Consider the following 973,166-nt stretch of genomic DNA (forward strand, 5'->3'; position numbering starts at 1 on the left):
ACGAGGCGGGAATTAGATTTGGCAGGCTCTTTCTCCGCGCCGCGCGGTGCGACGCGACGCTGCGCGTCGGCTGGGTTGTTCCGTGTAGGAAATTGCGTCGGGAAAAAAAAATAAAAAAAATAAAAGAGAAGGAAAGATACGCCCGTCCACGGCGCAGCTGCGTAAATGCGCACGAGAATCACCGCTGCAAACTTATCGACCCAGTGATTGCCTTCGCGCGGCATCTTACGTGTTCCGACGCCGAGGTGTTCAATATGGCTTTCCAAAACTATTACATCATCGCGATTTTTGGACACTCTTTCGTGACCACTGTTTAAACGCGATAGAAACCCACTGCTCTATCCTATTTTAATTTTGTTAATTTGTATTTATGAAATAACATGTTACATTATTTCTAGTATTGTTTTTTATTTTATCCCATTGTTATCATTTTTCTTCTAGAACATATAGCGATAACATTTCTCAATTTTATCGCTAATTTAAAACGAGGTAATACCAATTAAAAATGTTTTATTAATATTTTAAACTAACACACTCGCGCGTGTACCGAATTAATATTCTGTATATAAATTTAAATAATTTATAAATATTTAGAGTCTCTCTCTCTCTCTCTCTCTCTCTCTCAACTGTTGCGTTACAAATTGAAGCTGCGTTTGACACGTTGCGTGAATTTCGGCGGGGCATTGAATCTAGTTAAGATACACGTGTCTCAAAAGGGTTAAGCCGACGATCGATATTATAAAAATGGATGGAAGAGCTCGCATTTATCTCTGTTAATCCAGCCCCCCTAACCACGATAGCCTTATTATTCGTAAAAAAGATTTTTTAATTACCACAGCCAGACTGAATATCGAATCGCTTGGTAATATGACGAGCGGCTTCATCGGCTCGCCATAATGCATCGGCGCAATTTATATAAGGGAGATTTCCCGTTTATTCCTTTATCATAAAGCGAAATTGTTGATCGTAATGGTCCGTATAATTTTTACGTCTGTCGTTTAATGTGCCTGATTCTTATCCGATATTGATATCTTTATATCTTTTCATTAGAGGAAAAGAGACGGTCGGGAAGCGTTAATTAAATAAATACAAAAAAAGTACGACAGAAACGCGATATTAGACAGATATTCTAATATTTCATTTAATATTAATTAAATGTTAATTATGAGTGAGATAATTTTCAGTAAATTCAATCTCTTTGAAGAATTTCAGCGAGATAATTAGTATTGCGATAATTTACGAAAACGCAAACTGACGTGGACAAAGTCTGAAAGCGCGTTCGAGTCGACGGTGGTCCCAATCACCGCGATCGCTGTACCGCAAAGGGTTTTTAACGCTGGCCCAGCTACTTCAGAGGCGATCGGCCTGGTTGTTGGAAAGATTTTTCATCACCGCTTGCGCTTGCAGCCACCGAGTAATACCCCCCATCGAAAAAGGGTAAAAATTGCCACCTCCGGTGGCGTTAAGCGCGCTTCGCGCTGGTTTCACAAGACGAGAGAAAGAGAGAAAAATAGAGAGAGAAAGAGAGAGACGGAGGGAAAGAGCGGTGTGGGAGCGAGAGCGCGAGAACATTGGTGCAAACTGGCGAGACTCACTGACGAAGACAGAGGACAAACGTGCGCTTGTGTGTGTGTGTGTGTGTGTGTGGGTATGTGTGTGTGTGTGTGTGCATATGCACGCGTGCGGGTGCATGTGCGACGGGGATGCCTGCCTGCCTGCCTGCCATGCAGGCAGGTTAATACAGCGGCGCGTAGAATGGAGGGTGGCTGCTGATGTAATTTTTGCCCGTTTGATGTCTTTAATGGAATCAGGCGCGTATCTAGCAGGCGCCACTCAATTTGCAGGGTGCGACTAATGGCTGCTGCGAGAGGTAGAGTCAGCGAGCGGACCCGACCCCGACGAATGCCCGAGCTGCTGGCGTGCCCGTTCTCGCACCTCTCGTACCTCACACGGCTCGACTCACGGACTCGGGGCTTGTCAGCACGAGACTTGGCCCGTACCTGCCGACTGGACGAGAGAGAGAGAGAGAGAGAGAGAGAGAGAGAGAGAGATACGTTTTCTCTCGCCCGCCCCTCGTAAAGCGATGATAACCGTGAAGCAGGGCATCCATCTATGAGCAATCGTTAATATCCTTCTTCGATAACTAGATCATCTCTGGTACGCGGAAGCTGTTGCGTCAATTTGAGCAATCCATTCGAAAGAGCGAACCTGCTTGAAGGATGCAACGTCTGAACATGTATCATTTAATAATTACAATTACTTACGGTATTTAGAACAGGTGCAGGGAATATGAATTGATAGCAGACGTAGAAATGAAATAATAAATTGATAATAATATCAATTTAAATTGATTGAAGTAAGCAGAGCAAATAATATTTTAATTTACATAAAAATGAATACTATGAATCGATGTTACATTATCAATTTAGTATTATTTCGTTTGTTTAATATTCAAGTATGTACATAAGATTTCAATTTTTGACTATCGTTTATTTTAGCAACAAAATTTTCAAAGTCAAGGATGAAACGTAATCGCAGATCGTACACGTAGATAAATCTAAGCGCGATAAGAAATAATCACGGCCAGAGATGCAAATTTGGCAGCTTCGAAGCTACTGTCAAATTAGATAGAAATTGCGTAAATCGATATAGACTCGCGGTATTATTGAGGAAATTATAAAGGGTAATCTCTTGCGCCGGAAAATGCTTTCTTTAGATTTCCTTGAGAGAGAAAAATTGCAATAATATGAATCTTGTCTTGATAATATAAGAATAAAATTTAACTAAATATATAAAAAAACGAGGATTTTTTTACAAATTAAGCGAAACGTGAAATCAACGCAAAAATTCTTAACACTAGCCATCCATATTTGATTCCAACATTTTCCAAGATAGAAATCTAAGGTTCCAAGAAGACCACATGTCGATATACTTGTCGCAAAACTATTATCGCCGTCATCACTCGGCGAATTGCGTTTCCATCGCGTTGGCCAACGGTCCACTTCGCAGCCGAAGAAAAAGTGAGGAGGAAAGGGAAGAAGAGAGTGCGAAAGATCGAAGTAGTTCGCGTAGTAGACGTCACGGATCGAGCAGGGCTGTATAGGTGCCCTATAAAATATATTATGTCCCTCTCATTATCACGCTATTCTTCGCGGGCGGTCGCGCGGAATGATAGGACCGCGACGAGTGAATGTATTTAGCCGAACGCCCCGACCTAAATGTTTGACATTACCGAACAGCACGACACGGGGGAGGCGGTGGATGCCACCCTCCCTCCGCCCGCCATCCCCCTCGTAAACCCCGTGCCAACGTTTCTACCCCCGAAATGCGTTTTCACGCCAATTTGTCTCTCCGGAAGCTTTCACGAGTCTTTACGCTGGCCTGCCGATAGGCAGGCGCGTTTCTAGATGTAACCACGCACAAGCGCACCCCGATCGTCCCTGACCCCGCTGCCGCCCGATATATAAACGCGCGCGATTGACGACGCCCGCTTCGAAAGAACGGAATTACCATTTCGAAGATCGAAGGCCGTAAATTCGCACGCTTCTACATCGATCGTGATTGCTCTACCGAGGGCTAATTGCCTTGGGAAAATTTTACGCAATGTATTATCCGATGGATTATCCAATTTAATTGGCCGAGCACATGGTTACAATATTTTCTGTTTCTTATGAAATACATTATACTTTAAAAACAATTTTACTTTAGCGTTGGATTGGTTTACAAAATTTAATAAGTTATTTATCTAAAACACACACACACATGTATTGCAAATGTGGAAAAAAATTGGCACTTGATATTAATATTAGAGAAAGAACGGCGGTCAGGGAATATATCTGGAGTGGTGGAACACCACAACTCGTGTAATTCGCGTCGAATTCAAAGAGCAACTGTTAAAATTACTTCCACTGAGAAAAATAATTTGTTAAAAAAACTAAAATATTTAATCTGAAACAATCAATCAAACATCGGGTTGATTCAACAATTATTTAGTTGCACAAAAAAGGTATAGTTTATTCATGTCAACCGTTCAAAATTTTTAACCCAGACTTAATTAAACCAATTCAATATTTAGTTGCACGTATCGGAACAAATATTTTAGTTTTTCAATCAATTTTTTTCTCTCAGCGTTCGTTACAGTCTATTTAGACATTATAGGAATACTGAGAATTAATCACGTCAATCACATTCATTACTTTCCTCTAAGATTTATAAATTTTATATTACATTTTTACATAACATTTCAATATAATAATTATTTGATATCAACTTTAATTATTATTTATATATTTCATTCACTTTATTTAAATTGCGAAACTTTCAAAGACCTCTTTTCTTTTTCATCAAAATCATTTTAACGCAAGTCATCTTTAGCCACGAAGAACAATCCTTTTCTCCCTTACATCGCGAGTCGCGGGGCGTATTTACTTGTAGCTCGCGATTGCAAGCAATCTCCCGAGAGTCCGAAGAGAGAGAGAGAGAGAGAGAGAGAAAGAGAGCGCGCGCCGCCAAGCTCGTGGAATTAATTTAGCAAAGCCGCGCCGGTTCCTTAGGCGTATTACGCGAGGGGCGGGCTTGCGGTCCTCAAAGGACCGAAGATCGCAGAGATAGCCGCGGTTCCGCGGCGGGCGCGTGTGTATAATAACGAGAGGAAACCCGGACGAGCTTTATTTCCCCCGGGGGCCCCCGCGGGAGCTTAACCGTTCGTCGCCCATTCGGCTCGAGCGAGAGTAAAGACGCGGAAGATCGTATCGGAGCAGATAATTGGTCGGCGATCTCCTCTCCGCTTTTCCCCCTAAACCGTCTATACCCCCTTCCCTCCCTTCCCTGCACTTTTCGCTCATTTTTCCCATAGTCACGTTCGCGATGCGCATCCGGGGAATGTTTTAATTAAGAGCGACCGGAGACCACAGTTGTGGCGCATCGCGTTTTACGTTCCACCCTCTGGAAGAGAGGACAAGAGGGACGAAGTCGTCTCCTTCTCGACCTACTTATCGGACACGCTGCGGTGCGAATCGAAAGTTAAATTACGAGCTATCCCGTTGCGCGCGATTGATCGGAACGAGCACAACTTTTCCTCAGAAGACGCAATTCCTATTTGTCAGTTTTGCAATTAAGCGATAGATACAAAATCTTATTAAAAAGTACAACTTCGGTTTTACGACAGGCTCGGAGGTGGCGGGAGCAAAAGAGCTCGCGCTTCTTCATCTCTAAAAATTTTATTCATTAAAGACATTAATGTATTTCTCTCGATCTTAGATGGACTCTCAATTTATGCCTGAAGCGCCCAACTGTCTCTATCACGTTGAAATACGGAATCTTGATTGAACCCCCCCCCCCTTCGTAACTTCCTCGCGTCCCGATTTTTCATCGGCCGGTTGTCGAGGATATCAAGTATCGCGTGTCTTCCTAATGGCCGAAGCTCGACATTCATCCCGCGGGGATAAAGATATCACCACTTTCGGACGTTCAATCGCGCAGCGATGACCCTCGATAATTACTTGCAATTTCGAAGCGAACAAGATATTTAATTAAAAGCTATTGGCGTCTATCGCGGAATTGTTGACACGTTGTAAATGCGTCCATTCGCTTCGATTACCGCGGCACTTGTTAGCTATCGTTCCTCGAGGACGGACGCAGCGTTCCCGCGCGCGTGATGAATATAATAACGTCGATAGGGTAATAGTCAATTCGGTATTTTACCATCCCGGCAACGGACGGCGAGCATGTGCCGCTCTGGCTATGGCTGGTTGGATACCTCACGGCGGGAATGTCAGTGCCATCGGCGCTATCCATCCAGTGCCGTTGGTGCTGGCGATGGTGGCCAGTCGGAAGCCGCGCCTATGGGTTTTACGGTGACGGCGGCATCGGTCGGTGATTATAGGCCGCGGCTCGACAGGCGAGTCGCAAGGTCGAAAGCTCGGCCGGCCGATCGAGAGGTGAGAAGAAAAGAAGCTCGTGAGCGCGCAGCAATGAAGCATCCACACACTCACGGACGGCGGCCGCGATCAAAAGCCTGCACCGCGGAGAAAAAGAAAGAAATTCCGCGGAGAAAAAGAAAGAAATTCACCGTCGACGTGGGGAAGGAGGCAGGGGGAGCGGGACGAAGGGGGGGACGTATCGAAACCCGGCGAGAAACAGAGAGAAAACGAAAGAACAAGAGAACGGACAGATAAGGAGGGAATGACGCTCGTGAAAGTCGAAAGGGTGAAAGATGGCCGCGCGCGCGCGCGCGCGCGTACGCATTTATGATATAAACGAGTGGGTGATCGGCAACGGAAGAGAAGTGAGTGTATATTTGCTGTCATCGCGCTGGAAAAGCGAAGGATTTATACTCTAGAAGTTTTCTGTTAGACGAGAAGACACCGAGAAGAGATGAGAGAGAGAGAGAGAGAGAGAGAGATAGAGAGGAGAGAAAGGCGGAATAGAGAAAGACAGAGACAAGTTGTATCGGGCGAGCTCGGAGAGGACTGTCACGAGAGTGGCAAAAGGAAAGAAAAGACAACGGGGACGAAAAGAGGAAAAGGGGGGAAAGGGGGAGAACGCCCGTGGAAGATGGACGGAGGGGAGCAGGAGCGCGGCTCTCGGAGAACGGGCAGGATAAATAAACGCAACGCGCCGCCCTCTCATCTCAGACACCTCTATTTCGCCGCTCCTCATGGACGCAAGTCATCCTCCGTTTCTGAGCGCGGTGAGAGATACGAGGCGAGGTGAGGCGAGGCGAGGCGAGGCGAGGCGAGCTGGCGAGCAAAAAGGGAGGCAAGGAGTGCCGCGGGTAAAGGATCACGGCCACCTTCCTCGCGCTCGCGCCCAACGCTCGTCATTAACCCTTTCCCCGGACGATACGTCCGCGGTAATGACCGCGTGAGATCACCAAATTAGGGGACGAAAGCGCGAGAGAGTAGCCCTTTTTTTATAAGAATTTAAACGTCTTGTGTATTTGGGATTTTGTCCGAGCAATAGTGTTTTATAATGCGGTTAATACGTACGCTAAGTTTTCCAATTGCGAATTTCAGGTTTCCAATTCAACCTAACGTGCTCTAATGGGACATGTTTCAAAGGCCTTTCTATATAAAGGCCAATTCTAATAAATATTATGTAATTATTTTTTATTCGTGGATGTTTCACATTCGCACGTGGTACTCTAATAAGCGTTGTAATTTCGATTTCCTTTGCATGTCGCTTTACTTTGCGTTGATTGGCATAAAATGTGTTAGAGATTTTCGATTCGTTGATGTTTTTTCCTTTCCTCAGTTTCCTCTTTTTTTCGCGCGTCATTCGCACAGAGTTCTTCGCACAGATCAGCGATTTCGCTTACGGTACTTGCTTACGGTCGCTCGATTTTCAATAACCTTTTGGAGCGAATGTTCGCTGGATCGTCTGATCGCCTCCGGCACTATACGAGAGATCTAATGATTGGCCGCTCGTTATTTGCCGTCTAACAACGCGCCGACTAATCATGGACGATGAATACAACTCAATCGTGATCGCGCGAGAACGATTTCACTAATGATCCACGGTGTAAACCCGGAAGGTCCGCTTTCTACTTGGAATTAAAGCGTCGCGGAAGCGATTTGTTCGGTATGTCAACGCCGATCTTATTACCGAAACGGATCGAAATGTCGCGTGCATAAAATCTCAGCACGTATACTTGTCATTTTGAGCGTAAGAAAAAAAAACTAAAGAAGAAATAAAGCAAGTGATTTTTGTAACTTGAATTTATATAAATATTGTATATATATTTTAATGACAGTATGAAGCATATAAAATTTAATAAAAAATGATAGAGTAATTTAATCCAAAATGAATAGTTCTTCTCGAATGAGAGAGGAAGAATAAAGATCTTATTTTTCCTAATCATGAGCTTCTCGATTCAATTCCACTGACAATGAGTTTTCAGACAGGAATAATATCGACAAATTCTTAAAATGTATTTTATTTTCAAATTATAAATATTTTTTCGTTTAAAAAACCAAAACAAGAATAGTTATTCGACTTTTAAATCATAACTAAACCGAAATATATTCTTTCAATCCCTTTCGGTTCTTGTTCAGATCCGACAAACATGTTGGTATGACGAAGGACGATAATTACAGTTGAAAATTTGTTTTTACAATGCACTTTAGACTTAGTTGTAAAATGTATTTTTGAAGATTACCTTCCCTTTCTCTAAGGAAGATAATCTCTACCGCTTTCGAGAACAAAGTTAAAAGAAAAAGAAATAGAGTCTAAAGAATGTTAGAAATGTCAAACAAATCGTACTACGGAAACGAAATAATTCTACGATTCTAAGATAAGCAAATCGAACGACAGGACGTTGTGAAATGGAATATTCAGAGCATTATGAAATATTCTATGAAAATATACTGTACGTTGAGTATGTTTAGTTATAAAAAAAACTTATTCTATTAATTAATTAATAATTTAAGATTATTAATCCAAAATTTGCGAAAGAAGTAGGTAAAATTAAATTTTATATAATATTTAGAATGTTGCATTAGACACGAGCATTTTCAAGATCCAAGACAAGGCTCATTATCAATGAGCCTTGTCGTCTGCGAACGCGCGTTTGAGCGAATCGCTAATCGCTCAAATACGGCTCATCGGCGCGGCGCCGCGCCGCGCCGCGCTTGGAATTGGCCGATTCTTTAGAAGAGGAAACAGAGTACGGGAACGAGAAGAGTAGACCGGAAAGAGTTCGGCGACGGGGCCGGGAAGGACCGAGGGTCGATTTTCTGGATCGCGCCGATAGGACGGATCGCGCGTGATTTGCGCGATTACCTGTAATGACGTCCTGCCCGCTACCACCACGGCCACCCCCTTTTCGCGCATCAGCCGGATCGCGGTCGTGCGCGATCCGCGTGTGCGGGTTCAGGGACGTGACAATGGTCGCTCATTATCGGCTCGCTATTGGCCCATTGTTGCCGGTGAGAGAGAGCCGGAACGGGCCTTACCGAGTGCGGCGAGGAATGATACCAGGTCGTACACCGCGTCGGTGGTGACTCGTCCTTTTTCGACCGGTGCCGCCGGCATCAGCGGTGTCGGGACACCGTATGTACATATTCCGAACGTTTCGCGCACACAGGGCTCTCGCAACTCGCAACTCGCAACTCGCCGACTGATAAAAGGCGCGGCCAAGGTGTCATTCACATGGAGGATCGGTGCTGTTACACGCGCGTAAAGCACGCAGCTGCCTTACAATGCAAACGCGTAGCGATATTGATTGCGGTATTGATTCCGGTTGATCGCGTTGCGATGAGAAATATACACGGAGAGAAATAATATTTTAAAACAAAAGAATTTTAATTAACTCTCCATCGTATAACCTTTCGATATTTTTACTTAACGAGCTTAATATGTTATTTTACATCGCGCGCGATGAAGAGAGAACGCTCCAAGTACCGGCTTAATCGAGCAGCTCTATCTCTCTCTTTTTCTCTTTCTCCGTCAACGAGCATCTTCACGTCGAGAAAAACCAAGCAAAATAATTTCCTTTCGCGTCGACGCCGCTATCTCCCACGACAACCTCTCTCTCCGTTTCGCGCTCCTCCGCGTCGCTCTCCTCGCCCCCGCCACCCTTCCGATCCTACCACCCGCGTGCCGGCCATGCCGTATAGCCAGAAAAGCAAGCAGAAAACGTAGGCAGACAGCTGAAACCCGATGGGCGCAGCGCCGGGGCGCGCTAAAACATGCAAAATCATGCAAATTGCGTTCGTTCGAACATCCAACTCCCTCCCGCCCTCTTCGCCTCTCTGCCCTCCCCGCACCGTCGCCTGCTCGTCGACTTCCTCCGATCCGAAAGCTCGCATCTTTCTCACTTCCTCCCGATCCTCTCTCCTCGTCTGTCCTTCTTGCGACCACTCTCTCTCCTCCCCATCTCTCTCCTCTTTTCCTCGCTTTCTCTCCCCCTTTCCCCTCCCCGTCTCTCCTCACCTCCGCGCTTCGCTCCTCCGTTCCGCAGCATCCATCGCCCCCGCTTCTCCCTTTTATCCCCCAACCCCCCCTGTCGATCTCGCGCGCGCGAGAGCGAGCGTCAAAAATGTTTCGACGATTGTGTGCCGCGGCGTTTGTTCCTTTATTTTTGCCGAGGGGGTGGAATACCAGGCTGGGCGGGGCAGCTGCCGCTGCCACCGCCGCCACCGCCACCGGCGCGCACCGGGGGATGAAACCTCGCCCGCCATATTTACGTCTCTCTGTCGACTGGGAAGTGGAAAAAAGTCCGGGAAATCGTCAGGCTCGCCGGTCGTCCTCCCTCCTTCCCGATAACCGCTGATACGGCCAGCGGCGTGCCGAACCAGACGCCGCTCGGTCGATCGCGATCTGCGAGAACAAGAGATACATCCGGTGGACCAATCAAAGGATTGAAGGATTGCATGATGCCGTGCAATTTCTTCGCCCGGGAAGTCACCGAATTAGTATGATTTCGCGATTGAACTGACGCGGTGTAATCAATTACAATTAGGCGACGGCAATTTCACGCAATAGCTTGAGAAAAGCACGGCAAGAAGTGAGCTTTCAGTAATTATATTGATCTAAATCTCTCTCTCTTTCTCTCTCTCCCTCTCTTTGCGATGCAAACTATTTTTCGCTTCCCATACAGAATAGCAAAAGTATCGCAAAATAAAATTTCAGCAATATTGCAGCAACGATAGAGTGTCCGCTTCAGAAATATCGGTACGTAATGTTGCAGCATTATACACGTTGCTGCAATGTTGCCGAAACATTGCAGCAACATTTTGCGATCCTGTGCTGTGCCGTGCGGGTTAGATTACAATTACGCAAGACGTGCAATGTGAAATTTAGTTCGTGATCCACACAAGTATCATCGATAATTTGGTTTTCTTGTGTAATTGGAATTTTTAACACAGTTCACCTAAGCTTCGAACTCGAGCGTGAGCTTTCACGGAAACGGAGGCTAGCACGCGAGCGCTATTAAAGTCGTGTCTTCTATTTGCGACTAATGGCGAGCGCGCTGTTATTTAGAGCAGCGCGCTTGGGAAAACGTGCTAATTTTCAGAGTGAGTTTGCTGTATGCCTTTCTCTTCTTGCTTCTTTACAGCGAGCGTAATCACTGTAATTCTACAAGCTGCGAGGCAATTCTACGTCGTTCTCGCAAAAAAGTGGAGCTTCTACAACCGCGTTCTCCATCTTCTTTTTATTTAAGTCGCACCTACTCGTAACACCTAACGTATATTTCCTTAGACATTAAATCACGCTACGTGCACATTCTTAAGTATTAATTGTTAAATGCGGCAATCCGTTCCCAAATTTCATTCGACTAAAATAATAAAGATCATTTGATAGTCGGTAAAAATAAATGATGTCGTGGGATTTGAAATTAAAATTGATAATTATCGAATTAATAAACCATCTGTCATGATAAAACTTGTTTGACCTTTGACATCAGGAAAGATTTTCTCTTTATATTTTATTTAACATATAATTTTCTAACTCTCTTTCAATTGTTATCTTAATTTAAATATTTCGCCTCCTTCCTCTTTCTTTCTCTCTTCCAAAAAGATAAATAAATGTAATTTTTTTATTATTTATATTGTCAAAGTTAAATTTAATTTAACACTTTTAACATTTGGCATTAATAATGAATAATATTTGACCTGAAGTGAAATAGCCTGATCCCTTTCTGTATTTTCTGAGTCATTAAGAAAATGCAATTCCTCGTATCTTCTTGGCGACGCTGAAGTTTGTTTTCCGTTACCCTTTGGATGATTTGTCACATTTCTTGGCTTGTTTGCAGATATCAAATGAAAACGGCGCCACGTCGTCGGCCGCATTTTAGGCCGTCGCGACGTTATTTCTCGCATTTTCTGTAGTTTTTCCGAGCTTTCGTAATCCCAAAGAGAGATTCTGCCTGGTCCATGTAATCCGTCTGCTGTTCGCTAATGAAATTAAAAAAAAAAAGAAAGATAGGTCTCGATGGACGACGAACAAAAAACCGAGAGAGAGAGAGAGAGAGAGAGAGAGAGAGAGAGAGAGAGAGAGAGAGAGAGAGAGAGAGAGAGGGAGAGAATGAAAGAGCCGACGCCGAGGGGATTTGCAACGGCGTTGATTAAAACCGCGACGACGTATGGCTGCATTCAACGAACAGTGGATTTACGGCTGACGCTCGTTCTCCTCGATATATCACAACACACGTATATACATATCTCCCTATGTATATAGATATAATACTATATGTATATCATTTTCAATATACATGTATCGGACGTCCGTTATATGCGAAATCGCGAACCGCGAGTTTTTTTTATTTCGACGCGCGCAGAAGAAACGGAATGGCAAATACCTGAGAGTGCAGTCGCCATTATTAATCGAACGCTCGTTCATTGCTCATGCATAAAAGGCTAATAATTTAATGTGCACGCGTTCCGCGGTCTTAACCGCCCCCGTTATCGAGTGAATGGGAATTATCGGCGGGACCACCTCGCCACCATCGGCACCATCCTCGGCGGCACCATCCTCGGCGACGACGACCGCGCGAGTCTCGTTCCATCCGGTGCATTTTTATGAGAAATCCCGGGTTTTGCGGATGCTATAAGCACCGCGCTTTCGATAGTTTCGGACGCGAACGTCGCGAGCCTTGAATAATATTTACCGTAATCCGCAGCAATACCAAATACGCCGTTAGCCGGCGCTCCAGCGTGGTCGAAGTCGAAGTGCATAGTCGAGGATGAATATCGATGAAGTGGAACATCACCTTGAACGGCCAGATGGTCAGGAATGAATATCGAAGCGGAATATCACTTCGAGGAAATGGGATCGTTAAGGACGAATGTTCAAACGGTATATATCGTTTCAACAAGTTAGATAGCCAAGGATAAACGTCGGAGTATCGTTTCGAGTGGAGCAGACATATCGTGTCTAAAAATAATTGTAACGTAAATTATAACACGTAGAGGATGAACGTCGAAACGGAGTATCGTTTCGGCAGAGCGTATATATTGCCATCGGGAATAAACGTCGAAACGAGATATTACTCCGCCAAGATAAATAGTCGAAACGCCGAACGCCGACGCAATAAGGCAAATAGTCGAGAATAGACGTGATGCGAAAAATCGAAAATGATTATCTCAAAATAAACGCGAGTAACCGCGCGAATATTACGCGAGCGAAAAAAAAAAGTTTTGTCGCGACTATATACATTTTCATTCGGGGGAAGAGGAAGGAGGGAAATTTTATATCTGCCGTATCCCATCATGCGTGATAGCGACGACGAGATTAGCGATAAATCCTTTGGGAAAAATACCGGCCGGACTAAAGGGACTAATTGAATTACCGCGTGCTATTGTGGCTAAGACAGCTTAGCGGCCACAATGGACAATGAGATGCCCCTGGTCTGTGAGCTCACATTGTGTCCACGCTGTAGTAGAGCTTACCTGTCTGCAAAACTGACGTCTCACCATACTTCTCCGATGACCTAAGCATGTATGTTCATCATGTTTCTTCTTTATCATGTAGTTACATTGTGATATTACGATGACAAGAATTTTGCAGCTTTCATAATATTTCTGGGTATATATCGGTACTTGCCCAAGTTGCAAATTGCATTTCTAATAATAGCAAAAATAGCACGAGATGTTATTAAAAATGAATAGAGAAAGCTGAAGGAAGATTGTACGGCCCGTAAAAATTTTAGGGTTAAAAAACGTGAAAAAACTAAATATCATGTTACTGGTAAATAAAATTGATTGTTCTCGACAGAAAAAATCTTTTTATCATGTTAAATTGAATATTTCATATATAATTTTCAAATATTGATTTATAAGATTTTCTTCCTCAGACAAAAATACCTTTTCTTCTATTAAAATTTGGTTATTTCCAAACAAAACACTGCTGTAAATATTTTCAGTAACTTAAACGCTACGTAACGTAACTGCAAAATTATCGATCCAATAAACAAATTTTTAGAACGCGAAAGATTTGCCAGTTAATTCGTGTTAGTTGAGTGTCTCGAGTGGAGTCATGTTCGAGATGGCCTACGAAAAAGCAGCTCGAGTAGTGTTTGTGGCGTTTAGAGAGTTTCGGTGCGGCATTTCGGAGCGGCCAGGGCCGGTACGCATCGAAGAAAGTGGGGAAGGACGAGACACCGTTCCGAAATCGAAATAAAACCTCCCGACTCATCGTGCAAAATTACCCGGTCGAGTGGGTAGTTTCTATCTCGTTCGAATTAGTTGGAATTTTCTTCTCGTCCCATTGTAGCGATTCCGATCTGACATCGATACAAAGCTGGTCCGAGAGCGTTACAAAAGAGGCGCGCGATGGAAAAGCATTGCAATTCCAAAAAAAAAAAAAATATACGAGTAGAATTCTTGTTGCTTAAACAAACCTATTATGAAGATGCTAGGCACTTTATTTTCGCTGTTTGTTACAACTTGATAATTTATTATTTCATACATTTTACGTTCGATTAATTCACTGCGATAATAAAATTTAAATATTAAATTGCAAATATTACGAACACTTTTCAAATAAAATATTGGAAAAATAGAATATTGTAAATTTTTTTTACATGTTGTCAAATTATAATAAACTTTAAAAAAAATCACCATTAATTACGTGGATATCTTGAAACTTCTGCAAAGAATTTTTTTGAGAGCTAAAGTGCATTTATTAATAATTGTATTTATTCCACTCGGATATTCGGATAAATTTGTAAATGGGCCCTAGTCCCTTTCGAGCCGGGACCGTCCGAATCGATCGATCGAGATGTATCCCCGATCTTTATCTACAAATCTCCGGCACCGTGCAGCGCAAGAACAATCATCGACAGGCGCTAAGCTGTTTTGTGGCGCTTTACGGAGCCACGGGGAGTATAAGGCTGGTCGCGCACAAAGGCCCCACTGTGGGCCCCGAGAGCCATCCGGCATTCGGTGTTTATTTAACTAACAAAGCACGACGCGCATACCTGTTCGCCGTGTGGCATCATCGGCGCGATCATTATCCGGAGAGATCGCCGTCGGCGTTGCGCCGCGCGCGGGTGACGGCGAGGTGCCAGCGAAAATCTCGTTTCGATCATTCGCAGCAGCCTCTCCACGAACGATTTCTCGCGGCACACGCATCGCGGATGTGGATACGGATACGGCTTGTACTTGTAATTCGAATTTGCATGATTATTACGACAGAGACATCAAAAATCAAAATTAAACCGATCTTCATTGATTTTCTTTTTGATCAAGAAATTTGTTGTCAAGTTACCAAGTATAATGATCTTATTGTAATTAGAAAAATTTATTATAATACCTAATTTTATATTATATACCGAAAAAATTGTTATTCTAGAAATATTATTCATATATTTACTAAATCCTAAGCATTGAATATTTTTCCATAACGATAAATCTTTATTTGAAATATGACACATATAAAAAAACCCAGAAAACAATCAGTGACTCAAACAACTGTTGAAAAATTATCTAAAAACAATCCTTGGATAATAAATTTCATTCACATCTAATAAAATTTAGCATTTTAATCCATATTGAATCAGCCTCTTCTAACGTTGGAATTTTTTATGTAGATTCATTAACAGCAATCTCCAAAATCAACGTGTGAATAACAATAAAGTTCACCCTCGCGAAAAAGAGGCGCATTAACGAAGATAACATGTCAATTTAAAAATAAATTACATGAAAAGAGAAATCCGATTTCCAAACATGCTGTGTTTTTTTTCTTCGGCTCCTTCCGGTGTTAATAAACTCAGCGTCATTCATGTGTACTCCAGAGATCTCTGAATGAATAAGAAACGCGAAAATATTCAGGACACCAGTTTATGCGATTAGTGGCAGCGGGGGTCCGAGGTGTCTTTATCTCGCTTTATATACGTGTTCTTTTCCACATGGGATTAGTTTTGAGGACTCACGTTTGAATTTCCTTTAGAAATAGAATTCTTACGCCTGGTTAGTTCCGTCAACCTTGATCCATCCATCTTAACGTGAACACGCGCGAGGCGCCCTCGTCTAATCTCGGCTTTTCACGAGCTCGTTTCAAGAAAAGGGGAGACGGCGGCCGAGGAGCGAGCGAATGAGATCAGCCTTCGTGAAACGATGACCTAAAGGGGAAGAGAGAAGAAATTCAGAGAGCAGAAGAAAGAGAAGAAGAGAGAGAGAGAGAGAGAGAGAGAGAGAGAGAGAGAGAGGGAGAGAAGTTTGCGCGTACGTTTTTTGGTGTCCTCTCGAGACGGCGGCCGCGATCTCTCGATACGAGAGAGCCAGCAGCCTCCTTTCGTGGCTCACTCGAGTACTATTTGTCGGGCTCTTAGAATACGTATATATCGGTCTCTCCGGCAAAGCGATGACCTAAAGTTTTGAGCAAACACGACACCCGCCTCGACGACAACCGCCGCGAGATCTTCGTTTAGCCGCTCCTCGCGTCCTCGATACAGAGATCCCTCCAGACGGCAGTCTAATTGACAGTCTGCTATTTCTGTACAGAATGCTTCGGCAACATTGAATCGCTAATCGTTAATTGTAATAATTACAACAATTAACAAAGTTGTATCTCTGTATTTTTATTAAAATTGCAGATGTAATTTGCGAGGTTCGTTCATTTTGCGTAATTTAATCTTTTCTTTTCAAATATGCATCAATTTATTTATTTTTTAGTGCAACGAGGAATAAAAGATTCGGTTATAAAGATAAGCTGTGTTTAAATATTGCAGGTAGAAACAACGTGTATACAACTTGTGAAGAAAGACATATGAGTATATAAGAAACTAAATCACTCTACAAATCACCATCGTCTCAAACTTCGACATACACCTGCTGATTCGCCGTTCTTGATCTCTATCTCTTCGATCCCTTTTGTTTCCCCTTACCGGCGGGTAAAAGTTTCCTCTGTGAAAATCGAGGCGAGTGTTCGCAGTGAACTCGGCGATGATCGGCCGAAGAGCAACGGGACGGAGGTGGTCGTTGAGAGGGGGAGGGTTGCAGCGTCTGCGGTGCGGAATTAGTATTCAGGGGCGTATCCGCGAGCGTTTATTTTACAAAGACGGGCAAATAGAGCTCCGCCGTCGCTTTCACCCTATTCGGGGAGAAGGAAGAGGAAGAGGATGAGGATGAGGAAGAGGAGGAGGAGGATTCTGAAGGAAGAACACGGGAGGAAAGGTAACAGAGGGGAAAGAGACCTCGCGCTCTCACGTGCTCGCCACTTTGTCAGGGCGCTTCTCCGACGATGTCGTCGTGCCGAATGGCGGCAGCAGGGTGCAACGAGCGATGTAATGGGCATGTCGTCAAACTGTTGGGACGCCTAACCGACGCCGACCGTCGCCGACGTAATCCTCGGGCGACGTCGCCGTCGTCGTCGTCGTCGTCGTCGTCGTCGTCGGCGGCGGCGGCGGCGGTGGCGGCACAGCAGTTATCCCGCCGTTAAAGGGCAAGGGCGAGGCGAAAGCGAGAAGGCGGTCGAGACGAGAAGGTGCGATGGAGACGGGACGAAAGAGTGAAACGGGAGATGTCGGGGGCAAACTGCAGCCGCCATCTTGCACGTGAGCGGAATTTCTGAACGGATATCAAACGGCCAGAGAGAACGCTCTGCTGTCTCTCCCCTGCCTGCCAGCTCGCTCAGCTTCCACGTTTCCTCTTTCTCGGTTCCCCGCTACGTCAACCTCGGCGTGTCTCGTCGCGTTGACAAATTGTTTGATAACCGCCGTTCGGATTTTGATGAGTTGAAATTTGACTTACTAAAGCCAAGTAGCTTCAAAATTGTCGAAAAGTTATTCAAAATTTGTTTAGTATTTAAATAAAAAAATACAAGTCGTTCGACTAGATATAGCGCAGCTAAAGCTACGCTGATACATATTGAAGCAATTAAATTGAACATTATTGATTCAAATATCGTAATTTTCAATTTGGTTTTTTAATAATTTTCGCATTGACATCGTCAGTCTATTTTTACACTGAAAAAAAAGTGGTTGAAAATATTTAGTCCAATACGTTTAACTAAATATTGAGTTGATTTAGTTAATTCTCGATTAAAAAATGTTAATGTGTTGACATGAATAAACTATACTGTTTTGTACAACTAAATAATTATTGAATCGGCCCAATGTGGCATAACTATTTTAAAAAAAAACTTTTGAAAAATTCTATTCGGAAGATTTAACTTTAGTTATAATAATTTAATTTTTTTCGCAAAAATTTCCTTCAAGATGTACGTACCGCTCCACGTGCCACCGATTACGTCCATATGTAAGTACCGGCGTCGATTAGCATTGGATCCACGTAGGCTCTCCCTAAACACTATACCCTATTTAGGCTAACTTGGTAATCACCGAGGGGCTGCTAATCGCCAGGGGGTTACCGTTTCCTCCCGCGTACCAGCCTGCGGGTAATTACAGGCCCAGTGACGTTGAATAAAGTCATTAGATTTTTCTCGTTTCACATGTGTCCGGACGGGTACGGTACGATACGAGAGGGTACGGAGTCGCGCGGATACACCCCGAATACGTTTGTATTAATTACCGTCAAAGCGCGCGCGAGGAAAAAGTCGACGACGAGGCTGCGACGAGTGTCACCGTTCGTAAAAAAAGAAAAAAGAAAAGAAAAAACAGCGCGACGGAGCTCGTCGCATCTGCGGCAGGTGCAGCGAGCTTCGACTCGCCGTGACGTTGACAAATTTAGTGGAAATGTTAAAACGTGTTAATCATCTTTCGCCTTTAAAAAAGGAAGGAAATGAAGAATGGCGGCATTTATTTGTCCCACCGTTATAAAGCTAATGATTAATCAATGAGACTAATCAAAATAATAGTATGTCACGTTTATATACATGTATAAATTCAGACAATTGTAAAATATAAGATAGTTGTTTAATGTGACATTTTTATCATTTCGTTGCAATTATAAATATTAATCAACAAGCTATATAAAAATTATATATTATATTGATATAAATATTAGTGCATATCTATATATTTTTTAATTACTGTTAGAAAAAAATCACAAAATATTTATATTTTAATTACTGTTAGAAGATATTATTGTTGAAACATATAAACAAAGAATCTAAAAAAAGATCTTATCTATATATATCTATATATGAGACATTAAGGATGTATCGGACATACATCAGTCCCTACAAAGTAAATAAAATTTGGAAATGTGTTAATAATAATAAGAAAAATCTCAATTTTTTTGTGTAAATAAAATATTCAAGATGATTTATACAAAGTTTTAATGTGATTGTTTGTTTAGTTATTTTGTAAATAAATAAATAAATTTTGTTTTACAGAACTGATTTCTGCATCGCAATGAAAAATTACATTTTATGAATCATCATGAATATTTAAAATACTAAAATAAAAAATTCAGATTTTTTTGTTATTATTTCCTATTTCATTATTAATTATATTTTCATTAGAGCGCATGTCTACTTATTAAAATAATTTTTTACACATAGAAAATTGCCGCCAAATTTTTTCTACTACTTTCAAATGCAGTATAAAACAATCTGTAATATTTCGTAATTTTTTAAATGTTTTGAGAAATGTCCTTAGAGACTGCGGCAAGAGTGGAATCGCGATAAATCGCGCGGCGTAAGAAGCCGGATGAAAGTCCAACAACAGAAGCGGAATGAGTCGCGATGTAATGCGCGTATTAGTAGGCTAAACGTTGCCGTGGGGTGCGTCCCGGGAGGGTGCGCGGAGGGTAGAATTTTGCCGGGAGCTCGGCGACCATCTTCCCGGGGGACGCGGCCGGCACCTCGATCCCGAGTCGAGCGATCGAGTTTCGTTGTAGCCGAGTCTAGCAACAACTGTAACATGCCCCTCGAGTTCTCGTTACTAATCTCGTAATCTTGGGCCAATGAAGAACCGACAAGGTTTTTTCGCGATCACGGATGGTTTCGCCACGCTCGAGAGAAACACGAAGAAACGCCAAGACTGGCGTTATTTAAAGAAAAAAAGATCAAAGCATCGATGATCATTAGCACTTTAATTGGCGACCAAATTATTGAATATAATAATAATAATAATTAGAGATGGGTAATACTAAAATATCGTTCAATACGAAGTATAATAAGCAAGTGTTAAATCGCGCATATTTTATAAAAAGAGTCGGGTACAATAAACGAGTAGTTAACTATAGTTTAACTATTGCGCAGAATTTTTTTACCGGTATCTAAAAATTTAGCCAGATACAGATCTGAAAATAATTTTGTTGGATCATTAAAATAATTATCTACGACGCTCAACCTGGAACGTCGAAATTTTTTGCAGCATCACGCTCGAACATCTTTCGCACAATTATGCCTCATTTTTTTCCAATATTAATTGAAATATACATATCTTAACTCCAACTGTCTACCTCTTCTTCGAGGATCACAGAGAAGGTCGCAAGAGCTATTCATCGGTGAGTACTGTATACTTCGGCGCGTCTACTCTACATTGCTCATCTCAACAGCAACAGCAGCATCTCCCGGTGTCGCGCGGTGTCTCCCGGGGAGCGTAAAACGTTTTCGGTGCAAGGTAGCCGGACGGATAGTCGCGCGGATGGGTTTTCAGAAACGTCGTCGATGTTTGCCGCGGCCAAAGTGGTCTCGAGTGCGCGTCCATTAGCCGGGCACGCGGTTACGCTCGCGCGCGTGGAAAAGTACACGCCGGTAGGAGGAGAGCGTGTGCGCGGTTGCGTGTGTAAAGAAATACCGTCGAAGACACCTCGATCGCGCGGCTACCGGGAGCCGCACGGCAAACAACCGGCCGATGTAGAGGCGTACACAGAGGCCGCGGCGGTACATATTGTATAAGTAGCGTTCGTTGGCCCCTTTTGCTCGCTTTTCGAAACGTCTCGAGGAGTGAGAGAAAGAGAGAGGGAGAGAGAGGAGAGGACGGCACGCCGCACCGCGGCTGCGATCCGTCGCGGTTGCATCGCGTCGCATCGCGTCGCGCGTCACAAATTCTTTTTAATTACTTCCGAGAAAGGCCAGAAACCCGTTTCCGAGGGATGGCCGCGAGAGCCACGAATTTTTTGCGAGACTGAAGTTTTCAAACGTTTTCCTTGACAGAAATACATTTGCTCGCAGTATACAATTAAAGCGATCTATAATTTCTATGATTTTTATACACTATCACTTGTTGTATTATACGTACTGTCACAAAACTTGTTCCAACGCAGGATATGTAAGTTTTATTTGTGCTACAAATTTATCAAATATTATACTTTTTTTATATAAAAAAAAAAAGTAAAAATTCTTGCCAGTGATACTTTCGATTTACAGCACAAAATAAACTTCCAATATCTTGTGTGTCCGGATAATTAGTTTCATGACTGTACATAAAAGATTATTTTGATTATTTATTATTTATTTAACATTTCTTGTTTTGTCTTTAAATTTTATCTTTCATACATCTTCTACACTGTATTTTTAGTCTTATATAAAAACAGATGAATAGAGGTAGAGGTAAAGTAGAATCATCGCATTGTTGCAATTTTACTTAAATACATCTTCCAATTTAATTTTATTAATAACAGAGGCCAGCAAATTTTTTCTAAATTTTTTTTTTTAATAACGTTAAATCTTGAAGTCAAGTAAATTTTTATTTTTCTCAAAGGTACTTGCACCTCATCTTAAACAATTACAAGTTAATAAAACGATTTCAATTTAAACGCAACTTTTCTCTGGGTATCATTGTACTTCAAATATTATTCAGGTTCAACGACGTTTAAACTACGTTTGAAAGTTCAACTCTTGGTCAAAACTTTTTCTAAAGATTCAAGTTGCCCGCATTTCTCATCAAACCGTTTATTGTGTCATAATCTACGTTCACCTTCGGCAGTCCATGCGCGATGGCTCGCCCGAGCACGTAAACGTCTTAATACACTGGGGTGTTTGCGGAAATTCGACATTCAGGCTGCACGCTCGAGGCTTGGAGACTCGCCCTCTCGAGACGGACCCTCCCGGAGAGAGAGAAAGAGAGGGAGGGAGGGAGGGAGAGAGAAAGAGAGAAACACTTTGAATCCGACGGCGATGCTTTACGCACGGCCGAATGTCATTACGCGTACCGCTGCGGCGGCGGCCACTCGACTCCGAATTTGTTTCCGATTTGTATTCGAGCCCGCTGCCGCGCCGCAGGAGTGTTCTCCAGCCGGGCCGCGGCGTGTCGTCGAGGGCACGGGCGCGACCGCATTCGATCACGCGCTCGGTTTCACCCTCAAGTACCCGTGCCCGAACGAGTGCCCTTGAGCAGCCCGCGAGTATATACTTCGCGGCGGTAGGCGATCGGGAAAATGCCGTGGATTTATTTGAGAAAGCTAGCGCTGTGCCTCGATGACATCGATAGCGCGCTTGTGTGATGAAACGAGAAGAAAATTACCCGAGATCCTGCGGGGAAGAATTGCGTCTCGAATAATAAACTAAAAAAAGTCATTTGTAATAATTGTGATTTTTGCATAATAATGCTTGTAATTTATAATCGCTGTTATTATTAAAATATTTATTATATACGTGTATTATTCTCTGTTAAAAATCACTAAATGTTGCTTACGTAAAATAAAAATGTAAAATATTGAATACGCTTTAAGAGACCGGTACGCATTCAGCAACTTTCCCCCAAACGGCTAACTAAATGTTCGCGGAACACGAAACAACTTTAAATTTGTTCAAAGATTAATTTCTTTTATAAAAAAAAAAAAAAATTGTTTTATTCATCAAGTTAACTTAAATCGCGGAATAAAACCGGAAAGACCTTATGGCACAGTTATCAGGTATTTTCCATGCGTGAAAATTTCAATAAATTCAGATTTTCAATTCGACCCGGCCACTCGGCATGTAGGAACTGTTGCCAAATATTTTCCAGCGACATCCGCATTATGAAACGCGGCGCGCGTTTTCGGTAGGCGTTCCGCTATTTTCCGGCAAATGTCGTTCGTACACGAGCGGTAAACAGGGCGAGCGCCAGCGAGCGAGAGAACGCATTATTTATTTGCAGCCTGCCGATCGGCGGCAGCGGCGAATCGCGGCATTGCGTCCGTCGGTCGGAGTCAATCAATGATCGCACGCGTGCAATTTGCAATATGTGTGCGCGCGCCCGCGCGCGGTTCAACGCTCACACGCGTGCAGAAATTTTCACCGCGGCGCGTGCGGCTGCGACGGACGCGCGGAAGGTTTTACAAATTCGCGGGGGTGGGCTTTCGCTACGGCCATTATCGGCTCCACGCTAATGCACGCGATGTAACAGGATAATCCCCGAATTTCGAGTTGCCGCGATACATTCCGACTATGTGTACCTATATGGGGTGTTCGTGCATTCTCGATAGACTTGTCGATGGAAACCGCTACGAAAAATCAAATCCGGTGCTCAGCTTGTTGCCAACTGGCATTTTGAAATTAATAAAAGTCGACAACTCGAGCTTCGGTAGTGTAAAAGTGAGTCACGAATCGTACATAACAGAATTGTAAAAAAAACATTGCAAAATATTGCTACAATTTTTCAGCAATATTGCTACAATGTTTCAGCAATATAAAATGCAGCAACGATAAAATGTCCGCTTCAGAAATGCGTAATGTTGCAGCAACGTATCAATATTTCTGAAGCGCACCATTTTACCATTGCTGCAATGTTGCTGAAACATTGCAGCTATATTTTGCGACGCTTCTTCTGTGTTGAAGTACGCCGTACTGTGTTCTACTCTTCACTGCATTTCAGGAATGCAATTTCTTTCGCAGGATTTTGTAATGTCGGGCTTAATTATGTATCAAGATATTTAAGATATACTGGTAATTACAGAGCTGAACAATTTCATTTAAATTTTTATCAAGAGGTAATTGATTTCAAAGTGCAATGAATTATGATTAAAGGAGAAAATCGTGCATCATGCACACCCTGTATGTTACATTCTGTATGTTACACTCACATCAACCACGCGATACATCGCGACTAAACCTCGATTCCGCGCGATATAGCTCTGATTTATTTATTCGCACCAGGGCCGTGATATTCGGCGCTATTTGTAAATCAGGCCATTGCCAAGAAGTTTCGAATTTATTTGAAATTCGCGGAAAATTCGATAAGCGCGGAGGATTATACGCAAAAATGAAAATATATACACATTGACTCGTTGATATCCGGTCGTCAAATTGATGTTTTTTTTTTTAATTGGCGATTAATCTCGCGCATTTTTGTTATTTCGAGAATATTTTCCTCCTTCGACAAATATCTAATTACAAGAATATGTGTGTTACGTTATGCAATATGGAGCAGGCAACCGTGAAATAACTCACACCGCTTCACTGCTGCGTGCGGTCGCGGCGCCGCACGGTCGATTCTGCACAGGGAAAATTTAATGCGGCACCATTACCATAAAATTATGGTCTGCCGCGGCGTAATGATGGATTATGAAAATATCGGCGCGATAAATTTGCACGATACACGATGTTTACACGCGCGGACATTACTTTTCGTTCATCGGCGGGCGTCCACCGCATCGATCGGCGTTTTCCACCGCGGAAAATCGCATTCAAATATGTCGGCGCGTAAACCAACATAAATCTATACCGAAACATAACGTTCGTATTGCGTAATATAATTTTTTACGTCTATATTTTTCTTACGACGTTACAGATAAAAAAAAAAGGTACGAGTATTCAAGTGCAGTTTGGCGAAAGAAATGTGTGAAAGAAATGTGTGATTTAGTCGTAACGGGGGGCACAGCACAACTAGGGCGCCTTATACATCTTCGTGATCATTTTGGCAAGTGGGGTTAATAAAGTGGTTTGCAACAGTCGTCGTCGTCGTCATCATCGTCGTTAGGTCTCGCCTACGACGACGTGTTTTCGGATGCGATTGTGCCGGGCGTTTGACGGCGTATTTGCGTTTCGCGCGGCGAATAGAAATTTAAGAAGGGCCCACCGGCAGCTGCACGCGCCGCGGGGTTCGACTCTGTCGTTGCGTTTCCCGGCTTGATTCTCTCGTTGGAAATCTCGATTGTCCGGAGGTGCTCGAGCATCAGCGGAACTCACTCTCGAGGAAAAATAATTGAGCGCAGCGAACTGCGAGTGTTGCCAGTGAACACGCGTGAGCTGCGCAAACGAGTGCATTCAATTAACAATATTGTGACTTAATGTTTGGCCGCTGCGCTTGAGCGAACGCATCGCTGCGCGTCGAGAATGGCCCCGGAGTTTTTTTCTCCCCGAGGAGTTTCTACAGTTATACTTGTAGGGATTAAGGAGGATTGAAATAATGATCGTGCAGAAACCATACGGAAATAACAACAGTTCTAGTTACGGAAATATGCAGGAAAAATTTGAGAATTCGCACCGGGTGATTTTTGCACATCTTTTGTTTAAAAAAAAATGCAGCGTTCTTAAATTTTTTGGGCTAATTTATACTATTACAGTAAGAAAGAAAAATTATTGAAAAACTAAAATATTTGTTCATTCATGTCAACCATTCAAATTTTTTAATCAAGACTTAATTAAATCAACTCAATATTTAGTTGCGCGTATCAAACTACTAAATATTTTAGTTTGTCAATAAATTTTTTTTCTCAGGGTGTTTATTAGAATACACGTAAAATTTAAAACGTAAGAGGAAGTATCAAGTATAACATAAAATTAAACGCTCGATCTTATTGTTAGATTAAATTAAAAGTTTTTAGATATAATGCAAAAAAAGTAAAAAAATTTACTCTTTTCACAAAATATTAGAATTTTCTTACGTTTACTTCGTGCAGCTAAATTTTCTGAAATTTACTGAAATTATTGCGCAAGGCTATCAAATTACAGAAACATACAATGCATTCCCGGGTTCATTTTTACGAGTACACATTAAAGAAACGGAAGTCCTTATGTAACTAAAATGGAAGCTATCGAGGTCTCCTTGAGATCAGTCCAATTTCGATCCCCGGGTGGGGATCGCGCATTAAGTAACGTACTACCAGACGACACGGATTTATTTGTCGACGCTAGTCTTCAAGGGCGCGGAGTGCAATCCTATAAAAATACATCGATTGATCGGCATCGCGCCACACCGCGACAATAGGCCTTGTAAATGGATTATTAGGCATTAGAATCGTCACACCTGAGGCGATCGGACGCCAGAGAGAGAGAGAGAGAGAAGCATCCTTGCAAGAGAGCGTCAGTCCCGCGGGACCTTCGTCATCGCGCGGACGGTTGAGGGCGATTCCCATTTGACGCGTCCCGGAACGCACGCACTCGAGAGAAAGACCGTCCGGCTAATATTTTACCTGCGGTGCCGCACACAAAAGTGTTGACCGAGGCTCCCGTCGTCGCGGAATCCCGCCGTCGGAAGTCCCGTATACACGAGATATTTGCGCAATGATCGCACCTAGCCGCCTTCTCGAGTGCCACCACCGGCCTTCGGGAAAGTTACGAAAATGTGGCACGGCCGAGTATTCTTCATCGAGAGGTAATCCGCACAAAGATCCTTCCCCATAGGAATCCCCTTTGCCTTCTTCAGATTCTCTTTTGATACTCGCGATTTTAAATATATCTATGCTATTGTTACCATTGCCGTATTGACGTGCGACTGCTTTCATAAAGACTATTATTACATATTGCCAGGGATATTAAAAAGGTTCTTAAAATATATAAAAATGTATTAGATGCTACTATCCCATATTAATTGCACATTGATCTAGAATTGATACAACATATAAAATATTAATGTATTAATGTATTAATTATATATCACACGTTGTTATTTATTTGAATATAAAAAACGTTGATTAGCTCAAAATCTTTTAATTTTTTTACACAATTTATTTTGTAATGTTATGCGTTTACGGTATTCATTGTAAATAGTTACAACACGTTCGTTTCTTTGTCGAACAATTTCTCTTCCATTTCGGTCAACGATTTGTGCACCGACCTTCCGTCAATTTCTATTATTAACATATCAGAGGAAAGTCGCGGAAGAGTGAGTTTGCATTCAGCGATGGTGAGCAATATTGTAAAGCATCCAGATATGTACGAGTCACTCGTTGAAGTACTTCCCGTATATTTTTTCATATGCCTGTAACAGATATCCCGGCTGCAGGAGTAATTACGCTCGCATTTAATTACTCGCATTAAAGATTCGTGTCTTAATTAAGAGAATTAAATTAGATTAATTTTTGCGATGTTCTTTCTGTCGCATTATAATTCATGTTAACTTCAAATAAAATTTTATTGTGTAATATGTGCTTCGGTACTTAATATCGTAATTACTAAAAAAAAAAAAAGCCTTCGAGTATTACGAAATAAATATCAGATTAAATTTAATTTACAGCTTTAATTACAGCGCTTTCTATATATATCTTCCTCTCGATGCTTTGCTTTAGAGCGAACGTCAAGCTGCAAAGAGCTGCCACATCGAACTATACCATCAATCGTCAGGAATCGAGACGTCACTCGCGTCTGCGAGCAGCAGATCCCAATGCACACGCAGCCGCAAATCCATTTGATGTGCAACAACCATGAGGGTTAACGAGATCACCGTTCGATACTCCTCCGCCATTCTGTCCCCCATACCCAGGCATTACCTAGCTACCATGGGTCGCGCCACCATGGAGGAGGCATGCATCCGGTGTACGTGTCGCTTCACCTCGCTGTGACTTATGCGTAATGCATGTACGCATACACACGTGCACGCACGCGAGCGCGCGCGCATATTGCACGAGTGCATACCTGGTTATATATGCACGGCGTGTTGCAACGCAGTCGCAAACACACGCCGGCTCCGCCGTGTCCGATCCGGCAATCTGCTCTAAATACGTCCGACACAATGCCCATCATGGCGTGGGATCGCTGCAGTGTCGTGAAGGCTCTAACCGAGAACCGCATCGTATCGCGAGTGAGAATCTCGCGATCGGGAGTCGGGAGTCCGATTGAGCGACATGAAAATGGCACGAGGCTGGCAGATCGCTTCCTGTTATGAAGATTCGGGAAAAATGTATTTTTCATCATCGCGTATGGCATCGCTGCGTAATGGGAGACACCTGTGATTTATCAACGTTTACTTCTCGCCATTTCTCGGAAAAATAAATTTCAATAGAACATAACAGCGTAATATTACGCGCGCGCACATAATCAGATTAACGTATCACACTTAATTACCAGTATAATATTATTATTAATTTGTTATACATATATATTAATTCAATATATATATCATTTATTATTGCAAGTAACAGTTTCTCATTACATAATTTTGTTTTAATTATATTCGATACTGATCGATACAGCGAAGATTCTATATTCATGGAACTAAATGTTTAGTTTATGTTTTGAAGAATAGGAAAAGTAATATTATCAGTCGTGATTATAAACGATTCCCACCTGGAACACAAAGAGCATTGACTTTTTGTGTCTGCTGGAATCTCTACTAAGACTTCAGATATCCCAAACGCTTGTTTGGTTGACCTAACGAGAAGATATTTTATCCCGAGGCACACGATGCATCCCCTCGAGGCCTCAATCTCATTTCACCGGTGCGGCGTTTCCATCGAGCTGCTTCGTCATCATTTGTTAAATAAAACTCTGAGCTCGACCGCTCGGTTTGAACTAACAAACTAGAATGGAGTTTGCATAGACTGCATAGGACGTTACGAGCGGGTAAAAGTTTCCGACTGTTTTTCTAACACCCTCATCTCGCCACGAAAAAGCTGATCACGCGGCTCCAAAAGCTAAACACGTATCCGTGAACGTAAAGATTTGAACGCGAAAACTCGTCGGACCTACCGGCAAACACAAACAGAGCTCTTATAATCTTCATTCAACGGAACGGTTTCATCTCAAAAAAATATGTAGAATCAAAAAGTGTTTGTTTAAATTCACATTAATAAAACAACCGTCAGACCTATCTCTCTCTCTCTATTTATCTAGAGAATTTCGTAAATTAAAATTTCTCTTCCGGATGTGAAAAATGTATAGTGATTACGTAATTCAAAATATGACGTAAGAATAATTTTTTATATTGTATTACGTCATACTATTCATCGGTACGCGCACTCAATTAATGTATTCCACTTCATTTCTAGGACATCTTTTAATGATTATTTTTCACTCGAATTTATCTACGTAAGTAGACCGTCAGTAAAACATTAGTCGACAGGTAGCCACCTTAAATCGGGCACTGCTATGGTTCCAGTGTTTGTGTCGTTTACTTTGCTACAAGCAATATTTAACAAATTGCTTTCGTTCCCTTTGTGGGGTTTCTCTCATCGTCGTTATTGGGCGCGTTTCCCGCCGAGAATTTATAGTTGCTCGCTTAGTGATCGCTTGCGAGGCTTCATTTGATGAATCGAGAGACAATGGGACGCTACGAAATGCTCGTCGATAAATACACGCCGACAGGATTGCGCAGCTAAATCCTATACTCGGCATTTCACTGTCAATTCACGATATCAGAATTATAATGCAATATCAATTTCGCCGGTGGTTAATGAAAATTTTGAGCGTCATTGCAAATGAAAATCACGTGAGATTAAAAATAAATGAAAGTATTATTTATATATCTCCATCAACATTTTAATTTTTGAGTATTCCTGATTTGATATAAAAAATGTACTGCATACAAATAATCGATATTCATGTGTGTGCAATTTTTATAAATAATTTTATGATTATATAGCAAACACGAAAGTCGATATTTTTTGCCAGAGAGATATAATTACTTCAAATAATCACAGAAATATATAAACATTTTTGTGAATTTAATTACCTCTTTTTGATACTTTTTGTCTTACAAATTTTTCTTTCTTTCTATAAATATACCATATTGGAATTTTTATATTCATATAACAATTAAATATACATAAGTACACGAGTTAATCGATTTCATTTGACACGAGTTGTAGCTAGAAAAATCTGCCCAACTTTGGAAATAAGAATTATTTTGCTCAGAGTTTGCTTTAGGGATTTAGAAGCTTTTACAAGGTTTCTCTACTATAGATGCGTCCACTGGTGAATGGGTTAGCTATCCGCTTAAGGTGTTATTAGAAGGAATTATTAGTGCCATACCTTTATTATAAAAAATAATAAACCGCCCAGACAACACGCATGTCCAAAATCGAGACATAAAATGACATTCTAAAAATATCTTTCGCCACACCGTAGCTTAAAGACATCTCTAAGTCGTTTTTAAGACACCTAATGATCGATGATTTTGAACATGATGTCTAGACGTTTAGTTTACCCATAGTTTACCCATAGAGAAATTCCGCTTGTCTCGCTTTTGGAAAAAGAAAATAAAAGAAATCACAGCACTCATAGATGTTTGAAACTTGCGATGCTTTTTACATGGAATGCATATAGGATTGTAGATTTGTATTTTTGTCGTTTATGAAATGCACTTTAAAATTATGAAGATTCGTATAATCATAATTAACTTCTTGTAAAAAGTACGTTACAAAAACTTTACATTAAAAAATAAAATAATCTCAAGATATGCGGAACAAAATTAGATTCCATAAGAGTTTAGTATTTCTTTATCACGAGAATTTTTCCATCACAACAATATTTTCCTATGCACCGGACATCACGTATCATCAACGACGTTAACATGTATCGCTCTGTGCTCTAAATTTCATACCTTTTTAGAACGAGGTTATTCCTCGTGTTATTACGAGGATGTCATTGATATCGCGCGTTATCACCGCGTGATACGTTCGCGTGTTGCAGTTTGATTGTTAGCTTCGGTATTAGTCAAACGTGCGGTCGTAGAAAGGAATCGTATTTGAAATATTGCTATCCACCTGTCATCTTTGTATGCTAATGTTTTGCAGTCCTTATCCTCGTGCATTCGAGCGGGTATCTGACAACAGTGCATGCCTGTCCAAGGGGACAGGCGCGATCGTCCGGCGCAATCGCGAGTGGAAATGATTTTACAGAAAACACAAAAGACTATCGGCGAATTTATATCGCCGCCTGTCAATCAGCTCGCCTGTCAATCAGCTCGAACCTCGATGCGCAATATTCTCCCCTCGTAACTTATTGTTTCGATCGTCGTTTCACTGATAGCAATATTTTTGCAGCGACACAAGGCACTCGATAAAAGCGCAATTATTCGAAGAATATTCTATATACTTTTCTCTCGACCGCGTGTTTCTAAATGGAAAGTTTACGGCGATATCAATAGCGGGATATCTAACTAAAACGTGTGCAATTATTTGAAGAAAATCTTATATAACAGAACATATTGCTGCGCGTACATTGTTACGTATTAATGTCAATATCAGAAAAACTTCTGTCGACCAGTGGTACTACACTGCGTTTCTTTATCTTTCTTCTTTCGAGCCTCTTAATTACCGTCACTCTGGTAAATTAGTTTGCTTCCTGGTTAGCCGCATCTATCGCGACTTGTTAATAGCGCGCCGCAATCAACTTAATAAATGCGAGGAATGCACTCGTCTTTTCGCGGGAATGGACACAATTCTTCTTTTTTTTTGCGCGCGCGCGAGCGGTCCAGCCCAAGTGTGCAACAAACGCTCATCTTGTGGCCTGTGTACATTAACTAATGGCCAAGTCTGACCGTTTGTCATCACGACAAATAGATTTCTCAGGTACCCTCGACGCGTCGCATAACGGCGCGCGGATACGCGCGGAATGTTTCTGTCAACTCGGGTATCATTTTTTTTAAGCAGACGCACAAATACCGCGGATCACGCAAAAGGATCGATAATCATCGACCAACCTCGAGGAAAGTCTATAGCGGAAGTCCTTTCCGGAATAAAGAAAAGATAAAGATAGAAAAATCAACATATCGAAATAAGAAATAAACAAATATAAATATAAATAATTTACAAAAAATATATTTACAAAGAATTGGAACGATCACGGGCAAAAAGGAAAACTCGAAAAAATCGAGAAGCCCAAAATGTAAAAAGAAATTAGAAAACGTTATAACGATTGCTATAAAACAACATATTAAAACAATGACAAAAAACGTGTTTATACGGCTCTTCTCGGTAATGCAGCAAGAAAGGCAATTAATTTAAAGCCTGTGCGGCTCGCGAAGGCAGTCCACCTATTACGCCAATAATAATGCGCGGTGCTCTTTATCTCGATAAAAAACGCACGTCATGATTATTATTTTCATTCTCTTTCAAAGGAGTCGGGTGAATTAGCGGAGAAAGAGAGATATTCGTGGGAACAGAAACTTTATTAAAGTTCAGTTGCAGTTCGAGACAGTAACAGAGAGAGAGGCCGCCGGCGTGTGCTTACGAGGTAACTGTGAAAAAATGGTCTTGCGTTTCTCACCGGTGCGACATCGGTAACGCGATCGTCACTGTCGATCGCACATTCGCGGATCCGCGTATCTGAATTCTGTACGCACAGGTACGTATACATCGATACATATACATACATACATACAAGGGAGGAGGAGAAGGAGGAGGAGGAGGGTGGGGGAAAAGTACTCGGGTTTGTACAGAATATATATATCTTCGTTTTACCGTCTCTACCAACGTGGATTATACAATAGGGATGCGCTATCTTAGACCCTAAACGACTTTTATATTACACTATGAACAAGCGGAGATCGCAATCAGTCTGACGTAATGCCCCGCGTACGTATCAGTAGTTTCTGTGCTGCCTCTTCCGGCAACTGGGCCGCGCGTCCTCGCGTATATTTACAAAAAGTCCTAAATTCGCCGGTAGAATCTTTCAGCGTTAACGCGAGCCGCTCATCCCAAAAGTGCAGCGAATTTCGGGCGACCTCGGCGTTAAAAAGATCCGTTTCACATTTTTTCCTCTTACAAACTTGTGATTTTCTACTGTAGTGTACAAAGGTACTGCAATAGATATTATAAATAGATACTTTACGTTAGATAAGCGTATTAACTTTAAGTAACATTTATGGTACGGGGTTTTGCGTGTCACTTTTAAGATAAACGGACCGCGTCGGGATTAACGATTAACGAATCATCATACCACAATTCACAATTCGCACGATGATCGTTGACCATTGTTACACGCTTCATAGATTCCACCGTCGAACTCCAGTCTATACATAATTTTTTCTTAGACATCTATCTATATAATACACGTACAAGTTCTTCGGGCATAGCCAAAGCTTGCCTCGTTCGAATTGCCGAACTCGAAATTTATTCCTCACGCTCGATGAAAAAGGTCGGTTAACCGTCGACAGAGAGAGCTAGCCGTTATTACACGAGGCTTTCTGTTTATTAAATCAGGAGAAAAATGAGATACTTGAGCCCCGTATCTACAAACGGCAAGAAATTCTAAATTTGAAGCACGTCTGAAAAAAATTAAAATATTCCTGAGACACTTTTGCAAGACTTTCATATCGCCTTCTTGAACATTTATATTGTCTGAATACTTTGATCTTCAAGTACGCCGAGCAAACATACAAGTTCAATATCAATTTTTCAATCATTTTTGAAAATACGATTCTTCTCTCGTTTCTTTTACTCCGTTTCCCGTTGAAGGGCCGACAAAACGACTTTGCGCAAAGTTTTCGTCGTAAACCAATTAAACGTAAGAACGCACAGCAATGAATAACACGCGAGAATGTGACCCTCATGTGACGCTAGAAATATAATCGACAACTGATCTATTTCTCGCGTGATTACGTTAACACGCGACACCCAACAATTTTCCGCCTAGCTTTTCCGTTTCGGAGGTCAACTTACGCGTATTTTTCACGCGTGTCGCATTCAAACCCGGACAATATAAACCTTTAAGAAATAATTCGAAACGTCCAGCGAATATTTTTCAGACGTTCTGCCTTCTTTCGGTGTCTGAATGTACGAGGCGTTCACCGAGAGAAATATTAATCAAAAGTTAAATAGTGAAATGAATTTTGCAGTTATTGGTACCAAAAACTTGGTTATATTTAACGAACCATTTAGTCATAAGTCGTATAAAAACAATTGTTTGGTTAAGGCTGTAGATTGTTTGGTCGAAACAACTATATGTTTAGTAATTACAACTATAAAATTCATTTGATTACTATTCAAACGTTTTTTTTTTTTTTTTGCTATCTCACCAAATATTTCTCTCAGTGTTGAGAATGATATAGACCTAAATACACTTGTAACACGCGCCCGCGATTTCAATAATTAATATACATAAATGGTATATAAATATAATCACATAAATATATATAACAAATATATATATATAATAATATAAAAATAATACAAATAATGCAACATAGTTCTCCGTTATAACTTCTAAATGATTCTTCTATGATTCAATCATTATTGCTTAAGTCTATATCATCCTCAAATCATCAAGTATCTCATTTTTATCGTTTTGCAATGGCAGATTTTTCTAGCAACTTAAAGCCGAGAAAATCTATCGTTAATTGATTTACTTTCGCTTATTTATTTAATGGGACGGTCCCATTTACAACTTTTCACTTTTTAATATTGCAATATCTTCGCGCGACCAAGTCTCAATTAGAATTCTGTTAAAGCTCGGTTCAAATCAATTTGAAAATATAATTTTGTATTTATCGTCCTTTCTCCTGAGACGTATCGCATCTCTCATTTATTTACTCGACAACGGTAGGATAACGACACTTTTGTTAAAAGAAAATCGTATCCTCCAGACGATTTTGTTTTTAGAAAACAAGGCGACACGATAGAACCGAATATTCGACAAGTTTTTAAAAGCACGCGGTGAAAAGAAAAGGAGCCTCGTGGACACTCGGCAGACATGAGCGGCTACCTGTCATGCGAACCGACCGGCTTCTTCCGAGCCCTCCATTAGACGCTGGACCCGCCGGCGGAATTAGCCGGGATGTAGTAATTCCTGACGTGCAGATGATTGTGAAGGTGTACAGCCGATAGCGCTTGCTGTTGCTGTTGCTGCTGTTGACCGCCGCTTTGTACACTCTGATGGTTCCAATGAGCGGCCGGAGACACGACTTTAGGTATATCCGGACTAGCCGACGGCGGCGTGCTCGGCGACGGTAAGGCGTTCGCATCGGCGACTACGTCGACATCGACGTCCTCGTCGTCCTGATCGGCCTCCGGCAAATCATGCTCGTCCTCGCTGCAGCTAAACCTACGCGACTTGGCCGGCCCCAGGACATCCTCTTCGATCTGATGTTGCTGATCATCAGGTGCCAAGAGAGACGCCACGTCAAACTGTCGCTTCCTCGGCTGGAAGGACGATCGAAGGGACTGGCTCTGGAAGGGATTCTGTTGCTGTTGCTGCTGCTGTTGCTGTTGATGATGGTGATGATGCGGCGCCCACAATGCAGATATCGGTTGCGAGGCTACCGTGGGACCGAGAGTCGTCGGAGGTGGCGGAGTGGCGGGTAAGGGCGGTGGGCTGGGACTATCCGGTTCCTCGTCTACCGCCAAGCCCATGTGTCGAAGCCCATGTGTCGACGCACTTTACGCTGGGCCTTGCGTCGGCGGAAGTCGCCACGCCGGAAATCCTCCAGGTTCGCCGGATGAATCGCCCAGTAGTGACCCTTACCGTTAGCGCTCCTGCCGGACTTAACGAAGCAGTCGTTCAGCGAGAGATTGTGTCGGATAGAGTTACGCCAACCGGGGCCGCGGGTGCGAAAATAAGGATAGTGCTCGAGGATGTGCTGATAGATATCGGACAGCACGAGTTTCTTCTCTGGTGACGACAGTATCGCCATGGCGATCAAGCCGATGTAACTGTGCTGAGGTTTGGGTTCCTCGGGTATCCGTTGGTGATGCGGATGCAGCAGCGCCATGGACAGTGCCAATCGGCCTGGGTAGCCAGCCGCGGCGGCGGCCGCCGGGTACAAAGGTAACGGCGCCGGAAATCCCGGGCCCATGCTCAGGTGAGCCGTTGGCGCCCCCGAAGGCTGATGGGCCACGCCGGGATGCTGCATCTGCTGCGCCAGTCGCAACCGTTCCGCCATCGCGTAATGGTACAGATGCAGCCGATAATGCTCGAGACCTGGGAGAAAGCCGGCCATCGGGTTACCCAGGCCAACGGCTAGCGGTTCCTTCGCCGGCGGCGGGCTCTCGTTGCTGCACATGACGATGTCTACCGACTCCAACACCGATCCTTGATTCTGGACGACACCACTGATCGCGTCCTCCCCACTGAGGGGGAGCGCTCGTCGCGATCGCGGTCAGCGACGGTTTTCCGCGTTGGACTACGTGGTCATGGAATTGTCGGATTGGAGAACCGACATCGGAGAAAAGAAATCGAGATCTCCCGAGCACTTTTCCGCGCACTAAACTCGCCGCCCGTTATCGTTCCCAGATACGCACGGGGCTCCCAATATTGGAGTCGTAAATTATCGCTCCAGGGGTGGCGACGTCGCGCCGCCAACAATCGCGGCAGTCCCTGTTTTCCGACAGTTTTTACCCTGTTTGTCGCGATGCGCACTGAGCAGCGGACTGTTCATGATTTACGATCCTCGGCCGAGTGTGACTGCCTTGCTGACGGGTTTTTCGTTCCGCTCAGTGCGCGGCCGCGTAAACGGTGCCCGCCCATCGTGCGGGGAACACTCGGCATTCGACGCGGAGAGGGGACCAGCGAGTGTATCTGGTCGGCGAGATCCTGCGCGGGGTCTGACGCGGTGGAGGGAACCTGAATGTCGGAACGTCGTCCAATGGAAGATCGGAGGGTCGGACGAAAATGGAACCCACCACCGGTCGGCACGCCTACGACGTAGCGATATTGATCCTGGCCGGCGTAATCTGGCCGCCGGTGGTGGTAGTGGAGATGGTGACGGCCTTGATGATGGTGCGGCCGTCGTCGCCGCACCACGTCGCCGCTCTCTTATCTCTACGTGGCCTAACGTAGCTCGATATCATAGCCGATCCTGGACCGGGGAGTTGAGAGACGATCGATGCGTGTTTCCCGTTTTCAGAGCGCGTGCTGCACCGCGAGTTTCGGAAATGGCATCCGCTTTCTCTGTCTATCTGTCATTCTCCTCCTCTCGCTTTGTGCGTGTTGCTCCGTCGTCATGGAGCCCGACGACCAAGAACGAGACAGTCTTGCGAGATTGAGTGGTCTTATCTACGATTCCGATGCTTGTGCGGATTGCGATTTTGATTTAAGGTAAAGATTTCAAATAACGTATCTATATGCTGAAATGGAAAGACATGGAGTAATACGCTGCGATTAACGTTTATAAAAATCTCGGCTCACTATAATTAATAATTATTTTTAGCTTTAAATTTTCCAATTATTTTTTTTTTACCTTTTCATTAAAAATGTTTATATCTACATGTCCGTTTTATTTTTAATAAAGAAAATACAGTTTAAAATACAGTTAAAATGTATTTGATCTCTTACGCATGTACATTTTCCGATTGCTATAAAAAAATGCATATGTAATCTCGTAATATAATAAAGAATCTCGACGATCACTATTGCATTTCTCGAAATATTGTTTCAAGTTTAATCTCTAATATGAGAGATATATTTAAAAAATGGAATCTCTCTATGTCGCTAAGAAAGTTAGTATCACTACAAAATGATTAATTTATTTCTAATTATAGATGGCTATTTAACTTGTACGTGCTAATAATAAATTAACAAGTTTGTTCAAAAAGCCATCGTGATATCTAAGATAGCTGACTTACGCGTCCATCTTGGATTTATCTTAGATCCTCTTGGAATCGATTATCTGGATGAATATTAAAATAACGAATAATTAATTTGCAAATTAGATAAATAAATTAATATCGCAACGTAATCGCAACGTAATCGTACTCTGTTTTGGTAATATACCATTTGAGCGCAAGTTTTTTTAGTTCGAATTAGATTGTTCTACACACCGAGAGAAAAGATTTTGTTAATTCAACAAACATCAGTACCTGTAACAAATATATGTAAATATAGTGATAATAAATCACACTTGTTGTCACTACATGTACAAATGTTTGTTAAAGGTACCGACATTTGTCGAATTAGCAAAATCTTTTCTCTCAATGACAACACCGATCCGAAATCAAACCCCCGTCGAGTAGAATCGACAGTCTCGTTTGAAAGACATCTCGCACGGAGGGCACGAGGGGGGAGAAAGAACGGGTGTATCGGAGACTTCCGTTGGCGCCCCTCCGATTTTTTTAGATCCGCGACCCTCACTCGCTCTCGTCCGTCAGAGAATCCTTTCGGCCCGCGTGGCGCGATTCGCGGACAAAGGTGCGATAAAGGCGCCCGGGTTGCCCCGTTATACGTAGTCACCGCCCCGCAACTATTTGTAAGCATCCGCCATGCTGGTTTCATATCTGCCGTTTCGGCTTGCACAAAAACATTATTTTCAATCGCGCAGGAAGCAAGGGGGGATGGGGAGGGCCGATGCAGCAATATGGCGTTTACCCTACACGAAAGTATACGGGGGGGACGCGCGACGTGCGCGCGATCGGCTCGGATTGCAATTGTTGCGACTCGTTGCAAATAACAGTTCGTCGTTCCCTCTCCTCTCCCCCTCCCCCCATCAGGATTCGCAACCAGTATCTGCTCCCTCCCTCCCTCCCTCTCTCTCTTTCTCTCTCCCTCCCTCTTTCTGCTATCCCTGGCGCAGCTATTCGCGCGACTCCGTTATGCGTGCCCGAGCCTCGCTGCTAGCAACGGAAATACAATGTTGCCTATCGGCGCAGCGTGTAAACGTTCCATTGGCGGAGTTACACGCCACCCGGTACATCCCGTACGTGCAACGGCTGCAGATAACGATATCGCGTTGTCTGCCACCGAATGCACACGCTCGAGCTCTCAGCGCAGGCACATTGCATTGGGAAATAACGCATATTATTGCGGTTTTATTGTCGGAAACCTGGCAGACAATTGTATTTTGTTAGAGCACTCACAGCATATACAACTATACAAATTTCTTCCTTAAAATTGTAATTATAGCTAACATCTTTTTCAAGTTGCATCCTCTGTAATCAGAATGATTGCGAAAAATAAGGTTTGTAAAAAGCTTAAAAAAAAAAAAAAAAAAATAACTTGAAAAAGTAGCACGTACATCAATTTAAATATTATAGTTATCTCTTCCCTTCCAATTAGCTTAGATTTATTAATAATAAATACGATTATTAATGGGTCATATTTTTTCTAAGAAAAATATAACTTAGCTCCAGTTTGTAAAAGTAAATTAAAAGTGCGCTAACGTAATTTATTAGAGTAACGTGAAATTTAATATAAGATTTAATATAATATTTAAAGTTTTTAATCGAGAAAGAATATCTGGCATACATCGCATGCGTGTGTATCGTGTATAATTCTATTTAGGAGAAATTATGCTAATTAAATTTATTTGTTTCCAGGCAATCGCGCACGTGTAAATAAATAAATTCGACGAAGGACGTTTTGAACGTAAGTATGGCTCTTAGAGCCGCATTTAACGGCAAATTTGCGCGAATATCGCGTCGTGTAAAAAGATGCAATTTCCCGGTATAATCCACTTTGCGCGCTTTTTCGCGCCACGATGGACCACCCGGATCTACGTAGCCGGGGCATTGCATTATCGGCAACAGTGAAAATCGCGCGTAGATAGGCGCGATAAAACGTGCCTTTCAAAGGAGGCTCCTCCTCGAAATAACCAGGGACCGTATTTGTGCTTGCGCGAGAAACAGGACCCCGGAGAACGAGCACGTAACTTTATATCCGGTCCGATCAGATACGATCGTTGTGCTACCAAAAGGAAACCGAAGAAGCCGAAAGGGAGGGCAATGAGTGGCGAGTAAGATGCTCTCGAATTCACGCGGGGCACAAACTCGGGAGATAAGATCGGTCTCTCATCCGAAGCGAAAATGGCCTGTACGAATGCGCCGCGCGAGGTGTTAAAAGCCGATCGGAGGTGGTTGCGCGAAACCAGAGCTCGCCGCCGCTGTCAAAACACAATAAAACGAGCGATCGAGGGAAGAATCGATCGATTCCGAGCGGCGGCCGACAACGACCCCCGGGTCACGTCCATAGCTGATGGCGTCTGTGTGAAGATGCAGTCGATACGGTGTACAGATATATTGGGCCATTGTGCGTGTGGCTTGCGCGTTAAAACGTTCTCTCTTTCTCTCCCTTTCTCTCTCTTCCTCCCTCCCTCCCTCCCTCTCTCTCTTCTCGCGCCTGAATAATGGCGATAATTGTGACGAAGTGGTGCGTCATTGTGGGAAAAAAGGTACACCCCGAGACCCGCGATCGAGGGCGGTGGCGCGGGTAAGTGGCAGATGCATGGCGCTCCGTTGACAGCTTCTCCGATTTCCCTCCGCGTCCTCTCATCCGAGGACGTCGTCCTCGATCCTCTCTTCGCGTCTCTTCTGTCGAGAACTGAAACTAACCAGTGTCTATCGCGCAATCGTTACTCGTTGCGTTCCTGGCTCCTTTTTCGTTTTCAAGTAAATTCCTGTCTGTGAAATTTGCGACCACGATATATTCGTACGAATTTGTTTTTAGCTGATTTTATACAGAAAATGGTATAGATATGTGAACTGTGTTTATCTCTTTAATTAATTAAAGTAGATCATATTTTTATCAAGTATCAATTAAGTCCAATGTTTAGTTTCCGAGTGCGTCTTGTTTTATGAGATCTATATTGGCGACTTTCCTCTAAGTATTTTAAACATATTTAAAATGTAATTTTGGCTTCAATTCTTACAATTCGTTTCACTCATTGTCAATTTTGTTTCAATATTCATTATTTCAGTATTTTATTTAAAGAAGAGAATACTCTTAAGAATCCTCCCGAAGCAGTATATTTTTCGCTTCGTATATCAGAGGAATAGAAACTACACGAAAATTGGGTAACACTAATCCCGGCTTGCCTAATTCGCCGTGTAATCCAGCGGAAACTCACGGCAGTTTCCCCGTTGGTAAAGTTAATAAATGTCGCGGTGGAGCGACCGGCAAGTTCGAAGCCTGTTCGGGAGTTTCGCGTCGGAGCATAGTACGAGGTATCCGACGGTTTTGATGCTTCGGAATACACTGCTAATCGGTTTCCAAACTCCTCCCTGTGTGTATATTTATGCTTGCAACGGCTGATCGAACAAATCAGATCTCGATATCTCGCCGGAATTCAACCCAATGTTGAATTTTAGATAGATATACGTTTGCATCAATTACAAAAATTTTAAATATAACATTTTCTCTTATAAATAAATTATTAACCTTTACAGAGTGGCATTACAGTGACGACTTTGAAACATATTTAAAGATAAAAGGACAATAAAGACAATAAATTATAATAAATTTCTGAAAGAAAAACTGTATAATTTAAAAAATAGATCTCCCTATTTTCTAAAGATTAAGCATTAATATTTAAGAATATTTAATATATATCAAATATGTTACATGAGTCAGTCACTAAGTAATTGCAGAAGTAGTATAATCTGCAAACGAAACCAGCTGTCAATTCGTTTGAGGATCATAGACAAGTAAGTTGTACATTTCCTCAGCAAATAGGCAAGATATAAATACTCTGAGAAACTAAACTCCAATTAAATTATTTTTTTCAAAAAGTAACAAGCAAATATTTACAACCATTTACATCCCACAAACATCCAGTTACGATTCATTAAAAGTAAAATCATCGAAATGTTCGAAAATAAACGAAAAAGATATATCGGTCCATCACTTTTTGAACGAATAATCCGGACAATCCGATGATTTTCATTCCCAATGAACCATAGGCGGTCCAGTGGAAATTTTTGTTCAGTCTATGTATAAATAGTCGTAAATGTTTGTATCTTATTTTTTGAAAACAGAAAATTCGATCAGACATCAGCTTTCTCCGTGTGTATAAACAATTTATTCATTTATTGGAAAAACGTACTTGCCTAATCATAAAACTAATCAGCTGATTTCTTTTGTAGAAAATACTATTGTGGCCAGAATTGACTTGAATTATATACTTTGATTCGATAGAACATTATCGAGCAATGGGAAACTTAGTGAAACTTCGTCTGTTTCGATAAGCTAGAAATATTGAAATGTGACAGTGGAATATATATGTATACTTCTCATCGAGTATGTACGATTCGTACGATCGTTAACTATTCCTACGAGCGAGCCGTTTAGCAAATAGCGCAAACTTGGCAAACACTTCCGGGGCTGCCAGCCATTACGGAGTCGCGCGTGTATCCATTAAATTCTCCGCCGCGGCGCAAGAGAAAGGGCATTTAACAACGATGCTTTATGCATATTCTAACGAGCTTGCAATCAACTGGTACTAAACATTGCCGGGGCTTCCGCCACCCCCTCGCGACCCGCTTTTGTAACACAAGGCAAGGGAAAGAGTAAAAGATAGGAGAACGAGGAGCGGAGGGGTGAACGCGAGGGAAAGGCGCAAGGGTGGGTGGTGGCTCCCGAAGGTGCGGGAAGTGCCGTCGTCGGTGTTGGTGTGTTGGCAGCGTGATTGTATAGGTGGAGTAACCGGTAGATAGCGAGCTGCAGAGACGGGAAGAGAGCGTGCCGCGGCAAAGAGAGTGGGGTCCATTAGCTTTGACGCTCGTCTCAAAGGGATGCTACCGTTTTAGCGTCGTGTACCGGCCTGTTTCCTAAGCACCCCTTTCACGTTGCGCAACGTTATTGCACCGGAGACCGGGAAAATAACCCAATGCCCGACGACGACGACGACAACGGCGCTGACGACGATGACAATGGACGACCTCAGGACACGTCGCGTAGGACGCGTTCTCGTTTGTGTGTATGTGTGTGTGCTATTAAATATTCATAATTTATAAACTCTCTCAAAGAAAGTGCAGCTCCCATTGGGCTCCGGCCTGTTTCTCATAGCAAGATTTCTGAGGCTCTCTTGCTTTTTTCGAGCGCAACCGAGCCGTGATAAGTAACGCGCCGTTGTTTTCCTACTGACGCGTTGTCGACAAACTGACATCGAGCTGATGCGTTTACAGTTTCAGAATAGAGAATTGGAATTACAATTATTTTATCTATTTAAATATATTCAATAAATCGCGTATTTTAAATACAATATTTAATTAATCTAATTTGAATCATAAAAAAAAATTCCTTTATCAAGTCTCCATTTAGAAAGTTATTAGTTCAGAGTTTTCCAGTTTTGTAAAAACAAGAGGTTAAGAAATTTCTTTCTGGATAAAAAAAATAAATTTTGAAGTCAGTAAACATTTTATAATAATTGATCTAAGTTACTAAAAGAAATGTTTATTATCATTCTACTCTGTTAAATATTTTCATGTCAGTGTATTCATATTCATAAAATAAATTAAGAACCAAACATATAAGTGTATTACACACTGAGAAAAATTTGTTGAAAAACTAAAATAGTTTGCCCGATACATGCAACTAAATATCAAGTTGGTTTAATTAAGTCTTGAGTAAAAAATTTGAACGGTTGACAAGAATGAATTGTATCTTTTTGATGCAAGGTGCAACTAAATAACTGTTGAATCGACTCAATGTTGCGCGCTAACTATCAATGAAATATGAGACTTTAGATGCCAATTAATAAATTATCTAGCGCTAAATGCGCAATAATACACTTTGCAAAGGCCGCTTCTCGAAACGTTGTTCAGCAACACAATTTACCATCGATGACTGTTCGAGGTGCCGGATTGGCGATTGAGTGGTACCTTTACAGAGTGCTCTCGACGGAGCGCTGAACGACGAACTGCCACTCAAGAGGGTAGCGGAAGTAGCGACGACGAGGCGCAGCGGGGTGCCATTTGTGTTTACAGCCGCGCGGCCCTTCACACCTAACGAGGCGCACCGGACTCCGCTCTTCGGGGTGAGCCGCACGAGCCGTCGCCGTCGAGAGGCGTTGGCGCTTTCGTTGTCCCTCTTCGGGGCGGAGAGAGAGAGAGAGAGAGAGAGAGAGAGAGAGAGAGAGAGAGAGAGAGAGACGCTTAATTCCGAGAGAGTGGAATAAAAGGGCAATTGGAGCGGAAACGCTCGAGATCTCGAGCAAGAGAGAGAGAGAGAGAGAGAGAGAGAGAGAGAGAGAGAGAGAGAAGCGTGAGCCCTCTCTCTCGATTACGAGCGTTTCTAGGACCTAGAGCGAGAAATGTGACCGTTTGGCCGTGTAACAAGATTACACGGGGACCAAGCACAGGATAGATTAGATCCGAGAGATATTTAGTGGGGCCCGGCCAGTATCCCTGCATCTCACCCCACTTACCGACCGCAACAGAATACCGGGATTTTCGCCAATATTTTGGGTGTTTAGCTTTTGTCGCGACGTGATGGCCATTGTTGTGAGGCCCGGGAATGGGCGTGGATGAGGGGGAGAGAGCCTCCTCCGTCGAAAGAGAGAAAGGGAACTGGTCACTTTCCTCTCGGACCTTCCTTTGCACAGCCCATCGCTATTTCGATCTCGCATAAAGGGTTTCTTCTCGCCGATTGACCGCTGCTCTCGAGATAATGAACGGGCCAGTTGGCTCTTTTTACAAGGACCACAAAGGTCTTTGTCATGGCGTTTGGTGTTCATACGATTTATTAAGTATAGGAATTAGTAGGATTAACTTTGAAACGCGCAGATTTCTTCCGTATTCGTGAAACGTAAATATTTTTTTTTTATATTCCAGCGATATACGTTGTTTACTTACCACAACTAAATTAAAAAATTACAACATACATTTAGCAAATTGCAATAAGTAAACAATGTGTCTCGCTCAAATATGAGAAAGCACATTTATATCCAGTACACAAAAAAAAATTTTTTTTCTATGTTCAAGTAAATATATTTATTTTAACATTATTAAAAAAATATATTCCAAGTTTAAAAATAAATTATTTTATTAATATTCGTTTAAACCAAGAAAGTAACGTTAAATAAATATATTGACTTAAATAAAAAAAAAAATGTTTTTTTCACTATATGTTTTTCTAAGATTGCACACATAGAGTAACTCCGCCCATATATTATACGTATTTAAAACTTAATTTATCAAGTATCATGTCTAAGGAAATATGGTTTATGAAAGCACATAACATGTATGTAAAATGCACTCTCACTTTTTATATTTTTTCTGACTTCTACAGCGTAAATCTTTTTGCGATATAAATATCAGAGTTACCCTATACAATTATATTTTTTATACGTCATGGGATAAACATATATGCATGCAGCAATCATTTATTAACGATTGATCAGTCACTGATATCTCTATTCCGTAACAGCTCTAACTCATTTAAATATACGCTTTGCGGGGGAACAATTTGTTTTCTGCTCCCGAAGTAAATCCGCGCACATCTCGTGGGTGGATTAACGTGGTGGGACGGGAAGGCGGCGCGGAAGGGCTTATCGAGCCCTTTGATACGCGGCGGCTATCGGCGATCGAGAATACGAGATCAAAGCCCACGGCATCGCCAAGGTTATACCGTCCAAATGTCGCGGTAGCTTCGGATGAATATTTCAGAGCCCCCGGCCGCCATTGCCGCCTGTCGGGTAGCGTTCGGATGTCGTTCCCGCAAAGAGCATTTGCGCAATCTATTAGCGCGTTCGGGACTCTCAGGGATGAAACCCTTTTGTCGCTCGTGCGAAGTGCTTAAGCGGTTGGTTAAGCCCGATCACGGGGTGTGTGGCACGGCTCTCACTCACACACGCACACGCGTGTGCACGCGCAATGCGCTTCTTGTCGCATCAGTGCCTCATCCGCGATCGGTCATCATCGGCGATAGCCGATGGCGTTTGACCCCTTATTGAACCGTTATTGAACAGAGATGAAATATAATAATTAGCTTACATTTATATGATACTATCGATAGACAACTGAACCTCTGAACGGTTTTTTGACAGTTTTAAATACTCAACACATCCGATCCACTCGACATAAATAATTATACCAAATAAATGTTAAGTGTCACAGCTAACAGACACAGAAAGTTGTCCACCATTGTTTACGATCATTTGTGATTTTAATAAGAAGCTACCAAGTGCACAAAGACATCCTGTGCTGGCTCTTATTGGTCAAAATTACCTTCTGTGTTAATATCTGTCTAAATACATCATAATTAATATTATCTATACTTTAGCTGATATCATAAAAGTATGAAATAAAAGGAAAATATTTCTGAAGCGCTTTTAATACTCTCTTTCTGATACTTCAAATCACTACAATAATTTTTCTCTAATTCAAATTACAAATTTGCAATTTTTGCAAATATTTGAAATATCGTTTATATAATACATACATTCGTCACATCGTTTTTACACAATTCAAAACACAAACGACACATTCAACAGTCCCATTATTTAGCTCCCGAATCGGAGCATCAGTACGATTCTGAGCGTAAAATCTGATAAAGTGCCAAATAACACGTGCGACGTCAATCGCGTGTTTGCGGCGCATCGTAGTAATTATCGTTATAATAATGGTAATCGTTTTGTAGCGTTATCGGGGATGCACGTCGGACAAGGAGAGCAACTGTGAACTCTCTCTGCAGCACAAAATTGTTATTTCCCGGCGAGATTGATACACGTGGATGCCCCTAACACCGGGGCCGCTTTACGGGGATCCATTGTACTCGGCGGGCCTACGAAAACACTCGAGCACTTATTGCGACAGCCGCCCATAACCGTATCTCTGTTTCAGATTGCTCGAAAACCATTGTCCGCTCGAGATAGTTTCGAATAATAACACACGTCCGCCTCAAGAGCGCCATGATGCCTCTCGCCCCGAGACCTTAATAACCATGAAAATATATGTTACAATAACTTTGCGAAATTTGATCGTGAATAATAAATCCCCGCACATTCTCTGAAAGCGAATACGAAATTCGATAATATGGCGATCTGTTATTTTGTAAGCAATATATGCTCATTATGGTGAATTATTAATGTAATTAATGTATGTATATATTATTAATATATATTAATACTTATATATTATTAATATAATTAATGTAATTTGTTAAGCAAATAGCAACAAAGAAATTCTGGTTTAATGTAAAAATTATTCAATCGCGACAATATCATTAATTAAAAAAAAAAAAAATATATATATATATAATTAATAATACGATTCTTTCATCGTTAAATTTTATTTGCTTCTATTTAAATTTACTTATATCTCACATATATTTAAGTTATCTATACATTTCGCGAACAGTGCGACTGAACATGTAAATTCCGAAATGATAAACAATTGAATTTAAAAATTTACGTAAAATATTTCAAAATAAAAATGTTGCCTTAAAAAAGCCTTAGAAAAAAAAATGAAAAGAGAAAGGGGATATATATTTATCAATGATTTGACCGATATCGCGAGCATCTCAATAGCATGATAGGCCTCGCCGGCGACATCGATACCATCGGGCAGCTGTCGCGTGGCGCGCGGCTATCCGCAACAATACTTGTCGAAGTCGATGACAAAGAGGATTCCCCCTGCTTCCTAGATCACCGAAGAAAGGGGTTCTCCAGACGAGTCATAATATGAGTACAAAAAACTATGAACAATTTGAAATTCAAATACTTCTCACGTGAACGTTTTACGCACTATATAGACACATAAATAAATCCTAATCCTATAGAAAATAAATAATTTAAAGCAACCCGTAATAAAAAAAAAAGTTATAGTTTTGTGAGATTAATACATATTTTGTTTGAGTATTAATAAAAAAATGTAATTATTTCGTAAAATAGAAGAGACAAGTTTCTTCAATCGCCACAGTCTTCTGCCAAACCAGTTGCTCGGAATGCATCTGCGTTTTAGCCATTTCTTCGTCGAGAGACGAAGCTATTCGTCAGCTAATTAAGCATGCGTTGAACGACACAGGGAGATACTCGCGCCGAGCTCTCCCCGCTGTTGGCCTCTAGAAGGCATGACAAGCCGAACCGAGGGCGAATTTACAAAACCGCTGAATTAATCAGCGTTAATGCACGCTGCGTGCGCGCGTTATATTCGATCGAGGCCTGAAATTCAAGGGCTTCCCTCAAAATAGGATGGAAACAGAACTCGTGCATCCTCATTAATAATCCAAATAATTATAAAATTTACTATATAAAGTTAAAATATAATGAACGTTAATAACATTAAAGTTACTACATAACGTTAGTTAATAATAAATATGAAATTTACGTTATAATTTGATTGCGTTACGTGATGTATCTTTTTTTATAATTTTATCTGATATATTTCAATACGTTAGATTTATTTTAAATAATATATTTAAAGAGCTACGTGAGAGTAAAGCGAAATCTTCGTGCAAAGTATTTTCAAAACACATTTAAACTTACTAATTATAAACGTTTGCACCTTAATACCAGGTCATTCTTAGTGTTTAAAATTCATTAAAATGCAATTAACTTATAATGGTTGAAAGAAACGTATAATATAATATCGGTGTCAGTGATCATTGTTGCTCACAGAAACAAATGGATGCATTGATAAAAGCGTACAGAATTGTCGTCATAGAATTAAAAATTATTGTATGACAGATACGTCCAATGGTAAATGTAAAAGTGCAAAAAGAATGTCGTCCATGGATGGAAGATATCGATATGGTAGAATCAAAGAGATCGCGTAAAAATATTTGTAATTAGTTCGATTTAAATATATTTTGAAAATACTTTGCACGAAGATCTGTCTTGGTTCTCGCAGCTCCATAAATATATTATATAAATTTTAATCCTTCAAGCTTTCGTCAGATATTTGATATTTATTTTAGTTACGCGCAGCAAAAGATGTTGCTTCGAGTGGTGGCTGTCTAAAAGATTCGCGTAAAGGTGCTTGTATCCATAGCTTTCTCACAACGGGGACAGGTAGGATATGCATTAAAGGGGATTGGATTAGGATTGGGAAGAAAGGCTGAAGGGGTGGGCTGACCCAATTTGCATGGCATAAACCACCGTCGATCCTTGAAATTCAATTTAGTGGGAGAGGCATGATGTACGTACAGAGGTTTCCTTGATGTGAATAATATAAATCGCTTTTTAATGTTTTCTCTATGCATACGTTTTTATTATTAAACAAACTGTTACCATCGAAACTTATTGCTCTTACAAAAACTTTAATTGTATTAGAGAAGAATTGCTAAATGCATGCCGCTTAAGTTACTTTTTTTAAAATCATATTTCCCATTTCGTACTGATTTATACGGAAATGAACGTTGGAAATTATTACTTGAACTTCTGGTTACGTGTAAATTATCCTCACTTTTACTTTTCTGACTCCTGCGACGTAAATCTTTGCGCAGTGTAAATACGGAGTTACCCCGTCTTTCAGAAAACCGGCTACACTTTATTCAAATTTGTTTTGACATTGGAAGCTGCTTTTAAAATAACCGTACACTGCATTTCTCCTTGTTTTTGATTCCTTTTAAAATATGTCTTCGACAAGGAACGTAAACACGCGTATGTACACGGATCGTAGGCGATGATTTACTAAACACAGGCTCGTTTCCGAAGACAGATGTACGAACATGTGTCTCGCCGAGAGGCGCTAAATGCGCGGCGGATTTATTCGGTTTGTCATCGGATCCACCGCACCATGAAACTGCACGCTTATTTCTCGTATTACACCCACGTACTGTTGGGTAATCATCGTGTAATAGCCGAATAATAATTTTGCCAGCGGAAAGAGAAAGAGTGAGAGGGAGGGAGCCGAGAAGTAGCCCCCCGCAAGAATGAGGCAGACTGCCCGCAGGCTAGGGGACCAATATGGGCACCTTAAACGTCCGCTCGCGTTTAGAGAGAGGGAAAGAAAGAGAGGGAGAGTCCATCCGTATAAAACCCCATGTATCTAACCCCATTGCGATGTTTATTATTCACTTAGAATGCTCACGTTCTACTTGTTCCCCGCCGAGCTCGATCCGACATCGGCTTACCCCTTGAACGCGACGTGGATGAAAGTGTCAGATAAACGTAATCGCAGACTGTAACGAAAAATGTTGCAACGCGATTGTATAAAGGCAAGAAATTAATATGTTTTTTTTAAATAAATAAAAGCTGAACTTTGATCTATAAGATGATTGGTAGAACTCTATGGTCAATAAACTGGCGCTGGTTAGAATCGTGTCGCGTTGATATTTACTGAGTTATTGTCAAAAAACAAAATGATACTTCACAACCCCCTCCTTTCCTCTAATGGAATCAAATAATACACGTTGAAGAGTCCGGTTAAATGTGCGATGGAAGAAAGATTAATTCTCCGAGGTAGAATGGAAACATCTGGACCTTTCGATTTGTATCTCGTAAGAATCTGCGAGAGAGTCGACCTTTTCTTTTTCCAAGACGTTTGCGAAACACGCGCACGTGTAAGCGCCACGTACCACGTCACGTTGAAGGGTGAACAGGCAGTTCGAGCGAGACGATTGGTGCCGGACCGAGTCCGAGGTCGATCCTAGATTTCAACAGATACGATGACAGCGAAGTGGTAACGCGTGTCGACAGTCACAAAACCATTTATCGCATTGTGGTTAATGATTGTTTTGATTGTACCCAACACACATCCCAACGAAATCTCCGGCCCGGGATGATCCTTTCGCTGGAATGCATTTTAATACTTTTTTCAGAGAGGCTTTTCAGAAAACTGCAAAGGCCTATTTTGAAGGGTCCCGCTTGCTGATAAAATACCAAATCCCATATTTGCTTGTCATTTCTACTTATTTATCTTTCTCCTTAGCTCTGCTTAGCAGTTACTATTTATTTTTAGATTTATTAACAATTTTATCATTATTGCGTTGTTATATAATTTTTTAAAATTAATTTTTATCTTCCATACATTTGTCTATTTTCTATTCAGAGTGAGAGAGAAAACTCATTTCTGTCCAAGTCCACTTAATTGAGAGTTCTAGCTAGTCCAATCCTAGCTAAAGTTCTTTCACTTCCCAGATGCATTCTGTTCTCGTGTTCTCGCGATTTCACGGTCCTTTCGACAATTTCACGGGTACAACGGGGGACGCACAGGGGTGCCTTCGGAGGCGTGACTACTCGATAGGTATTTAGTTAGGGGTGCCTATTGAGAAGCGACAATACACACCGGCGGTCGTTATTGTACGATCGTCTCGACACGATGATTGTGATGAGAGTGAAGAATGCTGCACACGAGCCTCGCCGGCGGCGTGGATAATTCGCAATTGGATTATCCTAAGCTATATCTGGGAATCTGCGGGACCTGGTGGTTCTCTCTCCTCGAAACTGTACGCTTGGACAATTCCTCGTGAATTTCGCGCGATTACGTAAACGAGCGTAAATAAAATTTATCGCGAGATTAACGCGTAAGCGTGAGTAATTTTATTGAATGAACAGAGCAATATTATGAAGAAAATTTGATCTACCCCTTTGAAAATTATTGGTTGCCGGAAATAAATTTATTTAATATCACCGTGATAATGTCGGGTTAATAAAGAAAGAGCGATTGTTGTCATCGTAGAAAATTGTTGTAAGCTTAAATTGATAAAGGTGATCCTGCGTCGTTAATATAACGACTGGGCACACAACAAATGTATATTTTATTATACTACCTTAATAATTATCTCGGTATTAAAATATTACGGTAAATTTTAAATAAAAAATATTTAAATTTTATATCCTTAAAAATCAAGCATATTTAATTTTTTCTATTTAAAAATCAATTTTATTTATCAAAATAATATTAAATATTTTAACCATTTTTAATTTAATTTATAACTTAAAAAAATAACAATTTAATGACTTGTAGATTTTATCAAAATACATTATACTTAAAATGTCTCTCTTTAAGAAAATTATAGTTTGAAAGCAAAGTGTATTTTCTACTAAGGGTGCATATCCTAGAATGATCATATGTATACCTGAAGAGTATCGCTGAGTTATGGGGAAACCATAGGGAAGGACTCTACTTTATCCCAAATGCTTTATCCTCTTGTAGCACTCGCATCGATCTTACTGCTATGCCATCTATCATCTGGTGTTTTACTGTGAGGTGGTTATGGTGATTTTATCACGAAACAATATTCTATGAACGTTTGACTGCTTTTCGTCTTTTAGCTTATGTCCATCGAACAGACGTGTTACCAACTTCTGGCAACGTACGAAGAAAATGGATAAATGATGGATGAATGAAGATACACTTTTGGTGCCCTCTACTCTTTTGATCATCAGTAGATATAATAGTCAACTTCCACGTAAAATTATATTGAACGTATTTCTACTTCCCATCTGTCAGTACAGTTACTCTGACAACTTATTGAAGAAATCTGCAATTTCGTACAAAGATACGTTCAAAGTTAGTACTATCGACCAGTTAGTTAAAAGGTATTGTTAAAAAATTGCTAAAATATTTTCCAACACATTTTACGTAACATACCCGTATTTTTTAAAAGCATTTTTTTTATCTACGCTTGTATTGAAGCAACCCAATAAAAGTGCAAACATTAATCTCTTGCAATAAGAAAAAATGTCGCATAAAATTATAGTCTACATTATATTAATATAATATAATATTTTTACAATATAATTTATATACTTCAATTATAACTTAATATTCAGGCTTTGTTAGTTACAAAAATTAATTATTGTAACTAACATAAAATTAAGCACAAAACATATACGTTTCATGAAGATAAAATCTCTAAAAAGAAATTTCCCCAAAAAAATTCTAAAGAATTAAAATATATAGTTTCTTTAATTTTTATTTAATTTTTATTTAATTTTACATTTAATTGCAAAGCAATACGTTAAAAATGTTATTAGTTACAAATTAGAACGACAGTAATATTTTTGTTTTCAAAAAATCACGCGTTTTTCGTGTTTTTTTTGTAACTTACGGCGAAGATATCGCGATCTTTACCCAACATTTGCATTATGGACCCTTGTAGACGCGTCTCGCAGATGACCGCATAATAAAACCATTATTAAGATATTTAACATCCCATTGCACGCACGCCCACCAGCCACGTGAGTCGAGGTATCGTCGCAATCGTCGCGAACAAAAGCGTCGGCCAATTTCTTTCTCTCTCTCCCTCCCTCTCTCTCTCTCTCTCTCTCTCTCTCTCATTCTTTATAGTTATGCCGGGGCACGTGCCTGACATAATTCACCATTGATGGTTATATTCCATTGTGGGCAGAGCCCATTATAGCCTGTACGTGCGAGCCACGAACAAAACGTCGAAATGGTAAATATAATACCTATCCCGACGCGCTCGCCACTCTGACAACTATTTTCCCAAGATATTTCCGCTGTTACTTTGTCGCCGCGTCCGCGAACGATTTGTATCGCGTAATCCCCTAATCGATCTCGCGTCACGCCACGCGAATTAATCAACGACGAACGTAACCGTCGCCGCGGGAACAGAAAAACTAGCTGCGATGTTTCTTGCAAAATTGAAAATGATAATCAACAGAGTTCACCAAAATTTTTTACCTAATAAATAACAATTGAATATAATTTAATTAAATTGAATTTATATTCACGCAATTTTTTGCAAGATAAACGGACTGATCGAACAAAACGATATTTGATGAACGGATAAATAAATAAATGAATGAGAACAACTTTTCGCGCAAGTAAAAGAAAAAGTGTTGTAAAACATTAAAAAAATTTTTTTATCTATATTATTACAGTTTTATAAAGCTTGGGAAAAAAACGAACATATATTATGTATGTGAATGATGATAAAGCAGCTGCCCAAGCAACGTAAAAAAGACTTGGCGCAGGTAGCTTAGATAAGCCCTTCGTCTACTTACCGATTCAATTCTCACAATACCGCTGTTAATTGCGATCGTGCTTGATGCACGTGTCAACGAAAAGTAAATCTTTAAAATACGATGCCGCGCTTGTTTACGACCTTTCAAGTACTTCGATGCTCTCGAGCCCGAGTGGCTCGTAAGGGTGAAAAGGGTCAGCCGCGATACAAGGGGTTGAGAGACGAAACGGGTTTTGTTACTACAGTTAACACTTATCAGGGGTGGTTTTGTTTGAGACTCGATCTGCACAACCCTCTCGTACGTAATTTGCCAAGAATGGGATGGAAGACGCGAGTGGCAAAATTGATGGTAGATATTCGTGATTGATTTAAACGGTTGTCTTCAAAGATGGCCCAGTGAATAACAGCAGGCTATAATTATATGTATACAGTTTCAATTGCTATCTTTATGAATAAATTTACTGTATAGATCTCAATTTCGTTAATTTATAGCAACATTATGGGCATTAGAATACGTCCGTCCGGCGAAATAGTGACGGTAATCTAAAAGCGAGGAACGTTCGACCACAAAAAGTTGCCAAATTGATGCGGACCGGTCGTTACCAAACGACGAAAATAATTTTAGCCGCAAAAGGTTAATAAACTTTATTGACCGGATTTCGTTGAATGGCAGCTTGTTTTACAGATTGACTCGTCGGGTAAATTAAAGTCGCGTAAAGCCTCAAAATTATCGATTCACACCCAACACAAATATTTCAATAATCAATATTTTACTGATGGAGAAACGTTGAGCGCGAGATTCAGAATGGCATGTATGAAAATTTAAGTCTCCTTATAATTTATTTCACATTCAATTTTAATTCGCGTTAAAATTATAGTCACGATTATGTAGAGAATTACGTGTAAATATTTAACGGACTTCCACCTTTCGGATTTAGAATCATTGCATCCATCACTTTTCTTAAACAATCATCAGTAAATAATTGTTTAAGATAAAATAATAATAAATTACAAATTGATATCTTTTAGATCTAATTTTCATACAGATTGATTACAATATCACTTTTTATTTAAAAACGTAATTATAATATTAAGTTATTTCTACTCGTTCATTGCTTTATTCAATTTTGTTTATTAACTTTATTTTTGCTCGATATTGCTCAATATAGCAATTTAAATTTTTGCGCAGAGATAAGCGAGTTCCAAAAATTATGAATCAAGTAGTCGATCAAATATTTTATCTTTTGTTTTTAAAATTTCAATTTTTATTCTAGAAACTCCATCTTTTGTTTTAGAAATTTCAGTGTCGGTGAAATTTGAATGATAGCAACTTTAGGAGATAAAAGATTTTTTATTTCCTTGATTTTCGCGTCATTTCTTAGTCTTACAATTAGACATAGACAAATTGATGTTAATGGCGGTTTTGTATGAATTCGAATAATGCCGGTAGTCATATTTATTAGCCAATCTTTCATAATAAGTGTTGCGGATCATATAATCTTTGCATGATTGTTTTCTGTCAATTCTGCGACACGGAAGCGAGATCTGCGTTTCGTCGCGCAATTGACGAAGGAAAAAGAAATAATCAGAAATCGATTTCCCGCGAAGAGTGCTGACCACGAAGAAACCCGTCGCCGATTGCTTCAGGGATTGTTTCAGATTGCCATTCGAGTGGCAAACACGTTCAGCACGGAGTAACGGCAGTGGAACACGAATGGGGCGGATTCGTCGGCGGTGGATACAGTGGTGGAGGGAGGGGGATGCGCGCGAGGGGGTTGTAATCTGTATTATCCCTCGACTATTAGTGTCGAGAGGATCGAGGGTGCACGGATTACAGTTATTACAACAGATACGAGGAATAACATTATGCGTGACGCTTCCCGTGTGTACCTTCTCGACCAGCGGGCAATCTCCCCTTTAAACGAACTTTAACCTGCTCCAAGGTAGTGGAACTCTCTTCAAAAATTATGCCATTGCGCGAGGATTGCGTTCAATCGGGGGAAATCGTTGGAAGAACGTCGAGTCGCGAGCAAAAAGATTATTTTTACTAAAACCAGAATGAATTATAATTGAAGTAAGATCGTGATGTGTATAACAAAATTGAGAAAAGTCCGAAGAATAGTTATAGCAGCTAGGAGCATCTTTAGGGCTCGATAATATTTTTGTGATTTTATATACTTTTTTTATTTTATACATAAAGAAGAAGGTAGTATTATGGCTACTGGAAGCACGGCTATCCTAATTATCTTCGTTATTAGGTGATGAATTTTAACAACTGCTTCCTTATGGAATCACTTGTTCAGAAGCCCGCCATTATGTACTAACGCTAATATATCAATACACAACAGCTGACAATTTATTATTATAGAGCATTTTTATTTTTCAGCATTTCGAAACATTTTCAAGGTACATTTTAACATTTAATTACACATACTCGTTTTTAAATTTGAACGTATTATCACATATTATCGTTTTAATATAAAATGTTGATTATTAACAAAGTTGTCGAATAAAATGTAAATGGATGCCATATTACTACCTTTTCCTTATTTTATATATTTTGTCTTTTAAACTGCGCATCGTTACTTTCGGTCTTGAAACGGTGTTCTTAAATTGAATCAGAATAATAATATCACAGTATTAAATTGATAATTTAATAATACTGATACCTGTAAGCATCTCGAATCATGTAACGTTAGCAAATATAAATTGTATCATAGCTCTAGATTTTTGCAACTAATATTCAATAGCTCTCGGGAAGCTTTTTAATAAACTAGCTTTTTAAAAGACTAAAGAATTGTCAATGCACAAATTAGAATATCATATTTATGCAATTATTTTAAAAAAGAGACTGCTTTCATAAAATTATTTTAATAATGTCAAACATTATAATAGCAACAAGAATACGAGAAAAATATTTCTGGATTATAATTGAAACGTATTAATTTACAATCCGGATATAATAAATAAATATAAGAAATTATATTTTATTAATAACATATTGTCGTATTTAAAAAATTATATCTCTTACAATTGAAGATTGCAACATATGTATAGTCTTTTATTTATGTAATTAATATACGACCGATAGGATCGATACCGCTTAAGTTAAATAGACAAAAGTGTTTATCGAAGTCTCCCTAAAAAATGACCATCCCCGGCGGTAACGATACCTCGCAAGGGCGTGACATTTGATGCGCAGGGCCACCCTTCCTTTCGGCGGCGGACAACACAACTGTTGGCCTATTAAACTAATTGACTGCGCAGTATGCCGATGGCCGCAGCGTCGCGCTCGGAAATCGCGTTGCCTTACGCGGACACGTATCGTTCCCTCTTCTTTCTATTCCCAATGCGTGTTGCATGCATGTCGCAGACGGAAACCTCGGCGCGTCGATTACGACCCTCGCGCGAAATTTCGCACGCATCGTCGCCCCCGAACGGGCCGATGTCGCGCCCCGAGACCAAAGCTCGTTATGCAAATAGCAAACATGGTCCCGCACGCACGCTGCCAAGTGTGGCATCGCTCCCCGAGTCACATCGGTAATGTTGGATAATGACACGGTCCAGCGAAGTTCTTGGTTTCAAATCGAATCCCAAACGAATGCGGTATTGTCAAAAAAAAAAAAAAAAAAAAAAATTTGAAACCGAGTGTCGTAATTGTTCAAACGTAATATGCATTCAAAGAGGCATTTATTTTATGTAGTCACTTCTTTCGATATCATTCTTATTTATACTCATTGTAGTGTTTTTTTGGAAAAAAAATACATATATAAAAACTGTATAAACTGGAAACTTGATATAAATATATAAATTTTATATAAACATAGTAAATCAACCTGCAGAATTTATAAAAAAAACAACATATTAAGCAATAAAACTTCATATTAATGAAATGCGCGCTAAAAAGAAATTAATTTGACATTTGTCAAAAGAAGTCCCCGTATAGATACGATAACTACGAGGTACCGGGTGTACCCTGAAAGGCAACAAAACAGTTGATATCGCTTTGAACACATGTCGATCACCGATCTTACAAATGCCGCAATTGTCAAAAGGAGCTTCGTGGTGCCTAGTTATGGCGGGACCCTTCGCTTTTGAATTTGATCAGTATCGAAACTTCCCAACGCAATCCCCGGCAGACAGAGGAAGAGAGAGAATGGAGAAGAGAGATCAAGATAGTCGATTCTCGCAAATCGACCGCGTGCGGTCGGACTGGTCGGCGAAGGTAGTAGCTTTAATACCCGACACGCGCCCTCATCAAAGCGATCCCCGGCATTGGCAGTCCATTGAGATCCGCACGCTTAACCACTTCATCTTCTTTCGGTCTTTGGCGCGGCGGGATGGTCGGAGCGAAGCCGGATCGGAGCCGGGGCCCGCGTCATCAGCGCGGCATCACGCAGCTCGTTACCTCGAACGTTCCGGCGCGGCGCGGCGGCGCGGCGGCGGTGCGTCGTTATTCCGCGACGGCCGGCCGCTGGTAATAAAGCCCGTTTAATTTTATCACCACGGAAATCGAACGTGCCCGCTACGGGTAATTGGCCGCTAACAAGGAAACATTTGGTCCCCGTCCGGTTTTTCACGAGCGTCGGGATACGTCGCGCGGTAATTCAAGCAGATCACACGCGTAATTTTCTTTCTAAATATCGTTTGAATGAAAACTTGATAGTCTCTCTTATGAATATCTCTCGTGGAGTTATATATCCAAACGTTTCCACACCGAGGTCACTTCCCTCACATTTAAATGTAGCATTTTACCGCTGGTAATGTCTTTGCATCTAATAATGCGATATTACGTAGATAAGAGAAAATTAAGCAGCAGTTTAATTATAATATAATCTCCCAGTTTAATAAAGATTAACTCAAAATACACTATGCATACACGTTACTGCATGCGACCTCGTAATGTTAAAAATTACAAAACATTAATTTCGAAATTACCCGTTTCTAGTTGCGCTTTGGATTACGCCGTTGGAGGACTCTCAACTGCGTTTCAATTTTACTTAAAAAGCGTCGCTTAATTTCGAGAATTATGCGAATTTAATCCGCTATCTATCAGCGTCATCGGAACGGCGTGTTAGCGGCGATGTCGACGATCACGGTGGGCATTAATAAAATAACGCAGTCACGGATTTCCGAGCACTCGACAGCGCGGAGGGTGCGAAAGGTAGGAGGAGACGATGGCAGCCCCGAGGAGGGTGGGTGACGATGAAACTCCGATCGGACCTTATGTTCGCGCATTGTATGACTTTTCGTCGAAACAGAGAGAGAGAAAGGGAGATGCTGGTAGTCCGGCATAATTGGCAGGGGTCCCCGACGCAATATTTATTACGAATCCAAGGGGGCGGCAAAAAGAAAGCTCGTAATGGCCAACTGGGGTATAAACTGCACCGGCCTCTTTGCGGTTCGTTAAACGAAACCTTGGCCGAAGGGTCAGGAGGAAGAAAAAAACATACGCACTCGAAGAAAAAAGTCATACCGGCAACTAAAAATTTCAGCGCCTCAAGTGTATTGTTCTTATTAAGTTGTAATAAGAACAATAAATAAGTTGTGTAAACTGAGAAAATATATAACCATTCGTTGAATACACGGAAAGAACAATTTTACTATATCTAAAAATTTATCTAGATATAGATCAGAAAATAATTTTACGTTGAAGTATCAAAATAATTAAAGACATTCGAACATCATATTATTGCAAAAAGTTTTGACATTCTAGCAATTAGCTTAAACGTCCGATAAAAATTTTTTAATAGTTCAACGTAATTATTTTCAGCAAAGTTGTCCTTTCTCCATGTAACTGGGGAAAACTAATAACACAAATGTAGGCGAAGAAAAATTGAGCCTGCTTTTAATTAAGAAATACGTTCTTAATTTTAATGAAAAATTTCAAATTTACGCTCGTGCGGGGATTCATTCTTTTTTTAGAAGTTAGCTCGAGGCGAGCTACGTCCGATTATGAGCGCATCCCTTTCCAGGACGTGATGTCGTTTGTTTGTCACTGTTGCTAGGATGAGTTATTCTCCGCTCGGTCAAAAGCGTCTCGGCAGATCGCTCCTATCCCTCTTGCAGATCCGTGTTAAGCGGATTTAATTTGCGTCACGAGAGCGAATAGATGCTCGCGAGCGCGCGCGCGCGCGCACATCCTTTTAACCGTCTTGAATATATCATCGTTGACGTAGGCACGCTCTTTAGCGACATCGTGGAAGGTCCTACCGCTGTGCGCACACAAAAAAAAAAAATATCTTCAAAGTTGTTTTCCGCGAAAACTATCCCCTCGAATCTCTACAGAGTATTCTGGATATATAACACGGTCGACCCGTCGGTGATAGATTCAGAAATTTGTAAGCAGCTCCTAATGCTTAATTCTTTAGCAATTAGGTGACGTATCAAGCAGTCAAAAACCTTTCTGATGAAATCCCAGCAAACACCAAGTTATAGTTACATAAATGTTAGTTGTGATTTTCCACTCTGTAACATCGTTGAGTGGAAAATTACAGCATTTATATAATTATAACTTTGTGTTTACTAGGATGTAAAATATTCTTGGAATTTTAATCAAAGATTTTCCGTGTTTTATGTGTGCCTTTAGAATCTGGTTTGATTAAATTTTTAATATTTTTATTTCCTGTTTATTATTAGAAATATATTATCAGAGACGTTAAAGTCAACATGTTTTTAAATATGTTTTGGCTATACATTTCGAGCTAAACATTATCAAAATTTAAAAACTGAAGGCGTCTCTAGGTTTATTCTTTTTTTTCCTAATCAACAAATTTTATCACAAATGCCTGAATTTTAGAAGTTAGCTCTAAAAAAGAAAATAATAAAAAATTTAATTTATGATGATTTTTGCAGCGGAAATTACTGTATTTAAATAAATAACTTTGAAACATGGGCGCGAGTGAATCTAAATGAATTTTTGTATGAATATTTATTAGAGTTTTATTAATATATGTACAAATTTTGATTTAATTGGTAATACTAGTTCCCCATCAAATTTGCAAATAAGTACTGCAAAATGCGATTTTACATAAGAATCAAAAGTAAATGGAAAATTAAATAATTTTTAAATCAGTAAGTGAATTGCGCTCAAATTTTATACAGACGCTCAAACATAATACTAGAATATTCTACGAAATCTTTATATTTTTGGTAATGTTTTGAGATATAATACACATCCTTAACAAATCTTGTGCAACACTCAAGTCTTACAATTTTCTATTATTAATAATAAGATAAATATAACACGAATAATTTAGAAAATATATTTATTACTACAGTGACTTTTTGAAACAACAGCAAAATCTTCTCGAATTGGACTTTGCTGGGTCTGAATACAACTGGAATACCCTGTAAAGTCCATGTAAATGCAAGTGCGCTCGCACGCGCATATACTACTATCCTCTCTCCTTTCCTGTGTGTCTCCCACTCCCTCTCCTCTCCTCTCTCTCTTTTCTCTCTCTCTCACTCACCCCCGTTTGTATGCGCTCGCGCGCACGCGAGTCGGGTGCGGGTATAATAATAACGTTCGGTAAGTACGTGTAAGTACGTGTTTGTAGTTACCCCTGAGGTGAGCCACCCCCGGAGAGGCAAGAGAGCCAGGAGGCCCCGCCTTCGTCGGCATGGGGTTGGTTGTCACGGGGGTGGGACACTCGGGGGCGGTTCTTTGCTACCCGAGTCCCGATTTAGCGCTCTCTCGCTCACCGCGGGGTGCCGGCCGGAGAGAAAGAGGGTGACGCGAAAGAGGCGCGCGAAGTACGGCCCGATACGCACCCCGTGCGCGGAGGACAATCGCGAGTAAACCACCCTCGAACGCGTTCCGCAGTCGGCCGCGACAGTACGAGACGAGTATCGCCCCGTTGGGGCGCGGAGGTTTTAATCGTTGATAATTAGGGTAGTTCTCGTACGTCATAATTGGAGCATCACGGACGAAACAACGTGCGCGCTCAAGTAACGAGTACTTTTTTGTCGTGACCGAAATTAAACTTATGAAGTGAAAAACCGAATCGTTGTTATTATCGAAAAGTCCAATCAAGAGAGTCTTTAACTGAAGAAATTACTCTTCGATGCAACCGGACGAACGAATTTTCTCATCGTTGTAGAAACGAGTGTCCGTTCGGAGATCATATTTCAAAGAGGAAGCTCTTCGTTGCGATTGAATCCATAGAAGACTATTGGATCAACGGCCGGTGATCGTGACTTAAATTGTGAACTAGGCGTCACTTCTCACCGACAGTTGGCACTGTTTGGCGACTGAACTGCACCTTCAGGTACGAATCCATCTGCATTCTATCAAAATTCTCTCTCTTGACTGAATATTCTTTATTTACTAGAGACTCTCAGAGTCATTCGTCTTATTGTTACATTTTCTGTTTCTTTTTACAACAAATCTCCTTTTTATTCTCCTCCCTTTAAACTTAGATATATGCTATTTCATTTTAAATGCAAAAAAGGTTGCGTGCATCGTTACTTGCTCATTTGAGATTTTAATCGCCACCCTAAAAGCTGTGCGCTACATCGAGACGCGAGAATAATTTTAACGACTCTCGCCGAACTCAGAACGGAATCAGTGTCGTAAAGAGATCCCTCCCTCGGACGCTGCTAAATAAATTGATAGTCGATTCGCGCGGGTCCTAAGCAAACTGGTCCCGCGGGGATACGGCGGGGTCGTTGCGCCGTAGGGGCGCCGAACAAATACCGTAAACTGTTTGTGCTTGGGATTAGCCGCTGCTGGTTCACCTCCTGCGAGAAATGTCCGAGGTGACAACCTGTACGCGAATAGACACTGAATAGAAGCAAGAAGAATAAAGTGATCAGATTAAATGGACTTTAATCTGGTGATATTTTAAAATGGATATTTTAAATCGTTCGGCTCATAATTGTATTATGATTCTTCCTGTCATCGAGGAAATTTACATAGCTATTCACTAACAAGAAACCCAAAAGTAAATATAAGAAATATAAGAATACATGGAGTTTAACTAATGGTGCACAATAAACGTAGAAAAATCTTGGCGTTTAAGCTGAAATAATAAGCGCGGAGGGTATTCGGTCCCAGGTGCATTATCCCGAGAAGTTTCTGAAAGTTTTCGGATGTTTTCGGAAAAAGACGTGTCCATCTAATTTTTCGGTTGGCTACGCGAGCGCGATTTATGGCGCCGCTGGACACGTTTAAAACCTTTTCCGAGCGAATTCTTTAGAAAGTTAGAGGCTAAACGTCTTTAAGCTTTAAGCGCGTGTGACCCGAGAACAGATTAACTAACATCTTCGGAAATATCCGGAAATATTCTATAATGTGTCATTTAAAAAATTGGATTTATTTTATACGTGATTTAGTTTTTTGCTTCTCTGAAGAAAAAAATATTAAAACTCAAACTTATCGTAAATTTTTATAAAAACAAAGACTTATTATTTTCTAAATGTAAAATGTGTATATCATATTATAATTGTGCGTATATGTACACTGAGAGAAAAATTCCTAAATTTTAATAAATATTTATTCGAATAATACGAATGATATATTTACTTATGGTACATAAATATTTATAAGAAAAAATGATACTTAAATTAAATTTGATGTTTTTGTTCTACTAAATAAACATAATTTACATTTAGTAAGTATTTCATTAATACCATTCAAATAAATATTTATAAAAATTTTGTAATTTTTCCCTCGGTGTATATTTGTATGAATGACACAGAGATTACTCCATTGTTATTAATTTAATATTCAATTTATATTTCTATTTCAATATTCCCCGTTATTATTAGAAAATCTGTTTGTCTTAGTTGATGAAATCGCTGACAAAACGTACATCTTCCATTAATGCTAAGTATGATTAACATTTTATCAATAATGTTCTTTTACGTTCGCCAATTTCACTTTTTCACTTTATTTCACTTTATCTTCTCGTTCCTTTAAACGATGGACTTGTAAAGTTACATGTAACGCGCGATGAATCATATCGGCTTGGCATTTGTGTAATTTTTGAGTCGTGAAATATAAATGCGGCCCCCGGGAATAACTGAGCGCGACTCGGCGCACAAATCGGTATTGTAAAAACACACCGGGCTCGGGAAGGTAAAAGATCCGTTCTCCCTGGATGGGAGCTAAGTACTTATGACGATCAGAGAGAGAGTGCATTCCGGTTATTAAAATTATTATCCGAGTGGCACTTAATCTCCTGATCCTCTTGACGGACTCCGATAGCAGCCCGCGGCATTGTGTTTGCCTCTGATGCCACTCTAGATGATAACATTTTAACGCGTACACAGATACAAAGGCCAAAGGATTAGCGTGCTATTGACAAGGCCGATACACTTCGCCGCGAGAGAAGCATTAAGAATTAACGATACATATAAATTAATATACGAAAGTGAAGTGGATGGCAAATAGAATCCCAACTACTGGCGCTGTCGTTTAAAATCATGCTCTGTGATGTATTATAGTGTAAATATTAGAGGGTTTATTGATGAAATAATTGCAATATAATAATGGCGCTGTGCAATGGTAATTATGGATAATTTTGATGACGAAGACAAAGATATTTGTTCGAGCTCGTCGAATTACCAGGGAGGGGGAGAGCCCGGCGAGATTTTCGCGTGATCTAATCGAGGGCCAGAATTAAACCCGACAGCCAGATCGACGGATTAATTGCGGGTGTCAAGCGCAATCACTGGCGACCGAGCGACGCGATGACGTCGATGTATTAATAGGAGATTTACATCGCGCGTTTGCGCTTCGTTATCCGGCAAAATTACGCACTCGCTGTCCCGATTTACATCTCCGTCGTGCTTCGACAGGAGCGGGCGGCAGGAAGCCGCTCATAAATTATGCGAAGAATCCGAAAGACGCGTACAATTACCGAGATGGGGAGAAAGAGTGAAAGAGAGAGAGAGAGAGAGAGAGAGAAAGAGAAAAGCCCGGTATCGTGTTTTCTAGGAGCAAGATGGAGAAGCCGAGTCGAAAGAAGAATGCGCGAGGGAGGATACCCGGAGATTGAGGGAGATAGAGAAACGGTGTCTGAAAAGAGACGGGAGATAGTCATGATGGAAGGACGGAGATTTAACAATGTTACAATGAACGAACGACCGAGCGAGCGCTGCCGTCGCCTCCCGGCCGCGCCGCGCCGCGTCGCGCCGCGTCGGCGGAGCCCCGGGATCGCAGATTGAATTGTAAAATAACCGAGAGGGGAACAATGCGCCCCGGTACAACATTGTGTTTGCATTTAAATAATCCGCGAGCCCGCGGGTACGTAATCTGGAGAGCGCCGCCGTCGTCGTCGTCGCGACTTCTCGTTCCCGTCATCTATATCCATCTCGCGCGTGCACAATTTCTGGCTCTTGGCAGCGATCCATTTCTGAACGATCGCGCAAATATCTCGATAATTACGACATCGTGATGCGTTGCCGTCTGCACCGTTACAATTAATTTAATCGTTACATTTAATTCAAGTTAGGTCCCCGTTGAGCGTAGCTGAGATTAATCGAAGAACAATTACAGCGAAACTTCCGAGTATCCGAATAACGGAGCTTGAGATTGTTTCGATAACTGGATGAGCTTAAATTTATTAAATTTAATTATATTGTATTTCGAATCGTCATGTAACATAGGCCTCCTAGGGACGTCCATTGGACATCTTTTGAATAAAGTGTGCTACTTAGGATCAAAGTGTAATTGTGATAATAAATTGTATTAAACGTCTGTCGTCTGTATCAAGGGCTGAATGTCTACTTTATTTTATTTTCTTCCTATTAGAGAAATTTTACTAATTTACGAAATTAAAAGGCTTAATTTCATTGAGCCGTTTGTTGAAACACAGTAAAATGTGTTTTATTAACGTGAATTAAAGAGGTCGTTGTTAAATGTAAAATTTATATGTAAACATTAATTGGACAACAAGCCCTCGGTACGTCTCTTTGAATTTGGATGTTTAAACAGCTTTCGCTAAGAGCGAGTATCTCGCGATCGTCGCGACGATCGACCGACCGTTCGTTCGGCCTGCACTATAATTGTAAGTAGCGAGTAATTAATGCGGTCGATTCGAGTCCGATCCATCCGACCGCTAACCAACGGAATCCGCGAGGCTCGCCGAAGCACGGGCGGCAAAGGGAACGGGGGATGGAAACGGGGGAAACTCGCGACGGCCGGGGGGAGGAGGGGGTTGTTCCGGGTCGGGTACCGACATTGTTTCACGGTGGATGAGAATTTAATTTGCACGGTACCGAAGAGAGGAAACGGTGGAGGAGAACGAGGAGAAGGAGGAGGAGGAGGAGGAAGAGGAGTACGAGAGAGTAAGAGAGACAGAGCAAAAGAAGAGAGACGCGCAGAGAAAGAGCGAGAGAGAGAAAGAGAAAGAGAGAGGGGCGAAAGGGAGGATGCTCGGATGGGTGCTGCCTTGTTTAAGCGTGGGTGGGGGTGTCAAATTGAATTACCCCCTCGTACCACTGCTCCCCGGGGACGTTTGCCGGGGCGCTGGCGCTCTCGCGCTGCCTCCGGTTGTCGGGGGTTGCATCGGTATCTGTATTCGTGTGCGCGCGTACGTGTGCAACGACACGTACAAACACGCACACACATATATATACATTTATATGTATATACATGTCTATATATAGTACGCGCGCGCGCTATCTCCTCCGCGGAGGCGTTTTCAATTAAAATCAACACTGGGGGTTGGCCCCGACCCCGTGCCCCGCTCGCTCCTCTCCTCGTCGACACGGACCGTTTTGATCTCTCCTCCTAATCGGCGTACCTGTTCCGCAAATGCATCCCTCGTTTCCCGAACCACCTTCCCGACTCTTTCGCCCACCTCTTTCTCCGTGACGCATCTCTGTTGTCTTATGTGCATTGCGTTATTAACTCAGTTATGTATAACTGTATTACGTATAACTGTATATTTATAACCGCATGATAACGGCCCGAATTTCGCATTACGTTATTTGGTAGAGGTATACCGGGACCGCTGCAGTGATTCATTTATCATGCATCCGTATTCACGATCTATTGTGCCGATTTTTTTTCACGAAAAATCCTCTCATGCCGGAAATTATTTCTGTAACGATTTCGCATTCAACGTGTACACGCTATCCAAAAATTTTTATCAGAAATTGTTTTCGCAAAGTTCATTCAGAAGCATTTACTTAATAATGTATGAAATAAATGACTTTTATAAAGAATAGCTTTCGAATGCTTATCGCTCGCCGAAATTGAAACTTCATTCAATATTTTAATTATTATCAATATTTTATATTTTTATTTAATATAAGCGATATTTAATAACAAAAATAAGAAATGTAATACAGACACAAAAATTTAACATCTTTCATTTTGTTTTGGCTGGCCACACTAAAAAAAAATTGATATGTACAAAAATATATCAATTGCAAAAATGAATTAAAGTCAATTTTATTTCAACGTCCTTATCTTTTCACTATTATTATTTATTACTTATTTGGTTTTTTCTCTCGATAAATTATTAATCAAATTCGTATTGGTTAATAGTCCTTATATTTTTAATTATTTTAATTCATAAATTCGATACTTTCAAAGGCGATACGATTTAGGCGACTGTGATTGCTAAATCTTTTATAACATATTGCTTAAAGCTTTATAATAAATAAATTTATTATATATATATACAAGTTATTGTAGTACTAGATATTTCAAACATTAAACAATTTCCCACGTTTATTTGCGTACAAATTACTAAATAAAAAATATAATAAAAAAATAACTTAAGCACAAATTTGGTAACTCTCCCTGATTTCAATCATGTAATTACTTGTGTTTACATCTATTTCTCTGTGCATCTTGGAATGCTTTTTTATTTAATCGAAGATAAATATATCACAAAGCTCACGTCATCAGAAAGGCGAGAGAGACTTTTTCTCTTCCATCATTTTTCTCTCTTAAAAATTTACTCTCTCGAAATTACATTCCCGAAAATCTTTGTCGCGCGTTAAACTAACGGCGGGGAAAGCTCCAGTCACTTATTACAGGCACTTGAAATTTTTTTCGGCCTCTTCTCCGCCATCCCCCGTTAAGAGGATAAAGAACTCGATTCGCGGAACCGGCTCTCATTTTCGCCTTTAGCATCCGTTTTTTTTTCTTCTTCCTTATTCGATGGTAGTCGCAAAGGAAGTCTCCTTCATGGAACCCGGCGAATCGTTCTCTTTGAGGAAGGTTTCTCGCTTGCGTTCCTCTTTTCGCGAATTCTCCGTAATTCCTTGTTGCTTTGACTTGTAGAAAAAATTACAAGGACACGCCGATTGACAGTTCGACACTTCGAAGTTATTTCGAATCTTTGTGCTTGTCGTGAATGTGGTATTGGTCATAAAAAACACTGATTAAAATTAGAAATTAAATGTGCCTCTATATTATCTAAAATATAGAAACATAAAGAAAAAATACGCGCGAAAAATTGTTTCTAGATTTTTAACGCAGGACGTCAAAAGTAGAGTTCTATTCTGGCATTAAAAATAATCAGTGTGAGTTGCATTACGCTTTAAATACACGATGCATCTTCGATGAGATCTCAGTTAAATGTACTACCCGACTAATGCTTAAAGCTATTATTCTTAAAATTAAATCTTTGTAATTGAAAAGAGAAATTGTCTTGATACTTGGACTTATTTTTTCAAAGGATTGAATCGAGAGATCAACAGGGACACCATTGTCCTCGGCGCGATTAACGAATCAACCAATTACCGATTACGGAAAGAAGCCGGAAAGAAGGTTAAGCGAGAGAAACTGGATTTAATCGTCCTTAATTCTGTTCCGTAAATTTTCGAGAAACAGAAAGAGAAAAAGAGAGCGAGAGAGGAGGAGAAAATACGGCGGCCAGCGCTTTGACCGCGCGAGTTTAATTTCAGCGGGTCTTTGGATTCGCTTAATCACCGCCCGATAATTAAGGAGGGCCCTTCGAGCGACAACGACGACGACGACGACAACGATGACGACGGAGGCGATGAGAACAACTTAATCACACCATTTAATCGGCACGCGTGTTTTCCGAATCTCGGATAAACGCGATCGCGTTTTCGCCGCCGATTAATCTCCAGCCTCCAACCTGGGGTCCGGAGAACGGATCGAGTCAAGTGTAAAGATAATAAAAATGCAGCGTCTGAAAAGGTACATGAAATTACATAATTGAAATAATTAACTATTAGATATGCTACTCGGTCTCCAAGCGACAAAATTATCAAATGATTCGTCTACGTATTTTAAATCTGAATTTATAGAAAGACTGGAATATATTCTGTATAAAATAAGCGAAAAGACGACATTGTGGAGCTAGTCCTAGTCCTCTGCAAACGTCGTTTATAATCCAACCCTCAGTTTTCATATCCGCTTTTATGAAATTATTATCGGAAAGCTCCGGCCTCATCTTTTTGTAAAAAAAAAAAAGAGAGAGAGAAAGAGAGAGAGATCAAATATAAATGGTGGTCTGAGAGCAGCGCGCGTTGCCGTTTACGTTATGAAAAGTCGCGTTACTGTTCGCGATTTAATTGGCCGGCGATCGCGTGGCAGTCGATCGGGACAGGACAAAAACGAGGAGGGCCCGATTTAATTGAGCTGAATGCATCCGCCGAACGCATCGCGGCGGCACAACACCGAGAGAGAGAAAGAGCGCTGATCGATAAAGTGTAATAAATATAATTACAACGAGGGCGGAGGAGGTGGCAGAGCGGAGGAGGATGTTTTTTTTATTCCCCCTGCGCGCGAGCGGAAAACGCGGAATTTATTATCGGACACGAGCTCACGAGCGCGACCGTAAAACATCAGAGATTATAATCAATCTCGCCGATGATGATAAAAACCACGCTGAGAGACAAATTATTGTCGCGCCGCATCGGCGATGCATTTTCCATTAGGTCGAATAGGCCCAGGCGCACCAGATAACGCGATATAGCCGGCGCAAAATTACAAGCAATTCCCAAAACGTTGCTGAAACAATCACAATTTTTCGAGCAATTATAGGCACGCCAATGCGAGCTACAGTTTTTAATGAAGAAGCATAGAAATTGAGAATTTGCAAGACGCACATCTATCTGGGACAGCGCATTACTTGTCGGAGATGGATTTCCGTTTGCATTAATTTTAATTCAGTATCATATTTTTTGCTAATTAAAATTTTGATAATTAAAATGTGTGATTTTTCATTTTACGCCTGGCATAATGTAGTGCTAAGGGAAAATGTGGCTTCATTCTGCAGCATGGTCTGAATATTAAAATTATTACAAAGAGATTACGATAGATACCCATCTATAATATATCTCCTATTTAATCCGGTAATAATCTCTTTTTTTTTAGAATGGATGGGCCGGCGGTGCTATCGATGCCGCCGCTGACTTCTTCGCAAAAATCAGCGCAATCACCGCAACCACAATCGCATCCGAAACAGAATCAGGTAACGCAGAGCCACGAGAGTGCAATTAATGAATTAAGAATTTTGGAAATAAGATATAAATTAACATAAAAGAATTGCTCGTGCGCGCGAGAGAATGAAAGGAAAATTTTAAAAAGAAACTTTTTCATACAAATTGGTTTACACAAATAAAAAAAAAATAAATACTAATTCAAAACGTTTTTAATATTATGTCATTGTGCTTAGTAAGCTTGCGGTAAGATTATAAGGACTTGTCTATCCCAGAAATCTAATATGACGCAATATCAATTAGCCATAGACTATAATCATTAAAACAATTTCATAAATTGCCAAAGTTGTTCGCGACAGCCACCGTAAATAGATAAAGGATCAAAGTGTGCAGCGAGGGGAGCGAACGTTCCGCGATGCGCCCTAATCTGAGGGCATCGTAGTACAACTAAACCGATAGGAGTTGCAGGTGAGTACCGTGTCGCTTTACGGGATCCACATCGTGTCACTGGTGATCGAGGGCCAGGAGCGACTGTGTCTGGCGCAGATCAGCAATACCCTGCTGAAACAGTTCAGCTACAACGAGATCCACAATCGTCGGGTAGCGTTGGGCATCACCTGCGTGCAGTGCACGCCGGTGCAGTTGGAGATACTTCGTCGTGCCGGCGCGATGCCGGTGTCCTCGCGAAGATGCGGCATGATCACTCGCAGGGAAGCGGAACGTCTATGCAAGTCCTTCCTCGGCGACAACGCACCGCCCAGGTCGGTACAAGATAATTCATAAAATTGCTCAATTTTTGCAAAAAAAACCGTGCTATTCCAATCAAAAAATAATAAATATAGCAAAAAGCCTTAACAAATTTCTATGTTAGCTTATAAAATATCGTCTAACAATTAAATTGACGGACGAGATTTATTTAAATTTGGAGGGATTATTTAAATTTAGAACTTATTTAAATTTAATAGAAGAGAATGAAGAAAAAACACTTTTTGTGCACACACAGAAAAAAAAGAACATTCTTATTCTGATTGTGAGACTATCTTTACTTTCGATATGTTAAATATTGAAATGAGAATATATATAATTAAAAAAATATAATTTATTCGCATGAAAAAATTTTGTATAGTTTTATTAAGAAAAATATATCCTCATTACTCAATAATAATTTTCATGAATCGAGAAGAAAAAATATATTGGACAAAAAATAAAAAAATCTTTAAATTAAGAATAAACATTTTTTAATACTATTATTATCAAAATAATCTCATATTGTACTATTTAAATAACTATTACAATATTAAAATAAAAATATAAAAAATATTTTGCTAAAACTCAAGATTGTGAAATTCTTATAAAAAGTAAATTATACAGTAACAAGATCGATATTGTTTTATATATTATACATAAGCCAAAAATTATATTCTGTTGTTGAATAAAATATATTAGTTTTAATTTGATGCTAATGTTTGAGCTGTTCGTTTCTTCTGTGCACATTCAAATATCTACTAAGCTTCAAATTTGTACAAGTCATTGATTTAATTCAAAATTTGAAGATTCTGTTTCACTTTTCAGTAAGTTGTCATCTAAACATTCGCGTATATGATACATCTTATAGATTACCCGAAGATTTCGCGTTCTCCGTTCACCACGAGTGCGCCTGGGGCTGTCGCGGCGCTTTCCTGCCAGCCCGCTACAACAGCTCGCGCGCAAAGTGCATCAAGTGCGCGTACTGCGGCCTATTTTTCTCGCCTAACAAGTTCATCTTCCACTCGCACCGTATCGGCCCGTCGGACAAATACGTGCAGCCGGACGCGGCGAATTTTAACTCGTGGCGTCGACACATGAAGCTGTCCGGCACTCCGCCGGACGAAGTGGTGCACGCCTGGGAGGACGTCAAGGCGATGTTCAACGGCGGCACCAGGAAACGGCTTCTGGGCAATTCGAACGGCTCTCGGGAATCGCCGAGTCCGGCGAAGCAGCCCAGATCGTCGCCAACCAGCGCCGCGCAGATTCCCACCCTGGTGCCGACACCGGCGCATCCCCGTGTACCGCCGTTCCCGGAACTACCCCTGCCACTGTCGCGCAGTCTCGTCATGGACTACGTGTGGCATCAGCATCAGCAGGCGGCGGCGGTAGCCGCGGCCAAGACACCCAGCCCATTCGCATTTCCGTCCTACGCCCTGCCCTGGTTGGCCAAGCGAGGTCCCGTCCTGTTTCCCGGTAAGGCGAAAAGACGGGGGACGAATAAAGAATAATCTCTGAATAGACAAAGAGCAACGCAGAAAATTAAACTATTATTTTAAAGAATTCGTCAGATTCAGCTTTAGAAATTAATAACCTTTACCAGGAAAAAATCTGTAAAGCTTCTTCCAGTATGGAAGATGTTTCTTGCTTAGATTAATCGACTCGACTTCAATTAGAAATGATCGCTGATGATTTTCAGGACCACTACCGCCACCCATAAGCGGTTCCAGCCCCACGGAACCGCTGATTCCGACTGTCAATCCACCTCTGCATCAATCCGCGTTCCGTCCGGTGATTCGCGGGCCGCCCATCGTCGAACCGGCGGTCATCCCGGAGCGACCGGTGGACGCCAGCCAGAAGGAGGACAACTCTGACGATGAGGTCGACATCGAGACGACGGAGGACGACCCAGTGACGCCGCTCAACGCGAGTCTTCAGAACCTTCATTCGGCCTCAAATTCCGCGATGAGCAGCCACAGCGGACGGAGTACGTCGCCGCAGTGCTGGAGTCCTCCCCGAGAAACGGTAAGTTCCAGCCTTGAAAGCTTATCAAAAGATTTGCGATCGTCGACAGATTTGTAGAGGGACGAGGACGCACGTGGGAAGAAAAGCTTTTTGCTGAAGGATCTAAAAACTGAACGGGATCGAGATCCAAAAATAATTTTGTTGGACCACTTAAATCATCCAAATAATCGCGCAAGATTTTCAAGGTGGTTACTAAAATGCCAAAATATTTTGGAGCATTGCTCATCATGCTCGAACGTCTTTTATAATTATTTTAATAGTCCAATAAAATTACTTTTTAAGACCCGTGTCTGACTAAATTTTTAGATACTTAAAAAAAAAACTGTTCGTTCCGAACATTTAGACTCGCGAAAGTAAAGCGAGAGGAATGGATCAGTGAGACAAGCCGGGCAGAGATCGGGGGAGAGATCCTCGTATTCTACCCGAGGCGATGATCACGAAGAGGAGCGTGACGGCACTTCTCGTCACGATTGCCTCTCGAGGAAGCCGGTGCACCATCACTGTCGCGTGCAACAACGGTCGCGTGCACGGTGCGGCATACTAGCGTTACAACGGCGGTGATTGTGTTTGTCCGGTGCGCGCGATTACGTCCTCGTACGACAACGGGGAGGATTCGCCACGAGGCGACGGGTATGTTTCCAGCTGTGTACGGTATCGCCGCTTATCGTCGAGTGTTTGCGACCGACGGACCGATAATAGTCGCGAGCGCGTTGCGAACGATCACACGTGCGTTTTGACAGGCCAACACGTGGCCGCGATCACGCCTCGAAATGAGCTCGATGAATTCGATCTTCAAATTGATTACACGCATTTAGGAAAAGGCATATTAATCAGATTCTCAAATACATTTTAAAATCATAATCGTAGTTTGATCAGAAAAAGGATTACACGTAAGTGTGAGATCTGCATTGACAGGGTATGTTTTAACGATTCCTGCACTAATGGTGAGAAACTTATTTATCTAAAATTAATTACTATTATTCAAGAAAAGATACATGCTAATCAGAGAAATTAATACGCTTTGGAAATAAAGATCAAAGAAGTTTAATAATTAATTTAGGAAATTAATCAATGTTTAAAATGTTTACTAATCGGAGAATCTAGAAAAATATTTAAAAATCAGAATAAAAACGAGCATCGGAAAATCTTATAGTGGAAAGGAACAGCGAGATATCTCTTGGAAAATCTACATTTAAAATGACGTAGGAAGCTTGAAATTTATTTGTCGCGTATACTCATTTGATAAATAATTTGTTTGTAACATATTTAATAGAAAGAATGATCGTTTATCTGTCTATACTCAAATAACTCGTGTATAAATTTCATTCTCTATTTTTGATAAGATTCATGTTACAGTTAGTAGTCCGCAACATAACCGTCGATTCTTATCCCGAGAAGCAATTTATTACGGCGTGACTCTTATTCACTCGCTGGTGAGTGAATAAAGGTACACGTCTGCGCGGTTTAATAACGGAGTATGTTTGCATTGTAAGGAAAGTAGCTCCGCACCCCCGCCGTAATGCGTGACCGAACGCGCGTCTCCCCTGTAAACGGCCAGCGAAATATTTTCCCGCAATACGACACCCAACGGCAAACAAGCTGCCGCCGCAAAGTTAATCGAATTAACGTCGTATCCGACGCTCGCTCGTTTAATCGAGTCCTCCCCCTCGAGAAATCGCTTGCCGTACACACGAAAATGAAGTATTTAGGCCACGGTTGGCCAGGAACCAGTTGATTCCTCGCTCGTTCTCTTCCGCTCGAGTGCCTCGGAATCGGTATTTCTTCTTAGTTGAAATTTAAATTACGAAAAGCGACTCGAGCAATGCTTCGCTTTTCGTTAATAATTATTAAACGTATGATAAACGTATAAAATAATTCTAATATTAAACGTAAAATGCGACGATCTAACAATTGATTAACAGAATTTATTTTTCGCTTGAGTAAAGCAAACTTTAGATTGAAATTTTATTGTCACTCAGCATATTAATAGAGGAAAATTGCCAATACATAAATCTTCTACAATAATATCCCCTTATTTCTCGGAAACTAAACTTTGCATTCTATTAATACTAACATAATCTACTTAAATAATTAAAGAAATAAAAGCCCGAGTTTGTACATTCATTTTTTTCTACATAAAACCTGCTGGGACTTAATTATTTTATAACGTTTTTAAAAATGATTTCCAAATGCTTTAAAAATCTTTGCTGCCTGTGGTAAGTTTTAATAGTGTCACAAGAAAAGACTAGTCCTTCTATCGAGTCAACCTATAATTTTGATTAAAAGGTGAAGAGGAAAGTATTGATAAAAATAGGAATTACCTTCGTAATAGAATTACATAGATACGTATCGATAATAAATACTGAATTCCAAATAAAATAGTGGCTTATTTATCTGTATGCCCAATATAATTCAGAGATATAAGTCAGTAACGACGATCTTCCACTATTAAATGAGTTCACGATAGCAACGATATCGTCTCATAGAGCTATTCCCATAGAAAAAAAATCGATATCATGCTTATCGAGAAGCTTAATATCAAAGCTAACTTTGTAGTACACAGTCGTATATCTGATCGATGTCACATCAGATATCATCCGATATAAATAAGCTTTCATGACAACCGCGGATTCGCTTCCGTAATCCGTCTTTGACGTTGCGGCGACGATCATTAACCGCGTTGGCAACGTTCACTCGAAACTCGTGACGTGTACATAGATACATATATCGGTGAGCGCTCATTTAATCGTGTCGCACGTCGGTTCCGTAAGTGCGCTCGGGCCGCGCGCGGGTTTCCGTTTGTACGCGGGGGTATTTACCGACACAATAATTATCGCGATTGATGATGACGTGGGGTCACCCGCCGCCGCCACCGCCGCACGAGCAGTCAGACCGCAGAGCAAATTCTAGGGACGGAGTCGAGTAGTATTACGTTGCTGCTACGATGTAAATGGCCGGGGCGGGCCACGTCGCTACAATAATTCTGCCAGGCACCCAATTGCCGCCGCCGCGCTGGCTCGTTACCGGCTAAATTGCCGCGGAATAATTAACCTGAGCACCGTCGAAAATTCCACCGGCGACCTCGATGTTAATTGTAGCCGCGTCGCTACTTCGTCCGCTGGCTGTATAAACATTCGCATAATGATTACACGCGTGATATTACGTCGAGAGGAAAACGAAAAATATGGAGAAATAATTGAAAGTCACGGATTAATTCCTTTCTAATGAAAACATTAATTTGAGCCAGTTGAAATTCCGCGTTTATCGCTACATTAGTGCTTTTTGCTCTCGTCACAGCTCGAGTACAAAAAGTCGAGAATTTATCTCGAGGTTTCTTTCGTCTGCGATTTTAAGGATGTATAGGACATTTTTCAAAACTTTGAGAAAATTATGAAAAAAAAAATTGCAGATTGTTTTAAAATTGCATTTGAAAGTAATGAAAAACATTTGGCAGCAATTTTCTATCTAGATACAAAATTATTTCAATAAGTAGACATGTGCTCTAACGAAAATATAATTATTAATAAAATATTGAAAAAATTTGAATTTTTTATTTAAGTATTTTTTAAGGACTTTAAATATTTAAGTTGATTTATGTAAAGTTTTAATACGAAGCAGAAATCAGTTCTGTAAAATAAACTAAACAAAAATTATTTATTTATTTACAAAATTTATTTACTAAACAGACAATCACAATGAAACTTTGTATAAATCATCTTAAAGTACTTACATAAAAAAAATTAAGATATTTTTGTTATAAAAATAATTTAATTTTTAATAATGGAGTGAACTGATATTAACTAATATTAAACTCATTTCCGAATTTTATTTATTTTGCAGGGACTGTATGTCCAAATACATCCTCAAGTCATCTGCTTTGATTTTAAATTGCTTTAACTTCAAATAATTACAAATCTGACTGTTAAAAATAATTAACAAACTAAATATCGTATCTTCAGAATCGTTCTTTTTTTCTCTTCAAGTTTAGTTGTTTGTTCCCTTTGCGCATAAATCCCTCAATTAAAAGCCTCCCTTCGCACTTTTCGAAACTGCTAGAATTAAAGAGTTAATGCCGGTCTACTCTTGAGCAGGATAACCGATTAGAGTATCTTCTATCCGTCTGAAAAAATGTATAACTAGCAAAGTGGTCCTAGCGTAGTTTATCGGCACTCGAAGACGTTAATCGGCCGCCGTGCACGCTCAAGAGAGAGACCGAGACGAGACCAGCAAAAGGGTCATTCTCCCTTGAACGAATGGTCGCTGGGAGGAATAGAGCAGAGCCCGCGGGAGAAAGAGAGACAGGAAGAAAGGGGAGGAAGAGAGAGAAAGAGACCTGAAGAGACGACGGGGATGGACCAGGATAAGCTGTCCGGATTGCCAGACAGCTTTTCAATTCCCCTTGTCAGTGAACGTGTCGAGTGGGACGTATTTTGTCCAAAATCTCTCTCTCTGTCTCTCTCTCTCTGTCTCTCTCTCTCTCTCTCTCTCTCTCTCTCTCTCTCTCTCTGCGCTACTCTTTCTCCCTTGCCATGGCTGAGAAGCGTGTACATACACGAGAGATATTTGTCACAAAGGTGCAAGCGATTCTCTCTCCCTCTCTCTCTTTCTCTGTGTATAGGAAGTGGAAACCTAGTTACTGCACCATGGGCCACGGTGGAAGGTCCCAGAGTACCAGAGTACAAGTATATCGTGGTAACTGAGTAATCCCCGAACGTTATTTGCAGTTATTTCTCGCTTCGCTGGCTAGACTGTGAAAGAGAGAGAGAGAAAGAGGAAGAGAGAGCTCGCGAGAGACGGGGAGAACGATATTTTCATTTTCGCAACATCTGTGAATCTCTCGCTGGTATGTGTGCGAGTTCCGCAAAGCTGTCCCTTCTTCTTTCAGAACTGTAAACTCGGACCTTGTTGCCGAGGCACAATGAGATATCCGAGCTATCGTTAATTACAAAAGTACCGAGCTTCAAAGCCTCAACGTTCGAGACCAGCTTTATACTTCGTTCCGAATTTTTGTACGCATTTATTGTAGATTTTACAAATTTTAAATCGATGTCTTTTTGTAAAACTTATAAAAAATTGTTGTCAGTCATGATTTTCAAAAAGATCTTCAACCATTAATTCTCTGATAAGATAAATCCAGTTAAATATATTGATCATTGTATACAGCGAACTTAGTTTATATTAAATCAAGATTAGTTTGAAATTAATTAAAGATAAACGTTGCGCGTTCCTGAAACTGAATTTGAATAAAAGACCGCGCGATTTTCATTCGATAGCCGTCCTACATTTACTTTTAAGATGGCATTTTATTTAGTCAACGATCGATATATTGACGCTTTTGTATTCATGTTCATTACAGTGCACTGATACTCTTATCTGCTGTAATTTCAACCGGAGCCCCGCTTTAGCGGCAAGAGTAAATCGTCGCTCGATCAATTAAGATGTTTTGCTCGATCGTGATTACTGAAAGTCCGAATCGCGCCGGTGAATTCTCTCCCGCCGGGCTTTCCGGGTTTCGAAAGCCAACGAAGATGGAACCTCGCGGAATCTCCTCCGCCATCCATTTAAATGCAATTAAGCAACGTCACGTAGGAGCGTATAACGGGGGTCGGAAACGTTTAAATCAAACTACGGCTGGTTTAGTTAGTTTCGACCGCAACTTTTAATTGCGCCTCGACCGTCTGGAGGGCCATTAAATTCCGGAAGAGATACGTTCTTCTTCCTCTTTTCTCTTCCTCAGCACGTGACAATTTTCCTCTTTCGCATTTTTGTGCGCGACTCTCCCGCAAAAATCGCAAATATAATCAAATATACTTTTAACGATCCTTCTCGAAAGCTGGATTTACGAGCAAAACATTTTAATCACGAGCTAAATAAATTTCAAAAATTTAAGAGAAAATCTTTTACTTATTAAATATTTCTCTCTCTCTCTCTCTCTCTCCTTCTCTCTTTTATACGCATCTACGATTTCATTAATTTCATTTTTTAGTTATTCATATGCTAAATAATATTAGTCACACTCACATCTTTTTCCTTTCAATTTTAACATTCTAACTTTTAAAAGGATCATATTCTCGTTCATCAGTAGTAGATGTACGTTACATTGAGAACTTTTATAACGATGACCTAAATTACGTCGACGAGCAACTGACATTTAAGCTTTTACGTCGCCTGCATTAATTAAAGAACCCCCAGCTGGCTTTTTAAGAGCCAGTGAGCACAGCTAAAGTTACTGCCGCTGCATGGAAATGTCGAGTTCTGACCTTATCTCCGGTCCTCCGGGACACTGTGATTAAATCGACTGTCGTATACACATTACAACATATATCCGTTTTCGAAACAGCTTAACCCGGTAACATTTCGACAAAATTATTTTATCGCACAAATATATACCGCTGATTCATCGAAGCGACCGTTTCTAAGTGCCGCGACGTCATCGGAAAAAGTGACGGAATATCAATGTGATTCACAGCACTATCTGTGACAACGGCCATTAATTTTAATTGTAAATTACCAAATCGCAATTAATGTTCTATCTCGTTCTATCCGTTCTGCGCATTAAACAATCTCTTTTAAAATAAGTATAGCAGAGAAATATTCTTCAATTACTAGACAAAATTGAAATATTTCAATTACCAGACAAAGTTAAAATATTTTAATTACTAGACAAAGTTAAAATATTTCGCGCGACTCAAAGTCAGACGTCAAAAAATTTGTCGAGGTAGACGCCGAAACGTCGTCTCGTTCCTTCCTTCGTTTAATCCAACCCCGGCTACCTCTTACTCAATTCTATTTGCACCCGGACGTCGTCCGTGCCGCGTCGCGTCCCGCCGGTGAGAAATACAGCATCACGGGCCGAAATGGAGGCTCGCTTCATGGAAGTCGAGGGCGGCGACTGTTGATTTAATTATAATCATTAGTCCGGACCAGCTCCGCCCCGGGACCCTCAAATCCAATACAACTCCCGCCGTCTGCTATCATCCCCCGCATCCCAGCCGCTCTTTCTCGCGCCTCTCTTCTATCCGAATTTCCGTGCAGCTCTAACTTTTGACTTTCAGATTCGTTTGACTCGCGACCGAGGTGACAAAATGCATCCTTTCAAAATTTATCAGGTTGCCAAATTTAAAAAGTTTCACGCGTAAAATAAAATATTTGTTAAAATATAACGTATAAAGAACAAAAATGTATTCTAAAAATGATAATATTCTTACTTTTTCTCCAATTTTTTATTAAATGCTCGAGACGGCAATCTTAATAATCAAACTGAATCAGAATTGCACACTTTTATTTCATTATATTTACTAATTAGTTTGATGCTAATGTGCTTTTAACAAGTTTCAAGATAATAACACTTTTAGGCATTTGACGAGTAATGTCAGAATTTTATCGATAATTTTTGTAGATTAATATCAGATCAATATAAACGTTCCGCTTTTTAGCCAAAAGAAAAATAGACTGGGTGATTCAGCAAAGTTCTAGTTTGCTACGCGTGTTCGACATCTATAACTAAAGAGATTTGATAGTTTAACAAAGAAATTATGTCTGGAAGTAATGAATAAATTGTTAAAGCAACTAATCCTTTGCTAGGATGAAAATTACAAATGTAACAAATTTTCTTTATTATAATAACAAAAGTCATCGTAGCTAGTATGTTTTGTTAAAAACTTTAATCCATATATTCGATTGGTTTTCGCAGAAAGTTGTCTTGCTAAATTAACAAATGTGATAGTTATTATCGCTAATTTTATTTATTTTAACATAGAAAATTAACTGTCCGTATATATTATGACTATAAAACTATTGAATCGGTAAAGTTCTCAGTTGTTTTAACAAAACTTTTCCTTCTGTATCATCACGAAAGAACAAGAATCGATACGATTTAGCGAAGCTTGCCAAATGGTTGAAAGAAATAATTTCTATGGCGATTGTGTCGTGCGAAGATCAAAAGCACCAAAGTTTTGATGCAATCCCTTTGGCCCCTCTCCCCCTCCCCTTTTCACCGGATTGAAACTCGTTAGCGCCGTTACGGTGTTCACAGTATGGCCACCTGAATGGAGGAGCTTACGCGAAAATTGTTTTATACCTCGCACGCGAAATTGAGAAGCTGCAAATAATGTTTCGCCGCGGTGAACGCCAATATTTCTGTTCAATATTTCACGCAGTTTCGCCATGAATTTCTACATTAAGGTTGAAATAGATTTCTCCCTCCCAAAATTTGAAGAATAACGAAAGATGCGTACTTGGAAAAAAATTGGCTTTTGTTTTTCTTTAAACTTAAATTAAATTCTTTCTCAATCACAAACCATTTCATTTAAACACAAAAAGAATAATTTTTCTGAGAAATACAAATCTAAAAATAATTGTGTTAAATCATTTAAAAAATTGTATAGGATGTTTAACTTAGTTAATATAATGTCAAAACTATTTGTACAATTATTTATCATGCTTGGGCACCTTACGTAATTATTTTGATGGCTCAACATAAAATTATTTTCTGATCTGTATCAAGGTAAATTTTTAAATGTTGCACAAAATTGTCCTTTCCTGTAGTTTCACGAAAAATTTTTTGATTCTTACTAAGATCTACGTTTCTTGAATCTCTCACGTAACTTATTTAAATGCATTTGTAGAAAAATTTTTCTTAAAGATACATTCTTGCTAATAATTTTTTTAAATAAGTGCGTTTTTCATATCCTCTCAAAAACTGATAGAATTTTTAAATTTATATTAGTGTTAATTTAAATTAAAAATTTAGATTATATACAAGATTAAACCAAATTCAACATCGGCTGTACGAGATTTGCATATACAATCTATCAATTATGTACACATATTTATAAATAAAATTATAAATGTAAAAGATTACAAGTATAGCTGACAACAAGCAGTTCAATCGCGAAAACAAATGGATTAGGACGGAAGCTCGTAATCAGTCCGCCATGAAATCGCATCGATTTCGACAGCATCGACGATATCGGTGGCATCGGTATAAAAAAGGAAAAACCGTCGATAATACCCGGAGAATTGGGAGCGAGAGAGTAACTCTTGGGCCGCCCGCGCCATCGGACACGTAACGCTCTTCCAGGGCACAAATCCGGCATTATTGAGAGTATAATCAATTTCCCGACATAATACCGGGGCGGCCCGCAAGTTCGAGCGAGGCCGTCCGACCGGAAGCGATTTCGACTAACGCGATTGCGTATTAACTCCGCGCATCACGTGTGTGCATCCCAATTCGTTCGACTTCACAATCGCGTTTTCCCACACACTCGTCCACTCTCTTGCCTTCTTTCCTCCCGAGATCATATTTACGCACTCCTCCACTTTCCCTACAGTATCCCTTTTCCTTTGCTCAAACTTGCAAGTTTAAGAGAATCTGACATTTTAACACAAGTTACATAAAGTAGGAATTCTGTAAGATATCTCCTATAAATTCCTACTTTGTGGAAATATTTACATGAAAATATTAAATATAGAGACTAGGGATTCTTATAATTCCCTTATAAATCAGCGAATGTTGCAGTAGAACCTATTTTATTAATTTAACAAGTATACTTGCTTCCCACTTGTTTTAAATTTCTTCTACTATTATCTATTTACGCATGCAACATCATTTATCTGTTCTTCTAAAATAAGTTACAATCGGCATTAGTTTTGTAAACTTTTTATCAGACCACTTGACGGTCGGTTTCCATCCGCGGAATTCGCAGCGCAGACAACATTCGGAATCTCTTGGAAAAATAAAGAAGAGACAGTTGCATCGAGCGCAATGTACCGCATTCAGTCGTCGGTCTCGAAAGTTTCGCCGTTAACGTAAAAGCCATCCCGCGTGCCGGGGGGCACCGGCAGAACCCCCCCGGGACAGGGAGGACGGGAGAGGAGGGTGCCGTCCGCGCGTTGCACGCTACGATTGTTTCGCCGTAATCCTTTATTGGATCAACGGGGCTGGAAACAATCGAGCGCGCCATAACGCGAGGATGGGCAGACGGTCGTGTCGGTCTGGCGGGACGCGGACGGGTTTTTCGGTCCGCCGGATGCGGCGCGGTGGCGGCCGCCACCGTTGGTCCTCGCCCGACGGGGGGAGGAGGATGCGACGGAGGACGAGGACGCGTCTAGATAAGCGGGGGTGGCATCCGATGATGGGGACGGGGCGCAGGATTTCTACCTACTTTGCCGGGTGAACGGAGTTACAAATGGGAGAACGCGGAACTCATCCGCAAGCGGGAAACTACGGTCTTCGCTCCTCTCTCTCTGTCTCTCTCTCTCGTGTCTCGTTTTTTTTTCTCTTGCACGCGAGTACACCGGTGTCCCCGCTGTATCCCTTGCACACTTTTTTTCCTTCCCTTTAGCCTACCCGATCTTCCTTCTCATTGTCTTTTTTTTCCTCTCGATCTGTATTGTCTTCATTGCAGTATAGAATATCTCCTTCGTCCTCTCTTTCTCTCCATTTATCTTCGATTTCTTTAATAATATTTATATTACAAGCATACAGATATAATTTCTTCATATAATATTCTTCTATTTGTCCGATTTTGTCTTTATAATTAATAACTTTTAAATATGTATAAACTTGATCTTGTCTTCAATACGGAATATCTTCTTCCACCTCTCTTTCTCTCTATTTATCTTCATCTTCTTTAATAACAATATTTATAGCACATGGATGCAGTAATATGTAGTACTTCTTCATATTTAGTTTTATAATTAGTAATTTGTACTAACATTCAAAAAGACCCTTTATCTTCAAACAGCGATAAATTCTGCTCTATTTTACTCGACCGTTATGTTTCGCAAGACTTCGCAACCGGTCATCTGCCACTGATTCAATGTTCCCGCTACACGTATACGTACATCCGAGATATTTTCACGCTTCTACGTGAGCTACGGTAGCATTCGTACCCGTCACGCGCCAGTGATATAATAACGAGGTGGATAACATAACGAGACTTACATGCCTCGAATTTACGCCACCGGTCCAACTCCCTGCGATTTGCGGCAATCGTTTTGTCCTACTCTCTCTCTCTCTCTCTCTTTCTTCATAAATTCTCCACCAGCCCTCTCCTTTATCTTCGATAATCCGTCTCTCGAAGGATACTCTTGGGAATGCCGCCGCAAATACACAGGAGCAGTTACATCTATTCCGCACATTATTTTCAACGTAATATTTAAGTAGCTTCAAGCGCGAGAAACAAAATGTTATGCAAATAAAGAGTTAATTGAAAATGCTGAAATAAAAATTTTACCGCGAATATTTATTACTACGAAAAAGTTTGATTAAAACAATCGCGTTTGTTTTGAACATCGCAAGATTCAATAGATCAGTCTCTTACAATTGCTATTGAAATGTGTAATATTAACGCTAGCGTTAATTACAATTCTGATAGACTGATGAACATCTTTTCACATGTAATTACCCTCAAAATAATTTTCGACTAAATAACAAATCGAATTTTTTATGCTCGCGTTTCCACAAGAACAATGTTCTAAAAAAAAGAAAGATTATAACCGTTTCGTTTTAAAAGTGACACGTCCGACTTTCACGCTTAATTTTTTTATATTTCAAATATGAGGAGGGGCATAAAGAGGAGTCTGTAAATCTTCTAGCAAGCGAGCCTCTTCGTGACGCGAGCGGCTCCATCGTTTTTAATCCGTTCTGGAGCATACGGGCTCGAGATCGCTCGTTCATCGCGTGGCGAATTGATCTTTCACGAGAACAAATTCGCCACTAAACACGAGCCCTCCATGTACGTACACAGAGGTTGCATGGATATCGCGAGGAACATATGCGCCGACGACCCTAAAGATACGTAATGGTGCGTCGACTTCATAGGATATACATACATCGTGCAAGCCACCTGCTCCACAGCGAACGTTTCCTCGCAGCATAAGCTGTGCGATAACGTTTGAACCATTTGTTTCCGCTTTAATAATCAATCAGTACATTCGATCGATGCAACAATAAAACAAAATCTTTCAATAATTAATTCAACTCATTCAACGAACTGAAAAACATCTTTAAATGACAATTGATTTGTGTAAAGTGACGGTCGCAATTATAGGTCGTTTAAAGTTTAAATAATTTTCATTAATTTGTATAAATTTAACGATCAAACATTTGAAAAAAATTATTAATGTCAGTATTAACAGTAAAGTTTATAATTTTAAAGGAAAATTATTATATATTCAATAAACCAATTGTACATTTTGGATACATATTAAAAAATGTTTATGTACAAGTCCCAATTATTGGTATAATTAAAATACGTTAATGTATTTTTTTTAATATGTATACTGTACGTTTAGTATACCTACTATATATATAATCTACTAAGAATATTATTATTTCAAAAAATTATTAAAAAAGTATTTAGAAAAGTTATAAGAGCGATTATTAAAAAGTGATTGTACTTTTTCTTAAATATAATATCGGCAATTGAGAAAGTGACTTTAAATTCATATTACAATAATTAATTAATAAAATTAATAAAAAATGTAAAAAACTTTCTGTAACTTTATTAATACATGTATAGCTGTAAAATATTTAATTTTGCAAATTTAATCCATAATTAGGACTCGACCCACAAATTGTACCGCTATCTTACATCGAAGGAAAAGAAGAAAGAAAAAAAGATTATTATTTACACATGCATTGAAGAAAATTTGTCGCTTCACTAATATTTTATTATCCCCAAGTAATTATATTAAGAACAAAAGTTGTTCTTTTTAAGGTTTTCGTAATTGTTTTCACAGATTTTTTTTTAGGCTAAAGATTAAAATAATCAGTTGAGGAGCTGACAAATAATATCGTGGGGAAGAGAGTGTATTTTTCGACATCGCGCCTGTCGAACAAAAGTCACCCTCCGTAACGTTTTTACCTCGTCGAATTACTTCACAATGGGTGCAGCACAACCCCTTTCGAACCCAATTCTTTCCCCCTCGCGAGCACAAGCCTCTCTCTCTCTCTTTCTGTACACAAAACATAATTATTCGAAATCCCAAACAGCATGAAAATTTTATCGCCTCCTGCCTTATCGTTTCAGACATAGTCCATGCATCATTAAAGCATCAACCGATGATTAATCCTTGCGTAAAAGAAGGGTATAAAAAATCTGGAATGTTACTCTAGAAAGATAATTTCTGCCACGCGTGGCGTGATCTCATCGAACCCAATTATCCCAATTACAATTTTTTAACAAATAAACCTAAAAGTCTTAAAACTTTTCGATTTTTAAATTCAAAAACTTAAATAATGATGACACGGAAAAGTAATAGAGAAGTAACGTCATGTAATGCGAAAATCTCTTCTTGTCAACATCTAACAGAGAGATTTCAGAGACGGTAGTCTCTCGCTAAATTGAACGGTGAGATGAAAGTGGACAAATTGCAGACTTTTGCGCTAAACACTGCTATTTTGAATGTGCGAATATACCTTAATCGCAAAGCACGCGGCTGCGAGCTTCGCACACGTGTGCGGCTCGTACATCGAGATAATCGTCGAGATGCACGAGTCGCGATAGGAGGCCTCGAAACGGCAGTTAAAGTCGATTGTACCCGTAACGTTCGTGTGCGACATGAAATATTTATACCGTGACGATTACAACGTCACACGTAACCGCGGACGAGGACTACGATGATTACATTTACTTTTGTAAGGGTGGAAAGAGAAAAGGGTAAGAGAAGGAGGAGGACAATCGTTTGCGTTACCATCAGTTAACAATGTTCGTGTTGTAGCGTTGCTGCGCAAATCGAGGGACTCGTTACGGGGAAAAAATCTAAAGAAATTTCTCCCGCCTCGTTGTAATTATACTTGCAAAAGTTATACGCTAATTAAAACTTCGACCACGCGACGCTAATAATTATTTCGCGTTCGATCTCCGGTAACGTTTGTCGTCAGACGTTTACTATCGCTTCGTTAATTGACGATGATGTTGAAGCTAGCAGCGGATTCGCAGCAGCAGATTCGTCAAAGCAGGGATTCTCATTCAAAATAAAATACACAAGAAACTTTGACATATAAAGGCAAACTAGCAAGTAACTGCACAAAATACACTTATACGCTTCTAAATAGATCAGAACAATTAACAAAAATGCGCAGGTCTACTAAATTGTTTAAATTATATAACGAGTTATTGCAGAAACAAGGGAAGGAAGCCTCGGTCGGGGCTGCAAATTTTTTTAGAACATTATTGTAGGCTTCTAAATCAATCCCGACTAGCAAGAAAAATTAAAAAAAATGCGCACGCCTACGAAAAATTATTTAAACAATATAAAGTTTACTGCAAAAACAGGAAAACGAAGTCGCGGTCGGGGCTGCAAATTTTTTTAGAACATCATTGTAGGCTTCTAAATAAATCCCGACTAGCAAGAAAAATTAAAAAAAATGCGCACGCCTACGAAAAATTATTTAAACAATATAAAGTTTATTGCAAAAACAGGAAAACGAAGTCGCGGTCGGGGCTGCAAATTTTTTTAGAACATTATTATAACCTTCTAAATAAATCCCGACTAGCAAGAAAAATTAAAAAAAATGCGCACGCCTACGAAAAATTATTTAAACAATATAAAGTTTATTGCAAAAACAGGAAAACGAAGTCGCGGTCGGGGCTGCAAATTTTTTTAGAACATTATTATAACCTTCTAAATAAATCCCGACTAGCAAGAAAAATTAAAAAAAATGCGCACGCCTACGAAAAATTATTTAAACAATATAAAGTTTATTGCAAAAACAGGAAAACGAAGTCGCGGTCGGGGCTGCAAATTTTTTTAGAACATCATTGTAGGCTTCTAAATAAATCCCGACTAGCAAGAAAAATTAAAAAAAATGCGCACGCCTACGAAAACTTATTTAAACAATATAAAGTTTATTGCAAAAACAGGAAAACGAAGTCGCGGTCGGGGCTGCAAATTTTTTTAGAACATTATTGTAGGCTTCTAAATCAATCCCGACTAGCAAGAAAAATTAAAAAAAATGCGCACGCCTACGAAAAATTATTTAAACAATATAAAGTTTATTGCAAAAACAGGAAAACGAAGTCGCGGTCGGGGCTGCAAATTTTTTTAGAACATTATTATAACCTTCTAAATCAATCCCGACTAGCAAGAAAAATTAAAAAAAATGCGCACGCCTACGAAAAATTATTTAAACAATATAAAGTTTATTGCAAAAACAGGAAAACGAAGTCGCGGTCGGGGCTGCAAATTTTTTTAGAACATTATTATAACCTTCTAAATCAATCCCGACTAGCAAGAAAAATTAAAAAAAATGCGCACGCCTACGAAAAATTATTTAAACAATATAAAGTTTATTGCAAAAACAGGAAAACGAAGTCGCGGTCGGGGCTGCAAATTTTTTTAGAACATTATTGTAGGCTTCTAAATCAATCCCGACTAGCAAGAAAAATTAAAAAAAATGCGCACGCCTACGAAAAATTATTTAAACAATATAAAGTTTATTGCAAAAACAGGAAAACGAAGTCGCGGTCGGGGCTGCAAATTTTTTTAGAACATCATTGCAGGCTTCTAAATAAATCCCGACTAGCAAGAAAAATTAAAAAAAATGCGCACGCCTACGAAAAATTATTTAAACAATATAAAGTTTATTGCAAAAACAGGAAAACGAAGTCACGGTCGGGGCTGCAAATTTTTTTAGAACATTACTATAACCTTCTAAATCAATCCCGACTAGCAAGAAAAATTAAAAAAAATGCGCACGCCTACAAAAAATTATTTAAACAATATAAAGTTTATTGCAAAAACAGGAAAACGAAGTCGCGGTCGGGGCTGCAAATTTTTTTAGAACATTATTGTAGGCTTCTAAATCAATCCCGACTAGCAAGAAAAATTAAAAAAAATGCGCACGCCTACGAAAAATTATTTAAACAATATAAAGTTTATTGCAAAAACAGGAAAACGAAGTCGCGGTCGGGGCTGCAAATTTTTTTAGAACATCATTGTAGGCTTCTAAATAAATCCCGACTAGCAAGAAAAATTAAAAAAAATGCGCACGCCTACGAAAACTTATTTAAACAATATAAAGTTTATTGCAAAAACAGGAAAACGAAGTCGCGGTCGGGGCTGCAAATTTTTTTAGAACATTATTATAACCTTCTAAATCAATCCCGACTAGCAAGAAAAATTAAAAAAAATGCGCACGCCTACGAAAAATTATTTAAACAATATAAAGTTTATTGCAAAAACAGGAAAACGAAGTCGCGGTCGGGGCTGCAAATTTTTTTAGAACATTATTGTAGGCTTCTAAATCAATCCCGACTAGCAAGAAAAATTAAAAAAAATGCGCACGCCTACGAAAAATTATTTAAACAATATAAAGTTTATTGCAAAAACAGGAAAACGAAGTCGCGGTCGGGGCTGCAAATTTTTTTAGAACATCATTGCAGGCTTCTAAATAAATCCCGACTAGCAAGAAAAATTAAAAAAAATGCGCACGCCTACGAAAACTTATTTAAACAATATAAAGTTTATTGCAAAAACAGGAAAACGAAGTCGCGGTCGGGGCTGCAAATTTTTTTAGAACATTATTGTAGGCTTCTAAATCAATCCCGACTAGCAAGAAAAATTAAAAAAAATGCGCACGCCTACGAAAAATTATTTAAACAATATAAAGTTTATTGCAAAAACAGGAAAACGAAGTCGCGGTCGGGGCTGCAAATTTTTTTAGAACATTATTGTAGGCTTCTAAATCAATCCCGACTAGCAAGAAAAATTAAAAAAAATGCGCACGCCTACGAAAAATTATTTAAACAATATAAAGTTTATTGCAAAAACAGGAAAACGAAGTCGCGGTCGGGGCTGCAAATTTTTTTACAACATTATTGTAGGCTTCTAAATCAATCCCGACTAGCAAGAAAAATTAAAAAAAATGCGCACGCCTACGAAAAATTATTTAAACAATATAAAGTTTATTGCAAAAACAGGAAAACGAAGTCACGGTCGGGGCTGCAAATTTTTTTAGAACATTACTATAACCTTCTAAATCAATCCCGACTAGCAAGAAAAATTAAAAAAAATGCGCACGCCTACAAAAAATTATTTAAACAATATAAAGTTTATTGCAAAAACAGGAAAACGAAGTCGCGGTCGGGGCTGCAAATTTTTTTAGAACATTATTGTAGGCTTCTAAATCAATCCCGACTAGCAAGAAAAATTAAAAAAAATGCGCACGCCTACGAAAAATTATTTAAACAATATAAAGTTTATTGCAAAAACAGGAAAACGAAGTCGCGGTCGGGGCTGCAAATTTTTTTAGAACATCATTGTAGGCTTCTAAATAAATCCCGACTAGCAAGAAAAATTAAAAAAAATGCGCACGCCTACGAAAACTTATTTAAACAATATAAAGTTTATTGCAAAAACAGGAAAACGAAGTCGCGGTCGGGGCTGCAAATTTTTTTAGAACATTATTGTAGGCTTCTAAATCAATCCCGACTAGCAAGAAAAATTAAAAAAAATGCGCACGCCTACGAAAAATTATTTAAACAATATAAAGTTTATTGCAAAAACAGGAAAACGAAGTCGCGGTCGGGGCTGCAAATTTTTTTAGAACATTATTGTAGGCTTCTAAATCAATCCCGACTAGCAAGAAAAATTAAAAAAAATGCGCACGCCTACGAAAAATTATTTAAACAATATAAAGTTTATTGCAAAAACAGGAAAACGAAGTCGCGGTCGGGGCTGCAAATTTTTTTAGAACATTATTGTAGGCTTCTAAATCAATCCCGACTAGCAAGAAAAATTAAAAAAAATGCGCACGCCTACGAAAAATTATTTAAACAATATAAAGTTTATTGCAAAAACAGGAAAACGAAGTCACGGTCGGGGCTGCAAATTTTTTTAGAACATTACTATAACCTTCTAAATCAATCCCGACTAGCAAGAAAAATTAAAAAAAATGCGCACGCCTACAAAAAATTATTTAAACAATATAAAGTTTATTGCAAAAACAGGAAAACGAAGTCGCGGTCGGGGCTGCAAATTTTTTTAGAACATTATTGTAGGCTTCTAAATCAATCCCGACTAGCAAGAAAAATTAAAAAAAATGCGCACGCCTACGAAAAATTATTTAAACAATATAAAATTTATTGCAAAAACTAAAAAAGAAAAAAAATTCTAATACCAAAAACGCAAATAAATTTTAATATAAAAAAGTCAAAAAAATTTTAACATTTACAAACAGTAAAAACAAAACAATAAAAGAGACCATATTCTCGCCACCCCCTCGTTGGTTGGTCTTGGGTAGCGCAAAGAGAGAGAACAATATGTATGTTTAGCAGTCAAATTATATTTCTGATCTATAATTTACATTCAAGTAGAAAATTGGGAAATCATACTATTTCTTTTCTATAATGACGATATTATATTCCTATACGGCGCAAGCAAGCAACCTTAATATGATTGCTAATAAATTTCCAGCGCCGACCAAGCCCTTGTTTCTGCAATAACTCGTTATATAATTAAAACAATTATTAGCCGTGCGCATTTATTTTAATTTTTCTTACTAGTCGAGATTTATTTAGAAGGCTATAATGATGTTCTAAAAAAATTTGCAGCCCCGACCGAGACTTCGTTTTCCTGTTTTTGCAATAAATTTTATATTGTTTAAATAATTTTTCGTAGCCGTGCACATTTTTTTTAATTTTTCTTGCTAGTCGGGATTGATTTAGAAGGTTATAATGATGTTCTAAAAAATTTGCAGCCCCGACCGCGACTTCGTTTTCCTGTTTTTGCAATAAACTTTATATTGTTTAAATAATTTTTCGTAGGCGTGCGCATTTTTTTAATTTTTCTTGCTAGTCGGGATTGATTTAGAAGCCTACAATAATGTTCTAAAAAAATTTGCAGCCCCGACCGCGACTTCGTTTTCCTGTTTTTGCAGTAAACTTTATATTGTTTAAATAATTTTTCGTAGGCGTGCGCATTTTTTTTAATTTTTCTTGCTAGTCGGGATTTATTTAGAAGCCTACAATGATGTTCTAAAAAAATTTGCAGCCCCGACCGCGACTTCGTTTTCCTGTTTTTGCAATAAACTTTATATTGTTTAAATAATTTTTCGTAGGCGTGCGCATTTTTTTTAATTTTTCTTGCTAGTCGGGATTTATTTAGAAGGTTATAATAATGTTCTAAAAAAATTTGCAGCCCCGACCGCGACTTCGTTTTCCTGTTTTTGCAATAAACTTTATATTGTTTAAATAATTTTTCGTAGGCGTGCGCATTTTTTTTAATTTTTCTTGCTAGTCGGGATTTATTTAGAAGGTTATAATAATGTTCTAAAAAAATTTGCAGCCCCGACCGCGACTTCGTTTTCCTGTTTTTGCAATAAACTTTATATTGTTTAAATAATTTTTCGTAGGCGTGCGCATTTTTTTTAATTTTTCTTGCTAGTCGGGATTTATTTAGAAGGTTATAATAATGTTCTAAAAAAATTTGCAGCCCCGACCGCGACTTCGTTTTCCTGTTTTTGCAATAAACTTTATATTGTTTAAATAATTTTTCGTAGGCGTGCGCATTTTTTTTAATTTTTCTTGCTAGTCGGGATTTATTTAGAAGGTTATAATAATGTTCTAAAAAAATTTGCAGCCCCGACCGCGACTTCGTTTTCCTGTTTTTGCAATAAACTTTATATTGTTTAAATAAGTTTTCGTAGGCGTGCGCATTTTTTTTAATTTTTCTTGCTAGTCGGGATTTATTTAGAAGCCTACAATGATGTTCTAAAAAAATTTGCAGCCCCGACCGCGACTTCGTTTTCCTGTTTTTGCAATAAACTTTATATTGTTTAAATAATTTTTCGTAGGCGTGCGCATTTTTTTTAATTTTTCTTGCTAGTCGGGATTTATTTAGAAGGTTATAATAATGTTCTAAAAAAATTTGCAGCCCCGACCGCGACTTCGTTTTCCTGTTTTTGCAATAAACTTTATATTGTTTAAATAAGTTTTCGTAGGCGTGCGCATTTTTTTAATTTTCCTTGCTAGTCGGGATTTATTTAGAAGCCTACAATGATGTTCTAAAAAAATTTGCAGCCCCGACCGCGACTTCGTTTTCCTGTTTTTGCAGTAAACTTTATATTGTTTAAATAATTTTTCGTAGGCGTGCGCATTTTTTTTAATTTTTCTTGCTAGTCGGGATTGATTTAGAAGCCTACAATAATGTTCTAAAAAAATTTGCAGCCCCGACCGAGGCTTCCTTCCCTTGTTTCTGCAATAACTCGTTATATAATTTAAACAATTTAGTAGACCTGCGCATTTTTGTTAATTGTTCTGATCTATTTAGAAGCGTATAAGTGTATTTTGTGCAGTTACTTGCTAGTTTGCCTTTATATGTCAAAGTTTCTTGTGTATTTTATTTTGAATGAGAATCCCTGCTTTGACGAATCTGCTGCTGCGAATCCGCTGCTAGCTTCAACATCATTGATTATTTAATTCTGAGTTGTATATATTTCATATTATAATGAGGGAAATGAATTCTATATGGTCTAATACCCAATATGGCCTACTTATTGTTTGTAACTCGGTTTCTAAGTAGTTATATGATGAATTGAATAAATAACGCTAGTATGTCGTATAATATGAGTTACTTGCAATAATTGACTGTTCAGTTTGTGTATTTTGTTGAAAATAAGATAAAAATAAAATTTTCTTTCAGTTACCTTATTAAACAATATATAATATAATAAATAATATACAATATTATATAAATTATATACAATATTATAAAATTTTGCTAATCCAAATAAATCACGTGCGAAATCTTTCATACTTTCATGATGTTTGGATTTTTACAGCCGTCGCATCCATTTAATCGACTTCGTCTTTAAGAGTCGTAGAACTTATTCGCTTATGCAATTAACTTCCACTATACTTCGCGCTCGAGAGCGACCGTAAAGTGATTACAAGCCGCTCTATTTTCCCGGGAGTAACTTATGTGAGCCGTATAACTTATATGAAGTTCACGCTCGGGCTTCGTGCGACGTAGTTGCTGCTATTTCGTAACGCGTTTAAGCTAACGAGAACTCGAGCGAGTTGTGCAGAAAGCACGGGTCGTCGTTAAAAATGCATCCTCGCGTGACGCCTCCTTCCCGTCGTGGGCCTTTTGCCGCTGCTACTGCGCGCACTTTTCGTTCCTTTTGTCACCACGAACACCGTGACGCGCGCACGAAATCGGTAAGCCGCGACATATGCCGATTTTTAAATAACATCCCTCCGACAGACCACCCATGGCAAACAACTCGCTTTAACGCTCAAGTGAAATGAAACCCCGTGTCAATCGTCACGCTAATGAGCCACGGTACTTGGAAATGGGAGAAAAATTTTATAAGCGTGCCTTTCCCAACAGTAGAGAAAAGAATACTAGGAATATTAACATATTAGATTTATAAGATGTTTATAAATTCTCACAAGAACATAATAATCGAGTATCTTAGAAAAAAAATTTGTAATATAACCATCCCAATTACTGCCGCTTTTGTCAGCTGTATTAGAATAAAAAATATGCGACTTTTTTGTTTGCGAATATGAAGAAATAACTGGGAAAAAAAATAATCGCGACCAATGATGAAGTGATTGTAGCAATCGAGTATTTTGCAGGATTTGATCACCTACTTTACGAAATTAAAGAACTAGAAAAAAGACCAAGAGCAAAAAGGAGGCTATATTGAAAAATAAAACTCATTTTGCTCAAAATATAAGTGTTTCATCTTGTTGTTAATCTTGAAATTTATCAAATAATATACATAAATTTTATGTGTGTGCGCTCCTCTTTACGTTTTTATAAAATTCAAGCGATAGTATCTTTGATTTTTTTACAGAATTCAAATAGCATCTTTATATTCCCATTAAAGTCTTTCTAATTCTTCTAATCTAAGTAGTGTGTATTTAATTTAAAAAAATAAAAATAATATGTATGTTTATCTTCTTATTTAAAAATCATCCAATTCAACGCGGAAAGAACGATTTTGCTGAAATACATACCTGCAAATAATTATGTTGAACCTTTTAAAAAATAGTTTTGATAATTTAATAAAATTATTTTCAAATTTGCATCCAGCTAAAGTTGCTAAAGTCTTAAACACTTTAGTAAAACTGTTCTTTCCGCGTAAGGTGTATCGATAACACTGCTAACAATAAGTAAAACAACAATTCTGCGAGATGATCCTTCCAAATAATTCTCCAGCTCGGCCTCAGTTTTCGCACGAGATATATTTGCGAAAGAGAAATCTTGGAATTTTAACAGCTACCGTCGGAAATCCCGAAGCACTTCGCCGTGACGCAAAATATTACGCGTACAAGGGGTGAAGTCGCTTCCGAGAGGCTCCCGTGGGGCCGGTAAACTCCCTTCCACGGACATTACGGTAAACGCGCGTTTCCGTGACTTTTTAATCGGCGAGGCGGGCGGACGCGCAGCACGATGAAGTAACTGCTCGTATCGTCCCTGGCCGCGGACTCATACAATAACAGTGAATAATTCACCTCGATCGATCCGCACCGAGCGACGGCGTGCGCGAGCGGCGGAGGGAATTAATTTAAGTAATTCGACGATCGCTATCGACGGAAGCATTAAATAAAGCACCGTGTGTCCCGCTTTGGGCGAGTCGCGCGTTTAGATTGTAGATCGCCGCGGACGGTGGAGGACGCGCCGGCCCTCGCGCGCCGTCCTTGTCGGGAAACTTCCCCGCCCTCGCACAGGCCATCGTTGCATACCTGAGTGGTTGATCAGGATGAGTGGGTCGTCATCCATTTCCACGGCTGTCATTACGTCAAGGAGTCGCGACATATCGCGGCTGTGTTTGCCGACCCGTTTTCGTCCCCTCCCTTGCACGCGTCCACGACTGCCCACCTGTCTTCACGAAAATGACGATTCCTGTTTTCAAACGCGCACTTCCGCGACGATATTATTACTGCGGTCCCGCTCATGGCTAACCAAACGTCCACGTCGGGCTCCTTAATGTCGAATGAAAAATACATGCTCGTTGGCCGATGAAGGTTTACATCGAGAAACGTCACGAGTGTGACGTTACAAGCATTAGAGCCCTCGTCAAAGTAAACAGAAAAAACGGCGGAAAAATAAACTTGCGAATTATTACCATGTTGCTAATCACTGTACTACTCGTTACTATTACGTTTGATAGAAAATATAACATATTCTCTTTTTTCCTCGATGAGCGACGAAGAAATACACGAGGAGTAGTTGGATGTATTGGGTCAGTGCAAAAGTGTTGTTGACTCTTTTGGCCGTTACTCTTGTTACTTTTGCACAGTATACGTCAACATTGATAGATATTACAGCAAATTATATATTGGATAAGTGATGTCAAGAGCAGTCTAGAAAAAAAAAAGTTGATTGAATTATTTACAGTCTTATTTTCTGTCAACAATTATAATACACAAGTTCTCCCATATAACACAGCATAGAAAAATATTGTTGCTATGTTTCAGCAACATTGTAGCAATATTTTACATTATCTTTGCTGTGCTGTGCTTCAACACTAATAATGTATGATACATAATAATGTACGAGTATATGAGCTTGTAAAAAAAAAGAGGGATACTGTAAGAAAAATTAGTGACGCATTTGGAAAATTTTCTTTACAGCATTTAATATTTTTGTTCTTTTCCGAAACTCGTCACGCAAATCATATGCAAAATTTTTTTAGACTCACTTTCGATGATACAAAGTAACAATGTAAATACCTTAAATCCATTTTTTTTTTAGTCAGCTCTTGACATCACCTTTTCTATAATACATAATTTTTCATAGTATGTGTCAGTGTTGACACACTTTAACAAGAGCAACGTCACCTCTTCACGACTTTTTCACCTATCTATTATAATAAAACCCACTTTGACTCTCTATTTCTAAAATGCAACTACCTCTCGTCTCAGATTTTGTGTAAGAATGCAAGCGCATATTTCTTAATGTATCTGATAGAAGTTAATCGTATTACAATTTTATCACCAGGAACGGGAGGCTGAGAAGATCGCCGAGGAAGCAGCGGCTCTGCGCGACGTGAAGACGGAATTGCCGCCGGCGAGAAGTCCCGAGACATGGCACGGCAGTGCCTACTATCGACATCTCAATGTTCTGAAGGGTGAGCAAGAGATCCGCCGTGCAAATTAACTTTTGGAGCTTGAGAGAAACCCTTTCGATGAATCAAAACCTCGAAAGCGGCACTAACTTCTTCACTTATAATAAAACATTTACGATCCACACTAAATTAACTATCTATGAGCTAATTAAAGGATATTTAAAACTTGCAAACTTTAGGCATTTCGCACCGTGCTGAAGAGCAGACACATAACTAATTGAATAAGAATATACAGGGTGTAAATAAATCAATGTCAAATATTCTAGGAATATATTTTCCAATCAAACATTAAAAAAATTTTTATAGTAACATAGGTCGAAAAAAAATGTTGAATCAACAGCATCGGTATAGGAAATTAGAAATGTTTAGTTTCTGAAATAAATCAAAAAATTTATTATGTAAGAATAGAATATCTTAAAAACAAAGCAATTAATTTTATGTTGAAATACAAAACAAGAATGAAATATAGGATCTGTTATAAGACTATTCATTGTTTAATGACGCCACTTTGGTACTATTATATACAAAATAACGGATCATTATGCAAATAAAATTATATGATTCCAATTAAAAAAATAATGTTTTTATATAACTTTGGAAAATCAATTCTTTCAAAAATTTTACTGTTTTTTATCTTCCTTGAAACTATTTCATTTATGTCTAAAACATTATTTTGTCAATTTCTTCGTTTTCAAGATATTCCACTGTTTCACAATAAAATTTCTCCTATTTCAAAAATTAAATATTTCCAGACCCATGCTCGTTTGAAACCTTTTTTTTTAATATCTGATCGATGGAAATACGTTCCTAGAATATTGGACGCTTATTAATTTACCCTGTATAGATTTATTAATTTACCTTGTATAGGTGACTTCGAAAATAATACGTTTTAATACGTGGAACAATTAGCAAAATATTGGCAGCAAAAATACAAGATTTTATAATATAACGAGTATCAGCACGTTATAAATTACCATGATAAATTGAAAACGTCACGGATTCGGAATGTACGGACCGGGATAATTCCTGGAATTTCCACGAGAGACGGCATTTCCAATTAACGTCGCTCGAAATGCGTTTTTCCGCGATATAATTCAGAATTCCGCGCCGGGTTCCGGTCGATGTCGCGGAAAATCGTCTCTCGCGCATTTTCGCGACCACGGCCTCTCCGCGTGCTGCACGTTTACACGTTATTTTCGCATGAATAGCCGAGAGAGTTCCCGGCGGGTTCAAAGCGTTTCGCCTGGCGCGCACCGTTCTCGCATAGAACGGCTGCCTCCATTGATATTAGTAATTAATTAGTAACTACCATGGATCAAGCGGCTCGGCGAGAAGATCGGAGTTCCAATTAATTAGAGTAATTAGTCGTGACCGGAGTGTTAAGTGGGTACGCGCGGAGGGCTGCCTTGATATTCAGACGCGGGGGGTGGATCTTCCAGGCTGTAATAACGCGGAAATGGGGTGCGGGTGACCCTTCGGCCGGCCAAGGGGCGTGATTTGCGTCGACGCTTGCGCGTACCTACGGCGCCCCGTTGCCGACGTCGAGTTTCGTCGGCGTCGCGACGGACGCTCGCGATTCCGAACCCGACGACGAGATGCATCGCAATGTCGTGCGCGGTGACGCGCGTTTCCTTTGGATTAACTGGGATCATAGTCAGCAGTTGACGGATAGATACGAACAGGACGAATCAGAATTCAATCAGAATTTTTATCGACATCAATTACAAAGTGATGAAAAAATTGTAATTTATGAAGGAAGATTTTTCGGATAATTTTGAGTAACTTTGAGTAATTGTTACCAGTCTTTAGGCTCGCAGGTTAATATCGTATAAACGTGAAACGCAATTAAAGGACTCAAGAATTAAACAAAGTTAGTTTATATACAGCCGGATTACAGTTTAATTTAAATTTAAAATTTTAATTTTTTTCTCGTCGGTATCGCCCTTAAAATCGTCGGTATCGCTCTTTTTACTACTGTGGAAATATTCTCCTCGACGAGCGCGATGCGATGATAGAATATGTAAGCACAGAGAGCACGTTTGCAAATTTCGACGCGCATTTCAGACGAGACAGTACATACACATTTCTACACACGTGCATAAACACATCGTGTACACGCGTGTGTCGCTTGAGGTATATCGATGGACCCATTCAGCGCGGGCGTAAGCCGAAAATAACGAGATAGGTGCCGCATCGGCGCGATGAATACGAATACAGGATCATTGGCGGTGAACGCAGGCACTTTGACTAACGTACAGCCGTCGGAAAAAGCCTGCACTTTCCGATCTTCTTCTTTTCTTTCCCTGTCGCCCGCGCGACAACACGATCTTTTCAGAACCGCCTTTTTAAGCCCGTCATGCGAGAACAAATCCTCTTGTCTGACTGAACCGTCGTTTGCGCAAATTAGTCGAATGAGACTAATCGGTCCACGAATGAATCTTTTGTGAATTCTGAGTATTGCTAATTTCTTCTCGCTAATTTTGTCGATATATCCGTAAGAAGAAAAGAGATGACTTTACGTATGAAAATCATACGGATTATTTTACTTATCACTTGAATTAGAATCATTCTTTTGCACATTGCGTACTTATAATTTTAAATTTCAATTTAATTCCTAAATTCTATTTTTAAAAACTATGACTTTCAAAAGTCAAATTAAATATTTTTGAAAGTAATATATTATATATTTTAGGCAATAAAATTTTAATGTTGAGAAACATAGGGAAGGGTGATGTATCTATAACATATTGTATCTTTGACCATATTTCCCCCTGTGAAACTATCTATTGAATATTTATAAAATTTAAAAGTATATAGTTTGTATGCAATTTAATTATCAAAAGTGTTACATAAAATATAACACTTATATTATTTTATAACTTATAATTTTAATAATAAAGAAAATTATACTATGAAAAAATCATTTAACTTAAGAATTTTTTAAATTTCATAAAGTGTTATATATATTTTTCCTATATTTAAATTAATGTTTATATTATTAAATAGTTACCTAAAAAAAATTGTTCACAATTCGACACTATCAATCTTAACGTACAATTTATAAAATTAACAACGGAAAATAAGATAATATTGTAATATTTGATCAGTAATAGAACAATTTCAATATACAAAAAAATGCCACTCTTAATATTGGGGATCTATGAAAAAAATACATAGAGTTCTAGTGGCACTTTTTACAATTCCAAAGTTTCTTATAAAAATGAAGAGTTCTGCAGTCCCCCCCTCAAAAAAAAAAAAAAAAATGCTAATTTCGTGAATCTAGCACAATACCTCCTCCGCTAAAGCAAAAAAAAGAATTAATAAATATTAGTATATTTAACAAGAGTTCTAGTTAGTATTATCAGTTCTATCACTGACTGCAATTTCAAAACAACCATTCACACGGTTAACATTTTTTTAATACTAAAATATTAAATATACCACGACACTTGGAAAAACGTGTCGCGTTTCTTACTTATCGCAGTTCCAGCAACAGTTCACAAATGTCCAAGATCTGTATATCACGTTTTCTTATACCAATATACGTATTTTAAATCAAGTTCTTTAATTCCTGTATGCCTTGTCGTGTCTGACACGTTTAATCTTTAGATACGTTTTTGTCGAGCTAATTAAGGTTTTTACTACTGATTTATTCACGCATCTTCTGTAGAAATCTTGTTTCGCTTCTTTCGGAGAGAAACAACGATGTGCCCGCAAAGGATTGATTTTATATAACGCGCCCGTCGATGTTCAACGCGCTGAACGAGGTACCGCTAATTACCGGATGATAATTATTGCAGGAAACGAGTCGGCCGCAGAAAGGGCGGGCTCTGATTGCTCGGCTTGCCGTCCTCCACGCGCTATGTTTTACGGCCAGGTCCACAGTCCGTCCGCGCCGACCAATTAATCGAGCTGGACCAGCTGAATTAATCGACACGCAGAAACAGCAGCATACGAAGAGGAGGACACATTTAACCCGAACCGTTCCGTAAGCTTGCGACACGTCCGTTGCCTTAAAGCACACTCTCGTCGAACTCTATAATATTCAAACTTAAGGGAGTATTCTAATCTGACCGTGTAAAAGTATATTTTTGGGAATTTTTTTTAAAATCTACACTTTTGTATATCTACTTATACATTAAATATCTATAAATTTTGATATCTCTAAATGTTCATTAATTTTTATGTTACATAAATTAAAAGTTTTTCAAGTTGACATAATTTTTCAAAAACTACTATATCAATTTCAACTTTTGCGTATATGTAAAATACATTGATCACGCAAACTAGAATTATTGCAATATCTGTAAATTAATTATTTTTTTCATACGTATTAAATTTTTTAAAATTTAATACGTATGAAAACAATAATTAATTTATTATTAAAAAACATGCTTGTCCTTTAAAATCGCGCCATTAATTTGCAATATTTTTCATTCATCCTAGCTCATGAAATAAACAGATGTGTAATTTACATATACGCAAAAGTTGAAGTCGATAGCTTCAATAGTTTATGGGAAATGTGTACAAGCATGTGTGTAAAAACGTAAAAGATGTGCAGCAGTTTCTTTCTTTCTTTTTTTTTTTAAAGAAAAGTTTTCAAAAATAGTCCACTTTTTCCTGCTCTAGATTAGACTACTTCCTTAATGGTTGAAACGCAACAATGATTTAATGTCTTTTTCAAAAGACTTGAGGAGATTAATTTTAAAAATCTGACAAAATTAAGTTTAAAATTAACCAAATTATAAACAAATAAATAAATTAAACTACAGCATAATTGGCTACAGTTCTACAAGAAACGTCCAACCCACAATTAGAATTGTTTGATTATTGTAATCGATGAGTGGTTCCGTACATTTTTCTACAATTTATTTTCAAACAAAAAAGATTCAAGTCTAATATGTGCCTAAAATTAATAAAAAACAGTTTTTACATTTTTGAAACACATCAAATATTATTTGCACTTTTCTCAAAACGGACCTCACGTGGGTTGGACGTTCCTTGCATAAACAAGGAGAATTTGCAAATTGAATTTTCAATTAATACTATTTAAATTGAACCTAAATTAATGTTCCCGATCTTTTAGAAAAACTCGTTGAAACAATGTTGTGTCAAACCCTTCAATTTATAATTCGCTTCACGTTCGCGGCATTTGCTGAAATCAGGCCCAGTTTTGTAGTTCTGAGGCCCTTCTCCGCGCACAAAATGTGGACCCGTTACTAGCAAAATATTTCGTCTTACGTATTTGTGATACCAGATAGAAACAGGCATCGATTTTATCGCGTCGTCAAGTGGCAGCTTCTTGTCACCTCCGGTAATGGATCTTTACTAGTAGGACAGCGATTTCGTTTTAGCAAGGATGTTTGCGCGTCTCGTCCTTTTACGGCGTCGTAAGCAGGCGAACAGATCGATCGAATCGAGAAGCTTGGCAGGAAGGCTTGCGAGGTTGTACTCGTTGTGAATATAGAGCGACGCTAGAATAATGTTCGCCGGAGGCACTATCGTCTTCGATAGAGCGAAGGAGGAGGTCACGTTGACGTTTACGAATCCGACGATTTCCAAGCGGATTCGTTACTCTAGTCTCGTATTACTCCGATTGCGGTAATTTTCTAGCAAAATTCGCGAGAAGTTCAGTGTACGCGCGTATAGAGAGAATTCAGAGATAAATGAAGACAAGCATGACTTCGATACGACACGAAGACGCGTGATTTACATTCCAGAATAAATGCTGCGTTTCATTTTCTACAAGAAAAAAAATCAAATTTATGAATGAAATGAAATATCCTCAGTACGTTTAGCTTTGATCTTTTCTAAATAAACCTGGGACATATGCGTTATATTTATTATGCAACCATTTAATTGTTTCCTTCGTGAATTATTACATACTTGTCTTTTGCTTTGCAAAATGTTATTAAATTAGGCACCGTATTAAATTTTCAATAATAAAAAGAGATTGTCATATATTTATTGAAAGCAGCTAATTCCCTAACAGCACATGATATCGTATCGAATATTCTGGAATCATATACTGTTAGGGTTGTTATTTTTATTATCAGATCAGAACTGATAATAAAAACTGATTATTAGGTGACAACTACTTTTAATGAGAATTTTATTAGCTCGTTTGTATCGAATTTTCTCCCTGAGAATAATATTCTTAACGGAAAATTCAATAGTTATGTGGGAACTGATTTAATTGAGAATTTGAGTCATGCGCTCCTAACAGGATACATAATATATAATGCGTCAGCAGAGACGAACATCAGTTATATTGAACTCGCAGTAAGCTATCGCGATTTCGTCGAGAGTTCTACCGCGACGCTAATCGTCCCCTCCGGCTCATCGAGCAGCCAGTGTAGCTTAGAATCGATAGACGTTTACCGCGAGGACGATATACACAGTGCAATTATACTCCGTTGCGTAATCGATTTAGGCCGATCGAGGTGAACCGGACGGATACGAGTCTAATTAGAGGAGAGGAAAGAATTCCCCGCGCTTTACGCCGTAAGCCGCAGCTGTAAGTACCGCCACTCTAGTAGATTAACATACGTAAGTTGCATCATTGAACATATTGTAGATGACAGCGTGTGTGAACAAAAAAAAAAAAAAAACCACGAGTGTAATCCAAGGTTCTAATAAAAGATCTTGATCGCTGGAAAACACGTGACGCAATCTGACTCCCACCCTGCTAGCAAACGACACGGAAATCTGTGTCATTTGTGTAATGTAACGTAGCTTACGTTTGATCTGTGACATAATATTCTGCTATATGATATTATTCCATCAGAATTTTGTCTAATTAATCGTAATTGGTAATCGCGAATCCGACGAACTCGGATATTATTTTCTATTTAAGTGTTAAATTTTCAGACAGCGTTGTGGAAAGTTATCTAAAATGTTTTCAACTTTACATAATTTTAAGTTAAATAATCTCATTCATTGGGTTTTGACTTTTAAATGAAAAAATTGTTCATTAACTTATTCGTTTACATGAATTTTAAGTAAAGATGTACTAATTTAAAGTTTTATAAAGGATGCACTGGATCCGTAAATGTCGGAAATTTCGGAGCAAAAATCAATTAGTGCTACGAACTAATTCTTTCTTTTAGAGGACTACCTTAAGTAACTGTTTAAAGCTTATTTTGGCGATGCGTGCGTAAAAATTTCAGCTCTGTCTCTCCATTCATTTTTATTTTCTGTTTTTCTTATCGCTGACACAAAATGAGATAAGCGTCGCGATGTTTCCAAAGAAAATTTATAACTTACAGGACCGATGCGCAGCAGCGGAGTTGTAAACAGCTACATTAATCTGTAAAGCATAAAAATCCGAATTATAATAGCGTCAAAAATAATTTTTGTTTTTTTTTAAAGTCGTAATTTTTTAAAGATAAATTATTCAAAATAATTATAACATGAATTGTTAAATAGATTTAATATTTTATTTGTAAATTAAATCTATGAAATAATAAAGAAATATTTTTTATGGAAATATATTTTTTCTTTTTTTGTATAGATGATTTTTTAACTCAAAAAAAAGTTAATAAATTAAAATTTATGTTTTAAAAATAATTAGTTAAAGATAAAAATCAATAACTTTTTAACTTTATTAATTCACTTAAGTTTTTAACTAGTTAAAACCATCTACTCCAACTCTGATTGTTTGAAATATCTATATTTATTAAGCTGTTATAGCCATTGCAGTAGAATCAAATGTGACTCATACAGGAAATTATTTGCTATTTTCTTGCTCTATTTAAAATATTTTTGAGGTAGCCGTTTCGCTAAAAACAATGGCTATGCATGCTAGCTTAACCCATTAAAGTCCATAGTCAGATCAAAAAAGTAACAATTAAAAATAGAACCGGGACCTGAAAAAAACATTAAAATTAAAATAATTTAATTATTTAATATAAATCACTCGTTTACCTCGTGGTTGCTCCGCCGTTGCCGGATGCCCCCCAGATCCTCCTCCTCTCCTCTTATTCCTGCTGTTGCTTTTTTGGCACCGGCACTCACTCACGAAAACACTACTACTTATGGTATCAGCAATAATCACCTCGATACGATAATCGCGCGACATCTTGGACGACACTCCCGTGTACGACGCGCAGTTCATTACATTGCGACGCGAAACGACGAAAGCGTTATCCGCATGCACCCGTCACCCGCGACGCTGTCGGGGAAGTTAACGCGACAGACGACGAATCTCGAGCGCCAGGAGATCGCACGGTCACTTTCACGCCACCGCCGCGCTGCGTGACATAACCTCTCGAGCGCGGCCGTTGCTAACACACAACACGCGCGTCTCCGGACGACTATTACGTCTGCGTTCTCACGTACAGCTGATAAACGTTCGAATTGAGACTGAAAACAAACACTCGCGGATTGAACAATGCGATTGACCGATGACCAACGAATCACAGACGCCATCGCTCGTGCGACAAGCTTCGGTCGAATGGAGGCTCATGAAATTTGCGATCTAACAAGTTGCCGTACACTTGTGAGTTCATACGGCGGTAATCACTTCGACGTGCATATCGCGCGGTACCTTGCACTTGCACGACATTTCGGAGTGCGCGTTGCGCAATTCATCATGTCACGACAACGGGAAATTAACGCGAAACGGCAAGCGCTATCGACGAGCTGCGATCCGCCTCACTCGGCATCCGACGACGACGACGGTTGGTCGATGGAGTCGATGGACGACTCTCGAACGATAGGGACGCGCGGACAACTTCACGCGATACCTTCCACCTCGCTGAGGTGCGCGATAGAATTTTTTGGTCCGACGTGGCCGCAACCGTTGCTAACCCATGGGATACGCGCGTCTCCGAACGATTATTACGTCCGCGTTCTCACCTACGCTGATAAACGTATGAATTGTGTCTGTAAACAAACACCCGCGGATCGAAAACCGCGATTGATTGACCGCCGACGGATCACTGACGCCGACGCCGGCGCCTTTTCGTTCTCGCGACGAGTCTGGTCTCTCACGATACTCGCGGTCTAACAACAGATTGCCGGTACAATGGTGAGTACGACGATAATCACCTTTGCGTGAAGATTACACGGTATCTTGCACGATGCTTCCGATGTCGACAGACGTGGAGTTTATTAGTGCCATTAGCAATCAGTACGGTCATCTTCCGGCGCGCCCCCTTACTAAGTGGCGCCTAGTTACTAGGGAGTCGCATTGGTCGCGTGAAGATGACCGCACTGATTGCTAATGGCGCTATTAAACTACGCGTCGATTGACATCGGAAGCATCCTGCGAGATGTCATGCGATCTTCGTGTAAAGGTGATTGTCATCGTACTCACCATCGTATCGGCATTCTGTTGTTAGACCGCGAGAATCGTGAGAGAGACCTGGAGAGACCGTTCGACTGACAATGAAACTCGTTGCAAGACAATGCAAGAGCGACGGCGTTAGTGATCCGTCGACAGTCGATTGGTCGATCGATCGCTTTTATCGATCCGCGGGTGTTTGTTAACAGACGTAATTCGAAAGTTTATCAGCGTAGGTGAAAACGCAGACGTAATCGTTCGGAGTTTCGGAGACGTGCGTGTACCACGCGTTAGCAACGGTTGCGGTCACTGGACCATAGGTTCTATCGTACACCACAGCAAGGTGGAAGGTATCGTGTTTATTAGCGTAGGTAAGAACGCGGACGTAGACGCGTGTGTTAGCATCGGCCGCGACCGACGGATTGGGAGGTTATGTTACGCGGCACGGCGGTGGCGTGAAGATGACCGCGCGATCTCCTGGCGCTCGAGATTCATCTACCGCGTTAACTTCCCTGACGGAGTTGCGAGTGACGGGTGAATGCGGATGACGCTTTCGATTCGCGTTAACATTCCGTTGTCGCAATATAATGAACTGCGCGTCGTGCACGGGAGTGTCGTCCAAGATATCGCGCGATTGTCGAGGTGATTATTGCTGATACCATAAATAATAGTGTTTTCGAAAGTGAGTGCCGGTGTGATAAAAAACAACAAGCAGGAACGGGAGAGGAGGAGGAGGACCTGGGAGGCAACAGGCAACGGCGGAGCAACCACGAGGTAAACGAGTGATTTATAATTAAATTACTTTATAATTAATTTCAATGCTCCGGTTCTATTTTCAATTGTTATTTTTTGCTGATCTGACTATGGGCTTTAATAGGTTAAGCTAGCACAGCCATTGTTTTTTTAACAAAACGGCTGCCGCAAAAAAATTTTAAATGGAGCAACAAATTAGCCAAAAGGAAGCAAATAATTTCCTACATAAGTCACATTTGAATGTACTAAAATAGCTGTGCCAGCTTAATAGATGTAGATATTTCAAATAATCAGGGTTAAGTTTTAACAAATTAAAAAATTATTGATTTTTATCTTTAACTAGTTATTTTTTCATTTATGCAAAAAAAGAAAAAATACATTTCTATAAAAAAATATTTCTTTGTTATAGATTTAATTTATAAAATATTAAATCTATTTGGTAATCCGTGTTATAATTGTTTAATATATAATTTATCTTTAAAAAATTATACGACTTTTATGAATTAACATAAATAAAACAAAAACTATTTTGGACGCTATTATAATTCGGATTTATATGCTTTACAGATTAATGTAGCTGTTTACAACTCCGCTGCTGCGCATCGGTCCTGTGAGTTATAAAATTTCTTTACAGTTGGAAACATCGCGACGCTTATCTCATTCCGTGTCAGCGATAAGAAAAACAGAAAACAAAAATGAATAGAGAGACAGAGCTGAAATTTTTACGCACGCATCGTCAAAATGAGCTCTAAGCAGTTGCCTAAGGTAGCCGTCTAAAAGAAAGAATTAGTTCTTAGCACTAATTGATATTTGCTCCGTAATTTAATTCGGCATCTTGATATCTTTAAATAATATTTAAAAAGGAATTTTTTACTACCAAATTTGCCCAAACATTTAATTTTTTAAGACCTCTCTTGTGATTTAACTGCGCGACCAGCTTCTAAGTTCTGCAATATACATATATTTTTGATTTATTTTTATTATTTCTTGAAGCACTTAATTAGCACTTAATTCTACTGTATTTGTTTATTCGTTTACATAATAAATATTTTTTTGTTGAGAGGGGCTAGCATATTGCTATATTAGCCCTACTCATTTTTTATTTAATTTTCCGCCATACGGTTCGAGCACCTGATTTCAAACTTTAGCATCAAATTAGCACTTAATTTTAAAATATTTGAAAATTAATTTTGCACTGATGGGGAACTAGCTTAACAGGGATACGGTATAATCTTAGCCGTTGCTTATATCCCGGCTCGTGTAAAATCCTTGGGGAGCCCTCCCGCGTTTCGTGGTACGTAAGGACGCTTCAGTGAACAAAAACCCTTAACTGATACATCCCTGCTGCGGTCCCCGGACGGTCGTCAGCAGAATTCCGGATCTGGACCACACATGGTACTTACGTGACGCTCTCGAAAGTACTGCGGCCACAAAGGTTGCCCCGAAATGCACGATTGACAGAATTATACATATCCAGTCCGCAGATGTCTAATCTTTTATAAGAATGTTAAATACAGTAAAAAAAAAGCTGATAATTATTTAAAAGAGAATTGTTGGTATTTCCTTTAGATCATTAATTTATTCATATAAATATTAAAAGAATCTTAATTTAACATTTACTATTATTTTTTATTAGTATAAATTATAAATTAAAAAAGAAAATAAAAATTCAGAACATATTAATCAAGAGTTTAAAGAATAATTGTAACAGCTACATTTTTTTAAATTATAATGTATTTAATTGTTTCTGTTCTCTCTATCTATCAATCTATCTATCTTGATATTTATTTCTCTTAGCGAAGAAGTAAAAGAAATTTTCTTACTAAGAAAAATTACGCTTAAAGCTTCAATGCAACGTGGATTCTGTATAATATCGGCATTGAATGGTAAATCATGGCAAGAGAGTGTCAATAATGGACGTCTGGAAAAACATTGTCTGCGTCTAATGTTCCGGCAAATTGGCTTCGCGAATGTAGCCTCGCGAGTCGTCTCCCAGGAGGAATCTGCAAGTACGAGCGGAAGATTCTTCTCGTTGCGCCGATTTTTTTCCCCGTAAGTACGTCACGTCTCGACGATACTGGGGGATATATCCGTCCGCGCGCGCCTCGCCGAAATCGGCTCCCGTTTCGCGAAGCCAACCGACCCCATAACTGGGAGAATTTGTAAGGAAACGAGAGACGAAGATTCTCTCTTCACAATCGCGCACGTAAACGCGCTCTCGTGGCTGCGTAAAATTGCCCGGAAAGGAAGGAGATATACAGCCAAAAAGAAAATTACGGTAAGTCAAACTAGTCGACGTTCAGAAGTTGAAACGAAGGATACGGCGACACCTATAATAAAACGATAGTAAAATGTGTAACATTTCTTTACTCTTCATAATTGTTATAGAGCTTAATTTATTTTCTAATTTATTTAAATCTCGCTATTAGACTTCTGCGCGAAATAGAGCTTCTACGCGAATATTGATTCGCTGTGTTTTCGAGGAGGAGAAAGTATCCCCGGGGAAGAACGTAAATTAGAATTCGAGAGGGAAATCGATGATAGTATCGTGAATCGATTCGTTTCGCGCCACTTACGTGCGCTTCCATCTCGCGCAAAGGTCGCGTATAACGAGCCGCGATTTAAATACGCGTTTCAATCGTCCACAATAGGGACGTCGGGGCGGCGGGTATTTAAAGAAGTATTTTAATTGCAGGACGTAAGCCGCTTATACGTGTCCCCTCTCTCGTACGTTAATAAAAAACAGCCCCACCAGCCCATTTCAAGAAAGCGGCTCTCGCATTGCCGTGACCTCGGTAGAAAGTAATTCGACCTCTTCACGTTCCGCTCGGCCAAAAATTATTTGCCCCCGACATCACCCTCGCTTGCTCAAGAAGAAAAGCTGCTTGATTAGATATCGCTAGTCCGTGTTAAACAGCTCCTTTTCTAACTCGAGAAATCCTCGAGAAGCTATCCTTGGTGAAAATTTATTTTAGAATTTTTATACGAATTTTTATTTTAATTAAACACTTTTCATAAATACCGTAAAAGTCTACGTCTTTTTTTTTAGAATGTTTTATACACTGAAAAGATGTAATATGAATTAAAACGTTGTTTGATTTAGTTTAAAATGGAAACGGGTCGTCGCTAATATATGTACTTGATTCAACTAAATTTTATTCATTTAACTATATTTGTTTATATCTTCACGTTTAATCTTTTGGTTTTATTAATACTTTATTATTGAATTAACAAGATATTTCCAATTAGATTGATGCTGGTGATTCGACAGCATTTTTTTTCACTATGTATATATGTGTGAATTTTGTAAGATTCTAAGATTTATTTGCACGGTTTCTGCAAATAAAATTACAGATTTGATATAAGGATATATGTCCTTAAAGTATTTTCTAAAAAATACTTTAAGGATATATATCCTTATATCAAATCTGTAATTTTATTTGCAGAAACCGTGTATCAAACATACGGTCTCTGCAAATAAAATTTGTCAACATTAACACTTCAAATAAACTGCATACATATAAAAGTTGTGTGAATAAGATTTATATTTTTATTTAATAACATATCTTTATAATTTATTTACTCTATTTGTCATTACTTAAATTAGTTTCTATAACATTCAGAAAAATCTTAATTTTTTTATAAGTACTTTAAGTAAAATGATTAATGAAAAGTTTTATGACTGTCATCTGTTTAGTTATTTTATAAATAAATAAATTTTATTTATTTTACAGAACTGATCTCTGCATCCCAATGAAACTTGACATAAGTTATCTTAAATATTAAAAGTACTTAAATAAAATAATTTTAATTTTTTTTTCATTATTTTTTATTTCACTATTTCATTATCAATTATATTTTCATTAGAGCACATGTCTACTTAATTCTTATTGAAATAATTTTTTATTCAGATAAAAAATTGTTACTAAATTTTTGCTACTACTTTTAAATGCAATTTATAATTTTTTTCATAATTTTCTTAATATTATGAAAAATCTTGGGATATTTCAAAATTTATATATGAAGACTTCTAAAAAATATTAGACTTTCTCAACATTTATAAAAAGTTGTAATTGTGTAAAAAGATTTAAGTTTTCTAAAATAATGATAAAATTATACAAAAATTTTGAAAAATTTTGAAATTTACATAAAAGTTTTAAAAAATTGTACAAAAAATTTTTAGAAAAATTTTCACCAAGGTAACAAGTTTATAAATCTGTCAATTTTCCATAAATAAAGAATTTCCGATTTACAAAGCTTTTCTCTGTGGAGCTGTTAAAAGAAAAACTATATCAATCATAGTAGCGCGTTGCTTTAGTCGTTAGCATCTCTCCTTTTTTTTTTAAATCACTGGAAGCTCACATTTTTCTAACGCGATCATTTTATAATACAACCATGCACGTCTGTATAAAATCGCGTCGGCCTCCCGAGGGACGTCGATTTAAGCTTTCCATGGTAAGTGTCCGTGGCTCGGCTGTGAAGGAGGAACGTATAAAGAAGCGGCGCCTCTGTAATTGGGCATCAAAAGGCGATATTTCGCACGTTCGCCGACGTGCGACGACCACCCTGCGGGAGGATCGCAATCGCGACCCGAGCTCGCTCTCGTGGATCCCCGTGATACCACGTGGCCGACGAACCGCGAGAGGGTGGCTTTTTACGATAGGGTCGGTTCTATCCTCCCCCGGAATGATGATGGTATGCCTTGTTACCGCGGCTGCCGAGAAGAGAAGTCGCGCTCCCCCGGGTAATATCGCATACAATTATGTCCACAGAAGGGAAGACACACATGCATTATGGATGCGATGTGCCCACACCCCGCTGTACGTACCCCCCGGTAAATCATGTCACAGGGTTGGTTAACTCTGCAAATGATCTGAGGCGCCTCGCTCGCCGGCCACCCAATCTTTTTTTTTCTCTCTCTTATTTCAATTCCTTTTCTGCTCGCGATTACGTTTCTGTATAACAATTGAAATGTGTGAAAGAAGAGAAAGAAAAATTTATTAAGATGCAATGTGCATATTATTTGAGCAACTAAATGCAATCAAAAAATATCATTCTATCTCATAATAATAAAATCTTGTCTTGTAACTGTAACTAAAGGATGTGCATAAGATTGTTTGAGAATAAATTGAGAAATACTGTTTTATCTCGTAATAATAAAATCTTGTCTAAAAGTAAAACATAAAATTTAATCAATTTTTATTTTAACTGCTTAATTACCGACCAATCAAATCGAAATTAAATAATCATTATTAAAATCTGTGCATTACTTGAAGCAGATATTCTATACAATCAAATCTAATAATCAGAAAGATAAAGAGAGAATAGAAAATACTTTAATAACGTTAAGACACAATTAACGTTTAATTGTATAAAGATAAATACAGACGGAAACACACAGAATATTCGAAGTGCGGAATAAAATCCACGTCGTGACATAGAGCACACTTTATTTCTCAATTAGTATTATAATAATCATTTAGCATTGACCGAAATCGAATATATATATATTGTATATTTCTCTTTAATCGAGTTCAATATAATCGTAGTAGATTAATTTATTACCAATACAAGTGTAATTAATCGTAATGTATTGTCTGAAAGTATCACTGTGTTGCATCCACTGGTCGCCCCCTTCGCACTTCGTCAAAACGGGGATCAACGGGAAACGGCTCAGGGCGGGGGGGTGCGTCCGGGGAGGGCAGGATATTGTCGAGAGGGCACTGATATTTCCTTTTTTTTTATAACGCGCGCGACGCATCTCGTGTCTCCCGCAAATCCCGGATTTTCTGGCGCTTACAAAATATAAGTAGGCCCGGCACACTGTCGAGAAACACGAGATTCGTGCCGATCCCACACGCATGCACACAGGAAGTCGGAGAGACGTTTATGTTCAGAGGAAAAAGTGAGGAAGGTAGAAGGAAAGAGAGAAAGAGAACAAGAAGGAAATTCGGAGAGGGAAAGTGGGAAAGAGGGAAAAACACCAGAAGCTCCTTTCTCCGTGACCAAGGATGCTCAGTGATTTTTTTTTTTTTGCGGGGACCGATAGATCCGGCGCGTCCGCTCGATCCCCAAATAGATTAGATTACAATTAGAACGCGGAGAGCTCATCGCGCTCGCCTGAGAAGCACGCGCTTATATTAAAATCTTTAAAAATGTTACTGCATGAAAAAAAATGCCTATTGCTTTCTCATTTCTTTTTTAAATACATCAAATACAATTTAAAAAAGTGCAGTACAAAAGTCGCGTAACAGATGAAGTGAAATGAAGTATTTTCAAGATAAGCAGTTTAAAATAAATTATTATAACCATAGATGCTAGATGCAGATTAATTTTTATCCAGATACTAATTCAAATTTAGTGTTATTAAAATAGTTTAGTTATTCTAATATTTTGCAATTGATAAAAAACATAAATCTAAAAAATTGTTTAAAATGTAAAAAAAAGTTCTTAATCATATGAATATTCACCCAAAATATTAACGTCAGAAAAACATAAGTAGCTAAAATTAATATTAAAGAAATATTTTTTTTTTAAGTACGTTTTAAAATATTTTTTCATATGAAATAAACATCTATCGAATATTTAAAAACATTAAACGATAAAAATTGATTATGTATAAGCAATGATTCGAGCAGTTAAATGTTTTTTAATTATGGTGTTTAAATCACTTTTCAAAATTATCTGAAAAAAGATCTACAATTAAAATAAAAAGTAATATTAAACCATGAAGACGCGTATTTCTCATGCAAAGACGGGCGAACTCGTCGCTGAACAATATTCAACATTTAACAATAGCCAACATTTATAGAATAAGATTTATAGAATAAGATACCGATTTTAGTATTTATCATTAAGTTCATTCTCTCTCGTGATCGCGCTAATCTCGCCGCCATTTTCGTGTGTTTCTTCTTTTTCCTTATCCGTCATGCCAGATTGCGCCAGACGGTCCACGAACAATCGAACGCAAAGCGCGGACCGACGTGACATATACATATATAAATTAACGTAGTATATCACGCAGCAATATAAATTTCTTCCCGCACAAATAGTAATAGCATATATATGTATATTTCTCTCTCGTCTTCCTCCAGTACAGTGTTTCTCAAATTTATTTCTTCCCTCTGCCGATCGGCGAGAATTCTCGATCAGGAGCGGATTTTTTTTTTTGGACGTTGAGAATATTTAAGCTCGGGTCTTGCAACTAATCAAGCGATCCCCATCATAATTTCATTCGTCTCATTTAAATAGTTACACGGTATCGCAAAGATACCGCCATTCTTTTGTATTTTAAATGTTTGTGCAATTAACTGTCCACATAAGACACTGTTTTATTTCAAACTGCAATTTTAAACTGTATGTATATCTCTATTTTACGAGGAAAATTATCTCTCATCATTGCTAACATTTATTAAAATTATATTAATCTGTGAAAACTATTAGATTTTGTTAGCTCTTCGAACGTTACTAATACGTTGTCTATACGTTCTGATAGTGGCAGTAGTTCTCTCGTATAGAGATATCTCATCAATTGCGTAGAACAAGAGATTTTAATCTTTTTAAATTTTCATTGTGATGGGGGGGATCTGAAAATTGATTAGCTTCGGACCCTGAACAATCATTATCCGCCCCTACATTCGTCACACGAGATAATCAGCGTTTTATTGCTATCATTCTAATTGACAAAGCTTCATCAGACTCGCACCAGTTATATTGACAAAAAACATGATTCCACTACGATCAACTTGAGGGGTTGAAGTCGCTTCTTTCAATTTTCGGTTACTCGCATCGGAAATTCAACAGGCAATTTTTTTAACCTTCTCTATGTTAGATAGAAATCCGTTATATACAATGCAAAAATTACTAAAATTAAAAAAAATAAAAGTTAATATCACTTATTCACGGAAAGAACAATTTTACTGAAATACTGATCTGAAAATAATTACGTTGAACTATTAAAAATTTATGTTGGACGTTTAAACTAATTGCTAGACTGTCAAACTTTTTGCAACAGTATCATCATGCTTGAATGTCTCGTATAACAATTTTGATAGACCAACATATTTTTTGAACTGTATCTAGCTAAATTTTTAGATACACAGTAAAATTGTTCTTTTTATGTTTGCATGGTAAACGTTCAATTCTTAATTTTAATCTATCATTATCTACATTTTTCGTTATCATATTGTCAATATTTCAGCGCGGTAATTAATTTGTGCCCATCAAAGAGTGCTGGATGATAATTTCAAGGCACACCGTGCATGTTCGTTCATAGCTGATTTAGATTCAATTTTGCGGAAACTTTAAGAAGCTTCCAGAAAGTAATTCCGTCACAAGGACGCGCCAAATATACCATGCGAATAACCGAGAGTGAAAATCGCGTAGTTTTCGAACGATTTTCACATCCGTTCGATGCGAACTTTTCGCTTCGCATCGGACGAGATCGCTGGAACGAAAGTGACCGGACGCCTTTATTACGCAAAAAAGAATTGGTATAAATTTCGCCAGATTTACACCCTTCGTGCACGTGAACAGAAGTGGCTATTAGTTGAATCCGAAACAATCGCCCTTCACTTTCGCTCCACTTTGTCGCCCCTCCTCTTCCATTTCCCATTGTAAATCCTGTCGCAATGTTTTGAGAAACACTGATCCAACGATGGCCCCCACCGGCTAAACACCGTGATGTTAAACTCTTAATATTGCACAACATCGATAACACCTCGAGTTCCGAAAGGGATTTCATTTTTATCTCACAGCGATTATAGTGTAGATGAAAATTTGCATGCGGATCTTTCTTTTTTCTTTTCCACGTTCCACGCGACTTGTCCTCCGTTTATTACTCGTCCGTCTCAAGTAAAGGACTTAACTGGCGACGGTGACAGCAGCAAGTGATAACATCGGTGGTATTGTTAATCGTTATAGCGATCGTAGATTTTAATTATGTTAATCATGAACGAACGTGCCTTCCGTTATCGGCGTGTCGCTCTCTGCGGGGACAAGGAACATTCTCCGATTTGACTGTATATTTCTATAGCTATATGTCACTTTAATACTTGTATATAGGATACTCTAATTCCAACGGAATGTAAAGAGATTTATCACTATTTTAAGCCATCCGTCTTCCCTTACATCGCACTACGCTACGTACGAAAATTCTATAATTCTCTTAAAAACTCGTTAGCTCTACGATCTATTTAGAGAATCTTACGCTTGCCGCTCGAAAAGTAATTTAACGAACGGCACAAATTATCTGGGAAAAGCTGAGAGCTACGAAATCAGATTATTCTACTTCTTCTGCGTATCTGACTTACCCTAATTAACGGCACATTCAATTCGGAAAATGTCCCGAGTCTAAAGTCCTTCGGTTTAATAGAATCCCATTCTGAATTCAATGTATATGTAATCAAGAACCAGTTTCGCCAGCCCGGCGATTACAATGATATTAGTAATGACAATAAAATATATGAACAATGATAATGAAGAGATATAACGCGGTCGGGTTTATTCGCCGTCGCCTTTATCGACAATATGTATACGTGTAAGTAATATACTCTAGTGTCATTACATTATGCTTAGCAGATATCTCGCTCGAAGATTTACCTAAAATCCACGTGGCAACAAATAACCAAAGTTTCCTTAATTACTTTCATTGTTCTGGCGGTTGAACTCTCATACAAAGTCAGAAAGGGAGAAAGGAAAGCCGACAACGGGACGCCTGCGAAAATATAACCGTAATATTACCGGGTGCTCGCTATAAAACAAGTACTTAATCATGTATAAACGTTCTGGGTTAAAGTCTGTCGCTTCTCATTCTCGTTTCGTATTTTTGCGCTACTACATCGCAAGTTAATAATTAACTAAAGCTACTGCGCCTGGCTGTTTTTCAACGTATGTAACGTAAAAAAAAACAATATTTACACTCTCTAAATCATTAATTAAAAATTTCTTTAAAACGACGCGATCTGCGGTAAAATATGTCGTAAAAGGTGTCGGAAAAGTTTCAGGTGTGTTGAAGAAAAAAAACTAGAAAAGAAATGAAACTTGAAAATTATATATTAATTAAAAACTGTATTATTTTGCATAACTCGACGTAGTTTTTAAAATGGATTTCCAGTAGAGAAATAATCTTTCCTTCAGAAATTGCCACAGTTAGATATTTCGTCGCGTACATTTTTCTGCAATTAAAAATAAATCCGAAATAGCGGTATAGTCGCGCGAACACAAAAGGTATTTGATTGAACAAAGTTTCCGATAAATCGATTTTCCATTCAGTTTTTGTTCCACCGTTAACACCGACCCGGAAGTTTTCTGACAACGGAACTAGATCGTCACTGTCAAAAACAATTAATGCCAGCAATTGTCTATAATAATCACAGATAATGACTTCGTGGAAGAGATTTGCCGCCATTTCGAGGTTTCGCTTAAAGTAAATCCTAACTTCTATAGCTAGTATCGTCTAGCAATTAATGAAAAAAGAAAAAGAGAAAAAAAAGAACGAGGATAGAATGGTAAGCAGCCGAAAGAACGGTCGATCGGCTGAGGAATGGAAACACGAATTGCGATAACATTATTATTATATACGAGTACATTACACGAGTAACGAGTTTGCTGCGCCGCGCGGACCAACGCAAAACATGTGCCGCGGTCGAATGATCGAACTCTCGCGAGGAAAGCCGTGCGCTTAATTAATTAACATGATGAATGAGAGTAATGACAAAACTTACGCGACTTAGTGGCCAAGAATCCTTTGCGTTACGCGAAAGGAGAGCGAGTAAGTGTGGAACGGAGTAAGACTGCTCCAGCTGCATTAAAATTCACTCTCTCATGTAACAATGAAATATATAATTAAAATTGTGCAACAGTCATAGAAGAATCTCAAGGTCATTTAATAGTGTCTTTTATATCGGAAGCTTAACGACTTCACTTCTAGATTGAATTGACATCACTTTATCGAATGATCTAGTGTTGATTAACAATTTCAATTATTTTCTCTTTAATATATTAACAATTATATTATTAATATTAATATTAATTATACAAGTATTACAAGGATTAACGCTAATTTCGATAATGCTCGAGCTGAAAGCCTCCACTTACCTCAGCGACGAATTCAACAAACGGCTGGAGTAATCTCACCACGTCCGAAATCCACAAGCGATACATAATATATCCGAACCGAAGTGCAGCTTGCAACGGAACAAACGAGCGCCGAGTTATCGGCTCGTTACCGGAACGATACGACACTTGCGGTGCGGCGAAACTAATTAAATGCCAGAGGGAACTATCGGAAAATTCGCGCGCTCCGCCGTAAATCGATTCACGCTAGGCTCGATTTTCTCCTTTGTGCACTCGAACTGTATTGAAAATATCCCGAAAGCATCTCGACGAGAGACGGAAGATAATGTAGAAAAGTAGATGAGGAGAGAGCCGCCCTTGACAGTGAACTGCTATCGTAGATACTTTGTGTCTGAGTGTCTGTATATGCGTGTACGTGTGTGTATATATATATGTATACGTATTAATACAGTTATTTGCAAGTTCTGTATATGTATATATATATATGTATAATAACGTCTATATGTATCTATGCACGTACTTCCTGGGTATGCATTCGTGTGTGTATATATGTGTATATCTCTGCGCGCGCGAAGGTCCTTACGTCGATAAAATACACTATAACATTATATATGTACATTAACATGCGTAACAGAGGTCTATTCTCGGGTCTGTGGAGGAGGAGCGGGGTTCTCTGTGTAGAGGGCAGGGAGAGAGGTCTAGAGAAACTCGGGATCGTGTCTTGGATATAAGCTTGTAACCGCAACATAAGTGACAATAGATAGGTAAGATAAAGGTCGTCGAAGGGCCGTCTAGGTTTTAGGCTAGCTGGAGAGCAGAGTAATCCTGTAATGGTAGACGCTAGTGAACGAATACGCAGGGTCTTTGGCTTCGAGATGCGCGGCGTCCTCTTAGGGTAATGGCACTACGACCTGCACGTAGGTCACGGGGAAGTAACCGGTGCGGCCGTCCAAGCTACCCTCGAACCAATTCTCATCGATCTTCTGGGTCAAGGTGATCGTGTCGTTCTCCTGCAAAAAAAAAAGATGAAATCGTTATTATGATGCAAACGTGTCATCAATCATTCGCTTCTAAAGAGGATCAGGAATTCAAGAATCAAATTTAAGTGGATAGTCGAGTCTAGAGGACAAAAACGTTGTCTATTTTTGGAAATTTTTAAAAGAAAGAAAATTACACATATTCTTCTATACTTTTACACACCTACTTGTGCATATTTGGATATCTGCAAATTTTGATATGGCTAAATATTTATTAGTTATTACGTAAATTTATAACAAACACATTCTTCAAGTTGACTGACACAATTTCCTCAGAAACTAATTGATTAATGAAAAATATTGCAAATTATCAAAATATTGCGGTTTTAGATTGCGATTTTAGATCAGAATAAATATCGATTTTTTTTGACAAAATCAATTGAATTTAACATGTAAAATTTACGTAACGTAAAAACTAATAAGCATTTAGTCATGCCAAAATTTGTAGCTATTTACTAAATATGTAAATGTGTCAAAGCGTAGAAAAATATAAGCAAATTTTCTTTTAAAAAAATTCCCAAAAATAAATAAACTTTTTTCACGCTTCAAACTAAAATATCTCCTTAAAAAAGAAAAAAAAATGATAAAGGTTGAAACAAAAACCGAGAATTCGTAACCCACAAGATCCACTCTTCAAGCATAAAATCGTATCTAAGATTTTTAAGAAAATTTGTGAAAAATTTTCATATAGCCTGTCTGAAGAATATTACAAGTTCTCCAAACATTCTGCAGACGATTTTTAAACGACATTGCTCAGACACTTGGCAAATAATAATATCGTGAACTTACCTTAAATCCAAGTTCACCGGGATTCTCGGGCTCGAAGTCGTACAGGGCTGTGCAGCACGGCCCTCTCTGTGTCATCATCGGCGTTCTCGCTGGCGATTTGCTCGGGGAGGGCAAGGGAGAAGCTGAAAATAGTCGGCACGAGTGTGCTAAACTACTAAAAAGCCCGCGTTAATTTGAGGTATAAAAAAAAAAGAAACACATTGCAGTGTGACTGCATGTCGCACGCGTACGTTCAAACTACACACTTAACAATCTGCCCTGTGGCGTGAACCTTCTCGCACGGAAAAACTCGTGTCGCAGAAAGCAGCGGTGTGTGTTGTCGAGTTCTTTCTAAATGCGAAAGTAAAATAATCTCGAGAATACTCGAGAATAAAAGTAAGCTCCTCGAGTGAAATTAATGCTTACTCGTCGGACGAAAGCTGCGTGAGTTAATAGAAATCTTTGCAGCAAGAAGGATTCAGATTTTCTCATTTCCACAAAACATTATTATTGTCTGAAATATTTTTAAAAAAAGCGTATAACCTTTCAAAGAAATTTATTACTTTTAAAATTAAAATAATTAAAGTATCAAGTAAAGATGTAAGAAAGATTATATTCTCATACGTTATTATTTTAGAAAACTGCTGCGTCTTTTTAACCTGAAATGTAAATCCAGTTATGTTATTATAAATATAAATTCAATTATGTTTTCAATTTTGTAAAATTTATAAAAATCGCAAAGTTCCTTCTTGCTGAACTTAGATTTCATTCAATTATCTAAAAAAAAACCATTCAGCGCAACCCTCTTCTACGGTTTTGGCACGGGGTGGCAAAACACTCTAATAAACGTGCATGGTGATCAGTCATCAGCATCGTTATACGAGAAAGCGGTGGAAAATTCCATCGAAAGAAAAAGAGTGAAAGAGAATTGCGTAGGATCGGTCGCACCAACAGCCTCGATTATTAATCCTAATGTGAGACTCGACATCTGTCTCTCGATCGTTGCTAGATGGAGCGAGAAACTTTGGTTAATTACGGCGCCCTTAACAGCGCAACAGTTGGTGCCACCGCCCTTGAGTGACTCGAAAAGGAATTCGTTTGTTCGTCGCACAGAGAGAGAACAAGGAAACCCCCATGCAAAGTTTACCATTAGCAGATTGTGGCGGGTTTCCGGCCGGAAATAGCTCGAGCTGCGAGCGCTTCCCGTCCGCATGAATCGGAGAGCTGGACCGACTTGCCCCTACATTGTGTCAGAAGGACAGACAGGTATGCCACATTATACACACAGCACAATCGGAGGAAGAATGGGGTGGCGATATGACTGTGTCGCGAGAACGCGCGGGTGTACGTGTGTAGGTGTTTCGCGCGTAATCGCGGACAATCGATGACGGATTAACGTCCGATACGTGTAATTGATAATAGGATGTCTAACGGATTCGCGAAGATTTATCTTGAGAACTAATCGAACATCGACGTTCCATTAACTCCCTCGAGTAAACTTGATTTATATTGTAATTCTCAAATCCGAGTTTTCCTCAGTTCTACTTGCGTCGATAAATGTAAGAAAATTAATGTTTTCTTTCCCCCTTGTAGCTCGCGTCGAGACAATTAAATCCGATTAAATTTTCAATTGAAATACTTAATCTAGAAAAAATAATAAAAAAAAGGTAATATTTCATTTATATCGCAAAGAAATATTTCGAGAAATGAAATCAGGTAACTCGTCCCGCTTCGCTTTGACAAATGTGTAAGGTTTGTACGTGCGCAAAATAAAATGAAACACAGAATATTAGACACAGAATATTAGACCGAATATTTCTGCCGAAGGGCGCTCCATACAGGGTAAGAGAGAAAGAGACAGGAGAATGCAATATATTGGTCAATGTGTTACGCAGGGATATGTAAATCCCCTCTTCCCTCCCCCATCCCCCGGCATGACAGAAAGAGAGTAAGGAACAAAGAAACAGTTAAACACAGCCAAACCACCCGAGTGTCGTCGCGTGGTGTGTAGTGGAGTATTTGTGAAATGCGTTTTACCGTGAAGAGAGAAGTTCCCACCGTTCATATGGTCCGACGTCGGCAATCCGCCCTCCACGTGCAGATCCGCCAGTGTCTTCGGCACGAATTCCAACTTTGGTCTATTTACGGCCTCCTCTTTCCTGAAGAGCAAGACACGTAATACGTAGACAACGTTATTCGAGGAAATGATTGCCTATAAGTCAGACACGTGGACGCAAGAATGGATATTTCAATCCTCTCTTACGTAAAAGATTTATTTATTTATATAAGCTCGTTTCTTTTCAATTGATACGATAGATTGACTTTAATCTCGATTAAATTTACTCTGCCTAGCTTTCTTTAATTCTTAAAAATCAGAAAAAGATAGAAATTAAATTAAGGATGTATAGGACACTTCTTCAAACATTAAGAAAATTATGAAAAAATTACAGATTGTTTTATATTGCGTTTGAAAGTAGTAGAAAAAAAATTTGACGGTGATTTTCTATCTTTGCCGTAACTTTGCCAAGATAAAAAATCATTTTAATAAGTAATAGACATGCTCTAATGAAAATATAATTAATTTTTTAATTTAAGTACTTTATATATTCAAGATGATTTATGTATAGTTTCATTGCGATGCAAACATCAGTTCTATGATAAAATTTATTTATTTATTTATAAAATAAATAAATAATTACTATAAAACTTTGTATAAATTATTTTGTGAATAGTTAAAGTACTTACATAAAAAAAATTGAGATTTTTTAAAATGTTGTCGAGAATAATTTAATTTTTAATAAAAAATACGGTAAATAAACTATAAAAATATGTTATTAATAAATATGATAAAAATATCTTGTTTTCTCTCAAACAACTTATATATATATATATATATATATATATATATATATATAGAGTTTATTTGAAATATTAATATTAATCAAATTTTCCCAATTTTATTCACTTCGCAGAGACTGCATTGTATGTCCGATATATCCTTAAACGAACAAAGAATCTGTCACAACTGTCCGAAACTGATTTGATTAAAATTAATCTACATTGATAGAAATAAATATTGCTGTCAAAAAAATATAACAAACGCGTTTTTTATAAAGAAAGTATTCTGATTTTTCTAAATTAAAAAATACCCATTGTTCAATGTGCATTTCGAGAAAATTATAGAAATTAATCTCATATTCGACACATTCAACATTAAAATTTTAAAAAAATTAAAAACAAATACAATTTTTAATTGCACCATATGCTCAAACGTACTTTTCCAAGAGAATTTCTGTTAATCCCTTGAGAACCTCAGTGCACTGTTGATGATATTCGAGAAGAGCCTCGCTGAAAGTTGCCAATTGTGCCACTTGTTCGACCTGCAAAAGAACGACGTAAGAATCTCGACGTAAGATTCTGTATGCAATGTTTTGCATTAACGACGACTCACGTCGTTCTCCAGCAGATTGAACATGCCCATCTGCGCCAGATGGAGGCTCTCCGCGAACTTCTCCTCGGCCTGACGAATCTCGTCGTCTGAAACGTGAGAACCTGTTCGCAAACGGTTGCCCCGCCAACGGCATTAAAAAGGTTGCACTACTGGGTTGCTTCACTTCCTAAATCTAAGCGCTTACAATACAGCGGGTACAATAGAAAAGCGTAATTAACTCTATGAGCGCGCTAATGTATCTCTAATATTATAAGAAAGCGTGTTGAATCATTGAGCACTTTGGTAAATTTATCTTTTCTAAAACTAGCAGCAACGCATAACGACTCGATATAACAGTATAAATCTTAGATTGTTTAGATATATCTAACAGAAATATCTAATTAAGAAGTATTTTAGGGATGTTTCTTAAAAATATATATTTGAAAAATCCAAAAATATCCTTCGTAGCTCGGTTTTACGCAAGTTTTAGATATTTTCTAAATTGTTTTAATTTGGGAATTATGGAAAATTTACAAGCGATCGATGAAAGCATAATGATTGATATGCAATATGTAATAAATTTCGGTATAGATTTCAAAATTACGGGATAGAAGGCATGTAATGGAAGTCATACCACCAGCATACGACGACAAGGTGCGCGCTGGACTTCCAAAATGCGGACTGGCGGATCTTTTCCCAGTCGCTAACAATTAAGCGGTCGCCAAAAACAGACATCACACCAATCATCGTGTCAACATTTTAATAAGTTCAAAATAGAGCACGCAAAAATTGTTTTAAATATAAGATCTCGTTTGATGATCGAAAATATCAATACTAATTCATTTTGTGTTGTACAGCCGTTAATTAATTTTTAAAGTGTTAATTAAATCCAGTTAGGTTACCCCGAGTTTTTCAATTTTCGATCCAACAAATAACTGTTGTAATAATGCAATATGCTATTCATGTAAAAAAAATATGTATATAATATAAATTAATAACATTAGTATAAATTGATTGAATTGCATGATTCAATATTATGCTCAATATTTTATTATATAAATTGCGGAATATACGGATAATTCCCTCGTCAAAATCATTGTGCAAGTTTTTTCTGTATCTTTAACAATGATTCTGATCGCAGTAAGCGAGCTAATCGGATGAAAAATAATTTCTCTGTATATAAAATGCACATTAAAAGGAAAGTATTCCTCTCGCGTTCAACTTTCAAGTTCACGTTTATGAACGCTGATTTGTGATTCTATTTGATCATGCTCATGCGACACAGCATGCGACTAAGAGATCTCATTTCAGTTGCGCAAAAATTGCGCCATTTGCATCTACTCATGCAACGATTTTATCGTGATAATCCTATTCTGAGAGAGGTAATCGTACACGAAACATAATTCTATTTTCCCACACGCATGCCGATGGGAAACGAAGCTGTCTTCGTAAAGAGCTTAAAAGTTCCCGTCGATGTGTCGTTACGCTGGAAAAGTAGAAGTAAAGATTCGAAATGGAAATTGTTAAAAAAATTTTCGAAAGCGCAAAAGAAACGGTATATTCGTTAAAACATTTGTCGACATAATAATAAGTAATACTGAAATTATATGGTAAGATAAGAAAATCTGAGACAAGATTATAAAATGGAAATTGTTTGATAATTTCGAAAGCGCAAAAAAAAACGATATAATCGTCAAAGCGTTTGTCGACATAATAATAAATAATACTGAAATTATATGGCAAGAAAATCTCAGATGAGATTATAAAATGAAAATTGGTTGGAAATTTCGAAAGCGCAAAAAAATGATATAATCGTCAAAGCGTTTGTCGATTTAATAATTCTGAAATTATATAGAAAATCTGAGAATAAGAATAAGAAAATTTTGGACAAGATAAAAAAAATGTTACAGTACAAGAAAAAGATATACAATGTAACTCACAAAGATGAGAAAAAAACTCCAAAGACTTCGCAACTTTTATTTTAATGCATAATTTTTTAAGTAGTACAAAGTTCCTAGAAAACAGAATTATAAATATAAAAAGAATTATAATTAAAAAGCGTCGTTGCTCAAAAACGACATTTCTGCGGCTGCTAGTTTTTTTTTTTTTTTCTTCATAGAAAGTATTACTTTCTCGGCGCGCTTTATTCATCACATCTCGAAATCTTGCGATTTTGCAACGTTGCGAGTCTTTCTCCGTAGGAGGAGACCAATCTCCGGCCCGGTCTCGGCACTTTTATCTCTTCGACAACAATTTTGCAGTTGCGACCTTTCGCCATTTGAGACTTTCCCGGTAATATTGTCTTCCACATTTTCTTTTACGACACCGTCATCACGTCAAACAAACGTGCGGTTCCGGAGCTCCGCTCCTCGCGTCGTCGGTGGCGCAATCGCCCAGCGTTCGTTACTCGCGTTATAGCTCCGCGTCGCGATAGTTTTTATTTCAACTCTTTGAATCGCGGGCACACGTCGCGAGCATTGACGACGGAGGCGACGACGACGTATTCGTGCAAGGACACGCGCGACGACGACGGCTCGCGCGCGCCTGAATAAATCAATAGAAACGCGGAAACGCGCGTGGATGAGAGAAGCGAGGGCAACATGCGGGGGACCTCAACGTACCTTTCGCCTGGCGTCTTCGCTTGCAATCGAAGTCCAGCCTACGGCCCTGCAGTTTCTTCCGATGGTGCTGAAATCAACAAATCGGAAGAGAGATCGAACGCGTGCAGTGTGAAGAAGCGGCGTCCAGCCGAGCGCGACTATACACACAACTTTTCCAATAACCGTACCATCACTTCTTTGAGATCCTTGGTCTGCAGATGGTGCAGCGGCTCGAGGAAGTTCTGCTTGATGTTATCGTCCAACGAATACTTCACATCCGCCATCTGCTTCATGGCTTCGCCCATTTCAATGAGAGCCTGGGCTGCAAGGAGCGATAATAAAAATGGAGTGGCAGATAAGATGGCGCTTAGACAATGCGACCTATCGATCCTCGATATGTCTCGCTTTTTTTAATCATAAGATTAAAATGTCAATAAACTCCGGCGCGGAAACATCTAGGCCGCAACATGTCATTTTTTTTTTATACATTTTATCTGAGATAATAGATAATTAATTGATAATTTCTATCTCCCGCAAAAAATGGAATAAAAATTTTAGTTCCAATGAAAACATTTAGAATAAAAATAGTGATAATAATCACAAAAATAATTTTAAAGAACAATTTCTAATTCGGGAGAGCATTTTAGGCAAAGAAGTGCGTGGATAAAATTTCTCCTCGACAAAGTGAAAAAAACATGCAATGTCAGGATTGAACTACATGTACCGAAAATGCTGTCCTCGCCCATTTTCTTGCCATAAAGGAGCATGCAATCGCCAAGTACACCTTCCGGCTGAGGGTAGGTGGACGCCTTTGCCTGACCGCTAAGCTTGCTGATACCCTTGACCGCAGCCATCTTCGCCCTTGCCGTTGGGTTTGGCTGGAGGAACTCCTTCGTCTTCATCTGCAGCTCCTCCACGAGCTCGTACGTGACGTCTGTTTTCTATACATGACGTGTTTATGTGAAGCCGTCGTCTCTTGTTCAATTTACTTCGATGAGAACGTCAAGAAAGTCTTTATAAAGCTTTAAAATAATATTGACGATAAATACGAAATGGATTATCGATTCGAGTGAGTGAACACGATTCGTTGAGAGATTGTTGCTCTTCTCGGAATAATGTTTTTGCAAGATTTAATGATACATACATTCTTAACTCCTAGTTAGGGGTCTTAACTAAGTCAAAAACATTAGTCTTTTCTTTTAGAATTATTCTTCATTATTTTCCACTTATATTAAAGAAGGGGGTCGATGAAGACATTCTTTTACTACCACGGAATTTTCAAAAAACAATTTTTTTTGTATTGTACGCTCACTATAAATGTCGAAAATAACTATTAGGTGAGAAAAAAACTGGATCCATAAAACCACAATTAATTGTTAGTCTAGATATACCATGGGGTATCTTCAGCTTGGGGACCATGGTTATAGTCTAAAATGACATTAATGTAATGACAGAACAGGATAATGAGCGAAAATACTTCATTCATAGTTCACTGAGTAATGAAAAGGCGTTGGATATCATAGTGTTATATTTAGACTAATTAATTCATTATGACTTTATGGTCGAGTTTTTCTCAACTGCTAATGGTTACTTTTGACATTTCTAATGATCATACAAGACGAGAAAAAATGTTTTTTGAAAATTCTGTGGGGACAGAAAAAGATCTTTATTAATTCTCCTCCCTTATTTATTTAAACATCTAATTATTTTCTGTATAATTCAGCATTCTTCATTTAAGAATAAAGAAGAATCTATTTTTTATAAACTTTTACGTGTACTTTAAAAAGTTCTATTAAAATAACTCTTTTGAAACCTGTTATACATTTCATTTTATTTCGAAATCAAAATTGCTCTTTAATTTTCAAAAACAGTTTTAATAATACAAGAATGCACACAGCACAATCGTAATCAGAGAATTAAAGGCGATCGAGGCAAAGGAGGAATTCACAAACGCTTCTTGATACAAAAAAAAAAAAAAATTGTATCGCCTTTCACGTTAGATCGAAGTTCCAGCGAAGTATTCAAGAAAGAAGCCGAAGGTAAGAAGTTTTTCCAGAACTTCGTTTTGTAGTAACACAGTCGATCTCGCAACGTCTGGCTTTTAGCCTTATGTAACAGGATGTGTTTGAAAGATTGATAAGATACTCGGCGGAATAAAAAGAGAGCCGTAAAGTGTTTTGGAAATTCAATAATAATTCAGTAATAAAGTAAACAAAACTTGTTAGTCATCTCTCCTGATGTTCTCACAAAGAAACTATGCGAAAATGTGGAAAGCGCTCCTCACACACACACACACACACGCGCGCGCGCGCGCGCGCACTCGAGATGTATGAAAATTTACTACTCACTCTCTCCATATCCACGAAATCGACGTCGAGCTTCGTCCCCTCCGCTCCGCCCATCTTCTCCGTCATGTACTGCAAGAGAGATCCGTTATCCTTAGTCTAAAATATATCTACAACCGCTGAATGAATAATGCATTTCACCGATTTTACAAATCCTTTAACCCGACCTAATAGATAATAAAAAACATGGATCGATTTGATCTGCGAAAATTTCTCGAGACTTCCCTGCTCTGAAGTTGGAGCAAGGAAGCTCGAGGAAGACACAGTTAAGTGAAATACATTACGAAAGTCAACGATATTTTATTTGTGTCTCGTTAAGTAATTTATGTAAAATGATAATAATAAATCTGAAAATTAATCGTTTATTACGCTCGAATCGTTTCAGTCGTAAACATGAAAATTGTATAAAAATTTAATAAATCTATTTGGATACACCCAAAGAAAAGTTTAAATTTAAATCGTCTCTTTAACTTGATTTTTTTTTTTAAGTTGAAGTAAAAATACAATACATTTAAAGAGAATAAAAATTTATTTCATTTCAAGACTGACAGACATAATTTAGATGTTCTAATTTTAAAAATATATTTCTTTTATTTGAAAAAAGATTTGGGTTGCACAACAAAATTATTCTTTAATTCTAATAAAAGTAACAACTAAAAAATTTCTTAAAATCAAAGAAATTTTTTTTTTAACCATATAGCAATGCCAATTTCATTGATTCAAACAAATATTTTTTTACTCGAACAAACTTTTCTGTGAGTATATATATATTAGAAACACTTGGAGGAAACAGATTAATTGAAAATAAACGTAATCGTACAGAGATTCGTAATAACTGACGACTTTGAAAATTCAAAGATTCAAGAGTAAAAAAAGTTATAAAAATAAATTTTTAAAATACATCAAATTGAAAAGACTGATATGTATTTCGCGTTAAGGTTTAGAAACCCTTATCAATATAAAGTCTCAAGCGAGTATTTCACGCTTGTGGCTACTACTTCTACGAGATTGTTTCGGAAAATATCCTTCTACGTGAACGTTATAGGAATGTGAGAATATAATATTTTCGCGGATGAACGAGGTCGGCTAATCGCTCGTAAATCGGGATCGTCCTGAAAAGTGGGAGATTTTCTCGGACGGGATATTTCCGAGAGCGAAGTCAGGAGCTGAGACTTCGATAAGTATCGAGGAAAGAGTATACAAAGGGGGATGTTAATGGAAGAGAAAATATCACCGACACGCGAGGAATGGTTCTTTTCCAGATCGATAATATTCTTAACAATAAGATCTGTCACGATTTTTACGAAATACCACTCGCTCTCTTTGCCATCGTAGCAAAAGGGCATGCATCCTGCCAAAACTCGTGAAAATAGGTCAGTTAACTTGGCATCATGCGAGAGCTCAAACGACTTCTGCTAAACAAATCTCGAGTGTTCGAAATTACTTCAAAACTTTGATGAGCACTCCATCAATTATATTTTATTGGATTAACTACTGACACGTGTCAAAGTTAAATGCATTACCGAATTTAAAACAGATTAATGTTATGAAGCTCAACATAAAATCCATTTGATATTTGAAATTTCAATTATAATTGTTTTACTAAAAAACTGGTGATTGATTACATGATGAATTGCAATATACATAAAAAATGATTTGCTACGGTAAAATAATGATGTAACGCTGCAGAATTTAAAGTCAAATTCCACCATCAGAATCAAGATGAACTCTCTAACGTTAAATTAACGATCCTTCTTTTCTCTCTTTCCCTTTTTTCCTTTCTTTACCCCTTTACTGTTTTTTTCCACTTCCCGTAACACAAACAATAGAAGAAAAGTTACAGCAAAGTTAGCGCTACCGGTTGTTTTCTCTAAGCTCTTTTAAAGTCCTTCTAAGTGCATTTTGCGCGCATAACTCGATTTCGGTTCACACAAATGTTTACTTCGGTGAGGAGCGACTAAAATTCCCAACGATAGCAAGAATGTCCGATCAATTCATAGCACGGTAGTCTTTAAAAAAAAAATGGATTTCCATGTTTATGAATAAACATAGATCAATGTCGACGTATAATGTCGTGAGATTTGTTTTTTCTCCGTGTAATCCTTGTGCAATTGTATGCGAAAAGGCGGAGAGTAGAGAATGCGGAAATGCACGTTTAAGCACTGAGCGGCGAGCTTTGCAAGCGGGATTACTTGTGGGAGAAAGAGGAAGAGAAAGAGAGAGAGAGAGAGAGAGATGAAAGAGAAGAGAGACCCTGACCCATTTAACAGTGACCCACTTCTACGGATACGCACAGGGATGTCACTCGTACGCAGTAAATGCCATCCTGGAGTCAATTTGACCCACATCGCGCGTCATTCGCAATGTCGTACGTTTTACACCGACGAGCGTCCCGTTTCCGGCGATTTAAAATCGCATCTATGAAATATTATGATGGATATCTCCATAAACGGGATATGTCGCCCCGATATACATATGGAAATCACAGAATTCATAGAAATTTCCTGCGACAACGGAAAAGCTTTAGGAAAACCGTTACATTAAATTTGTGCCGTAAAACAGATTTAATATCATAACGTACGATACACTGTTAAAAATTGCAAAATTTAATGTAACGGAAGCAAACGTCAAGCAGGTTAAACAAATTTAACGCTATCAAATGTACAATTTTCGTGCACATACTTCTCAGTGACAGATACATTAAATTTAATGTACTTGTAACTTAAAAAGACATTGAATTTCATAACATTTCTAACAATGTAACAAAATGTCTGTTATTCGTTATCAAAAATTTGTTTTGTTATTTTCAAATTATCTATAAATCCTGTATTTTCCCCTAAAATTAAAATTAAATTTATCTATAATAACCTGTAGTTAAATTAACCCATTAAGTACTAGAGGTCCCTACGAGCTTTTCTGTTTTAAATGCTTATAACTGCTATAATCATATTTGTAGATCATAATTGATATTTAGAGCTAGAAAATTATTTTTTCTGAAAATTCAGGCAACAAGATAGGATTTCTGGGAAAAAGATATAAAAGTATAATAGTAAGTATAAAAAGTAAGAGACCTTACTTTTTTATTGACTAATATTATTCAACAAATAAATGATTTCGTCTATCTCTTTGTATAGAATAATTTGATATAATTATTAATTGAGTGATCTATCAATTATATGAAATTATTTTTCCTATTCTCCGCAAAATTATTTGTTGAACGTTTATCTGATTATTGAATAAAAAGATAAGCATTTCTTTTTTTACTTTTTTTCCCTCAAATTTTTATTTGTTTTTTTCCAGATATCAGAGATAAAACTCGAAGATTTATTAAGGCTTCATTAATCGCGAATTCTCCATATTTTTTGTCAAGCGTTACTATTTGAAATCGTTTTCCTGAAACGATTTTCCACGATAACGTAGCTGACGTAAAAATACAATTGAAAAAACGTCATCGACGAGATTGAAGTTACGACGAGAGCGATATTTATATCCGATTCATAACTCTTGTAACGAGCGGAACTTAAAACTCGATCGGCTTGTTGAGTAAGATCTAAATTTTAACCCGCCGCTGGGTGTATCGCAAAACTCTTGACACACATTCGGCGCGGACTCGCGTCGCTCTTTCGGCTTTAAAGCTTCTTTTAAAGCAAGGTATCCGGATTCGATAAGTGTGTCAATCTAAATAAGGATTAATTGCTTCGACGGGCGCATTTGTGCTCGTACGAGACCTTTACACTCGAATTAAAGCAACAAATCAGGTTGACCGGTACGAATTTCTCGCTCGGGCGATACCGAGTCGAGAATTACACATCTCCGTGATAAAAAAAAAAAGCACGAGTCACGGGTAATCTGGCCTTTAGAGAAAGATGACAGGACATTATAGTATTTTCTGTTGAACAGAATATTAATTACGCTTGTGTTTAGCGTTAAATATTAACTGAACCCATGCAGCCAAATTCACTCCCTATTGTTTCATCAATCTCATGTTATTTCTAATAATATAACATTGATTAAAATGTATTGTTCGTAAATTGACGCAATTGCAGCTAATTAATATATATTTTTTTCTTATCTCTTATCTTTACAGTTTATCTGTTATTTTACAATTTCTCTGCGCCTCGCTACAAAGACGTATATTCACTCGTGTGTTACGGTAACGTTTCTAGTTTCAACTGTAAATAATATTACGGAGACGGAAAAATAAAAAAGTTATTTATAGAGACATTTTTCCAAATAAAATTCTATATCCTGCTGAACGAATAGCGGTACTTCGATTTTTTTTTATTATATCATCATTGACATTAAACACATGTAAGCGTTATTGTTGCCGAGAATGATGGTATTTTTGTAAATATCCCGTGTATGCGCACACGAGATCAAATTAAATTTCAGGCAAACACGAGGATACGGAAAAGCGGAGCACACGTTCGCGAAAGCGCGCACAGTCGATCGGCCCGGTAATATCATCATCGGGGAGTTCACGACATCGTAGAGGCAACGTGCCGTAAAAATATCCGTTCGCCATCGTCCTAACGTCGATAACGACGAACAGGACATCCGCGTTATTGGGGAAGGGGGGGGGGGGGGTTCAATCTAGCGGCGGTGTGTAACACACGCGACATCACAACGGCGACGATGCATTTAGAGCCCCGCATTCGCCGCACCGGCCGCCGCGTGCATACATCGTGGCAAATGCAATTAGGGCGCAGAAAGTGAAGTAGATACTCGCGCGAACGCGCGCGCACGTGCGTGTGTGGATGTGCATGCGTGCATGCGTTCGATTCCGGGTTTTCCGCGCGTCGTGATAGACGTGCAATTTTCGACGCGACGCAATACGGCGAGCCTACGCGTTATTTACGCGCGCACTATCGCTTCACATGCGAAAATAGATGTGCGTACAACGATAGCCGGAAAGGCCTTTAATAAATCACAGTAAGCCAATCGGTGTTTACAAATAAAATGCCATGGTATTTATATCGGATTATAAATATTTAAATATAATCGTGAATAAAAGTGTACGCGATTAAAAGTGTACTTGAATTTATCTGCGCTCCCCCCCCCCTGTTCGTCTCTTCCAATTTTTGAAATTCTGATGGCTCTTCTTTGATAAATACATTTATTAAAACTGAATTATTTACTTATTAAAATTTATTGCGTTATAACAAAATAAAATTAATATGTTAATCAATATTTTAATTACTGAATGAAAAGCCACAGGCCGATCTTCTAAGAAATTTCTAGATTAAGATTTGTATACGTTAGATTATAAATATAACGAGATAGAATTGAACAGTTCACCTGATACGACGCAAAATGAGAAAATTTTATTAGAAAGTCGCAGGGTTTTTTCTTAAATTATGAAAACTTCGCTCTAGAAAAAATATATGTTTTTAACATGTAATTAGATGCAAAATCTGACACCGATTTCAAGACGCGATAACGTCACATGACTCTAAAGGTTAATTAATTTTACCTTTAATAGCATATAAATTTTTATTGCAGAAAAAATTTTAATTACTGCGTACGTCTCAAAATAATATGGAATTTCTCATAACGCGTGGCTGTAAAAGTACTTCGAATTCAAGTATTTCGCCATACCGGCACACAGTGGGCTGGAGATCCATCATATTGCACGGAAAAAAAGGATTATTTACAGTTAATTGCAGCAGAACATAAATCTGTGTAGCTATAATGTACAACTGAAATTTGACTATCACATTCAGATTCTCTCTCTGCTGCAATTAATCTTTTTCCGTGTATGACAAAATGATAACATTTAAAGATTAATCTTTGTCAGGAAAAAAATTTTTTGTCTAATTTCAAACGTGGCATTAAAATTCAAAATGGCGGATGCGTTATTAAATATTGACTGCAGAGAAAAACTGATTACGCTAATTAATTCTGTGAGAACAGTTAGAACAAAGAAAACAGTAAAACTTTTTCCAACTGTTTATGTGTTTTTATTTGCTAACCTCACTAGTCTACCCACGAATTGAAACAAGTTTTATTAACTCAGTTTAAATAAACAAAGAATTTTATTTTCTTTTTTAATTTTTTTTTGCAATCGGAGAATGATACAAAAAAAATATACGTATTTCTTTTAAAAAAAGGTATACGTGTTTCTTTTGTAACTTTTCCTGCAGTATTGATTGGCGTAATCAATTTTTCTCTATAGTCAATATTGAATAATTTGTTTATAATAATTTGTTGCAATGTTAATTTTTCAGCAACAATTCTTTTTATAGTACAAATATATTTTCACAAATATATATTTTAACTTTATTTTATTTTGACGCTCTCAATCAAGATCAACTTTTTTTTTTTAATTAAAATATATCTCCCTTGAAGCCATACAAAAAAAAACCGAATCTTGATATCTTGATTGGTTCTCGAGATATTTTAATATTTAAATATTTAAATCCATTTATTAAAATCAGACACAGCCTATATTTAATAAAGGATTTTTTAATAATAAAAAGCGCAAGCCAATTTTTAAGTATCTTATATAATGTAATAATATCATTCTTTTCTAAAAGAATCAAGTGGGACCAAGAAAATAAATAGACAGTCGTACAAAACAAACAAAAATCAATGTATCAATACCAATTGTTTAATATTTATATTTTATGATCACATTACTATCTTTCAATGCTGACAAATCTTCTTTTTCTTTTCCATACATGAAAATGATTACATATAGACTTTAGAATTTATATAGAAAATTCTTAGATGAACCAAAATTTGACAAAAGTTAAGGACATTTTTGAACTTTTATTCCTATTAAATATAAATTAATTACTTTACCCGTACATATAAATCTAGTAAAAGTTCTTTCAAATAACGATTTTATAAAACTTTTGATTTTGCAATAATATTTTATACTTGGTCACTTCTTTGAAGTTCTATCTCAGCCCACTAATCGCGGCGCATCGATCGATAATTCTCGATGCTTTTATTATGAAGATTCAAAGGTGATGTGTACAATTAGGCGACGCAAAGGTCAAAAGGCTGCTATCATCGCGCATCGCCGAAGGATTTCGGTAGCCGCGCATCGTGCAAGAAGTTTATCCGGCCACGGTCGATAGATAAAAATGACCCATTACATAATCACCGCGGTCATCCGCGCGCAATAATTCGCATTGTCTCGCACTTTACGGTCGACCGAGCTGTCGCCGCTTGCGCTCTGCCGCTTCAGAGGTATGGGTTTCCATTTGGCATTTGCAACGGACTGCAGTGCGGTAATTAAGGGCAGGATAACATCCCGCCAACGCGTGTCGCGCAGGCGGCGGGACACCCCTGTGGCTGGTAACCGCATTAAAACTTACAGAGTTTTTCTTACGCTCAACTCTCTCGGCAAAAGTCAAAAATACGCGATGATGTTTTCCGTATCGAGTCTAGCAGTAAAAATAAATGTTAGAACAACTGTATAACATAAAAAATAATATGAAAGTGAATTAAATATAAAGATGATGAAATCGAGCAAGGTATAAAAATAGATAACAAAATAACCGATACAATTCTTCCGGATTAAAAGGTAATATAGAAAATTAAATGTACAAAAAAGATAAAATTGAGTAATAAGACACCGGGATAGATAATAAAATTATAACTGATTTAATTCCTCCGTGGTTCACGTGTGTTCTACATTGAATAATATTCTAATTGCAGAAACAGCAGCAACAGTGAGTATCGTTAACTTTTATCGATATTTCCCCTCGGAACAAACTGACGCGTTTGCATAATCATAAATAGTACTTTACCGTACCTTTAATAGTACCTGCAACTACGGGCGACGCACAGGAATAATTGCAGCAATTTTCATTATTGCGCGTCGACAATGCACATGGTAGAAATGCCATATCGGCATGCAGAATTTCGCGCGACACGTAAGCGCGTGCATCGCGCCTCGTTTAACGCGGAGCGCGGCCTCGCGTCGTCAGCGTTAAGAATTTCATAACCAAGTTTTTCACGGTATTTAGAGCGTAAGTTACGCATGGCGCATGTTTAACGAGATTTCTGTCATTTCCCGCGTATAGATTTTCGCACTCCAGGGGAGCAAATAATTGCAAAATTAACAGAATCGTACTAACACAAAGAACATGCGGGTTCACAGCACGTAATTACGCGATATCATTCGAAGCGGCATGCTACAGAAAAGATTTTTATTTTAATTCAATACTATTAAAATAAGATTGCTACTGCCATAATTGTTGCTGAGAAAAGAAGATTTTATTCTTAAATCTGGAATAAAAGGCTTTCTCCTGTTGCTGAATCATTAATTCTCTCACACAGATTTAGATTGGACAGTGGAAGTTTTGATCTAATAAAAATTCAAAGAATTTTTTTTCTAATAAAATATGAAAGTCCGCGGGGGACTCGCTTCATAGATTATGGAGGAATTATAGATCTCACCTTAATATTGTTTTATTTTTATACTGCATAAGGCTGCAATAGGATTAAGTACGTCAAGATTATTTTTGGTCCTGCTATTAGAAATTCTTTTTGAGATGGCAGATTTTGAGCTGCTTCATACGTATTTTCAAATCAAGAAGATTGCCAAGAGATAAGTGATAATTAATTTCCATTTATTCAAAAAAATTTGAATTTAGAATTTTTTTTATTTTTTTTTTTTTTAACCACGTTTATTCGAGTGAAAACAAATGGGACTTCAATGTTTGCGGACTTCCAATATGACAGATACGTAATTTATCATTATGCTGTATTTAAACTTTGCGAATGCTATTTTCCATTTCTATATAAAGTTCTTAATATTTTTAATGACTTTGCGAAAATTTGCTCATATCCATCACGATCTCATTTCGTTAATGTGAAGGGCCGTTATTGATTCGTTAAGCACATTTCTTTCAATTAACAATTAGCCGTCAATTCGTCACGGTCTCGCTGCGACTAAACTTTAATATTGGGAGCACAGCAGCAACCATGCTCGTTATTTCATGATTAAACGTGACAGCGTGATAATGCCGCGGCTGTAGTGTTGATACGAAAATTCTCCGCATATAGCATGCTGGACCAAATGATAACTCGCATCAACCGGTTGTCAAACTCGGCTTCCTCAGTAGTATTCGAATAAACGGATCTCAAAGAGAGATCCTTTTGAAACGTGAATAATTTTCCGCGCGCGATCGCGTATTATTTTGACGAGAGAAAATATTTATCCCTCTGTTTATGTAAAATACATGGTTCTACGCGATACGAGAGTAATTCTCAAATTCTCCCTCTCGTGTTTTACGCATTCCAGGCTCTTAGATTTCTATCCTCGGATTCTGAGACCCTCGGATCCGCGAGCTTCTTCAATAATAAAATTCCCATATGTGCATCGAGAGCATTCTCGACAAATTCCAGGGATATCGATATTTCATCGAAGATAATAATCTCATGTAATAATCCTATATTTCATCTAGCAACAATTAATCGCGTTTCGCGTATCGAGTTTCGAGAAGCATCGTGAGCTCGTTTCGCGTGTTTTTCCAATTGTGTTAACCGTTAGCGGGGAACACCGAGAATCTAGCTGCGAGCATCATGAATTTCCCAATGTGTAATCGCATTAAAACACCGTGTATTTCGGCGGGAACGGACGGCGTTGGCAGTTGAAAGTTCACAAAGCTTAAGTAGCAATGCATTACTGGTGATTTTGGCGTAATGTAGCACAATATAATGATGAGCGTCGTTAATTTGGACGATTAAACTTTCAACGGTGCTGCGCACGATGAATACGTCGTATCGCCGAATCGCTGGCGCGATGCTCCCTTTCATGCTCCTAAGTACTAAATCGATAGCGTAGTAAACGCGTAAAGCGTTTGTCATGACGTTTAGTTAAATGAGAATAGCTAGTTGGGTTGGAACAACTGGCGTTTGAGATAAAATTTCGCGACGGAAGAATCCAATTTTAATTACGCGAACTGGCACGCTACGAATAGGGTAACTGTCCCAATTACATTGCCACCTTTTTCAATTGTAATATTAGAATAAAAAGGGTAAAAGTGTTATGTTAAAAATGTTAAAAAAAAATTGTTTTTATACTTTGTTAAATGTTAAATGTTAAAATAAAGCTATCGTATATTATGTAAGTAAAAGCGTGGTAGAATTGAGTAGTAAATTTTGTGGAAAAGCAATATCAGACACATGTGGCAGTAATATAGGGGAAGGGCAAATTCAGGATATTGACTAGTAATAGGTTCAATACTTTATATTTTTCTTTCGTTAAAACGTACGAGAGGGTTACACTATTAAAAATGTAAATTTTTTAAGTGCATGTAACAGAGACAAGTAGACACATTAAAAACATTTAATGTTTTAAAAAATGTTTTTAATGTACAAATATACTATTTTTTTTTAGTTACAGATACATTTAACACTTGTGTAATTTGAAAGTACATTGAATTTCATGACATTTTTAACAGTGTATATATTAAAAATGTTTTAATGTTAAAATAAGACTGTTATATAAACTTAAATAAAAGCGTGGCAGTATTGAATACACGAGTAATAAATAAAAAGGTAATATTAGATATATGTGGCAATAATGTAGGAGAGGAATAAATTCAGTACATTGACTGGTAACAGGTTCAATATCTTATATTAATTCGTCACATCTAAAAAAGTACTTCTTGTTTTTTTTTTCGTTTTTGACCTTTCTATAATTGATTTATGCTATATTGATTTATGCTATATTCGAGCTGAGAAAGACATTTTTAATATTTTTTAACTCTTGTATTTTTATTTTTTTCGTTAAAAAATATGAGAAGGTTACACTGCTTAAAAAGTACATTAAATTTAACATACATTTAATGAAAGCAAGCAGGTATATCGAAACATTTAATATTAAAAAAAATGTTTTTTAAATGTTTATAATGTACAAATATACTACTCTTTTTAGTTATAGATACATTAAATTTAAGGTACTCGTGTAACTCGAAAGTTGAACGTGAAATTTCATGACATTTTTAACAGTGTATATATTAAAAATATTTAATGTTAAGACTGTTAGATAAACATAAGTAAATGCATGGCAACGAATAGGGAGTCGGGCGAGTAGGGAGAAAGAAGCAGGACTGGCAATAATAGGTTCATATCTCATCTTTTTATTTCTTTCATTATATTCAAATAATCAATCATTTTCCGAGCTTGTTGCTTTTATTTTGTGTATTAAAATTTTTACCTGAATAATGATTAAACAATCATCCATTATATATTTTTAAAAAATTACAAAATAAGCGCATTAACTGGCCATTATGTGCTTGAAGCGGCAGTAATTGAGACAATTATCCTATAGGTACCCGTTAAAATAAATTGAGTTCTTCGATAAAAGAAATAACCCACGATTTCCTCAAATATATAAATGATAATTAATTCCTTCTGTCAGCATCGTATATTGATTTATTATTAAGTCAATGCCAGAAGAAATAGTTCAGTATTTTCATTCAACATGTTCAACGGTCATTCAGCGTACTTTGCTTTCGAAGCTCAACTTCTGTTTGCGAACTAGTTATTCTACAGGAAAGATATTATTGATCCCGTGCAGCGGGAAGATCCATTGTCAAGTTGCCGCGGAATAAGGCGCTTCTATAACAAACGCTTACCTGATTCGCTTTGTTGATCTGCTTCTTGAGCCCGGCGAACGCCATGGTGCTGTCGTGTCGTTGCTTCCCGGATCACGTGAAAATCTTTCCGAACTGCAACAGAATGGAAACGAGACCGTCAGATAGACTGTACGTGTGAATTCGACGAGAGAGAGAGAGAGAGAGAGAGAGAGAGAGACTCGCATAAAGAAAGGGAGAGGAAGAGAAAGAGAGATTGAATGTTGGGGAAAAATAGGACAAAAGTTTCAAATTTATGGTCGCGACGATAGCTGGCCGCTCGCCAAGGCGAGCGGAATGATTTTTAATGTTATCGATCGACCGTACGCCGTGTTTTCCAGCATCATGACTCGTCGCTGATGTAACCATCCGCGACTCGCCTCGCGTGCGGCTCGGCCACCGTGTGCAGGTGCCGCGCCGGGCGGAGGCGCGATGGCGATGGCCCTCGGTCTCGCGATGATCTCACGTACGCGTGAAGTCGTACGTCGTAACGTGCCGCCGACCCGACCTCTTAACAGGCTCTAATGAGAGTAAGTAATGCGTGCTCTTATTAACGGCGGACAACACGCATCGATAGATACCTCACGCGCGATTTCAGCATTTAGAGCACGACGTTGAAATAAAAAAAAAAAGCATCATCAAATGTATACATTGAAAAAAGTTTTTTGTTATATATTCAAATAAATATATTTCTTTTCCTTGATTTAAATATTGATTAGTATAAAATAATTCATTTTTAAACTTGGGAAATATATTTTTTTTAATTAATATAAATATTTATTTGAACATAAAATTTTTTTTCATACATACACGGAAAGAACAATTTTGCAAAAGTATCTAAAAACAGATACAGATCTGAAAATAATTTTGCTAAATCATCAAGAAACGCTCAAGCTGAAACGTTAGAATGTCTAAATTTTTTGCAGCACTGCTCATCGTACTTAGCAAGTGTCCTACATAATTCCTTTTAATAGTTTAACCAAATTATTGTTAGATCGGTGTACCTGACTAAATTTTTAGATACTTCAAAGAAAATCTTCCGTGAATAAATCTTTGTTACTTTAACACAAGAGTGGAATTTTTCTGCGTGCATAATCTTCTAGCGAAGACAAGCGTTACGTTATAATTTATTTTAATCGGCAAGTAATAGAACTTCTCTATCATTCGATCAATGAGCGTGTATCTATATTGGGAATCTTGTTAGAGCGAGTAATGCGTTATCATTAATGCAACTGCGTGTATCGATCTCTCACGAAGATTGGCACGCAGAAATGTCGCAGTAAAAATAAAGAAAGTGTATGACATTCTAAAAATTTAATAATGGCGAGTTGTATTAATAAAGGCGTTATTGCAAATCGATAAATTCATCTATGATGTCCAGTGCAACACGGAAATTTTATTCGCAAGGTCTAATGATGAATCTACTAGAGGGAATTTGCTGCATAAATAATAATTGACGTATTACTCATTGATAGCTCTCTTGTGTGAATTCTGCGCATCGAAGTAAACGCGTCATATTAATGGAGCAGTTCTATGATGTATCTATAAATGTGGCTAAGAGCATATCGTACGTCAATAAATTGCTCGCGCAACATCTTAATGCAATAGAGAAATCCTGAAGTGAACACTAAATCTGGAACAATCAAACACGACAATAACGCATGTACCGCAGATGATCGACAGATTCCCAGCAACGCGATCCTCTTATAGATTCTGGATAAGTTCTTAGAGCACGAAGTTCAAGAAAGATACTCGAGTATCGAGCTAAAGAAGCTCTACAAGGCGCAAAGTCTATAACTGACCCGAGCAAAGGTCGTCCTTTCGCGATTAATCAATCTTATGAAACTCGTCGAGAGCAAGCTAAGTCGAAACTCTTCACGTTTTTCACACTTTGCACTCGCAGAGCCGTTATGAGAAATCACCGGTCGTCAACTATTTCCGGATGATCCTTGGCAATCGTAGAAATCGAGGTTTCCGTTGACGTGCCGGCACAGCCGGAATTCCCCGAAGTGAATAAATGCTCTATTAGAAGAATCGCCGTTTATACGGCGAACCTCTAAAATGGCACGCGACGTAACGTCGAAGTAATGAGCGTGCCTTAGTAATAAACGCAACTTTTTTTTTTATTAATAAGCCAAGAGAGAATACTATAATTACGGAGATTTTATTAAAAGTGCAACGGCTCGATTGACTCCAACCAACGGTGTCACAAGTTTGAAAAAACCCTCAAGGTGGGTCGAGGTGGAGAGAAGGAGACGAATTCGGTAAGTGGGCGACTGGATGGAAAGATGGAGGCTTACTGACACAGTCCGACAACAATGGTTAATGTCCTGGCTGTCTTGCGACACAACCTGACCACCAGTGCCGCTTACTGTGCCGTTTAAAGTACATTTGCATTCTTAAATTCTTTCGTCTTAACAGTAGAATTGCAAACGATAATAATAAATAAATGGACGGTGGTGAAGCATAATATTGCGAGAGTAGATGGCAGTGCAGTACTGAATAGTAAAATATAGAGTCATAAAGATAATAGCAGAATAATCCTATCGGAATAATGAAATTTAAGTAGAAGTTTTATGCGAGAAAAGAAGCGCAAGTGATAAGATTAGACAAAAGACTGCGGTGAAAGCTGTAGGAAACTATAATACGCGGCCGGGGTAGGCAGAAGTGTGGCATATAAAGGACTGTAACGTAAGCCGTAAGTAGGTACACGATATCGAAAAGGATAAGAAGAGTGCTATAGTAGGTGGCACACTGGAGGGTAGCACAGAATATAGAGAGCTATAAGCACCGCAATATAGGTAACCGTAGTGTGTAGTGCTGTGTCAGGTAAAAACGAAACGTAGAGGGGGTGGAGAGGTCGACCGATCGCCAACAGACTCAGGTAGATGAAGACAGTGACGTTAGTAGACTCAGGCTCATGAGAATTCTCAACCCCGGGCAGCGGTCACGAATTCTACTCGTCACTGCTATACCCGGCGGCGGTCTCGTCTCATCGAGCATCCATAGTCCACGAACGGGACGACACGTCGTCGCTCCGGAAGAGTCGTGTGTGCGTCACACTGCACACACGACACCGATTTGCGAGCGCGACCGGGAGGAACGGGAGGAACGACCCGCTCTCCAGGCACGATAATGCAACGCGGCTGATAACCGACTGGGGTTTGCGATAGCAGCAAGCGCGATTTTTCTCTTTCGACTACGACGCCGTGTCTCACCTCTGGAGCGCTCGGCCCTCCGGGCTCTAACCGGATGCACACCCCCAAAATGCACGCCCTCGGTGGCACGACGACGTGTGGACGGCGACGTTGGATCGCGTCGGCAATGAACGGACGCGAGAGATGCGTGCCCCTGCGTGCGTGAGGAACAGGAGGGATCCGCGCGTGGGCCCACGAGCAGCACCGCGAGAGAACACCCCACTGACTGCTCTCCTCGTACGTGATCGGTCTTCTCGCACACTGCCAAGTCCCCTGCTAGGGGGTAGTTTTCTGCTGGCCGATCGATACGCGGCCACGGCTCGCTTTCTCGGTCTCACTTGCTCGCGTGCTCGCTCCCCTCTCCGCTTAACCCTCCTCTTTCTCCCGCTGGTTCCCTCCCCGCCTCTCTCTCTCCCTTCATCGTACGTTTCGATACCATTCCCTCCTACCCTTTCTCTCGTGATAGCCACCTCTTTCGTCAGGGACGGACCCAGGGAGGAAACTGTGCGGAGGGTGAACTAATTTTTCGCGTGCTTCCGTAAGACGTTCCTTCCTCTCGGAGGTTCGTTTGAAACGTCATCGAGCAATCAGCGCGACAGGTAAAATGTCGAGAGCCGTGACAATAATAATAATTAGCTTCTTCTCGATTGAAGAATGGAAGTGCATGTCTTTCACACTTCCATTGTAATTCCTTCAGAGTATTTTCAAGATCCACCTCTGTCTGCCCTTTCCCTCTTCTCTCCTCTTTCCACGTGCGTCGCAACCCTCGACTTTATTCGAGCGCCTTTGCTCCCTTTTACGCTTATACCGGGTGTCTGTAACGCCGAGGAATTATTGCGGTACATTGCTTACTGCTGGAACTCGCGCGTGCAATAAGGATGAATAGGATGAATAGGTTTGTCATGTTTTCCAGAGGCAACACGTAAACCCCCACGTTCTCGTAAACAAAATTTAATTTGACACGACAAATCCGTTAGATAGAACGTTATAAGGTCATATAGAAAAACGAATTATAAATGACACTTTTACAAATTATTTTGTAACGTAGAAAGGGAGAGGGCGGCGCGACGTTTCGATTTTATTGTTAGTGATAAAGAATAAAAGAGCACTAACAATAAAATACGTAGCAAATAAAAAACTTCTTACAATGCAAATTGTTGCATAAAGTGGAACAATAGGTCTGCATTTATGAATGGAAAAAAAAGTTATGCGGTAAAATTAAATATTTATATATTTATATAAAAACATCGTGATAATTATATTTTTCCTGCGTTCTTTTACTTAGTTTTAAGGTGGAAAGAGTGGCGAATTATGATTCTGTCTACGTCAAAATATACTGAAAACTTCTAAATTATTTCAAAGCAAAATCCTGCTGCCGTTATATATTTATGTTCCTTCAAAGATATACACTTTATTTATTAAAGTCTGCACTTAACATTTAAATTCTCGCCTAACATCGTTTCTTTGATACGTCTCGAAATTTTTTATGAGACATCTGTCAGAATCGTCCAACATCCTCGAAACGTGATCTGCAAATAGCATGACTTCCCGGATATTTCGCGTGTGCTCTTGTGGGTCGTCGACCGCCGTGTATATTGTCTTCCTCCGAGGAAGAGCTCTCTTTACGATCGGATAAAAATTACAAGACAAATAAGCCCGTCGAATAAACGAGATTGGCAATCAAAGCGAATGAGCGAACGAGCGGCATAAGGCGAATCGGTTTTACAATTCATTAATATTGTCCCGTTTTAAGATGAACCTTTCCGCTTTTCTCTCGCTGTGTCACAATGATCGTGGTCTCAATGACGTATCAATTGCGAATATAATCAGCCTCTCACGTAGTCGTTGCAATACGATTTGTCGCTATCTCTCGAGTTGACGAGCTCTTTTTTCTTTTACGTCAGTTATTCACTTCTGCAGCCTTTCTGAAGGCACTTATTTAAGAGTCGCGGGATACATATATCTCTTCGCGGAGTAATTCTTTTTAATTTAAGACGCGAACCCGAGAACTCATCCGCGAACAGTCGCTTCCACTATTGCATGTAATTTCCCAGAAGACGTTTAATTAGCGTTAGAAAGGGATGAGCCGTCGGATCAAAACATCCATTTTAATCATGTCCTCCGCAAAATACCCGTGAGCTAAGTCCGCAGTAGTTCCTTCGAAATCAATTGTTTAAGATATAAAAGAGGTGTTTCGATTCATCGTACATTAACTTTTGCAAATATCATGATGATCAAATTCTACCTTTAATATAGAGTAACTCCGGTATTTATGCCGCGCAGGAATTTACGCCGCAAAAATAAATAGGAGTGAAGATAACTTGCACAATTATATGCCTTTATGTTAGTATTGTTTTATAATTTTTTTTTACTTTTAATATTGAAGAAACCATTGTTCAATTTGTCAATGTTAGGAATGCGATATACTGCAATTTACGTAAAATGATCTTCACTGAGGGAAAAATTTCTAAATTTTAATAAATATTTATTCCAATAGAATTATTTAAACTATTTACTTATGATACATAAATATTTACTTTATAGAAAAAAATTATACTTAAATTAAATTAATGGTTCTTGTACTAAATAAATATATATTCACATTTAGTAAATATTTCATTAGTACTATTCGAACAAATGTTTATTAAAATTTCGTAGTAATTTTTCCATCAGTGTTTGCAGGAAGTGTAAAAGGTTTATTAATTATTTCATGGTACATGTAGACAGATAACAAAGGATGAAGAACGAGTATATTGTAGAATCAGTCATATTACAAATAATTTGCGCGTCACAGAAAGTTTCATTTACCCGATTACGTTTTCATAATCATTGTAATGCAAATTAATATAATACGCAATATAAAGTGGAATAAAATTATATAATTAATATTATTTCAAAGCAAATGAATGAATTTCTATTTGCACAGTGAAATATTGAACTATACATTGTTTCAACGCGACTGGAATTAGATTTAAAAAAATGCGGTAGGGATTTTCCTTTTAATGAAAATTTATCGACGTGATACGCGATTATTTCGAGAAAAGCGATTTTTTGAAACGATATTTGCAAAAGCACACATATACATCAATACAAATTGGTGTAAAAGCTGTTTTTCCACCCGTATTAAAAAGGTTTTACGTACCATAATGATTACATATTTTTTGAATCACGTTATTCCCAGAATCACGTTATTCTCAGAAATGAACAAATTATTAATTGAAATATACAACGCTATTCAATAATGAATAAATAATTTCATCAATACCACCACCTGCAGAAAAATGCTCAATTAACCTTTCGAGGAATCCACGATTCCCCATTTTGGTGCTTTAAATATCTTGTGTGTATATATATATATATATATATATATATATATATATACGCATTATATCTACATTTATCTTTTAACCAATCGTCTGAGGTCAAGCGTGCCGATTTGGTGACGCTCCCTTTTATTTTGTACTACTCATGCGATTTTCATAAAATATGAAAATGGAATAATTTAATAATACTTTATTTATATCTGAGATCAAAAATAAACAATTCAAATTAATGGATCGAATATAGTGGACAGAATTTTTTTTATAATCTAATTATTGTGCTAGGAGAACTCGGTGTCAGGAAATTTTTAATATTGTTAAGTAACATCAAGTTTACAATTTCGCTTTAGTTGACTTGTGCTTGTCAAGTGGAATAGAGGCCTATAAGCGCGTCAAGTTCATCAAACTTTGTTTATAAGTCCTATGACACAAGTCATTCTGTACTAAAGGTTACTATCTTTATGAATTATGATATTTTGAGATTACATTCAAATTTAATGATGCCGTGAATTGTTTAAAAATCGAATTTCATAATCAGATTATTTTTTTTTAATTTATTCAATCATATTAAATTTTGAACTTTAGAATGTTGAAGATAGAAGCGAATTCAGCGATCCTAAAAAATCCTTAGAACTAAGCTCTTCCATAAGTTACTTGTCTTCAAAGGATTAACTCTAATAAAATAACGTAAAAAAAAGAATAACACGATTTAATGTTTTTATGTAAAAAATTAAATACAAATCATTAGTAGTTGTATTGCAAAAAAATAAACGTTATTTCATGTGTGAATTTATGCAACTTTCTTACACGTGACGCAATTGCATTATCTCCCACATTATTCTATAATTAATTATATTGGAAATTCTTTTATACTTTAATTTTCGATAAAGGTATGCACGTGGATGTATGTGAAGTTAGCATATCAATTGTCAGCATATCAAAAAAAAAGTGGAGTTCTCTTTGCATACAACTGAGTTCTATAGTTCCTGATAAGTTATAACAATAGTTCTGGTCATTTAGCATAAATAAACGGAAGTTAAGTAATGATATGCTAACTTCGCGCGAAGTCAGCATATCATATAATATTTTCAAAATTTAAACCAATGAATTTTATAGTTTTTGACGAGTTCTATAGTTCTAAAACATAGTTCTGACCATTAACTATCTCTAAATAATTAATAACAATTATTATCAGCATATCGCCCGTGCTAGAGTGATATGCTACGCTCCTGCGACAAGTTCTCGGCTCGTTCGAGATTTTAAACAATAGTACTAAATCCCCTGACGATAGTTCCGTACAGTTCTGACAATTAACAATCTCCAAATAATTATTAATAATTATTATCAGCATATCGCTCGTGCAAAAGTGATATGCTATGCAGAAGCGACAAGTTCTCGGCTCGTTCGAGATTTTAAACAATAGTTCTACATCCCCTGACGATAGTTCCGTACAGTTCTGACAATTAACAATCTCCAAATAATTATTAATAATTATTATCAGCATATCGCCCGTGCTAGAGTGATATGCTATGCAGAAGCGACAAGTTCTCGGCTCGTTCGAGATTTTAAACAATAGTTCTAAATCCCCTGACGATAGTTCCGTACAGTTCTGACAATTAACAATCTCCAAATAATTATTAATAATTATTATCAGCATATCGCTCGTGCAAAAGTGATATGCTATGCAGAAGCGACAAGTTCTCGGCTCGTTCGAGATTTTAAACAATAGTTCTACATCCCCTGACGATAGTTCCGTACAGTTCTGACAATTAACAATCTCCAAATAATTATTAATAATTATTATCAGCATATCGCCCGTGCTAGAGTGATATGCTATGCAGAAGCGACAAGTTCTCGGCTCGTTCGAGATTTTAAACAATAGTTCTACATCCCCTTACAATAGTTCCGTACAGTTCTGACAATTAACAATCTTCAAATAATTATTAATAATTATTATCAGCATATCGCCCGTGCTAGAGTGATATGCTACGCTCCTGCGACAAGTTCTCGGCTCGTTCGAGATTTTAAACAATAGTTCTACATCCCCTGACGATAGTTCCGTACAGTTCTGACAATTAACAATCTCCAAATAATTATTAATAATTATTATCAGCATATCGCCCGTGCTAGAGTGATATGCTACGCTCCTGCGACAAGTTCTCGGCTCGTTCGAGATTTTAAACAATAGTTCTACATCCCCTGACGATAGTTCCGTACAGTTCTGACAATTAAAAATCTCCAAATAATTATTAATAATTATTATCAGCATATCGCCCGTGCTAGAGTGATATGCTATGCAGAAGCGACAAGTTCTCGGCTCGTTCGAGATTTTAAACAATAGTTCTAAATCCCCTGACGATAGTTCCGTACAGTTCTGACAATTAACAATCTCCAAATAATTATTAATAATTATTATCAGCATATCGCTCGTGCAACAGTGATATGCTATGCAGAAGCGACAAGTTCTCGGCTCGTTCGAGATTTTAAACAATAGTTCTACATCCCCTGACGATAGTTCCGTACAGTTCTGACAATTAACAATATCCAAATAATTATTAATAATTATTATCAGCATATCGCCCGTGCTAGAGTGATATGCTATGCAGAAGCGACAAGTTCTCGGCTCGTTCGAGATTTTAAACAATAGTTCTACATCCCCTTACGATAGTTCCGTACAGTTCTGACAATTAACAATCTTCAAATAATTATTAATAATTATTATCAGCATATCGCCCGTGCTAGAGTGATATGCTATGCAGAAGCGACAAGTTCTCGGCTCGTTCGAGATTTTAAACAATAGTTCTACATCCCCTGACGATAGTTCCGTACAGTTCTGACAATTAACAATCTCCAAATAATTATTAATAATTATTATCAACATATCGCTCGTGCAAAAGTGATATGCTATGCAGAAGCGACAAGTTCTCGGCTCGTTCGAGATTTTAAACAATAGTTCTACATCCCCTGACGATAGTTCCGTACAGTTCTGACAATTAACAATCTCCAAATAATTATTAATAATTATTATCAGCATATCGCTCGTGCAAAAGTGATATGCTATGCAGAAGCGACAAGTTCTCGGCTCGTTCGAGATTTTAAACAATAGTTCTACATCCCCTGACGATAGTTCCGTACAGTTCTGACAATTAACAATCTCCAAATAATTATTAATAATAAATTTAAAATTTCGAGCGATATGCTGATAATAATTATTAATAATTATTTGGAGATTGTTAATTGTCAGAACTGTACGGAACTATCGTCAGGGGATTTAGAACTATTGTTTAAAATCTCGAACGAGCCGAGAACTTGTCGCTTCTGCATAGCATATCACTGTAGCACGAGCGATATGCTGATAATAATTATTAATAATTATTTGGAGATTGTTAATTGTCAGAACTGTACGGAACTATCGTCAGGGGATTTAGAACTATTGTTTAAAATCTCGAACGAGCCGAGAACTTGTCGCTTCTGCATAGCGTATCACTTTTGCACGAGCGATATGCTGATAATAATTATTAATAATTATTTGGAGATTGTTAATTGTCAGAACTGTACGGAACTATCGTCAGGGATGTAGAACTATTGTTTAAAATCTCGAACGAGCCGAGAACTTGTCGCAGGAGCATAGCATATCACTCTAGCACGGGCGATATGCTGATAATAATTGTTATTAATTATTTAGAGATAGTTAATGGTCAGAACTATGTTTTAGAACTATAGAACTCGTCAAAAACTATAAAATTCATTGGTTTAAATTTTGAAAATATTATATGATATGCTGACTTCGCGCGAAGTTAGCATATCATTACTTAACTTCCGTTTATTTATGCTAAATGACCAGAACTATTGTTATAACTTATCAGGAACTATAGAACTCAGTTGTATGCAAAGAGAACTCCACTTTTTTTTTGATATGCTGACAATTGATTTATACTTAACTTCGATAAAGGTATGCACGTGGCACCTCTTCACTTTTTTTTTTACCAATTTCATAGGCAGGCAATTCTTTTCCTATGCAGAGAAATACGTGTCCCTTAGTCTCAACTACTTTGCGAAGCTCATTAGACCGGTGAAGAACAGTTCCCAGCTAGTTTCCGCGTCTCGTATAGATCAATGGAATTTTCTCCGTGGTGCTGAGCGCTGGTTTGTTCGCGACGCGAAACTTTCTGTAAATTCGCGAAACTCGACGCGACAGGGCGGTTGCTAAGGAATCTGCATTCCGACGATCACGTACGACTGGGTCATGATGCCGGACTATTCGATAAAGTCCTTACCCCTCCCGTGTCGCGATGGTATCGAAATATCCGTCGCACGAACCACCCCCGCCTGCGAAATTTTTCTAAAAATACGCATCGCGCGCGCGGCAGGAGGCGGCGGCGATTGCCACGCGACTCGTATCCTTTGTCATGTTACGCGCCTTATCGTCGCATGCATGCCTTCTCTCATTTAATCAGTCGGTCGCGCGTAGCTTCGGTGCTCGAGATATACGAAAATTGATAACGGTAACAACACCCGACATTTCGTGAAATGCGCAACAGTAACGGACTCTCATTGTCTTTCACGTGGATCCTGAAAGAATAAACGTTGTACGTGTCTCCGTTACGTACGTCTAGGTTTCTAATCTCTTCGTTACGATTCGAGATAATGCAGTATAATCTCATTCAAAAAACGTTTTATCAGCTACATTAGTTTGTTGATCATATTTTGAAACACGCTAATTATATATTTCAGAGATTTGCATATTTTATTTGTTTCGCAATAAATGTTTATCCAACTTGGTAGCTTTTATAACTAAATTGCTTACATTACAAAAAAAGTTATTTGTCTCTTCCATTTTTTTTTTTATAGATTGGATTACAACACTCTCATTGATCATTTCGCTTATAAATAATATTATAATTTACTGATTTATTTTTATGTGGACACTTTAAAGAAAACTCTCTCGAGTTATTTTCAGAGAAATTCACAAACATAAAACTTGACTCATTTATTTCGAGCAGCTGTCTTATAATAAGAATAAGGGATAAAATTTTGTATAGATATCGATATCGAAAGTTTGATCGTTTGAAATATGAGATGGTTCTTCAAATTGCGTATCGTACTTTCGGTTTTAAAACGCATCTCTTTAATTCCTGACCTAATTGATCCAGAATAGCAATATCACAATATTAAATTGCCAATCAATTTAATAACATTGATGCTAACATCTATAAAATTCCCTCCCACCCAAAATACCATAAAGAATTTGCTGCAAACGACAATTTATATATTTATAATATTAATAATTTATATTTTATCTTGATTATTATGCACTGCTGTAAAAATGTATACTGTTCACCTAAAGTCTATGGAAAATCTTACCGAACGTGAAAATTTTCCGCATTACACAAGTCTCGCGAGCATTGTCTCAGGGTTCATTACTAGCAATTGTAATGATTCCGCGAGCACGCATAACGAATTTCCAGTGGTCGCTAAATTATCAAGATCGCAAAATGGAAACCGGCGTCTGCTGCGCCTCTCATCACCGGTAATAAGAGACCGCAGTCATTTTCCAAGGAATCTTCGTTGAGAGAACGCACGGGAAAAAAGATATCGCAATTACATAAATTGATTGCGCCGGCATCGGTGCAGCCGACTCGCGGTGCATCGTTAAAGTGAACTGATTCCTATGCTAAAAATAAAGAATTCAATTACACAAGAGAACGTAGTTAATAACAAAGAAAAAATGATATATTTACGAGGAATGAAGCATCGAATTTATAGGTTAATATATCTACGACATTCAGCGTTTGTTAATGTACGAGAGATATTTTCGCAAATTTTGACAATAAGTATTTCAGTAGATGCATCCTGCGCTCTCTCATATTGGTAAGAGTCGATTAATATATCCTGGTATCGATTTCACGCCAAGATTGATTACTATGATAATTATGCAAAGAATTAACGTTACTCATGCCGATATCTCCGTCATGTTTACAACTATATTATTTAACTTTTGAAAGTAAATAAATCACGACAAATATGCTCGTATTATTATCTTGCCTAATTTGAATAAATTATTACAATATAATTCTCGTAATGATCCCACATGCTAACTCAATTTCGTCATGACATTTTAAATGACATTACACACGAAAAACAGATTAAAGCATTAATGTCAAATAAAATATATTCGATTTAATAATCAGTGTTGCATATATGAACAAGATATATTCTCGCTTATACACGTAATATAATCTTCTTTAAAGAATTTAATACTCTTGGATTTTTAAATTTTACATTTTTATTTCAATATTATAACAGTCGTTTGAAGAGCACAATATAATTGTTTTAATAATAATAGTACTAAAATATTCTAGTTCTCGATTTGAAGATATTACCATTTTCTATTCGATATTTTTTCTTGCTGAAATTAAACCAAATTTTCTTCTGTGATCAAATTTATATCTCTTTAATTATATATAATTTCATTTCGATATTTAGCATTTCGAAAATAAAGATATTCTCAAAACAAGAATGTTTTTTTCCCCGGTATAGTAAATTATAGAATACACTTGACAGAGTCATTTGGAACGTCACGATTCAATTAGCATGCAAAATGGTCGGAAACATTTGCAATTTGCATTTTGTGGCACATGCTCTATTTTTATTTGCGAACCTAGTCCGTCACGCGATAGAATCACGCCGCGCACGGTGAAATCATTTCTTACGATATAAATGATATCGGTGATAATCGACGGCCTTCCGATATCGGAATTATCGCGTTTTCAGCAGCGAAGCTCTTCCATGCGATCACCTCACCGTATTTTCGGAGAAACTATTTGAAGCAACTGTAATTTTATACGAAGCTCCGTATCCGAACTCGTTACGAACTACGTGCTTTTTTCGTGCAATTTTATGCATCGCACATTATTCGCGATATTCATATAGATAATGACTTTCTGTATGACGTATACCTCCAATCTCCATGGAAACTTTAAAGTGGCGCATTAAAACATAAGTAAGGAATGCTATCAGTCGGAAATTTAGGGTGGCGAGCGCGTTGCGTAGAAATATAAAACACAAATTATTGGCGAAGCGTAGTAAAATCGCGTTACGTTAAATTCCGCCCACTCGTTACGCCGTATCTGGCGCATCGAAATATTAATTAATACTACCGGCATTTCATTACGTTGAATTGCGTACATATTGGTGTAGACACTGTAATCCAATCATATCTCGCTCCACTGAACGGCTTATTCGCCAGCTACGTTAGATACAATAAAGTATTAACGAGGAACACGATTTTTATCTGCATAAAAATAGAATTCAAATTCTCGCAGATTTCTTTTACGCCCTCGAGTTGTTCGGAATCTCAAAGAAAATTTCGCGCGTGTACTTTCTGTATTCGTTATAATTTTTCCCTCGGATTTTTACAAAATTATTATCTTTCTTTCTGAATTATCTTATCTCTTGTATCGCTAAGCGCAATGAAACGCTACTCATGGACAGCTGCTCATAATGTTTATCGCGAAAATTACAGCGAATATAGAGAAAATGTAAGACAGGGGAGAAAGAGATGAAAAGTTTCCAAACTCTCTGCAAACTGCAAGATTAGTCATTCATAATTTCGCACTAATAACGCAGTTCGCATTCATCTCTTTTCGTTCGCTTATTCCCTCCCAGAAAAGCAACCTCGGAGAACAAATCCCTATCAATTCTTCTCCATTTCCCTATCTTAATTCAACGAATCCCCTATTATTCAAAGTCGCTCACTCGAATTTTGCATGCAAGCTGAATCTACACTGGAAAAAAATACTGCAATATGAATTAAAACGTAATTGGACTCAATTAAACATCGACTCTCGTGTTGTCGCAAATATAAGTTGATTCATTTACATTTTATTCATTTATCTATATTTGTTATTGTCTTCATTTTTAATCTTTCGTTTCATTAATACTGTTATTGAATTAACGGGATATTTCCAATTAGACCGATTCAGCAGCATTTTTTTCTCAGTATAGAGTCCCTTGCTCAGAAGTAATTCTTGAAAATAATTTATCGCTAGCTGCTACACAGAAAAAAAATAATATCAATTGAATAATTCATTGTTTTACGTGTAAGCAAGAGTATAAAATTTTCTTGAAAGAATTTGATAATTTTAAACATAATTTACTTACGAAAAGAAATTTAGTTTCTTTATGTAAGTAAATCCTATTTAAGATTATCAAATTTTCTTTCGAGAAGATTTTATATTCTTGCTTTTATATGAAACAATGAATTGTTGATTTGATGTTAATTTTTTTTTTTTCCTTCGTGTAACCGCGAAAGGAACGCTTTCTTCATTCCCCGAGGAGAGGACCACGCGACAAGGGTCAAGCGCAAGTTTCGTCCCGGAATTTTTCGCGATCGCGGAGCATGCGGCCGGGCAGCTGCGAACGCGGCGACGAATGCGACACGCGGTAAAAGTCGGAGGTCAAAACGGATGCGCTGGATGCAATAAAAAGAAGCGCGACCGAAATGATCGCGAACGTGCCAGAGCGGCTTTTCTTTTTCTGCGATTTTCTCGACAGTATATCAATACCCCTCAACATTCGCGTATGACTGCGCGACTTGCGAATATTATTTTTCATTAAGCGACGTACATCGAGGAGATACGATCGATACGAAAATTTCAGCAAAAAATGATTTATATTATTAGAAATATAATCATTTTAACATGTATTTATTTCCATGAAATCACTGTTGGTTCTAAAAAGTGTAATATTAAATTAAAGAAATATTTTTAATAATCATTAGAATTTTCAACATTATAAGTTTTACTTTAAATAATATTCCGTGTAATTTTTACACAGATTGAAGCATTTTAATGTTTCGAACACACCTCTTTAAACGACTCGTGAAAACCGACTCGTATGACCGGATGTGAGTAGTTTATCGATTTTCCACGCGGCACGGAAAAGAAAACACGCGAAACGAAAATCGGCCAGCTCAATGGCGGGTTAAATGAAGATACTCCGATTTAGACATTAATTGAAGCTGATCGTTAATTGCTTGTTAAAATTAAGAGCCAATTCTATCGATATCGGTTGATTGTAATCGTCGATTGCACGTTGTCAGCCACCGTTTACTGCATTAAGCCTTGTGTCCACGATGCTAGAAATCGCTCTCAGAGAGAGAGAGAGAGAGAGAGAGAGAGAGAGAGAGAGAGAGAGAGAATTGGCCAATCACATTAGTCAATTGGTCGAATTGTTTAAATGCGATTTGTCAATTCTTTCTTCGTCCGAGAGCACAGAGCGATTTCTAGCATCGTGAACACAAGCTTTTATAATCCGGCGGTTGCAGACAGAAAAATATCAATTCTACTACTAAGGAAAACGTCTGCTCAATTTATACTTTCTTCCTTCTAGTAAGGTTGTCTTCGACAAAAAATATTTTCTTGATAAATGTTTTAAAACACAAGAAAAAAAACTCATTATATATTCGAACAAGGATTTATAACTGTTTCAAAAGATATAAAATTGTATTGAAGAAAATCAGAATAATAAATAAGAATAAGCAAATCGAATTTTTGTTTTAACTCAATATTCTTGAATGAAATATTAAATTGCTAGGATATATTTTGAATAAATTTGATGCTTGTGTGACGAATCTGTGATAGATTTGCGGATACATGAATTTATAAAATATTTGAAGTAATACTTAAATCAAGCGTGTATTTTTCTGTGTGAACACAGAGGTCTATTTTAAGTGACTGTGACGAGTGTAGTTTAGGACTGCTATCAAGAAAATATTCTTTGTAAAGATAATCGTTCACTTAAAAGAAGAAAACTAAAAATTGAGTAATCACTTTTTCGTCTCGGCACGAGAATTTTTCTGCACTGTACAGGAGAAAAGGTAAATAATTTATTGCGAATTAATTTCGATTAAATCGTTTCACTTTCTAACCGAGTCTTTGCAGTCTGGAAATAATATATAAACGCGTTAGATTAAAAAGGATTAAAAAAATTTGAAAAATTAATTCAAATAGTAGTTTGAATTACGGAATCAATCAACGTTACTACAATCGAGAGCGCGTTCGTAATTGTCGTAAATTTATCGTCGAGCGCGTAGGTCGTCGTATGTAGACAGAATTATAATCTCGCTGGAGGAAAGGGACGAAATATCGGAGAGCCAAATCTCTTTCTCTCTCTCTCTCTCTCCCCCCCCCTCTCTCTCTCTCGATTCCGATTACAGGCTCGGCAGCTGCAACGGCGGATCGGGGGATGTCATCAATGGTTTCTCCCCAGGATGTATGCGTGAGGGCCGACTACAGATACGCTACGATCGGTCACGTGATATACGCCCACGCTCACTCACGATCATTCAAAAATCCACCGGGTCGCCCCGCGGTCGACCGGCGGACGCGAAACGTCACCGTCGTGAAGCGGCCGGCCTGCTCGAGACAACGGGGGACGCCGCCGTCGATTCGCCGCGACGCGTAATCGGCGGTCGAAGCGGGTGCCTCTCGTCCGCGACACGGGTACACGAGTGAGCGTCGTCGAGCGGGAATCGATCGAGCGCGCGCCGAGCGCGTCGTGCACACGTAATCGGAGCAAGGCTGCCTGGTGTACCAGACGGCATTATTACACATCCGACAAAATCCGGGTCGAGCGACGACGTACGTCACGAATACGCAATGTGGACGTCGGTTTAACTCACCGCGAGAAGAGCCTCCGCCTGAAGCGGCTCGCTGAAACGCCAGTACCGCGACCCGCAGCAGTCCTAACGCAGGCTAACGCACAGCTAACCCCCTGCCAAGATTTGACACGAACCACACGGACGACAGCTGTTCCCGATTACACGCACAACCACCAGGCAGCGCGGACGTCGCGTTCGGCGCGGCAATGAGTCATCTCGCAGGGCCGAGCTAGAGACCCTATAATAGGCCGAGCGAATAAAAGCCGATTGGTTCTCGCGTTTGTACTGCGAGTAGGGGTATCGATACGTGAGAAAATCGATATGTACATCGACGAGGTGTCGATAGGGACGGTCGATTTATCGACAGTGCAATTTGCGGGAAATCATTAAACGAAATAATGGTCAGCAAACAAAAATAAACTCAAATTAATTGAAAATTGCAATTCATTTTAAAATTCGAATTCGCACTTTATAATTCAATGGTAGAACAATTATCTGTATAGTCAAAATCCATGTTCAATTCACGTGCCAAAAAATATTACATACATATATCGCTACCCTAAGGATAGTCAGAGACTATAAGCTTCAGAAACAAACAAGGCCAAAGATTACTTTTATTATCATTATTAGTACATAATGAAACAGATGGTAATATTATACAATAAAATAGTACCGTTTTACAATGGAGCGCCGAAAGCTTCATACGTTATGTAGCATTTGTCGAAACATCCTGCAACGTGTTTTGATCTTGCTTCTTCCTTACAGCGATATGTAATCCTTGAGTTGTTCTTCGATCTCGGAGTTAAGAGTACTCAACAATTGGTCAAACTGCTGATCCCCAACTATACTTCGCAACGTGACCAACTAACAATTTCAAAAAAGATTTCAGTCTTTTGGCGACTGTTCCAAAAGTTCAGAAAATACTTCACGAGAGAGATTCTCACCTGACTTTGTAAAGTATCTTTTAAAGATATACTGTGTACAGGATCACTGAAGACAAGTCTCTTCTGTCGTTGAGCATGCTCAGTTTCATAATCCACATTCTCGTAATGTGAAGGACTGGATTGATCGGTAATCATTAAAGAACTAGAACAATTTCAATTGGTTGTACATATTTTCAAGTTCAATTCCGCTTTCTTTTATAAGACTCTCACACGACGAATGAAAATAAATTATAATATGAAATAAAATATGTTTCAATAACAAACGATTATAAAGACAATTTCAATAATAATTATAAAATTAAAAATAATGAGAAGATTATTCAAATTTGTTAATAAAAGTTGTAAGATTGAGATATTATGAAGAGATCCACACTACAGGTTATAATACATTATTGAAAAAAGATTTAAATTCTACATATCGTCTTTACCACAACCGATATACATATAAAAAAATGTTCAAGTCTTACTCGACAGGGTAACCCATATCATCAAACTTGGTGATGTCGTTAAGTGTTTCGACAATATTTGATATTATGTGCGGGAAACATTCGAGAACCGTTGGTGGACTGTTTGCACCGAGGAGAGAACAGAGCGCAAGGGCCAGTAGTTTGCGCCTTTCAGTCTGTGCCACCAAAGACATCGCATTGACCCAACTGTGTACAAGTTTTCCAAGTACAACGTCTTCTCTTATTTCGTTTCCTAAACTCTGTGCTAGATCGCTGATTGCCTGCGATATTTTTTTATATTTTTTTATTGCTGAGCAAACTTATATAAAAAAAAACTTATATGATCAAAATAAAATGTTTCTTACCTGTACAAAAATATCACGGGAACTTAATAAAACTCTCGCGACTATAGACATATACATAGCCATGGTCGATGCCTGTGTTTCGACATTGTAAACTCTCCTGTTAACATATCGTTTAAATGTTACGTTTTAAATAGATATCTGTATGAGATATTTTTCAGTGGCATCTACTTACTCGAATATCCTTGGCAAAATGGGCTTTAATAATTCTGCACCCTGTTGAGGAGAAGCTCTAAGACAAATTTCAAATAATCTCAGTGTCATCACTCTACCGTCCGTCCTCAAATCACTGAAAAGCGTCTTCAGCGATTCAATAATCACTGATCCTCTTTGAGTAAAGAAATCTTGTGGATTCAGTAATACGTACACCTGAATTATGTACAAACATAAACGTAGATTTTCTGTGGATTGATCTGAAAACGACAGGAAGAAGAGCCAACGTCATGAATTATTGAGTCCTATTAGCAATTATTAACAACATAAACTTATATCACTAACCCAATAATGCTGGCATATTTCTGAAGAGATCCATTATAGCTGGCGTCGGAGAAGGCGTATTTTCCAGTAAGGCTACCCACAGTTCCAATCCGTCTTCTAATAAATAAACGTGTCCTTCTTGATTAACATCGACACTCAAAGCCACGACGCCTACCACTAATGGCTCCAGAATAACGCTCTCGGAACCTAAAGCCTGTTAACATAACTTTTTAGAAAAAGAATAACAATATTCGTCTTAATTCCATAAATCGCACATTTACCTTTTCCAAGTGTATTAGAGTTGATACTATGGCACACCTCAACATATTGTATATCTCAGATTGCTGCCAAAGTTCAGGTAAATACGAGGCGAGTGCACCAACGTGAGGCTTGATTTCACTACCAACACGCTCGATGATGAAAGACAGCACGTACAGCACATGCATCTGAGAGATGAAAAAACTTGTAAGAAATAATGTAGGGATATCGAAAGAGAGTAAATGCTAATTCTTCATACCTTTGTATCACATTCGTTTACTTCTTTAAGAAGCGCGAAAAGTCGAAGAAAGATTGGCTCCAAGAAAGGTGAAAACTCCTCCGAATTAAATTGAAAATCATCGATCGCAAGTTTCAAGGCGTTGCTCGCTGCTAAACGAACTCCCAAGTCTTCCTCGGGGTTCAACGCTTCCGTCATAAGCTTGTATAACTCCGGTCTTAATTCCGCACTTAATTTAATATCTGCAGTAAGTAAAAATTCGCAAATAACAAATAGTAAACAATCATTTCAAGTGTTTTACGAGTGAAATTTTCAACATACTTGTCCATTGACCAATTAACCAACACACACGTCTTCTAATAATTCTATAATTGTTATTTCGAGTCTTTAATTCTTCTTTTAAAGTTGTCGAAAACCACTGATCAAAATTGACCTATTACATAAAGACACAATAACTAGATCAATTAAATGTTTATATAAAATTCTTGAAATACTATTCTCTTACCTCGTCATATAAATCGAATGCAGCCAGACCAACCGCACGGTAGACTGCGTCTTTCACTAGAATTGCAGGTAAGTTGTTAGGATCAACAGGTTGATGATGCTGCCGCATCAAATCAACCAGAACTGAAGCAAGAATATCTCTAAAGTGATGGAAGATCGCCAAAAATAAGGATTCTGTGCAAGGCTATAATATAATACACATTTACATTATATTTATACCTTAATGTATATATTATTGATTTTTACAATATCTTTAATTACTCACCCTCAAGCTATATTTCCATGATTCTCCACCATCGTCAATAGCTAAAACAAGCAATACTTTACACACTCCATTTTGTAGTTAATTATATTTTTATCTTAAAAATATATTATTAAATGTAATTTAAAATAGTTGATATGTCATGCTTACCAAAATTTTCTGGATTAGTATCCCACATTTCAAGATCTGCAGACGTTAAAATGAAGTAATGCGTGACAAGCCTGGAGCAAATCTCCGTTAATGTGTCCGGTGTAAAAAATTCTTGTCTTAATTGGCACGCTCTCAAAACCAATGGGTCTTTCGTCTCTGTTTCGATGAAGAACAAATTGTCACATTAATATGAAATTTATTACATAAATAAGGAATAACGATGCAACAGCTTACATACCTTCAATAACTTTAGCTGGTCTGTAACTCGTCGATAATAAAATCATCTTTACTAAATTTAGACACTGAATAATAAATCTTTCAAATGCTAACGCTTGGCCAGCTTCTGTGAAGCAGTAAAAAACGGAGAACTCTAAAGAAGTCGGTATGAGTTCCACGTAGCAAAATGGATGCATTTCTAAGACTCCTAATAAAACTTTGGTCAAATGTATTATAAACTTTTCGTACACATCCACTTGTACTCCTCTAGAAGCTAAAGTTTTTCCTAAACAAAAAAGAAATAGAGCAATATAATTTTTATAATACACATCGATATAAATAATGTTTCAAAGAGCGCGAGATATTTTTTCTTTTAAATAGAAAAACAAGAGTACTAACGGCACTCAAGGCAAGTCCTTGCACGCTCGAAAACGATTTTCAAAAACAACATGGCATCTTGAGATTCGGATGGCTTAGTAAAACCATTTACGATCAGTTGCCTAAGTATTCTTAATAGTAGAAGTGCTTTATCTAAGGTTTCTCGTGTCTGGCTGTTGTCTGCCCCATTAGATGCCATTATCAGGAAGGATTCGGTATAAGTATTCCATAGGTTTAGAATAAAATTGAACATAGGTGCAGCCAACTCTCGGAAGATCCTCTGGCCATCGAATAAGCGTCGAGATGCCAAAGCCTTGACAACATGATGCAATGTTAGCACTGCCTGATGCTGTGCCAATGGATTTTCTTGTCTTATAACTTCCAACAATGTTGGTACCAGCGTATTCCACTCTCTGGGACAATCATACCTATAAAATAAAATGTAAAAGAAATTAAGCATTCCCATTTATTACATATGATTTTCTATAAAAAAAAAACAAGTCTCTACAGATTTATTTTTTTAGCTATATATAGAATAAGCCTTTGGACTTGCTTAATTTTTATAGGGAATCTTTCATATACTATAGAGTTATATACCTTGCTATTTTGGAAATAAGAACTGCTAATTGTATAGCTAATGGACTCATAGGTTCATCAAAATTTCTAAGCAGATGCTGTCGTAGAAATTCCTTCTCATTGTTTTCGATTGCACTAGAATAATAGTATACATTATTAAGTATAAATTATTGTCAACATAATGTTTGATTTATGTTCAACATGATGCCTTCTGTTTTAAAAAACTCCCTTACTTTGGTGCATTTTTCCTCCAGTATCTTTCGACTCCAATCTTGAGATATACTACAGCCATCCATCTCACTTCAATAGCCAAGGAATGATTTGAAAGAACATTCTAAAAACAATTTTGGTCAGTTATAATTTCAGCTTAACACCAGGAAATACATAAGTGAGACAATTCTCTAGAACAATCCTCTAAACACACACATATTATTACTCCATGTAACATTCCACAAATTTAATACGTACATGGAAAATATAAAAAAATATTACTACAGATTTGTAAGTTTGTAAGAAAGCTCTCGTTCTCAATCCAGGAAACTCACATATAACGCTATATAAAATCCTTGCTGAGTCTCCCATTGCCTCAGCGTTTCCTCCGCAGACTTCAGGACGTTGGGGTCCTGACTGATCGCCTGTCGTAGAACTTCTATCACCGCGACTTCCATGTCTTCTCACTGTATACAATATCGGCGGATATTACATGCTTCGGCATACGATCCTCACCCTAACGATATTCCCCGACCTAATAATATCTAACGTCGCGCGATTACATCCGTAGTTTCAATTCGACAGAAAAAAAATGCAGATTGCCCTATCGCGATCGACTGTCCTAGAAGCGGAGAGGTGTATGACAACGAGCATGTGGTCGCTCGGGTCGAGCCGCGCGCGGATCTACATGAACGTGAAGAGGACGAATACGCGGGATCACGCGAGTCTCGTTACATCATTTCACGTCGCTCGCGAATTACCGTCGTCGTTAACGTCGTAGTTACCGTCGTCGTCGTCACTCTCGGTCGTTCCGGTGAACGAGATGCCCTCTAACCTATACGGATGCGACGTAAACGCGGGGCGGAAGGTACGGCACGATACGATACGATACGATACGATACGGGACGGGACGGGGACGACGGGGTGGCGCGACAGTGCAGACGGGTTGCAAACGTTTCATACCTGTCTCGTAACCGGTGCCGCAGACTCTCATTCCGCGTGCTCCATTCGCCGCCTCGTTTTTACGCGCGAGGAAAGAGTATTTACTTGGTAAATCGATACATAACGAAAATCCTCCGGCGATCCCTCTCTGCCGTCCACCGGAGTTGTCGCGCACACACGCTCCGCCGCGACGTACGTGTCCGGCGGCGGCACCTTCAGAGTTCGTCCCTTCCCTTCCCTTCCCTATCCTTCCCTTCTCTACCCTTCTCGTCTGCCGTCTCACGCTGCAGCCGGTCACCACGCCGCACTACCGCGCTGCGCCGCTTCTTCGACTTGCGCTTCGTCGCTGCTCTCCGTTTTTCTTCCTCTTTTCTTTCCCTTTCTCGGGCGACAGCGATAATGACAGCTGTCGCGCGCGTGCGTACGTCCCCCTTGCATCATACGAGGAAGTAAAGGATGATCATGCACCGAGTGTATTTGCGCGTTAGCTCGTTAAAGCTGTCGCGACGTTGGTTCCCTGCCATTTAATTGACACGTGGAAGGAAAAAAGAGAGGACGAGTGGGACGTGGGATGATTGGGTGCAAATTAAAATTAAATTAAATTAAAGTTAATGGCTAACAAAATTAATTTATGTAGTTACAAGAACAAAAAGTTAACTCAGTTAAAAGTTAATTTTGAAAAGTATTACGTTTATATTAATTTAAAAGGTCGAAATTTCTTATAATAAAATGAGATTACTCAAAACCATTATAATACGAATTATTAAATAAATTTAATTCTTTGTAAATTAAATTTTATATAATAATGAAATATATTATTTTTATGTGGAAATGTATTTTTTCTTTGACATACATAAATTTTTGTTGTAAAATAGCTCTAGTTGATATTAAAAATAAATTCATAAAAAATCAAAGATTTGATTTATCAAATCAACTTAATTAAAATTCGGCTTATTTAAAATCGGGGATTCGAATTGCACAAAGAAACAGAGCGGTCCGGAAATGAACATTCTGTAGAATTTGTTTCCGGACCGTTTCATCTCTTTGTTTAATTCAAATATCCTCGTGGCGTCCCGCTACTCCCGCTGGATAACCAGCACCCGGTGTCTCGCGCATGCGCGAGAAGTGCGTGTCAATTCAGCGGCAGCACCGGCGGCAGCACGCGCTCTCGTTCTCTCTCGTTCATGGCTCGTGGCACTGCGTGAATCGCGTCACGATGAAGGTAAAGATATCCATGAATATTACGGGAATCGCGTGTTTCTCGCGCGAAATATATAGCTCTTTGGATGCGCCAAAGCATCACCGACGCGACGACGTCCTCATATTCGTCGGGGCTGCGTTCACCTGCACGTAGCACCGATCGTAAATCGGGCGACGGCGTCAGGTGATCTAAGGTGTAACACGCGGACGTTCTATTGTGTTAATTGCGTATATTATTTGATTGCGATCCATCTCCTGTTGTTTTAACTAATAACTTACCGGGCTGACATCGTACGAAGTGATTGTGTTTTTTTTCTGGTTGCTGTACTCCGAAGAAGAAAACCTAACCTAATTTAACCTAAACTTAGTTTAAAAGTGATATCTACTTGATGCTGTAAATGCTTTGGAACATTTGTAGCGTCATGTGGATCGCGTTCTACATGAAGTCTTACATATGTCTCAAGCAACTCTTCTAATTTGTGCATTTGATTGTTACAGCTGAACGTATCGTATCCTGCGACAGGATGTCAGAAGCTGTTCGAGATTTCGGACGAGCACAAGCTCAGAATTTTCTACGAGAAGCGTATGGGCGCCGAGGTCGAGGCCGACGCTCTGGGAGATGAATGGAAGGGCTATGTGGTCCGTGTCTCTGGCGGTAACGACAAGCAAGGTTTCCCCATGAAACAAGGTGTCCTGACGAATGGTGAGTCCATGATACAATTAACATATACAAAAAGTTATTCTTTAAAAAGATAATTTACTAAAATTTTCACTTATTTGTAACCCTTTAATCTTTTAGCTACTATATGCCATTATAGCAACAATCTTATATATCTTGATTCTTCTGTACATATGTATAGATATAGGTAAAATAAAAATGTATATATAATAAAATCTTCCTTCCATGTTCCAAGTTCAATTGACTGGTAGTCTATTGTTATCTTGCTCTGTTTTTTTGAGTCTCAAAAAGAGGCCAAGAACACTTGCAATTTTTTATATCTAGTGTAAGAACTGTAAGAACCATAAGAACATGTCAAACACTGAAGTTCCATGCTTTTCAGGTGTATTCAAGTTTTACATTCTTGAAATACTATCGTTTGCATGGGAGATAAAATTCATTTTTTGATCTGGGAAACTGCTGCATTATTTAGCTTTTTCTCAGTGTGCAAATGAAACATTTTCTTTTTATATATAACCTGATTAATAAACCTAGGTACTGATTTTCTAATGCAATATTATTTGCTTACACAGGTCGTGTGCGTTTATTACTTTCCAAGGGACATTCCTGTTATAGACCACGACGAGATGGTGAGCGCAAGCGCAAATCTGTTCGCGGTTGCATTGTAGACTCCAATTTGTCTGTACTAGCACTTGTCATCATAAGGAAGGGCAAACAGGTGAATGATCAATCATGATGTATTTTTTTAAATGCTAAATGCTACAGACCCATGTTGTTCAGTGTATTTCAGAGATTCATTTTCTTGAAATACTAACACCCATGGGAGATAAAATTCGTTTTTTGATTTGAGAAACTGCTATGTTGTTTATGCTTTTTCTCAGTGTACGAATGGAACATGTTTTTCATCTTATATCATTTTAACCTAACTTAACTTTTTTACAGAAAAAAAATTTTTTTACATGATTCTAAATTTTCAAAAAAATGATTATTTTAAATATAAATTAAGATTTATTCTATTGCGAGATTAATAAATGTTAAGGTTTAGTAATAAATAAGTTATAATTTATTATAATGAAACCGATTGCAGGAAATCCCAGGATTGACTGACATGAATGTACCACGTCGTCTGGGACCGAAGAGAGCAAGCAAAATTCGCAAGCTCTTCAATCTTTCGAAGAAGGATGATGTTCGGCAGTTCGTAGTAAAACGACCGGTTCAAAAAGAAGGAAAGAAGGAACGATTTAAGGCGCCGAAGATTCAGCGTTTGATCACTCCGATCGTTCTTCAAGTACGTACCAAAAAACCAAGAGATGTTGCTATTCTGAAAACATTGAAATTAAAATTAGTTTATTTATCAAATAAAAAATCAAAGTCTTTATTTCAAAATTTCTTTTTCCATTTCAATATATTAAATATAAAAAATGCTTTGTTTACAGAGAAAAAGACACAGATTGGCGCTGAAGAAGAAACGCTGTCTGGCTCGCAAAGAGCAAGCGGCAGAGTACGCAAAGTTGTTGGCGCAAAGGCAGAAGGAGGCGAAGAACAGGCGTCAAGAGGAACTTAAACGAAGGCGCAGCGCCTCTTTACGTGAATCCAAATCGTCAACTCAAACAGCACCAGCGACACAAGGTCAATAAATGGACTAAATCCTGAAATGTATTTACATGTCAATAAAAAAAATCATCTATAGTTTCATCTTCTTTTTATTGTATTATTATTCTTTTTTTTTTATCAATTTCCTTAAAGACTATCCTGTATATTGATAAATATAATACAAGTCATTTTTTCTAAATGTTATACAAATATTTTTTCATATTATATTTATACTATATTTTATATATTCTATCAAGATAATAGTTTCTTTACAATATTATAAATAGAAACGATAATTTCTTTGATGCATCTAATAAGCATTAATGAATGTTTTGATGTAAGATGATTCTAGTCTGTTTTCGTCTTGCTCTTTGCCAATTGGTCGATCTCAAAGGACGACATATAACCGGCGTATCAAGTTCAGGAAGGTTAATAACAAAACAAATGACTGTCTACTTCTAGCTGACGTCTCCCGCCATTTCCGCGAGTCCGCTTATGTCAAATTACGGGATCGTATCATAGTGCGCAATCATGAGCTAACTTTCTAAAGTGTGCCCGTGCAAATTTGATCATTTTTCGTACATGTCTCTTCGTGCTATGGCAGATCCTTTCATGCAAGTGTTTATACGCGTGCGATTGTGAACTTCTATAACTTTCAGTGAACTTCTAAACACAAAAGGGTTAGAAAATAAAGCGCTAACGCCTTGTTATTACTTTTATTCAATAACGGTCATTACTTTTTGTTTCTGTCTGTAACAGCAAGAATTCAGCCATTACTTTCATCATTATTTTAGTTCTCTATTATTTTTATTCCTATTCAATAGATTCCCGCACCTTTTTGCAATTATGCATATAGCAATTGGTATACCAGATCAGAAATTACATGCATTAAATTACAAGTTTTATTTTCATATTTTATAATCAGGGTTCTGTAAGTTAAGATTATATATTTTTTAATCAAGTTAAAGTTAAGGGCGAATAGAATTCAGTTACGTTAAATATTACATGGACAAAAACTAATTAAAAGTTAAAAATTAAATCATTTAAAATTAACTAAGTTAAGTTAAAAGTTATTAAGATTTTAACTTTATTATTTAACTTTTAATTAATTACTACCCAATTCTGTTTATAATATATTTTAAATATTGAAAAATATTTTGTATGTTATATTTTAAACTGCAGTAACTCTTGAAATTAAATGTAGAATAAAGAGATTGTCAGAATCTGATTTATTCTCTTTAGCTCTTGCTTTTATTACTCTTTCTGTATGTGTTTACATTGAAAGTTTGTAGATACTTATTGCTTCTTGCAATTTTTTGTTTTTTTTTCAAATTCTAACAATTATAACTTTAGATATATTTTATAAATAAATATTGCACTGCACTATTACCCTTACAAAAAATACATCCAACTAGTATTCGAAATGACACTCCATTGAGTGTTAACTCTCATTTGAGTGTCATTTCGTACACAAGTTGAGTATATTTTTTGTAAGGGTAATAGTCAATGGAGTGCAATATTTATTTATAAAATATATCTAAAATTATGATTCTTAGAATTTGAAAAAAAAAACAAAAAAATTGCAAGAAGCAATAAGCATCTACAAACTTTCAATTTAAACACATATAGAAAGAGTAATAAAAATAAGAGCTAAAGAGAATAAATCAGATTCTGACAATCTCTTTATTCTACATTTAATTTCTTTTTCAAAACAGAAAGATGCCGAAACTCGCAATAGCCATGAGTGAAACACACCAACAACCACGCTTTGCCAGCCACACTCAGTCCTCTCTAATGAAGGCACGCACGCCAATGAAATTGAAAAAGAAGCTGTCATTAAGAAAGGATGTGAACGAATCGAAGAAATCGCAAGGAACCATTATTTTCAGATCGAATGGAATTCGCAAGAGACGAAATAGCATTATAAAGCAAAGGAAAAGTATGCAGATGCTAATAACGATCCTGAAGCAACAACGAGACCGTCGCACGACTGGTTTTCTTAATGGCAGTAGTGAGCTAGTAGAAACGACTTGTCTGTTGGAGAATTCATGCATTTCTCTTCCTAGCGATTTGATCAATGACATCTCTTGTGATCTCAAAAAATGTACTGGTAGTCCAGCTAAATTGGCGTCGACTATTCGCAGTAAACTGACCAAAGTCGTCGATGAGCACGTTAATTTGCAAATTTCTTTTCAAGATGAAATAAACTGTGAAGAAAGAGATAATTCGGAAGATTCTCTTCCGAGTTACAACTCTTCCGAAGATCAGACGATCACAAATGTCGCGTGTAAGCTTCAGTTGCATTTGAGCGACGAAGAAGAGCCTATGAACTGGCGTCATGAAGACGAAGTCCACCAACGCCCGACAGAATCTGAAAACTTCAACGATATTCCAAACAAAGTTGGCTCCGAGGTACAAGTACATTTGCAAAATGCAAATGTCACGACGAATCGCAAGCGCTTTCGAAAATATTGGCTGAAAAACAAAAAAGTTTCTAATCAAAGCCAACACGTTGATAACCCGCAGAATAATTTGTCGACGAAAGAAAGGCCAATTATAAATGTTTCTACAACTACCAGAAAGAAAGATACTCTTGAAAAGAATCCTGCTTCTAATCAACGAGCTTGGAAACCACCTGGCGTTTCAAAAACTTGGGTTGCAGAAAGCACAACATCTTTACAATCAATGTCGCAAAAATCATCTCAGTCAGTCAGAAAGTTCACCACCTCGACGAAGAGTAAACATGCGTCGATTGAATACATCAAGTAATATATCTTTCTTTTCACTATGTTTTATTTTACAAGACCACAAAGTTATTTTTTACGTATATTGCAATGTTAGCGATTTTTCTTAAAGACATTCTGTATATAAATTTTTGGATACAATACTTTAATTCTAAATTTTTATATTTTTATTTTTTCTGTACATAATTATACATTTTTTTAAAATATCTTAATCAAATAAGTCAAAATAATACTAATTAGATTAAGAAATTAACAGATATATGCAACACAAAACTGAGTAGGAATTGAATATAACTTTGGAAATATAATATTTATTAAATACATTTTGTATTTTATAGAAATTACATTCTATAAAATAAAAATGCATTTTGTATTAATAATTTAATAATGTTTAATAGCAAATCTACAAGTGCATCAGTATCGGCAAACCAGACCAAGATATTAATGAAAGAAAACAGAGATCCTCGCGCAAATCGCATGACGAAAATCTGCGACCATCTTACGTAAGAAAAGGAACAATTTACCTTCCACATATGTAATATCAAATATTAAAATAATGACGTTTAACACGTTACAATTTTATTACAGGGAGACGAAACAGCGGCAGATATTGCAAGGTGAAGGGGCGTTGCCAAAGACGAAACGATCAAAGACAAAAATCTCAAAAGTTCAACGTGACAACGCAAATCTCCAGAGTCCATCGAAATCGCGACATTCTCAAACGCCACCGTTCATGTTGATGGAATCCTCGAACATCGAACCGCAATGTGCTGAATCTATTCCGATGTATAAAAGAAGGACAAGAACTTTGGAAGTGATGCATACATTAAAAGAGATTATTGACAATGTAAAAGGAAACGAGGATACGGAGAAAAGTGCCGTGAAGAATGACGATTACGATCATGAAACAAACAGCGAGATTCCAACGTCGCCAAATTGCGACACTTTACAGAGTAACGATATTTATACGAAAGATGTAAACTTGAATAAAGTAGATCAATTGTCTCGAAAATCAATAGGCACACAAACGGAATTAGATATCCCTTCGCGTTGTAAAATCGACGCTGAAAAGGTTCAAGACGGAACTTTTGAAGACAAGACTTTTAAAGTTCTGACGAAACTCTTAAAGCTGACTCAAAGTGTAGCAACACAAACATCTTCAAGTTATAATAAAAATATAGTTGATATTGGGTGTAATACTTCTAATAATGATGTAGAAGTTTCCTATGATCTTATAAGTTTCACAAACTTGGAAACAAAAGTTAATCCAACCACGATTGAAGATAAATTGATATCTGTTCCTACATCTGTTAAACATGTTGGAATTAATGATGGAAGTAAAAACACTAATGAAAATGCAGATCTTTTGCTCGCCAAATGCGAAAAGACATTAAATATACAAATGAGTTTAAAATTAGAAAATTGTGATAATATGGAAATTACAGCAGAATCAACAAATGCTGCTAGTGAAGAAACAGAAAAGATTATGCATGAAAAGATTTGCCAAAATTTTTTACAATCGCCGAAAAATTTTAATGATAAAACAAGCACCGATATCAATAAACAAGAATCCACAAAGTGCTTCAGTAATCATGGTGCAAGTAGTACTTCAGTAAATAATTTAGAAAGATTATCGATCTGCGACTATGATGCGACTTGTTCTTCCAAGAAAGTCGCGAAATGTTTCGAAAACGATGAAGATTCATCGAAACTGAAAATGGAGTATATACCAAGTGTGATTGCGGCTTTTGAACTCGCAGCGGAGCGTGGGCGTAATCTTCGCGAAGCAGTCATCATATATTACAAAAACTTAATGTCGAAGGTATCTGAAAAGCGAAATGAGGAGACGGTTGATGATTGCGAAACGTCAAAGCATTACGATTTTGAGAAATGTGCTTCTTTCAAAAGTCGCGAAAATGAAGATTACAAGATAGAATTAAACACGAAAGATTACTCCGGAATGTCCTCATACTCCTCCGATAGCTCCGATCTAATATCCGATTCTGAATATCAGAAACTTTTAAAAGAACTTGATACATACCTAAAAGAGGAAAGTGATATTTTTTCAGGAGAAGAGGAAGCAGTAACAAACTTGAACGTAAACAAACGCTCTGAGCTTGAGGATATGAAATCGTTGGTGTGTCGCGCGGAAGATGAATATGCGCTCGAGTTACTAGAAAAAACATCAGAAGATAGTGACGAAAGTTTTGAAATGGAAAACCTAAAAAATGGTAAAATTTTGGCACTTCCCTCGTCGAATAAAGAAACTTCCCTTATATCGCGCGCGAATCTACTTCCTCTTATTTGTTGCGTCATCTGTACTGTAATATTTTGGTGTTTGCAATTTTCATTTCGATGTGACTCAACAAAGTAATTTTTTTTAAGTAATTTTATGTATTCGGACTTTGCACAGTATAATTTTGATTTCATTGATAATCGTTTAAGTTATATTTCCTTTGGTTTCAATAAATATATTCCGTGTACATGTTACATTTTATTATATTTTTTATTATTATATATATGTATACATAAACATTTATTATACGTTTTACGTTTTACAAAAATATAAACTTACGAAAACTTTGAAAAAGTGCATTGTAAAAAAATTTCTTTCGTAGGATAGAGAAATTCTGTAACGTTTGCATAACAATAAAACATTTTAATACTGGGAGAAAAGAAAGATTGTCTTATTTATTTCGATGATATATCTTATATGTTAGAAATACTCATTTGATTTCATCGTTACATACCACTTTTATCAAAGTACTTTATTGTTATATCATGCTATATATCATTTAAATATTACAAATAATATTTCAAAATGATTTTTTGTGCAGTTTTCTTAATAGTTCTTGAATTAATAATTTAATGATAGAAAAAAGAAATAATTATTTGTGACAATAATATTATCTTGATCAAAATAATATTTCAATGGAAGAAAAAAATTATTGTTAGAAGTAATTATTTCTTTGAATTAATAAATTATAATTCAAGAAGATGTATTTACTTCAGACAAGAAACTTTTTGCTGTATAGATATTAATATTTTTTATCAAGTAGGACATGAACCAATAAAGATAAGAGTATTGTCATGTTTATCAGCAAGAAAACACGATACCTACGTAAAGCTCAACAATAATTATTTATCGGCACTAGATGTTTAATAGCTTTATATGCTGATTTTAATACTAACAAATTAAAATTTTTTAAAGATCAAAATCAGATTCAGCAGCTCAAAAATTAGAAAAAAAAAACAGTTTTTATTTGCCACTCTAAAATCAATCCATTTTACTTTTGGCAAAAATTATTGCTCATTCACGTATAATATTCAGATGAAGGTAAAATATTTTATTATCTGCATTATCACGTTGACCAGACGATTCAGCCAAATGCGCCAGACATTCTTAGCATAGCGAGAATTGAATTAAGATCGAAATGAACTGGAATCATTGCGTTGCCATTCATTCGGCCTCAAGGACGTCGACAGTTGCGCAACCGGTGATGTCGACCAATTCTTTCGAAGTGAAAGTGGCGATTATCTTTTGCTCTCCGGGCTTTTGCGGCACGAGCTGGTGTTCCACATAAACGTCTTCCTCGGGCCCGACGTCCTTGAAGGCCAAGGTCTTGTTCCTAGAGAGACCAGGTCCGGCATAGTTGAACTGGCAATTTGTCAAGGTCCTGTTCAAAGGATTCTTGAAGCTTAACGTGATGGTCGATGGTTGTCCAACTACTGCTTCACCTTCGATCTAATGTAACATCAGAAATAGTTCAGAGATAGTTTTCTTAGTAAGAGAAAATTCTTTAGATAGTTGTATATAAAAAGTGTATAAATAACGTGTACATGGAATCATAAATAAAGATTAAGTGGCAATTATTTTTATATAAATATTACTAAGTCTAATTAATGTTTCTATATTCTATTATATTAAGAAGTATTCACAGATTAAACTATAAAATTCGTATACAAAAGAAAACGTTAGAAATTGTAGAAATTAAGAGTGAAAAACTGAGTTAATAAATGTCAAGAAATTAAGAAAGCATACATTAAAAAAAAATTTATATATAAGAAAGATAAATTTGATAAATATTAAAAAAATCTATCTGGTAAAAACACATTTAATATATTTGAAGAGTTAATTAATTAATCTTATTGTACCTTAACGTCAATGTTTGGCTTTAAAACCTGAAAATCATCCTCATCCGCCCAAGTCTGCCGGGTTTCCTTAACTGTAGCGATGCAATATAGCTTCATGATGCAATACTCCACCAGTTTGTCCAGATAATCATTTACCGTCACGGAGAGCCTTAATTGTTCCGCTGTAGTGAATTAAAATCAGAATTTAATCCAAATGTAAATTACTTATCACAAATGGCGCAGTTTATTCAAGCCAATTAGCATAAAGAAGTTAAATGACGACGCAGTAAAAAAAAACTGCACAGTGATTCTTTTTTTATTTGTTGATTACTCAATAAATTATCATTGTCTAGGAATTCCAGAGACGAAATCAAGCTAATCAATCGCCTCTCTCGCTGATGATAGAACATTAGCATTTATGCTGCGAAAATAAAACGCGTTAGAGACGTTGCAAATTTAAAGTTTTACGTGTCAATCTTCTCAACTTCGTCTATTTCTAATATTAAATACATTTATAGACGTTGTTTCCTCATAAATGAAAATTCCATTATATTTTAATTCAGAAATCATTCGGCCTTGCTTAAACTCATCGTAATCATTTAGCTTCGCTTACTTACGATCCAACAATTATCAACGCCTCGACGAACTACTGTTTTTGCTCGTTTATTTCTAACATTAATGCAGCATTCATCGACTTTAGCCGCAAGCGTTTTGAAAGAAAAAAAAAATTTTTACTGGCGTTTGGTTGAAGCACAAAGTCGCCGGACGCTCTCTTCACTAAGTTTGCCTTAACTCCGGTATAGTAAACGCTGCCGGCTGACAGGATGGCCTGAATAGTGCGCGTTTCATCGGAGTTGTTCTTGATGTTCACGGTCACGGCAAACGGCTCGCCGATGTTGACGCGTACGAGCTCGAGAAGATCGAACTCGACGTCCTCTTTACCTGGTGACGGCAGCGAGTAGAATCTCTTCGCCATCTCGGTACTACGCACCGCCCTGTACAGAGTCAGCCTCTCGACCTCGCTGCCTAAAAGTCGGTCAGAGTTAAATCGCAATGGTCGTCCAAGAGAAAATGAAAAATGTGAAGTAAACTCGGTAATTAACGCGACATGGATTATTAATTATACGGAGCAAAAAAATTACTAAATGTATTAAAATTTCACATTTATTAAAATTTTATAATTTTTCTTTCAGTATAGTATTGTAGAGACACAAAAAAATTTGAAAATGTTCACACTGCTGTAAATTTATAACAGAATTGTCAGAAGGAATTTGCTTCATTTACTTTACCTTCTTTAGCTTTATAGAACGACGTTATGTCCTGCCGATCTCTATCTCCATTAGGATCGAAGATCCATGGCGCCTTCGTTAGAATCATACGGCCGATGCTACGAAGATAATTTTCATTCACTCAGCATGTGCGAAATGTACACCATTGCGATGAAATCTTTTTATTATTCAGTAAGTATTGCTTTGCAAGAAGAAGACGAGAAATACGGAATGACTCAATAATTAATATAACATGGATCGTTAATTAATATTGCAAATATTAGAGGAGGAATTAGAGAATATAAGTAAAGTTTTTACGATTCTGTTTTTTTTATTTTTTTTTTCATTGGAAACTCCAACAATGAGATAAACGTGAGAAATAACGTACGGAACAATAGATAATCTGTTACAAAGATGTTTATCGTTGCAACTTAAACAAGTGGACAATCAAGTTCTGTCATATTTATACTCGCGCTTCGCATTATCCACATTTACCGGCGTGGAAACATGCCTCAGCGTCGCGGAAATTATGCAAATTGCAAGTTAGTTTGTATTAACATAGTTAATTCGTGCTTTATGACGCGTCGAAGGACGATTGCAATTGCGAATCGAAGGATCGGCAAATAGCGCAAGGCTTGCATTTCCGTTTTCCGTCACCGATAATACACCCGTCATACGATAATACGATCGTCCGCCTTGTTTTTATGTATTTCACACTTCATAGCAGTCATAGCTATTTTCGTCCGCGACGAATTTACTGTGAACGATCAACGAGTGCATTACTAATGAGTGAAATCATCACAAAAGAATATCGGATGAAACATAGAAAGGTATCCTTTGGGACAGGCTCGATGGATATTCATTATTTAACGATTGCTCCCGAATGTTGATTAAACAATCGCTTCGGTAATACTCAGAAATGAAAAAAAAGCTTAATTGGGTAAAGATTAATAAATTGAATTTTGCAATTTAAATTCGCATAAAATATACTTATTATAATCTTTTACCAAATTTTAATAAATAATTTGGCTTCCAGTGAAATACATTTTTGCAACGCATCAATTTAATAGTCGAGGTGACGAAGTGAGTCTATGAACCGTTTTTTTATAAAAGTTTACGAAGTTTATACTTTATTTCTGTGATTAAAGTAAAGATTTTCTTCTCACTTGATTTATTTCAATATCTTCATAGAGTTTAGAAAAAAAATTAGAAAAGGTTTTAGTGGATCTTATTCGATTTCCTTACAATTATCACGAAGCTTTTCCTCAGAGACTATGAAACGTTATTTTCAGCGAAAGTTGAAGATCAATGCATTACTCACTGGTACTTGTTGCAATCGATCTTGGAATATCCCAGGTCGCTCTCCGGATCCTCCTTCCATCTCATCAGATCCGCGTTCACGGACGCCACCATAAAAGTCACATCGTAGTTGTAACCGACGGCACCCTCCTTGATGGCCTCCACCGACGCCGGTCCACACTGATAAAAGTTCTCTGACTGCTCTTGAGGGGTGGCATCGATGGCCTGCCAACCACCGTAACCCTTGGGGAGATCCGGTCTCGCCATCCACACGTCGTTCCATACGTGGTAGTTCCAGATCGAGTCCTCGCCCATCGGGTTGTTCGGGTCGTACTCGAGTTCCTCGTTATTCAGATCGTAGTAACGATCCACCGATAGCGAGGCATTGGCGTCGTGGGCTGATACCAGGTTGGACACCACTCTCGACGGGATTCCCAGGGCACGACAGACCGTGGTGACGACACCGGCGAACACCCAACATTGACCGTATTTCACCTGATCGCCAGTCTCCCAGAACTGTTCGAGGATCGGCACGCTTCCGGTCCAGGTGGACGGTGCGGTACCATCGCTGTATTCGCCGTCCCAGCGACCGGTTATCACACCCTTATCGTCATTAGAGTTCACCTAAAAGTAATGGTAAAGATAAGTTGTATTTGATTTTGATTTGAAGATGACTTGTGCACGATAAAGCCGTAATCATTTCGAATTTTAGAATAAATTCTATACTATATTTTTTTTTCTACGGAAGGAATTTCCTCTTTTGTTAGAATTTACCCTCTCTTACCCTAATAGTAAAATTAAATCGTTTAATAAAATTTGATTAATCTTTTTATCAAAATGATAATAAAATTCTTCAAAGGCCATGCTATCTTACACCTGCTACGATTTTGAGAGGATAAATTCTAAGAAAAAATTTTCTCCATATAACTATTTTCAGTTAGAATGAGAATAAATAATTTTGAGATACATTCTACTTTAATTATAATTATAAAACTGAATTATTTTAATTTATAGTTTCAAATTACTTGTAACTTTAAGCAGTTCAAAAAATAATTAGAATAAATCAATTCTAAAATAAGTTTAGGAATAAAGAATAAGAATATCTTACAATTCTCGAGATTGCTCTACTCATCTTGACCGGGTCGCCCCTGGAAATTGCTTTGATACCGGATCTCTCGAGTAACAATTGACAAGCTGGTAGCACACACGCGTCAAATTGTCCGAAGACCCATTCTCTACCGCGGGAACTACCCCATGGACCAACCCATATTTTCCCGACATCGTTGAGAATATACTCGTCGAGCAATTGATCATCCTCCATGTACACCAAATCCTCTGCGTTTAATATTAATATTTTTTAAACATTAAACAATGGGAATAATCGTTACATCTTAATTATAATAAAAGCATATGGTAATAAAAATATATTACAAAGAAAGCATTTGCGAATATTCGTAAAAGTCCACGAAATAAAATATTTACGAAAATAATTCGCTAAATGTTCTCTAACGTCAAATAATTCATCGGTTAATTATTAAACAATCAAGAGAATTTTGCTAAAATATCAGATTCAGTCACACGTTCAACGCGTACCTTTCATCCACGGGTTGAACAGCAGGTAGATATCTTTATCGTAGCTGTAAGCATTTGGTGCTTTCTTTCTGCCGAGGGTATTGGTCTCCACGTTTAATTGCCACACTCCAACAGGACTGTCAATCGGGCTTCTGACCTCGACAGAAAGATCCACCCCATTAGCGCCGATCATGCGAACACCCCAAGCCTCCAGATCGGTCACATAAGTCTCCCTATTAGTGACCGTGTTCACTCCCCGGGTGCCTCGCAGAACGTTGGGATTCGGGCCGAAGCTGAAGAGCAGCCGAACGATGTCGGTTTCATCCACGTACTCGCGGTTGAATCTCAGGGCCATGTGGAAAGCCTGTCCTCGTCGGAGGACAGGAATCGCCGAGTCCTGGTGGACTATCTCAAAGTTGAAGGTGCGATGGGCCTCGGCATTCTCTTTCTCGTACAAATACACCGCTTCAACTACCAGCGGTTCCTCGAATGACATCTGGAGAGGTTGGCGAGATGTAAATGATAAAATATTATTGCAAAATATGAAAAAAATTATGTTAAATTAATTTGTAAAATTTATTTTCTTAAGTAGAATATTACAAGCGACTCATGGCTCTATATTCTTACAATATTTAGAGAAGTAATCTTTCCTTTGAAAACTAATCCCTAAATTTTTTTAAATCATTGGTAATGCTATAATTATTTTAAAATTCAGGGTTGGTTACTAAAAATTTAAAAGTTTAAAATATAATAAAGTTATGAAGTTAATATAACTTTTAACTTAACTTAGTTAATTTTAAATGACTTAATTTTTAACTTCAACTAGTTACTTTTAAAACATATAAACTTAACTTATCAATTTTTTTTATAAAAAATTTATTTAATATAAAGGAAAAAAATGGTAAAAGGAAAAATATGTTTCTACATAAAAAACAACATTTTTTTGTCATTTTATATAAATTTAATTTGCAAATAAAATATATTAATTTGATTATTCATGTTAAAATTGTTTTGAGTAATTTAATTTTAAAAAAATTATATGACAGAGAGAGAGTCTAATTTAACTTTTCATAGTTCAATTAAAGATTTTTTGAAGACAATTATTTTTATTTTAACTTATCCAGTAGTCGATAAACATCGACTACTGGAAAAACAGACCACTCCCCTCCTTTAAAAAAAGCTGTTTATGTGAACTTGTCTCGTCAAGTCACATAGGTATTAGTATTGTATTGTAATTACAGTTCTTTATTGTTAATATTAATGAAAATATCGTAAATTGAATTAATTTTTTCACGTAGAAATAGCGCGATCGTGTATTACCGTCTACGTAAAATAATTACTGTAGAAAATATAAAAGGCATAATGATTATTTCATGATATGTAAATGTAGAGCGATAGTAAAGGATAAAATACAAGCAAGATTCAAGTGCATAGCTCTTGTATTCTTTATTTAGTTTGATATCTTGTATATTCCATTTGTTTAGGATATACGGCCTTTTCAGCGAACGGGATTTATGCCGTAATACAGACACTGCGTGATTGGAAAGCAGCACTTACTCTATGTTGAGCACTATGTTGAGAACACAATGCGCACTCTGTTGATGTCTGTGCATATTAATTTCTTTAATATTGCATTATTATTACTTTGAATACATATTTACTGTTCTTATTCCCTAATAAACTTTATAAACACATTTTGTAAGTCATTATGTTATTTTATATCATATCTGAAAATATTATTTGTAAATTTCGATGCGCCGTGTATCTTACACATGAGTAGTCGTAAATCCCGCCACTTTTTTTATATGACAAAAATGCAAGGGTTTTTTAAAGTTTTTTTTTCAAGTATAAGAAAAGAAATATTTCAAGATAATATTTTTAAAATTTTTTTATAATAGTAAACAATATTTCATACTTAAAATTTTTTTATAATAGTAAACAGTATGAAGTTTTTATTAGCCTAATTTATTTTCCTTAAACATAGTAAATAATACTTAATAAATTAAATTTTCGATAGCTGCGGCGTATACATATACCGACTTTACTATTGTTAGTCGTGTTTCGTAACGACAAGGTGCAACTCCAACATATATGTGCCACCAGTGAGCTGGACTAGCGAAATTGCAATTTGTTAAGGTAAGTGGATCATACTTTTTGCTAATTTTTGGCCTTTATTTTAATATGAAATATATGTAAAAATTATTTTTATAATAGATATAAAAATTTAGAACAAAGTCATATTCAAGATTAGAGAACGCTTTGCAGAGGAAATTATGTCTTCTTTACACAAGCAATCGCCAGATTTATTTTACGGCGAGCTTCCTGACAATAACGACAGCGAGGAGATCGAAAATGAACAAGATGACGAGGAAGATAGCGACGAAAATTTAATAATATTTATCATATGCCAGTTCTTTTGTGTATGGATTTAAAATATCAAAATCGATAAAAAAAGAAAACGTTTTACTACAAAAAAGAAAAAAATTATTAAATTCTAAATAATTATTTTAAATAAATTTACTGTTAATTTCGATGGTACATTAGCAGTTGTTTCTCATCTCTGTTTTAAATTACAGTGGTATATATTTTCCTATGGCAACTGAGACCGAACCAAAGAAGCATGAAGGACGTCAATTTTGAGAGGCTGGTTTTAATTAAAGTCAATGAAAGATTCGATTGAAGAGCTTCATATGTGTATAATATAGTTAGAGTTAAATGTACAAAAATACTTAATGTACATTCAAATGAATAAAAAACTATTGTATTTGAAATTTTTATTTAAAATACAATTTCTTATTTTGTGTTATAAATACGTTTCCAGAATCTATTTTATATTATTCATTTTAAGTAAGTCGTATCAGTTAAAATTTGATAAAGTATCCAAATCCGCATATAAAAGATATTAAATTTTTTGTATGTATGCGCTGAAGAAGATAAAAGTCTGAGAGTGATAAATCCTGTTAAAAAGTAACAGATCAAAGTCGTGTCAGAGGTATCGGTTTCAAACGGAAGTGAAGTGTGATTCGGCGCATCCTGCAATCTCATTTCCTTCAAGTATTGCTATAACGAGACTGCGGCTGATACGTGTTCTCATTGCCGGATCGTATGAGTGATCAGGATCCGTTATTGATTCACCCGGGGGCATTGCGTAAAAGTTCGGGAAAAATTCCGAGTGCGTAATCCGCGTAATCGTGCCCCGTAAAGGGACGATTGACGAGCGACCTCGATCGCTGATTCACCCGATCCGATCTCCGCACAGGTGATGTGCGGGATTTTACCTGTGTCGCAATATGATGCCGCGGCTCACGTATTCCCGACATTCCGAGGAATGTGAGAAAACCACTCGTTTATTATTATTATATTGGTTATAGAAATGAAACCGGTATTTCGAGACGATTCCCCTCATTGGAATAAGCCGTGTTACGCAAGTCACACGTTTCTTCGTCTTGTTTTGTAAGCACGTTGTATCTTTATGATACTGCAATCGAATAAGAAGTCTCATTTTTATGAGTAAGTGTCAGATAATTCACAGCAATGTCACTAATATTACTAAAATTAAAAGAGAACTCGATTGATGAGCAGGAAGACTTGAAAGTGCTTATTATAAACTGCAAAAGTGATATTCAAAAAATGGAAATTAAGAAAACTAAATATCTGATTGACCTTTCAATAAGAAATAAAGAAATAAATTTGAATCTTATAAATAAATTATATTAAATTTAGCGCAAAAGTATTTGCGCTAATAAATAATAAACTAAATTTAAGTCAAATTTGATGTTCTTCAGTTAAATTGTTTAACTTTATTGTTTTAATTAAATTAACGAAATATTAAGAATAAGAGTAATATGAATGTTTTAAAAATTATTCAAATTCGATAAATTCGACATTACGAACATTTAATAATGTACGTATTAATAAAATGTATAAATTATATAAATATATACACACGACCTTTTTTACGTTAATTAATAAAATAAAGTAGATAGAGCAACATTAATAAAATAAAGTAGAGTGCAAGTCTTAAGAATTGACTTAAAAAATTTAAATCAATATATTAAATAACTCCATTTAACAACACTTATACAAATTAAATTCGACATAGAAAATTAAGATTTAGTCCAGTAAATGCCATTTTTTAATATCGTTGCAATAATTTATTATATGTGATTAATTTAATCATAAAAAAAACCATTCTACTGTTTCTCTTGTATTCCACTTTGTCAACTCTACGACAAAAGAAATGAAATTTAAAATTACCTTGAGCGGCTTTGTTAAAAATTAACGCCGGATGAAACCACGAAACAAAACAACCACGACAATCGATTTGCCAGTTACACCGCAAACGCACTGACGTTTTCAACCGCGTTCTACGTCTTATATGAGATACAGCTTCCTACCAAGTGACCGCAAAATCCCCACTACAGGAATAATCGCGTGTAGCATTTAGATCTTTGAGCAAACTTGATATGAAGTCGAATTGCACGCATTATGCGTTACTCGTGAAAAAAAAACAATAAATCGATTAATTTAATTATTAAAATATTTATCTACTGTTTAAAACAAAAACGATTTGTCAAGTATAACTTTTAGCAAGAGAGAACAAGCTTCGACAACTTCCACAAATTACAAAAAGCATATTTCTCTCTGTTACAAGACAAGAATAGAATTAACTTTGTCATTTATACGACAATACGCAATTAAATGTCATTTGTACATAATTAAAGAAGCTTATACGCAATTACATGTCATACATACGACAGTGGTTATATTTTACATGTCGTATAAACGACAGTTTATACGACGTGTAATGCAAAAGCTTCTTTAATTACGTTAAATCAATTACAGATAAAAAAGATATATTTTAATTATAATTTATAAATCAATAAGAGATTTTAGAATATCTAAAAATTTCCTATAAATTTTTAAAAATAATTTTTAAATTGTATAATACAAACATCTTTTTAAACATATAAAAAATTTTTAGATTTTTGAGTTAAAAGTTATTATAAAAAATATATTTAAATAGATTACTTTAATAATTTAATTCTTCGACATTTTTATACTCTTATTATTTAAAATTAAAAAAATATAGATATTACTTTATATTTTAATTGTAAGACATATATATAATGAAAATCGTCATTTAAAATATCAACAAATTCTTTGATCAGCGAGAAAACTTATTCAATGTTATTAGTTCGAAATAAAGTCCCTAATTAGACAAATGTATCTTATCGGCTTATACTGTAAATGTAATTAACTTGATAAACCGCAGGCTCTCGTGGGTGGTGGACGTTGCGGTTAGTTTGCAGATTAACCGCTGGCGATGGAAAATATCAGTGTAGAAGGAAACAGGGTGGAACCGGCGGGGGTGAAGTGAGCTGCTCGTACGCCGGCTGAATTGTTTTCACAAATTTATTTGCGTCCTGTGTATCGAGCTACACAAATTACGTAGTAAATTATTGGTCTGTAGTTGTTTTTGGATTCCCTCTCGCCACGCGACTTCTCGCGTGCGCGCAATAATTGCGAGATCCGATAATTGCGGGCACGAATCTCTTCCCCTTTCTGCAATCGCACAATTTCATCGTTAACAAATATTCCCTCCAATTATCGTGCACTTTGCGTATCGCGTTCAAAGACCTCTCGCCCAGTAGATATCTTTTGCAATTAAATTTTGCAAAGAAATTAAAAAAATGTTTAAAAACTTTTTATTTTATTTCTATACTCTTTCTGTTTCAGAATAAAATGTATATCAACGTAAAAGATAAATACATTGGAAACTTATACACCAAAGTAAAAAATTGTTTTTAATATCCGTTTTAAATTTTATTAAAACAAATTTAATATTTATTTTAATATCAGTTTTATAAAAATGATAAAAAAGCAAGTATGCTTGAGAAAACTTGATAAGTTTATAGGAAATTATAAATTATAAATTTTGAGGATGCAAATTATATTATATTATATTACACGTATGGATCTTTACTTTAGCTGTCCTCATAGTATAGCTGCTTAGAATTGGAAAACTCTTATCTCAACTGTCCAGTCAAGTGTATGTCGAGACCTTTAATCATGCTCGGCGATACGCAAAGTGTACATACATACACGTCCGACATCAATCTTGCAGCACATACACACTCGTATATATCCTTAAATAAACGGACCGTGTGTATTGAGCACCCATCTAAAATGTCTAAAAACATTACGGTAAGGCAAGTAGCAGTCATATGTAAACAAGAACGAGGAATAGGTACTATCGACTACGTAATACAATTAACTAACGCAACATCCGTTTCGGATAATTTCCGGATCGGGGATTCATCGTCTTGTGTGCTTCGCATTTTTGTTGTCTCAATCATTTCTCTCACGCTTCACCGCGGTCTCTAGGGGTTGCGTCCTTTACGCGGGAAAAATGCCCTTCTTGCCGCCGATTCATACGGTGATCATTGATCTGCGATCACTCACAAAAAAACTGACGAAGTCCCGAATAAAAAAATATTTAATATGTATATTTAATATATAATAAATATTTTTAGTTACATAATATTATATATATGTATAATATTTGTATTTTATACATATAATATAAAGGATCTAAGAAATAAATTGAAGGAAATCTGGAAAATAATATGTCCATCTTTTCAAATTAAATCCGATTCACTATTTAACAGAATAAATTTCCTATAAGAAGGAATTTTTATTGATTTTTTTTTTTATTTAGGAAATCTATGTCTGCTAATATTAATACATTAATCTTGTCAATTAAAAATTATCGGGAAACAATTATTATTATTAATTATAACTATAATTAGAAATAATTATTAATATAAATAATTGATATAATTATTATATTAATTATTAATATATAATTATATAATAGATAATTGTTTCGTTGAAACTTCAATTTTCTATGAATGATCACTAATCGATGACCGATAACTTTGTAATGTCGCTTCGTTGTATGAAACGATTTTCTATATAATTCGGCATAACTTTCCTCTAGGTAACAAGTTTTTTAACATCGACTCCCTAATGTGACGGAAAAGCTGTACGAGCGCACGACATTCGACAGGAACAAGCGTGTATTCGTTAAGAATATTTCGCTCAATTTTTACCAAATTTGGCACAGGACTTGGCTGTCGCGTTTATTGGCTACGATCCACGCAAAATGTCTCGCAAATTATCTTTCCTAATTTCTCTCATAACCGATTAATATTGATTTCCTACATGAAATTGCTCAGATTTAATTTATGACCAAAAGAAATCGATAAAAAATACGATAAGAATAATAAAAATCTTATTTTCCTCTTATTTTGTTACATGTTTAAACGTTCAAACATTACGCTATTTGTCTATTAAACTTTTCAAAACATGATTAACAATCTTTAATTCAATATTCATTTTTTCTATTTCTATTTAGTAATGTTAAATTAAAAAAAAATGTTTTTAAATATATTTTTATATTATTGAATTATCTATGTTTAAAAGAAACCAATCTCATTTCAGCGATAATTAGCTAAATTATAAACAGCCAACAGAGATATAATTTTTAAAATTAAATTTCTAATGTAGAAGAAATAAAATTTAAATTTGTAGATTGCAAATATTGCTGCTGATTCGTTTTAATCCTTCTTCTTTTTGCACAGACAGTTCAATTCTTACCGAGACATTGGAAACGGCTAATCAATTCTATTTTATTATCCTTATCTCGGATGGCAAAACGAGTCTTAAAATTGATCTCTCCGCGTATGCTACGTGGATCGAAAGATCGTGTTTGTAAAATCCAAGGGTTCGTCACGTGTGACAATGTACAACAGATAGGGCTTGCAAAATCCCAGTTTGAAGGTTTTTTTCTGGCAAAACAATTTACAAGTCTGCTTCTCGTGCGTGTGCTCGCGTTCTCTGTGTCGGAAACGCTTCCGCCTTTTAATGAGTCGTTAAATAACGACACGTGGCCGGTCGATACGTTTTTATTTACGCCCAAACTATTTCGCGTACATTTCTCGCGTCGACTCGAAATTATTCGTCGCGCGCTAAATCGGGGCCATTTCTTGTTCGGACACGCGAATACTTCTCGTTCCGTCCCACGTTGTCATGATTTTTTTTTCGAGAGGAAATCAGAAGGGAATAAACAAGTTTTCAACTCGGTCGTGTTCGCTTGTGTTGTCGTGTGTTAACTCGCCTCGTTTCTTGCGCGAGTATAATAACGTTGTCAATCGATAATAGAAATGTAACAGTAATGGTTCAATAAAAAAAAAAAAAAAACTTAAAGTAATACCGTCTGTATATCCCATCAATATAATTAATTATTAAATAATGTGCCAACGTAGAAAACAACATTTAAGGGATTTTCCTCTTTTTCTCTCTCTTTACATTCTTATAAATATAGCTAATTAATATAACAGCACTTCTCTTAGATTCCAATATTGAACTCGAAGAACGATCGCGCTTATCAATTGCTTTCCCTCTTCTTAAAAAGAAAGAAAAACAAAAACTGACTGCGTCGCGTATATTACAAATCGCATTTCCTGTATATTTACTCTTTTTTTCCTTAAAGATAACGGTCCTCTCTTGTTTCGCGGAAACAAAGATTTATGCAATGAAGAGATAAGCGCGGTCGTACCTCCGCGAGCGCGCATTCACGATCCTATTATCACAGTCAACCTTCACCCTCTCATCTCCCATATTATAACCGCAAATATAATAACGCTTCTTTTTTTTCTTTGAACATTCCTCGTCCCATTCGGAAAGTGCAACGATTTCGGAAATTGTTCGAGTAAATGAAATATTTCGCGAGCACTTTCAGCGCGCGAGCCGTTTATCTCGAAAGTGTAGCGAGAGGTGAGCTCTGAAAAGTGCAAAAATTGAATTTATTTATACCTGCACCTCTACTCAGAATTTAATCAAATTGATACATGCCGAAGAACTTTAATAAACATAATTTTCTTATTAATATATTTTACAAAATAAAAATTCGCCTCGACTTAAAATAATTTTTAAAATATGATTTTCTCCAAAAAAGAAGATTTCGAATAAATAATTACAAAATTAATTTAAAAATATCTAATGATATAGTTTTCATTGTATGTTTTTCAGATCTAAGGCGTTATATACGAGTATTAACAATAAAATCACTAAAACAAATAAATAAAGTTAAAATTAATTCAGTCAAATATATTTTATCAATATCAATTAAAGTAACAACTATTAGTTAATAATACGTAAATGAATTAAGTAAAACGCACCAAATCAATATCGTTAGATGATTCTTAAAACTTCAAAATAGAATCACTTTCGACACAGACGACTCGCGTGATCGAATCCAGAAGACATACATCGTCGTTACTTCCAGAAACAATCGAGAGCATGTAGTAGGAACAGTCACGCGCAAGAGAATGCGAATTCTCTTTCTCTCACTCCCTATCTCTTTCTCTCGTATCTCCGGTTCCATCCGAGCTGCGCAATTTAACCCTTTCAGTACCGAACTAAATAAAGGGACGTTAGCACCTTCCACTGGTTAATTCAATGCAATTTTACAGCCGGCGTTCATCAGTGTGTGTTCGCTTAACATTAACTGTCATTAAGTAAATATTCCCTTACGCTCGTCGCGGGATACAAATATGCAAACGCTATTTATTTAGGCAAGAGTTCTTCGTCCTGTTTAACTCTCGTTTAAATTTGTCAAAAACCCTTTTTCTATCAGTAATGCATTATAGTTTAATTTATACGCTACGGTCTGTAAAGACATCGAGAATCACTTAAATGATGTCACATTAAAATTATCAACAAATAACTACGAAGGTCACATTTTTCTTCAATTAGAAAAGTTTTTAAGAAACCGAAAACTTTGCTAATTGAAGAATCTATTTTGCAATAACAGAGGAGAATCCACATGTACATTTTTTTTTTTTTTTAAATCCGGCCATCGTTCTTCAAACTTTAGAGAAGTCGTATCACCCTTTTCTTCAATTAATATTTAATTACATATTCGTAGTTTTGCTGCTTAACGTATAACGTCACGAATTGTCTCCACCAATAGCGAAATTTTGTTCAATGATAGCGGAAAAAATTAAACCCTACAGTCTCATCGAGATTCGTGAGACGACGAGAACGTGGCCGGGGGAGGGGGGCAAGGAATAAGTCGTGGCATACTTTTATTAAATTTTTATATCATTATTAAATGCAGGTTTAAGGCAGGTACTGAAAGAGCTAATGGCGGATAAGGAAAGCGAACTCCTCTATTATATCTCGGATAAGATACTTCATCGTCACGATGAAGTATCATCGCCCGGCGCATGTGTATTGCGCGCTACATCGAGATAAGATTACCCAATTGTGATGCTATATAATATAGTGTTGATCTTTTTAATATATTTCATATATTTATATATATAGCAGCGGTGATAGAGTAGTGCCCGACTAGCTCGAAATACATAATTAACGAACAAGTAATCGCGAAATATGCGTTGTTAATCTATATCTGTATGTATAGATATTTTATTGTATATAACTGTATACATATATACTATATGTATATATACATATACCGTATTTTTGTTCATTCTGTTTCTTTTGTCGGTACCCCGGGACTTAGGTACACGCGTGACTAGTTCAAAAAGAAGAAAAAAAAAGGAAAGAGCGGAAACCCCTTTGCCCGCCGCGCACTTGCATTCATACCATTGCTTTCCGTGTGCTTGTGTACTTGTGTGTATATATATATGTTTATAATGTCTGAGGTATTTTTACGCATATGTTTCTGTCAAAACGGAGCCTGTAATCTGCAAGCGCCTCGGTTTCAGTACGTGCGGGCGCTCGAAGAGTTCGCTCGAGAAAGATATTCGCGCTCGGGATACGCACCCGAGGGTTTTACGAGACGGCTGCCTCTCTATACTCCCGCGAAAGTCTAGGTACTAAAACGACAATAACTCCTATTCGGAAAGTCGATCGCGCGGATGACTACGCGTTGGAATCGACCCTCCCAGTCGCCGACGAGTAGCGCGCGGCGACGACGAAGACAATGATGACGACGACGACAACGACGACGACGACGACGGCGACGACGGCGACGATGATAACGTCGTCGTTCACGAGACAATGCTACGTGCGCCGGTGGCGCGACGGAGCTTCGTGCTGTTTTTTGGCTGAATTGAACCGAGTCCCATTGTCGAGGGCTAACTCGGCGCGTCTTCCGGTTCTACCACGCTGCCAGCCGGCCCGGTCTGGCTATCCCCCTGGCTCATCGTCACGAACTGTTGCGATAGCGTCTGCAGACTCTGCCGCACCTACGAACATGTTATCTCTTATTAAGTGAACATGACATAATCATGTTCACTCTTATAGACTGTTCGATTAGACGCCGTTGTCGACCACACCTAGTCCTCTTCGATTATCTATAATTTTCAAGTATTGCGATAAAATTACCTGACACCTGGCATGTAATCTCAAAACTCATAAATTTATCTATCTTAATGCAATTTTTTAAAAAAAGTGATGTAAGAAACGTAAACAAGAAATATACGAACTGTTTCTAGCTTACATTATTTTTTAAAATAATAAAATCTTATTTCAATTTAATTAATCCGTTTAAATTATGAATAAGTTATAAAAACACTCTTTATTTATTAAGACGGAATATCATTATACGTCGAATTTGTTTCGCATGTAATTATATTTTGAAAGATAGTCTTTTTTATTCAATGCAATTTAATTTTAGTAAAGCTATAGAGATCATATATATTGAATTAAAAAAAAATTATTTATTGAAATTAAACAAACTTCATCAATGGAACAATATCGAATTTGCACTTCATTATTTATACGCGTAGTACGACGTGCGTCAAATTACGATCACAAGCGGGGCAATTTACCTTTACTATTTGATCCAGATTTGTGTTAAGATAGTGCAACAGACGATCCTGCGTGAAGCGTTCCGGTGAGACAAGGGGGTGGTTTAAATAAGCGGTGTGCAGCCTGTCAATGCGCATCATCATTAGAGCCGCCGATACGTAAAGAACTGCCAAGAGAGCTACCAGTATCGCTATCACCATTCCAGGCTTCAAACCGTTGGTAAAAAGAGATCCCAGCCTGTCGGATTTGCTCGGTGTAAGTGCCTTTGTTAATACTGCTGTCTCCAATCTGAAAAAAAGAGATGTAAAAATAAGCGGAATTAGTGAAAGCAATTGCGAAAGCAACTTTATCGTATCATATTTTGCAAAGCTATGAAATGAGAGAACAAACTTGATAAAATTATCTAGATATTTTCGTCATTGCGATTTCATGAAAGCAAATAAAATTTTACTTTATGTGTTTCATTATTTTTCATTATTATATGATTTAATCTCATTTTTAATAAACTTTTAATCAATTTGTTTAAAATTACTATGCAGAAATTAATTAAGTCAAACATCTTTTTTCTATTTATATTTATAAGCTGCCTTATAAAAAAAATACACCCAAATAAGGTGTATTTTTGATAGTCCGAAATGACACTCAAATTGAGTGTTAACCCTCAAGTTTATTTGAGAGTTAGCATTCAATTTGAGTGTCATTTCGGACCGCCAATGCCTAGTTGTATATTTTTTAATAAGGATGAATACAAAAATAAATAATTGTTTTCCTTAACATTATAACTATATAACTAGAATTTGTTTAAAGTCTTGAAGCTTTTTTATAGCTTGCAAAAATTTAAGTTTTGCAAAATTTTATTCTTTATTTTTAGTGAATCGCCATTTTGCTCAACATTGCGATAAATGATTTATTTGAGTTCCAACGGTAACCACTTTTGTAAAGATTAAACCTATGATCATTGATTTAAGGTCAGCGTAAAGAATGCAATCCCTAGGATAGTTTAAACAGAATTTTTTTAAATTACGCCGTATTTATAAATAATATTTCTATTTTATATTAGTATAGACTAAAAATTAAATTTTTATAAAATTGCAGAAGTAATAAACACGTATCTAAAGTACCAATACCCTAGATGTTTTCGGTTCAGAGGAAAAGATTCGTAAAAATAGCTTTTAAAGTGGTTCTTCAAACTAGAACACCGCTTTAAAAAGAAAAAGCTAAAAATTGAACAATCGCTTTTTTTTAGCACGAGAATATTTTTCTACGTGTGGGAGACTCACCTGGCGGGTGGTAAATTCGGCCTGGTGATGGCCATGGGAACGCCGTCGATCTCGGTGCAGGCGGTCGGCGATCTGGTGGCTATGAGGTTGATACCGCTCTCGGACATGCTCGACTCGTCCTCCTCGACGTTCACCTCGGAATCGTCGACCAGCAACGTGTCCGGCACGAGGAGTTTGGTGTCATCATTGTCGAGCACCGGTAACGCGTCCACCGTCGCTTGCGGCTCCATCGCCGCGTCCCAGACCTGCTTCATCAGCTTGTAGGTTGAGTCGCGCGAGAGCAGCGAGCAGAAGACGTGGCGTTCCTCTTCAGTGGCGACCGCCACCGCGTTCGGTATGATTTTCGCCGTCTTCTCCTTGCTGATCTTCAGCACCGACACCGTCGGTATCAGCAGCTTCGTCACGTAGCCGAAGACGTTGCTATAGAAAGCGAAGTAATTGGGCGTGATGTACAAGTGACCCTGCAGCAGGATGTCACCCACCAGCGCGCAGCTGTAGTAATTCAGCACGCGCTCGTCCTCTGCCACCTGATTGCGAAATTTCGAAGACTACGCATTAGGTTGGTACTGCCCTTTTACTGAGGCGGCGAGACGCACCGTGGTCTTTCTTCAAGAATAAAGTCTTTCTTCAAGAAGACTCACTCGTGCGATCTCACCAATCTTTACATAGTACTAATTGATATAAGATTGCTAATGCGATGAACTGTTGCAGAAAAGACGCAATGTGAAATAGTGATTAAAATTAACCCTTAACGATCACTGGGGGTTCGTGTGAGGGTCTCAACGAAAGTTTCGGTTAAATTTTCCCTGCGTTATTTTAGCAATCCTTTTTACTAAGTTCGAATTAAAATTTAATACAACATGAAGGTGATTCACATTTTACACTATTTGAAGAATGTTCAGCAATTGTTTTTACTTCGGCAAAACAATCAATAGTTCGCTCTCTAAATTCATTGGAGTGGAATTTCACTCTGAAAAGCGAAAACTCACTCTAAAATAGTGAAATTCTACTCCAGAAAGAATTTGGAAAGTGGGTGCGACAAACGTTCAGTCATTTTAATACTTTACTGCAGCGTGACCGTTAAAGGTTAATGTACTAGAAGAAAGCGAGATACATTAACAAAGTGTCCCAGCATCTCTTTCTAGAAACAGGCTTTATTTACCACGCTCGGGACAGCTCGTTTCAAGTTACTGTATATTCCTCGCTCAACGGCCGACAGTCGAGCGTGTGACATTTTCGCTGAGAAGATGGACTCTGTTTCAAGTTGATACGCGACACCATGTTTATCAAATATCCGTCAAACATCGAGAGGGGTTTATCTATTGCGTCACGCCTGCACTCATTAATAATTCTCACTTGTATGCCACGCAACTCTACCCTATGTAAGTCGAGTCTCAATCGGGATAAACATGAAGCTCCATAAATCCTGATGTATTTTAATAATTAATGCATTCCATTAAACACCTGAGTCTCTTGCCCCTCTGAAGTTCACCGACAGAAGTGAGGGGACGTATTTTTACACTGCGCGTAGACGAGGCGTGCATTGACGTACGTGTTTATATCCTACGTCCGGAGAAGTTAAAACATTGTCTGCCTAATAAAGATGAAGTAACTATCGCAATGCGATAATGGATTCGGTTTGAGCAAGTTACTGCATTGGCAATACAACATCTCTCGGCTCTCTTCCCTCTTAGCTCTTCCTCGTAAGTGATTTTATTATCGTGGGCTCTGAGAAAATGAATGTACCATTTAAATGTAACTCTACCTGACTGAAGTGCCTGTGGAACTTCTTCTGTCTCGCGCTGCTGGTAGACGTCGGCGACGACCTCGACGAGGATCTGCTAACCTTTGCTGGAGTTTGCGCGCCGCCAGCTGCCATCGATGGTGTACTCCTACTCAGTGGCTTCGAAAGGTGACTGAAAAGGAAAAAATAGAAATGTAAGAGGGCTTTTATTCATAGATATTGAATATTCTGCGGGAATGTGTTGCATGTCTTCAAGAAAAATGTGTCGTCTATGATGAGAGAAAAAAGAATGGCTGCAATAAATGATCATTAAAAAATAATTATGTTATTATAATTTACTCTAATTACATTTGCTATATAAAAACATTTATTTTATATTGATATTTGAATTTATCATAATTTACAATAAAATTTTTAATTGATAAAACTATAAACGCAAGATTAATGTTAGTGACATTGTAGCAGTAATAATTATAAAAATAGGAGTTGTTAGCCATAATTGTTTTACTAGGCAATTACCGTCACCAAACATTTTTCTCTCAGTACAGTGATCAAAATTGAAGACATTTGAAAAGATTAGGCATTATATAAAATAACAATCGTTGAAATAAAAATTTAAGAGCATATTTGGTAGATGTAAAAAAAATAATATAATTATTAAAACAAAATGTAAATCGTACAAACAAAATTTAAATTAAAAATTTTTTAATCATTTGTACGCTAATTACAGTTATAAATATAATTTTTGTAATAATATATATAATTATTAACATAATAATTATCGTGCCACAGAATCGTAATGCAAATACGTTTCTCTGACATACATCCTCAGCAAAATTAGATCAACTTGATCGTGCGTGAAATTTCAGTGACAAAAGATCCGTTAAAACGTATCCCTTTCTATCGACGCTCGTTCGATATATCGTTTTACATTGTTGCATTAGGAATACCTTACTTGCCTAAAGATATATTATCAGGTAAGAAGAGAAATAAAGTCTTGCTTACGAATCCTAAATTTAATATGCGTATCGCGATAACTTGGGAATTTTCCCTACAACATCCGGATGCGTCTCTCCGGAAAAAGATATCGAACATTTGACGAAAGGTCGCTGATCTCCTAGGAGACAGGACAGGATAACGTTGGATGGTATGTTGCAAGAGTTATCTTTTAATAAATTATCAGAAGCAATATTACCGAACCGACGATAGCGTTTGCATCATTTTAACACGTATTACAAAATATTTGTTTTTATATACCATCACTATGTTCGTGTGACACGCAGAACGTGTGATTAAAAATTCTTTCTCAGACGATAATTAAATGCAATAATTAATTGCGACAAACTCTGAAGGTTCAAGACACCTCGCTCTTTTAGATTAATTTGCAATTAACTTTATCTTCAGTTTAATTTGACGCTCAAGAACCGTGGAGAAATGCTAAATATGGAACTCTGAATTATCAATTAAGAAGAAAGAAAATTTCTAATTTCCGCTCGAGAAAATCGCAAGATTGCTTGAGTAATTCTTATCGTTTATTTATCTTATCCTCAGCCGGTCAAGCTTAAGAAACAGAATTTTATTACTTCTACGTCACTCCGTGAGTTTTATTGAAGTCGTACGCTGATACAAACAATAAGCAAACGAAAAAATAAACACTGCTAACTTGTTGGAGTTACGCCGTACGGGGGTTTCTTCCTTCTTGCTTTTTTTTGTAATGGCGATACTCCACAAATCGTTGCCCACCATCTCCACACGCGTCGTCATGGTTGAATTTTTTGTAGCTTTTCGTTTTTCACGTTTTAAAACTTGAAATAACCTCATCTGTGCACTCTTATCAATATGATCTGCAGCTGGTATCACTGTCATAGTTTCATGCTGAACGGTGATAAAATTCACGTATCGTAAAAAAATACGAAAGCCTTCACCTGAAAATTCCCACGGGATAAATAAAATAGTTTTACGCGACATTTTATATAATTTTGCTCCACAAAAAAAGTAATTTTTCACTGAACAAACGAAGATTATTTTCTATGCAAATTATTATTTCTTCCAAGTGTTGGAAAAAAAATGCAAGAAAATATTGAACGTTTTGCATTTATCAAGCTAATGCATCACAATCTACAAATTTCTCTCAGCTTATAAATAAAAATAGAGTTGAAATTTCAAAAACTCTGTTCATCCTCCAATTATTTACTCAATAAATATATTTGAACGAAATTGAGAATTAAAATATTAAAAATAAAATCAATAACCAAAAATTTGTACCTCAGCAATGTCTAAATCCACATATTATTCCTGAACTCGAGTACTTGAGTTCGGGGAAAATATTTGAGGATATACAAAAATGTATAAATAGCTAAATATTCTTTTCTCTGTTAAAATAAAATCGGTGGCAGCAAAATGAAATTTTTATTTCTTTTTTTCATTAGTATCCCGCGTTGCAGAAATTTGAAAACGTTCGAATGACTCAAGACGAATCACCGACCGCGCCGTTCTATTTCATCGACCGCGTAGAGCTTATCGCGCGATTTTCGCACGTAAAGACGACCCGTCCGAAGCGCGGCGTAACGCGTAACTGGTGTACGATCCCGTGGCTTAACAATCCGCTGCCGGCGGCGATGATAACACGTGGGAGACTGTGTGGAGCGGCCGTTGTGCCATCTCGCTCGATTAAGAGGCCCGCCGGAACCGAAACGAAGTATAAAAAAAAATCACATGACGATAACTGACGGATGAAATAAGCCTATTCGATAACGAGTGATGAGATAAAATTGGCAGATAGAAATTCGGGCGCGATAAGATTCGTAGAAGCCACATACAATATCGACAGGATACACATGGAATCACGAGCCTCGCGATTCTGAATAAATTCCGCGATGACATTCGCGCACGAGGTGCGGCAAGAAACAAGCAGGATTTCTTCTTCCGGCATTTTAATATTTGCGTCCGTTCGATAAGATCCGTGACGCGTTGCACGTCTCCTTGTCGTCGTACGCTTTTTGCTTGGGATTATCTTTGCACGATATAGTCCATATGTCATTGTATACAGAATGATTCTAATCTCTCTCGAGTAGCTGTTAAAATTGAACTCTGGCAATCCATTTTTTTTTTTGTAGAAACGATTATTTCTCCAAGATAAATATAGGTGAGAAACGTACGGGCTTTCTGATACAATAGATGAATATTAATGAGAATATAGCTCAGATAGAAAAAAGAATCGTAAACACATTTATCACGCAATATCTGTTTTTTTCTTTTTTTGCCAAAGAAAGATATCTCTAGAAGAAATGGATACGCGGATCTTCTCTCTAAATAAAAATTTCAAAACAACTTCGTAAACACTCAAAGAAATAATATAAATCATTATTAAAAAGATAAATAAAAAAAAAATCTTGCGTTTGGATAAAAAAATTTTGACTATGGGAAGGAAAAAGAAGAAAGACTTTTCCATTCTTTGAAGAATTTTACGAGACAGAACCTCATCACTTTTCGCCAAAGAAAATTTCTTTTAATTTCGTTTGTCAGGAAGAGTTGCAAAAGTATTGTTAAGACTGAACAACTTACAGATACACTTCGTATCGAGACGATTTCATCGCAAAAGGCAATTCCACCCGGATAATACACGCGACGCCACGCTTTGTACCGTAATAACGTTATGTACGGAGCATACGTGGAGCATGCATGGCACGGCTATTGTAAGAATGACCGCAAAACATTCCCGTACGATTGAACTGTTTCAAAACACAATTCTATTCTCGACGTGATTTAATGCTACAAGTGCCGTCTAACTCCGCGGCATTTAGCGTTAAGCATGGCGATGAGAATATCGACCTAAATCGGCGTCCAGTTTGCGAATCGCTCGTTTTTAATATCTGAGTGCGATCCGAGTTCAGTTTTGGAAATCTCATCTACCAAAAATCGATGCACTGCACTGATGCGCGATTCATAAATGTTTCATAGAAAACCAAAGTGCGTTATGTAATTAAACACACGAAGTAGCGTAGGAGTCGAAACGTGCTTCAACTCGTATTATTTTCTAAAGGTGCACACTGTTAAAAATGTCACGAAATTAAATGTACTTTTGAGTTAGACAAGCACATTAAATTTAATGTAACTGAAAAGTACATTGCGCGTGAAATTTCATGCGCATGAAATTTAGTGCACTTTTGAAATTAAACGTTTTTAACGTACCTTTTGAAATTTGCTTCTGTTACATTGCATTGATTTGAATGTACTTTTTTTTAACAGTGTAGCTAATTTGTAGTCAATTAATATGTGATCTACTTTAATTGATGTTATTTCTACATGGGATAAAAAGAACTCGTAATTGTAGTGTAATTGTTCTTTATCTATATACTTTGTAATAAAATATTAGAACAAAGTTTGCAGCGGCACAAATGTCGTTGAATAAATCTATGTAAAACCATTTAAACAAATATCCTTGAATATCGCATATAAAAAACGCTACGAGCTTTTGTTTCAATCCAATAAATTCTCGCACGAGTTCATTTAAATTTACACGAAAAAAAAAAAAAAAAAATTTACTGAAATACAAAAAATAGTTATGTTGAAGTATTTAAAATTGTATCGGATATTTAACTTGGCTGCTAGAATGTCAAAACTGCAGCAACATTATACTTGGACATTTTACATAATTATTTTGATGACCCAACATAAAATCATGTTCTGTATCTAGTTAATTTTTAGATGCATTAAAATAGTTCTTTCCGTGTAGAAAAAGAAGTTTAACAGGATGTTTATTCAAATATAAAAGAATCTCTCTAAAAATGTCCGGATTTGCCAGGAAAATTTAAAATTCTAGATAAGATTGAAAAATTTTTTAACGCACTTTAAAAATAAATTTATATAAATAAACGTAAAGAGAAGTTTAAGTTTTGAAAAAGGACTAAAAAGAAATAAATAAATAAAATATGACATATAACGATTTACGCAATGTACGGGATATGCTGAATTCAAAAGATGATTAAACGCATAACATCAATTTAGAACGATGTATTGTCTTCCATTGTTAAAAACTTTTTTATAAAAATTTACGAGTCGCACGAGAATGTACGTGAATGTGTATGCCATATTCATTGCTAATCGATTTTGCATTATCAAGAAAAAATGATCAAAGAAATTGTCAGAAAAAGGGAGATAAAATTTAAATTCGCCAATTTAAAAGTAAAATTCCAAAGATTTTTCCGAGCGCCAATAAAATCTCATAAAAAACTATTTTCAAAGATATAAAATATAAATTCCAGGTTTTCTCGGTGGTAAACACATGCTTGAAAGTCAGAAGAAAACATTGATTAATTGCATGTATTTCTAAAATTATTTTTTTAATGAGTCTTCTGTTTTAAGTCACGCCGACAAAAGAGTCGCCTGACTACGCCAACATTTATCAACGTGTGCCATAATAATATTTGAATACCATAAATAAATGTAGCTAATAGCGGCATTCGATAATTATGATGTGGCAGCTATCTCGGTAGAAATGTAGTTTTCTAGCACACAGCCAAGTCAATTAGATCGCCTTATCACGAAAGCATACGTGTCTTATTTTTTTTTTATCACAATTCCCCCCCTCCCTTCGCCCGTCCTTGTGTAATTCCCGTGCAGGTGTGACATTATCACCGTCGCTAAAAGTTTCCAAGAACTGATAACGCACACAATTTCACGCGCAAACCATCTTACTTACGGAATCAAAGTTGAAAATAATATTAATAATATTGATCATATGCGAATATATGCAAATTATTCAGGTTCTCATGAATCGCGAGCAAAATATCGCTCAACTCACAATCAGCGAAAAAGGAGTGGTATCCTGCATACTGTATGTAATTATAACCTGTTTCTCTCTCTCTCTCTCTCTCTCTCTCTCCAAAAAAATTAATTAAATATTGATATTCGTAAATAGAAATTAAATATTGAAATCCGCATACTATGTTATATAATTTATACGTCGTATCTACAATTTTTTTCGTCTGAAACAAATATTTATCTCAACATCAAGGTTCCCTCTAATTTTTAAATTTTTCATGCGTTTATAAAAAATTGTAATATTATACGTGCATTTACCAATCTCGAGATACAGTACGCGAGAAAAGTACTCAAGCGTTTCATTTCGCGCAAGAAACTCGGCTGTCATCAAGTTCACGGTCATAAATCCGTGTTAGGACCGCGACATCAAGCTTTATGACAGAGCAAGGCCTCACCTGTCGTTACATCTCAAGGCCGCGTGACTGGGGCTCCTCGGAGGTGGAGGATAGCTGGCACCTGCCACGGTGAGTTGGGAGCCACTGATCGATTGTTGGCCCCCGGCCTGCGGTGCATCGGGGGCAGCTTGCAGGGGTGTGCTAGGTGCCGAGCGTGCGCCTATGGACCCCGCAGACCTGCGAACAAAACGGAAGACGGGCAATTGAGAGAAATTGCTGGAAGAAAGGAAGAAGGGCTGAACAGCAATCTATAAAGAGTCTTTCAAGATTCCCTTTTATTTTATACTTGTCCCCATTTTTTATCTTAATCGATCATAAATTTCCCAGAAATGGCACTACGTCGATAGCACTTATGGAAAGTGCAAAATTGTAACTTTCTCGGAGAGCTATTTGTATCACTTTTCTCTCCCTGAAAAGTTGCTCGTATATCAATTAGGATGAGAGATGTCAGTTACTCAGTTATCTAATTTCGTAAATATACCTACATAACTGCAAATCAAAATTTTTAGAGAGATCTTTGCAACAATTCGTCGTAATTTAATAAGAGTTGTCCTATCGAGGTTTGAATTGGTTTTACAAAATAATAAATATAACTGATATGACTTTTTTTTATCAAAACAATTTACGCGATATAATATTTCCGATGACTGAATGTATTAATTAATGCAGGATCTGAAAACCGGTCAAATATTAACTTTTAGCTTCATTCCGCTAAAGTATAAAAGATAAAAATGTACCACCGGCTCGTCCGAGAAGGATTAATAATATCAAATATCTGATATCGAAGAGCGACTTAATAAAAAAATTATACGCGTGTGCTGATAAAAAATTTATACGTTAGTTTCATTACGTCTAAATATTATATTACACAGTAGCACAGTATTAATTAAATTGTAAAAACAAGTTTCGTTTTTCGATCGAAGCGGATTTTGATAATATTATAATATTTTCGTGTCAATTATTAAATATATTTTTCATTTCTATAAACTGCGTGCCGATATTGTAAGTCATAAAAAACAATCGCAAGTTGATTTAATAACTTGTTATTGTACATGTCGTTAAAAAAAATGTTCTTCGAAACTATATAAGATACTTATTGCAGTAAATCACCGCACACTGAGAAAAAGAAGTTGTTCAATTGACTAAACGTTTTAATTGATTAAATTTCTTTAATTAAAGTATTTATGTATTTAAATGCATAAGATACTTGAATTTTAAGCATTTACATATTTAGCTTAAATACATAAATATTTAAAATAAAGAAATTTAATCGAATTGAAAATTTTTAGTCAAGTTAACTTTTTGTTCTCAGTGCACAAATTCGAACTCTGGTTGGAGATATTTTTCGCAACAAGTTCTTTGCAGTTTCTTAAAATGTTTTATTATCAAATCTAACTATCAAATTAATTTGAAATATTATTTCTAGTTCCGTTTACGATTGCGTTTCTGATAAATATCAACATACAATTTACAGAACTGAGAAATGTATTCAATTGATATGAAAATATTATTAAATACCTAGAAGAAGAAAAAAATTATTGTCAAGTGCCGCTTCAATTGAAAAATCGCACTTCTTATTCGTGTTATTCAGATATCAATCTAACACCCAACATATTAATTATATTTACGATAAACTTAAGTGATTTCTTTCACGATATATTCATGCGTAATCAGTTTCAAGTGATCTATTTTTAAACTTTAAATTTATAAATCTCCGTATCGCCTTTGATCTCTGATTTAAATGTGGACGACGGTTATCTGCTTTCCTCAAGAGTTCATCACTTTAACACTTAGCGGAGTTGTCACAAATCAACGTACCTTGCCCTGGTGATCGGGCGAGACGAGAGGCAAAGGTTGATCAGCGCCCGGGTTTCGAACTCCATCATCGTTACGAAATGTGTTATTGTTATGTTATCTCCGGGATAATATCTGCTGTTCTCCTTGTCGGGAAGCGCGAAAAAGCGCTATCGCGCACGTTTCGCATTAAAGGTAGCGTCAACGCCGGTTACCAGTCGATCAGCAATCGACGCGAGCTCCGCAATCAATCTGCGTGATTATCAAAGACCAGGGCGTCGGCAGAACGTTGAAGTGATTCTCGGTAAAAATTGTTATCGAATATCATACGAACATCGGCGGGGTGAATCATCGATATACGTAGCTACACGTCGATTTTCCCCCAGGAACTGCGATTATTGACGTGATTGACTATTGACTTATGCACCATTAGATATACAGCCTGATAATAAGCCAGCTTTATCTGCCTTTATCCGACTTATCATTCGAATCGGGCACACGATCGTTGAAATAGCCGTAGGAGTGGGTGGCGATTAATGCATGGAAACAGATGGGAAACAGCATCGGCTGTAATATTACTGCGAGTCGAGTTTAGACGAGTCGTTGGTCGCTCGCCAACTTCGGCGATGCGGCGCGGTGCGCGAGAGGAGCGGAGGATGAAGACGGGTAACGAGATCATGCGAGGGAAAAATCGAAGAGAAAAGGAAAAGGGGGAAGCCGCCGCGCCGGGATGGGATAAAGCCAAACGGGGCGAAAAGAGACGCGGCGCGGTGACTAACGAACCAGTTTCGGTCCTCTCTTCGTGCCGCGAGAATAACCACACCTCACCACACGGGTTCAACGAGCCAGGTTGCCTTTAACAAGCGGCAACTGGCGGCGGCGGCGGCGGCGGTGGCAGCTCGCCGTGACCGCGGCGATGCACAATGAGGCGAGAGCGCGAACGAGCGAGCAAAACGCGGAAAAAGAGGGACCCTCGGCCCTCGGCGCGAAACGAAACGACCGCAGGAGGCGAGCAACGCGGGGCTCTCCGTTCAGTAGAAACCACGTTGGTATCGGCACTTCTTGAAGATCCCTCTCTTCGATCGCCGCCACTTAGCGCCCATCGACTGCGCGATCAGCCTCGCGAGAAAGATGACGCTCATCTCGAAGCGGCGATTTCTTCGCGAAGGGAGAACCGAGTGTTCGCCACGTGAGAACGATCGGTACCGATCCAGCGGTCCGATCCTCTCGTCGTCAAGTTTAGGGGAATCTGATGAAGATGCGAACGGAAAAATTGCGAAGCCGAGATGCAAGATACCAAGTGGAGGAGTTGATGAGGAATGAGAACTACGCGCGAGTCAGCTACTCCACGGGCCAGCCGGGGGATGATATCAGACTGGTCGCGGTTGGACGTGCTAGAAGCTTCCTACCCATCGCCGACCTGGCGACCTTTTTCATAATTGACAAATCCGCGACGTACACCTGTCTATGTAAGGTTCTATAGCTCGCGCTCTAGAGCACTTGAGCGGTACGCTGCACAGTCGGATCGAATATCGTGTACGTTAATGAGTACGCGAGGACGCAAAATTGATGCTAGAGTAGATCGAAGTTCGACGACGGCAAATCGCTTACGCTATCAACGTCGCGATAACGTTATGCGTTGCAATATGCATTTGTTAAGAACGCAGAATGTAGGCACGCACTGTAGCCGAGGCAGGCATCAGCAATATTGTATATAAAATGTTGGAAGAAATTAATTTATATAATATTTAGAAATTATTTTATATAGCGTAAAATTTAAATAATGTTAATAAAGAGAAATAATTAATAACAAAAATGAAAGTTATTTCATATAATATTTGTAAATTGGGCAAATAATTGTATAGTATATATGTGAATTACACGCAGTTGTGCAATATACGTACAAAAATAATCTAAATGTGTTCCATTTTGCATGAGTAATGAGAGAGCAGCAAACATTATTGTAATTAAGATTATGTAAAGCGCAAAAAAAAAGGGTACGTGAAACTTCACACCGGTTTGCGTCACTTCGGATATCCGTAACATCGTTCCGGCAAATTGATGCACGCGGAAAAACACAGACACACAGACACACAAACACATACGCGAAACTTTGCTAAATCGAGAGGAAGTGCAAAATATTTCGCCATCAAGAGCACTAGTATCTCCGGACTGGAAAAGAATATATATATATGCGCTCTCGTTGTCAGGTCGCATTCTCTGGCAGTCTTCCAAAAGGTCGAAATGCTCTTTCTCTCGCGCTGAACATCAATAAGGGAGAGAAACAAGAATCGTAACGGTATTAGCGCGTTTTCAAGTTCCCTCCACGGTCTAAAATCGAACGCCAGCAGCAGCGAGAAACCGATCAAGCCTATTACCAGAAGTACGAATTCAATTCAGTGAATTCAATTTCGATTCGTTTTCGAAGTTTCTTAGATTCGAAAACGAATCGAAATTGAATCCAGTATGTTTCGAAAAATCGAGAATTTCAAATCATCGATAATTGGATCTCGAATCAATCGCTTATCATGATCATCTACATTTTCCATGCGATCAATCTTATCAGCGCGTATCAATTCTTGTACTTGATTATTTGTCAATTCCTAAAACTGTTTTATCATTTCTAAATCTTCCAAATTATATTTAAATATTTGCGTACGAGACAATCGTTCAAATTCAATTCGAATCAAAGAGATAAAAAAATTTCAAATTCAATTTGATTCGATAATTGCTTGATTTGAACACCTCTACCTATTACTCTCATTAAACCACACCAGTAATGATTATTTGAAAATACAGTAAGTTGAGCAAAGATATATACGTCGAAAAATTATATATGTAACTATTTAACTTTTACTATACACTTTTACTTTTATTTTTTTTTGTCAAAATAAATGAATATAAAAAGATAAAAGTATTAAAGTATTAAAAAATATAAAGGTATAAATTAATCAGTATTAAAGACGGATAATTTTGTGTTGCGGGAATAGCGATAAATCAATCGGCTCGCCCATACTCTAATTGAAAGCAAACACGTCCATGAAATTAATTGACTTATTAATCTCCTAAGTCACGAGATACGCGATTGATCGCCGCTTACTTTAGCGTAATGGCACGTGCGCGACTCCGACGACATGCCGGTCTCCGGGAAATGCAATAGTAACTATTATCTTATACCATGCAGTCACGGGCATAACACAGAATTTGATTAGAAACCCGCTCTGTCTCTCCCTCCCGGTGAACGCGATATCAATAAAGACGATGCTCACCGACGCACAGTGTCGTGGCGTCCTGCATTATTGAGATGCGCCAGGTGTTCGCCGATTGCGCAAAGTCTTTCTTGAAGGCCGTAAAAAGACGTCACGCGACATGACACTCGTACAAAGTTCTATAGTAGATCCGGAAGAAAATTCTCAGAGTTACATCCTGTGCCAGGACACTGCGTAACTCGGTGCGACAAACGGAAAGGTTTCTAGAGAAAATCGATTCACGAGACACTCGGCTACGAACGCAAAAATATAACGATGATATCCATCTTAGAGTGCTATTCATATTTTCCTGACGTTAATACCACTGTAAAAATTAAAAATTGCTTACACTTTTTTAATGGTTATTTATGGGTACAAGTGATAGAATAAATGAACTAACATTATTTTAATATAAAATAGATTTTAACATTTAACAATGTTATTAAATGTTACTGTAATCCGTTAAGTCTCAGAAAACTACAATCTTTTTTTTTTGTTTTAAATCTTAATTCAAGCTCTAATCAAAATTATTAAACCTGAAAGAAAATATAAACAGAAAAAGTTACACTGTCACAACTGTAGGTGAATATATTACCCAGGCAAGCTTGGGATTACAGTAAAGAACGTAGTTTAAATCTGACACTGTTTATAAGTATAAATATTAAAAAATTGGAAAATAGGTTAAAATAGGTGGAAAAATTCTTGGCTAACGCTGATGTATAAATATTTGTACTAATCTCTAAAAATTCACCCACAGTAGCACTTTAGGGTTCAATATTTTGTTAAAAACGAAATAAGCATTTAAGAAACTCTTTGAAAGCATACGATTATATATACGTCTATAATCCTTATTTTAACAAATAATAAAAATATTAAACTCACATTCAAATATGGAATAAATAATTGATAATGATGGAATCAATAAATTAATTAATTTATTCGATTTGATTATTGTCAACAGCTTAGACGATACTTTGAACTTGTTCGAGTTAGATATTATTAAAGCTCGAATAAATATTGATAAACGTCTTCCAGAATTGGCGTATAATCTTTGCAGATAATTTTCGACATGCGAGACAATGATTGTGACGAATCGAGATAATGATAAAAAAAGACTTTATTTCGATATCACACAAATTATCAAAAATATATAAATAAGTAGATGATGCATATATTTTCTTGATGACGAATGTATTTGCATACTTATTGTTTTAATACAATCGAACAGGCCATCGATTTCTCGGAGATGTGAGCTTTAACGCCTACCTATTATACAAGAAAATCCTGCACGTGGCACGTGTCTTTCAAAAGCGTTTTCTAATAGAAACGTATGCAATTTATATTCACGATAGGGAAAATTGTTAGAGAATATGTGAGAGAATACTAAAATAGCAACTAATTTTTATTTATCATACACACACGCAGAAGTGAGCTCGTAAATCATAAATCAAAGTTAACGATTTTTTTTACGAAAAATTCAAAAGATTTCTCGCATATTTGAATCGAAAAGATGCATGTACAGATGCATCTAAAAAAAAAAAGATGCAACTTAAGTAGATACGTACGTTTCTAAAAATTTGTAAAATTCCCGATAAATGTAATGAGACTTAACATTTATGACGCTTGCGACATTTAACGAAAACACGTTAACGCACGTGTCTGAATGAAATACATGTGTAAGTGAATAGTGCTCCAAAGTTACTCAATTTCGAACGCCGGCGAGCGATTTGCATTTCGTTCATGTAACAAATTTATTCGAGAGAACCGTTACCGATAACCGATTTATCTATTTTGCAAACACATGGTAATCGATGAATGTTATCGGCGATGGGCACGTATTGAATAGCGGTATTTAACTTTACTTCATTTAACTTTCAAAAAACATAATTATAATATGAATCGGCTGTATAGTTAAAAATATAGTTATGCAAGAAACGTCAAACCCACATGAAGTCCGTTTCGAGAAAAATGCAAATAATATTTCATGTGATTTAAAAATGTAGGTAAAAACTGTTTTATTAAGTGTAGGTGTACAGTAAGCTTGAACCTTTTTTTATTTAATGTAAAAAAAAGCATGAATACCCGCTGATTACAATAATTTAAAAATTATAATTTTGTGAGTTGGACGTTTGTTGAATAACTATGACCAACATTAATATTCTCTTTTACGAATTTATTTATAAAAGATAACTATTCCGGTTATAGAACTATCTACGGGATGCAAACGGAATTGTATTTAGATAAAATTTTCAATTTTTCAAGGAGAATCGTACTTGAAAAAGTTCAATTTAAATTCCGCTGTTACATTAAAAACATTATAGGATAAGAAAACTCCGAACGGCGTTTGCGCAAGTATGCTTTTTTTATATACAGTTTGCAAAAAACCCAGTTTACGTAATGAAGTGAATACGATCGCGTGATGCGAAGCGATTAGTCATTGTCCCAAGTTCGCAAAACGCACGTGTAGCCTCTTCCTACGTCGAGCGAACTTCCATATATATGTACGTACTCGCATCCTTGTTCAAGGGCTTCAGAAAGTTATTCGGTCATCACCAATGATCGAGAGGTACGTGCGTTTCCCATTTATTAGCTGATTATGTTTCCTTATTCCGGGAAACTTGTTAACATAATAATATTGATATTGACCGATATCAACTTTCACTATGGAGCTCTAATGCCTTATTACATTATAATAAAGGTGACGTTTTCGTAGGAACTAACAGTAATTGAGAAATTCGAGCCATAAAATCATTAATTTAATTAATACATGTATTATATTCAATTAAAATGTGTAATTATATATTATGTGTGATATTTGTACAGATTTTTAATTAAAAACATTCATAGATTGAAATAAATGTATAATTGTTATTCGTATAAAAATATAAATGCATAAAATTTCTCGCGAAAAATTTCAAATTCTTAATTATTTCTCTTACCAATAAAAAAATCTAGATTCGTAATTTATAAAATTTGTATTTTTATTTATATCCAACTGAAAATAAAATTAGGATTGTGATAAACAAAGTTATAATAATTGTAATAAAGAAACAAAATATGCGCGTATCTGAAATTTAAGAAAATTACAACTTCCTATGATCGCGCTTATTTTATCGTTTGATCAACCAATTTTGCTTGAAAGTTAAATTTAATTCAATTTTGAGTTTTTTTTTTCAAAACCAGAAAACCTAAAAGGAGACTTAAAAATCTCAAATAATGTTTTATTTATTTTATACATTTATACATGAGCCAAATGCAAACAACTCGAAGAAACAAGATTTCATCGTCGCTTCTGAAGACATTATGGAAGCAACGGATCGACCGATTATGCGAGTATTGTCAGTTCGTGGTATTGTCTTCCTCCGAAAGAAAAAAAAAACCAAATCATCCCAAAAAAACATCCTCCACGTGTCACGAGAGAGTGTCTCTTGACTAACAATAAGTAATTTGCATCAGAAGGTCAAGGCATCCTCGCCATAAAATTACCAAGTTGAATGGAATTACCCTATGTGATCCATGATCTACGATAATGCGACAGATCCTCGTGATAAACTTCATTCAAAAAACACGAAAGGAGCATGTATCTCCAAATAAAATTTCATCCTTTTTCTTAGCAAATATTCTAATGAACTACTATCGTTAAACGTTGGAAAAATAATTGAATTTGAATCGAAAGTTAAGGATGTATGAGTCACATCTTAAATCATTACCAAAAATATAAAAATTTCATAGAATATTCTAGTATTACGTTTGAATATCCGTAAAATTTGAGCCCAATTCACTTTTTGATTTAAAAGTTATTTAATTTTTTGTTTACTCTTGATTTTTTTGTAAAATCGCGTTTTGCAATACTTATTTGATGGGAAAATAGCATTACCAATTAAATCAAAATTTTTACTTTATGTCTAATAAACCTAGAGAAGTCTTCAGTTTTTAAATTTCGATAACTTTTAGCTCGTATAGTCAAAACATCCTTAAGTCGCTTCTTTATTGTCTCTTGTTATTTTCTTAAAATTATTTCAAACTTACGTATTCTGAAAGAAATGAACAAAAATTACAAACTGTTAATTTAATTATTTTGATATATTGTACTCTCATATTGTACTGCATGTTCCTAATGAGTGTGCTCAACATAGTTTGTCTATTTCTAGACTTTATTGTCGTCATTAAATGCTTTGACAACAGAAATTCTAATCCAATATCAAATGATAATCAGGCAGAGTAAATTGCCCTAATAATAGCTCGTTTTATTAAATATTGGATCAAAATCGATTCATCACAAATTAACGTACATTTCATCAACTACCTTGCTGATTCAAATTACCAATTAATAAATCATATATAACCATACGTTCATTGTAGCATAAAATAATAATAAAAGGTATATACCCAAGTGATCAAACTTCATTTAGGATATTATTGAAAGAAACATTATAGGAAGATTGTAAATTTCGATTTGTCGTAATGCTTCCTTATCGTGACAAAGCTGGAACATTATTACGTTAACGTTAACCGTATTTCCTATTTCAGACTCTCATTACGTTTATCGAACACGCGAATATTTTTTTTTCTCTCGTGCCCGCGCCAACGAATCCGTAAAATTAACGTGGCTGCTTGCAGTACCATAATTCGATTTACGCAAATAATATCGCGTGTATAAATGCTAATGCAGGCCCAAGATGAAATTGCCACCGTGACGCATTTGCGCGGAACACAGGACTCCAGCGTTTACGGTGCACGCAAAGTACACGCGATAAACTAGATGTTGCGAAAGTCTCCCTATTAATAGTACGTGCATGTGTATCGATCTGGGAGGGGGATACACTTTCAAGGAAGCTCGGCGAATCAATCTCGGCGCAGAGTGATCACCTATTAACGATCCTTGAATATTCGACAGCACAGTCTCGAATCTGATCCCGCGAACGTTTTTAGCTGTGTAAGAAACCCTATCGCGCGCATATGCGATGTATTTGATGCACTCGTACAAATGAGAGGCATTATCTAATGGATGTAAAAACGCAATATCGACTCGGTGTCTTCAAAAATAGATTTAGGAGACCGCTATTCCGCGAACAAATATCCCGATAACACGCGAGTGATTCGATCCTCACGCTCGAAGAGAATCTCCTCTGTAATTTTTTTTTTTTTTAAGCAGGAATTGAAACCGCAGTTTTGCATAATTCAGATGTCGCCCTGTCCGGCATTGATTGTAAAGGTTAATAATAACGCGTGATCAATTCGCGACACGCTATATATGGTTTGGTAATAATAACGTTCGTGGCAATATCTGATTTGATAAAACGGTGTTTTATAACGGTGTTTTATAACGCGTTTCACAATTTTAGCAACTTGGTTTTTCTGGAGCACTGTAATATTTGAATAATATTTGTGATAATCACAAAAAATTGTAATAATTATATCTATATTAATTATAATAAATTTATATTAATAAAATTTATCTTCTCCCTCTCTCTTTCTCTCTCTTTTTCTTCCCTCAATCTCGCAGTGCACCAATAAACCTGAACAAATTCAACATATAAAAGGGTTGAATGCTGAGAAAACTGAACTGAAAGATACGACAAGAGGAACGTACTTGCGACCCAATTATAATCTGCCATTCAATATTTGGAGTGGAGCGCAGATCGTGGCTCCGATTTGCTACGCAATTCCAATAAAGCATGTAATATCCCGGAGAGCAAACGGGTAGTTACCCTTATATCGGCAGGTTCTCAAAGAACAATATATATACATAGGAATATTAGTTTCATCGGTCAATCCTACGCAAGTCGTTAAAGGATAAAAGACAGAGATATGTTAAAGGTCCCCCATTGACCTCTTCCATCAACTTCTCGAACGCAGATGCGATTTCCGCCTTAATAAAGTACTAACATTAACTTTGTATACGTAGTACAAATATTACATGTAATACATTAATATATATAATATATTAATGTGCATATATATTATATACATAAACAAAATTTAAAAAAACAACGTTAATTACATAGAAAATTATTAAGACAATAAACTAATATCTAAGATAATAGAAAATTTCGATTAATTAAAAAAAAATTGTCTTTCTATTGTAAATGAGAACACAAGTATTTATTGATTAATTATATGAAAACATACGTATACAAAAATCGTGTTTTATACGCACGTGGCAGACAACACGTTCGAGTATCATCGTGTTATCAAACGGTCATTTCTATCATTCCATATATTTCCATAAAATAATGGTAATTGATCTGACAATTGCCAGCGCCATTTCACACGGCGATAAAAGTAAATATATCCGCTATACATGTGTAAGGCGTGTCTATACTCGACCTCCATAAACCGCTCGATACTTCAACTTAAAATTTTAAAGAACGAGTGTCCTTACACGTGCTCATCCTCTCGACATCTTCACTTTTTTTTCATTACTTTGCACTATTCGTTTCTTCGCCTTTTGTCCCAATTAGCTCTCATTTAACCATCTTTTAAATGCATCTTGTCAAAGTATTACAATCAATAGCCTCGTGTTACCAAGATGAGTTAATAGTCTCCGAGATCCTTGAATATAATTATATTACTTTTATATATACTCATTATTAGTTATATTTTTATTACATATTATTTATATTTTTAATTTACGACATTAATTAATATTTGAAATCATTTTCATCCATTTCACAAAGCCTTGAAGTGCTAATAAAATCACGTCCTCGAACATATGCGTAAAGTCTTGGCAGACCTCTCGACAAACTTGTCAAATGAGGAAAAATAAACAAAAGGTAACTGAGAGATGAAGTGATCGCAAAACATCGTGGCGTTCGACAGAAAGGTACATTAAAATAAAGAGGTCATGGCACAGTCAGAGTTGCCACGAGGCAGAAAGTTTCGCGACGGATGCAGAAAACGCATTAAAACCCGTCGGTCACAGATTAGATTGTTAGTTGAACTAACATTACGTTCGAAAGGCTTTTCGGTCGTTCGAACGGCCTTGCAAGAAAAAATATACGTCAAATCTTTTTTAAATACAATTCGTAGCTAAATGCCGTTTTATCTGTTTACAAATCTTATAAATTTGAAAGATAATTTGAAAAAATTTTCTATTCCTTAGAATTCCTTGAAAAATTTTTTATTCCTTAGAAAATTACGTAAAAATGTAATATGGGGAACAGGTATGCTTTAGGAGATTGATACATGTACACTATATACAGCAACTTTCTTCTAAATTCACCAGCGTTATATAAAGCATCATCTCGTATATACTAACAAAAAATTATGAGTGCTAAATTCTGCAGACGGGCTGTCTCTCGTGACGTGTTCCAATAAAGAAAACAGGATTGGTAAATTTGCGTATGAAGTTATATGTATTGTATTATATGTCTTTTTTTCGCCTTTATAACATAAAAAACTACTTCCATATGTATAGCTTCGAATACTTTTTTGTCATATTTATCATTAAATAATAAGAACTCGAGGCGTTTAAAATACCGTAGCACATCAATGACGTAGCAAATAACATGTTGTCAAGTTCGAAATTACACGTCAGAGACGACTTTTCATCTCCACGAGAACCATAATTTATTTTTTATTAAAGTGTTAGTCTATTAATAAGTTACAAATAAAAAATAATAATTTCAATAAACATAGCTTGAACTCGTTAGAAATTATTTTTTCAAATTGCCATACGTGAGATGTATATTCGCTCGGTATTCCGCAATAAATTATTTTCGGATCTCTATCTTCATGATTTATACAAAACTATATGAGCAAACAATTAAACTCTATTTGAATCACCAATTTGCATTTGGCCATGCCACGCCAATTTTATGCGAAACACAATTTCCCCGGTAGACAAAACGGCATATTGCGTGCCTTCCTTCACAATACAGCAAATATCTATTTTAGACGGACAGATATTGCCAAATGCAATGGCACGAAATTCTACCAAATATTCCAAATTCTTTATTAATGATTATTAGTATGCCAGTCATATGCGGAAATAAATTAAGTCACCCTTCTATGTAGACGTTATTAAAATTTGAAGTTAAAATTGATATGACGTTAATAAAAATAAAGATTCTTTTTTTTTACTGCACGTGTATTATTCGACCAGCGCTGTGATCAGGATAAAACGTGATCTAATTAATTTTGGATCTCTAATTAAGTTGAAAATCAAAAGTAATATTATTTTATATCACGAGCATGAACAAAACCAAATTAAATTTCCACGATCGAGTATAAATAATTTTGTTTTTGACACCATGCAAAAAGAAAACAAAAGATTTAAATTTTGATAAAACATGAAAAAACATATAACGTGCATGCTACTATTACAAAATGAAACATATAAATCAAAGTATTGAAATTGGAACTAAAAAACCCTTTCCAAGATTTGACATTCAACTATCGAAAAAAGTAAGAGATTAAAACATACAAATGTAGATACATTATCGCAATTCATAAGTATGCAAAATATGCAGAAATGTTTTCAATTGAATATAAAAGGTTTCTATAAAAGGTTTCTTCGCGAGGCTCTCATTTGCATTTAAACAAAGCGACTTGCGAGTTTCATCACCGAGTTAAAATAATCGTTCAATTGTAATGAGTGATAAAACAATTATTAATTTATGGACGTGAATTTATAGGTGTGAATCACTAACTTTGCTGGAAATGTATTTATAGGTCAGACTGAATCTGATTTCTCGGTGCCGCATAATTATTGTGTAATATTACTGCGGAGAGATTGAGTCATCATATTTAGTTTTGTCAATGCGATTTCGCAGCTGTCTGTTCGCCTAGCCATACTGCGTGTGAGAAATTAATTCCCACCTTTGTTAACGATAAAGCCACGAATGGCACAAGTGTTAATATTGAGTTGTGGCAACTTGCTTAAACGAAAGTTACCTCCGATAATAGTCTAAAGTTTACTTTTAATTATCTCGCAGTTAAGGCTACCTTAAATTAACTCTCGCTGATAAAGCTTGGGATAAATTAAAAAATTCACTAGTTAAATTCAAAGTTATCGGTACCTTTTTGATGAAGAATTTGCTCTTTAACGGTAAAGTGTTCTACGAAACTTTAATTACTTGCTTAGTACTGTGCTATTTTATAGAACAAATTATAGAACAAATTATAGAACAATTATTACTAATATAAAGTAAAAATCTTTTAATATAGTCTTTCTCTGCAATAATTAAAAATATATATCTATCAAATCGTAAAATAGATCGTTAGATTCTAACGACAGTCTTCTACAAATTCCCTCTTTTTTTTTAAATACTCAAATCATTCAAACAATGTAACGATTATTTACAATTGTACTCATGCACCGAGAAGAAAAGTCAAAATATTCAGAAGCAATTGTTACGCGTGACGTTCCCTTCGATATTTATTAGTTACAAAAAAAATGTGATAAAATATACATTTCTGCAAATGCATATATTTCATCTTTTTTATTAATTGATTTATTTGCTAGGAATAAGTTTTCACGTATCTTTTTCTCAATGCAGCCACAATGCAAAAGTAAATAAGATAATTGTAGTAAACAAGACGAGCGCGCGATTTTAATAGATCTCCAAGAGGCTATCAACGTCTTTTCCTACGATGACCTCTTAATTCCGACGGGGCCGCGACGGACCGCCGACGCGCGTTGTGAATGAAGCGATCTGGAGAGTGCGGAAGTTACGGCGATCGCGGTATACGGCACGACGACGACGGCCGGCTGAATAACAGAGCGAGCCACGTGAACGCACAGTGAAGACGAGCCGGCGACGGCAGCTGCTACTGCGCCCGCGAACGAGCGAGGCCCGAGACACCGCGCCGCGCCGCCGGTTCCGCGAGGTCGTCGTTCTACGAGTCGCGAGGAGCTTAGCGGTATTCCTCTCTCTTCCGTGCGTCCCGGGACCAGCGCTGCCGCTGCCGCTGTCGTCGCCGCCCCTGCCGTGGACGCGGCCACTGTTGATTGACCCTAGAAACCCACGGACGCAACATCGCGTATGATGACCCCGATGAAAAATTTGTCATCAACATTGCGGCGAGCTTCGCGAATCTCCTCGGAAATTGAAACGGAATAAAAGAGGGAGAGGAGAGAAAGAGAGAAAGAGTGATACCGTATGCAAAAAAACAGGCGTAATCAATTTTCTCAATGAACATTGAACATAACGCGCAATGGATACGAATAAAACGTAAGACACAAATGTGTCCCCCTCCCACCCTTGTACAAGATACAACGTCATTCATTATTTATCTATATTGTTCATTGAGGAACTTGAAGTATAAAATTTTAATTTCTATTCCTAAACGTATGTAATACTCTTCTATTATATGCAGGACCTAAAGAAAAAAAATATCTTGGTATTTAAATTACGAAAGACAATTAAAGAGAACAAAACAAAGCATTATTTATGCAAAAATAGATATTGATTATTTATGATATAGAACTGATTACATATGATTATATATTTATATATATAGATTATTTATAGAACTGAAGAGTAATAAAATTGGACAAAGCAAATAAGCATTGATGTCTATCTCGCATAAGGAGATTTATTAAGATGATGTCGACCTCTTTCTGAAATAAGTTGTTAATTCGCAATTGTACATTGTACAAGGAAGAAACAATTTTTTTTACCGAAGTATTTAAATCTCTAATTAGGTGTAAATTTGAAAATAATTTTGTTGGGCCATCAAAATAATTTATGAGGGCGACGCTCAAACTGGTTGATAAGCGTCAAAATTTTTTAGAGCATTATCGTCGTGTGCTTAAACGCTCTACATAATTATTGTAATGGCCTAGCAAAATTATTTGCAGATCTAAACTGAATTTGTAAATACTCTAGCAAAACCGTTCTTTCCATGTGCATACACATGGAAAAATCGAATTCTCTTGGAATTAGAACTAGAATTCTTTCTTAGAATTTATCCTCAAAATTATGACAATCATGGACAACGTGGATTTCGAAGAATTTCACTATACTTTTATTTGATTAAATTTTACTAAAATTCTTCAAAGTTCACGTTGTCCTACGACCATAATTTTAAGGGTAAAACAAGAAAAAATTCTGTATATAAATATCGTTAATGTTATACATTTCTGCATATTATTACATGATTATAAATATATAATTTCAAAAATATAAATGTCTTTATAAATTTCATTAATTGCGTAATAAAAATACATTTAATGTTGCTTATAATCGATACTTTCCGAGTGTGTAGTGACGATGTTCGGCTGAATAAAAGTATCGTCGCTGTCGTATTTCATATAATCGTTAATGAAGATACCACGCTCAACTGGTATCGCCGACTGCCACGTAACCATAACGGGTCCAGTCGAAACCGTTCTACGTCTTAAAGCTGCCCGTTCGCTATTTTGGGTTACGACCGGCGCAAGATTCGATCGTTCGTAAAACGCGAGTGTCCCGATCATCAATGGTATCTAGCACAATTTGAAATAAAATGTGTTCCAAAGTGAAGTGAGGTACAAAAAAAAAGGAACTAGTAGTACTTCGCGTGGATATACGAGACTATAAAAGCAACTCGAAACGGAATCGTTAAATATTAAAAGTTTCGCACTAATTAGTTTCCGACTAGAACATAGTAAATGGGAAACTGTTTAAAGTTTCAAGCGCAGTGGAATTTTTTCGAGCTTGATCATCAGAAGCGTCTCTAACATGAAAGGTAAATGAGAAATTAAAGAAACTACCGGTGCAATAATCGGTGCAGTTCGTCGCACATGCGACGTTCTAAGAAATATAAGAAGCGGAAGATACGAATGTATAATTAGTTTCTTGCGGCACACACGATGAAAAGACCGACATTTATAACCACTCACGATTGGATCAATTGTACCAATTAGAAGATTAGGAGATTGATGCAACGCTAGCTCGTCGTGTCATTATTCGACATGTTGACGATTCGACGCACAGCAGCGAACTATTCTGCCTTTCGGATCACGTCGAAAATGAGAAACGCTCATTTCTTCGTGTTATTCGCACAGCGAAATTACGCCGGTGAGTCCGCAGCTTTTCACTAGAACAACTGGCTGCAACGTTATTATTTTTCCTCGTTTCCTGCGATTAATTAGGAACTTGCGAATCTGTTTTTACTCACGATCATGTAACGTCGCAATATGCGTCACGCGAGATTTTTTTTTGCCGATCGTCAACATGTATAAACGTATGTACACATTCATCTTTATCGTAAATCTCCTCGTGTTATTTTTGAACGCGTTTAGGAATAATTTAAATTCTGGCAAGATCTTTTAATTGAATAGTCTCCTTGACATTTAAAATGGAAATTATTATATAACACCGGAAGAGAAGGTAAGGTTTGCTTCATAGGTAAACGTGTTCGTTATTGTATAATCCAAAAGTCGTCTCTTAAGAAGGCTAATATATTTTATTTTTATTATTTGCAAATTAAGAAATGATAGGTAATTCGTCAAAAATCATTCGTCCAGCGTTTCTTTTTTCCCCATTGTTTTCCTGGTCCAACCAAGTCACTGATTTTGGACTCTAAAAAATCTAAAAAGAATTTTGATAACTTCTTTCAACATTCCACAAAACGCGATTATACACAGTAAAAAATAAAATGTAAAAAAAGTCCACTTTTAACTTTTATATTAAAATAATTTAAAATAAGAATTATTTTAACTTAACTTTCGAGTTATTTTAACATAAAACTTAGTGAACCTTTTTTACATTTCATTTTTTACTGTATACAATTACTTGAAATGTTTTTCATTTTTTTTTTATGTGTGCGAATTTGAGGCAGAGCAATTCAAAATTGAAAATTTGCCTAGGGCTTTAAATTCCCGATTAGGAGAGCTAAGGAAAAGTCAATTCCGACGTAATTTAAAATAAACTTACAGCTTCTACATCAGGCTACATCAAATATCTGACGCATCCTCGATGTCAACAGTAATATTTTAATCAATAGCTTAATAGAATTCTTTAGAATTTTCTCAAGTACACTGACGGCGAGAGGAATAATTTTCCTTCGAGCGAAGCCATTTGTCAGTCGAACGATCTCCGACCCGCGTCCCGCAAAATTCTAATATCTTTTATGGCCGAGGGACGTAGAAAACGAAAGAGAGAGAGAGAAACGCGAGGCGCGTAAAACCGGAATCGCGGTCGGTCTGTCTCTCGTCGCTGCGAGCGTCGTTGGCCTCTCCTCTCTCATCTTCTTCGCATACAACCTGTGCCAGTTGTTACACGCTTGCGACGTCAGTGACCCAAATAGTACAACGTACGCGGTACGTCGAGAGAAAAAGGAGAGGGAAAAGGAAAAAAAAGCACGTTCTCTCGAATCTATATTAACTCTTGAGCGATAAGGCGTGCGCTCTAACGCGATCCGCCCTCGGTGATCCTTTTCTCCGTGTTTAAAAAGCCCAGGGTACCGCCGATCACGTAACCTTTTCCCTAAAGGTGGAAACGTGAACAGTGGAAATCTTTACTTCGTCGAAGTTGATGGAGAAATTTTTCACTTTTCACGTTTTTCCTTCCTAAGGAAGAAGTCACACGATCGCTATTCAGGTGAAGAAATAATCGAAGTAACATCGTAAGGCGGCTGCTTTCCTTCCTCGTCGATTGCAAGCGAATTCGAAGCACGTAACAGATTTTATCAGCGTAATAAAAAAAAGGCGTGATTTTCATAAACACATTGAGAGAATCCGAAGAATCCGAGTCTGCTAAGTTTTATTCCGTGAACGAGAAAATAAATTCATTATTTTCGTTTTCGCGTTATTTTCGCTCCTGGTAAACGCGCGGCGGGTGTGTACAAAACCGTCCATCACTTGCTTCGTAATGCACAATAACGAATTCGGTTAAATTGCGATGACATTCCGCTATCAACAACGGAATTCGGAATCGATATCGCGATGTCATTCATCGGGAATTGCATCGAAATCGTTGTAACGCAACTTATTTTGCGATATCCCGAGGATGTAAATAAGGCACGAAATCAGCGATAAATACATAAACAGCGATAAATGCATCTAGGTACATGGACATTACGCAATATTCAATAATAATACGAATTATACGATTACCAGCATTATCGTACCGAACGAATTTTCATAATTTAATGAGCACTAACTAACTATTTGAATTGATTGCTTGTTACTGGGTTAATTCTTCAAATTAATTAATAGCCATCTGCAATAATTAGCAAACAATATACGCAAATATAAACGGCATAATATAAACTCGTTATTTAAAGTCTTCTGCATCGAGCAAAAAATTACTAAATTTTAATAAATATTTCTTCAAATAGTACAGTTGACACAGTTACGCAATAAAAAAAAAAATATATAATTTTAATATATTCGCATGTCCCAGAAAGTCCACTCTAAATTTTAAGTAAAAATAACTCAAAAGTTTAGTTAAAATATAAGAGTTATTTTAACTTAAAATTTAGAATAGATTTTCTGGGACATTTTATTTTTTACTGTGTATGTGTTCACTATATAACAGCTATGTTTCAGTGTCATTTTATACAACGTGAAAGTTGCAGCAATGTTGTAGTTACATTATAATTTCATCCCTTTTCAAAAGTAATGACGATTATACATTTAAATCATATAATTTTTTTGCAACGTCTGTGTAGTTCCAATTTTTAAATTCTCTATGTCGAAGCATCGCGTACTTGTTATATAAATAATATGTAGCATTTGCACATTTATATAATATAACAAAAAGCAAGAGATGCAAGTAATTATACAAGTATAAAAACAGCTAAGCGGCACATTTAATTATTTCGAAAGAAGAGACTTTCGGAGAACCCGCAGCCGAAAAGACTTCCGGCGGAATCTCTCAGGGGGGGAGAAACCTCCCGTATAAATTAAGCAATTCGTTAATTTACCTTTTGCTGCGCCGCGCCTTTGAGTCATCCTTCGTGTAGAAGCCCTGAACGAAGCAAAGCATTATGGGCTCTCTGAGATGACCGTGCACCTCTCCCATGCACCCCCGTTCGCGCACCCTCTTTCGTAGTCTCCTTAAGATCCGCGCGAGGAGCCTCGAAGCCCCCAGGCTTCCGTCTCCTCCTAATAACGAGACTTTTACACGGGTCGCGAATCACGTCCCTATTTCCTCGCGAGTTAAACGTTTTCGAGATCAGTGATTCCGATCCTCCGGGACACTTCCGTTTCCGTGGAATATCCAGAGTGACGGCGCGAAGATCCAGATTGACGAAATTTACGGCTTCGAGAGATCGCGCTCGATCCTCTCGAGTTCCTCGCGCGAGATTCGGACCGATTTGGCTGATTGGCTCCGCTCAATCGGCTGATCCTCGAAAGGCTTCGATCAGCTGACGACGATTTATCTCCTTCTTCGCGAATCGATCGATTGAGGAACGGAGAAACGCAACGCTGTGCCTCGTTGTCATCGTCGTCGAGGGGGATGGCGGCGGGGGCGAGCACGTCGGCACCCTTAAGGTATCGCCACGCGGTTGCCAGGCCAACAACAACCAGGAAAGGGCGAAGCACTCGTCGAACTGCGTACTAACGACAAGGAGGCACGGAGAGCCCGTGCACTCTATCGATTCTCTCTTCCTCTTTCTCGCTCGCTCTCTCCAAGTCGTTAGCCGCGAGAATCAACGGAGAGAGTCGTTGTAGAGAGAGAGAGAGAGAGAGAGAGAGAGAGAGACTGGGTATCTCCAGCGATTAGAAACCGATCAGACAGCCATCGAGAAGTCTCTCGTAGCATCGCGGGCGTGACTCTCTCTCTCTTTTCGTTTGGCGGTCAATTGCGTTTCCCTTCAACGCGCTCGATATTTTAGCCGCGGATACCAGAGGAGACGATGGTAGTATCGATACCTCGTCGTATCGCGGATCCGTTTTTTATCTTCCGGCCGATTACACGGGAGTCCCTTGATAAAACGAGCGTTAAAGGATACTTGAAACGTATCTGTTCGTCGGAAAGTCTCATTCGAGGACGCGCTGTTGTAAAACAACAACGAAGTAATCGCGAATGTAAAGTTTGGACCACCGGCCGCTGGGCTGCGGATTATTATTCAGCTCGAGCGATGCTGCTCGAGGGCATTAAAATCTTTCCATTTCCATCGATGTACGCGAGACCGTTCCATTCGTTTCCCTTCCGACGATGCTTCAACTCATCGCGGCGTTGTGTATTCGTTAACGATGCAATTTCGCAAATCTGTTCGGCCGAGATTCGCGCGCGTGAGATTCGCGCGCGTGGGCGGACGATAATACAATGAGAAGAATCTCCCGTTGTCGTCGACGGTTGTCACCGCGCTTCGTTGTTTACAAACTGGCAACGAGATCGAAGAAGAGAAATCTACGGGAGCCTAGCGTGCGACTCGCCAGAGCGATAGATCATCGCGCGGCGATCTCCATGGCATCTTTGAATCGTTCCATTCCCAATGGGAGCGTCCAACGCTCTCGTTACGTTCTGTTCATGACGCCTCATTCATAAAACATCCAAATCCCAATTCGAAAAATGCGCGATCTCGGCTCGCATTCAGCCAGCCGGGGGTTACCTCTCGAGCATCCCGATACGCAATCGGAAATATTTAAATCTCTCTTCGTGGTGCCACCTCTCTTCTTGCCGTGATCGTCTCGCCGCCACCGCCAAGGCCGAGGGGCGCTATTCGAAATTTCGTAACCGGACAAACTCGGCGAAATCGCCGATCGATCGATCCTACCGCGCGCGCGGTATCCTCCGCCTCGGGGTTACCGGGGGTTAACGCTCCCCGGGTCGATTATTTCTCCGGCAACCCGGGAAGCAAGAGATAGAGAGAAAGAGAGAACTCGGTGGAGCACTCGAGCAGGATGGCACACGCAAAATTCAAAGAGTAGCGACGAGGCTCTCTCCTTCGTTCGCCGAAGAGAGAGTCGGCGACGCACGCGGCCGGCGCGACTTGACGCGAGGGACGGAACGACGCGAACGAGCTGTATCTTCATCCGACACTGGCGGCGGCGGAACGCCACCGCCGTCGATCAGCGCGCGCGTTCCTCTCTCTCCACAGCCGCTGCCGCCGCCACCGCCGTCGGCGTCGCTCGATACGCTTCCCTATACCGCCTTCGTCCTAACTCGCCGAGCGACGGCGACGCTTGTTGTGTTGCATGTTGCACCAGCACCTATCTCACGTGCGCGCCTTGTCTCCTACGCACCTGCATGCTATGCACCGTCTGTATTGCACGCGCCGCCGGAGCAGGTGACTGAGAAGTGGGAATCGGTGCCGATACCCCGCCACGTGGTTAAAAAATCTTTTCTCACCGAGAAGTGTTTATACACGTGCAATAACATCAATTGCAAGATAAATACTAATGTTCAAAGACTATACTAGATATTACATGTACGCAGTATAACGCTTAGATAGCTTGAAATTATCTAAATAAAGATAAGTTAAAGATGATTTAATTTTAAATTTGTCTATATAAAGCTAAAATAAATATCATGTAAATGTATGTTAAATGAGATAAAAATGATTTAATTATAAATTTATCTGCATAAAGATTATATTGTTTTATCTAGATAATTTTAAGACAATGCTCTTCAACGAAACAATTTAAGATGTAAAAACAATATATATTCGTATTTTTATTTGTCCTTCTTTTCTTTCATTAATCACATAAACTTAAACCCTGTGCTCAATAAAAGAACAATATTAAGAATAATATTAAGAATTTTAAAATCAGTTTTAAAATCAATTTCTTCAATAAACACTATAGATAAATAATAAGGTATGTTTCACATCTTATTAATATTAATTGTACACTATATTAAATATTTATTAAAGAAACTGATTCTAAAATTTTATTTCTCATTCACAATATCTATAATAATATTCCTCCTAATATAATATACACAGAGAAATAAAATAACACTTTTTTCATTTCAGATGGAAATAACATAATTCTAATATATATAATATAAATAAAAATAAATAAATTTTAGTAATTAAAATAAAAATAATTATAATATTATAGATAATATATAAATAATTATATAAATAATTTTATATATTATATGAGTAAGCACTATGTACACTGGAGTGAGAAAGACAGAATATTTTTCACTTTTCAAATTTTGCATTCTTCATGTATCCGATAAAAAAAAATTAATATTGAATGATATTAATAAATAATATTGTTTACTTTTAATTGAGGATCACAAGATTCGCGAAAGAATTTCTTTCCATAAATTATTATGGACATTTTATGTAACCACCGCACGTGGCATAATCTTTATATCGATACACATTTTATGAAATTATAAAACGTTTCGTTCATTTTCGTTAAAACAACAATGATGACATTATAAAAAGGAATGCCTTTGCACAATTACACCAGCAAATGTTTCTGCTTTTTGAAAGGCAAAAATTCTGAAATAATTTTCTATCAAAAATAATTTGATCTAAATAATATTGCGTTATTATTTAAAAGAATAAAATATTTTATTTCTTCAATTTCCGACGCATTTTTTGAATGCAAAACTTTATTTCTTTATAGAGTATTAGAATTTGCAAAACATGCAGAAATCAAGTTTGTAGAAATGCTTTCTAATATTATTAAATCAGTGATATTTGGCGCAACATTCGCGATTTTGTTGTAACGGTAGTATAAAGTTTCGCTTGTCGAGTCGATTGTGACACACAAGTACTTTGATACGAGTGCCTCAGATCCGATTACTAAATTATTGCAAGCCTCGCAATGGACTCGGCTTTTTTTCTTCTACTTTCGTAGCGCGCGTCTTGCGACACGTGTAGGTGCCGCGTGTATCTCGCTAATATATACGTCACACTTTCTAGTTTAGCTTAGAACTAACTTCAAAAGCACGTTACAGTTAAGAGGCAATAAACACGGCAGTTTACCGGATTTATAGTCCTTTCTTTGCGACACGCGTTTTATTCTACATTATTCGTAATTGCACATTGCATGAGACGCGATTTTCCTCGAGAATTTTCCCTGAGTTATCCATCCCGCCATAACTTTCTGACGCGATTGAATTTTCCGACTCTACCTATAAGCCATACGTGATATAATCTGAAATAACGATCGATCTTGTTACTTGCAGGTACAGCGTCATCTTATGACCACGGATTGAAACGAAACGCTCGATCAATATCTTTAAAATTGCTATTGATAAGGAGTTTCTCCATGCAGCTTCTCCTACGGAAAAACCTATACGAGAAAAATTACTGATACATTATTAAATAAAGAACTTCAGTAATATACCAATAATTTGTTCGTATTTTTGTAGTTTTTTCGTAAGGATTACTCACTGATCATTTAATAAAAATTGCCGACTACAGTAAAAACTGTAATATTTAAAATAAATCTTGGGATTTCAGAAGAATAATAATAAATTTATTATAATGGCTAAAGATAAATTTTACATACTCACTCATCTTTCAAAGATTTACATATTCGGATTCTTGCAAAATAAAAATTGATGGTCTATGGTATTGGCTAATTCTTGTGAAACGCGGAAGAAAAAAGTGAGATTGATGTATACGATAAAATATTAAGTGGCTGAATAAAAAAAACAAAAGAAGAGGAAAGATACTTAGGTCTTGTTCAAGCAAAGTTGCGATTTTCTTTTTTTATAAAAATCGGAAAATAGTTAAACCATAAAAGCGTATTATGTAACTGAGATCGGAGAAACAGTTGTGGCATGCACCTCGACTCGGAATGTGTTATCCGCAAAACATATTTAACATCTTCGAAAACAATGAATTATACTTAGACGACCTACTTTAAACGGTAGTATTTGCACGAACATATAGAGAACAAGTGGCTCGCGATTAGATACGCGTTTTATTTTAGCAAGCATTATCTTTACTTGTAGCAAAATATATAGTGACTAATTGTTCTAAAACCGCAAATATGTCTTTAACAAACCATATCACACATAAAAGCTCACTTAAGGCTGTACAAGACATCTCTTAAAACATTAAGAATATTATTAAAAAAATTACAGATTGTTTTATATTTGTAAGTAGTAGAAAAAGATTGGTGGCGATTTTCCATCTGAATAAAAAGTTATTTCAATAAGAAGTAGACATGTACTTTAATAAAAATATAACTAATAATGAAATAAGAAATAATTTAAAAAATTTAAACTTTTTTATTTAAATACTTTAAATATTCAAGTTAATTTTTAATAACAAATAAAGTTAATAAACTAGAAAATTATGTTATTAAATAAAAATATAATTTTATTCACACAACTTTCATATTTGATGACAATTTATTTAAAGTGTTAATATTAACACATTTCCAAACTTGATTTATTTTGCCATATATATCCGATCGTCCTTAAAAGACTACGAGACACTGACAATGAATTATAATCATTGCGAGATTGTGAAGCAATAAATTATAATATTTAAGAAATTTAATGCGATTCTCTTTTTTAAACTTATGACCTTTCATCAATTTGAGTCGTTTCTTGGCTTTGTTAAAATCGACAAGTGGATTCGCTGTAAAAGGCTGAAATTTATATAACTGCTAGACGATTCTAAGAATTCTTCTCGCTGCATTTCTCAATTTTAAACAATATTCGAAGAATTTAAAATATATTATCGTCAAGAAAGACAGTATTGAACACTCTCGTTATGAGGGCCGTGTTTCCCACGAAAGCTAGTTAAAATTAACCGATTCGTTATTTATCTTAGAAGACAAATGAAGTACAAACACAAAAGCAAGTTTAATTATTGACACAATGAAAATTGAGTTATTTAATTTACAATTTACGAGGAAAAGCTCGCGACGCGATATTAAATAACGGCTAATGTGCTTTCTCGCTCCCTCCGTCTAACAACGTTTCTCACGTCTACAAACGAATTACCTGTTTCTAAGATATTAATCCTCGTGTCCGGCTCTCTATCGCACGACGTTATCCCGGATGCATTCACTGTCACTCACGACGGAAACGCGACACATCGCAGGGTAGATCTGCGATCCTCCCGGAGGCGACTGGCATCGCGATTTCACGACGTTTCCCTTGTCAACGGTATAAACGTGACAGTATACGGGAAAATTACCGCGTCACCTCGGTTATCTGCGCCACGGGTTATCTGCGACGACGGGCAACGGCGACGATACCGAAGGCGCTTCTTTCTGCTACGTTGCAACACTGCAACATGTGCGCGCGCGGAGGCTGATAATCTTCCGCCTCGTCGACAAAAGGAATATGGATCGAAGTTCGACGTGTGTATCGCGATAAAAACCGTCTATAATCGATAAAGTTCAATTGACCATTTACCCGGACGCTTTTTAAAGACGCCGCGCCGCCAGGACGCTTTTAAAGACGTGCCGCGAGCGTACCGATAGGGAGTCGTATATGATTTAAATAACTACTTCTGCGTGCGTTTAAATGGACGGCCATTGCGCGTATTAATTCGCGGATACATTAATTCGGCTGTGTTAACCACTTGTGCAAATTTAAGACCCACTGCAGAGTGATTATTATACGTTGTTACTGAGGTATTAATTGTCAGATAGTTAAATATTTTGACATCAAGTATTACATGGCTAATGAAAAGTTGATGAACTGTCGTATAATAAAATAGATTTGAATTTAGAAACTTGAGAAATTAATGGAAAATAACAAAAATTATTATTTAATGGATAATGTGCTACGTATATGTATATATTATTTATACTTTTTGATTTCGTCATTTCTCCTGTTTCATGTAAAATTAGATTTTGAGATAGTAAAGATTTTTTAATTCTCCTCAGACTAACTAATCACAGTTGTATCCGGAGAACAAATTTTTATATGTAATTACATAGAATTATACATCAAATATGACCATATATATTAAAATAATATGTAATTATATAATTACATAATAACATATATTATATACAATCCTATATAATTATCATATACATTTTTATTCATATAATTATATAGTATAAAAAATTTTTTCTCAGGATCTTTCAAAAGGTTTGTGAATCCTAAAAAATCTGAAAAAATTTTTGATATACTTTTTTAACATTTAGAAATAGAATTGTACAATTATAAGACCCAAAACGTTTTTTTACTTTTTTTGTACATGTCCGAATTTGAGGAAGAAATGCAGAATTAGCAAAATGGGAAAATTACCTGGAGGTTTTAAATCATCCCGTGTGGTCGACGGAGAGTTAAGAAAGAAAACATATATTTTATACAAGATAATTCAAAGATTGAATTATTACTTCACCAAAAACTAATCAGCAAATTGTCTCTTGCGCTGTCAAGATAATCGTGCGACAAAAATAGCAAATAGCAGTAATTCTTAAAAACCCAAGTAATATTTTTAATACCTCGATGGTTATCATGTTTTCTTCCTGCGACACAAAAATATACGCACACGATATACGCGTCATGGTAAATACTGCAAGCCATAAATCGTGACATAATAGGGTTTTAAGCCGAACACAAACGACACTATCCTAACGCGCAGTCAGAAATTAAAAGTGAGGGGACCGGCAGACGTTAATTAATCCGACAGATAATGCGACCCTACGAAACCCCTCACGCGACATCGACGCTGGATTTACGTCACATTCAACCGGCTTCGCATCATCCTTCGTATTTCTTATCGTTAAGCGTTACACAACCGGTGAGAATTAAGTAGTAACTGCAATTGACATTAGCCGCACGTTCGAATTCACCTCTTAGATAATAATTCTCTGCCGAATCATTATTTAAGTATTACATATTTTTATATATTAAAAAAAAAAAAAAAAATTTTCACCCGTGTTCTCTAAATAATTCTCAGGCATGCTATTATTAACTCTCACACGTATACGTGTAAACAGTTATTAAGCATATTTGTAATGTGCGCATATTTGTAATGTGCGAAGTACAACTACATTTTTATTTTTCATTTTCTTTTCGTTCTAATCTAATTTGGAATCGTATGAAGATCTAAATAAAACGTGTTATTTATCTCACGTGTAACTTATTAAACATTTTCCTATTTCCGTCGATAATAACGTTTTTAAATGAAAACTTGAAACTTTGAAATTTCCACCGAAGTAATTAGCCGAGTTTGAAATTAGCCGCGGAACAGGATTGCAGACTTTAATAATATTTACAGATCGACTTTGTATATATATTTAGTTACGTATTTAGATAAATTAACATTAATCAAGTTTCTTTTAGTTGAAACACTTTTTGCGCTGCCGTCTGTCCCCATCTTTAATTCATAGATTTGTACGTTCTGCTATTTCTAAAGTGACGGGCTCATTTGAGTCCGTGGCTCGTCGAACGTTCAGATACCCGACTCATTTATCTCTAGTTAACACGGTACATTGCATTCAATGCAGATCGGCGGTTTTGACCGCAAAATGCACCGTTGCTCCAACGGAGCGCAATTGTAATACGCTCGTTCCATCAACCGTATGCACGCTTGTTAATGCCTTTTGATAGTACGATAAGTGTTGCGCGCAAGGCCGGCCAGTGGCACGGACGACAGTTCATTGCACTGCAACTCTTTTTTTTCTCTCTCTCTCTCTCTCTCTCTCTCTCTCTCGCGTCCACTTCTCTCCGGCGTCTAGCAATAAAATCTACAAACAATACCTTTTTTCGACCTTTCGCCTTCAAGACGTAGTTATCATTGCACGCGATAGCGAGAGTACACAGAAAGAACGATTTTGCTGATGTATCTAAACATTTTTATAGCCGGACATGGATCTGAGAATAATTTTATTGAATTGTCCACGTAATTATGGTGAAAGTTCAAACATGATGAGCAATGCTGCAAAAAATGTTGATATTCTAGCAATCAGTTCAAGAGTCCAACATATTTATTTTTATGGCTTAACGAAATACTTTCAGATTTCTGTCCAGCTGAAATTTTAAATGCTTTAGCAAAACAATTCTTTCCGTGTCACTATTTCCGACCTAAGACAACTGAACATTTGCGAAGGACCGGGAATTTATCGACGCGATAAATCACTTGTATACTGCAGTCGTAATATGTAATGCGATTACGTTATTATATAACTATATTTTTACGCATTACATAAAGAGCGTAAGAAATAAATGATAGCGTTTGCAGATACGGACTAGTTTTCATCGGCATAAATCATAATATGTGTAATCATATATAATTATCAATATTCTCGTTTGATGTCAACGCGCGAACGCGAACGGTCACTCGCGTACTCATATACATAAAGACCTCTTTGAAAATTTCACGACGTATATTTAGCCGGCCACTAGCCGGCTTGTTCCTTCCTCGAGCTGGTCTCTCCACTGCTCGTAAAATCGAACGCGAACGCGAGCCGTCTCGTAAAGATCAACGTGAACGCGAATAGAAGAGGGCTACGGGCACGAAACGGTATTAATAGCGAGATGGAAGAACGAGTCCTCTTTCTAGGGCGATTATCTACGGAGTCCACGGAGTGATGCCGCGCGACTAAACCGGAGGTTATTATGGCTAAAATGTTTCTGCTTAAAATCAGAATGCCGGATGTCAACCCGATAAATCACGACGCGACACGTTCTTCCTACAAATCTTAATGGCATGTAGGACGTTTCTCAAAACGTTAAGAAAATTATGAAAAAGGTACAAATTGTTTTATGGTTGCATTTGAAAGTAATAAAAAAAATTCGGCGATAATTTTCTATCTGGATAAAAAGTTATTTCAATAGGAAGCAGACATGTGCTCTAACGAAAATATAATTAATAATGATGTAAAAAATAACAAAAAACATCTGATTTTTTTGTTCAAGTATTTTAAATATTGAAGATGACTTGTGTCATCTTTTGAGAGTAGTGTACGAATTTAATGATTGAATGATTCATGTTTATTATATTAATATGACAGAACCATTAATTTTTTATTTAATTTTAACTTTAATATAAATATAAATTTCAATTAATAAATTACAAGTCGGACAGAAATCAATCAGAAAAAAATTTATATTCCCGTGAAGCTTGGACACTTATAATTAAATGTATACGCATGAAAGAATAGACGTGACAAACGCCACGGTCCGTGAAGCATTAATATCGTTCACGAATGTATCTGTGTAGTCGAGAACTGAAAAGAGCTAAATCAACGAGACGAAAATGCCCTTAATTAAAGCCCTCGAAGGACGTTGCGGCGTTAAATATAAAACGTGCGATGCGATTTTTTACCTTATGGTCAGCAACCACACGTGCGACACGCGAGCGTAAATAAACGTCGCTTCTTAATACTAACTTTGCCTGCTTTGTGCTACCCACCCGAGAAAATATTGAAAGACGCAAACTATACGTTTTTAAACGCGAGCTAGCGCAAGTTAAATGCAAGTTTAAGTAGATCGTAAATTTTGTGGAGGATTACATGTACTAATTATAAGCACTATAAAACGCAAGAGTTTATGGCGCTATGATATATCCGACGGAGATGCCGGTTGCTCCGATAAATCACACGATTGTCGCGTTTCATCGAGACGATAATACGGGTAATCAGAGTGGAGGAACTTTAATTGGGGAGCCGATCCCGCATCCTGCTTACCATATTTTTACATTTCACCCCGTTAAAATGCCTAATACAAAGTTGCTTGGATAAAAAAAAAAGACAAGGAGATTGCGTTATAACGTTTATGTCAACGTTATTTCAACATAAATCAAAACGATGTGTGGCATAAGACTGTTATGATACAAAGTAGTATTTTTAACGCGCTCCAAAAAATAGATAGGGGTTATCTAATTTTTATCGACACCGCGATAAAATATTATTTCATGTCCGCAGACGATGTATTTTCATAATAGTGTCAGTAGGCGCGCTAGAAGAGACGTAATCTTCAGATTCATGACCGCTTCAACAATATTAACGAAAAAAAAAGTTAGTGTATGTGATGAGAAGAACGATAGCTTCGTCTCGACGAAGAGAATCGAAAATGAAATCATCAATTCACTTTTCCATTTTCGCTAAATTCTCAGCATACTCCATACGTAAATCAAATTATATTGAATCGAATTGGTTGATGCAAAATGAAATTCAGATTTAATTACGCAGGAACGAGTCGTGCCTGCAGATTAGCGCGATCGCCCGTTCGCTCGCTCCCCGATCAAAAAGATAGAAAGTCGTAACATAGAACTTTCCAGCGTGTGGGATATTAACTGCGGTTAATGTGCCACCGTGAGAGAACCGAATGCCAGGCGCAAAACCAGAGAGAAAACTAGATCAAGAAGATTAACCTTAATATCAAAGACTTAAGCGAAACCTTAAGATGCTATTTCACGAGAGAGGGAAACAAGTTATAGGAAGCGCATTCGGAGAACTCTGCAAAAACCCGCGATCACTCTAATTCATCGCCGTGAATCACGATTACACGGTCCTTCCGAGCATCGCGAATTCAATGTAATTCGATTCGAAGGTTTCACCGGATCAACACCGGACAAAATATAAGCGCAAAATATCTGTAAAAAAATAGAGATATGCGAATCAAACGTTTTCAACGCCGAATCGAATCAAATGTTATTTCGAATTTTAATAAAAGATTTCTATGTAAGCAAAATAATATTGATCATATAATATAAAGTCATTATAAATAATTTTATAAAATTGTCAATATGTGATTCGATACGATTCATAGGTATTGAAATCCGAAACGAATAGAATTTTACCTGATTCAATTTCACTCGTATTCGAATAATTTCGATCTTTATACGTCTCTAAAAATTAAAAAAAAAAATTAGATTGTTGCAATAGAATAATAATGTTATTTTCGCTTACTCATACAAAAGAGAATTATAGGAACCCATATATTCTGGAAGTGATCTATATGATTGCCCCAATCTCAGTAATGTAGCTGCTATACGGAGGCTACAAATGTTATCCAATCATAATATGACCGTATTATCAGATCACGACAGAATGCTATCAGAAATATAATAGAATCTATTCGCATGAAACACTTTGCAACAAATTGATGGCAGAAACAAAGTAGCTGTACACGCAATTTAGCAGTTTGATGTAGATTAGCAGCAGAAATAGAACAGAATCTGTCTGCTATTAGATTAGCTTGGGTTAAATCGGCAAACTTTGCCGGAAGAACGCGAGTTTCACGAGTTGCAGGCGTAGTCGCTACTAATCCGCTGGCATGTATCGCAGAAATTTTACTGATAATAAATAACGCACTAAAAGGATCACGATATAACACATACTTCATTTTCTGTGAAAATTCTTCGCGAGCTGAATTACCGTTGTCTATTTTATCGCTACAATGGAACTAAACTCACAATTGATGTGCCGTGCAACTATATCTTATAAATCCAGGTTCAAATCTTGTGATCACTAATGTTTTTAATACTTGGAAATAATATGCGTAACAAATTATTTTTTTCTGAGAGAAGATATCTTACAGACGCAGTGATAAAATTGATTATCAATTTAATATTATATCATTATACTGGTTCAATTTAATTGCTTTATTTTAAAAGTAACGAGAATTAGAAAAATGTATAAAACCGTATAAAAAATATTAGTTGGGCGTTATGAAATCCTGCTAAGACCGTTTCTCAATTTTTTTCTCTCGATTTTAATTGCGTTATACACATCACGGTCATATTATCCAATTATCATTATATCCTCTATAGATCTCTGAATCATACTATTTGTTCTGCAGGCCACATTAAAGACATAACAATCCTTCGGTTAAGGCAATCATATATTCTAATATTACTTATTGTTAGTGTAAGAACTACAATGTGATAGCCATGCAGATGAGCATATCTTAACAGCTATAATTCAAGGTAATATCAATGCAACTTAAATTCGCATGCAATTTTCTTTCTTAACGTAGAAAAAAATTGCTCTACGATTGCAACAGTATTTAATATAATTTTTTCCGTAACAGAAAAGAATATTTGTAATATCTGAAGATACCGCACTGAGAGAAAAAAATTTACTGAATTTTAATAAACATCTGTTTAAATACTTGCAATGAAAATATTGATTAAGTTTAAGTAAATATTTGTTTAGTACAAGAATCACTAATGTAATTTAACCATCTTTTCTTTTATCGAACAAATATTTGTGTACCGTAGACAAATATTTCGTTGCAAGTATTCAAATAAAATTTTTTTTCTCAGTGCGGGAATATTTTTCACCATCATGGAAAAAAAATTGCTGACAATCGAGATTCTCAGATAAAGCAATTTCCGGTAAAAGATACCTACTTTCTATCGAGTCGTTTCGAAAGTAACGGCTGATCGCGCCAGTCTCGTAAGGCCGCACTATCATGATTATCATTAAACTAGCGCGGATCTCTTATTATCGGGCACTTCCACGTGCGTGCAGCACACCTTTGTATCATACGTGCCTAGCGGTGCCTCGCGCGCTAGCTATAAGGCGCCACGTAACAGTTTTCTATTGTGTACGCGTAATTCACGTGTCGACGGTGCATTTTTCGCCCGGAATCGTAACAGTCTGTAAATAATGCTAATTTATTGGACGGCGCACACGCGGAAGAGGAAACGGCTGCTTTTTTACCCGTACTGTGCGATCGGGAAACTGTCACCACGCGCGTGGTGGCGTCTCTCCAGCCTTCTGCCCTCTGTTAAATGACAATAATCGATACACGCCATTGCCGGCGGGAGATTCTCTCTGCTCCCGTCGCGGCGGTGCGTCGGGAAATTTTACGCAAAAAGACGCAATTGCGGCGCGAAGCGTAATGCACGGCTCTTTCGTGCGCTTAATTGCGAAAGCAATGACGCTTGGCAGGATGCTCGTCTATACTCGCGCGTATGTAGAGTCGTACGATGTTGATCGGGCTGTTATTAAATTGCCTGCTATATATAAACGTATGAGAAACTAGCATGTCTGATGCAGAGGCGTTTCAATTTAATTTCTAGGTGTTTCGCGTAATTAACGCGCTGCGTGACACGCTAATTTTTTTTCCAGCTCTGTAAAAACACTGTATAAAAAAATGGTACGACTATTTTAGGATTTCACGTGTGGCCGTTACTATTTTTTACCTACGTCTTTCCACATGTAATAACAGCCAACGAGAGATGAACGTGAGAAAATTCCCATTTTTAATTTACGTTTTCAACTTACATTTATCTTTCGATCGATCGAGATATTTAAATCAGATCAACCTAAATATTTCAGATCACGAGCGCAAGCGTTTAAACGATATATCTATATAGTATTATTATTTATTTATCGTGAAAAATAAGGGACGTGTCGCCTTGATATATCGCCGGATAATTTTGCAATAAAATTCACATTTTGCCGGATAAATTGTGTAAATCGGAGAATATTTCCGTCATCGAATCGCGTTTGTACTTAAAATTTAGTGCCGCGCCAATCTTGGCGTGATTCGTCGTATCGATCGCACTGTTAGATATCCGCGACGAATTCTATTAAAAGTCGAGCAGACTCGAAGAGAGCGAGCTGCAGAGAGAAGACGTCGCGACAAATTGACAGCAATGAGTTCGTCCCGGCGGCGATGCACTTTGGCTATGCGATGAGTTTGAATGCAAACTCATTTAGGCGTTGACGTCGCTTTGGCCCGCCCGAATCGTTGCTGTGTGTCGGTTCTAAATCAAGCATATCGCTGCATGCAAAGTTCATCTTTCATTATTGCCCGTAGGATGTAGAGGCCAAAGCTTCCTGAATTTGACTTTCTCGAGAGTTTAAAGACGCAATTTAGAAAGTAAATTACGGAAGCGCAAACGTTGATAGACTTCGTACTAATTTTGTTTAAGTGCAAGTATGGAATTTTTTTTTGTTCTATTAATTTTACTTAATTGAAGTTATGCTAATGAGCGTTCAAGTTTACGATGAATCATCGTAATTGCATTCTAACAAACAAACATGATATTGCAATATTTTTCAATGATGCTAATGGAAGTTGATATTTCTGATTGATTTATAATTTCAATAACATTAAACAGCAAGATTTATTAATGATCCTAATAATTTTTAGCTTTATTATGGAAAAATACATCAATGTTATAATTTAATTCAATTTATTTTTCAATTTAAATCATATTTACCTGTGTTATTATTTTTAATATTGACACTATAAACACATAATATTATTATTAAATAATATTAAATAATATTCCTGAAATATTGATAAAAATGGTTACATGTCCATTCCTGATAATATTATATAAATATTATATAAAGAAGAAAATAATTTTATTTAATTCAATAGTTTAAATTATCGGGAATATTATAACTTTTAAATGTAATAAATTTATAAATATTTTATGCATAATAATTCACATTAATTTTTTACCACAATAATATTTATAGAATTTTTTCATAATATTCCATATTGAAGTGATATACCAATTGAAATAATATACGACAAAAATTATGTAAAAACCGACATGTAACATTAACATAATATTCCCATAATATTGAAAAACATTAAATAATATTCTCGAAACATTGATAAAATTATTTAAATTTTTAATAATAATCGTATAAAATTCTAGGAATATTGTATGCTTACAGGGCACTGACACAGAATATAACAGAACTAGGAATTATTTTTTTTACTAAAAGACTAAAGCGAGTAATGAAGCTCTAAGTGTCTAAGTGTTGGAAATGAGTCGAGTGACGTATATTTCGTTGAAAGTCATTAGCGTGCCGGGTATGAGTAATGCGATTCTACAAAGAAGGTGGATATATCCGACCTCCACATTCTATTGTTGGTCTAACGATCTTGCGGCTAGCACTGGCTAATTCTCACATTTGCTTCCTGATGTGTCGCGGATTACAAGTAAAAACACCCGTTATCTATCTGCCCATCATAAATTATAGCGCGCTGTCACAGTTATCTTCGCGACACCAAAAATAACCAACAAAGAAATTTCAATTCTCAAAGGATTGCAGAATTTTCGTTTTTAATGGAATACGCTTACATTACGTAATGATAATCATGATAATTATGCCGGTTCATATAAGATATTGTAAATTGTTCGAGTTGTAAAATATTGTTACTAATAAAAATTACTGATATGATAACTGGCGCTATTGATAAAAATGCGAATTTATGAATACGTGATTTTATGAATAATGTCGGAAAGGCGAGTATAAAAAAAAAATATTTTTTTGCAAAAAACATACTTCTTATTGTTTATTAAAGCAATAATATTAGAATATTGATGATATAATTTAGTATTTCAAAATTATCATTTAATTCTTATATGTATTATTACTCGTTATACCAGCATTAATTCCTGGATCAACAGATGCCAGTTATTTTTCAGAACTCGTATTTATGATCGGGTGAGATACTCGGAATAAAGTTCTACGTTCTGATCACAGATGATTCAATAGTCTTATTTTTTTTTAATTAAAAAATCCACTGATTGTGCAAGTGTATTCAACTGATTGTGACAAGTGAACGATAAATTCTCGTAAAATCTAATTAAATTATTGCACGATCATTATGAAACAGCTCATAATATTCGCACATATTACCTCGACGAGATAATTATTAAATAACATTATTAAATGTCTTTATTAAATGTCTTTATTTCAAGTGAAAATGAATTAACGATAAAGGATGAATGGACAGTAAAAAAATTAAAATAAAACTAATCGAAACGTGAAATGCACATCGTAAAAAATCTTGAATAACTTTCATGAAACAAGTTTATCAATACATTATTTCATATTATTTTCAATTGCGAGTTATAAAATATATGTGCTTATGTTTAACGATTCATGCAAAATGTTCCCTAGATTAATGATTATGCTAATTCCAAGATATGCGTTTGCGTTGTAATTTACTCTTGTATTCATTGTAAGAAGCAGATCTTTATAAAACGTTATTCTTTTTATCTCTTTATTCATCTCTTGCGCTCTTAATTTAATATACATTAAAATATTATGCATTACACATCTCATATAGCATATTCTTATGCAGATCTCTTTTACCTTTCGCTAATACCACCGCGGAACTATAATCGCCTTCCGCGAAATATGCAAATATTACCGCTGGCTATAGTTGTCCTTCACGCATCTCACTAAACTTCATAATTCGCAAAACTAAATTTTTCAAGTAAACTCCGTTTCTCTTTACACTCGAAAAGTTTTACGTTGAATAAAGTTGAGGTAAGAATAATGGGTACCTCTTAAGAACGCGACATTGTATTATTATACGGCCGGACCTTCGTCATGAGAGAGTTAATAAGATAAAAAAAAAAAACAGTATTTTACTCATCGACCCGATGTTGCAACGGCGACGTCGCGTTTCTTTTCTCCCCGAGATTCGTTCATTGCACTCGCAGCACAACGCTCGCGAAAACACTAGTACGATCGCGCGTATTAATCATCAGAACAGGATAATCGCATGGTATTCCCGACGTTGATGGCGCGCGACACGCATTTTACTGTCGTACTGTTGTCTCGGAAGAACGATGCGAAAATAGAACGGCGATGTGATCATCCGCGCTATCATCCGACAAACTTCAATCACATTCGAAAATATAAAATCGAAATTTAGTATTCGCAACACACCTCAAAATCAAAATAAATACACGTGTTAATAAATGCGATCGAGCGATACATCGAATGCTTTTCCATTATCTAAATCACACGATCTGGCCGTTCGTGATATATTAATCCACGCGGACAATTCGAAACGGACGAATTAAGTTAAGGATGCATAGGGCATTTTGTTTAAAACATCATTTTATATTACATTTCAAAATTTGGCGGTGATTTTCTTTGGATAAAAAATTATTCCAATAAGAAGTAAATACGATTAATAATAAAATGTGGAATAAAATAACGAAAATCTGAATTTTTTAAGTACTTTAAATATTCAAGATAATTTATGTAAATTTCGTTGCAGAGATCAATTCTGTAAAATAAATAAAATTCATTTATTTATTTACAAAATAACTACACAAACAATCACAATAAAACGTTGTATAAGTCATCTTGAATACTTAAAGCACTTACACAAAAAAATCGAGATTTTTCTCAATGTTGTAAAAAATTATCAATTTAATTTTTAATAACAAATAAGTTAAATAAACTACAAAAATATGTTATTAAATAAAAATATAATCTCATTCACACAACCTTCGTACATATATAGTTTATTTAAAGTGTTAAACACATTAAACACATTTCCAAATTTTATTTACTTTGCAGGGACTGCATGTCCGATACATCTTTAACGAAATATTCAAAGCGCGACGAGATACATCCGAATTGAAGTGAATTCTCAGAGAAACTATTACTTGCATAAATAAAATAATTTAGGCTTTTTCCATTCCTCTTATCGCGTCGATCCACGTACACGAAGTGAGCGAATCGCGTGAGATACTTCGTCGCATAGCCGCCGATTACATTGGCGCGTTTCATTAATCCGTGGGAGTTAATTAAAGAGCGCGCAGACCGACAGCTGTTGTTAATCGTTCGTATAAAGTAATCGAGTTTCGACGGATAACACGAAAACAGACGTAGCGACGTTTCGCGTCCGCTGCTGCTACCTGCTCGCCCGAGTATTGCCACGTGAATGACAGTACGGTGCCGCGGCGGCCTTGTGCACGAGGTCAAAGCAAACAGGCATCAAGATCGTGCGCCAGTCGGTAGCTGGGAAATGTTTGACGTATAGTAAAATAATTACTGTACGAACGCTGGTTCCGTTTCTCTCTCTTCAAATCAATTAACATACGATCGAACGCAATCGAGTAACGTGGTTTCCCGTTATCCGAACGATTCGGTTTTCCTCCGACGAGTATCCGTGTATTATTCCACGTTATCAATCGCAAATAACGAGTACATTATATTTGAACAATCACGTTCTAATCAGAGTTGAAATATCGTTGAAGAGATAGCTTTCTTTGCCTTATGTCTCTCTTCTGTGATTTTTTTTTTTTTTTTTAATCTTCTCTAGCAGAAGAACGCAATTACGCGAGTCCAAGTAACAGTACACGGAGAACAAAATGCTGTAATATGAATTGAAATGTTTGGTTCAATCGAACGCACTGGCTGTCACTAATATAATATGTAGTTGACTCAAATTTTATTCATCCAACTATATTTGTTATTGTCTTTACTTTTAACTTTTTGGTTTTATTAATACTGTTACCGAATTAACAAAATACTTCTAATTGGACTGATGCTGTTGACTCAACGGCATTTTATTCTCTGTGTACGTTATCCGTTAAGTTTGTCAAGAGATCATTGAACCACACCCCGTCGTTTGCATTCCGTTTGCCAGAATAGTGGAAAGAGAAGAACTGTCAGAACTGTGCAAATGAGCCTAAGAGCGCGTATGAAGGAATTTCTTAACAATTTATTTTCGAATCTCGCCCTTGAACAGCGAAAAAAAATTGCTCTAAAAATACGTAGGCGAACATGCGGGGAGGAAATTTTGTTTACGGAGTGTGAAACATATTGATCAGCGTGTAAACGGCTTATCGCACTTATCTCCAGACTGCATTTAGCGCGAGAAAGCCTACGATATTGGAGCCGATTGTTAGAGCGATTTTTAAAGCACATATTGATTATCGATAGAATCAGTCGACAATATTTACCGACGAATGCAACAATTACGATACATTCTTTTTCGCGTCTTGTCAACTGTGTCAGTCATGGGTTCGTATCGATAAAAAATTCTCTACAGCAAAAAATAGAATAAAGTCCGTGAATGATCCGATAGAAAATATTGTACTATTATGTAATTAACTTTTTTCGATAAATAGCCGTATTATTTTCATCGCAGAGCTATCTCTAATTTAATTTTTATTATAAATTCAAATATCGGTTATAGATTCAAAACAATAGCAATATTAGTTTTACGTAAAAAACCGTTTTGTTTGCCGCATTTGAAATAAAGTTATAAATACGGATATTTTATTTTTATTCATTGTTATATTTTTAAAACTAGATATTTAAATCTATTTGTTCACTTTAAAAAAAAAAAAAAAAAAAACACGCACTATCGAATTTATCAAGAAATTTATTAAATCACTTTTTCTTGTTAATTCACCTTTACTCGATATCTGGATGATGTGTGACTACATCTATCATCGGTGACATAAACAGGTCAATCATCAACAGTTGCGTAAGTGATAAGCTTCCCGTAGAAATATGTTGTCGCGAAAAACTCGGAAAAATATCATTTAAATTTAATTACCGATCTTAATCGCGCACTTTATTGATTTTTACAACTTTCATTCGAAATTTAATACAGATTTTCCGTAATAATTATCAAAAAATGTAATAAATTATAAATTATATTTATAGTTTATAAATTATATCAAACAATCGCGAACAATCTGCAGCGTTTTTCGCACTTATTTTCGCGCGTAGTTTGCGTTATAAAAATTATATCGAAAAAAAAATATAATAATTATATAAACACGAGTTACGTAAAAAAATATTAATACATATCGCGTCATTTGATCAATTAACGATCTGTTTATGCATATAAAGTTATCAATCTTTTCGATAAGTAAGATAAATTTGTAAACGGTTTTTTTCTTAAATGAAAAATTATTTTAACAGTCAATAATGACGTAATACCGATAATTAGCATTTTATGTCGATTATAAATGTAAACGTCATATTTTTGAGAGAATGTTTGTAATAGATTTCTAAATTATGAAATATTAAAATATGGTTTATTTAATTTCGGTTTATATATAAATATCTCGTATATCTGACAAACGGAGAATTTTAATTTATATATTTAATTGAGATTTTGATGTAAATTGCATAACTTATTCTAATTTAAGTTTAATATTTTACAATTTGAAAATTTTAATATTTGGAAAGAATAATTTTATTTTGTAGTATCTCTAGAAATTTAGCCAAATATAGATTAGAAAATAATTATGTTGACCTTTATTAAAATCATTATGTTGGACTATTAAAATAATTACGTAAGACGTTCGAGCATGAGAATACTGCTGCAACAAGTTTTAATATTCTAGCAATTAGTTTAAACGTCCAGTATAAATAATTTAACGATTCAACATAATTATTTTTAGATCTGTATTTTAGCAAAATTATCCTCTCCGTGTGCGAAAGATTTTCAGTTTTTAAATTTATACCGCGCGATTTTACGAACAATAAGCTTGCGAGTATAATATTTCTTCATGATTAACGACTGTAGACGTCGCACACAGGTCGAAACGCATAATGTACTCACCATTTCGATGCGTTTTCGTGTACTCGCAAACGCGCCTCCTGCTCGTGATGCGCATACGATAATCGCTCGTCGCATATGACGGATCTCTTGATTCTTAACCGATGCAACACGATTTCGTAGTTCGCCAGCAAACAGTCCTTGCAAGTTCGAGAAATTTTCAATGCCGTCGAAATATTCTCTCTGCCATTATTAACGAGAAGTCCGAATCGTCGGACTCGCATCCATTCGGACTTCGCATCGCGAGTCCTCGTCATCGTTCATCCGCGCGCCACTCGATCACCGACGCAGATTCACGCGATTCGCGGCAAGATTCCGATCATCTCGCGAGAAGCTCCGAGACTGCACTTTCCCTCGCTCTCGGCGACAGTGTTTCATCACCGAAAATTCGTGCAACGAGAACTCTTATCAACTTGTGTTTCCGCTCGGCGAGTAGTCGACGAGGAATTATCTACTATTCGATAACGACAGCCACCGAATCGACGAGGCGTATATCATTATCGCGCAATAATAAGACAGTAAGCACGGTCCTATTTTAAGCGCGCAACGGCGACGCCGAATGATAACGCCGAATGATACGCGAATACGGGAACGAGAACGATTCTGTTGACAATACGGCAGAGGTAGCACAGCGCGCTTATCGCGGCCGCGACGCACCGACTGTTTGTTTATCATTCGCGTACCTGGCCGTTACTCTCCGGGGTGAGCGCCTATGTTTGTTACGCATGAGTTACATGCAAGAAGGAAAAGTTATCGATTCGTGTCGCTTATTACGGCAGCTAGACAATCTCGTAATACACTACCGATATATTAATCTAAATCGAAAACTCACGAGTTACGTTGACTCGTGATAAAATATTTGGTGCAGTTGAAGTTTGATATATTCAAATTTTTTTTCATATTCTCGTAATACAGATGAAGTGGTAAATTGTTATTTATTTAACGATTTTTAATTTTGATATTATATAATATCTTGATATCGATAATCAAATTTTCTGAATTAATTATGCATATAAAAATTTTTACTTAGAAAAGTAAATATTAACTTTTTATATGAAAAAGTTAGTAATATTTTTCGAAAATTATTAAATTTAAAGTGTGCACGTCTAAAACTCGATTGTTATTGTTTCTTGGCCTTTGAACATAATATATTTTTTTATTATTTTATTAATATTGTTTTTTTATATTATTCTGTTAATATATTAACTAATATTAATATTACTAGTTAATATTAATATTAAATAATATTTAATATTATTTTGTTAATTTTGTTAATATTATTTTTTAAATATTATTCATCAACTTATATGGTTTATTATTTTATGTTATGTGTAATTAATTTATATATTATTTAAAATTTATTTTGATACGCGCTACTTGCCTTAGAAACGTAGCTAAAATAGCTCTTCAATAGTTTTTAAATCACTCAGAGAAACTGAATAATGTTACATAAGAATCAGCAACTTTAGAAACTTGTCAGATGTTTATACTGAATTCTCTGTCGCTCAACATCGATTGAAATCTCTCTCCGATGATATCTCGCGCCACATGCAATTCATTCATAAAATTACGTGTTCGTCGCGAACGAATGTATCAATACATAAATAAAGTATTCTTCGAATAGCTAATCGGTTAATCTAATCTGATATTCACTCATCAAAACAATTTCGATTCTAATAACTTAATATGTTTGTCGCATTTATGATTACGTAACATAATAATAGCGTTATTCACCTCTGACTGAGCTGTTCCTTGTTTGGAACGTTAATCAAAATCAATCGATATTTAAATTATTCTCCGCTTCTAATCGTTCAATAATTTGATTAATTAATAAATTAATAAAAGAATTCATAAATTTAATTAATTAAAGTGAAATATTAGTCGTAGTCTCTGTTAGAATCTACACTCAAACAAAAATTAAAAATTCACAGTAGTGACAACTATTCAAGTATTAATATACATATTTCAATAAAACATTTGTTTAACTACGGTAACATTATCTGTGCAACTACTAGTTCGTAGCACGTCAACTATAATTACATTGTGTAAATCTAAATAGAAATAAGTTATGACATTTGCATACCGTTTACATGTAATTATCGATACGATTTTTTTTCTCTGAGTGTAGAATCGTCTAATGTATAATTCGGTTCATAAAACTCACCCATTGATGATGGAAGCGGATTCATCGGCGTTAGTCGGTGGGCCCGACACCTGGACTTTGGGCACGGTGTAGCTGTCCAGGTTCTGTCCGTAACCACCCGCATTACCTTGCTGCTGATTGGCGATGGTATAGTCATCGCTGTCGCTACTCGGCGATTGCTCCGACCCCACACCGCCACGAGGTCTGCAATAAAACGAACCAGCGGGTATTGACGAGCAAATGAACGAGGGACCGCGACAGATCTTGTTCCGCCGTGCCGAGAAGCGCAGTCGCACGTGTCTCGCGTGATCATCCCGCTTTGAACTATTGCTCCGCGAAATTTGCACCATGTTGCCAAGAAACGTATGTACGAGAACGTATCGCGCGATTCGAACTCGAACTGAAACGCGCCTTTCTATTATAGCGATATTCAACCAGGTTGAAACTATTCCGTTCTCTCGAGTTTCACCGAACGGAAGTCGAGGTTACAACACGGAGGTTTTCCAAGCACGGTGCCGATCGGTTTGTAACGCGAACGCGTAGATTTTAAATCGTCGAATTACCGTCGCATCATACGACGTAGCCGTATATAACGCCAACAGATGCGTATTGATCCGGTCGCGAGAAACGAAAGATATACAGAGTATCTTCGGTACTTCTAGTTTATATAACGGTTTCTCTTCTGGAAATATTTGCAACCACATTTTTCGTACGTATCTATAACGTGTTTAATCTAAAAAAAAAAATAAATAAATAAATAAATAAAAAAAATAAAAACAAAAATATTAAACTGCGACGTAACGTGTATCCTTGTTGCAAAATGATTTCCATCCGGAAAATAATAAATATGAAACGTACGCTAGTAATATCGAAAATAAAAACGGACGATATTGTCAGGCGTGTATTATGCTGCGCAGATATCCATAGTTGGGAAACTAGATCGGAAATACCCGGAGCGTGACGACAGGCGGCAAACGTCACGATCAGCTGTCGCCAGAAGCGTGACGAATCTCATCGTGATGCGGATCGGGAAATTAACTGGTTGAATTAACCAAGCCGCGAGTTAATCGACTCTATCTCGCACGGATAAAGAGCACAATGTGCGTACTTCAGCGGGAGCAGCGTATGGAAAGATTTCTATCTCCCGTGGAACATATCCTTTGCACACGTTACTACAGCAATTGCTGCTTGTAAATCAGATCGCCCCGCTTATTTAATTAGCGGTATCTAAGTCCTGTTCAGACAGTTACACCGTTCATCTTTAATAAATGGCAACAGCAAAATTTGATACAACGATCGGGACGTTGAAACGATATTTTCGTTGCGATAATTAAAACGACGGTTTCGTTATCGAGATCAAATTTCAATTTAAATGCAAGATTATTAATAAGAGGAGTTTTCTACGATGTACAAGATAAGCTCTATGAAAAGATTACATGCTGTATCTTCGTGGTTCATCGTGACATCTCTTCATTCTAATTTATATATAAAAAAATTCAGCGTCTTTTTTTCCCTCTTTTTTCTCTTTTTCTTTGATTTTCCGGAAAGTTCCCCACGTCATCTATCTTGTGGAGCACAAGATTATGGGATCGATCCGTCCTGAACTCGCGCTTGGCATTTCGCCAGTGCCGGCGCATTATTGCGGAAGTATATTTCCAGAACAGCAAATATGTAGCGATAATGAGCGAAAGAGAGAAAAAAGAAGATATTTCGCGAATTTCGGGACTGCTACCACGTTTCCCTCATATCCGTCACGTGTTGTCGGGCGAGATTTCACTTGTGACAGGACAAGTGCGTTTGTCGCACAACGCTGGGAAGCATTCCGTCACATATTCGGAACAAAGTCCGTCTGGAACAAAAGCTGGCCCTTTCGCTCCGCATTTAGAAGCCACGGGCAACGATTTCTCTAATTTCACATTTCGCGTTCACGCGAAATGTGCATTGTTCGCGAATAAAACTCGAACTATTTTCGCTCACGGTGTTCTTCGTCGCGATAAATTACGAATTTCTTTTAGCAGTTGCCAACTATGCTACGCGGCACGCTACAAATCTACATTGAACAACAGGATTATTTACGAGGCTCTTACTACTCGCGATATACGTATGGCATCCAAAGTGGAATCGCTGCGCTACGTATTATAGAAGATGCGTGCTGGAAGCCATGCAACTGTGCATCTACGTCCGACCTGTCGATCGGCAGACCCGGTTAGTCGAGTAATACTCAGTATTTCTATTTACTCGCTCGTTTCTATCGACTCTCTATATTTCTTTCAACATAACTAGCTACTAACTGGGACGCAATTTCTGATCCACGATCCCTTTATCCCCTAAGAGCTTCGATCGTCCGCGATTAATAATCGCATGCACAATCGCGAATGAATATTGAATTAAAATGCGAAGGGAAAATCGAGTGTAAAAGCCAAGCGTTTATGAAACGATGTCTGCGCATGAAATGATGCCGCGTGATAACAATAGACGACGATGGCGTTGAAAGCGATTCGAATTGAAAAGTTCAGTCTGACAGCCTTCTTTTATCAAACGCCGTTTTAAGAACTTCCACATGTCAATTTAAATTTAACGCTCGCCCAGTTTTAAGATCGACCTCCTCTTATAATTTTAGGAAAGCAACTAGATCGCACCTTTGCAACGAATGTCCCAATTGTGAAAAATGGCTTTCGGATTCCTCGTGCCTTCTTCTCGTGATACCAATGCGTTCGATTAAGGCAGAGTTGCGATTTACAGTCGTCGATTTGAAAACAATTGAAATTGTTACAGAATTACATATAATTATAATTATATAATTATTAGAATATAATTATGTAATTACAGGTCCTTATTTGTATAGAAATCGTATTTTTAATTTAAATGGTAGGGTCGTTTTCTTATTGCGTAATAGAAGAGAACTGAAGGACCCAACCTATTTAAATAAAAAAAAAATTGTTCTATAAAAATATGGACCAGCCTAATAATCGTGTAATTCTATAAATATGCAATGATCGCGTTTCAATGGTCGGCTAGGCCGATTCATAAATGAGAACTATGCCTACATTGACACTCTCGGCATACACGCGGCCTACGCTCGGCATACGTTCGCACCTGCGGTGAGTGCTATCGTAGCTGGCAGTCCAGTAGAGAGGCGCCACTGTCCCGCGTTATCGCTGCTCACAGCGGCGGACACATGCAAAGCCTCCTCCTGGAGGCTGGAACTGGGTCTTGCCCCACGCGAAGCGCAGCTTCAATTATGCCAATTTTCCCGCATCCTCTTTCCGCTTCTCGTCTCGCCGACCTGCCGTCGACGCGACGACGACGAGCCAACGGCGAGGACCGCGGCGGAATTTCCACCCGCGCAGCCTCGAACCGAGACACTCTCCCTTATCAGCTGATAACACCTCTCCTCCACTGTATCCTCCGAGAGAGAAAGAGAGAGAGAGGAAGAGAAAAAGAGAGGGATTCCTCTCTCAGAACGTCGACAGCCGATAACGTTCTCCTTCTCGGAGATTCTCCTCCGCTTTCTCGAGCTCTTCCTTCCTGGTCCTTTCAACTGTCAAGGAAGATCGGGGACTCCCGGGCAGATGTTAGGCTCTCCTCTCGCGAGGGAAGATGCGACGACGGCGACGTGAGAAGAACGACGCGACGCGCCGCCGCTTCTCGCTTCGATATCCCGGACGTATCCCGACAACCAGAGGAGGAATACGGCAATGCGGCGCGATTCGTGTCCGCGCTCGTGCTCCACTCTCCGCAGCAACGGTCTCGGCAACGCTTTCGCGGATGTACGTGTGGCACGGTACGACGATGCGAGCACGCACACAGACGGGCGGCAGCGACGGCAGGCTGGTACCGCCGCGTCTGCGCCGCGCGGCTCACCTATTGACCGAATATCATCGTGATAGCTATATAGCTACGATAGTGCTGCACACATCAGCAACGAGAACGGCGGCGGCAGCGGCGGCGGTGGCGGTGGCGAGCTGCCCGTGCTCGCGAGAGCGTTGCTTCGACGTGAATCCTGAGGCTCGTTCTCGCTCTCCCGCCTCTTCATCATCGAGCGACAGCGCGGCGACGATGACGGTCAGCTGATCGTGCTCTCGCGCCGTGCTGTCAATCGGCGAATTTCTTTCTCTTTTTTCCCTCCCCTCGCCGTCCGCTATCCCACGTGTGAATCCTCCCTCTGCGCCAGATCTTATCGAAAGTGGATGCGCGATATATATTTCGAGGATTCCGTAATACCTTCACCTTCCACCTTTTACTCCTACGGAAGAGTTGTACGATCAATCTTCCAGCAAGAGGCCGTCTCTACTTCGCTTTCTCTATTTTCACGCTCTCTTGTCGATCTTGTTATCTTTTTGTCACGTTTTTCCTTTTCACGGGACACACTCATCTGCCTGCTACGCCGCGCTGCTCTCTTCGTAATGTCAATATTTTCTATCGCCCGTCTGTTTTTCCTATTATGTACACATCACATGTACACAACATACGTTTTTTTTTTCCTCTTGCTATGGATAAATCCTATTGTATACGTACAGCATGTTAAAAGACCAGTCTTTATCTTATAGCATCCAGTTTCAATAAATAAAATCAGAGAATTGAAATCGACGTATCTTCGTGGAATTTAATTTTATGATACAATAAAATGGTATAAAGAGTCGCTGTTATATCGCATCAATGTCTCTTATCTCTCTCTCTCTCTCCCCTCTCCCCTTATCGTCCCACTACCTCGCGAAGGGCGGGTGCGCCTCTCGACACGTACCGGTGTTACAGGGACATTTAATTGCCTCACGAGACTCTCGCGCGAAAATCACTTCCTCGTTAAAGAAGGGGTCGTTCGCAGCCCGCTCGTCGTTAGTACATTCCCAAACGCGATCGCGGAAGTCCGCCGACATCATTCCGACCCGACAAAGGAGGGTCCATCGAGGCAGGAAGACACGGGGCGTTCTCGTTGCGAGGGGTAGCTCGGAGAGTGCCGTTCACACAACAATCAAGCGCCATTATAATGCATCGCTGCCGTACCGTTGGTAAAAATTGGTATTGTAAATAATTTGTGTCTCGCTGCTGGTTACGACACAATGGCGTCGCACGTCTCGCGTGAACGGCACTTTATCGGCGGGCAATTATTCCCCGACAGATGCCGTGTCACGAGTGTCACGGGAGAGGAAAGGGTAATCGGACTATTCTTCTCGTCTCATTCCCCGGCTAAACGTGGGCGGAAAACATGTGTCCCCGTCGTGTTCGGGATCTTTTCTCTTTTTTCACGGTGTCTCTCTCCCGTGCGTTACGTCATACCTGGGTTGCGCAATCAGGACCAACCCTCGGGCCGGTCCGCCCAGCATCCCTTGTTCCGCCGATGCGATCCTCCTTTATGCGACGTCGCCTTGACCGAGTAAACAATCACGCTGCCATCGAGTCACGTCGCGGCGAGATCGGGGCCGATATAATTCCGATGAGTTCAGATTCCGATGTGCTCACCACGCGTGCCAAGATTACCTTTATGCTTATTCATGACAACGAGATGATTGATGTGACTTCACGACGTAAAGTCGTGAATTTCCCTCGCCTCTCTCTCTCTTTCTCTATCGCCCGGAAAAAACTGAACTCGACGACGATTATATACGTGCGGCTCCGATCTCCCCGACTCGAGGAGAAAGGATAGAAAGTGCCGGAAACATTGCTACGACTTACGTGGGCATCGATACGGCAGGACATCCAAGTTGCAGAAGACTCCTGGCGAGGTACTCGGGCGCAGGTGCGTCACTCGCAGCCTCAGGTACGTATCGCCTGGCGGACCGGAACAATCTGTTGTTCTCGCCGCCACCGGCGCATCTGTCCGACGACGACGACGACGACGCGGCCGAGGACGACGTGGAGGCCGACGTCGACAAGAACAGCGTCGACGACGGCGACGATCTCGTGCTCGTGAGGCGTTCCCGTGCAGCCTGATCCTCGTCGCTCGTACGTGGGATCTTCAGGGAACCGCTGCGACGCAAGCCCAGCTCGCTCTCTGAAATTTTAAATTCACGATCTACGATTAGTCATTACTTTATGTCACTGATTGACGTGGGCTGCTATTATCGCGTCAATCACAAAAGTGAAAGCGATCCGTCAGGAATGAGACTGACAAGACTTCTAGGGAACGTACAAGTTAATGTAAAATCTCTCCTTCGCAATATTTTTAGACTGCGCAAGTGGGTGTCCTAGTGTCCCTAATTTTTATTTTTATGACGGATACTTGCTGAACAAATTTAACATCGATACCTTATTCGAGATAATTATTTGGGTCGATTACTTTTTAATTCAAGTTAATTTTTCTTTTTAATGTACAGCGATTTAAATAGAACTTGGCGATTAAATTTTTCAAACGTAAATCCGCATGTTATTTTAGTGCATTATTATGTTACAAATTCATTTAATTATTATAATTTTTCAGAGAAAACTCGATTAAAACCCTTGATACATTTTCATCAAAAGTATGCTTTCGATTAATATCATATCATAAATAAACCGGACAATTTTTTGCGAATGCATATAAGATTATCTTCTCATTTAATATTATTTAATATTATTTCATCACAATTTTACTTACATCTTTTACATACATTTTCAGACTTAAATAAATAAAAATAAATACAGATAAAGAATAAGTGCTTTAAAGATGTTTTAGTTATACAATATGTAAAAAACTAAAAGTTATCAAAACTGAAAACTTTTTTAGGTCTAAGTATTCCTTTTTTTTCTAATCAATAACAAAAAATTTTGGTCGCAGATGCCCGAATTTTGGCTCTGAAACTAGCACCAAAGAAGAATACAATGAAAAATTTATAATGGTTTTTGAAGCAAAAATTATTGTTTTTCTGCAGTTTTAAATAAATAACTTTCAAACGAGTAAGTAGATCTAAATGAATTTTGGCACGAATAATTATTAGAGTTAGTATATGTAAAAATTTGGATTTAATTGGTAATGCTATTTCCTCCTCAACTTTTGCAGATAAATACGCGATTTTACATAAAAATCAAGAGTAAACAAAAAATTAAATAACTTTTAAACAAATAAGTAAATTGTGCTTAAATTTTACACAGATACTCAAACATAATACTAGAATATTCTATGAAATTTTTATGTTTTTAGATAAAATCTATACATCCTTAGTTGTTAAAATTTCGTTTAAATAGATCTTTCAATCTGATTTTATTAATAGCAGACCAATGAATTTTTTCAATGTAAACACAAGTTTGCTTTCGATGAAAATGTATCACTAGCTAGAATTTTCATTTCTATGTAATCGAGTTTTCCCTAAAAAAGAAAATATTATATTTGTTGAATTTGTAGCATAAACTCACAAACAAACATCTTTGCGTCCGGAATTAATATATTTCGTAACTACATATTTGTAAATATTATAAAATACATACTTTTATATCATACTTCGGAATAAATAACGCCCAAAAATCTCTTATGTTCTCCACTCGCGGAACTTTCCCGAAACGCCTTCGCCGAACTACCAAACATTCTCGCGACAACTTTCTCCCTCGCGTGCAACTTCCTTAAAGAAAGGACGAACACTTCGGCGAACGCAACAAATTGCTTTGTAATTTATCGTTACAGGACAATCGGAAAAGAGGTGAAGCGATGGAAACGAAACGCACGTCAGCAACGTACTCGTCGTCCGATCGAGCCTGTCCGTCCCCGTCGTCGACGGCTTTAATTCGTTTAAAAACCTCCGATCGCGCGTTACGTCAACCCGGTCATATTAACGGCGCGTCGCGTCTCCGATATACTACCTGCATTACGTGAGCGCATTACGAACGCAGGGTGCCTTTAGCTCAAGTGACTTGAACCTCGTGTCGAAGGCGCCGGCTTACCCTGGATCTGGAACACCCGCAGAGCCATGTTAGCGAAGATCGACAGCCCGCTGCCAACTGACCATCCCCCGGCGAGCGAGCTGCACCTTCTAATTATCACGAGTTGTTAAAAAAAAAAAAACGTGATCGATCGATGTTTACGTATTTAAGGTATACGTGTGAAAGTCATCTAGGGTAAGGAATTTCAAATTAGAAAAAACAGAAGTTAAAACGGTAGATATGACGAATGATCGATCATGGATCACCGAATATTGACGTTTAAATTCTCTAAGAACGAAAATCGTATCATTTTAATAAAACTACAATGAGAAGTTGATTCAACAGCATTTTTTCCTCGGCGTAATTCATTACTTATTTAATAAAAGAGAGAAAATATTTTATTTTTATTATTTCATATTGCCATTTATTATTTTAATTAATTCTTAAATTTTGGCAATAGAATTAGAATGTTGGAACAATTGTGCGCTATGCAAGAGAAGTTGATAAAATTAATTGAGATGCGAAAGAAATAATTTATGAATCACAATTTAATGTGGACATACAAGAATTGCGTTATTTATTAATTATTATTGCAGACTACTAAACAGGTCTAAAATTATTTTTCCTTTAACTTAAAATAAGTTTGCTTTCTTGCTAACAAAGTAGTCTTTCGTTATGAAATAAAATTACGTTTAAAATATGTAAAATTGAGGTCACGAAAATTATACCAATTTCAATCTTTAATTCCTTATCGATGCCAATTGAAGTTGACGCGAATCACAGGTCGAAATAAAACTGGAACGGACACATTTGTTCTTTTCCCGTGTGAGAAGAACTTATTTCACGAATTCGGTTAACGAACGTTACACGACCTCGCAGCCTTCCGTCCAACAACTAAAAATTTGGGAATAAACGAACTCCTGTCACACCGGAATCGCCACGTTTCTGGCAAAATGCCGCGCATCGTTCCGTGTGTGTGTGTGTGTGTGTGTGTATGTGTCAGACGGGAAAACGCCGCACTCTCGGAAGATTCGACAACGCGTCGCGCGGATCGAACGCGATTCGCGAATTATTTGCGGCACGATATGGCATGACAGCGAAGCAGTAGGCGGTTCCCTGGAAACCGCAACGCGTCTCCGGAATTCCCTTCCCTTCCCAAATTCTGGAAATCGTAGGTTGAAAAACGACGTGTTTCACGGAACTTAGCTTTGCGACACTAACGACCGGAAAAAGCAAAATGCGAAGAGATGAACGATGATTCACACTGATAAAAATTAAACACAAAAATTCTTTTAGAATTTATCCTCAAAGTCATGGTTATTGTAAAATAATGCCTTCAAAAAATTTTACTATAACTTGAGTACTTGAGCCGAATAAGATCTAGTATTAAAATAATACCACTTCTAAATTTATCGTTTAAAAACGCGCTTTGTGACCAGAATATATTGTAAAAGATGTGTCATTTGCTTTGTTACAATCAAAACGTATCTTGTACCCAACGCTCTTATCGAGCTATTTTCCCTTTTGTATCCAGAATTGTTGCTGACATAAATTCCCTGCCGTTATCTTACTATTCATTTATTACAATTAATTTATCCGGTAAACATCGATCGTGCTCTAGACAAAAATGGTTACAACAACCAAATGATTTATCCTCGATATTAGGACGAAAGTGGCTCGCTTGCGTAATTATGTTTAATTGCTGCCGTTAGGTGCAGCTGCTGCTTTGAGAGGAGCGTTAAGTGTCCGCGTATTCGTTATAGATATGTTGAAATAATTCCACTCAATACGTTGCAATAAAATGTAGCGAAAATATTTCTGCGTAATCTTTCCACGTATAAATTCAATAATACGCATATTAAATTCAAAAATTATTAATCGGAATATTAAAGTGGCTTCGCGGGAAAGTAGTAAAAAAACGCGTATTTAATTGGATCGAATCTGGCTTAAAGTCTCAGTAGGCCTATTTTGTAACTCTTAACGACAGTTTCGTTACCGTTATAACGTCGTTGTGTAGCTTTTTTGCCATAAATCCGCGCAACGACATTATAACGGCAACGAAACTGTCGTTAAGAGTTGCAGAATAGATTTGCCGGTTCAATCCCTCGAGGATTTTTCTCATCCCACATTTTCTTTGTATTTGAAATTTCCACGTAAAGCAGAATCTCTGTATAAAATAGAGTTTTTCGACGTTAAATTGCGATTAAATATATTTTATTCTTTAAACTACTTTTATATGTAATTATTTTTAATATAAAACGCTGAATTTTTTCAAAAAGTAGTTTTAGCAGTGTACAATTGCAATGACTTGCATTATAGTTGAAAAGCATTGAATTGTAAACTGTGTTACACAGTGTTGCATATGTATGTTGCTGGAAAACACTTATAATTGTAAAATAGTATTCATAAACATATTAAAAAAATAAATCAGAATTTTTTAAGGAATTTTTAAAATTTTCCCTTAAAAGTCCCTTTAAAATCTTTTTAAAAAAATACGTTTAATAACCAAAGTAGTCTGACTAAACAGTAAAAAATATGGTAGGATTAAGATACAACGTCCATTCACTCCACGATACCTGTCAATTTTCAACAAATTGTGTGAAATATAATCTAATCCCCTTACATAAAGTAATTATTTACCAATTTTTTAATAAAAATATTTTACGTTATTTCATAGAAAAATAACACTAAGTATTTGGCGGACGGTTTTGATGTTGTTTTATAATAGCGCGCGCCCCTTACACGAAGACTCCGTATACATTGAGTTTTCTGTAGCTGAACTGTTCGAACCATTCGACGTCTCTCTTTTTCTATCCACCTTTTAATTATACACTTATTTTATTTATAAAAAACGTAGAAAAAATAATGGTGCAATAAAGAGCTATTATTCGTGCGGCGAGAATCAAGCTAGCAGATAGCGATATGAGTCATTTCCTATTTCACCTTCAAAACGCAATAATTCGTAACGAAAAATCACGATCAAGTATTTGATTTCGCGATTAACGATTCGCATGCATGTTAAGACGGCTGTTTATTACTGAAACGGATATCTCGCGTGATTTTTTTTTTTTTATTTGAATCGCAACAATAGGAAAACGGAATTATAAATTCTAATTCGTCGGGGAACAACACTCACGGAAATTTATTATTTCGAATAATATATCCTACAACGCGTCATCAATATTTCGACAAATTAAATATGATTTACTTATCACTTTTTATCGAATGCGCGGAATAACGCGCGACTCGCTGGATCAAGTATTACGAAAGACTATCAAACGTTTGAAGTGCAATTAATAATTTGAAGTGCAATAATTTTCGGTGTATAATTTTTCCGTAAGACTAATATTTTACATATATTTTGACGACTGTTCGTGACTTCGGACGTGAGCAAGGACGCCCACGCCGCGTATTGTAATTGTCGGCAGGTAACGGCGCGAGTCAGTCGCTTCGTGTGTCATTAACCGTCGATACGTGATCGCATCACGTTTCAGATACGGAGAGAAACCGTAGGCGATTATTTCCAACAAACAATCTCAATTAGCTCATCTATCAATCAATGCAATTAATTAACTCTCGCGAGTGATAGGTGTAAATTTCGTGACTAATTTCATCGCATATTTACTCGGTTTTTCATTTAAAAACTGAAGGAGTTAGAAAATGCATATTTATCAAGTATTATTTTATTGTAAAATTTATAAACGCATAAGCAATAATGATTTCTATTTATGCTGAAATGTGTTGTGTCGAGTCTTGAATTCTATTTCAACGTAATTTGTTCGTTACCTTTGAATTGCGAGCACGGAATAATGCACGAATCGCCGGATATAATGGAAAAGGGTAGTAATATGGTCGCCATTATTTTAAATTGAAAATTTAACGATTACATTCGTCAATGTGTTGTTTAATGGATTCTACACTCAAAGTTATGAAATATTTATTACTTGGGATATGATTTATAAAAATATGATTGAATAATGGGTCGAAGAGAAACCGAGGCATATGTCCTTTTTTCCTGTCCGCAAAAACAGATTTAAAACAATCAATAAAAGGCTCACAAATGTAATATTTTTTAAATATAAAAAAACGCAGATTTAAAAAATTGGTATTTTCTTTAAAAAAATACGTTTTATTATAAAATTATATATTTATTTAAAGCAAAAAGAAAATATTGCACAATGCAAACTGTATGCCACATATCTGTACATGCGAATAACAAAAAAATAAAATAAAATAAAATAAAAATAGTAAATGTAGATGTATTCGTGTGACAATATGTCCAGATTTAAAAAGGGCGTATGTATAATCGAAAACTAAAATGCATCTTGAAAAAATTTCGAAATGCTTAAAAGTAAAAATGTCTTGAAACAAATGTTGGGTATTGTGCATTGGCATATTAGCGCCACTGCAGTGGGCTAAACGCTAAATAAATGACTCCTTAAATAGAATTTATCTTCTAATAGCGAAGACATCACGAAGGATCGTAATATCTACCAAGGACCATAATACCACCGTTTTCTCTACTAAATACAAATATAGAAATTTTATTCGCTGTGTTATTAATTTTTCCGATTCTCGTGAATTATTTGTTTCCTTTCGCGATCGCGTTTCATGGAATTCCACCGCGACGTAAAATAATAAAGTACGCATCGCGTACAATTTAATAATATCTAGAGTGCTGTGTAAAGTGCGGGGATTATTTTGTTATAATATGCGATCGAAATTAATCGTGTTTATTAATAAGTGTGATGAGCAAATTTGTGAAAAAGAGGTCTGAAAATTTCAACACTCGCAATGCTATTACGCGTCGTATCAGTGAACATTATCTTTTAACTCATCAGAGTTGATTAATTTCAAATTTTCCTTTCAAATCGTTATTGCATTATCGTCATTCTCGTGTCTAATATCATGATTAATACCGTATATATTTTCAGAAATTCTCTCCAAAGTAGGATACATTAATAAATAAACGAGAATGTAAAAAGTGACAAATAGAATAAATAATATCTCTTTACTCTTGCCTCGCTCTATCTTCGCATTAAAAATAATATTCCGTGAACGATTTAAACGATTTCGGAAATTTGTTTGAATCATTCATTGTAAGTTCATGGAATATAGATCTGTACCTTTATTGCGTGGGAAAATAAACGTTTTCCTCAGAGTGCTAGTTTTCAGGAAAGAACAGGCGGACAAATGTGTAGTTTTCTGTCTGCAGAAATTGCACGTAGCTTAGATAAAGGCCTAGATAAAGGTCGAAGGTCGCGCACGATAATAATAATGCTTCATATCGAGATGATATCGGCAATATGTATGTCATGTACGTTTTCGACTCAATGCAAATAAATACGATCCGTCAGTGATTCAGCGATCTCAGCTTGTCGATTGCATATTCGAATCAAACTAGAATTAATGCATATTGAATTTCCACGTGTGTTTCGCACGATTCTCACGATTCCGCTACCATATGACATCGATGTGCAACTAGATTATAATTAGTATTAAATTAGAGGACATGTCTTTATATTAAAATAATTCAATATAAATATTTTAAATGCCATTTGCCTTTTTATATTTATTACACAAATAGTATTTTTTTTTTTATAAATTACCACCATTAACGAATTTCCAAAATCGTTTAAATAAATATTTCCATCACTATTTTCCATTTGCACAATTTTTCACAGTACAAAAAATGACAAGAACGATAATCAAATTAAAATTGTTAGTCTATCACTCTTTCGTATATCGACAATTTATTTTTATACCTGGGCAATGTCATCGGCTGCACTTGACCGTAGCCGAACGCAAACTCAACTCGTTTTACGATTACAGTGACTTTGTGCGCGGAACGGCCTGTTTGCAATAATTCGGTCAGAGAGTGACGTCAATTATCAGACCGCTGCCAGACGAAGCCACGTCGCAATACCGTTTAATTTCGGAAATTCACGACACACAGATACAAACGGACCCTCGCAATGTCCGAAGATAAAACAATCGAACGACATCGGAGTAACGTTGCGAGATTGCGTCTCGGTGGAAAGAGCGGGGGAAAGGGTCGTTATCCCGACACGTCACGCGGGTTTCAGGAAAACGCCACCGTCGGGACTTCGGAAAATTGCCTTCGTCGTCGATCAACGTAAATCCCGTCGGGAAACTTCAAGCTGAAGCCGATAAAACTGGATTTGCGAAACCTTCCACGGATCCTTGAGACGACGCGAGTGATTTAGGCCAAACGCATATCGCGGTTTTAGTCGAACTAGGCTTGGCGTCCGCCAAAGATTAAAGGAGCGTAACAGGCGCTTGGGCGTGAAAATATTGTCGCCAAAGCTGAAGTCGATCTCCTGTAGATCGAAACATGCGATTTGACTCGAATTGCGTAAGTTTCGGACACCTTTTAAAGGCGCTAATTAATGTTAAATTTCAAACACGTGCGGCGGCGGCGTCTGCGCCAAGGCAACCGATGCCAATGGGATCTTTTCTCAAAATAATCTGTTAATGCTCGCATGTTTACTTACAATTATTCTAGCGTGGTACGTCAGGATATAGTACTTAAATAAATCTACAGTGTTAAATTTGTAGTTGAGTTACATCCAATTTGAGATATTTTTAATCATTCTTATAGATCGCCATTCTTCCCAAAGGATGTATGGGTCAAAGCATCACCAAAAATATAAAAATATTTCGTAGAATATTTTAGTACTATGTTTGAGTATCCGTGTAAAATTTGAGCACTTCACTTATTGGTTTAAAAGTTATTTAATTTTTGTTTATTCTTGATTCTCCTATGTAAAATCACGTTTTGCAGTATTTATTTGCAAATTTGATGCGGAAATATCAGTGTATCAATTAAATTAAAATTTTTACATATACCAATAAAACTCTAAAAAATATTCGTGCAAAAATTTATTTAAATCCACTTACTCGTTTAAAAGTTATTTTTTTTTAATACTGTGACAAAATACAGTGATTTTCGCTGCAAAAACCATTATAAATCGAATTTTTCATTGTTTTTCTTGCAGCTGGTCAGGGCCAAATTTCAAACATTCGCGAAAATTTTTTTGATGATTAGAAGAAAAAAGAATAATTCTATAAAAGTTTCAGTTTTTAAATTTTGAACTTTTAGCTTGTATTGTATAGCCAATTCTCATCGTATCGTTAATTTAATGAAAACAATGGAGTTAAATGGTTTAAGAGAAATGTTACATTTGACCCAAATTTAGTTTATTTACTAGATGCGTATGCGTTAATATGAATGCTGTTTATTTTAAAATAAAACCATTTAACCACAGAAATGATTAAATGAGGTTCCTCTGTTCTTTATCTACATGCTTTGTGTCAAAATAAATTTTCACGCGCATGTCGGCTAAAAAAACAAAGTGTTATTTAATCCAGAAACTGATTTAAATTTGATTCTTCAACAGTGTACTTAAATTTAAAATAAAATCATGACTGAACAAAGATTGTGATCTTCCTCTAAAGACGCGGAGCTCTTCGTGACGTAAGCACATGAATCACAAACATGCTCTCACCGCCAAATGCTTATACTTCTCGCTATTAATAATCTTATGATGTACATGATAACAACTCGCTCACGCGAGAAAATGTAGCGTATTGCTTGTATCATAATGTCACATGTGTCTATGATCATATATCGACCTGCGTAACATTGCACAAGCTTCGATAAAGTTTTCGAGCTCGCGTTTCGCTAGGAAGATGAGTCAGAACGCGAGGCTGATGATTAGATAATTAGACCTAATTATTTAATCCTGCAATTTACGTTCTGACGTAACGATACAGTGTTCTAAAAAAGCTTTTTTTTGTATTATTAGAATTTACAACTAAAAAATTTAATAAGAGTTTTTAATAAAAGGAAATAATAGGAAATTATCCTCGTTACAAGGGCAATGTCGTAATATTTTTCAAGATATTAGCTACTCACATTTTCACACAAACCCCTTACGTTTTTGTCTTATTGAATATGCAAATATCTCCCGCACACAAATGTAAATTGAAGAAGAAAATTGTTCAATATACAGAAAATTGATATATGAAATTTCCTCGAATCTCTTTTCAATCATATAGATTCTTTGATACGTTCGAAACATATCCTTAATCTCAAAATTTGTACTTTAAGAAATCGATTTCAATATAACATATATTATAAAGAAATGTTCTTTTCGATTAATTAAAAGTTGTAGAGAAGGACAATGATATAATGTAACGTACAGAAAAATATATTTCGAATTTGTAGAATCAATAATTGGAAAGAGACAATAGGAGGATCTTTCGTGTATTAATTAAAAATTTCATTTTTGCAGCAAAAGTTTCTTTTGTATCTCGTTATAATGGAATTCTGTCATTACTTTTAAAACGGCACGCTTAATATAGCAAAGGCAAATATACATGCAAGAGCTTGTTGGTACCGGAACCTAAAGGATATCGATCGTGAATAAGCACGTAATATTGTATCGCGCATTACGAGTAGGAGAATATTTCGTTTCTCATAACTTTCACACACGATACCGGTTTTAATAGTATCTCCCGTGTGTCAAGTATCGGATCAGTTTCAATAATCGCGAGTCTATACTCATTGAAAACAATTACTCAATGTTGTATCTTTCATATAATTAATAAGTACATGGAGAAAATAATTTTACTGCAGCATCTAAAAATTCAGCTAGATACAGACCAGTAAATAATTTTATGTTGGGCCATCAAAATAGTTATATAAAATCCCTGGTGAAATTTTTTTCAGAATTTCTCTTTCTCTCTCTGCATAATTTTATAACTTTCTCAGATTTTTTATACGAATTGGAATACTTTTCAGAAATATTTAGAAAGTTTTGTCTTTTCTCAGAAGTTTTCATATATATTAATTATGAAATATCCTAAGGTTTCCAAGATTTTATGTTCTGTCATTTTTGACGAAATGTTATAAAATCTTAAAGTATTAAAAGTATTTTTTAGAAATTATGGGCTGGAAAATCTCAAAATAATTTAAAATTCATATGTATGAAAAATTCTAGAGAAGATGTAGACTTTCTAAGTAACTTTCTAATCTTTGAGTATTTCTGAAAAATGTTCCAATTCGTATATAGATTATTATGAGAAAAATTTTCAGGGACACCCAAGCATGATAATATCTTGCTGTAAACAATTCTGACACATGACACAATTTTTTCAACGGTTCAACATAATTATTTTCAACTCTGTATTTCAGCAAAATCTTTTCTTTCGTGTACGGTTTAAGAAGAAACAGAAAACAATTACAATATAATGCGAGACTTGATTAGCTTTGAAATTTATAAGAATATATATAAGAGAATCGTGCTCTCTTTTATGAATATGCCGAGAAAAATTTGAAATTATAGATTACGATCTGTAAAACACAAAAAAATTAGGGCAACACGAATGCGATAAGTATAAGTCAAAAGTGTTAGATAGCTCTCGCGTCGATTAGAAAAATCGTTAGCGAAGTTGAACTTTGCGTGTCTCTCTTCAATTATTTAAATGTTACTTATTCATCTTACCTTCGGCAGGAGTGGACGGTATCCTCAAACTCGTGCCCCGTCGCAGATTGGCAATTGCGGCTTCCATTTCCGGTTTCAGCATTCCGTTCGTTTATCACTCTCGCCAGATGACGAGGCGAAAGAGAGAGCAACGATAGAGTCGCGTGGTAACACGACGACAAAACTCGGCCAAACTGAGTTGACACTGGTCAACGGCGGCGTCCACTTCCTCGGACGGCGAGGAATTCGCGAGGATGCCTATCGACCGGCACGTGGCCTATCGCGCGGATCGGCCAATGGTAGTCATAGAGAACAGTCACGTGCGGCCGCTTTCGACAACACGTTCTCGATGATCCGTCGTCAATATCGTCGTGCAACTTTGCAATATACACCCGCGCCGTGCTCTCTTATAAATGCGAGCATTCCGGATCATTCAATGCCACCGATTGGTATCGATAGTCGTCACTCGCCGCCGGCATCGTCGAACTGTTTGTTATTCGTTCACAGGTGCGTCGTGGAATTATCCGTCCGCAAGAACAGTGCTTTTCCTCGAGATCTGATAACTGACGAATAAATTGTCGATAATGGAAAAGTTAGAACAGATGCATCGGTGAATGATCGGCAATAAGACTCCGACGATTATATCAGAACTTATATATAAATATTTATATAATATAAATATATAAGCGTATATAAAAATATTTGCGTGACATTAAAACCGAGATATATTTCTGTCGCTGAAGTTTCGCAACTGTGTCGACATTGCCAGCATTGATGTATTATTAATTCATTATCATATAAAGTGAATTTAAGTTTAGAAACTTATACAATTTTATCAAACTGACATTTCTCTTTCAAAGCGACACAGAAGTCCAAGACATATTAAAGATGATAATCTTTTAGACATCTTTGTACTCTCTTCTAAACTCTTATAGTTTAAATTTAATATCGAATTTATGCAGAATACTTCAGAGAAATTTAAATCTGAATTAATATCTGAAGAGAACAGAGACATATACTCTGAAAAGAAATGCTGTGATATGAATTAAAACAGTTTGATTCAATTAAACATCGAATCACTGGCTGTCACTAATACGTGCACTTCATTTAAATTTTATTCATTCAACTATATTTATTATATAAATTAATATGTAATGTGAGCATAAATTTAATATGAATCGAAACGTAGTTTGATTCAATTAAACGTCGAATCACTTGCCGTCACTATAATATGTGTACTTGATTCAAACAAATTTCATTAACCATATTTGTGATTGTCTTTACTTTTAATGTTTTTGTTTCATTAATACTGTTATTGGATTAACAAGATATCTCCAATTAGACTGATGCTGTTGATTCAACAGTATTTTCTTCTCTGTGTACAAAACTGATTTTTAGAGAAAAAGTTTTCGCTAAATATTCTACGTGTAAAAAATCAAAAAAATATATTTCCTGAATATGATTATTGCTCGATACGTAATTGGTGATTTTATTATCAATGGCTGTGTTTAACAGAAAAAATAACTTTGTAAAATTATACAATTCTATAATACTTGGTTCTTGTTGGTTTTATTTCCAGATCTAAATATACAAACCAATTAAAGAATCTTGCAATTGCAAAGCCCTGCTTTGCCCGCTGAACACTGCCATCAACACATTTTTTGATTGTACTCTCATCAATATATTGATCATTCACAGATGCAGATATTCTGTAATTACCGAGGTGACGCACGTTCCATTAAAGTCGAGCCAATTGCGATGTTCGTAATCGAAAGTCGGTCTCTGTCGAAGTATTTGAAGTGTAAAATACAAAATACTGGCAATCTTATATTTTGTATTTCAAATCAAAATTGCAGTATTTTACATTTTGTAATTAAAATACCAAGATTAAAAGTATTTCGTAGTTTATATTAGAACTATTTTTTGCCCTGGAATTAAATATACCTTTAAGTGTCGTAAAACGAAATTGATCGCGATCTAACGGTCGATCGCTCCCGCAGCATCTCGCGCATCAGCTGCAGATCTCGCGGCGGTCAACGTCATACTAGCCAAAGGTATCACTTGCCGTCTATTATATTGAAGAGCCGCGTTTGTTTGCGATTCGCAAGTTTACGTGTCGATGCGCGTCAGCTTCTAAGAATGTGTGGGATCTCGCGGAGATGAAAACCGGCTGCCTTTTATGACGTCGGCAGGGCACTTAATCGCGAAATTTAAGCGGGAACATTCGGTAGAGACGAAGCCTGATCGCACAAGACGTCCGTTGAAGATTTAAAGGGCCGTCTACAATAAATGAAGCGTAAAGGCTGGAGTTGAAGTAGGAAATAAAACTAATTTATTCCCGCTGACGCCCTTCTCCAGCCCCCTTTTACACCGGAAGTACGTAGTCTTAGACCTACTCTTGCTTCTTACGCCAAGCTTACTCCGCGCGTATTGTAGACGGCCGCTAAACACGACGCTGATAAACGCGCCTGGAGTTGATAAGCATATGATTGGCTGCACGTAACGAACGTTCGAGCGCGACTGGGGGTCCGAGTTAGTGCTCGGCAGTTTATTTCTATCGTGACATGTCGTGCCAAAGAACGAAATGCCGATATCTCGCGATATGCTGTCCGCACAGCAGAATTAATTAAACACGCGAAATGTGCACGGGAAATTGATTTCTCTTTCCTCCCGCGTTCAGCGCTTTCTCGCAAAAACGTGCGTACGGGAGCGTTAAGCGTGTGCGAATTGTCAATTCGCGCCTCCGTTCTAAAAAAAGAAAGGACTCGAAACTCGAAGTTTGTTTTCACAAGGCACAAATTATATCGTTATAGTCCAACGCTCACGCGAAGCTTTAATCCTTTGGTCGCGACACGTAAAACTGCTCTTTCGAAATTTCCCGGTGAATAAAATAGAAGCATGCGACATATTTTCTGAATTCGCTGTTCTAAACTAGTTTACTCTAAATAATTTTTTTTTTTCTATATAAATAACGTTAAAATGTGACAGCGAGAAAAATGCCAATTGACTGTTTACTTAAAATCTCAATTGCTTCTGCGGAATTTTCGATCCTAATTTGAACGCGTAACACGCAATGTTCGCCGAATTCAATTTTTTTGCGGAACAAATGCGATTCGCGCGGATTCAAATTGTTGTGAGTACAGCGAGCGCCGGAGTGTGACTGAGGAGCAAGCGGTGCGTTAAAAGTTCGTTTATTTTGGTTATTGCGCCGTGCCAAAAAGCCGACGCCGCAGCTGACAGCCGGTGGTGACATAGTAATCGTAGCAATGACGTCAAATAGTCTTTCCGACATAAATCGATCGAGATGTTTTTCTGGACGACTTTTTAGAAGAATTTTTTGAAACTGCATCAGAGTATTTACACAAATTTTGTAAAAAAATTCCCAAATTGTAGAATTCCCGAATTTGTCAGGAATTTTATTTAAAATTTCAAACAAGATTATGTTCCTTAATCATGTAATAATAAAGAAAAGCCACTTGAGTTCTGCATGTTAAATTTGGAGAAGTACTAAAAAGAAATAATATCAACTAAATATAGCATGTAACGATCTATCCACCATACACGAATCTAGATCACTGAAAGTACAGAATTGGAAAAGTGAAATGCACGTACAATGCAAATTTAGAATGATGTATTGTCTCCTATTATCACTGACTTTTTTTAATGAACATGCGAGTCACGAGATTATTAATGTACGTGCATGTGTACGCCATATTTATTGTTAATCGACTTTTGCGTCAAGAAAAAAATGACCAAAGAGATTAATTTTGCCAGAAAAATTTAAACTTAAAAATAAAGTTTCCTAAAAATATTGCTGAATATTAATAAAATCTCATGAAAATCTATGATTTTCAACAATAAAAAATAAATTTCCTGAAAATACCTAAATTTTTTCTCGATTTTTCCGCCAGTAAACACCCTGTTTTATTAGTTTGTAATTTTCAATGTTCCTTAATTGTATAATCACGAAGCAAAGTCATTAAATTTTAAATATTAAATTTAAGTACTAAACAATATAATATAGACAAATTGATATATAACGATCTGTAATACACAAACCTAGCTCATCGGAATTCGAAAGAATAAAGCGCACAACACCGTGTAGAACACTGTATTGTCTTTCAGTGTTATTAATTATTTATAAAAACTCAAGTCACACGCAAATGTACGCGACTATACAGTCAGAATATGTCATATTTATTACCGATCGATATTGCATCAATTAGCAAATTGTGCAGGACATTTTGCATCTATCAAGGAAAAATAGTCAAGGAAACTAACTATGGAATTTAAATTTAAAATTTCCAAAATTTTTCCAAGTGTCAATAAAATTCTACGAAAATCCATGATATTCAAAGATACAAAAAGAAGAATGGCCTTGAAATTTTCAGGTTTACCCGATAGTAAATATCTTCGAGATACAATAGGATGATAAAAAAAAGTAATATTTTTGGATTCAAGAGCGTATGGAGAATAATAGGAAGAGGTATTGATTATTACACATTAGAAATTCGATAGAAATACTTTCGGAACCTGAAAGTCAACTGGGAAATCATCTGGATAGAATGACGAGAAGGAATCAATCGCTGCAGGACGACAGAAAGAACACAATCTTAAAAAACTAGTATCTTCATTTTTTTCTCGTTCAATATTATATAAGTATACATAATTGTTCTCACGACCAAAAACTTTCACACTCCCCCCTCGACGGAAATTTCTCTTAGAGAGACAAATCCGCCACTTCGTTATTCGCATATTCTACACACTTCGTAATTATATTTCACTTTTACGTATCACTGGTGTACTCGATGACTCGTCGAATTCGCTACGCGAGCGAATAATGCGGGAGTAAGTTAAGTATCAATAACGATTCGATTTCGCCTATCTACATTGAATCCTGCTTATCGCAATCGTTCTCTAGCTACACGAAAGAGATTGCTTCACGAATCATAGAGTAATTTCTTGAGCACCAAACTAGAATATTTTAAAGTTACGAAAACCTTTCCTCTCCCTAAAAAGTACTCTTTGTAGATCTTTAAAATATTCCTGCAATAAGAAAAACTTTTCCTTACCAAGATTAGGTGGTAAAATACGATCCTTCAAGAAGTTTTAAGTTCACTATGAGAAAAAAATATTTAAAAAAAAGATATTCTCATAAATATATAAATAAATAGAAAATTAGAAAATATTAGATGAGAACACAATCAAACGTCTTGATAATATTTCAATAATACCAAAAACCTTAAAGAAAGAATAAACCATTTTTGAGGCTATTTCAAAATAAAGGCCGTGTATGTCACTGAATAATATTGCACGTATCGAACGTCTTACGCGATTTGAACGATAAAAAATCACCAAGAGAGAGAGAGAGAGAGAGAGAGAGAGAAAGAGAGAAAGAAAGAGAGAGAGAGACAAATCGTTTCAACGAAATTATTGCGCAATTCCCATACTTATTATTTTTGCGTTTACGCACCTTGACTTGCAATCAGCTTATCGCAGCTTATCGCGCGTTTGTCGAGCTCAAAATCTCGCGCGCTAATCCTAATCATCGTAAGCCTATTCTCTCAAGATATTTGCAAAATCTCTCGATGAACACTTTTTCTTGTGGGCGCTTGACTGCCACCTCAATGATATTGATGCTGGCGGTGCAAAAGGACTTGACGAGCATCACGTGTGCTGCCATTAACAGGTCGTCGTCAGTGGTGAAACGTTTGTCGCGAAGAAGCGGCGCGAGCGATGGCTCGTCGTGGCATTGAGCGTCCCAGAAATCGTCCTCGCGGTAACAGGCATGTTTCGCGTACGTGGCGGTGAGAACGGCGATCAGGTATGCCAGGAACCTGCGGTGGCACCACAACGTCTCGTGATTGTCGTACAAGGTGATGGACTGCTCGTTGTGCAAGCACTCTTCCGTCCAGTATGACAGCGCCGCTAGGTAACACCTGAGTTTGCGGATGTCGGTGGTCGAGTAACCGTGATCGCGCTCGAGATGTGCGACCTCGCGAATACGTTCCAGTAACGTCCGTTCGTCGTCGTCGAGCTCATGGCGACCCATGTAGAGGAACGAACCGTCGTGCCTGAACGCGCGATAACCGGAGTTGTCGTGCGTCTCCCTACCCGAGGAGACCACCGCCAGGATGTACTTTCGCAGCAGGAACTGCCGATAGGAATACGCACTATGGTCGGACACGTGCTGCCGGCACCAAATAAGCGTGTTCATCCATTCGCTGTCGAAACTGAGACGCCGTAGACCACGGGACTCGAACAGGGTCACCAAGTGCCGTCGATAGCTCCACGCGTGATAGTTGTTCGCGTAGCGATCAGCGCAGGTCTGCACGAGCTCGAGCTCGTCGTTGGCGAGCGCCTCGGCGACGTCTGTCCGCTCGGCATCCAGGACGAACGGCATCAGCCAACTGCGATACGAGAAAGCCTCGAAACACTTTGGCGTGTGATAGAGCACCGGCCGCGTGAAGGACAGCTCGTCGCGCGGGTCTAGCCTGCCGGCGCGTACCAATTCCCTCCGCATATTCCAGAACATGGTCACACTCGGATTGAACAGCAGAGCACCCAGCAGCCATCTCACCACGGTGCTGGGTTCCTCGCGCCGCTGATGACGCGTCCGCCGATACTCCAGTAGCCGGCGATACGTATAGATGTAGAGCGGCTGAACGCACCACGACGCCAGACCCAAGCTGTCCTCCTGATGAAACACCGCCTGATGAAACACCGGCGATCGGTTCTCGCTGTCCTCCATTGGCAGGATCACGAAGCTCCTTCTAAGGAGACAGAAAAGTCGCGACCGTAAAATTATCATTTCGCTTTGAGCTTATATGGATACAAAAAAAAATGTCTGTACATTCTTTAAGGTGAGACTCTTAAGAGGACATATATATCTAGATGGATCAAAACAAGACGTAACTTGTGAATCTTGTGTGGAAAAACAGAAAAGCCATAAAGAAATCCTGCTCATTTCAATATAAAAATTATACTCTTTCTATTTTAAATTTTAACAAAAGTAACATAAGATGACATCTCTATTCAAGTTTTTCTAAACCATGTTTTTAAAAAAAAATGGCGTTTGCGATGACCACTGTTGTTCCTACAACTCATCAGAAAGCAAAATGACACAAACTTTACATACAAAGTTCTAAATTCTATAAAATCGTGATAGCTGAAACCATAATATTGATATGAATAGTCGAATGATTATGATGATTTTCTAAATTTTAAATTTCTTATAGAGAATCTTAAATAAGAGATTCTCTGTTTTCATTGCGTATATATGTATGTATGCGAGTTTTTTGCGAGCTGCAAATTAGTGTCCCGAAGCTAATTCGTCATATCGCGGGAATTATATAAAACCTGTTATGTAAAATAGTGCTATAAGTAATTATGCACATACGACGTACGAGAAAACTTAATAATCACATGTGCTCGTATGAGAGTTCCCGTACAAGTGCTGATAGTCAAAGGAGAATAAAAACCGGGTGAAGACACGTGAGAAAGTGTTTTTTTTTTTTCGGTCTGTGATCGCCGACACAAAAACCGAAACCGATAAAAATAAACGGGCAATTAAAACCAAATGCGTTACGCAAGTGGAATTAAAGATCGTAAACAAAGCGCGATTATTAGCACTCGATGCTCCCCGGATGGCGCTACTTTACGAGCGCCGGACGCGGCCGATTATTTATCACATACGATTGTCCGCGTCTCTGTCGCACACATCTACATTTTTTTGTATCTGTTTTTTCTGCCCTAATCATAGTCGCGAATGGGAATTTATTTTGCTCTTGAGCTCGACAAAACCGAGATAACGAGATTAACGGGCGTTTTCGGCACGAAAATAATTGGGACCGCGACGGTTTTAACGAGCTTCCATATTTATACAGCATTTAAAAAATCTCACTCACAGCAACACGTGTCTCGAATTAAAGGGATAAAATGTAAAACAGGACGTTAATAATGCTCGGTCGTTACTCTTTACACACGTTTTGTGTTAAGCCCAGGCTTAAGAAAACTGGTTTTAATTATTCCTCAGAACAATTCGAATAAGTCATAAGAGTGCCGACCGTAATTTTCCGACCTCTATGTTACACCTAAATTTTATTACACCGTAATCTCGCGGAATAAAAGAAATTGCGCGTGCGAAAGGAATTCAAATAATTTGTTCGGATCTAAAAGCGAAGGAAGAGAAATATCCGTCGTTCATTTATATCGGTGTGGTTTCCTCAACCATCCATCTTCAACACGAGTGACAGGTTTCTTTTCTTCGAAATACTACGAATATTGGGATAAATAACGGTCTTTATCTCCTTCCTAAAAAAAAGTTTGGCATTTAAAGAACATGTTTACATTGGCAGACTCAGTTCAAGCTTGAATTACCAGAATTTCAGAAAACTATCTTGGATTACGCATAATAAAGTTAAAATAAAATTTTATAAGTGTACAGCTATAAAAAAGTATTCATTTTATACATGATGGAGTGTACACATAAAATGAGTACTTTGATTCAAATAAAATTAAAAATAAAGATAAAATTAAATTTGTAGAGATAAAGTATTTACTTCATACATTCTATCGTGTATAAATTGAGTACTTTTTTTATAACTGTAAAACTTTTTTATCTTTATTTTTATTTAATTTGTTATTTATTCAAGAGATTTCATAAAATGTTGGAAAAAAAACGCTTTAAGCAATAATTTTGGACTAAAATGCGAGGAACACATTATATTTGCATTGAATGTTAATATTCAAACATTTTTGTAATTGTAATACTATTTTAATAATAAAAAAATTTTTTTTTCTCTATTATTGTTTCCTAATAATATAAAAATGGTACCTAATTTTTTTTTTCATAATTCTTCTATTAACCGTTTTGAAGAAATTAAAATATTGTTGTTAGGTTGTTGAAATATCGATTAGTTTAACATCTGGATAGATCTGAAGATTATTGCAACGTTAGGTTCAAAAGGGTTAAATCGAGCAATCGTGCGCGCGCGCGCACGCTTCTCTCTCAATATTTCATAGATTATGATCTAGAGTAGTGGTCAATTACGATTGAAACGTGACTCGCGATGGACTCACGCTCAACTTTGCGGCTATTACGTCGGTCGCGCCGTAACGGCGAGCGGCGTGGGCGAAAGTTCGCGCGCGCGAGATCGATCGTCGCGTTGAAATCGCGTTAAAGTCGACTTCGCGCCCTGCGAGGTTGACTATCCGCGATCGCCGGTGCATGCTTTTTTTTCTCCTTCCCTCCTTTCATCCCGCCGCCGCCCTATGCCAGAGACTCCGCCCACGCAACTGCGCGGTTAGGACCGCGGTGCGTGTTTTCGTAGCCGGTATGTGGGTGTTGCAGTGCGGGCTCCGAAACGGGGCTCTCAACGCGAGCTATTTAGGTTAGGATCCGGCTCGCTACGAGAGGTCCGCGGCGATTTTAAATCGATAACGCGTAAATCGATAACGCGTATGTTATGGACTGCCTCGCCACACTTTATCACTCGCGTCTCCTTTTATCTAATGTCTAGAGTAATAAAATCGACGTGCGACGTTTCGATTCGAAGAGAATAGACGAGAACACGATCGTAAAGAGCGCGCGCGAGGTGTAGAAAACATAACCGAAAAGAGCAGATCCGACGAATTGCGGGAACGTTAACCGCAACGAGGGATCGTGACAGTCGTAACTTGCGCCGAGTTCAAAACCGCGATCATCGCGTTTATCGCATATACAGTCGGTCGTTCGATCCGCGGTGAGACGACGACGACAACGACGACGAACACGGTGTACCTCGTTGCATTTTCGACGGACGGACGGACTCTTTCGTCACTCCTCTCGGACCGATTTCGATCTTCGGTCTGTCAGAGAGAAGGCGCGGGCAAAAACACGCCGCGGGTGGTGTCCCCGCGGGGTTTTCACCGCGCGAGGGGTAAAAGATGTGGGGAAATGTACACTCACATGGTGGGATTCCTGCGGACGGTGTTCTCGATGTCACGGAGGATCTTCTCGGCGGCCGGGAACTCGTTGTCCACCATCGTGTGAGCCGCATCACATCTCTCCCTCGTGGACGTATCAATTGACGGCGGACGCGCCAGTGTGACCACACCACCCTCGCGTCCTCACCCTCTCACTCTCTCGCCGTCGTTTTCACCCTCTCGCTTCCCTTTCTCGCTCCCTCTTTCCTCCTGCCGCCGCAAATGGCACGTCGTCTCGTCGCGGTATATACGGCGGTGCGGCACTATGCTCTGCGGAAGCGCTGTCGGAGTGCGGTAGGTGCACGCCTGCACGCACGCACGGCTGCGCGCGACGCGAAGTCAGCCGCGAGTCGGGCCGGGCGCGCCGCTCAGGCTCGCCAACTTCACGCGACGCGGCGCGCCTCGCCGAGCGAGCGAGCGGCTACCCCACCTTCCCCTCTCCCACCATCAGCGAATTCCACTCGCACTTTTCCTGGAAATCGAGAAAATGCACATGCAATGAACGTTACAGTTTCTCATGAAAATGAATCTAGGTAACCAATGTCTCAATTAAAAATCTCATGCGGGTGTTTTATGAAAAAGCAATAATAAGTGAAATCATTTTAATTATTTCCGGTTAGCGATACCATCTCCTAAATTTATCATTATGATTGCGTTAATATATTTTATGTAAACCGGAATGGAAAATATTTATTTCAAGCTCGTTAGATCTATTGATTTCAAGGTGATTTTGAGAAACATTCGAAAATAATCGTAGAGTAAGAAACGCAGGTGCTTGAGCTGTCTATAAAATCCTAAATCTGACATGAAACGTCGACTTTAAACGCTCAATGCGAACAATTTAAAACATCATATGCCCCTAGACGATATAAACTCGAGTATAAACTTATTTTAATACTTCCCGGCATAATACTACACGACGTATTGCTTTATCATCTTCAGGAAAATTATCGCGCCACGTAAACCGTCCGACACGTCTTCATTGGATGAAGCGCGATAAAATGCTGCGAACCGTGTGGTAAGCGGACAATGCGAAGGTAAAGGATTCCAGATAATCTTACCGGATTCCTGATAACGACAGTCGCGCGTATCCTGCTGCTCGCTGCGCGATAAAGAGCAGCGGCGGCTTTTGCGTTTTCCGTTTATAGATCGCGATGAAACCGTGAAATTCACGAGCTCGCAACGTCGAACGAAGGACCGCGCCGCCAACTGACTGAACACCAGTGTTGCCAACTATTAAATTATAAACTCCGCTTCACTGTGAAAAACTCCAGAATATATTTTACAAAAAAAGCTAAAAATAATAAATCATTGTATAAAATTAAATATACATATCAATTTGGATCAATCCTTTTTTAATTTTTTTGCAAGTTTGCTATTTTGCTGAATATTGCGGTGAAATATCGATACTGACATTAACGATATTTCCCCCCCTCTGCCGTCAATCGAAATTGAAATCGAGATCTCGACAAACGTCACAAGCGGTATGTCAGTGAAGTGAACACGAGCCGATACATAACCCCACGCTGCCCCACGCGTTGTGTTGTCGACTACACAATTCCATTTCTATCGACTCGTCCTTGCCTAATAAGGCAAAAAAAGAGAAATAAAGCGCGGAGACAGGTCGATCCACGCGACACGCATTTATCCGACTTCTCCCATTTTTCGACATCCCAAAGAGACGAAGCGGCCGTTCGCGTACGATTATAAATAATGTCTGACCCGCGCATAAGAACGCTTAAGATTAAGACAGGAGTAGTGAAGCGCCTCGCGAAAGAGAAGGTTACGTACGAAAAAGAGGCGGCGCAGCAGCGCGAGAGGATACAAAAGTTGAAAGAGCAAGGTGAGGATCGACCTTTCAACTACGATAGAAAAGAGATACAATTCCCCTATCACGTGGTATCGAAACACTTGTCTTCTTGCTGCGTAATTTGTAGATAAGATATGCTAATATTGCAAAATACAGATTCGTTTGATGTGTAATATTCAATACGTAATATTTAATAGACGTCTTTATAAAAATGCTAGATAATTTTGTGTCCATTGGATTAATAGATAGATTTATTCTGCGTAATTGTTAATATTTATGGCAAGGTTAGGTCCACTTTCTGCAATGTAGATTAATTTTAGACTTTAAAGATGTTTTGACTGACAATATTAGCTAAAGTATTGAAATTTAAATACTGCAAACTCCTTAGTTTATTATTCTTTAAAATTTTTTCTAACCAAAAAATTTTAGCTGTGAATGTTTGAATTTAACAAACTTTGATTTAACTTGAGTTTCCCATTTTCTTTAGTTTATAGCTTTCCCTTTTTTTTTTAAGAATTAAAAAGGATTAAATTAAACCAAGGTTAAAATTAATCTACATTTATAACAGGAATAAACATAAGTGAAATTTCATAAGTGTTCTTTTCCAAATGTTTTAATTGATCTATCCTTTTGATAATTTTGATGTCTCTGGAATAACATCATTAATGAACTGTTAAACAATCTCATTAACAAAATGTATATACATTGTAGACAAAGATGGCTATGACATAAAGAAGCAAGAGGAAGTGCTTCAAGAGTCCCTTATGATGGTACCAGACTGTCAAAGGCGTCTTGTTAAGGCATTTGAAGAACTCAAGAAGATCCTGGACACCGAGCAAGATTTAAAGGAAATTGAAGACTATATCGAGGCTGAGAAAGTGCTGCAGGAAGCAGAGGAACAATTGCCAAAGGAAGGGGACATCTTGCAGATGTGTTAAAAAAAAAGTGCTCGCCGATAACTTTCGCTAAATTATTTTTTTAATATTATCTAACATATTTTTTTTTCTTACCTTTACTAACCTTTTACGATTGATTAATTTTACACTTACTATTATAGTAAGTATAGAAACTATTAGTCTAAGCCTTTTTTTGTTATCGTTCTCACTTGGATGCACATATATTAAACAAATATGTACAGTGATCAGTCTTTCCAGCAAAATGCTGGACAAACGTATGACAATGTGCATTTTAACATGTATTATCCGATAACTCAGCAACCATTCGCATATGACGTGAATTATGGTGGAAATACATATTATAATGTTTATCCAAGCCATGTAACATGTGATAACACTACTGTTAATAATGCGACGTCAATCGATAGAATAAGAACGAGACAGCAAGATGAAAAGGCCATTGAACAGTTCCTCCAAGAGGCAGAATGGGTGGTTCCTGCCAAAAGCAAACAGAAAGAGCCGTCTAAGATCGCGGCCGTTAAGAATGCATTGATATCAGTGGCCAAGTTGAACGAACAACTTGAGGCTGTTTACGCGGAACTCAGGAACAACGTTAATTTACCAGAAGCGCAATGGCAAGAGAAGGTCAGTGCCTGTAACGCTGCAAAATACGAAATCTGCGAAATATTAAAACCCATAAAAGATGAGGGTTTTTTGAATAAAATTAAGAACAATTTAGAGAAACGCAAGAAAAAGCGTACGAGACAGCGGCTTAGAAGAATGGAATGGAAAAAGGAAAAGTTAATGAAAGAAGAACGAAAAGCAAAATTACATGAAGAGGCTGACGCGTGGATCCGAAAGGAGCAAGAGCAAGCAGTGATCGAGCGGGAAAAACAAGATGAAAACTTGCGCAAAGACGCGGATATGGTTTTATCCGATGTTCGAAGCAAGAGGAACGATACACGGAAGTATCTAGGGATTTTGCAAGAACTACAGAACTTACGAAGAATCAAGATGAATATCGCTCGAGCAAGGGGCGAGAAATTGTCCTCAGCAGTTGAAGAAGCATTCAATGATACCATCGGTAGTGTTTTATTGTTTTAAATCATTATGTTTAAATTTCTTTCATGATAAACTTTTCAAAATGCAAGACAAAAATAGGCACATTAATAAACGTAATTAATTTAATTTTAATAATAAAAAATATAAACTGCTATTAATAGTAGTTTAATAGTAAACCGATGATAAATTATGCTTTGCCTTTTTCACACAAAAATATGACGTAATATATATTATAACTTATTATTCCATTTTCAATAATGAATGTATGTGTTACAGCTAAATTGACAGAACAGTGGACTACTTTGGATCGTGATTATGCAACAGAAGAACAGGAATTAAAATTAATGCTAAAAACGGACAATGAAAAAAGGATCGAAAAACAAACGAAAAATTTCTTTGATGATTGGGAGAATGTACTATTTGGGACAAATATATTGGCTGCTGAACAATCTTATAAAGATGTGGATGGTTTTGTTATGATTCGGTATGTTTTTGATTTTGAGACAATTAATTTTAGATATATCAGTTTTTCTTCCATCAAGAAAATTATTTTCTTTTTTACATTTCAGTGCTGCCTGGGATAAATTCATCAGTTCGGAAAATGATGCAACAACGATTCCAATTGGATGGATAGTGCCTGAAAAACCATCTTCTGCTGCTTGGCAAAAATGTCTCAATAAGGAGACTTCTCGAAATTGAAATAACGTGTTAATTTAAGTTTACTTCAAAAATAAAGAACAATTTGCTAGAATATTTTTAATTAAGTCGCGCAATGTATACATTACGATAAAGTTTTTCACTATACTTTTGCAAAAATTGTCATATGTACGAAAGAAATATTATTTTAATTGAAGAACTCAATTTGTTATTCTTCACTTATTCATTGAGATAAAAGTATGGCTTGTTTACTTCAAGAAATTTAATATTAATGTAATGTAAAATTATGTACAAAGAATTATTTTACAATTGTATAATATTTTATAAGTTAAACTATGTTACCTTTAAACTATGTTCAAGATAATATTACGTTCTGTTTGAGCGGCGTTTGATGGTTCCAAGCTTTGACTCTCTTTTAAAGTAGGCAAAGAAGACGTTTCAGCGCCAGACAAAATCGTCTGCATTGAACCTTGCAATTGCGTCAAGGCTAGAATTAACTGCTCTTCTTCCTGTAACTTTTGCGACAGTATAGCGAACGTTTTACGTACTTCCTCCGACAGTTCGTCCAAATGATCCTCGTATACGTCTAACAAAAAAGATCTTATTAATGAAAAAAAAAAAAACACGAGACTGTAAAGAGAGAGAAAAATCTAAAAAAGAAATATTTAAAACTTACCTAACAATACGTTTGCTACGTGCACCAATACTCTTCCAAAACGGATGCTACCGATGTATTTATTTAAAAACTTGATAATATTAACTAGTGATTTGCCGTTTCTACCAGCCAGAGCTCGTCTTAAGCCCTCGCGCCTAATAAGTTCCTGTGTAAGCGCCACGGTAACGTGCGGCATTTTGTTGACTACGTAATTCATCATGACACAGTCGAGCGCTTTGCTATATTGAAACTTTCGCAAGCAAGTATCGTGCTTGCTCATTATATCTTTAACTTCTTGATGCACGACCACATCGATACTCCGAACATGCAGATTTTCGCCCGCATGCCTGTATGATACCTTCTTGCGTTTCGGTTTTATCACGTCTTTTACGTCTTCCTCGCGTCTTCTAACGGAAATCAAACCATCTACCATACCGGCTACGACAGTCTCGTCACCTGCCTACAATTTAATGTTAATACATTCTATTTGCTTACATCAATTTTTATAAACCGTCGGGTTCAATAACAGTGATGATCAGTTAAAATATAAAAGAGAGCAGATTTTAACATGTAATAGCAAAAAAACTTTCTTACACTAATTCCTATGCTGAGAACCGCATTAGGATAGTCCAAAGCATGAAGGGTTTTATATGTTCCAGCATCATAAATTTTAACATGCCTATCTAATGAACCAGACATTATTCTATGACCATTAGAGGCGATTTTCAAACAAGTTACAGTTTTATGATGTTGTGTGATTTTTGCGAGCAATTTACCACCCGCGAGGGCATCCCATACTTTGATGTCTGTTCCACCTTGAAATTATAAAAAAATAATACAAATTTTTATACATAAAATACTACTTATATAAAACTACATATATATATATATATATATATATATATATATCTTGTTAAATTATTATACATATTATGTGCAAAAAACATGCAAAACTGTACAGAAAAAATTGTCTAACTACATATAAACATATATAAAATAATCAAATAATAGATATTATACCTGCAGACAAGAATATTCCTCCAGTTGGCAAGAAGAGTAAACTTTCCACTGGTGCATCATGATTAACACTGAGTATCTTTTTATTCGTCCTAGCATCATACATATTTACAATCTTGTCATATCCACCAGATAGCAACACATCAGTGGACACGGGACTCACTGTGCCAGCTCTGACATAATCCGTATGTTCATTGAAGCTTATCAATTGCTTTTCGCTAGGTATGTCCCATAATGCTACAGTCTTATCATCTGAGAATGAAGCGATATGAAGATCGTCGGCTGTGAAGAAAACTCTATGCACTGCAGCCTTGTGTCCAGAAAAGAGCCTCAACATGCTATTTGAACCAATGTTGAAGAGTCTGACCACTGCTTCCTCTCCACCGACACACAGCAGCTTGCCATCCCTACGAAAGCAACCTCCGTATGCAGCTTCCTTGAACCTGCTATAAGTTTTTGTAACCAGTTTGGTAATAGGATTATACAATTGTACTCGTACTGAGCAGGTCACGGCAAAATAATGCGGTTCTACTGGTGAGAAATCAATATAGTCTATTGGACCAAATTCCTTTATTAAAACAGGAGGCTGTAAATACATAATTACAATAAATAATTTATCATTCTCTAAATATACAATTTTAATAAATATATAAGTTAGAAATTAAATATTTACAAAGTATCTCTGTACACATAATTTGACAATTTTATCTTAGAATTTATTTTCTTTATCCTGCAAATTCCTGTAAATTTCCATTGCAGCAGTATTGTTTGTTTTCTTAGGAATTACTCTTTGTAATAAAAAGAATACTATAGTATGTACTCTCTTGCAGACTTTCTTTTTGAATTATGTTGTAAAAATTAATTATTACAAAATACAAAACTGTATTATAAAAACTGCTATACCAGATCAGGTAGAAGACACTTTCTAATTTTACTCTTAAGTTTTGTTTAAGAAATATTATTTAAAAACAAAAATTGCCAGCATAAGTAACTATATATTGATGTTTTATAATTACATTAGTATCATAAATAGTTAGACTACTCAGTGTTTGATTTAAGATTTTAGTTAACTCTGACTTATTATACATTTAAAGGCAATAGTTTATAAGTGAATCAATAATGTTGAGTAAAGCCAATGCATTTTAACTCAGATTGATGCTACTGAAAAAGAAAACTAATAGAATATTCTATAAATGAGATTTTTCTTTCTTTTTTTTTTATTATATCATTAAAGAACATAAATGCTAAGATAAAATGTAACAACTTGTGTTATAAATTTTTTATAGGTTATGTATGGCACACGTGGGGACATCAACAAATATCTCGAATCATTTAAGCCCTAAATATACATACCGTATATTTTTTCCAGTATATATTATCTTCGGTTAATTCCGGTCCTGTTCTGGCAAATACTTTGGTATTTATTTTTTTGAACGACGTCATCTTTTTAAAGTTATTAACAAATCTACAAAAACAATTCAAAATGAACGCACGAAAGGCTTTACGTCACGTTCACACTTAAAACATTCAGACTGTACGTAATAAACGACAAGCTTCGTTGATTGGCTTACAATCCGATGCTTTTTAGACTGACGTAGCTAGCAGCCAATCATCGAAGCTTGCTGTTCGTTCAAAATTTAACACTGTTTTTCGCGTGACCGATTGATTCGTTTCGTCGTATTGTATCGACGATAATTTACGCGAATGCAATGGAAACGAGGTGCAAATACCGAATTGTACAGCGCAGGCCCGGACGCGTTTGTTTCCGGATTCAACGGAAAATGGGTCATTCTTGTTTGTGCCGGCAAGTAGATCGGTCGATCGCTTGTGAGAGTCGTGCCGATCTTATGATAATAACGTCGTTGTAATTAGTCGTCGTCGGAATCAAATAAAGTGCTTGTCCGTTTTTCAGTACACTATCTTTGTGCTTTCTCGCCCTGCCTGATCCAACAGGAGTCACGGTTATAGGAGTCGGCACGTGTCGTAAAGTCGAAGCAATTACGTCGAGTTGAACCTTGTCGGAGTCGTCGAATCGTATTTGAAATAAGTCAAACTGTCGCGTTGAAACGGCCGAGATCAGAGTGTCGTCGTGTCGGAGATTTGAAACTTTCAGTACCATGGTACGTCGAAAGCGAAATGTCAAGCGTTCGTGCCAATATCCGTCGTGTCGCGTTCAATCACGTTCAATCTTTTCAATTGTTTCGCATCATATTCGTTATCTACTCGTATCCCGAGTTTCAGACGCGTGTGAGTACCAAGTGTTTCGAGAGTGCCGAAAATGATCGCACATTCGTATGAATCAAGACGAATCGTCGTGATGAGGATCTTGGACAGACTCGAACATTCGAGAACTGCGGCCGAGACGAAGCTGGACGAAGCGACCAGCGGCGAACGGTGAGTCAATTTGTATTCGCCCCTACAATTTGATATTTGTGCCTCGTCCCCATTGCATTCGCGTAAATGTTCATTGGTACAGTAAGACGAGACGAATGAATTGGAATGAATCGGTCTCGCGAAAGCGATTAGGAACGATTTGAAGTTGATGTTTGTGTATGCGCGCTTGGCGCTTCCTTCGCCAAGTGTGCCGACAGTCGGGCGGCGTAACATTGGCATCGTAGTGTATATTCACGTTGTAGAGATGGCGTCGTATCAGCTAAATCGAGAGCATGGCCACTCTCAGGCTTCTCTCTCTGGTTAGAACCAATCATATTAAAGAATTTTGCACAATTGCATAGTTCCTTTATCTGTTGAACGCAACCAATCTATAGGCCTGTTCGTGTTGCTGCCCTTTTTGCATTCAATATCTTCATCGTCTCTCTCTTTCCTACGGTCGAATATACATTTTATCTCATCACGAGAGTGCAAAAATTTTTAGGGATTTCAAGCAACTCGAACAAACCTATTCTCACCATCCCCATTATGTGCGTGACGTTACATTTCTTTACGCCACGAACTACAGCAATCGCAGGGTGGAGGGAGGGAATTTAAATGACCCGGGCGACTCGAGGGAACGGGAGGGGGGGGAACGCCAGGCTGATGTTGACAGTTGCCGTAGTGCACGTGGTGGAAAACCATTGTAAATCATCGCGCACGACTGACGTGCCGATCATTTTTGTCATGCTGTCGCGATAAACAGCTCACCGTGCCTCCCCCTCTTGCCCCACTCGGACGCCCGTTCCGCCGGGATCGGTGTGCGTCGACGGTGTATCGGCTGGCCTCTCGGGTTATCGAGGCGCTGAAGCGTCGCCTTCAACATGGCGGTGCCGTTCGTGCAGTCACCCCGTGCGTTTCTCCGCTCATCATGACCACGGTGGATCGTACTGGCCGCGCATCGTCTCACCGCAGTTCCAGTCGCACGGCACTCGAGATCGAGCGAGATCGTCGCCCGTGAGGAGCATACGACGGGCGTGCGAGATCGCGCAACGCATCATCCTGCGATACGTCAAGAGCGTGCATCGAGGAACGGACATCAGTCCCCGACGAACAGTTGACCTTCCTTTATAGAGCGCAAAGCTGCGTGTGCCGAGCCAACAGAAGAGACGCAACAGAGCTGTCCAGCTCGTGTAAGCCCGTGTGTTTCAAGTGGAAGAGGCGGAGCAATGCTTGTGGCTCGACCGTCGTAAATCGTCATTGTCGTGACTCTCCCCATTGTCCGCGTACGAAGAAACTGTAATTATTGAAACGGTAAGCAACGGTAAAAAAAAGGGGGCAAAAGACTCCTTTTTACTTAGATTTTTTTATCGGAGTCGTTTATCGTCAGAAATTTCGGAGTCACTGTTATGTACACGCGCTGCGGAGATGTTATCTAGTCAAAACAAGCGCCCCCAAGCAAACGTTTCAGACCTGTCTGAGGATAAAGAAAAAAATAAACATCCTGAGTCATATAGAAAAAAACGTTCTAATTCCTTCTGCCCATTTTTTTCTTTTCTTCAAAGTTTCTTTGTTCGAATGTCATTAAATAACATCTATGGTATATTGTTATACATCTTTATTTGGCAATTTCTGGAATGTAAATGTTCATCGTTTACATTTTGGTATTTACATTGTATTTACATAGAAATGCTAATTTTTGCATGTTCTTATCTAAGCATTGCCAATTCTTTGTTGAAATTGTTCTGAATTTATTTTGAAAGTCTTTTAAAAATTTAATTTGAAAAAAAATTGTTTTTGTACAATAGATATAATAAATATTATTTTATGATTAAACTTTTTTTATGTTTTTAAACTGAATTTTCCATTTATTTTAGATTGTTAAATTTACTAATTATTAATAATTATTAATTATTCCTAAAATGTAGTTTTAAAAATTTAAATTGAAGAAAAGAGAAAATGGATTTTATATAATAGATATAACACGATATTATTCTAAGTGTATATAAATAATTCTTATGATTATTTTTTTTTATGTATACTAAGTGTACCTAAATAATATAATTTTCATAAACATTTTTTAAAAATGTATACTAATTGAATTTTTCATTGCTTAACTTGAAAAAGAAAGAAAGAAATTTGATTTTGTACAATAGATAATAAATATGTATATAAATAATTCTCGTAACCATTTTTTTAAATGTACACTAATTGAATTTTTCATTGATTATTTTAGATTGCAAGCTGCTTATTGGTGGTATATCTCGACAGATCTTGAATCAGCCTATTTATAAATAAAGCTACGTTTATTGCATCTCTCACAATAGAGAGTGTCGACATTGATTGGAGAATTTGTACTTTATTTATTCTACAGAAACATAATCCAATCAATTACTTCCAAAGAGTTCTATCAGTTTGCAAGAGAAACAGGGGTCATAGAATAATTAGTAAATATCTACTCTACTAAAATAACTCTTTCTAATAACTAGTTAGATTAATTTATGGAACAAGAAGGTTTTACAGATTTCTTTTTATATCCTAAAGATGGTAATGTGAAAATAAAGTAGATCCACTTTTATTAGCTACAAAAGAATTTAACTAATAATAGAAATATAAAATCTCTTTACAATATATTTCTCTTTACAGATATAATAGTTAAAATATATAATCAAAATATTAAAAAGAGAGTAAAAATTAAAAAAAGTCTGTCAAAAGCAATTTGATCAGATTTGCATTCAAATTTGTACACTGTGCCTCTTCATTTTATCGTTGTTAGTTATCTTCCTTGCGCAAGAGAAACCAGGCTTCTTGCGAGTTTCTCAAAATCTTTTTGAAGTATCTTAGATACTTTTGAAGTATCTATATATTGCAATTTAAAAGTGAATTTATTGATTAGTCTCATTGCAGTCTGCCAAAATTTTGTAAGTAAATAAATAGTTAAATAAAACAAATAGAACAAGCAAAGAAGGAAGAAAAAAAAACGTTAAACTTAGCTAATACCTCGCAAGAGACTGCTTATATATAGTAAAAGAAATATTGTTCAAGTTGCATGTTGCCAATATACGATCTTTTTTTCTTTATTTGACATAAATAATAATTATTGCTCTTCTTTGTTTAATAAAATTTTCTGTTCAATAATAATACCCCGTGTTCCTTGCAAGTTGCCTGAATATTGTAGTCTATTAAACTTTTAATATAATAATGGCTGAGACACAAAGAATGACTGTGTATGGGAGGCATCCTCCATGTGCCAATGGCAGCAGGCTGGACGAGCGTCGGGCTAAGAGGTAAAAAGCATTAATATAAAGTTAATTTTAACTTTATGCCATAACTGAATTGTCTGTGTTCTTTCAGATTGGCATTACGACACGAGAGAAATAGGAAGCCGGACAAGCCGGATGATTTTGTATGTTACGAATCGAGCGACGACGAGGCTGAGACGGTGACCGAGGGCAAGCAATTTCTGAGAACGTCCTTCAACTTTGTGGATTACGTGCGCGCACGCGAGACGAATACGCGCGAAGTGCGGAATATCAATCAAGAATACGGATCTCGTCATATATTGACACACGATCTGTTTAAAGAATACTCTGTCAGTCTGAACAACATGAACAAAGTATTTTGTTCTCAGTGGTTGAGTGATAGACAAGTGGTATTTGGTACAAAGTGCAATAAGCTTATGGTTTACGACGTAGCGACGCAGAAACTAGATCAGATTCCATCTCTTCATGGAAGACAGCTCAGTCCAGGAGGTAACGTTATGCCAGAGCAGCAATGTGGTATTCATTCCGTTCAAATCAATCCTTCGAGGTGATTTCACTTTTTTCTTCTCAACATTCAAAGAACTAAAAACTTCCGAATTTGTATACATTAATCTGTCTTTGCTTTATAGAACTCTTTTATCCACTGGAGCGAGAAATAGTAACGAAATAGCGATATACAGATTACCGACTTTGGATCCAGTTTGCGTCGGCGAAAGCGGCCACAGGGATTGGGTGTTCGACATGTGTTGGTTGGACGATGAATTTTTAGTGTCGGGCTCTAGAGACACGAAAATGGCTCTGTGGCGTATTGATAGTGATCTCGCTGAAGCTCCCGATAAAGCGGATGTGCCTACACATAGGTAGAAAAATATACAATTCAGAATTTGATCTTTTCTGTTAGATTAAAAGAGAAAAATTAGAACGATTTTTTTAATGTTGTACATCAAAGTAGATTTATTATTTTTTTTTTTTTTAATTCAATGTCTTTACAGTGAGATACTAGAAACTTGGTAATATAGGATCAGAAATAATTGTCGTTATTAATATTATTTTTATATAATTTTTTTATTATTAATGCTATTATTTTTTTAGGAAATAATTATTAATTATTATATAATTTTTAATAATTATTACTTTTATTTAGATTGATTCAACCTGTTTGCGTGAAGGAATGCAAATCTGCGCAGAAAGTGCGTGCACTAGCATTCAACAAAGCGTACAAGGAAATTGCGGCGTTGACCCTCAATAGCTTTATACATATCTGGTCGGCCGAATCCTTTAAACAGAAAATATCTAGAAAACTGCCAGCCTGCCAGGAAAACGTTTGTCTCGCTGTCCAAGATGATGGTGTTTACGCAATTGGATGTAGGTCTTACACTCTTCTGTTGGATGCACGTACATTGCAACCAATTAAAAAAATACCATCAAGGTAAATAAAAAAAAATATTTTTTTAGTATATTACAAACTCACTTAACCGCTTCGTGCACTAGCCCGAGATAACTCGGGATTATGAATCGCGCTTTTTTCCGCGCGCCCAAATTATCTCTGGAGGCTGAAATCAAAGAGGAATAATTTTCTCTAGCCCGAACATTCTCGTGCAAAGCGTGTAAATAGAGTGGGGTATTGTTGAGTCGAGAGTTTAGAAAAGTCATTAAAAAATTGGTGAATTTTTTAACTCTTATTTGTCAAAAAATTGGCGCATGAAGCGGTTAATAACCAATAAATTTTTGTGGATACAGATATGTAGATAAGATATTATTGGCCTTACTTAATAATTGTTAATAACCAACAAATTTTTGGATACAGATATAGCGGCTGTGGCATTAGATCAGCAAGCTTTCAAGGATCTGTTCTAACTATCGGAACTGGTCTAGGAATGCTTATGTTTTATGATGTTAGAGCTCAAAAATATCTGGAATCTTCTATAAATTCTAATAGGACTGTCGTATTAAAAGCTTCGAAAGGATATGTGGTAATTCTACCTATGTTACATCTTTTAATTCACATATTTGCAGTTGATAAATAATTAAATAATTGCATTTTATAATGGCAAAAATATTACGAGATTATTCTTTTGATCACCATAATTTTTTTTTATTTAAATTAATTTTGGAATTAAATGTTTTTTAATCACAATATATACTTGTGCATTCAAAGTCATGTACTTATACTTTCATAGGAAAGTACTAATGACAATGGTAATCACACGCATGTGATTTTTTTAAACATTTTTTTAATTAAGTTTAACATTTATTTTGCATTTACATGTGTGTTCGATAATTCATTTTATATACTATTATAGAATACGATTTATTCTATTCATATTTATTCCAGTTTCCGGACGAGGAATATATAGATGGTTTTCAAAATGTGAAGTACACTCCCGCCATTTACACACACTGTTATGATGCATCAGGTACTCGATTATTTACGGCAGGTGGTCCATTGCCCGCAAATCTGTATGGCAACTACGCAGGCTTATGGCAATGAAGATTTAAGCGAATAAAACAAGTATGATTGAATTACTAAATTAAATAATTAGGGTATAAGTTGTATGTCGTGAAAGACTTGACTGTTCGATTATTTCAGAATTGTAAACTACATATGTGTTTAAAGTTTCTTATTAATTTAACGTTCTAAGTCTCGAAAAGACGATAAACTTGTCAACAAGATTTGTGAATTATTCAATTCATTAAGGCTCCTGTCTACTCACCGCGGTTATATTGAAAGCGTAACTTCATAAGTAAGAAATCACATGTAAAAATTTTATTCTTGGCATTCGTAAACAAAGAGAATTGATATAAAACAGAACAATGTGATTAAAACACTTGTAAAATACGAGTTATATTTTCACATTGGAACACATAATAACGAAATGACACAAGATAAAATTTTATCGTCAACCTATCATGTTTCACGCCTATTAGTTCTAATTTTGTCCACGATGATAGGTCAACGGAGTTCTCGGCTGAGGCGCCAGGAGTCTTAATTTTTTTTAGACGATGCTTAAGCTTACAATATGGACAATTTTTGTGTAGAAAATATTTATTTCTGTAGTAATTTCATAATTTTGTTCTAGCGTGATTCAAATGTAAGGAACTTCAATTTTTTTTTGGTTTATATTAAAACAAAAACAATTTGGTGAAAAGATACATAAATAGCATAATATGATATGTGATAATTCAATTAATTTTAATAAGTGAATTAAAAAAATATTTGTTTTTTTTTCGCTAATCGGAAATTTTAAAAATCGGATATTTTTAAATTATGATGAATTACTTTTTCTAGAAATTGAATTTATTTATAAGTAAAAATATTAAATTATAATATAAAAGAATCAACGCTGGTCGCTATTTTATTACGAACAAATAATTCAAGAATAATATCAATTATATTTAAATATTACACAAGATGCCATTTTCACGTTCCATTAGCATCATTTGATATTTTGAGCGAATATGACGTAATTGAACATTTTTATATGACAATATTAAAATTTATAACACAAAGAAAGATGTAAGAAAAAAATTATTAGTAACTACGAGTGTAATAATTTTAAATTATTTTGATTTATTCTTAAATTATGTAAAAAATTATTGAATTTTTCAAAAAAGTACGTATTCATTTCTGCAATTTGTATTTCAATCAAAATTAAACAGAAAAATACTGCTACAAAAACTTCACTATACATATATATACAATATACCTTGGTTATATTTCCTAAATCATTGTAATATTATAAAAAATGTGTGACAATGTTAAATTATTTCAAAATGTTATATCTATGAAAGCAATTGCTATCTACAAATATTTCTTATCAGATATTTTATTTTTAATAATTGAATCGGAAATGATAAAGATATCAGATGATATGTGGAATTTTATGTTTAAAAAGGTGAAAATGTGATTTGTAATTTCTGCATGCAATTATATATGCATTATACGCATTGTTACAGTTTTTTGAATGTTGATTATAATATAATTGGAAATCATAAAATTGCAAATCACAAAAATTTTCTACAAGAAAATTTGTCTCTAATTTAATTTACAGTGAATATGATATATTATTTATATATCGTATATATATTTACGCTACATATGACAGAAAAAAATTGTCAACGAACATTTTATAGTGACGATTAAGTTTCACCGAACTTATTGAGTGGAGGTTGAAACACTGGCCTGAAAACAGCAACACGCAATGAATTTTGTTTAGTATATACTTATTTTAGCGTAACGATACCACAATTTTGACCTACATATTACTATCTTGTATATTATAAATTAATACCGCAAGGAAAATCCCCTGGCTGGCATCAGTTTTTTACTACAATTAACTACGAAGTGTCCGACGAATGTTATTTAGAAGAATAATAGCTTAAACAAGGAGATTCTAAATACATCAGTAGCACAATAATCTAGGAATATGTTCACCTAGGAATACATATTTTATATTTATTCATCTTTATTACTTAGCTTCGAATTAGTTATTAGTTGTATTTTTCCGTCAGCGTTTGGAGTTTAAATATTGAGTTTAATACGAGTATAATCTGGCTGTTCAAGTTTGACCAAGCTGGTTTGATCAAGCGTGACGCTTAGCTCTCATCACGTCTGGCGCACGTTGGAGAATATTATGGAATTAAGCGCGTGCATTTAGTAACAAAAAAAAGCGTCGACCTGTGATTATGTAAAAATGCCGCGTTTGTTGTGTGCAATCGAAAATAGCATTTGTTTCTATTATACGCTTCATATGCTGTATTCCCCATCGTCATCTCGTCAAGTATCTTACAACGTTAGAGTTCGACGATTTTTAGTCGAACACGCTCAAACACGATTCAGGAAGTAAGCTCCCCCCTCGATTTAGCATATAAATATGCTGTGTAACGCGGCGTTACTTAAGCGAGATAAGATTCACCTAATTGAACGCATCAGTCGTCGCGAGTGCCGCAATTTGCGCATTCTAGTATAGGGTAGCACATTTACGAAGCGAAGAAATCCAGCAGCAATGAAACATTAAACCGTCATAGTACGTAACAAGCATGTATGTTAATAAAATATATTCCCGACCTGCATATTTATGAAAGTGAGAATGAGAGAGAGAAAGAGAGAGAGAGAGAGAGAAAGATTGCAAGTTGTTAACGTATAATAATTATAGGGTCTCACAATATTACGATAAGATAGATAAATGTGTGCATTGTATCCGATAGCTCTGTAGTTACACCGATACACGTTCATCTCTCTATGTAAACGAGCCGATATACATACATACATAGGATTTTCACTGAAGGATGTGAGGTTGGGCATTTATTTCGTAAAAAAAAAAACAAGAGTAAAGAGAGGATCCGTCATTGTTTAGCACAGAGTTTCCCAAACTTATGTGAATCGCGACCCAGTTTTTAAAACAAAAACGTTTGCAATCTGTCTAACTTTAGGAATTATGAAAAAACGAGCAGTCGGATGGCATAAATTGATTATTTATACTATAATACTTTCCCTTTTTAATTTTTTATTAAATATAATTATTTTATTTATTGAATATACTTTTATTTTATTTCAAAATGTGAAAATGTTAAGCATATTTTCTATTTTATTGATATATTATTTTTAATATTTTAGTTCAAAGCAAATTATTTTTATGTATAAGAAGTTTAATAATTATAGTTTGTTTCACAATTTGACTTTGATTCTTGTCATAACTAAAAAATTTTTCGCGATTCAAAATCTGTTCGCTCCATCAGTGGGTCACGATCCATGTTCTGGGAATCCTTGGTTTAAACGTATAATCGCAGAGAACAGCTAGCGTATCACACTATGCGTTCATAATGTGTACGATACTTATGAATATTTGAATCCAATATTTTCCATGCCCGACATTTTACAGCGGCCCGAAATGCTGTATGTAAAAATTTGTGTCATACTCTCTCTCTCTGACAGGCGTTTAAATTGAATATTTTAACCATAACACACAACAGCATCTCTGATAGCCTATTTTTATAAATGAGCAATAGTCAACGGGTAGCTTCTCGAGAACCTTACTTGGCATCGTTTCACGTCCCCCCCCCCCCAGATTGTTTGGAAATGTACAAGACAAGCAGAAATTCGGATTTCAGACTGCTGCCACATCCGCTGCATTCTTGATTTGTAACAAATAATATATAAATGACAAATTGATAATTTTATACTAGAAACACTCGTATACACGACAGTGCGGTTTGAATGTTTCAGTTCGTCGCGTTAAAAGCTGTTATCGTAACAGCGTGAACATAAAACTAACATAGTGGCAGGGTTTGAACAGTGACTTTTGATAATTTTTCATGACACACGACAAAAATACCTTTGCACGCGCACTGCAATTCGATCGAATGAGGAAAAACGACGGATGAACTTATATCATTGTGACTTTATATATGTGCGACTTCTATATCTATGTAAATAAATATAACCAAGCTCTTGAGACTGATACGTGGTTCTTTTTTTCAGGATGTAAACCGCAGCAGCGAATAACAAAAAAGACAAATGAGATTGATTTGTTAATAATTTATTAACGGCATAGTACCCATACATCTCTTAATATTGACAATCATCACAAATAACGTGTAAAGTGGGTTGTACACCGCGTACAAAAGGCGCAAAATGTCGCTAAAGTTGTTTTCTTCTACGATTTCACCTATGCTAATAATCATCGGAATCGAATCGCGATGAAATCAGATATGTAGAAATTGTTTCTTTAATCGAGTGTGTTATAAAAAATGTGCACGTACAAGCAACAGCGCTAATAGTGGATTGTGTCCATCCCATCGGAACGCACATTCCAAGATTTTCACAAAGTGTGCGTTTCATTGTTTGCACGTGCACGAAGATGATCAATATATTTACTTTTAGCCTTTTTGAAGTTCGCATTTTATGAAACTGAGTGAGAAAAAATTGAAACGTAGCGCAACAAAATCTTCATAAAATATCCGAAAGAATTCGCAAATATGATAAAAACATATTTCTTAAACATATAAATTACAGCTCTTTTAAAATTATACATTAAATAATTAAATATGCTCTTAAGATCAAATCCTAACTTCGTCTCAGCGGTAATGTATCTAAAGAGGAATCGCAAGAACGGGAGATTACATAGAGCACAAAGATGTATCGCGTGACCATCGTCGACTTTTACTTCGACACGAGAGAAAGAGGAAATCCCTTGTTCGGGCAATTTATTATTACCCCACGCGACAGTACTGATACCATTACACGATTTAAAATGAGAAAGACAATCTGTCTTATACATAGATATTTCGGGTTACTAGTCGTCAAACGGATCTTTACAATTTTTGGAAACGTTCTCCCTCTACTTTTATACTCATCGCGATAAACGCAAACCTATTTTACTGCGGAATTTCAACTTTGCGCGAGAATTCCTTTCAGCCGCAAACTAAGGCCTAATTCCGAGTTTGATCCTAGAATATTTGAAAGATCGCTAGCTTTAATTGTTTCAGTGCTCGTTCTGTGATGGCTAGTTTCATTACGCGAATAGAATTTATCAGATTTACGACAAAAATATGGAATCTAATAAATTGGAAACAGAATCAACTTCATATAATAAATTAAAAATAAATTTAATAAATTTAAATAAAAAAAAGGAGACTTTTTGCTTGTAATATAACGAAAACAAAAGTCTTAAATCGAGTTAGACACCAAGCAGTTTAGAAAAATGTGCGACGGCTTTAGACTTAACGTTTTTCATCTTCTATCATTCCCTAATACACATAATACTTATCTATTCCTTTTTGGTATGAATCGACAATCGATATCCTGCACGTAAATATACGCATATAATACATCAATTGCGCAACGCAGGTGACGCTGTGTCCTTAAAATAAGCGAAGTATGAGACAATTATTGCATAAATCAGTGAGCGAGTGGTCCGCATTGGGTATCCCGACCCGGCTACTGGGTGGGGGTGATCGCGAGCAAGAGACACTTTTTTTTTTTTTAATCTACCGCTACGAGATACTATACTGTCGTCACACTGAAAGTATGCAACACACGTTGCCTATTCGCCGTGAAATAAAGTGCAACGAAGCGCGCGTGTCCAACGGGTCGTCCGCTGCGTTCGTCGATCGAGCCATTATCGATCGCGATCGCGAGACTGCCGTGAGGACCGCTGAAGAGGACGGTCGTACGTCTGGCGATGGAACCGTGTTGTCGGCCGTCGACTCGGTTTTATTAACGTTGTGTGATTATCATTCTTGTAGAATCAAAGCCGCCTGGCGTCCAACGCCTTGTTGAGGTCACTGACTAGCATGCCGAGAATCGGTCTGTGTTCGGAATCGTATCGGAATACCGAGTCCAAGAATTTGGGATACGCCAGGAAGTCGAACACCTGGTCGCAGCGTTGCGATGACTTATCCGTGAGATGCGGCTTTATCAGCTGCTGCAGCAATGCTCGGCAACGTTCCATCGAAGTCGTCAGATACTCCTGGTCGTAACTATAATCCACCTCGTAGAACGACACGACGGTCATCGCCACTGTCCCCAGAGCCTCCCGGATCTCCTCGAGCTTCTCGGCGTCGTTCGAACGGAATTGATGGCTGCGCTGCACGAGTCCGATCTATAAAGTGCGTTTTATGAGTTTACACATCTAATAATTGCAATTTACTGGAAATTAATATCATACAAATTAATACAAAATTGATTATACACTTAATTTATATTGTAATACAACCGATGTCGTATAAATAATAGCCGATCATTATGGAACATTTAACGATAGCATATTGCTTCGTTCTTATTAAATATTACATATAAATAGGATAATTTCAAAGTAAAATTTTCGAGGTAAACGTGCCTTTATTAAATTAAATATATATATTACCTCACGTCGATTAAATGAACGAATATTAATTATTGAACTATGTGGAGCAGTTTATCGAACGTTATTTTAAGGGGATATATAAGACCTAGCGACTTTCAAGTTTGCAAAAGTAAATAATAGTTTCCTTTCATACTTTTCTTTAATCGATTCAAAACTGATTGCAGAATCTATGGAAATTAAAGTTTGGATTCTGGAATGTCTCACATGGGTACCTTAATGGACAATTTGATGATGTTCTTGAGGACCTTCTCGGGCTCCTTCTTGTCCAAGTGCGGGTTGCTCTTGGCGACGCTCTCCATCAGTTTGTACAGATTATCAAGCAACGACGTCGTGGCGTCGTCGATGAAGAGCGACCGGCCTGCATTGGTGGACACTATGCGGCCGAGAAGCTTCTTCTGGGCGCGTAGCCCTAAATCGCGGGTGCGACTTCCGGTCCCGCCACCAGTGGGATACGATCCGCCGCCTCCGCCGCCGCCACTTCCGATTGTGTTCGCCGACTGCATCACTGCAATTTTTCGCACAGTGAACGAACCGGCGCATTGTGCGCGATCTCGCTTTTATTATATTAAGCGGTAAATGCGACCGTGCGATCCCGAGGTCTATCGCGAGTTCGAAGCGAAACTTGGGCTCGTTAAAGGTCTTTAATCATGAATATCGCCCAAGTTTTCTTCACAACTTCTATTTAGAGTCATTTAATATTGAGAAGACGATGCTTTTATACCGGAAATATATGTAAAATGGATATTTGTTTAAGATAATCCGATCTATTAATTTAATATAAATTTTATACATTGTGTAATATATTTATGTAATATATTCAATAATTTAAAATGCATTGCGTAACGCGTTACGCAATATACAAGATTACGCTTAATGTGAGCTGTAACTGCTCATTCAACATTAAACATGCAGTGAGGAAAGAAACAGGACGCTTCTTCAAACCTGCGATTTAACAAATCGTCATGAGGGAACAAAAGAATTGCGTGTTCGAATGTGGCACAAAAGTAGAAAGTCCGATGACACGGGGGAGATGGCACGTTACAATTTCAGCCTCCTCCTGAGAACGGCGCGAAAGCGGTGTCGTGCGTCTCGACGATGCCTCACGACGCTCTCCGTTCGCGCGCTTATAACGTACGATGAACTTACCATCGGGCATCGGTAGACCACCGTTTCCTTTGGCTCGTGATAGCGGGATGGTAAATTAAATAAAGAAGCGGCTGTGAACACTGACTGTGCGTGAATAATGGTCCGGGCAAACTCAGGCAAACGTAGCTAAAATAATCAAGGGTTAAACGACGAGTCGACGTTAACGATCACAAATGCGTAACACAAATAAAAATGTTGCAGAATGTTCATGGGAGTGCGCGGGACGCGATGAACGGCCTATCTTCGCTACCTTGATTGCAGTCTGTGGCGGCGACCAAGTGATAGAGCAGCCAGCTCTGCAATTCCATCACAGCTGTGCCCCACGCCACCTGCGAAAAAATTCAAAGATTTATTTGAAGAAAAATCGGTAAAAGAAATATTTGTAAACATCTGCAGGGTGGGGCATTTAAAGTATTACTTACTAAAGTATTATCCCTGAAATTACGTACCAAAAATGTTTCAGACGAATAAGCACACAATATTCCTGAAATATACGAATATTATTAAAAATGAAAATAATATTCCGAGAATATTATTCAATATTTTCAATATTATTTTAATATGGGAATATTGTATTGATGTTATGTTCGTTTTTACATAATATTTGCATAAATTTTTTGATAATTGTACTTAAATACTTTTATTCTTAGAATAACGAGGTGAATCAATTGTAAAGATAGTTCCAGGAATAATAGTTTGTAACGTTTTAAATGCCCACCCTGTATAAGTTGACTAAAATAAAGAGATTTTCTGAGAAAATTGCAGTTCCCAGAAAGTTACGCAGAACTTCTCGTTAAAGTTCTCACATCGTGGAGTTCGTTGCAGAAATAAAATATCTATAGTAACAACGATATAATGAAACTATATTACATCGCGTATATACGATATTAGTGTATAAATTAATTTTTATCTAATTATACAGTTAATTTATATTATAACGCAAAACAGGAGACAGAGAGAGAGAGAGAGAGCAGTTTGTTTTTAGAAAAGGCATTAAATTTCGATGCAATGATCGAAGGATTATCATCGCTTATAAATTACTTTCAACTAAGTTTTCCACGAAAATGTTTCATAATGACACGATAGTTAATATCGAAAGTAGATGAAAGATTTTGTGACTTCTTCATCCATACAATCTCATAACGGGTTATCATCCGTGAAAGAAAACGAGCGATATACATTTGCCCGAAATGCTTTCGGCGAATCGTTGGCTCCTCGGAACACAAAGCCGCCACAAAGCCAGTCGAAATAACGTTAATTACGCTTCGTTGCGTGAGTTAAAAGCATCATCAAAGCACATAAATCGATTGGCTTGTAATCCGAATTCATTCCTAATAAGAGAAACACGCTATATTCGACAATATAATAATCTCGCATGAAACGCAAAATAATGTATATCGAAAAATAAAAATCTCGAATATATACTTTTCCTTATCTATATTTATCAGGGCTGAATAGTAACTAGTTAAAAATTTAAAAACTTATAACTTAACTTAGCGTTAGTTAATTTTAAATGATCTAACTTTTAACTTTAACTAGTTATTTTCAAAATACATAAAATTTAATTTATTAACTTCTTTTCCTAAGTAGAAAAAATTATCTTGGTAAAAGAAAAAAAATTTATAAAAGAATACATAAAAAAAATATTAAATTTGCTCAATCCATATTATAATTGTTTTATGATTTAACTTTAAAACGTTACGAATTTTTAATGTAATATAAATAGAATGTTTTTCCAAGATTTATTTTTAATTTAAGTTAATTTAATCGCAACGTAACTTTCAACTAGTTAGTTTTTTATTCATGTAATTTTTAACGTGATTAAATTAATTTTATAAACCATTAACTTCAAATTAATTTATTTTAAAAAAATACACAAAAAGTAAGCAAATAAACGCAGTTATTGGGTCGCTACAGTTAATTGATAATCTTAATTAAAAAATATAAATCAATACAAACATTTCGCAATTCATTTTCGAGTCATCTTCGATCATGCTGATTTATATTTTTGAATTAAGTTTTTTAATTAAATTGTCGCGCCTCAATACGCTTATTCCTATTCGACTGCTTTTTTGCGTATTTTTAATTATTGAGAGTTCTCACATTTTTGTTTGTTTCATTAAAAAAAATATATATTAACTTACTCAATCCTGATACTTATAGATAAAAAGATCACAGAAAGATATCCTTTATGTTTACCTCGTGCCTCGTAAATATCTCATAAATTCCGCCTTAATACAATCTTTTACAATACCATCAGCCTTGACACAGATAGAGGCTTTTTCAAAGAATAACGTCGGAGATACGACGCTTGTCATCTTTCTTATGTGATACCTTTAAGCGCGAGATTACTCTCTGGATCTACGTAAAATTCATCTAAAGATGTAAAAATTTGTAAAAATATTTTCAAGCGTCGCTAAGTGTTTCATCTTTTAAATATGAGATTCCGCACGTATAAAAAAATACCTGTCTCTTAGATTTTTATGTTTAATAATAATAACACATTTCTAAGAGAATCTATCAGCTCCGGACAGTTGTGACATGTTCCTTGCTCGTTTCTAAAATGTCATACTCTTAAACTCGTATATCTCTTTTTCATGAATTCGAATTTACGTTGGAAGGGACGCACGTGATCGAGAGGTTCTCCCTCGGTCGTACAATTCGTCTTAACGAGTATGAACGATCCTAATGCTGGAAATAAAATGTAATGCGAACCAACGACATCCGTGTCACACGCTATCATTTGCGTTCTGTACACACGCACACACACACACACACACATACACGTACACATGGGCGCACAATATAAGGCACTACCTTTGCCAGAGTGGATCGATTTGTAAGTAAGGAGCGTCAAGGCGAGCCAGAGACTCTCATTCACGTTTACACGGTCGAACTGACAGCGGGCAGTCGATTAAAACTCGAGCAAGCCTTCCGTAAAGTTATGATTGATTTCGTGTTGCCTCAATAATATCCAATTTTCAATAGATCAAACCCCCACGTGCAATTCTGTTATACATATATATTATATATGGGAAAGAAAATTGAAAAACTGAAAAGTAAACACCATAGTGAGTTTGATTGGACTGCGCACTGGTGCATATTAAAATCGCTGTACACCGATTTAATTTAACAAGGAATTATCGGGAACCGATTGATCCTCCTAGAAATGTGTTAGTACTGTTAAACATAAAAATCTAAGAGACACGTATTTTTTTATCTCGGAATTTCATGTTTAGGGGATGAAACACCCTTTTGAAAAAAAAAGGGTATTTCTCTGTCGGTATTTCTTTTTCGTGTCGAAAGTATAAAAGATAGAAAAAAAAACTTTTAATAAAAAGTCGTACAGTTTGAAGAGTGCTTTAAAGTTGTAAAGAAAAAAAAAATTCAATATTCGACATGGCGAGCGAACATATTCCACAACCACAGCGTGTACATACGTATATCTAACATGACTTTATTTGCCGAATTCATGAACCATTATACGACGCACGTTAAATTCAATATTATTTGAAATATTCAAGGAGTGAAGTTGGATTAAAGTTAGTTAAAAAATTGATAATATATTTCTCAAAATTACACAGCGCAAACGCGCATCTGTAAAGATTTCTGCGAAACTGAAATTCAGCTTTTATAAAAACACAGCGAACACTGATGACTATAGTAACCACCCTGCAATGTCTAAGTAGATTACAACGAAGTAATTTCAACAAAGTAATTTGCTTTTAGAATTCAACGCGAATTATACGAGATATGATATTCCACCACCGGCGTCCTTCCTCGGGCGTTAATTCTCTCCATTATTATAGCTAGCCACTTTTGCGAATTGCAGCCCCGTTGTTCCCGAATCCTGCAACCCCGACAAAACCGCAGGAATAATGCATGACAGAACACGTTATGAGTAATCGATCGCCGGATACTTTCGCTCTCTCTTTCTCTTCTCTTGGCCTTTCCCTAAATTCCCGCGGTCGTCGGGGGCTTTGTTTAGGCGCTCACGTCGGCGCTTTTAGACACCTGTTTGTTGCCGCGTGTTGCCCGTTCAAACAATGCCGATCATCGGCCAATAATCGATTGTAACCGGGCGGCGCAATTTTTCTCGCGGAAAACACGCGCCGAAATCACCTGACGCGAAAATGTCGCGTGCGAAGGCGAAACCTTACGCGAATTATCGACCGTTCGGCGAAATAGAGGAGCAGATCGTTTCGTTGATTTACGTTCGACAAACACGCGATCGACAAACACACTGAATTCCCGATAAACGGGAAGAAGCGGGTACTGTAATATTTTAGAAACTCTCTTTCCAGCGAAAGAGAGAGATGATTTAATTTTCACGGAAAAATTTAGTGAGAGGCATTGAATATTGCATTTATTGACGCTTGTATTTCCATTAATTTTTCTACAGCAGCGCATCGTTCTTGGCAAACGTTTACAGAGACAACTTGAGAGAGAGAGAGAGAGCCTGTGGAAAACACTGTCACCTTTTTTATTTCTAATCGCCGACGGGCAAAAAGAAAACAGTCGTCTCTCCACGTGCTGGCAGATCCGGTTATTTCGCAGTATCGAATAATTAACTCGAATAAACTGGAATCTCTCGAGGTACAGCTATTTCTTCCCCGCATGAATCTTTCACGACCGTCCATCAGGTGGCTTGTCTTCGGAATATTCGATCGGCAGCTATAAATAACCACGTATATCTCCCGTGATTGATTCGATTTACCCTTCCCTTGCTTCGATATGTATGTGCCGTGAGTTTTCCGTGAAACGCAGCGTTCCACGAGGAAGGATCTCTTTCGCTTCGTGGAAACCGGTTGGCCGCGCGACTCGGATCTTCGTAAAACATATTCGCGCTGCGACATTCCGATGTGAACGGTGCTTTTAGAATACCGTGAAGGAATCACGTCTGGTTAATTTGGAATTGATTATTTCCTCACCAAGCTTCATTCCTGCATAACTGAAGAGTTTGCTACGAAAACTAAGTAAGAAAAGTTACACATTCAGAAAATAATTATCTTCAAATCGTTCGTAAAGTTGGTGATTTTTCTCCGGATACATAAGTATAAGAACAAAGTTGACTGCAATGGATTAATATTTCGAGAATCCATACTAAAAAAAAAAAATTCTTTTTATTTACAAATGAGTATATTCATTTTATCATTAGCCTAATTGAAAAAACACATTTCCTAAGTTTAAAAGTAAATTACTAATATTCATGTAAATCAAGGAAATGATTTGAATATAAACTGAACGGAGGAAACTTTTTCAGTGCATTTAAAAGAGATAAATGAAAAAACCTCTGAACTTGTTTAACTTTTGCGGTAATTTTACATTCATTATCGATTTATTTTATAATATTGTACATTTATTTTTCTTTATAACATTAATAAAGTCAACGGTAAAAAAGGGAATATTATTAAAAGTATGAAGCAACCTCTTCCATTTTTTATTTATCTATAAAATTTTACAAGTTGCTTTTAATAAAAACATCCTCTCACATTTCTTTCGCGTATAAATATAGTAATCTTCGTTCGGACATATAATAAATATAAAAATAAAGCTGCTTTGATTAATATTTCGAGGACCCATTTAAAAAATAAAAATAAAAAACCTTTGAACCTCTTGTTCGACTTTGCAGGAATTTTATATTCACTACCTATTTATCCTATAATGTATTCTTTTATAACATTAATAAAGATAAAAGTAAAGAAGGAAATATTATTAAAAGCAATCCTTTTCACTTTTTATTTATAAAATTTTACAAATTGCTTTTAATAAAAATATCCTTTCACATTTCTCTTTGTGTAAACATGGTAATTTTTCTCCGGACATATAGTAGGTATAAAAACAAACTTTTAGGTTTTGATTAATAACTTGATAAAAATTTAAAAACTTCTCTTGTTTGTTTTTTGCGAAAATTTCATATATTTATTTATGTTTCCCGGTTTCTGTTTCATTCTCGTCGGAAAAAAAAACTGTTCATTATGTGACGCTAGAGAACAATTGACGTCATAACCCAGATTTTAACAGATTCGTCAAAGCCTCGTTTGGTTTCTCATTCAAAATAAAATACATAACAAACTTTGACATATAAAGGCAAACTAGCAAGTAACTGCACAAAATACACTTATACGCTTCTAAATAGATCAGAACAATTAACAAAAATGCGCAGGTCTACTAAATTGTTTAAATTATATAACGAGTTATTGCAGAAACAAGGGAAGGAAGCCTCGGTCGGGGCTGCAAATTTTTTTAGAACATTATTGTAGGCTTCTAAATCAATCCCGACTAGCAAGAAAAATTAAAAAAAATGCGCACGCCTACGAAAAATTATTTAAACAATATAAAGTTTATTGCAAAAACAGGAAAACGAAGTCGCGGTCGAGGCTGCAAATTTTTTTAGAACATCATTGTAGGCTTCTAAATAAATCCCGACTAGCAAGAAAAATTAAAAAAAATGCACACGCCTACGAAAAATTATTTAAACAATATAAAGTTTATTGCAAAAACAGGAAAACGAAGTCGCGGTCGGGGCTGCAAATTTTTTTAGAACATCATTGTAGGCTTCTAAATAAATCCCGACTAGCAAGAAAAATTAAAAAAAATGCGCACGCCTACGAAAACTTATTTAAACAATATAAAGTTTATTGCAAAAACAGGAAAACGAAGTCGCGGTCGGGGCTGCAAATTTTTTTAGAACATTATTATAACCTTCTAAATAAATCCCGACTAGCAAGAAAAATTAAAAAAAATGCGCACGCCTACGAAAAATTATTTAAACAATATAAAGTTTATTGCAAAAACAGGAAAACGAAGTCGCGGTCGGGGCTGCAAATTTTTTTAGAACATCATTGTAGGCTTCTAAATAAATCCCGACTAGCAAGAAAAATTAAAAAAAATGCGCACGCCTACGAAAACTTATTTAAACAATATAAAGTTTATTGCAAAAACAGGAAAACGAAGTCGCGGTCGGGGCTGCAAATTTTTTTAGAACATTATTATAACCTTCTAAATAAATCCCGACTAGCAAGAAAAATTAAAAAAAATGCGCACACCTACGAAAAATTATTTAAACAATATAAAGTTTATTGCAAAAACAGGAAAACGAAGTCGCGGTCGGGGCTGCAAATTTTTTTAGAACATTATTATAACCTTCTAAATAAATCCCGACTAGCAAGAAAAATTAAAAAAAATGCGCACGCCTACGAAAAATTATTTAAACAATATAAAGTTTATTGCAAAAACAGGAAAACGAAGTCGCGGTCGGGGCTGCAAATTTTTTTAGAACATCATTGTAGGCTTCTAAATAAATCCCGACTAGCAAGAAAAATTAAAAAAAATGCGCACGCCTACGAAAACTTATTTAAACAATATAAAGTTTATTGCAAAAACAGGAAAACGAAGTCGCGGTCGGGGCTGCAAATTTTTTTAGAACATTATTATAACCTTCTAAATAAATCCCGACTAGCAAGAAAAATTAAAAAAAATGCGCACGCCTACGAAAAATTATTTAAACAATATAAAGTTTATTGCAAAAACAGGAAAACGAAGTCGCGGTCGGGGCTGCAAATTTTTTTAGAACATCATTGTAGGCTTCTAAATAAATCCCGACTAGCAAGAAAAATTAAAAAAAATGCGCACGCCTACGAAAAATTATTTAAACAATATAAAGTTTATTGCAAAAACAGGAAAACGAAGTCGCGGTCGGGGCTGCAAATTTTTTTAGAACATCATTGTAGGCTTCTAAATAAATCCCGACTAGCAAGAAAAATTAAAAAAAATGCGCACGCCTACGAAAACTTATTTAAACAATATAAAGTTTATTGCAAAAACAGGAAAACGAAGTCGCGGTCGGGGCTGCAAATTTTTTTAGAACATTATTGTAGGCTTCTAAATAAATCCCGACTAGCAAGAAAAATTAAAAAAAATGCGCACGCCTACGAAAAATTATTTAAACAATATAAAGTTTATTGCAAAAACAGGAAAACGAAGTCGCGGTCGGGACTGCAAATTTTTTTAGAACATTATTGTAGGCTTCTAAATCAATCCCGACTAGCAAGAAAAATTAAAAAAAATGCGCACGCCTACGAAAAATTATTTAAACAATATAAAGTTTATTGCAAAAACAGGAAAACGAAGTCGCGGTCGGGGCTGCAAATTTTTTTAGAACATCATTATAACCTTCTAAATCAGTCCCGACTAGCAAGAAAAATTAAAAAAAATGTGCACGGCTACGAAAAATTATTTAAACAATATAAAATTTATTGCAAAAACTAAAAAAGAAAAAAAATTCTAATACCAAAAACGCAAATAAATTTTAATATAAAAAAGTCAAAAAAATTTTAACATTTACAAACAGTAAAAACAAAACAATAAAAGAGACCATATTCTCGCCACCCCTTCGTTGGTTGGTCTTGGGTAGCGCAAAGAGAGAGAACAATATGTATGTTTAGCAGTCAAATTATATTTCTGATCTATAATTTACATTCAAGTAGAAAATTGGGAAATCATACTATTTCTTTTCTATAATGACAATATTATATTCCTATACGGCGCAAGCAAGCAACCTTAATATGATTGCTAATAAATTTCCAGCGCCGACCAAGCCCTTGTTTCTGCAATAACTCGTTATATAATTAAAACAATTATTAGCCGTGCGCATTTTTTTTAATTTTTCTTACTAGTCGAGATTTATTTAGAAGGATATAATGATGTTCTAAAAAAATTTGCAGCCCCGACCGCGACTTCGTTTTCCTGTTTTTGCAATAAACTTTATATTGTTTAAATAATTTTTCGTAGGCGTGCGCATTTTTTTTAATTTTTCTTGCTAGTCGGGATTGATTTAGAAGGTTATAATGATGTTCTAAAAAAATTTGCAGCCCCGACCGCGACTTCGTTTTCCTGTTTTTGCAATAAACTTTATATTGTTTAAATAATTTTTCGTAGGCGTGCGCATTTTTTTAATTTTTCTTGCTAGTCGGGATTGATTTAGAAGCCTACAATAATGTTCTAAAAAAATTTGCAGCCCCGACCGAGACTTCGTTTTCCTGTTTTTGCAATAAATTTTATATTGTTTAAATAATTTTTCGTAAGCGTGCGCATTTTTTTTAATTTTTCTTACTAGTCGAGATTGATTTAGAAGGCTATAAAGATGTTCTAAAAAAATTTGCAGCCCCGACCGAGGCTTCCTTCCCTTGTTTCTGCAATAACTCGTTATATAATTTAAACAATTTAGTAGACCTGCGCATTTTTGTTAATTGTTCTGGATAGTCTGATCTATTTAGAAGCGTATAAGTGTATTTTGTGCAGTTACTTGCTAGTTTGCCTTTATATGTCAAAGTTTCTTATGTATTTTATTTTGAATGAGAATCCCTGCTTTGACGAATCTGCTGCTGCGAATCCGCTGCTAGCTTCAACATCAGTCGGAAAAAAAAACTGTTCATTATGTGACGCTAGAGAACAATTGACGTCATAACCCAGATTTTAAAAAAATCAAAAGCCTCGTTTGGTTTTTGTAGCAAATCCTTCAATTACATTCATTTTAATTATCACGAAACTTATAGCGTTATCAGAATTAATCGAGTCGCCCGTAATTTTCAATAAACATTCCTTAAAGCTCTCGCGAGAAAATCGAGAGAGTCACGTAAACTTGGTAAATGTTTTAATCGAATACAAATCATCGTTATCACAATCGATCCAACTGTCATCAATAACGCACGTGTAAATTCGTTTGTAAGCGAGAAATTTCTGCTTCGTCCTTTTATCACTCGAATTTATTCGAGCTTTTAAAAAGGATCGAGAGCCATAGCTCGTGAAAATGACTTGTGCGTTTATCCCCCAGCATCCCAAGGAGATAGAAACGTGCGCGCCGCTGATCGATCCAACGGATGCATCTTCCCTAGCATCCGCGGCGTCAGAAATTGCGCTTCCATCCAAATTGTACGGTGGTTTCAGAGTGCCTGCGATGTCGGTGCTCGGTGCGACTTGTCGCGAAACAATGCCGCCGTAAATAAACTGCCGGCCGAGGGCAAACGTAATTATCGGTTTCTCCGTACACGCGCGCCCGCGTTTCGAATATCGTTGATGCATTGTGTATACGTACATATACGTGTGTATATGGTACGTCGATGCCATTTCGCTCTTCCTCCTCAGGAAGGGCAGGGTTTAAATGTTTACGTCAACGCCGGGTTAAACGTCGACGTCATTGCAGCGGCGACGAACTGCGCTCGTCAGACGCGGATGATCTCGCGGGGAGAGAGAGAGAGAGGAGGAGAGACTCATTCAAACAGGCTCGTTCCCAAATTGTTTCGCCCCCGTCACGGTACACACGGTGTGAAAACCGAACATGCACACCGGGCCCACGCACGTGCGCGAGGGAACGAGAACGAGACAGCACGGACACGTGCGATTTCTCTTCGCGATCGACGCTCGACGGTAAAAGCATCGTGCAAACGGCAATTTACAGTCATAAGTTCCGCGGACGGTTCTGCGGGGACCCGTCATTTCTAAAATTAGTCTCCAGCATTATCTGCCTCCCATTATCGCGACGACCAGCTTCGAAGGACACGGCGAAGCGACTAACAATCAACATTTTCCGATATCCGTAAATTTAGCTCGATCGTTTAACGGAAAACGTCGCCGCCGGTGCCGACGATCGGCTTTCCCGCGACAGTGAAACGGATATGTCGATACTCGGTGGCAGGGTCAATCAGGGTGACGGGACGACACGGGGGCAAATCGTACGGTTCTCAATGATCAAGCCGATCGTTATTATAAAGCCCTTTAAAGATGAAACTTGATACAGAAAAATATTATTTTCATTGCAAAAAAAAGCGACTATTAATTTTTTGTTTTTAAGTAACGATCATCTTTACACAGAATATTTTCTTGATAATCATCGTTTGAAACAAGAGTAATATTTACTTAAAATAGACTCCCGTATGCATAGAGAAATTACGTACTTGAATAAAATAAATATTTGTTTCAAATATTTCACAAGTACACTGTTAAAAATATCATGAAATTCAATGTATTTTTAAGTTACACGTTAAATTTAATGTATCTATAACTGAAGAGCACGTGCATGAAATTTAGTGCACTTTGACAACTTTAAATTTACATTGACTGTACAATAAATGTTTTTAATGTACCTGCTTGAAATGTGCTTTCGTTACATTAAATTCTGCTGCCGATTTTTAACCATGTATAAAGAAAAGAAGTTGTTATAACTTGATTAAAATTTTCAACTCGATTAAATTCCTTTATTTCAAATATTTATTTATTTAAACTTACTAATAGATGTTTAAATTAAATATATAAATGCCTAAATTAAGGTTCAAGTATTTTATATATTTAAGTTAAAATACATAAATACTTGAATTGAAGAAATTTAATCCAGCTGAAAAATTTAGTTAATTTAACGTCTTTTTCTCAATGTACATATCTGCAAATCAGACGTAAGTTCATCATAAGCATAAAATTTATTGAAATATATTCTAAATCCTAATAATTTAACACTTTAATTAAGAATATCAAAATAAATTTCGATTTAATTATTATCCTGATTTTTCTTTGATAAAATTTTATAATCTTCGAAAAAATATAAATTCTTTTTTTCAGTAAGATAATGAGTTTTTTTGTGACAAATACATTTTAAGACAATTATAAAAAAAATATTCTTTATTATTTATTTAAAAAAGTAATTTGAGTATTGAGTATTTTGTATTGATTAATATCTTTCCGTATACACTTTCGCAGAAACGAAGAATATCAAAGATTACCCAGATATCATTTATTATTTTGTTGAGACTCGCGATATACATATTTATTCTGATCTCGCAAGTATTCTTTTATTAAGGATAAAATATGCTTAATAATATTCTTCCCTTGTTTTCTCTCTAGTCTGAAAGAATTTTTACGATGAGAACAACTCTTGTCGCGTAATAAAGTCAACGTAAAATGTATATTTCAATAATTTATGGCCAGGTTTATCAAGCTGTTATATTTTAAAACCTTGGAAGGTTTAAAGTAAGAAGAAATGAGAGAAGTAATGGCAGATTAATATTAATAAAGTTTTACGTAAAATATCAGAAATGCACAGCAACGAAACGCACTGTAACAATAACTATACAAAAATTACCATATAAATACCTATAAATCGAGGGTACTGGAACAGCAATTGCGCATTATAAGATAATCTTTCTTTTTTTTTCCGCGAAGTCGATCGATCAATTATCACGAGTTACTCGAAAGAAAATTTCTTTCTCGCGATTTCCAGAAATCCCCAAGCTCTCCAGCGACCTTGTTCGATCTCGCCTCTTTTCTCTCTTGCACACGAGTTCCCCACGAGTTGTTCCGCTCCAGCGGACGCGCGATATAATTACTTAACGTGAAACAGATCGAACGTCACGTTAATTATCGAAGTTTATATCTGGTTGGCGGGAAAGAAGAAGAACAAGTTCCTTCGCTCCCCGCTTCTTTTTCGCGGCTCGAAACTTTTCCACGGGGAAAAATCGATCGATGGACGCGGCAAAACCGACGAGCCGTCGTGCCGCGCGCGATTCGCAATGTTTACGGCGCAATACTCCCGAGGTCGGGAGCACTCGAGTCGAATCCCTCCGTCGTCGCTCGCTTTCTTTACCCGCCATCTCCTCCCCAAGATGCAGCTGTCGCGCGCCACCCCGATTCGACAGCTGTGCGACCGGCAGCACGCGTTACCCCTCCTCGTTAAATTGAGCATCTTCTCGTTCAGAATAACCACCACCTGCCCCCGGACGGGCTAATGCACGAGCGTGTACTCGCTCGCTCGCTCGCTCGCTCGCACGCTCGCACGCTCGCACGCTCGCACGCACCGAGATAGTGGCCTTAGCGACTACAGCACGTGGTCGTGACGCGAGTTCCACGGCGACTTGGTGGACAAGTTAGAAGACGAATTATGCGCGCCACAAAAGCTCGCACGTTGGTCTGTTAAGGATGCATTGGACATACGGTCCCTGCAAAGTAAATAAAATTTGGAAATGCGTTAATGTTAACACTTCAAATAAACTATATGTAGATGAAAGTTGTGCGAAGAGGATTATATTTTCATTTAATAACATTTTTATAATTTACTCACTCTTTACAGTCTATTTGTTATTAAAAATTTGCATTATTTTTTTACGACATAAAAAGAAATAATAACTAATTAGAATTTAGTCGACAAACTGGCAAATTGCGTTTAATAATTAACTTTATTCGCAACGTTTCGACCTTGGGTTTAGGTTCTTCTCGAGTGAATCGGTGAAAACATTAATATTAATATAAAACATTTATTATGGAAGCACGGCCATTCGTGAGTTCTTTTCAAAGAATTCATCAATTCAATACTGATAAATTAATATTAATTTCAATATTTTAACTGACTAACTTAAAAAGAAACGTTGTGATTGTTTGTTTAGTTATTATGTAAATAAATAAATACATGAATTTTGTTTATTTTACCGAACTGATCTCTGCATCGCGATGAAGTTGTACACAAATCGTCTTGAATATTTAAAGTACTTAAATAAAAATAGTCAGATGTTTTTTTTCATTATTCTATTATTAATTATTAGAATAACTTTATATCCAGACAGAACATCGATGCCAAATTTTTTCTACTACTTTCAAGTGCAATATAAAACAATCTGTAATTTCTGCATAATTTTCTCAATGTTTTTAAGAAGCGTCCTATATATCCTTAAAGGCCTCGTCGCGCTTCGCTGAAGTTCCGACCAGAAATAGTCAAGGTAGTACGAGTTAACTTGTTGTCGCGGAAGTAAAACCACTTAATGTTAAAAGTGATTTTAAAATTATCTCGGTTAATCGTCTTCGTTAACCGAGTAACTGTTGAATAAAGAATTTCCTTTAGACAGAATTAAACGTGAAATTGATGGAGTCTACGATGAAGATAAACTTTCTCGATTACTTTCTTGAACACACGTGAATTAATTGCACGTGCATTTTGTTTGTATTATATACAATGCGATGTCTGCAGGCGCGAAGCAACCGCATACGCGATGCTAACTGAAGCATGGACTTTAGAAAGGAAGCAGGATGTGAAAAATAGCAATTAGTGGGAGCATTATAAAATGGAACGCGCCATATTGAAAAGAAAAAAACCTCAAAGTACACGGTCAAACACAATTATCTCGTCGACGAGGAACAAAGACTTGATTTTAAGCACTGACCGTCATATTATAACAATACAAAATATAAAGATCATCTTCCGTTTCCGATACTCTAAAAAAAAAATTGCTGGTTTCACTCTTTCCGTCGTGTCGCCTCATTCTCAAAAACGAAATGGAGCTCGCAAGAGCGCAAGGCGAATCAAAACGGCAGCGATGTGCCAACTTCAACGTCGACAGCGTCGTTAATTTGCCGTAGCATCCGTCAAGTGTGTGTAATTAGATATAGACATTGTTGTTCAGATATGCACACTCAGATACGTAGCCTGGCGTAAGAAACTTTTCTCGAGGGATCGCTATAAATAAGTCGCTTTATTCGCGAGTACGCATCTCGTGTACCACGGGAGGTACGCGCCACGTGGTCGCACGTGCGAAAATATAAAATCGTCAGAGAGAGAGAGAGAGAGAGAGAGAGAGAGAGAGAGAGAGAACCTTGAGCGAAAAGTGCGCACACGAAATATGACTTCGGGCGATCGTTACGCCCGAAAAAGACAGATGCGTTACGTTATTTCCTGCCATTGCCGAGCCTCCTCCTTCTTCGACCACGCGAGTGTTACAAACGACCTCGCAGGAAATTACGACTATAAAGGAGACGTGTGTTACCAAAGTGTGCGCAAATTTATTTTGTCTCTTTCATGCATCGAGCGCATTAACATATAAATTTTTCAGGATTGTCGCAGAAAATTAATTTTAAAATTCTCTGACTTCTCCACATGTTTTTCAAACGATAGTAGAGAATTTTCCATGGAAGCGTATGTATACACCTAGATGAGGCTTGTATTTGCCAATTTTTCATAGAAAAACGGAAAGAGATGGAGAAGTCGTGTTTATTCCATTGTAAAAATTAGACATTTCTTTAGTCGATATTTAAATTTGATTAAACAAACAATATAAAATAGAATGGCTATATAAGTTTTCATAAATCATGTTTTAAAAACGGTTTGTGATTACTGCTACTCCTACAGTACTTATTAAAAAGTAAAATATAACATGCAAGTTTTATAAATTTGAAATATAGTTTCACACTAGTGCTCGACAACATATCCATATTTTTTGAAATATTGGATTTCAACATAATGGCAGCTAGTCAAAATTGACATAGCGATATTTCACTATAAATTTTACTTGTTTTTTGATTGCAACACAAAAAACTAGATTTATAAAAAAATCTTTCGTCAAACACTAGTTTTTAGTATTTAAAAAAAGTGTGCAAAATTGCAGTCGATCGGTCGAGCTGTCTACAAAATGTATTAGCCACACATTTTAAAAATATAATTTAAATAGCACCATCATTAATATAGAATAATTTTTTAATAAAATTTAAATGTCAAATAGAGAAAAGTATGATTTTTACAGTGGAATAAACTTCTCCATTTTCAATGAAACAATGACTTCTCTATCTTCTTACAGTCGAGAAATAGACTGTGATTAATCACTTTTTTTTTGTACTGCTCATTACTGCTTAAGATTTTTTTCTATCCCACAGCTCTAACACATAAGAAATGATTTGCGAGTGCAAGCGCGAGTTTTGAACGCAATTGACTATAAAAAAAAAATGTTAAATACATTTGAAAAATTGTAAGTACTCTTTAGAATAAGAGTATTTAAGGAAATTGTGAGTAGAGCATTAATTTCTGACTTATTTATATTTTTCCTTGCTTTTTCTAGATTTTCCCTTGGCCGATTTAAATTTTCATGTTTTTTTTCCGATTCTTTCGATTTTCCAGATCCGTGGCAACCTTGTTTTTTTAATTAAACTCTCTAGGTAGAGGAAAAAAAAACGGAGTATGATAAAAACCTTTTTAAAGTAGCTTCAAATTAGTTTTGCTTCAGTAAAAATTTTGTATGAATTCTACAGTTGTATATAACGATCCAATACATTTAAATTTAACATGGTATTACGCAAACGTTTCGTACTTTTCGGAAGAAGTTGCGTAAATTATTTTTCAAGCTGAAAAAAATTTAGAAATCTTCGCCACGACTGTACTAGACGATTTATGCATCCTGGATTAATTTAAATGCATATCCATTATATTATATTCATCAAACAAGTGTACGATGGAACAAAAACAACCTAGCAATTGATATTAAAACATTAATTAGTCTTTTAATTAAATTTTCATTAACTAATGCATTATTACGAGGTATGAAATGACATTATTAGTATATGCCACGCCTTAGGACATCGTGTATATTTATACAAACTTCTCTCTCTCTCTCTCTCTCTCTCTCATGTGAAGGTGGACTGGCCAAGGCTATCGATGATACGAATTCCACGCGCGCTTGAATAATAAAAAAAAAGTACACATTCTAGGGGAGAATGCATATATGTATAACGTTGCCGTGGCCGGTCTCAATAATGGAAAAAAATTAATGTAACATCGCTGTTACTGGGAATTATGTCGATCAGCACGACAGGTATGTTCACATATTGTGTTGCAAATACACAGGATTTTCTCCTGTTTTACTTTAGTTTCACAAAGGCTGCAGAAACTCAATTACTCTGGCGTTTGAAGCTAAAACGTTACGCTGAACATTAACCGCTCAGGCGGTTGAAACAAGAAGCCTTACAACGAATAGCGAATCCAGCCAGCAATTTAATAACTTTAACAATATACAATGTGCTGGGTAAAATTTAATTAAAATTAATAAATTAATAGATACATTAGTTAACTCTTTCGACAAAACAGTGCTACTAATTAATGGTAATGAAATATAATATATGTATATTCTAACCAATTACCGTGACGTCCCGATTAATTTCAATATTTTCACAAGCTTATTTGTTTTTGAACGAGCATGAAATATAATTTATATCCTAGTCAATTCGATTCAATCATACGTTGATTACCGCATTCTCTTGCGCCGATGTCAACCGCATAATTTCTATGATTGATTTACCAACGACGCAATAAGATAGATGCGTTTGAACGAGATAGTGTAAGAAATCGACGTATAACGAATAAAAAAAAAAATCCGTACAGACGTTCGCAAAACTACACGTGGCAAGACCGACATTCGCGAACACATGTCGCACAGAACGCGGTATAATTACGCGTCCTATTCAAAGATTATTCGCTCACGGATAAATTGAACTTCCTCGGTGGTTCTCTGTCTCTGTGCTTAGCACACCAATCCCTTGAAAAAAGAAAAGAAACGCGAGACACACACGTGGAAGGTATAATTTTTTTCTCAAGTCTACGGAGTTGAGCCGTGCCGCAACGACGACTCGGTCGTGCTGATTAGCCACGTACGGAGCTTTAACTCAGATTATTATCATTAAATTTTCTTTACGGCGTTACGACCATGGGTTTGGAAGATTTCAAACACATTTTTCTGCTCACATCTTAAGCAAACACTAATATCGTTTATGGAGGAGTTTTTTTTTTTTTATCAAAACGATAATTCCTTAACTTAAACAAAAGTTTAATTTCGGAAATACAAATAAGAAAAAAATTATATGAAATAAATAGCCAAATTACCGACAGTGTTCCAAATACTGGGAATTTAATCTCGAACACTGAGGAAAAAAAGATTGTGTTTTAACTTGTGCTATGCTAAATTTTTCCATTTTTTGCGTTTAATTTTTTCAGGTCAAGTATTTATTTACTTTAAGTTGATTATAAAATGCTCATATCGAAGTTTAAGTATTTTATGTATTTCGGATCAATTACAGAAATACTTGAACTAAAGAAATTTAATCAAGCTGAAAAATTGAGTAAAGTTAAGAATTTTTTTTTCTCGGCGCGAGTTTGTACATTTAGTTCAACTTTAGAAGTTTTTCTGCACGAGCCACCCAGATCCACATGGTAAAGTAATTTAAGGTTAATACGGCCATTTACACGGTCGCGAGGAAACGCAACTGTCGGCACGTGTGTTTGCGTTACGCGCGTGTAGCCGCGTGGAATTATGAAAAACCGGTGCATCGCCGTCGTTCCTCCGCGCCGTAATTGGAAGCGAGCGCGCGGGCAATGCGCTAACAACAACCTCATTCATCGAGTCGATTACTCGTTCGCTTCTTCTATTTACGGCACGCCCGTGTACGGACGCAACCGTGCACGATCGCACGTACTTAGAGAGAGCAACTCGCTCGCCCTGGATACGCCATGGAACATAAATTTCGTGTCGCAAAATCTCTATTAATAAAATGTTTTATTATTATTATTATTATTATTAATTCCGAGTCCAAAAGAGAACATTAAAATAATTACAAATGTATTAAAATAATTCCCAAGTTATAAACGGAAATAGTTTCAGAATAATAAAGTTTCACTTTTTTCGCGAAATAATATTAGAATATGATAAACAACAATTTCGTTATTTCGATTGTGTAAAGTAAACCACATATTTTCAAAATTTTGATTTAACCTTCGATCTGTAATCTGGAGTCTTTTTTGTTCAACCGAAGCTTTTTACTGTTCTAAGCTATAAAAAAAAATCTGGAAAAATTCAAGATTATTTTCCAACATCTCTATTACATTACCAAAATAATTTTTTAACTACTGCATGTCCTCAAATGTTAAAAGCTTCATTTAATAAAAATTGAAATTTGAGAAAAGATAATTTTGACAGTGAAATTTGCGCTTGTGTCAAAAGATAGACCCAAAACTGCAGACAAAAGATTAATTAGCAAGCTGCTCGATATCGGATATTTAATTGGAATCAATAGTGGCGCAGCACAAAATTGCGCTCGAAGAAAAATTCACTGAGTTTAGATATCCTAATGAAACCTGTATACCTATACATATATCTATAAGTTGCGAGTGTCGTTCGTCTATTTTCAGTAATAGCAAATAAATTATGTATTAAATGATCAAAACGTTATAGTAAAGTAGTAAACCAAGTTCTCGCACGAGTTCTCCGGCAACAACTCTTGAAACACGTTCCAAAGGATACATCTACTTTACATTTTGCCCCAAATAGATTAAAACAACCGAAACATTTTGCGTATTCCACATTCTCAATATTTCGCCGATAACACGTGCACGCGTCCGCACCAATGAAATTCATGCACCGTGAACAGATTTCACGCTGTAACGGCCATCGATTTTGTTCGCCGTAGACCGCCGGGAGCTTTTTTTCAGTCGTTTATCTTTAAATATAAATTATTGTACCATATCGGCGTGCATCTCGATTTTATTTGCTGTTGGTTTAGAAAAAAGTACCGAATATCGATTCTAGAGATTCTCAGCCTATACTGTTCAATATTATTTTCATTTGTAAGCTATTATCATTAAAGCTACAATTAGGATTAATTATAAAAATTAAATTGTTTGTATTTGTTTTGTTTTTCGCGAAAAACACCAGTTTTTTTTTTAATACGAGAAAATACAGCGTTCTTGTCATTCAATCAAATAAAAGTATTGTCAGTTTCGTTTAATTGCGATGTAACGTTAATATTAAAGTGCAATTCAAAATAGGATTGTAGTTTAAGCGAAACGTTTTGCGATTGAGGTTCGCGTAAATTTCGCCTATAATATAAAACGCAGAAAGAAAAAAAAAGAGGAAGAAATCAAGCGAGCGGTAGCAAGCAGGCCTAAGGATCGATTTCCTCGGCCTCGGCTAGCGCTAACTATAGTCAACTAACTTCTTTCTTTTTCTATTATTATCAAGATTCTAGTATAACGCAAAGAGAGCGAGAGAGAAGAGAAAGGCGTGTGTAGGAGACACTCTCAATGATCTAACCAACGCTTTCAGCACTGTCGACTAATTATTTCAATTAGTCGGCTCTTTACCTTTTCAGTTCCAGCCGCGAAAAGCGACAAACACTCGCAGTGTTGCGTTCAATCGATATATCGGACGAAAGGCATTATAGTTTTCATCGTTCAGGCAGGCCGACGCGTTTCCAAATGGCGCAACGTTAAATCGCGACGAACAAACGGTGCAATTAAGGCGGCTTCTCGCGCCGGTTGCGAAACGCGCATCCGTTTCTCTTCCGCAATTCGTCGCCGGCTTTCTGTCTAATCCTTTGTTTGATCATTACCGTTTCCACGAATAATGGCACTAGACAAATTCGAGATACTCGACGTCCGGGAAGAGAACCCGTCCGCCAAAGAAAATTCGCACCATGCATCCTTTAGAGTACATCGGAATGATGTGATTTCTCTTTGAAGATCGAGTCCCTCTTCTATCTGCTTTTTCGAATAGAGGTATCGTGTAAAGTTATTACTAGGCACAATGGAGGAATGTTACACTGAAAGAAATAGAAAGAACGATTTCGTTGAAGTATAGATATAAAAATAATTATGTTGAATCATTAAAATAATTAAAGTAACCATTGCCAAATTCTTTTTTTCAGTTCAGAGAAATGATTCTAAAATTTCAATTCTTATTCCTAATATCTAATATTTTTCTATTGTGCACAGGGTCCAACGTTCGTAATCGCTCACTAGCGTGTAGCTTTTGTAATTCGACGTTGAATTATAGTGTTCCAAATTAATCGACTCCCACGTGTGATTTAACGATGTCAATAGTTCTCCTACCTTTCGACTGAATTCCTCGAACGTAGAAAATAGTTTAACACGGTATTCATGTATATCAACACGTATATACCAACAATTTACGATCAGATTAATTCCCAATAACGCTTTAGCCTGTTAAATGCATCGCCATGCGTTTCTACTCGCTATTATTCTCTCTGCAAACATGTCACTTTATAATCCACAAATGGATAATCGCGATTCTATCATTTTTATCACTCTATCGTACACATTATCGTTTTACTGATAATTTACAGTGACAGCCATCAGCGATGATTCACGAAGCTATTATTATAATCGAATCGTTTATCTTCGTACTTGATAGATTTGAGATAAAAAACACGTAAATGTTTTTACAATTACGAATTTTTTCTTTCTTTCTCTCTCTCAAAATGCGCAGATAATAAAGAATATCGCGTGGTGTATATAAAATTTGCTGATGATCTATTTAATATGATAATGCACCCTCGAGTATTAAGGCCGAGCGAAGTAATTAAAATCGTTAAGTAAATAGGGCGACATAATCCCAACGGTAAATTTAATAATTATTATAAAATTGTTATACACAATTAGTATAAAAATGTGACAAAGTATCTAATAGTCATGGTACAAAAATGCTATGTTTATTTAAAATATTTATCTAATAATCATCATATAAAAACTACATTTATTTAAAATGTCCACTTGTCCATTGTAATTAAAAAAAACTTATTGAGAAAAATTGTCTAACAATAAAAACTTAACATTAATAATCTCGGGTATTATATTATATTTCAGTCAAATACTTACACAAATATTTGAACTAAAAAAGTTTAATCAAATCGATAAATTTAGTCAAGTTAGCAACTTTGTTTTTGCAGTGTATTCATGGAAGTTTTTCAAAATTTTAACTTTTACTACATTTTACTCCCCCCCCCCCAAAAAAAAGGAAAAAAAATATTCCAGAAACTTGAAAGCATATTCATGAATTTTTAAACCACTTTAAATAAAGAAAAAAGAGATTGATCGCGAATTCCTAATGATTTGATCAATAAATATTCTTTTTTTTGTATCATAAGAGTTAAAATATACTGATATTGAAGTTGACCACTCAAAGTACAAATGTGTTCGTAATTAAAAGGACGAAATGGCAATACGGAAAAAGTCATCGGCAGGGCAAAAACGGATGCTTTTTAATATCTCCGATTACGACAAGCTGTCAAAACGTCGGAGACCACGAGAGTCCGGAAATCGATACGGAAATTCCTGATACATGGTATAAAGAGCAACGTCAACATGTTTCACATTTTGAGATGGTAAAAACGGCAAAAATATTTCCTCTTCAATCTAGCATGTCAATATATATTATATCATGATATTGTTATTGATATTTTATATGTCATTTATTTGCTATAACAATAAATAAAAAATTGTCATTTTTAAATTGTTTGCAAAAAAGAGAACTATGATAGGAATTTAATATGCCGAGTAAAGAATTTTTATTAAGTATTCTACAATCGGCAGACGAAATCATCACATCAGAATCGCATTTCAAAATAATATTAAAGCCAATACCCCTGGCACCCCATTTTGTTTTGGACAATATTTCTTAAACGAAAGGTAAAAATAAATAATCGCTTTTCTAGAATAATATTTTGCATAGAGAAGTGATTTTTTATGCCAGAAATATTTTACGCCAGAGTGGCAAATTATTCGAATAATTGCGCGCAAGTTCAATTTTTCACTTTTAGAATGACGTTTTACTCGAAATTTAGAGAGCTATTTTTTGATATTACTATACATATTGTGTTTGTGTATTACATTAAATACTAAAAAGAGAAACGATAGAAAGATCGAAATCGGTCGACGCGGCTTTCGTAAGGTAAAGCAAACGATGAGAATATTTTACCAACCTCTCTCAGCACGTTTCTTTATAATTCATCCTAAAAGAGACCTGACTCAAGTCGTTTCCCCAAGCATCAAAGAGATAATCCGCGCGGATGAAATTCGACGCGGTGAATGGGGAAATTTTAATAGGTACGCTATAAAGCGCCGAGAGAGGAGGACGTACATTGATCTTGATGATAAAGCTAAAAATTTCGCCCTATAATATATCTCAAAGCCTTGCGTAGGCGAATTTTCTATTTCCTCCTCCTCTTCTCTCTCTCTCTCTTTCTCTCTCGAATTTTTTCCTTTTTGTTTATATTTTTATTTTACTTTTGTTACGATTTTGTTTTTTCTTTTTCTGTTCTTTTATTTTATTTTTTATTTTTATTAAATTCTTTGTACCGTTTTTAACTCTTTCATACTCAATGTTGCCTGAAGCAACAATCTTCGAATTCATCCAGGCGTCAAGTTAATTGATATTTGAACAATAATAACAATACAACAACAGTTTGTTTTTCTCAGAATTATAAACAGAAAAATTATTTAAAAAATCGGGAACAATAATAAATAAATAGAAAAAAAAATTTCTTTCAAATAGATTTAATTCGAGGTTGAAAGAGTTAACTGTAATAATTCTCAGGTTTGCTCTAGAAGTAACAAATGCTCTCTCTTTATTTCTCTCTCTCTCTCTCTCTCTCTTTTCTTACGTCTTTTATCTCAATTCTATATCTATCTCCCAAGACTTTTCCCAAACAATTTCTCGCATGTTATATTTATGAATTGACGTACATACATCCCACCGAGCGCAACGAGCGTGTCTAAGAAATTGACGTTGACGAATCAATCCGGAAGTAGTGGTGCAAGACAAATGAGTCACTCTAATCATCTTAATAACGTCTCGGTAGTAAAATCGATTTCACGAACTTCGCAAGACGTATTACACGCAGAATTCGTATAAATTAGGTAAAATTTGTTTACACTGCAGTTTTTTTTTAAGGCTGCGTTTATTTGATGCTCTTATCAAATGAGAAACGACCTCTCGAATCGACATCGGAACGACCTCGATTATCGATTCGAGATCGATTCCATAATCATTTCTCGCTGGGCAAGCGTCTCATCCGTTCTTGTTACTAATAAAAATAAACAAGGATGTGTCGAGTGCTGCGAGAACGCCAAAGCGATCGCAGCCAAAATAGAATTATAAATTCAAATTTTTTTTCCCCCAATAAAAACAAGACTGTCGTGCACTTGCTCATCGCGCGAAACTTTCAGCGCGCGCGCGCGCAAACGAATTTCGTTCTGATTTCGGTACCGCGCCAACTCGGTTTTCGCGTTTGGATAAAAGGTAAACGCGCTGTTATTCCGCGTGAGCACGCGTCAAGAACGATTGAAGACAGAAAGACCTCCCCGTGGTCGTCGCGCAATTTCGCAGGCAACGGCGCGCGGCGCGACGATCCGGTCAATTTGAATTTCATCGCGGCACACTAACGCATACTGACCTCTGCCGATGTCGTGGGCCGCGGGAGCGCGACCCGACCTGCGAAGGGGATGAAATTTCTCCAGGGGCGCGAGCCGCCGTGCACACCGTCCAGCTCCGGCGTCGCCGTCGGGACCGGAGACGCTTCCGTGATTCACCGATTTGCGCGGCAACGCGGGGCGAGAGAGAAAAGTGATCGCACGCTCGCACACACGCGCACACACACACACACTCACACACTCGATTTGCGAAACGCGGGAGTACTGCGTCGAGTCACGACACTTGACTGCACTTGACACACGTCCGTCGCGCTGCACAGCCGAGCGAAGTCTGCTGCGATGCGCAGCGCGCGAACCGAAGTAACTGAACCCCGTTCGGTTGCCATAGCACCGAGCTGCGCGATTGGCGGAGGAGCGTCATGGGGTGGAGCTTCAGTGCGAGGTGCACTTCCCGCTGCATCTCCAAAAAACGAAAAATTCCCGTCGTCATGAACAAGCGACGAAAATTGACGTCTGTCGAAAATAAAAGCTCCCTCGAAACAGCGCACCTTTTTCTACGTTATTAAATTGACATGCTTGTGAAATGTCATTTGTTTGTGTATAGCGTACATATCCCAGCGTCCTTTGCGCGTACTTCAAATTTAAATAGTCGCGCGCGTCAACTGTAAACAATAAAATGTAATAAAAATAACAAAAAATAATAGAAGGAAAAAAGTAATGAAACTGTTATAAATATAGAAAGGTATTTAAGGATTGTTATATTCTTATCCATAGACAGCGCTGCACTTATTAAAGTACTAAATGTTAGTACTAAAATATACTAAACGAAAACCATTAGAAAATATATATAGAAGTTTTTTTTTAAATCGACAATTAGGCACGAGAATTGATACAATTATATACAAGATTGATATCGCAGGAAATATAAATAAAACGAAATAGTCAATTGATTCGAAATCGAATTATCGACTTGAAATTCTCGAACTAATCAAACTACTCGAACCTTTCAGATTCAAACACGAATCAAATCGAATCTAACGTAATTCGTTTCAAATTCAAACTATTTGCATACACCTTTAATTGACAATTAAATATAGGGAGTAAAAAATACAAATTGTAAAGAGTAAGCTAAATTGTTTTATTAATATTCTTTCCTATCCAATGTATCTATGGAGATATAATATTTATACTTTAATATACTTTACATGTACATTTATAACAAGCCTTCAACAAGCAGCTTTAAATAATATAAAATAAAACACCGTTTAAGTTATGATTATTGTAGTAGTAATTGACATCTTTAGAATGTGGACTTCAGTGCAAAGAATGCAATGAAATGCGAATGGAAATTACGACTGAATGTAAAAAAAGTGTCTGATTTATTAAGTACTGTGCGTCTCTGATATGATCCTTACTAGTTCGTCGAATATTTATGCACTGAAATCACTTCGCCATCTTTTATGAATCCGTTGTAGATGCTCGTAAGCTCGTTGAGAAATATTAAGTTCGGGGTTTATCGAACACAGTCCAGGATGTCTCAAAAGACTTAAGCCACACAGACCTGTTAAAAAAATAGTATTATTTGTATTTATATTGATATTATTATTTATAAAATTATTTTAATCACTGTTAAGATATTTGAAAATTGAAGGATTTTAATTTTAATCCATTTCATTCTGATTGATTAAATTCTAATCTCCAATTTGTAATCTTCAATTTCTAATGCATAATCTTATTTAGGTTTCGTAAAATCACGATGTAAATTATCTTGCATTTACCTAAATATGTGTGTAAGGGATCAGGCCGAGTGTTATCAAATTTCGCCAATCCTCCGATGGCGGTGTCTTGGGTATTAAGAATAAACGTTTCATTCTGTTGGCCGTCTGAAAAATTGAGGAACTCCAGTAGCTCGAGCGTAGCACCAACCCAGAAACTGTAACACGTGTCGGACGGTTTACCAGGCCTTCCATTAAATCCACCGTCCTGTCTCATAAGGCACCAGCGCTTTAACCGAGCTAAACGGTCCCACGTCAGTACGTCCGATACATTAATATGCTCTCTCATCAGAAACAAACTCGCCACAGCGCAGAACGTGGAGCCTCCATGAGACTCGAGACCAGGTCCTTGCCCAATACCGCCGTCGTACGACTGCAATTATTATAGCATAAGTCATCTGTTAAGCAGCAACTAGTAGAAAAAGATAAAGACAACAATGTCGTAAAAAACAATGTAGATAATAATTCGACTGCAAACTTACAATGCTTTGTAAAATGTAGTCGATAGCACTTGGTATATTCATGCCTGACCAGTCATCCAAAATTGCAGAAACACAGGAAGCGCAATATAAGAATCGCATGTCGCTCTCGCATCCCGTGACCATGGCTGTGAAAGATCCATCAGGATTCTGGCAGGCGCGGACCCCTTCGACGATGGACTGTCTGTCCACTCGGCTGAGATCATCACCGAGGATCAGGAGGGTCACCAGGCTGGTGTAGGTCATCGCCAGATGACCGCATTGATAATCAGGTATATCATTCGGTATCGTTGTTGACGCTTGAAAGCCGGAGCGCGGGCCGGCACCCTCGACCTGGAGCCGGTAGATCCAGTCGATCGCCTCGGACTTGGACTGCTCCCCGATCTTATCCAGCGAATTGAGCAGGTCCAGACCGGAGAACGCGAAGTATGCTATCATCGGTCTGGTGGAGTCAAAATCCGCCAGGCTGCTAGGCATAACCTGTAGTAACCTCTGGAAGTACTTGACGTGCTTCTCCTGAATCAGTTGTGGCGTCATCGTGATGATCGTGCGACGATCTCGGTGCAGATAGAAACAGATTACTTCAAATCCGACGCGGCATGCACGTCTCAAGAGAAGACGGTCGCTCTTCTTCTCATGCTCCAATCTTGGATCTCCAACCTGATATGATTAAAGTCGCAGCACTGCGCTTTAATATCTATCGTTGTTGCTGTGCGTACGTGATAACAAATCATATGTTTATTTCCTGTAAAGTGGCACGCCTCTCGCTTCCTATCTCGCTTGTCAAAACTCTCGGAGACGCGCCGACGCATCGTGAATTTCCACGGCCGGGTGATGCATCTCATCCACCTTTTTACGCCAGAGTTAGGTTAATCACAAAAATTACAAACAATATGTAAATTATACAATATAAACGTTGTGTTTGGTTGTACTATATTGGTCACCGTCTAACCTGACGCTTGGTATTTGAATAAAGTCAGAGAGAGAAGCATAGAAATCAACCTGTTTACGACAGAATCCATTCGCTGGCGCCTCGACACGCATGAAACACGTACCTTGATCTACGTAGCCGGATATTTACAGTGGATAATATTTGCCGCATAGTTTGTTAAATTTTAAAGCAGTTAGGTAACAGATGTCTGCTTTACAACAAAAAAACTTAATAAAAATTAATTTTGTTTGCTTTGAAGAACCCAAAAATTATAAAAGAAAATTTGTGTTTTTAAAGCAGAATAATTTTATAAGTCATTAATTTTAGTTTTAAATAAATTTAGTTTTATAACTTAAACGTTATTTTTAAGCTTTTCACTGATCATTTTTGATATAAGCAGCAATTAATTTAATTGACAGAATTGAAACAAAATTAAAATATAACTTCGATCTTAATCTTTTTCTATTACACAATGAAACATTAGTAACTTTATCTATGTTAACAAAATTGCTTAATACATTAATTAAGTTAAAAATTGACATTTTTTAAAAATGAATGTGATTATAACATTTTCTAGCATGTATATTTGTATCAATATATATATACATATATGACATTAACAACATTGACACATCACTCTCTATACTTTATAATAAAAAAATAGAAAGGGAAACTTATATAATTGTTAATTACAAACTCTGTTACATATTTCTGGACATTGCAACATCAGGTAAACTACAGATTTATAGTGGCAACGATTATCAAAAGAAATCTCTAATAACTCTCCCTGTTACTTTGTAATATTAACAATATAAATACTGCATTTAAAAATGTACAGTCTGACAATTCGAGTTTAACGCGATAATAGTCTAAATAAATAAACTTTCTTAAATATTATATCACTTTGCAATGCAATACTGTTATAAATAAAATTAAATAAATATCTAACAAAATATGGACATAATATCGAGGAATGGTAGTTACCACTCTAACAATCGACAATTCGCTAATAGAACTTTCAGGCAATAAATAACTTTGCAATTATGCGTTATCAGGTAACGATTAGTCATTAGCATTCTAGGGAGATCGAATCGTTATGGTAGAAAATCAGGGGGCACACCGCTCGGCACAGTAACACCGGGCCTGGTTATCATGTAGGACGCAACCTTGCATCCCAATTCTAGGCAACTCTTTGGATCCCAGTGAGCCAGGACACCGGCCAGAAAGCCAGCCGCCAGAGCGTCACCAGCACCCGTTGTGTCCACGATAGGTGTCTTAGGCACGACAGGCTGCACCTGGAAGTAACAAATATAAAAGAATTATAAAGAAAAAGAAAGAATTGAACTTTTTACATCTTTCTCTTTTCCGATCGTCTTCATTTATTCTATTGATTGAAGAAACAAACCTGTACGGATTGTCCCCTGCCCCATACAATTATCGACGGCGCGCATCCGCCCCGCGTCATAATGAATATACCGTCGTCGGCCAGCCAATCCTTACTGTTAGTGCTAGAAACGTCCATTGTGATCCTTTTCAAGCTGTTCAGTAGAAAAGGTATATCAGCAACGTCATCGTACTTGACGTTCAACGCCTGAGCTAGCGCGATCATTTCCCTCGTATTACCGAATACAATTTTAGCGTGGCCGACCATTTCGCAAATGGCCGCTTGATGATCCTTCAAAAATTGAAAAAGCTCATATAAATGCAAACTCTTAATAAAGTATGTTTTTTCTAAATACAATAAAAAAATCAGATATTAATTTGATATACTGATTATATTATTATTTGATATGCATCTTAATAATATTTTATATCTCATATATACCTGGAATATATAGAAAGAATTAAGATTGAAGGCTACAATAATATTCTTCTCTTGCGCCCGCTTGACCAATTCCTTGGCCACATCTAAACTATGTGTCACAAAGAACCCTTCAATGTAAATTATTTTCATGCTATCTAATTGCAGATTGGCCTGTTTCAAATCATCCAATGTATATACACTAGCCGCGCCAAGATTAGCGACAAGGCTGCGAGACGTATTGTACACGAGAGAAACGCATAATCCAGTAGGCAAAGTTGGATGTATGGCGTACCTGATAAAACATACATAATATTATAAATTTTATATTAAAAAAAACTCAACATTGTATATTGTGTATTACAATAAAATTACCTCGCATCCACTCCTGCATGTCGAACTAATTTTTCTAAGATCGAACCTCTTTGATCGGTCCCGAGACTACCACAGAAAATATTAATTTGGGATTCATGAGTCTCGTCATAGAGCCACTGTAAGATTCTCAATGTATTCAGCGCAGATCCTCCGGGATTTGTATATTGTTCTAGCCTAAAATATACAAAATTTTTTTATATTTATTTTTTATATTTCCAAATGAGTAATCTGTTAAAAAAATTGTATTTTAATCATTAATATACAATTTTTATGTAATTGACTGAAACAAAATTCAAACTACATTAATATTCAATAGTTAACTTTATGACAAAGCTTTTTGACTATCAATTATGTTATAATTTACAGGAATTAAATTAACTTTAATCGATTGATGTTATAATAATTAAAAGAACTATATAAAGTCAAAACGTTTTGTTATATAGATTTATTCATATTTATAAAATTTGATTTTTATTGCTTGGTTAATTGACCTTGATTCTGTTTATGGAGCCTTTGTTTTTATTACATTAATATTTTTTGTACTATTTAAATTAATATTTTTTAAATAAATGATTGTGTAAGATTACTTTGCATCAATATAATTTAACTTTAAACTCAATTTACTTTCCATCTCCTTCTAGATGAAAAATTAAAAAAAGATGGAGAGCAAGTAAAAATCAAAATACAAATAAGAAAAAGAAATATTGATGCTCTCACTGTAAACATATTTTTTAAGTAACATCTACAATATTGTTACGTGTCAATCTATTAAATATATATTGTGCAACTTCTTGTTCACATCATATTACAATATAAATAAATACTATGTACAATTTCTTCTCTTTGCCATTCTACCAAAAATAATTAGCTGAATAAAAACATAAAAGTGTAAATGTATTCTCAATAAATACAGCAGCAAATGTGAACTAAAACATTTTGAAAAAACGAAATTTCATATACAATGCAAACATAAAATGTGTGCGCTAACAAATGTATTCATTAACTCTGGTGGCAAATCCGCGATCAACTCTTGTAGCTTCTTCTCACACAACTCTGTCTCGCCGTCTATCTTGAGATTATACTTCTTAATCATCTCATCGTTCTTCAGTATCACAAGGGTATCTAGCAGAGGATTGCCAAAGGCTATGATCGCTGGGAAGTCCAGTCGAGCGATGGTCTTTCGTAGTGGAATCTTCTCTACCATTTTTCGTATTGAGGATCGAGTGTCAAACGTTAGCTTCCAGCATAGACATATCAAGGTACAAAAAAAAAGAATTAAGGACGCAATCCCATAAAAATCAAAACGTACGTGTCGATCGGTAACAAACTATTTGCAAGGTCGGCAGAACTTTCCAAATCATTCTTATCTCATCCGCCCATAAAAATAACAAACCGAATGATTATAGAACCACGCAGAAGTTATGAAAGCAGCGACACGCCGCGAACAAAGTTCTTTTTCTTATTAGCCTTTGGATTTCTAATTTATGTGATGAATCGCAAGGTTTCAGGAACGTCACGCACTGAACCCGTTTTCTAGTAGGTTCAGTTGTATCGTCGATATTAGAGCGCTAATGAAGTTATCGCCGAACAGAACGAAGACACGTTGAGATCGTGGATCATGAGAGAGGATCGAGCGAACGATCGCCTCGTCCGAGATGTCCTTTCCTCCACGTGCCGGTACGCCGAAAAAAGTCACGCAACTCGAACGTGCACATCCACGTCGGTGTCTCTCCATTCATTTCGAGAGTCGCATGTCGCATCACGCGCTGTTTGTATCCGTCAGCGATTCGCCCTGTCGCGCGTACGTCACATTTCTCACCATAACCTAAACCTGCCTGAACCACTCCCGTTCTGTTTTGCAAGCCGCGACGACCGGCAAACACACGGATGCAAGAAGAGATCCTCCTTTTCGATGAAAGGCATCGCGGGTGTGCCTTTGGAGTGTGTTCCATGTCGCATCTTTAATCGTCCACCAATAAGAGCGCTGGATTTCAGCATGCCGTAGAGGCCGGAAATTGCGATACGACTTGCCATCTGAGCATAATCCACGAATGTACCACGTACCACGAGGTCGGAGTGCCGGGGTAATATTTGGTAATATTGTTGATTGAACACATTTTATCAAATTTAATTGGATTGGATTGTTAATAACATGACTAAACTCTTTGGTCAATGAGTTTAATGCTTGACATTCCTAAAATTATAGTATTCCGATTTATTACGTGAATCAAAAGGTTGATAAAGAAGAAAAAGAAGCCGGAGTAAAAGTGTGGTAAGATGCACGTTTGATGATTGTATGTTCTACTAAAAACATTTTTTGAGGATTACTCATGCAAACAACTTGTATTGCTAATTCGATTTTTCAAGTTTAATTTTGTATTTTAAAGTTTCTAAAGTGCGATGGTTGAATAATCACCAATATCTCAGAAAGGTACAAGAGCCAATTTAACCAACTGAACTGAATTGAACCACGAGGAAGAGAAATTTTCAGGTGTACCGTTCATATATAGGCACGATATATTCTCGTTAGAATGGTTCGCAAGAAGATAGATAATCGGATACGAGTTTTAATAGAGAATGGCGTTACCATGGGACACAGGACAATGTTTGCCATCGTCGGCGAGAAGGCAAGGGACCAAGTGAGTATGCGAAAATATGCAGATAAAATCTGTTTTAGCAGTCCAATAATTTCTCATAAATTTCGTTTTTAACATAACTCAAACAGCGGATCTAATATAATTGAAAGAATTAAGTTGATGAGTTGTTTAAAAATTTTTTAATTACTTAATTTTATTTTTTTATTACATGAATTTATGAAGACCTCAAAAATATAAATAATTTGCTGATTATTATTACTGATTTGAATGCTTAGATTTAAAAAAGATTATCAATAGACAATCTCAATAATATATCACAAATAAGTGATATATTATTAAGAATGTAACAATTGAAATAGCATATATTGGATTTCATAAAATCGTGGGTTTTAACCATATAGAATTAAATTAATAAAATGTTTTTAATAATGAGATTTTATATACTGTTTATATGCATATTCTTATTTTTGCCATTAAAAATGTGACTTTAATTAGCTAATATGTTTCAATGTTTACCCTTACCTTTGATTTATTTTGATTTTTCAAAGAAACAAAATTTTTCTGTTTAAATATGTTGAATCATTAAAATCTTGTAATATTATTTTTAAATTTGATTTTTAGTTTACTGATTGTACATGAATTGTTGGCTTTTCACTCAATATGTTCAGTTCTCATCAGAATTCTCTTTTTTTCACAGACAACTCAACAATTTTTTAATTATGTTATAGTAAATGAGTGATATATGTTGTTTAATGTATATTAAAAATTTTTTTTTTAGGTAGTGTTGTTGCACCATATGTTATCCAAGACTGTCGTCAAAGCTAGGCCTTCTGTACTGTGGTGCTACAAAAAAGATCTGGGTTTTAGTAGCCACAGAAAGAAACGAATGAAATCGTTGCAGAAGAAAATCAAGTCAGGTAAATTGGACGTTAACGAGGATGACCCGTTTGAGTTGTTTGTCATTTCGACCAACATTCGTTATTGTTACTATAGCGAGACACACAGAATATTAGGTAATACTTATGGCATGTGTGTATTACAGGTATGTGTAAATTTTATCTTATCCTGCATATCCAAATATTTTACAAGTATTTTTGTTACAACGTTTTGTTTTATAATTTTAGGATTTTGAGGCGATTACACCAAACTTATTGGCGCGTACTATTGAGACCGTGGAAGGTGGTGGAATCATTGTATTTTTGCTGCAGTCCATGAACTCTTTGAAGCAGTTGTATACGATGAACATGGATGTTCATCAGAGATTTCGTACGGAAGCTCATAAGGTAATAATATAATATTACTTCTTAATTGCATATTAAACAATATTATAATTTCTTATTTCTTATTTATCAATGTAGGATGTAATATGTCGATTTAATGAGAGATTTTTGCTGTCGATGGCCTCGTGCACTCGATGTTTAGTCGTTGATGATCAGCTGAACGTATTGCCTATTTCCTCTCATAATCTAAGAATAGAATCTGTGCCTAAATCAGCTGTTTCGGAGGAACAGTCGAGCTTGGATGTTTTGAAGGAAAGTTTACAGGACACTCAGCCTGTATCTGCATTAATTAATTGCTGCAAAACAGTCGATCAGGTAAATTAATGCAAAAATAAACTAATAAATCGCATAATGCGACTATTGTTAAATACTTTTTAATTATATTATATAATAATAATTATAATATTTTCAGGCAAAGGCAGTCCTTAAATTTATCGAATGTATCTCCGAGAAAACTTTGCGATCTACCGTATCGCTAACCGCAGCTAGAGGCCGCGGAAAATCCGCTGCGTTAGGACTTGCCATTGCTGGAGCTATTACCTTTGGATATTCCAACATATACATCTCGAGTCCTAGTCCGGAGAACTTGAACACTCTCTTTGAATTTGTCTTTAAGGGTAAGTTTGTTAGATTAATCGTCATTGCATGGACATCGAATCAGTAGACCTTATCAACATTTACGAAACATAATTATTTATACTCGTAGGATTTGATGCGTTGGGATATCAGGAACATCTCGACTATGGTTTAGTGCAATCCACAAATCCAGAGTTCAATAAAGCCACTGTACGCGTAAATGTGTTCCGAGATCATCGGCAAACAATTCAGGTGTGTAATTGTGTTAAGAAGATTTTGCTAGAAATTTTTTAAATAAACATTTAAACAGAAGTAAGATATATTTGTACAATTTACTGAACAATAGAATATTCAGATTTTTTTTCATTGACACTACGATTTAATAGCGCATTACTGTTTTGTTTCTTTTTTTGTAGTATATACATCCAACTGACAACCAGAAGTTAAATCAAGCAGAATTGCTTGTGATCGACGAAGCAGCAGCAATTCCATTACCTTATGTCAAAGCAATGCTTGGACCTTACCTAATATTTCTTTCGTCGACTATAAACGGGTAAATCATTCAAACTTTCTTGGAATATCGATAAATTATCTTCTCTCACATTTATCATTAATATTTATAGATACGAAGGCACAGGTCGATCTTTGTCGCTCAAATTGCTGCAGCAGTTGAGGACGCAGACCACTGGGTCTAACAGCCACAATGGGAAGAGCGAGAAGGAGCAAACTGAGAAAAACTGTCTTATCGGAAGACAGTTACACGAACTTACTCTCGACGAATCGATACGTTATAAACCGGGTGATTCTGTAGAAGACTGGCTGTGCAATTTACTTTGCCTGAATGCTACACATGCTCCCGTCCTTTCCGGATGTCCTCCTCCCGATATGTGTCAGTTGTACTACATAAACAGGTATTTTTAAAAAATAATTTTACAAATACATCTCTTTTAATCAGTCCTTTATAATTAAAGATCATTATCTAAATTTTAATTTTACGATTATCTATTGGTAAATGATAATTGGATATGGTGTTATCTCCACTTTCTATTTAATACATATTTGTACATGGTGCCTTGATAAAAGTACTCTCAGTTCGTCATTGCCTTTCAAAAGGTAATGATCAATTAAAAATATATTCTGGATTGATTTGATCCCAGACCTTTGACACAGAGAACAAATGCGCAAACTGCCATAATCACCACAAATACTTATAATTTAAATGCTTATAATTCAAAAAATTAATGTATATTCTTAATTTTTTTCAGAGACACATTATTCTCGTATCATAAGGCTTCCGAGCTGTTCTTGCAGAGATTGGTCTCTCTATATGTTGCATCACATTATAAAGTATGTACATTTTTTTTAACATAAAAATATATTTTTTCACATGAAATTATATCTAATATTTTAATTTGATGAGTTATTAATATATTTTAGAATACCCCTAATGATTTACAAATGATGTCTGACGCACCTGCGCATCATCTATTCTGTCTCTTGGGACCTGTAGATTCTAATAAAAAGACTTTACCTGAGATATTAGTAGTTCTTCAAGTAAGTATAATTCTGCGAAATTTAAATCTATTTGTATTTAGCTTACACTACACTTAGTTAATTATGCACTCTACAAACTATGTTTAATTACTATATAAATAAATTCTTAACAGTCGGACATTTTACATTTCATTAAGAATCAAATGCAAAATTAAATGTTTAAATGTTAACATTTTTTTACACTCACAGCTTTCCACGTCATACATATGCATTTTCTCGTCTAAATTATTTTTTATTTTATAATTGTAATTGAATTATTTATTCTATACATAAGAGATAAATCTTTTATATTAATTTATTTTTTGATATATAGATATGCTTAGAAGGCCAAGTTAGCAAAACTAGCATAAACGATGGTCTTGCACGAGGCCGTAGGGCAGCGGGCGATCTAATACCGTGGACGATTGCTCAGCAGTACCAAGACGAAGATTTTCCAGTATTGTCTGGCGCGCGCATTGTTAGGATTGCTACGCATCCTGATTACATAGGAGTACATATATTTTTTCACAACTTATTATAATTAAAAGTTATATGAATTTGTTAGAAAAAAAAAACAAATTACAGATGGGATATGGTAGTCGCGCGTTGCAACTATTGAAACAATACTACGAGATGAAAATACCTAATATCAATGAAAGCGTTATGCAAGAACCAGTGGCGGAAATAAAAAATGTTCCTGATGAAGCAGTCGATTTATTAGAAGAAACTATTGGTATTATATGACTATTTATCTATTTCCTATTTATAAAATTTATTTAAAATAAAATACTTGTGTTTTTGAAATACGATTTATAAAGTTTTAATTATAATTGTGTTTGCAGAACCTCGCAGTTCGTTGCCGCCGCTTCTATTGAAATTAAGTGAAAGACATCCGGAGCATTTGGATTACATTGGGGTGTCTTTTGGAGTTACTGAGCACCTACTGAAATTTTGGAAACGGTCTAATTTCATACCTGTGTATTTAAGGTATGTATATCGATAAAAGAAAGTCGACCAGTCTTAAACACATGTAATTTTTCAGACAAACAGCAAACGACATAACGGGAGAGCATTCCTGCATAATGCTTTGTAAAATTAATGCGGAACAGGATAACGACAAGTGGTTGCAAGCTTATTGGAGCGATTTCCGTCGACGATTCTTAAGTCTGCTATCCTACTCGTTTAATACTTACGCAGCATCACTTGCATTGAGTATATTAATTAACAAGACAGTATCCTTAAAGTCTGTCGGTAAGTATATTATACTATTAATTATTATCAATTATTTGTTACTATACCCAAGATTGACCAAATTAATATTTTTTTAAACTTTTTAAATCTCATAAAATAAAAGACATACCATCGGTGCCATTCTAATTTCTAGTATTGTATATAGTAAAAAAAAATTAATTTCTGTATTTATTTGCTATGAGATTAATTTCATTTCCAGATATGCTTTAATAAATAATATTTATAAATTTAAACTGAACTTTAAATATTTGTTTCAGCATTGAGTAAGGAAACGTTAAACGTTTACTTTACATCGTACGATCTAAAGCGCTTACAAATGTACAGTAACAACATGGCTGATTATCATTTAATTATGGATTTAATACCGTCATTAGCACGCTTATATTTCTTAAATATGATGGGAGACACTCATTTCTCACCAGCACAATCGGTAAAATATTTTGGTCTTTTCCTGATAGCTTTACTTCATACTGAATGTTTCCTGTTTCTTTATAATATGTAAAAATTTGTATAGGCAATTTTACTTGGCCTGGGCTTACAACATAAAACGGTCGACAAATTAGCAGAAGAATTGAATTTACCATCTTCACAGTTGCTTGGTCTATTCAATCGTATAATACGTAAATCGATCCAGTATTTCAATACAGTGGCGGAAAAATACATCGAGAGCACTATGTTGACTAAAGAAGCGGTTAATGAAGAAGTAAAATTGAATCCTCTTGGAGGACAAAGTTTACACGATGAATTAGAAAGCGCAGCTAAGGTTTACATATTTCGTTTTCTTCTTCACCTCCCACTTACACAACGTTTAAAAGTAACATTGTATTTTGTAGGAATTGAAAATTAAACAAAAAGCAGAATTAGAGAAACTGAAGAAAGAAAATTTGGAGCAATATGCTATCAAGGGATCGGAATCAGAATGGACTAGTGCGCTGTCTGGCAAGCACAGTAAACATCTTATCTCTATAAAGACAGGCGAAAAGAGAACATCAGAAGACGATAGCATACAAGAATCTGAGAAAAAACACACGAAAAAGAAGAAAAAGAAACATACATAGCTTATGTATAAATTAAATAATTGAAAGATTATAAATAATTTTAAATCATTTCTGATTGATGACAAATTTATATTCATACAAAAATTATAATTTAAAAAATATATATTTTACTTCACTATCACACAAATCTCTCTTTTCTTTATAATTATAAATCTTTCTACATCTTGTACTTGAAAATATACTTATATGCTTAAAAAAAAAACTAAAATCTGTAAATATAAAATTGTTTCTAGATTATTTTACATAATTATTATTATTATTAGATTAATTTATATCAAAAATTATATCTCGGTTTAATATCACAGTCCCTTTTATCATAATTATAAAACTTTACATTTATACTTTGAAAATATGCTCATAGCTAAAAAAAAACCTGAAGTCTAAATGTAAAATTATTTCTGGATTATTTTCATAATTACTATTTCAGATTAATTTATATCAAAGAAATTATTTTCTATAATATATTTCACACACTGGCAAATTAAATTTCTCTCATGTTGTATAGAACGCGAAAGTAGTTTCTCTAATAACTTATTGCGATATTTCTTTATAAATTTCTCATTTTTGTTACTAATCATATTGTCAGTTCGATTTGTTTCGCGATATTGCTTATCTTGATTTTTTGAGGTAGTATTTTGAGGTTTGTTATTTGATTTATCACCCGTGTCGGTACAAGATTGCATGTTAAAAGTCTCTTTACAAACTTGCGTAGCATTTTCTCCATTTGTATTTTCTGTTGGCTTATCATCTTGCAGGTCCTCCGTTTTTATTTTTTTTATCGGCACTTCTTCCGGCATTTCATCTAAAAACAAAATCAATTTATAAAAGAATATTTATAACAATATATAAAAAACTTTAAATAACTACAAATTTTGAGATATTCTTATTTAGAAAAATACAAATAGTAAAAAAACTAATATATGCGCATTTGATTGTATATTAACAAGCATTAAAATTTCATTAGTTACCATCTTCACTTTCATAATCCGCTACTAAAGATAATGTAGGCAAACTGATTACAGGTAAATTAATGGGCTCAGGTGCCATAGATGTTTGTGGTAGTTCATCTTCATCTGAGATATTGTCGATAAATTTTTCACTTGTTTGTCCCTCCTGTTCATCTAAGCAAGCCGCATCATCATCTTGCAAAATAGCTGTAGCAAGGAATTAATTTTATCTGATATTTTGTGTGACAAAAAATACAACAGAAAATTTTTAATTATTAATATAAATTATAGTTACAAAACTTAAGTAATTAATATAATTTCAATGTTAAAGTACAATTAATTTATAGAATCAAAATGTCAATTTGATATATTTAAAATATATCAGATCTTTATCTATTCGTTTTTTAATGTTTGTTTTCGCAAAACAAATCCATACTAATGAAAGTAGTCCCGCAGTATAACTTACCTATTCCAGCAAACGGGCGTAAACCTCGGTACGTTTCCTCCATATCAATATAACTGTTGTTAATTTCACGCGTACGTCGTTTGCGAAATTTACGTTTTTTCTCACGTAACTTCCTTGTTTTCGTTTGTACATTAGAATTCTGCTTGATTACTTCTCCTCTCTGTATTTTTTCTAGCTCTTCTGCCTTGCGCAATTTTATATTTTCTTCCGTGGGATATCTTCTATTTTTTTCATTTGGGAAACACATTTTTGTTACTTACTAATGCACAGAGTAGAATTAATTTTTTTTTAACTAAATATATTTTAAATTAGAATGTAATTTTTTAAAAATTAGATTAATTAAAATAATTACAATATGGAGTCAAATGTTAAAATTTTATTTGTAAATTAAGTTTATAGGAAATAACAAAGAAAATATTTCTTTGCAAATAGTTTTTATCAATACAATAATAGATCAACACATGTGAAAATAACTAAAGAGCCTTGTCGGAATTAGATCTTAATGCTAGTATTTCTCGTGATTTTATCTTCGTTTTCCAATTCATCAAACTGCGCACCGATAAATTGTTTAGTCTTGAATCATTTCTTAGAAGAAATATTATTTTTTATATGAAAATGTATTTTTTTTACATAGGTAAATTTTTAACTTAGAAAAAAGTTAATAAGTTAAAATTTGGATTTTAAAACTAATCAATTAAAGTTAAAAATTAACTTTAAGTTAAAAGTTATTAACATTCAAACTTTATCATTCAACTTTTAACTTTCTAACTAGTCGCTATCTAATCCTGCTAATGCATTTGCATTTTAATATTGATAAACTTACTTTTTCCGCTCCATTATCCATTTCTCGATATCTTCCGGCGTCGATAAATCCTTCATTCTTTGGTACAAACCAGTACGGTGCTGCATATTAATATGCTTTTCAACGAGCAAAGGATGTGCCGAAAACGTGCAGCCATCAATTCCACACTTCGTATGTGTGCTTTTATGTTCAGAGAGATCATTCTCGGATGAGAAATCTCTATCGCAGACCTCGCAATAATACGACACGTTGGCGTTGGCATCGTCATCGTCGTTGTCGTCGTCGTCGTCAGAACTGACATAATTTTCATCTCTTTGATCGTTCGGCTCTTCGTCCGGATGCAGATGAGCCTAAAAATCGTTACTTTCTTTTTTACACGAAGATTCTGGGATAAATTTACTTGTTCATAATCAACAATGTTAAATTGTCATCCTTAATCCTACTTTATGATTTATTACACAATTTTTATTACTCTATTTATATATCTTCAGTTATAAGCAAATATAATACCATAATTTTGTACTGTGCATCTGTTATTATATATTACCTTTTTGTTAACAAATGTTTATTGCATAACATCTGAAGTTATGGGGTATCAGCCGGGGTATTCAGAAATTCTATTTATATATCTATAAATTCGCTTGCATATGCGAAACACAGATCTTTCCTTCACTGTTTACTTCTTTTCAACTTATTTAAACAATTATAAATTTACACATATTTTGTCGAAGCATTAATTAATCATTTTTCATACAATAGTAATATACACAGGTTACATAGTGCATTTTAAATGCATTGCGATATTAAAAATTTAATCATTGAAATAATTTGTAAATAATATAAAGTCTTTACTACTCTAAAAAATTTTTACAATCACAATTGTATTTTTCTATAATGTTATAAGTATCAATAATATATGTATACACATATTAAAACGCATTTCTATTTATATCTTGTGTATTAATATAAGACTCGCGCATATAACAGTTTGCATTAATCATTGCTTCAGCAGTCTTTAAACGGAAGTTATTAAATTGCAAAAATCACAAAAAGTTATTTTCATATTTCAGAACGATTGTCTCAACACGTCAACAATTTTAGTGATTTATAATGATAGAATGATAGGGAACAGAGAATTAGAACTTATAGAAATATGATTTATTCTTACAATATGCATTTCAATTACAAATTCGTTTTTTTTTTTTATATATCATTCTATTATTTTCAGGAAGTCATTTATGAAATGAACAAGTATCTTAAATATGATACATATATATAATCATGATCATTTATAAAAGTGATAGTACTAATCTAACAGAACCACAAGCTACTTCAGACTTTCTTGTATACTTACATTAAAATACTCGTTTTAAATGTAAATAATCTATAAATTCGTTATCTATTTTAATGTCACAGTTTAAACATATAATTGTTTCTTATATATTATTTCTTATATGTAGAATAGCTTGTGGCACTGTACACTGGCCATGTATATACTAGATATAAAGAAGACTTTGAGAAAAATTTATTCACAAACGGCCAGTTTTCTTACATGCCAGATGAAAAATCAATACATCTAATTAACTGTCATATTACAAGTGCTTATGTAACGATCTAATATCTGCATGAGAAGATACAATATTGATATATAATATATATAAAAAAAGGAGACGAGATGTATCATTAATTCTCACAATTAGCCTAAGACTATTGTTATTTCAACTAGCAGCTACTTTCTGAACATTGTCTTTATCAGCACATTGTTAAATAGCATACACTTATGATGTAAATAATATAAAATACATCACAATGTTGCAATAATTAGGAAAGAGGTCGATATCTTGATATCAAGATTATAGGTCTTATAACGCGAGTAAACAAATTTGCTAGATAGTATCAAAACATAAGGATCAAATCGTTCTGAAGTTTGAAAACAGATACTTGTGTATATCATTTGAATCATGTAATTCTTTAACGGGGAGGAGTAGCCTCTTAAGCTTAAGACTGTGCCTGTTCGCTGGAAGGCTGCGTCTCCTCCGTTTGCTCCATTTGTTCTGTTTGTTCAGTCGAATCAGTTTTCTGATTACCCTCGGATTCAATCGTATTATCTGTTTTCTGAGCCTGTAAAACCAAATTAAGCCATCAACATTGAAAGGAACAGACCGAATTTTCATCACACAATGACTACCATACGTTTGCAGAAAATATGTTTAGAATTAAGAAAAATGTACGCTTTATAATAATATATTTGCTATTAACTCATTCCCATGGCCTATATATTAATTGTACGTTTTACATTCGCCGTAGAACTAACAAGATGATGCAATCTTTGTTCTGTCAATAATATAAATCAGGCATTTATATTCCACGATTCTTCAAATATAGTCATGCTGTAGATACTTGCAAACCAAACATTAAATCAAATTTAGCTATTTTACTGCAATCGCGTCTCTAATTTTAATATAAAAAAAAGAATTTGTCATACATAATAAATTAGTAAAGTATAACCCAAGCTTTATTAGAAAAACCAATCATGCTTTTACTTTTAAAATAAAACATAAAAAAGTATTTTCTCATAATTTAAAAAAATAATTAAAACAAACAATAATTTATTTGTCATTTACAGTCGGGTAGCATGCCTAAAAAAGAAGAAAGAATTATTGTGTAAATTATTCTTATCTATGTAATAATTTGTGTCACACATATACTAATTACCATATACACACATGTACACATTCATTATCATATACACGTTTTAAAATAATAAATAAATTACATATAAAATGGTAGATAAAAGACAAAAGAAAAATTAAAGTATCATGAAAATATTGTACAAAACAGGCAAAAGTAATATTAGTATACAATATTACTATAACTGTTTTTTTTTTCATTATGCATATTAAAAAGCATTTCGTACTTATGTACAAAATTGGTCCTTGTTAATATTTTTAACATATCCAAGTGTTAATTTAACATAATAAAGCTGAATATTTGAATATCTTATATTAAATTGATATTCAACATTTCGTAGTATTAAAATAACACAATTTATGGATAAATTAACAAATACCATAAAAATAATGTAATTTTAAAATATAATTAATAAAAATAACTGAATAAAATTTATGTGCAAACATATAATAAATATTAATTTTATTGAAGATTTTACTTATGTTTTCATTTGTTTCAAAATTGTATTTGTTATATATTTTTTGTGTTAAATTTTTACAATACTTTACATAATGTTTGTGTTACTTTCTAATATACTTTAACATGTTTATTTTGTATTAAATTAACACAAAAATTGGAGTAGACCATTTAAGAAATGTGAAATGTGTTAGAATACAAAATTATTTCACGAAAATTTAAGAAAACAATATTTCAATAACAAAAATATAAAATATAAAATAATAAAATGCTACAAAATTTTGACACAACAAAAACAAAAAAGGATACCTGTTCAGGATGTTTTGCAAGGTATTCATTTTTTGCTTCTCTTATCATCCTCGTTACTTTGTTTCGAAGATCCTTAAATTCTTCCCATTCTACTGCAGCTTTGTTCTTTTTTGCCTTAGCGTACAGTTTGTTTTTTCTTTGAATCTCATTACGAATTTCATCTGTCATCCATGGCTTTTTTAATTCTAATTCCTAAATAATTACAATTTCCAATATGAGACTTAGGTGCCAAAACTTAATAACTAATACAAAAATTTATTTTAGAATTAAAATCTACATATATAATATTAACCTTTAGAGGACCAGAAACTATATCAATTTTTAACGATTTAAATATATTTCATTGCTTATTTTGTATTTATATACACTTATATGTACACATTTATTAATTTTTTTTTGTGCAACTTCATATATTTTTTTATTTTATTACATCTCAAATTTTGGTACATTCTTATACATTTTTTATAAATTTTTTTCTGCAAATGCTGCTAAACAGTTATTCCAAAAATATGTAATAACATAAAGCTCAAATACAAGAAAAAAATTTTTTATATTCTTTTAGACCTGAAACTAATATATTGGTTCTAGAATAGTGCCATCTTTTTCATAGATCAATGACAAAATCCTAAGTTTAAAACTGTAAAAATTGTATAAAAACTTTTTAGTCCTCAGGAGGTTAATCATATAGTAAAAAGAAAATTTAATTAAATTAAGTTTATCATCAAATTACAGTTTGCAACAAAAGAACATATTATAAACATTTTGGTGCTCTTCTTTCAGAAGTCTGTATACTTGGAAATAATATTATAAAATCAAACAAGAGTTTTTTTCAAATTCACCAAAATTAATTGAAGGAAAGACACTTGAAAAAATGCGGCAAGAGAAGAGAGCAGGGTACGTACTTCGAGCTTGCGTTCTTTCTTTGGGTTACCCATGGCTTTGCCCTTGGCATTTCCATTGTGACCCGCGCCGTACTTGAACCTCATTTGTGGCGGCATCATCTGTGGTGGCGGCGGTGGAGGCGGCATTCGGCGAGGCCACACTCGCATGGGAGGCCCGCGAGGTGGTCCAGAGCCACGTGGTCCCATCGACGGCACGATAGGCGCCATGCCGCGTGCTCTGGGACCGCCGGGCGGGAACCTCGGCAGCATGCCGTTGGGCCGTGTCACCCCGCCGGCAGGTCTCGGCGGTAGCGGCGGCATCCTCTGCCGGGGGCCGCCTAGGCTGAACATTGGATTCAACGGCGGCGGCCGCATTCGCGGGATACCGTGGGGTGCTAGTCTAGCTGGTGGAAACCTGGGTGGTGGGAGCTGACGCATGCCGGCCGGCGGTAATCTGGGCCCCATGAGCGGCCCCCTATTCAGCGGGCTCATTCTTCTGCGCGGCTCCTCTGTTCTGTTACCGGATCAGAGTATGCTCTACGTTATCCAAATCGCGCGACCCTGATTCCGCTGCGATGTTCTCTCGTCACGTTACGACCACGAGTTCGCTCGCCCGCGCTCGCCCGCCCAGCGCGAGGTTAGGAAATCGTTCGGACGACGACCACGCGCGCGAATCACACCGACGTGAAGTTACTCGAGTTACGCAAGCTTATACAACGCTGCCTCGAAATGTGGCACGAAATGAGAAAATGTGTTACGCGAGAAAAACCGATATTTGGGTTCGGCGAAACTTCCGTTTACTTCTTCCCCTCGTTTTCACCACCAGCTCCAGTGTTAATGTTCGATAAACAAGAAAGATAAAATGATACCTCGGTGCACCCGGATGTTTATTCTGAACGCAGCCCTACAATTTAATTGTGTGTTCGCAAATATATTTTTTTGTAATTCCGGCACGTTGCGCACGAATAATATTTTGAACGCACCCATGTAGACCCAATATGGCTGCAGTTTGCTTATTGGCTGCATTCAGCGGATTCAACAGTTGAGCGCTCGCGGTTATTGGTGTATTTCTCTAGATCTAATGGCAGGATTGGATAATCTAGAAGAATACCTCACATATTAAGTCTGATGAACGCGCCCATTGGAGTATTCTTCTAAATATCCAATCAGACCTTTAGGGCCACTTGCACCAACGTCGATTAACTAATCGTAGATTAAGTGTCAACCATGATTGGTCAATTTTACTTAACGACAAATGCGATTGGTCAATTCCGATAGAAAAATTTAAGTTAATCGGCGATTAAGTTAATCGGCGTTGATGCAAGTGGCCCTTATGCCCATTTTCACCAATGTAGGTTAACTTTGATCTCAGTTTAACTTATTCCTTATCTTTTTCTAATTCTTAGAACTAAAGAAAGATAAAGAGTAAGTTAAACTGAGATCAAAGGTAATCTGCGTTGGTGGAAATAGGCATTAGAAATCTAAATGCGCTGAATGTGGCGACTTTTTCGTCGAAAACTAGAAAAGACGACTTTTTCGCCAAAAAAGCGGAAGAGACGACTTTTTCGTCAAAAACCGAAAGAGACAACTTTTTTGCCAAAAAACCGAAAGAGACGATTTTTCACTATCGATTTTGAGTCGGGTCGAGTCAGCAAATCGAATACATCTATCTTATATCTACGATGCAAAAAATTAATCCAAGATGTGAACAAAAAAAAATTGACCAATCGCACTTGAATAATTTAGCCAACTGATTAATAATGTGATTGGTCAATTCTCTCTCTATCCTATAACTTGAATCAATTTTTAACATCGTAGACGCGAGGCTTTAAAGCAATATTATAAGAACTTTATGGATATAAGGAATTTTTATATTCTCGAGGAATTCTAGTTAACGTGAGAACCGAATATAAATCGAAAATATTTCACAGAATTCGTTTCTTTAAAATCGCGCTCGCGCGAGTGTCCTAACGAGACGCATTTGCGAACGCACGGTCATCGCGGGCAACAACGCGATTGGCCTTAGCATTTCCCACGCTTGTCATTGGTCGATTTCGCGCAACGCTCCCGATAACGTCCCGCCAGCTGTTGGTGTTACGTTTGTTTGAAATCAAACGGCAACCGTGGCGGCCGTTGGTTGCCGAGTACGCCCGATTTCCCGCAATCCCTGTCATGCCCAGCCGGCATTAGAATCGTCATCGGGGCATCAACGTTTCGTCGCGGCACGCGGAGGAACCCGGGACGGACCCACGCGCGCCCTCGCCGTTCTTTGTCAACGGAGCAATTCAAATTTCCTCAAACCGGGTGTTCGTCCCGGCGGCAGTGGAGTCTCGCAGTCCCAGCCCAGGTTGCGCACGACGACCTTGTCTCTCGATTCTTTCTGCCCATTGTGAGGGGTATCGTCGCGAGCCAAGGCGACAATGGCCACGATCAGGATACACCAGGATGATCAAGAGAACCGCGTCGCTGGCGATCCTCGCGGTCGCGGCAAGGAGAACCTCGCTGCCGCCGTGAGCACGCAGACACAAGTGCTGCAACAGACGAAACGCGCCGTCCTCGGTGTCCTGCACAACAATTGCCCTCGGAACAGCGTAAAGCCTGTACGTAGATCTTTTTTCGTCGCTCTCCGCTCTATCCTCCAAACAGTGGTCTACATCGCGAGTCACGATGGCCGCGGCACGTGTCGCGTTCGCGCCTTCGCGAAAACCCATAAATCTATGATCGAAGTGATCATGATAAATTGAAATTAATATTAAAGATCAACAGAGATTTCTAAGTTACAAAATTTGATGGAAAATTGTTTTCCTCTAGCAGATTTCTTCTCTGCAATTGCAAAGATTAAATTAGTCTCTCTCTGCGTATTATATGTTAATTTAGTATATAGTTTATTAGTTTGGAGTTGAGTATTTCACTGATTATTATTGCTGATTTGTAACAGATACATTGTTAAAACTTACGTTATATATGGGTCTTATCTTTCTTTTTTTTAGCCGGAGATCTACAAGGATGAGAAGTGTATCAAAGCGAAACCATTTGTACCAACACAACCCGAATCTTTTAAAATTTATGAGGAGGACTTTTATAAGAAGGAAGAACCGACCTTCAAGATTTATGAGGATAAATTGGAGGAAGAGACATCTGTTGCACTTAGAAACTCGAAGGATCAGGAGGTGAAAGTTGTGCAAGAAACAACGGCAAAGTCCGATAGAGAACAGCCGAGATTAGAAATATGTACTGCAGACAGCACTTCTACCTATGTGTTTCATAGTAAGATTGAAGAAGTTTGTCAAACCAAGCGGGATGATGCTTTGTCGAAAGACAGCCCCATGTCTGTGGGAATGTCAATGGAGAAATCTCTAATATATAGTAGTTCTTCCAACGAGGAATATAGAACCAGAAGAGAATGTAATAAGGAATTGAGAACCAATTTCTTTGACATAGATGAATACAGGGCTGATATATACAATTATTTACGTGTATCAGAGGTACACTTTTTTCTTTTTATTTCATATTTGTATAAAATTAAACAAAATTTTGTATTTAATTAAATTTAAACAAAAATTAAATTGATAAGATTTAATTGAGCAATATTAAGTTAATATTTCCTAAATATATTTTTTAAATTTAATTTATATATTAAATTTAGATTTAGATTAAATGTTTTACATTAAAAAAAAAGAATAATGTTAGATCTAGAGAAAGAAATTTCTCAGGAGCTTTTTTCATTTTAATAACTAAAATTGTCTTTTTTTAGTCACTACATAGACCAAAGCCTGGTTACATGAAGAAACAACCTGATATTACGTATTCAATGAGATCTATATTGATAGATTGGTTGGTAGAGGTAGCCGAGGAATATCGATTGCAAGACGAGACCCTATACTTGTCCATCTCGTATATTGATCGCTTTTTATCGTACATGAGCGTTGTAAGATCAAAATTACAACTCGTCGGGACTGCTGCTATGTTTATTGCGGCGTAAGTTTCATTTTGAATACAATTATAATTCGAGAAATCTCTTAATAAAATCTCAAAATAAAGAAGATAAATTATACAAAAAGAAATCATCTGGGGGGAGGGATGATATATTTCAATTTTTAAATAAAATTCTTATTTTACACATGCAACGTGTGTTTTTTTAAAACAGGAAATACGAAGAGATTTATCCGCCCGATGTAGGAGAATTTGTATATATCACAGATGATACATATTCTAAGACACAAGTGATAAAAATGGAAAATTTGATATTGAGGGTTTTATCGTTCGATTTAACTGTACCGACGCATTTCACATTTCTCATGGAATACTGTATCAGCAATAATTTGTCGGACAAAATTAGATTTTTAGCAATGGTAAGTTTCAGTGGATGTAAACAATCTATGTAGATTTTCAAATGACACTTTGAGAATGAATTTCCTTTAATTTTTTTTTCTTTTTATTTTTTTATTTTTAACGGGTTTCATGTGATATTTCAGTATTTGTGCGAGTTATCGATGCTCGAGGGAGATCCATACTTACAATATTTGCCCAGTCACTTGGCTGCGTCTGCGATAGCACTGGCGCGACATACATTACAGGAAGAGATTTGGCCACATGAGTTGGAATTATCAACTGGATACGATTTGAAGACTCTTAAGGAATGTATCGCATACTTAAGCAGAACCTTCTCTAATGCTCCCAACGTCCAGCAAACGGCAATACAGGAGAAGTACAAAAGCAGCAAGTAAGTAAAAATATTAAAAGCAATCTGTGCAATATATTAAAATAGTTTACCTAATATAATTGTGCAACAGTGTGGTAACATAATAAATATCATAATTAAATGCATGAACAGTAGCATGTATTTCCTTCTTGCACTCTTTCTTTGTTGCACTCTTGTAAAGAGATTTGTGTTATAGATAATGGAACATTCAAAAATTTTAATAAACCAATCTTTTCTTAGGTACGGTCATGTATCTATGTTGTTGCCTCGTAATACCGAGGCGGTATCATGCGAGGATGAAGACGAAGAGGAAAGCGCCTAGTAAAGATTATTGTCAGACAGACACAGGATTAAAATAACTTTTTTCTGTGTTTAAATTGGTAATTGAATAACGAACCTCCCATAACAGTCCTACATACACTGAAAATGAAGGAGGGGATCAGGATAAGACTGCTATTCCAAAATGGAAGGAAAAGTGTAGGATTTCTTTCTGATAACTTGTTGCAGTGTCCGGTCAGTACATTTTGCGCGAGCAAAATGGTACCTGGTTCTCCTACCTTCATTATTTTGCGTCGTAGTCACTCTTAAGTCATGGCCTAACGAAAATTTTAATAACTATTTTAGAGTTTTTCATTAATATGAAACTCTAAAGAAAGAGGGAGAGAAAAAGATAATACATTATCTAGAAATTGTATTTTTATAAGTACTTTTTTAGAGAATTGTTAAAACAACAAACGCTTTTATCGCGATGCGTGCAAACGGCTAAAAATTCGATTGCAAGTAAACCGCCCAAATAATAAGAATCGTAAGCAAACGATTTTGTATTTATTATTATCGTTTTACCATTAGGTGCATTCACACACATTCACATACGCCAATTAACGATAAAAACGACATATTTGAGATGATATTTCCGCGAAATTAATTTGCAATTAATTATTTCGATCAATTTTTCAGTCCTTGTACAGTTATTTATTTACAACAATTCTAGGTACCATAATTAATCAAATGCGTAGTTTGTTTTATTAGAAGTAAGATCTTTTATATATATATTATCCCCTGTATTTCTTTATACAAGAATATTAGATTATACTCTGTGCAAAATTACATTGTCAATTCTCTGCTGTGGCACGAATCGATTTTGAGTTTCTATAAAATGCATGCTATATATTTTTTACATCCAATCGTTCATAATGCATAAATGTAATCGCATATTTGCAGTAATTAATAATACATTTGATACGTGTTTTTAAGACTATAATTGACCGTGCAATATTGCACAGCCTAATTTTCGCATTTCAGCATAACGTAAAATACCTAGGTGTTCATCAACTCTAAATTAAATGCATGAAAGTATGTTCATATAAAAAATTTACAAATATAAAAAAAATGTTATGGAATCACATTCCATTACATAATTACATATTCCGCTCTATGTTAATTGTAATTATTATTGTCTACTTTACAGTTCAATTAACGTCAGCCATGACATGGTATGAGCACTAGACTTTTACCTGAAGATTACTGTTGATGAACTGAAAAATATAAATGGCTCTTCTCTGTGATGAGCCTAGATGCAGAATAAAATTTATTGTAACTTCCTCCCACATATATACACACACATTGAAAATTATAAATAACGTGAAGATGTTATTAAACATCGGAAGATGTTTCGTAGCGATAAAACTGAATTCCGAAAAACATTCCTTTTGGAAAAATACATGGTTTAAAATAGAAGTTTTATCAAAATTTTTCTCTAGTGATATTCGAAAGTTAAAGCCGTGATATACGCGAATATTTTTTATATTGTATTTTCATATATACCTGACGTGGCGAGTTCTGTAACCACGCATTAAAATATAATTATTCGGTGCCGCCGTTAGACGTAATACAAAATCGTTGTATCAAATATTTCCATATAGCGAATTTATAAACGAAAGCATGCTTGATATGACACAATTGTAAATAATACCAAAACTTCATTCTTTTTACGGGGGTCTTACAAAGACATTTTATAAAGGAATAAAGAGGAAGAATAAAACACGTACAGCAATCTTTTTTTTCTTCACTTTTGTATTAAAAATGCTTCAACAGTACCCAAAAATTTATTCATAGAGCAACGTGCGTTTTCTCGGAAAAGAATTCAAACAACCTCTCTGTCGGCGCATATAAACGTAACAAGTAGTATAAAATGAAGCAATTAAAAATTGACAATAATTAATGTTCGAGAGCGAGAGCAATTATTATATACTTATGATTAGACCTTATAGCACAGGTATAATGAGGCGCACATTCTACTCATCGTCAACGGCGAGTATAGGGAAGGTGTGGTACGCATAATTTCTTTTTTTTAATGTTTTTTTGTATCACTGGTATGTTGAAGAGTTCTATTCTTGATCTGTAATAGGAGATATGATATGATTAGATGATTGATACAAAGAACGGGGATTACATTTGGAGCCGCAAGGTGCAGGATTATCTAGGCAGTTATCGGTCAAGAGGTGTCGTTAGTGTGTTGTCGCATACTGTAACGCACGAACGATTGATTTTGTTGCTTTTTTTATGTGACAATTAATGTAATTCTACTGTTGTTTACACTCATTGGTATCATCGCCTTGTTTCCCACCTGGAGGCGCATTAGTGGGTGAGGAGGCCTCTTCTTCCTCATCCTCCTCCTCCTCATCATCCTCTCCTTCCTCATCCTCGTAATCATCATCTTCATCTTCTAAACCTTCGCCTGGAATTAAATCTGTTTGGTAAGGAAACTATTCGAAGATGTACAAACATTCTAATTATAAATACGTTTCGAAATTAAAATGTTTTTAATCACATGAGTATCGTAAATTTTTAATAAAAATATTAAAAACGTCGCGCACGCATTTATTCGCGACAGGCAATTGTAATAATATTCAAGATCGGTTTGTCATACAATAGACATTACCTGTATAATAGAGTACAGCTCTAGGAACTATGCGTTCTCTAATGTAATGGCCTAATTCGAAATCGCTGGTTAGTAAAGATTGAGTCTCATCATCCATATCGGCTTGCGAGTCTTCTGGCACTAAAAGTGTTATCAAAATTAGATTACAGAAACAAACATGTTGACTTATAATTTTGTGTTGAGTAGCAATGCGGCGAGGAGTTAGAGGTTTACTCTCAAAGACAAAGATCAAGGTTTAAATCCCATAAACAATATAATTCTAAATTAGTTTTTGATCCATTGAATGAAAAGTTAAAAAGACAAATCCTTCTGTCTCCTTTCATCGGATAGACATAAACTTAAAACTTATTTTATTACGCTATATACGGAAAACTAAAAATGATTTACCAAAAAAAAGATACGTGAAATATTAATTACCAATTGGTGGAGTAAAGAAATTAAAGAAGGAATCGTTTTGAACTGTTTTCGTCACAGTACGCATGGATCCTCGAGATTTATGCTTCTGATTCTTTTTAATAGTCTTTACAGTAACATTTTTGCCCTTCTTCCAATCGATTACGCAACCCTGCGAAAAAATTTGTGTTTTTAATACATCATAATTATTTGAAAATTAATTAGGTCAAGTAAAAGCTTTACTTTGGATTTATATATCTCTGGTCCTTCGAAACTGAATGGATCATTCTTGTCTGGGGTACATTTCATGATGTATTCTTTAGTGAGTACTGTGTTAGAGAAATAATCGTTGGGCGTAAAATAGAATTCGAGGACAAACCCCTAAAAAAAAAAAATTTTATAATCAAAAATTTTTTTAAATTATTAATAGGATCCGGAAGTTCATGAGAGATCCCGTCATGCGCTGAACACCGCTGCGTGCGCGTATGTGTGCGTCAACATTCAACAGCCGCACGTGAAACGAGAATTGACGATTGTCACACAACTCGCACATAACAGTGTGCACGACACTCGAAATCTCGCACGAACTTCCGGACTCTAATTATTAAATCATATTATTTTATTTTAGCTTACCATTGGATTCGCTCGCAGAAATTTTACTTGAATATCATGTAGATGCTTCAAGATTGGTTCGTCATGTTCCTGAACCATTTCAGATAGTGTACTTACATTCTTAAATATTGTTAGCCAGAAATCTGGGATACCTTTAGGATCATCTTCTACTCTAAAGTTATATTATTATACAAATTAATTTACTTATATAAAGTTATTAATTTGCTCATATAAAATTATCATTAATTTACTCATGTAAAAAAAATACAAAAAATTATATGTGATTCATTAGACTTTCAATTAGAATTGCAAGTCTAATAAATCACATATAATCTTTTGTAATTTTATATAAGCAAAAAAAAATATATATATAAATTAGAAAAAAAACATACTCCTCCTTCGCAGTATCCTCGATCTTTGCCTTCTCCTTCATATAATTATTTAGCACTTCTTCGTCTTCGTCGCTGTCCCAAACGCATTGTTCGTCGGTCGGCTCGTAAGCCCCCGATACTATCTCATTGCGCTTCTCATACAGAGGCGCGCACATTTTGTAGTATTCACATTCCAAGGCATGAACCTCCTCGTAAAATTTAGCCTCGATATTGGTGGTGACGAGTTGCAGTTGTTTCAATGCCTTGACCCTGCGTTTGACGGAAGCAGGAAGAGACAGCATTTGCTAAAAATGCAATTGCACTTGTGAATTTTTGTTACAATAAAAAATATGTAACAATTTAATTACTTTATACTTTATTAAGTTTAGCTTTTTTTGAAGTTCGGCAAGTTGAACGGAGATCGATATTTTTAACATTTTATATGGAATTCGTGATGAAAGATATAAGAAAATAGATTTAAATTAGCAAACTATGAACGACATCCACAATTCGACGAGATGCGTGGCAAACGTGTAAAGATGATATCATTCAATTAAAGAATTGTCAATTAAGTGGAATGTAAAAGCGGAAACAAGCATCAGGGAAGAAGCATGCGATTTAGAAAAGGATTTTTGCAATACCACTGTAAAATGATGCACGCGCGCACGTTCAAAATACTAATTTATATAAATCCAAAAATATATACATGTAGTTCGCCGAATGAGAACGGGAAATAATATTGCAATACCTCTAATCCTGTTGCGCTAATACCATCTCGAAGAGCAGCTAACACATCACTTCTATGTAAAATTTTGCGATGATTATCGTCTTCGTCTTCGACGGATTCTGAACCGCTAGCATTGGCGGCGCGTTCCGGATCGGTTGTCATATTACTACAATTCAAATGCGTCGCTATCAATTCTCTGTTCTTTACAACCGACTGTTATTAATCTGTTATTAATTTAAACGAGTCTCTTCGCGTTTTCAACCTAGAGGCCGCGAGCTTGATGTTGTCAGCCCAAATTTTATGTAGACTGAGAGTCTTATATAAAATTTATATATCTCACACTGTACAATGGCATGGTAATCTCCACTTGACTCGATCGATGAAGCGGTGCTAACACTTATGCGAGTGTACACTGCTAGATATCACACTGTACACACATTGTTTATTGGCACACGTTGGATCACGACACTTCTGAGTTGATTTTTGTTACTTTTACAGGCATAAAAAAATACTTTTACATATACTCTAACATCTCTAGAAAGTATTTGTATAATTGTATATTAAAAAAAAGTGTATATGTACATGTAAATGTTAAAATTAATTACAATGCTCCAAGTTTTCCAAAAGAAAAGAAATTTGCAGGACAAAATTGTCAAACTGTGTGTACAGAGTGATACATACGAATAAAAGGAAAAGAGAGACAAGCAGCTAACTTTGAGCAGGTCTCCAATACTCAATTTTTTGCAAAACGTAATTCAATGAACAGGTAAAGAAGCGTGTAAGTAGCTCAATTATTTTACATGTATGCAATAAACAGGGGGAAAGCTATCTCTAATAGCAAATTTGGTCACTTGCATTACACCAGATTAGTGCACATTAAAAGCTGCTGTACATAAAGTTAGTAAAGTTGAATGTAAAAGCAGATGAATTTCAAACTATTAAATATCCAATAATGGTACTGTCACATTATTTAATAGAATACACATGTGTTATTTCATAGTGTCGATTATATTATGCCATTGTATTTAGATGTAGCAGCTTTTAATATACACTAATCCAATGTGTGAATTCATCATAAGTAACAAATTCTTTAAAATCACACGTGGCAACTCAATGAAAAGAAATCTCGTTTTAGATTTTCAATAAAAACAAAAATCTGCTTGCCGAAAAAAAATGTTCGGCTACAAGGTACCGTTTCAAGATGAACTCAGGGAATCTGTTAAATTTCTCAGACACAAAAATGTGCTACGTGATAACGTGATGCTTGCGGAGCGTGGTGAAAGTCTATGTACCAGAAAAAGAGATTTCCGTACGAAGGGATGAAATTACGTGAAAAATTAGAGTATAGGTGCAACAATAAACGTGAAATAAAACGCCAGACTCGAGGCGCATGTCGACGGACGGAAAGAGGGAACCCCGGAAGAGCCGTGCGGCACGACGACTCCCAGACACGTGCCAAGAATTGCGCCGGAGTTTCCGCGATCTCCTTGACCGCGCGAATCGACCTAACGTCCCGAGATGCGAGCGAAAGGTTATTTTTCGCGAGAGGCGAGAGCAGGGGACGACAGATTGTAGTCGGCATCAGCATAGAGCGAGGCGGCACGCGGAATGACATTGAGAGGACGAAACTAAAGGCGCCAAGAGACTCGCGCGCCTCGCGACGCTCCGCTCGGGGGAGAATTCGGCCAGGACGACCTTGAGGAGGAAGTGAAGAACTCGCACGTGGCACGTGAAGGACAACGGGGCCGTCCCGGCGCGACCGCGGACCAGGGAATCGTGGTGCCGGACGAAACGTGAGGGGACAAAGTACGCGCGCGAGAAACACGTCACGACGGCGAGGTACGTCGCGAGGGTACGCGGGAGCACGCGTGTGCAACGTGGTGCGGCGGGTCCGGGGTTTCCGTTCGTCGGGTCGTACCTTCGTATCACGGAGTCGGGATCCACGCGAGAGAGAGGTGAAAACCAAACCTGACCGAACCAGGGAATACGAACCACGATGAACCGGTCGCTACCTCTTGACGGAGTTGACGGTTGAACCACGGGTGAGCCCGCGATACAAAGAGGGATGAACGGCGGTTACGAATCGCGACCAATCGCGAATATCGCGATCTCTCGATATTCGCGGGCAAAACGAGGGAATTGCCGAATCGCCGCGCTTCGACTATTTCTTTCACGGCGCGTCACGTCGCCATTGGTCCGGAAGAGTCGCAGATCAATGGAAACGACCTTAACCTAGGGATTTTGCACTCCCAGGAATATTCGCCGCGCGCGCCATGACGTTAGCATGAAAAAATAACGCAGCTCGCCACAGCTGTGGCATTCGTGTTTGTTGTGGTTATGTCTCGCGACGAGATCCGAAACTCAGGTGACCGTGATCCGTACATTTTTCCCTTCCGGTCCGTAACGAGAGCCGTCTCGCCGTCGCCGCGGTTGTTCAAGCTCGTCGCGAGTTAAATCCACTCCTTTCCCCTTCTCGTTCGTCTCTCACGCTCTAATCTCCCCTACCTCTCCTCGCTGTTGAACTATTTTCGCACGCGCGAGTCTTCGGGGGGCACCGAGCACCCGGGAACGGTAAGAAGTATGTGTCTACGTATACGCGCGACTCGATAACGCTCGGCCGCGAAATATGTCAGCGAGCGCTCCGGATCTGGATGAGACTATAACGAACGCGGAATACTGCATTCACGATGGCTACCTCGTTGACGACGAGGTCGACCAAGTCGACCTGTCGGACCTACGGCTCGATGACGATGACGACTGGTGGGTGTCACTCTTGATAGCTCTTTAATTGGCCCGGATCATTTCGGGACGCGTTCATCGCGTTCACCTTTACTTATTTCCTCGATTTTTATTTCCACTTGGGAGACAAGTGAAAAATTTAATCAAAATATAATAAACGTAATAGATAACTATGTGTTAACAGTTCGAAATTGACCTTCATTCTCTGAAGAACATGTGCCATTTGTTAGAAGAAAATTGTCAGTGCATGATTTGATTGGATTAAATTGGATTAGATTGGATTAGATTTCTGTTTTCTTTTTATGCAATTTGGTATATCTTGTTCCTTTTTTAGTCAATTTTAATTGTGTCTAAGAATTTTGTTTATACTATACATAATATATTTGTATGTTTGGTAGTAAACTCATTGTACCACGTAAGTTAACTTGGAAACAGAGGACGAATAAAACTTTTATATTTTATATTAATAAATCAAATATTGAATAATAATTAATAGAACATAGACATATGTAAAAAACACAACTACTTAACTAATTAAAGATGAACCAAGATTGTATGGTTATAGCTGGATTGTCTTGCTAGTATTTTTTTGGTGATTCTATATATATTTTTAAGTTAATTAAATTGAGGGCTGAATGCATTTTCAAGAATAATAATATTACAATATAATTTGATAACCAATTTAAGTTCCCTAGTTGTTATTTTTTGCAACAATTTTTTTTTTTTATATTTAGGAGAGCAGGTTCTTATTACTATAATAAATCATTACTATAATTTTTCATTTCACTTTTCCACATTATTATTATATAATTATCAATTTAATATTGTGATATCATTGATCTTGTTTAACTAGAACTGTTTTAAGATTGAAAATTAATTGGACATACAGTTTAATGAACTTGAAAATGTACATAAAATTACATAAAAAATATTAGTACAATGATCCAGTTACGACTGAATAAGGTTTATCTTTAGTTAAATATTTAATATTTTTTTATTGTGTTTCAAAGAGATAATGATTTAATTTATTTTGATTATTAAAGAATAATCAAATTAATTTTGATTATTCTTTTTTAGGTTGTACATGCCTCCGCAATGCCCAATCGAGTCTCCAATCCAGGATTTATATGCCTGGCTGAAGACTGAACCCGAATTGGATGTTCGAAGTATAAAGCATGACATTATTGCACTAAATTATCTGCTAAATATTCTCAGCTTAATTTTTAATTTTATAATTAAAGTATCACTTATTATTACTACTAAATTTAATATATATTTAGATAACAAAAAATGCATCGACACGAGAACATTCACAAGACCTAAGAAACGATCGGCTCGAATGAGTTTTGAATCAATTTTCGAAGGACTATCGCCTCCCATGACAGATATACAAAAGCTGCAATATACGGAAAACGTTACGCTTATTGAAAATGTAGGTTTATCTCCCTTATATTTTTATTATATACACGCAGAAAAACATTTTAGTGCTAAAAAGCGATTTTAGTTTTCTTTTATTTTTTTATACGTGTCACAAAGTATTTGAAAATTCGATAATTTTTAGTTGGTACAACCAAAATTTAATAAAATTGATATTTTTGTGTATATCTTGCAGACATTTAACATTAAAATTTATTTATAAGTAGACTTCTCTTATTTATATTAAAATAAATAGAAATTTATGTATAAAATAAATTACAAAATATATTTTCCTATTTTAACAATTACATGAATTATGTTAAAATCTATAATACATTATTTATTTGAAATGTTTGAAATGTTATGCAGGAAGAAAAATATTTGTCTCCAACAATTAGAAATAAAGAATCTGTACCATCGATCCTCAAACCATCTACTAGCACAGCTATGAACAACCTATCCGACGAAAATTTTATAACATCAGGGCAGGAAAGCCTGGAAGCTTTCCTAAACATGTCGCAGTCCAAAGGAATAGATTCGTTTATCAACTTAGGCGAACCCGAGTTCAACGATATGTTGATGAACGTGTCGCAGCCTTCGGTTTTGTACACGTCCGTTATCGCATCTAAAAATGAGTCTATGTACAATAAAAACGACACAGTAATAAATGAAAACACTGCTCAAAATAGCGACACGAAAGAAGGCTCAAACGGTGACGTCAATGAAACATTCGCGATTCAAGATATTGACAATACGATTACTGTAGATGAGATAAATTATACTGAAAATACTCTAAGCAACATCCGTAAAGAAATTCTTCAATTGAATAAAGGTTTGAACGAAACGTTTAACACTGAAACTCTTGCTGGAACGTCAATGTCAAGATCAAGTCTCGACAAAGAAGAGTCGACCCCTTTGTCTTCCACTTTCGTAACCGAGCCTAATGCTGCCCTCGTGCAATTACAAAATTTATCGAGTAATGGCATTAAGTCACTAAACACCACATATTTGTTCTCGGCGAAAGATGCTGAGAGATCGAATTCGCCCATATTAATTAACGATACCTACGTACCTACGATGCATGCAAATAAAGCGGATTTGAATGTAACGTGTAATATTTTGCCGGATGAAATCGCATCCGCGGTGCTCTCCACACGCGAGACACAAGCGCGTGAGAGCGCTTTAGACATATCTTTCAAAGTGCCTGGCCACCAATCCACGCCGATGAATCCAAATATACTGGACCCAACGTCGAAATCCACTACAAAACGCCTGGACCAGCCGCAATCAATCGCGTATTCCACGTCTTTAAAAGCTCCTACATCATTGAGGCGAGAGTTGCTGGCAGAAATTCAACGAAGCAACGAGCGCAAGCTGGACGCTACGTATAATCATATCCCTAGCGAGCATCTCGGCTTGAGGGAGACCGAGGAAGATATTCACGTAGCTAGGAATGAGACTGATATTCCTCCGACAAACAGATATCACACGTACAAAAAGACTACGACAAACAATCAGCGTGTAAGTCAGAACGAAACGGCTGTAACTGCTCAAAAGGAATTACCAATGGACCAACGTAAATTTTATACTTTCACCAAAAAAAGTCATCCTGTCGAAAGAATCGACAATATTGCCGGCGAAATTGTCGAGACGCGTCCGAATATGGATAGCACGTTTTGCAAACCTCATGTTTCGTTAATGCAGCAGAAGAAAAACATCCCGAGAACGTTGTCGAAGTTACCTCAGTTCTTGCAGAAGTCCAATCCCAATCTTGTATCGAGTTCGATGAAGAGCGCTGGCGCCGGTGTGCTCGTTGATCGCGCGGGTATATCCGGTATAGGATACATCAAAGGCTCGCAACCCAATATCATGCAGAACATCACAGAGAAGTCACAGCTGTCGAGCAAGTTGTTTCCGTATGGCAAGATAAAGAGCGGCTCCGAGCAACGGTTACCCGAGGCTAATGTGAATATGAATAATCAGTTTCCGATGAAAGGTGCGACTGCCGGTTCAACGGAGAGTATAGAGAGCACTCATAGTGTTCACAGCGCTCCCGATCTGGATGATAGACTCAGTACATACTCCGACAACAGTAATTCGTGCACCAAACAAACGATCGAGCAATTACATAAGCTGGTGCGAATGCAGGAAGAGAGTAAGCGCTATGTTATTATTCCTTCTCGTTCTTGATCCTTAGCTTCTCGTCGGAAGCATGGAGATCCCTCGACGTATTTTCTGTGATGTGCGCTTTTTACAATTTACACAGATATACGAGACTTACAATTTAAACGGTGATTCCGAAGTCTAATTTAAAGAGGTTCTCATAGCAAGATATCTTCGGTAGTTTGCCCATGGCTTCCGAGAGGTAGTGATCGAATAAAAATCAAATGTTTCTGATCAGTCGGATTTGAACCCGGGTCTTTGACACAAAGAGCAAATGCACAACTCTCTGCACCACGGTTACTACGATACGGAACCTACACACCGGTTTAATGCCGGTTTCATGCCGGTTTCGAACGAATTGTGAGAGGTTTTCATAGCAGAATGCTCTTGGTGGTTTGTCATTGCCTTCCGAGAGGCTAGTGATCGAATAAAATTTAATGTTTATGATCAAATTTGAACTCGGTTCTTGGGACAGAGAAGAGATGCATAGCTCTCTGCGCCATGATTACGCATACAATTATTATCTAGAACATATAAACTTAATATAAATTTAATAATAAATTTCAAAATATTTCTAAGATATTGCTAATTCTAAATTTACACATTCAGGTTTACAGCAGGATTCAGCGCCTAGACACGTTCTAGAGAACACGTGGATTGAAGAAAAAATAAATTTGCCTTCCCCGATTCTAAAAAATGGTTTAGAATATAGCGAGGGTAATGGGCATTCGCAAAATACTGACTTAAGTATGAAATGTAGCTCTCCAATAGTCAGTCCCACTGGGTCTAGTCATGCATTAAACAACGATGGTAATTTAAATGATTTTTTTTCAAGGGATTACAAATATAGTGAACAGTTTAAAATAAATAAATAAAATATACATCTTTTAAGGAAATGCCGAAGGTAACGTGGCAAAAGCTAAGGATGAAACTGTAGTGATTGAAAAGGCAAAGGTATGTATCACTTTATATAAATATTCGTAACTTTACAAAAACAAAATATTTCATTATTTTACGATAATAATTAATCAAAATAATTCATTGTTTTTCTATACAAGTTGTACGTGTATTTACTACTTATTGTTAGAAGAGTTAGAAGTATATTATGATACACTGAATATATGTAACAGTTACGTGAATCTGTTGACTTATAGGACCCAAATCAAGTAGTGCCTAAAATTGAGAATAAGACTCGGTTGAGGCAGCCAACCAATTGGAGTGCCGGAAATAAGCCAGCTGCTGTGATAAGCGGAATTCCTAGACCCGCATCGCGTATACCGGCTCCCAGATTTGTTCGACCGAGCGCGAAAACCACTCAATCCGACTTAAGAAAAGGATGCACATGAAATTCCGAATGGTAAAAACATACAAAAAAAAATAGTCTTTCACAAATAATTAACAATATGGCGATTAAAATAATAGAGATAACTTTCAGTTCCATTACGTAGTAACAATAAAGTTTTTCGAAGCTGATAAAAAATTCAGTATTATTGAGCTTCCAGGTTGGATGATAAAAAAACGATTATTATTATTAATATCTGCGTGTTGTTTGTTTGTATTTAGTTTGTAAAATTAGTAATGTGAAATATTGTCTCACGTTATTATTTCTATTTAATATATATATATGCATTTTTTACGATCTGAAGCATAATTGTCTCATTAATAAGCATTGAAAATATTTATACTATTTTCTACAAATTTGTAACATATTTCAAGAATTTGTTCGTGTCTAAGTAATATATATATATATATATATTAAAAAGTGCGATCTATTTCGCGGATAAGATCGTTTAAGTCGTCTATTTTATCGTTGCCAAAACCAAGATTTCAAGGTGCAGATCGTATTGATGTTGTTTGTAATTTCTATGATGTAGAAATTGAGATTTCTGTTTGGTATTTTACACAAAAGGCCGAAAAAAGGCTATTTTTTTACAAAGTAGTTAATACAAACAATGGCAATAAATCTAAAATCTTTGTACATAAGAAAAAAATATATATAGCGTTATAGAAAAAAAATCGTTCAAATATTTTCTATTAAATGATAAATGACAGATTGGCCGATAAATTTATAAACGATGAACACAAAAACAAAAGACTGCGAGTGTAACTCACATCCTTGCAGCTGATAAAAAATTCAGTTTTTCACTTCATCTATCCGTCCCATTGAATTTCTGCTTTCTTCATAAGCTAACTCGTCAGATATTGTCGAATCACCCGAAACATATCACACTTACATGATACAAAGAAATTTATAAAAAAGGTTGACACAGTGATATTTATATACATATGTATGTATAAGAAAATTGTTCGAACTGTATGTTCATATCAGGTGTTCAAGTACCTGTTCAACCATTGACACGTTTTCAAGAAAAAAATAAAATCATAAATATATTCTGTGATTTCACATATTATATAATACACATTATACACATATTGTATACATCGTATCGCGTGTACATATACATTTTGTATAGAAAGTTTTTTTTATACATTAATAATTACTGAAACAAACATAGAGTCACATTTTGACTTCTTGTAAACTCCACATTCTGCACAATCAAGAAACAAAAGTGTTCATATGCTTTGTTTCGTTGTTTACCAAGAAAACTCGCAAACTTCTAATTTAACTTGAATATTCTAAAAAATTGTCAATTACGATTGCAGCATGGCACAGCAAAATATGTTAAAAATATGTTTACATACGTTAATAAAAATAACATTTTTTATTATGAGAAGGTATTCGTAAGATTCTTATCGAATGAGTTATATTCTACAATTAAATTACAAAAATATTCAATAAAACTACATTATTAATATTTATTTTCTGTAGTGGAGATAACGTAAATTAATTTTAGTCGCAAATCAGAATTGAAACAATGTCGTGTATGCCTATTGTAAATAATAAAACAAATAAGTGATCGTCGTATCATAATCTTTATTTATGTCGATAAGTGCTAGACCTTAAGTGCCTTTATTGTATTAATCGAAATACAAATAGCGGTTTTTTATACATGAAAATACAAAAATTAAGAAAATGCGCTCACTAATCTATCAAGTTTTACTGCCCAAATAATGCTGGAAATATTTAATGTTACCTTTTTTTATGAATCTTGTAATAATAAATAATATACATGTTATTACGTATCTTCACACCTTCATCTTTCTATTCTATTGAAATTAAACGCGATGCATTTGTTTTTATAAAACTAATTAAGTCTTGTTTTGTATGTTTCTTATTTAAAAACATCTTTTCAATATTTAATAAACAATATTTAAATATATGATTAAAATTATTACTTCTATTTAATTTTGCATGATAAACTAATGCATCGCTTTTATTAAAGTACATATGATTTTCTCTCATTTTTCATACGCTTTTATGAAAGAAGAATGAATAACTTATTATATTACGCTTAATGTACCAAACTTATCCGGTACGATAAAAAAGACTAGATATATACTCCTTGATTACATCGATAAATAAATTGTATTATAATTATATCGAATGTGCAAAATGCCTCTTTGACACAAATATTTCCAATTAATTTAATTACGCGATTGTGATATAAATAAGAACATTTCAATAATAGTGATACAAACATACAAAGTAGACAATACGCATGTAATAGTAATAATAAATATGCCTTTCGTTGCACACGAATTAGAATAGAGGACAAAACTGCATATATACTTAAAATAACTGTGAGAAGTGGAATGTGTGAAATATTTCACAATATAAAAATAACAAAAGTAAAAATTACAGATATAAACGATACTATAGCGCAAGCGCTATAATAATACAGGTACCTATTTTCAAAATATTATTGCAATAAATATGTTCTTTTAGTCAAACATTGTTACGTTAAAAGTTATCATAATCAGTACTCAGATAATTAAACAATAGAAGATATCTAATCATCTGATACTTCACAAATATTTAAAAAATTTACTTGCACAAAGAACGTGCGAAAATATTTTGGTCGTTTTCTTACATATATATCAGATCTGTATAACTCAAATAATACACACAATATATAAATAATATATGTGAATACATATTTAACTAATCTCTCATCTTTAATTGGTCTTTTAAAATGTTGCGTTTGTAATTTAGTATAAAAGTAGCTCTTGATTGTTCCTTTTGCATACAAAGTATGCGAAATAATTAAAGAAATAATATTTATAAATAACGTAGCTGATAATTTTTTAATATAAAATATCAAAGTTTCTTATAACGAATAAATTTGTTATAAGAGGAAACTTGATTGAAGATGTGCTGGGTATGTATGTGTATATATATATATATATATATATATATATATATATATATATATATATATATATATATATATATCTATCTGATTAACACTGTGCGCTCTATGTGCTTCATATATCTAGTATTCAAATTTATTTAGTAATAGTGAAAATTGCACATCTCCATGTGACAAAATAAATACTTGCATGAGTTGCATAGCCATTTTTATGTAATCTTACTATGATCGGGATCTATTAATATGATTATTAAATATTATATATATAAATTATATATAAATTAAAAAATATACTTCATGGAATATATGTGAAACACGTGAGAAACGAGCTGTAAGTCCTTTTGATGTTCGATAATTAATGTGCGGGTGATTGTCAACGAAATATTTGAACATACATTTTATATTCTCGTTAAGTATACATATATCTTCATTAGTAATTTCTTTAACATCATTTTCCTCAATCAAAATAACAGAAGACAAACGTAAACAGTTTTTTAAAAGCCCAGTGAATATTATGCCAAGGCACTGTATGAAATTAGATCATATTTATGGTTCATTATTTATATACGCCCTGCGTATATACAAGTCATTCATAAAAATATTTTAAATGTTCAACATACAAATGTATACTGCATTAGTTTTCTGAATTACTGGCCAAGGAATTCACATATATCGTTATGAACAGCATTATTCTACATCAGCAATTAACTTTGAATAATGAAAATAGTCGAAATATGTGCTGTATTTCAAATATAACGTTATCGAGATTTTTATGCAAGTTTAACGTCTTTATATATATATATATATATATATATATATATATATATATATATATATATATATATATATTACGAATAATATTGAAATCGACGTTTCACATTATAAACACGTTTAGTATAGAAATAGACTCGTTACGAAATATGAAAAGTGAACACACATTTAGAGCGATTCTCGTTTCACGTTTCATCTTATATAAAACAGTTTCAATATACGTTGAGTACTATATTCAGATTAGTATCCGGTAATCTACTGATTGTCCATTAGAAAACCATCGATTTAGAATAATATAGTAACTCGTGGGCAAGTACATACTTAACTGACAGTTTGATCGATAGCGTTTTGGCCGCGCTAGTTATTCACATGCCAATTTACTGTCGAAACTACTCAGAGCGATGGCAAATGCCTGGACTGTACAAAGGGGAAATCTGTAATCCATTGTGAAAACGTCCTCCGAGACGCGTCCAAATTGCATTATAACGTAGTCCACTGAAATTAATTAAGATCCAACAATAAACCTTTTAAGATAAATCACAAAAAAATGTCATAGATATTATATATTGCATGTAAAATATAACAAATATTAAATTTTGCCTTACCATCGCTGTCGTGGACGACTTGGAAATTTTTTACGGATGCTTGAGTTACTCGCCCATGAAAGTTAAGTACGTACGATTGCGTATCGTCATTCCACACGGGAGTTTTGTTATGTAACTCTATTAGATTATCCATCTGTTTTAATTTCCATCGTTCTGGAAATATAAAAACAGATTAAATTTTCATTATGCATATATTACTTAAATAGTTTTAATGTAGATGCTAATTTAGTTTCAACTGTTGCCGCTACAGTTTCAACTGTACTATATCATTATATAACTTTTATTAGTAATTTTGTTATATTGATATATTAATTATATGATTTTAAACTTTGATATGAATAAAATATATTATTTCATTTCACAAGACATTTTTAGCATGCAGTTCTAGAATACATCTTATCCACTTTATCATCTTGTACATTATATTAATATTAAAATTACAATTACCAAGCAAGGTTTCCGATTCAACCCGCGGGCATATTTCCACTCGTTTTTGGTCGGGCATCATACCCGGGATAATAACAGTCATCTTACGCGGGCCTTTGAAACCTAAAACATTCGTATCGTACACCACCGCGGCCAGTTCCTGTCGTGGATTGGAACGTTCGTCCCGCTTATCGTCTTTCATCAACGAGTATCCGTTGTCGTAAATTGTGAATTGTGTCCCCAGAAGATTCGAGCGGAGTTTACCGACGTAAGATTCTCCTCCTCTCGACATATCCGTGGGATCGGTCGAAATCAAGTAATTGCTCGTTGCACTTCTTTTCCGTTTTCGAGCGGCTAGCAGGAAAATCTGTAAATACAATCAATTTATAGAATTGTCAAAATTAATAAATGAAATGCAAATGTACCTTTCTTCCATAATCACGTTCTAGGTGCAAGAAATAAGTCGGGTAAAGACCGCGGTCCACACCCTTTCGATCGCGTGTTATTCGACATTTGTAATGCATTTGTTTATTTGCTGGTTGTAATACGAACTGCTCGATATTACCTACTATATTCCCTTCCAATTCTGGACTCTACAAAATTAAAAAAATTTAGAAATTATTTTCCAGCGCTCATAAATAAAACAGATTATTTTTATATAAATAACATACAGAAGAGTTATTATCTCTACTAGTAAGAGTGTTAGTTCCTTCCGATGGAGCTACTCGAAGTGGTGAAGAACATGGTAGAGTTTCTGCAGGTGAATGTAAATCTATAGGTGACGATTCGTCATCGGCAAAATCAGTGCTTTGGGAACTCTCGTATAAGCTATCACCGACTACTGCTACAAAAAAAATATCATTACTTAAACATCATAAATTATTTTTAACATATAAAATTAAAACAATGTAATTAGAATTATTTTTTTATTAATGATAAAGTCTGGCGTAGACAAATAATATAAAATCTTATTTTTGTAGTAATTTAATAATAAGTATATACTTTAAACTAATCTAATAATAAATTTACCATTAATTGTTCCCTCACTGTCTTTTCTTTCTACGTAAGGTCCTACATCTGTATTTGTTTGAAACATAGTGTACTGTAATGGGCCATCATATGCTGCAAATATATTGAAACACCTTAATGAAGCATTCTTACATTATAAATAAATATTATAAATTCTGTATATATTATACAGAATGTTCAGCAACAGATAAAAGAAAATTTAAGAAGTGATCCTAAATGATAGAATAAAACAAGAATAATAAGGTTGCAATTAAGGCTTCATCTTTTAATTACAAAAATTTAAATATTCATATGCTTTAAGCACTGTCTTATTTTATCATCTAAACCCACTTTTTTAAAAATGTTTTCCTTTTTATTGCCAAATAACCTGTAATATTACATATTATAAAAGTTTTATGATAATTAGGTTCAACTAAAATTGTTTAATTTATTATTGTAAAATCATTTTATATGTACACAGTACCATGAAGTTCTTTATTTGAAGTCAACCATTTGTTGGAATGATTCGTGAGCTGTGCGCTAGACACATTAGATGCTTGTACCATTCCACTAGCACCACTTTGTCTTTTCTGCTTCATCTTCTGCGCAATCAGTTGCCTCTACATTTATTAACACACAACACAAATAAATTACGAGTTAATACAAAGTCTTACTTGCTAATTAAAGACTAAATTATAAACTACTATCTTAATTTGAAAAATAATTTTTAACAAACTGGTTCATGATTACATGTATAAATTACATCCAAATTATCTGATAAATTATCGTTTGGAGTGTAATAATGCAATACAATAAATTGCAATCAAAGTTCAAGTCCATAAAATATTTCTGATTTATCTCAGATATAATACACACAAAACTATTAAATAATAAATGACTGTGTGTCTCTATTACTATGCGACCTTGTCCCGTAAACAGGGAAAAATTCGAACAACCAAAGCTACCTATTATTAGCTGTAAGCATTGTCAAAGCTCAAACATTCATTAATTATTCATCCAACTATATGGAAAGGTATAGCTCGAGTTTAAACGGATCTAGCTATCCGTATATTTAATAATACACCATAAGAGGCCAATCTCTCCTGGATTTCTCATAAATTAACATCTTTTTAGGATTGCAAGTAACAGTTTTCAAGTTAAATAAGTCGCCACACCGTACGAAAAATTACAAGGTTACGCGCTTCGAGGACGAGGTTTGTCATGTAGCAAATAAAACTCTCGACTTATTTGTTACGCACCTGTTGTTCCAGCTTCTGCTGTCGCAAGTCCAGAGATGTCATTTTGCGCGAGATCAGTTTATCGAGCAATGATCGATAGAGATATGCAGCTCCAGCCGCTGACAAACCAGCTTTGTTTACTCCAAACACACTCGTTCGCTTGCGGTACCTAGGCAACCGTTCGCCCCGAGCTCTTCGTGGCCTTCATGACTTTCACGGCGGACTCGCAATTATCGGAAAAGCTCAAGAGAGACAGATTGTCCGAGGCGCCGATTGGCTGATACAGTGAGGGACCTTCTGATAGGGTAGTCCAAACCATTCAATGAAAACCATTTTAGGGGGTTTCCCAAACATGTGTGGACCGCGATTCATCTTTTTTTTAAATGGTAAACATTCGCCCACTTAACAAAAATGAATGAAAATGAAAATATATAGAAAAAAGGTGGTAAGTTAAGTTTAATTTTTTATTAAAAATAATTTTGTAAATCTATTTCTCTAATGAAATGTGAAGATGGGCTGAAAAATGCGTTTACTTCCTATTTCTGTTGACGTCAATGTGAATTATTTTTGCCAAGAAGTTTGACAATTTGTTTATTTCAAAATTTGTGGTTTTGATTGCATTGCTGGAAAAATGTCTGGCGCCCACTAAAAATCGACTGTCACACTTTGCGTAATCTTGGTCTAGTTAATAATTAATTAAAAATTTAACAAATAAAATAATTAAATAATTTTGTAAATAAAGTTAAAAAATTAGGTTAGGAATAACCAGTTTTAAATTTTGCAGATGACAATTTATGAATTTAATCGGCCAATTGGTTTAGGAGTTGATAGCAGCAACTCTAAGATTAGCCTTATGATCACTTGAAATCTACATCAAACTTCAAATGGAAAGGTACCTTAACATGCGTGTCATGTTATGCGTCATCCTTGGTATGGAAGCGTGAGACCCAGGTGGTCAGTGGCGAATGACAGCGAATGATAGGATCCAAAGAGGGCAGATTTCCTGGGAACACTTGGCAAATACAATGTGAGATGGGGAAGGGACAAGGAAAAGACACGCCATTCGCGGCCATTTAGAGATAAAGAGTTAAATATGTGCTCGCGAATCACAGCAAGATGCGATAGGCGGACGCGATAGACGAACACAGAAAAGTAGACAATTACAGAGTGTTAAAAAAAGGTCAGAAATAGACGAGGAAAGACCGAAAAGGCGGAAACGCGGACACCTGTTGACGCTGATCGAGTCAGGCAATCATAATGACCCATCTACTCAAAAATCTTACTAATAGTATCTGGCATGCGTTTAACGCACTACAGACCGATGCCACTAATACGGTTGCCAAATCCAAATTAAAGGTGAGTGACATTTTGAAAAACTCACGCGAAATCGCCAGGAAAGACTAAAAGTCGCCCACATGAAAAGCACAATAAGACAATCAATCATGCAGTTAATATATTAATGATATATTGATAATTTACTATATATTGTACAAAATTATGCATTCTCTTTTTTTTCCTCTTCGACATTTTTCCACTTGTTCATTTTCATTTTGGTAGGTGTTGACAGCTAACATTGGTACATTGATGGATTTGTACGGTGTGGAAAAAGGCTTAGAGCATTACCGGAGTACACAGAATTTAACATTTGATCAGTACATCTATTATATACAGAAAGAAGTAAGATCTCTTCTAAAATGCATGTATCATAAGCTAGTTTTTTTTTCTTTTTAATAATGAAGCAAATGTTGGAAATGATATGGTTTTATATAATAGGTGATTTGAAGCATTTGAGAAATCAAATTTAATTATTTATTATCCTAGCAAATACTTGATTAGTGAATTTTAAGAAATATAGAAGTAAAGCAGCATACTTATAATATAAAACAAAACATCCATAAGAGATATAAAAGTTTTAAGTATTTTTAAATACTTTCTTCTTTCAAACCTCTTTCTTTTTTTTTACCACAACAGTATTTGCTTCGCTGTTACTTGTTCAGCGTAATGCATTCTGTAACAAGAAATGTCGCTTCAGGTGTTCTCCTCTATAACCGATGCTACACCTATACAAACGTTGAAGACTCTGGAAGAAGGCATAGATGAAATTTGCTGGCTGGTTTGTAAAAAGATATATTTGGAAAGATCTCATCCAGTCTTTAACAATCATAGTGTTTACCAATTGTTCAGAATTTACTGTCTGTTGGCTGAAACAGAATCAGACGCGACGCATTCTTATCCGGTTAGTGATCGCTTACAATAAAATTTATATAAACAAATGTCTTTCGCAATTTCAATATACGACATGTCGCTTTTGTGACCCAGGTGATGCATGGCGATGAGGTGGCGCAAATTGCTGCTCATTTAGTAATGTCCTTAGGTTTGCAATGGGATGCGACAGATTTTTCGGCTCTATCAGCGGCTATCGGTGTATTTAGGTAACTTGTTCTTAATCTGTTACATTAATTACAATGATAAAAATGTAAAAAAATGCAATTTGTTCATGAAAAATTTTTCGGTAAAGGTTTTCCACGTTTTTGGCGGTTTTGGAATCTAAATATAGTGGTGATAGTACTTCGGACAGTATGGCATTGACGGAGGCAATCGACGATCTTTACCAGATTTACATAGAGAATGTAGTGAAAAAGGTAAATCAAAATTTTACTGATAGATTTAAGAAAATTTGATGCTGCTACAAAAGAAAAATTATAGAAAGTACTGCTGCATGTTGTGACCATATGTTTATACATATATAGATACATGTTACAGTTTTAAGAGACACCATTATACCGTATGTATTATATACAACAGAATATTTTTTTTTTTATTATTGCAGGGGTATTTGATGAAAAAAGGTTTCTTGTTACCAACATTGCGGTATTTTTGGTTCGTGTTGCGCCCTGGTGAATTGATGTATTATAAAGATCCTCAACAAAAAGAGCCGTCTGGATTAATCCTACTGAATGCTAATTGTTGGGCCGATGCTTTGCGGACCAACGGAAAACCCGATAGAAGATTCGTGCTTAGCACCCCTGAACACAGATGCATAGAGCTAATGGCTGAGGATTACAAAGGTAGACTGCAATGGCTTGCAGCATTGCAAACGGCCATTCGGCATTCAAACGAGAAAATCAGCTATCAGAGAAATTTGGCCAACCAAAGAAGATCTTTGCGACAAGTAAATGCAATTAAATAAAAACAAAAATATACGTTTTATTGACTAAATAATAATTTTAGTCAGAATTTATTTACTTATTACATATTGTTGCTGCTTGCTAGGCTACCAAACAGGAAAAGGAAGAGACCAAGCTGGAACTTCAGCACGAGAGGCAAGCTAGAATCGCCGCCGAGATACAAGCTCGGAAATTAGAAACTCTGTCGAAGGAGGAAGGTGCCAAAGTTCAACAACTGGAAGATGTTAAACAGAAACTAGAAATGCTACTGCAAGAAGAAAAACAGGCTCTACGTGATGAGGAAATAGGTAAAAGACCGCTGTATTTAATTTTGTCTTTCTAGAATTTAATAATTTTAATTAAATACGCGTTACATACTCGTATATTGCAGTACGAAGTTTACAAGCGAGAGTATTGCGTGAAGAATGGGAAAAAAGAGAGCAATTGGAAAGATTGCAGCAGGAGCAGCAGGAATTGCTGGAGATGGAGAAGATAAAAAGAATGGAATTTGAACAAATGCAGAAGAAAAACGAACAGCAATTGCAAGGTATATAATATATTCAAAAAATATGAAAAAATTATCTAATTGTAAATCTTATTAAATCTATTAATTTAAATTTTTTCAAAAAGCTACGCAACTAGCTAATTCGTGCAACTTCCTTTTTTAATCTTTATATCTTGTATCCTTAATTTTATTATTACCTTCTTTAGCTCCAATTAGCTTCTATTTTTATGTGAAAATTTTTATTACACTAATTTGTAGAAGCCGAACTACGACTCCAGCAGCTAGAAGCAGAAAGAGAACATTTGGATGCCGAGTTACGCGCTGCACGTGAAAAGGTGAAACGCGCCGAAGAGGCTCAACTTGTGTTGGAAGCACAAATCGTGCGTCCCCTGAGAGGAGGTGAGAGGATCCGACGTACTCAGAGCTTTATACCGACAACGAAAGAGAGACCATTATCCGAGAAAATCGACAGCAGGACATTGCAAAAAAATATATGACATATTTTTGGCAACGCTATCGATTACGGTTAAAAGATCGATGCATTCATCGCCTGAGTTGCATTTAAGTCTTCCACCAAATAGAGTAAGACAAAGAGCCTATAGAACCTATTATACGTTGTGGGGCAACTATATTTTCGCAAAGAGAATGCGAAAAAATTCCATACGAGCTTCGAATTCGATAGTTCCTTATTTTTGATGCCTTGCTTCATTCGCAATCTTAGCCAAAAAGTATTTAGTATTACATGTACAAATTTCGTATACAAATTTTCATTCCTTATTATCTTGAAAACGATGTGATCTTTATCTTGTAGATGACAAAATACAATTTCAACCTGACTTATATATAAAAATATATATAAATATATACATTTTTTTTTTAAGAATATTACCATAGGATAGGAAAATATTTAATGCGTTTTATATGAATATTTTATAATTAATCATTTGGAAAGATGTACGCAGAATTATATACAATGAGTTTAACATAGATGCAAAAGCATATTTATTATATAAAATTTTATATAACTAAACAAGATTTTTGCATGCGAGTAAAAATTCCGTAATATTTTGCTCAAATCGAATCGAATTTAATTGAATCAGATGCAATTTTTATATTTTTAATGTTTCATATATATTGTATACATATATGACTTTATACCAACTTATACAAGTTGAATTCTGTTATTGATCAAACATATGGTGCATACGACTGGCTTTAACAGTTTTACCGTCGCTACCTTGCATTCCTTATAAGGACATTTGTATCTTGTTAAGAATAAACGATTTGAATATTAATTTACAACAGTGTAAAGTCTTTTATTAACCGAAAAATGCCGAAGAAAAAGAAGGGAAAGGGAAGCAAGTTAGCTCGCATGAGCGATGAAGAACGTGCTCGTTACTTACAGCATCGAGCCGAATTAGAGTTAGAGGCTAAACGACGTAAGCAACAGTTGATTGCAGCCTTTACTAAGGTATATCCAGCAAAAAAATAGGAATATAATACAATAACATTTTTTTGTAAAAAATCAATTTTGAAACTTGTAGAACAAGCTAAAACGCGAGGAAGCGTTCTCGCGATTAAACACTGCCAAGATCAATGAACAATGGCGATTCATTCTACGCCGAATAAAATGTAAAGAACTTCATGAAGACGTGGAATACCTTTGGAGTAATTTCGATCGCCTAATGAAGACAAAAGATCTCGTGATACAGCGTTTACATAATGAGCTAGAAGCAGCCGACGTGGATCACAGAAGGCTGCAAGAGGCCCATATTCAAACGATGGATCTGATAATCGGTAACTCATATCACCTCTTTTGTACTCTCGTATGACTTAATTATTAATATTACATAGGGAAATACAAGCAGAAGTGCATGCAACTACACGAGTTCTTTGCGCGTGAACGCAATCGTATTGTTTCGGATGAGATGAATGAGTTAAATAGAGCACGAAAGAATTTAGAGCAGCACTGCGATCAGTTGCAGAATATAATTTTTGGACAAGATAAGAAAATAGAAAATGTATTAATGCAAACGAAAACCCAGAACGCCGTTAATATATACAGCATTGTATACTTGGTATGGATATCTTATTTTTGTGTGTTTTATAGCATAGATGTTATGGCAATTTTTTAATCATTTCACATAATATAAGAACTTAATCAAATTTTGAGAATAAATTAATACATACATTTCTGAATTTTTTGAAATTTTTTAATCGTAGTTTTCTTTTAATAAAATAGTATCAAGTCTTACATGAAAAAAGAATTTTAAATAATATCGCAAAAAAGATATAAGAATTTTGAAGAATTATATTTGTAAGAAACAACGTCGAGTTTAAAAAAGTTAAAAAAATAAAGTTTCATCATTTTCGTATAAAAGTATAAAATATTGATGCATTATATTTCTCTTTAAATATGATATCACACTAGCAAAAATGTAGCAATGTCATTTATTACTACATTTAAATTACTACATTTAAACATTTTTTTATTTTTTTATATTAATATTTATTAGTATTCTAAAAAAATAATAAATTATCAATTTTATTGCTTAAATTTAGTTCGTTATTTATTATCTTGAAGATAATAAATGACAGGCAATGTCAAAGCCTGTATCAAAAGATCAAAGACATATGAGTAAAGAATCACATAACTTCCCTCCACTTTTTTTTAAGCTGAAAAACTTGTCTAATAATTTTGATCGAAAATATTTCAGAAAGAAGATTCCCTGTCGCGCTTGATGCATTACGTTTCCTATGAGGTCGAAGAATTGTGGCAACAACTTAATGAAACAATAATTGAATACGAGAAAAATACAGGAGATAAAAGAAAGCAATACGAATACTTGAAAGAACAGGATGACGTTCATCGTACCGACGTGGCGCAATATCCAAAGCTGCAAGCGCAATTACAAAGCACGATTAAGAGTCTAAAACAGGATATGCACGCATTATCGCAGAAAAGGGAACAGAGTATAAAGGAATTGAACTATCAGATTGTGCATCTGAGGAAGAGAGCCGAAAATATGAGACAGATATTTTCTATGAATCAAGTGCTGGATACAACTCAGCTGAAGAAACTGACTATTATTAGCTCTAGCGTCCTAAAAGTAAATATATTAAATTGTCGAAATATTATCTAACGTAATACTCCAACTAAAAAATATGATGTTTAAAAAATTATTAAATTATTTCAATTTCCTATTTGAGGAAAAGTAGGTATTTTCAAAATGTTTTAATTTGTAGGAACTACAGAGGATTTCTGAAAAAAGCTCGGCGTTACTATCATTATTAAAAATATGTTCAAATTTGGAACCATTCTCACTGACCGTTCAAAAGTACACTTTACGCGATACAGGATCCAGAAGAGCTTTTACGAGTTGCGTAGGTATTACATGAATACAAAACACATTTCTCCAGTGTTTAAATAAAATAAATAAGACTTTACACACAGATGTCAGAGCCGTTTGACAAATTGGACAAGTTTTGGGAACAGTTTAATTGTATTAAATCCGACAATATTTTCATGAAAAAGGAGTGCGATAAACTGACTTTCGAGAACAAGCAATTAAGAAATACTTTACGTACATATCTCTTAACTATTTCTAGAGTTCCTACCGCAAGATCATTCACGTCTACTCCTATATAAATATATTTTTTCAAATGTCGGTAAGTGAAAATAAATCAATATATATCTTTAAAAAAAAAGTAATTTTAAAAATATTTACATGTTGCATTAAAAGTTTCTTTCTTGATATCTTTTACAATAAAAACTAAATTTTTAATAAATATTAATATTAAGTAACTTAAGTAAGATTGCTTTTACTTAATATTTTACTTAAGATATCTTCGAGAAAATTAAAAATATAATTTTAGAAAATGATATCTCATATCCCCTACAAGTACTTATGGATATAAAGAATAGTGAAAAGAAAAGAACATACATTGAATAATATTCATATAAATTTATTCAACGATGAGTGAATATACCTCCTCCCAGTGGCAGATATTTGTACGGTCGAGCGCGAGTTCGTCCTCTCACAGGATGGAAGAATATTTTCTCCTTCGGTACCATACTCTCAGTCTCTAGATATATATCGAAACATGCTCTCAGCCGTTGTATTTGCGCCGTCAACGTCGGGGACTTGGTCCACATCACATTGACTTCCCTTTCGATGTCTCTGATGATATCAGCAGACGCTGGCACTGATGGACTGACACTTATGTTAAATACTGGTGCTATCTTCGGGTAATCTGGCTTGATAGCGATCCTGGCCACAAGCTCGCCTGAGAAACAATATAAAATTTAAATGTGAACTTAATAGTTTATTTGTTTGTGTAGGAAATTTTATATAATAATTATCGTACTACTGCCACGACGAAGTACAGCTTCATAAAAGATGTCAACAGACAAAATCAATCCCCGCTGATAAAATTCCGGTGAAGCGACATAGTTCGAGTAACTTTTCCAAGTCATAGTCGTGAATCGATGCAATGATGTCGAGATCTTTTGCGGCACAGGATCTGTTGTACTGATAAAGATTGGCAGATTGCCGGATTCTAGTTGTCGTATTTCCATACATAAATCCAGTCTCGCTTTTATGCGCCGTTTAATTTCTTTTAACACACTCTCCACACAGTCTTGTGCCAATTCTTGACTCGTAAGCTACAAATAAAATGACGAAAATGAATTTTAATTAGAAATTGTTTTAATCGCATTTATCGATTATTGAGAGAGAGGGGAAAGGGAGTGATTGTTTAAATCATAATTTTGTATTACAAATAGAGCAACTTTTTTTCAATAAATAAGATTAATTGTTTTCAACTATTTTTAACATTTGTTACATAAATATATGAATATGCGTACCTTTTGTTGTGGTTCGTTCGCATCAGATGAAACAAAGTGTAAACCAGCCATTCTTTGTGCCCATTTGTAGGGAATGCCTAATCCTAGAGACGAAAATGGTCCCAAGTTATGTCGCGACAACTGATACTGATTAGCGGGATTCGGACTCTCCAATCCTAAATCTCGCGGATACAATTCGCGAAGAACTGACTCGGATACTAGCATGTCCCTATTAATTAAATTAGATTTTAAAACATTATCTCAACATTTTCTAAATGAAAGAAAACAAGAAGAAAGTATCTCAGTATTTTTATATTATGTATATTTATATACACAAAATAAATTAATATTAAAATGATTAAAAAATTAAATAAAAATATTTAAAAAATCAATTTTACATACCCAGCACTAATACCTCCCAGGTCTTCCGTTTCGAGTTTCGACTCGACTGTTATGACTTTCAAATGTATTGTATAATAAAAGTGAAGAGTCAGCCTTGTCTCCTCTAAAAAGTCAATTTTATAATCACATTTTTTCTCTTTCCTTTTTTCAAAATTTTAAAGAAATTAAATCATAAATTCAATTAGATTAATAAGTATGAAATAAATCTATTTCTTCATTTTATTTTACTTTTTCCTTTAATTAAGAATATATTTTTCGAACATTTAATTTCTAGCAAAACTAAATTTTTTTGTCCTCACTTTAAAAACTCACTTTTTAATGTGATAACTATTTTTACATGCAACGGATGTCGCTGCAATAGTTTGGATCGCTTTTCTTCTTGCCTGGCTTCGCGAGATAATCTGTGATGCCTTTTCTTATGCACAGGCGTTTCTTCTATGATATTTTCAGATTGATTTTCAGGATCCGAATCAGACTCTTGTAAACCATCATGATTGTTCGCGCGTTTTGCTTCGTCCTCGTCACCTTCCACTTTGACCAGCAATGTACTATCTACAAGATATTTTAATAAATATCTATAAAAAATTTTATCTTATAAAATAGTCACAGAAATATGTATTCGATGTTTTATACGAATTATACCATAAGCATCCCTGTAAGCAGATGCCTTCGCGTACAATACATAAAGCGGTGATGCGAGCAACGAAGCCTTTTGATGCTCCTGGCGAATTTTGTCTAATGGCAATCCAAGACTTTCTTGTAACGGTTTACTTGCCTGAAAAATTTAGTCAATTAATTATTAAGACAATAAAAACTCGTCCCTCATTTGCTTTAACATAATGTAAAAAAAAAGAAAGTCCAGGTTGAAGGTTTTGTTCATTAAAATTTTATCATTTTTAAACGTAATTTTCATGTGATGATTTGATCTACTGATTGTAAAAGAATACAATCATTAGTTCTTCATCCAGAGTATTAAATTTTTATTAAAATTATCTTTCCTTTAAAAATTATTGATTTTTTCATTGTAGTGAATGAGTGATGTAAATTTTATACATTTTCTAAACTAATATGATTAGATTTCTTACTTCTAATATAGAACGCAGTTGCGGCGCGAGATTATCCAAACGAGTCTGTTTCGTTTCAATACTAGATGCTACTGCCTTTTTACTCTCTGTCAATTCATCACACAAGGCTGCCAATTGCTTTCGTTGAGTCAATTCCCATTCCAAACGAGCCAGTCTCAATTGATGAGGATTATTCTTTGTTATTTCCTAAAATATACTTGTTATATGTTAAGAAAAATTAAATTTTACATTATTATTATATAAAATTTGTATGTACATACAGGTCGTGAAATGCTTTCTGGAGCTTCTTTAAGAAATTCCTCTTCTGAAACAAGTTCTATCAATTCATCTTTAGATCTAGAACAAAGAAAATAAGATTACTCTATTTTGTTTAAGAAGATGATAAAGAATAAAGTCTTTTACATAAAGATAAAAAAATTTACTTGAACTGAAGGCATTTAATAACTTCTTTCTTCAAATGCATCACTTCGTACAATAGATTCTGTAAATGCAGATGTTTGCTGTCTACGCTACTTTTTGCAGCAACCAAGGAGTCGCGTGCAGACTTTGTACGAAATTTTTCCATGCGATTTAGCTTCTTTAGTTCTACGAAAGCCAGGGACGTTTGAATTTGCAGTTCACGAATTTCATCTTTCTAAAAAATTGTTTTAATCAGTTTAAGGCAAACTTGATTTAATAAAAATAATAATAACAATAATATCTGTTACAAACATTTGCATCACCACTGGACTTCAATTTAGCTATTTTAGTCATTGCCGCTCGAATATCATTGCAGGTTGCCAAAAAGCATTCAGAATCATTCTCGGATGATCTCTCAATAGCTTCCTTTTCTTCATAACTGATTATCGTCTAAAAGAAAAAAAAAGTTGACAAGTTAACAGTAAAAGCAGAACAAACAATTTATTACTTTCATTTTCATACTTATAATTTATATTTAATAAAAAAATATTGAGACACTGCACCAGTCAATAAATAGAAAATAAAAACAATTTTTTATTATTATTGCTATAAAGTTACATTTTCATGTAAAAAATATTTTAATCAAATTTGTATAAAAATTAAATTTAAAAAGTATTAATTAATTGCAGGATATTTCGAAATCTTATTATTTTAATATTGTTTTCAAATAGTCATTTATTAATAATTGATAATATTAATGATAGTTTAGTCAATTATAAGCGATTGATACAACGATCCTATTTAGTTTAATTTATCTATTAATTTAATTTTGCACGTTTAACCTAACCTAAGATGAGAACAAAAATTTACTAATTCAATCTTGCATGAAAAATAAAAAGTTTGAACAGAAATCAATGTTCGATAGAATTGCACGTAAAAAAAGATGATTTTTTTTCAAGTTACAGTCTATTTCATTTGTTTTTATCAGAAATCTGGAAACGCAAACGTAATTATAACCTAAATATTGCCTGTAATTTTTTGAACAAATTTTTAATTTTTATACCTTGTACATATCTCCTTCCTTTATCGACGTTCCGCTGTTCGCGCTTACGGACTTTCTCCTTTTTTTCACACTGTCCGATTCGTTCTCCTTTCCCATTTTTCGCTTATTAATCAAAATCAATCAATAGAGTTAAATAATAAAAATTAACTCGAAGCTTGTGTTGGCTTGCGTTTAGCAAGTTCGGCGCATTCGGCGGCGTTCTATGGAAAGAGCCAAAAAGAGCAGTTCGATAAAGCAAGTTTCTACACTTGACCTAAAAGCCAAAACTAACCTTATTAAAAATTTATTCAACCTAAATGCACGAAAAATATTTCGACCGATAAAATAATTGTTATTTTGTTGAGACTGTATAATAATGTCAATAATGAATATTTTATTTCGAAATCAAGATATTTTACATCTTTCTGCATTCAAATAATTGATGTTTTTAGTGAACTTTTCACTCGGTAGGTGCAGACAGTCGCAGTGCAACAAATTTCTTAACCTCAAAAAAAAACCGCCGATGCCGCTGGATGCCGCTTCAATGATTTACTTTAACTGGTTAATGTTTCTGTAGCGACGACTTTAATTATCGTTTTCACGTTACAATCACGCAATAGAGTCCGTTATAACAAGCTTTCTGAACCAGAGTGAGCAAGTTTACGTATCTCTCTGCGTTTCAATCTTGGGCACGTTACTCATCGGACAAATCTTGCGGCTGTTCTCCTTTATCTAATGGGTAAGCTGAGAGATGTAAGTACGGAAAAGGAGCTAAATTTAGGTAACTCTGTATCCAATGTATTTACATCACTTTCGTACGCTCTTGACAACGTTATATGCGATTTGGAAATTTTATTTAGAAATTAATTTAATGTGTCATTTAAATTTTGTCAGATGCGAGCGATGTCTCCCTGCAGAAGAGACATAAGAAACACAAGCATAAGAAGCATAAGAAAAAGAAGCTTATGCATGATGACAGCGACGCCTTCGTAGATATCTCAGCTGATGCTGATCGGAAGAAGAGCTTTCGAATAAAAGTAAAAAAAGAGGATGAACGGAGGTACAGGTATTACAATATATTTTTTGTGCATTTTAAAACTGTAAGCTTCTTAATTCATCGATTGATCAATCACATATGCAAATGCAACTCTGTTTTTTAAACGCTGTACTTACACATAATGTGATTGATCAATCGATGCATTAAGAAACTCACCCTTTATTTTAGTCATGGTTAGAAAAGTTCAGTAGGTGGGGAAAAAAAACAGTGAATGGTAAATTCTAGTTTTTATTGTTTTGGACTTTAGCCAATATAATAAAAATGACTAATATGTAACATTAAAATATGTTTATTCAAAAAGATATTTTTGTTCTAATTAATGCTAATTATTGTAATTTAAAGAAAAATGAAAAAACCAATAGTAATGAATTAATACTGAACTGTTGTAATAATAAATTTTTTTAATTCTAATTAATTTGTGAACAAAAGTTTTGGAAAAATAAATGTTGCTAAAATATTATATTTTTAATTTCATGAGTATGAGAAAAAAGTGAGAGTAACATTAAAAATGTTTACCTATATAGAGCTATTTGGCATTTACAATTCAGCATCTTATAGAAAAAAATTAATTTATTTGCTATGTCAGTTAATCTATTTCCAGATTTATTTTGGATAAAGCATAAATTGAAAAAGTCATTATCAATTAACTCTCATTGTTTTCTATTTATTTTGCTTTTAAAAATTTTTTCTAGTGATTTTTTTTGAAAAATATCAATTTTGTTCATTATTAATATCAAACTATATTCAAAAATGTGGAATTTTGCCAATCCTGATTTTAAGTCAAAAAAGTTAACTGTATGTATAAAGTAATAAATATTTTTTGACTTATTTTTATTTAATAAAATCTTTATTTGAAATTTAGTTACAAAAATCTGCCAAGTTTAGATAATCACTTTTCCAGACATCTTTAAAAATCGTTTTTTTGTAAGAATGTATCTTGCGTGATTTTGAATATTTCTCTAGATCTTATATACTACACCCACAATATGCAATGTAATATAATTTTCCAGTCTGGATAAACGTGAAAAGATATTGAAAACATGTGGTTTGAATACAGCTACAATAAGCACTGCATCTTCTCCGAAAGGTGCAACTACGAAGAAGAAAATTCCAAAAGGTAGCAAAGGTAAAGATAGTGGAACCAGCAGCGAGGAAGAAAGATGGCTTGACGCTATTGAATCCGGTAAATTGGAAGAGGTATTTTTTTTCTCAAATGTTTAAGTAATGCAAAAATTACCATGTAACTGTTATTTACTATTTGCATCTTTGCACTTGACCACATTTGATAATTCTAAGAAGAAATAGCAACACACGTTTTATTGTAGGTTGATGATGAGTTGAAGAAAATTAAGCCAAAGGATCCTAAGTTAATGACAGCGCGTCAGAGAGCGATGTTTGAAAGAAAAACTGATACAGAGCCTAATCCAGGTGTCGAACAACTGATGTCGTTACCTACTGGTTACAAAGAAAAAGTTATGACTGCGGAAGCTATACAGAAGGCTGCTCTAAAGTCTCTAAAACGGAAACAGCTCGCTGATGAAAAGAGAGAAAAGGATAAGGTATGTAACAAAGTTTCCTGATGTTAAACAACATATTGTTTAATTGACAAATTGTATGGAATGAAAACTTTTGCGAATTATTTTTATAGAAAAAAACAATGGAGAGATTGCTCAAAAAACAAGAATCTAAAGCATCCAAAGTTGTTAGCAAGGGCAGATTATCTAAACGACAAGTACCATTGGTGACGTATCGTTTAACGATCGAGGGAAGTTCCATATCTTTACCACCCGGTGAAAATTTTCCACTTTCCCCTGCCAAAGAGTATGACAAAATTATTATTTATTATTACATGGATTAGTAAGTAAACGTAAAAATGATATAATCTGCGAACGAAATCAATTGATTACTTTGACGATTAGACAAATAAGTTGTAGGTACCTTTTCTCGATAAAAAAGTAAGGTATAATCATAAATATCCATTTGTTACTTTTTGAAAGGATAATTTTATCGGACAGTTTTCTCAATATATTTTTATCTTTCCTATTTATTGAGAAAAGATATAACTTATTTGACTAATCTTCAAAATAATTAGCCAGTTTCGTTTGCAAATTATATACCACTTTTATAATTACTGAATGATCCATGTATTTTCCTTAATGATTTAAGCTGCGACATTTGTGTATTCTTAATAATTTTATATTTTAGGAGAAGTCCACCAAAACAAATCCTTTGCGGGGTCAATCAGTGTAAAAATCTCAAAAAATATTCGTGTTCAAAAACAGGAATGCCATTATGCAGTTTAAAGTGTTACAAAGCCAATCTTCTTTTATCCAGGTAAATAATGTACAAGCAACACTGGAATATTTTTTTTTCCAAAAGTTCCAGCAGTTTGTTTCAGTATTTATACATAAGCGCGCGCGAATATGGGTAAGATAACTAAATTAAAAATTAAATGTAGCATATAAGTATAATACGTACGTTTATATGTAAATATATATCTATTATCATTTTATTAACCTTCGTCAACTTGGTTTTCTACGAAAAAAGAAAAGAACAAAATCTTCCCACCTCTCTGTTTCCAAACATACAAACGATAATTGGTGAATGATGTAAAGCCGTTTATGCGAGCATTACATAACAAAGGTATCTCTGTGAATAGAGAGATAAGCAGCCTTTCTCCATTGTGCCATTTGTGCAAGCGTAACCTAGGCCTTGCTTTCACCTACTTCCGCATCCTTCAAGTAAGAAGTCGGCTCGCGATGCATTCAGTCCCTGAGTCGGTCGTCGGCTTAGATTCGCGTAGGATCGCTCGAACTTATGTATATGTACGTATTCGGTCGACCCAGATATTCTGGGCCATCATGTCGTGCTTTCGTTATTGCATAGTTTTGATGTTTGTTTCCTGTTCAATTTTGGTTTCGGGTCTTTCTGTGGAGACTTTTGGTAAGTTGAAATCTTTTATTATCACTGACAAATATCTACTTTCTGACTTTGCTCTAGAAAAGCAAATTGTCTTGAGAAACTTTCGAGGTAAATGTAAAAAATTTATTGGTTTACATGTCATCACTTCTTTACGCAAGATTATTGTTAAATAGAGAAATATTTTAATTATTATGTATGAAGCACTTGTAAATCTAATGAATTCCTATACATGCTTACAAAAATGCACAATTCTAAATTATAATGGAAAGATATTGCAACATGAAATATTATATATGACAACATTTTAATTAATCAAACAATTTTTTTAATAATTAGAAAATATTTATATTTTTTTATAAAAATATTTTAATTTTGATTTGTCTAATTTTTGATAAATAGAAATTTTATTTCAACAAAATTACTGCATTATCGTGCATCATCTTAGTATAATTGTTCTCGTCATGATGTCATTATTATATAATATTTGCACAATATACCTATCGAGATAACTATATGTATATCGATTAAATATGATTAATATTTTTATAAAATTAATATAAACGATTTCATTTATGGACTAATTTTTTTTATTTAAAATAAAATAGATGACGGTTATCATGAATGTATGCGTTCTTGTTCCGACGATCCATCTTCGAAAAAAACGTGCTTCTATAATTTCATTATCACAGAATCACATGGTGTAACAAGGTGAGATGTTAAAAGTTTATATATACATAATCATTATAACTTCGGATGAGGATTGTGATCAGTAATTTTATCAAAATTTTATTTTTAAAAAATCAACGAATTGAAACAATAATGACAGAGTATTGAAATTTGAATGAGATCTCGTTGATGCAAATCTTGTCAATATAGGGTATCTGCGATTTTTGTTGTAATCGTCAAACATTCATTACCAATTTCAATAAAAATTCCTTTTACATTAAATAATATTAATAAGTTTTTGTTGAAATTTTATATTTTTATTGAATCCTTATTAACATGTTTTTCATTAAACGTAAAAGATAATCTTTTCAGCGAAATATAAATAAAATTTTATTGGATCTTCATTGAAATTTCATCAAATATGATGAACCATCAAATTTATCAAAATTTAATCAAAATTTCATTAACCCTTTCTTCATCAGGGATAACTTTAAAGATGCGCGGTATAAAAAGAGACGAAAGAGAAGAAAGCAGCGCGACAATAACAGAAAATTTCTAGTTTTAAACTCCGAGAAAGAGAGATTCAATAATTCTTCTTTGGATGATCACTTATTCCTAAATGCATCAGAGAATATAAATGCAGCGGATACTTGCTCGCGGCGCAGCGCGACCTTCTAACGGTTGACCCATGATCCGCGGTCGACCCGGTCGCAGAGTGACGTTGGTACCATCTGCGCGGTCGGCGTGTAACAGGTTCCGATATCACTCGAACCGACCAGAGAGTTTCTCTCTGAAACCAACGGCGTGTGTAATTGCGCATATATGAATACCAACGTGTACTTACGACCAACTCTGTACGGAATCCTAGTGACCAAGCGGAAGTGGATAACGGCTGATGGCGTTCTGGCCGGAAACTTTGTAGAGCGCCGTGCTTTCCAATGCTTCTCTCCATGCTTTTTTGCCACGATCCTGCAGAAACAATCGGCAAGCGACAAGTGACATTTTGCTCTGATCTTATAACGACATCCGTTTCCTTCGATCCTACTTTAAAACATAGCTTAAATTCAATTGAGAAAAGTCATTCGCTGCTCACCATTGAAAGTGGTGAGTTCCAATCGAGTTCGTACGAATCTCGATTCATCTGTTCCCTTTTTATTAATTACTTTTAGAGCCGATTTTACCAATTTTTATTAATTTAGAAAATTAGTTGATTAAACTTATGAATTGTCAATTGCAAAACTTAAAATACAGTACTTTTTAATTAATAATTGAGTAATTTTTTAATTAAAATAATTAAAAAAATTAGAATAGGGATAATCAGTTTTAAATTCTGTACTTGGCAAGTAAGTTAATGAAATTAATTGGTGAGATCGGTTCTTAGGCTTTTATAATAATGTACAATTCTACACGTAATGTGAACATTTAAATAATGCTGCTATTTCAATCATCTAAGCAAATATGTAATTTTACTACAAAAAGGCCATGACTCGAACTTTCGATGTTGACGTCTCCTTTTCTCATTCCTCTCTTCCTCCGCATCATTCTTTCACGTACAAACCTGTACAGTTACATCCTATATCATAGAAATATCATGGTTCAGTACTATTTAAAAAATTAAATAATAAAGATAAAAAGTTAATAACTTAATTAATTTTAAATGATTTAATTTTTAACTTTAACTAATTATTTTTGCAACACAAACTTTAATTTATTAACTTTTTTTTAAGTAAAAAACTTGTCTACATAAAAAAAATTAAAAAAATACATTCCTATTAAAAAAAAATTGTTTTTTTCATATAAACTCATTTGTAAATAAAATATTAAAAATTTGATGATCATAATTGTTTTAAGTAATCTAACTTTATAAAATTACGAATTTCTAATTTAATATGAATAATATTTTTCAAAATTAACTTTTAATTTAACTTAATTTAATCTTAACGCAAATTTTAATTGTGTTAGTTTTTTGTTCATGTAACTTTTAATGTAACTAAATTTTATAGGATATTAACTTTAACTTGAACTTTAGTTAAAATTAAGAAAAATATATTTAATCACTCAACTCTGAGAGAAATAATAAAATATAAATTATTATGAATAATATTGTGGAATATATTAAGCGCTGTTTGCGACAATTATCCGCTGCATTTTTAAACACATAAAAATAATAAATGTTAGCTACAAGACTTGGGGAAAAAATTCAGCAGATTTTCTTCCGTAAAGTCAACGTGATCATTATATTGAGAAAAGGCGAACGGAAAATTGTAAACGCAGGCAATTGAAAACGATGTTGTATTAATATGTTCTTGATATAATTAGCAGTTTCTACAACAAACTCGAGAGCAACGGCGATGTTTCTCGTTGCACGAACGTTACCACGAGAAGAAGCTTTTTAACGATTAATGGAAAAAGTCCAGGCCCGGCTATACAAGTATGACTTTCTTACTATACAATATTTCTTTCAACATTTTATAGTAAATAATTAAATAATTTTATTCTCTTTTTATATATATTTCTTTTCATAAAAAAGACACTAATTTTGACAAGATTCAAATCGATTTTTAACAAGCATGTACACGGAGAAAATTTAAAAATTTTCTTAAAATATGGTAATTGTGAGGCAACATAGCCTTTAAAGAATTTTACTTTATACTTATTTTATAATTTAATAAAATTTAATAAAGAAATTTAATTATTTGATATTATAAAATAATGAGATTAAATTTTATCAAAGTTTAAGCAAGTACTAAAAGTGTAGTAAATTTGTTTGAAGTCCATATTGTCCCATGATTACTATGATTTTAATTAAAAAATAATAAAAATTGTAGAATTTCTTTCACCATGGCTTTTCTAAAATGGAATATATTTTTTATGGCAGGTTTGTCTCGGCGACACGATAGAGGTCCTCGTTCATAACAAATTAGGAAGCGACGAGTTGACTCTGCACTGGCACGGAATCCGACAAAAGGATAATTACATGGATGGGGTGCCTATGATAACGCAATGTCCCATCTTGCCCTTCGGTGGTTTTCGTTACAAAATAATCCCGGAGAGCGCGGGAACGTACTTCTACCACGCTCATTCGGGTACGTGGCTGCCGATCGTTGCAGTTTCATAGGCCTAGTTTACACCGAGCACTTGATACGCGTATTAACTCGTAACTTTCTATTAAATTATCTTACTTTCGACGATGCGCGTATACATGATACATATATTTAATTATCTCGATTCATAATGTATCAGCTTAGTATATTATTCTTTAAATTTATTGCAGAAATTAAGATAATTTAATAAAAAATTACTAGTTAGTACGTGTATCAAGTACTCGGTATAAACTAGGCCATAATATTTTATTCTTTCTCTTCTTTCATCTGCAGCTTTTAACACGAACTCTAACAATTTTATGTTAAGACAGTATGCTTTTGGCGGCTTTCTCACGACGTGACGTAGATACCCTGGCGAGAAAAATTCTACAAAATTCTACGCCAAAATGCTGGAATTGAAACACTGGTTAATTTTGGTAGTTACTCTATAAGCACGTAATATTATTTAATGTTAAACAGAGTAGGCTACTGAGAAATATGTAGAATGCTGTAGTTCATTGTAGTTTGACATAGTTTTACCGAGAAATTTATAAAAAATGTATAAAAACCCAAGCGTTCCAATTCTAGCATATTCATATAGATTTTGGTAGAATTTCTTAAATCTTTGTAAAATTTTGTAAAATTTGTGCGAACGCGAAGACATTCGCGCGGCGGTAAAATCAGAAAAACGTTAGGTAAAATTAAAGGAAAAAATTCTGCGCAAACTCGAATTTACACAGTAGTCGACTCGCCCTCGATTTTGACTCCGGTCTACGCCGTAGAACGTCCTTCTGCCCGGCGCTCGCGCATCAAGAGAAGCAAGATCAATAACGTCCGCGGTCTCGCGAAAGAGCAGGAAGCGACGCGTATACATTTCGCCACATCGCTCGACGCGTAAGTAAAAAGATCCCACGCGTACTCTCCTCAATTAAGTATACCGAGAATTCGTACGCTCGCGTGACTCATTAACGACTGCCGCGAGTCGTCCAGAATGGCGTTACATCGCCATCATCGACTCTCAATTGGAGAACAAGTCTCCCGAACCGGTCTCCATTGTGCGGTTCTCCGCGCACGGTTCTCCGCGAAGGCGCCTTCGCGCGACTCGTCTCTCGATCCGATCCGATTCGCGAGGGTCGAGGTACGGCGTGATGCCAATCGTTCGAAAGTCGCCAGAGAGAAAGAAATAAAAATCGAGGGGGACCATTAGTCTCGCAGCAGGGCGACGGGGTGTACGGGTCGTTGACAGTTCGAGGACCACGGGACGAGGACCCTGGTCTGGAAAGGACGCTCGTCCTGTCGTCAAGGCCGTCGACTCCGCTGACGCGACACGCGAGCCTCCTCTCGCCACCTACGCCGGGCGAGCTTCTCGTGAACGGCCAGGTATTACCACTCATCTCTCATCGTTGTGTCCCGCCGACCAAACGCCGGACTCCCGCCTCGCAAGAATTCGCTCGCCCTGGTGAAAATTTTTCTCTGGATTTTTCAGAAGATGTCAAGATGAATAATTAACTTAAATTTGAATTAGATGATGAGCATAAAAATTTATTAATAATTTGTTAATAAAATATTCTTACGTTCTCATCAAATTTAAGTTAATTACTCATCTTCACATCTGCCTGTTAATTAATTCTTTTTATCTTGTTCCACTTTTGCACGTGTCGAGTTGTTCGAGCGAAGATAATTGCGGCGGAGTACGGCATTATAAGGATAATGTCTTGAATCAGAATTAGGATTAAATGTAAGATAGATGAAAGAGGATTCTGATTGTTCAAAATGATACTTGACTTGATTTTTATAGGCGCGAGAAGTGGTCGTGCGAGTAAGGCATGGATCTCGCTATTTACTACGCCTCGTTAATGCAAATGTTCACGATTGTCCCGTTTTACTGTCTGCCCATGGACACTCACTTCAGATACTTGCTGCTGATGGCAACCTTGTACAATCGATGATGGGCACGCATGTCGTTTTATTCCCAGGTACGTTTTAACTCCATGTCTCTTGCCTTTCTACCATTGTGTCCACATCCTCTTGTTTTACTGATAACGCATAAAAATTGGTCGCGCACGTACGCGAGCTTGAAACTAATCCATTTTATCTCGTAAAAATTTAGTTAATTAAATTGTTCTCATAATCCCGTATAATAGTATTACACGGGTGTATATGATTACGTAAACAATACATTTGTACACATACGAATTTACGTACATGTGTTTGATTTGATGCATAAGAGAAACGAAAAAGGAAATGAATGATGTAATTTCATCTTGATTTATTTAATTTGTGGAATTACTTCGATCAACAAGAAAAGAAGGAATCTATCAATGCACGTATAATGTACATGATGCACGTGCTAGATAAACGCTTAAATGATCTCAAGGGATAAAGCGTCAGACTTATTGCTGAAATAAAAGTAAAAATGTACGTACAAAAAAATATTGTCTTTTATATTTAATTACAACACAGTTTTGCTAAAGTTTAAAAATTTAATTGGATACAGATCCGAAAGTAATTTTTGTTAGACTATTAAAATTATTTTGTGAAACGCTCAAACTGATTGCTGAATGTCAAAACTTTTTGCAATATTACTCATCATGCTTGAGCATTCTGTATAACTTGATGGTCACACAAAATTATTTTCCGATCTGCATCCAGCTGAATTTTTAGATATCTCAGCAAAACTGTTCTGGTGAAATAAACATTTCATAATAAATCTGAATGCTATAAAACTATTAAACAGAACAATATTTCACACGCGATTTCAAATCGTTAGCGTTTAAAAAGCAACGCTGTATACTTATCTATATTAAATTTGTAATAAGTGTGATACAAGATACTCTGGAGCAGGACGAACAAGGGATTTTGCGCGCGAGATGAAGAAACGGATATGAAAGAAGAAACGGGTCTGCTCAAAATCGAGCGCACGCATACCTTTTTCCTTGTGCTGCTGATTCTGATCGATCTGTCGCGTATATTCCGACGCGACTACTCTACTGCTCCAAAAGATACCCCACGAATCAGACAGTAAAATGAAGAAGAAAGAAGAAAGAGGATCGTTTGCATGTACAAGGAAATCGGATCTTAAAGTCGTGTTTACGAGGCTTTCGTCGCATGGTTTTAATTAAAATTTTTTTTTACTTTGTTGGATTTATATTTTCTTGATGCACTGAAAAAAATTATTAACCTGACTAAATTTTTCAACTTGATTAATTTTTTTATTTCAACTATTTATGTATTTGATTTAAATACATAAAATACTTGAACTTCAGTTTAAGGTATTTATATAATTAACTACATGTATATTTGGTTTAAATATGTAAATGTTTGAACTGAAGAAATTCAATCAAGTCGAAAAATTTAGTTAACAACTTTTTTCTCAGTGTGATAGACTCTTCTTTGAAGCAAATTTTACTCCAGAAAATATTCTTATTAATACAGAGATGACGTGATGAAACACAATAATGTACATATCAGTATAAAAATCTAAGAATCGGATAAGATAATATGGGATGTTGAGCACATGAACATTTATAAAGTAATTGATTCAGAAGAATTGCAGAAGTTGAAGATAAAAAATGTACTGAGAATACACACCGAGCTTTAAATGTATTTAAAAATGCTAACATATTGTATGATTGGATACCTCGAGCAATTGGATAATCGTCAAATGAATCAAGAATAGACGTGTATCTGCAACGCAAGGTGACACTCTCTTCACAAGAGTTATGTTTTTCCGTTTAATTATATGTACGTATCAACATGAATATCTAACTTATATGATCCTTAATTTGATTGTTTTTAATTTTGATAAGCCTTTAACATTGATTCTTTTTAATTTTTTTAAGTTAATTTATAATTTATCGGAAATCAGCATTAAACACGATGAAGTTTACAATCATGGGACGAAATGAAGACGAGGAGAAAGAGGATTCGAAGGCTGGAGATAGCATGTTAAAACACCTTGACGGCTGCGTAGGAGAAGGCGGCTACTGGAATTTAGTAAAACGTACGGATTTAATTTTACGTTCATGACAAAGATGACAAAGATGAATGGAGTCGGCGAGAAGACCGTCTGACAGTGCAGACATTTCGAAAAATTAGTTGCAAGACACGAGGTAGCGAATCACGTTCAGTTTTTCACATTCTGGACTCGCATGATGAAACGTATTCTTGACAGACGAACGTCCTGTGCCCAATTTGGTCCTGATGCGTTTGATTCGTAGCGCGTTCACCTTCACGCTTGGGATTTAACGGAGCGTCAAGGAAGAAAGGAAGAAGAGAAGAGAGAACGACGCGACGATGTCGGTAGCATCGGCAAGGATCGCCAGCAGTGGTGGATCTCGACAGTGGCGAGAGAGGGAAATTCTCTCTCCCTCTCGTAACGACATTAACAGGCTCGGATAACGATGCGGATGGTGAGGTGAGACGCGGCATGGCATGGCATGGCACGACACGGTAGGCAGGCAGGCAGGCAGACAGGCGAACGTTCGCGCAGACTCGGTCGTCTTCGTGCTCCCGCCGGGGTTTCCGCAAAGAGAAATAAAGAAAGGAAGGTGGCGAAGCGCGCGCGAGCGAGTCCCGTGCAAAAATCATTAAAACGCGTGCTCGTTTCGCGGCCGCGGCTCACGTCGTGTTAATTCCGGCCCGGTGGTTTATTAGCGGGCGATAGGGACGACTATCGCCTCGGCCACACCGCTCGCCCGCGCGCGGTGTGGCATCCTCTCCTCAGGTCGGAACCTCTCCTTCCACCCGGCTATTCTCCACCCGGAGACCGCGAGGATACCCTTCGTCCTGCGGTGTCTCTTACATGTACAGTCACCACGGGCTCTGGGACGGTCTGGGTAGCAGCGAGGCCACGCGCGTCAACATGGAGTGGACCCGCGACAAGACTCTGGAGTTGCTGCGCGAGTATCAGCAGCGGCGCGTCCTCTGGGACTGGAACGCCCGTGGCTACCGGGACCGCGCAAAGCGCAAGCGAGCGATCCAGGAGCTCGCCGAGATCCTCTGTTGCAACACCCTCGAGGTCGAAAAGAAGATCACCAATCTCAAGTGCCAGTACTCGCGGGAGGTGCACAAGATACAGAACAGCCGCGACTCTGCCACCGGCCCCGACGATGTATACGTCTCCAAGTGGTTTGCCTTCAAGGCCATGCAGTTCCTACAATTTGGCACGCGTAGATACAGCAAGAGGAAGAAGGTACGCGCGGCGAGAGGGATTCACCCGTGTCCTCGCGCGTATTCTTAAATGAAATTCTCTCAGGATCTCACCCTCGGATAGAGGAAACAGGCATTCTTATGTTGCTCTTGTAAAGCTGTTCTTTGCTTACTTTCGCACAAATTTTATTAGACGGGATAGTGAAAAAGACTAGATCTAATCACGCGAAAATATGCGCGCAACGACTGTATATTATTTTTATGCATTTTTATTGCAGTCTTATTTTTATGCATGCATTTTTCGCGTGTGTTCGTTTCAGGGAAGAATTTAATTTTCAAATGTATCTTTTTTTTCTTTTATCTTTACAAAGATGTGTATGTGCAACTGATTTCGCGTAGAATTCGACTAAAAATCAATTAAAAACGTGGAAAAATAAAAGCAAGTAAAATGTAACGTTGCATCGAGAGGTAATCGGTTAATTTTACTTGGTTATCGTGATTTCCAAACGATACTCGGAATAGCGCGACGCGTCGCTGGTCGAGATAAATATTCCATTGGCCCGTGGCGACGCGTGGCGACGTACTCTCGTCTGCTTCCCAGCGAAAAATTCGAGTTGAGCCTCGTCCATGTTAAATTCTATCTCTCCCCTGGCAATTCGGTTACCATGCAGTCTCGAGCAGCGTCCCCGATAGACACATTATGCATCACGAAATTAAATTTCTAAATAATATTCGTCAACAATTAGACATATCTAAGTTTCAAGTATAAATATTTTACAATTATTTTAAAAACCGTTTGAATCTTTATTTAAAAAGTTATCATGCTGAATATGTATTAAGTTACAGTATTATAAAATATAATTTAGAAATAATTAGGCATTTTTGTGAACGTGCGTATGGATTAATTATATTTCTAAATGTTTTATACATAATACAGTTAAACTATTTTTTTTTCAATTATAATTTCTAAATTTAATTTTGTAAATATATTATTAAGATGAGTCGACAGATCGTCACAGTTTTTGTCGAGATACTATTTCGAAATTATATGCACAAACGGTTATCAATATTTTATAAAAGATCAAACTTCTACATCTATTTTTTGTAAATATACGAATGCAAATTATAATTTTTATGCAAGTTTTTATGCAATATTTCATCATATAATTTAATATATTTTGTGCTATCGGAGATACATCGGCAAACTGCAAAAAGGACAGATATTTTAAGACAGATATTTTTATTAATTTATCCACTCGATGTTTGAAACCACTGTTTCTTCTCTCAACGAGTCGATACGAATATGCTTTTATGAATGCTTTATGCTGTAGCCGCTATTGATATAGCGATAATAGATTCCCACGTTTTCAAGAAAGAGAGAGAAAGAGAGAAAATCAATACGCGTGAAAGCTTTGGCATAAGTCTTTCTCGGAGGCCAGAGCGTGAGAGATTAGGATCGAGTCGTGAGAACGCGATACGATTGAATCGCTTCTAATTTGATTGTACATTAGGCAAAGTAATTGTGAGATCGAGAATAAAAGAGAGGAAGGCGCGTAAAATCCTTTCTATCGCTCTCACGTATGTCGGAGCGCGCGGTAAAATTTCCTGATCCCTTTTCGCAGAAAGTTGAGGAGGAACCGAAACTGCAGGAAGAGTATATTGTGAGCGACATCGATCCGGAGAGTATAACGTTCACGGATTGCAACGAGGAGACAAACGGTTCCGGTACTGGTTCCTTCAACGCCTCGCTGAGCGAGGACGCCGAAGAGTCCTCGTCGTCCAGTCTAAAAGCGATGGAGCTCTACAATGGCTCTCTGCCGATGAGCCAGGACGGTTCGCCAGCCGATCTCGACGAGTCTACCGGGCAGACGAAGCCACGCGCGCCTCGCGTCCTGGATGAGAAGGAACGGAAGAAAACGAAGGAGGAGTTTGCCAAGTTTGGCGAGAGCATCGCCGTTCAACTCGCCGAGATCCCCGACTCCTATTCAAGATCGGTCGCCAAGCTCAGGATCAATCAGATCCTCTTCGAGGCGGAGATCGGGATCTACGCGCAAACGCATCGCTAATGAGTCGGTTTGCCGAGATCAGCACGACGTGGAGGATACTGCCGTGGAGGATACTGCGATAAAGTCGCGCGTTTATGGCGCATCATCGTCGTCGTTGATCCCGATTTACGTTTACTCCAACTGTAACGAGCTTTTTAACGAGCTATAACTCGCCGCTCGCTTAACCGAGTACGTTTCGAAACGATTGTAGAAAAGCGTGGTGGACAAAGAAAAGCGGACTCGTCGAGTAAAAAATACCAATATAATGAAATATTATTCGATACGAGAGACCTAGTTCTATCGATCGACCGAGCGTTGCACGTGCGTTATGAGTAGAGTGCCGCTACGAAACAAATATCCATGCATCTTCCAATCGTTTTTTGTAATAACTTTTAATTTTCGAATAGGTAAATACATTATTTAAATTATTACGCATTCTGGATTTAGAGAGTTAGAGGAATCAATGTGGTAATACTAAAATGCGTGCAATATTAAAAGCCGATGCGAATGCCATCGAGCATCGGCTTTGTGATGACCGTATCGTCCGTGTCTTATTGTAAGCCGGATTCTTCTAAAGACTGAATCGATGATCAAGACTGTATAATAGGCAATTTTTTTTCTAAATGAAAGAGCGAGAATGTATCGATATTAAATCGATTGTTTATTTTTTGAGCTGAAAACGTCAATTTTCGTACTTGTGTTTGTGCATATGTGCGCGTTCCGCAAAATTAGAAAAATTATTGAAAATGTTGATATTAACCCTGGAGTGCTACTATGAATTTTCATACCAGGTACACTTAAAGGTATCCCCCTTATCATATCTATGGATAGTTGAAGTTTTTTAAATCTTAATTCAGGTCTTGAAGTTATAGATATTATAAAAAAAGTTATAGCAATATTAAAAATCGCATTAGATACGTCGTACCCCAGTATGGCGATCTAGGATTAAGAAAAAGATGAGTAACACTCTAGGGTTTTATTAAGCATTAATATTTATCGTCGTTTTTGTTTAAACAATTTGACTATCGCATTGTTTCTTGATAAATTTAAATTGATTTAGCTTTCTGACATTATCTTCTTTGATTCTCGGCATCATTTTGAATGCAGCGTTAATGCAAAACAAGTAATGCCGATAAGTCAGATTAATAAAAGCATCTTTCCTCCGTATTTTTTTAATCATTGAAAAAAGGCGCTGACAATGAGATATGAATGTGAATGAAACATGAAATACTTTTTGTTTGTAATCACCGCCGTGATAATTTACGCGCACATACACACACAGAACTCTCAATTTCCTAAACATGCAACACTAATTGTCGATAACTCGATGTAGCTCAGTAAAGATAGTTACTCTTTCTTAGCGCTAAGATTTTGAATGTCCATAATAATCGAATCAAAGATCTGATAGCGGTGATTGCAGATTCCTATTAGCTCGTAAAACAAAATTTTTTTTTCGACAAAAGCTTGTCATCTATAAATACGGATATGAATTATTATACTAGTTAATTAAATAATGTATTATAATATTGATTTAATAATATTGACATTTTATAATTTAAAGTACATAAAGTCGCAACACAAGCAGCGCAACGTGTTTCCATTAATCTTTGAAGTGTGCAAAAGAAAATAAATGCATACGTAACGCCTGTCGGTTAACTTGCTTCCAAAATTAATTCTAATGTTATAGGAAATGTTAATAAAGAGCCAATAAGTTGTTAATATTTGAATATACATTGTGAAAAAACGAAAATAAAATTAAATCAAATAATTAGCGATTGTGAAATAATTCATCAGTGTATAAATTCAGTGATTGCAATTATTGTTGGCACGATTTGAGCGTCCGTAGCAAAACTTTAAATGTATGTCGATATAATCTATTTTTTTTCTTCAAAAAATAATCCTTCACAGCCTTCGCAATTATTTGAATATATTTTTTGAGTAAATTTTATATTTTATATATGTGTATATATATGTTGAGATTTGTACATTTTTGTTCAATAAAAATATAGCGTTAATGTTATTACTTATTATCATCATTAATTCATCGCACGTTTCCTTCAATTTTCAAGCTCGCTGCGTTCTAATAAAATTAATTGTAGGCGATTACATTGGCTGAGATATTAATTAATTTTACATTGATCGAAGAATAAATAAGAGAACTTTATGAGTTATTTAATAAACATTAAATTTGTTTTCAGGAGAAAGACTCGACGGCATTCTAACGGCTGATCAAGCAATCGGCAAGTACGTTCTCGATATTCAAGGTCTTCAGGAATGTCGCAATTTGCATCAAGAGGCATATATTTTTTATGAAGATGCCGGACACGATTCGGATAGTAAGGACATAATAAGGATCGTCGATGCTGACAACTTTGACGCACAATCATTTAAAATCGCCGAAAGTGGTCATGATTGTCATAAAATATCGAAAAACGTCATTTGTTCTTTGGATCTGAAGAGCAGAAAATTATTGCAACTGAAAGAGAAAGCAGATGAAACGATCTACGTGCCCTTCGACGCAAATGCTTTTTCATTTTTTACGGATGAGATGACGGACAATTCTTACAACTTTTATAAGTCAAAATATTATCCAGCTTATTTGAGTAAGAAAATTCATTTATACGTCGTTTATCATTTGAAAAAGATTTTCGTATTTAAGAAAGATGAAACGCAGTTAACAATGCTTGATTACCAATGCGAGGCTTTAGACTATTAAGTGCAGAAAAAGAGATGAAACTAGAAAGTATTAAGAAATGTTGTATTATATGTCAGCTTTATCATGCATATAATGGAACATGGATATTTATTTCCTACAAAAATGTAATTTTTATTATTTTTTTATATATATATCAAGGAAAATTTCAGGCTTAAAACCAGGCACGATAAGGATACCGCAGATTAATGGCATGTCTTTCAAATATCCGCCATCTCCGATATTATCACAACCAGAAAATACCTTGGAGAAGATGATTTGCTCCCTCGATAAACGCTCTAGCGAATGCGCCGACACACCGTTATTTTGCGAATGTTTGCAATTGCTCCAAGTTCCACCGAGAAAAATAATCGAAATAATATTAATAAATAAAGGTAAAAAAAATTACGCAAATGAACTCTAAAGATGTGTAAACTATTGGAATACGAATCGAATCTAATCAGGTAAGATTAGATTCGATTCGGGTTTGAATTTTATTTTATAATTTGAATTATTCGAAAATTTCGAATTTAAGAATTTTGAATACGAACAATAACAAAAAATATCTAGCGTAAGAAAGGCACTTGTTATGTTTATAAAGTTACAAAGAATCAGTAAAGCTGGTATATAAAAAACTGTATTTTTCTCAGGCTTTGGAGGTAATGCGTCTTACACGTTTCATTTACACGGTTACAATGCCAGTATTATTGGTCGAGATAGTTTCAAGCAGCCTTTTACCAAAGATGAATTCATGTCCTTAGACCTTAATGGAAAGATACATCGAAATCTTAAGAATCCGGTGCAAAAAGATACATTTGTCGTACCAAATAAAGGATATATCATTCTTCGTTTCTACACCGACAATTTAGGTAATACATCTTACGTATTAGATATCGAATAAAGAATCTACTGTATCTACTACAGCGTAACTATGTGTTTGTTAGGATATTGGCTGTGGGAAGCGAGAAGTACCGCTGTATATTCTCCACTACTCGGGCCTGGAATGCAATTCCTAATGAGAGTAGGTCTCCAGCGAAACTTGCCGCTTGTACCGATCGACTTCCCTAACTGCGGCAATAACAAAGGCATGGATTTGATATTTGAGAACGCTTAAATATTTTTAACTCTTCTGTATATGCAATACAGAATATATGACATAATATAGTTTGAATATTGACGAATATTGTTGAGTAATATTAATCGTTATTATTTTTATAGAATGTTTTATTTTATCATTCTTGTTTCGCACAGAAAAATTTATATTTATATCGAGTTACTATCGATTTTTATTACTTGACACGCGTACGTGTCGGGCATGTTTTATTGGGTATAATAATTATAGTTTCACTTGTTTTGCTCAACGCATATGACAATATACTCGTAGATAGCTAATATAGAAAAAGATTTTATAATAAAGTTTTCAAAACTTTAAATCTTTTTCTATGCCACCTCATTGTATACTCTGAAAAATTGTAAATTCTTTAAAATCAATTGTATTGAATATTTTCAATAATCTTATGCTGTGTTCCGATATATACCGCCAGGACTAAAAATCTATAGTTCACCTTACGTTTACTATAGATTTTCAGTATTGATAATAAATTTCGAAACGCAACCTTAATATTATACATATTGATTATTATATTTTATATTAAAATAAAATATAAAAAGGCAGCTAGAATTTAGCTACATATAGTTTAAATGGCGACATTCAACTGTGAAGTTGAAGAGTGATTTATAAATTACTAGACGTAAATGATCATTAATAAATACATAATATTTGTAATAAATAGATAATTATGATATAGTATATAATTCACATTTCAATACTTAGTTCAATCACGATTATCTATCGCACACGATTTTGTCTGTTACATTTTTCCAATGTAACTTATTTTATGTATAACACTTTTTCAATATAAATATTGTCAAAATTTTAAGTAAAATTAAAGTTTTCCTCAACAAAAAATTTATTTTTTTATGATATTTAAATACAAAACATTATTGCAAAATATAATTAATTTCCAAAAAGCAAAAATTTTTTTAATTGACTGTATAAGTAGATACATTTGTTATTAATAAATTAATTAATGCATATTGTAGTATACATATTTTGTGGAGTCAGTGGAAGTATAATGTTTCAACTGTGTAACTTATCAGATGATGATAAAATTTATTTAAAAAAATTTTTTTGTAAAAAAAAGAAGATATAAAATGAGAATCTATTTTATTGATTTATACACAAGTGACGCGCACGAGAATTCTGAGGAAATATTCGTAAATCCTTTATTTGAAACAATTTTTGTACATATATTTTAATGAGATAGTGACGATACTTTATTGAAATCAATTGGTACCAACTTGGCTCATTAGCCCATTTATTATTTATTGAAATGCGAAATTAGTTAGCTTTAAATTAATTGCTTAATTTATAGACATATTAAATTAAAAAAATTTACTGTATTGAAGACACATTTTCAGCCTGTGCTGATTCATTGTCAAATAATTTAGAAAAGATAAGAATTTTGAGTATGCTTATTTTGAGTATGCTTATGTACTTACAATGCTTTATCTGCATGTCGCTTTTAAATCGTCGAATGAGCGTACACAGATCGGATTTACCGAATAGACACAATCGTATTTCTCAGGAATTTCAGTGTTCTTGTCCCTTGTTGCCTGTCTTCCCGTTCGCGAATATAATCCTTGACAGGATTCCTGGACGATTTACATCCAGCTGAATTCTGATACATCATTATTTTCACGCAAAAGAGTACGCAAAATTACGAAATTCAAAAATATTTTCCATGAAACTTTAGAAATTCCCGGCTGAGAGGTTAAACCTCGGAAAAGCACGTTGCCCGACTATTGGCACACCTGGCGAAGGAAGCGCCAAGTGCGCGTATACACAAACTTCAAATTTTTTCCTACCCTAACGGCTTTCGTGCGATTCATTGAGTCTTGTCGTGATTTATATAAGTATAATCGGAACGAGGCGCAAATACTGAAGCGAGGGGGCAAATAAACAGTTAGTAGATTGAAGCGAAATGACTTGCCGTTCGCGGCTGGTCGCTCCGTCCAGCTTCGTCTCGACCGCAGCTCTTGAACGTTCGAGTCCCGTCCAAGATCCCTCTCACGACGACTCGTCTTTATTCACACTTGGCACGAACGCGCGATCCTTCGTTTTCGACTGTTTCGGCACTCTTGAAACACTCCTGCTACTCACGTGCGTCTGAAACTCGGGATACGAGACAACGAGGCAAAATGGAGAAGATGCGAAATACGATTGAACGCGACACGACTTCGCACCACGCATCGTACCCGACACGACGAATGTTTGCATGAACGCCCGACATTTCACACTTCACTTTCGACACTTCGCGGCATTCTCGAAACATTTGTTTCCGTCAAAAACCCGTAACTCGAACGACGAGGATGCAAGTTGAAATGCGCCGCGACACACCGTGACCTTCGTCCATGTTCCCTAACCGACCGACTGCCACGCCACTAGTGCCTAGTGTCACTTGCCAGTCTTGCCACTGCGTAGCAGCGTGACTATCTAGTTGGCGCGTAGCCGCGCCTGCGCGCCGCTGCGTCACTACCGCCGCCGCTACGCAGTAGCAGCAATCGGTCGGATAGGGAGCACGGCGGAAGGGAGCGGAGCGTCGCGGCGCATTTCAACTCGCGTTTTCGTACTCCTCGTCGTCCCGTACGAGTGCTTGATGCGAGCGAGTGTTTCGAGAATGCCGTGGAGTCGTGGAGTGTCGAAAGTGAAGGGCCGGGCGTTTGTGGCAACATCCATCGTGTTGGATACGATGGTGTGAAACTGTGTCGCATTTCGCATCTTCTCTGCCTCGTATCCTGAGTCTCAAACGCGTGTGAGTATCAGGAGTGTTTTGAGAGTGTCGAAAACGAAGGATCGCGCGTTTGTGCCAAGCGTGAATCGTCGTGAGGAGTCTTGGATCTTCTGTGACCTTCAGACTGTATAAACTATAATGTCAATTGATCGAGACGTCGTGTCGCGCGTTCAATTGCGTCTTCGTTGCTCGCGTCTTCGTTGCTCTCTATCCCGTACCTCGAGTTTTCGACGGGCGTGAGTACTGAAAATGTCCGAAACGAAGTATCGCTCGTTCGTGTAAAAAGTGTAACTCGAGACGTATCATGAGGGGGATCTTGGACGTTCGAGAGCTACGGCCGAAACGAAGCTGGACGGGGCGAGCAGCGGCGAACGGTGAGTCAATTTGTACTTATATTCGGCCCTACAATTTGATATTTGTGCCTCGTCCCCATTGTTTTCGCGCAAATTATCGTTGGTACATACAGTACGAATAGTACGATGAGACGAATGAATTGGTCGCACGAAAGCCGTTAGGAACGATTTGAAATTGACATTCGCGCGTTTGCCGAACGCCGTTTGGCGCTTCCTTCGCCAGGTGTGCCAATAGTCGGACGACGTTCTTTCCGAGTGTTTCCGAAGTCTAACCTCATTTCATCATACATTGGCGTCAATTGGCGTATAGTTGTTGTAGCATTTGTAGCGTGTATGCTACAGAGAACTAGAAAAAAATCGAGTCTTTGTTGTTAGGATTAAAACTATTTTATATTGTTTTAAATTTTGCCCAGAGGATGTCCGAGGACAGTAATGTACTGTTCATACGAGGAAATAGAAGTGTACGTAAGCAGTCCGTTCCGTGCATGAAACAAGACTGTAACAAAAAACTCGATTATTTTTACGAACATTAACCTTTTCATGATTAATTTGTTTTCACTTCTGCAAATTTTTTTAACTCTTTATTTTAAATATCCTGAATATCTGCTTAATTTTAAACACTATAAATAAGATACAATTGAAAGGGCACAGAGATTTTGATTCTGTGAACGTTATAGAGAATAAGTTTTATTCATATAGAAATGTGAACTTGATCAATGAATTCTTAGAAACAAATCTGAAGAATTATTTAAAATTTTAGAAGCAAGATATTAGAATTATAATCAAATTTGAGATAATAAAAATTTAGATTTTTATAAATGCTAACGACTTGCAGAAGAGTGATAATGAAGATGTCTGGGACGATACCGCGTTGATACAAGCATATGATAAGGCTGTAAACTTGGCCAAGGAAGAAGTAGCAAAGCGTATTGCTATGGACACTCAGACTCAACATGCAAAACAAAAGTCACAGAATTCGAAATGTTCAAATTACAAACAAAAATCTTTTAAGGTATATATTGTATATTTATGTTTCACTGAAAATAAAAGTATTGCTTTCTACTGCTATATTGCTTATACTGCTATATACAGAAATGGACCGTTGGTGCTCCATGTCGTGCTGTATATTCAGCAGATGGACAAGTGTATGAAGCCACTATATCGAAAATTTATCAAAACTCTGGCATGTGTACAGTGAAATTTGTTGGTAATTATTTTACGTTAATATAATAATATTCTACTTGTGTAATGTTCTTGTATTATAATTAGCAAATTAAGTGGCAAAAGAGTTCTATGTGCTTTTCTGTTTTAAGTTCAATTTGAATCCTAATAAAAATTTTTGAATTACAGTTAGTATTTAGAAGTAGAAAGAGTTATTCTTTTCAAAAATTTAGTTAACGATAGGAGTGAAAAAAGATATAAAGGTTGAAAAAGATAAAAAGTGTAGGTAAAAAGAAACAGATCTCTCTTTATTAATTTTTTTATTAACAAATATTTAACAAATAAATATTTTGCATATCTTTTTGTGTAAAATAATTTATAATTGTAGATTATCCAAATAGTATTATATCAAATTATTCTATTCAGAAAGGTATAGGCAAAATCATTAATTTATTGAATATTTGTCAGTAAAAGGCAAAGGTCTTTTATATTCTTTTCATATATCTTATTTCATCATTGACTGATAATAATTACTTAATTGAAACAATATATAATATTTAGTGAAACAATTTTTATAATAATTATGTTATTCATAGGATATCAGAACACAGAAAAAGTGGCAATAAATTCTCTTCTGGAATCTGAAGGATTGCAGAGTCAAATTGCTCAGCAAAAAGAAGCATTAGCACAAAAGGATAATGAGGAATCCATAGAGTCTGATACATCCACATCTAATCTGCAGGGCTCCAAACAAATTAATGGCGAGAAAATGGATTGTGATACAGAGGATCCTAGGTTATTTAAGAATAGTTTTATGCCTGGACTTGGATATTTTAATCCAATATTAGATACAATGCCACCTGCACCACCCTTACCACCATTAATGGCTAAGTAAGAATTACAATTTAGAGACATAAGCAGTGATTTTGTTGTCATAAATTATAATAATTTTGATGTACAGGTTACCAGAAAATGATGGGGATGCATTGTCTAGTATGTTAATGTCATGGTATCTAAGTGGATTTCATACAGGTAATTTTTAAAATATACAAATAACAATCTCTATCATTTTATATTATTTATCTTTAATATATTGTATGTATACAAAGGGAATATTTAAAACTTGTTACAATATTTAATATAGACATATCTTGAGTTAATTATTTTAAGAATAGATATGTCGAGCTAATAGTTTTCAAGGTATAAATATAAATTTACAAATATAAATTACAAGTTACAAATATAAATTTCTTTGTATTCATTAAAACTCATTGATACACTGTAAAATCTCATTTATTGTTTACTTTCAAAACGAAATGAGCTTATTTTATTTTAATTGTAATATAAAGAAAAAATTAGAATAAGAGATAAAGAGAATTTAACTAATAAAAATCGATTTGAGATATCAAAATTAATCAAAGATAAAATAAAGATTGATTCGAATTCACACATACACAAGTGTCAGCTATAGAAGAAACAGTTAAAATTATTAAAACCATATATATGTATATATATTGTTTTTTGTCATTTACATTTCCAAACACTATATATATTGATATAATTGCACGGATTTTTGTACATAGGTTATTATCATGGGTTAAAGCAAGCTAAAGTTAGGCAGCAGCAAAGAAGAAACTGTCAATAATCTGTATGAAAATGATTATTTTTCCTCAGTATACAATATAATATTAATTTACTCATTGTGTTGATAAACGAATTTTTCTTAATAAAATGTTTTACATTTAAATTGTAGATTTCAATATACTTTTAGATTATATAAAAAACTAATATATTCGTAAAAAAAAACATTTCTATCTCTCTTTATGTATGTATGTGTGGGTGTGTTTATATGTATATATTTGTATGTACAAATTCTCTTCGTAAAATTTATGTTAATTTCTTTATACATTTTAATATATATTTCAAATATATATGTTATAACGTGGCAGATTTTCTGCCTGGTCACTATGTATATGTATATATTTTGTTACATTTTTATTAACTAAAGATCTAATTTCATTAAAATGATTAGTATTAAAATGTATAATCAAATATAAATTTTACAAGTATTTTAAACGTACTCATGAAACATCACTTATTTTGCAAAAAATTGATCTATTCGTGAATATATTTGTTTCCTGTTGCAATTCTGTATGCGGAAAGGAAACTCTTAAGCTATTCCTATTATTTATTTTATTTATTTTGAGAAACCAAATTCCTTATGCCATTCCTTATACTTCGCGCTCATGTGTTTGGCGATGGGTTTTATCCTAAGTTTAGCAAGCGCAATGTGATTAATTTCACTGATCAGACCATCGTTTTGAATATCGTTTACAGAGATTGCTTTAGCTTCGAGATTCGCCCAAATGGGTCGCAATTGGTTGATCCACGCCTCTTTGCACAGCAATTTTAAATCCGCGCAAGAGTATCCTGCGGTTTCTTGCACGAGTTTGAGTATCTCCGGCGAATTGTACAGATCATCGCGCACGTAAGATTGCAATATTTCCAATCGACTAGCTTCGTCGGGTAGATCCACAAAAATCCGTTTTTCTAACCGTCGTAGCAAGGCTATGTCTATATTCCTAAAAAATACATAGAACCCAAGAGAATATTCTAGTCTAAAATGCGAAAAAATAATCCGTTAAAAAATTTTTGTTTTTTAAGAAAACTGCATATATTTTTCTTTCGTTTTGACATATCTGTTCGAATAAATTCGAGTTGATCTCGAACGAATAGAGATATCAAATAAAAGATTGTGAAATTTGAATAAATATTCAACATTATGAATCATTTAAATTAATTATATGCATGTCACAGAAATGCAAAAGAGGTATGCGACTAAGATAAAAGATTTTAAATGCAAATGAGCGAAAGTGGCAAATTCTAAAAGATGCAAAATGTACAAAAGTTACTTGAAATTGTCTCTTCTCGCATAAAATAATTTTGCATCTCTCTGTGTGCCTTGCTTACCATGGGACATTTGTAGCTGCTAACAATATTACATTTGTGTATTCCATTGACAATAAACCATCCAGTCTGGCGAGAAATTCTGCTCGAAATCTTCTGACAGGTTCCGAACTTGACGAGGTGTCATCTATATTTTTTGTTGTTGTCCAATCGATTTCATCAATAAAAATTATTGTTGGGGCGTAATGTTTAGCAAGATCGGTGAGCACCTACATTAAAAAATTCCTAGTTCGACTTAATTTGAATATGTGTTCAAACTTACCAGTATATTAATTAATAGTAACAGGTCAAATTATTATTTCGTCTTCGTAAGCTTTCGTTGGATGAAAAAGATGCATCGTAAATATAATTTTAATTATAAATGAAAAAGATGAAAGATAAAAATCGAGGAATTCATAAATATAAACATAATAAAATTTCAATATATTTTTATATAATATTAAAATTTTAGTTGCATTTATATTTAGAAATTTATCAATCTTTTTCTTTCGTCTTTTTCTTTAAACTTTAGATGGATGTTCATTACATGGGTATCTAGAATTCCGTCATCCATTGTAGAAATGGATATCTCGAGTAGAGTTGTGTCGACATGTGTCACGTTCAACTTACGCGAATATATTTTTCCGAATCACCTCTCCATTTGCTGATTACCGAGCTGGAAGTGATGTTAAAAAACGTCGATTGACATTCGGTAGCGACTGCTTTTGCAAGCATCGTCTTACCTATTCGGGAGTGAGTTTCTTCGTCAGTTTACCAATGAGCGACAAATGATTTCGATCGGTAATACGCACCGGTTCCCGGTGGACCATATAATAATACGCCTTTACAAGAACTGAGTTTTCCACTGAACAAGCTTGGATATTTCATGGGATAAAGTATAGCTTCTTTCAACAACATTTTGCAATCTTCCAATCCCTTTACATCGTCCCAATGAACATTCAAATTTTGTTGCACTATTTCCTACAAAGTATTACATTTTATAATCTTGTTCCGTTTTTTTTTTCTTTACTTTTCTTATGTAGCTATGTTTACATCGAATAATTTTGCTAAAGTATCCAAAAAATTTAGCTGAATACAAATCTGAAAAGGACATACAACAATGACGATAAATTCTGTAGAAAATTGTGATATTTTAACAATCGGTTTAAGCGTCGTCCTAAAATAGAATAAAATCAGTAAACAAATCTATCTTTAAACGTACACTTTGCTTTTTCTCATTTATTATTTTATTCGCTTTACTCTATTTTACCGCTCTGTAAATGCGAGTGATATTCCAAATTTGATTCAAGCGTCTTACATAATTATTTTGAGGATTCAACAAAATTATTTTCAGATCTAACTGAAATTTTAGGTACTTCAACAATGTTGTTCTTTTCGTATATACAGACAGTAATTACATAGTAATCGATATTTTTTTTGTGATTTGTATGGAATTGTTAATATAATTAATGAAGGATTATATTTTATTAAAGAGAAGATAAACATAATTTCTAATCAAAATACAGTACATATAGCATTTTTCGTTTCTTACCCGTGACATAACGTCTGCGATTTCTTTTAGTTCAGAGCCGAGTGGGTAAAGATTACCAATAGGCTTTAGTGGTTTTTCGTTATCGACGAAAGTTTCATCGTACATTGGTACTGGTACAGCGACTCGATCGCCACTTTCCGTGGGAAAGATCGGCGTCACTGTAATGCCAAGATTCAACTCATTCCACGTGGAAGCTTGTCCATGCTTCTGTGTGACTCTATTTTTGCCAATATTGTTGCTTTCCTCGGAAACGCGACTATCCTCCTGCTTGGAAGAGACCTTAGGAACTCTTTCCCTCTTGTTACTGTTATGCGTCACGCTGCGAAAGATAAAGTGGCTTCAAAGATGTAATGCATTTCTCCCATCTCTCGGAGATGCAAAATACCGAATCAATCAAGTTTAAATTGTTTTATAAACTTATTATGATATTTACTGTATTTAAAAAGTTTATTATGTTTAAGAAAGTAATTTTATGTTTTATTATTCCTTAGGAGAAGCTTATCTTCATGAAAGGAATGGTATTGTTGAAGTACCTAAAAATGTAGCTAAGTACAGATGAAAATAATTTTGTTAGACCATCAGAATAATTATGTAGAACACTTAAACTGATTGATCAGAATGTTCCAATTTGTTATAGCATTGCATGTCATGCTTGAGGGCCCTACATAATTATTTTGATGTCTAATAAAATTATATTCAGATCTGTATTTAGCTATATTTTTAGGAGCTTTACAAAACCATTCTTACCACGTTGGAATACAAAAGTAGACTTTCGTGTTTATTTCTATATATTTCATGAATTGTCAAAACCATTGTACCACTTTTGTTTCTCATATTTTATTCTGTATTATACACATATAGGCAATGAATCATATTCCTTACGTATTCTGAGGTATGTTCCCGACTTCTGTCTTCTTACATAACTTAGGATATCTGTTATACTTGGCGTAATGATAATCGGTGTACTCGAGAATGATAGTTTCCAGATCGATATTGTCGCACACGTGAACGTCTCGGGAGAGTTGAGCTTCCTTGAAGAGACTCTCTGCAGTATTGGAATAACTACGACGAACATCGATACGGGCAATGTATATTATTCTTGTTCCGCAATTATTTAATGATGTTAGTATGTCAAATTTGTAGTACTTTTTTAAATTAAAGAATTTTAATGTATAATAATATTTAAAATTTGCTGTAATATACAATAGTTTTTTAAAACGTTAAAACGTTTCTAATTGAACTTGTATGGAAACTCTTTTTAATTCTTTACATGTGTTATACATAAGCAAAAAGTATCTGACCAGTAAAATATCTCGAAAACAAGTTACAAGAACTATATGTATTTTTTTTACATAATATGATTCCTCTAATTATTCTGTATAAAAATATTAAATAGACTTATTGAAAAATCAAAAGTTTCTTAATATAACTTTTATCTTAAAAAATTGATTTTTTTTTCGAAAATTAGTTTTACTATTATTTGTTCCCCTTCAGATTATACAATGTTTATATGAAACTTTTTTTACAAACGTCTTGTTTTCGAGATATTTTATTGGTTTGATATTTTTTATTGACCAAAATAATATATTCACTCGCTCATCGTACATATTATTCATTTTATATTTACGTTCGTAATAACAATTTTTTTATATTAATGTTTAATTTAAAAATATTAGAAAGTTAAATATAAAATATTTATATGTAGAATAATACTATTAAAAATAATACTATTAAAGGAATCATATGTAAAAAAAAAACCATTTCAACATCTTGTTTTCGAGATATTTTGCTGGTCCGATACTTTTTGCTACCTGTATAAAAATCCTATATAGCATATGTAAAAAGTTAATATTTAAAAAAATTAGATATATTAATGTAGACGTTAGATCTTTGCTCACCCTTGTTCTTTTAAAAAAGCAACAATAAGATAAACGAGATGACGCCGACGTTCTTGCGCACGTTTCTCCTCCTAATTAACAATTAACGTATTAATCATTTAATTCAATTTATTTACTCTTTCGATCACGTACATGGAAAAAATAATTTTGCTAAAATACAAATCTGAAAACAATTGTATTGATATCGATTTAATATCGCGTAAGCTACTATTCATTTTTAATCTCACGTGTCTTTTACACATAGGTTGCTTTTAGCAGAAAAAGCAGCTTTGCAAATCATACCGTTGTAAAATGTTTTAATACAATTAGTTCATATATTCAGATCCGGTAAGAAATAATAGCAAAGACCAATCATATTAATGAATTTTACAACAATTGCAAAATTGCTTTATCCATTGAACGCAACCAAAGTAAATATACCTCGGTCGAAGATTGCCGGAAGGCGCCAATAAGCTGCGCCTGAAAGTTTGGGCGTAATACAGGAACGTGCAGATACAACCGATGCGATCTTACCTAGATGCTGGAAGTGGCTGAGACCACTCCAATAGAGTTTAATTGCGAAACGTGCTTTTATCCTTACTTTTTCGCGCGCTAAATGAGCAACGCGACCGGCTGCCGCATTCAACGACAGGCAGTCAGTCATGGTCCCTGCTCGTCGACGATGGAAGGACGACGCAAGGAAGTTATTCCTTTCCCACGCGATGTCAACGATAAACGTTAATTATTTTTTCGCTCACACTTGTATAATTCCGTTATATTTTTTTACAGGTTTGGTCGATGCAGGTCGATGCACTCTTGAAGTTTGAGGTTTGCGAAAGAAATGGAAGGACGCGTATGAAAGGATTCTACGGTTGTCATGGCGACGCTGTCGCGCATTCTCACTTATTGCCAGTAGAATGGAGTGAAGTGTAATTCTCGTCAAAGTGAGCAATGAGCAAATATAAAGATCGGAAAATGCCAGGTATCTGGACAAAAATACAAGGTTTTTATATTTTTTTTTATTTTCTAAGAAATTTTTAGAAATTCTTTTTAAGAAAATAGATAACTATTTTTCAAAATTACTTTTTATTCTTTATTATTATTATTTATTATTGTTTAAAGATTGATTTTCTATTTTTAAAATAAAAATGGAAAAAGTAATTTATTTACAATATATTTATTTGACCTTTGCATGATTTATTGCTGTCATGAATTTTAAAACACTGCGCGATTATCATCAAAATTAGAATTATCTTAATAACTTAAATTTTTGTAAGAGAATATAGACCGAAATACAACTAATTAAAGTACAAGTCTAATTCGGTCAGAGCTCGATATTCATGCTAATTTCTTGTGTGATTTTATATACCTTTTGCATGTTTCTCAAACTGTGCGTCGAATAAATTTTCAGTTTTGAAACACAGTTATAGGATAAGCAAGAATAGCAAAAATTGATAATCAAGTCAACAATAACGATGCCGGCAAGCATCTGTTATCCCTTATCCTCCCAAATACTGTAAAGAAGTTGCGAAAATTAATGTGCTGTCTGAGGTGTTATTTTTCACCTGATAGAAGACACTTTCAGTTCGTATTTATGTTTCTAAAGTTTTATTTTTAATTTTTGTTCAAGAAATATATTCCAAAAATAAAGTGGTACATCAATATCGGTGACCTACTTTCTATTTTTTTTATTTAAAAGAAATAGAAAATCAATCTTCAAGCAAAAATAAAAGACAAAAATTAATTTTTATCCATTAAATACTTATTTATCCATTTTTCTGGATAAAAAACGAAACAGTTCGTAAAAACTTCATAAAAAAATTGAAGTGACAATGCAGGAAATCTCCTTAATTTAAATCACGATCCCAAAGCGAATTGCAATCGGGTCCACGTAAGGAAGAATAATGAATATTTACTATTAGCAATGGATCATGGATGACGATGGAGGAAATCCGAGAGGATTACCATTACCGTAATATATCGGAAATTAAATGGGAGATTGAACGAATAATAAGGTAACTTATTAAAATTGATAATCCTGAAATTGACTTAAATCAATTGAGTCAAAATGACGTATATGTATTTTTTGTAAGGTTGAATCATAACTAATTGAAAAGTTAAATATGAAAGTTAAAAAGTTGTTAACTTTTAACTTAACTTAGTTAATTTTAAATGATTTTGATTTTTAACTTCAACTAGGTATTCTTAAAACACAAACTTTAATTTATTAATTTTTTTTTCTAAAAATTTTATTTTTGTACAGAAAAAAAATTACAAAAAAAGAATATGCAACGAAAAACAATATTTTATATAAACTTAATTTTCGAATAAAGTTAAAATTACAATTAAAACTTTACTTAATGATACACATTATAATTGTTGAATGGTGAAAATTAAAATTGAAGTTATCTACACATTTTTTAATTTATTGAAAAATAAACTTTTACTTGGAGTTGAATTTTACTCATACATGTCTTAACGATGTTACAATGCAAAATAATTTCTAAAAAAGTAAGTCTTTTACGACTGAACTGACTAAAGAATTAAAATAGCTAAATACAAATAATTGATTATACGTGATTAATAATTATAATTAATAGTATTACATTTATATATTTATCAAGCAATGATATTCTAAAATATAATCTAGCTGCAAAAGCGCCTCATCACATTTTCTATTGAAATATAATAATTCCATATAATTGATTTAATTGATTTTACGTTAAGAGGATCTCGCGCGAGTGTCTTAAGCGTACTTTGGGATTGCCTTCAAAGCCAATTGTGCAAATCCCTAATACTCGCGGGCAAAAATTGACCGAGCTCCATCCGATCAAGTATCCAGGATCTTATGGCATTGAAGTTTTATTTTCAAATCTGCTCCGCATTTCTTTCCCTTAGGCATTTAATTTGCAACGTTATCTGACAATACAATAAATTTTTATCAAAGTAACCGCGATAATCGCACGCAAGGTAGTATTTTATTCTTTGAAAAAGTTTCTGTCGATTTTTTTAATCGCTCCAACTCATCTCAAGTGATAATAATCTCTAAATCAATTTCAGTCGATTTGTATTGTGGTTCAAATTGCAAGAAAAAAAGAACACAAAAGTAATTTTGCGACAGCGATTGCATAAATGTGTTTTTTTTTTGTTTTATAGACGGTGACAGCGACGGCGACGACAGCAACGGCAGGGGTACGCTACCATGGGGGTGGCTTCGTTTCAGCGTAGCGAGAGAAAGAGAGAGAAAGAGAGAGAGAGAGAGGGGGGCAGACGATGCGCGGAACGTATTCGATCGACCCGCGTGAGAGGAATGAGCTTGTACTGCGACAGAGTTCAGTCAGTCGGTCGGCACGGTGCCGCTACCAACCGCTGCATCGCGTTGAGCCTCTCAACGGAGGTCTCGCGACAAACACGCAGCCGGTACGTTCCGCACCCCTTTTCTTTCTTTCTCTCTTTCTTCCGCTCTCACCATCTGGAGCGTCATCCTGAACGGAGAATCTTTTCACTAGAATTTCTGTCCCACTGCAAGATAAATTGCGAAATCGACACGCGGTCGAAATCGGTATATTCAAAATTGTGCACGCACGTCACCACCCCTGCCGTCGTCGAAGAGGAGGAGAGCACACGTGCACGCACGAGGGGGCGACGTGCGAAGCGGATGATTGGCGGAGCGATGTAGTACGAATAAGGTAATGCAACCCTTTTTCTCCCTCTCTCCCATGCGTCACGTCCGTGGCGCAGGTATTACTATGCGGATTTATTTCCGGCCGGCCTGGATATAACCGATGGTGACACCCGTTGCACACGGTGAACCTGCGAGAGAGCTGGTCCCACCGTGTCAGCTGTGTGGACTGATTACGATACACCCGGGGCCGCTTGACGTCATATCCTCGTGCCCCGCCGCCGCCGACGAGCGCAATTTCACAACGGATATGAGCGTCGCCTTCGTGTCGTTGACATCATTTTCCCGCGGTTCCGTTGTGATTTTGCTCTGACACCCCTTTATCCCTCATTTCGGCTTCCCTTTTTTATTATCAATTCGGGAATATATACGAGTGTAATATACGAAGACCGCTCTTTCCGTTTCATTTCCCTCGTGAGAATTTCTCTCAGAATTTTTACTCGAATTGGAGCACTCCCCAGAAATGTTGAAAAAGTCTGCATTTTTTCTTACAATTTTTTATATTTGAGGTATTCTAGAATTGTCTAAGATTTCTAAGTTTCATTATCATATAATATTTCTAAAATATACTTTAAAACTTTTTCAAACTTCATAAGATTTCATCAGAAATTATTGATTGAGGAGTCTTATTTCAGAATCTATATATGTATATGAAGAATTCTAAAAAAAATGTAGAAACTTTCTCAACATTCCTGAAAAGTGTTTCAATTTGTATAAAAAGAACCGAGAAATTTTCTGAAAAATCGTAAAATTAAATAAATATTTTGAAAAATTCTCAAGTTTATCTAAAAGTTCCGAAAAATTATATGAAAAATTTTCATCCCCAGTTCTGATTTACACAACATTCTTTCCTTCAAGAAAATATTTTTAAGAATGCTCCTGAAAAATGTTAAACTATTAAGATCATTAATGGTTTAATACATTGAAAGGAATCAATAAAAAAAGAAAGATAAGACCGCATGCTTACATATCAACGATCACACGATATAATACTGATGTATCACTATCATTACAATCCACAATTGAGCAATTTTAAATCAAGCGTTACTGTGCTTAGAATAAATGAATAAGGTACTTGGATCAAATAAGACTCCACACGACAAATAAAGTCCAGTTTTGAATTTATCACACGACTTATGCCTAGAGCATACGATTAAAAGATATGTAGGTAAAAAGAAGCTGGGGATCAGCAGCAACGCGTCTGTTTAGTGTTTAGTGCAATAAAAACTTGTGACGAAATAGGTGTACGAGTCGTTTTTATAAAAATTTATTGCAAAGTTTATTAAATATACATTATTTTACAGTGTCTCATAATATAACTATAGAAAATAATAAATTTATATTTTGATCTTTTGAATAAGTATATCTCTTGTTTTTTAGAGACAACATACTCATTAAATAAGGACCACTTATATGTTATTTGTTTGCGTGTGAAACTTATATTAAAAGATAACGCTTGTTAATACTGCTAACTTTTGAGAAGTTAAAATTGCACTCAAATAGCTAGACACTTTGAAAGATTAAAAGATTAATTAGAGATAAAATTGAAGATAATTGTGGCCGGTATTCATAATCAGTTCTTATATTTAAGTCTAAGTACCGTCTTAAGATGTCATTAATTAATCACAAAGCCATATTAACATCTTAATACTTGAGATGGTCTTGAAAAAAACTGGCTTTAAGAACAGAGTATGAATACCGTCCTACAATATTTAACAGTGAAGTTTAAGGAATTTTATTAATAATAAAATAATTGATTAATAATAATTTTAAAAATTGATGAAAAAGTCACACACAATGTTTAATTTCTTTGCAATTTTCAATTTATTTTTTATTCGGATCTTATCATATTCATATAACAAGATAATGAGTTAAAAAAAATATTTTATATGAAAGATATAGTTTATTTTTATGAGTTATTCGAATAAAGATTTTATTTTTACAAAGTTTATTTTAATAGCTCCATAAATAGTTTTTGAAGAAATAAAATAAATTAAGTGGGCTTTATTCAAGTCAGGTACTTTACAGGCATTTTGTTGCTTAAAATTTTCGACAAACTCATATTGCGATATGTAAATTTGAGATTACCGCATATGTTCCAAGGCAAAATCCTACTTCCGCACACTCGAAAAATTTACATTTCGTGGTAGTTGCATTTTAATACAGTTACCACAACTTAGTTAAAGTCACCAAGATTTCACAGTGACGTTGCAGATTTAATTAACTTAATGTATCACCAACTACAAGGGAGGATGAAAATTTTTAATATTCTGGTTTTTTCATTAGCACAAAAGAAAAGTGATATTGAAGCTATATTAGTTACAAATTTTAATTTTTTTTTTATATTTTAAAAGTATATGATCGTAATAGGATATCTTTTTTCCCGTTATTATTACATTATCTTGAAAGTCAGTGTGTCTCTTTATATAAAATAATTTATTCTACATTAATCATAAATTTTCTGAAACATTAAAATATGCGTTAATGCATTCTAATATATGTGTATAACAAGTAATATGTACATACAACATTCACATATATGTAATAGATGTACATATAATAAATAATCTCTTTAACATTTTTAAAACGTGATGATAAATTTAAATTTTCCATTTGGTATTCATGAATTGCAAGCAGTTTCATTAAAATTGGAATTTGTAAAATTGCCGAGGTTTTCTCGCTAGCAAGCTTCGCATTTAACTTTTTATTGACAAATTTTTGTCGCTCTTGAAAGTACACGAGATCCAAATTATTGGATTTAAAATAACAAAATTTTAATTAGAAAATTGTTGCAATCTGTAAATATAATTCTTTAATTTTATCAGTAATTGATATATTTTACTAATTTATTTTTATCTAAACGTTTGCAGTAGTAAACAATAGTCCTATTTTATAAAACAGAAACCTATTAACATAGATTTCCATCTCTTTCTTTTGAAATTTAAATAAATTTAACTAATATTAAAAAATTCATTTAATCCCTTCAGTGTTTGTGATTTTATTTTAATCTATTTTGTTGCTTTGTAAATACATAATAGAAGTAAGCACATAAAATAGCGTAAGTAGGAAGAAAACTTAGCTGATGGCTAACTGTCGATTGAATCTATACATACAATAACGTAAGCATAAACGACGTGGCGCGATAAAGTTTGTCTTTGCATATGGGATTGCACGATAGCTTTGAGAATCATTATGCCGACGATCGATTTTACCCACATTCACGTGACCTTACCAACTGCAAAATGTTAATTCACGTATAAATTTTAACACGCACAATGTCACAATAAATTCCAATTAGGTGTATATTAAATGTACGAAAATGAGCTCCAACGATTGATCGTATTTCTGTCATTGATGAACGATAAAAGATTCTATCCGCCTATTTACGGCGTTGAAAAGTTTCTACCAAAGTTATTTATCAACTTCAAACTTTGCGTTGGCACGACGAACAAGTTCAAGAACGCTACTGGTGCGCCGTTTACACTTTGTATGACGCATACTTGGCAAACGGAACCGCGTTACATCGAAACAGTCGATTACATCGCGAATATGGACTTGAGTCTCGTAAACTTTCAAGGGTGACAAAAAGAATTGTCAATAAAAAGTCAAAGTTTGCTGGCGAGGAAAGCACAACTCGCCAGCAATTTTGCAAATTCCGATTTTAATGAAACTTTTACGTGTATATCAAGATTCCAATTCATGAATAGCAAATGGAAAATTTAAACTTAGTCTCATACGTATAGGTATAATCTACAATCTAAAAATAAATAGCTACATAAATACTTGAAAAAGTTTTTGTTTAATAATAAAAGATGATTCTATATAAATATCACGTAGTATATTTAGATTTAAAATATTAAAATCATTATAGCTGGAACGTCTTTTATTATTAAACGTTTGTTTTGGAAAAAATGTCTTAAATTATATACATTTAAAATATTTAAACAAACGGAGATGCGAGAAATAAAAATTTTAATAGAGGAGAAGTATGTTATAATTACGCTAATGTGTGTGAATACATAATAGCTGACAATTGTTATAAGACATTTTTTTCTTTTAACACTTTCTTATAAAAGTGTAGTATTATATATTATATTTGCGATTTAGGAAATAATATCAAACATTATATCGCGCGAATTGAATAAATTTATGCATATGAAAATTAAAAGCGTCACGTTCTCTGCTGTTCGTGGAACGATTCGCCGTTTACGCACTGCGTAATCTTCCGCAGACATCAACAGCCATTAAGTTATTCTGCGTTTCTCGCGAATATGCAATTTCGCAAATATGTTATGCGTCAAGCATCCGTCGTAATTGGGTTTTAAGGTCGAGACAGCAATTATCGTGCTCGTTACGATTCATTAGATCAGGCCCACGCGAGATTGATCTAATACGATGACAAATGTATCCTGATTCTTTCGCGCAGGCAACATGTTCCTGTTGCTGCCAGTGCACGGACGGAGATTGCTGCAGTAGCCGAGGGCAGTTCTCCAATCACACTGAGAGACTACCTATCGATACAAGCACGTCCCGATTTTTTTCCAAATAAACATCCCACGGATCATGAAGTGGCCCTCCATCAGCAAGACATTCACGTGGACGTTCTGCCTGTCCACCCTTTTATTCCTGCCGACGAGAACAAGTAAGGCGCGACATGCGAAAATAACAAACATGTAAAAAGAAAAAAAATCGGTATACAATTATTACAGAAGGATAGAAAGAGTGTAGAGATAGCTTTATTTTTGGTAGAATAAAACTGGTTGAAAGTACTGAATGCATATAAAAAGAAGTGTTTAATTTTGGGATATTAAAAGACGTTTTATTTCCATCTTTTTAGGTACTTAACAATGTTTTAGTTTTAAACAGTATTTAGATTTAAAACACTGAAACGTTTTAAAACTGAAATCTTTAATAGCTTTAGTGTTTTAAATCTAAATACCGCTCAAAATGAAAACATATTTAAATATTTACAAATAAAGAAATAACATTTTAATATCTTAAAATTAAACACTTCTTTTCGCGTGATGTAACACGTTACATTTATAATGTAGGAATCGTGACTGAATTGTTCGAATGAAAACTACAAGTACCTTGAGAGTTCCGGGTAGAAATGTCTATAATAATACTTTTCAAATCTATTTTTGAATATCCATGAAACAATTAATATATAAGAATAATACAAAATTTCCTTATATTATTAAATTTCACATTATTAAAAGAAATCTGAAACATAATTATAAACTGTTTTATCAAAGAGATTTTATAAAAGAGATATAAATTACAATATTATACAGAGTCTTTTGAACGCGATATATCTTTATACGTTCTGCTCTTGTTGCTTTAATTATATATATATGATATTCTTGGTTTTTCTCTATATACACGCAGAAAAATGTCATTTTCGTGAAAAGTGATTATTTACTCAACTTTCAATTTTCTTCTTCTAATAATGGTTTTCTTTACAAAGAATATTTTCTTGGTAATAGACTTCTGTGTTCATACAAAAATATATATATACTTGAATTAAATAATTATTAATTATTTCAAATATTTCGTAAATTCTTCATAAACATTAAGTTTATTCAAAATTTATTCTGAAAATTCTAGTAATTTAATATTTCAATTAAGACTATTAAGTTAAAATAAAAATTTGATTTGCTCATTCTGATTTTTTTTTGATACAATTGTAAAAATATTCTTCGAAAAAGTATAAATTTTTTTTTTAGTATATGATCGGTTTTTCTAAAATTTGTGACGAGTATATTTTAAGATAATTAGTAGGAAAATATCCTTTATTAAAGATAATCGTTACATACTAAAAGAAGAAAGTAATTTCAGTAATCGTTGCTCTTAGTAATAGAATTGACATTTTTCTGTGTGTACCTCTCTCAAGTATTAATTTTTAATTCGAATTGATATTTTCTTGTGCGTCACTGGTTTTTTAATATAATACAATCGATCTGAATCTAAGCAATTCTATTTAAAGAATGCTAAGATAATTTATTATTTAAATGCTGAAATTTTCGTAAATGGCTGAGGAAAGTTTAATGTCGATTTTAAATTATTGACGATATACGTATATGTATACATTGTCCACTTCCAAATAAAGTTTGAAAGTTATTGTACATGTGGCGTATGATTGCGGGAACCAGGTTACACAACTGCCAATTCGCGCGATGTGGTCAATTGTTTCAGATGCCCTGGAGGAGAATTGTACAGATTTTCAGGGTGGCACTGTCAAACACGGTCTCTTTTATGTGCCAGGACCTGCGGTCTGCAGTCTCTGCGTCTGCTATCATTCCGAGCCATTGTGGTGTAAAGCCATTTACTGTACGCCACCGTATGTGAGTATCCGAAAAAATATGATGAGCGCATGTACATGGAAAGAACCGTTCTGCTGAAGTTCTATGATAATTTAGCTAGATACAGATATCAAGATAATTTTCTCTTTGGAGAGTTACAATATTTTTCTTGCACAAATACAGCATTCACTGTGAGTGTTTATTTATATATTATATTGATTATGTTAATAAGATGAATTAAGGAAAGGGTGAAGAATCTTTGCATATAAATGTCATGAGTTTCAAGGAAAAGCCTCGAGCAAATGCCATTTGTATACGACTATAATAATAATAAAAGCCATTAAATTGCGTTTGTTAGGAAGAAAATTTACCGCAGCTATTTTTTGTAGTACATTTTCCACTGGTTCTTACTTTACTTTTTAATTACCGTGAGGCAATAGCTCAGTACAATTAAAATTTTCCATCCACCATAAACGACAAAGGTAATTTACTGGCGCAATAAGAAATATAAAAACGAGCGCAGTTTCACGAATAAATCGCGTTTCTCTCGACGACCTTGCAACTTACATATGTGCATAACACTTGTCGCTTTAACTGCATTTTAATTATTCTCCCTCTTTCTCTTTCTCCATTTTTTTTCTCTCTCTCCACCCGCGTCACCGATTAAAATCGATGTCGTACATGCACCGCCGTATGAAGTAGCACAAAGTTCAGTGTCGTACATTACGCACTAAATGACCCTTATGTCGCTAATAAGCGCACAATCGGCTTTATACAGTTCGCAAGTGGAAATTTCTTAGTAACTGCCTTAGTAATTGCCGAAGTAAACGTATTACCTCGATAATACTGGATGATATTGATAATGGACAGGGCACAAAGAATAATGTAATACATTCTGATAATCTTTCTTATTAGATTTGGTTTTTGAAAATAATATCTCTTCTGTCTTATCGTCTTTTTTTATATTAAAAATAAAATAACGGGATCAAATGGCTTGAAAAATATTCGTGTGTGTATTCTCGCGATAATGTCTTAAAAGTCGAGCATTCTGCTAGCAAATGTAATTTACTTGAAACTTATTTTAACAAGTCTTGCTTAATTTTAATTTGCCTCTCAGATGAGAAACAATTAGAAATACGTTTTCTGGTATAAATGAGCGTTAATTCGATTGCTCAACGGAATGATTAATAATCGCTTTATTAAATTCCTCTTGGAGTTTATAAGTGTGCCACATTGGACAAAAGTTCGTTAAGAAGACTTTTCCAATATAATTCTCACGTGGCATTAAAAATGTAATACATTCATGTTAAATCTTTACATCTTCAATATTTAATTATATTACTTAAAAAACGTAAGTATAATTATTAGTAATATTTATCCTTATACAATTAATTGTATAATTTGATTATTCTTACGAAAGACTAAGAATATCGATTAATCGCGTGTCATAAGGTTTTTTTATGAATGTGCAGGCGCATAGATGCCACCAGATTATACACGTTCACGCAATTAACTCGTCACATCGTTAAATACATCTATGCACGTACGGTTTTGCGAGCACAGTGTGACGCATTTTTTTCTTTCTTTTTTTGCGACAGATCTCATGTAGGGCAGTAGGGCCTGCTGCACTACAATTTGCATGCGACGGATTTTGCTAATCTTGATTACGATTGCAATATTGTCTGTTGCTATGTGCGAGAATTCAGTTGAGTTATTGCACGCGAGAAATGAATGAAATGTGTTGTTGAAAATTGTTTATTATAAATGAGCTAATTAATTTAATTTAATTTTTATAAATTCTGCACTGTATACACTCATAAAAGAAATTTATTTCAATTTTAGTATATTAAATTTAATTTTTGATATATTAGATTTAATTTTTAGGATATTAAAACATTTTATTTTTGTCTCCTCTTTTCTTAAATACTGAAAAATGTTTTAAATGGTGTTTAGATTTAAAACACTAAGATGTTTAACTGAAACATCTTTAACTCTAGAGCGCTATCCATATTTTTTGATATTATTTGTGCAGATACATTGAAAAAAAAATGTTAATTTGAATTAAAAAAAAAAAAAAAACAAGAAGAAATTGCTAGTAGCTACCAAATGTTGAGTGAAATAATGTCAATTAAATATTTAGTTAACAAAACTAAAAAAAAAAAATTTCTAAATATTTAGTAAGTATTATCAAACGGTTATATTATTATGTTTGTTATAATGCTTACTATTTAGAAAGGTAAAATTATTTTTGGTTTTATTAATCGCATATTTAATCAGTATTATTTCAATCAACATTTGGTAGCTGTTGTCAAAACTTTTTTTCCAATGTATCTTCAATGTTCAATGTATGAAAACTTATGAAAGAGAGGAGGAGATTTGAAATAATATTTACTTAATTCAAGTAATTTACATTATATATTTTTCTGCATGTGTGACGTTTTCAATTATTCTCAAATCCTATTCGATATCGCGTCGTGATTGTTTCGCAGAAATGCAAAAGGTTCCGCGTGGGTGAACGCTGCTGCGAATTCGAGTGTCTCGACGATAGCGACGATTGGAGTGGTCCGGACGTGTACGACGCGGCGGGATCGTCCAGAGTCCAGGAACAGAGCCTTGGCCTGTGCTTGTTCGGCCTATTGATCGCGTTATCGATGGTGCCTTAGTTAATGATCGGACGAGATCCGCGGTCATCATCGCCACAGATCGCCTTCTTCCCGTAGGACAATTCGAAGAATTCGTCTGTTAGTGATATCGATGTGATGACGATGGCAATGACGACAGAATTACGTACAAGAAATCCTCGAAGGCAGGTTTGTCTCCTATTTGCGAGTACGCGGTATTTCGGTGAACGATATGTTCTTTAGTAATTAGGTCGTCCATTTGTAATAGCGCGAGCTCAGTTGATCGAGAACTGAAGTTCCCTCCGGCAGAGCGACACAGTCAAATCGAAGATTGATCAAGTCACTTTTTTTAAAAATTGTAAGAGAATATTTATTTCGTGAAAAAAAAATGTAATGGAATTCGAACTATCAATCGTTTCGAATAGTAGATTTCATTAGTTATTGTTATTGTTACTGTATCACTAAAGAAGTTAAGGAAATATATTTTTCATTTTTTTTTATAGCTTTGAATAAGAGCAAAATTTATAAAAAAAATTGTGGATTTGATCTGGCGACAGGAACAAGTCTTTGTTTTTTTTTTTATTTTTCTCAATTTTCCAGTTTCTTTCAAAACCCACTTTCTCATATTTTTCCACTTTGTCAAATTTGATGTGATAACACTTATCAGACGGCACGCGATATCGAGAGTTAAAACCTGCCCGTATTCGAAGGAATGACGTGGGTAGCTGTTGGCCTAATCCGAACACTCAGATGTCAGCCACTGTCGTGTACGAGGTACTTGATCTCGTTTCGAGTAAAATTCAGCATTTTATTGTTCAGGAAACATGTGCAATATACAATGCGTGAATATTTAAAATTATTATCAGAAAACTGATTCGGTGCTCAACTCTCGGTACTAAGCTACACGGTTTAACCGGTATCGATGCTCGAAAGTAATCGTAATGAATAAAAGATATTGTAATAATGTAAAAATTGACAAGAACATACAACTCAAAAAAGAGGTGTTTAATTTTAAGATATTAAAATGTTTTATTTGTATCTCTGTTTTATAAATAGTTAAAATATTTTAGTTTGAAACGATGTTTATAGATTAAAACTAAAATATTTTTAAGTGTTTAAAAAACAAAGACGGAGATAATACGCTTTAATATCTTAAAATTGAGCATTTTTTAAAAGTATGTTATTACGTATCAATCATGATGTATTTAATTTATTTCTGTTTCCGTTTTTTAAATACTTAAAAATGTTTTAGTTTTAAATGTGTTTAAATTAAAAATGTTTAGAGTTCAGTTTTAGCGTTTTAAATCTCAACACTATTTAAAACAAAAATATTTTTAATTATTTGAAAAACGGAGTTAGAAATAAATCATTTTGATATCTCCCATCTAAAAAGTAAACATGTCTTTTTTGAGTGCATGGGTATCTGATCCTCGATTTTTTGATAGAACTCGCGCTCGATGGACGACCGAGAAAGGAGACTGATTGTGAGAAACGATCGAGATCTTACTCGCACGAGGATAGCAAATCAAAATTTTTATTTTTCCATTGTCGCGAAACGATATGTGATAGCGAACGTGTCAACTTGAGAAATTAGCGGGTGGAAACCCAAGTCTCTTGTCGACAAGCGCCGGGAAATTCCGTCGAGTGCGTGATATACTCTTTGTTTGAAAGAGAGGGAGACTCGTTTCAATCTCCAATTCAATCGATTTTATCGTTCGTTCGCTTCGCTGTACGGTAAATGTTGGATTCACCGGTAAACAGGCGTTCCTTTTAAAAAGACAATTCACCATTTCCCTGATTAAAATGCATAACAAAATCGGGAGCTCGGATGTGATAAACAAATGTCCATCGGTTTATATTGGTTTCGGATTTGTTTCGTTTGCAATTGTACATCGTTCGCAGATTTCTTTTCAATAATCACCCGATGTTTATTCCACGTGCGCGAGAAAGTTTTTCATTACGAAGGACAATTTGTTTTGCAGCCATCATATTGTCAAGTCTAATGGCTTGTTTGTGTTACAAAGTTTTATTATGATTTCATGTAAATTGATTTTATACGGTATTGCGTTCCCTGATAACATTTTTTTCTTAGATTTTTGCATATAATTTTCCAGAATTTCTACCTAAATCTTCCTAAATTTCAAAAATCCTCAAAGTTTCTGTATTAATTTTATAATTTTATAAAATTTTATAATAATTTTATAAATTTTAAAACTTTTTGAAAAAATTCTCAGATTTTTTTTGTAAGAATTGGAACCCTTTCCAGAAATATTGAGAAAGTCTATATCCTTTTTTTTTTTCTAATTCATATATATAAATTTTGAAAATCCTAAGATTTCTCATTTTACAATTTCTGTTAAAATCTTATTAAATCTGAAAAAAATAAAAATATTTTTTAGAAATTCTAGGATATGTGTGTACATCTTAAAAAATCTTAGAATATTCACATATATGAAAATTTCTAAGAAAAAATGCAGACTTTCTCAGTAGTTCAATTCGTATAAAAAGAAAAAATGCCATCAGAATTATATTAACAAAACTAATGCATAAACATATATTAAAGAAGAAAAATATTGGTATTTGTGCACATATTAATTATGTTCGATACTTGGCTGTGAAAAATACAAACTGCGAAAAATTTGAGGAAAAACTCACGTCAATATGTTTACCAATCTGTTTACAAGTCTCATATTATTTATGCGTTAATATTACACGCGCATATTTTTTTTATTTTTAAACGATCGACAGAACCAAAAAAAATATTGTTATGCAACTTGACAGTGAAAGGTTTGGGTGTTTTCTATCTCGACAATACGCTCTTTTATCTGCACATTTCAAAAACATTTCGATTATTCTCATCCCAATTAACACTTGACTACCAATTAAATGTTATTCGCACGATATTTCAAAGAGACGATAATTATAAGCGCCTGAATTTTCATGCGACGTAACAAGTCGGTTGTAATTACTGTCGATTCACAATACCGTGCCAACATTGATCGATAAATAAGCCGAGGTATAAAATTATTAATACACGAACAATCTAACATCTTGAGATCATCTGGTAATTGTGACTTGATTAGTAGTCGGTGCAACTTTGGAGCCTCTTCATGTCACAGAATTCCCTTATTTTATAATGCTTCACAGTGTGTCATTTATTTATTCCAGCTAGATAAAAATATTTCTATTCAGTATGAAAATATTTAGCATTATTTTTTACTTTTATGATTTATGTTATACATATATATAATTTTTAAATGGAAGTTGAAAGGATTTCGTAAAAAGATATTCTTACCTAAAAAATTTGAATAATTATATTACATATATTTTATAATATTTAATATAAACAAATTTCGGGTTTCCGATTCTGAAGTTAATTTTATTTGTCATATTAATTCCTATTTTTGCATTTACAAAAGCTTAACATAGAATATTTGTATACTAAGTAGACATACTCTTGTGCAGGTAGAATGAACAAATGATACACTGTGCGCTTACCGGAAACGATCTAAAAAAAAAAATAAATAAAGAATTGACTGCTTGTAACGCGATGCAAAACGGTATTCTAATGCCCAACACCAGCGATAAAGCCGAGCAACATGGGGCCACATGAATTGTAATAGTATAACGGTATAGTATACAAACGTGCTTTCTTGATCTTTTCACTTGGTGAGATGATCACAGGGGTTGGGAAGTAACGCGTTACTTGTAACGCCGTTATCATTGTCATTACTTTTTACGGTAACAATAACATCGTTACATTTTCATAGACAACGATAATGAATTCAGTCGTTACATTTAGCGTTACTTTAGTTTCCTATTATCTTGAATTTATGCGCGCAAATGCATACATTAATCAGCATGCCAGATCAAAGATAGTGCGCAAGAAATGCAGTTATACGTTTTATTCATTTATATATATTTTATGATATATTTTGAATGTTAAAAGTATTTTGTACTTTATATCTTAGACTGCATTCCGATAATTATTGCAAGTTATTGCGCATTTGTAACGTGAATTATAGATTTTCAGTACTGACAATAAATATTGGAATATATTCTTAAAGGCAATCACACGTAAAAAAAATTTTTCATCGTAATCATAAAGCCGTAAGCAAATCGACCAATTATAATCAGTTTGGTCTTGCGTTTTAAAATGCTTGACTGTTATTGGTTGATATGCTTATGGTTTTATGATTACAACTAAAACTTTTTGACGTGTGATGGCCTTTATAAAGATATTAATGTGTTTAAAAATTTTTGATAAAATTGCGGTGAGTTACAATCAAAATTTATATAAAAATAAATGTACTAAAAAATATAAAGATAATTTATATTAATATAAAAAAAATTAGAAGAATTATTAGATAACTTTAATACAAAGAATAGCTTGCTTTCTTTGACAAACTCAACAGAGATCAGTTTAGAGTTGTAAGTTTTAATATTGATTATTAAATATATTTTTAAACTCTAATATCTTACTTTTTAGTATTACAAAAAAGCAACGAATCATTAGTTTCTAAATAACGATAAAGTAACGCGTTACTTTTGTAAAGTAACGTTCCCAACTCTGGTGAGAGGTGAAAATAAAGATAAGGTGCTATTGTATAAGTCATTCCTCGCCAAGGGGAGGTGACGCTGTATATTACGAATATTTGCGAGTATTCTCCCGTATTGCGACACCACGTATTCCGGTATTTGCGCACGTACGCTTGCCTGTGATATATATTTTTTACGGCGTTTGATTACTGTCCTCGTCCTTGGATTGCTAAATCGCTTTGCGAATTTCGGAGGCTTCGACTAGCGCTGTGGCTGTCTCTGACGAAAGCAGCCTCCCCCCCTTCATTGGAGACAAAAGGAAAAGGAACAATTGTGATCGCGTAAAAATGACGCGATGGTAATAATTAATAATGATATATTGATTAACGTTATATTTGTATAACATCACGCGGAAATTCCATTTACCACGTGAAAGAGGAATTATTACGAAAAAAAATTGTTATTCTTTTTAATAATATATTTATCCTTAAGAGTCTATGAAACGTTATGATATTTAATTATCATTAATGTTAATAAAAAATGTTCTAACGTCTTGGAGTGCGCGGAAAGCGAGGAAGCGAAAAAAAAACCGTGAGAGTAGCTGCGCGACTAAATTGTTATATGAGTTGAGGTCCGCGCTACCACAGGGTATTTGCGAATAATCATCCGCGCGAGTTTTGGCTCGCGCGCGTACATTAGAGTCTAATTTATATATTTCCTACTTCGCAGATATCTTTCGAGTCACCACACGGAAATTCACATTTTCGCGACCGCGCCGCCGCTTCGCAACCATTTATAATATGCCTCCGCGCTGTTAGGAGATGCTCACTTATTACCACGTGTTTATGTCATATTGAAGCATTGAAGGCAATCTTTCAATCGCGTCAATTTGAGACACTAAACATTTTCAATTGAGTCGCTCTCAATACCGAAGGCGCACTAATCTCAACCTGAATTTGAATTTTGAAATAAGCATCATCGTCTGAATTTTGCGCAAAAATCGAGGCCGAGTTTGGACGAGCGGCGCTACTGAGGTCACTAGAGCGAGTGCGATAGAAAGAATGTCTGAGATTAAATTGTTATTAGCTTAAATTACGATATTCCCGTATGCGCATTCATAGTTATGTGAGCGATACTTGGCTCGGACGTACTCAGTTTTCAAATACAATCCCGATTTACTTTCAAAAGTTTCAAAAAGTTTATATGTTTCACCTGCTCAAATTTCTAAATTAAAATACACTTGTATCTCTTTCGAAATATTTTCATTGAAAAGAAGGTAAAAGGGATTATTACACTTTACGCTCAAATGCATATATGTACTTCCGGATCAAGTATCGCAAAATGAATCTTGAATCGAATTTATTTAATAATTTTATTGTCCCATCTCGACGGGACAGAGTGATATCCTTAGCTGATGGAAAACGCAGAATAATATTTTTCCCAAACGCCTCGCCATTATATTTTCACTCTCTTCTTCCTCTATACCCATATCAATCCAACAGAGAATTATTAATCGACCAATTCCTCTAAGCTTATAATTTTGAAAAATTGACCTAATGCGTTTACAAAAGGAGAAGATACATGTATGTATATGTTTATCTTCTCAATGTAAATAGACGATAGCTTTAATATATTACTGCAATACGTACTTTCGACATAATTATGTCATGTAATGATCAAGGGGCCTTTTATGTATGAGTGATCATTCAGAATCCATATTATGAGATTACAATAAAATTTAATTTAAAATACCATACAAATTCGAGAATAGAATCTCTGGTTTAAAAGAATCTTTTTTCTTTGATTCCCTCAAACAGCACAGAAACACGTGAATAGATAAGATTTAACGATAAGACGCGAAAGTAAAAGTTTGTATATTAAAGAATATGAAAATTTATTCACGTAATTGTCGCCGATAATTACATCCATAATATCACATCGCATCGTGTCTTTACACGTATAGATACAAAATATTTATCTATAAAGTATTTGAGTGTAAAATTTTAAGCCTTTACCTGTAAATAGTTTATCATCATATAAGATTGCTTACGAAACTCGCGATGCGAGATTGTTTCTTATCATCGTAATGTCTTCCTAATTTTCCTTCTTCCAAATGGTGTCATACAGATCTGTACGACGTTGACTGAACGTTGGAATTTGCGCTCTAACATCATCCACAACTTTCAAATCTGTAATAATGTATTATTTCGATGTATAGGGTGCAATTATTTCTCCTAAGTTTTATATACATTAATCTTTTATACCACTTAATATAGATGCAGTTGTATTATTTGAACATTATTTTTATATTCACATTAAATATAATAAAAATTTCAATAACATTCTATTGCACGCATGTTAAAGTAACGAAAGATTTCGATGCGATGTTGAAATACGATAATTAATAATTGCAGATAATATATTTAGAAAATATATTTAGCTTAATCAAAAAATACTTAAATAAATAGTATTTAAATTTAATAATAATAAAAAATTTTATATATATATATATATATATATATATTGTACTTCATAACTTCAAAACTATGCCGTTTAATCTTTATTCTAGCTTTGCAGCACTAATTATACCTATATCGGAGATCACCATATCCTCGGCGGCATCCAGCTCGGCAAGTATTTCTCCCCAAGGATTGGTTAACTGAGTATGTCCCCAAGCGACATATCCAGGCGGCGAGCCACGTGCCGGCGATACACAAGCTACATATAACTGATTGTCGTTTGCTCTGGCACGCTGCAGCAGTGACCAATGCAGCGGGCCAGTGGTCATATTGAATGCTCCCGGATATATCAACATCTGACAACCTGATGTCACAAGATGAAATTCAGAGTTTGTAGAGATTATCTCGACGAGAAATTATCTCGACTAATGTTTCTTCTACATGTTTGTAAATATATATGTATTAATAATATATTTACATATAAGTTACTAAAAAAATTTCAGACGCAAATGCAATTGCGTTCAAAGTGAATTTGTATATATACATAATGTTATATATGCACGGATAGATAGATAGATAAGTATAACATTTTTTAATTCTTTGAATAAGATTAAAAGAAAATCTTGGTGAAACTTTTGTTTAGAATTTTAATATGATTTGCAACATACTAAGAAAGTCTTTTCTTACAATTTTTTATATATGTGAATTCTAAAATATTCTAAGATTTCTTAGTTTATAACTTTTAAAAAATATTTTAATCTTTTTTAGATTTTATAAAATTTTATTAGAAATTAAGAATAGAATGAAAAATTCTAGAACACTTCAGAATTCATACATATGAAGAATTCTGAAAAAGATATAGAAAAAATGCATTAAATTCTGTCTTTTTATTTTTAATGATACTGCGATAGCTTTATATAATTATACATATTGTATATTTGTTCACCTTTATTTCTATACAGTCGTGCCATTTCTTCGAATCTGATATCGTAGCAAATGCCAATGCCAATTTTACAACCTTTTGCTTCAAAGGTAGTAAGGGAATTGCCGGCAGATAGGGAGTCACTTTCGCGAAAAGTGATTTTCCCTTTAATGTTAATGTCGAACAAATGCATCTGTAAAGAGAAAGTGCTTAAAGTGCACTTTGTTTTATATACCGTAGCATTTGCTTTATATAGAAAGACTAAAAAAATCTTTATACATGTATATGATTCTATAAATTCACATTCTCTCCCCCTTTCCCCATTTCTCTCTCTCAATATATGTTATATAATCTTTACTTTAAATCTATTAAAAATATAATACATAAACATGAAAATATTAATAGTTGAAAATGTATTTTAATATTCAGAATATAGATCCCTTAGAAATTTAATACAAAATTTAACGGCAGTATTAAATTTTTATGAAGGATGATATAATACTTAAAAAAAACCAGAAATATTATCATATATATTAAAATATTTTTAAAAAACATTCGTTTAACACCCACCCACCCACCCACTCGCATGCACACACCCACATCACACAGGATATTTTTCGCAACAATACAAATGCATATACAACATTGATTTTAACCTTCCTGTGTTTAGCCACAAGTTTTCCATCTGGTCCCCATACAGTGCAGGTGTTGTACAACTTGTCGTTGTCTCTCTCCGGTATTGTACCACCGATTACACAGACATTGTTTTTTCTCGCCGCCTCGGATAATGCCGCGCTCGTCTCGCCATCCGGAATATTCTCGGCATATGGAGCAAAGTGAGCTATTTGTTTTACGAAACGTCAATGCATCATGATAAATGATATTTGCTTACTTGTATACATAAAATTATATCTGACGCAAAGAACAGTAATAATATCTCCATTGAAAACAAAATATTATACACACTTTTCTACATTAATTATTATAGATTGTTCCATATACTTTTTTTTATTTCTCTTTTATGATTTTATAATTTTCAGTCACCAGTGACTTGTCCTAAATTTTAATTTTAGAAAACTAATTTTTTTTCATCCTCCCAATGAGAGATAAAAAAATTGACTCGAGAAATTCGTCATTTCTGGTATCTCAAGGCATTTCTTAAAAATTTACATTAACATATTACAAGTAATTTAAAGAAGAAAAACTTATGTTCTATTTACACGTTCCATATGGCGAGTTAAAGCACTCGGGCAGGATCACAATGTCGGCTCGCTCCTGTTTCGCACGCTCAATGAAGGAAACGGCTCGCGAGACGTTTGTCGCCTTATCATCGCCGACTGACAGCTGCACCAAAGCCAGACGCAATGCTGAAACAGGATTGTGCCATAAAAATTAAGATTGTATTAGCATGAATTATTTACATATTGTTTATGTTATGTTTACACGAATCTTCTTGTAGATAATATAAGCGATGTAAATTATTATAAATTGGATAACACATAATAGAAAACAATAATTAACTCTAATGAAAAAATAATTAACATTAAAAAAAAAAATTCTCACCAATTTAAGAAATACTACGAAAATCTAGAATTAAAAAATGCTAGAATTGGAACACTTGTTAATTTTAATAATTAAATATATTTTTACGAAAAAGTAAATAATTTTTACAAATTTATATTTTTAGTAAAACTTTGTATTTATCTATAGAAACTTTCTGCCAGAGTAAGCTACTTAAAAATATGTAGACTATTATAACTCATTATAGTTTAATGTTTTCACTGAGAAACTCAGAAGTTGTAGCAACTGACACACTATAAAAATACAAAAATTTTTAAAAGTATTCCAATTCTAACATTTTCATTCTTGTAGCATTTTTTTTAATTCATGTAGAAATTTGTAGAATTTTTTTCTGCCAGGAAAATTAAGGGATTGATATATCTGACTTTAATCATCATAATTCTACATTTAACTTTTTAACTAATTTATACTATCAAACCTTGCATAGATAAACAATTTATAGTTTACATTGCATACACATATGCCTGATTTTTCATTATCTGGTTATGAGCTTCATTCAATAAGCTTCACCCATGATGATGCTATAAGTGAAGCTTATTGGACAAAACATCAGGTTAAGTCTTACAATAAGTTAACCAAATAATGAAAAATCAAGCCGTAATGTAAATTATTTATATTTTACGCTATAAACGCTTAACCTAAGTGAAAGTACAATTATAAGTACACAATAAATAATAAAATTTGTGCCCTGTCGTCAACGCATATTCTTGTTGTCTACGTTATGCATGATTACTAGTTGATTACACACGCACTTGATCGGTTAAGTTTGCTTGAGTAATTTAGATTATTTTCTTCTCTGTCCGAATTAAAATATTATAGAATAAAATGACAATATGTATCGTAGGGCACTAGTGCAATATGATCGTATGTAACTCGATTCAAACTGCGAAGACTGAACACAAGCCAGCCGCCAGCATAGTAGATAAAGTGAGCGATTGGTCACTTCGTCGCTCGATAATATTGCATTGTTTGCTTCTCTGTTCGCGTTACATTATATCAGATGCACAGAAAAATTCGCGCAATACCGAATTTCACGATTGTCGCAAAAAGAAAATAATCGCACACGTACTACTCATTGTTCTTATTCCGTATCGCGTGACATTCACACGCGCCCACATGACAGGTTAAGTTTCTTTCTGTTTATCTTGGTTTATCTCAGTGACGTAATGAAAACCGCAAGCATTATCTCTGCAGAATAGAAAAAAAAATCTTTCCTTGCATTTGATTAAATTTATTTTTATATACGGTTGCGTATAAAGAAAGAGAGAGGGAAAATCCTAATAAAAATTTTTCTCAGAATTTTTATATTTTTAAAATTTTTCAAAATTTTTGTATATTTTTATAACTTCTTAAAAAATTTCTCTGATTTTTTGTACGAATGGAAATAATTCAGAAATATTGAGAAAGTACATCTTTTGTAGAATTTTTTTATGTATATGAATTTTTAAATATATCAAGATTTTTGTATTTTATAATTTCTGATAAAATCTGAAAAAGTTTAAAATGTTAAATACTATATCTCAACTTTTTTGTCAAAAAAAGTTCACTTGAGTCTTTAGCACAATTTTAAACCAAAAGATGCATTAATAAGGTACAATTGGAAATTCACTCAAAAAAGATTAAACTCCATGGAAAAATAAGTTTTATTAAAAAAAAGGGAATACAAATAAAATTGTATAAGTTAATATAGAACATAAATCATGTATACATATTATATATTGCGATTTATACGTTATCGTCTACTAGATGATCGAGATCTATGTTTTTTGGATTTTTTTCTATTGGAAGATTCAAATGATATTTTATCTTTTCGTCGTTCACGTTCCTTATCTCTTCCTTTATGCTTCTTAGACTTCTTTGTCCTTTTAGTCCTATCGCTACTACTAGAGCGCCTCCGACTTCTATCTCTTTTCTTATTGTCACTGTCACTGTCATTCTCACTGTCGGATGAATCCCTTCGTTTTGATTTTTTACTCGATTTCTTCGATCTGTGTTCATGGTTGTTCTCTTTGTGCTTTCTTTTCTTTTCAGGTACATCCGAATCGCTGTTACTGTTCAAATTTTCCAACGATATGGATCTTCGTTTACGAGTATCTTCCTTCTTCTTATGCTCTTCATATTTAGCAACATCTGAAATCAATTTCATCGAATACTAAAGACTAAAACTGCAAAAATTTTACAAAGTAATAAATTACATAGGGACTTTTAAAAAGTGTTAAATATATAATTAAATATGTTATATTTCTTTAAAGAAAAAATTTCTATGATTCTTGATTGTTTACTTCATATTTTATAATTCAAAAATGAGAAATTATTTCTTCATTACGCTACGTACACATATATACGCACATGTAGTTACATATACACTTGTTACACATGTTCATTTAAAAGTCCCTAAAAAGATAACTTTCTCTATTTACTAACTTAGAACTTTAGAATTTTTCGAATATTCCGCCTTTGTCACTGCTTGAACTATGGACTCGTTCACAGAGATGGTATTTCCATTCAGTGCCATTTTCACGATTAATCTTCCCGCATCGTCAAATCCTTCAATTTGGCCATAAGTATTAGCTCGCTTGCCAGTTATGATTTTTATAAAACTTCCTTTCTGTATTACTAATTCTTCTTCTTCTTTTTGAGATTTTCCACCTGGTTTTTGCACTGCTACCTTGTCTGCACCAAGTCCCATCCCTATTGGCCGTAATTCAGGTACAACGGGTTTTACAAGCCTGTAAATGCAGTATATAAAGATATGAAAGAAGAACAACTATAATCTATGTTCGAAAATATATTATGAAATAAACATGGAAAAAAGTGATATAATTTTGAGCAAATTCTGAACATATATTTTTATTTTTTAAACACCAAATAAAATTAAGTTTAAACTCCAGTAATTAAAAAATTAGCTATCTGAATTAATTAATACATACATATATATATATATATATATATATATATATATATATATATATATAATATGATTGATGTAATCAAAGTCATAATTTTGTACTTATATTTTAAGTGTTCAAAAATGTAATAAGTCTTACAATTCTGAACATTGCATTGATACATTTTCCAAAAATTCTTATTTTTCCAGAACCTATATTTTGTAAAGACAAAAGAGAGATTGATGGAGAGAAAAATAATATCATCTAACATTATTCAAAATTAGTTTTATTCAAAGTATCTAAATACTTGAACACCCGCATATTCCCAATTATACCTTTGAACAAAAGGAAGTTTTCTGATACAAAAAAATAGTTTTCTATACAAGTTTTAAGCGATAAGACTAGCAAGCAAATGATAATAGACAGATCAGATTTCCTTGAACTTCAAAAATCTTATTTTGTTCAGAATTGTATCATGTTTAAAATTGAATCACCATATTCAATATACAACATTTACATGTTTCATTTAATACAAGTTCTTACTTGGGATTTTTACCAATTCCTTCACCAGGTTTCCATCCCATACCTCTTAACATGGCTGAACCAAAGAGATCTAGTGGTACCTTTTCATAATCTTCTAATGTACTCTATAGAAAAAAAATAATTTTTTTATATGATTCACAAATGTATTATGTAATTATCACTAAATTAGTAGTAATCACAAAAAACTTACTTCTTCCGCATCCTTTAAACCTTGTCCCTTAACTAAGGATAAAGTTATATCACATAACTCTCCCTCATTTTTTTCTGTTGAGTTAAGGTCTTCTATAATTTCTTTAGCTGCCTGCTCATCCAAAGTAAGGGTTTTACTTTTGGGGGATGATTCTGTTTTTATTTGTACGTTAGAGGGAGTTTTAATTGGTGTTAAATCACCATTAGATATTCTATTTGATTCTTCTTTAACCTTGACATTTTGTATATTGTCATTATTTATTTTTGACTTTGAAGCATCTATTCTATTAATGATTCTATCATGCCAAGTATTAGATTCCAGTAATGGAATGACAAGAGGTTCTTCTTTTTTCTCTTCTTTCCTAAACAAACATATCCTTGTTAAATTATATTAGAGAGAACAATAAAATGTATTATAGAATATGGGAGCTATTAGAACAGATTAAAACTTAAACTATTTTATTTAAGAAACAATCTCAACATATGATTTCAATAAAAAAAAAAAAAATGAATTAAGGAAGGATGAACAAAGAGAGATACAATAAAGAGTTATCAGTGCAGAAGTTAGTGTGCAAATAATTGAAATAATAACGAATGAATGCATTTAATATTTGCATATAAATATAATTTAAAAATCCGATATACATAAATTAAAAAAATCGTCAGATCTACATAAATGTTTTTAATTATAACGAAGGTAATTGATGTAATCATCAAAGTCAAAAATTGGAATGGAAATATGTAAAAGCAAATGATGACATTTGGGCTACGTTCCGTTTGACACATGACGCACATAATGTAACAATTCGTCTTTGTTTGATACATTCGCGGAATTACAAGAATAAAATGATACATCGAATTATGTATCATTTACACATTATGCGTGAAACAGAACGTATCCTTGGATGCCTTGGAGTATTAAAAATCAGATGAGGTTAGACCGAAATTGAGGTTATACGCGCGCGCTGTTTTCTTTGATCCAACAAATTTTTTTGACTCACCCAATCACCTTAATCGCCTTTTCATCTAGACACTCGATATAATCCACTTTTTTCTCCTGTAGCTTCTGTTTCTCCAAAAGCGGCTTCTTTATAGACTTCGCGAAACCAAAAGAAATTTTTTTGCTTTCTTCTGCCATTTTCTTATAATTAGATTTAAATATTATTAAATTTATTACTATATTTGAATATTATCTTGTATTTTTGTTCTTTACATGTAATCTATGAGTTTTTTTAATCTTATTTGCGTTTTCTGTCAACGTATACAGCAGGTCAATATCTCCAGTCTCTAACCCACTCTAACCGCTTGGCTTTAACCATGCACTTCAAGCAAAGCGGAAAGCGGAAAGCAGACACAAAACTGCACAAAACTCCAAACACTCGAATACTCCAATGGCGATGATGTGCTTGGGCGACGACGGGCGACGAGGCCGACGCCGCTGACCACTTGGACTACAGCTTTTGTCCTGTTTTACCCAATTGCGTGACTGCGATGCACAAGTAACTAAAGGCGAACGTGTGTCCAAGGAACTTCTAAACGGAAGTGAAAGACGTTAACGACGTCGATTATAGACATGGAAGTAGATATGTCGTGGATTTCCTTCAGGTCGCGCGAATCTAACCTCTCGTGAACTGTGTATACAATTACGTATTGTTTACATACAAAATTTGAGTGGCTCGCGTCTGTGGCTCCAATAATATTTTGTGCATTTAACATTGTGTTTGACAATGTTCGCGTTAACGGGAGAAGTCAACTTTTGGACTTTCGACGACAATATAAACATAGAAGTTACGGATTTCGGCGCATTTAAGTAAAGATATAACATGATATTATAGATTTTCACATTTTGCATTACATTATCATAACTATTCGATCGCTTCTGATTTTTTAGATACCACGATAAACGTATCGATGGCACGTACGAGGAAGGCAAAAGATCCTATTGTCAGGAGCGTGGCATGACTTACGTCCCGGAAAATAAAAAGGGAAACAAATTGAAACATTCCATTAAGTACTTAGAGGTACAATAAATTTCTCCTATCCATTTTCACTAATGTAGATTAACTTTGATCTCGATTTAACTTGCTCTTTACCCATTCTTAATTTATCCTTAATTTTTATGTTAAAACGAATGAAAACTTAAAACTATATACAATTTGACAATTTTGTTCTACAAATTTCTTTTCTTGAAACATCAAGAGCACTGTAATTAGTTACATTTATATAATTTTTTTTTTAAATAATCACTCATATAAGTACTTTTCAGAGAGTTTGAAGTACACGTAAGAGTCACTGAAGAATTTTTTTTACTTGTAAAAATAATGAAAATGAATTCAAAAGTATCATGACCTGACATGTGTAAAGAAATACTAAAAAAAACATGTACAAAGTGTTATTTTAATTTTGGTTTAATGCATTCTGTTTTTTCCAATTCTTAGAAAAAGATACAAAATAAGTTAACTGAGATTAAAGTTAAGTACATTATAGAAATAAACATTCATTTTTTCCTCATTGAATTTTAAAAATTATTATCACATTATTATTGTTATATCTAGGATCAACTTAAAGACAATTCTGTAATTTATTGTCAATGGTATGATGATTCTATTGTGCAATTAATGCTCAGCAATGGTTTATTGGTGCAAATACAAGTTTGTCTCTTAAGTGGCGATGTACGGCAAATTAATTTTGATAAATATCTTGTGGGGAAGTTATCTGAACATATATCTGATGGTAATGCTATGATTTTATCTATCTATTTACATAAAAATATACATAAAAAATAATATCTTACTTTCTGTTCACAGTAATTATTACTAAAAGTCATTTGGTTTGTACGTACAATGATAATCTGGTGACATTGGTGTATTTTACAAAATCTAAAACGCATATCTTTGATAAGATCACCAAGTTGGAACCTAAGTTAATCACAACAGACTTATTTATACCTAACGGACGCAGATTGGATAAGAAGATTCAAGTGAATAAGTCTGCTAATTTGGTAAATTGTGCCTTTAGATAAATATTTTAAAACTACAAATAGCAAACTTTACAATTTGTGAGAAATGACGCATCTTTGCAGATATTGATTTGGCGAAAATCTACAATGAACGAAGTTTACCCTTGGAGTCCTGCCATGAAACAATATCATCGAGCAAACATGCATCTCTTTCAGCTTACAGGGTATGAACTTAACCAACTTTTTATCTTTCTCTTTTTTAAGACAAAATTGTATACATGTATATGTATATATATATATATATATATATATATATATATATATATATATATATATGTGCTTTAAATTTCTTTACCGTTATCTTTTTATGATTTAACTTCTTTTTTCTCGTTCTTGTTTAGATGTTTCTTCTTTTCACATAATTTCTGATGATTTTTCTTATGCAATTCCCACAAATCTTTCTTATATTGAGGTGGTGTTGATAATTCTTTGGCAATGCTTTTAGTAATTTTCTTTGGTAAATCCCATGTACCCTTTTTTATAAAATAAAACATTTTTTTAATTATAATTTGTATATACTGTACATACATATAAACTTAAGAGAAATTTATGATGATTTTAAGTAATTTGTATTCTTAACATGTTAATGCAGATGTAATATTAATTTATACGAACTTTAAATGTTCCCCACGGCGAATGTCCGATCCTTTTGACGCTATCTAATATGCGTCCATTATCATCAGCGATAAATTTTGTAGTGACACAATGCCTGACCGGCCAACTAGGATACCATTTAGGAATTTGCCAGTTCCGCAATTTTTTTGGGGTAAATGCATTCTCTGTCCAATGACCATGCCAATGTTGAGACATTTTTATATAACTTTTGTTGTTTTATAATTTTAACACGCATGAAATTTAATTGTACTCGTGCTTGCTATTATAATTCTTACTTTTGAGCATGACTAATTATGTGTTACTATGCATGTTGCATGGTTGCTATGTAAATCAATAAGATCTAAGAACAGACCTAATTATTACAAATACTACTGAAGTATACACAAGGTTGGATAAAGTAATATTTTTTTTAAGTAAATTAAGTTGAAGTTAATGGCTTATAAAATTAATTTAAGTTAAAAGCTGCACGAATAAAAAAACTAACTCAGTTAAAATATATATTGCAAATTTGGTATATTTATTTTGCATATTTTGCATATTATTTTATATATTTATTATAAATTAATAATTTTTTTTATTAACTTGAGTTGAAGTAAATAAAATTTAGTTACATTAAAAATTGTGATTTATAAAACTAAATTTGTTGCATTAAAAGTTGCATGAACAAGAAACTAACTTATTTAAAATTTGCGTTAAGATTAAGTTAAATTAAATCAAATGTTAATTTTGAAAAATATTATTTGTATTAGATTAGAATGTTATTTTTAAAAAATTAGATTATTCTAAATAACGAAACAATTACGATAAATATGAATCGTCAAATAAATTTAATATTTTATTTGTAAATAAAGTTTATATGAAATAACAAAGAAATATTGTTTTTTATAGTAATTTATTTTTTTATATTATAAATTTTTAACTCAGGAAAAAAGTTAATAAGTTAAAATTTGTATATTTTAAAAATAATTGGTTGAAGTTAAAAATTAACTCATTTAAAATTAACTAAATTAAATTAAAAGTTATTAACTTTTTAATTTTATTATTTAATTTTTTAACTAGTTACTACCCAACTTTGAGTATATGACCTGTCCAAATATTGTGATACATAAAAATGAATGGATCTAATGATTCATGTTTTCAGAACAAAGTTAGAATTATTATGTTACATACGTACTGAGTTTGATCCCTTGTGTATTACATTTGATGCATGCGATGACAATATTATTCATTCTGTAGAGCAAAAGGTCTCAAGGAAGGTAATTATAGTTCATAATTCGGTGTTTTTTAATTTAATATAAATTTAATATATTAAATGTGCTGTATTAAAAAAAAGTTATGTTAGTAAATTTGAGTATTTTATATAGGGAGAAGTTACCGTAGAATGGCGTACATACGAAGTTTCTCGGCAGAATAAGTTAAAGAGAATCGCCGTGATTTCCGTACCATTGCCAACGCACACAAGTTGTGTGAAATTTTCACCTAATCAGGAATTATTACTTCTATGTTGCATCGATGGCACTATCATGATGTATGATCAAAACAAATCGACAAGCATCAGTGTAAAAGCAGCTTTTGTAGGTTTTATCATATAAAATATACATAATTTTTCATATAATAATGTATAATATATTACTAGAAGGTGCGTTTTTTTGATGATTCTCTTTTTTTCTTATTTAAGATACCTACTTTAGCCACTTGGCATAGCGGCGGTATGATATTCGTAGTAGGTAACGACAGAGGCCAATTTCAACATTTTGATATCACTTTAACGTGTATCAAAAGTCAGATATTGAGCGACGAGGCAACACCAGCGAACATTCTTGACTTATCATCGTATTTTCGGTACAAGCAATAAAATAAATCGATAGGATGTAGCTATAAAATTTTTGATTAACGAAATAATTGTACAACGTAGAAATCAACATGCCTTGCTACACATGGAATGGAACAAGAAGAGCGAGCCAAATCAGTTTCGTTATTACAACAATGGCAATTCTTTGTTCCTGTTACTTTTCGAACGGTAAGAATCTACCGTTTCGTGCTCAATGTGTTCGAGATGAATTTATTGTGTTTTATTATAACAGAGGACCGATTGGCGTCATTAAAATGATCGAAGGCGATACTTTCTCTGGGGACGAATTAGTCAGAAGATATTTGTCAGAGTCTCGGGCAGACCAAGCGACTTCCTTGCTGCTGTCGATGAACTGGGATACGCATCCACGCGTGTGCATGCATTCGCTCAATCAAATATTAAATTATTTATTCAAGTTACCATTAACAATGGAACGCGAAGGTAAATTAAAATTTTCGTCCTTTTTAACCTGATAATTAACCCTCCGTTTGTAATCATATTTTTACTCTTTCTGTATATGATTTGAGTCTTTCTTATCCAGCTTAAAGATCTATTTTTAAACCTTTCTATGTATATAAGGGTTAAAAAAAAGATATATTTAGTAATTTTTTTCTCACATCAATGTATAAAGTATCTAGATCTCTGACCGCTACTTGACCTGATTTTAAATCCGAGTACTCAAAATGTACAAAATTTTGAGAGTTCGTTTCGATTTTGTGTCCTTATCCGATTTTGGGTCTCGACTTGATTTCGGGTACCCGTAAGTTTCGGATACCCGACATTTTTCGGGTACTCAAATTTTACAAACTTTCGGGTCCCGACCCGATCCCGAAAAAAATTCTCGACCCGACTCGAACCCGAAATCTCGAGTACTCGCACACTCCTAATATATTATATATACTTCCTTAAGAAAGCTTTACGAAAAATTAATTCTAATCCAATTAATTTTAATTTTGATCTAATAGGTCTAATACAGAATGCATTGGGCAGTTTTCATGTACCTATTAAACCAATAAGCCAAGCTGTTGAAGAAGAATATGGAGATGAAGTAAGAGATTTGACGAGACGATTCTTCCATCATTTATTAAGGTAATGCTTTACCTGATACAAATCTAATACCTAATTATTTTAATGATTATGAATCTTGTAGATATAAAATGTTCGAGAAGGCTTTTCGATTAGCTATTGATCTAAATGATCACGATCTTTTTATGGACATACATTTCTACGCTGTGGTTTTGAATGATATGGAACTGGCGATTGCGGCTAAAGAGAAAGCTGAAAGTATCCTAAGCAGATCAAACAGTTGCAATGGCTCGCGTAAGAATTGACAAATCTGCTAAAAGAAACTTATAAAGCTTTAAACATGTCCTATATCTAAAAATTTTTAGATTCCACATGTTCAAGAACATCATGTTCCATATGTTCCGATTCGAGCAATGAAAAGGGAGAGGAGGAAGAGGAGGAAGAAAACGAGGAGGCCGAGGAAGAAGAGGAAGAGGACGATGAAGGAGAAGAGGAGGAGGAAGAGGAGATAGAAGCAACGTACAGTGAAGACAGCGAAGATTCTCAGAAGGAAGAACGACCACATCTGAAACGGTCGAAAAAGCATTACAGAAAAGCCTCCAGTTCAAGTCAGATTCCACCCTTGCCAATTATCCATCCTCATCATACCACGAAGAGCACACTTTGCGCGTCCTACAATAATATTCCGTCCACTACTAAGACTGACTACATCTTAGTACCTTCGTCCTTCGATTCCTCCGATAACATTTTAACCACTCCGTTTAATCACCCCTCGCACATTTCAAGTCCATTTCTAGCATCGACTTCTTTTAATAAATCGTTGTACAGTGCACACTCAAACTTTATGCCGACTAGCGCGATGAACGTCATTGACAGTTCTCAGGTGTTTAACAATGCATCGGACGACTTGATGACTACGTCATTTGGCAGTATTTCTCTTACTGAATCGGAGGTAGCGGCAGATGATCGATCTGGTAATAATTTCGACGAAAAATCGTATAACAAGTCGTTACTTAACGAAATATCATATTCTTTCAATGGTTCCGCCAACGCAGGAACAACTTGCGCGCAAGACGACAGCTTCATTTCTACTCCTTTTAATAAGCCAATATATGAATCGGAGAATATTCAATCTGATTATCTGACGAGTTGCTTAAACGTCGATAATAATATTATGTCGACATCATTTAGTACTCGAATTGCTAGCACTCCTGTTTCACACAGTAATTCTATTAATGCACTAACAGCGAACAATAATACCGAAACAACTTCCATGTTACGAAGCGCGAAATCCTCAAAAATATCTGATAAATTATTAACTAAAATTGATGCTAATGCTCATACGACGGATCAATTGTCTCTTCCGGATAGTATTTGTAACAATCTGATGTCTACTTCGTTTAATTATTCTGAAGGATATGCGACTCATGAAAGTGAGGATATTGCGTTTCCCAACATGTTTAACAACGATCAAGCCATTAAATTACAACATCCTGTAATGGAGGAAAGGGAAACGAGCGTCACTATTCCACCGCCACCGCCACCTTCTCTGATAAATTCTCTCACTAATTATCTTCATGGTTTACCCAGAAAAAATTATCTTTTATCTAGCAACACTCAAGGTTTACCGAATATTAAAGAATCAGAGAAATTTGTGTCGAACAAAACGCACGTGCCGTCGCGCATTTTGCAAAAGCAGAATACCACGACGTCCAATATCCCTGAGAACCAGAAAATGTCTCCATCTTTTAAGACATATAGATACAATTACGATCTAGATTACATACCATTTCACGATACTCGTGACGATACAGACTTACAACTTTCGCAAACAGTTAGCAGAAAGTTTCCCTCGCGAAACTTTCATCCCAGCTACAGTATACAACATGGATTATTCGAAAATAGATACCTGTCGAGATCTTCCCAAAATAATACGAATCGAGAAACTAAGATGTTTTCTAATGTACCACCTCTGCCTGTAATTAACACATCTATTGCCAATTCAAAGATTTGCTCCACGTGTCCATCGTTCACCGATATGCCGAGTTCTCTCTCTAATGAAAAGCCAAAAGTGAAGTTTTCGGATACCGTTACTCATATACTGGTACCTGGCACAGTAAGTAATTTAAAAAAAAGCATATGTCTATATAAAATAAATGTAAATTTTATACTTATGTAACCTTTCCCAAAAGCACTTATATTTTTTTTCACGTCTACATTTATTTCGTATTTTTTTATCTGTATTATTTCCTATTGGCTACCAGCATTGTAATAAATTGAAAGGTTTCTTGAAACAGAATAATTATCTATTAACGGGAAATAATATAGTTTAAAAGAATTCCATATAAATGGAAAAAAAACATGTGCTTAATACTTCTGACTTACATATATATAATAAAATAATATAAAATTTATATTTAAATGTACTCATATATGTATTACAGACTCAATACAGACAGAAACGATCTTCTGCACAAACACACATAACGGATCCCAAACGTGAACTAGCTGAAAGTCTTCCACTTTGCTTGGGTAATGAAGATTACCTTAAGGATTTTCAACCATTATGTAGTAAGCAGTTTGCTTATTAATACATCTATTTTGTTAAGAAACTTTGTAATACAACTTTGCTTAATGTTGACCTTGATATTTTGTAGAAAATGACGTGGATGAAAAAGTAAAAGAATCTCCGAAGACTGATGACAGTACAAAGATTAAGGTCGTGCATTTTGGTTTATTGTAAACAGTATTATTAAAAAAAATAATAAATGTATCACACATACGCGCGCGCGTGCGCACGAATTAATGAAAGTGCAAGAAGAGCAAGAAATGAAACGGAAACCCGACATTATTTATGATAAAAAATAATTTACTTTTATCTAATTTTAATCTAGTTGCAAGACAGGTAAAGGGGTACAACGGATGACAGTCTGGATCCCATAGGCGGATCTTCAGTAAGGAGAATCCACCTCTTCTTGTTAATAATAAAAACAGATAAAAATAGCGTGAAATATCTTATTGAGATACTTTTATAAAATTTGTATATATTGTATAATTGTCTTAGACAAGTTAACAAAGAAACTTTTCATCAATTAATTCTGTATATAATTTTCAAATATTTCCTGTTTGAAGAATTTACATACTCGAAGAAAAAAAGAGTATTTTTGCGTCATTGTACATACATATATACAAGGATTTGCACTGAAATCCTACATTAATTCGCAACAATTAATTTGCATTTAAGTTTTATTTTTTAATGTGTTTAACGCAGATTTTAAGTCAATCAATTCTTTATCTGGTATATATCGCTTCTCTTCTAGCGCAGGATCGAAAATATTTACGTTCAGAGTAACACCCTGTGGTAAAGCTGCTTCTAATGTCCTAATTAATACTGAACATTTTATAGAGGATATCTCTGACAACTGCATATTTCTCTCATAAATTTTTAGATTATATTCAGATACAATTTTTGTCGTGCCAGTTTTATATTTCTGTATCTTAAGTTCTTGAGGTGGTAATGGCCAGCTGGAAAGATGCAGGATTTAATTAGAGAAAGAATTTAATTACAGAATTGTATTACAAATTGAGAATGATATTAAAGAAGTTTAATGCAAATTTACCCGTTGTCTACGTCAATCTGTAGGATGTCTGCCAACTTGTGTACAAAAGATTGGTAAGATTCTAGCACAGGATAATCATAACCCGTAATTTGTACATTTACCACAGGTAGAAGGGGAAATTTTGATTTTCCCGTCTATAAAAATCAGTTAATGAAATATTATGTGTCCTCCAAACACTTACTTAAGCAACACAAATTCAAAGTATATTTAATAAACATTAAAAATTAATTTTAAACGTTAAAATTAAAAAATAAATGTTTAAAATTTCATATGTTTTTAAGGCTATTTAAAAAAATATTTTATAAGACATAACATCTATTTCAACATTTTCTTACTGGTTTAAGATATTGTTTTTTATATGAGACATTTCGACAAATATGTGTAAATATTAAAAACACTTAATAAACGTTTTTATACATTACATTACAGTTAAATGGTTTTCAAATGGTCTGGGTATAGCCAGAAACCTCCCTTAGAGAAATATTAGATTCACGAAAAAATTATTTAAACTTATTGTGTATAATAATGGATTCGAATAATTTTTCAATAATTGCCGACAGTTATTTCGCGAGTCCAAGTAATATTTTTTAATAAAAATTAGATCTAACCTCTAAGTAATCCGGCTCGTACAGACTTCCAGTGTAGAATTTTGCCAACGAGATTTTCGTTGCGAGCGGACGTTGTCCAAGTATTGCGATCTAAAATAAAAGCAATCATGTGTGTATAAAGCTAAATAATATAAAGCTGCAGTAAAATGTAAAATGATAAGGTTATGTTTGTTACGCGTATTATGTAACTCAGTCGCGAAAATACGAGATGTACCTGTTTAAACAGATTTAAAGCCATTTCCCGTGAACTGATCAAGCTGACGATTTCCAGGAAACTTTTAATTCATAAATTTAATTAAATCCAATCGCCGAGTTGTCACGCCCGACGTCGCCTGGTCGCCGAGAGATCTCCAGTCTCCAGTCGCGATCAGCTGATTGTTCGCGCCCGCTGAGAAGATGACGTTTACGATCCCGTCGACGACGTGTTGTTTCATGGAAAACTTTCGTAATAAATGTATCTAGTGTCTGCCAAATTTTTATAATCGCGAAAAAAGTTCATAATTGCTACGCGAGGAAGTTATTTTTTATAATCTAGGCCGCGATGAGAGTTTTCTATTCTTTGGAATAATTACGTGAGGTTATGACAGGATCCGTTGAATTACGTGGCACATCGAAGGAAAACACCTCGCTGATATTTGCCACCTGCTGTGTCGATAATCCACTGAGCATTAATATTTTGCAACAAATGCGCTAACGGCTGACGTTGTACAGTTTGTCACGAGGAGACTATGGATATTGAGACGGAAAATGTGATAAATCTAATATTTCCAGAAGGTATTCCAGGTAAGATCAGTCTTGTTTTTTTGAAATTAATAGTTAGAACAGGATTTATTTATTTCAGCTTTTTTGTCAAAAAGCGACCAGATTTGCAATATTTTTAGGCCCGTTTGCATCAATGTAGCTTAGCTTTAAGCTCGGTTTAATTAAGAATGGGGAAAAAAATAGAAAGTTAACTGAGTTAAATCATGTTCAAAGTTAAGCTACATTGATGCAAATGGTCCTTAACCACATACATTCATCTATACTTTAATTTAATTACTAATTAATATCTATCGCTCATTGTGATTCATTGTGATGTTCTTGTTCAATCTTTTTTGTTTATTTTTACTTATCTATACAGACTTTAATAACAACACATCTGAGCTATTGTCTTTTTTTTTCACATTGTTCTAATTATAATATTACCAGGGTTTCTTACCCTGCTTTAGGGAAAATGCTTTTGGATTCATGTAAAACTATTGGAAATAAAAAATAGGGGAAAACTCCAATATTCAAATCCAATATTATATACCATTAGTTTCAATAGTTTTTCTAAGAGTCTAATAGTATTTTTTCAGAGCATGTTTTTGTCTTTATCTTCTTGATCTCTTACCTCTTTTGAAATTAATAATTAATGCATTATTGCTTAATGATATGTTCACATGCATTTTATTTAATTATGATTTTAGAATCCTGGAAAGAAAATCCTAATTTTTATCAATATCTCTCAAAACTTGGAGGTTTTGATGTCGATCAGCTAAGTAAGAGAGTGCCTTTATTATTCATTGTCAGCCTAATTAACTATCTAATTTTGCTTTAATAATAATGAAATCTTTCCAAAAAAATTGCAGGTAAAGAACCTGATCATTTATCTGACGAGAAAAATGCAGTGCTCCAGACTACTCAGAAGTTGGTTTTTGCAAACTATAAAACCTTCATTCGAACAGCGGAAAGCTCTCGAGAAATACTTAATCATGTAATTAATAATATATATATGTATAGACTTGCTCTGGAGTACTACTAAAGTGGATGATTTTTTATCAAAGCGCTAATTCAAGTTTTTAAAATTTTTATACACTAAAATAATATTTCATAAGATTTTGTTTAAATTAAAATAGCGTTAATTTAGTTATTCTAACACCTTGCAATCTATACAGTAGAAAAAAATAAAAAAAAGTTCTTACAAGTATCAAAAAATTCTTAATTTTTGTGGATGAATTTTCACTTAGAGTAATGTTAACAGAAAACTATGAGTAGCACTTCAGAGTTAAAGTATATGTACATACAGTACAGATCTGCACAATGGGTTTATTAATTAACAAATTGTTGTTTCACTTTTAGTTCAATGAAACTGAAAGTCGTCTTGATAAACTTGTACAAAAGATACCCGAATTCGTGGGAAAATGTCAATCGTTTTGCGATACTTCGAAGGATATTAATGCGCATCGAAGATTAAACAGTTTAACGCTAACGCGAAATGCGGAGCTGCTTGAAATTCTCGAGATGCCTCAATTAATGGAATCATGCTTGAGAAGCAATCAATATAATGAAGCACTGGAATTGTCTCAGTACGCTCGTCAATTAGGAATGAAGCATGGCGATATTCCTATTATTTCGGTACAAGCTTAGTAAAGTTTAAGTAAAAATTGACTGATGAAATTGTCAAACATAAGAGAAGAGAGTCTTCATTGGTCAATGCGGATCTTTAATGCCTAATAATTCTGCGTGAAATTTTCTCTTCTTTTATGTTTAGCAAAGTTTCTTTTTACGCAAGCTCTTTTCGATACTCTTCGATAATATATCCGTATAATTTTATTAATATTTTAGTCTATAGTAGCAGAGATTGAGAGTAGCTGGTCGGGTATGGTGGGACAAGTAGTTGGCTCTCTAAGAGGAGATTTGCCGCTTCCACGATGTCTTCAGCTTGTAGGTTTGTTGCGTTCCATGGATGCATTTACGGAATCGGAACTTCGTATAAAGTTCCTTCAAGCGAGAGATAGTTGGCTTCAAGGCTTGCTGAATGCAATACCGAAAGAAGATCGTAAGGGGATTTTTATTTAAATTACAGTGTACACGATACAACATGTAAAATGAAATGAATTAATCAGACTAATAAGAAAATTATATTTTACGCGTATCACAGCTAATCTTCACATAGCTAAAACAATAGAATTATCCAGGATACACCTGTTCAATATAATAACGCAGTACAAAGCTATGTTTAACGATGATGAATTAGTAATTCCTGGTCGCGACTTGACATTAAATGAATCCGCGATATTTTATCATTGGTTGGAGGAAAAGGTAGGTTTGTATGTATAATGAACACTGCTCTTATGAAAAAATATGATGTATTAGATTTAGTAGCATTTGATCAAAAAAACTGTTGGATCAAATAGTATAAAATATTGGATTCGAATGATTTTCCAATTATTTCCAATAGTTTTTTTCGTGCGAGTTCCAATAATCTTTCCATATAAAACATAAACAGAAATGTGATTGAGAATTCTTTTTTTCTAGATATCACAATTTCTTACTACATTGGAGCAGGACTTGCCAGGTGTAACGTCTATAGATACCATTTTGGGCCAGTGTACGTACTTTGGATTATCTTTTGGTCGAGTGGGCGTCGATTTCACTGGTCGAATGTCGGATATATTCGTACGAGTTATAGGTGAAAGATTCGAACAGAATGTTCGTAGAACGACTAGAAAGTTTGAAAAAGATATGGAAACATTTACATTAATTAACAAAACGCAACGACTCGATATAAAAACGGAGACTTGTATTAATTCTGTAAGTATAAAATTGTATCTCTAAAGTTTACATTCGTTTACAATCGCAGCTGTTTCGTAGGAAAATCCGCCTGAACAACTGGTAGAATTTTACCCTCTGGCTGTATACTGCAATGGGATAATAGCAGCGTTCAATGAATTGCGACTCTGCGCACCGGTAGCAATATCCACTTTGTGCACAAAATTATTACAAGAATCTCTGCATAACGTGGCGAGAGCCATGTTGGTATTTTACAAGCAAGAACAGCAAGTGAGTTTTTATTATCATATAATTTTGACTCGTAAGTAAAATTCATGATTAGGAAAGTTAATATTTTTTAAAACTAAAATCAAAGATTTATAAAATTAATTTAGTTATTTAGTTAAAAGTTAATTTAGTTAATTTAGTTAAAAGTTGAGTTAAAATTAAGTTAAAGTAAATTAACTTTTTAATTTAGGAAAAAAAGTTAGTTAAAGTTCCAAAAATAAATAGTTGGAGTTAAAAATTAATTCAATTGAAATTAAATTAATAATTTTTTAACTAGTTTCCACTCAACCCTAAAAAATTTAATATTTTATTAAGACGTATATATCATAGGCATTTGCTGCCGCGGAACGGGAGAACATGATCAAGTTCACGGAATGTTTGAGTGAACAATTAATACCTTATATACAGTACTGCATACATGCGATTTTTCCACCTGTCCAAATCGCAACGCATTTGGGAATATCGGTCAGTGTACTTCAAAAAGAGGTATGGACTCTCAAACAATATTAAAAAAAAAAACAAAAAAAGCAAAGACAAATTTATATATGACGTAAAATAATTTGCAGGAGATCACATATTTAAATAAGCGGAGCATAGTAGAACCTGTGGCCGCACTATTACCTATTAAAAAAGATTCTTTGGCTTCGAAATTATCAAATATGCAGTCATTAACGGCACATAACGCAAAGAATCTTCCCATCGCAACGTCTTTGCCAGGAGAAACTACGGATTCAAAGAAGGTTGCGGAGACAGAAAAATCAAAAGAAAATGAATTTACTCGACAAGGATTAATACAGAAGCGCGATGTACAAACTTAGCAGAATTTCACCAATAATATAAAAAGTGTTGTATAACGTATTTGATATATAAAGATCAAACCATTTAATTGTAAATTTGGACATAAAGAAATTATTTACTATTCTACGTATGTCATCGAGGTAGTGTAAATAAAAAGATTTTTACCGTCATCGGGGGCACTTGTCTTTATTTTTTGAAAATGCATACAGAAGAGATAAAAATCTAACAGACACGCGAGAGAGAAAGTGCAAAATAATTGAATCTTAAAGTATAAACGTAATGTGATTAGGTTTCAATGGATATCAACGATACTTATTCTTTCATAGATTCCTCCGTAACTTGACTCGGCTGCGCGGTATCGTTCTCGTTTTTCTTCTTTTTACTTCCGGAAACGATATCGTCTATTCTCAATAACAGTATAGCAGTCTCGATCGCCGTTTTGTACGTCTGTAACTTTACAGACAACGGTTCCCATATACCGCGTTCCTTCATATCGACCAATTTTCCCGTCTCTCCATCAATGCCCCAGGTAGTGCCTTCTGTCGCGTGTTTGGCGCGCAACGCCGTCAGAGTCCTGATGGTATTTGCGCCGCAGTTCTGCGCCAGTGTCCTGGGAATAATCTCCAAGGCCTGTGCGATTGCCTTGTATGGCCATTGTTCCACACCGGCGAGACCTGCCGCTTTTTCCGTCAGAAGCCGGGATACTGCCATTTCCACTGCTCCACCACCTATGGAAGAGAAAAGAAAAGAAATAAAATTTACCTAAAACGCAATTTTAATGAAAAATAAAATTACAGTAACGTTACGCACCTGGTACAAGCTTCGGATCGATAAGGAGATTTCTGGCGACGTGCAGCGCATCCTGCAAATTCCTTTCGGTCTCATTCAAGATATCCTTGCTAGCACCTCTCAGAATGATGGTGCAAGCTTTAGGATCCTTGCATTCCGTGATAAAACAGAAATAATCGTCGCCGAGTTTCTTGATCTCGAAGAGACCGGCACCCGTGCCGACGTCCTCATCCTTCAGCTCCTCGGTACGGTTGACAACGGTGGCACCGCAGGCGCGAGCAACTCTGTTAATATCGCTCTTTCGTAGTCTACGTATCGCGGATATGCCGGCTTTCACGAGGTAGTGCTGAGCAAGATCCGATATGCCCTTCTCCGTAATCACGACGTCCGGCTTCACAGAAATAACATCCTCGCAAATCTTCTTCACATGCTCCTCCTCCAGTTCCAAAATCTTCGTAAAATCTGTGTCCTTCATTATCTCTATATTCGTCTGAGATTCGCCCTTTTTGTATTCCAATGGACAATCCAGCAGCACTATTCTCGGATCTTTGATGTAACGTCGCATTTTCGGATGCGTCACGTCCTTATTGATCATTACGCCCTTCAGGACAGTGCTATCTTCTATCGTTCCACCAGGTATTTTCTCCACCTTGGCGTAACGTTTGATGTCAATCTCCCTTCTGCCGTTTTCCTCAAACATCACCGTGTGAACGGCATCCAGAGCAATTTGGCAGGCCAAATCAGACCAGCGTCTGATGAACTTAGTGCCTGTACAGGAGTTTATCACTTGGACCAGTTTGTCTTTGTCGTTGCAATCTAAATCGATGCTGACTTTCTCGTTCAGGATTGTGACCATGTCTTCCAAGGCCTGACGGTACGCTCTTATAATGACAGTGGGGTGCATATTCTGTTCCAGGAACGGTTCGGCGGTAGCCAGGATCTCACCCGACAGAACGATGACTGAGGTGGTGCCATCCCCTACCTCTTCATCCTGAGTCCTGGCAATTTCTATCATGGACTTTCCAGCAGGATGCTGCACAGTAATTTCGCGCAAAATCGCGTTTCCATCGTTCGTCATTACGATGCCACCCATCGGGTCCATCAGCATCTTCAACATGGCTTGTGGACCCAGACATGTTCTAATGACGTCGGCGATTGCCTTTCAAAATAATAATATTTGATAAATTAATACAATACATAAATATCTTATATGTATCTTTACAAGATACGCTTGAGTTACATCTTGATTCATGGAACGAGATCATGATATTCGATTCAACAAGTTACTTTTTGCACAAAACACATTGATTGAGAAATAAAAATAAATTTATTTCTTATCAAAATTTAAGTGGAGCGCGTTAAAGTAAACCTTTACTAAATAATTTTTACTGCTTTCTCTGTTATTATATTTAAAGTTCGTAATCTATAATATACACAGAAAAATGTTAATTCTGAGTAAAGTGATTGCTCAATTTACTTTTTTCTTCTTCAAGTAACGATTATCTTTGAACAAAGAATATTTTCTTAATAATAGTCTTAAAATATACTCATTACAAATTTTAGAAAAACTGATTTTCATGTACTCAAAAAAAGAATTATATTAAAAAGTTTTTCTCGAATAAACATAAGTAAATCAAATATTTACTTTTACTTAATATTCTTAATTTAAGTATTATGTTTAAAGTATATACATATATTTCGAATAAATCCGATGTGCTTGCGACAAACTTATGATAGACATATATAAATAAACAATATTTACTTAAAATATTTGCAGTATTCTAGTGTCATTTTTTGTGTTTTATTGTACATGAATATTAATTATTTCAAGTAAACGATGAGTGCATTTTAAGATTATTATCAAAGAAAATATATTCTTCCTAAAAACCGATCATTCCTTGAAAGAAATAAAACGGAGTAATCACTTTTTTTTTCTTAGCACAAGAATGCAATTTTTCTGTGTGTAAGAGAGTCCTGGCTTCCGCGTGCGTGCAGAATCACACGTGGGTGTGTACCTCGCGGAGGTCGCGAGAAATGCCTTATAAGGAGATAACGTCACTATCGCGCAAATCGGATGCTCACCTTGCCCGCTTGGATATTTTCTCTCTGTACCTTCCTGCCGGTGTCGCGCTTCGTGTTCTGGCCTGCGATAATCAGAAGATTCGTCATGGTTAGAAAGACGTTTTTACGGCTCGTACACACGAGCTGCAAAAACGAATGACAAACGAAAGTAGATCGACTTGAACTTACTGAGAACAACAATCGGTCCCGCACCCGATCCAAACATTATGCTTTTATTTTGTTGTTACTTGCGTTTTCCCTCTGTTATCACACCGATCGGCGTGTACACTTTCCTCCGGAAAAGGACGAGGAAAACGTTAATGAAACGCTAACCAAAATCAGTTTCAAGCATAGAAACGTGAGAAGGCGCAAAGTCCCAGGAACACGAACAACACAGACGAACAACGTGCGTTCGATAGAGTCACTACTTTGCGATGCTGCATCAATAAAATAGAAAACTGCCCAAACAGCACGTAACATTTAATAACATTTAATATATAAAAAATAAAACATTTAATAATATTTAATATATAATTGACGTTCAAAATTAAATTTGAATTTAAGTTAATTTAATTCTAATGCAATTTTTTAATTTTGATTGTGATAATTATCCAGAATATCCCCCACCATCTTCGATTTATACGAAATTAGGCTGAAAGAGAAAACAAAAATTAATTTTATTGTAAAACAGACATTTGTTGCCTGCTTTAATTTAACATGTTTTATACTTATCAATTAATTTAGTAAAGCAAAAGGTTTTAGCAATAATTTTACCAAATGTATGTTCCGTTCCACAGAGGTTTGCGACTTCAATTAATTTCAATAAATTCATTTTATAGACCATTAACTTCACTTTAATTTAAAAAAATATTAACTTCAATATTCTGATTTTACACAATTTTAAATTTCTTTACACAAATAAAATAATAATTAAAATTAAGGAAGATAAAGAATAATTTCATATTAATAATAAAAAAAAGGTTAAACGCGTTAATCAATTTTTTTAATGTAGTATTAAATGTCAAATGAAAAGGTTTCTTTATTGGAACATGTTGCACATATGCCTCTCGAAGCTTTGAAAATTCGTCACAGTTATTAGGAAAGTAAATTACGACAGGAGGAAGTAGGTAACATCGAAGAAATGGCGTCATCCGTCCGATTAAACAGCTCGAAAAATCGTCCGAGTTATTAGGAGTACAGAATTAGCGAGTAGGTTTACTGGATTTCTGGGTAAAATATCCCCACCCATAGGCAGAGAAGCTACTCGGTAATTGGCTAAACCTACAATGATGGCTTCCGGCGCCGGCCAATCAGCGCGTCAATACGTAAGTGATAGAAGCGCCCCCGCCTCAAAGCCGCTGACCAATTAGCGTGTCGGTACGTGAATAATAGAAACACCCCCGCCGTAAAGCCGCTGACCAATCAGCGCATCGGTATGTGGTGATAAAGACGCCCCCGCCTTGATGACGTTGACCAATCAGCGCACTGATACTAGATTCATACCGCGTACTTTCGGCAACCTCCTTGCCTATTCTGCTTTCCTGATACTTCCGACAATATTTTTCGGTGTTTTGAGCGCTACGAGACCCAATTCTTGCCTATCTCATTTATCGACACATCTTATCACAACTTTTATCAGTTTTTTAAGCGATTTTAAGGAACGCATAATTAAATCATCATTTTTAATTTAATTTAATTTAATGTGTGTAATTAAAATTTGTATAATTAAAAAATAGTTCGTTAATTACGATAGTATGACAGGTTTCGTAACCTCAATAGTTGTCAATTTTAGTGCTTAATATCTCGGTTCGCGGGACATTTTCGCTGCCAGATTCGTTCGTTTTGTGCGAAAACGCATCGGATGAGTCTAATTTCGGAGATGGTGGGAGAATTCTGGATAATTACTGTGTAATCTTTTTATTAATACTTGCACTTTCTGAGCATAAAAATATGTACGAGATATTTATGCATTCGTATTTAAATTTCAATCTTTCTCATAAATATTTTATAAATATTTTGTTTTCTAGATGGTGTCTTAATTTTGATAAAGTAACGTTCTACAATACCAACAAAATACTCCTAGTGTTTTGCACAATCTTGGATCAAAATTGACAATTAATAAATTAGATCGTGACGTTCGGGACGATCTCGTTCTCGATGAACGTAAATGAATGGTGTGCGCAATGTTCGCGCATTAATTAATTATGTACATATTTATAAAATGTCTAACCAAGGCGAATCGCAACGGTATCGGACAGTATGGAGTATGTGAAGTGGCATGGAGTAATGTGGTCATGATGCACAATCTTGGAGATGGATACGTGACAAGTTTTTAATTATTTTTCACATCGACACGATGGAGAATACGAGCGACAAGTTTTTTTATGTCTACAGCTCCTCGTTAGATACGAGGATACAAGTCAAGATGTAAGTTCGATTATACGTCGGCTGTTTATTATACTGTATTTCGCGTAACAATCTGAGGTTACCACGCGATAAAAGTGCCTTGACGTTCCGTCACACTCCGTCCGTATGATGCAAACACGTCCATTAATTATACTGGCGCGAAATCGGATCAGAATAATTAACATGTGTGCGTGTGTGTATGCGTGACATGTTGAAATATTCGGTCTTTATCTTTAGCGCCGATTGCCGACGTAATTGGCAATCTCTTTAGAGACGTGACGTTGTCACCCAAGACGTGTATTAACGCTTCATTATTTTACAGAGGTACGTTGGAAGGCAAGAGACACAGACCCGAGTATGACGAGCTGCTTTTGGACCCACTACTTAAGTACTCGGGCTTGTACGAGAGCGGAGGGATTCGTGGAGATCTAGCTGCGTCTCTGCAGGTGTGGGCTGGTGGTAGACCTTTGGCCCTGCCTGTGCATACAGCCTACAAGCACTTCACCACCCGTTGGAAGTACGTTACATTTTGTACTTAGAATGGTGAAAATTTTTCTCAGAATTTATATACAAACGACAACTTTTTAAAGATACTGAAAAAGTCTATATCTTTTCTTAGAATGTATGTGAATTTTGAAATATTCTAAAATTTCTCATCCTATAATTTTTAAAAAATACTTTAAACTTTTGCAGGTTTTATAAGATTTTATTACAAATTATAGAATGAGAAATCTTAGAATATTTCAGACACAGAATTCAAATATTCAAATTTTTATCAAGGAATACCATACCATTTGTTTATTAAGATTCTTTTACTATTTTTAGCTGGAACCAGTGGGTTTATCTACCACTTTCCTACACGGATTTACCACGCGACGCCCAGCTTTGCATAACTCTGTACGACTGTGCGGGGCCTGGTAGACAGATTCCAGTGGGTGGTACAACTATATCGTTATTTGGCAAGCATGGAGTGTATCGACAAGGCATGTTGGATCTTAGAGTATGGCCTGGGATAGAAGCTGATGGCAATATTCCAACTAGCACCCCAGGAAAAGCCAGAGATCATGGGAAAGAACAAATGCAAAGGCTCGCAAAGCTCGTCAAAAAACACAGAAACGGACAAATAAACAAGATTGATTGGCTGGATAGATTAACTTTTAGGGAGATTGAGTTAATTAATGAGAGAGAGAAAAGGGCGTCGGAATACTTGTACTTGATGATAGAATTTCCAGAAGTAATAATGGATGGTGTACCGGTACGTATGTATGATAAAACTTTATACATATGCGTGTGTGTAAAGTTTTTTACACACACGCCAACCCAAAGTTGGCCAAGTTAATATCTTTTTTAACTAAATTAAGTCAAAATTTATGATTCATAAAATTAATTTAGTTACATTAAATTGTATATACAGAATACTTAGTTAAAAGTTTTGTTAAAATTAAATTAAGTTGAATTTAAAGTTAGTTTTGTAAAGCGTTATATTTAATATAGAATTATATTTAAATTAGAATGCTGTATTTTTTCAATTAGCTTACTCTAAGTAAAACTAAACAATTATAATGCGGATTATAAAATAAACTGAACTATTTTATTTACGAATTAAATTTATATTATGAAGAAATGTTTTTTATATAAGAATGTTTTTTTCGTTTATGATTTCTTTCTACTTAAATTTTTACCTTAGGAAACATGATAATAAATTAAAATTTATACTTTAATCAGTTACTTCCCAATTCTGAAATTAATGTATCTATTTCATTTTATTATAGTATTCAATTGTATATTATGAAAAAGATGGCGACGAAGTTTTTCAACATAGATTACAGCCGGACGTTGTGACACTGCCTGATTACGAAATTTTACAAGTAAGACTTTACAAAAGAAAATGGCGATACATATTTCGAGAACTATATATTCTGAGAATAGAAAGATGTAATTGTTGTTTCAGGAGAACCTTGTGGAAGCAAAACATCATAAGTTAGCGCGCAGTTTGCGTAGCGGCGGTAATACTCGCGAATTAAAACCCACGTCGACCGTGCGGGATGCTCTAAATACGATATTGGGATATCCTCCGACAACCGCGCTTTCTACCGAGGAACAGGATTTAATTTGGAAGTATAGATTTTACTTGTCTAGTCAGAAGAAAGCATTAACCAAGTTTGTAAAGTGCGTTAACTGGAAAGTCGCTGGTGAGGAGCGCCAAGCCTTGGAAATGTTAGCTTTATGGGCCCCACCGGATTCTGAGGATGCTTTAGAACTACTAGGACCTGCGTTCACTCATCCGGCTATTAGGAGATACGCGATTAGTAGGCTTAATCAAGCCCCCGATGATGATTTAATGCTGTACTTGTTGCAATTGGTGCAAGCGTTGAAATATGAAGATTTTGAGAGCATTAAGGCTACTTATCAAATGATGTTGAAGGAGAAGGAGGAAAGAGTGGAATCGAAGAATTGGAGCACTGAAAAGCTGGAAAGAAACGAAAAATTGGATAAAACGGAGAAACTCGAAAAATCCGATAAATTAGATAAGGATATAAGAAGCAGCGATTCTACATCTACCCCGGTTACTACTGTGAGTCATCGATATCTTTGTAGAATATACGTTATGCTGTTATATGTCTTAGTGTAACTCTGAATTTATATTTATTTACAGTCTAGTGAATCGGAGAGTCAATTATCGACGAGCCAAGAACCACTCATGGACCTAGCATGGTTTTTAATTACTCGCGCTTGTCAGAATTCGATGCTGGCTAATTATTTCTATTGGTATCTCTCTATCGAGTGCGAGGATCAGATTGATCCCGCGATAAGCGCTAAACAAGATACGCGAGTTAGAGAAATGTACGTTACCGTAATGAAAATGTTTTCCATGATGTTAGCGCAGGGGAATACCATCTGGCAAAAAAGAAGAGCGTTCCTCTTGCGGCAGAAGGTGTTTATTGATCAATTGGTGTTTTTGGTAAAAGCGGTCGCGCGAGAAAGCGGAAATCGGAAGAAAAAAACTGATAGATTGAGAGCGTTACTGACTGATCCAGATCCGGCGTTCAAGATTAACTTCTCGAATTTTGAGCCGATACCTTTCCCTCTGGATCCTGAAATTTGTATCAAGGGAATCATCCCGGAAAAGTAATTATTCATTCATTCAAATTATTTGATATACCATCAACGTTCTCATGTAACATTTATAATATTTATTTTATCAATTGTATAGGGCAAGTCTTTTCAAGTCTGCGCTCATGCCATCGAAACTCACATTCTTGACGACGGATAATACCGAATACATTGCCATCTTTAAACACGGAGATGATTTACGACAGGATCAATTAATATTACAAACGATAGCGCTTATGGATAAATTGTTAAGAAGAGAGAATTTGGATTTGAAATTGACTCCGTATAGGTAGAACTTATTATATAAAGAGTAACGAATAACATTACGTAAGACTTGTCTAACTCAATTTGATCATTGTTCAGAGTACTTGCAACAAGCACTAAGCATGGGTTTGTGCAATTTATCGAATCTACAACGGTTGCGGAGGTTCTGGCTAACGAAGGATCAATATTGAATTTCTTTCGAAAGCATCATCCTTCCGAAACTGGACCCTACGGAGTAGTACCTGAAGTCATGGACACCTACGTTCGCAGTTGCGGTAAGCATGAATAATGTGACTATGAAAAGTTGATAAGTGATACATCATTTAAATATCGTTCCAAATTATACAGCTGGTTATTGCATAATTACGTACGTATTGGGAGTCGGCGATCGTCACTTGGATAATCTGCTTCTCACAGCATCGGGTATGTGTTCTTTCTAACGTTCACAATTCACGCAATTCAGAGAGAGATTGTCTGACGTAATAAAATTAATTTTATAAATCGTAACTTTTAATATAATTGTAAATAAATTTTATTAATTTTAATTTAATTTTTAAAAATATATTAACCTGCAAAACAAAATATCAAATTTGCAACATGCATTTTATAATTCATAGGTAAACTGTTTCACATTGATTTTGGATATATCTTGGGTAGAGATCCAAAACCTTTGCCTCCTCCAATGAAGCTCAGTAAAGAGATGGTCGAAGCTATGGGCGGTGTCGGTTCCGAACATTATCACGAATTTCGGAAGCAGTGCTACACGGCATTCTTACATTTGCGTAGACATGCCAATTTGATATTGAATCTGTTTTCGCTGATGGTAGATGCCAGTGTACCCGATATCGCCCTGGAACCGGACAAAGCCGTGAAAAAGGTCCAAGATAAATTGCGGTTAGATTTGAGCGACGAAGAGGCCGTGCATTATGTGCATAATCTTCTAGACTTATCAGTTACTGCAGTGATGGCTGTGCTAGTAGAACAACTCCACAAATTTGCGCAGTATTGGAGAAAGTAATAAGACAAAACCGATGTGTACAGCAAAATCATACAAATTGTGTTCCTTTTTAAGCAGTAGATTATCGTTATTATACTGTATATAAAACGACCACAGTGTGTTTGTAACATATTAATATAATTTATTGTATTTTGGGAGTATTTTAGGTAATAAATCTTTGATAATAATTATTTTCTTGCTTTATATACTTTTCCAGCGAGTTCGATAACGACATGATATCTTTGTGAATGCTCTAAACTTCGACATCTATGTTCAATTACATGTATGCAATAAAAAAAAAAAAAGGAAAATTTACAGACGAATAATTTACAGAAACGAAGAGATTTTGATATTACACGACTTATTTTTTCATACGTTGAGATTTTGATATTACACGACTTAATTTTAACATACGTAATTATGAAAATACGGTATTTTTTATATTATGAAGTTTACTATAGGATATCAGTGGCAGAGAAGCAACAAAATATATTCATTGTACATGTAATCAGTTATGTAAATACTCGTATATTTATTTTATTCTTAATTACAAGTGTATATGGTGCACACAATAGAAATAAATGTAAATAGATAATATTGTTAGTGTTGAAAATATCAGATTGTTATCGACATGTGAAACGTAGAGGAGAGCTACTTGATTCATTCGTATGAATTTCACTTTGTAAATTTAATGAACAAATACATAATCTTGTACATCAAAAAGGTAGCACGTTTCCTTTTTAGTTTTTATTTTTATTTTTTTTTAGAAAAAATGTAGCTATATTTCTCCATCTTGCAATATTATATTATATGTGTCTGTAAATATATACGAATTTTTAAGATAACTTTTCTGATACATACGTACACTTATATACATATATATCAAAAGAATTCAGAGTTAATTACAGAACATTAACAATTCAGTCCGTTCTTGAAAATTTTTCAGGTTTTTTTTTCTTATAAGCTACGATATTGTTATCGAGCCATGTTTGACATGAGAATACAATTTTTTATCCAATATCAACATAATATGTACACGCGTGACCATAATTAAAAACGCCACGAGAAATAAAAACATTGATTTATTTTTTGATATAACGTGAGACTATAATAAAGAATATAATATAATTTTTTTCTTATGACATTTTGGTAAATCTGCCTTGTTTGAGGCTTGCACAATAAGTAGATCTTCTCAAGAACTTAAGAAACTTCTAAATTTCTTCACGTTCACAAACGTTTTCTAGATACGTCTCAAACATGACAGATTTTGTAACAATCAAAATCTTTGCTCACTCTCTTCTCTTCTATTGCCTCATTAGCACACAAGGTACACTTTTTTATATAAGTGAAATAATAAGCACATTTTTATTTTATATATACAGGGTGTCCCATTTTAATCAATCCAGTTTTCTCCGAAGTTTTTATGATACAAAATAATGTATCATTTTCATCTCAAACATTGTTTTGCATCATTAATAATTTCAGAGAAAATTGTCTGGATTGATTAAAATAGGATCCTGTGTATCTGTACGTATGTATATATACGTACACATATGTACATGCGTAATGTGTATATATACATACATATATGCACGTATGTATACATATATACATATGTATACATATATGTATATGCATATGTATATAATATGTGTATATGTATATACATATACCTTTATATAAATGTAGTTTGTATTGGCTCTATAAACTAAAACATATTCTAATAGAGAATGACCCTCGTTTCGCTCAGAGCCTTGCACATTCTGTATCGCGATTCACACAAATCGCTATTGAAAAATTACACTGTTCACATTGAGCAAAGCGAGGCACGGCTCAATTTATTCGGGAAAGTTAAGTCTTTAAACGATAGATCGAGAGTTGTGTCTCTCTATTTTTTGTGTTTTTATCGAAATGTAGGACATATGTCGTTTATGGATATATAATCAGAAATATTGTGCTCTTTGCTTCTTAGGGCCATAGCAAATCGAACGGCTGTCGCAGACGTAAGCAAGTAAATGAAATAAGCGAGAGCATTATCAGTCTCGGTTAATATTGAAGATTGAAGACAAATATTGGGACCTCCGTTAGGTTTGCTACGGCTCTGTTTTGTCTTAAAGAATCACATATGAGCTCTTATCGCTTAAAACTGTTACAAATAAACAACTGCTTACGTTACGACTTGACATTACGGAGCAACAGTGAAATCCTGGAACGTTGATTGTGGATTTTCTTTTAGTTGCGATCTCTCGGTATGAAATGGCTTTGATCGGCAATTATCATGCCTCTTATCTCGACCTCATAAAAGAAATCTTTATCGTGCGGGTCCCCACAGTGATTCTCACCATTGCTCCATCGTAGATACACAGAAATATTGACGGAAATCGAAAATCGTTTATCCGACACGAACCTTTATGAAACTTCAAAGAAAGAATAGTAATCTGTATCCATTATGTATAAATAGCTGGCTTTTCTTCGTTTATTCTAGCAATTGTATGGACATTTTTTTCTTCTTTATCATATCAAATGTCGATGATAATAAAACCAAAACAATATTATTTTAATGCGATGATGAAACTGTGTAATGCGAATCCTAAGATTATATTCGCGACTTTATCTTCTGTTTTCTTTTGTTGCGCAAAAATACGCATATTCATACGCGAATGCATTCGCTTGTCTAAGAGCCTAGCAATAAAATCTAACGCCAAATTTCATCTTAATCTAAATCTAAGCGCTTATTTAATATTATATTTAACTTAACGCGTTATATTTACATTTAAAAATAGATTCAAAAGTTTGTATACGGGTAAGTCGCCCAATAGTCTATTTTAAGTGGGAACTAGAATTGTTACCACTGCCCCCCACGGTATATTACCTGTCCATAGGCCGAGTGGCTGGTACCGAGCTCTCCACAAGATCATGCCTCTCGATCGGTGAGTTTTCTAAAGTGTAGTCCACCGGGTATCCCTCGGGATACGTCGGCGTGGCTTCACCTTGCTGCCTCAGTCTCAGTTCGCTCGATCTCTCCTGATAAAAGCTCTGCGACGCCTCGATGGTCGGCGATGAAGACGACTGCTCTGTCTTGCCGTCCAGATCTTCCGTGGAATAGTAGCTCTGACTCGCCTCGCTCTCAGGTCTGCTGGGGTCGTAATAGCTGGGCGAGATGCCGTGACTGCTGTAGTTGGGCGTCTCTTCAGTCGGGGCGAAATAACTCTGACTCACCTCCTGAGGATTGCCCTCGTAGTAGCCGCCGGCTGTCACGTGTTCTTCATGTGGATCTTCCTCTTCCCCCAGTCGAGAGTTCGCATCCTGATCTACGGACTCGTAGTAACTCGCTGTCACTTCCTGATGATGAGGGTAGTAGCTGGATGGTTCGTTCCGACGATGATCGCCGCTCTCTGTAACAAAGTTTTGCGAGCAGGTCTCCTCCAGGCCGGGCATTGAGATTGGCACCTCGTACGATGTCGATACGTTCTGTTCGACTATCACTTGGTCCTCGTAGCTGGAAGTAGGCACAGAATCCACGTGATGGGTCGACGTAATGTCAGGATTGAGATTGTACGATGAAGAAGTCGGGATCTCCGGGACGCCGTTGTCATGAATGCTAGCATGTTCCGCACTGACTGACGTGTCCGGTATCACGCTGGATGAGGCGATGTTAAGCTCTTCGCATGGCGGTATTTCGTACGACGACGTGCTTATCGCACTCTCCTGATCCTGGTCGCGCTCTTGGTTTTCGGGTGTCTCTGGCACGTAGGACGAGCTCGCCGTTTCGTCCTCATTCAATCCGGAATTATTTGTCGATACGGATGACGTACCTATGCCATCAGCACCGACGTCGTTAGACTGTGATGGTATGTTACCTTCCTGACTAATTTCTGCATCGGTTTCCAGATTCTCCGTCATGCTCTCACCCTTGTCGACCTCATAGCTTTGTGTAGGGAAGCTCTGATCGTCGATCGCCTCATCGGCGCTGGTTCGCTCCTGACTTTGTACAATCTCATTGAAGGATTGTGTCGGCGCGTTCACATTGGATTCCGCCGAAGCTTCGTATGACTGGGATGCCTCGTTGATCTTTGTATGCTCAAAAGACTGAGATGGTGGTTCCGCCACGATAGTTTCCTCGTCCGTCTCCATTAGCTCGTACGCCGTCGACTGCGTGGCCTCGCCCGACGAGCTTTCTAACTTGGAGGCGGATTGACTAGGTAGATCCGTGGAGTCGCTGCTGACGGACACGTTAAATCGCTCGTATTGAGATTGCGAAGGCGTTTCTTGACTAGCTTCCGCGATTGCCTCGCCCTCTTCATCTGCGAAACGCAGCTCCATGCTACGGCGCAGACGACGTCTGTCAGACTCCTCCTGCGACGATGGCTCGTCCCTTTGACAATCTTCCGTACTTTGCTTGCCAACCGCGCTTTTGGCAAACAGATCCGGTTCGACCGCTTCGTCCAACTCCATAGCAGAGTCCTTCGAGGAATTCAATGACTCCGTTGATAAAACTGTTCGTTCCTCTCGGTTCAATGTGCCCGCTACCTGTTGGTCTGCTAACTTAGCTTTACCGCTAGATTCTTCTGAAACCGTTAGCCGTTTCAACTTTTCTGTCGCGTTCGCCTCGTGCGATTCGCTCGCGGTTTTACGTTCGGATTTTATCTGCGAATTAGATTCGGACGTGATCACATTGGTTTCATCTATTGTCGATAAACCGGTCATCGAAGTCGCGCTCTCTTTGTTTTCATTTTCCGATTCCAGTACAACTTCCATTGTGCTCGAGGCTGTATCTTCATTAGCCGATTGTTGCAAAATCAGTTCTTCGGACGTGTTAGGAATTTCCTGAGAAGAGTAAACCTCCTGCATCGTCACAGGCTGCTCCTCATTCAAATTTTTGTTGGTCGACACAATCGATTTTTGCGGAGAGACCGGAATCTGATGCGAGGAAATAATCATTTCCGATGTTACCGTAATATCCTGCGATTGCGCGTTCTCTACCTTGGAAACGAGCATCTCCGACACCGGTACGTCTACGAACGTCTGCTCAGTGACGATCGTTGTCGCTAATTGCGAATTGTCAACATACGTGTCGTCAATAATCGGCATCGACGGAGTAGTTTGTACCTGCGAGTTCTCCAGGACTATGCTGTTCGGCAAAGTGACCGTGTACGAGGTTGACGGTGCGATCGTGATCTCGGCGTTCTGCACGTTCTGCGTCTCTGTGACTGCGATATTGTCCTCTAGATTCGGAATGACCACGTATTGAGTACTCGCAGGAATCTCCGAGTGATCTATCTCTCTGCTCGCTACTGTCACTGGACTTTCTATGATCTCGCCGATGTCTGGCATCGAGTTGCCAGGAATTCGGATCTGCGTCTCTCCTGTGGCGGATATATAGGAGATGCTGGGATTTGTAATGGTGATCGGTAGTTCGAGGGAGGATGGAATAGTGGAGACCGATGTGGGAGTCGAGTCCGTCGACTGAATCGGTAGATTGCTCGGTACTTCGAGCGGCGTCATGATCGGTTGATTCAGAGTCAATGAAGTCTCCAGCACCGAGGGCGAAGATATCGGTTCTGTAGGTGGTATAATGGTCGACTGTAATATGGTTTGATTAATGAGACTCGTCTGAGTCAGACCGGTCTGGGTCATGACGCTACCCGCCTGATTCTCCGGCAAATTGATCTCCTGCTGAAAGTCCGTGTTGGCGAGAGCAGCTGCGAGAATGTCCTGATTGGACGTTTGTATCACCTCTGACGCGGGAAAACTCTCACTCACGATCGCCGTTTGACTAGCCTCTGTTACGTTGGTTTGAATATTCGGCAAAACACTGTTGTCAAACTGAAGAACGATGTTGTCTAGGGTTCCAGCCTCTCCCAGAGAACTGGGATCTATATACAAGGTTCTCGTGCCGTCTGGATTTTGCGTGGTTCCTTCCAACGACATAAGGGTATTATTATCAAGCGGCTGTATTTGTCCTTGTTCATCTATCGTCACTAACACGTAGGTTTGCGTACCGTCGCTGCTTTCTGTTGGTAGAGCCATGATCTGAGGCTGCGCGGCCACCTTCGGCTCTTCTACCTTTTCTGCGTCACATTTTTCAGTTTGGATTTTCTCAATTTTATTTTGTTCTTTTTGAGAATCCTTCTGAAGATCTGTTTTTACCTTCTTCTCCACGTTGGTCAATTCTAGCGAAGATAAAGTAGTAGTGGCCGTGGCAACATTTATGTTCGACGTGATGGCATTCATTGAATTCATGACGACGTTGAGATTTCTTTGCGCCTTATTAGAGGCCTGAGATTTTACAGAGGATTTGGTACTTGCATGTTTCTGGGCGACTGTCTTGGTGGCAATCGGTGTAGTGGCGGTCGTAGTGATAACAGCGGTGGTGGCGGTTGCGATAGTCGTGACAAACGTCTGTTTTCCTTGAGGACTCTGTACCACCGACATAAGTGGCTCTTGTACTTTCTGGACGACGATCTTTTGCTGAGCTTTCGTCTGGCGGCCGCCAGTTCGAGGAACAATGACTTTTTGCGGTGAAACGGTGACTTTGCCTTTCGATTGCACTTGCTGTACCATTGTCAGCGTTTGTTGCGTACCGCTCGGTGAAGCGATGCCTTGAATGGAGGTGCCTGGTTGTACCACGTTTTGCTTAATAATCTTTTTGCCATGTGACGTTGTGCTTTTTTGAGATATCACACCGGGGCTAGAGGCATTTTGCAGAATCAACGAACTATTCGATGGTGATTTCGCAGAGACCCGTGTTTGCGAGCCTGTTGCCGATATCGGTACCTTCGGAGACTTTTGCAATATCGGCAGTTGTACCTTTTGCTGGAGCTGATATTGCACTTTGCCGCCTTTAACCGGACTTTTGGCAGCAATGGCTTTAACCTGCTGTCCTGTTATCGGCGTCAGGATGGTACCTTTGTTACTGACGACAGCTTGCGTGCCCAATATCGTCTTGCCGGTGATAGTTTGAGACACTGGTGTCAAGATCGCTTTCGTGCCACTTAGATTTTGAGCTTGAGAAGTCAAAAGAGTCGCGCCTTTCGTAACCAAAGTCTTCGAGCCGATAATGGTCTTCCCACTCAAAGCTGAAGCGCTGATCGGAGTGTAAATGCCATCTTTGGTGAGAATTCCCTGAGACAATGTTCCCTGAGACAATGTACCCAATAACGCTGTTTTACCGATAGCACCTGAAATCGGAGTAAGCACACCCTTAGACGTAATTATGCCCTGTGTATTGATAATTTTGTGACCACTAGTAGCCAATTTGGATGTAGTGGATGTACCAGCAGCAGCGACGGTATCAGCTTTTGGCGCGAGAATAGTCTTAGTGGCGATTATACTACCTTGTGGACTGATCGGACACAACAGCTGAGCCTTGCTCGTGACGATTCTTTGTACTTTGCCGCCCAAAGTCTTGGAAATGTTCAGCGGCATTACCTTGGTCTGGCATGATTGTCCCGACGTTAATATAACAACTTTACCACCTTGTTGAATTACTTGTGCGTTGCCTGCCGCCTTGCCGCCAGTTGGAATAGCTATTTTTTGTGGAGTGCCAGATTTTCCCTGAACACTGTAACGCAGTTGTTGGCCACCCGCGGTCTGCACGACGACATATTTTCCTGGAGTGGTACCTTTCTGTGTCAAAAGAGTTGACGTTTTACCGGTCGGTTGAGCGCTTTGAAATTTCAAGCCTTTTACGCCACCGGTGAGTGGCGGTACCAACGGTTTAACACTCGTAACGGTTGGTTTCGCTTTACTTTTGGTCTTCAATATCGTTGGCACGCCGCTCTTTTTCTTCGTCGGCGATGTTTCTGTTGCAATGGTCTCGTTCGCGATCGTAAACTGAGTTTGCTGAGTGGGTGACACTATCTGCGTGGTTGGAGTAAAGGAGAGCGTGGCTGGAATCGAACTGGAAGCTGGTATAATGGAAGATATAACAACAGGCATCTGTTCAATGCTCTCTGGCGTCAGCACGTCCTCACTGAGGACAAATGGCATCGAGTTAATGTCCAGTTCCGTCATATCCGCGAGACTTTGAGCACTCTGCTGTATGTATTTCTCTGTTACTGGTGTGGTAATAATAGTCTGCGACGTAGCTTGTTCTTTGTTTTGTGCTTCCAAAAGCGCATCAGTCTCCTCTGTTTTTAATACCTGAAGTTTTTTAGTCAGAGTCATGTGTGGGCTGGATTTTGCACTAGTTTTCACCTTGCTGTTCGATGGCAGAGTTTCTATTTTAATTATCTTTGCTTTCGGACCGCTCTTTTGATCATTCTTTTTTGCAGCATCTGCTTCCAACTTGTGCTTCACACCTTTTTGCGGTGGTTTATCGAGTAACTTTGTCTTGAGAATTTGCACCGGTTCAGTCAACGTTACATTCTCTATTATTCGCGGCATCTCACGTTTTTTCACCGGTACGCTGATGTCAGACGATAAAGATGATGTGACTATGGACACTTTCGGGATTTCATCCAATTTTATGACACTGGAGATACTCTTAGCGTTATTTTCGGAAACAGAAAGTGTTTCTGACTGAAGTACTGGTTTAGATGTAATAAATTCACTGGATGATGACCCAAGCTCACTATCAATTTCGAGGACATTATCTCCAATCTTAGTATCTTTGATGTTGATCTTTTCTTCGACAACAACTTCAATATTTCCAATATCATCTATAATTGGTACGTTTTCAGCTATTTGGATATTTTCGGAAATCCCCACATCTTTATTCAAATCATCAATTTTTTTACTTTGTGCAGATACAACAGCGACATTTGATTCCATCTCTTCAGCTTTTCTTTTCTTCTCCTTTTTTCCTCCTTTGTTGGATGCCATCTCAACATTTTCAACTATAATCTTCTTCTTATCTATTTGTAACGTCTTCAGAAAAGCCTCCTGAAATGTATTGGCTGGTCTTTCTTCTGGAAATAAATCTTTATCTTTTTTTCCTTTACCTGTTTCTGGAGTAAATTTACCCTTGTATCTCGTTTGCATTGAAGATTTCTTGGGCGTCAATTGTTGCTCGATCAACAATTTCGTTGGACTTTTGGGTATATTTTTCGCGTCATTTGTTCTGGATAACGTTTCTGGCAACTTCAAATTAGGCTGATCAACATCCTGCGTTTTTTGCGGTACTTCTTCCATCAACTGCATCTCTTGTTCTTTTACATCTGATTGATCTATCTTTTTTTGATGTTCAGAACTGCGCTGTTTGTTCTCAGTATTAAAAAAATTGTCTTTGTCCGTTACCTTACTTACAGTCGCCTTTATCTCATCTTTTTTATTTATCTTTTCTTCAACATCCTTCAGAGATTCAGATTGAGGTTCAAGTTTAAGTCCAATTGTAGGTTCAGATTCAATTTTACATTCAAACTGAGGCTGGGTCTTAGGCTCGGACTGAGATTCAGATTCAGGCTCAGTTTCCACCCTTTTACTAGCTTGAACATCTGCGTCAAAAAAATCTATTTGAGACAATTCAAATTTTTTTATTTGAGACTTTTTTGGCGGCAACATATCCACGTTGGTTTTCAGAGTATCTTGTATTTCAACCTTATCGATAGTATCTTCAGTTTGCTCCACGATCGTTGGATTTTCATCATCCTTAAGACCTTTAATATTTTTATCTTGCTTCAATAAATCTTTTTTCTCCATTTCAGATTCCTTCATAGTTTGATCTACATCAAATTTTGTCTCCTTCGTTTTATTTATAGCTTCTGATTTCTGAAATAACGTCATTTCTACATCTTTCGAAGATACGTCTGTGTCGACTGTTACAGTAGCTGTTTCGTTTAAAGATTTTACTTGTTTATCAAGTACATCGCATTTGACCTCAGATTTTTCTTCTTCTGAAAAGGTCTCTTTTTTATTCTCAGATGTTTCATTTTTTACATCTATCAACGAGACGTTAACATTATTTTCAGCAACAGTTGGTAGTTGATCGGATACTTCTATTTCTTGCTTATCCATTTGAGCGACGAGTTCGTTGCTTCTCTTGTTAGCTCCCTTAGGACGCCTGCCTCTTCTAGATTTGCTTATGACTCTTTCAGAAACTTTAGTTTCACTTTCTGACTGACTCTCGTCCGTCCTAAACGCTTTGTAATCATCAGGATCTTGAATATCTTGAACGTAAATGTCGGATTCCAAGTATTTCTTATTTGGTTTACGTCTTCTGCCGCTATATGAACGATCTGTATCAGAATCCGAAGTTTTTCGTTCGATCTCGATCCTTTCACTCAAGCGCATTCTCTTGTTGCCTCTACTAGCTTTCATCTTTGGAGTTTTGTTTGCACTAGTACTCTTGTTAGGCAAACTCGCGTTTTTACGAGGTCGCCCTCTTCCTCTTTTAATAATGCCCGAAAGACTCTCAATATTTCGGTCTAAGTTATCAATATCTGAATTTTCACTTTGTTCAGGCACAGTCTCTGCAGACTCGGACACGGTTTCATCTTCTGTTTCCGTAGTAAATCGTTCCGACAAAGTGTCGTCAGCTTCTTTCGTCAAAGCGTTGTCATTAGATTCCGCGATTGCGTCCTCTGAATCAGGTTTCTCCAACTGTGATAATTTTTCATCATTAGATTTGATATCTATTTCGTCCTTCTTTATCGATACTTCTTTATTTACATCCAGCGTAGTCTTAGATTTCATTTCTATATCTTTTGCAGCGTTCGAAGAATGTCCTATGTCATCAATCTTAGATTTTGTTTCTATGTCCTTTGCAGCATTCAAAGAATAGTCAATGTCACCATCTCCTCTTTCAACTTCAAGTATTTCCACAATCTCTACCGTCTCGCAGGTATTAGATTTCTGTCGATTATCATCGGATTGCAAAGGTTTCTTCTCTTCCTTTTTATCTTTATTAGAGTGTTTTACTTTTGTTTTATCTTGTACATTCTCATCAAGCTTTTCACTTGCTTTGGCATCTTTCTCCTGTCGATTGTCTCTACCTTGTATTATCTCCATTATTTCGTCAGCTTTTAATTCCATATTTTTACCTAATTCAGATACTTTTTCGGCTTCCCTCTTAATTTCATTTTTCAGGGCTTGACTCATTTCGAATTCCTTGATAATTTCTTTTTTTAAGGATAAATTCTTCTCGCCGAAAACTCGGGGAATTTTTCGTACAGGTGGTATGGAGGGCTCGCTCAAATCATCCTCATCGAAATCAAAACACGCCAGTCGTGATTTTTTGTCATCTTTATCAGAAACGTGTTTACTCTCGCTTTCGGAACTTGAAGTATCCTTCTTTGGTGATTTGTTTAACGTTTCATTAGATTTACTGCTAGTCTTGGTATCCTTCTCAAAATCAGACTTCTTGTCAAAACTAAATTGTATGTTCTTTGACGCGTGCAAGCTATCCAATGACTCCCGTATCATGTGTATCGAGGATAACTGCTCAGTCTCCTTGAGCAGTTTCTCTGTTTCCACTATAATTTCATTAGTTTCTGCAGTTTCAGCATTCTTCTCACTATCATAGTCCTTACTATCATCGGTGCTTGACCTATTCTTTGTGGGCGAATCGCTTAGCCTACTATTTAGAGAATTTAGATCAACATTTGCTTCTTCATCCGACTCGTCATCCCAATCAGCCAACAGCTTCTCTCGCAATTCCGGATCGCTTTTCTTTTTCTTACTGGATTTTTCGCTCTGTTTCGAATGCTTCCGTTTAACAGAATCCGACCTGCTATCGGTCTTCTTTTTACTCGAGGAACTTTTATCTTTCCTCACGTATTTTCGTTTTGGCGTGCTTGTTTCGGAATTTCTACCACGTGACTGCGAGTAAGTTTTCACCTTCGACCGCGGCAACGACGAGTCATCAGATCGATGACTTTTTATATGACAAATGATGACATTAACGCGCGAGGAAGTAAAATTACAGAAATGACAGCGATACACCGGAGAACCTGTATTAGTCGGAGTCGACGGTAAACTATTGGGTTGCTGACGAATGCGGACCTCGTGATCACTCTCGCCGCGTATGAAGCGTGGATGTGTAATCCTCTTCGAGAAATCCGCACCATCACTTCGCCTATGTCCTTCTTCGCGCTTTTTCTTCGGAATTTTTTTCTCACCGAACAGAGCGGAGATATCTGGTTTCTCTTCAGGACAAAATTTATCATGGTGCAATATGTCAGGATCTCCTCCCGTTAATTTTTCCGCCATCTCCACATCACCAGGGAATTTGTCCATATAACTACTACCATCTTTACTTTTGGTTCTGTATTTATCTGTTTACACAAAAACAGAATTAATAATATTGATTGTAATTAAGAATATTCATACTACTATTTGTATTATAATTTTTACTTACCCATCCCCTTTTTAATAAATTCATCTTTAAGGGTACAATTGTATTTGTAGATCTGATGATAATTTTTCACAAATTCACTGAAAAGGAGAAAAATTATATAATGGATTGCTTTTTTAAAGAATTTGTCTAATAAAACTAAATTTGTATACTAAGCAAATTTATGTACCAAAATTACATAATAGAACTAAAATTTTTATAACTTACTAAGTGTCTTCCTGAAAAAATTTTACAGCAGCTATTAATGGCTTCTTTTGAAATTCAGTTTGCACATCTTCTGGCAAATTATTCAGCCCGATGACTTGACCAGGCCACCAGCACGCTCCCAATTTAACCCAAACAACATCTCCATCCAGATAGTTGATTTCCGTTTGCTCACACATCTTGGTAATATTAAAGTCGATTTTTTTAAATCAACATTGGTAGATATCACAAGAGTTATCTAAAATCTATTCCTTTGTAGGAACACTGACAATCGCCCAGGATCGATACACTACACAATAAGAAAAATTTCTACGTCTTAAATGGCAATCAGTACACAACTAAAGTATTATGTAAATAATTTTTGTTCAAAACAAAATACCTTTTTAATACCATGTACAAGAGCGAGAGAGAGAGCGAGTAATGCGAGCAAATGCAGCGTCAAAGAGGCAGACAGCTCGGTGTTTCTCTTTTCAATGTTAGTTATTATTCAAACGCAAGAACCGTCGAATGTATCGTACACGCACAGCCTTCCGGCAAATTTCACGGCTCTCTCGTTCATCAATCGTTGCAAGTTTTCAAAGTGCACTATCACTGTACGTCCGTCCAAACGTTTCGTAGCGTCCGCGGAACGTGCCGCAGCAGTAGTCTCTCAAACGTATGTCCCTCCAGAATCCCAAGCATGCTCCTTGGCGACAACCATAAATATAACCCTGGTACGGCGGACCGTGTATCAGTGTAGTCCGCGAGGCAAACGGAGCCACGGCGTGCTCGCGAGGAAGCCGAAATGCGCGACCCGACTACGTGGTCTGGCTTCTCCGATGCTGACGTTGCTGGCGGCAGCTACGTCGGGCATTTTAGCCCGTGCACGAGTCGCGTGACGAGCGGTCAGCCTGGGATACCTTCGTGTCGACACGCGCTCAGAGGTCCGGGCGAGCCGTTGCACGCGCGTACACGTACGCGCGCAATGCGTCGGGAAGTCGGCGTCGGCGTCGGCGTCGGCGAGCGTCGCTCCAGGAACGCAGCGGTGGAAGGCGCGAGCGCGAAGCACACACACGCGTGCGCCCGCGCGCGCGCGCGCACGATCTTCCCCTCTCTCTCGCGCTCGCTCACTCGCACTCTCCGTCCTCGTTTCTCCTCTTTGTCCCCCTTCTCGCTCGCTCGCCCGCTTTTTCTCGGAGCACCTCGCTCCCGCCGTATTCTTCGCCCGCCTCGGGAACGCAAACACCACTCGCTGGCCGTCAGATACGCCTCGGTACGATAGCGCGATACCGCGCGCGCAAAGCCACGGAGGGAAACAGGCCCGGGCCGAGCTAGGCCGTGCCTAGCGACAACGACGTCTCGTAAGCGCTACGTCGTTCGCGCAACACGATACGCACGTACATGTTCGGTTACCCGACTTGCAACGGGGTCTCACACGGTGGACGAATACACGATGGCTGAATGTGTTAGACCGAATACTACCTTTCCTCCTTCGCCCGTGTCGTTGGAGTACGAGATCCGGCGGCAGGTTTGCCAACCGTCGACCGCCGTTGCGTCGCGCCGAATTGCGCGCGTTTTTCAAGTTTTAACTACAGCCGGTGTTCACATTTTAATAGGAGAGTTTTTTAATTCATCGATTGGTCAATCGCATCATGCGCAAATGCAGCTTTTACAGAACAAAATTGCATTTGCGTGTAATGCGAATGAACAATTGATGAATTAAAAAATTCGCCCAATATCTTGAAATGCTAATAGGATTTTCTGATTGATTGATGACAGTCTATAGGTTTGTTCGCGTCGCATGCTCCAATACGTTTGCCGCAAATGAATTGGAGCACGTTGGAGCATGCAACGCGAACAAACCTTACAATAATCTCTCAATAGATGACGAACATTAGGAAAGTTATTTTGAAAGAATAAAATGTTTAAGAGAAATTTTAGAAAAGAAAAAATATAACATAAAGGTCAATAAGTACTTGTTATTGATTTACAATATATTGTTTTTTATTGCATTTATTATAAACATTATAAATATTTATAACTTGGCAACACTGACATTTGTTGACGCAATTTGTTCAAATGTAGAGCCCTCTTTGTCCCGATTGGTAGACCGAACGCCTCGAAGAATTCGCAGCGGACGGTCTACATCTATATATAGTCGATGATCAAAGTTGTTTTGATATGGAGCTAATCTACCATTCAGAGAGAAACATTTCCACGAATTTGACGGTGTGCGGTTGGCCAATCTGTCTTGCAAAGCGAACGATGGCGGACTGCGCGAGAATGGCAGCTGGTGGCGCTAGAGTCGCTGTTGAGGTTCGCTTCCGGTGTACACGTCGTCGTCTGACGGCGCCGTTCAATTTTTCTCCGGAACTTCCCGGCGGCACTGTTGTTTCACAAACCGCGACGCACTTCCCGCCGACGTTCTCGACGTCGGACCCGTCGCCGTCGCATTTTCTGCCGCTCTCTCTGACCGCGTCCCTGGAAATAAACGGTTGGTTACCGCGTCAACCCCGACGTGCGTCGTTGCTTGTCGAAGCGTAGGAAAATGGCGACTGCCGTGCCCTCACGGTTTGCCGTCCTCAGCATCGAGGACGACGATTATAAGCCGAAGAAGCCGCAGAAGAACGCGACAACGAGCAAGGCCAACACCAAGAACAAGGGCGACAAGTCGAAGCAGCAGCAGCAGCCGCAACAGCAGCAACCAAACAAAAAAAAACAGAACAAAGTACGGCTTGCATGTCTGTGTTGCGTTTTTGTTTTTGATTAGCCGGCGGAATGTCAGCCGGATGCGACGTCACGGCGGGAAATCGCGGCATTTAAAATTCTTTTGATAAACATATAACAAGTTTTTTTTTATTTTAGGGAAAAAAGAAGAAAACGAATAATGATGACCAACAGTGGGAACAGTGGAAGCAAAAGGATACAATGGTAAAATATAAATTTTTCACTGATTTATAAGATTTATTTGTCAAATTACAACTTCGTTAATTTTGTTGCTGCAATTCTTGAAAAAAAATTATACTATTTTCTTTTGTAAATTGCTTAGATAAAATAATAACTATATTATTGATAATGTTAGATCTTTTACATTGTAGCTTCCTAAAACTTTTGGTTTATTTTTTTTCTTTTATATTTTCCTTGTAATGCTTAATATTTGTAACATAAAATCTGTGCATTGGACTGTGGACAACCTCTTTATGAGAATAGACACAAATTACAAATCTTCAACTACAATATTGATGGATGTTTCATGAATTTTTTGATCTACTAATAAAGTACCCAAAAAATAAAGTGGGAGAATTTAAGTCTTTTAATTTTATAAACTTTATTGCTTAATACATGTATTTTATTACTTAGTTTATCAATTTATTTTATAGTTAACTCCTTTTTCATGGAGCCATATCTGAATTCTGTTAAATTCTGTTATTACTGCTTAAGGCATTTTTGGGTTTAATTTCTAATGCATTTTTTTGGATTATGTTATAAACATATTATGTATTACATAAAAATATTAAAATATATAATAGTATTATAAAAACTATTGTATCGTCTGATAGATAAGACACTTTCTAGTTTGTATTTCTAGTTTGTATTTTTAAAATTTTATTTTTACCTTTTGGTTAAGAAACATCCAAAAACAAAATAAGGTGCCAATATTGGCGATTTTTGTCAAATTTTTTATACAACTTACATTTTTTGATTTTATACTGAACTTGATACTAAATGATTATCCTAAGGCTGTTGAAGAAACGTTCGAGCAAGAATTACATCAAGCCATTCTGCTATCAAAATTGGCGTATGAGGAACAATTAGTTAGCGTAGCAAAAACTGAAAAGGAACAAGAACCAAATAAGAAATCTGGTAAAAAATCGAAAAAGGCAACTATGTCATTGGAAGAATTTAACAGCATGGGGACTGCAAGTGCAACGGTAGCGCCATTAACAAATGAACCTACAGAAAAGTCGAGAGGTACGATTCTGTTCAATAGTTTAGATTTTTAGTTACGATTAGAAAAAATTGTATTATCAATGTAAAAAGGAGTTTGTTGTTTAACTGATAAACTGTCTTTGTAGAAATAGATCCAGAATTCTTCGAGAGGATAGAGAAGGAAACAAAAGAAGAAATAACAAAAGGAAAAGAAAAGGACATATTGAAGGCCAGATTAAATAAAATCGATGACGATATAACGTTCGCGCAGTTAAGAGTAGAGATTGAAAAACGCGATGAAATAATCGGCCAATTGAGAACTGAGGTGCACATGCTAAAAGAAGAGTTGACACAAGTTAAGGAGAGAAATAAAAAACTTTATCAGATATTATCGCATGGCGAGAGTAAGTGTCATGTTTCGACTGAATCACATTTTTAGTTCACATATATTACATTTTGTTATTTCCAATTCTCTCTTTTCTTTTTTTAGTGAAGGATAAAGCATCAGTGTTGGCTGAAGTTGCGAAACTACAAGAGATAAGAGATGAACTAACGTCCGAGGTAACTTCTTTGCATGCTCAACTAGAGCAGGAAAGATCTAAAACGCGCACCTCAAGCGTAGATGTAAAAACATCCAAGCAAACTGTAAGTCTTTTTATGTTATTTTATCAATTTCTCTATAAATATATTAAGCTGGTATTCATAGTTGACTCTTACATTTAAGACCATTTTAAGTACTATCCTTTGATACCATTAATCAAAGAACTGTATTAGTATTTTAAGACATTACTTAAGACTGTCTTGAAATAAGAATTGACTATGAATACTGGCCTTAGACAATTTTGTGCTTACCGTATCTTTTACATATTTCAGAACAAGAAAAGGCCGGCCAGTGAAAATGCCTAATTCGTTTTTCACGAAAAACTACCATTGTGATCAATTAATTTTAATTAATAATACATATTAATTAAGTAGCAATATGAAAAGAAGGAACATTATATTTGCAATGCGAAATTTTTATTTTCCATCGCATATATAACATGTATTCCTTGAATATATATATCTTGAAAGTAGGATTGCAGCCTACGTGTTGATAACTCTTTATTTTTGTTTTGTTTTTTTTTTAAACAGCGTAATGCTTATGTTTTTCATTAATAAGTTCAATAAGTTTTTTAAATTTAGAAATATTACGTTTAAAGAAAACTGAGAATAATATTTGTTTACATTTCTTCCAAAGGCATTTTATAATTTATCATCTTCCAAATTGTGTATTACGTACATACACATCCGTGTGAATATAGATAATATATATATTCATATTCACTCATACACGCAAAGGCATACACACACGGACATGTATGTATGTTGGTTGATATAATAAATATATACATATATATAAATATTACTTAAAATATTTTGTAATAAAATATATATTCTACACAATTCTATTAATCATTAATCTTTTATTCCTTTTATATTTTTATATATGTAAATATATAAAAATATATAATTGTTTAATTTATATAACAAATTAACATTTAATAAGTAAAAATAAATTTTGTTATTTAACAAATGTTACTCTTATATCAAAGTAATTTTTTATATTTATATAAAAATAAATTTCCATAATTCTTAATCTTCTATCGTGTTCAATATATATTTTTATATGAATAATATAAAATTATATTTTAATAAAAAATATGGGCAAATTTTTTAATTCATTGATCAATCGCATTATGCGTCAATGCAACTTGCACAGAACCAAGTTACATTTGCACACAATGCAACTGATCAAATCGATGAATTAAAAAACTCGCCCTATATATTTTAACATTTACATTAAATTTTATATTAACATTTGATTAAGAATTTTATATTTTTCTATGTTGTTTACAGAATATCTAATGCTATGAGTTAATTCAATTAAAAAAATATTTCGCTTTTGATTTACAGCAAATCTATACAAGTTTTATTAATAAATGTAATATAATTCCATGTGTTAAAATTGATTTCTAAATTCTAGCAATTTTATTATGTTTCTGCTCTACGTAATCATCGTCATCTTTATCTACCAATTTTCAGTCCTTTCAACGATTCCAGTGGTTTAATTCGATTTAAAAAATATTTTGCTTGTGATTTACAGCAAAACTATACAAGTTTTATTAATAAATGTAATGTGATTCCATGTTAGCGTTATGATTCTAGCAATTTTACTATGTTTCTCTTCTATGTAATCATCATCTCCATCTACCAATTTTCAGTCCTTTCAACGATCCCAGTGGGCGGCGCTACGCCCATTCGTCACGATACTAAGCTTCATCCGGATTATACGTGCGGTTGCGCATTTTTATGGAAATTTTTTTGTTCGCTTTTTCTGCCTCGAGTTATTCCGCGTGAATTTTTTTCGAGCTCGCTCCCGACAACTTCAACATGCAGTTCGATACGTTACACCTCACGTTCCGATTCTTTCTTCCTTTTTCCTCCCTTTTTTGTACGGCTTTGCTCCATTCGTTCTCCAATGCAGGTAAAAAAAAGATTTTTCGTATTTCACGTTAGCTTTACGAATTATGAATTACGCTTTGTACATACAGAAAAAGTGACTTGTTTCATCCTCGATTATTTTATCTGGCTGATAGAAATTAGATTTAAATCGAGAGAATGTTAATGACACATGAACCAATGACGCATGAACCAATGAGACATGTTTCGTTCAGAGTTTAATCTACTCCACATATCAAAAATATCAATTCTACTACTAAGAAAAGTGATTTTTCAATTTATATTACTTTTTTTTGTTTAGTAACGATTATTTTTTCTTGATATATAATTGTAAAATACACATAAATTTAAAAAAAAATTTATATACTCCAAAGAATTTATTCTTTTGAAAAATATTATAAAAGTGAATCGGAAAAAATCGAAATAATAAGTAAAATTTTTGTTTTAACTCATTATTCTTGATTGAAGAATTTAAACTATTAGAGATTTTTTTTTCTCTCAAATGATACATTTGCGAATAAATCCCTATAACATAGCATTGCACAAACGTTGCAAAATATTGCTGAAACATTGCAGCAATATTTTGTAATATTTTTGTAATGTTATGCTATATAGGTATAAAGTTGTGAAATATTTAGAATAAGTAATTTACTTGATTCAATTAATTTACAGTATGTACTTTCTAATTTTTAAGAAAGTAAGTGTACTTTACGATTATTATTAGGAAAATATTCTTTGCAAAAATAATGTTACTTAAAGGAACAAAATTAAAAATGAACTAATCGCTTTTCTTAATATTTTTCTGCGTGTAGTTTCATGCTGTTTTACCGAATAAAGGAGATCATCGTTTAATGAGACAATCGCGACAATTATGTCAAAGAGACCGCGCCTAACGCGATGGTTGAATTTTGTCCAGAGACCGATGCGTGTCGGCGACCCGGGCAGGCGTATCCTCGTCTCTCTTCCGACCGAGATCTTGACCAATAAAAGGGGCATTAGCGCTAAGTGGACGCCTCGCCTACTCGGTCATAGTCGTGTTTGTTACGCGAGAGCAAGAGGGTGGCAAGTACGAGGGATGTCATTTAGCGACAGATATAACTGCCACTTAATTTGTGATAAATCCAACCGCCGATGTATCCAACTTTTTAATTGAACAGAAAGATGATAAATAAGCGCGTGCGATAATATTTATATTTAGAGACATCCTTTTCATAAGAGAAATCAAGTTTTTATAAATCCTCGAAACTTTTTTTTTTACATTTTTCTCTGTCGTCAAGCTTTCTAATAATTCATAAAGATTCATTTGCACCAATATAATTTAACTTCAAACTTGGATTAATTATTTTTCTACTTCTATCCTTAGAACTAAAAAAAGGTAAAAATAAAAAAAAAAACACTAAATTTAAAATTATATTGGTTCAAAATTGAACTTAATAAAATTGAAAGTCTCTAAATATAAACGTATAAAGCTTGATACTTTCTATATAAGAAATTCAAGATTAATTCTTGATGTTGATCTTTTTATTCCAGAATAATCAATTGTTAGAGTAGACAATCCTCCACAACGGGACAGTTGCGTTTTCACTTTACTGAAAGTAAAAAGTTGTTCTTTGGGATAAAACGCGATTTTCTCGAATCCATCGCTGTTGCAGAGAAGATAAGCGTAGGAGGGAAAGGAGAAACGAGGGTGGCATGGGAGGCGAGCGGATAGAGGAGAATGTCGAAAGGGAACACGGTGGATTGAGGGTTTTAGGACGCGCGATGGTACAGGGAGGGGGGGTGACAGTGGGGATTCATTATCTGACAGTCTATTGTCATTCCTGCGGGCTGAGATTTTGCTCGGGCCACGAGTACCGAAGCATTACTCTACTCGGATGTACGTGTGTATATGTAAGAGAAGGGAGAGGGTGGCGAAATGCAATACCCTCTCTTTAAAAATACGTTTGCTGAAAAGTCGAAGGCTTCAGGTGGCTGCATTTTCTTCCGTGCGTATAACGGCAACGCGCGACAGTACTTCTTATTTGCTTTTAAATTCATTCCTTTTTTTTTGTTATCACGATGGTGATGATGGATGCGGAATTCTCTAAGTGTTAAGCTCCTTAAAAATCTTTGCTACAAATTATAAATTATTTTATTGTTTTTTATTATTTAAGTTTTACTTAAGTATTAATTATTTTTTTAGAAATAATCATTTACCTTTTTAATTTCAGCTTTTCTGTTTATTAATAAAAACTTTATACTAGTTTCGAGATTAGTAAAGGTAAAATGATTGAGGAAAGTTAAGAATGCACATCTCATATAAACGATACAATATATGTTCTTAATATTTGAAGTCTTTAAAATACATTGCTCAAGTGATATTTGATAATTTGACGAAGTTATAAATTATATGCTATAAAAAAGTGTATTTAAAATTTTGAAATTATTTTTCTCGAAACTATGTTTTTTGAACTAGTGGGATTTCTTGGAAATTATTGACACGAATTATTTTACAGATACATCCATATGTCCTCTTTGGCTGGAATTAAAATGATTATTTTTGTTTATATAAACAGAAAAAGATTTAAATTTGTAGAAAAAAAATGGTCCTTACCAAGGCTGCCATTTTATCTAATTTGGGTGTTTTTATCAATAGCTCTAGTTCCAGTCATGGCCACTCTTCTCTTGAATAAGAATTTTTTTTAGATGCCAAAAAGGTTATTTATCTCATCATTTCTATGTGTCCTTTGGTAAATGATTAATGATCAGTGTATAATGCACTAGAAGAAAAACGTATTTTTTTAATTTAAAAAAAATATTAAAATATAACCTTTGTTTATTTTGTTTATTAAAATATTGTTCAACTGATAGTAAAAAAAGTATGCAAAATTTGATATTATTAGTTGGTTTCTTAAAAAATTGGTCTTCTTAAAAAAAGAATTTCCAAAAAACCTTTTTACAGCCTTTCACATCAGAATACTCATCCAGACAGCACAAAGGATTTATGAAAGATTTATAAAATATTTACAACAATTACTTGAATATATTTTATAAATATTTATGAAAAAAATTTTTCCTTTTATGTTACGTAAAATATTTTAATAACATTTTGCATAAAGATTTTGATTTTTTTCTTCGAGTACATGAAATATTTATAAACTATTTACATAATATTAAAAAATAAATGGTAATAAATATTTCTCATAAATATTTTGCTGTCTGAGAGTCTCTCAAGAGGATCCTAAACACCGATACCGATGCATTACAGAATAATTTAATCTTCAAATTGATTTGACAGATTGCAAAATTCTTTTGTAGAATAAAAGTACGCACCAAACAAATTTTGAGAAGATAAATTTTATGACAAAATCAACGGCGTTTTACGCGTATTATAAATTTATAGGTTAGCGCACATAAACAGTAGCAAGCAGAGCGACAGTTGATAGATCTTTCCACAGACGGCGCTGCAATTGAAGTCTCATGTCTGCTTCAACATGCGCCAAATTAAAATTTATACGCGTAAAGTTGTTAAAATCTTTTTGTTGGAGACGTTCCATATACAGAAAAAGTATATGGTAGTAGTAAAAGAAAAAGAAGTTAACCTCAAGTGACAGATTCACAAGCCGAAAGTAAGTGAATTTTTAACTTTTGATTTTCTCATAAATCCTATCCCACCTAACCTATCCAAGTTTCTTTGGTACTTTTATTTTACAAAAGGATTGTGATCTGTCAAAAATCAATTCGATCATTAAATTATTCTGTAATGCATCGGGGATCCTTTTACATAAAAATGTCTAAGAGAGAGAAAGAGAGAGAGATTCACATAATTCCAATCGCAACGTTATTTATTTACTCTCGATTTATCGAACATTCGTTATGTCGCTATTTCAGAAGGGGGCGCGAGAAGCGGGAGAGACGGACGGAAAATTAATTCGAACATTAGGCAGGAAAATTAAGGAGCCGTGCGACAAAGGATTCTCGGCGGGATGACTCTCGTACTACACGACGTTATTCATCCCGTGTACATCCGCGGCGTCATTAACGCTCTTCCGCGAATATAGCGGTGCACACCAAGTGTGTCGTCTGTGTATATTGTATATATTGCCAAGCGGCGAAATTAAGATTAACGAGGAAAGTATTTCTGCGCCGCGAAGGAGTTCCCTACTCTCCTAACGACGGAAATGACGAACTTTTCGCAGGATAATGAGATCGCGCGAGGTGGCCGCTCGATCGACGATCGGATCTTCCGTTCGATCGAAATAATATCCGGAAGGATAACTCATCGTCGAACGACACCTGGATTCGCATAATTCGATACAATCAGAAACAGAGATACTCGAGATTTATGGCAGCGACGTCTGATTTCGTATCCATTTTGCAAGAGCGGCTCATCGAGAAGAAAAGAAGAGGGAGGTTATGGTGATGCAATTTAAAAGAATGATATTCGGTACGTTATTTCAAATATTTTTGTTTAGTATTCATACGGATTAATTTTTCTATGGCAAACTCGAACACTAAGAAAAAATAATTGTTAACCTAACCTGACCGATTTTTTCAACTTGATTAATTACTCCAATTTAAATTTTTATGTATTTAAGAGAAATTTTTTACGTATTCTCTTCAAGAGTGCAAAAACGTGACTTATTTTGGAAATTTCTTTAAAGAAAATAGCTGTGCTATTATTTTTATACATTTATTTGTACGCATTTATAAATATCTTCAAATTTCGTAAGATTAAATGTTTATTAGTTTGTTATCTAAATTTATAAATACATTTCTCAAATTGGCTTACATGATTTCTCAAAAAATTTTTCATAAACCACCAAAGCTGTCGACTTCAACTTTTGCATATAGTAAAATACATGTCTATAGATTAGTTTATATGAAAAATATTAAAAATGCAAATTATTAAAATGGATGATTTTAAAAAACAAGCATCAATTTTTTAACAAAATTGATTGATTAAATTTAACATATATGTATATGGAAAAATAATTAATCTATAGACATTGCAATAATCCTAGTTCAATAAACAGACATGTATTTTATATACATATATGTAAGAGTTGAAATCCATAACTTTAGTACTTTCTAAGGAAAAATGTTAGCCGACTTGAAAAATGCGTTTATTTTTAAATAAATAAATACTTGAATGAAAGAAATTTTTAACAAAGTTGAAAATTTTAATTAATACTTTTTCAGTGTAATAAACTCATAAGCATGTAATCTCACACATTTTGTATTTATACAGTCTTCCATTTTGCAAAAGAGAGACTTGTTTAAAAAATGGTTAAATAGTTTCTGAACAAATTCCTTGACCTTTGGCTGTGTGAAAGAAGTTGTTCGACTTTTTCATAGATACATATTTTTTCGTCTGAGGTATGTAACTCTGGCGTTACTCGATATCGTCGCTTCAGTTCACGAATATCAATAGCTCCTCAATGTTCTAGTTTAGGTTTAGGTCATTGAGCAATTACATCCGTAACGTCGCAGCCGATAGATCGCTGAATACGTAATACGTCACGAGTCAGATTACATCGCGAAGATCAAGTAGATTCCGCACGATGTACCAAGCGATCAAATTGTGTCCATATTCACCGTACCGTTCGGCAAATTGGCGCTTAAGACGAGATACATCCCGCGAGATACATCCTCGCTCGGTTTATCGATGGAACCTTATTATCATAAGCTCGATATCCCATCGACCGTATATCGATGGCAAGTTTATTCGCGTACCGTTCCGCGCAAGAGAGTGCTCCAATGCACTCGCAGTATCGTCGTCGCTTTTACTTAATGATAGAGTGACGTGTTACTTGAAAATATCGCGCTGGTGCGATCCGCGCGACACTTTTGCTTTTACGGTTCTCTGCGTCGTTAAGGAAAACGAAGCTGTTTCGCTATAATAAATTTCGCTTTATAAAGCTATAAAGTCGAAACTGTCGCGAGAGAAGAGGTAAAGAGACGTAAAGCGACTCCTAGACGCTCAATATTATTGCACAGTATTATTGATCTGGATGCTGTATTAATCTATTAACTCCCTACGCATTTTTATGTTTTAGATCTTTATAACTTCTAAATCAAAATTTTTAGGTCGCAATTGGTATATGTTGAGATGAAAAGAGTTGCTCTTTCCGAAAATCTAGTCGGCGATGAGCTAGTGGATATTTGGAAAAAAGATATAAAGATTGAAAGCGGAAGCGAAAGAAGCGAGAGACTTTTCTCTTTTGTTGAAGTATTGTTTTTACGCAGGAATGCATTTTTCTTTTAATTTTTTTTTCTTTTACATAGATACATTTTTTAGAGAGTTGAAAAAAGGTTGAAATTAAAGCTTGCGTCTCAAAAATAACTAGTTAAAATTGAAAATTATCGACTTTTTAACTGTATTTAACTTTTTAAGTAGTTACCACATCGATATTTAGTAACCTTTTGGCAACCATGTAGTAACCGCAATTGATTACTATTATTGCATATGTTTGGGGTTAATATTAACATAATCACTAATTGGTTATATAAATCAAACATTTGATTGAAATGATTTAAGCAAAGCCCGATTATCATTACCAAATTTATTTTTTTTTCGATACAGAAGTCGTTTAAAGTGTCAGACAAAAAGTCATCTTGTTTCTTCGCGGAATCGTGGCGGCGTGACTTTGATTATCGCAAATTCGCATCGAGGGGATGGCTCACACATACCGGAACCGACGCTGCGCGATGCATCGCATACCGTCTATCCGCCTGTCCATCCCTTCATCGATGCACGCGCACGCGAAACGATTAAAGTTTTACAAGTATCGATTCCACCGCGGCGTTAACGTTGACAGACAGAGGGATCGTCAAAGAGCATAATAATTACTGCGAGCCCGTAGAGAAGAGGCTCAACCCTTTGTTCTATAGTCATTTTACGAAAAGGGGCCGCCCGCGCGGGGGATGCCGCGAAGGGGTCGCTCACGGTTGGAGAGCATCCGTTTCAACCGCACCATTATGTAATTGATCCGAGTCTTTCCTACGAACGCGACCGTACGCTTCGAACGAATCTTCCCTCTATGACTTTGAGAGCGTCGAGAGAAGGGAAGAGGGAGAGACGTGATTTTAGATATTTTGAGATAACAGCGAAATAAAAAGGTCTCCCCGTATCGATCGCTAAAGAAGAAAGTATGAAAGAGGAATTTTTTTCTCTTTTTTTTTTTCAATTTTAGTTATCGGTTCGATTAATTTTCGTGTAGATTTTTGTAGCATTGCTTAAACTTGTGTAGAACTTTTTGTCGCCAGGTTTTGCATTCTTTTACGAAGGTATACGACGGAAAACAAGAAGTGCAGAGGCATCCTTGACATTTGTACTGAAAAAAACAATTTGTTGAAAGACTAAAATATTTCATACGTCCAACTAAATATTGAGTTGATTTAATTCCCAATTAAAAAATTTGAACGGTTGACATGAATGCGCTGTATCTCTTTTTATACAACTAAACAATCGAGTCAACGCTTAGTTGCTCGTATCGAACTAAATATTTTAGTTCTTAAACAAATTTTGTTTTTTCTGTGTACGTCGATAGGCACACGTAAGATTGAACTCTCGGTAACTTAATCAATTACTTTTCGCATTGATGTTTGACCGAGGGGGGGGGAGGAGGAGGGAGGGGGCGGGTATTATTTAGAAAATCCGCTCGTTACAAAGATCTTTTTGCGCACTCGCGCAAGGGGAAGGGGAGATCGCGTTGCATCGGGACGCGCGATGCGCAGATTTCCGAATTCGCCGCGGTGAGTCGTAATTAACAGAGGCCGATGCGTGTAACGACGGGCACAATTAGAAAATGGTATACAGCGCGGATTCCTGCCCTCTTTTCTCCCTGTTCTCCCCCCCTCCCGCCACCCTCGTCGCACCGATGATGCAGCGCGATTAATGCGCGGCCCTCCATTATTCATTTTCGTTTATATATTCGTCGCGGCGGCGGCGGCGGCGGCGGTGTGCAATCCCCGAAAAGACAATCAAACGAGAATTATATCATCAGCCCGCGCGTGAGTTCGTTCTCTTCTCGCGCACGTACATATACGCACGCCGCGTACACGCACGCACACAGCCGCGCGCATCCCGCGACGGTAGATATTTAATTAAAGTTGTTTGCGCGACCAAGTTCGGGAAACTTTGGGGGATAACTTACCGTCCCGGGGAGAAACCCGAAGGAAGGAGGGGGGTGGGGGAAGAGGCCGCGGCGTTTAATTGTCCCCGCATTAAATGCGTCCTTTGAGTTATGCTCGTCATCGTGTCACCGGAAGTCGCTATCGAGCCATGCATCACCCGCGCCCGCGCCCGCAAAATTTATTAATGCCGGCGTCCAATTAATTCTCTCCGCTCCTATTCGGCCGAACGTTCGGCAGATCGTTACGGATAAATATAATATAACATTCCCAATTTTTATACGCGTTTCCCCGTACCGCGATGCGCATTTTGCATCTTACAGAAATTAATTAGAGCCGCTCCCTGCAAATTTCGCATGATTTGATTTCGCTCGTAATTATCGCTGCTCTCTGAAATAAATTTTAGTTTGATTCCATTCTAGTTTGACTTTACATTCAATAAAGTTTGCCATTTTTTTTTTTTAAGTAAATTGTAACTGTGCATCAAGAACCGCACTTGACTCTCATTGGCTTTCTTTAAATATTATACTGTAAACTATGTCTTATTTATTGATTTCTTAATTTAAAAAATTTTATAATATACTTGACGCTTTACTTAATGTTCCACTTTATTGATTACTTGTTCAATTCTTTTTAATTTTCTTTATTTCATTTTAATTTTATTAGCAATTTTAATCTTCGACCCAAGTAAAAAATTTAGACATTTTATCACTGTTAGAAGGAAGTAGGGTAGGCAGAGATTTTTTAATTTTGTAATTTATGGAAGCTTTACAACAACGTTATTCAAGCGTAAAGACTTATATTGGCAATTATTTAATTTTCGATTAAATCTCAAATAAATTCTTACACGTGTTTCACGTGCGAAGGCAAGAGAAAACTGACTTCGGAAGGGTATCATAGTTAGAGGATATAAGAGAGAGAGAGAGGAGGTGGGTGATATAGCCTTGACGATGCTCGCCGTGGCGCGTCCTAGGAGAAACGAGAGGCCACGCGAGATCGCGTAAACGTATTCGTGTCAAAAGCAGCTCCGGTCGAGACCCGAGTTATCCTCCGCGACCCCACTCTGTCATCTCGAACTTACTTCGCCTCCTTTCAGCCATCCGTAGCGCCCTGCGCGCGCGGCTGTTATTTCATACGCGATATTGTACTCCACCTTCCCTCGAATATTCCATCGTGATTCTTTCTGCGCCGCGCCGCGCGTAAAATGTGATTTACGTTATCGAGCGCACGTTTTGAGAGCGGATGGATCTTTATTTCCACCCGAAACAGGCGGGCACAAATTAAATTCGTGTACGAGTATCGCGTATTCTATAGTTCTGTTCTATTCTCTCTCTCTCTCTCTCTCTCTCGCCGTGCGAAAAGACCCTTTTTTTTATAAAAAGAATTCGTTTTACATTTAATCTGTAGAAATTATATTTCATCTGAATTTATTTCAATGACACACAGTTGGAAAAATTTGTGTTAAATTTAACATACATGTATCGCGTATTTCAAACGATTCATTCAAATTTTTGTGTTAATTTAGCACAAGATGAATATGTTGGAAAGTAATATGAATATCACGTAAAAGATTACGATAAAAAAAATGTAATACTTTGACACAATTTGGAAAAAAAATTGTGGAAACATATTTTTATACAGTAAAATTAATCCCTCCCCCTTTGTACAATCCTCTGCAATGTTACTTTTACTTCCTCCGTCTGCAATCTGCGTTTTTTTTCTCCGGTTCAAGTTTTTTTTTCCTATTTTAGGCTCTCGAAAAATCTGGAAAAATGCAGGGTTAACTCTTCAATCATCACTATTGTATTAGAGGAAGGACGGCGATCGTGGAATATTATGATATCTCATTTAATTCGCGTTGATTTTTAAGTTGGTTAGAATCGTGCCGTGTTAATATTTATTATTTTTATTAAGTTATTGTCAAAAAACAAAATGATATTCCACAATTCCCTTCTTTTTTCTACCAGTTTTTTTTTTAATTCAAATATTAAAACTTTTGAAAAAATTGAAGCATGAAATTTTGCTTGTGTTGAAAAGAATTCAAATAACATTTGTATGTTGACACGTACATTTTATTCATTTATCTTAGCATTTACGTTCCAAACTACATTGTTTTCATGTTATTTATTCATTTACTGATGAATTGTGTTATTTTAACACGAAAGAATGTTGCATATCAATTTAACATAAAACGTTTAAACAGCATAATTACATTACGTTAAATTAACATTCGTAATTGCTAAAAGTTTTAGCACAAAAATTGTAACGAGGATCGGTTTAACATAAGCGCAAAATGTTTTTCTACCGTGCAGATTTTCAAGACTATCCCGTGCAAATTGTATTTGCAATCGTAGACGCTGTTGAACCGTCACCGGGAAAACCTCCGCTTCCACGGAAACCGTCGTGCGCGTACGTGGTATTTGAATACTTGACGAATGAATATTAAATCGCAAGGCGTTCGTGTGCGCGCGATGTCTATCGTTCGTACGGTTGCGCTTTAATTCCATTAAAAAAAAAAAAGAAATCTCGCCTGGCACGATGCACTACGAAACCTCAGTCGCGTACTTGGAGGGCGAGTGCAAGCTTGCGGCCGTGAACGTTCCGCGCGTTCTCTCGAAAGCTCGCCGCGATAAAGTCGCTTCTGCCGTTTCCGCGACTTGTTACTTGTTTGATCGCGCCAACATCTTCAAAAGCTCATTGCGCCACGTATGCTTCGACGTCGCGATGCTCCGGATTGTCGCGTTGATACGTTACTTGGTCAACAAAAACGCGAATCTGTATCAAAATCGTGTCAGAATGTACTCTTGAAAAATATTTATCCGTTTTTTTTTTTTTATTAACATCAGATGTAATATTTCGTAGTTTACCATTTCTACAACGTGATATCTAGATCACATCATTCGCAAATCTGATCAATTTTCTCGATATTTTCAAAAGTAGATTCTTCTACTCTCTAAATTGGGATCAGTGTATTGTTCACTGAAGGACAATGAACAGCCCGATTTCGGCCTGTACTTATTATCATATCAATCAGTGATACATGCATTGATTGATATATCCTTTTAGTGATAACTGAATACACTGGTTCTGATCAGTGAAAGTATCCTCCTTTCAAGTGGAATCACTGAAAGACAGCGATTATTTACTGTCTTTCAGTGATTCCACTTGAGAGAAAAATACTTTCACTGATCAGAACCAGTGTATTCAGTTATCACTGAAAGACTATATTAATCAGTGCATGTATCACTGATTGATAATATAATAAGTACATCAGTCCGAAATCGGGCTGTTCATTGTCTGTTAGTATAACACTGCAAATCAATAAGATTCCATTAATTCAGAGAGTAAAATAAAGCGATAAACGCCTGCCCGTTTGATAGCAGCAAAATATAATTTTTGTTATTATCGGGAACGTTAAACGCGATACGCGGAGATAAAAAGTAGTATTCTTTTCGCAGCATCTCTTCTCCTTATTACTTTATCGAGGGTGTCAAGTTGTGGAGATTGCTTCACTCGTGTCTCCCTTAGCTGAAACTACGATAAGAGGTTCATATCGGCAATTTTCAAATAAGTAGATTTTCAAAGATTCCAGTTCGAACGTTTGGTCTGGCGATTATATCATTTCGGCGAACCAGCCGTTCTCGATGTACGGACAAAGCGAAATCTCCGTTCCATTATTCTATCTGGATAAACGCAGTCGTGCGCGCATTCGTGATATTTAAGGATCGCGGTGGTCGGAGCAGCTTCGAGCTCATCGCATCTCTCGCGCCGGAGGGCAAAGCGGATTCGCAGGACGCGTATCCGGCAACCTGTCGGCAACAAGGACCCAATATGGGGAAACGCGCGGTATAGGGCCGGAGGAGGCTTACGACCATCCGCGCGTGTGTCGCGCGCGTATGATACGTGCGTGCGCGTGGGTCGCGTTAAGTGTAGCGTAGCTCTATGATTCTCACCCAGGCTCGCTTCATCCACCCCCGTCCTCCTCCTCCTCCTCCTCCTCTTCCCTCACCCCCCGTGGGGGTGCTCCGGGGCCCCCCTTCCAGTAGTGGCGGCGCCCGCGCGAGCGCGAGCGCGCGTGTGCCCCCTCGCCGCTACCGTTCCCCTCGCCACCCTAAACCGCCCCGTGTCGTCCCCCGACGCCGCACCACGTCGTCGCTGTCACCAGGCTGGCAGTCGCATCGTATCGCAAACAAAAGACGAGCGAGCGCGCGCCACTCATCGCTCGCGCTCGATGCGACAGCGAGTGACGTCCCCGGCACCCTCTGCCTCTCCCCCTCGCTGAGCCCGCGGTTGCGGCCACCCCCCGTAAGACCCCCTCCTCTTTCGCCTTTCTCTCCCGCTTGCTCACCCTCTCTCTCTCCGTTTCTCTCCCTCTCGCGTGACGATTCATCCTCATCGCTCCAATTCGCACCCTTCTACCCGACTCGGATACAGTTGGACGGAGGAGGAGAGACAGGCGCGATCGGAACGACGGATCGACAGAGACGGCCGCAGAGAGACTACCACTCTTCCATCTACTCTGCCTTCCATCCGGTCTCTGTTGTCACCCCCTCGACACCCCCTGCCATCACTGCCATCGCGTCGCTCTACCTCTTCTCTTTCGCGGCTCTCTCTACGGTTCCTGCCTGCCTGCCTGCCTGCCTGCCTGCCTGCCTGCCTGCCTGCCTGCCTGCCTGCCTGCCTGCCTGCCTGCCTGCCTGCCTGCCTGCCGCCTCTGCCCGTCTGTCCCTCAACCCTCCCTCTGGCCTACTCTTCAAGCTTGATTCTCCCGTTTCTCCCCCGGTCCTCTCCTCCTCTATCTCTCTCTTTCACTCTCGTGTCTCTCGCCGTTGCCCCCGTTTTCGCTTGGTTCTCTTACGCCATCCCCTTCCTCCCGTCAAAACCCAAACCATCGGCGACCACTACCATCATCGTAGTCACCCACACGCCACGGCAGGCTCCAGGCAGGCGTACCATACAGCAGAGCTATCTGTTGTTATCACCAGTTATTTGCATCCCTTCGTAGTCGGAGGGGCGGCCGCCGCTCTCTACCTACCATTCTGCCTGCCGCGAGAGAGGATGAGTGGTAGACGGAGACGGGGAAGGAAGAGGCGTGAGAAGCAAGTGGGTGCGGAAATGAGAGAGAAAGAGAGAAAGAGAGAGAGAGAGATCAGGGAGGGAGGGGGGACTTGAAATTCTCGGGAGCTTTACTTCCCGGGAATATTACGCACCCCGCTGCGAGCTCTCACTGCGAGCGCGCGCGACTCGAGTGATTCCTCATCTCTCGCCCTTTTCTCTTAAACCATCTCCTCCTTCTCCTTCCCTCCCTCCCTTCCTCCCCCGCGCGCGCGCCAAGAGCGACAGATGCGCAACAACGAGGATAAATCTCGATTAAACGAGCGCGCGGCTGTCAGCCGATTCGCGCCCGGCTGAGAATCGAGAGCTTCTGGAGGGATGTAAAAACCAAGTGGGAATCGAGTTCGCGAGAGTCTTTCACCTTCAGACTGGACCTTGCGAATTACCCCCTTCGAGTCTTACCCTTTAAATGCGAAGCCCTGTTCGAGCGCGCCGCAACCTCGCCAATTAATTCTCCCATTTCGCCGAGCCCTTCGATCATGATAAACGGGACTTGCAGCGCCACGAGACATGTTCGATACGACGAGGGAGGATTTACGCGAGGAGCGACGAGATTTAGATCGCGTTTAATTAAGAGATTATTCGAGAGTGATCTCGCGTCAAAGAGCCTTTCTAATTTACAAGAGCCTTAGGTCGTTAAATGCACATTATAATGGAATAATACGTCACCTTCGTATTCGAGCGTGGTTCGCTGATCTCGGATTAATTCGCGGGGAAGGGAGGGGGGGGGGTTGGAATGAACTATCGGACTTTCGAGTTCCACGCGACGCCGCCGCGTCCTTGAAAGACAGCGTTAACGGGGAGAAGCGGCCAATGATGTCCCCGATTTTCGCACGCCGTGAGTGACGCGGCAGGAGAGGCGAGAGGGATGCTGGGGCGGAGATAGCAGAGAGATCTAGCTATAACTGCATTGTGCCGGGTACCCATATCGGTGAGATGCGCTCTCAAATTCCGCCTACCGCGACTGGGAAGCGGGGGGGGGGAGTTGAGAGAAAGAAGGGCTAGCGAAAGGGGAAAGGAGGCTGGGCGGTAGCGGAAAGAGGACGGAGGACATAGGAAAGAGCACTGACGAATCGCCGGTGTTTAAAATTCCCGTGAGACTTGGTGGTTTCACGCTTCTCTCCTCATCGTCGGGAGAGAAGACGGCCGATATCGGAGGCCGGCGCTGGGGAATGCGGAAAGGAAGCAGATTGAGGTTGCAGGGGCCGACCGAAAAGGTGTGGTGGTGGCGGCGGCGGTGGCGGCGGTGGTGATGTGGAGAAAGCTGGGAGAAGGGTTGTAGAGTCGGGGACAGATTGCCACGGGGACAAATAAGAGTGTATCCAGTCGCGCCGAACGCGCGACGAGGCGAATTTCGGGTAAATTGTTTCTGCGCTCTCTCTCTCTCTCTCTCTCTATCTTTATCTTTCCCCTCCTTCCACCTTTCCGCCATTTCTCTCGTTCTTCCTCTTCTCGTGCTACCTCCTAGGGTACTCGAGCCCGAAGAGCCAGAAGAGACTCTCGGTGCCTCGGTCGAATCGTCGATTGAAATTTAGGGTGCTCGCTCGCGAAGGACGAGCTGTCTCTCTACCGCGGACTCACGGATCGCTCTCCTTTCCCCTTCTATAGCCTCTTTCTCTCTTGGGAGCAGCGATTTCGAATTGCCGCGCTGCAAGCCGCTCCCAAAGTTCATATCCGTGCGTCTCATCCTTCTCCCCCAATTTACTCACAATCAGACTTATTCATCGTCGAATAAACGATCGTACGTCGGATTGAAAGTGATTCGAAACGTACTTCAGACACAAGCTGTTAAATATAGACTGTCCAATGACTGATCACACGATTGGAAAAGTAATGATTTCGCATGGAAATGATACGATGTCCCAGAATAAATTTTATTGTCATGTAGCTTTATTGTTTAGAAGATTGGTTTCGAAAGTTGGTAATGCCACCCTCTTTTCGTTAAACTCAAACAGACGGAACACTGAAAAATAATTGCAATTACCACAATTCAACTATAATTCATAGTTATTTTTGCTGTCAATTATATATTTATAGATTTTTTTATAATTATGCAAATGATAGTTATTAGTTATTGTTACATTACTACATGAAAAGTAAGCGAATATTAAAAAATAGTTATATTTGCCATAATGATTGCATTTATTACATAAAAATGTTTATTTTACTTTTACCCCATTTACAACTTGATATTTTACTGTATTAATATTTGAAATTAATAATTTAAAATTTTTACAGTTGTGATAAAACTATAAACACAAAGTTCCCAGCAAACACCAAGTTACAGTTATAAAACTCTTGGTTATAATTCCCACTCAACAATATAACTGTTATATAACGAGGGTGTCGTATAACAGTTACATGAAGTTGAATGAGAAATTGTGACTAACAGTTATGCAACTGTAACGTGGTGTTTGCTAGGTTATTACTATTATAACAGTAATAATAATAGAAATGGAGCTTCGAATCATAATTGTTTTACTATTTAATTATAGTCACAAATATCAAACGCTTTTTTTTTAAATGTAACAACGATTTTTTTTTTGCTGAAATGCTAAAAAAATTTATTGGATTGCAGATTTGAAAATACTTGTAAATGTGGATCACCAAAATAGTTATGTGGAACGCTCGAACGTCATGAGCAATGGTCATATGACGCTGCAAAAAGTTTTGATATTCTAACAACCAGTTTGAACGTTCTACATAATTACTTTGATGGTCCAATGACATTAAATTTTTAAACACTTTAGCAAAATTATTCTTTTGATGTATATCTTTTTCAATTTGTAATAACTCCATTTTTATACGCGCATAACTTTATATTCGTGGCAATGCTCCAATCAAGATAAATCGAAACAAAAAATAATATCCGAAATTTGGCAAATCGCGGATTTAACGGCACACACGCGAGAAAGAGAGAAAGAAAGAGAGAGATACAAGTCTGAGAAATTCTTTACATAATTAACGAGCGGAACGTGTCGCGAGTGCGTGCATGGATTTACCCTGTCCTCGCCCGCGACGAAAGGGCGGACGAGAGGGTGCGAAGGGTGCGGAAACGGAGCGCCGACTTGGGCGACGACTGCGACGAGTGGTACGAGCGAGCGCTTTCACGCGTTGCTACCCCTCGTGGCGGACCAATTAGCATCGTTTCACGTACGGTGTGACGTAAGTGGTCATCCAGTCTCCGTGTCGGGTAAAGAGAGCGCGGCTGCGCGCCGCAGGAAAAGTCTCGGTAAATAATAAATGCGCCCAACGCGCCGCGATAAACTTTTGGCTCATTATTTATCTCCCTCCCATTAATCGACCGCTCGCACGTTGCAAAAGAACTAATTATCGCCTTCGAAGGAAAACGCCGGACACTACTGGCGCAATAGTTTACGTGACGCGCCGTTATTTATTAAAATTTACAACCGGTAATAGCAGCTTACATTTTACAACCCCTTTAGAAAAAAAAAATGTTTCTAAGTAACTGATTAACTGCACCAGTAACTGATGATGTTTCATCAATTTTCATTAGTTGATAAAATATCATCAGTTACTGATACAGCTAATTAGCTTCTTGGAACACTTTTTCTTGAAGCTGAAGAGACAAATGTATTCGCGCGCAAAAGAAAAAAAAAATTTGTTGTAGAACATCCTGGGAAAATGCTCTCTTTCTCACAGACATCGCATACAGTGGTTGTACTTCGATCATCTGCGATGGAGCCGACGCGTGTTACATTTGTTCGTGCGTGTATGATTCTCCTACCTATTGAAAAGTACGTCGGTGCATTTCCGTGCACGGGCTTCTCTCTGTCCTATGCGTAACGCACCGATATCCTTCAGCAAATATAAATCCAAGCGTGAAGGGTTGACCGTGATTGATGTTATCGAAATTTAGAACGTTGATGCGCGCGAGAAGTTGGTTTCCTTCTCTCGCGAACATCCTCCGCTTTCTCTTCGTTACATTGTAAGGAAGATTAAACCAGTCTAGTGTAATCTGCGAATGATTTGCCCTGTCTCGCAAAGTTATTTATGCAGCAAATCTTTTTCCTCCGAGCTCTCTGACGACGAGAGAATTAAACTGGACGTGAGATGATTAATAAATTATCTCTTAAAATAAATTAATCCTCGAGTACCGGTACCGTGGATGAATTTTTATCCAGGTACTCATTCGAGTTTTTTGAATACAAAAACTGCACTCTTACGAAAACTACTAGTTTTTGTTATTAAAATTTTGATTTAAAATAACATTTAATAAGGTCTCGTTATATTAAAATAGTGTTACATTGGAAAAAGAGTTTGGTAATAGTTACCAAACGTTAAGTGAAATAATATCAATTATTTGATTAATAATATCAAAAATAATTCTACTTTTCTATTTACGTAGTAAGTATAATCAAATGTTTTAATTAAATTTAATAATACTAAAACATAAATATCTATTTAGTAAAGTAAAATTATTTTTTTAAAAGTATAAAAGAACTTTTAATTATGTCAGTGTGAATTTTCATCCGTAGTAGTATTAACGTAAGAAAAAAATAAGAGTGGCACTTTACGGTTAAGATTTAAGGGAAAAAGAGAGTAGTAGATTTTGTTCCTCGGAAGCTTTTCCCGCAAGACCGTCGCTACGCGAATGCAAAGCAGCGACAAAATAGCGATGGTCAGGAACGTTTCGACAACCTTATCCTACTTGCAAGATGGAGTCCCGGCACTCTCATTGTTTATACTTTATAGGGCGACTCGTCGCGGGGGACTCTCGCGTGTGGCGAGCTGTACGACGCGTAAACGCGAGTTTTTCAATTCCGTCCGGCTTTGGAGAGACGGAGGCATGCCCGATCCGAATCCCTTCGCGGCGACGTATGTAAACACGTATATACTCGTATCGGATACGTATGTACCCTCGTCGAAGAGACGCGCCGCCGGCCGGAGTAGAGAGAAGCGGAGGAACGGTGTGTGACGGGCACCCGCGCCCCGGAGAGAAAGATTCCTCCTCGTCTATATCTGTTTTCCACTTTTTTTTTCCCCGGCGCGGCAGGGCTACTGCGAAAGAGTCGGCGCCTCTTTCTCTCTCTCTCTTTCACCCCCTCGGCGTTACTCTTCCCTCTTCACTTTTTAGTGCCGCGCCGTTCTCCCCCTTCCTCCCTCTCTCGTTGCGCTACTCTTTCTCTATCTGTCTCTATCTTCATCCCGTTTCCATTCTTCGCGCCGCGAACGCCCGCGATCCCACCCTCGCTTCCTCCCCGCGACCCCCTCTTCCGCTCCCACTTCGTCTTTGCCTCGAAATGTGGCATTCAACAGGGCTTCCACGCTGCTTGCGGTGGTGCGGAATCCGCGCCGGTTTGCCGCTACGCGCGCGGCCCGGCGCGGGGGGCGCATCGGGGAAATGATGCGCAGATTGGCCGGATCATCTCAAAACCACCACCCTCCCGCCTCCTAGCCCTCCTCCTTCTCTTCCGCGCGCTACCACCCTCGCCTCCTCTCGCGCGCGCTCTTCCGCTCTCGGCAGCGGCTCCCCGCCGTTACGCGCTCTCGCACCCTCGTCGCCGACGGTCGCCAAGGGATGGAATACAACCCCCACCGCCATCGCCGCCACCGCCGCCGCCGCCGCCGCCGCCGATTCTACCGTCACCGCTGCCGCCGCCGCCACCGCACCACCGCCGAACAACCGTCCCGACTGCCACGCAGCCGTCGACGACGAGTGACTGAGTCCTCCGATTATTATCTCATTTGCCGCCACGGCCAGCGGCACGCGTCCGGACCCACGTCGCGCCGCTACCGCATTTCTCCGACGAGATTCAGGGATCCATAGATCGTCGTCCCGAGGGTGGATCGTCGTTCACGCAGCGGCGCCAACTTCGAGGATCCCGCCGCTGCTCGTCGTCCCCCGGTCGTCACGCGCACAGGTGAGTGCGAGGAACTCTTCGAGGAAAAGTCTCTTTTTTTCCGCCCTTTCGCCGCGTGTCACGTTCGCGAATATTCGCGCGAGATAACACGGAAGAAAAAGCGCTAAAGAACTGAACGCCGAACTTGGAGAGAGCGCGCGCGAGAGATTTGGAACTTTTCGCATGCCTTTCCGCGCGCGCGGTCGTTGGATCGTTTCGAAACCGAGACATGGTCTTCGGCGCGATTTATTGTTCGCGCACGAGTCCGGGATTTGTGAGAAATTATTATAATTTGTTCGCTAGTAATAATTTACTTCGATGTGTCATCGCGCATTCAAATTCACATAACTTGAGATAACTTTCTTCCTTTCGTGTCTTTCTTCGCGCCGAGAGCGCGACGCGATTCTTTGTTACGCGATACGCGTCGTCTAATGATGCGGCAATTGTGCCGTTTAACTGGCTATTTCATGTGCCACCCATTAAACTATCTGCCGTGCGTATCGCATCTGCATGATAATCAAAACGATCGATTCCGCAAACGCGTTGTTTTCTTTTGAAGAATATGACGCAATTAACGCGATTACCGCAACGTGATGGCCACAATAATTTTCATCGCGCCAACAATCGTTGCATTCTTCGTTGGCGTTGTGCGATAGAGGTTTGATCTCCCGCGTAGCGCTGCCGCAGCCGCCATCCTCTCGGTTCTCACGCGGAAAGAACGGTTTTGCCAAAAGTATCTAAAAATTTAGTTGGATGCAAGATCTGAAAATGATTTTGTTCATTAGAAATAATTCTGTTGGACTTTTATACACTGCATTGGCCGCAGTTATGCGAGAAACATGCAATCCACAAAAGTAGAATTTTTGAATTAGTAATCGGTGAATAGCCCGTAGATTTTTCTACATTAAACGAAAAACAGATTCAAACTTAATAGGTATCTAAAATTAAGAAAAGAAACAGTTTTTACCTACATTTTTAAATGACATTAAATATTTGCATCTTTCTCGAAATGGATTTCGTGTAGCTTGGATGTTTCTTGTGATTAATTGTTAGAATGTTAAAATTTTTTGCAGCTCATCAACATCCGTGACAATTAGTTTGATCCGATAAAATTATTTTCAGATCTGCATGCAGCCGAATATTTAAATAAGTACTTCAACAAAATCGTTCTTTCCGTGTACAATTCGCGAAAAGACTCGATATTTGATTTAATACCAAATTAAATAATAAGTTTTATTAATCAATTTTTGAAAATAAAATTCTTTTACTATTTTTAGACTTTTGTGACGTCGATAGAACGTATACTGAGAGAAATTTTTGATGAGATAGACCAAACGTTAGTTAAACAGTGATCAAATGAATTTTGTAGTTATAGTTATTAAATATATAGTTGTTTTGACTAAACAATCTGTAGCCTTAACCAAACAATTGTTTTTATATAACTTATAACCAAATCCCTTATAGAAATGTAACACTGACAGTAATAAATTGTCGAATAATTTAAGTAATACGTTACTTATTTTAAGTAATTAAAAAGTACTGTTGTTAGTACTTGTAATAAGTAATATATTACTTTGTTAAATGCAATTAAGTTTTTGGTACCAGTAACTACAAAATTCATTTGATCACTATTTAATTAAACGTTTGATTAATATTTCTCTCATTGTCAGTGTAGATACAGCTCTACAATTTTTTCTACCACTCTGATTTCTCGAGGAAATTTATGAAAAATTACTGAATAAATAGTGTTGAATGATAACAACGACAGCAAAGTGTCAAGGTGTAAAATTTGTTGAAAGTGGCGGGAGAGCGTGCCGGTGTCAGACGATTATCTTATTTCTCGGAGATTCCGCAGAATCTCCAAGATACGTCCGAGAGTCATTCGGCGAGAGCGCGTTCCTTCGTGTGACACGGAGAATAAGGACGTTTGAATTACGCGGAGAGTTCAACCGTAAAAAAGCCCAGATTCCGAGCTGCGACCGACGACTTTTTCTCCTTGCGCGGAGAGCAAGGACGAGAGATCGCTCCGCGAGAGTGTCCCGCTATAAAAATATTTATGTGAATGGTAAAAGAATCGCGCATCTCTCCTCGCGACGAAGAGAAATTAAAGGAGTTAACTGTGAAGCGTGAAGACGAGATCGCCATAAAAAGATACGAAATTTTAACTTTCTTTGGACAGTTTTATACGATGCAATTAATTGAACGAGTTACTTGTTTTGCAAGTGACGTAAATCTATTTCTTCGTACGTACACGGGGAAAATTTTCATCTTAAACTTTACTCTCAAAATCGATGTCTTGGCTACGAAGAATTTTATTACAATTTCAACAAAACTAGAACATAACAGCGCGTGCTTCGATTATACATGTATATTATATAATTTCATATTATATCAAGAACAGATATATTAGAATTTTAGAAATGTAAGTTTACGTGATTACAATTTAATTAATTTCATTATTTATTTCAATCTTTACTTAAATACAAAAATATAAAGGAAACAAAACGAATATAAACAATATTTTCTAACAGAAACATTTGGCAATAATTAAATATCTTATTAGAAGAATTTTATTATAATTTTAATAAAATTGGACTGAGCCATTTTATATCAGAATGGTTTGATTAAATTTGAGAAAAATTTGACTAAATTCAATTAAAATTTTTCGAAATCCGTATTATCCTACTACCACAATTTTGAGGGTAAGTTCTAAGAGAGAATTCTCTCCGTGTGCGTCAGAAATCTTTCATAATCCATCGCGCATGTCGATTTTGAAAAGATTATGGATTTAGCGACTCGAAAGTGTCACCGAAAAAGTCTCTTCGGCGGACCGACTTTTTCGGTGACATTTTCGGACCAATAAGATAGGCGTATCGTGTGTCGTACAACGGGGAATATTTTTGGAATACTTTCAAACAATATTTTTCGACAGGCTAACTGTAAAAAAATATGTGAAAAATGGTTCGCGATCGAAAATCGTCGAGAGCTGCCTTGAGGGCGTAGGAAGCGCACGTCCGCGATATCCAACAGCGCGAGATGAAACGGGCTACCGCAAATGGGACGACGGCAATTGTATCAAAATGTTTCTTTTACAATTTTGTAGGAAATACCGTATCTCAGCGAAAGGGGGAAACGGGGAAAATACGAATGCCGCTGACGCTCTCTTGGAAATGGAAGTGACAGTGCGAGATTTTATACAATGGAAGTTTACACGTATACATGTATATGTAATATAAGTGGCACAAAAAGATATAAAAAAAAGAAAGAAATGCGTAATCACATCGATCAAAGTGATAGACAGTCTGCGCGAGTCTTCCATGTGGATAAAAGCAACGTATGAATGATAATACGTGCGAAAAGAGAGAAATATATTATCAAGTTGAATAAAAATCAAATAAGAGACGCGTGCGCGTGTGTGGTTTATTACTTGATATACGCTTCGCGTCTCTCGCGATATGGAGATAGTGACGATAGAGTGAATGCCGAAAGGAGGTTACAGGGGTAGAAAGAAGGGCCGGAGGGGGAGAAAGACGAAGGGAGAAAGACGCGCGGGATCACAGAGAGAGATAGAGAGAGAATTCAGAGGAGGGTTGCGGGGGCAGCGACGCACTCACGGCGAAGGGCGTAAAGCGCGGGGGTGGAGAACGAAGGGGGGAGGGAGGGAGGGAGGGTGGCGCAGGCCGAGGAGGCAGAGCAGCGCGAATGCAAATATTCGCAGCGACAGAGATTGAAACAATCCGCCAATTAGAATCGTCGACGCGAACGGGATTATGCAGATTCGCGCCGCCCGCCCGGTGGCGGACGGGACTGGCAGCTGCCGCAGCGCGGAGCGAGCTTAATTCAATCCGCCGAGTTGTCTTATGAATCGTAAACCGGCCTCTTCCCTCGCGCGCCGCGTGAAATCGAGATCGTCTCTCACCGCGACGGAAGCGACGACGGCGACGACGACGACGACGACGACGACGACGACGACGACGACGCGCCGCCGTCGCGATGATTCGCGCGCGCTCCGTCGCCTCGCGCTCTCGCTTTGAGCGGAATAATAATATAACGCCGTCCCGTAAAGTCCCTTTACGATCTTTGGAATAGCTCTCTAGCCGGTATCATTGTCCCTTAAACGAGTCTCCGCGCGAGGGAAAAAAAAAAATCGTCGCCGCCCCGGAGGAGCTCTTCTCGTCGCGGACTTCCGCCAGACGATTACGCCTCCCGCGCGTAATCGTCCTCCGGTAAAATCGAGAATACCCGAAAAGAACGAGATCTCGTTGCTCATTAGAAAAACGAACATTTTAATAACCTGAACCTTTACAATTTGGATTTGGACAATTTGAGATTTCTCTTTCTCTCTTTCTCTAAATCTTGTAAAGAGGGTGAAAATTGAGCTTGTGCAATTTTCGAACGATTCGTTACTTTAATAAAAATTCCCTCTTACGGAATGAAAAATTACTCCTTTAGAGTGAAATTTAAGCTGGTGCATTTTTTTTTCGAGTGATTTTCACCACTCTAACGAGAGTCAAAATTCCCATAGGGTGAAATCCACCCTCATACAGAGCGCAAGTCGAGCCCGTGCAATTTTCAAATGACTTTTCTCACTCTAGCGAGATTCGGCGAGTCGATTTAAAGCGGTTCGAGAAAATTTTTGATACGTAAAAAGGAAACTTGGTCTTGTCATCGCAACTTCGACGTGCCTCGCGCAATACGGACGGGAATTATGGCGGCGTCGGCAGCGGCGGCGACGGCAACGGGTATTTATCACGAAGAGTAAAACTGACAGCAGTCCATTTCCCGTTCGTCCTGCCTGTCTGGCTGAACATAATATCTCCTGACGAAACAACGTGGACGCCGTTTGTTTGGGAAACAATGGACCGAAACAATGCGCGATCCCTCTCTCTCCTTCTCTTTCTCTCTCCCTGTACGCGCGCGGATGGGATACAGATCTCTCTCTCTCTCTCTCTCTCTTTCTCTCTTTCTCTCTCTTTCTCTCTTTCTCTCTCTGCTTTCTACGCCCCGCTGCTCGTCCGCGTCTTTCCGCGTTGAAATCTTTTCAAGAACCGTGCTCTCTGCCACGAAGAAGAATTTCTTCGGTAACTATGGCCATCGCGCCGCGAGAGAGCTCATTTGTCGCGATTCGCATCACCATCCTCGTCTAGAAACGTAAAATTGAGAAGCCAAAATTCTCCTCGTGCTTTTGTCGCGTTTCAAAGGACGATATATCTTTTCCACTCGCGTGGACATTTCCTCTGTAGAAATCAACGGAAAGTGGTTACGCGATACACAACAAGGCTCGTATCGACATGTATATAAAATATCAATTCTACTGTGTGCGTCAAGAAAAATGAATACTTAATTTAGGTAATGGCTATCTTTAACAAAAGATATTTTCTTGATAAACGTCTTATCAGAAATTTTAGAGTAACTCGTTGTCATGTACTAAAAAAAAAAAAGAATTTACACCTTTTTTTAAGAATTTTGTAAAATTTTATCGAAGAAATGATCAAATCGGATATTTATTTTAACTTGGCATTCTTCAAGTATTAAATTGCTAGGATTCGAAATTTTGAGTAAGTTTGGTAAACTTAACATAAATTTGCAGATATATAAACTTATATAAAACATTCGAAACAAGTAAAAATATTTACTTACTAATTCAAGTAACTTATAGTATTTTTCTAGGTGTACATAGAATAATTTATTTTAAGAAAGACTTATTACTTCATAAATGTATTTTAAGATTATTATCAAGAAAATATTCTTTGCAAAGACAACCGTTATTTAAAAGAGGAAAAATTGAGTAATTTTTTTTTTTTTTTTTTTTTAATGATTTATAAGAATGATATATTTCTACGCTTCTCGTGATGCGACGACGCAAACGGCGAAATAACAATCCTTTCTTAATATATCTTTATAGTGCAAGGAAGTTTCCAAGTTTCCGGGACGACAAAATGATCGGCGGGTACCGACGTCAATTGAAATGTCTGCGTCAACGAACTTGCGCGAGAAATTCCCGATAACTTCGCGGAAATCCTCACACTCGGGCGAAAGCGAACGTGTACTTGACAGAAATTAGTATTCCTTAATGGACGACGCGATATCCGGGCTGGTTCATCCCGCCCCGCCGTAGATCCCGCTCTTCCTTGGTCTTAGACTTAAGGCCGGGAGCTATTCAATTAATTTCAGGAGACAATAGTAGCTCACTCCCACATCGGCGAATCGTGCCTGTACACACTCATTACATCGTCGAACCCGCGCCATCCCGCGTCGTTTGCAGAATATTCACGATCGCTCGGAAAAACACCGAAATGCGAATCCGTCCAAGCATCTTAACTTTTTTTATAAGTCTTTTACAAGTCGATGAGAATATTAATTCTTCATAGAGATAATTAAACGCCAAACTTGTGTAAAAAATAATAGAGCGAAAAGACTAGTTTTGCTGAAATCTAGTTAAATACCGAAAACAATTTTATTGGACTATCAAAACTGTGAAGGACGTTTGAGCGTGATGGGCAAGTGCTGCAGAAAGCTTCTTTGACATTTTAGCAATCGGCTTGAGCGTTCTGCGCAACTGTTTGAACGATTTAACAAAATTATTTTTAGATCTGTGTATCCAGCTGAATTTTTAGATACCTTTTAGATACCTTTTAGTAAAACCTTTTTGTCTCTGTAGAATTAAAGTTAGATCTGCTCACACAGCAGAGTCAACATCGATGAAAGATACGGCTCCAAAGGTTGCTGATGGAATTTAATTATATTCCACAAATTTACAATTTATATAAATATCCATGCATCGCGTGCATCGTAAATTTATGCATCGTCAATCCCTTCAATTTGCAGCGGCTAGATAGTAAAATGAAAAAGACACAGAGGTGGCAAGGTGGCGATAATAAGTCAATCTCAATTAATCCGATGACGATTTGAATACTTGAAAATGACGAATCTACTCAGAAAAAGAATTAGCATCAAATCAACATGTTCATTGTTTCATATATAAGCAAGAATATCAGATTTTCTTCAAAGAATTTACAATCTTAATCAAACATAACTTGCCAGCATGAACAAATTTTGTTTCTTTGTTTAAGATTATTAAATTCTTCCAAAAAGATTTTATACTCTGGTTATATATGAAACGATGAATCCAAATTCCTAAATCTGAATCAGTGAAATCTTACTGATTCGCAATGCAATACATATACTGTGGTCATCAGTGACTATTCATTGCTTTTCATTGATTCTGATTAAGAAGGTGAACTCTTACTAACCGGAATCAGTGAATTGTCACTGAAAGACAGTGCATATATCACTGATTGATGTAGTTTATAAATATACCACTGCAATCAGACTATTCGCTGTCTTTCAGTGAATAACATACTTATTCCGATTTAGACAGCAAAGACTATTCCATTTCTTTTATCGAAATAGGCGGCGAAATGACGACGACTACGGGCGACCCGTCGACCCTGAAGACACCGGCTTCCCTGTCGGGAGGTGATCTCGTTTCTCGGCTGCTGGCGGCTACTCCTCCGTATCTGTACAACGTGCCACTGACGCCTCACAGCTTCTTCTTCAGCGAGATGTTACGCTCCTTCGTGCAGGCCAAGACGGAGGCATCGTCGGCTGGCGGCGGCGGCGGCGGCGGCGGCGGTGGTAGCGGCGGCGGCGGCAATAGCGTTGCGACTAACGCGCCGCGACGCCGTAAGCGATCCTGGCGAGACGCCCGGGACAGACCGCTGGAGCTGACGACGAAGGAGCGGCCGCATCATCATCATCATCATCACTATCATCAGCATTCGGACAAGTACTATCACTCCACGTCGCAGCAGCAACCTCCTCAGGTACCGCCGGAGACCCGTCTGGAGAACGATGGCAAGCGTTCCGACGCCTATCTCGACACGCTGGAGAACAAGGTCGGCGCGATATTCGAGCAGAAGCCGAACTTCGGCGGCGACATTCTCAAGCCCATCGACGAGAACAAGACCGAGTTCCCGCGGCAGCACGGTAAGAACTTCTTCGACGAACGACCGCGGCACTTCGAGCAGGCCCAGCCGCCGGAGAACGGCTTTCCCGGGGGAGAAACGCCGCGGAAGATCAAGCCGGAGGATTCGCAGCAGCTGGACCGCATCGGCGGTAGGAATTACGAGGACCGCTCGAAAAACATCGCGTCCGGTCAGGAGGTGGTGTCCCCTCTGCAACTGTCGGACCAGAAGAAGTTGGACTTCTCGCGAGCGGGCCCCTTCTTGCCCGGGATGCCGGGTAGAGGATGCGAGGGCGTGCTCCAGGGCGTGAAGGGCTTCGCTCTGCCCGGCGGCGTATCCAGCCCGGCGGAATTTCTACCAGGACCCCTGTGGTATCCGCCGTACCCGATGCCGCAGTCCTACCCCGGCATCGATCCCCTGCACTTCTTCATAGACTTGCGCGTCTCCGGCCACATTTGGGATCGCAAGCACGCGAACGAGCGGCAGCTGTCCTTCAAGAGCAAGCACTGCTCGGCCTTCAGCGTGCCGCAGTCTAAGGAGTGCGGTAATCGGCCATTGAATCTCACCCGCGACGAGGCCGTGACGTCAAAGAGTTCGGAGGCGGAAAACACGCGGGGCACCAACTATATCCTGAAGCATCTCATGAAGACGTACCAGGAGATACAGCGGATGAAGACCTCCAGGATCGACGCGTCGATGGAGAACGAGGAGAATTCGAAGGAAACGCAGCAAGGTAGAGTACATTTGCATTCTTATCTTTCTCTTTTTTTTCTCGAATTATTGCTGCTGTTTTTCTCCATCTTTTCGCGCGAATTTGATTAAGATCGAGATCAGTCTATTTTATATCCCTTGGTGAAAAAAAATCCTACAAAATTAGCAAATAAATAAGATGTGGATGATAAAAATGAAATAAACATTTTTATATTATGATGTAATCATAATTATAGTAAATATAGTAATTATTTTTTAAATACTCTATTCATGTAATAATAATAACTACTAGCTCTAATTTGAATGATAAAATAACTCTGAACATATATAGGCACCAAAAATAACTATCAATTATATAGTCAGGTGGTAATTGCAATCTCTCATTGTGCTAGAATGCCAACATTTTTTGTAGCCTGAATTGTTCATCACATTTGAATATTCTTCATAATTATTTATGATGGTCCAGGAAAATTCTTTTCAGACTTGCAGCTAATTAAATTTTTAGATACTTTAGCAAAACCGTTCTTTTTTCGTACGCTCGCGAAAAAAACATTCGTGATGGTTTTTCAAGTTGGCGAAGACACGACGAAGGTAGAGGACAGCGGCAGTACGGCGACAAATTCCGAGGAGGAGAGGAAGGACCTGCGGGCTCTGATCGGTCTCGAATTAGTGGTGGACTACGTGAAGGAGCCGAAGGACGACTCGTCGACCGAGCAAACGTCGCAAGTAACGGAATAAACTTATCAGTAACGAAGGCGATTTGTGCGAAAGAGATGCGCGCCGGACGGTCCTTCCACTTTAATCACTAAAAAATAGTCGTAGTGTTGTTATTCGCATTCATTCTCGTGTAACACCTCCGAAACTGCACTCGCGATAATATTCTTTCGCCGTATAATGTAAGTATACCTCAGGCAAGGTAGGACTCGTCAGACCGTGCACAAGACTGACACTTGTTTCATACGTGCGAGGCGTGTGATACATCTTCATACGGCCGCGACGCGACGATTCCTAAAGTATTTCGCTTTAAGCGCTGTTTTTTTTTTCGCGGATATGTTTTCCTTTCTGTCAACGCCTTTCATAGTCTTTAAATCTCATAGAGTGAAACGTCACTCTAAAAGAGTAAAAATTGAGCTCGTGCAATTTTCAAATGATTCTTTACTTTACGAAATTTAGAGGATATCTTTAATAGACACTTGTCATTATTTATTGAAGACGTTTGTAAAACTTTATCGCACTCTTACATTTTCCAAATATATTACGCCCGTCGCACGTCTAGAACAGAATTGTCTTCCCTGATTTGATCCCGTATATTCCGAATGATCGAGAAAAAAGAAAGCTACGAATCAACTTTGGGCGAGAATCAAGAGAATCGCATATTGAAGATCTTGCCGGAGTGAAGTAGCTCCGATGCGAATTCGACATGTGATATGCACTGTAAATATTATTATAGCAATCCCGATGTATCTATATGTATCGATAGAAAGTACTCGTTGTTGTAAGTTGAACGTAATAAAAGCAATTGCGATTTAACTGTATAAAGTTCGTTTCTTATCAGAGCTCGCGCTTCCCTCGCGCGGATCAATGAAAGTTTAATTTTAACGCGCGAGTTACGCGCTATCGTGATTAGCTATGACGCGAAGCTCCAAGATCACTTCGCCCTTATTGTTGCCGTTCAGCTTCATCAATTTCCGGCCTGCTTGCGGAATGAGGATGACGTCGTCGAGACCGCCTCCTCTTCTGGTGGCCGGTTCGGTCAATCTGTAGTACGGTCGATCCGCGTCTCTGTTCAGCTCGACGTACGACTTTTCCGGTGCGACGAGAGTGTACACCTGATCAAGTCGACGTAATATTGTTAAATTTACTCATATCCTGATAAGTACTAGCGATGTATGAACTATTCGAAGCGAACCAGGTGAATCTCGTGTATTGACAATCTTACAAAGTTATATTTAAAATGATTTTATGTCATACAACCAGTATTATTATTTTTATCATATAGAAATCATTTGTTATTATTTATATTAATATTCAACTTGGTAATTATGCTAATTAAAAGTTATGTTTCCACCGATTCGATTCAAATTTGAATCAGAATAAAGAAGTGAAATTCGATTCGAATAGATTCGGAAAATTCTGATTCGCCCATCTCTAATAAATATACATATAGGATTGACTTCTTATACGGAAATCACAACGAAGATATAAAAAATATTAAGACTTTGTAATCTTTCTAGAATCACTGCACCGATCAGTCGCTAAACAGTCACCAGTAAACGACTGTTAAAGAAAAAATATTAAAATAATGAAGACTTCAAATCAAATTGCAAATTAATAGATACTTTTTAGATCTAATTTTCATACAGATTTAATTAAAATATTATTCTATTACTTGAAAATGTAATTTATAATTAAACTATTTTATTTCGTTCATTGACCGATGATCTTATATTCTTTTATTTGTTTTAGATAGAACAGCTTCCAGCTTCTAAACGTCCCAGCGATCCAGCGAACGAAAATGAATTCCAATGAATTGAAAATCGCAAATTCAGTTTAATTTATCCGAGTTCGAGCTTTAGAGTTCCGAAGTAATTTTTGGATTCAAATAGATTCAAATGGATTAAAATGCGAAATGCGCTATTCATCATGTTGAATCGATATTATTTTTGGATTCGGAAAAGCGCGAATTCGAAAATGAATTCATTTCTATCCATTTTAATTCATTTTCGTTTGTTGGGTCATTGAAATGTCACTCGAAGTCATTTAACTGGAGTTACTTTACTGACCTTTCTGGTTGGAGGTAGGACATTCCCGTTTCCGAGGGGATCTCCCGCGGAGAAAGCCAGATCCAGATCGCGAGAGGCCTGCTGTTCCGCGATCGGATAGATCGCGTCACTGTTTCGCCCATCGTCTAAACTCTCTGCCAGGTAGTAAACTCTGCCATCGGCACAGGTCGCGACGGAGACGGCGATCACGAAGAGAATAGCGTTCATTGTATCCGACAGCAATTTTCGACTCGAGGAAGCGACGCACGAAGGATCCGCGAAGATAATGGAACGAAAGTTTTCAGAGCACGCTGACAGATGCTGCACTCGCTAATCCGCGGATAAGACGATTATTGCGTCGTCGCGCGTAGAAACAATTAATTAAACATGCGTGACGTTCTTGTGAGGATGGGATTAAAATGTTTCCGTTCGCGCCGATGACACTCGTCGACTCTACGTGATAAACAATTTCAAAAGCGAGAGAACACTGCTGCAGTTGAACACTTGTCTAAAATTATCTGGATAAGGTAAATTACACGTAAACGCATCTTGGATAAGATAAAGATTATTTAATTCTTCTTATAGATAAAATCACACAACATTTTACTTACATTGTGAAAAATACGCAACAAAATTTAATGTAATGTAACGGCGCGCTTATTTGTTACGAAAAGCGGCAGAAAAAAAATACGATACTTCAACAGGTGATAGCATGAATCATTTTGGATAAAGAGCGATCGTTCTCCAATGTATCGATGCTGAAGCAGGCTTCTCGAACGTCTCGTAGATTCCGCGAGGAAATAACTTGCGTTATGTTTCTCTTCCGGGACGTTTCGAATCGTTCTACGTGAAGCGGTTCGCGTCATCCTCCGCTCCTTAAAGGGTTGAAGGACGTTACGCAATCGTGCGTTATTGGGGCGCGAGGAGAGATTAAAAAACGACTTTTTTCCGGGAGGATCGCTTCCACTGCGACCGAGGTGGTTGCATCGTTCGGGCCCCGGGTTCTGAATAATGCATGAAATTTGTTCCCCGGAATCGAATCGAATCGCGCCTCGTCACCGGCGCGACGGCACGACGACAAGAGAGCGGGCATAAATCTAAATAATTTCAACCCTCGAATTTTTATTATTCCTATGACTATACGACGGCACGCAAACACACCGGGCAGCCGTATGCACGAACGCACGCACGCACACATGGTCCACCTTGTGCCTCGTGGCCCCGTTGAATATGCATGCGCCGCCGTGCTTTCCGCACTTGGCCGGGAGTGTCAGACCTTTGTGCAACTACCCCGCTGCGGCCTATGCACACCGCGCTTCTTGCACCGACTCGCACAGCCTCGTACATACTCGTTAGCATTTGCCGTTACATCGTGCAGACAAGGGCGATGTAATGCGACGAGGGTTTATCAATTTCGACGACGGTTTATCCACCAACGGTGTTTTGCAGGATTTAAAAAATGCATTTAATGTCATATGTCGTGTTCGAGGATCGATATCACGTCGGAGATACATGCGTCACACGTTTTTACACACGGAAGAACATCAGTTTTACCGCTGAGAAAAGCGATCACTCAATTTACTTTTCTACTTTTAAAGGGAAAAGGTAGATTAAAAGATCTAAAAATAGTTGTTCTTTGAGAATCTTTTCAGAAAAAAATAATGAATAAAAAGGAAAGAGTTTTTGTTTATTAAATATTATACTTTCTATCATATTAAGAAATTTTTTATGCAGATTTATTATAAATAATAGCTGCAACAATGCAGATCATGATTTTCAAAGCACATTTTGAATATAAATTTGATGATTTTAATAAACTTATAATTTTTAAACATATAAATTTATAAAATACTTAACAAAAGTAATACTTATTTAATTCAAATAATTTACAGTTTATTTATGTGTGTATAGATATAAAAAAAAACCAAGTATTAAACGGATCATTAATAAATGAGCGAAATCTCGCGCGATGATACTCCACTCAGAATTTTTAATGAAGGATGCGAATTGCATGTTTCATCACGATTTATCAATACACGCGATTATCGTTAGATCTCCCTCTCGATGTAATACGAATACCATTGAAAAGCGACGAAAGCGCGACGCGATATCTTCGTTCAAAGGAAAATCTAATATCTGAATTTTTGAACGGAGAAAAGTTAGTCATTACTCACTCGGCGGATCGCGATAAATCACAGAAGGAATTAACGAGCGGCGAAGATGACACTCGGTCCCCACCCCGTCTCGCGTCTTCTTCCTTCGCCGTTTCCAGCCCCACCGGTGAAATATGGCCAGCAACTTTTCTCATACTTGAGAGTTTTCCTGAACGGCGCTCAGCGTCCCGCCGTTCTGAAGAACGACGAGAACGAGGGTAGGGGGAAGTTATCAAGTGCTCGCGGGATGAGTGCTATAACGTAACACTGCGAGGGGAGGAAAAGAGCGATACACCTCTTCCTCCTAATGTTGGTGTAAAGAACGATCGGAGAGGACTTGCCAACAAGATCGTCATCTTCCCTCTCGTGATTATCTCGTTCGAAAATTACACTGGCAGACAAAAAAATTTCGATCAACATTTAATCAGGTGTTTCTTACAATTTTTTAACTGAAACCGAATCTAATTTTTTAGAAAAATGCAATGAAATGCTTTTTTGGGACTTTTCAATCTCATTTTTCTCACAAATCCGACGTGATCAAACATTTTTACTTACGGATTCAGTGTGTTAAAAACTAATATATAAGAAACGCTGATTAATTACTTGATAAAAATTATTTTCTTCGACCAGATTATCTGCACTGAAATCGAAGGAAAATGTGTACCGTGTACACGTAAAAATGATTAAACGTACATGTCTCTTCACAATCGATAATTTCAAAGAATTTTTAAAAATGTCTGAATGCTTAAAACTGATAAGGATTGAAATAATTTGTGATCTAGAATAAATTAGCTATCAATCTCGTAAACTTTTATTTTTTTCGTAATACTGCGCAATTCTGTCAACTATTCTTAATCTAACTGCAAGACGTATGTCTCGCATAACAATTTTATTTAATTATAGTACAGAATTCCTACTACTTAAAATTTACACATGACTAATCTTTACAATCTCTACTGAGATTTTTGTCTCAACAATTCAAGTGATATATTTGAAAGATATATCATGTTGGTTATATACAGAAGCATGTTCCGTCGATGCAGTTTATAGAAACAATGGCGCGTTTTTACGAATTAAATGCCGTTCCGACGAATCATTAAAACTGGGTCAAATTAAATTTACATCAGACTACGCATTGGAAATTGAGGATTACAAAATGGAGATTAAAATTCAATCACCCAGGAAATAATGCTTTATATATAATTATATGTAATTGTAATAGGAACGGGTGAGGCTATCAATCCCTGTTACCTTTTTTTTTGTTCTGGAAGTGAAAATTTTCAAAAAGACTCGGGGATCCCAATCTCCGAAGTGTGTGGAATTCGGCTACGGAAGTACAATGCAGCCGCCTGCCCGCTGCAACTACCCCGCTTCCCTTCCCCATTCAACTCTGAAGAAGCTGTCTTAAAACGTGACATCACGGGCCACTTCCGTTACCTAAATCTAAATAGTTTCTTTGTGGGATTACGAATTAAATTTGTATGCGGAATGTATCGGTTTGAACTTGCCTGTCACTTACGAGTTCGTCGCTCTCACACGAAGTCACACGACATTCTTAATTATATTAATATGTAAAATTTTATATATAAAATATACCCACATTTTCTTTCTCTTGTACAATCTCTGTCCTATGCATAGAAAAAAACAGAATTAAAAAAAAAAAAAACGTCTGCATTGTTTTCCTTTCCAAAAGTAAAATTTCAATGACACACAAGTTTCCATATATAATATATATGGAGGAAATATTTCTACATATAATTATATGTGGACAATTTTTCTTATTTCTTCAAATTTACTTAAAAAAAAAAAAGCAAAAATTATCTTTCCAATTATTTATTTTTTTTTATTTTTCCTGTATACAAAAGCAAAAATTACACAAGAGAAAGAAAACATATCGGGCTATATTTTAAATATAATTATATACAATTATATAATCATTTATTTTCAGGCAAACAAAATGAAACAAAATTAAATTTGATTGAATTATAATCTTCATCGTAATCCTCAATTTCCAATGTATAATCTGATATGATCTGATGAACCTTACGCGAATTAAATCAAGCGAGAATATCTAGGAAGAAAAAATCTACATGTATACAGGTGAACGACTGGGAGAATTATTTAACGGTATGTAATCCATTAATTGAACCAATCGCGGATTTGCAATGCGGACGCACACACAAAACTGCATGTGATACAACCAGTTGGTAAAAAATAACGGTCCCTTCATCGCGAAGCGGAGCGGACACACAAATTCTACGAGTACTTGGCAGTTCAAATTTTAGCCAACGAAGTGTCTGCCCTTTATTTGGTTTGCGCGGCGACTCTCTTACAAATTTCATCGGTATATTCGCTGCATTTTGCAGTGCCGCCTAGATCACCGGTTAAATACTTTGCTTCTTTGATAGTGTCGTAAGCAGAATGTTCGATGATTTTCGCATGACTGTTTAGGCCCATATGCTTTAGCATCATTACCGCGGAGAGTAGTAACGCCGTGGGATTTGCCTTGTCTTGGCCAGCAATATCGGGTGCTGTTCCATGTACCTATATAACAATCGAATTTATCATTTCGTCTAAAATTTTTTTCTTCAGTAAGAGATGGGTATTATATATTAAAATATAATGTAAAATTTATTCGCGCATCATAATATAACTGTACCGATTCGAATAAGGCTCCGTTTAAACCAATGTTTCCGCTTGGTGTTAGACCGAGACCTCCGACGAGTCCAGCACACATATCAGACAAAATATCACCATACAAGTTAGGCATGACAAGCACATCGTATTGACTTGGATCTTGCACCATGTTCAAGCAAACTGTGTCCAAGTACCTCTCCTCAAACTTAACAGATGGAAACTTTTGTGCGGCTTCTCGACAACACCTCAAGAACAAGCCGTCCGACATCCTCATAATATTCGCCTTATGTACAGCAGTAACCTACAAAGATATTTTAGCCAGTGTAATTTGTTACAGTCTTTGTCGGCGTTTCGCCGTTTGTAAAAAATATCTTGTACCTTTTTCCTATTATTGTCTGTAGCATATTGAAAAGCAAATTCTGCTACCCTACGAGAGGCCTCCTCCGTAATTAATTTAATAGACTGTACAACACCTTCTACAATCTCGTGCTCTATACCAGAGTATTCACCTTCCGTATTTTCCCTAATGGTGATAACGTCGACATTATCGTACAACGTCTTGTACCCCTCCAAGGATCGGCACGGTCGCACATTGGCGTACAAATTAAATTCCCTGCAAATATTTGCAAGCAGATAAGTTAAACATACGTATTTTACATGAGAGAAGCAACGTTTAATTTAGAGCAATCATCTGCGTTTATCGCTCGACATTATGATTACGTAAGCATGCATGCATCACACACTATAGCTACAGCGACGCCGTTCTACAAATGAAGCCAATATATACTCGCGCATCTCGTGGAATTAATTTAATTTTACGCTTGATTGCATGTAAATTCCGAAATACTTACTTTCTAAGTGCAAGATTGAGCGACCTGTGACCTTTTCCAATTGGAGTCATTAGAGGTCCCTTGAGACCAATTTTATTTCTATTGACAGAATCAATGGCCGCTTGTGGTATACCAAATTTGCCATCTGGACCTTTTACCGGTGTTACGTCAACTGACTCCCATTCTATTGGTACCTGTTTTTTTTTTTTTTTTTTTAATATAGAGAAAAGATTGTTGTAAAAAAGCCTGTTGAAGTAAATACATACATTGACATCAATAACATGATAAGAATATCAAACGTGTCCACCATTAAAAGATACTGAGTAAATGTACACAATTTAAGTTACACAATTTAAGTCTTCTGATTAGCATAAGCTAATTGGTGATGAAAGAGACAGATGTTTTTGACCGAAACAAATTTCTCTCCTAAGTCTGTAGAATTTTAAAGAAGAAGAAACAAATAATATATAATTAAATTCTATTATTCCAAGGTGTATTGGTCATGCATTTTAAATATATTTAAATAACAATACTATTATATCTAATCTTTAGATAAAATTTAAATGTCAGAAAAATAAATGTTTTTTACAATGGAATAAATGCAACTTCTTTATCGTTTTACAGTAAAAGTATAATCAACTGTGATTGGTCATCTTTATTATTATTTAACTCTTTCACACCTGTTGTTGCCTTGAGACGACACTCTTCAAATCCATCCATCAAATTAATCGATATTTGAACATTTTGTTTCCTCAAAATCATTAATATAAAAATGATATAAAAAAAATCAGGTACCATCTCTACACTATTAAAAGTATTATAATAAACAAAAATTTTTTTCAAATAAAATTAATTCCAGGTTCAAAGAGTTAAGGAAATACTGGCGATAGATCTGTTTTACCGATTGAATTATGCGGTATTTTTTATACAGTAATTTTTTGTTGATTTCACAGAATTATAAATTTTTTACTTTAATTCTAGCATAAACAATATGGCAAGGTGGAATAAAGAATTTCGTATAAAAAATAAAAGATTTTAAATTTACTAATTCATAGTTTTTAAACAACATATTGAAGAAGTTGATAACAAAATATTGATTTTATTATCTTCTGCAGTCGAGTCGTGATATTTACTGCACATAAAATTGATGTAGTAGTTTGTAGATAATGATGTTTACTGCATCAGTATCGCACGCACACATAGATCAATTCGGTCGATAAAACCAACAGTATTAGTATCCCCTTAAGTTTTTCTACATGCCACGGCTCTAATATGTAAGAAACAATTTGTAAAGTATGTAAATTTTGAATGCATTACATTATAAAGAAATGTTAGATATAACATTAAAAAAGCAAAAATACTCTTTAGAATAGGAGTATTTAAGGAAATCGTGAGCAAAGCCTAAATTCTAGACTTTTTATAGCTCTCCCTGACTTTCTAGGTTTTTCCTGACTAATTAACCCTTAACTACACTGGTAGGATATAACCATGTTCTCCACTGCACAGTTATACTGCATATAAATATTTACTGTTATTTAGAAAAAAATATCTTAAAATTAATACTGAAAATTGGAAGAAAATATTTATTATTTAAAGCTCTATAAACTTTATTTTTGGTTATATTTGTAATAAAGAATTATTTTTCAGTTTCAGAATATTTAAATATTACAGCAGACTACTGCTTTACACCAACTTTTTAAAATTTTAATTCAGTTAAAACTCTTATCAAAATACAAGAGGCTTGATTGTTTTAGCACTCTTAGCTGAACTGGCTCTACTAGTTCACAGTTTATCCTTTTCTCTTTACATTGGAAGAAGAAAAATAAAAAAACTACCCTACCCTACCCTTGTTTGGCCAGTGTAGGTGAGGGTTACTTTCCCTAACTTTTCTCAATTTTCCAGGTCAGCAATCGAGCAAGTACATCTCACCTTGGCGGCATCAAAGATCTTCTGTACAGCAGCGGAAATCTCAGGTCCGATGCCGTCTCCGGGTATGAGGGTACATTTGTGTACCGTGCTGCTGTAGAGCCGCGCACCGGCGATCCTCGAAGAAATCTATTAGCACCATCGACATACGATTCAATGAGACTGCATTCGAAAACTGGCAGGATTCCGGCGAGACCGAATTTCCCGTGGGACGAGCACGAGAGGATTATCTGCGTCCACCTGACAGCCGCGACAAAATAATTTCAAGATTCGAACTCGCCGAAATTATGCCAATTGAAATATCCGGTTTCTCAACACGCGGGAGAAGGTGGTCAAGGTGGGAAACGGGGGAGCAGGACGGAATTAGAACATTAAGCTATATCGCGGAGGAACAGTGACGAGAGTAGACACGTGGTGAGAGAGGGAGAGAGACAACGGAGAGTAATGCGTAAGAGGCGTAATAGACGTAATAGAGGTAAGAGCGAAGGCTGAGAGATGGAGGAGGGTATATACGGAACGCGATGTGATCCGCGAGGATCACCTTGCATTCTAACCTTGCTCGGTGCTAGGAGGACGTGCAGAGGCGGACGGGGTGGCTACGCACGACGGGGCGGTAGTTCCTTGGATAATTTCGCGGACGGCACGGTTCGGCCGCCTTACTTACTGCTGTACGAATCCACTGGGCTGCCATCGCGCCGACGATGATCGATGCGAACAGAAAAACGTGTGGCTCACGCTCGATCGCGACTCTCGCTCTGTTCTCGCGAAAACGCGGAGCTCGCGTCGCTCGGCGCGCAGCAGTAGCGGTAAGCGGTAAAGGAAACCGAGACGAGAGGCGCACCGTGTCCCGTGATTGGCCGCGTGAGTGCGGTAGGTTTGCGCATCTTCGTTTTCCGTTAGGCTAGGGGTGCATAGAAAAACCTGAGTAAAATAGAAAAGTCAACATGTTTGTTCATTTAATCTTCATAGGTTTTTTGTTTTAGACTTGAAAAGAAAAAATACCTAAAAAAAAAAACGATCTACTGTACATTTTTAAATAGAAGAAATGCAAAAGTCACATTTTGTATCAATGTGCATATTATATCCATAATCATCATGAAGGAAGGTGAGGCATATGAATTTTATAAAATTTTTTATTTTTTTACTAGCGTTGTAATATTTATAATAAAAAATCAACTTATTATTAATTAATAATTTCTTTAACAAATGCTATGGATCTATTTTCCTCTTTTAAAAATTCTCATAAACTTTTTATCCTTTTCTTAATAGCAAAAAATTTATTATAAACATTTTTAGACTCCAGGTTGGAGAATCTCTTTCCCCTAAGTCGGATTGGAGGGAAAAAAAAAAAAAAAATATATATATATATATATAAACACTAGAAATCAATACAATTCCTAAAAATGTTTTTATATTTTTCTTCCTTAAAAATTCTTAAAATTTTAATCTCTTAAAAAGTCATTTGTAATAATAACAAAATAAAGAGAAGAGAAAAATCTTCTAACTTAGCATCTATCTTTTTACACTTTTATACTTTCTTTTTAATTGTACATAAAAGATATCTCGATAGATTTTATAAAGCAATTAATGCAATATCCTTGACAGAGAATGAGACATAATTTTTCAAAAATGCAATATATATATGTATATCAGATAATTAAAAATCAAAACTTATCAATATATTAGATGGTAATGCAAATGTGTTGTCTTTGCTGCATTTACTTTAAAAATATTATCAAATAGCTCATCCAACATGAATGTTTGAATCTTTCTTGTTTAATAGAAAATTATGAAAATATTAATTACAGTAATAAATGAAATCTCAAGCTACTCGAGTAAAAAGTGATAAACATGTATAGGTAGAAAAAACTTAGATTTAATATTTTACATAAATATGTTATGTATGACGAGTAATTTATGTAGGTGGCGATTCTTTAGACTTGTCAATTTCTTTCTCCATGTCCTTGGGCTTTTTCTGTTTCAACTCAAATAAACTATTTCTCATAAATCTCTTAGCAGCATCCTTGTTGACACGTGGCATAAGTGTATTTTTATCACTGATTTGTTTTGCTCGTACCATTGCTTTCTTCAGCCTCTCGTTTTCTAATCTGATTTGGTGCTTTGAGGGATCAATTCCTATAATTTGAAATAATTTATATAATAAAGCACTTACTCTTAACTCTAAGCTTGGTTAACTTTTCATTAATTTTTTTTCCAATTTTTACAACGTAGAAAAAGATAGTAACTTAAATCGCGTTTAAAGTTAAGCTACATTGGTGCAAATCAATGTAAATGTAAATTAGCTATTAAACTCGTCTCAAATATCACAATGCTTACACACCTTCGGTTCTTAAGTACATCCAGAACAGACTATTGAGACTGTAGGATAGCAGCAAGTTATATTGAATTTTATGTGCATTGGAAAGTCCTTCTAACAGCGACGGATTATTGGCTAGTTCCACCATATCCTGGATTTTGAAAGTTGCTTCCCTGAATTGCTTCAATCTAGCAATTATGTTGTCATCAAGATCCTCAAAATCACTATCCATGTTTCTTTCCTCAATTCATCAAGTGTTTAAATTGTTTTTTTTTTTTTTTATAAATAATCAATGATACTATTTTTCAATACTTTGTCCTGTTTACGGCCAGTTAACTATACTTAACCTCAACTTTTATCAAATCTTACTAATCTTCGTTTTATCTCTGCTAAAACAAATACAATAACTTTTTTTTAATATTCTTCAATATGTGTATTTTTTTGTGATATATAATATATATATATATATATATATATATATGTATATACATTACCTTTTTTAATTGTTTAGTTTTTCACTGGCTTCTGGTTTCTACGTGCCCACACAAGGTCGCACCGTGCTCTCGATTCTTAGCAACCTAACCTAAAATAATAAGGTTAGTAGGCGGTAGGTAAGTAGGTTAAACAAAGAATCTGTCACCATTTTTATACAATTATTATTTTGTTAGAAATATATACACATTTTTAACATATCTGTATTACATATTGTATTAACGATCGATTTAAATAATTTGTCGTTATCACACGAAATCAAATATGTTTCTTATATACTTTTTTATTTTTTTTAATATAAAATCGAAATCCATTTACGAGAGGATAAAAAGTGTGATAAAGGAAAATTGATCGAATTTATTTCCTGACAACTTAAAGATTAAAGCATATGAGAATCGCACCATTAGAAATTATACATCACAGAGTCAAGGTGCGATCGTTCTACAATTTGTATGCGAGATATTCTATATACATGTATGTATCGTTTACAGTTACACGATCACGGCATTGCGCGAGTTTAGGAAGACGGAGATCGAAACAAATGCATTCTTCCCCTCCGGCCTGTTCTACGATTCCTCGAGGTTTAAATTTAGTTTAGTAACTCACCATTTTCTCGTCCCCACGAATATTTGGGCGGATAAATTCAATGGTGTGCACAGAAGATGCTGTGATGCCCCTGATGGAAATATTATGCTGAACATTATAATGAATAACAATGTTTTAAACTTTTCTAACATTTTCATTATTTGTTCTTAGGATTCATTGTATTTCAGTGTACAACTTTCTGTTAAACTATATAAATATTATATATATAATTTTTTTTTTTTTTTTTCATTCTTTCCATCATTTTTAATAATTATTTTTAAAATTTATAGTATTTTATATATAGTAGTATAAATATGATTATATTGAAATATATTTATATATCAACAATGTTTCAGTAATAATCATTTATTATTGATTTAATATTTTCAAAGTTGTTTTCAACAATTTCAGCAATTTATTTCCGTCAGGGACGCAGCAAAGCTTTTATATAATACATATAATCAGGGTTGGGTGTTGATGCATAAAATATAATATAAATAATCTATATTGTACTCTACATGTATACAATGAAACTTATGTAATTTAAATAATCATTGGATCATAGAAGATTCAGATTGTATGTTAGAAATATTGAAAATTATATATTCTACTTTTATTTTTAATATTATATATTTTTTATTTTACCAATGCTAAGTCGGATATATTAATAATTTTATAATCTACTTTTTCTGGATTCAGTTATTCTATTTATAATTTACAATATTTACATTGCTTGCATTGTATACATGAAAAATATTCGTTTAAAAATAACGTAAAGCATACATAAATAATACATGTTGTCATCTTGAAGTTCTTGAAAACGTCACAACCCTGACATAAGTCTTTCAATAAATCAGAACGAAAGCGATACATCGTCTCGCTTGTTATATATATACCAATTTAAAATTTAATGTTATCCTACAACGAGGATTTATTAAATTCTATGGGACTTTGGCACGCTTGATCCTATTTTATACTCGCTTTATCCCTACCTAGTTCTGCAAACCTCTTCTTCAATTCCTTATCCTAATCTCTTACGTAATGCTCAATATTATCTAATCGCGATCTGATTCATCAGTTATGTCCTGCTTTGTTTTCAATTTATCCGCCAATCTTTCTTAATAATGTCACTGGCTTTCTCACCGATCATGATGGTCGGTGCGTTAGTATTGCCGCTGACAATGGGTGGCATTACAGAAGCGTCAGCGACTCTAAGTCCTTTCACTCCGTAAACTCTTAATCGCGGGTCCACGACTGCCTTGGAATCACTTTGTGGCCCTATTTTGCAGGTACTTGTTGGATGGTAAATTGTAAATGTAAAGTGCCGCATGGCGCACTCCCAATATTTGTATGTATCGAAAGAATATCTGTGATAGCCCGGCCCGGGCCGTTACAAATATTCTTTCGATACATACGAATATTGGGAGTGCGCCATACGGCACTTTACATTTACAATTTACCATCCAACAAGTACCTGCAAAGGACCACAAAGTGATTCCAAGGCAGTCGTGGACCCACGATTAAGAGTTTACGGAGTGCAAGGACTTAGAGTCGCTGACGCTTCTGTAATGCCAACCATTGTCAGCGGCAATACGAACGCACCGACCATCATGATCGGCGAGAAAGCCAGCTACATTATTAAGGAAGATTGGCGGATAAATAGAAAACAAAGTGCCGCAGGATATAACTGATAAATGAGATCGCGATTTTTGGATTGGATAATATTGAGCATTACGTAAGAGATTAGGATAAGGAATTGAAGAAGAGGTTTGCAGAACTAAGTAGGGATAAAGCAAGATTTTATATAAACTGAAAAAAATAAAATGCCATTAAATTTGCGTAATTACATGTTATACATTCAAAGAAATATTTGATTCTAAGATGTTTTATTTGTGTCCCTTATTTGAACGTTTAAAAATTATTTTAGTGATTTAAATGCAATACATTTTTAACTATTTAAAAAAATAGAAATAAAACTTTTTAATATCATAAAATTAAACATTTCTTTATCGAATGTAATTAACTGCAGACCACAAAAGAAGATCGATGAATAATTATTGAATAGATGACGCTATTAAGATGAAGCTAAATAACTTAAAATGGATTTACGTGTATCCGTGAGAAAAATTGGCAGGCAAATACAAAGATACATTACGCTTGTATCATTTCTAGGTGGTACTTTGACCTCTTATACTTAGGATCAAGTATAATTATATCCAGATGCTATCGTTGGCTCTGGATGGAATTTTCCCAAGCAAACCACTTACGTTTAATAAACATTTTAACAAACGTTTATTAAGCGTTTTTAATGTTTTAACTTTTATTAAATCATCGAAATGTCTCATATAAAAACGGTATTTTAAATTTGAAAAAAAAAGCATTAAAATAGACGTTATCTTGTTTTTATAACGTTTAGTAATTAAATAGTTTAAAAAACGTATCAAATTTTACAGGTTTATATTTCATTTGAAACGTTTAAAATTGATTTTCAATGTTTATCAAACGTATTTTAAATCTATTTTAAAATCGTGTCGCTTGAGTTAAAACAAGATACAAAAAAACAATCCTAAATATAAACGGAGTAGAGGTACCGTTCAAGATCATATCCAAGATACGTAAATCCTACAGCATACGAAATGTATAATAGCGCGTAATATAAAACCAATAGATCAGTGAGAATCTTATATAAATCAATATGGCGACTTTATGTTGACTCCTCATTGGCCCATCGGTCTTACGTTCTGTTATGCATTTTATATGCGATAGGCTTAAGGCAACAAGGAAAAAAACAATTACGAACGCGACGTTTTCGCGCGAATCACTGTGCGTTCAGCTTTCAGACTTGCGTTTCGCTACCGGAATGATAATGTTTCCGATGCTTCCGATGCTTTTTGTGATTCCTATGGGGTATCTGCGAATTCGTTAGCGTCGCGTGCTGATGCAACAGGGGATGCTGCGGCGGCGTGAGATGGGCGAGATGGTGAATCTGATGATGAGATATGGGGTTGCCGGCGGTGCCGGCGTTGTAACAGTGCACGACGGGCACCGGGTGGCACTTGTACGGCGGCTGCCTGCAGTGTGGCAGCTTGCGGCACGCGCTCGTCACCTCTGGCCACCAGATCCACGCGGCGGCCATGATGCCGGCACCGAGGGTCACCACCAGCCGCAGGACGAAGAACTGCAGGAGAGGTCGTGCCGGTATGCGCGGCGCCGTCGACGGTTCCGGCGCCCGGAGCCACGTCTCCCTGCCCCACCACTCGTAGAAGGTCGTGCTGGCGAGGCAGACGATCAGGCTGGCGTAGAGGCAGGCGAAGATACCAACGCGAGTCAGCAACTGCTTCTGCCGCCGGTGGATCTCGGCTGGGGACGATTTGCCGGGAAGCTCGCGCTGCGGGCGCATCAGCGGATTTGCGTGGGACGCCGTTAGGGCGGTGAGAACCGCTGCCGCCGCCGCTGCAGCCGCCGTCGACGAGGACGACGACGTCGACGTCGACGTCGGGGTCACCGCCGGTCGTCGCGGTAACACCAGCGTCGCCAAGCCGACCAAGAGGAACGTCGTGCCAAACGATAGGTAGACGAATTGCGGCGCCAGTACTAATACGAGGAGGGAGTGTGCGTTCTGCTGGCCAACAAAGCAGCTTGCTGCAACAAAAAATTGATCTCGCTGATTGTTTTTTTAAAAATACAAATTGCCTACAAATGCGAAGTATCATCAGGTAGAGGATTATTAGCTTAGAATGACAGAAAATACAATTAAAGGATTTCCTACAAAAACCAAAGTTTACAAATTCATTTAAATTAAAAGAAATACATAAAATAAATATTTGGGTTAAAGTACCAAATTATTCTCTCTATTAGTAGCATTATTTGTTAAAAATTTTGTTCCAACAAGGTTAAACAGAGAATGAGAAATATATGTAATAGTAAATATTTTCTAGTAAAAATTTAATAGTAAAAATTAAAAAAAAAAAAGATTGCTCCATATTTTAAATAAGCTTTCCTTTATCTATTGTCTTTATTGATATTACAAAAAAAGATAAATGTAAAATATTATGAAATGGATAATAAATATCTATAAAAATTTCTGCAAGAACACTGAAAGTCCAAATTTTATCTTTTGCTTTTAAATAGATCTTCAAAATATTAATTTTTAGTTGTACTAATTTTTATTAACATTATTAATTTTTATAATTAATATTTAAAGGATAATATTATATGTCTAGAGAAAAATTATTATAATTGTACAATGAATAATTTGAAGATAAGAAGTTTTTCATTTTTCTTAAAATTTAACTTCTTGGACTTTTTTCGATTTTTGTAGGAAATCGTTCAATTTGAAATAAAAATTGCAATTGTGATCTGTTAATAACTCCCTCAATGTTATTTATTATACGCGATGCAATTGTACTTTCCTGTTTAGAAAAATTAAAAAATAAATTTTATTCAAATGATAGGGAAGATTGCATTATATATATACAAGATTTAATAACAGTCTGAGAAAAATTTCTTATGCACAGGGGAAGGTTCCAAATCGCATTGGTCTTATCGACAGACAGTGACGAGTTGCGAGGCGAGTTTGAAGGTATTTGCATTGAATGTTGCTCGCTAGAAGAGAGAGAGACGGAGAAAGGAACTCGACTAACCAGGCTCGTTTCTTTATGTATACGCGCGGATAGCCCCGTAACTCCTCGAAATGCAGCCAGCAAATTGACTCGATTGCACGTTACGAGGGTACACGGATTCAGTAATAAATGACGCCTCGCGCACAGAAAAGAAATATTTGTTTCGAGTATATTTTTATTTCCAAAATGTAAATATTGAAATGTAACTATATTATAAGCGCGTTAAACACTTTGCTTACTTAAAGAAATTTTATATAGTTTTATCTTTTAAGAAAAATGTACTTTCATTATTCAATAATCGTTATTCTTTTTTTTTAACTCATCATTATGAGTTAAGAGAAAACGAATATCGAATAAGAAATTTAATGTTAATTTCTTTTTTATGTAGACATACCTTTAGTGTCATAATCAAAAGTGTCTAATTCTCTCTGATCTAATAATTCGTGATATATGAATTTGATTTCAGATCCGTAAAACAAGGTATGTGTAACACGAGCGTGAAGAATTTCGATCTTGCTTCTCACGTGCCGGGAAAATGATTATTTCGCGAGGAAGAATGCGGCAGGTCCGACAAGCTGACGGCGGCGGAGCGTGCATCGCTGACATTCCTTCCGCGATCCACTGGATCGACCCAATTTGATATTTTTCTCTACTGCTCGCGGTCGAAACGTCCCATGGTGAAGAACATCGGGTGTGAAATGACGAGGACGAATGTGAGAAATTTCGGCGATCGTAAATGGATTTAGAGCAATTAAAGGTAATACATTTTCTAACATTGTTATTTAAAATTAATTCACGGGCTGCTGCATTTATTTGTATTGTCCGTATTTACACATTGAAACGTAAATATAATGATTATACGAATAATCGAAGGTTGTATCCCTACGCTCCGAACCGGTCGTTTAATTCGAAGATGCTAATCTCGGTTGGTCGCTCTCCTGAGCATAATTTATCGGGAACATAAACACGGCAGAGCGGTGCGCATTAGCATAAAATAGCCTCGGCTGGACCACTCGAATTAAGATAGATGGAAGGTAGGTGGCGAGGACAGATAAAGATAGGCATGGAGAGATAGGCAGAGGGGAGAAACGAGTGGGGATGAAGAAACAAAAAACAATTATCCAAGAGGGGAAAAAGACGAAAACCGAGGATCCCGAGAAGACTCAACTACGCCAATGGCGCAACCTCATAAAACAAACGGTATAACGAGGCGTGGCCGTAAAACCGCTCCGGGCATTCTTCTTAGAGGCTGACCAACGCGAGTTTTAATATCGCGCGCCATTGGCCTTACATAGGCCAAAAGATCGGTCAGCTCGAAAATCAATGCCCAACGGGCGCAGATGAAGATATTTAGGAAGGGAAAAGCGCAAGGAAAATGTGAACAGAGGACCTTTGCTGGAATCTACGATCTTGTAAAGTTCTTAAATTAATTTTCTAAGCCATTAATTTCAACTTGATTTAGTTCAAAAAAAATTTATCCCTGATTATATCACTGATGTAAGTATAGTCCTGAAATTGGACTGTTCGCTGCGATTCAACAAATAACCGATTTAGAGGGTAGATAATTTTAAGTTATCTAAGCGTGATGCCCTACTCACCAGTTAACTCATCGGCGTCAACATCTCTCGTGACCAGCACGGCGATGGTGTGCGCGGCGGGAAGGCCCCAGGCCGCGACGGCGGCGACGGTTGAGAATCCCTGTTGCGGCCCGAAACTATCCTCCTTGTTGTAGTTACCGGCCGTCCTCGTCCATTTTCTGGCCATTATGCACCACCACGCGCATATCACGACCCACCTGCGATTTAAAATCGTATCAAATAGCACAAGGAAAGAAGGAGAGAGAGAGAGAGACTTTTACGGCAGTTTCACAGGACTCGCGTTACATTGGAGCTCTACGATTTTGAAAATTAAAATATAGAAAGTACAATTAAAGATTATAAGGCTGCGTTCACGGAGCGTACTGTGAGCGTTATTGTGCCATTTTATTCTTATTTTATGTTTAATGACTGACAAAGATAGAATGACAAAATAGAGCTAACAGCTCTCCGAATGCAGCCTAGATCAATCAGACCTGTTCTTTTTGGCTAAATTTTTCGCACGACGTCCACTTTTCCTCCTTTTCTCTTCTCGTTTTTGGAGAAGGAAGAAGAAGAGATAAATACTGTGTTGAAAGTTGAGCTAAAAGAGCGGATCTTATATGTGTAAACTTGGAAGGGATGCAAAGAGATGTAAAGTCTCTGTCGATGATGCTCCTCGGGAGCTTCTTCGAATCAATTGTACGGCCCTGTGAGTTTGCGGCTCGAATAAATAAAAGAGGATGGAAGGAAGAACGCGAGAGAGGAGTCGAGAGGACGGCTAAGGCAGTAGGACGAGAGAGCAGCGTGCGAGAGCGAGACGGAGTGACGAGCACGAGAGCGAGCCGGAGTAAGTGTTTGCGCCTCGTTTGACCTGTTCGCGCTGCTTTTCGATCTTGTCGAAGAGAGAGAGACTCGCGTGATTAATTAGTCGGCTTTTCACCGCAACCGCTCTCCCCCGGCGAACTGGTTGCCGGAGAAGAGACCGGGGATTACGCCGGACGGCGTGCGGATGCGGCAGCGTGCGGTGCAGAGTCGCCGCGAGAAGACGAAGAAAGGCGCGTTCTGGTCTCACGCGAGACCAGCACGCATCGCTCCGGACCGCATTGTTCGTGCCAGGCTCCGAAACGGTTCTCAGCGAGTTCTCGCTCGTTCGAGTCCGATTCGTTGCTCCCGGAGCGACTACTCGCGCGGATATTCACACGTCTCGTACCGAGACTCGTGCAACGAGCCACTAGTGTTCTTGACTTCTCGGAAATTTTGGGCAAAACATTTTTTTTTGTTTGGCTATCTTGCCATATTTCTTTGAAGTTTTTTTTTCTTTCAAGATAATGTCACATTGAGAGAAAAGTGTTTAAAACTGACTAATTAAATTAAGGATTTAAAATTATTGGAGCAAAATGCTGATAAGACCCAACGCTACACTGAGAAAAGAAACGAGTTGTTAACTAAATTTTCAATACTTATATTTCACCACCTGGAAAAAGCTAATTTTTTCTTCAAAGTTATTTTTCTGGAAAATTAAGAACACTAGACTTGACTAGACACGCGAAATCATTTCTACGTACAAACGTAATTCTTTTATGTTAAATTGAAATAAGACCATTAATGACAGTATTTAAAATTTCACATTAACAAACGATATTAAAAAATTACACTAAAAAAAGTATTTGGTATTTGTAATTACAAGATTAGGAACTCCATTTTTATAATTACAAGTAATAACATACAATGCGTTACACTGAAAAAAATAATTACGATTGTCGTAATTTAAATATAATTGGCACCAATGATTAAAAATATAATTAGCCAGCTATACAATCAACCCTTAATTATACTAGTCAAATCTGGCCTACATCCGCGAGGTAATTGAACCCAAAATGTTGTAGAATACTAGTGTAGAATACTAGTGTAGTTAAGGGTTAAATTATGATAATTGTAATTCCATTTTTATCAGTGCAACACACTGCATTGCTACTAATATTATAGCAATAATAACTATAAAAATAAAGTTTTTAACTATAAATATCAACATTTAATTATAATCACAAATACCAAATACCGAAACCTTTCTTCTCTTGTCAATGTAGTCGAGAGCGATATGAAAGAACATATCCTGTCTATTTATAAAGAATAAATTTTCTTCACGTTGAATTTCTCGCACCGGTTACCGAAAGCCTCAAGTAAGGCAGTCAACCTTTCCTCGAGTGTTTGCCGCCGCTGGTATTTACCGAGTGAACAACGGTAGCCGTGTCTCTTCGCACGCATCTACACGATCCACAGACCTGCCAACAGGTAGTCTCCTCGCACCTTTGCCGTAATACTTTGGAGAACATAACAAAAAAAAGAAAAAAGAACGCGACTCATCTTTTTTAATAAATATATTTCTGGACGGTTTCTTATGTTGCAGTGCCTTCAACTTTCGGATATTATCTTAAGAAGAAAGACGCAAAGTGAGAGAGGCTTCAAGAGCGTTGAATCTGATGTCTCCATCGGAAGAGGAGGAGGAGGAGGAGGAGGAGGCCAACTTCTCGTGAGGCAATCGAGTCTGAAATTGTGGAACGAAGGAGTTGGATTAGCACGACCGAAAGAGCGAGAAAGATTCGGCGGATTCGCTAATTCCCTTCCGAATTTATCGCGCTGGAAAAGCAAAAACTCGCCCAGCGAATTCCGGTCGCGCGCGGTGATGAATGGAGTGGTGCGACGCACCCGACGCGATTACGCTCGTGGAACGTCGATAAAAAGGGAAAGGGAAAGAGGAAGAAAAAAAAAAATCTGAAGAAACGTTAACACCTTGCGGGACGCGATCGCTTCGTGAAGCACACGGATGAATCGGACACCGAATCGAATACAAGTTTAGGCGTTTGGCGAGACGAGTTACTAGCAACAAAAAAAAAAAGGTAAACGTGTGTAAACACATAGAAAGTAGACAGAAAAAAACGCAAAAGAAGTCGCCACGGTGTTTCCGGTCCAGCGACATCAATCGACGCGGGCACGATTAATAAGCAGTAACGAGCTCGATCTCGTCAAAGTATGCGTAATAAGGCCGATTAGTCGTGGCACGAGATTCTTCTTTCTCTCTCTCCTTCTCCTCGTAACCACTGCTACACGGCTGGGTGGTCGACCACTCGCAGTTTCCGTGCAACTCGGACTCCGACACAGGGGGGAGGGCAGAGAGAGGAGAGACTACCTAACGACTCGCTAACTAACAAAACAAACAAGAGGTAGCTAGTGCCCCTCTCATCTCATCTCGCTGATTATATACCCCGCGGGACCCCTGTACACGACGATGCTTCTCCCTCGCGTTCCTCCCTCTCCCGTTCCCACTCTCCGGTTCGTCCGAGTATTTTTCTCTTCCTCGCGCACTCTCGCTTCACCTTCTCTCGCGGTGAATTTGGAAAAATTGACGTCGATGGACGTTCACTCGCACTTGGAAGAGCTCGCTCACGTACGCGACTTGCTAACGTTCTCCGCAAAATCGATGCGAGTCAATGTTTTGGAACAACTGCGAAAAATTTCTGCTTTCCTTCCCAACAAAGGAAAATAAATTCAAATTGAAATTTGCAATTTATCTTAATTTATCTGAATTCGCGCTTTAGAGTCCCGGAGTATTTTTGGATTCGAATAGACTCAAATGGATTGGAATACAAAATGCACTATTCATCATTATGAATTTGGATGGATTCATGTCTCCTTTATATCATTTTTTTATTTAAATGAATTGAAATAGAAAATAAGCTATATATCATGTTGAATTTGGCTGTATTTATATCCATATTATATTATTTTCGGATTCAAATAGATTCGGAAAATCTAGAGCACGAATTTGAATATGTTAAAATAAATTTATTTTTGTTTGCTGGATTATCAAATTCTTTAAAGAAAATGAAATTTATATATATATATATAATTCTTTAAAGAAAATGAAATTTATATATATATATATGCAAAATTATCACTAGATAAGAATAATTTTTTACTTATATAGTATGAAAAATTATGTTAATTGTTTTTAAATCTTCTTAAAAAAATTCTGAAAAACTTTTTTCACCCTTTCAAACTATAACACCCCCTTAACGTGAAATATGTAAAATCATACATAAAATCCTATTCCGAGACTTTCAACTCGCGTTATAGATTGTTTAAAGTGTGCTTTATGATACGTCAACGTCGTATTTATGTTATGAAAGGTAGACACGGTGTCGTTTCATCTCTCTCTCTCTCTCTTTCTCTTTCATGTAACGAAAGAATACGCCAGATAACGCTGGGCGGCTTGTTATCGCTAGGCTCCAATGATCCGCCCGTGTTCCTTGCTGGCGCGTAGTCGACTCGGATGGGGCTCTTATCTCGGATAAATTATCGAGAAATTCTCGGATCCGGGTCCTTAAGCTTAAGGCCCGGGTTGGGCACTGAGAGAGAGATGATGGATCAGCTCTTTCCTCGAGCCCTTCTTTCGACTTGTCCTTTTTCCCTCGTTCTTGAGACGGCCGTCAAACCTTCGGAGCGGAGAGAGAGAGAAAGAGAGAGAGGGACGGGGGAGGAGAAGAGGAACGCGGGGCAAAGGAACGAAGGATGGAGAGAAAAGAGAGAAACGGAAACACGAAACTGCCGGATTACCTACCACCATAGGGCCGTACGATCCTCTCTGTCAATGGCGTAGAACCACAGATTATCGATTCGATTCTTTGGAAGATTTTAATGGAGACCTAGTTGCCTCTTGTATTTTTTGCAAACGTGACAATTTTCGAGTTTAATTTAATTTTCGGGTTTAATAATCCATGAATTTGCGTGTGCGTGTGTATGTACATTTTAATTTTTTAGTTTTAATAAGTTATTTCGTTACCAATTCTCACAAACTATCGCAAAGAAAAAAAAAGTGCAAAGGAATAAATGAAAGTATTCACGGATTTTTTTTATCAATACGCGAATTTATCAAGGTGCAATCGCGAGAATAAGAATAGAGTATGATAAATAAAAAAGTTTGATGAAAATTATTCGTGATTTCTTTTTTAGCCGCTAGAAATCACAACTTCTAAAGTCGTCACTTTTCACGTAAACTTGACGCATGTTGTTGGGAATAACGCGAAAGGGAAGGCGGTGGAAGGCGAGACAGGACAATGCATGGGGCTTAGGGACTGTAAGGCCCTATGGGTCCATTGGGTGCGCACGGCTTCGTGGTTTCGTGTCCGTAGGGCGCGATGTTTATCGGCTCTTTCGATGTAAATTATGGCCATGCGCTATAGAGTTCGCTACACCACGGTGCGCAAAAGTATTCGGGCTTCGAGTTCAGGGTCGGATCCTCGCGATAGGTCTCGACCGTGCCGATTTTGCATTTAAAACTCGATGCTTTTCAATGTAAAACCCAGGCATATATTGACACCTGGGACTTTCAGAATGGGTTCAATATTGTTGAGGCATTTCCTAGATTTCTATTGTGTTTTCCAGGAAAAATGAAATGATTTCGATCGAAACCCATTTCGAACAGTATCCATAATATCCCATACAACACAACATATTATTAGCTGCATTGTTGCTGAAAGATTGTAGCAATATTTTTGCTATTATGTGCTGTATGGAATGTGCCTTGGAATCCGAAAAAGTGTATGAAAGTTGCAAAATTGACAAACTATATATGAATCCGGAAACAATGAAAATCAAAAAATAAATTCTTAAGATTTGAACGGTTGAATTTACAATTGAATGTTTAAATAGATATGCAAAATCTATGATAGGACGATCGATGCTGCGAAATTCGTTTGTATAATCGCCACCGCAAATTGCATCCATATATTATGAATCATCTTGTTTTTTGGTTCGAAGCGTCGTTTCGTCCATCTCCCGTCTTCTCTTTCTTTCTCTCTCTTTTTCTCTCATTCTGCTTTTCTCACACTTTCTTTCTTCTTCTCAAGCAACTTGCTTTCTCCAAGATGGAATGCCATTGACTCCATGCATATCTGGCAACAAGGTTCCTCCCGACCCATCTTATATACCGGGTGATCTTTGTTTATTCGAGACTTGCGTATGAAAGAAACGGTACTAGCATACGTAAGATTCCAAGAAAAATCTCACGTAGGACATAAAGTCATAAGAACATGCTTATGACTTTATTTGTCATTTATAAGTTAATAAAAAATTACACTCCTAACATTATTATGTCATTCACCCGGTCAACACAGATCACCAGTTATATTATACTTCTGTTAAAATTTTGCACTCAACGATGTAAATGTAACATAACATATGTCGTTGTATTACATTTACATTAAGTGAGTGCGAAATTTTAATATAGATGCAATGTAACTGATGATCTGTGTTGACTGGGAAGTAATAAATAAATAACTTTTGATATTATGACTTTTCTGTTTTATCTAGGATATATAGACTATCCTAGGTATGTAAATATATGCCGAGATGAAAATCTCAAGATGTAGATGGTAATTTAGATATTGGAAAAGCTAGAAATTTTGAAATAGAATGGAGATTTAAAAAGTTTGAAAATACAGTGAGAGCAAAGCCCAAAGAATAATCATTTCCAGGAAACACTAAGTTACATGTAATACAAATGTTGGTTAAATTTCCCACTCAACAATATAACTGTTATATAACACTCGTTATATACTACACTACGTACCATTACATTTGTATTACATATAGCTTGATGTTTGCTGAGTTTATAAAGTGCTCTCTTCTCTTCTTTGAATACTGGACCTTTAAAGTCGCAATAGCTCTCTTTGCTCATCGTGAAATTCTAGAATCTCTAATCCAAAGATATATACGTTAAAAATATATTTTTTATATTTATTTTTATACAGTGTGACGCAACATTGAATTATCGGAACAAGCACGGGCGAACGGACAATTTTTTGCGTATGCCACCCGTTAGACACGTTAAGATGAGGCTCTCGGTATAAACGGGATGAGATGGGATGGGACGAGATGGGAGTCAGAGGCTCGTTAGCGGCACGAGGGGAGTCAACACTGTTGCCAGATTGTTATCCCTACCTTGGATGATGCAGTCTCGCCACAGCGAGGCGAGTGCAACAAGGCGCTCTGCAACACCCGACAACTTTGAAACATGTTACGCGAGTATCATTCGATTCTCGCGCCTATGCGGTAATTAAAATCTAACAATGGCGATCAACAAAACCTATTGAAATTATGTTTTCACCAACGACACTGAATCAATGCCAACGTCTCGTGTATTGTTTATAAACATACGATAAACTAAATGATAAAAACTTAATCATTAAAAAAATTATATTAACTTACTCGAGCTTGATTATCTCGAAATGATGAGAGTAGAAATGTACAAACTTACCAAACGATCGCTGCGTTTCCGAAGTAATAGAGCAGCAAAAAGACAACAGCACAATACGGATTAGCTAGGCCGTCTTGCGTTAAATATTGTTGCTGTTGCTGCTGCTGCTGCTGTTGGGCCAAGACAGCTTGATCCTGCGGATGTAACGGAATCGCGGGAGTACAGGCGACGTTCAGCCGACCGGCAGCCAATCGAATTACGTAGCCAATTGCGACTGCCGCATGACAGATTGTCAAGAAGACTATTGCACGCTCTGAAAATATTAATAATAACATCTTGTTTAATCGTATTTGCGAATTAAATCATTTACAAAAATCTTGAACGGTTCGTATAAAAATTAACAAATAGGCGAGTATAAAAGGCTAATAAAACGATAATTGGATGTTAATTTAATAAAGTTATGTATTTAATTCAAATCTAATTTTTTGAAACAAAAAACTCATTGGGTTTTACGTTGAATTAAATATATATTATGAAACTAACATAACAATTTTTCAATCATTTTATCAATCCGTTATGCTATTTATTAAATATGATGGTTTGAAAACTAATTTAAAAAATTAATCAAATAGCGATATTTAAAGTTGTCGAAAATGAAAAATGTAACTCGAAGTTCAATTTAAAGTGGAGACAAACCCAGATAACACCGTGTCCGAAATCGGGTCATTAGACGTCTTAAAGTGACTTAAAGATGTTTTTGAGCCACGTCATGCTGAGAGATGGCTTTAGAGAGATGTCTTTGAATCTTATGTCTTGATTTTGGACATGCATGCTGTCAGAGCTCTCTCACAATTTCATATGGAAATGTTTTCTCTTTGCAAAAGATTCCTACCTGCGGTAGTGGTGAGGATAGGCCGCTTGCGCGGCTTCAAAAGTGTCAGAATGGCGACCGCGACGGAGACCAGGCACACCGTCGCGAACACGGCCATCCAAGCCTCCGCGAGCCTCTTATCCTTTTGGGACCAAAGGATATCGGCGTCACAAGCGGCGGCGCATTTTCCAGAGCGATTTAAGAAGGTGTATAATCCGGATTTGGCGTACCAGGAGCAGCCCCAGGGTCCGTTGCTGGTGCTCACCGCCTGAATAAACGAACGGTGATTATTATTTAATATAATTTAAGACGAGATAGGACTTTAGCAGTAATTAAATTGACAAGTAAATTTATATTACTGATGCTAACATTGTCAATTTAATTCTGTGATAATACTGTTTCTGATTCAATCTAAGAGTTTGAAACCGAAAGTAGCGGTACACAGTTTGAAAGAATTAGAAATTGTATGTAAAATCCAGAAATATTTCAGCGCCAAGATCCTGCTATGATCGCATATAAGTTTTTCTCGTTTTTAAACGTGTTATGTATAAAATGCAATCTATTTTTAATTGTTAATTATTTGATTATTATTTACTCGACAACTCGGTTGATCGCTACTACGTACCTGGATAGGATTAGCCGGTCCTGGCTCGCCCGGTCCTTCCATGCACATGTGTTGATGATTGTTTTCCGGTGGAAACTTGGAGCAGTTCAGCGCGGCGGGCCAGGGGAAGCCAAATCCCTGAAGAACTGGGAAACAACGGGCTCGCACTTGCTCGCACAAGCCTCGACAGGGGCCGATAGGTGCGGGCACCTTCTCGGTACACATTGGAGCATACACCGAGCACAGAAATAGATGCAATTGCGCACTGCAACAATCAAAAGATTCTATTTTAGAAATTATTATTTTTTAAATTATTCAAAGCTTGAGAGGTGAATTGTCAAAAACTCAATATGAAGTCAGCTAGCTTGCTTGTAGATTTTTACGGAAAAAACGAAAATTGATGATGATAATAATAATATATAATAATAAACCCAAATAATAATGAATTATTAATAATTATAACTATGTATGTAATATATTATTAATTTTTATAAACATTTTTTATAGAGTTATGAAAGCGCATTTACCTGCATCCATATTGAATAAGCGGGCTGAACGTTTGCAAAGTAAAATCAGCATCGCCTTGGATCTCGTGACCAACTAGATTCGGCATGACAGTGACATTGTAGCCGAGACCGCGACACATTTCGATTCTGATCGGCTCGCAGGCGCCGTGCGCGCACCATATTGCGCGCACCAACGTCAACAACGGTAACAGAATCCAACGCATTTTTCACGATTTTTCAAATTGTTAAATCGTAAAAGACATTATTTAAAATTTTCCCTCGTATGTGTCACTCGCCGTCGGTCGATCGGCGTGTTAGGACGTCGAGCGCGCATAATGCGGAGATTTCAATTAGACACTCTAAAACAACGTAAAACATAAATACAGAAGATAAATAAACGTAAAACATATATAAATGTATGAGTTTCAGGATCTTTGTAAATTTAATTTTAATTGAACTCTTTTGCAAAGAAATATGATTTTGCATGTAAAAATGTAATTTTTTTACATAGATTTTAGCTTGGAAAAAACAATTAATAAGTTAAAACTTGTTTTTTTTTAATTTAAAAATAATTGAGTTAACTTGAGTTATTAATTAACTTGAGTTATTAATTTTTTAACTTAGTTATTACCTAATTCTAATTAAAATAGCTTAGTGAAATTAGTTCAGTTATAACTTCTTGTAATTTATAAAGTAAAAAAAGTGTAAAAAATTGTTAGTATTTTAATTCTTAAATGTTAATTATTAAGTAGTGTTAATGTATGAAAAAAAAAATTGCACTACATTAAAAACAGTTATTTAAAAATTCAAAATTAGATCAAAAGAGACACGTCTTTTATCGATTAATTAAGATGTAATTTTATTATTTATTCAACTGGACTCACTTTCTCGTCATAATTACGGTCCTGTCGCAGCTTCATTTAAAGAGCTGTCAAATTCAATCTCGACTTAACGGGGAATTCAATTAACTTGCTTGCGCGTTAAATGAGATCAATTTAACCGGCGTTTTTCTCCAGCGCAGACACGGTCTTGATTTTAATTTAATCAAGTTCCAACAAAACTGACAGTCAGATCTCTAACGCGATAACAGCCAACTCACGTCACCCTCGTGTCTCTCGCGACACGGATATCAAACTCGACGAAATTTAGATTTCACAGGCTTCAACCTAATAATTTATGAATTATGTTATGTTTCAGTGAGTCTCGCTCATTACGCACGTGTTAGCAGTGGCACTCGTCACTTTCCGGGGAAGGAAACTATATACGTGAGCACGTGTGCACGCTCTGCATCCAACAATGATTGATCAACGATCCACGATTCGGCGTAATGTTGACGCGCGACACGCGCGCGTTTAAACGACGTAGCGTTGACACAGGAGCGCGATTTCAAACGCGAGCTGTTGCAGCAGCCGATCACAAAGACGACCGCATCATAAGACGGTCGCCTTATTTTCACGCGCGGAAACGTTGCGGAAAGCGATCGCGCGTGCTACAATGATCCCCCGACGGGCGGATCATGGCGAATTTAATCGCGAGTTAATCGCAGGATTATTAATGTCCGAGGCAGGGATTTAAACCGCGCGCTATCCTCGCTCCTCGAAGATCTCCGTGCGACTAAACGCACTCGTCCACGGATACGGAGATCGCGCCCTAGCGTGACGTCTGTTTATCCCTCCCCTCCATCCCCTCCTTCGCTCGTTCGTTTCTTTACAGGGCCTTCCCCTCTCTCCACTCCGGCAGAGGTTTCCATCGTCCCGTCGTGTGCCTTCTCCGTTGTTCACCGCATGGCGATCAGTGGCGATCGAGTCCAATCGACTCGATCCGACTCTGATTACTCTGCGTTCGGTATGCGGCGCGGAATCATTTTTGTATATTACGTTTCACGTGCGTATATAACTTATAAAGAAAGAGAGAGGAAATGAGCATATTTTAAGCCTGAGCGGTTGAACATAAACGCGCGTTGCGAAATAGCAAAAGAAGTCGTTCTCACGAAGGAGTTATCGGTCAAGAGATCTCACGGAACTTGATAAAAAAAAAAAAAAAAAAAAAAAGTAGAAGCAAACTCAGAAAACATCGAGGTCGTTGTGGATATTTGTAAAATAGAGTAATTTCAGTATATGCGTCGCACCAATCGAACACTTGATTTATCAAGTACTATTTATTATGTTTAAGACTTTTTCTATTTCTTCCAAAAATATATGAAAGGAACCTCCTCCGATTATATTTAATGAATATTTAAGAAACGTTATGCTTTTTTGACGTATAAAAACATTTGTTTAACATTTTTAATGTTTATGTCTAGAAATTGTCTAAAAGATGTGTCTAAAAAGATTTTACTAGACATAATTTTTTAGAATTCCTAAAAAAACTCTGTGAACATCTTAAAAAAAAGCTATTTTTAAAATTATTCCGAAAGATAACTTAATTCAATATATCTGAATGACATCTCAAATTATTGCATGTTTCGAAATTAAAAAAGAATTCAAGACATCTTAAGACATGGCAAAAATATCTTTGAAAAATTTAAAAGATATATCTCTTTGCTTATATGAGAAATATTTATCATCTGGCGAGTTGAAAGTCTTGCGTGGAAGGAGGAGGTTCTTACCATTTCGGCAGCTGCTACATCTACAAGATCCGTCGAGAGTAGATTAGGAGGGAGGGAAGGGCACGCTCTCATTATCATATCCTGATGTTTGGCAGCGGTTAAGGCTGCCTTTACGGGCTGTATTTTCTTGGTATAATTGGGTCTGGAGTTCCTCGGGTTCCCCTTCTCTCGTATTCTCCTTTCCATCTCGTTTCTTCGTTGCTTTCTCCCTCGCTCGTTCAGAGATTCGGCATTTATTGCAGAGCGACTCGGCATTCTCTCTTGTTGTTCCTTCCTCGCTCGAACGGGGTGAAAAATTTATTAGCCCAAACTACGTAAAAAAATAGCTTTGTCACGGACATTCGTGCCGCTGCGTGCCTTTGAAAGCGCGCTCTCGAGATTGCATATCCGCCCTTGGATTTCTTTCGTAAATGATGTTCTTTGATCTGGAAAAATTCCTGGAAAATTTGCAGAAAAAAAATTTTTCCAGGTTTTTTTCTTTTAAGATAATATCACTTTCCATACAGCACAGTATATTACAGCGTCGCAAAGTTCTTGCAACATTGTTGGAATGTATTGTGTATGGGTTTTTTGTCCCTCTACGTCAATCGCTTTAAGATTTCTTTCTCACATTTAAAAACTATAAGAAATAAATAATTTATCAATAAAGTCCGCTGTCATTGTCACAGTGTTATCCGCATTTTTTCAAAAGAAATGGGAAAAATCGGGTTATTCCATCAATTTTATTTTTCTAAAAGAGAGAAAAATACTAGTACTTCATTACTTCAGCTGTTTTTCTGCATTTCTCGGGAAAGAAAACAGAAAAAAAATTTGTTTCGTTTTCTTCCTTGATTTTATTTTTCTGAAAAATCAAGAACAGTCGTTTGCGTCAAAAGAGAAGGTCCTCGTCCGTGTCGTCAAGCACGTTGGCGTTCCGAGTGAAATCGTAAGAGGATCGCCTGTCGCGTTGCTTTGTCTTCCGCTCCCGTATTTTCTTAAGGCGATAGAATTCCTCTCGTTCGTACTCGTCGAGCTCGGTGATGATGTAGGCGAGGGTTCGTTCTAATCGTGGTATAATGATGTGCCGAAGAGCGTTTACGCGACGTCTCGTCGTCTTGACTGCCCGGTCGAGGATCTGAAAGTTGCGCTGCAATGATGCCAATTCGACCAGTAGATTGATCGCCTTCTCGTAATTTATCTTCAATTTAGCCACCTGTTGGCATACGGCAGCTTGCGGATTACCGACAGCGACGTGTACAATTGATCAAATTAAAGAGGCTCTCCAGTCTTTTCATATAAGATCAAATTTTGAGAATAAGTTTAGAATTTATAAAATTATAAGGCTTATCATTATGACAAAATAAATAAATAAATAATTAATATATTTGTTTATCGTTTAGTATTTTAAAAATGGCGATGCTAAAAACTCCTTTATTAAAACATATATAAATAAATGAAAAATCATGTGAGGTATTCTCTTCCACTTTCGTAAGCTGAAGAATCTCCATAAAATTTGCGTTTATCATATAGCAAATATCGTATGGCGTATAATCACTTGTTGACCGCCTCTGGCCAATCCGGCAAACCTGAAGGGATCGCCGCCACTGCGGAAGGGCTCGTAAATCCACAGTCGAATTCCACCGATCATCTCCTGCCTGGATTGAATCTTGGTTTTGGCCTTGTTGACCGCCTGCAGGACCAGCTCGTTTACTCCACCTGTCGCGTAATTGACTTCGACCAGCGAGAAGGCCGCGTCCCTCATAACTTGGCCGAGTTGCGATTTGCTCTTGAGTAATTGCGACGCAATCGCGCGAAATCGGTTTAAGAGACCGTCGATCCGTTTCGTGAGTAAATCGTGACCTCTACGGGCGCAGATCAAACGGCATTTCACGCTGTTGTACGAACTGGACGTCGGAAAAACCGCCAGCCTGTCTACGATCTCCATGATTGTTTTTTGTATCGAAATTATTGGTTATAATAATCAGTTTTATTTTATTAATTTTTTTATACTAGAAGATTGATTTTCAATTGTAACTATATATCGAATTGAATTGTTGTAAAGAAAGAGATTCTCTCATAAGCATCGGTGGTTCAGTGGTAGAATGCTCGCCTGCCACGCGGGCGGCCCGGGTTCGATTCCCGGCCGATGCAAATTTTTTTTTTTTTATATATAAAATTTTATTATGTAAAATTCATAAATTTTATTATATTAAATTAGTATAGTAATACTTTTTAAAAAAATTAGATAATTTTAAATAACAGATACATGGATTATATAAATTTAATACATTTTATTTATAAATTAAATTTATATGAAATAAGAAACACAAGAAAGAAGAAAGTTGTTTTTATATGAGAATATATTTTTTTTCTTATACATAGATAAGCTTTTAGAAAAAGATAAAATATAAAATATCCAAATTATTATTATAGATATTTTATAAATGGTTTAAAAAAATTGTATATTTGAGCTATTAAATCTTTCGCATGGACAAAAAATATTTTTGCATCGGCCGGGAATCGAACCCGGGCCGCCCGCGTGGCAGGCGAGCATTCTACCACTGAACCACCGATGCTCTTGTTGAACTCTCCTAGCTCTAGTATTTTCATCCTTGTATTAATTTCTCTTTTTCTAAAATCCATTTCCAACACTATTTTTAACTTATAATTTCAATTCCAAAACAGAATTCTGGTTATATAATTTTATATTTTTTACGTAATTATTTAAACAATTTTTTTATCTTACAACGCTTGCCAATTTTAGAACAAATATGTATTAAAAGAAATTATAGGAACAATTTCAAACAAAGAATTTTTATTAAACAAATTATTCAAATTTTTTTAACGAATAATTAATAATTAATCTCCAAGATTAATGATTCAAATCCCAATATTGTTCGCCGTATTCTCCATTTCTGTTACCCCATTTCACCTAAAATAAAATAATTACATTTTAGGTGAATTTGAACATAAATATCAACAAATCAATAAATTTAAAAAATATACAAACAATGTAAAGATAAATAATAATTCGAAAACAGCCATTTGATTTATAATATAATTATTGTTTAAATTATTGTTTAAATCAAGAGCTGTCATCCTCGCTCTAGTGCTTATTGTCGTTTTCGAATTATTATTTGTTTTAATATTCAAAATAAATGTTTAATTTGTTTTAACATTCCAGGTATTGTTCTGATTAACGAGAAAATGCAAGAAAATGTATATAAAATACAAAATAATATTGTAGTATAAAATGATTTATAATGCAAAAGCTTATTGCTTATATGCTTATACGAAATGAGATAATTACCTTGCCGCTATAACGATTGTTGTCAAAATCTTTTCGTTCGAATCTTTGTTCCCATTCACTAGGATTCTCACAGACATGACCAAATTCAAGTTTAAAAGGTGTCAACTGTTCCGAAAATATGTCTCTGCATTACATAGAATAAATATAAAAAATTGTAAATAGAATTTTATCCTGAAACCTGACGCTGTTTATAAATCTTTAAAAAGAACTTTACTCACTGAAAATATTGTCCCATCGATAAAATACCCGTTTCTTCTTGCTTGCCTTCTTTATTCACATCTGTGAATTTAGTTATAATTAAAAAAATTTATATATATATATTGTAAAATGTGATACACATAATTGAATCAGTTCGTTCATAACAGGATATTTACCTGTTGAAGTCATTTCTGTAAGTTTCTCCAGTAAATTGGCCGTGATAGAATTTACAAGAAGCAATATTGTTACAAATTGTGTCAAAAATAAATGAAAATGATATTTCAATTGCATTGTTGTACTTAATAATATAATATAAAACTTGCAATCGGGAGACGAGAAAGCAATCCGTCTGATTGAATGAATGCTGAAGTACTAAACGCCTATTGAATAAGAGAAATTACATTCTCTACCTTGTGAGGTTTTTCAGATAGTATGCTCTATTTAGTAGAATAGTGAAAGTGGATTAGCATTATTGATGTAGAATCTAAATATTTCAATGCAAACGTCTAGTTTTTAAATAATATATACTATAATAAATGCAACTGCAAAATTGTTTTAAATATTATATTTTTCATAGTATTTTATTTCTTTCTCAATAAATTATTATACAATTAATAAAACAAACACTTAATGAAGAAGCATTTCAATATACTAAATTATTTATCGTACGACAAGAGATTGCTATGTTTTGCGCATTTTATTAGGGACTGAATTAACTTGACAAATCCAGTGTCCTTTGACTTCTCCAGACCGCGAAGTACACGGTTCTTCATCACAGCAACAAACTCCCGATTGCTGAGTTGTCCGTCCACTGTTGAGCGAGATTGGCGATATATAATTTAATTATTTAAGATATATTAGTGCTTTCATGATTAAAAAAATAAAATATGGATTTTTTTTAGCAGTCTGTTAATGCAAATAATATTTTTATTGATAAAATTTAACTCACTGTTCTCGTCGAAAATTGTGTATACTACTTGAATAATATGGTCATCTAGATCAACATGTGCTACAGTTTTTGCCACGTGCTTCAATGTCGCTGCACAATTCATACAGAATTATATATGAATAAATCAATATCACATTATGTATAAATATATCAATAAAAACACACTGTCACGTTTGTTTTATATTTTTAGCTATACCGAATATTTCTTACAATAAATCATAATTATTTTAAATTAATTTAATACTTAAGTTTTAATTAGAATATTTGTAACTAGTAATGAAATTATTCTGTATACCTTGATCGATAGATGCGCCAGCAATATGATAGAATGTCAGGGCTGTATCAACGTCGTTAATGTTGTTTAAAAAGTGGAAAAACTTGAGGTATTCCTCTTTGCTGATCCCTTTGGGATTTTCTTTGAAGCTGTAAATAATTGATATTTAACTATACAATAATTTCTCGGGTTTCAGATATAAAAATTGATTTTCATACTTACGTCTTTTTCACTCTCTTCAACATTTTTGCCTTCTTTTTCGCTGGATATCCAGCGTAAGCCAACAATAATTCTGTAAAATCTATCTCGGTGATATTGCCATCTTCATCCGGATTTCGTCGTTCAAACTAGATAGAAACAGACAAATAAACATAAATAAGTTCGAATTGTAATTTTAAGAAAAATCCAAATTTAATTAATTATCATACCTCAAGACTCAGAATTTCTTGTTGCAGCTGCTTCTGAAAGTCCAAGAACTTTTCGATCGTTAGTTTTTGATTCATTTGTGGCCCAAAAAAATATGTTGTTAATGCAGAATTTACACCCTAAAATCCCAATAAAAAAATTCTTGAGACTTTCATTATTCAATCTAGATTGTTCATACATATAATTCAAATTTAAGGTTGCGTCATACATTTTAAGATTACGTTTATATGATTATTTACGTATTGTTTTATCTTTGTTTATACAAATTTTTTCATGTAAATTATAAATTAGATAACATACAGAAACAAAATAATTAAATTGTAAGATATCTATTAATATGTTTGATTTCAATAATGATAAAGTAAAAATAAATATTAAAAATTAGAAAATAAAATATAGTTTTCATTATTTCTGATGAAATTTGAATTTTCGATGATCTATTGTTTACACATAGATGACACGTAATGTATAATAGATTCTTTCACGCCTGACGCTCAAATTATAACAAGCATTTAACATTTATTATTCTCAAAATATTAATAATAGAACCTTAAATGTGTTTCCTGTAGTTGCGTGATCGCGATGCCGGGTACCTATACTGGTTTGTTGCCGTATCAATGTAGCTACTTTTCCAAATTCTTCGGAATCGACATCACCATCTCCGTTGAAATCAAACATTCGAAATGCGATTTCAAAGTGACGCCTAGAAGCTATAAAATAGATTTAGATTATTGAAACTTGATAAATTATGCTGGTTACACAATTAAAGATTAACGATAGTAAAAGTCACTCACTTGACAATACGGTCAGCAGAAAAATATAATCAGAGAAAGTAATAAGACCCGCACTGCCCAGTTTGTAGAAGATACTATCTTCGTCCAATTCTAATTCTAATTTAGTGTGAATGTTCTAAACAGGAAAGGGAGCATTTTTATATAAATATCTTGTTTAGTAATTTTTCATTGAATCTCACTAATGTACCTTTGGATCATAACGCTTGTACTGATCCAGCCCAAGACCTGAAAAGAAATAATAGATTTTTTACTATCACAATTTTTTTTAAATAACTTATACAAAATATAAATTCAATTATTAGATTTTGAAAAAATTATAATTTGAAAATGTTAGTTGATTTGCACATGCAGAGAAGCTGTCGCAAAGCGTCAGCAAATACCTTACAATTAATTGTAAATATCTTGTCAATGAACATTAAAATTTGGAAATGAGGAAAGGTTTATAACGTAGGATTACCATCAGGTTGTTTTACGCCAGGTGTTATTGATCTTAAAAAATCATCCGGCGTCATAAATACTTCGTGTATGTCGTTGGTTGTGACTTGGAGAGTTGCAAAGTAACGGAACACTTTGTCTGGCGTAGAATAATGCCTTATACGATTTTCGTATTCTATTATCTGTGCATACATTAATCGAGTCGCGTTAATCGATAGTTTTAAAAGTATACAAAATTATTGCAGATCTTTAATTATAATAATTCTTACGATAACGTTCGATTTCAACCACCGTTTTTACTTAGATGTTACATAACAAATTAAAGTATGCGAATATTTGAGTTAGCAGAGCGAAGCAGGTAAGTAGTTGTTAATAGGATTTAAAGTTGACAATTGTGAATAGACAGAATCTTTTGAAAAACTTCAGGATTATGTTTTGCCACCAATATAGTAAATTAGTACTTTGGAAGCCCTACCAGTTGGCTGTTGCAGGTCTGGTGTAATAGCTCGGAGAAAATCATCGGGTGTCATATAGGTTTCGGTACTTTCTAAATTACTTATTTGCACAGTCGCGAAGTAACGAAAGATTTTGTCTGGCGTCGAATACGCTCTTATCCTGTTCTCGTACTCTATTATCTGCAAAAACACTTCAGCCTGCATCGGTCTGCTGTATAGATATGTTGATGCAAATAAATCAAGACGCAAGATTTTCAATATTAATTTAACGATGTATGAAAGAATAATTATTGTCTTTCTTGCTGTTTATTATGCAGGATTTGATTGACTGTATCAGTTAATAAAGAAATAAAAACATAATTACATTTTCAGATAAGATGATATTTTAATCACAAACGTGTATGAAAATTAAATCCAAAAAATATCAATTACTTATCTATAATTTATTACTTTGAAATCTTATCATTTTAATATTTTTCTTTAACAGTTGTTTACCGATAAGTGTTTTGAGCTTAGTGAAGAATCTTAATGTACACATACATATTATTATAAATTAGAGGAAAAAATCTTTTTGATTTTGGAGTAAAAACTGAAAATATGTTGGCTATTTTCATCTCTATTGTTTCTATATAACGTAAGTTTTCATTAAACCTTTCTATCGCGAAATCCAATCTTCTGTTTTTTGTTTTTCTTCTTTTTTTGTAAATCTTGTTCTATATTTTCTACGTTCTCATTATTCTGAGTCTCTTCTGCTAGAATGCTGGCAGCTTCTACTACAGGTATTTTATCTATCTTAAGCATACTGTAAAATAGATTGATACATGTATATCAAACAAAATTTAACATTTGTATCATAATTTAATTATAATTAATATTGCTGACTTACTGTTGCCAATCAAAACAGTTTATAAATAAACCAGCGCTACAAAATATAAATATGACATAGGTAGACCAGCGTTCCTTTCTTGGAGTATGACCAAAATTTTTAAAATTACGAGTCTGATTAAATTCATATACATTTTTCCTATAATTTTTCTGTAAATGTGTAAGATAAACTGTATCAATGGTGAAAGGCTTGCGTCGCAGACACCGTCGTAACATAGATATGCTCCTATTGAACAGCATTGTTACAGCCACACTCTGAAAAGATTACAGATATGTATATTAATTATATGTGTATATTAATATCAACTTATAATACAGGCTATGCTTTCAACATTCTCTATCAGCATTGAATATCTATAGTTAATGTTATTGACAGTAAATATTAGTGTCACAGAATCTAGTTAGAGGTATTCCGGATAGTTATCTACACTTTATATAAAATAACTATATTTAAAATATGATAATGTTGAAATCTCGCCTTACTAAATTTATGAATCTATTATTGCAAGATATGTATGTTACTCTAATTACCATCAAGGCTCAATGGAGATATGTAATCACGTTAGAACTGATTGTTGCGAGAAATCAACATTAATACATGCGACTTACCGTCGATTGCGAATGTTCACGACAGTCTACCGTGGTTTAATTTTGCGCAATGAATAAATTTTGTTTGTTTTACGTCGTAAACCCTCACATGATTGATAGAGGTTAGGTTAGGTTAACATCTACTACTTGAATTGGATGCACGTTTAGAATTGGCAACAATCTGCATGTCAGTCAGATGATAATTTTGGAGTATTATCAAAAGAAATTATAAAAATTATTAAAAATTATTTAGAAGCAAAAAACGTATCATAATATAAATTTTGTAAATATATTTTTACGGATGAGAGATCAAATTCTCAAGCGTTCTTTTTAATGTTACGTGTAGGACAAGATAATTTTTCAATTAAGATTATTTTTATTATACATATTGTGAAAAAATTAATAATTTAATTAAATTAAAAATAATGAGAATTTAATTATGCGTTCCTTAAGATCGATTAAAAAATTGGTAAAAGTTGTTAGAAGATATGTCGATAAATAAGGTAGGCGAGAATTGGGTCTTGCAGCGCTCAAAATATCAGAAAATATTGTATCTGAAATATCAGAAAGTATCAGGAAAGCAGAATAGGCAAAGAGGTGGCCGAAGGTACGCGGCATAAATCTATTATCAGCGCGTTGATTGGTCAGCGTCTTGTAGGCGGGGGCGTCTTTATATCCACGTACTGAAGCGCTGATTGGTGAGTGGCTTCAAGGCGGGGGCGTCTCTATTATTCATTTACCAACGCGCTGATTGGTCAGCAGCTTCATGGAGGGGACGCTTCTGTTACTTACGTACTGACGCGCTGATTGGCCGGAGCTGGAAGCCATCATTGTAGGTTTAGCCAATTACCGCGTAGCTTTTCTCCCTATAGGGTGGGGATATTCTACCCCAGAAATCCAGTAAACCTACTCGCTAATTCTGTACTCCTAATAACTCTGACGATTTTTCGAGCTGTTTAATCGGACGGACGGCGCCATTTCTCCGATATTACCTACTTCCTCCTATCGTAATTTACTTTCCTAATAACTTTGATGAATTTTCGAAGCTTCGAGAGGCACATGCAACACGTTTAATAGAGAAATCTTTTTATTTGACTTTTAATACTACATTAAAAAAATTGTTTAAATGCGTTTTTTTTATTATTAATATGAAATTGTCGTTTGTCCTCTTTAATTTTATTATTTTATTTGTGTAAAAAAATTTGGTATTGTGTAAAATCAGGATTAAAGTTAATATTTTTTTTAACTAAATAAAATTGAAGTTAACAGCCTATAAAATGAATTTATTAAAATGAATTTAATTACATTAAAAGTTGTATGAATAAAAACCAATTATAAAAGTTGCATTAAGATTAAATATTAAATTAAATTAAAATTTAATTAGGTTGTCATCCAGAATACTTTAATTTGGTTAGGAATGATTAGTTTTGCTTAAATGTTAAATATAATCGGAGATCAGTTGGAAATAGTGAAACCGACTTTTAACATAATGATAGTTTCTATTGAACGTTTCGCGCGTCATAACGTAGATTGCGAAGTTTGCGCGGGCGCAGAGCAAGAACCGGATGTGTACGTTTGTCCATCATACGTAATAGAATTCTGCGATTTCTTTCTACTTTTTTGCTTTCTTGGAATAGTTACGGCTTACGACGTTGGTTTTTACGATTTTCGGAGAAACTGTCACATCGGAGATCTTTCTCGTGAGTTGATCGGAAGGAATCGGTTCTCGAAGCTGAGCGGATTCGTTCGTTCGTCCTCGGTTCGACCGATGTGGAGACTCCACGCGAGTCTCTCCGACAAATCGCTCGAAAATGCAGATGCAGGAGGCCGAGGGTGCAGACGGTGAGTAAAAATGCATTTCACGTCGAAAACACTTAATTCCGTATGTCGAATTCACATGTGTAGTAGGGTCATTGGTATTTCCTTAATCCTCGACCAACATAACCTAGATTCACGTCGCTTGATTGCTATATCACATAATCGAAGGGAAAGCTTGAAGGACACTTTAAATGCTCCTTTATTCGAAGGAACTAACAAAAAATCGGTTCACTAATCCTCGATTTTTGCTATGTTAATTCCAAATCTTGATTATTTGTCAATGTTTAATCTACTTTTGTTCTAAAGTTCCTTAATCTACTCGAAAAGATACTTGTGTAACAGAGTAAAAAAATATAGAGAGTGTCTACTGGTCTTTTAAAATCTTCTGTATCATTCAGTCTTTTTTACGTTGAGTCTTTTTCTCGCAGGATCCCCATGGAATAATTCCAGTGGCTGCGATGACGAACGTAAGCCAGCCCCAAAGGAGGGTAAAAAGTCAAATGTGTTGCCATTATGGGGCAATGAACGGACTATGAACTTGAATCCTTTGATTCTCACCAACATACAGTCGTCACATTATTTCAAGGTGAATCTATATGAGCTCAAGACTTATCATGAGGTGATCGACGAGATCTATTATAAGGTCTCTCACCTAGAACCATGGGAGAAAGGCAGCAGAAAGACCGCGGGTCAAACCGGCATGTGTGGAGGCGTGAGTATGTTTTCTTAAAAAAAAAAAAAAAAAAAACAAATTTTTTTCCTTTTATATTGTTTTTGTTTTTAATTATTGATGCGTTTGTTGGAAGTTTGAAGCTTGCGAGACATGTTGCACAAACGTATTCGCTTGTACAGAAAACTGATTATGTTGCACTAGCCAGCGACCTGTGGACAAATTGTCAGACGAGAGTAGTAAGGTGATTTGAATGCAGCAATGCGTTTGACTTATTATAATGCAACGTCAGCTGCTGTCACAGGATAATTTGAAACCTAAGCACCTAATGGAATCCATCTTTGTTGTCACTTTCTCGTTCATTCAAGTGTAGTCAGACATTTATTGAAATGTCTGGCTACACTTGATGAATCAAATGTTAAGAAAAAATTACATCTGTTTTAAAAATTTGAAAGTTAAAATTATAAATTAAAATTCGTGACAGTGATATGAAACAGAGATGGAATTTTGCACTAAGAAAAAATGTGGTTTACTTGATTAAATTTTTTCAATTCTTTAGTTCAAGTTTTAAAATTAAATACATAAAGTACTTGAACTTTAATTTAAGTATTTAAATATTTAACTTAAATCCATAAATACTTAAACTAAAGAAATTGAATGAAATTGAAAAAATTTACTAAATTTCAAGTTGACCACTTTTTTCTCAGTGCAAATGCTTGTTACAAGATGGAACGAAGACAAAGTACAAAAGAATCATTTAATTCTGTAAAAATTATGAGTTGTATATAGTGAAAAGTTCTGATGAATGCAGCAGACTTTTTTTGTAAAAAATCACGAAGTGTATCACGCGTACGATGATAGTATTGCCAATGCTCGTACGATTTAAGTACCTTGGTATTACTACTATCGGCAGACGCAAAGTGTTAACCGCACCACTTAATTGCAGAATAGCATGTATTCGGTCCATATATTGTACGGTAACACGAATGTGACTTAACTGACTGAGGGGGGTGTAAATTTAGCGGTTCATGCAGGTACGAGGCGTGGGAGCTGGCGGAATTGTTTCCACGGCGTATTGTCTGCTGTACAAACTCTTCACGCTGAGGCTAACCAGGAAACAGCTGAATGGACTTATTAATCATCCAGACTCGCCCTACATACGCGCTCTAGGATTCATGTATATTAGGTGAGTTCTATTTATTACATTTTGTCATTTTATCAACGCACAACAGAATAATCGCACATTTTTTCAGGATATATAATTTTTATAGTAAAGGAGATACTAAGTTAGATCAATGTTCTCTAAGATTTGTAGTTTAAACTTGAATTGGTATTGAATTGTGTTCTATTGTCGTTCGTACTTTCGACTTCATAGTTGTTTTGTTGTTCGTCATATGACGTTTGACTGACTTAGGCCTTCTATTCTCGTAATTTTTTTTTATTATAAATTTATATATAGGTATTGATATGCATACCTAAAACATGTATAAAATTATATTTTTTAATACATATTATTACGTATGTTTATGTTACTTATAACTATAATTTTATTGTATTAAGAATAATAATCTTTTAATAATAATACTATTAAATAGTATTTAATAATAATAATGCTAGTAAATAGAAAATGATACATGATCTCAGATGGCTCTTGTCCCTGAAAACAAGTGTCACGCGTTACTTACGAAAAAATAGCTATGAATTATGAAATGAGGAGTTACAGTAATATATGAATGTTGACATGAATGAAGGCACAAATGTTGACACATTTCGATTTCAAGCTCAAAACTACAAATTCTGGACGGCACCTGGATTTAGATTAAAAACTTATTATAAGTGTATTTACTTTGAAAATTAGTTATATTTGCTGGCTAGTCAATTTTATCCCTTTTTATATTTCAGTTTTGACATAATTATAACAATTATAAATTTAAAAGTGACAAAATAATATCGATTGTGATATAAATTTATTAATTCTTTATGATAAAAAATTAATAGTTATGTATATGTATATACATGCGTATACATGTAGCTAAAGGGATAAATTTGCTTGATCTAGCATAGATACACTAATCAACTCGCTGTTGCGAGTAGTCACTCGAATATCCTTCCAGACCCTGTAGGCTAGACTTGCGACGTCTAACCGTTCAAGTCAAGCTATAAACTGGTTACGATTATGATGATAAATACGCAGTACGGTTACAATTAGATACACACAGCCACCGGCAGACTTGTTCAGCTGGTACAGCGACTACCTGGAGGACGAGGAGGAACTAGACGTAAAGGCGGGCGGCGGGCAGACGATGAAAATGGGCGACATTCTTAAACAGTTCCTTACCAAACTCGAATGGTTCTCCACGTTGTTTCCGCGGATACCGGTACCCATTCAGAAGGACTTGGAGCTACGACTGGCCGAGCGTTTTCCGCAGCAGCAAGTAAACGCGCGAAACGCTAAACCGCCGATCACTCTTAATAGTCACGGCAAATACGGTAACAAGGATGGCCGTAAGGACAACGGTAATTTGACGACGCGTAACCAGCAACCCCGACATATCCCTGACAGCGAGACTCAGTGGGGCGAGGCCGAGCGTATGAGCCAGTGGCGTGCCAGGTGCGTCCACGTGGTATGAATACAACGATCACGTTATTAATACTTAAACAAATATATAGGGACCGTTTCACGGATAATTTTTTGAAATCTAAATATTTTACGTATTTCGAGAGATAAATATTAAATTTAATTTGAAAAAAATTATTGTTCTTGCATTTTGTTTTGGAAGAGACGAGAATATACTTATCTAGAAAATTATTTTTAACGTTCATTTGTCAATTTAGTAAGAAGATAAAATATTAATAATCTTTTTGAGCATATAGATCATTGAGTCTTGCAATCGAAACAACCAATGTCATACTTCCGTTCGAACGTATCTCTTTACAGAAACGATGAGGATCGTAAGGACAAGAATAGAGAGCGCGATCGAGAGCGCGAGAGGTTGCGAGAGCGTGATAGAGGAGAAAGAGTTCGCGATCGAGATCGCGAAAGAGACAGGTATAGCAAAAGGTCCAGTAGTCGTGATAGAAACAGAAGACAAAAGGATCATAGAAGCCGTAGCAGAGACAGGTCGTATAGAGATCGAAGCAGGGACTGCCATCGTGACAGAGATCGACATCGGGATAGGTAATGGAAGCAAGAAAGAAAATGTCTTAGTAACTATAAGAAATTTCTTCATGTAAGCAAGTTAGTGTGTCTGTTATATATATTCTGAAAGGTGATTATTTTGATTTTAGAAGAGGCTCGCCGTACGACTACGCTACAGAATTGGCACGCGAACGTGAGAGGCAACGAAGGGAAAAGGAATGAGGAACGATTACACATTGTGTACATATTTAATTATTTCTACGAATTATGTAACTGTGAGAGCATTAAGGAAAAAAAAGCGACAGTAGCTACCAAGCCAAGTCACCGGCACCATCACTACGATCACTATCTCTATTATTGGCATGTACACTATGGCATGCGGTCACGGGTGAATGTTTTTTGACGGAATCGAAATGGAAGGTGGAACATAAGATTAAGTTTAACTCTATATTCACATGTAGTTTACATGTTTTTATAAAATAAACTCATCACTGTCACTGCTGCTTTTCACTATGTATTCCTGCCAATAATTTTGCATTGCATTTCTGTCACTTTGTCCGATAAAAAGGAAAATTTGTCTCGAATTTTACTTTCGTGCTAAATAAAATCATTGTATAGGTATGTATTAAATTGTGCGCTTATATCATTGCAGAACGTTTCAGATGATTACCGAAATTAATGGTTTTTCTTTTAGAGAAGTTTTATAAAGAAAGCTAATGCAACAAGATTTCAAATAATGCATCCAAATACTTGAGGCGAACTTTGATCAAAATTTGATAACTTAATCGGTGATTATTTTATTTAATTCATTCTATTAAATAACAGCTTTTAATTTATTAACGTAAATAGAATTATGAAGTGGGGAAAAATTAGATCAAAAAGGAGCAATTACGTAGTTGGAAATTCTATTTTAAGTAATTCCGGTAAGAGTTTCATTCATCACATAACAGCATAGCATGAATGAATTGATAGGCGTTGGGAGACTTGGGAGTTGAAATGCGTCGCTGCGGTGCGCTTAGCGGAGCGGTGAGTGAAAATGGCGACGACGCCCGAACGCGAATGAGTTGAGACGTTGGCGGCAGTCGACGAATGATGAGAGAAACGCGAGCTACCAGGTGACAGCGGTCGCGTGGCCAATTACTTCAAGGTGAAGATGCGATCCAACATGTTAACATTGCTGTTAACGTTCGTGATCACGCGCAGATATCGATCGTTCGGCGTTCGAATACAATTTGTAGTGTTTTTTTTTCTTTTTTAATTGAGAGTTACAGTGTGTTTATTGTAAGAACCCGCGCGTATCTACGTAATTATGGCATAGCTGGAGAGCGGGGAGACTCGATTAATTATAATTAATGATAACGATATTGATGCTGGTGCGAACGTCAGAAACAACGTCGCGAGGTCGCCATGATGCCGCAAGTAGGAAATACGTAACACAGTCGTCAACGACGCGGGAAATCTTGTTCTCTGCTTCTTGATAATTTGAAAAAAAATACCGAAAAAACTTATGTTTACGTTAATTTTATTACATAGTTATGTATAATATAGTTTTCTAAATTATATATAATATATATAATATAATAAAATTAATGTATTAAATTAATAGTACATTACACTATATTATATTACTATATTACATTATATATTGTGTATACATATATCTCTGGTGAAAATTTGTTTTAGAATATTCTTCTCAAAATTTTTGTGATGCGTATATTTTAAGCAGAGTTGAATAGTAACTAGTTAAAAGTTGAATAATGAAGTTAGAAAATTAATAACTTTTAATTAGAGAGCTTTTTGTTCATATATATATATATATATATATATATATAACTTTTAACATAAATAAATTAACTACGTAAAGTCCTTACTTAATTTAATTAAAATATATTAACAAACTGATTTTAAGATTATTATTTTTAAAATATGCTTTACTTAAAGATAATTGTTGCCTAAAAGAAGAAAAAGAGTAAATTGCATAATCGCTTTTCTTAGCAGTAGTTAATATTTTTCTGCGCATGTAATAATTGCAAGATTGTATAAAAATCTATAAAAATTGCAGATGATTGGCCGACGTTGCGCTCTATTCGCCTTGAGCATCCTTTTGATCTTGGTCCTCAGTGTAAACCTCTACTTCATCCGAATGATCGTCGAGAGTTCTTCTTCGCATAGGCAATACGGGAAAAATTTTCCAGAACCCAAAGCCAGACAAGATCTCTCCACCTCGCGATTCAACGATAAAGATTCGCAGCTGCAATTGAGGTCAATTGCAAGGGATATAAGCGAGAAAGTCAAAGAGGAGATTCGTACGCTGCCCTCCAAGTATTTTAAACAGAATACCAGCTACACTCTCGTTTTGGAACGATTGCTGGCCGAGTTGACGATAATGCCAAATGTCCGTGAAGATATCTGGAATATTCCCAATAATAATGTTAGTTAAAAAATTTCCTAAAGTATTTTAAATTGAAGAGATTAAATAGATTTTTAAACGTAATTTACAATTATAATTTTTATGTATTCAATCAAAAGAGACAAATGTGTGTTCGAATTTGATTTGCTATAAGAATTATTATTTAAGTTAGTGGTTGATTAAAACAATTAGTAAGTAATCTATTGAATAACTAATTGAAATAAACTGTTGACTTACTTTTGCTGTCAAAGAATTATTGTACAACAATCGCAATATTATATAAAAGATACAGTTAAATGAGAGAAATGATGAAGCATAAACATTATTTTTGTTACAAATACAGTGGCCGGATGCACATCAGCTGATTCCGCCGGCAGCACCGGAATTGGGGACCATTTTGGAAGTTTTACGAAGATCTAGAGTGGTCCGTGCGGATAATGCTCCGCTAGGTACACAGCTGAAGCTTATGCTTAATCTCGAGAATGATGTAAAAGCGTTATTTAAACCGCAATGGTACTCCAGAGATACTGTTTTGCAAGGACCAGTGTACCACGGCAAGGATCGCCATAATGCTGAAGTGGTGGCTTTTCATTTATCATCCTTGTTAGCACTGCGAAGAGTACCACTTGCCATCATTCGAAAACGTATGTTAAAATTAAACGAATTGAAAAAATTGAGGAAGATCCATTCCTTACAGAAATTTAATACTCTAGCAGTATTAAAGTGATTACTGATTAATTACTTTGAATATTAAAAGCAAAATAAATAATTAATCATTGGTCAATTTAATGCTGTCAGTATAAAATTTTTGTAAGAGATATAAATTAAATCTCTGCTTATTTTATTAGAAATCTCCCAATTAAATTTATAAGAATTTGCAATAAAAATCTCGATTAATTATAATTTTCTTTTTCTAATAAAGAAATTATATGATTAGAACTTCTTGCTACAAATTAATGAAGTAAGAAATGTACTCTTGTAGTTGACCTGAAACGAGAGGTTGGCAACCGCGCGACGCCGGCGTTATACGCAACCATGTATCAAGAGGGTAATGATACATGCCTATACGGCGTTTGTCATTATTGTTCTCCAGCCGATCCTGTCTGCGGAACGGGGGACGTATTGGAGGGTGCCCTCATTTTTTGGCTTCCGCGATATTTAAGACTGGTCAAGCATCGTCATCCTTGGCAGCGGACTTATAAAAGAAACAAACTTGCTGCGTGGGAACTAGACGAGGGCTACTGTGATAAAGTACACCGCTAAAATTATTTAAAAAAAATATATAACAAGATTTATAAATATTTATAAAAAAATATAGGATGAAATTGAAAAAATGTAATTTATAGATAACATTTGACGTGGAAAAATACAGAATAAATTTTACTTTTAGGTAAAAGACTCCAAGGCCTATTCACCGCAATCGTCGAGTAGACTCTTGGATTTAATCGATACAGCGATCTTTGACTTCCTTATGGACAATGGTGATCGACATCATTATGAACTCGCACAGAACAATTTCCACAATCCCGCGGTGCTGCTGATCGATAATGGAAAAAGCTTAGGCAATCCTGATGTGGATCACTTGGACATATTGGCACCTCTCTACCAGTGCTGCATGTGAGTATAAATTTCTGCGAAATGCAAATTCGAAAAAATTAAATTTAAAGTATTTTGTCGATTGTTTCTAAAATTTGAATCTTTGAGCAATTAAAAAAAGTATAAAATGGAAAAAGACGAATTTTATTACAGGATTCATAAAACTACGTGGGATAGATTGCGATTATTTAGTGGTGGATCTCTAAGCATCGCGTTAAATAAACTCTTAGCATATGAAGCTGAAATGTCAGGTGTTTCTCCACTTATCACGAAGGCGCACTTGAGTGCCATGGATAGAAGACTGCTTACTGTTTACGCTGTAATAGAAAATTGCTTGAAGAAGAACAAATACGTTTCTAATGTGATCTTCGATCATCGATAGTTCAAGGACAATTCTTAGAACGAGTTAAAATTTTAGATATAAAAATGTTTCTTGTAAAAATATATAGAAATAAAAATTATTTAAATTTAATTAAAAACTAATAAATAAAATGAATAAGATGAGATAAAGAGATAAAAAAAAAGACTTAAAATACACATTCTTTTGTAAAAAATATAGAAAAATATAAGAAAATAAAAAAATCTTAGTTTATTTCAAACATCTCGTTTTAATAATTAGGAAATAAATTTTTTACATTCCCTTTTCTTAATTAATTTTGATTTTAATATCCTGATGAAAGAAGAAAATAGAATTTCTTTGTTAGGAATAATCCTTTGAAGCATGATAATCTCTTCTAACTGATAAATCGGTGTAAAGTTTGAAATATGAAAAATCAATGAGACAGATTTGAATGCGATTTATTTGATGACACAGTTAATTATCGTTATTTGAATAGAGTTTGGAGTGCGGCGCTGTGTACAGCGTATATATAAATACGGTACAAACGTAAAAAACCTGTAAATGCGACTGTATTATCGTATGTGTAACGTTGACATGCTCCCTTTTCTTCTCATTTTATCGGGGACATCGCGCCACCGATCATGTACATTATATATAGTTTTCATGGACGCCGTATTACCTGCTATAATCATGATTCTTCAATTAACATACATCACATTTTAATTTTTCTCATATTCTTTTTTATGAAAAGATATAAAATCGTTTAATTTTTGGGAAATTATGTTTTATTTTGAACATAATAAATCTATATCTTTTAATTAAAAATTGAAAATAAAATTAATGGAAAATTATGATTATTATTTTCTCGGACAATATTCTTGCGAAAAATAAACATATTACGGTAAAATTAATAATTTATTATAAAATTAATAATCTATATGATGGTATATAGATTTCTCTTGGGAGAAAAAAGAAAATGTAAGGAGTTGGTGAAACATGATACATTCCAAATGTAAAGAATATAAGAAAGATTGGAAGTAAAATTATCGCAGGAGATATCAGGGCCCATTCGTATCGGACATCGAATCGAATTCGCATATCTAGCATAATCTAGCTTGCTTTGTGTCTCGTATTTACAACGTTACATGACCAGAATTATTCACGTACCTTACGAACTAGTTAGAAATTTTATTTTTGTATTATATTTATATATATATAATATATATATTTAGCGCCGTCGTTCAGGTATGAATGTATATATATATACTATTTATATATATATTATATTAACATTTTTTAATTAAATAGAGCTTTCGTAGCAAAGTATGTATAAATAGACTATTTTTGCACAGACCATGATCCTTTTAAACTCGCTCGCTTTACCTCTGTCTGCTTATATGAATGAGAGTCGTCTGTTTATTCATTCTTGAGATCTTAGATTAAATAATTTTACCTGAAAAATAGTCGGACGAGGAAGGAATCTCTATCTCTTCTTCGAGGATTCCTCGGTTCGAAACCGCTTTCTTTTTTTTTGCGCCTGTCATTAATACTGTATACACCAAACGACAAGATCGATGCGATTCTTTGTTTCAACTATGCGCTCGCATCTCTCGTCGTGAATGAAAAATGCGTTCCATCAAAATAGAATTCCGCAAACGGCAGCGTGTAGAAATTATTGCATCGCGTTCGCATGTACATCCTACGAAAAATTAACGAACCGAAAGAAATTGACAAAGAATCATTTCGGCAAATCTCTGATCACATCTCTGATATTTCTAAGATGTTACGAATTCTTTCAAGAAGCAAGATGCGATGATACAATTAAGTGGAAAATAAGAATTTATTTAGGACGCACCTAAAATGTCTCAGCCAAAAAATCAATATTTTTCGTTTTTAGAACTGAAATTCTTTTAATTTATATTTGTTTCAATTTCCAATTTAATTTGCCAAATCCATTAGTTTTAATTAGATTAAAAAGTTTAATTCTCTCAATTCTGAAAACAATGTGTAAACTTATCTTCGTCTAAAATGTATTCTTTTCGGTCCGCTTATTTTTCTTAGGAGCGAAGAATCACCGCTTATCCGTTTTTCCTTTATTTAATATTACATATCACACCTAGATGCTGGATACACGTAGAAATCTATAAATCTAGGCCAGCTTTAATAGGCATTTCAAATCCCTCTTAGATCATTACGAAGCTATTGTTGGTATTAAAATAGTGTGGTCTTAAAATAGCTGGCGCTTCGTGACTTTTTTTAAATCTTATTGCATTTCAGAGGGCCCTTAAATATGTAATTTGATGTTTATTACGATAAGGATTATCAATGTTTAGCTCTTACGTCGATTCGGAAGTACAATTTAGCCATACCTGTAAAATTTTTTCTTGAGTTTTTAACCTTAGAAACATTGCGCTGATTTCCCTGATAAGGATACTCTTTGTTTACAATTACCTTTTATGTAGTATAAATAATTCTCTCTTGCGCTGAATTCGGCGATCGGAATGATTGTTTACTTGTGATTGAGAGCTATTAATCTGTACTTCTTTTGTAATATTTCTTACTGAACGGTCGATATGCGACCTTTCGGCGATGAATTTTGTTCACATCTTGCAAATTTAGAGTGCCGATTCTACTCCTCTTGACGAGCTGCTCAAATCCTCTGAATGGCGAGTATGTGACGAGTCGAGGGATGTCACCGAGTCGCTGTCGTTGCTGTGCGGACTCGAGTAATTAGCCGCTTCCTGCAGACGCATCAGCATGTTAAGCTGCAAAAATAGATGCAAGAAAATTCAATTACAGTAATTAGTAAGATTCTTGATTATCATTGAATACTTTTTACACATAAAGCAACATAAATAAATAAAACAGTAAATTTCTCTGTAATTAATACGTACAGAATTATGTACATTTGATCTTTTTCTTCTTTATTATAACTGTTCTATTTATTTAGAAGAATAATTTCCCCAATAAAAATATGTAACTCATTAATTTAGAAATTATTATATTCAAAAGTTTATTTAGATTGTTGAATTTCTTTGATAACAAATATCACATTCTGCCATTTATATGAACGATATTCTTCAATTCTACAGATTCCGCATTTTCTTTTTAATTTCCCTAAGTATATAAAATTTTAAATTCTCGCATGTTCAACTATTTGTATATATACATATATATTTTAAAGTTACTGAATCTCAAGCTTTAAAATACTTACTAGAGGATCTCCTTCGGTATCACTATGAGTACTTCCGAGGCTCTTCACGCTAGAGGCGCCCACACCAGAAGTGTGTCCGCTAGAGACGACATCGTATCCCACGTCTTCGGGTCTCAGACGTAGAAGAGCGTCGCTACCGCCATGCACAGCATGAGTCGAGAGCCATGGATAGCTAGACGTGATGAATTGCGCTGGATCCTCCCATGTAGGCTCGCCATTTCCGTTCCCGCTTACGCGTCTTCCGTATAGCGTCAATCCTTCCCTGACTGCCTCCACCAGGTAAGGTATCACCGAATAGTTCCAAAGATCGGTAAACCATACTTGAGAGCCAGCCACTTCCATTGGACACGATAGGAAGAGCCGCGGTCCTGATAAATTATCAATATTATTTATTTGTAATTATTGAAAAATTGAAAATGTTAGTCTTCATAAATATTTTTAAGTTTTTCAATTAAAAAATCAGTAATTTCATTATAATAAAAAAAACTGGTGTAATTAATGATAAAGAAACTGTTGAGAATTTGTATTTTAAATTGTTGTATTGTTTTAGAGGGAGGTAAAAAATTATATTTGTTGAAATGTGAAAATGTGTTTGAAATGTTTCCAATTACCTATTGTTACATCGGAGCTGCTGTGAGTTTCTAGGAACTTGTTAAGATGCAGCCACACTCGCGGCAGCCACTCGACTACTGCTGCCATTTCCGCGTTCCTCGTCCCGGCGCACTCGCGCAGTTCGTGCTCCAATAATTTCCTTCTCAAATAACGTCCCAGGAATCCTTTTACCGGCTCCATGTGATTCGCGCATAATACCCACCTGTTTAATTTATATAATCTTATTAATTAAGAAATCGATTTTTTATTCTTTTATTATCTAATTAAAAAGATAGAATCAATAATTAAATATATTTAACTTTAGAGTAAGATGTATTGTAACAGATTTAACTTTTATTATTATTTTTTAAGTTAATTTCTAGCATTTAATTTCTCATCTTTCTTTTAATTACATCCAAAAATTACTAAAACAATTTTACATATATATTGTACTAAAATTATAGATTTTAAACATGTGCTCGCACACTAAGAATGAAAGTACCTGAAGTTGTGATGTAACTGCAAGTTGGTGGTACTGCAGGTGGCTTGACTCATGGTACCAATGATAGCAGGACATGATGAATGCCTGGTACCTAGAAGTCCGCTGAAGAGTTCGCCTAGAGATGCGGCGTGTTGAAGGTTTTCCAAAATAATCACCCTAGGTAACTCATCAGCCGCGTTCGAATCGCATCTTTCGGCGATATGCGCGAGATATTGGCGCAATTCCTTACTGGACTTGTGATCGACGTTAAAAGTCGCAACGGCAGCGGCGTCTTTTGTGTCATTATCGGTGTCTACTAGAGCGTGCGCTAGTTTCCCGGCTAAGTAGCTCTTCCCTGTGCCACTTGGACCGCACAGGATCACTCTGCGATGTTCCGTCAGGAGGGAGATCAGTCGCTGAACGATGGACCGTGGTATCAGGGTGTCCACCGCCAACCAGGAATAACCTGACAGCACTAGATAGATAGTCTTCACGTGACCGACTAGATAGCCGCAAGGTAACAACTCGGGATGCTGAGAATCGGTGGTGCATCTGTGAAATGGAGAGAAAAGTTTTTTTTTTAATTATTTTAGATGGTGATAAAAACAAAAAGTGAATTTTAATAAGGAACTCTACCAATAGAATTTAAAATCCATTCACTATGTATTAAAAATCATACACAGTGTCTTGGAACTTACACTAATTTAGCATTTTTAAATTAAAGACGTACCTGGAAGCCTCGCCGAGGTGATACGCGGCGACACATTCAACGCCAAGACCCAGATTCGTCACGGGGTCCACTCGAGAAACATACTCCTTGAAGCAACGCCTCACCATAGAATCTAAAGCGTCCCAACTGGTCTTATTGCTGATGCACACGCTGGCGATTACACAGTGCGGTGGTTCGCCTATGGTGCCGTCCGCGGAGCTTCCGGTAACCAAATTGTAGTTGAAATTCCGCTCGCTGCCGAGGTAGACGGCCACGTTGATCCTCTTGCCGTCGGTGTCTTGCTCGAGAACCGGTTCTGTGGTTGTCGCGCTCGACGGTACCACGGAATGCTCGACCGAGACGTTGAGATCTTCCAGTTGATCGGCCGTGGAACTGACATCGCCGTTCGATAATGCTGCAACACTTGACGCGACTTCAGTCATACTGAAGCGTCGATCTGGGTCACTAGGTAGAGAGGACTGCGAAGAGGTGAGCGACTTCGAGGTCACCAGTCGCTGAAGACGTTCGTTGTTCTGCTTCAAGTTCAGCATCTCGTACTGTGGAAAAGAAACGATAAATTCGTCAAATAAATAAAATAGGAAGAAAATAAATTAATCAAAAATATCAAAATCATGCTCCTTCTCTAATAAAAACTTTGAAATATTAATTGTAAATTGTCAGCTTCTCGCGAACCTGATACAGTTTCAAATTTGTGTAAATTTTTTTTCTAGATAAAAACTGCACTCACCCTCATCTTGATGACTGTGTCCTTCAAAGATTCCAACTGATGTGCCGAGGATAAAGCTTCCAATCTGATATCTGTGAGAACCAAGTCCTTCTCCCTCAATTGCTTCTTCAATTCGTCCACGTCTTCGTCCTCTTTCTTGTACAGCGCCGAGCTGCTCTTGCTTCCCGACAACGGATTCTCATGCTCGGGAGATTTCTGACCGTTGCTCCTCACGGCTTGTGTCCTCGAGGACTCGTGTTTGGACGCGGTTGGCAGTCTAGGACTGTTGGGAGCGCTCAGATCACCGCCAGGACTCTCCTTGCAATCCTCGGCATCGGAGACCGAACCGTGTCGGTTTTTGCGCGACCTCGAGAAGGCCTTGGAGAAGGAGCTGCGTAGCCAGCCCTTTTTCTTGTGATGACTGCTGCTGGCCGAACAGGCGCTGCTTAGCGAGTTCAGAGACGTCACGCTGTCCGCGGATAGTTGTCTCGCCATCGACGCGCCCTGATGATGATTGCTGCTGCCGCTGCCGGTGCAGCCGGTGGTACCGGATTCAGAATCACCTAAAGTATGACGCCGACCATTATTCGCAACTGGAGCGTTGTTCAATCCAGCTTCGGCACTTTGTTTGCGCAACCTCTCGATCGTTTCTCGGAGTTCCTGAAGCTCGGAATCCTGAAAAATCGCCGTAGAAAAAAAAATCGATTATTTAACGACGAAAACAAATTGTACGTCTGCATCGGACGTCAATTGTATCTAGAGTATCTCTCCTTTATCAAATCGCGAGAGTTTATTAAAACTTGATATTCTCACAAATAATTAATCTTTGTCCTAATATTGACTATTTTTACCTTCTTTTCAGCTGTAGCTGTGAGTTGCTGCAATCTCTGAGTCATATTGGATAACGACTGCTCGAAAGCTGAGACCACGTGTGCCTGAAACAAGCAAGTATAACACGCAATTTTTAATATCTGTATAAAATCGAGTTTTTTAAACTTGAACTTTATTACAATGTAATTACGTAAACTCTTAAGACAATAACTCTTTTGGGATATATTTTATTATACAGTTTTATATTATGTACACATGTATTAATTTTATTTCCATTGTAGAGTAATTACTATTGTACAGTTATAACTATTTTTATTTTCTTATTTGATACGAACAAAGAATGTTCAAGATACAAGAATGTACATTGTGTATACATTGTGTGAAAATATACACAATGCGATTCTATCAAAGCAATTTCTACTTTAGCTCACAATTTTTAATCCGTATAATTTTGTCAGGTAATTAAATTTAAAACTTCATAAAATCATTTGTAAACAATCGTGTTTCATTATTTCTAGTTCAAGAGTTTCAAGTAACATAGACCTAGGACGGCATTCATAGTCAGAAATAATTTTCAATCTTTAATTGAAAGTAAAAAAATGAAAAACGAATGAATAAATGTGTAATTAATTGCGTTTTTAATTATGGATTGAAAATGATTTACCACGAATATCGGCTTAAGAATGACCAAAATGACCAACAGAATCAGAACGAGGCAAAAACTTGGCGTGTCTGAAGCGCGTTAATTGGTAAAATGTGATAAAGTAACCCGGGTACTTGGAAAGATCGACGATGTGTTGTCTTATCAAACGGTCTTTTAATAAAAATATTTTTTAATCATATCTGTTTGGCACAACTCGGAAACGTAAAAGCGCGAGACACTCGAGCCTAAAGACAAGGCAAAACAACACGTTACTAAAAGACCGATCCTCTTCTCTCCTGTCACGCAACAATCGATTGTAATTATATTAAAGTTCTGCTTAAAAGGAAGTTTCCAGTGTTCCTAATTTCCGCGAGAGAGGAAAACGCACGAGGGCGCGTAATCCGGAAGTGCGTGAACGCGTTGGAGCATAACAACAATGTCGGGCATAGAATTTTGGCGTGGGACGAGACGGCGAGAGTCGACTGCGAATATCTGTCTGACTGCAAGCAGTGTTATTCTTATTCTTATTCTTAAGGAAAATTAGGCCACATTGAGTCCATGTGTACTCAATATGACCTAAATGGTACCTTTTCTAAGAATCTTTACTGCATCCGCATAAATACTTGAAATTGTTCCGTATTTTGAATTAACGTTTAGAAATGCCTCCTGCTTTGAATCTGGCCATCGGTTTTTTTTATTCTGGATTCGGCAAAAAGTTGGAAAAAAATTACAAAGCTTAGGTAGGCCATACAGGGTACAGTTACCTCCTCGCTTGGTGTCGCGACGCCGCGCCGCCACGTCGTTCGATTACACGTTGTGTCATTGTACTGTTTATTTCCTCATTTGATACGAACGTGGCCAGCAATTATTACGATACAAAAATGTATGAAAATGCGCACATGTGACTCTGTTAAAGTCGTTTCTGTGTTATCTCGCGCAAAATAATAACTGTGTTTTAAGCAGCGCCTGGCGAGGTAATTTCGACGAACGCGCGGGGCGGAGATTAATAGTCGTTGCAGTCTCTTTTACGAGAGGTGCCGCGTGTCGGAATATCGGACTCGTGTTTCTCGTCACGTAATTATTCTCTCAGGATCTGAACGTGTTTTCAACGTCGCGCCACGAGGCGAAGAAGATAATCAGCCGTGGCGTAAAAAGAAAGTGCTCGCGCCGAACGAAACGCTCGATAATCCAAACTGGAGCGATGCAAATGTCGATTCCTTTCTTTGCTCTCTCTTCGCTCCACCGATTTTCTTTGTCCGTTTCAACGTTGTTCTTTTTCAACACTTTTGTCGGTACAACTCGCGACTGTAACCGATACGGCGATGACACGCTTGGATTAACGATGTTTCATTTCCGCTTTAGATAAATGTTTACATCATCACCGTAAGTATCTAAGATAATTAAATTTTAATTACGCTCGAGAAGAAATGCTTAATTTTTAAATATTAAAATACTAAAATGTTTATTTCCATCTTCGTTTCTTAAATATTAAAAAAAAAAATGTTTTGAACGTTATTTTATATCTAAATATTTTTAAATGTTTAAAAACGAAAGACGAAAATAAAACAATTTAATATCTTGCAATTAAACATTCTTTTTCATTTCTTCTTTGATGCGGAAAAGAAGCTGTTGACTAAAACTTTCAACTTGTTTAAATTTCTTCAATTTAAGTATTCGTGCATTTGAGTTAAATATATAAATACTTAAATTAAAGTTCAAGCATCTTATGTATTTGAGTTAAAGAAGAAATTTAATCAAGTTGAACAATTTAGTCAATTTAACTTTTTTTTCTTCGTCAATGTAGCATCGTAATACAAACGCGCCATAGTTTTATTCTCCGACGAGAACTTTCGATAGGAAAATTCTCAAAGCGACAAAGAAATTGAGAGCCATTTGTGTTGAATGGCTGCGGAATGCTTCCCAAAGGGACGCTTTATTTGATGTAACGTAAGCGAGATGACCCACGATGCGACTCATGCAGCTTCCTTATTGACTCGTGTTTTTCTTCTCGTTTCTTTGCGAAAGAGAGAACAAGAAGAAAATGAGAAAAAAGAAAGCGCTTTTGTCACGCTATATTCTTAGACAGTGGTGTAGCACAACTTTGGGTAATCTCGTTCGAATAATATACAAATAATCATATAATTACATAAACATACACACGTGTACAATTAATCTGAATTATTTTATTAATAAAAAGCGAATTCGAAAAAATGTTAATAAAAAATAGCCTCAAGGATCAATTAAATTAAATGATAAATAATGAAAGCGAATAATATTGTGATAATAATATTATTCGCTTTTGTTATTTGTCATGTAATTTAATTGATCTTTGGAGATATTTTTCATTAACATTCTTTCGAATTCGCGTTTTATAATATTAATAAAACAATTCAGATTATTAATATAGCTATGTTTAAATTAAATCAATATTAGATTTAATATAGTATTAAATATTTTAGTACTTAAATTTCGAATTTAAATCGTGAGGAGATAAAGTTTGCATAAAGACCTTTTTCAACAAAAAAAAAAAAGGGAAGTCATTCGGAGAACGTGAAACTTATAACCCTTTCTAAATGGAGTCTTTATTCGCGGAATAAGAACACGGTCGTCGAACTCGCCCTGATCGCTATCCCGTTACCACATAAAATCCCAGGAGATTCCTTCGGGATCGACCTTTAAATCTCGGAGTCAGCTGTTCGCCATTGTTTCCGTGAATATGGGCACCAGCTTTTTCTTCCTCCTCGGAAGCATCATGCGATCATAAAATTCCAAGAGGACAATCAGCGGTACTTTTTTTTCCCTTCGCGGACGAACGAGTGTGGAGTGCGGAGAGTTTCGTCAGGATCGTGAACAAAGGGTACCGGTGGGAGTCGAGGATTGCTGCCGTGTGTATGCGGGTGCGATTCTAGAATCGCGCGTAATTCCGGAGGAATTATACCGCTCGTAAAACGGTAACAGCAAACGTGGGACATGTAATTCGCTGCCGCGAGCGGGTGTCTCGGGGCCCATTGTCCCACCTTATTACTTTAACGTACAATGCGGAATGACTCTCGACGTGATTCTGTAGCCGGGATACGAGGTCTCTCCTCCGAACATTGACCTTTGCACTTTCGGTAAAAGTACCCTCTCAACCCAAATCAATTTGCAGACGTGATCAAGGAGCAATAAAAACAGATAAGACAATTAAAGAGTCTCCTACTAAAACCAAGCAAGTCCATTTTTCTTCTCAAAATCTGGATTATGGAGCCAAATTACTCTATCAATAACGTCATATTGTGAACAGTTTTGTTCCAAAGAATCAAGCGGAAAACGAGAAACTGATCACGAGACACACTGTGCAACTAAAAAATGAGTTTTTTTTTATAGAAATAAATTGACTTGAAAATTTCTCAAAGAAGTCTTAATTAGAAGGAAACAACGTTTGAACACTCTCCGCGTTTGTTCCAAGAAGATAGAGAGATACTCGCGATCGAATGAGGTCGGTGGGTCCACTTGTATGAGCCTCAGTATGGGCTGTAAATATTGGCTCCCACGCTCGCCGCTAATGCGCCCGGCTTCACCTACCGCCGAGATGCATCCAAGAAGTGTGCACGTACACGATGTAAAACGCTCGTAAAAGCGACCCACCCACTCGCCTTACTCGGCCTTACACCTTCCTCGAGTAACTTTATTTCGTATCTCACGTCAGATTGCGTTCGGCATGTGTCGAAAAGCCAATGTACTTTTTGAGCTTCCAATTGACGATGACCACGTCAACCACGCAATGCTAACTAAAGTAGTAATTGTCACAAAAAAATAACGAACGACATTAAAATGTTTAATTAAAGTATTTAATTTTTCTCAAAGAAATATGTATTAAGAATATATATATACATTTTTTTTATTTGATTTAATTATTAGTGTTTCTTTCTCATCAAATTTGCAAAGAAGTACTACGAATCGCGAGTTAAAAATCAAAAGCAAATATAAAATTAAATATAACTTTTAAACTAATAAAAAAATTATGCACAAAACCTTTTGCAGCATTGTCCATCGTGCTTGAACCTCCGTCATAATTTTCATGATCCAATAAAATTAATTTTTAGATCTGCATTCAGCTAAATTTTTAAATATCTTGACAAATTTTTTTTTTCCGTGTACAGTTAATATGTAGCATTATTTATGTGCGACGATTATAAGAATGTAATGACCATGCTTTCATCGAGAATTATATACAAGATGGTGAGTGTCTAATTTATAATTATCGTTACATATTGATAAATATATGTAACATCAATGTGTAACACTAATTATAAGTTAGACACTCTTATATCTTGTAAGCCTCGGTAAAAACATAGTTATTATATTTAGTTATATATATATTATAGTCATATACAACGTACGTTGTATATGTATATTCCTGATATCAGCCTCTCCTATAATGATAGAGAAAAGTTTCCTTTCACTGAAAGAAAAATCTCGGTTTCGCCTCGTTGTGCATCGAGCTTAACGAAGGGTTTACCGAGCCGAGGACGAACGGAGCTAAAAACTGGACCGGAAGCCTGCGGCAAAAACGCACGTGCCGAGGAGCAAAATGCATCGCGCGCGGCGCACAGTGACTCGCCTTGTTCTCCAGGGAAAACACCAAGCGAGCGCCGGTGCATCTTGACGAGGATACGTCGCGGAGTGAACGGCTTCGACCGATATTTTAATCCTCAACGTCTTCTTCAATTACGTTTGCCAATGTCTTTTCGCAGAATGAAACAAAGGCACATAAAAAAAAGGGAGATTGTAGTGATAAACTAATTAAAAAATCTATTAAAACGCCGCGAAAAATTCGACGATAATTAAAACGATTTTTAATGTGGCAATAAAATAATGAAAAATCGTGATAATTTTTTATTTATTTATTAGTCGTTGCTAATTGTGTATCAATAGTAATAATAGTAACAACGTTTTTTATTATTTTTTTGCAAACAAAAATGCACGCACTTTTTATTTTCTTTTATAATTTTGTAGCACAACTTTCTTGTAACATAAAATTTGCATACAAACATGACGTAAAGAAAGTCAGAAACATTATTTTAAATAAGTCATAAAATATATTTGACATTCTGCGGGCATTCCTCGTAAATTCGCATCACCACAAAAGTGTTAAGTCCGCTACTTTTCTCGTCGAGAGATTTCGCGTGTCTACTGTCTACATATGTGCGACGTACAGAACGTTTCAAAATTAAATATCAAAAACAAAGAGACACGTTTCACAAACGAGAAGTAAGAATAAAACTACAGTTATTTTTAATCTTTAAGGTACAGCTAGTAATCGCTTTTACGTGGAGTAATTCCATTTTAGGAGCCAATTATATTTTGTCGAATGTCAGATTTACATCCAAACGTTCCTGGTATAATTATAAATTAGCAGTTAGATATATGATTACTTTTACTTGTTATATATATGTATATTGCAAGTGAGCTAACTATAAAAAATAATAAATTTACGTAAATTTTTTCCTTCCCAATTACTTAAATGATATAAGAGATTAAATTAAGAGCAATTTTTTATTGAATTTAAAATAGACGTGACAAAAGTTTAACGAAATTTGCCAGGGCATTTGTAATTCCATGGAATCTCGAATTTCTCGAGCAATATTGTAGCATCCTGTAATGTTTCGCCGAGAAGAATATCGCACTTTTGCGGCCTGGGAACTGTTAGCCCAGTTAGCTCGGGTCGTAACGCTTCGAGGATTACGCTGTGTTCACAACGTACATTATCCCTGATGTTCCCATCACAATGTGCGTCCCCATATAATTACTCTGGCAGAAAGAAGGGTGAGGGTCGGCATTATGCTTGATAATTAATGTCGCAAGGACATTTTCAGGGCCAAGGTCTCAAATAGCGTTCTCACATTTCTCACATATTTTCTTTCAAGTTTAGGTTGACGGCATTCTTTCTAAATACTTTATTATTTCAAACACACTTGTGTGTGGGATATTTAACACTTAATAAGTATAATCCGTGTAAAAATTATTTTATTTATTTATTTATTTATTTTTAAGTAGCTATCTTTAGTATTTTGTACTTTAAAAGCAATTTGTCATATTTGGCAATAGACACTTTCCCCATCATAAAAATTTTTTTTTTTTCTATAATGATGGAAAATAAATGATTTTTCATTTAATAATAACAATATTTGCATTTACTTCTTTTTTTGATTACCAGTATTTTACATAAATAATGTTTACGTAAAACACTATTAGAAACGTGCGAGATGTATCACAAATAGTGCTATATTTTATTTGTCAGTCAGTGCATATATTCCATTATTGCCAATTCCATTATTGAAAAAAAAAGAACTAAATTTCACGTTATAGAATATTGTGATTGGCGTTGTTAATCGTGAGAATCGAGGAAAAGAAATAAGAGAAAATACATGATTTCGTTTGAAAACTCAAAAAGAGGCTATCGTGTATGTACACGAGAGGGGTGCGTGTTTACACACGGTATCCGGCTGAAAGTGCACCCCTGAAACGCATAAATCTTTCTCCCGCCTGCAGGAACGAACGGAAAAGGGATCTCGCAAGGGTGTTTATAACACAACGGTCTGTCACAAATCCCAGTGACAGTTTTATGTCCTTCTACCACGTGGCGTTTAAACCTCTTTTGAATATTTCGGCAGAGTAAAAAAAAAAAAGTCACGGTTTACGAAAATTGCCCTGCCAGAAGTATCTGCTTTTAGGTTTCAATTTCTAAATAGAGAGCCTTTCCCAAGGAAAATGCCTGTCTTAGTAATTCATCCTTAAAACAGCATCCTTAAAAAAAAAAAAAGATTTTAAGTTTGAGAAATCTTGAAACATATTTTAAATTACTAAATTTAATTTAATTCAATTTAATTTAGAAATTTAATTTAAATTACTCCATTTTTAATTTATATTATCCTTGTTGGAAATACATACAAAATTAAATTAAAATATAAAATATAAAATATAAAAATATGCTAAAAAATAAATTAACACATCAGTATAATAATAACATAAAGTGAGAAATAAAACTATATCAAATTTTGTATGCGAGAGAAATACATTGTATACATGAGATGTTAATGTTACAAGGATCAATTACATTTCCTAAGCAATGATCATAAGTGGAGAAAGTGAGCAGGAGGCGTGTCTCGCGCGAAGCGCCGACTAAAATTGATGTTTTAATCAGTGCGGCCGTAAAGTTTCGAGACCGCGAAAGAGTGGATTGCATAAGAAGACAGTATACATAGTAAAGAAATAAAACTCACGATTGGCCAATCGTTTCTGATGCCAGTCAATTGTGCAATTGCCCCCGGCGGGGGCCTCTGATAATCGTAGTCTGCCTTTCCTCACTTCGTTCTTAATAAACGATCAGGAACAATAAAAGACGTGAGAAAAGGGCTCGTGTTTTTCACGAATCATCGAAATCATGTAAGCGGGCATGTAAGATAAACACGAGAGGAATTTTTATACACGAATATTTAACAATCTAAGGAAACATTGAAAGTGCAATAAAAAAAAAGAATTAAGAAAAATTATTTCCGAAACGTTTGGAACAAAAAATCGATCTTACGTAAGACGCAAAGCGTAAAGTGTGCGATTCCAATTGACGACAATCATATATCGTCGGGGTAGGGTACGATTACAAAGAGTGCCGAAGTATGCGCGCATAATTATTCAATCGGGACTGCGAGTGGTATTGTCGACCTACGCTTTATTACGCGTCACCGTCGTCTTTCTACACTGCACTGACGGAATGTGCTGAGCTCAATTTTGACGGCGAGGTCTCATTATCGAATTTATTATTTCATTGCTTTAACTACCGGTAACCGTTGCTGCGAATAAATTATACCTATATATATCACCATAGTCGTTCGGAGTCGATGCACTCCAATTGATGTGTCTATATGACAATTCACACGCACGCGAGACGAGAAATATATTATCAAATGAATACTTTTATTCTATTATCTAGTGGACAATATCCAGATAACTAATGTTTAACGCAATAAATTATATTTGCAATCAAATCTCAGTATGTCTGAAGAAATTGGATAAATCAGAGAGATATAAATATAAAAGTATTATAATTGAAATTTAATGCGCATGTAAGATAAAGGAACAATTAATATCACTTTACGCGAATACAATCGGTCTTTCATAGTATAATATAATTTGATTGCGAGGTTAATTAAGTAGATATTGACGGAAAAGTTGCTACATGCTTTTTTGTCGAAGTGTAACGATCCCATAAAGTCGTTCGCTTATTGCACCGACAAGGCTTATTCCGTTAAATTAATTCCTTGTCACATTTCACTGATACTCGTGGCAATGCAAAATATATGATCTTACAAGTTTAAACACTATGTGATTTGTTCTGTTATATTTTGCTGTAAATTTACATTAAATATATAAAATAAAATACTTGTTTTATCAATTCTAAATTATATCTCTCTATAATTTTTTATAGAAAACCTTAACAATTTCTTAAAAATTACTTAAAAAAAAAGAACTGTTTCAATAAAGTGGTTATTATATCAGTAACTGATGATATTTTATCAGCTAACTGAATAGTAATTATCAGTTACTGATATAATAATTTTTATCAGTTCTTTTTTTAAATGTAATATTTTCAAGTTTTTTTATTAATATACAATTATTATCATATTGAAAAGCTCTCTCATATTGAAAACTATTGACCTAAAGTCGACCGCAGTGTCGAGGCAAGATCACAACTTCGACGTACCTTTCCCTAATTAACGCGTCCCACCGACATACTCAATTTACCTGTAAGGATGGGCAACTGCGATGCCTGTACTTTCTAGTGGCCAGCTCCCACCAGGGTATCACATTCTGAGTCCCTCGTGGTTTAACAGGATCACTAACCGCATGTTCGTATAATGGCTCCAAGATAGGTCCGTTCCCAGAGAATCTCTTGAGGGAATCCGGCTGATCCTTTGCGAGGTTCCCTCTTCTCGGTAGAGTAGCGAACACGCTGGCTTGAATCTGGTCGTCTTCTTCCTTAGACTCCAACGAGTTATGTCTAGTTCTGGGAAATATATTCTGCCGCTTTAAGCTATTGGATCGTTCCAATTGTCCTTTGAGAATCACTTCGGTGGCGTCCATGACGTAAAAAGGAACTTGTTGAACCTCCGCCAAGTTTTCATTGACGTTTTGATTTTGACCGACGTCGTTCCCATTTGAAGAAGATTTCCGTAGATCGTAGTCGTCATGAGAGAACCTTTCACTCTCAAGGACGTCCTCGCTGGACTTGTGAAGCGGTCTCGAGGAGAGTCTCGGTCTTCTCGAGGGCAGCGTGTCGTATCGACGATCTTTCAAGCGCTTCTCCATAGATCGCACCTGTTCTAGTTTGCCCGAAATCCTCTCCAGGACCTCGTTGGAAGTTCGTTCTTTTCTCAACAATGATTTCTCCTGGTCGACTCGAGAGCGATTCCTGCGAATCGCACTGGTGACAGGCAATCGATTCTCATTCTGATTCGAAACTTCGTCATCCGTCGAAGACGACGAATCTTTGATTTCTGAACATGCGGATTTGTTTCTCTTTGGGATATCCTTGTTGACCCTAGACTTTGAGTGGTCTTGCGAGTTGCTTTTCCTCAATACCGGTTCCTGAGAAATCCTGTTCCAGGTTGGGTCTCGTTTCTGAGAATCACAAATCTTCGGTAATTCTGTCAAGGACTCACTGATCGCGTATAAGGATTCGGTGGATTTGCTCGATGAGGCGGTGGTGGATCCAGTCGAGTGTCTGGACGTATTATCAATGGATGAGGATCTCGGCAGGACCTTGGGCGGAAGTTTACCCTTGGAATTAGGTCTACGAAAGTATTTGGTATCTTTACTGGTTTCCTTTTCACTCTTTTCTTCAACGACTTCGTCTATGTCAGCACTTATGGGCAACATGGGCGCCATCGTTCTCTTCTTCACATAGTCAAAGAGATTTCCGGATTGATCTTGCGGCAGCAATTCGCCTTTGGCAATTCTGTTGATCACTCCGTAAGTCCTAGGGCTTGCCTTCATCGCTTCGTAACTCTTGTCGATCTCGGCAATATTTCGATTAATGTCTTCGATGTATTTGGCAGTAGTGCGGTAGAGATCGCCGCTGGGAACGTAGTTTCCGTCAACTACGACCAATCGACGCTCACGTCTGGACTTGTTGGAGAACACTTGGGGAATTGCATAGATGGGTTGTTGATCTTTGGAAAATCTTCGTTTAGTGCTCTCCACATCGTTCTTGAGGACGGAAGCGTTCTTCGAATTCTTGAGAAGATCGGTTTTTACGTTTTCCAAGTCTCTAGAGCTTTTCCGCTTGTCATTCTTTCCGCTTGTCATTCTCCGCTTCCACGTAAGAATCATCTCTACTCTTCAAAATACAATTGCTCTTCAAATCTTTTACAGAGCGATTGTTGAGATTCTCGACATCCTCCTTGGGTCTCCTAAACACATCGCGTCGATCGTTATTGACGTTAATGAAGTTGTTCTCTTGAGAGGACGTGCCGATGATGGAGAAATGTTTCGGAGTCGATGGATCGTCCACCTCCACCGGTACCGTATCGTAAATTCGCCGATCCCAGCCGTAACGAGCGCAGCTTTCGGACTTCCATTCACGGTAATGGCCACAGAAATTGGTATCGGTTTGATGATCTCTCTTTTGTACTTCACAGTTCTTATCGTTATTTTCCCTCAAACGCTGAAGACTGTCCTGCGGCACGCCGTTTCTCGAGTTACCGCCGAGTTTGTCCGGTCGGGAGAAGGTCTTCAGCGTCACCTTGCGCGGCTCTTCGAAATCCCGCGACCTGGCGGCACGCAGAGTGCCGTAATTCTCAATCAGCGGTTGATCCTGGCCAAGATCCGCCCATCTGGGCACCTGTCGCGCGTCTTCCGAGACCACTCGGAAGTTGGAGAGGCGCGGCAAAGCGTACGGGCCACCTGCCTCCTTCAACAGTTCCTCGGAGTCGGAACGATAGACGGCACGCGGTCTGCCGCGCGCTCTTATAGTCGCATAGCCATCGTGAACGCGACGTGAGCACACGTTCACGTCCATCTTCAACGAGCTCTTACGAGCCTCTTCTCTTTGACATGTGATTTTTTTTTTTTTTTTTAATTTTAAAAGAAGCTTGTATGTTGCTTTCTTTTAATATCTCAAATCCATCTTATGGATAATAAAACTCAATTTTTACACAATTCCTGTTTTGTATATATTGTTCTTGTATTTAACTAAATTCATGTCTCGAGTAATCTCGCAGAAAATGTTTGGATTTGCCGCGAATATAAGTTTATTCTTTGAAATATATGCTTTATGTCCGTGGAATTTCTTGAAGAACATCTTCCGACGGAGTTTGTTCCGATCGCAACACTTAATAAAAATCACACAGAGTCTTCTTCTATCGCGAATCGTTCACTTGACGACCTTTACTCGTGATTTCAGTAATGGATATCTGCATGAATAATTCATTATTTGCTTCGGAATCGTTTGCCTGGATAGCGATGTAAGAACCGATGCAACCGGCTTGCAAGAGCTTATTCCTCTGATACGTTATAATTCGCGCTTATATTTCTTTTCTGTAACTTATATATAATATTTGAAAAAAGAGTAGTCTGAGCAAGCGATAAAAATTCCCTGTTATACTTCTGTCAGTACATTTATTATTAAATTGTAATTAAAAATTATTGTGCTGTAATATCGCATATTACAGATTACTAGAATTTTATAATCATTATATTACATATTAATTCTTTTTTTATATTATTTTTTTCGATTATAGTACAATTTTAGTTCTATTCTTTTTAAATTCTTTGAAGTTTTATAGTTTTGCAAAGTTTAGAATAAAACAATCGTTTAGATAAACAAACGATCGTTGGGTAACAGTGCGTTATTAATCTCCCGATAGTTTAAAGAGGATCATATATACAAGGTTACTCCTAACAGAGCAGCAGCTGTCGTAACAGCAACATTGATAACGTATTTGGGTCTCGAGAAACGATGACGTAATTGTTGACTCGAGCCATCTCGGAATTCTAACTGTTCTGATCGAACAGAAGAATTTCTTGTTCATACAAATTATATTCGTCGTAATTGCATCTGTATTTACCTACAGGTAACTAAAGTAAGGATAGGAAGCAACGAGTTACAAGTAACGCCATTACTCGTACCGTTACTTTTTTTTATAACAACAATTTGATAATGAGATTACAATTTTCCACAATAGTAATGACAAGACCAGGGTTGGAACAGTCACTTTTGACAATTAATTCGTTATACGTTAAAAAATACTGATTTGTAACTTTGCTCGTTACGTAACGAGTTAAAGCAACAGCATTGCTTTTTTTCAATAAGTTACGCGTAACGATAGTGAATTATTTATCACAAGTGACTATTCCAATCCTAACGTTACCATTATCGTTGTGAAAAATTGTGACGTCATTGCCAAATTGTTATTATAAAAAAAAAATTAATAAAAGTGACTCGTTTCTTGTAACGCGTTTCTATCCTGAAGTAGCAAAGGCAATGTAGCGTATTAAAAGGTTAATTCGGTAATGGAATAGATTAACGGAAAGATTCTCGTCTAAGTTGAACGCTATAATAAGAACCGATGACCTAAATCGACCCGGAATCATCCAGAGCGTATTAATTTATCAGTGAGTGACGAGTGCGGCGCGATAAGGAGTCTTCTGGCAGCATCTGAAAATACGCATCACTTGTGATAATAATGAAGACCATCTGGCGAGGACAAGAAGAGGAAAACGTTACTAGGTGTAGTCGTTCGAGCTAAACGATATCAGGACAAATGTATTCGCCGAAGATTAATTAAATTATTCTATAGAATGGAAATTCAAAGATAACTGTAACTAGAAAGTACGCAGAAGCTACGCAGCATGGAGAAATGTTAATCGACCAATTAATTAATATTACCACGATGAATCTGGAATTCAAGATTCGATGTTATCCATGCGGATAATTGGCTGCTTGTTAATTATAGATTACGTGATCTCTTCCCATTGCTATTCAGTTCTATTTAATGTATAACGTTCGCAGTAATAAAAAAGATATAAAAAATAAATATTACTTGTTATAACAAATATTCAAGTGACCACAATTCACTTTTAGGAAACATTATCAAAATATAACGGATTATTTCTTAACAAATTAGTGTTAAATTTTAATTTTAATATTTCTTTTTGAAACGTTCATTTAACTTCACATTTTTCAAAGAAAAACAGAGAGATAAAACTGCGTCGTACAATATTATGGGCATGAAGAAAGAAATGTAGACGGAGAGATTCCGAATGTCCATTTTGTCCGTTGGTGGGTGATTACCATAAAGTCCATCAGTATTCGTCTGAATTTATTTATTAACACTACGTACAATCCGAAGCACCGTTTCGCTCGTCACGTAATCAAAGTTCATCTTGTCGTCGATTAGCATGAGGCCGTCACTCGCTTTTTCGGTCGTTAACGCAGCTCGTAGGCGCGTAGTGTAATGTAACGACAGGCATTACAGGCGATTTACAACGCTTATAGGCTCGCGAACGAGAAGCAGCAACAGGATGATGGATATGACAGCGTGCAAAATTGCCAATAAACGCTTTTACGAGACTGTAGAAGAAAAACGGATTTTCCAAATTGAAATCGTTTCTCGTGTAACCATATGTCGTTTAATTATCATATAAAACTATTTTTATTAACACGTGTTTTATAAGAAAAAAGAAAGACGAGGAGAAAAGATCAAATTTGTCTAATCAAAGTTACAATATTTCAGTTATATCTTCGCATTGATATCTTTCTCTGCCAATAACTAGGTAATTTCTCCTGTTGCTCAAAGAAATGTTTAATTTCATGATATATATTAAAATTAATGTTTTATTTCTATCTCCGTTTTTCAAGTATTTAAATAAAAATATTTGAGGTTTAAAATATTAAACGTTCAAAATTAAAATTCTTAATTCTTTAAATAATTTAGGTCTAAACACCGTTTAAAACTAAAACATTTTAAAGTATTTAAAAAATAAAGACAAAAATAAAACATCTCTTGTTCGAGTGATGTTACCAATTTTCTAATTGATTTCAATTCATCATTTTTGATAAAACTAAGTCTTTTTTGAATATTTTTTATCCGAAACAAATGGTTTTACGAGAACAAATTTCTAACTTGTCCATTCCATCGGCGAATTCTTTAGTGCGTTTTCTTTTGGTTGAAAGATTTTTTTCCCAATTCGTTCGCTCCTCCGACAGGAGCAACGTGGGCCGAAGAAAAAGCGGTCTATTACGTTATTCACTTCCATTCGAAAGCGCACGATTCAATTAACGTTGCGGCGGAAGAATACTTCTCGGGCGAACGCAAAACGTCCTGCGAATGATATACGGCCCTCCTCCGTCGGGAAGCGACCGTCGAGGTCGACACGGCTCGGAAACCACGGGCAAAAGAGAGCACCTCGTTGATGCGAGGCCGGGCGGCGCGACGGTGCCACGCGAAACCAGAACGCGTGAAAAGAGAACGAAACAGAAATTAACCGCGGTTATATTTTTTTTTAACGCGCGCTTTAAATATATCACTTTAATTATCGCATTCATCGTATCTCGTCAAGAGAGAACGGGCCATTCAATAAAATTTATAAAATATTTCCGCGAGTCGTGAATTAAATATTTGAGTAGGTACGCGCGAAACGAGAAACCGTGCAACTCGGATGAAAAACTGCGGGTAGAAAAGTCCAGTCATCGCCGAACCTTTCGCCGTCCGCTTAATTAACGGTTATTAAATCCCCCCCCCTCCTCTCCTTCTCTTTTCTCTTCCTTCACTCTCCATCTCAATGTAACTCGTTCTGCCTTTACGGTTTCTCGTTTTACACTCGACTTTATTGCGAGTAATTCGCAACAACCTCTCGTGAACACGCAGCTTCCGGGACATGGGATCGAGCAGCGCGATCTAGACGAGATTTCGCGGATGAGCGAGAAACTCGTTTCCGGGAAATTTTATGGAATTTCGTAATCCCTCGATTCCTAGACGATTCACGTCACGGGGATCGACAGTAAAACAAAAGTTTTAAGTTTTGAAATGCTGAAATGTTTTTCCGTTTTTTTTTTTTTATGTTTTACATCCATTTCCATTGCAGTGCAGATTAGCTTTGATCTCGATTTAACTTAATTTTTATCTCTTTCTAATTCTGAGAATTTGACAAAAATAGAAAGCAAGTTAAATCGAGATCAAAGTTAATCTGCACTAGTGGAAATGGATGTAAAACATGTAAAAGTGAAATTTAATAGCTTTAAACGTTTTAGGCACCAATGTAGGTTAATATGAAACTCAGTTTAACTTACTTTCTATCTTTTTCCAGTTCTAAGAATTAGAAAAAGATAGAAAGCAAGTTAAACCGAATTTAAGGTGCAGCTAAATTGGTGCAAATAGGCCTTACGTCCATTTTCATCAACGTAGATTAACTTTGATCTCAATTTAACTTACATCTTATCCTTTTAAAAAATTTTTAAAACTAAAAAAGAATAAATATTAAATTAAACCGAGATCAAAGTTAGTTTACATCGGTGAAAATGGACATTTGTGTTTTAAAACTAAACGCAGACAAAAGTATGAAACATTTTAATATCACGAAGTCAAGCGTTTCCTTTTTAAGTAAATATAATAACTTTAAATGTTTAACTTCTCTTTATGAAAGAATAAAGGGACGGAATTAAGAGAAAGGGTGGAAGGAAATGCAAAACGATAGTCATTAAAGGCAAATAAAAATTGCACGTCACGCGTGTATAATACGAAGGAAGTCTCTTCCCCTGCCTCTCTCCAGTAAAACGACATCCGCGGCCGCAATGAGGCTTTGTCCTCTCGCGTGCACGCGCACGTACGCGTGCATAGGCACGCACACGCGTAACGCAGGTGCATTTACTCTGTCGTGAGTTGTCGCGTCGTTTCGTTCTTTTTGGCGGCTGGCAGAGCCTCATAAATATTAATATCTCCGCGGATGTCAATATGCGAGTGTCTCGCCTTGTTACTTTACAGCGCTTCTTCCTCCCCGTTTCGTCACCGTTAATCTTTCTCTACACTTTGTCACCGTTAGATATTTATATTAATAAATGTATACTTAGACCTGAGTTATAACAGTCTGCATTCGAAAAGGAAATGTTCAAGATATTAAAATGTTTTATTTCTGTTTCCGTTTTTTTTTTCTAAATACTTACAAATGTTTTAGCTTTAAACGATTTCAGATTCAGTGCTTTAAATCTAAACAGCGTTTAAAACTAAAAAATATTTTAAAGTATTTAAAAAAAGTATTTAAAAAAAAACGATGACAAAAAATAAAACATTTTAATATCTCAACATAAAAAAAATTTTTTTTAGTATAGGAAATAAAAATTACTTTTCATTAGTTACAGATGTCTGAATTTCTTTTAAAGTCACCAAGTCTTTTGATTTATCTTTCAATTTTCAAATACGGCAAGAAATCTACAATATCCGTTTATATACTGAGAAAAAAAACCCACAGTGTAGTGAAATGATCTAAAAAACATTTTTTAATTAATTAAAAAGAAAAGTATTCATCTATTATTTTAATCACTACAATGCTACATTATACAGCACTTATATCTTGCTGCATGTATAAATTCGTGCTCGCAATTCTTTATGTTCGCCGGAAAGGAAAATTCTGCTTGCAACATCTGTAACCTATGTAACATGTAATTTTTCGCGGGACACATATTATACGTTACATGCACAAAGGATAAAGCAAGAGTCAAGAGAGTATAAGGCTGTGGCTCGTGCGACAACGATCGCGGACGGGCTTCGTGCACGAAGAGGAGGACGACGGCCGGCCGAGTGCAGACGCGCGCAGAAACTGGACGAAATAATTACAGACTCCTACGTCGAGATGTAATCCCTCGATCCCGACGCTCGACGTAAGACGCGCGCCGCGGAAAGATCCGCAATTTGCTTTCGGAGCACGACAAGACGACGTGCCGCGTCGCGCTGATTGTCCCGGACATCTGCATCAGATAAGGATTTACATGCGACCGCATGTAATCGGGTCCCTGTACTTTTCGCACCAAGAGGACAAACATTCTTGAATTTCTGCTGTCCCTCTTACGAATTGTTAAATAAATGAATAACAAAAGAATTTTAAAATTAGGTTTTGTTGCATGGGGAGAATTTTCTCTCGGACCTTCTTACTCTTTCAAAATCATGAAATAATGTAGATTTTGAACAATTTTACTATAATTTTTAAATAAAATTTAACTAAGCCACTTTATATTGTAAAAAAAGATTTTTTGTCCCATGACCGACACGATTTCGAGAGTAAATTTTAAGAGAAAATTCTCTGTGTGCGAGTAAAGAAGCGTTGCGCAATTTGATTGATTGATATATGAGAACTCTGATTGGATACACGAGACGACATTCACATAAGAGACATTTAATCGGGACGTAAATCAATATCATTGTTATATCTCTTTATCGTAATTACGTAATTATAATTGTCACAATCACGTTGTAGCTTCCGTGTTGTTGCAAAACGGCTTTGTTTGCCCCTTTTATACGGCATCGGCCTCAAGTATCGGCCCGATATTTTATCGCGGCTTTGTTATCGGTAGCAAATAGAGCGGATTAGATGCACGGAGTGTATCATTAACGCGCAGCTCTGCGTCGTTCCGAGCGAGATAAATACGGCGTATCTCGCGAGAATCACGGGGTGCGACGTTTACGTAACGCGCGACGTTGGGACGATGTCGTTGTACGGGAGTCTGCAAAGTAAAACAGCCTTCATAAATCACGGGGGAAGCCCGTGCTTCGCCACCGAATGCGAAGTGTATACGACGGTTACCACTACTCGCTCGAAGCGACAAGAAACCGCAAATAGACGAGATGACGATCGTCGTCCCCGGTCTCGGCGCGCCGAGCAAATCGGGATTTATCGAATCGAAACCCGCGCAGAGAGAACTTGCTATCCTGTCTGGCTAAGCCTTCCGCTTTTTTTCCGCGGATGATCGATATACCGGGAGGCAGGAAAGTCACGTCTCTCCGCTTCGACCGTATCCAAGCGATCGTAACGGTACAAAAGGAGACGTTGAGAATGTCACGGGACAATCTATCCGGATCTGGAGCTAAGATGCCTTTGAGAATTTTGCAATTGCCTTTCTCTAATCCCCCAAAGATTCAAATGGGTCGTGCAGGACCAATTTGATGGATTTGCCGATATGATAAAAAAATGAAAAAAATTAAAAGAACACTGAAAAAAAAAGAAATATAGTGTAAAATGAAATAATAAATAAAATAAACAAATAAAATAGAATAAAACAATAATAAATGAAAGGAATCTCGCAGCAGAAAATAAAAGATTGAGACGTTTAATGAATGTTCGAGCCTATTTATCATAATTGTGACTATCAACAAGACAATTTTAGAACAATATATTGCGGCTATAAAATTTTAATATAAAATTTGCATGACAGATTGCTCCTGCCTGACGCAATCGCAACGTCACGAAGGTTTAATAGGCTACTTATTTTTCAAGGAAAGCCCCGATCGAACGATGATTTAACCCGACGAGATCGCGTAACGCTTGTTTCTTTTTTTTTTCTTCAGAAATCGAGTTTCCTAGACAAGGTCGAGTGCGATTAAGAAGATCGGTTTCAACAGAATGGAATGCAAAATTCGTGTACGTCACCGACAGAATGAGACTGCACCGCGACGATATTTATTCTGCCTGCGAGCGTGCATACAGATGCAGAGGCACGATGTATGTTTTTACGCGCGTCACGTGGACTTAACATTATCTAGAACACAGTCTCGCTCCTCTTTTTATTCGTCGCGTAAAATCTTGATGTGATTTTATTGCGCGACTCTGAGAAGACAATGCGTAAAAGGTTTTGCTTGGTGATGCTCTTCGAAAGCAGAAATAAGCATCTGCGAAAAGCGTAATAAAAGATATATCTTGTAATAAAAGAATAGTTCATTATTTTTTAAATTTAATATTACAGCGTAATGTAATTAATGTATCATTAAATTCACATTAAATTTGAAATACGAATATCACATCATAAAAATTACATCTCGACGCGATAGGCATTGTTTGTCTTATTAATATAATAAAAAATTAAAAATATTAGAAAATTAGAATTATTTTAAAATATTTTTTGTCAGTTATATTTTTGAAGTAGTTGAGGAAGTTGTAATCATGACTGCACGTTAAATAATTTTAATATCTACAAAATATCTTGGTCAATTAAAATTATATAAATAAAATTTACTTCAAAATTTGATTTTATCTATATTACATAAGTTTTATATATATATAGACTGAATCATAGAACGATAGAATAGAATAAATAAAATGTCTTTACGTAACATAATTTATTGCAAAAGAAATCCCTATTTGAAACTCATGACGGAAAGATTGGAAATAGCGTCGAGATAGGAATGAAGATGAAGATGCGATGGCAGCAATAACAATAAGTGCGACGATTATGATTCATCATAATATTCGCTGGGTTTAAATTCACGGTCCAGAACATACATATATACCCGCGCATGAACGGCCAAAGGCCCCAGAGGCATAGACGCGGAGACTAAGAGACCCAGGGACTTGATTGAAGCCAACTGCCCAGCCAATCCCGCAGTCCCGCTTATTAAAAGTCGCGCTGTTGTTTCGCCTTTTGTCTCTCCTCTTAATGTTCGACATTAACTGGCCGCCTTGAACGCGCACGTCCGTCTTGGTTTCGCGCCTTCCATCCGAGAGCCAGCACTTCTCCGCGCGAATATCTCAAAATTCAAGGGATTAATTCGAAAAGGAGAAAATTTTCATGGAACACACGTCTGAAGGTTCCATCATTTCAGCACGGATTTGAATATTAAAATAAAATTATTCTAAACAGCAAATAGGCAAATAGGAAAGTTCAAGGATCGCGAGTCGTCCACGATGTTCTCGAGACGGCGACTTCGATTAACCCGAACTTGAGCATCATTAAAATTTTTTCATCCTCGTGGAATTAATTATCACTAGCGAAACAGTTGTGAAATAACGCAAGAATTCTCCGTCTGATGTTTCGCGTAATTGGATGGCTGATTGGCCGTCGAGATGAATCAAGATTAACCCGATATCGATTTTGAGTCGGACGGAAGAAGCAGGATTCCAAGGGAAGCCAAAGAGATTCAAACTGTCTTGCTCCGTGAAAGAAAAATGTCGATAAAAGATGAGCTCGTGTATGTACTCGTCACGAGAGGCTGCAGGATCCGGGCCAGACCCTTGGGTCCAATGGCGTAAGTCCCGATCGATATAATCTTTAAAAGTTTGGCACACAGCTGCTTTTCTTCTCCCGAAAAAAATCTTAAAAACCTTGAAGTTTCGACTTTCAATCCAAAAAATACCAAAATATCATTGAATGTAAAATCTCACGTCGAGGTAAAATGTAAATGTATTGTGATTTGATACAAGTGTAGAATCAAATTTAAAATTAAATTCAAGACAACTGGAATTAGCTATTGTATAATTTAAAATATCAATTGAATTAAAATGATCTTATTAAGAGAAACTATATTTACATATTGCACAACCCTGCTGTGTAACTCGACTAGAATCATCTCTGATGAAATAATTTCCCGCGTTAATCCATCTCTCTTTCGACTCTTTGAGATAAACGTGTCTTTCATTTCTCGACTGTTAACTTCACTCCTCAACCCAAATACTCCATATTCGGATTGAATCATAAAGTTCGGTCACGAGAGTGGGATTCGCGCAATACTTTGTCGGAGTTGAAAAATAAAATCGAAGAAACTGGTTGTAAAAGTTTCACGAGAGGCAGAGAGAAAGAGAGAGAGAGAGAGAGAGAGAGAGATTGTGTGTGTTGCTGCTGGATATAGTTTTGCGGCAGGACCGCGAAGATAATAACGATTGTAATTTACGACTGACTGCGCCAATGGACCCGCCGCTCGGCAAGTCCTGCGGATTAACGGAACTCCCACGCGTGCCCTCGGTATATACTGTCTTTCGTTCCAAGTTCATGAATCGCCTAAGACGACATGTACCTACGTCCCTGAGCGCCCTTCCTAGTGGAGAGTGTCCTTTCTCCATAGAAATACAGAAACTTCGACATTTGAATTATAATTTATTTTCGTACCTCTCTACGTCAAAAAAAATCCTACGTCAATATAGAAATTTTCTTCCGTTATTAAGTGGATATTAATTATTTATTTTATACTGAATTTCAGTGTATATATATATTTTTTTTTTTAATTAAGGAAATAAATGTTTAAAAAATATTTATTTGAAAATGAAAAAGAATTTCCGGTGTATTATAAATTTTTTAAGGAAAATCGATCAAAAGTGAAAATTCTTGTCTGTGAAACATTATTATTAAAGACAAACTTATGTTCAAACTGAAACAATTCATCGGCTTGTTAATTCAAATTGAAAAATGTATTTAAATAAAATTGTAACAAAAAGTGCTGATTCTACTTAATTTTTATCTATTTTTACTTAAGTCTAAAAATGTCAGTAAAAAATGGTAAAATTGTAGCGGAGTAATATTAAATAAACAAGTTAATCTTATATACAATCGTGAAACTAATTTTCCGGACAAGATATTAAGAATTTGTTTTGTGCCATGAAAACATACTTTCGACGGAAAAGCATTACTAAAAACAAAAGTTCTCACTTCCAATCGAGTTATCCCTAACGAAACTTTAACATATGTGGCAAATTTGTAATATAAAATAAATAAACTTCCGTATCCTGTGTTCAAACAATTAATTTCGTGGTTACTCCAACATTAATACTGATCTTTATCATTAATGTATTTGTTAATACGCCTTGTTTCTCTTCAATGCAAATTCGACATTTAATAATGCCCAATATCCGATTTAATTTAAATATTCTATATATATTGATAGCAATAGATATTGATTACTGTTTGTGATTAGTATGTTACTCTACATGGTGTGTGCAGCATGGGCGCGGTTAGAGATTACAGACTAATTAATGGAAATATATGCATCGCGTGATCGGCCACGCAAAAGAGGAAAAGAGAGAAAAAAAAGTATTCGATGCGCGTTAGAATTACTAATTAGACGGTAGACAAATTTGCGATTGGTCTGCATTCAAATTTTCAAGAACGAGAAAATTGTATTAAACGTAAATATAACATTATTTCTCCACTAAGTAAAACATTTCGAGTATCTTTTTCTTTTAAATTTCTGTAACGAAGAAACGACTTGTCAATATTTAATATTAAATATTTGAATCATTAAATCTCAAATTAAAAACCTACAGAATTAATGAACAAGACTTTGTCATTTAATTATATAAGAAAATTTCGTTTTTAACGATTTATAGGCAACAAATTGAAAAAGAATCTGTTATCAAAAGATTAATAGAATTTATTTAATAAGTAAAGTGTAAAGCTGATAACGTTTAAGAGTGTAATCTCGAAAGGAATTATGAGATATCGCAGGGTCTCATCCCAAACAAAAACTCACCAGATAAAATAAGGTTATACGGAAAGAACGGTCTTGCTGAAATACCTAAAAATTCAGCTGAATACAGATCTGCGTCCAGTGATCTGTACATCAGAAAATAATTTCGTTGGAATTATGAAATATGTTCAAGCACGATGAGCAGTGCTGCAAAAAGTTCTGACAATTGTAGCAACTAGCTCGAGCACCTCACATAATTATTTTGATGTTTTAATAAAATTAATTTTCAAATCTGTACACGGAAAGAATTTTTCAAATATAGAAAAAATATTTTATAAATCGTTTGAAAATTACCAAATTAATGAAACAATAAAAAATTATAAATTGTTCAATGTATTTTTAAATCATTGAAATTTTCACTGTAGCATTTAGTATATGTTATATTTTACTGTGTAATAGATGTTTATAAATCAGAAAAAATTAAAATTCTTCGAATACAATTGTCCTACAATTACCATGATATTTTTAGAGTAAATCTTACGAGAAAATTCTCTTCATGTGTATCGAGCTAAACGTTTAAACGCTTCGGCAGAACCGTTCTTTCCGCATACCTACCTTCGCGTTTTTATAATTTGCAAAGAGAGTTGGATGCCATCGGCAAATACAATGCGAGCGTGTATCTCGGAAGAGTGATGAATTATGCGACGTAATGAAGCAAACAAGTGGAGAAACTCTCGCATTACGTGGCTTAATTGCAAGTATATGAGCGCGGTGGCCGCTAAGATATCGTAAGAAAAACGCCGTCGTGTGTTAGAATCATTAATGGGATACGTGCCGTATGTACGATATATAATATATATATACATATGCGAGCAACAGTATCTGGGCCAGCTTTATATTCCCGTCGGCCGGCCAGTTACGACTCGGACGATCTCTGTTTTTAATTATGTTTCAAGGATCGATCTGGACGCTATCTGGATCGAGAACGCTTCTACGCCGCGCCGCATCAGCCGCATGGCTGAGGTGTCGTAACATCGAAGCATCGAAGGATAGTCGGAAGTGACGTAATCATCATTTACGGCGAAGTCACTCGTAAAAGTTGAACTCGCCCCGTGAATCATTCTAAGTCGCGGTTAACAACGAGTCGTTCCGGTGTGTTATATCCGGGAGATACCAAAACTTTCTTTCCACCAGTTTCTCTTTTTAAAAGTGCATTGTATTTATAATTAACAATATGCACTAGAAGAGCCTTAAGTAACTGAAAAACCACGCGTGCTGTACATGATGTTGCATAAAACAGCAAATAATATTAATTCTCTTTTAAAATAAAAGATATATAAAATAAAATATAAGAATAGTTACAAATGAGATATTTAAAGAGATGAAAATTTTTGCACATGTGTCTTTTATACGTAATTACAATTAAATTGTCAATTTAAAGATGTTACGTCCTATTTTTCTTTTTTCTTCGAAACTTCGGTTTCTTGCATTTTTGAGCAAATACAGTTGCTGTTTATAAAATCATTCCAACATTTAATTAAATTTAAATATTTTTCATTAAAAAATAAAAAAAAACGTTTCGGGGACAGTTCGCTTATTGTCCCTATAAGATCTACTGAAATGGTGGGCGACCACAATGATCGAGTTTCTTTGAAAAGGCAATAAGGTGTTGGAAAATGATTCAAGAGATTTTTCGTTTCGAAATCGATTGTTGCAGCCGTAAAATCGCGGGGTCAGGCGACGAGGCCATAAATTTTGTGGGCATTCGGGTCCCGTGGGACCCACAAAAGGAACGAAACGCGGCGTATATGTATTGTCAGCCTCCTTGCTTCTCGTCCTTTCGATACAATGTCTCGCGAGGATCAGCGACGACGACGTGCACTGAATCTTTTTACACCGCTTAATTCTTTCGTTTAATATTCCGTTTGCTAATCGCTTTCGTAAATTCACGACGGCGCGGCGGTTTGTTGAAAGCGATCGAGGGAATTCAGGAATTTGTTATTCACTCCGGCAGGAAATCCCGAAAATACTGTCAGCCGTATTTTATCGCCGACTTTCGAGCAGGATTCTGTTTACGATGCGTCCGAAGGACATGCATTCATTCTCCTCTAGTGCGTTGATTTCGTGCTAATAATTTTTAGGTAGCGCGCTTAAAAAATAATATTTACAAGTTGTATAGAAATTTAAGGACGATAACACCTATTTTCGAAATAATGAAAATAATTATGTAAAAATTACAGATTGTACTATTACGCATTTAAAAGTGATAATATCACAAATTTTGGTAGATTTTCTATCTCAAAAATTATTTTAAAAAGAAGTAGAAATGTGCTCTAATGGAAATGTATTGAGAAATAATGATAAAAATTTGAATTGCTTAATATAATTCAAGTATTCAAGACGATTTATATAATGATGTTGAAGCTAGCAGCGGATTCGCAGCAGCAGATTCGTCAAAGCAGGGATTCTCATTCAAAATAAAATACATAAGAAACTTTGACATATAAAGGCAAACTAGCAAGTAACTGCTCGAAATACACTTATACGCTTCTAAATAGATCAGACTATCCAGAACAATTAACAAAAATGCGCAGGTCTACTAAATTGTTTAAATTATATAACGAGTTATTACAGAAACAAGGGAAGGAAGCCTCGGTCGGGGCTGCAAATTTTTTTAGAACATTATTGTAAGCTTCTAAATCAATCCCGACTAGTAAGAAAAATTAAAAAAAATGCGCACGGCTAAAAAAATTATTTAAACAATATAAAATTTATTGCAAAAACTAAACAATAAAAAAAATTCTAATACCAAAAACGCAAATAAATTTTAATATAAAAAAGTAAAAAAAATTTTAACATTCACAAACAGTAAAAACAAAACTAAAAAAGAGACCATATTCTCGTCACCCCCTCGTTGGTTGATCTTGAGCGCAAAGAGAGAGAACAATATGTATGTTTTTGCAGCAGTCAAATTATATTTCTGATCTATAATTTACATCAAAGTAAAAAATTGGGAAATCATACTATTTCTTTTCTATAATGACAATATTATATTTCTATACGGCGCAAGAAAGCAACCTTAATGTGATATAATATGTGTAATCTATAAATCCGACATATAAAATGAGATTATGTATTGGAGAGAATCATAAATCTTTTGTATTATGATCGCTCTTGCAACTTTACTGCATTGTAGACGTTGCATAATACTTCTAATGGACGAAAGAAACAATATTAAATAATCATTTTTTAAACAAAAGAAATTACTTAAAAAATATTTTTTTACAAATAAAATATAAATTATAAATGTTTATAAAACCTGTTTGTTTCGTAAACTTGTTATTGTATAAGATTTATAAAAAATTAACAATTTATAATTTTTTATAAATAAAAGTGCCTAGTCTAACATAACTGTATGTCACGTTACCCATCTTATCTCACAAACTTATCCTTTTCTCCCTCTACAACAAATTATTGTAAATTACATTCGTTCTGCTCAATAAACTACAACTATGTAAGATGACTGAGAAAATTCTATGGCTGACAAACTTGTGCTCATAAGAATTATATCACGTTCATATCCGTTAATAATATTAAGTTATTTTAAATAATATTTCATCATTCCCTTCTCTTCTGTACTTAAAAATATGTGTAATATTGAATAATAAAAACGCAAGTGTTTCATATTCGCGTCCGCATTATAGAAACCTAATTTCAAGCGTTATATTGGAGAGTTCCCACGTTTACTCAAGACACAGCAATCGCGAGCATTATTTGTCCTTATTTAATATTCGGTATACAATAAGGATGAAATGATTCCACGAGCATGAACATGATGAGCGTGAAAAGGAATGCTGCCCCAATAAACCGTTTCACCAATGTTACGAACCGGTTATGCTTCACGTGACGAAGAAAACAACAAAAAAACTACGAATTTAGAAACTCACTAATAACATCATCGTCGCAGAATTCGGCAGTTTTGTTTCTGGCTCTCGTGCGTGAAGTAACGTCGTTCGTAAATTGTGATACTATCCAGAGTGTGAATCGAAGCACGCGTGTCGATTTTTTCATGCGGTAAGTTTGTAATTCATTGTTATAGTTCTCTTTGGTTCAACGTTTCGCGCCGCGAGCCGTATTGATATTCGTGACGATTTCGATTGCCCATAAATTTCGCAATCGCGCGTGTTTCACGTTTTCTCCATCGCCACCGATTCGCCACAATTTATTACATTTACAATTTCCTATCTCGCGTTCATGATCACGATATGGTCGCTGCACTTTTCCATCAAGATGTATGCGTATGCGTCAAGATATCCGTTGCTTTCGGAGACGAGCTGAATTCCATCTCAAAGATTTCCGGTCGCGTGTCGTGCAGCAGAAAGAGACCAGTCTTGAGATTTCTAAACGTTCGTTTGCCCTTCGCACCACTGCAACGACGCTTCATTTTTTCCTATTATAAATTTAATAAATGCGAGTGATCTTGTTGAATCGAACTATCGTGTCAAACGTTTAATGGGCTATCCTCGATTCCGGTTCTCAAATTTGTGAGCGTCCCGCTACAGTAAAAAATAACGTTTTATATTAAATTAAAAAACAGTATAATAAACAAAAATATTTTAGGATACACGTAATAATCAATGTTTTAAATTGGTAAAAAATAAAAATATATTACACTACTCAAAAAAAAATAGGGAACACTTTCCAGACACCAAAAATTAGGCTATTTTCAAATGACTGTAATTCGGTGAAAAATCATCGTAGATAAAAAATAAAAAACTATTAAAATAAAAAACTATTAAAATAAATCTTTTAAATCTTCTAAACTTAAAATTTCTCATACTACCACTAATATAAATTATTAAATTTTTTCTATAAAATTAAAATATTACTAATATTATTATAATTTTCACAAATATCTCCTACTAACTTAATTTTTTTAAATTTAAATTATAGCTTATCCCATAACTTATTTAACTAATTTATTATATTGATCTTATTTATCTACAAAATAATTCTTATTAAATAAAAAATATAAATAATTAATTATAAATTAAATTTAATTAAAAAAAAACTTGATATCATTAAAATTGACTAAAATATACTCTCTAATAAACTATTTTTAATAATATTTCCACATTAACTAAAATAATTTATTCGCTCTTTTAATTTCAAAAAAATTTTTATTCAAAATTTCTAATTTAATAATCCCTGATACAAAAGGTACAATAATTAAAATTTCCTTTTCTTCATCTTAATCTCACTCATCTACATTACTCTCTCTCTAATTATTAGACCATATTAGATCACTCGTATCATCTATAAGGAGGCTTGACGACACATTGATCAACAAAAATACGTTTAGAAAAATACGAATTTATATGCGAGTATACGCTTAAAGTACCGAAAATTTTATTTACAAACATTTTTGCCACGTTTCTACTCAGTGTTGTAATTATAATGAGACATTTCCTTATTTTTCTCGAGAACCGCAAGTGATATAAAAAAAAGGTTAACAAGGGATTTTGTTTGTTTTTAAAAGACTTACGTATTCTTATTCGGATTATCGATAGCCAATTACAGGAGAGATAATTTTACAAAGAGATTCGTTCTCTTGATTTGGCATTACAAAAGCGTGGGGATAATCGATATACCAGATGGTACATATAGGAGCAAGCGTTAAACAAAACAGAGACTAGACACTAAACATTTTTCACAATTATCATATACAACTTTTACCGAATCGTTACGTATCGGAGCAGCAGCTACCCGTTCGCAGAGATCGGTCGAATAACAACGATCCACGATTGTATTTTAAACGAGGCTTTTGAACTTAAAATCAGTAGGATAAAATTGTAAACACTAATGTATAAATTAATCAATTGTTGACGACTTGTTTTAGAAAGTGCTCAGAAAGATGCTGAAAGGAAATAGTAAAAATAACGCAGCGAGAATGCTGGAGAACGAATGCAAGGTCGAATTGCAGGAATCAAAAAAACTGCTGGAATCCGAGAAGTTATGGGATTCAAAATTGTATATCCAATTTAACGATCTTTGTTACTCAATTCGCAACCGCAAAGGCAAGTTTGTTTTACACGTGACAATTTATGAAAATTTTCCGCGATTCTTTTACAAGAATTTATAAATCTTAAAATGTGTAAATGCGATGTGACACGCACGAAGAAAATTGCGTTTCCCGTACTGTTACGCAGGATATAATTAATATAAATTAAGAAATGTTTGTTGCAGGAACTGCGAAAACACTCTTACATAATGTAACGGGGCATTTTGAACCGGAGAAGATCACAGTGATAATTGGTCCTTCTGGTGCAGGAAAAACTACACTAATGAAAATCATATCGGGGAAACGATCAATGAATATTAAAGGTACTCTCACTGTGAACAACGATGAATGGAATAAAGGAATGTTCCGTAAACACGTGTGCTACGTACCGCAGCAATTTGATTTATTGCCGTACCTTACAACGAGAGAAACACTCTGCATAGCGGCTCGACTAAGACTCGATGTTAATCAGAGTAAACAAGAAATTAATTTAGTTGTAAGTACAGAAACACAAGAGATTTCTAAGCATTTTAAGCGCGTTTGTACACATTATATATATGTGTGTGTGTGTGTGTGTGTGTGTGTGTGTGTGCGTGTAATATGATTTATTTAATAATTAATTTTATATACAGAATGTATTATTTAATATTTACTAAATATACTTGTATGTGTATGTGTGTGTTTGTGTGTGTGTGTGTGTGTGTGTGTGTGTAAAATTCATTATTAAATAAATTATATACTATACAATAAATTAATTATTAATAATAAAACATAAACAAATAATAATCCAAATAAATCGTGTAACTTGAAATATGTACATATAGTAAAAATAATAATATAGTATACATACGTATAAAATGTCAACACATCAAATATTATTTCTGTCAGGTGGACGATATTGCGGAGAAATTCAACTTGTCCAATTGTTTAGACACAATGGCAAACAAATTAAGTGGTGGCGAACAAAAGAGATTGTTTATTGGTGTACAAATAATCGCCAAGTCATCAGTTTTTTTATTAGATGAGCCAACAAGCGGTCTTGACAGTACCGCATCTTATCAGGTATAATATAAATTACTAACGCAACGATCAGTCAATCAATAACGATCGTTTTACGAAAAAGATTGATATTATTGTCGTATACCGTTAATAATTTTATACATAGTGGTCCAAATATTTTAAGACTAAATTTTACTTCTTTCGTAATGATGCTATCTTCCAGGGGGTAATAAAAGTATACCATACAATAGAAATCTTTCTCGGCACGCCATGAAAGATAGGTGTAAAGAGCAACGTGTGACGATAATTTTGTGCAAAACTTATTCGAAAACTGTCGAGTTTCAATAGGGTTATGGAAATGTCTCCTTGAGTCGTTGAAACATTTTCTGGTGGCATATCTTCGTCTCACAGTTGCGACAAGGAATAGGGTAAAATCGGTATTTACGCCGCGGGGGGATGTACGCCGCAGCAGTCAGAAAAAATAGAAGAATTAAAGATAGTTTGCTCAGAACTATTTTGTTATGTGCTTTTATGTTATATTAGTATTGTATTGTAATTACAGTTCTTTATTGTTAATATTAACGAAAATATCGTAAATTGAATTAATTTTTTCACGTAGAAGTAGCGCGATCGTGTATTACCGTCTACGTAAAATAATTACTGTAGAAAATATAAAAGGCATAATGATTATTTCATGATATGTAAATGTAGAGCGATAGTAAAGGATAAAATACAAGCAAGATTCAAATGACAAAAATGCAAGGGTTTTTTAAGTTTTTTTTTCAAGTATAAGAAAAGAAATATTTCATACTTAAAATTTTTTTTATAATAGTAAACAGTATGAAGTTTTTATTAGCCTAATTTATTTTCCTTAAACATAATAAATAATACTTAATAAATTAAATTTTCGATAGCTGCGGCGTATATACCGACTTTACCCTAACTAAGACAAGTTGATCGAAACGTTTGACCTTAATCACTACCAAAATCACATTAACTTTTATTGGCATATTTGTCGAAGAATGTCTTTTATTATTGTGTAATGTTTAATTCTACTGCGTTGTAGTAAATAGCACCATTAAGGAAAAACAATAAAGAATTTAGTCTTAAAACTTTTAGACCGCACTGTGTACAAGTGCAAAACATTCCAATAATACGGCAGTAACATTAGAATGTAGCGTATGATTGTTTTTTTTACTTGTAATGTTGTTCTTAATATGCTGTGTACAAACATGTAATTTGTGTTGAATAGCTATTTAGCATATTGCACAATATGGCAAAAGCAAACTGCACTATAGTTTGCGCGATACATCAACCTAGTAGTCGTATGATTACGCTTTTCGATGACATCATGATACTCAATCGAGGCAGATGTTTGTACTGCGGCCCAAAGAGCGAGATCTTAAGCACATTCAACATTGCCGGATTCACGTGTCCCAACTTCTATAACATAGCTGAATTTGGTAATGTTCATTGTACCACTCATATTTAATAAATAAATTATAAGAAAACAAAAATTATAAAAAAAACAAAAATTATGAGAAAACAAAGAATTTATATAAAAATTTGTATACTTCTCTAAGATAGCCGTTTATAATTTAAAAACTAATTTTTTTTATTAATTCTTCCATTGTAAACTTTTTAAAATTATTAAAAAGATAGATTTTATAATTAATTTAAAAAATATATACATATATATAAAATTACTACTTTTTACTAATAACAAAGAACAATTGCGGTATTAATTGTATTCTTTTCATTGCAGTTCTCGAGGTGGTAACCGAACAGAAGGATGAAGATTTAGAAAATTTATACAAGATATGGCGTGATGAGTACGAAAAATTCAAATCGCACAGCGAATATAAAAATGGTAAATACGATGTGCACATGATTCAATATTTAAATATTTTATTCATAATTATTTCGATTATTTTATCAATCCAGAATAATACATTAATACAATAATAATCACTTCAGTAATTAACATTAATTCATATGTTTTCTGTCTTCGTAATGATTAAAAACTTTAAATATCTATTAAATATCTACAGCAAATTTTACAGAAATTTAAATTTTAACAAAAATGTTAATTCTTGGTTCAGATATTAAATATTTCTCTTGTGTATAAAATAAAATTAATCATTCAAAAAGCACAAAGATACAAAGCAAGATATTATAATTTATATAAATTTTGAGAAACAAAGTTTAATAATTACTAATAACTCTCAATATAAAAAAAATTAGGAAGTAACTTTATTTATTTTTTAGTAAACAACACATGTTAGTAAAATATATACATTTTGTAATAGTCATTCACAATACAAAAAACTTTGTGTAACGATTCATAAGTCTTCTAAACATAAAATAAACGGCACGTAACATTGAGGATAGATAAAAATATTCTTTGCAAATCACTTGTGGACCATTATTTTTTGAACAGCTATTAAAAAACTATGTTGTATATATTTTGCTAACATGTATTGTACTTGAAAAATAAATAAATTCACTTTACTTTCTATAATTTCAATTCATAATTAACGAATTTTTTGCAGAACTGAATTCAATTGATAACAAACAGAATTTTGAAACAGAAAATAGAGTTACAACCATAAAAAGCTTATTACAAGAAAAATCTACATGGCAACAGCAAAAGATTTTATTTTCGCGAGCTTTAATCTGTATCATGCGAGATAATGTAAGTACAAACTTTTAAAATAGTATTTAAATGATCTGTTAAAAAGTACATCAAAATGTCATTTTGATTGATTTTTTAGATTTTTACAAAATTAAGATTTGCGACGCACATCCTAGTTGGGCTTCTATTCGGGGCAATATTCTACAATTTCGGTGACGATGCAGAAAAAGTACTTAGTAACATTGCTTGCTTATTTATCATGCCAATGTTTTTATTTTGTATAAATGCCGTACAGTCGGTGCATATGAGTAAGTGATATAAAGATTCTTTTACCACATTTTATATTTCATATTTTATATATATGTGTGTATGTATGTATCTTTTTAAATATAAACATTAACGCTTTATGTTGGCAAATAATTATATTAAACATTACTACGACCTTTCTGATAATTTAAAAAAACTGATAAAAAGCTAATACTCTCAATTGACCACATTTAAACTAAGGAAAAATAAATTACGTGAATGTTATCAATTGTAATTGTATCATGTTAAATGTATCTGATTTCAGTTCCCAAGGAAGCGGCAGTGTTCCTACAGGAACATTTAAATAATTGGTACTCTTTCAGAGCCTACTACAGCGTAAGAGTGATATCGGATATCCCGATGCAAGTATGTTTCAGTGCACAGCACTACAATTTTGTCACTAATTATTTCGTTTAAACATAAAGTTCTGTCTAAATATTAAACTGTAATAAAGTTCTGACTAAATATTAGGTCTGTTCTTTCTAGTTGAATTTCATGTTTCTTCTTTTTCTCGTTGGAAAAAAAATAAGAAAGGAACAACAAATTCAGCTGAAAAGAATGGACTTATTATAGTGTCAAAATATGTCGTCATTGTTTTTATTAATGTTTTTATTAACAACAATTAAAAAATAGGCTAATGAGAATCCTTAATTAATCAATTGTTTTTATTAAATTAGGTAAAAATTTATTTGACTTCTAGATACTTTGTACCTCATCTTTCTTTTTAATATCATATTATATGACGGGGCAGCCAATGGAATTCCATAGAATTATACAGGCATGGATCATTTGTCTGTTAACTATAATTCTTGGACAAACATTCGGGATATTTATAGGCACAGTTTTTGGCGTTAAGGTATTAAAACATCGTACTTTTTATTATTTTAATTAATATTCAGGCTATTAGAAAAAGGCTTAGAAATTCAACATTATGTATTACAATATGAAAAGATTGAATACAATTATTATAAAATTAATAAGTTAATAAAGCAATGATTCATTTATAATATGTATCAGATGTTCTAGTACATTGGTCAGGTTTTCATTTAAATTTTATTTCGATTCCTATTTAGTGTAAGAATTAAAATAAAATTTATTCGTAATAATATAGTTAATCAAAAATAACTTTTTTCAGTTAGGTGTATATATGATAATGGCAATTAATATACCATTATTGATGCTCGCTGGATTTTTCGTGAAAATAGCAGAATTGCCAGTGTACATACAACCTTTAAGTTTCATAAGCTGCTACAGGTACAGATAAACTTATACCCCAACGGGAATTAATTAAAATTTATCATTTATTGGAACATAACATTTTCAGTACAAATTGTTTTTTTGTTTAACTTATAAGGGCTATTTTTCAAAAATTGTTGCTCACATGCAAAGACATGCTTTTATTGTATTTTTAATTTAACATATATTTTCAGTAAATTTAAGAAACATAAAATTTTATTTCAGATACATATTTACTGGATTATTGCAGACAGTCTACCTTGACCGACCTGATTTGTCGTGCCCTAAAATTTACTGTTATTTTAGTTCAACAAAAAAAATTCTTTCGACAATGGACCTTCTAGAATTGCCATTTTATGTACTTCTGATAATACTTATCTTTTGGATACTTTTTTATCATGTACTCGTCTATGTAGTATTCTGTTGGAAAATTTATGTAAAAAAGTGACCTATCATAGGCCCAAGATATTCTTATATTTATGTAATACGCACAAGATTTTTGTGCACTTTATTCTTATATCGCGAGGGGTTGGTCACTAGCGGTTAGGTGTACAAAAATTACCTTTAACACGGATTATCTTTAAATTACCTTGGATTACTTAAGATTACCCAATACTACCTCAGATTACACAATACTACTTCAAATTACCCAATATTACCTCAGATTACCCAATACTACCTCAGATTATCAAATACTACCTTATATTACCCAAGATTACCTTAGAGTATTAAAAATTACGTCATATTTTCTGAGATTACCCAAAATTTTACCAAATTTATTTTGCTCATCTAAAATTACCTTATACGAGTAGCTAAAGTATTATTTCTTCAGATCAATTTTAGATTTTCACTGCTTAAAAAAGAACACAATTTTACAAAACAAATATTTATTGCATACAAGAACACAAAAATATAAAAATTTTTACAAACAGAATATGTATTATATGTATACATAGTAAGAAGTTTGACTACTGTTAACGTTTGAGATCTTTTAATATACTAACAAAACAATATCCTATTAAATATGAATATTAAACCTCTGTGAAGTTAGCACATAATAAATATTAATAGGTATTTTATAAAATAAAAAAATATTAAAAGAAAAACACTAATAGTAAGATGGACTCTTTATTAAACAATATCACAACTTAATGTTAAATTAAAAATTTTACGACTAAGTTAAGTATAAATAAAAAGGTACATTTGTGAAACAAATATCTTAAAAGTTTTATGTGTACGTACTCAAAAATTATTAAAGTCTTAATGTAACTAAAACTTTTTTTGAATTTTTTTGAATTGTTTTATAATCTATTTCTATTAGACTGAGAAATAGTTAAAGGATTAACACCCTGCATATTGATAGGACCATAAAATATGTATATATATATATATGCTCAACTTCTTGAACGTCATCTTTCTGCGGCCACTTAAAAGTTTCTAAATTTTGCAACAGAAATTTTATTTTAAATATTCGATTAGTTAATTTTTCCAAGACCCTCCCTATATACCATCTAGTGTCATAATAAATAGCGTAATACATTTCAATATTTATTACAACCTCCGAATTGTCATTTTCAGTGTCTACTTGATGACTTAGATTGTGAGAACTTGTGGGATTTTGTCTGACACGCACTAATCACTGTCCACTCAAAATTTATAAATCAATTCCATAAAAATCCAGGATTTTCCAGGAATTTTTATTAAAATTCTAGGTAAAATTAGAGAATTTTTGAATATAGCTTTGAGATAAATTGATTTTATTTCACACTTTTTAACATACTTTGAATATGTATTATATAATCACAAAAAATATGTAACATAAATCTCTTTCAGGTAAAAATAGTTCAAAAACTATATAAACATAAACTTATTAAAAATTGTAATAACAAACGTAATATATCTAATAAAAAAAAAAATATTTATATATGATTAAATAATTGAATATTTAGTAAGCACAAAGTAGTTACATACATATAAACATATATCTATGTTTTTAAAGTTTTAATTTGTTTTTTAAGTGCATTTGCTTCTTTCTGAGCATTTTCTAGAATTTTTAAACGTTTGTTCTCCAATTCTGTTACTTCTCAAGTTTTTTCCTTTTTATAGACGCTTCTTGTTCTACAACAGATGCTTGCTGTCGACGTCGATTAAGATCTTCTATGTTAAGGAAATAAGCATTTCAAACAATAAGCAAAAGAGCTTTAGGTATTTGTAAAACATCAATACCTTCATGTAATACGACATCATGTATTTAACGACGCACAACTATGGATTCTTCCCGCATATTTTTAAAGACATTCAGCATTTACTGAAAAACCTCGTTCTACATTTGCATTGCCATGTGAAAGGCAACAAATCATTTTTATTACATTTATGAATTCCTTAAAATCTTGGCCTACAATATTTCGCCAAAAGTGATCTAAGCGTTTTTCATTGTGATTATAAGATTTCATGGTATCCATGATGTACGGTCGCGATGTTAGGTCTCGAAACTGTCGAATTACGATATCAGCTATTGATCCAGCTAAATGATTGTTTTCATTAATACTACATAAATTGTGTAACGTCTCTTGGCTAAATTTAAATTTGAAGTTATCGCGGCGCGCGAGCTCCACGCATGATATTTATGAAACAATTTTATATTTATTTTGGTCTTATATGAGAGCAACAAATTAGCAACAAATTTTAGCGTAGTTGTTTTTGCCTAGGGGCTACTGTATATATTTTTTTTATGGGGGAGTCCAACTTGCCATTAAGCTGCACCCCCCCATTTTTTTTTAAATGTTGCTAAACGGCTTGAGCACAAAAATCCGGACTGGGGTAACAAATTAGCACATAAATAGCACAAAATTTTTGACCTAGTGCGAACTTGATTTTCGCTGGTGGGAGGTCCAGCTTAATAGAGGTTATAAATCCACATCTATTAATTTATAAATCATAAATTAATAAATATAATAATAAACAAACTGATGTGAAAACTTTGTGTTATTTCTTATAACAAATATTATAGAAATAATTTCTAACACTGATAGACTGTAAGACTGATTTTCACAGTATACAATACTTAGTTTTACTCTTGTACAGCGATTCTCGTAAACGTACCATCGTCATTCCGTGATTATTTTTTCGTATTAAAAGTGGAACAACAAATTCGTACATGGTGTATTTCGAAAGCAACTTAATTTCGTCATCATATTTGTACAAATAACCAAGGTTCCTACATTGTGCTTGTATAAAGAGTCTCGCTAAGTCAGATAAGACCTCGGATAAGAGAGTTCTTAGCAAAAAGAAGCAGCCATTGTTTTTAGCAAAATGGCTAGAGCAAATAAATTCTAAAGAGAGCAAAAAATTAGCAAAAAAAATAGCACTAAAGAATTCGTACTTGTTTTTAAATCCCCTTCAATTTTTCACTAATGGCTGTGCTAACTTTAACTTAAGCTATCACAACCATTGTTTTTAGCGAAACTGCTAAAGCAAATAAATTCTAAATAGAGCAAAAAATTAGCAAAAAAATAGCACTAAAAGAATTCGTACTTGTTTTTGAATCCCCTTCAATTTTTCACTAATGGCTGTGCTAACTTTAACTTAAGCTAGCACAACCATTGTTTTTAGCGAAATGGCTAGAGCAAATAAATTCTAAAGAGAACAAAAAATTAGCAGAAAAATAGCACTAAATGAATCCGTACTTGTTTTTTAATTCCCTTTATTTATCAACAATGGCTGTGCTAACTTTAACTTAAGCTAGCACAGCCATTGTTTTTAACAAAACGGCTGGAGCAAAAAAATTCTAAATAGAGCAAAAAATTAGCAAAAAAATAGCAAAAAAATCCTGTTTAAGTCTCATTTGATTGTGCTGAAATGGCTGTGCCAGCTTAATAGACGTCAAGTAACAGCTTTTGTCAAAGTATATGTTAACGGAGATCGTGTCATTAATTTGGAAACAAATTTCTGCAGACACTTCTTACAATCTTGTCGAAATTGAAGAAAATCTACATTCTTAATGTCGACTTTTTTTATTGCTTTTAGAGTATCAAATCCTAATATAATATTTTTTGCTGAAAGTAGATTTTCCTGTGTCTAAACATCTTTTAATGAGATTGATGACATATTGTCTATTATTTCGGGTTTCATAAAATGTTCTAATACGTTTTTCAACATTAAACAAAGAGCACTATGTAAAAAAAGAACCAAAGATGCGTTTGATTGGAATTCCATTAAAAAAGGTTCTGTATCGGAAGCAAGAGGTTTAAAGAAAGCAAGCTTTGCACATAATAAAGGATCTTGAATGCATTTTAGAATTATCTTATAACTTTCACACGTTGGTTTAATTTTATCTCGTTGTAAACCTTCTACAAATTTTTTAATGCATTGTGTAACATCAATTGCTCTTTGAGCTACTGCATAATTTTCCAACCATCTTATGGAACAAAATTTAAGTGGAAAAATATCAGAACCGGAATAATGAATGTATAAAGCTCTACGAACTGGCACATCTTTGAAGAGATTATACAATACTCTCATGTATGAGATAATGTTTCAATCTGTAGCACATATACCGGATTTGAATGTACAATGCAAAGAATGGAGACCGCAACTTCCAATATCAAGTAATTTGTTGTTTGAGAATTCCATTTTAAATTATTTAAAAAAAACCCAATTTACGTTTGGTTCATCCATAGATACTTGCAGCAATTTTTCTGTCAGATTTCCAATACCTTCTTTAAATGCTTCAAAAAAATCCGTTGCTCTTGCGTCGAAGAAAACGTGAAGTTAAGTATCGTGTTCTTCTTCTACTTCTTCTTTTTCTTCGTCTTACCAAAATCTTACATTTTTATCTATTTGTTGACGTTTTATAACTTTGTCGAGAGATTCGTGAAAGCCAACAGCAATAAAAGTTGCACGGTTTACATTTTCTATTAATTTCTTATTAAAGAAAGGAGCGATGCCGTACATAATAATATAGTATCCAATTTTGGTTCTCATTGTTGCATTTTTTGAGCAATGTAATTATCCGTAAACATTTTCTTAAGGTCACGTACGTCTTTTTCTGAATCACGCAATGATTTATGGGTCATTACAGTTTCTATGCACCATAGTACTTCAGCTTTTATAATATCATCTTTCAACAAAAATGTTTCAATACCATGTTGCATCGATTAATTAGGTAAAAATTGATTAGTATAGAAACACGTAGACGAAGATTCAGCAATAGGATCAGGAAGATTCAGGATTTACTTGAGCTAATTCAGAGGAAGAAATAGAAGAAACAGCTGAAGCAGAATCGTCAGCTGTAGCTAAAAAAATCTCTTAATGATATTGAATTACATCGGTAACACAATGTGTTTCTTGTTCTTCATGTGACTTACAATAGCTGACTTTCCCATATTACTCAAAAAAATATTGCAATAACATAAAATGCAGTGAGCATAATTTGGCTTCTCTGTTATAGGCTGTAGCCGGTTTTGAAATTCAAAGTTTTTAAGCCAGATTTCTTGAAATTTTATTAATTTTGACATCATAAAAGCCGTCAATCTGTGCATAATAATCAAATAATAACTTTAACATTGAATAAAAATGAACAATATAGAAGTTTTGATTCTATAATTTAGATCATCTTCAGTACAAAAATTAAAGTAATAGTATTAATAATTACGGTGACTATTACAACGGGCGCATTCGAGGATATTATAATAGTCACCGTAATTGTTAATACTGTTACTTTAATTTTTGTATTTTTGTTACTGAAAATAATCCAAACCATAGGAACAAAATTTCTACATTGGATAATTATTTGGGCCTTACCTCCAATTTTGATAAAATTAAATTTTTTGCTCAAAATAAAAGAAGATGACAGAAATAATTGCTGCTCTGCCCCCCGAAGTGAAATATCAATTGTTAAAGTTGACGAATTTAGGTTAGGAAAGTCTGTCAGATAAGGTACATATAGAGATATAAAGATGCGCCATGACAACATGCGCATGCTCTATGGTATATGAAAAGTGCACAAATTTGAAAGACGTATATAATGTAATATTTGTGATTTCAATAAACTAAATTTAAAAAATGTAAAAAATTATTTTGTCAAAAGGTTTAAAAAAGTAATAACATTTCACAGAAATAATTTTGAATATTTAAAAAACTCATATAAAAAGTCGAGATTTTTATTTTATCAATTTTTAAATTTTAAACACAATTTTCAATTTACATTGTTTATTTAAAGTATGAATATTAACACATTTGTAAAAATGAATGTAACGTATCTTTAAATTTATTTTATTCAAATGGATTAATGTTATCTACAAATAAACCGAATAAATGTATATTTTTGATTGAAATTAAAACTCTTGTTGAGTTTAACAAAAAGTTACTTTCATGTTATTATTTTTAATTATTTTTATGTTCATACTATTTTTTGTTATTATTTTATTATATTTTTATTTGTAATAATTTCAATTTCACAAACATATAAAAAAATATTATACAACAATCAGAAATAAATTTAATTATTGCGAGAGCAGAATTAGGTGTATCTTTAAAAATTATCATCTAGAGAATTCTTCCTAGAGAGTTCCTTCTCGAGAGAATAATCATGTTTAGAAGTGATGCCTGACTCAAGATTCTGATACCGAAGTAACCTAAACCTTCTTGAGTATCATGCGGTTTTGTAACGTGTGCATCAAAAATATAGTGTGCTCGCACAGAAGGCACAGTGAAAATAAACGAATAATGAAAGTTCTAAACGAGATCACATTATTAATCCAGGAAGTGTAAGTCGCTAAGCAAAGATTATAATTTCTAAATTTTTTGTTACCATAAATAAATTACAATATGACTTATGTTTCTTTTTTCTATTAACGCAAGAAGCACACAAGCGGAAATATGATGTAATTATGGAGATAGAATGCGCGTGTGGAAAAAGTGCTCGTCATAAATCTCGATATGCGCTCAATCGATCGCGATTTATAATATTTGACAGATGTGATAAACACACGCTCTATCGCGTGCGATCTATCATTAGAAATTAGGCTGCGTGATTTACGATTAACGGGGCGCGCCGTACGCGCGATCGTAAAACGGGGGGATCAGGTTGAGATTTAAATTTTCATGTACGAGCCAATCATCTTTTCGAATTCCCTCAGGCCGATGGCCGGTTTCCACAAAGTTTTACTACCTGTTGCCCAGCTCCCGAAGCCGGGAGCATCTACTGGTATTTCGCTCTCTCTAAACCCCTAATTACAGATGCGATGCGGTCCACCGCGTTTTCACACACGTAACATTGAAACTTTTAACTTGCAGAAAAGTATATGAAAAAAAAATTTCTAAAATAAGGTATTCCCAACGGTTTTAAGTGTTTCTCATAAGTTTACACAATATCAAAAATAGTTGATTAGATATCGACGAGAGAGATTTCTCGAAAACTGCATAAAAACATTAATTAAGAGTCCGTGAAAATGATGAGAGTTGCGATTGCCTGAAAGGCTTTGTGCCGCAGAACGACGGGAGTTCATCACTCTTTTTTGTCCTGGTAAAGTAAGGAGATAATTGCGATCGCGTTTTTTTTATGGATTAGTAGCGGTTCGCCTGTTTACGGTGCAATTAACGTGATCCGAGGTAAAAAAAAACCTGCCGAACGATTAGCGATCGTTTGGCGAGGAAACGATTCGGGTCGCGTTTCGGATCGGAGCGAGCGAACGCTTTGGATTTTCCGCTCCGTCGAGCGTTCCGCGGCGATTTATGTTCTACGAGCAATTACACGTACAATCAGAGTGTGCCGTGTTAGCAAAGGCGTACGTGTACGCGTGTATTGGAATTGTATATGCAATTCTCGCTGGCGCCAATATGTGACACCGAAGAAAGATAGTACGTAGTGGTTCCAGAAATCTAATTAGTTGGCCGATTGTTTCGATCGATCGATTCTTCTTACGATACCCACGACCATTTATTGCGATTTGCTCCCGTGTTGCCGTTATATAAAATTTACTACAAAGTTGAAACGTTGGAAAATTTTATTTTATGAAAGATATATACGCGGGAAGAACGGTCTTATTCGGGTATCTAAAAATTTAGCTGGATTAACTGGAAATAATTTCGTTGAGTCATCAAAATCATTTTTAGAACACTCAAATTGGCTGCTAGAATGTCAGCATTTTTTGCAGTCTTGTTCATCATCCTGAAGGCATCTTGCACTGACAATAAGGGAAAAAAAAGAGTCAAAGAATTCAGCAATAAATGTTACTTCTGTTGTTCTCTTCAATATTTATGAGTTATTATAAAAAAAAATTGATTGTGATGACGGAATGTACATTTCTGTGAAATGTATCTCATTTTTCTTATTTTATTGATTTATTTCCTAGTATAAAATATTACTTCGCTGTTTTTAAAGATTTATTTCAGTGAAATAAATCCATATTCCACAAATAAATTTTTAAGTAACCTCAACGTACTATAACTATTTTATTTTTAAAGTTCCGTATACAGCTACATTTTTCAATACTACAGCAAAACTGTTCTTTCCGTATAATCAGAATGTTAGAATAAAAATATTTAAAAATATCATAGAATGGTGTATAGAATTTATAGAATTAAGATTTATAGAATTGCACTATTTTAGTATGTATAATTTCTAAGTAGTAAAAAATTTGTTAAATAAATGATACACATTGTGATATAAAATATTACGAAATTAAGGGCCAGTTTTGTTTTATCTTTGGATAAACTGATAAATTATCTAATAAATAAATGTTTATGTCTACACACAGACATATGATAGCTAAACATTTTTGAAATAAATGATACACATTACGATATATATTATTACAAAATTAAGGGCCAGTTTTGTTTTATCTTCGGATAAACTGATAAATTATCTAATAGATAAATGTTTATGCCTATACACAGACATATAATAGATGTATAAACATAGATATCTTTATCTTATCCATCAAATAATTTACTAAGCATTTCTTCCTTTCTTTAGAGAATAGGCTCTTAAAATTTTGAATCGTCCTCTTGACATTCCGTGCGCACCTTATATCTCGAGATTACATTTATCCCGTGTAACAGCTGCGCGGTACGTAGGGTGTCAATACTATATACGGATGCGATATCACGAGATTTCTTCGGGGATTGAGCTGGTGTCGTCTGCGGAGGAAGGAGAAGAAAAGCGAAACGTGAAGAGGATGGCGTACGACGACGAGTGGTGTACGCGTCGAGAATGCGCAATGCGACCGCGCAAAAATCCGCGACTCCTAAGAACGACTTAGGATTCCCTTCATTTCTACCATATACGCACATCCGTGAGTGCGATGAACGAACCTGTGACCTCGACGAGGTCTCCTCGACGAGGTCTCCTCGCGAGGTCCACGCGATATGAACATTTCAGTCGCATCAAGGGACAACGGAGCAAAATTGTCAATTACTTTTTATTGTTTTATTAGAACAAATTTTCATTATTTAACTTTATTGTTCATTATATTAAATTATTAATTGGAGGAATTATGGGACGACTTGCCAATTACAATGAAACTTTAATTAATTGTCATAAGGTCTTTGCTTTCGGATAAAATTAAGTTACGTGGGAGAGACGCGCAATTGGTTTTCTTGCTCAGACGTGATATGTATCAAAAGTATAAATTTTCATGGCGCGGATTGAGTCTCTCGTGTGTGGGCCTCGATATTGAGGAGCGCAAAGAGGTTACTGTGCTGTAAGGGTAACGCGAGAGAAATGCGGCATACTTAGAGAATCGCGATAGCGCCAGCGAGATGAACGTGAATTCAACAGCGTCTAATTTAACGTGAGATCTTGCGTCGAAAATTCGCCAGCCAAAACTGAGCGCGATGAAATTATACAGAAATTATACTCAAAATATTAAAGAGATACAGCTCCAATTTTTTTTTTTTTTTAAATTACTTTGTTCAATTCAGAGTTTCAACTTTCAATTAGAATGAAAGTTATTCTAAAGCAAACAATACGAATTATAAGTAACATGTAATTAAGATGTTTATATGTAATTAGTTTTGCAATTGATTGTTTATCAAATTATACATGTTTATTTACCTATAAAGTATCAGTTATCCTCCACAGATGAAGATATTAAATGATAACCAGGATTGGGTAAGTTAATGTATATTTTGAACTAAATTAAGTTAAAATTAATGGCTTATTTGTAACTAAACTAATTTAGTTACAAATTACAAGTTATAATTAAATTAATTTAGTTAAAAGAGCAAAAAACTAATTAAAAGTTACGTTAAGATTAAATTAAATTAAATGTTAATTTTGAAAAGCATTATTCATATTAAATTAGAATTTCGTTTTTAGATTATATTATAATATAAATTATCAAATACATTTAATATTTTATTTGTAAGTTAAGTTTATAAAAACAAAGAAATATTATTTTTAATGTGAAAATGTATTTTTTTCTTTTACATAAATAAATTTTTAACTTAAGAATAAAGTTAATAAATTTATCTAATAAAGTTCATGAATTTTAAAAATAACTAATTAAAGTTAAAAGTTATTAACTTTTTAACTTTATTAACTCTTTAACTAGTTACCCAATCCTGACGATAACAAATTAGCATCAAAATTAATAGAGAATTAAATAAAATTGTTTAATACAAGAGAACAAAAACTTTGCAATTTATCATTAGCTTATTATAATCATTACAATCAAATTAATTACTCAAATAAAGATTATAAATTTAACCCTACTGTGTAAACGGAGATTAATTTTTCTTCAGGCAATTTTTAAAATTTACGTTAAAACTTCAGATTAAGACTTCAACGTCCTGTTCCTGGAAAAACGTATAGGGTAAGGGAAAGTTCCTGTGAAAGCCCAGCAGTGTGCGTGACTCTTTTGATAAAAAAAACATGCCAAACATCAACGATCTCAGTTTACACTAAATAGGCTAAAAATAAAAAACGATTTACGATGAAGATTAATTTCGCAAGCTTATATTATATAAGCAACGCTCTTAAACCCATTTCATCCTTATTATCAAATATTAAATAAGAGCAAACGATGCTCACGAGTGTCGCGTTAAATGAAACGCGCCCTAAGTAACGAACGCGCCTATTTTCTCAATTTTTTTTTCCAACGTAATCTGAGCAAGATAAAGTTGCATCACTAACATTTCAACATGTCAACAAGATCAAAAATTCGAATTTTCTTGTCGATAGTGTGCGATAACGTATCAGAGGACACTCCGCATGCATCGGATGCACTCGAAATGTATCGATAGATCCGGCAAACGATTACGTCGCAATTATACATTCGTTTCTAACCCTCATTTCTTCGATGATCCAAAGCCGTCGCTTCTTCGGTACAACACACGCGTTAGCGAATTTCCGCGATTTGACTTCGAATTGTCACATCACGGTGTCGACCACGATTGTAAACGAAACACACGGATCACGATCGATTCGCAGAACGACACACGATACAGCACACTGCGCATCTAGACGCCAACTGAGCGCAAGTGCGCAGAGCGCGATCCGTCTGCACTCAGCGCAGCGCGCAGCGCGCAGTGGCGGCGGCGGCGGCGGCTTAGAGGGCCCGAGTGACGCTCTATCCTATTGGTCGACGGCTCGAGACTTTGTGGTCCCGCCGCCATTCGGTTGTACAGGTGCAGCGCGTCCACGGAACCACGAGATCTCAGGCTCATTGACCAATGGAAGGAAGCGTGGGCTGCAGGTGCAGCGGAACCGTCCACGCTGCGCAACGCGCGTTTTTCAAACGAAACAATCTGTTTTCAGGTGTATTTAGCTGAATATATTATAACACGTTTGTAACTCGAAATACCGGATACTCCACATTTTTCAAACTAAGACGTTTTTAGTGGGATATTCAATATTGTTTCTTTAAAAGTAAATAGTTAAAAATATTCTTATTGTAAATATATATTTAAAAAATAGTGTTATTAAGTTTTTCTAATGAAAAGATCAAAATTAAAATTGAGATTGAGGATATCTAAAAAAGAATAAAGAAACTAAGTAAAAGATTCTTCATAAGATTACTTTTTTCATGTAATTTTTCTCATAGAATTCTTACTTTTCAAAAATGTTGAGAAAAGTCTTCTAGAATTTATTATGTATGTATTCTAAAATATTTTAAAACTTCTTATTCTCTATAATTTTTTTAGATAAAATCTTTTTAAAATTTAAGAAAGTTTAAAGTATCTTTAGAAATTAGGGATTAAAAATCTTTGAAATCTTAGAATATTTATATGTCAAAATTTATATACATGAAAATTTCTTAGAAATTAATTTCTCAGTGTTTTTGAAAAGAATTTTAATTTGTATAAAAATTTTAAGAAAAACTTGTACTACGGATAAGTTAATAAATGGGAAATCTCAGTAATTAAAATACTTTTTAAAATAAAATTATAAAATTTCTAATTTTAAAACAAATATCTAACATGTCATTTAGTGCAAACGAATACGATATACAGAAGTTTGATTGACGGCACACGTACCATGTGGATCATCGCAACAGGTTCTGTTGAGGTTTATAGCTATTAGAGACTACTGGCATCGCTAATTGTCGATTAATTACGACTAATCATCTGCGCCAATTTGCTCTGTTTTCATGCGGCATCATGTACTCTGCATGCGACCATGACAGATCTATACGCGTCAATTAGTCGCTACCCGCAATTATGGTGATTTAGTTCAGTTCTGTACTAATCGTCGCACGAACGTTACAGAGACAACAATTGCACCGATAAGTGTGGAAGTAAGCTTTAGCGCTGGCACAGAGTTTATATTCACGAAGGTGAAACTCAAATGACATAGAAATTAACCCTAGAGTGCTAATGTGGATGAATTTTCACCCAAGTGCTAATCAAGTTCAGTACTATTTTTATAATTAACATTTTGATAGCTTAAAATTGATAACATTCAATAAGATTTGGTTTACATTAAAATAGTTCAGTTTAGTTATTCTAACATATTGCAACCAATAACAGAATGTGTTACTTAAATTTTGTAAAAGAATTCCCAGATTTTTTAGAAATTTTCAAAATTCCAGAGATTAGGATTAGAGAATTTTTTCGATAAAGAATTACTCTCCTAAATATTCTAGGTTTTCCTGGTTTTTCCAAACAGTAAACACCTTGTATAAAGTAGAAAAAATTCAAAAATTCTTAAAAGTGTAAAAAAATAAAAAATAAAAAAAATCTTTGAGTGGTGTTAATCTAAAACGATACGAAATATAGCACTCTACGATTAAAAATATAAATTGCGTATGTTTGAAGGTACTCACGTTTGTGGAAAGCTGACTGGTTAATGAATGCACCTTTTCCTGAGCATCCAGTAGTTCGCGACGCAATTTTCTTAATTCATGCGCCTGTTTCTCCTCTGCCGAGCTGTAAAGGCTACTCGTTGTGGACACCAAGGATACCGAAGAACCATGAACTGAAAGCAAACGTAAAACTTTTCTTATTACACATTTATAAATTCAATCTTTAATTAAGATCAATTTTCGAGGAATTTTTTTTAGTTTGAGACTTTCACATTTTAAACGAAATTAATTATATGTTTCAAAACAAACACGCGACGCGCAATTTCATTGGTTCTAATTTTATTTGTATAAATCTACATAGATAGAGTAACTCGGATATTTTAAATGTTTTTTCTACGATGTTGAAAAATTAATTTGTATGATTTCAAGCAGGTTGTATAATTTTATGTTTCCTCCGTCTCTTTTAATTACTATCTGTTAATCCCTTATTTTGTACTGTTATGTTAGACATAATAATTATAAATAACTTTATGAAACACATTGGCTCATTTCATTTTACATTAAGAAATCATTTCAAAATTGATCGTTTCTATTTTTTTATAAAATTTAATTGCAAAAATTATGCTGAAATTGATTCTTTTAATTTTCCAGACAAATGTCACTCTACGTTTTTTACTGATACTGGCACTCACTGTCGTCATCCTTGTGTACGTGCTGGTACAAGTTCGGCGGTTGTCGTGAGGTGTGCGTGGGTGTTGGCGACGTTGGCTGGGACCAATGTTGGCCGGTGCATCCCGCCGATCCCACGGGAACGCTGTAATACGGCTCGACTCCGACCCCCATGCCCATTCCGACCTCTTCGCCCACTGACGACGAGGCGCCGCTTCCGCGTGCCAACATCGACGGATACATTTTCTCGCTCTTAGTCGACCTGTGAAAACACAAACGCGACATGTTCTCTAGATTCCCCTCGAGATATCTCTAAACGGCCGCTCTATCAAACTAGACTCCGAGAAGATCGCCTTTAAGCCTGGGATATTTTATTGACATCGCGGGACACACCTAATCAGTATGCACAGTTAAAGTAAAATCGTAAGCACCGTCGCGTAGGCTTCTAACAGAATATAATATTAGAAAGATTGTACACTTTTATTTATACTACTCTGACAGTCTATTCTTGTAGATCTATTTTCTTTTCACTGCTGCCGTCAAATAAGCACGTTCTCGTTTTTCAAGCGACGTAATTACATACATTTATCATTCTTTTATATTTAGATTCAATGCCTTAATGTTTATTTTCACTGATTTTTTTTTTAAACTGAGTCACAAAAAAATGTACATAAATGCACGTGGATATTTATTGTTAATCGATTGTCAACATTTTGCATTATTGAAGAAATAATTTTGTCAGAAGAAGGGAGATAGGAATTAAATTTAAAGTAAAACTTTAAAAAGTTTTTCAAGTACCAATAAAATTCATCATTTTCAAGATAGAAGAGAAATTCCCTGAAAATCCAGAGTGTCCCAGTTATTTCTGGTAATAAACACCTTGTGTTTTTAATTTTTTAAAATACTTTATACATAACTTGTGAAAATATAAAAGTGAAATATAATTCAGAGTATTGATCAAATTACAGATAAATAATTTTTGCGGCTGAAGAGCGATGTATATCTATATATATATGTTACAGTAAATTTATAACGGCTTGAAGAAGGATCAAGAGCACCAGTCGCGTGCTCGTTTGAACCATCAGAAGAGGGTTTCAAGTGTCTTGAATAACCCTGACAACGAGAACACACTTGTCTACCTGCCGAGTGTGCGCGCAATTAGCCGGTCCCGGGATCTCTAATTAAAAGATAAGCTTACTTCCACTCGAGAAGAAATCAAAAGTCACTTTGAGACGGTTTGTAGCATCGCGAACACTCGGCCTATCCAGCAGAAATCGAGCGAGAGCTATCAATCCGCGCCGCCGTTCCGATTCATTAGTATTTGCAATAGTTTTTATTACAATATTGTTCGCTTCACGGGATAAACGAGATTAGTTTCCCAAGAGTTATGTAATACTCCTACAACGACGATGAGTGAGAGAATGAGTATATGCGTAGCGGATACATAGTTCTCGATTGCTCGGTTCGGAATATTGATGAAGCATCACCGCGCATGCATGCTGCACAAGCAACACGATCGAAGGACCAACTTTGGCAACAATAGGCAACGTCGAATCTGCCGCATGACTATCCGAATAACTATCAACACAGTATGGCCCAGGGTACTTTCGGTGAGTTATGTCTGTGTGATTGCGTGAGTCCTGCAATCTTTAGAAAAAATAGAAAATCTGAGAATTCGAATCCTCTAGAAATTGAGAATTCAAAGATTACAAAATCTGTAAGATCCTTGATTCTAGACTCCAAACGTTTTAACATGTATCTATCGCTCTAAATATCTGGGATCTAAGTTTTGAATCTAAAGATTCTAAAAACGAAAGATCTAAATAAAATCTGTGATCTTTAATTCAAAATATTTTGGAGTTTGTACGTCTAGGTTCTAGAAAGATTCTAGAAGTCGAGGATCGAAAGATTTCAGAATCCGTAAAATCCTTGGTTTTAAAAATAAAAAGTATTTTCTATTTTTCAAACTTTGTAAAACTCTAATCCTAGTTTCTAAAATACAACACACACACTGCGACAGTTATGAAGGATCTCCGAATCCACGGATTCGATCAAAACTAAATTTTTTAGATTTTTTCAAGTGCTTGTGAAAGCAACTCTCGAGTGTAAATACGTGTATTACGACTCTGTTCGTGTTTTTTTTAATACTTATGCGTGGAAATTGGGCTCGCCGAGTGTATATTTTCGCACTACCTTGGGAATGTCCTCTCCCGCAGATGGCTAAAACGTTCAATCAAATTATCCTGCGTTATTCGACGGTCGGATCAATTAATTAAAGAATAAGAGAGAAGAAACAGTCGATAAAAGAAAAAAAAACTATTCGTCGATCGACAGATTGAAGGCTGAAGACGTTCTAAGCAATTATTCATATCATTTGTAATCAGATTCCAAATTAGTCCTCGAACGATTGATTTATCTCAAATTGAAAAACACAATTAAAAGCATCATTTAATTATAAATATTTTAAAAAATATTAAATAAAAAATGACATACATTTAATCTAGTTAAAAATATTTTTAATATTTTTTATAAGACATTTATATTAGCTAAAAACATTGGCTGAAAGTGAGATGTCATGGAAGATTTTTCATACTATGTCACAATGTAATACAAAAATATTATTATTAAAATAAAATAATACATCAATGGTTCGAGGATCTGTCAAGAATATAGGAAATATGGAAATGAACGAGATTTCACACGCCAGGAAATTCTCACCTGATGGAGTTGCTCCTATTCAGTCTGGGCGGCGCCGGAGACCCCGTAGAATCCCTCTGGTGCATTAGGAGACGAGCATGTGTTAAGCTCGCGCGATGCGAGCCCAATGATTCCACGCTATCCGCCTCGCACAAACCCATTCCTAAATAAAAGAAAAGTCGTCATAATTTTAAAATAAAAGAAAAAAAAAAATTTGTAAAATAAAAAAATTTTAAAATAAATTATTGTAAATGTAATATTATAATGATCCACGCGATTCGGTGTGACAAGAGAGTACAGATGTAATTGCAAATTTTTATAATTAATATTTGATTAATAATTGAAAAATCATAATGGATTTTTTTTTATTCAATTTAACTTGCTCTACTTCCACTGTTAAAAATATCGTAAAATTCAATATATTTTTAAGTTACACATTAAATTTAATGTATCTATAATTGAAAATCATATACATAAAATTTAGTGCACTTTCGACGACATTAAATTTATATTAAATGTACATTAAACGTTTTTAATGCACCTGCTTGACATTTGTTTCCGTTACATTACATTAAATTCTGCTGCTGATTTTTAACAGTATGTCTACGAAAACTGATGCGATTATTATCGAATATATTCGTGTACTTTTTAATTTAATATATTGAAAGACTATAACATTTCAATTGAATTACCTTGAGATCGTCCGCTGGGCGTGTAGGTGTTACTGTGTCTCATCCACGAAGTGGTGTAGGGGCTGTTGGGTGTGCCGTAGTAGCCTTGGAGATCAGGTGCGGCGTAATTACTACACGTGTCGCTGAGACTGCCGTCAGATGGTTTTAATACCCGGGGCGAAAATGACGCGCTCGCTGGTCCAACGCCAGTTCCCCTTTCGCGATGATGAGCAGATGCAAAAAGAGCGGTGAATTCTGGACTACCGGGTTTCGGCAGGCTCTGCGAGCCTAGCATGAGACGATCTCGGACTGACTGCGAGAGTTGACTAGCGCTAGGACCGGTGAGGCTGTAGCTCTTGTAATGATGACCCTGATTTGATCCCGAGGAATTCGCCTGCAACTCTGTGGTGCACGTCTGCGTGCCACCGGACACCTTGACCTGCAACCAAACAAAACACTCTAATTTAATTTCTCTATTTAATTTAGCGGATTTAACTATGAGCTAAGCTGAGGAAAGCTGTTTAGTTTCTCCTAAATTAAATCTCAAGTTAATCTCAATTTTAAAATATTTCGTTAACGAAATGTGTTCGTTGAATCAATCTCTGTTTTTGAAATTTTTATTTTTAATTTTCTTTATGGTTATTATTTATAGTTTTATTCAGTATTAAGTTTAAGTTTTTTGATAGTTACTTATTCCTGCTAAAAATAAAAGCTTGAAATAATAATAAAATAAAAAAAAAAAGAATCTAAGAATTCTAAAAGTCGAGCAATATTTGATAAAATTTTTTAGAAATTTACTGATAAAATCTGTTTCTCAATATTTTATCTATTTAGAAATTTTTAATTTTATGTCCTTGAATTTCATAACATCTAGAATCTTTGACAATTTTAAATTTTAATTCTATAATTTAAAGATTTACGATTTATAGCTCTAATTTCTAGAATTTAAAGATCTCGAAATGTGTTTCAATTCTAAAAATTTCATTAATTATGATTTTTACGTTACCTTGGTCCTTGGTACGGCGCTAACTTGGGCTGTCCTGGTGGCGTCCTTGCTACCGTTTTGGACACCATTTGGACTCGAACTAGTGCCTGCACTGTGTCTCTTAACGTAGCCGAAGCTTTGCGGTACCCCGCGAACTTTGCCACTGTTGCTGGTTGACGTGCCCGACGAAACTTTTTGCGGTTTCTCGCCATTTGCATATTCGGCCATGGTCTGTTTCCGGTGTTTATCCTGCAGTCAAATTAAATTACATTTACATGATTAACATTGTCAACGATACTAGTAATTAAAATGGATAAGTATTTGTTATTTAAATGCTAATGGAGATAAAAGTTACAACTCTAGTTTTAATTTAGAGACTAACAATAAGTTCTGTCTTGCAATCCTTTTTTTTTTTTATAAAAATCACTAAATATAGTTTTATCAACTGTGAAAAAATTTACGCTATAAATTATGTTAAATTAAAATAGTAATGTAATAAAACATAAGATATAGATGGTAAAAATAAAATAAACCTCTTTTTTTAGTAAACACAATCACAATATTATCATAAATATAACTATATTTTTTTTAAACATTTACTTATTATTTACGTAATGTAATAATAACAGCTAACAGCTACAGTTTGCATAGTTAAAATAGCTATAAAGGTTTATCTACAATGTACTCTTCCTGTCTCTTGCTTTTTATCCATTATCTTTTTGCCTCTTTACATACTATTTTATCGACAATCGTGTTTCTTATCTCTTTCGGAGTTCATTAACTTTTATCTCGTCAATTTCGATAAAACACAGAGCAAAAAAAGTAAGAAGGTAGCAGATTAAAATAAGGAAACAGGAAGCAAAGAGCACATTATAATCAGCCTTAAAGGGTAAGTTTAGTTGGCACCAAAAATAAATATAAATTATAGTTAAATTGTGATAATTTTGGCCTTTTCTCTTAGAGTAATACAATAATTATTCGATTCAAGTTAGTACAGGACCGCCAATTTTAGCGATCAATCAGCGACAAAAATATGAACCGTAGAGAAAAGCCTAAAGACGAGAAAATTTTCATATTAACTCACCTGGGATCTTCTGGAGGAACTAGGGCTGGGTGGCGCGCCCTCCTTGTCTCTTTCTCTTGCGGCGCCCGCTTCGATGTACTTCTTCCATTGTTGGCTGTTGGAGCTGATACTGCTGCCAGAGCCGTTTGAACCTTGCTGCTGTTGCTGTTGCTGCTGCTGCTGTTGTTGCTGGTGCTGTTGGTGTTTGAAGGCTGAGCTGTCGGTTTGCTGAGAACTGTCAGACTTCTTCACGTGTGGATGATGACCACCGGGATGCCCGCGTGAACCCACCACGCGATACACCAGATTGTGACTGTTACCCTGCTGCGCCCCTTGGGGGGTGGCCGATCCGCCGCCACCCCCCACAATCACACCCCCTCCGCCCGGCACTCTCTGTTCATTAAAGAAATGTTGATGTTAATTGCATATCAATTGTGTACATTTTAGTTCAGCATCATATTTTATAGAGTTGTCCGATCACCCTTAATAAAAGCCTCCAAATTACTTTGCAAATATTTACATTAAATTACTTTTCATTCTATTTTCAAACGTGTTGTAATAAAATTACATTATGTGTATTGAGACATTATTAGATCAAATTTAACACAGTAATTTTGAAGTCTGTGAATATAATGTTATTTTTATCTCGCAATTAAATATTAAAAATAGTAAAAGTAGTATCTGAAAAGAGCTATCGCCCGGGTCCAAACAGGATCAAAGGCTCTCATGAGATCAGAAGTATCGATTCCCGAGCTTGGCAGAAGTCAGAACCCTCGTGACATGATTCAGAGCATGGGCGCCATCATGACGCGACGATTTTCGTCGCCATTCTCATTTTCTAAATTGTGTTATGCTTAGACTTTTCCTTCGTATAAGAGCGATATTATAAAAAAAATAAGAAAAAATACAGGCGCATTAAATACTTTTGCACTTTTATGAAAGATACATGTAAATGGAACAGAGTAAATAGTTAGAAAATAAAAATTCCCGAAATATAAAAATATAATAATCTTTTTCCAAGATTATTGATAATTAGAAATTTACAAAAATTGATAAGAATTCTGAATGTAAAAACTGATTCTCTAAATTATGTTAGAATTTATAGAAAATGTGCAATAAAGAATAATAAAATCTTCGTATACCGAAATGTTCATCAAGACGAAACGAGGGTGTGTGCCCTTCCCCTATCTTTCTCCACGTGGAATCGCGCGAGTGACTCACAGGGGGTGTAAGCAGAAAGGCTCTCTCTCTCTTTGGGCTTTTAAGGCGAGGATCGTAAACACACACATGTTGAAAAGGCCATAAACGTGGAACAAAGAATCCGCGGGTCAAATGCGTTTTTTTTCCACGGGTCGGTACCTTTGCAAAGTACGCGCAATGGTTTATTCATCTTCTATTTAAAATTTTGCTTTTCTTTATTTAAAAGAAAGGATTTTAAGAGAGGGAAGAGAAAAAGAGAAAGAGAGAGAGAGAATGAAAAAGAAAGAGAGAATTTACAACTTCCTTTCAGAAATGTTAAATTTTTAATTAAAAGTGTTTAAAATTTACAAGCCAGACGAGTTTCATTATTCAAAAGTAATTTGTCTTAACTCAGATTCGTTACTTTCCTATTTTCAATATTTCATTTCCCTAGCTTCTTGAATTTATTATATTTTTGCTCCTTTAAATATTAAATTTAATATTTGTGTTTCCTGTCAACTTGCCATTTCTTATTTTCTAACATTTTACCACATTTATTTTCTAATTTTTTCTCTGTGCGTTTGCTTCTACTATTCTTTGAACTTACACTTTTATCTTTTACATTTAATTTTTTTACGCTAAATTCGTCGTTTTTTTTCGTATCGAACGTCACATACCAGGCACAATCAACCTTGTCGGCAGGAAACAGCAAACATTCGCGCGCCTTTGAGGTATACGCGAACGGAACGCGAGAGTCCAAATAAACCGAGTGTGCCTCTTCCGAGTAGATAGCTTTCCGAAACTCTTTCACGGTACCGGCTGGGGTTTATTTTCCGAAATCGTCGACGTGAAAACATCCCATTTTTTACGATTGTAAGGCGCGTACCACAGCAAGGCGACGATGCCTTGAGTGACGGCCGAAATGATATCGATTCGCTGTCTTGAGGATTTCGAACAAAGGACGCGATCTCTCCTCCACGCGATTACTTGTCTTTACTTCTATCCAAATTTAAAAAAACAAAAAAAACACTGAGCAATTTTTTCGAAATTTGAACTAAATGAGACTATTTAGGATAATTTTTTAAATACCTTTTACACAGTTGCACCTGTTATAATTTTTCTCTGCTAACATTATAAAATTAATACAGCGTAAAGATAAGCGATTGAAAATAAGGAATTCTTGCCTCCCTTTCGAAAAGGGAAATTAATGTTATTTCGTTTCTCGAGTATTGCATTTCTCGAGTAGTTTTAAATTAGAGGAATTACTTACCATTTTTCCTACCCCGCAATGAAAGTTTGCAAATTCCGCTTATCTTTCACGTATGATTAACACTTTTCCTTCTATTACTATTTTATTATTCATCAATTTGTTTATTATCTCTTTTCCAGTCATTCCCGATACTTAAACTTTTTTCATAAAAGCATTAAAATATATTCTACAAATTTTTTAAAAATATAAAAATGGTTTCCACACTAACGTACGTTTATCTCCTAATTAATTAATTCAACGTAAAGTATTATTACTCGAAATAATACCTTATTAGATTTTTATTTCTGCTTATGCACGTCAAGTTTTTAATTTTCGTATTATGACGATAAAAATTATTGATTAACATGATGGAAATTATTAATTAACATTCCTCGCGGAGTCAACACGTCACGGCCAATTGATCGGCGATCAGTATTATTCTGAGGTATCCAAACCGCAGCCACGAATTAACACATTGAAACCGACCGTGTACATGTAATAATTAGACCCGATGCAAGCCTATTACAGTTTTCCCCATGAGGAAATTGAGGATGTCAATGTTCCTGTCAACGGTGATCTCCCTTGCTCTAACTTGCTAAAATCTCATTTCGAGTCCTAATATACGTATTAATTGATCTCCCGACGATATCTACATGTTCAAATATTTTATTGGTAATAACATCCTTTACACAAATGTATTTTTTTGAACAATAATAATTTAACGTTGAATTTTATACATTAATATCAATTATTTATATTCTTAGGATTCTACTATATTTTGTTCTGGAAATATATCCAATCTTTTTATTTTTTACCAATTAAAAATTGAACTATCACTAAAACTCGAGGGACTCTTTTGTCATGTCTATCATCATTTTGGCATAATTAATTCGTTAATTAACTCGATCGTCTTCTCCTCTTTTATCAGGAATAGTTTAAGGGGTAGTTCTTCACTAGTCACGCCGTCGTTTTCACTTTTACGGAGATGTATACTGGATATTACTCCACCCAATTAAGACAATTTACGTTCACCGCGATTTTCAACCGGGAAAATACGCAGGGCAGTGCTTTATCACCCCAGTGCCTTTGGATTACGGTTTCGAACGTAACGTACGAGGTATCCGAACGTTAACCGCCGACTGCGAGGGTCGACGATCCATAGCTCACTGGCCCTCTCGCCCCCACTTCTCCGACCGTGTAATATTACTAACGGGAGGTGCTCGCCCTCCCGAATATACTGCACCCACTCGCCTTGGGGGGTGCCATGGGAGTAACGGTTCGATTGAAGTCATGATAGCAGTTCAGAGATCACGTCGATTTTACATTCGAAGATTCAAATCGCATGCTTTTTTTTTGTTAAACATGGCATTTCTTTAAACACTCGTTGATATTTTTATGAAAAAAGAGATACTCTTCTTCACTTAAGAATAAAATATTATGTTATTAAAACGTCAAATTAAAAATGTTAAATTACCACTAATAAGAATTGAAAGGGTTTTGTTTTGGAAGGCATAGCGAGCTTATTCGCCTTAAATCACTGTTTAATCAACTTGATTTACGTACAAAAGAGAACAAAAGAGACGCATTACTTGGTCAGCGATAAGAGGACCATGCGAGTCGGATTCCCTACGCTCCCATTTTCTTATCTCGAAGTGCTTCGAAAAGGGTTGTTACACCGAGTACCGATAGCTTTCGTTCGAAACGGGCCTTGTGCGACACTGTGCAAGTCGATAATCCAAGACCAGCGGATTAGAGAGAGGATTATCCGGTAACGACATAAAGACATCCCCCGAGGGAAAAAGTTACCAATAATCTCTTTACTATATCATTCGTGAAGAAAGAGACAAGTTAAAAGAGAGAACGTTAAAAAAATATTTTGGATATCGTTAATAAATCGATGTATGTGACAAGTGTGAAAAGTTTTACGTCGAAAATTAAACAAAATTATATAAAATAATACTAAGGGAGAAATATAAATTATTAGACTGCTTGTGAGAAGAAAATTCTTAAATTTTAACAGATATTCTTTTTGAATAGCACTAATAAAATATTTACTTACAGCACATAAATATTTATTCTATAAGAAAAAGTGATGCTTAAATTAGTGGTTTTTGTACTAAATAAATATATATTTACATTTAGTAAATATTTCATTAGTATTATTCAAACAAATATTTATTAAAATTTAATAATTTTTTCCTCGGTGTGTGTATAACAATAATTTAATAAGATAAGATAAAGAAAGTAAAATAAATAATTTATATTTAGAGAGTGTATCGGCTTTATTAAAGATAGAAATTGGATGATATTATACGCAATTAAATAAAAGCTTGCCTGTTTGAAATTTTCGAAATAAACAGATATAATATAAAAGCCAGATTAAATATAGTATTCCGTACCAATTTATAACGCAATTCGAAGCTATAAATACTTAATTAATGACCATTATCGAAGTACGGAGGTCACAATTCAGTTGTGGTAAGTGGCTCATCGAACGAAATTAAGGGGAGAGTGAACCGGAAAAGGGCACTAGATATTGTTTCATTATAATAATCGTTAAAAGGGACGTTTATATCGATACGGTAGACTTCAAAGCTATTAAAATGGCCGATTTGCAGCCGCGCGCGTAATGCATGAATTCACGAATAATTAATAGGTCGGCTTTTAATGGAAGGAAAAATTAGTCTATGAAGCCTGTCCCGATAAAAGAGGCTCATTATCGGTCATCTTTACGAGGATTAATTCAATGGAAGTCGAATCGTCTTTGAGAGAACACACACAGGAACATTTTCTTCAGTAAGATGAATAATTCCGCGAAATTATTTACTTCAATGCGAATAGCTATAAATTTTTTTACGCAAATTATTTTTATCCTGCCAGATTAAATTTTCCTGATTAAACTTGAAAAGCTGCGGGTATTTTCGTACGTAGTGGCGAAAGCTGCTTCGGTCGAACATCTTTTTCCATGAAAAAAAAAGGAGACGCGGGGAGAAACGAAGAAGCAGAAGGGAAAAAAAGGAGCATTTATTATTTCGCTTGGCACACAAATATCGATTCTATTCGACGACGACCTGCCGTGACCCGGCTGCATAACTGCTTGCGACGCGTGTAACTAATTTCTCCTTCTCTCGCGCGTTTTTTCATTCTCTTAAATATTTTCCTCTTTGATTTTTCATTTAAATCTGAAAACGCGAGCGACATTTTCATGTATTTCGTTCGCATTTACTTTTATTTTGATTTTTTTAACAGTAATTCCTCTTCCAAAAACTGAAGGATTAATTTTACTCTGAGAGATAAATGCTTAATAAATATTATAAATAAATATAAATCGTGCGATAATAAAAAAAAAATATCAGATTTCATTTTCGTTTTGTTTTATCGCTCGCGTGCACGTCCAAGAACATCTATTTCAATAAAAATTTTTCGAAGCGAAAAAAATATCGAGCGTAACTGGATGATTATCGTTTCTACACTCAAACGCGTCCTTCGAGGCAAGAGACCGGAAACAAACAGGGTAACGATGACAACGGGAAGGTATCAACGTGAGAAAGTTTGCAAGGAGTATCGTCATAAGAAAATTGAGAAAAATTCTCGTTTTTTCTTATTCGCCAGGAATGGGGATGCTTTAAAGGATGCTCTTTGAAGTCTTCAGTGACTCAAAAGGATGAATAGATAGTCTGCGGAGGAAAGTCGAAGCCAACATATTGCATTTTAAATTCATGTAAACTTCGTCTCATACTATGTTTTATGTATGAATTCTATTTTTAAAAAGATTTCAAAAGACTTTTATAATTTTAGTTTTGCTCAGAGTCAATTTGTGTATTTGTACTCTCAAAATTGTGCTGACTTTTTGTAACCGTATTCGTGTGTCTTTTCTGTTATTAATTCTAGATTGTTAATTTAAGATTATTAAGTCAGGCTTTTACTAAGAAAAATAATATCACATGTGATAATAATAAAGCGGAGAAGCGTAGTAACTTAAAAATAGCAATTTGCAGTGACCCGCAAATGAAAAAAATTGTTTCTTCGATAGTGGAACACCCAGTACACGACAGCTGCACGATGCAACAGCTGACGCGCACACATGCTCCACGCTTTGTGACTCAATTGCTCTCTATAGGCTTGCGGATCACGCCTGTGCACACATCGCTTCTTGTCCTTCCACATCTATTTGATCGTTAATTAAAAATAAATTTAATATCGATCAAGACTATTGTCATAAAAAATTAAACTCTGCGCTTATAAATAATCCCGTATAGAAAATAATTAATATCTCCGATAAAGTTTTAAATAAAATTCTTTTATGCCTCTGTTATCAAACTTCCTTACGTAATCGAAATTTAAATAAGGAAGTTTCTCGACAATGAAAGTTCTCTTGGAAATTCTTAAATTTAATTTAAATTGTATTGGGAACTTTTGTTTCGCACAATAGGTTACTCGTTTAATCAAAACGGTAAATTTTTGATCAATATGGTAAATAGCATCAGATAACTCTGAATGAAATATCACCACATGAATAACACTGTATGATTAATCTGTTTCCACGATTATAATACGTAAACATATTGACCGCGGTACCCTATTATTGTATCAATATGCTCCCAGCAATTATCCAGTATATAACCTGGTAACTGTCAGTATCAATCTTTCAGTCATCAATATTTTATCCGTGAGTCAACGCGACTGCTCGATATAAATTACATGCCTTACGAATAGCAAATTCTATTTCAAAAAATATCTCGATATAGTTTAGATAAATTAAAAAAAGAAAAAATTTAGAGAAAAATACGAATTTGGAAATTTAGAAAGTTTGCAGTCTTTCACAGAATTTTACTTTTGATTAGTACTTTTTTTTAATTTAGAAAAAATACAAATTAAAAATAAAATTCCGTAAAAGATTACAAACGTTATTTCAACTCTCTTTAAAAATAAATATTTTTCAGTAACGTGTAAAATAAATGATTTAAAGGATTAAAAAATTAACAAAAAAAAACTTGAAAAAAATAAAGTTAAAATATATAGTACTGGCGTAAAATTGAAAGAAATTATGCATCATCAATTGAAAGGTTTTCTCTTCTCGAGGATTCTAAATTCTTACCCAGCAGAGGAGGATATTAATAAGTAAACGATAACGACAGCTATTAGTCGGAGCGTGACTCGAATAATCGGAAAATAAGAATTAATAGAAGCTATTTCCGAACGTCCGTCGCGTTTCTCTCTCTCTCTCTCTCTCTCTCTCTCTCTCTTACCCCCTCGAGCTGAAACCGCGCGCTATCGATTCCGAATTTGCGAGTTCGCTGACCTTGTGATGAGAGGGATGTCCTGTATGATTGGCGGAGGTGTGATTTCCGGCGGGAATGGAAGCCAGCTCCTCGATCGTGAGCTCCGCCAAGGCGTCGTTCCCGCCGCTGCAGCCGTCTAGAAGACCGCCGGCGACGACGCCGCCGATGCCGACGCCGCCGCCGCCACCGCCACCGCCGCCACCACCGCCGCCGCCGCCTCCGCCGCCGCCGCCGCTTCCTGGACTGACGCCCCCGATGCAGCCGCCATCCGACCTCGCGATCCCCGACGGCCGATTCTTCTGTACCCGCCTCGAGGTCACCAGTTCCTTCACCCCCGACAGCTCTCGCCGCGAGCCACCCACGTACCTTGAATCAATGGCAAATCAAGTGTCGCTGTTATTATCCGGTTCAAACATTGATATCAATCGTATAATACAATGCAACTTTATTTCTGCTTAATTCTCTTGCATTCAGTTTACACGCATTCGATCGATGTTAAAAAGAAATATAATTATTTGAGGTATTTAGATAGTTTTTGTGTTTAGAAAAGAGAGCTTCTCTCTCGCAGTCATTTTTATAATGCTGCTCTTCCCATGCGGCGTAATGCTGCTCTTCCCATGCGGCGTAAGGTATGCGCATTGGCTTTTTCTATTGCGTCGCTGTCGCTATTATTCGGAATGCAGAACAGTGTTTTAATTGTACATCGTGGCGAAATTTCATTTGTTTCTGTTTCTTGAGATTCTCGCAGCCAACCAAGGGTCATTACTAAAGCAAAAATGTATTCAACGACTTGTTTTAAATGGCCTTTTTCTATCGTGGCGTGAATCTCTCGTTTTTCTATCTCTTCTACAGACTTTTTCTATTACGACTCGACGTTATTTAGCCAAGTTGCAGAAAGCGAATGGTTCACGTGCATAACGTGATAAATGTACGTGCTTGCATTTCTATTTATAATGCTTCTATTATTTAAACTATGTTGTAAAAAAGATTATGGAAGTAAAATATCATAAATCAGCAAAGATCTTGCATCTTCTGAGATTTATCTGTCACTATTACGTTATCCATTTTTTTTATAGAGGAAATAAAAAATTGAATTGCTTAATCGAAACGATAGCTTTTGCTGATTTGGCATAAAAAAAACACGACGCGACGATGCGATGACACGAGGGAATACGGCGGCTTTATTCAGCGTTTGGGTTTATGGTGCACCAGGCGCGTAAATATTTTTTTTAACGTGTTGTCCGCATATTGGCGCGGAGACGATACGTGTCCACCGCACACGTGATTCATGGTGATAATTATTAATCCCACACCCGAGAGGAGAGTTCTATTGCTTTTGTGCGAGAATTGCCCGTGGACATTTTTCGCGCATTTGTTTGTGTCGAGCTTTCTCGCGGCAGAAATGCATTTTAACTAATAAAGTGTCTGTAAAAAATATCACGAATACTTTATTCATGTAGAGTGCACATGTACGCGTAATTGAAATGATGTTTCAATGGTGTTTGCGCACCATGCGATTGCAGAGATAAAGGAATATTGCAGAATGTAAAAAAAAAAAAAAGATTTAAACCCAAATCAAATTCACAATTTGTAAAAAAAAAAAATATGAATTTAGATAATAAAAATTGTTATATAATTCTGTAACTTCTTTTATATATATTTCATTCGAAATACATAATCAATTAAATACAATTACATTTTCATTTCTAAATCAAATGGAACTATAATTATTTTAACATGTAATTATAGTCACAAGTACCAAACACTTTTCTTTCGAAATACACATTGCGGATAAGAATAAGATTCGAAGTATGAATCATTGAATGTAGACTCCCCACATTATAAATGCTTTTGCTTCTAATTATTATTGAATGTGAAATCCGTAAACTTAAGTAAAAAATATAAATTCACAATTGAGACAGACAGTCAAAATAAATGATCGAATCTCGAAATTCATTAGTACGAATTGCGTACTACGGATTGCATACAGAGGTTCACTTATCCTGAATTTTTGGCTACTTTCATCTGATTGGCTGATCAATAATTCGCAGTTCGTAATTCGAATTCAATCTGTATCCACAATGTGTAGTTACGGACTTCAAAGATTCAAATATGACTCATTTACACTGACAATTTCATAAAATTTTCTTAGCTAAAAATCTTTTTTTGTTTATATATCATTTATATATTAAAATTCAACCTAACAATAATTATGTTTATTGTTAATTAAAAGTTATATTTTAAGGATTCAATTCGGGTAAAATTTTGTCGATTCAAATTCGTATTCAAACAAAAAAAAATTTGATTTGATAATTAAAAAAATCTTAATGCGCACACCTCTAACTGTCAATTTATGTAAACAAAATTTAAGTATCTCGAAGAAAGAGCTAAAATGGTAAAACCACTGATATATAAACTGTCGCGTCAAAAATAAAAGAAATAATAAACACGTTCGCGATGAACCTCTCGCGTGATTTTACAGCAAGCTCTATAAATTTATCTCACACGTGCCTTTTTTTTTTAGGTTAAAGCCGTTATTTTAACTGCTCTTACAGCGACCAGTCGGAGGTTAATGCGCCTCGTAAAAAAAATGTGCTTAACTCCGACACCAAGTCAGGGGTCAAACTGATTCACGAGCTCGACATCTTGAGAGGAAAAAAGGGCTAAATGAAATTTCGACGGGAGTACACAGAAAGCTGTCACACCAAGGGCTAGCATAGGTCTCGTAATTACTGAAATCTGCTCAATTAGTGCTTGCTAAAAAAAAGGAAAAAAAAATAAATCTTCGTTTTGTCTGTTTCGTTCCTTTTCGTGAATTTCTTAAATTTGTATGAATAAATGGTGGTTGCAATTTTATTTTAAGTAAAAGAATTTTAATTTTAACTTGAAATTATTTTAATGTTTATACAAATATCTATGTATAAACATTATCTTTAAACATTCGTACTTTCAACGAAATTAAAAAAATGTTATAAACTTTTGTTCTAATTCAGTATTTTTAAGTTTTAACATATTGAGTCAACAGTAAAGTGTAAGAGACTTTCTTTCTTATCAGCAGTGATACGATGATATTTGTTTAATACGGTAGAAGGATACTTTTTCTTTCGCTACATTAATTTCCGAATTGTTTTCTATTTCCGTGATCGATGAGCTCGCCGCTTTGTGCAGATTAAATATTAGCAGAAAGCCGCTGACCCGAGGCGAAATTGAAACGGCAACTGTCGAGTACGAGTGCGATAACTTTGCTCTCGCAGGAAACTTTGGCTGTGAGCGAAACTTCGAATGTCATTTCTTCAACTCGTTACTCGCAAAACTTTTTGATTACGAGAACAATTAGCGTCAATAATTAAAAAGTTGCCGGCGATGAAGAACATGGAAGAAATTCGAGAAAAGGTTGTCTTGCGAACGTCATTTGTAAACACGAGAAATGAAGACTTCTGACTTTCCTAATCAAAGTATTATGTTCAACTTTAATTTGTCAACGGGGGAAAAGAGAGGGGGAAAAATAGACTGTGAACCAATAATGAAAAAAAATAATTTTGTTCCAATACTCTATAATTTTTAACGAATTGAGTTTTTTACAAATTGAATTTAACTTATAAACGTTTAACAAATTTGAAAATACCTATACCGAGAGAAAAAAGTTGAAATATTCGCAAAAAAATATTACCTAAATGTTTCTCTTTGATATTTATAAAAATGTGATTGCGATGACGGAATATGTATTTCTGAGAAATATATCTCATTTTTCTTATTAATTATTTTATTTACTAAAAAAAAATTTTACTTCGTATTTACATAAAAATTTATTTTAGTAGAATAAATTTATATTTCGCAAACAAGGCTTTAGTATTTATTTTCAGTGCGTCCAGTAAAGTACATTGAGAAACAGTGAAAATATGCAGAAGCAAATTACTTGTGACGTTCTCTTCAACAATTTATTGATTAAAGAAATTAATTGTATGATAAAATATACATTTCCGTGAAATATATCTCCTTTTGCATATTAATTTATTTATTTGCTAGGAATACAACGTTATTTCGTCGTATTTAAATAAAAATTTATTTCAATGTAATAAATTTATATCCCACAAATAAATTTTTAAGTCTCTTTTCCTCAGTGACTCAGAGTACTATCTTTCTTGACATCGCAACGAGCCCTAACGTCACGTCTAACTTCGGGATATCGTATTCTGTGACATAAAATAACAGAACAAGAAGAACGGAGAGCTGTCTTGAAAAATTCGCGCGATTTTAGAATGATCACGAAGTCTGTAGCTATTTACATAATAAGTCTTCCGGAAGGTAACTGTCGCGAAAACGAGGTTGCTAAGGTAATTTAAGAGAAACTTAAGTAAATGCGTTACATCGAATTGTGAAATTTGCACAAAATTACTGTTATAAATTGATTGGAAAATAACAGATTGAAAGTAATCGACAAATACTAAAAAAAAATAAGACGAAAATAACTAAAAATAAGAAAAGTACTAAAATAATAAATACTAAAAACGAAGGTAAATGCGTTACATCGGACTGTGAAATTTGTTATGGAAAATTACTGTTGTAAATTGATTGGAAAATAACAGATTAAAAATAATCGACAAATACTAAAAATAAAAAAATACTAAAAATAAGAAAAAAATAAAGATGTTGTTATGTTACTTTACTTGTTAATCGATGTATGTCAAAGTTATACGATGTTTTGCTGTATAAATACAACTAAAAATACAGTTAAAAATCACAATCACAATAAGAGACAGAGAAGGCAATTTTAACCCTCCATTTGCAATCACATTTTTACTTCCTCTGTCTGCGATCTGGATTTTTTTTGTTCAGCCCAAGTTTCATTATTATTCTAGACTTTCAAAAAATATGGAAAAATTTAAGATCACTTTTCAACATATATCTCTATTGCACCATCAAATAATTTTTTAACTCAAATGTTAAAACCTTTATTTAACAAAAATTTGAAAATATTTGAATAAAAATTCACTTGTACAATAAAAAAAAAAAACAGATCGTAGACGCAAGGTTAATATTTTTTACACAATGTTAATAAATAAAGAATTCTAATTAAATTTGAGATTTGGATAAACTTCCATTTTCATCACAAATATTAAAGAATTGTTTGACAAAACACAATATATTTATGCCATCTAAAATAACGTGTCGAGACCGCGCTCCTTCCCGATTTTCTCTTCTGCCCTTCCAACTGCTCCATCTTCCACACCCCGTATTCATCCCCGATAGGCAACGTCCCGAACTAGCCGACAGAAAGCTTCGAACAAACACGGAGAAACACGAGATTACCGTTCAGCTTGAGCCGCCGCGTTTCTTCCAGCGGATTCCGGGTAGCCTTCCGGGTCTTCCACCCTCGCTACTTCAGGACACTGTCCGCACACCGAGGAGACCGGAAGAAACCACCCCGTGGAACGGTTTTACCGCGGACGAAGACAGGAGAGCGCGAAAATTGTCATCCGGTACGAAATAAACTTTGCGTATCTGCGATATGTTGACGATGAGGACGACACTCCCCACCCTCGGCGGTTCGGCACGTACTCTCTCGCCACCGTCGTTGGGAAAGCAACCCCGCCGAGAGACAACCCCTCGGACCGCCCTGGAAATGACGCGCCGGCACCGGCAGATCGCGCCACCGCTCGGCGACGCCGAATCGATCGCCGTGACGTCACGGCGTCCACGCAAGCGTCGCGACCGCCGCGAATAAATATATCGTCCGTCTCCGCCACGATTCGTCTAGATGAATAGGTCTTGCGTCGCGAGAAGTGTCTCGAGAGTCTCTAATTACGCCCGCATTTTTATTGCAAATGAAACATAAATATTCGAAAAGAGAGAGGATTCCCTGTAATATATCCTGGCATGCTACCAATTTATGTTATTTCATTTTTTTCAGACTGAAGTCTGGAAGATCAACTCTGTGTTTGTGTTTTATAAATGTCAACAATCCATTTCTTCCATTTCTTCATATAATATATGCATTAAAAATATAATGTAAACGTATAAATATTACTATTTTAACTTGGAAACAGTCACCATTTTTCTTTATGTAAACGTTTAAATCCATTTCAATATAATAATAAAAACTTTCGTTATATTTCACATCAATCAATGATTAGATCAATCAAAATCTTCAGTATCATAATAAAAAAGGTTGTACAAAATTTTTTCTTCTACTTAAAATTATTTCTTATCGTGTAATAAACAGTTATTGTTAATGTCAATATTTCATTAATGCAATGCAATGTATCAAAGAAGATATATTCTTTCATTTACAAAAAAACTTTTCTTAGTATTAATACCGACTGCTGTCCGTATACTTTATATTTTTAACTGTAAATCAAATTAAATATTAATAATTTATATACGTGAAGTACAATTCAATTCTTAAGAAATACTTTATTATAACATAAATTTTATTTCGCGTCGAAGTACAAGTAAAAATTAATTTCATTGTATGTAAAGACATAAAAATTTAGAAAACTGTTTATACATAATCTGATTGTTCAAACTTGTTCCTGCGAAGGATCTGGCACATACCCAACGACGAGATGTGCCAGAATGATACACGGCAGGCATCGTCATCTCATCGTCAGAATGCACGAGGGCGAGGAAAAGGCACGCGACACGTCGCAATCGGCTTCTAAAACGCGGAAAGGAGCTGCAGGACAATACTGAGAGGCTGTCAGAACGGACAAAGGCGCTTATCTTTTTGCAAACGCTATATACATATATACGTAACACAGTCTCGTTTAACGTCGTCGTCGCTCCGCCTGTGCCGCGCGATATATTCTCGAATATATCGCGCGCTAAATAGAAGCGCGTGTGTTCTCGCTTCAAAAGACATAACCGAAAGTTACCATTGGGTAACTTGTGACATCAAAGTTATAAGTTTGTCGTTGAACAATTAGGCGCATCTCTATATCACTAATTAAATTAATTAGTAATTAATCATTTTCGTGATAAAGATGGCTGTAAGCGTTAACACAGTTCGTAGTGCAATACAAATAATTGTAATGCAATATTAATAATACAATATCTCTCTAAGTAAAATTATATAAAAATGCATTCAGAGAAAATTTTAGATTATTTAAAGAGACATTATATTATTTATATCGTGCATTATTACAACTGCGTTATTTCTTTTAACCACTTTTACCATTTGATTTTTTAATGTCCTAATTAAATTGAATTTTTTTATTAATAATTCTGACATTAATAGAAAGCATAGCAAATCGTTATCAGCAATTCTCGATACATCTAATGCATGTATCGTATAATTGATACATGTATATTCCAAACAAAATATTCTGATAGAATTACTATTCTTTTTCAAGCTATTGTCTGCATAATGCAGCTATTCGATCCTTTTAGCTTTAAATATATTTAGACGGATTTTCTCAATGGCAAAGAGAGAACGCTTTCGCGAGATCGTGTGATAATCATCGGAATATGCCGGACGTCTTTGTTGCAGGTTCTACGGGGGTTTTCCTCGATGATGGCTATGAGGGTCGTGGAAGGGTCTCACGACTGAGTATATTGAATTTCTGAAAAGCGCGTCGGGTTTCAAGCGGATGATACGCGCCACGGGCTCGATTATGTCGAAGCAAGTTAGGCGATGAGATCGTCCGTATCCTCAGGCGCATTTCCAGAGCGTATTATAGCAAACGACATCTTGCACAGCGCGTGATATCACTTGAGTAAAACTCTTCCTTAATTATTGGATATGGTATAATATATTTGGGAGTTAACGAGGAAAGACACGCAAGGGCGATTTGCGCCTCTTGCGCGTGATTTTAATGCTTTGAATACGCTACTCAAAATAAGAGGCGTTTATCTTTATACAAGTGCTTTAATTTACATTAAGGATGATCCCTGCAAAGTAAATGAAATTTGGAAATGTGCCGACATTTTAAATAAACTATTTGAAAGTTGTGTGGATAAAGTTACATTTTTATTTAATAACATATTTTTATAGTTTATTTATTCTATTTAATTTAGTTATTTTAAAAATTGAATAATTTTTTTATACAATTAAAAAAAATCTCAATTTTTTGGTATAAGTACTTCAAAATGATTTACAAAGTTTTATCATGATTGTTTGTTTAGTTATTTTGTTAATAAATAAATTTTGTTTATTTTATAGAACTGATTTCTGCCTTTCAATAAAATTTTACATAAATCATCTTGAATATTTAAAATATTTAAATAAAGAAATTCAGATTTTTTTTATTTCTTATCTCATTAATTATATTTTTATTAGCGCACATGTCTACTTTTTATCAAAATAATTTTTTATCTAGATAGAAAATCGTAACCAAATTTGTTCTATTTTCAAATGCAATATAAAACAATTTGTAATTTTTTTCATAATTTTCTTAATGTTTTAAAAAATATTCTGTATGTGCACCCTTAAAAAAAATAAAGCATCTGAATAAAATCGATTTTTATTGATTTTTGTTTCCAAGTGTATTAACGTATTGAATAGAACAGAAAAAGTTCAAAACAAAATTTTTACGATATTAAAGGCACTACCCAAAGAAACATTTTTCCAAAAATATTTTATTTTTCAAAAGTATCTCTTTGTGCCATTGACTGCTTTAAAACTTCATTTTTGGGATTCTATCTCACGAGGCGAAACTTTAACTTTACCGATAGTATCACGACGAGATTGCGGATGTTTGCGGAGAAAATCATTTCGGCGGATTAATCGAATGGCTGACCATGCTTTCATTCGATCGCGGTAAAAGCAGTTCATGAAGCGCTGAGTAATTGGAAGCGTCTCCGGAATTAGCCACATGAATTTTGCCTAATTAGAGGCCATAGCTGGACCGTGCGGCAGTCATATCTTCCTCGTGTGCAGCGCGTGACTCATTTGCTTGACGCGCTTACGAGCAGCACAAATAGATTACCCAAAGTAAAATTTTAATTATTGAATCAAGCATAAATTTTAACTGCTTCAAACAATAATTATCTTATTTTTTTTCCTTGTGTTTTCCTCAGAAAATTAAATTTTTCTAAGAAAAACACAAGAAAAAAAAACATGAAATTTGACAGTAGAAATTAAATGATGAAATGTTTAATTTTGAGAGATATTAAAATGTTTTCCATTTATCTCCATTTTTAAGGAAAAACACAAGAAATTTGACAGTAGATGTTTCGTGCATTAAAAGATGAAATGTTTAGTTTCAAGATACTAAAAATATTTTATATTTGTCTCCATTTTCAAGTATTTAAAAAAGCGCAGACAAAAATAAAACATTTTAATATTTTAAAATTAAACACTTTTCTTCCGAGTGCATCGGGCTCTGGAATATTAGTTGTCGTAACCGACGCGCGGAAAAGTTCACATAACACGAAAGTTTCAAGATATACGCATACGATCAATGAAAAGGAAATGCATTCCGCGAAGAACTCCTACGCTTCGTCCTCGCGTTTCACTAATGGATTCGGCTCGCTACTTCAAATCTTAATTTGAATGTACGCAGGCCAGAGCTTCGCTAATAATAAAGCTCTCTCTCGGTCGTGAGTATTTCGTTGCAAACACGGAGAGAGCGGGTACGGGCGTGGCGGAGCGTAATGAACGAGTCACGACGCAAATCCACTTTGTGTGCCGGGCAACGTTTAAACGTTGTCTAAAATAGAAAGTGCCTCTACGCTAAATGCCCCCAGAAAACAGAAGCTGTAATCTTTAGCCGTACGAGAATTACAAAAAAAATAAAATTAACCGAGAAAGATTCAGAAATTTCTTATGCACCAACTTCCTAAAATTTTAAATACTTTTCAAGTTAATTCTGCTGTGAGAGAATTCTATTCGATTAAGTGACGCAAAATAATTGTAAATGCATTTTATTTGGCAGCGATTAACGAAGATTAATACGATGCATCGAAGACCGGGGAGATGTAAGACTGCGCGAGGGTGACGGGCTTTTCACCGAAAAGCTCGCAAGAGTCTTAGACCCGAGCTTTCTTGATCAATACTCGGCGCGCGCTTGGCGTCGCCGGCACTAATTTATTGTCGCTCTCTTGCGTGAGCGAACATCGTACATTTTCGCACCTTCCTCATTCATATTTCATTCGATAAAAAATGATCCATTCGGTTGGCAATCCAGTAAACTTTCGCGACGCCTCTCGCGAATTGCACGACGCAAAGCTTTCCTAAATGTCTTTTTCACGACGCGATTTGATTTGTTGGCGATCTTCTGAGACCCCGATGGCAACGGCTCGTCGCGATATTGATAGAAATTCGAAAGCAAAGCACTTTAAACTTATTACATTGCAGCAGTTTATATTCTTGTTATACTAATATTATTTTATTATTGTAGCAATAATGCATTACAATCTGAACAAGCGGAATTAATGTTTTGATACACTGATCGTGAAATGTAATATTTTCCTGTATACATATTAAGTTAAAATATTATAAATTCATAAAAGGATTTGTCGAAAATAGCATGTGAATTAATTAAAGTTTCTCGCTCATTACGTTCATTTACGATTTTTTTTGATACTAACATTATTATATTATATTACTGTTATACAATCAGGGTTTGCCATTATCTGTATAAAATTATCTAGATAACCTAAATTTAAATAAATAATTTTTTCTTATCTTTATTTAAATTATAATGTATACCTTTTCTCTTTATCTTAAATGAAAGGAGTGTTATCTTTTTCAACTTATGTAGGATAATGTGAACGATAACGAGAATAAAGTATCGTTCTTATAGTTTCAACTTCCAAGTTATCATTTCTCCTAACAAGAGAATTTTTCAAAGTAGTAAGTTGCATTCTGAAATTTACTGCTAGTACAGAACGTCTACAGTATACGAGTACGTAATGTAAACTGTAGATTTTTAGTATTGGCAGTGCAAATATATCGGAATACAAACAAGATCAGTAGTAGGGCAATGTAAACATTGTGAAAAAGTTACAAGGACTTACCTGTCATGCTCGTGACCATAGGAAGGGTTGATCCTGCGGGCATAGAGGGACGCGCCGCCTTCAGACATGTATCCGTCGCACAAATCCGAAAGGGTTCTGCTGCCAACGCTCACGCCGCCTCCGCGCAGCACCTCGCCATCGCTCAGGTAACCGGAAGCGACGTCAACATCGGCGTAGTCGTGGTGACCACCGACATGATGATGCGACGATGAATGCAGGATGGTGTACTGTCGACCCGTGGTGCGGCTCGGTAGAGTCTGTAGCCCTCGGGCCCCGGGTGTGTACCCACGCAGAAGAGGTTGCATGGGTTTCACAGTCATCTCGGCCTCATCGTCTGCCAGAGCACCGGCGCACGTTGAGCTTTCCGACAGCACCTTTAAAAAGAAAAATGAAAATGAAGGATATATAAAGAGTAATGAAATAAGTTTTATTCTTTTTGTTTAACACAATTCAAATCAAGAATTTTATTCTTTCGTTTTAATTTTGATGTTTCGATTTCCATACCAAATCTTAAATCTTATTTTGTTTGAGCGAACACTTGACAGATCTCAAATTTGTATTTCTCAAATATAGTAATTCTTACTTAGTTTGCTTAATTTCTTTTTTATATTGGAAAAGACAATTATAATAAAAATAAAGTAACTTTTTTCAAAAATAAATTCTCCGGTTAAAACATTTTGCGCAATTCTATAAATATCTACATACATAAGTACTATTAAAATTATAATTCCGGTTTCATTCTCGACAGTCATCGTTCAAAAGAAATTCGTAAACACTGACCTTCTCCATTTGCTCAAACGTGGTGTCGATTTTGCGGTTAGGGATCGTCTTGATGTCGCTGCCGCTTTCGCTGCTTGGCCTATAAATCACGCTACTGTCGCTCGAGTTACTCTGCCCGGTGCTGTTAGAATTGCTGTGCGAGCTTTCGGACATAAGATCCGAAATACTCGGCATCGGCGACACCATCGCTACTGTGTTGGGATCGAGTTTGCGATGCAGAGTATCGCCGCTTTTCAGCTTTGTCGGCGTTGGTACTCCGCTGATCGTGCCGTTGTCCTTCGATGGTTTCGATGTACCTTTCACGAGTGCGGTGGGTTTCGGGATGCTGGAACCCGGACTGAGACCGCCCTGGTTCGACCCGTGAAGAGGACTATTTGCACCCGCCAACGGTTTACTGGATCCAAAGTTCAGATTGCTTTGCGCGGGTATGCTCGACGATCCGTCTTCAGTATTAGCTAACTTTTCATCAGCTGCCGAATGCACGCAATTAGTCGTCACAGAATCTTGTTTATCATTGGAAACGTCAACAGACTCTATTTCTTCCTCGCAAATAACCTTCTCCTGGTCCAACACTCGAGTCTTTGATGGTGAGTCGAAGCTTTCGCTTTCCATTCTTAATTGCAGTTCGTGACTATCTAAAACTTCTGACTCTTTCTGCTTTACTACAAGATCCTTGCCTTCCGCGAGGTTCGCTTGGTTCATGCTTAGAGTACGATTCAAAGTATCGTTCTCGTGAACAAGCATCTCTCCCGGTTCAGACGGCTTGATGATACCATTGGTATTTGCCAGAATAGCTTTCTGCATCATAAAGTCCTTGTTCAGACCATTCGGCAGAGGTTTCATACTTTGCAAATAAATTTTTGGGTCCGGTATCTTGCCTGGAAGCTCCATCTTGGATCTGGGCGAAAGTTTCGTCGTCGGAAGCTCGTTCCTCAAGTTCACGTTTTTGGTATCTTGCAGATTGATTTGTTTAGGTGGCGTCAGAACGGAGGGATTTAGTTTCGGAGGTTGCACTATCGGTTGCTTCACCAGTTCCTGAAGAGTCGGCGTTTTCCTGTCACACGGTAATTTAGCGCCAATGACCTTACTAGCACTTTTTACATCTTGCTCCACAACCGGATTATTGTAAGACGTCGTCAGCTTTTCCGAAGAGATCTGTGGACCCTTGTTTGTACGCGCAATCTTACTCTGGGCTTTGCTCTGCTCTTTCCTGCTTGACTTCGGACTGGCCTGCTTCGCCGGTTTGGCCGACTGCAGTTTTGATTTTAACGCGCGACTCTTTGGTGATTCCTGAGCTTGAGCCTTACTTTGATCGCACAAGGAAGTTGAACTATCCGAGTGTTCGGATCGAGCTGAGGAAAATCCGGAAGAACTGGAAGTGCGTTTCGAGACTCCCGACGAAGTCTTTCCTCGCTCTTGATTTTTATCTTTATTGTTGAAAAGTTTAAACTTATCTAATACAGAATTCTTGTTTGGCTGTGGTGGCGGGGCAGTGTTTCCAGAATACGGTAAAGCCTGTTGTTGAGACCTCAGACCTCCGTTGGGCCGACCCACTGTAGATGCTCGGGGGCTGCAAGTTAATTACAAAAAAATTAAAAACAAAAAATATTTTAGATTGCTTAAAAATTGAAATTTAGATCGCAAATGTTTTTCTTATTAAGATAAACATTTTAAATAATAATATTTATGATTATACGTATAATAATCTTGCAATAAGTTATATAGCTGATCTAATACATTTTTAATAGAAGGGAAAATCTTAAACAATATTGTTTTACTATTATATTAATTTTCATTCTCTGATAATGATTTTTAATTTTTCCAAATAATAAAATTATATTCAATGGCAATTAACTCCGCATGTAAAAACTTGTATCATTTTAATATTGATTTTACCTTGGTGTGGTGGCCGTGGGTTGTCGATTCGTATTCTGACTCCTAGGTTGTGGAATGAACGAGAGACCGCCCTGAGACGGTTGCAGTTGACTCGGACTGGTGCTTCTAGAACTGCTCGCGCTGCCTACGCCACCGTTTCCGTGTTTCAAACCTCCTGAAACAAGAAAAAATTAGGAACTATTAATATCAAAATATTTTTTGCAATTTATACATGTTTTATTTAAAAAAATATTCCATGCAATTATACATTTGTCTCATAAAATTATTTATACATGGTCACATTGATATTATTTAAAATATGCATGTTCATTGAAAAGATTATTCGAAATAATCTCTTTAATTTTTTAAATAATAAAAATTAATAAAAATATTACAATGTGGTAATATTTCTGTAAACTCAGAAATAAATCAATGACGATCATAATAGCGAAATTTTATCATATTTTAATGCGAAATAATGAGTGCTTATTTCCTAATTCTTCTATTACCAAGTCCAATAAGAAAACATAAGAGCAAAGAATTACGACTGATTTTTCTGTGAATCATCACGAGACATATTGTTGTTGGCTGAGCCTCAATAAGACGATAATAATTGGCTGCATCATTAAATGCGCACAGTCACGCGGCTGTTGCAGCAGCTCGTTGTATGTGAGTTCGAATGGTGCAATGTATGGTACAGCGCACCGTAGACAAAATAAACCGTCCGTGTTTACCGAGAGCGAGAAGATTAATTCGCTACCTCGTACTACCACCCGATTCGTTATTCCATGGGTAATCGTAGACGTTGTTTCTGTCAAATAATCCGCGTCGACACGCAATTCGCCGAGTGAACGATATCTCGAAACCTAAATACACATGATTAATTATAAGTATGTTATACGGAATATTTTGCGTAACTGATAGTACAATCGGAAAGGATGTGATTCTACGTAAAAATATAAGAATCAAAAAACAGAATAAAAATTTTTCACTTGAAGCGTCATTTCCGAGTTGGAGTTTTTAAATTAGTATATTTTAACAAAAAATATAAAATATTTTGCAAACTACACATTTCTTGATAATTATATTTTATTACTTTGATGCGTGTAATAATAAAATAAATCAATAGATGCAAAAAAACATATAACTGCTTTAAAAAAATTGCATATTGTATAAATAATTTTTTAAATAACTATTATAGGTTTTTGTATCAATTGATTCATCTAAAAAATTAATAAATTTAAAAATAATATCTTAACAACAATAAACATAATTTTGTAGAAGTTATCGTAGTCAGAATCAATTACATAAAAAAATCTATTCGCTTTTGTTTATTTTATTCTTTATACAAAAATTACTTTTGTTGTAAATATTTAATTCATCAAAGTAGAAATAAAAAAGATTAAAATTTTTCAATTATTTTGTGTGTAATCTGCATTTATCATTTAAAGATCACATGTGACAGTTTGACAGCGACCGTTTTTCTTCATTGACGCTCGACAGTGATTTACAGTAGTTACAAGTGCCCCAATTCGTCAACTGTTTCAATTGTCTATACATACGTGACACATATGTGGTTGACATAAGACGGATGGAAGTGCTTGGCGATGCAAAAAAATCTCACGATGACAAACACGAAGCTTTATCGCGTTATATGCGACTATATTTTGTTTAATTAATTTATTGCTTATTGCTGCAACTTTAATTACTTTTGTTATAAATATTCAATGCACAAAAGTAAAAATTAAAAATTGTTGAGCGACAATTATCTTCTCTTAGTCTTTTAATGTTTGTCAAATTTGACATACATATATTTTATTTAATTGTAAATTATTAAGTTGTGCGATAGAAATTTAATTAATTTAAAAAAAATCTTAAAATAAAAATTATAGTCTTATACATTTTTAGGAATTACTATAACTATATATGTACGTCAAAAAATTATACAGTTAATACATAATGGTTTATATAAAAGATTATAATTATATAACAGTAATACAGATTCAATAAGGTTTCACAATTGTTTCGAGATAAAGCCAAAATGTCATTCAGGATTAAACAAAGACATCCGTTCGATTCTCGTCAGCGAGCAAAGATCGAATCTGTGTTCGAAGCGACCCTATCGAAACCGCCAGTCACGGAGTGTCGTAATAAATTCGATTCCTTTTTTTTATTCAGTGCACAAAGAAGGAGGAAAAGAGACAGACAGTTTAGGGGAGTTAAAACGTGACTGGGCATTCGCTCGCCTGTCACAAGAATGATTCATCACGCGAGACGATCGATCTGTTGCGATATTAGTGACAGCTATGCGCTGCGAATTTTCGGTAGAATCAGAGACGAATGTCCTCTCGCCGCTCTGATTGTATTAATTTCGCCCAATTTGAATGGAAAACCGATGAAGAATTTTTTTTATGAGAAGAGAATAAAATTGGAAACAACAGAACGATGTATCTATGAAGAACCTTTTACGAGAGAATTTTGATTAAAAAAAAAAAAAAAAAAAATATGTTACATTTATAAAGAAAATTCTTTGAGTAAAAGTATTAATTGATAGAATGTTGAATGTGAAGAATTCTCGTAGATTTCTAATTAAAAACAAAATCCTACCGCTGAAAGACTCCTTGTGATGTTCAAGATGAATCTCCCTGGGTGAAAATAAGAACTTGGGCTGTAGAGAGTTTCTTGCGAGAGGATCAATGAACGTGACTGCTCTCATTCACTCACTGCACTGGCACTAACGTGCAGCGCTCACATATCCTCTTCGTTATTCTCTCATTGCTCCTTCCGTCCGAGATAAGACAATATCGGCCCACGTGGGAATGCTAAAGGGACGACCGGTTCCCATGATCGATACGATACGATGCTACGCGTCGACAGTTGTTTGAAAGTTCATCGATTTTAACAATTGGAACGCGATTCCGGAAATCATTTCTAATGCCTCTACAATACGTATAGCATCGTTCAATTCAGAAAAATGACAATAGAATTTGGACGTTTCCATAATTCATTCTAATATTTTTAAGTCTAATTGCAAATACAGGTATCTTACGACAAGTTTTATTCTAAGATTTCAGTCGTAAATCGAATAGCATTTCTATTTAATATTAATTAAATATTATTAAATATTTATTAAATACTTATGTAGACAATTTTTTTTTTAAATTAAGTTTTGAGAAACCGTTTTTAAAATTTTATCTATTTTTATAAAGCTTTGAGCAATCACATAAAAATAATAATAATACAATTTTGAAATTTTTATAGTACTTTGCAAAGCGAATGATTGATAATTAATTAAATCTCTTAAACAAAATACTCCAAAAATAATTGTACAATTTCCCAGATTATTACACTAATTCAGAATGTTCAGTTAACATTTGAGATTGAGAACACCGTTCAAAACTAACAATAAGTAACGTTTGCAGTTGCACTTTGCATCTTCGCGTACGTGAACTCGTAACATTTTATATGAGTTCATATTCCCGCACCGCAGCCTTCATGGAATCCCCTTTGTTTCAAGATTGCTTCGAGAGTACGAGAGAATCATTGCAACGCGATGCGCGTGCATACACGTAGGGGCACTTAGAAGCGTGCATTGCATTTATGTGTAAATTTTACTAGTACACTAGGCGTGTGATTGACAGATCGAGGTGATCAAATAATGATAGCAATGATCAATTCTAAACTCATCACTATTAGATACTCGTGCGTGTGTAGCTTTATTGCATCGCATTTATATAACTCGTTATATTTAATTTGTGAAACTATGTACCATATTTATTGATTATATAATTATTAATTAAAATGTAATCCGTCCCAGATTCGCCTTTGATCTTGCCTTCGAACTTTAGAATCGGTTGGCTCGCCCCTTCTCGAGAAATCTCTTTTCGCCCTCAATGTAATTCACGAAATGTCTCCTGGGCTTTATCTGGACCATAACTTGAGACGCGCGGAAGTGAAACGGAACGCGATATTGCGTGTCGAGAATTTATTTGTGGGTGTACGTACGAGCTGTTGCCGTAGATGTGAAGCTAAGAGAACGTTTATAGCACATAAGCGCGATAAGCGCGATCTACCCTTGAACGACTCTCAGATTGTCGAACATTTATTTTTTCTTTTTTTATATCGAGTGCCACTTCGAGTTCCCTTTTCGTTTATCGCGGATGAAATTTTTCTTTTCGCGAACGCAGGGGATAAAGATAAAGCAAATGCATGCGCCTCGTGAATAATCGATGTGATAAAGCAAACGAATGATGTAAAAATTACCCCACTGGAATGAGGCTTAAGTAGAATAAGAGAAATATTTGCTTGATCGTCTTTTGCGAATCCTTTCTAATTCTCTAACTTTCGTTGCCCGTCTATTTCGCTGTATGCGGTCGAGCAATGTCACGTTTAGCTTCTTAAGGAATTAAAAGTTAATAAATAACTGATCATAAAAAATGATGTCAAATTAATGTTGTGGTTGCTAAGAACTAAAATAACAATCGATTGAACTTTGGTAAAGCGCATACTTTCTCTACCTTCGCCAATCTTTGATTGGCAACAGTCGGTTGTAAAAAGAGAGAGAGATAGGAATGATTTATTTCTCCTTCTGGACACGCAATCGCGCGGAGCAAATGTTTGCAACAGCACGCAAGAATGCACATCGATAATAAATTTCATGCTGATCATTATTGCCTCTCTCCTATTTTTTCACGTTGATCAAATAAAATTTATTCTGACAGCGTGCAGAATCGAAATTATCTCTAAAGACGAACCGAAGACTAGAAGCGGTTAGATACGCCAGTTTGAGTTCAAGTTACATCTTGGCCCACCCTGAAAAGGCTGCTGTCGAGGATTAGAAGAGCCCTTAGAAGCTTCCTCTCTCGATGACTAAGCCTGACCTTTTTCACGGAAAGTTCCGCTATCGACTAGCTGTCGAAGCAGCTCGACAACTGGCACGTGTTACATCGCATTCCGCCTTTTATTCGACGCTTCCAAGCTGATTAGCAGTCGATGTATCGCGCGGGGATGGATTCCTCCAGCTCTATTAGAAGATTACACGGAGATTAGATTATGACGATTGGAGATTGGACGCAACGCATCCGTGAAACGGAAAGCGACGCGCCTGGATATTTGGAGGATAGTGCCAGAATCTTGATTCGAAATGAGATTAACTTGGGATGCACCGCGTCGTGGCCTGAATCTTATCTTCTTCGATATCTCCTCTATTAGCAAATATATTAGGTGTATAAATAAGTAATTCACTATTTTCCACAAAATTCAGTATATATTGTCAAAGTATGCCGATATATAATTCAATCATAAAAGTAATCCACATTATCATTCAATTTGTTCCACCACCTTTCGGACAGCGACAGAAAAACTAGTCTTTATTCGCAATAAAGTCATTTTTAAATCATCTTCTCATTTCTTCGACACTTCTGAATTTTTTTTGTCAGGCAAAGCGTGCCTGAAATAAATGATAATCTGAAAGCGATATGTTCAGTGAGTAAGCCGGATGCGGTAGAGCATCCCAGCCAAATTGCAATAGTGTATCCTTGACCAACCTCGCCACATGAGGTCCGAGCATTGTCACACAGCAATTTGACTGTGCGACGACCTTTTCCAAGAAAGGATCGCTTTTTCTCTAACCTCTCGTTTAAATGACATAACTGGCGATGATAATGATCGAAAAAGTTATGACCCCGTTTCACCGGGGGTCCAGGTTGATTCATAATAAATCGTACGCCTTTAAAATCCCACTAAATACACATAACTTTTTTACGTCTCGTTCGGGCATCATTGTGTCGATTAAAATCACCTTCTTTTATTTAAACTTCTTATAGGGTCACTGCACCAGTCAATGAACAAACACAAAATAATTTAATACAATGACATTTACAAATAAAAAATTATATTTTAATAAAATCTACATAAAAATTAGATTTCAACAATATAAATTAATTTTGCAGTTTATTATTTTAAAGTCTTATTATTTTAATAGTTTTTCTAAACAGCCATTTATTGGCGACTGTTCAGCGACTGGTGTAACGACCCTATACGTTAAATTTAACACTTTCAAATGTACATAATCGTGTTATCATACTGCAAAATTGTGCGACAATTTAAATTTAAATTATTTTTCCTCGCGTATGAAAAGTAGAGGATCACTCATTTCTACATCTCATATCTCAAAAGTATCGCAAAATAATGTACACAGTGATAAAGATTAATTTGGTATCATTAGACTCTCCTATATAATACAGATTTACGTACGTGGACTTTTCTGATAAAAAAATAATGATTCCGACCGATAAAAAATACGACCTTTGGGACGACCCGTCACACCCCATGATATTTCCGCCGTATTAATATAGTTCCGAATGAAGGGGAGACCTCTGCGCGAGATGCGGTGGAAAATAAACGAATTTTCCTCGCAAACACGAACACGAACGCTGGCAATAAAACTGATCCGACGCGATCCGAGAGAAAGAGACAAGCCGTTACACGCGGGCGTTAATGAAGTTAGTTCCTCGTTCTTTTTACTGCGATCGCCTAAGTGAGCCTAAAACGGCACGTAGTGCGACACGTTTACGGAGCGAAGAAGGAAAGGCAACGAATAAATCCCCTCGCACTCACTGCGGAGATAATATCGGGCTTCTAATTGACGGGAACGTCGATCGAGAGCTCGTTTCAATTTCGACCGTCTCCCGCGGACTTTTTTTCCTCTGTCTTCCCGCGCACGTGCGCCGAATTAGCACAGGGTAGGCACGTCTCGGGTAGGCACGTCTCCCCTTTCGCGGATCCCCACAAGGATCCCGTGGGATCAACTTGAGTCCCAAATAGGCTGTGACTCACACAAACCGCACGCAAACTACTCTTCGAAGACTCCTCTTTCGCCTGTCAATTTGTCTTTTTCGCCCCCCCTCCCATCCCTTGCGATTCAATGTTTGGCGACTTTAATTTCAATAGAAGTTGAATACACAAGGGATTTCTTCAAGAAAGGAGTGCTCTTCTTTCTTGAAGAAATCCTATTCTTCAGGAAGTGTTATTTTTATGTAGTGTAATTTATTAATTATGTTAATTGAAGGAAGTCTTCACAATGAACAAAATTGGTACGAATTCATTGGTATAATACTATTACCAAAAGTGCAAATAAATAGAGAGACAAATTGAGACTTCCAAACAATAAAGCTTTTGAATTTTAGAAGACTTTTTATAATTTTTGAAAAATTCTCTATTATAAAATATTTTTTCCTTTAAAACGAATCATATTTAAAACAAATAAAATCCGATAGGTTCTATTTTGAAAAACTTCGATTACTAAATAGGCTATTTTATCTCTCCTTTCCTTTTTCTCCTCGCAACAAAGATTAATGAAAAATAATGAAATTGCAAATCGTGATAGACATCGATGCAGATAGGGGCACGCGAGCGTAACGGTGCGTCGGATGATGATGAGGCGCGATGATAAACGATGATGATCCCGAGGCCTGCAAGATATAATGTAGTGCGTGTGTGGAACCCTCTTGTCCGTTTCAACGAGCTGATCCTGTTCTCTTCCTCCCCCTGGCGATCGTGCCAGGTGCACCGAATGCACTTCAAGGGGATTTGCCATTAACCACACGATAACGGAATCACCTGTCGCTTCACGCTGGCCTTGATTGATTCAGGTTTGAGAGAGGTGATAGAACTTGATTGGAAATTATTACCCGAAATCGATTACATCAATTGCCTTAGTTTATTTTATTGAATTGTTTATTAATTAAGGGAAAAAGAAGAATAAACCTAGAAAAGCCTTCTGCTTTTAAATTACGATAACTTTCAGTGCGTATTGTACAGTCGAAACATCCTCAAATATTTATTTTAATTACTATAATGTTATATTTTATATAATAGCAAGATTCTTTTGTTTAGCTTGATTGCAAATAAATGTACATTTTATATAAAAAAATATCCAAGTTAACATTAATTAATTAATCAATTAATCTATTTGCAATTATTTAATTACCTACAATTATACGTTTTTATACCGCGAAGTTTTCTGGATTCTGCGATTGGAATTTACAGCGTTAGTTCGCTTATGAATTAAATGAACATGTGCGCTTCTCAACTCGAGGGTCCCGTTCGATAATGGCCGACGATCAGGAGGGGTAATCGCGACGACAATAGTTCAGAGATGCGTGGGATGAAACAGGACGGAGTTAATGTCGGTAACAGCTGTCGGTACCCGCGGAACAAATAAACAAGAGCCCTCTTGAGCGAAGGATGTTGCTCCATCTTTCGAATAGATGCCTAGTATGTCGGTCACTCGCAAAAAAAATTCTACGGGTCTTTTGTCTGGCGAATAAAATATAAAATCACACTTTAATTAAACTGTTCTTTAATTCACTAAACTTTAACTTCAATTAAAACATTCACATTGCGTTGTAAGAAATAATTTTTCTGAAGCAGTAAAGCATCTTGTTTAACAAGACTTTCATATTATCATACTGTTATTCATTGTTCCTAAAATAATGATAAATGCCGCTTCGACTACGAGCAGCTCTAAAACTGCGTTCACTTTGGAATCTTCATTCGCAGTAAGCGAAAAAGAAAAGAGAATATCCGGTGTTTGTGATCGTAAGGAAGTCCGGCAGACCACGCGGCGCATTGAAATAGCGATTGAATGTTCCGCACATAGGTGTCCCTTAAAGAAAAAAGAAGAAACAAAAGAGAAGAAATCCTTCTCTTAAGAGAGAAAGATGTTCGTTTTATTTCAGCCTCGCTTTTTATCGTCGCGAACTTTCGGCGAAGAACGCTTCGCGGAGCCGTCGAATAAAAGCCGGGAGATCGATGGCAGCGAGAGCAAAGATCGAGAGTCCCGAGGGAGAAACAGATGGAAAAGGATTAGGAGTTGGTGAAAGAGATCGATCGAGAGAAGAGGAGAGCTCGAAAGCGAGCGCGAAAGCACTTTTGCGCCGGCAATTTCGTCTTTGATCAATTGCGGCGAAGATGCTCCGAATGGCCGTGCTTTGACGATATCGAGAAATCTCCATGGAATTTGAAGATTCTCCGAATTCGATTGAAAGTCGATGGCATTTGATCGCTCGATTTGCGTCGTAACATATAACGAGATTGCGGTCTCGCAAACGTCGAGAGAATCCAATGGTACGGTATTACGCGACTTACAAAGAGTATTTATTCCCTTTAATGATTAAACAGTAATTTTCTATATAGCATGTAACGGCACTACATCCCACAGCAATCTCGAGAAGTGAATATTGCTGGAATGTTATTGTGTAATATTGGAAGGAATTGAATTATTTTAATATTTTTATATCGCAAATATCGCAGTTGCGTGTTATTGCGTGTAATTTATTTACTTTTATCTCGAAGTTTAATTTTGTGAGAGCTTGTATTCAAAAGGCATCATTTCATTAGAACATAGCTAGAGAAATCTTACAAATGTTTTTTAAATCTTTTAAAAATATTTTTTTGAAGAAACTGAAAATTAGGATCAAACATGAAAACGTTATAAAATGGAGAAGCCCCCCGAAGCGCAAGGTATTTTTAATATGATTCTTCATGACATTTTGAAAACGTGCATCTGTGCAAAAAGATAAGGAGCGCGTTTCTTCCTCACAAAGAGGCGCTCATCAGCAGAATGGCGCGCAATCGACGTCGTTTTTTTCTCCCGCGTGGAACGAACACCCCGTCGCGTCAGTCGGCTGTCTCGTTTCGTAGCGAGCTTCACAGCGCAAATTGCAATCTCCCCCTTTTTCTAGATTCCCTTATTTGTCCTGCCTGCTTGCTTGCTTGCTTGCTTCGCTCTTCCTGTCCTGCCTGGATGTCTGCTTGTCTGCCGATTGCAGGACCCTCCCGTGCTCCTTTCAGGACGACCCTCCTCCTGAACTCTCTGTCACGTACACGTGTCGCGTCTTTTTCAAAGTCTTGTTCGTTTCGAGAGCACAGGTGCAATCTTGTTGATAAAAATGCCAAATATTGCGTGAGTGCCACTCATCGTGGGCGTACACTCTCGCTTTCAATTCAAGATCTCATTACACGCGAGAAGAAGCACATTGAATAATGCAGATTACTCGACAGAGGAAAAGGCATACATTATTATTTGAAATTGTGAAAGATCATCATTAAACACACGCGCAAGACCTGAATGCGAAGAACTTGAAAAAAATACTAAAGAGAATCAAAAATACAGAAACAAAGAAAACACACAAAACTACAAGAAATTAATTAATACTATATAAACAAAACAATAACATTTTTTAAATAATAATAATTAAATTGCTCGTATTTTTAAAGAAATAAATCGGGATTTTTCAAACCAAATTGACGATTTAAATATATAAGAGCAAAGTTTAATAAGCATTTATTTAATTTTTTAAGACGTGACGAAACGTTTCGATCTACTTGGTCAGTCGTCTAATAGAATGCATAAAAAAAAAACATCTCCCTCCTGAATTTTCGCACGTACTTTTTATAAAAGCAATATTTATTACAACAAAATAAGAACAGGATTTTTTGTCACATAATGTCATACAGTTTGAAGCTTGTCGCATTTATCAGCGCGTTCTATAAAGTCACTGTGACGTCCTGCTCAAAATTTTTTAAGATTAATAAACTTGAAGTCTTTTCAACGACATGTTTATAACAAAGATTTTATAATAGCAAAGCCATATTTTTTTTTTATTGAAGTTATTGTAAAAGAGTGATTAAAAAATTATTTAAAATCGCTTCTTTTAAAATTATAGTATAATACGTCTGTCTTTGTTTAGATACGCGCGAAAACATTGCATGTCAAAGCGTATGATGGGCACATATGCAGGTACCTGCATTTCGAAAACAGAGATCTGAATGAAAAAGAACAATCACTCACAAGCTTTTTGTTCTTTTGTCGCTTGTTCATTGTAATTTATATTAAACTACTTGTAAAAAAGTTTTATTGCTTCTATAAATTGTTGATAATTTTGTTTATAAAATAAAATCTTGATCCGAAGATAACTATTATATCTGTCATTAAATTAGAAATATAATATGGAAATTTATAAAAAAAATAATGTAATAATATAATATAAATCATATAAATAACACAGTTTATAAAAATAAAAAAAAATACATTTGAATAATAATTTATCCATTCTTGGTCATCAGATTAAGATATAATATTTCTGAAATTAGTTTTTAGTCACTTACGTGATTTCGCTAATTTCCAAGCTGACGCGGTTGGTCACGCTCGTGCTCACGGATCACATGCGAATGCGACAGCCGCGAATAACGTGAACGACGGCAGACGACGAACTGTCGAGAATTCGATAATGGAAATGCGCGGCGGGACGTCGTCGTCGGAAAAACCACGGCGACGTGAGAAAGAAAGAGATAGATACAAGAAGTATCTACCCGTATAAAAAAGAGCCCGACTAGAAACAAGAAACGAAAAGAAAAAGAGGGAGAAAATATGAAGACAAAAAGAGAGAAGCAAAAAGAGAAAGAGAATATGTTACAGGAACATGTGCAACACGCAGAATCCATGTAACGAAGAGAAAAAACTATCAAAGGGAATACATAAGGGAAAATGTGCAACGTATAGCGTTCGTAAGCCCGGGAAAATGTACGGAAGAAAATATGCAACATGCACAGTGTTCGCGTGCACGCGTGTACGAGCGAGAGAAAGCAAGAGTGCGAAAGACAGATGTAAAAAGGGAGATGTAAAAGGAATGGGGAGGGAGGAAGGGAGGGAAAAAATATCAGGGATCAGGTTCAAAGGTATTCCAACCCTGTGAGTGTTTCCTTTCACCCGCGTTGTCGTGACGGAGAAAGGAATGGGGGAATCGCGGCGTGCGATTAATAAAAATCCGCATCGCGAGCTACATATCCCGCGGGATGCGTATCGGTGCATATTTGTGTTTCTCATGGGAAATGTATCGCACGCGGAAAGAAGCTTTACAATATTCCTACATATATTTCGGAAACGTCGATATTTCACTTCTGATAATTCGTGTGTCTGGCGTTGATATTTCGGTCGCGTCGCAGTCTGAAATCGATTTCATTTCAGTAGCATCAAATGGAATTGTTACACAGTTTGACGCGGACTGACTATTATGCAATTATTACACATGCACTCTTAACTGTTAAAGTGAAACATTCAGCAGACAAACACTGAACACTTTATGAATAAAATTTAAAATAATATTTAAATGATAAGGTACTCGAATAAAGCCCAATTGTATTTTTTAAAAACTCTTCAAGTGGAGACACTTTAAGATGCCCTAATGCACATTGTTTCAATACATTTTCACACATCTTTTTTATAGTGTGCTGAGTCTTATTTGACTCGGATATTTTATTCTTTACTCTCGTACAAAAAGATTTATAAGTATATAACGGTTAAAAAAATTAATAACACATTAAACAATCAGAAAATTTTATATAAAAAAAAAATTATTAAAAAACTGACGAGGAAATTTAAGTTGTACGTACAAAGCTGGAGATTACAAGAGACGAGTTTGAGTGCAACAGAGAGATGCAAGTCTAAAGAGAGCGCAGAAGCTCGAGAGGGTTGCAAGCGTTGTGTTGCGAGAGATCGAGAGAAAGCTGACGATGACGGCTGAAAATCGCCAAGGGAGCAGAAAACACTTCGTGAAACGGCGAGCAGAATACAAAGAGCGAGTTTCCTCGTTCCGGAACAAAGCGGATTTCAAAACCTCCGCTTCGTCCTGGCGTCCCAGCGACGGGGGATAAGGCGGAAATGTTCTATACGTGAACGCGCCGCTGTTCTACGATGGCACACGGATACTTGCGCGCGTTCATCGGGTGTATCGAAAAATTGAAGAAAAAAATAAATGATAATTTTATGTATAATTACGCCGAGAGAAATTTCATTCTAGAGGCAAGAGAACACAACCGCGTTTACCATTCTGGATGCAAATTAATGCAATAACGTTCAATGTGATCACTTCATTATATCTCTGTATACCTCGAGGTGGCATATCGATGATGGGGTTTCCCCACACGTAGATGCATTATGCTTTGCAGCACCCTGTGCTACGTGTATATAATATCGGCATTGCCAATTTAGCATCGGACGCGTATACCTATATACTCTGTCCCACAATTTCTACACATATTCCCTGGCAACTATCATTTGCGGGGAATTATGAGTTATTGGAAATAGGATCATAAGGAAAATCACCAATGATGATTAACGATGCGGAATAGAGCGAATTAACAATTACTGTGTAAGTCTCTATGCATATTATGACTTAATTTAATATATTATTTTTAAAGTTATTTTATAAAAATGAACATCTAATAATTTATAATTATATTGTACATATTTTGATAACTATATTTCGTGTTCTTTAACAAATTTACTAGATCTTTAATTGAGGGGAAAAGTTAAATACATTTCTCATTTTTTACATTTTTAAAGTATTAAATTAGAACTATTTTAATATCCGCACCTTATTATATTACTTTGATTTAAAGTGTTTTCTTTTTCCTAGGATTTCGACATATTAATTTTATTTATCTGCATATATATCCTGTCGAAATATCAAATCTGAAATTATCTAACTTGATAATAGTACCTATAGTGGTACTTGTGTTTTAGAGATTTCTTTTATCTTTTTTCGATCGATTTCAAGTTGAAAGAGATAGATACAAAAGAAAAGAAAAGGAAGGAGAATGAAGAGAAAAAGAAAGGAGAAGGCAAGAGATCGAAGACCTTGCAAAGAAGAAGAGGCGCCACTTGCTAATAATAGCTCAAAGTTATTTATAATTTCAGATCACCTCGTCGCGCCGATGATGCACATAATTCCCGGTAAAATGTTGCCGATCGCGTCACATTTTTACTACGTAACTTTTTCCTCTCTTTCACGTTATCGCCATCCTTCTTTACCGTCTCCTTCGCAAACCCATGTTTCAAATGAGCGTAGCGGCTTCATCGAGGGAGGCTAATTCTCGAAACCTGTACTGAACCGGTACCCGAACGTATAAGACAGTATTTTTAACTCGCGCGAGATCGAAGGAAGGCGAGAGAGGAAGAGAAAAGATTTAAGGATCCCTGAACATCCATGTTCAGTGGTGCTCAAAAAAAGATATATATATATTTTTACTTGGTTGCAAATTCTAAGAATTTACTAATAAAAAATGTAAAATTAAATAATAGAAAAAAATAGAAGTAGTTTTTTGAGAGTAAGCACGTAGAAGGAATTATATAGTTATATAGTTATATAGTTATATAGTTATAATTCATAAGAGGACTATGGAAAAAATGTTAAATATTGTTAAAACAGTGAAAACCAAAAAAAATTGAAAATAATGCACATGTTTAGAAAAATAAACTATTAATTCTTTAATATTTTACTTTGATATTTTCGTTTTGAAAATTTTACATTTTATATTTCGTGCTAATTTGAAATGTACACTGTTAAAAATAGGCAGCAGAATTTAACATAACGTAACGGAAGCAAATTTCAAGCAGGTACATTAAAAACGTTTAATGTTGTCAAAAGTGCATTAAATTCCATGCACACACTTTTCAGTCATAGATACATTAAATTTAATGTTAGCTTAATAAAAATACGTTGGATTTCATGATATTTTTTTAACAGGGTACTCAGAATAAAAATACAAAAGATATATTTTTTTTTAGAATTGAGAATCGCTGTAGCACTCTGATGTTTCGGGGTTAAAGACCGGGTGCAGCAGGTCTTACGTGTGCTTCGAGACTTCAATTTTCTCTCGTTGTTCTCCCCCTTCGCTCATCCCCTCTCTCTCTCTCTCTCTCTTTCAACCTCTTCTCTTCAACGCCGATCTTTCCGCGCTTTCTCTTTCTCTCGGAAACGTCTTCCTCCTTTTTCTTGTACACATGCGTACCCATGGAACGAAAGACAGTTTATAACGGAGCTGACGAATGGTCGAAAGGGTCCCTCAGTTCCTTCTTTCTTTCTCTCTTTCTTCTTCCTCCTTTCTTTTTATTTACCTCCGCTTGTCTCTTTGGGAGATTCCCGTAGGATTACTTGACTTAGGGTGATATCACAACGCGCACGTGCATCTAGATTTAAATCTCGTTTACGAGTAAAGCTCAACAAACCATGAATTCCACGAAATATTAATCGTTTCTGTTACAACAACAAATATTTATATGCGATAAATGTTACAGATAAGAATATTATTTATAAGTTCTGAAATTTAGTATTGGTAAGATTAGAAAAACTTGAACTTTGTATTCTCTTCTTTTATACAGAAATTAATATGCGAAATTTTAATTGCTCATGGCGGCAATTAGCGCCCCTTGAATGCGGCTTTTAATAAAACGTTCGGGACTTTTTACCATTCCGGAAATCTCTTTGGGAAGTTTCACGGTGGATTACAGGAATTGAGTTAAGTTTGAAGCAAAGGGAGGCAGAAAGAAAAAAAGAGAGAGAGAGAGAGAGAGAGAGAGAGAGAGAAATCGATATGCACAGAGATGAATGGTGCGTAACCCTATCTAATTAAAACAAACGTTACTCTGACAGTCATGATATAATAAACGCGCGCAAATGATTATCTCTCTTTAACTCAAACAGTATTATAAATTCTACGAATTGAAATAAAGGTGTATAGAATAAGAATTATAAGAAGCATTTTGGATGATACAGAATACTAATGAGCAGAATGCAACGATGCATGTGAAAGAAATTAATTTAATATCCCATACATCAAAGTTTCCTTTCATAAATGAAAAATTTTGTTTTCACAAGATAGATGATTTATAAGAAGATTTTATTATCAACAGAAAGGTTTATAGATTGAAAAAAAAATTCCACAAGATGTTTTTCTAATCCATAAACACACACGTCGAAAAGTATATTATAGCGACACAAATCAAGATCCTGACCTAGACGCCTAGACAAAATTGTCGTCTAGGCTGTTAACTACGGTGACGAGCGGTAAAAAGCCGAGTGAAAAAAAAGAGCCTAAAATAATATCGTAAACCATGACGAGAGAAGGGCGAGCCGTTTCACTTATACGCGCGTTCACATGTATCACGACCGGCTAGTTTGTGTACGACATGGAAGTCTATTTCGAACGTGGGGAAACGCATTCTGTATCCAGACACACGGACACGCTTGCTTTGATATCATCACGATATATGGAGAATAGAGAGAGAAAGAGAGAGAGAGAGAGAGAGAGAGAGAGAGAGAGCGTACAGCATCCCCTCATAAAGCCACGCTTCAGAGGTGCCCAACCATGTAAATAAGTGATAAGGATATAGATTCTTCTCATTATACTACGATTTTATTATTAAAAAAATATAATTTTAAAAATCAAAAGAAGCGACACTAAAACTTATAGGAATAAAATAAAGTTTTAAAAATACTCTATAATAATAATTATTATTACTGTTATCTTATTATTAACTTCTTTTCAAACTTACGATAGTGATAATAATAATTACTGTTATTATAGAGTAAGAATAGCAGTCGTAGAACATATCTGACAACCGTTAAAATTACTTCGTTACAGTCTATTTAGATATCGTAGAATAGTTGCTGGCCTATTCGCTGTGTTTAATATAAAAGCTGAATTTAAGCAGGAATTTTTACAGATATATACTCTCTACATAATTTTGAGAAGCATGTTACATATTAATAATTTTTTAATATTAGTCTATCTTGAAGGCCTTTATAAATAAAAATAAAAATGCATTTCATGATATTAGTTGTTAGTATTTCAAACCCTCTCTTTTCCTCTATTATTATTATTATCATAAGTTTAAAAGATGATATTTAATATTCAATACATTACTTTCTACGTTCAACAAATTCAATATATATTATTTACATATTTTTCTGCGTGTATTTTTATAAATTTCATAACAAATAAATAAAAATATCATAAGTTATTTAAAGTTCATATATGTTATATATAAATTATTTTCCCTTACTTTTATTTTCAAATCCTCTAACAAAAAGCCTCATGACAACGATGCATTGAATATGAATGAAACAACATGGAATGACTTATCTCGTTCTCATTGATCGCTGTAATGGCGAGCGCCAGGTTCTCCATAGCGGAAAAAAGGGAAATCGCAAGACGACAAGGAGACGACCGGTTAGCTTTCGCATTTTTCACAATGGCCCGCTAAGCAATTGAACCAGAGAGCCAATCGGACGAGAGCACACGGAAAGATCCATGCGTGCATTTTATCGTCCTCTCTCGAAGAGAGACCGGTCCTCTCCTTTACTTTCTTTTCCCTCACCTCCATTGTCCCGTGAAACGGCTCGAGGTTGAGCATCCCTGTAAATCGGATGCCCGAGCACATCTGGCCGTGGAAACGCGGGAGTTGAGAGTAAAGTATAAACTATGGGGTGCCACCCTATTTCGCAGGGGTGGAGAACACCCCCAGTGGCTTTCCCCCGCTTTCACCTCGTTCCCTTCGTAGGTAATATCGCCATACATATGCGTAGCGTGTACGCAATAGAGAGAATAGATCATCGCACGCATTCGTGAGAGAGAAGAGGGAGAGAAGCGAGAAGAGAAAAGAGAGGGGGTAGACAAAGAAGACTATTCATCATTTCGGAAGAGACTAAGTGCAGTTAAATAAGATAGACTTGGGAGAATTATGATAAGAGCAAATACGAGCTTCGTATACGAAAACAAAATTTGACTAGGAAAAATTATTCATACGATAAGGAAAGAAGAAAAGGACGAAAGAAAATGAAAAATTTGTATATATATCAGAAAAAAAGAAATTATATATATATATATATATATATATATACACATAGATGCTCGCACGTACGAAGAAACTACGAAAGAAAGGCGTATGAGAGCGTGAAAAAGATGCGATCGTACAAGCCACCATATATACATTCGCAATAACGGGGGAGCCCCATGGAGTTTTCATGGTGGTCCAGAATCTCCTGCGACAGTCAGAAATGCGCAAAAGGGTTGCTAAAAGCTATTCACGGGACTAATGGCTAATGGGGTGTTCTTAACGCGGGTACCCACTGCACCCTATCGTTCTTTGCGTCTCGAGAGACGTGCGACTTCAAAGAAAGAAACGCCTAATTGTTTAAAGCGAGGAAAGTGATCCTATAATTCTAATTTTCATAATTATGGGCCTAACCTTGAATCTATATTACGAGTATATATCAAGTTTGCGCGTTCACGGTAATAATTTACGAACATTTTTTTATTTAAGTTATATTAACGATTTTTAATTGAGTTTTAATTGTTAAAAATTTCGACCATAGCAAACAAAAAAAATAATAATAATAAAGATGAGATTAAAATCACTGAACTGTTAAAATATCGATATAGTGAACGATATTTGTTTGCTAATAAATTTTTATTTGCAAAATTGTGGCGAACGTCGACACGATCGTACCGCAAAATAAATCATAAATTACCGCAATTATTGGCCATTGTTAAAAATGGTAACATTTAGTTTTTTAATTGCGTCCATCTCGTTCATTTCTCTTTTATTCATAGCAACATTTATAATATTTATCACGCGAAAATACATTTTGTGAATAACGCGGGATGTCAGGCCAATTGGATGTTTCTCTGGCAGCTCCCGATGCATTGCAATTGAAATTAATATACTGATATAATGTGAACGAGTAATGTATAATGAAATGTTTTAGAAAGTACAATTGGTTTTTAAACAAAATTATTTTATATAAATTTATATATAAATGTATATTATATAAGTTATTACTATAAATTAATAATTATGAAATGCTTACAATGTGTGTTAGAATATATAATACAGCATATTGTTTGAAACTATAAACAAATTATTCATAATTATGTTAATTAAAATGTTTTGTTGCCTTTTGTTCGTAAAACACAATCTCTCAATAAAAACATATGATTTAAATAAGAATTTCTTAAATTAAAAGATAATAGTTACATTTATCAATAATGTAGAATTAATATAATATAATATAATTATATTATATTAATTTTATATTATTAGTATTTAATTATATTATGCAGTATCAAATATACATTTTCTGCCCTCCGGTGATGAGGGTGAAGCTTTTATGTTTTTCTGTAAAACACGGGGATGTTTGAAAAGTTTGCGGTATGGGGGTGAGACAGGTGGGTTGATGGAACTTACCGAGTTGTGATTGATGCGTCGGTGCCGGAGCCGGTCTGACTTTGTCCGGAGGGCATCTCCTGGTGGCAGCGACGGTCGCAGGCAGAGGTATACTCGTGCCACCCCCAGGACCACCCCCAGCACCGCCAACTCCCGACGACTGCTTGTTATAAGGCGACGGCAACCTGAAAAGGGATTTTACTTGATATTTCATGGTTTCTCGATTTATAAAATAGATTTTCATGGAAAAAAATAAGAAAATGTATAAATCGTAAAATTTCAAAATATTCACACGTTTTTCTATCAAAAAATATCTACGAAAAAAATTATTCTGTGAAAAATAAATATGTGCAACAGTAATAATGTAATAAAATATTACATGTATAATGAGTAGTTTAAGTCACGCACTGGTTTTCCTTCTATAAAATTATTCTTTCTGTTACGTTATATTTGCTCCATTCAATTCTATACATTATGTAATTTTCTATAATTTTATTTATTTCTATAATTTATTATATATAATATAAATTTACATAGGAAAAAAATATAAAATATAAATTGACAAAAAGTATTAATAAAATAAAATAAATTCAATCGCATATAACGCAATAAATTATCTTGCTTAGATCATTATTCAGTTAAAAATCCTGTTAGAGAGCTAATTCGGTCCAGTAAACACGTAAATCAGCAATTAAATACATAGTTAAATTCCTTTTAACTAGCAGCCTTTTGACGTGTATGAATGTGTAGGAGCCACATATAGAGTCCATTATAACGTCATGTACACACTCTTGTGCTCGAATTACCAAGTACCGTCCATAAACCTCGCGAATATAACGGGCTTGGCAGAGAAACGGCCTTTGACTCGTGTTCGCGCCGCACGTTTAACACTAAACCCGGCTATCCGATATCCCGCGTAAATCATCGCTTTGTCCTAAATTTATCCGTTGTTTTGCCGCAATGAAAATAATTGCAACCGCCAATCGGCTCAAGTGCTCACGAAGCGGAAAATGCAGCTGGTAAGCAGGTTACTAGATTTCAAGGCTGTAAAAAGGATGAAGAAAAGGATAACGAACTACCTCCTACCTCTCACTCACGGATTGCAACTTCTCATAATTTGCTCCAAAGATTTTTATTTTATTTATTCCTGATAGAGGAAAAATAAGAAAAAATAATCGGATTATATAGATGATAAGCTTCCCTAAAAGGTCTACATACAATGTCCAAAAAGTACCTAATTAGTAGAAATACTTTTTACAACCTATACGTTCGACAACTATTTTATCATCGAAAATAAATTTGATGTAATTGTCTAATAAATTAATAAAATTACTCCAAATACACAATATTAAATAATTTTAGATATTTAATATAGCCATACGATATTGTTATCTAATTTTTTTTAATTTTAGATATTTCAAGAAAGCAAAATTAATATAATACGCCACGGTTAATAACACGATTTTCTTTTTAAATCCTGACTGTACCTCGTACAGCCAGTTTATGAGTCAGGTTCGTTTCCCGATTTATATAGCGAGTGGGTCTCGCACATCCATTTGCATCGCACGCACAGCTGGTGCAGCGCGACACACCTTTCTCGTTGCATTCTTTCTCTCGAACTGCGAGAGATGCAATCCCGCGTCCGCCGTGCAGAGACACGATACAATAATGCCTGAGGAAGGCACAATGCGAGCGAGATATGTGGAGGATTAAATTATACGATTCATCACGTGAATACACACACGCACGTCGTTTTATATAAATTTTCATTTTGCTTGTGTGCATGTGATGAGTACACGATGAGTCGGAAGATTTACATCGAATTCTCACGCAGAGGATACTGCAAATGATTTTTTAGTTAAAACGTTCCCTTCTTGCTCTTGCGATTGCAAGTTAATTGATAAGTTTTGAAAAAATTTGTTTTAATAAATTGTACACAGAAGTAAATTTGATAATTCATATGACTTATAAAAAAAACATACACACAATTCTATATATTATTAATTTAATGATTAGTTAAATTGATGTATTGTATATTACATTTTGATACGTTTCATGTGTGGTATCGAATGTTTCCCAATAAAAAATCTTTATCGAAGCAGAAATTTCATTTTTTCGCGTGACAAAATGCAGGCCTGCCGCAGATGCGTTTTAGGATATCCTTCCTGTTCCGAATCCTCCCCTAATATATTGGAACGGAATCCGCAGAACCGTACGTAAAGAAAGACTCTAGAACCTTATTGCTAAATTCAGAAAAATGATGCAAACAATTTTTAAGACAAAAATAAGAGAACGACAAAAATAAAAAAATTAATTGTGATAATAAAATTAATTCAAGATTTTCATAAAACATGACATTTAAAAATTCATAAATTTCTGGAAGAATGTAACAGTAAACAAGTTTAAAAAATAAAATTGTTTTCCTTTTACTCTCTTTCGTAATATCAATGAAGCAGGCTACGTATAATTAAATTCAATTAAAATGTTAGAATTAAAATTAAATTCTTTCACTTTTAAATTAAATTCAATTCTTTTTCCGTGCGTCGCAGAACAAATTTATTTTTATTCTTATACAATTATTATGAATCTTGCCGTTTTCTTACAAGTATATCTACGATCCTGAGAGTCGATATATAAAAAACGATCCCCTAGCAGGGACAGTAAAGTCGAATCTAGAAAAAGAGATATTTCAATCCGTAGAGGATGGTCGGCGGCGAGTCGCGAATATTTACGAGAGCAATATCGGAAATTAATGCTACGGTTGGCGCGCACCGACGCCAGGCGCCGTGGCGCGTGTTGCAACTGCTGTCACCGCCGCGACGTCTTATCCCCGGCGACGTATTAATATGGGCGTCTCGCGGCCGCAAATGATGCCTTTACAATGTCTTTGTCTCTTGTTCATTTCGGTTCAATTTGCGTCGTCAACGCGGTTATTAAAATCTTTAATGACACGCGCCTTTAGATTTTCCGGAATCCTTGCTGGTATTAATTTTCATCTACTTTCTTTTAAAATAATTTCGTAAATGCATATATTTTTCAAATTATTAGAAAAAACTCGCCAATACTAATTTTGCACTCCATTTTGTTTTTAGGATAATATTCCTTTAACAAAAGCTAAATAAATCTATAGTCTTACCTAACATCATTTATTATTATTTTTTAAATAACTTGTCAAAAATTGGTCCTTGCTTAAAGTGGCGTAATTCGGTACATTTATCTTATATAAAAAAAGTCAGAAATGTATCAACTGCGGATTTTTATTCCTTTCATTATCTAAGCAGGTCACGGTTTTCATTAGTATAATATTAATACAGTGCAACGTCTAGTTTCCAAGAAATACGGAAGTACCGCTTTACGAGATTTATGCCAGTATTGGCGACTTTCCTCTACTGTACTTCGTAGTCACGTTACGTCATTTATGACGGTATCTCGGATTAAATAATTTCTGCCGTGCTACTACTGTATTTGCGTTTTACAAAGGCCATTATTATCGCGACGTTTGATTAATCGTGTTCGATGGTCGCTCGATAAGAGTCTTTTATTCGAACAAATCACATGCAATCGAATTTTTCGGTTACACACACGTAACGCGTAATGCAATTTGTTCGGCGTCACGTGTTTCATTAGTCGTTGGCGTAATTAACAATACGCCGACTTTTTTTCGCAGCTTCAGCTCCCTCGGTTTCTAATTACCTAGCCAGCGTGTTTCATTAACGTCTATCAATGACTGGCGATGCGCGTTTGCATTGTTCTCGATGTAATCCGATGATGAGATTACAAGTAACAAGCTGATGCGAGTTCGTCACTGTTCGTTCGTCGTTGTGACATCGTCATGCCCGTCATTTAGTTAATTAACCCTATTTTGTAAATAACAAATTACGTTTGCAAAAAATGATAAAAATTACTATATGTGTACAAAAGATCTATCTTCTTTTGCCGGCGAGTCTCCTCTACACAGAAAAACTAAAATATTTAATCTGATACGTGCAACCAAATACTGAGTTGATTTAATAAATTCTTGATAAAAAAATGTAAATGGCTGATATAAATAAACTGTACTTTTTTTGTACAACTAAATACTTGCTGAATCAATCCAATTTAGTTTATCATATTTAGAACTAAATATTTTAGTTTTTCTTTTAAATTGTATTCTTAGTGTGCTAACAACAAATTAACTTTTCTAAAAATCTCAATACTTTTTATTTTAATTAAGTTAATATTAAATTGATGAAGATCATATGGCAAATGAATTCGATAAATCATTTCGTTTACGTTTGTCATTGTCGCGGTTGATAAATAAATATTCGCGAAAATGGTTCGAAATTATATCTTGGCTCCTTGTACACAAGATAACCGAATAGTCGCGCTGAGATGAACGATATAAACGCGCCATATGCGCAATTCAATTGCAAGAGGAAGGGAACCGCTGGCTCCCTTCGACGCTCGCGGGCAACAAGAGCGCGTGATTAGGCTGGTCGACCAGCAACGACAAGATGCATATCGGCAGGGACGACATTCCTTTTAATTGCTGACTGCCGGGATTGGACCGGTACGATTTTTCGAACGCTCGCCAATTAGAGATCCCGTAGCCGTGATACAGAGAGAGTGTTCTTACTCTCATTCGCCACAGCAAGATCTCGAATCTGGCGAAAGTTAGAGTCGATTCTCGTTAAAAAACCAAGTGTCGTAATATTAAATACACGTTGCTTTCTTTAAGCTCAATATTACATCATGATGTAAATTTCACTTATAGCGAAAATAAAAGGCATACAAGAGGTACGATTTAGGCGACTTGTATGCACTCAGCAACTCTCATACGTTTCATCGCAATTTTTAAAATTTTACCATCACGAGTTCGTTACACATTGTTCCCACTTTTCGATGAGTTACTGGCACGCGAGTATGAATCGCTGCAAATTGACAGTGACGTCGCGCGCGAGCAGTCGCGTTAACAAAGACCAAAGAGGTGCGGACGACGAGAGGAGCTGGGCGCGGATAGCGCCGGAACGAGTCGGATAATTCATTCCGGGTATTAAAAGTAATTTGCCTAGTCTTAAACGACGAGAAAGAGAGTCAAGACAGAGGATTCCATGCAGCGGCGCGAAGCGGAGCGGAGCCTCGTTGTTCCAGCGAAGCGCGGGATAAATTTAGAGGATCTCGAGAGAAGAAGGACTTAACTGCCGCTTCCAGGAAGAAGCACGACGACGAGCAGAACCGTTCTTCCCCGCGAGGCGATATTATTATCGCGGTTCTTTCGTGATCACCGTTTATCGTCGATACGCAGGCAAGGTCGCCGCGTCGGTGCATTCGCCGTTATGTTCCTTAAAAGATAACTTGAACTTTCAAAGGAGATTTTGGTAATGTTGTGTATCAAAAATTGTGAAAAGTGTTTAAGTGTGGTGTAAATAAGAAAAAAAATGCACGTTTGTCTTTTACATGGAGCTAGTGTGTTATCACTGCAAAATAGCGTAAGTAAATTTTATCTCAAAAATGCTCAAAAATATTATCGGATTCTAAATTGGATTTTAAAGTATTATTGGACGCCTTTAAATCCAGCTTTCTTAAAAGTGTGACGTGATAGATCTTACGCGGGTTTGCTTTCAACGAAAAAAAATCTAAAACGATCACTTAATCCTATTCGCGGACAAAATCAGTGTCAGACAGTGTTACTGGAAAAAACATTATTTATGTAAAAATTTCTATTTATAATAATTCTCTAATATATTTTTCTATTTATAATAATTTTTTAGTACATATTTTCAAAATGTATTATCTCTTTTAGAAAGATCTTGAATGCATTTTTCAGCGGTGTTGTTTACCGTTAAAGAGTTTGATCTCTCGGCGACCTCCGAAACAATCGCGATGCATAACGGTTCCGGCGACCTCCGCCCTGCTTGCCGCGGTGCATCATCGCCGATGCATCGCGAACAATGCACCATTCTAATTAATCAAAGCGAACTTGGCGAGAGCATCTCCTGGGGAACGCGAGCAAAATATGACTGCTTGTCCGCCGATTCTCATCAGGGCACGGCCGGATCTTCGCTTCGAAACCAATCGGAACGCTGATCTTTGCCGCGGATATAAACATGTTACGTATTTAATTATTAAATTTTACTTTTATTTCACACTAAGAAACGATAATGAATAATAATATTAACTACTGTAAGAAATAAAATTTAAAAATGCATAAAAAAAGTCATTTGTCTAGTTTCAAAAATAAAGTCGAAGAAAAATTTTTTTAGCGTATGTATCGATAAGTTAATGTGAGTAATTTGCACTAAAGTCATGTAAAAACTGGCATAATATTTTATTTCAAAATTCAATTATTTGAATTATTTAAAATTTCTTTCTTCTCTTAGAATTTTAATTTCTTTTTTAATATTTTCAAATATTCTCAGAACATTTTCAGACATCTTTAATGCAGTGTTATTGTCTTACGTTTTTTTTTAAGAATTATTTGTAAATGGCTTAAATCGGTTTCTCTGAAACAAACTGTCCAAATGATTCAATCATTACGCATGAGCGCAACGTTGTCAGCTCAGATAATCCCTGCTTACGCACCGCGGCGAATCGTCGTTTTTCTCTGTTGATGCACACGATCGGTGACATACGAGACGACACACAAGCTCGCTCTCGTTTCACTAACGTCAGTCGCGCAGAATTTAGCTCGCGAATCGCGCGATCGCAAAACGTGCTTGCCCGAGGATCTATTTCTGCGGCCATTCACATCGAAAACATTGACTCACTCTCGTCGACCCGTGGATGTCTTTGAACTCGTTCGCTAAATAAAGAAAGGAAGAAGCCAAAGAGAGAGCAAAAGGAAAGGATACGTTCGAAAAATTGTTTGTCCGAGAATTAAAAATTTTGCAAAAATAAAATAATAAGAGTAAAAAATAAACAAGTCGCATGACTTTTCATTCTAATTTTTACAACCTACGTATAAAGTCAAATAAATAAATCATTTATCAATTATGATGCAAATCCTTGCATCAAATGCATTTTTTGTTGCTTTTTATACGAAAATGACATTTTGTAGTAGATCAGTCTATTCACGGGAATTATCGTCGACGATTTTTCCTAACACTAAAGAGACGATTCCTGAACACCTTTTGTTAATTATCGTACCACAAAGAGAAGTTTTCGTTTTAGGGAATATTTTGCGAATTGATCGAGGGTGCTCGAGGTCGAGGATATTTGAAAAAATATCCGTAGGGTACAATCTCCTCTCTCTCTCTCTCTCTTTCTCTCTCTTTCTCTCTGTGCATGCTTGTGACGGGAAATGAATTTTTTAAGCCGGTTTAATTAAAGGATCCTATTACCCTCCACGTTTCGTCGCTATTAAAATTCTGTCCGAAATTTCGTATTCTTCCCCGTGTTCCCTCGCGAGCGATCGTCGATTATATGCCACGAGACAGATCGCACCCCCAAGAATAATGTCGCTAATAAACAGTCCCTACATTTTCCTCCCATTAAAAGTTGTCACACATACTAAAATACAATCATATCTCTATTAATGTATTTCTAAGATTAAAAATTAAATTTCTTACAATTTTTTCAGGGGGGAATGGGTATATAGATGCAAATCAGCATCAATTATTATATTAAATTAATCAATTTAATATAAATAGTGATATTACTAATTCTTATTCAACATGCTGTGTTACGACCGGAATTAATTCGGCGCACATTCTGGTTGAATTCGGAGAAGTATATAAAATCATATGAATAAATATAAGCACTAAGATCTAGCTGCAACCAAAGTAGGCTTCCTTACTATCATTGTGTTGTTACACTATCGGTCCAATAACATATTTGTAATTAAAAATTATATTATTCATTGTTTTCTTCTTATACTATTATTTTTTTTATTTCTATTATCTATAATTTGTACGAACAACAAAGTACCCAGGATAGCAGGGAAAGGGTTAAGGGCGTTACTAGGATTACACACATTGTTCTTAGTTTCCGCAACCCTCGCTATTCGCGACGGTTGGTTGCGGTTTCCTATGTACATACGCGAGAGAGCGTAATTACACGATAGTAGGAAAAAGAGAAAGAAAAGCGCCGGTCGCCGCCGATCTATATCGAGAACGGAAAAATGCAAAACCAGATCCGCCCGGTCGGTCGGTCGCAGCCGATCGCCACGGTTACTCGGGGAGAGACCGGTTAGGACCTCGCGTCTCGCAGGTCGCGAGCCTCCTCGATACCTCCAACCTACGACACGCGATTCGAATCAGCGGTCGTTGTCTGGCCAATTCGCAACTCTTTGCGAAGAAAAATGTGAAAAAATACAATTCGATCGCCATAAAAATATTAAAAAACTAAATATAATTCATCTCAATTTTTGTATCAATAATTAAGAAATGCCACGAACCTGATTATAAATTCAATTAATTAAAAAATTGCATTTTTAGTAAATTCCGTTACTTAAGTAAGATATAAAAAAAAAGATATTCACAGCATCGAATTTATGGTAATATTCTCGTTTTGTTTTTGGTAACCAGTTCAGAAATATCCATTTTAGCGAGAAATACAATTTTCCTAATCACGTTTAATTTCACGCGATCAAACGTGAAAAGACGAGCGTGTAAAGGGACCTTAACGTCTACAATTCCTCGAAGGACTTACACAGTGCATGTAGCGCGCGATTCAGGAAATCCTAAATATAACGAATAACCGGTTTCGTCGACGCTCGTCCAAACAGACGGAAGAACAAGAATCGAAACAATGAGATATAAGAACAAGAATACGTCGGAAGTGAATAAGTGAATAAGTATGAGAATTCCACCCACACGACGAATTCTATATATTATAAATTCTCAATGTCGATACTAAAAATATAATAAATGTTTTATGAGCTACATTTTACTTTTAATCAATTCTACTTTAACAAATACGAAAATCAATCCCGTTTTTCATGGATTCTTACAAATTGATTCGGCGAAAAGAATGCTGGGGATACCTGTGCGCTTCCGGCGAATTCGGCAAGCTTCGTGCCTTTCTGCTACTGCCACCCCCGCTACTTCCGCTGTTCCCCATGATGCCGCGCGATTCCCCTTCTTTTCACGAATATTTTGCAGATGACTCTTCTCAAATTGGCGAGAGTAACTGTCTTGCGTAGCACTTCATTTTATATCATTATCACCCTTTTGTATTCTCTTCGTATTAAAATAATTAAGTACTATTTTATCGTGTCAAAAATAAAATCGTTTATATATTAATCATTGCTTATTCTCTTATAAAAGAAATGTAATGTTGTAATATTATATCAAAATATTTCGAATAATACATCAAACTTAATTCACTTTGCCTCTACTTCACAGCTATTTACGTCGTTTCACAAGTTCCTCTGTCGTTTTATTAAAGAGCAGTTTTATTAAAGTATGAAAAAAAGTTTGTAATAACAATAATTTATCAGTTCATCCTGTTTATTGTATCCTCGAGGTTGCGAGTTAACGATCGAGTCGTATCGACGGGCCCGATGGTCCCTTCCTCTCGGGATCGTTATTATCCTCGCTGTAATAAGGGCTCGTAAAAACGTGGGAACGAGACACCGGTGATAAAAGAGATCTACTTTGAGCTGAGCTTCTCGATATCGTTTCGTCGATCCTCGCCGTCGATCGAATGGCAGAATTTATTGTTTCCGACCGAGCGTCGTTTCTCCTATCCGTCAGATCCTAGATCCTATTCTATCTCGCACTTTTATGCGTCTTGTTTACTGTACCGGTCTTTTATTCACGTACGCGACGAGACGAAATCGCTCTTTTCCCAGTCTCTCGAACGAAAGAGAGACTAAACTGGACGAGAAGAATTTTTGCGTGGGAGGGAGATCCAATACCGAGCGCGTGCATAGAGAAATCTTGCTCTCACTTGATATGATTGATAATTCTAAATATCAGTTTTAGGATTCGTTAAATTCTACTCTCGACATAAACGAATTTATAAGTCTTTTTATCTTCCGCTGTTGGCTTCACCTTTCCACGTATTATTCAGAAAGTGGTATATGTATATCTAAGCTCGTACAGCATTTTCTCTTTTCACTTTTAATTAATTATTTCTAATTCTATTAACACGATATCACTTTTATGTTTTCACGGTCTATTATTCTCCCGTAATAATACTTGTACTTCTTTTTTGTCAATTCTCACAACATTTTTTCACGCTTTCGCTTCCTTCGTCTCGCATAAAAAATAAATGTCCGTTAACTGAAAGACAAGAGCTTCGTTAGAAACTTAAAACGCATCGGCTTCCCGGCGGAAATCGAAAGCACTCGAAGTGTCTTCTTCTTTAAGAGACGCTAAATAATTCACCCTCAAAATTCATGCATATTTCATCGATTCTGCCTCATCCTCGATTCTTCGAATTCTCGCTATTGTCACGTTATCTCCTCGGCGATTGGTCGATCCACGAATTCCCCCGAGAGAATATTACATATATATTATGTACAGAGAAATATTCTTAAATCCTAGTTTTTCCTACAGTGACGCGCAGTTGCAACAAGTTGCATTCCGCAGAATGCAACTGCGAAAAATAATGAGGCGCTCTTCGAGTATTCCGCAATTCCGATGTTAGCGTGCCAACAGACACTTTCGTCGTGATTTGATCCGGCTTGCCGTTCGATCGACCGACTTATCGTCGATCGTGAGATGAGATCAGGTTAGAACAACAATCAACATCCTTACGGGATTGATGCAAAAAGGCGAAAACGTGGAGAAGCTCTTGACGCTGCGGTAGATTGCGGTGGAACAAAAAGCTATGCAACAGACTTTTATTGCGAAATTAAATTAGTCTGGATTAATTAATTCTCCATTAATATTAACTTTAATTTTTCATTATCACATTACGTACGTATGTTCTCGTTCTACATTGTATAATATAATTAAAATAATTTTTAATTTTAATTACGTTTCATTACAGTTTACTCATACCATATTAAATTTAAATATAAAAATTTATCCTATATAATTATTCATTTTTTTGTTTAACATCATTGTCACAGAAAAATTTTATATATTGGTTCCAGATTAATCTTCTTTAATTCTCGCTCCAGTTGAAATATCGCGACTTCCTCGCGGATCAATCTTCCCGCGTCAAACACGTCCAAATAGATCGTATCACGAGAGCGTTTTCCTCTCACGTTCAAACATAATCCATAAGTGCATCGTCAACTTCCATCCTCTTCTCCTTCTGCAATGCCACTTCCACGAGCGCGATCGCTATCGATTCTTCGCGGAGCCCAAGGATCGACACTTCACTGCGTTCCGCGCATGATCGAGCGGATCCATCGAGATCCTGGCGCACTCGAAAGATTCGCGAGACGAAACGCGAAGACGACGGTGAGAAAAGAGGCAAGAAAGGAAGTCCGAGAAACCGTTCGGCTCTCGAGAGAGAGCGTCATCGACTTGAGCGACGACGCCTCATGGCGACCACGGGCGACCACCACACTCCGCTGCGATGGTCATGGTGGTGTGGCCATGGTGTGTAGGCATCGTTGATGGCCCGTTTCGAACTGAACCGCCGCGAAAGGCCCGGCAAGAGAAGAGAGAACCATTCCCGTTCCCATAGCACGTGGTGCTTTCTCTCTTTCTCTCTCTCTCGCTCTCTTTCTCTTTTCCCCCCTACGCTTCGGTATCTCGCGACCCCTGGTCCCCCTCTCTTTCGTCAACGGCATCCCTCTCGCTCTCCCGTTCACCTTCCAGCCCCCTTCGGTTCACACCGGCTTCCCCATGCAGATGCATCCTCCCCTCTCTCCCTCCGGCAACTCTGTCTCTCTTATACCGTTCTGTCACGCTTTATCTTGCTATCTGTCTTTCTCGCACCTTCCTGACGTCTAGCTGGACGTCTAGGCTTTCTCACTCTTTCTTTCTCTCTTTTGCTCTCGCTCTCTCTCTCTCTTCATGGTGCTCCGATGCTGCTGCGCTTCTTTGTCTGAATACAGCTTTCTCGCACCCTCCTGTATCCCTTCTTCTCTTCCTGCCTCTCTTTCTCTCGCCATGTTCCGTTCTCTTTTCGTCGGGTACACCCTCGCAGGATCGGTCCTTGTTCTTCGTTAGTCTCTTCCTCTATTCCTCTCACGATCTCACTCCATCTTTCTCAGACTCTCCTTCATTCGTTTTAGCTCTCGCAGCCTCTCTGGAGCCCGCTCTCTTCGAGTCCTCCTTCTCTTTCGCGGTGCCCGACCAGCCAATGGGAGGTTCAATCTTCCCTGGGAGCTGGCCAATGCTAGCGGCACGCTCGACGGATTTTTAAACCATTTTTATGCTAATATCCCGCGCCTGATGTGCACGTGCACGCGCGAACGTATTGTGCGTATACTCTAACGAGATGTGCGTACGCGTGTGTGAGAATGCTTTTTGTCAGCCTTGACCCTTGCCCGTCTTTACCTTTGCTTGTTCTCATACATTTTTTCTTCGAGCTTCTAAATATAGAAATTCGACTTGGCTAAGATTTCTTTTTAATTAAAAAAGTTGTATAAAAAAATTTCTCTTTTAAGAGAAAATAATTAATTTTTATTAATTCTGATTCAATAAAAAGCCATTCATAATTTTATGACGAGAAATAATTCCAGTTAAAAGTCTTTCATTGAATTAAGCGCTATAGAGTTGCGAATTAACAAAGAAGCTTTGTTCTCCATTGAATTTCAAAGAAAATCTCTTCGCTTTAATAGATTATAATTAACAGATTAATTTTCTACATATGCACACGAATAGATATTTAATTTATTAAATTTAGCAGGTTTATGTTTATTGCAATTAATGTGTCGAAAATATTGCGAAACATGACAAAAAATCCCTATTAAATTTTTTAAATAAAAAATTATACAAAATTCCCTGAAATGTTTTCGTAGATCAAATTGAGGATACATATTTTGAGGGTCCAAATACACCTATGTGCTCCGCGGTCTTGAGAGTGGTCCATAACGCGCCCACGCGGGGGACTAGGTATACACTCGGGGCATAATGGAGCATTGTTAATATGTTAATGCACGCGCGGCCTGCCCGAGGGTCCCAGCATCGCGCTTCTCCCGTCCGAAGAATCGTTACGCGCTCCATTAGATCCAGGCTCCAGAATGACCCTTTTGCTCGAGAGAGAGATTTTTCTAAGCGTTTCCGTTATCTCGACTCGCGCAGGCCAAGAATTTTCTAGCCCTAACGTAAACATCCCCTAGTTCAATTTTCATAGTGCAAAAAATTTACAATCAAATTTAAATATTGCTAAACATTTTGTAAATAAACGTGTAACTTTTTCTCAAAATATGAGACACAAACTAGATATTTCATCAAATAAAAAATTTATAATAATTCTATTAGAGTAAAAAAAATTTTCTCAAGCTGATTGAAGAATATTAATCATTATATTTGATCGATTAGATTGCAGAAGAATTTCCTTTTTTTTTTAATTTGCAATCGAGTATCGGTTGAAAAATTATGAGTTCTGTATTGAAATTAAAGCTAATTTTATTTAAATTTTTCTGTACTCATTAAAAAAAAATTTTAAAGAAAAATATAAATTAAAATGTTTAAATATTTAATAGTTTAATAGCTCCGATTTACTTTTATTAATAATTTTCTTACAAAAATATAATAAAAAAATATATTTATATAATTAAGTGTTAAGCAAATTATAAATAATAATGAAATCATGTAAATTAAAAATGTAAACAAAACTTGGAAATAATATCTAACTCTAAATTCAGAAATTCTGCAAAGTGTTACTCGAATTAGTCAGAATTTCGGGATGTTACTCATCTAATTGTAAGCAATTCGTCGCCCAGCCCAAGAAAATACCGCGATTTAAAAATATCGACCTTGACAGTTGGGTCGCTTACCACGCGTGGCATCCTCGCGCGTGCAGTCGCGTGCACGCGCGATTAATAAGAGTCAGTCACCCTTAGAATAGCTTTTAAAAGATACACCCTCTTTTTCGTCATACTTATTTCCGTATACCTCTTTTCTAATTCATTGCAGCGAGAAAATGATTTATTAATTTTTTACTCTATTATATATTTTATAGCTTTAAATTTAAATGATGCAGTTTCTTATTTTTATTCGATTCTAATCTAATTTAATTAAGTATTCCGTATTCTATTAGAAATTAATTTATTAAAATTTTAAAGAATTTTTTTTAACTATTCAACAAATATTATTTTTTCTTTCCCTCGTCCTTGTCATTCATTTTTTGCTCTCTCTCTCTCTTTTTCCGTAGCTCAAGCATACGTTTTCGTCTTTCTTTCTTCTCGGTTACTGCAATTAACCGTAGAGTAATTAAAATATTTAAAGTTGTCTCCCTCTCAGTCGTGAAAAGCATTTTCTGCGTGCCGAAACATTGGTATAACTGTATGCGCTTTACTCGACGTCGATAATGCGAGAAAGCAGACGAGAAAGAGAGAAAGAGAGAGAGAAAGAGAAAGAGAAAGAGAGGAGGAGGAGGAGACAGGTATGCCGGTTGATTAACGCAGACGTTAATGAACGTCGTTGCCCAGCCGCCGTTTCGCAGAACGTCGGTATCGATTTGACTACGCGGCAGGAAACAAAGCTCTCAACATAGATCTCGGGTCGCAGCAAGATGTAAATGTAAATGTTACACCAAACAAAGCCCGTATCAAATTGTGCAAAAGGAAGTAAATAAAGAACAAATTTGTCACAAATGAATTTTCGGTGAAAATAAACATATAAAGATAAAACCTGATTAGAAAAAGGAAATTATCAAAATGAAAAGATACGCAATGAATAATAATGAAGTAACTTCTAAGATACGTAAGCTTTAATATTAATATACAGCTATTAAAATTAAAAATCATTTTTCTTTAGAATAAAAATATATTTCGAAACGTCTGCTAAATGTCTTTGATAATTGAACGTGGTTTATCAAAATATTAAAAGCATTAATGCATTTTTGCATTTTTAAAGACTTTTGTGTAAGTTAATATTATAAATTTTTTAATTTTCATTAACTTTTAATGAAAATTCCAAGGTACGTAAGCTTCAATATTAAGCATGTAAAAATACAGCTGTTAAAATTAAAAAGCACTTTTTTAAAATAAAAATATATTCCGAAACGTCTGCTGAACGTCTTTGGTAATTGAACGTAACTTGTCAAAATACTAAAAGCATTAGTGCATTTTATGTTTCTAAAGAAGACTTTCTGTGAAAGTTAATAAATCTTCTTTCAGATTTTCCTTAATTTTTAATATGTGCCTGTTCAGGTGTCATTTTGTGTGATTTAACGTTCCACCGTAAATCCGATTTAACTGAATTCATTAAACTATAATATCTCTCTCGCTCTCTAAGTAGCGTCAAGTTTCGGACCGGAGTTAAATTTAAGCCGGATCGCGCTCAAAAGCTCTCAGGCGACGTTCTGCGTCATTGAAACGTCACCGCTCATTTACGTAATGTATCCTTGTCGCTTCATAAAAGTTGATCGATTATATGAAAGTCTTCGTTCAAATTAAATCAACGAATTTTCACGGACCGTCAAATCATGAATTGATATCAATCAGTCATTGATAAATATATAAACAAAGGTTTAGCTAAGGATGAAATTAATTATTATTATTAAATATTGATAAAGTTTTACAACTTCAAATTTCAGTTATCAAAACATGATAGGTAGGTACCATCGACTACTACAGCAGATCTTTGTATATATCTGCTACGAAAGCTTCCATGAATGGAGTCGCCGTTTTACGAGTCGCCGTTTTACCGACGTTGGGTTGTACCGACATTGAGTCACACTGATGGTCGGTATCTGGATAAAAGCTCGATTGCGAAGAGTGTCGATACAATCTACTGTTATTACCCGTTAACGGTACGGCAAAAAAAATTGGGAATTTCAGAAATAAATACATATGAGAATAAAAATCATGAAGAGAACAATTTTAGAATATAAAGATTTAAAAGATCTTGAATGTAAACATTTTCCAGAACTCTTAAAAAAATTCTACAATTTAAAAAGAGTTCTAATAATCTAAATTGCAAAAAGAAAAATTTTAATGTGTAAATGTAAAAAAATGAAATGTAATGTCTTCATCATGATCATTATGCTCATTTATTTTTCTCCGAAGAACGACTTACCTGGGCATATCCTGTAGCTGCTTGGCTCGCTGCTTGTAACGTGACAAGGCGAAGAGCAAAGCCAGTACCGGCCACAGGGTTGATCCTGCCGCCAATTCACCCGGGTTCACTGCGCCTACATCCGCCCCCAGAGCCCGCAGTGCTCCCACGCACAAACTCACGTTTTCGACCTGTGCAACAACGAAACGAAGCTTTGTTATTGATCAATTTCATAAAATGCGCCACCTGCTACTGTTTTTTACTTTGTACATTTTTTTTATTTCTAACGCATAAATATATTTTATTTCCGCAAAGCTAGAAATTATTTTTAAGATTTCTAAATAATTTATTAAATTAAATACTATACTTCACTTGTGAAAAAATATAATATGTATTTGTTTTTTTACAAGCAAAAGTAGGAAGACTCAGATTTAATCCTTGAATGATTAAAGTATTTTTTTTCAATAAATTATTTACAGTATTTGAAGAAAGAGGATTTCTCGTTGACATCATTACCATAATAAATGCTTGTTAGCATCATTATTATTAAATTGATTATCAATTCAATATTGCGATATTATGTTATCACATGTATTCATTCAACTTGAGTTGCGTTCAAAGAGTATGCCATTAACCCTATTCCGTCATTCTATCTTTATTGGTCATTAGACGTAAAATAAGGATAAAATGACGCAATTGCGCTGATAGCACGCTCCGCGAACGTAGCCTTAGGGCGGCGTTTTAAAATAAAAAAATTTATTCGGCGCCCAGTTTGATGAACTTGAACAGATGTATAAAATCGTACAAAAAATATCAGCATTAAAATCCAATTATGACAGATAAGAGTCTCCTCTAATTAGTTCGTGTCTTCATGTATCAATCTACATTCTCTCATTAGTACGTTTATATTTTTTCGTTAAAATCAATAAGGACCAGTTTTAATCATTTCTCTATCGATTCACTATCAAGAGCAATGCAGGTACCGAGGCAGCTAGTTCTCGATATCTAGTAAGAATCAGTTTCACGATCAGAGATCAAATAGAGGCACAGATAACGTCCTCTGTGAAGAGGAGCATAGAAGAAGAGAAGGTGGAAGAGTGTAAGATATCCTCGAGAGACAAGCATACAAAAGCCCCTTGCTGGCTTTCCACACGGTACACCATACGATACATACAATGCGAGAGTGAAACGTGACCGCCACGATCGTGGCTACCTTGCACACGCGTGCCTACCGACCTCTCGTTTCCATTGTTTCTGGTCTCGGCTTTTGCCCAGAAAACAAGCCGTACCGAGACACTACAGGGTGGCACGAGAGAGAGCCGATGACTCATCTGGTCACGGGAACGTAAGTATCACCCCATTAATTTAATCGGAAAGTCTATTACAAAGAGCACTATTACCAAGATGGAGTTAACAAGAAGATAAAAGTGGAAGTGAATTTGTGTTTGCGTATTTGTATGATTTAAAGACACTAAATTCAGAAATTCATAAATCAAAAATGAGGAACATAAAATTCAATTTTTTATTTACAGTTTTCAGATTTTCTCTTTCTTAAGGACGAATTACACCTGTTTTCGAAACAATAAAAGGATTATTGTTCCTTACAATACATTTGAAAATAAATATGAAAATTGTTATAAACACAATTTTCATATTTATATAATTTACTTAATGCATTTAATGTTAACACATTTGTAAAAATGGATGCCTTTGACAACATAATCGGAATGCACCGCGTCATGCCAGAGGTTGATACAAACTTTCGTTCTTTTTCCAATGACAGAGAGAGAGAGAGAGAGAGAGAGAGAGAGAGAGAGAGAGAGATCACACGTTGTATCGAGACATGAATCCTTATCATGATCCATTAGTGTTTGAAAAGGATATCTCCCGAAAGCGCCGCAGTGCACCGCAAAAGGCGAAGTTCACCACGAGTTTCAAGTTATCCTGATGAGATGACAGCCGTAAATGGCGACGATGCTTTTTAATGCATTCCGCTATCTCTTCCCCGCTGAACGCGTGGATCGTCATGAAGAATTGCGTGGTTCGTGCTTTATGACGATCCAGAATCACGCGTTTCTTCAATCAAAATTTCAGTAAATTTTAATTAACGCTTAGGAATTCTGTTCTGCGCATTTTATTTCAATTGAATATTTAAGTTTGATTCGAACGAATCGTCATTCTTTACTAAAGTATATTTTTTAAATTAAGGAATTGCATAGTAGAAATCTGTCTTCTCTTATTATTTAAAAGCAAATTTTTAAGCTTCAATACACGTACAATAATTTGATATTAATATAATTATTTGTCTCCCAACTTAAAAATTAGTTTTTAAATATTGAGTGTGGGAGACGGATTTCTATTATGTAATTCCTTAATTAAAAAAAATATATAATTCAGGAAAGTATGACGAATCGTTCAAATCAAAATTAATTAACTGCTGATGCAAATATACGCCAGTATTCATGAGTACACCTATCTCGCGAGGACAATCCCCTTCGGAATACCCCTGGGGCCCGCGAGTCTGCGGTCCCGGAGCGGGAAAAAGGAGAGAGAAGGAAAGAAAGGGAGAGAAAGAGAGGTTGAAGTCCAGATATGGTGGGAGATGTCCTCTTATGGTAACGTCTTCGCTTCTGCGGTTCACGAGGGGGGAAACGAACAAGAGAAAAGGAGTGCCATAGAAGGACTCTCTTTTTCTGTATACGTCTTCTTTTCTGTGTATACGTCTTCTTTTCTGTCTTTTATATCATGAATGACGAAATAATGTAACGTAATGTATTCTCCTTTTTATATTCTTAAAAAAAAATTATTATGACATCAAAAATATTTGAAAAATTGAGTACGTTAGTCTGTAAAATATGTTTAACTATATAGCTAATATAGCAAACTATTATACTACTATAATTTATTATTTAGATTTCTCTTCTCTCATTATTATTCTGTAGTTATAATCAAATAATTAAGTACAAAATATACGTGTCCAACTTATTATAGAATCCTAAGAATCTATACTTCGCTTTTTAAATTACCAGAATGATTAATTTAGTGTAATCATTTTCTATTAATATTCCTTCGTAAAATTTTCATTGCGGAGTTAATAAATCAACTGCAAGAAAAGCTAACGAGTGGGAAAGTTACGAGGCGTATTAGGTTGACAGACGTGTGATATCTGCTATGTGAAAGCAGCAAGAAAGCTGCACATTACGCACCTTCTACCACGATCCCGAAGTAGTAACGGACAATGTGGCCGGACAAAATATTTTTAGACTGCTTGAGTCTTCCGGACTTTTCCTACCTAATAGCTAAATAGTATCGCGCTTATCTATCAAGCATAATCTTTATCTTATCAGGGATGCCAAAGATAGTTTCCAGAAGTAACGCGGAAGCATAGAAATATACGGAAAATTATTTTTGTCGTGTTTTCGAATAAATTTGACTTTAATGAGAAAATAAATAGCAATATAAATTCTTGAAATTATTCGATGACATAAAATTTCTTTAGTCCATTTTGCAATTAATTAGCAAAGATACTCAATAATGAATTGTTATAATAATTTTACGCAATACTAAAAATATTTCGCGACGTGAAATTAATTTAACGTACGATTAGAATCAATTTAATAAAGCACGTAATAAAGTTCGCAATTAGAGGCTTGTGGTTCGTGGAATTCGGGGTGAATTTCCTCGAAGCTTCTTCTGCCAAACGAGCGCGATTTAACGTGGTTCGGGAAAGAGCGAAAGGGAATTCCTGTCGAGGCTAACCTGATTTTCTAAGACACCTCTGAGAAGAGAGAAAAGCCGCGCGATGTCCGCACGACATCCCGGAAATGGAAGCGGCAGCTGGACGAACTGACGCTCGTTAAAACCTGCAATTAGCGCAATCCCTCAGCTTCGAAACGGCGAAACGAATTCAGTCTTCGGTCAGCGGATCTAATTGACTCCACTCGTGTACGCTAATGGACATAGGTACTAATTCCACTCGTGTATACGTAAATTTGATATGCCGAAAATGTAACTTTTAAATTTAATTGCCATAATATTTAAACATTAAAAAGTATTTGAGTATAAAATAAATAGTATCAATTTTAATTTAAAAATTCAATAAATGTAACATATTGATGTAATATAATATAATAGTGAGATTCAATTAGTAAAACTATTTATTAATGTAACGTTGAAACGTATATAACAAGACTTTATTACATTAAGTTTAAATAAAACAAGTAAATCTGTACAATTCAATTTGCTTCGATTCATGTGTGTGTTTTTTCCTCAGTTGAATTAAATAAAGTTATATGAAGTGGAGACGCGACTTTGCGGCGCGTTAATTGTTTGGTTTACTGCGCCGCGGAGGAATTTAATTAATGCCGCACTGTCACCTTTTGCGGAATTTTCGGAATTTACGAAAGCTGGGTCGACGGCCCTTTCATCTGAGGCGGAAAAAGAAAGAGTTTGCGCAGGCTGGAAGCGTGGCGGATCAATTTCGTGATTAGTACTGATTACCGTTCGCCTTGCGGGCTTTAATTAAAACCATTGCTGAGAACGTGCTTCAATTTAGTCCGCGCTGTAGTGCGAATTTCTCGCCGAAGAAAATTATTTACGCCTCGTCCGGCACTTCCGTCAAAATTATTTAAAAACCGTTCGCAAAGTGGTAAATAGGACTTTCGTTGAGCTAAACCAAAATTAAAAACTCTGATAAGCAATAACAAAGTAACAAGTGAATTAACAATAGTATTTTATTCACACTGAGAACAAATTATATAGATCTTGCGTTTTATGTACTGAGAAAAAAAAATCGAAATATTCAAAGACGAATGATATTTAGTGACGTTATTTCTTCAGTATTGATTTGTTATAAAAAAGTTTGATGGAATATACATTGTAAAATATCTCATTTTTCTTATTAATTAATTAATTTGCTAAAATGTTATTTCGTCATATTTAAATAAAGATTTATTTCAGTGAGATTAATTTATATCCTACAAATAAATTTTTAAATATCTTTCGCTTAGTATAAATTTTATATAAAATTTCGTTTTTGTTATATAATAAAATATTATATGTCAAGAAAAAGGTACAATATAAAACTTTATACATCTGAGGATTCATGCTGTTAAAATTAGAGAATCTGAATCCTCGAAGCTAACAATAAGATGTAATGATGACTAAAGATTTATGTTACCAAGATTGAAAGATTTGAGGATTTCGAAGTTCTACATAAGCCTCTCGGAATCTGATTACAAAATTAAGAGGTGCGTAATTTGCAATTCTCATTGAAATTCCGAGTCACCCGGTGTAATCCAGTAGGGTCCAAACAAGCCGGCTTAATGGTTACAACGGCCGACAGAATTCGCGGAATGTATAACGGGAGCATGATAATCTGCGGAGAAAAATGAACGGTTCGCAAACGGCTTCGAAAAGCCGAACGATCTTGTAATAATCGGCTCATGGATCTTTAGCAAATCGTGTCCGTGAATTTATGCCAAATAATCCTGACAATATAAGGATTAATCAGGAAATACGACATTAAAGAATTTTTAAAGTCTCTCTTAAAAGCATGAAATTTGTGCAATTTATTTTAAATCGATTACCGTGATAAAACAATTTATTAATCCTCAGTGCCCACATTTCAAAAGAGTCCCTATCTGCCCGTGCTCGAGCATATATATTTTTGAAATATTTACTTTTGAATAAACAATTTAAAAAATTAACTGACTAAAATTAACTGACTTAAAAACATTTACTTTTAAGTAATTAGATATTTTATCTTAAATATATAATTTTGTATTTTACCATTTTTTTACATTTAAATAATAAATTTACTAACAAACTAATAATATTATTAAACTTAATTAAATTGTTTCCTTAGATTAAAAATTTGATTATATTGAATATAAAAATAATTCAACGGTAAATATTTTCCAGAACTGTAAGAATTACTTGAATAAACATTATTTCTTCGTTTTATTTACATAAATATTTCATGTATCTGTCGAGACACACCGAATAAATAATAACATTTTTTTGTTAATTGTAAGATACTTTTTCTCAGTATATCAGGTTATAATGCATCGATTTTAATTAAATTTTTATTTTATTCGATCGTTTAGAGGCCGAGAAGAAAAAGGAATTTTTCGAGGCGAAAGTCGTAGCACAAGAGATATTTTGCAATAAGTAAACAGCAAAAGCTTTGAAAATCGAACCGGATCGCGCTGACTCAGCACTGAGAGTTAATATATAGCTTTTCCAGGTGTATAAATTATGATTCTTCGAGAGCGGTGAGACATCCTCGAGGCCTTAAATTCCAATAATTTAATAATTCTACGAAATTTAGACCATAAAAACAAATTTATCGCGATCTTTAGTCGGCGATCCCACGACTTCAATTCAGGTATCGGAATTTCCCAGACTCTTCCGAATTCTTTAGTCTCCTCCTTTTATTTTTGATGAATCATTGGGATTCAATCTCCGATTTGTCAAATTCCACGAACATTGACACCTTGAAATCGAGCGATTTTGATCGTGGCGATCCCTTTTTTTCCCGTGCGCGTCGTACACACGGCACAAAAAAAGAGAACCGTGCTATTCCGATTTGGGCTCACGTAACAATCGCTCGGGGGCACGCCGCGTGTCTTCTGGAACGAAGTCGCGTTACCGCGCGCGCGTGTATGCTCTCGAATCGAAGCTCACCTTGAATCTCGTTTAGAGCCGGCGCGGGCGCGACGCACGATCGGACAACGACTCGCGGTAAAAATCCGCGCGCCGATGAGAACGGCACCGCACACAGCGCGCACAATAAGCGACGATAACGATCGGAGAAACTGCAATTCGCTGCTGCAATGCGCCGCGGACTGCAACGTGTGCGCACACGTGTCTCTCCCAGCCTGACTGACCTTCGGCTTCCGGCGAACTAGTTCTCCAGTATAGTGACCGTATCCGTTTCGTGTCAATAAACGTATCGTAGAAATCATTGCGAGATATTTGCAGGAGAGATGTATGCATCCCATTATTTCATTCTCGCGAATTAATGAAGAATGACAGAATTATTCTAGACACTAAAAAATATAAGAGGAAACAGAAAAAAAAAGAATTTTGTGACGTGAGATCTGAGGGTGTATAAGACATTCTCAAAATATTAAGAAAATAATTAAAAAAATTACAGATTGTTTTATATTGCCTTTGAAAGTAGTAGAAAAAATTTGGCGGCGATTTTTTATCGGGATAAAACATTATTTTAATAAGAAGTAGACGTGTGTTCTAATGACAATATAATTATTAATGAAATAATGAAATAAGAAATGATGAAAAATATCTGAATATTTTTATTTAAGTACTTTAAGTATTCAAGATAATTTGTGTAAAATTACTACAACAGTTATTATTTAACTTTGTATTTAATATTATTTAAAAACCGTTTGACAAAGATTGTAATGTCTAAAAAAAGTATTATTAATATCCTTTCTTCTTGGCAACTGCCAGATCTCTTTTCAGGATTCGCAACTCTTTCAATCTAAATTCCTTTGCATCAACTCTGATATCGGCGCAATTTTATGTTACTTTCGTATGTAAAAATGTAAGGCGGTTGCGCGAGATTTGCAAAGATTGCGCGTGAAGATTCGCGACCACATTGCACGCCAGGTTCTCCATTTTCGGTACCGTTAGGAGGCTACTCCTGTGCCCTTCTATCTCGGTCTTCTGCTGCAATTTGATCGGACGTGCGTTGAAATTCGCAAAGAGCGCGGATGACTCGATCCTTCGACGAAAAACCGACTCCCCGCGGCTCACCAGAACTCGTTAAAAGAAACGTACGTCTAGAATCGCAACTACCTGTTCCAGTCGTCCAGGAAGGACGAGACTGAATTTTATTCGCTATTCTTTTGAAATAATTATTCGCCTTAACTCGTTTCAAACAATCTTCACGATGCGATTAAATACGATATACGATTAAGAAATAATATTAAATTGTATTTATTTAATCTTGATTTATGTTTGATTCGAGTTGATTTTGAAAAATAAAACAGTAAAGATTTTGAAACAAAGGTGCTTGAATTTAATTTTTGTAATCAACGTATTTTTTTTATATCAATTATTAATTTTACTATAATCAATTTTATATTAATATGGTTTGTTTATAATAAAAATTGTGTTGATACGATTTAGCAAACTTGATAAATTTTATCAATTTAATTTTTATAACAATTGCAAATATATTTATACATTGAGAAAATATCATAAATTTTTTATGAAAATGTAAAAATTTAATATAAAATTGTATACCATTACATTATTATCAGCTACATAAATCGATCGAAACATTTTTGATCAATTAACATTTACTTTAACATTTACTAATCTATTTTTTATTAAAAATTATTCACCAAATTTTCGAAAGAATAAATGTAAAAAGTGTGTAGAAAACTAAGCTGATAATTATACAACATTGTACTGTAAATTCGATAATAATAAAAATAAAAATTTGTTTTGTTTCTAATTGCATTCGCTCGGCACGGTCAATCCTGCGAACCTCAAAACGTATCGTTAATTTTCGTCAAATCAACTGAGCCACAATGATTCCCGACAAAGCTTTTCGCTACAAATACGCAGCAACGCAACTCAATATCAACCATCGCAACAACTCAATATCACCGTGAAAAGGCAGATTCGCATACGCGAAATACCACGAGTCGACGATCGTGCTAATTGCAATCGCGTTTGCGGCACGCGCACGGCGAGTGTAACGGGCGCGTAAATTTCGGATTTCGAATCGCTTGAGGCGCGGAATTTGCGCCTCGCGAAAAGAGCGGGCGAATTATAAATCAGTGCGGCGATTGAGTAAGTACATCAATCGCGATCGCGCGTCTATCCACCCTCGCCGGCGTGCACGACGTAGATTCGTTTGATGGATATCGAGAGGTTCGCGTTGCAGGGCGATGCTCGCGAGCGACGCTCGACGCGCGCGGCACGCGTGTGCAGAATGATTTACGAGGTCGAATAGTTGAAATAGTTGTAAGAGAAAAGTTAAGGAGTGTCGGCGTTGATTTCACATGAAATATGTTATCATATAGGGAAGAGCTGCTGAACACGCACCGAAATCGTATCTCGTTATATTTTATATTTTTATTTGATATAGGCAACATTTAACAGGTTGCAACTTGTTAATTTGTGCATGCTAACAACACGTTGAAAAATCAGGTACAACTGATGTTAATTTTTGATCTATGTGATAATAATGATGATGTGCAATTTTATATTAAATTTTTACATTTTCAATAATTGTATAAGCGTATTTGCAATTATTATAAAAATTAAGTCTATCAAGCTTGTTAAATCAAATCACTAAATTTTATTATAATAAAAAACCATACTAATACAAGACTGGTAATTATAAAACTAATAACTGACATGAATAAAAATATGTCAGTTACAAAAATTAAATTCATGTTACCTTTATTTTGGCGTTTACTTTTTCATTACTGTTATTTATTAATTATTAAATATTCTTTTTTCTCGGTAAATTATTAATCAAATGAGTGCAATTTTTATGTAAGAAACCAAAGCTAAGAAAAACACAACTGTTATTACTATCTTGTTACAATTTATTTGATAATAAAAAAAATTGCTAAAAATACTGATAATAACAAGTTTTTTCAATCTCGAAAGTAAAGCCCATTATAATTTGCTACAATTATTGCTAATATTGCGGTATTATTATGTATACTACGTGTATGTGAAACTTTGATGCTGTTGAACACAAGCCAGACTAATTGTCTATTTTCCCACTTCAAGGCCGCATCGTAATAAGTACCCGCAATTTTCCGCGGCGGCGGAAGTCGGTAACGATTTACGGGAGAGATCGCGTCGAGACGCAGGTATGCGACCGCAGGTATCACAAAGAAATACGACAGACACCGCGCATATGACATGCACAGTAGCAATGCACATCGAGGACGACACTGCGATTGGACGGCGTGTACCTCGCCACTTATGCAATTTGCTTTACGCTCATTTTAAGAGGCAATTTGACATTGCCGATCTCGCGGCCGTTTACTAGCGCGTCGTCTGAGCCCGAACGGGCTCTGAACTCATAAACAGCGATAATAATTTAATAAAATGCACCTCGCGGGTCACACGAAGTCATCGTTTACTTTCCGTTCGCTCACACGATTTGCTTATCCCTCTTTTTAAAGCGCAAAATAATTCAATTAAATTCAATTATTTGTGGATCTAAGAAATCGACAATAAAAAAAAAATGGAAATTAGACACGTTATTAATTTAAAGAAGAATCTAAGACGAACATTGAGCAGGTGTATAATACTAAAATGTTTGCTGCTCTCAATTATTATTAATAAAAAAATTTGATTGCTAATCTTTCAATATAAATTTTATGGAAAGAATTAATGTTTTATTTAACCACCCTCATTGTAAATAATATAGAAAATTAATCTAATGTAGAAAAAGTTCCTAAATTTTAATAAATATTTATTCAAATAGTACTAATAAAATATTTACTTACGGTAAATAAATAATTTACTCTTAGTAAATATTTTATTAGTACTATTCGAATAAGTATTTATTAAAATTTAGTAATTTTTCCCTCAGTGTACAGAGCAGAAAATAATTTTATATTGGGCTATCAAAATAATTTTGTAGAGTACCCAAGCATGATAATGATGCTGCAAAGTTTGACAATCTAGCAAACAAGTTAATGGTCCAATATAATTTTTTAAATAATTCAACATCATTATTTTCAGATCTGTATTTCAGCAAAATTGTTCTTTCCATGTATATTCTTATCAAATTCCGGCAAGGAGAAGCTTTGGAAGTTTTATTCTAATTGTAATAATTTATGCATCTATTTCATTATAGTTTTAATAACATGTTCTATTACTGAATTAAAATCATTTTTTTTATATTGTTAATAAATTACTTTTTTTTACGTCTAATATAATTTTTCACTTCAATCTCTTTTACACATATCAATAATTATTCCCGCCTGTGTCAATATAATTAATTACATTTGTGAAAATTCTTGTGATTAATCTCGCCCGTATTTCAATTCTAACGGATAAATATTTTCCCCAAGAACGTATTCGCGCGAGATGGACAGAAACGAGGTTAAAAAGAGTTGGAGCTCGGCAGTCCGGCGAATGCGGCAAATGCAATCATTTCGGGTGTCGAGAGGTCAAACTTAGTTAAGAGGAATCCACCACGGTATGTTGTCATCGTCGTCGTCGATTAACGGCCGCTTTATTAACTGCGCGCGAGTGTCGCTGCTTCTTTGACTGACAACTCAGTCTGTCCAATTTTATGAGTTAATGAGCTCGTCGGCCAAGCCCGCTTATTGCGAGCGAACGGTAGAAACACAGTCGACCTTCTGTGATTTCGCCGAGCCGTTATTTCGATTTCTCGTCTAGACTTGATTAACCGAATCCCGAAATATACACGGAAAAAAGACGGTTTTGCTGAAGTGTTTAGAAATTTGGCTGTATACAGATCTGAAAATAATTTTGTTGCACCATAATAGTTATGACGGATGCTCTCAAGCATGATGAGCAATGCTACAAAAATTTTGGCATCCTATTGTAGCAACCAGTTTAAACATAATTATTTTGATGGTCTAATAAAACTATTTTCAGATCTGTATCCAACTAAATTTTTAGATTCTTTAGCGAGAACGTTCTTTTCATGTAAAATTAAAAGTAAAAAAAAAAGTAAAATTTGCAGTCAGTATGCTATTTTCATATTTATAATAAATACAAATGTTTATGTCTGCAAGAAATATCTGGCAGATACGATAAAAAATGTGTCTTATTAAATAAAAAAATTTGTTTTAAATGAATTACACAGAAAAACAATTTTGCTAAAGTATTTAAAATTTTTGTTGGATTTAAATTTGAAAATAATTTTGTTTGCTCATCGAAATAATTATAAAAGACGTTTAAAGCAATGATGAGCAATGATACAAACAGTTTTGATCTTCTAGCAATCAACTTAAGCGTCAAGCACAATTATTTGCATAACGTAACAAAATTATTTTCTTTTCGTACATAAATAGCGTAAAATTAGAAGCATGAGGCTTCGAAAAAATCTTTTGTAAGATCGGAGACAAAATCTTTCTGAAAAGTTGAACGAATGATTGCAATATTGCTTTCAAAGTATCTCCTTACATCGTTAGGACAGGACTACCGGCATTCCTGCGCCGTTAATCCTTATAGCCTAATGTGACCTCGAAGCATATTGCACGAATCGCTGAGAAGTGAAACGCTATAATATTAATTCATTCGTTAATAGTTTTACGTAGGTATTAACTATTTTTTATTACTTCGTTTATTTTTAATTTCGCATTTAATTCAAAAATATAATATTATACGTTTATAACGTTGTACATAATAAATGTATATTTTAAAATAATTTAAAAAATTAGAACTTATAAGAATTATAAAATCCAAATTGTTAATTATAATATTTCATATTAATGTTTAATTTTTAATGGTATAACATTAGATGATTCACATACCTATATTTTAACTTACATTTTATTTCATTTAAAAATTAGTAGCCTTTATTTGAAATACTAACAGTATAATAATAGCCATAACGGAAGCAAATGGGGCTGTATCAGTTCCTAAACGTCACCTGGCTCTAAAGAGTTCCTCTATAACTTCCGCCAAGACCTTTTTTTCCTCAAGCTTAATACGGACAATCTGGTCCCTAGACCTAACACAGCTTTCTTTTAGATTTGACATAGTGCCAGGTACTTAGGCAGACTTTATGCAGTCCTAGTTTCTTAGGCTTTGATACAGCCTTGGAACGTCGGACCCGATGCAGTCCCGGGTTTCTTTGATCTAGTCTTCGGAAAATATATGTAGGTTTTACAAAGGTGCTGTCGGTGGTTGGCCATTGCCTTTCGGCAATGAAAGGTGGCGATCATTTAAAAAATCTAGGTGGAATTTAAACCTGAATCTTTGGCACAGACTCTCTACGCCACAATCACCACTAATATTAATAATAAATTCACTCGAAATTTCCCGCAATTCCCAGAGAATAATATTGCGTTCACCAGTGACGGCCACAACGACCATAAACTCGAGTGCTCCAACGATCTTTCGCGGAGATGAAAGCAAACGCGAGCCGGACCAGATGATCGATAATTTTGTTCATTCATAAAGAACGGAGTTATGAAAGAGCGAGAACGAGATCACGGGAAGTAAAACGGATCACTGCTTGGCACGTGCTACTCGAACACTTATGAAACGTTAACCGAGAAAAGACGGAGAGCACACGCCTGCGCGGCGTATCTGAAGAATGCCCGTGTTCTGAACTTGCTTATGTCAAACACGTAAATTAATTTTTTTTCAACAGTATGTATTTGTGTTTCAACAAATACAAATAAGAAATTCGTCGATCAACTAAAAGAGTTTATTTTTCAAAACATCAGAAATTCGATGGAACGTTATGTAGAAACGTTGTGTAGAAAATTAATTTTTAATAATAAAAAATATTTTTTAATGATATAAATAAATTATTTATATATAAATAAATTATTTAACTACAAAAGTAATACAAGTGTAAAGCAAGAAATTAAAATGCGTATGAAAAATAAGTAATAATTAGATTAATATAAAATTGGAGATTTTTAACTTGACAGAAAATTCAACGTTACCCAATAACAGTTTCTCTTCGGCGTCTCATCATCAAATTCAGAGTATAAAACGCGCAACAGTCAATTTGCCAATTAATTAACCAGCATCACGATAACGCCACTAAACACTGCGATAAAACCAACTGATTTTTATTTTATTGACACGTTTCGCGCGCTTTCCGGTTGCGAGAATCGACGCAGCATCCACGCTGCTGAATCACTCGTAGGACACTAAGCGACGAGAGACAGAGAGCATACACAGGGACACGAGGTCGAGGTAAGCCACACCGCAATTGGCCAAGCAGGGACCGCGTTAGCAAGCGCAAGGAGGAAGGAAGAAGGAGCAATCGGCAGGTAGTGGGAGCCGTGCTCCAAGTGTGAGAGCCTGGGAGAACCCAGGTATCCACGTGGCCCGCGAATTTGTGAGTGGGGTCAGTTCGTATCCGTATAATATCTTAGCGGAACGTCGTTAATTCATTTTTTTTTTTTCATCAATACGATGCTCAATTGGATGACACTGTCAATAAGTGTCAAGTTTGAAGACAAAGTGTTATTGATTGAATATTGATAGGACGGAGAAAACATTGAAAAATTTGAATGAATGTAAAGAGTTGAAAAATTTCGAGGTTTTGAAACTCTTCAGTTTAATGTTTTTTCGAGTTTCAGATTCTGAAATTTCGAGATTTGCTAATTATGTACATGGAATGACGATTTTGCTGAAGTATCTCAAAATTTAATTAAAGATTAGCTGGAAATAATTTTTTGTCACACCATCAAAATTATTATGTAAGATTTTCACGCATGGTGAGCGATATTGCAAAAAGTTTCGACATTCCGGTAACTCGCTTGAACGTCCTGCATAATTTATATTTTTATCTAATAAAAAATGATATTCAGATCCAGCTAACTTTTCACGTGCTTCGGCGAAATTCTTTCCGCGTGAGAACTTGAAAGAAAAAGTGGTTCGATCGCTTCACAATCGGAATATTTTCAGTTACGAGGTTTCGGGGTCTTAGAATTTAAACCGCGCGCACGTGTAAAGAAACAGGAAGAGCACCGATTACTTTTGACTCGCGTATTTCCATCCAATTTACTCGGCATTGTGCATTCTGGACGTTGCCATGCTGACAGGATGGATCCGGGAAAGGCGAGGCTTTTTTTTCCCGCGGTCGGCTCATTCACCAAGACATCCGCGAATCGAATTACTGAATCTTTCACGAACACGCTAGACCGCCAGCCGACAATGTAACAGTTTATCGGCTCGCGCGGGTACGTCATTAACTTTTGAAAACAGGCCCGTTCGCTTGTGCGCTGACAAATGGCCGGAAATACCCGGAATGTATTACACTAGTTTACAGTCATCATTACAAGCGCGCGCAAAATCTATTACTTTCTAAAGTGTGAATAAATGTGACGAATATATTGGCTATATATGTAAAGAGTTCATTAGTTTGCTCAAAATTTGACTTCTAAGATAAATATGCATACAATAACAAGTACATGTAATATATATATATATTTAAAATAAAAAATTAACATCCATTATAAGATACTAATAATAAAACCTATAAATGTCAATAATATAAAGAAGACTTCGTAAAGTCGTGTCGTTCATATTAATTAACGAGTTAATTAATTATGCTCATTTTTCTAATCGTTCGAGAATAAATATAAGCTAAATGGCTCAACTATCGACATTATTCTGAATATCGAAAATTTGATTTTAAATGTTTTTTTTTAATGTATAAATTACATTATCGCACAATTTTATATGTGTGTGTGTGTGTGTGTGTGTGTGGGGGTGGGTGTTCCAGTTTACTTAAATTCCAAAAAAAATTTAAAATCTACTTATTGTTATAATATTTCAAAATAAAATTTTAATGTTCTAATTAAAATATCATACGTTCAAAAAAAAAATGTACACACGATTGTACATACAAGCAATGATTGTACGCACACGTGTTTTAACATAAATTAATTTTATATATATATATATATATATATATTTCTTTATAAGTAAAAAACAAATAATAGCTACTCACTCCACTCTACCCAGGCCAATTCCTCTTTTAAAATTCTACGTAGTTGCTTAAGCTGCTTCCCTATGACACTCACACACGCGGTAAAACACGATTACACGAGCGAGTGCGCGCGCGCGTGCTACTACCGAAACGCAATGAATACAAAACTAATTACGCGGACCAATATTTCCCGATTAAACGTATCACGATTCAGGCGCGCCTCGCTCTCGTCGCATCTCCGTGGCGTTTCGTTGACCATCGTCAACGACACCAGGTTTCGACTTCGGTTTTTTCGCGCGCGGCACGTTAGGGTTAGAAACGCCGAATCGAGGAATGCCGGTCTTACTTTCCATGTTATTTAACGTGAACGCGCGTCTCTATGAATTACTTTAATCAAATGCGTGTTTTGTTCAAATGCGCCCGTGTAAACAAACCAAAGATTGAGATTCTTTTTTGCGCGCGTTGAACGCGCGACAATACGTGCGTAGAAAGCAGGGTTAAGTGTACGACGCGACGCGACGCGACGAGATGCGACAATTCATTTGGAAATACAGAGAGGCGGAGAAGAATGATACAGAATTGAGTAATCGGGACAATAATAACACAATTTTCGATCGCGTGAATTCCGTGAAACGCACGTTTCACTAACAAAAGATCGATCGCGACTTGCTATTTTTCGAGTACGCGACTCGCGACACGCTCCGCACTTTTCAACGATCTGAAGTTGGCGGAAGAACTGCGGGCGCGCGGGCGCGGCGCTTCAATCGATGCGCGCCGTGCGCGGTAAAAGTTCAAATCGTTCAATGCGACATTTCTTACGTACAGGGTGTTGCAGATACATTTAGGACGCACAACTAGTTGCATACGGCAGACTGCCAGAGGCAGTTGTCATTAATAAAAGTTAATTGTTTAATTTTTAGTTTGAGAATTATAGGAATTGTAGGAATAATTGTAGGAATTTTATGTTCAATTCAAGTATAGATATAAAAAGATTGGTAGCTTATTCGTCTATATTTCATATGAATATAATATTATGTGTTTTAATAACTATGTCTAAATTAAGTATTTTAGGTAGATATATTATGATGATTTCTCATGGATTATGTTCTTCAGGATCGTTTTATATAGTAAATTTATTTTATAGACGGATGGGGAGACTTTTGTTAAATTTTAATAAGGAATAATAAGAAAAATACCTTCTGTAATAATTTGGTGATTTTTATTGTGTGTGGCTAATTTTTCTTTTCCTTCTTCATTAAATTTTTTAGAGAGTTAATCATTTTAATGGCTATTTTATATGACAAATTTCATTACGCCTAATCAATTGCGTGTCCTAAATGTATCTGCAACACCTTGCACGTGCAAGCACGTTATAAATTATATGCTTCAAACCAAGCTTAGTTAATAGGAAGTCTGTAGTCGAAAGTTAATAAGGATATATATTGTAGTTTCGGAGATCTTTGGTCACAAGTCGGTCGTAAAAATGCAATTTTTCCTTGGCAGTGAATGACACATTGCAATTTCTGCATTGCGCAAGTACGGGAAAATAAATGATTACAATGTTGGAATGAGATTAAAAGCATGAATCGTCAGGACCTAAGAACGAAGAATGCTGCACTGTGCATTACGTCAAGGGGAAATTGCATTCCGAGTCACTTCGAGTCGTTCGCGTGACGTCACGTCCGCGCAGAGGATCAATAGAAGTGCAATGGATGATTACAGGGAACGATTCAAAGCGATCAGACATTAATAAAAAAGAAAATATACCGGATCTTGAAAATTGCATATCGCGTAGCTACATTATCTGTCTTTTTTCGTTCTGTACTTTTTCCGTACTGTTTTTTTTATATTTACTGATCGTTGGTTTCACACATGAGTACAAAGCCATTAATTGAGGATATTAAATGAGTAACGCAATAGACAGCGTGATCGATTACAAGATCTCGTTTTGCGCAAGAAATCTTACGTGGGAAAGTTGATAGAGTTATCGTCAGATACCTGATGACTAATCCAGACATAGAGGTATCATATTTTATGTCAAAAAGAAAAATAATCTAGGACGGTGAATTCCTTTCAGTTGGAGTGAATTTAAAGAGAGAATTAACCTTGGATTAATGTGTATTGGAATGGTACACGATTTATAAACTAACTTTAAATATATCGTAACTAATTAAAAATAAATTAGAAATTTAAATTAATTCAAATAAAAGAAAGAGCTAAATTGTAAAAAGTAAAAATCAAAATTGTAATAAATTACTTCTTAATAACCTTATTATAATACTAGCACGAGTTTTCAAGGGCATCTCATGTACATCGTGTACACGGCGGACTTTTCAGTTCAAAGAACTACTACGGCCTAGAACGTAGTCTTTTTTTTCCACAAAGCGGTCTTATACCGGGAAACCGCGCCTATGTTTCCCCGTTTTCTCTTCACTCTCTTCCCTCATATTACTACAGTATTATCTCGTATCTAGGACACCTTGCGATATACTGTGACGTTTTCGACAGTCTATCATCGGCACCCACGTGCCTCCCTCAACACTTGTTCGCATGCCTAATCCAAACAATTGAATAATCAATTTTCGAGCGTTTGTTTGTCAAGTTGCGTTTATTTAAACATGATAGTTTTTGACTCTTTAGTGTTACAACGTAAATTGTGTCACGTTCTGTGCTTGAAGTTCAAGTGATAATTATAGAATTCAAATATTTTAATATATTACAGCCTTTATATTTGGTTTTCTATATATTCTAATTTAATAATTATAAACTTTTTTCATATACTTGAAATATCTTTTAATACATGCTAAATTTTGTCTGCTGGATTATTAAAGTAAATTTTGCTTTAATAAAGAATTAATTGAAGGTATCAAAAGTTTCAGAAAAAAGTAATTAGCTATATTATCATATTAGTAAAGATATTTAAGAAGTTATTAAAGGTTGATTTTTTAATATTATTACGCAATCAAATTGTTCTTCTCTGAAATGCTCTCAAGACTTTTAATCTGGATTCTTTATTAAAGCAAAATTTGCCTGAAATAATCCAGCAGACAAAATTTTCGGACAATCCGTATTATTTATAAATTATCGCAGTGAGAAAATTAGGAAAGTCGGCGCGATGCTTGACTAATATATACGAAATGACTCATCCTCGCTATCTCGAGAGAGCGGATTATCCGCGAAATAGAAATAGATCGCAATGGACCGACTAGCTGGCCAAAGACGCCGCGCCGGTTCCGGTTTAAGCTTGAGTTTAGCCGACTCTCTTTTAATCATCAAAACAACGTTGACGATCGAAGGATAGTGTGAAAACGAGAACCCAGCCCGATTTCACCGCAGGACCAAGTTTATACGTATTGGAGAAGAACGAGCAAACTTTTCAAAGAAGAATATTAATACCTTCGAGCTTATACTGACAATAAGAGGAGAAAATATCTTGAAATAAAAAAAATGTAATTAACACAAAAAAATTATTTATTTGGTTAATAGCTTATTTATTTGCAGCTAAGTTAAATTGTCTTAATTAAAATATTTATGTAAATAAAATAAAATAATTTTTAATCAAGTAATGTTTTCTTGCAATTTTAGAAAATATTTACCGTTAGATTATTTTTATGTTCAAGTAATAAATTTTTTTGAACTATGAAAACCATTTAATTGAGTCTAATAATGTTATTAGCTTATTTGTAAAATCATTATTTAAATTTAAAAAATATAAAAATACAAAATTATATACTCAAGATAATATGTCTATTTACTTAAAAGTAAATATTTTTATTTAAACAGAACAAGTAGAAGCTTGCATTAAAATATATGGTTTTAAGAAAATATACTTTTTTCATTAAAAAAAAAATTTTTCTCTTAGTGTGTAAATTGAATCGGAATTGTTCACAATCAATTTGAGAAAATCTAACAAATAAATAAAAATTTCAAATTAAATTCAGCTTTTTCTCCATTTTATCTTAAAAAAAAAAATACTTATTATATGAACTTTTAAGTTTTCTGAATTTATGTTAAAAATCTGTGTTAAAAATATCTTTTCACTAATTCCTCTTAATACATTTTTAAATCTTTTTTCCACTAAACAAAAGCTGAACTGAAATGACAGATATGACAGATTGGGAATCGTATTTCCATGTACACCCATGTGTACATCGTTACACGCCGATTTATGCAACCATTGAATATCCGGTTTACGTAGCGATCATAGAACGCACGTTTCGCTCTATACGCTATTGTACGTGTCGCAGAAGTGCGTACGAGTTGTAAACTGACGACGAGTTGCAGGTCGCGTGTTGAGCGCGGTTCCGAAAGGAAAACACGTGATTCAAGTCGGTTACAAGCTGTTTCACAAATCGCTTTAGATACAAAGAGATCAATGAAAAAATTATAAAAAGACATACGTTTAACGTTAAACTTTCAGCATTAAAATTTTTTTTAACATTACATTCTGTTTAATAGAAATGTATATTACATGTTATAAAATTGTATACTTGTTAAGTAAAATTATACTTGAAATTTTCTGTCCTACATATTAAAATTGTAACAAAAAAATATTCTTTACTACGTGCATTGTTTCGGGGAGAAAAAACGGTCGACTGGTCGAGTTAGCGTTTTTCTTAGCCACGATGGATTATCTTCACTTATCATTCACGTGAATCACCCTGTACACGTGGCGCGTGTGCTTGGCTTGCTTTAATTATAGACCGGAGCCCTTCTCCTTTCCTTAGCGTCCACCCTCGACACCGCGAAATTGGAAAGACGACGTCTACGAGCCTGCCTACAGACTCGTTTCTGCCGTTCATTCGATCGAGGGTAAGAACGAAACTCGAGAAAAGACTTCGAAGAGCTTTACGTCGTCTGCCCCCCCCCCCCTTCCAAAGTGCCACCCCGAACTGAACTCCAAAGTAATGCGGAGTACTTAGCAAAGCAAATACTATCAAGAGCTATTAAGTGCTATGCGCGAAGTTTCCTGGCCTAGTAAACTATGGAGTACGTCTGCCAAGAACTGAAGAGTGACGCGAAACTATTCGTTAACACTGTTCGATTATCGAGAAAAAAATTTTTTACAGAATTACTTTATATAACACACTAGACTTTAATTACATATTGTACTATTTATAGACAGCTGTCCTAAATTTTATATATATATATATATATATATATATATATATATATATATATATGTTTTTATTGCTTTTAATTTTTTGAACAGTGTTATCCAATAACCAACGGAAACGAATTTACTACATTGAGAGCAGAATGGAGGAACGTGAATGCTTCTAATTTACAATTCGTCAATATTTGCTGTGGGTGTGAGGACTGTGTTTGAATAGAAAGAAAGGCGAAAGGGTGGAGGGAAAAGAAAAATGAGAGTAGAGAAATACGTGTTTTATGGATTCCAAGTGCATCTCGCTGGGAAAACGAGCCACGTCACATCCGGGTGGATGGATCGAAACGCGTAGTCGAGTTATACTTTTCTCTTTTTCTCTTTCTCTCCCTCCCCTCCCTCCCTTTTTCGTAGGACGATGCCACCTCGAGTTTCCAATTTGCATAATCCTGAGTCAACGCGCGATGCTCGTCCTAAGGGGATACAAGTTGAAGGACTGTCAGTGGGAATAGAGTCCTTACAGTGTTACAGAAGAAAACGCTATACGTGACATTTTGAAGCTTCATCAGATGTTCTCTATCCTTTTCTCGAGTGTTAAAGCAATACAAGAAGATAATTTAGTCCTTTAATTCTTAAATAATAAAAATGTAAGGTTTTAAATTTAAATTTAATTAAAATGTAATTGGAGGTGTAAAAAGGTATTTATTCCAGATTTTATTTCCTAGATTATGATATTAATTTTATTCTTCATTATGCGATAAATTATTTAAAAATAAATACGCTAAATTGCCTTTTCAGAGAATAATAAAATTTAATTGTGAGAAAATGTTATATATGAACAATGCTAACATTTTTCCCATGCGAGAAAAATTCAAGTGAAGTGTCGCGTCTGAAGAGGAAATAGGTAATCGAGATAATTTATGTGCGTGAACGTAACGAGACGTTATAATTAGCTTAATATTAACCACGATGGATTCTGTGCGGAAGCCAGAAACTTAATCACAAGTAAAAGCATGTGTCAAAGGTTACGCGAGGCACAATTCTGAGTGAATCCCCGTTGTAATGGTTCCATAAAACCCTAATTAAAATGCCGAATGAAATTCACGTAATCGTTCTTCTCGGACCCTCGGATTTATCTTACGGTGTTACGCAAAATATGATTATTACGCACGTTATAACGAGGGATTACATCCTATAAAGAAATACGCGAACGCGTAAAACGAGAATACATGTAACTTTGAAAATTTATTATTCAGTTTATTACATAACGGCTAATAATATCAAAGTGCATGGAGTGTAATATTTCACTGGAAAATTAATTAGCAAATAATAAATTAGCTAAAGTAAAAATACATGTAAAAGATAAGAGACTACGATTACGATAAAAGTATAATATGTATCGCAATACAATATTTTGCAATTAAATTATTAAATAAAATCATTAATAGAAAAAATCAAATGAAATGTAAAAAAGTAAGCAGTGACCTATAATATTGACGGCATTGTCGTCAGTGGTTGGGGAGTGGTGAGCTCACTTCAGAGTCGGTTTTTCGATCATGGGGTTGAGCACAAAAATTTTTGAATACTTCGGGAAAGCTTTAGAATTCTTGTGCAGGCATTGGCGTATGATAATGGGCACGCAGTAGTGTTCATAATTGCATGGCATTGCCTTAATTTTAATATAGGATTGACGGCATTGTAGGCATTGACTAACAATAAGCATTGTCGGCAGTGTACAAAAATGTCGGCAGTGTTTTACAGCAATTGCCAAATAATAGAATTAGCTAAAGTAAAAATACATGTAAAAGATAAGAGACTACGATTACGATAAAAGTATAATATGTATCGCAATACAATATTTTGCAATTAAATTATTAAATAAAATCATTAATAGAAAAAATCAAAAAATTAAAAATATGGTAATAATATGATTTATGGAAGATAACATAGTTTTAAAATCGATGCATTTTAAATCAAAATTTTAAAAACAATTAAATGTGAAAATTTTCAAAAAATAATGCATAAATACTTGTAAATGAACAAACACAAACGTTTTAATTAAGAACACGCGCGTAAAAATAAATTAGAAGCTCAGGATTGTGAAACTAAACATCAAGATATTTTTTTAAGAAAAATCGGAACGTGCCGCGAGATGAAATCGCGTCTAGTTTCTTCTAAATATTTCGAGGAGAGATACTGATGATGATCTATGATGCACCGTACGTGCAGTTACATACATTTTATCTATGTATCGTAAGCGGAGAAAGGGAGAGACAGCGAGCTTGTGAGCTTTCTATTTTTAAAGAACTGCGCTCGTGCATAGCTGGTTCTTAAATTTGCTTCTCCAGAGGAAGATCCGGAGCATCCGCGCATCAAATACCAAATCTTTTGAATTTCCATTACGCTCGATTGGATTTTATTTATATCTGACGTTTTCTTATCTCACATAACTAACAAGCAAACAGTATTATTTTAAATTTAATTGAAAATATATTTTAAATTTATTTTAAATTTATTGTTTTGAGAAGTGAGCTGAATGATATATTTCTCTTAGATAAGAATATAAATTCCTCTTGCATGCGTTGCAGCAATAAAATATATATGTATTTTCGTTATGCAATTATAGAAATTAATTTAGAATTTTTATCTTAACCGTCGCCATCGCGTCGTTATTATACGTAATAAACGCAGACAGCGTAATATTAATTACTTAATTGAGGCGCGATATTAATTAATTAAATAATTAATTGAGGCTTTTAAAGTAATAGTCTAGAGAATATAATGTAATTTTTGTCTGATAATTTTAAAATACACTCACCATTTGTTGGGCGCTTTTCGGCTTTCGGTTTACGTCAATCACTTTCTGGTTAGCTGTAATAAGGAGAACATACGTTAATTTAAAAGATACTCCTCTTTCATTTAACGGACTAACGGACGTCGCAGTGAATTGCATACGCGCGCGTACATACTGCACGTGACTGTTGTACTCTATTCACTAATGACTTTAGTGTCGATTTATGTGTTATAGGTAACTGTCCAACGCCATAAACGATTCAGTACTGTTAGACAAATCACAGATTTATATCGCAACCCATCGCGCTCAATATTTTTTGCGCCTCAATTTTTATTAATAAAATTCCGCAATTCTAACACTTAAAAACAAAAACTTTAAATAATTGAGTCAATTCTAATCAGTATTATAATATTTTATTGTGTATAATAAATTTCTAACTCCGCTAAATATTCTATGAAGATTTCGTAAATTTTTTTCATTTTATAAATATTTCACTCAATGTTTTCATTTAACATTTTAAAAAGAAATGAGAGTGTGCAGAAGATACTTACTGACAGCTTCCACCAGATCGGCTAGAAGGACACCGTCACAGAGATCAGCTTGGAGATCGGTTACCCTCCTTTTGCAACCCCCTCGTTCCAGATAATAATTCGCCCAATCTGTATAGATCTGAAAGTATCAAAAATAATCATATAAATAATTACAGAAATAATGTCTGCACATGTAAGAAAAAGATATAAATTTATTTTATTGAAATAAATATTTAAGTGCGGTGAACTATATTTTATTCTTAACAAATAAACCAATTAATAAGAAAATGAGATATATTTCACAGAAATGTATTTTCGTCATCTCACAATTAAATTTTTTTATATTAATAAAAACCAAAGACAACATTTACTTGCTAATATTTCGACTTTCTTTCTCAGTTTATACATATTCTGAGAGAAATTATTAATTATACTATATTTAGTAATATTTTCAAAATTATTATTTTTTCTCTTTCTTTTTAAAATACACAAGTATATAGTTTCTAAGTAATTTTAATGATAAATTTCCATGTATTTATATTTACTTTTATTTTACATTTACTTTTCTACTTTTTTGTTTCGTAATAAAAAAGAACGCAGAATAAATTGAGTGCTCATTGTCAGAGCCGCTTGTCGAGTACAATACGGAAAATTGCACGCGCTCTTAATTACGTTGCGTTTCATCGGTAACGATTATGGTTGATCGATCGACTCTTGAGATCACAGCTCGGTGAATTAAAGGCGATCGCAAGAGAAAAAGAGAGAGCAAACGAGAGGGGAGACAAATAACGAACAGCTTGTAGAGAGCAAACATATCGTAGAGGAGTAAACTTTAATGGCCGATCGATCGATTATTATTTCTTCGCCCCGCGGCTACATGCTGGTTATTATTTCTTCATTGCTCGCTTGAGCCTTACGGATGTTTGTTGTTACGAAAATAACAAATAACTTCAATTCTTTTTAGACGTTCATTATTTTCCTCTATTGAAAAGTTAATAAAACTTTAGTTTTAATAAAGAATAATTTTTAGAATAACTCTGTTCCGCCACAATTAATTTTATAAATGAAAGCGCTAATTACTCATGCCATTATTATATTAAAATAATACAAAATATATAAATTGCATTATTTATTTACATAAATTTTCTTAGCATATTTAACCTATAATTTTGCAAAATTTCTGACGATTATTTTCAGCAAGTGCCAATCAAATTTATTCGAATTGTACAGTTAACCTTGCGTTACTCGAAGCAAAGGAAGCAAAATGTAAAGAAAAGATAAGAATATTTTCACATCAAAAAATGTTTCCTTATTCGCCTCTTAACGCGTCAAATCGCGCAGAATCTGGTATTCAATACGTATGCAGTATGCACCTCACAATTTATTGTTCAGTAAATTTCTACTGTTTATGAAGTTATGATACAATATGCGTACGCGTGAGAGAAAATAGCAAGTAATACCGATAAGAAAACTATTAAATTACTATAAAAATTTTATATATTTCAATTAAATTCTAGTAAAGATGTAAAAGGTACGATGAAATGCACATATCTTTTTTTTTTTAGAATAATAATGTAATCTTTTTTAGATATTATAATAAAAGAAAATAAAATTCAAAATTCCCTCCGAAAGTTCCGATAAACAAATAAAATAAAAGTCTCAGCAAGAAATATCTTCAGAGAGGTATGCGCGTGAAATAAGAAAATTATACACATCGTGCATAGTCATTTTATAAGTGAGTGAATGGATTAAAGTGCGGAGAAGCGCATTAACGAGCACTTACGAGCAAAGTGCACTTCGGAAGTCTATCACGTTGCTGTCACAATCCTACGATTTGATTTATCTTATTATTACGTCGAAGCGCGGTTAATTTGTTGCCGAGTCAGATTCCTGTCGCCTTGTTAACGCAATCTGTTACGTTGCACTTCAGGTTTTCCATCGTTACGTCGCCAATTATGCGGCGAAACTTAATCATCGCGAATCCAAGTCGCACCTCTAATTAGAGCATAAATCTTAGTTATTGCACCGCGCTGATTTATGTTGTAAATCGTATCGTCTCAATTACGTGGCAAATCTTCGATAGCCGCGCGCGCGGACAGAATTTCAATTAGCGTGTCGTTGATGACATCGCGAGTCTCGCGATGGTCCCGAGGACGCCTATTCGCGTAATGCGCGACAGGTGCCCGGCGTGCGTCGACGAAATTGAACGCATTTGCAGCTGACCGCGAAGCTCTCCGCGAACTCTTTCCTCTTTTTCTGTTTTCTTTTTCTCGTCGCTTTTCCCTCTCGGCGAAAACAGCGCGCGACGCATCCATTTGCATTTCCATCATACGCAGGCGACCTATACGTCATGTAGGTGTTATCTCCCGCTGATTGCAACCTCGTGCAAGCGCGTGTACACTTACGTTTATTAACACGCAACCCTTCCTCCTTCTCTTTCCTTCTCTCTTTTTCACTTTATATTTTATTGCGCCGCAGGTGCTTGACTGCCACAACTTTGTCATCGTACATGTTCCATATTTATTTGTCGGATATTCAAACGGCGCGACGGAGAGAAATGAGACGATCTCTCGAATAAATTTATAGGGTTACTGCACCAGTCAATAAACAAATAATAACAACAGGGAAAAAAGGGAGATTTCAATCAAATCTGTAAAAATTAAATAAAAATTAAATCTAACAAATTAATTAATTAATTTGCAATTTATTATTTTCAACTTTTATTATTTCAATATTTTTCCTAGTCATTTATTGCTGATTGCTAAGTGACTGGTGCAGTGAGCCTACGCTAAATCACTCGAATCGATATTACTCTGATATTTACATTGTGCCGAGTCTATTATTATTGATCATTTAACAAGATTGCGCACCGAATTTTCCTCGTTGGTGTTTCCTCACATTGGTGTAAAAAAATTTTATTATTTATTCCACCAATAAAAAATTCTGCAACCGTACTTTTTTTATTTTTTTTCACTCGCAATCGTTTTTCAATATTATTTTATCATACTTTCAGTGTGCATTATTTACACAGAAAAGATTAGTATTAAATCAACAATTTATTGTTTCATATAAGCAGGAATATAAAATCTTGAAAGAATTTGATAATTTTTAACGAAATTTCTTCATGTTAACAAATTATGTCTGTTTAAGAATATAAACTCTTTCAAGAAGGTCGTATATTCTCGCTTACATATGAAACAAGTGAATTGTTGACTTAATGCTAATTTAATTTTTTTTCTGTGTACAATAACTCCAGTGTACATGTCACACCTATCTAAAACAGTTAGCCTCTATTATTGCGATCTTTTTATAAAATCACAAAGATTTATGAATTATTTTCTTTATAGTTTGTTGATGGCAATTCTTTACATTGTATAAATCGGTACATGATTATTTTTGACAATAAAATGTTTCTCGAGCAAATTTAATTATCCAATATATCAACAGTGATTACAACGCGCCTATTCTCAGGAAACTTTATATTTGATAATTTTTTATACGTTAGCATCTATGAGCAAGCTTCGAGGACATAAATCACGTGAGGAAGCATGAATTGTCCTGACGCGTTTACCGCGCTGGCGGAGCGCCAGGCTTTTCAGCGTGAGCAAGCGTGCGAGCGAGCGAGCGAACGAGCGACTCTAGAGAGTCACCGAAGAGGCGAACGTGCGCTCGCTTGCAGCACTGTGCGATGGAAAGCACAAGGGGACACAAACGTGGTTGTCGTATAGACGAGAGGAAGAGGAAGAGGAGGAGGAGGAGGAGGAGGAGGAGGAGGAGGAGGAGGAGGAGGACAGGAGCAGCCACGTAGAGAGCGAGGAGAGAAGAGAGTTAGTCATCGCGTACTATTTTTGAGCCGCGCAAAGAGACGAGCGGCATGAAGGGACACGCAGAGAGTTTTGCTTCATGATTTCAGGTCGCCATTATTACGGCGACCGCGACGGGGTCGCCACTTCTTTTTCCCCGTTTTCCTGAAGGCATTTCTGGGCTTTCCCGGAGTATTTCAGTGAAGAGGGAGCAGGCTGAAGAGCGTTGAAGCAAGATCGAACGGAACACATGCTAAAGGGAAGCGTTGAGATAGACATCGAGATACTCTACATACACTAAAAAATAAAAGAGTCTAGTAATAATAATCAAACCTAGATGATAGTCACTAAACTTGAAATAGTCTTTGGTGAAATAGGTTTCGATTAAATATTCAGTTAATTTAATCAAATATTTAAATAACCGTTTGTTTACTATCAACACATTACTACATATTGTTAAATATTTTCGTTTATACTAATCAAGAATTTAATTTAAATGATTTCACCAAAGCTAGATTATTATTACTAAACTTTTTTTCTTTCAGTGTATCAATATAATAAAAACGCTCATTTATTATCTTCAAGTATTGTCACATCGATTGCCAAATCTCAACGAGATTTACGAGATTGTCTTCTTTCTACATATTCATTCCGAATCGATTTTTTTCTTTTTAAGTGCATCTAATTTTACAGTTGCTTTACTATATAATGCTAAAAATAATGATAATGGAAGTAAATTCGTAAAGGGAGACGTTTATAGCAAACAAAATTTTGTTGCAAACATATTTGTCATCTCTCGAGAGATATGGGCGGAAGCGGAGAATTACCTGCACGATATTACGCGTGGAATCAGCCTTGATGTCGTCGATAGAACCGCGCACGGACCTCGGAGCTCTGATACACGCCATTATGCCGCCGGTGGTCGTCACGACCCCCGCGACGTCCCAGCGTCATCCGAGTCTGCCCTCTCGATTATACCTCACGACAAATTGCATCTACACGATACTTTGCATTTGATCCTCGCGCGATAATGCATAATTGCAGTCGCGCTAACGCATTACAATTAAATCGATTTCCTTGATCTTTAACTTTTGATCCTCATTTTTCCTTCTCGATCAATTTTCTTCACAATCGCACATTATTAATTTTTTTTTTATTTCCCGTCATGGCCTCTTCTCTCACGAGATTTAAATTAAGAAATATTACGTCGATAGTAATTACGATAATAATAATAATAATAATAATACTGAGTCTTGATGGAATCGATATTTAAACAAATCAATACTAGTTTCACTTATAACACTTAATTCTGTCAAGAGATAATTTCACTAGACTCCACTACATCTTTTTACATATATTTTATGTTACAGTCACACACATGTTTCTCTTTTAAAGCACTGTGCACTGATATAAAATAATTGGTACAAAAAAATCAGTATGGTTCTCAACGAATTAATAAAAACATCCACACTGATCCTTTTGTTAAGCCTCAGCTGTCTCACTAAGATTAGTAAATCGTTGATACAATTCGCGTTTGGGTCCCTCTGCGCGGCTCTTCGTTCTCACAATCTTCTTTCGAGCGTCGAAGACGAGGGGAGGACGGAGGGAGTGGAAGAAGAAAAAAAAAGGGGAAGAGGAGAAAAGCCTTAATCAATCGTTCAATTGTTCAATTCGCGAACGAATCGCCCTCGCCCCGAAATAATCGAGCGAATCTACGTGACGCGTCGCGTCGCGTCGTGTCGTGTCGCGATGCTTCGCGAGACAAGACACGGAAGCGTCTCGACGCCGCGACGCACCGGACGTAACTGAATACGCGAGCACACGTTTCTCTATTCGTAGGTACATACTCTCTCGCGCCTTCTTCTCCTTCTTCTCCTTCGTCTCCTCCCTCCTCTCTCTTTCTCCTTATCCTCATCTTCCACCGATTTTACCATCTCCTTTTCATTTTCTCCTTCCCTCTTTCTATATCTACAAAAATTTATCGCGCGTGGTAGGTAACGAAATTGATGCAAATGAAGTTCCCAATTGCAGTCAGGAAACTCCTAAAGAAATTCATTGGAAATTTTTTATGGAATTTAAACGCAATTATTATAGATATTATATAATATATGATAATTATTATGATATTAATCTTTTTTGCGTTACGTAAAAACACTGATTAATCTCATAATTAAATTCAAATTTTGGTAAAAAGCACTTGTGTGTACGAAAGTTTCGAGAAATCAAGGGACAAGGATGATGATGACGACGTATGTGATCAGGAAGTGTGACACATCTCGAGATCGCTATTTTAAGACGGTACGATGGACGTGACGAGGAAACTGCATCGAGCTGTTGAAGAATCGCAGAACTGTAACGACATAAAGAAAGTATACTGAGAATTTTTGATGACACGGACGAGTCAGCACTGTCATTTAAGAAACGTAATCTTCCATCGCTCGCATTTGATTCAACAAAGCTAAACTTTTATAATATCTGTACATTGCAATAACATAGCTGGATGTATAATAGCAATATTTGCTGAATATAAAATAAAATAGAAACTTGAATAAAATCAAAATATTCTCAAATGTACAACATCGATCTGAATCTTCCAAACGTATCAAAGTATTAACGCTCCGATTCTACATTTTTTTTCTCCTACTTTCCTAGTTCAACCGAGTCATTGGTTAATAATGTTCTAATAGGATGTGGGCTCTAAAAATCTAAAAAAAATTCTGATACACTCTTCCAATATTGCATCAGAATACGATTTTATAATCGTTTGACCCGAAACGTTATTGAATTTAATTAGCTTCAAACTCTCTGATTTTTGTCAACTCCTTTATAATTAATTTAGAAATAAATCATTATTTGTTTTAACATTTTAATCTTTAGTATTACACGTATATTCCTATTATTTGGAATCAAGATTACAATACTTTTTAACGGCAAATTGTTTGGCCGACTTCGAATTAATTTTTTTCTTAATAAAAGTGACATCGAGTTATACATACAATTTAATAATTTATTAACATAAAAAATGAAAAGTGGATTTTAATCTGCGTACACACATGTCGTATGCATATGTGTGTCTGCATATGTATACATATTTCAAAATTCACAGTCACTCCCTAACTTAACTTTGAGTAAGAAAATTGCACAGTGAAGCAGCATAGAGAAGAAAGGAGAAGATGAAAAGGAAGAAGAAGGACTAATAAAAATTGCTAGACATCCGACGATGTTCCGGGAAGACAATATCTTTCCTCCGCGGGCGAAAATAACGTGCTCAGGGGGGATGAAAATAGAGAATGAACGGTTCGGCGGCGTTCGCAGCCGAAGGAACAAGCGGTAACGACGACGGTCGCGTTTTAACTTGAAATAGAGCACGATGAGCAAAGCGAACGACCGTCTTCTTCGTTTGCGTAGGCGGCGTCGTTTAAATTAACGAATTAATGGAATCGAGTGGAGGGTCGTAAATTCATCAGTGGCCGATTCGAGTAACCATCGTTGATTAGATCGCGACACATCATTCGATCGTATCCTATCTCGTACAGAGACTTCCATTTGCAGGCTTCTATGAGATATGACTGAAAGAAATTTTTCCCGAAAGTTGAAAAAAAAATCAAAGTTGGGATTTAATTTTATATATCGGATCTGTCAACAGTTTTGCAACAATTGATTAAAGTTTAGAATCGTTGGCGATTAGTTTAACTATGCAATTTGTTTTCTCTTTTCTAGTCCTCGCTATCTTGGGTGTTGAGCCGAGGGTGGAATTACGATATGCGTCATGGTGTTAATAAGAACCTGTGAGAACCGCGTACGCGCTGATCGATATTCGACTTAGCCCCGATTATCGCACACGACCGCCCCGCGTCGCGACTAGGCGCGCGCGTTAAAAGGCAACGCCATGGCAGGCATTACAATTAATGATGCTGCTCGTACGCGAGCAGCGTGGAATAACAATCGATCCGCGCACCTGTCGGGAATGCTCATGTGTCTCGTGTGTATACCCGCCGCTCGTTCATTCGTCATTAGAATGGCAGGATTCCCTCGGCTTTGCGGAATACCTCCAACCCAAGCTGTCTCGTCGAATTACCAACTTTTATCACAAAATTCTAAAAAATCTTGCTAATTATTTAACTTTGAAGTTTTAAATTTAATTCTTATTTTTTTAAAATATTTTAAAATTATTTTAATTTTATTTTTATGAAGATTATAATCTATCTTTCTACAGATTCATAAAGATTCATTAATTCTAACATTAACTGATTAGCTTCGAAACAACGTGATTTCTATCGAAATAATATATACAAGTTATTGTTGATTGAAGATTGAAGATAAATTTACCTGAATTTAAAAAGTCTTCTTCCACATTTGGAAAAATTTAATTTTTGTTATCGCATTACGCGATTACATTTGTGTTCCCGATGAAAATAAGATTTATGTTGGTGCGATTTCTCCCCCGCGTCCGCGCGAGTTTACGTCACGATCTTTCGGAACTCGATACTCGAATTAAAAGCATCCATGCCTGTCAAAATTTTGGCAATTAGTTTCGGACAGTTCGACGGTCGTTTCTCCGGCGCGGGGCGACTCGCATGCCGAAATTCGAGGGGCAGTCAAAGGATAATAATTGTCCACCGGCGCTGGTGCGGATGGCGATGGAGGAACCATTGGCGCAAAGGGGATGCATGAAATTGAATATCGCTGCCGATCCCTCCCGGAACGCGGCGGCGACACTGGGAGTTCAGGAGCCGGAAACGAAACTGTTAAAGGACAATAATTAATTCGCTCCTGACGGCAGTCTGACGGCTCGTTAGTCGCGTAATCCTGTCCGTTTTTTCCTTTCATCCTGCGCGATAATGCAACCGAAAGGATGATTTTGCGAGCGGAAAAAGGGGACGAGATGAAAGGTAAGCCTAGCGTGCGCTTTTTTTTCAAAGGCTAGAGGGTAAATTGTCGGTCGAGATTGACTACTGCAAACGCTTTCTACGCTTTGTTTGTTCATGACAAAATTATAAAGTCCTCCTACATTCCTTAATCCCCTATTCATTGTTTTGAATAAAACTTCTTAAAATTTCTATAAAAAAAATTTAAACCCAATATACTTGCCACATTTTTAATTCAAATCTTTTCAAAAATTTCTTCAATCTTCACGTTTGCAATCTCATTGACATTCCTTTTATTTAATGGATCTTTTGATAAAAATCCTGCCATTGGATATTGCGGAATTAATTCACTTCGACTCGCAGCGACGGAAGAGAATGAGTTTTACTTTTCCCCCCGAACGGCGGGCGGCGAGGATTGGGGATGGTTTCCGTCGGCGCGACAATTTTGCGGGCAGAACGCGTCCTCCCACGCCGGGAGGACGAGGGACAAAAAAGGGGTGAGAGACTGAGCTTTGTTGCGCGATTACGGCGAGCGGGTGGTCCGCTCGTCTCGATGGACACAGCCGACTATGGATCCAGCCTGCCGGAATTAGGTTTGCTTTAACCCGAACGATATCGAGATACACCAGCCAACCTTCGGGATAGCGGGGTAAAGTAGACGAGAAAATCGAAAGCGGAAGGGAAACTGTGGGATCAGAAGACCATCTTCAGCGCGTAATCCAACGAATCGGTCAGGCTGATCCTCTTAATTTAATAGAGTGTTCTAATGGAAAAGGAAGGACTAAAATGGATGTAATGTGCTTTCGCAAGTTGCTAAAATTATTTAGAGAAGAAAAAAACAATGTGCATGTATTTAAGTCGCTACTCAGAACTGATAATACACAAAAGATACAAATCCCGAACGTTTCCTGCTTTTCTGCCGGTCATTGACCGGTTATCCCTCTTTCGCCCCGCTCATAGCAAACGATCTGATACCGTCGCGACATTCTCCTTTCCCTGTGTTTTTCACCCTCTTTTGCTGCACATTAACTGTGCACGTATTGTCAGTTGCGTAGCAAAATTACCCGCGGCCAATTTTCCGATCGGCAAAGCGCGACTCTCGTCTCTATATTAAGTATATGTTATATGCTAAAGGGAGAAATTGTTAGAGAGGCAAAAATGAAAATAGATAACGCATTAGATTAATATAAAATCTATGACGTGTTTCATGATTCAAGATTAAAGTTTTGCATCTGAATTAGAACTCGTATAAATATAATTAAATTTAAAAAAATAGATTTGCGTGAGTGTCCATAAAAAAAAGATTATATCAGAAAGGAATGGGAGTGTATAAAGAAAAAGAATTCAATTCAATTTTGTCTTTGAGCACGATAGGTGAAATGGATGTTCTTTGTAAGTTTTCAACTGTTGAATCTGATTTTAATCTTCAACAAATTTTTATCTGTCGGAAAAGTATTAAACTCAGTACATGGAGCTACTAAACATATAGTACTATAAATTATTAATTGAACAAACTTCACGAACGTGTTACTTCGCGTTTCCCTGCTAAAATAAGATGATCTTTCTTTCTTTAATAATTCATGTTCTGCTTAAGAAAATAAAATTATTAATATCTAAGAACAAAGGTATATTCGATGGAAACCATTTTAAATCTTGACGACGACACTTGAGAGCGTTTTATTATATCTTTCAAGAATTTTCCCAAAAAATATTTTGTATTCTTTTGGAGAATTTTACTATTAAAGTCCATAATAGCTCATCAAGATTGGCAAGGGAGAAACTGACCGAAACTAAAGTTCATACGCGGTTGAGAACCGCCGTAACCAAGTTATCGTTCCCCTCAAGAACTAGACGGAGGATGCATGCACCCTCTTCCCTCAGGAGGGTAGGTACGTGTCCTGCAACAAGCGTGTCCTATGTTCTCACACCCTCTCGAGATTCGTGGAAACCCCGTTGTTGTCATGACTACCGAACTCCCGTGAGAACAAAGTTATTTTTACGTCCGCCATATTACGTCGAGGTTCTGATAAGATCTGATTAGCATTCTTTGTTTCTCCGGCAAATTTAAGACCTATCCAGACATCTTTAAATCGCTAATTCACACAGACGTCGCCAAATATGGCTACGTAAATGAGAGATGAAAGAGAAATAATATCCGAGGAAAAGACTATGAAGATGAAACGTGATAATAAAAATTGAATCAGGAAATATTTCATAATATCGTATACTATATGTAATTTTTTTTTTTAATGTGCATGTAATTGAAATATTTTATTTACGTTAATTATGATAGTCACGTATACGTATTAGAGACTTTTTGATGATATTATTTCTGAAAACTCATATAATCGGATTACTAGAAACTTTGATCTTCTTCCCCCCCAGTCACAGTGTTATTTTCCTTTTCTACTCTTTCTTCTTTCGTTCGTCTCTTCGGCTTCCACTTCGGGATGCTTGTAACTCGTTTTTTTTCGTAGCTCACCGACCGCCGGCGCCACGTGGGTTATGTTTTATGAATGAGTAGCTCACACCTACGCGCCATTACGGCGAGTGCACGTGCGTGCACACGCACTCGCGAGAGAACGAGCTAAATTTACCTGCGCTGGCCGCCAGTCGCGATGCAACCAGGCCCAACCCTGCCATTGTGCGCCGCCTCGTGTAGGCATCTTCTCGCATACGCCAACTGGCCCACACGAGATGCGAACAAGAGAGAGACTGAGCCCCCGCGTCTTCTATCCTTAAGGTACCAGAAACTGGTGGACATACGCGTACAAAACTTTCGCTGGTGGGTTTGCCTTGCATAAGAAGAATAATCGTTTGTCTTTTCTTCAGTTGCCTCTATGTGCCTTTCGACGCGCGACTTCGTCGACAGTACAATGTGCAATGTATTGTACAATGTATGTCTCTAATGTCTGTGTTACTGTCACTACTTCATGTAAAGCATACGTTAATAATAAAGCTCGAATTTTTCTGTCAAAGAATGTTCTCCTGAGTATCAAGAGACACGGTAGTGTCTCGCGCCAAGTGTAGGCGTAGTACGTGAAACGCGCATTACGAGAAACGCGCAGCGCAAGACTGACACCACTGTTCTTTAATCGGTGACTTGTTCGAGTCCCGGAGATTACAGTACCTCGATGATGGGGCTCAACCAATCGAGTTCTGAGTAAGAGAATCAATCGATAACTTGAGTATGAATTATTGTTCTTCTTTTAAAGTTATTTTGTTCATTTAAACGCGTTGTACAAAAATAAAATTATTTTTAGAGATTTATAGAATAATTACCAAATACATTGACTAAAAATAAATACAGTTATTACTGTTTTAATCTTATTTTATTAATAAACTTTAAACTTGAACTTTTCGCAGATAAGAAATTAATAAACTCGTTCTTTAAATATTATCTTATTCACTTTTCGTATGTAAATATTGAGCTTCTATTCGGGAGACTTTACAGCAACTATTTCTGCAACCATTTTCAAATTAACAAGGAGCTGCCTTCGAAAAGAACCTACTCCTCGGACGAAATCTGTACGGTAGGCACACGTCGTTCGCAGACAGCATATTACAAATTCAGGTTTCGTCACGACTAAATTGCTATAATTCTTTCTGCTCACGTATAGCGCACAGAAGACCGCTAACTCGCTCTCCGAAACACACTAACGAGCTTCGACGTTTGCTTGGGGTCGCACTCCTGAATCGGCAGTAGTTCTTCCCAAAGTAGCATCCTTTACCCCCCAAGGAACCGGAAGACAGGAGGGCTCGAATCTCAACGATACATGCCTGTCATATCTACTACACGAAAATGTCAGTTTAACAATACTATTTTATTTCTCTTAAAAAACGATTATTTTTTACATTCATATTTAAACACATTAATGATTGTGTATTTTATTAAATCTTTAAAATTAATTATTTAAAATAAATTAAAGTAAGTTGAATTAATTTTATCATGTTTTCTGTAGGTATAGAGTACGGTAAATAATACAATAATGTATATATTTAATAATTTAAAAAAATTTTTAAAGAAAAAGAAAGTACGTTATTTACTTTATTTTATTTACCAATAACGCAGAGCTTTTCATTTCTTTCGCTTTTAACTAATGAAATTAGTATGGCGAGTAGTTCGATTAAAACGAAGAGAAGGTAAGTCTGTTATTGACGTGGGCTCATAATTGCGGTTTCAACGCCGGGAGTGACACTGGTACGCATTTCTGTGACGTGGTTCGACACGCCTGTTTTCGCGCGAAACGTATCGGTACGATATTCGTGTGATGTGGCATTTCCGCATGGCATTTGATGTGGACATGGTGCGGCACAGAGTCCGGAAGGTAGTACTCTCAGAGTGTACGTGGGGAATATTGATTTTGCACATCGGGCATCTTTCTTCAGATGGCTGACCGAAATTTTTTTAAAGAGTATGTGACCGAACGTGTGTGTCAAAAAGATAAATAATAAAATAAAATATTGCGGCTCTTCTATAATTTTAAAGATAAAATTAATTTCTATATATTTTTGTACGTTATGTAATAATAAATAGTATATAACATAATTACAATTATATTATACGATATAGTTTATACTATGTAAATAATATGTAATAATAAAGAGCTTTCTTTATTAAAAGAATAAAATACTAAAGATTTATCATATACACATATTTTCATGGTTTACTATTATGGAATTAAACAATTTTTCTTCTGTAACACAAGAGGCAAATTAATTTTTCATAAAATTCTGTTATTACATTTAGACTGAATTAAGTTTATTCAATTTTTAATAAAATTTTAATTTGCATTTTAAAAATTTGCATGCCAACAACATCAGAGAAATTTGATCAATTTTTTTTTTTGTCGTGAATAAAACGTAACATTGAGAACGATCCTGAACGGTAACGGAAGCCGAGCAGCAAACTGCAAAATAACGTCAAAAAATCCGTGCAAAGCGAAACTCGATAGGGATGCGAAATTCGTTTTTCGTCATAAGCCGGATACGGCGTTGTCGACGTATTTATTTAACACCACCACCCCGGACGCGTCTGTCTCGATTATTTTTTCAGCATCCTGCTGCATCCTACCGTGCGGCCAGATTATGAGTATTTATGTGTTCAGGGCACGGCACGAATAGAAAGAGAAATATTTGTCCTGATATGGCAACATCGAATAAACTGTACGCCTATGAGAGATAACGATTTGAAAATTTGGGAAGTGAGCTGCATTCTTGAGGGAAGTCCCGCGTTCGTTTCAGCATGATTCACCATGCGCGATTCAATTAAAGATCTATTTTCCCAGTAAGATGACTCGATAGATGAAGATATGTGCTTACCCTTGGGGTAGGTTCATCCCTATATCGAGTGTCATACAACGAATACACATACACATACGTATATTCGGTACAGACATGCGTAAGTACGACCTAAATCATTTATCGTCCGATTGCCAATTTGCAGCCCCACGAAAATTGCTCTCGTCAGGACGGTGCGCCCTTTTTCGCGCGCCCTTCGCACGTTATTCGCAAGTTTTCCTTTCTCAATCGATACCGTGTGTTTCAATAAAGCACGATATGTAATAATAGCGGAAACAAAGAAATATTAAACACCAAACACAGTATAAATTAAATATGACCAAAGTCTAAAGTAGGACTGAAATGTAGTAGCATTTTCAAAAGAGTTTTTAAAGTCTGCGCACAATAAATGAAAGGAACAAGGAACACGAAACAAAAAACAATTCAACAAATTGAATGAGCAACTTTTCATAGCTCAACATATTGAACTGTTCCTCATTCTCTGTGTGTTCCATGCTCCTAATGCCATTTATTATGAGCATACTTGAATGTATAAGAGTATGTTTCGATTTGTTTATTTCTCAGTATTTTGTTTTACTGTCTATAGCAATATAAACTAACAGCATCCCCTACAATCCTCGCGGATCACCGATTTGTAAATACGTACTCCAACATGTGTCAGAGTTCATTGAACTACAGTGAATGGGACAGCAACAGCAAAAAACTTTCCGGTAAAATATTCTTTTTGTAATATATCAATAACTTTATTGCCGCTTATAGAAAATAAAAAGGGAAAAATACTCACTAATAAATAAAACTGTGTAACTCATTATTTAATTCATTGTTGCAATAAAATTTAAAGAAGTTACAGATGTTATGAGCTTTCTGCAAGTAAAAGATTGGAAAAATAAAATTATCCAAGCTTCTTTAAGAACTAACAATATTAATAACATTTTACGTGCTAATATTATAACAAACTTGCAAAATAAATATAAATTTTAAAAGATAAAGTCTTCGTTTCGATAAGTATCTGATGCATTTCAATATTGCAACCACGGTACACGGTATAAATTACACGCAGGGAGAAAGAAAATGAAAGAGAAGGAAATACACTATCCAATAAGACGCGAAATTAGATCGCTCATTTCCGCGCGAATGAACGAGCCACGCGAGACACAATAATGACGCGGATATGTTTACTTTGTCGAGAAAGAAATAGAAGCCTGGACCAACCTGGTCTTCAGTGACGAGAAAGGGAAACAGTCACCCTTCTTCCTGCGGAAAGATGTTGGTACTGTTCCCTAAGGCAAATATCACAAAAGAACAAATGGAAAGAAAAAACGAGAGCTTTATTCACCGAAATCGATCGCTGTAACATTAATCTTGCATTGACGTAACAGAGAATGACAAGAAAGTGTTATTTAATCTCTCGTAAACGTTTACCGATATTTTACGATTATAAAAGATAAATTTTAGATTTTTTTGAGAACGTTGGAATAAATATTATTTATATATTTTATATATTTAATGTACTTTATAGTGTTTTATATTTACAATAATTCCAATTTTTTAGAAATCTTAAGCAATTTCTTGGAATTAATTTTCTACAAATATAATATTTATTTTTAATAACGTTACGTTAGAGACTTTTATTGTAAGATATCTACTTTGTAAAAAAAAACTCATCAATAAGATTTCATATTCCAAGAATATAAATATAAAGAAAACGTCCTGAATATCCTAAGATTGAAAACTAAAAATAATGTTTTTCTACCTTACGTATTTATAATAATATTATAAGATCTTATAATAAATATCCTTTAATTACGTGTTTTGCCATTTTAGACAATGCTTCAAAAAGAAAGACAAATCAAGATATCACCCAATTAAGAATTAATGTCATTTTCAATGCAATCTTAATGCGCAAAGCCAGCTTGCTTTGATCGCAAAATAATGAACATCCTCGTCTTCGTTTCACTAAGGGCTATTTCTTTGGCGGTTATATACGTGTAAGGAACAAAAAGACGTCGGTGCACCTTGCGTGATGGATGCTGGTAGCCGATATATATAGCATCCCTTAAAGTAAACATCGCAGAAGGGCGGCAGCGGACTTCTTGGGGGTTGATCAAAGTGCCTTCACACCCTCGGGCAGCATATTTGATAGTCCTCGCGAGGTTCGACCCTCTCGTTACTCGAGAGAGGATCCTCGAGAGTCTTTTACAAGCGGAACGCTGCGTCGTAGAACTGTAAGAACGGAAAAGAGCAAGGGGCATGGCACAAAATGCTCAATTTTTCACTAGTTGACCCGACCTTCTTTTACCTTCGCGAAGTAAAGTAGTTCATGTTTAAAGGGCATCCAAAATTCTTAAGTGATAAATGCTACAAAGACGCGTGTGTGAAAAATAATTCATATTGAAATTATCTGTTTTTTAGGAAAATATTTTGTCCCATATAAATAATTTCTTGCAAATTACGATGCATTTAAAAAATTCCAAGAATGTATTATTTAACAGTGTATTTTAGTAATCTACCTTTTTTCGTTACATTTCGACAGTAATAAATGATTTATATTATTTATATAATTGATATTCTTAGTGCATTTTATATATTTTTTTTTAAATTTTAGTTCTAATCTTTCTGCAGTTGTCAGCGATTTCTTTGAATTAATTTATTTCAAATATAATATTTATTTTTAATAACATTACGTTAGAGATTTTTATTGTAAAACATGTATTTAAAAGAAAACTCATCAATCATTTATATCATATTCCAAGAAATGTTTAGAGTGAGACACATCTATTATGTGTTATGTGTACACGTTCGAATACATGTTGCTGCTTTATGTTAATCTATTTCACTATTTGTGCATTATCCCCCCATGAGAGTAATATTACCACGCTATGACGATCATTTCACGATTATTTTCGCTCACGATAGCGAACTGCACAAAATCCACGAGTCGCCAGCGGCGAAAATGAAGCAAAACTCGATATGCGTAGCGCCGCAAATTTGCAGCTCGGTTTCCGAAATTAGCTCGACGAGGGGTGTAGGAAAATCAACTTGCCTCGAGCGATGAAAATGCTGAACGGGAGTGCAGGATATTATGGCGGGGAGGGAAGAGGGCGAGAAGAGAAACGATATCGGCACGGAGAAGCTCGAATGTTCGCGTTAAACGCGACGATTCGCCGCTACCGCTCGCGAAATTACTTCCGTTTTTCGATTAATTCGAGAATGCCAGCGAGCGTGTGAGCGAGCGTGCCGCTGACAGTTTCATTTCCAGGCCCGCATTCGGAATTCCGTTTTCCCAAATTTCCGGTAAAATTTTCAGGTGAGGAATAATTCAATCTCTGATTTACACAAACAGCGCTATCGGCCTTTCATACAAAAAAAAAAAAACAAAAATAAAATAAATGTTTATATGCTTAATTTGATTAAAAATGAAATTTAATACCTAATATTTCATTGGTTATTATATCATAATTTTATAGTTATAATTAAATAATTTAATTGCAGTTCTCTTTCTCCACGCACTTCGCACGTAACTATATAATTTACCGCGTCTATCGTGTCCAAAATATAATTTCCACATAATTTCGATATTCTAGTATCCAATATTTCATACTTCAATAATTATAAATAATAAATCAATATTGTTTCCTGTCCATTTAAACAGTTGGTCAAAAGCAGATTTACAGAGATAAAACTGGCGATATGTACTTTATTAGTTATGATTATAAAATGCAATTCCCCTCTTGATATCCCATAATTTATTAATCATGCGTGAATTATGATATAACATTACATTTTATAAGAAAATTTAATTTAATTTCACTCTACTTTGTTAATTTCCTTAAAATAAATTCTTGAAAAAATATTCAGTTTAGTGATTTCAGTCGCAATTAATTATTATCATCAGTAACTGATGATTGATTTGAATTCCTTTGAAATTGATTAACGTCTAGCTGTCTAGTTCTGAAATATTTTTCGTTTAAAAAACACTTGATTACGAAACTGCACTACCTGCTGCGTAGATTTTCCACGATGTTGCCATTGATAGAAATGATCCGCATTTAAGGACCATCCCGGTGCAAAGCTGAATCCCTCGGATGGTGCCTGCGAGACAGGTGATACTGCACAACACATGCACATGCGATGACACAGCAAGGGGTCTGGTAGATCCGTATAAACAGCCCTTTTATCGCCGAACCACCCTGTCGTAATGCACTTGTCGCCCAGCTGGACCGATGCATCCTGACCGCATCGCGATTGCATTAGCATTTCTTTCTCCAGAGTGTACAGAGTCTCGAACTCCAGGAAGGACATGCCAGGACCTTCGTCGACGCAAGTCGACGTGGTCGACGACACCCTGAGCCCCAGACCCATCTGGCCTTGAAACGTATCGTCATCAAAGGATGGCAAGAACCTCCTTGGCGAACGTTTGGGGCTGTGATACGTCTGTTGACGTTCCTCGGAATGTCTCCTGGGCGACTTTCGCTCGTTGGAAACTCGCCGCGGCGACGTGGACGACCTGCTGGGGCTCGACGACGAGGATTCGGTCACTTCCAAGGGTCTCTCCAAAGTGTTTCCCGCTAGGGAGGGTATCAGCGATCGCGAGGATGTCAATCGACAAATCCTGCTCTTCGGTTTGGCTCCGTTGCCGGTACGAGAATAACCCGCGGGCGCTTTGAGACCCGACATTGTTCTTCTTTCATTTTTCGAAACGCTCTACAAAATCGCGATTCGTCAAACGGTTCCGAAAGCATCCAAAAGGATCCAAAAATATTCAAACAAGTAAAGATCTGATGAGATTGCATTCGGTTCTTCTGATTCAACTAGTCGACAATTAGTGTTTGCATCGCAGTTATTCACTTGATAAGAGAGATGATGATGAAGAAATATAATTCGATATTCAATTCACAATCAAAAATTTTTCTTTTGTGATTCAACGAGAAATTTATAAGTCCTTTTATCTCCAAAAATATTTTCGATTTATTAAAAAAATATTTTCTTAAAGATTTTTAAATTTTGTATCTTTCAATGTATAAAAAAATATTTACATTGAACACTTTTAATTGATAAAACTTTTATATCCTTCTACTTTTACAAAAAATCTGTAATTAATAAAAATTACATAATTGAATAAGTTATTAACGATCACTTCATCACACACTGACACAAACTGCAGAAAATAGAACTATAATAAAAAAATAAATGTATAAACTCAAAACGAATTAACTGTGCATTCCGATAAACTCCACATTCTTGCCTTTTTTTTATCAAAAAACTTTCTACGAAAATTTTCACTTGCTAGCAATCATCCACTAATTAACTCCGAAGCCACAGACCGACGCGGAAGGGTGAATACGCGAGCACCCTTGAAAGGATCGTCGGCAGGACTGACGGTCCGGCCCGTTACAGGACGATGCGAAGCACCGCGACGACGAGCGCGCGCACGCGCACATTGTAATTATACTGGGTGAGCTTAGCACTTAACAGTAAATTGTATATCAATTGTGGATTGTAGAATATAAAACAATGCATTATTTATTTCCTTATTCCAACCTAAATGGTTGTACCTTTAATTCTTAATAAATCTATTTGCTTTGATAAATAAAACCCAAGTAGTAGTATCTTTATTTTAATAAAAACCAAGTGGTGATATCTTTAACTTTTTAAAAATAAAATTCAAACAGTACTATCTTTCGTACTCTCATTAAAAAATCTTTCTGTTCTAACCCAAGTGAATGTATTCAATTAGAAAAAATTTCAATAGAATATAATATTTAATTTCAAAGAATTAAAAAGGAAGTAGTACAAAATGAGAAACTTTATTAAAACATTTTTAATAAAACACAAATGGTATTTTTTTAAAAACGAAATCCCATTTAAAAAATCTTCTGTTTTAACCCAAATGTATGTATTTAATTCAAAAAAATTTTAATGGAATATATAACAATTAATCTCAAAGAATTAAAAAGGAAACAGTAGAAAATGAGAAAATTTTATTAAAATATAAAATTTTTAATGTACGAAAACTTGGCGCTGCAAAATGTCTAAATATAATAAGGTTGTAAAATATAATAGTTACAGTAATTTAAAAAATTACTATAATTGATTATTACTATTACTGCTAACAGAGCAGCAAGAATACAATTTTTTCGTATCTTTCATCGCGGTTACTTTATTCGCGAATATATCGGCAATTGAAAAATCATCGACGTGTCGAGACCGTCCCCGTAGTCGGCGATAGCGATATCTCGTCCCGTATGAACCCGGATTTTCGAAGGGTCGAAGATCGAACGCAGCACGACAAAGGATACCGACAGCGTATCCAAGTGATAAAAAGACGAGAAAGAAGACTCGATCTTTCTCGCCATTCGATCTTGATCGCTGCCAAGGTATTTTTCAACATTGCCACAGACAGAGAGAGAAAGAGAGGGAGGAGGGATGCAGGGACAAAATCACCATTCCAACGTGTGTACACGTGGGGTGAATATTATAAAAGCGCCATCGTGATGAAGGAAAAGGTACACCGCGTCACCCTTCGAAAAAGCATCCCTCTCTTGATACACCATGACGAGTGTCGGCACAATATCATCCCCTCCTCTCCCAACCACTCTCTCCTTTTCCTCTGAAAACCTTTCGCAGCCCCTACGACGAATCTACATATTTATACAAGTGCTTGGCGCACCAAAAGATTTCGAATGCATGCTAACTAATATGTTCGCGCCGCCTGTCGTCCGGATGATATAGGATTCATTCAAGGGTGATGTTAATTAATCCTAATACTGAGAGTGTAAGATAAAAGTAAAGACGCGAAATTTCGGAAAAACAGCTTTGTGCACATTGTAATAATTGTGTTAATACAAGCAGATTAACTTTAAAATTAATCTTCATATTTTATCTCGCGAGAGAAGACTTTTTCTCGTGCTTTAAAATAAAAAACGAATTTTTTTCTATCGTCATTTCTACGTATATTTTTCTCGGTATACTTTTTACTGTGAACAGGACGCTTCAACATTAATCCTTGAAGCAAAGATCAAGTGCAAAATCTTGCGGCAAAAAAGTATTTCAAGTTCAACGAACGATGTTCCCGGACTTACGTAATCACATTAAGGAATAACCTTCAGGCAACATGGAAGAAATGTGTGTGTCGGTGAGAGACAGAAAAATGAAGGAATCTGTCATAACGAAGACACGCACGCGTCATTCAATACTGAGAGGGTTCCTATATAAGCTTTTAATTTGATTCCACTCGACCGATAATCTGATATTTTGACCCCTGCTAACATGGGAAAAGATTTTTCACATATTGACACGTGCAGATTTGGATCAGATATTTTCTCGTGGGAGTAAAATAACAGACAATCTGTTACATAAAATTGTATCTGGTTAAAATTACAACAATTAAACCTATTGATATATATTTAATACACCCCCACTAAATGCATCAAAATTATCTTAAAAAGAATTTTTCAAATTTCAAAAATTTCTCAGAGACAAAAAACTGTGAGATCTCTCAATGTCGTACAAGTCAAGCAAATAAAGTCTCTTTATTAGTGAAACCAGTTGAATCGATATGAAACCCCATATGCAAGCAAACACACGAACGAATGGACGGACGCGGGCAACGGGTGATAGCAGCCAAAGGGTCGTCGCAATAATTAATAAAGCAGCACCACCGGGCTTAACGCTAGTATGACTCCTCGCTTTCCATTCGCTTTCCGCTCTTCCCGTCGACTTACTTTTCCGTTTCCACGATTCAATATAATAATGTTCCTGCGCATTTGATCCGGGCCCTATGGCTCAGCCCTTTGGGCCAGGGGTTCTCAGCCGGTAGATATGTGCAAATCAAGCTTTTGTGAGGTCGAAACAAATCGAAACTCCTTGATTTGCATACGAATTAAATTCGAATCAAATTTTCTTATACAAATTTACATTATATGCTAATTCAAATATAAAACAATATCTTCAATGACGTTGCAAATCAATTCCTTTATGATAGACGAAAAAATTAATGGCAAGGATTTCAGAAAATAACTACAAAAAAATTATGTGTCAAATATTTATAACAGTTATTAACTGATAAATGAATATTAAACTTATTATACAAATTAAACTGTTACTCTCGATAAATATTAAAATATATATCAAAATGATAATGTTTTAGAAATAAGCAACCAATCAAAATAAAATCATTGATGTGATTTGAAATTCTCGAACTATTCAAATTCGAAAACGAATCAAATGAAATCTGTAAAGGTTGATATTGACACGTTATTCTAATTGCAAGAAGAGAGAAACAACAAATAGCATCTCTTCAGCTTCGCGGAATAACTTTGATATTTGTATCTTCTTGAATTTTTTAGTAATTTGAGTGTGTGAAATTAGAATTTCAAGGGTGAGCATATCACGATTAAACTGCGTATTAATTAGCATCCAGCAAAGTTGCATAGTTCTTGATAGGTTTTAACAACAGTTTTCTCAAATTTATTATAAAAATCGCGGTTTTAAGAAATGAGATGCTAACATTCGACAATAATAAATAGCAACTCACGGTATCTTAAATTTTTGAGAAAAGTAAAAATCTGAGTTCTGTGTACGACAAAATATTTTTCCTACAGTTTTCAACATATTAAAGCGCCTTCCGAAAAGTTGCGGTCAATACCGATATTAGTTAAACAACAAAAAATTAATAACTTCCTAAAAAACTTAGATACATTCAAAACGAGACAAAAAATATTTTTTTATACACAGAACTCTTTGAAAAATATCAGCATCTCACCCATATATGCGAAAAACCGGCTTTTCCGGAAGTTATTAATTTTTTGTTGATTAACTAATATCGGAATCGACCGCAACTCTTTGGAAGGCGCTTTAATATGTTGAGAACTGTAGGAAAAATATTTTTTCGTACACAGAACTCTTTGAAAAATATCAGCATCTCACCCATATATGCGAAAAATCGGCTTTTTCGGAAGTTATTAATTTTTTGTTGATTAACTAATATCGGAATCGACCGCAACTCTTTGGAAGGCGCTTTAATATGTTGAGAACTGTAGGAAAAATATTTTTTCGTACACAGAACTCTTTGAAAAATACCAGCATCTCACCCATATATGCAAAAAATCGGCTTTTCCGGAAGTTATTAATTTTTTGTTGATTAACTCATATCGGAATCAACCGCAATTTTTCGGAAAGCGCTTTAATATGTCGAGATCTGTAGAAAAAATATTTTTGAGACCCAAAATTCGCGGCAGTGTCACAGCATCTCATTATCATGTAAATTTTTTATTTATAATAATTAATTATTATTATCAGAAGCGGGTCAGCGGCCGCAACTTTTTACGAACTAATGTGTAGCGACACAATACACGATTTAAAATATTTTTGGGGCCCAAAACCCGCGATAGCGTCTCCCTATCATGTGGATTTCTGTTATAATTATAATAATAATAATTATTTATAATTATTAGAAATGCGCTAGCGGTCACAACTCTTCGCGAACTTGTGTATGGGGACGTAATTCGCCATTTAAAACTTTTGTACAGCCCAAAACTCATGCCAGAACTGTAGCATCTCTCTATTGTACATTTCTTATAATAATTTCTTATAGTTATTGAATTTTAATTATCATAACTATTCACTGAACTTATCTAGACTTCAAAACTCCACGGATTGTTAGTCTCCCGCCGTTAATGATTCAAGATACGATGAGATGCTATTTGACATTGTCGAAAGTTAGCATCTCATTTCTTAAAACCGCGATTTTTATAGTTAATTTGACAAAACTGTTGTTATAACTTATCAAGAACTATGCAACTATGCTGGATGCTAATTAATACGCAGTTTAATCGTGAGATGCTCACTCTTGAGATGCTAACTTTACACATTCTAATTTATTTCTAAAATTTGCGAAACATTTAATCTGTTTTCTCTATTAACAACAGAAACTACTAATTTTCATTAATTATATTATAAGAAAGATATAGCTTATTATAATAATTATTTACAGCTATTTAAAATTTTCTAGTTCATTTATATACTGGATAAAACAAGAATAAATTTTAAATAATGCAAAACTTTTTTGCATCACCTGTGAAAAAGTGTAATAAGTTTGAGATGCCTGGTATTTTTCAGAACTGCGAAAGAAGAACCGCACATAAAGAACCGCATTAAATCCACCGCGAAGGGTAGGTATTTCACGAAAAGCGTTATATGCTATGATGTGTTACTGGCTTCAGGATTATTACGAATCATTTTTCGCATGAAAGTAAAGCCCTAAACACACAAAAGAATCTTAACGTCACAAAGATGGAGAATGGAACACATGAAATTAATGTCACTTTAAAAACTCCTTACATTATGCGTATATTACTTATATAGTATACAAATAAAGCTTATTTCTTAAAGTTGTCACATTTGTCGCATTTTAATTAATAAATTAATATCTCGTAAATAATTTACAGAAAAAAGAACCGTTAAAATTTACAAATGAAGATTATGGCTATTAATGCGTCAAGGCACTTCGGCCGCATGTTACGCGAGTGTTTATTAATTTGGCTACACATCAGTTGACCTAATAAACTTTCCTTTGACAGCAGATCGATTGTCCATACTAATGACCGGACTCATAACTATTAAGTCCAAGAAAGTGCAAAAAGACTGCGAATAAAAGCTCTCGAACAAAAAGCTATAAGCGTCCGCTTAACAAGGGTGACGTCGATATTTTTATTCGATATTCTAAAAATGAAGGTCTATATTTGAATATATGTGTCTCTACACGTGTCTCCATTCAATATAACACGGTAAGAAGCTCTCATCGGAAAATGGGTTTTATGAAAGAAACCGAATGTACCTGTTTTGTGAAGGGGAAGAAAGATCGAAGAGGGGATAGAAAAACATCGCGTGTAGAAGTGACAAGCCAAGTGGAATAAGCGATCAAATTCCACACGTGCTCGAAAAAATTGATACAAAAGCGATTCCCTGCCCTCTTTATATCGAAGCTAATCCCGCCTGCTTTTCTGAGGTCTGTTTGATGTCTTATCCTTAATTTCGGAAAAATCCGGTCTGATCGGCGAATCGTTTTCAATATATGCTGCAAAAATTGCTTAGGGGCTGAAAATCTTAATACTCCATTTCGCTGACGATATTGAATGGCATCCTTTGCTTTAGCAAGACGTAAATGTATGTGTATTGAGCTCGAATCCGTGAGTTCTAAATGCGAATCAGTCTTTACGGAATATTAGCATTCTGTATACACGATTCAACAATTTTGTCCTGTAAATTTTTTTTTTTTTCAGAAACTTTGAAAAAAAGAACATTGTAATTAATTATAACATTTATATACAATTTTTATAAATAAGCAACTATATAAATACTGCTCACACATGTTCAAGTTGTGTAAGAGTCATTAAAGAATTTTTTTTTATATTTATACAAGTGATAAAAATTAACTCAGAAGTGTTGTAAGAGAAAGTATCGAGAAACGCGTGTGCAGAGGGTCAAAAGTATCATACTTCTTTGATATGTGTCGCCATCGGTATGGTAAGGAAAGAAACTTAATGTGCTTTTATATGGATAAGAACGTACGTGTAAAAACGTCTTTTAATAAAAAATTAAGCTCTCAATATTCTCAAACCTAAATATTTTTATATGGAAGATATCCCAGCTCACATTTTCATTAACGTTTATATAATTACCCAAACTTCAATTATGTAGAAAAGTTTCAAAGAATCTTTCTTGTTTCGCAGCATAAGCTTATAAATTTATAAAGATAACTCTATCTTTAATATATCTTTCAAATTGGTTTATCAAGTATCATAAGCCCACCAAACAAATGAAAAATATTTCCCATTTTAATTTTTTTTATAATACATTTATATTCGCGTTCCAGATAAATGAAATACTTAATTGCAACGTGGTTTCTTTAAATCACTCATTAAATTACGACAGAGTCACGTGTGTTTACAGAGAGAAAGATCGACAGTAAGCATATTAAGAAGCGGATGAGACGAAATTCTGTCGAGGAGGCGCCCTCATGAATGAGTGGCAGGAAGGGCGCCACGCGCGCATGCCTACGTACGCAGCGAGGGTGAACGTAATTCCTTCGCACCACGTGCTCGCGCACCCATGGGGTTTGCCCTACGTAACTCGTGACTCATAAGATTTATAGCTCTTTCACCGCGCCAAACTCCACGTCTTAGAGAATGCATGGATAGTTCCAAAATACAGTCGTAAGACGAAATTAGATGATTAAAAAAAAAGTTACGTAAAACCGTAAATAACCCCCCGTGATAAAAACTCAGAAAAAATGAACTTAAATTAAAATAAGACAATAATAAAAAAAAGATCAAGAAAATAAATTAACTATTACAAAGTTGAAATAAAGTAATAAAAATGTTATCGTTAGAAAAATGTAAGAGTTAATTATCATTCTCTATCCTTATAAGTTTAATAGCATTTTAATTATGTTATTTATTATAGATATGATTTGGTTTTGAATTTCTAAATTTCTCTTTTACTAATATTCGCTAATTATATCGGTTAAATAATTTTTCTAATAACATTTTTCGTATTTCAAAGTTCCAGAGGATGATTAAGTGTACTTATCGCAATTTTATTTCCTGGAAAAATTGCAAGGCAACGAAAATTACCTCAGCTTGACGTTCCTCGCAAGGGCAATTTCGCAGTTTCTCCAACTGCAATTGAATAAGATGAAAAGCCGAATATTTCTGACTTTCCGGCGATAATGGCGAACTCGGCGATTCTGGCGATCCTATGCCGGAGCTTTTGCTGTCGCTGGTTTTAATGGTGTCCTTCGTAGTTTCTTTTCTGATCAGCGGATCCTGTTGTGGCGATAACGGCGATAACGGCGAGCCAAATCCCGAGCTCTCCGAGCTCGAGCTGACTAAGCCGCGAGTCCCGCCAGACCTCGCCACTTTCGGTCTGGGAATCAGGCTCCTGGACTTCAAGGACTCGGATCGACGGATCACTCGACAAACAGTCGGTTTCCACTCGATCGGTTCACAGTCCAATTTCAAGCCAAAGACTTTTCTGATTTCTACTTTTTCATCGGATAAATCCTGCGAGCAAATTTCTCCAAGTGTCTTATCAACGTCTTCGAATCTCTTATCAGTTGCGTTCTTGATCTCTTCCTCGTGAAACTTACGATCCTTCGCGGAAGAGTGCTTCGAGAAGTCCTTTCCCCATTCACCGTGATTTTCTGAGTATTCTTGAGAAAATCTTCGTTCATTCATTCGTTTCGCTCGCGGCTTGAATTTTTTAGACTCGCCGTCTTTCTTACGAGGGCGGCTCAATCGAAAACGCCCCGAGCAGCACTCACCATCGTTAACAGTAGCCTCGACCTTCGTCCCGAGAATGTCTTCGGTCACGGATCCTGAGCCTGTCAATTCCAGGCGCCTTAGACCGTAACCGCCAGCGCAATCTTGAAGCTCGTAATACTCGACGTTCTCGAAGCGATCGTTCAACGACGCCGAGAACGAGGCGCTCAGCGACGCCGGGCGTCGTTTTACCGTGCCGGTCTCGTGGCTGGGAGAGTCCCAATCCACGTGGAAGGTCCTTCGTTTCGAGGACATTATATAATTTCCTCCTCAGCCGCGACATCGATCGATATGTTTAATCGCAACCGCAATCGAATTTAATTAACTATGATATAATTATCCAACTTATGAAATCTTTAGATACAAAATGTATGCACAATTCCATAATTATCCTTTTAATACACGTTTTCCTCGAAATTGTTATTAGACGAATTATTACACATTTTCTTATCACATGTATCTCGCGTTCCTTCGTATTATTTTTTAATTGGTTCTTTTTTTTCGTTTATTATAGAATCCGCGACTCAACTGCATCCACAAAAATCACGATATCACGTTTATACAGATTTAATTATTTAATTATGTACATTGAAACTAAATATTCTGAAAAAAATTCTAGTAAAATTCGCGGGAGGAAATCACACCGGACGATAAACGTATTTTCGGGTGTCTGCGTCCAGACAATAGATGCACTTGCCAAGGGTGCCCAGGGCAAACTGAACCCACCCCTGAGTGGGTAAGCACCCATTCTACGACGGACACGAAAAACAGCGCGTGTATGCGTATATATATATATACTATACAGGATGAGCCCCCGGCGCCTACGACCCCAAATGCGTATCATAGCCGCGGGGCTGAAAACTAATTACATTCGGCTACGGGGTTGGTGTATGATCGCACCATATTGCAAGTGTGTCGCGCCGATGCGGTCGCATGAATTCCATGGGACGAGCTCTTACATCCAGCAAGACGCTTATGCGAAATGCAACTCTGGTTCGACAAATAAGAGATTTACGATGCGAAAGCACGTTGTTAATCATCAAATGTATTGTGATTTACTTTTTATCGTAAATATATTAATATAAATCGTAAATATATTAATATATTAATATAAATCTAATTTTTATTTATAATTTTATTTTAGCAATTTCAAGAAAACGTAAATTTTTTTTTACGTAAAGTTCATCAGCGTAATTAAATATCTTAACGACATTCTTATAGAAACATTCACAGATAGCAGACAGATAAGAAAAACACAGGTGCGTTATCAGTAATTTCCTGTGATAATAGAAACGTCTGTCCTATCCGGCTACGACTTCATGAATAGCATTTGGATACAATCTCATCGCTTGGCGTCAAGGGAAAGGGTGGCAACCCCCTCTTAAACGGAGCAACCATCAGGAATAGTGATGGCTTTAAAGTCAACATCTGTTACTATTTACAAATAAATTATAAAAATACACAGCAGACACACATGTACCAGATGAAAACACAACAGTTATATAATGAATCTTTAAAATACTTCTTTTACAAAAGAGCAAATAGTATTTATCTCTTACAAATTTTTTTTTAATTAGAAAAAAAATTGAATTATTTCTTAAAATAACGTATATGTATAATAATATAATTTTAATAATTATTATTATTTAAAACCATTTATTATTAATAACCTTTTTACTAAAAAAATTAAATAATATTAAAATAACTTTTATTAAAAGTAACTATTAAAAAATTATTACATAAAATTTTATCATGAAAAGGTATTTAATGAAATTTTTTCTTGGATACTTAAAACTTGACTTTGACAACTACTTTAAAGACTTGATGGCACAATATTTCAATAGTACAGATGCTTTTCGAGATGTCCCATAATTGACTAATGCCGGTGGCAGACCGGAATTCAAAAAACCTCCGTCTAGCCCGCAAAATTCCAGATTCACTTCCTACCTAGCCGCAAACTCCCGCATTATAACGAATAGGATTTCACGGCTCGGAGAGGCTTACAACTTATAATCCTGGTGTATCCCGTTATAGGTTTACCCATCATCCCCCTTCCTCTCTCAGTGTCGACGCACCCGAAGATTAAGCCTGTACACCCCCATGTCGCACGCATTTCGAGCCATGCGTGCACGAGTATCGCGTGGCCCTTCTTTCGAATCGGATTAAATTGCGGATTGCACGCGTCATTTAGTTGATCCGTAAATGCACGAAAACTACACAATATTGCATGTTCAAAATCAACTGATTGGTCAGACCAACTTTGAAAAAATTTTGAAAAACAACTGTTACAGCGTACAAGTTGTTGAAGAATATAAAATAACATTTAATACGATACCGTATATTAAAAATAGAAACAATTTTCACTATTATATATTAAATTATAAATAGTTTTTAAATGCACTTATACACAAAATAGAGAATTTTTTCTTATACTTTATCGCAAAATTCGCTACAAATTTCACCATATTTGATGATAAACTTAGAACAACTTAATAACTGATCAGATGTTATCACTAACATTTGATACAATAGAAATTTTTGAAATATACAGAAGACATTTTGTAAACTGCATAATAAAAATTATCAAGCAGATTGTAAAATTCAATCAAACATATTTTATATTTTATCGTGATAGATATTAATAAATCAAAGAAAATTACATAAATTTTCTTCAAAATACCATGTTCTAGAAATATAATTTTGAGAGTTAAAAGAAAAGTTTCTCTGTGTATTGGCAAATACTGTATAATTACATAAAATTATTTTTTTATTATATAAATATAAAATTACTCTTCATTATATTCGAGAGATTTTTTTTAAATAAATATGTTTGTAAGTTATTATGATTGTAATTTAAATTTTTAATTATTCAATATTGTATTTTTATTTTGGATATTACGTTAAATTCCGTGAGAATTTCCATAACTACTCGGTTAGGTAGGGCTCTTACCGACCGTAGTAAACTTTACAGTAGATGATATTAAGAGGGTAGTTTACCCTCAAATAATACGATATATAACATACCCAGATCTAAGTATTAAATATTTATTCTATTTAAAAATACTTGTGCTCTATATCTTTACGTATTAATAATTTTATATTTATATTAAAAATGTGCAAAAATTTAGTCTTTTTTGGTAGAATTATTTCAAATTCAAATAATTTTTCATCTTTTTGTGTACAGGCAAGTTTTTTAATTTATTGATTGATCAATCACATTATGCACAAATGAAGCTTTTACAAAGCAAAGTTTAATTTAATTTACCCATAATGCGATTGACCGATAAATTAAAAAACTCCATATTTCTAAGATTGATATCAAACTATCTGAAATGCCATATTTTATAATTTAATAGTGCATACAACTCCACAAAATAAGAGTGAACACGATGAGGCCAGTAATATGGAATTGTTGAGAGAAAACGCGTCACAAACGCAAAAAGAACTTGCAAAACAACTAGGAGGCAACAGTTTTAAGATGACTGCATAAAGTGAAAAAAATTCAGAAGTGTAATACGCTAAGATAAAATAGATGTTATAACAAAAAAGAAAAAATTTAAAAATATAACTTTCATATTTAATCCGCAATCTCTTGCAATTTTTTTAGGAAAAATTTCATCCATAAAGTAAATATAAAACAAAAATAAAGAACGTTGACAGATTTGGGAGTTTTAAAAATTTGCACAAGAAAAATCACTTGACCTTTCCATTGTACCAAAATTATTGTAGCAATTGCAGGTCACCGTACTTGAAAGTTGAGACTGTGTCAAGAGATGGAGCCCCGGAGGCACATCGTGAGAGCCGACAGTGAGGGTGGAAACCAGTGGAAACCGAGCTAGTACTCCACTATGGATTTGCCATTAATTCGAGCCGTCGAGAAACTTTTGTCCCGCATCAGCTTCGCGAGCTACCTGCGGCTTTCCCGAAAAAAAAGAAGGAGAAGAAGAGGACATTGTCGTTCTTTCTGGCATTGCCATCTGGCGAGAGACAATTCTGATACGAGTACTTTCAAGTAAAGGTCCGTGAATAACAGAAACTCGCCACTAACACAATTAACGTGATTTACTTTCGGCGCCTCAAGGATTTTCGTGTAAAAAAGTTTTTTTCAATAAATCACTGTTAAAAAAATTGTACATGTAATTTTACACTTAAAAATATTCGAAAGATACTTAATTTGTCAATATTTAATAATTAATCATATTCTATCTTATTAATTTGTTTATTTTATTAAGTCGATTGGGATACATTAGCTTTTTTATTCATTTTTCAAATTATGCTCAATATATTATGTAATCCAAATTTTATCAAGTTATAAAAAAATATATAAAAATTACTTTTAAGTATTTCAAAATTATTAATTATATCTATTATTAAAATTTTCGCTTTATAATCCTTATAAATCACGAATTTTTCAATTATAAATTATTTGTAGCATGAGAAACTTCGTGCACAGAAAAAATTATATTCGTATCCAAAATTTTTTCAACATGTTTACAAAATTGCAAATAAAATCTGAGATTCTTCAGAATATATAATTACTAAAAGATATAAATGGGAAAATAGCTTCTGACAAAAACAACAATTCCACGCTTTGCCGTCGAAAAGCGGAAACCGGTCTCGTCGAAAAGCGGAAACCGGTCTCGTCGGCGTTGTAGCGGCGGCGGGAAACGATTGCAACCCCCCCGACCGCGTTCTCACGTTCGTGGGGGCGGATTTTCCCACGTGGCCGTTAGATCATGCGCGTCCCGAGCCCGTGAAACTTTTGTCCGAGAGCCGCGTTTATTGCGGCCGAGCATTACCTTGACTCCTAAAGAGCGATAGAGAGGGAAACCAGAAAGGGGCGGGAGGAATGAGGGGGAGGTGGATCAACGGTGGAAAAGCGAAAGTTGACTTTAAAGTTTCAAGGGGATGCTTTCCTAGTCACTTTCCCTCCCGATTTCACTTTCCGTGACCAACAGAAAGGATCTATCTGTCACTATTTTCTATCACTACCCGAAAGAAATCTTTTCGCCGTGTAGAGAGTGAGAGTTTTGCTTTATGTACTTTGCGTGGGATTTAAACAATATATAGCGGAAAAAATTGTAATAAGAAATTTATCAAAAGCAATATTTCTAAAATTAAGAAAAAGAAAAATTCCAAGATGAAGAAAGAGAAAGAAAAAATAATCTTATTCGTATATATTCCACAACTTTCTTTACCCAATATTTAATGACAACCTTTCCTTCCATATAGATAGAATTTTAATTTGAAAAAAATTTCGAAAATGTCACATACTTTTTAGTAGCAATTATGTTGTCTCCCAAAATTTCGGATTAATTCAATATTTGTCCAAATATTATAACAATAGAAGATTTGTCAGAAGACTCGTCAAGTTTCAGAATAATTAAATAGCTTTTCTTTAGCTAAAAAAAAAAAAGGGCAATTTGTCAACATCTCCAATTAGATGTTGACAAATTGAAATAAACACACGTCAACGCTACCGATTAATGCTAATGAAGTAAAAGGAGTCTACTTAATCTCGATCGCGTGTTTATCTGCCGGTGGAATATTTAATTTCTTATTTCTCTACTTTTATGATTCCGAGCCCTTCTTACGTCACATAATATCACGCATGTTTCTACAATCGCTCGCATGCAGACCGTTTTTTGCATGTCACCGGTCACATATCGCGAGCGCGCAAGCCGACGTTCGATAACGCATAACCGTGCATCCGCGATCAGCGATAATAATATAAACCCCTTTCCGAACACGCAAGATGCCTTTCGACCCCCTAGAGAGACTTCAAGAATAAATTAATTATCCTTCCTTACAAATAACTTTCTGTAAATAACTGTATTAATTTTTAATTGTTTTCATTAATATTTGAAAAAAAAACATACATTTAAAATAAATAATCATATTAATCTTTTCCCAATTAAACATTATTTCATTTAGAATTAAATTAATATATTACATTGCCTGAATGAGAAATAAGATTAAAATATAGATGTTATTAAAAATGTAATATTAATCAGCTATGACAAGAGCACTGCAATTCATAAGATTTATTGAGAATTGAAAAACAATCGTCCTTGATTTTATGTTTCGATAAATCTGTAGATTAGCGTGAACAATAATGACGATATGACATTAACGTCGGAAGCAATCGATCATTCTCTCTGTGATTTCGAGCGCTTTGATCTGACTACTACCAGAGTACCATACGGTCATTAGCTAGAGTTGATCGCAGTGAACGTAATACGAATGGTTCAACTTGTTCTAATTTTAGTAACATGCTATTTGAATTCATCGGAAAATGTAAGAAACATGCTTTTAATTAATAAAACCTTGCAAAGATTATAAAATATAAATGTGCGTGTGTTTATATATAACATTTAAAAATTTCTTCTTTCACTATGAGCAAATATCGTTTTTAATTCACGAGAGAGAGAGAAAAAGAGAACAAAAAATATTCTCAATAATTTTTTACTCTTATAGATGTTTATAAAATGTATACCAAATTTATGTTTATAATATTATTAGAAATTAAATTCTCTGATCGTATTATAAAAATAAAAGTAAAATAAATTATAAAATACAAAAATATTCTTAAAAAAGAAAACAAAAGTTTATCACAGTATATATGTTGGATTATTAATTATTTCTCTCTCTTTATTCCACATTCTGCTATTTAAAATATATCAGACATCTTGCTGCAAGTGCAACGATGCAAGTCATGCGGATATATTAACCGAAATTTTTATCTTGGCTGACGACGAAAAGTTTCTTAATTGAGCTACGCACTAATGAGATACCTCAGGTTTTATCCGCACGCGACTGGCTATCAAATTATAATATCATTATCAACTCGTAGTACGTGCGTCCATCCTATCCGCGTAACCTTCGCCACTCGACCTCTCAAAATGGTAATTCAACCCCCGGGCGGATCCATGTCCGGGTTATCAAGAAACTTTCCTCTCGTCCTATCTCTTGGAACATATTCTAAACTACTTTAGTCAAAGTACGAATAAATGAAATAGATTTAAATCTCACTGAAGCAAGACAGATCATAAAACAGAAAATAATTAAAGAAAAATGTAATTCTATAAAAAAACAGAATCTTATTTAAATAAAATGAAATACTATACTATTAAAAATTTGAAAAAAAGATATAATTCTTTTCAACCATTATTTTACAAATCAATTTTATATTCTTTCTCTATAAAGAAACAATATTTTTTAAATGTTTTTTAAATATTTAAAAAACGTTATAATAAAGAATAAATATTTAAAAAAACATTTAAAAATTATTGTCTGCTGATGGAGTTTTCTCCTTTAAGAATGATTAAAATAATTGTTAAAGCTTGTGATGTAATGACAAGATCATTTAAAAGAAATTTTAAATGTTTTCAACAAAAAAATCTAATATATCGTATTTTAAATAATCTTTTATAAATAACAAACGCTTTCTATCCTTTGAGGATTAAGGGCTAAATTTGAATTAATTCTCATGAGACCACTAAGAAAGCGTTATCATATGAAAACGAGGTACAAGCTCTGGCCATTATCACCCTCGTTACTTTTAACCGAAATGTATGAGCATCTCGTGCATTCGAATACTAAACGTGTCTATTTAATTTATTGCGTTTCGACATTATATCTCTTAAAGAGTAAATTTGCTAATATCTTCTAGAAAAAATTATTTTCTCATTTTCCTAAATTACGATATAACTTAATTAATTATAACTTAATTAAAATTCTACTCTTTTTTTTATAAATGTTCATTTCTATTCTAATTTATTAGATTTAATCAATTCTGGAAGATTAACGACGATTCGAAAGACGCGAATGCAAACGTTTTCGTACCATTTTTCGTGGTCCGCCTTTCTCAAACCAGGGTTCGGATCTCGTGCAATTTTTTGCGCCGTACAAGTGATATTTCTCGGGTTGCTGCCGCCCCTCGTCCTCATCGCACACCCTGGCCCCGAAGAAGCTTAGAACTTGAAACAGGCCGTGCCTTGAAACAGCCTGAGCCAGGGGTTGGAGCGCCTACAGCTGCTGTCACATAAATATCGTGAAACCCCCGAATTCTGGAGGCACAGGTCTGGAGGTATCCTTTTAGCCCTCTCGCGCTTCAACCTTCCTCCCCCCCTAACCCGGAGCAAAGTTGCAGAAACTCCGCCACACCGAGCGACGGTGATATCGATTCTCAATTCTTAGGGGTGGCAGAGTTAAAGGATGGAAACTTTCTCAGGGTTACACGCGTCGTCGTCATCGTCTTCCTCGGGCGAGGATGCGTTCCACAGGACGATCCGTCGATCGTTCTTTGGGATCTAAATGTGATTGCTCGGATTGCGGAGACTTAGGGATAGCTTAAGCCACGAAATGCTAGTTTAAGTCCAAAGTTTCAAAATTATTCAAAGCTTCCAAACTTTTGTTTAATTTTGTCAAAAGTTATAGAGAAATAATACATTTTATTACTTTAAATATCTAAATAAAGTTTTTTTTCATACACTAAATATGAGAATGCTTAAATCATAAATATAAAAATTAGTCTTCTTTCATTAAATAACATAAAAATTATTCTTAAAATTATTCTTACATAATATCAGTAAAAGATTTTTTTATTGGAATAACATCTTAATATTTGAAAAATTTATATTTTATATTTTATTAAACATGCTTCAAAAAATATACTGCGTTATTTCTCTGTAATTTTTAAGCAAAGAAAACCTATTATATATAAAAATAACTGAATGCTAGATAATTAAATCTTTAATTAATTTCGTCAATATAAACTTCGTCGAGATATCTAAATATATTGACATTTAAATATATTGACTTTATAGATGACATCATGTAATGCCATTTATGCTAAGATAATCAATAACGTGGAAACTTTTTTTTTTGTTTCGTGCGTGCCGTGACATAAAACTTAAGTATGCAAAAGTAATAACGATCACAAAGATATTCGACATTCCGATTAGAAAAAGGCTTTCGTGTTCCAGATGACCCATTATACTCGTTAGCCTGTTAGCTTCCTGAGGGTTAAAGGCACAACAAGGAAATTGAGCTGTTCGACTGACAGAGAATTACTACCATCTCGAGTGTCGTGCACCTCAACAACTAACCACTTCTACCCGGTAGTATTTGATTTAGAAATCTCTACCTGATAACACGAAAGAAAAGGGCTGTATTTTCTCTTTCTCTTTATCTTTCTTTTTTTCTCTTCAAAATACGATCATGTGTTCTAATACAAATGTAAGAAAATTTATTTATAAAAAATTGATTTAATAAATCGGATTGAAATTTTTATGACAAAAGAATTAAATAAGTTATAATAATCGTAATATCGGAAGATATTTATAATCGATATTTTATCGCTTTTTTAAAAATAATAAAATATCGTGGAACAAAATTTAAATATCTTATGTTAATTGAAATATTCGCAATCGCATTGAAAACGAAAATCAACGGCGCCATCGAAACGACGTCGCGTACATATGCGTGCTAATAAAGCCGTCGTAAGACCGACGATTTACGACGCATCTAATAGGGGGGAAATTAGCGCGTTTCTTATCGGGTATATGTAAACTTTTTTCACCCTAACGGTAATTAATAGCCCGTTGAATTACGATCGTCCTTTAACCGACGATCACTTGCGAGCGGAAACTTATAATTTATTGTGTTTTCTTGACGCAAAAAACGGAGCCACAATTCAAAAGCGATAAATTTTTTTCTTTCTGCGGATTTAAGAGACCCTTCGGCCTATAGGGTGAAAAGAAAGAAAAGAGAAAGAGAAAAAAAAGAGCGAGAGAGAAAATAGCCTGGCACGTAAGGTCGACTCTTAATCGCGATGCGTGACAACGCAGGGGCTCCACAGTCAAACCCCGGTAATATTAATCTTCGATTAAAGGCTTATCGTGCCACGTGACCACGCGCGTGGAAAATTCGGCTGCGAAAAACTTGGGTGCCGCCCTTATCGCGAGCGCGATTTTACGGCGTAATGTGCCCCTGCGTGCATCGGTATACGGCTCCCATAATCCTTCGAACGATTTGTCGAAATAACGTTAAGTGCCCCAAATGGAAATGCGATAAATTTGCAGACAATTTTTATTGCAATGTAATATCATCATTTTATTTATTACGCGAACGCATTTCAGATTAATAAAATTCTATACCATTTTCTAAATTCAATTTAATAATAATTATAAAAAATATTTGATACAAATACTTACAATTAGATATTGTACACTGAGAGAAAAAATATCTTAAAACAGAAAATTTTTATTAAAAAAAAAAATTATTTACTCCGTGAGTGCTAATAGCTTATTGAAAAGTTTCTTAATTGAAATATGTATGTAAATAAAATAAACATATAATTTTTAATCAAGTAATTTTCTTCCAGTTCTAGAAAATATTTACTATTAATATATTATATATTAGATTATTTTTATATTCAAGACGATCAGATTTTTTTCATCTAAAAAAATAATTTGATTAAGTTTAATAATATTATTAGATTATTTGTAAAATCATTACATTATTTAAATGTAAAAGAATGTAAAAATACAAAATCATATATTTAAAGCGAAAGTCCGAAAAATCGGAAATGGCTTAAAGTAATATGACTATTTATTTAAAAGTAAATATTTTTATTTAAACAAATACTTGCATTAAAATATATGGTTTTAACAAAATGTAATTTTTTCTTAAAAAAAAATTTTCTTCGTGTAAAAACGTATTGAATACTTCTAAAATATTTAGTTAAAATTAGATATTTATAAACAAAATTTAACGCACACAAATAAAGTGGTTCAATATCAACAATTCCTTTTGATTAACGTTAGGGCAAGCGCTGCTTAAGCCGAAGATCTTATCTTGGCGAAGAAATTTAGCCAAGAGAAGATATACATGTGGATTTGCAACCCTCGGGAACAGCGTGCGTAAATTAGTTCCTCTCGCATCTAATTAATAATTCTGAGGGACAGACGGTAACTGACGTTGGTCGACCATGAATTTCGGTAGTTAAACTTGCCAAATCAACCACAAGACTCACAAAGTTTCAAGTTTCGAGTTTCGAGTACATGCTACGAGATAGAGAAGAGTAAATCTATATGTATTAATATCTATATGCATTTGACAGTTTTTACTCATCTATACGTATTTAACAGTTTTTACATATCTTTTATTAATTAAATTTTTAAAATCATTATTTTTGGTAGCATTCTTATATCTATTAAAACATGATTATTAAAAAGTAACAATTGTAATTAAAATGTCAATTGTCCAATACTATAATTATTACAAAAATTATTATATAATTACATATTACTATTTATTATTATAGTATTTATTATTATTATAGTATTTTAATATTTCGAAATACCTACAGAAGAGTAATAAAACCAGATGGCCCGGGGGAGGCTGGTCTAATCGATGCTTTACAAAAGAAAAAAAAAGCTCAAGTCTTACGACGATATCTCGGAACTCGTTTCACGCGATATCGACGATAACCGCCCTCCGGCTGTGTGCAATATGTTGCAAGAGAGACAGAGAGAAAAAGCCGCGATATATATCGAGAGCGAGAGGGGGAAGAAGAATGATACGGACTCGATCCTCACGAATGGCTAATCGATGCCTGACCACGCGCGCCGATACGCCCGAGGGATCGTGCGAGTACCGACCCTCAAGTTGGCTTTCCAACCCCCTTTGCCCGCCCGCAATAACTTCCGCGTTGACACCCGTTAAATTCCGAGGGGTGGTTTCCTGTTCCGAAACTAGGATCTTTTGCTATGCGCATTTATGCGTGCCGGAATTAAGGTTACAGATGTATAGGGTGTCTCGCCCGCTTATTTTTGGTAATAAGAAATCTTGGGGCACAAAGATCCTCAAGAATTTCAAGTTAATGAGAATCTGATGATATAAACTTCCCCGACGAAGTTTTAATTATCTTATCAGCTAATTCTCATACACGTAATTTACATCTTTAAATATAAAATGCTAAAATTACGTGATTTATTATTCGATTTTTGTTTCGTTTCGCGAATGATATTATCATTTAAATTTTTCAGCAAAATTCAGTGCTCCAAAAGATTCTTGAGTTTAACTGGAAATGATACAAGAATGTCGCTCAAATGCAATGTGAAATTTTGTCATATATTTATGTTTATGACGTCATTTAGGCACAACATGTCTTCATACGGATATTCGGTAAAAAGCGGAAGGAAGACGAGATTTCCGGCGGTGGCCAAGAGCAGCCACGCCCCGGTCATGAGGATGAGATGATACCATTTTGCAACCCTCTGGGTAGTGCTCGTAGCCTCCCTCGAGTCCTCCTTCGTCCCTCGACTGCGCGGATAATTAAAGATATAACGCCTATCTTGACGCGCACTACGATACGCAAACTTAAGCTCATCTCACACATTTCATTTCTGTCATCTCAAATAAACTATTCAAATTAAAAAAAAAGTGCTTCTGCGAAACAATTATCTTCGGAAACGTGCAATTTATGTAATGTAATAAATAAATAATCACGAACGCGATAATTATAATTTAAAGAGTTTATCTGTCATGTTTCAATGTATAATTCCTTTTTATATGTGAATGTATGACTCAAATTTTATATCGTTTAAAAAAAAAACAAATTTTTAATTACAGGACAACGTAAAACTCGTTTTATTTTAATTTTTCCAAAACCCAGGAAGCATTTTTAAACCACGTTTATACGTAAATGTTTTATCTCTTTATAAAATCTCAGCGAAAGGAACGTTTAATAATGATGACAAAAGATAGATTCTTTGAAACTGAACGGTGTAAATTGGACTTTACAAGGAGAGACGGAAGGAATAGGAGATGGAGGGTTAGCACGCGCTAAATTGGCTTACGCTTGCAGAATCTTGCCACACACCTCCGTGAGTTTCTTGCGAATCTCCCACGCACGACCTTGCCGAATTTTCGACCCTCGTGAATTCTTCTTTTTAATAAATCAAGTCAAAGGGGGTTGGAAAATGTAGGAGGTTGAAACAACCGATAATACCGACCACAATAACCATAACTTCATAATTATGAAAGTGTCCGTTATAAACCTCATCTATTACAAAAAAAAAATTGTCCCACTCATTTTTTCTTTTTAAACTAATAAAGACTATTTTATGTAAATACTATTCCACACTAAAGTACAATTCGGTGATTAATTTATTATTCTTTCTTAATTAAAAAAAAATAAATAAAAATAAAACATTTTCTTTACTAGTGTTCATATTTCCCAACATGCGCGAGTCTGACAATAATAATTCAATTGTTAAACATACGAGTTTCTTACGGATTCATTATAATTCTGCAAAATCAAATTTCACTAAGAGCACTCAGCATCCCGATGAGCTCTAGGAGTTTTTGTCATTTACACCTACCCCGTTTATTTCACAAAGTTCTTCACGGGGATGACGTCAGAGGGAGGCTGAAAAGAAGGCAACGACCGAGAGCACCCGCGTGGAAAATTATCTGACTACGCATAGGGTCCGACAAGGTCATCGTTGTATGGAGCGGAATATTAATTATGATCATCATTAGAAGCAGCAGCGTCCGCGTAGAAAATTATGCGAGTCGCGTCTTCTCTGTTGTCTCTCTTTAAACATAAATACGTACTTATAACGGATTTACCTTGTAAATAATCAATTACGTAAATCACAAATTAACACAATATATTAATATTTATATAAAATTTTAATTTGATATATTACTTTTATGTTGGTTATTCGATTGATCTATTTTTTAATATGTATGAGAAACATCGCAATTGTCAAATCTTCTAATTTTATAATTTTCGAGAGTTTCTCTAATTTTTACGTAGATATCATTTCATTATGTAATAAGTGTCGTCACTTATATTCTTTATTCCGACTTCAAAGTCATATTACTTTAGACTCTGAAGACGCTTTCTATTTCTCTTGCTGCTTTTATGGCGCGAGTGGTACAAGCCGTGTACAGTCAGCCGTGAGGGGTTAATCTCGACACGGGCTGCAAACAGGGCGTAGCATGGCTCACACGTTATCATCGTGAGAGCGAATTCCGCTGTTAATTATCGTCCAGAAAAAGACGAGATGTACAGCGAAAAAAAGGCAAAATAAATGTTGCTCGTCACTGAACAACATGGAATTTTATAAAAGAAAAGGAGGATCCTTGTAAATTTTACCACAACCCTTTTTAAAATGGAAAATGTACAAAAATCTTTTTAAAATGTCATAAATTAAACGGAACTTCTCCTTACTATAAAAATCGTAAAATGGGGCAATTAGATTATTTCTCAAATATATTTGGATCTTAATGTCGTGTGTTGTAAAATATCGACGAGAATATCAAGAAACACGGCAGTGAACGCGCAGCGTATTCTTGTCACATTTTACAACACATTTTTATAATACTTTTTACAATATCATTATTTTTTTTAAAGAGAATTAAACATATTAATACTTGGGCTTGTTGATGCAACGCTTCCTTCTTAGATGCGCGTCCGCGCACACTCATATTTATTTTACTTGTCATCTTATTTAGTAAAGAACATTTGGTTACAGACTTACCTTGATGGTCTCCTGAGGGGAGTACCTCGCAGGGCGTTGGGTTGGTGCCTGGACCTGCAAGCTCATCGCTGTACCATCACTGCGAGACACCTGATATCCTATAACAAATAGTACTAAATTAATATTAAATTATTTAAATAATCCTATTCTATAAATAGAATTTTAAAGAGCATCTCTTTATCAATTCTCTAAGTGTATCCTTAATCTATAAATCTAATTCGAAAAATAAACTTTAATCAAGATTAAAAATAGATGGTAAAAGATAAATTCTTTTATCAAGCAATTACATTCCAGAAATATAAAATAATTGCTATCTGTCCAAGTTATTTTATCGTCATCTATTTCAAGGCGCATTGTATTTTCGGTGGACGGTAAACGGTTTTTTAAAGGAGTGTCCGCGGTTGTTTCACGATGCCGAGATCCTGAACCGAGAATCGCGCACAGTGACGAGAAGCGACGTGGAGTGGAGACCTCCTGGTTGGCTGCTGGTTGGCCTGTCGATACGAAGAGGTACGTGACTCAGGTACCAAATGACATATCCGGTCGAAGGGAGGACGACCTCTCTCTAGTTTCCTCCCTCCCTCAATCTCTCTTTCCAGAGATCCACCCCGTTTCTCGCCGACGTTTTTTTCCGAGGAAAACGTGCGAGCCGTCGTTCGCGAAGGCTATTTTCCTCGTTAGCCATTGAGTGAAAATTTCATCTTTTCATCGCCGATAAATTTCTTTGCTCGATATGAGTTGCATTCTTGCGACAAATTATTTGAGATAATTAAGAAAATTTAAACAAAAAATTGATGCATAAATTTGATTTGTATTATTTTGTCCTTAAAAATCAAAAAATAATCACGCAAATTCTAAGATTTTAATTCTTTTTGCAGTTTTCGTAAATAAATTTCTAATATTACCGTGATACAGATCAGAGAAAGAGGAGAGAGAAGAGTGAGATCGAAGAACCGACGGGAGATGAGAGAAGAGAGCTAATCGGGCGAAAAGCATAATTAATCACAGCAAATTCGTCGTGATTAACGATGCACGCGGACTGTCCCCGCTGGCTATGAGCATAAACACTGTTAATGCGCGACAAATGGACACACGGTACTCAGGCGTAGTGGCGGATCATCCACGATTACAATTGTTCTCGCGTCCGCTCACCATTAAGCGATCGATACCAATGTCGACGATAACATCCGTGATTCTCGAATTCCGACATAGATTCAAAATTCTCAAACTCCCAATCGATCAAATAAGAAAATTCTGTTATTTCATAATTAAAATATTATTTTTTTACACTGAGAAAAAAATTGTTAACTTGACGAAATTGTTCGACTCGATTAAATTTCTTTACGTGTGTATGTATTTAAATATACAAATACTTGAACTGACGAAATTCAATTCAATTTGTACATAACTTAAGTACAAATATTTGAATTGAAGAAATTTGATCAAGTTGAACTATTTAGTCAAGTTAATTTTTTACTCAATGCATCTCTACTTCATAAAATATTTTATTTTACAAATAATTTTTATTTACAAAATTGCATTAAGAACAAATATATTTTATATTAGGCATTTATCTCATTTCATTACGTAAAATTAAAATTAATTCATCAGAAATCTTAAAAATTTTGAAATATGAGTTAGGAATTAAACGTCATATTTCAAAGGAAGTTAACCTTTCACAAACCAGGTGGAAAAAAATCAGCATGGGAAACCATGCAGCGCATCTCATACCCCATGCTACCCTATGCTATACTTCAGCATAAATATACTAATTTAGCACAACCGTAATTCCCCTGTCATAACATCGATTCTTGTTCCTTAAGATATAGAAATAAAGCAAAATAATAAAAAGGAAATAAACTCTTTAATCTTTTAAAACAAAAAAATACAAAAAAAATAAAAAGTTATAGGAGTTTAAATTTTGCTGGAGTGCATGATGTCACATCCTGCCTGGTTCAACGAAGGTTAATTACACAGAAATTATTTTAGAAATTAATCACCTCGATAACTGTATCATCTGAAAAGCATGTTCATCTTCCCCCAATATTAAAGTTCACGAAGGATACAGGATGTTCCTAAACTCAAAGTCTATGAAAGGTCATAAAACCGATACCGTAGCTAATCGTTCGACATGCCATTAATCCATTTACGTACAATATGGCGGCGATTCGCCGAGAGCGACGAGAAGTGCATTAAAATACGAGAGTGCCAGGTATCATGGGAGTGCGACGATGTCGAGGCTCATTAGACAGCACCGACAGGACACCCCGTACATCGTGACCAATTCAGACTCACTCCATTGTGCTACGAGCACGTTCGACCGGAAACTAACGACCTTACATTACTCTCTCCGTCAGACCTTGGCCCTCCATTCCTGTCCTCTATGTTCGATTAGTCGAAGGGAGTCTCGAATATTCTACATTCCACGAGAGATATAATTATACTTTTATTCTGATTAAATTTATTTATTCATTTTTATGCGCGCATTTGTGTACACAGACTGTCTACAAGTCCTGTTCCCATCGTCTATAAATTATGAAAAACCGTGAAATAAATTTGTTCGATTAAAGAGTAGCTCCTCGAAATGATCAATCAAACATATTTCGCAGTTTATCCTAATTTTAAATCGTTTGCGAAATATAACGATGAGAACAGATTTTACGGACACCCTGTACATCTCTTTAAACAAGACGATCCTTCAATCTATTGTACATAATTTTATTCCATCCAATTTTATATTTAATCCAGAATAATTACATGTAAAATAACGCGACGCGTTATATATAGATAATTATAATTGTCTTTATTACGTGTCTAGGACATATCATTTATTAATCAAATACATGCAAGTATCATACATATGTCTAAAATATTGTGAAAATATTGAATCGTTTTTATCTTTTTTTACAACATATTTATGCTGTAAAGCGCGCAGTATAGAAGGATCGAACGAGTATAAATTAGGAAAATTATATCAATAACAATTTCATAGCACAAGTTTTCGCATCAACGCAAAATAAAAATTCTTCGTTCATCCCTAAAATCCGCGTATTTTTCTTTTTAGTACTTGAGCCATACTTCACCAAAATCTCCGCGTCCAATTCCCTAAGAATTTCTTATCACCCCGACGCCTTATCATCCCTCCTCAGACAGAATCTCCTTCTCTCCCGCTCCTGCTCGCGCTAATTATTCTTCGTCTATCGCTGGCCGATGTAGTCGTGCATCTAATTAGCGACATCGCTCGAGGAAAGAGAGAGAGAGAGAGAGAGAGAGAGAGAGAGAGAGAGAGAATCGTTACGGGAAGTCTCGGAAGTGGGGTTTGTCGTACCCCAACGATGCATCGGTACGAGTATTGCTCCTCCTCGGGTGCACGCTCACTCTGACAGTGATCGAAAGCCCGCGATGTTATCTTTGCGGCTCGATAACGACCACCGGAAGTATCGCTTTAATCACTATATCCGACCGACTCCCCCAGCATCGTTTCTCGTATCCATAAAATCGAAGGAATCGCTGCGATTGTTCGAAGAGATCTAGAAATCCCTTTCTTTTTATGATTTGTTGATCACAATTTCTATAATTGCATAGAACGTGTTTGGATACGTAAAAAGTGATGGTCGGAAAAATATTATTTTTCAAATTCTTTTAAGAAACTCTGCGCGCCGAATAAATGTTTAGTCTTAAAATACAATTTTAAGTTAAGCAATTAATACTAATATCACATTATTAAATTGAAAGTTAATTTAATAATAAATAATGCAAGCATCTAAAGTAACAATGATGCCAATGAGAACCCTTTCCCCCTCAAAACATTTTTAATAATTATTTTTATATATAAATTACATATAAATTGCAAATTTTAATTTGGTGAGTTTTAAATTAATCGCTCCTTTCATTATCATTGCTGCTTCCTGTGACAAAGCATGCTGCAAGGGTTGAACCACGCTCCCCGATCGACACCTTGAACATGTGCTCGCACGTGCAAAGTGAAGTGCCGTCGAGAAAAAAAAGCCTTTCTGTCTCTCTCTTTCTTTCTCTCTCCCCCCTTCACCCTTTCATCGGCCTCCTGCATTTAATATCGATTTTCACACAAGCAACAACGCCACATGTTCCCAGCGCAATTTGCGGTTCCTCAACCTCAGCTCTTTCGTTCAAACGGCCCCGAGCAGTTTCGACTGAAAGAAAACCCGCACCGGAAGCGGAGAAACGCGAGAAGAACGAAATTCCGTGAAATCGACCGCGAGCAACGACTCATTAATAGAAGAAGAAAGGATGAATAAAATGTCTATAGCCCCTTGTCCTCCATCCTTCTTTCTCATTTAAGGAGGCTCCTCATCCCCCGTGCAAAGAGCGCGACGCAAAACGCGTGTCAATTTCGCGGACCGAAACAAGGCGAAGAGAAACACAGGGAGAGAAAAGTGAAGAAGAAAGAGGGAAAAGAGGAAGAGAGGAGGAGGACGAGAGGGAGGAGGCACCATAAGGTCTGGTAGGCCCCTTATGCTATCGATCTGTCCCCACCTCGGCTGCGATACCACGCACCGTAGCACATCGTGCATTTTACCCCATGGAACTCTATATTGTTCCCTCTCGTTTTCGTATACGTGAATATCGAGGTGTGTGTCGCGCTTGCACATTCGAGCTAGACGTGCTTACGTTTCTTAAATGGTATCGACATTTCGCTTCTAACAAGTCTTTTAGATCTCAACGTCTCTATTGCATTAAGGAAAGTGTGGATGCTTTTTTTGAAGATATATGCAATAAACTTGGTTTAATTAAATTTGTTATTTTTTGTTGTCGTAATTTCATCGTAATTTCATTCTTATGAGAAAAAGAATTGTTCATTTCTACTCTTAAAAACTGTGTAATTTTTTTATGAATATTTGGCATGTTGCCTTGAAGATTTTTCATTTTTCATTTTTCAAACAAGAATTAATTATTGTCTTCAATGATATATAAAATAATAAACAATATATAAAATTTATTACACAATTTTGTAGTTAACTTATTTCAAAATGTATATTTTTTTCGTGAATGTTCTACAATTTTTTGTTTTGCGAAAAGACTAAATTGATTTCAGCGAATTTTCGTACATGAAACAAAAAAAAAAGGAAACCGGAAAGAGTAAGAGCAAAAATTCAATTTGACCTTTGACCTGTTAGCAGTGACGCAAACAAAATTGTCCCGGTATCCTCGTGAGAACTCTTCGTGCGAAAACTCATTATAACGGTAAGATATTACTTCCCTGAGAAATTCTGAAAGAAGGAAAGGGAGAGAAAAAGAAAAAAATATTATTCACTAAAACTTTAAATAAATATGTATGTAAATAATTTATATACATATTAATTTAGTAAACAATAAATTTAATTTATGAATATATATAAAGTATATAAGTATATTACACGTTAAGTATTTATGTATATTAAGCATTTCTCACAGATACGTTAATTAGATTATATATTTCATCAAATAAACTTGTGATTTAATCAATTTTATATATAGAATTTTAATAGAACAACCGATTTTATTCTGTTTCGTGTACGCTTTTCTTTCGTGCGCGTGTGAGTGTACATTTAAAAAAGAACTATCAAAAAGAAGAATCACAAATCACAGAAGAGCGAAATCCTTGTTTACTGCCGTACATCGGCTTAAAACCAGAAGAGTGCTCTCGTGTGTTTCTCTTCTCTCCCTTCTCTCACTCTCTCTCTCTCTCTTTTGTACGTAATCCGCTAGGATACGTTTGTTGCGAGGATAACCGGCATGTAATATATGAAAAAAAAGGAGGCTGCATCGAAGGGCCAAGAATTATTTCCACAGGGTGGAAAAGCCGAAAGTTTGCGCGTAGAAAGTTGACTTTCATCAAAGCTGTGAGCCCTTGCGTTACTTTCCACCCCTCTGACGTAGACATATGATATTCCACTTTTCATAGCACCAACGAAAAAGAGGGAAAAAAGAGGACTGGAGGAAAAGTTTATGATATCTTTAAATGAATACACTAGAATGAATGTACAAATACGGGGCACAAAATATCTCAGAAACTATTAATTACAAGTATTAAGAATTTATTAGAAACGAATTCGCACGTTAAGAATAAATATAACACAAAGATTAATTTAATGCTTTAGAAAATATTGCTAGAATAGGTAAACAATTTTAAAAAAAAGATATGGGTACCAACCAGCAGAAATATTAATGTGAAAACGAAAAATTATAAAGAAAGAGAAAAATTGAAGAAAAAGGAGAAAAATAAGTATCTAAGCAAAAGGTATTTCATCTATTTATAAAATCTAATCAATATAAATGCTCTGATATTATCAAAAATAATTTTGCAATTTAAATAACTTTATATAAAATATTAATAACATTCTCTCATATTTCTTTATTCAAATTATTTATTAAACAGAAATGAAATCATGTATGTTTCAAGTGTTAAATACATCTCTTATAATAACGTTGAACCGAGAAAATAGACAAATAAAGAGAAAAGGAGATCAGTATAGAAAAGAGCGGAAAACAGGACCCTCCAAAGCAGAAGGACACCGCTGCAGAACGTGGAAATAGTAGAAGGAGAAGGGGGCGGCAAGGTGGAGGGCAGGGAGTGCTCTGAGAAAGATTAATATCTCTATCAGAGAAGTTCAGAGTAACAGACCATTTATCTACGTAGGGCCGTACGAGAGGCGACGCCGCCCCAGCAGCAGCCAATCTCATCCTGCTTCCTTTTCCTACTCGCGGAAAGGTCCGCTCGCGGAACCTCGGAGTTTATTTAACCGTCGGCGACCTTCGGAAGGATGGCGGAATCAGTGTATCGAGACAGCGACGCAAAAATAAAGAAGAAAAAGAAACGAGAAGGTGAGGAAGGGTCGATTGATCCGCACGCGCCGGATGTCCGTCTTCCTCCCGCGGGGAAATTTGATTTGACACCCTTTAGCCTCCACCCCATCCGATGTCCTGCGATGTTTGCGAAACAGGGCTCTCTAATGAATTCTATCGGATCTATCCTATCCCGCTCCGCTTTAGTCGATCTCGATTTCGATCTCGCGCGCAGCACGCACTTGGATAACTCGTTCTAACGAGGGGAAAGGAAGACCTAATTGCAATCGAGCGAATTCTGAGAATTCTTCAAATTAATGATGACTCTGGTCTGAGAAGATTAATTAATATATTTTTACAGCATTTAATTAAGTGTCAGCTTTTTCAATTTTTTTTAAATCATAAATCAAAATTTTTTGTTAGAATATTATTTTAAAATTTTCCAGATAAATTATAAAATTAGTGATTTTATTTGAGATAAAAAATAACACGAAAGAAAGAGAGAAAGAAATTGGGAAGGTAGTTTCCTGATCGAGATATCGAGGACAATATATTAAAGTGTGCGTCATCGCAGGTAAACGTTCTTGTGTTCATCCCAAGATACCTGTTAAACGTACCCAAAGCGAGTAAATTAGAAGTTATCTCTATCTCGCTTAACCTTTGTAGTCCGAGCAGTTCGCGAATATACCACGGGACACGCGATGCAACCTCGTGAACAGCCCTCTGCCTCGGACTTCCCTCCCTCCCCACTGTAACTCCCTGAGGATAAACCCATCGCAAGCAAATTGCACGACAGCCCTCAATAATGATGACTTTGGCTTTGCAATAATAATGTACTTAATTGACAATTTTGACATTATTCTGTTACCCATGTTAATCTCGTAGGAGGTACGAATAATTATAAAATGCACAATTGTAAAATGTTAAGTTATTTAACAAGTTTAATGGTATATTATATTGCAATTATTATTATTTGTCTGAATTTTATATTTATTTGAAGTCCTTTTTTTATTGGTTTTCATCGATAATTTATTGATAATAAATTTTTAGAATTCTGTATTAAATATTTTCAGGGTTGAGTAGTAATTGGTTAGAAAGTGAAAAATTAAATAATAAAGTTAAAAAAGTAATAACTTTTTACTTAACATAGTTTATTTTAAATTATTTAATTTTTAATTTTGACCAGTTATTTTTTCAATACATAAACTTCAATTCATTAACTTTTTTCTTAAAAGTTAAAAATTTAACTTTTAAGAGTACTAGGTAAAAGAAAAAATTTAAAAAAAATAAATAAAATATTAAATTTGTTTGATAATCCATTATAATTGTTTTAAGAAATCTAACTTTAAAAACTTAGAAATTTCTAATTTAATATAAATAACGCTTTTCAAGATTAACTTTTGATTTAAGTTAATTTTATCTTAACGTAACTTTTAACTAATTAGTTTTTTGTTCATATAATTTTAACTGAATTAATTTTATAAGCCATCACCTTTTTAACTTAATTTAACTAAAAAAACTATATTAATTAAATCTTTTCAACCCTAAATATTTTTCATCAAATTATTTTTTCACGTTTAAAAAAATTTAATTGTTAGATGTAACAATAAATCTATTTAAAAAATTCGACATTATTTATTGTAATAAACCTATAAATTGTGTAAACGTAGTGTCATATTTGAATTACAGTAGTTGTTTACGTGATGCACGGGTGTAACACGGGTATAAAACTTTTCAAATAAATAAACGGTTAATAGCTGCGACGGGCCACAAAGGGCCGCGAAGGGCCGCGAAGGGCGGTTCTTTACTTGAAGACCCAGGTCGTTAATAACTCGACCGCGTGATAGCGGGGACCACCAGTGAAGGAGTCGACTCATCCCACGATGATTTAAAAGCCAAGTCTTCAACCGTTGACCCCCTCTCCCTCCCACCTTTCACGTGCTCTCCCGAGATTCCAACGTGTTTTCGACCCCTGATGACCTCCTTTTTCAGGTAAACGATATCATGAACTATAATATGTGTGAGCTTTACAAAATAAATTTTCAATATTCAGAACAAAGAGCAACATGTAAATTTTATATATTTTTATAAAAATTTTTATAAAAAATTTTCTCTCAAAAAATTGAGATTGAAAAATATTCTGTAATGTTATTTTAACTAAGTGACCATTAAATTTTTTTCCAATAATACTTTTATATAACACACTATTATAAAATCAATAACATTACGTAAATATATAATAATATAAATTGAAATAATAATGTAATTAAAACTTCCTTCATTTTGTTTAAATAATTGAAATTTATTATACAAAATAATATGAAATTTATAAAGATAAAGTTAAATTTTTGCATCAAAGACACATAGAATAGCTTTTACCGAGGAGGGAGCCTGATCTTTCAGTTTCTGGGCCTCACGCGCATTAAGAGGCTCGCGAGTCAGGACTATTTGTATGATACTACCTACTGTGCAACGTATACAGATGTCTTTATCGTTTTACGAGGTCCATAAAGTGCCAGTGGCGCGCTCGTGTATCTCTGTAGCACAAGAGAGAAGGAAAGCATTGTCACTATTGTTTATGCGTATCATTAAATACACCGTTGTCGTCAATTCCTCGATGGAGTAAAGACCCGCTCACGCGATGTTTTACTAAAGTGCTTTTCGACGTGGTATTTTATGAGCTTTGAGATTTTATCACTAACAGCATCTTCTTACACATTCGAGGCTTTCACATGACTTTTCTTATTGACATGTTCAATACTACAATGCAAATGCATACGTAAACGTGTAAATTGTTACGTTTTCAATGTTATAACATTTATTACTTGTGTATGTGTGTGAATGTAATCAAAAACAATCGAGATTATAATTATATAATTAAAACCGAAACTATATTAGAGTTAATTATAATATATAATGTATTAATATATTAATATTATAATATATTAATATACGTCACGATATATTAACATTTAAATTTTTTTTCCATAAAAATTTTTTTCTTTACAATGATAGACTTTAATAAAATAAAATAAAATTTAAAAATTAGTACTTTGTTATCATCTAAGATTTCATTGACATGCCAAAGGGCCGAAATATATGAGAGTTAATTATATAATAATTCTAGTTTAGATTTTTTCTTATTTTAATAAAAAATTCTTTTATAAATGTAATATAAAATGTAACGTTTCATTAAAAAAAAAAATTGGAAAATCGTATTTGTCTAAAAGGCTTTTCAGAAAAATTTCGATGCTTTTTGTCGGAACGTTATCAGAATTTTTCACATGCACTAATGTCAATATATACAGCTGAGACAGTTATCATACCATTAACACGCCGCAAAAAGCGAAAAAATGATTTACGAGAATTCGCTTGAAAAGAGCTCTGGTAGAAGCGATAATAATTTAAGAGCATTCTCGAAAGACCCGAGACAGGATATTAACACGATATTGAAGTAGCTGGTCATAATGGAGGTGTCGAGAAAGATAAATGTCACAACCGAAAAGAAACGCTGATTTCGATAGAAACTCGACATTTCCAATTGTCACATCGTTAGAGGAAATTATATGCTTCGTTAATTCAAATTTATGATCCTATGTTTCAACCTTTCGCCGAGTCAGTGAAACCCCAGATGATGACAAAATGCTATTTTTTAAATGTTATTATTTTAGTTTATCGTAGCGGAAAAAAATCTTTTATGGAAAAAATTTTTAGATGCCGTTCACATCACTACATTTATTAATATAAAATAGTAATATGTTACAATATTAATATGTTAATACATTAAATTTTCATACTCGAGATACAAACCATTTTGCACTGGGTAACGTCGTCAACTCGTCCCTATCTATTTCAGCGACCTTATTGCGATCATGTTGCCAACTATCTGCTCCAAGAATCTCCTGCGCTCTCTAAACCTTACAGCCGCGTTTAGGGTTAAACTTTTCCTTTGAATATTAAAAATATAACCGAGAGGATACGGAGAGGGAACGAGATATACAGTAACATAGCTACGGGGCACGATCGCGATCGGGATAAGATGTCGTAACCTTTGGCTGGGCTCACAATTCGTGCCGCGCGAGTCCCGTTAGTCTCATATAACGCCCGGGGATGCTCAACACATTCCTGGAGACGTGTGCCACCGTTGCTACGTGTATGCGGATGACATATATCAACGGTTAATCTTTACTCCTGCGGCAATTAAACATTCGTCGTGCGAGCCTATTTTATTATGGCCTAGGATTGTCTAGGAATAATCTGTTCCTGGTAAATAAATTATTTTAGCGATTTGAAAACTTTTTAAACTCGTAATATGCAAAAGCAATTTAAAAAAAAGAGTAAATTAGAAACGGACAAACGAGCTATTTTAAGTAAAACACTAAATTTCTTTATTACACAGAAATGAGAAGTCAACAAAAAAACTTAATTTTCTCCAATATTAACATACGTTTCAGACCTTTTTTTCTGATTTAAAAAATTTTTTTTAATTTGAAATCTGTCTCTTTTTTCTTATCTTTCTTAAAAAATATCAATATGTGTCAAGATGATTTTCTACGTATACAATAAATAATTTTTGAAAAAAATTTTATTAACATTAATAATATAATTATACGTAAGAATGATTGCAGAAACGATTTTTTGTTTTCAAAGACGTATATCAACTGGGGCTTGCGAAGGAACGCGAGAAGGGTGGGGAAAGATTCCGGAGGGGGTGGAGGATTGTACCCTGGTAATTATGCCACAGACGAATGTCGGGACATTCATCAGCGACAGTGTGTTTAATGCGTAGCCGTTAAATATGTGCGCCAAGCACGCCATCCTCTGCCTAAACACAACACTCCAATGGGGATCTAACAAATTAACGCGGATGCGTTAAATGTTCGAGCTGGAAGATCGCTTTTTCCTCTCTCGAAGTAACTGAAAAATCGTAACCCGCGACCTGATGCGAGAAAGCGAACGATTTTTTTCCACAGAACGTCCGATGTATAAATTTAAATTTATATCAATATAAACAACGATACACAGCCGGGAATAAAACAAACATACGTCAAAGAAATCCGTCATTGACATTTTACGAGATAAAATTTTGACGTGTTATCCGTAAAACATTTTGTTTTGGATATACAATACAAAATAAAAATTATCGAAATTTAAAAACTGAAGGCTTCTTTAGGTTTATTCTTTTTTTCCTAATCAGTAACAACAAATTTGGGTCGCAAATGCCCGAATTTTGGTCCAGAAACTAGTTGTAAAGAAAAAAATGATAAAAAATTTGATTTATAATAATTTTTGTATTGAAAATTATTATATTTTGCTGTAGTTTTCAATAAAGAACTTTTAAACAAGTGGATCTAAATAAATTTTTGCACTAATATTTATTAGAGTTTTTATATGTAAAAATTTCGAAGTAATCGGTAATGCTACTTTCCCATCTTTGAATAAATACTGCGAAACGCGGTTTTACATAAGAATCAATAATAAACAAGAAGTCAAATAACTCTTAAACATATGACACATACATACATCCTTAACAATTATTCTCAGATTATTGTCATGTTAATGTATATCTTTAATTAACCAACAATGCCAACATTTAATATGAATAACAACTCAACACTTTACTTATTACTTCGATAAATTTTTTTTAATAAAAAATTCTCTCACAAATATGTGTTAAACTAAGACATTGAAATTACATCCGAAAAGTAAAAGCGCCCTCGACGTCGCAAAGTGATGTACTGTTAAAACCGTAATAAAAATCGCAGTAATTCCATCGCAAATTGCAGTTTCACGCTTTTCACGCAATTAAACGAGAAAATATCCGGTCTCTAAAAATTAGTGGCGAGTCATACGAGTAAATTAATAGGAACATCGTGTATAAACGTTCGCGACCATAAACGGGCGACGAAAAAACATTGCTGGCAATATTGTTTTAATTCGTAAAAGGGGAAAGAATATTTGTGCAGCACAGGCGATTAGTATCCCTTTACACATTCAACGGAACGATGAACGTCACCGATAAATTCTGATTTTTTTCTGGTCTGGCCTAAGATCGCGATGTTTTTTCAAGAAAGAATATTTATCAAAATATAGTAGACTAAAAAAGAAACTTGTCCAAAATTTTGTTTATAAAAAATAACGTGATACTTTTTTAAATATAATTTTAAATTGTAGACATTTATAAAAAAAAGTTAGAGAAATGTGTATTTAATAATTTATAATAAAATTATATACAATTTATGTTTAGAAATGAATAGTAATTGTATGTACATGATTTAAATAATATTTAAATTCCTGTTTTTTTTATATTTAAAATACGATAAATTCGAAACATCTAAAATATTAACTAAAGTGTGCACTGTTTTTTTAATAATTTGATACAAATTAAATAGTTGAGTTTCATTTGTAATCTCTGTCGAGCACGTGCCATGTTTTCATTTAATTATCACGATCGCCGAGTTGTTTCGTCCAACAAAACGTGGGTAAGATTAATGATCTCCGAAGGAGGGAGTCACTCCTCCCTGTGATCAAACACGCGGGATAATTAATAACGCGCCGATTGACTTAACGATTCTTAATTGACGAAAAAACACTGCGAATGAAAAGAGTAAAAAAATTGAAACAGGCATGAAGAAATTATAAATGAATTTTGATAAACGCGATTGCTAAACATCTATCGTAATTTGTTTAAAGGAAGTCAACATTTCCTTCACAGCCATGCATTCTAATTATTCTTTAAAATCTGGAATTATTTATAGGAACTAAACTAGTAACTTTATTAAATTAATAATTTTTTTAAATTCGTCATTTCCTTTAATTATATAAATAAAAATGTTATATCCGGAAGCTAAAAGAATCCATTTTTATACTGCAATGATTTCCCGATTCACGAGAACATATCAAATGTCCTAGCGACTCAAGTAGCGAAAATTGATCGAAGTATCCCTATCTAATAAAGTGGATCAACGAGCACGGACAACTGCCATATATCGTTTTTCGAACCGGATAGAAGCGCCGGAACAGACGGTCTCGTGTTTACGTTGACGATCAACGTGCAAAAATAAACGCGCCCTGTATATCCGTAACCCTTTTGCGTCGATGGACGACACGCGTCCGCCTGCCTACCGACGAAGTCTGTTTTTGAAATGTTTTCTTTTTTTCAACTCGAATAAAGACTGAATATAGATCGATTACTATGGGAGATTTGACGGCTCTCGTATAATTTCTACGAACGGATCAGAAGACGATGCTTTTTAAACGTCTTTTTTTAAACATTTATTTTTTATTACATTTTTAAATATTTAAATAACATTTAAAAAACATTGTCTGCTGATTAAGTAGTAGAAACGTCCAATCTATCTCTCTTTCGTTATCTCTTTTTCTCTTTAACTCACAGTTCCTTTTAAATGACTTTTTAACTTCAGGTTTTATGAGTGAAATTTTCAACTTCAACTATTATTTTTAAAAAATACATAAACTTTAACTTATTAACTTTTTCTAAGTTTTAAAAATTTATTTAAGTAAAAGAAAAAATTATAAAGTACACATTGACAAATATTTTTTTGTTATTTTATATCAATTTACTTTTCAAATATAATGTTCAATTTATGTAATGATTCATATTGTAACTGTTTCGAGTAATCTATCTTAAAAAATTACAATTTTCTAATTTAATATAAATAATACTTTTCCAAATTAACTTTCAATTTAACTTAATTTAATCGTACTTTTAATTGAATTAATTTTCTTGTAACTTTTAACGTAACTATTAATTTTGTACGGAAGTTTTGTCCAATTAACTTTAACTTAATTTAGTTAAGAAAATATGTTAACTTACTTTAGATTTTTTTAATTAATTTAAAACCAAAAACATAGAAAATATTTTTGGTATCAATTAAATAGATGTATTAATTTTGCCAAGTGCAAATTTAACGAACGTGCTTTAGAGGTACCAATTTTATTTTTAAGACAATTGAAACAAAAATGTTGAATTCTCATTTATGCGAAGTATTTTAGCTCGTTTAGTTTTACATCACGTTTACAATGTACATACACAGGAAACTGAAAACGCGTATTAAATTTACGCAAATTCACTTTGTCGGAATTTGAAAAACGCAAAACTCTTCCAAGATAAACTAATTGCGAAAGAAAGAATCTGTTTACGACAAATTAAACGCGCGTAACATGCACAGTATTCAGAATCAGGTATGCGCTTATGCAGATGCGTTATGCAATCGTGCGGTACCAAAAGCGCATCAGCCAGGAATTGCCAAATTTGGCAATCGCATCGGTTCTCTCAGTTGCTTAATTACGCCGCGACAAGATGATACGTAAAAGTGTCTCTACTTTCCAGCGATAAACAAAATGAATTGACGTCGCTTTTCATCCATAAGAATAAATCGTCCTTTCACAATTTTATATGCTGTACAATATTTTTCTCGATAAAATTCAATCCAAGTATAAAGATTTTTTTCTGTAAAAATAAAATAAAATAGAAAAAAAAAACACCAACCAGATCTAATCATAAATAATAATTCAAGAATAATAAATCTAAAAAAATAAATTTTTATAAAAAATATCCTCAAGAAAAGTTTCAATAATTTTAAACGTTCGCTTCGATATATGATATTTTTACTAATTGTAAGCAATGTAAATTTCATATGCATTATGTACATTTAAAATGTTTAAACATTTGAAAAAAAGGAATGTAAAAAATTAGTTTTTAAATTGTGGAAAAAGAATCTGAACTTAAAAAATAATATTAGTTCTTATCATATAAAATTAATTCTTTTGCTTTCTTAAAATGTACTGCTTATATATTTAGATAAAAGTATATTTTACGATATCAGAAGAACCAATTTTAAATAATAAAAAAAATATTATTTTAAAAATTAGATTCCTTTCTCGAGCGTTTTAGAAACAATTTAGAAACTTTATACATTTATTTCGTTTCATTGTTCAACAATATGAAAGTAAAAGTTTTACAGATACATTAATTTAGAATATCGGAATGTTCAAATAACAGCCTTGCTCACATAAAAATTTGTTACGCAACCTCATTCCACAATTCGCATTTTTATTAGTTTTTATTAGGAGAGCTCGCGATTGCGACACGCAACGGAGCATTAAATCCGCGAAAATGATATAAAGTCGAGTGTATAATATTTCGAAAGACCTCGGGAAACGTCCTCGTGACGCAACGTTCGCGGAACAATCATTAGCGGCGCGTTTGAGCGCGAAGTCTAGCGGTGACGGCGACACAACGCACATGCATCGTAGAAATACCGTTACGCTTCGATAATAATCGCGGCAGGTGTTCCGATACGGCGGATAATTTCAATACCACGAAATTTCCCATCCACGCGGGGCCAAATTGCAATAATTGTTTCCACACGTTGCGTCTTTCCTACGTGACGCTCCGCGAAGATATATTAGCAATCGTCACGTTACGCTCAAACTTCACATTTACGTCACGAACTTTGCGCTAGGCTTTTTTCCCATAGTCTTACAACAGTTATTTGTAATATATTTTCTGAAAATGCTGCTCTCTTCTCGTACCGAAAGTTGAAAAAACATTGCAATGTTGAATGTTTCATCAATGTTGAACATTTATCGATTTTTCTTCATTGATTAATTAATATTGCTGCAACAATTTTGCAATTTGATGTTGATTCAGCATTAGTGTGTTGTATGGGCTTCAAGCTATGTAAATTATTTTGATGTAATAGGATTTAAAAAACCCATTATTGAAGAGAATTAAAAAGTAATCCAATCTCTTTCCCTCGATTTATTTCAAAGGAATTACGATTGTAATACTAAGTAGGATTAGCGAAACGAATGGTATATCAATATTTGGCATTTTCTCGTCGCATAAATTGCGTACGAAAAAAAAGGGATAATACGACATTCAATTTAAAGCCTTCGTGTGCTAGCGCGATATTCGCGGTTATGATTATTATATATGTTACCTCGTGGCGTCGTCCAATCCGCGAGGGTGGGTTTTTCGTAAACTCGGTGAATATAAATTACCTGACGCGATACGCGCATACACAACAACGCGCCGAGTTAATATTTGAACATGAAAAATTGCCATTTCCACGCGCGAAATATTACACGCTAGCCTGGAGTAATTCCTTATTCGAGTGACGGTAACGTAACGAGCATCAACAATGTACAATGAAAAAATAATATTCTTTCACGATGCCGTCGATTTTACGACGATACGCATTTTTCTCTCTCATTTTGAGATGCTGACAGTACAGTAAAACTTGAAAATTTGTAAAAGTTGCAATATTCGTTAATATGAAATTAAATGAATATGTCTCCGATCGATAATAATATTTACTTCAATTGAAAAAAGATATTCGCATTTCTATCAAAATAATCCGGCACATGTTAGTTTCGCATACGTTTCATAAACAATTTTATAATTGTAAATGATAAGAAACGTTATACCTGAAACTACAATTTGTGAAATATAATTTTTACGTTTCTACACTGAGAGAAAAATTACTAAATGTTATTAAATATTTATTTGAATAATAATAATGAGATATTCATTAAATATAAATAATATATTTATTTAATACAAGACTATTTTAGTTTTTTACTTTTTCTTATAGAGAAAATATTTATGTACCGTAAATAAATATTTCATTAGTACTGTTCGAATATTTATTAAAATTTAGACATTTCTTCTCTTATTGTTAGTGTAGTTAAAAAAGATTTTTGTAATAATTTCTTAAACTTATTTTTGCCAGAAGAGGAACGAGTGGACATTTTAATTCACGAGAGGCATTTCTAGAACATACAAAATATTTATAAAGTATTTTTGAAACGTGTATGTGCTATCTTGGAATTATTACGAATTATTTAATATAAACCAGTAATTGAATTAATTAATCGACGCGCATTGGCGTACGTACAGATACAGTAAGTACGAGCAGCAGTTATCCTGAATAAAATGACATTTTGGTCGCGCCGAAAATTCGAACGACATTCGATTTCGTGGAGTGAACGATCACGTGATCTCCAATCGACTGTCCTTCCGCGGCTGTCTTCACAACATTTCACGAGACGTAACGTACAAATGAATACGCTATATGGCTGCGCTTTGCGGTCGCAATCGCTCAGCTGCACAACACCGATTGAAAACCATTCACCGCTCACCGTCACCAATACAATACAATATTAATTATCTCGTAGGCAAACTCACGTGATCGAAGTGCGGCTCCGTGCGGCCTGGCCCTCGTCGTTCCGCGTGGATCCCACGCCTCGTTGATATGTATCCTTCCGCAGCCGCTGCGGTCACACAAGAAAATGACGCACCTTCACCGATACACGTGTCACAAAAATAAAGGAAGGACGCGCGAGGTGACGGAAGGATGCGCCTCACCCTCGACACGTAAACACTAACGTAATCGGGACGGAATCACGCGCCATGATATTCGAACTGAAAGGTACGAACGGCGAGCGCCTACTACGCCACGCGCCGTGCAACGCGGGACTGCGCTGCGTAGTGGGGCGAGCGAGCGAGCCGGCGCGGCGCGGCGAGGCGGGGGTGGAGGGGGCAGGGGGACTTCGCGACCGCCGCGAATCCGTTACCTGACGTCGCGGCGCGGCGCCGCGACGCCCCGCGACGCCCGGTGAAGATGCGTGACATCCGAATCACTCTCAACTGATCTGAAATACACGAAGAGACATTTTCGTTAAGCTTTATTTCGTTATGTTCTCGCGTTAAACTTTTTTTGGTTATATTTTTGCAAAATTTGCGAGAAATTTTACCGTGTTTGATGATGAGCTTGAGACAATCCGATATTGTCATATCCTATTTGATCGATGAGGGACGATCGATCAGGATCTCACTCACTCGCGCGAACCGACCGAAAACTCGCAATTAATATTATACTCGAACTGTTTACACTCGAACTGTTTACACGACCGCGACGCCTTTCTTCGTCGCACGGCATTGTCGACGACCGCTGTATGCTCGTCGACGCTACAGCACAGAATGTTTACAGCAAGCTTTTCAACGTTTCCTGCAATATCGCTGACACGTTGCAGCGTTGTTGCAATATTGCGGAAATATTCTGTGCTGTATGGGCCACGATGTGTTCGGAAAAGCTGGCGCGCAAAACGACACGAAACGGAGCTGCCGACCATGTTCGTTGGACGCGACTGGAGTGAAGTTAAAAGCTTCTAAGCGCGCGAACTTCACGCCGTTACGAGAAAATACCGGCCGTGTATTAGAGAAAAAAACTTAACCGCGTTCATCGATCACACTAAGTTACAAAATATTCTTTTCTTAATTAACTTTGTCTTGATTCTCTAAATTCTTTTCTTTTCTTAAAATTCTTTCCTAAAACAATATATGTTGCACATATGCGTACGTATACATGATATATATACATACGTATATAGCCGTATTATGGGAAACGATATTGAGGAATTCGCGATCGCACGGGTTAATTAGCACGCCGCGTAATTGGAAACCAATTAGATATTGTCGAATGAGTTGCGGAATACATTTTTAACGCAAAAATCGAGCGAAAAAACACAGTGCGAACTTACACATCCTACCTGTGTGTAGACGGCGAAAGAAAGAAAGAACAAAAGAGTGAGAGAGAGAACCCGAAAATTACTGCTATGGTCAAAATAAACAGAGAACAATCGTTTGCGTCTGCAAAAATATCAAATCGTCGACAATCACGATAAAACTGTCGCAAATTGAATTTAATGAATATAAAATATTATCTTATTATTTTAATGTTGCTAATAAATACGTCGATGATAATATTTAGTATTACATCTGACTAACATATTATTCTGCGTTTTGATTCAAACGCGCGTAATTTCAAATGTGTTGTCAATATAACAATAAAATATATTGTTAAGAAAGAGAACAATTAGACAGATATTTTGATTAGTACGATCATAATAACATTGTAAATTACATACTTTCAACTCAGTTTTAATTTTGAAACATTTAACGCAAATAATTTAAATTTTCAATATTAATTATGCGTAACCAATGAACACAACACAAAATTAACCGTCTTTTTGTGATCCTAAATAGATAAAATAAAAAATTCTGAATATTTCATTATTATAAATATTTGATGATTTTATATAATTAGTAAAGGGAATGATACATGGAATAAAATAAAAGAGAGATGCGGTAGCCATGAAATTTCATAGTTATATTTTTTAATGTTAGTTTCGTGGCAGTACATTAAATAGTTACGGGTGCATTTATGATAATGATGTGTGTTGCTTAATAATTTCGAATAATTGTAATAGCGATAAAATAGAAACTCGTAGTGCCATCAAACATCGCATAAACACTAATGCAATCAATTGTACAAGAAATGCATGTTGCAATTTATTCGCTCTTTTTATGCTAGAAAAAAGTGCAAAGTAAAATTTGTGTAACTGTGTCTGAAAACAAAATCCGGCAAAAATTAAAATCTCAAATAATTTAAACATCAAATTCTGTTAAAAATTATGAAAAAATGTTAAACACGTGATAAAATATTAATAATATATTAATTATATTTTATAAGTTGAAATATATTTCGCCATTTTCCGATCAATGTGTTATTAATCGGGACTTAGCGGAATATATTTTATAAATAATTTTAAGAATTAAAATACTTTATTAATTAAATTTGTACAATGCTTATCTTGGAAAATAAATATGAAATTAACATCGCAAGACACTGATGTAAGGTACTGCATTTTCCTTTTCATTTTATTCCTGCAAATCGCAAACAAAACAGACGTAGCTGATATAAGCTGAATTTGGAAAATAAAGTATAATGTCGATAAGACTTGCTTTCATATGAATATTATATCTATATATATGTATAATATAATAATATAATAATATATAATATAAATAGCTAAAGTCACAATGTGCATTTTAATTTTTGGCATAAATCACGTTTAAAGCCTACGAACTACCATAAATTGCCCGCTGATCGGTATGTTTATTACGATATTAGAATAATATAACAAAACAAGAACGAGAAACAAATTATAATTATTACCGTTTATTAACAAATTCTAAGTCGGGATAATTCCGCGTTAGAAAACGCGAAAAAATGAATAACGAGCGAACGAATCACAGTAACGACAGTACTTTTATCATTTCACGAGTAATCAAGCCTTACACACACGTCATTACAATTATGTACACGACTTGTCGATAGACATCACACGAGCGCGACACAAAAATCGTCAGGAATCGCTGCAGCAAAAGTGAGACCACAGATTAGCAACGATCGAGCGACAAAGAGCGCGATGTTATGATTCTAACAATTTTCACAATTGATAAAGTTGAGTCAAGATTTGATCGAGTCTCGATACTTTACAAAATTTATTCTTTCGTTATTCTTAAAACTGTTGAATTTCAAAGCTTCGAACCTTAAATAAATAATTGCATGCACTTAAAACTTAACTTATTATAAGCACATTTTTGTTCTTTTCCAAAACGTACTCTTTACTAATTTGATAAAAAGTTATATTTTGCGAAAGAATAATTTTCCATTTCGATAAAAACGACATTGTCAATTCTTGCTTCCACTTTATCAACACCTACAAAAATAATTATAATAATAGTCATCTCTTTCTTTTTCTGCAGCGCATGCACTCGCTTCGTCAATTTACCAGTGTCACATCTTATTGCTAGTACGACGCGGCTTCTTTACAAAAATAATTATCTTCTCGCCTTTCCTTGAGTAAGTTCAATGTGCATTACGCTTATCCAGCATTCCAAAATCGCCCAATTTGTCGCCCTTTGTCTTCCGTTGCAAAAATTCTTGCGTTATTAATACCAATTACTAATCACTAAACGTTCGAAAATGAAGCTCAATCCTCCTACTTATTCTCTACCATAACCCTTTCGATCCTACATTGCACTCTTTAAGAAACTATTCGGTGTCACTTTCACCTCAAAGTCGCGATTTGGCTTGAGACAAACTTCCTTTAGTTATAAAACGAGACATATAAATATCAGTATAAATAAGCTAAAAAACGTCACGGGATTAATTTTCGCGCCAACACGAATGCTATTGAAGCCTCTTTCGCATCATGGAACTGAAAGGGTTGATTGAATACTCTACGTTTTACCTACAGCTAAGCTTACGCGTAAACATCCAATATAAAATAAACTACTTAAATGCATTTGGCATGTTTTGTTCTTAATTTCAAACTCATCTGCTTCAATCTTATTACACGCTATCGAACCACTATCTTGGTGCTCTTGACATAGTCATTCTCCAATCTCAAATGATTAAAGATTGATTACATCATTATCATCGATTAGCACTATCGCGCGAGATTATATATACATATATATTATTTTTACTCTAACTAAAAAGATATCTAAAAAAGGACGAATTGCAACCGGGTTTTTAATAGCTAGCAAGTCCTCCAGATTAACTCTAGAAGTTAATACTGGTAAGTGTAATTTTTATAGATATGAAATTCAATCCAGTTTTATCCTTAAAAAATCTTTTTTGCACTTTGCAATTATATATCCGTCTTTGGTCTCTTTCAGCTATTTTTCAACAATTAAAAATTGTATGGAAATATACGCAAATTAAAAAAAGTTTTACACCATTTCATTGTGTTGAATATTTTGCCAGATTTGAGGATCTCTTTCCAAATAGCGTCAACGAAAAGTATTGTAACTGCACTTTTTAACATCTTTATGATCGTTTCCCAATGCTATTTTATCACTAAAATAACTTAAAAAAATATTATAACCCTTTAATCCCTTTGTTTTATATTTAATATCTTGCTATTATCGCAACCAATAAACTGAAAAATTTAGGAAAAAAGTTATAGATATGTTATAGTTACTACATTTTTCGTTGATGCTGTTAGTCTAAATCTGGAAGTTCAAAATCTAAGAATTATGAGATCGTTTCTTCCTTTGTAAAATGTTTAGTGTCATTTCATCTAGTCCTCTATTGTTTTAAGTCCCTCATTTTAGCAATTTCAATTTAACAGAATTTAAAAAGACATGTAATTGTTCTCAACGCATGTACATAGTCATTAAGAAAGTAATTTTTGACTTCAATGAGGCTCGCTTTTTCGATCACTACGTAAAAGTATTAACTAATTTAATGATTTTAATCAATAAATATCGTAATCGCCTGATTCTTAAAGCGCTTAGACTTTGGATTTCGTCTGACGCAAATTGTACATTAATATCCACACACCTTAGGCGAATCACCTCGACTTCTCGCTGCTCGTTATCACTTTGTCCTGGTGGTGTTTAATATACCGCTTGATTTCACATGGACATTTTGCCTGTTAGATTTGCTCCTGCTGGCGATCGTCGAAGCGCCGATTACTGATCTCCGGTTCTTATCTACTTTTTCCATTCTTTCTATCTCCTCTCCATCCTTTCCTTTGCTCATCTCAGATTTTTGCGTGCGACCTGTCGCTTTGTACGTAATCCTCCCGGTCTTCGCTTCACTCTCGTATGTTTTCCTCAATGGTTGCGGAGTATAGTACAGACTGAATCGCTTTGTCCGCGCTGCCGGCTTTTGCCTCACTTCGTCGCGCAATTCATCCGTCGAGTTAAACTTCCGCGGTGTCACTTTATTGCCACCACTGCCTCCGACTTCCTCAGGCAAGCCCTTTGTTGTGCATGGAGAAAAACAACTGTATCTCTTGTTCTTAAAACTTTGAGAATCTATTTGATGACTCTTCTTATTAACGTATCTTTCGTGTCGCAACTTCACCGGTTCGTTCATGTCGCATTTGCCCATTTCTTGAACCAAATTGAATGGACTGTTGCAGTTCTTTTTATCCGGTTGGTTGTCCAATTTAGATGATCTTAACGTATTCAGCACAGCTATTCGAGTCTGCAATATCCTCGCAGCAGTCGTATTCTGAGTCTGATTGTTCACCAGCTTCGAAGAAATCGGTGAGGAATGATCATCGAGACAATTGTTCCGGTTCATGTATTGGAAACTCACATTCTCGAAGCTGTCGGTTGATTCCATACTTTGCGTCGAGCTCGATTTTTGCCCGCGTGTCAATCGTGCAAATTGTATGTTTACAAAACTGTCAGAAGTCTCGATGTCGTTGCCGGTCGAACTGTCACCTGTCAGGCTATCACTCGACGTCGACGCAGTCGCGTTGCTGTTGCGGAAGTCATCGCTGTCGAATTTGTTTTCGCGATTCAGCTTGGCGTAAAAGTTCTTCTGGTTGCATTTACTTTGCCGATTCGTGGATTTATGCGTCGACTTCGGCGTTTCGCAGTTCGAATGTATCGAACTAGTATGTATGTAACGGTACCTCGGCTCTTTTACCGAGTTTCCGTTTTTCTGATCGCCTCGATGATTCCTAGGAAACGTAACTGTCTTCTCGATGATGCTGCAACGAATCGGTGAATTACTACGATAATTGCACGTATTTAAATTCTCTGGAATGCTGTTGAGCGACGAAGTAGCGCTTTGTGATTCGAGACGACGTCGTGGCGTTTTGTTATCGTTTAAACTGTCTATTAGATCGTGCATCGATCGACTCAGACTATTGATGTCTCTCAAACAGTCGGAGCTAAGAAACACTTCATCATTTTCGTTGCTATTGCCATTGGCAAAATCGATTTCATCGTGATTCTGTTCATCCAATTTTTTTCGGGTATCGATAAATGGTGAATCATGACAGTCAATATCATTCTTCCAGTCAGCTCTTGTCTTGGTATCGTCGTCTTGTCGTTGATTGCGCTGCTTCTTGAAGTCGAATTCAAAGGTGGCCAATCTTATCGGCTTACGCTGCTGATCCCAGTATTGCTCCGCCGATGCGTCGGTGGCTGTTGCTGTTGCTGCGGTCTGCTCGCCTCCTAGAAAGCTCTGCTGATATACAGAGGCGGGACAAAAGAAAAGAAAAAGCACTGCTACAGATACAGCAAACCACTACAAAAGCTTTCTCAGTGTTGTGTTTGAAATAAAGCTGAAACAAAGCACGAAGGGAGCAGCTGGATTTCCAATCACATCACGTTCGTAAAATGGAAATTTTGTTCAGCGCATAAAACAAAGGATTATAATAAATTAGTGTTTCTCAAATAATTATAGAGATGGTTAAGAATATTTAAAACATATAATCTTTTTTTAAGAGTTTATGAAATAAATTCTATAGTTCATAGATATTCATTATTCATTATTGCTTTCTTCTCTTATAAGTATGGAATATTGTAAATATAAAATTGTTTACAAATTAAGTGATAATAAAATTAAATAAATTCAAAATTCGAATTAATTTTTTTGTTAAAAATTATTGTTGAAATTCCAATTGTCACATTTATAAAACCGCTGAACTCTTTTTCAACGTAACGTGACGTGACTAGTTGGTGAGAGTTGAAGGAATCGTGCCCAAAATAATAAATGCCATAGCGTACGTGTCGTGTAGCTAAGAACCACCCGATAATAATCTTTCTTCTTTCGATTACTGTGAAAGTGAGAGTGGAATTTTAAGCCATGCGGGTGCGACAACGCGGTGATTTCTCTAACTTGTGAAGTACAATAATAATGTCGTATGTCAATGATAATTACCGCGAGCCACGGATGATCTAGCACATCTTCTGCGCTGAATCGAAGCTCTGGCTGTGCCTGCAACATGTTCGAGATGAGTTGCTTCGCGGAATCCGATATCGTATCCCAGTATGGTGATGTGAATTCATATTGACCGCTCAGGATACGCTCAAACAGTTCCTCCTGTTCATTATCTACTGATACGAATGGCGGAAAACCACATAGGAGAATATATAGAATTACTCCGGCCGCCCATACGTCAATCTAAAAAAAACATTTTTCTATATACATGAGATTCGTTAAAGCTATAAATATTTTTCAAAAGACAAATATTTAATTTATATTAAATTTATTTTTTATTTTTTTATAAATTAAGAATTCTTATATTTTCTTTAAAAACATAATTGCCATACTTAATTACTAAATTTATTATGGCAAGTATCAATATACCTTTAAACCGTATCCAGTTTCAGCAAGGATTTCCGGTGCTACATAAGTAGGTGTACCACAGACTGTGTACAAAGGTTCTCGCACTACTTGCGCGAGTCCGAAGTCACCTAATTTCAAGCATCTAACATGACTGCCATCCATCTCAACCAGGAGATTCTCTGGCTTGACATCACGGTGTACGATATGATGTGAATGTAAGTAAGCCAACGCAGAAGTTAAATGACTAATCATCACGCTTGCCTCTGCTTCAGAGAATTTCGTTGCAACTGCGATTGCATCGAACAAATCTCCACCCTAAAAGGTATATATTTTTATATAGATACAATATTTGATTTATTGTATATATGTTTAGTTACAATTCAGTTTTAAATTAAATTAAAAATGTATTATTAATTTTAAGTTTCTTTTAATTTCAAAGACGCACCTTGACGAGTTCCATAACTAAAAATAGCTGTTCGGCAGTATCTTGTTCCGCGATCAAGCTAATTATATTGGGATGACAAACTTGTCTTAGTATTGCTACCTCACTCGCTAGCATTGTTTCTTTCCCTTGACACTTGTACTTATCCACGATTTTCATAGCGTATTCAGCACCGCTAGATCTAAAATATTATGTTTTGTATCAGATTTTTTAAATCAAATATTCAAGCTAAAAGACAAATTATAATATTGTGTTACATTTTGCTAATTGTAATTCTTTTATACAAAGTTATTTATATTGCATAATTAACTTCAATAATAATCATATTTCCCTATCTTCATAATTTGCATAAGATTTCTTTATTTAAAGTTTCCCTACTTTCGAATACTTACTTGTGGGTGCAATGTCTGACAACAGCAAAATTTCCATCTCCAATTATATGTCCTACGGTGTAATGCAACCTTAGAGGCTGTGGCAGTATCAATGATGATGGACTGGGAGTCCTGACTTGCGGTGTGGAAAGCGTTTTCTTGCCAGACTTTCTCGGCATTCGCGGCATCGGTCCGCTCTGTCGTTTGAAACTCCACGGACATCGGCGGAAACTCTGCACACATTTGCTTTCCTCGAAGTCCAGCTCGAAGTCTTCCTGTACGGACTTCTCCGGGCCGTAAGCCACAAAGATGTCGTCATTCTCGAAGAATTGTTCAAGCGAGGTCACTTGCTGACCCGACAATGTGTACACCTTCCTCACCGCTCCAGTGTCGAGTTTCACCGCCTCCGTAATCGCCTCCATCGCGTGCTCGAGGCTCGGCGCGTTGCGCTTGTTCAACAGCAATCGCATTACTTTGCGGGGCTTGGTACCGTGGCGGATCAGCGTCACTATGCGCGCCTTTACGCACAGCGGAATGGCGCTGATCTGCCTGCCGGTGCCACCGCCACCGCTGCTGGTCGCCGGCGACTGTGGCAACCCGGATAGCGAGCTTCCTCGACGGACTTTGGACGCCGAATATTCAACCTTTTTAAAGATCTCGCCCTGACCAGACACCACGTAGCACTTGCCATCCTCCAGATCGCTGACGGTCTGTATCTTGCGACCGTCCATAGTATATATCGTTCGCACGCCATTGGGCAGGGTAACGTTCGACACCAGGGCACGAGTCAGGTCGGTCGCGAGGCTATCAAAACTGCGATATCTTTCAGGCGTCACTGCCATTACCACACCTGTATAATACTTGTCTCCATTGCGGAAGAATCGAACTCTTTTGGCCTTCTTGGTCGGGGGGGTTCTGAGAACATTTAGGGTATGCCGCGACGTGATATCCAATATCCTTTCGTCTAAACTGACTATGGTGGTCGAATTCAATTCACCGCCGTCGCTCACTGAAAAGTTACCACCACTGGCCGGTGAGGCACTTTGACTCAATGGTTCCTCCATCATCCTAAAGAAATATTATTCTTATCAATGAAACATATAAATGCTACTTCTGTTTTTTTAATAGTCCTACTACAATAATTAACCTCTAGAAGCCTTACACAGTTAATACTGTCAGTAACAACAAATAATGACATTATTGATCATGTGTTAATATTGATGGATTGATGTACAACATTAATAGTAATATTGATTGTACAACATAGAGAAAACGCAATAGTATTTTCCATCATAGTTCCACAATCATGAATAATATAATCATAGAAATAATCTTAGAATATAAAAATATTGATGAACACAGTTAGTATTACTGATACAAAATTACTGATTAGTATTATTGAACATGTAGTGACCATATTAAACTCGTTTGCATCAATGTAACTTAACTTTAAACTCGGTTTAACTTGCTATTTTTTTCTCAATTTTAGAATCAGAAAAAATTAATTGATAGAAAAGATTACTTGATTCAAATAAATTCAAATGATCTATTTACATTTCAAACAAGTAAATATTACTTACTAGTTTGATAAAATTGTTATGTGAACAGCACTAATAACACATTTATTTCAATCAAGTAATTTTTTTTCTCAGTGTGCAAACAGGCCTTATTTATTAAAGTAACTGTCTTTCACATATAATAAAACATCTTAATAGATTTTACTCTGTTATGTACACGCCTGCGTGCTTGTATGTGTGTGTGTGTGTGTGTGTGTGTGTGTGTGTGTGTGTGTGTGTGTGTGTGTGTGTGTGTTGACATGCTCCTAATATAATTTATACCTCATGTATAATTAACAGAAGGAAAAAATAGTTGCTACATAACACTATGTTCAAAAGAAGAAGATAAATCTCTTGGTAAAATATTACAAATGTCGCTGCAATTCAACATTTACCACTAAAGTTTATTTTCAACATGATTTAGCAGGTACACATTATATATAACTAATACTAATCAATTCTAAAATTAAATAAAAATTTAATTGTTAATGCATAGAGCGACACATTCGAAAGAAATGCTTAGGATACATTATCCTTTATTAAGTTTTTATCTTTCAAATAACTTTCAAGTCCAGCTTTTAACATACAGTCTCAGTACAATGAAGCTATAAACCAGGCCAGGTTCTTATCTGCCGACTGATTGCAAACACGGAGTCACCTGGAGATTATCTGAGACTCTAGCCGCTGATAAATTAAACAGTCTCCGGACTGGCATTTCAGCCTTTTTTTGTCCCCTCATCGGTAATGAGTATGAGTCACACTTTAGAAAGTGCACTTGACAGATGCAGCGAGAATGGGAATTCCGCTCGGCGATCGTAAAATCGCCACCAGCTGCTACGAACGGTACGTCAGACACTAATTCACGCTTAATCGTCCGAGCATTATTATCGGGACACGAGGACAGGTGCGGACGGAGGACGGGACGTCGCCGAACGGTGCGAATGCACTTAACCTGCTCTCACCCGCACGTTTAACGGGCGCCCGGGCGCCGTCCGTCGATCCTACCATCTAGTCGCCACGATGCAAGTGGCAAGCGCGTGCATCCGTATTGTCACACTCACCTGCTCGCGACCGGAGCAGAACGTGGCCGTTCGTCTGTGATCGTGTGGACGCCGTGGGCGGTCGTTTGACAGGCGCGCGAGCAAGCCGAGCCCGAGCGTGAATCACCACCAGCGAGCTGACATTACATGCGTCGGAAGTCGGGAGTCCGGATCGGGAGTCGTGTTTGTGACCACGTGACCACGTGACGTCGCACTCTCGATACCTCGAGAGTCGCGGACCAATTCGACTTCGAGAATCGCAAGCAACATCGTGTCTTGAGGGTTGAGCCGGTTGAGGATGAGAGATCCACAGAAATTGAAGGATCCAGCAGGATCCAGTGATCAGTGAGAGTATAATCCAGTCAGATTTAGTTCGACCGGCGAGAAAACGCCTGCGGGGCAGTCCTTTTTAACGACGAGCGCCTCGACGATCTTCTATATCAGATAAGTGGCGATTTGTTCCGTCTTTTCAAACCTCCCTTTTCTCTCCCCCCTCCCTTTCCCCCCCGGCCTATCATCGGTGTCGCGCGCGCTTATTATCATCGTTATCGATGTACATACGCCGCGCCTTTTCCGCGGTTCATTTTATTATGAGCGAACGGAAAATTCGCACATATCCCCGGCTCGCTTTTCGATGCTTGATTTCGAAGCTACGCGAAGCACGGCCCGTACAATTACATTATCCCCGGAGGGGCCTTGGGGTTGAGAGGGGGGGGGGAGGCGCAAAATACGGGACGAGGATGCGGGTTGAAATGCGTCGCGACCGTCGCGACGCACCACGACCTTCATTGTGCTCCCTAACCGACCGACTGCTGGCACTGCGTAGCATGATCACGCGCCAGTCACGCCGCTACGCAGTACGCAGTGCCAACAGTCGGTCGGTTAGGGAGCACGGCGGAACTGGACGGAGCGATCAGCGAACGGTGAGTCAATTTACTTGTACGAGTATCTACTGTTTATTCGCCTCCGTATTAAATATTCGTGTTTTGTCCTAATTGCGGTCGCATAAATTGCGACTCAATAAATCGCGCATAAGCTGTTAGGATAGGAAAAATTTAGAGTTCGTGTACGCGCGCTCGGCACTCATCCCTTCGCCAGGTATGCCAACAGACGAGATTAATGTGCTTTTCGAGGTATTGACCGACTGTACGTATATACATTGGCATCATAGTTATGGTCATGTTGTAGAGATGGCGGTTACTTTCCAGCTACGACACAAGTCGACACTGTAACACAGTGTCCATTAATGTAAGAGAAAAAATTTTAGTTGTTTTACTCACACTAATGTGTTACACAGTGTCGACTTGTGTCGTAGTTGAAAAGCACCAGGCGTATAGCGTTTCGAAAAAGACTTTTTGTCCTCTTCTTTCTTTTGATTTTCTCGTAAAATCTATCCAAGTTTTTTTTAAGCGTACTTTTATTTTACGGAAGGATTGCGATTTTCTCTTTGTTTGTCGACATTTTGTTGGGTTCTTGCAAATTTTGAAAATTGAAAAATTTGTTTAAGATTTAAGAATAATAATTTTAATAGTTTAGATTTTTTTTATTTTTTCCCAATACAAACTATTGATAAAAAATATGTAAAAACTAATTATTATTAATTAATAGTATTAATAACTGAACAAAGATCTAATAATTATTGTTAATATTTCAATTTATATATAAAACACATATTTTTCTTTCCAGCATTTTTTGATTTATAACAAAAAAATTTATTAAAAATTTTTCTTGATTTTATTGTTTGTATATATTTACTACAACAAACTCTTCTTCTTTTAAATATTTCCATTTATTGTTCTGAAACTATATCCTATAACAAACCAATTTCAGACATGTCTACTATCTTCACACAAAAAAATGATGAATCCGAAAATCCGTACAAACAGTAAGCTTCAGTAATATAAAATGCTTTCATAGTACTTTAACAAAAACTTGAAAGGCAAAGATTAATATCACTAATATAATTTCGATGAATTTAAAAACTTTAAATACACGCAGAAATTAAGATCCTTATTTATAACATGATAAATGTGTGAAAAAGTATACTTGAAGAAGTTTTTTTTCTTTTTTTCGTATATTTTCATCACACTGGTAATTGAAATCAACGAAATGATATCGCTAATCCTTAGCTAGAAGGATCGCTTTTTCGCTTCTTCGCTTCTTTGTTCGTACCTGGCGCGCAGGCAAACGGAAAGGCAGGTAACCGTGGTCACCAGGTAACTCACACAGCTCCGATGCGACGAAGGAGAGGGGCCGACGCAGGTCGAGCGAGGTGGCGGTGTTCTCCGTCACGGCATCGGCCTGCAGTCTCGTTCGGCGGGCGTTCGTCGTCGGTCGAAGCTGGTGCGCGCGCGGGTGCGAAGGTAAAAGAGTGGAAACCAGAGAGTGGAGAACGCACCGCGGAGCGGGAAGTTATTTTTTCACGGCGTGCGAAAGTGCGAGCGGGAAAATATACGGGCAGGGGGTGAGGAAGCAGAATGTTCAGAGCGTGAGAGGACAAGAGACGACGGGAAGAAGGGTGTCGGAAAAAAAAGGATTCGGAGCCGGAAAATGCGGACGCGACACGTCGTGGCAGGTGAGTCAGGTCCCCCTCCTGCGCGGTCGCGGTTGCGGTCGCCATCGCTCCTCCGTGTGAGCGTCGCGGGGCCCCGACGGCGTCCAGACGCGAAACCTTGGCGAAGAGACGTGAATAAATTCGCCGTTTCAATCCGCGTCGATCCGCTGAAATCCTGAAAATTAGATCCTCGCTCTGGGAATGCGACTAACGGATCGAGCGATCTACGAAATTGTGATTCACCGTGGATCCTGAACATAAACGCGATGTAAACGATGATCTAAAGTGACTCACGGGAGATCCTGAATCGATGCTGCAGCTGTAGCTTTATTAACGCTACACTTACTTAATATTAAATATTTCTAAAATAATAATAAAAAGGTGGTTATATGTCCACTCCTGATAGTATTATATGAATGTTATCTAAGAAGTGACTAATATTATTTACTTCAATATTTTAAATTATCAGGAATATTATAATTTTCGAATGTAATATTTATAAAGTTTATCAATATTTTATGCACAATAATTCACACTCATTTTTTATCTCAATAGATTATTTGTAGAACATTTTCATAAACGGATATTAAAGCGATATACCATGAATATTATATTAATTTTATTTTAATTTTCAATAATATTCGTATAATATTCTAGGAATATTGTGTACTTACAGGGTAGTGGATTAATGGACAAACTGATATATTATTTTATCATTGCTTTTAAAAAATCGAGGAATTTCCACGATTATTTCAAATTTCGTTTATAAGAGAGAAAATCCTCCAAAAATCTTTATAGTAAATTTTTTTTGTAAACCTAAATAATAAAACAAAAGAAACGTTGTGAGGTAAAATTGTCGGAAACGAGGGCTGTACGATCGTTTCACCAGATAATTTATGAATAGGGACGTCAGGTCAATGACAGGTGGACAATTCTACCCTCGAAATTCTTCATACGTCTATCTGAGGTACTGTTATGGAAAGAACATATCGTTACGCTCCAGGAGAGTCTGAAATTTCGGCTGTAGTTAACAAAGAGACTTCTGGCTGTCGACATTGTAAAAAGATAACGATCGCAAACACGATAATAATCGATAGAAAAATATCAAAATGCCGAAAATATTATTCGGAAAATCACATAAATTTAGAACAAGTGTTTTTCTAAAATAAAGATGGTCTTGCAAGCACAACCACAATTTATTGGCTACAAAAAGTTAACTGAGGTGGATAGATAAATGATTAGCAAATATCGAGATGTCGCATATGCTTGTTACTTAATCAATCTACATAACAGAGACAGAATTTATATCTGGAACTGTTTGTGAAATTTAGAAAGAACATCTTTCTGTGACACCAATTATACTTGTGTAAAATTTGGTTATAATTGGCAATTATAATTGGAAAATTATAATTGGCAATGAGACCTAAATTTCCTGGGGGATATTATTAAATATTTCTTCTACAAATTCTATATATGACAAACAAGATTTTAGCAAATATGAAAAAATAGCAATAAATTTTTGTTGCGATACCTAGAAATCTATCTAAACCAGCAAAACTTTTTTTTTAGTGAAGGAAATAAAAGTCGAAGCACGATTAAGATTTTCAGGGAATAAATTATATAAATTTAAAAAGAATTAGTCGAAGTTTAAAAAATTAAGAGAGGGTATAAAAAAATATAGATGTATAATAGATGTAAATGTTAAAATTTTATTTCTCATAATCAATACTTTACCTTTGTGAATTTGCATCTCTATTAGGATTGCAGATTACCGACGATCTAGTATTTTATTGTTTTACGAATTTGTTCGTTTACACGGAAAAACTGGTTTTGCTGAAGTATAAGAAAAGTTTAGCTAAATGCAGATCTGAAAATGATTTTGTTGTCAAAATAATTATGTAGGACGTTCAAACGTGATGTGCAAGACTGCAAAATGTTTTAACATTTTAGAAACAAATTTGTCTGTCTTACACAATTACTTCACCGTTCATTCCGTGTAGATTTAGGTATATGTTACATTACATCGTTTGGCTCCCTAGAATTCTCTGTGAGCACGCTAGGGAGCCAAGCGATGGGAAAACGAGACTGAGCTTGCCGAATCTATTGAAATCTCCCGCAGGTGAGTTCAATACCAGATATCGGAATGCGGAAAACTCTACCCTAGCACCTTATGATTGAATTTCGATTATATTGAATCCTCTCTTCAATTTGCGTAACGTTAATTTTTACAAAATTATTACATGTAAATTGATAATTTTATGAAAATTAATTTAAAATTACCACATTCTTTCGATTCCATTTGCTTGAAATTTAATTTTCTATTATACCAAAACATTTTCTGATTAAATTTCCCGAGCTCTGTTATTCAATGATTCATTATTTGAGTCATCCAAAGGAAATAATTTGCATTTGTATGACAAGGGAATTATGGTTGGTCCAAATGAAGAAATTATAACGTTATGTAAATAATGGAATTTTCTAACAAGCGCGATAAACCGGTTGGACGTTCCCTTCCGTTATATCGTACGTGACAATGAAAAATTCCGATTGCATGCGATGCGGCGGTATTAATCAATATCACTTAGTGCAACGAACCTCGTGATGCATTCACCGAAAGTGGAGCGATTTAACAATCGAAAGCAAAAGTGGCTCAAGTCAGGAATTTGCTTCGTAATATTCTTTATTTGTTAAAAAGCTATTGATCCAATTCCGTCATTTCACTGTGTAATAACCAGCGCATAATACGGTCAATAACAACTGTTATTTGACTCCAATATATTTGACATCTTCCTGTTGATGAACTTCCAATGTTTTATTATCAAAGCGTTGTAAGAAATATTGAATTGCACATCCGAGTTGTGGTGACAAGAATTCACAAAATCGCAGGATTAAGATTTCAACTAAACTGGAGAAACAAAGTAATTAAATCCACCAGCATTATGCTATCTGATCCTTGGAAAAATTACGTAATTGTCCCGACAAGAATCTTAATAACGTTATTATCAAGTGAGAAAGCGGACATCCTCAACGTTTGGCGGGCCTTTGATGTTTTTTCTATCTTAGTGTTAGATTTTATTTTATTATTCCAGAATATTATTATTATTATTGTTATTTTATTATTTTAATATTCAATCGATAAATTAAATATTTGTGATTTAATATTAAAATAATTATTTCGAGCACTTGCGATTAAAATTGTTTGTTGTTGAAGGAAAAAAAAAGAATAAACCTAGACATACCTGGAGTTTTAAAATTTCGATAACTTTAGCTCGTATTGTCATATATATATAGTCAAAACGTCCTTAGTATTCTCTTAATTTATGTTTTTAAGGAAAATATAAATTCTCTATTCCCGTGGAATTCAATAGAGTTTCTCTCCATCTTAATGGGAATGCAGGTCTGAAAAATTGCTCAGGTATTCCCAAGTATTTGCATGGTCGGAACACCTGATGAGTTTTCCGTGCTATTGACAATAGAATGGTTTTTCCTCTAGTAAGAATTCCCATTTACGGCTTTGGCGAGAGAGAAAGAGAGAAAGAAGAGAAGAATGCTCATTTTCTATAATAGATAAAATTTTTGTGGAGGCACGCGATTATAAATGAGACATTTTTCTCGTCTTGGCTAAGAATAAAAGCGGCCCGTGGAATAATTCACAGGCTGGTTATCTCCCTATGAGTGAGCTTCCGCTTTATGCGCACCTTTCCGGTCACGTAAAAGCGCGCATTGACCGCGCACGAGGAGGCGCTCTTTCGTAACGGTATAAACTTTTACCTCTTCGGAATCACCGGTGTGGATCAGTGACCGACCCGAGAGAGTCACCACGATGACCCATGAAATCGTCGTTCTCAACAATCATCGTGGAAAATTAATACCCTGCTAAATTGCGATAAAGCAAAGATCAATGCTCAACTATGAGAATTTGCAGAAATAAGTAACTTCACTGCGCCTTGCAATTTTTCATCGTCCAATTTTGAAAACTTTTTACTTTTGTTATTTTTAAAAGATTAATTGTGTATGTGTTTGATTATACATATCCATTTGATAATTAAATTTATCTTACAAGCTTGTAAAGCTTTCTTGAAATTTTCGAAAAGAAAATACAGTTTCCTTAATTCTTAATTTACAAAAATATACCTGTGTACGTATATTTTATAACACTAGTGTAATGCACTTTGTGCGAGTAAATCTTCTTTGGCTTTTCGTCGCAGGCGTTGCCTAACTTCCTAAGCTGTAAAGGCCCGTCACACTCTAGGAAAATGTCCTTTGTCCGCTCCGTGAAACATGTTTTAGACCAGTGCGACAAACGGCTTATCGAGGTCCAGAAATTTCTGAGCGCCTCGCGATGGTGCCGTAGCCAAGCACTCTTTTTGTATGGAAATACGAAAGCTGACGTGCGTTTAGATAAGCGGCCACTTGTGTAAAAAGTATCATCTCCGAGTGAGTCATCCCAATTTTTCGAGAAGCCTCGTTGAAGCGAGGCAACAGACTGCGGAGTCTGCGGTCGATATCTATGAATTACTTGAAATAAATTGATTTAATTGAAAGCAACGACAATGGTTTATAATTCGTAGAACAGCATATTTGCATAACAATATTGACGCATATCTATCTTGATTAGAGGATGTTCTAAGAATCCTCATTCAAATTAAATTTGATTAAACGAGTTCTTGGTTACAGCATTATTGAATTTAGATTATTTTTATTCAGAAAATAAATAATAATATATTCTCTTTAGATATATTTTTTGAATATAGTTATTTTTTATTTTGAGAATAATTGATTAAGATATTAAGTATATGTTTGTCCTTTAAAAAACAAAAATATAAAAAAAATATAATGTTCTAAGAAATTAAAAAAAAACTTTTTTTAAGTATATAATTAATTTTATATATATATAAAATACCAGAAAGGAATCAGTTTTTTACAAGTATATTGTAGTATTTTATTACATTTTTAATTTAACTGCTTATTTCGTATGCGAATGTACACGGAAAAACAATTTTCTTGTAGTACCTAAAAATTTAGTTAGATACAAATCGAAAAACAATTTTATGTTGGACTATCAAAATAAATATGTAGGACGTTCAAGCATGACGTTCAAACATTGCTGCAAAAAATTTTAACATTTTAACAACTATCTTAAATGTCCAATATAATGTTTTTTTATTAATTTAACATAATTATTTTCTGATTTGTGTATCAGCAAAATTGTTCTTTCCGGAGATATATATGAGATAATAATTTTAGTGTCAAAGATTTTACATAAATATTTATAAGAAAAGATTCTCCAAACGTTCATGATACTCAGCTTCATTCGAAACCTTGTAAGATACTGACAAGTAGTAAACTTTTGAAAGAAGGTATCGAACGCTCATTATTAGTCGTAGATGAAGCTTCCAGGCTTTGTTGTACGTGACACGGTATCGATAGCCACGCTAGAAGAGGTCGATAGTTTCACGAACAGACGCCGTTTCCTCTCTGAAAAAGCATTTAACGGGAACGTCATCTCGCACGAGAGAGGAGGCGTGTACGCGTATGTGACGCAATTGTTCCACGTGTCGCCTGTCAATTTATATCGAGCATACTAGCACTCGACGCGACGCCTCGGCGTCGCGAATAATTTCGCGGATAATTCACTGTGGGCGCGAAATATTTCGAGAGTATTAAACTCGTTTCTGCCGCAGGCGTACTTGTCACTCTATGTTTTTTATTGCATTTCATGTTTTTAAGAGGACCTTGCGGATACGAGAGAGCTCTGAAAGGCTTTTACACGAGTTTGTATTGTGCACGTCCGATAAAGGAACTTCTGATACGATTGATAGAATATTTGATGTAGAGCGCTTTTTTTAATGTGTCACTATTGCAATTTTTGTACAAAAAATGACAGTTTTTCTTATAATTTAGCATATAGATCTCTTCTTTGACGAAATGAATATTTTTTACTCAGACAACGCAAAATATTTATAAATAATGTTTAAAATATTTAAATATTAAAAGAAAATTGAAATATTTCAAATATATACGATACATTATGTAATTTACAATAACTTACATATTTTATATATTCGTATTGTTTACCTGAAAAAAATTTGTGTAAACATCACGTAAAAAAACCCATGTAGTAATCTTGAAATATACGGCACAATCCTGAATATTTTAATTAAAATTACATATGTTTTGAAAATTATTTTTTTAGAATATTTATGATGAATGTTTTGTGCTGTTTGGTCTGACGGACGAGTCAAGAAATAGTCTTGGACCATTTAGACAGAATCTTTTTCCGTTATGTTTGCATTTCTTTTAATTCGTTAATGTAGCGTGAGCATTAAAGAATTTCGATTCCGAGCTGAGATTCGTCATAAAAACGAGGAATGTTTCTATTCGACTGACCGCGAAAGCGCGCTCGTGGGATGTCGCAGTGGAAAAACGCAACGAATCGAACGAAAGTTGCATCCGCACGAGTGTGCACGATACCAGCGTTAAATTACAGAGCCGGCTCAGCGTGGCGTAATATTACGCTCCGTTCACTCGCGCGAAATTCGAATGCGAAAAATAAATTCCAATGTGTCTTCCGGCTCGTCGGTGAATTCAAATAAAGCGCCCGATTATTTCACATCAGAAAACATTCTTTAATTGTTAATAATTATATTTGTGATTTCTGAATATGCATTCTGCAATTAGATCCTCAATATTACTTTTCGAAGCATTTTTATATCTAGAATTAATTATACAAATCAACATGTACTTTAAACATAAACGACTTTTAATTAAAACAATTTTTTTTTTTGGGGGAAAACAACTTTAGAAAAAGAATATTAAAAGATAGAAAAAGAAATGTATTTGATCTTGCCGCGAAATATTTTCTTTATCTGGGGAAACTTCACGAAGAGTGGGACCTTGCGAAGACAGTTGTAAGAAGGGGCACACATGGCCTTTGTGAATGGCGCCAGAACCCCCGGGGTCCAGTATTTTCACAGGGAAAGATATTTCACAGGTCCCGAGGACTCCGTTGAGTGCCCAATTTTGACAATTAGCAGACCCTCTTTCGATCCCCAACTCCGTAACTCATGTACTTAATTTCTCGAACGAAGCAACCGGAAGTGTATTTCCCGCCGAGATAGCATTGTCGAAAGATCATTGATTACTCAATTAGTCTTGTTATTTTTGATGAATGAATCAGCGAAAAGCTTAGTAATTTCACTTTACCTATTTTCCGTACATCAATATTTTAACGTGAGAACCGTGTTTGTCCCATTATTTTTCTTTAACTACATAAAATCAAAGTTTCGTACAAAATATATACAGAATGTTTGAAAACGTTTTTTTTTATAACAATAAGACAATCAGAGTGCTATCCTTTCCGCAAATATATCGGATGTATCATAGCACAGCTGAGTCATCGGCGTAATCCAAGTACAATCCGCGCGCGATAATTTTTTTGTACCTCGATACGTTGCGCGATGAATATTTTCGTCATGCACGAAGTAAACTAAAAATATTGTTAAATCTTTACAGCGCTGCTACGAGCCTTAAAAACAAAAGCCTTTAAAAAAACGTAGATAAATAAAATTCTAAACTAAAATATAAATGTTTTTTTACGTACCTCGCTTTACGTCTTTCCTGAAAACTTAGGCGCTGAAAATAAATCAAGCGAAATTTGAAAAATAACACCTCTGCCAATACAAAAACTGTTGCGGAAACTTTATATTAAGTTTCAAAAGTTTCTTTTCGAAAAACTTTGCCTTCAGACAAGTTGGGAATTTAAATTGGGGATTAATTACTGTATTGAGATAGATAAAATAGAAAATGATTTTAAATTAGATCGCAGCCAGCATTTATATTTATATAAGCGACAATCTTTTGTTATTTAATTAATTGTAAAATAAATATTACCAATCATGTAGAATGGATCCTTTTTCTCTTTCTCTTATCAAATTATCTGATTAATTAACTCCCGAAATTTCGTAAAAGGACTTTGGCATTTCGTTCCGCGTTCGCAGAACACCGAACGGAACACAGTCATATTGCTTTTATGAATCGTAAAGTCGAGATATATCGCGGTGTTAAACGTAAAGGAATCATCGGCGATGAATACGTTTATTGATATACGACTTTGTAATCTAAACCTCTTGAGTTTTACATGCTTTGAAATTAACATAATCGCTGCGAATTTCCATAAAAGTTTCCGAACTTTTTGCGGAGCTTTCTTGAAAAAGAAATTTGTCAATAAATTTATTTAAAATAGTTAAATGTATTATTTCTGTCAATAAGATTAAAAATATTAAAAAGTATTTAATTGTTTATTTTGTAGATTTTTTTTAATGATATGTTTCATCAGAGCTGGGTAGTTAAAAAATTAAAAAATTAATAACTTTTAATTTAGTTCAGTTAATTTTAAATAATTTAATTTTTAAGTTTAACTAGTTATTTTTGAAACACAAATTTTAATTCATAATTTGTAATTTTACATGAATAATGCTATTTAAAATTAACTTTTTATTTATCTTGATTTAATTTTAATGTAATTTTTAATTAGTTTATTTTTATTCATGTAACTTTTAAAGTAAGTAACTATAATTAATTTTATATTAATTTTAGTAATAATTAACTTTGATGATATAATTTAGTTAAATAAGTATATTAACTTAGCTAACCTTGTATTTTACATGTAATGTAACTGAACAATTTATAAAAATTTACCAAAAGTTTATAATTATTTGTTTTACTTTTGAAGGCTATTTAATTTAAAGAGTAAGGAATACACTAATTTTCTAAATAATATATCCTTTTAAACTTGCAAATTTACTTGCAAACTGTTCTTCGTTTATCACGCTGGCTGCTCTAATTGTCTCAATTATTCCAATAGAGAAAAACATAAAGGATAAAAATTGTTATACCGAACGTGGTAATTTCTAACGATTATAATGACCCTCTATTACGCGAGTCATTCACATTATCGGAATACATTCATAGAGCTTGTTGCTATCATTGCATCTATCGCTTAGGAGGTGAACATGGATTTCCTGCGATCCATCCGACATATACATCCTAATGCGATGAAGGCGCGACTACGTGTACCTAATAAACATACGTGTGTGCGAGCGTGTACGCGTTTCCCGTCGATGTTACGAGTCGCTGCATAAAATTGCGCAAAGTCGAAGGCGATTGCGACTCGTTGCCGTCGCACGCTCGTTTATTTCTCCGTCCTCCTGCCTCCTCCCTCCTCCCCCGAGGTCTCCGCCAGTAATAACAAGTAAGTGGAATCGATTTTATCGGGATCGAGTACGCGTTGATACCGCGCATCCTGCCTCGTCCTCGCGAACCGCAGCTCGAAAGGATGGGTGTTTCACGCGATAAAGAAAGAAAGCGGCGCGATGACCGTGCCGGGCTCGCCACTATCGTGCAATTTATCGTTTTCATTCGTACGTCAAGGTTGACGACTGTCGCGATCTGCAAACAAAAGCCGTACTTTGCGACGTAACGCGACGGGAATGCGAGGAATCGCGAGAAAAGAAATAATTCCACTCGGCCGTGGAATGTCGCGGCGATTGTATGTGCGCCGGTTCCACATGAGTTCCCGATATACGGCGGCGCGAATCGCGACGCGTATACATGTTATAAGCGAAATCGCACCGCGCCGCTTCGCTAAATCCCGTTTCGTGTCAATTACGAAGATTCGCGGGGGAAGCATCTCGTTGGAAAGTTAGATCGACGTGAGATATTCGCGCGGAGGAAGCTAGACAAATGATGATTGATGGCGATAATAAAATATATCACGGGACCTAGGATCTGCAGGATCATGAAGGATCCAGGAGCTGATGTCGAGGTGCAAAATTCGATCGCGGTATCTCTTTGTTTGAACGAAAATCTTGGAGACAATTAATTTCAATTCATAATTTTGCGAGAAAATCTGTAAGTTATTTTAAAACAGACTCCAATTGCAAAATATCACGTGAGTTGTGTAGGATAAACTTGCTTAAATCATGCTTAAGAAAACATGTGACGAATAATGAAACAAGATATGTGATAATAATGAAATGAGATATGTGACAAACAAAAGCACTTTATTTATCAAACAGTCTCATAAATTAGAACATAACAAAAATAATCGATATGTAGACATTAAAAACATTTTTTTTAATCTAGAAGTACAATTTAAAAATAATGACTTTAATTCGTACTAGACTAATTAACTAAATCATACTTCGAAATCAGTTTTTACGATTGTTGCATAAACATTGAAGTGGGTGGTAATTAGTTAAAAAGTTAAATATTAAAGATAATAAATTAATGACTTTTAACTTAAATTAGCTAATTTTAAATAATTTAATTTTTAGCTTTATATAACTAGTTATTTTTGAAACACATAAATTTGAACGTATTAACTTTTTTCCCAAGTTAGAAATTTATCTACGTAAAAGAACAAAGTTATAAAAGAGAAAATACATTCCCACATAAAAACAATCTTTCTTTAGTTTTTTATATAAACTTAATTTACAAACAAAGTATTAATTTTGTTTGATGTATACTTTAATTGTTTTCAATCTAACTTTAAAAATTTACAAATTTCTAATTTAACATAAGTAATAGTTCCCAAAATAAACTTTTAATTTAATTTAATTTAATTTTAACGTAAATTTTAACTAGTTAGCTTTTTGTTCATGTAACTTTTAACACAACTAAATTAATTTTATAAATCATTACCTTTAACTTGATTTAGTTAAAAAATATATATTAACTCTAAATATAGCGAGTGTTTTGATAAATCTACTTCCGCGCAAAGTTCATGTACCTAAATTTCGCACTGCGCACATTATATATCACACTTTCTTTTATATCTTTATTGTGTACAGAGAAATGTCAACTTTTCATTTCGCTTCATTGTTTTCTTCTACTGCGTCTTATTTTCAGAGTATTTAGTTTTCTTTTAGAATTATTTTACAAATCATTTTACTGAAAATTTTAGCAGGTATTTGTTTTATGGACACTTATGAAATAAACGTATCCGACACTTCAAAATTGAAATTATGACAAAATAATGCAATATATATACTCAAACATGTAATCTTTATAACAAAAATATTAACAAATGTTTTCATAAAAAAATTACGTTCTGTTAACTTATAAAAGAACGGTATATTACAATCTTATGATAAAAATATAAATTTAAGTAGACAAAAAAATTATTTTTTCATGATTTTGCGACGCAGTTACCGTACAATTACTATCTTTTGCTAGCCTAATATGATCTGCTTGCATTTTACTGCTAAGAGTACTATAAACATTTTTTAATCGAAATTACATCCATGATACGATTGAGGCAAGTTTTATCCCACGTCGATTGTTTCTGAGTTTTTTAATTCATCAGAGAACAAACAGAGAAATTGCGAGATATAAATGAACCAATGAAAAGTAATGGATATTTGATGAAGCAATTCGCGTTTCCGGTGATGTAAACGTTAGTAAGGATTACCCCTGCTGAATCGTCTCCTGCGGGAGATCGATTTTCCGAGAATTGTCAGCGGCTTGAATGGTTAAAGGATGACGAACACACATCGACGTGCCAATTAACGTTGAATCCTGATAGCTCTGGATGTGAAAGGAGCCTCGACGCTCGAATTAACTTCCGTTTATTCCGAGTAGCTTGCCCGGGGGGCTTGACGTAAAACGGGCGCGATTCGCATCGAAAATAATACGTCTCGCCCGATCGAATCCAATTTTGACGAAGATGAATTATGCATATTTAATGCGATCGCCAATTTTATCTCACGGATGTCGCGCAATACGCGGTTATATCGGGAATGTGCACTCTCTCATCTGTCGCGACACTGTCGTATGAAACGCGTCGCTTCATGTAATTCTGTGCTACACTGTAGATAAAGGAGTTTACGGAAATTAGGTAACGCTTATTGAGGTAATCACATGATTATTTGCGTAACGGAGCACACGAGGCGAAATGATTTTTCTTTCGACAAGAATTAGACTATTATTGTTACAAATTGCAATTGTTTCTCATTTTATACATGTCGCATCTTGAATGAAGTCGCATTATTCCTGTAAGCGCACAATATTCCTAAAATATTATTAAAAATTAAAATAATGTTAAAATAATATTTCGAGAATGTTATTCAATACTTTGAATATTATAATATTATGAGAATATTGTGTTAATATTAAATCCGTTATTATTAAATGTTTTGTGTTAATATTAAATCCGTTTTTACATAATATTTGTGACATATTACTTCAATATCGGTGGAATATTATAAAAATGTTCTACGAATATTATTGTGGTTAAAAATTGATGTGAATTATTATGTATAAAATATTCAAATACTTTGCAATTATTACATTTAAAAGTTATAATATTTCCGATAATTAATAATATCGAAATACTGAAATATTAAATAATATTATTTATTTCTTCATATAATATTCATATCAGAAGTGAACATGTAATCATTTTTATTAATATTTTAGGAGAAATATTATTTAATATAAAAATAATATTATGCGCTTATAGGAAAAAAGAACATTATATGCTAAATGTTGAACTTTACAATGTTGAAGGTAACTATTTGTTAATTTCATCACGTGAAATTAATAAAAAATAACGTATAAGGTCTTTAATATTTATGACAGCTTGACACAAGAGGTTTTAATTTATTTACTTTTCTTTTGTGTATTTATTTAGTGTATTCTGTAATCCATTATTTATATTCTCATGTATTTTCTATCAAAGCGAAATTCGTCACAAAGTGAATGAACAAAATTTCAAAAATTTGACGCCGCGCCGTCGTGAAAGCCTCTTTTCTTCTCTCCTCTCTTAAGACGTTCTCCTTTATTTTTCCACGAGTCTTCCAAGTCTCTTGTAACCCTTCAGAATCCTTCGGCGAGGTTGCAGCGTTGCACAAAATGCAAGCGACTCCACTTACGCTTACGACGCTTGAAACGAAAAACGGTTAACGGCGGTTTCGTCTGGCCATCAGGTAACAACGCAGCGTTATAATACGCCTCTCTTCCTACACGGTTGCATACATGTGCACGTGCGTTGTTCAAGGCACGCACCTGAGCGTGAAGCGAGGGATTCGCGTTGATGCACCGACTTGGCTTCCAGCTACGCTCACCTCGCCCAGTATAGTTTGATAACTCGAAAACAAAATAAAAAAATTTTTATCACCCATGCAAGAGTTTGAGCAATGGGCAGTAAGCGTGAATTTTCGAGTCATAAAACTAAGACTCAAATTTTTTTAACCCATTTTTTTTTTACTTTGTTTCTTATAAAATCGGAATTATTAATTACGAAATGATTCACTTCGTAAAATTGAAGATAATATTTATACAATTATTTTATCGAGTTTATATTTTTGTGTACTTTTAATTATTACGCACTGTTAAATTTAAAAAGATTTTTAAGGATTTATCGGATATTTCTGAAAACATTAAGAGAATTATGAAAAAATTATACAATGCTTTGTATTTGAAAGTAGAAAACGTTTGACAATTTTCTATCTGGATGAAAAATTGTTCAATAGGAAGTAGACACGTGCTCTAATGAAAATTGAGATTTTTCTTAATGTTGCAAGAAAATAATTTAACTTTTAATAACAAATAAAAATGTAATCTTATTCCCACAACTTTCGTAGCTTATTTGAAGTGTTAACATCAACATATCTCCAAATTTTCTTTATTTTGCAAAGACCATATGTCTGATAAATTCTTAAGAACACGTGACCGGTAACTATGGTCACTGTAATAATAAATTGAGGAAGAAGAGTGTCACGTATAATGATTCAAAAATACACCTTTGGAACGCGATATATATATATCGCACCTAATGCACTCTCGACAGCCTTTGAGAGTCGCATGTCGTCGATTTAATCATCGAACTTTCAAGCTGCGGAGATTGCGCTTCCGCGATAATTGAGCTTGGTTAATTAAATCGGGCGGTTTTTTTTTCGTTACTTGGCGAGAAAGCCTCGGGCCGGCCTCTCGTTCTACGACGTTGTACGTCGAGCGGAACGCGATATTACAATGAGATTTAAATGCGATCGATATTCCGTGCGCCAGGCATACGGGTCGCGCGATTTGCCGCGGAGATTTCACATCAGGCTTGGGCCTAAAATCGAAGGAAATCCGATCGTTTAAAATTAAGTGTGCAGTACGCGTAATGAAACGTAAACAATGAGGGGGAGGAATCAGGGAAAGTATAGGAAAAAAACCGGGATAACAAAGGGTGATAAGGAAAGGGTTAAATCACGCGATGTGCACCCACTCCGCATGCGAAATATGTGGGAAAGCGAGAGGGGGGCGTTGGCGTTTCTAAGGCGGAACACTGTATTCACCGTCGTTGGCAGAATGCAATTCTGTTGTGCAGTTATCCGTCATTATGCGCCAGGTTGCGGTACTCTCGCTCGTTGCATCCTGCCACTTTTCTATCGCGGTTCCCCTTGGTCTCGCGTCTTGAAGAAAACGTCAAAATTATATTAAAGAAGAAAGGAGCGCTGATTGGCGTAAAAGAGAGCGAATCGACATTGATTTTCCTCTTTTTAGAAAACTTCTCGATTGGCGATGTCAAACGAATTTTAATGCCGTCCGCTGAAAGGAAAAAAATTACCAAGTTTTAATAAATATTTGTTCGAATACTTGCAATGAAATATTTACTTACGGTACATAAATATTTAATCGATAAAAAAATAATAGTTAAATTGAATCGATCGTTCTTAAACTAAATAAATGTAAACCTGTTTACATTTAGTAAATATTTCATTGCAACTATTCAAACAAATATTTATTAAATCTTTCTCTCGGTGTACAATTCTAAATACGTTAATAATATTTACGTTAATGATATTAATTTATGTTTGTAATATTAATATTTGTATGTATTTAAATATAATTCTTTCCACCTGTTTTCCTCGTGAATTAGATTTTCCATCTGTACGTCGCCTAGATATACGACGATTGTGCCAGTTTAATGAAGGCGTCTCAATGGCTGTTAATAATGCAAACGTAGAAAGTTTGCCAGCATGGCTTCCCTCCTCTCGGGCCCGTTGTTAGTTAACTGCAACTTGCATCGCGATGCACACTGTCGTGCATATAATTCCCGTAGACTGCGTGTAAGCACGGCGCCGCCGTCGTCTCGTCGTCTCTCGCTTCTCACGGGAAAAGCTGATTTCTTACAATACGGAGATTAAACATTTACCTCGGAAATTAGTTTCCACGCGTGCGGGACCAAAGTCGGATACTCTCGTTTTCGCAAATGGCAAGAGACTTGCGTCTCATAAATTATGCAGCAAATCTAATTAACAATTTACCGATCGGCTTGCGATGTATACCTACGTCCAAAACGTTTCGCGCACATCGCGCGATATAAAAAGAAAAAATAATACAATTTGCGAATAATAAATTAATAATTCATAAAGTTAATAATTTAGTTATTATAATTTATGAAAATACGCACGCCGGTTTATTAATAAACTCGCCGAAGAATTCCTGACACAAATAAGAACTACGAGAAAACATTTCTATCGCATGTAGAATCAAAGCCTCGTCAGAATGATGCCAGTGGCTATATTTCGCAATAGACAAAGGGACCTCCTTACTCGCGTCCCTCGCGCATAACGCGATCGTTGAATTCCCACGTGTCAGTGAACCGAAAGCTCTGTAACACGAACTCGGCCATAGCCACGTGCAGTAGTTCTGTTCCAGTTCTGTTGCAGTTCTGTTTGTGTCTCTTTTCTATCCCCCGTTCCCCCTCCCCCCCCGGAGAGATCAATACTCATTTCTGCGTGAACGTTTTATTAATCAAGAACATTCCATTAAATATTATCCAAGAAATTATTTCATTAAAATTATTACTATCCCGTTAATTTAATATTTACGTATTAAATATTAAATTAATATATTTACATGTTAAATTAATATTACACAGATATTTACATTTATAATCCAAGAAGGTTTTATTTATTTTATTTTCCAATATTTCGATCGCATAATTGCGTCGGAAAATTTATATATAAATTATCCTCTAACTGAAATTGTATTAAATATTTCCGTAAATTGTCAAAAATTCATTCGTTTCGCGTATACCGAGCGAATTATCGCCAGCGAGGTGGAAGCGATCCGTGTAGAAATTTCCCTCCTCGATATCGTCTTCGGTGTCTCTGTACGGCTTTGCAAAAACAGCCGCGTCGAATCGTTCCGTACACGACTTTACCGCACACCCTAGTAGAACTCGTCGGTATTCACCTACGAGAGCTGAGCTACGCGACTCGCCTGACTCACAATTGCCACGCCTTCGTCGAGTCGAGGTAAAATACTCTTTGTTGCATCGGGCGGGAAAACGCGTTGCACCTCGAGACAGCGTGTCGTGTTCCACCAAAGTCGCGATCAGGCGACTAAATTAAACTAAAAAGTGGGACGAGACTCGCGTGAGAGAGTAAATACGTCAATTGGTATTTTCGCAATTATCGCGTACATTTGCATATTTATCTAAAGCATTTGCAATACATTTCAAATTAAATTTGATCGTGGCTTCGCGTACCCGGTGTTCAACGAACAATGGTGTCTCTCGGTTTTGCATGTACTAAATGAAAGAGTGAAGAAGAGACAAGCTATTTACTCGGAGAGAAAGTCGACTGTGCACTATGTGCCAGGGAGAGCATATCGTATCTTCGTAAAAAAAAAAAATTCCGTCGATTCAAAGGCGTGACTTACGATTACGTTACGCATTTTCGTACGCAAGGATTTGTTTATCTATTAATATCACGTAAACATTTTTGAGATTGCGAAATTCGTAAAGCATTTATAAAGTTTTAATTAAAGCTCGTTTTGCCTCTTATTAATTTGTGTGACTTTATTATTTTGCATTGATTAATATGGAAATTTGGACGATACGCGTCGTAGCGCATTTCCGTTTTACTTGTTAATGAGAAGATATAGTTTTATGCAATCAAAGTATTTAATACCGTTTCTCAACAACTAATAGAAAGTAAAAAAAAAAAAAATGGTTTTAAGTAATAGACTATATGTATATAATAGCAATTTAAATAAATATAATTTTTTAATACAATTCCTCGGACGAATTATTGGACGTAAAATAAATAAAATCTTTTAGATTTATAAATGTAACTGAATATTAAATTAACAGACACAGTAATAATTTCAATGAAATAATTTCTTGGATAATATTTATTTAACGACATTTAATACACACGGAGAAAAAGTTCTTAAATTTTAATATTTATAATTATATTACTCTAGAAAAAAAAACTCAAATTAAATTAGTGGTTCTTGTATTAAATAAATATATATTTACATTTAATACATATTTTGTTAGTACTATTCGAATAAATATTTATTAAAATTTAGTTTTTCTCTCAGTATGTAATATATATATTTAATATGTATATATTTTTTTTATATCTAATTATAGTTTGAATCAGAGATAATACGTGGATCTCCGCTTTACTGTTTCATTAATTGCTGCGAGAATCTTTCACGCTGTTACGCATTTTTTTAATCTTCCAAAAGGACGCGTGCAATTAAATTGTTCGCTCCACAAACTCGATCCTTGTTAAACGACATAATACCAGCTCATTGAGCGGGAAATTGCCGAATCTAACTGCCGAGGGAGAATCGACAGTTATCAAGTATTTTTCCAAAACGTGGATGAAGAAGAAACCGGTAACACAAATTAACCGGCAATTCAATGGCATTAGTCGACTAACGGATTAATCATTCTATTTTCATTGTGGTCGCATTTCTTTGATATTCTTAAAACGCGCGCGGCATACTTTCTCAGGCGATTGCGGCCGTCTCGCAGGTGTCCCGTAAGGATACCTTCGCGGCATCCTTACGGATGATGAATGCAGGTTGTTATGCTTTCTAACGGCAATTCGCCAAATCGTTCCGAGTGGTCTGCATTAGTCCGCGATTCGTCACGAACGCGATACGTCCAATCGGAGCCCGCGATTTTCGGTTCCCCGTGGTGGATTCCCAGCCCGCGACGAAAGCCGTTACATTATTTCCACGGCTTTCTACCAAATAACGTACCTTAGATCGTCGATCGCATTAAACAAAAATAGGCTAACGAAACTAACGGATTAATCGTTCCATTTCTAACTACCGAGCGCGCGGTTCATGCTTGACGAATAATCATGAGAAAATTGTCGACTTTTTTTCTAACAAGGGAAAATCCAGGTGTCTCGTAGATTTTGGAAAAATTTAATATTGAAACGTAAAATTACGTAGAATTTAATATAACAGTAATACGTAATGTTTTTTCAAGTGTCGATGGATCACAATGGGTTAAAATTATAAGATTTTGGAATGACTGTACGCACAAGACATTTCAGCGAATTTCACAGAATCAGTTTATAATTCGTAATACTCGAGTGTTAACTCTCTCACTTGCAGTTCATATTATATAATACATATTTAAGAAATAATTCAATAAGTTTTAATTTTACAAAATTTTCTATTGTATTGTTATTTTTTAAATAAATTTTGAATAACAAAAATATACGTAGAATCATAAAATAATTTAAGAACATAAAAAAAATGTGTATTGAGAGAAAAAGCATATTATCAGTCGATCTCAAATAATAGAAAAGAAAACACCTTGAAACTCCAACCCTTTAACTCATTGACACCTGAATTTTGTATAGTATCAATTCTATATCTTAATTAAAATTTCCAAAATCCTTGATATATAGTACATATCTGGATCTCCTCTTACAGCTGATTCTATAAGCGCGTAATATTATTTAATATTAAGCAAAATATTCTCTCTTAATATAATATTAAATAATATTCCTGAAATATTAAAGTGAAATTAAGTTTACGCAAAATATAAAGCTTAAACATGCTATTTATTATTATTAACTTTATAATATATTTTAAGAAATATTTTTTCCACTTTTAAATTTATACAATAATCATACGTGAAAACTTTCGAGATGGTGGATCTTGAATCTATGAAATCGCAATCACGATATCAAAGCCCCAGCATCTCTGATTCCACGGACCGATTGATTTCCATTTTCCAATGCGAGTTGCCTGTCGTCTATATAGTTCCTCGGACCTACCCGTGATTATCCGTAATCCCCGCGCAATGGACGTCATCGTTTGTTCTGTACAGGAAGATCAACTTCCGGTAGTTCCATCATCGAAGCGACTCGGATGGATCTCCTCTTATGTTTACACTTAGTCAACACGTTTTACGCATTTCGCATGCGGGACACGCGAACGCATGAGTTCTTCGGACGTGTCGCGCACCCGTATATCACGGAAAAACTTTAACGAGACGTGACTACCGATCGACGTTCGCTTAAAGCAGTTTAAAGCAGTGTACTCATGAAATCATTAATATAAAGTGATTAGTAACAATGTTCCAAAATTTAGTGTGGAATTATTTCATCCAACTTAAACGACCAGAAATTACAGAATGCAATTTCAAGAACTAAATTTTGAGGAACATCTGACACGTGAACATCCAGAAGGAATAACGGAAATACGTGAAAGTATTAGACGTGCCGATTTAGCAGAATGTTTTATATTCGATGTAGGAGATTCAGGGGCGAGATGTAAATATATTGACAATTGCTTTGCCAACATATTTAACGGAATAGGTTACTTAAAAGATCACTTGTGCAACCTTATTAGAAATGACGTTGCAAGGGCGCTTAAAAGTGCACGAATAAATCCAAACGCAAGTGCAAGTGCTAGTAGTCAACCGACTGTTGCGCTTTCGCAAGACACAGAAAATCTTCAAGAATGGAGAAATTCCGATAGCTTAGTACGGCGATATTTCAAATCAGATGGAAAGCCTTATGCAAAATGCAATATATGAATGCAATATATAAAAATCGCCTCAAAGGTCTAGCTTTGCAAGGGTTTGGGAGACACTTGTTACGTTGGCATACAAAACGAATAGATGACATAAGATGACGAAATTAGCCATCTCAATTTATCATCATGAAACCGATATATTTTTCCTCAAACCGATATATTTTTTCTCGCGTCTGTTATCTCTCTAATTGAATTGTTTAAATTAAAATTTAATCCGAGAGTTACATCAAAATGTTCACCAAAAATTGAAAATAGAAACAGCTTTAATTAACTTTTTGTTATGGACTAATTAACTTTTGTGACGGAGAACCGCAAGAAAATATTTTATTCACAGTTCACCTTCTTTCTATTTTTTCCTCTGCAAGTACCGAGCAGCGGTACTATCTTTTCTTATAAATTTTGTAATTAAATTTTTAAATCTAATTTTAAATCTAATTGCAATATCAAAAATAGATTAGATTTTAAAATTGACGAGTTACGAAAGCGGACACTCTTAAGATTTAAATTCTGAATGAGCAGAAATTGCACGAAAGGCTCCACGCCGCGATTGTATTATCAAGATAGAATATTTACTGGCATTTTAATAATGCACAATTCTATTTCTCGAGTCCGCAGAGCATATTTTATTACCCTCGTATCTTTAGTTTCCACGGACTCGTGGTAACAACCCAATCAGAAAAACAAAATCACGATAACGTTAGAACGACGTTACAACGAACCACGATTGAACGAAAAGTGACTTTTAATAATCATTTTGACGATGATTTTTTATTCGACTTGGAAAGTCTTCATTTGTCAACGTTTGTTCATCTCCAATTTCGAGCTTTCCACGTCATTTCGTAATCTGCGAGCGAGTGCACTACAGCACTTACAGCGAATAGGATCGATGGCAGTCGATAAATAATGCATGACTCTCATTCGCACGCGGCGTTGTAAGGCTGTACTCGCGAGATGACGACTGGCTATCCTCTTCGGAGGAAACGAGATCACGCTCGCGCGGCACGGCGAAAATCTCTTCGCACCTTCTTTCACGGGAATAAAAATGAATACCCGTGTAATCCCGTCCGTAAAAATCCGGCTGTTCGCGGCATCCGACATTTACTGGGAACGGATACTCTCTTAAGATTTAAATTCTGAATGAGCAGAAATTGCACGAGAGGATCCGCAAAATTGTATCATCAAGGTGGAACGTTACTAGCATTTTTATGGAATTCCAACATCGAAGATACTTGATCAAGATACGGTATCAAGATTCTACGGAATAGACGCAAGACGTTTCTTTGGTGTCAAGGATCTATGAAATGCATGATTTACAAGAATGTATAATAGAACCTTACAATATAAAGAATCAATGACACCGCGTGGACCAAGGTTCCGCATATGTAAAATGTACACGTGAATGAACACGAGCGAGTCCTTTCTCACGCGTAAGCGCTCATGACAAAATCGTAGTTCATCCTTGGAGATAATGGCACGCAGAGAGAGGCGTTATGTAACACAACGTGTATGCTCGCAGTGATAAATCGTGCTTTTCTCATGGGTAATCTCGCTCGCGAGTGTCGAGTTCGTTCCGGAGAGTGACTCGAAAGAGTGGCTTTATCAAGCAACAAAGATTACGGGATTAAAAGGATTTAATATATTTATAAAGAATTTCAAACATATACACACATATGCACACACTGGGAAAAAAAAGTTGTTGGTTCGATTAAATTTTTCAATTTGATTGAATTTCTTTAGTTCAATTATTTTTTTGTATATTTGAAGTCGAATACATAATACTTGAATTGAAAAAATTTAATCGAGTAGAAAAAATTAGTCAAGTGAGCGAAAATTAAATGAAATTAATATATTAAATAAATTCTAAGAAAAATATTGTAGAAATATTGCACAAAAATTGTAGACATTATTTTATTTTATTTTTAATGTTACAAAAACTACTTACTTAAAACGAAAGGAAGAAACGTTAAGAAAACTTTCCATCAATTGTCGTCTGCGGTACAAGCAACGTAAGATTAAACACTCTCGTTGATAATGTGTCAGCACCTATCTTGTGACATATTGCGGCCATGACCGATAATGAAAATTAAAATGAACTCGTAAGGTAATCACTTTTCTCTCCTTTCTACCTCTCTCTCTAATTCGTTTCACTTATTCAAAGATTTATGGAGATAACTGAGATTAAAAGCAAACTTTAATACAAAGAATTTGTCCTCATCCAATGTCGTGATGGAAAGAAATTCATTAGGGGGCAATGAAAAATTGTAGAGCTTGCAGAAAACAGTTTTGTAGAGCTACATGTTTTACAACACTGAAAAAAAAAATTTTAGTATTTGACCATAATTGCGTAGGAAAATGATTGTGGTTAAAAGTTCCATTTTTATAGCTATTACTGTTACAAAGTTAGTAATAATAATCTTGCGTTTGTAATACCTATCAATTATGAAAAAGTTGTCCTACAATTTTAAAAATTCGGAAAAAAACCGTTTCTTTTTTTTTTTAATTTTTCCGCGAGTTTTCTTGGTTGTAAGTAAATTTTGCTTCCCTTGAGAAAGGAAACGAGGAAATCTACTGAAAAATAAAAAAAATTAGTAAATCATTTTCAGTAATAACAGTATAATATTAATATTCCAAGAATTAAAGGATTTATATTTGCGATTGTTACGATAACTATGATGAACCGTTCGACTAATGATCCATAAAATTCGCGAGATCTGCGAAAACTGTAACGTTAAATGAATATTTCATCGTTATGCTCCGAAGAGCGTTTTACATCGGACCTCGTAACGGGATCTCTTTTCTCTGTATTGCAGTTCTGGCCACTCTGTTGGCTATCTCTCAGGAAGCCCCCCAGAATCCCAGGCATCAAAACTACGTGGAGCATCCTCGCGAAGCCTACTTCAACGGTTCGGCGTTCCTGAAATTGAACTCCTTTGTATCGGTGCACCGTCACAGTAGCCTCAGCTTTCGCACGTGCGATCCTGGTCTCCTATTCCTACAAAAGTACAATGCTAATTCGATCAGTCTCGAGGTGACGCCCGAGGGACTGCTCTTCGTGGCTGTGGTCGATGAGCAGAGGTATCGAGCCAGGCTAAACGCCAGGTTGCTTAACAACGTCTGGCATAGCGTCAACTTGCTCTTTAGGCTCGGCAATCTCACCCTAAATGCCGCAGGACACACTCAGGTAAGTTCTGACTAAGGAACATAAAATATTTTGTTACATATGACATGTAGAAAATATATAGAGAATTAGTTTTTAATATTGATGTAACATCGAAGATACAATAAATATTATACTTTATTCGTCTTGGCCCATTTTCAAACAAATCAAATAGATCTCATAAACCGTGTTGTCGAAGAAATTTGTTTAGGCATTTAAAGTAAGAATTAACTTAATAGATTTAAAAATTCATGACCAAAGAAATTAGTTCAGCCAATCTTAATTTCGAAGAAAGACGCAGATGTACAGAAAACATTTTCTTTAGATGGTCGCGAATGCGACTTACAATTCCGCCATTCTAACGCTTCCCGACTACGAGGTGAACAGTTCGCTCATAGTCGGCGAAGGGTTCAGAGGTTGCATCCTGCAAGGCCCTGGGATTCTCTTCAACAACAGCGTCAATAACGGGGCCGTTTTCGGACCCTGTCCGTTGGATACCAAAGGATGTAAGAATCCATAATTCTTTTACTAGTATAATTTTTCCTCCAACTTTATCGTAGAGAGTATTTTTGCACCGCGATAAGCGTTGAGTAATCGCACACGAGTATGATAGATCGATAGTGCAGGTGCTATACAAATAAATAGAACACTTCTAGGCCAGAGTTACAATTGGTTAAGTCATCGCGTGATAATGCTGCAACGATAGATTAATGTCATCGCAACAAAGTATTCCTAGATGAGCTCCTACGTAATTGAGTGATAACGCGGCTAGATTAATATAAGAAAACGTTAGAGATAAACGAACAAATTAGAGGAAGCACAAGGATTTTCAGAATGATTTGTTTTCCTTTGTATAAATGTGGTTATTTTGTTATTTTAGCATATTCTCGGGAAAAAGTTTTTTATATATAATTATTAATTATATATAAAATATATAATTGTCCGTATATAAATGTAATTATATATAATATAATATACATTTTTTTCTGTTATTATTTCTTTTTTTTTATTTATTTGATTATTTATATATTTTAAAATATATTAATTATATTTATAATAATTAAATGTGCCGCATGTACTTCCAGAATTAAAAGTAGGAAGAATTTTGTTCCAATTAATTTTTTTCGTCTCTCTATCTCTCTTTGAAATAGATTAATCAAGATATTTTGTCTGCAAATCTTTTGCACATCTTGTAAAACGACTAGATTACTACAGGAAGAAGAAATGGGGAACAGACAGAAGAGAAAGAAAAGTATTTTAAAAGTAGCGTCGCACACGTTTCTACCGAGTGAAGTCTACACCCTGCATGCGAGTTTTGTGAAAAAATAACAAATTTTCAGGTGGAACGAGCGGTCTCGGAGGTGGCACTGGGGCACCCACCGTCACAGTCCCCGCTGTGGATTTCTGCCACCACGAGCCATGCATGATGCATGGTAAATGCGTGTCGCGGCAGGATCGCTACGAGTGCCACTGTTACGCCCGATACTCCGGCAACAACTGCCAGATTGATAATGGTAGACCTCGTCGATATTTTGAATACGCGGGGTTTACGGCGTATGTGGGGCAAGCGGATTCATACCCGATGCGTGCGTTAAACTGCGCGTTAAACGTTGCGTAATTACGCCATAAATGACACGAAAATACAGCGGCCTGCCGTTAAACTGCTTCCGGTTTTACGAAAACATCTCATGGAAATGTTACAAAATCAAATTAAGATATAAATTCGAAGATTAAATTGAATTTCAAATTGATGTTACATATATTTTTAAAATATTAGAACATTTGACACTATTTTACCTTGTAAGAGATTAAAATCTAATATAATTATTTGCTGCGCGATAAATTGGGTATGAATTTTGTCTTTTTTCACTGGTTATCACTTGCAAATGTATGAATGTTCTGCTTTGAAGTAGTCTGTAGAAACTTATAGAAACGCTTTTTCGCCTCGCATTCAGACATTTGTTTCAAAATCATACTCGCTCAATTACTTTAGATACTGTTGCTTTATCATCCTTTTCTCTTCACACTTTATCTTTTCAGAAAATTACTTAGAAATTAAGCATTAGAAGTTTTGCGAAAAATTGCGTAGTTAAACACGCGCGCGCGAATATTATCTCAAAAAGCAAATTTTGGAGACTTTATTTTAGTTAAACTATAGAATACGTTTAACATTTGTTTTATTTTTTTTCTATCTAAATGTCATAATTTTGTCAACAACTAGAGTACTAGACCATGCGCATAATGGAGAAATGTTAGATATTAGAAACAAGAATTAAAATTTTAGAATCAGTTTCTTTAATGAATATTGCATATAAACGCATAATGGATATTAAGGCCTAAATGTGTTATACGAGACACAACACGTCTTATTATTTATTTATAGTGGTATATTATTTATTTATTGAGGAAACTGATTTTTTTTTTTAATTTTAATTCTATCCCTTTACATAATATTTTTTCATTGTGCGCAGGGCTTTAATTATTTATTTTTATATTTAAAATATAATGCGTTTATAATTGTATTTATTAATTATTACCGGTATTATTAATAATTACAGGTATAACATATTTAAAAAAGGGATCTTTGACTTCTGCATGCAATTGTGTCAATGCCATCACAATTAACATCACAACCCTCATTTTTTTACTTTTGCGCCGATTTCGTCTTTCTAAAAAATATTTTTTTTTATATAAAAGATAACATTTTTTCAGGCTCACCCTGTCAGAATGCGCCCTGCCGCAACGGTGGCACTTGCAACGAAGATACGCGCGGTGATTTTAGTTGCAACTGTAAGCCTGGTTTTACCGGCAGTTTTTGTGAATCTCAACTGGGAGTACGATTGTGCGAGCAGAATCCGTGTAGAAACGATGGTATTTGTATGGCGCTAACAGATAACGAGTACAAGTGCCAGTGTCAGGCTGGCTGGACCGGGAAGAACTGTGAAACTAATATTAACGAATGCGCTTCGAATCCGTGCAAGAACGGTGGCATCTGCATCGATGGGATCAATAATTATACTTGCAGATGCGACAGGACCGGGTGAGTCTCTTCAAGAAGCTGAAATTAGACTTTAAATTGCAATCTATATGGTTCGCGTTTTCGGCATCGTTAAACTCATTATTTTACGCTATCAGTTTTTATCTTTACGATTATTTCTTCACAATTAGCGTTTTTGAAATCTTTTACTAAAATGTGTATGCTTTATTATTTTACGAATTCTTACGTGATCTTAATTCTACATATTGTAGATCAAGTCTTTGTCTAAAAGCTAGCTCGTGAACTAATTAAGTGCTTCCACCTTATCGTCGCGTTGATAGAACGAAAAGCCTAGATTTAGGTAGAGCTCTAACGTCTATCCTTTTTTGTTTACTCTCTGTGGAAGCGCTTTAGCTCGCAAGCCGGCTTTTGGATAAGCCTGTTCTAAACCGTATAGACTTTACACATGCTTCAAAGTTTTTTCATTCCTATAAATCTTAAATGCTATAAATATAAATTCGATCGATTTCAAATTCTGAGAGATTTTAAATCCTACGGAAGTGTGGGAGTATTGCACAAATTCATAGACTTTTTTTTATAAATGGCAAACGTTCTCCATTTTTTCTCCTTAGCTACGAAGGCGTCAATTGCGACGTGGACATCGATGAGTGTCAAGCGAACCCGTGCCTGAACAACGGTGTATGCTATGATTATTACGGTGCCTACATATGCCATTGTCCGACGGGCTTCGAGGGTCAGAATTGCGAGCTCAATCTGAACGAATGCTTGTCCGAACCCTGCGCAAATGGCGGCGAATGCGTCGACGATGTGGGCACTTACCACTGTAACTGCCTCCCAGGTTTCACGGGTCGTCATTGCGAACTGAGAGGTCTCTGCGAGAATGCAGCTTGTCCACCTAACAGCATCTGCGTGGAGGACGCCCATGGGCCTCAATGTGTCTGCAATCCCGGTTTTATGGGTAATCCGCCTAATTGCACAGTCAACTATTGCGCCAGCAACCCCTGCGCCAACGGTGGCACTTGTACTAGCCGCAGAGATGGTTATAATTGCACCTGCTCGCTTGAATGGAGAGGTAAAAACTAATCACTATTAAAATTAATAATTTGCTTGATTCAATGCTGCAAAATTATCTTAACATTAATCCAGTATGTGAGAAGTTGCCAAAAGAAATTTTTGAGTTTACTGAATATTTGAAATTAAATTTAAAAAAAATAGTAGCATATTTAATATTACACAGACCAAGATTTAATTCTCCGCAGACTATCCTGAACTTTACCACTTAATTAAAAAAAAATTATTTATTTGTGAATTCCCAAATATTTATTCGAAACGAATTAATATATTATAATTGTCTGTAAATGTTTTCTTTGTCAATTTTTTTTTATGTCTTCTCTGAAACAAGTTTAATTTTTAATCATGTTTTACTATAAATTCTATAAATAAAAGTTTTCTCAAATTACATTTAATTTACAATATTATCGATTTTTTAAAACACTTAGAATTTGTTATTTGGAAGAGAACAATATTTTTGCAGGAAAGAATTGCCAGATCGACGTAGACGAATGCCTGTCACAGCCATGCCAGAATGGCGGTATCTGCATTGATCGTGTTAACGGATACACCTGCAACTGCACCAGAAACTTCGTAGGCGATAATTGCGAACAGGAATACGATGCGTGCGTCATAAATCCTTGCCAGAACAATGGTACATGTACGCTGATGCCAAGATCGAAGAAAGAATTTGTTTGTGAATGTCCGCACGGTTTTGAGGGCAAGGTATTGTAATCATACATATTTTTTAGTTAGTAAAATGTACAGTACGTATATATTTTATGTTGTCTCTGTTAAAAAAAGATCAATAGAAAAATGATAGAAACGGATTTTAATTTACTTGATTAAAATTTGATCTAATTTTATAGTAAACATTTCAATTGGACACACATTTGAGCTGTTATAAAAAAATTATCTATTTCTATCGTTTTTTAACAATAGGTACGTTCCATTATTCATTTAGAGTAGTGAAAATCTATAATATAACGTGAACTAAATTTTCTATAATTTGCAGTGAATTTCAGAATGCATCCAATATCTTACGTGAAATTTAAATACAAATTTTAAATGTGCATATTTTTCTATACAACTCGATTTATCTAATCCAATCTGAAAATTATAATTTATAATTACAAAAACACGATAAAATCATCAGATTTTTTTTTTATCTAATTTTATCTTTTAAGCAGGAATATGTATAAAAGAAATTTTGACGCTAAAATGTAATGTAAATTTTATAATATAATTCAAGGTGTGCGACGTGAATATCAACGATTGCATAGGTGTAGAATGCCCGGATGACAAAGTTTGCGTTGATGGTGTCGCTGGTTACGAATGTAAATGTCGCAAGGGCTACAGAGACCCCAATTGCACGTTGATTGTAGATCACTGTGCGCCAATGCCATGTAATAACAACAGCACGTGCATCGATCTCGGTGAGGACGGGTTTGAATGCAAGTGCACTGAAGGCTTTCAAGGTAAGTATTTTGTCGAATTTGAGACAGTAGAATGACAATCAAGATTTTCGAGCTTAAAAGAATTATTTCTAAATATGTTTGTAAGGAAATTATTTCTAGGAATTATTTTTATCATTATTTTTAGTAATTATTTTTTTACTCATTAATTTATTATTTTCTTTATAATTTAGTTTAATTTAATTCATATTACTTTTATCTCGCTTTGGAAGAGAGAATAGCAATTCAAATTACTCTACTTTATTTCTTTAATTACTTTTGCTTAATTACATTTTTTAATCAATTTGATTATGATTTATCCGCAGGTCAGCATTGCGAACTCGATGTGAACGAGTGCGAGTTGCGCGGAAATTCTCTGTGCAACAACGGGATCTGCATCAATACTGAGGGCGGCTACGATTGCTTCTGCCGGCCAGGTTTCTCTGGCGATCATTGTGACATTAACATCGATGAGTGCCTGTGCGGCCCGTGCAAGAATAATGCTACGTGTCTTGATGGCATCAACATGTTTCAGTGCTTGTGTCAACCCGGTTACACTGGCAAGACCTGCGAGATAGACGTGAACGAGTGCGACAGCAACCCGTGTCACAACGGAGCGCAATGTGTAAACGGTATAGCGTCGTACACGTGCGTGTGCCCGGCGGGTTTCCTCGGTATGAATTGCGAGATCAACATCGATGAATGCGAATCGTCACCCTGTATGAATCAAGGAAAGTGCAATGATGACGTAAATGGTTACACCTGCGACTGCAGCGATACCGGTTTCGAGGTAGGAGTTTACCCAGTTGACACAGTTATGTGTTCACTATCCCTAAGCGCTATATTTTTTCCAATTATTGCTTTTAATTATATTTAATTCAAAATATTATAATTGATTCTTATATATAATTTTAAGCTCGTTTAAAGTAAAAGTTTATTAAATTTAATTTTTAATTATAATTTAAAATTTTCTCAATTCTAATTTGTAAGGGTCCACATTGCGAGAATAATATAGACGAATGTTTGTCACAACCGTGTGTAAATGGCGGACTGTGCGTGGACGACATTAAGAGTTATAAATGCCAATGCTATGCCGGCTACATCGGTAAGAATTGCGAAGTGGACGTGAACGAGTGCGAAAGCTCGCCCTGTCAGTACAATGGCACTTGCCTTGAGCGGTCAAATAAAAATCTTTACAAGAGCGAGGCCTTAAACTTACCTGCGATCTTCACTCAGGAGTTCAATTATGCCAATGCCAGCGGGTAAGTCTTTAAATAAATCTTTCAGCCAATTCCTGATTTTCCGTAGCCTCCTAAAAATTTAGATACCGTTTTCTTCATTAATTTTACCATTATTTTGCTTTTTTGAAAAGACATTATTTTACTTCAAAATTTCATTCAGAAATTTTACTTAAAATGCATAACGTTGCGGCATTAAGAAGATTACTTAAAATTTGTGACTCTCAGAATAGAGTCTTTTGCCTGATGTTAAGAGAATAAGTTCTCGAAATCTCAATAGGTATGAGTGCCTCTGCGTGCAAGGTGTCACCGGCAAGAATTGCGAGGTGAACATTAATGAGTGCGACAGCAATCCCTGCGGTCCAGGTACCTGCATGGATCGTATCGGTGGCTACACCTGCGAGTGTGACGAGGGCTACGAGGGAGATCACTGCCAGCACGAGATTGACGAATGCAAGAGATACAATCCCTGCGAGCATGGAGTGTGCACCGACGGTAAAGCCGACTATTTTTGCAACTGCGAGCCAGAGTACGGTGGCAAAAATTGTTCGGTAAAACTAATGGGCTGTCAGGGCAATGCCTGTCAAAACGGCGGCACTTGCTGGCCCTACCTAGTTGATGAGACCGTCCACAAGTTTAATTGCACCTGTCCCAACGGCTATCACGGCGAAGTCTGCGATTACGTGAGTGTGCTTATATTTTTTATTAAATAAATATTTTAACTTAATATATTTTAATATAATTTTATTATATAAGCAATAACACTTGGCATTTCACACACGAATCATTATTTTACAATTCATTTTTAACTAGCACAGAGGTCTTTAAATATTCAATCAAATTTCCGCTTAATTTACAAAAATTTCTTATTCTTATTTATATCTGAAAAAAATGTCTAATAATTAACAATCGTTGATCATTGAATATGAAAATATTTATCACTCACGCTTAATTATGCTTTATCGCACTCGTTAACTCTTTTTGAAGCGCTTCTGGCGAAAGAAGGTGCATAAGTGCGTGCTCTTCTTACATTTATATAAACAATGTGACGCGAATATCTTAAAACACAATTAGTCAATAAATTTACAGGTGACAACGATGTCTCTGAGCGGCAGCTCGTACGTCCTGGTGAACACCACACGTGACGAAGGCTACGATATCCAATTTCGCTTCAGGACTACCTTGCCAAATGGTCTCCTAGCGATCGGTAGGGGTGTGACCATTTATATTCTTCAGCTGGTGAACGGTAAACTCAATATACACTCTAGTATATTGAACAAATGGGATGGAGTCTTCGTCGGTAGTGGACTTAACGACTCCAACTGGCAGAAGGCCTTTGTGGCGATCAACGCGACTCATCTCGTTCTTTCGGCCAACGAGGAACAGACTATCTATCCCATCAGTCCCAACGAAGGTTCCAATTCATCGAATCATACGTCCTTCCCCACGACTTTTGTAGGCGGAAGTCACATAAGCTCTTTAAGCTTCCTAAGAAGATTATCTCGCTTACCTTCGTTTACCTTTTTTATCGGCTGCATGGAAGACGTCGTCATCAACGGCGAATGGGTACGTCGATCTTTTGTTAATCTTAATTTACTTCGATACATTTCTATTAACAAATGTATTTAAAGTCTCAGTTTTATTCAATTTGTATGATTCTTTCATTTGCCAAATTCTCAAATATAATTATAATTTTTCTACTATTTCTCTCACAATCAGGTCTACTCTGGCACCACGTCGAAAACCGTGTACATGGAAGATGTGGAACCGGGCTGTCCCCGCGATGCTCAATGTTCACCGAATCCTTGTAAGAACGGCGGCCATTGTACTGATCGTTGGCGCGACTTCCACTGCAAATGCGAACGTCCTTATCTCGGTCACAAATGTCAGTACAATATGACAGCCGCCACCTTCGGCTACGAGAATATCACGAATGGTTACGTGACCGTGAGGGTCAGCGACGCGACCAGACGTACCGTCAGCTCGGTCGTCGATATTTCCATGTTTATTCGCACGTGGGAAAGCTATGGTGATATCTTCTATCTTGGCACGGAACTGGATTCTCAGATCGAACAGAAGCCACAAGAGAAGACCTACATAGCGGCGCAGTTAGAGGGCGGTGAACTGCTTGTCAGGATTCAATTTAACGGCACGGAGGCCTATACCGTCGGCGGCGTGAAGCTCAACGATGGAAATAACCATCTGATCCAGGTGGTGCGAAACGTTACTCTCGTCCAAGTGAAGATCAATGGCACTGAATATTTCCGGAAAACCATCAGTGCCACCGGAGACCTAAACGTGACCGTTCTTTATCTGGGAGGATTACCGCAAGCATCGCGATACATCCGTCAAGTCGATAGTAGGCAGATGGAAGTGCAGCAAACACCGCAGATCAATTTCAAGGGTATTATCCAAGATGTGCAGATATCAAACGGCACGAGAACTATGTATGTGGAATTTTTCCCACTAAAGGTAATTAGTATTCTTTTTGGTATCTTTTTAACTCTATGATTTTTAATTATGTGCATTGTAATTAATAATAAATTTAAGCAAGCACATATACAGATATGTATTTTATTCCAAGTTCCAATTTTAATCTGTAACATTGTTCAAACTTTTTATCACTTTCATTCAAAGTTTATAAATAACTTTTATTTTTGTTTTAGGCTCAAGACATTCCTGCACTTGTTCAATTCGGCAATGTCTCCTTCGACTCTGAAAAGGTCCTCGAAGGCGTGGTATCGGACGACGTATGCGTGAGCAACCCATGCAATCACAATGGCACGTGTCACATAACGTGGAACGACTTCTGGTGTCAGTGCCCACGCGGTTACACTGGTAAGACCTGTCAGGAAATGGAATTCTGTCAGTTGCAAGACTGCCCGGCGGGTTCACGCTGCCAGAATCTTGACGATGGCTACGAGTGCATTGCTAATGCGACCTTCGATGGTGTTTCTACTGTCTTCACGTACACGTACGGTCGTGCTACGGATGCCGCCAGTGACTTACCACTCGACACCATCGAAATCACCTATCGATCCAATACTGGAGGCACGTTGCTTCACATGGCATCCCACATGGGTGACCAACATTTCACCGTGTCCGTCTTCAGAGACACCGTCACTGTTTCCTGGCGATTCGATTTAAAAGAGAACCAGGATATCGTCTCCTTTGGTAAGAATCAACCGGATGGAAACTGGACTTCACTACTTATAAGACTGAACAATAATTCCGTGGAGTGCGGTTACACCAATCCCGGTGAAGAGCAGCCTCATGTGAGTCCCAACTTCAGCTTCCAACTGTGGTACAATCTATTAGTGTCAGGAACTGTCACCCTCGGTGGACTTTCCTCCAATGCCTTATCCGATAGGCATACGTATCTTACTGTTGGATCCAGACAAGAGAAGAGAAACGGGCAAATTGTGGGCAACAGCGTGGATTACAATGAGCACAGGTTGACGACCGCTATGCCTCCGCACAGTATGATGTCTGGTGCGTATATTTTAATATAGAATTTTTTATGTATAACTTTAAATGTCATGTTATATGCAGGATTGGACAAAATACATTAAAAATTGTGTTCAAGTACAAAATACTTTCAAAATATGTATTTTGAAATATAAGATACTTTTAAAACAAATAGTTTTTAATTCTTTATAGATTTGATTTGATTTAATTTAATTTAACTCAACTATCTTAACGAAACTTAATTTAAACTCTTACTCCTTACCAGTTTTCTTTTTTTTTTATGCTTTTTCTTGGAATCAGAAGATTATTTTTTTCCTTTTTGCATTCAGGTGAACCGTTTAAGGGCTGCCTCGGCGAAGTGCGTATCGGCAGCATGTTGCTGCACTATTTTACGTACGAAGAGGTTTATCAGAATGCAAACTTTACCCCGCTGGAGTTCCTGGAATTGCAGGGTAACGCTAACGCCACTCATCGCGACAGCATTGGTTGCCAGCTGTGCTTCGACACAGACTGCAAAAACGATGGTTATTGCTTCGATAAGGGCAACAGCTACGTATGCGAATGCCCGGCGGGTTACGCCGAGGACGACTGTTCTTTTAACATCGACGAGTGCGTCGACAACAAGTGCCAAAATGGCGCGTCTTGCCATGACGGTATCGCCAATTATACTTGCGAGTGCAAGAACGGCTGGCAGGGATGGCTGTGAGTATATTCTCTCTTCTCTTTAAATTACTTTAGGTTTTATGTACAAGGACGAATTAATGTTTTTTATTACTATTATGTATGTACAGCACAGTTTTTTTTTCTGTAAAATATCAATGTCATTAATTTTAAAAAGATGGGTTTTTTTCATAATTGGACTCTTTGTAAATTGATTACATATATTTATAACTTTATCATAAAAAATATTAACGATAATTAATAAATAAGTTGATTATAAATAAAGTTATAATAAATAATTAGTAAAATTTTGTAATAAACAATTGATAATGCGAATGTATTGTCAATAATAAATTTATAATTAATATCAATGTTAGTTGATACAAAAAATCGTTTACAACATTTTGTAGAGCAATTAGAAAATTTCTAAATCATCTTTATCATCTTTATTAGAAAATGATACACATACATACATATAATCACAACAGAATGAGATAAATACATAAAATACATAAATACATATTCTCTAACGATTAAGAAGGGATTATGATACTTCTTATCGAGTTTCTTTCTTATCTGATTACAGATGCGATAGTGACATCAACGAGTGCGTAACGTTGAGCCCGTGTCAGCACGAAGGCGTATGCGTGAATCTGCCAGGCTTGTTCAGGTGCGAGTGCCCTGATCGATTCACCGGCGAATTGTGCGAAAGCTTCCGGCTGATCACTTGCGAGAACGAACCATGCAAGAACGGTGCGACCTGTGTGGATGCGTCGAATCCAAAGACAGGTGACAACTTCACCTGCAATTGCATGCCAGGCTACGTTGGCCCGATTTGTGACACGCCCTATTGTATCGAGAGAAAGTGTCAAAATGGGGGCAGATGTGACTTTCCTCCTTTGTATATAAATCAGGTAAATAATTTCTCTTTTTCTCTTCCTGTTTATTGCATCCTTACATTTTGATATGCCAAGATATTTGATTTTTAATTATTATTATATAGTAATATAATGCTATCCCGATAGGATAGCATTTATTAAATTATATGAAAAAATAATTGCATAAAAATTATAATCTGCAATTATGTAAGTATATTTACAAAAATAAATACAGAAATATTGACCTTTTATAAAATATTGATATGTTTATGCCAAATTAATTTTGAAACAGTATTTTGGCTAAAAAATTATAACGGTTTAGCGAATCATTTTAGTAGTACACACAAAATTACAATTGTTTACCTAGTTTTTGACAAATATTATTTTGAAATTTTATTGTGTTGTAATGTATCTTAGTGCAATAATTGCGAAACTTTTGTCAATTCATGATGCCATTACTATGTAATATTTGCATAATGTGTCTATCGGGGTAAATAGATTTTTTTACTTTTATACTTTTAAAAATTCTTTATATCTTTGATATATCTTTTAATAATTCTGCCATGATTGTTGCATAAAACAGATAGAAAATAATAAAGCGCCGAGATGCGCTTGCCCTCTCGGTTACTCCGGCATGTACTGCGAGATCAACATTGATGACTGCGCACCAGATTCTGAGGGCGATGTACCCTGCAAAAACGATGGCAAATGTTTCGACGGAGTGAACAAGTTCATGTGTGACTGTCAAGGCACTGGATATACCGGAGTTGATTGTTCGTACGACGTGAATGAGTGTAAAGAGTTGAATGTAGATTGCGGGCACGGTACTTGCGAGAATCTACCTGGTTTCTATCGGTGCATCTGCGACAAGGGGTATTGCGGCAGTAATTGCGGCATGGAGAATCCCTGTCAGGAGGTGAGCCAAAAGAGCACAGTTGATTTTTTTTCTGTGTGGCATGGAAAGAAGATTACTAAAATTTGAGTAAATTAAAAATGTGACAGACTTGTATAGGAATTAGTAGAGAAAGTGTTATAAAATTGGGAAAATTTAATAAAAGATACAATTTTACGAGTTTTTTCTTTAAAGTTACAATAATGAAAATTAAAACAACAGAAAATTTTATATTACAAGAAATAAAAAAGGTATAAGTATATAATTATTCGTTTTTTGTTTCTTTACGACGTAATAATGCCTTTGTTTCAATCTTTTATTAAGGGTTTCTGCCACAACGGTGGTACATGTGAATGCGCTGATGATGGCGGATACGTATGCCGATGCTCTCCTGGCTACACAGGACAAAATTGTACAGAGGTAAGATAAAAAAGAAAGATTTAGATCATGTACCGTGTTGCATGTAAGTTGGGAAATTTATAAGTTTGTCAGTGATAATTCAATAAGATTAGACATTTAGAATATTTACATCACATTCTCTACACAAAATAATATTATTTTTAATTTACTATATTTATTATTTAAAATAAATTTTGCGAAATTATATTATTTTATATGTATAATAAAGACTAATATAATTATATAATAATATAATATATAATATATGGGACAAACTTGTATGTAAATTTGTGTAGATAGAATTATTTATCTCTTTATACATATATATAAAATAAATAATTATTTTTCAGCCGGAACAGAACTATTTAGGTAACCAAGCCCTCGACATAGCGGTAATCGTAGGTCCGATCGTAGGCTTTCTCCTCCTGATTGCCACTGTATCCCTTATAGCGCTCTTTATGATGGCAAGAAAGAAACGTGCAACACGTGGCACATACAGTCCGAGTGCTCAGGAATTCAGTAATCCGAGAGTGGAGATGGATAATGTGATGAAGCCTCCACCGGAAGAGAGATTGATCTAATCGAATAATCGAAACTGCAATCGGAAGAACGTAATTAGGTAATGCGAATGAACTTCGATATGTGGAAGTTGCATTTTGAAAGAACACATTCTGTTCAGAAAAAAGGTACGTATTATAATAAGAATAAAAGAATACAATTTCTTTTTCTAAAGTTAAATTTGTAATTAATCCATTGAATTACAAATTTCTTTACTTACAATTTTGCTTAGCTGCAGATTTTGTTTTCTTTTCTACAAATGTAAATCATTTCGTATATCGAGAGTTATTTGCATAGCCTAAGTCTTCCAAAAATGTGATTCATCATTGCGAAGATTTTCGACTGAAAGCATCCCATTAAACAGTAATAGAAAGATTGAAAGTTTATAATCCATTTTAATTCATTTGAATACATTTTGGATTAAAAGACAGCATTAAGTCATTTCAATCTTCAGTCATGTCATGGATTAAAATGGATTGGATGATCTGCGAAAACTTCTTTTATAGATTGAAAAAATAAAAATCACTTTATTTCAATTCTTTTTCATGGATTAAAATGGATTATATGGTCCGCATAACTTTTTTGGATTGAAAAAAATAGAATCCCGTAAGTTCATCTTACTTCATGGATTAAAATGAATTCAAAAAATTCTTAAACTTTAATTGGATAGAAATGGATTCTTGATTTTTTGAATCCATTTCTATTCATGTTAAATATTTTGTATCCAGTTCCGTTTGCTGGGATGTAGATCGCTCGACGAACAGCCAAGTCGATGACGTGAAACGATTATTCATCGCGTCTTCTAGTCCTCGCTGTTTCGTCGTCACAAAACAATAGACAAATTAGAAGGGGAGAATTTATTATAAGAATAATTTTTTTTTTTTATTCTTTCCCAGTAAACGGAAATGGATTGAAAATTTGTAATTCATTTTAATTCATTTTGGATTAAAAGGCAGCAATTAAATCTTTTCAATTCTATGTCATAGATTAAAATGGATTGGATAATCCGTGAAAACTCCTTTTAGATTAAAAAAAATAAAAAGCACTTTATTTCAATCACGTTTCATGGATTAAAATGGATTCAAGAAATTCTTAAACTTTAATTGGATAGAAATGGATTCGTTTGGTCATTGTCAAATCCAAATTCTTGATTTTTTAAATCCATTTTTATCCATTTTTATCCATTTTTAATATTTTGAATCCATTTCCATTTACTGGGTTAGACAATAATTAGGAAATTTCCGTGAAATCCTTTTAATTCGATACTTGCGAAAAAATCGTATAGACATTGATTTCAAGATTAATGAAAAATTTAATAGTAAACATTTTTGCAACAACACATTTTTCGACGGCATGTCAGCCAAGGGAAGATAATTATCGATCAAGTAGATTTGAAAACTTGACATTACGTTGAAACAAAGTCAACGTTTTGTTTCGAGCTTTCTGAGCAATGTGTAGACTGTGTAGAGTGTCTCAGAGAAAATGTATATTCATTCCATGCATAAATATACTTTTTAAATAATTTGCATTCTAAAAATAAGGATCATAATTCGTTTAGTTGAATCCGAGGGACCAGTAATGATGTTCTAAGATTCGAGAATTCGAAGATTTAGAAATTAAATGATTCGAAAGATTCGATCAAAGTTCCAAAAGCTAAGAATCTAAAAGATTCGAAGATTCTAAAGTTAAGAATTTTAAGAGAATTAGGGGAAGAAAATATTTAATCGTAAATGACGTTCGAGTAAAAAAAGTTTTATCGAAAATAATAAAGAGGGTGATCTATGCTCTTTCCTCTCCTCCATCTCTCTGGGACACCCTGTAAATAATACACGTAAAATAAATCATCTAGATTATAATGAAGTGTACTTAAAGCTCTCAGAAGTGTCCTTAAGACGTTAAGCAATACTCGAAGGAGGCGAATCCGAGCAAACAGACCCGTCCATTTTAGTGCCTAATCTATACTCTACTTAAAGAGATATTATTTATAAGATGCGGTGCATGCAATATTGAGAAGAAATAGAGGAAACAAGCAGAACGGTATGCAAAAAGGCGTACATGCGAGATCTCTAATGCATAATGTTCTTACGCTTGCAAAAGAATAGGTGAATTAAAGGAAATTTACACTTAAATTTTTTCGGCGAATTCATATTGTAAATTCTTGAATCTTTATTTACCTATACTTTGTTTTCCTCTAATTAAATTTTAATTAAGTTCGTAATAAATTCTTCCTCTCTAAAATGTTATTTTAATTATATTTTTTCGTTGTTCAATCCAGTTCTTTCTAATCTTCATTAACTCCTTTCAATTCCTATCTTTTTTTAGTATAACTTATTTTTTACTTTTATAAAACTTCTATTCTAATTCGATTTTAACATACTTTTTTAAGTTTTTATAATTTTAATTAGATTTTTAGTTAATTTAATGAAAAGTTTTCTTTTAATTTGCCTATCTCTTCGCAGTAATTATATATGCTAAGTCTTAAATATTGTCAAACAGCGACATATATTCCGATTTATTGTAAAGAAACGTTGATAGTGTCAAGCGTTTCCAATGTAGGTACAGAAAGAGAAAACTTTCTGAATGCGCACGGAAGATTCGCATTATCGCCGGGCCTGTTAATTTTGTACATAGTTAGACATAACTCGTAAGCCGAAAAAGATTAGTAACGACTTTATCACATTTAGAATTTTATATGACTATTAGATATTTAATGATAACGAACGTATTAATCGATACGTACTTATACTACCACGACCAAAGTAGCGACGAGGCGATATCTTATAAGATTTTACTTTGTAAAAATCATCTTTTATAAGCGTTTGATTCTTCACTTACAAAGTATTTGTGTTCAAGACTGAGTTCCCAGCGTCTAAAATAAGAGAAATGAGGAAAAATGTAATATCCAGAAATGTAATATGTAATATACTGAATATATATATATATATATATATATATATATATATATATATATATATATATATATATATTTGAGTTAGAATTAAGCTAAGAATATCCGTAGGACACGAAGACACGGCAGTACTTCATTCATTCGCCACGGCACTGTCGATCATTTTGATCGACAAATATTGAAAATGTATAATAAAAATACAGATAAATTTATTAATATGTAAGGTTTATAGAAAAAAATTAATAAACATTTGTAACATAAATATAAAATAATAAAGAATTACGTTAATTAATAGGTAGTACAACTGGAATACGCCATGATCTATATTTTCAGTTAATTTTATTGAAATGTGCTTTTAAGCATATACCACCCTAAAGCATATAACAACTACATCATTTGTATGTTTAAAAGCACATTTATTGATAAAAGTGAGCTGAAAATATTCTCAGATAGCACAGAGAATTCAAAAAGAATTTTAAAAAATTCATATCATGTTTATGTAAAAAAAAAGCTAGTCGCTATCCTAAATCATAAACCATAAGAATATATATATATATATATATATTCAAAAATGTAATTTGTATTAATCACATCTTTTTTTACTGAATTGTTAGTTTGCCAAAATATGTAAAATTATTTGAAATATGTATAGTTAATAACCGTTCCGTTTTTATTTATTTTAACAAAACGCTATCAATCGTGTATAAAATTATTTATACTCGCATAATTTTTATTTCGCACTACATCTAATAATTTCGCAGTATATCTACCTAAATCCTTGACATATACAAATTAAGAAAATAAATACGATAACTTTGAGCGCGTTTTATTCGGTATGATCGAGTCGAAAATATGCAATGCAGCACGTTACACCAAGTAAGTATAGTGACTTCAAACAGACAATTAAATGTACAAAATCAACAAATACATATGTAAAAGAACAAATTGATTAATGCATCAACAAGTATCTTTATTCAATAAAATACAGAACATCTAAAATGTATATATTCGTACATGCTATATGATGTATAGTATGTACCAATAATATAAAACAATGTTTGATAAAATTTCTAAAAATTATATACAATGAGATAAAAAATAATCGACTAGATTCTTAAATATATGCTTGATGGGATGTGTCAGAAATTAAAACTGTATAATCCAAATAATTGAAAATTAGGAGTTTTCGGTCAATCTGTTAGGAAAAGAGAATTGAGTAAATTGGGACAGTTCTATCTTGTATTCTTGCCATTCACTTTGTTTAATTTATTACGCGAAATTTTGTCGAAGAATAAAAGCCCGGCAGCGCGTTCAATGCTGTCGGGTGGCACCTGTAAAAGAATTAATGAAACTCTTGTAATATTTAAATTATATCTTATTATATATTGAATAAATTTAGCATATCGCTTATTTTTTTATACTCATACAATTATTCTAATACGCTTAAATTTTAATATTTTCTTCTAATTAATAAGCAATTGTATTGACAACTTAACTATCTATATTACGACACATTTAAATATATATTTATAATTGTTATATAAGTAAAATATGTCCTACACATAGTTTGATATCTTTTCTATACATTATAATTTCTTGGAATGCAAAGCAATACCTGGAAATTAGTGAGCGGCGCATTATCGTCAATTGGCGTATTTGGCATCACAAAAGCTTCCATTTCGAGTTTACCATCATTAGTTTCGCCGACGATCACCTTATAAAAATGTGTAGGCACTGCCACATGATTCGCGCCAATCACTTCATAACGCACATATTTCTTTCCATCCGCCTCTCTCCTGTAAATAGACAATAACAAAATGTAAATTAATTTGATTAATTATAATGATTTTGAAAATTAATTATTAAGAAAAGCGCTGCATAATAAAAATGACAAATATATAATAGCAGGAACAATAGTAAGAATAACAATAGAAACAATTAGTATTACTACATTAATTAATAATAATATGAAAATAGACAAAATTCAAAATAAAACTGAAAACTGCCTAAAAAGCAAACACACTTAGGAAGGTATAATGGCCCCGTGCATACGTAGACGTCCTTGTAGATATTTGTCAATTTCCGAACGTATTTCTCCAATCTGTTCCAGGAATCTCTGTTGAAACCCTTTCCAACCTGTGGCGCCATATTCGTGAGAAAGAAGGTTTGTTCCATGTGTTTTTGGTCCACTTTGTGATTCCCAGCCGCCGCCAGATGACCGCGATCATAGCCACTTCCCTTGTAGTCTGTGTTGTCTGACCTACTTGGCATCACCAAAATTAAAAGATTCAATTAATTTTGACAGATTAATTCAATCTACTAAATTAGTAGACAATAATTGAGATAAGACTATGACATATATGTATAGTGCAAAGATTTTTCAGAAACATGTTGAGAATTATATATTAGGAATTATGTTCCTTTTCACCTGAAGAAAGGATGTATACTCTGATCTGGTTTAAATTCGCATTTTGAACGATCCACCTCGTTGTTGTACTGCAGTCTATCCTTGGACAAGTGTTCAAACACCCAATGAGCAATTCTGTTTCGTCTGTCATAGGATAGCACAAAATCCTCGTAGGACCTGACATGATCCAATCCGGGAAAACCAAATTTCATAATCTGCCGTAATATTACCAAGGTCCAGTACGATCATTAGAAATTTTGTAACCATGCTAAAAATAATTCAGCAAAGTTTCTGTACGTCGACAAGTTACTAAACGTTGATTCCTTTCTTATTTGATGCCACTAGATTTCTTATCATTTGCATACATAACTTTAAACTCAATTTAACTTTCTATTCTTTTCTAGCTTAGTGAAAATATTTCTCAAAATTTTTATAAGAGTAAAAATAGAATAGTTATAAAATTCTATGAAAATATTTATTAGGATAAGACTAAGAAAAGCATAAGAAGTTAAACTAAATATAAAGATGAAAGAGCTAATATCTGCAGAAAAACTTGATGCAATATAATTTTTGTGTAAATGTTTACAATCTATAACTCACACGAATGAATGAGTTTAAAGTTAAGCAGTATTGGTGCAAACAGGTCTAATTCGCCACTACATGTCAATCTATTTGTCAAATTATTTGTTATTCATGTTATTGTTACATATTACTCTCCTAGTTGTCCACCAATAAATAATTCTGGGAGTTAAGTCAATCGATCCTTGATTTTCACTCACCTGTGACACTCTCGTGGTGGTCGAGGACACACTGCAGCCCATGTCGAGATTCCTTTCGGTGGGTGTTAAAGGGGTGGCCGCCGAAACCGTGCCAAACAGAGGCAAACCCGGCATGTTCCGGATTCGCGTCCCTGACAACACGCTCGTTTCATTGTCTTTCCAACATCGCCTCTGTTCGGAGAACTTGCCCAAGCACCAGCCTGCCAGACCCACACTGGTCAGAGCAGTTAGATTAAACGCGATTCGCCTCATACCGTTCGTGTGTCGTAATATTACTCTCCTGCAATCCCACGTGGAAATGAGTTCGGTCAGTGTGGAAGGAGAATGGAATGAATGAAAACAATTTTAGAAACCTGAGAGCAATTCCAATCTTTTTTGTGAGACTGTCGAAATCAAATACCTGTATGTACGCTACCGCCAGTACTACATCCATTATCGAAATTGATACTATTAAGGAACATTCATTCTATGACAGTGCCGATAAAATCGGAAATGGATGTGGTTTTTGTCTGTGCTAAAAGGGGGGGGAGGGGGTATCAGAAATTAAATTTTGAAGACATATAAATCAGAAATTTCTTACACAACACTGAGATTTCTTATATAAAGATTCTTTATTTACATTTTTACAACTTATTTTAACTTACTTTAAAAATAGACCAATTAACCAAGAGTAATGAGTCTGCACAAATGAATCACTTAACATCAAAATAACGTAATACAGTTTCAAATCTCTCCATTTAATCTTGATATAAAATTATATAAAAACTGAATCTGCAATTACCAAATTGTAATGCATATCGTTTTTCACAAAAAACCTACTGATTAAAATAAAAAGTTATTCACAAAATAAATAATAAAATAATTTATTTTTAACATTATCTTGGTTAATTCTCCCGAAAAATCTGTTATGAAATTATACAGTATTTTATTATTGAATAAATTTTTCTCTGACCTTTATTGTTATAAAAATTCTTCGAAATCTCACGAGATAACACTTAATCACTATTATTCTCATCGGAATCTTCTACTAGGATAGTGTCATGACCAGGTAACATTCGCGGATCAAAAGTATTTTCAAAGCACTTTTGAAATACTACTCTCGCTTTCTTAGACACTCGACGTGGTGACGGCGACCGTGGCACATCTTCCTCCAAGTCAATACAATCTATTGGATCTTCTTTCTTCTTACAATTCTTTTCGTCATTTGTTGATTTTCTTTTTGTGATACTAGAAAATACTGAATTTACTAGTTTTCGGTCACCCTCCGAAATCTTTCTATTAGTCGTCGAAGATGTGCTGATAGGATTAAACGCGACAGAGTGACGACTCTGTTCCTCTGTATGCAAATTGTTTTCTCGGATATCATTTATAGAATTATTCGCTTTTGCAGAAATGACGCCCACAGAAACATTTCCGTTTTGGTTGCATGTTTGATTCAATTGATTTTTCTTTTCTAGTGACTTATTCTTAAACATATCATCAATTTGATGGTTGACAGGTTTTTTCGATCGAGTAGAGGATTTGTTGTTGCGGGATATACTCTTTGAAGAAGCATTCTTTCTTCGAGCAGACTGAATTTTCCTGCTGACAACCGACGAATCTGATTGATTGTCACCCTCTGGACTCAGAGTTGACATCAGCATATTTGCCTCGAAAGCTTGACTCTTCAGTATAAATAATATTGGTCTGCAAAACATTATACACGAAGTGATTATTGAAATGTGCTAAAACTTCATGTTACTGATATATAAAAGTAATATTGTAATCGTTACCTATTATTAAAATATCTATTTAATATTAAATAAGAGCTTAAGAATTTGATATATATACCTCCCCGATGTTCCGAAACTCGCAGTAATGGGGACACCTACGTTTTCACTGAAGCCGAGTAACGCTCTGAGCTCTTTCAAACAAAACGTAACACTTGTCTCGTTGCCAATGGTGTAGCGATCAAACTCTCCGCTACCAAGAGCCAGCTGGGTACGTGTAGTATTTACCATAACTGTATAATACATAATTATAATATTAATTAACATTATGAAAACATAAACTAGATGAATAAACGCAAAAATCTTCGTGAATTTTTTGCGGAAAAATGAAAAGAAAATCCGTATTTATTACCTTATAAAAATCCTACATTTTTTCTATTCATGACATTATATTTAAACATTACATTAAAAATTAATATAAAATGGTATTGATACTATAAAATTGCAAATTGATCGATAGATGAAATATAACGGACACGCGTTTTCGAAAATAATTTAAGAAAACTTGAATAGCAGCGCTATTTTATATTATTTTTAGTAACATATAAAGATCAAATAGAAAAAAATACGATCTTTAAAACAAAATAAACACAGCTTCTCTATCTCTTTCCGTTTTCCATAAAAAATTTACACAGACTCTACGTAGTTTATTTATGTGGACTTTTTAACCCGTGATATAAACCCCTCCCTTAATTGAAAGTAATATATTACTATATTATTTTGCATTTTACAGTTTACATATGCTAGAAGTAGCACGCTTGATTTACCTGATGCTTCGTCCACATAGTTCCTAAACAACAATTTATGTGGCGTTATCTCGAGTGTTATTTCGATCAAAGTTTGTGCAAAATTCTGCAGAGCGTCCGTTAACGTTCGAGCCCGCGACGTCAATTCATTGACCATACCATCCTTAGTGTATGATACCTATTTAATTCACAGTTTTATTATATGACATGATCAATGATTCAGATAAAAATTTGAAAACATTAATTACGAAAAACTAAATAACAGCGCCATTTTATATTATTTCTAATAAAGTTTAAATATCAAATAAAGAGAAATGTGATTACAAATATCCTTAAAATGTATTTTCTCTTTTTTATAATACTGACAAGTCATTGCTCATCAATTTCTTCATTATTTGGCAACACTGTATTAATATTATGTCAATAAAATTAATCACAAGTCCTTGTAAAATATTAAACGGTAAAATGTTAAACAGTTTCTAAATCGCAAAGATTATTATAATGAAAAAGTGTGTTCCATGTACTTGTAAATTTTCAGTATCCAGAATGGGCGTCAGATGAGACTTCTTAATACCATTTTTGTATTTAAAGATGAACACTAAATTGCAGGCATCTATCTCTAAATGAATATGACAAGTTTCCACTTGCTTATCTATTGTATGTGCAGATTTGAAGACTGTCATTGCGCTCTGTAAAAAATATAAATTAAATAATTAAATTAAATTATAAATTAAATATTATATACGTATAAATGCTAATAAAATAAATATTACCCTCATTGAAATTTTACACTTCTGTGCCTCTCCTTCTGAGAGGTCTCCAAGAGTGTAGTAGGAAAAGAAGTTTTTGTGGAACATGAAGTCGGAATACGCCGATTTTGCCATGTTGACAGTGCGAAAAGAGACTGACTCCTTTTGCGGATTCACATATACTTCGTCGCCAATCTTTGCTAACGTATGTATTGCCTTTGCCAAGACTGCAACAATCAAACAACATTAATTAGCAATTTGATATAAAAAAGCTTCACAAGATTATTGAGCTACAAGTTTTTTGATTAAATTTTTTTTAACTATAAGACACGTGAAATTTTTTGGTAAATTTTATTTAACTCGTAGTGTGTAATAACACTGAATACATACTTTTTGTAAATCTATATGCACTGCAAAAACCAGTGTAAAAGATTAAATTAGCTATGTAATAGAAAATGTTAAATTAAGTCGACAATTTTTGTTTGTGTTGTAAAAAAAGCAATTCTTATTTAATATACATTAATAACTTAAAAGAATAGATAACCTACTTTTGACGTTTCCGCCGGGTACGACGCATTTCATGTCGAATACTCTTTATTCTACGCACAACTAATATCCTAAAAAATATACAACGTATATCGACTTAATGTTCTTCTCAAAACAACGCTCATTCGAACTTTCACGCGCGGCCATAACACAACAACAATGTGAGACCATCAAAGGCAGAAGGCAGAAGATATCAGTCTGGTAGAAAGATGGGTTAGGTTAGCATCCACTACTTGAATTAGATGCGTATTTAGAAACAGTGACTGATCTGTCCATCAGTTGCTAATTTCGATAATTTCAAAATAGGTATAATTGTCGAAAGAAAATTACAAAAATGATGAAAATGTATTCAGAAGCAAAACATATCGTAATATAAACCTTGCAAATATATTTTTACGGATGAGAGAAGAGATCAAATTCTCGAACGTTTGTTTCAATGTAGGAAAAGATAATTTTTCATTAAAAATTATTTTTATTATACGTATTGTAAGAGAAATTAATTAATAATTAAATTAAATTAAAAATAACGAGAATTTAATTATGCGTCCCTTACAATCACTTAAAAGATCGGTATAAGTTGTTGAAAGAAGATAAAGGCAATAAATGTAGTAAGCGAGCATTGGCTTTTTCACTCAAAACTCATTCAAAACTCCAAGAAATATTATTTGAAGTATCAGGAAAGCAGAATCAATAAGGAAGTTGCCGAAAGTACGCTAGATAAATCTTGGTATCGGCGCGCTGATTGGCCAGCGTCTTTGTGGCGGGGATGTTCTATCACTTCAGTATCGGCGCGCTGATTGGTCAGCGTCTTTGAGGCGGGGGTATTTCTATTATTTGAGTATCAGCGCGCTGATTGGCCAGTGTCTTTGTAGCGGGGGCATCTCTATCACTTACGTGTCGATGCGCTGATTGGCCAGCGTCGGGAAGCCATCATGTAAGTTTAGCCAATTACCGTGTACCTTCTCTCCCTGGAGTGGGGATTTTATCCAACCCCTAAATACAGTAAACCTACTCGCTAATTCTGTACTCCTAATAACTCCGACGATTTTTCGAACCGTTTAATCGGACAGACGGCGCCATTTCTGTTATACTAGCGTTTCCAATTAATGCCTTCCAGTGCGATTCTTTTAACGCACGTATCGTATCCTGTATAAACGCATGCGTATATGGATACGCACCGGGAAGGCATATATGTCCGCTACTGTACATATCTCCTTCCTTCTGTCATAATTTACTTTTTCTTTTCGTCTCGTTACGAGACTCCAGTATTTCGATAAATCCTCCTCCACTATTTTCCTAACACTTCCGGTGTTATGTTTGACTGTGTTTGACGTTTCTGTCTCTCGTGACATATAGCAGTTATTGATATCACGAGGTTATAAGTATCGAAATATATTAACTTAAGGATCTAATTACAAAAATCATGGTGAGTAACGCAAAATAATTTTTAAATGTGCTAAAAATCGAAAATCATTTTAATAATCTAACCTTTAAAGTGGGTAGTGTCTGCTACTTTAACATAGCATTGTATGTACTATTTTATAGTTTTTATGATGCAACTTATCTCAATACAAATTCTCTTATAATTAATTTTTGTTCTTTAATTATCTATTATTTACGAATAAGAATTCAACAGTTTATCTCAATATATATAAATTTTTCTACTCAAAATATTTTAAAAAATATTTCTTATTTAGAAAAAGAAAAAATGTTTAATATAATAATATACACTTTTAAAATGTATCTTATTCCAAAGCAGATATAGAAAAATATTTTTTGCAGCTTGTGTTGGTATTGGGAGATTTGCACATTCCACACAGATGTAGTAGTCTCCCAAGTAAATTCAAGAAACTGTTGGTACCGGGAAGAATACAGCATATTTTATGTACTGGCAATCTCTGTACAAAGGAATCCTATGATTATCTCAAGACACTAGCCAGCGATGTACATGTGGTCAGAGGAGATTTTGATGAGGTATATATTTCAACAGTTTTATTTAATCACATACAAATATTTATAGAATAATGTTAAAATATAATTAAAATAGACAAATACATCAAATAAAAATAAGGGTGAGAAAAAGAATGGCAAGAAATTGCGCAATTACAAATATAATTTATGCACAAATCAAAGCAAAGAATTTTGTTTGCAGAATCTAAATTATCCGGAACAAAAAGTAGTTACTGTAGGCCAGTTCAGAATAGGACTTTCTCATGGGCATCAAGTGGTGCCATGGGGTGATCCAGAATCTTTAGCCTTGATACAAAGACAATTGGATGTCGATATTCTCATATCTGGGCACACACATAAATTCGAAGCTTACGAACATGAAAATAAATTCTATATCAATCCTGGATCAGCTACTGGAGCTTACAATCCTCTAGATACGTAAGTTTTTTTCAAAAAGATATAGAAATGATATAAAAGAAAAGATTGAAGAGCACATACTTTTGAGAAAAATATTTTTTTTCTGTAAATCTTTTTTATTTATTTAATGTAACCTTACAATTAATCATTAATTTATAAAGTATTTCTTTTGAAAAAATAAGGAAATGTAATTTACAACGATAATTATTATTTTAATAAAGAAATCCTGTAAGAATTTTGTTTTAATTATCTTTTTTCTTTTTTAGGTCAGTTATACCATCATTTGTGTTGATGGATATTCAAAGTTCAACAGTGGTTACTTATGTGTACCAATTGGTCGGAGACGAAGTTAAAGTAGAAAGAATTGAATATAAGAAGAGTTAGAGCCAATGGAAATTTAAGAATATACCTATTACGGGTTATATCCAAAATTTATAACACAATTATGTGCATGAGTAATCAATATTTGCCGAGTACTTTTAATCAGTCTCGGATTAATTAATTAGCATTTAAGAGTAATTATTGAATCATATACTTATTGTATATAAAATGATATCAATATTATATATAAAAGTTTTCTCGGATTTAAAATAAGTTAATATCAAATTAAAATAAATATTACTTTGATGTAACAAATTTTAAATTTATAGATTTATAAATTTTTCGAAAAGAATTCCTAAAAAAGGAATATAAAAATAGTATCAAAAACGAGAATACTCCTGTAAGTTTCAGTTTAGAACTCTATAAGACTATTATGTATGGCATTTAATATATACAGTCACTTTAATCCTTTTATTTCCATAGAAAAACATGACATGAAAGATGAAACATTATTTTTTTTCTGTTTAAGTGACAGAAAAATAGATGCGTATATCATATTAAAATCTTAGTAATGACTTTTAGATAATATCAATAATTGAAGTAAAAGTAATATTAATAATTGACTATCATTTAATTATATTTTTATAACAAAAGAGAATATCCACAATACAACATTCATTCCGGCAAACACTCTTAAATATTTATAAATTAAAAATAATAAACAATATTGCTTCTTATATTCTATCACTTTCTGGATTTTCTCAAAAGAGTAAATCCTTCGCCAGTAAACGCCTTAAATTCATCTGGATCCTTTGTCTGAAATAATAGAAACGACATTAATCACACAATATTATAAATATCACCTGCGATATAAATCATCATAAATTCACATTAGATTTGGATTTCACAGTAAAATTCAAGACAGAATTCTTTTGTAATTCTCATAATATAGAATTCCAATTTGAGCCCTTACCTCCTTATTATTCGCTGGCTTCATATTTCGCAAGAACCTGAGAGTACCTATTTGATACTCGTAATCCGGTATTCCTCGAACATAGGTCGGCTTGGCAGCTACGGTTTCCTGCTTGGGCGTTTCTTTACGCTTTTTACCATCCAGCCGGACACCTTCACCTTGGAAAGGTACAAAGCCAGTCTGCGCTGGCATCATATCAGCCAGATGCTCTATGTCGTCCTCTTCTTTCTTTGCCGCTCGCACTGGCTCTTTGTAGCCTACCGGTGGCGCAAATTCCACGTTCATGTCGCACTCGATGATACTGACCGCTGGACCAGGCTTAGTTTCAAGCACGCACATCTCGTAAATCTTTTGATTGTATTTGATTGCAATCACATCGCCCGTGGTTAGACAGGCAAAGCTACGCAGGCCGTTCTCCAATACTGCCTTTGGGTTTGTGATATCCAGAAAATCCTCCGACTGTGGTTGAAAGCGTGAAAATGTTGCAACTGGCAATGACACACTCTCTACATTTAGTAACTCGCCTTCCTCCAACAAAAGATTATGCATCATCTACAAGAAAACATAGTAATCTATAATTTATTGTTACTTTATAAGTATATATGTATAAAATATGGCTTTTCTAACTTACCCAGTAAGGTAAATAGACTTTGCCTTCGTCGGCAATGAACTCCAATACACCACAATGAGTAATTCTGTTTGTCTTCTTGTTGGTCAATTTAAATAGCATTGGGTAAATGATGTTGAGCCTGGTGAGCTGCTCCAGAGCAGACGGTGGCATGATTACTGAAAAACAAACACATTGGCACAAAGTAACCTCCTTGTTTTCCTCCAGTTATCAGTTGATACCCACTCTTGCCGCCGCGTTCAACGTCCTGGCGATAAGTCCCGGGCAACATCGACACTGAGAAACATTTATATTGGGTGTTGAAGGGCCGCGGAATCTCCGGGAACATGTTGAACCCGAACTGAAACTGGAAAGTCATTCTGCTGAATCGTTAACCTCAACCTCAACTACACCCTTGAGAAACAGATTTCAACAAGACTTTTGCCATTTCCCTGATAGCCACTGATTTCTCAACTCTCTTACCATGTTTGCAGTTGATTCTCTTGACAATTTTTCCTTTTTATGGGATTTTTTCTATAACGACAACATGAACCTTCAACGAAAGAGTCAAGACATTTGTACACATACCACTGTGTAGTGTGTACTTACATTGTAGCAGACGACGCTGCGTGCAAATATGCGCAACAACGATCGGAAAAATATGCAATTATTCTTTTCTTTTTTAAGAGAATTTTCTTCTATTTTTTTATATAAGTAAATATTTATAATTCTTATATAAATATTTTATTATCTATATGTATAATTATATTTTCCAGGGTTAAGTAAGTTAATATTTCTTTTTAAATAAATTAAGTTAAAGTTAATGGTTTATAAAATTTAGTTACATTAAAAGTTGCACATGCTTGAACTAAAATATAACTCAAAAGTTATGTTAAAATTAAATTGACTTCAATTCACAATTTACTTAGATTAGTTTTGTTCTGTTTTTAATTGTGGAATTGTTAATATTCTATGACTTTGGAATTCTTTCTACACATTAGGATATTCACATAACAATTCCATCAAACGTACAGCACTATTTTAAAATAATTAGACACAAATTTTTTAAACAAAGAATTACTTTTCAATTAAGTTTCGCAATTATCTCAATTATAGCAATGAAAAACACACACTGGCTCCTCATAATTTTCTTAATAATCTTATCAATTTTTAAAATTATCAATATTTTCACGCCTGTTGTTCACATCAGGTTTTATGTACACGTGGAATTCAAATATATATTTTAATAACTATTAATTAATCATATCAAAATTATATTTTAAATATATAAATATTAACGCTAAAGAAGAGGAATACAATTGCGTATTAAAAATTGTATATTTTTCCTTAAAATGTAACTGTGAATTATAGGATGAAAAAGATAAGAGAAAAAGTGAAGAAAATATTAACATGATCTTTAGATATATTACACTCTTTAAAATATAAACTTTACAAGAAATATGTGTATTCTATAAAGCTCTTCAGATAGCTATAAATAGCGAGGATATACAATACATATAACAAGATACAAATTCTTTTATCCAAAATTTTCCCCTATTCCAATTATTTTTCCTTAAACTAGTTCTTGTGCTGCCTCACATTACTTCTCATAAATGTTATAATAAGAAAGAATGGAAGATATTTTTGTTATGTATTATTCAAAATAGAATTCGGAATCGTAAAATTTAGAATAGAGGAAAATATTTGTTCCCAATGATCTTAAAATAAAAATTGTAAAATTAAACGCTACATATAAAAAATGGATCGTATTACAAAAACAGCGGGTTTTACTGGAATCTAATATGTACAACTGCAACAAATATTCAACATTCAAATATTTGCAACTTGCACTGCTCACTCGCGTTAATACAAATTCTATAAAATACAATTATCTCGTCTTCGTACAGCACAGATATGTAATACAAAAAATATTATTTTTTTAAAAAAATATCAAAATATATTTACTTATGATATCTAAAATATCTAACTTGAAATATTTAAAATATATTATAAAAATAAAAAAATTTGGTTCATTAAATTCAATGATCTCGCATATATATTTATCACAGTATATGTTACTAATTATGTGCTATTGTACAATATATTATTTAGCACAACAGCAAATAGATTCACAAATATTTAGAAACCAAGATAAATCATGCATATTTCAGAATTTTCAGAATTATCTATTTCATATCCGTGCTGTGTGGTTTTGTATATATTTTTCTTGATTAATTGTAAGTTACTTTTAATTGCTCAAGTTGTATACTGTAAAATAGACTATATATTATCATTGGCAGGCTATATATTATCAAGGCGGCTTCGGGTGAATGATAATATATATTTAACTTGTCAGTTTAGTGGTGGAAGTTACTTGGTAACTTCGTGCATCGCATGTGCCAAATATTCTACATTTTTAGACGTCACGCCGGCCATGGAGATGCGACCGTCCTTAGTCAGATAAATGCTAAAGTCCTTTGTAAGTTTTTCTACCTGTTAAAAGATTGACAATAATTAAAAAATCAATAATTAATCATAATAGCAATAAGTTTTTGAATTTCTTGTTTAAAAAAGGAACATAAAAATTATTACTAAAGTATTAACCCTATTTATATGCAATGGGATTATTCGTATCCCGCGTATTTGTTTTTTTTGAAAATATAAAAGGACTAATTAAAAAAAAAGTTATAACATTTATATACCATTGTTTTTATAAATAAATGGTCACAAATTTAGGCTATTTAGGAACGTCAAAGGTCCCTGGTAAAAAATTTTTCTTAGAATTTTTATACAAATTTTTTTTTTAATGTTTTAGAAATATTAAAAAACACATATTTACACTTTTTTGAAAATATTTTTAAAAATGTCGGACTCAATGTGTGTAGAGAAAATGAATTAATATAGAAAAAAGGAGATTACCTCATTCGGCTTTAGACCAGTGTAACAGAACATTCCGATCTGATCGGTGATGTGAGACCAATCACGAGTGCTGCCGTTCTTCTTCAGATTGTCGCGCAGTTTCGTGCGAACCGAAATAATGCGATCGGCCATACCCTTCACATCACCTAGCCATTCCTTTCGCAATTCAGGATCGCCAAGGATCTCGTTAACTATACGAGCTCCGTAAATCGGCGGGTTTGAGTACATTGGCCTAATTAGAATCTTCAGTTGCGACAGAGTGCGGGCAGCCTCATCTTTACTAGATGTCACTAGAGTGAATGCTCCAATACGTTCACCTAAGAAAATAAAAGAGGAATTAATATAATTGTTTCCTTTTTCACTCATATATATGTAAAATGTTTTATACGCACCATAAAGACCCATATTCTTTGCATAGGATTGAGCTAAGGCAATTTTGTGACCTTCTTTAATGAATAGTCTGACTGCATAAGCATCTCTTGTAAGATCTCCTGCAGAAAAATGTATCAAAATAGAAAAAAAATGTTAGATTGTACAAGTATTAAAATTGTAAAACTTAAATTATAAATCTAATATTAATACAACTATTTTATTATTAATAAACATTAACATAACGTAATAGATTGCATTTGAAAATACCTGAGGCAAAGCCTTGATATGCCATATCGAAAAATGGAAACAAATTCTTCTTTTTAATTAGAGTAGACAATTCTCCCCATTGTTCCGGTTTGGGATCAACGCCAGTGGGATTGTGAGCACATGCATGTAGAAGGATGATTGATCTCTCAGGAATATTCTATTCATAGATAATATCATTAGTGTGATAAAATATTAATTTCTTTTTAAAGTTATTGTTAATTAATGCAATGTTAATTATAATGTCATTTGACGTTAATCAATGTAATTATTAATTTTATGAGCAATGTGTCTCGTATAATTTCTGTGCCCATATATTATTATTTAGATTTGTGTTAAAAATTACATTATCAATATTTAAAAAACAAAATTTTTGTGTTAGTATATTAATATTAGCTATTACAATTTTAATTAATATGATGCCAAATTCTGTGACTAATATTTATCTTTGAGACATTTTCTGCCAATGCATGCATTCATTTTCAAGATAATAATTATCTTGTTTATTAAAAATCTCTGGTACTAACAGATATATCTTCTACTACTCCTTTAAAATCCAAACCACATGTTTTTGGATCGTAATAACGATAAGATTTGACCGTAAGCCCAGCAAGTTTAAATAAAGGAGTATGATTTCCCCATGAAGGAATTGGTAGATAAATTTCCTTATTGCCAGGAAAATGATGAGACAAAAATTGTGCTCCAACAAAGAGAGAACCAGTTCCAGAAATTCCTTGAACTGTTGCATTCTAAAAAAAAAGAGATATCTTTATTAAGAGAAAATTTTTCATGTTATTTTCATCATAATACTCACCAATCCATTCGCAACAACTTCATTTCCCTCCCCAAGAGCTAGATTAATACTGTGCTGACAAAACTCGAGATTGCCAGCAATTGTGGAGTATTCTTTGTCCATTTCCTTGATTCGTATTTTCTCCTCTGCCTATCACAAATAATGCAAAGTATTTTATAATAAATAAAATTTTATAAGTTTTATATTCATTTAATAATCATTATATAATCTTTTACATTATGTCTTACATATAATATTCGTTCTCATCTTTCAGAATTTGATATCTTGCTTATAACTAACCTTACGAACACTCGGGAGAACATATGGTTTGCCATTGTCATCTCTGTAAGCACCAGCGCCCAGATTGATCTTCTTTGAATTTTGATCTCTTTTGTAAGCTTCCGTGACTCCCAGAATAGCATCTGGTGGTCCCATTTCAACATGAGACCACCATGAACTGTAATATATACTTTTGTTTAATAAATTGTAGTTATTTCTTTTTTTAATTCTACATCAAAAATCCCATTTAATTCCATATCAAAAATTCTATGCCAATCTCTAATTTCATATCAAATAGATAAGATTATTGTTCAAGAGCATTGAAAGTTACAACATCAGTTTCATACAAAAGTATAAAAATTTATATTTACATGCAAAATAACTTTAATTTTTAATTAATTTAATTAAAGGGGCAGATGTGTGCTCTTTCAGAATTTTGAAAATTGATTAAATTAATTAAATTAATTTAATTATTATATCCTTTACATCGATTCTTAATATTCTTTTCTGCATTTTTACAACTGTGTACATCGAAGCCTTCTTAAAATAATTACAAGCATTAATAATTAAAATTCCAATAATTCCAAAATGATAATCGTAATCGTCATCGAGAAGTGGATACGATAGCTGAGCAATTTTGTGAAGGTCGAAAGGTCATTCGAACGAATATCCAAAAAGTCTCACCTAGAGGATCTCGCGGCCATCGAGAAAGAATTGCAGGCGCTCTTCAAGAAATTGCCAGTCGTCACGAGCAGCCTTGTAGTATGTGCCATTTGAAGTATGATCTTTCGCAATTTCCTATCTTTTCAAACGTGGAGAACAGGTGTTAATTACAGACAATATCGGACTCCGAACCCCGACTAACCGGTGCCGACTTGGAGTACTTGGACTAACTGGAACGGTCCACGGGTCCACGGAACGCGGCGGTCACATGATCGATGCGGAATGCGACAAAGTTGTCGTAAGCAACCGCGTGTTATCAACGTGATTACGTCAGTATTAGAGTGTTTTTTTTTCTTCATAATTATTTTTCGCTTCGCGCACGAAAACATTGTTTTATAATTTACGTTTACGTCGTATGACGTTCGAGTTCAAATGTGAGAAGTTCACGTCGTTCGAAATCAGAATTCATGGAACGTGTTTTTTGCGCGAGAATTTTCTGTTTTTGTTTTACACGTAATTAAATCTTAGAAATTAAATTTTTCTTTTTAAAATTTAAAATTTATTTTGTCATTAAAATATTTTTAATTGTCGAAAACGACTAGTTTCTATATAGAAACTGGCATTTTCCTAACCTAACCTAATTTAACCTAGTTTGTTGATAGTAAACAAATATTAGAGCGGCTTCGCGTGTGGTCCAGTAATCTTGTTTTTACAATTATATTTTGTAAGACTGAAAGATTTGTGAAAAAAAACTTTGATAGTGTAGGCAATTAACTTAATTAGAACTTTAGGAAATCAGTTATAAAAGCTAACTTTAATTCAAATTATTAAAATTAAAAGTGATAAAGACAACTCCTATAATATATAGATATCACTTTCTTTGGATTGTATTTTCTCCGTAGTTCTTTTGATATTGTATTCACATAAGTATCAACCATAGATTAATGTTCTTTTTATAATGGACAAGAAAAAAATCTATGAAATCATCTATTAAACTTAATTGAATTGGAAGTTTGAATGTTGATATAAATATATTGCTGGGCTTTATATAGTGACAATTTTTGAGAATGCGGATAATTTATTCTACAAATAATCCATAGAAATATTGCTTTCATTAACAATTCAGGCATTATACTTATTTTATTGTGCAGTATATATAACAAATTGTGAGGAAAATGATAGAATCAACTGACAAGAAGTTACTTTACAACACTGTGCTGTCGCAGACCTTTTCACCTGATGGAAATTATCTTTTGGCTGGCAACATCTATGGAGATGTTTCAGTATTTGAGTAAGGGAGTATTTGAATAAGAAATTTTCTTAAACAATGAATGTATATTTTGTAAAAATTTTTTCTTAGAATTTTTAAAAGTTCTAAAATTTTTCAGAATTTTGGTATAATTTTATAACTTTAAAAAGTTTTTCAGACTTTTTATACAAATTAGAATATTTTTTAGAAATGAGAAAGTATACATTTTTTTTTTCTCGAATTCTTCATATACATATATATATAGAGAATCTTACAACAGTTGCAAAGCTATTCAGTTAAATAGTAATAATTACTATTAATAATTATTTAATTTATGATTACTCAATTGCTAAATTTCCAAACAGTCTGTCAAAGGTCTTAGGGCCCAATAAAGTGGAGGAGAATGAGTTACAAGGACCCAGTTATCGCTTTGCTACCCATCCTGATCAAGAAGTCTCATGTATGCTCTCCGTAGAGAATTTTCTTGTGACAGGAACACGTGGCGAAATATCAGGATGGGATTGGAAAGCGATCACGACGAATAAAGCTCCCAAAAGCAAAGTTTCTTGGAATATACAAATTCCTGTTAACAAGTAAGTGAAAATGACAGAGTATAATTAAAGTAAAATGTATATCAATACATTTTACATGGATATGTTGAAAAATTATATAGATTATGAAATATATTATAGAATAAGTTATAAAACATATATTTCTTTTCAGAGACAGTTATGATAAGCCAGACATAAATTACATGGTGTACTCAAAAGTGAATAATTTATTATATGTTGGCTGTGGTGATAATAACATTTATATCATAAACATAGAGGACAGAAAAATTTTGAGATGCATGCAGGGTCACACCGATTACATACATTGCCTTGCCATAATGTAATTATTTATCTGGTACAGATACATTGCACAAAAGTGATGCTATTCTCATAATTTTAAAAAGTTTCTTTATAAATTTTAGGGACAATCAGCTTGCATCCTGCAGTGAGGATGGTTCTGTGAGATTATGGGATTTGCGCAAAAAGGAGAACACTAACATATTAACACCCCATTTAGTAGACAAAGTCGCTCGACCGCGATTCGGAAAGTGGATCGGCGCTGTTGATTTCACGGAAGACTGGTTGGTAAGTAACAATAACAATAATGTATTTACCTACAATTTTAAAAAATGAGCAGAGCATTATATATATCAAATAATAAGGAATAAATAAAAAATTACATCTAAATTAATATTTTTTAAATTTTCATTTCGATTTATTTAATTTCAGCTGTGTGGTGGTGGGCCCAGTTTATCATTGTGGCATATGCGAACGATGGAGGTTGCGACAGTTTTCGATCTGACTGATCAAGGGATTCATGTCGCAGAGATCTACGAGGATCGTGTCATCGCTGGTGGCACGACCGACCATGTTCATCACATGACATACCAAGGCGAAGTTCTAGCCAAAGTTCCTACTTCGAGTCTCACAGTCTATAGCGTAGTGCATCAAGAAACACCACACAAGGTGCTCAGCGTCGCTGGCACTTCGAACTGCATCGACATCAGTACAAACTTTAATTATCGTGAAATGACACTTAAGTTTGCGTAAGACTTATTAGAACGAATTATGTTTTATTACGAAATAGGAATTTAATTTTCAAATAAGGATCTTGATCCTTTTTCGAATAACTGGAATGAATAAAAATTAATATAATTTCTTAGATTTTTGCAATTTTTTAAATAAATATATTAATAAAGTATACATTTTTTATACGATACGATGTTTCTTTTGTACAAATATACAAAGCGATGAAATGCAAAGATAGATACGCATACATTTGTTCTTATAATTGCACTTTTTTTGCTTAAAGTGGTAAAAACAATACAAAAATATGGAATAAACAATATATGTAAGTATTTGCCAAATAATTTTGGCAACATTTTTTATGATTATCAAATATCATACATAGAATAATCAATATATCTATTCTCACATTTCTTTTTTTCATTTTTTATTTATAAATTAAAAAATTTTATACATAAAAGAATAAAAAAAAATTAATCTGAATAAAAATATAAATTTAATAAAAATGAGTATTTCTTTTTAATTAAAATTAATATTTAATAAATAAATACTGAACTTGTGGTATCACATTTATGAAACAAAAAAGAATCCTTTAACTTATAATACAATTATTTAAAAATGGGACCAAAATTCTTTTTATATCATAATTACAGAATCAACTGTTAATGGACTAATTCGAATCTGCACAAATGGCAGTATTTTAAGGATATTGCCTTAAGAGTGCAATATCACACTTCGAATTTTGTGAACGGGAGCTACCCCGTGAATAAGCATTTCTCCGGTTGAAAGAGATCAGAGGAAGCCATGACCGGCGATGACCGCGGGAATGAATCCTTCTCTACCGTCTCTTGAGCGCACCCAGAACCAATCGTTCGTGTGATCGCTCAACAGAGCGACCACATCGCCCTTTGAGACCGTCAGGGCGTTCGCGGCACGTGCCTCGTAATCGTTCCTGATCACCAGGAGTGTGTGCCGCGAACCTTTGATGCGCGCGTTCGCCGCCGCCCTCAGGTACAGCCGATCGACGCTGCGCTCGCCGCATGCCGACACCGCGTCTCTTGGACCTCGTCTCATTCTGCCGCTACGTCCACGACTAGCCCCGCACTCGGATCTAGTATCGCGCAGCTTCTCCATATCCGTCATGTTGCCTGAATAGAACAGAAAAGCCAGTTAAATACATTAGAAGTATGATAAAAGAAATACTCGAGGGGAAATTCACAGCCGGCATTGGTGTACAAAATTTCGGCAGTGGACTGCCGAAAAAAGTAAGCAGTGACCTATAATATTGACGGCATTGTCGTCAGTAGTTGGGGAGTGGTGAGCTCACTTCAGAGTCGGTTTTTCGATCATGGGGTTGAGCACAAAAATTTTTGAATACTTCGGGAAAGCTTTAGAATTCTTGTGCAGGCATTGGCATATGATAATGGGCACGCGGTAGTGTTCATAATTGTATGGCATTGCCTTAATTTTAATATAGGATTGACGGCATTGTAGGCATTGACTAACAATAAGCATTGTCGGCAGTGTACAAAAATGTCGGCAGTGTTTTACAGCAATGCCAAAAATCGGCATTGGTGTACAAAATTTTGGGTTGTGAATTCCCCCTCGGAAATACTTGATTTATGTCTATTTCACAGAAAATTACAAACACTAAAAATTATCTCATATCTTATGATTTATTTATTAACCACTACCATGTTTCTTGATTTTTCGTTATATCAGCAGAACAAATGGAAAACCGCCGTTTTTCAATAAATGGCGCGGTAAAAAAAAACGTGTGGGGACTGGCACCACTGTTTTCCTCTAGCGCTGCAGTGACTAGTTAGCGACTCTAAGTTGGCTGCCTGCGAGTAGCACGTGTGTTGCGACCACTGAACTCAATACATACAGGAAAGAGCCGTCCTATAGAAATCGTGTGTAAAAGGCCGGTCAGAGAGAGAGAGGTTATCATTATGTTGGCTGTCTCTTTTCTTCTTAAGCTCTTGAAACCGCCATTTTTGATGGTACAATCATATCTAAAAGTTAGTCAAACCTCCTAAAGTACTTCTGAATCATTCTCTGAATTCATCAGTCAGCATACTTTTGACGATGCTTGTACCGCTAAAAAAAGAGGCCTACGACAGAAAGAGACAACTAACATAACGTAACCTCTCTTTGACCGCTTTTTTCCAGCCACGGCTCTTTCCTGTATATATTGAATTCAGTGGTTCCTCATCATTACAAACGATCTTCCGCACGCATACGACGTACGTGGTTACGTCTGGGAGCAGATACCAGTATCACTTTCTCCAATGAAAAGAGATTTACTCATTGACAAAACTGGATTCTACGGATTCTACCGCTAAGTTGCCCTATCTACCGCTATTTTGAAGAATATACCGCTAAATTTTTTAAGGACCTGGTGACACTGTTTATCATTACATTTGTGAATTTCGATTGGCGTCATATATTTCTTTGTGCACGAAAATGTCAGAATTTGTGCCAAATAAATTTCATTTGCGGCAAGTTTTGCTTTATGCTTTCAATTTGAAAAAATCTGCGGCTGAGGCGCATCGAATGATTGTAGAAGTTTATGGTGAGGATTCCATTAGTGCAAAAACGTGTCGAGAATATTTTCAACGCTACATAAGGGGCGATTTTGACATAGAAGATAAGGAGTGTCCCGAACCGGTGAAAAAAGAAGATGTAGAATTGAAGGCATTACTGGATAAAGATTCATCTCAAACGCAACAGGAACTTGCAGATTCATTGGGCGTGACTCAAAAAGCTATTTCAAATCGTTTGAAAATCTTAGGAATGATTCAAAAGCATGGATATTGGGTGCCATACGAATTGAAGCAGAGAGACGTCGAACGGCGTTTTTTCACGTGCGAACAGCTGCTCGAACGTCTAAAAAGAAAGTCTTTCTTGTATCGTATTGTAACTGGTGGTAAAAAGTGGATCAATTACGAAATGGATCCACTTTACATAGCTGATAATAATTCAAAGCGAAAAAAATCGACGGCCAAGCGAAACATCTATGGTTCGAAGCTCATGCTGTGTATTTGGTGGGACCAGCTCGGTGTAGTATATTATGAACTGTTGCAACCGGGTGAAACCATCACAGGAGCTCACTACCGAACACAACTAATGCATTTGAGTAAAGCATTGCAGGAAAAACGGCTACAATACAAGGAAAAACACGATAAAGTGATTTTGCTGCATGACAACACTTGGCCACATGTTGCTCAGGAAGTTAAAACCTACTTGAAAACAATGAAATGGGATGTCCTACCTCACCCACCGTATTCTCCTGACATCGTCCCTTCTGATTACTACCTGTTCCAATCAATGACCCATGACCTGGCTGAGCAGCACTTCTGTTCTTATGAAGAGGTCAAAGACTGGGTAGATTTGTGGATCGCCTCAAAAGACAGGCAATTTTTTCAACGCGGAATCAATATGCTGCCAGAAAAATGGAAAAAAGTTGTGGCTAGCGATGGACAATACTAGCAAGAATAAATATGTAAGCATTTTTTCACAATAAATCCTCGAATTTTTACAAAAAAAAACGGCAGTTTTCCATTTTGTACTCCTAATATTTCACTCCGTTATATTATGTCTCATTATATTCAATTACAACTTATTTTCTAAATTTCATCAAGTCTTTATGTGAAAAGATTAGAGAAACTCTTTAATTACTTCATTTTCAAGACATTACAAGATTTGCTTTATAATTTCATAGATTGAGAAAGAAATTTCATTCACCTAATGGTTGGGGAAAAACATCGGTAGAATCTTCCCAGCATGGTCCTCGCGTAGGTTGTGGTAGGATGCCCAAGGGCAAACAGGCGGCGTAGCCGACGTAACCCTCCTGTCCGTGAGGCGTTTGCACATACAGCCAGGTTTGGTTCTTGAAGACGGCATTCACGACTGTACCCAGAGGGAGAGCCATCTCGTCCTGTATACCGCCTTGAGTTTGATATAATACCGATGGGAAAGATAAGACAACTGGAATGTTTGCTGGTCTCTCTATGGACGCCTAAGATTATAATTGTAAATTATATATATGTAAGTATTCGTTCTATAAAAAAGTACATTCAGTATAAAAAAATTATAGAATTAGAAAAGAAAAGAAATACCTTTGTCAGAAACGCATCAAGATCAGCGATCTCGTAGCCGAATCTACTAGGTAGTCTAGGTTTATGTGAACGTTTGGTCCGCCTATGTCGATGTTTCTCTCGTCCATTAGGTGTCGACGTTGATTCACGAGATACCAAGGAAGGTTCAGATACCGCTCTCTTCACTTTTTCCTTTTCCTTCGTATCTTTGATAGATTCTTTGTCAAGATGCTTCTCCAGAGGACTATCCGACTGCTTCTCGCCAATCGTTTCTTTGCCAATAGTCTTTGGAAAAAAATTGAAAACAATAAAATGTACTCGTTAAAATAATAATCTTAAGATAATGAAAGGATTTATTTGAAAGAAAAGTTTATATTTCGGATTTAAATAAAAATTAAGATTTACCTTCTCAATTCTTTCAATCTTGTGGAGCCTGTGCAAGATCTTCTTCTCGCGCTTTTCAATGCTCTCCTTGTTCTCGATATTCTCCTTGCTAGCAGTGTCCTTCTCTTTGACACTTTTAACGCTTTTTCTCGAGGATCTCTTGCTGTTCCGTGAGAAAGCGCCTCTATCATTGTTTGTACCTTTTATGAAGAAATATTTTTGTAATTTTATTAATGCATACAAAATAATTTTTTAAGATATCATTTACATGTTAAAAAAGCTTTAATAAAAGTAAAAGCAAGTTTTTTACATAGCTATCGATATCATACACTATTAATATCAGTGCCAAAATAAATATGAAGAAAAACGTAAAAGAAAAAAAAATACATATATATAAAACGGATTATTTTTTTTTACCTCCATTGCTATTAATGGTCGAATAGTTATTGGGTCCAGGACCCAAGTTGGATTGTTGTTGGCCGCGCAAGACCCAAGTTAGCGAGATTCTGGGGCGTAACAGGGTGCTCGATCGTTGCCCCATGCTCGCCGTCGATGCGACGGACGTCGGGGAGGGCGTCGGCGCTCTCGAGAGTGGCGGCGATCTAGAGTCACCCGTCACGACCTGCAACGGGCAGTCCGCCACCAGGTCCACCGTCTGCATCGAACGGCCATACTCCTGAAAAATACATTCTCCGTCAATCCCGAGCAAAATGTAGTAACGAAGACACAAGAATAGTATATTAAATCTCATTACAAGTCTTATTTGATATAAATCTTTTATATTAATTAAAATTGAAATAAAAAAAAGTGTAAAAATTGTACATAAGTATAGAGAATATTTGGCAATGGAAGGAAGAAAGTTTTAAGAGTGATTCTAAATGATAAAATAAGACAAAAATAAAAAACAAAATTATGGCTTGGTTTATTATAAATGTTAAATATTTATGTAACATTACTTAAAGCACATGATTCTTTAAAACATTTAGAATTAAAAAATGAAGCCTTAATTTTGTTAGTCTTAATTTTTGTCTTACTTTATCATCTAGAATTACACACTTTTCTTCCGTTTAATATCAAATTTATACGTTCTGTTTGACTAATGAGCTTGATTATATAATTATAATTTCTTTAAAATTTTTATAGCTTGCATGCTGCAATTAATTTTTTTGCTAGCCATCTCTTTACAGTAATGAACTCGTTCGATGTAACTCTCTTTCAGCATTTCCCGATTGAATTAATAATCATTATGGGACACGTGTAATGCTATGTCGTGTGATATAGATAGATAATTTTATTGCCTCCCCTTAGGGTTACATCTCCGTACAGTCCGTACAAATATTCCTTACCGACTATCTTACTTAACTACAACATGTCGTGTGATATTTCTTTATTGATACCGTGTCGCGTCCCTGCCTTTCTAGAGCGCGACTAGCCGCTCGGAACGAAGCTGGAACAGGAAGTTGAAATGCGATACACATGCATCTCTTTTATATTTTATACATCCTCTACAAGAAAGAGATATTCTTGTGAAATAAGTGTCTTCCTCATATAACCCATTTACTTGCATTTTTTTTATTTCTGCATTTGCTACTCTCACCTTGTCTTTATCTTCAAAAAATGTTGTGCATTTTACAAATAATTAAAGACATGATAAAGAACAATTCAAGTTCAAAATTTCATAACAGAGAAATGTGAATGTTTAGATATAATATTTAATACTAATCTCTCTAATCATATTTAATATTAAATATTACAAATTCTTATGAGAAGCACTTGAATAAAAAAATTTCAATTTTATTATTATACAGTATCCATGACTCAAAGAGAACAGCCGAAACTTCCGCAACACTTAGAGAAAAATGATTTCCGGCCGCAAAAGACAGAAATATATCCGACCATCGAGTCGGATCGTCGGATTTCGGTCCGGAAGGGAATCCGGGTAATTTGTACTGGATTCTCAACCTCCTGCCTGGAGAAGCTATCTTCCCGTTCGCGCAGAAAGTGGATTATTAATGCGTCTCATGGGCGTTCAATTAACCCGCGCGGCGAGTCGCCGGGATGAATTATTTGTCGGGGCTCTCGCGGTGTTCCGGCTCATGCTAACCGCGCCAGAATAACAAAATTTACGGTCGTCGCTTCTTTCTTGTGAGCGAATAAATGAGAAAAAAATATGTATATATATTATCATTGACAAATTTATCATCAAATCATTTATTATTCAAGTTGGTTGTTAGATAATCAAAAATAAATAAATACATTCAATGTGAATGCATAAAATTCAGCATGGATTAAAAAATCAAAAATTATGCAAACTGCATGATGACAAAATTACAATGTATAGAAAACAAATTTAAACGATATATTATTTTATATAAATGACTTGCTGATTTGTTTTTTTAATATTTTTTGAAAAAAATTGAAAAATAAATTTTCTTCTATATAAGAAGAAAGAAAAACAAAAAATGATTTTTTATCGTACGGTACCTTGTACGAGATTCTATCGTTGATCGACGGAGATAGAAGAGCGGGATCTTCCCCTGAGATAGTTACAGCTTCCGTTTCCTCCGATTGATAGTCGATCTCGCTACTCCAGGAGTGTCGCCTCTTCAGATCCCCTAAAACAAAAAGGATACTCAAATTAAAAAAAAAAACTAATAAAGAAAAGTTAAATAAAAAATTTTGTATTCATCTCCGCGTTGCTGAAACTTTATGAGTAAAATATTAAATAAAGATTAAATGTGTAAAATTTTAAATAAAGCTAATTGGTATGGGAAAGAGATGGCGTGCACGTTCTGGCGTAAATAAAAAATATACAAAGGTAAAAAGAAACGAAGACAGTGTTGAATTTTAAGATAGGTATTATAATTGCTTACTGTTTCGATAAAATATGCCGTAACGGAAATATAAAATACCGCGGAAATTTTATGGATTGATTTCAGATCGACCAGGGATAATTTCTGTGTTGTGTGATTTGCGTGCCTCGTCTTCGTGTTCCCTTCGAAGCCGGGGATCTTGGAAAACATTTCGGGGCCTTACACGCACGGGGATAATGGACGAGAGAATGAGCTCGCTGCTTAAACACAGTATTCGAGTCCCGTGACTTATGGATTCGATCGGACGCGGCGTACACCTTAGGGGCCCATAGGGGGGACCTCAACCTACGAATTTGCTCGTTTACTCGCAACAGTGGAATGCCGCGGCGATGCGATGGAAGACCCTTTTCTCCATGGGAAGCGAGCGAGCAATCGCGGGCGCGAAGATTTATCGATCTCGCGCGATCCAAATGTCGATTACGTCAGCTGGATCCCGCGATCGAGTGAGAATATGATGGGTAAGAGTAGCCAGGAATGTCGCGGGAACTCTGAGATTCCAACATAGTTTCAATGTAAAATCAAAGCAGATTGTTAAATTAATTAATTTATGTTTTAGTCCTCCGTTTGCAAAATATTTTTACTTTCTCCGTCTACAAACTGGATTCTTTTTGTCCAAGCCCTTTTTACTATTCTAGACTTTCGAAAAATCCAGGAAAGTTGGAAAGATTAAAATAAGTTATTTTTTCAACATCTCTATTGCATTATAGTAATTTTTAAAATTTCTATAATGCAATAGAGATGTTGAAAAATATTTAGTTATTTAAAAATTGAAATTTAAGAGCAAATTTAGCTTGTGCTTAAAAAATCTAGATTGTAGACAGAGGGTTAGTAATATTAAATCAATTATAATATTCTTTAATATTTCAATTTGATATTGAATTACAGTTCAATTAATATAAAAATTAATAATTAACTCTGGAACGATATCGCAGGTGTGACTGCACTTATAAGTGCATCCGAATGATGATGTCGAAAGACCAGATTTGCACACACGTGATCAGCGAGCACGTGCGCCGTTAAATGGCTCTGTCGGTGACACGCGCGTGACTTTTAACATAGGTGTAAATATTGCGAGGAATTTTTTGGAAGAATACTTTAACATATAATACATTTTCTTTTTTTGAATTATTTTTATCATGCGTTCTTCGTGCAAAAATTAACTTTCAAATATCCTGACGGAAAAAATTCTACACAAATTTAAGAAATACTATAAAAGAATATACATAAAATGCTACTGAAACACCTTTTTAAATTTTTGTATTTTCGTAGGGCGTCGTTTCTACTATTTCTACGAAAAAAACTAAAATATATTTAAAAAAATCTATATTTGCGTAGTTTACGTATATACTTCCTATGTCACATCTTTTACTCACATACTTTAGACGTAAAGTGCATTTTTAAGTGATAAGTTGAAAAGTGGGCTTTATTTAGTGCTAGACCTTATTTGGTTCAGACTAGATCATGTTCGATCACGGAAGATCACCGGATGGAGGGTTTCTTTTGCGGTCCGTAATGAACTTCTCTGTCTTCTCGTAAACGCGACGTACGTACAGTTCAACCCGTTCGAGCCACGATAAATCCTCGTTATCCCCGAGCTCGTCGCAATCCGGCGACTCTCTTATCGAGTTTCTTCGACACGGACGACGAGATACGAGTGCGACTCCCCGTGAACGAACGTCATTTGACAGATGATGCCTGCGTATCGGTCGACGAGAGAAAAAAGCCGCCGGGCGGGAGAGATACGAGAATTACCTGCGCTATGCGACCGCTTCCGCTTCTTTGGCACGCCGATGGCTCGCGGAAATTCATTAACATTTAGCCGCTAATCACCGCGAGATTAAGCGCACTATCGTCCAGATCACCTGGCACGTTGACGTTGTCGCTGCCATTGGCCCGATATGATGCGACGATGAAGATATCGCGCTGCCAAGCGCGGTGTCTCGTTTCGCGCCACGCACCTTCGCGATTATATCTCGGCGTTTTTTATTTCTGCACAGTCTATGCGTATGTATTTTTTTATTTTTTTTTATCCCTCTTACGCTTTTACATTTTATCAAGACGACGTGGGAATCGTGAGGGATCTTGGAAAATTCACTGAACTCACCGACACACTTGCGCACACCAACGTTTAGGATAGACCGAGGCGAATCGGATCATTATAAGCTGAGATGGTTATGAGATAGTTATCATTAATTTTTTATTTTTCTCGTAGCGGAAACAATAGACAATTCCCTATTGCGTATGCCAGTCGATGATACAAGCGCAGAGATCATGAGTGCGCGAAGAAATTTTGTCTCGCATATAAAATCCTAAATTTGTAACGAAAAAGCTTAATATGCTCTTTCAAAGAGTTCATTCGGTTATTTCTTTTAGATTTTTATTTTTATTTCTTGTAAATTGATGATCCGCTTGCCCCCAACGTTGGGCCGAATGGGACAATTTTCTTTTCTTAATTTTTTTTATTGTACAACAAGAAATACCATGTACTATTTTATTAATATATAAAATTTAAGCCAAAGATGTAAAGATTAAAAGAATTGCTAGCAAGACTTAATAACAAAATTAGTTTATTATTTTTTTATCCACGAAGTAAAATTGATCCGATTCGCCTCTATTCTAGATCGCTGAAAATATTATGACAACACTTTATCTTATGATAATACCTTTAATAATTAAATTTGTTGTTGTATACGATTAGATATTTAGAAAATCAACATCCCGTCGATATTTGCCGATTGCACTTTTCCATTAAAATTAATTCACGCACACGATTATGTGATTCCGTGCAACACGCTATTTTCAGGCTCCAATATGTCGATAGGCCGTCACATCGCTTCACACAACCAACACTCAAAGCCTTTTTCCGTATCTTCAATCCTCCGACTTTTTCACACTCAAATCCCTTTAAATCCATTTAAATATCTCCTTCGAAAGGGAACTGTTCTTCAACAACGATTTTGCACGCACACTGACTAGAGCTCGCCCTCTTGGAAAGGTGAAGATGATAAACCGTGAGAAGATAATTGAAGGAGAGTAAAAAGATTGCGTTTTCCTTCGCACTTTTCATCGATCGCCGGACACTGACGGCGAGATTGCAGGTGCGCTTACAGGTTCACCCACAGGTGCAGCTCTGACTAGACTAAACGTGCTCGTTGCAGCGCGCCGAGTAGTAACTCTAGGAGAGGAGAGAGAGAAATCCGGGGAGAGAAAGCGGGATGAAGAGAAAAAGAGAGAAAGAGAGAGAAAGAGAGAAGGTAATACCCGGTGCCTCGATTGGCCCAAGCTTCCCGCGAAAACGGCCCGTCCAATCGCCGTGACCGCGTAATTGTCGGCTATCAGGCCTCGCAAAAACGACCCCGGCTTGGGCCCCGAGTCCCACGAAGCCGCCCCTTCGACCGACGTTCATCCGATGAGCACGCACTTCCCTCGGCACGTCTCTCCCTCTCGACTCGTTCGAGTCAAGATACCGTTAAACATCCTCGCTAAAAAGTAGATTAACGTGTCTACCGGAATCATAGATCTGCTGCCAGAAATCGAATTATTATTAATTAACCGTCTCCGACAGGTATCGTGGACGTACAACTAGAGATATATATCGCGCTAAATGTAATTTTAAACATCACCGAATTTAAAAACAAACGCATAATAACCATCCTTTGCTGAAGGATAATTAAAAATACCCCCTCTCTTTGCCTTCACTTACATTTGTTTTTTTTGGAATTACAACATTTTGCTTCTCATCGCTCATCCCGCTGCTTAGCTGCTTATCCCGCTATAATTTATAATTTCACGATTTTTGCGAGATTCGCGCCCTGACATCTCTCGTCATACCCGAACGAATGAATAACTCTTTCGCGGGCGCGCGCGAGAGAGAAAGAGAGAAACGAGGGAGAATGGGCGGTTCGTAAGTGGCGGGTCGATGAGACGCGGCGGGGTGAGGAACCGAGATGGAGGAGGGCCCAGCGACCTCTGACCCCCTTGGGAACCGTGAAGAGCCCGAGGGCAGCGCGAGGCCGAGAAAGGGACTCGAGGAGAATCCGACCGGGACCCACCCGGCCCAAAATACTTGCACGCCGTCGGCGTAACCATCGGCGGGCCCTACGGGCCCCAACTGATGGTGAATTAATTCGTTGCGAAAAACAATCAGATTCTAGATAGCCGATGCGTGTGCGTATGTACGATGTAACATATTGCGTAAGACCAAAGTAGATCGTTCTTTTTTTTTTTTAATAAAAGTAGTTAATACAACCCTCTGGTAAAAATGTATGCAGTTTTTCTGGACATCCATTCAGTTATTTAGTATTATTGAAGTGAGTTCGGGAATTAAACCCAGGTAACTTCAGACTACAGTTTACATATACTATAGCTTACAAGGGAACGCAACCAAGTGTCTTTCTCTGAAAATCGGTTATTAATGGGGAAAGAATTAGCAGACAAGCTTTCAGGTTTCTTATCTAATCTTCTTATATAATCAATTGAATAGTCCATTTATTGTCCATTTATTGTTCAGTGAATTGATTCAGATTTTGCACATCTTTTGTGCACGGTAACTGTAGATAAAGCGCCTACAGTTTACACCTTGATTAGGATCCTAGTAGGGTCCCTCATTTCCCAATACTAGACAAAAAGTCGATATAACTGTCTAGTGACTGCTTAAAAGATGCATGAAATTTCTACCAGGGAATAATTAAAGAACATCATCGATCCGCCCAAAATGAAAAGTGGTGCTCAGCGGAAGTCTCGGGCGGAAGTCTGTTCAGTTTTTCTCAGACCGATACGAGTATAAAACGAACATCGAGTCTCACGAGTAGCCGGCTGGATCCTGCGTCTCATCTTGAGACTCTCTCTCGTACATATTTTCACCTTGATCCTGGACAAGCAAGGATTTAAGAGGGACGAGAAGCGCGAGCGAGGCGCAGAAAGCGCGCGTGAGCGTGTAATGGTGATTGAATGCGGCTAATGGCCGTCTCGTACGGGACTTTCCATACAGCTCCGCCAAGATATACGTTATGACCGCGGCATAACATTTACCGGGTGGTAAACAGCCACGTATAAACTTGGGCTCAAGTTCTCTTGCAAAAGGAGGAAGGGGAGAGGGGGAGTTAGGGAAAGAGAGCGGGTTCATCGCCGACCTGGTTCTCCGTCACTTGGAGAACACAGTTCGAGGAACTCGAATGATAGGTTCGTCTTCGCGTTAACCGATAACGACCTTACGGGAGAAAAGATAAGAATATTCCCGCTAAGAAATCTCTCAAGAGGTATATTCAGTTTTGTACTGCTATAATTTGACATTTTGAGGAGGAGTTCTCCAAATGAAGTTCCTTGTGCTTTACGTTCCAACGCGTTCTTACGTTGACTCGAATTTAAATTCAATTTACTCGATATAAAAATTAATTTCCCTTTTACGATTAAAAAAAAAAATTAACAACTTTAAGTATCCAATTTATTTTAAAGGAATTTATGTAGATTTTACATTCTTTCACATTCTCCTTTTTGCGATCCTTTTCGACAGTGTTTTCACTTTCATTCGACGAAATCAAAGTAATATCGAGAGATAATGTTGAAGACTGTTTCTCGCCGAAAGTTCTTCATCGCTGAATTATTCGTCACAAGAAAATTCCATGCCGCGGTGCGGTTGATCATTATTAATGCGCCACGCGCGTTTTACGATTTAATTGCGCTCAGACCCCAAAGCTGGGGTGTGCGCGGCCCAGTGCCCTCTGATTTACGACTTCGCGGACAATTTGTCACGGCACACGGATGTGTTGCACGGTGCGTTCCGATGGTCCCTCTCCTATATATATATATATATTTTTTTTTTTAAATATAAATCAAAAAGTCATAGCTCAATATGTGCAATCGCAATTCACTATGTGAGAAAGATCAATAATGAGCATTTCAATTAGGTGTAAATATTGTAAATGTAATTAGATCTCAAATTTATACGCAATAGTATATATAAGAGTAACATTCAAAGATCAAAGATTTAATTATATTTAAATCACTTACTCCTAATTAAAATGTTAATTATTGACCTTTCTTATATTTTTAATCTCTCACACAGTACCTGGAAAGGTTTCTAAAATCGATTTCAACTCAGAATAAAGCGCGACAAAGTTTCCTCGATTCATGATGTTTCAAAGAAGATTTGTAATTTGTTACAATAAAATAATAAAAATGTGCGCGTGTATGTGTGTGTGTATGGCGAAAGAAAAATTGAGGGACACGAAAGATCGAAAAGAAGACGAAGGCGGGGGCAAGACTGACCCATGACCCAAGAGTTCTGACGCGAGTCTGATTCCTAAAATGTTCGCGCGCACCCTGTAATCACGGCTGAAGGTCCGGTCGGGCCTCTTTGCTGCCCATTCTCTCGTTCTTTCTCTATCTCTTTCCCTTTTCCTCTTGTCTACCCTTCTCTCTCCTTCTCCGGATCTTCTCCCCCTACCTCCCCGTCACCTCCACGGACCCGCAGTGAATATCTATAATTTAAATCTCGCTCGGGCATAAGTGGCAGGAAATCATTGTAATTAATATGGCGTACATGCACGTGCGCCCGTGTAAGTGCACAAGGATATGCGCGGCTCGCGCCGAACCGTCAGGAAGATTCGACTCTTTAATTCCCGAGGAATGCACGAAGATTTATATAATGTCATTTAGAGAGGTTGTACAATATCATTCATGCGCCAATTGAAAGTTCTTAAATAATGTAATACTTAAGAGAAAATCTCATAATAATTAGTAATAATAATCTAATGTAATAACATAATAATATTCTTCTAACATATTACTAGTTAATTATAAGTAACTATATTAAAAAAATAAGTAGGATTGCTGAGTACTTGACTGAGTCGCTTTAGTCTCGAAAAAATTTTTTTTATAAACACACATGTCGCGAAGAGCAAGTATATACTGCTATTCCTGTGAAGTATCTCATCTCTGTGTTCGTATTAATCGTCTAAGTTTTTTATCAGGGAGATCCTTAATTTTGTCATTTATCCACCTGTCAGATAGTGCGATTCTGGTAGGAAGATTAGCGAACCAGAAATTGCTATTGCAAATAACTCTTGATAGCAACATGGATCAGAAGCTTGTCTTAGATCTGTCAACGCGGAGAGCTACTGCGGTAAGAAATATTTTACAAATAATAATAGGAGAATATAGATTGATACGTAAAAACATAACTAATTAAAGATGAGCCTTATTCGGTCATAGCATTTTGTAAATTGTAAATTGAAATATAATCCAATCAACCCCTTATAATCAAGCTGAGACCTTATACGAGTATATGGGATGAGGGTTGGCAACCCGGAACCCACCGACTACACGTCAACCGTTTTCACACAGAGCCACGCGTCCAATAATTATATATTATATAGATAAAAAACATTGTAGTGCGTAAAATTCTATCTTACGCCCATTTTCGAGGATCTATAATTTTGTGTCAGAGTTCAAGCTAAAGTTCTATTTATAATTTTATATATCACGTGTATTTTAAGATGTGTGTATAGAGGAAATAAAATTAAAGATAATTGAAGAAAAACCTATTTACACATTCTTTTTTCTTTCTATATAAGATTTGTTAAAAGCAAATTCTTCAAAAACAACAATAAAATTTACACTACTTCTTTTTACAAAAAAGTTGCATAGTTTAAGCAATAATGAGTATTAATAATATTATTTAAAAAAATAAAGCAATATTATCGATCTTTCTCTGTGTTATATTTTAAACGTCTCTGCGTTTTCTTCAAACGTTTCTTGTATTACATACTTGACGTTTAAAATTATAAATAGAATTCCGTAATATGAATTATTTATAATTCCAACAGGAATTACAGATTTTCTAAAGTGGACTTTCGAGTTAATATAAGAACAACATACATACATATGTACATTTGTAACTTGTATAGTTTTTTAGTATACTTAAATTAATTACACTCTCTTCCATTTCTCTCCAATGCTCAAAGCCGGAAGTGACAGTCGCGATATGTGTCGATTTGTGTCAGTAAATAGCAGCTAATAAGTTATTCAGGAATTTATGACAGTCACAATGTTTTGTTAATATCTCGAACTTGTGTTGCCGGATTACGGCAATACTGTAAGAAAAAAAAAAAAAGAAAAGAGAAATGTCGACAGACCGGACGACGTAATGATTGCACCGTCAGTATATGATAACCGAGATAAGGCCACGAGCACAGTCGTATAGCCGTTATAAACAAGCTTATCACGATCATCGATGAGAGACATATTAAGGATAGTGCATCAAGCAGGATTTTCCGCACAATTAAACATTCTCCGTCCAGCTCGACTGGCATGATCGACTGGCATGATCATTTAGATGAATGAGCTGTCATTTAATCCAATAATGTCAAATTGTTGCGCATTATAATTATAGTCATCGTTGTCTCTCTCTCTCTCTAATAGTATTCGAGACTACGTTAAGTAGTTTGATTTAATAAACATTTTAAAAATATAACTAAAATTCTTAATGCAATTATGTTCAGAAAAACATTTAAACATACAGTTAAGAATGTTAGTTTTGCCACAACAAATACAAATAAATAATGCACTAACGTTTTTAAATGTTTAAGTATTAGATACGACGTTAAAAAGTTTCAAAGAATTATTTAAGCTTCTGAAAATTAATGAAAAAGAATTAATTTTATTTTTTAATATTTATATCGCTCGCATATCTATCTTATTAATCCTTGTATATATACTAATCTTTTACTAATCTTATACTAATCTTTATATACTACTATATAACACCACACACTCTAATTTATATCGATTTTTAAATTATTAATTAGTATTTAGTCTTCAATACTACATCAAATTCCAGAGATTATAATTAACTTTATATAACACGCTCGATATAATCTGTAAGATACGATAATGTAAAAATTACGTGATAAAGTAGACGATTAAATAGACTTAACGGAATCGAAATGATGCGATAAATATAACAGATGTACAAATAAACGTCATGCATATGTATAGAGAATTATCCTCATCTAGAGTTCAGTATCAGATGTTACCTCTCGTTAACGGATTACGCGATTAACGTTGGTGAAAATTGAAGAGGAGAGCGCGCGTGCTTCTGATAGAAGATAAATCACTGATGAATGGTACTATCGCGTTTCTATGCGGCGGCATTGATTTGCTCTCCATCTGTCATTCTCGGGACGATTCTCAGGTCTACCTTAGACGAGCGAGAAATAAACGTGCGGCGCAGGGAAAATGGAGGATAATTCTCTTTTTTCTTCCCGAGGTTCTCGACTCGAGTACCGTCTGCATTATGAGCGGTATAAATCACGTGCGTGCACGCGAGTGTGAGTGGGCGGAGAACCGCACGGTACCACACAACCGCGCGCCATAAATTTGATACATATTCATTGTGGTTCGCTTTAACGGCATGAACTCGATATACCCCCGCGTTCGGTGGCCTTCTCAATCTTCTCTCCTTCTCTCTCAAAAATGTCCCTTTTCATTTCTTACATCCCGTGAAATCGATACATTAGTATATCTAATTTTTGAGGGCATTATTTGTGCGTCAAAAGTAAAGATTTTTGGAATTCTTATTACTGGCAGAATGATATAATTAAGCTTTTGAAAATTAAAAAAAAATAAAAGAAAGTCTTTAAGGATTCATTTTTATAATAGATGAGAATTCAATATATTGAATGAAGAGCTAATGATGCTTTTATTCTTCTCACTCAAATATTACGATTAAATATTTTTAAATATAATTTCATTTAAATAAAATTAGATTTAAAAATTATATTTTCACAATATTCATGTTTCAAAATTATTTCGTCATTCCAATTTATTTAAAAAAAAATGTTTTTAAATTATGTTATTGTTATAGCAAATAAACAATATAATAAATATATATTAAATATACAAATAATTTATTGTTCAGCAATATAGGTAAGAGAAAATTTAAGAAGATTCTATACGATAAAATAAGACAAAAATAAAAAAATAATAAAATTGCAAATAATTTTGATTTTATTAAATATTTGTTTCAAACATTCAAGATAAATTTCTTATAACGATTCGATCTACGCGCGAAAATTCGGCAAAAAGAAGAGGCAATAAGACCAGGTGTAGGGCCAAATTGCGTAGCGGTCGACGATATCTCGGATCTCGCAATTACTTTTCAGCCACAAAGCCAATCTGACCCGTTCCCTTGCAAAAGTGCGAGTCTCTTGACCGCCTCGGAAGATTCGACGCCCTATACGCGCGCTTCCCTTATGCGCGCATCGAAGTCTCCGAAAATCCCACCGATCAATTGAACCTCGCCACAGAAATGTTTCGCAGAGATAAAACTAAATTTTACAGTACTTAATTGTTGGAAGAATTCTTCAAATTTTCTTTACATTTGTCATATTTGTAATACAGTTTATATAATATTATATTAAATAAAGATTTATATACATAATATTTTACGTAATTTATTCGTATTAAAAAAATGCTGTAATACAAATTTAAAACAGTTTTGTTTTTAAGTTTTTACTTAAACAAATCACGGATTGTTAATAATATACGTATGTAGTTGATTCGTCAAATTTTATTCATTCAACTATATTTGTTATTGTCTTTATTTTTAATCCTTTTGTTTTTTCTTTCATTAAAAAAATTTTTCTCTCAATTATTAAATTAACAAAATTTCCAATTAGACTAATGTCGTTGATGTAACAGCATTCTTTTCCTCTGATTATTATATACTTATTTGTACATATTTTTATTAATTATGTAGATACGTTGTTTTTAAATATATATATTTATGCACGTAATATAAAAATGTATGTTGACAGTATTTTGTCCAATCGTTCAATTTAGTCGTGACACAAATGATAGTTACAGCGATATCTTATTCGAAGCTCACGCTTCACTCGTGTGTTCACACGAGCGGCGGTGTCTCACATTGTTGCGAGATAACGGCGTTTAAGAGACGTCGGGACGGTGAGGGATCGTTTCGCCGGTCATTGTTTATGTAGCCAATTATTGTGCCATTCGCTCGCCCCGTAGGGGTGGCGTATCGCTTACAACAAATCAATTTGAGGCACATCTCGCCCCGGGCGAGGGGCCTCACTTAAACATCGCCGTCCTGCTGCGCGGACAATGCTCTTCCTCTCGAGGTGCCGCGAAACGTCCTATGATACTCTTTCTTGATGTCGTCTTTTCGCCAGTCTCAAATACTAATGATATCCAAACGTCAGCGCTGAATATTTAAGGATATCAACAGCAGTATTAATGATTGTGAAAAAGTGTCGATATACCATGATAAATTGGATTAATTCAAATATATGGTAGAAAATTTTTCAATCTGCCTAAATTAATTTAAATTTAATTTTGCAAATATATGTTAATTAATGATACTATTCCTCATAATCATCAGCGAGTAAACTTCTTTAAAAAAAATTGACTCAGTTGTGAAAGACACAAGTCAGTTTATGTTTGACATTTTAAATAATCGGTCATTGGATTATTCCTTTATTTTAATTTGTAATTTTAAATTTATCTAAATATTTCTTAATGAAATTCTAAATTAATTTTACTTCAACATTTCAGTCTCACTCTAATTCTACACGAATTTTGATGAAAAGTTAAATTCATTTCAGTCATTTAATTAGTCGTGGTTTAAATGCTCTTTCTACGTTGATAACTTTACGTTTAAAGAACAACAATGCGTTGGATCGTCTTAAAACTTTCAACGAGCAGAGAAACGGACAAATAAAGACGGTGCTCGTAAAGCGTTGCTTATCTGCAAAAGGTTGTCGAGGTTGCACTCGAGACGGCGAATTGAACGTCCGAGAACAACGCGTTAATGAGCACGGCCTAACGATTTTACGGCGTTGTTAAACGCAGGAACACTTATATCGCGAATTTTAACGACCGATGCCGCGTTTCGAGATACACTCGGTATTACCTAGCACCGACATCTCTGTCGTTTTATTTCACCTCCGATCGGTCAATGCGCTCGAGATTAGAAATCTATTAACTGTCGCTCTTTCTCGCTTTTTTTCTCGCGATGTTGCACGACAGTAACGGTCAATTAAATTTTTAAGAAATTCCGTAAAGCGTTTCAATAAGAAAATTAATTCCGAATAAAAATGCAAAGGGCGATAAGAAAATTGTGTTTGGTCACGAAGCTAAGACAATTAATTAAACATTTTTAATAATAAATAAAAAAATAATAAAGATTTTTATTTTTCTCTTTTCCCTAAAAAATTTCTATGTAACCCTTTTCCTCGGCTTAATTTATTTTATTTTATCTATTATTTTTTAAATATTTATCTTCATTGACATTAGTAATAATATATTTAAAAAAATGTTTAATATATTAAAATTTAATTATGAGGGATAATTCCTTTAAATGGCAATATCAATAATAGTTTTTCGGCACGAACTGCAATCGATCTAATTAATTGTTAGAGCACGACTAATTGACGAGGGTCCGCTAATCGCGGATAAAATAATTAATGACGGTCGTGCCGCGAGAATCGATCACTGACCAAGCCCAGCCCTGAGAATGCATCCTGAACGAGGTGCATATCTTCGTCGTCCGCGTCATGAGATTCGCGCAACTAATTAGCATGCTAATTAAGCGGCGCCGACGTCTTTAAAAGAGTCGGCGCTATGCTTCCCATTCGGGTCCCCTCGAGGTCAAACCCTTTTCTTCTCTTATCCTTTCTTGCGACGGCAAGTTAGCGGAAAACAGGGGGCCCGAGGAGATCGTTTTTATGCTACACGCCAGAAACGACCCGTCAAATGGTTGACCACGAGATTGAACCGAAATTTCGTAAAGTTAAACTTTAAATTTCACGGAGCGAAATTAATGTTACCGTATATTATACATCATCTCTGTTCCATACTAAATATGATAAATAGACAAAAATAATACTTCTTTTTTTTTAATTTAACCTTTCCAAAAGATATTTTACATAGTCAGGAAAAAATTTATATCAAATTAAAGTAATATAGTCTAATGCAAATAAAATGTATATGTTGCTTATACATATATGAAATTATTGCGTTAAATAGAATTATATATTTAACATATAAAATCAATTTTAAAGAGAGAATTTGAAAATCTTTAATTTCTAGCAGTATTATACTTTTATTTTAATATTATAATTATCTAAAGAACAGGAATTGGTTTTTAATACTAATAATATTAAAAACTTCAATTCTTGGTTTAAAGATATTGTATCTTCCATCTGATAATTCTTTCCTCTCAACTCATGAAAATTGTTATTAAATAACGAATATACATTTTTCTTAATGAAACTATGCAAAATTTTTTCACGTAAGCAAGAATGTGTCTGTTTAATCTCGTATGCTGTACAATCTCATTTCAATATTTATATTTCAAATAAAAATATTCTCAAAACAAAAATTCTTTTTCTTCTATGTAAAAAGAAGGATGGCAATTATACAAAAATTAAATTAAATTAATCGCGTCGAGGAGAGGCATTTAGGAGCATAATTCTAAGAAATCTCAGGAATTTAAAGCTTTCCCATGGCTATAATCACACGATTAATGTACTTCTCCAGATGGGATTGCGGTTGCCCGTTTGTAAGCACTCAGAAATACGCCGCCGTCGACGTATAACGTCTCGTTCAGGTGGATCGCGTCATAATTTTCCCAGAGGATGGCATCGCCACGATAAAGTCATTAATTGGAACATTAAATCCCAATCGCGGAATTGAGCGTTAGAGTTCCGTGAATGTGTCTAACGGCGTCGATTAAGAGTCTCTTCGGGAGAGGGCTCGTTAATTAAGACGGCTTAATAAGGTTCTCTTTTCTTTTTACTGTTATCGTACGTCGCGTCCGTCGTCACGGACCGACTGCGTTCTTACGTTAACTGTACTTCCAAATCGGATTTCACAATTTATTTCACAATTGTCAGCCGCTGAGAATTATTCATCAAAACACTGACGTTTATTCTAATTAAAAGCGTAAATTGTAATTATAAAAAAAATTATATACTATACGTATAAAAAATAATTTTTATATAATAGTTGCAAAAAGTTTAATACATAATTTGTGTTACAGTGACGTAGTGGAGAGTTAATTGAAGAATTAAAATTATACAAGCCGCGTTTATATTTATTTAGTAATTGTATAAATTATAAAGTATAATTAGTCTCATATAAAGAAACAGATAATTTGCCTGTCGATCTTTTCGAAATAGTGCTCGTAAGAACGGAGAATTTTTTTTCGAGCAGTTCTCACGACTTTTTATCCGAGCTGAATAAGCGAAGAGGTCTCGTTACGAGAAGTCGTAACCCCCGGTGTGTCGGTGGTGGCCGGGCAATTTCGATGTCGAAAATCTACGCCGCGGCCGCGACGAAAAACAAAAAGGAGTTAATTCGCGGCTTTAAAGCACGAAGGAGGACGTTCCCGTTCCCACGTCTTTTCGTCGAACCGCGACCTCGGCACGCGAACTCGCATCTCTCAGAGATCTCTCGGGAACCCTCTCAAGAATAATCGACACAGCGATCGCTTCCTTGTTTATCGTATCAATTGTTACTGGATATTTTATCGGTCAAAGTTATAGTATCACGCTTGAGTATCTTCGCAGTCTTCGTAATACTAGGACAGAAAATATAATGGGATTTTTTTTTTAAAGCACTTACCATCTGGAACTTGTCTGCAAAATCTGGCGAACATCATCTAGCTTGTGAAAGAACGTATTCCTGCAACATACATTAGGAGAACATTAGAACAATGCAATTTTAATATCTCGTGTGTATATTATAAGACATAGTCACTCAACCAAATACATAAATTGTTTGATAAGTTTCGAGTCTAAACCTACACAGTAAAAAATAAAATATCCCAGAAAGTCCACTCTAAATTTTAAGTTAAAATATCCTTACTTTAAGTTATTTTAACTTAACTTTTGAAAATAACTCTTATTTAAAGTTATTTTAATTTCACTTTTGAGTTGTCTTAACATAAAATTTAGAGTGGATTTTCTGGGACATTTTATTTTTTACTGTATAAAGATGCTGTTATTGTTACAAAAAATCGTGTGAATTATTGGTATTATCAACAGCAGATCTTAACGCCTAATAATATTTGTGTGAATTTTTGCAATTACCAGTTCGTGCAAACTATGTGTCCGATTATTTGTCTTTTGCGTTTCCAGCGTTTTATTTTGAATATAAATCCAATTAATCAAGCCTTTTTTTTCTGCTACAGTCCCTATAATTTTCCACATTCTTTCGATAGAATATGGAATTCATTAATTAATGAGTTATTCAGTTCTCCTCTCAACATTCTTAACGCTCGATTTAATCCGTTTTTACTTAACACGATGAAAATATGTAATTGCGTCGTTCTATATCGCAGGACTAGCGCTTTATGAAACGGGAGCGATCAGACACGCTCGCGGGATCCGCGATTACGCGTGATCCGCAACCGACTATCAAAACTCATTAGACTCGCTAAAATAATCCTCAAACATAGGGAAGATAAGGGGACAGCCGCTCCGCTTGGCTCTAGGCGATGACGCGGGTCGGATGAGACGTTCTTCCTTAACGCTAATGGACCCGGCAACTAATAATTACGAAATCCCCTTGACTAATAGGTAACGACAGGTGATCTACCTTCAACCAGTGGCCTCGAATGCCAGTGGGTTTCACGCCGTAACCTGCGGATTTATCATTTTAATCGTGCCCCATCGTGCCGAATGACGCTTTAGATACGTCAAATAATTTTAAACACTCTTCGACTCTTTTTCAAATTACGTGTGTGTGTGAGTAAAATTAAGTAAAATTTGAATTTTAAATTAATGTAAATTGTAGACTTTTATATTTAGATAGATTTTTTACATCCAGAGAAAAAACTTGCAATTAGAAATTTCAGGACAAATAACGCCTCAGCTGTGTATTATAAAGTTGTAATAAGAAGGTTAAACTAAAAAAGATATATAGCAACCATTTGTTGAATAACTATAAAAAAGTAAATAACAAAGTCAGCGACGAAAAAATTAAGTCAATTGAAATTCGAACGAGGGATCCTTCGTTTTTACTCTTAGAATGCTACACCACGATTGCTTCACTACTCTCATATAATTATTCCAGTCATATATGAATATTTAATCGACATTACGATTCTACAGGTAGATATAAAATAGTCTCAACAAAAATATATTACTGATTCAAAGGTATATTGCAGTAAATGATAATTATGCCATCTTGCTATCTCTTTTTCACTAAAAAAAAAAATTATTTAAATTAGAAAAATGTAATTATCATATCTCATTTGCTTATATAATTGTATAATGTAGTTAAGTCGCTATTTCATTATCAACAGTGCATTTAAATTATTGTAATGATTATATTTCTTTTAGTATTTAGTAATAATTTTGTTCTCATTTATTTTGTAAAACTAGTGGCAGGTATTTAAATTTCAAAGTTGTCAAATTACAGTTACCCGGAAATATTTCGTTTTTCTTAGTGCAAGACTGACGTAACACAGCTAGTTTCTCTCATTATAATTCATTTAGAGTTCGTTTAAATTTATGAGTTTTTTTTACAATTCGTTTTTTTTCCCTAAATAAAGTTCAATGAAAAATTCAAATATATATAATTAAATTACGTGTTTCCTGATCCCTAAATAAATTACACGTTAACGTATAATTTTGAAAAGGTCACGAGATATCCGCTCATTTGTAAGGGGTCCGCGGGATCTGTGTTTACTTCGCATAATTGCGTTTGACAAGAGCGTGAGGATACGGCTGTTAATTAGTATCGCTAATTACGCGGAACACAGCGAAATATCACGGATTCGGTATGCCCTTCTTTGGCCCTGTCTCTCTTCTTCTCCGTTCGCTTCTTTTCTCGCTTTATCCCGTCGTTCGTCGCGCATAAGTAACAGATTAATGCCGGCGATACTAAGCTCGGGCACTCGACAGCTTATGCAAATGTAGGTTCAAAGTTTATAACGTCTAATTAAGTACATTAGCGTATTCTGTGGAGACTTAATAAAATTCAACATTCAAAGATCGGTTGTTGTGATTTAATCGACTCACGGATCGATTAAAGAAAGAAAAAGCAGGTGCTTTGAACGAATTCGTTAGATTTCGACAAATTATTTTCTTTATATATTTTACCATCTCAAAAAAAAAAAAAAAAAGGAAAATTATTGCATTAAAATTAATATCTTTAATTATTCTTTTTTTCTTTTTTTTTAAATCTAATCTTAATAATCTAAGACAAAGAGACGAAATTAAAGCTCCGGATGTTAAAATAAAAATGAGAATATTGAAATAAGAGTTAAAATTTAAACAAAATCTTCATAATATAATTAAAATAAAATTTTCTTATTCCATATAATTTCCTTATAATGTGCATTTAAAAACATTCTGCTACGATTTTATTTTATTTTTTCAGATGCGAGATTTTTGGAAAATCTGTCTTTAATTAAATTTATGATTTTACGAAGTAAAGCCAGAAGTGGATGCTTAAAAAAAATCGACGAGGAGAGAAATCTTGTGAAATTCTCGTCTCACAATCAGTAGGAAACGCAAAAGCAAGTTGGGGCAACCACACGCATACATACACCAGCTATTTGACATAACCAGTTCAAAGCTGCTGGCAAGAACATTATCCTTCTCTTTTTCCTTTCTCCTTCTCTTCCTTGTCCACCCTGTCTTTCTCCCTTTCTTTCAATTCCTGGAGACAATCGATTCCTGACCACCGCAATCGTGACCGATTGCCATCGTTTTAAACATTAATTGTTTAAATTTAAAAGTTTCGATTATATTGTATTAAGTTTCGTAAGCTTTTTCATAAATATGAAAGTATAATTCTTTCTAGTAAAAATTTTAATTTAATTTTTAATTTACTATAATTATAGGATACAAAACATTCAAGAATGTTATATATAATACAAAGTCTAAACTTTAAATTGAAATCAAGATAAAGTATAAAGAAATCTCAGATCTAAATTAAATCACGTAATGCCGAGATTACTCGCAACATTTTTTCAACCTTTTAATTCCTCGGTTCTCCTTTGTGCACGTAATGTCGTGTGCACAAGAATGATAGAAATGAGCAGCGCGTGCGACCACCTTTGTAGCGGTAAAGAGACATCAGGAATCGCACGTCGGATACGGTTTAGCGTTCGTTAGCCTCTTCCACGAGGACCGGAAGCCAGTCCTCTCGCCAAGAGAGAGGTGAACGTCCGAGGGTTCCCTTCGGATAAACACCGTTAATGATTCATGTATGAGATGTATTCTTGGGGATGATCTCCCCAATTGTGTCTCTTCAGAGATTGATATTAAATCGATCCGAGCGTGTAGGATAAAAATAAAGGATCGAGAAAATTCTCAATAAAATAGAAAATATACATGTATATATTAATGTATAGAAACATATTAAAATTTAATTGTGAGCTGCCACGAAATGAGGCGACTTGTAATTTTATTGAAATGAATTAATCAATTCTTCTAGTGATTCCATTTCAACTTTGATTGCAACTGGATTGTATTCCGATCCAAATAAAATTCGATTTTTAATTTAATACAGTTCTCATTCCAGTTCTATTACTTTCCGCTAATTCAACAACCAAAATGGTGTGTAACGGCGCTTTAAACGAGCACATCGAGCACGTATTATGGTCATAAGGCTGTCAACGGCGGCCTTGATTTTTCACGACGTTAATACGCCAATGATTATACAGGTTGGACCACTTTTGCGTGGCCTACTTCGCACGGCGCATCGCATTTAAACGAGAACGCCTGCATAAAGAATGCGCGTCGCGCTAAAGATTTGTCGACGCTGCATTTTTGCAATAATACGGCACGAAGCGGCAAATAAATATGACAAGTTAAAGTTCGCTTTGCGAAAAGTTCCAGGATTCCTTCCAAGTATATATTCTAATTGTCATACTTATATACTTTCTCGTTATATATTTTTATTGTGTCCTTAAGCAAACGGGCACCAGTATGAGATCTGATAAAAAATGCAATTTGAAATAAAAAGATAAAAAAGTAAATTTATTATACGTAATTGCTTCTTTAATTTCGTCGCTGTAAGCGACACGTAGCGTTTGTATGCGTATGTAGAAACACATATATATATTTTGAGGAATATGAGAAGATATGTACACATTCTCCAGTCGAAAGTTCTCCCGGAGAAGGGTCCGCACGTACAAACGGAGGGAGATTTTATCAGAGTCCATGCAATATGTCTCCGTATTCCTCGCGGCCGTGGTAGTGAAGCCGAGAAGAAAAGACTTTTCTAGGTATTATATTTTTAGACTGGCAGAGATCATCAACGCGTAGCTACGTGACACACATTATATATATATGACGAGTCACCGGATGAAGTTTTAATGAAAGATTTCTCTCTATGTCAACAGCATATTAATTATCTAACGGTATCTGATGTCAGTCTTAAAACGACAAAACTCTGGCAAACATTTAGTGATCTCCAACATAATAAAATACAAAAAAAAGCAACTTGGTGTAAAAAAAACAGTATACAATAAAATGACTTGGGTTGTTAAAATTTTAAATTTTTGTCCAATTGAATAATCTTCTTAATGTTGGTTGTTTATCAATTGTTTTGCGGCTGCGTGAAAAATAAGTATTCTTCTTCGGCGAATCATGGCACGCTCCCAGGTCGAAGATACGCGTTGCACATCTCGTCGTTGCGTTTCAACATTGTTACGTCGCTCTTCGAGCGACTGAACGGACGATTCTCATTAATTATCGGGCAGATTTTGAGGTCCGTCGTGCCTCGTTAAGCCCACCACCGCGCGATCAATCTCGAGCAGGTCTCGTCCGTCGTGCAACAAAGAACCGGATCGCGCGAGTCGAGCAAGAGAATAGCCTGGAGAAGAGGAACGGTGTCTTCTTTCTCGCGACTTAACCCTTCGAAAAGATGCTGCCAGGCTATTTCATTATTCCACGTGGGCACTGGCGATATTTTAAATAACAAATGGACGTTGACGCAACGTTCTATCTCGTCCCAGAGGAATTAATTTAAAAATCTCCAAAACATCAAAATTATTTTTCGTGGCAAAGATTTTCAGTTTCATGTTTGCAATGTTGTATTTTACGACCAAATGTGTTCTCCGAACCGGACTGACGAAACACGGATCCGAGTTTTTCGGCCGCGAGTCCTGACGAGATCCTCGCGCGATGCGAGAGGTCGAGATCTGCCTCATTAACATTCGCCTCTTTGTCTCTGTCGTTCTTTCCTTTATCATCTTGCTCCCTGAGAGACTTCGTCTTCCTCCTCCATCTCTTCTTCTTTCCCTTCTACCTCTTGTTCTTCTTCTTCTTACCCTTTGCTTCTTGCCAACCGGTCGACTTTTAGTAGCGTTTTAGTCGTCCTTCCCGCTACAGCTCGTTTTCTCCTTTTTTTCGCGTAGCAAGATGGAAAGAAGAAATGGCTGTACGAGCAAAGTCCTTGGCAGTTTGTGCGTCCTCCAGAAGGATCTCCTCCGCTCGGAGAAAATACTCGCATAATATTCAAATATAATCGCACCGAGAGAAGGAGAATTATTCTCAAGGTGATTTGTCAGCGTAATAATTTGTAGAAATCATCGTTGCTCCAATAAAATGATGCATAAGCCATCATAACTTTTTCCTTGGCACCAAGTATCTTTGAAATTAAACTGTTTCGAACATATGGTCATATGAAATTTTCGTCTTAAATTAGTGTGAACAATCAGCCCTTACAAGTTTTAGAATTGTTTAAAACAACCTTGTATATTATATTAAATATTTTCATGCTTTTAAATTTATTAATAGAGATGTTTTACAATAAATATAAATGTGTACTAGAAAAGAAAGAAATATGAAAAATTTGATGATTTATGGATCACGTTGAAGAGTACGTGAGAAAACTTGACGATTAATTTGGTGGTATAAAAACAAATTCAAGTTTACATTTAAAAAAAATTTAATCTTTAAAAGATATGAAGAGAGGACAAATAATAAATATATTTTTAAAAAAGAAAGAGTAAATTTTTTAATTTTATTGTAATCTATGTATTTTATGTTGTAATTTTTTAAAGTTCACTGCTAAAAAGTTTCACTGCTAATATTAAAAAGTTATTATTATTAATTATAAAATGTTTTCTTTTCAGTTGATAAAAAGAACATATTTTATTTTTTATAACTAGAAACATCATAAATATTTTCTTTTAATTTCAAAATTATGTAAAATTGATAGAAATGCGATTATGATAAAATAAATTACTTAACAATGTTTACACATTTACGTGTATTGCTATTATTTTTGTACTTTATTATGTTAAATACTAAACGGCCAATCTAAAAAAAAAAAAAAAAAAAAAACGCAAACAAAAAATCCAATCATAGAATTCTCTCTCCTTCTTGTTCTTTTCTCAGCAAAGATCAACGGCGGTCACTAGGTGTAACTTGATAAACAAGTTTATTCGAGGGAGCCAGTATCTTATATACATGCTTACACTGGGTGTCTCAAGCAGACTGAATACTAATTGTTAAACGTGTTCTGTGGAACAAAGCATGCTTATCTATCTCACGCTTGAAAAGGACATTGCTCGGCTGACGCGATTTTATGTATTCTTTCATTTTAATTAACTTAAAACATTAGTATTCATATACATATATGTACGCAGAATGTTTGGCAATGGGTGGAAAAAAAATTTAAGGAATGATTTTAATGATAAAACGAGACAAAAATCAAGAATAACAAAATTACGATTAGGATTTTGTTTTTTAATTATATGTGTTTAAATATTTATGCTCGTCAAAGTACAAGCAACAATTGCACATTTAGACATTAAGTATATTTAAAAAACAAAATTATCTCCACCGAAATTCTATTATTCTTGAATCTGTACTTCTAAATATTTATAAATATTCACGTAAAATACCATGTATATGACAATAAAATAATAACGATGGTTAACCAATTTTTCCTTAATAACATCCTATCTAAAATCCTATATGACAAATAATTGCAGTTACAACTAATTAAAATATGCTTTCGGCAAAATTATTATATCACAATAAATAAAACCATAATAATGTGTTTGTTCTTTTAAACCATTTATAAGTTTTATCACCGGCGTATAATCATGTTAGAGAAGTGAAAATTCAAGCGTCAACTATTTCGCAAAGCCAGAATTATCTCGTCCATAAATCATTCTGTACTTAGTAATTTTCAAATAACACATCTTGGTCAGTAGACATTACATGTCGTTTCCTGAACTCTGAACTTTCGCACGTACAGTTCACGACCTGCGTGCCAGTGAAAGGCACCAGGAGAAGAAGAGAAACAAGACATTTTCGTCTGGAGAACCCAATTTAATCGTACAAGAATTCTAACACGTCAATCTTGAATATTAACGAAGCGATTAATCGAAGTGTATGTTAGGAGAAGTATGTTGTCAGCGAAATGTAATATATCTCGCCTTACGCGAACAATTCATTTTGAAAATGGCAACGATCCAAATGACGATTTTTCTTGACGACTTTATTCGAATAGAAATAATATATCAATTTGTATTTTAATGTAATTTCGCAATTTTCAAAAGAAAGGTCTTTTCAAGAAATGACAATAAGACCTAACTTTTTTATAAGTATTGCTAAAATATTGCTGTTGTAAATTTTATGTGACAATAATTTAGCATATACAAAAAACAGATAAATTTTTGTTGTGACATCTAGAAATCTACCATCAACAAAATATTTTTTTTGTTAGTGTAGCGTTAAAATTATTAAAAAAAATATATATTAAAAGTCTACAGCCGGAAGATAAATAATCTGAAAATGGCTTTGCATTTAGAAAGTATACAGGTTGATTCTTAATCAACCAAGGAAATTTTCTCCAATAGAAAAGAGTAAGATTGAAACTTCTTCGACCTGTGCGCTTAAATCGATCAGCGTCCGTAATCGCAGAAAGATCTCGCCAGCACATTTGCGACGGTTAATCATCTCTCGCACGCGCAATTAAAGATATTAATTTCAACCGTGACCGGACACGGCGATAAAATCGATTTTAGTGATCAATCGCGCGAACACTCGCGCTAATAATTCGAGTCGCGATTGATTTATGTGCAGATACAATGTTGTTCGCTTCCATGGCGTTTCCTTTTTCTCTTTTCTCTTTCTTTCTTTCTTTCCCATGCTGGCAACTCGCGCAACACGCGCGTTTGCCTTTGCATTCGTGAAAAATAAATGCACCGGCCACATGACGCATTCATCTTCATTTGACGGCCCTGGCCCGGCTATCACACCGACAAGCCGGCAAGAATTTGCGAGGAGCATTGATTTTTACTTATTTTTGCTTCCTCTCCAGCAAGAAGTGCGAGAAAGATGGATGAATTTGAATAAAAAGATCGACGTTAATGACATCGAGATTGAAAAATCAGTCTTTTGATTTTCAGGATTTTTCTTGAAAAACCTTAAAAAATTATTGAAACAGAATTTGCAATCTAATAAGAAATTTAGAAAGTTTGTAAAAACTCATTACTTTCTTAAAGATTAATTTAGATAATTTATAAAACATCGTAATTTACATGGCAACATTTAATTATAATTAATACAAATTTATTTTCTAACTTATTGCATAATTCGTGTTACTCACTTGCGTATCACCCGTTGCGTCCAGCAACGTCGTCGTTCATATCGTATGTTCGGTGGAGACGTAAAAAATTCCGCGAACACTACTCGCGAATTCGTATACGAACTACTGTGCGTAGCAACGATCACAAAGTAGCGTTCTCAAAAATTAATTAAAATTCTTCGTCACAAATAAATTTGTCATCGTCAGCTGGACAAATTTACAGTGACACTGATCACATTCTGACCACTTATTTTTTCCCTTTTCTTCTGATCGTTGAAAGTTATTTTCACAGCGGGATTCTCTCGTGTACAATATGGATTTTAAATATTAAACATTCTCGATGTTGTTTTTCTTCTTATATAATTCCGATTCTTCCTATGGTTTCTTAACGTAGTCTAAATATTCTTTTACTCTGCAAGGTCGTCGGCCTATAGAGACTGCAGTTCAAAGCGAGTTCCGCATCATTGAGAATTGCGGTACACACCCAAGTGTTCTATAAAATGCAATGCTTTCACATCTCACTGTTAAGAATTTGCAGAAATATATTTTCAATAATTAAATTAATTTTAAAAATTAATAATAGTAATAATACAATTTTCCTCTGCCTTTCCTTTATTAGCACACACAGATTTCTTTCTCGGTAGAAATAATCTCTCTTTCTTCTTTTTTCTTTTTCTCTAATAACAAATTTTCTCTCGTTAATAACTTTTTCCTTTGTAAACCTTAAAATTTCTTTTTCTTCAGCAATTAATTTCTTTCTCCTCCCAAATAATCAACTAATCCTTCTTCTTTAGTAAACTAGTCTTTTTCGTGACTCTCAATTTTCCTTCGACAATTTATTTTTTTCGTTTGATAATTAACGGTTTCTCGTTTTTTCCAAAAATATTTATATGAATGGAAAGTATCGTTGATCACAGTATGATGATCGGTATGCGCCTCAGCGAAGATTCTTGATGCGCGCGTGTTAACGCCGACGTGATCCTACTGCCGAAGCAACGAGGTTCGCTAATCACCTCTCTTCTCGATGAGCAGAGTAGGATCTTCTTGCCTCGTTCTCGTTCGTTCACTTGCAGAAAGCACCGATTTATGCCGATCGATGAAACTCTGCGTGAAATGCCGATCTAACTATCGCGCAGCTGAACGTAGATCACGATGGTACGTAAGACACTCTTAATGAGTTTGATGTAACTTGTACCTAATTTAAAGTCGAAAATTTGTCTAAATCTGTCATGTTTCTAACAAGAGAAAAATTGTCAACATAATTATTAAGACTTGTACATTTAAACTTTAATTTTTTTCAGAAAAATAATTTATATAATCTAATAATAATTACTTAAAATTGTTATACTTTTATTCGTGCACTGGGGGAAAAATTATTAAATTTTAATTAATATTTATTCAAATAGTATTAATAAGATATTTACTAAATGTAAATATATATTTATTTAATACAAACACTACTAATTTAAGTATCATTTTTTCTTATAGAACACAAATATTTGTGTATCAAAAGTAAATATTTAATTACTATTATTCGAATAAATATTTATTAAAATTTTCGAGTTTTTTTCTCTCAGTGAGATCTTGAATAAAAATAACAATCAATATAAAAAAGTTAAACAAAGATAAAATATAATTGTTTATTTAAACTAGCTTTTATTTTTATAGCTATTATCTTTTGTATCGAATAATGTTATTAACAATTTGATTTCCAAAAGATAAGGTAGGAAAAAAATTAACTCCGCGTTGGATAAAAAAAAATTGACAAATAAAAAAATTAAAATAATACAATAATTAATTTCTATATTAAATAGTAATCTACTTTAAATTATTTTTCTGTAAAATTAACTTTTTCACAAAAAAAATTACGACTTTGAAAAATCGGCCTAAAAGGAAGATCGCAATTTGTTTAAAAGATAATTTCTTGAATTTTATCAATTTCAAAATAACTCATTTAATTTTATTATTATCTTAATTTTTTTATTATTATATTATTATCGTTTAACAGTTATTAATTTCGTGTTTCCTACCGAAGTGATTATCACTTCATTAAGGCCTTATATCCATGTCATCCATAATATCCTGATCAATCATGCAGATTGGAAAATCAATGTTTTCCGCTATTTATTAAGTCAATAACAGGCTCTTCGACATCATCGAATTTACGCTCACTTGATCAAAGTTTCGATATTCACGTCATATTTACGTCAATTAAAAAAAACTATTTAGTCCTTTTCGCTTAATATAAAGCTATATCCCAATTTTGTCATGTCATTTCTCTACCGAAACTACAAATAGCTCACTCTGTCAAAATCCACATTGTTCTCCAGTATTAGAATTCGTTACTCGCATTATTCTCAACTTTGTCCCCTAGTTAATAACTCGATTACAATCACATCGTCATTATACTCTCGAAGACAATTCCAAACGTTGTCTCGCTCCTTTTTTTCGCCAAATAAAGTCCGTTATTTCGGTGTGACTTTCGAGATCTTGATATCCTTAGCGAATCGCGTTATCATTGGGAAGCGTTCTAAGAAGAGGACTTAGAATTCGCGTAGAGTTGAGCGCGGGCGTAATAAGAGACTGCCCGCTGACGGCGGTAGCTGCAGTTCGTGCCCACGAGCAGCGGCAACACGGAGGAGAACAGGGCAGGGTGAGATGACCCCTCTCTCCTCTCGCATACACCGGAAGGCTTCAGGCCTGGGCCCCGTTCCCGGCCCCGACCACCGCGTGCAAGCGGGCCCCGCCGGCGGAGACCCCGCGGCGAATCCAAGCGCTCGGTTTGCTCTCTCTCTCCCACTCTTTCTCTTGCGTTCTCTCTTGTTGTGATGCCGCAACCGGTAGACTGAGATCGAAAGGGGTCCCCACGTGTCAGAAGGATGTATCGACTGCAGTCGATAATAAAACAGACCTAAATTGAAGTCTAAATACGATGGATTTCGTTTTTTAATAGTATTCAATAATTTTTTTCTTTGCTTAATTCACATGTGTTATTCACACTATTAATTCATTATTCTTCTCACTTATTATTGTTTAATTATTTTCATGTTTATTTTAAGGTTTATTCTTTTATAATTTTTTCTTCTATATAAAAAGCTTGATGATATGAGAATATCGTAGCATGTATAATTACGTAAATATTGCAGTAATATTACAATATTACAAATTACTGTAAAATATTACAGAAATATTATGTAATATTACAGTAATACAATCGTAATATATCGCGTGTTATGTGGAATATTCATACGTTCTCAAAGAACACATTTCATAATTTACGCGTGATCTTTTCATATAATCTTATAATTTAAACAAAAAATAAGAGTACAAATAAAATGTCTTTAGAAGAATACAAATAAATTTTTCCTTTAAATAATATGATTTTTTTTATATTATTTACCTTATCATGAATCGAACAATCAGAATGGTGGACCGAGTTTTTTTAGCTTCCTCAATAATTCCGGTTTGATTGTCAGTGCCTTGTGGATAGACTGAATCAATACTTTAGTTTGATCGTAGGGTGGAAATGGTATGCCTTCGAGATTGTATACGTAAACGACGCCAACGACATCAGCGAGTACTAGCTGGTTCCCATTTGTCGTAAAATCAACAGCGACCAATCTCGCTTTGTTCGTTGAAATCGTTACGGACGCTGGAATATGCGTTTTTCTATTAATGTCCCACACGCAAATCTGGTCGTTCACGACGCTGGCGATAATAGTAGAACACGTAGGGCTCCAACAGGCGCTCCTCACGCACGCCATCGTTGTCGATAGGGTGATAAGTGGCTCGAGAAGATTTTCAGCCCAAATCCTTATACACCAATCGGCGCCGCAAGTCAAAAATAATTTCTGACAAAAGGGCGAGAACTCGAGCGAATAAATCGGACCGTCGTGCGCCAGAAAACTGTCTATGTGCTGACGCAAGTAATTCGTGGAGCATCGATAGACGCAACCTTCGTCGGAACCGACGAAGTAAACGTTGCTGACGACGGGATGTCTTCGGAGAACGAGAGCGCCTGGTTGGCGACTGATAGGCACGTCGTAAGCCACACAGTGATCGATTCTTGAAATCCCGCCTAATTTACCCTCGACTCGGTACAGGCGCATAATCTCTGTGGCGAAAAAATCCTCGACGAAACGGTAGCAGTATATCCGACCATCTTGATCGCTGGTATAAATCTGCTCTTGGTAGTCGAATTGCTCGTCGCCACCCCACCATTGAACCTGATGAAAAAATTAAATATTATAATCATAGCTCTGGTGAAAATTTATCTCAGAATTCTTTATATAATTTTTCTAAATTTGTACATAAATTTTTAAGGTATTTTTCCGGATTTAAAGAGAAATCTTTATAAATTTAAAATATGAAAAATTCTTAAAAATATAACAAATATTATCAAAAAAATTTTTATCGAAGAGATTTTGTAATAAATAAATATATTATATACATTTTTATAGTATAAGAAAATTAGAATACTGCGATAATTAACATTCTTACTTGCCAATGTGGCGAGCAAGCTGCCGATGTCTCCCTATGACTCTGCCTAATGATATTCACCTCCTTCGCCCTGACATCAATAACTTTCACACTTCCGTCATAGAAACCGATCGCCAGAAGATTCGGCCGTTCCTTGCTCCAATTGATATCGGATAGTGGACTGTCAAAGGTGTACTCACGACCGGGTTGGCTAGGATTCTTGGCGCACCAAATCAACAGCACTCCATCTGTTCTATCAGATCCGGTTTTGGCACCGTAGGCGACCGCTAAGACACTCGCGTTGGCCGGACTCCAACGAAACGTGGTCACAGGACGATCGCGTACTATTTCACATGCAAATGTCCACAGCAGATCGATCCGATAATCGAATTTTAAATCCAGGTCGCACGGATCGCGCTTAGTTAATCCAGTGAAGCGCTTCTGTGCCTCCACAAAGACATTGTTTGCGATTATACGTTCCATTACGCTTACCGCATCCAGGAATCTTGTCTCCCGATAAATATGAGATAGCTGCTCTTCGGGGCTCTGATCAGGGATCGTTTCAAGCTCGGGGAGTTTGTACCGGAGTTCCTATAACAAAAATATAAACAAAATTTTCAAGATTTATTTTATAGAAATTTTCTTGCCTTTTATGTCTTAAAGACAATTATTTTTAATCCAGAAATAGTCATCCCATTTTTCTAAACAATCAGCTGGGGTGATTTTTACATACCAGTTAAAAATCATGACGTGAGCTTCATTTTTCTGAGCTTAACCCATGTAACTATTGTTGGGTTTAAAAAAAAATTTACTTATACTTGTATGAAATAATTCTTACTTGCGCCTCTCGCATTCGCCGCATCGATTCCTCCGTGTGTATAATCATAAGTCCATTCTTTTCCATCATCAGTTCTGGCGCTGCATAAGTGTCATAGATTACCCAGTTGTTTACAAACACCCCCTGATTCTTAGGGGGCCTCATGCCGCAATAGGTACCGCGCGATTTTGTCAATACGCGCACCGTCTGCGTCTCGACGTTTAACAGCTTCCGAGTAGAGCCCAGTCCTACTGTCACGTACTCGTAATTCTCATTCTCCTGTTGGACCGCTTGTCCCTCGGCTGTGCTCAGATCCTCGGTCATTTGTGGCATCTCGAATATGAAGAATGTTTGTGTCTCCTTTAACGTAATTGTCACAGCTTCTGGACGTGTTGCAAATATTGCCGAATCGTCGCTGAAAATAAATACCGCTTGAAATCATCATATCCTCTTTCATTTAAATTTATTTTTCATGCAAATAAAAATGTGTAATGTTCCAAAATTGAATTTTGCTTAAAAGTAATCAAAGCATAGGTACACCTGGTAAAAATGTTTCTCAGGTTTTATACTAATTGAAATATTTATCAGAAATACTCAGAAATATTAAGGAAGTCTATATTTTCTCTTGGTATTTTTTATGTCAATTCTAAATTATTCTGAAATTTCTTAAAAAAAAAAAAAAAAAAAAAAACTTAACTATTTTAGATTTTACAACATTTCATCAGAAATTATAGAACAAAAAATCTTAGAATTTATAATTAATTTTAATCTTTTAATCATAATTAATCTTATATTTTATAATTAATTTTGTATTTCTCTAAAGTGTTCCAATTTGTATTAAAAAATCCAAGAAAATTCTAAATAAATTATACAAAAATTCTAAAAAAATTTCTGAAAAATTATATGAAAAATTGTCATCAGGATATATAAAATTTTTTCACAGGTGGAAGGCTTATCATTTTTGTTATCATATCAACATCAATTTTTGCATTAATAAATTGCTTTTGTAAATATTTTAAAGCTTAAAATGTCTCATTCCTAATTTTGAATAGAATAATATTAAGTAAATCTTTTTTTTCTAAATTAAAAAAATATACAGACAAAACATCATTATTAAAGATAAAATTTGTAATTCTTTAATATTGCTATTGTTATTATTATTGTACACACAAAATATTCATAATTTTCTAAGAAATAAAATTAAAGATTTACACTGTGTAATCAGCAAAAAGATTATTTTGTGTGAAAAATAATCGTGTTTAATAGTAAAAAAAGATCTATTGCATCCTTTTAATCTTTCTCCTATTTTTGTCCAGGTACATCCATGAAAAGTAATATTGATTATTAGGAGCTAATTAATAGGCTAACCTAGGCAGAAAAAACGGTGACGGCGCGACGTCTTCGTCCTCCTCCATCGAAAGTTCGCAAATCTGCGTCGACAGCAGACTCTCCATCTGCAACTCGTCGGACGGCATCGAGGACTTGAGAAGGAAGGAGGAACTGGGACCGTTGATCCTCGAAGGCGATATTATGAGTTGGGAGCCGCTCCCGATCTGCAACAATCCGATGCTCTCCAAGGCGGTTATCTGATTCTCGTCGATGGTGCTGAAGGACGAGTGGACCAACGGCTTCGGTGTAACGTCCACATTCCCGTGGACAATACGAAGGGCCTGGCGTTGCTGAAGAAGCGCCGAAGCGACATTCCGCTCGCATCCCGTCTTACGGGTCCGTCCGAAGGCGCTAAGCTTTATCTTGGACGAGACGACGCTGGGAATCCTGGAGAGCGTCCGTTGCGGCGATTCGAAGTCGTTGGTTTTCATTCTGTGCGAAGACGCTAAACGAAGTTGCACAGACTTTGGGAGCAACTTTCAAGATTAGCCAATAACGCGCGACTCGCGCGAGCGCAATTGAAAGCCTTTACCGCCATTTTCCGCGGTTCCTTGGAGATGTTTAATCAATTTTAAGAGGTCGATCTCACCGTCTTACCATCTCCGATTAGTTTGATCGGCCGATTAAATTTAACAATAGCAAACAGTCAGCAATGTTTTTTAAACATTTGTTCTTCTATTATAATGCTTTTCAAATATTTAAAAAACGGCAAAAACCACTTGAATCAACTCCGATTAAATTTTAATCGGGATCAACAGTGTGACCAACAGACTTTAATGGCTTTTGGTAATACTGTTGGTCGTTCTTAAGCCTCGTATACATGACGCTAGAAATTGGTCCGAGAGATCCTCCAATCAGCAATTAATTTCTCAATGCGATACGGGCTTAAAGATGGAAGCTCGGTGCAAGTGCAGCTACACCTGAACCAGACGTCATTTTTGCTCTTCGCTATACATAGCCTTCTGCGTAATATTCTATTGTGATCGATAAAATTTATATGAGACAGAATTGCGATCGCAAAGATGAGATGCCGAGGGCATCGAGAAATGCGAAATATCGTAGGATCTACGCTTCTCGCGCGTAGGTAGGCGATGCGAGAGCGAAGGAAGGGAAAAACAGGGAAAAAGAACACGTCGCGGAAAGCACGATGGTAGTGGTGGAGGCGACGGTGACAACAGCCGAGGTGGGGGCGACAGTGATGTGGTAACAGCTGTAGCTCCAAGCTTTTTCGGAGTATTTCCCGATCGCGAGCGAAGTCGCGCTGGTGTGTATTTTTTTTCTTCGCCACGCACAGGCCGTGGCTGCCGTAAATCGTCGTCGTCATTGTCATCGTCATCGTGGCCCGCGACGTTGCGGAGTGTCGCGGCGCGAGAGTCCGCGAATGTCGCGAGACGCGGCGATTGCGGCGCATTAAAAGCGCAGAGTGCGGAGGATACGCTAAATGCGGTCCGCGGAGAATCCGTACGCGAGCGAACACCTCTGACGCTCCGACGCGCCATGTCGCGCGTTCCCAGCTGATCCCACGTTTGACACGACCGACACGACGCACGACGTAGCTCGCGCGGGCCTTTCGACGGGACCTCGCCGAAATTGCGTAATTACGAGGAGACGATATAGCGCGGCGTTGTCCTCCTACCTTCATGCTGTGACTCGGTCGTGATTTTTGCTACACAAATCCGTGCTGCGCCGCGTGAGAATGGCGGAGTTGGATGACTTATTTCACACGGATCAATATGTGGGCCCGGAACGGCTTACCGATCTCTGCTACAAGCTCATCTGCGAGAATCTCGACATTATCTCGGTAAAGGGGAAACGCGGCCACCGGATACTCCGGAAGGGGATAACCTTTCCGAGCGAGATATGCGACAAGATTATAGAGTACGCACAGCGCAGCGAGGCGACCGAGGACGATGACTGCTTCTTTTCGATTTTCAAAAATCTAGCGGCGACCCGGCTCAAACACGTCAAGATCTCCAATTGCAGCCTGACTGACACCTCGGTCCAGACTCTCGTCAACCACAAGCTTTACGATCTCGAGCTCAACGATTGTAGCAATGTATCGGAACTCTGTATCGAGCACATTAATGCCAATTCTGAGAATTTGCATAGTTTAGCGTGTCATGGATCCTCGATGATCATACCATCCAATTTATCCACCTGTAAGGCATTACTGTTACTTACATATTCCATAGTCGATTCCATCATACACATATAAAAATATCAATTCTACTGCTAGGAGCAGTGATTACTTAATTTACTTTCTTTTTCTTCTAGTAAATAATGATTATGTCTAACAAAAAATATTTTCTTAACAATTGTCTTAAAATATACTTGTCACAAGTTTTAGAAAAACTCAATATCATGTACTTAAAAAAAAAAGAAAAAGAATTTATTCTTTTCATGGTCAGATTAGTGCCTGTGCCAATCTAAGCTTCACTAGCTGTAGCATGAAAGTGACAAATAGGAGAGCCATTTTTTAAAAAAATTTCTAAAAAGTTAATCTTGTAATTATCCTGATGAAAATATATATACATGTAAGAGAGTGATCAATAGAATAAAATATCTATTACTTTAAAATTTAATTGATTTAGATTAAGTTACATTTAAAGCTTGAGTAAGATTTAATTGCATAGGGGTGATGAGAGTCTTAATCCAACCCTGATACTCTTTTGGCAAGAATTTTTTTGTAGTCTTTGATCTGCTAAATCTGATTCTGACCTTTCAAAATTTGTTATGAAAGTATTAATATTAGCATGTGAAGCTATTGAATGCTGATTTTAATACTTTTCTGATAAATTAAAAATTTTTTTAAATCAGAATCAGATTCAGCTTAAAAACTACAAAATAATATATTATTTTTATTTGTCACTCCTGGCTAAACTCTGTCATTTTATCTATTTTTTGTTTATCTTAAAAAGACTATTAAACAAATTAAATTTTTGTTTTAATTTAATATTCTTGATTGAAGTATTAAATTACTAAGACTGAATATATTTTGAATAAATTTTATGTTTATAATGTGCTTAACAATAGACTTGTAAATGAACTTGTAAATGAACTTGTGAAATTTATAAATAAAATTTACTTGATTCAAGTAATCCACAGTATGTGTTTTTGTCTGTATATACAGAAGTTTAAATAAATATTATTCGAATGATATAAGTGCATTTTAAGACTGTTATCAAGAAAATATTCTTAGTAAGATAACTGTTGAAGAAAAGCTAAAATTGAGTAATCATTTTTCTTAACACTAAACTAATATTTTTCTGTGTGTATGTAATAGGTAAAGTCAAGTAGGAGTATTAATTCAATTATTTTTGTTACAGCCTCCTCGTCTATCAATTACTATGAACGAGGATATGTTTTTAAAACTCCAAATTTGAAACGTCTGGCTTTGGCATACGTAGGAATACCTTCGTCAGAATATTTACTGCTTTTAGCGGGATTGAGGAACTTGACGCATCTAGACTTGTCTAACTGTTGTAACATTGACACTTTTGAATTTTATTATCTAGTACCAAATTTAGTATCCTTAACTTTGTACAATGTTAAATTTAATATCGACCCGAAATCTTTTGTTAAGAACATCTGTCAATTGAAAAATTTAAGGTATATTATAAAGTTTTGATTATGTATAAATAATAGAACTGTAAAAATTTACCTAGTTATAATTTTTTTTAAAGATGCAAGTATACGTAGTGAGGTGATTGCAAAGCTAAGCTTTTCAAACAATATTAGACAGTATGGATTTACATGGAATATTTTTACAGGCACTTGGATATTTCTCAGTGTAATCATAAATACGGACAGTTTGAAAATCCCAATAAGATTTTGTCTGACCTGGTGAATGGTCTACCTCAGTTGGTTTCTCTAGACATCGGTGGTACGAACCTTGCGGGAAGAGGAGTAGCCGAACGTCCCATCGATACAAATATCGAGTATAGCAATTTTGCGCAACTGTCCGATATACCAGGACTCGCATGTAGGATACATAAGCCGTTACAATTTTTAGGACTTTATGGAGCTGCGCACTCTGCTTGTAGAAGACACGACATACCAGCAAAAGTGGTGAGATATATGAAAGTTTCATAATTTTATGTTCATAAAATTTAAATGCCAAATGAAAAAAAAATGTAATATGCACAATATAATAAACACAATTTCTCTTTTTTCTGTTTTATTTTTTACAAAAATTTGCAAAATTAGATTCTAGTTTTGATTTGTTTAAGTGTACGTATCTCATTAATGAAAAAACAAGTCCACCATTATTTCTGAATTGTTTCTCTGATGCTTAACTTCTCTGATATTTATATGTAGAAACTTAAACTTCGTTGATCTGCTAAATCTGATATGTTGCAACAAGAAATTAGTGTTATAAATATTGTCTTTTTTTCATTTATTTATCTTCTCATGATTTGATTTAGGTGGCTGGTGATGCAAATGAGGATCAAATACTGATCGCAGCTCATGTTTGTATGGACAATAAGCAAGAATTACTGCAGAAAGTATTGAGCGATTTATACCATGTATTTAGATATGAAAATTGTCATAGAATGGATCAAGCACTATGTACTGTCTTGGAAGCAATGGAAAAGCATCCAGCTCAAAAGTATATACAGATATCGGGAAGGTATGTATATCGTTGGCGTGCATTCTATAATTTATAACTTGTTCGTATTGTCAAGAGAAATAGCTGCTACATTTGAGAAAGCATTGTCAACGCATTTATACCAATAATTGCAATTTTAATTTTATTTCACACATTGCAGCGCCACGTTATTTTACATAGTAAAAATGAAGGAAAAGGGTGAATTAGTAGCGCGAATGAAGAGAAGAATTATCAGTACTCTCCTTGCTGGTATGAGTACGCATAGAGATGAGGAGACTATGATGCGAAACGGTTGTTTGGCATTGTGTCAATTCCGCATACCACATGATGTGGTTTGTATTTTCAAGTTTTTAAAATTTTGCTTTGCTGCATGACAAGACATTATCTTTATTATAAATGAAATATCAATATTTCGTACATATCTTTAAACTCTCTAATTAATTTTTTGTAATAAAATTGATGGAATCGAACCCATCGATTTCAATCACTTTTGCACAGAGTGTTTTATCTCCCGCGTGATTAACTTTTCATATCAAATTTTTTATATTCAACTTATGAGATTATTTTTTAATGGAAAAATTGCATTTTTATTTATCGTATTTGTATATAATTTAATAAAAAAATAAGTATTATTAACCACCATTGATAATAATATAACTTCATAATATTCATAATAATATTTATTTCTATAGATGTCAAATTATGAGACTCTTGTAAAGGTGCTTTTACATTCAGCCAAACACTCGGAGCCAGAAAGTTTTGTTCAAAGAATCGGTATATATCTTTTAAATTCTTTGGCTTGTCAAGTGGAAGGTAAAGAGAAAAAATTACTTGGCAAACTGGGTTGTGTCAAGACTATGTTGGAATTAGTGGAATATAGGGTAGAGGCAAATATATTCGACGATGTATTAGAAGTCGCATGGTCAACTATGTGGAACATGACCGACGAAACGTCTATAAATTGCCAACGATTCTTAGATGAGGAAGGTATGGCACTTTTCCTCAAATGTGTACAGGTAAGTTTTACAGTATATGTTTAATCATGGTTGTGATATACTTAGCTTAAAAATTACAATTTTCTATTTTAATATTTTCTTGTTCGATTAGCAATATCCACATAAAGAAGAATTGTTGAGGAATATGATGGGTTTGCTTGGGAATGTGGCAGAAGTCGAATATCTTCGAATCCATCTTATGCAGGAACGATACGTAACCGTCTTTGCCAATCTCTTGTGCTCCAACAGCGATGGAATCGAGGTTTTATATTTCGCTTTTCTTCATTTTTTTTGTTTTATAGTAAATCTACTTCAGTTTTATTAGAACAAATTTTTAGTGTGCTCACAGATATATTTCTCGATAGGTTCCATACAATGCTGCTGGTATACTGGCACACATGGCATCTGATGGTATTGACTCTTGGACAATAGAAAAGCCTACTCGTGAAGAGGTTCTTAAATACATGGTGCAAGCGATTGAAAGTTGGGATTTAAATGCAGAACGTAATATCAATTATCGTTCGTTTGGACCATTATTACGCCTGCTGGATGTGTATCATACGCCTCCGTGTCAGCATTGGGCTGCTTGGGCTCTCGCCAATCTCACCAAAGTATACTGTATGTATGCAATATCAATATTTATACTTATGTTGAATTTTTTTAAATAAGGCTGTTTTGCTTCATTTAATACTCGTTATTTTACGATATCTTATATTTTAGCATTTAAATACTGTGCATTGGTAGTAAAAGAAGGGGGACTGGAGAAATTGCATACAGTGATAGCAGATTCTAGACCATACGAACGTATAAAAGAACTCGCAAACCTGGTGATTGAAAACTGTTGTCAATATGAGAGCCATTCCGACGACGTAAATGTTTCTCATTCTGCCTTAGACGCGGAATATAGTTTGGATGGCTAAAAAAGATCTTAGTTAAAACTAAGACTAAAAACATCACATTGCATAACTTATATCGTCTCTTTAGACAAAACAAATTATGATTAGTATCATAACTTGGATGAATAGCGGAGGAATAATTACATAGACGAGCCAGATTAAACATGAGCGTGTTACACGTATTAACTTGATGACAAATAGGTCTGTTCTTTGTAACTATATTGTTATACTTTCTGTACTTGAAGCATAATATATAATTAGATGAAGAAAAAAAGAGAAATGATGAGAAGTACAAAAAGTTCAACTGCAAAGAACAAACCTTTTTTTATCAACAAAAAAGTGGAGAAGAACGGATGCTCAATATTACAATTACAAAGGTTGTGTATGCATGCGTGTGTGTGCGTATGTGCGTATGTGTGTAATTCGTTTGTGCTCATGTGCGTGCATGGATTTGTATGGAAAATGCGAAGTATTTTGAAGTGACTATTCAATTATCTGCAAATATTATCTTATACATTATTGCTGATAATTAATGGTTGACTAAACCGAGAATCTTTCATTCAATCGAAATACATACGGTGCCACAAATGTCTTGCCATAAAATTATACCATTTCGAAAATATTCAGACAGATACATTTCATGTTTAGATATTTGTGCATCGTGATTGTCGATTGTTGATTAAAAAAAGAATTAAGAATTAAATTTTTATTGATTTAAAAACGGACTGAATATGAGCTTATTTATTTTTAAGGCTAGTTTTATCATCTCTTATTAGCTCGATTAGCTGATTAAATTTAACAATAGTCAATTAAAAAACTTAAAACTGATTTATCTCTAATCTAATTTTTTGCTTATTGTAATTAAAAAAATTAATTTAAAGTTTTATACTTCACATAAATTATAATTATTATTATAATTTGTAGAAATTGTAAAATAAGTAAAATAAAATAATACAATAAATTTAAAACTTTGCAATTGGCTATTTTTAAATTGAGCCGATCTAGCTAATCGGAGATAGTGAGACCAGTCTTTATCTTGCGTATCTACTCATCATGTTTGTAAAACACAAATGCTAAACTTGAATAGAATTTTCAATGATGCATTTGTCACTCTGTGTGTATGTGTGTACATACATGATACGCTTTTAGTATGCAGAGTGTTTGAAAACAGGTGCAGAAAAATTTAAGGAATGATTCTAAGAGATAAAATAAGACGAAAATTGTAACAAAATAATTATGTCTAAAAATTCATATACTTCAGGCACTTTTACGTGAATATTTCAATTTTCGCGTGAACATTTAGAATTAAGAAATGAAGCAATTCTATTATTCTTGATTTTCATCTTATTTTATTTTGGAATTACTCTTTGAATTTTCTTCCACTGGTCGCTAAACATTCTGTATAGTTGAACCTCCGTATTCTGAATACTTCTGTTCATATTCAGAATGTTTTTAATTAGTGAAATTGCGAACGTATACAGATACGATAAAAAGACTAAGGGGAAGAGGGAGGAGTAGCAAGTTTGTTCTAATCGATTAAAAGTAAGGAGGTTTGACTATAAAAAAGCGAAAATGAGTAATCACAGCTAAGGCTTGTACACTTATTATACTTGTCTGTAACTAATCTATTGACTTTCGTACGATACATGGTTGTTTGTTTCGGTCTTTCTTTTCTCTTCTCTTTTCCTTGTAGATAATATGCAGCGTAGATAATTCGTCTCCATTATACTAGAATTTTTCCAATACACAAGGACGTGACAGGCTTAGAAGAATTTTGCGTGTAAATAGGATTACGGAAGAACAGTACATTAGATTTAAATGTTTTGTATGTTATCGTTAATTACTATTAAAATTCCCTGAGAAAAAGCAATTTTATCGATGAAGTCCCAATTACGCGATCAACGAATTTCCAGATTTGTCTCTTCATTTTTTTGTTCGACAGCAAGAATGCGTGAAGAAATAATTACAGCGATTGTTACCAGTGTCAACGTAATATGTGACGATGTAATCACATATAATGCATCAGTGCATACTCGGTTTGTTCGATGTATAATATAATATTATCTAAAATCCTAATAAGAATATGTATTTTATTCTCTTTTTTTGTGTCCTTATTTTTTTCTTTATCTTCAAAGAATAATTTTATAGCCATTCATGTAGACTCAGCGATGCAAATTATTCTGATGCATGATATAATTCGATATTTAAACAGAATTGGGTAAGTTAATATATATTTTTTAACTAAATTATGTTGAAATTAATTATATAAAATTAATTACGTGAAAAATTACATGAAACAGAAGGATCTCATTCGAACACGGTGCGATAAGACACAGCCACTCACATCGGCCGGTGCCTAGATATTTCCTATTGTACTACCAATCAGAAAATTTTATATTAAACTAGCCAATGGACGATGTGTTCGAATGGAATACCTCCCGTATATACGTATAATCATTAGAATTCGATATTCTCTATTCGGACATTCAATAGAAAAATTCGTCTTTCAGGATCAAAACGTTACTGACCGAAATCCCTAGGAAACGCATTCGGCTATTGGTTGTCGAGGGCGCGCGACGCGGTCTTCCGTCGCATTAGCGACTGCGTCGCCACTGTTCCGCGTGCCGACGGATGCCGACATTTTGGAGTCGTCGTGGTTGCTCAGCGAACGCGGGCGGACGTCTCGTTTTCTTCGGCATTGCACGAGTTTCTTTTTTTTCGAAGAAGAGTTTGTGATATCGAGGTCGACCGAGAGAAGTGTACCGTCGAGCGGATCGAGCGAGGGCCGAGCACGTGATACGCGTACGTACGAACGTGCCGAGAGCTTGACGATTTGCGTCGCAACGAGGAAACGGTGGCTGGGACTTCGGCGGCTCGGTCAGGAGGTAAGTTTGTCGCGCGGGATCAGCTAGGACATGCCGAAACGCGCGGCCATTGCGGCATCGCTCGGTCGCGAGTAAACGTCAGATTTGATCGATCCTTTTATCGACTCTGTGCTTCATCCGGGAAATCCGTTTCCCCGGGATATCGCGCACCGCGAGAGTCACTTTGGCGCCCCTCACGCGCCGTCACGTTGGCCATCTCTCGTCCGACGCGGTCGAGCGACGCCGACGTACGTCCGGCTCTGCCAACGTAGATTAGCTTTGATATCGGTTCAATTTTCTCTATCTTTATCTTTTTAAAAGTCTGAGAATTGAAAAAAGATAAGGAATAAAGAGCGACTCCTAGATGATCGAATATTGCACAATGATATTGCGCAATATTCCTCCGGACAATTTCAAGCGAACTCAACATAGCTTCCAGGCAATAAATAATGTGATATAAAATTTAAATATTATGCGATAACATCGAAGGGGCGCTTAAATTGAATCGAGATCAAATTTACGCAAGTTTTTTTTTAATTCATTGATCAGTCAATCGCATTATGCGCAAATGTAGCACGCACGGAGCTAGGTTGCATCCGCGCATAGTTGCGATCGATCGATCTTGATGAATTAAAAAAAATGTGCCTTTAATCCGCATTGGTGGAAATGGACAGTAATCGCGTTACCCTTGTTTCGATTGCAATCTCCCCCTTTTTCTTCCTCCCCTGTAGAAAGTTAATCTCGTTCGCGGATTTGCATCGATCGCCCTAGTTGCCCCATCAGCGCGATCGCGATTACTAACCTGAGTGGGCGACTCGGTAATCGCGAAAAGGCATATTTTTCCCCACGCACGTAATTTATGCCGTATGCGTTGTACAAAAATATTAATTTTGTTCGTAGACCTCCGACGCTGTATCCACTACAGCCCCTTTCTCTTTCTCTCTCTGTCTCGTTCATCGATAAGTTGCAACCATGAGCTATGGTTACAACAAATACAGGTTGGTAATGTACGCTTAAACACGCCACGGGGGTTTTCGTTTGGCCGGCAAGAATCGATAAATACTTTAATTTTTTAGCAACTTGTATCTCAGGCAGCTTTAATACCTCTGTTGCATTTTTACAATTTTTTTTACATTTTTTTTTATACACTTGCAAGGTACAACTTTATTCAGTTGTAATTGGAAAGAGGTGTTGATTTTTTAAGGCGAGAGAGTGAGCAGAGATACAAAACATGAAGAAAAAGGATAAAAGTGTAACGAAAATGCTAAGTGTAACAAGAAATATCTTTCTCGGTTTCTTTTGTAGTTCCACCATGAGTTCTCGCGGTCGCGGATTTAGTTCTCGCGGAGGGGGTTCTTATAGGGGTCGAGGTGGTGGCGGAGGAAACGAATGGAATGGTTCGGCAGGAGGGAATATGTCCGGCAGAGGTGGATATTCATCTTCCAGAGGGGGCAGATTTAAATATTCAACGACAAGCTATGATTCCAGGTCGAAATATAATTCAGGTAATATATGCAAAAAAAAACAGTATTCGCAAATTAAAATTAATATAGTCTGTTCATCATTATTTCACGTACAAGCAAGAAATTATTTTTATTTAGTGGTAATCTTATATATAAAATTTAATCTTTAAAAAATTTAATCTTCAATTTTAGTAAAATATATTTTTATTTTAATTATTATAACAGTCATTTTTCTCAAAAATATGATTAATAAGTATGATTGTTTCGATAATGATAGTATTAAAAGTTTCTAATACTTTATTTAGAAAATTTTTATTGTTATTTTTTATTCTATTTTTTCCTCTCAATTCATGAAAATTATTGAATAAGATTTTTTAAATAAAACTATAAAATTAATGATGTGTCTTTAATCTTAGCAATAAGTGGTATATGGCGTTTTCACTTCAGAATTTTCTTCAGCATGCATATAAATTGATTTAACAATAAAATCATAGAAAATACATAATGATGTCAATTTCAATAATTTAGTTGTAAAAATATTTTGACGCATAGATATAAAAGTCATATTGTAAGTAATGTCAGTGGTAAAATCAAGATAAGTCATTAGTGTGTAAAAAAAAACAATCATTGATTTACCGTTTCCTGCTCGCGAATGAATTAAGTCTAGTTATTAAAAGACATAATGCAGGTATCATATTATCGATGTAGGCTTGCATCAGTCCAATAATTTGCCCATGTTTATGTGTTGATTTATTCAAGTTTCATATAACAATAATATGCAAACTCTACAAGTCGACGTGATAACGGACCTAACTATTTTACAAGGGAAGAAATTACATTTTTATCTAATGATAATCTTGCTTAAACATAATTGAATGGTCTTCAAAGAATGTAGTAAATTTATAAATCTTAAATTTCACCTATTATATTTTTATTTCATAAATTAGTAAATTGGTCAAAGTCTCTACGAAATAAATTCAATGATTGAAGATAATAAATGTTAATAAGACCCAGTACAGGATTTCCGTATACAAAGTGCACGAATTTAAATAACAAGGACGTTACCTGAACATTATAACCCATGCATATGTACATATAAAACGCAAACGTTTGACCTTTCGAAATCTTTTCAATACATTAATCATCACAAACTGTTAGCTGTATAAGTGTGTTTGCTGGTTACCCGTGTTTTTGTAATCATTCGCTCTTATTATGGAGAATAGTATAATCATAGTCAGTCACAAATTTCTCGCTAGTCAACTCTATGTTGATTTGGATGTGTTTAAACTTTAAAATTATTAATATTGTGTTTAACATGATAAAATTTTATTTCAATGTTTAACACTTTGAAAATAAAAATATTCTTAAAACAAGAACATTTTTTTTTCCATGTACGAGATGTTAGATGTTTATCTTCAAAACGGAATAAAAGAAACAATATTATAATATTGTCGATTTCTCTTTACAGGGTCGGAGAGGTATTCGAGCAGAGGTGGTCGTGGAGAACACTCTAACAATTATAAAAGACCTCGTGTAAGAATACGAAAGATTGTAGAAAATTTTTTCAGAAATATTTTTGACGGCATTGTTTATTAAAATTTATTTCTTTTTTCTTAACAGGATTCATACTCTGCTAGAGATGATCATCGATCGTCCAGTGACTCGGCGCGTAAAAGAATGAGAAGCGATTCGTATCAGGTATGTGTCCTCCCCCTGCCTCTTTTTGCAATCTCCTTCGTCCGTTTCTCTATTTCGTAAGATGATTAATAATTGAAGAGAAAAGTATTGTACGGTAATCAATATGCAATGCTCTAAAATTATATGATTATGATATTTCCCTAATAGAATTTTTCATAATGAGAATTTTTTTCAATAGAAGATTCAGATATTATTTTTATCTTGTGTAATGTAACTGAGAACACGATGGTCCTGAAAGTTTGTCGCTTATTGATTTAAAGTGTAACATCAAAGAAATTACACAAAGGAGTATAGCAAATGATTTCAGGACACTCGTATATAAGAAAGATTGGTATACTTTAGATGAAGCATTCATAAGTTATCATACTTTCCTTTCAAGCAACGCGAACCAACGGCTTCTCGAACACTCGTTCTTTTTGCGTTGGGGCGCTACTGCGGTGGAACGCTACAAAAACGTCAAATTGTTAAAAGATGAATCGTTAAAAGATGAAATATACCTAGATGGTATTTACGATATTGCCCGCTGTCCGCATATATTCTATTAAAGTTTGAGAGCTATTTGAAAAGTTGATGGAAAAGCGAATGGATAGACGTACGTACGAGTCGCATCACGTTATTCCCCGTTAGAGAGCGATAAGCGCAATTCACCGATTTATCACGCAGTAACGAGAATAGAAAAATAGAGAAATCGTAGAGAAATAATATGTACAACGCCCTCAGGTATCGCCTTATGACATGGGATTTTCATAAGAAATATCATCCATAAACATCGTGTAATCAATTATCTAAATTATGTCAAAAAGTACTAAATTACAAGAGCACAAATTTTAAATATTTATTCAAGTTCGTAGACCTTTTCAATCGTATTGAGACACGTGCGTCCGTTATCGACCTTACATTAAGCGTGACAAAAAGGGAATTGGGAAAGAATTAATGTCTAATGTATGCATATTCCTACAGAACGATGGAAAAAAAACTTGGCACGCATGTGATATGCATGCGGGGGAGACGAGCGAAAAGTGGATATATGGATGTACATACGTATACATAATATTGTCCAAACTATCTTATAACCAAATATGCAGTTGTGCAATATCATGCACAAGTATTTACAAAATGATTACATAGTGACGTCTTTGTTACTTTCATTTGATTATCATCTTCGTGTACATGAAAGATTTGACGCATCGCACCTAATGACATAAGTTGGAAAGGTCTATCGAGAGTATTATACGTATTATATACACGCATCGTTGAGTGGCGAGATAGAATTTATTAGCTCGAGGGAAGCGAGCGCTGCTACTACTTCCAAGATTACGAATACGAATGAGATTAGCGAGATTACATTTTTCGCACGATTACGAAAAGGCATTTAGGGATTCTTGATTAGGGAAAATCAAATTACATATCTAGGTGATACAATGAACATAGAGTAATTGCAATTGTTAATCCCATATGACTGTGACGGTCACATGACGCTGAACTACTTTAAACGATAAACGATTAGCACTGCATGCATGTGATAACCGAATGATGAAATAAAAATGGATTTGAAAACTGAAAAAATAGAAACATCAGTTAATTACTATGCCGAGAATTATGCTGTTAATTGATCAATCAATTTTTTATTCAGTCGATTGAGTTAGTCAGTTAGCTATTTAGTCACTCGATGTCAATCCATCAATCGATGTCAGTCGGTTAGTCACTCGATTAGCCCAGTTGGACAGTAGCAATTAAGAGTTAAACGTAGATATATACGCGTGTGTGTGTGTAGAAAGATATATGAGAGATGAACGGTAGGAAAGGGAATAAAAAGGGGAGAGAAAGGATATGTATGCATCAACACACATACGTGTAATACTTGTATGTAAATATACATATGTGCGTAGAATAAAATATATAAGAGAAAAAAAGAACAGGAAATGAAACGAAACGAAAGGAATGCATGGAAGGAGCACAATTAAATTTGATTTGGCAGGGTGGAGGTAGCGGTAGCGGTTCACAGAGGTATTCGTCGTACGGTTCATCTGCATCGGCGCCCTATGACGATAATAAGGGATCGTCATCATCCGCCGTATACGAGGACAAGAGACAGAGCGAGCGCGCGTCATCGTACCACCGTTCCGAGGATCGTCATTCCGCTTCGCGAAGCTATGCGCCCCCGCCGCCCCCTCGGATTAGCGAAATGGCACCGCCACCGACTCAGAGATACACCTCGAGTCGCGGAAGAATATCGCATCAGAGCTCGAATTACCGAGGCCGCATTTCGACTCGCGGCACTGGCGGTAGAGGTGGTGCATTTCATCGTGTGAGCTCTCGATCGGACATCCTCATGGCTCGCAAGCGTACTCTGCACTCGCTCGACTATCGTCGAAAGCTGCTAGGCTCACGCTCGCGCGACTACATCCAGCGTGTGCGCATGACTACTACCAAACTACGCAGGAGGTAATTTATTAATACAGTCACTTACCGAAAAAAAAAAATCGTACGCAAATACTATCTTCGTAGCCTGTGCTTGAGTATATTCTTCTTTGAAGTCGGTTCACGTAAACCGACTTTCGGTCGATGACCTGAGTGTCGCAAGACAATGATTTAAATGAAAACGAACGGAACAAATATACATGCGTGAATATATGCCTAAGTATAAATCGATCGATAAAAAGTCAAGATGCAAACAAAATCATGAAACAAATGTCCTACTGCCGAGAGAGAGAAAAAAGAGCTTTTTGCAGGGTTCTAATAAAGAAGAAATCAGTGATGACGTATAGACGCAATGTAATAACTTTCGATACGAGAGCAAAAATAATTATACTTGTCACGAGACGTAATTCTCTTTAAAGTTCATAGCGGTACGACTATACTATTTATATAATATTTTTTGGCATGACCGAGAATATGCGAAGAGGTCAGAACGCGATGAAAAAAAAAAGAAAAATGAATAATAGACACTTTTAGCGTACACTACAAAACGCATTTCACATTTTGGGACATAAAGCCGAGATATTAAATCGATACTGTCGCGATACTATTTTCTACGTATCATCTATAAGCAAGTTTTGCTCGATGATACCACGAAAGACAAAGAAGCACGAAAAATGGAATGCTGGAAAGTAATATAAGTCAAAACAAAATTGCTGTGTCATTAGTAGCGGTACTACTAGGCTACCCGGAAGTAAAAAGGACTCGGGATCCGGGACCAACGTGAAGGACAAGGATAGAGAGATGGCCAAAGCCATTAGTGCAGAATTTTCCGATGATGATGACGAGGAAGATGATAATAAGAGTAATTGGGACGACGAAGAAAAGGTAATTCCAACAGTGGCAAATTAGACAAGCTTATCAAACACATATCGTTCGTGGATTTAAGTATATTTATGTAATTCGACCATTTTAACTGAATGTACAATCTAAAAATTGAAGATCACAAAGACATATTTATTTATATACATTGTTAAAATTTGATCTGCAGAAATTGTTTTTAATCGCTGGAGCCACATGTCGAAACCACACAATCGGATTTTTAGCATTATATTTTTGTTAACAATACACTTGTCGAAAATTTTTTTATATATTTAATAGCACATTATATATGTAATATACATATTTAATATTTTAAATTCATATATTTTTTTAAAATAAACATGTCCTTTTGCACACATATTTGATTAATTTTGTGATACTCATTGTCCATCAACGTTATGTAGCCGCACGAGCGCGATGAAGAAGAGGATATGGAAGAGGAAGAGGAGAAAAAGAAAAAAGAAGATAAACGTAAAAAAGAAAAACAAGACAGAGAAAGACAGCATACCGAAGATGAGGAAGAGAAGGATGATGATATTAAAGAAGATGATAATCAGAAGCGAGAAGTAAGTTCTTTTAATTCTCTCACTATTTACTACTGCTATTATTGTTATTACTACAAATTTCTTTTATTTGTTCTAATCTATTTTATTGGATTTGTAGGAAGATGAAGATGACGATAATGATGATGAAGAACATGACGACAATGAGAAAGCAGAACGTGATAGAAACGCAGATTCTGCGGAAGAATTGCCGAGTAGACGAGACGGTAGAAAATTCATAAAATTGAAATGCCCGCATTGTGCCCATCACAGCGTTACGTTCAAGGAATATTCGCTTCATCTATTCTCTGGTCGTCATAGTGCAGCGATGAAACGTATCGCGGCTCGACATAAGGTTACTCTTACGCGTATGCGAGTTGTTCAACGACAAGAGCAGAGACGTATCGAGGCTCGTGACGCAGCACGCGGCACGCTACCCTCACGCACCATGTTTTGTGCCATTTGCAAGTTAAACTATCGTTCCTTAAAAGCTGCTCATCAATTGTCGGAATCTCATCGTCAAATGAAACGATTCCTCACACCATTCTGTCGTGTTTGTCGGATCCAATTTCGTTCTCCAATGTTCTTTGAGACACATATGTGTTCTCTAGAGCATATCAAGGTGATTATTCTTTAATAATCAATGTCGTTAATTTTCTTGATGATTGTGTTCGCTTTGGCGCTCACAGGACTTATAAGCGTCATTTGTCATTGTTTAACATTTGGTAAACAAAGATGAAATAATGCTTACAGCGCTGTGATCATCAAACAAATTTAGTCTTATTAATATGATTAATGTAAATTATCTTTTATTCCAGAGAAAGAGTATATTGAGAGAAAGGATGAATGCTAATGGAAGCGGCGAAGCAGAAGCGGATTCGAGCGCAGCGGAGGAAGATGATAAGGAAGTTAATCTTGATAATTTTATGACTTTGGATTCTGTAGGTGATGTAGATGGTATGTAACAAATATGTACGGAATATATTATTAATTTATTAAAGTATCTTTGTCACAGACAAATCTATCATTTGCATCTCTAAATGGTAATATCTAATTAAGACATAATTGCTTTATGTCAAATTAGCAATGTTTACAGAGGACGAAGAGTCTAATGACAAGAAGAAAGACAAGGCTGAGGGTGAAAGTTCGAGCGAAGCGGAGAAGAAATCGAAAAACAAACAAACGATAAAAGTTGGTGCGGAATACATAAAACGTGTCGAGGTACAATACTGCGAGTTGTGCAAAGTATATTTGCCACGCAGCGAAAATACAGAGCGGGCGATCTCTTTACATTGTTCTACTCGCAGTCATCTTAAACGGTATATCAATATTCAATAGGAAACAAGTCGATAGGTAAATTATTAGTGGTATTTACAATCATATACATTTATGTTGTAGGTACGTGCGAGACAATGACGACAAGGCGCTTAGACGTCAAGCGGAAAGAATACATCTGCAATCGTCATCTTCGACGAATGTGAATTCTAGCAATTCCACTGCGATTAACAATACATCGGACAACGCGAAGACTTCTCCTGTCAATTCCGAGCCACAAGTATCTGCTACACCAGTGTCTACCGCGGCTGATAACAATGGCGTTTGCGGCACAGAGTATATTAAAATCGATGAGGAAAAATCCAATAGCTTAGAATCAGAGAAAAATGCAAAAGACAGTAAGAATAATCAGGTGGATGAGGATGATGATGATTACCGTGCGCACGGTAGCGATAAAATAATTTGGGATGACGTCGACAAAGATTTAGGTGACATTTTAAGAGAAAGCGAGGCGGGAGCATCAAAATCGAGTGACGATGAGGATTCGCGTTACGATCGTTTTCGCAATTCAGACAAAAAACAACCTGGAAAAGAAAAAGAAAACGAGAAGAACGAAATTCTTGAAGATAAGAGCGGTAATAACAAAATTAAAGATGTAAAAAATTAATTTTAAAAAGATGAATATCTTGTATTATCAAGATTCATCTTTTATTGTATAATTCAATTTATTTGATTTATTTCGTATTTTTTCTGTTTTATTTTCTTCTAAATACATCCCGTTCTATCAACTTTATAGGATCTTGCAAATATATATTGTCTCGAAATATTTTTTGTTCAATTGTAAACAAAAATAATTTTTGTGCGTACGATACGTGCGAAATATTTATTACATATTTCATTGTTCATCTTGTGTTCTCTGGTGAAAATGTGTCAATTATAATGTATCTGAGATTGCATTCGGAGAATACGTTACTGGTATTGTGTCATTTTATCTGTATCATTCATTCTTAGTTATTAGTTTCCATTTAGTTTTTTAACATGCTACGATCGTACCATTCTTCAATCTGGATACAAAATGATTTGAAAGAACTTCAGTTTTTTTTCTTTTCGTAATTTATGCCAAATATAACTATTGGATATAATTTTCTTCAATTTAGCTTTACAGAATTGAAAACCTTTACACAAGAATAAAATTCAAAATACTTAAAAAAAATTACTAACGTAATTTAAAAAAAATTTTTTTTCTTAAGCTTGAGTATTTTGAGATTTAAACATGTAAAAGAGTTTTCAATTCTATAAATCTAATTTAATGAAAATTCGAATCTGTGGCGTCGGTAATTCTGTCACTTCAGCATCCCTTTAACTATGGAAAAACTGGCATCGAAACGCGAGATCGAACTCTACACACTTGGATCATGTAGCGTATGAAGTCACGTGTTGCTTTCTTAACATCAGCCATTAAACAAGGATAAAATGATGCAATATCGTTCATAATGTGCTTCTCAAATGTATCTCGAGTTTTACAATTTTCAATTTGTGTAATTATATTTTAACTATTTTTACTTTACCATTGATACTTTATCATTGATATGATCATATGTCGAGGGGCTATCAGTAACATTGTCCAAATCTAGTTATACATATATGCAATACATGAATTAAATATACTATTTTCAGTTATTAGCAAGAAGGAAAACGTGTGCGTCTGATTAATGTGTGCATCTTATGTAAGCACAATTTAACTATACGTTACTGATCGTAATAAATTCTGCACTCTCTAGGATCAATTATATAATTGTTTTTGGCCAATTCCTGAATCAGATCGTAATTTTGTGACTATTATTATCAATAACTTTAATAAATGCTTATGACTTAGTCTCACCAATCCTGTTTAACTCTTAAAATAGACTAATTTTATTAAATATTTTGTAATTCAAATACTAAAATTGTTAGTATTTTGTAAAATACTTTAATAATGTATTTTACTCTGTGTACAGGACGAAATTCATACACAAAACTCAGACAGCAACGCATGTCTAAAAGACGTTTAGAAAATATTTTTTTTAGACATTCCTAACAGTACAAGATATCGAATAAATATCGATATTTTACGAATATAGGTCTGATATGATATTGTACGAATATTCGTATGATAGCTAAAATATCCTAGAATATTCATACAATAATTTGTGCTGTTAGGGATGTGTTGTCTGTTTCGTAAAGTCTTTTTTTTTATCATGATTTCGTCATTGAATCATGGATTTACGATTCTATCGGGAGAAGAACAGGAATGCTCGCCTTGGCACAAATGTGAAACCGATTACGTGTTCAGCGACGTAGTTCACGCATGCGCATGCGGAAAGGCAGTCCGGAGAAATTTGTCCTTCCCCGAATCGCGATATGCCAGAGCGGGAGTAGCGGGACGGGATTAGTCGTCGATTGCGATCATTGCTGGTCTCGTGCTCAGCGAGTTCTTGACGATTCATCGAGATCTGTCGAGATCCACGTCGAGCCGTCGCAGTCGCGAGGGTCGAGAGAGAGGAACTGTCGCGCTGCAACGTGTCTCGCAATTCGCAAATTCATCGCTCTCTACAGTGAAGATAGAACCCTTCACGCGTTCGTGGACGATTGTGCGATTGCGCGGACGTGTACGTGCGCGGTCTCTCGGTTACGTTTAACCTCATCCTCGACGACGTTCCGAGCAAAAACGTTCGTGGGAGCGATTTGATGCTCGACATTGGTTATGGCGCTGACGCGGGGGCTGCGACCGTTCTTCGTCCTGGGAACAAATTATGCATGTAAGCTCATGTCCAGTCAAGTGACTCTCGTGAGAGCCGTGTCTACCATGCAACCACTCTCGAAGAATAAAGAGTGAGTAGAAAAACATTGGAACGATCGTTTGTTCTCTTAGATCGCGTTCCGATATGCACAGCATGTTACGTATACTGTAGATTTTCACTATTATAACTAGGCAGTGAATTTCAGAACGTAACTCTCTTCGGTCAAGTTCACGTTCAAACATCGGAGAACTTCGATCAATTTAGATTAACTTGCGGGATGTATTGTACATCTAGACGAGAGCTAACTTTATAAATTATGAAAAAACTGTGAGGTAGAGAAGTCGTGTTTATTTCATTGTAAAAATCATCCTTTTTTTAATTTAAATTTTATTTAAAAGTTATGGAAAATAGCTTTGTTATTCAAACCATGTTTTTAAACTGCCAGTGACGGATTTATATTTTTTTGTACCCTAGGGGCTGATATTTCTTAGCGCCCCAAGAAGACTTGGATCCCGATAGGATAATATTTATTAAATTATATAACAAAATCGTGCATAAAAATTATAATTTACAATTATGCTGGTATATTTAAAAAAATAGGCGTAAAAGTATTGACTTTTTATAAAACGTTGATAATTGTTTGCGCATATATTCTATAAACATACAATATTTTTAAAATATTATTAAAAGTAAAATAGTATTAAAATAATGTTTCGAAAATATTATTCAATATTTTTTATATTATTTCAATATTTTGGGAATTTTGTGTTAATGTTATATATCCGTTTTTATAATATTCGTGATATTACTGTAATATTCGTGAAATATTTTGAAATTCTTCTACAAATATTATTGTGATAAAAAATTAAACTATTATGCATAAAATGTATTCATGATACATATGGTATCAACATTGCAAAATGATACAATACAGTGCATTACAATGCATCTTTGCATTGTACATACATATTAACTATTAACATTTTGATATGCTGCGCAATTTTTGATATGTAACAGTGATAAGATAACACGAACTTCTAACAAGTCAATGCTGCCTTTATCTTTTTTTGTAGAATGTTTTATTTGCCGCTTCGAAATCAAGAATAACTTTAAATAACTAATGAACCAAATATTTTTATGAACTATCTGTAATAATTGACAAATATTATAAAAATTAAATATAGAAATACTTTCCATGATTAATTTTATGTGATGTTTATATAGTAGTTGTTTAGTAAGACGGAGGATTATATGAGAAGAAATGCGCCATCAGGAGTTATGTCTATCATGTCATACAGCGTCGATGAAAAATGACCTAACTCAACAGAAATATTCATTAAGTAAAATCTTAAGAAATGTCTTGAATAATCGTGTTTATTTCATTGATTATTTTTTTCTTTTATCTTCTTTTTCATAAAAAATAGCGCAAAGTTAAACCTCGTCCAGATGTATATGCACCTTCAATCGGCGATTAGCAAGATTGTTTACAATGAAAACTAATTATACAATCATCCCTAATCAATGAGACTTTGAATTCAAATCAGCAAAGCGGCTTATAACTTATAAGTATGATTGGTTTTTACCTGTGAATCCAGCTATCGTGTTTAATTGCTCGGTTAGCAAGTCTACTTGCTTTGACGACCAGAACTTACCCAATCTTTTCTCGTGTGTCAAGTAATAAAAAAATTCTTTCATATTAATCCTCTTAAAAGCGGACCATTATCCTTGGAAGATCCTAAAGCAAATTATGTACATTATTTATTTGAAAGTTTTTTTTTAACTTTGAATTGGCTTCACGGCTAATTCTAAATCCTTTTATTCAGTTAAAGTATGCATAGAGATAAAGTTAAAAAATTTTTTTTATTATTAACATGCAGTTTTTTTTGTCCTCCTTATTTTTGTGCGTACTTTTACTGTGTAAAAAAAATTGGAATTCTATAAAGCCAATAAAATTTACTGGATATTTATGCACAAAATTTTTTTGGATAATCTGCATACTATATGCATGACAAACATGTTTTGCGAACAAAATTTATATAGCCATGTAATTTATATAATAAATTATATTAGCTTATACCACGAATGTCTGACCCGTGACTAGATGAATTAAATGATATCATTGGTATGTGACATTTCGCCGTTATTTTTACATACTATTAATATGGAACAGAATATTACCATATTAATATTATGTTTGTAATGAATGCAAAAGAATGACGTAACTAATGAAAATTATTACAAATTGAAGTTGTGTTTACTGGGTACTTAGTACTATCATGAGTATCATCTTGGTATTATCCTCAATTGTAATTGCTATATAATTTGGAAATAACACTTAATATAATAAATATTTCGTAATAACTGTCATAATTACTTGTATCTCTTATTTTCTTTTATGTAATATAAATTTGCATATTATTTACATAAGCATGAGATACTTTAATATATAGAATTTAAACGTTGGAAAAACTTATACAAAAATTAGTTAATTATAATAAAATGAGATAAATGTATTATCATCGTTACTTTTGAAAAAGGACGAAATTTAAGTACAATAGTGCTGCGACTTTAACGTTATGTAAAAAAGTATCTCGCTTCGGTTGGACATGGAATACCCATGATAATACTCAAACCAAAGTAAGGTCTATTACAACATAGTAGGTGACAAGTCGAAGTTTGGTCGAAGTTATCCTTAGTCGCTTTCTAACGCAGTAGAAGAAGTCAAAACGATTAGTAAGTTTAGTATTGCTAAATGCTGTTAACAACTTTCTCGCATTAAAAATCTTGAGATGTCTCGTGTAAAAGTCATTACCAAAAAGGATCTTTTAGCACCTTTTTAGCATCGAGAAATCTTTTAGATATACGTTTAAATAAAGTTATAGATATCTAAATGAGATAATGTGTAACACATGTGTTCGATTAAAATTTGAATCGCTTAAAATTATTAATGAATTGATATTTAAAACTCCTTTTTGGTAAAGCGATTTAGACAAAATGGTAAATATTTAAAAAAAATACTGTACATATTTCATTCAGGGTCACTATAACGTTTGTTAAAGCCAATGGAGAAAAGATAAAAGCAAAAGGGAAGATCGGAAACAGTATTTTAGATATTGTTATGGACAATGACCTCAACGATGAATTGGGTGGTTACGGTATGAACGTTTCACTTATCTACAAAACGCTTTTGCTTTTAATTGGTATTTGCGAGTCCAACGAACTCGAATATTTTTACGTGCCAAATCTCCAGATAGCATTGTAAAAAATCATTTATAACAAATGTTTTTTACAATCTTACATAATTTTAAGTTACATAATCTTATTCTTTGAATTTTGACCTACAAAATAAAAAAAATTGTTTATAATAGTTACGTTGAGCGAAGATACATTAATTTGAAGTTTTATCGGGTGCACTGGATTCGCGAATACCAGTTAGAGCGAATACTAGTTACATAATTGTTTACATAAGTTTCATGGCGTGTATATTCCATTTTGAATACAGGAGCTTGCGAGGGAACCTTGACGTGCAGTACATGTCATTTAATTTTTCCTAAAGATATATACGACAGTCTTCCAGAGAAAGCTTCAGAGGAAGAGACTGATATGCTGGATTTGGCGTTCGAGCGTGGTGACACGTATGTTTCAAAAGTTTATTCTAGCTGTACTCTTTCTTTCTTTTTCTTTCTAGTTGAGAAATGTTTCATATGCTAATGAAAGCTCTGTATACGAGAGAAACATTCTCTAAATCTCACTTTGTAATCTGCCTGCATTTATTCATGAATTAGCTTTCAGTGTCTCAAAGGGATTTTGAATAACATTTGCTTTAAGTAGGATCCTATCACAATCAAACATCGTTTGATTTGTTATTCAAATCAATTGTCTCGGTCTCCTTTTCCAGTTCCATTATACTCAATGTTTGTCGTTATCTATATAAAATTATCTAGATGAAAAAATGGCGTTATCTTATCTTTATTTAGATTGCTAAAATGTACATTATTTTTATCTTAGATAAAAGAAGCTGTTTTCTTTGAATTATTAAAGTTAATGTTTAAATAATAATGAATATAATTATTTTTTTATTACATAAATTTAAATCATCTATCTAGATAATTTTATGTTATACATATCAACGTAACATATATTTTGCTTAAAATTTTTCAAGAATTGTAGTAAAATTTTTATCATTTATTACGTTTTGGATATATTTGTTTTTATTCGTCATTATTTTATATATATTTAATTACAGCTCGAGATTGGGATGTCAGATAACGATGACTGAAGAACTAGATGGTATTGAGGTGAGAGTACCAGCTGGCATTAACGATGTAAGACAAACATGATAACTCGATAAGGTTTTTAATCGATAATTTTAGAGCAGCTCCATATTTATAGTGCAATTCAACCTAATCTTTTCTGAATATATACAGTCTTAATCAAAAGTACTAAGCATCTATTTTTTAAGATTTTTAATTAGAGAGAATTTAAACAAAAATTAAAAATATGAATTATCCTTTGTGTCCAAAAATTCTTATGTATAATGCCGATAAAGAATACAAATAAAAGAATATAGGAAATACAGATAAAAGAATTTTAGATAATTAAAAAAATATAGGTGCCTAATACTTTTGGCTGGTCTGTAAGTTAATACATTTATGTACATAATAGCAAAAAATTATGTTCAAAATTAAAAGCTCAGATTCCGGGAACAATGTTTTTTATATATAATTATATGTAATTTTATATGATTATATGTATTATATAATCATGTATAATTATATATAAATGATTGTATATTGTATAATTATACATAATTATATATCAAATGTGTCCGTATATATTGAAATATACATATAATTATATACGTTTTATGTATGATTATATATATAATTGTATAATTATATATGAAAAATATTTTTACGGATTTAAACATACAGATTCTTTGTGCAATACTATTTTAAACAATTGTATATAATTACATGCATGATGCAAATATATATGTATACAGTGTTAACAATATTTCGTACAGAAAAATGTAAAAAGAATCATACATTTCAAAATATTAGAACATAAATGACAGAAGAAAAATAAATCTTTTTTATAACTTTTTAAAATAAACTTCTATTCCCATTTAATATAATTATAATTTAGAGATCGACTACAAATTCATTCCCGAGAACCAAACTCTTATCAAGTTTTACTTGCAAAACATTATTGCTGGCGAGTTTACGTCATTTTAATTTTTGTCATATGGCATATATTTAGTAATCCGAATATGCACAGCATATTAATCTAATCACAAAGTAGGTCATAAAAAGACATAGTTTTGCAATAATTTATCCATTCTCATGGCGAAGAAAATCAATAGCGAAGAAAAATATTCACTTTTAAAAATTAGAAATATATATGTATACTGATAACTTTTATACGTAAGAAACGTTAATCTACTGTTATATAACGTTCATGAATAAATTTAACATTTTAATTATAATGAAATATCGAGGAAAAATAAAATCGAATAAGTAATCAGAAAACTTGAAATCACATTTACATTCTAATTGAAATAATCTCCGTACGACTTCATTCAGTACATATCCAGAATAATTTATTTTCTTCCTTTTTAATTAATTACATACCGAATATATCTATTGTTACATAACTATCAGTACATAAAGCTAAAACACTTTTGTACTATGTGCGTTATATATGAACCCAACAAATAACTTACTCACATGATTAAGTTACATGCTTCACTACTTATAAATGCATTATTACTATACTACTTACAAAACGCGGTGAAGTGTATACATGCGTACGCTACTATGTAATTTACAATATTTTCAATTTCTTACCCTGCCCGTTTAAATTACATCTCTAGAATATATCTCATGTATATTCTTGCATTATATACATATATATTTTATCGACTTGTCTCTTGGTTCATTTAAATATCAAAGTAGTGAAAGTTGATTACGAATCTTGTTCTGTTGACGAATTTCTAATTCAATTCATGAAGCCAGATACAAGTCGCGAAAGTTGATATATTTTTTAAAATAAATTTGTTCAATGATTATACGGAATTAAATATAAAATAACGTACAAATAAAAAATTTAAAGATAGAAAAGGATAATAAAAGATTTCAAATCATTTTTTAATTTAAATGTTCAATGAAACTGTGAATAAATTCACAAACCTGTAGAATAGAGTAGAAGCTCCATTTTCGCACATTTTTCATTTTAATCGTGTTTTATTTTTCGTTGTCAGCTTCGCGGTTTCGAAATTCACTTATTCTTAAAAAAAATTCGATAAAGATATTCGTGAAATAATAGAGAAATAATAAAGAATTTTATTTTTAACATTTTTGTTTTGGATAAGTGTAAGAACCTCTATGATTTTTGTTTTAAAATAAAATTAATGAAAGATATCTGAAAAATAAAGGAAAAAACGCGTTTTCTATTTCTTTATTTTTATACCTAATCTTGACTTTTCCATTTTTTTTTTTGCATATTCGTGTTATTCAAGTATTTCGTATTTGGCCGTGATTACGCAAAGAAAGAATGCACGCGTTAATTTTACAGAATACGTAATCCTTGCGAATATGGAACTTTTACCGTATTAGTGATATAACGGTATGTCATGTCCATGTATTATGGCGTGTCTTTACATAAGTTGTTACCACATGATTTGTATTACGGTTCTATGCAACACACCATAAACGACGATAAACTGTCTATGCTTTCTCTTTTTTTTTAGTTGTACTGGAAGTTGGATTCCAACTACTCTAAATACCGCGAATGTTTTATTTTTATGGTCAGGAAGATATTTCATACTATTAATAAATTAGATGAAATGATTCGATATGTTATTGTATTTAATAAGTGCGAAAATTTGACGTCAAGTATCGTTTCAATGATTGCAAAGAGAACAAACTTATGACACAAAAAAATATCTTCCGTTCTCATAAATATTCTACAATGATTTTTAAGTACTGGAACTACATTCTCTTTTAATATGTGTATGTATGAATCCTTCATGACACGCAGTAACAATATAAAATTATAAATCTAATTTTAAATGCACTTAAATATATAAACCTATAGCGGTTTCATAACTTAATAACTTTAAGTATTAAAACGTATGATGTATAAAGAAAACAAAATATTTGATTTATAATTGTACAACACACTCTTAAAGGTTGGAAATTTAAAGAACTCGTTCTTTCTTTTCATTTTGGTAGATTAATAAATATGCGGACAGAACAAAATAGAATTGTCATATGGATTTATTCGCATTGCTTAAGATTCTCAAAAATTTTTGCACTTAAAATGAAATAAATATATATTTGGGCGTTGAAGGACAAAAGTAAAAATACTGAGTACAGAAAATGCAAGCAACACGAACAGATCTTATCACATATCACATATATTATATTAAAAGTGCAAAGAAGTCGGGCAACTGATCAAATTTTTCGTTTCTTTAATGTTAAAGTTTAATTGATTTCTAATATTTATATTGTAAAAATGTAAAGTTGATTCCGCTATTTCGTCGAGTTCATAAATTTCCTGCACCTTATTGAATTGTCTCAATCAACGTCACAACTATACAAAAATCTGGAATTCTAAAATGCTTTATGCTTTCACACACATACCTGTGAACGAAAATAATCTAGGACTAGAGATTCTGCAAGATAAGTACAAATAATAATAATATAATAATAATAATAATAATACGTGAAAACATGGCAAGATTCACATTCGTGCCAACCTCTCATTTCATCGGGATCTCTAAGGCTTCGAAAGTACGCACATTGTTGTATATATATTATTAAAGTACATGTCAATAATCATAATCGATAATCGGAACTCGATAAGCGTTAAAGATTCAATTTCCAACAATTTTTTTAAAATGAATTATTCTAATAAGCATAAAATCATTGCTATCACGCTATTACAACGATATTCAAGAACATGTAACATTTTTAAATGTATTTGACATAAAAAAAAATATTAGTGTTTTATTATCGACATTGGAAACTGCACGAATTTTTCTGGTTACTCGATATTCCGAAAGTGTCATAACAGACACTAGAGAGTACTCACGAAGTGCAAAATGCAACACGCATTCGATAGATGAGGAATTCTTGTTTTGCTGGCGTTGCGCAACAGGAACCTGTTGCTCTTGGCGATAGGATTTATCAGTTGTAAATAAAGCATAAATCGGCAAGTTTCGTTCGAGGAATCAAAATGATTCACACATTGCACACGTGGTGTGAAATTTTTCCGAGAGCATTATGTACAATAAGTATGTGTGTATATACATACATACACACATGCATACACACAAATATATAAATGTATTCCCCTAATGCATTAGTTGAAAAATCAAACAGACGAAACCTGCCTGAGAAAATTATAATTGGTAGAAAAAAAATATGCAGCTCATCAAGACCAAGAACTAGCACTATCGACCCGTCATTAAATCATGTTAGTTACAATACTAGCAGGATCAAGACAGTTCAGATTCTGACTTTACAAGAGAACTATGTACCCCGGCAAAAGAGAGAGAGAGAGAGAAACAAAAAACCTCATGACTCGAGTAATGCTGGTATAATAGCCCAGGCCATAAACATGATCAGTGGCTTTGAGTTTAAATTCCAAGGTTGTCGATAATTGCTGGAATAGTATGGAGAATAGACAAACAAAGATGTTGAAATGTTATCAGCAGTAAATTCTAATAAAACTGACATTCTTGAAATACTTTATTCAAAGCGATTATAAAAGCGGTTAAGAAAACGTTATTTTGCATCATTCTGCACAGCTCTACAGTGACTATTGATATCGGTTAAATCGTCTCTCTACTCTCTTCATTAAAGTTATAGTTAAAAATGAAAATTATATCAAATATCGGTTAATAAAAAATAAATAAAAAAAATATATTGTCGCGGTCACACCTTGTTTCATGCTTTTATTGAGGCTGTCAACAAATTGTACGTAAAAGTTTATGAGCTATTCTTTTGTTAGCTTCTTAATGAATTATTTATCAGCGAATCTGAACAATGTTTTCTCGATAATCTTTCAATAAAGGATCATAAATATTACATATATAGATAGGCAAAAGATTCGTAATTCATCATTATCAAAGTGACACGGAATATCCTGGATAACATTTTATCGGCCTTTGCGATAGTATTCAGAAATATTGCATAATAAAAGATAAATACTATGTGACGCAATGATGACGCTGTTAATTGCGCGATAAAATGCCGATAATGTTACATATGACGCAATAATAACAAAATGAGACAAACAGCGACAGCCTTAACAATTTTTGGTCCCATCTTTTAGACAATGTCTGTTGAAGAATTTGTTTCTAAATAATTGATCAGATCTATTATAAATCTTAAGACAATCCGGGAGATAATCTCTTCTACTGGTCAAAGAATACGTCTCCGTATAGATCTTTGGAACCTGAAATCCTGGAACTTCTTCCATTATCCCATCAAAATCTTTAAACGAGAGTCGACAATTCGTGCGGACTGTTGGTAGTAGCGGCACTACTCAAATCAAGCGTGGCCGCCGGCAGGCCGGGGCTCACGCTGCCGCTGGTCTCGCGCGGCAAGTGCTGCGACCTGTTGAGCTTGCCGCTGCCGCCGCCACCGCCGCCGCCGTTGGGACTCGGTGGCGATCGGTCGCCCGGCGTCGTTGGTGGTGTGGCGGTGACGGCGACAGCGGCAGCGGCGGCGGCGGCAGCGGTGATACCACCGCGATGCGTCAAGTGGTTGTGTTGCGGCGCGGCATGCGGCGACGACAGTAACAACGGCGGCGACACGTGCCGCTGCTGATGAGAATGATGCTGATGAGGGTGATGCTGAAAAGAGGAGTGAAGGCCGCGGCCGAGTTGGGCCAGACTGACGGTCGAATGACCCATCGGACCGCCGCTGCCACTACCGATCTTCGAACCCATGTGCAGCGTCGGCCGCAGTTGTAGCTGCTGATGGTAGTGATGCTGCTGCTGATGATGATGCTGGTGTTGGGAGTGTACCTGTTGATGCGGCTGTTGATGCTGCAGCTGCTGCTGTTGACGCTGCAACTGCGCCGCGACCTCACACTGCTCGCGGGCAAACGCCTTTACCGCATTCGTCTTCTCCTGCGAATGATACAAGAGAGAAAATTATTATTATATATATTCTATAAAATACTTCTTTTTTTTTCTTAATAAATAAATTTTACTTAAATTAGGAAGAAAGAAAAAATTGTAATAAAAATAAATACTTTTTTTTTTAGTGATTTCGCGAAACTTTTTGTCTCATATCGTTCCATAAAACTATTATTTATCTACAATTATTATACAATGATTTTAATTCTAAATATGAGCTTTCTTCTGAATTGCATTAAGTAACTGGAACGAGATAAAAAAAATAGACAAGAATATTAGAAAAATATATTGCAATGCTGAAAGCATTACGGACGGAAGAAACCGCAGTAAAGAATCCTCTTGTGTAGTGCAATTTATATAGCGGCGAAGTTTATCGCGGGAAGACGCGACGGGGAGTCGCGACGCGATCGCAGTTATACAAAATCTTCCGCTTAATCACATAATTACGTAATGCGAATCGAAGTATCGTCCCGGGATCGGGATACAAACGTTAGGTAGTTACCCTGCCTATCGGCTCTTTTTCGCAAGGCAAAAACTCGATGGCGAACACGTCCGTTCGCACCCACCGTCCGCTTAGCACACATGCATACACGCACGCACGACATCCTGCGTACAGATCCAGTTTGGAATCGAATTACACGGTAGAATGATCACCGACGTAAATAATAGCGTGATAATGACATCGACCGTTGCGGGATATGCTAATAAGGCTCGGCGAGGAGAGATTAAGGGCGTAGAACCGGCAGAGAGGGAAGAAAGAGAGAGAGAAAGAGAGAGAGGAGGCGGGAGGGAAGAAAAGGAGATGCAGACCGGTGCATCGCCGGTCGTGAAATACGAGAAAATAAAGAGGCGAACTGGCTGCGACGGGAGATCCGCGTATCGCGATGATCGAAAAAATTCGCACGCCGTTAGGTCGCCGGACGAAGGGAGAAAAGCGGACGGAGAAAGGGCGGAAGATGGGGAAGTGTAAAAAAAATAAAAAATACATTTTCAGGGGCATGCTCACTTTCTGCCATACGAAGACGTTGTGGACCATGGCGCATCCGCAGAACACGATGCCGAGGCCGATGAAGACCGACGTGACGATCGCCGGTGTCGAATGGAACTGGATGAACGTGTACAGGATCATACCTACGGATCGCAATAAACGCGAAATTAATATTTCAGTGACTATAGTACTGTCGATAAAACATCCTTGATTTTTTCAGAGTATTGAAACAAGATTCGACTCATCGTTGTGGGTGCCAACGTGGATCATTCACCGATTCGATTATCAGAAAAAAAAAGAGGTTTCTTACCAGTTAAGAAGACAGGGATGCTAATGAAAAAACCTCCGACGGCGCACACGCGGCTGATGGAGGATTTTTGCAGGTACTTGTTACTCCTGAAACAGACGAAAGCAACAGAGCGAAGATGAGTTTCGCGAGTCCGTGATAATTGAGCGAGTTATAAAAGCGCACGTTTTCGTCGAGCTTCATCGGCAATTATGACTCGCGGAGGTGCTTCGCGCGCTTCACGACAGGCTGTATCTCAGTCTCGCACACATTCACGACGACACGAGACGCATTCGGACAACGATTCTTTCATTTCTTGTAGTTTACTGTGAAACATATCCCTTTTCGCGGATAATATATTAAACACACGCTCAAGATTGTATGAAACATTTATAAAAAAATATAACTATTCACTTTTGCAAATAAGTTGTAACGTAAAAGCTTACGGGTTATTTGCAAAACTATATAGATAAAATTATCACTTTTATGTTGTACTTTTACTCCTGAATTAATGTAACAAAAATATCTTTTTTATTTTCTCACATTTTTATATGAACCTTTCAAATTGGCAATTTACAGATTTCTTATATTTCTTGTAAACAGATACCATTTGGATTTTGCTTAAAAAAATCAAAGTATTGTAACATGGATTTTACAAAGCTTTTTTCTTTTATTCGAGGAGATACTTTCATCTTTTTTTTATACTTTCAATCTTCCAGAAACTCGCGCGACCGATTGAATGTAGCGCAAATCTGTCACGATACGCGTTCGCGAGAAGCGTAGTCGAAGAGGCAGCGAGATGGGAAATGCCTTTGGAGTAAATACCTCGCCTGTGCAGAGCACAAAGGCCGTAAGTCAAAATACTCTGCTCCCCTCGGCAAATATTGCATAATCGCGAAAGTGCAGCGATACGATCGGTGCATATAACGGTACGCGCTCTCTACAGATAACCCACGCCTTTTTTTTTCCTTCCTGGCCCTCGGCCGCGGCGCACTGTCGCGCGCGAGACACCGCGTTCAAGCGCACTCCCATCGAAAGAGAGTCAGACGTGTCAAACGGATTTATGGTCCCGACGTAAACGCGGGGCCAGTAGGCGTTTTTGTGGCGCAACTAATCTCTCATACGTCGGTCGCCACGCTGTAGTTAGGCGTGCCCTCGTCGTAATCATCTTAGGTTCTCCATAAATAAAACGCCCGGCTATACAATGCTCCCCCGGGCGTGCGTACAACGATTAAAGATTATTATTTAAAGGCCGCCTTTAACTCTCTCGGATTAGATCAACCGAATTGAGATTACAGTAACGTTTTTCTTTTCTTTCGATAACACGCGGTCAAGCGAAATGTTAATAAATTATCTGAGAGCCCACGTAATTGAATATAATTTAAATTATCGGGATAGGAGCTTTGATTATCGTGAGAAATTCCACGTCGTTTTAAGTGTGATAGATGTGGAAGGAAATTGAAAACCAGTTAGACCAATTATTCATATCTATCTGTTACATAAACTTGAAATGGTATCGAATGTTACATCTACTTTCTAATCGTTCTCTGAAACATCCTGCGCACGTGTACACTGAGAAAAATGTTAACTTCACTAAAATTTTCAACTAAATTTTTTTAATTGTAGTATTATTTATACATTTAAATTGAGGAAATACTTAAACCGAAGAAATTTAATCGCGAGTTGAAAAGATCGATTAGAAATATTTTTTTTTTTTTTTTCGTAAAAGGTCTTTAGGAAAACAAGATATCAATTACGAGCGTAATTGAAATCGTCTTCGTCGAACGTTAATTATAGTTAATTTATCGCGACGCGCGGTAGCTCCCAGAAATAAATTACCACTATACCAGAAGTTTCGAACAATAGTAGTTCTAATCGCTTCGCATGACCCGCTCGTGTATCCAAAGAGATCGTTGACCCCGAAGGGCGGCAGCAACGGCTGCGTGGGAATTCCTCATTGCACCTTATAGATGACGCTTATTTAGAAGCGGCACGCAGACGGAGATTCGTGAACTTTGCGGGGAAACGCGTTTCGGTATGTAAAGGATGCTAAATGCGAACCGTCGTCGTACTTAGCAAACGCGCGAGAGAAATTTATATCAAAGCTACAACGATGCGAATCACTTGCGCCAAATATTTTACCAATGAGAACTGCTATCGTTTAATCCATTAAAAAAAAAAAAATGTAGTGCTTCAGCAAAAGCTGTTTAATTAATTGAAGCATTTTTTGAAAGCAAATATTTTATTTTGTATAAATAAAAAGCATTTGTTTATACTAATTATCTTGTATACGCCAACTATATCGTCCGCAATTTGTTTTGCTCACCGAGACTCCATTTGTGGACCTCTCAGATTCCAATTGAGAGTATCGTTCGCGCCTCCTGCATATTCGTCATTCGTGCCTCTCATCTTTTCTTTAACGCGCGGCGAAATTATACGAGCCCAAGTTGAATAGGCGCGGGACGCTTTTGTCGGACCCTCTCGTTGTACCGTCGTTGTCGTCGGGTATGCATCTCTCATCGGTTATGAATGAACGTGCCGAACCAAAGGCAACGTGTCTTCCTGCTTAACGCGCAAGATCAACGGGGTTTTGTTGAGTGCCGATAGAAGCGAGTCATTCTGGAGCACCGAGAGAGTGACAAATCACGCCAACGGCTGCAACTTTTACCCGTTATGTACCAGTCGAGCGGACAAACGGAGACTTTTCTCTTTCATTGAAATAGCGGAGGAAGGGTACAGTAATTCAGTAATGTAACGTTTGATATATCTTTCGCGATTAGTTTACAGTAAATATATCGAAGATAAACCGATAAAAAAAATTTATTTAGATTAAGTGAATTTTTTGTTCGCTTTTTATCTTTTTAATAAAATATTTTGATTAATTTAAATACACAATTATTATTGTTTTTAAATATTTATTTCAAACGTAATAACATTTCTTTGGTAAATATTTATTTTAACACAATATTTCATTTCATAAATGAGTTATTACAAATAAATAAATTTTTTATTAAAGAAAAATATTTAATATAATTTAACTTTTCTAATTTTTTAAATTTTGTAGTCTAATATTGTTAATCGCGTCTAAGAGAAGCAAGCTGTTTTCGGGATCGACATGACAAGTTTTAGTTTGGAAAATCAATTGTAACATTCCAAAGAAAAATAGCAGTGGAAAATACCACGAGGTGGTTAAGCAATTTTCCTTAACCACCCGACATCATACAAATTGAGCGCCTGTAAGCTCCAATTTTCTTCTTTGCGCAAGCAAAAGAGCACAGCATATACATATGCATTTTACGCGCGTGCTAACTGTTAAGTGGCATTGTTAAGCACGACACGACGAGCACGGGAATCCTCGCATTTATACTCTTACATGCATAATGGAAACCTTTCGCACGAGAACAGCGGTTCGTAACAAACGTCGCGCGACCGTTCGCTTTTCCCGTATCCTCTATATCGACCGCTACGATAATTATCCCAGGATTTACAACAGTAGCCGCATTATTAGAAAATCCCGCGCGTAACGGCCGAGATGAAAAGTTCTCACCTAGCTCTCGCACGCAAAATGCGCTTCGTTTCATCAGACTGTCTCGTCATGTGGCTTCTACCTCTTCTTTAACACTCCTGATTAAGCAGACTGCTATGGGTCTGGTTAATCGAATTCGAGCGTTATATTGTGTTCAATGAGATCAAGGCCGGCGGAAGCGTATGTTTGTTTGAATTGTCCTGAAATTGCGCGCAATTGAGTCCACTTGACCTCTTTCGTCGAAGCCTCCCATCGTCGACGATTAACGCTTTCTTTTTCGATCGATCGCGCCAGATTATTTCCGGGAAATCGAAATTCGCCCACGCGCGCGAATAGCCGCGAAACATTGACCCGACGTTGTTCAACACGGGACCGAAATATCCGTGGATATTTATAAGGCGGTGAAGTTTATTAATTAAAGCGCGACCGCCGCAGGGAGTCAGCGACCGGCGCGGCGCGGCACAGCTTTTAATGACCGCGCGGGAAATCACGCACGTCCACGTGTTTGCCCGCTACATTCATTGCCGGGGCTGAACAAGTCGGAGAATGTCGTTTTAGAGTGGGAATTTCGCTCTCCGCTTCGAGCTGATTCTCGCATCGCGGTCATATACATGTGTCGCGGTGAAGTACGATGCTCTATTGATAACGGCAGCAACACACGGAGAAATCTGTTTTTGACGACCGAATCTAATTTCGCGCGCGACGAACGAAATTTTAGACGGCTCCGCCAACGTAAATTAGTTATGTGTAATTAGTTTCGAATTCAGTTTTATGTCCACAGAGACATAAAACTGAGTTCGAAACAAGCGGAGAGCGTGAACGAATGCGAATGAACGAGTTTACTTTAATAAGCATGGATAGCCGGGATAGCGTCGATTTAAGGAGACGTCGATTTAAGGAGACTTTAGTTTATAAAAAAATTAAAGGAAGTCATACATTTGTTCGTATAATAGATCTTTTTGTATTACCATTTTCAAACTGATCAATAACAAATAAAATGTAATTAAATAATGAAGATAATAATTTGTTATCTTCTCGAAAATATTTTCTTTGGAATTTTAATAAATATTAATGTGAAAAATTAAAAGAGAATTATAATAATGATTTAAATGTGTAGTGTCAAGGTTCGTCGCCATATTTTAGCTTAGTGTTGCATCATATTTAAAAATAATTGTTTAATTCATGAATATTTTATACGCAGAAAGAATTTTCTTTTAGACTTTATTCTCAAAATCATGACATAACATGGTCTTCGAAGAATTTTATTACAATTTTAATAAAATTTATCTAAATTTTCAAAATGGTTTTTAAACTTTCTTATAAAGAGTTTTTCAAAATTCTTGCATTTTTGTGATTAAAGTACTTAAAGCTCTCCTTGAGACTCGATGTCATTTTTATTATATTTGAACAAAATTATCGGTTCAAAAATTCAAAAAAATCAGGAACGTTCACGCAGCAATAATAAGCTTGTTTTCAAAATTCGATCAATTTCTTCTATTATCATAGATAAAAAGACTGAGGAATCTCTTCTCGTCAAATATTCCATTTCTTTTGGACGTGCCAAAGAGAAAAGGCTCGCCATTTATCCGTATTCGTTCATAAACGTTCGCTCGTAACCGTTCGTTCTTCCTACCTGCTATTCATCTCGCAGTACATAAAAACGTGCGAACGTACAATAAAATCAACACGACCGATTCTCGTATTCTGCGAAATTACGCTGCGGAAACGTTTTTCTAGATTGGAGTTCTCGCACAGCCCTCGAGAAATAGATGCGGCGTCGAACCTGACGAGCGCGTCCAGTCCAGTTTCTCGCGGGAATCGAAGGCGAGCATCTCCCTCTCCTCCCCGTTGAAACGATCATCTCTTCAAGCGAAGCATGCGCCTTTACGCACACCGCGATGCGTGCGTACGTACACCGACTCGCGCGAAGCTCGCCGTTACAGGAAGAGAGGCGCGTGTAATCTGCTGCGAAACGGTTCAACCTGCGGAGCGACGAACGAGCGTAACGCCCAATCGCCGCGCGTAATCCATGGAACGACACGACGCCCGTATACACAACGTACACTCGCACACGTGCACGCAAGCGTGTCGCGATGATCGGGCCCTTCCTCCTTGTCTTTATACGGTTCGCCGCGCGACGACGACGACGACGACGACGGTGCTGTGGCTGCAGCCGCTCCGTGCACTTCCGGTCTCTCGGTAGGCACGGAACCGCGTCGTCATAAAAACATACGGCATAAGAGCGCGTCATTGCCGTTACTCCAATTAATCTTCGCGATCGCGAGATGACATCGTGCCCGGATTCGCGTACACCGCAATTAGAGCCGCTTCGTGCGCCGTGCGTCGCATGAAAATACTGTAAAGTACGATCGCACGGAGCTGCGCGCAAGACGGCACGCGTGAGCATTTAAAGAAACCGTTTCTTTCGTTCCCTCGCGAATACGTTCTAAGCGAGTCGTCGTTCTCCTCTCACGAGGTAAAGAACCGCGCGTCCGGCGCGTCGTTCGACGCCGTAAACACGGAATAAAGTGACTTTTATCGATTACGAGCGCAGAACTCGCGACTAAGTAGATCTCGTGGCGGATCATCGGCCGGCTACATCCGCATAGCTCGATCCGCGGCTCGCCGGCATTCGCCGTGGCCGCGGATGCGAGCGGTTACCGGATGATGGATCATACGCTGATCACACGGCTCCGCCGCGGATGATGGATCATACGCGCGCGCTCGCTTTACAGCCGCGGGATCGTTCCTCCCTCCGTTCCCACCGTTCTTCCTGCCGCCACCGCCGTCCCCTTCGTCCCCCGTGCGCTTCTCGCACGGCGGGTCTCGCCCCGACAGGTGTGTGTGTGTGTGTGTGTGTGTGCGTGTGCGTAATCCCGTGTCGCGGTCGAAAAAAAAAAAAAAAAAAGAAAAATGAACCGAACGGTGCCCGCGGAATTTCCTATCTCTCCGGTACCGGGAAGAAGGGACTTAACGACGGCTGCCCGCCGGGGCCCTTGAACGAGAGAATGAGGGTGCCCGCGCCGCACTTTGTGCCGGGCGACAACCGTTACGGCCTCCCAGTTCACCTCCGTGTGTTTGCACCTGTTCGCACCGGCCGGGCCGCATCCCGGGCCACTGCGTCTCACGTCGCGCGGGCATTGTCGGCTCTACGACACATCCAAGTGACAGCGTGACCGATCCAGCGTGACCGATCGCTTGTTGCCGTCACTCCGTAACTCGTTCACGGACGAGAATATCGTTTCGTCGTCATCGTCGTCGTCTTGCGCGCATACACGTACGCCCGACCGATCGGCCACGGCTGATCAATCGGTTCTTAAACGAGGAATATTACGCCGAGCGTGTACCGTGACGTGTCTGAGAAGCTGGCACGACGTTTTATTAACTTTCGGAAAAACGACGATACAGTTTCTAATTGCGAGAAATTCCGCATTTTTAATACCAAACAAATTAAAGATAAAAAATGTCGCGCGCTTCACATTCACTTTAATCATAATTATCGAATTCTAAACGAGAACTGGCGAGTGGCTACGATATATACGTATGAAATTTGTGTGAATAAGATTATATTTTTTATTTAAAAACATTTTTTAGTATATGTACTCTATTTATTATTAAAAGTTAAAATATTTTTTACAACATTAAGAAACATCTCAATTTTTTTGTCTGAGTATGATAATTTATACAAAGTTTTATCGCAATTGTCTGTTTAATTATTTTGTAACAAGATACTTAAATAAAAAATTCAGATGTTTTTTCATTATTTCTTATTTCATTATTAATTATATTTTCATTAGAGCACATGTCTACTTCTTACCAAACAATCTTTTATCCAGATAGAAAATCGCTGCCAAATTTTTTCTACTACTTTCAAGTGCAGCATAAAACAATCTGTAATTTTTTTCAGAATTTTCTCAATGTTTTGAGAAACGTTCTATACACCCTTGAACAATTAACAAAATGTCATATGCCACGTTCACGGACGCTACCGCGGCGACAATCGGGCGTTCCTTTTCCTTCTTACGGTCCTCACGAGGAAGTGCGTAATGAAAATTATGACCTATCGCAAAAATGTACGAAACATCGCGTGCTCGAAATGCCTGTACTAATACAGGGAAGACGATTCGTTAAAGTGAAACGCAGTTAAGATATTTTACTCAGGCCCCTTTCCAGCTGAGATTGCGTCGGTCCGCATTAATTAACTCGAGTGTACCGGAGGCAAGCCACTTGGACGACGCTGACGGTGCGAATAATCGGTTCCCCGATGTGCCGTATTTTGCCAAGATATTGTGGGTAAACGGCACGTATATCTCGCCGAGTGTTTGAACGCGGAATGTATGCGTTCACCGGTATTTTGGAGAGGAGGGTTCCGAGAAGAGCGGGAGCGTGTGCAGGACCGAAAAGCTGTTCGGAAGCCTGCGAAGATCGAAATCGCACCGTTTGGCGTAAGCCAGGGACCTCACGTTTTTTATCGGAAATTAAAAAAGCTAAGAACGTATCTCTCGACTCTCTTCTTCTCCCGATCTCCTATATACTTTCTACGTTTGGTAAAAATAAGATTATGCAAATAGCCCTTCGCCTCGCGAAACGTAAATAACATAACCGCGAGTTTTTCAATCGCGCGTACATATATTTCGGTTCCTCCGCGGCATTACCTCTCTGGCAGTCATCGAGGAAAGCGTAAAGCGACACTTCACATGCAACGGTTTAATAAATATGCCAAAGCCGATCGTTCCGATCGTCCCTACGCTTCGCTAACGGCGGGGAGACGGAGAGATCGAATCCTCCTCTTCTCGCGGCGAGGAGAGAACCTCCCCTCTCGCCGTCAAAAGTTCCTTCTCCGCCTCTCACGCGCGTTCCTAAACTCGAGGATATCTCGTCGCGACTCGCGACGGCGGAGAGACGGCCGGACGGGACCGGACGACGATAAGACGGGATCTTCGGAGATCTCCGAGGGCGTGGAATGTCAAGTAGTAGGTACTTGAGAGGAGCCGAATAACACTGGAGCCGGCCGCGACGACGACGCTGGTCGGTGCACGCTGACGCCGAAGCCGGAGGAGACGGCTTATGCCGGGAAGACATAAGCCGACGGGACATAAGCCAGACGCCGTCGTCCGGGCGAACCGAGGGAATCGGAGCGGATAATATATGTGCGCGCGAGGGGATGTTCTTTCTCTCGCTGAACGGCGCAAGATTTCCCGAGCGGCGAACGAATTCTCTCGCGCGATCCAGCGGCATCCGGTACGCCGTCGGCGGCGCGAGGAATGCGCGAAGGAGCGAGCGTTCGCGAACAAATTCTCAGAAAGGTCCTCGCTCTCCGTCATTCGTATTCCGACCAACTGTATACGCAGATTTTCAGGGCCTCGACTTCGAAGTTGACGTGTACTTACGCCGTGACTAATAACGCCCGTGAAAGAGAGAGGGAGACGGAGCGAGCCGGGCATCTCAATTTCGACGACCTCGAACGAATTTTTTACCGGTCTCCGCTGAAAACCAGCTCTAAGGCCATTCGCGAATAAAAACTTCGTGTTTCGAGCAACACATTGCGCGCAATCTCTCCTACGGTATTTTATCTCCAGGTCATTGTTCTTATTCCGCATGCAAAGAAATTTCTTAACACGCGACGAAAAAGTTTAAATTAGCTTGTGATTCGAGTCAGAGCACCGAGCTTTACTACATCTCGCTTCTGTGACCTAAATTATCAGAATGTTATAAACACATACCGAAAAGAAGTGTTTCATTTTGAGATATTACACTGTTTTATTTTTGTGTTCCTTTTTTAAATATTTAAATTTTTATTTTAAATGGTGTTTAAATTTTAAGCTGTTAAAGATTTCAGTTAAATGTTTTAATGTTTAAAACACCGTTTAAAATTGAAACATTTTCAAGTGTGTAAAAAAAAAAAACGGAGGCGGAAATAAAACATTTTCATAATTAAATAAAAAATTCAACGCTTCTTTTTTGAGTGTAATTTCGCTGAAGCAACTGATGACTGAATCTATTTTCTGATTTCTTGAAGTCAATGAATACACTGTATATTGGACCGTACTAATTTTATGGCAGGAACATTCCATATCGACGTCTGTTTGGTGTTTGTTCAGCAGTCGTGCTCAGATTACTCGACAGGTCTCACAAGCAAAGCATTTACACAAGGACGAAAACCATCTCGGAGACCAGAGCCGAATGTTGGCTGATCAAAGCGGTGTACGTTAAATTTTTAACGCACGAAAAATGTACGAATATGATGAAATTAAAGTGATAAAATCAAATATTTAATAAATTTTAATCTAAAATTTGTTTTATACCGTTTTACTAAATTTAAAGTCACTACATCAATTAATAAACAAATTGCAAATATTTTTATCTTTTAATTTTTGCCACAACGAACGGAAATCGAACGAAATTTATATTAACAATTTAACTAAAGTCTAATTAGCACAACACTCCGATTCATTTAATAATTATTATTTACACACGAATTCAATATCGAATGAATTCGATAGTATCGGAAATATGTTATTGAAATGAAATAGGGTCACAGCGAAATTATTGATCCAGTTTCAATACAATTACAGTTTTAAACAAAGATAATATTGTATTAAATTATATCTACAAATATCGATTAATTTGCAATTTATTATTTCAATATTTTTCTTAAACTGTCATTTACTAGTTCGGAGACTAGTGTTGCTCTTTAATTTCAACAGCATACATTCAATATTATCGAATTTACTTAATACTGAGTTCCCATATAAATATATATTGTTAAAAGAATCGGAATGTTGTGCTAATTAGACTTTAGTTGAATTATCCTACTCTTGTTCAGTTTCCGCTCGTTGTAACGTAAAAGTTGAAAGAACAAAATGTTTGCGATGCTTTCGCACATTGTTTATGAATTCACCTATATTCGAGAACTGCAGTTGATTATTCTTTCACGAGCATGAGCATAGAGGCAAGGCTCTATATGGCTATAAGGTTTCGTGATAGCGCAAGACAAAAATAGCATGTGCTCTGATCGATCGTTGCACTTATCAGTTGGCACAGAACATCGTTTAGAAAGAAGCCGTTAACCCGTCACCTACATTCGGTTTATTATGCATACACCTTATCAGTCTTCCGTTCGCGATGTCCGTCTGCTTGCCGCTTTCGTTTATTCAAGGAAATACACAACATTTAATATTGTACGTTACATCATAATGATAACAAAACACTTTTCTATATATCTTTCAATAAATAAATAAATAAAATACACATGTGAGTTTCCAAAGACTCAATTGAAAACGTGTTCTTCCAATTTCGCCATTTTATATTTCACATTTCCAAAGAAAATATAAAATAATTTGATAAATAAACACAAAGTAATTTTCCAATATTTTTTTAATATTCTAAAATTTATATTTTTTATAAAGATAACGAATTATTTATTATACCGTATTTATTAAAAATATTTACGTTATACACTACGTGTTTCTATGTTGGAAAAAAGTGATCAAGACATTCGAGATTATAAAGTCAATAGAGAAATTATAATATTAAAAAAAAAAAAAAAAAAAAAAAGTAAAGATTTCATATAGATGTTGTTACTAAGGAAACTCAATTAAAACAGGTTCCGTCTTCCTGGAACCAACTATTTATGTCTCTGTTAGTGCGTAAATATTTTCGAGGAAGATCCCAATCGTTCAGTCAGTTATCCGAAGAATTTCCGTCTTGGCCGAGATTTTCTTTGAAACTTTTAGGTTTTATAGGCGCCTTTGTAGCGTACAATCTCTCTCCCTAGATATACTTGAAATGAAAATGAAAACTTTGTAGAGAATTCGAAAGTGGAAGAAATAAGGCTGACGATAGTAAAAGAAATCAAAGAGAAGACAGTCGCTATATTTGCTTAATAAAATACTCGAGACAAGAGAATATACACAGAGAAAAAGATTTCATTGGAACTAGTACTCCAATTTATTTGACTGAAAGTTGACAAAATATTGACTATACTGACTTGTCGCGACACGCTAATTTAAATGTATAAATATATTTTTTTTAATTTTATATTCATATTTATATAAATCAAATCGAGATCGTTCAACCAAAAAAAGAGAAAAAAAAATGTTAATCACGTTTCGTGCCAGCCTAGTTGGAAATTTCTAACAGTGGAAAGTGCAGAAACCGCGAGAGAAACAAGAGGACGCTATCCCGTGCGTTCCTGAACTCTTTTTGTTTTCCTTATTCATTCTCAAGGCGGTCATTAACGGCCATCTACCTGGTCTACGACTCTACCAACTCGGAATTTCCTCGTCCTTTTCCGCCGCGGCGAAATGAGCTCTACGCACTCTATTACCGCGTAAGCATTTGCTACGTTTCTGATGGTTTACCTCAATGGATCATCGTGCAAACTTTTTCGTGAACGGATCGACAAAAGAGCCAGTATATAAAAGCAAGGAAAATCAAAAAGTTAAATCTAAATATTGGTAAAATTGGCTAAGGATAACTAAGTTAAATCGAAACGTTCCAATTTATGATAATTTTAAATAGATAATTATTAATCTGACATATTTAATGTAATACCTTTTAACACGTTCGTTAGTAATCTATTTAAAATACTGTTTTGTAACTTTCAACATTCTTTAAAAGAAGAACGTGAAACTTGCATTTTCTTCAATCAGATGTTCTCGCTCTATATACTTTTGCGTACTCCTCTGTGAGGTCTGTTGTGTCAGTAACCTACAGTTATTCATGTATGATATCGTACCCCTTCGTAGAAAAAGAAGTCACGCTTCGGAAGAGAACGTTCCGAGAGCGATCGCATCAACACAATTCTTTAACGAGGATAATTTCGGGGTGGCGCGACATCGCGATCTACCGCGTCTGCGTTTCGCTCTGATTCTACTCGCGTGTAATTTCGTGCGGGCGCACGCACACACGCACACGCACACGCACACGCGCGCACACACACACACACACGCACGCACGCACGCGCGCACAGACGCACACGCATACGCGCGCGAACGCGAAGGTGAAGGTGAATTTTTGCGCCTCTCTCCGTGAGAAGAAACGCCCGCACGGTAAGACACTGATATATCTTGTCGGGGGGGCGCCGCACCGCCGATCCCCGCGTACGTCAGATACGAGATCCACCCGTGTATATTCGAGTGCGTACACGGATGGGGCACGCATGGATGACTGGGAACCCATTCCATCCCGGGCGCGTGAGGACGATCTTGATCGCGAACGCCGGCGACGTGAGATCGCACGAGGAGGAACACGGCGAACACCCGCGAACGGCCTCGATTCACGTAAATCGCTTCCCTCGATCCCGCGGGAAGAAGATTCTCTTTGAGCAACCGAGGACTCGCGGTGTATCCCTATTAGATTCTATTACACGCGAATCCCATCGCTTTTCCTGTGTAATTACCGGATCGCTGTTACACGTATTCGTGCAATGAGAGGTTCGCAGGCTGTTGCGGAATGAAACTTTTTTGCATATTTAATCGCTCATTTCTCTGGATGTTCAATTAGCAATTACGACATTAGATTTCTTAGGCCCGTTTGCACTAATGTAGCTTAACTTCAAACTCAATTTAACTTACTTTCCACCATTTTCCAGTTCGAAGAATTAGAAAAAGATAGAAATTAAACCAAGTTTCAAAGTTAAGAGAAAAGTTTCTCCGAGTAAAAAAAAAGTTATTTGGATCAAAGAAATTTGTGCACTGATGTATGGTTAGAGAAAAGTTTCTTTAATTTGAAGAAATTTTTTGATTGTTTCTTGTATTAGAATTCTAATACAACATATATTCACTTGTTGGAATTAATCTTTATCTTTAAGGCTCAATATTAAAAATTATAATCGCTTTTTTGTTTTGTCATTTCTTAAATAGAGATTTATAATCGTATTAATTATTTGTCCTAATAAAAATAATATGTTTCATTGATATGAAGTATATATATTATTTGACTTACGATCAATTTGATTTATGATCAAAGTTGTAAGTAAAAAGATATCTATACCCTATAAAGATGATTTGATTATTATATTTGACAATCTTAATGATTAATTATGTATTATTATTATGTTGATATTACGTAAATAATTAATAAACAGTTTTAATACCTACGTAAAATAAATAAAACAGGGAGACCTTGATCTTGCAGTCAGCAATCTCTACGCCACAAGTATAAGTGCACGCCGGTCCTTAAACGGTTTCGTAACGTCGTGTCGGGCTCAGAGGTCACAACGGAGTGACGACGGACGGGACGTTATTGCGTGCCGATCGTTCCGAATCGGTCGGTTGAACGCGCAGAGAATATCGCCTTCTTACCACGTTAATTAATTGCAGATCTCGGCTTGCCCGTGCGGTCCCCATTAAAGCTTAAAAATAATTGAACTGGATTCCAACGTGTCAAGGCTGGCGCATCGGCCTCGTATCGGTCCTTTTCATGTCGTTCATTAGTCATCGGGCCGCTGGTTCCGCGATAAACCCGTCAACAGCCAGAATCCTCTCCGAGCCTTATTAAGGCCTTTTTATCGCGCGATTTCCGAGAGATCCATACGTCGAGACATTGAATCACGATAATAACAGAATAATAGAGGAAGCGATAATTCTAATTCCAATTGTAAAAATCTTTTTCGAGAAGATCGGAGAGGAAAGAAACAATTATCGAGGGACTTACCGATGACCTTGGTACGAGGTCTTGACAAGTTTCACCGCGAAAAGGAACTGTATGGCGCAGACCAGCAGGCAACAGAGATTGAGGGATAGGGCGAGGGCGCACAGCGCTAGGGTGACCTCGTAGACGATCACGAACTCCTCCGGGCTGATAAGGCTGTTGGACGTGACCGTGAGCGGCGAGATCTTCAGCAGGAAGATGACCGAGAGCAGAGCTAAGAGTAGGGACACCAGACAGAGCAATCCGAGGCTCGTCAGCATTTCCTTGACGCCAGCCTCGTCACTACGATGAAGATTCCTGGACAGGGACGAAGACCAGGAAGCATTGAGGGGTATCACCGTCGGCCCGCCAGCCACTTGCCCGGCCACGACAGGAAGCGCGGATGTGGCTGGCGCGGGTGACGGCGTCGTCTGACTCGGCAGCCGCGACAGCCTGGAGATGTCGAAGCCGCCGTTCGCCTTTGGCCTGTCCTGATGCAGGACGCTCGTTTGCGAGATCACGGTGTGGCCCAGCTGACTCGCCGAGACATTATGGTTGTTGTTATTGTTATTACCGCCACCGTTGTTGCCGTTAACGCCGCCGACCGGACTGACGCTGTTGACCGAGTGCTTGGAGGTCGACAGAGTCGACACGTTGAGCGCGTGCGAATGGTTCAGGTTCAAGCGTTGCGACAGGTTGTTGACGCTCAGCTGAGACTGATTCAGCGGATGCCGATGCGTCGACGAGGGGGTCGTCGCCGATTGGTGCACATTCGACATCGCCGTCGCTGTCGGTCTCGCCACGGAATCGTACACGTCGACCCCGCCGTTGTTACCGCGATGCCTGGTGAGGCCGCCGCGTGGCCCGGTGCTTCCGGTGAAATGATGATGATGAAGATGCTGCGGTTGCGACTGTTGCTGCTGCGGCTGCGGTTGTTGCGGCTGCTGCTGCTGCTGCTGTTGCTGCTGATCTTGGTGTAGGGAGCTGTTGTGCAAGTGGTGATGGTGGTGCTCGCCGTGCAACGAGCCCGAGCTCGTCTGATAATCATTGTGATGATGCCTGGAGCCCGTTGACGACGGCTGCCCCGTCAGAATGTGCTTCAGCATTACTCGACACGCTGGTGTCACGCGAAGTGAGACCACTTGTTCTCTTTTCCTCTGACACCGTGATCCTCACATGGTGATCTCGTGACGGAACAGAGTACTGAATTGCACCGAATCCACCGTGTCATAGCACGTAGATGTCAACTTTGTTCTTCCTCAGGCTAAACTCGTCGTATTAGAGGACGTCACTTTTCCCTTCATCACGATGAAACTAATTGTTTGTCGAGCTTCCAAGTCACATAACACTTAAGTTCAATTCTCTTCAATTTAGATTCTCCGTATTGAAAGATATATTACTTCTTTTTTGTAGTCACGACGCGCAGAATGTTTCGCAACGATTAAATTTCTCTACGAGCCGCACTAAGTCAACCGCGAATTAATTATCCATCGATTTCGAACTTCGCACAATTTCAAATGATTTCATCTTCGTCACCAAAACTGTCGTATTAAAAAAAAATCACTTTTCAAATTCGTCCGATCTTTATCCTAAATATACGTAAAGGCACATCTGCCGGTCTTCAAGCAGGGGGTATCTCTCGTTCGTCCCAATCGCGATTCAGAGTTCATTAAAGCTAGGGGGAATACGCGTGAACCAATACGCTTGTTCGAGCGCTACGTTCCCGGACTCAGCGAGTTGCTGCACACCAGTTGCTCCACCATGGCGACGGCATCCACCAGACGGCGGCGGCGGCGGCGGCGACTCTCACATATCGAGTTCACAGCGTGGAACTATGCGACGACAGCGGGTTGCAGCGGAACGGGTTCGCTAAGGGCATGATCGGGTCGATCTGCGAGGGGCCTCTCTTTCTCTCTCTCTCTCTCTCTTCTTTTCTTTATCAACGACGACGCAATCGGTCGATCGGTTAAGGCGGCTGCAAGCTCGATTTTCTACCACCGTCTTCTCGTCGGGTACGCACGAGCTCGTCAGCCGGCATGGCTTCCGAGATGGTGCCGGCGGTGCCTCTGGAACAGGTCGGAGAAAATAATTAATGGACTGACTGTTCACTCTTCGCTGTCGGTCGGAATAGTCCGGCCGTAAAAAGAAGGATAGATATGGGGTATAATCAACCTGGCGTGGCACAACGAAGGAAACGGACTTCTCTCTTTTCCTCACTCGAGGATCTCTGAGCTTCGCGCAAACCGAAATATGCCGATTGGTCATACGCGACGAGTTCTGCCTTCAACGGGATGGAATTTAAAGAGTCTCACGTAGTTTCGATGGGAAAGTAAACACGCGACTGCCCGGCCGAAGCCGAAGCGTCGTTAACCAGCGTCGACCGAAATGGAAATTGTAAAAAAAGATTGTTATATGTTGCAGGAGCAAGAAGTAAAGTAGGTGACGTATCTCAAACACGGACGAGCAGATGAATAGCTTCGTTTTAACGGACTGCCGGCCGGTTGCATCGTGACGGAGCGCTTTAAGACGCGACCGTCTCTACTAACACAGAATGTAACGTGTGAAAAGGTTCTAGAATTGAAATTAACGTCGCGGTTTTTGTCAGGGTTTCTCAATCAAAGCGTAAAAGAAAAAAAAACACTCTTCGGCACTTAACGCTCGTTTTGTAATTTCAACTCCATAATTTTAAGCAACGAGTGGTATCTTTTCAAGATGTACGTAACTTTATTCTTAAAGCATCTTTTTTTTGTAATATATTAGGTGCGTATATATGCAAAATTCTTCCTCTCTAAGTCTCACAAAAATGAAAAGTCACTTAAAATCAATTTTTATTCTACAGGAGTGAATTTTTACTCTGAATAAAGAGACAAATCACTCAAAAAATTGCACACACTTAATTGTCATTTTTTTAGAGCGACATTTCACTCTATAAAATTTATAGCGAATTCGATTGGACGCACCAGTGCGCACTGGTGCGTCCAATCGAATTTACTATTACAGAGTTCGTAAAAAGATATTTGTTACGTGCATCTGCACATAGATCTCAAACAAAATGTGTTCAGTGAATGGAAAGAATGATTTGGCTAAAGTAGGGGAGAGTTCCCAAATACGCGTACAACTTATTTTATATTATTATATATTTCTCATGTATGAATAATTTTTCAAATAAATTGAATATTTAATAAATAATAATTAACAACAATAATATAATAATTGTAAATACAGATTTGAAAATAATTTTGTCAGATCATAATGTACTAGAATATCGAAATTTTTATCGCACACTGAAAAAAAAATTCCTAAATTTTAATATTTATTCAAATAGTACTAATGAAATATTTACTTACAATACATAATTATGTACACTCTACAAAAAAAATAATTAATACTTAAATTAGTGGTTCTTGTGTTGAATAAATATACATTTACATTTAATAAATATTTCATTAACACTATTCGAATAGATGCTTATTAAAATTTAGTAATTTTTTCCTCAGTGCATGCTTGAGCGTTCTGTAGAATTATTTTGATGGCCTAACAAAATTATTTTCAGATTTTTATTCGGCTAAAAATTGTTGGTACTTCAGCAAAATTCTTCTTTCCGCGTACTTGCGGAGATTAGGAGTCAGTACGAGGACGCAGCACGGCGCGGCGTAATTAGAAAGATCGCGCGGTGCGCGGTACGCGTAACACTTAGCGGGCAGACGATGACCTTTAGCGGCGCACATTTGCTGCACGCGCTCGCGGAAAAGTCTCGTTGCGAAGTGGCACACGGTTGAGTGATTGAGCGGCGTATTATCTGATCGCGACGCGAAGAATCCATAGACAAATTGCCCGCAATCGTGCGAGATAAGCGAATCGCGAGGGAAAACTGGTCGATCTAGCGGTGTCCGGTTCGCGTGGAACAATTGCGATACTTCATTTAACGTGTGCACGGGTTATTATCACTTTCTACGACCGTACACAGCTTCTCCCAGAGAGAGAGAGAGAGAGAGAGAGAGAGGGGTGAGGGAGAGGAAGGAGAGAAGCTCGTTGTTCATACATTTCCTCTCACTCGGCACGAGCGGGTCACGCGAGCTCGTCTCTTCGCTTACCTAACGGCATGCATATAGAGTCATCCGGAATGTAATTGCAATTAGAAATTCCCTCGTGAATTTTGAGAGATAATTCCCTTAATTAGAACGTACCATACGGAAATGATTCTTGAATAGTTGTAAATTAAAGGCTGCGTAATTATTTATATTTATCTTGACTTAAACTGAGGTTCAACTAAAAAGTTTCATACGCGTAAGTACAGAAATAAATTAGTATTAAATCATTCTTGAAAAAATTTGATAATCTTAAATAGATGTAATTCGACAGAAACAAAATTTCTTCATGTAAGCAATTGAAAATTAGTATTAAATATTGTAGTTTCATGAAGGAATTTTGTTTCTCCATGTAAGCAAATTATGTCTGTTTAAAATTATCTAATTTTTTCAAAAAGACCTTAACGTTCTTGCTTATATATGAAACAATGACTTATTCATTTGATACTAATTTTTTTCTGTGCAGAAAGAACAACTTTGTCGAAATATCGATCTGAAAATAATTGTGTTGGACCATTAAAAAATGTATATTAGACGCTTTAGTTGGTTGTTAGAGCGTTGAAACTTCTTGCAGCAGTATCATCACGCTTGAATGTCTCTCATAATTATTTTATTAGTCCAATATAAAATTATTTTCTGATGAGTATTCAGTTAAATTTTTAGATATTTTTTTGGGTGCTACAATAAAATTGTTCTCTTCATGTATTGTTTAAATTTCAACTTGAAGTTTAAGCGTCACGTTCCGTTAGCGTAATGACTTCGATATGTGTTAAATAAATGAAAAAAAAGGGGATAATGACATGAAAGGAAAAAACAACTCTATTGTCATGTCAATCCATTTCATGCAACATAACGATTAAATGGTCGGTATGTATATATACTTTATTGAACATGCCATTACCGAGAGCCACGAAGAGACTCATTCCGGATCGATGAACTCGATTGTAACTCGGCGCCGCAACGCCTACATGCCGCAATGAAAAACATGTTTACGAGGTGGTTTTTATATTTCCATCTTGTTCGCATAAAAAAAATATATATTTGTATTCCCTGTGTCACGCATCCCCAAGAACGACTCCGAATTATTTGGAGAACGGAACGGGGTTATTTTCCGACGCGCGAATATACGAGGGAAGCACAGTCAATCGGCCTGCTTCCCACATCTTTTCGCAATATCGTTACTTCCGTTTACAGGTCGCTCTTTTTCGCGATGTTAAACCTGCGTCGCAAGATTAATCAGGATTCTTAGCAAGGCAAAAAAAATTTAAAAAAATTTTTCCCGGTCACTTTTTGGAAAAATTCCCCGAATAAAACAAGAAAGAGGCGCTTAAAGAAAAAAAATATATATTAAAATGTTTTATTTATGACAAACAAAATTTTTTTTAACGTTATATTTTTCGATTCTCTGATTTTTTCCTGATTTCTCTAACTGCTACCAATCCTGTCGACGCTACTCTCCGATCGAGAAGCTTACGCGTGTTAACTTTAGTATTATGAAAATCGTTTCGAAGCCTTTGCTTTGCGTTATTTGCTTTGTATTGTCTTGTTTTACGAGGCTTCATAAAATTCTTTGCAGAATGAAATCGAGCCGACATACGCCGACACAGATCCAAGCAGTTGCTGAGGAATGTAAATAAACGAAGTCCAGAATACGTCGTTATCACAACTCAAAGCGCGCACGTGAAATAACGCGAATTCCTCGTGTTCGTTCAAACATTTCTTACTTTTAATGTACACGGTTTTTACAAGGTAAACAAACTTATAGCAGAAAATTATAATACTTTTCGTTCGACGAACTTTCCGTTGCTTCCTAACCGCCACGTTATTTTCAGATAATTTTCAGGAGCTTTCTTCACTTTGTTCTAACTCAAATGTACCATTAATCCTGTCTCTTTTCCAATTCTCAGGCACAAAATGTAAGAGGCTAATAAAGCTACACGGAGAGAATTTTCTCATGAAGTTTACCCTTGTTATAGTAGTCGAAGAATAAAATTATATTTCGAAGAATTTTACGTAATTTTTTCTCCGATTTATTAATATCTGCTGCACATATTTTATGTTTTAATACAGCAAAATATATTTATACTCTAATAGTAAAAATTTTGCCTTAAAACATTTTGCAATGCTGCGTAATAATTTGTATTAAGCAGTTTATAAAAAGTCTTGCCATGTATTTTCAAAATTCCTATATCATTACTCATACTAGACGTTACGTTGTCTCGAGCTATCACCATACACATGATACAATTATTTTTAACAAATTTTGTGACAAAATACAATTGTGATAAAACAAAAATAATAATTATAATATGGATGTTCAAGGTGGTCGTAAGAACGTCTCCCGGAATTTTCTATGGCGGGCTCGAGTGTTATAATTATTTTGATGCTGCAACGAAATTAATTTCGAGTCGTGTCCGCAGCTAAATTTTGAGATGTTTTAGCAAAACCGTTGTTACCGTGTATATAAAATCAGCATTATTCGTCCGTGAACCAATTACGCGTTAAATGTGATCCTACGTGCATCTCGTCGTCACGGTACCCTGACTTCTTATCGAAGGCAATCTTTGTGGCGTAACATGATTCGATCCCGCAAATTCCTCTCCTCTCCTCTCTCTTTCTTATCCCTTGCCACCGCACGATATACCAGATCGCGTGCTACGATCCAGAACCGCAAGATCGGCTATCGTGGGCCGCGGGCGTCTCTCTTTCTCTTTCTCTCTCTCCGTTGTCAATAGTCAGACTTAACTCATAGAAACGGGTTCCGCTCGCATTCCGGACGTCCAGCCTGCGGTTCGCGGCAGAAAGCGTATCGCCGCATCGATATATCTGCGCGCGTGATGAGCGGGATTCCGGTAAAACGCCGCTCGCGAGGACCGCTCGCAGCGGTCCGTCGAACTTTGATAAAAGATTCCGAAGGCAGCATCGCAAACCGAAGTATACCTTCACATTTCAATTTTTATTTTCACGCTAGATATACGAGCGGGTCAATTACCATTCTTGCGTCCTATAGCGGGATTCTGTAATATAAATTATTAACGACAATTCGGCATCGTTTTACATTGCCATCTCTATCACACATTGAGAAAAGAAAAGTCGTTAACTAGGTTAATTGTCACGCTAATTGACGCGACCATTTGTTTAGTAAATTGATTATTTATCCGCCGTAGCGAGCCATCAATCGGCGGACACGTCGAGATAATCGGTAAAGACGTACGTTGTCCGTGATTGCCGAGTGAAAATGACGTACGGGCTCCAGCCGCGCGCGGGGAATCGCTAGGCTAATACCACTAGGATGTATTTAAGTTCTCCGACTCGTGCGTCGCGCGTTTATTTGCGGCCGCGCAATTTGCATGGAAACAGAGAGAAGCGCGGTTTGAGGAAGTCGCTTATTAGTGGCAACCAGGATATTATCGGCACGGTGCCATTGACATCATTATCGTCATTCCCGTCGTTTCGCTCAGGTAGCGAGAATTTCTAACCAGGATGGACGACGGTCCTTTATATTGATTACTGGCAAGTTTATTATTCCGTATTGATTACAGATGATTCTCAATTTTTAATCAAAGTCAACACGGGTAATCTTTTATCAACTTTCGGGCTTGGGAAAGTTAATATATTCTTTTAACAAAATAAAGTTGATCATGTTAATTTTATGCGTAATATTTGTGTTATTTTCTAACATATTTATCTTGTGTTAAATTAACACAAATCTTGAGACCGTTTGGAAAATGCAATATATGTTAAAATTTAACATCAATTTTTTTGTGTACTTGAGAAAATATGTGATTAATGTTTCGGTCTGTTGAAGAGTTAAACCATTCCGAAGTTAAACTGAACAACTTCATTTTTGGTAAATTTTTGAAATCTTGATGTTAGAATAATAGTTGATAATTTTATCAATTTTTCACTTTTTCTATCACTTTTTTCTAAATTAATTGCAATTTCATTTTTAAAAGACTCATTTACAAACAGTTCTATGTGTAGAAAGTCCTATGAAAGTATAAAAAACATATATATTTTTTCATGCAGAATGCTTTCTTAAAAATAGGAATCAAGCATTAATTCTGTATATTAATTCTGTATATTTTGTCCGAGTTCTAGTTGCAAACCTCGCGAGATATTGTTTCAGCGCTCACGGTGCGGTCAGCGAAATTACGGGATTACATGCGCGTGTGAGGTTTCCCCGACTATACGACCGAAGTCCTACGCGCACCGCGTCTTATCCAATTTCACGACTTCGTCGTCTTCCATCGCGGTCGTGGTTTCGTTTCCCTCCTTTTTATTTCCCGTCGGTGTTCACGACCGACGACCGTATCGCGTTTACGGGCGATCGATACGAGATAAATAGATCCCTGAAAGGAACGAACGCGCGTGTACTCCCGTTCCACTAAATGTACATTCCAAATATAGAGCTGTTCTAATTACGTAATTTTAACGCTTGCAGGTCACTTCCATCGTTTATCAGTGAATATAATCCAGTCTGAATCAATTTCTGTTCGGATTAAGAGTTACATTAAAGCGATCTTTTAATCTCGAACTGCTATATTGTGAATAGTGAATCTTCATTCAATATATTTTGTGTTAATTTTGCACTTGTGTCATTTTCTAACATGTTTATTTTGTATTAAATTAATATAAAACTTAGAACGTGCAATATATGCATGTTAAATTTAATACAAAGGTTCCAACTGATTTCGATCAGTGAGAGTATTCTCTTCATAATCGGAAATCACTGGAAAACAATGAATAATCACAATTAAAAATATAGCACTGCAAATCATCAGATTTCACTGATTTAGATAGTGGATTTTAATAAGTGAAAAAAATACGTCACAATGTTGCCTTCGATTCGACTCGCGCGGATTACGATCGACTACGTTTATGCATTTGCGTTTGCCAATTTCTAAATTAGCACGTTCTCCTAGGACCAGTGATACATATTCGTACGAGTTTCATTATTTTTATTTCCAATTTTTGTTTTTGTGGATCTAAAAATAAGTAGGATGTATTCGCAAGCCATCTGGCACAACGAGCGAATCGCGTTAATGATCTCCTAGCATACTGCGGCGGTCTGATATTCCCGGAAGAGATGCGTTGCCATGACATTATAACGCGATTCACGAGGCGACATCTAATATTTCTGATTGGAGAGCCGATGGAATCTGGCCTTTACGCAGACAGGTTCCTTTGAGAACACCTAATGACCATGTATCTCGTATGGGCCGAGTGCTTAAGTTACCGACGCGCAAGGGGGCACCATAAATACGCTCGTAACGCGCCGTCGTTCCCGAAATTTATTTTCGTTGTCCTTTCAGGGCAGATCGCCGAACCTGTTGGAATTATCGCGAGCATTACGAGAACGATCCTTCTCTCGAAGCACCAAATACCAAATCGAAAGGACTAAACACGAAATGACATTTTTTCTTTTTAATACCACCTTCTTCTCTAGTCTTCTTATTTACATATCTAAATTATCAACAAACTAAAACAAAATTATAGCCAGTAGGCATTATGATGGTGGCGTATGATCGTGCCAGTTTCAGTATCCAACGACTTCGTTGCGTTTCGTGCACGTCGCATAAACAAACGCATTTTTTTTTATCTGTTACGGTGAACGATCGTTTGATGTTATCATGCAGCATCGCGGATAAAATCTACGACGCTCGGAGAAGAGACACTCGGAGCGTTTCCGTTTTCACGTAACGGGCGATCGGCACAAATTACAGCCACCGGAGGGAGGAAGGTAGATCATCCAGTGCGGCTAGATCCGCGGCAAGGTCAATGATTTTCCGACCGCGGACCGATGAACTTGCGCCTCGCGCCAGTATACGTACGTACGTACACCGCGAGGTCCAGTCGTGGAGTCGGGCCTCGACGTGGCGACGAGAGGGCAAGAAGGAGAGAAAGAGAGGATGGGAGAGAAGAAGCGAGAGAAAGAGAGGAGAAGGCAAGGTCGTTGCCTAGATAACAGTTGCAAGGTACAGTTGGCTCGCATGCCTGCAACTTCGGGGGAAGAGGACGAAGGGATGCGTGAAGGAGAGAAAGGGCAGCTGAAGGGATCGATGTAACAAAAAGGAAAAAGAAAAGAGAAAGAGTAGGAGAGAGAGAGAGAGAGAGAAAGAAGGGGGAACGCAAGAAAAGGAAGATAAGAGGCTTTGCGTCAGCGAGAGAAGAAGAGTGTTCGAATAACGAGCGCAACGGGGCCCTATAAAAGGGCAGGCGAAACAGAGAGGGGGATTGGAGGGGTTAGAAAGGGTTATGCTATCGGCGTGATATCTCTTCTTTTTTTCTTCCGCCGCTACGGTTAGAGGGACGACGCGAGAACGCAGTGATGTAAGAGAGATGTACCTATAATATATACGGAGAGGGGCCCCTCTCTCCGCCGCTTCTTCTTCTTCTTCCTCCTTCCTACTCCGCCGTGACCGTGGGTCCGACCTCTTCCCTCTCGCTACATTCACCCTCTTTCCCCCTTACCTTCCTTCGCTCCTACCGTATACTCTCGTACCCTTCCGCCCTGCGCGTTCGCACTCCTCGCTCTTCCCGTTGCGGACCGACCTGGGAACACGGGCCCTACACATACGCGCCTGGACCCACTGAATTTAACGTGGCAGGTGCCTGCTGAATGGACGCGGCTAGGGCCCCGCAACGGTCCTCACCCGCCTGCTCGTTTCTCTCTCCTTACTTCGTCCCGATGCCGCGTCTCGTCTCGTCTCTTCGCCTGCCTGACTTTCTCTGTCTTACCCGTTTACGGCCGGCTCCTCTCTGTCTTCTTTGCCTCTCTCTCTCTCTCTCTCTCTCTCTCTCTCTCTCTTTCGTTCTCTCTCTGTCCCTCTCTGATGATGGCCGCGATCGCTCTTGCTTGCATTATGGCACACAAGAAACGCTCGACGAGCGCTCTCAATCATTTATACAGAGAGTCACCCCGCGTTGACGAGATCCTCGGCTCCTCTCCTTCTATCTTTCCTTCCTTCCTCCTCTTTTTCCCTCCTCGCTGGCCAACGGCGATGTCCGTGACGGTTTTGCTCTATCCGCCGCTGTTTCGCGGAATCGCGTGTAACGAAGAGCGATCTGGGCTCGCTGTTACCTGCTCGGCGGGCTCGTGTTGCTCTCGAGAAAACAGGTGGAGAGGCAGGTAGGCAGGCCAGGGGCCTGATAGACTGCGCGATGGATCGCGAATGAACGGCAATGTCATTCCTCGGCACGGAGGACCGAAGCGGAAACCGCTGAGGAATTTAGGTGCACGAGTTAGCTCGAAACGTACGGTGTGCGTAAAAACTGACGGGCTGCCGGCCGATTCAGCTGCTTCGTTATTACCCAGGAATTAGCGCATCTTCTACGCGCACGCAACTACCGCGCGTACGCCGTCCTTATCTTTGTCCATATCCGACGATCTCGGGAGATTAGATGGGCGGTTTAAAAATCGCCAGATGCCCTTTTTTAAACCCTCAACCACCCTGGTCAAATCTGGCCTACACGGCTATCTTTGTCACGTTTTAATGAGGAAATACACAGAAAACAAATTAGTATCAAATAAACAATTCATTCATATATGTATAAGCAAGAATATAAAATCTTCTTGGAAGAATTTCCAATCTTAAACAGACGTAATTTGCTTTACATGAAGAGGAAAATTGTCTTCATGTAAGTAAATCATGTCTGTTTAAGATTATAAATTCTTTCAAGAAGATTTTATATTCTTGCCTATATTTTTTTTTCTGTGTAAGTAAGAAGAATCTTTCCTTCTCATCGAGAACTCGGCTTAGAAAAATATTTAAGGTAGAATCGTGAAAAAGCGTGCAGCTTCGCGAGATATCTCATCTTATCGCCGATCCTTTATTTCCGTCACAGTTTTAATTCGATTCCCCGACTATTTACGCACTATTAATTACAATACAGTGACAGGTAATTGAATTAACTGCTATTAGCGTCAGTTGACATTAGCGAAGCCAATTCTATCTCTACCTCGTAGAGCGGACCGCGAATCTATTCTCGGACAATGCGGCTGCTTCGGGAGATGAGAAAGCACGAGTGAGGAGAAGAGCGCCCCGGCCAGGATCGTGCAAAGGTAAGAGAGGATGCAAAGAAGAATTGTGGGAAAGGGGAGAAAATTGCAAAACGACATACCGTGCGACCGCACACGCCGAGAGGATAATTCCATGGTGCGGCTTAAAGCCGCGCGCAATTTGGCCTCACGCCAACGTTTAAAATGTGTTACAACACAAACACCCTGGCGGGAGTAGTTCAAAAAAAAAAAAGAAAAAAAAAGAAAAGTACGAAACGCAAAATTAGCCTTCGGTTAATTCGAATTGTTCGATGAACGAAAACTGACGATACGTAGAATGAATCGTGTCTAAGGAAAATGCATTTAATTCGAGAAGGGGTGTTCTTCGCTTCCCAGTGTCAGAAGAATAAAGCTCACGTCACGACAAATTTTTTTATCGATCCAAAATCCATATCTACTATCTACCTTTCATTCTGAAGACTGAACTGACTTTTAGGTAGGGTATAAAAATCATGCTAGGTTGATCGTTCACGCAAAAAGAATGGGGTGACTATTTCCGAGATTAAGGCAGATTTCTCATCTTAATTATAAATCTCAGGTATCATGAGAAAATTCTTGCTTATCGCGACTTCCTGATTCGCAACTAAAGCTGCATTTACAGAAAATCTGCATTTGTCTATTTTCATCGGCGATTTATATATTACATTATTATACTCTCCCCCATCAAAAGATTTGAAATCCCGCGCAAAATATTGCTCGTAATTATCGGCCTTACGCGCGGATTCTCGTTTCTCCCGCGCGTGCATGCGATCCTGCTTTGCAAAGTGTGCTAATATGTGATTTACACAAGAAGATAGAATTATCGCCGCCGCCGCGCCGTCGATACCGCCAGCCGAGGAAGCGACGAGGAAACGAGTCGTTGCGGTTAACGCATGAATACGATGCCACACGCTGCCACTTTGCGGGGAAAATCTCGTAGGTTTGACGTTCCCCGCGGGATATTAAAGCCGAAACGCGCGCGTCTCGTATTCCCGGGGCGGAGAGCAGGCTAAAAAAGCTGACAAAGCTGTGAGTGCCCACAAATCGGATCGCGACAGAACAAGAGAGCAGCGTTCCCACCTCCTCGCGGGATATCGTCGCGAACCGATCGACAAGCTTAGGACAAAGTATCGTGTTACGGTATCACACTCGTACATTTACCAGCGATCCTTGTGCACTCGCCAGAGACTTCGCCAGCTACGTATTTTATATTTCGTAAATGATTTCCAAAGATGTCAAATTTGTCATGTAAGGTCATACGAGTAAAATCTAAATAAAAAATTATGATCAACCTTATAAAAAAGAAATTGTTAAAAGTCACTTTACGGGCTTGTTCTTTTCAGCCTAAGGCCTTACGAAGAATTACAAGGGAATATTAGACATTAGAAATGGAAATTAAAATTTTAGAATTAGTTTCTTCAATGAGCACTATAGATAAATAATAAATTACGTTATATCTTATACGGCACATTCATGTCTTGCGTCTTGTTCATATCCATTATGCACTACGATCAATATTCATTGAGAAAACTGATTTTAAAATTTTAATTTCCATTCCTAATGTCTATAATACTTCTCTATTGTGCGCAGAGCCTCAGGCTGAAAAGAACAAGTCCGCAAAGTAAGACGCTTTAAACAATAAATTTCTTTTTCAATAAGACTAGCTATAATTTTTACTTGGATTTTATTTATTTATATTATTCTTTTTGTGTAATTTTGTGCTTATATAATATTTTGAAAGTGAATCAAAGTGACTAGATATTTTTCTTTTAAAAGTTTGTAATTCTTTTATGCTTATTTATTGAATTATCTGGAGAAAAGGGCGAATGGAAAACGGAGGTTCTCTCCGTGTCTCGAGAGAGAACCCGAACGGATACCCGTGTCGACGAAGGCGAAAAGGAAGCCTCGAATGTCCTCGGGAATGCATTCCTGCCGTTGGTACAACACACCTGCCGCGGATCCGCAGATTGCGCTTGTTATCGCGATTAAACGCGCGCGCATCATTGTCGGCGGCGTCTCGGCGAGCACGAGTAAAACCGAGCTAAACGAATTCAAGCAACTCTCACGCTTAAATTCCGTTTTCATTGCTTTCGCTATTTTGCAACTATAACGTTTGTCCGCCGCGCGCGAGCGGACCTTCCTCCGTGAAACGACAAATCCGTAAACCCGTCTCGGCGTGCCTCTCAATAATGCGACCTTGAATTCCAATGCCTCCGCCGCAAACCACTTCGTGTTACATTCTCGTCATCGGAATTCGAACCAGCGGGACAATGCGCACGTCCGATTTAGGACTGGCACGTAAGAATTTCAGTGGAACGTGATAAGGACAAAAGCTTCCTTATTTCCGCTTCCAGACGGATTTCACGTAACACGCGTGGCGTCCTCGGAGCGGCGCGCGACACGTTCCGAGATAAACGAACGGGTCTGTTTATCAAATAACGATAATGATAACGGAGAGAAAGAGAGAGAGAGAGAGAGAGAGAGAGAGAGAGAGAGAGAGACCACGTGGCGGTGACACGCGTGTGTTTGCTCGATGAGAAAAAAATAGGTCGTGCAAGCAACGCGTTTTGCGCGAATACAAAACGACAGAGGCGACGTGAACTTTTATGGCGGTGACGTAAGGCACCGAACTAATCTCGTTCGTGACCTCATTATATTATGTCCTTTTTTTCTCTTCCTTCTTTATTTCGCAAATTATGTGGCCAAGAGCACGCTATCTCGTGAACTCCGTCAGTACGAAGCTCGTAGATTGGATCGCAACATGAATCGAGACAGTAGAGCCGAATAATTTGTACGATCAAAAGTGACGTCAACTTTTTAAGGATGTATCACATCTATTTTCAAAATAATAAAAACATTACAGATCGTTCTATGCTGCATTTGAAAGCAACAAAAGAATTCGCAACGATTTTCTACCTTAAGAAAAAATTTTTTTACTTTGATAAAAAGTAGAAATGTAGTCTAATAAAAATATATTAAAAAATAATGACGAAAATCTTAATCTCTTTTTGTATGAGTGCTTTAAGCATTCAAGATGATTTTACGTAAAATTTTATTGCAATACAGAGATTAGTTCTGTGAATAAATTTATTTTTACTTTTATATTATTTTATATTTTTTCTTATTTCTTTTATATTTGTATTATTTTTATATTTATTCTATATTATTTATTTATAGAACAATTAAATTCAGAATCGTTAGAAAATTTTGCATAAATCTTGAACATTTACATAATGAAAATAAATACATTCGTAAAAATAGATGTAATACATCCTTAAACAATGGTGAAGCACGTGATTGAAAGGAAAACAATTTCGAAATAATTTTGTGCACTTTTTTATCGTCCTATATAATTTGTATCACGGAGGAAACTTTATTCGCAGCTATCGTACGGTTTCTGAATTATCGATTTCCAACGTAAAAGCTACAGAAATTGTATCAGCACGCAATGTGAGTATCGACCATTTGATTTCTCGGAGCTGCCGGCATGGCGATCTAAAAATGCCTCCCCCCAGAAATAGGATGCCTTCAATTATTACGTTTTTAAACTGGGCCACTTGGTTTGAGGGTGGAAATCAATTACCGCTGAAAAACCGGCGAATCAATTACCGGTGAAACACGCGTTTGCTTCTACGAGAAGTTCTGTCTTGGATTTGAATAAAAATGAAACTCCCCATTCAGAGTCCGCGTTCAAACGCAAAACATGACGCATCTATTTCTGCATGGTATTTTGTAACTTTCGACATTGTTTCTCGAATATAAAACGGTCGTTCTCAATGAGAAAAACGTAATGATAAAATTTTTCACAGTGCATTCATTTATAAAAGCGTCCAATTCGAAAATAGAATCCCGTTTGTTTTAAGTAAGAATTTGAAGACTATCTCCCAAGATTCAAAAGGATTATAATCGATGTAATTACGACAGCTCTCAGTTAATTATTTCTAACGCTGCTCGAAAGTCGATCGCGCTCGGTAGATTTTACAGATTAAAAAAAATATGCAGGAAATGAGTCACACGACTTTTCATTTATGTATGTACCTCTTTTAACAAAAGAGCTTTTAACATTGCCATCTTCAAAATAACAAATAATAAAAAAAAATAAAATAAAACAATAGAAAAATATTTTCTTTAATATTATAATATTATTAATCATAAACTTATTATTAAAATTTGCAATAACTATATTTTAACTCAATTGTCAAGAAAATATTCTTCCGTTAAAGATAACCGTTATATTTATGATGAGAAGAAAAAATACATTGAGTAAACGTTTTTCTTAGCAATAGAATTGACTTTTTTTTGTATTTAGAATTCTATTTCAGTATGTCGCATATTTCGTAACTTTTATCAAATTCATTTTTCAGTTGAAAATACAGCATCAGAAGATTGCAGAAACATTACATAAATCTTACTTTGGAACACTGTAATAATTGCTTGGAAATGTTGCGAAATGCTTATGCAATATTACTGCAGCGCTTCTAGAAACACTGAAATGTCTGTCCTCGGAAATATTACGCTCTAAAGCTACGGGAAGATTTCGGGAAAAATACTATACGAGAATTTCGAGTCGAAGCGAGAGGCGGCGGGCGACGAGCGAACGATTTCGGCGCGAACGTCGCGTTGCAGCTGCCACCGCAGTGCTTCCCTGTAATACGTTCGAACGAGGAGTGCGCTAACGCGGAACGACCCATTAATAAATTTCCCAATAAGAATCGATCGACGGCGAAAACCGGCCGCCTCGTCATAAGCCGCGACGTAAAAGCCGCGCTGTCACGCGTGCTTTCGCGCGCTTTAACGGAACGGTTTTGTCATCACTGCCTCTCACGTTCGCGGGACGCGAGACAGTTTACGAGAGTTTCGCGTTCTGACGAATGCGGGAAACGCGTGACAGATCGCCGAGCAAAGGGAAAATGAGAAACGGAGAGAAGAGAGCAAAACCGGCAGACCTAGACACGGAGCTCATGCTCGTGTGCATTTGTACGGTACAGAAGTCTGGGCTCACCGAAATTATACCGGTTTCGGTATGCCGAGAGAGGAGCTCCGAGAGCGGAGCGGAATGGCGCGAGCGAGCGAGCGGAGCGAGAGTGAAAAAGAAAGACGGAGGAGATGGAGAAAGACGGGAAGGGAAAGAGAGAGAAAGAGAGTGAGAGAGAGAGACAGACGGTACAGAAGATTTCCGCGCGTCGGAGGCTGTGCGCGCGTCTATTCACGGCAATTTGGCGAAAGGAATCGAAAACGTGCGCTCTCTCGGGAAAGAGAGACCGCGGCATAGAGCCGAGGGGAGAGGGGGACAGGGAGGTAGACGTGGAGAGAAGCGGCGAAAGGGCTCGGAGCCCGTCCCTGGCGTAAGCGAAACCGGGCGGGCAGCTAACTCACCTCGTGCCACATTCCGCTGGGCTGTAGACCGTCGGCGTTTCCGACAACGACGACGACGATGACGGCGACGAGGAAGGAGATCGCGTAAATCCGCCGCCACGTGAATCCTCTTCCGCGAGACGACGGAGGAATCCTGCGGCGCGCCTCTTCTCCTCCTCCTCGTCCTTCTCTCCACCGCGCTCTTTTTCTTTCCGCGGCACCTGCGGCTGCCCGCTGCACTCGCGCACGTCGCTTTTCAAATTTTCAAACTCACACACTCACGCGCACACGCAGAGAGCACACGCGGCGACGGGGATGAGGACGGGGGATGCGCGCGCGGTCGCGCGGGCGCGTGCACGCAGGTACGCACGTGAGAGGATGAATCCCGAAGCGCCGAAGCACCAACCAGCCAGCCGACCAACCGACTAACCAGCCAGCCAGCCAACGGGGCTGCCCGCATACCACCACCGCGCACACACGCGCGCGCGGGCGCGCGCAGAGCGGCAACGGGTTTCTCACGGGGCGAAACGTCAACCGACACACACTCGACACTCTCGACACTCGGCTCGCGAGAGCGGCAGCTGCTGGATCTTCGGATAGCGTCGTAGCCCGTATCCCCGCGTATGCCGGCCTTACGTATATATCTCCTCGCGCTGCACACTCGCGCTCGCGCGCGAACTGAACCGGCTGAGCGACCAGCGTGCACTGACTGACTCGACTCGCTCCAACTCGCTCGACCCGGCGGAGTCGGAGCACTCGGAGCACTCGGAGGCCCGACGGCGCGCGGCCTAGTGCGATTCTCTAACTCGTTATGTTGTCGTTATGTGCCTATAACGACAAAAAACTGCGTTGCGCAGCTTTTCTATCATGTATAATATCTGCGCGACGACACTGTAACGATACCGAATTGTCATAACGAGTTAGAGAATCCCAGCACAGGCTCGCTCGCGGAGAATTCCGAGATACGCTGTTTAGAGGATCCTAAACATCTAAATACCGATCGCATTAGAGAATAAATTCATTTCTTTATTGGTTTGACAGATCACAAAATCCTTTTGAAGAACAAGTACGCATCAAAAAAAAAAAAAAAAAAAAACTTGAATAGAATAGATCGACCCAGACTTTACGAAAAAATCGGAAGAAACCTGAGAGCGGCCTGCATGCCCACGATTTAGCTGACACGACGCCATCTCTACAACGTCACGTACACTACGATGCCAATGTATAATCGGTCGGTATCTCAGAAAGCACGTTACCCCGCGACTGTTGGCACACCTGACGAAAGGAGCGCCGAGGGCGCGTACGCAAATTTCAAATTTTTCCTATTCTAACGGCTTTCGCGCGCGATTCAGCGAATCGTCTTGTTGCGATTTATGCGAACGCAATCAGGACGAGGCGCGAATACTGAAATGTGGGGTCGAATAAACAGTAGATACAAATGAAATGACTCACCGTTCGCCGCTGGTGAACCACCGGTCGCTCCGTCCAGCTCCGCCTCGCCCCGCAGCAACTCTCGAACGCAGCGTTCGACATCCAAGATCCTCATCACGACGACGCGTCTTGATTCACACTTGGCACAAACGCGCGATATTTCGCTTTCGACACTCCCGCTACTCCCGCGCGTCGAAAACTCGAGATACGGGATACGAGGTAACGGAGAAAATACGATTGCGCGACGCGACTTTGCACCCGACCGACCGTTGCCGCCTGAGCGACACGGTGAATCGAAGATCCTCCTCACGACGATACGTCTTGATTTACACTTTGCACGAACGCGCGACACTTCGCTTTCGGCACTCACGGTACTCACAGGTACTCACGCGCGTCGGAAAATTGTGCGGGACGACGAAGATGCGAGTTAAGATGCGCCGCGACGCGTCGCGTTGTCCCGCCCGTCCGTTGCCGTTTGAGCGATACTAGCGACACTGTGCAGATGACGTGAAACCAACACGGTCACCGCGCAAACGCACAATGCGCTGGCGCAATTTTTAAATTGTTTTCCAAGTTATAAATTTACCTATGTAAAAAACATAGAAAAATACATATAAAAAACAATATATACATATATTATTTTAAATAACAAAACAGAATATTTGTAAATTGAGTTTATCCGAAACAATTACATTTTGTTGTTTTGGATAATTTTAATTTATGAATAAAATATAAATTGATCCGTATTCTGTTTTGTGAAAAAGCACTAATTTTTACAAATTACATCATTCTAACTTAAAATGCTTTTCAAAGTAAACTCTTAATTTAAATTAATCTTAATGCAACTTTTCAGTTAGTTGGTCGTTCATGCAATTTTTAATGTAATTAAATTGATTTTATAAATATAATAATTTAATTAAATTTTGTTTAAATATATACATATATATAATATCAACTTATCAGCTGATTAAAAATGTATCACATCTCAAAGTATTAGTCCAAATTTTATTGTTTTATTAAGTTTATCTGTGTATCTGTGTAAAATTTTAGCATATAATTTAATGCAATGACAATAAAAAAAAACGTAGTCTACTTAACGTAGACATTAGTAAGCTATTGATTCTTTTTATTGCTTACATCTCACTGTTTAAATCTTTTTGTGTTTATGTCATAGCCCTTAGCCTGGCCTTTTTTAAGTCGACAATTACTATGCAATAGGAGGTTCGACAGCATATTGTCCAATAAATATGAATCAACCGTAACTTTATTTTGTAATATAATCGCTTTTTTTTACAGCAGAATGTCTTGTTTCTCAGTGAAGTATAATGAATACACATAATATAATTCATGGATATTTATCATAATCATACATCAATCAAAAATATTAAAATTATATATATATATATATGTGTATATATATATATATATATATATATATATATATATATATATATATATAACTGCTTTTCTCCGATAAAGAGACAATTTACAACATACATCTTTTTTTTTATCCTTATATCTTAGAGCTAAACCAACGATTAGGTGTTTCTTATGCGAGTTTTTCACATCTCACACGTGGAACCTAATCACGCTCAAACTTTTCACGCGCATTCTTCTATAAACAAATTGTATGCCGTATGCTTCTCAATCACACTACGAATTTCTAAATTTGTATTACAAGACATGTAACGCTTAATTGTAGTAATTCTTTTATCCTACGATGAAATTAAATCAACAAAGATACAGTGCACATTCGTATGCAAGTTAAAGAAAGCCGTTGTTGCTTATTTAAGGTCGGTATCTATGTATATATATATAAAACTTACATGGAAACCGTATTATAGAACGGATCGTCAAACCGTGCTCTTCGTATATAACGCGGATCTTGTCAATACTCCAACGTATATCTCATTTACGTATAACATATGTATATGTGTGTATATATGTATATGTGTATATATATATATATATATATATACATACACATACACATATATATATATATGCATGTTTACATATATATATATAAAATAATTACGAAATCCGTGCACCAAAAAGCATATTACACATTCACTCCCAACGGATTTCAACGTTCGGTCGTTCCTTTATTGAGAACGTACAAATAACACACCTCGCTACAAGATTACAATGTATCAGAATATCTGAAAGCAAACGGGACGATTGACTGTACTGCGAATACATTCTCGATCGAACGATGAAGCCGGGAAAGCGATTTCATTAAATAGCAGTAATCTATATTTTCTTTTTTTTTTCATGCAGATTCCGTTCATGCTCCTAAGAAACGTCGTAAAGATATTATACGATAATAAACTGTAGAATATCATCACGTTATGATTTACCCATACTCAGAACATTTTAAAGAAAAAAATGACATCAACGAAGCTACAACTCGATTTCCTGTGTTCCAAGATTGTCCTGATTGTGAAGTTTTCTTCATCTTATGGGGAGAAAGAAAGGACTTTGGAATAAATGAAAAATCTGTAAACTTTGACTCGTTCATATAGGCATAAAAATATGAATTGAATATAAAATAAATATAAAATTCTTCCGTTTGTATTATTTATACTATGCAGGATAATTCTCAAGTTTAAAAAATTTAAGGATGTTTTGGATATACTGTATGAGTTAAAAGTTATCAAAATTTAAAAACTAAAGACTTCTTAGATTTATTCTATTTCCTAGGGTAATGGTAATAGGAACAAATGGAATTTATCAGTTTCTACACGTTATCTATAGTTCTACTATAATTCCTACTAAAGATTACAAATTTAAAATTCTACATGGAATGAACCCGTTGCTCTTACATTAAACCAGCATATTCCAATTTGTATATTAACAGTAAAAAAACCATTTTTAAAGTTACAAAATATTAACATATAAATCTGCTTAAGAATAACTCAATAATGCATAACATATATGTATACATATATATGCACGTTACATATATATGTATAGAAAACAAAGATATTGAGATGTTCTTTTTTCTAAAATTAAAAAACATTAAATTTTTACAGAACTATAATTTATTACAGTTCTGTATTTATTTACATTTTATATATATTATCATTTTATATTCAATAAAAAGCAAGTCTTTGATTTTTTGTATGTTTTGCTATCATTTTGTTAATTTTTTGTTTTAACAAATTTTTTTAGTTTATTCTAGTGGAAAACTTCTGAAAAAATACAATGCCGTTTGGTTTAATTAAATATGTTAACTAGATCAGCCGCAATCTCTGCAAAACCATTATTTACACCGCACGATAACTCAGAAACTTCATATTATTTTAATATTTTGTAACCTTAAAAATAGTTTTCATGTTAATGTATAGTATAAAGTCCACAAAAGGATTTCGTATTCAACTCATTCCTATGCCTATATTAACGGATCAAAATTGATCGACTTTTCATCTTTTCAAATCTTTCTATTCTTCTTAAATCAATTGTCTTCTTTCTTTCTCTTTATTTAGATTTTCTTCAAAAGATTTTGATACCAGTACGATTTATTTACTCAGATTAAAATTCACGCAAATATTCACTTCAATATTACGACACTGTAGGTACATTGTAATTTAAATCAAGAGACACGTATTTTTTCATTAGTGCTTTTATTTATTAGAGAAACGAAATCACCTTTTACATTTCTAAATGTATTTCACTGAAATGGTAATGAAAGTCGATTTTCCAGGGGATGTTTTGCCAAGTGCGTAAAAGCACTTATAAAAAAAATATGCATCTCTCATTTTAATCTGTACTACAACATATCTGAAGTTCGTTGATATTTCCCATTTTTATCCTGCTCTCCCATTACTCACAAATTACCATCTGATGTGACTTATATGTATGCTCACAATTTAATATGAGAAAATGAGTGAAAATCGGAATGCGCGCAACATTTTCATTCTGTGTACGTGTCATTAGAATAAATTGCAGCTAAGAAAAAGGAATAGAGGATTCGGTTCCAATAACCTGAGAATACAAGAAATTGACTGTACGTAGAGCACATCGAAGAGACAACACGGATGAAGAATCAAGAACAAAGATTTGAAAAAGTGAACAACTGATCGCGAAACAAATAGCAATGGCCATACCATCGATATTTCTCTATCTATCGTCTAAAACACAGACAAATCTGAATCTAAATAAGAAAAACTGCAAATTGAACGAGTGAGTAGCGTGTATTCCGTCAAGATTGAGAAAAAGGGGGTAGAGAAGGGAAAGAGGAAGGGAGGATATAAGTTTATAATTTTTGACAGCCAGTTACCTCACATATCTCTCACGTACATCAACGTAAGAGGTAAATAAGGATAAAATTAAAGGTAATATTGGAATAACAGTATTGCGGATTGGTGGTTAGCTCATAGACACTTGTCCATTGGAGAGTAGTCTCTCAACAGCAGCATTTATGTCTCCAAACGTAGCGATTAATGCTGAAAAATAAAAAAAAGGATATTATGTATTTTAGGCAATTTACATCATTAAATGTAAAATATTATAATAACATACGTTATTATGTTAAAAATAATTAAATATTATTTAACTTTAAGCATCAAAACATGACATGACTGTTTGTGAGATCAAGCGATATCATATCAGAAATACAAAGTGTTACATTGATAAAATAATTCAATTGTTTTTCTCTATCTAGCTCTTGCGTTAATAAATTAAAAACAAGTAAATAAAAAAAATTAGATGAAAAAGTAAAACAGCGTTTTCTGTGGTTGACGCTAACCTTGTAAATTAGCATCTCTATTAAGAAAACCCATAGCCGTAAGTTGCTCCAATTGTGCTCTGTAACGTTCCTCTGGTGGAGGTACAGGTTGACCGTCAACTTCTACACCTTGATTTAATGCCATTGCAGAAACCTAATATACATAAATAAAATACGATTTATCACCCAAGTATGTGATATTTATGTAAGATTGAACGTTATATAATGAAATAAATATGAAGAATAGCTCTTATTTTTAAAATACTATTGATACATCACAATACAATTTTTTCATTATCAAAAGCTGTATTGTTTTCAAAGAGTATTGTCACATTTTTTAAATTAATTGAATCAATTTAAGAAGAATATTAGTTCAAAATTCTTTTTTTTTAAGAAGAAAATTGGATCATAATAATTGGTTCTTACCATTCGTGCCATGAATTGAGAAAACGCGTCTTGTTGGTTACTATCCGATGGCTGGCTAGTCGGTACGCTCGAATTCGTGCCGCCCGTGTTTGGTGTTGTGGGCGCTGGTGGAACTGTGATTCCCATGCTAAAATATATTTGCACTTATAATCACGCGATAAAATGGCAATATGAGACTAGCGGTATAGTGAAAATAAAGAAATTTACTTTTCCACGAGTTCGGGGGCGACGGTGCGCAGCTGCTCCATACCTCGCTGTATTTGCATGATGGCAGCCAGAGCGTCCGGATTGGTGACGACACTCTGTATTTGTGGGTTTTGCATCTGTTGTATAAAGGCGGGCATCATCGCGCGCATCTGTTCTTGCATCTGCGGGTTACCACGGAGGAACGGATTCGCTGCGATCACCCGACTAGCCATCGCAGGATCGGCTGCCATCGCCTCTAGCATAGATCTCGTATACGGAGCGTTCAGCATGTTTCGCATCAACTGTGGATTCTCCATCATCTGTGCCGTGAGGCTCTGCATACCTGGCGAATCCAGCAAGCCTCCCCTACTTTGATTCTGTCCCGTACTGCTGTCGTTCTGATTTTGACCCCACGGATTTGGCAGAGGATCCCGATTTTCCTGGCCCTGCTGCGGATTTTGCAAGTCTTGATTGGAATTGCTGTTTTCCACCAAAGCGGCGAAAGGATTACGGCCATTCGTCGCCGCCGCTAGCATTGGCTCCTGAATATCGCGATACATACGACGTAGGGCGCTGTAACCGCCAGGTATACTTTCTAGATTAGACAGAGCTCGATCGTGCGAGCGCATCAGTTCCTGCAGCATCGACGGATTACGTGCCAACTCCATCGTTTGTCTGGAATTTAATTTTCATGAATAATATGCAACATTGCACAACTGTACCTATTTTCCAAACTGTATTTTAAAATAAAGTGTCGCTCACAGCAACTGTTAAAAAGGCAATAAAAAACACATTTATCAAATAAAGGTAATATAAGCACCTTACAGCTTAGAATAAAAACAAAACTCTTAATGATATTAATAAATTACTAACAATCTGAAACCGTGTCATCGGTAACAGCAAAGACTATTGAATAACACTTCAAAGTATCATGATATTGTACCAGAAATACCAGAAAATAAAAAGTTCTACTTTATTTCATAAATAACCTAACATTTAAGAATTAAAATGAATAATGCTAAAAAATGTTCAATAATAAATAATTTAATTCAATAAATATAAAAAGAAATTCAATATTTGAATTCCTTGATTTGATATACAATCTTCAATACTGCATAGCATATGAGATTTAGAAACAAAGTGCCCAAGAAAGTGAAAAAAAAATAGTTTACCTATTGTATTCAAATTAACTTTTAAATGGATTTTAATTATAATTTAAAATATATCGTTACTAACCGTAAAAGTTCAGGGTTGTTCAACATGTGACTTATTTCTGGGTTACGTTGCATCAGCTCTTGCATTTGAGGATTGGCGGTGACCAAATTGCGCATATTTTCTGGATCATTCATCAAACTTTGCACCAACGGATTATCGAGTACTTGACGCATTGTTTCCGGATTCGAGAGCAATTCCCGTTGCATGCGTTGTTGTAAGTCTATGAAATTAGCTGAGCCTAAGCCAAGGGATTCTAAACCCATTAGTCCACCTAAACTTCCCAAGCTAAATGGACTCGCACTGACATCAGCTGTAATTTATATGCGATTATCAATATTAACATTTATATAATATTATTATATTCACATATTATACAACAGATTATTTATCTAAAAAATTATTGCATTGAAAATGACATCAAAATTTCTGTGCAGCATACAGATTAATTATTTTAAAACTTGTAATTTTTTAATAAATAATCTAACAAGTCTTACTTGCATTTATCTAATTGCAATTTTAAATATAAAAAATTATTTAATATAATTTCTTTAGTTCAATACCTTATTTTACATTTACTACATTGAAAATGATGTTTTATATATATATATATATATATATATATATATATATATATATATATATGATAATATATTTCTATTTAATATAAAAATACATGCTAATAAAATGTAAATATTCTCATATATGTTACACCTTCACTTGTATTCATCTAATTGCAATTTTAAATATGAAGACTATAAAATTTATTGCAAATTCGTAAAGTTATGAATTAAATTTGTAAATTACTTTTGTATATTTCTAAGGAATTTTTTAGACTATGCTGTAAAGTCTAGACATGCCATTTGTGAAAATACTTTTGGTACTAATAATCATCAGTAAGCACTGGCATGCTATTTACATTAACAACAAGCATTTCAATAATCTGGAATATTTCACAAGCTACAGATAACGTATTAGATGTGTTGCATGATATTGCAGCTCAATTTCACCGCTGTGCTCCATTAAATTCAACCTATGTCTGACAAAATACCTTGTGGTCTCGAGGCCGAATTGGACTCCTGATTTTGTGTAGTGGCGGAACGTGGCGCCTTGATCACCAGGTGTACCGCCAGGCCGTCCTTGATGTTGTGCGTGCTAAGGGTCTCGTGATCTTTCATGATCTTGCCGGCGAAAATGAGGCACAGCTGATCGGCCTGTGCGTTGAACTTTTTGGAGACCGCCTCCTTGAACTGCCGACGCAAAAGGTGGGAGAAAAAGAAACAAACAGAATTACGAGAGATGCCGAGCTGACCCAATCGGGCGATTTGACAGCTGATGCCTGGCGGTGCGCCAAGAGAGGACGGCGATGACGCCGTGTACGGTCGCACCGACGGCATTCGCCGTCGTCGCCATCGTCGTCGTTCACTTACTTCCTTTATCGTCGCATTCTCCTCGATCTCCACACTCTGCTTCTCCTTCGGGGTTTTCACGTTGATGGTGATTTTCTTAGGACCACCCTCCTGCTGGCCTTCTGCCATCTTGGATCGGTAGATGACTCGTTACTTTCGACGCTCGCGCGATACTCGGTACGTACGCTCGCTCGCTCGCACGGTTTATCCGTCTCTCTCTAACCCGTTCGCCTCTCCGTCCCTCTCGCTCGATCTCACGGCCGTGGAATTGCGCACCGTGTAAATACACACCCGACGACACCCACGACACGGCGACGACGGCGACGCTCCTTCGGGGCTTCCGAACGTCCGCGCTGCGCCCGACGCGACGACGACGGGGAACTACGCCGGATTTTTTTCACCCGACAACTCCGTCGGCCCGCGGAACTAGAGAGACTTCGCGGCCGGATGGTGACCAACATGCACGATGCCAGACGTTCGGAGCACGGCGGCCATCACGATAGACACGCGTGTCGGAGATAGTCGTGCGAAAGACTCGTGAATTTCGTCGACGTTCCGTGCGCGGAACCAAACTTGCGACGCGATTGCTCCACTCGCGGAGAAGGACCACGTAAACCACTACGACGACAGCGATGACGACGACTGGTATCGAGGAGGGCGACTAGGTTATGTCACGCTGCTGCCACCACTGCAACGCAAAAGCACTGCTATTACCGCGACACGCGCGCGCGCTCGATTCCGTCCGAATGGAATGATATGTCGAAATGCGTGTCCACATAATTCATCTCGAATCATATACCGGAACTCACACAGTCAACTTCCGTCCCCCTTGAACATTCAATGTTATTAAAATGATGAAAAACGATTTATTCGTTGCGGAATCGTCTGTTTTTTTTCCTCGAATTGTCAAATTCTTAAAATTTTTTTACGGAACGCGAAGATGAGAATTAGATAATTACTCTCTATGACCTGTTTTTGCGCACGAATAGACGCAAGTTTTCCTTTCCAAAATAATTACAAATAAAACCAACTGAATAGAATGTGAGATTATACGTACGTTTTTCCTCATGTATAAAAGTTAGCCTATTTTGATTAACATTATCCCGAATTTGGGCAGTCTTCGATCATTTCAAGGAACATTAACATTCATTTAATTTTATGCCGTTTGTTCTTCAGTAGTGTATTAAAAGGATCTTAAATACCGATCGCATTATAAAATAATTTTTCAATTGTTTCGACAGATCACAAATTCTTTTGTAGAATACACGTATATACGCATTAAAAAACTTGGATAGGATAAAGTTTATGAGAAAATCAAAGGAAAGAAAAGAAGCCTGAACCCGACCACGCACACGATTTAGTTGATACGACGCCATCTCTACAACGTAGATATACACTACGATGCCAATATACAATCGGTCAATACCTCGGAAAGCACCTCGTCGTCCGACTGTTGAAACACCTGGCAAAAGGCGCGTTGGGCGTGTGTACACAAAATTTAAATTGTTTCCTTCCTAACGGTTTTCGCGCGACTGACTAATTCATCCCGTCGCACTGTCCCGATATTTTGTACGAATGCAATGAGGACGAGGCGCAAATACCGAATTGTAGAGGCGAATATATTATAAGTACAAATTGACTCACCGTTCGTTGCTGGTTGTTGCGTTCAGCTTCGTCTTAAACGCAGCTGTAGAACGTTCGAAAGCCAAGATCCTCCTCACGATTGTCTCGATTCACACTTGGCACGAACGTGCGACCACCGACGAGAGACTATTAAAGACCGTCAACCCTGGGTAAATTTTCGAGGCCGTTACTGGGGCCCCAGGGGCCCGGCGGTAATTGAAGAGCAATGACATTATCGACTATATGATTGTTAATACAAATATTTGAGTAATACGTTATTAAAATCTTGAATTTTTTATTATACAAATACTTCATAAGCAAATATGCATACTTATATTTAATAATATCATTGTGTATTGCTTTAAAATTGTAATTCTTTTTGATCAGTTATTATTTCTGTCGATAACCAAACTTGGATGTTAACATCAAAACTACAATTTTTAATAAAAATCAAGAATTTTTGGGTTACAAATACATAAGCATATCTATAAAACTTCAAGATAACAATAAATTATAAAATTAGTACTGTATTGTCAGTTTATCATTAAAAATTTAACAGTCACACAAACTCCCGTAAGGTTAGCGGTCTTTAACAGTCTCTCGTCGGTGGTGCGACCCATCATTTTTGGCGCTCCCAGTATTCACGTTCGTCAGAAACTCGGATACGGAGAAGGTGCGAAACACGATTAAACGTGACACGGCTTCGCATCATGCATCGTATCCGAAACGACGGATGTTGGCACGAACGCCCGACGCTCCACGGCACTCTCGAACGTCATAAAGTCGTACGGGATGAGGAAGATGCGAGTTGAAATACGCCGCGATGCGTAGAGACGTCGCGTCGTCTTGCTTGACCTACCCAGACCTACCGACTGACCGACCGTTGCCGTACTGCGTAGCACTGCGTAGCGGCCGGCGGCCGGCGGCGGAGCTGCGGCGCAGGCGCGGCTCGCGCCACTACGCAGTCATACGCAGTATACGACTGTATACAGTGTATACGACGACGACCGGTGACTTGGTCAACGGTAGGTTAGGCAGGACAGCGTGACATCACTACGCATCGCGGCGCATTTCAACTCTCATCTTCGTCATCCCGTACGACTTTATGACGCGAGGAAGTATTTCGAGAGCGCCGTGGAACGTCGAAAGTGAAGGGTGAAGTGTCGGGCGTTTGTGCCAACATCCGTTGTGTTGGATACGATGCATGATGCGAAGTCGTGTCGCGTTCAATCATGTTTCGCATCTTCTCCGTTGCCTCGTATTCCGAGTTTCAGACGCGTGTGAGTACTAGGAATGTTTCGAGAGTGCCGATAACGAAAGATCGCGCGTTCGTGTCTCATGTGAATCGACGCATCGTCCTGTGGAGGATCTTTGATGGACTCGAACGTTCAAGCCTGCGATCGAGACGGAGCTAAACAGAACTGGACGGAACGACTAGCAGCGAACGGTGAGTCAATTCATTTGTATCTACTGTTTATTCGTCCTCACATTTCAGTATTCGCGTCTTGTCCCAATTGCGCTCGCATAAATCGCGACAAGACGACTCAATAAATCGTGCAAAAACCATAAGGATAGAAAAAGTTTGAAGTTTGTATATCCGCGTTTGGCGCTTCCTTCGCCAGGTGTGCCAACATTGCCAATAATCGCGGGTGACGTGCTTTTCGAGACCTAGGCATTGTATGTCCACGTTGTATAAAAATAACTTCTCGAAAGCATGACTACTCTTGGACTTCTTTTTATTTTGATCTTCTCGTAAAATCTACCCTAAATTTTTTTTGGTACATTATTATATTCTAGAAAAAGATTTTGTGATCTGTCAAGCTAATTAAAAAATTAATTTATTTTATAAAATGTTATCATTATTTAGGATTCTCTTAATATACATATTTGCGTCTGCGAACAACTGACTCGCCGATCGGGTAATAGGACTGAAGAGAAGGTTGTAGATTAGTCTGATTATTTAAAAATGTTTACTTAAAAATACAATCTTTTTAAACATAAATGGCAATACGAATGATTAGAAAGAGAAAAAAAACATTGGTTTATTATTTAGGGATTCTTCTGCGACGGAAAATGACATTCTCTAGCGACACCAATTTAGCGGCAGTACGAGAATACGTCGTCGATTTTCCGTTTAATATGTGCGGGGTTTCCAACCCCCTTGCCGTGCTTGTCTTTTAATCGGCTGAGAATCTAGTTGTGTGGCATCCGAGCAATGGATAGTATCTCTGAATGAGATTTAGCGACAGTTCACGTAGAAGCAATATACTTCGCTCAGCCATAGCTCTTGATTGACGATTTCCATTTTATTTGAAATGATTCTATATGCTCGAGATTAACACCTGTAAAACAAATATACATCAAGCAAATATGAAATTTTGCTGTAAAAATAAACCTTAAAAAATTCACAATTTAATTCCAACTTATAATTTATGTTATAATAAATATATTGTACAAATAATATATATAAGTCAAGATATACCAATTAAAAATGCTGTATGCTATGTCAAGATTTTTTTTACAGATTTCTATAATTAACTTATATACGCATTCTACAGATATAAATGAAACAATTGATTAATGGATCATTCCATGCCAACGTTCTAGAAATAAAGAAAAAAAAAGGATAAATACCTGCACTTTTTGCTAATCCATCGGGACTAAACGTCAAAGCTCTTCTGTCGTCCAGTTTACAACCAGTTAGAAGAGTCACAACCGGTGCCTCCCCGTCGCTAGTAAAACCGACTTTCGATTGCTGAGTAAGATAGTGACAACACTCTATTATCTGGAAAAATAACCATGCTTCCTTATCTTTTGGCCTTGGTCCTTTTATTAATGGCAGCGCCAAATGCTCGTGAGGTCTTTGCGCCCGTAAGAATCTTGAGCCACGTCTTAATTGAGTCTCCAACCATCGCGTCGCTTCTCTCGCCTGAACACTTTCGCGTTTCACCTCGTCCAAAGCAGAGACAACTGTAAATGCAATTGCAGTCATATATAAGCGACAAGCAATAAAACAATTCTTGTATCGTTACTAAATACATCGTTAAATAAACATTTTTTTCAAGGATTATCATATTTGACAGTATTTCACATCATCCTATCTAAATTAACTAAAATTCACTCAGTTAATTTAGACAAGACGATGTGACATATTATCAATGTTAATTCTCTTGCGTTTCTGACAACAGATTTACTTACCAACCGCGGGAATTACTACTATAAACTTCTTTGCATATACCAAACGTTTAAGGACTGGCATATGCTTGGATAAGGCTTCGTAATCAGGAACGAGATACGGCGACATCAATCGAGATCGTAATTGGCTCTCTAGAGCTCGAACTTCGGCGTTCAACCACAATGTGCCCATGTGTCTCATAAGTTTCCGTTTCGAATGCTCTGAATGCTCTGGCCCAAGATTCTTCTCATCCTGGCCTATTACCTTTGAAGCGTTTGACGAGTTTGCATCGGTCACCACGAATAATCGCTCAGTCTGATTGTACTGCACCCTTGAATCCTCAACAGAGCAAAGATGGTGCCCAAACTCGATTAGCTTCAGCACTCTCAGTAGCGTTTCTTCCCGTTTGTTCATTTTGTGTTTACGAAGTATTTGCCAATCGAGAGCCTTGTGAGCGTTTTCCAGCAAACTCAATCCCCGGAGATCAATGTCCTCCGGTAGAGGTACCGTCTTCGCGTATTCCTTTAATCTCTTTACGCTGGATAAAATCGTAGAGTCCTCGCTCCCAGGCACAAGAGTTTCAATATCCACATCGATTAGATTTAATAGAATCGTAAAGCGCTTCAACAATATTCGTGAACTCTTGGCGCATATCCTCACGATATCAGGATTACTTCGAAGCCAATCGCAGCACACTTTAATAGATACGAGAATCTCCTTGCCGATTAATATGTTCAGAATGTCATCCGACTTTAAGCTCTGCTTTTTCACTCGTGCCATGTAGAAGATATTGTCCGCATTACACAAGCGATCGTTGCCTTCCTCAAAGGTACTAGTAGAGTCCGTGTTTGTGAGAGTGACGACACTGCTGGAATTTATTTCTGAATCCTTATCGTGATCTTTATCATTCGCTTTCGAGTCCATTTGCTGATTGGTCGCGTGCTGTTGGCCATTAACCAAATGGTTGGTATCATCCTTATCGCAAATCTCCGTTTTGTTGATGACATCGCTGCCATGGCCGTTCATCTTTTCTTTCGCTATTTGCTCTGCGTTTTCGGCAGACTGAATCTTATTTTCCGGAGATGATTCCTCATCATCTGTATTGTCGTCCGACAATGCATCGTTTCCCTCACTCAATGCATCCTCCTCCGTCTCGGATACGTCAGAGTTGACCTCGTCACTGGACGATGCCAGAGCTGTTTGGTCTACGTCGCTCGTATCCGAATCAGAGCTGGTCCTCCTTTTCCGTCTACGAAGCTTGTTAAGAAGGTTTTTCGATTTGTCGCGAATCTTTTTGGGACCTGATTCATTAGTAATTCCATTGCCTGACTTGGCTTTGTTAGTCTCATCTATATCGAGTATATTATTGTCTTGGTTCAAAGCAGAGTTCTTTTCTTCCACGTGCTCTCCATTGTTTCCTGACTCAGACGTCTGAATTTTCTGGACATCATTCAATTCGGAAGCATTTTCCTTCACAGTTGTTTCTACATCAGGCACTGCCGTTTGTATGATCATTTCTTGTAGTTTTGTTATTATAAATTCTAACAATTGCGATAATATCGCTAAAGTTATAGCAACGACGCCCTGTACTTCGTTGGATTCTCTGTTTTTTAATCTAGAAATTGACATTAAACATATTGTCACGATCTTAAACACCATATCATCTGTCAAATAAAGTGTTGGTCTGTTTTTGCAATTTTGAAGATATGTTTCTATGTTATCCATATTTTCTAGACAATTTGCGTTATTTGGTTCGATTTGATCCATTGTTAAACATTTCTCTATATCAGTTAAGAGAGCCTGTTAAAAAAATATATAAATAAACCATTATCACAAATTAAAAAAATGTTTATGTAAAATTATCAATAAATATTTCCTATTGTACATTAATTAATAAATTACACATTACCTGACACTCCTGATTTATTTTGTCAGAATTTGGATTTTCATAATCCCATAAATGTAATAAAGAAAATAATCGCGATACGCAATGATGAACAGAATTACTCTCATCTGTATAAGTGGACTGAGTTATTACAATTTTCCTTAGATTTCCTTCTGCACCATCAAATGGCTCAGGACACAAAACACTATAAAATTATCAGAATTATTATCACTACTAATTAAAAAGTATGTGGATATTAATAAAAATGAAATTACTAAGATATACTTTACTATCAGAGTATATTAACATTTATCATTGAATAACAGCTTGTTGTTAACACTAACCTTCTCATATAGTGATAAACTGCATCTAATCCATAATTTTTATTGCCTGCTATGGTTCCAAGCTGATTGTGCGGCATACCAATATTTGGATCAATGGCTATAGCCATTTTATAATATCTGTTTGCTATCATTGGATCCCAGTTTGAATTTAATTCTAATTTGTACCTACTCAAGTCTCCAAGGCATACTAGACTTCGATGGATCAAGCGCATGACACACTGTTTAACTTCCTTGGTATGAGTTTTAGATTGCCCTGTTTTAGTTCTTGCCTGTTACAAATTTAAAATTGTATTACTATAATATTATAGATTCTTTCTTAGTTTTGTCAGCTGAAATAACAAATTCTACTCCATTTTATTCTTCTACAATATTATGAATTACGTGATATCTTACAGAGACAAACGTAATTGTTGTAATTTATATATAATAAAAAATAAATCACAATTAAAAATTACAATTGATATAACTTTAATATTTTTATTTTCTATGAGAAATAAGATTTTTTATGACAAACTAAGTACAAAAAAATCTTACATATGATAAAATACTTTCATTATGAATGAAAGCAAAGTCGACAACACCAACAAGATCTAGATCATATTCCATTTGTAATTTCATTATCAGATGATGATAATATCCCACACCCACCACCAAATGGGCCGAAAGCAGCGTTTTTTCCATATCATTCCAGGTGTTACCCTGAAATTATTAATATTAATAATTTCGTATTGTTAGTTAACATAAAAAAAAATTATTCATATATTCAAATATATTTAAAAAGTACTATGTATAAAATAATGTATAAAATTTATTATATTCTCTATGTACTTTATTGTTATTGTTAGTACTACTTTTTCATATATCAAATTGTAAACATTACCTTTCGTATTTTTTTGGCTGTGTATACAACATCGTAGAAAGCCTTTCTCCACAGAAGTTCTTCTGTCTTATGCACGTTTCCAACAGGGTCTTTTAATATCAGTCTCTCACAGTAGTCCTTAAGTTTCATGCGCTGAATTTTCCCAGATGGAACAAATATGTCGTTTACTGTCAGGGCACGATTCTTTTGCTCATCCAACTTCTTGACAATCTCCGTCACGCTTCTTAACAAAGAGATAAAAATGTATTTCATTGATTTGTACAAATACAAATACTTATCAAACTTTTGTAAGGAATAACCTCTTTTTTAGATGTGAATCACAAGCCAACATACTTAAAAAGATTAAAAATAAACAAGATTCCTGTTTGATAAAGCAAGAAGCTGTTTGTATGATGTATTGAAAATACAATCATCCTCTACAAGTATGGTCTTTTATAGTATATTTGTTTTATTGACTCGAGCTGACTCCGAGTCAATGATCTGTACTTTTTAGTTGCATTTCTTGCACAGTTTATCTTATCTTCTATAAGTTTATTTCATCTTTTTATCTAAAAAGAATAGATTCTTGACTCAAAGTTAGATTGAATTAGCAAATTGAATATGCTAATTTCTAGACTATCAAAATTGTAGTACTCTGCTTTCCCCCCTCTTCTCCCAACAGATAGCAACCTACATGCAGGATTCATACTGTGTCCAATGTGCAACGTTCAATAATGGAATTTTTGGGAGACAAGTGTTGTTATCTAGAAACCCTATCTCCTATCAAATATTTGATCGTGTGAATGTTGCAATAGTGCATAAAAAGAAAAAGAGTTTAAAAAATGAACCAGTAAATTTGTGTCACGTGAAGGTCATTATCAAAGATATATGCCTGACTATATAATTTTCTCATTTATCAGCTTATCTATATAATATCATACACAACGTTAAAAATACAAATACACATCGATCAGTCGACTTCCGCCGACCAAGAAAGGATGAATCACGTCCGATGTACCGCGAACCGCGCAAAACGTGAGAACGAGAAAAGCAAGCATGGCGATAAGGGCACGACGGGTTATGTTCATGCCTCTCGAAATCACTTTGTCTTCGATCTCTCTTTTTTTCTTGCCATAAAAAAGATAGAAGAAATAGCTCTCGGAGACTACTATTTTGATGCGGGGGAAACGGAGAGATGCTTACTTATGCAGACGTCTCGTGACTTCGATGCAGTCCGTTGTTCGGGCCTCCACCGCGGCGTTAAACGTTCTTCTCATTTTGCGCTACTCATGACCCGTGTTCCGGCCGACTCGTCGTTACTCATTGCCCCGCGGTCCCCTGGGACGCGCATCTCCTTCGCGGACCGAGAAATCTCGACATTCGTCGCCCGTACGTCGACACACGTCGTCGCTGCTACCCGTACAGTGTCCACTTCCTTTTTCCGTTGCGCCGAACCCATCCGCCGTTGATGTCCTCGCCGCGAGTGCTGCGACTCCCGCCAGATGGTGCATTCGCTCCTAGATCAGTCTTACCAACTTTCGGAACGTAGCCGGTCTATGCTATCGAAAATATTTGTTGTCAGTACTTTATCAGATACGTTAAATTGCGTTTGAAATTTAGAAGGTAAACAAGTTGTATAAATCAGCATATAAGAGGAAATAGATTTATAATATTACATAACTATATAAGTAAAAGACGAAAGGTCAATATACTTTCGGTTTTTTTTTTAATTTATCTCTATCAAATTACGATTTAGAATTATAAATTAAGTATGACAGATGGATCAATGGTATTGTAGAATTCTACAATAATCTATCATAATACAAAACGTATCAAAGTAAATTTTTGTCAATTTTAGGGAACTCCGAGGATAAACATGCACAGGAACATCGAAATCAAAGCGGCAATTCGAGATGTTGAACGTACTGTTTCAAAAGCCGTAGAGCTGAGCGACACTGCTAAGGAAAAAATTGAGCAACATGATACCTTTTTCAAAATACAAGACGGAAGATTAAAATTACGGAAATTCGAGGTTGGCATTATTTTTTAAATAACGGTTTTTTTAAATTACGTTATCTTAAACCAAAATATTTCTTTCTCGTTTTACAGGATGGTACTGCAGAGTTAATTTTATATAAGCGACCAAATGTTTTGGGACCAAAGTTATCTACTTATGACAAAGTGACGTTAAACTCAGATATTGTAGAGTCAATGACAAATATTTTGTCTCAATCCATTGGTGTACTTGGAGTTGTTAAGAAGACAAGATTCTTATACATGGTTGGGCAGACTCGAGTACACATTGATGAAGTCGATGGTTTGGGTAATTTCATAGAATTGGAGGTTTGTAAATCTTTTTATTATATTATGAAGTCATCTATAAAGATACAATCAATATGCAACAATGTATTAATCAGAGTTGTTAGGTTGGAGAATTTTCCCTCATTTTCTCTCAAATTTTGATTTTATTGTTATCACAGAGAATTTTTAGGAAAGATAAAAAATTTACAGAATTTTTTTAGGAGAGAAAAGTATAAAGATTTATAGTATTTTTTAGGCATTATACTGATTTATAATACATTAATTTTAAAATAGAAAACTTATTTAACAAATAATGTAAAACATAATATAAACCAAATGTCTTTAATGGTTTTAGTGCTGAAATTTATTCATGTGATTTTACATTCTTTTTCAAATTTACATTAATTTTATATAATTATTGTTGATATTTTTAATCTGACACTCAAACAGTACACAATATTTATAATAAATATAAAAATTTGTTAAAGTATTTTATAGATATTTTTATGATCTTGGATTGAATATCATAAATGTTTATCATAATATTTATGATAAGTATTTATGCTCTGTTCAATCTAAGACCATAAAAATATTTATAAATATTTTGATAAATATTTTTAAAATATTTTTTAAATAATATAATTATTATAAATATTATGTAAATATTTGGTAAATATTGTATACTGTCTGGGCATACACAATATTGATGCTAATACAGGTAATGCTGCAAAAAGATCAGGATGTAGAAACTGGACAGAAAATTGCTGACGATCTCATGCGAGCACTCTTTATAAAAGAAGACGATTTAATCGCAGAAGCATACATAGATCTGCTGAATTCTAAAACATAAGTATCTCTTTCTCAGCTGTTTATATTTCCAAATGTAAATGTACAGAAATGATGACTTTTTCACTTGCATTTCTTCACTTATTAATTAAAAAATATATAAAACAGTTCTATTTTTGATAATAAATTACATGTATTTTATACGTTGGTAAAGTCGTCTTTTTTTTTGCTGTTCCAAAAATAATATGTATATATTTGTTAAAATAATTAATTTCATTTGCATTGGATCGTACTTTGACATCTTTGTACCTGCACTTAAGATAAGTTTTTAATTAGCAAGGCTGAGTTGTAACTAGTTGAAAAGTTAGAAATTAAAATTAACTAATTCAAAATTAGTTAATTTTTAACTTTAATTAATTCTTTTTAAAACATTAACTTGTACTTTAATATCTTTTTATTTGTGGATTGGATTCTAAATATTTATTGTTAACTTATTAACTTTTTTCAAAATTAAAATTTACTTTTATAGAAGAAAAAAAATTGTGGAGAAAGAAAACGCATTTTCATATGAAAAACAATATTCTTTTGATCATTCTATTTCATATAACCTTGATTTATAAATAAAATATTAAATTTAATATTTGTGTTTTCATTGATATAAAAGACAACTGCAGTACATATAGGTAGAATATTAATGAATCATTAACGATAACAGTACGAGATAATGTTGCATTCTATTTATTTTTATTTTTGAATTTCGCGCCAGTTTCCCCTACACTTCTTTTGGTGTAGGGATTTTTTATAAATGTTGGTAGGATTAAATCGAAATTTCGTTTTAACCACACTGTTTATACGTGAAGTGAAGTGGAGTCGTACGAAACGTAACATTTTCTAATCTCAAACGTCTAATTACTTTATCAAACGGAGTTGCGTCAGTTTGTAAATTGCAAGTTTCGTATTTCACACGCCTCGCAATGTCGTACATGCTATCGCATTTGGAGAATGGCTATCAAGTCGATCAAGCCATTCTATCGGAGGAAGACAGAGTCGTGGTGAGTTTGTCAAGTTTGTTTCACTCAGTTTTATTTTGTCTATTGTTATAAATACATCATCTATTTCTATCAATATAAATTGACTTTAATCTTGATTTAATTAATTCTTTATCTTTTTCTGAAAATGTTACAAAATAAATGTGTCAACTGCCACTATGTACTTACAGCAACAGTAATTGGAATAGTTACTCTATATAAGTCGATTGCTATAGAATTATTTCAAAATAGAACTCCCACATTTAAAGTAATATTTCTTTTCCAAAGGTAATTCGCTTTGGGCATGATTGGGATCCGATGTGTATGAAAATGGATGAAGTCCTCTATAATATTGCAGAAAAAGTCAAGAACTTTGCTGTCATTTACTTGGTAGACATCACAAAAGTGCCAGATTTCAATAAAATGTAAGTAGAAACTCATATCCTTGCAAGTCTGTTGCATCAATAACCAATTAATGGCTTGATTATAAATATTTAATAATGATGTTATAATATTTTTTGTAGGTATGAACTTTACGATCCATGTACAGTAATGTTCTTCTTTAGAAACAAACATATCATGATAGATTTAGGTACTGGAAACAATAACAAAATAAATTGGACCTTAGAAGACAAACAGGAAATGATCGACATCATTGAAACGGTTTACAGGGGTGCAAGAAAAGGTCGAGGTTTAGTTGTTTCTCCTAAAGATTACTCTACTAAATATCGATATTAATGCTGTATTTGTTTCAAGGCAAGACGTTACATCGACGAAATCAGATGAACGATCCGATTTTGAGTGGACAATGCATTGTAAGCTTTGTTATATTTTATATTGCGTATATCTTAAAAATAAAGTAAAATAAGTTTAAAAAAGTATATAAAATGCGTGAACTCTTTGAATAAGTGTACATACAGTTCTTATTAATAATACATGTATTTTGAGGAATTTTATAAAATTTCTTATTTACTATCGATTTATATTTATAAATACATATCTAACTGTACAATATCCATCTCTGTTTTCTAGTTGGACTAGAGATTATTTAAGACATTTGTTAGGTAATAATGTGTTGTAAACATACTCGGTATCACATAATATATTTTGGGATGTCTGATGGCATGTACGTTTATATGGAAATGCTTACACAAAGAATTGATTATTTATAAAAAAAAAAAAATAATACGTGAAGTATGAAGCGTTAATTCTATTCTAACAAGATTTTGATCTTATATTTTAATATATATATACATAATTATATTTACACGTAATTACAGCATATACTTTGGTCTAATATCTATGTATTCGGTGATCAACTTAACACATGGATAATTATACACAATTCAGTCTCTCACATATCTGAAAAATATGTAGATTACTGTTAAAAGAATGTAATAAAAAATCGGTATAATGTAAATTTCAAAGAGATATCTAACTAACCATTTGTTACATATTGTATGCTGTCGTCAAGTACATCAGCTGGCCTTGAACAAGTTAGTAATGGAAGACTCTCCTGTAAACTTTCTCTATTTAGCTTGTATGACGAATCTCTCAGTGGTTTAAAGATACATTCCAAAGTTCGAGATTTTCCTGGAGAAAACAGTATTTCTTAATATTATTCTTATGATAAAAGTATTATAATGTTATATACATGCTGATATCTGTTACTAACCTATGATAGCGTGATGAGTTTTTATATTTATGGCACCCATTGATTTACACTGCCTCAAATCTTAAAGTAAAATTATATAAAGTAAAATCTGTGTGTATGTGTGTCATATTATATAAATGACATTTAAAATAGATAATATTGAAAGCCATGTTCTCTTTTCAGATTTCATATTTAATTTTTGAAACAATATGTAATAATTTATACTTATCAAATTTTCTTTCAGTCTTACCGCTATTTGTTATGCTTCTTGAAGGAAACAAATTGTAGATTGATTCCAGAGATTCCATGGAGTTATGTTTTTTTACTGGAACAATATTAATTACGCAGTACATCAGAAAGAATAATAATTAGATAAGGATAGAAACAGTTGTGCAATATAGAACTGACTCAAAAAGCAGTTTGACAATTTTAGCTTTTTAAAAAATACGTTACAGTAATGAAATGTTGCTTTTTGATGTAATGCAAAAAATAATTTACTTCACTGGCTTATAATACAATTCTATATTGCATTATGTTCATAAATGTTCATAGCAAACATACATATATTAACCGTAAAATTACTCTCAAACTATTCACAGAGAAGCAATGAACATGTTGTATGTTGTATGCAGCTCAAAGAATACTATTAAATAACCAAATAGGTAAAGTAATGATTTTTTTTTTATTATTGACAGTGTCCCAAATACTGGAGATCCAATCTTAAATGCTTTTTTTTTTTTAATTAGAAGATTGAAATTGCATTTTCAATGAAATGTGAGTAAAATTCTCCTTTAAGTAAAATATAATTATATAATTTATATATCTATTAAAAAACGCATATATATATATATATAAGATCATATATATATATATATATATATATATATATATATAAGATCAATTTTTGAAAGTATTTAGGAAACTGTTAATAATTGGGTCGTTTACTTTATATGAAATAAGTGAATTAAGTAAAGCAAGAGAGGAAAGCGAAGCGGAAAAAGAACGCGATCCAAGCATTTGTTCCTACCTCATCACGTATTAGATAGTTGGAGAGACTCTGTACATTCTGTAGTATAAAATAGATTAGTGTTATTTCTATCGTGCTTTCTTTAATACTATTAATAGTAAGTATAAAGAACGTCTAGTTACAGAAAATAGAATATATAGAAAAAAAAATATATATATAACTGCTACAGAGAATAGAATATATATATGTATTAAATGTATATTACGTACATATTTCAAGATTGTTGACTAGAGTTGCTGAATTTGTTGTATCTTTGACTTTCTTAGTGGTGTTTTCATATATTGGTTCGACTGGTGGTGGTTTGTCTATGAGAGTGCAAGATAATGTGAGATTTTTTTGCAGAAAATATACATCAATATTGTAATGTAAAAGATACTTACAAGTTTTTAAGAAATAAGGGTTTTTGAGTACTTGTTTTATACAATTATATATATAAGCGTATTGGCTCTGAAAACGTAAACACGTTATTTTTACATTATATGAGTTTATATAAATAAAAAAAATATATATATACACACATAATATCTCTAAATTGACAAAAAATAGATACGTAATGTCTATGAAATGGGGAATCCTTTTTTTTTAGCATAAATGTCGATTTCTTGCAATCGTTGATTTTTTTGTAATTTCTTAAGTTCTCATTCGAAATCTTATTCTAAGTAAAATATGGATTACACATATTTTTTTCTTTGCTAGTTTCTTCTATACTATTTGATTATATAATTACTTACTTCTCTTTGTACCATATTTATTCTATGATGTCGCAATCTATATACAGTTCCGAATACATCTAATTTCCTATTATCTCTAATTTGTTGCAGAAGAATATCTATTGCTATTAATGTCCCTGTTCTGCCAATTCCTGCACTGTAAAGTAACGATATTTTCCGTTATCAAGAAGTACGAAATTAATCACAACGCAGTAATTATAGCCGAAAAATGGAGCAACTCTATTAATAGAAAATTTGTTTATACCTGCAATGAACGACGATGAAGCCTTTATTAGCGGTAATATTTCGGCGCATTATTTGGCAAAAATTAATCATTGCATCGAAATCTTCTGGAACATCGTGATCGGGCCAGTCTTTAAAATGCAGGTGAGTGATGCTTCTTTTTTTATTCTCCTGTAATTATTAATTGATATTTTTATAAATATATCCGCGTACAAATTTTCAAAAAATATGCTATTTATATTAAAAAAGATAAACCTTTTGTAATACAAGCGTTCTTTGAGTATGCGTTCTGAAGTCTAATTCACTCGTACATCGTATCGTCATGTTCTCATATCGAAAAGATTCCCCTATTATCGGATAGTATTGATGACATTTTTCCTGAAAAAGATTAATTATATGGTAAATGGGCGGCGTTGGTATTATACGTATGATCATCAACAATTGTATAATTTACTTTGCCCTTCTCGACCAATTGCGTCAGCATAACTATAATATTAATGTTATACTGATTCACCATCCTCCAAAAATCGTAAGTGGTTTCCTCCTTGGGACCCTGACAGGCTATATATTCATCTTCTCCCGAATATCCCTGATGCAAAATTCACATTATTTATTTTTCCATTCGCATAGTATATTCAATAATTGAGAAGTATTTGATGAATGAAGCAATATTCTTCGATAACTAAAGTAATTTCGTAATAATTTTAATTGAAATTTCGTAATTTTGAGCTTGCGTTTCACATTATTTTGAAATAAAATATCCCGAAATTCAATTAAATATTACATGAAATCAATATTCTTGTATAGCCCCACACATTCTTAAGCAAAATTGTATCAATCTTTGATAGAGGAAGATTGCCGATTTAATATACACCACGTGCGTTTTTAAAATATTTACCTTTATGAATGATGCATTGATATAATCCGTGTTAGGGTCATTATCTATCACTTCCAGCTTTACTCTTGAGAAATCATCTGAAAGTATGAATCATTAGTAACACTTGATGCAAATGAATTGTCGCGAGTGAGTTGTAAGACGCAAGTCTCGTACAGGGTAAAATATCGGAGTAGCGATTTTTCTTTCGGTTAGCCTGCAAGCAGGCCGTGTTCGTGGGCATCTGCAAATCAACACTGAGTGTTTGAAGCAGACGAAATTCATTGCTCAGCTTTCCAGGATTGTCCACTAGTTCTTGACAGTGGCTGATGAATTTCTTTCTGGTGAACGGTAAGGGAACGGGTGAGCCAGGCATATCAGAATGAAGAAATCTTCGTAACACTCTGCAACAGAACATTGCGACGAATGTGAATTATTATATAAAGTGCACAAAGCAAGAAAACGTATTAATATATCTTATCATACATTTAATCAATCGGCGCATTGAAAAAATATAATAAGGATAAGATACGTATGAAGAAATATGTACGCGTTCAAAAAATTTTCTCTTTTAATTAAATCCAAAAACAAGTTTCATGTATAAAACCTGCACAATTTTATTAAACGAGGTATATCGTGAGCGTTTCCGTCTTCTACTTCTGCTATCATTCAGGAAGCCTTATTATTCCGTTCTCATTGAATATTCAATCGCATTACGTTTGACAAAGGCTAATCTACTGAAAATGACAAACAAGAAGACTTTTGTACAAGCTATATCACAATAAAGTAACGTTATATACAGTAAAATATAGTATACGTGATAACAGATTAATCTGTAACACACGTAATGATATATTAACAAAATAAATTAACTATTGTATTTTTTCAGAAATTATGCAAATGAAATTTTTTTTAACTCTATTAATAAACTTTTTAAAAAATGAAGTTTTAAAAATTCTATTTAATAGAGATTTTCAAAAATAAAATTAATTAGTGCGCTTTATTCAGCTCAAATACTTTATACAAGAAAAAAACGGTTTTGCTAATAAAGTATCTAAAAATTTACTGGATGTAACTGTGACGATTTTTTGGAGCATTAAAACAATTACGTAGGACGATCAAGTTGCTAGAAAAACTACTTGTAACATCGCTTGAACGTTTTTCATAATTATTTTGATGACCCAACAAAATTATTCTCCAATCTGTATCCAGTTACATTTTCAGATACCTAAGCAAAGTCGTTCTTTTCGTTCACGTACATTATATATGAAGCGACGAAGATCAGAAGAATGATCACTAATTAGACTTAACATTTCCGCTAACGCGTTTGACGCAGGTGCTATCGAGTATCGTGCAGAAGTGCGCAATAATATCCGCGTTTCGTATACACATATCTTTCCTTCGCCGGCGTAGCGTGGGCAGAGCTCATTCATATACTACGTGAATAACGAAAACTTACGCAATGAACATACGCGTCTGGCTAGAGACGGATCCAAGGACTCAATTTTCTCCTCAAGATTCGTGTCATAGCCGAACACGACGGTCTCTACGACGCGATATCTTCTATTGTCCGATTCGCGTTTCTCGCGCACGCTTTAAGAATATACTTCCCGCAGTAATTTAAAAATACACTCTCGACTCTCCGAGTGAGCTCGGTCACGCGGCCAACTCGGCAACGTTTGAGCCTGCTCGTCTGAGCACCAAGCCCGCAACGTACTGTATGTCCTAGCATGCGATAGACGCGCGTGTATCGCGCGACCTTGCTCACGCGCTTTAGCTATAGTTCTCTCTTCTGAGTCATACAATAAATATCGATCATTGTTCATAAACGCGCGTACACCTGTCCGGTGCGTTTCAGGCGTCTACGCGCGTGCAGGCATCGCCGCTGCGTACGTCATGATTTCGATTGCTATCGTCGCGATTCTCTGCCTGGAAAAAATTTTTTTTCAGCGATCATAGAAATCTTATCTTATCTCGTTTCGCTATTACGCGGTGTAGAACGAATTCCAATTATCCCTCGTCGAGATTCATGAATCGACATTGTTGCTTCCAATCGAAATACAAAAACCTACGTTGATGTGTGTTAATGGCTTTTTTTTATCTATCGAATATGTTAAACGACCTCTAGACGCTTTAGTATTATTGCAGGATGTGCTCAGTTAAAGATACATAACTATAATCATTATATAACATGTAATGAACATGTATGTTACATGCAATGTATATTCGTTACAAATTATATAATAGCAAATTATATTATGCTTATATTTATGTTTGCCAGGTTTGAATATTGAAAATATCGATTCTCTGGTTCTTCTGCATTTGATGCAACTAAAAAAAGAGAAAGGCTAGTACAATATGATTAATAGTACAATATGATTAATTCATAATATTCAGATGTGATAGGAATTAAGGTCAGCAATCGAAAGTTGTTGCAAAGTTGCATTTTTCGTTAAACGCAGTTATTATTTCGGGACTAAAGATTTTGCTACGACCGTATACTGGCCTTTCTCAATTTTGATTGTATTATGTAGAAATCGTGTTCTTGGTTCTAATATTAATTACTGTGTATTGAATTTGTTTTAAATTGTTTAGAAAAATATTGTACAATACCATTGAGCCATTGTCCAAGGGTCGTTTTACAATAATGAAATCGTAACTTACATGTGCGGCGAGCATCTTCGCACGATCAACATCATCGTCACCACTATCCCCAGGAAAAGAATGCAAAAGATAGCTCCAATAACGAGAGCGACATTCACTTCTGAGTCTAATATTGCAAAAAAAAAGGAAATAGGGATTAGATAAAATAACATGTTATTTTTTGTTCTTTTTTTTCTTCTTCTGCAATTCAAACACTCACTCGTTTTTATCGTGAATATCGCGGAATCGGCATAACCACCGTTAGTGAATGCCCTCATTCTGACGTGGTACCATGTGTCCGGTTTAAGTGGCCCATTGCAATGCACCCGTTTCTCGGTGTTGGATGAGACATCTTTGCAGTTGGTGTCCTCGCCGATCACATACCTGACGGCTTTCATGTGATCGTAGTCAACGATGTGGTCCGCTAAACAGAGTCGTTAAGTTTGATGATACACGCGTCATACGGGGTTTCGGGTTTCAGCGCGCTTCATAAACAATCATCCTACGTGCACAACTTAATTCTCGGCCCCTAACTTCTATCGATGACAGTATTTATTCAAACTCATAATTTTCAATTAAAAAAAGTGCCGCTGAAGCACAGAAAATGATTTATACTTTGGGGAAGGATGCTGTTTTTTACAATATTTGTAAAAAGTGATTTCAACGGTTTAAGAGTGGCAATTTCGATTTTCATGATGAAGAATATCCGACAGTCAAACAAAATCGAAGATGATAAATTAGAACAATTAGATGATAAATTAGAACTTTTGGTAGAGAATTCCTGTTGCACACTATTCGACTTTTTATAAATTAATATCAAAAGTTCAGTGAAAAAAGCCGAGAATTAAGTTGCGCACCTAATATCTACGAGCATATCACCTACGATAAGGACTCCATTCATTTTTCGTCGCTTGATACGTGATCGTGAAATCGTTGTTCTCCGCTTCTTTCCAAGTGGACGTATTGGGCCAGGGCATGTTCTTCAGATCGAACCGCGTGTTTGATTGCACATCGTTGTAATCCTTCTTCGCCACCATGATCGCGTAAAACCTGATATCACCACTGGTATTGGGGAATATGGGCAATAGAATAACGGCGGTCGTTGTAGTTCTGATCGCCGTGTACGGATCCAGCATGATTGATTTAATATCCGAGTCCTCAGGTTGTGGTGGTACTGCAATAGAATTTTCTTAATTAGGAAATCGCGAAAAAACTGAAGAGAACATTATTATGTCTTATATTACGTATATTTTACCGTTTTTTTTCCTTAAACGGAGCAATAATTACAGTAAAGACTCTAGAATTCACTTTAAACAACTTACAATTCGCGTCAGACTTTAGAATGGAATTATTAGAAATTAATAATTTTACAGTGCATTTTATTATAAAGATCTAGTCTGAAATATATTTTATACAAAGTTGGGAAGTAATTAAAAAGTTAAATTATAATAATGTTAAGAATTTAATAACTTTTAATTTAACTTAGTTAATTTTTAACTTTATCAGTTATTTTTTTAAAACACAAACTTTACTTGTTAACTTTTTTTTAAATTAAAAATTTATCTACGTGCAAGAAAAAATATCTATAAAAAATTAAAATAAATTCTATATATGGTATATGGAAAAACAGTAATTCTTATTAATTTAATTTACAAATAAAATAATTTTTCAATCATCTAAAAAGATTATTAATGGAAATTAGTCACACTTACTGCCAGCAGGATATACCACGCTTTGGCTAATTGGTTGTCCGAGTGTATCAACGTTCTTGACTTTGGTGGATATCGTGAAATTATAAGTATATTCTCCGTTCAACTCGTTTAGATTTATCCAACACATGTAATCGTTGGAAATGGAATCCGTACATTCATGCTTTACGAAAATCGAATGAGGTGGATATCCGACTCTGGTACCAAGACCCGATACGTTAAAGAATTCAAATTCACCATTTAACGAACACGGCAAGCCCCATGTTAGAATTGTATCCAAGACGTTCGTGTCGTTTAAATTTTCTTTAATCGTAATGGACGACGAATTGAATTTCGAGATTGCCCCTGGAACTGAATAATCAAAATATTCAAAAGCTAATTATTTATTAATCAAAATTATTTATAATCTAAATATTCAAAAGCTAATTGTTTATTATGCTCTTTTAGTTCAAATTATTTGCATCGAAATTTTATTTTATTGAGAAAATAATAATATACACAAAAATGGCTTAATGTTTCAAATAATCAGTTAGGAATAATTTTGCGTTACAAGTGAATGAAGTAAAGGGTTAAAAGATAAAATGTACCTCCGCTACTGCTTGAAAATGTTTTAGTCTCAGTTTTATTGCCCCATTCTTCTTTTGTTTTTGCTCTTATCGATACATTATAAATCATGAACGCCTTTGCCTCCTTATATTTATGTTCAAACACGCTTCCATTTTTTATAGTAAATTGTATATGACGATCTGGCTCTTTGTGACACCAATCTGGAATTGGGTACAGCGGTTCCCAATCGATTGTGATTTCAAAGTCTTCTAAATTACCGGGCAAATACTCCGGTTCTCCCCAAGACAAAGTGAATTCCGAATCCGTGATGTCTTTGACGGAAAATTCAGACGGCTCAGACGGCGCTAAAATTACAATTACGATACATTAGCTAAATTAATAAACATTAAATTAATTATGAATTATTCAATTATAAACTAAAATATTAATAAGAATAGCGCGTGCGATTACCGGCCTCCAACGTTGTGGCATTGACTCCCTCACTTAAATCACTGTTTCCTGCATCACTAACGGTTTGTGCCCAACAAGTGTAACTCGTGAAAGGACTTAATTCTTCTACAGTTGTATTTAATACGATAATAGAATCCCCAGCAAATTCGGGTTTTATTCTCGTCGAGGACATGCTATTTTTAGGCGGGTAGCCTTTCCCTAATTGCTCTGTATAATTGCATATAGTTATTATGGATGATACATTGCAATGATTGTCTTCTTTTAATATCGTCCAGAGTATTGTCAGTCTGTTAACATTTGATGGTATTCCTGGAGTATGTGTGAATGGTGGCTTCGTTACTGAAATGTCGAAAAAAATTTTTTATCAAATTTGATCTTCAATCATAGAATGAACGTTGATAAATCCGTTAATATCGGATTGTATATTGTATGTGATATGTAGGGAGAACAAGTAAGCAAGAAGTTTAACAAGAAAAGATTCCTCAATTCAGAAATTTAAAGAATTATGAAACTTTGATAATACATATCAGGGAATATCTTGCTATGCAGTAAACATTTTTTTTGCTGCCCAAAATTATCCTGAAAGGGAAAAACCAATACTTGAAAATTGGTCCATTTTTTTTGTTATTCAACAGCAAAAGCAGTTATTTAACATTCAACAATATTATTATTATTGCTTTGAAAAGTAATTAGATTTAGCACGGTTGTAATTTTTCAAAAAAATTATAACCTTGAGAATCCCTTTGTAATTTTATTATTATTATTATACATTATTATTGAATAGTATTGAATAATAATATTTAAACAATAGTATTATTTAACAAAAAAAAAAATAAACTTTAGAAGAAAAAGATTAATTAAATACAACAAACTCAATATAGAAAATTTATGACTTTTAATAACGCTTATTGATTAGACAACTTATCAAAATATAATTGTTTAATAATAAAATAAAAATAAAAAATGGACTAATTTTTTCAGAGATTGATTTTATTGCTTCAGAATGATTTTGCACAGTAAAAAAAAATAATTTATTATACGTATCAAGATATCTTCTTCATATTGACAAAGTTTAATAATGTTTTTGAATAAGTATTTTTGAGATAAGTACGTATCTACTCTAGTAAATTAATTTTGCTTACCGTTAGGAAGCGTGGTTTCGCTGTTGTCTATCATCTCCCCCTCCTGGTCATCCTCGTTTACAGCGTTGATGAATACCCGATACGTCGTACAAGCATATAAACGCGAAATTGTCACCCTCGTGTTCGTGGTATTGACGGTTTGCTTATCGGGATCCGTAGTTATGGTATAATGCTTCAGGCAGTTTGTACCAGAGTCCGGTGGCTTCCAATCAACGGTTAGGGAAAAATTGCCTGGTATTAGACGGAGGAACTTCGGCGCCGACAATTCTGCAAATTGTCCATGTGTCAGAGACGGATTTGCCGAGGATCGAGAGCGATTGTCCTCGAATTGGCGGAAAGCAATCATAAACGCAGCACGCGCTCAGACAGAACTTTAATTCGGAACCTATTCACGAACAGACGTCAAAGCTTCACAAAGGACAATGGATCAAAATGGATCGATTTTAGACTCCGAAGTGGCAAATAAAAGTAGTGTCTTTTTTTGTAATGTTTGAGCTGTTGAAATCTGATTCTGATCTTTAAAAAATTTTTATTTGATTCGGGAAAATATTAAAAATCAACATATGAAATATAAGAAACAAGGTTGAATAGTTCAAAGTTAATAATTTTTAATAATTTTTAAATTAGTTAATTTTATGATTTAATTTTTCATTCTAACCAGTTACAATATTTTTTTTAAACGTAAATTTTAATTATTAAGTTTTTCAGGAAAATACGAATTAATGCATTCGTAAAACTTAAGAATTATAATGTATACTAAATATTTAATACTTTCATATAATTTTAATACTTTACCAATATATTAAAATTTTTTTGAAGGCCAGAATCAGATTTGGTAGTTCAAAAACTACAAAAAGAACATGGCGTTTTTATGTTTCGGGGCCCAAATCCGCCCATCGTCCTCTGTTAATTTTTCTGAAACAAATTAATCGCAAATTTCACGGATATTCTACCCCGTGTCTCTTCATCTCTCCACCAATTCCAGCTTAAGCTTAAACTTACTCGGCGAAGCTGTCTTCGCAGTCTGGTTTATACCGACAGACTTCACAGACGGCGTCACCGTTTTGACAGTGAAGTAATAATCCGTGCACGGCTTGAGATTATTGGCGGTGTACTCCACGGTGTGGACCGTGGTCTCTTCGCAAGAACCCCCGTTGCACTGGGCAATCGAATAGTTGGATATGCATTTCACGTGCTCCGCAGGCGCCTGCCAAGTTAATTGAATAGCTTCGACGCTGATGACGTACACGCTCAGGTAGACCACGTCCCCAATTTCCGGAACTAAAGAGAATCAACGTGATAAGGATGTTTGTTAATCAATCTGTTGTTCCAATGAATCTTCAGTTTTGATAAAGTCGGAGCAGGCCCCTAGACGTTCAATGTTACCACTTGGTACATATCTTAGGATATATTTGTGACGCAAAATTTCTTTTCCTTGTAATATTAAGAACACACCTGATTAAACAACGATCTCTATCCCCTCTTAAAAATAGCTTGGCATTTAGGGGACAGTGGCCTCAGTTCGTGCCAGTTTTTCGACCAAAATCACGAAAATTCATTCTGAGACACGAATGACTCATCTTGTGTAAAGTGATTACTTCTTCTGTGTATCAAAAAACTATTATTTTTTTAACTAATTCTCATTTATATTGCAAGAATATTGCAAGAATATATATTTCATAAACTATTTACAAGTATTGAAATTTTAATTTTAATTTTTTTAATTATAAAAATTTTGATTTTTGTTTCTATTTTCTTTTATTTTTTTCAGAAATATTTCTTTTAATTAGTTGTAACTTTTTCATATTTTTTAAAAATTAGATGGATCGTGATCTACATAAGTTTGGCGAATCCTGGTTTGCAGGAATATTGTGCAATATAACTGTACAATATTATTGAGCGTCTAGGGGCCGATTTACTCTTAACAAGTCAATTGTGCACTCACTGTCGTGACCCGTTGTGCTTGTCAGCGAGACTCCATTAGACTCCCAGAAATTCTCGATAAGGATTTTCACTTTAAACGTATACTGCGTGCACGGTTCGAGTTCGGTAGCGTTATGATGGGTATCAGTCTCATTAATCTGAATGCAGTTTTTGTCGCATCTTTCGATGGAGTATATTACTGGCACGGAGATGTCGTAGTTGCATGGGGATTCCCATGAAAGAGCGATCCATTTTGTGCCTGTACTATTCGTCCTCAAGTTCACTACCTCTCTAGTATCCGCTGAGAACAAAATTGCAAAATATGAATGCACAAAAGAAACGTACCTAAAGGTATCTAAAAATTCAATTGGATACAGATCTTAAAGTAATTTTGTTGGACCATTAAAATAGTTATGCAGGATGCTGGAGCATGACGAGTAACGCCGCGAAAAGTTTTGACAGTCTAACAATTACATTAAGTATCTCATATGATTATTCTTCGTAACCATTTTTGAAATATTAAGAAATAATTTAAACATTTAAAAAACACTGCTGATTGGGTTGATTTGGCATAAAACGTTAAAAGCCAAACACTCCTTATGGAAAAATAATTTTAGATACGCGAATAAACTATTGGAAATTATTGCAAAAATATTTCAATTTTTTCCAGTTTTTTTCACGCATCCAATACTTTTTTTATAAGAAACGTTTTTATGTTCTATCTTTCTATTCTAATATATTTCTGTTTCTGTATTATCATAAGATTTAGATTCGGTGCTCCTACATATCCACGAAAATAATGATTTTGCTAAAATATTAATCTGAAAATAATTATGGCGTTAAAATACTTAAATATTTATGATGGAATATCGAAACATTTTGCAGCAGCATTATTATACTCGAATGTCCTACGTAATTATTTTGAGAGAGATGATTCAACATGAAATTGTTTTCTAATCTAGCTAAATTTTTAGATATTACACACACAGTAAAAGCGTTCTTTTCACTTCCAATAATGTTTATCAGTAATTTCTTTTTGCTAATGCTATCAACGCTGTTTTTAGCATTAGCGCTTTCTCTAATGGATATTGGTTTTTAAAGTAAATTCCTTAATCTTGTAGATCAGTGTTTTTCAACCTTTCTCAATTTTTTGCGACACATTAAATAATGAACCAAATTTGTCGAGGTATACTATTAATTCATTCCTTCATTTACACATACACAATTTTCTATTATAATATTCTTTTCTTTTATCAGATATCACAAACATGACATTTAGCAATAAAAAGCACAGTTTTAAAGTTTTCATTTTTTAATTATCATTTTAAATTAATTTTAATGCATTGATATTATTTTGAATAAAATGAAAGTAAACACAATGCAATTTAAATAATTCTTTTTACCTCCTTTAAAAATTTTGCGGCACGCTTGGGAGATTCTTTGCGACACAAAGGTTGAAAAAACTCTGTCTTAAATAATTAATTTTTATATTAGTAGAATCATTTTAATTACCGCTTGCGTTTACTGGCCACGAATCGCAGATTATCGTATTCTCAGTGGAAGTTGTCACATCAGTAGTAGTCTCATCGAATACAGTAGTAGTCTCATGGGATACAATAGTAGTCTTATCGAGTACAGTAGTGGTATCAGTAATGTCACTATCGTTACTATCGGTAGAGTCCAACTGGGAAACAATCGTCAGGAGTTTGTCGAATCCATAAATAGATGCATCGATCTCCGTGAAATTATTCTCCGTAGATCCAGAATCATAGATCGTCCCGAAGTTCTCCGTTGAATCTCCGGTATCATAATGCGATTCGGTGGACAAAGAGATCGTCTGCCTCGACGTAGGTGCGTCATTGTTGCAAAGCGCGTAGAGGAAGCGGAGAGCGAGAACGAGCAATAACAGGCGTTTTTCAACGATCATGTTCTAATGAACGCTGCAAACAGAACAAAACTGATCGCGCACGTCCCAACTGTCGTAAAATATCTTAGGTACCTTAACATGAGAATCAAAAATCAGCAGCGAAATTGATGAAGTCCCCCTCGCTTAGTGTTTTTAATTTTTCAGAAAAATAAAGTCGAGGAAAAAATCGGGTTTTTTCAATTTTTTTCTAAAAAAATACGGAAAAAACGATTATGATAATGAAGTACTAGTATATTTTATTTAATTTTTTGGAAAATGAAATCCAGAAAAAACCCGGTTTTTCCATTTTTTCCGAAAAATATGGAAAAATACGACTGATAATAACTTATTGATGCATTACTTATTTATTAGACCTCTTAAATCAAAGAAATCTTGAAACCATTGACGTAGAGGACTATAAAGAGGAAATATTATTTTAAAAGAAAGAAATTCGAAAAAAATACGGCAAGAAAATCGAAAAAATTTGTTTTTTCTTCAAAATTTTCGTGCGCTAAGGAAAACACTATTCCCGCTGAAATTAAAATTCATTAAGTATATTCACATTGTTTGCAGAAGTCATTATGAAACTCCTGGGGTTCATTACATTATCTGTTTAATCACGTTACAATAATTATTCAAATTTTAAATACTTTGAGCATGAAAAATATTTCTACTTGAGAATAAGAATTACTATTTCAACTATGGAAACTTTGACGTGACGTCGATCACAATTTTCTCTTGCAGCGAGTCACGACACAATAAAAGTTTTTCAAGTGTCGTCGCTAATACAAGAGGCAAAGATTCTATTAAAATGAAGTGCATCCCGGTTAACACAGAGCGGAAATGGTTTGGAAAGCTGTGATTTACAACGGTCACTTCCTTTCACGCCCGTCTGAAGAATCGCACGCGTCATCGTTCAAGGATGCACTCTTTTTTTTTTCTTCGAGAAACTTTTTTTTTCGAACTCTCCACATATTTCCACATTAGCAGCCGGAAGTTTACTTCCGTCGAATTTGAATTTCAGACTTATAAGGATGTATAAATAAAAATTGCAAAGCTGCAACTAAATGACTCGTCCCGACACCTTTCGGAAAAATCGGCTTTGAATCAAAGTAATCTGCCATTACGTATTGCGTTATCAAATATATATATTGTACAGACGCAATAGGTAGGAAAGGAAAACTTAAGGAGTGGTTCTAAATGATAAAGCATCAAAGTAAATGCTATATTATAAAATGCAATTTTACATAAGAATCAAACAAAAAATTAAATAAGTAACTTCTGAACCAATAAATAAAAGAATATATTATGTTTAAATTATATATGAACAAATACTGAAACGTATGTAATAATGGGACAATCGATAAAATTTAAAAATTTTTTAGTATTATTTTGAGATGTGACACTTTCAGGATGTATAAGTCATATCTCAAAACATTGCTAAAAATAGACAAATTTTATAGCATATTCTAGTATTACATTTGAGTGTAAAATTTCAGCACAATTCATTTATTGGTTTAAAAGTTATTTAATTTTTTATTTACTCTTGATTTTTATGTAAAATCGCATTTGCAGTGTTTATTTGCAAATTTGATACGGAAGTATCATTACCAATCAAATCAAAATTTTTACATATACTAATAAAACTAATAAATATAGTTGTACAAATATTCATTTAGATCCACTTACTCGTTTAAAGATTATTTATTTAAAACTGTAGCAAAATGTGGTAATTTTCGCTTCAAAAATAGACAAATTATAAATCAAAGTTTTCATTGTATTCTGCTTTGCAGCTAGTTTCAAAGTCAAAATTTGGGGGCATTAGCAACCAAAACTTTTTGTTCGTAAGAAAAATAAATAAACCTAGAGAAGCCTTTAGTTTTTCAATTTCGATAACTTTTAGCTCGTATTATATAGCCAAAACATCCATAATCGCAATTTTATTTTTGACTTGTCTCATTTTATCTGAAATCACTCTTTAAATTTTCTCCCACCTGTTGCCATAGACCTTGTACATTGTACATAGGCACTGATACCGTCGATATTCAACTGATACAACGTATATTAATAACCATTAATCTAGGACGGGAATTACCGGAGGCGAAAACCTCGCGAAGCGTCACATGCTCTTTGTCTCTCAACACCGGCTTCCACTAGATTACGAAGGCTACAACACTGCCGATCGCGAGCCGATAATTCGTTAGTAATACGGCGCGATATTGTATCGGTTCGCAGGTCTGTTGACGACTGTTTGGAGAACGTCAGTAACTCGTTCGCCGTTGTTGTCGGCTGTGCTTTCGATAATCATTGCCCAACTCAACCGCGCTCGTTGAGAGGCCTTCCGCCCGGTTGGCTGCTTGTCGCCGCTCTGGTAGTTGATATCACTGATAACGGGCTAGAGTCCACTCGTCCGAGAAGAGTGCACTCTTTTGCGGCCACTTTATTAATCAAATACAAGCGCCGTCGACCATCCGATCCCCACGGCATATTCAATTTTTCTTTTTTTACGTTCACCATCGCATCGTCCGCGGGGAAAAAACGGCGGACGATCACCGATTTTTTCATTCCGCGCTCGATAATCCCGCGTTCCGATGCTGCTGTGTCTGAATCCGCGAAACGTCGAGTCGCAAATCGTCTTTTCCAATTCGAAAAACAGAAGGGCCGTCATTTCAGAACGATCCTTTCGCGATCAAGAAAATCAAATAAATTCTCAAAAGTGTTCTAATGTAAAAATTGCTTCCTCCAAGAGATGTAACTTTTACATTTACATCGGCAATTTTATAGTTCAAGAAACTCAAAATTTCCTTGTTTTCGTTAATTTCAATTAATGCTATTCGATTAATTTTATTCATCTTTTTCAAAGAATTTTTTCGTTCTTTTTTTTCAGTAGATTGAATCGCGCTTTTGAACAATAATGTGTAATTTGTGCAATTTAATCAATGTTTATGTTTGCAAAAAAAAACACCGACCTTTGTAATTTAATAATGCAAATGATTATCAGCGATTTTTTTTTTCGCTCTGCTTGCCACACAATGCGAAATATATAGCACGAAAAATATAACTAAATATAACTCGAAGTTCCATGGTTATCGCATTTTACGGAAGCTGGCATTTTATCAGAAATAAAAATCAGGTCTCCGTATCAGTAAATCGTTTCTACAAGTTACGAGTAGTATTATCGTTCGTCATTTATCAATTACGCTTATCTGTGTTGTTTTAACCGTTTTGATTTGTTTCTTACTTTTTAACATTGTTATACTTGAAAAACTTTTCGAACTTTATTTGAAAATTGTAGAAAATAATTGGAATTTTATTACACTTACATATTAAAATTAAACATAGACCAAAGTTTTGTCATCTATTTAAAGCAAGGCCCTTTATTTTCAACCGGTTATAAATTATATAAACAGTTAACATTTAGCTTTTTATCCTTGTTCTAAATGTAAGCAGTAAATCCTTAAAATTTTACATAAAATTACACTAATTATTTATTAAGTTTATACATATAGAGTATATAAATTTTGTATTAAGTAATTTTATATCGGATGTAGAAATATAAGCTGAAAGCATTCTTAACGCGACGCTCGAAACCATTTCACATCAGGATCTCAGACTACCCATCACTATCTCCGGTTCTCAAAAGCAAGTTCGAAGCACATTCATCATTTCAAACTTACCTGAATACGTTACTCCATCGATGTTTGTCCGGAAATCCTGCGAAGAAACAAATTGAGAAATACACGCGGTCGTTTGACGAATTTCACAAGGATCACAAGCGTAAAAGTGCGAAAAAAGGAAGCGAAAGACTAAACGCGGATCCTCGGCACCAATGGCATCTGCTTACGAAGCGGAACTCGAAACCATGTGCCTCTTCAAAGCGCAGCGACCGCCACCGGACTGCCCCCACAAAGATCGTTGGAAATAGCATGGCTGTGGTGTGCCTGCTCAAGCTTAGTAGACCTCGGGTAGGACCCACGCACACATACACATACGCACAACCTACACGCAAACGCGATCCCCAAAGAAGCATCCGTGAACCGGATCCAGGGTCCAGCCACGTCCTTTATCGCCTACTGTCGCGTGACACGTAGTCCCTTACCTACCACATACTTTTCCGAGGGCTTTTAACAAACCTTAGCAGGTAGTTACTAGGTAGAATATAAAGCCAAGAATTCGAGCGAAAATAACTCGAATTAGTCATTTAAAATATATCAGATAATCACGATATATTATCGATAAACTGCGTGATATTGTTTTAAAATATTTCTTTATTCTCCTTCTTTGTTTAATGCCAATCATAATCATTAAATTAAAATTTTACTTTAAAGCATGAAAGACACCTGTTGCTGTGGAAAGCTAATTCGTATTATTTTTTAATTATTATTTGATAAATATTTTGTAATATAATAACGTTAATATGACTGTAAGGTACGTGTACTTTCTGCGACATAGCGATAATGAAAGCTTTATCTTTTTATCAATATGTTTCTTATATCAACAAATTCATGTACTTCAAACGTTATCAAATATTTGTAACGCCATAAGATTATATAAACATTTATCGAAGTTTTAAGAAAAAGATCTCGAATTAATTCGAAAATTGGGTCACGTTTGAAAAATCGGAGGGCATTAACTCATCCCAAATGTGAGTAAAAAACAAATAGAGGGAGAATGAAGGAATAATAATGTATCAATTTCATAAAATTACTTTTTTTTATTGCAACGAATATACATTCGAAAAATTCATTGTACAAAGTATGACTTAGTACACTCTCTGTGGCGGTCCCATAGTAGACTTAATGTGAAGCGAACGCACATTCTGCCAGTGTTTCTTCAACAGGGAAACAAGGAAGTTTATCGAGAGATGGACATTTTGCACCAACTCTTCGGGTGTCATTTCAACGTGTCCGACGGCCACTGACAGACACAACACCTGTAGAACAAAAGCAAAATTGTTATAGAAAGTAATTACGAAAGCGTACATTAAAGAAAAATTTTTTAACTGTTTGAACCACGCACCTTTTTCATTTGGAATTTAATGGTGGCCTTGACTTCATCGATCTTGGCAACCATTGATTCCTGGTGAGACAACAGTCCAGGAAATTTACCAGCCTTGTTTAAACCAGGACCCAGGAGACGGGGAATTTGCTTGATCAGTGACTCACTAGCCAAGAACGCATCAAATTTTTTTGCTGCAAAAAGAAAACAGATATGCGACAAATATTATTTAATTCCTTAACAGATTAAACTTTATTGAAATGTTGATAGCTTCTTTCTTGATAAGATAACTTTATAGAAAAGTTTCAGAATTAAAACACATTTTTGTAAAAAATAACATTAAAAAATTTTTTTAATAAACGTGTATCGACACGGATTGAGGTGCAACGATATGAATTCACGTTGCCCTCACCAAGTGAAGAATTTTTAATTTCCTTCCTCTTGACGACCACTATTGTTCGATTATTCAGCAATAATGGTGCTTTTGGGAAGGATGAGGCGATTGTTTGATATTGAAACATATGCGAAAACGAGTTAATAACATACCGAGTTTCTTAACAAGCTTCTTGTTCTTGTTAAGTTTTTTCAATGCTTCTGCATCCATATACGGAATATTATTAGCCTTAGCTTCATCGCAGTGCTGCTGGTCACCAAGAACACATACTTGCATTTTTGGTCTGGGGATATTCTTCAACCTAACATAATGAATAGCAATTAAAGTTTAAATACATTCAGGTCTCTATGAATTTAACATGACTATGCAGTCTATCTAATATTTCTCTTTATTACAGAATTATATTATTAGAACAGAAAATTCATATATTACAATTATAATAAGTATATAACGTGTAGAGTCCCAGTTCTCAGATTGAAATGTGTTACTACACGAGTTGTTCAGATAATACATGCAACAAATAAAACATCATAGAATACTGGTGACTCTATAAATGACTTCAATTAATATAAGAGTTGGTTAATAATTAGTTTTATTTTTGAAACAAACTTTAATTTATTAATTTTTTCTCTAGTTAAAAATTTACTTAGGTATATAAAAGAAAAATATATTCCTACATAAAAAACAATGTTATTCCATATAAACATATTTACAAGTATTAAATTTTATAATCCATATTATAATTGTTTTGAATAATCCAACTTAAAAAAATTACTTTCTAATTTAATATGAATGCTTTTCAAAATTAATTTTTAATTTAACTCAAGCTAATTTAATCTTAACTTTTGAGTTTTTAGTTTATATAAACTTTTAACATAATTAAATTTTATTAACTTTAACTTAATGTAGTTTAAAAAAAAAAAATTAATTTATCCAACCCTGATATAATAAAATATCAATATTAAATTAATATTATTGCACCAGTATATTATATATATCGACTGTGAAAGAGAGAATTTATATTTCTTAAAAATTTTTTTAGGATTCCCCTACTCCATTCCTTCAATAAGGATGATGTTTCAAGAATAACTTACCAACAGGATTGCAATCCTGTATAATTTAAATAACGGTATAAATACCTCCCCAATTAATTTAAGACCCTGGGTGCAGGTCCGCTAGATAAAATCTAGCTCCCTGACATTGAATGAGGCAATTTTTATACGTATTCTTGTAATGAAGAATGAAAAGAACAAAAATGCCTCAAAGTCAGGTAAAAACATACTTGACGGTGCCCGAGAAACGCTTGTCCTTCTGTGGATCATAATTCTTCAAACCGATCTGCAACTCTATGGTTTCCAAAAACTTCCTCTTCTTGTCTTGCGAGTTTTGAAGCACGGCGTTTACGCACTCATAGAGAGTGTCGCGGGAAACTTTCGATCTGCAATCGGAACGAAATAAAATGCACGTGGAGACTCAGTCTTGCAAGTCCAAGAGACGCTTCCGTATAAACCTCGGGATAATACGGGTATAATACGCGAAATAATTCTGTGAGGTTTTCCATAATGTATGAAATTTTAAAAAAATTAATGCTGCACTTAATTCAACATCAGAATAAAGCTAATCTATAGAAAGCACTTACAGCTTTTACAGATTTCAATGCAACACATTAATGGTTAGGTTATGTCTTAAAAGTCGTGTTATATTAAGAAATATTCCAAAAATAATATGTATTCGTCAATAATTGAAGTTCAACGGGTTTATTCACATCTAGACAACGAATTATACGCAAATGATTACGATTATTTAATAAGATTATACTCACGTCATTTTACTAGATGGAGGACGACGACGACGACACGACTAACCTTCTCGACGACAAGTACCGGAAAGAAGCGTGTGATCGCGCGCAGGAACCGCGTCACTGGGTTGCATAGATGGCGGTCAATGGCGGTTGGCGGTTCAGTAGCGGATGTGACTAGAATTTATTCACATTCAGGTATTTCCGGAATATGAATGACTTGATATTTTTTATCGTAACAATTTCTCAGCACATATAGAGTATGCAAAAAAAAACTAAAAATTAACTTTTAATTTAATTTAAAAAAAGATATATTAATTTAATCTTAACTTGTAAATAAATTGCTTACCTTTCTTCATGTAAGTAATAAAATAATTAAATTAATTTTACAAGCCATAAACTTTAGATTAATTTTGTTGAAAAATATACCGTATATTAACTTATCCAACTCTACGTAAATACAACGTAAATGATCCATGTAGACATTAATCTTGAAATTTACACGATTCCGATTGGAACATTTACCTTATCGACCGCGCCTGACGAGTGCTGCCACCTACGGACGTACGGCGAGGCGCGAGGTTGCGCCGAGCGAACGGCAGTGGCGCGCGCGTCTACACGTCAAACGATCAGCTGTGCGCGTCGCGAGCTTCGATTATCTCGCGCGTAAGCGAAGGGGTGACGCGCTCGGCGTGCTGTCATCCATCCCGAGCATCCGAGCGTCTCGTGCCGTCGTACCGTTCGCGAGGAAGTTCGATTCTCGCGCGCGTCTTCGCGTCGCGCGACACCGTCGTCAGCGAGCAGGCGAGGCCGGCGATTGGGGCGAGCGAGCGCGAGCGATCACGACGCTGACGGGCGGCAGGAGGCGGTCGTGGGCGAATCGGCCGCGGTATGTGCCTCGGCGGCCGCCAGCGGGGCATGACGGGAACAGGTGACAATAGAGCCGCGCCATGTTAGATTTCACGAGATCGCGAAACGCGCGCCGCCGCCGCCGCCGCTGCCGCCGCCGCCGCTGCCGCCGATGCTGCTGCTGCTGCCGTTGCTGCCGCTAGCTGCCTACTACTACCGCCTGACTACTACCGTGCTGCTGGTACTGTGGGGAAAGAGTGAGAGAAAGGGAAGGAGGAGATTTACACTTTGTTTTCCCGTCTGTCGCGCGCGCTGCTTTCCTCACGACGGTGATCCACACGAAAATCATCCAAGCTGGATAGGTTACCCGAGTATCTCCGCGATACCGTGGACTGGTTTATGGGGTAAGTCCTCTGTCTCTCTCTCTTCTCTCGTTCTCCCTCGCGTGCACCGTCGACGCGGGTGAAAAAAAAAGGAAAAAAAATATCGTGCTCCGTCGCTTTTTTTCCTCCCCTTCCCCCGTCTTCACGCCGCGCGCTGTCCGATCTATCCGCGGCCTCGTGTGTGCGTGTGTGTGTGTGTGTATATATGTGTGTGCGTGTATAACCCGCTTCGTTCCTCCGGCGCGTGAGGAGGTTAACCTCCAACCTGAGTTAACCTGCGCTCGCGAACGAGCGAGTGAGCGAGCGAACGATCGCGCGATCGCGTTGTCTCGCTCGCGCGATTATTATCCGCGCGCCGGGCTCGCCTTTTCCCCGCCGAGGAGAAAGTCACGCGCGGCGAGAGTCCACCATCTCCGTAGATTTTCGGTGCGTCGCCTTGCCTCGGAACGTCTTCGTCATCGTCAGCCGAGGTGACGCGTGCACCTACAGGGTGCCGAAAAACTACGCGTACGCGCGCGTCGCCGTCGAGCTCTCTTTTCTCTCTCTCTCTCTTTCTATTTCTCTGTCTCTCTCTTTCTCGGCCGGAAGCCGATATTTTCCCCGTTCACTCTTCCTCCCGCCGATCGTTTTCGCGTTTTGTTATCGAATCACCTCGGCGCGATTATAAGGATTACGTTGGGACTCGAGCCTCTCCGGACCTTTGGCACTGTTTATTTTCGTACTTAAATCCCAAATTAAAGTCCCACCGTGCGCGGCGAGAGTGTTCGCTCGCAATCAAGCGAAAAATAAGAATTTATTATCTATTAGTGGAGCTTTATTTACGAACAACTATTTATTTTCGACGACGAAAAGTTTTTTTTTTATTATGTTTGTGAAAATCTTCCGTGGTGTCGATACAGTTTTTCGACATCCTGATACAACGTTACGCCATTTATGTATTCTATTTATTATTATTGTTCTTTATTCTCACAGTCGATGACGTTAAAATCACGATGGAAGAAAACGGCGGACTAAGCAAGTCTGGCGATCTTCTTTTTTCGTCGAGCCACTTGTCTCGGCGGAGAAATGACTTTAATGACGAATTCTCTTCGGTGATTTGTCTTTTTCAGTGAGAGTTTGGATGACAGTGATATTTAACATTCTGTACACACGATTCGACGATTGTGTTTCGCGAACTTTTCTAAAAAAAACTAAGCACTGTAATTACAATGTTTATATACAATTTTATACATACACATTGCAACTATACATTTACTTTCTAGAGATGTTAAATTATATGTAAATACATGCAAAAGTTGTTGAAGAATTTTTTTATACTTGTAAAAATAATCAACTTGAAATTGTTGAAATGTTGAAAAACAACATTTGAATTGTGTAACAGAATGTTAATTTTAATAAGTGTATTGCCGTCTGATAAACTTAAAGAGCGAAAACAGATGATAATTATTTTTTTATTAATCTTAGATAAACATTGCGATCTTAATGTAATCTTAATGTGTTCTTGATATATGTAAAGAAAATAATGAAGAAAATATGAAGAAAAATTTATTTGTTTTGATTTAATTTAAAAAAAAAGCATTTTAAATTTGACAAGAAAATTTAATAATAATTATGACTCTTTTGATTAAAATAAATAAAATTTGTCGTGATTTTTACTTTCCACTCCATTACAATTGATATTAAATTTTCTTTGTTTTGAAATAATTAAATCGCGATGCTGGATTTAATTTCTTGAAGAAAAATTGATTTGTTTTGATTTAAAAATTATCTTAAAAATTTCAATTATCAAATTTCTTGGCAAATTTGAAATAATGTTTTTTTTATTTTTTTCTTTTTTTAATTAAATCGAAATAAATTCATTTTTCTACATATTTTTTCAATAGTTTCTTTGTATATAAATTTTTCAAGAATACTTATATTTTTTAAATTGGGATAATATATCTTTTTCTTTTTGGAGAACGAGATAAAAAACTATTATTTCAACTTACATTATACATGATTTTTATTGCATTTATAAAGACATACGTGTACACGTATATCTCTCAATTTCAAAAATTTATGTACTAATACATAGTTAAAGGATACAAGATAGGATAGGATTCAACAAATGTGCGTTTAACTCTTTTCCGCTACATTGACGTATCGATGGAACGTTTTCCGGCGAGACCCCCCATAGACTCGGTTACATTGTAGCAGACAAAGAAAGAAAGAAAGAAAGAAAGAAAGAAAGAATGTGCATTTAATCGCATTTAGCGTCAATCGAGGTTAGTGTGGGCTTTAGAATTAGTCGCATGGACAGTCTCGGTTTACTTATACTACTTAGCGGTTTCCCTTTTGCTTCGTATTCGTCGCGTAAAACTGCGATGCAGACTTTTCCTTTGGCAGTCACGAGGGAAGTTTCATCGAAGGACGATCGATCGATGGAATCGTAACACTTTTCTGATCACCCGAATTCGCTTATGCACACTGAGAAAAAGAATTATTAACTTGTCTAAATTTTTCAATTTGATTAAATGTCTTCGATTTAATTATTTATGTATTTAAGTCAAATATATAAATGCTTGAAATGAAGAAATTTAATTTAACTTATACGTACGATAGCGCTCAAAAATATTTTGTAAATTTAAAAATTTCTGATTTTCGAATGAAATATTTTTGAATAAGGGAAACTCATTAGTAAGTTAAAATTATATATTTTAATATTTTTTCTTCAACAAAATGAACTTCATATACCCCGAACATTTGGAAGAACATTTATTTTTTTGTTTCTTACAAATTACTTTTGAGCGCTACTATATATTTATTGAAACTATTTTATGTATATATACACACTATTGTTACTAGTTTTATACTCATTAATTATCCAACAAGTATCTATTTAAATTAAAAACAACGTGATATACATGTAAAATAATTTTGAAAGCCTGCTAACTAGTTGATTTCATATTCAGTACGTTTACCTCCTTTAACAGAAATATTATTTTCGCTTTTTCTTAGTTCTATTCTTCGCTGCGTAGCGTTAAGTGTACAATAATACGCGACGATAACAATAGCGATATCAAGTACGACGGAGTCACATTTATCAGACTTAATTCGCGAGCATGCGAACCACTCGTAACATAAGAATTTGTGTTACAATTACCATTGAATCGATGATGGAACAGCGATTCTCCAGTTCCATTTCACCAGGATATCGCAAGCTACTTTTCTGAGCTCGCTGAGCTCGGCGAGCTTTTCACTGGGAAATTTATGCATAAGGTTTTCCTCTACGTGACACACTCTATTTTATATATTAAAATTTGCCTGATTCTTCCATTCATCGCGGCGAAATGAAATCTCGCGAATAATTGTGGACTTTATTCTGCTTTCGTCGAATTTAAAATCGGTTTTGTAAGGTTCCTTCAACTATACATCATAAAAAAAAGTATATTCTATCATATGTAAAATTTTGTGTTTAATTATAAAAATATATCTTTATGTTAAACACGAAAAAAATAACAATGCATTTTATAGTTCTTATAATGTTACAAATTTTTGTAACATTATAATAATGATGACATCAGACACTTACATTTTTTTCGATAACGTAAATTACAAAAAATTATACGTAATTTATTAGTGAATTATCACGTAAATATTTCTGTAACTTCAATTGTATTATATTTATTTTTGCAAATTGTATAATTACTATAAAGAAAAATAATTTTATTTTTAAGTTGTAACTATTTACTCTTTTTACGTATTTAAACGAATACTTTAAACTCAAATTTACCCAAAATGTAATATTTTTAATAATATAAATATTTTCGTGATTTTTCGACAAATTGATGAAACATCTCGCAATTACACACCCACACACACACACACACAAAGGTGAAAGATATTTAACCCCCCCATCATTCAACTATCGTTCAACTCACGTGTGTTTTTCGCATAACCTTTTTCTTGTGTCTTTTATATGCAGGCTTGCATAATTTTCATGGCACAGTGCCATAAATCGACGTGTTCGTTTTAGTAACGGTTTTTTTACCAGGACATGAATAAAAGTATAGTAGAAGATAGATACGACCCTGATATTTTGCAAACAACAATACGTTTACCAATTTCAATCATTTTTTTATTGTCTTTTTTGATACAATCGAATTTGTTTTGTTTATTTTTTTACAGCTGCTACCATAACAGCCGCTATTAAATGATTCGTTTTGGGAAGTTAAAAATTACTCGAATTCAAAGATAAAAAAAATTGATAAGGATGTTTTAGCTATACAATATGACCGAAAAATTATTAAAATTCAACAACTGAAGGCTCCTTTAGGTTTATTCTTTTTTTTCTAATTGATAAAAAAATTTGGTGTATTTAAATTTTACAGATACTCAAACATAACACTAGAATATTTTATGAGATTTTTATATTTTTATTAATGTTTTGAGATATGACACATCCTTTAATTCTGATCATCAAAATAGTTTTTTTTTTAATACTTGTACGAAAGAACTTTTTTCCTGCATTTATTTCTTTATATAACATTATTGCTTTTCTATTCGTGTCATTGCCTGTGGCGAAAACGGACGATTCGATTAACTTTCAAAAATTAACGATGTTTTGCACTTTATACGCATCTCTTTCGGTGATAATATCACTTTAAAGGCCACCGGTCCCTCCGACCTGGACGCTTTCCTCTGAGCTGACGATTTAATTAGCGGTATCTGCCATCGGAGTTAAATGGACATCCTTAAAGCGTAAACACGTCGCTGCATCGTGTAAATCGTTATCGTGTTATCGGTTTGCAAGAGTCGAGAAGCGTAAGCGTTGAACGCATATTATATGATAATCTTGCTCTCGTTAATTGAAATCGTGCAAATGCAAAACAATACTTGCGTACACTAGCTGTAACGTTAAGGTAAATGTCCCAGTAATCGGATATGTAACAATGCACACAGCCAAGATTGCTGAATTTTTGTTAGGCTTCACGATATAAAATAATTCAATTATATTATTAATTACGAAATTATAAATACGAAATATATAAAATTATTATTAACTTAACAAAAATAAGAAAAATGTTTTAATTATTTGGAAAATGAAAAAACCTTGACTTACACTGAACAGTGTGAAGATTTGTGCAGTCCAGATTGCACAGGTCACAATAGTGGTGCATTATAAAAATTACCTCAAAACTATAAATTTGAAAACTTTTGCAAGGAATTTTTTCAGTCATATGAGTTATATATTTTTTCTATTTTTTTAAACTTAGATTTTTATTTGCTTATTGATTCAAATCCAAAGAGAAACATTTTTTTTGTCAGATTAAATTATTTGAAGTACTTTTGTTTTTAAGAAATAAAGATTTGAGAATAAAAATATGTTGCGATTTTAATATTCTAAATTTTTTCATTCAATAACGATATTATCTCAAAATTATCTACGTAAAAATCATACATAATTTGATTTTTTATCCAGATAAATTAAATCATTTTTATCTTATCTAAGCTTATATGTAATTTATCTTATTATCTATATAATTTCAAGCTAGCTAAGGGCAACACTGCTTATAAATATTTTAAAGTATGTATACATTACAATCGATTTTTTTAATATTGTAAAAAAGGACATTTAAAATTAATAATAATTATTTTTTATATCCGGTGACATGTTTAGTCACTGGGACATTTGCTTCACAGCAGGCCTTTGGCTTTGTAAAATGCCCCAAAGTCGGTGAAAAGTGAAGGTGCTGTTCTCTTCTCGTGAAATTTCGATTCTTACGTAACGAAACAGATCGTTGTCTTTCGTAAGTTCTCGGACTCGATATTTCGGTACCGTTTGCATTATCCTTCGTTCCAACTCGAAGGGCAGTGTCTCGCGCGTTAATTTATAATACTTGGCTGGAAACGGTAGTCCGAGTGTCTCTAGCGAGCGAGCAAAGTCTCTGTTCGCTGGCGCGAAACCGAACGTAGCGATGACTCACCTTGTTCTCTCGCTGTGCGATTGGCTTCGTCGGTGATTCACGCACGGTTGCGCGTTCGCCAAAACGTTCGTGACATTATCAACGTCATGATGCGTCGTATGCACCGATCTTCCCGATCCTTAGGGAACTCCGGAGAGAGTATCGGGACGAGATACTCCGGCGATCAGTTTTGATAGCAAGCAGAGAAACCAAATAGCAACGTGATTTTGCATTCAAAAGATCCCGGATGATATATAGACCAGAAGTCATTTAAACTAAATCTCAAATTCATGAACGACTTTCGAGATCAGGACCATATGAGCGCTACAATATTCCTAGAATGTTATATGAATATTATTAATAATTAAAATAATATTGAAATAATGTTTCGAGAATGGGAATATTGTGTTAATATTATATGTCCATTTTTTAAATGAAATGTTCGTAATATATTATTTCAATATCCGTGGAATGTTATGAAAATGTTTTACGAATATTATTGTACTTAAAAATTAGTGGAAATTATTATGCATAAAATATTCATAAACTTTGTTATATTTAAAAGTTGTTATATTTTCAATAATTTAAAATATTGAAGTAAATAATATTATTTACTTTTCGTATAATATTTATATAATATTACCAGGAAAGAGATGGACATATAACCATTTTTTATTAATATTAAATAATATTTCAGAAATATTATTTAATATTAAATAATATTGTAACACTTATAGCGGAGTGTCTTGAAATTTTTATGGAATTTTTAGAGTTTTAGTGCTTACCTGTAGTTTA

The 973,166-nt window shown here is 35.8% G+C and overlaps 70 protein-coding genes, 3 long non-coding RNA genes and 2 other non-coding genes across 156 annotated transcripts; 34 read left to right on the forward strand and 41 right to left on the reverse strand.

Moving 5' to 3' along the window:
• Positions 1-32,085: 32,085 nt before the first annotated feature.
• LOC105207621 (forkhead box protein D1) lies at positions 32,086-36,355 on the reverse strand. Its single transcript, XM_011177180.3, is given in 2 exon segments — positions 32,086-35,291; positions 35,294-36,355. Coding segments are annotated over 2 exon segments (1,257 nt in total). The 5' UTR covers positions 35,936-36,355; the 3' UTR covers positions 32,086-34,676.
• A 24,853-nt stretch (positions 36,356-61,208) lies between these two features.
• Positions 61,209-103,344, forward strand: LOC105207622 (SKI family transcriptional corepressor 2). 5 transcript variants are annotated; one of them, XM_039457511.1, is made up of 8 exons: positions 61,209-61,724; positions 68,097-68,584; positions 69,767-69,863; positions 70,291-70,592; positions 71,447-72,051; positions 72,275-72,600; positions 96,565-96,694; positions 100,492-103,344. In XM_039457511.1, exons 2-8 carry the CDS (start codon positions 68,568-68,570, stop codon positions 100,596-100,598), a joined length of 1,584 nt encoding a protein of 527 aa, XP_039313445.1. In that variant the 5' UTR covers positions 61,209-61,724; positions 68,097-68,567; the 3' UTR covers positions 100,599-103,344. The 5 variants fall into 5 exon arrangements, with proteins under 5 accessions (XP_039313445.1, XP_039313446.1, XP_039313447.1 ...); XM_039457512.1 differs by having other exon boundaries at positions 70,300-70,592; XM_039457513.1 differs by lacking the exon at positions 68,097-68,584.
• Positions 103,345-112,163: 8,819 nt separating this feature from the next.
• LOC105207797 (endophilin-A) lies at positions 112,164-156,984 on the reverse strand. 8 transcript variants are annotated; one of them, XM_026132348.2, is made up of 12 exons: positions 156,785-156,984; positions 139,587-139,679; positions 127,990-128,058; positions 126,366-126,582; positions 125,830-125,963; positions 125,663-125,729; positions 123,063-123,163; positions 122,888-122,991; positions 121,649-121,770; positions 120,759-120,851; positions 119,633-119,754; positions 112,164-118,816 (listed from the first exon to the last, which is right to left on the reverse strand). In XM_026132348.2, the coding sequence occupies exons 2-12, from the start codon at positions 139,629-139,631 to the stop codon at positions 118,697-118,699; spliced, it is 1,194 nt and encodes a 397-aa protein (XP_025988133.1). In that variant the 5' UTR covers positions 139,632-139,679; positions 156,785-156,984; the 3' UTR covers positions 112,164-118,696. The 8 variants fall into 8 exon arrangements, with proteins under 8 accessions (XP_025988133.1, XP_025988135.1, XP_025988136.1 ...); XM_026132350.2 differs by having other exon boundaries at positions 118,588-118,816; positions 123,063-123,148; XM_026132351.2 differs by having other exon boundaries at positions 118,588-118,816; positions 121,670-121,770.
• Positions 156,985-157,347: 363 nt separating this feature from the next.
• On the reverse strand, positions 157,348-163,065 carry LOC105207623 (importin-11). The gene is made up of 18 exons (XM_026132346.2): positions 162,748-163,065; positions 162,120-162,251; positions 161,808-161,908; positions 161,596-161,709; positions 161,020-161,426; positions 160,643-160,906; positions 160,405-160,560; positions 160,258-160,298; positions 159,994-160,176; positions 159,810-159,921; positions 159,510-159,730; positions 159,274-159,438; positions 159,014-159,206; positions 158,691-158,928; positions 158,519-158,615; positions 158,175-158,434; positions 157,708-157,849; positions 157,348-157,627 (listed from the first exon to the last, which is right to left on the reverse strand). The coding sequence occupies exons 2-18, from the start codon at positions 162,240-162,242 to the stop codon at positions 157,523-157,525; spliced, it is 2,922 nt and encodes a 973-aa protein (XP_025988131.1). The 5' UTR covers positions 162,243-162,251; positions 162,748-163,065; the 3' UTR covers positions 157,348-157,522.
• Positions 163,066-163,795: 730 nt separating this feature from the next.
• Positions 163,796-166,298, forward strand: LOC105207624 (40S ribosomal protein S6). Its single transcript, XM_011177183.3, has 5 exons — positions 163,796-163,948; positions 164,425-164,629; positions 165,178-165,323; positions 165,693-165,893; positions 166,042-166,298. Exons 1-5 carry the CDS (start codon positions 163,841-163,843, stop codon positions 166,240-166,242), a joined length of 861 nt encoding a protein of 286 aa, XP_011175485.2. The 5' UTR covers positions 163,796-163,840; the 3' UTR covers positions 166,243-166,298.
• A 106-nt stretch (positions 166,299-166,404) lies between these two features.
• LOC105207625 lies at positions 166,405-171,622 on the forward strand. The gene is made up of 4 exons (XM_011177185.3): positions 166,405-166,878; positions 167,914-168,963; positions 169,341-169,445; positions 169,531-171,622. The coding sequence occupies exons 2-4, from the start codon at positions 167,918-167,920 to the stop codon at positions 171,314-171,316; spliced, it is 2,937 nt and encodes a 978-aa protein (XP_011175487.2). The 5' UTR covers positions 166,405-166,878; positions 167,914-167,917; the 3' UTR covers positions 171,317-171,622.
• LOC105207626 (hemocyte protein-glutamine gamma-glutamyltransferase) lies at positions 171,605-182,055 on the reverse strand. Its single transcript, XM_011177186.3, has 8 exons — positions 181,473-182,055; positions 177,237-177,711; positions 176,752-176,978; positions 175,666-176,267; positions 174,366-174,463; positions 173,812-174,102; positions 173,098-173,258; positions 171,605-172,687 (listed from the first exon to the last, which is right to left on the reverse strand). The coding sequence occupies exons 2-8, from the start codon at positions 177,709-177,711 to the stop codon at positions 172,403-172,405; spliced, it is 2,139 nt and encodes a 712-aa protein (XP_011175488.1). The 5' UTR covers positions 181,473-182,055; the 3' UTR covers positions 171,605-172,402.
• A 561-nt stretch (positions 182,056-182,616) lies between these two features.
• Positions 182,617-262,060, reverse strand: LOC105207629. 7 transcript variants are annotated; one of them, XM_039457268.1, is made up of 10 exons: positions 260,859-262,060; positions 260,510-260,696; positions 258,936-259,477; positions 247,249-247,567; positions 241,597-241,779; positions 198,305-198,481; positions 192,108-192,258; positions 190,343-190,890; positions 189,083-189,350; positions 182,617-188,497 (listed from the first exon to the last, which is right to left on the reverse strand). In XM_039457268.1, the coding sequence occupies exons 3-10, from the start codon at positions 259,015-259,017 to the stop codon at positions 188,387-188,389; spliced, it is 1,839 nt and encodes a 612-aa protein (XP_039313202.1). In that variant the 5' UTR covers positions 259,018-259,477; positions 260,510-260,696; positions 260,859-262,060; the 3' UTR covers positions 182,617-188,386. The 7 variants fall into 7 exon arrangements, with proteins under 7 accessions (XP_039313202.1, XP_011175490.1, XP_011175489.1 ...); XM_011177188.3 differs by lacking the exon at positions 260,859-262,060 and having other exon boundaries at positions 190,343-190,869; positions 260,510-260,762; XM_011177187.3 differs by lacking the exon at positions 260,859-262,060 and having other exon boundaries at positions 260,510-260,758.
• LOC120359524 lies at positions 245,416-253,867 on the forward strand. The gene is made up of 2 exons (XR_005576284.1): positions 245,416-246,584; positions 249,170-253,867. It is a non-coding gene; the product is annotated as an uncharacterized LOC120359524 (long non-coding RNA).
• Positions 262,061-263,527: 1,467 nt separating the features above from the next.
• LOC105207630 (protein prenyltransferase alpha subunit repeat-containing protein 1) lies at positions 263,528-270,143 on the reverse strand. Its single transcript, XM_011177190.3, has 3 exons — positions 269,942-270,143; positions 268,864-269,352; positions 263,528-265,687 (listed from the first exon to the last, which is right to left on the reverse strand). The coding sequence occupies exons 2-3, from the start codon at positions 268,938-268,940 to the stop codon at positions 264,460-264,462; spliced, it is 1,305 nt and encodes a 434-aa protein (XP_011175492.2). The 5' UTR covers positions 268,941-269,352; positions 269,942-270,143; the 3' UTR covers positions 263,528-264,459.
• A 202-nt stretch (positions 270,144-270,345) lies between these two features.
• LOC105207632 (tubulin-specific chaperone A) lies at positions 270,346-273,617 on the forward strand. Of its 2 annotated transcripts, XM_026132284.2 has the most exons (4): positions 270,786-270,974; positions 271,402-272,670; positions 272,925-273,132; positions 273,218-273,617. In XM_026132284.2, the coding sequence occupies exons 2-4, from the start codon at positions 271,821-271,823 to the stop codon at positions 273,345-273,347; spliced, it is 1,188 nt and encodes a 395-aa protein (XP_025988069.2). In that variant the 5' UTR covers positions 270,786-270,974; positions 271,402-271,820; the 3' UTR covers positions 273,348-273,617. The 2 variants fall into 2 exon arrangements, with proteins under 2 accessions (XP_011175494.1, XP_025988069.2); XM_011177192.3 differs by lacking the exons at positions 270,786-270,974; positions 272,925-273,132; positions 273,218-273,617 and adding an exon at positions 270,346-270,723 and having other exon boundaries at positions 271,402-271,900.
• Positions 273,550-276,506, reverse strand: LOC105207631 (U3 small nucleolar RNA-associated protein 15 homolog). The gene is made up of 5 exons (XM_011177191.3): positions 276,331-276,506; positions 274,981-275,563; positions 274,555-274,775; positions 273,982-274,420; positions 273,550-273,891 (listed from the first exon to the last, which is right to left on the reverse strand). Exons 1-5 carry the CDS (start codon positions 276,418-276,420, stop codon positions 273,650-273,652), a joined length of 1,575 nt encoding a protein of 524 aa, XP_011175493.1. The 5' UTR covers positions 276,421-276,506; the 3' UTR covers positions 273,550-273,649.
• Positions 276,507-277,194: 688 nt separating this feature from the next.
• LOC105207635 (DDB1- and CUL4-associated factor 12) lies at positions 277,195-287,065 on the forward strand. Of its 2 annotated transcripts, none has more exons than XM_026132276.2 (7): positions 277,195-277,371; positions 279,584-280,634; positions 280,702-281,157; positions 281,240-281,470; positions 281,755-282,039; positions 282,418-282,583; positions 282,946-287,065. In XM_026132276.2, exons 2-7 carry the CDS (start codon positions 280,549-280,551, stop codon positions 283,099-283,101), a joined length of 1,380 nt encoding a protein of 459 aa, XP_025988061.1. In that variant the 5' UTR covers positions 277,195-277,371; positions 279,584-280,548; the 3' UTR covers positions 283,102-287,065. The 2 variants fall into 2 exon arrangements, with proteins under 2 accessions (XP_025988061.1, XP_011175495.1); XM_011177193.3 differs by lacking the exon at positions 277,195-277,371 and adding an exon at positions 278,039-278,661.
• A 68-nt stretch (positions 287,066-287,133) lies between these two features.
• LOC105207636 (tumor necrosis factor alpha-induced protein 8-like protein) lies at positions 287,134-314,998 on the reverse strand. Of its 4 annotated transcripts, XM_039457272.1 has the most exons (5): positions 314,666-314,998; positions 290,874-290,952; positions 290,624-290,749; positions 289,690-289,982; positions 287,134-289,213 (listed from the first exon to the last, which is right to left on the reverse strand). In XM_039457272.1, exons 3-5 carry the CDS (start codon positions 290,631-290,633, stop codon positions 288,860-288,862), a joined length of 657 nt encoding a protein of 218 aa, XP_039313206.1. In that variant the 5' UTR covers positions 290,634-290,749; positions 290,874-290,952; positions 314,666-314,998; the 3' UTR covers positions 287,134-288,859. The 4 variants fall into 4 exon arrangements, with proteins under 4 accessions (XP_039313206.1, XP_025988060.1, XP_025988059.1 ...); XM_026132275.2 differs by having other exon boundaries at positions 290,624-290,952; XM_026132274.2 differs by lacking the exon at positions 290,624-290,749 and having other exon boundaries at positions 314,666-314,997.
• Positions 314,999-315,759: 761 nt separating this feature from the next.
• On the reverse strand, positions 315,760-317,931 carry LOC105207637 (geranylgeranyl transferase type-1 subunit beta). Its single transcript, XM_011177196.3, has 3 exons — positions 316,900-317,931; positions 316,421-316,790; positions 315,760-316,203 (listed from the first exon to the last, which is right to left on the reverse strand). The coding sequence occupies exons 1-3, from the start codon at positions 317,431-317,433 to the stop codon at positions 316,073-316,075; spliced, it is 1,035 nt and encodes a 344-aa protein (XP_011175498.1). The 5' UTR covers positions 317,434-317,931; the 3' UTR covers positions 315,760-316,072.
• Positions 317,932-318,388: 457 nt separating this feature from the next.
• Positions 318,389-321,841, reverse strand: LOC105207638 (adenosine kinase). The gene is made up of 5 exons (XM_011177197.3): positions 321,008-321,841; positions 320,004-320,177; positions 319,653-319,923; positions 319,233-319,502; positions 318,389-319,122 (listed from the first exon to the last, which is right to left on the reverse strand). The coding sequence occupies exons 1-5, from the start codon at positions 321,205-321,207 to the stop codon at positions 318,922-318,924; spliced, it is 1,116 nt and encodes a 371-aa protein (XP_011175499.1). The 5' UTR covers positions 321,208-321,841; the 3' UTR covers positions 318,389-318,921.
• Positions 321,842-322,064: 223 nt separating this feature from the next.
• On the forward strand, positions 322,065-328,521 carry LOC105207640 (RNA cytidine acetyltransferase). The gene is made up of 19 exons (XM_011177200.3): positions 322,065-322,097; positions 322,210-322,275; positions 322,391-322,642; positions 323,379-323,642; positions 323,725-323,883; positions 323,959-324,195; positions 324,293-324,497; positions 324,587-324,708; positions 324,873-325,009; positions 325,080-325,367; positions 325,722-325,803; positions 325,894-326,010; positions 326,324-326,500; positions 326,575-326,722; positions 326,832-326,976; positions 327,032-327,240; positions 327,498-327,670; positions 327,755-328,003; positions 328,074-328,521. The coding sequence occupies exons 3-19, from the start codon at positions 322,535-322,537 to the stop codon at positions 328,296-328,298; spliced, it is 3,045 nt and encodes a 1,014-aa protein (XP_011175502.2). The 5' UTR covers positions 322,065-322,097; positions 322,210-322,275; positions 322,391-322,534; the 3' UTR covers positions 328,299-328,521.
• LOC105207639 (nuclear fragile X mental retardation-interacting protein 1) lies at positions 328,383-335,761 on the reverse strand. The gene is made up of 6 exons (XM_011177198.3): positions 334,872-335,761; positions 333,970-334,161; positions 330,535-330,863; positions 329,712-329,932; positions 329,267-329,452; positions 328,383-329,100 (listed from the first exon to the last, which is right to left on the reverse strand). The coding sequence occupies exons 1-6, from the start codon at positions 335,340-335,342 to the stop codon at positions 328,727-328,729; spliced, it is 1,773 nt and encodes a 590-aa protein (XP_011175500.1). The 5' UTR covers positions 335,343-335,761; the 3' UTR covers positions 328,383-328,726.
• A 1,164-nt stretch (positions 335,762-336,925) lies between these two features.
• On the forward strand, positions 336,926-341,595 carry LOC105207641 (cyclin-A2). The gene is made up of 6 exons (XM_011177201.3): positions 336,926-337,450; positions 337,841-338,335; positions 338,605-338,828; positions 338,998-339,202; positions 339,326-339,573; positions 339,793-341,595. The coding sequence occupies exons 1-6, from the start codon at positions 337,271-337,273 to the stop codon at positions 339,872-339,874; spliced, it is 1,434 nt and encodes a 477-aa protein (XP_011175503.1). The 5' UTR covers positions 336,926-337,270; the 3' UTR covers positions 339,875-341,595.
• A 10-nt stretch (positions 341,596-341,605) lies between these two features.
• Positions 341,606-346,707, reverse strand: LOC105207642 (nucleosome assembly protein 1-like 1). 5 transcript variants are annotated; one of them, XM_039457420.1, is made up of 9 exons: positions 346,515-346,671; positions 344,618-344,762; positions 343,891-344,174; positions 343,520-343,670; positions 343,130-343,267; positions 342,911-343,058; positions 342,494-342,613; positions 342,179-342,289; positions 341,606-341,950 (listed from the first exon to the last, which is right to left on the reverse strand). In XM_039457420.1, the coding sequence occupies exons 2-9, from the start codon at positions 344,756-344,758 to the stop codon at positions 341,940-341,942; spliced, it is 1,104 nt and encodes a 367-aa protein (XP_039313354.1). In that variant the 5' UTR covers positions 344,759-344,762; positions 346,515-346,671; the 3' UTR covers positions 341,606-341,939. The 5 variants fall into 5 exon arrangements, with proteins under 5 accessions (XP_039313354.1, XP_011175504.1, XP_011175506.1 ...); XM_011177202.3 differs by having other exon boundaries at positions 341,608-342,289; positions 346,589-346,707; XM_011177204.3 differs by having other exon boundaries at positions 341,608-342,289; positions 346,515-346,670.
• A 151-nt stretch (positions 346,708-346,858) lies between these two features.
• On the forward strand, positions 346,859-354,058 carry LOC105207644. The gene is made up of 7 exons (XM_011177207.3): positions 346,859-347,356; positions 348,413-348,501; positions 348,616-348,767; positions 349,121-350,906; positions 351,524-351,724; positions 351,807-351,868; positions 352,069-354,058. The coding sequence occupies exons 1-7, from the start codon at positions 347,223-347,225 to the stop codon at positions 352,258-352,260; spliced, it is 2,616 nt and encodes an 871-aa protein (XP_011175509.1). The 5' UTR covers positions 346,859-347,222; the 3' UTR covers positions 352,261-354,058.
• LOC105207645 (protein king tubby) lies at positions 353,830-359,527 on the reverse strand. 2 transcript variants are annotated; one of them, XM_011177210.3, is made up of 8 exons: positions 359,255-359,527; positions 358,480-358,615; positions 358,017-358,109; positions 357,659-357,828; positions 357,413-357,580; positions 357,009-357,354; positions 356,562-356,714; positions 353,830-356,451 (listed from the first exon to the last, which is right to left on the reverse strand). In XM_011177210.3, exons 1-8 carry the CDS (start codon positions 359,294-359,296, stop codon positions 356,318-356,320), a joined length of 1,242 nt encoding a protein of 413 aa, XP_011175512.1. In that variant the 5' UTR covers positions 359,297-359,527; the 3' UTR covers positions 353,830-356,317. The 2 variants fall into 2 exon arrangements, with proteins under 2 accessions (XP_011175512.1, XP_011175511.1); XM_011177209.3 differs by having other exon boundaries at positions 357,659-357,831; positions 359,255-359,516.
• Positions 359,528-360,092: 565 nt separating this feature from the next.
• LOC105207646 (differentially expressed in FDCP 6 homolog) lies at positions 360,093-364,200 on the forward strand. The gene is made up of 9 exons (XM_011177211.3): positions 360,093-360,589; positions 360,791-360,910; positions 361,266-361,469; positions 361,553-361,665; positions 361,752-361,875; positions 362,064-362,405; positions 362,507-362,708; positions 362,792-362,947; positions 363,164-364,200. Exons 1-9 carry the CDS (start codon positions 360,491-360,493, stop codon positions 363,400-363,402), a joined length of 1,599 nt encoding a protein of 532 aa, XP_011175513.1. The 5' UTR covers positions 360,093-360,490; the 3' UTR covers positions 363,403-364,200.
• LOC105207798 (dynein regulatory complex subunit 2) lies at positions 364,197-366,670 on the forward strand. The gene is made up of 6 exons (XM_026132296.2): positions 364,197-364,376; positions 364,450-364,702; positions 364,760-364,983; positions 365,623-366,015; positions 366,152-366,289; positions 366,360-366,670. The coding sequence occupies exons 1-6, from the start codon at positions 364,236-364,238 to the stop codon at positions 366,552-366,554; spliced, it is 1,344 nt and encodes a 447-aa protein (XP_025988081.1). The 5' UTR covers positions 364,197-364,235; the 3' UTR covers positions 366,555-366,670.
• A 185-nt stretch (positions 366,671-366,855) lies between these two features.
• Positions 366,856-370,931, reverse strand: LOC105207647 (THO complex subunit 5 homolog). Its single transcript, XM_011177212.3, has 11 exons — positions 370,701-370,931; positions 369,950-370,087; positions 369,661-369,872; positions 369,499-369,574; positions 369,239-369,424; positions 368,796-368,928; positions 368,466-368,705; positions 368,154-368,256; positions 367,773-367,980; positions 367,274-367,571; positions 366,856-367,192 (listed from the first exon to the last, which is right to left on the reverse strand). The coding sequence occupies exons 1-11, from the start codon at positions 370,794-370,796 to the stop codon at positions 366,876-366,878; spliced, it is 2,007 nt and encodes a 668-aa protein (XP_011175514.1). The 5' UTR covers positions 370,797-370,931; the 3' UTR covers positions 366,856-366,875.
• A 239-nt stretch (positions 370,932-371,170) lies between these two features.
• On the forward strand, positions 371,171-374,248 carry LOC105207648 (INO80 complex subunit B). Of its 3 annotated transcripts, none has more exons than XM_011177213.3 (6): positions 371,171-371,418; positions 371,574-371,745; positions 372,747-372,933; positions 373,062-373,295; positions 373,385-373,557; positions 373,942-374,248. In XM_011177213.3, exons 1-6 carry the CDS (start codon positions 371,415-371,417, stop codon positions 374,072-374,074), a joined length of 903 nt encoding a protein of 300 aa, XP_011175515.1. In that variant the 5' UTR covers positions 371,171-371,414; the 3' UTR covers positions 374,075-374,248. The 3 variants fall into 3 exon arrangements, with proteins under 3 accessions (XP_011175515.1, XP_011175516.1, XP_011175517.1); XM_011177214.3 differs by having other exon boundaries at positions 371,172-371,418; positions 371,574-371,739; XM_011177215.3 differs by having other exon boundaries at positions 371,187-371,432.
• An 84-nt stretch (positions 374,249-374,332) lies between these two features.
• Positions 374,333-390,241, forward strand: LOC105207799 (oxidoreductase OpS5). 2 transcript variants are annotated; one of them, XM_011177444.3, is made up of 10 exons: positions 374,333-374,679; positions 375,264-375,366; positions 377,644-377,755; positions 378,203-378,410; positions 379,615-379,787; positions 380,206-380,383; positions 387,802-388,206; positions 388,469-388,690; positions 388,946-389,164; positions 389,240-390,241. In XM_011177444.3, exons 1-10 carry the CDS (start codon positions 374,358-374,360, stop codon positions 389,407-389,409), a joined length of 2,112 nt encoding a protein of 703 aa, XP_011175746.3. In that variant the 5' UTR covers positions 374,333-374,357; the 3' UTR covers positions 389,410-390,241. The 2 variants fall into 2 exon arrangements, with proteins under 2 accessions (XP_011175746.3, XP_039313353.1); XM_039457419.1 differs by having other exon boundaries at positions 377,647-377,755.
• LOC105207649 lies at positions 375,365-376,982 on the reverse strand. The gene is made up of 2 exons (XM_039457421.1): positions 376,169-376,982; positions 375,365-376,114 (listed from the first exon to the last, which is right to left on the reverse strand). Exons 1-2 carry the CDS (start codon positions 376,274-376,276, stop codon positions 375,908-375,910), a joined length of 315 nt encoding a protein of 104 aa, XP_039313355.1. The 5' UTR covers positions 376,277-376,982; the 3' UTR covers positions 375,365-375,907.
• Positions 382,832-385,661, forward strand: LOC105207650. Its single transcript, XM_026132292.2, has 2 exons — positions 382,832-383,601; positions 385,181-385,661. The coding sequence occupies exons 1-2, from the start codon at positions 383,212-383,214 to the stop codon at positions 385,622-385,624; spliced, it is 834 nt and encodes a 277-aa protein (XP_025988077.1). The 5' UTR covers positions 382,832-383,211; the 3' UTR covers positions 385,625-385,661.
• Positions 390,242-392,350: 2,109 nt separating the features above from the next.
• LOC105207651 (survival motor neuron protein) lies at positions 392,351-395,411 on the forward strand. Of its 2 annotated transcripts, none has more exons than XM_011177221.3 (6): positions 392,351-392,523; positions 393,338-393,514; positions 393,595-393,709; positions 394,260-394,554; positions 394,625-394,695; positions 395,247-395,411. In XM_011177221.3, exons 2-6 carry the CDS (start codon positions 393,437-393,439, stop codon positions 395,306-395,308), a joined length of 621 nt encoding a protein of 206 aa, XP_011175523.1. In that variant the 5' UTR covers positions 392,351-392,523; positions 393,338-393,436; the 3' UTR covers positions 395,309-395,411. The 2 variants fall into 2 exon arrangements, with proteins under 2 accessions (XP_011175523.1, XP_011175521.1); XM_011177219.2 differs by lacking the exon at positions 392,351-392,523 and adding an exon at positions 392,730-392,963.
• Positions 395,412-395,483: 72 nt separating this feature from the next.
• Positions 395,484-400,824, reverse strand: LOC105207800 (katanin p60 ATPase-containing subunit A-like 2). Its single transcript, XM_026132290.2, has 8 exons — positions 400,640-400,824; positions 400,060-400,130; positions 399,044-399,223; positions 398,162-398,480; positions 397,422-397,590; positions 397,240-397,352; positions 396,634-396,839; positions 395,484-396,245 (listed from the first exon to the last, which is right to left on the reverse strand). The coding sequence occupies exons 1-8, from the start codon at positions 400,700-400,702 to the stop codon at positions 395,861-395,863; spliced, it is 1,506 nt and encodes a 501-aa protein (XP_025988075.1). The 5' UTR covers positions 400,703-400,824; the 3' UTR covers positions 395,484-395,860.
• Positions 400,825-400,886: 62 nt separating this feature from the next.
• LOC105207653 lies at positions 400,887-414,774 on the forward strand. The gene is made up of 6 exons (XM_026132289.2): positions 400,887-401,041; positions 401,837-402,053; positions 403,195-403,727; positions 408,147-408,362; positions 409,916-410,064; positions 412,512-414,774. Exons 4-6 carry the CDS (start codon positions 408,284-408,286, stop codon positions 412,683-412,685), a joined length of 402 nt encoding a protein of 133 aa, XP_025988074.1. The 5' UTR covers positions 400,887-401,041; positions 401,837-402,053; positions 403,195-403,727; positions 408,147-408,283; the 3' UTR covers positions 412,686-414,774.
• A 1,245-nt stretch (positions 414,775-416,019) lies between these two features.
• LOC105207652 (omega-amidase NIT2) lies at positions 416,020-423,336 on the reverse strand. Its single transcript, XM_011177222.3, has 6 exons — positions 423,214-423,336; positions 421,784-421,930; positions 421,220-421,404; positions 420,588-420,756; positions 419,772-420,005; positions 416,020-419,371 (listed from the first exon to the last, which is right to left on the reverse strand). Exons 1-6 carry the CDS (start codon positions 423,260-423,262, stop codon positions 419,277-419,279), a joined length of 879 nt encoding a protein of 292 aa, XP_011175524.1. The 5' UTR covers positions 423,263-423,336; the 3' UTR covers positions 416,020-419,276.
• A 433-nt stretch (positions 423,337-423,769) lies between these two features.
• LOC105196049 (G-patch domain and KOW motifs-containing protein) lies at positions 423,770-427,494 on the reverse strand. Its single transcript, XM_026132288.2, has 5 exons — positions 426,766-427,494; positions 425,766-426,126; positions 425,576-425,679; positions 424,569-424,873; positions 423,770-424,274 (listed from the first exon to the last, which is right to left on the reverse strand). The coding sequence occupies exons 1-5, from the start codon at positions 426,900-426,902 to the stop codon at positions 423,877-423,879; spliced, it is 1,305 nt and encodes a 434-aa protein (XP_025988073.2). The 5' UTR covers positions 426,903-427,494; the 3' UTR covers positions 423,770-423,876.
• LOC105207655 (WD repeat-containing and planar cell polarity effector protein fritz) lies at positions 427,492-435,372 on the forward strand. Of its 3 annotated transcripts, XM_026132285.2 has the most exons (15): positions 427,492-427,574; positions 427,656-427,785; positions 428,320-428,497; positions 428,572-428,765; positions 428,847-428,947; positions 430,540-430,654; positions 430,763-430,972; positions 431,077-431,240; positions 431,314-431,418; positions 431,483-431,691; positions 432,216-432,339; positions 432,401-432,570; positions 432,642-434,392; positions 434,721-434,847; positions 434,934-435,372. In XM_026132285.2, exons 1-15 carry the CDS (start codon positions 427,492-427,494, stop codon positions 435,017-435,019), a joined length of 3,747 nt encoding a protein of 1,248 aa, XP_025988070.1. In that variant the 3' UTR covers positions 435,020-435,372. The 3 variants fall into 3 exon arrangements, with proteins under 3 accessions (XP_025988070.1, XP_025988071.1, XP_039313357.1); XM_026132286.2 differs by lacking the exons at positions 427,492-427,574; positions 427,656-427,785; positions 428,320-428,497; positions 428,572-428,765; positions 430,540-430,654 and adding an exon at positions 429,376-429,549; XM_039457423.1 differs by lacking the exons at positions 427,492-427,574; positions 427,656-427,785; positions 428,320-428,497; ... (1 more) ...; positions 428,847-428,947; positions 430,540-430,654 and adding an exon at positions 429,261-429,549.
• On the reverse strand, positions 434,991-436,938 carry LOC105207654. The gene is made up of 4 exons (XM_011177225.2): positions 436,719-436,938; positions 436,505-436,594; positions 435,897-436,030; positions 434,991-435,801 (listed from the first exon to the last, which is right to left on the reverse strand). Exons 1-4 carry the CDS (start codon positions 436,740-436,742, stop codon positions 435,516-435,518), a joined length of 534 nt encoding a protein of 177 aa, XP_011175527.1. The 5' UTR covers positions 436,743-436,938; the 3' UTR covers positions 434,991-435,515.
• LOC105207802 (conserved oligomeric Golgi complex subunit 8) lies at positions 436,864-441,273 on the forward strand. The gene is made up of 10 exons (XM_039457424.1): positions 436,864-437,287; positions 437,953-438,024; positions 438,115-438,239; positions 438,605-438,880; positions 439,091-439,304; positions 439,407-439,567; positions 439,784-440,059; positions 440,120-440,308; positions 440,636-440,791; positions 440,872-441,273. Exons 1-10 carry the CDS (start codon positions 437,233-437,235, stop codon positions 441,121-441,123), a joined length of 1,776 nt encoding a protein of 591 aa, XP_039313358.1. The 5' UTR covers positions 436,864-437,232; the 3' UTR covers positions 441,124-441,273.
• LOC105207656 (T-complex protein 1 subunit gamma) lies at positions 441,273-444,379 on the reverse strand. The gene is made up of 4 exons (XM_011177227.3): positions 444,143-444,379; positions 443,975-444,036; positions 441,914-443,051; positions 441,273-441,831 (listed from the first exon to the last, which is right to left on the reverse strand). Exons 1-4 carry the CDS (start codon positions 444,177-444,179, stop codon positions 441,416-441,418), a joined length of 1,653 nt encoding a protein of 550 aa, XP_011175529.1. The 5' UTR covers positions 444,180-444,379; the 3' UTR covers positions 441,273-441,415.
• Positions 444,380-445,547: 1,168 nt separating this feature from the next.
• Positions 445,548-450,755, forward strand: LOC105207657 (phosphatidylinositol 3-kinase catalytic subunit type 3). Its single transcript, XM_026132328.2, has 11 exons — positions 445,548-445,905; positions 445,981-446,380; positions 446,682-446,876; positions 447,185-447,614; positions 448,132-448,227; positions 448,311-448,934; positions 449,016-449,488; positions 449,574-449,762; positions 449,837-450,012; positions 450,086-450,160; positions 450,355-450,755. Exons 2-11 carry the CDS (start codon positions 446,310-446,312, stop codon positions 450,753-450,755), a joined length of 2,730 nt encoding a protein of 909 aa, XP_025988113.1. The 5' UTR covers positions 445,548-445,905; positions 445,981-446,309.
• A 484-nt stretch (positions 450,756-451,239) lies between these two features.
• LOC105207658 lies at positions 451,240-464,739 on the reverse strand. Of its 2 annotated transcripts, none has more exons than XM_011177229.3 (4): positions 463,613-464,739; positions 463,237-463,522; positions 463,033-463,109; positions 451,240-462,949 (listed from the first exon to the last, which is right to left on the reverse strand). In XM_011177229.3, exons 2-4 carry the CDS (start codon positions 463,410-463,412, stop codon positions 453,603-453,605), a joined length of 9,600 nt encoding a protein of 3,199 aa, XP_011175531.2. In that variant the 5' UTR covers positions 463,413-463,522; positions 463,613-464,739; the 3' UTR covers positions 451,240-453,602. The 2 variants fall into 2 exon arrangements, with proteins under 2 accessions (XP_011175531.2, XP_025988112.2); XM_026132327.2 differs by having other exon boundaries at positions 463,237-463,542.
• Positions 464,740-465,503: 764 nt separating this feature from the next.
• Positions 465,504-468,585, forward strand: LOC105207659 (G kinase-anchoring protein 1). Its single transcript, XM_011177230.3, has 6 exons — positions 465,504-465,940; positions 466,078-466,143; positions 466,953-467,184; positions 467,289-467,546; positions 467,633-467,787; positions 468,016-468,585. The coding sequence occupies exons 1-6, from the start codon at positions 465,761-465,763 to the stop codon at positions 468,046-468,048; spliced, it is 924 nt and encodes a 307-aa protein (XP_011175532.1). The 5' UTR covers positions 465,504-465,760; the 3' UTR covers positions 468,049-468,585.
• A 2,555-nt stretch (positions 468,586-471,140) lies between these two features.
• On the reverse strand, positions 471,141-473,082 carry LOC105207660. The gene is made up of 4 exons (XR_851460.3): positions 472,954-473,082; positions 472,235-472,400; positions 471,838-472,159; positions 471,141-471,753 (listed from the first exon to the last, which is right to left on the reverse strand). It is a non-coding gene; the product is annotated as an uncharacterized LOC105207660 (long non-coding RNA).
• Positions 473,083-473,107: 25 nt separating this feature from the next.
• LOC105207662 lies at positions 473,108-498,943 on the forward strand. 3 transcript variants are annotated; one of them, XM_026132303.2, is made up of 5 exons: positions 473,108-473,249; positions 473,512-473,694; positions 473,820-474,067; positions 496,149-497,435; positions 497,985-498,943. In XM_026132303.2, the coding sequence occupies exons 3-5, from the start codon at positions 474,037-474,039 to the stop codon at positions 498,149-498,151; spliced, it is 1,485 nt and encodes a 494-aa protein (XP_025988088.2). In that variant the 5' UTR covers positions 473,108-473,249; positions 473,512-473,694; positions 473,820-474,036; the 3' UTR covers positions 498,152-498,943. The 3 variants fall into 3 exon arrangements, with proteins under 3 accessions (XP_025988088.2, XP_039313494.1, XP_025988089.2); XM_039457560.1 differs by having other exon boundaries at positions 473,512-474,067; XM_026132304.2 differs by lacking the exons at positions 473,108-473,249; positions 473,512-473,694; positions 473,820-474,067 and adding an exon at positions 488,455-488,756.
• Positions 498,595-502,000, reverse strand: LOC105207661. Its single transcript, XM_011177232.3, has 2 exons — positions 500,197-502,000; positions 498,595-499,242 (listed from the first exon to the last, which is right to left on the reverse strand). The coding sequence occupies exons 1-2, from the start codon at positions 500,401-500,403 to the stop codon at positions 499,021-499,023; spliced, it is 429 nt and encodes a 142-aa protein (XP_011175534.2). The 5' UTR covers positions 500,404-502,000; the 3' UTR covers positions 498,595-499,020.
• A 2,444-nt stretch (positions 502,001-504,444) lies between these two features.
• LOC105207663 (probable isocitrate dehydrogenase [NAD] subunit alpha, mitochondrial) lies at positions 504,445-508,519 on the reverse strand. Its single transcript, XM_011177234.3, has 6 exons — positions 508,386-508,519; positions 507,725-507,850; positions 505,817-505,989; positions 505,344-505,578; positions 504,988-505,266; positions 504,445-504,872 (listed from the first exon to the last, which is right to left on the reverse strand). The coding sequence occupies exons 1-6, from the start codon at positions 508,410-508,412 to the stop codon at positions 504,633-504,635; spliced, it is 1,080 nt and encodes a 359-aa protein (XP_011175536.1). The 5' UTR covers positions 508,413-508,519; the 3' UTR covers positions 504,445-504,632.
• LOC105207664 lies at positions 507,850-530,521 on the forward strand. 14 transcript variants are annotated; one of them, XR_005576352.1, is made up of 12 exons: positions 507,850-508,196; positions 508,291-508,591; positions 508,705-508,826; positions 510,550-510,649; positions 511,022-511,111; positions 516,204-516,494; positions 519,722-520,211; positions 524,124-524,424; positions 525,454-525,723; positions 526,074-526,373; positions 526,552-526,755; positions 527,748-530,521. It is a non-coding gene; the product is annotated as an uncharacterized LOC105207664 (long non-coding RNA). The 14 variants fall into 14 exon arrangements; XR_005576356.1 differs by lacking the exon at positions 507,850-508,196 and having other exon boundaries at positions 508,450-508,591; positions 510,550-510,634; XR_005576357.1 differs by lacking the exons at positions 507,850-508,196; positions 508,705-508,826 and having other exon boundaries at positions 508,458-508,591.
• Positions 510,296-527,751, reverse strand: LOC105207665 (frizzled-4). Of its 4 annotated transcripts, none has more exons than XM_039457556.1 (9): positions 527,435-527,751; positions 526,572-526,909; positions 526,066-526,309; positions 525,462-525,708; positions 524,630-524,882; positions 517,336-517,532; positions 510,932-514,757; positions 510,533-510,621; positions 510,296-510,427 (listed from the first exon to the last, which is right to left on the reverse strand). In XM_039457556.1, exons 2-7 carry the CDS (start codon positions 526,772-526,774, stop codon positions 513,952-513,954), a joined length of 1,950 nt encoding a protein of 649 aa, XP_039313490.1. In that variant the 5' UTR covers positions 526,775-526,909; positions 527,435-527,751; the 3' UTR covers positions 510,296-510,427; positions 510,533-510,621; positions 510,932-513,951. The 4 variants fall into 4 exon arrangements, with proteins under 4 accessions (XP_039313490.1, XP_039313489.1, XP_039313492.1 ...); XM_039457558.1 differs by having other exon boundaries at positions 510,305-510,424; XM_039457555.1 differs by having other exon boundaries at positions 510,533-514,757.
• LOC105207804 (V-type proton ATPase subunit D) lies at positions 529,629-531,168 on the reverse strand. The gene is made up of 2 exons (XM_011177449.3): positions 530,693-531,168; positions 529,629-530,350 (listed from the first exon to the last, which is right to left on the reverse strand). The coding sequence occupies exons 1-2, from the start codon at positions 531,080-531,082 to the stop codon at positions 530,027-530,029; spliced, it is 714 nt and encodes a 237-aa protein (XP_011175751.1). The 5' UTR covers positions 531,083-531,168; the 3' UTR covers positions 529,629-530,026.
• A 49-nt stretch (positions 531,169-531,217) lies between these two features.
• Positions 531,218-531,288, forward strand: Trnag-gcc. Its single transcript has one exon. It is a non-coding gene; the product is annotated as a tRNA-Gly (tRNA).
• A 354-nt stretch (positions 531,289-531,642) lies between these two features.
• Positions 531,643-531,713, reverse strand: Trnag-gcc. The gene has a single exon. It is a non-coding gene; the product is annotated as a tRNA-Gly (tRNA).
• Positions 531,643-533,094, reverse strand: LOC105207666. Its single transcript, XM_026132326.2, has 4 exons — positions 532,822-533,094; positions 532,666-532,726; positions 532,448-532,571; positions 531,643-532,069 (listed from the first exon to the last, which is right to left on the reverse strand). The coding sequence occupies exons 1-4, from the start codon at positions 532,934-532,936 to the stop codon at positions 532,010-532,012; spliced, it is 360 nt and encodes a 119-aa protein (XP_025988111.2). The 5' UTR covers positions 532,937-533,094; the 3' UTR covers positions 531,643-532,009.
• Positions 533,095-533,195: 101 nt separating this feature from the next.
• LOC105207667 (calcium uptake protein 1 homolog, mitochondrial) lies at positions 533,196-537,634 on the reverse strand. 2 transcript variants are annotated; one of them, XM_011177238.3, is made up of 12 exons: positions 537,473-537,634; positions 536,865-537,118; positions 536,630-536,780; positions 535,546-535,705; positions 535,276-535,313; positions 535,089-535,203; positions 534,844-535,004; positions 534,297-534,413; positions 534,091-534,215; positions 533,890-534,017; positions 533,595-533,684; positions 533,196-533,456 (listed from the first exon to the last, which is right to left on the reverse strand). In XM_011177238.3, exons 2-12 carry the CDS (start codon positions 537,101-537,103, stop codon positions 533,302-533,304), a joined length of 1,479 nt encoding a protein of 492 aa, XP_011175540.2. In that variant the 5' UTR covers positions 537,104-537,118; positions 537,473-537,634; the 3' UTR covers positions 533,196-533,301. The 2 variants fall into 2 exon arrangements, with proteins under 2 accessions (XP_011175540.2, XP_011175539.2); XM_011177237.3 differs by lacking the exon at positions 535,546-535,705 and adding an exon at positions 535,999-536,158.
• A 1,344-nt stretch (positions 537,635-538,978) lies between these two features.
• On the forward strand, positions 538,979-543,575 carry LOC105207669 (pre-mRNA-splicing factor 38B). 2 transcript variants are annotated; one of them, XM_011177239.3, is made up of 6 exons: positions 538,979-539,293; positions 539,698-539,981; positions 540,962-541,125; positions 542,149-542,550; positions 542,878-543,117; positions 543,228-543,575. In XM_011177239.3, exons 1-6 carry the CDS (start codon positions 539,263-539,265, stop codon positions 543,298-543,300), a joined length of 1,194 nt encoding a protein of 397 aa, XP_011175541.1. In that variant the 5' UTR covers positions 538,979-539,262; the 3' UTR covers positions 543,301-543,575. The 2 variants fall into 2 exon arrangements, with proteins under 2 accessions (XP_011175541.1, XP_011175542.1); XM_011177240.3 differs by having other exon boundaries at positions 540,974-541,125.
• A 126-nt stretch (positions 543,576-543,701) lies between these two features.
• Positions 543,702-547,683, forward strand: LOC105207670 (glycosaminoglycan xylosylkinase). Of its 3 annotated transcripts, XM_039457307.1 has the most exons (7): positions 543,702-543,866; positions 544,051-544,225; positions 545,141-545,509; positions 545,832-546,132; positions 546,471-546,739; positions 546,879-547,105; positions 547,238-547,683. In XM_039457307.1, exons 3-7 carry the CDS (start codon positions 545,141-545,143, stop codon positions 547,464-547,466), a joined length of 1,395 nt encoding a protein of 464 aa, XP_039313241.1. In that variant the 5' UTR covers positions 543,702-543,866; positions 544,051-544,225; the 3' UTR covers positions 547,467-547,683. The 3 variants fall into 3 exon arrangements, with proteins under 3 accessions (XP_039313241.1, XP_025988110.1, XP_039313240.1); XM_026132325.2 differs by having other exon boundaries at positions 543,721-544,225; XM_039457306.1 differs by lacking the exons at positions 543,702-543,866; positions 544,051-544,225 and adding an exon at positions 544,249-544,497.
• Positions 547,684-547,865: 182 nt separating this feature from the next.
• Positions 547,866-748,293, reverse strand: LOC105207673 (protein sickie). Of its 6 annotated transcripts, XM_039457302.1 has the most exons (23): positions 748,022-748,293; positions 730,003-730,100; positions 688,172-688,289; positions 687,645-687,697; positions 664,080-664,249; positions 648,028-648,191; positions 628,956-629,109; positions 627,060-628,629; positions 626,280-626,653; positions 615,341-615,686; positions 607,632-608,003; positions 606,569-606,796; positions 605,584-606,001; positions 604,913-605,054; positions 602,218-602,456; positions 601,547-601,698; positions 553,998-554,081; positions 553,168-553,821; positions 552,441-552,976; positions 551,732-552,262; positions 551,250-551,452; positions 550,639-551,006; positions 547,866-550,189 (listed from the first exon to the last, which is right to left on the reverse strand). In XM_039457302.1, the coding sequence occupies exons 2-23, from the start codon at positions 730,066-730,068 to the stop codon at positions 550,040-550,042; spliced, it is 7,092 nt and encodes a 2,363-aa protein (XP_039313236.1). In that variant the 5' UTR covers positions 730,069-730,100; positions 748,022-748,293; the 3' UTR covers positions 547,866-550,039. The 6 variants fall into 6 exon arrangements, with proteins under 6 accessions (XP_039313236.1, XP_039313234.1, XP_039313235.1 ...); XM_039457300.1 differs by lacking the exons at positions 730,003-730,100; positions 748,022-748,293 and adding an exon at positions 706,122-707,030; XM_039457301.1 differs by lacking the exons at positions 730,003-730,100; positions 748,022-748,293 and adding an exon at positions 692,781-693,758.
• Positions 581,011-588,932, forward strand: LOC105205101 (ATP-binding cassette sub-family G member 4-like). Its single transcript, XM_039457305.1, has 12 exons — positions 581,011-581,115; positions 582,941-583,118; positions 583,288-583,598; positions 583,991-584,164; positions 585,354-585,564; positions 585,867-585,971; positions 586,654-586,796; positions 586,876-587,044; positions 587,308-587,408; positions 587,743-587,898; positions 588,178-588,296; positions 588,504-588,932. Exons 2-12 carry the CDS (start codon positions 582,956-582,958, stop codon positions 588,724-588,726), a joined length of 1,875 nt encoding a protein of 624 aa, XP_039313239.1. The 5' UTR covers positions 581,011-581,115; positions 582,941-582,955; the 3' UTR covers positions 588,727-588,932.
• Positions 748,294-749,983: 1,690 nt separating the features above from the next.
• LOC105207674 (serine/threonine-protein kinase GL21140) lies at positions 749,984-759,396 on the reverse strand. 2 transcript variants are annotated; one of them, XM_011177246.3, is made up of 6 exons: positions 759,214-759,396; positions 756,618-757,664; positions 756,229-756,406; positions 755,805-756,098; positions 755,376-755,618; positions 749,984-754,676 (listed from the first exon to the last, which is right to left on the reverse strand). In XM_011177246.3, exons 2-6 carry the CDS (start codon positions 757,661-757,663, stop codon positions 753,069-753,071), a joined length of 3,369 nt encoding a protein of 1,122 aa, XP_011175548.2. In that variant the 5' UTR covers position 757,664; positions 759,214-759,396; the 3' UTR covers positions 749,984-753,068. The 2 variants fall into 2 exon arrangements, with proteins under 2 accessions (XP_011175548.2, XP_011175547.2); XM_011177245.3 differs by having other exon boundaries at positions 749,984-754,679.
• Positions 758,918-801,552, forward strand: LOC105207675 (protein crumbs). Of its 2 annotated transcripts, none has more exons than XM_026133993.2 (19): positions 758,918-758,995; positions 784,411-784,781; positions 785,083-785,263; positions 786,098-786,271; positions 787,470-787,797; positions 788,367-788,827; positions 789,290-789,531; positions 790,058-790,283; positions 790,586-791,049; positions 791,250-791,521; positions 791,778-792,180; positions 792,587-793,063; positions 793,217-793,969; positions 794,164-794,989; positions 795,295-795,667; positions 796,212-796,539; positions 797,087-797,419; positions 797,720-797,815; positions 798,145-801,552. In XM_026133993.2, exons 1-19 carry the CDS (start codon positions 758,935-758,937, stop codon positions 798,373-798,375), a joined length of 6,600 nt encoding a protein of 2,199 aa, XP_025989778.2. In that variant the 5' UTR covers positions 758,918-758,934; the 3' UTR covers positions 798,376-801,552. The 2 variants fall into 2 exon arrangements, with proteins under 2 accessions (XP_025989778.2, XP_011175549.2); XM_011177247.3 differs by lacking the exon at positions 758,918-758,995 and adding an exon at positions 761,477-761,767 and having other exon boundaries at positions 798,145-798,375.
• Positions 801,553-802,209: 657 nt separating this feature from the next.
• Positions 802,210-804,894, reverse strand: LOC105207676 (endonuclease G, mitochondrial). 2 transcript variants are annotated; one of them, XM_039457308.1, is made up of 7 exons: positions 804,800-804,894; positions 804,701-804,726; positions 804,447-804,646; positions 803,689-803,882; positions 803,284-803,520; positions 802,876-803,056; positions 802,210-802,591 (listed from the first exon to the last, which is right to left on the reverse strand). In XM_039457308.1, exons 1-7 carry the CDS (start codon positions 804,877-804,879, stop codon positions 802,493-802,495), a joined length of 1,017 nt encoding a protein of 338 aa, XP_039313242.1. In that variant the 5' UTR covers positions 804,880-804,894; the 3' UTR covers positions 802,210-802,492. The 2 variants fall into 2 exon arrangements, with proteins under 2 accessions (XP_039313242.1, XP_011175550.2); XM_011177248.3 differs by having other exon boundaries at positions 804,447-804,726.
• A 144-nt stretch (positions 804,895-805,038) lies between these two features.
• Positions 805,039-808,507, reverse strand: LOC105207677 (cell cycle checkpoint control protein RAD9A). Its single transcript, XM_011177249.3, has 6 exons — positions 808,259-808,507; positions 807,735-807,937; positions 807,486-807,650; positions 806,983-807,139; positions 806,277-806,448; positions 805,039-806,132 (listed from the first exon to the last, which is right to left on the reverse strand). Exons 1-6 carry the CDS (start codon positions 808,290-808,292, stop codon positions 805,442-805,444), a joined length of 1,422 nt encoding a protein of 473 aa, XP_011175551.2. The 5' UTR covers positions 808,293-808,507; the 3' UTR covers positions 805,039-805,441.
• Positions 808,508-809,269: 762 nt separating this feature from the next.
• Positions 809,270-811,573, forward strand: LOC105207679 (vacuolar protein sorting-associated protein 29). The gene is made up of 4 exons (XM_011177252.3): positions 809,270-809,682; positions 810,039-810,230; positions 810,409-810,644; positions 810,890-811,573. Exons 1-4 carry the CDS (start codon positions 809,680-809,682, stop codon positions 811,005-811,007), a joined length of 549 nt encoding a protein of 182 aa, XP_011175554.1. The 5' UTR covers positions 809,270-809,679; the 3' UTR covers positions 811,008-811,573.
• On the reverse strand, positions 811,552-813,167 carry LOC105207678 (ubiquitin fusion degradation protein 1 homolog). Of its 2 annotated transcripts, XM_011177251.3 has the most exons (5): positions 813,008-813,167; positions 812,771-812,891; positions 812,549-812,703; positions 811,918-812,469; positions 811,552-811,760 (listed from the first exon to the last, which is right to left on the reverse strand). In XM_011177251.3, the coding sequence occupies exons 1-5, from the start codon at positions 813,008-813,010 to the stop codon at positions 811,689-811,691; spliced, it is 903 nt and encodes a 300-aa protein (XP_011175553.1). In that variant the 5' UTR covers positions 813,011-813,167; the 3' UTR covers positions 811,552-811,688. The 2 variants fall into 2 exon arrangements, with proteins under 2 accessions (XP_011175553.1, XP_011175552.1); XM_011177250.3 differs by lacking the exon at positions 813,008-813,167 and having other exon boundaries at positions 812,771-812,903.
• Positions 813,168-813,926: 759 nt separating this feature from the next.
• On the reverse strand, positions 813,927-818,067 carry LOC105207681 (aspartate aminotransferase, mitochondrial). Its single transcript, XM_011177255.3, has 8 exons — positions 817,836-818,067; positions 817,173-817,329; positions 816,894-817,022; positions 816,607-816,828; positions 816,083-816,239; positions 815,836-815,934; positions 815,444-815,760; positions 813,927-815,017 (listed from the first exon to the last, which is right to left on the reverse strand). Exons 1-8 carry the CDS (start codon positions 817,922-817,924, stop codon positions 814,895-814,897), a joined length of 1,293 nt encoding a protein of 430 aa, XP_011175557.2. The 5' UTR covers positions 817,925-818,067; the 3' UTR covers positions 813,927-814,894.
• LOC105207680 (THO complex subunit 6 homolog) lies at positions 817,943-820,972 on the forward strand. 2 transcript variants are annotated; one of them, XM_011177253.3, is made up of 6 exons: positions 817,943-818,143; positions 818,966-819,105; positions 819,429-819,656; positions 819,787-819,954; positions 820,037-820,199; positions 820,344-820,664. In XM_011177253.3, exons 2-6 carry the CDS (start codon positions 818,990-818,992, stop codon positions 820,662-820,664), a joined length of 996 nt encoding a protein of 331 aa, XP_011175555.1. In that variant the 5' UTR covers positions 817,943-818,143; positions 818,966-818,989. The 2 variants fall into 2 exon arrangements, with proteins under 2 accessions (XP_011175555.1, XP_011175556.1); XM_011177254.3 differs by lacking the exon at positions 817,943-818,143 and adding an exon at positions 818,246-818,327 and having other exon boundaries at positions 820,344-820,972.
• A 218-nt stretch (positions 820,973-821,190) lies between these two features.
• Positions 821,191-859,086, reverse strand: LOC105207682. Of its 7 annotated transcripts, XM_011177257.3 has the most exons (9): positions 853,614-854,180; positions 851,605-852,778; positions 842,644-842,703; positions 827,609-827,739; positions 825,542-825,800; positions 825,146-825,324; positions 824,762-825,025; positions 824,388-824,661; positions 821,191-821,788 (listed from the first exon to the last, which is right to left on the reverse strand). In XM_011177257.3, exons 3-9 carry the CDS (start codon positions 842,678-842,680, stop codon positions 821,433-821,435), a joined length of 1,500 nt encoding a protein of 499 aa, XP_011175559.2. In that variant the 5' UTR covers positions 842,681-842,703; positions 851,605-852,778; positions 853,614-854,180; the 3' UTR covers positions 821,191-821,432. The 7 variants fall into 7 exon arrangements, 6 of the variants coding, with proteins under 6 accessions (XP_011175559.2, XP_011175560.2, XP_039313368.1 ...); XM_011177258.3 differs by lacking the exons at positions 851,605-852,778; positions 853,614-854,180 and adding an exon at positions 854,984-855,095; XM_039457434.1 differs by lacking the exons at positions 842,644-842,703; positions 851,605-852,778; positions 853,614-854,180 and adding exons at positions 829,750-830,108; positions 830,661-831,597 and having other exon boundaries at positions 821,192-821,788.
• A 179-nt stretch (positions 859,087-859,265) lies between these two features.
• LOC105207683 (protein zer-1 homolog) lies at positions 859,266-866,847 on the forward strand. Its single transcript, XM_011177259.3, has 9 exons — positions 859,266-860,427; positions 861,595-861,877; positions 862,039-862,336; positions 862,693-862,898; positions 863,038-863,209; positions 863,570-863,893; positions 863,985-864,134; positions 864,238-864,490; positions 864,593-866,847. Exons 1-9 carry the CDS (start codon positions 859,965-859,967, stop codon positions 864,790-864,792), a joined length of 2,349 nt encoding a protein of 782 aa, XP_011175561.1. The 5' UTR covers positions 859,266-859,964; the 3' UTR covers positions 864,793-866,847.
• Positions 866,848-867,368: 521 nt separating this feature from the next.
• LOC105207685 (uncharacterized protein DDB_G0283697) lies at positions 867,369-877,700 on the forward strand. 4 transcript variants are annotated; one of them, XM_011177260.3, is made up of 12 exons: positions 867,369-867,653; positions 868,533-868,630; positions 868,938-869,137; positions 870,564-870,628; positions 870,716-870,793; positions 872,772-873,238; positions 873,940-874,099; positions 874,498-874,659; positions 874,757-875,257; positions 875,454-875,592; positions 875,720-875,954; positions 876,034-877,700. In XM_011177260.3, exons 2-12 carry the CDS (start codon positions 868,605-868,607, stop codon positions 876,575-876,577), a joined length of 2,577 nt encoding a protein of 858 aa, XP_011175562.1. In that variant the 5' UTR covers positions 867,369-867,653; positions 868,533-868,604; the 3' UTR covers positions 876,578-877,700. The 4 variants fall into 4 exon arrangements, with proteins under 4 accessions (XP_011175562.1, XP_025989863.1, XP_011175563.1 ...); XM_026134078.2 differs by having other exon boundaries at positions 873,943-874,099; XM_011177261.3 differs by having other exon boundaries at positions 867,371-867,653; positions 875,732-875,954; positions 876,034-876,577.
• Positions 877,701-877,949: 249 nt separating this feature from the next.
• On the forward strand, positions 877,950-884,363 carry LOC105207686 (adrenodoxin-like protein 2, mitochondrial). Its single transcript, XM_011177264.3, has 4 exons — positions 877,950-878,781; positions 881,727-881,845; positions 882,193-882,325; positions 882,937-884,363. Exons 1-4 carry the CDS (start codon positions 878,654-878,656, stop codon positions 883,028-883,030), a joined length of 474 nt encoding a protein of 157 aa, XP_011175566.2. The 5' UTR covers positions 877,950-878,653; the 3' UTR covers positions 883,031-884,363.
• On the reverse strand, positions 884,274-922,499 carry LOC105207687. Its single transcript, XM_039457436.1, has 5 exons — positions 921,784-922,499; positions 904,303-906,344; positions 890,142-890,227; positions 889,850-889,974; positions 884,274-888,834 (listed from the first exon to the last, which is right to left on the reverse strand). The coding sequence occupies exons 2-5, from the start codon at positions 905,382-905,384 to the stop codon at positions 888,196-888,198; spliced, it is 1,932 nt and encodes a 643-aa protein (XP_039313370.1). The 5' UTR covers positions 905,385-906,344; positions 921,784-922,499; the 3' UTR covers positions 884,274-888,195.
• A 4,190-nt stretch (positions 922,500-926,689) lies between these two features.
• On the reverse strand, positions 926,690-931,895 carry LOC105207807 (ubiquilin-1). Its single transcript, XM_026133972.2, has 7 exons — positions 931,177-931,895; positions 930,798-930,996; positions 929,771-930,059; positions 928,556-929,209; positions 928,349-928,475; positions 927,944-928,076; positions 926,690-927,641 (listed from the first exon to the last, which is right to left on the reverse strand). The coding sequence occupies exons 1-7, from the start codon at positions 931,282-931,284 to the stop codon at positions 927,565-927,567; spliced, it is 1,587 nt and encodes a 528-aa protein (XP_025989757.1). The 5' UTR covers positions 931,285-931,895; the 3' UTR covers positions 926,690-927,564.
• A 2,834-nt stretch (positions 931,896-934,729) lies between these two features.
• LOC105207689 (protein SMG5) lies at positions 934,730-940,545 on the reverse strand. Its single transcript, XM_011177270.3, has 8 exons — positions 940,245-940,545; positions 939,063-939,285; positions 938,717-938,881; positions 938,183-938,451; positions 937,863-938,043; positions 935,977-937,753; positions 935,413-935,748; positions 934,730-935,120 (listed from the first exon to the last, which is right to left on the reverse strand). Exons 1-8 carry the CDS (start codon positions 940,316-940,318, stop codon positions 935,053-935,055), a joined length of 3,093 nt encoding a protein of 1,030 aa, XP_011175572.1. The 5' UTR covers positions 940,319-940,545; the 3' UTR covers positions 934,730-935,052.
• A 204-nt stretch (positions 940,546-940,749) lies between these two features.
• LOC105207688 lies at positions 940,750-942,341 on the forward strand. Its single transcript, XM_011177266.3, has 4 exons — positions 940,750-940,830; positions 940,900-941,073; positions 941,151-941,384; positions 942,061-942,341. The coding sequence occupies exons 1-4, from the start codon at positions 940,813-940,815 to the stop codon at positions 942,190-942,192; spliced, it is 558 nt and encodes a 185-aa protein (XP_011175568.1). The 5' UTR covers positions 940,750-940,812; the 3' UTR covers positions 942,193-942,341.
• A 589-nt stretch (positions 942,342-942,930) lies between these two features.
• On the forward strand, positions 942,931-947,017 carry LOC105207692 (thioredoxin-like protein 4A). 3 transcript variants are annotated; one of them, XR_005576320.1, is made up of 4 exons: positions 942,931-943,180; positions 943,445-943,581; positions 943,681-943,971; positions 946,659-947,017. XR_005576320.1 is itself a non-coding variant. In XM_011177275.3 (3 exons), exons 1-3 carry the CDS (start codon positions 943,103-943,105, stop codon positions 943,892-943,894), a joined length of 429 nt encoding a protein of 142 aa, XP_011175577.1. In that variant the 5' UTR covers positions 942,931-943,102; the 3' UTR covers positions 943,895-944,339. The 3 variants fall into 3 exon arrangements, 1 of the variants encoding a protein (XP_011175577.1); XR_003268608.2 differs by lacking the exon at positions 946,659-947,017 and adding an exon at positions 944,189-944,576; XM_011177275.3 differs by lacking the exon at positions 946,659-947,017 and having other exon boundaries at positions 943,681-944,339.
• LOC105207690 (tyrosine-protein phosphatase 10D) lies at positions 944,243-962,248 on the reverse strand. Of its 5 annotated transcripts, XM_011177271.3 has the most exons (23): positions 961,682-962,228; positions 957,611-958,038; positions 956,121-956,399; positions 955,178-955,456; positions 954,176-954,442; positions 953,034-953,372; positions 952,604-952,927; positions 952,020-952,367; positions 951,191-951,481; positions 950,528-950,731; positions 950,329-950,434; positions 947,842-948,068; positions 947,689-947,765; positions 947,245-947,379; positions 947,046-947,168; positions 946,813-946,961; positions 946,569-946,704; positions 946,218-946,284; positions 946,047-946,142; positions 945,061-945,135; positions 944,832-944,891; positions 944,600-944,749; positions 944,243-944,518 (listed from the first exon to the last, which is right to left on the reverse strand). In XM_011177271.3, exons 2-23 carry the CDS (start codon positions 958,023-958,025, stop codon positions 944,511-944,513), a joined length of 4,155 nt encoding a protein of 1,384 aa, XP_011175573.2. In that variant the 5' UTR covers positions 958,026-958,038; positions 961,682-962,228; the 3' UTR covers positions 944,243-944,510. The 5 variants fall into 5 exon arrangements, with proteins under 5 accessions (XP_011175573.2, XP_039313360.1, XP_039313361.1 ...); XM_039457426.1 differs by having other exon boundaries at positions 946,047-946,284; positions 961,682-962,236; XM_039457427.1 differs by lacking the exon at positions 961,682-962,228 and adding an exon at positions 960,100-960,396 and having other exon boundaries at positions 946,047-946,284.
• A 450-nt stretch (positions 962,249-962,698) lies between these two features.
• LOC105207695 (60S ribosomal protein L10a) lies at positions 962,699-965,378 on the reverse strand. Its single transcript, XM_011177280.3, has 5 exons — positions 965,219-965,378; positions 964,679-964,834; positions 963,549-963,697; positions 963,024-963,196; positions 962,699-962,937 (listed from the first exon to the last, which is right to left on the reverse strand). The coding sequence occupies exons 1-5, from the start codon at positions 965,221-965,223 to the stop codon at positions 962,767-962,769; spliced, it is 654 nt and encodes a 217-aa protein (XP_011175582.1). The 5' UTR covers positions 965,224-965,378; the 3' UTR covers positions 962,699-962,766.
• Between the last annotated feature and the right edge of the window lie 7,788 nt (positions 965,379-973,166).

This window comes from Solenopsis invicta, chromosome 14, assembly GCF_016802725.1.
Source record: "Solenopsis invicta isolate M01_SB chromosome 14, UNIL_Sinv_3.0, whole genome shotgun sequence".
Taxonomy (NCBI): Eukaryota; Metazoa; Arthropoda; class Insecta; order Hymenoptera; family Formicidae; genus Solenopsis; species Solenopsis invicta.

What these genes read in the sequence shown, in the direction of transcription:
- LOC105207622 (XM_039457511.1), top strand. An exon ending in CGCATCCGAAACAGAATCAG is followed by an intron (nt 69,864 to 70,290) that starts GTAACGCAGAGC and finishes CTAAACCGATAG; the next exon opens with GAGTTGCAGGTGAGTACCGT. An exon ending in GGAGTCCTCCCCGAGAAACG is followed by an intron (nt 72,601 to 96,564) that starts GTAAGTTCCAGC and finishes TTTTATCACCAG; the next exon opens with GAACGGGAGGCTGAGAAGAT.
- LOC105207797 (XM_026132348.2), bottom strand. Translation starts at nt 139,631, where the DNA reads ATGGCGTTCGCCGGGCTCAAGAAGCAGATCAACAAAGCGAATCAG. An exon ending in ATTTCGTGGATATGGAGAGA is followed by an intron (nt 126,583 to 127,989) that starts GTGAGTAGTAAA and finishes CGTCATGTATAG; the next exon opens with AAAACAGACGTCACGTACGA. An exon ending in TCAATCTGCTGGAGAACGAC is followed by an intron (nt 122,992 to 123,062) that starts GTGAGTCGTCGT and finishes GTTCTTTTGCAG; the next exon opens with GTCGAACAAGTGGCACAATT.
- LOC105207623 (XM_026132346.2), bottom strand. Translation starts at nt 162,242, where the DNA reads ATGGAAGTCGCGGTGATAGAAGTTCTACGACAGGCGATCAGTCAGGAC. An exon ending in TGGAGGAAAAATGCACCAAA is followed by an intron (nt 161,710 to 161,807) that starts GTAAGGGAGTTT and finishes CTATTATTCTAG; the next exon opens with TGCAATCGAAAACAATGAGA. An exon ending in CCCGTGATATTTTTGTACAG is followed by an intron (nt 158,435 to 158,518) that starts GTAAGAAACATT and finishes AAAATATCGCAG; the next exon opens with GCAATCAGCGATCTAGCACA.
- LOC105207624 (XM_011177183.3), top strand. Translation starts at nt 163,841, where the DNA reads ATGCGCGAGAAGTGCGTGTCAATTCAGCGGCAGCACCGGCGGCAGCAC. An exon ending in ACAAGGTGTCCTGACGAATG is followed by an intron (nt 164,630 to 165,177) that starts GTGAGTCCATGA and finishes TTGCTTACACAG; the next exon opens with GTCGTGTGCGTTTATTACTT. An exon ending in TCACTCCGATCGTTCTTCAA is followed by an intron (nt 165,894 to 166,041) that starts GTACGTACCAAA and finishes CTTTGTTTACAG; the next exon opens with AGAAAAAGACACAGATTGGC.
- LOC105207625 (XM_011177185.3), top strand. Translation starts at nt 167,918, where the DNA reads ATGCCGAAACTCGCAATAGCCATGAGTGAAACACACCAACAACCACGC. An exon ending in GCGTCGATTGAATACATCAA is followed by an intron (nt 168,964 to 169,340) that starts GTAATATATCTT and finishes AATGTTTAATAG; the next exon opens with CAAATCTACAAGTGCATCAG. An exon ending in AAAATCTGCGACCATCTTAC is followed by an intron (nt 169,446 to 169,530) that starts GTAAGAAAAGGA and finishes ATTTTATTACAG; the next exon opens with GGAGACGAAACAGCGGCAGA.
- LOC105207626 (XM_011177186.3), bottom strand. Translation starts at nt 177,711, where the DNA reads ATGTCATTCGAGGAACCGCTGGTAGTTGAAGCGGTGTATTTGTACGAG. An exon ending in GTTCAACCCGTGGATGAAAG is followed by an intron (nt 176,979 to 177,236) that starts GTACGCGTTGAA and finishes TATTAAACGCAG; the next exon opens with AGGATTTGGTGTACATGGAG. An exon ending in TGTGCTTCAACCAAACGCCA is followed by an intron (nt 173,259 to 173,811) that starts GTAAAAATTTTT and finishes AATTCACTACAG; the next exon opens with CGGAACAATTAAGGCTCTCC.
- LOC105207629 (XM_039457268.1), bottom strand. Translation starts at nt 259,017, where the DNA reads ATGCTGAAACCGGAAATGGAAGCCGCAATTGCCAATCTGCGACGGGGC. An exon ending in CCGAATTTACCACCCGCCAG is followed by an intron (nt 189,351 to 190,342) that starts GTGAGTCTCCCA and finishes TCTTTTTTTCAG; the next exon opens with ATTGGAGACAGCAGTATTAA. An exon ending in ATCTGGATCAAATAGTAAAG is followed by an intron (nt 188,498 to 189,082) that starts GTAAATTGCCCC and finishes ACATGTTCGTAG; the next exon opens with GTGCGGCAGAGTCTGCAGAC.
- LOC105207630 (XM_011177190.3), bottom strand. Translation starts at nt 268,940, where the DNA reads ATGGTGGACAACGAGTTCCCGGCCGCCGAGAAGATCCTCCGTGACATC. An exon ending in GTCCGCAGGAATCCCACCAT is followed by an intron (nt 265,688 to 268,863) that starts GTGAGTGTACAT and finishes CTGTCTCCTTAG; the next exon opens with AAGGAGCTTCGTGATCCTGC.
- LOC105207632 (XM_026132284.2), top strand. Translation starts at nt 271,821, where the DNA reads ATGTACAGTGATCAGTCTTTCCAGCAAAATGCTGGACAAACGTATGAC. An exon ending in AGCATTCAATGATACCATCG is followed by an intron (nt 272,671 to 272,924) that starts GTAGTGTTTTAT and finishes TATGTGTTACAG; the next exon opens with CTAAATTGACAGAACAGTGG. An exon ending in GATGGTTTTGTTATGATTCG is followed by an intron (nt 273,133 to 273,217) that starts GTATGTTTTTGA and finishes TTTACATTTCAG; the next exon opens with TGCTGCCTGGGATAAATTCA.
- LOC105207631 (XM_011177191.3), bottom strand. Translation starts at nt 276,420, where the DNA reads ATGACGTCGTTCAAAAAAATAAATACCAAAGTATTTGCCAGAACAGGA. An exon ending in TATACTGGAAAAAATATACG is followed by an intron (nt 275,564 to 276,330) that starts GTATGTATATTT and finishes ATGTATTTACAG; the next exon opens with CCTCCTGTTTTAATAAAGGA. An exon ending in AGGAATATTCTTGTCTGCAG is followed by an intron (nt 274,776 to 274,980) that starts GTATAATATCTA and finishes TATAATTTCAAG; the next exon opens with GTGGAACAGACATCAAAGTA.
- LOC105207635 (XM_026132276.2), top strand. Translation starts at nt 280,549, where the DNA reads ATGGCTGAGACACAAAGAATGACTGTGTATGGGAGGCATCCTCCATGT. An exon ending in GACGAGCGTCGGGCTAAGAG is followed by an intron (nt 280,635 to 280,701) that starts GTAAAAAGCATT and finishes GTGTTCTTTCAG; the next exon opens with ATTGGCATTACGACACGAGA. An exon ending in GCGGATGTGCCTACACATAG is followed by an intron (nt 281,471 to 281,754) that starts GTAGAAAAATAT and finishes ACTTTTATTTAG; the next exon opens with ATTGATTCAACCTGTTTGCG.
- LOC105207636 (XM_026132274.2), bottom strand. Translation starts at nt 290,931, where the DNA reads ATGGAATTGCAGAGCTGGCTGCTCTATCACTTGGTCGCCGCCACAGAC. An exon ending in CGCCACAGACTGCAATCAAG is followed by an intron (nt 289,983 to 290,873) that starts GTAGCGAAGATA and finishes GAAAAATTGCAG; the next exon opens with TGATGCAGTCGGCGAACACA. An exon ending in TCATCAAATTGTCCATTAAG is followed by an intron (nt 289,214 to 289,689) that starts GTACCCATGTGA and finishes CGCACTTTATAG; the next exon opens with ATCGGACTCGTGCAGCGCAG.
- LOC105207637 (XM_011177196.3), bottom strand. Translation starts at nt 317,433, where the DNA reads ATGACGCCACAACTGATTCAGGAGAAGCACGTCAAGTACTTCCAGAGG. An exon ending in ACTACATTTTACAAAGCATT is followed by an intron (nt 316,791 to 316,899) that starts GTAAGTTTGCAG and finishes TAATAATTGCAG; the next exon opens with TCGTACGACGGCGGTATTGG. An exon ending in TCCCTTACACACATATTTAG is followed by an intron (nt 316,204 to 316,420) that starts GTAAATGCAAGA and finishes TTTTTTTAACAG; the next exon opens with GTCTGTGTGGCTTAAGTCTT.
- LOC105207638 (XM_011177197.3), bottom strand. Translation starts at nt 321,207, where the DNA reads ATGGTAGAGAAGATTCCACTACGAAAGACCATCGCTCGACTGGACTTC. An exon ending in ATCGCGGATTTGCCACCAGA is followed by an intron (nt 320,178 to 321,007) that starts GTTAATGAATAC and finishes TGTATATTTTAG; the next exon opens with GCTAGAACAATATACAAATC. An exon ending in CATGCAGGAGTGGATGCGAG is followed by an intron (nt 319,924 to 320,003) that starts GTAATTTTATTG and finishes ATGTTTTATCAG; the next exon opens with GTACGCCATACATCCAACTT.
- LOC105207640 (XM_011177200.3), top strand. Translation starts at nt 322,535, where the DNA reads ATGGTTCGCAAGAAGATAGATAATCGGATACGAGTTTTAATAGAGAAT. An exon ending in GCGAGAAGGCAAGGGACCAA is followed by an intron (nt 322,643 to 323,378) that starts GTGAGTATGCGA and finishes TTTTTTTTTTAG; the next exon opens with GTAGTGTTGTTGCACCATAT. An exon ending in AGATATTAGTAGTTCTTCAA is followed by an intron (nt 326,011 to 326,323) that starts GTAAGTATAATT and finishes TTTGATATATAG; the next exon opens with ATATGCTTAGAAGGCCAAGT.
- LOC105207639 (XM_011177198.3), bottom strand. Translation starts at nt 335,342, where the DNA reads ATGAGCCCGCTGAATAGGGGGCCGCTCATGGGGCCCAGATTACCGCCG. An exon ending in AGAAAGAACGCAAGCTCGAA is followed by an intron (nt 334,162 to 334,871) that starts GTACGTACCCTG and finishes GTAATTATTTAG; the next exon opens with GAATTAGAATTAAAAAAGCC. An exon ending in GGATTATGAAAGTGAAGATG is followed by an intron (nt 329,101 to 329,266) that starts GTAACTAATGAA and finishes TTTTGTTTTTAG; the next exon opens with ATGAAATGCCGGAAGAAGTG.
- LOC105207641 (XM_011177201.3), top strand. Translation starts at nt 337,271, where the DNA reads ATGGCCACGATCAGGATACACCAGGATGATCAAGAGAACCGCGTCGCT. An exon ending in AAATTAGATTTTTAGCAATG is followed by an intron (nt 339,203 to 339,325) that starts GTAAGTTTCAGT and finishes GTGATATTTCAG; the next exon opens with TATTTGTGCGAGTTATCGAT. An exon ending in GAGAAGTACAAAAGCAGCAA is followed by an intron (nt 339,574 to 339,792) that starts GTAAGTAAAAAT and finishes ATCTTTTCTTAG; the next exon opens with GTACGGTCATGTATCTATGT.
- LOC105207642 (XM_011177202.3), bottom strand. Translation starts at nt 344,758, where the DNA reads ATGACAACCGATCCGGAACGCGCCGCCAATGCTAGCGGTTCAGAATCC. An exon ending in TTTCTTTACTCCACCAATTG is followed by an intron (nt 342,614 to 342,910) that starts GTAATTAATATT and finishes TAACACTTTTAG; the next exon opens with TGCCAGAAGACTCGCAAGCC. An exon ending in AGCTGTACTCTATTATACAG is followed by an intron (nt 342,290 to 342,493) that starts GTAATGTCTATT and finishes ATTTAATTCCAG; the next exon opens with GCGAAGGTTTAGAAGATGAA.
- LOC105207644 (XM_011177207.3), top strand. Translation starts at nt 347,223, where the DNA reads ATGTCAGCGAGCGCTCCGGATCTGGATGAGACTATAACGAACGCGGAA. An exon ending in CTCGATGACGATGACGACTG is followed by an intron (nt 347,357 to 348,412) that starts GTGGGTGTCACT and finishes ATTCTTTTTTAG; the next exon opens with GTTGTACATGCCTCCGCAAT. An exon ending in TAGTGATTGAAAAGGCAAAG is followed by an intron (nt 351,869 to 352,068) that starts GTATGTATCACT and finishes GTTGACTTATAG; the next exon opens with GACCCAAATCAAGTAGTGCC.
- LOC105207645 (XM_011177209.3), bottom strand. Translation starts at nt 359,296, where the DNA reads ATGACATCTCTGGACTTGCGACAGCAGAAGCTGGAACAACAG. An exon ending in AGCAGAAGCTGGAACAACAG is followed by an intron (nt 358,616 to 359,254) that starts GTGCGTAACAAA and finishes TAATAAATGTAG; the next exon opens with AGGCAACTGATTGCGCAGAA. An exon ending in TTCAAATAAAGAACTTCATG is followed by an intron (nt 358,110 to 358,479) that starts GTACTGTGTACA and finishes ATATATTTGCAG; the next exon opens with CATATGATGGCCCATTACAG.
- LOC105207646 (XM_011177211.3), top strand. Translation starts at nt 360,491, where the DNA reads ATGACCCATCTACTCAAAAATCTTACTAATAGTATCTGGCATGCGTTT. An exon ending in TTGCCAAATCCAAATTAAAG is followed by an intron (nt 360,590 to 360,790) that starts GTGAGTGACATT and finishes TCATTTTGGTAG; the next exon opens with GTGTTGACAGCTAACATTGG. An exon ending in TCTATTATATACAGAAAGAA is followed by an intron (nt 360,911 to 361,265) that starts GTAAGATCTCTT and finishes ATGTCGCTTCAG; the next exon opens with GTGTTCTCCTCTATAACCGA.
- LOC105207798 (XM_026132296.2), top strand. Translation starts at nt 364,236, where the DNA reads ATGCCGAAGAAAAAGAAGGGAAAGGGAAGCAAGTTAGCTCGCATGAGC. An exon ending in TGATTGCAGCCTTTACTAAG is followed by an intron (nt 364,377 to 364,449) that starts GTATATCCAGCA and finishes TGAAACTTGTAG; the next exon opens with AACAAGCTAAAACGCGAGGA. An exon ending in TTAGCTCTAGCGTCCTAAAA is followed by an intron (nt 366,016 to 366,151) that starts GTAAATATATTA and finishes TTTAATTTGTAG; the next exon opens with GAACTACAGAGGATTTCTGA.
- LOC105207647 (XM_011177212.3), bottom strand. Translation starts at nt 370,796, where the DNA reads ATGGGAAAGGAGAACGAATCGGACAGTGTGAAAAAAAGGAGAAAGTCC. An exon ending in AGGAAGGAGATATGTACAAG is followed by an intron (nt 370,088 to 370,700) that starts GTATAAAAATTA and finishes TTTTTCTTTTAG; the next exon opens with ACGATAATCAGTTATGAAGA. An exon ending in AATAGTTATCACATTAAAAA is followed by an intron (nt 368,257 to 368,465) that starts GTGAGTTTTTAA and finishes TTGACTTTTTAG; the next exon opens with AGGAGACAAGGCTGACTCTT.
- LOC105207648 (XM_011177213.3), top strand. An exon ending in AATCCGGTAAATTGGAAGAG is followed by an intron (nt 372,934 to 373,061) that starts GTATTTTTTTTC and finishes GTTTTATTGTAG; the next exon opens with GTTGATGATGAGTTGAAGAA. An exon ending in AAAAGAGAGAAAAGGATAAG is followed by an intron (nt 373,296 to 373,384) that starts GTATGTAACAAA and finishes TTATTTTTATAG; the next exon opens with AAAAAAACAATGGAGAGATT.
- LOC105207799 (XM_011177444.3), top strand. Translation starts at nt 374,358, where the DNA reads ATGCGAGCATTACATAACAAAGGTATCTCTGTGAATAGAGAGATAAGC. An exon ending in GAATCACATGGTGTAACAAG is followed by an intron (nt 375,367 to 377,643) that starts GTGAGATGTTAA and finishes TGATATAATTAG; the next exon opens with CAGTTTCTACAACAAACTCG. An exon ending in GTCCAGGCCCGGCTATACAA is followed by an intron (nt 377,756 to 378,202) that starts GTATGACTTTCT and finishes TTTTTATGGCAG; the next exon opens with GTTTGTCTCGGCGACACGAT.
- LOC105207649 (XM_039457421.1), bottom strand. Translation starts at nt 376,276, where the DNA reads ATGGAGAGAAGCATTGGAAAGCACGGCGCTCTACAAAGTTTCCGGCCA. An exon ending in GATTCCGTACAGAGTTGGTC is followed by an intron (nt 376,115 to 376,168) that starts GTAAGTACACGT and finishes CGTTGGTTTCAG; the next exon opens with AGAGAAACTCTCTGGTCGGT.
- LOC105207650 (XM_026132292.2), top strand. Translation starts at nt 383,212, where the DNA reads ATGTACAGTCACCACGGGCTCTGGGACGGTCTGGGTAGCAGCGAGGCC. An exon ending in GATACAGCAAGAGGAAGAAG is followed by an intron (nt 383,602 to 385,180) that starts GTACGCGCGGCG and finishes CCCTTTTCGCAG; the next exon opens with AAAGTTGAGGAGGAACCGAA.
- LOC105207651 (XM_011177219.2), top strand. Translation starts at nt 392,919, where the DNA reads ATGTCCGAGGACAGTAATGTACTGTTCATACGAGGAAATAGAAGT. An exon ending in TCATACGAGGAAATAGAAGT is followed by an intron (nt 392,964 to 393,337) that starts GTACGTAAGCAG and finishes AACGACTTGCAG; the next exon opens with AAGAGTGATAATGAAGATGT. An exon ending in TTACCACCATTAATGGCTAA is followed by an intron (nt 394,555 to 394,624) that starts GTAAGAATTACA and finishes TTTGATGTACAG; the next exon opens with GTTACCAGAAAATGATGGGG.
- LOC105207800 (XM_026132290.2), bottom strand. Translation starts at nt 400,702, where the DNA reads ATGACTGACTGCCTGTCGTTGAATGCGGCAGCCGGTCGCGTTGCTCAT. An exon ending in GGGAACATACCTCAGAATAC is followed by an intron (nt 398,481 to 399,043) that starts GTAAGGAATATG and finishes TATCTTTCGCAG; the next exon opens with CGTGACGCATAACAGTAACA. An exon ending in TCGCAGACGTTATGTCACGG is followed by an intron (nt 397,591 to 398,161) that starts GTAAGAAACGAA and finishes AATACTTTGTAG; the next exon opens with GAAATAGTGCAACAAAATTT.
- LOC105207653 (XM_026132289.2), top strand. Translation starts at nt 408,284, where the DNA reads ATGAAGTGGCCCTCCATCAGCAAGACATTCACGTGGACGTTCTGCCTG. An exon ending in ATTCCTGCCGACGAGAACAA is followed by an intron (nt 408,363 to 409,915) that starts GTAAGGCGCGAC and finishes CAATTGTTTCAG; the next exon opens with ATGCCCTGGAGGAGAATTGT. An exon ending in TTTACTGTACGCCACCGTAT is followed by an intron (nt 410,065 to 412,511) that starts GTGAGTATCCGA and finishes ATTGTTTCGCAG; the next exon opens with AAATGCAAAAGGTTCCGCGT.
- LOC105207652 (XM_011177222.3), bottom strand. Translation starts at nt 423,262, where the DNA reads ATGTGGGCGCGTGTGAATGTCACGCGATACGGAATAAGAACAATGAGT. An exon ending in CGGAATAAGAACAATGAGTA is followed by an intron (nt 421,931 to 423,213) that starts GTACGTGTGCGA and finishes ATCCTGTTTCAG; the next exon opens with CATTGCGTCTGGCTTTGGTG. An exon ending in TAACTCGCCATATGGAACGT is followed by an intron (nt 421,405 to 421,783) that starts GTAAATAGAACA and finishes TAAAACAAATAG; the next exon opens with CTCACTTTGCTCCATATGCC.
- LOC105196049 (XM_026132288.2), bottom strand. Translation starts at nt 426,902, where the DNA reads ATGGCAGAAGAAAGCAAAAAAATTTCTTTTGGTTTCGCGAAGTCTATA. An exon ending in AAGGCGATTAAGGTGATTGG is followed by an intron (nt 426,127 to 426,765) that starts GTGAGTCAAAAA and finishes ATGTTTGTTTAG; the next exon opens with GAAAGAAGAGAAAAAAGAAG. An exon ending in GTTTAAAGGATGCGGAAGAA is followed by an intron (nt 425,680 to 425,765) that starts GTAAGTTTTTTG and finishes TTTTTTCTATAG; the next exon opens with AGTACATTAGAAGATTATGA.
- LOC105207655 (XM_026132285.2), top strand. Translation starts at nt 427,492, where the DNA reads ATGTTCGCGTTAACGGGAGAAGTCAACTTTTGGACTTTCGACGACAAT. An exon ending in CATCTCTTTCAGCTTACAGG is followed by an intron (nt 428,948 to 430,539) that starts GTATGAACTTAA and finishes TCATGTTTTCAG; the next exon opens with AACAAAGTTAGAATTATTAT. An exon ending in ATTAACAATGGAACGCGAAG is followed by an intron (nt 431,692 to 432,215) that starts GTAAATTAAAAT and finishes TTGATCTAATAG; the next exon opens with GTCTAATACAGAATGCATTG.
- LOC105207654 (XM_011177225.2), bottom strand. Translation starts at nt 436,742, where the DNA reads ATGGCTTTAAATCTGTTTAAACAG. An exon ending in CTTTAAATCTGTTTAAACAG is followed by an intron (nt 436,595 to 436,718) that starts GTACATCTCGTA and finishes CTTTTATTTTAG; the next exon opens with ATCGCAATACTTGGACAACG. An exon ending in ACGAGCCGGATTACTTAGAG is followed by an intron (nt 436,031 to 436,504) that starts GTTAGATCTAAT and finishes TGATTTTTATAG; the next exon opens with ACGGGAAAATCAAAATTTCC.
- LOC105207802 (XM_039457424.1), top strand. Translation starts at nt 437,233, where the DNA reads ATGGATATTGAGACGGAAAATGTGATAAATCTAATATTTCCAGAAGGT. An exon ending in GCGATATTCCTATTATTTCG is followed by an intron (nt 438,881 to 439,090) that starts GTACAAGCTTAG and finishes TTAATATTTTAG; the next exon opens with TCTATAGTAGCAGAGATTGA. An exon ending in ATCATTGGTTGGAGGAAAAG is followed by an intron (nt 439,568 to 439,783) that starts GTAGGTTTGTAT and finishes CTTTTTTTCTAG; the next exon opens with ATATCACAATTTCTTACTAC.
- LOC105207656 (XM_011177227.3), bottom strand. Translation starts at nt 444,179, where the DNA reads ATGTTTGGATCGGGTGCGGGACCGATTGTTGTTCTCA. An exon ending in GGGACCGATTGTTGTTCTCA is followed by an intron (nt 444,037 to 444,142) that starts GTAAGTTCAAGT and finishes TGATTATCGCAG; the next exon opens with GCCAGAACACGAAGCGCGAC. An exon ending in AAAATATCCAAGCGGGCAAG is followed by an intron (nt 443,052 to 443,974) that starts GTGAGCATCCGA and finishes TTATTTTGAAAG; the next exon opens with GCAATCGCCGACGTCATTAG.
- LOC105207657 (XM_026132328.2), top strand. Translation starts at nt 446,310, where the DNA reads ATGGAGAATACGAGCGACAAGTTTTTTTATGTCTACAGCTCCTCGTTA. An exon ending in CTGATTACGAAATTTTACAA is followed by an intron (nt 448,228 to 448,310) that starts GTAAGACTTTAC and finishes TTGTTGTTTCAG; the next exon opens with GAGAACCTTGTGGAAGCAAA. An exon ending in AAGGGAATCATCCCGGAAAA is followed by an intron (nt 449,489 to 449,573) that starts GTAATTATTCAT and finishes TCAATTGTATAG; the next exon opens with GGCAAGTCTTTTCAAGTCTG.
- LOC105207658 (XM_011177229.3), bottom strand. Translation starts at nt 463,412, where the DNA reads ATGTGTGAGCAAACGGAAATCAACTATCTGGATGGAGATGTTGTTTGG. An exon ending in TTTTTTCAGGAAGACACTTA is followed by an intron (nt 463,110 to 463,236) that starts GTAAGTTATAAA and finishes TCTCCTTTTCAG; the next exon opens with TGAATTTGTGAAAAATTATC. An exon ending in ATTTATTAAAAAGGGGATGG is followed by an intron (nt 462,950 to 463,032) that starts GTAAGTAAAAAT and finishes TTGTGTAAACAG; the next exon opens with ATAAATACAGAACCAAAAGT.
- LOC105207659 (XM_011177230.3), top strand. Translation starts at nt 465,761, where the DNA reads ATGGCGACTGCCGTGCCCTCACGGTTTGCCGTCCTCAGCATCGAGGAC. An exon ending in GGAAGCAAAAGGATACAATG is followed by an intron (nt 466,144 to 466,952) that starts GTAAAATATAAA and finishes GATTATCCTAAG; the next exon opens with GCTGTTGAAGAAACGTTCGA. An exon ending in GATATTATCGCATGGCGAGA is followed by an intron (nt 467,547 to 467,632) that starts GTAAGTGTCATG and finishes TTCTTTTTTTAG; the next exon opens with TGAAGGATAAAGCATCAGTG.
- LOC105207662 (XM_039457560.1), top strand. Translation starts at nt 474,037, where the DNA reads ATGGTGATGCAATTTAAAAGAATGATATTCG. An exon ending in ATTTAAAAGAATGATATTCG is followed by an intron (nt 474,068 to 496,148) that starts GTACGTTATTTC and finishes TTATCGAAATAG; the next exon opens with GCGGCGAAATGACGACGACT. An exon ending in TTCGAAGGAAACGCAGCAAG is followed by an intron (nt 497,436 to 497,984) that starts GTAGAGTACATT and finishes TGGTTTTTCAAG; the next exon opens with TTGGCGAAGACACGACGAAG.
- LOC105207661 (XM_011177232.3), bottom strand. Translation starts at nt 500,403, where the DNA reads ATGAACGCTATTCTCTTCGTGATCGCCGTCTCCGTCGCGACCTGTGCC. An exon ending in TCCTACCTCCAACCAGAAAG is followed by an intron (nt 499,243 to 500,196) that starts GTCAGTAAAGTA and finishes CGACTTGATCAG; the next exon opens with GTGTACACTCTCGTCGCACC.
- LOC105207663 (XM_011177234.3), bottom strand. Translation starts at nt 508,412, where the DNA reads ATGGCAGCCCAGTGGATTCGTACAGCA. An exon ending in AGATCTTTGATGCCGCCAAG is followed by an intron (nt 505,990 to 507,724) that starts GTGAGATGTACT and finishes AAAAAAAAACAG; the next exon opens with GTACCAATAGAATGGGAGTC. An exon ending in CTCAATCTTGCACTTAGAAA is followed by an intron (nt 505,579 to 505,816) that starts GTAAGTATTTCG and finishes AAATATTTGCAG; the next exon opens with GGAATTTAATTTGTACGCCA.
- LOC105207665 (XM_039457556.1), bottom strand. Translation starts at nt 526,774, where the DNA reads ATGCGTTGGATTCTGTTACCGTTGTTGACGTTGGTGCGCGCAATATGG. An exon ending in GGAAACGCAGCGATCGTTTG is followed by an intron (nt 517,533 to 524,629) that starts GTAAGTTTGTAC and finishes TTTAAATCGCAG; the next exon opens with GTGGGTCGTGATATGCGCGT. An exon ending in TGACGCCGATGAGTTAACTG is followed by an intron (nt 514,758 to 517,335) that starts GTGAGTAGGGCA and finishes TTTTTGTTGCAG; the next exon opens with CAAGCTGCTTTGTTGGCCAG.
- LOC105207804 (XM_011177449.3), bottom strand. Translation starts at nt 531,082, where the DNA reads ATGGAGATCGTAGACAGGCTGGCGGTTTTTCCGACGTCCAGTTCGTAC. An exon ending in TGGCCAGAGGCGGTCAACAA is followed by an intron (nt 530,351 to 530,692) that starts GTGATTATACGC and finishes GTATGCCAACAG; the next exon opens with GTGGCTAAATTGAAGATAAA.
- LOC105207666 (XM_026132326.2), bottom strand. Translation starts at nt 532,936, where the DNA reads ATGCAATTGAAATATCATTTTCATTTATTTTTGACACAATTTGTAACA. An exon ending in TCGATGGGACAATATTTTCA is followed by an intron (nt 532,572 to 532,665) that starts GTGAGTAAAGTT and finishes TATGTAATGCAG; the next exon opens with AGACATATTTTCGGAACAGT. An exon ending in ACAATCGTTATAGCGGCAAG is followed by an intron (nt 532,070 to 532,447) that starts GTAATTATCTCA and finishes ATTTTATTTTAG; the next exon opens with GTGAAATGGGGTAACAGAAA.
- LOC105207667 (XM_011177238.3), bottom strand. Translation starts at nt 537,103, where the DNA reads ATGCTGTTCAATAGGAGCATATCTATGTTACGACGGTGTCTGCGACGC. An exon ending in AACTGTTTTGATTGGCAACA is followed by an intron (nt 536,781 to 536,864) that starts GTAAGTCAGCAA and finishes TCTATTTTACAG; the next exon opens with TATGCTTAAGATAGATAAAA. An exon ending in CACAATTTTCGACGAGAACA is followed by an intron (nt 533,457 to 533,594) that starts GTGAGTTAAATT and finishes CTCGCTCAACAG; the next exon opens with TGGACGGACAACTCAGCAAT.
- LOC105207669 (XM_011177239.3), top strand. Translation starts at nt 539,263, where the DNA reads ATGCAGATGCAGGAGGCCGAGGGTGCAGACG. An exon ending in GGAGGCCGAGGGTGCAGACG is followed by an intron (nt 539,294 to 539,697) that starts GTGAGTAAAAAT and finishes TTTTTCTCGCAG; the next exon opens with GATCCCCATGGAATAATTCC. An exon ending in CTAGGATTCATGTATATTAG is followed by an intron (nt 541,126 to 542,148) that starts GTGAGTTCTATT and finishes GGTTACAATTAG; the next exon opens with ATACACACAGCCACCGGCAG.
- LOC105207670 (XM_039457306.1), top strand. An exon ending in ACTTGCCATCATTCGAAAAC is followed by an intron (nt 546,133 to 546,470) that starts GTATGTTAAAAT and finishes GTACTCTTGTAG; the next exon opens with TTGACCTGAAACGAGAGGTT. An exon ending in CCTCTCTACCAGTGCTGCAT is followed by an intron (nt 547,106 to 547,237) that starts GTGAGTATAAAT and finishes ATTTTATTACAG; the next exon opens with GATTCATAAAACTACGTGGG.
- LOC105205101 (XM_039457305.1), top strand. Translation starts at nt 582,956, where the DNA reads ATGCTGAAAGGAAATAGTAAAAATAACGCAGCGAGAATGCTGGAGAAC. An exon ending in CTCAATTCGCAACCGCAAAG is followed by an intron (nt 583,119 to 583,287) that starts GCAAGTTTGTTT and finishes TGTTTGTTGCAG; the next exon opens with GAACTGCGAAAACACTCTTA. An exon ending in TCTGTATCATGCGAGATAAT is followed by an intron (nt 586,797 to 586,875) that starts GTAAGTACAAAC and finishes TTGATTTTTTAG; the next exon opens with ATTTTTACAAAATTAAGATT.
- LOC105207673 (XM_039457300.1), bottom strand. Translation starts at nt 706,799, where the DNA reads ATGTCGGGTCTCAAAGCGCCCGCGGGTTATTCTCGTACCGGCAACGGA. An exon ending in CAGCTACAGCTGAAAAGAAG is followed by an intron (nt 553,822 to 553,997) that starts GTAAAAATAGTC and finishes GCGATTTTTCAG; the next exon opens with GATTCCGAGCTTCAGGAACT. An exon ending in ATACCGAAGGAGATCCTCTA is followed by an intron (nt 550,190 to 550,638) that starts GTAAGTATTTTA and finishes CTATTTTTGCAG; the next exon opens with CTTAACATGCTGATGCGTCT.
- LOC105207674 (XM_011177245.3), bottom strand. Translation starts at nt 757,663, where the DNA reads ATGATGGAGGAACCATTGAGTCAAAGTGCCTCACCGGCCAGTGGTGGT. An exon ending in TAGTTATGGAACTCGTCAAG is followed by an intron (nt 756,099 to 756,228) that starts GTGCGTCTTTGA and finishes TATACCTTTTAG; the next exon opens with GGTGGAGATTTGTTCGATGC. An exon ending in AAACTGGATACGGTTTAAAG is followed by an intron (nt 755,619 to 755,804) that starts GTATATTGATAC and finishes TGTTTTTTTTAG; the next exon opens with ATTGACGTATGGGCGGCCGG.
- LOC105207675 (XM_026133993.2), top strand. Translation starts at nt 758,935, where the DNA reads ATGCAGCGAGAATGGGAATTCCGCTCGGCGATCGTAAAATCGCCACCA. An exon ending in TCCGCACAGTATGATGTCTG is followed by an intron (nt 794,990 to 795,294) that starts GTGCGTATATTT and finishes TTTTGCATTCAG; the next exon opens with GTGAACCGTTTAAGGGCTGC. An exon ending in CTCCTTTGTATATAAATCAG is followed by an intron (nt 796,540 to 797,086) that starts GTAAATAATTTC and finishes TGCATAAAACAG; the next exon opens with ATAGAAAATAATAAAGCGCC.
- LOC105207676 (XM_011177248.3), bottom strand. Translation starts at nt 804,879, where the DNA reads ATGGATGTAGTACTGGCGGTAGCGTACATACAGGTATTTGATTTCGAC. An exon ending in CCACCACGAGAGTGTCACAG is followed by an intron (nt 803,883 to 804,446) that starts GTGAGTGAAAAT and finishes ATATTACGGCAG; the next exon opens with ATTATGAAATTTGGTTTTCC. An exon ending in GGGCCATTATACCTTCCTAA is followed by an intron (nt 803,057 to 803,283) that starts GTGTGTTTGCTT and finishes GTCTATTTACAG; the next exon opens with GAGAGAGGCGGATGGAAAGA.
- LOC105207677 (XM_011177249.3), bottom strand. Translation starts at nt 808,292, where the DNA reads ATGAAATGCGTCGTACCCGGCGGAAACGTCAAAA. An exon ending in AGTGTAAAATTTCAATGAGG is followed by an intron (nt 807,651 to 807,734) that starts GTAATATTTATT and finishes TATTTTTTACAG; the next exon opens with AGCGCAATGACAGTCTTCAA. An exon ending in TGGATACTGAAAATTTACAA is followed by an intron (nt 807,140 to 807,485) that starts GTACATGGAACA and finishes TGAATTAAATAG; the next exon opens with GTATCATACACTAAGGATGG.
- LOC105207679 (XM_011177252.3), top strand. An exon ending in TCAGAGGAGATTTTGATGAG is followed by an intron (nt 810,231 to 810,408) that starts GTATATATTTCA and finishes TTTTGTTTGCAG; the next exon opens with AATCTAAATTATCCGGAACA. An exon ending in GCTTACAATCCTCTAGATAC is followed by an intron (nt 810,645 to 810,889) that starts GTAAGTTTTTTT and finishes TTTCTTTTTTAG; the next exon opens with GTCAGTTATACCATCATTTG.
- LOC105207678 (XM_011177250.3), bottom strand. Translation starts at nt 812,903, where the DNA reads ATGACTTTCCAGTTTCAGTTCGGGTTCAACATGTTCCCGGAGATTCCG. An exon ending in CGTTGAACGCGGCGGCAAGA is followed by an intron (nt 812,704 to 812,770) that starts GTGGGTATCAAC and finishes TTTGTTTTTCAG; the next exon opens with TAATCATGCCACCGTCTGCT. An exon ending in AGCCAGCGAATAATAAGGAG is followed by an intron (nt 811,761 to 811,917) that starts GTAAGGGCTCAA and finishes CTATTATTTCAG; the next exon opens with ACAAAGGATCCAGATGAATT.
- LOC105207681 (XM_011177255.3), bottom strand. Translation starts at nt 817,924, where the DNA reads ATGGCACATACTACAAGGCTGCTCGTGACGACTGGCAATTTCTTGAAG. An exon ending in ATATCAAGGCTTTGCCTCAG is followed by an intron (nt 815,935 to 816,082) that starts GTATTTTCAAAT and finishes ATTTTTCTGCAG; the next exon opens with GAGATCTTACAAGAGATGCT. An exon ending in AAAGAATATGGGTCTTTATG is followed by an intron (nt 815,761 to 815,835) that starts GTGCGTATAAAA and finishes TTATTTTCTTAG; the next exon opens with GTGAACGTATTGGAGCATTC.
- LOC105207680 (XM_011177253.3), top strand. Translation starts at nt 818,990, where the DNA reads ATGATAGAATCAACTGACAAGAAGTTACTTTACAACACTGTGCTGTCG. An exon ending in ATACAAATTCCTGTTAACAA is followed by an intron (nt 819,657 to 819,786) that starts GTAAGTGAAAAT and finishes ATTTCTTTTCAG; the next exon opens with AGACAGTTATGATAAGCCAG. An exon ending in ATACATTGCCTTGCCATAAT is followed by an intron (nt 819,955 to 820,036) that starts GTAATTATTTAT and finishes TATAAATTTTAG; the next exon opens with GGACAATCAGCTTGCATCCT.
- LOC105207682 (XM_011177258.3), bottom strand. Translation starts at nt 842,680, where the DNA reads ATGATGTTCGCCAGATTTTGCAGACAAGTTCCAGATG. An exon ending in AGATTGAAAGAATTGAGAAG is followed by an intron (nt 825,026 to 825,145) that starts GTAAATCTTAAT and finishes TTTTTTCCAAAG; the next exon opens with ACTATTGGCAAAGAAACGAT. An exon ending in TGTTTTTCCCCAACCATTAG is followed by an intron (nt 821,789 to 824,387) that starts GTGAATGAAATT and finishes TGTTCTATTCAG; the next exon opens with GCAACATGACGGATATGGAG.
- LOC105207683 (XM_011177259.3), top strand. Translation starts at nt 859,965, where the DNA reads ATGGCGGAGTTGGATGACTTATTTCACACGGATCAATATGTGGGCCCG. An exon ending in TATATACAGATATCGGGAAG is followed by an intron (nt 862,899 to 863,037) that starts GTATGTATATCG and finishes CACACATTGCAG; the next exon opens with CGCCACGTTATTTTACATAG. An exon ending in TCCGCATACCACATGATGTG is followed by an intron (nt 863,210 to 863,569) that starts GTTTGTATTTTC and finishes TTATTTCTATAG; the next exon opens with ATGTCAAATTATGAGACTCT.
- LOC105207685 (XM_011177260.3), top strand. Translation starts at nt 868,605, where the DNA reads ATGAGCTATGGTTACAACAAATACAG. An exon ending in CAGGTCGAAATATAATTCAG is followed by an intron (nt 869,138 to 870,563) that starts GTAATATATGCA and finishes TTCTCTTTACAG; the next exon opens with GGTCGGAGAGGTATTCGAGC. An exon ending in ACTACCAAACTACGCAGGAG is followed by an intron (nt 873,239 to 873,939) that starts GTAATTTATTAA and finishes CTGTGTCATTAG; the next exon opens with TAGCGGTACTACTAGGCTAC.
- LOC105207686 (XM_011177264.3), top strand. Translation starts at nt 878,654, where the DNA reads ATGGCGCTGACGCGGGGGCTGCGACCGTTCTTCGTCCTGGGAACAAAT. An exon ending in CCACTCTCGAAGAATAAAGA is followed by an intron (nt 878,782 to 881,726) that starts GTGAGTAGAAAA and finishes TATTTCATTCAG; the next exon opens with GGTCACTATAACGTTTGTTA. An exon ending in GCGTTCGAGCGTGGTGACAC is followed by an intron (nt 882,326 to 882,936) that starts GTATGTTTCAAA and finishes ATTTAATTACAG; the next exon opens with CTCGAGATTGGGATGTCAGA.
- LOC105207687 (XM_039457436.1), bottom strand. Translation starts at nt 905,384, where the DNA reads ATGCTGAAGCACATTCTGACGGGGCAGCCGTCGTCAACGGGCTCCAGG. An exon ending in ACCTCGTACCAAGGTCATCG is followed by an intron (nt 890,228 to 904,302) that starts GTAAGTCCCTCG and finishes CGTCTGTTTCAG; the next exon opens with GAGTAACAAGTACCTGCAAA. An exon ending in ACGTCTTCGTATGGCAGAAA is followed by an intron (nt 888,835 to 889,849) that starts GTGAGCATGCCC and finishes TATCATTCGCAG; the next exon opens with GAGAAGACGAATGCGGTAAA.
- LOC105207807 (XM_026133972.2), bottom strand. Translation starts at nt 931,284, where the DNA reads ATGGCAGAAGGCCAGCAGGAGGGTGGTCCTAAGAAAATCACCATCAAC. An exon ending in TTCGGCCTCGAGACCACAAG is followed by an intron (nt 930,060 to 930,797) that starts GTATTTTGTCAG and finishes TATAAATTACAG; the next exon opens with CTGATGTCAGTGCGAGTCCA. An exon ending in CTCAATTCATGGCACGAATG is followed by an intron (nt 928,077 to 928,348) that starts GTAAGAACCAAT and finishes TATGTATATTAG; the next exon opens with GTTTCTGCAATGGCATTAAA.
- LOC105207689 (XM_011177270.3), bottom strand. Translation starts at nt 940,318, where the DNA reads ATGAGAAGAACGTTTAACGCCGCGGTGGAGGCCCGAACAACGGACTGC. An exon ending in GTCACGAGACGTCTGCATAA is followed by an intron (nt 939,286 to 940,244) that starts GTAAGCATCTCT and finishes CTCTTTGTTAAG; the next exon opens with AAGCGTGACGGAGATTGTCA. An exon ending in CAGCCAAAAAAATACGAAAG is followed by an intron (nt 938,882 to 939,062) that starts GTAATGTTTACA and finishes TAATAATTTCAG; the next exon opens with GGTAACACCTGGAATGATAT.
- LOC105207688 (XM_011177266.3), top strand. An exon ending in TAAAATTACGGAAATTCGAG is followed by an intron (nt 941,074 to 941,150) that starts GTTGGCATTATT and finishes CTCGTTTTACAG; the next exon opens with GATGGTACTGCAGAGTTAAT. An exon ending in GTAATTTCATAGAATTGGAG is followed by an intron (nt 941,385 to 942,060) that starts GTTTGTAAATCT and finishes ATGCTAATACAG; the next exon opens with GTAATGCTGCAAAAAGATCA.
- LOC105207692 (XM_011177275.3), top strand. Translation starts at nt 943,103, where the DNA reads ATGTCGTACATGCTATCGCATTTGGAGAATGGCTATCAAGTCGATCAA. An exon ending in CGGAGGAAGACAGAGTCGTG is followed by an intron (nt 943,181 to 943,444) that starts GTGAGTTTGTCA and finishes TCTTTTCCAAAG; the next exon opens with GTAATTCGCTTTGGGCATGA. An exon ending in GTGCCAGATTTCAATAAAAT is followed by an intron (nt 943,582 to 943,680) that starts GTAAGTAGAAAC and finishes TATTTTTTGTAG; the next exon opens with GTATGAACTTTACGATCCAT.
- LOC105207690 (XM_039457426.1), bottom strand. Translation starts at nt 958,025, where the DNA reads ATGATCGTTGAAAAACGCCTGTTATTGCTCGTTCTCGCTCTCCGCTTC. An exon ending in GATATTCACGATAAAAACGA is followed by an intron (nt 950,435 to 950,527) that starts GTGAGTGTTTGA and finishes TTGCAATATTAG; the next exon opens with ACTCAGAAGTGAATGTCGCT. An exon ending in TCAATGCATCATTCATAAAG is followed by an intron (nt 947,380 to 947,688) that starts GTAAATATTTTA and finishes ATTTTGCATCAG; the next exon opens with GGATATTCGGGAGAAGATGA.
- LOC105207695 (XM_011177280.3), bottom strand. An exon ending in GAAGCTTGTTAAGAAACTCG is followed by an intron (nt 963,197 to 963,548) that starts GTATGTTATTAA and finishes TTCTTTTTGCAG; the next exon opens with CAAAAAAATTTGATGCGTTC. An exon ending in TTAAATTCCAAATGAAAAAG is followed by an intron (nt 962,938 to 963,023) that starts GTGCGTGGTTCA and finishes TTTGTTCTACAG; the next exon opens with GTGTTGTGTCTGTCAGTGGC.